Here is a 1,133,721-nt window from a genome sequence, read left to right as displayed (position 1 = left end):
CCCGAACCTGTTTGTCAAGCTTGGGGTGTACAGTGTAGGCCAGTTGACTGAGTTTGTGGTTGACGCCCATTGGGATCTTAGCCTTGACCTCCTTGGGTTTTACAAGAGCTTTGATAGCCTCGGCCCAAGCATCTGTGGCAAATAGTTTTATTAGCACTTTATCCACATGTCATATAATTCAATCATACCAAGAATAAGAGTTGTACACTTGAACTTGGAGTCTATCCCTTAAGAGAGTCATATGGGATTTCTTGATGCCATTTTCAGGATTAGTTGTGTGTGGTGTGGTTCTTGGATTTGGCAATAGCTGCACTGATGCCTGATGTTCCTGGTAGTGCCAGAGACTAGAAGAGAGACCAACAATTGTTCATTTTTGCCTCTTGCAGTCTCCTGAGCAGTGCTCATAGGGTAATATTTTCTAGATCAGTGCTGTCCAGTAGAAATATAATATGGACCAAACTGTGCAGGTTTAATTTTCTTCATGACACAGATTGGAAAAGAGGCTGCATTCTTCCATACCTGTTATTCAAGTTCAAATGATTTTGATGAATTTTCCCAAACTAACACATCCGTGCTCAATCACACCAGTTCACTTGTAGCATATTGCAATAGCTGGCATCATTTTCAATCATGTGTTTTTTCTCTCCTGTAAGAATAGAGTTAGAGCCACACCCTTGCTCAGCAGCATTCACCCATTCAATCAGCTTAAACTAGTCATAGGAGCAACAGACCAGACACCTGTGACCTTGAGTTGACCCAAAGACAGTAGGGGGGCGGGTACCGGGCACAGGACTTGAATTTGAAGCACAAGCTGCCTGGAACATGTGCACAATCCCATAATAAATGATGATAGCCCACCCAGAAACCTTTACGTTGGACTCCAGTTTCAAACACCTGTTGCGTGCACACCCAATTATAACCCCATCCATGTAGACCCAATTCCTGGATTTCTCCACTCTGTCCATGCTTAAGACTGAATGTCCTTTCCACCTAAACTCCCTTATAAACCTCTCCTTTTCCATTGCTTCAAGAGACCGTGGCATGCATTGTCTTAAGACCCCTGGCACATTTCCCCTTGCAGGAACTTATCTCCAATAATCCTTTTTGCTTGTGGGGTAAGCTTGGCTCCCATCCTCATTATTCTTAATCAAGGAAAAAACCCACTTTGTGGGACACTTACAGTCACATTTTTAAAAGTTAAACACAAAATTAATGATGTTTTATTTAAGCCAACAATAAAACGACCATTTCCATGTCAATCAGTTATTAAGAATGTAATATTTCACATTATTTTCTTACTAAATCTTCAAAATCTGATGGCTGTTGTCCAATCAGACTAGGCTCATTTTTAGAGCTCAGTAGTCACTAATGATTCCTGTACTGAATGTGCTAAGCACAGTTCTAGATCCTAGACAAGGGAATGAGTATGCAGGTGACTTCCGAAGGAGGTGCATTATGGACTAGTGATCTACATATCAGAAACCCTTGCTAGCTTAAGTGACTACACAAGTTAGAAAAGAATCAAAGAAATTGCCTGGTGTAAAGCAATAGCAGTGGGGACTAAGACCCACTGGAGATTACAAACACTCATCTAAATGAACTAGCTTTCCTGAATTCTAAAGCACAGTGACACCCAAACGGAACATGGTTTAACAGAAAATAGTATCTAGACGGACGGATTCAGAGATTGAGAATTCTGCTGCATTTCTGACTGGATCCTGTACAAGTATACCCTTTAATGCATTAAGCCACCATAGTTTGATTATGCTGTACACAAAAGTTATCCTATTCTTTATTTCATTTTTAACCAATTAAATTTATGATGATAACTCCACTCTAAGTAGGTAGACTTTCCTACTTAGGAGAAAATTTCATAACCAACAGGGGCTCCCTGTAAACAATAAACTTGGATCATGGTGTTTTGTTTTGCTTTTGTATTTAGTGTTTCAGACATTCCAAGCGTGCAGAAAAAGGTCAGTTTCTAGGTGTTCAGAGCTGTGACCTGATAGATGCTAGATTTTCCTCCCCCAACTTTAAGGGTTGCTGTTCATTGCTGTAGAGTCAGCTCCACACTCATGGTGACTCCATACGCTAGAGGACCAGGCAGTTGCTATCCTTAGGGTTTTTATTGATTGGATTTTGTGGGGAATAGGTTGCCATTCTTCCTAATCAGTCTTAGTCTGGAAGCTCCACTGTCCTAATCTGGAAGTTCAACTGAAATTTGTTCAGCATTGTAGCATCCCACAAGCCTCCACTAACATGGGTGAGTGGTTACTGATCCTGAGGCACATTGACCAGGCATTGCACCCTGTGTCTTGCATGGAAGGCAACAATTCTACCACTGAACCACCACTGCCCTCAAATTTAAGGGGAGGCATTTATTAATTATTTTATTGTGAAATCTCTTTGCCACATGAAAATTGTTACTGGTCTTTGTACCTTCTGATGTCTGAAAAAGTACCTGGTTTACAGTGGTTGTCATCATTCATTACTGTTGAGTTGGCCCCCAACTCACGGTGACCTCACACACAATGGTGTAAAATACCCCGTGATTGATTATGGATCAGGTTGTGATCCATAAAGTTCTCACTGGCTGATCGTTTTCAGAAGTAGATCATATTCAGTAAACTTGTATTTTTGTCATTATTATAGTTCTTGACCTTTTGTAGGGGTCTCACAGACTTATAAGCATGAGAATCTAATGGAAGCAATGAACTTACTCAGATTCTGACTCATAGTTTCCCCTCAGCTCACGTCAGAATTCACTACAGCTTTGGGAAGCACATTCTACATACAGGCTCATAGCTTCTTCAAACATCTAAATGTCTATCTGCCTAGGGACATGCTTAGCTTTCCCTCAAAGTGCCAGTATTAACGTGCCTTTAAGAAGTTAACTTTAGCTTTTTTCCGGGGCTGCCGCTTGGGTTCTGGACGGCGCCTCGGAAGCGGGAGCGGTCATACCCCCTTGTCTCTCCATTACCGATCAATAAAGACTGCGAGCCACAAAAAAAAAAAAAAAGTTAACTTTACTCCTAATAAAACAAGTATAAATAAATAGAAATAAAGAGCTGTGAGACCAAAAACAAAAAGAACCATAGTACCTGACCCTGCTCATCTGAGTGCATTCTCAGTCCAGTAGGAAATACAATAGGACAATCACAATGCTGTCTATAAAAGGATAAAGATAATGGGGAGGGGCAATTGCACCATAGACATGCAATCCCAATGGGTAACGTGGAGCACCTAGGAGGCTTCTAGGAAAAAGTACAGCGATACCTCAGTAATACTGCAAGTGGTGATTCCAGACCTCCATAATAAAGTTACCTTTGCAGTAAAGTCAGTGACATATTTTTGGTTGCCCAGTACATATAAAGTTACATTTATAGCCAAGTACACACAAAAGGAAAAAAAAAGTTAACTTTAGTAGCAAATGGACAGTCGGCCTCCACTAAAGTACTCCCTCAATGCAAGAACACTTTGCTTTATTAAATTGGCATTCCATGATTCTCACCTTCCTAACATGATCGCTAAACACAAAGGAGTACATAAGCAAATGTGGTGAAAAAAGCTAATGGTGCCAAGTTCTCAAAAGATGTAGCGTCTGGGGTCTTAAAGGTTTGAAGGTAAACAAGCAGCCATCTAGCTCAGAAGCAACAAAGTCCACATGGAAGAAGCACACAAGCCTGTGTGATCACAAGATGTTGAAAGGATCAAGTATCAGGCATCAAAGAACAAAACATATCATTGTGAATGATGGGGAGTGCAGATTGGGGCCCCATAGCCCATCTGTGGGCAACTGGACATCCCCTTACAAAAGGATTGTGGGGAGGAGACAAGCCAGTCAGGGTGCAGCAACGATGAAACCTACAACTTTCCCCTAGTTCTTAAATCAATGGTTCTCAACCTTTCTAATGCCTCGACCCTTCAATACTGTTCCTCATGTTGTGGTGACCCCCCCAACCATAAAATTATTTTAGTTGCTACTTCATAAATGTAATTTTGCTACTGTTATGAATCAGGTGGGTCGTTCAACCCCCCAAAGGGGTCGTGACCCACAGGTTGAGAACCACTGTCTTAAATGCTTCCTCTAGCCCCCCCCCCCTTACTATTATCCCAATTCTACCTTACAAATCTGGCTAGACCAGAGATAGGAACTGGAAACACAGGGAATCCAGGACTGATGATCCCTTCAGGACCAGTAGTGAGAGTGGCCATACCAGGAGGTAGAAGGAAGGTGGGGGAACCGATTGCAAGGATCTACATATAACCTCTTCTCTTGGAGAGACAACAGAAAAGTGGGTGAAGGGAGACATTGGACAGTGTAAGATATGACAAAATAATAATTTATAAATTATCAAGGGTTCATGAGGAAAGGGGACAGGGAGGGGGGTAAAAATGAGCTGATACCAAGGGCTCAAGTAGAAAGCAAATGTTTCAAGACTGATGAGGGTAACAAATGTGCTTCACACAATGGATGGATGTATGGACTGTGTTGAGTTGTACAGCCCCCAATAAAATGATTTAAAAAAATGTTTTTTGTTTTTTTTGTCCCCCCCCCCCAAAAAAATGTTTTTTAAGTTAACTTTAGCAGGAAGAATCCACAAGAAATTAGAAAGGATTTGTGAATTCCAATTCCTCACCAAGGCAATTCTGAGGTGTATGCTACCGTAATGTTTTTCCAGATTTGCTAATAGATAAGAATCACATAGAGAAATTAGTAAAACACAGATTCCTGGGCCAAAGACTTTGCATTTCTAACCAAGTTCCAAGAAGACCCTGCTGGTGCCAGTCCATGACCTGCAATTTAAATGGCATTGTTCTCAGGGAGTTCCCCGTGGGATTCAGCCACAGTTGCCTGAAGCACACTTTATTAACTTTCTTCCCATCCCCTCATCCTGCTTGACTTTCTGGGATCATTTCCCAAATGAACTACATACACAGGAATCTTTGTTTAGAATCTATTCGGGGAAATCTAAATTCCGACATCTCTCTCCTCAGAAAAATAGACATAGATTACGTATACACATTGAGAGGGGTGAGAATCCCCTAAAAGTGATTCTTTGGGTTGTACGGGAAGATGACCAGAAGCTCACTAAAATAATCAGTCAGATCCAGAGTCTAGCAACTTACTATTAATGCTCATGGAGTTAAGTAGGCTGAAAATCACCAAGATCTCCTGAAGTTGCTTTTCCAGATTCTATGGGGTCATCTCTTTGTTGTTCCTGGTCTATAGCATTCCTACTTTATGAAACACAGGAATAAGTCTAGGGCTTGAGAGAGACCCCCTGCTTGAAATCAACCAGAAGAGGAGCATGGCTTATTCCTGTTGGACATTCCTGTGTCTTCCCAGGGCTCTCAGGACAACACTGGTGTCCCATGACCTTTAGTTCTCACCTTGCTCGGACCACTTGGAGCCCGGCATACTATAAGTATAGTTGGTTTCTCGCTTCTGTTCCCCTCGAGTCCACATGGCTCGCGGTTTTAAAAATCTGTAATCTTCTGTATGTGTATTTCCTAAACCAAGCCCACTCTGGTGTCATTCTGGAAACTTTATAGCATGCTATATTCCTATGACAATTGTGTAACTGATTCTCGCAGCTTCTAATCGGCTACATAGAGCGCTGACATCGGGTTCCCAATGCCTCTTTCCTAACCTCAGAATATAATAGCTTCATAGTTTTGCCAACACATGGACTAGCATGATTACTCGTCTCATGCTCTACTGAGTAAGTATGCTTTGTATGCACTTATGAATGTGGTTTTGTAGGTGTGGGTGTGGAAACAACCAGAGCTCAGGTTTGGGCTTGAAGTCTGAGTAATGAGTGTTTAGTATTTGGATTTAATTAGTTTCTCTGTGTTGTTAGCTCCAGCTTTGACTGCCCTCAAATATCAGAGGAAGAATGAGTTCATTTCCTTGAAGTTTATTGGCTGTTACTGGTGGCAGAGCAAATTCCTTAAAAGAGCAGGTTCCAGATGGATCACGTGGAAAGGGGACTCTCAGTCGGTAAGGAAAGGTGTGTGGAGTGGGGACTTGGAAGAAAGGATCTCTCCCTCCTTCTGCCTCCATCCTCACAAGGATACTGGATTTACATGGGGGTATCCTGCTTAGCATTCCCTCTCCAAAGTGGAACCAGAGAAGGGAAACAATGCAAAGTAGAGGAGAAACACCTCACAGCTCCTCTGTTTCTCCATCCAATGGGATGCCAATATCCACACTGTAGTCTACAGGTTCCCCAGAGCTCAGCCAGGGAATAGGGGTTCGATTGAAAGAAGGCCTGTTGGAGAGGTTCTGGTTGTAGAGGATCAAGGGTTCATTTAACAGGGGCCCCAGGTCTAACTTGGGCATCTGGAAGGTCATGCGTTTGGAGGCCTTCTTGTATCCACCGTAGGGCATTGCTGTCCTGAAAAGGGAACACATTATTTAATTAAAAATCGGAACAAAAAGAACAGAGCCTTATCTGAGATGTTAGCCCATTTTTAGGGTGGGGAAGTCTGGCTTGCTTGTTTCCTGAACTAATAATATGAAAAGGAAGCGAGTGGGCACTAGATTCGTCTCTGCTGTTGAATTCATTCTGACTCACATTGGATTGCCAGGGCAGAGGAGAACTCCCCCGTATGGTTTTCAAAGCTGTGATCTTTACAGAAGCACACTACCACATTTCTCTCCCGTGGAGCAGCACAGCTCCCACAGAACCACCAACCTTTGGGTTAGCGGTCAAGCACGTTACCACTAGGCCACCAGGCCCCTTGGGCATTAGCTGGAGTCTTATAAATAGTTGTGATCCAGAGCAGCATGCATTTCAGACAAAGTGGTCCCAAACACTATAGACCCAAGGGTCTGAGGCCACCTTACCTTATAATGCAAAGGCCCTATGAACTCTCCCTGCTACTACCAGTGGCTAGAGGTTGGTCTCGGTAAGAAGACCCAATGCAAAAGCACTGCTCTAGCATTCCCCTATCTTGCTTCCATACAGGTCTCCATGATTTATGGAGACAGAGAACAGATACTTCAAGCCTTACTAAAGTGTGGTATGAAGAAATAGAATGGTACTTCAGGAGAATTATGGAATCCTAGATCTTGTATGGAAGGGATGCTCAAGAGTTTTTTCAAACAGGTAATATATTGCTCTGATTTTACATACAAGATAACCAAACCTCAGCAGTAGGATGGCTTTCCTGTGCCCACAGAGCTAATAAGTGGCTTCTGAACCATGGAATTCAGCACTGTCCTACCAGCTCTGTTTTCTGTCAACCTACTAAAGTGTGCCTCTGACTTCACGTGAGAGCCAAGGCCTTCACTGAGGGCCTCCATACTCCTCCCATCCCTCTTCACCTTCTTGAAACATTTGAACCAAGGACTCCAGCCCACACTAGAATACATCTGGTTCCTTCCCCACCATTCCTACCTGTTGAAGGACTTATATTTTGGAAGTTCAGCTTTGGCCCCATAGGCCAGCAGGTCAATACCAAGTTCCACTTTCTGCTGGGGGTCCACCCCCATTGCTCGCTCCCATGGGGAGATATATGTTTTGAACACAGTAATATGTTTTCCTTCTCCACCTGCCTGGTCTCCTTGAAGCCATGGGAAAGAAAGGTAAATCAAATAATAGCAGTTAGTTGCCAATGGAAGTTGAGATCCCCCACATGCCTACACTGAGGGCTGGAACTAAGGAACATTCTAGTAATTGTGTAAGGTTTGAGGCACAATGGCGGCTTGTGCTCAGATCTGTGACTAGATCTGAAAACAAAAACGCCACAGGAAAATAAATGAAAGACAAAACTTTAGAGTAGAACAAACTTCTGGATCCAGAGGGGCCACTCAAATATCTCATCTGGTCTCCCCTGTTCCCCACACCCAGGCTAGACCTCATCCCTGAGGACATCCCAGCTTCCGCGCCCAGACCCAGCACTCTCAGGTTGTGGTTATTTACCTGTTGCTGACTCGTCAACTCCCACTGTGCCATCTCCTCCTCTGCTGGTTTGGCCCCCAGGTCCACCTGTGCCCCCAGACCCAGACCCAGAGCCTTGGTGGTGGTGCTGCTGGGTAGAACCATACTGCCCGGCAGAGCCACTGCCCCCTGCCTGGCCTCCACCACTGCCCTTGCTGTGGGAGAATCCCTGCCCAGCTGTGCCCAGCTGACCTCCCACTGTAGGTAGGAACTTCTGGAAGTGATCCTGAAAAGAATGGACAAAGTTAGGGGAAATATAGAATATACCAAGAAAGAGCTGTCACAGAGAGGGAGGAAGACACTGAGTCCTCTGAGGTCCCCCGCCAATGCATGGAAAGTAAGTAACTTGGCTGAGAGGTGCTGAACTTGCCTTGAAAAGCGGGGCCTGCTAGGCTCCCTCAATTAGTCCATCTTACACACTCCCTTTCCCATGCGTCCCAAGAGAGGACCACACTAGACTTAGAGAAGATGGGGTTGGCAATGGAGAGCCAGGCTTCGGGAAGACTACCTTCCCCTCTCAGCTTGTCCAGCACACAGAACTCTCTTCTCCCCCTTGCCTTCCTCTTCTTGGTGCCTGCTGGATCAAGACTTCCTGACAGTGAAATTGTAGCTGGGTGGGGGAAAGGGTGCCCAAAAGGGCAACACTGGATTCAGCTACAAAACCTAAAAATAGCCCTGCCAGCTCCTTCAGGAGGCTCTCCTTGCCACCCTACCAGGCACGCCCCTATGCTCCACCCAGTGTAACCAGACCCAGTCAGGGAAGAGGGCTTTGGGCCTCCTAAAGTTAGATGTGACTGGCTCAGCATTTTCGCTCTGTTCCCACATAAGAGCCAATGGCAGCACTCTTGCCTTGGCCCTATGTAGGCATCTATTTCCACCCCTCCTCCCGCCCCCCCAGGGAAGGTAGAGGAGGAAGCTGTAACATCTTGTGCCTGGTCAGGTTCCAACTCTTAACTTTTCTTCCTTTGGAGAAAAAGCCTAAGTAGAGGATGTGGGATCTGGGAGGACATCTGGGGTCCTGAGGGAAGAGCGACACACATGCCATTAAAAATCTGACCCTTTAAACCAAAGAATGGCTCAAGAAGGGACCGGCCATAAAAATTCACATAACTTAGAAAAAAAAAAGAAAACTTAGAAAATGATGATGGCAACCGATGTACAAATGAGCTCTGTACAATGGATGCATGGATTGTTACAAGAGCTGTAAGAGCCCCCAATAAAATGTTTATAAATAAATAAAAGTGGAAAGTTTATTTTAAAAATTCATTTAACTCTCTAGGATTGCCAGATTGAGCAAATAAGAACACAGGATACTCAGTTTTTTCAGATACACAATAAATATTTTAATATAAAAATATCTGAAGTATTGTATGGGGCATACTCTTCATTTTTAGCATATAATGCACTGACATAGATAAAGTGCACATGCATGCAGCTATGTAGGTCTAGAAACTATATAACACGTATTATTTCTATAAAAGTGCAGAATACCAGGAGTCTGGCCCAAATAGTTAAGTCCTCAAATACTAGCCAAAAGGTTAGGAGTTCAGCTCCACCCAGAAGACAGCCGGGAGATTGCTTCTGAAAGGTCATAGGCTTGTAAACCCTGAGGAGCACTTCTACTCTGTACACATGGGGTCACCATGAGGCCAGTTTGACCCGATGGCAAAGAACAACAATTAAACCAAAATTAATGTGTGCATCTGAAACTCAGGTTTACCTGAGCAGCTTTTATTCTTACTTCATTTTTATATTTCAAATATTTCGTGGAATTACCTACACTTAAAAAAATCTGTTGTATATCTGAAATACAATTTGACTAAGCCATGTGACAAACCTACCGTTTACACTCACCAATGCTGTAGATTGGCTCAAGCCCCTCTTCTCCCACCCACCCCCACCCGGTTCCTAACCTGTGGTTAAAGAGGCCTGGTGGCGCTGTCAGGTAAGCGAGTGTTAGATGACTAACTATGCGGTCAGTGATCCAAGCCCACCAGCCAACGTGTTGTCATGGTTACACGTTGGGCAGTAATCCGCAGGGTTGGTAGTTTGAAACCCCAAGCACCACTTCCGCAGGTGAGGCTTTCTCCTCAGGAGAAAATTAAAGCTATTGCTTCCTGTATGGAAACCCTAGTCAGGATCACTGTTGATCAGAATCAACTGGGGGGCAGTAGGTATACAGATGCCTGTGGTTATAATCTTATTTGGAAATGGGTTGTCTTTTTTGTTATGTTAACAAGGAGGATTAACCTCCCTGGTCTAATTATGTCAGTAATTTTATACCCAAAGCGGTACAAATACATTGTTTTGCATACAATTTGTTGTTTTATCTTGTAGGCCTATAATTCTTAAGAAATTGCTTTTTTTTTAACATTTTATTAGGGGCTCATACAACTCTTATCACAGTCCACACATATACATACATCAGTTGTATAAAGCACATCTGTACATTCTTTGCCCTAATCATTTTCTTTTTTTTTCTCCTCTTTTCTTCTTTTACATTTTATTAGGGACTCATACAACTCTTATCACAATCCATACATATACATACATCAATTGTATAAAGCACATCCGTACATTCCCCACCCCAATCATTCTCAAAGCATTTGCTCTTCACTTAAGCCCTTTGCATCAGGTCCTCTTTTATTTTTCCCCTCCCTCCCCGCTCCCCCCTCAAGAAATTGCTTATTTTAATCTCTCTAGTAGACATTCCAGGTATGATAAACTTCTGACAGTTAACATTTACCCCAAGCCGCACTCGGGATTACCACCAGGGTTAATGTAAGGTGAGCCTTTCTGGTGGCATTGTACTTCCGCTCTGGCTAACCGCAAGCAAGGTCAGGAGTCCCAATACCACCAACCAGCCTGGCTGAGGGCAAAAATTGAGGTTTTCTATTCTCATAAAAATTTAGTCTCAAAAGCAAATGTTTTGAGAATATGATGGCAACAAATACATAAATGTGCTTGACACAATGAATGGATGGATGGATTGTGATAAGAGTTGTATGAGCCCCCAATAAAATGATTAAAATTTAAATACATAGCTTTGAAAGCAAATTCTGATTTTTTTGTACCCCCTCATTTCTGGACAGTTAACATAAATAAAAGCATACCATAGGTGGTTACAAAGAAAAAAATTTAGTCTCAGAAACCTATGAAGGGCAGTTCTATTCTATCCTATAGGTTCACTCTGAGTTAGAATCAACTTGATGGCAGTAGAGTTTGGTTTGGGGTTTAGTGTCAGGTATGCTTTAAGTCAATCTGACAAGCATTTGAAAAGCAGAGATGGGAGAGGAGAGATGCCAAGCCACATTAAGAAGCTCCCAGGAACAGAAACTAAAAAAAGACAAGGCCCTTCCTCCAGAGCTGACACAGAGAGAAAACCCTCCCCTAGTGTTGGCATGCTGAACTCAGACTTTTCTAGTCTCCTAAACTGTGAGAGGATAAAGTTCTGTTTGTCAAAACCATTCATGTGGTTTTTGTGTTCAGTAAATAATTAAGACACCCCAAACGGGAAGGGGGACGAGTTTTCTCCCTGGTGTGTGGCTCCAGTGTCCGTGTTCTTCCACTCACGGTCGCAATAATTAAGATAGAGACAGTTTCACAGGTGAGCTGTAATTCATTCTGGGCTGTTAGGGATTCAGTATGTCTGGAGATTTAATGAGCTCATGAATTTTCAGAGAGAGGAAGCTGGTGGTACTTTGAAGATTTAAGTCCTACCAAGAAACTTCTAGAAAAGTCACCAGGCTCTGTATGGATTGTGCACAAGCTGTACAAGCCCTCAATAAAATGATTTTTTTTCTAATTAAAAATGAAAGAACGGTAAAGTTCAGAACTCACCAATGAGCTGTCAGAGAACACATCAGGATGGTTCTCATAGATAAATTTCTCCACTCGCATCTGCCGCAGTTTGAACATTTTTGAGCCCCGGTTAGTGAGCAGCGACAGTTCCTCCAGCATCACATCCCTTGGGACACTGATCTTCTTGCCCAGGTTCAGGCCTGAGCTCTCTTGCCCACCTTTCAGGGAAAAAGGAGGAAGAAGCAAGGGAAAGTGGGAAGGAGGGTTTTCTGGGCTCTAGCCACACTACATTTGCTTATCCTGACAACGACCACTTAAAGGGACAGCTACTGTTGTTGATGTCTGATCAAATCCTGTGTGGTGTGTGTAAATTTTGATTTCTTGGATTTGGAGTGAGACTGAATACATGGAACTCGGGGTGCAGAGTGAAGACAGAGAGGCCACTAGAGTGGAGAGGGTCGATGGAGGAAGAGGGATATGGGTGTGGGGTGTCAAGCAAAAGGAGTAAAGGAGCAACACAGGTGTTAGCACTGAGGAAATACGTCATTGGAGGAAGCTCAGTCCTGTGCAGAATTGGCCACCTTTAAACACAGACTCCTGTCTTAATTCCTTGGCCTTCTTTTCCCCTTAGTGAACTCTGGTTCCAAAACAGCCTCTTGATATGGGAATAGACCTTCCTACAATGCACATCTGCATAACCCTAGCAGAAATGCCTACATGGTTTCCCCACATCTGGGGAAAGAAGCAAGGAGATTAGTTAATTCGTCAAGGAGAAATTCATTTATTGAGATCTTACTTTCTGCCATTCTCTGTCATGGGCATTTTCCTCAAACATACACCATTGACCAGTGGTCTAGGACCTGTGCTAGGTAATACGGTGGGGCATTACAGGGTGAAAGGGGTCTAAAGGTGATTCGTTCATGTCCAGTCCCTTCTCCATCCTCCTTGCCTCTCTCCACACTGCAACTCCTCTCATCCCTTGATACCACATAAAAGCTTACGTTATTTTGGTGACTCTTGAGACAGAGATGATCTTAGTAAGAAGTCCCATGCTCGAGGGGACTTACCCTTCTCTCTCATAGGCCTACCTCCAGTGAGTTCCATGATCAGCTTGCTGGATTTCCTCTTCTTGTTGGGAGCTGGGGTTCCTGAGAGTGGCATCTTGGAGGAGGATTCAGCCTGGATAAGGTGGCAAGGACAGGTTGGAGGGTGAACAGAGACAGGGAATGGTGTTTACAAATGAACCCTTCTATCCTAAGGCAGTACTTCTCAACTAGGCTTAAAGGCTTAGAGGAAAAACATTTCATCAGGTCCTCAAAGAAATATGAATTTTCCCCAAAAGTGAAAACCTATTATTTAGGGCATCATGGTATAGTGGTTACACATTGACTTTTAGCCACAAGGTTAGCAGTTCAAAGTCACCAGCCTCTGAAAAGAGAAAGATGAGGCTTTCTTCTCCCATAGTTACAGTCTCAGAAACCCAGAGAGGCAGAGTTACCCTGTCCTAAAGTGTCGCTATGAGCTGAAATTGAATTGATGCCAGTGAGTTTTGGGAATTTTCTCTTCTTGGGAGGCAAGGTAGGAGGTTTAGATGTAAATGACCCTCTACCAAACTCTATTGTTATTTTACATAGAGCTGATAAAAAGGGTTAGGAACATAACTCAAGGTGTTGTGTTGTTGTTTTTGCTTTTTGTTTTTACAGGCAACCCAGGCAAGACAATGCACCCAGATTTCATTGACTTGGCGTGAGCTGAAGTTTTTATTTACATTGGGATCTATGGTTCCAGGCTCTGATCTCTTCTGGGTCTTCTCCAAGGTCTGGGGGGCTGGTAGGGAGAAGTGCTGGCAGGGGGTTCGGCCAACATTCTCCATAGGGAGGAAAGGTTGTTGCTCCTCCCCTGGGCCAGCTGGAACTTGGCCTGGGAGGTGCGGGCTGTGTTCCCCTTCAGCCATCCCCACTCCAGATCCTAGAACTGACTTTGGGGGATGGAGCTGGGAGCATTTGAATCCTGATGCCTGTCCACCCAGCAATAGCATAGCAGAGGACAGGAGTTTAGTAATAGGATCTGGCAATGGATGGGGACAAGCTGGGAACAGCTCCTCCTTAACCGAATTCTTCAGCAAAACCCCCTCTTCTGCTGAGTCTTGTCTTACAAACACTTCTGCAACTCTACTAACTTGGTGGAGCCTGCTGAGGCCAGAGTCCAAGGGTCACTAAATAGACTCCCCTTGCACCTCTCTCAGCCCCTCCCAGATTCTTTTATCCATCAGCCTCTCAGACCCCTGTCTCTCTTCTAGTGGCTCTCCTAGCATCCCTATTCCCTCCACCTCGCTGTGACTCTCCTGAGTTGAAACAGCTGAAAGCTAAGCATAGATTAGAGGGAGGAGGGAGCACTCATGCAGGACAAAACCTAACAATTGTAGACACAGACACAGAAGTAAATTGAGTGGACTCCAGCCCCTCTGGTGGCCAGAGAGCTGGACTTACCGGTTACTCAAGTGGTGGTCAGCACTCCCTGGGGTCCAGCAGCTTTGGAGGACTGAGCTGCTGTGCCCGAGAGAACCCGAGCTGGACAGGCACGGGGGCAGCACTGGCAGTGAAGGAGGAGGGAGGCTGCCTATTAATAGACATGATGAGTGCACACAGCTCAAATGGCACAGGGGGTACTGAGACCCTGGAACCATGCAGCGAGCGACCCCGCCCTCCTTGCCCAGACGTCCTGAAGGAAAGAAAGGGCCTTTGGGATTCTCCCACTGAGCCAAGTGTGCAGTTTGTGTAGGGGGAGCTCCCCTTCCCTTGGCACTTGGAGACCAAGGCCAGAGAGGCATGCAGGAAGAAATCGAAGACGGGGAGAGGAAGCAGGCAGCAAGTGGTGGACAAGAATTCAGAGTGGGAGAAAGGGAACCTGGAGACCGTACCCAGAGGGCCACCCAGAGCCAATTTAGACGGAGCTGTGGGTGTATTTATTTGGAGGTAGGAGGGCTTGCGGGTCTGTGTTTGGAAAGGGAACAGACATCTGTTCATACTGGAACTGCTCTTTCATGCTCCTGCATGGGTTGGCTTTCCTCTGCAGAAGGACAGGTCTTGGCCGGCGAAGGGATCGATTTAACCCAAACTAATACTTCTTTGGCAATCAAGGATGCTGTGGGGGAAGACTTGAGCAATTCCTCAGTCCATCTTACTCCCCTTTCTTTACCCCTGAAAACCTGACAGTTCTAAGATCAGACAAACACTTAGATCATCCATTTGAGGTAGCTTAGTTCTGCCTATTCTGCAAGATAGATGTCAATGTGGCCCAGAAAAACACTTATAAGTTTTTTACCTACCAGGGCACTGTTCTCTGAGGTTCCTACTTAAAATTTCCTTCCAAGAGTGCACACACCCCCAGGCTCTGGGCCCATTATACTGTTCAAGAGGAGATTCTAGGTATGGTCATAAACTTGAGGGTCCTCTTAGGAGGAAGGCTATCATTTACCAACTTCCTCCTTTCTCAGCATGAATATCCTGGAGCTTCCTCTACCTTCACCTTCAGCTGGGATTCTGAAATCAGTTGCTGTTGTACCTCTGCTGTAACCAACCCACCCTGAGGCCACCCTCCAAGGAAGTGGTTTGCAAAGCTCCCCAGAGTCCTCTGTCCTGTGAGCTCTCCACTCATTCTCTCTCCCATCCCATCTGATCCTCTGCAGATTCAGGCAAGGAGGTGACAAGTCTCCCACTTTGAGTTGGGCCCTTCCCAGAGCAGTTGTGCCTCCAGAGCCCTCACCTGCTCTCCAAACCAAGGAACCACTTCAAAGAAAAAAAAATACATCGTAAAAGGTGACTTCATCATCACCACCACCACACTCCCTTCAGAGATAAAAAGAAAACATCAAAATTTTGATTGTTTAGCTATGATTGACCACCCAAAACTACTGAGGTGAGTTGAAACACAATATTTCACCTAATGATATCCCTGGCCTTTTCCCCTTAAAGTTGTGTGTTTTAAAATGCTCTAGATCTTGTGATTAACATTAAATGCCCCCTGCTGGCGAAATTGGAGAAAGCCCCCTGCTGGCGAAATTGGAGAAATGACACATGTCAGAAGTGATTGCAGCCTGCCTCTGGAGCTTTCTCTTAATTGAAATCCACCCGGATCACCTTGCTCTCCTTTCTCCCTCTCCCACCCCTCTTTTTGCCCTTAGTCATGTGATTTCCACAGGCTATTTACCATGACTTCTCCTTCTACAGAGCCGGGAAATGTTAATAGCAAAGTCCTCCTAGTTCTTCCATGTGGAACCAGGCCTGGGAAGTCTGGAGCAAGGGCTGGAAAGGGGAAGCACCTGGTCGGAGAATGTGGGGAGAGACAGCCAAAGGGAGTGGTAGAAATGACAAAATCAGAGCAGTGAAAATTGGTATCAAAACAACCTGGGGATGAGGGGCAAAAGGCTGACAAATGGGACTTCAAGAATGGGAGAAGGAGGTCAGGACTCAGCTCAGGGGGTGAGAGCAGTGCTTCTCCCAGCGGGCAATCCCCAACCACTGGGAGCTGCACAAATAGAGATACCTACACTTTATCCTGGACTGTAGGCTATGGAACAAACATTTTTAATTTGCCAGAGGAGACACTGAGTAATCCCGCCGCCCCCCCCCCCCTGAAACGGAGCATTAGGCCAAGTAAGTTTAGGGTTAGAGAATATCAAGATATAAAACCAAAAGAGATGACAGCAACAGAAGGTCTGGGGCATTTATTCTTGTGCACAAAACAAAGTACAGTGACTCACGCCTAATATGCAAAAGGAAGTATCAGTTTCCAGGTCAAGCAGCAAACATGGCTAGGGACACTCTAGGTGAGGGGAATTCATACCCTTTCAGGTCAGAAATCAGAGTTTGAAGCTGGAAAGAAACAAGCCAGGGCATTGAGGATTGGGGTAGGAATAAAAAGAGGTTTGGGCTCTGGACTTAACTGTCTAGGTCATCATGACAGACTGTGGGACTGACTCAGAGGCAACACAGACTCAGAGGCAACACAGACTCCCAACTATTCTGTCAACATTTAGCACGCGCACCCTCACATTCCCCTTACCATCATCCCCCTCATTGTGCTAACAAATACATTCTTCTCCCTCCAACGTTCCCCAATCTTCTCCATGGATGCTGTGGGTTTCTTGTTCCCCAACTGCACTCTCTGCACTCTTTCTCACCACACTGTTTCAGCCATGTCTGTTCCACTTCTGGTTTCTGCCTCTCTTTCCACACCCGGACTACTAGGCTCCTGAGACAACGAAGCCAATGACTGCTCATTCTGAGAAGAAGTCTTGTATTTTACCACGTCCTCGTTGCTCGGTGTGGGCTTCTCAAGTCACTACTTTTCTGAAATCTTGGTTCTATTGTTAGACTAGCTACTAAAGCAGCCCATGCAAGATAGCCTGGTCCTTCAATATCCTCCTATCCCATACGTTTCACAAGATGTTATGCACCTGCTGCAGATGCTGGTCTCTACAGAGTTGTCCTCTAGTGAATCTCTTTCTCCTCACTGGCCAGTCCATGTGGAAATTATATCTGACCCTTCTTTCATCAAGGGGAAAACCCAGATGGGCCTGTACACCTTTCCTCTTACTCTCATCTTAAAAGTGCACGCACAAAAATACACACCCACACATGCCTAGATATGTGCCAGCTACGCCTGGGAAAGAGTGAGGACTAGGGGCAGGGTTGAGTGCAAACGGGCATCAGCTCAGTTGCTTTGCTGTCTGTCTGGCGGCAAGTATCTTGCCGGAGGTCCCAGTGGTAACTTCTCTATGTACTTTTCTCTGAACGTAGTACAAGACCGACAGCGAAAAGGTAGAGAAAACTATCCTGTATGGGAGGAAAGAGCACAAAGACAGAGATCCAGGCAAGGAAATACCCAGACAGAGTGAGTAGGAAGCTGGGCGTAGAGCTATCAGCTCTAGAGGGAGGAGCTATCAACTCCAGAACTACTTCTGGCAGCAGGGAGCTTAAGCCTTCAGGTGCCTGTGAGAGGTGGGGTAGGGTGGGGTGGAGTAGGGCAACTTTAGGAACAGGACTTTCCACCTCTCCTTGGTCTTTGGAGCTGGGCTGTGCTTACTGGTGTCCTGTCCCAGGCCTCCAAACATGAGCCTGCAATCCAGTTCTCGTGGCTGAGAACCTTGGCCTGGCTACCTGGAAGCCGCAGGAACTGGGGGACGTTCCAAGGCCCCTGGGCGACTCTGAAGTAGGGGCTGGGCTAGGGACAGGGGCTGAGGCCAGCTCTGTTCTCCAGATGGGTTCATCCAGGCTGGTGGCTGCTCGAGAAGCCAGCACTGTGGGAGCCAGGGGCTCTGCAGTGGGCTGTGGCGCCGGAGTGGAAAATCTGCGGACCTCCTGGACTCGGGCGGTTTTGGGAGGCCCGGAAGCTGTGGAACCCGGAGTGCGAGGAGCCTCGTCAAAACAGAACATGGCGGTTTGAAGTTGATAGGGCTGGTGCCTCATGAAATCAAGAACCTTGATTCCCGGTTTGGGGGTTGCCCGGGGCCCCTGGGATTGAGACTTGCCAGGGAGAGTCCTGGCAGCCTGAGGGAAAAAGGGTGAGAGAAGTGGGTTGTAAGCAATGGGAGGTGGAGCGCGGATATTGGGTGAGTATTTCCAGGATGGGGGCAATGAAGGAGTTGGAGAGGGGCTTCTGGGTCCGCGGCCAGAGCCAAAGCCAGGTGTAGCTTCCACCACATACCTGTCTGCGCGGCTCTGCCGTTTCGCAAAGAGCTCCCCACCCCTACCCTGCAGCCTTGGTGGCTCAGGGAGTCCAGCTGACGGGACTCCCCCATTCACCAACCCATCCAAGGGCCCTCGAGAGAGGGGCTTAGGAGCTACCGGGGGTGGAGTCTTAGGTGCCATAGGGGGCGGGGTCTTAGGAGCCATGGGAGGCGGGGCTTTGGGTGTCGCGGGGGGCGGGGCCTTGTAGCTCCTGCCCCCTGGTGGCTGCATGAAGTTGCAAGCTTCCGCCCCGAGGCTAAGAACGTCCTCCTCGGGACCAGATTCGGCCCCCAGGGCCCGGGGTTTCTCATCCAGGTTTTGCACCAGAGACAGCAGCTCGGGGTTGGGCGAGCTCTTTGTCTCCTCGTTTCCTGGCCGGAACATCTGCTTCCGCGTCCCCCGGCGCCGGGCCTCCTGCAGGATGCCGGTGCGGGCAGCTGGCACCGAGATGCGCTGCTCCCGCGCGCTGGGGGGCTCGGGTGCAGCTGGGCTCGGGACCGCTGCTTCTGGGCGCCCCGCTGGCCTCAGAGGCGCCGACAGGAAGATGGAAGCGGTAGAAGTCCTGGCCGCAGCGCTAGGGGGAGCGGGAGGCTCTGGGGCTACGCCTGGAGTAACTGGGCGACTGGGGACCGGGATGTACAGGGAGCTGGTGGCTGTCACGGGGCCCGACGAGCGCGGTGTGGCGGGGGAGCCAGGAGCTGGCACATGGCCGGGAACCCCTGGAGTGAAACTGGGCAGAGGAGTGGGGGCGGGCCCCTGTGTGGAGCACAAGAAGGGGGGTGGGCCGGGAGTGAGGCCTCCTAGACTTTCACTCGCCCTCTTGGGGGCTAGGGGCCGGAAAAGAACCGGGGTGGTGCCTGACCTCTGTCCTTGTAAGCCTGGAGTAAATGGCCTGGCTGACCGGTTAAAGAGCCCGGGAGCTGGCGAGGGGGCCCCCCCACCGGGAAGAAAGAGTCTGGGGCTGGCTTCGAGTGCCGGCACTGGGCTGAGTGGGAGCACCGCCACCTCCGGGGGCGCACTCTGGGGACGGAGGGGTGACTGCAGGCCCTGTCCGTTAGGCATGGCCGGTGGGCCGTCCTGGGCCAGCTCCTGGGTGCTGGAGGCTGTCCGCTGCCGCTGCTGTTCAAAGAGCCGGGCCCCTGGCCCCGAGGCCTCGCTCAGCTGCCCTCCCAGCCCGGGGCCCTGGCCCTCTGCGGCCGCTGAGCCCGGCCTGGCCAGCTCCATGTCCAGATAGGCGCTGTCCCAGTCCGTCTGATTGGTGAGACTGCGCGCGTCCGAGAAGGCCTCGTCGTCCAGCTCCGACTCGCTGGTCGGAGGGACACCGTCTTCCTCCTCCTCAGTGCCTGTCCCCGCCGCAGCCCCAAAGCTCACTAGCGTGTATTTCTTGGCTCTCTGCCGCCGTTTCTTAAACATAAGCACCCCCTTGGAGTGGGGGTTAGGGGCGGCCGTTAGCAGGGAGGCAATCGTCCGGCATTTGGTCTTAGCCTCTTTCACACTCTTCTCTTGGAGGCTTTCGGCCCGTTGCAGTTCTGAGGAGGTCAGGAGAGAAAATGGTCAGTGGGGCGTCCCGGCCGTTTCCAGCCCTGCTCCCCAGCTCCCCGAGGCCTCCCACACCAACAAGTTCTCTTGCCTGTGGTGGCGAAGTTCTCGGACTTGGGGACAGCCTAGCGGGTGCCAAGGGAAACCAAGGACAGCTGAAGATAAGGCCGAGTCCAGTTGGACATTTCAACGTTGACCACAGCCCTCTAGAAACGTGCCCTTACCCATGCCGCACACAGCCCTCCCGCCCTCCCTCCATTCCTAGTGCCTCCCATAGGAGGAAGGCAGATAGATGGGCAAGCCCCAGGGAGAGAAGGCCGAGACTGTTTTAGCAGAGCAGGTGTCTCTCAATGCTTGAACCTCTTCTCAGCCCTCCCCCATATTCAAGACACAAAGGACCCTGAACAATGAAAGCCTTCATTCAAACGGCCACCTCCGTGTGCAGCACGCGTGGAAACAACTACCATCACACATCGTATCTACAAGACTATTTGTCAACTGGAAGCCACCGATGGGCACTATTGCGCGTATGTCCTTTCTCTTGTTCAGGTTTACCCTAGCTCATGTTCAGGTTCACATACCCATAGATAAATACACATGTGCTCACAAAAACACAGTTACTCAAATGGCCCCACATTAGACACAGTCCAGGTGGTCCTTCGCCCCAGAGTTTCCTCTGAAGAGACTGTACCTAAATGTTTGATCAAAATGCTGGAGCCAATATTTGCTTTTCAACTACCAGAACATCCCTTTGCCCCTCTGTCCGCCGCGATTCACGGCCAGTAGTCTCAGCTCTAAGATGCGGGAAAGGCTACGGGGCTGCTCTCCAAACTAACCCGCCCAATTTGAAGACACTTCAAGGTCATCTGCTAAATTATGTGTTCATTTTCCCCAAGTTGGAGTGGGTGGGTTTCTTTAGAGGTCAAAGGTGCCTCATTCTCAAGCCCTTGAGGTGGAGAGCCTGGCAGTTGCTGCCAGGCAGGCAAGCAAGCAGGGAGCCAGGGCAGGGCTACCCATATCCCATAGGGTCTGGGTAAGTGGGGCCAAGAAATGGGAGAGGCTGCCCTGCTGCTCGAACTGTCTCTGTCTTGGACACTAGTACTCCTTGTCCATAATCCCAGTTCCTAAAAGAATTCTTGAAATTCCAGCTACTTTCCATTCAAGATACCAACTCCTTTCTAATTAGGACTCTCATGCCTTCCATCCCAACGTTTCTAACAACATAATGCTCTAAATGGAAGAACAGGCTCTGGAACTAGGGTTCGGCTCTGGAAGATTCGGGGTTCTGAAACCTTGGGAGTAGTCTATTAGCTTAGTGTAGCTCCTTTTTCTCCACTCTCAATGAGGATGATAGTGCCTACCTCCTAGAGTTCCCATGAGGAAAAGTCAGCACTTAACACAGTGCTATGACCCACTGTAAGTACCCATTACTACATTCTTGGCACTAGCTGCACAAGGACAAGGACACGTTCTTGTTCACGTACATCTCAACTCCCACAGACGCACACGTACATGCCTTCCTGCATTCAGAAATGCCCACATTTCTTTCTCACACACACTCCCCTTGAGTTTCCTATCACCCATGTGGTCACAGGACACTTGGACAAGTGGCCATACCATCAACCCATTCTGAGAAAGGAGCCATGAAAGCCCAAAAAGAGAAAGAGGAAGGAAAAAGGAGGGGTAGGGAATTTGACCTTGCGCAGAGACCTCCCTTCGGAACCGGTTGATTATTCTCCTCTAATGGGAGTCCCAGATCTCCCTTAGACATGAAGTACCTGCATAGAATGGGTCCTGGAGCTCAGGATCTGGGCCTGGGCCTTTGTCACAACTGGCTTGGCTGAGAAGCTCTTGGCTGATGGGCTCCAAGGTCTCCATGTGGAGAAAGGCAGTGTTGGCTGGAGCAGGACCAGCTTGAGCCACCCCCACGCCTTTTAAAGCCCCTTTGTCTGGTCCCCAGAGCTGGCAGCTGAATGAGCTCATGGTGCTATTTTTGGAGCCTGGCCCCTCTCTCTTCTCTAGGCTGCCCCACAAGCCCCAGTGTGATGGATGTCAGCACCTGCCTACCCTTCCCCGCCCCCATTTGACAACGAGATCTGCTTGGCTAAAAATATCCCAGAGCTACTACCATCTCTCTCAGCAGGATGGGAAGGGGCTTTGCTAAAATGAGAATTGTGGGTAAGCATAGGATCCTGGGCTTGCATCTGGAATTTCTTGGTGGAGTCTTAGTCAGTCTGGGAAGGTCAGATGCTAAACTAGGGTATTGCTAGCCTTCATTCCACACTTAGAGTCAATTTTTTTTTTTATGGCTGAGAAAGCAGAATGATGGAAAAGGAAGAAAGATGAGAAGTAGAGGGCTAATCCTAAGATTTCTGAAGCAAAACAAAGGCCTCTCTGGAAGTGAGATGGGGGCCAGGGAGCAGGAGAAAAGTGCATGCTTACACCTTGCTGTGTAGCTCACATCAAAAATAGCAAATCGCTCAAGATAAGTGGAACTGGCTCTTTCTGCCCAGGCCCACATTCTCGCCGGCGATAAGGAGCTGAAGAGCCCTCCCTTCTACCACTTCCTCGGGATCTCATGACCATCCCCTGGCCTCACGGCCCCACGAAGCCTAACTCAACTTTCAAATGTCAAACTACAAAAGTAGTTCTGATGTTATGCCCGCAAAGGACACTGAAGTGCCCCTGTAGCCCAATCCCGCTCCCCAACACTCCTCAGCCCCATGTCTGCCCATTACCCTCACCCCAATCCTGACACCTAGCCAAATGATACTAACAACAGAACTCAAACCCTACATCTAGTCGTGCTGCCTCCCTGACTTCTCTACCTACCGTGTGCCAGGCTGAGGTTGAACAACCTGACCCACAGGGGTTCAGACCGCAGGGACAATTGGGGACATGAGACTTATTATTTCCCTTTCCCAGTCAGCCCTCTTATCCACTTTTCCTAAAACCATCTCCAAGAGAAAGGGGAGGAGAGAGTAGAGCTAGGGAGAGGCAGATTTAGGGCCCACATGGAAGAAGGGGGTTTGGTACTCACTGGCCTGCTTGGCTTTCTGGACATAGGTGGTAGTGAGATCTTCTGCCACTGGGTGGGGTACAGGTCCCACCATAGGAATGAGGTCAGGCCCAGGCCGGAGGGGTCCGTGGGGCAACAGCAGGGCCTCTGCTGAAGGTGGCTGAAGCGCTGCCCCATCCTCCCAAGATGGCGAGCTGACACGGCTGTCCCACTGGCTAGGAGGGCCAGGGGCAGCAGGAGCTGGTTCCGCAGGACTATCAGATAGGTAGACCTCATCAGGTGGAGCTCCTGGAGGGGTGGGCCTCACAGGCCCTCGGCGGCGGGGGCGGCGGGGTTTCTCTTGGGTGGCAAAGCCATCCACGTCACTGTCGGTCTCTCCGTAGTAAGCCTCACTGTCAGGAGGTGAGCGAAGGCTCCCAGGCTGCAGAGCCTGGGGAACTGGAGCACCAGGGGGCTCAGGACTCATTGGAGACAAGGGTGACAGTACCTGAAGCTCACGAGGGGATGGAGATCGTACAGGTCCTTCGTCCCCTACCCTGTGTAGGAAAAATGTCAGTAATTGAGAGATGGTCCAGTAGCGACTAGAGAGTAGGCGTCTAGTGAGATTTCGAGGAGGTGGGAGGAGATAGGAGGAGAGAGGTGTGGGCTCTAGGTGGGATGAATCAGCTGGGGAGAGTGAAGATCTAAAGACAAACTGGGAGGTTAATGTGCTTGGAGGGACGTGAACAGAAATGGGCTTAGAACAGTGGTTCTCAACCCGTGGGTCGCGACCCCTTTGTCTACCGAACAAGCCTTTCACAGGGGTCACCCAATTCATAACAGTAGCAAAGTTACAGTTATGAAGTAGCAACGAAAATACTTTTATGGTTGGGGGTCATCACAACATGAGGAACTGTATTAAAGGGTCGCGGCATTAGGAAGGTTGAGAACCACTGGCTTAGAAGATGAGATGAGGAGGAGAGGCCAAGGGTTGAAGTATATGCCCACTAACTCATGTATCTATTTGACACCCCTCGTCCTTAATCGCATATACATTCAACACCAATATCTGCACCTAGCATGAACACCCAAGTGGAAATGGGCACTGCCTACCCTAGGGACACAGTAAGTTCAGGAGCTCCATACCGCCTGACAGTGAGGACCAGCTGATTCTCTGAGGCGTCGACGAGGCTCATGGCACTTGCATGCGAGAGGCCGATGCAGGAGACTCCATTGATTGCCATGAGCTGGTCCTTCTCTCGGAGTCCTGCTCGGCCAGCCTGGCTCCGCCTCCGGATCTGGGAAGGAAGAGTGTAGGTGAAGGAGGACTCAAAGGCTCCAGGGGGAGATCTGCTGAAGGCAGAACCCTGTGTGAAGGGAATTTTATGTTGCAGGGTCAGAAAGGGTTGGGTCTGGGGAGTGGGGAGGATAGGACTACAGGTGAGGGAACCTGTCTGGAGGGAAGAAGGCACAATAGAAGGGACTAAGACATTATGCAGGGCGAGGTAGTGGTAGGGCAACCACTAAAGGGTGCTAGAGATGGTAGTTTTATCTCCTCCGAGGGCAATGTCTACACTGGCTAATACTTCTAGACCTTGAAGTCCCAGGTGCTATTATCTACTTGGTAAAGATGTTAATCTTCCAGATCAGAGGGAATCCCACCAGTTTCCTGGAGACAGTGAGGGTGTGAAGGTCTGTGTGCACCCACATGTACCTATGTCAAAGTAAGAATAAGTCATGAGAACCGAATTAAGCTCACTGTCATCGAGTTGATTGAACCAAAGCAAACTCACTGTCACCAAGTCGATTCTGACTCATGGTGACCCTGTAGGGCAGAGTAGAATTACCCCTGTGGGTTTCTGAGACTGTAACTCTTTCCCCTCCCCCCTCACAGTTTTATTGGCATATCATACAATTCAATAGTTGAGAATATAACTCTTTATGGGAACAGGAAGCTTCATCTTGCTCTCGAAATAACAGTAGTGGTTACCATTTCCTGACTGTACACTAAATGTCAGGCACAGTACTAAGCCCTCAACACGTACGATTGGTTTTAATCCTTACCATGGTTCTGGGAGTAGGTGCTATAATCACCCATATTTCACAACTACAAAACTCGAGGGATGAGAGGTTCGCAGCAGTCGCCTACAGAGTGAAACCCAGAGTAATGACTTCATCTGAAGGGCCAGACCTCTCCACACCATTCCTCACATCTAACAAGTCTTGCCAAGGGAGAGAAAGGAGTCTCCGGAGAGTACAAATGGTTAATGTGTCCAGTTGCTAACCGAAAGTTTGGAGGGTGAAGTCCACCCAGAAGCGCTCAGAAGAAAGGCTTAGCAATCCACTTCTGAAAACCCAGCCACTGAAAACCCATGGAGCAGGGTTCCACTCTCTCACACACAAGTCACCAGGAGTCAGAACTGACTCAGGACAACTGGTGGTGAAAGGGTCTGGCTTAAGGAGAGAGAAGTATTGAAGGCAGGGCAGGGCAGGGCAGGGCTGGGCTGGGTGAGACAGCCTGGGCTCATCACATATCAGTCTGTCAGAGAGAAATTAGCACCTTCTTGACATTCCTAGAGTTGGAGGTGGAGGTACAATCCCAGCAGAGCAAAACCCCTGGTCCGACATGGGCCCTTGCCACCATGGGGCCTCACGTAGTCTATTTTGCTCTCCTCCCTGGAAACCAAGAATTCCCTTTATGAAAAGGGAATTTAAAAATCCCTGCCCACAGAAACCTAAACATTAGTTCCCCCACCAGACATGAGCATGCGTCCCTACCCACCCTTTCACCCCTCCTCCTTTCTTCAGCTTCCCAGAGCCTCCCCACAGGCCACACAGAACTCTTCCCGGGTTTTTAGGTTCCCTTTGCCCTGAAGCCTCATTTCAGGGGCTCTCCCTTACCTTGGACACCTGTAAAGGTTTCCTCTGCTCGGCCCCCCCATGAAGTCGGAAGCCCCAGGGGGCTCCCCCCAACAGTGTGACCAGCACCTCCTCCTCAGTACCCATGGCTCAGCTTGGCTTATGGCCCCTGGGGTATGGACAGATTCCTAGGAAGAGAAGTTGAGGTGCTAGTCCCCCGTGCGGCCTGCCTGTCTGGCTGTCCTGTTCTTGCTGTCCCAGGTCTCCCCCCACACACCACAGGCAGGCAAGTTGCCCCTGAGATCAGTCCAGTCCAGCACATTTGTCCTGTCAATCTGAACTGTGCTTAAAATAGTTGCCGGCTGTACACCCATTCCTCCCCCACCTGTGTTACTCCCAAAGCTAATTATAGTAAAACTTTCTGTCCTGTCATGTCCCCCACTCTACTGCCTGGGCTTTTGACTCAGACCTCCTCATACTAGCAATTTGAGCTCTAACTCATAGACAGCCTTTCAAGAACTTTACCTTCTCCATGATGGGATCCCAGATTGATAGCGACAGCTTTCTGAAGTCATTGCACAGTGGCAGCACCGGGAGCTTTGATTTCAGGGCCAGCGAGGAATGGCCCAGTTGCTGGGCCTCTCAGGAAAGTGCCCCTCGGGCAGCACGGGCCTGGGAATGGGGAGCTCTCTTTCCCTGCAGAGCTGGGTGCTGGGGAAAAACTTTTCTGATCAACACCGCTCGGGCTGAACTGCTGTCTCTTCCGCAAAGCCTTCCTTGGCCTTCTAGAAAGCCTTTCTTTTCTCTGGGCAACATGTAGTCTTCTTAATAGTTCTATTGTTCTATTTATCAGTGAATATGATATCTATTTACATGCCTCCCTGACAAGGAAAACACCGAAGGCCAGGAGTTGTGTGAAACAGCCTGTCAGGAAGAGCCCGCAGAACGGCTTCATCTCACGGGTGCTCAATGCATGTTTGCGGAGTTACATTAACTCTTACAATCCACAGGAAGTCCCGGATAGGTGGATGCATTTTGATCCTACCAACTTAGGGTAAAATTTTCTACTTGCTTTAATATTTCCATTAATTAATGTGCCTTACATTTGGAGAGATCCTTTCTAGCAAGATGGGGCTTTCTATGCCTGTAAAGTTGTACTCTTGGAAACTCATACAGGGAATCCAAAAGTCTCTTTGAAAATGAAGAAGGTGGTGGACTTGGAAGAAGACTTTGGAGAGGACTTAAAAAAAAGAAAGAAAGAAAATGAAGATGTTTAACCATAGTCATAAAAAATACAAATTTAAAATAACATTTTTCACATTTCTATCAAAATGGAAAAATCCAAATGTTTTCTAACATTATTAGCCCTAAGGGTATGGGGAAACAGATACTCTTGTCCACTGTAGCAGAGAGACTTCATAATAGAATTTTAAAAACAATTTTATCAGCATATAATTGATATATAATTTAATTCAATAGTTCATTCACATCAAGAAGAGTTGTCTAATCATCACCACAATCAGTTTTAGAACATTTGCTTCATTCTTATTACTCATCTTTATTAGCTCCTCATTTCCCCCCAAACTTCCCTGCCATATCCCCAAGGAAGCATTAATCCAGTTCTCTCTATAGAATTACCTACCCTGGATTTCATATACAGAAAAACATTAAAAAAGAAAGAAAAGATTAACAACAATAACAAAGTAAAACAGATTATAAACCTCAGTCAAAAAGAAAACAGAGGGGTAGAGGGGAGGAGATGAGTCGCTCAGGGTTCAGTGTAGCATTAATGAAACTCACAACCTTCCTCTAGTTCTTAAACGCTTCTTAACTGCCCCCCTCCCCGCCACTATCATGGTCCCAATTATACCTTGCAAACCTGGTTAGATCGGAGGATGCACAGGAGTGCAGATGGGAACAGGGAACACAGAGAATCCAGGACAGATGAACTCCTCAGGACCAGTGGTGAGAGTGGCAATACCGGGAGGGAAGTGGGGGTAGAAAGGGGGAACCGATTACAAGGATCTACATATAACCTCCTCCCTGGGGGATGGGCAACAGAAAAGTGGGTGAAGGGAAACGCCAGGCAGTGTAAGATATGACAAAATAATAATTTATAAATTATCAAGGGTTCATGAGGGAGGGGAGGGGGGGGGGGGAGGAAAACGCGAAGTTGATTCCAGGAGCCCAAGCAGAAAGCTAGAGTTTTGAGAATGATGAGGGCAACAAATGTACAAATGTGCTTTACACAACTGATGTATGTGTGGATTGTGATAAGAGTTGTATGAGCCCAATAAAATGATTATAAATAATTGAATAAAACAAAAACTAGAACCAATTTAAAATAGATCATAAGAGAAATCAAAGGATAAGGTGCTAAATTTCAACCTAACTGCAACTGCAATCATCCACTTTTCAGTGCACGCTGCATGAGAGCAAGGCTGTGCACATCCCTGGTCCATGGTCAGAGGGGTTCCCAGAGACTTCATCCACATGTATTGCCCCGTCACTGTTGGTTTTTTTAAACCCAAACAACTTTAAAGGAGGTCAAAAGGAGATCACATGATAAAACGTTACATTTTAACCTAAGTACATCTGCCACAATCAACTTTACAATGCTCTCTGTCTGACAGCAAGGGTGTTCCCGTTCCTCAAGTGTAACCAGGGTAAATTCATGAAGGCTTAATCCACCTGAGGACCCTCAACATGCATTGCGGCCTTCCACTGTCATCCGTAGCCTTCTGCAAACCTGGTGGTTCACAATTTATGCTCTGATACCATTGCCTCCTTTGGATTTAGATGATATTAGAGAATTCTTGGATAACAAAGAGTGGTGTGCTTCTTCCATGTGGACTTAGTTGATTTGAGACTAGCCTTTGAGACTAGTTTGAAGACTAGCCTTTAAGACCCCAGATGCTATTCTTTCTGATAGCCAGGCACCATCTGGTTTCTTCACCACACTTTGCTACAGAACCCATAACTTCAGTTAGCTCTTCATGGAGGAGAGCATCATGGAGAGCCTTGTCATAAGAACCAATTAAAATAATAATAATTTATGAATTATGAAGGGTTCATCAGGTAGGGGGAGTGCGGAAGGAGGGGGAAAATGAGCAGCCAATATTAAGGGCTCAAGTAGAGGGCAAATGTTTTGAGAATGATGATGGCAACAAATGTACATATGTGCTTGACACAATGGAGGGATGTATGAATTGTGATAAGAATTGTATGATCCCCCCAAAAATGATTTAAGAAAAGAACTAATTATTCTTAGATTGGGACTAGAATTAAGTGCAAGCTCAAAATCCATCTCATATATATGGTTTTTGTATGTTTCTGGTTCACCTCAGAAGCATCAGTCATTTCGTGTTAGAGAATGTCATCAATCATCTCCCTGGGGCATCACTTCCACTGCCATGGAATCAAGGCTGACTCATAGAAACCCTATCGGACAGGTTAGAACTACTCTGTGAATCTCTGAGAGTACAAATCTTCACAAAAGTAGAAAGCTTCTGCCTTTCCCCCAGACTTGGCTGGTGGTTCCAAACTGCTGACCTTGTGGTTAGCAGCAAGTGCATAACCACTACTCATTGATAGTGTTATTAGTTGAACCAAGGGTATAGAATCTAAACACTGTTGAGAAAAGGAAATTATACAGTATAAGGCAGCTATGAACCTTGATAAAACTCCTAAGAGTGAGTAGACACTATTTAACAATGGGGGTTAGGGGTAGGGCAACACTTTCGATAATATGCATTCACAACAGCAGAGCCACGCGTAGCATGTCACATGAAGCAAGGAGGGTATTAAAATAACGAGCATATGATTGTTCTGGACCACCATTCATTGGGCACCCTTAAGGCAAGAGATTCTAACCAAAGTCCAGCATCCGCCAGTTCTATGCCATTGGGCTAGCAGTCACTTGCTTCTGACATGAGGGAGTTTCAGCCTAAAGTCCAAGGGCTGCAGGTGAGCTCTAGGTAAAGCCCAGTTCACCTAGTGGGGTTTCCACATCGAGTCTTTTTGGTGTGGCCCATGGAGGATGTTGTGCGTCTCCAAAGAACAAAGTTCTAGTAGTCTATGGCACACAGACTGGCTCACGAAGGACTCTTAGAAACTAGGTCAAACTTATCCAATTAGGAACTTAGTATCAGGCACATAATATAATTTTTTTAACTGCGAGTTTCAAACCATTTAAAACTATCATCTATTAAAAACTATATGGTGAACAAAAACTCCCCATCACAATGTTTCCGCACATGTTGAGCACCTAAAAAAAGTGAAAAATAATTACCGTATATACTCGTGTATAAGCCGAGTTTTTCAGCACAAAAAATGTGCTGAAAAACTAGGGTTCGGCTTATACACGGGTCAGTGGTACCCCAGCGAGGTGTAAGGAGCTGGTGATTGCCGTTTCTCCGCTGTTCATTCAAAGCCACGGTGACGCTGACACTGCAGGGCTTTGATTGTTTGTTTACTCACATCTAACCAATCAGAGCCGTCCTATGACGTGGATGGCAGTGAAGACTGCGCTTTGTATGAAAATGACAGCAGTGATGGTGATGACGGCGATCTCAGTGAGGACAGTGTCTATGATGACTTCACACCGGCTGAAGCTCTGCATTGGGATACAGATGATGATGAGGAATCCAGTTTTGAAGGATTTTAACCCTTTATATTTTAGCTTGGTTGCTGATTGAGCTCAGGAAATAGTACTCTTAAGGTATCATTGTTGATACCTTATTGTTTTCGTTGAATCTATTTTCCACTTACTGTGCTGGTTTACTAATGCTAAATGACTTGTCCTTTTATTTATGTTTTTTATTTAAAATAAATATTTAAATACATTACCCCACTGATGTCTCAATTTTTAGTAATTTTTATTTTCATTTGTTTTGATTATTGAAACTCACCAATAGCTTCTGTATTTTCCACCCTAGACTTATAATACACAAGTCAATCCGTTTTTCCAGTTTCCCAGGGAATAATTAGGTACCTCAGCTTATACTAGAGTAGGCTTATGTTTGAGTATATATGGTACTTAACTTAATTTCCTTCTAAGTACATAAAACCTCACTTGTTAGTAATAATGACCAATTCATCCTAGTTGGCCAAGGGAATGTCTATCTTTTTACATCTAAAAATTGTACATCTCAGGAAATATCTTAGTCCCAGCAAATCAAGTCAGTCAGTCACCTTATGTACCAAGAAGTAAGATAAAACATTAATCAAAGAGACAGCCACCAGTCCACCATCTAAACTGGAGTATGTGTGTATGTGCCCATTCAACGTGCTTCACTGTGTTGCATCACAGAAGGGACGCATGGCCAATACTTGTGAAAAAAGACAATGAGAGTTGCTAACGGAGTCAGTCCTGACTCATGGTGACCCCACTTGGTGCAGTGTCGATCTGTGCCCTGGGGAAGAACTGTGCTCCCTTGCCTAAAGAGTTTTTAAAATTACCGAGTCCTTAAAATGAAATACATTAAAAACCATTTGGTAGAAGGTGATTATGCAACAAAATGACCTATTAAGGTGTGTATATATAAGATTCCCTGACCCCAACTCTGGAGTCTCTGATTTCATTGGCTTAGTAGCCGGTGTTGGTATTTTTGGAGCCCTCGTGGCCTAATGGCTATGTGTTGGGCTCTGCTCTGCAAGTGTATGAGTCCAGGTAGACTAGAGAAACAAATCCATAGAAACTCATATGTGAATTAGAGAAACTTTTATATAAAGGGTGATTGTATATTAAGAAACCATCCCAACCCAGTTCAGTCCAAGTCCATAAGTCCTTTATTAGCCCATATGTCCAATACCAATATGTAAAGTCCTCTTTAGACTCATGAAGCACATGCAATGATGCCTAATGCAGGATGATCACAAGCCAATGGGTAGAAAGTCTTTGAACCAGTGGTGTTGTAAGCATCTCAGCACTGGCAGGGGTCTTCACGTGGTTTCTCTAGGTCCATGATTCTGACTACATCAGGGTTCGTCCATGTAGCTTCTCCTCAGGGATGTCTCACAGGGAGTCAGTCTTGTGTCTTGTCACTAGAGCATCTCTAAGGGAGTGAGAAGAGAGAAATCTCTTCTGCCTCCAAGGAGGAAATACAGGAGTTCCCAGAATCCTCAGGAGGAGGCCATGTCCACACAGAGGCCTCATTGGCTATGACCTGATTGACAGACTAGACTCCACCACTTCACTCTTAATTCTCTCAAGTCCCAAATTGACACAGATTATGTCACTACCACAGCATGTCACCAGTTGAAACCACCAGGCACCCTGGGGTGAAATTTCTACTCCAGTCAAGAGTCACAGTCTAGGAAACCCACAGGGGCAGTTCTACCCAGTCCTAGAGGGTCACTATGAGTTGGCAGCGACTCCATGACAGTGAGTGTTGATGTTTTTAAAGTACCATTAGAGAAACTCACTGTCACTGAGTCAATTCTCATTCAGAGTGACTCAATATAGGGTTTCTGAGGCTGTAAATCTTTGAGCAAAGAACCTGATCCTTCAGTGGCTGGCAGGCTTACTTTAACTTTGTGGTTAGCAATCAAATGCTTCTCCAACGGCGCCACCAGGTGATTGTAATGTGCAGCAAAGGCTGAGAGCAACTGGGGGGAGGGCAGAAAAACAAATCAAATGCCATCTATTAGCCCTACGAAGCTATGATCTAGGTTCTCCCACTTATTGAGAATGCAGCCTTCGGCAAGACAGAGGATTCCTACTTTCCTGTGCTGATATGAGCGCTAAATGGGACAAATTAGGTGAAAACACTTAGCAGAGGGCTCAATCTATCATTAGTTGAATTTGACAAATAGTAATCTCGACCAGTGGTTCACAAATAAGAAAAAAAATTACCATAGGTAATATATGTTTAACTATGACAGTTTTATTTTCATTTTCAATTTTATTTCGGAGTCACATGGATGTACCGAAAAATCCAAATATAGTTCTGGAACAGCAGTTTGTCAAACTCTGGCCTAGACCAAGTTAATTCCAATTCATAGTGACCGCATAGCACACAGTGGAATTGTCCCATAGCATTTTTAATGCTGGCAACTTTATGGAAGCAAACTGCTACATCTTTCGCCTGCAGAGTGACTGGTGGGTTCGAACCAACAACCTTCTGGTTTGCAGTCGTGCTTTAATTGCTGAAGCACCAGGGGTCTGGAATCACCTAGAAGGCTGTTTAAGCCACAGATTGCTGTGGTAATGTAAGTGGTTGATGCAAGTGGGCAGAGTAGAAAATGGGATACCCAAAATGGGGAGATAAAGGCATGAAGTGGTTGGTTTACCAACTTTCATAGGTAGGGGAATATAATCATAGGACTATAGGATTAAGGTGTAGGTGTTACTTAACTGCAAGTATTAGGCATAAGAGATTTTTGTTTTGTTCACTTATAGAATGTTATATTTAAACGAGGGTGGCATATATTGACTTTTATGCATTTTAGTTTTATCCTGTTAGTTACAGATATTATTTTATTGGTTGAAAATTATATATGGCTAAAGAGTTATATGAAAGTGTCAAGTTGAAAAGGGGTGGTCTGTGATAGTTACATAACCTGGTATCAACTTGGGACTTGAGAGAATTAAGAGTGAAGGAGTAGAGTCTAGTCTGTCAATCTGCCATAGCCAATGAGGCCTCTGCGTGGGTATGGTCATCTCCTGAGAATTCTGGGAATACCTGTATTTCCTCCTTGGAGGCAGAATGCACACACTCTCTGCTCACTCCCGGAGAGATGCTCTACTGACAAGACTTCCCACCCACTGGCCTGTGATCTTTCTGCATTTGGCATCATTGCATGTGTTTTATGAATCTGAAGAGGACTTTACAGATTGGTGTTGAACATATGGGCTAATATCACTTATGGACTCGGTCTGTACTGGGCTGGGATGTTATCTCAATATTCAATTGCTCTTGAATATAAACCTCTGTCTTACACACAGATCAGTGTCCATGGATTTGTTTCTGTAGTCAACGTAGACTAACACACATGCAGAGGCCCACCTCCACCTTTTGAGTCACCGTTTCTACGATGAATCTAAAGAAGTTCTGGCAGCACAGTGGGTTAAACATGGGGCTATGATCAGAAAGGCCTGCTATGGGAACCCATCAGCTGCTCCCCAGGAGAAAGATGAGGCAGGCTGTCCCCATCAAAGTGACAGTTTTAAGAACTCTATGGAGCAGTTCTAGTGTCCTATTGTCTATTGATCTGAGTCAGAATTGACTTGAAGGCAGTGGTTAGTTAGGGTGGATCTGAAATTTGTCTTTCTAATAAGTTCCTAGATGGTACTGATGTTGTCCATACCAGGACCACATTCTGAGAACCAGTTATATTTACTATAAGCACTAGAAGACCATCTACTTGTTTACTAAATCATTTTTAATACCTAATAATTTCTAGCAGACTAAATGTGCAATGATCCCTGCCCCCCTATTTAATCAGTGCCTCAGAATAACTATTATCTCTGCTTTGTTTACTTTTGTTTCCTCAGCACTTAGAACAGGAGCTGATACGCAACAGTTCTCTAAAAATATTGAATGAAGAAATAGTTGTAAGGAATCAAGTCAAGTTTATGGGGAAAAGCCTACACATACTAACAATGACTATTGTTATTCATTACACCAAGTAGTGATAGTTACCCAAGAACTGAGAACTGTGGTTCTTGCCAAAGGAGATGCATTCTGAGAAGAGAGATGGTTTGTCAAAGCAGAGCTCTGCATTTAAGAGAAGGTGCTGTATAAAAGTGGTTAATAAGTCAATGTTGATTTATAGCGACCCCCTGTGGGTTTCTGAGACAGTAACTGTTTATGGGAGTAGAAAATCCAGTCTGTCTCCTGCAGAGTTGCTGGTGGTTTCCTAGTGCCGACCATGCAGATGGAGGCTCAGTATGTAACCACTACATAACCAGGGCTCCATAGCTAATCACAGCTAACCTTGGATGACTGCTTTCTGCAGGCAAGGAACCCTGGTGGTGTGGTGGTTACTCTTTGGGCTGCTAACCGCAAACTTAGCAGTTCAAAACCACTAACAGTTCCTACTCCTGTAAATGTTATGTTTGGGGCATGATTTTCCGTTGTTGTTTTTTTGTTTTGTTTTGCAGCTCAACGCTGAGTTCACGCAGCAGAAGTACTTTTGTAAGTCCACGTAACTTTTATGAGGGAAAAGGAAGTCTCAGGACATGATATCCTTGTAAAGTGTGCAAGCCCTCACAGCTGGAGGGTGGAGAGGGAGACTGCTCACAAGTTCATGACCAAAAATGGCCGCTTCCGGGACTGAGAAAAACCGTGTGGAAAATGGCCAGAAAGGCGGGACCATGAAACCTAAAAAGGAACACAGGAACTAAAAAGGGCACCCGTGCCCTGTTTCTGCGTTTTATACCTACCCCCACTTGGGGCGGGGGTGGGGTGGGGTGCATAGTTGAGAGTATTGGCCGTTCTTAGCGCCTGCCTTTAGGCTCACGTGTGACCTAGTGCTGCTGGCTTCTAGTTCACATGCCCAGGTGGCTTTAGTGGGAACATGCCCAGGTTTGGGTTTCTCATGGGCTCCTGTTTCTTTCAAACCCCTTTATCATGTCATGGCCAGCGAATTCTCGCTTAGCATAAGCATTTGGTGGAGACAACCCCCTTTTATCCCTAATCTTCCAGCCGTCATGGAGGTGCAGTCTTGGAAATTCAAGGGTAGATCTGCCCTGTCCTACAGGCAGAATTGACTGGGTAGTGGTGAGTGTGTCTGTTTAGTTCGGGTTACTGTGCTAGGTAATCTGTTTAACTTGCTTCACTGCGTTTTCTGGCAAGCTGTTAGTTGGGCATTATTAGTAGCAATGACATGTGAAGTGACAGAGGAAACAGAGGTAGAGACCTGCAGGGCCAGGATTCCAACACTCGAACGTCCAAAAATGCGTTAGTGGCCCTTTGCCATTCACACAGTCAGCAAATCTTAAGACCAGCAAACGTCGCGGGTGAAAATGAGTCCGAAGACGGAAAGCAGGGGTCAGGGGTCAGCAGGAAGTCGCGACAGAACATAAGTCACTAACACGTCACAGACGAACAGGAGGGATGTCCCGAGGACAGCGTGACGCTGCCTTCTCAGCCGCAGGTCTGCTGGTGCGGCCACAGTGGCGCTGACATCTGGAAATAGTACTTAAACAGAAATGAGTAAGAGCCGGCCCTGCCCAGGAGGCCGCCATGATGGGAAGGGCGCGCATGTGCCGCATCCGGGTCCCCGAGCGCTAGCCTAGTGCGGACGTGGCAATAGGAGAGGCCTCGGTCCCTAGCGCGGGGGCGGGACTTCCGTGGACGTCGAGCCCGCCCCCTCGGAACCGGAAGTGGGGCCTGGGATCCTTGACGTTAGGAACGGAGTCGAACCGGGATCTGGAGCCGGGTGAGGAGTGGCCTTGGGAGGTTAGTGGGGAGGAAAGCCGAAGAGAGGACCGATCTGGGTGCTGTCTGAGAAAAGAGGGAGCGTCCCGGGGACGGCGCCCGGGGAGAGACCCTCACCACACGCATCCGCAGGACGAGATCAGCCCTAGGCTCTCCCTTCGCTTCCCGGCCCAGATTCCAGCTCGCGCTGCCGGCGCCCCGCTTGCTGAAGGGCGCAAGACTCTCACCGGGCTTCAGGAACTAGATCTGACTTTCCCTGAGGCTGGAGAAGCTGGCTTGGCTCCAAGGGTTTGAAGGAGCCCCTCGTTCTTGACCCCAGCCTCCACATCCACAGTTCGACTACTTCCAGAGTTCTCGGAAGCCTGTCCCGCCCCCCCGGGTTGTCATCCTTGACTGCTTACCGAGTGGAGTCCAGATGTAAGCTTGACTCCAAACGCCTGGGTGTGTGAGAGGAGAGGGGGTCGGAGTTGATTTGGTGAAAGCTGGTGGCCTCCCCAAGTTGGACTTTCTATTTCCCGGGAGGAAAAGAGGAAAAACTGTAGTCTCTCCCCGACCTCCCCCCCCCCTTCCAGCAGCCTTGAGGGAGAGGAGCATCTGTCAAGCATAGTGTCAGTGACCTATGTACCTGTGGAAGGCTCAGGATTTGGGAGGACACGTCTTGAGATGGCTTTGAATTTAAGGAGGTCTTGTTAAGGAACAGCTTTTAGCTTGTCTATGGTCAAGATGTTCCTTGCCATCAAAGGGAGGAGGTCTAATGTTCCACTGCAGTAGCTGTAAACTCTGCTGCATCCTGGCCTCCTCCTCACTAGGAGAGTCCGGAGTTGGTTAAGGTAGATGTTAATCAGACAGACTTTTTAGAAGTACCCAAGAAAGGCTCTCTACTTCATTACTGTGACTTGAGGCAAGATGAGTAGTTTCAGAAGTGGTCTAGCTGCCAGACCAGCATGTAAGGAGGGCAAATACAGAGAGTTGGAGAAAAGCCCCATGTGGCATCTCATCCATTGTTTATGGGGTTGCCATGAGGCCAGGCAACGGGATGGCAGCTAAGGACATCAGTAACTGCTGGAAGGATAAGATGCATGATCTTTTCAGTGAGCGGTAGCATTGCACGGATCCTATAGTTTCTTTGAAAAAGTTTTTCTGTCTGGCCTGCACGCAGCTCTAAATCTGGTTCCTTGCTTCCGTTTTCAAATGTCTTGTACTTTTAGGGAACTTAATGCTTTAGCTATCAGGTTCAGCTACTGATTTGCTGGGAAAATTAGGAATGGAGTAGCTTTTTTATTATTATAGTCATTTCCTTAATCATTTACCTTACATTTTGTCTTTTGAAGGAAAGGAGTTATACCAGTCTGTCTTAGCCGCGTAGCTTGGTATTTTCTAAAGACTGGCAACTATCAGGTGCTCAGTGTTTGTGGAATGAATGGGTGCTGGAGAGAATGAATGGAAAATAGGAGCATCGTTCCATTTACTTGTAATATCACAGTAGTTCATCAGCTGTAGGACTCCTTTTGTGACTACACACTAGAAACTATACCACTGGGGAATGGAGGCTGCTGTTCCATTCCAATGGGCCTGTCTGTAGTTGAAATTTATACCCTCTTGGTAGGGACAAAGTGGTGGATTCAGAGTAACACATTTTTTGCTCGGAAGAGATAACTTGTATGGGTGGGGGCAGACAATTACTAAGGTCCCATAGTGTAGGATCCCATAATGATAACTAATCTTTTTTTGATAACATTGATCCCTTTTATCTCTACTTCCTACCCTAGATAGTTGCTTTTTAAAAAAATGTGTTCCTTTAGTAACTTGGTTTCTCTTTTCTCTCATCTACTAGGTGACACTGAATTGGGGATGCTTTCATAATGAATGTCAACCAGTCAGCTCCTTCTGCGCTGCCATATGGGCAGCCCCAGCCTGCCTACCCAGGATATCAATCCAGCTATGGTGGGCAACCAGGGTCCACAGTCCCTCCCACCCCCTACGAAGCCTCCTACAATGGTCCATTGCCAGGCTATCAGCAAGCTCCTCCCCCAGGTATATATGTCTAAGGTTCCTTTGCGATACGGAAGGAAACCAGCAGTCTTCAAAATATAGCTAGGCTGTATTACTCCAGGTAAATTGCCTGGAGAATTGTGACTGGGGTTCAGGAACATGAATCTGCTGCTTTGTCCCTGAGATCCCTGTGGACAATCTACTTGTCCCTGTTTTGATCATAGGGTGATTATTGCTTTTTAAAACTTGACACCGAGTGGAAGCATGTCTTCTTGATTCACATCCTGTGGCTGTCACCCTGAGATGGAACCTGACTTGGGAGTACGGTTCAGGGCTGGATGGAAGGGTTGTGATCTCAAACCCTCCAGAGACTGTGGCCAGGATTGAGTATTATTACCTGAAAGTTTTCCTGAAATTTGTTTCATGTGTATATTGAGAATGCTACTCAGTGGACAGATGGTTCTACAAATGTCTCTGGGACATGAGGAACTAGTTAATGGAGGCAAGGTGTGGTTATTGATACTTCTCATAAATTTTTTGCTGATAGTATTTCTATGCCTTTGCTTGAGTTTCCTTTGTCTTTTAGATGCCCTGGAAGATCAGAGCAATGCAAGGCTAATCTGGCTCTGCCTTAGGGTTGGTCTTTAACTTTACTTCTTCAAGGCAGGGCAGCTGGTTCTCTACAGATTATCCAGAGCGACTTTTTGGAAGAATAGTTCTGGAGGATCCTTAGATAGGGTAATTGACCAAAAACTCAAACTCAGAATTATTAAGTTGATTCTGACTCATAGTGACCCTGTAGAACTACCCCTATGGATTCTGAGATTCTACATCTCACAGGAGTAGAAAGCTTCATCTTTCTCCTGAGATCCAGCTGATGGTTTCAAACTGCTGACCCTGTGGTCAGCAGCTCAATTCAGAACCACTTCACCGCCAGGGCTCCTCAGGGTAATTGAAGACTTCTCAAAAACAAACAAACAAACAAACAAAAAAAACCTCCCAAAACTCAAACTCACTGCTAGGGGGTTACACATTGATTTGTTAACTGCAGTTCTAACCATCAGCTACGCCTTGGGAGAAAGATAAGGCTTTCTGTTGCTGTAGAGATTTATAGCCTCGTAAGCCTCCCACTCAATCACAATAATAAATAAGTATTAGGTGTATAAATTTTACTTTATTTTACTTGCTTATTTATTTTTAAAAATCATTTTATTGGATGCTTGTAGAACTCTTATCACAATCCATACATCGATTGAATCAGGCATGTTTATACACATGTTGCCCTCATTCTTTTCTAGACATTTACTCTATATTGAGCCCGTGGTATCAGCTCTTTTTAAAAAAATTTTTTTACTTTATTGCAAAGTCCAAATTAAAGGCTTCTATTAAAAAAAAAAGATTTACAACCTTGGAAGCCTACAGGGACAGTTACATTCTGTACTATAGTGTCGCTATGAAGCCTGAGGACTGAGGTCGCAGCAAAGTCTTTATGTTTTAAGAGAGTAAATCCCATAAAGAAAGGGTTGGAGGTGGAGGCACAGGGAATCCAGGGTGGACGATACCTTCAGGACCAGGGGCGTGAGGGGCGATGCTGGGAGAGTAGAGGGTGAGTGAGTTGGAAAGGGGGAACCGATTACAAGGATCCACATGTGACCTCCTCCCTGGGAGACGGACGGCAGAGAAGGGGGGTGAAGGGAGACTCCGGATAGGGCAAGATATGACAAAATAACAATCTATAAATTATCAAGGGTTCATGAGGGAGGTGGGAGCGGGGAGGGAGGGGGAAAAAAAAGAGAACCTGATGCAAAGGGCTTAAGTGGAGAGCAAATGCTTTGAAAATGATGAGGGCAAAGAATGTACAGATGTGCTTTATACAATTGATGTATGTATATGTATGGATTGTGATAAGAGTTGTATGAGCCCCTAATAAAATGTAAAAAAGGGTTGGGAACACCGGGTGCTCAGCCCCAATATTAGCAAACACCCGCCTCACCAAAGAGAAGCAGTTCCAGCCATCACTTTAGGGGTGAGTTAATTAAGTGCTTGACCAGTATGACCTGAGAATGTTGTAAATATTCAAATGGTCCTCAACCGGAAAAGGTTCCCCATCCCTACCATAAAGGAGTATGAGGAAAATGAGATGCCAAGGAAGCATAGGTAAGATTTTGGAAGTGAATGAAATACTCCTATTTTAATGACGACTTTGTAAAAAAGTATTCATGAGATGGTGAGATTGGGTCTCTGGTGTGTGGGAAAGCCTTACTGGAGGGTTGGGACTTTGACTGGACAGAGTCCACCTCTGCTCTCGCAAGTCTTAGTTTATCAAGATGGAGTTAGGCATTACCTGAAAAGGCAGCTTTCTAATTGAGAGGAAAACACATTTGATTCTTTCCTGGTTAGTGAGCATGCTCAAATCAACCATGTTCCTGTAGGTAGGTCCCAGTAGTGTCTTTTTTTTTTTAATAATTTCTTTTATTGGGGGCTCTTACAGCTCTTATAACAATCCATACATCACTTGTATGAAGCACATTTATACATATGTTTCCATCATCAATTTCATAATGATTTCTTTCTGTTGAAGCCCTTGGTATCAGCTCCTCATTTTTTTCCCCTCAAGGACAGTGGTTCTCAACCATCCTAATGCTGCGACCCTTTAATACAGTTCCTCATGTTGTAGTGACCCCCAACCATAACATTATTATTTTTTTTCTTTTTTTTTTTTCAGTTTCCCATCATGACAGGGGTTCTTTTATTTTTTTTGTTTTGTTTTGTTTTGTTTGTTTTTTAACAATTTATTGGGGCTGATACAATTCTTTTCACAGTTCATACATATACATACATCAATTGTATAAAGCACATCTGTACAGTCTTTGCCCTAATCATTTTTTTCTCTTTTCTTCTTTTACATTTTATTAGGGACATAACATTATTTTTATTGCTATTTCATAACTGTAATTTTGTTACTGTTATGAATTGGGCGACCTCTATGGAAGGGTCATTCACCCTCAAAGGGTCCATGACCCACAGGTTGAGAACCGCTGCGTTAGTGTCTTATTTTTACAGGGGACCGAGCAAGAAAAATTGTCTGAAGATGCAAAAAATACGATTTAGCTCTGATAGAGACTTCTTGATAATGAGGTTGATGAAAATGAATATTTTAGGACAGAAAACAGATCAGCTTGTCAAAGTTGGTGTCAAGTAACTAATCATTTTCTTCTTAGCCTTCGCTATAGTTCAGTTCAAACACTTTGTCCTTCAGGAGAAGGAAGAATGCTGATATTAAAACTACTACATTAAAGGATTGTCCAGATATCGTGGCCTTATCATTAATTTGGTAGCATAGACAACATCTTGCGCTTCTTCTAAGTGGACTAGGCTGCCCACCAAAGATGGAAAATCACTGTGTCAAGTAAAAACTAGAACTTCCTGCCCTTTCACACACTAACCCAAACTGGACCCTCCCACCCACTGTGAAGTCGCCATCTCAGGCAATGAGTGTTCCAGGACTCTGCCTGCTAGGCTTCCTCAGGCCTGGATCACCGTGTTCCATCCTCTTTGTCTGGAACTTCATGTTTTTTAGAATCAAGTGTTTGCAAATCCACGTATTGCACGAAAAGACTGGAAAGAGAAAAAAAATAAACCTTTGCCAAACCCTTTGGAAAAACATTTTTTTTTCTTCCTATTTTCATTTGGGTAGGATGGTGCAGGAAAGAGATGGTGCATTTGGGGAGGATGGTGCAGGAAAGAGATGGTGCATTTGGGGAGGATGGTGCAGGAAAGATGGTGCATTTGGGGAGGATGGTGCATTTGGGGAGAATGGTGCAGGAAAGATGGTGCATTTGGGTAGATGGTGCAGGAAAGAGATGGTGCATTTGGCGAGGACGGTGCAGGAAAGATGGTGCATTTGAATAAGATGGTGCAGGAAAGAGATGGTGCATTTGGGTAGGATGGTGCAGGAAAGAGATGGTGCATTTGGGTAGGATGGTGCAGGAAAGAGATGGTGCATTTGGCGAGGACAGTGCAGGAAAGAGGTGGTGCATTTGGGTAGACGGTGCAGGAAAGATGGTGCATTTGGGTAGATGGTGCAGGAAAGATGGTGCATTTGGATAAGATGGTGCAGGAAAGAGATGGTGCATTTGGGTAGACGGTGCAGGAAAGAGATGGTGCATTTGGATAAGATGGTACAGGAAAGAGATGGTGCATTTGACGAGGACGGTGCAGGAAAGAGATGGTGCATTTGGGTAGACGGTGCAGGAAAGAGATGTAGCTTGACGGGAGCTCTGGCGCTGAGGAGTGGAGAGGATGAGTGCAGTTTTGTGCAAAGGGGACTTCGGCTTTTGTGAGGAGACACGAGGCAGCATTAGGAGGGAGCAGGCACATGGTCCTGACTGAATGCCTGGGCAGGGAGACAAGGTTTCCAGCTTAAGGGAGCCACCCTCTTGAACCACGCGCTATTGTCCTCCCTTGGAGGTAGACCGAGCAGACAGGAGTAGAATCAGAAGACTGTATGAAGAAGGTGACAGATAGTTTCCCCTGGAGATGCTTCTCTTGGCAGCCTGTCTTCTGTGCACCTTTCTCATATGTGCTGCAAGCCTCTTAAGTTCTGGAGTAGAATCTGTACAAGTGTTGATTTTTTTAAATCTAGCGTAAGGATCTGAGGCTGTTTTTAAGTCGAAGGGGAAGGTGATCACAGGAAGTCCTACATTCTTGGGGGTCAGCTACACCCTAGTATACCTGTCTGGGAGGGCAGCGTCTCTCTGACCGGCATCTCTGTTTACAGTACCTCTGTAGCTAGAATTGAATGCTGATGGTGTCATTTTACTACAAAGCCGTGCTCTTGGGTTAGGAAAGGGCTGTCAGCTGCTGAGCATGTTTATTCCAGGTAGGCATACAGAACTGGGGAAAGAACTGCAGAGTTGGTTTGGGGGCCCATTGTGTCCACTGTGAGATGGACTTTAGATAAAACTCCATTGATCACCTGGCCTCCACAAGCTTCTACTCTGATTGGTCTCCTGGCATTAGTCGGTGTCTAATAATCCCTCAAAAGCTAGTAAAAGACTCTAGGTCATTTTGGAGAGACCAGGAGAACGATTAACAGTATAAATTTCAAGAAGTATGATAGAGTCCTTCTCAAGGAGACCTGGCCTCCCCTTCATTCATGGGATTATGAGCCTGTAAACTTGCTAGCCTGGGAATTGAGGGGCCTTGACTCTGCATTCCTGACTTAGGTGGAAGAGGAAATTATTTCCCAATCACTTCATTTTTCTTCTTTTTTTTTTTTAATTTTTTTTAAATTTTTTTCATTTTTCTTCTTTACTCTCAGGTGTTTCAAGAGCCCCACCACCCTCAGGGGCACCTGCACCCTCAACAGCACAGGCCTCTGGTGGCCAGGCTACGTATGGCCAATTTGGCCAGGGAGATGTGCAGAATGGGCCGAGCTCCACTGTGCAGATGCAGAGGTATGTACTTGGGTCACATAAAGCAATTGGATTAGAAAGGTGTGAAGATCCATTTTCTTGTTAGTGCCCTGTCATTGCCATGCCTGTAGATCCCCTTTTCTAAAATGGCCTTGGACTTTTTGTACTTTCTCCCCAACCTCCCATTCCTGCCCTTTCCCCCACCAGTGTTCAAGTTACAGGTGCTGCTCTTGTCCATCGCTTTGGTTTATTGACCCAGCTTAGTGCTTGGGTTTCACGTATTCTTTTCTATGTACAGAGGGTTTTGTGTGTTTTTTTTTCCCCTTCCTTGACAGACATACATCTTGTAGTTGTGGTTCTTACTGATCCTGTCTTCAAGGTGAAGGAGAAAGGAAACTCTAGGATAGGAGTATCTGTGTCTCACCTGACTTCGAACTTTTCTTTTGATCAGGCATTTGGTAGGACTGATCAGTTATGTTTGGGCGAGGCCAGTAATGAAGAAAGGTATACAACAGAAAACACGTAAATGATGAAAAAGTAGTTGGTGCATGCTCAGCTAGCCTTTGTGTGTGGAATTACATTTATGAAGGAAACTCATCTCTTTTGAGCTATTGTGGGTGTCTACACCCCCCCCACCATAAAAAAAGAATAAAAACTAACTGTGTGTGGGATGTGTGGTAATGGAATTGTTACTTTCGAGCTCTGTTATTGTCCAGAATGTACATTTTAAGTAGTGACTCGAAGCCTGGAAGCAGGTTGGGAAGCTCTCTCTACTCAGTGTATTAGGAAGCTGCGAGAAGCAATATAGGGAATTAATTAATTAATTAACTTGAAATAGCTACTTTGTACTACTATGAGGTGGTCATGTTTGTCAGAGTAAACCAGCCTCTAACAACCACAGGGTCTGAAGGTGCAGTTGTATGGTGATATTATATAAAGATTATAGTAAAGTCATAGAAGACAGGAGAGATAGAGTTAAATAAAGGAGTCAGACACATTTTATGGTAACATGCTTACCCCCGGGATGGCCTTGATTTCACCATCCAGGTCCATGCAGAGAGAGGGTGGACCAGAATATATTTCCATTCACAGCATATATATACTTGGGGACGTGCAAGCCTCCTGACTACATCATAAGGGGGGGGGGTTGTACAATCGGCATACATTAATCAGAGGGAGACAAATTAGAGGTGTGCATGCAATTTGGAGGCATGGCACTAAGGGGACACGTGACAAGATTGGGGGACCCTAAATTCAAGATGGCAGCCTAACTTTTGTCCTCCTTGAGTTGGCTTGACCTTGTCTCTGGGCTCTCCTTCAGGGAGACAATCCACGGACCTTATCAGAAGGGAGTGTGCCCCCTTAGGGTGGGACAGACTATAGAGTCTGATTGCTCTAGATGGCTGATAACCTCTAAGCAGCTGACGTTGACATTGATCTCCAAGTATGCTGTCATTTACCTTGTGTTGCATGCATCGTCTTAAGTTTGGCATATATTTGGGGGACAGCCTGGGGAAAAACCTTTCTGTATCCCATACATGTTGTCAGGCGTGATCAGTCCCTGCAGAAGGACCTCATGCTTGGTAGAGTAGGAGGGTAGGGTGCGAGAGGAAGGCCCTCAGTGAGGTGGACTGACCCTGTGGCTCAACCATAGGACAACTGTGAGGATGGTGCTGGGCGCGGCAGTGTTTCCTTCTCTGCGTAGGGTTAGAGCCACCTCGCTGGCACCTAGCAACAACATGTGGTCATTCCTCTCGAAGTTGAGGATACGTCTCTGGCTCCATGAAGTTTACTTTCTTGACAAGGACATAAACGGTATCAAGTAGACAGATGTATATGACACCAGGTGGGGATCTAGAGATGACTGATGAGGTAGAGAGCTGGTGTTTAGATCCTGGTCAAGGAAGCCTCTGAGAAGTGATGAGCACAAGCCATGCAGGTAGATCTGAGGGAAGAGTTCTTAGGTAGAAGCAGCAGCAAGTACAAAGGCACGGAGGTAGGAACTCATGGATGCTGAGGAAAAGCAAGACAGTGTGACTAGAGCAGAGAGGACCCTGGAAGAGAGGAGGTGGAAACGTGTAGTGACATAAGCCATGCTAATTTTACATGGGATTTTAGGAGCAGTGAGAAGCCATCGGAGAGTCTTAAGCTGGGTGTAACATGATCCATTTACTCCTTCATTCGATTGCTCATTCTCATTGTGATATAAAACACATGGCTTAGTGAGTCAGTATAACATGAACACCCTTTGAATTGCAACCTATACCAAGAAATAGAAAAAAAAGAACCACTCTGCCACTTAACTCTTCTCTGTGCCCCCAACTCATTCACCATTCTTTCTCCTAAAAAAACCCTATTATCCCAACTTTCAGTCAGGATAGTAACCTTGTATGCTCTTAAAAATAGTTTACACACAAACTTGCATTCCTTAATAACTAATTTAGTTTTACCTACTTTAAAATTTTTTGTGGTGTCTTCTGAGTTTGTATTTCTCCTCTGGGAGAAAGAGGGGCTTTCTACTCCCCAAACAGTTGTAGTCTGGGAAATTCACAGGGGCAGTTTCACTCTGTCCTGTAGTTGCTTTAAGTTGGTATCCTTGGCTTTTGTTGTTGTTGTTAATTCCCCCTCTATCTCTGTTTTTTGTTTGTTCCCTATCTGTTAAAACACCCAGGTTAATGGATCTGAAGAATTTCCTATAGTCTGAATTTTCCTAGTTCCATATTCATGTTACTATTCAAAATGTTCCCCTTGTGTATTTCCTACAAAGTGGCAATTGGAAACAGAGACTGGAACAGACTTAGGGTTCCATCCTTGTGGAGGACTATGGACCAAGACAGGGGAACCACATAAATATCTAATCGTCTCTTTGTGCTATTAACAGTAGTTGATTTCTATATAAGGAGCAATTAATAATTGTAAAGAAGCAGTTAATTCTTTTGTTTCTTTTTCATTTGTTACTTTGAATTCCATTATAAAGAGATAATTCTCAATTTGTTATTTAGTTGCTTACTGGTTATGCAATTCATATAGGATATGTAGAATAAATCCTTAACTCTTTACCAGTTTTCAAGGTAGTGAATTGGTCCCCCTGTTACTCAGTGAAGACTATCAGTTCCTCTTCTTGTTCATTCTTATGCACGTGTGAATTTAAATAAGGGTGGAGCGTTTCAGTCAAAAGGTCAAAGTGCCCCCCATCTTTGACCAATGGGAGTTTCTGAACTTTTAGCACTGAGTCCTTTTGACATGATTCTAGAAGTCTTTTAAGTATGATCATTTTAAATTGTACTTTGCGAGTTACTTATGAGCTGTATAGCTTTTTCATAGGGTCTTTCACTATCTGTATCTCTACTTTTAACGATCTAAATTCTAGTTTTGTTTGTTGTTTTATTTTCAATGGAGTTACCTTTTTCTAATTGATCATAGGAGTTCTTCATATAGTCTAGGATGGTTTTACAGGTTCATGTCTATATTGTGTGTAAAAATCTTCTCCAGATCCATAAGTTTTATACCTCAGACCTGGAGTTAGCTATTTCTACAAGAATTCCTTCATTTTTGTTCAGTCGTACATTTCTTAAAAAAAAAAAAAAATTCAGTCATCTATTTCAAGGTGCTAGATAAACATACTCATTGCTACTGATGATGGGCCTTCAAAAAGTTCACAGAAAAATTCCATTATCTTTTCATTCCATTTCTCCATAAACTTTTGAAGCCCCCTCATATTAACCCCTGTGTGTGTGTGTGTATGTGTGATTTCAGTGAATGTTACAGAGTGTGTGTGTGTGTGTGTGTGTGTGTGTGTGTGATTTCAGTGAATGTTACAGAGCAAATTGGTTTTCATTCAACAATTTATACATTTTTCACAACACATTTTACACTTTACAACACATTTACAATACATTTAGACAACAATTTTTGTGACATTGATTGTAATATCCACATCCTCTCTGTGCTTTTCTTCATCCTTTCCGTCATGCCTTCCTTCCTGCCTTCTGAATACTATCCCTGGGCCTTTTGATCTCAGATGGCTAATTGATCTAATGAATGCATACTTCCCTGGTGTTATTGTTCACCCCATAGGCCTGTCTAGCATTTAGCAGGAAGGTGAGTTCAATTCCAGACTTGAAGTGTAGTTAAGAGCCATGATCTTGGGGGTTACACTAGTCTGTGTCAGACCAGAAAACCTGGGTCTTTTTTACAATTTTGAGTTTTGTTCCACCATCTTTTGCCACTTCATCCCGGACTTCCTCGTGTGATCGATTCAGCATGGCTAGCAGTGGTAGTTCTGGCCGCAGGGTCCTGTAGGCTAGGGTTCACATGGTCCATTAGCCCTTTGGAGTAATTGCTTCCTTGTGTCTTTGGTTTTCTTCACTCTTCTTTGCCCCGGACAGGAGAACCAGTGCCTAAGATGACCTGCATGAGATCTTAAGGTCCCCAGTTGATACTCACCAAAGTAGGATGTACATCATTGTTTTTGTGGACAGTTAGGCCAGTCAGCCTTTTTAAAAAAAAATCATTCTATTGAGAGCTCTTACAATGTTTATTTCAATCCATGCATCAATTGTATCAGGCACACTTGTGCACATGTTGCCATCACTCTTTTCTAGACAGTTATTTTCTTTCGAGCCCTTGGCATCAGCTCTGCGCCCCTCAATGTACCCTGAGACTGTGGTCTTGAACCCTTTGTATTGGCTGTTGCTTTAAGGCTTTTTCAATGGGCAAAGCTAAGGGTTTCAAACCAGAGGCCTTCAAAAGGTTTACGGAAAAATTCCATTATCTTGTAATTACATTTTTCTATGAACTTTTTGAACCCCCCTTGCCTAGTAAAGATAAAATACCCGAGATTAGTTTATATCGGCACTGCAGCTTCAAGACTACAGAGCCTTTACCTAACTTCTTTCCTGTGACATTGGGCTGCTTCTTCCGCACTGGTAATTAGTTCGTATGACTGAGTAGACCATTAAGAAGAATACTTGTGAGGAACCTACCCCTCAAAACAGTTAACTACATGTGACCCTAAGTGCAACATTTGCCCCAAGACACAGGCTCAGAGGGCAGGAAGGGAGCAACGGAAGCAAAAACCTAGGGATTGAGTAGGAAGAGTGTTGTTACAAGGGGATTTTGAGTAATGTCGTGAAACAAATGTGTATAGAATGTTGAATGGGAAACTGATTGACTCTCTAAACGTTTACCTATAATCCACAATAAAATGTTTGGGGGCGGAGTTGAGAATGGTAGAATTAGAATTTTGCAATGCCACAAGTTTTCATTTATTATAGTCCCTATTACACACACGGTCTCAGTACAACTATCACTATCCCCATTGTAATTACTGGAAATATTAAAAAAACTATTTTGTCCATGTTCTCTCTATTCTTTCATAATTAAAAAAATATTAAAAAGAGAAGAATCACTTTGCTGATTCAAGAGCAGTAGGGAATCCTAGTAGGAGGCTATTGTAGTAGATGATGTTGGTTTGCTTTATTTTTTATTTTTCAGTTTTAAATAAATAAATATATATATATATATATATATATATATATATATATATATATATATATATATATATATATAGACATTTCTTACTCATTCCAGTATATCCCTTCCCTTCCCATAGAGTTCTGTTGTTTAATCCCATCATGTGGGATTATACAGTCATCAGTGTTCTCAACCCCTTCTCCCCCTTGGTTTGGTTTAGGACAGCGGTTCTCAACCTGTGGGTTGCAATCCCTTTGGGGGTCGAACAACCCTTTGACAGAGGTCGCCCAATTCATAACAGTAGCAAAATTACAGATATAAAGTAGCAATGAAAATAATCTTATGCTGGGGGGGGGGTCACCACAACTTGAGGCACTGTGTTAAAGGGTCTCGGCATTAGGAAGGTTGGAACTGCTGATTTAGGATAGTAGCAGGAGAGGTGGTAAAGAGTCAGATTCGGGATACTATTTACAGTTTGAGGTAACAGAATTAATGTAAGTTAAAAGAAAAATGGAATTATGGATATTTCTTATCCTCTTGGCTTTAAGCAGCTGGTAAATGTGCTGAGTAAGATTACTTAAGATGGAGCGGGTTTTGAAGGCAGAATGAAGGGCTTTATTTTGGACAGTATACATTTAAAACAGCTATTAACTCTTTGAGTAGAGATGTTGAGTGGGTAGTTTGCAATTGTAGATTGTTCAGAAATCTGCAGTAATACCACCATGAGGTATCAGCGTAATCTCATGCAGGTAGTATGTAGTGATTTTGTACTTATATTTAAATGTACATCTGGTGGAAGTACCCAACAAAGATACCCAAGAACAGTGCTTTGCAAGGCAATCCCGGCTGGCGGGTTACCTGGTTTGTGTCTTACTGTTCTGGCCCTTTTCTATTGGACTGAATGTAAGCTTTCACGTTGGTACAGACTGCCAAACTCAGGTGACCTGCTCCTCTGATTTCAACAGTTTCCCTGACTTCTTTCTCAGCATAAGGTGGTAAATCCTTCATTTTGAAACCTGAGTCAAATGCATACAGCCGGTCTCACTTATAAGTCTGTTAGATGTGCACACTTTGTGCCCCTTCGCTCAGCTCCGCCAGGGCTTCACATTAAAAAACGGAAGTGATTTGCCAATAGAGAATTGAGGCCAAAACAAAAAAAAAACCACCCAACTACAGTTGCCTTCAAGTGGACTCTAGAACAGCCCTCTAGGACACAATGGAATCGCTTCCTGGTATCCCCACAGCTGTCGTCCTTGTGGAGGCAGACACCACTTCGGACTCTTGAGGAGTGGTTGGTGTTTGCAAACTGCCGCCAGCCACGTGCCCACTGTGCTACCAGGATGGAGGCAGAGAGGGGACAGTTTAGCAGAGTAAATAGTGTTTGATCTGAGGGTGCTGGCCGTGTGTGTAGAGTGAACCTGGTGGAAAATGGTATTTGCCATGAATAAGCATAGTGAAGATAAGCAGGAACTTTGTCCATCAATAACAGTATGAAGCTATAGCAGAGTCTAGGATGAGAATAAGAGACTGTGAAGCTTCTTCTATGACCCGGAACTCCTCCCAGCTTTGAAGCAGAGACACCGGAAAGAAAACTGGTGTTTCATTGACCACGCAAAGGCAGTCCACTGTGTGGCTTATAACAAACTACGGATCGCCTGAAGAGGCCTGGGAACTTCAGAACGCTTCATGGATCAAGAGGCAGTTGTGCAAATGGAACAAGGAACTACTGCATGCTTTAAACTCGGGAAAGGTGTACGGCAGGGTTGTGTCCTCTCATGATACTTATTCAATCTGTATGCTGAACAAATCACCAGAGAAGCTGTATTATTTGAAGAAGACTGCAACATCAGTAGTGGCACCTGTAATAAACAGATGATCCAATCTGGCTTGCTCAAAGTAGGAGGAATTGAAACACTTGCTCATGAAGATAAAAAATTGTTATCTTCAGTGTGGATTACAACTCAATGTAAAGAAAACCAAAATCCTCACAACTGGACCAATAGGTAACCTCATGATAAGTGCAGAAAAGATTGAAGTTGTCAAGGATTTCATCTTGCTTGGATCCACAATCAGTGCCCTTGGAAGGGCAAGTAAGAGATGACATAATGTATTGCATTGAGGAAATCTGCTCACAAGACCTCTTTGAAGTATGGAAAAGCAAAGATATTATTTTGAGGGCTAAGGTGGGCTGACCCAATCCATATGGCATTTTCAGTTGCCTTCTATGCATTTGAAATTTGGACATTTAATAAGTAAGACCGAAGAAAAATTTATGTATTTGATTTATGGTGTTAATGAAGACTATTGAAAGGACCATGGACTGCCAAAAGAACAAACACTCTGTCTTGAAAGAAGTACAGCCAAAATGCTCTTTAGGGGAAAGGATGGCAAGACTTCATCTCACATACTTTGGACATGTTGTCAGGAGACAGACCTGGAGAAGGACATCTCGCTTGGTCAAGTAGAAGGGCAGTGAAAGATGAAGGCCCTTGATGAGACGGATTAGCATAGTGGCTGCAAAAATGCACTCAGACCTAGGAAAGGTTGTGAGGAGGCGCAGGCCCGGGCAGTGGTTTGTTCTGGTGTACGTAGGGATGCTAGGAGTTGGCACGGACTCAGCTGCACCTATGCCTTCCTTTTCGTCCTAGGCACCCTGGGTCTCAGCCATTTGGATCGGCCCCGATGGCCCCTGCGCTCAATCAGCCAGCTGTGCTCCAGCCCTATGGCCCTCCCCCAACAAGTTCACAGGTGTCTGCTCAGCTGGCAGGAATGCAGATCAGTGGTGCTACAGCCTCAGCTCCTTCCCATACAGGGCTGGGCTATGGTGAGTAGTAGTTGTGACCACAGAGATGTTTACAGAGCCACCTGCTCTGAGGCGTATCCCTGACTCTTATTTTATATGTCTCTGAGCCCCAGAGGATGGAATCATCATAGCTAGCTGCGCCTCTGGTTTGGAAAGGGAAGTGATTTACTGAACAAAGAGGCAGCACGACTAGGATTCTGACTGTACCTCTTTTACTCCTCAGGCTCACCGACATCAGGAAGTTTCCCTAACTCGGGACTGTATGGCTCTTATCCTCAGGGCCAGGTTCCTCCCCTTAGTCTGGCCCAGGGTCATCCTGGGGCGCAGCCTCCCCAGCGATCTGCCCCACCTCAGGCTTCCAGCTTCACGCCTCCAGCTTCAGGAGGTCCTCGGATGCCTTCAATGACTGGGCCACTCCTGCCTGGACAGGGCTTTGGGGGGCCCTCTATGAGCCAGCCCAATCATGTGTCCTCACCTCCTCCTCAAGCTCTGCCTCCTGGCACCCAGATGACTGGGCCTCCAGGACCACCACCCTCTATGCATTCCTCTCAGCCAGGATATCAGCTGCAACAAAATGGTGAGTCTTTTCCAAGGTTTGTTCAGGTAGTCACATGATATTTTGTTTGTTGTTTGGAAAGTTTGTTTAGTGGTATAGTAGATGGATAGCTTCAGGGTATTATTATTAGTGGGATGTGGGGTTAATAAGGGGCCTTGATAGTGCTTTGAGTGAGGAGCTGGACTGTTAATCACAAGGTCAGTGGTTCAAAGCCCCTACCTGCTCCTTGGGAAAAAGATGAAGTCATCCGCTCCCATATAGATTTCTTATGTAGGATCTGGGGAATCCTGTATAGGGTCATTACAAATCGGATTTGACTTGATGGCAGTGAGTTAGTGTTTTGGCTTTGGGTTCATGAGACTTAGCTAGTGTGGTCTTTCACCAGTATTATCGTAACTCATAATTCTGTATTGCAGGAGTCTAGTCATTTCCCTGAGGCTTTCAGAGGATATAAGGAAAGATTTTGTTTCCTTGTCTCGCAGGTTCCTTTGGATCAGTCCGGGGCCCTCAGCCCAATTATGGAAGTCCCTATCCTGGAGCGCCCACCTTTGGCAGCCAGCCAGGGCCTCCCCAGTCACTGCCTCCAAAGCGCCTGGATCCTGATGCTATCCCCAGCCCCGTAAGTGGATTTTTATGTGGTCCTGGGGAAGGGGCAGGTGAATAGGACAACCTAGGAGGACTATTTGCATAGCATTTCCTGATTATTTTCCTTTTTCGTTCATCTTTTTATAAGACATAGAACCTAAATGTAATTTCTGACTCTTTGAACTGGAACTTAAGACCCTAGGAGTATTTGGGGACGTATTTTATTCCATAACTGGGCAGGAAAGGAAGGGAAGCTCAGAGTGATCACCATTGTCAGTAGTTCTGGGCTGAATGTTGCATTTTACCACGATTGGCCACCTCTGCCCTTCTATGGAATAGTAGCGGTCCAAGTCTTGTCCCTTGTAGACCTGGTAGGATAGTATTCTTCCTAATGGTTAGAATAGGCGAGAATTATTCTCTGGTGTAAATTTCTCTCTGCCTTTCCTTGGAAGTTGATACATTTGGTTATCCTCTTTCGGTGTGAATGGGGAATTGATCTACAGTTTATAAGGGCAGTGTGTGTCTGTACTTCCAATGGGGAAGCTGCTTCTCCCAGGAAGAGGGAGACTCTCGCCCTGAGTATCATTAGGATTTAGACACTTGTTGTTGTACTCAGAATAGAGGGGGGCTGTACACCTACGGAGGGGCTACTGTATAGTTTTGTCTGCAAACATTTGCTGTGTCAGTTGCCTCACCATGCTTAGCCATTGTCATATTTCATTCTGTTCTCTTCCCTTTTCCTTTGGGAAACACATGGTGAGGGCATCTGTTACCTAGGGAGAACTCAGAAAGATTACGTAAGCTGTCCCCACCTTCCTCTCCCCGCCCTTCAGTCCGTGACAAGGAGAATGTGGCTGGGTGTGAGGGAGGCTTCTCAGTTCATAGAGGGGGAGATTTGGCCTTTTTGAGGGACTGTCCCTCTGCTTTCTCTTAAGGCTTCTCCAATTCAGCCCCTCTTGATGTGATCCCTGCTTGCTTCCTGTTTCCTCCCTTTCCTTATCTTTCTACATCATAGTCGGAGCCATCACAGCCTCTGGGTTGGGCCACAAAGGGTTGGAATTTCAGATCTAGAAGGACCTGCTTTCAGTAATATGAGCTGGCTCCAGCTGTTCCTGTCTAACCCATGAGGGTTGAGAGAAGTTAACATCTGCTTCTTGTTCTTTTGTCTCCCTCCCTGTATTCCCCTGCTGCCTTTTTATTAAAACACTAAAAGCAACTCAATGAGCTGCCTCCTCAGCAGAAAACCAGGCACAGAATAGATCCTGATGCCATTCCTAGTCCAGTAAGTGCAGGGGGTGGGAGTGGGGTGGGGTGTGCGTGCCATCCCTGTGTCAGTGTCACCCATGCATGCCTGTGACTTCATCACCTCACCCACCATGTCCATCTTTCTGTCTTCTTTCCTTTGCTCTCCAGAGCCTTGCTTTGTCAAGCTAGAAGGATATGCACGTCCCAAGTCACCATGTAATGAAGAGGTAGCAAGGTGTCAGTTGGTGGTTCAAGTATGGGTTGGTATATGAGATCAGATTTGAGGGTTTATTTTAGCATTAAAAAAAATCATTTTCCTGTGAATTAGGGTGGGGTTAACATATTGGATCATCATTTTGGCATCTACAACTTAACCAACTTAACAAACCTTCCAAAGGCCTGCCCTCCATCTTCTCTCTCCTGTTTACCCTTTTTTCTTTTCAAAGTTTTATTGGCATGAAATTCACGTGGCGTGCAGTTCAGTAGTTCAGTCACACGAAGAAGAGCTGTGTAGTCCTCACCAGTCAGTTTCAGAGCATTTTCTTCTTCCTTGTGCTCACTGCTATTAGCTCCCACTTCCCCCAGTCTCCCCTGACATACCCCCAAGTAACCACTAATTCACTTATTCTTTCTACAGATTTACCTATCCTGGATTTCATATTCAGAAAAACACGCCCAAAACTAACAACAATAACAAAGTAAAGCAGAAAAACCCCAACTGTAAATAAAGAAAAAAATATTAAAAACTAGAACAAATTTTAAAATGGGTCAAACCTAACTGCTACAATAATCCACTTTTAACTGCACTCTGCAAGATACCAAGACTGTTCACATCCCTGGACAAAGGGTTTCCCCCCCCCCCACTTTTTTTCCTTTTAAAAATAATTTTATTGGGGCCTCATACAACTCTTATCACAATTCATACATGCTTGTGTCAAAGACATTTGTAAATTTGTTGCCATCATCATTCTCAAAACATTTTCTTTCTACTTGAGCTCTTGGTATCAGCTCCTCATTTTTCCCCTCTACCCCCAACCTCCCTCCCTCATGAACCCTTGATAATTTATAAATTATTATTTTGTCATGTTTTACACTGTCTGACGTCTCCCTTCACCCACTTTCCTGTTGCCCATTCCCCAGGGAGCGGGTCATATGTAGATCCTTGTGATGGGTTCCCCCTTTCTCCCCTACCTTCCCCTTCCCCTTCTGGTATTGCTACCCTCATTATTGGTCCCGAGGGGTTTATCGGACAGAGGGGTTTCACTGGAGACTTAATCCATGTGCATTTCCCTTGCACCTTTTTTAAAAACTGAAACAACTTTAAAATGGGTCAAAAGGAAAATTTAATGATAAGAGGCTGCATTTTAACTGCATTGTAACTGCCATAATCGACTTTACAATGCTTTCTGCCTGATGAAGAAAGTATTCATATCCCTTGACTATAGTCAGAGGGGATGCACTAGAGACTTAATTCATGTAAGGACCCCACAGATAGATTTTGGGCTTCCACCGTCATCCAAGCTTTCTGCATAGCAGGTAGTCACAATTTTAAGTTCTGATACCATTCCCTCCTTTGGATTTGGATTTTATTATATACAGTCCTTGGATCACACAGGCTGGCGTGCTTCTTCCATGTGGACTTAGTTGATACCTCACTGAGATGACTGCTTGTTTGAAGACAAAACCTTTAAGATCCCAGATGCTGGCACCATTTAGTTTCCTCACCACTACCTTTGCTATAGCACCAGTAATAATGAGATCAGATTTTAAGGGGGAGGGCCAAGTGGCATGTTAAATTTTGGTTTGGGACATGCTGGCTTTTCCAGGAGCCTGCAAATGACTTGGGATGTAATAGCACAAACTGAGCAGTCAATAGATCTTTCCACTTTGTGTTTGATATGTCCACAGCTTGTTGTGAAGAGACCTGTGGGTAGGTGGCTACCAATGTACATGTTCACGGTGTCCCAAACTGGCATTTTTTACAGGAAGAGGGACTGCTAGTTTGGGAACGTGTAGGCCATTCTCTCACTTGAGAGTCTTTCGGACTCTATATTTGTATGCTTCAACCTTTCCTGCTGTGAGATAGTAGTGTCCCCCTTTCCTTCCTTTGCTCTTACTAAAGTAACCAACCCAAAGTCACAAGGGTTTGATCAACAGCTTTATAGTTTTGTTTTTTCTGTTTACATTTTTCACTGTTAAGGTGTAGAATTGGGCTACATAGATTGGGTACTTAGGCCCTTCCCACATACATAAATATAGATGCTTACCTGAAAAGAAGGCAGCACCTTCTCTTCACCTTTCCTGATCATTTCTGGTTGTTTTATCCTCCCCTCACCCTGTCCCTTGTACTTACTTTCATTGAGTGTAGATTCATTTCAGGGAGATCCATTTTTACATGGTTACTGTTAGCTGCTTTCCTGCTGTGAATCAGAATGTGTCTTTGGGAGCAGGGTGGCAGTGGCCAGTGCGGGTGGGGACTGGAATCTGCTCCTGTTGAGAAGATCATGATTAGAGCTGGAGCTCTCCTGGAGTGGGCGCCTAAGGCCGTGATCGCCATTCACGGGGCTGGGGGCTGGTTCATAGAGCAAGTCCACACTCAGTGTTGCCTGCGCAGCCTGTGCTCCTGGCTCAGGCATCTTCGCACTTTCTGTGAGCTCCAGAAGGAAAGCAGGCGGTGCATGTGATGCCCCTTGTCAAATCTCAGGCTCTTTCTTACTCCTGGCACGTGGCCCCTCCTTTTCTTCTCTCCGCTCACTCGCTTCCCTCCTTCCCTGCAGATTCAGGTCATTGAGGACGACAGGAACAATCGTGGTTCAGAGCCATTTGTTACCGGAGCTCGGGGCCAGGTGCCACCCCTAGTCACCACCAACTTCCAGGTGAAAGACCAAGGTAAGAAGGGCGTCCACATGGACTTTGGAGGCTTTTCCTGCAAGAATATCAGCTGTTGATGGGCCTTTCACCAGTTTTTAATCAGACACCAATGCTTCATTGGTCTCTGAGGGAATGGATGGTACCATCTGTTCTAGCATTTGTTGGAGCAATGGGGTGGATCAGCAGTGGAGAGCTGGCTGATGTCGGTAGTAGGGGATTCTGTCATCTGACTCGGGTTTTCTACCTTTTCCTTCAGGGAATGCAAGTCCCCGGTACATCCGATGCACATCCTATAATATTCCTTGCACATCTGACATGGCTAAGCAGGCTCAGGTGCCCCTGGCGGCCATCATCAAGCCTTTGGCAAGGCTGCCTCCAGAGGAGGTGAGTCAGGAGGGGGCCTAGAGCCTGATGGAAGGGAGAGATGGAAGGGAAATAGGTTTCTTATTAGACGTGACTCTGGCTGTCACAATGGAAGAAGTCTTCGTTGGGTAAGAAGGGAAGGGTAGCGTCAGGAGTTTTCTATCCCAGGACCCGTGTCTGGAGAGGATAATCAAAGAGAGACGAAAGCTAAAGCCCCAGGTATTGCTGGGAGCAATGGCAGAGCCCAATCTGTAAGGAATGAGACAGTGGGCATGTAGGAGTTTCTCACAGCATGATTATCCAGATGATTAGAAAGGCATTCTGTTTTTGCTTATATGCTGCCCTAGCATCCAGGTAGGTTAGGGATGTTATGTAAGAAAAAAAGATGAGAACCTGTTCGTTTTTCCCTCTGCCAACTATTGTCTAAAATCCACCTGAAAACCCAAGCAGCAGCTCATGCTCATGCCTGTCTTATCTGACTTAGGATGGGAGTCTGTGACGGAAAACTCGACTCACCTTGCGTCACACTTCCATCTTTTGCATTTTATTTTCTCTTTCTCTCTTACTGGTTCTCAGTGGAGATGATCGGACACTTGGCTACTGCTCTCTTCTCTGTAGGGTGACATATACCTCGGGCATCAGTTGGTACCATGGAAACCCAAGGGTGAGGGAGGACAAAGGTCACTTAGATCTGTGGCTGGGAAGGGAGGAGTCCAGATCGCGAGGGCAAGAGGGAAGGGATTTAGAGAAAGGGCCAGAAACCATAATCTTAGGTAATCTTTGGCTTTCTTTCCATATGTTCATGGCAGCCCCTGGCATAGTGTGGCCAACTTCATGGTCCCACTTTTCTTTTAAGGAGTAGTACAATTCTGAGGATGGGGACTAGGGAGAGGGAGTTTTAGAATTTGGTCTCAGGGATACTTTCCTGACCAGTCCCCTCATTACTTGCCCTCACTGGAGCCTGCACGCCCCGCCCCCTTCCTACCCCAGGCAGAGTATCTGAGTCATGCCCCTTCTCCCTCCAGGCGTTCCTTCCCAGCTGTTGCCACACGCTTGCACTCACTGTGGCTTTCCCTCCATGTCTGAGCCCCTCCCCCTTTGCTTCTTAGGCTTCACCATATGTTGTGGATCATGGAGAATCTGGCCCTTTGCGATGCAATCGCTGCAAAGCATACATGTGCCCCTTCATGCAGTTCATTGAGGGAGGGAGGCGCTTCCAGTGCTGCTTTTGCAGTTGTGTCAATGATGGTATGTTCAAGGAAGCTGGGGTTAGGGAGATTGGGGTGGCAGGGGTGGGGGTGGGGGCTTGTTTAGATCTTCATTGTTCTCTTTTTAGTTAGATAAATGAGGGTTTGCTTTTCAAGAATTGGGGATGTAGGGCACACGTGGAAAGTGAAGGCAATGGAGTCAGCACAGCCAAGTTCTGACTGAACTAAATTGGCATTTGAGTAACACACTGCCATACTTCCCACAGTCCCTCCCCAGTATTTTCAACATCTGGATCATACCGGCAAACGTGTGGATGCTTATGACCGTCCTGAGCTCTCTCTGGGTTCATATGAATTCCTGGCCACTGTAGATTACTGCAAGGTGAGGGGGACATAGCGTGGGGAGGAGGAGTGGGTGGAGGTCAATGAGACAGCTGAAACGTGCTGTTTTCATTTCCTTCCCTTCATCCCTTGGAGGCTGATTTCTTTCTAGTTTGTTGAGAGCTCTACCAATACCCGCTTCTTCCAACATTTCCTTCCTTGCAGAATAACAAATTCCCCAGCCCTCCTGCCTTCATCTTCATGATTGATGTCTCCTACAATGCCATCAGGAGTGGTCTTGTGCGGCTCCTCTGTGAGGAGCTCAAGTCACTGTTAGACTTTTTACCTAGGTGAGATTTGGGAGCTGAGGTGATTCCTTTGGATAATGATGGGCTGGCTGGGTTGACCAAGAAAATGGGGTCTGATGTCCTGAAGTTGGGGGGTGCTGGGAAAGATGGCAAAGCTGGGTAACAATGTCATCTTTACAGAGAAGGCAGCGCAGAAGAGTCTGCGATCCGTGTGGGCTTTGTCACCTACAATAAGGTGCTCCACTTCTACAATGTGAAGAGCTCATTGGCTCAGCCACAGATGATGGTTGTATCTGATGTGGCTGACATGTTCGTGCCACTGCTAGATGGCTTCCTGGTCAATGTCAATGAATCCCGGACAGTCATTACCAGGTAACAGATGAATTGGGAGTTTTAGCAAAGAGGAGGTGGAGTGGGTGCAACCTTAGAAGGCTAGGGAATTGAACAGGACCAGCAGATGGGCAAAAACTGAGGCTCAGGGGTTGCAGAGTCTGGGGGCCAAGTGACTCTTGAGAAAGTTTAAATGGGAGGAATGTGAACTGTAGACAGCAATTTTGATCGCCTCTCAACACTTATCTCTTCAGTTTATTGGACCAGATTCCAGAAATGTTTGCAGACACAAGGGAGACGGAGACAGTATTTGCCCCAGTGATCCAGGCTGGGATGGAGGCTCTGAAGGTAAGGCTGGAGTACCCGGCAGTCACCCCGCCTCACTTTTCTCAGACCATGTGACCCCTTGGGGTACAGTCCCAGTTTCTGCAGTGCTGACTGTCCATTGAACCAGCCTTTCTGACAGAGTGGGCTCCAAATACATGAGGAGGGAAGGATGGATGAAGTGCAAATGCATACAGCATAGGAGCCGTGGTGTCACCGTGGTTAAGCACACGGCCGCTACCTGGAGGACGGCTGCTGTGAACGCACCCAGCAGCTGTCGGAGGAGGATGTGGCAGTTGCCTTCCATAGATTACGGCGTCGGCAAACCCGAGGGGCACTTCTCCACGATGGCGGTGGGCTGAGTTAAGGGAAGAATGAACAAGTACTCTTCTTTCTAGGCTGCGGAATGTGCAGGGAAGCTCTTTCTGTTCCATACATCTCTGCCCATTGCAGAGGCACCGGGAAAACTGAAGAACAGGGATGACAGGAAGTTAATCAACACCGACAAGGAGAAGGTATGGGATTGAAAAGAGCACAAGTCCGCTACAGAGGAAGGCGACAACTCTTCACAAGGTCATACCCTTGCCTTTATTGAGGGAAATGGGGTCCAGATACCCTGCCATTTCACACCTCACACCTGTTTAACCCATGTCCTTCCCAAAGCTCTTGGTAAGCCATTTAAACTCCTTGGAGGCAGTGCTGAATTCCTACAAGTATCTAAATGCCACGTAGTTTTTATAGTTGGCTCTCCTTGTATCCATGGGTTTCACATGGATGGAATCATCCGACTGCAAATTGAAGACAGTTGGGGAGGAGGTGGTAAGCAGTAAGTAATCAAAGGAACTAAGAGAAAGTGTGAAGTGCTGTTTATATAGCATTGCAGTATTCGTTAATAAAAGTAACCTAGAGGTGATTTAAAGTATACAGAAGAATGTGAGTAGGTTTCATGCAAACACAACCCCGTTTCACATAAGGGACTTGAGCGCCTGCAGATTTGGGTATTTGCTGAGGGGTCCCGGGACACCCCCCACTCAGATACCCAGGGAAAACTGTATACAGTTCTCACGTAGAGTAGAGCTATTCGGGTCTTTTCTTTTTACTCCTCCTAGACGCTGTTCCAGCCTCAGACAAGTGCCTATCAGACACTGGCCAAAGAGTGTGTGGCTCAAGGCTGCTGTGTAGACCTCTTCCTCTTCCCCAACCAGTACGTGGATGTGGCCACGCTCTCTGTGGTACCTCAGCTCACTGGAGGCTCTGTCTACAAATACGCTTGCTTTCAGGTATGGCATGGGACTTTGGGTGGCAGGTGGCAGCAGAGCTGGAAATGCTTGCAGCCATGTGGGGTGACTGTATCTGTCAGGTAGGAATAGTCTGAGGTAGACTGCTTCGTGTAAAGAAGGGAGCCCCGAAAGTGTAGGAGTTAAGAGCATGGAACTTAAGAATCAGTCCTGAACTGATATTTATCGTTTACTAGTGATACGACTTGGGAGAAATTATTTAATTAACTATTTCATTATCTGTAAAGTTTTCATAATCTCGTATTAAGATTGGTGATCAGAATCAAATAAGATCTTGTAAATCACTTGGTGTCACACCTGGTGCGTGTCCAGTGCTTCAAAAGCTGTCCTCATTAGCATCATTAGCCATCTTCACTGTTATTGTCACTACTACTAAGCAGACTTGTAGAGTGGAGGGGGTGCCGAGAGATGAGAGATTGTCTGTTGCGATGCGACTCTGGGCCTGCAGGTGGAGAACGATCAGGAACGGTTCCTGAGTGACCTGTGTCGGGATGTGCAGAAGGTTGTTGGCTTTGATGCTGTGATGCGGGTCCGAACAAGCACTGGTCAGTCCTGTTTGGAGAAGAGCAGGTGGGGTGGTGGTGAGGGGGCTTAAATATAGGAGGGAACCACATGGCACCTGCCACACTTTTGAGCCTTGACCCTGTCTATGTGGCCTCAGGTATTCGTGCTGTAGATTTCTTTGGGGCTTTCTACATGAGCAACACAACAGATGTGGAGCTAGCTGGACTGGATGTGGACAAGACTGTGACTGTTGAGTTCAAGCACGATGACCGGCTTAATGAGGAGAGCGGAGCCCTCCTTCAGGTGGCAAGCGGAGGCAGGGCCCAGGGAGGTGGGGGGGGGGGTGTCAAGTGTTATTTCTGATTAGAAATGGACTGCAGGAAAGGGAGTGGGGTGGGTAGAGAGGGCTGGAGAAGAGAGGGCTCCCGTCTCCCTCTAATTTAACGGTATCACAAAGGAGCGGTTTTTCAGAGCTCCCCTCTTCCTCCCTTGTCCTAGTGTGCCCTGCTTTACACCAGCTGTGCAGGGCAGCGTCGACTCCGTATCCACAACCTGGCCTTGAACTGCTGTACTCAACTGGCTGACCTGTATCGGAACTGTGAGACTGACACGCTCATCAACTACATGGCCAAGTTTGGTGAGGGAGAGGCAGAGAGGGGTGGGTTGGGACAAAGGTCCAGGATGACTAACGGATCAACATTTCGGGACAAGGGGGATGGCAGGAAGTTGACCTGTGTGATCTCTCCCCTCCAGCATACCGGGGGGTCCTGAACAGCCCTGTGAAGACTGTTCGTGATACGCTCATTACCCAGTGTGCCCAAATCCTGGCCTGTTACCGAAAGAACTGTGCCAGCCCTTCCTCTGCCGGGCAGGTGGGGCAAGCATGGAGGAGGGGCTGCAGGGAAAGATTTTGCATGTAGGAGGGAGGTCTCACAATCCTTGACTTTATTTTGATCAATTTCTCAGTTGATCCTTCCTGAGTGCATGAAGCTACTCCCAGTTTACCTGAACTGTGTGTTGAAGAGTGATGTCCTGCAGCCTGGCGCTGAAGTCACCACTGATGACCGGGCCTACGTCCGACAGCTGGTTACCTCCATGGACGTCGCTGAGACCAATGTCTTTTTCTACCCTCGGCTCCTCCCGTTGGTACGATTGAGAGTTGTAGTGTGAGACATTGCATGAGAAAAGGGGCACCTTAGAAGTTCAGGAATAGGAGAAGGACATGCATTATCTGATACAGTTTCATACTGAGACAACTACTAAGACCCTAGAAGGGAAGAGTGGTCTCTAGGGACTTTGTTTTCTGGGAATAAAAAAAACAAGACTCGGTTTTTGCTTTTTTATTTTCTCCTGGTGGAGGCAGACTTGGGGTCTTTCGTAATCCTTTGTCCTTTCCTTTTGTCTAGACTAAATCTTCTATTGAGAATACTACAGAGCCACCAGCAGTTCGTGCATCTGAAGAGCGTCTAAGCAGTGGAGATATTTATTTGCTGGAGAATGGCCTCAACCTTTTCCTCTGGGTGGGAGCCAGCGTCCAGCAGGGTGTTGTCCAGAACCTCTTCAACGTATCCTCCTTCAGTCATATCACCAGTGGCTTGGTGAGGGCAGAGAGTCAAGGAGACTGTATTTGAAAGGGCATGTTGTGATATGAGGGAGCCAGTAAAGCCAGCGTGGTACTCCCTTTAAGTAGCAGGGAGTATAATTTGGGGTGGGGGTCCTGGGAGGGTAGGAGGGCGCTGTATTCCCTGACAAGTTATGTAAATAAGTGCTGCTTCATCTTATGTGACTCAGGGTACCTTACCCAGGGATAAATGAATTTTGTGTTCCAGAGTGTTCTGCCAGTTCTGGATAATCCACTATCTAAGAAAGTGCGAGGCCTCATCGATAACTTACGGGTGCAGCGATCGCGGTACATGAAGGTAACACTAATCCTCAACCCTGGATTTCAATCTTGTCAGGTCTTCCACTGGAAGTGGGTTGGGGAGGGACTGGGTAATGGGGTTTCGGGACATGCTATTTCCCCTTGGCCCTGCCTCATGACCCTGCATTCTGGCCATAGCTTATCGTGGTGAAACAGGAGGACAAACTGGAGATGTTGTTCAAGCACTTCCTGGTGGAAGACAAGAGCCTGAATGGGGGAGCATCCTATGTGGACTTTCTCTGTCATATGCACAAGGAGATTCGGCAACTACTGAGCTAGATCAAGCGGGTAAATGGCATAAGGTCCCAGGCCAGCTTCCAGAAAGTACCCCAGATGGTAGAGAAATTGGGACAGTTCCATATCTTATAAGTCATGTAAGCTGAAGCCACCTCAGTCTCTTTGGGGGGGGAGAGGGAGGTATGAGACACCTTTCTGGGCTCAAATATCCTACCACTCTTTGTCAATGTCCTGCTGCTGGAAGGTGTCCTTACCCCCTCACTTCACCCCCTTCTCCCTGCTAATACTGTCGTAATGAATGTAGTTTCTCAGTTAACTGTATATGATTTGGTGTTGGGTGTTTGGGAGTGCCCAGACCTTGGCAATATTATGTGTCCCTTTGGCCCAGCCTCCAAGAGGAAAGGGGCAGGTGGGAGGTAGAGACCCAGGGTTACTGCAGGTCGGGGTGAATTCAGCTATGTGCCATCAGCAACTTCCTATATTAGGGATGAAATAAATATACAGGTGCACAAGAGCTGGGATAGAGACCATATGTGGTAGAGAGAAGATGTCGGTCCTTCCTGGGCCTGGAGATCAGCCGCCACGTCCGAGTTCCTGAGGGTAGTTGGTGGGCTCTTTCTCTGTGCTTCCGCTGCCCTTTCTCTCTTCTGCAATGATTGGTAATCACTCCGTGGTCTTGTCAGAGATGAATGAGCCTGCGAACTCATCTGGAAAGTACATAAGACCTGGAAGAGGTACTAGCCTCCTCCTCAGGTGGAGAGGTCCCAACACTGGATGGTTCTGTAGAGAGCCTGGTCATCAATTTGCAATACCTCACAGAGCCAGCCCACATCCTCCTCTAAGCTCCACTGGAAACATTCACTGCCTCTCCAAACTGACGCTTTGGGTTTTGGGGAGAGAGGCAGAGCTTCTGGAGCGCCGCACTATCCTGCCTGGACACCACCCGGATTTGTTATTGACAGAGTGGCTTGACAATTATCTTCCAAGCCCAATTGGCTGGGACAAGACAAGGGCTAGGCTGGAGGTGGCCAGACCTGTCAGCTCCCAGCCTGGGATGTACCTGCTCTGGACCTCTCATTTCTCTTCATTGGTTTATTTTTCAATGCATCTTTAATTTGTAAAGAAATAAAATAAATTAAGACGGAACCATTAGCTTCATCTTTTTTCCAGCGCCTGCCCAGTTTCCCTTTCATCCCCTCTGCCAGTCCTTGCAGCTCTGGGGAAGTGGCTTGCTGAGCAGAGGTGCGCATGCGTCGTCGTGTGGCTCTAGCCAGTGGGGCGGGGTTTTGTTCCGAGGGCCGCTGGCTGCCGGAGCGGACATGGCTGTGGGTCTCGCGGGGTTCGTGCTTGTCCTCTGGGGTCTTGGTGTGTGTCTGGCTAGCGGTCCTGGGCCCGTGGCGGAGCTGGAGGCCGGCGGGGAAGCGGAGTGGGTCGAGCCGTGGGATGGCGCGGTCTTCCGCCCACTGTCCCCGCTGGGCGCCGTTGGGGTGGCGCGCAGTTCGGGGAGCGCAGGGCCAGGGTGGGAGGAAGGGCTGGACTTGCCGGTGCTGTTGTGGTGGAGTCCTGGGCTGTTTCCTCACTTCCCGGGAGACTCGGAGCTCATCGAGTGCCCGCGCGGTGCCTGCGTGGCATCCCGGGACCGACGGGTCCGAGGGAACCCGCGGACGCGCGCGTTGCTTTTCTACGGCACCGACTTCCGCGCGTCGGAGGCGCCGCTGCCGCGTTTGGCACACCAGAGCTGGGCGCTCCTGCACGAGGAGTCGCCACTGAACAATTACTTGCTGAGCCACGCGGCCGGCATCCGCCTCTTTAACCTGACCGCTACCTTCAGCCGCCACTCGGACTACCCGCTGCCCCTGCAGTGGCTTCCCGGGATCGCCTATCTGCGCCGCGCGGCCACTCCGCTCTCGGAGCGCTCCGAGTGGCGCCGCCGTGGCTATGCGCCGCTGCTCTACCTGCAGTCCCACTGCGACGTGCCCTCGGACCGGGACCGCTACGTGCGCGAGCTCATGCGCTACATCCCGGTGGGTGAGCCCGAGCGCCCGGGGGCTGGGCGGGCAGGGCTGAGGTCAGGCTCCCTGGTGTCCAAGCTGACCAGCCGTACGTGTCCTCTGCCCCACCCAGGTGGACTCCTACGGGAAATGCCTGCAAAACCGGAAGCTGCCCAGCCCACGGCTGCAGGACACAACCACAGCCACCACCGAGGATCTAGAACTCTTGACCTTCCTGTCCCGTTATAAGTTTCACTTGGCCTTCGAAAATGCCATCTGTGATGACTACATGACGGAAAAACTCTGGCGCCCCATGCACCTGGGTGCTGTGCCTGTGTACCGCGGCTCTCCCTCGGTGAGGGACTGGATGCCCAACAATCACTCCATCATCCTCATTAGTGACTTCCAGTCCCCTCAGAAGCTGGCAGAGTTCATTGACTTTTTGGACAAGAATGATGAGGAATATATGAAATACCTGGCATATAAGCAACCTGGGGGAATAACCAACCAGTTCCTTCTGGCTAGCCTGAGGCATCGAGAGTGGGGAGTGAATGATCCTTTACTGCCCAACTACCTTAATGGATTTGAGTGCTTCGTCTGTGACCATGAGCTGGCACGGTTGGAGGCGGAGAAAGCACATGCAGCCTCTCCAGGGGACACCCCGGCACCCGAGCCTCACATTGCCCAGCCATCACACATGAACTGCCCAATGCCCACCCCTGGCTTTGGCAGTGTGGAAGAGATTCCTGAGAATGACAGGTAAGGGCAGTTGGTTGGCCCCTGCAGATTAAATTGCTCATTGGAGCACATACTGGGAACTTGCACAGGCACTGAGGGCGATGATGTAGAAGGAATTTTAGACATGGACTCTGCCTTTAAGGGGTTAAGAGCCTACGAAGTTGGTAAATACATGTGAAAATCCGTGTATGCCATAGTGGATTAACAAGTCTTTAACCAGAGCAGAGGGCTTGTGCAGGGAAGTGATGTGGGAAAGACACAGTTGAGCAGATAACTAGGGCTGGATTGAAGATAGCTCAGGAATTTAGACTGCCCTGAAAGTCATCTCTATTTATGGAGCATCTTGTGTATAGTGGGGGTGAGGATAGGGACAAACAGAGCTGAGTGTTTTGCGTGAGATTTACCTGGCATAGGCACAGTGTGCACCTGTTAACCAGGCATAATTACCAGTAGCATTTCCTTTCACTCAGAAAAGTGTCTGGTTTCAATCATAATTTACAATGTTCACTAGACACAATTCGAAGGAGCGCTGGCAGAAGATTAATTCGACAATGGGGGTCAGTATGGATTGGAAAAGAAGTGAGAGTCTAGAAGGTGGTGGCTTTGGGAAACAAAGTCAGCCTTAGAAATGGGGGCGGGGCATGTTAAAGAGACCAACAGACTAGAGATTATTAAGCTTCACAAACAGGCTGCTAGAATACCTTTGGAGATTGACTTGGGTGGCCAATAACATCAGAGAGTTGCTGAGAAGAGGGTAAGTCAAAAAGTTTTGCTGTTAGGGTACCAGTTCCTACATACATGGGATCATTCCAAGTAAAACCTGTTTAAACATGTCTGTGATCAGTGGATGGCTGCAAATTCTCTCAATAATACTTTTGTCTAAGTGTTGCTAGGGTACCTTTAAAAAAGGTATACTTTTGTGCTATGGAGAGGGGAAAAACACTATTTTGAGGTCAGGGCTAATACCAGGTTTTTAAAAAATGAAATTCAAGTGGGCATCTCCCCACATTACTGAAGCTTTGCAGCAAGTTTATAGGGATGCTGCCCTGCATCAAACAACAGCTTCTCAATGGATCCAAGAGTTGGAAGACTATCAATCTCAACGATGAAGAGACTGGCTGAAGCCAGAAACTGGTGGAAGAGGGGACTATAGCATTACCATTGATGTGATACCTGCATAAGATGGGATGTCACATACTTTAACATTTTTCCATTTAAAGCAAATATCTTAAGCTCAGCAAGCTATCAGCTTGATAGGTGACCAAAAACAACAACAAAAAGCATCTACATGAAGATCAGGTAGCTCCAAGAGCTTATATGTCTATCAGTCCTTTCAGCAAGATCATAGTTAATGAAAATAATTTTATGGAATGAATAATAACCAATCTTAGATTTACCAATTTGCCAATTAGATTTACCAGTAAAATCCAGAGAGCAAAGTTGTTGGGCTACTTAAACTCATTCAGAGAAGTGAACTTAGGTTAGGTGACTATTTTTTGGATCCAAATAAGGTCATCTTTATAGATTTTTCTCAAAGGATCATGGGACCTTATTAGTTTTAAAATTGAAAATGGCCATTGGTGAGAAAAAGGCTTTATAAGTACTGAGGATTTTTTTTACCCCCATCATGACAATGTGCTTGCTCATTTATTCTTCCAGGGTAGCAATGGTATCCTATGAGAACTGTGTCCCCTAAACACCCTGTAGCCCTGCTCTTTGTCCCTTCAAACTTTTTTGTTCCTGAACATTTAAAAGGAACACAATTGGAATCTCTTGAGGTTGCTAAAGCTGCCATTTTGACATGATGTGAATAGAGCTCAGCATTCCTTGAGTAAGGGTTAGATAGATGGAAACACTGTCTTCAGAAGGGTATAGACTTATGTCAAGTAATAATTTGTCACATTTTCAATAAAGGATTGCTACTTTGTAGCAATGTTTTTGATTTACCCTAGTACAAGCTCTGTTGGCATAGTTTGGTCCTGGTGGTGAAATCTTCCATCAAGTTTTTTCTATTTAATTTATGCCAATATGATATGATTAAATAGAGGAAAAGGTTGAAACCAAGTCTCTCTACATTTGAAAACCAGTAGCAGACAAGTTAGGAATATGACACTCAGGCTGTGTGATGTATTTGTGTTTTTGGGCTGGTGCCTGCCATGGTACTAGTACTAGGTTTACTTCACATTTCCTTCCTTTCTCAGCAGAACCTTTTCCTAGTTAGAGACCACAAGATCTACTTAAGATTCTCTGGCCCAACTTGGAGAAAAGTAGGATATATAGATATACCAAGGCTTCATAATTCAACTCCCATTTTGCTGTTTCAGCTGGAAAGAGATGTGGCTACAAGATTACTGGCAAGGTCTGGACCAGGGGGAAGCTCTCACTGCCATGATCTACAACAATGAAACACAGCAGAGGAAATTTTGGGATTACCTGCATGAAATCTTCATGAAAAGGAACCGGAATCTCTAATTTCCCTTGCAATAGCTTTTAACTTGGTAAAGTTAAGGAAATGAGAAGTCCTTTCTACCATGAGACTTAAAGGACATCTACTGGACAAATCCTTAAGAACACTGTCTTATCGTGGACTGACGATGCTCCAGTTCGATTCACTGATATTTTATTCTAAGAGGTGTCGTCAGTGTCTCGGGCTTTTTCTCAAGGGAAGGTCGAAGCATTCGATCGTGGTTCAATGGGAAACAGAGGTCTGAAGCACTTATTTGATGCATCGTGCTGCTCCAACAATTTTAAAAACTGTTCATTCTGTAGCCATTTTATCCTCAGTTGTGATCACAACACCACCCTACTGCTAGACTACCCGTGAGGTAAGATGAGCCAGAGTAGGATCTTACCACTTCTAGTCCAGTCTCCAAACCTCTCATATTCAATACATCTCCTAATAATCTTTTCCTCTCATCTCTTGCTTTATAAACTGTTATGTTGGTGGGCAAACAGAACTTCTGGTGGGTTGTATTCTGGTCCTCAGAGGTAGTATTTTTGTATCATTTACTTCGCCTTTCACATCAGCTTTTTAATTGTAGAGGACTTTGCCCTTCCTGGTTTTAAGTTCTTCCTTCTCTGGAGCTGCCGCCACCTTGCCGCCAATGCCACATTCATTCTTTCGTCTAAGTCGCCTCTAGGTTTGGCAGCTTTTCTTAACTCCTGGTTTCTTCTCTAGGACATATTGGAATTCTTTCTTACCTCCTGAAACAAAGATTCAGTGGCTAATTCAGTGCCACGTCAATTTAATAGCTCATCATGTTCTATTTTCGGTCAGAGATGGGGAATAAGGTGGGGAATAGTCTGTAGGAATCAAAGATCCAGTTTTTATTTGGCAAAGTGGGTTAAGTAAGGCTGCTAACTACAAGTCAGTCGTTCAGTCTCACTAGCCATTCTGAAGAAAGATGAAGCGGTCTGCTTTCATAAAGACTTATAATTCCAAAACTCCAAGAAGCAGTTGTGCTGTCTTATAGGGTCATTCTGAGTTTGTATCAACTATGATGGTGGGTTTTTGGTGTGTGTTTGTGTATGTATTTTTCTGTTGACCCAATGAACTCGTTCCTCTATTTTATCATTTTTATTTGCCACAAAAGCCCATTTCCCCACCATGGAATCATGGAAAGTATGATAGAAGGAAATGTTTAGGGCTACTCTGAGTGGTAATCGGCTCAATAGCAGAGGGTTAGGTGTGGTTTTCTGGTTTAAGCTCATATAGGAGCCCTGGTGATACAGTGGTGAAGTAGTTAGCTGCTGACTGGAAGGTGGGTGAGTCCATGGAGAAAAGATGTGGCAGTCTGCCTCTGTTGAGATTACACCCTTGGAAACCCTGTTGGGACCATTCTGCTTTGTCCTATAGGGCAGTAGTTGGAATTGACTGGATATCAGTGCTTTGAGTTTTTTTTTTTGTTTAATCATGTCATATTTTATACAGCATTTTTCTATTTGAAGCGAATATCTCAGCATGTTCACTCTGTAATTGATGTCCCTTTACACAACTTTACAGTGCTCACAGATAGTACGTGCATCTGGGTTGGAGCCCTCCCAAGGGCTCCAGGTAGTAAAGAGGCTAACAAGTGGCTGGCTACATAAACATCTAGTTACATTTGGTAATGGTGGCAAACTCTTTTAAACTGTGGTTTGAACATCAGCCTAACTTCTGGGTCAGGAGACCAATAGTGTTTTTTCTGGGGCACTGGAACTAGAAATACCTTGGGCCTTAGAGCTACTCTGATAGTAAAGAGGTTGCATGTGGCATTAGTTGCTTTAACAATTTGGATCTACATTTAATATTGTGATGTCTAAGGACTTGCGCACCAAGCAAAGCTGTCATTTAGGCTTGCTTTCGCTGCCACTTTGGTTCTTTTTCAGTTTATCCAATATAAAATGCCCTGTAACAGCACAGAAACAGGACTCTGATTTCTAATTGACTTAGAGTGTGAAGTCCATACTACACAAGTGCAAACCTCAGTTAGGACTCAGAGTTCATGATTTGCAGTAAAGAGGTAAGGGGTAGTATGAGCCCCTAATAAAATGATTTTTTTTAAAAAAGGTAAGGGGTAGCATGCAAGGTAGCGTCATTCTGAGCTCACTAACTCTCCTGGGCATTTGTCTCGCACTTTAACAGTGCCCGGCGGGCTGCTGTATGTGCAGGATGTTGGCAGAGACTCGGGTCTGCTCTGTGGTCAGCTGCTTCCCACACTCTCTTCTTGAAAACATTTTTTAACAGTTTTAATAGCGCTTCTTCCACATGTCATACAATTCAATAATTCAATCGTATCAAGAAGAGTTGTACAGTTGTCACCATATTCAATTCTAGAAAATTATCTCCTTCCTTGTACTCATTGTTATTTATGTAATTCTGTTTTTTTCTAATTGTGGCAGAAATATACACAACAAAACATTCTCCAATTCGACAACTTCTATTTGTATAATTCAGTGCCATTGATGATACTCTCCATGTTATACAACCACTCATGTCCTTTTCCAAATTATTCCATCACCAATGACATACTCAGTGCCCCCTGAGCAACACAGATTCTCTTTTATTCCTGTTACCATATAAGTATTCACAAAAGAACAGAATAAATCAGGTGCTACACTTCCCACAGGTACTTCACTCTCAACTAAAGGCTGCGCTTTCCTTATGGAGAAAGTAAATATTGTCCATTTTCTTTGGGCCCCAGCCTACAATGTATACAGCATCAGGCTTACTACAAGGTTGGAGTTACTGGTGTTAGAAATGTCTGATTGGAATTAGTTTTATTTATACTACCAGTACATATGTTACTCTTTTCTATTATATTATCTCAGGTTTTATCTTCTTTAGTAAACTGTTTACCTATTCAACAGTGTCTGTTGTTTGGTTATTTTTCTGGGGTGGCATGAAAAGGGTTGAAGATCTGCAGAAATATTTCAAATATTTGTTCATTTCACAAGTATAGCTGATTCTCATTATTCATGATAACCAAACCAAATTCACTGCCACAAAGTCAACCTTGACTCATACTGGCTCTATAGGGCAGAGTAGGACTGCCCCTGTGGGTTTCCAAGCCTAAATCTTCACAAGATTAGGACACCTCACATTCCTCCTGCTGAATGGCTGGTAGTTTGGAACTGCTGACCTTGTGATTAGCAGCCCAATGCATGCATAACCCACTACTCTACCAGGGTTCCCTTATTCACCACAGTTATGCTAAATGAAGTTGTCCAAAACACGGAATTAGCAAGCAATCAACCATTGCTCCAATGGGAAATACCAAGTTTCTGCAAGCCACTGGTCACAACATTTTCTTCAAAAGATCATGTGTGTTTCTATTTGTGTTAGTCTGGGTTGACTAGAGAAACATTCATATATATGTAAGAGAACTTTATATCAAAGAGCAGTTGTACATTAAGAAAACATCCCAGCCCAGTCCAGATCAAGTCCATAACTCCGATATTACCCCATATCTTGATACTAGTCCATAAATTCCTCTTTAGACCCACACAGCCATGCAATGATGCTGAATGAAGGAAGATCACAGGCCAGTGGATGGAAAGTCTTGTGGATCCAATGGTGGTGGAAGCATCTCAGCATTGGCATGAGTCTCCATGTGGCTCCTCCAGCTCCAGGACTCTGGCTCCAACAGTATAGCTCCGTGTGGCTTGTCATCAGGAATATGAAGCAGAAGGGAGTGTGTGTCTGGCCTCCAGTGAGCTATTTATCTCTGTCATACCTGCACATGAGGTTAACAACCTGGGAGCTTATTGACAGGCTAGACTCAACCCCTTCCTCAAATTCACAGATTATGTAACTTCCACACTATAATACTTTGTTTAATATATATTTCACTAATTATTACATCATCTATGTTAAAAACAGTGCTGTATTGAGTTTATACTTTCAATCTTTTATTCAGTTATACACATAATACACATACACAGTACTCAGTAAACACGTTCCATGCTATTAACACACCATATAGTGTAGGGAACTGTGTGTGTCCCCACCGTGGATTTAAGCCATGTACGACCTTTATGAATTTACTCTCAGTTTCCTGCCATACAAACTGCCCTGAGATTTTACTGCCCTTTGTCTCAATTCCCGCCAGAGGGTGGCTGCCTTGACCCTTGCTAGGATTGGTGCTCTTTCACTAGCAGCTGCTATGCTCATTGGTCAATACATGACTGACGGCATCTCCCCCCAGGCTCACCAGGAATGCTTCATTAGCATACTTACCTGTTTGATCAGTTGCCTGCCATTTCTTCCTTATTTAGAGATGCACGACTATTGGCTACCCTCAGCTGTACCTTATTTTACATGTGATGTAATGGTGCCAGCCCTTCGCTGGCTATTTAAACCTCTGCTCTCAACTCAATATGAGGCTTGATCAGATTCCTGTCTTGCCTCCATCTCTCCGCCCCCTTGGCCATCTTCATTCCCAGTCCCTCTTTCAGGTATCCACGTTGTTGATGTCCCCCTGGACGGGACAATATATATAGTACAGGAATGCAAATAAAGTCCTAAAAAAATGTTAAGATATTAAAATCTTACTTTTGATGGAGTTGCAGGATGTGTGGCTATACCTCTTGCCCCCACAAAAATCAAGGTGGAGGGCGGTAGAACGTAATTCTGTAGAAGTGGCAGACATTGGCAAGGAGGGCATGTTAACATCTGGCAGCTCTGCCTCAGGAGTTGGGCTCTTGCACTGGAGATTTTCACTCCTGAGCTGACTTGCACAACTGAATCAGTCTTGTCCACTTGACTTTTTCCTTCAAGTCTCTAGGCATCGCTGCTTCCGGAGCGAATGCAATGGAGGTTAGGTGATTTAATTTGAGGCTGTGTTCAAGCACAAGGCGACATTCTGCCATAAAGCAGGAACTTTTTTTTCTGGTCTGAACTCCATTCCAATGTTTTGGCAGCTGTGAGAGGGACTATTCTTGGGGTCTTAGGATGCCTTTCATCGCCATCCTCATCACGTTGCCTCTGATGCCTTCCATCTCAGCAAGATCATGAGTGGTTCTGCTTTCTCAGCCACATTTCCTCATCCTTTACCCTGAAATCTGCAGCCTCCTGATATGTGAAACCTGCCTTGCCTACAAGTTCAACAGTGTTGCCTTTTATTCCCCTTGTCCTCAAAGTTACATCCTTGCTTTTCAACACTTTAAAGAGTCTTCCCCCCCGCCTTTCTTTCTTAAAACAGCAACAACTTTGTGAATTAGGTAAAGGTGTATTGCCTTTTGAAATATCAGCCAGCCAGCACTAGCTGAGAAAGGTTTAATATTTTCCTGACCATGAGTCATGTGACTGTAAATTTAAAAAAATATCCTTTTATTGGGACTCATCCAACTCTGACTGTAATTTTTTTTTGGCTGTTAGCCTCGCAACAATGCTGTCTATTATGCTTTTTTTCTTTTTTAAATCAGCTGTCATCTCAATTCACAAACAAATTTAGCTGCTTTTCCATAGCTTCATCATACACTATAGATGTTACTTTAGTACTTTCTGGAGCAGCCTCACAGATCGGCAAAATTCCTTTTCCTTTTTGATAGACTAGTTTGCTGATTGATTAACACTAAGCTCACACCCAACAGTATTATAACTCATGTTCCAACAAAGCTTATCCAACATCTCTAGGCACATCACAGCTTGCTTGTGCTTAGAACACTAGACAGCTCTTAAGCACCATGAATAGGGGTCATCTTAAACACAAAACCACCAACAAAACACAAAAGTGCAAAAAAAACCCAAAAAGCACTAGATAGACCACAATAAAGATATTTATAGCACGAGAGCTTAATCAAACAGGCAGAGTTGGGCAACTCAAATTTCAACACTGCACTTGCCTGTGGATGACCATGAAAGTGCTATTTGATTTTGGGACTTACAAATACATTTTAGTGAGAAGTCCGGAAATATGGAATGTGCAAACAATGAGGGTTGGGGTTGTATTTATTGGTACTATCTAGGCAAAGGAAATTCATCAATGAACAAAAAATACACACGGTCCCTTCTCTCATGGTGCATATATTTAAAATGAGTGATGTGGTAAGTAAGGCCATAAACAATGAACAAGAAAATTAGGGCTGTGAAATGACTTATCGAGGACACGGGTGGAGGATGGGGTGGGGCGTGAGGAGGTTGGAGAGAAATGAGCAAATAATCAAGGAGGGGGAGAATGTTCTAGAACTAATTGTGGTGATGATTATACAACTTTTAAAACAATTTGACAGAACTATGAAAGTACATGATATGTGACATATATCTCAGTAAAACTATTGAGAAAAAATAATTACTTTTTAAACCTAGGGGTAGGGTAAGACTGTGATAGGTGTGGTGAAGAAAACAGGGTTTGTGGTACGACTGATGGTGGTGGGATCCACCAGCCAAGTCAGGGTAGCCTTTCTGATGTAAACAAAATTGTATGGGAAGAAAAGGGCCCAGCCATGCAAGAAAGAGCAACCCCCTGGGACAACTGATATTTGTGTGTGTGGTAATTGATTTTAACACACTAAATTTATACATCTAAATAAACACTGCTCCTCGGAAGTAGTCATCAAGTTATGGACTGAATTTTGTAAGCTGCCACAAATAATACGAGCCAAGTTTGATGAAGACAGGCATCACAACAGAAGGTCTAAGTCTCTAAACGGAATGATACTATCAGGAGTCAGATTAAATAAGATAATGCCTAAACGCTTAAACCTCATCTTACTCAAAGAGACCCCTGAAATGAACAAATTGTACCTAAGTAGTAGAGTAGCAACCCAAACACAGTGCGGACCAGTCAACTGCAGCTCATAGCAAGCCTAGAAGGCAGAGTAAAATGATTCCACAGGGCTTTCAAGACTGTAAACTTTGACAGAAGTTGACTGCTGCATCTTTCTCCCACAGTGGCTGGTAGATTTCAGCTACCAACTTTTGGGTTAGCAGTCCTGTATGAACCAGTTGTCCCCAGGGTTGCTTAGTAGTAGTAGTTATGAAATACACGAGCCTAGGGTTTCTTGGAAAGGTGGACGGTGAATACCAAAGACTGGAGAACTGATGGATTTGAATTATGGTGTTGGCAAAGACTATTGAATATACCATGGGCTGCCAGAACCACAAACATCTGTCTTGGGAGTACAGCCACAATGTTCTTTAGAAGCAAGGCTGGCGAGACTACTTTGGGCATGGTAGCTGGGGAGACCAGTCTCTAGAAGGACAACCTGCTTGTCTGAAGTAGAGCACCAGCAAAAACAGGGAACGCTGCAAAGCGATAGACTGCAACCATGGACTCAAACTGAAGGAGGTCAGGATGGAGCAGTGTTTTGTTCCGTTGTACACTGGGTTGCTAAGCATCAAAAGGCACCTACAGCAATTTTTCTTTGTGGCTTCCAAGTGGCTCTAAAGGTAGTCAAAATAAAACAAAACAACAAATTCCCGAGATCTTGTAGGCGTATTAAACAAAACCTAAATCTCTAATGGAATAGCTTAAAGTCCTATTTGAACTCTCCTTGCCAACATCAGCTACGAGCTGGCAGTCCAACCAGCTACTACCCAAAACCGAAACACTAAACGAATGGCCAAAGAGTCCGTGCCAACTCGTCGGCGGAGGTTTGGAAAAGTTCGTGGAAACATCCTGTTAAGAGAGAATGGAATTTCCCCACAAATCTAAAGCCCTCACTTCGTAGGGGCCCTACAGAACCCAGCCTTGCCCGGAGGGTTCCACGGCGGTTAGTCTGGATGCAAACAGACCGCCACCCCAGCTCTCTCCCCGGGCCGCACACCTTTCCGTTAGCACCGGCGCCACCGAGGCTCCCGCCGCCAGAAACGACGACCTATTTCTTCACACGCCTTCTTTCTGGGGGTCCCGGACCCCACGCTGCCCGCGGGCTTTAGGACCCCGCGCCTCCAAGGTAGCGGCTTCGCGGCCGGAGCCGCCGCGCCCACCGCCCGCCCACCCGCGGGGCTTACGCTGCGTCACGCACGGCGCCGCAGAGGCTGCCGGGAGCTCGGTGCGCGATGGCGACGCCCAGCCTGAGGGGCCGCCTGGCGCGGCTGGGGAACCCGCGGAAGCCCGTCCTGAAGCCCAACAAGCCCCTGGTCCTCGCTAACGTCATCGGGGAGCGGCGTCGGGAGAAGGGCGGTGAGCAGCCCCGGAGCGGAGGCCGGAGGGGGCAGGGGCGGGGCCATGGGAGGGCGAGAAGGTAAGGGTTGCCTGACCCCCCGACCGCCCCTCCAGAGGCGACCTGTATCACAGAGATGTCCATGATGATGGCGTGCTGGAAGCTGAATGAATTCCACGACCAACCATGCCGAAAAGAGATCCAGGACTTCTTTGACTGTGCTTCCCGGGCGGAGGTGACAGAAGCCTGCTGGGGTTGCCCGTGGCAGGAGAGTGGGGAGATCCTAGTGTAGTGGGTTTCACATTGAACAGTTAACTCCAAAGTCAGTGGCTCAAGCCTACCAGCTGCTCCGCGGGGAAAAGATGAGGCTGCCTACTTCCGTCAGTATTTGTAGTCCCCGAAATCTGAAGGGGGAGGAGGTGGGGGTGGGGCCTCTGTTCTGTCCTGTAAGGTCATCTTGAATCGGAACGGACTCACTGGCAGTGGGTTTGCCTCGTTAGGTATAGGAAAGGCCCTTTCATCGTAAAAGGTGGGGCAACTTTGGGGAGCTACTTCTTCCACCGTTTTGAAGGCGTTGTGGTCTAGAGCCAATTTCACTGCTGTGAGCTTTAATTATACCATTTGCGAAACGAGGATAATAAGACAGCATTTTGTGTCAGATAGGTGATGAATGGGAGAACACCGTGTAAAATTTAAATTGCTCAAATAGGCATTATTGTCTAAAGTAGAACTAAGGATAGTGAAGCTATGTGACAGGCAGTCTGATTGATTTCCAGCTTAAACGGAATTGCTACCTGGTTTAGTAGTTTCAGAATGTGCAGTCTTTTGTAGTTCCCAAGTCACTTTTGATGAAAGGGAACTGCGAAGTTGACACCGGTATCTTTAGATTTGTTAGTATCTTTGTGCGCTTTGGAGCATGTTGGGAACCATGGACCTATGACAGCCAATTTTCATTCATGTTTTCCCCCCCTGTGTTTTCAGGCAGCCCGCAAGATGAAATCTATCCAGGACACTCTGGGAGAGTCTGGGAATTTATCTCCCAAGAAACTGAATAAATTGTTACAGATGTTTCCTAACAAACCTCATGTCAGCTAAAAATAGGAGCGTCTTTTCAGTGACTATATAGCTTCTGAGAACTTTGACTATGTGCAGACATTTTAGAAATGTGTACACTGCATGCCCTCTGTGAAGGGTTAGAATTAAGCAAAACATGTTTTCCCCTCCCACTTTTAGATCATAGTCTAATGGTGGTTACACTTTATCTTGAAATAAATACCTTTGAAGATAACTTGGCCTTTTGTGATGGTTTGCGTGCCCCTCAGAACTTGACCTGCCCTCTCTACACTTGCTTCCTCAAACCTTGCCCCTGTAAGCTCTTTTCTCCTTGTTTTGTTGCAGGAGCAGAAGAAAAGCTTTTAAAAAATTGTTTTTATTCCCCCCTGCATTTGAAGTCCTTACACCTTCTAGTGCCATTACCTTTGGATTCATTAGGGATGTTGAACGTGGTCTTTCTCAGAGCTTTTTGCTATCATCTGTCAGTATTAACTTATTAGTGGCCTAATTTTGTGTAATACTCCTGCAAGAAGCTCCCTGCATAATGAGAAATTCACATACTTCTTACCTGAAGGTACTTTACGTGTGTTTTATGTAATCCACACAGTTAAAATAGGGCATTTTAAAATCATTTGATCACATTCAGGAAGAGAAAAAATGTTTTTTTTTCTCCCCACCCCGAGAAAAAATGTTTAATAAAAAAAATTAGGTTTTCTCAAAACAAAAAAACGAAACCTTGTTTCTTATTGCCATATGGCAACAATCAGGCATTGATTGCTCATTTATTCCCTTTCACCGCCACCTTGCCATTTCTTGGACTCCTCCAAATGATACAACTGCAACTTGGCTGGTGATTCTCCACCATGAGTATAACCTAGTCCACTCTGTCATTTGTTATGTTGGTGTCTGAAGACATTTACTTTGTGATTACCAACAGACAAGGTTGTCAGGAGTCTGAATTGATTTCACAGCAATGTTTTTCTCTCTCTCCATATTCCCACCCCCCCCAAACCAAACCCACTGCCATCGAGTTGATTCCCACTTCCTTTACTAAAGGATAGAACTGCCTCCTATAGAGTTGCCAGGCTATAAATCTTGACAGAAGCAGACTGCCACATCTTTCCCCATGGAGTGGTTGGTGGATTCAAACTGCCAACCTTTTGGTTAGCAGCTGAATACTTTAACCACTGGTTCACCAGGGCCCCTCTTTCCCACATTGGGAACTTACATAGCATTGAAGATGTAGTTGTGGTAATGCTTCTATGTACAACATAAAAGGCAGGGCAAAGGTAATGTCCCAGTCCCACAGCTATCTCTTCCTCCAGTCTTCATAGCACAGTAGAGTAGTGGGCAAGTACCTAGTTCTGTAATGTGAACATTTTAGCTATGAGATGATTGGTACTCAGGCATTTTAGATTAAGGAAATTATTTTTATTTTTCATTATATTTTGGTTGCTGAAAATATACACAGCAAAACAGCAATTCAAGTTTCTACATGTACAGTTCAGGGACATGATTATATTTGTGCAATCACTCTTACTTTCCTTTCTGAATTGTCAATAGATTCAACAGTATCAGGGCCTGGGACCTTAGATAAGAAGAAAATTGAATCTAGCCTCAACTGAAATTTAGCATTGCAAATAGCCAAAACCAAACTCACTACTATCCAGTCGATACTAACTCATAGCAACCCGATAGAACAGGGCAGAACTGCCCCTGTGGGTTTCTGACACTGGAACTCTTTATGGGAGTAGAAAGCCTCATCTTCGGAGGAGAGGCCGGTGGTTTTGAACTGTGGACCTTGTTAGCAAACCAAATGAGTAACCATTATGCCACCAGAACTCGTAAACCATTGCAAATAGATTGTGGGAAACTCACCACAGTCATATTAGCAATACCTACATGAAATCACAGTATTTCCATATATTTCATTGGTTGTATCTCAAAGTTTTATCCATTTCAAAATTAATGACAGTTATTAAGACTGTTGGTAGATCGGTTGGTTCTGACCCAGTGCTGCAGTCCTCACAAGAGCTGTTATGCTCCAGTTCTTATTGTGACAACCATGGTCAATCCATCTAATTGTCTCTTTTAAGCTAACTTTCTACTAGGGACTGGTCCCTCCTGGCAACATATTCAAAGTGTGTGAGATGAAGTCTTACCCTCCTGTTTCTAAGGAGGATTCGGGCTGTACTTCCAAGCCACCTTTGATTTTTCCTTCTGGCAGTCCACCGTTCATTAATTTTTTTGGCAATATTTTTTGCAAACACAACAAATCAAATTCTTCTTTGGGATTCCTTATTTGTGGCTACTCAAACTAAAATAAAAGTCAGTGCCATCAAGTCGATCCCAAGTCCTAGCAAACCTATAGGGCAGATGGAACTGCCCTGGTGAGTTTTGGAGATGATGCTGTACATAGAAGCATTACCTCAAGACTATAGGAGTAGAACGCACGGTCTTTTGCCTGCACAGTGGCTGGTGGTTTCAAACTGCTTGTCTTGGGGTGAGCAGCCCGAAGCATAACCACTATGCCACCAGGGCTTTTATTCATTGCTGCTCGATTTTGTTATTTGATGTGTAAATAAAGAAGCAGTAGCTTGCTATACATTTCTTAACATTTTGGTAACTTTCAACATAATTATATTCTTTGTAATTCTTGTAATTTTGTGCATTCACAATTTTAATCTTAGATCGAGAAGCCAGACCATGGGTTCCGTCAGAGACTGCTAACAGACTTAAAAGGCCTTACAGACAACCATTTTCTGAAACCAAATGCTTCGTTTTCCTGTTGCTTTGCAAATCAGACCCTATAGAAAGGTCTTCTGGAATGCAGGCTCTCTGGACTACAAGTCCCAGAAGACCATGCGGCTTCCGGCCTATCGGGAGTTAGGACAAAACCCGCATCCAATGGTTTCCGTGTTGTCTCTTGACAGCCTACGCTTCCCGGCAGGCACGGCGGCTGTTTATTTCTTGGGACTATTATGGAGGCCGAGTTATTGCTGGGAGCTGTAGTTCTGTGTCCTTTGCGTGTGGAGGACTGCCTTCCTCGTATGGTGTCCGATGCTGGCCCCGAAGGGAAACAAAGTAGGAAATGCAGAAATTACGCAAACGTGTCCAACACACCCACCCGGACCGGGCCCGGCTCTCGAGCGCGCGAGGGCGGAAGTGGTGGTGGCTGGCGCGGCCGGAAGTTCAGATCAGCTGATGGGGGAGGCGGTGCCGCAGCGGCTGGGAGGCCCCGGGCGCCGAGCGCCTCGTCCGGGCCCAGAGTCTCAGAGACTGGCTGCGATCCCTGTTCGTCCCGCACTGTTGGGCGAGGCCCCGTCTCCTGTCTCGCCGAGGCCTGAGACCCCCGCCCGGGACGGCCGCCCTGAGCGCCCCGGCCACCCCCAGCCCCGGCTCGCCCCTCAGGCTCCGGGCTTCCCCTCAGTCCCCGGCCGGCGGCCCAGGCCCCGGCTCCGCGGGGGGGGACCCGGCTCCGGGGGGTGCGGGCCCCATGGAGCTGATGTTCGCCGAGTGGGAGGACGGAGAGCGCTTCTCCTTCGAAGATTCGGACCGCTTTGAGGAGGATTCGCTCTGTTCCTTCATCTCCGAGGCCGAGAGCCTGTGCCAGAACTGGCGGGGATGGCGCAAACAGTCTGCGGGGCCCAACTCGCCCACCGGCGGCGGCGGCGGCGGTGGCAGTGGCGGGGCCCGAATGCGAGGTGAGGGGGCTGCGGGTGGGGAGGGTGGCGGGGCTCGGGCCTTGCTCGGGAGCTGTCCGGAACCGGGAGCTGTCCCAAGCCTAGAGCGGACATCAGGACGCGCTTCTCCGGCCTTCCTGCGGGGTCTGGCGCCCGGCAAGGCATTCTGGGGGCCTGGGCCGCCTCCTTCGCCGGCTCTCCACGCCCGCGCGCGCGGCGCCCGTGTCTGTGTGTGTTTATGCGAGTGGGCTGGCATGGCAGGGAGATCCCGTGTTGTACCCGATTAGCGATGGCAAGTAGATCTTTTGTTGTTCCTTTGCTCGAGAGTTGGAGGGAGGGCCACGAGTACTTGGGGAATTCAGTTGGAGGCAAGCCAGAAAGTAGAAGTAGTAGTAGGCTGGGGGGCAAGGGGCGGCTCATCGCCGGAAGCCCTGAAGAAGTGACCATATTAAGGTGTCACCCCATTGCAAAGTGCATTGGGAGGCTCTTGCTTCAGGGTGATAATCTCCGGTCACAGCTGCACCAGCAAGGGATCTCACGCAGAGGAAAGTGGTGGTGCGCTGGCCTGTGGGCGAGATTCCAGAGGCTGTAAAGACCAGGGGCTTCGCTCCTGGTCATAGCGAACATTTGTCAAAAGTCAAGGCTGTGAAAATGATTGTCTCTGGGATCTACACAGGAAACATTTCTGTTGATTTTCGCTGAGAGTTTTCTGTTTTCATTTTTTTGGTTGACAGTTTTGTTTTATCCTTGGGCCTTGGGGGAACAAACTGACTAGTGTTTAGGGAGGGAAAAGGGGAATGATACATTGGGGGGAAGGGGGTGGCGGCCAGGAAAGCTTAACAAGGAAGTAACCACCTCCTTTCTCTGCCTTCCTTGTGGCCCACAGTTTTGTCTTGGACTTGACTTTCATCCCTTGAGCATTTCAGCTGTTGAGGGCTGAGAGTTGTGTGATTTTACCCAGAGTCCTCTTTTCCAAATTGTCCAGCTGAGGGTTTTGGAGCCTCGTTAGGCTGAGAGAAATTTCCACATGCCACATTTAGGAGTGGTAGTATTCAGCTTTATTTGAAAATACAACACATGTTTGTGTGCACATGTACGCCACACTCAGAGAGACAAGCAGTTTCGCCACTGGACTTCCCATGGCCTCCCTGTAATATTAAAGCATTTGCATGTGTGGGTCATCTTGAGACTTATTGCTGCCTCTTTAATATTTTCTTTATTTTCAATGAAAATCTATCTCCTTGGACAGACTAAAATCTGAGAAAGCATGCTATTTTTTCCTTTCCTTTGGGAAATCCTCACTCAGTTGCTTATTTGTAAAATAAAGTTGATTGGTTAGTTTTTAAAGTTCCTTTCAACTCCATGGTTTTCTAACCCGTCTTCTGATATGACTATGGAATGGTGCAATATATAGTTTATTCTGCTAACAGTGCTTTCTTATTAAAACAATCTAGAGAACCTTCTTGGGTGGTAACTCCCATCAATCTCGGGATTCCTGGATCAGTAGCTAAATTCCCCTGGAATAAGCCATCTCCCCCAGGGCTTCCACTGTAGGAAGTCGGTTCAGGGCTGCCAAAGGTACTGCAGCTCTCTTGCTCTCTCAGAGATGCTTAGCTGTTTGGGGCTCTGTTCATCTTCCCACCTTAGGGGCTTGGAGTCAGCTGTGGAAAAAGGATAGGGAAAAACCCCAAAAAATCAGTCAGAGAAGAGGATGCCAGGAAAGGACACTTAAAACGTAATAATACAAAGTTCCCATGATACATGGGAAAGAGGGGAAACCATATGAGGGGAGTCACTAGTTAGGGTCCTGGAACACCTGTCGGGCCTGCAGTTTCCTGGGCGATCCCTGGTGACTTCCTTTCTGAACCTTGGGCACCAGGCTGTGGCTGTGGGTTGTCTGGCCCCTCCCCCCCCACCCCAGGCAGAGTTTTAAAGATACTTCCAGGAGGGGTCCTTTGGATTTTTATCCAGCTCTCCCCGCCCTCCTTTTTTTTCACCACAGTGAAGATGAGGTCCAAGATGAGGCACTGACTCATGCCTCCTATTCACGCTTCCTTCTATTTCTCCTCACTGTAACTTGTTCTTTCCAAAGATGGACTGGTGATCCCCCTGGTGGAGCTGTCGGCAAAGCAGGTGGCGTTTCATATCCCATTTGAAGTGGTAGAGAAAGTTTACCCCCCCGTACCTGAGCAGCTCCAGCTCCGAATTGCATTTTGGAGCTTCCCTGAGAATGAAGAGGACATTCGGTGAGCTGGCCGAGGGTGAAACTAAAGAATGGGTGGTTGCTGGGGTGTCCCCCAGAACAAAGGCGTTAGCTTATATTTGGGACTGTGGTGAAAGGAAGGGGCAGGAGGAGGGGAGCAGCGCTTGCCTGGGATTTTCCCAAACAGAGAATTGCCCTGGGAAGAGCTTAGAACTTCGTGGGTCTCCGACCTGGTCTGTTCAAGGGCATTGGCCGACTTGTGACTCTTTCTCCACCCCAGGCTGTATTCCTGCCTGGCCAATGGCAGTGCAGATGAGTTCCAGAGAGGGGACCAGCTCTTTCGCATGAGGGCTGTGAAGGACCCACTGCAAATAGGTGAGGGTCCCCTCGTCCTCTGAGGCATCCCCTGGGGTCTGAATCAAGGGCCCACTGCAAGAAGCTGGAGCTGGGTATTTGTGTGGGTTCAGTTAACAGCAGGGCAGGATCAAGGGCAGAGACCTCTGTCTTGGCACTTCTCCCTGACCTGCCCCTATTTCTCCCCAGGCTTCCACCTGAGTGCTACAGTGGTACCTCCTCAGATGGTCCCTCCCAAGGGGGCCTACAACGTGGCTGTGATGTTTGACCGCTGTCGGGTCACTTCCTGCAGTTGCACCTGTGGGGCTGGGGCCAAATGGTGCACCCATGTCGTGGCACTGTGTCTCTTCCGCATCCACAACGTGAGGGCTTCCCGTTTTCCTCATCCATCTCACCCCTGCCTGCCCGTATCTGCTCACATGCCTGGCTGCAGTGTGAGCCCCAGCACTGTCCCCAGCTCAGCGCGTTTTTTCTCACATTGCTTCCTTTCTGCCATGTCCCCTTCAGGCTTCTGCAGTCTGCCTGCGAGCCCCTGTCTCAGAGTCCCTCTCTCGACTCCAGAGGGACCAGCTGCAGAAATTTGCCCAGTACCTCATTAGTGAGCTCCCTCAGCAGGTGAGTGATGGCGCACCTCCTCCCCTAAAGAGCTCCAACAGGCCTGCGCTTCAACCCGTCTCTCAGGCCCCGGCCCAGGTGGGCTTACCTGGGTCATGTTCTCTCTGTCACTGTTCCTACCCTCCCTCAGATCTTGCCCACAGCGCAACGTCTCCTGGATGAACTCCTCTCCTCCCAGTCAACGGCCATCAATACAGTGTGTGGCGCCCCAGGTGAGTGGTGGGGAGGACAGAACGAAGAGAGCAAGCTGGGAGTACTGAGCAACCTGTCCTTTAGATAAAGCCTTGCTGTTGTCAGGCGGATCCAGGGCCCTGTCTAGGTGACTGACTGCCTATCACCCTCAGACCCTACAGCAGGACCTTCGGCCTCAGACCAGAGTACCTGGTATTTAGATGAGTCTACACTCACTGACAACATCAAGAAGACGCTGCACAAGTTCTGCGGCCCCTCCCCTGTGGTCTTCAGGTAAATTGACTATCTTCACCTCTCTCTGCGGTAGGAGGGGAGCATCCCTCAGGCTGCTGACAGAGTCTTTGTTAGGTTCATGTGGGGCCCTCTCACTTTCCTTCCCTGTACTGGCACCGTGCCTGTCACTCAGAAGGTGTTCACTGGAGAAAGATAGGCTTAGGCAGTCACAGAGCCTTTGAGAGTTCAGGAGGCAGATGCAGAGACACTAATCATTTCTATCATGGTCATCCTCCTCCCCACTCTGTATTTTGAGTCTCCCTTTGTGTGGGAAACCTGTTACACTTTCACTTGCTTTATCCAGGGCCTTGGAAGGGCCTTCTTTGCTACTTTGCTACTTTTGCAGTGATGTGAACTCCATGTATCTGTCTTCCACTGAGCCTCCGGCGGCTGCTGAATGGGCGTGCCTGCTGCGTCCTCTGAGGGGCCGGGAACCCGAGGGTGTCTGGAATCTGCTTAGCATTGTTCGGGAGATGTTCAAGCGGAGGGACAGCAATGCGGCCCCCTTGTTGGAGATCCTGACTGATCAGTGCCTCACTTACGAACAGGTAATCAGCCGGGGTGGCACATTCTCTCCCTCCCAGGACCTCATCCCCCTCTTTCGGTGAGGGATACTGGTGAGGACTCCTTTCTCAAGGCTACTAGCCTTCTTGGTTTCCAGATAACAGGCTGGTGGTACAGCGTGCGCACCTCAGCATCCCACACCAGCGCCAGTGGGCACACAGGCCGCAGCAATGGGCAGTCTGAGGTGGCAGCCCACGCATGTGCCAGCATGTGCGATGAGATGGTCACATTGTGGAGGCTGGCTGTGCTGGATCCTGCGCTCAGCCCCCAGCGGTGAGTCTCCTCCCCCGCCCCCCGCCCCCCACCCCCGGGGCCCTCCCCAGCTCTGAGGCTGGGCCAGCGCATGGCAGGCCCAAGGCCTCATCTCCTAGTGCCTGCTTGGACGTAGGTGGGTTCTAGTCCTCGAGAAATGAGAGGTGTGAACAATAGGGTGTTCAGAGGGTTGTGAGTCCTTTTCCAGAGAGACTCTCTTCCTTCCCTGCCCTAAATAGTACCCTCTTGCCAAAATTCCCACGTTTTGAAGTGAAGCCTATGGGGTTGGCCCAAGAAGTGCTTCCCTATGTCCCTTTCAGTACAAATTGTAGCCCCCAGCAGCCTCCTGCCCCTTCTTCCCACAGCCGCCGGGAGCTGTGCGTGCAGCTGCGCCAGTGGCAACTAAAGGTGATTCAGAACGTGAAGTGGGGGCAGCATAAGAAGGCACTGGAGCGGCTCTTCCCTGGCTTCCGGCCGGCTGTGGAGGCCTGCTACTTTAATTGGGAAGACGCCTACCCACTTCCCGGTGTCACCTACAGTGGTACCGACCGGAAACTGGCCTTGTGCTGGGCCCGGGCCCTGCCCACACGGCCAGGTGGCTCCCGCTCAGGAGGCCTGGAGGAAGCTCGGGATCGGCCCCGACCCCTGCCTGCTGAACCATCAGTTCGACCCAAGGAGCCAGGGGCCAAGCGGAAGGGATTGGGTGAGGGGGCCTCCTCATCACAGCGGGGTCCCCGCCACCTCTCAACTGAGGGGGGAGACAAGGCCCTGCATAAGATGGGTCCTGGTGGGGGCAAAGCCAAGGCACTGGGTGGGGCTGGCAGTTTGGGCAAGAGCTCAGCAGGCGGCAGTGGGAGCAAGCGACGGCTGAGCAGTGAAGACAGCTCTCTGGAGCCCGATCTGGCAGAGATGAGCCTGGATGACAGCAGCCTGGCCCTGGGTGCTGAGGCTAGCACCTTTGGTGGATTCCCTGAGAGCCCTCCACCTTGCCCTCCCTCTGCTGGCCCTTCCACCTTCCTTCCTGACCCTCCAGATACCTATGAAGAAGATGGTGGCGTCTACTTCTCAGAAGGGCCTGAGCCTCCCATCGCCTCTGCTGCCCCCCCGAGCCTACTGCCTGGGGAGGTCTGCCCACGGGAAGACCACCGGTCCACAGATGAGAGTGGCAGCGGTCTCTCAAAGACCAAAGAAGCAGCCCTTGGTGTTGGAGAGGAGGATGATGACTACCAAGCATATTATCTGAATGCCCAGGATGGGGCTGGTGGCGAAGAGGAGAAGGCTGAGGGTGGGGCTGGGGAGGAGCATGACCTCTTTGCTGGGCTGAAACCACTGGAGCAGGAGAGCCGTATGGAGGTGAGGGGACTTGGAGGGAGCCAAGGAAGAGAGGGCTGGGTGCTTCTTAGCCACAACTAGGAGGGCCCTGGTGTCCGAATTCATATGACTTAGCATCCTGTAGCAGGTTGAGGGCACCACACCCCCACCCCGTCCCCCTCCCGCAGTACATTCTCTTTACTGCTTCTATATTGATTTTTTGGAAATGTCTTGATTGTATCACCCTTTCCTTATAACGCTTCAGGAGTTTCCCATTGCCCTTAGGATAGAAGTGGCTCTTTGGCTCAGGCCATCAGGGCCAACTTGATGTGCATTTCGCCTGCATCTCCAGTCTCATCAAGCACTCTGTCTCTCCCACCTTCATTGGTAGAGCTCTTCCTGAAGCGTGCCATGGCCCTTCTTGTAGCTCAGACTGGCCTTTCTGCCCTGTCCTCATCTTCCCTGGCTAGTTCTTGCTCCTTCTTTAGGACTGGAAACCCTAGAGATTTCCTCCTCTAGGAAGCCTTTTTTGATAGTGCCCCTCAGCCTCCAATTTCCCATGAGGTATCCTACTTCCCAACCTGTTCTCCTCCCAAGTATTTCAGTAGCTGACATCACTGTCTTGTGTGTTTTCCTCTTTAACCAGAAAGGCAGCCCCTCTGGTTCCTCAGGCCCAGCACAGGGCCCAGCAGGTAGCCAGTGCTGAAGGAATGATTGCTGAGGGAGCATGCTGACCTGCCCCTGACAGGCTTCTCTCTGTCCGGGGCCCATGTCCTCTCTTCAGGTATTGTTTGCCTGTGCGGAGGCCCTGCATGCACATGGCTACAGCAGTGAGGCCTCTCGCCTCACCGTGGAACTTGCCCAGGACCTGCTTGCCAACCCACCCGACCTCAAGGTAGAGCCGCCCCCTGCCAAGGTGAGAGAGACCCCTTCCCCTGCCCTCCTCAATCCCATTCAATCCTGGCCCTCTCCCAATTCCCCACCTCAAGTGAGCGCTTCCTTCTACCTCTTATCAAGGTGAGTCCGACTCATCTGCCTGCCTTCCTGCGTTTCCCTCTCTAGGGCAAGAAGAATAAGGTATCTACGAGCCGTCAGACCTGGGTGGCTACCAACACCCTAACCAAGGCAGCCTTCTTGCTAACGGTGCTCAGTGAGCGCCCAGAGCACCACAACCTGGCCTTCCGAGTGGGCATGTTTGCCCTGGAGCTACAGCGGCCTCCAGCTTCTACCAAAGCCTTGGAGGTCAGAGGTTCTATCTGAGCCCTGTCCCTCGATCATCAGAGCCTTCTCTCTGGATCCTCTGAGCTTCTGGAGGTCTGAGCTCCTTGTGCCCGCAGGTGAAGTTGGCATATCAGGAGTCTGAGGTGGCTGCGCTGCTGAAGAAGATCCCTCTGGGGCCCAGTGAGATGAGCACCATGCGGTGCCGGGCAGAGGAGCTCCGGGAGGGGACCCTTTGTGACTATCGGCCCGTGTTGCCCCTTATGCTGGCCAGTTTCATCTTTGATGTCCTTTGTGCTCCAGGTGCGGTGCTGGGCTTGGCAGCCAGTAGGGAAACTAGGGATGAGTAGCAGCTCTCTATAAGGAAAATCAAGAGCCCTAGGGCCACAAATTGCCCTGTAAGACCCATTAGGTAGCTTAGCAGGAAGGTTTGGGAGGGTGTGGATCTTGACCTCCCTTTCATCCTTTCCCATGGCACTCCTCTCGCACCCATCTTTCATCCAGTGGTTTCTCCCACGGGCTCCCGGCCTCCAAGTCGCAACTGGAACAACGAAATGCCTGGAGACGAAGAGCTTGGATTTGAAGCAGCAGTTGCTGCTTTGGGTGAGTCTGTCAGTGCCTTAAAAGCCTCCATGAACACAGCCTGGCCCGGACTCTTACATGGGCATGAGACGGGGCCCTGTTCTTGAGAGGCTCATGCGGAAATGGGAAGAAAACTCATGTGCACATGCCAGCAAGTTCCCATTAAGATCGTCAAGAATGCCGGGCAAAATTGCCGTGGACGTCGGAAGTATAGCAAACCAAAAATCTAGAGAAGGTCCTATAGGAGGTGGTAGAATTTGGAGGTCCATAAATTCTAGATAGGGGAGCACCGTGATGAAAGACAGAGCAGCAGCTGTCGTCCTGAGCGTGGCAGGGCATGCAGGTAGGCAGTGGGTCTTCAGAAGACCTGGGGATTCAGACCAGGTCTTAGGCTAGATGTAGTATGTCACGGGACCTTCTCTACGTGCTGTGGAGTGAACCAAGAGAAACCTTTATTTCACAGGCTGGTGGCAGTTCTGTTTGCCTTTGTTGTCCTGGCAGTTTTGGTAATTCGCATTTCCCGAATGCCCGCTTCTTCTCTCAGGCATGAAGACCACAGTGAGTGAGGCCGAGCATCCCCTCCTGTGTGAGGGCACACGTCGGGAGAAGGGGGACCTGGCCCTGGCCTTAATGATCACATATAAGGATGACCAGGCCAAACTCAAGAAGGTGAGGAGGGACTGACGTACTGGGCTTTTGACAGGCAGACACACATTTTGTCACCTTTCTCAACGACTTTGTAGTACAATGAGGAAAGTACACTTTTGTCCACAGGAAGAAAGAGAAAAAGAGACCTTGGGAGATCTCACAAAGAACAAGAAAAACCAATGGTTCTTAAAGCAGTGCTTGGGCACGAGGTGGAAAGGGAGAAACGGCATAAAGCCATTCGTTCATTTCAGTATTTATGAGTGCTAGGGAAGATACCAAGAGACAGACCAGTGAGGTCAGCTAGCAAGATACAGCTCACGCTGCTGGTTGCCTTCAAGCCAACTTTAATCTGGTGATGTTGGGCTGTCAGTAGAGTGATCCCACAGGTGTTTCAGTGGCTGATTTTTCACAAGGCACCTCTGGGTGTACTTGCACCTCCAACCTCATTTAATAGCCCAGCACATTAACTGTGGGCCACAGCCTGGTAGCTAGCATGAGGATGTTTCAAGGAGAAAAGAAGGTTGGGGGAGCCACGAGGTAAAGGTGCATCCTGCCACTGCTGCTCTGTTCTCCAGATCTTAGACAAACTTCTGGACCGAGAGAGCCAGACCCATAAACCACAGACCCTGAGTTCATTCTACTCATCGAGCCGCCCGGCACCGACAAGCCAGAGGTCTCCTTCAAAGCATGGGGGCCCATCTGCCCCAGGGACTCTGCAGCCTCTGCCCTCAGGCTCTGCAGGGCCTGCTCAGCCAGGAAGTGTGGCAGGGGCTGGGCCAGGCTCCACCGAGGGCTTCACCGAGAAGAATGTAGCCGGTGAGGTGGGGCACTGGGGAGGGGGATGAATGGTATGCAGCTATATTGGGGGCCTATCTCAATATCCTATTTTCTTAACTAGAGAGTTCCCCACATTCTCCCTGTGAGGGTCTCCCATCTGAGGCAGCCTTGGCTCCGAGGCCGGAGGGGAAAGTTCCAAGTCGCCTGGCGCTTGGCAGTCGAGGAGGCTACAATGGACGGGGCTGGGGCTCCCCAGGGCGGCCTAAGAAGAAGCACACAGGTAGGTGTGACAGCTGCAGGGAGGGTGTGGAGGGGATAGTCCTAAAGGCCAGAACCTCTGAGTTCTCCTAACATCTGGTATTCACTTGTCTTGGGGTTCAGGCATGGCCAGCATTGATAGCAGTGCCCCGGAAACGACGTCGGATAGCTCTCCCACCCTCAGCCGGAGGCCACTTCGAGGGGGCTGGGCCCCTACCTCCTGGGGGCGAGGGCAGGACAGTGACAGCATTAGCAGCTCTTCCTCTGACTCCCTGGGCTCCTCATCCTCCAGTGGAAGTCGCCGGGCCAGTGCCAGTGGAGGGGCCCGGGCCAAGACTGTAGAAGTTGGCAGGTCAGTGGGGAAAAGGACCTGTTTCTTCTGATCTGGCCTGTCCCTCGGAGCCACATCACTAGTGTAACCCAACCATTATCCCCCAGTATCCTATCCTCCCCTCCCCTCCCCTGGGTCCTTCCTGTTCTACTCAGGCAGACACCTGTTTCATCAAAGCCCCAACCGCCATCGCTACCCCACTGCCCCTTCAGGTACAAGGGCCGCCGCCCCGAGAGTCATGCCCCTCATGTACCCAATCAGCCATCAGAGGCAGCTGCGCACTTCTACTTTGAACTGGCGAAGACGGTGCTGATCAAGGCAGGAGGCAACAGCAGCACTTCCATTTTCACACAGCCCTCTTCCTCAGGGGGCCACCAGGGTCCTCACCGCAATCTGCACCTTTGCGCCTTCGAGATTGGGCTTTATGCCCTTGGCCTGCATAACTTTGTTTCTCCCAACTGGCTCTCCCGTACCTATTCTTCCCACGTGTCCTGGATTACAGGTAACCTCCAATGCCTTGGCTTGGGTATGGGGGGGGGGGGTGCAGGGGGTAGGGTGGGGTGAATCATTGATGGAGCCAGGAAGCCGCATCTTTGTGACATTACTGAGCCGATAGAAGAGGCCATTCGCCCTCTCTGGTGGTGCTCGTGCTAAAGGCACTCTGGTTCTCTCTTCTCCTTGAAGGCCAGGCGATGGAGATTGGCAGTGCTGCCTTGACTATCCTGGTAGAATGCTGGGACGGGCACCTGACACCCCCCGAGGTTGCATCCCTGGCTGACAGGGCATCACGAGCAAGAGACTCCAATATGGTGAGGGCAGCAGCGGAACTGGCCCTAAGCTGCCTGCCTCATGCCCATGCATTGAACCCCAATGAGATCCAGCGGGCCCTGGTACAGTGCAAGGAGCAGGTATTTCTGACGGCAATCTGGGAACCTGCTCTGGGGCATCTGGGCTGGGGAGGTGGGACATGGGCAAAACTTGAGGTCCCTGTTCTTGATCCCCGTGTCCTAGAGTTTGTAATCCAGTTTGTCTTCTGATGGTGACACTTTACCTATTACGCATTCACATCCATTATTTCCTTTTTCCTTACAGCTCTGGGGTTAGGGTTATTCCCACTTTAATACAGAGAAAGGACCTCAGGCTAGGCATTAATCCCAGTGGGGAATACTTAAGATAGGCCTCAGGGAGATGATAGGCCTTAGATGGGGAGAGTTAGATTACTTTGGAACTGAGCCTTGAACCTGGATCTTGATTCCTCTTGGTTAGCAAGTTCCTGCCTAGCGTCTGTATGAAGCACATTCCTTAACACTGCCTCTGGGTATTGGGCCTGGGAACTAACCACCAATGATGGGGACAGCAGCCTGTCATCTCAAAGTGTCCCTGAAACGGACTGGCCAAAGCCATTCCCCCTTTAACTCTCTGTGCTCCTCCCTTCCAGGATAATCTGATGTTGGAGAAGGCCTGCATGGCAGTGGAAGAGGCGGCTAAGGGTGGAGGCGTGTACCCCGAAGTGTTGTTTGAGGTTGCTCACCAGTGGTTCTGGCTATATGAGCAAACAGCAGGTGGCTCATCCACGGCCCGGGAAGGGGCTACAAGCTGTAGTGCCAGTGGGATCAGGGCAGCTGGGGAGGCTGGGCGGGGGCTGCCTGAGGGCAGGGGGGGCCCAGGGACAGAGCCAGTGACAGTGGCGGCAGCAGCAGTGACAGCAGCAGCCACAGTGGTGCCAGTTATCTCGGTGGGGTCAAGTTTATACCCAGGTCCAGGTCTGGGGCATGGTCACTCCCCTGGCCTGCACCCCTACACTGCTCTACAGCCCCACCTGCCCTGCAGCCCTCAGTACCTCACCCACCCAGCTCACCCGGCCCACCCCATGCCTCACATGCCCCGGCCTGCCGTCTTCCCGGTGCCCGGCTCCGCATACCCACAGGTGAGATCACTGTTCTGGTGGGGTGGTGTTGGGGGAGCAGATGGGAAGTCATGGGGGGTTAGAGCAGGGGGGTACTTCGGAGGGGTGGAGGCAGTCTGGGGGATGTTCAGTTGAGGGATGAAGAGGGAGAAGCACAACTTGGTATAAACTTGGAGTTTCCCCTTTTTTCCCCCTCCTTCCCTCTAGGGTGTGCACCCTGCATTCCTGGGGGCTCAGTACCCTTACTCAGTGACTGCCCCCTCACTTGCTGCCACTGCTGTGTCTTTCCCCGTCCCTTCCATGGCACCCATCACAGTACATCCCTACCACACAGAGCCAGGGCTCCCACTGCCCACCAGTGTGGCCTGTGAGTTGTGGGGACAGGGAGCAGGTGAATGGAGGGGAGGTAAAATGGGGCAGGGGAGGTGGGCGGGGATCTTTTCTGCCCTCCTTCTGGCTCCAAGGGCCTCACATGGTTTTTATTTCACCCTCAGTGAGCAGTGTCCATCCAGCTTCCACGTTTCCAGCCATCCAGGGGGCCTCCCTGCCTACTCTGACCACACAACCCAGCCCTCTGGTCAGCGGGGGATTCCCACCTCCTGAGGAGGAGACCCACAGCCAACCTGTCAATCCCCATAGCTTGCATCACCTGCATGCGGCCTACCGTGTTGGTGAGCGAGGGGCCCTTTCCGTGCCTCTGCCCACAACTGTGCTCGAGGCTCTCTGGCATCCCATCCCAGACAGACAGTTCCTCGTCTGTTCACTGTAGGGGCAGGTGCCAAGTTTGGGTAGAGGATGAAGAGGGTGTGCCTGTCCTTCTTCCCCAGGAATGCTGGCACTGGAGATGCTGGGTCGCCGGGCACACAATGACCACCCCAACAATTTCTCCCGCTCCCCTCCCTACACTGATGATGTCAAATGGTTGCTGGGGCTGGCAGCAAAGCTGGGTAACACCTCCCCTCCCCAGGACCATTGTTCCCCCCCTCACCTGCTCCCCCAAACTTCCTATCCCAGACCTCCTTCCTAGCTCTTGCTGAGTTGAGGCCTTGGTCGGGTATGTGTGCGTGCGCGGGGAGCAGGGGGTGACCTCAGCTCCTAGGGTGGAGGGAGGCTCTCTGCCAGGCCAGAGCTGAGAGTTCAGAGTTGGGTCCCTAGGGCAGAGGTGGCCACCCCCGTCTCATGCCCCTCCCCCTGCCCCCCAGGAGTGAACTACGTGCACCAGTTCTGTGTGGGGGCAGCCAAGGGGGTGCTGAGCCCGTTTGTGCTGCAGGAGATCGTCATGGAGACGCTGCAGCGGCTGAGCCCCGCTCATGCCCACAACCACCTGCGTGCCCCGGCCTTCCACCAGCTGGTGCAGCGTTGCCAGCAGGCCTACATGCAGGTGACTACCGGGAAGCGGGTGGCAGGGTGGAGGGGCCTGAGTGTCTCCTTGGGTGGCTTATCCCTTGTGCGTCCTCCCTCTAGTACATCCACCACCGCTTGATTCACCTGACCCCTGCCGACTACGACGACTTTGTGAACGCGATCCGCAGTGCCCGCAGCGCCTTCTGCCTGACGCCCATGGGCATGATGCAGTTCAACGACATCCTGCAGAACCTCAAGCGCAGCAAACAGACCAAGGAGCTGTGGCAGCGGGTCTCACTCGAGATGACCACCTTCTCCCCCTGAGCCTGGCCCCTCTCGGGCTCTACCCGGGGACCCAGGCCAGTGGCCGTGGGGGCCCCTCACCCCGGGGGAGTGGATCTTGGCCAGACAGCTCCTCCCCACTCAGTTCCCTGGTCACCCAGCCCGGCAGCTGCTCTTGGGCTGTAGCTTGGGGCCAAGATGTCTCAGACCCTGGAAGCCTAGAGTTGGGCGAGACAGCTCTGTCTGGGAGGGGGCATTGGGTGGCCTCTGGTATTTATTTGGCATTTATAAATATATAAACTCCTTTTTTACTCGAATCTTCCTGGGCCGTTCCCTTCTTTCCCTCCGTTTTAGGTGAACCCTGAGCCCAGGTGAAAAGCCTGGCTTTGCGTTTTTCCCACGCCAGTGAGGCAGACAAAGCAGAAAAATAAGGATGCTTTATTACGGACATTTTTAGCCCCCAGCTAGGGCTCAGACTCAGCTCTATGAGCCACTGTCCGACCTCATCCCCATTCAATGTGAATGACATCAGGGAGGCCGGGCCACAGGTAGATCCCATTACCTGGGATCCTTCCCACAGACGAGACGATGGGTGCAGACAGGTACTCTGCTTGGGATGGAGAGGGAAATCACGGGGCTACTCCATTCCCCTCTAGCCTGCTCGGACCATCTCGCGCCTCCTCCCCGCCCCAGACCATGGGTCAGAGGCACCTAGTACCAGAATACAGGGTACCAAGGAAAGCCCTGTGATCAGACCCCAGAGTTACGGGAAAGGGATGCCCTTCCCTTCTCAACTCGTCCCAGGTCTGGGGGCCACTGAGGTAGAAGCGGGGAGGGACCAGGCCACTCTAATCCCCTTTGTGGGTCCTGCTCTGGGCTTGTGCCTTATTGAAGCAGGGGCTGTTGCTGGTACAAGAAACTGGGACATTAGCCCAGAGTGGAATGCTGCAGTTCTTCCCGAAGCCACAAGGGCACTGGCTGCCCAAGCCGGCTCAGCAGCTTCGACAGCTCCAAATTGTGGTTCCGGAAAAAATCCGTAAGGAAAAGGCGGGACTGGCAGGAGAAAAATGAGGGCGCACGTGGTGAGGAATGGGACACGGAATCAGATCTGGAGGTTGAGAAGGATCCCCTGCCCTGAGTACTTCCATACCTCCGTGTCCATATCTGGGTACCTCCGGCCTTTGCTTTTCCCTAGACAGCGAGTCTTGCCACCTTCAAGTCCCTGGCACCAGAATCCCTTTTCCTCATCAAACCTGCTCAACAGGAAGAGGCCATTAGGTGTCTTAAAGAGAAATCGGTCCACCCCATCATGTACATATCCGCCCTGCCAGCCTGCATGGACACCTCTCTAAAAGATGGGGTAAACCCCCTTCTTTTCCAGTCAGAGTGAGCCAGCCCAGGGCAGCCTTCTGGGCCCTGCTCTCCCACCTGAGGGCCCGTGTGTAGTTCAGGAAGGGTGTGATGCCCAGGAACTTCTGGATGCTCTCCATTGAGGCTGCTGGGTTGGTGCGAAGCTCCTGCCCATCCATGATCATCAACTAAGAGACAAGGCTCCGGCTTGCTATGTATTCCCCAGAAATCACTGGGTTAAGGGGAAGAGGAAGGGCGGGGGAGGGCAGCTGAGGGTTCCCGGGGACGTTACCTGTCCAGAGGGGTAGTATGCCAGCCAGCGTTGTAGATGGGTAGAATAGTAGCCGGGGATAAGACAGCGGTTCTGCAGGGAGCGAAGTGCCAGAGGGGCCTGGGAGGAGGCTGAAATCACCTGGTAGAAGGTATAGTTCAGAGCAACTGGGTCTCCTCGTGCTCGCTGGTGCTGAAGGGAAAGAGCAGGAAGAGAGCCTTGGCGGTTTGACGGAATGGTTCTTTCATCCGAAGGCCTGGTGTCCCTCTCCAAGGCACCAGTGCGGTTTCCCTGGTCCTTTTGGACTCTCCAGCAGTCGCCACCGCCCTCCCTCAAGCCCCAGTGTACCCCTGGCTGCAAGCAGACCTGGTACCAGGAGTAGGCCCTGTCGGCAGGGTTGGTGAGCACAGTGATGATCTTGGCTCTTGGCAGAAGGGCAGCCCCTCGCCTTGGTACAACCTCTGAGTCAAAGTAGGTGGCACTTTTTTCAAACAGGAAGTCAGTGCTGGCATTGGAAGGCACAGGGAAGAAGTCCATGTACCTAGGAAGTAGCAGGGAGGAGAGACCGGCATTCTCAGAGTGAGAGTGAAGGGGCCAGTTATCCGTGTTGCGGGAAGCTGGAGTGGGTCATCTGGGAGAAGAGGCACTCCTGTGAAGCATTTCAAGGGGTCTCGGGCTCACCAGTCAATGCCCTTGTGGTAATTAGGGCCATTGAAGAACTGAATCTCCTCAAAGGTGCTGGGGCTAGGGAAGCTGCTCGTCACAGCTGGGTGCAGGCTCAGGAAGAAGTGAATAGCTGTGGTCCCTAAATGGGAGAGAGAGACAAAGCCACTGAGAGACAAGCCAGCTCAACACCGTGAACTTCAAGGTGAACTAACCATGCTGCACAGTGCCAAATCAGAGTGAGAGCTAAACTGGGAAGGGTTAAAACAGTCGCCCTCAACCTTGTATCGTTGAAAACTACAAAAACTCCAAATGATTCTGACGTTCAACCAGCATTAAGAATCCGTCTGAAGAGTGACTAGTGAGTAGATGGGGTGAGTGCCATGGCAAAAAATAAAGTCCTTTGGGTTGAAAACAGGGCAAGAGAAAGTTGAGGATAGTTCACCTGTCTTCTGAGGCCCCACTATGAGGAACTTGGGGAGTCGATCACAGGTTTTCTCTTTGGACCAAATATCTTTATGTCGCTTGTCATCACATGGATTCTGAAGGGAAGCCATGAATCAGATAAAGCCTAATCTCGCCATCTCCTCCAGGCCCATTTTATCTCTGGTCCTCCCCAGTTCTCCCCTTACCTGCCAAAGGGGGCTTCGCTCCTGAGGGAAGAGTTCAAAGTACTTGCGTGCGAGAGGGACGGGAGGAAGGGTTTGCAGGCGCAGCCGGGTCCAGCACTGGAGGAAGCGCACCAGGCTCTCAAAGGTATACAGGCCCAGCCGGTCATTTCCATAATTGGACAGATGGGTCATAAAGATGCTGATCTGTAAGGGGTTCCTGCGTGTCAGCTGTGGAGAGTCTACGCTACCTCAGAATCAGCCTTGGCGAGCCAAGGTCCCAGCCTGCAAACACGGTGGTGTTCTAATGCTCTAGCCTAGGGGTCAGCAAACTGGACCATGAACCATTTGAGGTTCTTTCATTATGAACATGTGGCTCTGAAGTTAAAGGATATTCAGGTGGTGGTGGTGGTTTCATATGCTTGTAAAAATATGCTTATGGCTCTTGAGTCCTTCTTCAATTGTTGTGACTGACAAGTTTGGGGACCCTGGTCTGGCCCCTCCTCCCAGCAGCACCTGCCTACCGGATTAAGGAGCACGGTCAGAAAGAGTTCTCCGCCTCGGATGCTCCCATCTAGCTCGCGAGAGCCTCCAGGATACTCATTATAGAAGATTGTGTGAGTGAAGAGGCCACACGTCTGCCGAGGCAGCACCTGTAGGGGAAGAAGGAACAAACCAGAGTGAAAAGGAGAAAGGTCCTGAGGCAGTGGGATTCGCTGGGGTGGTGGAGACGCAGTCAGCAGCTGGAGCCAGAAAGCTGCTGCTAGGTGCACTAGGGCTTCCTCTCCTCTGCCCCACCCCGCCCCCACGCCCCACTGGGATGGCAGGTCAAAGCAGGTTGGAGGCGGTCTGTCTAGATGCTGGAGTTTCATGCAAGTTTGCACTGAGCGTCCCTCACCATAATGCCATTGTGAATGAAGCCACGGCGGTAGCGGGCAGGGCGGAGATGGGGGTACTCCTCAGTGCTGGTCACCTGGATGCCCCACACAGACTTCCAGGCCTCATAGAGTTGTGTGTGGATGGGGTACACGCCCGAGTGGTGGGGGGCCACAGCATATCCCAGATCTGTGGGAATCCCATGTTCCTAGGAATGGCAGAGACTCTCACCAGGACCTGGTGAGGTTTGGGGAGCAGAGGGGAAAGAGGGTGGGGAACGCCTCCGCAGAAAGGAAGATGGAAAGGGTGGGAAAGTGCATCCCATTAGGGGGAAGCTAAAAAGCAGGCCTTTCTTTGGGAGAAAGGATGAGGAAGGGATCCAAGGGTCTCACCAGAGCAAACTGTTTGTTGAGCCTCATCTGGTCAGCCAGCACGGAGCGATTGTGGAACAGGTGTGGCTGCGTGTGGCTCCACATGTGGGGGAACCACCAGAATTCTTGGCGGTGCTTCAGCAGCATGTCATCCCCTGCATCCTCCTCCTCTGTCCCTGTGACCACACACTGACCACTGACCACCCACACTGACCACACCCAGTCAGCCCAGGTACCCGCCTCAGTTCTGTAACACTGATCTTCTATCACTGGGGCTCTCACTGACCCCTACCCACCTAAGACCTTCGACCTATTCTGCTGCCAACTTGCCCTCCAGCCACCCATGATCACCTACATGGATAACCACCACGAGCTCTTCATACCATGTCTGACCCCCCAAACCATGCCCCTGTGTCCTCAACTGTCTGCCTACGGAGATGGGGCATGAAGGGGGAGAACACGCTATAACATAACGCTGAAAGAGCAGCAGGGGAATCACTCACCAGTATGATAGAATTTGCCCGAGAAGCCCAAGTTGAAGGTGAAGTTGGGGACTAAGGTCCTGAGTTTGTTCTGGGTGTTCAACAGGGCCTGGGAAGGGTAGCAGTGACACGAGAAATCAGGAGAGAACGGACTGAGCAGGAGAAAAATGAGAAGTAGCGCTCTCTCTTCCTGCCTGCAAATGACAGGAGGTGTACCTATGAACAGCTCATAGTCAAGCAAGGGAGGGAGTCTGACAGGACAGAGCTTGAAATAGCTTCAAAAGCAAGAAACGTTGAGTTAGAAAAAGAACACTGACCTCAACATCAGCCACCTTCATGCGGGTTCCTTCCTTGCCTACAAAGATATCATCAATGTCTACTAAGATGTAGCGGTCAAGGTCCAAGCAGAGGCGCTTGCCAGTGAGGTATGCAACAGCATCGACGAAGACAAGTTTGTGGAGCCAAAAGGCAAGGCCATGGCCAAAGAGCACCCGCTGGATGCCATCATGCAGCCCCAGGTCCTGTACCACAGTGGGAAGCCGGGCCCGGCGAGGTACCAGCCCTGGCACAGGTAGCTCTGCTGGCCGGAGGTTGGCCAGAAGCACTGGCTCATACGTACTATGATTGAATTGGAATATGGTCCAGTCATCACCAGGCAGTGGCCCCGGCTCCAGGCGACTGGGGCGTGTGAGATGCAGCAGGGGGGCTGAAGGATTGACTTGGTAGTCTCGAAGCCCCAAGTTTGAGTGTAGAAAAAGGGGAAAGCCTTTGAGCTGGGCGCTCAGGAGGCTGTGCTCATGGGCTCGGAAAAAGCCAATGATGCCCACGCCATACTCCACGCAGTACCGGTCTAGCAGTTCCCGACTCCAGGCATCCAGATTGACGTACTTGAGCAGGTTCTCATAAATGACCAAAACATAGCGGCCCCGGGTATGGTCAGTCAGCGTGGGCATGTCCCCTCGGCCAGGGGCCAGCTCGGTGCTGTAGCGAAAGCGGCTCGACTCCAAGACAGCCACAATCTCCTGCCCTAGCTGAGAGTATGCACTCTCCACAAACACAAGGACCACGGGCTCGGTTCGCGCTGTCTCTGGAGGCCTGGGGGGCCGGGGTGGGACTGGAGCCCGTGCCGGGCCAGGGCCAGCTGCCCCACTACTACTGCAGTCTCCCAAGGGCAAGGGCAAGGGCTCCTTGGCTTTGGGGCTAGTAGACACATAGTATGCTAGGAAGCCCATGGAGCCCAGACTGAAAGCGATCAGCAGCAGTACAAGGCGGTGCAGCTCCAGCTGCCGAGCTGGGCGTACCACCTTCCACAGCTGGAGCATGGCGGGCGAGGGGAGACAGGGAATGGGACCGCCCCAGGGGATGGGAGGTAGGAGTTCTATAAGCTGGGGCTCTTGGGAGGGTGAAGGATGGGACCTTTTCAGGGCCACGTCCCTGAAGAGGTGGACACAAATCTCCTTAGTAATGGGACAAGGGAGGTAAACAGGGCAGCACAGGGCCACTGGACAGATTCCATTGGTCTCAGGTCACCATGTCCCCGTGGCCCATGGTTTCAGGCTGCAAATCTGGCCAGGTCCTGACTGAGCTCCTCACGTCAGAAGTCAGCAACGCTCACAATCTCTGCCCCAACCAACTATCTGAAAGACACAGAAAGGAAGGGTTATTCTCTTAAAACCTGTTGTTAACCCATTTCCCTCCTCAACTCATCTCGCTTACCTGCTCACTGGGTGATTTGTTTTCGAAAAACAAGCTCCTGTAGAAGAAGACAAGTTATGTCTCATCCCTTCGTTTCTGTTTACAAACCTTTTCTTAGAAGACTGTCCAGATTCTCCCTGAGGCAAGCTCAGAGCTGGAGCGAGTTTACCGAAGGCTCCAAGAGGACATGTCTCCCATCAACAAGTGGCCAAGTAGCCCAGGAAGCTGGAAATCAAACTGCTCTGACAGGTCCCAGCCCCAGAGCAGTGGGTTAGGCGGCAGAGAGGGGTCTGGTCTCTGTGAAGAAGTCTCCAAAGTCCCATGCTTCAACGAAACATCAGAGAAGAGGAAACTCATGATCCTATTAATCTTCCTCATCTCTCAATCTCAATGTCACAGCCTTAACAGCACTAACGAATTTACAGTCAGATGGACACTACAGGGGGGCAGTTCACAGGAAAGCAATGCTGCTGCTAGGTAATTATTCTATTAGATTTCAAACTTGGAACTAAGAGTCTTTGGTTTTTTTAATTGCTGGTGAAAAGTGACCGAAACCCTGCCCTCCTGGAGCCCTGGTGGCCCAGTGGCTGTTTGGCTGTCAAGTAAAAGGTCGGTAGTTCCTTGAGAGAGAGGAGTGGCGGTCCACGTCTGGAAAGATCAGTCTTTGAAACCCTGTGGGGCAGCTCTTCTCTGTCCTGTTATGAGGGTTTTTTATCTTTACCTTCTCCTTCTCCTCCTGTGAGAGGAGCTAACAATGTAGCTCTGGAGCAGGCCCCGTGTGCAGGCAGTCCTTAGAATGCGTGCTGATTAGTCTCTCACCCAGCTCATTTCCCTTCTCCTTCCAAGCCTCGCCTCTTGTGCTACAGTGAAACCCACCCGTGAGGGTCCATGGGACTGCCTTGTTTTTCCAGGTCTCAGAAGTAGTTCTGCACCTTTGATAGGGTGCGCTCTTACCACTTTGTAATAGCTTTTTAGAGGAAAATATTTACCTTAGTTTTCCTTCTCTGGTAGTTTCCACCTTACACAGGTCTGGCTTTGGCGGCCAGGTTTTACTGTATTATCTATTTCCATTCCTGTCCCCGAGGTAGCTTAGCCAGACAGGAAGGATTCAGAGTCCTGTTATAAAAACTGAGCAAGGGGGGAAAGGGGAGGGAGGGGAAAAAAAAAAAAGAGGACCTGATGCGAGGGGCTTAAGTGGAGAGCAAATGCCTTGAGAATGATTGGGGCAGGGAATGTATGGATGTGCTTTATACAATTGATGTATGTATATGTATGGATGGTGATAAGAGTTGTATGAGTACCTAATAAAATGTAAAAAGAGAAAAGAGGAGAAAAAATGATTGGGGCAAAGACTGTACAGATGTGCTTTATACAATTGATGTATGTATATGTATGAAGTGTGATAAGAATTGTATGAGCCCCTAATAAATTGTTAAAAAAAAAAAAACTGAGCAAAAGGAGTGGGGCTGGAGGACGGGGAGCAACAGGAACCTAAGTCTTATCTAAGCAACCAGGGGAAGGACAATGTAATCAGGAGACAGTGTTTTAAGTAGACCTAGCCTCCCTGGCGGAAATGCCGAGTGCGGCTTGGGGGACATGTTAACTGTCAGAAGAAGTTTAAATCAGGTCATTTCTTAAGAATTACAGACCTACAAGATAAAACAACAAATTGTATGCAAAACAATGTACTGCTTTGGATACAAAATTACCGACATAATTAGACCGCCAGGGAGGTTAATTTGGGGGACTTTTTTTTCTTTAAAAAGTTGACAGTTTCTGGGGGCTGTATTCCCCGCTCTCCTCACCTGAGCCACTCCTAGCAAGGGCATTTGCTGGCAAGCCCACTCTACCACTGCACGCATCTCAGGGGTGATTGGACAGAGAGGCTCCTCCAGACAGAGAGAAATGATTTCACCAGAGTTCAGCTTGCGCCTGGTTTAGGACTAATTGACATGCAGGGGCTGGGAGGGAGCATCAAAATGGTGGTGGGAAGGGATGGGACCGGCACAGTTGTGAGAAGAAATCACAGAGGAGTGGATACTCGGATGAATCACTCACCATGTCACTAACAGTTAGCATCTGTCAGCGAGCTGAACGCTCGCCAGACCTCTGCTAAGAGCTTTCTATCTACTTAATGTCACATGCCAGCGCCAGGGGTAGGTGCTACTACTAATGTCCTTACTTTACAGCCTAAGTCCTGAGAAGCTTAGGCACTTCCCGCGACCCCACTGCTAGTCTGTCAGTGGGGGCACTGGGATTCAAACTCGAGCCAGTCGGGCTCCAAAGCCCTGGCTCTTAGCCGCGGCAGTAAAGGCGAGGGAAGGGGTGCCGAGAGAGCTTTGGGGGGCGGAATGGTAAGTGCTAAAGGGTGTACGCTGGCTGGGGGCTGTGGACGTGCAGGGGGTGGCTTCCCAGGAGGGCGAAGCCGGAAGAGTTATGGGGGCCTGAGCTGGGAGAGCGCATTGCTAACCCAGCTGGGGGACGGCGGGGCACGGGGGGTGGGGGGGCTGGCCCGGCGGGGCTCTGCTGAGGGATCCGGGGGGTCACAGGTGGAGCTGAAGAGCGCACCGCATGCAGGCATGGAAGGAGCGCGCTGGGCGAAGCCTGGGGTGACATCCAGGCGGGTGCTGGCCTGGGAGGGCCCCGCGGGCAGGAGGGAGCCCCGTCGAGCTGGGCGGGCTGAGGGGATCGAGGCGGCGACCAGGGGGGCCGGTGGGAGGGCGCAGGGCGAGGGGTGCCCAGGGCCACGCTGGGGGGCCGCCCACGGGCGACCCCGCGGGTGGTTCCGGTGGCAACACTGAGGGGCACGTCTGCAGTGGGGGAACGGGCGGGGGCCACCCTCGGAGTGCGCAGCTCCCCCCAAGGGCGGCTCACCCGGCGGGCTGGGCGGCGTCTCCGCGGTCCCCGGGCTCCGCCGCGTCGCGAGGCGGCCCGGCTTCCCGGCGCTCGGGGCCTCGGGCCGCGTCGCGGCGGCTCCGCCATCTCCGAGCGAGGTGCTGCCGCAGCCGGGCCCAACCACCGCTGCCGCCGGGGGAGGCGGCGCGCGGCCGCCGGCGGGCCCCGCTGGGCTCCGCGGCCGGCTCGGGCCGGCAGCCGCGCGGAGGGGTGCGGACGGGTGCGGCGGCCCCGCGCAGCGCTGGGCCGAGCAGGGGCTCCGGGACGGCGGGCCCCGCGCCGCGCCCGCAGAGGCGCCCCCCGCTCCCCGCCCGGTGGCACGGTCTGGCGGGCGTCGGCGCCGCGGCCGGCGAGCAGGGGCGGGCCCAGGGCCGGGCGCGTCCATCGGCCTGCGGGGGGGGGGGGGCGCGGAGCGGCCCACTGCGGGCGGGGGCGGGCCTGCACCGCGCCGGGCTTCCCTCCCCAAACCCGCCCGTGTGCCAGCAGCTGGGGTTCGAGGCTGCGGCGAGGTGGGGACAAAGGAGCGGGAGAAGGCACAGCTCAGGGCCACGGTTGAAGCCCTTGTAACTCAGGGTGCGGAAACCTACCCCCCCCCCCCGCCCCTAATACACCTCCAGCAGTAGTCACACAACGGACTGTTTAAAGGTTATTTTATTAAATATTTTCAGTTCAAGGTTTCATTGTAACAAAGCTATTAAGGGTCTACCAACATTCAGAACAAACACTATTTTTTAAATTATTTCTATGTCATCATGCAAAAATTCTGCATCAAATGTCTTCCATTTCCTGTTTAAAAGGTGAGTTTTTTGTGTGTTTTTGTCTATTGTCTACAGATGCTGACATTAGCCCCAGAAAAGGGAGAAGAATGCTAAGGAGACGTGGGGCTGGAGCAGCCATATGAAGCTAGGGGTCTCAATGAACTCTAAGACCATTTGTCTTCAAGCCAGCAAAACCAACCCCGTGGTGAAGGTGCCTGTGTGTTGGCACTGCAGGCTGCGCGGCAGGAAAGGGGCAGGGCATGCATGAGGTGCTCGGAGGAGCCTGACCCAATCCAAGCACCAGCACCTGAGGGAGACCTTTTGCTGGCTCCAAGGTCAACCTTGGAACTGTTTCTCCCTGCCTACCCCCACCCCCCAGCTCCTGTGCCTCCTGGAGGTAGTCTGGGCAGCGGTGGTCTGCCTACCTTCCCCCTCCCCAAAGTGCAGATGTTCGTGCAGACAACTCAACAGTTGCTCCTCCCTTCTCGGCTCTGCTGCGTAGAGAGCATAGCTTTCTCCCCTGGATGGGACTCTTGGAGCATAGAGAGGGACAATGAATGTTGGGGCCCTGGTTCCGGAGCCCTCTTTTGGGGGGCATGCAAGTGGGAGTGGGGTGATGCCCATGCAGATTGTCCAGCAGTAAATCTAAACTTTCGTTGGTCAGTGGAGAGGCCTCGTTCAAGAGGCCACCTGTTGTTCTTGCCAGAGAGTCAGGTCAGTCTCCGACAGGAACAAAGACGGACGTGCAGCAAGGGAAGAGTTAAAGGGAGGTGGCCCTGAGGGGAGCCTGAATGCATAGAAACCACCACCTGTCACCCCACAGTCTCACCCCCCCCCCAATCCCACAGGGGCACTTGGCAGAGGGCCCAGCTCCAAATGAGGATCAGCCTGGAGACCACCACCAGGAAGAGGCCAGACAAAGATGGTCCAAGTCAGCACAAAAACAGGACTGCCAGATGTCGCAAGGAGAGGCCTGACCAACGGCTGGCTCACTCCTTGCTAAGTTATAAGAAAACAAACAGGAAGCAAAGTGGCAACTCCTCTCCCTTCCTTGCCAGGGTTCAGGCCTCAATATCAGGGCCCACGTGCATTGTGCATCCTATAGAAATGGATGAATTAAGTAAGTGCATGTCAGACTAACACGAGCTTTCCCATTGGCTTCATTGCGAACACACTTCTGCAGCACCAGTTCTCTTCCCTTCTACATAACATGGAACAGAGTACAGCAACGTCCGGGCTCTCACACTGAGTGAGGCCTCATCTTCGCTGCCTCCAGAGCAGGCCGGGAGCGCTGCGTTCTCTCCCAGGCAGGTCAGATGGCCACGACGTTCTCATTAGCCGCATTCTAGGCACCCGTGCACGTGTTGAAGAAGTCCATTCCTATACCTGGTGCAGGCCGGCAACTTCGGGGGCTGCCATCCCATCGCAGCCCCAAAGCTCTGTCAGAGTTCCTGCCTGGTCCCCCTGAGTCCGCGGGGGCCAGAGGCCAAGCTCGCCTCTTCTGGGCTGCTGGGTGAGCCCGCTGCTCATGCCAGGATGGGCATCACTCAAAATCCTGCCTTCATGCTAAGCCCAAGGGCTGTCGGTGGTTTTAAAACGCATCATGGTACGGATTCCTTTTTTTTTTAAACAATCTTTTTTTCTTTTTCTTAAATGTAAAAAACACCTCGGTACAGCAGAGACAGACATGAAGGGCGGGCGGGAGGGCTGCATGCAGGGGCGTGCATTGGCTGCTGCCGCTTTGTAATTTAATTGTTTTAAACCTCAAACGAACAGGACTGCCGCTGTCACTCAGGCCCTCCAGAGCCACTGGCTGCGAAGGTTCGACCTCCAGCTGGGATCTCCTAATGCCCCTGTCAAACAGGACAGAATGTGGTAACAACAGAGGACGCGGAGTACACAGGGGAGTCCCGGGGAACGAAGCACACTGCACACGTGGCAAACCTGCCTGAGAAGGCGAGGGGCCGGCACAAAGCTAAAGGCCAACAAGAACACCGTCTTACGTTTGCTGAGCACTTACTGAGTGCTCTATAGTCCCTAACTTAATCCTCATAGCCCCTCAATAAGGTGGGCACCGCTCTTGCCCTCTTTGCAGCTGATCAAACCGAGGCGCGGGGAGGAGAAATAACCTGCCACAGGTCACTCTATGGGTACCGCGGGCAGGGAACCTATCGCCCAGACCCCATGCCCTGGCCCACACCTCCTCCCCTACATGCCGCCTCCCCCCCTCCGCTTCCTCCTCAGATCCCACCTGTTCCCTCCCTGCCCCCAGGTGCACCTGTGGCTGAGCTCACTGCAGCGGTGCGGCAGGGGCCCCTGAGCAGTGATAGTGGACATTGAGCCACTTGCCATCCCGGCGGTGCCAGACCCGAGTCTCCTCCGACTGGCTGGTGCGAGGCCGGCCCTGCCCGTCGATGTACTGGGTGAGGCGGATGTAGGCGATGCAAGCAGCATCCTCCCCGATTACATGAACGTGCGGGTTCAGGATGGTGGTGTGGATGGGCTTGCTGTTCTTGGAGAGGACTGCAGGGGGCAGGGCAGAGTGGAGTAGGTAGGAGGTGCATCAGGCCTGGGGACCTGCATCTTCCTCCCAACCCCTGCTTCCCAGTCTCACCCTCCTAAATCTCACCCTCTGGACAGCAACCATTCCTAAGAGTCTCCAAGTCCCCTTACACCCTCTAGGCACATTGGTCTGGAAGGAAGGGGAAGGTGGGCGGTGGTGATGGCAGCAGCTACAATCCTAATTAGGCACTGGGTCATGGCTTCAGGGGCAGGAGCTGCAGCCCTGGGTTGACCTTATTTTTATAAGATAAGGGATTAAGTAGGTGGTTAAATCGCCAGTGCAAATGATCTAACATTTAAACGCAGGGCCATGTGACCCTAACCGATGCTTGGATTTCATAAGGGTTGGCGTCCCAAATCATGAATGTAAATTATTTAAAATAGATTTGTGATTTTAAAAAAGGGGGGGGCAGAGAGGGGTGGGAGGGCACCAAAGTTAAAGTAGTCAAGAGTCACCAAAACACCAAGCTCAGGATATTCCCAGGCATCTCTGGGAGAAAGACAAAACAATTAAGATTGCTGTTATCAGAATACACTGTGCAAATGGTGTTACTTTTATTGAGATTTACATTTGAGCTCAATTCAAGCTGAGACCGAGGCTACAGGAACCCTTTCTGGGAGCTTCTAAGAGCTCTGCAGTTGCTGCTGGCTAATAGCAGTTCTCTAAGAGGGCCTAGGGTTTACACTGCAGCTGAGTAGAGTGGGGTGGTGTCAGGGGAGAAAACAGTGACAAAATGAAACTCAGGGTGGGATGGGGAAGGGCCAAGAAGAAGTGAAAAGAGAAAATCAGTCAGTCAGGAAAAGGGGGTTCTTGGGGAGAAGAGAGACAGCAATCGTGGCAGGGGTGGCGGCACTGGTTTGACTTTCCTGTACACACCGAGGTTTCTACGAAGTGTCCAGAGACTCCTACGTCCCCGGACCTTCAGGCAGGGCCTAGCCACAAGTCCCAAGCTTACAAATCACCAACGGTGAGGCTCCTTGCTACTTGCTTACACATTCTTATCTGGGTTTTAATTTCCTCTATTGTGAAACCTGCAGACACAGAGTTTCATTATTATTTGCTGAGACCATCTCAACCTAATCTCAAATGGTTGCCAATCCTTCTTGGGAAGATGTGAGAGACTTCATGAAATCCAGTGAACCTGATTGTGGCAACTGCCCCACCAGGAGGCAGATGCAAACTCTGCCAGTTGCCGTGGGCATGTGGGACCCTTAAGCTGTGCCTTCAAAAGGGCTAGTTTCAGACTATTGTCAGAGCACAGAAGTAAGCGCACAGACCCGGGGGCAACAGGCAGGGAAACAGGCAGCTGGGAAGAAGAGAAGGTGAGTGGGGACAGAGGCCAGAGGGGAGAAGGGGCAGGCAGGAGTGTATCAGCAGCACGAACCCACTCACGATTCTCAAAGTAAAACTTATGGAAATCCATCCCTTCCACCAGGTTACCAAGGGCCTCAGGCTCAAAGGAAGTGAGGCCAGGATCGCAAATCTTCCTGCAAGGGGGAAAAGGACAAGTGGTCAGTCAGGCTACTATGGGGTTCCCCGTCTTCCTTCTTTGTCAATAGTTCCTGTCCTGCAGCTGCAAGTTAAGCAATGTGCCAGGCTGCTTAAAATAGGCCGAGGTCTTAGGGACCTGCCTGCTGGGCCGCTCAGCCCAGTCCTTTCTGTCTGCAGCAGGACACCACCGGGATGAGCTGACTCACAGGAGTATCTATCTACCTAGAAGGGCTCCCAGACTAGGGGCCTTGTGTTTAACCGGACACCCTGCACCCAAAGTCCAGTGGTCTCTTCTCCCCAAGTCCCAGCAACCTTCCAGGAGCAAGGAAAGCTTTGGGAGATAATTTGTGTCTCTAGGAAACAGAGCTTTACTCACGTGTAGGCCTCAAAGTCCCCATTGTTGATGGCCTCGATCAATTGTTCTGTGATCTTAATGATCTCCTGTTTCCGCACTGTAGGGGGAAAAACCCAGCGATTTACCTGTGTGGGACTGGGGAGGCTCCAAAGGGCTGAAGAGCACCTCCCCCGTCCTTCAAAGAGTACCCTCTAACAAAGATTCCTCTTCTCTGGTTTTAAGGCCTTTTGTGGAAGAGAGTCCACCTTTCCCCCATCCAGCACTCTACACACTCACCTCCAGCTTTGACCTCCCTCTCCCCATCAACAGCCACGTCTCAGCAAATACTCGTAACAGCCGAGGCCCTGGCATGTCATGAAAGCACTGCCCAGAGCCTGTGCGTCTCGTCTCTAGCAGGCTCAACCTCTCCAAGAAATGGATCCTACCACTTCTCTCACCCAAAGGGGCTCAGTCAGGTCTCAGTGCCCCGCCCCCTCTCAGTGCTCCAGACTCCAGCCAGGGAGGAGGCTCCAAATGGAAGTGCAGAGCCCCAGGACAGATGCCGCATTCTCTTCACTCTGCGCACCTCCTCAGCAAGCTTACAGGGCTTTTCTGGGAGAAAGCTTCTGCAACTACAGAGCTCTTCCTGACAGCCCCTCCCTAGGGCGCCAGCGCCGTTTACCCAGGACAGGCTCTGGCAAAGCCATGAATCTCATGCCAGCTCCCAGACAAGGACATGTTCCTCGGGAACACCAAGGCCAGGCTCAGACTGACAGGCAGAGTTGGGGTGCTTGAAGATCCCTACCCCCCCGCCCCAAGACAAGGAACTGCTGGCGACGCTCTGGTTCAGGCGTCAGCGCACTTACAGGGAGCGCCACTGTTTGCAGGGCCCTGCCAGGGGGAGGGAGGGCAGACTGAGCTCAGGCTATGCCTGACTGCAGCCCCAGGCTGACCTAGGACTCCAGCCTTTCCCCACCGGAGCGAGAGGCTGTAAGACAAATGCAAGCATTAGCAGAGCACCACCACCGCACGGGCAGCTGCACAGCCACGGAGCACAGGCGGACACGGGGAGGTGCAGCAGCTGCACAGCCAGGAAGGGGCCCACGGCCATCCGCTCCATCAGCGTTCTCCTCAGGTGGGTCAACAGCGGGTTAGGGGAATTGATAAGCTCTAGTCACATTCTAGAGGGGAAAGCAGGTGTGCAAGCATGCACGCACGCGCTCCGCTCCAGCCCCCCCACGCCCATCTGGAAGACCTGACTGGGGCCCTCGGGGTGAAGAGGCCTGTGCGTATGAACTGTCAAAGGGCTGACGGGCAGGGAGAGCGGCACACACAGACATCCTCTATACAGATTCAAGTACCAAGGAAGTTGATTTTCAATACAGCCCTAGCAGGCCGGTGCATTTTAGGGCTGATTTACAGGGGATGAAACAGCAGCTCTAGGAGGTGAACCTACGTTTTTGTAGGGAGTATGGTGGGATTCGAACTCATGTTTACCTCACCCCAAACTCCAAATCATGGTATTATGCTGACCCTCAGGAAACACTACATCCCCTAAATTTTTTGCTCTCGAATTCTCCCCATCACCCTCCACAAAGCCCCCCACCCGAACGGAGGTCTGCCTCCACCCTTGTTCCTGGCTCAGTGCTGGGGCACAGCCCCTGGCACGTTCCAGTGGCCCTCCACTACCCACCCCCCCTCCACGCCCCTCCTCCCAGTCTACTTAAGTGTTTTTGGGCCCCAGCCTCAGGGGCCACTGGCCAATCTGCCTCCCCCCTCCCCCCTAGGTTTAACAGAGCCTCCAAACAGCCCCCCCCTCCCCTAGCAGAGCCATGCTCCCAAAGCTTACTAAGACGGGCAGCTGGGCTGGGCGGACAGCTCTGGTGGGGATCCCTGAGGGGCTTCAGGACGAGCCAGGGAGACGGAAGCCAGAAAGTGCCTCCCTCACACTTACTGGCTGAGGAGCAGAGAGAAGGCTGGGGCTGCATGCCTGGAGAGGGGGCTGTTCTGTCCCGGGAGCTCCGTCCTTCAGGCACCGAGCTGCCATTCCCAGTGCGGAGCGGGGCAGCTAGCCGGGCAGGGCAGGGCAGGGCAAGGCAGAGCAGCCAAAACAAACAGAACAAGGCAGGTGAGCGAGCAAGCCGGGTAGGACCTGAGCCCATGGCGCTGCAGAGCCAGGGCCAGGCGACGCCTCGGGCTGCTGTGGACACTGGACCACATCCCACGCTGCCGCCTTTGCCTGAGAGGCCCGGGCTGGTGGCTTCCAGAGGAGCCTTTCAACAGCCGGACAGGGGCTCCTGCTCTCAGGGGCGAGGCCACAAGAGCCCCACAGGGAGGGTCCTCTGACTGCTCGCATCTAGCCGTCTTGGATCTCAGCAGCCCTGGCCTCCATACTAAGCCCTGTGCTGCAGTCTGTACCCAACTCCCAGGGACCCTGGAGGGCAGGGCGGAGCTGTCTGACAGGGTCTCCAAGGCTGACCGCCACACCTTCCTATGCGGAGGCAGGTGGCCTCAAACGATTGACCTTCGGATTAGCAGTGGGATGCTTTAACCACTGCACCACCAGAGCTCTTTTAGAAATGCGTGCTGCCCACTTTTATTTATTTAAGTTTGAAAGGTCTGGTTTCTCCTTACTGTCTACGGTGTACCTCCATCTTTTTCTGATGGTCACGTCGCTTGTGGGGAGCAATTCCGGGAGGCCAAAGTAAAGTGGCGGGAGAGAGTCTCCCAGGGGCTGGACTGCCGCTCCCGCCCACACCCCGTGCGTGGCACGAGAGTCCACTCCAAGCTTAGGCTGGCACACCTACCAAAAGCCCAAAGATGCCAAAGTGGTCTGATAGGTATCAGAGTCCCTACTCCATCACTCCTGCCAGGGACTTCTGACTCCGGTGACCAACTCATTCCAGTTTGCCTAAACAGTCTTGTGTTTTAAATGGAAGGTTGGGCATCTATTTAAAATTGATGGGCTCTGGTCTAGGTGATGTTGCCCGAGAGGCGAGGGATAGATTCCATATCCCAGGAGTCTGGGAAAAGCAGGAAAATCTGAGTAGCTTTTATGCCAAGCTCTCTCCTGGGTCGAGAGGAGCCATCATTTCCAGTTCTCGGGGCAGACAAGGCAGGTGCCCCATTGAAGCCAAGGTGTTTGGGTCACTGCTGGGGTCCCTTCCCCCACCAAGGGCCCAGCACCTACCTTTCAGGTCCTCATCTTCCGTGGTGGTGTTGCAGCTCTCTGTGGATCCCTGTGGGTCAGAAAGAACACATTCCTGTTCACTTGAGCCCTTGGAGAGCGGGGGAGCCAAGCACAGAGTCTATGCCCCTAAAGGAGGGCACCACGGAAAGTTCTACTGCTACTCTTGCCGCCTGTCTCGTGAAACCCTCCATTCCCAACGGCCTGAGTCTCAAACACAGAGCATTGTGATCCGGACTAGGCGGGCGGGATCACACTGGATTCTTGGCCAGCTGACCTCCCTGAGACCCGACCTGAATTTGTTCTAGGTGCTGGCATCTCTGGCGTGATCCCGGCTCTGGATAAGGATGGAGGTCGTTTCTTTCCCCTGCTCACGGGGGCACTCTATCTGCCCACTGTGTTGTTTTTGTCCTGTCTTGTGGCTGTTGGGTTTAACAGTTGGTGAAGCACCGGAGGAGTGGACGCACAGGATAGCAACGGGTGGGAGGGCTTGTTGGGATGCGAGAGGCGGGGAGGAGGAGGGAGCACTAGAACGGAATGGGATGATGACACAGCTCATTTTAAAGGTGACTTAGTCATGGGGGACACAAAAAAGAAAGTGTTCTGAAACTGTTTGTGGCAATGATCGTACAATTCTTGACAAGACCGAACAACTGAATGGTATGATTCTGGATTACGTGTCAATAAAACTGAAAAAAAGAAAAGAAATCTACACTCCCAAGTGTCCTCCAAGACTCTTACGTACTCCTCCACTGGGCCAAAGCCTGGCGTTAGCCTGGTCCTCGGTGTCCTCCCTGTCTCGTAGGGTCCCAGTCTCCTATTTCGTTCCTCCAGCTGCACGCTCCTCCCTCCAAGCCACCATCGTTTTTGTACCGGAACGCCGAGCCCAGCTTCCTGGTCTCTCTGCTCCACTGTTTGCTTCCTCCCTGGCACCGGCCGGCACCATGGTTCTGTTTCAAACAGAAACCTGGTGGTATGAACTCCCTGGACTAGAACTGCCGAGGGGCTCTCACTGCTGCCAGGTCGGCCAGAGCAACCTGCTCCTCCAGTGCCAACGCCCTCCCGCCACGGCCCGTGCCCACCACGCTGCACGCTCCACTCGCTGTCTGCTCGTCGTCACGCCTGCCACGGCTCCGTCTGCGCCGGGCACTCTGCCTGGCCGCCTCCTTCCCGCTGCTCAGATTTTAGCCCAACTATCACCTTCTGAGAGACCCTTTCCAAGTTTAAGGCCTCAGAGACTATCTCACTACTGTACCATTTCCTTCACAGGATTTACTACTATTGGATTCTACCTTTATTGGATCATGGCTTTATTATTGCTTCCCCTGCACCCCCTCACCTAAACTGTCCCGATGGACAAAGGACTCCACCTTGTCACCTCTGTAAACCAGATGATGTTTGGGTTCAATGCTCGCTAAACATTAGCGACACTAAGAGACAAGTCCGCCGAGGCTTAAAGAGGGGAGACGTGGAAAATGCTCTGGGGTCTGACTATCCCCTTGCCTCTGTCGTTAACACAGCCTCTCGTTTAAACATCACCATTCATCCGGAAGGAAACAGAAGTGCAGAGGGTGAAAGTCTTTCGGACCGCAGGACACTGGCTCGGAATCACTAAGCACAATGCCCTTTCTCGGCGGGTAGCCCCCAACAGACTCGGTACCTTCAGCCTAGACTCTGCAAACACTTCACCGCACAGGCTGCCAGCCACAGGGTCCGCTGCTCCCGTGACCCAGCTTGCCTGTGTCCCGCTGCCCTGCAAAGCAGGAAAAGGCTCTGGGGCCACTCACCTTGATCCCATCTGTGGCATTGTGTACCACGGTGGTTTGTGGCTCCTGTGGGGGAAGAGGAGAATTACCCTCTGGACGTGGGCTCAGACCTCCAGACAGCTCTTCCCTGAGGGACCCTGCCCTCCACCTGATACTGCTTTACCCCTACGATGCAGACCCTTCCAATGACTCCCCAGGCCTGGCTACAGGCAAAATGTTCTGCCTCAGCTGGGGCTCCGTGGGGTCTGGATTTAAAGGGAAGGCAGTGACTAGTCGGAAGGAGAAGCCTGGAACTTCGTGGAACCAGAGAAGGCAAGGGGAGAGGATCTGGTCCCGATCCATGCTGGCTCTGATGTTCTTCTCCCAGGGTGGCCCACGGGGCAAATGCACCGGAGGAACTGTGGACCCAAGGACCTGGGCCAGGCCTGCTAGCTGTGACCATCAGGGGGGTGTGGGAGGCAGGGACACCGGGAGAGCCCATGACGAGGTCTTCCCCAAAGACCAGATCCACAGAGCTGCCCGCTTCACACCCCTTTGCCTTCCATCGAGTTCCTGTCCCCACAGCACCGAGTCAGGCGCACGAGTCTGCCAGGAGTCAGGGAGCACCCCACCCGGACCCCCGCTCGCCCACTCTGCAGCTCCTGTGGCCCAGAGAGCCCAGAGTCCCTGGAAGAGCCCAGGAAGAACTCAGGCAGCACGGGCTCAATGGAAACCCAATGATCTGTGCATTGTCCAGAAGGCGGGGGCCTCCACAATGCTGGCTTTGAGGCAAAGGAGAAGCCGAGACAAGTTTTTATGAGGCGACTTTCAAGAACGGATGGTCCCAAGAAAGCTTCAACTTGTATAAGCAACTCACCTTCCCGGCCCACACAGCAGACCCATTCATTAGGGGTCCCCGGTGGGGGCTGGGAGATTCCGCAGAGAGCCCTGATCACTCTTCCCACCCGCCCCCAACAGCAAAAGGAGCGGGAGCAGCAGTTCTGCCGTGCAGGAGGGGACATGGCCAGGGGGACAATGGCGGGGGATGGATGATCGGGCACACACACAGGCACACACACAGCAGCCTACTCTTCAAAGGGACCACAGGGGACAAGGCTGAGGCAGTGGGGGCGAGGGGGAGGAAGAGGAAGGAGAGGAGCAGGAGGCAGCCAGGGCAGAGGCGGAGACGCTGTAGTCAGAGGTACCATGGCCGTCTGCAAGGGCGCGGGCTCTTGGGCTGGGTTTACGAGACTGTTTTTGTTGTTGCTCTGTGGCTGAGACAAGAAAACAGATGGTTTAGTTCCTCCAGACTCAGGAAAGCAGCTCACATCTGCCTCCCAGCCCTCCCGTGCCCCCTGGGCCGCAAGAGCTCGGCCCGATGTGATGTGCCCTCCCTAACACGAGGGGCCTGGGAGATGGCTGGAGAGAGGAACAGAAGGGGTGGGCCGTGGAGGCGTCCTCAAGTGGGCCCAGCCCAGAGACACGCTTCAAGGCATCTCTCCCGGTGCCATCTCGTTACAGTCGAACTTGACCGGAAGGAACTCAGAATCTTCTCCTGCGCTTTACCCGGCAAGGAGAGACCGTGGTTTGCAAGGTAGTGAAGCCCCCAAGCCTCACATCTGTGGGCAGGACCTGCTGCTCGTCTGGACCAGGATTTCCTCCCTCCCCTACAAACCCAGTTCGAACTGAAAAGGAGTAAGAAGAGAAAGAACACCTGGCCCAGGAGCTGGTGTCCAGAGGCCAGGGATAGAATTCAGTGCTGGCTACCAAATGCACCCTGAGCCCAGGGCACAGAGAGGGCTGCTGCGCAGGTGCCCTTTCTGCCTGGCGTATCTTCAAGGAGGGGCAGGTGAGCTCAGTGGGAGCGGAGTAGAAGGAGTAGGCCACCCTTCCAAACAGACAGACCCTTGTCTTTCAAAGTGACTCAGTCCCCAGGGTATGAAGCCAGTTGATACCCTTTGCCTCGTCTGAGTCCCTCACCAGGTACACTCAAGGTTCCCCTGGGGAGGGGGGAGGGGGAATGTGTCCCAGCAAGATCAGAGATCACAGGAGGGCAGCCTGATGCCTCCAAGTTCTTCAAGAGGCAGAGGAACAAACATGAGGCTCTGGTCCCCGGCAGGGTGCGGACAGGACACCGTCACAGCTACGGTACGAGTCTTTTCTCCTAGCCGTCCAGGCTGGCCAACTTCTTCATGCCCAGAGCTTTCTCTTAAGGCCCCTTGGGCCAGACTAGAAGCTATCTACCCCGAGTGTCCTGTCAACGGCTGAGTCAGCACGGAACCTCAAGTCAAGCCCCAAGCCTGCACTCTGCTGGAGAGAGAAGAGGAGGTCCCAGCAACAATCAGGAAGTAGCTCTACAGTCCCCAAAGTCGCAGGCCTCTTCCATTGCAACCTGGAAGGGGCAGAGTGCGAGTCTGGCTGCCAGGGCTAGCCGGAGAAGACGGTCCTGTCTGCAAAGGCCAGTGGCGCGGAAGTCTCCCAGGGGGGTCAAGGACCCCAGGGGGTCCAGGAATGGCACTCTCTCCCGAGGTGTGTGTGGGGGCATCACCCGAGCAGCTCCAGCTGCGGCTTTAATGGAGCGCTTCCTAGTAACTCTGGGCTGCCAAGTTCCCACGGAAGCCCTGTGTCCTCTGAGAAAGAAGATACATTCGTTTGGTAGCCCCCGAAAGCTGTGTGGGAAGAGTGAAATGTAGGGCACAACCTGAGAATGGGCACTTGCACCAGGGAAAAGGCCAGGAGAGCAGGGCTCAGTGCCACGAGCCTACAACCAGCTCATCTGCCACCTTCCAGAGGTCCACGGCCCGCAGGCCTGTTGAAAGAGGCAGCTACCGTCAGTGGGCAGGTCTCTCCTCCTGAGCGACAGTGAGGCGGCGGGGCTGGGGTTGGGGGCCCTCCCTGAGCTTGCCACCTGGCCCCCAAGTCTGTGCCAGCTTTACTTCCTGCCCTGACCTGCAGGGGGCCCACAGCCTCCACAGCAGGGGGTGCCTCACCACCTGTTCCAACGCCCATTGTCTAGGCCACTGGTGACCTTGGGCAATGGCCCCCGCCTGGCAGGACAGGCCACAGCTGCCCACACAGCACAGACATGCAGTGAGGATGAGTGGAGCACACACACGCGCGTGGCAATGGGCTTGCGTGGCTGGCAGGCGGGTGCAGGCAGCATGGAGGAGGCGGATGGGTGGGCAGGCAGGGCTCACCATCAGGTGCACGCTGGAGCTCGACTTCCTTTTCTGGACACACCACAGCGAGAGGGAAAGAGAAGGGGAAAGAGGAGGTAAGAAGAGAAGCAGAGGCGCTGCAGATCGGTGCGCGGCACGGCTCTGCACCGGGGCAGAGAAGAGTGGAAGGAGGAGCCTCGAGTCCAGCACCAGCGCGGTCACCACAGCACCTATGCACACAAAGCCCGAGAGGAAGGACCCCTTTGCGGTCAGGGTCACAGACACAGACTCGGTATCTCCTGAGGTGGCCCAGCTTGGCCGAGAAGGCTTCCACAAGGCTTCTCTGTCAGCTAAGTAGTGTCTTTCTGTCCCTTCTCAGACCTGCGCTGCAAGGCTTACTTGTACAAAGTTGCTTATTTTCTGTCTGAAAGTGGCGTCAGCAGCCAAGAGGGAAATAGCAAAAGCTACCACAGGCTGCCACCGTTTGAAAATGCATTTGAAGTTTTAACACTTCAAATAAAGCACCATTTATTTAAAAACACACACGTTAGAAAGCAACGACGGGGTGTGCTCGGCTTTCCGACTTGTTTTTTCACATGGAGCTGCAGATCTTTGAAAGGTATCTGATGAGCAGTCAGAGGCTGGCAGATCGTCTTGTTAGGCCGGCTGCCCTTGTTTGTTTGACCTGAATGCTCCAGTGCATTTGGTTATTAGTAGGAAATGGGAAGATGAAAGTGCAGGTCTCACAGAGAAACAGATGTCAAGCGTGAGGAAGGCTGAGAGCAATGGGCTTTTGGCTTCAATTGGATGCTCACTGGACTTCATGCCCAAACGTGAACTAAGAGCTCAGGGTTAAAGCCACACTGGAACCATCTCTCAGAGACTGTCTAGAGACAGTCTAGCCGGTGAAGGTACTTAGGAATTTTATAATCAGCTCCCTGAGCGACAGGGACACCGTGGAATATTGCGTTTATTGTCTGACTTCTGCACATTAATTTAACAGCACCCGACACATACTCACTGTGGGCTGTTCTAGGCACTGGAGATCGAGCACTGGCCGTATCAAACAAAATGCTCCTGTCTTCAAGGAGCTTACAACCTACTGTAGAAGATGCTTTAGGGGGATACATCATATTCAAAAGCAGGGAACTATACATACGTAAAAGAATGGCCCAGATTGAAAGAAAAACCTAAATTAGGTATGATTTCTATCAATTTTTCCTAGCTGCCTCCACATAAGACTTATTTCCAAAGTATCCTTCAGAAAAGAGAGTTCCGTTACAGGCACCTATGTGCAAGCCACCTAGCCTACACTGAACGAGACAGAGGTTTCCCTCCTCGAGGGAAGGACCATGTCTTCTCTCCGGGCTCTCACAGGAATTCGCGGCGTACCTTCACAGGTAGGACATGATGGCCAAGGTGTGTTGAGTTGAGGAGTAAGCTAGCAAACTGGTTTTGCTGTCTGCTTGTCAACCTAAAAAAAGAACAGATTCCCAACTTTCTCAGTGTTGGCTTGCTTTTTCCTAAACTGTGCCGCATGATAACTCTGTATAATCTTCCACCACTCGAAGGTTGCTTCCCAGGTCAGTGGATAACTTTGAACTTCTCTCGACTCCTTTCAGCCACACAGTTTGGGCACCTTCTCAACCAGCACAGGGCCAGCACTACTGGAAGAGCCAAACCATTTAAAAAAAAAAAACAACTTTATTTCACCATTATTTTTTTTTAATGGAGATTTTTAAACTAAAAATAAAGGAGAAAAAATTTAAAAGGGTTCAGCTTCGTTTTTGAGTTATTTAAACAAATATTCAAATAATACTTACAGAAATAAAAATATCCTTATTTGCCTTTCTTTCTTTCTTTTTGAAAAAAAAAAATCAGTGGAATACACAAGTTGTCCTAGATCCATGTTTTCTAAAGAGGACAATACCAACCTCTGGGGGGGATGCTGGAACGATGGTCGGGCACTGCAGAAGTGCTGGAGCAGATACCCACATTGTACCTGGACCAGGGGCTACAGCACAAAAGTTTTTCTTTAGGAGGATGAGGGGAAAGAAGCAATGAGTCAGTGCCCCGCCTTTTCTGAGAAGAGGGCAGTAGCCCCAAATAAGTTTGAGAAGCAATGTTCTAGACAACAGGCCTCAGGGGATTGTGAACTGGGCACCTAAGTCTTGTCCTCAGAAGTGGCGCCCACAGTTCTGCAGATCCTGGGGCTTTGGCATCCATCTTCAAAGACACTTGAACAGAACCTTACGTTCTTCAACAGAAAGGCACAAGGTAGACAAGGTGCTCCAAGCAATGCTCACATTTCTAGCGTCTTGCCGAAGGAGGGAAGAGCGACAAAGAAATCTCCCTCTGAACACTTTACACAACAACAAACCCCAAACCCCTGCCAAAGCCATTCAGACTCACAGTAACCCTACAGGGCAGAGACAATACAAAGCCACAATCTCCGCAGAAACAGAACTGAGCATCGTCCTCTCTCAGAGCAGTGGGTGCAAACTGTCAACCTTTTAACTGGCAGTTGAATGCTCAACCCCTGTGCCACCACTTCACACCCCAACTGAACTCACTGTCACCAGGCTGCGCTGACTGCTAGTGACAGAACTGCCCCTGTGAGTTTCCAGCGGGAAAGAGAGGAGGCCGGGGAAAGAACATATTCTCACATTGATGGTGGTAATGATTGTACAACGCTCCTTGATATGACTGACCTACTGCCTTGTGTGATAAGTGGAATAAGTGCCAATAAAACTGTGTGTGCGCGCACGTGTGTGTGTGTATCTACATATCTATCTCTCTATCTAGAGAAGAGTATTTTAATTCTGATTATAAAAGAAAACAAGCATCCCGAGTCCCGACCACCGGGGAAGTTACTGTTAGCATTGTGGTGGGTTTCCGTCTTCACTGGAGACCTGGCTACTGAGCCATTGCTTTTAAAACAACATTTGGACCGTCCTGTATTACATTCGATTACACTTTTTCACTTACTAGAAAACATTTTCCTACATCATGATTACGTAGTAGTGAAAATGAATACTTCAGCGCTTTGTTAAGCGGATTTCCCCCAATGACACAATCATGCCTTACTCTGGATTTCCAGACTGCCTCCCAGCTTTTCACGGTTACAAATGACACCTATTGAACATCTTTACGCTTTCAGGTTTTTTTCATGTTTTGAATGAGCTCTTTAGAAAAAATTCCCACCAGTAAACGACAGGATTAAGAAGACAGGAACATACTGTGCAGCTGCTCTAGGAAGGCCCATTCAATTCCCATCAGCACTAGAGAAAGCAGTGGCCCCCACGGGCTCATTTCAACCTACCCCTCCCACGCCCCACCCCTTGCACTTCTTTGCAAACATTTTCCCACGTTTGTTAGTTTCTGATTTCCTATTTTTCATATCTTTTTTGATCACTTAGGTGCTGGGTTTCTGGAGCCCCTCCCATCATCTTTGCTGTGATTATCTCCCTCAGCCTGTCTGCTGCTGGACTTTTAATTTTGATTTGTCATTCTCTTCTCAAACCCTTGCTTCTTGGCGTCTGGCCCCATCACTAGGAAAACTCTCCTGAGGAGTGCCCTGCAGCATCAAGCTCGTGCGTGCAGGCTAGGGTCCGTCTCCGGGCGCTACTGTTTCCTTTGGTGCTTCTTGTCCCAAGAGAAAGAAGATGACTTCATTTGAGCCCTTCCTGTGGCCCCCCCATCGGAGGAGAGAAGTTTGGGCTTGGCTCCCCACACATGCTCTCAATTTGAAACTTTTTATCTAGGAAAACTGGGGAACCAAGAAGGGCGATGACTGAATCGCACAAGTGTTTTAGTGTCACCAAACTGTGCAGGTGACGACTGTTGAAATGGCAGATATCTTGCCACCTGGTGGCACAGTGCTCACACGCTGCGTTGCTAACCTCAAGGTCAGCCGTTCGAAACCGCCAGCCAGTCCTCTGGAGGAAAACACGCTTTCTACTCTGGTAAAGAGTTACAGTCTTTGGAAATTCCCAGGGTGCAGTTCTACCCAGTCCATTAGGGTTGTCTGGTCGGCATCAACTTCTAGATTTACAATTAAAACCCTTTTGTTTTAGTCTCATAACTGCTTTTCCAGCCCTCATCCTTCTTGACTCCCCCGTAGACCTGACAATGCTGTGCATGCTGGTTCTAGTCGGGTCTTAGTTGCTGATTCCACTCTTTCTTACAGCCTGTTAATAAGACGCAACCCCGGAAATGTGTCTCTGCCTGACTCTTCAACCTTCCGGTGCTTTCGGTTCTCCTGGGTGGAGGGAGGAGGCTTAGCAACAAGAGCACTGGATTCCGGCTCCCATAGAAGACCTTCTGGATTTGCAGGCAAGGCCAGGCCCGGGGTGGTCTGTGTCTTTTTAACCAGCTATTTAGGCAATTCTACATGCCTGGGCCTGATGGTAATTTTTGAGACCAGTGTCTAGAAAGTTCTGCTAAAGATCTGCCATAATGGCTCCTTCGCCCATCCTCCCTGTCCATCTCCGTTGTCACTGTTTTATTTCGGGTCCTCCCTTGTGCAATCACTCTCCCACGGGGTCATATAAAATTCATGGCAACCCAGGTGTAGTCTAGTCAAACAATGGGTTTTCAATGGCGGACAGGGAGTTGCCTGTGACCTTCCTTCTTTTTATTTATTTCCCAGACCTTTCTTCTGAGAAAAGTCGACACTTCTGAGGCCACTCAAACCTCGAACCTTCCAGTTAGTAGCCCAGTGTGTCCATGACTCGGTGCCAGTCAGGGATCCCTTTAGCACAACGAAGCTAAGTCTGTTCTCGGAATCATCCCGTACTTTCAAACTTACATATCTTCACGTGCGTTATCCTCTCTCCCTGGAATATCCTCCCCCCTCCCCCTCCCCCTGGCCCATCAAACTCATGGGTCACTTCCTTCAGACAGATTTCCTGTTCTGGTTCAGAGGCGCCTCTATGCTTCCCCAGCCCTTGCCTTCCCACCCCCACCCCACCCCCAGCGTGTGCTTTAAAACTGGCCGCTTCCTTGTCTGCTCCCACTGGGAATACCTCCGTCAAAGACATGGTTTTTATCTTCCCAGCTTCTGCAGCACAGTGGGTCTCAGATAAATGCTGACTGACCGACCAACACGTGGTGTTCTTCCTGAGTCTACATCTGCTGGGAACCTTCCAGCGCCTCTACAGACAGCTCCACCAAGACAAAATGTCTTATTTACTGCACACATTCTAGGCTGGAAACATTGTGGTTATCTCTGATGGATCCCCTTTTCGATCTCCACCTTCCTTGCTACATCTCAACTAGAGAGATACGCGCCCACCAAGCCCACCTTTCATTCATACAGCTGGGCTAGTTTCTTGTAGGCAGTAGACCTGTTCTGGTTGGCTGTGCTTTCCAGATGGTTTTAGTATTTTGAACATGGCACCTCAGTATCTCGGATCCCCCTTTCTCTATATATACACGAATTACAATTCCTAATTAAAACGTACTTGTCAATTTCCTTCCCTCCCATTGCCCTTGTGGCCTTAGCCAAATCTTTCCACAAACATCTCTTACTCAGTTTGTTTTCCATGAACTAACCTCGAGTGCCTCTGACAGACAGTTCAGCCACCTTTTTCATAGCCTTCCATTTACCCTCTTTTTTCAGTGAAGCAGAGTTCATCAATGAATACAACAGGAGCCACAAAAATATTTTGTGTTGCTTTTACAATTTAATCTAATTTTTAAAATTCACTTTAAATGTATTCCCAGATGTTTCTTAGACTAAACCACCATACCGAGGGTCCACAACCATATGCTATTTAGGGTTTGGCCTATTCCCAACATGTCTCTTTTTTCCTCTCCAATTAACCTTGAAACCTCCTACGAGATGACAAGTCCTCTTCTTCTGTGTCCCTCACAACTGAGCTCAGCACTGGGCTTCAGAAAGGCACGTACTACATACTTTGCAAAATGAAATAATTCTGGATCTTTCTCCCGGTAGAAGGACCCACAGACCTCTCTCCAAGCAAGCGCGTTCCCTTTTCCTCACGTGGCTCTCCCTGATGAGCGCGCGCCCGCCAATCAGGGCTCCCTGTCAGCAGCATCACACAGAGACAGGCAAGCGGAGATGATAAGGGGAACAGGGAGGGATGGGGGAGAGTAAGAGGACACACAGGGTATCTCAGCTGTGGACACACGATCCTGGGAGGAAGTTCATTTGAAACTTTCCCCGGTTTAAAGCTGGTAGGCTTCAAGATAGTACATATGGACAGATACCCCATGACCCAGCCCCAGAAGCCATCCCCTTTCTGCCCCGAAGCAGTCACAGAACACCTCGCTCGGCCTGTCAGTCCACGCAGCCCCTACTCCTGTTTGCCAAGCAGCCGCTCCCTCCAGGGCTTGCTGCTGGTCCTTGCAGGTTCCTGGTACCTCCTCTTGCTCTGATCCCACCGGAAAAGCTCTCTCGCCAAATGAGGATGTGCCTTAACATATGTCTCCTGTCTGTGTCTGAGGAACACAATGCCTTTAGGGAGCTTAAGCCACTTCACTCAGGGGTGTCTAAGCTGGGTCTGGAAGTGCTTTGGGGACAAGGAAACAGGCCAAAAGAACAGTGGCTTCAGGTTTCAAGTTCTATACCCTGAGTCAACCAGGCAAACTTGACTTTTATTTCCTAAAAATACTTTGTAGCTGTTAAAAAAAAAAAAGTGTGTGTGTGTAGCCAAATGACCTTAAAACGCCCATCCCCCCGAGACGAGCATTTGGAAGTCGGGCCCAGGGTTCAGCTGCATAACTCGGATCACCACTAACTCTAAACCCCTAAGGTTAAGAGAAACCTTTTTCAGGCCAGTGGAACCTGCTCTTCCGAGGCACAGAGATACCGGCTTACGGCACAGGAGCCAGGATAGGAAGATTCCCAGGGAATGGGGGACGGTGGGGCTAAGAATTCCCCATGGTGACTGCTGGGAGATACAGAGGCCAGGCTCTGCCTGCAGGAGCAAAGGCTCTTACCTTGACGCCGCCATCTGACTTCTTGTTCAGTAGGCTTTTGGCAGCTGTGAAAACAAAGAGGACAATGAATCCAGCATTGCCCCGTCTCCCCAGCCTGAAGTCCAGCAGCCAGGTCCTCAAGAGACGGGAGCCAGGCTCCAGCATCTGGAAGCATTGGGTGAACTTGAGAAGTCACGGCGACCGTCCTGCCTCTGGAGGAGGCCCCTCTGAGTGCAGGGCATCTCGTGCACCCTCAGAGCCTTCAAGGCAGTGCCCAGGATTTCCTGGGTGCCCATGTGCCTCTGCCGCAGGAGAGGGAGCAGCTGAAACAGGGAAACACTTCGGAGGAGAAATCTGTGCTCTTTCATGGAGCTGCCTGGGGCACTGGGAACCCTGCCTTCAACAGCTTCCAACCCAGGCCCAGAAGCAGTGTTGGGGTGAAAGGGTGCGGGCTCAGGCCCTGGGTGCCATGGGGATCGATCATCAGGACAGCCAAGCTGGAAGGATGCAAGACATCTCCTGAGTGTTCAAGAGACAGAGTGTCACATCTCATGAGGGCACACAGACCAGGACCACCTACAGGAGGGTTTCGCAAGGGGGTTGAAGCCTTGACTGGGCAGGTCCTCACCAGGCTTACTTTGCCCTGAGCCTGCTCTCTGGACTCAAAAGCGGCAAGGACTGGGCATAACAATAAGACATCAAATGTTGGCAGGCACAGGGTGAGGCTCAAGGCTGAGGGGCTCTGTGCTTCCATCTGGTGACACGGGCTGGCCACAAAGGCCACAACAGGAGGGTAGCAGACAATGGGCGGGAGAGTCTGGGAGGCACAGGGTGGTGGCAACAGGACTGTCTGTTCCGTTTGGGTTGCCCTGGTCACAGCTTGGTTCCACGACACGCTGGCTGTGACTCTGGGTGAGTTACTCAACCTCTCGGAGCTTTCCTTTCCTAACTACAAAGTGGGGATTAGCAAGGCCTCCATCTAGTGGTGGGGACCAAGGGACCACACCCGAAAGCACTCGGCAGTGTGCCTGGCATCTATCCAGTGCTCAGAAAGTGTTCGCTGTGGTCAGCACTGCTACCACTCTTCCATGCAGGGGCCACTCCGACCCCAAGCCGTGTTTCCCCTCTCTTTCTCTCTCTCCAGTGAGAGCAGAGGTACTTCCATCACCAGAATCCGGACTCCAGAAATGCCCTCTGGTCTCATTCAGGACCAGGTCCCTATCACGCTGGGGTGTGGCTGACCGCCTGGCTCTTGTAAGTGCTGAGCCGGAATCTGGCAATCCCCTGGGAAGAGCTGGGAAACAAAACGCTGGCGCCTAGCCCACCCACCCAGAGGTCCTGATTTTATTGGTCTCAGATCAGCTCTGGGCGCCAGGTTTTTTTTTTTAACAGGCTCCCACATCATCACAACTGTCCAAGACAGGCAGGGCTGTGAGCCCCCACATCACAACTGTCCAAGACTCATTCTCCCCAGTGGACAGATGAGGAAACTTAAGGGGAGTGAGGTGCTTAGGAGGTGGCAGGGCAGGAACCTCAAACTACTGCACTCTACAGTCTTGGTCCTAGGAACATGGGAAGTCAACCATTTTCGAGTGACTTGGCTTCCTCCCTGGGGTCTGGTGGTCTAGCGTGCACACTGGCAGGCAGGGCAGTCTGCCGAGGCCCTCTGTCGGCAGGTCGGTCTCTCAGGCTGCCTGGAAGAAAGCTCTCCTGCCGGCCAGCTCCACATCCCCCAGGCCATTGCCTCCTGAGAGTCGGCAAGCGCCCAGCATGCACGGCTGGTTAGGGGGCTTCGGAACACTAATGCGCTTGCAGATGCCAAGTTAGGTCATCCGTCCGGCATGCCCATCTCAGCTCGCAAGCAGGGGACTGGTCTCCCTGGTGTGTGGGCCTGGCATGCTGGCCCTCCTGGTGGGGTGGCAGGGAGCCGAGGCAGGCGGTCGGGGAGGACTCATGCCACGTACCTTGCCCGGCCAGGCCGGCGGCGCTCGCGGCAGGCGAGGCGGGGGCGGAGCTCTGCCTGCCAACTGAGGGGATACAATCTCTCAGTGCACAGAGCTGCCCAAAGCCACGGGGGCCGCCAGCAGCGAGCATGCCCCAGCGCGAGGCTCGGGAACCCGCTGGCCGCCCACACAGCAGCGCCCAGGTGGCGTGGCCAAGCCAGCCAAGCTGGGGGGTGGGGTGGGGGGGGAGCAGAGGCGACAGGGGCTGGGGAGGGGGGGGCAGGCTGATGAGGCAGCAGTCTGGGGGCCTGAGATGGAGCAGAGGAAGAGGCCATGGCTCTGCTGGCTGGACGTGGCTTCAGCACCTGTCCCATAACAAGCTCAGCAGAGCCCAGAGGCAAGAGCGGGTTGGCTGAGAGGCCTCCCATCCCTAAGGTTGTCGGGAGAAAAGTGAGTCTCCCTGTTGGAGCTGCTCTGCTTATCAGAGAGCCAGGAGCCGAGGGGAGCCCTTCTCCCTGCCACACCCAATACGAAGACCGCTGACCACCTTGGCTCACTACTCAGAGAGAGGCACAGGGGGTTCTCCTCAACCCAGACCTCATGGTGCAGATGGCGGAGAAATAATCCCTCAAAAAACCCCAAACCAAACCAAACCAAAAAAACCCCACAAAGGCTGTGAAGCAAGCACAACCTAGGAGCCCTGATTTCACCTCAAGCCCAGCTGGTAGAGTCCGGGGCTAAGCTCTGCTCACTAAGCAAACAGAAAAGATCAGAAGAGCTGCCATCCAGGTGGCTCCTACTCCCAGTGATTCCAGGGACTCAGAGTCAATCTGTGCTCACAGCATTGTGGCTGTGACCTGGCTGTACACTGACATCACCAGGACTCTTTCTTCCGAGGTTCCTCTTGGCAAGTTTGAACACTCAACCTTTGGGTTAGCAGCTGAGTGTATAACCATTTGGGCCACCCAGGGACTTCCAGCTCGTTCCTAAAATATAACACACCGGTGCCCATCTTCCTGGGTACAACCCTAGATCTCTTTCCAGACTCCTAGAGATGGGGCTTGCTGTACCTGTCACGCTGGAATGCCCACAGCAGAGTCCTCTGACCCAGGGCAGGGGGCGCTCAATGCCCATGAGGAGGAAGGAGGCTCTTTAGGGACGAGCGGGAGTGTTTTGTCCTGATAGCTCGGTTTCCTGACTCTAGGATAGTGTTTCTGGAACAGGGTGGGCAGAGGTAGAAAGACAATGCGGAGGCCACAGGAATGGGCCGTAGGATTGGTTTCCAAGATGAAAGGGAAGCAGCAGTCTGTCTTCACATTTCTTTGACTCAGAAAGGAGAGGAGAAGATCACTGGTCTAAGCCAGCACAGTAATGCCCTCGAGCGCCTTCTGGAGAGGTTCTCAAACCAAGAAAGTCAAAGCTGGAAGCAGTTAGGATGAGAAGAAGGAAGTGGGGCTGAAGTGCCACCTCTGACAGACTTTGGTTACCATTTGTGAGTGATGAACCCAGAAACACAGTTGTGACCGCACGGGCACCCAGAACAAGAGAAGGTCACAGGGGCCCCTGTCCAGGCCTGGTGTCGCTGGAGCCCTGTGGGGCAGAGCTTGTGAAGCCCAGCGTCTGCTCACCTGCAGCATCCTCAGAGCCGGTTCTTGGGTCACCCAGCCCACTGGGATGAATACTCCACCTTGAAGTCGCTAGCACTCCAACTTAATCCCCTCTCTGACTGTGCTGAGAAAAAGTCTCATTATGAAAATGAGAGAAGGCGGGCGGGTTGTATATGTGTGTCCTGAACCCCAAAAAGCAAAGCCATGTGTGCGCGCCAAGTGTGTGGGGGGTGGGGGTGCAGTAACGCTAGGGGAATCAGGAAGACCTGTTTTTAGTCTTGACATTATTATTTTTTTTGCTCACGGAAAAGCCACTGAGCACCCCAATGGCAGGCAAACAACAATGGGGGTGGGGAAAGGGGAAAGCCGGAGTGTCTTGCATCTTGAAAAAGAAATGCCAAGTGGACTTTCCAAATCATGAATCCCCACTCCCGGTTCCCCGTGCAAATGGAGCCAGGTCTTTACCCTGCCCTCCTGCTGGTCTCTATGCCTGCCCTCTCCCAGCTGGACCAAGCCCAGGTTGTTGTGAACGGCTCAGCTACTGGAAGAACTCATCGCCGTCTCTGCTTGGACACAGCAGAGCGTGCGTGCGTCCATCAGCAAATGAATGGTGGAGGCGAACAGACCAGCTACATCCTCTCTCTTCTCTTCCAGCACATCCTCCAGTGGTCTGAACTGGCTAAAAGCTCAAAATGCTGCGAGTTTTCAGAAAATTAAATTAGGAATCTCGGAGACCAACCGAAGGCAGGCAGGTGGAGGGCTTTGGAACCGCGCTCGACCGTTTGAGCTCAAGCACAGCCATCATGGGCTCCCGGGTCAGGGGACCCGGTCGCAGCAGCAGCCCCGCAGCTCAGGATCCTCCACCATCCTGGTCAAGGTGGTGTCCAGCACAGCCCGTGCCGCCTAAGATGGCAACACCTCCCTCAGAGGATGAGAATGCCCTGCTGGGAAGACATACCTGAGAAGTTCCTGGAGACGAGCATGGTCGTGAGGATGGCGCCCTGCGGGGAGAGGAGGGCTCTGTGAATTCAACCAGATCAGAAAAATAGGGGGCCTAACCTCAGGCAAACGCGGCTCCTAGCTGGAGGCAGAAGACACCAGGCTTCTGGGCCCTCTCACATACAACTTTCCCAGCTCAGCCCCAGCCAGGAGCAGGCCGGCCGGCCGTGGGTACCCTGCCGAAGCACGATTTCAGGATACTGTCGTGCGGCGGGCAAGACTCACCTTCAGTTTCCTCCGGGCATTGAACTTGCGCAAGCACTCCACTGTCTCCTGGCGATGCATCATGGAGGCCACTGTTGATCGTTGCTGGAAACCAGACAGACAGGTCCGTGAGTCCCCAGCCCAGCCCTCTGCCCTCCCCATGACCCCAGAACGAATGGTGTGTCCAGGGTGAGGTCACACACAACTGGCACTCACCACCCAGAGAGAAAATGAGCTCACAGATGTGAGCATGTTTTTAGCAGGAGAGCACTACCCCCCACTCAGGGTGACGCAAAGGGAACACTACATCGTTGCTGGTAATTGCTGCTCCAGGACAGTGCCCCAGAGGACGTCCACTCTGTCACGATGCCCCGCAGTAACTGCTCTCTACGAGGCGTCATTCGCCAGCAGCGAGCGCGTGGACGGAGCCCTGTTCTTCACGGAGAACCATCCGCTCCCCGCACGCGCCCCTCGGCACCCATTTGCCGAATCATTTGAGAAGGAAATTATTTCCTCAATGTGTCTATGGCTCTCGTCCCCGCCTCCTGAAACAGGGTCCACTGGAAGCGAGTGACATCCCCTTGATGACCTGGGGTCGTCAATGATTACACATTGTCATAATGGGGTCCACAGGGACTGCTGAGATAGAGAGGACTGTGAGAAGTGTGGGTCACAAAAATGACCCCCCATACTTCCTTGATTCTATTTGAAGTTGCTCACCCCCTCCCTTGGCTAGGGGCTACCTTGGCCAGCTTGCTTGGAAAAGACAAAACACAAAAAGCAATCCTACAACCTGGGAGGCCCCAACCCTCCCTCAGCCCTGGCCCACTGTCCTTCCTAGTTCTCAAAGTAGCTTCCTCAATCTTCTCCACCTTTCCCCAAGCCTGTTTCACGCCGCCTGCCCCTCAATGTAAACAAGCTTCTAAACAAGGATTCCTTCAACTTCAGCCCCTCGCCCACAAACTGATTCTCACCTGCCTCTGCCCCCATCACACCTCATATGCAGGGCCGAGCCCTCCAACAGGACTCAACCACCAACCGAAAACAAAGAAAACAGCCAAAGAAACCAACCCACCAATCAACTACCCACCCAAAACGTCTCCCCGGATCCATCCATGGCCAGCTAAGAGTGCCACTCCTTCCTCGCATCACCTTGCAGCTGCCTGAACATACAATCTGTGCTCTCCTCCGCATCCCCTCCCCTCACACCTCTCCAAAAACAGGCTTCGGTTCCCACCACGGAGACAAGGCAACCCTGGCCTCCGACTGCCCCTGCCAAGGGATGACGCCCACCTTCAGCACCAGCGGACCCTGCTGCTCCACCAGGCCCTCTCATCCGCAGCCTCCTCTCCCTGTCACGGTCCTGGAGTGCCGGTGCCGGCCAGCTTCTCTTACGGAAGCAGTACAGACTCACAGGAAGACTCGGAGCAGCACCGAACCAAAGCATGTCTATAGCCTCACCACCACCTGTTTAGCAATAACCTAACCTACAGGAGGAGGCTCAATAAAATAGAGTCCTGGTGGTGCGGTGGGTTGTGCACTCAATTACCGACCCCAAGGTCAATCGTTTGAAAAACCAGCCACTCCAGTCTCGGAAACCCACTAGACAGGTCTACTCTGTCCTATAGGCTCACCTGAGTTGGAACTGACATGTAACAGCAGTGGGCTTGGTTTGGTTTAATCAGTAGGGGCAGATTTCTAGCTATCTACTGATGTCTCCATTCAGAGGTCTCCCAGACCACACTCAACATGTACAAAACTGAAATCTTCTTTCTTCCCTTCACAAACCAGCCCCTCTTCCTGGCTTGCCTCTGCCAGTGAAAAGCACAGCCCTCTCTCTACTCTCAACGCCAAGCCCTACTGGTCACAACACCCTTTTAATTCGAACTCCCAAATCTCTCCCCGATTTGTCCACTCGCTGCCACACTGCCCACTTCCTCCCTCACCAGCACCCTTGGCTGAAGACCTGGCAGTCTTGCTTAGATAATTACAACAGCTTCCTGTCTCTAGCCTCTGTATTCCTCAATTTCATTTTCTAGTTCCAGAGCAATCTTTCCCAAACGCAAATTTCCGTTCCTCTTTAAAACCCTCCAAACGGTTCCTTAGCCTTTCAGAATAAAAAACAAACTCCTGAAGCAGACTTGGATGTCACGGGCTCTTCTTGGCTTCACTGCCTTACATTTCTGTAGTCGTCCCCCAGCACACAAGGAAACCACTTAACAGTCCTCGAACACGTCCCGTTTCCCATGGCTTCTTACAGCAGCACACGCCAACTTCTGTCTCACGGCCATCATCCTAGGGACCTCTCGTCATCTCTAGGAACCACCATTGTCACGCAGCCTGGAGCAAGCCCGTTGCCCACCAGAGACAGGTGATGCTCCACCAGTTCTCACTGGACTCTCTTATCTATCTCCGTATCTCCAGCACCCAGCGCAGTGACCAGACAGTCCATGAGCCCTCAATAACAAGGAAAAGTAAACGCGTCCTGGGCGACCGATGCCTCACTACAGGAGAGCCTCTTGTCTGAAAGCTCAGAAGTCAGCTTGAGCAGACGGTGCATGCAAACGCATCACCTCCATCGCTCGCCGAGAGGGCTCTCTTAGGAATTCAGCACCTGAGCTTTGGTGACTGAGCTTCAGGAAGCATTCTAGGACTACGTGAGGTGCCTTCTGTTTATGTGCTTGGTCATGGTCACATGAGGGCTGTGACAGGGGAGAACAGGGTCCGCACGCCCAGCTTGGACTGTACCATCTTTCCTGTCCACGCCCCGAAATCTGCACAGGTCAACCTAAGCCCTCCTCCAGCACGGAATGAATCACAATCTGACGACACTCAGATGGCCTCCTGGGGACACTCTACGTCCTCGGCCCTCACGGGGTCTTCTCCCTCAGGCGCTGGAGGAGCATCGGAGGGTGGGCGTCCCGCCCTGTATCCCTCCCTCCAGACAAGAGATACTTACGCAGACCCATGGGTGCTTGAGAGCCTGGTCGGCCGTGATGCGCTTTGCTGGGTTAATGGTCAGCATCTGGTTGATCAAGTTCTTGGCTTCAGGTGTCACTGTATCCCACTCCGGTGATGGAAACTAAAGAACAGGATGTGGGGAGAAGGGGTATGTAGTGTGTGAACCTCACACTCGGAAAGGCAGGCTGGCTCTGCCTTCACCCCAACTCCTCAGTGTGAGGCCTAAGATTGCCCTGCAGAGTTGGGAAACCCCGGAGAACGCTGCAGAACTCTGATCAACGTAAAGACGGGTAAGGAACCATGGCTAGGCAGAACATTCGAGTCACTTCTCAGGCTCTCTATCCGGGAGAGAACAGAGAGGTGCCCAGTGTTCCACTGCCGGGGAGCAGTGCCCAGACTTCTTGTCCTTACGTCCCTCTGGCTGCGGTCTTGGAGCACACTACCCGACGTCCTCCTGTCCTATGCAGGTGACAGATCAAAGAGTCGCTCCCTGGGACAGGAGTGGGCAGAACTGAGCGCCGTGTGTTCCTCCCTGGGTTCTCAGCATCACACCACACCCTGATAAACACACTACTCCCCTGTGCCCCCGTCTCAGCAGAAGTGCTGCCCTTCCCGGCTTGGTGGCCCCGCTCTCGAGCGAACCCATCCTTACATCATAGGCTCCAGCCTTGATCTGCTGATACAGCTTGTGCTGATCCTCATCCCAGAAGGGAGGGTACCCCACCAGGAGGATGTACAAGATGACCCCTACAAGAGAGAACACACAGGTCACTCGGGTCAGCCAGCTACTTCCCTGAGGAACCGAGAAAAGCCACACAGGGCTCAGAGCCACTCAGAATATCAAAGGACAACCCAGGGTTAGAAATGGGGGCCAGCCAATAAAGCTGCACCCCTGACCTCACTCTGCTCCTCACTACATGTCATTTCAGGGAATTACTCAGGCCGAAGCCATCCTCTAGGCCAGTGGTTCTCAACCTACCTAGTGCCGTGATCCTTTCATACAGTTCCTCGTGTGGTGGTGACCCCCAACCGTAACATTATTTTCGTTGCTACTTCATCACTGTCATTTTGCTACTGTTATGAATTGTTACGTAAATATCTGATATGCAGGATGTATTTTCATTGTTACAAATTGAACATAATTAAAACATAGTGCTTAATCATAAAAACAATATGGAATTATATGTAAATATTGTGAAATATTTCTAATGACAAATAAATGAAATTTTGTCTTGAAGCATGGGCAACAGTCTCCGTGCCAGGTACTCGTACGCCTGGAGGCAGATAGAGGAGTGGTGTCTCATTTTCTAAGACCATCAGAAATAGGTGTTTTCTGGTGGTCTTAGGCGACCCTGTGAAGGGGTCGTTCAACCCCCCAGGTTGAGAACCGCTGCTGTAGGGTGTGGACAACCCCACCTCCATGGAAGGCAGTGGAGTCCAGGAAGCCCTTGAGGAAAGGGGTGCGACAGGACCAGCCAGCCAGGGCAGTGGAACAAACACCATAACTTCACGTGTACCAGACCGCATGGCCTCCCGAGGCATGGTGACGACTGGTCAGTGCGAGACGAGAGGGCCCTAACGCTGAGAGCAGAGGCCTGGGAATGGGCTTACCGCAGGCCCAGATATCCACCGGTTTTCCGTAGGGATCTTTCCTCAAGACCTCAGGGGATAAATAACCCGGGGTGCCAGCAAACCCTGTAGCAGGAGAGAGGGCAGAGCACATGGAATCTGCTTTCTCGCTCATTAAATCCCCATCAGCAAATTCCCCCAAGTCCTTTTTGCCCGCCTGCTGCTTTCGCTCATAAGCTCCCAGCACACGGGCAGCAACAGATGATAAGCTGGGGCTCTTGTGTTGCTCGGAATGGAAAGCAGACGGCAAGTCCACATGCCTTCCAAGAACTCCCAATGCCTCCCCAGGGGCAGCAAGAACGCACAGCGACAGCGCTGACAATAGCTAGACTCACTGGCACGCTCGGCAAGGAGCGCTCTCTGGACACCCCACCCCCGGCCGTCTCGGAGGAGGCCAGGACCATTAAGGGTCTGGCTTCTAGTTCTGCAAGAGGAAGGCTGATCAGGAAGGGCGGGGGCTGCATTCCAGGAAGGCAGGGTCACCCTTACCAAACCAAGCCTGTTGCTCTCCCTGGACTTCGATGGCTAGGCCAAAATCAGCCAGCTTGACGGCGGCACCCTTGCATTTACTCGCCAGCAACAGGTTCTCCGGCTGCAGAAGAACAGTGAGAACCTTGTAAGGTGCCCACCTGGGGCCCCAGGCCCCTGAGCAGCCTGGTTTAGGCCCACGTAGTACTACTATCTGGCACCAGGTGGTGCCAACGTGCCACAAGTGGGAGACAAGGAGGTGTCTGGGTAAATCACCTTCAGGTCCCGGTGGACAATGTCATGCTGGTGGATATGGTTAACGCTCTCCAGAATCTGATGTATACAGTGGCTGAAAGCAGAAGGAAGAGAGATGTCAGTGCAGGGTTAACGGTTCCACCGTGACCACAGGCTGCAGACTAAAATACGGAAGCTGGGGCCACAGCCTCACAGAGGATCACTGGATGATGAGCTCGAAGGGACACTGTGCACTGCCAGTTCAGCCTCTTTTTCCAGATGGCCCGGGCAGATGAAGAGGCTTGAGAATGGTCTCAGCATGCCTCCTGCGGACTGGAGAGGTCCAAGCACAATCGGTCAGTGTCCAAGGTATCAGGGAACACTTCCCAGGCCCAGGAAAGAAGAAATCATCCAAGCCCACCTTTCCTTCTTTCTCTTTCCCCCTACCACTCTGGTTCTTGAAGAAGAGGCTTGCAGTAGCAACCAAGGAGACAGAATCCAACGACAACATCTCTGCTCCTTTTAGGCTGGGGACACTCAATCACTCAAACACTGACCAAGAGTCTATGGGGCATCATGCTTGGAGCACAAGGTACAATGACAAATATGAAGGCAAACAAGCCCCGAAAGTAGATCATCGAGTAGGGAGACCAAGCAGACAAAACAAGGACACAGATACCTTAAGAAACAACACACTTAACCTCAATCAGCATCACACTCATGCCACAGAGGTGATGCCGACTCCTCATGACCCTGGAAGGACAGGGTAGAACTGCCCCGGGTGGGCTCTGAGACTGGACATTTTGCGGAGAAGAAAAAGCCTCACTTTTCTCCCCTGGAGGGGCTGATGAGTTTGAACCATTGACCTGAGGTTGGCAGCCAGTGCAGAACTCACCACGTACCAGAGTTCCTTAAATGAGCATTTTACTGGTGTTGTAGGTTCTTAATCCAGATCATCCACCTCCCAAGCCACTTAGTTAGGTGTGAAGTTCAAACTCCTGGTCAAGAGCCGGTGTTGACGTCCAGTGCGGTGGTTTTTAAGCAGGGTAGGTGTGAGGAGAACAAGGGCTTTGGCCAACCCCCTACTCCTGGGACAGCTGACAATGTCTACAGACACCTCTGGCTGTCACATCCGGGGGACTACCTCCTGGCATCAAGTGGGCAGATCAGGATGCCGCCAAGCGCCCTACTATGCACGGAGCAGCTCCCACCACGAAGCATCCAGTCCAAGGTATCAGCAGCACTGAGGCTGAGAAACCGTGGTCTGAACGCTGAGGCTACAGACTTCAGGAGCTTCGGGGTACACAGAGCAGGAAGGCGGGGTGTCCAGGTGCACTGGCCTGGGTGGTCTAGACTTACTATCCTTTCTCTACAATCTGTTGCCGGAGCGCCCATACGGGCCAAGAGGACCTCCTGGGTCCCGGGGGGCGGAGGCTGAGGTCTCCCCGTGGGATGGAATGGAAGAGTGGGCCTCAGATTTTCAGACCAGGCCGAAGAGGCGAGTCTCTACAGAAATGTATAATTAGAACAGAGCTGGGCAAGCAGTGAGAGCCTTCTGGCCAAAAATGGCAAAAATGTGAAGTGTCCCAGCAGTTAGGCCAAGCCCACTGGTACAGTCACCCGCCTCCACCCCCTCCCCCAGGGGCCCTGAGCTCTCACTGCTCCCCTGAGCCTCCTCCTGCCCCTGGCTCCGTCCTCCCTCAGCCTCCAGGCCACCTCCCGCCTCTGGCTCAGTCTTCCCTCAGCCCCTGGGTTGGTCCTCCCCTGCTGGCATTGGAATTCATCTCCCCACTTGAGAATTTTTCCCCGAGGCTGAAGCATCTGAGGTTGATTGGCAAACATTGGTCTCTCAGGGCTAAGAGATTCTCCAGGAAGCTAGGCTCCCCCACTCTCCAGAGGCTGCAGGCAGGAGGATCAAAACCAGGTTGTAAAGACATCACCGTTGGAGAAAACCTGGGGCCGGGGGAGGAGCTGAGGCAGGAGTTGAGGCCAAACCAGCGCCGGGAGCTGTGGGTGGCGGGATGCTGCTGTATCACGGCATGTGGAGGAGCTGCCGGGGCCTGCAGGAGGCTGGGGGCTGAGGGCTGAGCGGAGGGACCAGGTAGTAATGGAGGCTGAAATATCCGAGAAGATTCCAGATGGACCACTAGCCCAGAGGTCTACACGCCTCAGGGTAGAAACCACATTTTCTGCCTCGGCTCAGTCAGTGCTGCTGCTGCGATTGGCCGAGTGGACTGCGGCTCACGGGGTGCCGTACGTGCAGAGAACCGCTCCACGGGCTTCGCGCCACGCATTTCCAGCGGACCGTAGACCGCAGATAGGACGGGGTATAACTGCCCCTGTGGGCTCGTGACTTTCCTAGCCTGACAATCTTCACGGGCAGAGCGGCTGGCGGGTTTGCAGCCCCCACTTTGTGGTTAGCCGTCCGATGCTTATCCACCAGCACCACCAGGGAGGCACCGTAACTTTCCAAACTCACTGCCGTGCCTTCGATTCTGACTCACGGGGAACCCGGAAGACAGTAGGATTGCCTGCGAGCACAAAACTTTAGGGGAGTCCAAAGCCTCATCTCTCTCAGCCCAGCCCAACTCGTAACCCACCACACCAGTAGGGCTTCTGAACCTACCTTCCCCACGATTATGCAAGTAGGCAACACGCCTGCTCGCCTAAGTGGGGGTCGGGGTTTATTTCTATCCCAAGCCCCAGCTCTACACTGGAACTAGAGGTCCTCGTGAGACCCGAAGTGGCCCCTGCCCTCACCTAGCATCGGCTTCACTGTAGTACTCTCTGGCCACGATGTCTTCAAACAGCTCTCCACCGGTAACACTGAAACCAACAGAGGAGAAGGGTCAGAACAGGCGAGGAGCCGGTGGCCAAGCCCAGTATCCAACCAGGTAAGAGTCCCAGCTGAGTCCCGGTGGAGATACTTCAGGAGAAACCTTGACTCTCAATGCGCTTCATCTGAGAGCCCAGAACACACCGGACCCTTCATGACCCAGGGCCCTGCTGGAGTCCCGGGACCCCCTTTCTTGCTGGGCAGTCTTCTTCACATAGAGCTTAGCTAAACCTCAAGCAGACGTGGCGCGACAGAGACCTAAGAGAAGGTAACCAACGGTGCAGAACGTCATAGCCATTCCTTTGGTTGCTCCTGGAGGACAACTCAAGTTGAAGAATGCTGAGACCAAGGACACGCACTGGAGAGGCGTTTCCGGGGCCGGCGGAAGCACGTCACACACAGTACACCCGCAGCCAAAGCGGAGGACTGAGCAGCCGGAGCCCAGGGGACGACCTTGGGTCTCCTCGTGTTTAAGGTCATGCAAAGAGCTGTGCTCTCCATTTGCACCAAGTTAATACGCCAAACACAGGACCAATGTGTCTGCACAAGGTGTGCTGGGGAACAGAACTGCTAGAGCCAAGGCCACTGCTGGGATTCTGAGCGCCAGGGAGACGTGCCCTCTGCCCACTCCTCCCTTCAGGAGCTTTGGACAACAGTAAGTCCCAATACCGGGAAGTTCAAAATCAAGTCCTTCCCTCAGGCTAAGGAGAGGGCACTTTGGCCCAGGCTGCAGACCCAGCTCAGACCTCTTCCCAAGGTTCATCCTGAGCCAGCTGGAGGGAAAGGCCGCCACCCCCTCAGAAGGAGGCACTTACAGGTCAAACACGAGGTAGTGGAACCCTTCTTCAGAAATACTGTCATGGAGGCGCACTGCAAGAGAGGAGGGGGGACAGAGATTAATAGAGAGAAAACGCAGAAATCCTATTCCTCTCCTCCGGCAGCCCACCCCCACCCTGGCCTGTCCCCTTGCTGAAGGAGCAGTCAAGTGAGGCGGCAATGTACTAAACACCCCCCAAGTCCAAGGTTACATGGCCAAGGAGGAAGCGATGCAGCCAGACCCCAGTCACTTGCCACCACCTCAGGTTGCCTCAGACATGGGTGAGAGAAGCTTCGTGGCTAAGAAGTAAGACGAGATGAAGACCTCCCACCCCACCCCACCCCACCCCAGGCCAGTCCTCAGGAAGCCAGTCCTGGGTGAACGGCGCATGACAGCGACACACCAAGTGCCTCCATGGGACGGAGAGGCGGGGTGCAAAGGGGCAAGATGGAAAAGCTGCTGCACCCTCTGACAAGAACGCAGTTCAAATCCAAGGGGCAAGCCCTCAGGAAAGCAGCAGGCACGCGGAGACGTGCCCACGGACGCTCACTGCAGGGCTATGGGTGCACAGCAGCCGAGGCTCACCCCAGGGAGATGGAACGTGGCACCCACCCTGGGATGTGATTGCGTCAGGAAAGAAACCAAGTTCTGGCCCGACATGGACGAGCCGTGAAAACGGACAAGGACAAGCACCCTCTGCGCCCACCGAGTTACACGCACCAGACGGGCCAATGCAGAGAGCCAAGTGCTCGCTCTCAGGGGCGAGGGGCAGACGTGTAGGGGGAGGCTGCTGCCTTAAAGGGTGCGGCGTCCCTTGTAGGTGAAGAAACCCTCCTGGAAATGGCCGGCGGCGGCAGTATACCCACCGCTCTGTCGATTCTGGTTCACAGTGACTCTACAGGCCACAGTGGAACCACTGACCTTGCGGTTCGCAACTCAGTGCTTAACACACTGGGCCACTAGGGACAGTGGCAACAGTGCCACTGGATTGTACACTTCTAAAATAGTGTAAGTGGGAAGGGGGGGAAAGTACATGGGAGAGTTTATCGGGAAGTGGAAGAAGATGGAAAGGCAGGATCTGGCACATACGTAAGGATGGTGGTGATGGGGGTGGAGGGGTGGTGATGGCGACGGATGAGGAGCCCTGGCAGCAATGGCGCACAGTCAGGCAACAACAGAGTGACGCTTATTCAGCACTCAAAATTCACCAGGCCCGCCCGGTGTTAGGCTTTTTATATACATTCAATTCCACAAACATTGATGACGCACCTACTGTGTGCTAGACTCTGTGCTAGGTGGCAGGATGCGGGGGGGGGGGGGTCAGAGTCCTGACCCAAGGAGGTTATTATTGTGACCATCATAGCGAGATGAGAGATAATCCCATTAGATGAGCACACTGGAGGCTGAGAGACAAAACATATCTTGCTAAAGGTCAAAGGGCTTACAATGGTGGGTCAGGGTATAAACCCAGTTCTCTCTGAACACAAAGACAGTCTACCCCACTGTTTCCTAGCAGAAAGATGGCTGGGCAGGGCAGCCCACCCACCCTGGCAACAAAGCAGAGCTGTCAGGAAACCCTGCCCATGAGTGAGCCTACGCTTCCTCAGAGACTGCCCCAGATGAAGGAACCGCACAAAGGAGACTAGAACCAACCACCAGCTGCAAGACAAAGCTGACCAGCAGGAGCCCCTCCCGCTCCCTTCCCGCAGAGAGAGCGGCAAAACACCAACCGAATGTCTCTCGAGAGCTCCTCTTCAAGCTCTCTCCCCACACAGCCACCTTTGGGTTCAATGCCAACCCTTGAGCATCATCTAATGCAAGCACAACTCGATGCTGGGTGCCTTGGCCAACTGTCCCCTCGGTCCTGTCCCGTTCCCCACCTGGACTCTCTAGCCGGGGCGCTTCTGTTCCAAAGGGCTTTAGTTGCTGGGACTTTTGCTCCACCTCCTTAAGAGGTTCCGGAATGGCCAGACAGCAGACCAACTGGTGAGGCCGTGGCTATAAAGCCATCTCCCAGTGGCATCACTAGCCAGGGCAGAGTTTACACTGCCCGGTGACACCGCCAGAGGGGTGGTGCCCAAACAACCAGCTATAAAACCGGGGGCAGGTTTTCCAACAGAAGTTTATTCTTCTTGGTAAAAAGATCCCTTTAGTTAAGTATAACAATCAAAGCATTTTTTGCTTTAGTAAGCCCAGCTTACAGGAAGCAATACACCTACAAGGGTAAAACACTATGCTGATTCACTTTTGAGCCTCCGAATGCCCACTGGTTGGAGCCGTCAGGATTATCCAATCACAACCTCACTCACGTCTCGAGGTCTCGTCTGCACGTGCTCCGAGCATGTGTGTGCACTTGCTCTTGCGGCCGCTGCTGTATTTTTATAGTCGCTGATTATATCTGATGTTTCAGCTACAATAAACATTGTGGTAAACAGTGTTTGTACACCTACATCCATAACCTTTCTGAGAATGAAGTAAGAATAAGAGGAAAAAGGGGAAAAATGGGCTTCCACTCAGTTATTGTTATATGTTATAATTCAAGGGAGATTTCACAAAACCATTTTGTTGTTGGTATTCACATTGGAATATGCAATTTTCAATCGGTGTTCTAGGATAAAAATTGACAACAAACATTACTAAGGCTTCCGTGTGGTCTGACACAGGACGTCTGGGTGGTGGTGGTGGTCTGTGTGACCATGATGACCTCCCTGAGTGACCCCAACCCTGGTGTCACACCACCTCTCTCGTGGCAGGCTGGGACTGCCAGCCGCTGAGCAGCAGCTCTCTTCCCTCCCTTAGACACCCATCTCCCACCAGAGCAAAAACAGGGCAACATGGAATTCAGGGCCCATGTGCCGGCGGCATTTCCCGTCTCTATAACCCTGTGCTGTTCTTCGCCTGCCAAATGAGGAATCGGAGGCCTGCCAGGGCTGGAACCAGGTCCCAACAACTGTTTATACTTCATGTTGCCTACCTTATTTGAGCCGATCTGGCTACTCAATCCCACATTCCACCCCAAACTCAGGATTTCTAAGATTTACCAAGAGAGTACAGGAGAGGCAGCTCTCCTCCTGATATTTCCCCACACTGGGGCCAAGGAGCTCACACTCTCCCAGACCTGCAGATGACAGGAGAAGAGCTTTTAGGGCAGACAGACATCTCTGGGCTCTCCCACCCACCCCAGCTCAGCGCGCAGCCCCACCCCCCTCTGTCTCCGTCGGGCCTCTCTGCCCTCGCTCAGTGCCTCGGTGAGCCCTGCTGCAGTTGCTGCTCCCTCGCGTCCAAAAGGACTTTGCATTTAATTAAAAATTTGCTATTAAAAAGCATTAAAGTGTGTAATACAAATAATCCCCTGGAAATCAGCTGTCCCAGAAGCTAAAGACCAGCATCATTAGGGAGGTGACGAACTGCCACAGGATGGTGTGCTAACAGGAGAGTAGGTACAGAGCTAACAGGCGCTCCTGGGGGAGCCCCACCGCCCAGCTCTGCTGGGGCCTGGCCCCTTGCCTGCTCTCACCCAGACCTCCCTGCCCCAGGAGAGTGTGTGTGTGCGTGTGCGTGTGTGTACAGGACAGAAAGTGCAGGCACCCATACCTATGCCCAGACATGGAGACACTGATGCAAAGAAAGAAACCCTCTCGTTCGTTCATCCTTCGCCAGGAAGGCCACACACAGAGCCCAGGTGGGAGGAGGCCAAGGGAGCTGGGAATTCGAAGACAAGGTATGGTAAAGGAAGCCTAACTTCTCCAGGCTACCCAGCTCCAAGCATGTCTGTGGTGTGTACCCCCAGGAAGCCGCTCACCAAGACCTCGGGGAATGCAGGGGGTGCCCTGACCCAAGTAAACAAGCAGCATTATTTTCATCTGAAGTTGTTAAAAAAATTATGAGGGAACTGGGGACAAGAGAGACGTGACAGTGCCATTTTAGTCCCTACCCACCAGCTTCTAGATACTAATGATGAAGATTATAACCAACCCACCCTACTGCAGCTGGCTCTATGTGCCAGGCATCGAGCCGAGTGCATAACATGCCTTGCTTTACTCAATCCTCGAATTCACTCTCCGAAGTGGGTCCGACTCGTGGTGGCATCTGACAGGAGAAACCAAGGTTCAGAGAGAAACTTGGCTAAGGACACTCCAGGAGGGAGAACCGAGCCCTGGAGCCCAAGGAAAGGGCCCTTGATGGCTTACAACCAGAAGGAAGTCACCTTCCCCAATCTTTCCCATGAACCTGGACATTCCACGTCCTGAGAAATCATTCCTTCAACAACTGCTGACAGGCTCCGCTGCCGGAGCAGCGTGATCACAGACACGGCTGCAGAGATACCCATGTCCCTGCCACCATGGAAAACCAAACTCACAGCCATCGAGTCGGCTGAACTGCCCCTGTGCGCTTCCAAGACTGCAACTCAGTATGGGAGTCGAGAGCTGAATCTTTCTCCCCTAAAGTGGCTGATAGCTTTGAACTGACAATCTTTTGAATCTCAGCCCTTGTAACCACTAAATCACCAGGGCACTGTGGAGCTTCCAGGCAAATGGAGAAGCCACTCAGGAGATGAGCAAGTACACAGCTGTGCTCTTGTGGCAGGCTGCTGGGATCGGCACCTGGCCTCACGTTGAGCCCATGGACGAAATGCTGCCCAGTCCTGTGCTGTCCCCATGACTGGATGAGACCTGGACTCCCGGGAGTGATCCACGGGCTTTGCACTGGCTGATTTTAAGTTGTCGATTCCCAGGCCATTCTCCCTAGTCCATCTTGGTCTGGAAGCTCTGCCCAAACCTGATGATGTTGCTCACCTGTGAGTGGTGGCCGCACAAGGGGGGGATGGAAGGTGAAAATTCTACCACAAAACCACCACTGCCTTCACCCAGGACTTCACTAACACAACTGTGCGGAGGGGCCTGAGGTCGGCGCAAAGAGTGCGAGGATGCGTGGTGCTAGGATGTGGCGGCCAGCCCACTCTGAGCTAGCGGGATCATGAAGGACAGGGAGGGCCAGGCAAAGTCTTGACAACAGAAAGATCTGGAAAAAAGAAGCAAAGCTATTTGTTCTGTTTCCACAATAAAGTGAATCACTGCTGTTTAAAATCTGGGTGAGGAAGAAAGGGCAGGCTAAAACACCTGCATACCTTTTTCTCAATGTCTTCACACCAAACACTATAGCTAGTTCCAATTCTTTAAAAACCACTGGACAATATCCCACATTTAACTAACAAGTCTTTGTACGGAAAGGACTGAGAAAAAAGTCACTGTAAAAAAGCCTGCCTCTTACTGCGCAGTGGACACACGACATTATGCATTTGTCAAAACTCAGAGGAAGATGCAAAACCATGAGTAAGCCCTAATGTAAACTATGGCCTTTGGTTAATAAACATCTATCGATACCGAGCCATCCATGGTAATACATGTACTACGAGAATGCAAAGCATAAACAGGAGAAAAATGTGCTGGGGAAGGAGGTTACACAAGAATTCTGTATATTTGCTGCACACATTTTCCTTTTTCTTTCTGTAATCCTAAAACTGTTCTGAAAAGTGAATCCTATCCCTCCAAACAAATAGTCTGCGGCAAAAATGCAGTTGGAAGGCAGTCTCATCGCCAGGGCTGGTGAGAGACTGTGGACAGGGGCTGAGGAGCTGCAGACATAATTCAACGCTTCCTTTTTTCTCATCAACATTAAAACAACAGTTGCCACTAGTAGATTCTGACTCACAGATCCCCCCTCCAGCCCATGTGTGTGACCCCATGTGTGTCAGTGGGGGCGCTGGTCTCATAGGATTTCCAATGGCTGGTTTTTAGGAAGCAGAGTGCCAGCTCTTTCTTGAATCGTCAGGCCCTCGGGTTAGATGCCCAAAGTGTCACCTGTCACCTCCACGGGTCCCAGGTCCAAGGCTAACGGGAACCTGGCCTAAGAAACCTGTGACCCAAATTGGGCTAGAGGGTCCAAGAGAGATCGTTTCCAGGAGTAGGGACCTCTTCCTCTCCATTTCTTAGACTTCTCTCGTTTGCTGAATCCTGATACAACAACTCCGGTAAGGGGGTACCGATGGGGAAACAGAGTCACAGGCAGATGAAATGGCCAGAGCTCACAGACACAAACTAGCAAATCCCAGACTCAAGCTTGGTGAGTGTAACACCACAACCCCTGATGTGGCCCTTTGCTCTAGCAAGTCTGGTCCACGGACCAGCAGCAGCAGCAGCAGCAGCAGCACCTGTACATGGCTGGACACGCAGAATCCCAGGCCCCAGCTCAGACCTGCTGGATTGGAATTTTAACATGACCCCGTGGGTGACGTACATTAAAGTGTGAGAAGTGCTGCTCAAACCACAACGCACGCTCCGCTGTGATCGAAAACTGCCGGGCTGCTCAGCACGGAGGCAGACAGAGTCTATTCATTAGAGGAACTGAGAGCAGGGAGCAAGCAGATCACAGGCGGAACCCACTCCACTCAGACTTCTGACAATCCGCACACTGGGTTGCCTCCCTCAACTCCCCGCCTCTGGCGGCACTCTCTCTGGGTCCATTGTGAGTTTGGCAACTTGGTAACCAACAGACTTTTAACTCCAGGTACAGATTCTCTCTGAAGGAGGAAACTGGGGAAGCCTCAATTACCCCGTCTCTGTCCAACCCACTCCAGCTCATGGCGACCCCGTGTCAGAGCTGAACCGTGCTCTACAGGATGCTGAATGACTGACTCTCAGACGGAGACTGCCAGACCTCTCTTCTGAGGTGTTTCTGGGGGAGACTGAAGTTTCCGAGCCCCTGGTTAGCAGCCAGGCGTGTTTATCATTTGCAGGAGCCGGAGTTCGTGAAACAAAGACCACTTCCACACGCCGTTTGGCCGAGTTCACGTGTATCCCTCCCTCCAGGATGGAGTTAAAGAGCCTGGTGCCAACAGGGCCACCACGCTGAAGGAGAGAGCCACAGAGCAGAGGGGAGGAGAGGGGAGGCGTCCTGAATGAAGGGCACCAATGGCACCTCTCCCACCACAAGCCAGGACAGGATCCATAGCAACCCCTCTGCCTCGAGACTCGCTCCCACTGAAGCCAGAGCGCTCAGCCAGCTCTCCCAGGACAGTCCTGCCTCACTGCCCAGTCCCTGCCCTTGACCCTGGGACAGGGCCCCTGACCAGCATCCCCGGGACACAGTTCTACACCACTAAAAGCCGACACCGTGACCAGCTCCTGTGGCCGTTCCTGGGCCTCTGGAGCAACTCTCGTTCTCTGCCTTACTCCAGCCTGGGGGCAGCTGGTCAAAGGAAAGCGCTACCAAACCAAAGGGGGTTCCCGGTGGGGTGAACCCTCAACAGTGTGGCTGTAACTGAAAGACGGGTGCTTCAGGTTTGCCCACAGGTACCTCGGAACAAAGGCCTGGTGATCTAACTGAGCCACTGGAAAGCCTACAGACCCCGGTGCTGCTTTGACTCACACACAGCCACGGCTGAGTCAGTGTGGACTCGGCGTGAGAGCCCCCGGGATTTTACTGGACCCGACTAAGCACGGCCTCAGAGGTCCGAAGTATGCAGGCCGTTTCTAGAAACAGCCAAACAAGGCTAGGTCCGTCCTCCGGCTAGAATTCCATTTCCGTCTCTCCTACTTGTTTCTCCGTTGTCTTCATCACACCCTGGCCTCCCCACAGCCAAGGCTGCCTCAGACGACGCAGGCACGGCTCGACCTCGTGCCTCGCGGGGCTGGGTTTCCCGTCTCTGTTTGAGGGTGGTCATCATGGCTGACAAAGTGGGGCCAGGAGGCGCAGAAGAGAAAGGCAGCATGAGACCCACCAAAAAGAGCTGACCTACACTGTCTGCGGATGGCTTCCCCGCCCGGGCCGCTCCTTCATGCCCTGTACCTCCTAAACCAGAGGTCACTCACTGACAAAGCCTCCAGGGCCAGGCAGGTCCCTGAACCCTGAGACGGCAGGGCGTGGCAAGGAGAGTGGCTCTGATTTCAAAGGCCAGAAAATCTTTTGGTTTTTTTTTTAATACTCTTTAGTCTCTTTGCTTTTAAATATTGGCAAGTAACACAAATCGTTTTAGACTACAGAGCCAATCAAATACACCATGCCTGGATCAGTGACTGCAGCTAAACAAACAAACAAACAAACAAACAACCCCGCCCCCAATCTCACTGCCATCGAGTCAAACCAAGGCTATCAATCTCTGAGAACAGAAAGCCTCATCTTGCCCCCGCGGAGCGGCTGGTTCACATCACACAACCCACTGAGCCACCATGGCACCGGCGACCCCCTCTGCGCCCCGTGGGCTGCGGGGAGTCACAGCCAGTGCAGAGGCACCGAGTCTGGGTGTCTGTGGGTGTGCTCGCTACAGGCGTTCTTCTCGGTGTGCCACACCAGCCAACAGGCAACACCACCCAGGCACTCCAGGACGATGATCCAGAGGCTGGAGGTGTTGGCTCCGTGGGGCACGCTGTGCCAGGCAGAGCTGGGCGCTGGCTCACCCGTCTGCTTCAGGTGAAATCCAAGCTGCTGATTTCAATCTATAAAGCCCTGCATGGTTTGAGTTCTGGTTACCGCAGAGTCGCTCCTTGGGTTGGCGCACGACCTCAGAGCAGTGGTCTATCTAGCCTGCGACCTGGGATGCCAGAGGCTGAGTAGTTTGGGAGGAAGCATCAAGCTTCGGCAAGTCCACCCTGAGCCTTTGCCACCAAGCAGGTGGCAGGACTGAGCCCGGGGGCGATAGCTAGGCCGTGCCCAAGGTACACAGAACAGATGCTGTCCTTTGTGGGGACTTGGGAGCTTTTAGGGAAAACCCAGCAGATGCAGCCGCTCTGGCTCAAGTCAAGAGACACTCCGACACTGCAGGCAGCCCAGTTTCTGTCCCTCCTGCTGCAAGGAGCACTAAATTGGGGCCAACTATTCTGCCAAAGACCGTTTCAGATGAGCAATGTAAAACTGAGCGGGAGTGGGCTGTGGCAGGCAAACCTCCTCAGGCTTTACAACAGCGAACAATGTGCTCTTGTCCCCAGTCAGGGTGGGAGCAGGGAGAAATACTCTTCGTTTTTCTCCTTCCCAATCTGAGCGGCTCTGCCACCCCTCCGCAGAGCAGCCACGCGGGCGGGCAGCTGGCTTTCCTGGCTCTGGGGAGGACAAATGGGGCGCCATGGAAACCCCAGAATGTGTGCGGCACTGCAGCAGAACAAAACTCTTTCAAGTCCAAAAACAAAATGCTGAGCCTTTCCTGAAGGCCCTGGATGGCCCCTGGTGAGGGAGGCTGGCAGGCTCCTAGCCCGAAGCCTCACACACTGTGGGCCTGGAATGCAGCCCAAGAAAGGGAAGAGAGAAGCCAAAAGAAACCCACTCGGCTCCCTCGGGCCCACAGGCTGGAGGCAGCAGCACGAGGGCAGCGATACTGGGTCTCCACACCAGAAACCCCGATGGTTTGACCAAGACCCAGCTACCCGCCTTCGCTTGGTCAGGGAAAAAAAAAAGGTAACAGGTGAGGACCCCCAGATGAAAGCAGCAGTGGGTCTCTGTCTCCCCGCCTCCTACAAGACAGCCACCAAAGACACGCTGCAGGGACACTTACCAATGTTGGGGTGTTTTAAAAGCCGGCAGATTCGAGCTTCCCGTTCGAGTTTCTGGTGATCTAAGAGCAGAAGAGAACAAACACAGAGCCATTAAATTCTAATCTGTGCTGACCTGCCCATTCGCTCTGTCAGTTCAGAGGCACCAGCTCCGCACGTTCATGTCCTGCCAAAGTAGCGCCACGTGCCCGTCAGATGGTTCTCATGGCCGCCTTTCTCAGGTGAGAAAGAGGGGCCAGAGAGGGGCTGCCCAGCAGGAGTCTGAATCCAGGTCTAGAACTCACATCCTAACGAGATTTCACTGGGCGTGGGTTTCCGGGGCCAGGAACAGCTAGCTTAAAGAAAACCAAAAACCCAAGCACTTACTACATGGTTAGGCAAAGTGCTAAGAACTTGGCATAAATGATCTATCATTTAATCCTTGTCGCACCCTCAAAGCACAATGATGACTATGATAAAAAGTTAAAATGAAACATCAGTTGCTGTCAAATTGACTCCGACATGCATGTCAGAGTCAAACTGTACTCCACAGGGTTTTCAATAACTGATTTTTTTTAATGGATGGGGGAAGGGAAAGTGCTTGGGAGGGAGGGAGGAACAGGTGACCAGGTAGGTTGTCCTTCGGTGGCCTCTCTGGGGAGAGGCCACCACCTAACTTTTCTGTTAGCAGCCACGCCTACGAACCGTTTGTACCACGCAGCGACTCCAAATAACATTGACTGAGAGCTGGCAAGGACACCCGCCGGCACATCTTTGAGTCTAAAACTATCATTACCGCCCATGGGACCGGTCACTATTTTATGTCCATTTCACAGGAAGAGTAATTGTGACACACTGCTTCTCCCGGGGGCTACTCGACACCCGGGACATGGCCCAGGCTCCAGAGCCAAGCAAGCTGAGTGGCCGTTCTTCCCAGAGCCGCAGCAAGTGCAGAGAGGGCGCGCTCAAGCAGGGGGCCTCGCTGGCTAGGCATGCCTGCCACATTCTCTACCTGCTGCTCTCCCCCTCTACCCACCCTGTGCCTCTCAGCGGAGGCTGAGCCCCTCTCCTGTGACCGCCCCCATCGCCCACTGCCCCTTACACGGCCGCTTTGTTATTTTCTGGTCCCAACCTCTCAAGGGCAAACCTTTCTGAGTACTAAAGGGCTTCATCTGAACACATCAGCCACCGGAGCGGTCACTGGCTGAGCACTCTCCGCAGGCCACACAGAGGGACGGGCCACTTCTCTCCCCTCACAGAACCTTGTTCAGGAGCGCTCCAATAAGCCCCGCTCCACTGCAGAAAGGAAACTGAGGCTGACAACATCAAGTCACTCACCCAAGGGCAACGTGCTAGGTGGCAGACAGTTAGTCTGAGCCCGGGGGGCCGCGTTCTCCACCACGATGCATGCTGACTGGCTACGTGAGACATGGAAACTTAGGCCGGCTCTAGGCTTTGGGGGTCCAGTCTAGTTCACCTCAGCTTCTCACAGGCCGGGGCAGATGCCTTCGTGTCCACACCTGCCAAGCGAGTCCTGTTTCCTGTGGAAAGGGCTTCGCCAGCCTCCCTCGACCCTAAACCGTAGTGAACCTCTGTAAACGCTCCCACGTCCCTCCGGACCTTTTCGACAATCCTGCAAGGCAGGTTCGGTCACGGTCCCCTTAGACAGACAGATGAAACAGAGGTCCGAAGAAGTTCAGAAACTCGCCCCAGGGCAGGGGCGCGGACTGTCAGCTAGAAATAACGTAAGGATTCTAAGCTCGAAGGAAGTCACATTTACTGCCGCACCGCGCCACCCCTGGCTTTGTCCCAGACTTTCCTCCAGTGACACTTCTGCTTTGTAGAGGAAGGAGGTGGGAACAAGCAGAGATTAGTTCCTGCTGCCCAGCTAATCCACCTCAGCTGCCCAAAATCTGGGTCAGGCCTTCCTGCCCACCCTCGGGTTCGGCATGACCACTGAGCGACTTGGCTACACTCAGGACACCGACAGGAGGACCCCAGGTAAATGCCATCCCGCCCCACCTGGACCTCTCAATGCTGGGGCCCTTCAGAAGCTAGGCAGTGGAGACAGCAGCACTGGCACTGCCTGGTGGCTGAAGAACTTGCTTTGTCCAGATCTGGCTGGGAAGAGGTTAAGCTGGCTCACTTCCCCGCACCTCCTGAACTTGGGGTGGAGGTCCCAAGCTAGCCTAGCCCCAAAGATACAGACCCATCTGCCCTCTCCCCGATTCCCCCCCTCCCCCCCCTCCCTAGCTCTCAGGCCTGTTGCTGGGCAGGTGCGGGGAACAGCATCTTTCAATGCGTTGGTGGCAGCTGAGGGGAAGGCCCAGAAGATTAATGTTTATCTCTTCCCTTAAGGCTCTTACTGGCTAATGGTTACAGCCCCCCAACATCCACAGCACTAAAAATAAGGGCGCTCTGGCTTTACCAGTGACTCAGAGTGGGAAGGTGGGGGGCACAGACACACGCCCTCCATTCCTCGAAGGAAAGAGCTGCCCAGGGTTCAAAGGGTCCTCTTTAGTCACACCGAGTCTAACCCTGTCCCCAGGCATGTCCTCTGGGCTGCATCTTGGACAACGGCAGCAAGCACGTCGGCTGGGGAGTCAGACAATGTGGGGGTGTCTATACGAGGCCCGCTCATAAACCCATCCAGAAAGTCCTGACCGAGGCCTGTGAGACAGGCAATGTCCTGGGTGCTGGGGACAAAGCAGTGAACTAAACAGACTCAGGTCCCTGTCCCCACAGCGGTGCTTGGTGGGGCCGATGAGCAAGGCTCCTGGGTGGTGCTGTGTGTTGTGCCAGGGCTCCGTAGAAAAGTCAAGTGGGGGAGAGGGGCGAGCGCATTGAGACAGGGTGGCCAGGGGGAGGGGGCACCTGCAAGAGGGGACAGAGTGGGCCAGGCACACATCTTGAGGAAGAGTCTCCTCCACTTCTGAAGATGAAGGGAAGTCACAGGGTAAGGAGGAGCCCTGGTGGCACAGGGGTTAAGTGCTGGATAGAAACCCACAAGGTCTGGTTCAACGCAACCCCGGGCTCTGTGGGAGCAAAGCCCTGGGGCTCTGTCCTCATCTAGTTGGCTGCCTAGTAGACCCTGCGTTTTGCCTGGTCTGGTCACCACAAGATCTGCCTGGATGGCACATCACCACAGGGCAGGTCCACAGCACAGCAGGAGCGGTGTGCTGGGCGGTGCCCACCTGGAGGTGCTCTGAAAGACTGGTGGGCTACTTCCAAGGTGCCGCCCACCAAAAGGTTTACAGAACACAGCTGGACTCTGACACGCATACAGCCAAAGGTGGCAACTGATGTGACTCAACTACCCTTCTAAAAAATACTGTCCTAACTTTGCCCCGTGCCTGGCACAGAGTAAGAGCGTCCTTCCCAAGGCCCAGGGAAGAGGAGGGGGAGGAGGTCACCCAGGCCAGGCTCAGGGACTTGGTCGCGCCAGAGACTAGTGAGAGGGCAGTCCACTCTCCTGCCAGCCTGGCATGGTTGGTTCACAAGGCACCAACTAGACCATCCCTGACCTGGGCTTCCTGGGGGGGAGGTCTTCCACAGCAGCCTTGGGGGCGGGGGCTGGGTCTCCCTGCCTCATGAGACCATGGGCGCTTGCCATTCCAGCTGCCAGCTCCTGTCCTTCCACGCTTCCTGCCAGGGTGAGGGAGCCGTGTGTGTCACCACACGGCAGCAGCCACATGGCAGACACCAGCAACGGTGTGGAGAGCATCTTTTTTCACAGCAAGCGCTGTCCGGGCTAAAGTCGGCATTCTATCGCCAGAGGGACAAGGCCCCCAGGCTGGGCCTGGGGCCTAGGTAGGAGTCCCAGGGACAAGGACAGGAAAAGGGACCACCTCCCTGAGGCACTGCCCTCACTTTCCTTGGAACAGCTCAGCCCTGCTAAGGCTGACCTCTCCCCATCCATCTTTCTCCTGGGCTCATCCCCGCCCCCCACAGCCCAGTGCCCCCGCCCCCCCTTCCTGTCTGACAACCAGCCACTTCCCGCTTTTGCACAGGGCCACTTCCTGCCTGCCTGTGTGCTATTGCATGGAGAGACCCACCCCTGCCGGCCTTCAGCCCAGCGCCAACCACAGGCCCTGTGAGGTTTCCCCCTGCGAGGCCGCTGTGGTCACAGGAGCAGTAAGTAGCAGCCACTTGCTCTCAAGGACCGGCTCCAGCCCTTCCCAACAGCACGCCCATGGCAGCGAGCGAGAGGCCAGCAAAGCGGAGGAACCGCGGCAGTCTTGCCACTCCCACCTTCTCCCCATGTGTTCAGGGTGCTGTGTGCTTCAAGAAAGGCAGCAAGGAGGGGCAGAGGAGCCAGGGCCGGGGATGAGGAAGCAGATGGCCAGGGAGATAAGAGAGCGAGATAAGAGAGAGAGGGACAGTACAGGCTCTAGAGCCACTTCTCTGCAGATCCCACCCCACCCACCTCCGGCAGGCTCTGCTGGGGATAGGCGCACTGTCTGGATGAAGACATTGTTCTATAATCACAAATGTCAGCGTCCGTTACCAGTGAGAGCTGGCTTCTACCTCAACATCTTCTGGAACTGATAAATGACACACAGCCCTGCCTGGCCATCAGGGATACTTCTTCCCTCTAGCTCCCCATGACTTTTCTACATGTCTGTGCCTGTGACCCCAAGGTAGACCACGAGAAACCTCTCACTGCCACACCTATTCAGACACTCAGTGTGGGTGGCTTCACCTTGCTGCCCTGAGTGTCCCACCCCACCAAACCCTTGTTCCGTTCCCAAGCAGCAGGGGCCTAGTCCAGCCCTGTCGGACATCATTCTGAGTGGTGGAAGCAGCTGTTTGCACACAACCCCTGGCCGTGGGAACTATCCTTCGGCCCTCACCCCCATGTGGCCTCGCCCACTCGCTTTCTCTCGAAACATGGGCCAAAGGTACAAAAGGTTTCCAATGGGAATAAAAGTCTGTCTGCCACATCACCGCAGAGGGCATGGCTCCTAATTCTTTATACCCCTTCACTGTGGGGCTCTCATAAAAGGCTTTGAAGACAGCGGGACCCCGGGGGGGGTGTCTGTCCCCCCAACTCAGCATCATCTCCTCCCCTTCACCTCCAACTCAAGGAGTTGGCAGCAAGTGATACTTGGGCCTCTGGCTCTCCAGACGAGGGAAATGTTAACTCGGGAGCGAGGATCCCAGAAGTGCTCCATCGCTAAAGTCTCTTGAACCAACCACGCTCACCGTGAAACCCATGCCACTAGAAAGTCCCAAGAAGGGAAGGGAGGTGCTGCCTCTGGACACTGTGATCACTCCACTCCAGGGAGCCAGCGCAGGGTCAGCTGCTCAGGCTCTCCTGCCCCCCTGCAGGGCTCTGGGTATCTGCAGCCTGTGCCCACTGTTTGGGTGACATCTCCTTCATGGTAACCAGCCCCAAGCAAAGCATCCCAGGAAGCAGTCCCTAAAAATAGCTCCTCCCAGGGCAGCAGGGGGGGAGGGGGGAGCAGATGGGAGGCTGAGGCTGCTGCGGAGAGGCCCAGGAAGTAGAGATGGTATTGGGGGAGTGGCTAGAAGTACTCCCACCATAGAGGAAGCACAGGGAGGGCCACTGACGACAGACCTCCCCCAGCCCTAGACCAGGAAGGCTCTGCTCTTCTGGGCTTACACAAGGAGGAGTGGGGGTGGGACCAGAGGACCCACTACAGAAACAGCACACCCAGAAGCTGGGTGAGAGAGGAGCCATGCTGCTGGAGGGTACAAGGGTCTGAGCCCTGGCAAGACCACTGGCACACCTACAACTCGAAGGAAAAACAAACAAACTGAGAACCCGCCCCAACCCTCTGTGCCTTAGTTTCCCCACGGCACAGGGGATTGTGGGGGGAAGTAAGATCCTTTGTCTGGCAGATGACACAGGGCCTCTGCTGAGTGCCAATCTCTTCCTGTCACCGGCCTCTTGGCACCCATGCCGAGTTGCCAAGGCTGTTCAAAGAGCAGTAAGCAGAGATGGGGGCAAGAGCCTGTCACATCCAGTCCCACCCTGCCGTCTCCAGTTCAGTCAAGAATGAGGCCGGCCACTCACCTGCAAGGTTTGAGTTCAGCCTCTGGGCTGGGAGCAGGGGCTCTGACAGGGGTTCCAGACAGGCAGTAGGGTCCAGGGGCCTCGCCTAAGAGATGGGGCCACCTTCCAACCTCCTTCCCCCAACATGATGCATGCCTGCCAGAGACACTCTGGGAGGGCAGGGAGACAGGCTGGCGCTGAGAGTTACACCGCTCCCATGCTGACTGGGAGAGGGTACTGAACCTGTATGGGCCGTGGGACAACAAGGGACCGCCAGCCGGTTCCTCATCCACTTGGGGAGTGGGGTCAGAGCAGGAGTCCGGTGGCTAATGTGCAGGTTGCTGGGCTCTGTGTACAGAAACGGCCCTTTCTGATCCTCAGGAGGAAAACACCAATCCTGTACTCCGTAAATGCTCCCTTAGCCCCAGCATCCCAGTGCTGCCTGGGCTTCTCTCCCCGCCTCCCACCCACCCCCACCCCACGACTACTTCACCTTCCCCTCCCTTTCCCTCATTTCACCCAGACCCTTCACAGGAAAGTCTCCCTGGAAGATACCACAGGGGACACAGATGTCATGGGGGCTACTCAGGCCAACACTCAGGGGGTGGGGACTTGCAGCTGGCACCACCCAGGGGATCCCATTTCAGTCCCCAGGGCCAGCTGGACCCAGAAAGGGACAGCCTTTGCCCTTCTGGTGGCCAGCATGCCACAAACCCGGACATTCAACCCGTCAGTCTCTGACACCGACCGACATGCCACTGTGGGGGCCTAGACAGCGGTCCCTATCACTGAGCAATTCGTGTGGACAGATGGTCACATACAGGCAGAGAAGCCACCTGGAGCGGGCCGGGCCAAGGTGCAGTCACAAAATCCCTGCAGGGAAGAGTAACTGTTGCTGGAGCTTCTTTTAGATGGCATTTCGTAAAGTGTGGCTCAGGGACCATCTGCTGAAACTCACTGGGGAACTTGATACAAATGTGGATTCTTGAGCATCACCCCAGACCTCCTGAAGCCAACTCTCTGGGGGGAAGAACCCAGGAATCTGCATTTTCCGCAAGGTAAGAGGTAATCCTGATGCACAGTAAATTTGAAAATCACTGCTTAGAGGATATTCCAGAAATGTCCCTAGAAGGAAATCAAACACAGGGAGGAAGGGTAGCAGCCATGCTGACTCCTACCCACTCTGCCTTAGGTCTCAAGTGCAGGTCTTTAACCTCATCTGTCCTCTTCTCCAACTTCGGTGACCCCCCCAGAAGCCACGTCAGGTTGGCAATGTGGCTCTCTGCAGTGAAGAGGAACCCTCGCCAGCGCCTGGGGCAAGGGCTCCAGTCACTTGGCTCGGAGTTTCCTGGGAGCCAAAGCCAAAAGGCAACCAATCATGGTTATGTAGGCCTCTAAATCAATACATTAACATGTATGTGGTCAGCATGTACCAGCCTCTTGGCTAGGCCTGGCTCACACAGAGGTCAAGCCACAGATCTGGTCCCTAGCCTCACCTCCCTCCCGGGTCCGCATGAAGAGAGAAGCTTTGCTTACATTTAGCTTCCACAGAAATCTCTTTATATGGGGCATACAGAGGAGGCACGCGCGTGCACACACACACATACACCTCTCGGGTGCTGTAGCAGATTTCATAATATGGTTTCTGGTAGCATTCCTTAGTCAGGCCAAGGGCATTACCTCAATATCCATCTTAGTGAACGTAACTGGAATCCAGAGAAATGTCCAAATACAGAGGTTTCTTGTGATTCTGATTGTTCCGAGGATAAATCCCCAACTCTCTAGTACAGGAAGGGGACCGTTTGCCCTTCAACTACAGCAATAGGAGGAAAAATGCTTTAAGCTGGATATAAAATTTTATGCTCCACGAGGTGAAAATCTGTATGTATATGAATAAAGATAAGAAGGGAAAATTTTAAAAATACGAAAAAAGACATAAGGGCTCAGGCTCTTTGGGGGAGGGTGGGGAAGTGCTCTTAAATCTTAAAATAACGACTTATCATTGCCATCACCTGGCCCACGATGCCTGCATCCAGGCCTAATTTTAAATGCCTCCTTCAGCCTCGTGGAGCTCAGCTCGGAACCACAGACTCTCTAAGAGCCCCAGGTGCTCACCTATTGCTGCTCAACCCACGGAGTGATGTTATAGGACTTTCAGTGGGTTTACGTAGACAGAGAGGCCTAGAGACAAAGGCTGGATTCCATGTAGACCAGTGTGAACTACACGGACTCTCTACCTTACAAATCTTACAAGCCACCTGCTCATCCATCTCGCCTGCACCCCACGGGCCCAAGCACCTCATCCTGTGCCTCCTGGACTACAGCATCACTGAGGCCCAGGAGAAGCAGGGCCACACTCTTTCCTTTGGGTTTGCAGGAGCGAATCACCAACAGGAAAAAAAGCCAACCAGGAGACTTGGCAAACACATCAAAGCCCTCAGAGACCCTTTGCGGATGACCCTGGTGGGCCCACTACGTGCCCGGGCACAGAAACCCAACACCTGCGGAGCTCTAGACAGACAGACAGCGGCGAGTGAAACCCAGCCCCAGCTGCTGCACCTTTATAAAATATACAGCGTAAACTGAGAGGCTGCAAGGAAGACACAGCCTGACTCCCTAACCCCGGGCTACCAGCCTAGTGAGTGCCCTGGCCCAGCCCACTCCAGGGATTTGTGTCCCCTATGTACACCAACAGCCCAGCTCCCTGATTGCTCTCTCCACCGGCACGCAGTACCAGTCCTTACACATTCCCGATCCTTCTTCTTTGTGCCTACGCCAATCCCCCAGGCTCAGGGTCCTGTCCCCAAGTAACCTAGGACCCCAGTCACACAATAGAACCTCAATCTTGGCCATAACCACCTCAAAATATGTCAAGAACACGATCCTACGCAAGAATCCTCTTCTTGAAGGAAAATTTTAAAAATCCAAGAGAAATCGGATCTAGTCCAGTTTGGCAGGGAAAGAAGATAGCATTTGGGAAAGATGAGAGAAGTGAGGAAGGGAAAGGGGTGTCGTGTCACCTCAGTTAGGGACGTTCGTTCAAGTGGGCAGAAAGGGGCTGAAAAGTGAAAGCCCAGGGCAGGCAGCTCCACCAAGTCACCGCCAGGCTAAGCTATCCTCACATCCCAGAATTCAGCTCCCAGCTGTCTCTCCCTCCCTCACCCCTGGATCAGAGCACACTGGTGAGATGAGGAAAGCAAGGCATTGCATCATTAACGGAGACACCAGACACCAGCCCACTTCCGATGTGCCAGGGCTGGGCCTGTGGGCTTAGGGACGGATCCATTCTCCATCCATCACCCCTGCCCACAGAATGTTCATCAAAGAGCCCGGTCCACACGCCTCCCCACCCCCACCCCTACCCCCACTCCTAGGGAGGAGGGTATCTGACTACCCACATATCTCTATGGCAACCATCTCCTCAGACGCAAGGTACAGAGAGAGGAAGAAAATAAACAAACAAGTCAACTTTATAGCCACATACGTGAAGAGCATGAGACAGGGGTGGACAAGGGCAAGACAGGCCTGCCTGTAGGGACAGAGACCCTCCCAGCCAGATGACAGATGCAGCCCAACTAACAGGTCCCAGAATAATCGACAACATGACAAAGCCCGCTGTCAGATCTGTGGAATTTTAGAGCTTCTCCAAGGACTTGAGGACATCTCTACCCCAGAGATGCCACAGCCCACCTCTTTCCCAGGGTAGCTATCTTGGCTCTTAATGTTATTTATGGGGTCCCACTGTCCAGCCCGAATTCCCTCCTCTGAATCACATAACCTTTGTCCTCCAGCTGCACCCTGCAGACCTCGATGACCTGATCCATCCTCATACCTCCTTACTCACCAGACCTGTTCACAGAGCACTTCACACATTGCTGGGCCTACACCGATCAGATGAGGTGAGATTGGCAAGCACCCAATACGAGGTTCAGGGAGTGTACTTTCTAGGTGTGAAAGCCAGGATCTGACCTTCCCATTCTCACAAATCAGGCTCCGAGGCCTAAGCATCCACACCCCTCAGACCCAGAGCTGCTTGCTCCCACCAGGCCAAGCTATTGGCGTTTCCAGACCACACGCCTTCAATCTCCACCCAGGACACACAGCATCTGCTGCCGCACCACCAACTTTGTAATTTGATCAAAAAAAGCAATCAAGTTCGTCTGGCAGCATTTGTTCCCAAGAAGCCCTCCCCAGTAGCAGCCTCCCCTGATATTTACAGATTTCCTTCCCTCGGGAGTCTGTCCCGCCGCCTGGTGGGCAGGGGAGGTTGCATGTGTCAGAGCTGCTCACTTACTGCATTCCCACCACCGGGGCCTAAGGGATTAAGACAGGCCTGGAGCTAAGGGCCGGGAATCCACTGAAGCAGTGGGTTTGTAGAGTGGCTAACACTGCCCTAAAGACAAGCTCCAATTGTCACAAATCAAGGAAAGCTCTCCAGTCTGTGCCACCTCCATATCCCCCAACCGACCCCAAACTCCCTTGAGCCTTTGGGGACCACTCCTCCCTGGGAGCCGCCTGCACCTCTCACATCTACTTCATTTTTTCTATTGGAACACTTCCAGTTCCGGATATCACTTCTTGTCTGGCTTCAAAGTCCACCCACCTTTAAATTCCAAGAGCGAAAACACACAATCCCACCTCCCAAAATCCCCTCCCCCCATCTTAAGATGAAGCCAGGACCCAAGGAGAGGCCAAGATGGGGAACACTCACCCCGCGCAGACAACTTCTTGGTATTGATGATTTTTGCTGCATACTCCTGGGTGGAGGTTTTCTTCACACACCTGCGGACCACAGAGAAAGCACCCCTGGAGGAAAAAGGAGGAAAGAACTGGGACACGGAGCAGGGCCGAGTGACATAGACACAACTGCAATCTGAGGCCAACAATGCTCCCATCACAAGGCCTTGAGTCAAAATCACCTGGGCACTGAAGAATGTGGCACCTGAGTGATCCTGAACAGACCAGGGGGCTGAGTGCACCCCACCATTACCCCCTCTCAAGGTGTCAGAAGCCAAGGCCCTCAGTGTTCAGCTGCACAACAGGAGCTAGTGCGTGATGCGTTAACACACACACCTGCTGCATCTGACAGCCCTGCAGTCTGGCCAAGAGACCAAGGAGACCCTGTTTGCCCCAGGAGGTATAATTGAGAGGAGGGGCGAGAGATCAGAGAAGGGCATATAACCCCCTGAGAGAAATCTCTTTCAGCCACGGGGGAAGGTGAGAAAAGCGAAGCTGAAACAGCCCCCCTCACACACCCCTGCCGCGGGTTTCAACCCACGGGTAGGGCATCCCGGCTCAACTGACAGCAGGGAAGGAGAGAAAACGGTTGTGGGGTTCCAACACCGACACTGCCCCTTCGCTATGATCACCCCCCCCCCAACGTCTGCCTGCCCCCGCCCCTCATGAGAGCTCGAACTCTCCAGCTCTGGAAGCGTCTAGGGGGAGGGCAGGGCGGGGGCTGCAGTGGCCCCGCGGGCTGGGGCCGCTGCAGCGGCCAGCTCAGTGCGGAGGGGAGGGGGATGCTGCGGCTGCGGCGCGCGGCTCCCGGGACCACTGCAGGGATGGGGGGAGGGGACGGGGGTACTGCAGCACTGCCCAGCAGCGGAGCTGGGATCCTGGAAGCGGCACCAGCCGGGGGGCGGGGCCGGCACCAAACAGGCCGCCCCCCCCCCCGCCCTCCGCACGCACACCCGGGCACCGCAGCTGGGTGGGAGCTGCAGGGCTGGGGAGGGTCTGGAGTGTCAAGCGCGTGGGACTTGGGGACGGGCTGAGCAGTGAGCTCCGGACCAGAGTGGGTAGGGGGCGGCAGGCCGAAGGGACCTGGAAGGGGGGCCCTTAAGGGTGCAGGAGGGGCGGGGCTGCAGGGCGCCCCGGAGCGGTCCGTGGGCTGCAGTCCCCGCGGCAGCGCGGGTGCAGCAAGCTGGACAGCTGCTGCAGGGCGCGGAGGGGGCTGCGGGGCCAGGAGCACCGGGGGAAGGCGCCCCGGAGGCGGCAGGCGGGAAAGGCTGGGGGTGGGGCGGGCCGAGCGGGCGCTGCAGCGGCCGGTGCAGGGCCGGGGGGCGGGGCGAGGGGCCGCATAGCGCCCGGGCGGCGGGGGCCGGCTGGGGGGGCCGCGGCGGGCGGCGGGCGGGCCGTACTTGCCGAGCTCCTCGAAGAGCTGGTAGTCGTCGGTGAAGCGGGTGCAGGTGGCGGTGGTGGCCATGCTGGCGGGCTGGCGGGCGGGCGGACGCGGCGGTGCAGCCCGCGCCGACGTCGGTGCACAGTCACCGCCGCCCGGCCGAGGGAGCAAGAGGAGGAGACGGGGCTGAGCCCGGCAGCACCGCGAGACTTTACCGGGGAGAGCGAGGAGGGAGGGACACCCCCGCGCCCGCCCGCCCCGCTCCGCCCCGCCCCCTCCTGCCCGGCCCCCGGCCCGCCCCGGGGAGGGGCCTCCCGCCACCGGCCCCGCCCTTCCCGGGAGCCGCCCGGGCCCGGCCCGGGGCGCTGGGAGCGGAGAGAGGGGCCCTTGGTCCCCAGCCACCGGAGGGTACTGGAAGGTTCGCGACTTGTGGGTCGTCCCGCTAGGGCTTGGGACAGACAGTGCGTAAAAAGGTGGCGTGTGTCGGCGTGTGGGGAGGCGGAAAGCACCCAGATCCCATGAGCAGGATCGACGGGGTCCTAAGCCCACAGCCCGGCTCACAGAAGGAGCAGAGGAGGGCCAAGGTCAAAGAGCTTGTGTCAGACTGACCGCCTAGTAGGCACCCAGCCGCTAGCCCCAGTCGGTGCAACTCAGGCTCCCAGCAGCCTCCCCTTGGGAAGCTGACGGTCTAGACTTGAGTAAGCATCGGGCCATTATTGGAAAAAACTCTCCAGGCACAGCGTGAACCGGGCGACCCGGCCAGAGACAAGGGTACAGGTGGAACCATGCCTCCCTGCTCTTCAGCCTTAGAGATGAGAGAATGTTCTCTCTCAGGCCAGGAATCAAAGGGATGACGTGGGGAATATGAGAAAAGGCTTTGTGCATTGGGGCTAGAAGAGCAAGTAGAAGGAATGAGAAAACACTCCCCCCCCCCTTTTTTTATTGGCAGAGCACCCTGCACTTTTATTTCATGTCACTTATCACATTGTGTAATTATATGTTTATTGGTAAGAGAGGCAATAGAGCTAGAACTTTACTGTTGAAAATGTAAACTCGGCAGCCAGACCGCTTGGCTTAGAATTCTAGGGCACTTACTGATCGATTGTGTGACCCTAGGCACGTGATGGTGCCTCTGTGACCTTCCCTGAAAGGAGGGGAATAATCGGATGTAGCCCATAGGGTTGTGAGCATTAAATGAGTTCAATCACGTCAAGCTCTTCGCTTAGCACCTGGCACATCATCACAACTATGCATTAGTTACCTTTAGTATTTGTTAAATATTTGCCTCGCCACAAAATCGTAGGTTGCAATTGTAGGTTAGACAGGGCAATCAATCAGTCCGTACCCCCAAACAAATATCTGTGAAACAAAAGGTCACTTTGAGACCCAGGCAGCGGGGTTGCCACCCCTTTCTCCACGCTGACCATTACAGGGTGTGGGGCAGAGGCACATTACTGTTTTTCTGGCTAGATTCCTGAGCTGCCCAGGCTTCTATACCCCAGTCGGCCCCAATCGAGTAGGGTGGAGCTGGAGCCAAGGGCTTCAGCTCATTTTTGATTACAGCAGTACACCCACTGGGAGTTGGGCCTTCGCTGTTAGCAGGCTTCTTTGCCAGAGGAGGCAGTGGAGAGGCTGAGAGGTGGCCCAGCTTCCTAGGCGGCCTCCCCTGGGGGTGGGTGGAGCCAAACTCCCAGGGAGGGCTTCCATCCTTCCCTTACCCAACAGCCCTAGGAGCTGGTCCAAGAACCAGACTGTCGAGGGCCCGACAGAGTGGGTGGGGTGGGATCAGGGACTAGGAAAGAGTGGAGCCCAAGAGGAAAAGCGTTAAAATCTTTCGCTGGAGGAGTGAGCAGAAAGGGCCTAGGCAAAGGAGAGCTGTGACAGAGCAAGGTGCCTCGCCCCTCCCCAGGGCAACCGGAAATGAAGTGGAGAGGGGGTAAGGCCACTTCCTACCTCAGAACACTAGGGTTGGAGCAGGTCCCCAGTCCCACTTTGGGACAAGGCAACAAGAGTGTATATATGGGAAAGGCAGAAGAAGTGAAGCTACTCAGACTGCTCTCTAGAAATGGGTGAAGGCAGCAAACTCCAAACGGGCTGCATATCAGGGAATCATCAAGGTGCCCTTCCAGAGGTTTCTGACCTCCAGATGCTGCTCCTTGGCACCTTATATTCATTCCTGCAAGGTAGAGTGCAGGGATGGGGAAAGGTCAGCTCCACACAGACTACTGCTGCTAGAGCGTCATGGCAAAAAGTAGCAGGACAATCATCTGCCCACCCTCCCAGACCTGCCGTGAGAGGGGATGTCCTCCTGGCTGAGCGCGAGGACGCTGAGCCGGGCAGCCATAAGAAAGCTTTTGCTTGATGTGGACGAAAGGACGGGTGATGAGAAAGACACTGGGGCGAAGCCTGCTCGCTGTACTGTGCACGCACAGCTAGCCACCTCTCGGCAAATACCTGTCAACTGCCGACTAGGTGCCTGGCACTGCCTCTTATTTGGTGAAACAGCAAAGTAAGACAGGCAGAATTCTCATAGAAAGAAATCCATCCACTCCCTGGTCCTTTCTGTTCCTAACTCATTTCTCCCCTCACTGCTGCTCTCAATAGCTCAGAGGCTGAAACATCCACAGGGGCAATCTGGAGCAATCTCTATAGACACCTCTGTGTGTATACACAAGCACAAACACACACACACCCCCTCTTGATCTCCATTGCTATAGCACCCACACAACCTCCAGCTACCCCACAGCAATTAGAAGGAAGATACATACAAATAATAACGAGCTCCCCGGCTCTCTGCGCATCAGTATCTATGGCAACCTCCTGGGGTCCACAGGCTGTGCTGTTCCAGTTGCAACCGGTCCCCTGGGCAGCACCAGGGCTCAGGTCGTGCCCACAGCACTGGGAACAGGGAATTACACAGGAAATTGATGTTCTGATAATCACCAGCGCGGCTCCTCTGGGTGGGACCCTCGTCATCTTGCCAGTCCTTCTCTTTGGAGCCTCTGAACACGAAACAGCTCCCTGAATGAGTGAGAGCTTCTCCCCACCCCTGAATGTTTGGCATGCAGTTTTAGGATAAGAGAGTGCTTATGCTTGAGTTTTTAGGAAAATGGTGGAGTTGAAAGTGAGGTATTTGAATGTAAGGGGTATGAGACCCTCAGAAACACACAATAGCTACCCAGTAGTTGAGGATGTTATAAAATAAATCCTACATGAAATTCATTATTGGGTGGATGAGAGGTTCTCAATCCATACTCTACAAAACCCTAGGAATTACATGATAATGTGTCGTTTGCTTCCCAACATATATATTGGTGTGTCTCCAGAATTTGTTGAAGGAAAGAGTCAGCCCCTGGCTAAAAAATAAGTTTGAAACCCACTGGACCAGTGGCTCTGAAGCCCCCTCTAACGCTAATACCCTATGAATAGTTCTGGAGAGTTAGTGTGGCGAGGGACCCAAGTAGTCATCAGCGGTGAGACATTTGAAACCAGAGAGAAGAGTTGACAATGGAGCTAGAATAGAGTGGGGACAAATGAAAACACATGAACAGCAATCCTTCAGTCAGGAGGGGAGTGAGAGATGGTTCTCAGGGGAGACTCAACAGAATCACTTTTGAGCTTTTTAAAAAACACAGCCACACGGAAAAGTTGAAGGGTCCCTCTTAACTACTGCCAACTAAGCCACTGTTATGGTGGGAGTGTTTTCCAACCCCTTGTGTGTCTCACAGGAGCCTAGTGGGGAGGTGGGTTGCACAGTTGGCTGCTTAACTACAAGGTCAGCTGTTCAAAACCACCAGGTGCTCCATGGGAGAAAGATGAGGCTATCTCATCTTACAGCCTAGTAAACCCCAGGGAGTGGTTCTACTCTGTCATAGGGTCATATGAGTCAGAATTAAGTTGTTTGTTTGTATGACGGCAGCTAAAAAGAATTTAAATGAATGACTAAGGAAGGGAAGATGGGATGTTTGAGAAGAGGCGCTGAGCTTCTAAAGGATTCGGGTGAAGGATTGAAATTTCATATGAGAGGTTGAGTATACTTGGAGTGCAGACTGAAGTTTTTGTTAAGGGTTTTTGGGATAGTCTGAGGTGCTGGGGATGAGAAGCTGAGCTCAGAATTTCAGGTGAGGTATCAAAAACTCAATCCCACTGCCACGGAGACCATTCTGACTCATAGCGGTCCTATAAGACAGGGCAAAACTGCCCGTGTGGGTTTCCGGGACCATAACTCTTCTTGGGAGCAAGGATAGATGTGTTTAATGCGAGAAGAAAGCGGCGGCATTGGGAGGGGCTGAGGGCTCAGCAGGTAGGGTCTTCTTCCTCCTGTCCAGTCCTGGGGAGGATCCCAGGGGGCAGTCATCCCATCTCAACGGGCTCACCGAGTCTACCAGGGCAGGCCTCCCTCTTCCTCTCCACCTCACCACCATCCCCCCGACAGGACAGGCGGTGCTCCTTGAAAGCGGGGTAGGGTGTGGGTGTGCAGGGGTGGGGTGGGGCAGGCTGGAGCGGGAGGACCTTTCTCCTAGTAGGTGCTAGTAGGAACGCCGTGGAGGAGTGCGTGACCGTCCCAAGTCAGAGGAGAGGAGCTCCGCCTGCGAGCGCGGGACAGACCGGGAAGAGCGACGAGCGGCGCCCCCTGGTGGGCGGCCGGGCGGCGCGCGGGGACCGCCCACGACGGGCTGCGGGGCGGGGCGGCGCGCGGGGACCGCCCACGACGGGCTGCGGGGCGGGGCGGCGCGCGGGGACCGCCCACGACGGGCTGCGGGGCGGGGCGGCGCGCGGGGACCGCCCACGACGGGCTGCAGGGCGGGGCGCAGGCGCGGGGCGCAGGCGGCGGAGCGCGCCCGAGGACCACGGTCAGGGATGCCTCAGTGCGAGGCACCTCGTTGCCAGGGAGTCTCAGAGACCCTGTACTTGCTATTCCGCTGACCTTTCTCCCCCATCCCAGGAGGGCGGGGGAGCTTTCAGCCCCGTCTTACAGAGGATGCTGAAGCTACCTGTGGAAAGTGAAGCGACTTCCCTGCGTTAGATGATGAGACTGGAGGGACCGGACAGGCAGGGAAGTATGAGGGAGGCAGTAAATAAAGCGGGAACAACTCAGATGTTCTCCTATCGCCAGTGAGATTTAGATTGGAATCTTAAAGCCAATTCGAGTCCTAGTTCCAAATCCAAATGCTTTCTCAAAGGGGAATATCCATGCTACTGAGCACCTCTACTGCTACAGTCAGTTGGGAAACAGAAAAGCAAAATCTGGCAAAAGGAGCTTACATAGGCAAGGAGCATAAAAGAGGACATTTTATTTTACTCTTTTAAAAACGCATCTTTACTTTTATTAAAAATTCCAATGTACAGGGGGATTCCACCCCCCCTGAAAAAAGGGGGAGGGAACTCCACTTTTGTAGTACACATATTTCTCACTCTGCAAGCACTGAGCAACTTGCTCTGACATTAGTGCACCCAGTGGCGTTGCCTGGGAAGGTTCTCTGGTCACAGTGAATTTTTTCATAAAATCAGTTTCACTTGAACCTTGTTTTTTTTTTTTTTATGGCCGATTTAAGAGAACAGTGCATGACTGTAGAATTTTGTTTTCTGCTCAGGCAAAAATTCTGCAGAAACTGTTGTGATGTTGAACACAACTTACAACAACAGCACTATGGGGGGAAATCAAGTGTACAGGTGGTTTTCTTGTTTCAAAAAAGGTAAAATGTCAACTGATGATAAACCTCATTCTGGATGTGTCAACTTCCCTAACAGACAAAAATGTCAACTTGTAGTGCATTTGGAGCTCATTCCACCAGCTCAGACTGTTAAATAAGCTTTCTGTTTAGAGCAGTGGTTCTCAACCTTCCTAATGCTGTGACCCTTTAATACAGTTCCTCGTGTTATTTTCGTTGCTACTTCATAACTGGAAATTTGCTACTGTTATGAATCGGGCGACCCCTGTGAAGGGTCGTTTGACCCCCCCCCCCCAAAAGGGTTGTGCCCCACAGCTTTGGAACCGTTGATTTAGAGGTTCTGAAAAGATTGTGTTAACAATGTGTGACAACAAAGGCCTCATTTGTGGCAGATGGGAGACTGATTTTGCCACCACGACAGTGCACCAGCTCACACAGCCAACTCAGTGCACCACTTTTGGAAGAGAAAAAAAGAAGCATGCCTCTCTTGCCCCATTCAATACCTCTTTACTTCACCTGACCTCACTCTGTGAGACTTTTTTTGTTTCTGCAAATGAATAGGGACATGAAAGGACAGCAATTTGATGACATACATGAGGTGAAGAAAAAAAATGAGGGAGGTGCTGTCAGCCATCCAAACCGAGGAGTCTGAAAAACGATTCCAAGAATGGAGTCGCAGATTTGACACATGTATTAAGTGTAATGGAGAGCACTTTGAAGGTGATACAGTTGTTTTGCAAGAAATTTAAATACATAGCTCTGAAAAGAACTCTAGGTTTTTGGGTACCCCTTCGTATGTTGAGAGCACTTTACAACTTATAAAGCGCCTTCATCTACATTAGCTTATATGCTACAACAACTTTCACTTAACCTATGGCTAGAAAAGATTTGCTTCCCTTATATAAGGTGTCAGGAATTCAAATATCCTTTCAATCATAGGAAAAAGAAAGCGAATAAGTATCTAATTGTTTTTCACCACTATTACTTTTTCTACAAGGAAGAGGCCGTTGGAGCCTGGAGGAGGTTCTCCAGAGAAAATGAAAGCGATTACTGGGGAAGACACAGTGACTGCCGGTAGGCGGCGAATTCCTTTACGCGCTCCAGAGTGGGAACCCTAATCGTGTAGTGGTTACAACACTGGGCTGCGATCCACATGTTGGAGACCAGCAGCTCCTCGGAGAAAGACTGGGCTTTCTACTCCGCTACCGCAGTGACAGCCAACCTTATGAGTCAGCACTGGCGGCGTGACAGCGAGTTTGGTTTGGGTTTAAGGTCCTCAGACATGGCTGCACTCCAAAAATGTCTTTGAAGGAAGATTGGAGAGAGCCCTGTGAAGTTCTGGGGTTAGGGGGACAGTACTAGGAAGGGCTGAGATGGACACGGCTACGGTGTATTCGAGAGGCGGAGAAAAGGCTGGTGTGGCAGGCACCGAGGGAACAGAAAGGAAAGCAGCAAGCGAACAGGCTCTGGAATCTCCAAGCACCTCCGCCTGTGCACCTACTGTGGTGTTCGTGCGATGGTCGTACACTCCATGGGTTCCAGGTGCTCGATTTCTCCAGTGGGATATGCCTCGGTTTTGGCTTCCCACAGGAAAGAATTCATGCTGAAGTGGGTTTTCATAAAGGACAGAAGAAGTTCAGGTTTTACAGTCTCAAAAGGGGAAGCGTGCCGAACTGTGCATAAGCGGTACTGGGGCCACCACTGAACCCGGGCAACCTTGTGGGACTCCTCACCTACACGTGGTGACCTGAGGCCAGAGACCGCAGCATGGCCCAGCGGGCAGGAGAGCAGGGACCAAAGGGGCCAACTGTCCAGGCTGCTACTATATTTAAAGCCTCTGGCTGGGGAGACGTGGTTGAAGTTACTGGTTGACCCCCAGTGGCTGAATTAAGCACACCTGGGCCTAGTTTGGGCTTCCCAGGTGTGCTGCCCACCTGGCTTGCAGGACTTGAATGGGAGCATGCCCAATTAAAGGGTCCTTATAGGTGTTTAATGCTTGCCTGATTTTTCTTCCCAACCTCCTGTAGAGGCCCTGTGCAGGCATGGGGAGGGACAACCCCCTGCCCCTGTCTCTTGCTACCTAACACAGAGAGTCTGTGAGAGCAGCTGCTTTTATGCCACAAAAGAGTCAGACCTGAAACCCCCCTCCCCCCGAAAAAAAGAGAAGGTATTTCTCTCAAGAAGTCATACCTCCATCAAAGACAGATTGGGACTTCAAAGAACTCATAGAAAAATGAAGCTGAAAGACAATAGAATTTGTATACCTGTGTCTGGAGCCAGAAATGGTGCCATTCCTTGGCCACTCGAAGGGAGGGTGGTGGAGAAGGATACAGGATGGTGTGCTGAGGACTCCAGAAGAGTTCATTCAGACCACCATCTCTCTGCTTTGGACTACTTCAGACCTAGATTTTACACGGAAGAGTAAAGATAGGCCAGAAATAGGCCCTGCCTATAGGGTCACTATGAGATGGAGTTGAAGTCATGGGTGTGGGGTGTTAGGTAGCAGGGATAGGAAGTTGTTCCTTTCGATACCTAGGGGCCCCCTACAGGAAGTTGGAAGCCAATGCAGGCTAAGGGGCATGTGCCAATACAGGCACTGAGCAAGGTTGGGTGGAGTGGAGGGAGCGGTATATTTGAGTTGGCTCAAACCAGGCCAGGTGAGCTTAATTCAGCCAATGAGGTCAACCAGTACCGTCAACCCCTCCTCCCAGTAAAAGGCAAGAACCTGGCCCTCCTAGGTTCTGCAGCTCCTGCGTTTTGTGCTTGGTGTTGCTGTGTTCTTGGTCTCATCTCTTCTCTCCTCTCTCTCTTCCCCGGCTCCTCAGGCCGCCACATGTGGGTGTGCAGTCTGATGAGGTAACCTGAAACTTCTTCCATCCTTTATAAAAACCCACTTGGATCACAAATCAGACCTTGGTGTGAATTCTTTCTCATGTGAAGCCAAGAACCGAGGCAATTCCCACCTGAGAAACCAAACAGGTGTTTTGGTTGTTGCTGCTGTTTTTGTAAAGGGAACTTTTCTCATTGTAAGGGGCCCAGGTGTCATTGTGGGTTAGGCATTGGGTTGCTACTCACAAGGTTGGTGGTTCAAATCCACCAGTTGCCCTGTGGGAGAAAGGTGAAGCTGTCTGCTCCTATAAAGATTTACAGCCAGAAAATCAAAACAAAACAAAAACACAGTCTTAGAAACACTACATATGGTTGCTATGAATTAGAGTCGTTTCTATGGCAGTGGGTTTTGACTCACTGGGGGCAAGAAGACAATCAAAAACAAGATTGCAGTGCAATGAATTATTACTCAGATGGTTCTTTTAGCTATAGTCTTTGGGAACTCCCAGACAATTGTTATGCAAATAAGGCGCTTGTCTCCTTACTGCTCTGGACAAATAACATGCCTCCACTTGACCAAGCACGATGTTCTTCTCCAGGGACTGCTCTCCCTCCCCTGCTAACAAGTCTCTCCATCTGGTTTCTAAGGTATAGCAATAGAACATAAACCAAACAAACTCGCTGCCATTCAGTCAATGCTTGACTCTGTGACACCCCCACCCTGTGGGTTTCCAATACTGTAAACTGCCGACAGGAGTGGAAAGCCCAATCTTTCTCTTTCAGATCTGCTGGTGGTTTCAAACTGCCAACCATGCAGATCACAGCCCAGTGTGTGACCACTGTACCACTAGAGCTCCCTGTAAGGTACAGCAATAGCAAGAGCATTATTGGTTCCAGGGTGCAGGAACCAGGAGACCAGGAGATGGCAGCCAGTGCAGCAGGGCTTGCAGAGTGAAGAGTTGTAATACTTACCTAGGAGGCCTTGAGCGGGCCCAGGAGCAGAGGCCAGAGGAAGCTATCCTGATCAAGCACTGTATCCCGAGTTCCTGGTTCTGCAGAGTCATTTCTGATTTCAAGTTGTGCCCTGTGACTTCCTTAATAAACCAGTTAAATAGAAGTATTCTTCCCGAGTTCTTTACATAACTCAGAGTCTGGAGGTAGAGTACTGAGGCAAGCGGGAGGCTGATATTCGAGACGATGGAGTGGCAGTTCAGAAAAGCTGGGTATTTGGAACATCTCTAATCTCTGCCTCATGGGAACCAGCTTTGTGCTGATCTTTCTAAAATAAATCATTCATTTAGTTGAAGTCAGAATGTTGTGGTTTGCTTCAATAGCTCAGACTCATTGAAATATGTGATTTGGGGAGAAAAAAAAGCGGGGGTAGTGGGGCTGGGAGATAAACGAAGAATGAGAAACCTTTGGTTTCTGGATGGGATAAAAAATGCCCAGAAATCGAAGTAGCTATTATGTTGAAATCAATTCCACAAGACCTATCACAAAGCTGTCTAACTTCCAAGGATGCATGCAGAGTGAAAAGAAACTGTGAGCCACGCAATCCCTTGGTTGATGGTCCCAGTAATAGTGCAATGACAAGGGAAAATAATGCTTATGTGAATTATAGCACAGACCAATCATGGGCGGCCTGACCCAGGGACACCTAGAACATCAGAAATCACCAGTAAGACTGCTGCTAGCCAAAAAGGTTGACTGGAAGAGGAGTGAGCAAAGCCTAAGAAGCTATGAGGAGTAGGGGCTATAGTGGAAAGGAGTTGCTTTAATCTGTATGTTGGTATCGTCAGCGTCCTGAGGGAATTATTACTGAAATGGATCGTGAGATCAATTAATTTAGAGAGAGTGCCTCCAGTGCTGAGGGCTGCTGAATGACAGAGTACGTCTGGGTTGTGACAAGCTCTACAACTCAGTTATCTGAAACAAGAGATGAATAACCATCCTCAGCCTCTGAATCTCTGCCCTCACCTTTGCACATTCTCCAGTTCTCACTTTCAGGGAAAAGGCTCAGTCCTTGGCTGCTGGACCTGTTCACATCCCTGTCATGATAACCCAATCCACCATTTGTTATTGCTAAAATCGTTCCCCCAAGGATCTTTTATTATTAAACATTATTTGAAGTTTATTTTCTCCTTGAGCATGTACACAGCAGAGCCTGCATCAATTCACCCATTTCTAGCCAGACATCGCAGTGACATGGATGACACCCTGAGTTGGGCAACCAACTTTTCTCTCCTTTTGAGCTGTTCCTCCCCGGCTAGCATAAGCTGAGTGCCCTATCGAATCTTTTGAGCTGCTTCTGTCAACTTGACCCCATACAGAGTTCCTAAAAGAATACAGTGCTCAAGGCAGACATGCGTTGTTGTTGTTTGAACCTAGCTCGTGTGTCACAAAGGAATTTAAGTCAATTTCAACTTTGATAACCTTTGATAACCACTGAGTGGTTAGGTCTGATGGGTCAGAACTCTGGAGGGGTTTTAAGGCTCTCTTTTAAATTTAACTTTATTCATTTGTATTACATCCCCCCTTTGGTTTGTGGACACACAGAAAGAAGAGCATACTGCATGTTTCACACAGCCCACCACGTCACAGCAGTGACAGTATCCCCGTAACCTCCCATGTATGTGCTTCTTTGTTCTTGCTTTCTTTTCCCACTGAGATAGTTAGGTTATTGTGCCAACCTGGCCGATAAACACATGTGGGATTAATTGAGGGGCAGAGAGCTAAATGGCTCAGTGAGCCTTGCCTTTCTAGTTTCTCTGGTCTCTTGCTTTGTGATGGTTGGACCAGGGTGTAGTTGCCTTTGCCAGTTTCCTGCTTTAGCTGGCAAGGCTCACTTCCTGTAAGATATCCCTGAGGAGAAGCCACATGGACCTACCCCAATACAACCCTGGGTGCTGAAGCAGCCGTGTGGAGACCCCTGCCAGTACTGAGTTGCTCAAGCATTCACTGATTTGGCTTTCCTCCTGCAGTCGACATCATTGCGTGTGTTTTGTGAGATGGAGGAGGACTTTGTGGATTGGTGTCGGACAAATGGGCTAACGTTGGACTTGTGGGCTTGGGCAGCACTGGGTTGGGCTGTTTTCTTGATGTGCACTGCCCTTTATATAAAACTCTCTCTTATACATATAAGTTTCTGTGGATTTGTTTCTCTAATGTATGCAGACTAACACACCCACCATCCCTCTTGACCTCCCTGCCCCTCATCTTGTACTCCCTGACTCATCATAGTCTTTAAAGTCTTCTCCTTTGGTGTCAAAACCCTCTCTTTCCCCCTATTCTCATAATGAGGTAACGAAATATTGATCTTCATGAGACTGACCCCTTTGCAGAGCATAATGTCCTCCAGTTTTGTCCATGTCATGAGGTGTTTGGCAGGCTCGTCATATGATTGTTGGGTGCCTGTATGTCATCTTTAGTAAATTGTCTATGCAAGCTTTATGCCCTTTTTATTGAATTATTGTGTTTTTCTTCTTACGGTGTTGTGGTTTTCTATAGAGAGTCCTGGTGGCACAATGGTTAGGCCTTGCGGTTGCTAATCTGACCCCATGTGAGCAGTTGAAAACCGCTAGTAAGATTCTCCGCAGGAGAAAGATGAGGCTTTCATATAAAGAGTTACAGTCTTGGACACTCACAGAAGCAGTTCTTTTCTGTCCTATAAGTTCTCTATGAATCAGTATTGATTTGATGGCAGTGCGTTTCGAGTTGATTTTATGATACATCAATCCCCTATATATATTTTTCTTTGTTTTGTTTTGTTTTTAAATCATTTTATTGGGGGTTCATGCAACTCATCACAATCCATATCTACATCAGTTGTGTAAAGCACATTTGTACATTCATTACCCTCATTATTCTCAAAACATTTGCCTTCCATTTAAGCCCCTGGCATCAGCTCCTCATTTTACCACCTTCTTCCCCTCTCCCCCTCCCTAATGAACCCTTGATAATTTATAAATTATTATTTTGTCATACCTTACACTATATGATGTTTCCCTTCACCCACTTTTCTGTTGTCCATATATATATATATATATATATATATATATATATATATATATATACATATATATATATATTTCTTCCAATCTGTGAGTTCTCATTTTACTCTTTTGATGAACATAGATGTCATATTTTTAGAAGGTCCAAGACTCTATTTTGTTCAAGACACACTTCTTTTTACAAGTTAAGCTAAACAATTGTTTGGTTTTAAGACTTACGGGGATATTTTGGTTTAAGGTTTCAAAATGACCTCAGAGCAATAGTTTTGGGGGTTTATCTAGCTTACATGACTCCAGAAAGTCTGGAGTCTGTGAAAATTTGAAATTCTGTTCTGCGTTTTCCCCATTTTGCCCACAATTTTTCTATAGAATCATTCATCAAAATATTCAATCATGGTAGCCAGGCATCACTCAGTTCTTCTGAACTGGTAGCAAAGGAGAGACAATTGATCACGGAGGTACCTTTCAGCTGCTCCTGTGGCTGAGTTTCTGTCTTTCTCTTTTGCTGTGGGTAAATAGAGTCCAGTCACCACTTCGGCAAAGTATTTGTCTCAAGTGTAATTTTATGAGGTTGTTAAAAAGTTTGGACAATGCTCTGAAGCTGTGCATGTGCTCATGAGGAACTTGTACATGGAGACAGTTGTGTGAACAGAACAAGGAACACTGCATGGCTTAAATTAAAGAAATAGGTATGCCAGGGCAGTGTCCTCTCACCATTCTTGTTCAATCTGTGTGCTGGACAAATCATCAAAGAAGCTGGATCCTGTGAAGAAGAAAGTGGCATCAGGATTGGAAGAAGGCTTATCAAGAGCCTGCTACATGCAGACAACACACCTTGCTTGCTGAAAGTGAGGAAGACTTGAAGCATTAGCTGATGAATATCAAGGATGTATTGCCTTCGGTATGTATTAAAACTCGATGTGAGAAAGACCAAAATCCTCACAACTAGACTGATAGGTGACATCATGATAAACAGAGAAAAGGTTGAAGCTGTCGAGGATTTTGTTTTGCTTGTATCCACAGTCAACGCTCAGGGAAGCAGCAGTCAAGAGAGCAAAAGACATATTGCATCAGGTAAACCTGTCACACAAGACCTCGTTAGAGTAATGAAGAGCAAAGATGCTACTTTGAGGACGACGCACGTGCCTGACCCACACCATGGTATTCTCCATCGCCTCGTATGCATGTGAAAGTTGGACATGGAATAAGAAAGGGCGAAGAAGAATCGATGCATATGAATGGTGATGCTTGAGAAGAATGTCAAAAATACCAGGGGCTTGCTAAAAGGACACACTGATCTGTGCTGGATAAAGTAAGAGCAGAGTGCCCCTTAGCGTCAAGGATGGCGAGACTTCATCTTCCACACTTTGGACATGACACCAGCAGAGACCAGTCTCTGGAGAAGGACATCATGTTTGGCAAAGTGGAAGAGCCATGAGCAAGAGGAAGGCCCTTCCTGAAATGGACTGACACAGCGGCTGCCTCATGGGCTCAGGCATCGCAACAATCATGAGGGCGATGCAGGTCCGTCCCATTGTGCCTAAGTCCTCTGTGGGTCAGAGCCGACTCAATGGCACCTAGCAGCAACAGGGAAAAGAGCGTTGCAACAAAGCCATAGAGATCTTTATCAAACCAAACCATAAAAATGTTATGTTATTGTTTCTTGATATTATCCTTTATCTAGGTCTATAAACTTCTGAAGGTCATGGTTTCATCTTTCTAACCCTTACCCAATAATGTCATACCATGTCAAAATGATATTTTGGTATCCTTGAGAGATTCAAGTTATGTACTTACTAAATATTTTTGAGTTTTAGAGACAAAAAACAACAACAACAACGAAACCGAAGTCTGAAGAGCAGAATCAGCACTTTAGGTGAATGGGGTAAGGCTTCTCATTGAAATTTTTTTCCAGACAGCTCTTGGTAGCTTTGAAGAATGAACAGGTTCATTGTAGTGATTGAAAAAAAAAATTCCCTCTCAGGACCAGTAATGATAGTAGCGATACCAGGAGGGTAAGGGTAAGGTGGGGTGAGAAAGGGGGAACTGATCATAATGATCTATATATAACCCCCTCCCAAGGGGATGGACAACAGAAAAGTGGGTGAAGGGAGACAGCAGTTGGTGTAAGACATGGAAAAAAATGATCAAGGGTTCATGAGGGAGGGTGGGCAGGGTTGTGGGTGGAAATGAATTGATACCAAGGGCTAAAATAGAAAGAAAATATTTTGAGAATGATGATGGCAATATATGTACAAATGTACTTTACACAATGGATGGATGTATGGATTGTGATAAGAGCCCTCAATAAAATTATTTAAAAGAAAATCATTGTAACTTTCCTGGCCTTCTTTTCACTGATACAGTTTTAAATTTCTTAAAACTTTTTCACAATAAGACTTCATAGTTGCCGAATGAAGGTCAAACATGATAGTGGGATAAGAGGAACATAAAAGGAAATAGAGGAAAGAACTAGGAGGCAAAGGGCATTTATAGAGGGCTAAATATAAGCATGTACATATGTAAATATATTTGTATATGATGATGGGAAACTAGATCTATGTACATATATTTATATGTTAAGTATTAAGGTAGCAGATGAACATTGGGCCTCTCTCAAGTACTCCATGAACGCAAGAACACTTCATTCTGATAACCTGGCATTCTGAGATGCTCACCTTCCCAACACGTTCACTGAAGACAAAATGGATGCATAAGCAAATATGGTGAAGAAAGCTAATGGTGCCCGGCCATCAAAAGATATAGTGTCTGGGGTCTTAAAGGTTTGAAGATAAACAAGCAGTCATCTAGCTCAGAAGCAACAAAGCCCACATGGAAGAACCACACCAGCCTGTGTGATTATAAGGTGTTGATGGGATCAAGTATCAGGCACCAAAGACCCAGAACAAAAAATCATATCAATGTGAATGAGGGGAGGGCAGAGTGGACACCCAAAGCCCATCTGTAGACAATTGGACATCCCCTCATAGGAAGAGATGAGCCAGTCAGGGTGCAATATAGCATGGACAAAACATACAGCTTTTCTCTAGTTCTTTAATGCTTCCTCCCTCACACTATCATGACCCCAATTCTACCTTACAAATCCAGCTAGACCAGAGCAAGAAAACTGATAAAGATAAGATCTTGCAACACAGGGAATCCAGGACAGATACATCCCTCAGGACTATTAATGTTACCAAGCAGGGGAAAGGGAAGGTGTCGTCATAATGATCGACACATAACCTTCGCCTGGGCTTCCTTAATACTAAACCTATAAATATATTTACTTAGATCCATTTCCCCATCATATGTAAATATATTTACATTTGTACATGCCTGTATCTAGCCCTCTATAAATGCCCTTTGCCTCCTAGTTCTTTTCTCTAGTTCCTTTGACTTTCCTCTTGTCCCACTGTCATGTTCAGCCTTCATTTTGGTTTCAGTAATTCCTCTCAGTTACATTGCCGTTGATCGAGCCTGACCAGGCTTCCTATACCCTCTTCCCCATGAGAATTAGGACAAATTTATCACTGAGAGAATTTGCCTGCAGCCATCCACTTGATGGTAGAGACATGGCTAAGCATGTTTTGTTTAGAATAATCCTGGATGTGCATTAGAACCCTAGTAGTAACAGGTGTTTGTGTGGTCATAGACCCCAGTGAGGCAGGACTCATGCTTATTTGTGTTTACAATGGTATTCCCACTCCTAATACTTGTCTAGTGTGTAGTAGGTGCTCAATAAATGTAGGGGAGATAAAATCAAGGTATTTAGAAAGTTGGTAATAAAGCAGAGTAATTTATCAAGTTGGAACAGGAAGAATATATTTAATGGAGGAGATGGAAAGGGGGGATACTGGTAGATGGAGATGGAGGTGAGGGGGCATTTATAGTGGAGGGGAGCATGCCAATCATGTCCTGGGACCCTGAGGGCTTGACAGATGTTTGAGATGTTTAGGAAACTGGGTAGACAGACGAGCTGGAGGGAAAGGCTTGGAGGAGGGAGCACAGTCCATAAGGCGAGCAGCAGAGTCTGCTTGGGGGTGGGCTTCCAGGCCAGATAAGGACAAGCCCACACGAGGAACCCAGGGCTGGTCTTGAGGCTTCTAAGTGCCAGGCCTGAGCTATAGATAATTGCTTATCAGACATTTCTTCTTGAATGACCTGCTATCTACCCCAATTCACTATGACCTAAATCCATAACAGTATAATATGATAGTTCAGGGCACTGAAGCCAAATCCTGGCGCTGCTGCTCTTTAACCACCAGAGCCTATCCATTTGATAACTTCTCTCTGCCTCAGTCTTTGCATTTGCAAAATGGGTGTAATAATAATACCCACCTTAAAGAGGGTTATGAGGGAAATCATTACTAGTTAAAAACAAACAACCAGAAAGAGCGATAAAGCAATGGCTAAAAGACTGTAAAGGGTTGGTAAATGGTGACTTTATGAGTATCCTCCCTACAGCCCCAGGCCAGCTGCCTCCGTTCTGACAGTGACAAGACTATGCTGCCAATGGTCTAGGTGCAAAATGTTGGCATCAGCCTGCACTCAGCTTTGACCTCACCTGGGAGGCTGGGTTGGGTTCGAATTCTAGCTCTGCCATTTATGGTTGTGTGGACTTGGGTAAGGTACTTGAACTTTCGGAATGAAGACTCCTCGCTGGTAAAATGAAGGAGTGACCTTCACGATAGGAGTCCCTGTATGGTGTGGATGGTTAAGCATTTGCCCAGTGGCCCAAAGGTTGCCAGTTAAACCCATCCAGAGGGGCCTTGGAAGGCAATTCTGGCGATCTGCTTCCAAAAGATCATAGCCGTGAAAGCCCCGTGAATCAGTTCTTCTCTGCACGCCCGAGCCGCCATGATTTGGAGCTGACTTGATGGCAGCCAGCAGCAGCCACTTTCACGGGAGTGTTATTTTAATAACATCCTGGGAATGTTTGTAGATGCTGGGCTTGATGCTGTGCGCAAACACATGGTTATCATTGTCCTGCGCATCAGGGATACCCTTGTACCATACTTTTCCAAAGCGATATGCTGAGTGAGCAATTTTGAGGATCAGAGTATTTTGAAAAGAACACGGTATCAAGATTGGAGGACGCTTTATGAACCGCTTGGGCTATGCAGACGACCCAGCCTTTCTTGCTGAAAGTGAAGATGCCTGGGAACGTTTGTTGATGAAAACCCAAGACTACACCTTCGGTGTGGATTGCACTTCAGTGTAAAGAAAATGGAGAGCCTCACGGCTGGACCAGCAAATAACACCATGAAGGAAAGGGCAAGGATTGAAGTTGTCAAGGATTTCATTTTATTTGGATCCAGAGGCAACACTCATTGAAACAGCAGTCATGAAACCAAATCTCTCTTAAATATTAGAAAGCACAGATGTCACTTTGAGACTAATGTGTCCCTGACTCAAATAATAGTGTTTCCAGTAGCCTCATCTGCATGTGCAAGCTGGATAATGATTAAAGAAGATCAGAGAAAAACTGATACCTTTAAATTGTGGTATCGGTGAAGAATATTGAATATATTATGAACTGCCAAATCTGTCTTGGAAGAAGTACGAACAGAATGCTCTTTAGAAGACAAAGCTTTGCCTCACTCACGTACTCTGGACATATAGTCAGGAAGGATTAGTCCCTGGAGAAGAAAATTATGCCTGCTAAATTTCCAGCAAAAAAAGAGAGGAAAACCCTTAATGAGCTAGATTGACATAGTGGCTGCAAAAATGGGCTTAAGTGTAGCAATGATTATGCAGACGGTACAGTAGCTGGGAATGTTTTGATCTGTTGTACACAGTGTCACTGTAAGAACAACCATGTATCATCAGTAACTAGTGCTGCTATGCCTCCCCCCACCCCACCCCCCTTAAATAGCTTTGTTCTCTTCCCTTCCTTTCTATTTCCCTCTCAGCATCCTACCAAGCCCACCTCATGCTCTGGAGTGCCTGCAGCCGTCTTCCTCCTAACTTTGCCCATTCCTTTTTACACCTCATTCTCCATCACTAAGTCATTCGTTCAAGAAATGTTGACTGAACACCTCAGGGCACCATCTCAGCATTGAAGATGGAGCAATGGGCAAACTGGATGATGTCCCTGCCCTTAGGGAGCTTACCTTCTGCTGAGAAGGATGAACAATAAACGAATGTACAAACATTGAATGTGTCAGCCTGTGTTACATGCTATAATGGAAGGTGAAGCAGGGGAATGATTTTGAGTGATGAGGGACACTATTTAATACGACACTATTTAATATACGGTGGTCAGAAAAGACCCCTCTGCTAGGGCAGAGATTTGTAGGAACTACTTGAACACATTGTTGCTGAAATGCTATTTCCTGTGCAGAATTAAGTACACATGCCTGTGTGTGTGTTGCTTTCGAGAACCTCTGTAATCCTAGTCAAATTTGTGATTTGTAACACTCCCAGAATGCCCTTGTGTATATATATAATAGCCAGCATACTTAGGAAGGTAGTGTTATGTAATGGTACTTCTCGCTAATAGTGCTAATAACGTGAACATTTTTCTTCTTTAAATGTTTTTTTTTCTTTATGATGAACACAGATCACTTCAACAACCACAATGCCATCCCTTCTCCCGCTCATCTTATTGTAATCTTCATAGCAACCCTGGTGGTAGTGGGTTGGGACCCACCAGCTGCTAGCTCTGCGGGCGGCCAGGAGGCGCTCTACTCCCCTCACGAGTTGAGGTACAGCCGTCAAGCGGCTCTACCTTGCCCTGTGGGGTTGCTGTGAGTTTGGGTTTTGCCACAACCCAAAGGTACGTTTTATTCTCCCCTTTGGAGACAGTCACGGTGAGGTTGCACCGATTCTCTGGAAATATTTCGCACTTGATTAGAAGCCTGCCTTTTATCCTTCAACTTTCTGTCTCTCCGTCCTTCTCCGGTAGGGCAGAGCCTTTGTTGTAGCTTCTTACCTTCTTCCTCCCCTTTCACAGCTTCTAGCGGAGGGTTGTGCACGGGGCGGGACGGGCGGGGCGCTCTATAGTGGATCGGTCTGTTGGGTGGCCCCTAGGTTCCGATAGGGTCCAATTGTTTTGCTGGTGGTGAGTCCGGAGTGCTCTCTATGGGGAACCCTGGGAACCAGAGCGAAGCAGCGGTTGGGGTCGCCCGATTCCTAACAGTAGCAAAATGACAGTGATGAAGTAGCAACGTCAATAATGTTATGGGTGGGGGTCACCCCCACATGAGGAACTGTCTTAAGGGCCGCGGCAGCAGGAAGGCCGAGAAGCGCTGGTAGAGGCTGCAGAACCGGGGCTGCCGCCCAAGGAGGTCCCGCGTGTCCACTGGAGGCCGCTAGAGGCCAGGGCTCCGAGCAGCGACGGGGGCTGCTAGTCACCTGGTCACCGCTCCCAGCCTGGAGTCATTTCCAACAGCACGTGCTCTAGATCCACACGTCCCAGAGGCCCTACAATCAGCCAAATGGACAGACTCCCTGCCCGACCTCCCAGTTCTTGCAGTCTAGAGTAGACAAACAACCTAAGATTAGTGTGTTGTATGATAAGCTACTGGACCTAACTTCTGTCCTAGGGTACCGTTCCCTGTGGGTCTCATTTCACTGTGGATTAATTATCTCATGGGATGTCTCCCTGCTTTAGAGAAAGGAAATAAAGGCCAGCGATGGAGAAAAGAACTTTTGCTCAGATTTGGAAAATCACTGCAGAGCCCCCTCCTCTCTGTAGATGGAAGGATTCTTGATGTCTCCAGACAGATCTGAGGGTGTGAGGGCCTGGGGTAGATGCTGGGGGCGGGTAACACCAGGCCATCCCTTGCTTTCCTGTCTCCAAGCAGCTTGCAAGAGTGGCTCAGGATGGAGGCAGAGTCCCCAGATTTTTTTTTGGGGGGGGGGGTGACCCAAACTATCTGTTTTCTCTTTGCTTCTTTCTCTTCTTTGCAGCTTGTTTTTTTCTTTTCTCCCTTTTTTTTCTTAGGAGATAGGTCAATCAAGAAGTATGTATCAAATGAATGCTCGTTTCAGGCTTCTCTTTTGGATCCCAAAACATGAGATTATAGAAGTTAAACAAAATTAGGGACAAAAGCTAGGGAGGGTAGCAGAGAGAAATACCCACACGTTGCAGTCTTTTGATAAGTGTAAACTCATTGCTGCAGTCAGGCTAAAGGGTCGATCCCTGGGGGCTGAGATGGTCTGAGAAAACTTCCTGGAGCAGGTGACAAGAGCTTTGCCAGGTGAGCCTTGACCTGCCTCCTAGTGAGGCTTCTATGAAAGGTGTGCTCAGAGAAGAGCAAACTGTTCCCCCAGTCCCAGCAGTTGATCCCACTGTGGCTGGATTCGGGTCTCAGGCGCCCATGTGCCCAAACATTCCTGAGAAGCAGTTTCTGAGTCAGAGCCCCAGAAACAGCTGAGGCAGCTTCAGGCCAGCATCTTGGCTGTCTTCTCTCCTTTTCTGTCCAAAAGCAACTCCCTCCTTAGCTATTTGGATGTGACCAGAAACCCAAGCAGGGCCTTGGGGTAAGAGCCTGGTTCAGACAAAGTCTATAAAATATATTTGGTCCCTGCATCCCCTCTTGGGCCACAGTACTCAGCAAAAACGGTGTGCCCTGTATCCAGACAGCACCTGGACAGGCAGCCAAAAGGGAGGGGGAGAATCGCCCTCTGTCTACAGGTCACAGCTCCCAATGCAGCCATTAATGAGCTGCCTTCGGCAAGGGGGTCTTAACTAGGACCTGGCATGAGTTAAGACAGCAGCGTTGCCTGGGCTATCTGCCAGGGCCTCCTCACTGCCTGGGCGTGGGGCCCAGGACATGCCAGGGCAATGCCAGAGAGCTGACTCAGGGGGTGGCAGGAGGAGAACAGAAAAACCCTTCCGACCCACCAGCCAGAGGAAGAGAGGCTACCCCGAACCCTTCTGATAGCTCTGCAGTGCCAGACCACCGAGAGGCTCTGAAGCCTCACATTTTCTTGAGTAAGCAGCAAAGGCCAGGGCTCCCCCTCATTCCCCTCTTCCTGAAAAGACCTTAAGATGTTTTCAGATCCCATTTTCTAATGGATTCAAGCCCTGCCATTGCCACCTTGTTATGACTGTGGCCTGGCACAAGTCACTTTTCCTTCCACCTGCCCACCAGCCCCATATAAGGTAATATTTGTGAAGGTAACTTATAACTATAAATCACAGTTACAATAAGGTATCCTTATTACATTATTCCTGAGACAGGACTGTATAGCTGCTGGCTCCTGGGATTCCAAGTCTTCCTGCCTCTTGTCCGACTCGTCTCTGCAGCCCAGTCCTGAGCCTCAGAAGCATGCACACAGGCTCTTCTGCGTGGTGTTATGATGCCAGCTCAGGGAAGTGATGCACCATCCCACCCCCCACTCTGTTACCCCAGTTCTTTCCCTTTGAATCAGGCTCCTCCAATCCAGTTTGCCTGCAGGAATGACTGGGGGGGAAAAAAAAGCCCAAACCTAAACTAGCACAGACTTTGTAAAGCACCCTTGGAGCCTGGGTTTGGGATGTAAGAGATTGCCTGTCACCCGTGGGCTTGTCCGGGCAACCCAGCCAGGTGCAGTCTTCTACCCTCCAGGGCTGGCCTATCTTCTTTTTTGCAGCATTGGATGACAGGGCTTCCTGTCAGCACTTCGGGTGGCTGAACTGGATGACTACCTAGAAAGCTAAATGAGGGAAGAAGGCTCATACTCCCTCACTGGTTCTTCATACCCGCACTCTTGGGACCTCTTCTGACACCAAGAGGCCAGGCTAGCTGAGTTAAGATGATAAGAGACTGTAGCTGCTGTCCTGGCCCTGGAGAAGGCTGCAGACTGGGTACCACGAGCGTCTGATTTGGAGACCATGCAGACAGCAGGTCCTGACTCGCCAAAGGAGCTGCAGAACCAGTTTGGCATGTGGCTGGTGAGGTGCCTCCCCGGCTGCTGGGTCTGGTTCTGCTTTGAGGTTTCCCGTAGGCTTCACGTAACTTCCGCTGGTGGGAGCTGTGGCTGTAGAGACCAGGAAAGTCAGGAGGTTTGCAGCAGGGAGCCGGCCAGTCTAGCACCATTCAATATAGCTGTTGCTATTATTATTGCTGTTGTTATTAGATACAGTCGGTTCTGACTCAGCGATTCTACCTACAACAAAACGAAACACCACCCAGTGCTGGACCATCTTCTTTGCAGTCACTGGGTCAATGACTCTCAATGAGGGTCTTCCATTTGTGAGGCTGCAAATCTCAACGTCAGCAGTTCTAAACCATATTGACACACACACACTGCCCTCAGAGTTGCTTAGCTCATTTTTCAAGTTGCTCATTGTCAAGTTGCTCTAAGGTCACCATGAGTCAGAATTGGTCTGAAGGCAGTGAGTTCTGTTTTTGAGTTGACAATATGATCCTGTAGAGAATAGTTCTTAAAATAGCAGAATGCTCCTGTAGACATTTTTTTAACCTGTTAAACTAAACTATTGCTGAATTTTAAGAAGGCTTCAAAAGATATTTTCTAAAAATATTTCTTTAAAAAGAAAAGATTTTATTGTGAGCTCTTACAGATATTACAACAATCCATAATTCAACTAGATCACACATAATTGTGTGATCATTTTCAAAACATTTTCTTTCTTCTTGAATCTTTGAGATCAGTTTCCCTTTTTCCTCTCCCTCCTCCACCTCCAGGAACCCTTATTCTTATATTATAGATAATAATTGTTATTATTATTTGTAATATCTTACACCACCCACTGTAACCATTGACCTACAATTCTGTTATTTGTTCCCCTCCAGTGGGATTATATAGTCATCTTTGCTATTGGTTCCCCCTCCCCACTTTCCTCCCTTTCTTTCTGAATCCCCAGGGGATGGTTGCTCTCACTACTATTTCTGCCAGCTTTATCTATCTTGGATTTCATGCATCCAATGATCTTCATTATATAAATGAATATATGCAGGTCCAGCAAGGTTAATGAGACCATAATAGTAAGGGGAAGAACTATTAAAGAATGAAGAGGTGTTTTGGTTTAAGGTGTAAAGATGACCTCAGGGCAGTCATTTTGGGAATTCACCCCACCTCCTCAACGCACTCAGTGAAGATTGACCACGAGTGTTGAATGTTGGAGGCAAGATACTCGGCTCCATTTTCGACACGGAGAAAGATTTCATTTCATAATTGGAGCATGTCTTCATAGAGACAGATGCTCTCGGTTGCACAATAAACCGACTGCTAGCCAGACCACTGACCTCTTGAGCATTTCTGGTAACCCTCAACCTCTTGCCAGTCGGCGCCCTGGGCGAGGTGGGAGCCCGGAGAGCGCTCTGATGGGTTCTTGAGTTTTTCATGGAAATGGAGGGAAAGTCGGAAGTGGAGGAGACGAACGAACACGTCTGAGATGACCTTAGAAACCACCTTGTTGGGAACGTGGGTGTCAAGTTCTCCCCCAACCTCCCTCCGCCACGGTTCCTGGGGACTGGCCTTGGAAAGGCATGCTTGCCTCAGGTCTGGCTGCCCGCGGCTGCTTCTGAGCCTGCAGACCCCTGGGCACCCGCTGGGAGCTAGGAGCCAGGATCAGGGAGCCGGCAGAGTGGGCCAGGAGGCGGTGGGGGGCCGGGGCAACAAAGGCAGCGATCATGACGCCCTGAGAGTTGGGTGATTCTACTGCCTGCCACAGAGTGCAGGCTGAGCCCTAGGGACACCCCAACCCCCCCCACCCCCTTCCCGCGGGCTTCCAAGAGGCGAACAGTTTACGGGAGTAGAAAGCCCAGTCTTTCTCCCGAAGAGCTGCTGTTGGGTTTTGAACTGCTGACCATGCGGATCACAGCCCAAAGTGTAACCAGTACCTCACCAGGGCTCGACTGGATGCTTCTAAGCCGTGACAGACAGACAGACAGACAACGAGCCCATAATATTTTTCTGGTGGGTCTGCTCGAACGTGTTGTAGTTGATTGACCAAACTAATTCGCAGTGGGAATTAAACAACACAGCCCTCGCCAAATAAAAGATGCATTTATGAATAAAACTTGTAAAGCAAAAAGACTGACAGGAGTAGTTCTACTCAGCCCTCCCAGGGTCACCGTGAGTCGCAATGGGCTTGATGGCAGTGAGTTTGGTTTGCGTTTATCGCCTTACTCTCCCTCCCACATCCGGCCATTCTGCGTGTCTATCCAGGCATGCATCTACTCATAGGTCACTGTTATTGCAGGGCTATGTAAATAATTACTTTTGTTTCCTTTAACTTTTGCTCCGCTTCCCGCGCTCTGCTTAGCCTGCCACGTCACTTTTTGCTGATCCCTCTCTCATCGTCCGCTGCTGGGCAGGACTCTGCATGGAAACAGATCACAGGGCCTCTTTCTGCGGTGCTTCTGAAGCTGGCTGTTCGACACTAACCTGGAGACCTTCCTCCCTGGTCAGCAGCCATTTTCATGGGCTCGGAGTCACTACCCTATGAATTTTATCATGCATTTCTTTCTTAAACACTCCCTTGGAAAACATGTTCCTTTTCTCGTTGATCACTGTAAGAAAGACAGTCTTAATCTCTATCAGGAAAACCAAGATGATGGCATTTTGGCCAAATCCAGCCTGTAAACCAGTATTTCTTGGCATGCACAACATTGTCTTTAGTTTTTATGGTTAAAAAAATCCAGTTTTTATACATTTCTTAACATTTTGTGTCTTTAGACTCGTTTCTTCCATAAACAGAAATTGACATAAAGCTTTAAATACCAATCATTTTCTTGGAAAGTGGTCCTAGGAATAGCCAAGTCCAATAAGCAGTAAGGGAGTGGGCGAGAGGAAGTGCAACAGGAAGTGGAAGCAGCCAATAAAGGGTATGTTACCAAGGTCATGATTGGCACAGTGAACCCCACAGTGTTAGGCCACTAACCGGAAAACTGGCAGCTTGAAGCGCACCAGCTACAGGAGAAACTCAACAGAGCAGTTTTATTTTGTTCTATAGAGTCGCTATGAGTCAGAATCAACTCTAGGGTAGTGGGTTAACCATACGGAGAAAAACAAAACCAAGCCCTAAACTAAAATCAAACCAGTTCCTGCAGAGTGTGTTCCATGTCCTGGAGTCCCCATGAGCTGCAGTGTTGGACTGCACTCCATAGGGTTTTCAGGGCTGTGACCTTTCAGAAGCGGATTGCCAGGCCTTTCTTGGGAGGTACTGCTGGGTGTGCTCAGACTGCCCACTTTTTGGCTAGTCCTGGAGAGCTTAACCGTGTGCCCACCACCTACAGCAACGGTTCTCAACCTGTAGGTCTCGACCCTTTTGGAGGGTTGAATGACCCATTCACAGGGGTCGCCTGATTCATAACAGTAGCAAAATGACAGTTATGAAGTAGCAACAAAAATAATGTTATGGTTGGGGGTCACCACAACATGAGGAACTGTATTAAAGGGTCTCGGCATTAGGAAGGCTGAGAACCACTGCTTTATGGACTCCTGGAAAACAGTGTAGAACGTGCGCCTCAAAAGTATCCAAGAGGCAAAGGAATTAGAATATTGAGATAGTTAGTTTATTGTGCCAACCTGGCCGATAAACACATGTGGGGTTAATTGAAGGGAGGAGGGATAAATGGCTCGGTGAGCCTTGTCTTTCTAGTTTCTCTGATCTCTTGCTTTCTGATGGTCAGACCAAGGTGCAGCTACCTTAGCCAGTTCCCTGCTTTAGCTGGCAAGGCTCACTTCCTGTAAGACATTCCTGAGGAGAAGCCACATGGACCTACCCCTATGCAGCCCTGGGTGCTGGAGAAGTCACATGGAAACCCCTGCCAGCACTGACATGCTCAAACGTTCAATGATTCGACTTTCCTCCTGCAGTTGGCGTCATTGCGTGTGTTTTGTGAGATAGCGGAGGACTTTCTAGATTGGTGTCGGACATATGGGTTAATGTTGGATTTGTGGGCTTGAGCAGCACAGGGTTGGGATGTTTTCTTGATATGCACTTACCCTTTATATAAAACTCTCTCTTATGCATGAGTTTCTGTGGATTTGTTTCTCTAATGTACCTAGACTCATGCAAATATTTATCCACAAAATCCATTAACCACTGGTTGAAAGCTGCTGCAGTTTGGGGGGAAAGGGGTAATGGAAGAGTGGGGCTAATTCCTGGGGAACTCCCAGTCTGCTGTGTACTAGGAAAGAGTGGACTCCTGTAGTCAGAGAAAGCAGGGACTGACAGTAGCTGCTGCCATCTGGGGGTGTCCAGCCAAACCAGCTCTTGGTTCCCACTTGGCAACAATTAGTGGAAGCACAGTGGCAGTTGTTGATTTAGACAGGACAAAGGCTTTTCCTTCTGCCATAGTCCCCACCCTACCCTACTGCCTTATACTCCACCTCCTTTACTCGATTTTTGGTAAACTTTGTTTACTTGGCTGTGGTTGTTGAAAACATGCATAGCAGAGCGACACCAATCAAAATGCTTCTGCGTGCACAACTCAGAGTCCTGACGACAAGATTTGAATTGTGCCACCATTCTCACCCTCATTTCCTGAGTTGTCCCTCCCTCATTAACATAAAGGTACTGTCCTCAACCCCAGAGTTTCTAATCTAATCTAGTGAGTTGCTGGCATCAATCTGATCCCATATTGGTCTTAAAAGAGCATGGTGCTCCAGGTAGACATTTCCCAGTTAAGCTAAACAATTGTTTGGTTGAAGATGACATTGGGGGATATGCTTGGCTTAAGCTTTAAAGAAGACCTCAGGGTAATAGTGACAGAGGCTCATGCAGCCCCTATGATGCTGGAAAGCCGGGGGCAAGAATCCAAAATTCTGTATTTCTTTTCTATCTTTAAAAAAAATCATTTTATTAGGGGTTCATACAACTCATCACAATCCTTACATACATCAATTGTGTAAAGCACATCTGTACATTCATTGCCCTCATCATTCTCAAACCATTTGCTCTCCACTTAAGCCCCTGGTATTAGGTCCTCATTTTTCCCCTCCTCCATTCCCCCTCCCTTATGAACCCTTGATACTTTATAGATTATTATTTTGTCGTATCTTTTCCTGTCCGACATCTCCCTTCACCCACTTTTCTGTTGTCCATACCCCCAGGAAGGAGGTCACATGTAGATCCTTGTAATTGGTTCCCCCTGTCCAACCCATTCTCCCTCTACCCTCCCAGTATTGACACTCTCACCCCTGGTCCTGAAGGGATCATCCACCCTGTATTGCCTGTGTTTCAGGTTCCTATCTGCACCAGTGTACATCCTCTGGTCTGCAAGGGAGAATTCAGATCATGATGGGGGGGGGGGGGAAGCATTTAGGAACTAGAAGAAAGTTGTATTTTTCATTGTTGCTACATCGCACAGGGTAATGGAAGAGTGGGGCTAATTCCTGGGGAACTCCCAGTCTGCTGTGTACTAGGAAAGAGTGGACTCCTGTATTTTTCATTGTTGCTACATCGCACCCTGACTGGCTCTTCTCCTCCCCGAGACCCTTCTGTATGGGGATGTCCAGTGGCCTACAAATAGGCTTTGGGTCTCCACTCTGCACTCCCTCCCTCATTCACTCTGATAAGATTTTTTTTGTTCTGATGATGCCTGATACCTAATCCCTTCAACACCTCATGATCGCACAGGCTGGTGTGCTTCTTCCATGTGGACTTTGTTGCTTCTGAGCTAGATGGCTACTTGTTCACCTTCAGGCCTATAAGACCCCAGGCTATATCTTTTGATAGCCAGGCACCTTCAGCTTTCTTCGCCACATTTGCTTATTCGTTTCTTTTATTTTCAGCAGGATTCTTCTAGAGGTCAAAATGTTCAGGAATGGTAGCTGGGCACATCCAGTTTTCTTGGGCTTCTGTCAAAGGAAGCAGTCATTCAAAGAGGCAATTAACCTAGTTCCCTCTCTTATTCACTACTTCCTTCTTCTATTGCTCCAGGCTCATAAAGACAAATTCATGTCCTTGAATGGCAGCTTGCTAGCTTTTAAGACCCCACATACTATGCAAGAACTAGCAGGTAGAATAGAAACATTGAACACATTTTTAGCCAATTAACCAGGCTGTCCTATGAAACTGACTGTTAGCCCGACCACTGAACCTCCAAACCCAAGAACCAAATCCCATGAGGCATGTGTTTGTAGATAAACAACCTCAACCATTGCTCTCTCTTCCTCTTTTTTGGGGGTTTGTTTTGGTACTGTTATAAATTTATCACAGAACTTTTTTCCAGTTCACCTTTCATAGCTACTTTACTCTTTGCCTGCTTGACCCCCATTGGTGGTACAGTGGTCAACTCCTTGCCTTCTGTGAAAGAGATCCATGTTCAAATACTGGTAATGCACTTCTCAGGCAGCAACCAGTCCTCTGCCAATAGAGTGTGTGATTCTATGATGCTGACCGGGCTTGAGCAGAGTTTTCAGTCTAAGGTGGGCTAAGTAGAAAGGCCTGGTGACCTACTTCCAAAAGCCAGGTAATGAAAACCCTTGGGTCACAGTGGTCTGATCTAAAACCAGTAACGGTGATGGTGCAGGACGAGGCAGTGTTTTGTTCCCTTGTCCCTGACGGCTAACAACAAAGTTTGGCCTCTGGGTCATTGGAGTTTATAACTTGTGGTTTAGGTTTATGTGAAGATTATTCCACTAGAGCTATAAATTCCATTGCCTCTGGGTTTTTTTTTTTTTCTTTCTTCCTCATCTAGTGTGGTACTTAGCCTAGTGATTCCAAGAGGCTGACGGATTAGTCCTGTTTTTTTGAGCCCTGTCCTTTGACTGCTCTGACCACAGGCCCCTTCTACATGCTGTCATACGCCCCGTGACCAGCATTAGAACAGACCCTCACACTGGGAATGAGCAGAGGAGGCCTTCCCTAACTCCAGCTTCATCTAGAGCTATGCTTCAGTCACACACACTTTCAGTTCCGAAAATGCACTGAGCTCATTTTTGCCTTGCATCAATTCCTCTGCCTAGAAAGTGTTTTCTCTGCCCTAGGAGAAGTGAGCCCCTACGCATCTGCCGGGACCCAGCTTAACTGCTCCAGTACTTCCTCACCGAAACCTTCCTATATCATTGACTCCGCCACTCCTTACTAGGGCATATTCCTCACAGACCATGTCTTCCTCCTTAAAGTGTGTGCCGTCATCACATACATATTGGTTTAAGTTATAGTCAAACTGTAGTTCCATTGTTAATGCTGTTAACACACTCAATTTAACTTGACACACTCAAGTGAAAGAAAAAAAACAACAAAGCAATTCCTTTATGTAAAGTCACATTCTCCCATTTCTCAAAGTTTTATTGGCACATACAGTTCACATATCATACAATTCAATAGTTTAAATATATTCATGAGAGTTGTGCAATCATCAATGCAATCAATTTTATAACATTTTCCTCTTTTGTGGACTTATTATCAGCTCCCTATTTTCCTCCAATCTCCCCTGCCATAACCCCAAGAAACTGCTAACCCAGTTACGGTCTCTAGAGAGTTACCTAGCCTGGATTTCATATTCAGAACAACATACAAAAACAATAGGGAAAGACAACAACAAGCAAACCACAGTAACAAAATAGAGTGGAGGAAAACCTCAATGGAGAAGAAAACAGAGAATAATAAAAACTAGAACAAATTTTAAATGGGCCAAAAGAGAGAACAAATAATAAGGTGTTCAATTTTTACCTAAATACATCTGCATTAGTCCGCTTTCCCATGTGTTCTGTGTGACAGCAAGGCTCTTCATGTGCCGGGTCAGTGGTCAGAGGGGCTTCTCCAGAGGCTTGAGCTAGGTGGAGACATTGCAAATAACTGGATTTAGGGCTTTTGCTGTCACTCACAGCCTTCCCCAAACTCAGCACTTTTCACATTTTTCTTTTAAAGCCAGATCTTGACATCTATTCCCCTAAGTATCACACTCAAAATGCAAAGAGTGTATATATATACACATATACATATGCATATATATGTATATATATATATATATATATATATATATATATATATATATATATAGAGAGAGAGAGAGAGAGAGAGAGAGAGAGAGAGATTGCTTTTCCCCTTTGCTGTTCTTTTACATAGGAGCCCTGGTGGCATAGTGGTTACATGTTGGGCTTTAATCCACAAGGTCAGCAGTTTGAAACCGCCACTGTGAAAGAAAGATAGGTCTTCCTACTTTCGTAAAGAGTTACAGTCTCAGAAAGTCACAGGGACAGTTTTACCATGTCCTATAGGGTCGCTGTGATACAGCATCAATTCAATGGCAGTGAATTCTCTAAATGGCTAGGCCATGCTGATCTGAGGGATTTTCAAGAAATATTTTGCAATATTTGACCCATAAAGTGATTTAAAATCTATTACCACCACACCCTCTGGTCACATACAAGTACACAAGACACACTGTGTAGATGTGTTGCCCCTTGTATTGAAGTACCACCGGGGCAGGGAACATGCTTGCTTCCATCATTGCTAGAGCCCCAGGGCCTAGCAGTGTTGGACACATAGTAAGTACGCAACACATCTTTGTTGGCCGAGTGATGGATGGAAGGTGGATGGGTGGATGATAGCTACGTGACAGAGGAGAGATATACGTGCTCATCTGTGAAAGGACAACCGCTATGCAGGATGCACCTGGAGATAAGCTAGTACTTCATTTGATTTAGCTACCTGCCAGGTTGAGAGGAGGATGAAGAATGAGGCGACTGAATTCCTCGCATTTGATTGTCTCCCAGGATTTGTTAAATCCCAAGCTTTGCTTTCTCTCAAACCAACATCTCTGGATTAGACCCTTAACCGAGACAGTGCATCCGCCTGTGAGTCACTGCATAGCACTGCGGTGTCCCCTCAGGGCTCAGACGGTGCACACCTCCAGCTTGGATTCTTAAACTCAGCCTCCAGCCCCACCCAGCAGTCCTCCTGCTGGCCTGCCCCAGACTGCCTTTCCGTCCTCGCCCCAAACAGTGTTGCTTTCTCTTCCAACCCTGAGCCTGACCACATTGCTTTTATTCCCTGGGTGTCAATCTCTACCTTGATGACCCTTCCCTTGGTCCATGTGTATTCCTGCCTCTGGTCCTTGGTCCAGTATATGTATGTGTGTGTTTGACTATTTCTTTTTTTTTTAATACGAGAACATTTATTGCACAACTAAATGTTGAAATCCTTAAGATGAACTTGACGCTGCAACCGCTGCCCTCTTGGGTTTAGGAGTTGTTCCTTCGCAGAATCCATGTCTGAATCTGGGGTAGACAATTTTTAGGTGTCTTATTCGACCAGTACAGGTGGTATTCGTCTTTTAGCCTTGGCACTCCAGTTATACTTTCTCTTGCGCTTGGCTGGGTAGCCACACTTGCCACAGGTCGACTTCTGGAGATGGGAGGCCTTGGAGCCACAGCGGCGGCACGAGGTGTGCGTCTTATTGCAACGCTTTCCGAAGGATGACGTTCCCTTCGTCATCTCGCTTCTGCGGCCGAGACCAAAGAGACCGGAAGAGAACGTGTTTGACTATTTCTAAAAGTATTTTCACAAATAATATTTCATTTTACATTTACAATTCCACATAACCATCGCCATTTTACAAATGAGAAAACCGAGGCTTTCTGTGAAAAATGCCCACGGTTACACAGTTAGTAAAATGGGATTCCAGGTCTGATTCAGATCCTTGGGCTCAAAGTCTAGGGCTATTGGAGACGGGGCTACCGAAGCCCCAATTAGGTCTCTGTTGCCTTGGTGGCCAAATAACACTAGGGGATCAAAGATCGTAGGGCAATGACAATAGTGGTGGTAATAATGATAACCACACTTTACCGGTCCATTTCTTTATGACGAGCAAAGTGCTGAGAAACTCTCCGGATATTTTCCTTTAATAGCAACACCAATGCTATGGGCTATGTAACCTCATTTTACAGGTGAGGAAACCATGGCCTTGCGATTAGGTCACCTGCCCAAGCCACACAGCTATTAAGAGATGAGCAAACTTGGACTGTAGCTCTCTGACTTTAAAGCTGGTTCATGTCAACCTTGACAAAGAAATAGGATGGAGTGACAGGAAGCAAGTGAAGGGCTGAGGCTTGCACCCATCTTCCCACCAAACCTTTTGAACGGCAGTGCCCAAATCCAGGGCATTGTGCTTGATCACCCAAACTGGGTCAAAAATGAGTCAGCCTTTGGTAGGACTGACTCACTGTGGTGTCTGTTAGTTCTAAAACGAGGCAGGAAGTCTCTGAGAGAAACTGCCAGTGACCACTGCTGAATGGATGTAGATCCCAGGAGCACACTCACCACAAATCCTGCATTGGTTAAACATGGAAACCCATATGCCTGCCAAAGAAAAGACCCAGAGTCTTAAAGGCTTGAAGATAAACAAGCGGCCAACTAGCTGAAAAGCAACAAACTCCACATGGAAGAAGCACACCAGCCTGTGTGATCATGAGGTGTCAATGGGATCAAGTGTCAGGAATCAAAGACCCAGAACAGAAAATCATATCAATGTGAATGAGGGCGAGTGCAGAGTGAAGGCCCAAAGCCCATCTGTTCATCCAAAGCTCATTGACATCCCCTTACAGAAGGGTCATAAGGAAGAGACAAGCCAGTCAGGGTGCAGTTTAGTACTGATGAAACATACAAATTTCCTCTAGTTTTTTTAATGCTTCCTCTCCCTCTCCCCACTGTCATGACCCCAATTTTACCTTACAAATCCGGCTAGACAGATAAGAGCTGGAAACACAGGGAATCCAGGACAGATAAACCCTTCAGAACCAATAATGAGAGTAGTGGTACCAGGACGGTAAGGGGAAGGTGGGGAAAGAAAGGGGGAGCTGATCACAAGGATCTACATATAACCCCCTCACAGGGGGACAGACAACATAAAAATGGGTGAAGGGAGACATCGGTCAGTGTAAGACATGAAAAAATAAATTTAAATTATCAAGGGTTCATGAGGGAGGGGAAAATGAGGAGCTGATACCAAGGGCTCAAGTAGAAAGAAAATGTTTTGAGAAGGATGATAACATATGTACAAATGTGCTGACACAATGCATGGATGGATGGATTGTGATAAGAGCTGTACAAGCCCCAATAACATGATTTAAAAAAAAAGAAGAAAACCGAAAGACCCAGATTTAAGGTGTTTTCTTAATATTAGATTCACAGCATTTCCTTCTTCAGGCTCAGCCCTAGCCCTGACAGATCTTCATTGCGGTCAGCTTCCCTCTCCTGAGTTTCTGTCTTGTCTCAGTGGAATGACTCCTTTGCCTCTACCTCAGTTCCTATCCCCATCATAGTTCACACCTCTGAATGTCATTGCTACCATATTCTCATGTCCTGTGTCTGGTAGATCCCTTCTGAACACATAGCTCCAGAAGTCTTCGAGTTTCAGATCCCCAAGGTCTGCCTCTCCTGCAGGGCACCTCCCCAGCCTCTGCTGGGTTTGAGAATTGGCATCTTCCTGTGGCAGCAAAACCACCATTGCTGATGAGTAGTCTTTATGCTGCTTTCTCTCCATGCCTCTGCAGAGGCCTTTTGCTTACATGGAGTTGAACTAAGAAATAATATAGATGCTCAGAAGAAAAGGCATTCAATTTCTTTAGGCCCACAATTCTGAGTTCCTTTCCCCATGTAGTCTTTCAGACCAGTGCTCATTCCTTGGGGAATGACTTTGATTTTGCACTGATCTCAGAACTTGAACAGCATCCAGAACAAAATTGCTTCTTGGTCCCATCAGGACCTAGAAAGAACATTTCCTTTCTCAGGCTACAACCCCCACCCTTCCCCACCTATCGGAATCTGGCCTCCGCCAGCCCCTTGCTTGGCCAAGGTTCACATTCGGTGGTTTGGATCATCAAGAAAAACCCTGGGTGTGGTGATTCACCCCCTGCATGATCCTCATGACTCCTCAAGGGGAACTAGGGGACCCGGAATTTTGGTCTGGAATCCCTGTTTATATTCCCAGAACCCAGGCTTCCTGGGAGTAATGCTTATTTATATTTCACTACTTACGTCCTCTCAGCAGACTTCTGATGTCAGTAGCAGGGCAGGCCAGGTCTAGTCCCATGTCCTCACGCTTCTTCAGGCCAGGCCAGGTCCACAGCTCTCAATGACCAACCTCACTCCCTTACTCACAAGTGTCTGGTGTAAGTCTACTTTATCTTTCAGCCACTTATGTCTTTTGCAGAAGCAGGTGGCAGAAAACGCCCTTCTGTCGGGTGCAAAAGGGAAAACAGAGGCTCACAGAGGGAAGTGACTCACTCGGGTCCACAGATGGGATGGAGCACCTTTCTCTGACTCCAACACCACAGACCTCACTCACCATGGCAGTCACCCTTCCTGAGGAGGAAGCTCTCATCGCATGCTTGGAGATAGGGCCTTTGTCCTCGGCAGGTGCCACGGCTTCCAGTTCTTCCCATTCCAAGCCACTGAGCTTCAAATATCACTTCACGATGCAACCCTTTAAAGAATGTTCTAAGACTCTTTCTAAGCAAAGCTCATGACCCTCCAAGTTAGAGAAAACAAGAACTCTTGAAGAACAGGAAAGAAGACTCTTCTCCAAAGCTATGGATAGAGGTGTAAGCATAGGTGTGTCCAAATATGAATACATTAATCCATAAAAACAGAGTTATTGGCTTATGTACATATCTTTAAATGGAAATACACTGAGATAGTGGCTGGGTAGTGGATGAGCCTTTGCTCACACCCTCCCTCAATACAAGAACACTTTGTTCTAATGAACTGTCATTCTGGGATGCTCACCTCTCAGTACAATTGCTGAAGACAAAATGGGTGCATAAGCAAATGTGGTGAAGAAAACGGATGGTGCACGGCTATTAATATATATAGCACCTGGGATCTTAAAGGCCTGAAGGTAAACAAGCGACCATCCAGCAGAGAAACAACAAGCCCACATCGAAGGAGACACCAGCCAGTGCAAGCATGAGGTGTCATGGGGACCAGGTAACAGGCATCAGAAGACCCAAAACAAGCAAACAAAACCATATCACTGAGAATGAGGTGGGATCAGAGCAGAGGACCAAAGTCCATCTGTAGACAATAGGATATCCCCCTACAGAAGGGAGACAGGGAAGGGATGAAACAACCAAGGCACAATAAAGCACCGATGAAACACACTCTGGTTCCTTGAGTTTTCCTTACCCCTCACTATCATGACCCTAGTGCTGCCTTCCACTTTGGACTAGACCGGAACATGTACACAGGTATAGAAAAGAGATAAGAGCTCAGGACACATGGAATCCAGTAACAGGAATGGGAATAGCGATACCAGAAGGGTAGGGGGAAGGTGAGGAGTGGAGGGTCCGAAGGGGGAACTGATCACAATGATGGACACATAACCACACCGCCCCGCTCCAGGGACACGAACAACAGAAACCATGGGGGAAAGGAGACAGTGGACAGTGTGAGATATGAAAATAATAATTTATAATCTATCAAGGGGTCATAAGAGTGGTGGGGGAAGAGGGGGAAAAAGAGCTGATATCACGGATTCAATAGAAAGTAAATGTCTAAAAGCTGGTGCATAAGTAAATGTGGTGAAGAAAGCTGATGGTGCCCAGCTATCAAAAGATATAGCATCTGGAGTCTTAAAGGCTTAAAAGATAAACGGATGGTCATCTAGTTGAGAAACAACAAAGCCCACATGGAAGAAGCACACCAGCCTATCCCTACACGATCGCTGAAGACAAAGAACGTGCATAAGCAAATGTGGTGAAGAAAGTTCATGGTGCCCGGCTATCAAAAAATAGAGAGTCTGGGCTCCTACAGACTGGAAGATAAACAAGTGGCCATATAAATGAAAACAGCACAGTTCACATGGAAGAAGCACACCAGTCTGTGAGATCACAAGGCATCGAAGGGAATAGGTGTCAGGCATCAAAGAACAACAACAAAAAAAAAATCATAGCATTGTGAATGAGGGAGTGTGGAGTGGGGACTCAGGGTCCATCTGTGGGAAACTGGACATCCCCTTGCATAAGGGCCACAGGGAGATGACGAGCCAGTCAGGGTGCTGTGCAGCAATGATAAAAAATACAATTTTCCTCTAGTTCTTGAATGCTTCCTCCTCACCACTATCATGATCTCAATTCTATCTTACAAATCTGGCTGGGCTGGAGGATGTACACTGGTACAGATGGGAACTGGAAACACAGGGAATCCAAGACAGATGAACCATTCAGGACCAGTGGTGAGAGTAGCAATATAGGGAGGGTGGAGGGAAGGTGAGGGAGAAAGGGGGAACAGATTATAAGGATTTACATATAGCCTCCTCCCTGGGGGAAAGACAGCAGAGAATTAGTTGAAGGGCAACATTGGACAGTGTAAGATATGACAAAATAATAATAATTTATACATTATCAAGGGTTCATAGGGGAGGGGGAAGTGGGGACAGAGGATAAAAAATGAGGAGCTGATCCCAAGGGCTCAAGTAGAAAGCAAATGTTTTGAGAATGATGAGGGAAACAAATGTACAAAAGTGCTTGACACAATGGATGTATATGTGGATTGTGGTAAGAGTTGTACAAGCCCTCAATAAAATGATTTTAAAAAAAGAAAGTAAATGTCTAGAAAAGAATGATGGCGAAAAAAATTAAATTAAAAAACTTTTAGGGAAGGGGGAGAAAATGGCGACCAGATAAGGACTCATCCCTCCGGAACTCCTGCTGCCAGATCAGAAAATTGGGAGGTAAGGCGAAGGAAAAGGGGAGGTGGAGTCCTGAAATTAGAACTAGGGTACCAGGGTTTCTCCTGAACCCCTTTTTGTGTGGGATTTCCACTCACAAAGCAAACCAAGAGTGCTTTAAAGTGCTCTAGCTTTGGCGAGCCCGCCGGCGCCGGCTATGCCCTTGTTGGCAATAGTGATTTCTGCAGGCGGACGCCCACCCGAGAGGGGACAGAATCCCAGACACGAGGGGAACCTCACTCCGGAGCTCTCTGCATGGTTGGCTGCCTTGAGCCCATGACCAGGGGAGTAGTGGTGGGTAGCCATAATTTAGAGTAAAAGATAAAATATAGTATTACCTTAGGAAGATCGCGGTGTGGGGGGAAATAAGAGGAAAGTTGGGAGTCCAGGGAGCAAATTTCGTTCCAATTGGCCGAGAAGGAAGAACCCCCCTAATAAGCTGGATCTCCCCCTCTTGGGGCCAGGCTGACAACCCCCAAATCAGACCACATCACAAGCAAAAAAAAAATGTGTGTGTGTGTGTGTATGTGTGTGAAATATTTATTATTGGTTTAAAACTCAAACAGGTCTGGTTGCTCAGCTCCAAGGAGCACTTACACAGATGCCCTTAACATAAATCAGCATAAGAAGCAATGTAGCTAAGGAATTCCAGAATTTAGCTACAGGGCCTGGCATCTTTTAGCATAACAAAGACCCACTGTAGAAAGAGTCAGCTTTAAACAGCAAGGAGCTGCAGCCCAGTGACTGTGAGAGACAATTACATTTGAGTATACTCAAGCTGGCCAGGGAGATAAAAAAAATAACACCCTCAGGCTCAACGGGCTTGCTTTTTAACTTTTTTGTCTCCTTTTTGCCTCTTTCTTGGTCTCTCACATTCTACTGCTAACCTCCAGACCACTCGCCTTAGCCTAGGGCATTTACATCTGTGCCACACCCAGCTAGGTGAGCTCCACCCTGTGTAGCTAGCTAGACTGGGAAAAGCCCTTCTGACTCCCACCAGGGGATTCTCTGCTCAACTTCTTATTGGGCAATACCTGCCTGTGTGCCTGGGGGCATAAGGCAGCTTGGCCAACATGCCTCAACATTCCAAGCTGCTGCAGGAACCTCTGCCCAACCTCCGCAACACCAGAGCAGGCAACCCTTCTGGATCACTCCCCTTAGAGGGAAGCCACAGGAAGATAAAGTGGTAGGTTAATTCCATAGTGAAAGAAGCACTCCTACAAGTCTCCCACAGAGAGCCAGTGCTCTTCAACTTCAAGGAAAATGGCACCTGGCTCATCTAAAACAATGCAATGCAAACAGCCATCAGCCCCAAAGAACTCAACGAAAAAATGGGACAAACCAAAGACAATGTGAGAAGATATCCTAAACATAATGACATGCATAGAGGAAGCAGACATTGAGCTGCCATAGAAAGAAATTTTCAGAATGCTATTTGGAGTCATAGAGGATATGAAGGAAACAATACAGAAAAAGGATGAAAAGTAAAAGTCATAAATCAAAGAGAAATACAGGAGCTTAGGGAAGAGATAACAAAAACCAGTAGCACACTTACGGACCTCGAGAAGCAACTGGAGGAATCAGAGAACCACATCAGTGACTTGGAGGACAGCCAACCAGACTTTAACAAATGTGAACAAAAATCTAATAAGATCATCAGAGAAGCTGAAGAAAACTTAAGAGCTATGTCTGATGCTATGAAGCGGAACAACATTAGAATTATTGGCTTACCAGAGGAAGACGCAACAAAGAAGTCATCTGCAACAATTGTGAGAGAATTTTTGGATGAAAGCTTCCCCAGCTTAGTGAATGAAAACCAGGCAACCATTCAGGAGGCTGAAAGAACACCAGCTAAATTGAATCCCAAGAAGAAGTCACTAAGGCACATAATAGTTAAATTATCCAACTTTGAGGAAAAGGAGAAAATCATGGGAGCAGCTAGGGAAAAGCAAGCAATCACATATAAAGGTTCCCAAATAAGAATATGCTCAGACCTATCAGCAGAAACTATGAAGGAGAGAGTGGAATAACATATTCAAAAAATTGAAGAAAAACAAGGCAAACCCAAGAATACTCTACCCAGCCAAATTATCGATCAAGATAGATGGAGAAGTAAGAGTCTTCCCAGACAAGGAAAAGCTCAAAGAATACGTTAGAAGAAACCCAGCCCTACAAAAGATGTTTGCCGACCCAGTATGGGCAGAAGAACAACACTCACCAAACATAAATAAGAGACCACCACATAGAACAACCTCATCCAGAGGGCAAAAAAGAGAAAACAGACCTAAAGATAGCATTGACTTAAATATAGAAATACTTGAAAGGCTGCTGAGGTAAGCTTAAAAAAAAAAAAGGCAAATGGGGCATAGGGAAAAAGCTATGGTATACAAATATTCCTGGGGTGAGGACCAGGTGGTGTTGTAGGGACCAGATCAAATACAGGGATACACATGGTAGACAACTAAAAAAGGAGGTGGGGAAAGGAAAATAATAATAATAATAATAAAGGGTAGAGGGGGCACAGGGCACTAACCCACCCAAAGGGAGGGTATTGTTTGTGTCTCCACAGGGAAAGAGGGACCAGACTTCAACCCGATGCTCCAAGATGTGAATGCAACATGCTGGCGTGGAGTGGGGAACTAGTGGAAAGGTCTGGGGGGCCAGCCCCAACTCCAACTACTAAGGGGACATCTGCCCCTCCCTTCAGAAGAATTTATATCAAAGGACGGCACTGAATCTACAGCTCTGGAAGAGGAACATATCTGATCGGAGCACACGGGAGCAGATGAAGGGGGAGGAGGCGAGAGTGGAACACATCATGGCCCACCAGGCCAAGAGGTCGATGTTCCCAATTAGAACAGCTGGTCGACAGAGAGGACCACATGGCCGGCCCCACTATGAGACCCGATGTCCCTCACTGACCCATAGCCCTATAGGTGACAACACCGGAGACATAGTGAGGGAATTGCACCCGATCTGATCCGCCACACCGAGGCAAAACACTAAGTGGGTGCAATAGAACAGCAAGGGAATGGAGCGGCGAGGTCCTCAGGGAAAGCTGAAGGTGGACTTTGGGGCCAGGGCATGGTGCCCCAACAGATTGGACTGGAAAACACTCCTGAAGGCCAACAAACAATCCTTGAACTAACTACAAGCTTTTCTTTCTTGTGTTTTGTTTTTGTCATTGGTTTGTTGTTGTTTTGTTGTATAGTGTTGCTTCTCTGTGCTCTGTCTTGTTTCTGTGCATGTTATTATCTCCACGGGTCTGTCTAAATAAGATAGGCTTGATGAGCAATCGGAGGAGAAAACAACGGAACCGATAGTTCCATGGGGACATGGGAGACGGGGAGGTCGGGGGAAAGGTAGTGGTGTTAATAAACCCAGGGACAAGGGAACAACAAGCGATCCAAATCGGTGGTGAGAAGGGTGTGGGAGGCCTGGTTGGGCATGATCAAGGGTAATGTAACTAAGAGGAATTGCTGAAACCCTGGCGGGGACTGAGCATGATAGTGGGACAGGAGGGAAGTCAAAGGAAATAGAGGAAAGAGCTGGGAGGCAGAGGGCATTTATAGAGGTCTAGATAAAGACATGTACATATGCAAATATATTTATATATGAGGATGGGGAAATATATCTATGTGCATATATTTATAAGGTTAGTATTAAGGTAGCAGAGGGACATTGGGCCTCCACTCAAGTACTCCCTCAATGCAAGAATACTTTCTTCTATTAAATTGGCATTCTATGATGCTCACCTTCCTGACACAACCGCTGAAGACAAAGTGGGTGAACAACTAAATGTGGTGAAGAAAGCTGATGGTGCCCAGCTATCAAAAGAGATAGCATCTGGGGTCTGAAAGACTTGAAGGTAAACAAGCAACCATCACCTGGCTCAGAAGCCATAAAGCCCACATGGAAGAAGCACACCAGCCTGTGTGACCATGAGGTGCTGAAGGGATCCGTTATCAGGCATCAAAGAACAAAAAAATCGTATCATTTTGTGCTCACCTCCTGATATGACTGCTGAAGAAAAATAGGTGCATAAGCAAATGTGGCGAAGAAAGCTGATGGTGCCCGGTTATCAAAAGATATAGCGTCTGGGGTCTGAAAGGCTTGAAGGTAAACAAGTGGCCATCTAGCTCAGAAGAAACAAATTCCATATGGAAGAAGCACACCAGGCTGTGTGATCACAAGGTGTTAAGGGATTAGGTATCAGGCATCATCAGAACAAAAATCTTACCATAGTGAATGAGTGGGGGAGTGTGGAGTGGAGACCCAAAGCCCATTTGTAGACCACTGGACATCCCCTTACTGAAGGGTCTTGAGGAGGAGACGGGACAGGGTGTGATGTAGCAACGATAAAAAATACAGCTTTCTTCTGGTTCCTAAATCCTTCCTCCTGCTCCCCCCCCCCACTGTCATGATCTGAATCCTATCTTGCAAGCCTGAAGAGACCAGAGGAAGTACACTAGTACAGATGGGAACTGGAAACACAGGGAAGCCAGGGTGGATGATCCCCTCAGGACCAGTGGTGTGAGTGGTGGTACTGGGAGGGCATAGGGAGGGTGGGTTGGAAAGGGGGAACTTATTTCAAGGATCTGCATGTGACCTCCTCTCTGGGGGACATACAACAGAAAAGTGGGGGAAGGGAGACATGGGACAGAGCAAGTTATGACAAAATAGTAATTTATAAATTATCAGGGGTTCATGAGGGAGGGGGCAGGGGGGAAGAAGGGGAAAAAATGAGGCCCTGATGCCAGGGGCTTGGGTGGAGAGCAAATATTTTGAGGATGATAAGGGCAACGAATGTACAAATGTGATTTACACAATTGATGTATGTATGGATTGTGATGGGAGGTGTATGAGTTCCTAATAAAATGATTTTTTAAAAAGGAAAAAAACTTTAAAAAATAACAGAATGATCAGAACATATGTACAAATATGCCTGATACAATTGATGAATGAATTGTAATAAGAGTTGTAAGAGCCCCCAATAAAATGATTTTTGAAGGAGTCTGGTGGACAATAAAATAGTTTGACTCAAAAATAAATAAACAAACAAATACATAAAATGATCTTTTAATAATTTTTTTAAATTAGAAAATAATTTTTTTTTAAATGAAGACTCTTCTCACCTCCCTTTAGGGGTCCTCTCGTTTTATGATTCTACCCAGCCTGATGAGTTTTTTGCTCACTCAGGTCTCTCCCGCCTATACCCAGGCAAAACCCAAGTCACTTTCTTTTGTATCTCATACATAATTCAATACCAGTGGTAAGAATTTTCTGCTTTACTGAAAAACATATACACCTCCTCGTTCAATATTTACTTTCTGCACTGTATACAATGTTGAGTCCGACTTCCTATCTTTCCCAAAGACTCCTGCCTTGTGCTTCTTCTGCTTTTATGGTCAATGGTCAGACTGCATAATGCTTGGTGTTTTAATTATTTATTTTCTTTCTTTCTGTGTGTGTGTGTGTGTGTGTGGTGTCTCCCTAGCCTGATTCCAATCTCCTTGAGGGAAGGGTTCATGCCGGCTTCTTCTGTATGCCTGCCGGGCCTTCTATAGTGTTGGACATGCCTTACCACGACCAGGGGCCAGTGAGTTGATTCTGACTCATGATGGCTATATGTGTCAGAGTAGAATTGTGCTTCAGAGAGACGTCAATTATTTATTTTTCCGAAGTATTTCTCCAGACTTTTCTTCTGAGGTGCCTCTGGATAGACTCAACTTTCCAACCTTAGCATGTTAACTATTTGTACCACCGAGGACTCCCAGACATGTCTTATGTCTTTGAAAGTACTGTTTGGTTGATTGAGTGAAATTAACAGTTTGAGTTGAGCTGAATTCTTTTGTTTTTAGAACACAGGGTGGCATGTTCTTTGCCAATAGGACAGCTGACTTCCACGACAGAGCAGACAAATCCTCAGGATATTACAATACTAGGAAGAGACTCTGCGTCGGGCAAGGTTCCCAGTTGCTTCCTCCTTGACTAACAATGCCCATATACTTGTTTATCTCTCCAATTATTGAGTTCATTGTTGGTGGGGGTAGTTTCGTCCTCCCTGCAAAGGTACAAGACTCGTGAGGCCCAGTCTATACACAGCGAGCCAGAAGCAGAAACACACAGAAGCAAACTAGCATAGGAACCTAGGGCTCAAAAACCTGCAGTTTGGGACACTAACCTAGATTATTTATCGCTCTCAAGGTCATGGTGTTTCAGGCCCGGGTCCTGACTCGTCCATAAGACAGGTATACAGGTACTAGTGAGTACAGGTTTCCTCAACACTGATTTCCCCCCTTAATTTCTTACATAATGTTTGCTCCAATTTTCTTGCATATTGGGGAGCCAGTTTCTCATCTATGGCCATGAATTTGAGGGACGCTATGATTTCCCAAAGAAGTCCTGGTGAAACAAGTTTCCTAGGTTGGCTCCTAATGGAAACACTGCTGGCTCAACCCATGGGAGAAGCACCCTGGTGATCTGCTCCGGTAAAGAGCTCAGCCTCAGAAACCCTCTGGAGCAGTTCTTGGTCTCCCAGGACCGCTGTGAGTGGGAAGCCACGCAGCGATGCCACGGAACAACGGATTGCCCACGTCTTTTCAGTTCCTATAAGAAAACGTTCTGAAGCTTAGACACTGGTCTGGCACTTTAACAAAGAAACTATCACGAGGACTGTAAAACAGGAAAAAGAACAAAAAATAAGTAGAAGTAAGTAGCTTTCTGAAAATTGACCCTCAGTACTGTTACTCCAGTGACTGTCCTTATAGATTTACTGACCCTGGATTTTGTTTACAGAAAATCATACAAAACATAAACAAGAAGCCATTTCCCCCCCAACCAAAGACCACCCACTGACTACAAAGACTAAACAAAAAATAAAAAATCCTTAATCAAAAATATGCAGACAATATTAAAAATGAAAACAACTTAAAATCGGTAAAAGGGGAGATCAAATGATAAGGCATTCCATTTTAACCTGACTACATTTGTCATAATCGACTTTACAATGTTTTCTGTCTGATAGCACGGCTCTTCACACCCCTGGACTGTGGTCAGAGGGGATTCACCGGAGACTTAATTCATGCTGGGACTCTTCTGTAAGGGAGTGTCCAGTTGCCTACAGATGGGCTTTGGGTCCCCACTCTGCACTCCCCCTCATTCACATGATATGCTTTCTTGTTCTTTGATGCCTGATACATCATCCCTTTGACACCTCGCGATCACACAGACTTGTGTGCTTCTTCCATGTAGGTTTTGTTGCTTCTGAGCTAGATGGCTGCTTGTTTACCTTGAAGACTTTAAGACCCCAGACGCTATATCTTTTGATAGCCGGGCACCATCAGCTTTCTTATCCACATTTGCTTATGCACCCATTTGTCTTCAGCAATTGTGTAGGGAAGGTGAGCATCATGGAATGCCACTTTAATAGAACAAAGTGTTCTTGCATTGAAGGAGTACTTGAATGGAGGCCCAATGTCCATCTGCTACCTTAATAGTAAACCTATAAATATATGCACATAGATCTATTTCCCTATCTTCATATATAAAAATATTTACATATGTACATGCCTATATTTAGACCTTTATAAATACCCTTTGCCTCCTAGTTATTTCCTCTATTTCACTTGACTTTCCTCTTGTCCCACAATCATGCTGAGCCTTCATTTGGGTTTCAGTAATTCCTCTCCGTTACATTGCCCTGATCAAGCCCTACCAGGCCAGCAGGATGTATTTTCATTGTTACAAATTGAACATAATTAAACATAAAGCATAGTGATTAATCACAAAATAATACGTAATTATATATTGTGAAATATTTATGTGTTTTCCGATGGTCTTACGTGAACCCTGTGAAAGGGTCATTCCACACCCAAAGGGTTTGTGGCCCACAGGTTGAGAACCACTGACTTGGGGAATATCAGGGGTTCTAAGCAGTTTGAATGTGTTCAGTCATGACTGGCAAATCAAAACCAGGCAGGCCTGAGTTTCTAAAATTTGGCTTCTGCTGAATATTAACTTAAACAGGATAAATTATATATCAAAGCCTTGGAACGGGAAGCTGGAGACCGGCACCCGGTGTATGAATTGCGTTATTGCCAGGTTGTGGAGCTGTTAAAGCATCGAGTTCAGCAGCACGTTTGAGAGGGCCATTGTTGTTTCCAACTCAGCCCATCAAGAGTTTGTTGCTAGGCAACATGCATGTTGCCTTGTTTCTAGAAGGGAGATTGAGGTTAACTGTGACTCGTAGTTGTTCTTATTTTAACGGCCCAGTTCACTCACATTTTAAAAATTTGGGTTCACTTTGGTGGTGTTTCCTCAGCCAGGACTGGACTGGATTGAATTAGTTCAAAGTCCTGGAAATGGAAGCATCTTCTGCAAGTGAGTAGATGACAAAAAGACAGGGTGGGAATCTATAGTAGTCAGGAAGAGAGGAACTGAGGATGTACACTAGGGGAGAGAAGGCGGATATGTGTCATGAAGTTCCTCAAAATCAGTGAATTCTGAATCTCATCATTTTCAGTGAATTAAATCAGATGATTCACTTCCCTGTATTTAGTCTCGATTTTCCCCTTAATAGAATGGGAGGGGAACTGCTTGCACATACTTTAAAGCGAAGTATACAAAGCATATGCGACAGTACAAAGATATGTTTATAGACTTCAACTTTCGAGATCCACAAACACAAGAAATTATCCACTTTCTAAGGTTATGGACCTTCTGTTGACTCTTTTCTGTACTCCAAGCTGAATATAATTTCCTAAAAACCATTTATTCCTCTGATGGCTTTCAGTAAACTCACCAGTGTCTGCTTTCCCATTCCAGCCCTCTGCTCCTAGGAAGCCCCCTTAGTGATCAGAGAGGCAACCGTTTCCATCCAACGGGCTAGCTTGAGTTCTGAGAAGATGCTCTAGGGCCAAGACCTGGTTTGGGTCCCACTCATTGGTGGGGGCCTCAGAATCCAGAGGCCAGCATTCCTGTAAGCTCTTGACTCCAGTAGTCATTAGGATTGGGTTAGGGATAAAGCAACATTTTGGCTGAGGTTCAAAATATTCATTCAGAGGTCTGAGCTGACTGGCCTGGGTGGGGCTCCGAGTCAACCCAGAAGATGAAGAAAGGGAGGTGATGCAGGGGTGGGAGAAGAAGGGTCAGGATCGTAGGCTGGAACTGAAGGGTCCAATTTGTGCCCCCACCCCACCCCCTTTCTAGTTCTACTTACGCCAGAAACTAACCTCAGCCCAGTTCCTGGTCGCTTCATGTTCCATGAGTAAGGAAACAGATATGTGGCTTTACTCCCTGTCCACCCCGATCATGTTACGGCGCCTGGGACGGGCCTTTCCATGCTTGCCAGCCTTTCCCTTCCCACTGAACTCACAAGGGAAGGGGCTCCTCAGACTCAAGGAAACTGTGTGACCCTCCGTCTACTCTGCCAAGGAGTCTGTCTATCTGTCCTCCAGCATAGGGTGCAAGACAAGAGTTTCAGGCCTAACGGACAAAGAGAAGGAGGAGGAGGAGGGGGCTGGGTGGGGGGGGGGAACCAACGCAGGGGGGGGGGGCGGAACAAGGAGAAACCCAGGCATCTGTGTGTCCCAGCTGCCCAGTTGCTGGGAATTGCTGGCCGACGACAGAGCCTACTCACTTCACTGGAATTCTGAGATGCACTCGGGGATGATGACCTAGTCTTTTGGTTCAGTAGGAACCCTGGTAGTGCAGTGGCTACATATTGGGCTGCGAACCACAAGGTCAGCAGTTCACAACCACCAGCCACTCCACTGGAGAAAGATGGGGCTGTTCGGGTAGAGTTACAGTCTCAGAAACTCACAGGGACAGTTCTAACCTGTCCTAGAGAGTCTGACACTCTGACTTGGCATCGACTCGATGGCAGTGAGTTTCGTTTTGGGGGCCAATACAACCATAGTCAGGAGAGAAGGCAGGCACCGCAGGTGGGATGCATAGCTTACAAAGTTCATCCTTCTATCTTTAGACGTATGCCTGGCACATAGCAAAGCAGGTTCCGATTCACTGCAATCCCATGAGTTACAGAGTAGAACTGTCCCATAAGGTTTTCTTGGTTGAATTTCTTTTTAAATGATTTCCAGGCCTTCCAAGGTATTTCTAGGTGGGTTTGAACCACCAACTTTTATGCTAAGAGTTGTGTGCAAACTATTTGTACCACCTCAGGACCCTTAGCACATAGTAAACCCCAAACTTAATCTGTTGCTGCCTAGTCAGTTCCAACTTGTGGTGATCTCACATGTTTAGGTTCATAATATATTCTGAATGAATTAATTAAGGATGAATGGATTTGCTCCACATATAAGAAGGATCTCTATAAACATAAACATGTACATATGTAAATATATTAATATATAACAATAGGAATATAGATCTATGTATATATATTTATAGGTTAAATATTAAGGTAGCAGACAGACATTGGGCCTCTGCTCAAGTCCTCCCTCAATGCAAGAACACTTTGTTCTATTAAACTGGCATTCTGTGATGCTTACCTTTCCGACCCGATCGCTGAAGACAAAATGGGTACAGAGCAAATGTGGTGAAGAAAGCTGATGATGCCCAGCTATCAAAAGATATAACATCTGGGGTCTTTAAATCTTGAAGCTAAACAAGTGGCCATCTATCTGGGAAGCAACAAAGCCCACGTGGAAGAAGCACACTAACCTGTGTTATCACAAGGTGTCTATGGGATCAAGTGTCAGGCATAAGAAGACCCAAAACAAATTATTTCAATGTGAATGAGGGCATTGGAATGGAGACCCAAAGCCCATCTGTAGACAATTGGACATCCCCTCACAGAAGGGTCACAGGGAAGGGATGACCCAGCCAGGGTGCAGTATAATTAATGCCCTCCCCCCCAACTATCATGACCCCAGTTCTATCTTACAAATCTGCTAGACCAGAGCACGTATACTGGTATAGATGAGAGCTCTTGACACAGAATCCAGGACAGATAAACCTCAAGACCAATAATGAGGGTAGGGATACAATGAAGGTAGGGGGATGGTGGTGGGGGGAGAGAAGGGAGCGAAGGGGGAATCGATCACAATGATGGACATACAACCCTCCCCCTCACCACCACCCCGGGACAAACAGCATAAACATGGGCGAAGGGAGAAAGCAGATGGTGTAAAACATGAAAATAATTTATAAATTATCAAGAGCTCAGGAGGGTGGGAGGATGAGGGAAGGAGGGGATAAAAGAGGAGCTGATACCAAGGGCTCAAGTAGAAAGAATATGTTATGGAAATGATGATAGCAACATATGTACAAATGTGGGTGATACAATTGATGTATGGATCATTATAAGAGCTGTAAGAGGCCCCAATAAAATGATTTATTAAAATGTTAAAAAGAAAAAGAAAACAGAGTGATCTCACTCAATCTGCAAGATGAGACACAGGCAGGATAAAGCTTGCCTCATTTTGCAAATGGGGGAACTAAGCTCAAGAGAGTGACTTGCTTAAGGTGGCGGAGTCACTAGGATTGACGTCACCAGTGCAGTCACTCATGGCGGCACCCCTTCTTATACCAGCCTAGGGAGACTCCTTTGTAATGCTTATGATCAACTTCAGTCAGACTAACGTGTGATAAATGCAGTTGTAAATTGCTGGAATGGAATATTGTTTAGATTATGTGAATACCAACAATGAAATTGTTTTGTAAGCACTTTCTATATTGAATTATAGCATTATTGGTTACATTATTAATAAATGAGCAAAAACCATTTTTTATTTTGTTCTTCCTTTTCCTTTATTTACCACCATTGTCAAAAAGGTTATTAATAAAGGCACACAAGGATTACTTACCACACTATCATAGCTTAGCCATCAGATTTTTTGACAAAACCAACAACGAAAGCAGGAGCATCTGCTTGTAGCCTGTGCAGATAAAAGCATGTAATTCAAAGCATCCCTGCAATGACAGCTTTGATAAGAGTGCATTGAAAGATTAAAAAAAGTAAATCAGTGGAGTTTTAGCCTTGTAGGTTTATGGATGCATGCACATTGAGTTTGCAAAAAATGTTTTTGTTGTTAAACTGAACTACAGGTATGTTTTCCTCCAAAAGAATTCATTTCTGCTGAAACATTATCCCAAATTTTATGGACAGTCAATTTGGGGTCACCCTCTCTGACAATTTCACCTGGTATAGTCTGCACCCCTAGCACTTCCCAAATGGCTCCATGACCCAAGGTTGTTTGGATGTAGCAGACTCGGGGACATATCCTGGGGTCTTTTTATAATACCATGCCAAGAAGTCTTACTATAGCAACCAAAAACATACTATGGCTTTGCATGAACTTCCCTTGACTTCTTGCTGATGAGAGACGAGCCTTTCAGGAGCCCTCTGTACACCTGTACCTGCTTTCCCTTTGACAAGCACCTCCTGGAAAAATGGGGCTCCTCCATTAGTCTGTGGCCACACGAGCCTCAAGAGGTCTAGACTCCTGAGACTCAGGAGCTGGTGGCTTTGCTCTGGGAGTTGGAAGCAGAATGAAATCATACCCACTCAGTTCCTCTCATCTTACACGCCACATAAACTTCAGACAGCCTGAAACCTCTACCCCCTTTTACCTGAGAATTTTTCGACATAGGCAAGCACTCAGATTCATTGCACAATTTTATTTGGAATTACTTCTTCATTGTTGTGAGTGCAGGAAGCTTTCACGGGTGCCAAAATTTTAGCAACCCCCACATTGTTATATGACCCCCCCACATGATCCACAGTTTAAGAAGCTTAGGCCTAGCCCACCAAGACTGTTCCTAGAACTCAGGCCAGCAGCTAACTCAGATTACAGTGAAGGTTTCCCAGGAACTCAGAGCCCATGGCTACGGAAGGAGCTTAAAGGAAGTCTCCAGAGCCAGCAGGAGGGCTCCCCTGAACTGTACGGTCTGATATCACCTGGGCCTTTTTTCCACAAAGATCAGAAGAGCTGTATTCTAGTGATGTCTCAGCCACTCAGCCACCTCATCTTCGCTCCACCTCCTTTTCTTCATTGCAAAATAGAAGTAACAATCCTGAACTATATCATAAGGTCGTTAGTTGAAAGTGTTTACACCAATGTGTTTTTTTAGCATAAGATAGACATAATGCAGGTACTATTCTTTGTGGTAGGAACTTTAGCGGCATAGTGGTTACTCATTGGGCTGCTAACTTCAAGGTCAGCAGTTCTAAATCACCAGTTTCTCCCTGGGAGAAAGACGAGGCTTTCCACTCTGGTAAAGAGTTACTTTCTCAGACACCCTCAGGGGCAGTTCTACCCGTCCTCAAAGGTCACTCTGAGTCAGCATCAACGTCAAGGGCAGTGAATTTTGGAGTTATACTCTTTATGGCAAGAAAGCAAGACAGAAAGGAGGGAGCCTTCCCAGGGTCCCCACTCCTTCAAGATCCATTCCTAATAAAACAATTATGTGCATAAGGCATGTGAATAAGAGGTGGGGGAGAGTGGTGGCCTCCGTCCTCAAAGAAGTAAAGTCTGCCGTAGGTTGCGCAGCAAAAAGATGACCTCCGAGACAGATCGCAGCGACCCTCACAGTTCAGAGTAGAAAGGGAAGTTCCAGAAAAAATTGGAAGCACGAAGATGGTTCAAGCAGGTGAAGGTGGGTGAGGAGGTCGGGGTGGGTGGGAAGTAGCATAGCGGTCTTCCAGCCTCTTTGCCCAGGAGGAAATGAGGTCATCTTGTGCTTGAGATTCAGCATGACAGCCTCCAGCCAAGTAATTCGGAGTCATGAGAGCCACTGGAGCAGTGCGGTGAATCATGACAGCCGCTGGGAATTTCCTGATAACTGGAGAGTTTCGGGGTAAGTCCTCAGGCTGTAACACCTCTGTTTATATATGATCACGTTTATTTACAATTAATGGTCTCCTAAATCCAAATAAAGCAGGCACAGTCTTCTAGAGGAAGTATTGAGCACCTCTGACTCAGCCCATCCATTGGGCAGTGGCAGTTAAGGTGGTCAAAGACACTCTGCCTAGAGGGCAATGGGTCACCTGCTTCCTGAAAGTGGGGCCATTACTTTGTACTTTTCGCACCCAGAGGCTGCCATCCCGAGACCTCTGACCGTTGTGGGTCAAAGGGGTCTTCCTCCTTCCTCCCCCTAACCCCTCTCCAGTGACTCTAGACTCAAAGTCCGGATTTTTTAGGTATCAAAACCTGCAGGTCTGGGTAAGGCAAACAACCATGCCTTGAGCCCCTAGTGAATTACAAGTTGGAATCCTCTCCCTACCCATCAGAGGGACCCAATTCAGCTGGGCAGCATTCCAGTGATCCAGAGTTCTGACACTGACACTAGGGACGGAGACAGGGACAGGGACAGGGACAGGCTGCTGTACTGCAGAGGTCTTGCTTTGCTCCTGCAACTGTGCTGGAGGCCTGTCAGTGTGCACCCCTTCTCCCCCCAGCACACATGAAGGGTGGTGGAGTCATTTACACAGGGCTGTCTTTTCAGAAAGCTAACTTTAGTTGATAAGCAAGCCTTTTACCTCAACAAAGACAAGGCTCTACAAAGAGGTAGAATGCAGAGGCATTTAAAATTCTTGAATTATCCTTTTGAAAAATTTAAACGTTAAAAATAAAACCTTAAACAGTGTAAAAGAGCAGGTTGTGAAAGTGAACCCTTCCCTCTTCCTTGAACCCCAGGTACTCCCCACTGCTCTCTGAGGTGAGGGCCATGGTTTCACCCTTCTGAAGCTTGCTTACTATCTACAGCCATTCGAACCAATGCTACTATCCCAGGACACTCGCCCAGCCAATTTAAGTTGATTGTTCATTATCCAAAACCAAACTCACTGCCCTGGACTCGGTTCTGACTCTATGGGTTTTGGAGACTGACTATGCAGAAGCAGAACGCTTCACCTTTCTCCTGGGTTGGGGCGGGTGGTTTTGAACTGCTGACAAAGCGGTGAACAGCCCAGCGCTTAACTAACTATGCCACCAGGGTTCCTTTTGTTCAGTAGAGAAGCCCTGCAATTTTGTTCCTACCAACCCGCAGTCCTATATCACAGTCACCAACTTGAAGTTCTCAATAAAACCTGACCTTGGCCTGGGAGACTTAACTAAGCTCTGTGACCGCGGAAATTTAAAACAAAGGAGCTCCGCGTTGTCTAAAGCAGTTGAGTTGCTGCAGATGTGTGGATGGTGTTTGAGGAATGGGGAGCCCCTGCGTGCGGCCGTCTGCCCGTCGGCGGGGCGCCGCGCGGATCCCTTTGGAGGGCAAGGCTACGCAGGGGCTGGGGGCTGCGGGCTGCAAACGGGGTCCCAGGCGGGGCACGGCTGGAGAAGCGCAGCCCCTGAATGCGGACGGAGGCCCGGGCCCCGGGGCTCTCCTGCACGCGGCGCGAGGCGCGGGGCCCGGGAGGAGGGCAGGGAGGCCGCTCCCCAAAGTCCTCGGCCGGACCCCGCTCGCCTGGGTCCGGGCAGCGGAAGCCGCGGGGCAGAGCGCGCGGTCCCCGCGGGCGGGCGCGCGGGGCGGGGCCTGGAAGGAAAGGGCGTGGACGGGGCGGTCCCCGGCGGAGGCGGGGCGGGGCTGGCTGGCATATAGAGCCCGCGCGGACGGTGGGCTGCACAGTGCGAGAGCGGAGCTCCGGGGTTTGCCCAGTGTCCCCCAGCCCCAGCGCCCTAGCCGCCGCCGCCGCCGTCACCGCCACCGCCGCGGGTGAGTGCGGGCCACGCCGAGGGGAGACCCTGGGGTCGGGGGACCGCGGCTGTCCTTGGAACTGCAGGCTCCCAGCGGCCCGCCCTCGTTCCCTGCTGCTTCTCTTGACTTCTCCTTCCATTGCAGAGCCGCTGTGAAAGCCCACCCAGCCTTGCCACCATGAGAGCCCAGCTGGCGGGCCTGCTGCTCTGCTCCCTGCTCGTTTGTGACTCCCAAGTGAGTGGTCTCTCTGCGTTAACCTGGGGCCACGGGAGGAGGTTGGAGGACCCCCGAGCCGCGTCCGGGGAAGGGAGCTGGAGTGCGCCACATTCCATGGGCAGCGCGGCCAGCCCCTCCTGGGGTCCGAGGACAGACAGGTGGGGCGAGGGAGGGCCCCAGAGAGGCGGAGGGTCACATATGTGGTCAGCGGGGAAGAAGCTTCAGAAACTGCCCCAGCCGGCAATCCCTGACATGTTGAAGCGTGCTTGGGAGTCAATCCCTGTTTTCCTGCTGGAGACCCATCATCTTCCATTTGAGGGCTAGGCTGGTAGAAACGGAGAGGGGTGAGAGAGAGCTGGACCCAAGAATGGCTTTGCGATTGGTACCAGCTTATTCTAGAGGCATGCACTCTTTGGTGACCTGCCCTCCTACTTCCCCATTTTTCCAGGGCAGCTATCTTCGAAGGTCTGCTGCCTGTGAGTATCAGCCCCATGCACAATACTTGGCTGCACAGACATCTATCTGGGAATAGCCTGGGTAGGGGTGGGGTGGGGGGTACCCTTCCCTATCCCCGCTGCAGTACCTTCCCCCCTCCCCCTGCTTCCTCCCACACTCCTTTCTTCTCCCACCTTGTGTATTCCAGCACACTGTACCTGTCTGAATGGAGGAACATGCGTGTCTTACAAGCTCTTCTCTCACATTCAGCGATGCCACTGCCCAAAGAACTTCCAGGGGGAACACTGTGAAATAGGTATGGGGATCCTAACTCAAGCTGGGGAGGCGGCATCAGGGATTTGGGGGGGTAGGGGCAGATGGGTGGCATATAAGAGCAGGCAGGAGTTAGGAGCTGGGGTGGGTGGGGCATCTCCATGCCTATTTGATATACATAGCCAAACATCCATATACTCCCCTTCTCTGGAAGCACTGTGAGGTGAGGACAGTCCGAGAACCTTCTTGTATTTTCTGCCTGACCTGAAATCCTGTGGGGCCAGGCAGATCTTAACTGCTGGCATTTGAATTTCTTCCTCTAATTGTCTCATCTTCACACCTTCCCATATAGATACTTCAAAAACCTGCTACCAAGGCAATGGTCACTCTTACCGTGGGAAGGCCAACATGGACACTAGGGGTCGTCCCTGCCTGGCTTGGAGCTCTTCCTCTGTCCTCCACAAACCATACCGTGCCAACAGAACGGATGCTCTTCAGCTAGGCCTGGGGAAACACAATTACTGCAGGTAAGGTGATGACAACAGGATCAGAAGCTCTCTTCTCAAACTCGCGCAAACCTTGTGACTGTCCTCCTCTGCTCCCAGAGGCCTGGCCATGGCGTGAGCAAAGCCAGGCCCCTGGCGGAGTGTTCCCTAGAGAGAAGGAAGCAGCAAAAGCACTCTGGGTTGGAATGACATTTCTCACCCCTCTGTGTTGCCAGAAACCCAAACAACCAGAAGCGACCTTGGTGCTATGTGCAGGTTGGCCTAATCCCGCTTGTCCAAGAGTGTCAGGTGCATGCCTGTTCTGTGGGTGAGTATCACTGACCTGCTTATGACTGTGGGGAACAAGGGGACAATGCCTTCCCATATCCCCTCAGTCCATCACAGAGGGGGTGAAGAGGAGTCCTCCCTGACCCTGAAGAAGCCAGAGGTCAGAGGATGAGACTGCTATATCTATCTGACTTGCTCCTCAAGACATCTGCCCTTTCCTCCTACAGGAAAATCAGCGTTTCAGTGCGGCCAGAAGGCACTGAGGCCCCGCTTTAAGATAGTTGGAGGAGAATTCATAGATATTGAGGACCAACCGTGGTTCGCAGCAATCTACAAGAAGCACCGGGGAGGCTCCGTTACTTTTCTGTGTGGTGGCAGCCTTATCAATCCTTGCTGGGTGGTCAGCGCTACGCACTGCTTCCTGTAAGTTCCTCCGTGCTGCCCTTTCCTAGACACAGCTCTCTCTGCTTCCCAGCCAATTATTCCATATCAGTTCTCCTCCTCCAGCTCCTCTGCAGGAGCCCATGACCTTGGGCTCTCTGTGGTAGGAAGAGGGAAGTGACAGGATTTTAGGAAGGTAGGCGGTCTGACATGGCGCCCTTCCCGCAGGGATGATCCAAAAAAGGACAGCTACGTCGTGTACCTGGGCCGGTCCAGGCTTCATTCCAGCACGCCTGGGGAGATGAAGTTTGAAGTAGAAGAGCTGATCTTGCATGAAGACTACAACTCCGACACCCTGGCTCACCACAACGATATCGGTGAGTGGAAAACCTCCAAAGGACGTCATGATGATGGCTGCAGATGAGGAGGTCCAAGAAAAGGCCCCAGTGGGAGGTTGAAGATGTGGGGGAAAGTGAAGGCCCTACTTTACCCAACAAAAGGATGGTGGGGGAAGGGCTCAGAGTCAACCCATGATTGTCCTGATGCTCCTCTGTAGAGTTTCTGTGTTTCCTGGGCAGGTACCCTTCCTCTGGGTGGAAATAGCTTCCTTTCCCATCCCCCAGAAGCATATCGCTTGGATTGAGAATGCCTTGTGTGTGAAAATTAGACAAAGATGCCCCTGCATCTGCTGGATGTAGAACTTGGCGTTAAAGCATTGAGCTTGATTCCTTTTCTGGGGCCTCGGCTGGGTCTTTTTGTAGGAACCAACCTGCATAACTGTGTGCAGCAGTCCTGGCTGCCAGACACTTGGTCAGCAGCTGGGAGGGAGCCTTTGGGCATGGTCCAGGTGATGAGCTCATTAGACTTCGTAGGCTGACCTCTGACGATCGGTTACCGATCCAGGGGTAAACACGGCGCTTCCTCAACCCTGAGAGGGGAGAGATGATGGCCACCTGACCAGGTGATGGTATTCCCTCTCTGATCCCATACCTGCCTCACCTTTCAGCCTTGCTGAGGATCCGTTCTAATAGGAACCAGTGTGCACAGCCATCTCGGACCATACAGACCATCTGCCTGCCCCCACAGCACGGTGACGCCCATTTCGGTGAAAGCTGTGAGATCACTGGCTTTGGGAAAGAGAACTACAGTAAGTAATGTTTGAGGCTGGCCCCGGGCTTCTTGGGAAGGGTTGTGACTGGGAAGAGAGTGCAGCTTGGCCAAGGGAGCACGGTGGAGAGAGATGGGAGCACCATAGAGATGGTGTCCCTGGGCTGTACAGGGAAACTGGCGGGAGGAGGACTGTAGGCCAGGTAAAAGCTTAGCTTTTGGTAGGGAAGGGCTAAGACTTTCTCTGGTGGGGACAATTTCTGTCCTCTTTCAGATAGAGATTCCTCGTGGAAAGGCTGGGCAGGTATATCTTAACCCAGACTTCTCCTGGTTTCCTCCATCTAACTCACTATATCTTTCTCCCCCCACCCACCCCCAGCTGACTACATCTTTTCAGAGAAGCTGAAAAAGACCGCGGTGAAGCTGATTTCCTACCAGGATTGCCAGCAGCCCCACTACTATGGCTCTGAAGTCACCACCAAAATGCTGTGTGCTGCTGGCCCACAGTGGGAAACAGATTCCTGCCAGGTGAGAGTCTCAAGCAGCTCTTTCCATCACCCTCAGACCTCCCCAGGGCTCCTGGACATGCCCCTGACAGCTTTGGGGGCGCCTCCAGCCAAAGTTCCAAGAAGCAAGAATCCCCTATTTGGTGGTTTTAAACCATATCTGATGTGTTTACAAAAATCTTGCCATGACCCTGACTCTGATCTGGGCATTTCCAGTTGGGTGGGGAATACTACTACAGAAAGAAGATGCAATAGAAGATAATATTGAGTGTGTCGTATGAAGTGACAATAGTCAGCTATTGGAGACAGAGTGGTACACGGGCATGGAAGGGAGTCTTTGAAGAGAACCAATCGGAATGGGATTTTAGGAGGCAGAGGAAAGACAGGAGGGCGGTTCAAGTGGAAGGTAGTTTTGTGAGAGTTCAAAGAATGTACCAGAACGGGGAGGAGAAGCCATGTGTGGGAGCAGAGATGGAAGGGTAGCAGGTACTCAGGCATGGTTGGGTGGTGGAGTCAGAAGGCCCCCTCTCCTATTCCCCCAGCACTTCCAGGACTCATCCTTTGCATTTTGGCTTCTTCGCAGGGTGACTCGGGGGGACCCCTGGTCTGCTCTAATAAAGGCCAGCTGACACTGGCTGGGATTGTGAGCTGGGGCCGTGAGTGCGCCCGGAAGTACAAGCCAGGCGTTTATACCAGGGTCTCTCAATTCCTGCCCTGGATCCGCGCTCACATTGGAGAAGAGAACGGCCTAATCCGGTGAGGACCCCAGGGAGCTGAAGGAGGAAATGGGCCCTGCCCACTTCCATGCCGAGCATCATTTTTGCAGTACAGCCAACTCCACCAGCTACAAGGAAGAGACTGGAGGCAGTGAGCTCTGCAGAGATGGGTTTTGCTTGCGCTGCCTGCCAGGGTGAGCAACAATAGCCTTACCCTCAGATACAGGCCTAGTCCTGGCTGTCCAGGCACCCCTGGCCAGGATGAAGGGATGGGCCTGACTCAGGACAGTATTACTCAGTTATATGTCTTTTTCTGGATGGAAAACTCCTGGAGTTCAAAATAACATCTCTCATACATAAGTGGAAAGAGAGCCAGCTCCCTCAGCAGCGGGCATTCATGAGACATGCTGTTGGGAAATGAATAGTTTCCCAATTAGGAAGTGTAGCAGAACTGAGGTCTCTTGAGGGAGGTTGGCCAATGTGGGAACCACAGTGTGCGGAGTAGAGACACTACTGAATTGAGAGAAGAGCTCAGGCATCTCATGAATGTCGGAAAATACTATATGTGTATGGGTTGAGTACCTGTCTACTGGCTGCATCACTGCAAGGAAGAGCCAGTGTGTCCCTGTGTCTGATTACATTTTTCTACTGTGCAAGGACCGTCCTGCTTCACTGCATGAGTGTCTGGAGAGGTCAGGCTCGTGGGCCACTCCCTGGGCCCTGTGGCTCTCCCGTTGGGTGAAGTCAGTGAATGTATTGCTCTGGGCCACAACCCGCAGGCAGCATGAACTGGCTCCGTGCCACTTTCATGGCGATGACCCTTCCTGGGCCAGTTAGCGCATCTGACCTTCCAGCCCAGTTCACCAGTGCTCACTGGGTGGGGGAGGACCGTGCCTGTACACTGAATATTTAATGATCATATTCTACTATTTAAATTGATATCTATTTTTGTAATTTTGAATGAAAGATGATCAATAAAAATGATTTTTCTGAAGACTTTGGCTCTCCCCTAGTGTTTGTGTGGGATTGAGTTGGGGAGTCTTAAAAAAGGAAAACAAAATTGCCCTGGTAGCAGGCACCCCAGCCTTTCTTATGGGTTGATCTATGGGGACTTCATGGGACTTTGGAAAGTGGAGGTGAGGGTTACAGGGCACAGAAATGTGGCCCAAACCAGGTGTCCACAGTCGCCTCCTTAGTCTGATTCCTTTGTGCAGTCCTTGCTAGAATCCAAACGCAAACTCACTCCTAGCCTGTATTCTTTCCCCTCTTAACTTCGTAATCCTTTAACTGACCTTAACCAAGGTAAGAGCCCCTGTGAGTGAAAATTGCTGATCCGAGAACTCAGCTCAGCTTGAGTGAGTCTGTGGCGTTCTGAGCAAAAGAAACAAACCCCCAAAAGTTCCCGTCACCTGCGCCTGGAAGTGGGGCTGCGCGTGCTTGGTGTGGTACTAGAGCTCGTGACTAGCCATGGCCATCGCTGCTTCAGGGGGCTCAGAGTTTCAAGTGAGGGGATATCCTAATGCGGATGACCACGTCCATTGAACCAAGCATCAGATGCTGAAGAATTAGGGTAGGGAAGACAAGCGGGGGTATTTGTGATTGCCAAAATGTTTGAATTTCTAAGTCGGGTTAATGTGTTTCGGGGGCAGTGTTCCTAAACCAGGTCACCTGAAAACTCATCATTATTCTAAGCAACTCGGCCACTTCCCTATTCAATTTCTTTACTATATAAAATAATACTCGTATTAACCTGCCAGTTTTCAAGTAAATGAAATATAGCTCTCTCTCGCACCTGAAGAGATTGTGATTCAGAAGATCAGTACTGGTACCAGAAATCCTGATGTTACAAAAAGGTCCCCAAATGTTTCTGCAATGTCGCCCTGAGGGAGAGCCTTTGGGGTTAGAACGTGGGAAGGATACAGTCAGTATGCCTTATGTGCATGAACAGCCATTGTATTCGGAGTGGGGTACAGGACGGGCAAGGTCTCCTGGGTCCCCGAGGAGTACTCCTATTTTAATGGCGGTAACCCAATACGTTGCCTTAGGCGGTGTGAGAAGAGATTGAGAGCAGGCATTTCGGAGTCACCGCCTGGACTAGAATCTTGGCTCTAACAAGAGTTGTGTGATTTAGGAATGACACATAGCCTCTCTGCTTCATTGTTCTTATTTGTGAAAAAGATCTGTCTACCTCCCAGGGTAGTTTGAAATTCTCTTAGTATAATTCTGATATCCAGTAAAGGCAGGAAAATGGCGGCTATCCCAAAGCTCTGTACTTCTTGTATGAACTGACGGGGCACTTCCTTCTCCTTGACTCAATCTTGCATTGATGTGCTTTATGAGAGTCAGAACTTGCTAGGAAAGAAAGGATATGAAGCTAAGGACCCAGCCCAGACTGAGTGACTGCTTCGCTTCTGCATTCTCCCCCAGGGCCCAAGAAAGATCTTGTTCAAACTTGACTTGCTCCAGCATCAGGCCTCAGAGACACTGAAAACAGGAAGTGTGCACCCCACTGCCAGGTTGAGCAATGAGACTGCTAACTCTCTTCAGACCATTTCCCAGCCATCCTCCCCTCCTCCCAGTCTCTCAGCAACAGCCTCTTCCCTGAATCAATGAGGTTGGGCTGACCAGGATCAGCTACTTTCCAGTCTTGAAATCAGTTTCATGACTCCAAATACTAGTTTCTCATTTGGCGACCCAAACCTAGGAACAAGCACCGTGCTAAATGTTACAATGTCAGATTTAATCCTTAAAAAGTGCTATGAGGAAAATATTGTTAGCCTCATTTTACAGAAGAGAAAATTGAAGTGTAGAGAGATTGAGTGACTTGTCCAAGATAATGCAGCTGGTTCAGACCAGGCAGCTAGCTAGCATTCCGATATTTCACCTCTCAGCAGTGTGCAAATGGGCTAAAGAGGGTAGCTCTCCTTCCAAGCTTCTGCGTCAGAGATTATGGGTTTCTAGACTAAGTGTATCTGAATTTCAGTACCAGCCTAGATACACTCTCACAAACGAGACGACACATAGGCACAAAGTTAAAATATCATGCTTTGCAAGCCAACCTCAGTCCTTTATGCTGAATTCTGGTTTCATTGAGTCAGTTTCAGTTTTCATCAGAACCCCGCCTTCTGAACTCTTCTGTGGCTCCTTCTATCATTGACGCCCTTCTGTTATCTCAACCAGCGTGTTTTCCACTTCTGTTCTGCAGTCCCGAGCCCTCTCCCACAACTATATCCTTGCATCCCTGCCCCCATACTCACCCCAATTGTATTTACCTTTCTCCATATCAGTACATAGTTAAGCCATTCTTTTTAATTGAACGGGGTGAGAGAAGTGACTTTAATTTTTTTATTTGACCCCACTCCCCCTTTCCTTCCCCTCAAAAAATGAACTTTAGGGGACAGCATTGAAGCTGCAGCTCAGGGAGAAGGCCCTTCTTATCAGGAGCAAATGAAGAGGGAAGAAGAGAGAGTGGAACACTTCCTGGCCCACCAAGCCCCAAGGATGATATTCCAGCTCAGAGCAGACAATGCACAGTGAGGACGATAGGGCTGGCCCTACCATGAGATGCAACGTTCCTCATTGACCCATAGAGCTACAGGGGACAACCCCGGAGACACAGTGTGGGAATTGTGCCCGATCTGACCCCAACACACTGGGGAAAAACACTACGGGTGTGCAACAGAGCAGCAAGGGGAGGAAAGCAGTGAAGTCTCCGAAGAATCCCAAATATAGACTTTGAAGCTAGGGCATGGCACCCCATCAGACTTGACCTGAAAACACTCCTAAATGTCACCAGATAGACCTGGAACTATTTATAAACTTTTCTTCTTTTGCTGTTGGTTTTGTTGTTATTATTGTTGCTGTTTTGTTTTCTTTTGTTGTTATGTTTTGCATTGTCTTATTTTTGTGCTCATTATTGTCTCTGCTTGTGTATCTAGATAAGGTAGGTGGGATAAACAATCTGGAGGAGAAACCAACAGGACCGACGGTTTCTGGGGGGAGATGGGAGAGGAGAAGGCAGGATAAAGGAAAGGGGGTGCCAACAAGCCCAGGGACAAGGGAACAACAAGTGATCTAAAATAGATGGTAATTGATCAAGTGCAATGTAGCCGAGAGGAATTACTGAAACTCCAATGAAGGCCGAACATGACAGTGGGACAAGAGGAAAGGAAAAGGAAATAGAGGAAAGAACTAGGAGGGAAAGGGCATTTATGGAGATGTAAATACAGGTATGTACATATGTAAATACACTTATATATAACAATTGGGAAATAGATCTATTTGTTAAGTATTAAGGCAGCAGACAGACATTGGGCCTCCACTCAAGTACTCCCTCAACTCAAGAACACTGTTCTAATAACCACGCATTCTGTGACACTCACCTTCTCTGACATGATTGCTGAAGACAAAATGGGTGCACAAGCAAATGTGGTGAAGAAAACTGATGGTGCCTGGACATTAAAAGATTTAGTGTCTGGGGTCTTAAAAGCTTGAAGATATACAAGCTACCATCTAGCTGAGAAACAACAAAGTCCACATAGAAGGAGCACACCAGCTCGTGTGATCATGAGGTGTTGAAGGGATCAGGGATCAGGCATCAAAGACCCCCCCAAAAAAATCATATTGATGTGAATGAGGGGCCTGTGCACAGTGGAGACCCAAAGCCCATCTGTAAACAATTGGACATCCCCTTACAGAGGGGTCACAAGGAAGAGACGAGCCAGTCAGGGTGCAGTATATCACCGAGGAAATTCACAACTTCTCTCTAGTTCTTTAATGCTTCCTCTCCCCCACTATCATGAACCCAATTCTATCTTGCAAATCTGGCTAAACCAGAGCATGTACATGGGTACAGATAAGAGCTGGAAACACAGGGAATCCAGCACAGATAAACTCCTCAGGACCAATAATAGTGGTAATACCATGAGGGTAAGGGTAAGGTGTGGGGAGAAAGGGGAAACTGATGACAATGATCACCATATAACACCCCACCCCGGGACAGACAACAGAAAAGTGGGTGAAGGGAGAAAATGGTTGGTGTAAGACGTGAAAAAATAATAATTTATAAATTGTCAAGGGTTCATGAGGGAGTGGAGAAAAAGAGCTGATACCAAGGGCTCAAGTAGAAAGAAAATGGTTTGAAAATGATGTACAAATATGTACAAATGTGCTTGACACAATGGATGGATGTATGGATTGTGATAAGAGCTACAAGAGCCCCCAATAAAATAATATATTAAAAATGTTTTTGACTTTTTATTGGGAACTAAGTGAAGGTTTATAGAGCAGCAGATGATCAGTTTTACATTCAACGGTTCATGGGCATTTTGCTTCAAGTCATCCATTGCAATCATCTCAGCATACCATCATTTATTCTACTTCCTCTGTGTGCTTTCTATTTCCATTCCACCTCCTATCCTAATCCTCTGTACTTTGCTCTAAGACAAATGCTGCCTTCTGGATCTTAATTAGCTGATAATTTAGTGACTAAGGGGCATCATCTCTGGGGCTCCAGCTGTCTTTCTGACCAGTAGACCTGGTCTCCTTTATAATTTTGATTTCCCCCCATATTTTTCTCCCACTGTATGCAGGACCTTAAAACATGGCCCTTTTCGACCAGGTATAAGGCAAAAAAAAAATGTGTGTGTGTGTGTGTATATATATATATATATATATATATACCACATTGAATGAAGGGGGAAGTGCAGAGTGGAGACCCAAGACCCAAGTGTCGGCCACTGGAGATCCCCTCATAGAGGGGTTTAGGATAGGAGATGGGTCAGTCAGGGTGCAAGGTAGTACCGACGAAGAGCACAGCTTTCCCCCAGATCCTGGATGCTTCCTCCCCACAACTACCATGATCCGAATTCTACCTTGCAGGGCTGGATAGGGCAGAGGTTGTACACTGGTACATATGAGGGCTGGAGGCACAGGGAATCCAGGGTGGATGATACCTTCAGGACTAAGGGTGTGAGGGGCGATGCTGGGAGAGTGTAGGGTGAGTGGGTTGGAAAGGGGGAACTGATTACAAGGATCCACATGTGACCTCCTCCCTGGGAGAGGGACGGCAGAGAAGGGGGGGAAGGGAGACTCCGGATAGAGCAAGATATGACAAAATAACGATGTATAAATTACAAAGGACACATGAGGGAGGGGGAGCGGGGAGGGAGGGGAAAAACAAAGAGGACCTGATGCAAAGGACTTAAGTGGAGAGCAAATGCTTTGAGAATGATTGGGGCGGGGAATGTATGGATGTGCTTTATACAATTGATGTATGTATATGTATGGATTGTGATAAGAGTTGTATGAGTCCCTAATAAAATGTAAAAAAAGAAAAGGGAAAAGAAAGAAAGAAATGAAAATGATTATGGCAAAGAATGTACAGATGTGCTTTATACAATTGATGTATGTATATGTATGGACTGTGATAAGAGTTGTATGAGCCCCTAATAAAACGTTTAAAAAAAAAACAAACAAAAAACATGGCCCTTTTCAGAGCAGTAGGTGGTAGTTTCTGGACACAATCTACTTCTTCTGGTCTCAGGCTCATGAAGACTGATGTTTTGTGGTCCATTAGTCTATTTGGCTAAATGTTTCTGATGCCCTTTTCTTTTCTTTTTAAAAAATCATTTTATTGGGGGCTCATACAACTCTTATCACCATCTATCCATCCATCCATCCATCCATCCATCCATCCATCCATCCATCCATCCATCCATCTATCCATCCATCCATCCATCCATCCATCCATCCATCCATCCATCATATCAAGCACATTTGTACATTTGTTGCCATCATCCTCAAAACATTTGCTTTCTATTTGAGGCCTTGGGATCAACTTCTCATTTTTTTCTCTCTCTCTCCGTTCCCACCTCCCTCATGAACCCTTGACACTTTATAAATTATTTTGTCATGTCTTACACTGTCCGACGTCTCCTTTCACCCACTTTTCTGTTGTCTGTCCCCCAGGGAGGGAGTTATATGTACATCTTGTAATCGGTTCCCCCTTTCTACCTCACTTTCCCTCCACTCTCCCGGTATCGCCACTTTCACCACTGGTCCTGAAGGGATCATCTGTCCTGGATTCCCTGTGTTTCCAGTTACTATCTGTACCAGTGTACATTCTCTGGTCTAGATAGATTTATAAGGTAGAATTGGGATCATGATAGTGAGGGGGGAGGAAGCATTTAAGAACTAGAGGAAAGTTATACGTTTCATCGTTGCTACACTGCACCCTTATTGGCTTGTCTCTTCCCCACGGCCCTTCTGTAAGTGGATGTCAAGTTGCCTACAGATGGGCTTTGGATCCCCACTCTGCACTACCCCTCATTCTCAATGATGTGATTTTTTGTTCTTTGATGCCTGACACCTGATCCCTTCGACACCTCGTGATCACACAAGCTGGTGTGCTTCTTCCATGTGGGCTTTGTTGCTTCTCTGCTAGATGGCTGCTTGTTTAAGACCCCAGATGCTATATCTTTTGATAGCTGGGTACCATCAGCTTTCTTCACCACATTTGCTTATGCACCTGCTTTTTCTTCAGTGATCATGTTGGGAAGGTAAGCATAATGGAATGCCAGTTTAATAGAACAAAGTGAGGTAGTATTTGAGTGGAAGCCCAATGTTCACCTGCGGCCTTTTTTTTTTAATATTTATTTATTTTTAATCTTTTTATTGGGGCTCATAAGGCTCTTATCACAATCTGTGCATACATCAAATGAGCAAAGCACCCTTATACGTTCGTTGCACTCGTCACTCTCATAATTCACCTTCCACTTGGGTTCCTGGAATCAGCTCGGTTTCCCTTTTTTTTCCCCCCATCCCCCTCCCTCCCCGATCCCACCCCTGATCCCTTGATAGTTTATAAATAATTATTATATCTTATCTTACACTCCCCGGCGTCTCCCCTCACCCGCCTCCCCCTTGACAATCTCCCAGAGAGGAGGTTACACATAGATCTCTGAGATCGGTTCTCCCTTTCTACATGCCCTTCCCTCCTGGTGTCGCCTCTCCCACCGCTGGTGTTGAAGGGTTCGTCTGTCCTAGATTCCCTGTGCCTCCAGATCCCCACTGCACCGCTGTACATCCTCTGGTACAACCAGGTCCGCAAGGCAAGGTAGGATTGGGGTCATGAGGATTGGGAGGGGAGGAAGCGTTCAGGAACTAGAGGAAGGTTTTGAGTTTCATTGTTGTTACATTGAACCCTGTGTGGCCCATCTCCTCCTCACTACCCCTCTGGAAGGGGTGTTCAGCTCTCTACAGGTGGGCATTGGGTCCCCATCATGCACTCCCCCTCTTTCACGGTGATGTGATTCTCACCACCACCCCACCTTTGATGTTGGAGACCTGGTCTCCTCTGTCCTTCATGGTCACCTATGTTGGTGTGCTGCTTCCGTGTGGGCTCGGTTGCTTCTGAGCTAGATGGCCGCTTGTTTGCTTTCAAGCCTTTAAGTCCCCAGATGCTATATCTCTCAGTAGCCGGGCACCATCCGCCTTCTTCACCACACTTGCTTATGCACACTTTTGTCTTCAGCCATTATGTGAGGAAGGTGATCACACAATGATTGTTTTTGTTCCTTTGTATCTGCTACATGGTCCATTCAACACCTTGTGTTTGCTTAGGCCGTGTGCTTCTTCTCTGTGGGCTTTGTTGCTTCTGAGCTAGATGGCCGCTTATTTGCCTTCAAGCCTGCGGCCTTATAAATATATGCACATAGATCTATTTTCCCATCATCATGTATAAATATATTTGCATATGGACATGCCTGTACTTAGACCTCTATCAGTGCCCTTTGCCTCCTAGTACTTTCCTCTATTTCCTTTTACTTTCCTCTTGTCCCATGATCATGCTCAGCCTTCATTTGGCTTTCAGTAACTCCTCTCCATTACATTGCCCTTGATCAAGTCCTACCAGGCATCTTACACCCTCCTTGCCACTGATTTTGGATCCCTTGTTCCCTGTCCCTGGGTTTGTTAACACCATTTTTTCCCCCTCTCCCTGTCCCATGTCCCCCCAGAACCATCGGTCCCATTATTTTCTCCTCCAGATTATTTATCCCGCCTATCTTATGTAGATAGACCTGCAGAGATAATATGTACAAAAATAAGACAGTGCCAAACAAAGCAACAAAACAAGGAGAGCAAAAAAAAAAGAAAAGCCTGTAAATAGGTCAAGGTCTGTTTGTTGACCTTTAGGAGTGTTTTCTGGTTGAGTCTGATGAAGTGCCACACCCTGGCCTCTAACTCTATTTTTGGTATTCCCTCAGGACGCCCTTGCTCTGTTCCCTTGCTGTTCTGTTACACGCCCTTAGTGTTTGCCTCAGTGTGATGGGGTCATACCAGGTGAAATTCCCGCACTGTGCCTCCAGTATTGTTTCCCGTAGCCCTATGGGTCAGTGATGGACGTCATGTCTCATAGTGGGGCTGGCCCTATGGCCTTCTCTGCGCATTGGCAGCTGAGTGGGGATATTGTCCTCGGGGCTTGGTGGGCCAGGATGTGCTCTACTCTCTCTTCCTTCCCCTTCATCTGCTCCTGTGTGCTCTGATGTGTGTTCTGATTAGACATGTCCCTCTCCCTAAGCTGTAACTTCAGTTCTGTCCTCTGAAGTGAATTCTTCTGGTGGGAGGAGCAGCTATCTATGTAGTTGGGAGTGGGGCCGGCCTCTCAGACCTCTCAACTGGTTCCCTACTCCATGCCGGTATGTTACCGTCACATCTTGGAGCACCCGGTTGTAGTCTGGTCCCTCTTTCCCTGTGGAGATATAAACAATACTCTCCCCTTGGGTGGGGAAGTGTCCTGTTCCCCCGCTACCCATTTCTTTTTTTTCTTTCCCCTCCTCCTTTTTAATTGGCTACCATATGTATCCCTGGATTTGATCTGGCTCCTGCCATACTACCTGGACCTCACCTCAGGAATGTTTGTATACAGTAGCTTTTTTCCCTTGCCCCTTTTTAATTTTATTTTTTTAAGCTTACCTCAGTGGACTCATGTTGTACTTGTCCTTTTGCGCTTGGCTTACTTCGCTGAGCATAATTTCCTCCAGTTCTTCCTATTCAGCGATGTGCTTCATGCGTTCATCATAGCTGTATAGCTGTGTGTAGTACTCCATTGTATGTATGGTCCACAGTTTTTAATCCACTCCTCTGTTGATGGGAATTTGGGTTGTTTCCAACTCCTTGCAATTGTGAACTGTGCCGCGATGAACACTGGAGCACAGATGTCTGGACGTGGTTTGTTTCTTGCCTCTTCGGGGAATATGGCCTTTTTATTTTCATCACTCTTTTCCCCTCTTAACAGGGAGACCAATAGTTACACCTTGGATGGCTGCTCACAAACCTTTAAGACTCCAGTTGCTACTCCCCAAAGTAGGGTAGAGAACATTATCTTTGTTAACTGTGTTATCCCTGAGTTTGTTGGCTTCCTGCTCCCCCTCCCCACTTCCTCCTTTCCCATGTCCCCTCAGGACTGCCGGTCCCATTGTTTTCTCCTCAGGATTGTTTGTACTGCATATATTTATATACATAGATAGACATAGGGTGAAAGAAAACAAAGAAAATGATAGATAGTTTTTGGTCTGTCCACAAGTTGTTAATAAGCCTTCCTTCAATCCTGAGGCCACATTCTTCTTCATATAATCTAGCTTCTCTGATGATTTGTTCAGCATACAGATTGAATGAAGATGCTGCTAGGATACAACCCTGATTCATACCTTTGCTGATTTTAGACCATACTGCTTCTTTATCCATGTACAGGTTCCAAATGAGCCCAGTGAAGTAGTCTGGAATTCCCATTGTTCTCAAGATTTATCCATAGGTTGTTATGATTCACACAACTAAACGTCTTTACATAGTCAATGAAACACAAGTAAACATCTTTCTGGTAGTCTCTGCTTTCAGTTAAGATCCACCTGACATCAGCAATGATATCCCTTGTTCCATGTCCTCTTCTGAATCCGGCCTGAACTTCTGGTAATTCCCTGTCAATGTATCATTATAACCATTGTTGAATTATCTTAAGCAAAATTTTACTTGCATGTGATATTAATAATATTTTTCTATAGTTTGAGATTCTTTGGAATGGACCCAAATATGGAGCTCTTCCAGTCAACTGGCCAAAAAAGCTCTCATCCAAATTTCCTGGCATAGAAAAATGAGTGCTTCTTTAGCTTGCTGAAACAGTTCAGTGGGTATTCCATCAATTCCTGGAGCCTTGTTTGGCTAATGCATTCAGTGTAGTTTGAACTTCTTCCTTCAGTATTATTGGTTCTTGCCAATATACTACCTCCTGAAATGGTGGAATGTCGACTAGTTCTTTGGGTCCAGTGACTCTGTATGTTCTTTCCATCTTCTCTTGATGCTTCCTGCATCATTTAATAATTTTGCACATAGAATCTGTCAAGATTTCAAGTCAAGGCTTGATTGTTTCTCTTGAGTTCTTTCAGTTCCAGATCTGTTGAGTGTGTTCTTCCCTTTTGGTTTTTTAAATCTCGGTCTTTGCATATTTCATTATAATATTTGGCTTTGTCTTCTTGAGCTGCCCTGGAAATGTTCTATTCAGCTCTTTGACTTCACCCTTTCTTCCACTTGTTTTAGCTGCTCTATGATTAAGAGCAAGTTTCAGAGTCTCTTCTAACATCCACTTTGACCTTTCTTTCTTCCCTGTCTTTTTAATGACCCTTTGCTGTCTTCATGGACGATGGCCTTGGTGTCCTCCCATCCAGCTCCTCAGTCTTCTGTCATGAGTGCTCTCTGAGTCAAACCTGCTCTTGAGGTGTTCACAAAATGCTGGTGCGATCGATTCATGCTCATATTTTGGCTATTGTGGACTTGTTTTAATTTTCTTCAGCTTTATCCTGAGTTTACTTATGAGCAATTGATGGTCTGTTCCACAGTTGGCCCCTGTTCAGGTTTTTGCTGCTGATATTGAGCTTTTCAATCATGTCTTCCCACGGATGTAGTCATTTTGATTTCTGTGTATTCCATCTGGGGAAGGCCATGTGTATAGTTACCTTTTATGATCTTGAAAAAAGGTATTTGCTATGAACAAGTCATTTGTCTTAAAAAATTCTGTCACGAGATCTCCAGCTTCCTTTCTATTATTAACTTTCTTTTTTTTTCTATTATTAACTTTCAATCCAATTACTGTTCCTCTTTGTTTCCAACTTTTGCCACTTCGTAGACATAACTAAATACCCTGAGGGAATGAGTCACTGGGTCTGAGGGATATGTTTTTGAGGGACATCAAAGACTAGCATGGAAAAATAATATTCTACATCTTAATTTGCTGAATATCAACTGGAATCATAAAAGCTCTTGATTAGACACCTAACGTGCAACTATTGGTTTCCTCCTGTGGTAGTTACATAAATCTGTTGTCAATTTGAGACTTAAGAGTGAAGGGGTGGAGTTTAGCTTGTCAATCAGGTCGTAGCTTGATGACCTCATTTGGAGGTGCTAAGGAGATAAATAGCTCATTGGAGGCAGGACACACACCACTCCTGGAGAGACATTCTTGTTGACAAGCCCCATGGAGACAGGCTGATGGCAGTCAGAGCCTCGGTGCTGGAGATTCCACACGGAGACTCACACCAGCACTGAGATGCTTCTACCGCCACTGGATCCACAGGACTGTCCACCCACTGGCCTGTGATCTTCCTGTATTCAGCATCATTGCATGTGCTGCGTGAGTCTGAAGAGGAATTTATAGACTGGTATAATACATGTGGACTAATATCAGACATATGGATTGGATCTGGACTAGGATGTTTTCTTAATTGATCCTGTATATAAAGCTTTTTCTTCTTTTATTTTAATATATAGATCATTTTGTTAGGGCATATTCCAAACATCAAGTTATATCAAGAAGTGTTATACAATCGATATCACAATTGGTTTTAGAACATTTTCTTCTGTCTTGTACTCCTAGTTATTAGCTCCCTATTACCCCATCCTCCCCTGTGTATCTTTTAGAAAAATTATTAAATACTTTTATTGGGGGATTTTACATCTCTTATCACAATCCATACATTCATCCAGTGTGTCAAGCACATTTGCACATATGCTGCCGCCATCATCATTTGCAAAGTATTTTCTTTCTACTCGAGCCCTTTATGTTAGTTCCTCATATATCCCCTGCCCCCTCCCCTCTCTCCCTCATGAACCCTTGATAAGTTATAGATTATTCTTTTAATATCTTACATCGCCCTATGTTGCCCTGCAACCACTTTTCCATTGTTCATCCCCCTGGGAGGGGATTATATGTTGATCCTTGTGATTGATTCCCCCTTTCTGCCCCCACCTTCCCGAATCCTCCTGGTATCTCTATTCTCATTGTTGGCCTGAGGGGTTTATCTATCCTGGATTCCCTGTGTTTGGGGGCTCTTATCTGTAGCAGTGTGCATGTTCTGGTCTAATCCGATTTGTAAGGTAGAATTCAGGTCATGATAGTGGGGGGAAGGAAGCATTAAAGATCTAGAGGAAAGTCCTGTGTTTCATCAGTGCTGTACTGCACCCTGACTGGCTCATCTCTTCCTTGTGACCCTTCTGTGAGGGGATGTCCAATTGTCTACAGATGGTCTTTGGGTCTCCACTCCACACCCCACCACACCCCAAGCTCTTTCTTATACACAAAAAATACACATATGAGCGTCTCCTTGGATTTGTTTCTCTAGTCTACCCGGACTAACACCCTTCCCATCCAGAGGATGAAGATACCTAGGATCAATTATTCCAGTGGGTTATCAGACCACAGGGACACCAGCCCCGATGTCTTTGAGTCCAGAAGTAGCTACTGCCTTGTTACCATTACAGCTGCCCCCAAAGGGATCATGGTAGAAGGCGCTGGATAGACTGAGAGAAAATTACAGGAGGAAAATTCAAAATTACAAAAGGGAACAGATTGATGGCTCCAATAGAGACTGATCAAAATTCCTAAACCATGGCCCTTGTTGCTCTTCAGGTCTGGAACTGAACTCACCTCCATTGCTCGATGTTCAGCTAAACAACACATGCATGCATTCCAGAGAATAATCAACCAGTTCAGATTTAAAGGGCAGCATTTGCCCAAGGAAAAGGTTAGAAGACTTGAGAGAATAAGATAAAAAAGGAGGAAAGGAAGTAGGAAACACAATGAGAGAGTGGGATAAAAGATGCTACATTGTGAGGATTGCAATCAACCACACAAAACAAAATGTGTATGAGTTGTTGGATGGAAAACTAGCTTGCTCTGCAAACCCTCATCCAGTGAAAAAAGCATAGAGCCTTGGACCCTTGACTACACGCTCGTTACTTTATACCATGGGGCTGTTGTGAGTCAGGATTGACTCACAAGCAGTGGGGTTTTTGTTTGTTTGTTTGTTTGTTTATAAGTACACCAAGAAGCACAGGTGGGTTAAATACTGATCTGCTAACTGTAAGGTAACCCACTAATCCACTGGAGAAAGATCTGGAAGTCTGCTTCCATAAAGATTATAGCCTAGGAAAACCAGCCCCACTCCTCTCCCATCCTTGTGACACTGCCCAATAATAAGAAAAAAAGACTATAACCTAGAAACCATATGGAACAGTTCTATTCTATCCTACAGGGTCACTATAAATTGGAATTGACTCTCCACAGTAATAGGTTAGGTTTTAATAGATATAAATACACGTACATGTGATGTACACACTAATACTTGTCTACATACATACACACATCCCCCGTCTCAAAAAAGGATTTTTTTTCAAAACTCTATATTTAATTTTTTTCTTTTTGCAAAACAACCCTATCACCTTCAAAGTACTCTCCATTACACTTAATACATCTACTATTCCATTTTTGGAAACAATTTTCAAGTGCATCTGTTTGGATGGCTGACAGCACCTCCCTTGTTTTGTTTTTTCTTCACCTCTTCTGCATTGTCAAATCACTGTCCTTTCATGTTCCTTTGCATTTGTGGAACCAAAAGAACTTGTATGGAGTGAGGTCAGGTGAGTAGGGTGTGTGGGGCAAGAGAGGCATGCTGATTTTGCCAAGAACTGGCACACTGAGAAGACTGCATGAGCAGGTGCATTGTTGTGGTGGCAAAACCAGTTCCCTATCTGTACAAATCACACACTGTTATGCAATCTTCTCAGAACCACTAAAAAGAAAGCTTGATTAACAGACGGACCTGGTGGAACAAACTCCAAAGGCACTATCCCACTCACATCAGAAAAACAAATGAGTATAGTCTTGATCTTTGATTTCACTGGGTGAGCTTTTTTTGAGCGAGGTGGCAGGCTTGATTGATGTTTTTTTGGGGGTAGTAAGAATCGCACCATGTCTTGTCACCAGGAATGACCTTGGAGAAAAAATCTGGGTCGCTTCAGAGCTGTTTTTTCAAAGGACAGCATGTTTCCAGTTGACATTCGTTTTGCTGGTCAGTCAAGTCCAAGGCACAAATTTAACAGCAAGTCTTCTCATTATCAAATCTTGTGTTAAAATTCACTGAACTGAGCTCCAACCTAGTCCAGATAACTTCCCCATTTCTCCAATGGTCCATAGTCAGTCTTTGAGCACAAGTGCATGAATTTTGTCAACATTTTCATCTGTAATCCCACATCATGCAATTTTTCATAGGTGAAAGATAGATATGATCTGAAGAGAAACCAGAATGTGTTACATACCATACAATTTAATCATTGGATCATATTAAGAAGAGTTGTGCAGCCATCACAACTTCACACTCATTGCTCTTAGCTTCCCATTTCCCCTAACCTCCCATACCATGCCCATAGATAATTCATTAACCCAGTTCTTCTTTCTTTAGCTTTACCTATCCTGGATTTCATATACAGAAAATCATGTAAAACACACACATACTCCAACAACAATGACCGGACTAAATAGAGAAAAACCTCAATAGAAAAAGAAAGCAGACATTAGTGTTTCTGCATGTCTATCTAGACAAGATAGGCAGGATAAACAATCCGGAGGACAAAACAATGGGACAAATGGTTCTGGGGGAACATGGGAGAGGGGAGGTAGGGAAAGGAAGTGGTGGTTAACAAACCCAGGGACAAGGGAACAACAAGTGATCTAAAATCAATGGTGAGGATGTTGTGGGATGCCTGGTAGGGATTGATCGAGGGCAATGTAACCGTGAGGAATTACTGAAACCTGAATGAAGGCTGAGCATGATAGTGGCACAAGAGGAAAGTCAAAGGAAACAGAGGAAATAACTAGGAGGCAAAGGACATTTATAGAGGTGTAAATACAGGTATGTACATATGTAAATATATTTACATATAACAATAAGGAAATAGATCTATGTACATATATTTGGTGGTTTAGTATTAAGGTAGCAGATGGACATTGGGCCTCCAATCAAGTATTCCCTAAATGCAAGAACACTGTTCTAATAACATGGCATTCCGTGATGCTCAGCTTCCTGACAATCACTGAAGACAAAAATGGGTGCATAAGCAAATGTGATGAAGAAAGCTGATGATGCCCAGCTATCAAAAGATATAGTGTCTAGGGTCATAAAGGCTTGAAGATAGACAAGCAGCCATCTAGCTGAGAAGCAACAAAGCCCACATGGAAGAAGCACACCAGCCTGTGTGACCATGAGGTGTCCAAGGGATCGGATATCAGGCATCAAAGATCCAGAACAAAAAATCATATCACTGTGAATGAAGGGGAGTTCAGAATGAAGACTCAAAGCCCATCTGTAGACGATTGGACATCCCCTTACAGAAGGGTCACAATGAGAGATGAGGCAGTCAGCGTGCAGTTTAGCACTGTTGGAACTTACAACTTTCCTCTGGTTCTTTAATGCTTCTTTCCCCCCACTACCATGACCCCAATTCTACCTTAGAAATCTGGCTAAACCAGAGCATGTACATGGATATAGATAAGAGCTGGAAACACAGGGAATCCAGGACCTATAAAACCCTCAGGACCCATATTGAGAGCAGCAATACCAAGAGGGTAAGGGAAAAGTGGCGGGAGAAGAGGGGAATTGATCACAATGATTGACATGTAATCCCCACCCAGGGGGACAGACAACAGAAAAGTGGGCGAAGGGAGACATCGGTCAGTGTAAGACATGATAAAATAATAATGATTTATAAATTATCAAGAGTTTATGAGGAAGGGAGGGTCGGTGAGGGAGAGGCAAATGAGGAGCTGAACCAAGGGCTCAAGTTGAAAGAAAATGTTTTGAAAATAGTGATGACAACGTATGGATGTATGGATTGTGATAAGAGTTGTACAATCCCCCAATAAAAAAATTTTTTAAAGAAGAAAGCAGAAAATGTTAACAATGGAAAGAACTTTAAAATGAATCAAAGGTAGATCAAATGATAAAATGTTCCATTTTAATCTGCCATAAGGAACTTCACAATGTTCTCTGACAGCAGGCTCTCACATCCTTGGACTATGGTCAGAGAGGATTCACCAGAGGCTTAATCCATGTGGGGACCCTGAAAATGGATTTTGGGCTTCCCATGTCATTCATAGCATTCTGCAAACTGGGGCTTCACAATTTAAGCTCTGATAGCATTTTCTCCTTAAGATTTGGATTTCATTATTTGTAATCCTTGGGTCACATAGGCTGCTGTGCTTCTTCTATGTGGACTTAGTTGATGCCTCGCCTAGACAGCTTCTTGTTTGAAGACAAGCCTGTAAGACCCAGAAACTAGCTCTTCTAATAGTTGAGCACCATCAGGTCTCTTCACCACACTTTGCTATAGCACTCATCTTCAGTGATCTCTTCAGGAAGGTGAGTATTAGGAGGGTCATGTCATAAGAACTAATTAATTGTTCTTGGATCAGGGTTAGAATTAAATGCAAGACCCAAGTTACATTCATATATTAATGGTTTATATGTCTCTGGTTCACTTTAGAAACAGAATATTTTATATTTTTGTGACTGATTTATTTCACTCACCATAATATCAGCTAGATCCATCCATGTTATAATATATTTCATGGACTCATATTTTTATAGTTGTGTTAGGTCGGATTGATTAGAGAAACAAATCTAGGAGAGCTTTATATGAAGAAGTAATTATGCATCAATAAAGCATCCTAGTCCAGATCAAATCCATAAGTTAGATATTAGCCTATATGTCTGATAGTAGCCGATGAATTCCATTGCATGCAGCACTTGCAATGATGCCGAATGTAGGAAGATCACAGGCTGGTGGGTGGAAAGTCCTGTGGGTCCAATGGCAGTGGACACATCTGCAGGGCTCTGGCTGCCATCAGCCTGGCTCCATGTGGCTTGTCAACAGGAATGTCAAGCAGTGAGAGTGCGGCTCGACCTCCAGTGAGCTATTTATCTCCCTCAAGCCTCCAAATGAGGTAATCAAGCTGCCACTTGATTGACAGGGTTTCCTTCACCCCTTCGCTCTTAATACCCTCGGATTGATGAGAGATGGTGTAAAGACCACAGTCGTATGAATGTATTAGTTTATTTATCCATTCATCCATGATGGTAGGCACCCAGGTTTCCATCTGTTGGCTACTATGAACAAGGTTGCAGTGACTATTGTTGTGCTAGGTCCATTTGTATCACGATCCTTATATTTCTTGGATATATACCTAGGAGTGGGGTTACTACATCACAAGGTTATTCATATGTTTCGATTTTTGAGAAAAAGCCACTTCATTTTTCCATAGTGGTTGCACCATGATACAGTCCAACACTGGTGGAGTGTGGTTACACGCGAAGTTGGCAGTTTGAAACCACAAGGGCTCCATGGGAGAAAGACGAGTCTCGGAAACCCACAGGGCAGTTCTGCCCTGTCCTATATGGTCTCTGTAAGTGGACATTGACTTACTGGCAGTGAGTTACTAGCACTCTATAGGTGTTCCAATGTCCCCAAAGTATTTGTTGTTTTCTGGGGCATTATTATTATTGCCTTTTTTAGAGAGGTGAAATGGTGCCCCATAATGGTTTTTATTTGCACCTCTCCATAGGATTTCTGTGAGTTATGAGAAACTGCTAATGATCACGAGCATGTTTTGTCGGGAAAGAACCGGGATTGAGATTCCTAGGCAATCGCAGATTGGAAAAACTTACAAAATTGTCATCACTGAGTGAGTGTGAGCCTGTGTCCCATGGATTGCGGAGCTCATCAGTCAACAGAGGCGGGCGCTCCTGAGTCGTGGCCGGTGGGGCTCCAGCTACGACCCCGACGTGAGCAGCCCAACCCGAAACCGCCGACGTCAGGGTTCCTTGGGGGGGGGGGAACCACAGGGGAGGTGTAATTTACTGTCAAACACAATCTGTCTGAAGGAAAAGTTACCACGCTGCCAGTTAATGGCCAGAACAAATTCACATACAGGTGGCACTAAGAATAGCTAAAAACCGAGTTTCACTGTAAACTGCAGCCTTCTGCAAACCAAGTGTTTTAGAATTTAATCTCAAATACAAGTTTTTGCGTTAATATTGAGGTCATCGAGTTAATCTTTGTGCTTGTGTGCCATTCTAAGTAGGGCACTGATTTACTTAATATCTACATAAAACCACGATACAGGCAATCTTTTTTATTTGTAGGACATTCTGCTGTTTTGCTAAAAGGTGATCCCCGGAAATAGGCTCAGTTCTAAGTTAAAAGAGTGACTCAGAAAAAAATAATAATAGTAAAGAAAGAGTGACTCATGGTGATAGTCTCCCAGTGTTCCCTGTTCTCTACAGTTCCAGTTTTTCCGGCTTTTTTTTTCTTTCACAAGAGAAAAGCTTGTAGTTAGTTCAGGGATTGTTTGCTGGCCCTCAGGAGCCGGCTTTTTATTTTTTAAACAATGTATTTTGTTTAGCATTGATCCTCAACAGTAGCATGATAGCCACAATATGACTGACATTTACAAAATATTTATTGAATGAACACATTCTTTTAAAAAATCATTTTATTGGGGGCTCTTACGGCTCTTACAATCCATACATCCATCCTTTGTGCAAGCACTTTTGTACACATGTTGCCATCATCATTTTAAAAATATTTTCTTTCAAATTGCGCCCTTGGTATCAGCTACTCATGTTTCCCTCCCTCACCCACCGGCTTCCCTCATGAGCCCTTGATAAATTATAAATTATTATTTTCATATCTTACATTATCCACGGCCTCCCTTCACCCACTTTTCTGTTGGAATGAGTGCATTCTGACTTACCTCACTTCATCTTTTTCTCCATCTGCTCCTTTAAGTATACTTGTGTTTCTATTCTATACACTATTTTCTGTCTTCTTCCGTTCCTTTGACTATTGTGTTAGACAGGGTTCTCTAGAGAGACAAAATCAGATTGCTAGTAATTCTATCTATCTATCTATCTATCTATCTATCTATCTATCTATCTATCTATCTATCTATCTATCTTTTAAAAGATAGATATATAACACAAGAAACTGAACCGTTAAATTATATACAGATAGATAGATAATACAAGAAATTAACAGTTAAATTATAAATTATAAAGCAGTGAGACACTAGCAGTCCTATAAGTCTTGAAAGCCGACAGTCCCTTTCTGTAGAGAGAGCTGGGCTATATATACACTGGCAGCAAACAGCAAGGCAGGGCACCAGCTGTCACCAACTGTCGGTCCCCAGCTCCAGAGATGAACATTCCAATCATGTGGGCTTAAAGGGACCTTAACTTACAGCGACACAGTCCACAGGCTAGGCATCCCACAGGTAGTGTACCCTTTAAATTGAGCCACAGAACAAGGAAGGCAGCCACACGCAGGTCCAATGATTAAAGAACGAGTGACAAGCAAGGTGAGGCTCACCAAGCCATTTATCTCTCTGCCCTTCAATTAATCCTACTTGTGTTTATTGGCCAGGCTGGCACAATAAACTATCGCAACTCTTTTCTCTTTAACTCTTTTCCCATGGCATGACAAATCTTCACTCTTTTCCCATGGCATTATTACAAATCTCTCCAAGCCTTATATGTACAATATAGTTAATAACACTGGTCCAACCTACCTTTCCAGTTTGAGATAGCATAGAAAAAGTATGTGAAAGTTCTTTCTACCCTTTATGTAAATATGAGGCAGTATTATTTGCATTTCAAAGGAACGTGGGTAAAGTTTGTCTCTGGTGCCTCCCCCACCCTTAAACATTTATACCTCTTTTCTTCAGTCATTTTCTTCAATGCCTTGTTCTCTCTGATCACCTAATTAAGGTCTACAATGACTCATTCACTTAAGTATGCCATCAGCCCAAAGATGTTTGCATTTTTTAAAGACCTGCTTAAGGAAGTACATTCTTACGCCAAGTCTGCTTAGGGGCTGGGAAAGGACTCAAGATATTGATTTATTTAGTCTCCTTTCATTTATTAGCACAGAGCTTCATGTCTGTTCCACCTAGTTCAACATCCCACTGTGAATGACTTTCTGACCCACAGATCAAGGAGCCCTGAGGGCATATTACTGGGTGATGTGTTAGGCTGCTAACCAAGGTCATCCGTTCCAAACACCAGCCACTTTTCAAGAGAACAACGAAGCTGTGGCTCCCAGGAAGATTCATAGACTTGGAAACCAAAGGGGTAGTTCCACTTTGTCCTGTAGGGTTGCTATGAGTCACAATTGACTGACGGCAGCTAGTTGAAACCTCACACATACTCAGAGTTTACATTTTAATAAGATTCCCCGGGTGATTCTTATTGTGCATCCATTAAAAGTCACCAGTGGATTGTGTTGGCAGGAGATGGAGTCTAAAGGGATTAGAAGAAGGCCTTTTGACTTGATTGTAATATGAATCCTTGAAGAGTTTGGAGCAACATGACAGTGGTGTGAAAAGGGGGTATTGATGTGAACAATTAATCGAAGGGGACTTAAGGGATTAGGTGAAACTGTGAGCAGAGAACATGAATTTGGAGACTATGGCATTTAGCCAGATAGGAGCTGAAGAAGGTCTGAACCAGGTTAGGGGCAAGAGGGTAGGAGAGGAGGAGGAGGTTCAGGCATGGGAGATTGCGTGAACACAGAACAGACAGGTGCCTGGTTGGATGTGAGAGGAAAATTAAATATCATTTGCTTTAGGTTTCTACTTGAGGGAGGTGAGGTAACTATAATTTTACATGTGAGAAACGTAGGCTTTGCAGTAAATGATTTACTTAAAGTCATATCTAGCTGACCAAACTAGCGTTACTACTCATTGAATTTGTGAGATCAGTAGCTATCTATGGCAAGTGAGACCTGCTGGTGTCTTGTGTGATTTTGTCCACCCACCTGGAGAGCTTCTCCATCAGTATAATCACCAACTGTTGATGTCAAACCTGTGTGGGTAAGGCGTGTTCCCTAAGCATCCTAGGTCCATTGGTCCCTGTGATGTGTTTCTGATTCCTGAAACTTCTTCAAAACCTCCTCATCCTGTGACAGTGAATTAATGAGTGGCTCTGTGGTATAAGAGGGCTTTAAAAAATTCATGGAAGGAATTCATTATTTTGTAATTCATTATTTTTCATAAACTTTTGAAGCCTCCAAAAGAATCACTGGACACTGGATGTGTTTGCATTCCATTCTTAAAACTGAGATGTGGGAGAGGTCTGAGGAGCCAGCTCCAACCCAACTACTACGTGGACACCTGCCCCTCCCCTCAGAAGAATTTATTTCAAAGGACGGCATTGAATCTGCAGCTCCGGGCAAGGGACATATCTGGGCGGAGCACACGGGACCAGATGAAGGGGGAGGAGGAGAAAGTGGAACACATCCAGTCCCACCAGGCCGTGAGGACAATGTTCCCGATTAGAGCAGCCAGTTCACAGAGAGGACCACATGGCCAGCCCCACTATGAGACATGACGTCCCTCACTGACCCATAGCCTTACAGGGGACAACACCAGGGATACAGAGTGGGAATTGTGCCCCATCTGATCCTGTCACACTGAGGCAAAACACTGAGGGGGTGCAACAGAAGAGCAAGGGAACGGAGCGCCGAGGTCCCCAGGGAATGCTGAAGGTGGACTTTGTGGCCAGGGCATGGTGCCCCAACAGACTGGACTGGAAAACACTCCTAAAAGCACTCCTAAAGGGGGGAGTGTGGAGTGGAGACCCAAAGCCCATGTGTAGGCCACTGGACATCCCCTTACAGAAGTGTCTCTGGGAGGAGATGAGCCAGTCAGGGTGCAATGTAGCAACGATGAAACATACAACTTTTCTCTAGTTCCTAAATGCTTCCTTCTCCCCAACTATCATGATCCCAATTTCTACCTTACAAATCTGGCTAGATCAGAGGATGTACACTGGTACAGATAGGAACTGGAAACGCAGGGAATCCAGGGCGGATGATCCCTTCAGGACCAGTGGTATGAGTGGTGATACTGGGAGGGTGGAGGAAGGGTGGGTTGGAAAGAGGAAACCGATGACAAGGATCTACATGTGACCTCCTCCCCGGGGGACGGACAAGAGAAAAGTGGGTGAAGGGAGATGTTGGACAGGTCAAGACATGACAAAAGAATAATTTATAAATTATCAAGGGTTCATGAGGGAGTGGGAAGCTGGGAGGGAGGGAAAAAATGAGGAGCTGATGCCAGGGGCTTAGGTGGAGAGCAAATGTTTTGAGAAGGATGAGGGCAATGAATGTACAAATGTGCTTTACACAATTGATATATGTATGGATTGTGATAAGAATTGTATGAGCACCTAATAAAACGATTCAAAAAAACAACTGAGCTGTGACTTCTGGTGTTTGGGCAGATCATGTGTACTTAGCATGTAATCGAGTGCTGCATGGAGTGTGTGGGAAGAGAATGCATGTTCCTTTTGTGTGGTCTTCCAGTTCGCCATACGTTCTGACTTTCTCTGAATATAAACAAAAGGGAATGACTTTCTTCTCTTATTGATTCTTCCTCCCATCTTTTCTTTTCCTCTTACCATCCTCATTCTCACGTACAAGGTGGTTTCAAAGAGTTTTTGGGAAAATGGAATTAAAATGGGAAACATTTTTGAATTCTCTGAAGCCCCATCATATATAAACTAGGATTTCTGGTGGCATAGTTGAACTCTTAACCACAAGGTGAGCGGTTCAAAACCACTGGCCTCTCTGAGGGAGAAGATGAACCTTTCTACTATCTTAAAGAGTTACAGTCATGGAAACCCATAGAGGCAAGTGTCCTACAGGGCCACTTAAGTCAGAATTGACTTTATGGTATTGAGATGGATGACAGTGAAAACCCAAAATTCATTTTCAGAGTTTCACGTGGATTGTGTCTACTGAATCCCTTCTGACTACTAAATAGGGATGAGGACAGTTCTGCCTTAGACAGAGTGAATTAGAGAATGAATTACCTTCCCTCCCTTTCCAGTCAGACCCACAGGGATCTGCCTGGGTGTGTCCTTGATGGAGATCGAAGTACTGGGGTTGAATGTTCATGAGTCATGCCCTATCAGTTGAACCTTGACTGACTTGGTCTTACTGAAGGAAGAAGTCCAAGCTTCACTAAAGACTAGTGGAAAAAATGAAAAACAGACTTTAGTGAAAAGCAAGGACTTGATGGAATACCAATTGAAGTGTTTCAACAAGCTAATGAAGCACTACAACTTCTTATTTGTCTATGCCAAGAAAATTGGAAGACAGCGTTGGAAGGGTTCCACATCGGTGCCTATTCCAAAGAAACATAACCCTACAGAATGTGGAAATTACAGAACAATATAATTAATATCACATGCAAGTAAAATTTTGCTGAAAATCATTGACAAGGACCTGCCAGAGGGTCAGGCTGATTCAGAAGAGGATGTGGAACAAAGGATATTACTGAGGATGTCAGATCTAGGCTGAAAGCAGAGAAAACCAAAAAGATGCTTATTTGTCTTTTATTGACCATGCTAAGGCATTCAGTTGTGTGGACCACAACAAACTATGGATAGCTTTAAGAAGAATTGGAACTTCAGAACACTTCATTGTGACCATGCCTACCCTGGATCAAGAGGCAACTGTGTGAACAGAACAGGGGCTACTGCATGTATCAAGGTTATATCCTCTCACCATACTTATTCAATATGTGTGCTGAGCAGATCGGCAAAGAAGCTGGATTCTATGAAGAAGAATGTGGCATCAGATTTGGAAAAAGGCTTATTGACAACCTTTGATATGCAGATGATACAACTTTGCTTGCTGAAAGTGAGTAGGACTTGAAACACTTGCTGATGAAAGTTTAAAGATTATAACCTGTAGAAAAGATGGAAGTTGTCAAAGATTTCTTCTTGCTTGGATCCATAGTCAATGCTATGGAAGGTACTGTCAAGAGATCAAATGATAGTGCATTAGGTAAATCTGCTGCCGAAGACAGCAGATTGTCTCTAAAATGTTGGAAAGCAAGTAGATTACTTTGAGGACTAAGGTACTCCTGACCCAAGTGATGGTATTTTCAATCAACTCATATGCCTGTGAAAGTTCACCATTTGAATTATGATGCTGGACATTCTTGTCAAGGCTATCCATAGTTTTTTAAGATCCACACAACCAAATGCCTTAACATAGTCAATAAAACACAAATAAGCATTTTTCTGGTATTCTCTGCTTTTAGCCAAGATCCATCTGACATCAGCAATGATATCCCTTATTCCACGTCCTCTTCTGAATTTGGCCTGAACCTCTGGTACCTCCCTGTCACTGTACTGCTGCAACCATTGTTGAATGATCTTTAGTCAAATTTTACTTGTAATACCAGTGATATAGAACTATAATTTGAGCATTCTGTTGGAGCACCTTTCTTTAGAATTATTATAAATATGGATCTCTTCAAGTGGCTGTATTCCAGACTTCCTCTCGTCATAGACAATTGAGTGCTTTCAGTACTTCATAGCTTGGTGAAAAACTTCAATTGGTATTCCATCAATTCCTGGAGTCTTGTTTCCGACTAATGCTTTCAGTGCAGCTTGAACTTCTTCCTTGATTACCATTGGTTCTTGCTAATATGTTACCTCTTGAGACGGTTGAAGGTCAACTACTTCTTTTTAGTACAGTGGCTCTGTATATTCTTTTAATGTTCTTTTGATGTTTCCTGCAGCACTCAATATTTTGCATATAGAAGCTTTCAAGATTGCAACTTACAGCTTCAATTTATTCTTTAGTTCTTTCAATTTCAGATATGCTGATTATGATCTTCCTTAATGTTTTTCTAACTCTGTCTGCATAGTTCATTATCATTTTTCAATTTGTCTTCTGGAGTTGTCCTTTGAAATTTTCTGTTCAGCTCTTTGACTTCATTTCTTCCATGTGCCTTAGCTACTCTATAATTAAGAGTAAGTTTCAGTGTCTCTTCAGACATTCACATGATCTTTTTTCTTTTCTGTCCTTTTTGCTTTCCTCATGTAGGTTTTTGTTTTTCTTTAATTAAAAGTTTTATTGACATGTCTTACACAATCCAATATATCCATCCATGTAAAATTCTGTCGTTCAATCCACTGAGTGGAGTTACACAATCATAAATGCTATCAGATCCCCATTCCTCACTCCCCCGGGGAAGCATTACTCCTGTTATTGTTTCTGCAGGTTATCTATCTTGACTTTCATGTACTGAACAATCTTAAATATACAAATGAACATCCAAAAATCTAACATGATTAATGAGGTAAAACAAATAACAGCCTTAAGAGGGGAGGAAATATTAAAGAACTAGTGGATAATTATGGGGTTTGTCAATGCCATGCCTCACTCGGGTTTTATCATCCTTTCTATGTGACCCTTCTGAAGGACTGTCCAATTACCTTGAAGGAGTTTGGGGTTCCTACTGCATCCATTCCTCTTCACATTAAATTGGTTACATGTTTTATGAACTTCTAATACCTCTTCCCATCAACATCTTATGATCACACAGGCTGGTGTGCTTCTTCCATGTGGGCTTTGTTGCTTCCTTGCTAGATGGTCGCTTGTTTAGCTTCAAGCCTTTAAGACCCCAGATGTTATGTCTTTTGTTCACTGGGCACCATCAGCTTTCTTCACCACATTTGTTTATGCCCCATTTGTCTTCAGCGATTGTGTTGGGAAGGTGAGCATCATGAAATGCCAGTTTAATAGAACATAGTATTCTTTCTTTGAGGGAGTACATGAGTGGAGGCCCAATGTCCATTTGCTACCTTAATATTAAACCTATAAATATATGCACATAAATCTATTTCTCCATCCTCATATATAAATATATTTATATATTTACATGCTTTTATGTAGACCTCTATAAATTCCCCTTGCCTCCTAGCTCTTTCCTCTATTTCCTTTTACTTTCCTCTTGTCCCACTATCATGCTCAGTCTTCATTTGGGTTTCAGTAATTCCTCTTGGTTACATTACTCTTGATCACGCCCTACCAGGCCTCCTACACCCTCTTCACCCCCAATTTGGATCACTTGTTCCCTTGTCCCTGGGATTGTCAACACCATTACCTCTCCCCCCACTTCCCCTTCTTCCATGTCCTCTTGGAACTGTCAGTCCTGTTGTTTTCTCCTCCAGATTGTTCATGCAGTCCATCTTACTTAGACAGACCTAAAGGAGATAATAACATGCACAAAAACAAGACAGAGCAAAACCAAGCAACAAAAAAACCCAATGACAAAACAACAACAAGAACAAAAAACACAACACAACAACAACAAAAAAGAACAGCTTGTAGTTAGTTAAAGGGCTGTTTGTTCGCCTTTAGGAGTGTTTTCTGGTCGAGTCTGATGGTGTGTCAAGCCCTGACCCCCAAATCTATTTTTGGTATTTCCTGGGGACTTCGTTGCTGTTCCCCTTGCTATTCTGTTGCACGCTCTTAGTGTTTTGCCTCGGTGTGGTAAGATCAGATCGGGCGGAATTCCTACCCTGTGTTGTCTCCTGTAGGGCTATAGGTCAGTGAGGGATGTAGTGTCTCATAGTGGGACCAGCCATATGGTCTTCTCTGTGGATTGGCTGCGCTGAGTGGGAATATCGTCGTCAATGCTTGGTGGCCAAGGATGTGCTCCACCCTCTTCTTTCCCCTTCATTTGCTCCCTTGTGCTCTGATTAGACATGTCCTTCTCCCAGAGCTACAGCTTCAAGACTGTCCTCTGAAATAAATTCTTCAGCTGTCCAGATAGTTAGGATTGGGGCTGGTCCCTCAGACCTCTCCACTGGTTCCCTACTCCATGCCGGCATGTTGCTTTCACATCTGGAGCACTGGGTTGAAGTCTGGTCCCTCTTTCCTTGTGGAGATATAAACAATATCTTCCCCTTGGGTGGGTTAGTGCCCTGTTCCCCAACTACTCATTTCTTTTTATTCCCTCCCCCCCTTTTAGTTGGCTACCATATGTATCCCTGGATTTAGTCTGGCCCCTGCCATACTGCCTGGACCTTACCACAGGAATGTTTGTATACAGTAGCTTTTTGCCCTTCCCCCCCCTTTTTTTTAAGCTTACCTCAGCGCACTCATGTTGTATTTGTCCTTTTGTGTTTGGCTTGCTTCGCTTAGCATAATTTCCTCCAATTCTTCCTTTTCAGCGATGTGCTTCATACATTCATCACTACTTTACAGCTATGTGTAGTACTCCATTGAATGTATGTACCGCAGTTTTTTAATCTAATCGTCAGTTGATGGAGATTTGGGTTGTTTCCAACTCCTTGCAATTGTGAACTGTGCTGCGATGAACATTGGAGCACAGATGTCTGGCCGTAGTTTGTTTCTTGTCTCTTCTGGGTATATGCCATATGGTAGCTCCATTTCCATCTGCTTTAGATATCGCCAGTGGCTGTACATACCTACAGGTCCACTAGCAGTGGATAAGAGTTCCTGTTTCGCAACAATCCCTCCAACACTTGTTGCTTTCTGATTTTTTGAATTGGGTTATCTTTGAGGGTGTTAGGTGGTACCTCATGGTTGTTTTAATTTGCATTTCTCTTATGGCTAAAGATTGGGAGCATTTTCTCATATGTTTATTGGCCATTCATATTTCTGACCCTGTGAAACTTCTGTTCAGGTCCTTTGCCCACCTCTTCAGTGGGCAATTAGTTTGTTTCTTTTTGGAAGCTAGCAGAGTATTGTAGATTTTAGTAATAAGGTCTTTGTCTGTTGTGTCATTGCTAAAGATGTTTTCCCAGTCAGTGGACTCTCTTATTACTCTCTTGGTGAATTCCCCCCTCATTCACTATGGTAAGATGTTTTTGTTCTCATGAGGCTTTATACCTGATCCCTTCGATGCCTCGTGATTGCGCAGGCTGGTGTGCTTTTTCCATGTGGGCTTTGTTGCTTCTGAGCTAGATGGCCACTTGTTTACCTTCAAGCCTTTAATACCCCAGACACTATCTCTTTTGATAACTGGCCACCATCAGTTCTCTACGACACATTTGTTTATGCACCCATTTGTCTTCAGCAATTGTGTCATGGAGATGTGCACCCAATGATATGATTTTTTATTCTTTGATGCCTGATAACTGATCCCTTTGGCACCTTGTAATCACACAGGTTGGTGTGTTCTTCCATGTGAGCTTTGTTGCTTCTGAGCTGGATGGCTGCTTGTTTACCCTCAAAGGGCTGTTTTTGTTCTAATGTATTCTTTGGGTTTTTCCTTGTCTGGGAAGAATCTTACTTCTCTATCTATCTTGATCAATAATTTTGCTGGGTAGAGTATTCTTGGGTTTTCGTTGTTTCCTTTCAATTTTTTGAATATGATACTCCACTGTCTCCTCTTCTTCATTGTTTCTGCTAATAGGTCTGAGCATATTCTTATTTGAGAACTTTTATGTGTTATTGCTTGTTTTTCCCTAGCTGCTCTCATGATTTTTTCCTTTCCCTAAAAGTTGGATAGTTTAACTATTATGTGCCTTGGTGACTTCTTCTTGGGATTCAGTTTAGCTGGTGTTCTTTCAGTCTCCTGAATGGTTGCTTGGTTTTCATTCATTAAGCTGGGGAAGTTTTCCTCCAAGAATTTTCTCACAATTGTTGCAGATGACTTCTTTGTTGTGTCTTCCTCTGGTAAGCCAATTATTCTCATGTTATTTCTCTTCATAGCATCAGACATAGCTCTTAGATTTTCTTCAGCTTCTCTGATGATCTTATTAGATTTTAGTTCACGTTTGTTAAAGTCTGCTTGGCTGTCCTCTAAGTCACTGGTGCGGTTCTCTGCTTCCTCCAGTCAATTCTTGAAGTCCGTGAGTCTGTTACTGGTTTTTGTTTTCTCCACCCTTAGCTCTTGTATTTCCCTTTGGTGTATGAACTTTATCGCCTCTATCATTTCATTCTTTTTCTGTATTGTTTCCCTCATATCCTGTATGACTCCAAGCAGCATTCTGAAAATTTCTTTCCAGGGCAGCTCAATGTCTGCTTCTTCTATGTTGTTAGGTTCAGAACATCTTCTGCCATTGCCTTGTGTTTTTCCGTTGAGGCATTGGGGCTGACTGCTGCGTGTGTTGCCCTGTTTAAGAGGAGGCAGGTGCCATTTTCCAGGGAGTTGAAGAGCACTGTCGCTCTCTGGGAGACTCGTAGGAATGCTTCTTTGAGCTGCCTACAGCTAATTTCACTGTGGAATTAACCTACCACTTTGTCCTCCTGAGGCTTCACTCTCAAGGGGAGTGGCCCAGAAGGCAGGTAGGTTGTCTGCTTTAGTGTAGAACACTGCGTAGGTGGGTGGAATTGTCCTGGCCAAGTAGATCATTGCAGAAGTTGGACAGAGCAGCAGCTTGGAAAGTTGGCGAGTGTTGACCGAGCTTCCTTATGCCATGTGAGTCACTAAGGTAGGCGCGAGGAAGTTCCCTCAGTCTCATGGGACCACAGACGAAAAATAGGATCTCCCCCAGCCACACAGGCAGGAATTCCTCTGTAAGAAGTTGGGTGGAGTATCCCCTGGTGGAGGTCAGCGGGGTTTTCCCCAGTCTCGGGCTACGCTGCACAGGGTGGAGCTCACCTAACTGGGTGGGGGCAGGCGTAAATGCCCTAGACTAAGGGAAGTTGTCTGGAGGTCAGCAGTGGCGTGTGAGAGCTTAGGGCAGAGACAAAAAGGAGAAAATATATTAAGCCCACTGAGACTGTGGGGGAATATGGAGAAGAGAGGGAAACAATAGTAACAATATAGCTGAGCCCCGATCCCTGTCCATGGGCCTGCAAAGGTTTAATCCCTGCCCCAAGGTGGCAGCAAGCTGTGGCTGTGTTGGGATAAAGCCCCTGCACAGGTTCCAAATGTTCCCCACTCTGGCGGTCTCCACTGTGGTAACCTAAAGCCCCCAGCCCCTCAAAACCTTGTGGGTCTGTGCCTAGTTATCTTTATGATGTTCCTCCAGCAAGCCAGCAGTGTTGAATTTCCCTCTTAGTAACTCTCCTGGGCTGATTTCTGTGGAGTCCCTCTGGTATGTGTTACTCAGTCGCCATCTTCCCGGAAGTCCTATGTGCGATGTTCTTGATGTCATCCTACAGCTCATCAGGTGTTCTGTTATTAGTGTTCAATGAGCCAAATCTGCTCTTTAGATGGTCTTGAAATTCACATGTGACAGACTCGAAGTTGTACTTCGGCTCTCATGGACTCTTTTTAATTTTCTTCAGATTCAACCTGAACTTACAGATGAGCAATTGATGGTCTGTTCCACAGTTGGCCCCGGGTTGGTTTCAGCTTCTTCACATCTCACAGATATAGTCAATTTGATTTCTGTAGATATCACCTGGAGAACTCCATGTGTACAGTCGCCTTTTGTGTTATTGAAAAAAGGTATTTGCAATAAAGGAGTTGGTGGTCTTGCAAACTTTTATCATGAAATCTCCAGCTTCATTTCTATTACCAAGGTCATATTTTCCAAGTACTGTTGCTTCTTCTTTGTTTCCAACTTTTGCATTCCAATCACCAATGATTATCAATGTATCTTGATTGCATGTTTGATCAATATAAGACTGAAGATGTTGGTAGAATTCCTCAACTTCTACATCACTCACTTTAGTGGTTGGTGCATACATTTAATAATAGTTGTATGGATGGGATTTCTTTGAATGTGGTTCAGTATAGTCCTTTCACAGACAGCAGTGTACTTCAAGATAAATCTTGAAATGTCCTTTTTGACGATGAGTTCAATGCCATTCCTCTCGAATCCATCATTCTCAGTGTGGTAACTCATAGGACTGTCTAATTCAAAATGATAAATACCAGTCCATTTCAATTCACGAATGCCTAGAATGTCAATTTTTATGCTTCCAATTTTCTCTGGAGAATGCAGCATCAGGATTGGAACTAGTGGTGTCACTAGGATTCATAACACCCAGTGTGGTAACTTACAGCATCATGCCACCATATCTCTTGGCCTCACTCACAGGGCTCCCCTTCCATTTGTCAAGGCAGTGACCCATCGCTTAGCCCAATGTCTGGTGCCAATTCCCACCCCCCGTTCCTTGACTGGCAGGTGATGAGGCATGATAAATTGTGGCACTGGATGATGAATGACACTAACCCTAGTGATTCTGTCATGCTAGAGTAGCCTGCCACCATGCAGACCCTGGGATCCTTTCAGTGCCACCCCCGCTGGCAGTGTCAGGGGATACACTTCTCAGCCTTCCATCCCTCTTCCCCCACATGACTCTAGAGATGCCACTGACTGCAGAAAGACAACAACCTGCAATATGATGTCACACAACCTTACTTGCTTAAAAAAAAAAAAAGGGCTTGAAGAGCTTATTATGATCATGAAAGGTCTCCCTCCACTGAAGGCCTTCCTCCAGGGGAACCCTGGCCTCCTAGACTCTATGGATGTAGAGAATTTGTCCACACACACTGTCTTCCCACAGGCCTGGGCAGCGTTTAGTTCTGTTGTACATAGTATTGCTTTGAACATGAACCACTGTGATGGCATCTAACCGCAGCAACAACAGAGAGAGGAGAAAGGAAGTAACATTTGTTGGGGGTTTGACAAGTGCCGAGGACTGTGGGACTCTTACCCAGAACCCTCTCTGGAGGGTGGCAACTTGGTTTTCTGAGGTACTAGGAGATGCAGCCCAAGATGATGAGTTTTTATAGGCAGAAGAAGAGGAAAGGGGAGTTAAATTGTTAAGCCAACAGAGCAGCCCTAGATTCTATATTCTCAACTCTTTACTTCCTTACTGGTGGACAAGCAGGGACCACTAGTTATATCTTAGATAACTGCACCCAAGCTTCATACTTGGCCGGTGATTCCAAAATCACTCGCAGAGTAGCAGAGGTTCTTAGCATCCAGGATCCACTGGGAGTGGTCCCTAGAATCCCCATTGCCTGACCCCCAGTGGCTAACCTACTTCTGGGCTGGCAGATGTGTCATGTTGGGCAGCACCTCTCTCTCACACCTGTGTGGTGACTCAGACCCCCCAGGTAAAGCCCAACCCGGTGGGAAATGACTAAGTATTAACATTTATTTCCTCTTATTGGGGAGGGAGGAGGAAATGTGAAGCTGGACTTGACACCCCCCCCCACTCCCCTTCAGTTTCTCAAGGTAGTGCAGGTGACAGCAAGCTAAGGGCTAGCTCCTGAAATGTCCCTGCCATTTCTGTGTGTGTACATGCGCGTGCATGCGCACACAATTGGGTATAGACAGGAGACCAGCTGACTACCTAGTAGACTTGGGAGTGGGTATACTGGGATTGCCTCCTGTCCTCGTCTCCATCCCCTGCCACCTCCCACTGCACCGCCCTCTGATTTTTAAAGAGATGATGTAGCTATTGTGCTTTTGGTGAAAGTTTACACAGAAGTTTAGGTTTTCTTGCAGCCATTTCTGCACGTGCTGCTCAATGACATTGGTTGCACCTTTTCACAATGTGTAAGTATTTCAGTTATTTATATTTCAGCAGTCCAGTTTCCAGCTTCTCTGCCCACTTCTTTGCCTTCTCATCTTAATTTTCAAGTATTCATTGACCACTTATGGCTTTTAAAGAGTCATAGTATTCACAGGCGATAGTGGTGATTTTAAGAATTTCCCACTGGGTTTGGCTTTACCTGGGGGGTCTGAAGGGTGATTTTAGAGAGGGCTTCAGGACAAAGTTTAAACGATATCTCAGGGCGACAGTGTCTGAGGCTTCTCTAGACTCAACTGGTTTTTTTTTCTTTAAAAGACTTTAACTTTTGTACTACACTTTCCCCTCTTCTGTATGACATGAACTTTTATGTCCTGTTCAGAATGGTCAGCTGTGATAGCCAGGCACCATCTAGTTCTGGTCCAAAGCAGAGACATGGCCTGGGTTTGGTCCTATTGACTAAGTTCCTCTTTGAACCTTGGGGCTCATTCTTTCTCTTTTTCTCCCGACAAGTATATAGCAGTAATTAGATATCGCAAGCTGCTTGCAAACTTTTAGGACATAGAACATAAACTTTATGAAGCATGCTGTGCTAATTGATTAAGTTGTCCCATGAGACTACGGTACTAAGCGTTCAAACTTAGTACTAAAACTTCAAAGAACGAATCCCACAAGGTATTTGATTCTGTCTAATAAGTATCTGTAACTGTGCCCCCTATGTGCTTTATTATATAAGTGGTACATGCATATGTATGCATATACCTGCCAATGTACCTGTATATGCATGCACACACACATATGCATATACAGCATTTACCAGAAAATGAGTATTTCTTAATGCTATAATTTACCTTGATCAAGTTGTGTACACTTCTCACTTAAGAAAAATCATTTTATTGGGGGCTCGTACAACTCTTATCACAATCCATCCATCCATCCATTGTGTCCAGCACATTTGTACATGTGTTGCCGTCATCATTCTCAGAATGTTTGCTCTCCACTTCTCACTTTTGGTATTGCCTTTCCTATCCAAAAGTAACAAGTGTCTACAATCTAGAAAGTGAATTTTCCTTCCATCTCTAACAATCACCAAATAATGTCACTTTTTGTATTTATACCTATTCTTGCATTTTTATGAAAGCGAGATCATGCAATATTTATCCCTTTGTAATTGCCTTACTCTCAATACAATGTCTTCCAGATTCATCCGTATTATAAGATGCTTCTTCCTGCCCACATCCCTCCCCTCTCCCTGTTCCCGCCCCTGCCCCTGGCCTTCTCTTAGTCATCAAAGGCTTATCTATTAGTGTACAAACTATGTTTTTTATTCTCAGTTATTAATTATTTATCTTTGTAAGACTGACTGAGTTTGCTAAGTATAATGTTCCTTAGTCTTGTGTTTAAGAGAGTTGTCATTTTTATTGATATTTTTATTGATCCATAGTATGAATGTACCAGAACTTATTTATCCAAGTTTTTTGTCAAGAACCCAACATTATTCCTTATAGTGAATATTAGTTTCTTCATATTTACTTGTTCATGTCATAAAAGTGAGGGTATAAAATATTTGTCTTTTGATTGATTCGTATTTTTCTATACAATGTCCTCCAGGTTCACCCATGTTCCAAGTTGTCTTAGGAACTCATTTCTACCCTCTGACTTTTGCAAATTGCCCAAAGTTTGTTTCCTGCTTCATGAGTCCATTTTTTTGGATTCCGGAAAGTGGAATTTGGGAACTGGAGGAAGTTTGTTGATTTCCCAGACCAGGATAACATTTTGAAAGGCCCAGAAGCAAGATTATAAAGAGTTCTTTTCGATGGACAGTTACGCTGTCTCGGAAAGTTATAGCCGTAGTGGCCTCCAGGAACAGAAAGTGGGTGGTTAAAGAACAGGGAGGAATGACCGCCTCTTCTTTCACCTTTTAAATCTTGTTAAGTTTGTGAGTAGCACCTACTTAAATGGAAAAAGGCTACACACACACACACATGTATATATATATGTATATATAAATCCTTCCTTGTCAAGAAAGGAGGGGGTGGCAGGGAAGAAGTCCTTTTCCACATTAGTACTAAAACAATTGATCAGCATTAGACATGCATTTGACTCACATAATGCGGTCTCTACCACCACCCCTCGATCAGTTTGGAATACTGTGGTGGCTTGTGTATTGCTCTGATGCTGGAAGCTTAGGGGCAGCGTCACTCATGACAACAGGTTTCAGTGGAGCTTCCAGACAATGACAAGCTAGGAAAACTAGGCCTGGTGATCCAATTCCCAAATTAACCAGCGAAAATCATATGGACCGCAGCAGAACCCTGTCCAATTTCCTTTCTTTGGACTCATCGTCAGGAGGGAGCAATCACTAAAGCAAGCCATCCTGTTTGGTGAAGTAGGATGCGAACAAGGACAGGAGAGGCCTTCAGTGAGATCGATTGGCACAGTAGCCACACTGATGGACTTGAACATGCTGGCAACTGTTATGATGGAGCAGAGCCAGGAAACATTTCATTCTGTTGAACATGAAGTTGTTAGAAGCTGAAGTTGACTTGCTGTCAACTAACAGCAACAATTGAGTGTCAAGCCGTATGCAGGCTCTGGGGACTCAGCATAGAGCAAAACAGCCTTCTTTGCCCCATAAAGGTCCCACCCTGGAGAATGGTTCAGACAGATAACCAGGGAGTGGCCACACAGTGATGAGGAGGGAGGCACAGGGACCAGGGAACCCAAGGCTGGAGAAAGCAGTCTTTTGAAACTTGGTGATATCCTGAAGCGTGCGTAGGATTTAACGAGGGGAGGGAAAGAACATTCTGTGCAGAGACAACAACATAACGTGTGAATACACTGCAAACAGCCGAGAGGTCTAGAGTGTTGAGTTTGGAGCAGGGTTGTGGAGGAATGAAGTGGTGAGGAAAGGTCAGATTAAAACGTGTTTTGGGAGTGAGTTGAAGGTCAGTTAGTAGTCACCTTGAAGGTATTTGTGGATCCCTGAGGGACAGAAGTTGATGATTAGCCACATGTACTGGAATGCTTGCTATATCAAGGACTGCAGTCTTTTTACATGAATGAACCACTTAATTCTTCCAATGAGCCTCCTCTCATGTTTCTCTATTTTATGGGTGAGGACACCAAGGCTTAGAGGGGCCAAATTCACCGTGAGCATGAGAGTAAGTGAAAAAGCATTGCTACAAAACAAAACTATCAAAACGTGAAGCTCCTCACTGTATCCTCATCTGGGTCTACACGCTTCAGGAAGACAGTGCCCCATCTCCCTCACCCTCCCTGAAGAATGCTGTGCTCTTCAGCTTACACCATTTCCAAAGGCACTGTGGTGTCCTTGAGGGACTCAAGTCCTGTTCCTTTGCACTATTCCTTGAGTTGGGACTCAGAAGAATGAGCAGATGCACTGACCCTTGTGATGGGGGAAACAATCCCTCAGGGCAATTTGCCTGCTCTTTTTCTCACGGATGCAGTTTTCTATTTTCTTAAAACTTCTTCCTGATACTTGTCCGCGGACTTCCTGGTTCCTTAAGAAAATCTGTCAAGCTTGTTCCTTTGGAATTCTCCCAAATGGTCATCCCAATCTTCTGAGCTGATGTTCCGCCCCTTGGATTGAACCGGCCCAGCTGACCCATTCAGAGGCTATTGCTGTCATTGGGCCTTGTTTTATTTGGACCTTAACGAGAGAAGTGTGTTACTGAGGGAAATGATCAAAGACCCTCCACCCATCACAGAAAAAGGTTCAAACACACATGGTTTAAAAGAAACCCGTGTGTGTACTAACTGGAACCCTGGAAGCAAGACTCTTCGGTCTACCCTCATATTAAGTGGTCACATAGGAATACGATGGATGGCTGGACACAGAGCTAGCCCAGGCACCCACTCCGCCTGCTCTGCTGCCCCATTCATACAGAACAGTCTTTCTTTTTGCGGGTGTGAAATTATATCTATATCGATATAGATGGATATATATTGTTGATGATGATGATATATATTGATGATGCAGAGCAGCGGTTCTGCACCGGGCATTGAGTGAATATGTCATGGTGATTTTACCCTTCAAGAGACATTTGGCAATGTTTAGGAATATTTTTAGTGTCACAACTGAGAAGGTGGTATTGGCATTAAGTGGGTGAAAGTCAGGATGGTACTAACCGTCCTAAAATGCATAGGACAGTTCTACAGCAAAGAATTATCTGACCTCCAATGCCTTCTGTGCCAGTTACATAATCTCCTGTCAACTTGAAGGGATAGGGTCTAGCCTGCCAATCAGGTCATAGCTTGATGACCTCATTTGGAGGTGCGACAAGATAAAGAGCTCACTGGAGGCCAGACCCACTCTCTCGGCTTCGTTTTCCTGCTTACAGGTCACATAGAGCTGTGCTGATGAAGCCACAGTCCTGGAGTTGGAGGAGCCATGTGGAGACCCATGCCAGCACTGAGATGCTTCCACTGCCACTGGATCCACAAGACTCTCCACCCCTGGCCTGTGATCTTCCTGCACTCTGCACCATTGCATGGCTGTGTGAGTCGAAAGAGGAATTTATGGACTAGTATCAGACATATGGGCAAATAACGGACTCAATGACTTGCTCTGGACTAGCTGGGATGTTTTCTTAATATACAATTTCTCTTTGATATAAAGGGCTCTCTTACACACATGAGTCTTGGATTCTACCTGAACTAACACGCCCATAGTACCAAAAATAGAGACCCAGAGATAAAGACCAAATTGTAGAGAGCAGGCTTAGGAAGATAGCCAGGAGATGGGAATTGAGAATTTTAAAAGGAACATTGTAAAAATGGCAATGTACACTCTGGACTTAGAGCAACAAGAGACAGGGTCAGCGAAAGCAAAGCCCACGATGGCCTTAGCATGTGTTCCTGCTTCTCCAAAGGTCAGCCTTGAGAGCTCAGAGGAAAGTGGTCATGAATCAACCCAGAGCGACCCCAAGCAAACTCTTAAGAGTTTCCTGCTACCTAACTGACCCAGGGTTGATGAAGGGTACCAGTCACCATACACACATGTCACGCTCCCGGCTTGTGGTCCTGCCACACGTGATCCTCAGCCCAGCAATCTCAGTCAATGGGTCATTTCAAAGAAGTATAACCTCCAGTAGTCACAAGACCAGATATCCAAGAAGTGTAATCAAAGTGCTCATTGCATAAAACATGGCCGCTTCGAGCATTCTGCTCTTTCAGGAACTAGATGACAGCACCAACGGGAAACCTTGGATAGGGAACTTGTGGGCCATGAATTTGTTTATGGGAGAAAAATAAACCGCAGAGAAGGAGGATGAGAATGGTTGCATCACTTGAAGAATGCGACCAGTGTCATTGTGGACACAGATGAACTGATGTACCCTTGGCTGCAGAGGTGAACAGCCACCATGATAACAACATACCCCCCTATTGCCTGACTCTGCCATTTCCTTCGTTCTCTTCATCGTTATTAGTTGAGTCAGCTGTCGTTGAGTCAAAGCCTGTCTCATGGAGACCTCATGTATAATGTAAAGAAACAGTGACTAGTGAGGGCGGGTGGGGGGGGCATAGGGTTTCCATTGGCTGGTTTGGGAAGTAGAGAGAATCAGCACTTCCTTCCCAGTGCATCTCCTTTTGAAAGCTCGGAGGAAACCTGTTCAGTATTGTAGGAACACTGAGGCCTCCACTGACAGATTGGTGGAGGCGACACTGCTATGCATCAAACCTGGGGCTCCGCAAGAACTCTGTCATTGAGCCACCAAGCTCTCTAGTCCTTTACATCTCTTCTTCCTGGGTGAAGAAAGGACACTGATCGGGTCCACTGCCTCTAATTTAGCCTGCCAGTTGGGAGACCTCACGTGTTTCCCTATCTCTAAACTCCAGAATGAACGCATGCAAAAGCTCACGGGATGAGGGAACTACTGTCTCAGTTTCAGGAATACTTTGTGGTTGGGTACTTGGATTCTGAATGTTTTAAATTCTAGAGATTTTTCTTTTCTTTTTACTTTTTGCTGAACTTTTAACTGTTTCTTCTCCTGTTGATTCCCTTCTGACTCTCGGCTGGCTCTCTGGTTTGAACCTCCACAAGCATTTCTCTTTTCATAACTAAAAAGAATGGGGCTTTCCAGCAGGCCTTCGTTCTGCGAGCCACGTGAGGCACCACAGTCTTGCCTCAGTCTCCCTCTCCTCTATCCTAGCTTCTCATCTGGCCCCAAATCTTAAACCCGAGCCTAGGAACCAACTTTTCTAAAGGTCTGGGATCTAAGAGAACTTAGAGAGCCAATGTTAGGGATTTATTCATCTAACCAGTTTGTATTTCCTAGTGTCCACGTGAGAATTCTGTGAGATGCTGTTTTTAAGTGCTCTCAAGCTGGGGCCAATTCATAGCAACCCTATGAACAGCAAAACTAAACATGCCTGGTCCTGAGCATCTTTCTAATGGTTCTATTTGAGCCCATTATGGCAGTCACGGTGTCAATCCATTGCATTGAGGGTCTCTCGCTCTCACTGTGTGTGTGTGTGTCTGATCTCTCTATTTTACCAAGCACGGTATCCTTTTCTAGAGAGTGGCCTTTCTTGTAATATGTTAGATACAAATAAGTATTAAGTAAAAGAAAGGATTTGTAGCCAAATTAGTTTAGGGAATGGTACATGAAGTGAGCTTCTTATCTACAAGGCTTCTCAAAGCCTTAATGGACAGAATGCACATTTGCCAAAAAAAAGAAACCCCAAACCAAACCCACTGCCATCTAGCCAATTTCAAATCACAGAGGCCCCCAGATCGGGTTTCTGCGGCTTGGTAAATCTTCATGGGAGGAGACAGGCTCTTCTTTCCGCCTCAGAATTGCTGGTGGGTTTGAACTGTTGACCCTTGCCCCACAGAGGGTGTGTATGCAGCTCAGAACTCAATACATGGAACCTTCAGGACCAGATGGGTTTGGAATTTCCAGATTTCAGTAAGGTACTATGGTGAATATACTATTTATTCCATAGTATCCCCAGCAGGGTTGGGGGGGGCAAGTCCTGTAACCAAACTCATATTTCTGCAGAAAAGCAAAGCTTAATGGGCTAGATAAAGCATCTCAAAAGTCACACATCAATTTAGACCAGATTTTGCCCCTAAATTATGAAAACAATTAGTTTTCAAGACTTTTTGGGGCTTCAAATGCGCTGTTAAGGAATTGTGAACCACACTAATCTAACAATTACACAATCAAGAACTGCACATCTTCAATATGAACTGCATCTCAATGTAAAGAAAACCAAAACCCTCACAAGTGGATCCATAGACAATATCATGATGAATGAGAATGGACTGCAGTGGTTAAGGATCTCATCTAGTTTAGAGCAACACTCAATGCTCATGGAAGCGTCAGTCAAGAAATCAAATAACATAAATAAAGCAGAAAATAATAAATGTTGGAGAGGATTTGGAGTGATAGCACTTTGACATTGCTGGTGAGACTGGAATTGTACAACCATTATGGAAGTCAGTACAGCACTTCCTGAGCCAAATGCAAGTCTAGTACCTTATCATCCAGCAACCTCTCTACCAGGTGTATGCCCTGAAGAAATAAAGAATATGACACAAACAGACAAATGTACACCCATGTGTATTGCAGCCATTTCCGCAATAACACACACATGGAAGCAATCAAAACTCCCAACCATAGAGGAATGAATAAGCAAGCTCATAGGATGAAGTTTTATGCATCCATAAAAACCAATGACAATTCTCATAAACTCGGCAAGACACGGACAACACTAGAGAACAGCATGCTTCGCAAACTCAGACAACCTAACGAAGATAAATATTGAATATCACCCTTGAAGGAAAAACAAAGAGGCAACATGGTTTATGCATCACTAGATGAGACTTTGGTGACTCTGAGGAGGTCAGGGAAAGGACGGGAACAGGGGAGCGATGGGGATGCTTGGGAAGGAAATGGGAAAAAACGGAGGGTTTAATAGAATATCGTCGTTTATTTCATTTCTTGAGATGGGCTGTGTAATCTATATAGTATGTTACTTTAAAAATCAATAATAATTAATTTCCAACCCCCGCCCCCCCCCAGGTTCTTTATCTCTAACCAGAATGCTCTTTCGAGGTGAGGGTGGCGAGACCTCCTCCCTCGTACGCATCAGGGACGATCAGTCCTTGGAAAAGGTCATGATGCCTGATACAATAAGAGGTCAACCCCAAAGCGAAAGGCCCTCAATGAGAGGGGCTGACACCGTGATGGCAGTCATGGCTCAAGTACGGCCATGATTGTGGGGCTGACGCAGGACAGGCAGCGTTTCATTCTGCTGTGCATGGAGTCGCCATGAGTAGAAACTGACTTACCGACACCGAACAACAGTTAACCAGTGGCCCTGAGTGGACTCTGAATCATGGGGACCCCATGTGGTCACAGGAGAATTGTGTTCCCCAGGTTCTCAGTGGCTGATGGATGCTAGATCCTTCTTTGGCGTTCCCAATAAGAGGTGGACTTGAATTGCCAACCTTTCGGGTGGCAGCTGAGCCCTGTTCCCCATTTGCACCACACAACCTTCTTCTCAAGAAATAGCTATGGAGAGAAGTGGCTCACAGACTCGCAGGGCACTCTGAGCTATTGTTCTGTAAGGCAAGCTTCCCGGACTGAGCCCAGATTAGGAGCTTGTCATTCCTAGTTCAGCCCTAGACTTCCCGTGACACCAAATGAGATGAGGGCTTTGACAATTGAGCAAGGAAGAGGAGGAAGTGGAGAGCATCGAGTCATGGGTTCAGCCATCTGGTGATGGAAAAAAAAAAAAAGCAGCTCTGGGAAATTCTGAGCGATGTCTGCTGCTGCTTTGTACCCTTCTGCATTTTGCCAAGGCCCTTAAAAATCCCAAGCACTTTCACCTTTCTGCTATTTTTTCTGCCTCAGTAACTTGGTGCATTAAACATTGAGGAGGAGGAAAGGCACGCCCAAGGTTGATCTCTCCCTCAGGGCAGGTCAGTGGGAAACCTGGCTTCCTGTTGTTGTAGCCTCAGGGCATCAGTTCAGAATTGAGGTAGGCAGCCGCCCAGGCCTGGGTCCCCAGGGCAAGAAGAAAGGATGCTGGATTCCCGGGAAGACTTCCTGCTCCAACAAAACCAACACAAACCCAGGAAAAGGCTTGGGCCGGAGAGGAAGGAATGATCAAGCAGAGTAAGACTGAGAATTGAAGCTTATTCCGAAGCTTATCCTGTGGTCCTTTGGCTACATGCTCACAAATACTACTTACCACACCTTTGTGGCTAACCCATCAGAAAACTGGACGAAACCAGCAATTATAACACCAGCAGCAGCCATGAAACTGATAGCGCTTACATGTAGCGCAGGCAGATGAGACCACGTGATTCAAAGCATTAGTAATTGGGATACAACGGCTGGGACCAGACTGCAAAAGTTAATTAGCATGGAGTTTTAGCCTTGTAGACAAACTGGGCTTATGGGAAAAACCAAAAACGGAAACAAGAACCAAAACACAGTTTTTGTTGTTAGGCCTAACTACAAGGATATTTTTTATAAAAATGAATTGGTTTCTGCTGAAACGCTGCCCCCAATTTTATGGGCAGGCATTCTGGTGTTACTGACCTTGACAGTGTCCCCCACTTATCCCCTTGTAATGCCTCTCGGTATGGTCTTGTTACAGAGCTAAACGTGGTCCTTTACATGTCCTGTCAATTGTAGTGTGCTGTCAGTTAATATTGTTCTTACACAGCTTGTGAATTATACCATTGTTGCATTATAGACATATGTAAATGTAAGTACACATACAAGTATATGTGAATGTGTAAAAATAGTGTACATGCATATAATATTGCTTAATTTAAAACATACTGTTACTAGGATTCTAATTCAAAATTGCATGAGTTTATATTCCAAACAAACCTCATCAAGTCATTTCCGATTCATAGTGACCTTACAGGACAGAGTAGAACTGCCCTGTGGGTTTCCAAGACTGTGTATCTTTATGGGAGTAGTAAGTGTTATTTTTTTTCTCCCTGGTTGCAGCTGGTGCTTTCGAACTGCCGGCCTTGCGGTTGGCAGCCCAAGATGTAACCCATTTTGACGCCAGGACTCCTGTGCCAAACAAGACATGTTTAGACATGTCTCTGCAATCAGTGGATAGCTGCCGACCAGTTCTATCAGTAATACACATGTCTTAGGCTCATTAGGAAGCCTTCCAATAAGAGGTCCAATCAAAATACTGACTTCCAAGGGGCTGTGAATTCAAGGTTGAGAGGATCAGAGCACACGGGAGCAAATGAAGGGGGAGGAAGAGAGAGTGGAACACATCTTGGCCCACCAAGTCTTGAGGGCGATAACCCCGCTCAGAGCAGCCAATACACAGAGAGGAACATACAGCCGGCCCCACTACGAGACACGTCATCTTTCACTGACCCCATAGGCCTACAAGGAACAACACTAGAGACACATTGTGGGAATTGCACCTGAGCTGACCTCACCACACTGGGGCAAAACCCTAAGGACGTACAACAGAACAGCAGGGGGAGCAGAGCAAGGAAGTCCCCAAAGAATACCAAAAATGGACTTTGGGGCCAGGGTGTGGCACCCCATCAGACTCAACCAGAAAACATTCCTAAAGGTCAACAAACAGACCTTGAACTATTTACAGGCTTTTCTCTTTTTTTTTTTTAATCATTGGTTTCTTGTTGTTTTGCTTTCTTTTGTTGCTTTGTTTTGCACTGTCCTGTTTTTGTGCATATTATTATCTTTGCAGGTTTATCTAGATAAAATAAGTGGGATAAACAATCTGGAGGAGAAAAAACTGGACCAACGGTTCCAGGGGGACATGGGAGAAGGGGAGATGGGGGAAAGGACGTGGTGTTAACAAACCCAGAGACAAGGGAACAACAAACAACCCAAAATCGGTGATGAGGAGGTATAAGAGTCCTGGTAGGACTTGAGCAAGGGCAATGTAACTGAGAGGAATTACTGAAATCCAAATGAAGGCCGAACATGATAGTGGGACAAGAGGAAAGTCAAAGGAAATAACTAGCAGGCCAAGGGCATTTATAGAGGTCTAAATACAGGCATGTACATATGTAAATATATTTATATATGAGGATGGGAAAATAGATCTATGTGCCTATATTTATAGGTTTACTATCAAGGTACCAGATGGACATTGGGCCTCGACTAAAGTACTCCCTCAATGCAAGAACACTTTGTTCTATTAAACTGGCATTCCATGAGGTCAGCTTCCTGAAATGATCGCTGAAGACAAAGCAGGTGCATAAGCAAATGTGGTAAAGAAAGCTGATTGTGCCTGGCTATCAAAAGATATAGCATCTGGGGTCTTAAAGCCTTGAAGATAAACAAGTGACTATCTACCTGAGAAGCAACAAAGTCCACATGGAAGTAGCATACCAACCTGTGTGATCATGGGGTGTTGATGGGATGAGGTATCAAGCACCAAAGAACAAAAAAATAAAATCATTGCGAATTAGGGGGAGTGAGGAGTGGGGACCCAAGACCCATCTGTAGGCAACTGGACATCCACTTATAGAAGGGTCTTGGGGAAGAGACAAGCCAGTCAGTGTGTAGTGTAGCAACAATGAAACACAACTTTCCGCTAGTTTTTAAATGCTTCCTTCCCCCCACTACCATGATCCCAATACTACCTGACAAATCCAGATAGACCAGAGGATGTACACTGGTACAGATAGGAACTGGAAATACAGGGAATTCAGGACAGATGAACCCTTCAGGACCAGTGGTGAGAGTGGCAATACCGGGAGGATAAAGGTAGGGTGGGCTAGGGAGGGGGAAGTGATTACAAGGATCTACATATAATCCCCCCCGGGAGGGATGGACAACAGGAAAGTGGGTGAAGGGAGACCTCAGACAGTGTAAGACACGATAAAATAATAATAATTTATAAATTATCAAGGGTTCATGAGGGAGGGAGGGAAAAAAACTGAGGAGCTGATACCAAGGGCTCAAGTAGAAAGCAAATGTTTTGCGAATGAGGAGGGCAACACATGTGCTTGACACAATGACTGGATGTATGGATTGTAATAACAGCTTCATGAGCCCCCAATAAAATGATTTTTAACAAGACGATGATGGCAAATGATTTGGGGGATTCTAAAGTGGGTGATCTTGGTAGATTTTCTTGAAGGTCACAGAACATTCATGGAGGCTCATGAGGAAAAAGTTTTAAGAAAATTGAGAACTGTGTTGGTGAGAAAAAGACGAGAAAATGGCACTGAGAGATTGTTTTCCACCCCAACAGCGCATCTGCGCACTGGTGGAGAGAGGCCAGCGGTGTCCCAGGAGACTGTGGTTGAGAAACCTTGCCCCACCCACCCTACAGTCCTCATCCTGACCCTTCAGATTTCTTTTGCTGCCAAACGTTAAAGGACATTTCAAACGAGCACAATTTGAGTCCCTTGAAGAGGCCAACACTGCCATTTGACCCTGTGCTGTGAGCCCCAAAGCACAGAAGGCTTAGAGAGACGTCGACATCACCGTCAGCAAGACATATCCCTGGTTGGAGGAGATCTGGAGAAACAGTCGCTTCACTTTGTGATATTTTTGTCTAATAAAGGTTTCTGTCATTTATACACACCCAAGGCCATTACACGCTTCCTCGTGTGCGTAGTCAGTGGCGCTCTTTAAGAATGAATACAGAAACCTTGTTAACAGGTTTAAACCTTCGTTTAGAAGCCTATCAAGAGTCTCAAGCATGGGAATAGTCATAAAACATCTTCAAAATCAGTCCAGTGGCGCGTCTGCATCCGCGTGGGGAGAGCGAGGCTCGTGCACTTGACCTTGCAGGGGGCGCCGAGCCGCTGCCTTTCCCCAGCCCGCGGGCGGCCTCTGCTGGGCTGCCGTGGAAAGGCCACCGGGCTGCTGCCGGCCAGGACCCCGCTGCACCGGAGAGGCTGAGTGGGCTGGGGTGATGGGCCGCGACCAGCCTTGGTGTCAGAAGGGACTCACACGCGACAAGTTGTGCCTCCGCAGGCTGTTTGTGACACACTCTGGGTTTAAGAAATTGTTCTGCAGTAGTGGTGCTACGCAATGGAAGCAAGCCCCGTACTGAAGCAAGATGGCTGGGCCCAGGGAGAGAACTGTTGTTTGTTTTGTTTTTTTATTGTGGGATAGGGATTAACAACTCAATTTCTTCTCTCTAGCTTCCTGACTCTGTATGGTGACCTGGGCAGGGCGGCCTCCTCAGCTGTGCCGCTGAGTGGATCATGAACGCTCAGGTTCAGGCTCAGAGAACAGGAAGCCTTATGGGGACCACCTGGCCCAAACTGAGTTCTAGTCTGAGGCCAAATTTTTATGAAGGAACCTTGTTTGGTGGGCATCAGGGAGCTCCTTACCCACCAGTTCACAAAACTAGTCTTCACTGTCCGAGGGTCATCTATTCCTACAGGGTGGATGGCAGGCGTCAAGCACTCAAACCTTTCTCTGAATTTACTGGTGGCCAGATGAGTCCCAGTGAGGCTGTGGGGTAAAAATAACACACGGGGAGACCATGGATTAGTGCAGCTGCTGTGGCCAGAGCTTTGCCTCAAGCTGGTATCGGGTTATTGGGAAAATGGAGTCTGGTAAGTCTGATCAAGGCTCACTTAAAATAGACAGAGATTTGAGTTATCATGAATAAAATGGTTTATGCCCCGGCAGCTTGTTTCCCCTCTTCAACATGTTTCACATCCAATGTTGCAGGTGAAGACTTTGAACTCCAGAAAAAGCAACTTGGTCTCATATGGGTTAAAAACACCTAGCTCATCATGGTAGCTGGCTCGGGATCAGCTTCCTCCAATCCTGTGCTTTTTTCTCGTGCTTTGTGTATTACCCAGGGTCAGTTGAGAACAGGGCCAGAGCTTCGGTTCACGAGATTCCTGAAACTCATGTGCATGATGTTAGGTCTGCATCGTTGATTCTACAGACCTTGTCGTGATGGTTGGTTTCACTGACAGAAACAATGGGCTCAACCAATTATGATAATCAGTTTTATTCATTGATAAGAAAGAAAAGCAGATCTGTAGTACTGGTGGGGGTGGAAAGCCTATTTCTTAAGCAGGCTATGGTTAGGAATCAGGTTTTTTCAGACTCATGGATATACGACACTTGTTTGAAAATGGGTTTTGGTCTTGCCATCAAATGAAGAATAACAAGGAAAGGATGAGCCGCTAGGGTGCAGTATAGCACCAAGGAAACACACAGCCTTTCTCTAGCTCTTTAACGCTTCCTCCCCTCCATTATCATGACCCAGTTCTACCTTACACATCCAGCTAGACTGCAGCATGTACAGTGGTACAGATAAGAGCTCTCCACACACGGAATCCAGGACAGACAAACCGCTCAGGAACAGTAATGGGAGTAGTGATACCATGAGGGTAAGGGGAAGGTGAATGGAGAAATGGGGAACCCATCACAATAATCTGCATATAACCCCCTCCAGACAACAGACAAGTGGGTGAAGGGAGACAGTAGTAGGTGTAAGACATGAAAAAAAAATTAAGGGTTCATGAAAGAGGGAGGTAGAGGGAGGGCGAAAAAAATGAGGAGCTGATACCAAGGGCTCAAGTAGAAAGAAAATGTTTTGAAAAGGATGATGGCAACATATGTATAAATGTGCTTGACACCATGGATGTATGGGTTGTTCTGAGCTGTAAGAGCCCCAATAAAATTATTTTAAAAAAAGAATAGTGGGAAAAAGAGATTGCTGAAAGATATATATTTATATATATTGGGGGTTGGGTGAGTTAGAGGTCATGGGTGGTGGGCAAAGATCTATTTCAGGACCTGGTGATTTTACCTTATAATAGCTAACTAACTGTATGTTTGATTAGTGTGATTTTCTCTGCACTTTATTTTATAATGAAAAGACTTCATACACATACGTTCGTGTAATATTGCTACTCGAATTTCAGTTCATGCATGCAATGTAGAGCTGCAGGCAAGTTCTCCCACGAATACACTTGTCTTGTCTCCTTTGGTGCCTTTCATAAAAGAGGTCCGATCCAAAAAGTGGTTACCACCGGGATCTGGTAGGCCAGCTCCACTCGAGGCAGGGAGGTCGTCTCAGAAGACTATGGCACCTGTTTTCTGGGGACCGCAAAGGGGTCATCTTGATAGATTTTCTTGAAGGACACAGGATGATCTGCATTGGTGAGGAAAAGGTCCGGCAGGTCGTGCGGAGGCATTTCTCTGTTCACAAGGATGCAGCAACGGCAAGCACTGCACTGGGGAGCTTTGTCCCATCTGCCCTGCAACCTGGATCTTGCCCCCTCAGACTTTTTTGTTTCAAAACTCAAACATTTCCAAGGAACATATTTTGGCTCCCTTAAGGATGCCCAAAGTGCCACTTTTACATGGTACAAATTAAAGAGCATAGCATTCATAGGGTGGAGGATTAGCGAGAGTGAAACACTGTCTTTAGGCACGTAGAGACCTCGTGGGAGGCTATGTCAAGAAACAAGTCTCAGAGAGCGGATGCTTTGAGAATGAGGAAGGCAATGAATCTACAGATGTGCTTAACACAATTGATGGATGTATGGACTGTGATAAGAGTTGTATGAACCCCTAATGATTAAAAAAAAGAAGAAACAATAGTCTCACATTTTGATAATTTTTGTTTATAAAAGGTTTCTACAATTTTGTTGCCATTTTTCATGTACACATGAGTGGACTTCTAAAAGTTTGTGGAAAATGGAATGAAAAAATACTTAATTACTATAAGTGAAAACCATCCAATCAAGTAATATGTCTTTGCCCACTACCCAGAAGTCCCCAAGCAAAGTCTATCTTGACTTTTTTTTTTTTAGCACCCATGAAGGATATTTTGGAGGAGGGGCTAGCAGTTAAAACCAGTTTAACTACAACTGGGCTAGCAAAAGTGTACATTGTGGGAGTTACTATATTTGTTCCTGGATTAGGGATGGTAACTGGGACTTAAAAGATTTAGCAGAGAAGGAGAGGCTGGATTTTAGCAACTGAATGGCGCTGATTGTCCAAGAGCAAGCTCAGCCCCAGGAAAGTGCAGGGAGGCCTTCTCCAGGAGAGACTTGAAGAGGATATTTGCAATGTCTACAGCTACAAAGAATTCGCAGTGGAATGTATTTAATACTCCACAATCATTAACAGCAACAAAAAGACTAGAAATCCAATGGAAAAGTGAAGGGAAATCAAAATGGCCGGCAAGTATATGAAGAATCGCTCAAGTTTAGAAGTGCTTGGAGCAATTAAAATGAAAACATCACATCACTTTGTATTCATTAGCTTGGTAAAAAGTAGACAAGTCTGATAACAACTACCAGATAATACCTGCCAATGTATTATCAACCAGCAAGGAAAATGGGCAAAGGAAACTATTGTTGGTGAGAGTGTAAACTTGTAGAGCCTGTTGGAAGCCATCTATCTCTATTTTATTTATATATGCATCTACCCAATGAAGCAGCAGTCCCACTGCTGGGTATATTACCCAAGAAAAACTCTTGCACAGGTCATAGTGGGACACATGCAGGTGTATTTTTCAAAGGAGTGCATGGGAAGCAATATAGATATTCACCACTAGAGAAATGGGTAAGTAAAATGTGTGGATGTACGCTCTGCAGGGCTGTATAGCAATTACCTACAAAGAACTAAATAGACGTTTACAACCACACAATAATAGTAAAAACGTGTGCCATGTAAATGAAGGAACACAATGAGGTCTATGGTATAGTGTCATTTATATAAATTAGAATTACATCAATCCACTACAGAGCATTATATATTGTTAAGAATGCTTGCATGCCCAAAGATGCTCACTAAACACAGTAGAGTGAGTGCCCCTTGTGGACTGGAGAGAAGAATAAGTGGGAACGCAATAGGAGAGGGTACCTGCCTACCAATGATGAAATGGTGTGCCATGAACTGATGAGATTTGTCCACATCTCTGTACTGAAGGTGCATGAGCACACACATCCATTACCCTCCAAAACTTTCACCAACCAAATCAGTTGTCATCGAGAGTTGATTTCTGACTCACAGCAATCTCATGTGTTTCCGGACAGAACTATACTCCATACATTTTCAATGGCTATGGCCTTTCAGAAACAGAGCAACAAACTTTTCTTCCGAGGCATTGCTGGTGGGTTCAAACCACCAACCTTCTCATTAGTAGCTGATGTCACTATTTGCACCATTCAAAGACTCGGCGCACTTTGTGCAATCATGCTATTTCTACAGGATCGATTCTTTAAGTAGTATGCCTAAATTGCTCAGTATCACATCTATAATTCTGACAGAGATTGGCATCTAATAGCCTTTGTTTAGTCAACCAGTATTCATTAGGTATCTATTTTGTACCAGATGTTCATAGGCTCTCGGGATTCATCTATGAGCAAAACAGACATAGTTCCTAGTGGAGGGCATGGGCATTAAAGAAACAACGACACACATCAGCATATCATTGCGATTGGACTGATTCCTCTGAAGGGAAAGAATAGCATGCTAGAAGAACACAGAGGAGAGAAGCCGAATTTATGGCCTCCATTCAGGGGACGGCTAAATGATAGCTAGGAATACATCAAGAAGACGAGACTTTGGTGGATGGCTGAGGGGGAAGAGCCTTCCAGACAAAGGAAGGCTGGCATGGAGGCTTGGTTGGAGTGGAGTCAACGCGCCTCCACTGGAGCAGGCGGGGAGAGAGCCAGGAAGTCAAGATCAAGAGCTAGGCTAGCCTCCCTAGCTCCTCTGTTACTCAGTTTACACTCCAGCAAGGCAAGAGGGGACTCATTTCACAATTTTGTGGCAAGCACTATGTAGCGGTGCCTTCTTCCCTTCATCCTCTCTCTGTGCGACTCTTCCTTGCTTGTGGCCACAAAGGTCTTTTGAGAAGTATGCAAGAGTTCACTCAAAAGGCACATCAAATTTACTTCACCATGTTAACCAAATTCCCCAAATCCCTGATATCCCAGCATATTTCTTCTATTTTGGGACTTAAGTATGAAAGAAATTTCCTGTTTCTGCGAAGCCAATTTGTTCATGTTCAAACAGAGCAGGCTCAGTTCAGCTCACATTACCAGAAGCTCTCATGGGGGTCTTGCATCCTGCCTTGTTCGCTCCAGGGAAATACACGTTATGGGTAGAGAGTCATACTCTTCACTTCCATCCTGGCTGCTCCTGGTGCCACCAGATGGAGGCTCTTCGTAGATGGGAGGGACAGGCTGTCATTTTAAGCCCCATACTACTATTTAGCTTTTCCTTTGGGTACCAGTAAATAGTTCTTGAATGAAAAACTGTACTAGCCGAGGGGTTTTAAAGCATCTAAATTACAGAACACAGATCCCATCTTTTAAAGACATACACATTATGGGGGATTTTTACCTTTTTTTATTCTCTTCACATTTCTGTATCTTCTGAATTTGTTATAGTGCAGATGTGTTACTTTTGTAGCTTTAATTAACAAAAATAGGACTTTTGGGAGCCCTTAAAAAATGAATGAAGAAAATTCAGTCCCTCAGTTTTTCTCCCTGACCTAGATCTGGTACTTATTGTTTCCATTTAGATTTGAATTTTCTATCTTTCTATCTAAAAAAACCATTTTGTGTTCATGTTATAATAAATAAACTACAGTTTCAGAATGCATGGCTACATTTTGTTAAAAAATATTATACAAACATAAAGGCCTGAAAGAAAATTGCTAATAGGGCTACCTTTAGTAATGGGTAGATTAGGGGAAATACTTACTTTCTGTTCTGTTTGTTTGTTTTGTTTTAGATAATTTTATTGGGGGCTGGTACAACTCTTATCACAATCCATACGTCCATCCTTTGTGAAACACCTACTTTCTAATGCTTGCATATTTCATAGTATGCATGCATTCCTTTTACTCTCAGGGGGCAGTAATGAACATTTAATTTCTCTCTGTGGTAGTTACATACTCTGTTCTCAATTTTAGACTTAAGAGTGAAGGGGTGGAATTTAGCCTGTCAATCAGGTCGCAGCTTGATGACATCATTTTGAGACGCTAAGGAGATAAATAGCTCACTGGAGGTGGGGCACATGCTCATTCCCTGCAAGATATTACTGAGGACGAGCCTGATGGAGCGATGCTAATGCAGCAGGAACTCAGAGAACTGGAGGAGCCACGTGGAGACCCACGCCAGCACTGAGATGCTTACACCGCCACTGGATCCACAAGACTTCCCATTCACTGGCCTGTGATCTTCCTGCATTCAGCATCATTGCATGTGTTTCATGAGCCTAAAGAGGACTTTATAGATTGGTCTCAGATATATGGGCTAATATCAGACTTATGGACATGATCCAGACTGAGCTGGGATGTTTTCTCAATATTCAACTGCTCTTGTATATAAAGCTCTCTCTTAGACACTCTATGAGTGTCTATGGATTTGTTTCTCTAGTCAATGCAGACTAACACACTTTTAAAAAACATTTTTAATTTCCATTTCATGCAAGAAGACTGAGTCATTCATTCTGTAAATGTTCATTGAGCATCTGCTAGTTGCCTGCTAGTGCTAGGCATTTTTCCTTTTAAGGAACATACGATTTGGGAGGGAAGGTTTACAACAAAACAATGTGATGTGAGAAGTATAATGCAAGATTTTGGAGCAGCAGTTCTCAACCTCCTCATGCCACGGCCCTTTAACACAGTTCCTCATGTTGTGGTGGCCCCCAACCATAACATTATTTTCACTGCTACTTCATAACTGTCATTTTGCTCTGTCAAAGGGTTGTTCTACACCCTTAGGGGTTGTTCGACCCCCAAGGGGGTCACAACCCACAGGTTGAAAACCGCTGTACTAGGGGGTCATCTTATCTGCTAGGAGAGTCGAGGAGATATTAAGTTGAGTCGTGAAGGTGAATTAGGGTTACCAATGAGACTAGGTGAAGAAGGGCATTCCTGAGAATGGGAATATTTTGACAGGAACGTCTTTTATCAAAACAGGGCATCTTGTTTACCAACATCAGTTTCAGTGTGGCAGGAATGTAGGCAAAACGTGGGGAGAGAAATAGGTATCCTAGAAGCAGTCAGAAGACTGTGAAGGCCTTCACATGAGAGATACTGCGAGCATTGTCATTTCACTTAATAGTTGAGGAAACTGAATCGTGAAGAGGTTAAATTAGAAGATGAAGCCAATCTAGGTTTTTGTGCTTCCGACCACGGTCTCTGCTAAGCCAACCCCTATGCTTGGGAGCCCTCAGATGCTCTGGCTTGAACCATTTCAAGTTGTAAGGACAGAACAGGGCCAACTTCATAGAAGGCGCTGACCACACCGGCCACATACTTGGCAAACCCAGAAACCCAGAAAGCCACAGAGCTTTCTCCAAGAGAGTTTTCCTGGCAAATAACATGCACACTCACCCCTAGAAGTTGGTAAGCACGCCTCAGAAATGATAGAGGAGGTAGATTTCCTGGCACACAGCTCTACTGGGGAACCGCTTTCTATCCTCACTGATAGCATGGTCTCTGGTTTCCATCCAAGAGAGAAAGCCCTGAGTGGAACAGGTTTTCCAACTGTAAGATGAAGAGCTTTATGGTACTGCTAAAGGTAAGAGCTTTAGAACCATAAAGGTTTCATTCTCTTGCTCATCATAATGGCTAAAATCGAAAGATAGACAATTCCAAGTGTCGTCAAGGATGTAGCTCAACTAGAAGTCTAGTACACAGTCCGTGTATATGAAAATAGACAAAGAGAGTACAGACTCACTTCCACGGAGGCCTTGTTGACTGACTCATAGCAGCTCCCTGGGGTTTCTGGGATTGTCACTGTGGATGGACAACAGAAAAGTTGGTGAAGGGAAATGTCGGACAGGGCAAGATATGACAAAAGAATAATTTATAAATTATCAAGGGTTCATGAGGGAGTGGGAAGCAGGGAGGGAGGGAAAAAATGAGGAGCTGATGCCAGGGGCTTAGGTGGAGAGCAAATGTTTTGAGAATGATGAGGGCAATGAGTGTACAAATGTGTTTTACACAATTGATGTGTGTATGGATTGTGATAAGAGTTGTATGAACCCCTAATAAAACGATTTTAAAAAGAAGACTATGTTTAGTAGTATTATTTAAAATAATCAAAATTTAGAAACAACCCAAATATTACAACAACTGGAGGATGGGTAAGTAATTTAGATGATATAGTCTTAAAATAAGGAGTCCTGGTACTGGAGTGGGCTGGGGCGGGGGGGTGCTACCATAAATCCAGCAGTTCAAACCCACCAGTCACAGCAGTGCTCTGTAAGGTTGCTACATGACCTGGAACTCGCCCAATGGCAGTGGGCTTGACTTTTGTTGTGGCCGTTGTTATTCATAGACTGGAATAGACATGGACTACTGACATATTGTAAAAATGGCATGGGGCAGTAGACCTCACCTGGCTCCAGGAGTCAGGAGAACAACCAGCACCAGCCCACGGTGGATCCCCATGCAGTGGAGGTGAGACACACTTCCTTTCTCCAACCTTTTAAACAATCCTGACACCACCTGGCCCTTTGTTGGCACTTTCTACTTCTCTGCTGAGTGGGATAATTTACTACAGTGTCCACACAGAATTAATAGAGCACACCAGTTACGAGGTTTATTAAGGAGGTAACAGGTTATAATTTAGGATCAGGAACAGCTTAAGATCAGGACAGCCTCTTCTCAGCTGTGCCAGCAGTTGAGCGTCTCTCTGACCCTTACCCTGGTCTCTGCCCTACTGGGGCCAGTTTTACAACACTCTTTAGTTCTGCCAATAAGTGCCTCGGGATATCCCACTCTGCTGATAAATCTCATCCCAAACTTCCACTCCTCCATTCGTGTTACTGTGTTTTGTCACCTTTACTATCTCTGGCGTTACAGCTCTCCCTGTGTCTCCCGAATCTAGGAAATTCTCAGAACAGGGACCTCCTATACCCAAAGCTGGCATTTTACTCCGAGCCCTTCTTGGTGACAGTGAGATCTCCTTTCTCTTCTGGGATTGGCTCTCCTTTTAAGCCTACTGGGTTGGTAAGACTGACCAATCCCCTTGTTTGGGTTCCATACACTTTGTCTACATGACCCCAGCCCCACAGAGGTTCCATTTTCCTTATCTGCATCACTAGAAAGCAGCCCAATCCCCGTGGTCAGGGAGAAGAACCTTATTTGCATAATCCCACCCAACCATTTTGTAGGAATCCTAAACCCATTGTGAGAAAGGCCATATAAAATCAAATTTTAAAATAAAAATGAATAAAATCAAATTTAACACACAATCACGTGGACAAATCAGAAACATTACACTGAGCAAAAAAAAAGTCAAATACAAATTACGATTCCATTCCTATGAAGTTCGGGAATGAGTCACACTAATCTGTGTGGTATCTTGGAGTGTGGGGAGAGTAAGTATTTCCTGGGGAAAGGGGCATGAAAAATAAGAGGGGTGATGAAAATGTTCTTATTTTAATCTAGGTGGTGATCATATGGGTGCAGACATATACATTCAGCAGATGTAAATTGTAGTTCAGCAAAAGTTTACTAGTTCAAAAGAAAGGAAGGGAGGCATACTAGAGGAAAGGTGAGAGGGCAGGAAAGTGAGAGGGAGGGAAGGAAGGTGAGAGAGAGGGAAGGTGAGAGAAGGAAGGTGAGAGGGAGGGAAGGGGAGAGACAGGGAAGGGGAGAGAGGGAAGGAAGGGGAGAGAGAGGGAAGGTGAGAGAAGGAAGGTGAGAGGGAGGGAAGGGGAGAGAGAGGGAAGGGGAGAGAGGGAAGGAGAGGGAAGGGGAGAGAGAGGGAAGGAGAGGGAGAGGAAAGGGGAGAGGGAGGGAAGGGGAGAGACAGGGAAGGGGAGAGAGGGAAGGGGAGAGGGAGGGAAGGAAGGGGAGAGGGAGGGAAGGAAGGGGAGAGGGAGGGAAGGAAGGGGAGAGGGAGGGAAGCGTGGAGTGGATCCTGGTTCCCAGGGCTACTCCTCCATGGCTGTGTGACCGCTCTTTTTCTCCTCCCCAAACTGGGGATGACAGGAAGACAAGGAGCCCTGGTGGAGCAGTGAGTGTGCACTGGGATGGGACGGCAGTTGGACACCAGCAGCAGCTCTGAGGGACAAAGATGGGACTTTCTCCTCTCATAAACAGTCACGGTCTTGGAGACCCACAGGGGGCGCCAGCAGTGACGCAGTGGCCCTGGGTTGTTTGGTTGGTTTCTATAGGGTTGATCTGAAGGTCAAATGAGATGGTAAACAACAATTTCTTAGCACAAGAGCCTGGACATTACGGAGTTCCATAACGTTTACCCACCATTTATTCCACCAGAAAGTGACCCCCGAAAGCCCCAACCTGAAAGAAGATTCCTGCTTCCCGGCCCCCGGCAGGACTCCCAGCCCCCAGGGCTCTGCCCAGTGCTGCCATGCATTTAGAGTTCGCTTGGCTCCAATGACTAGAAAGACATTTCGATGAATTCTGAACAGGAAGCAGCAGTGACAGCTGATCACCGGCGACCTTAATATAGCTATCCATTATCTCACTGTGGTTTCTTGTTTCCTTGACAAAGAGAGCGCCCACAGCCTTCTTGAAGTCCTTCTAAACACCCAGTTCCTGGTTTAGCCTGGCAGGATAAGGCTACCGGAGCTCTCTTTGCTCTGGCTCCTGGCCTCCCTGCCCACCTGGAGCTCCCAGTTCAGGGGAGCAGCCCTGGAGGGGTAGGGAGAAAAGCAGGCCAGGAAAAAAAAGATCAAAGTATCTACGGGAAGGGAAAAGAAAACAAGAAACAGCAACACTAACAACATCCTTTTTTTTTTCTCTTTAAGAAACCAGCCAGGCAGAACTGATACTGCTAGGAGGGTGGGTTTTACTAATTTCCTCTCCTCACCACTGGCTTGTAAATGACACTTCATTTCCAGTTGCTTCTTTCTGGGGCTGGGTAATTGTCAAGTGCTGTTCTCAGGGAAGCAAATCTACCCTTCTAGAGCACCAGTTCTCAACCTGCGGGTCGAGACCCCTCTGAGGGTCGAATGACCCTTTCCAGGGGTCGCCTGATTCGTAAGAGTAGCAAAATTACAGTTATGAAGTAGCAATGAAAATAATTTTATGGTTGGGGGGGGGTCACCACAACATGAGAAACGGTAATAGAGGGTTGCGGCATGAGGAAGGTTCTAGAGGGTTTGACCTCAAGGTAAGGAGTGGAACCCAGGCCCAGATTTTATATTTGTGCAGAAAAAGTCCTCTTTTCCATTAATCTTGTGAAATTCTGGGTCCAGGAGGGCTCTCAGTCAAATTTCAAACAGACTGTTTTTGGATTCTCCTCCCTGACACACTCCCTGACCAGTCTGCTAGCTACTAAAACTCTTACGATATTCTGACACTTGTCACTCGGTACACTAGATCATGTCATATGTTGCTTCCCTTAGGAGACTTGTCTTGGAAAGAGAAGGCAAGAGAGGGGATTGCTTAAATCAAAGGGCTGAATCTCAGTTGACATCTAGGGAGCTGTATGTGGTGAGAGGGTGGGTCTTTCAGGCTCTCTCTAGATCTCTGGCGGCTATCACTTCTTCTCAGTCAGTTCTCCCAGATGTCTATGACACAGCATGGCTCTAGTGTCAAAGACTTTTCTAAACAGGAACAGGTAGGTGGAACGCCTGCAGTGTGGTCAGAGAAAAGTGAGAATGCTGTAAAAGCAGGTGGCTGAAAAATCCAGGACAATGTGTGTGTCTAAGCACAGGACTGTGCGTAGGCCCCAGACACCTCGGAAGACTGAACAGAACGAAGCAGTGGCCAGGCCTGCGCCATCCCCATCCCCACAGTCATTGCCTTAGTGGAAGCGATTGCTGCAGCCACTGTGCCAATTCATCTCATGGAGGGCATTCCTCCTTGTTTCTCACCTATTTTACCACACATGAGATCCTTCTCCAGGGACTGGTCTCTCCTGATAGCATGTGCAAAGTACGAAAGAGGAAGCCGCCATCCTCGATTCTAAAGAGCATTCTTGTTACCCTGGCAGTCCACAAGTCACCTAGTTCAGATCCATCAATTCGTCTTCAGCTTTCCTTAGTCAATGTCCAACTTTCACATGCATGTGAGGTCCTTGAAAATGCTTTGGCTTGGGTCAGGTGCACCTTGGTTCTCAGAGGGAGATCCTGGCTCTGTGACACTTTAAAAGTGTCGTTTGCAGCAGATTTTGTCAAATGCGATCCATCATTTGATTTCTTGACGGATGCTTCCATGAAGGTTCATTGTGGATTCCAGCAAGATGAAATCCTCGACAACCTCACAGTTTGCTCTGTCATGATGCTATCTATTGGTTTAATGGTGAAGATTTTGCTTTTCGTTACATTGAGTTGCAACCTGTAGGAAAAAAAGGCTGCTGACCTTGAACATCATCAGCAAGTGACTCAGATTAGCAAGGATAAAGCCAACCTTCTGAAGACCTAGTCTGCCACTAGCTAGTACTAAATGTGCGCTTTCTCTTTAATTAAAATGCTCCAGGTAGGGAGGGGGTGGGCCCATCACCTTCCCAGTGTGTGTCACCATTGCAAATAAAACCCCCTGCATCTGGGGGAAAAAAAAAAAAGCTCCAGGCAAGAAGAATACACACCACGAGGTTGATACTGGTTATCTCCATGTGGTGCGTTTTGTTGTCTTTTCTTTTTTATGTTTATTTGCTTATTTAACAGTGTTTTGTTAATTTTGTTTTGTTGAGAACCTACACAGCAAAACACACACCTGTTCAACAAATTCTATGCACAATTCAGTGAAATTCATTACATTCTTTGAATTAGGCAACCCTTCTAGTTTTCTTAAGACCTGTACCTGTTTAATCAGAGAAGCAGGATGACTAGGAATGATGTGGAATAACAGGCTTCTTATAGAAATTTTAAAAGAATACCTACTATATCTTTATCTGACTTTTCACATTTACAGCAATAGTAAAAAATTTTCTACCCAGCAATGAGCTGGCAGGAATGGACTTTGAAGTGTGAGACCAGAGTAACACTGGCTGTGATCGTTAAGGTCATGGGTCCATTTGGGTGAGTCATGATTCTTGGTGGTTAACAGTTATGTAATAATACAATCTGGCAGTTACGTGATGGAATCATCCTCCATTCTGTGACATGATGGGATCATCATCCACGTTTACATAATGCTGATTTTTATACAATGACCTGGTCTTAACCGTGGACTTAACCATGTTGATAAGCAGAGAGTGGGTGTATTCTTTGTTGTTGTTTTATTGTGGTTAAGACATATAGAACAAGGTAATTGCAAAGTCAACAATTTTGACTTGTGTAATTCTGTGATATTGGTTATGTTCATCACGGGCAACGAACCTCCTATAACTTCACAAGTGGTGAGGAGGCTCAAGACCAACAGCCAAAGGCTGATAGAGGTCAGACATGCCTCTGTCTTCCAACCCTTTTAACCAAGTCTCATACAACTATCTCTCCCATGGCATGCCCTACGTTTCTGCTGCACTTGATAATTCATTGAAATGACTGCTCATAGACAATGCCCATGATTATGAGGCTTATTAGAGACATAAACATTTATAATTCAGAATCAGCAAAGATTCAGAATACAGTTCTTCAATCAAGGCAGCCTCTTTAGTATTGCCTACTACACACCTCTCTCAGGACCTTGACTACCTGGTCTCTGTCAGGAGATCCAGCCCTTGACAACATCCCAGGTCTGTAGGTGCAATTGTACGGCCAAAATATATAAAGATTATAGTAAAGTCATAGAGAATGGGAGGGATAGGAGAGAGAGTAAAATAAAGGAGTCAGACACATTTCATAGTAGCATGCTCACCTCAGGCCCTCTTGATGGTCCACATGGAGGTGCAGGAGGAGGAGAGGGGAGGGGAGAGCAATTTATTTATAACCAAGGCTTATATATCTTTGGGGCATGAAAGCCCCCTGATTACAGGTAATGACCAACGTCGCAGGAAGGGGTTGTACAATAGACAATACAGCAATAGGAAGGGGAGGATCTAGGGGGTGTACAAGCTATAGGAAGAGGAGGGATTAAGGGTTTACATGTGACAAGATGGGCCGATCCTAGATTCAAGATGGCAGTCTAACCTTGATCGTCCTTGAGCTGGTGATTTGATTTATTCTGAGCCCTCCAGGAAAAGCAATCTACTGTCCTTAACAGCAGGAAGTGCGCCCCACCTATGGTGGACCAGACAGCTCTGGATGGCTGATGCATTCAGGGAGATAACTCGACAATCATTTACCATTAGTTGCATGCAGTACCCTAGATCTGACATATATTTGGGGCGACAAGCTGGGGAAAAGCCTTTTTATTTCCCACAGGTCTCAAATCCTCTTGGCCTCTGCCCTGCTTGAGCAAGTGTTACAAAGCTCCTTTAGCTCTCTGTTGATAAGTGTCCACAGGCACCCCACTACACAGGCAAGCCTCCTAGCTGGAGACCTTCAGCCTTTTCACTCTACGGGCTCAGCAGTCCACCGTGTGATCTCTCGCCAGATCACCCGGTTCTGCTGCCGCCATTTCTCTGGTACTGCTTCTCACCATCTCTTCCATTTCACCGAGGTCTTACAGTATCTGTGTCTCTGCTGGGTGAGGAGAGTCTTGGTACTAGGACACATTCTACTGAGGGACGTCGGTTCTTCTTTCTTGATGGTCATAAGATTTCCCTTTCTGCCGCTGGGATGGCTCATCATAAACCTAAACTGCTCAAAACCCTCGATTGGCAAAACTGACCCACCCCCTCATTTGGAGTTCATGCACCTGATTTACACTGTTAGCAAGCTATGCAGTCCCTGGGTGGCCACAAGCATCTCCTCTGCACAGGGCCACCCAGCCATTTGGTGAGCGTTACCGAGACGACACAGCTAGAGCGACCTTATTAAGTGATTCATTGTACCGCAGCAAACGATCATCAGCACCGCCCAGTTCCAGATTGTCCTCTCAGATTATTTTATAAAAATTCTGTGTGCTTCAGTAACGTCTTCCCCTTGCCCTCCCCCTCCTCCCCTTGCTCATCAGGAATAAGCTTTGATCTTTATGTACCATTTTGTATAAACCTGTCTTGTATCAATGGGATGATGTAATATTCATCCTTTTGTGACTGATTTCACTCAACGTAATGTTTTCAAGCTCCATTCTTGCTGTAGAATGTACGGGACCCGATTTTGCTTGTTAACTGAGCAATATTCTATTACATGTATGTACCATGTTTTGCTTATCCATTAATCTACTGATGGACCTTTAAACTATTTCCACCTTTTTGCCTTTGTGAACAGGGCTGCAATGAGCATTGGTATAGATTGCAGGGAATTTATATAACTGTGAGGACTGATTAAGTAGCTTGTGCACAACCATTGCTTCTGCTTCTGGTGCTCAACCTGAAGTCAGGAAGGAAGGAAAGATGTGAAGTGTGGGAGACCAAGGACAAGCCAGAACGTGTAAGAATAGAATGGCACCAACAAAGGTGAACTTGAGCCTCCATCAGCCTCTCACTGCCTCCGAAGCATCTACCTTCAATGATTTGGTGACCTGCTGGTAAAGGAAACAAGTTCATAGACTCACATATGTGCATGAGAGAGAGTTTGATATAAAGAGTAATTGTACATTACGAAAGCATCCCATCCCAACCCATTCCAAGTCCAGTAAGTGTGTTATTAGCCCATATGTCTGATACCAATCTATAAAATCCTCTTCAGACTCACGAAACACATGAAAAACTGCTGAATGCAGGACAATCACAGGCCAGTGGGTAGAAAGTCTTTGGATCCAGTGGTGGTGTAAGCATCTCAGAATTGACAAGGGTCTCCATGTGGTTTCTCCAGCAATCAGGACTGCATCAGGGTAGGTCCATGTGGCTTCTCCTCAGGGATGTCTCACAGGAAATGAGCAGAGAGAGAGAGAATCTCCTGCCTCCAAGTAGGAAAAAATAGGATTTCCCAGAATCCGCAGAAGGCCATACCCATACAGAGGTCTCATTGGCTATCTCTGGATTGACAGGCTAGACCCCACCCCTACACTTAATCCTCAAATTGACACTAGATTATGTAACTACCACAGGCCCCCTATTAAAATGATTTAAATATTTATCAGTTGTGCACTTTTCTGTCTGTTTATGTAATACTTCAACAAAAAGTTAGCAAGAAGAAAAATCATTAATCCCTGGCTTAGGGAATTAATGGTATCATTGTTATTATATTACAAATTGAGGAGATCAAATACAGTTCTATGGATTACAGTTCTAATGAATATATTAGACATAGGAGTAAGGAGAGAGAAAAAATTTAACATGGGTTTGTGTCCTTTCCTTCTTATAGAAAAAGGGTGGTGGTGGTGGTGGCGGCGGTGGGGTGTGTGTGTGTGTGTGTGTGTTCACGTGCGCGCTACTTTGTCGGAGTTGGGTAGGAGACAAATCTCTTGAATTTTCAATTAGCTCTGTCATGGCCTGACTTAATGGAACAAGCATTTCTCAGCTAGGGTTAGCTAGGACCTCTGAACTAAGCAAGGAATACCACTGATCTTTGAAGGCAGGGCCTCCGTTGACTGTAAGTGACTCTCCCGCCCTGACTCTCCACCTGCCTGAAGTCAGGTTGGGTCAGGTGACAGGAACAACAATGAGCTCTAGAAGTATCATTGGGCCGCAGCAGCTTAGCTCCCACAAGCCCACAACAGTCTTGTCTCTGACCATCTTGGTCCCCAAGACTCCTCTCCTCTTCAACCGGGATCACAAATTCAGCAAAGGCTTCCTCCGGATGGAAGTCCCAGTACAGCAATGGTAGCATACATTCTGGGCGTCTCAGCTATTCTTTAGAGAGATCTTTCTAGGTTTACAGGAGGCAGTTGGTGGAGATATAGGCGCTAAATCAAGACCCATCACTATCAGAAGAGAGAAAAGAATTCACAGCTTTTGGATACCTACACCAGAGCAGAGGCTAAAAATCACAGGAGAAACTGTCCCTGACAATAGGAGCTTCGACTGTGTTTATCCGGTGTGCTTGGCAAAGGCACCCAGAAACGCCAGGCTCTTGGGCTCAGGACTCAGTCAAGTGCAGATTCTCTCAGAGACAACTGTTTGTTGTTGTTCTTATAAAATGTGGTTTGCGTAAAGGTGTACAGGGCAATTCAATTTTCCATCCAACAAATTGCACACATTTTGCTTTGTAGCATGAGTTGCAATCCCCTCAATGTAATACCATTCTTCCCACTTCCTCCTTGGCATCCTGTTTCCATTTGTCCATCATTCTTGCTCCTACCTCTCTCCTCCGATTTCTCTTTTATACTTTTAAAGGCAGCACCCAGTTTTTATAGAGCAAGCACATGCAGTTAAATCTCTGCTTTGCCCTGTACTGGTTTGTTTCGTCTGGGTTGACTAGAGAAACAAATTCAGAGGCACTCGTACGTGTATAAGAAAGAGTTTTACAGAAAAGTGGATGAAAGGAGACATCGGACAGTGTAAGACATGATAAAATCATAATATGTATAAGTTATCAAGGGTTTGTGAGGGAGGGGCAGGGAGGGGGAAAATGAGGAGCTGATACCAAGGACTCAAGTAGAAAGCAACTATTTTGAGAATGGTGATGGCAACAAATGTGCAAATGTGCTTGACATGATGGATGTATGTATGGATTGTGATAAGAGTTGTACCAACCCCCAATAAAATGATTTTTAAAAGAAAAAAAAAGGGTTTTACATAAAAGAGTAATTGTATATTGAGAAATCATCCCAGCCCAGTCCAGATCAACAGTCCGATATTAGCCCATATGTCTAATACCAGTCTACAAATTCCTCTACAGACTCACACAATATAGGCAACGACATTGAATGCAGGAAGATCACAGGTCAGTGGGTGGAGAATCTTGAGGATCCAGTGGCGGTGGAATCTTTTCGGGGCTGGCATGGGTCTCCACATGGCTCTTTCAGCTCCAGGGCTCTGGCTCCAGCAGTGTAGCTCCATGTGGCTTGTCAATAGAAATGTAAAGCAGAGCGAGTGTGTGCCCTGACTCGAGAGAGGAAGACAGGAGTTCCCAGAATCCTCAGGAGAAGGCCATGCCCAAACAGAGGCTTCATTGGCTGTGACCCAATTGAGAGGCTAGGCTCCACCCCTTCACAAATTGACAGATTATGTAAAGGCCACACTGGTCATATGACTTTGGTCAAGCAATTTCACCCAAATCAACTTTCATTTTCTCACCTGTAAATGAGGCTAATAGTAATCAAAGGATAAGGGGAACTTGGATAAAATTATCCACATTAACTGCCTTAGAGTGAAACCAAAAGCTAAACTCATGGCCATTGAGTTGGCTCCAACTCATACGGAACCAATAGCAACACTGTGGTTCAATTAAGTCTAGAAGGTTGACACAGAGAACACAGTTACTGTTAGAACTCTTATTATTTCTACATTTGTTTGATTTTTTTAAATTACTGCATGTGATTTTTAATTTTAAAATATTAAAATAAACCAAAAATTTTGTAAGAGAGCACATGGAGCTTTACCAAGCTGTGGGGAGAGGGATTGGCCATGTAATGGAGGGCTTGTTTGGCCTCAAACTCAGGAGCCATCTCTCTCTGCTCTGGGATACAGGCTTCTCCACCCCAAGCTCAGACACAAGAGAAACGGCCCGTGTATGAGTTCTCAGAAAATCATGTAATACACAGGCCATTAGAGGCTTTTTGGTCATAATATGGGTCCAGAGTGACCTGACCAGCTCAGCACCAGGCTCAAGGAATTTTCTCTCCTGTTCTGACATGCCGTGTCTGTGAGTGCTGTTCACCTCGTAAGGGCAGCTCCTCCTTTGTCCCTGATGCTGGAAATGCATTTTATTTTCAATACGGCCTTTACTGCCATGACATCATTAAGCTGATTCTCGAAAAGGAATAGCATCCTTAGGGATGCTGGCCGCACGCCCCTTTCCTGTGGCTGTTCCTTTTCCTTTAAGGGATGCTGACTCTGGCGCTCTGCACACCCCCCTGGGCTTTGTTTTTTGTCACACTGAGCATGCCTCCTGCAGCCGCTTCTGGGCCACACATTCTCCCATATTAGGGAGTAAGCCGGAGACTCAGAGGCATGTGGGTTTCTGTTTAAATTCCAAAGCTAGTGGGGCGTATATTATCCATTTCCTCAAATCCAACAAGCTGTAAAGCATGAGTCAGAGTCAGAGTCAGATAAGCTTCTTCCCAGGAGAAGTCATGTCGGTTGGTTAGTGAATATAATTAAACAAGGATAATGTTCACTGGTATTAGCTGCAGATTAATACAGAGGAAAACGAAATCTCCATCTTGCGTTTACAATATCCCTGCCAAGATAACACAACTGCCCAAGTCTCCTTCATCAGAGCAGACAGCCCACCTTTAATGCGATTTCAAGTGCGCTGGAAGACGCTCTACAATCATCCGTGAATGATGCAGGCAATAAGTGCCTGCTTGGGGGGATCTGCATTTTGATCATCTTTAAGGTGTTGTTATAAGGGGTCAAATGTCAATATGGGTTAGTCTATTGGATTCATTTCATTATCACCCAGGAGAGACTCCGACGAACGGGAAACAGGATGGGTAAGATTTGATGAGATGTGAGGAATACATGAGACTTCTAAAGTTGTGCACATATGATGGGTCTTTGGGAAGGAGCGTGCAAGTTCTGGGTTCCAGGAAGTCTAAGGGGCTGAGAGCACTAACAAGGAAGCTGGGAAATAGGGGGTGGCTCTAGAGAGCACTAGAGAGGAATGGTTTCTAGTCCCTACTTTTGTCTAGAGAAGCTCTTTCCACAATTTTGGAAATCATAAAACAGAAAACCCCTTGTATGATGTCTTAATTAGTGTTCTCTATTTTACTTCTCTGGGTTCTAATAGCCATTGCAAGGTGACAAATTCACAGATAAAATTCATGATTATGGGATTTATTAAGGAAATTGGTAAGTTGTAATGCCGGTGAGAAATGCTCAGGGTTGAGTTGTTTACTAGGACATGTTACAAAGTAGTTGTGTCAAGTCTGCTGATAAATGTCCATAGGACATACCACTCTGCTATAAGCCTCGAGGAATTCAGCTGAAGCTCAGTGGGTCATCAAACCCAAGTCCCTGAATTAACTGCCCAAAGACACTCCACTCTGGTAAGCCTCAGTCCAACGGCACTCAGCTCCTCCTCCTGCACGAAAGCACTCATCTGTGCTTGCTCTGTGGGTTGGGGAGGCCATCCCTCTATTACATGTTCTGGTTCCTAGTTCTGCTGCTGGCTCCACCGATGGTAGAGCTGTCTTCTGGATCCAGAAGGTTCCCTGCACAAGGATCTCAGGTCCAGAGGATATGCTCCACTCCTGGCTATTGCTGGTCATGAGATCCCTCCTCTTATTTCTCAGAGGAGAGCTCATTTTATACACATCAGGACGGCCCTTCAGGGAATCCTATTCACAGATACTCAGAGGTGAATCCTACCAGTATCCTCCCATCTTCTTGCCAAACTCAGCAGGGAAAGGTCCCTTGGAGTGGGGTTAGAGACTTTGGCTAGAAAAGCCACAGTAAGTCAGTCACCGTCCCTGCATCTTGGAATTCCTTTGGTCCAAATCTTCAGGGAAAGCAAATTGAAGCTCAGAGAGGTTAGTTCACCAAGCAAAGTAGTGGCAGAGCTGAGAGGTAACCCATTCTCCTCTTTTCATCTTGCCACAAAGCTTCCAGGAGTGACAGCAGTTAACCTTCGGACTGACTCCAAGGGCGCGTGCTGCAAGTATCTACTTGGGCCTGCTTGTTCATAGTCAACTTCTGCCTTGGGTGCTAGAGGCGATGCCAAAGCCACGTCTGGGGAAGTATGCTCTCCTGCCACTCGGCCCCTCCAGCTTTGGCAGCACACACTTTAAGATACAAAGGCAAAGCATCAAGGATCACCATGAGGGTTCCGTTCATACGTAAGCTTATTCTGAACAGAACATTCAAAAGACTTACTGTAAAAAAACCAAACCACCTATTGTGAATTAGCTGAAGTCTACGCTGCAGATCGTCATTTTTATATTTAACAATTTAAATAACTTACAAATCTCCCAATAGCTTATCCTGTCTTCCCCCCTTTTCTCTCTCTCTTCTTCCTCTTGTAGGCCATTCACGTCCCTCTCACTTTCGCTAACACCTGTCACCCTCAGCCCATTGCTTCCCACTCTCACCCTCCCCACCCACCCACGCCTGGTCATCTTCAGAGTCTGTTTCTTTGGGTATGAAAACCTTTCTCCTGATTTTTTTTCTTTTATACAAGTGGTCTCATTCAATATTGACTAACCTCACTGAGCATAATGTCTTCCAATTCCATCTACCTAAGGGGTGTTTCACAGCTTCATCATCGTTCCTTAATGATACATAGCATCCCATTGTGTGCATATACCAAAATTTCTTTATCCATCCTTCCACCGATGGGCATTTAGTTGTTTGCACCTTCTTGCGATTGTGAATAGTGTTGCAACTACTTCTTTAAGGTATGTGCCGAGTAAAGAGATCACGGAGGCATATGGTATTTCTAGTCCCAGTTGTTTCAGGAAGTGCCGTACAGTCCCACCGGCAGTGTATGAGCGGTCCAAGCTCGCAGTATCTTCTCTCTCTCTCTCTCTCTCTCTCTCTCTCTCTCTCTCTCCCCCTCCCTCCCTCTAATGTTGCAATCAGTACTGGTGTGAGATGGTATCTCTTCTTTGGCGAACTGTCTATTCATGTTCTCTGTCCATTTTCATTGGATTATCCATTTTTTTCTTCTTGTGGTTTTCTCTAGATTTTTAAAGATTGGTCTCTTGTCCAATGTGTCATTGTCCATTTGTTCCTTCCAACCACAGAGTTCTGTTTTTATTAGTTTGATGAAGTTTTTTAATCACCTAAGTGTCTTGTTTTCAGGAGGAACCAGTCATCTGTCTGAGCAAAATATTTTGAAACATTTCTTTGTGATCAGTGGATGGCTGCAGACAAGTTCTCTCTACACACTTGTCAGCTTTCTTAAATAAGTCCCATCAAAACAGTGGTTTCTGATGGGGATCTGCCAGGCCCGCTCTATTAGGTAAAGGTCAGCTCCAGAGGGCCCTTCTAGACAGGTTTCCTCAAAGTCGGGAGGTGATCAAGGAGGTTTCAAGAAAATCGGAAACTACCCTGGCGAGAAAAAGGACATTTTTATTTTATTTTCAGTACCTCTCAGTGTGCCTGCGTTTTCTTCTAAAGTAGCAAGAATTGCCCCAAGAGAGAGAATTTCATTGGGAACCCTTACTCCCTCCACCAGCCAGCCCTGATCGTGCCCCTTCAGACTTCTTGTTCCCAACTAGAAGACCGTTAGGGTTGCTGTGAGTCAGAATCGACTCAGTTGCAACAAACGAGAAGAGCATTTGAAAGAGAACCCAATTTGAATCTCCTGAGGACGAGAAAACTATCGTTTTGATGTGGTGCAAGTGGAGAGGGCACAATGTTGGGGGTAGGATTAGAGAGATGAAAACACTGCTTCCAGAAGTTTACGAGATGTTTCAGAAAATGGGAAAATGAAAATGGGATGAAAAGATTATTGAGTTTTCTATGAAGTGCTGAAGCTCAAATAGATCTAGATTGAGGCTATGTCAAGGAAAAAGAGCTTCACTGTGCTAGTTACATCATCTGGTGTCAACTTGAGAAGGGGCGGGGTCTAGCCTGTCAATCAGGTCACAACTTGATGACCTCATTTAGAGATGCTATGGAGATAAAGAGCTCACTGGAGGCCAGGCGCAGGCTCTCTGCTTCGTATTCCTGATGACAAGACACATGGAACTACACTTGAGCCCTGGAGCTGGAGGAGTCACATGGAGACCCACGCCAGCACTGAGATGCTTACACTGCAACTGGATCCACACGACTCTCCACCCATTGGACTGTGATCTTCCTGCATTCAGCGTCCTTGCATGTGTTTCCTGAAGCTGAAGAGGAATTTTTTTTTCTCATTTTAAAAGATGATTTTATTGGGGGCTCGTGCAGCTCTTATCACAATCCATCCATCCATCCATTGTGTCAAGCACATTTTTGCATTTGTTGCCATCATTTTATTTTATTTTTTTTTTTTAATTTTAACAATTTATTGGGGCTCATACAATTCTTTTCACAGTTCATATATATACATACATCAATTGTATAAAGCACATCTGTACAGTCTTTGCCCTAATCATTTTTTTCTCTTTTCTTCTTTTACATTTTATTAGGGACTCATACAACTCTTACCACAATCCATACATATACATACATCAATTGTATAAAGCACATCCATACATTCCCTGCCCCAATCATTCTCAAGGCATTTGCTCTCCACTTAAGCCCCTTGCATCAGGTCCTCTTTTTTTTTCCCCTCCCTCCCCATTCCCCCCTCCCTCATGTACCCTTGGTAATTTATACATCGTTATTTTTTCATATCTTGCCCTATCCGGAGTCTGCCTTCCCCCCTTCTCTGCTGTCCCTCTCCCAGGGGAGAGGTCACATGTGGATCCTTGTAATCAGTTCCCCCTTTCCAACCCACTCACCCTCCACTCTCCCAGCATCATCCCTCACACCCTTGGTCCTGAAGGTATCATCCACCCTGGATTCCCTGTACCTCCAGCCCTCATATGTACCAGTGTACAGCCTCTGTCCTATCCAGGCCTGCAAGGTAGAATTCGGATCATGGTAGTTGGGGGGAGGAAGCATCCAGGATCTGGGGGAAAGCTGTGTTCTTCATCGGTACTACTGAAGAGGAATTTATAGATTAGTATCAGACATATGGGCTAATATTGGACTTAGAACTTGATCTGGATTGGACAGGGGTGTTTTCTCAATATTCAATTGCTCTTTTATATAAAGCTCTTTCTTACAAAAGAAAAGAAATGGGTAGCGGGGGAACAGGGCACTAACCCACCCAAGGGGAGGGTATTGTTTAAATCTCCCCAGGGAAAGAGGGACCAGACTTCAACCTGGTGCTCCAGGTTGTGAATGCAATAGACTGGCATGAAGCAGGGAACCAGTAGAGAGGTCTGAGGGGCTGGCCCCAATCCCAACTATGTGGACAGCCACCCCTCCTCCCAGAATAATTTACAGCACTGAAGCTAAAGCTCAGGGAGAGGGACAGGTCTGATCAGAGCACATGGGAGCAAATGAAGCGGGAGGAAGAGAGAGTGGAGTACATTCTGGCCCACCAAGCCTTGGGGATGATATCCCTGCTCAGAGCAGCCAATGCACAGAGAAGACCATATGGCCGGCCTCACTATACAACATCCCTCACTGACCCATAGCCCTATGGTGGACAACACTGGAGACACAGTGTGGGAATGGCACCCGATCTAACTCCACCACACTGAGACAAAACACTAAGGGTGTGAAACAAAACAGTAAAGGGAGCAGAGCAATGAAGTCCCCAGGGAATACCAAAAATAGACTTTGGGGTCAGGGCATGGCACCCCATCAGACTCAACCGGAAAACATTCCTTAAGGTCAACAAACAGACCTTGAACTATTTACAGGCTTTTTTGGGGGGTCATTGGATTTGTTATTGTTGTTGTTTTGTTTTGTTGCTTTCTTCTGCATTGCCTTGTTTTTGTGCATATTATTATCTCTGCAGGTGTACCTAGATAAAACAGGCGAGATAAACAATCTGGAGGAGAAAACAATGGGACCAAAGATTCCGGGGGACATGGGAGAGGGGAAGGTGCGGGTGGGGGGGGGGGGAAGAAATGGTGTTAATAAACCCAGGGACACGGGAACAACAAGTGATCTAAAGTCAATGGTGAGGAGGGTATAGGAGGTCTGGTAGGGCTTGATCAAGGGCAATGTAACCAAGAGGAATTACTGAAGCCCCAAATAAAGGCTGAACATGATAGTGGGACAAAAGGAAAGTAAAAGGAAATAGAGGAAAGAACTAGGAGGCAAAGGGCATTTATAGATGTCTAAATAAAGGCATGTACATATGTAAATATATTTATATATGAGGATGGGGAAATAGATCTATGTGCATATATTTATAGGTTTAGTATTAAGATAGCAGATGGACATTGAGCCTCCACTCAAGTACTCCCTCAATGCAAGAATACTTTGTTCTATTAAACTGGCATTTCATGATGCTCACCTTCCCGACACAATCACAAAAGACAAATGGGTGCATAAGCAAATGCAGGGAAGAAAGCTGATGTGGCCCGGCTATCAAAAGATATAGCATCTGGGGTCTTAAAGGCTTGAAGATAAACAAGCGGCCATTTAGCTGAGAAGCAACAAAACCTACATGGAAGAAGCATACTAGCTGTGTGATCACGAGGTGTCAATGGGATCAGTTATCAGAGAATAAAAAATCATATCATTGTGAATGAGGGGGTGTATGAAGTGAGGACCCAAAGTCCATCTGTAGGCAATTGGACATTCCCTTACAGAAGGGTCACAAGGTAAAGACGAGCCAGTCAGGGTGCAGTGTAGCAACAAAGAAACATACAACTTTCCTCTAGTTCTTTAATGCTTCCTCTCCCCAACTATCATGATCTCAATTCTATCTTACAAATTTGGCTAGACCAGAGGAGGTACACTGGTACAGATAGGAACTGGAAACACAGGGAATCCAGGACAGATGAACCCCTCAGGACCAGTGGTGAGATTGGTGGTATCAGGAGGGTGGAGAGAGGGTGGGTTGGAAAGGGGGAACCGATCAGAAGGATCTCCATAAAACCGTCACCCTGGGGGACAGACAATAGAAAAGTGGGTGAAAGGAGACGTCAGACAGTGTAAGACATGACAAAATAATAATGTATAAATTATCAAGGGCTCGTGAGGGAAGGGGGTAGGGAGGGAGGGGGGAAATGAGGAGCTGATACCAAGGGTTAAAGTAGAAAGAAAATGTTTTGAGAATGATGATGACAACAAATGTGCAAATGTACTTGACACAATGGATGGATGGATGGCGTGTGATAAGACTTGTATGAGCCCCAATAAAATGATCTAAAAACATAAATAAAATTAAATCATTTTAAAGCTCTTTTTTATACACATGAGTGTCTATGAATTTGTTTCTCTAGTCAACCCAGAGTAACACATTCACATTTCAATATTTTCGTTTAGTAAAGGTTTTTATGAAAGCAATACTAGGAGCCTTGGTGGAGTAGTGGTTCTGAATTGCACTACTAACTACAAAGTCAGCAGTTCTAAGCCACCAGCTCTCTTCTGGAGAAAGACAAGGCTTTCTACTCCAGTAAAGAGTTACAGTCTCAGAAACTCACAGGGGCAGTTCTCAACCTGTCCAATAGGGTCGTTATGAGTTGGAATCACCTCGGTGGCACTGAGTTTGGGTTTAGCTTGTTTTGCATGAAAGCAATAATTTTTGACTTAGCATCATACACTCCTTTAAATTCCAGTTAGCAGTGTGATATATTTTGTGTCCCTGAGATTTGACATTTGTGACTCACTAGAGAACCTTCCAGGGTCAAAGAAAAACGAATTAAATGTTTTCTTCAGAGTTTCTGATGAAGCATTTCTTTCCTAGTCCTGCCACTTTCTACTTGAAGCAAGTAGTCAGTAATATCGTTGATCTTTTGGGTGTATTCTCTGTATTTTTTGTTTTCATGTATTTCTTCTGATGTTGGTTAAGGCATCTTGTACTGTGTGAAGTATTCTTTCTGCCCAAACAAGATGGAAAAGACTTTTTCCAAATAAGGAGGTCTTGCTGGAGGGTGTGTGGCCCAGGCAGCAGTGGTTGTTGGAGTAGAGTTCTAATTTGGTGAAGCACAGTAGCTCCTCCAAACCTGGAAGCATTTGGGGAATATTAGCCCGTCTGCACAGCCGAGTTGTTGGGGTCATTGAGGAGGCTGCTACTAGGAAGTGGCTGTGGGAACCAGGAACTCAAAATAAATGTGTAGAAAAGGCAGTTTGTCTTTGGTATGTCCTTACTCTCTATGGTCCTTCCTCACCCCTAGTTCTAGGGGTGTCCCCCTAGTTCTAGGGGTGAGGGTTCCTACTGGAGTCTGTTCCTCCATGCAGAATGGCTAAACCATGTACTGACTGATTTTTTGGAATCTAAAAAGCTTGCGTTAAAATCCCAGTTCTCTTCTTAGCCTCTGTGTGATATTCAGTAAATTACTTAACTTTTTGGAGCTTATTTTCTTTTAAACTAAAAATGACAAACAGCAATCATTTGGGGGAGTAGTGAGGAGCATTTTTTTAATCATTTTATTAGGGGCTCATACAATTCTTATCACAATCCATACATACATCAGTATGTAAAGCACATTTGTACATTCATTGCCCTCATCATTCTCAAAACATTTGCTCTCCACCTAAGCCCCTGGTATCTGCTCCTCATTTTCCCCTCCCTCCCCACTTCCCCCTCCCTCATGAACACTTGATAATTTATAAATTATTATTTTGTCATATCTTTCCCTGTCCGACGTCTCCCTTCATCCACTTTTCTGTTGTCCATCCCCCATGGAGGAAGTTATATGTAGATCCTTGTAGTTGGCTTCCCCTTTCCACCCCACACTCCCTCCAAATTCTCAGTATTACGACTCATACCACTGGTCCTGAAGGGATCATCCGCCCTGGATTCCCTGAGTTTCCAGTTCCTATCTATACTAGTGTACCTACTCTGGTCTAGCCAGATTTGTAAGGTAGAATTGGGATCATGATAGTGGGGGAGGAGGAAGCATTTAGGAATTAGAGGAAAGTTGTATGTTTCATCGTTGCTACATTGCACCCTGACTGGCTTGTCTCCTCCCCAAGACCCTTCTGTAAGGGGATGTTCATTGGCCTACAAATGGGCTTTGGATCTCCACTCCGCACTTCCCAGGCATTCTGATGATGCCTGATACCTCTCATCTCTTCAACACCTCGTGATCACACAGGCTGGTGTGCTTCTCCTATGTGGGCTTTGTTGCTTCTGAGCTAGATGGCTGCTTGTTCACTTTCAAGCCTTTAAGACCCCAGACACTATATCTTTTGATAGCCGGGCACCATCAACTTTCTTCACCACATTTGCTTATGCACCCAATTATTTTCAGTGATCGTATCAGGGAGGTGAGCATACGATGATATGATTTTTTGTTCTTTGATGCCTGATACCTGATCCCTTCAGTTAGGAGCAAATTTTTAAATAAATATTATGCATACTATACTTGAAATCTTAAATTATTCTTTTTTTAAAAAATTATTCTTTTCTCAACACTTTTTCTTTTTCCTGTCATCTCTTTCTTATTGTAGCTTGGGTGGAAGTCTAGAGAATAATTTAGCTTTCCATACAACCATGTAGACACCTAGGGTTTTGTAACCTGGTGCAATCCCCTCAATGTAGCAGCACTGTTTCCACTTGTCCCTGTGTCTTTCCTGCCTGTGGAGCTTTGCTTTGGGACAAATGCTGTCCTCTGGGTCTCCTCTGATTCGTGGCACTGAGGACTCATTCTGCCCTGGTATTAGCATTCACTCTATTTATTTATTTTCATTCACTTTATAAGTCTGGTTATTTATGGCTAAAAGTTGACTTCTGTAAGTGGTTGAGGTACAGGCTCTAAGATATCTAAGGGCCACAATTTTGGGGGTCAGGGGGTTCCACTAATCTCTATCAGACCAGGAAGTCATATCTTTTATGTTTTAAAAGTTTGTTCTGCTTCCCTCCTCCCTCCGCCCCACTTTCCTTGTCTGGATCCTTCGAATGTGATCTTGATCAGACTGAAAGGCAGTGATGGTCAGGTACCATCTAGTTCTGATCTCTGGGTAGTTGGAGGCTCTGATTCATGTGATTCATTAGTCCTTTGGACTAATTGTTTTCTTGAGTCTTTGATTTTCTTCACTCTTCTTTGCTCAAGACAAGGTGAAACCATAGCTGCACCTTAGATGTCTGATTGGAAGCTTTCAGGACCCCAGTCACTATTAGTCAAAGTAGAATGTGAAACATGGTCTTTGTGAACTATGTTATGCCAATTGACCTAGATGTGCCCGGAGACTCTGGTCCTAAGTCTCCAAGCCCAGTGAGGTTTTCCTTCAAGGTGTTTGCTTTTTAATATCTCTGGATATATATTTACAGCACACACAGATACAAATGCAGAAATACTCTCTGCTAGCCTTTAAAAAGCTTGTGGGAAAATTTCTTTATACTCAGGGGTATGTTCCCATTTGCCTTCTCATATCTGTTTGTAGACGTCATCCGTTTTTACTATTTCTTCAATAGTATGTCTTTTACTCTGGGGCGTCCCCCAGTAATATCCTTTGCCTTTGGTCACATTGTGCTGTGCGTCCCCCCTTTATTGTATATTGACTGTGCCTTCATCCCCTTTTCTAGTCTTTTAAAATGTCACCCCTATTATCAGGGCACCTTAGTTTGGGCTGACTGCACTTAACCAGGGGCTAAAATAAAAATATTAAACATAATATTAAAGTACTTTGTACTAAATATGCTGGATATAATTAATGTATGTATGGAAGGTTATAAAAGCTGTAAGAGCCTCCAGTAAAATGATTTTTTAAAATACAGTACTTTGTACTAAAGTGTGATTAACTACAATAAAATTTTATCAACCCACATGCATTTCTAACTGTTGTGACAGAGATGTTGTAAGTGAAATACATGATTTCCTTGTGGGGATTTGTCCATATTTTCCTGTGGAATGGGTCTTAATTCATATTGTGTCCCCTCCCCCTCTCAGATTGATCACAAGAGGAGATAAGTACTCCATAAAATTCCTCTAGAGCAAAAAAAAACCTCCTTTAGAGCCTTCTGGAACTTGATAAACAGGATCATTTTTCTTTCTTTCTTGATAGAATAATGTTAATCACCTTATTTAATAAACCTTTGAGAAGCTCACTTTCTGAGATTACCAATTCTTGGCAGAGATTTTTGTTTTTAACGTGAACGGCAGAGTATTCCCACAAGGCAGTACACAGTGGGACAAATCAGATTTGCCAGATCAGGTCGATCTGAAGACAAACTTCATGTAAGACTGGGTACAGCCACTTTGCAAAAAAGCCCAACAATTCCTAAAAAGGTCAAACACAGAGTTGTCATGTAACTCGGAAATCCTACTCCTAAGTGCATACCCCAAATGAACGAAAATACACGGCTGACAGAAGCCTGTACATGAATGTTCATAGCCGCGTTGTTACAACTCAAATCACTCTCAGCAGAAGAATGGATAAACACTAAGTGGTGTCTCCAGACAATGGAATATTGTTTGAAAAGGAATGAAATAGTCACATATGTGACATGGATGAGCCTCGACGCAGTGTGCTCAGTGAAAGAAGCCACGCACAAAAGGCCGCATGGTGTATGAGTCCATGTCTACGAAATGCTCAGAATGGGCAAAGTGATCACGACAGGACATGGATGAGTGATTTTCTAGGACTGGGAGTTGAGGGTGAAGAGGGAAATGGGGACTAAGGGAGCCAAGACTTCTTTTAGTAGAGACACAAGTTTTTGAAAATCGGTTGTGGTGATGGTTGCACAACTCTGTGAATATGCTAAAATACTGAATTAATTGTGTATTTTAAGTGGGTGAAATATAGGTAAAATGTTAATTATATCTCATTGAAACTCTTAAAAAAAAAGTCATGAGCCCAGCATCTGTTACTTTGTAGTCCTTTTAAGTCCTTTAAAGACTAGGCAGGTCTCTGGCGGACTGGCCTGCGGCCTTGGCCTTATTGGAAGGAGCCCTCCTGGTTAGTGGTTAGGTGTCGGGCTGCCCGCATGCCATGCAGTTTGAAGTCACCAGCAGCTCTGAAGGAGAGACAGGGCTTTCTACTTCCGTCAGCAATGATGGCCCTGTGTTTGTTTTGAGTTGCCTGATTAGAAGTCCCCTCCCCTACCCAAAAGAAAAAAAAAGTTCCCAGTGAGAGGCCACTTGTTACATCTATGCATGAACAGAAGGTGCTAGAACAAGGGTGTCAAAACCTTGCCCTTTTGTACTTCTATTCTTCAGAAGCAACGGTAAGCAAGAGGCAAATCACCAGACACTGGCTTTTGGAGTACATTTTAACAGTTATTTTTGGTATTTCTGTTATCGCCACTTAACATCTAATTTCTCTTTAATGTCTAGAAATAGAAGAAGCCTCATTAAAGATGAATCATTATTTCAGCGTGAAATCACTAGAGGAGTCTTATAGGCAGTAATTTCACAGGCTCTGAATTAAAAAGGAATGCCCAAATCAGCTATAAGGAGCTGAGAGGAGAGCATTGGAAGGATGCCACATTACTAATCGATTTCTTTTGCACTAAATAAAAGGACCTACTGATCAGAAAGAACCTACTTATCAGAAAGACCTACTGATCAGAAAGAAATTTAGTTAAAAGTACTTTGCTTCAGCTCCAGGAGAAAACAACAGGACCTACAGTCCGGAAGGGATCTGGGGAAGGAGGCAGGAGAAGGGTGCGGTGAGTAAACAATACCATAGATAGGGGGACAACTACAGAATTAAAATCAACAATAAGGAGGACACAGAGATCCTGGGGCTGTTGGAGAGACAGCAATCTAGCTGAGAGAAATTACTAAGAGGCAGAAGTGGGGCAATTGTGATGGTGGGGCAGGTGGAAGGTGAAAGGAAACAGAGGAAAGGTCTAAGAAGCAAAGCTATGGATAGAGGTATAAGTACAGATGTGTACATATGTAAATACATTAATTCATAAAAATAGAGGTATTGACCTATGTACATATATTTATATGGCAATACACTGAGGTAGTGGAATGACTTCGGGCCTCTGCTAATACCCTCCCTCAATACAAGAACATTTTGTTCTAAGTAAGCACAACTGGAGGGTTAAAATATATATAAAGGTTACAATAAAGGCATGAATCTGCGGCCTCAGACAGGTGCCCCCACCTGAAGGAAGGAGGCCAAAGACCAGTCACTTCAGCCAACGTTTGGTCCGACCGTTTTCTAGACCACAAGCTAGGAGGGCCACTACTTAGTGTGGCTCCATGGCCTTCCAAGACACCTGCTGTCAGGAGCAGACTCTCAAACCTCTCAGGGAAAAGGACGTCTACCAGGCAGCTCGGGGAATCTTTAGGGAAACTGGATATTTCTGCCTGGCAAGTGCTGGAGGCAGCATCACTGAAAGGGGAAAGTTACTAAGGCTCCTTCCAATGCCTTTGGCCTTGGCCTGGGCAATGGGGCAATGGAAGACCAGCCGGCAGCAAGGAACACACCCACACTGGGAGACTACGACAGCAGCTTGTTTGAAAACCAGGAGAAAGCTACAGGCAATGGAGGAAAAGGAAACCTTCAGCTCCCGGGCCTAAGCAACTAAATACCTAGGCGCCGTCCTCCACCTGTTTGGAGAGGCAGGCGCCATCTTGGCAGGGTGACGTGCTCCATTGCCCCGCAGCCCAAATGGCAGACACCCAGGGGCACCATGCTGCCAGGGAACGAGTCACGTGGCTGGGGAGATGGCCGCAGCTTGCGGCCTAGCCGAAAGCCAGCATGGGGTCAGAGCCAGAGCCAGAGTCCTGCCAATCCAGCAGGGTTGACGCACCCAGCATCCAGCCATCCAGCTGGCCAAGAGCAGAGCACACCATTCCCCTGAGCCTCAGAACCCTGCACAGAGCGCACCCCTAAGCCTCAGAACCCAGCACAGAGCGCACACCTGAGCCTCGGAACCCAGCACAGAGCCCACCCCTGAGCCTCGGCACCCAGCACAGAGCGGCACCCCTGAGCCTCGGAACCCAGCACAGAGCACACCCCTGAGCCTCGGAACCCAGCACAGAGCGGCACCCTGAGCCTCGGAACCCAGCACAGAGCGGCACCCCTGAGCCTCGGAACCCAGCACAGAGCGCACCCCTGAGCCTCGGAACCCAGCACAGAGCGGCACCCTGAGCCTCGGAACCCAGCACAGAGCGGCACCCCTGAGCCTCGGAACCCAGCACAGAGCGGCACCCCTGAGCCTCGGAACCCAGCACAGAGCGCACCCCTGAGCCTCGAAAGCCAGCACAGAGCTGCACCCCTGAGCCTCGAAATCGCAGTCCTCCCAGCCTGCACGCCATGGCGTCCCAGCTCCTCCCAGAAATCCAGACCGGGAAGGCAGGCACAGAGAGGCAGACATCAAGTCCTGTACACCAGCAAGAAAAGGCGAAAAGACAGACACAAATGGATGGGCTGCGGTGATACATTACAAGTGTCCCCATGGGTCGGTTCGGGGAGTCATCCGTCTCCATTGTGTTTTTCAGGAGGAGTTCAGCCGGCTTCCTTTCCAGCTTATGTCCAAGTCACATGACACCAAATTATGTTAGATCTCTCAGGGTAGAGCTGTCCCTCGGTCCTTGGCTCTGTGCGAGAAAGAATTCACGCCGAAGCCTGGCTTGTGATCCAAGTGAGTTTATGGAGAACAGACGCAGTTTCAGGTTCTACAGTCAATGGAACTCAAGCCAGACGGAGTCCATGGCACAGTTACGGGGCTGTGGCCTGGACGCTCTGGACTGCAGCCTGGCTGTGCTAAGTGCGTAGCAGCCACTGGGAGAGCAAGAGCCCAGAGCAAAGCCTCTGGCCTTTTCAGGAGCCCGTTGGGAGGTGTGGTCAACAATACTGGTCAAAACCCTATTGGCTGAATCAAATTCACCTGGCCTAGGTGAGCCAATCAAGATATAAAGCCCACCTAGGGGTATCACCCCTTCCTGGCCAGAAGCACGAACCTCTGAGCATGTGTAATCGACGCACTGGTCCCTATGCTAGCTACCTAACAATTAGACATTTTTAACTTTTTATTGTGAATTTGGTAAAGTTTTACAGAGCAGATTCTAGTTTTACATTAAACAATTAATACACATTCTGACTCCACTCATTTTTAATCCAATCCCTGTCTTGGGGTTCTGGCAGTCTCCCTTATGATTTGGGTTTTGTTCCACATCCTTCTCCCATCCTAACCGAGACATTCTAATACGGCCCTTTTCAGAGTCGTTGCCTGGCACCATCCTGCTCTCTTGAAATCGGGGTTGTGACAACTGATATTGACATGGTCCATTAGTCCATTGGGCTGTCTTCATGTGTCTTTCTAGTTTTGTCACTGTTCTTCCCCCTGGGCCAGAAGAGACAAATAATTGTACTTTAGATGACCACTTCTGAGCATTTAAGACCCCAGTCATTACTCATTACAGCATGTAGAACATGCTGTCTTTGTGAACAATGCTTTTTTAAAAATCATGTTATTGGGAGCTCTTACAGCTCTTATCACAATCTATACATCTATCCCTTATGTCAAGCACTTTTGTACATATGTTGCTGTGTTAGACAGGGTTCTCTAGGGAAACAAAACCAGAAAGCTAATAACGTTAGGTATATTTATACAGGTAGGTGGATAGATGTGTAACATAAGAAATAAACAGTTAATTAAAATATAAAGCAGTACAAATGGCTCAGTGCAACTCACTCCCATGAGACACTTGTGAGACACTGGCAGTCCTTCAAGTCCTGAGGGCCACCAGGTAGTCCTCTGTGTAGAGCAATTCAGGCTATCCAGGCACAGGCAGCCAACAGCAAGGCAGGTCACCAACAGTAGCCAGATGACATGGTTCAACAGTCCCCAGCTCAAGTGATGTAAATTCCAATGGTGTGGTGAATCAAGTCTTGAAGGAACCTCAAATTATAGTGACACAGTCCACGGGTTAGGTATCCCACAGGTAGTGTAGCCTGTAAATTGAGGCACAGAACAAGCAAGGCAGCCGCACACTGGTCCGATGATCAAAGAACAAGAGACAAGAAAGGCGAGGCTCACGGAGCCATTTAGCTCTCCGCCCTTCAATTAATCCCACATGTGCTTATTAGCCAGGTTGCACAATAAACTAACTACCTCAGTTGCCATCATCATTTTCAAAATATTTTCTTTCTACTTGAGCCCTTGGTATCAGCTCCTCATTTTTTGTTCCTCCCTCCTCCATCCTCCCTCCCTCATGAACCCTTGGTAAATTATAAATTATTATTATTTTCATATCTTACATCATCTATTGTCTCCCTTCACCCACTTTTCTGTTGTTCGACTCCCTGGGGCGTGGGGGTTATGTGTCGATCATTGTGATCAGTTCCTCCTTTCCCCCCACCTTCCCCCTCCCTGCTGGTATCGCTACTCTCATTATTAGTCCTGAGGGGTTTGTCTGTCCTGGATCCCTGTGTTGTGAGCTCTTATCTGCACATTCTCTGGTCTAGCTGGAATTGTAAGTCAGAATTGGGGTCATGAGAGTGGAGGAGGAGGAAGTATTAAAGAACTAGAGGAAAGTAGCATGTTTTGTCGGTGCTAGTGAATGGTGTCCCCCAAGACGACAGTCCTGGTCCTCTAGGCTCAGCGACTTTTTCCTGTTTCTATAACTTTTCCCACTGTACATTTCATCACATGTATGAATATACTTACATCAAAAGAAAGTACACATATCCAAATACATGCTGTCAAAATGACATATATTCATGGGTACACACACCCTCTCCCTCTGCCACCTGTTCAACCAGTATATCTATCCAAGCAACCACTCATAGATCTGCACTGTTGCAGAATTGTGTATATAACAGTATTTGCCTCTGTTAACTTTAACTCTTGTTAAAATAAATTAATTTATTTTGAATAGGTTCACTGACGTACAATTCACATATCATGCATTTCACTAGTTCAACCATAGTCGTAAGAACTGTGTCACGGCCACTACCAGTTGCAGGGTATTTCTTCTTCCTGGTGCAACTTGTTTCCAGCTCTCCATTTCTAAACCACCTCCCCTGCCATGTCCCTTTGAAACTATTAATCCAGTTGTCTATAGGTTTTCCTATTCTCTGTTTCATATACAGAAAAAACATGAAATCAAAACACAAAGGCCCAGTAATAATGACAGAATGAAGCAGAAAACCATCAATGAAAAACAAAGTAGAAAATATTAAAAACTGGAACAATTATACATTAGACCAAGAGGGAGATCAGACAGTAAGGTGTTCATATTTTGAACTAACTCCAACGGCAGTAATCCGCCCTACAATGTACTCTGTCTGATAACAAGGCCTTTCCCTGGCCCCAAGTCAGAGGGGATTTTATCTGAGACGTAATTCACATGGGAGACTCTGTAAATGGGTTTTGGGCTTTCACTGTCTGTCATCATAGCCTTTTACAAACCGGTGTTCAGAATTTAGACTCTAATATGATTCCCACCTCTGGGCTTTGTTTTTATTATTTACAATTCTTGGGTCACATAGGCTGGTGTGCTTCTTCCATGTGGACTTAGCTCACCTCACTTATATGACTGCTTATTTTAAGCTAAGCTTTTATGACTCCAGATACTGTACTTTCTGCTAGCCGGGCACCATCTGCTCTCTTCACCACACTTTGCTATAGCACTTCTATTATCAATGATCACTTCATGGGGGCAGGCACTGAGCAGGACCATGTCATAAGAACTAATCTTAGATTGGGGCTACAACTAAGTATGAGCTCAAAATTCATTTGTATAATCTTTATATATGACTCTGATTCACTTTAAAGACGTCATTATTATTTTGTTGAAGGACATTACTGTTATGGTCTCGTCCAGCGAGACCCTCACACGGTGACCCGGAGGGGCAACGAACCTGGATGGAAGAAAGACACAGAGACATGGGGCAAGACGAGTGCTGATCAAGCCCGTTTATTTTGCCAAAACTCTGGGTATATATTCACAACAGAGAAGGAAGTGGGAGACACATATTCCAATGAAGCATACTGTGTAACAACCGCACACTGTACAACAACCAATCAGCCACATGTTCCCAATAAGGTACAAAGGGTGCGCAACAGTACTCAAAGATGTCCGTGGTGACGTCCGCATGCAAATCAAGGCTTACTGGGTGAACTTATCACGATGTTCCTAATATGGTATATCTGCAGTTCAGTGGGTGCTCAGTACTTTGACTAATGGCAACAAGGTCAGTTATCGCAACTGCCCATGCTACTGAGCACATAGCTTGGAATGTGGGGGCGAAGTTGGGCAGGAAACAAAGCCTTGCTGTTAGAAAGCGGCCAAGTTTCTGCTACGTTTCTGAGGCCAGGGTCTTAATGGCTATCGGCTGCCAACACATTACAAATAATCTACTGTGGGCATATGGTAGCTTTATTGATGTTACTATTAATTTAGCCAGTGGTATAGAATTTAAAACACTGTTGAGAAAAATAAAGTATACATGGATCTGACTGTTATTTTTAGACCCCAAAACATGGGTTGTTGATTTGCACAGATGAATAACTTAGGTGACTGGACACTATTTATACAAACAATGAGGGTTGGAGATAGGACAAAACTGTCAATAGTGTTCCTTCATAAAGGCAGAACTGGACTAAACATGTCATAAAAAGGCTAAGAGAGTATGGAAATCACACATGTATGGTAGTCTTCAGTTGCCATATATTTGGTATCCTCAAGACATGAATTTTGAATCCAAGTCCAGTGACTTCCTTAGCCATTGCTGTGGCATAGTAGTTGTCTGCTTCTTCTCACACTGGGGTGTTTCAGCCTTAGGCCCATAGGAGTGTTTTAGTTCCTTTAATCTGCTACCATTGTATTAAAAGTCCAGTTCACTGAGTGGGAGTTCCAAATTAGATCCGTCTGAAGGATGAAGGACACTGTGCATCTTGACAGCCAGCGTTTAAGGTCTTGGTTGTCTATAGTGCACAGCCTGGGTCGGCAAGCCCTGGTACCAAGTTTATTCTCCCTTTGATGGTCTATGCACTGAACTCCTTTTCTGAGACAGACATGCCCTCCACCATGCCACTTCTTGACGTGTATTTCCAGAAGGGTTCACTAATAACTCTTGTTGGAGAGTCTGTTAATTTGGGGTGTCCACAGAAGAATGTAATATGACAGGAACTGGTCTTTTCCTTCTCCGTGCATTATGGGAAATTGACCCAGCTGAGTTGAGGCCTCCACATCAAAGTGATTTTGAAGATGCACAAATAAGGGGGTTCATGAACACTATGCAGTCACATTACCTTGTTGCCTGGGAAACCAGAAGAGAAGATTAGATGGATTGAGAACAGAAGCTTGTGTTTGTCTTGTTTATTTTTATAGTGTTCTCATACAATATTTGTCCTTTTGACTCATTTCACACAGCATAAGGGATTCCAGGTCCATCCATGTCAATGTGGTGTTGCCTCACTGTATTTTAAGGATGCACAATATCCCATTGTGTGTACGTACCAGAGTATCTTTATTTATTCTTCTACTGATGGGTATTTTTCTAGCTTCTTGCTATTGTGAACTGTGTTACAATGAACATGGGAGGGTGTAAAGGCAAAACTGAGGTACAGGAAGACAGACAGACATAACTCACAGGACAAGGGAGAGCAGGAATAGAAATAGCTTTATTAGGGGGAGATCCTGGACGAGGTTCCATGATCTAGGCCAACAGGTCAGGGCAGTCGTGCTCAGCAGCTGGGGCGCAGGCTTTTAAAGGGGTGATGAGGAATGTATGGCAATAAGCATATGGGGTCTGGAAACTCTGACTCCTTGTGGCTTTCTTTGAACCCAGAGCATCTGGTTTCACTGGTCATCTTATCTGGTGATTATCTTCTCTGGCGCCGTCTGCTGCTGACCTTCAGGACATGCAGGGAAGGATGTGCAGGGCCCTGACCTGCTTCAGCTTAGTCCAAACAGGGCTGCCTAGTTCGGACCCAACCCAAACATTCCAAACTTTTTAATAGTGGTCAAGGGAGATGTGATCTGTCTTAAGTACTTCCTGCTGAGATAGGGTGAGGAAGGGGGTGATTAAGAGTTAGAAGGTTTGCTTCAGGACCAAGGGTGGGAGGGACGATGCTGGGAGAGTGGAGGGTGAGTGGGTTGGAAAGGGGGAACTGATTACAGGGATCCACATGTGACCTCTTCCCTGGGAGAGGGACAGCAGAGAAGGGGGGAAGGGAGACTCCGGATAGGGCAAGATATGAAAAAATAACGATGTATAAATTACCAAGGGCACATGAGGGAGGAGGAAAAGGGGAGGGAGGAGGAAAAAAAAAAGAGGACCTGATGCAAGGGGCTTAAGTGGAGAGCAAATGCCTTGAGAATGATTGAGGCAGGGAATGTATGGATGTGCTTTATACAATTGATGTATGTATATGTATGGATTGCGGTAAGAGTTGTATGAGTCCCTAATAAAATGTAAAAGAAGAAAAGAGAAAAAAATGATTAGGGCAAAGACTGTACAGATGTGCTTTATACAATTGATGTATGTATATGTATGAACTGTGAAAAGAATTGTATGAGCCCCAATAAATTGTTAAAATTAAAAAAAAAGACTTCAAAAAAAAAAAGAGTTGTATGAGTCCCTAATAAAATGTAAAAAAAGAAAAGAGGAGAAAAAAATGATTAGGGCAAAGACTGTACAGATGTGCTTTATACAATTGATGTATGTATATGTATGAACTGTGATACAATTGTATGAGCCCCAATAAATTGTTTTTAAAAATTTTTTTTAAATAAAAATAAATTAAAAAAATAAAAGGTAAAAAAAAACAGTTAGAAGGTTTGGGCTGGGTTGGTCTGCAGCAGACTGTATAAGTAGAGAAGAAGCTGATAGAAGGTCAGGTTGGAGATATTTTTCATTCGTTCCTGCAAAAATTTAAATACACACAGAATTAAAAGTAACAGAGGGGAACGAGATACGTGTGTCTTGGAGGGAGAGAGAAGTTAAGGGAGTTGGGTTGTGTCTGCTTTAGAACTATTTTAGTAGGGGCTACAGGTAAAGGCAAAGAAATGCTGACAAGCTGGGCTAAGGGGGATAGTGAAAAAGGTATGGTGGAGGGGGTAATGTGGGACAAAAGAGTATAGGGGTCGGGGAACTACTGGGTATACGAGGATAACGGCTTTGTTAATGAGGCGCAGGTCCTGGACCAAGCAATGAGTACCATTTGGTGTTTTGGTTTTTTTACTGGTAAGATTGGAGTGTTGCAGAGAGAGTGGGTAGGAATAATGGGGTGGTTAGAAACATCGGGAAGCAACGGGTCTGTAGGGCCAGTTCTTCCAGGTCGGGTGAAAGAAGGGGAAGGATCAGAGGTCCTGTGAGACCAAAAGTAAGGTATAAGGAGGTTCCTAACTAGCTTAAAATGTTTCTTCCCAACAGAGGGACCAGGCATGATGGAATTATAAGGAAGGAATGAGTAAAGGGCTAGTGCACCTGGGGCAGGTAGGCTTGCCATCACTATCCATGGCTGAGATTGAGGAAAGACTACCTAGCCCTGAAAATGAGGGCAGGTCAGAAAAGATTGCTTCTATGTAAGAAGGAAATTTACTCACCCAATACCTTGAGCTACACCCCAGGCTTGGCAAGGGTGATGGGGGTCCAGTCAGGGGGTCCAGTCTTCGGCCAATCCCAGCAGGGCCAACAGCGAGTCAGGAATTGGAAGGACATCCCCCCCGCCCACCCCCCACCCGCCGCCATGGAGATGGAAAGGGCTTGTCGCTTTTCCAAGGACAGTCGGACTTCCAATGTCTGCTTTGACCGCACGCCAGGCAGGGTTTGGTTGGAGCTCCAGACCTGGGCACTCCTGTGACCAGTGCCCTTCTTCTCCGCACCTGAAGCAGGCACTAGGTGACGATTGTTGTTCCCCGGCCCTAGCTGCCCTTCTGGGGCCTCGGGGGATTGCCAGTCACAAGGCTGCTACTAAGGCTTGGGTTTGAAAATTTACCTTCTGCTGGCACCAGACTTCGCAGGCTGACTCTGCCTGCTCCTCACGGCTGTTGTAAACCTTGAAAGCCATATTCGCTAAATCTCAGACTGGGGTTTGAGGGCCTTTTGGGTTAAAGCATTAGTTAAGCGGTTTACTAGGCATCTGGGTTCTTATCAGGCTTTTGAGTGCTTCTTAAGTTTATTAAAATTGACTCCTATATGGGAAATGGCCTGAAGCCAAGCCAGGACACACTGAAGCATTTTATTATGGCAGGCACACCTGTCCCTACCTGCTTGATTGTTAATTTGATAACTCTAACCAGGTTTTTGTCTGGGAACCGCTTAGGTCAGGGCTGGTCAAATGAACCTGGTCGGAGTGCTGCTGAGCAGCGAGAAAGATGCGTTCCTCCTTATCTGTGGTTAGGGTAGAGGAAAGGATGACAAAGATATCATGCCAGGACAAATTCTAAGCTTGAGTTAAATATCCAAACTCCTTAATACAGGTGCTGGGATCATTAAAAGGAGTCTAAACGCTCTTCAATCTGAGATAAATCAGCGAGAGAGAAGGGAACATGAAATGGACCACGCTCTCAGTCCCGGCCACTTTCCGGAGTGGACAGAGGAGAAGGGGGGTTCTGTGCTCACGTGTGCTTGCTACCTGGAGAGGCGAGTGCAGACTCAGGTTCCTCCCGTGAGGCGGGTAGATGGAGAGAAGAGGACGTGGGGGCTCCAGGTGGCCAGAATATGGGCAGGGTGAGTAGGAGGGGAGACAAGGTGTTCAGGCAGGTAGGAAAAGGTAGACACCAGAGGGGGTGCAGAAGCAGGAGAGGAGCAATTTTCTTTAGTCACGAGGACTTGGGAAGGGCAGCAGGAAATACAGTGGAAGGGATGGGAGTGCAGAGAAAAGGTGTCCTGGAGGGACAGAATCTCAGACTATTTGTGAGTTTACTGGCAGAAATTGTCCAGATTTCAGAGGATATTGAAATCAAAAGTGTGGCAGGTGATTAAAGTTGTTACTTCCCTGAGCTTTCTGACCCCTCCCTCCGGCTGGTCTCAGGGTGGGGACCATGGATTTGTGCACTGCTGCTTCTTTATCTGGGAGAGGTCTGTCAGAGGCTGCAGGTGTTGGCTTAGAAAAAGATGTTGCTGGACTCTGGGCTCCTGCCTTTTCAAGGATTCCACGGGGAGGGGAGGCATGGTGGATGACCCCTGATCGACCCCATTGGCCGAATTGAATTCACTTGGCCTAGGTAGGCCAATCCAGGTGGTCCAGGTGGGCCAATCCAGGTTCAGCACCCACCCATACCTACCGGCGGGAAACCTGAACTTCTGAGCATGTGTAGTGCACCACTCCTTTGTTCCCGTGGCTTGGCTCTCTGGGCATGCATTAATGGACATTCCCCAGCCCTGTGCTAGCCTGCCTAACATTCCCCCTGAAGAGATCTAGACCCAAATCTTTGGGGTACTGGATGACGACACATCTAGATACTTCCTGCTGACAAAAGGGGCGATGTGGGGTTTTGGGTCCATATCCTTCCTACTCTGTTAGAAGGGGTTGTCCATTTAGGGCCCAGGATAGAAAAGGTAGAGGTGGTCCAGGAGATGGTGGTCCTGGAGCTGACACCTTTGGTTCAGAGGCCTTGGTAACCTGAGAACTGGAAAAACAAACAGACAACAGGTGAACAGTTTAAGGGAGACAAGGGTCAGATTGTAAGGTGGCAGTGCCCTTGAAGTTAGGTTAGTGTCACAGGAAATCAATAGAAATATTGGGACTAACAGGCAGGAGAGTTTGGTCACTGTAAACACAGGAACAAGGTAAAGGCATTCACTGGCCTATAGGCAGTGTGGGGTCTAAGGTAGAATCATCTGTGTAGCCCTCATCTGTCCTGGGGTGGCAATGAAATATCATCTTAAGACCGTCCAGTGGCTCACAGGAGTATCCATTTGCAGTCTCTGCCTTGGAGGGGTCAGATGGTGATGGTTTCCAGGGTTTCACCCGGGTATGGTGGATCCAAGTACTCTGCCCTGGGACTCTGACAGCAGTGGGCATAGAGAGAATTACTGGCAAAGGTCCCTTCCAAACTGACTGGAGTTGGGAATTAGGGGATCAGTCCTTCCAAGTTTTTATAAGAACTAGATCTCCTGGCTGGCACAAGGGTGGTAACTTTTCCTCCCCTTGGGTCTGAGTGAGCCCAAACTGATGGAATGCCTCCTGACATTGGGCTACTTGGGTGGCATATTGCTGTATTAAGTCTTCCGCAGAGTCTATAGCTGGCTCTGTTACGAGAAAAAGCCACCCGTATAGAACTTCATAGGGGCTCAAACACGTAGATTGCCGTGGGGCAATCCTAGGGTAGCATACTTAGCTTTGCTGGGGACTTTTGCGTCCCAAATTTTAGGAGTTATGGCCCGTTCCCACGGTTCCTGTGGGGGAATCTGAGGCTCCTCCAATGTGAGGAACAATTGGAAAACTGTAGAGGGACAAGGATGAGGCCCGATGACTATGCAGGTATGCAGCTTGGACAATATGTCTCGGGCTAGGATCGGAGCTGGACATTTAAGGATCACTAAGAAGCGATGAGAAAAATAGAAGTTATCCCAAAGACATCTGAGAAGTTCAGTAAAATGTTTAACTACAGGTTTTTCCTGACACTCCCTGGATGGAGCAGGTACGGAATGCCAGGGGTCCAGGGAAGGAAATAAGGACAGAGGTGGCCCCAATATTTTTTAAATCATTTTATTGGGGGGCTCATACAATTCCCATCATAATCCAGACATACATCCATTGTGTCAAGAACATATGTACATTTGTTGCCATCATCATTCCCAAAACATCTGCCTTCCACTTGAGCCCTTAATATCTGCTGCTCATTTTCCCCCTCCCTCCCCACTCCCCCCTACCTCATGAACCCCTCATCATTCATATATTATTATTTTGTCATATATTACACTATATGACATCTCCCCCTGCCTCTTCTCTGCTGTCCCTCCCCCAAGGATGAGGCTATATGTAGATTCCTATAACCAGTTCCCCCTTTCTACCCCACATTCTCTCCACCCTCCAGGCATCGCCACTCTCATCACTGGTCCTGGAAGAGTTGTCTGTCCTGGATGCCCTGTGTTTCCAGTTACTATCTGTACCAATGTGCATCCTCTGGTCTAGCCAGATTTGCAAGGTAGTATTGGGATCATGATAGTGGCGGGGGAGGAAGTATTTAAGAACTAGAGGAAAGTTATATGTTTCATCGTTGCTACCCTGCACCCTGCCTGGTTCATCTCCCCACAATCCCTCAGCAAGGGGTGTCCAGTTGGCTACCATTGGGCTTTGAGTCTCCACTCTGTACTCACTCACCTTTTCATTGATATGATTTTATGTTCCTTGATGCTTAATACCTGATCCCTTCAACAGCTCATCGTCACCTAGGCTGGTGTGGTTCTTCCATGTGGGCTTTGTTGCTTCTGAGCTAGATGGCCACTTGTTTATCTTCGAGCCTTCAAGATCCCAGACTCTATATCTTTTGATAGCTGGGCATCATCTGCTTTCTTCACCACATTTGTTTATGCACACGTTTGGCTTCATTGATCATATCAGGGAGGTGGGCATCCATTGATATAGTTTTTAGCTCTTTGATGTCTGAAAACTAGTCCCTTCTGCACCTTGTGGTCAGCCAGGCTCGTTTGCTTCTTCCATGTGGCCTTTGATGCTTCTCAGCTAGATGGCCACTTGTTTATCTTCAAGCTTTTAAGACCCTAGACACTATGTCTTTTGATAGCCAGGCACCATTAGCTTTCTTCACCACATTTGCTTATGCACACATTTGTCTTCAGTGGTTGTGTCAGGAAGGTGAGAACCCACTGATATGGTTTTCAGTGGCCCCAGTATTTAAAAGGAAGTTCACTGACCTTCCTCCCATGTCGATGCTCACCCTAGGTTCCAGACCAGCAACAGTTATCTCTTGCTGCTGGGCCATCCGGACCGGGCACCTTCAATTCTCCTGCTCCGTTATCAGCTGCACGTTGGCCGGTGGGTGCCTCCCCTTCAGGTTTTGGGCCTTAGGACAGAGGCCAGCCCAGTGGCCAGTCTGCATGCAATGGACACATGGCGTCTGAGGAGGCTTGAGACTTGTTCTGATTAGGGCAGTTCCTAGCCCAATGACCTGGTCGCGGCAAATGTAGCACTTGGTACCTGGTTCAAAGGTCTGGGAAACCTGCGGGGCATTCGATGGGCGTCTGTTATCGAGTGCCGTTAATACCTGGGCACGCCTAATGTCCTTTCTTTTCTCCTTCTCCCTGGCTCGAGCCTCCCCTTCCTGCTCCCTATTGTAAAAGGCTGAATTAGCACAAGCAACCATCTCCTCCAGGGTAGCTCCTCCAGGCTTTTGCACTAGTTTTTGGAGTTTCTTGTGAATGTCCTGTGTAGCCTGTGTGAGAAATTTGTCCTTGAGCAAGACTTTCCCCTCGTAGGATTCTATATCCACAGCAGTATGATTCTTTAGGGCTTCCTTTAGCCACTTTAAAAATCTTACAGGAGACTCTGTAGATCCCTGGTGAATCGCTGTCACCTTGGGATAATTAATGACCTTTTGCCTACCTGACTTTATTCCACTTGTGATGCACACCAGGAAATGTTCCCATGCCCACTTGTCCTTAGGCTCACTATGATTCCAAGCAGGGTCTGTTAAAGATACAGCAGTTTCCCCTACAGGGTACTTTTCATTCATCACATGTAACTCCTCTGCAAACTTCTTAGCACCTTTGAGCACTTGCTCTTTCTCGAAGTCTGTCATAGTCTGTCCCAGTATGATCATGACATCTTTCCAGGTTAAATCATAGGCTAGGGTGAGGTGCTGGAAGTGTTCTATGTACTGTTCGGGTTTGTTAGAGTAACTGCCCAAGTCATTTTTAATTTGCTTGAGTTCAATTACAGTCAAAGGCTTGTAAATTGCCTGGGGACCAAGTTCCCCTGCTGCCTCTACTATAGGTAGAATATTCATGGCTGCTTCAGGATTGGGGTAATAGTTGCCCTTTAGTTCAGGGTCCCTTAGGGGGTCCTGGGTGCACTGGGAATAAAGATCTTTGTTCTTCCTCAAAAGGAAGAATGCTCTAACATACGGCATCTCCCACCACCTCTCCATCGTTCCACAGAAATGTTCTCGTTGCTGCAAGGTTGGAAGGGAAAGTGTACCATTGGCTGTCCATGATTCCTCTTTCTCTAAAACATACTGTGGTCAAATAGAATCGCAAAGCACAATCAGCTTCTGTTTGTCCAGATTTTCCAGATCAAATCTTTCCCAATTGAACAGGATACATCTGAGGGGGACATTCCTGTTATTGAGCTGGTAAGTTCCATGTAGAAAACATAAAACAAGGAAGGCTATTGAGAGCTTGATTCCTCAAGGTCAATAACTGCAGCTTCAGCGCACACGTTTGGAGTGCCATGAATCTGAGGCCTTAGGCAGGTGCCCCCACCCAGGGGAGGGGTCGAAGACCAGTCGCTGCAGCCAACATTTTGGTCTGACCATTTTCTAGACCACAAGCTAGGAGGGCCACTGCGTGGTGTGGCCCCATGGCCTTCAAAGACACCTGCTGGCAGGAGCAGACTCTCAAATTTCAGAAGGGAAGGGACGTCTATCCAGCAGCTCAGGGAACCTCTAAAGAATTGGAATTTCTGGCTGGAGCATCCTGGTGGCGGAGCTGTATTAAGAGCTGTCCCAGAAGGTGCCGGAGGCAGCGTCACTGGAAGGCGAAAGTTAACAGTTACTCGGGCTCGGCTTCTGTACGCCTTGGGCCTAGGCCTGGGCAATGGAAGACCAGCCAGAATTAAGGAACAAACCCACACAGGTAGAACACCAACGCAGCTTGTTTGGAAGACCAGCGGAAGCTAAAGGGGGGGGGGGGCGGGGAGGGAAGGAAACATTTGGCTCCAGGACTAGAGCAGGGGCTAGCTACCCAGGCACCGCTCCTCCATGTGGTTGGAGTGGTGGGCGCCATCTTGGCAGGGTCACGTGCTCTGTTGCCCTATAGCCAAAATGGCGGAAACCAGGTGGTGTCATGCTGCCAGGGCGCGGTGACTCACATGGTCGGGAAAATGGCGGCCACAGCTTGCGGACTAGAGGAAAGCCCACATGGGGCCAGCGCTGGGGCCAGAGTTCTGCAGGAACCAACAGAGTTTATGCAGGCGCAGCCAGCCTGCAGGCCACAGCGTCCCAGCCCCCTCCCAGGAATCCAGCCTGGGGAAGCCATGCAAGCTCCCGGGAAGGCAGACACAGAGAGGCCGAATACCAGCAAGAATAGGCAAGAAGACAGATGGGGCTGCGGCAATACATTACAAGTGTTCCCATGAGTCGCTTCGGGGAGCTATCCACCTCCCAGATGTTTCCGGAGCAGTTCAGCCTGGCTTCCTTTCCAGCTGCATGCTGTCTCCCGAGGGTGGTGAGGTGAAAAGAGTCCAGAAGGTGCCCAAAAGCAGTGAGACCAGGATGGGAGGGCCCACTCTTGGACCCGGCTTATCTTACATCTCCGAGTCATGGAGCACCACTTATGTTAGATCTCTCTGGAGCTAGAGCTATATCTCCGTCCTTGGCTCCGCGCAAGAAAGAATTCACGCTGAAGCCTGGTTCGTGATCCAAGTGAGTTTTATGAGAGTTAGAAGAAGTTTCAGGTCTACACGGCACCCATAGGACAACTCCTGACCATGCAGCCTGGCGGAAGCTGCTCGGCATCATGCAAAGTCTCTCAGTCTCTCTACTCTGGGCTCCTGCCTTTTCAAGAATTCCATGGGAAGGGGAGGCATGGTGGACATCCCCTGATTGACCCCATTGGCTGCATTGAATTCACCTGGCCCAGGTGGGTCAATCCAGATGGCCTAGGTGGGCCAATCCAGGTTCAGCGCCCACCCATGCCTACCAGCGGGAAACCTGACCTCTGAGCATATGCAGTGCGCCACTCCTTTGTTCCCGTGGCTTGGCTCTCTGGGCATGCGTTAACGGACATTCCCCAGCCCTGCGCTAGCCTGCCTAACAGCTTTACCTCTGTGTTCTCAGTTCTGTTCCACTAATCTATTTATCTATTGTTGTCCTCGTACTGGCCGTTTGACCACCTCAGTTGTGTAAAGGGTTTTGAGATCATGAGGTGAGAGGCCTCCTACTTTATGCTCTTCCGTGGTAGTGCTTTGCGTATGCAGGAGAGGAGATGATCTCTTCAGTGGTTATTTATGAGGGGACCCTGTAGTTGGGATCTGCTGGCACAAATTTCACGGTGCTGGAGGAGCGGATGGATGTACAAAGTAATGTCTCTGGACAATTGCTACCCCTTCCCATGGGCAGAATGTATACTCTAAAATGTACTGATACTGTATGTGTTACCCTGGGTTCTCTGAAAAACAGGTGCCAAGATGGTATTACATTTCCAAGACATTTATTATGGAAAATGTGAAAAAAAATTGGGGAAGGAGCCAAGAGAAGCTGAGAATAATTTTTCCAAGTTGTGGATGTAAAATTAAAGGTGGTTAGACTACAGAGAGGGGAGAATGAATCAGGTTCCCCCGAGAGCAAAAGGTTGTTTAGATACTGAGATGCAAGTACATTTATCAGAGCTCTCCAGAAGAATATATTGGTAGTTGCCGTTAAGCCAGTTCCTATTCATGGTGGTCCATGTGTCCATGGGGATTCCAAAGCTCTGATCTTGCAGAAGTAGATAGCCAGGATTGTCTTCTGAAGAGCCTCTTGGTAGGGTAGAACCACCAAACAACTTTCATTAGTAGTTAAGTGTTTAACACTTTATAACACCGAGGTTCCACATACAGGATATGTAACAGACTGGAAACTCCAGTAGGATTTCAATGCTATAGTCATGAGACAGAATTCCCACTCTAGGATACTCGTTTTTTCATCTGAAGGCCTTCAGCTAATTGGATGTAGCCTACTACACTGTTGAGAGCAACCTCCCTTATTTTAGCGTCAATTGATTGTAAAATTCAAGCACACACACAAAATATCTTCTCGGCAACTACCAGGGCACTGTGTGGTCAAACACCAGGGCACCATGGTCTAGCCAAGGTAACACTTGGCTAAAATTAACCATCCCAGTAGATATCTGCCCTAGTACAAGACAACTTTCTAATCTCTTCTGTTCTGTCTCTTAAGAGCCTTGGATTCTGTGAGATATTCTTCTATCAATACAATATATAACTCTTTTTAAAAGTTAGTGTGATTCCTGACTGAGAGCAACATCCCCTTTCCTGACACTCACCGTGGAGAGAACTGGTGGAGAATAAAGGTGTTCACTGAAGTGGCTATTTCATGAGGGTCCTTCAGAGGGAGACAGCAAGGTGAGGAGAACTGAGCAGGAGAATAGTATAGCTCTATTTGGACCCCACAATTCGAATTGTGGTGCTGGAGAAGAAGATAGAATGTACAATGGAGTGCTCCGATGACAACCCATCTGTGTTGGAAGAAGTAAGGCCAGAGCAGTCCTTAGAGCCAAGGACATACTGTCCAGAGAGACCAGTGCCTGGAGAAGGACACCATGTTTGGTAAAATGAAAAGGAGCGTAAAAGAAGGCCGCACCAATGGGCTCAGGCATAGGAACAATGGTGAGGGCAGCACAGGACGGGCAGTATTTCGTCCCATTGCACACAGGGTTGCTATGGGTCAGAGCTGACTTAATGGCACCCAGCAACCACATTCCTGATCCTCAACACCTAGCCTCCTCTCCCCAATCATGCTTGGGGGAGGTGACTTTTGGCAGAGGAATGAATGCTGATTTTTCATTTTGGTAGTAATTAAAAATATGGCGGCATTTATATTCCCAGGTAGATTAGACCCAGGCATTTGAGTACCCTTATAAAAGGATTGCTTCACCATAAGCCTATAGTGAATCTTAATTATTTCTCACTCACTTTCCAAGATTTTCTGTTATTCTATTAAATAACATTCTCAATGGCTACTTTATCTATGAATGTACTTTAATTTCTGGAACAATCACTTCTGAGCACATAAAGACTAATGCATACGTACCCATTGTTTAAGAAAATAAAAGACATTTAAAAAATGTGTAAGTGGCTTACAGTCTTTTGTTAAAAATAAGTTCTCTGATTATCCGTATCTTTAGGAAAGTCAACAAAATAAAAATAGCCCTCTTAAAAAAAAACAAAGTTTATATAAATAATAATACGGGGAGGAAAAAAAGAACTTTCTGGGAAAATGTAATAATATAATTATCCCAAATTACAGGATACCCCAAACTACAGGACTGTTCTCAAAATGAGTCCCCCCCCAAAAAAAATTAGTCCCCAAATGAAAGCACCAGACGTGTGCTTGATGCTGGAGTGAGTGTGCCGGGGGAGGTGGGTATGAGTCCAACTCATAGCTTAGCTGCTTCCTCAGCAGGCATGAGCTACTTGGAATAGTCTGTCTTTTCTTTCTCAGGCTGTGGACAAGGAAAGGACTGGGTGATAGCAATGCACATTGACCAGAGTTCTTTCACCTACATCTAAGAGAATCCTATCTGACCCTAGCTAAAGCCAAAGGGGCTGTGGGGTCCTACATTTGGGTGGAGGGAGAAAAATAAGGCTTTCTGCTCCTATGAATAGTTACAATCTTGGAAACCCACAGAGGTTTCCCAACCCGAGGGTCAAGATGAGTTAGAATTGTCTTGATGGCAATAAGTTTTTGTTTGTTAGTTTGTTTTCAATTAAAAATTGATTTTATTTGGGGCTCTTACAATTCTCACTGTAATCCGTACATCAGTTTTATCAGGCACATTTGTACATATATTGCTCTCATGCTTTTCTAGACAACTACTTTCTATTGAGCCTTTAGTACCAGCTCCCCTTTTTTCCCTCCCTCCTACCTGCACCCTTGTGACCCCTTGATAGATTATAAATGATCATCTTCATATCTCACACCGACCGCTCCCTCCCCCATGGTTCTCTTGTTCTTCCCCCTAGTGTGTGGTTGTGTGTCGATCATTGTGATCGGTTCCCCCTTCCTCCCTTCCCTTCCCCTTCTTCCCCCCACCCTTTTGGTGCTGCTGTTCCCGTTCCCGTTCCTGGATTCCGTGTGTCGTGAACTTTTCTCTCTTAACTATACCTGTGTACATGTAAGTTTGTTTGCGTATTTGGATGGCTTTAAGCATGACTGAATTTAAAGAACCTTAAACAATGGGTCAAATCTTTCTTTTTGCTTCCATCTTATGCCCTGCTTCTTGTAGCGGTTTATTACCATTTTCTTTTCTAGATTAGCCTTTGAAGAAAATAGTTGCCTCAACTCAATTTTCACATCTTTTACATTTAGCAACTCCAATAGAGAATTAATCTTTCTCAATGCCTATATAGTAATCTCAGGAAAGGATTGATTTGATGAAGGTTTTCTGTCCACTCCGGAGTGGTTGACTGTTACCAAGGGAATAAAGTACTATGTTTGGCTCCTCCTGGCTCAAAGTCATTCTACTGTGCTTAGCAGTGGAGAGAGGAGGTTAGAGATGACTGCAGTTAAGATTCCTAACAAGTCTGGAGCATATCCTGGCCCACCAAGCCTTGAGGACGATATTCCTGCTCAGAGCAGCCAATCCACAGAGAAGACCACATAGCCAGCCCTCCTATGAGACACGACATCCCTCACTGACCCATAGCCCTACAGGGGACAACACTTGAGACACAGTGTGGGAATTCCACCCGATCTGATCCACCACACCGAGGCAAAACACTAAGGGTATGCAACAGAACAGCAAGGGGAGCAGAGCAACGAAGTCCCCAGGGAATACCCAAAATAGACTTTAGGGCCAGGGCTTGGTGCCCCAACAGACTCAACTGGAAAACTCTCCTAAAGGCCAACAAACAGACCTTGAACTAACAACTACAACAACAAGATTTCTAACAAGCCATTTGACTCATTACCATCCAGTCCATTCTGACTCACAGCAAACCTACAGGCAGCTAGGGCTTCCTAGACTGTAAATCTTTATGGGAGCACACAGTTTCCTCTTTCTTCCTTTGAGCAACTGGTGGGTTTGAACCACCCACCTGGCAGATAGCAGCCCAGTGGCCAGCCCACTAAGCCACCAGGGCTCCTTAGGTCATATAATGCAGGGCATAAATTTGTCCAAGCAAATGGGTATGTGTGTTTAACAAAAGAAGGCTACTAGAAACACATCGACTTCTGTTGGACAGCTAACTGCAAGGTCCTCAATTCTACATCAACTGTTGCTCCTTTGGAGAAAGAGGAGGCTTTCCGCTCTCGTAAAGAGTTACCGTCTCGTAAACCAAGAGGGGCAGTTCTCACATATCCTAGAGGGTTGCCATGAATCAAAACTAGTATTGTAGGATGGTGTATCTAATCTCTAATCTTGTCATTTGTCTTGGTCACATGGTGCTGTTTCTTGGTATTGTCTTTCCTTTCTCCCAAGGAAATACTGTCTGTTACCTAGTCGATGATTACCTTCTCTCCTCCTTCCACTGGCCTTTGTTTAAGAAGTGTTTTCACGGCACAAAAATTCTAGACCAGCAACTTAATTACCCCTGCGCTCTCGCCCACTGTCTTACAAAGCTTTAAAGAAGACTGCGACCCTGCCTTCTGATGTTCACTGGGTCTACAAAGAAATCTGCTGTTCTACTTGGTCCTCTCTCTGCTTATAAACTTTCATTTTTATGACTGTTGTTTCATTTTTCTTCATTATTGGCTTTAAGAAATTTATTATGTACCTTGATGTAGTTGTCATTATGTTACTTATACTTGGGGTCCATTGGTGGTTTAAGATATGTGACTTTATAGTATCCATCAAATTTAGAGGGGAAAGTTGGCTATTATTCCTGAGCATTTTTCTTCTGCCCCCTTCGTTCTCTCCCTTCTTCTGCAGACTCCGGCAGCACACATATTAGGTCGTCCTGAGCTCACTGCCAGAAACGTGGCTGGATTCCACAGAAGATGCGGAACAAGAGATAGATGTCATTGCTAATTTCAGATGGAGCTTGACGGAAAGCACAGAATACCAGAAAGTTGTTTACTTGTTTGTTTATTTTTTATTGACTATGCAGAGCCATTCAACTGTGTGGCTCATAACAGATTATGGGTAGTATTGAGAAGAATGGGAATTGCGGTACACTTCGTTGTGCTCGGGTAGACCTTGTACATGGATCAAGAGGCAGTTGTGTGAATAGAGCGAGGGAATACAGCATGATTTAAAATCAGAAAAGGTGTGCGAGTGTGTGTGTGTGTGTGTGTGTGCGTGAGTGTGTGTGTTAGTGGGGGGTGCGGGGTAACAGTGGCAGGGGTGGGATAAAAGGGCGATGGTGTCAAGGAGTCCAGGAAGGAAAAGAAAGTTTGAAAATTCATTGTGGTAGCAATTGTACAACCCTGATTAACGTGATTGAACTATGGACTAATATGATATATGTACTAACTTCCAATTAATAATAAATTCTAAAAAGAATTAGTTTTCTATTTGCTGGGGGAAAAAGTGTGTATCAGGGTTGTGTCTCTCACCATACTTGTTCAATCTGTATGCCGAGCAAGTCATCAAAGAAGCTGGATTATATGAAGAAGAACATGGCAGCGGGATTGCAGGAAAGCTTTTTTTAAAAAATCATTTTATTAGGGGCTCATACAACTCTGATCACAATCCATACATATATCAATAGTGTCAAGCACATTTGTACATTCATTGCCCTCATCATTCTCAAAGCATTTGCTCTCCACGTAAGCCCCTGGCATTAGCTCCTCATTCCCCCCCCCCCTCCTTCCCTGCTCCCCACTCCCTCAGGAACCCTTGATAACTTATAAATTATGATTTTGTCACATCTTACACTATCTGACATCTCCCCTCACCTACTTTTCTGTTGTCAGTCCCCCAGGGAGGGGGTTATATGCAGATCCTTGTAATCAGTTCCCCCTTTCTACCCACCTTCCCTCCACCCTCCCAGTATCGCCACTCTCAGCCTCGGTCCTGAAGGGATCATCCGTTCCTGGATTCCCTGTGTGCAGGAAAGCTTATTAACAACCTGGAATATGCAGGTGACACAACCTTGCTTGCTGAAAGTGAGGAGGACTTGAAGCAAGAATGTTACTTTGAGGACTGTGCCTGACACCAGGTTGTGCGTGACCCCAGCGATTGCCTCATATGCACATGGAAGTTGGACATGGAATAAAGACCAAAGAGGCATGCGTGCATGCCTGGATTACAGTGCTGGCGAACTGCCAAAAGAACATCCATTCTCTCTTGTACGAGGTACAACCACAGTGCTCCTTGGAGGCAAGGATGGGGAGACTTCCTCTCCTGTACTTGGGACATGTTGTCAAGAGAGCTCAGTGCCTGGAGAAGGACACTGTGCTTGGTAAAGTAGACGGGGAGAGACAAAGAGGAAGGCCTTTGACAGGATGGATTGACAGGGTGGCTGAAACAATAGGCTCAAGCATAAGAGCAAATGTGAGGCCAGCCCAAGTCGGGGCAGTGTTTCATTTTGTAGCACAGAGGGTGATTATGAATTGGAACCAACCCCGTGGCGTCTGACAACAAAATTTGCAAAAAGGGATAGTATTAATTCCTCCCATTTTGACACCTTTTATATATTTTTCTTGCCTAGTTGCTCAGTACAATATTGAAGGAAATGAATACTTGCCGTTGCCCTGAGCTTGAAAGGAAGGCTCTCTTTTCCACTGAGTATGATATTGAGTATAGATAGGCTTTTCATAAACACTCTTAATCAGATTAAAGAATTGCCTTTCTATTTCTAGTTTGTTGAGTGTTTTTATCATTAAAAAGTGCTCAGTTTTGTCAAAGTCCTTCTCTGTATCGATTAACATGATCATATTTCTCTTTTTTTCTATTAATGTGGTATATTACATTGATTTATTCTTCTAATATTTTTGGGGTTTTTTCTATATTCTTTCTAATGTTGAAGCACCCTTGCATTTCTGAAATAAGTCCTACTTGATCATCATTAACTACCTTTTAATATGCTGCTAGGTTTATTTTTAGTATTATTGTATCTCTATTCATAAATATAGTAATAATTTATGTTATATATTTATAAATATGGCCTATCATTTTCCTATGCTGTCTTTGTTTGACTTTAGTGTTAAAGTAAGTTTTGAAGTTGTTTCTTGAGCTTTGTTTTGGATGAAATTAAGTTATTTTGAAACAATTTGACCCTTTCAGATTAAAAAAAATGTTATGGGTGCATAGCCTTGAGCCTAGGGCCAATCTTGGCTCATTCCGAGGCACTACCATTTGAGTCTGCTACTGGAGGGCCTGTGTGCTTTGCAATTTTTCCATGTTGGCTCCTGGGAGCGTGTGCTTGCCTCAGTTCTGTGGGAGCTCCCTAAGTGACGCCCCTATGCAGCCTGGGGTGTGTCCCCCACATGCAGGGGTGCTCCACAGTACCCAGGGCATGGTGTGAATGTCGTTCCACTGGAGAAGTAGAGTGTCCCAAGCGAACAGTTAGTGTCAGGCTAGCAGAAGAATGGAGGGTGGAGCTTGTCTGAGTTTTGCCTCTGCAGCCGTCCTTAGGCAGATGTGGAATCGGATTCTCCAGAGGAGGTCAAATGTAGCCCCTATGCCATTTCCTCAACTGGATCAAACCAGAAGAAGTATTGATTTGTTCAATACGGAAAATATTAAAGTTGGTCTGGCTTCAGGTGAGGATTAAGTCAAGGCATCACCAACTATTTCTCTCTGCCTGCTACCGACCGCCTTTCAGTTCACACTCCACATGGTATTCCGGAAAGCTTCCCAAATGGCCACAGATGCTTTCCGTTCTCGGACTACCTCCAGAGAAAAGGAAGATTGTGTTTGGTCCCTCCTGTCCACGGGAGTCGGTCTCCTTCACTTTGGCCCAGACTGGGGCAGGTGATCACTTCTGAACCAATAATAACCAGGTGGATTGGGTCTATCCATTGACTTGTGCCTATCAAGGCCCACTCCTGGAGTTTATAAATGAATATATTTTCCTGGGATTTTGTAGATAATAGGAAGGGGAAATTAATCTGGGCTGGACAACTATCAGTGTGTAAGATCCGACAAAAAATGGCTTCAGATACTTGATTCAACCCAATCAGTTTATCCGTTAGGGCTGGGGGTGGGGCCAACATTCTCTTAGCAGGTTGCCTTACCTGCAGGTTGTATTTCCCCAAATGTTCTTCTTATAACATGGCATCAGATCTGGGCCATTCTGTGACTAAGGTCAAATTAATATTTGTGATTTCCAAATCTGGTTTCAAAGAGGTGATATACCATATATACTCGAGTATAAGCCGAGGTACCTAATTGTTACCTGGGAAATCAGAAAATCTGATTGACTTGAGTATAAGCCTAGGGTGGGAAATGCAGGATGTGAATTAACACAGAGACCAGAGGGGAGAGATGGAGCGCAGTCACAGACACATCCTTCCCAATTCAGCTGCCGGAGGCAGTGAATCACTAGGGGTGCTTCTGTGAATTGGAGCTGTCCACGTCATAGGACGGCTCTGATTGGTTAGATGTAGTAAACCAACATTCAAAGCCCTGCAGTGTCAGCGGGGCTTTGAATGAATGGCAGAGGAACGGCAATCACCTGTGAGATGTTACACCTCGCTGGGGTACCACTGACCCATGTATAAGTCGAACCCGTTTTTCAGCACATTTTTGTGCTGAAAAAACTTGGCTTATACATGAGTATATATGGTAGTTTCTGTCTACTCTTAATCTCATGGCTGACATGCCTTTGAAATGATGAGCCTTTGAATTTTAAAAAAGATACATTTTTGAAACTATGTAGTCTTTATATCTAAGGTATATATATATTTAGATATGAAAAAAATTAAGTGTGAAATAGTTTTTAAGTGAAAAAAAGCATAAAGCTAAAAACAATTTTAATTCACATTTATGGTAAGAAATCAGCGTGTTCGAGAAACCATGTGGAGGAACCACCCAGAAATGGAGAGAGATGCTTCAAGAGCTCCCTATGTTTAAGCCTCTGCCTCTTAGAATTGTCCCAGTTCATGCATAAGACATGTGAAGAAACCTTCGAGATGCCCCCACCTATAGCTGACATCAGATTACAACTTTGTGAGAAACTCTGAGTTATAACCTCCTCACCACGCCACTTTAAAATCATGAGAAAAGAGATAATAAATGATTATTGCTTTGGAATAATTTATCTGAAGCAATAGGTAACTGATACACCTTCCCACAATGCTGGTTTCTATAAACTAAGGACAAAGGGGAAAATGGCTGTTTGGTCAGTAGTGTTTGCCCCTTTAATAAGTATTGAATATGTTAAAACAACAATGAAATGGCTATAAAAATAGAAACTCAAAGAGTTTTTCAAAGTACCATATTCAGTAATGAAAAGTTGGAACATCTTAAATGTTCAATAATTACTCACTTTGAATCAGTCCGTACTGAGGCTTCAAATCTTTACAGGAGTAAAACAGCCCCATTTTTCTCCCAAATGTTCGATAACAGGGAATGGCTCAATAAATTATGGTTCTTATGCTTTGAATATTATATGGCTATAAAAAAATCATGTTTTTGAAAAATTCAATATCATGGTATATACTCTTGATACAGAAATGTGAAAGTTAAAAAGGCAGGAGTGAAAGCTGAATTTTATATTTCAAACAGGTGAATTTTATATGTCAATTAAAAATTACATGAGAAAGAATTGAGCATACATGTAAATAAATATATATGAGCAGGAAAAAAGACTGAAAGGGAATAGATGAAAATGATGGAATTTATGTAATTATAATACCTTTCTCACACAATACAGATAAAATTATAACTTTTTAAAAATGTAAAAATAATTTTAATTAAAAAAAATGAAGCTAAGAATGACTTGAATCTCCTTTTAATGTGCAAAAATTGATTACAAAAGATAAGAGCCAAATAAATAAATACATTTTAAAAATGAAATAATAAGAGAGAGAGAGTGAGTAGAGATGCTTAGCTTTCAAAGTGATGGGAGAAGTGGTTGTGAGTTTAGGTAGGTGGAGGCTGCAGTGTGAGGTACACATCAGCATTTCGGGAGAAGAAGGAGACATTACTGACCAAGCCAAAGTGGTTCTGATGTAGGGACAATCGGGAGAGGGGCTGGCAAGGTGATCTAGGTGGAAAGAAATGGTATATGTGTGGTGAACTAGGGACTAAAATGTAAGTGTGTTTGTGTGTGTACACATAATTGTAGCTTAATTCATATGGGTCCAAGGTCTATGTCTATTTTTATATGAGTGGCGGAGAAGCCGTGGGTTTTTTTCTCTTATTTTTATTTGTGAATTCAATGAAGGTTTACAGAACAGATAATCAATGTCACATTCAACAATTCATACACATTTTGTTTCATTTAATTCATTGTAATCCCCTCAATACAGTGGGACCCGTCCTCCTCCTTCTCCCTGTGGCTCATTCTTCCTGCTTTCTGCACCCCTCTGCTCTTTTGATCTCAAATGGGTGGCTAGTCTATGTAAATAATTCTTTAGACACATAGCTGATATTTAGCCGTCTAAAAACTCAGCAAGAGAACATGGAAACATGGGCATCTCAATTAAATATAGAAGACTCAGGTTTTGTGTCTAGCACCATCTTTGCCTAACATTTCCAGGAGTTGTTCTCACAACTCAGAGTTGCTTCTATGTCTCGAGTTCCTCATTTGCAAGTCTGTTTTAATGAGAGACTTATGCTTCTTGTTTTCCATCTGTCTCAGAGAATTGCGATAGATATAAAAGAATTGACTTAGAACCAAAGTCCAATGATCTCCAAATCCATAACCTAGGGATAGCAGTCAGCTGCTGCTTCTCATACTAGGGCATTTCAGAACAAGGAGTATTTCAGTTCCTTAAAGCTACTACAGGAGAGTTTAAGGTAAATCCCAGTTCACTTAGTGGGGATTTTAAATTGGAGCCTTCTGTTGTGGCCTATGAAGGATGTTGTACATCCTAAAAGGACAGACTCTAAAGTCTTGGTTGTCTATAGCACACAGTCTGGGCCATCAAGGGCTGGATAGAAGAACCTAGGCAAAGGTGCCCATATAGGAACATAATGCTGGGCGTATTCCCCTGTTGGAGGTCTATATAAGTAATGTTAAGCATTTTTTCTAATGGCAAGTTGCCCTACCTGGTTTATCCACCAACAGAGATATAAGGACCTTCTGAAAGATAGACCTACTTCTCCCCCACCCTGCTACCTCTGGACTTGAATTTCCATTAAGGTTCACTGAGTACCCGTGGAGGAACGTCAGTTGATTTGGGGTCACTGTAGGGCAATGTTATATAGCAGGAACTGATTGGTCTCCTCTTCCTAGCACAAGAAACTGACCCCAGCTGATGGCTTCTCTGTTGCAATAGTTGTTAAGATGTCCAACTAAGGTGACTTGGGAGACCAGATGGGAAGATTGTATGACCTGAGAACAGAAGCCTAACTTGGTCTTGGTGTTTATCCTTAGGAGTAGTCTCATACAATATTTGTCCTTTTGTGATGACACAGCATAATGGTTTCCCGGTTCATCCATGTCATGAGGCCTTTTGTGGACTTATCACTGTTCTTTAGAGATAATATTCCATTGCAAACATGTATCAGAATTTCTTCATCGGTTCTTCTACCAACGGACATTTGGCCTGTTTCCAGCTTCGTGCTGTTGTGAATTGTGCTGCATGTGTGTGTGCTGTGTCTCATACTTCTTTGGGGTATACGAGTCTGGGTATTCCTGGGTCACATGGTATTTGTATTCCCAGTAGCACCGTATCACTTTCCACAATGGTTGTACATGTTTATAAGCCCAGAACAGTGTATAAGCATTCCAATCTCTCCAGACCTTCATGTCTGTTTTTTTTAAATTGGGCTATCACTGTGGGTGTAAGGTGATATCTCGTTATTGTTTGGATTTGTATCTCCTGAATGGCTAGTGATCATGAAAAAAATTTCATATGCTTGATAGCCATTTCAATGTCATTTTTAGAGGTTGGTTCCGATATCTTGCTTTGAGAGTGCTCGATGAAGGTTAGCTCGGTACTACCATATATTTACTATTTACATGCTCTCTTCATTTTTTATGACATGGCTTAGTCTACAGGCACAATTCTGTCTTCGTGAATGAGCATTAGTAAAAGTTTTGCCCGATATCCAATGCTTATTGTATGCAGTGTCCAGTCACTTGAATTTTTGATCTGTACAAATCAACAATCTATTTATCTTGGTCTAAAAAGCTGTCATATATATGAATATATCCCTTTTTTAATCAGTATTTGAAATTCTACAACACTGGCTAAATTTATGATACTATATGCCTCATGGGGATGATTTATAATGTTTCCCCAATAAAAGGATAATGGTGTCTTTAAAATAGACCAGAAATATACATAAACCATAGCCCCAATCTAAAACAATTAATTCTTATTATTTGTTATTACTGAATACTTGCTCTCATGAAGACATTACTGAAGATATGGGTGCAAAGTATGGTGAAGAAATCAGATGGTGGTTGGCTATCACAAAGATTAGCATCTGGGATTTTTTTTTACGCATGGATGGATTTTTTTGTTGTTGCTAATAAAAACATTTATTTTGCATTTTATACAGAAAAACCTGAAGTCTGCAACAGGACAGTTACCCAGGGGTTTACATGGATGGATTTTAATGAAATCTAACAAAGACAGGTAGGAAGTCTCCCATTGCAGAGCATGCCTTGAGAACTCAAGATCCTTTTGACTGAAGAAAGACGATTAAAAAAAAGGAAGTACAGGGGGAGAGAAAGGCTTACCTTTAAGAGTTAAGACCTGAAACTTAAGTCTGACTTTAGAACCTGCAAATCAGGGGAGAGTGCGAACACAGTCCCCCACTATGGCAATATATGCAGTTGAGTTTCCCACATTTGGGGACATCGCAGTGGTCAGCACATCCGGAGTGCAATGGATGAGCCTCGTCGTCCTGGGAAAACCACCTTCATGATCACGGTATGTCTCCTGCCAGGTAAGTATAGCATCTGGGATTTTAAAAGCTTGTTTTCAAACAAGCAACAATCTAAATGAGGTGACAGCTAAGTCCACATGGAAGAAGCACACAAGCCTGCGTGATGCAAGGAGTGCAAATAATAAAATCCAAGACCAGAGGAAGGAATGCTTAAATTCTGAGCACTCAGTTTGCAGAAGTATGTGGATTACAATGAAAGCTCAGAATCCATTTGCAGGATCCCCACTTGGATGAAGCCTCTGGCAAATCCCCTCTGACCGACAGAGTGCATTAGAAAGTGCACCAATGCAGATATTGTTGTTTGCTGTCATTAAGTCAGTTCTCACCCATAGTCACCTATGCACAACAGAAACAACACTGTCTGGTCCTGCACCATCCTCACAATTGTTCCTGTATGACCAAAATATACAAAATGAAGTTTTGTCATCCTTGCCTCTAAGGTGCACTCTGGCTTTAGTTTTTTCCAAGACAGATGTTTTTTGTCCCTTTAGCAGTTTGTGGTATTTTCAGTATTCCTCGCCAGCACCACATTGCAAATGTCGACACTTCTTTTCGGTCTTCTTACACCATGTCCAACTTTCACAGGCAAATGAATCCATTGACGACCTCATGGCTTGGGTCAGGCACAGTACTTAGTTATCAAAGTAACATTCTTGCTTTTCAATATGTTAAAAGGGTCTTGTGCAGATTTACCTAATGCAACATGGCTTCAATCTCTTGACTGCTGCTTCGTTGAGCATTGATTGTGGACCCATGCAAGAAAATTCCTTGACAACTTCAACCTTTTCTCCATTTATCATGATATTACCTGTTGATCCAGCTGTGAGGAATTTGGTCTTTTTTACAATGAGTTGTAATCACACTGGAGGCTGAATCCTTGATCTTCACCAGCATCTTCATCTTCAAGTGTTCCTCGCTTTCAGTAAGCAAGGTTGTGTTATCTGCATATAACAGGTTGTTAATAAAGTTTCCTCTAATCCTGATGCAACATTCTTCTTCATATAATCCAGCTTTTTGGATGATTTGCTCGGTATACAGATCGAATAAGTATCGTAAGAGGATACAACCCTGACCCACACCTTTTCTGATTTTAAATCAAGCAGTATTCCCTTGTTCTGTGTGCACAACTGCCTTTTGATCCATGTACAAGTTCCCATGAGCACAGTGAAGTGTTCTGGAATTCCCATTCTTCTCAAGGTTACCCACAGTTTGTTATAGTTCACACAGTCAAATGCCTTCGCATAGCCAAGAAAGCACAAGTAAACATCTCTCTGGTTTACAGATGTGGTTAGGTTAAAATTGAACACTTTTTCATTTGTTCTCCCTTTTGATCCATTTAAAATGTGTTCTCACTTTTAAAATTTTTCTGTTAATTTTTCAAACGAGGTTTTTCTGTGTTTTATTTTGCTGTTGGGTTTTTGTTTGTTTTCTTGCTTTTTGTTTTTGTGGGTTTTTCTTTATATGAAATCCAGAATAGGTAAATGTACAGTGATTATAATTGAATTAATAGTTTCTTAGAGTATGGCAGGGTAGATTGGGGGAGATGGGGAGCTAATAATGAGTACAAGGGAAAAGGAAGTATTTTAAAATTGTAGTGATGATTGCACAACTCTTGTAATATGTTTAAACTGTTGGCTTGTATGATGTGTGAATTGCATGTCAATAAAACTTGGAACTTTAAAAAACTAAAAAAGAATTGACTACTTTTTTCCTTAAAATTGTTAAAGAATTGACTTTAAAATGCTGGCTTTTTACATAACTTATAGTGTTCCCTACAATGAATGGCCTTGTCTTTGTTATGTTAAAGAGACATATTAATGTAGGATGTGTTTTAAGTCAATCTCTTAAAATGAGAGGGCCTTCAAAAAGTTCATGGTAAAATTCCATTATCTTTTAATTCCATTTTTTTCCCCACGAACTTTTTGAAGTCCACTCATATTAAAGAGATTAAACAAGTAAGCAAAGGAAACGGAGGTGGTAGAACAGACATGTCAAACTACAGCAAGATCACCCAGGAGCAGAAGCTAAAAGACACAAGGACTTTCCCAGAAGCCCCACAGCTATAGAAAGCCTTCCCCTAGGGCTGGCACTCTTAATTTAGTCCTCTAGCCTCCCAAACGGTGAGAAAATGACTTTGTGTTGGCTCACGCTACCCATTTGTGGTTTTCTATGCTCGCGGCACTAGATAACTGTGATACACATGGCAAAGAGTGATGTTGCGCTGGCCATAAGCAAGAGCACATTTTACGCAGTACTTACCTTTGCAGGCTAAGTATAATCTGGTGGAAATTTACCTTCTCTTTGAATTACACCAACAGTCCCTCCAGTCTGACTAATTTAATCACTGTTCTGGAACATGCTCCCACCTCCAGGTCTTGCTCATACCGAAATGTCTGTTTTCTTGCCTGTCTAACCAAACATTATTTTTCCTTTAAGGCCAGAGATTATACCATTGGTCTATAGTTTCCTCCTACCCTCAGGTCCACAGTGATTTTCTACTGCTTGAAACTTGAGCATCACATGGTCGTCACTACATTGTTACTAAAGATATTTCTTTAGCCAAGTGCAGACCATAAATTGTCCTCAATCTACTAACATTTTTTGAACACCTACTATGTGGCAAACTCTTTAGATTTAATTGTATTAAAAACAGTATCTATATTTTGGAGGTAGGAAAATGGAAGGTTAACATTTTATGTGACCCTGGCTGGATCAGGTTTCTCAGTTAACTAATCTCCTGTGATGAACTCTAGAATAATGCAACCACTTCCATGATGAGATCTGCTGTGAGCAGCAGCCAATCAACTGAAAGGAAGTCTCCTTGGGGGTGTGGCCTTTTACCATCACTGTGTGGACTCTGGGAATGCTTGCTAGCTTTTGCTGGCTTTGGATGTTGCATCTGACTCATCATCCAGCCTCTTGTTCTTTGGACTTGAGCTAGCGGCCTACTGATCTTGGGTTCATTAGCCCCTGCAGTTATTCAGGTCAGGAAAGGCATCCAGTCTGACACTGACACAGGCATGTGGAACTTGCTCCCCTCTGCAACCGTGTAAGCTATTTCCAATTACTGTTGAGGAAGAACAGGATGGATATTAGGGGTGGGGGTGTCTAGCAAGCAGCCTTTATCACAAATAAGCCAGAGATAATTATAAAATGGTCATATGAAAGGCATTCTATCATGTGTGACAAATCACACAAATTTATTGCCTTAAAACTACAGCTCTTTATGTGCTATCTCACTTTACATTTTCATGAATCAGAGGCCCTGCCTGGTATGGTTGGGCTATATGCTCAGTACCATAAGGCTGAAATCAAGGTGTTGGCTAGACTGAGTTATCATCAGGGAACTCTGGGAAAAATTCTGCTTCCAAGCTCATTCTTTTTTTTCTTTTTAAATACTTTTATTGGGGGCTCTTACATCTTTTCTCATAATCCATACATCATGCAATGTGTCAAGCACATTTGTCATCATCATTTTCAAAGCATTTTCTTCCCACTGAGCCCCTGATATCAGCTTCCCATTTCTTCCCACTCTCCCCCTCCACCCGCCCTCCCTCACGAACCCTTGATAAATTATAGATGATTATTTACATATCTTACATCATCCTCCATTGCCCCTCACCCACTTTCCATTTTTCATCTCCCTGGGAGTGAGTTCTAGGTTGATCCTTGTGATCGATGCTCCCTCCCCGGCCCCCCTCTCCTAATCCTCCTGGTATCTCTACTTTCATTGTTGGCCTTGAGGGGTTTATCTATCCTGACTTCCCTGTGTTGAGGGCTCTTATCTCTAGCAGTGTGCATGTTCTGGTCTAATCCAATTTGTAAGGTAGAATTGAAGGCATGATAGTGGGGGGGGGGGAGCGGGGGGAGAGGAAGCATCAAAGAGCTAGAGGAAAGTTGTGTGCTTCATAGGTGCTATACTGCACCCTGACTGACTCATCTCTCCCCTTTGACCCCTCTGTGAGGGGATTCAAGCTCATTCTTGATGTTAACAGAATTCAGGTTCTGGCTGATATAAGACTGAGGCCCCCTGTTGCCTTGCAGTCTCTCAGCAACTAGAGCCCACCTGCATCTTTAAACCAGCAATGGACCACCATCTCCTTCTTGTGTTTCAAAGCTCTCATTTCTCCTGTGTCCAGCTGGAGAGAACTGTTTACTGTAAAAGATCTCAGGTGGAAATATGAAATTGTAAATGCTGCACATGTTTTACAAGGACAACAATAATAACAAAGTCTTGTGTGGTTAGGCCAGACACACCTAGCTAATCACATCGTCCAATCTTTTTTTTAAGTGATTAATTAATTTTCAGATCGCCCAATCCTAAAATCAGCTGTGCCATGGGAATGAAACGCATCCTGTTCATAGTCCCAGGGACCATGGAGCAGCGTCTTCTCAGAGATGGAAACCTTGGAGAACGTTTTAGAATCTTGCCAACCACCAATCACACGGCCCAGTTACTGTTGAGCCAGTTCTGACTCCTCACGATTCTGTGCACCCCACAGAACTGTGCTTTATAGGAAATGAATCACCAAGCCTTTCTTCCAAGCCACATCGGGCTGGGTTTCAATGTCAGTCATTTGGTTAGTAGCTGCAGGCTTAACCGTTGGTGCTATCCAGCTACTTAAGCCTACCACTGCTGCTGCTGCTGCTGTCCTTGTTAGGCGCTGTGGAGTCCGTTGTGACTCACAGCATCCCTCGGCATGACAGAAGGAAGCCCTGCCCCCTCCTAGGCCATCTTCACAAGGGTTCTTGGAGCCCATTGTTGCAGCCTCTGTGCCAAGGGTCTTCCTCTTTTTTGCTGCCCCTCTCTTTTACCAAGCAGGATGCCCTTTCCAGGGACTGATCTCTCCTGCTAACAGGTCCGGAGGATGTGAGGGGAAGTCCCCATCCTGGCTTCTTTTTTCCCCCCGATTTTTCATCCTTGCTTCTAAGGAACATTCCGGCTGAACTTCTTCCAAGACAGATTTGTTTCTTCCTTTGGCAATCCATGGTACTTCCAATATTCTTTGCCAGCACCATAATTCAAATATATCAATTCTTCTTTAGTGTTCTTTATGGAAGCCTACCAGAGTAGGTAAGATCTAAACAGACAAACTTAGCATTTGAAGTGGAAATTAAATATGAGCAAAAGCCCCAAAGTGAAACTCCATCATGAATTTGTTGGACACTCTGTAACTTCTCTAATAATAAACAACTCCATTTTCCTGAGATTTCCTAAGTGCTTGACATAAATTCATTCGTCATTCCTTACATCCGTTCTATGGAGGTGATATTAGGCCACTTTTACAAAGAAAGAAATGCAGGCAGAGCAAGAAAAGTCACTTGCTGGAGCGATCCCAATTTGTCAGGCTGAGTTCCTTAAAGAAGCGAAATCAGTGATGCTTGTATGTGTATGTATTTAAGAAGAGATTTATATCAAGAAATGGCTTGTCGAGTTGTAGAAGTGGGCAAATCCAGTGTGGTTCAAGTCTGTGGGTCAGATATAAGCTGAGGGCTTCTCTGACATCCTGCAGCTGTAGGGGCTGATGAACATGTCGCAGGAAGACCCCAGACTGGGGGATGCTGAGCTGGTTGAATCTGAGATGGCCATATGAATGCAAGGTGGGAAGTCTGCTGATGGTTCCTGGGATTGTAGTCAACATAGCAGGAGGTTAGCGAACCAGATACAAGATCCAAATCCAGTAGTTGATGCCAGGAAGCTTCCATACACTGTCAATGTGTCTTAAGCGCAGGCCACATCTGAATGAAACCTTCATTCGTATCACGGATGTGACCAGATTAAGGAGATCTATGCTTCACAGGACTGCTGTGTTCTATCACATTGTGGGAAAGCCCTGGCCCACCCAAGCTGACATAAAACCTAACAATTACACCAACCGAGTTGCAAAACTGGGCTGATGGCTTGCGCTCTGCATTCCTGGGAGTTTATGTTCTGAGCATTGTTGAACCCCACTGTCTAAGGGTCTGGGTGGGGAAGCAGAAAGCAGTAAAGTTGGTCTGAGCCCAGGTCACGGGAGCACTAATGTGAACATGTGTTAACAGGTGCCCAAGAATATTTTAGAATGTGAGTGTGAATGTGGGGGAAGGGGGAGCAGAATTGGAGATGGCTGTGGCTGGAACAGAGCATGTGAACTGGCCGTACAACGTGACATTTAAGGGAGGTGACTATGGTCAGCCAGAATTAGCCTGGATTATAAAATCAGAGGTGAGGATGATATACCACAGTTAAAAAAAGCATGACAAAATTGCTGACTCCTGCTGCCCAATATAGGAAACACATAGGACAGAAGAGGATGTTAAACTGCAAACAAGTATACAAGCAGCAAAGAGGGTTGCTGAAAAAGAGATAAACTGTTAACTCCATACTTGAACGCCACTCTTACGATTGCAAAGCAAAAGGCAGAGCTTGGTAGCTGTGGTAGAACTAGACACAAGTTTTATTCGTTTAGTTTTAAAAACTCCCTATGGAAGTGTAGTTCCTATTGAGCATTGTTCATCATGAGACCCGAGTTACCAGACTTCTTGGGTGTGCAGTCAGTGTGGTTACATAAGACCCTGCCCGAAGAAAACCCAAGTTTGCAGTCTGATGCTCTGAGGTCGCGCCTGGATTCCCATACTATTTATTATATTTGAGTTGTGTGTTAGAAGTGAAGTCTGATACAACAGTGGACCGTGCACCATGGCTTCAACCTCCGATTTTATCGGTCCTACCTCCACTGTCTCCTTCGGATGGGACTCCTGCTTCCTGGCACTTTGCGCCTGCCCAGTGACCACTGCCCCAAGCTGCCAATGCCACAGTGTGTTTGGCAATTGACTTGGCAGGGGTGAGCCTCTCACCCACCCCGAATCCAGTTGTTGACTGAGTCTCAACGTAGCGGCTGCAATAATTTGGGATTATTTGTCTGCCATGAGATACAGTGGCATACGGGAAGCGGAGATGCCTGGCTTGGATTCCTGCCCCTAGCTAAAGAATTCCCACCAGTCTAGTCATTGGCAGAAGGGGAACTCCCAGGAAGAAGATTCTGGCAGCTAGTGGGTCGCACAGTGCTGAGCCTCACTAATTCAATCATTGGTTGGGCATGCAAATGTAGACTCACCAAGAAGCTTCAGTTTTCTCATCTGTAAGGGGGCAAGATGATACGTATATATGATATGCACTGCAATTTAAATAAGGGTTTAGCAAAGTAGTTAGAATTTAGAAACCATGTTAGCTTAAAATAGAACTGGAAGTAAGGACTGCCTGTAAGGACATGGAAGCAGTAACAGCAACAACAAAAGAAAATATTTATTCCAAGGGCAAGTGCAGGGTTTAGTATCATGCAGAGCAGACACAACGCTTTACAAAAATAGCTTAAACGTTATTCAGAAAACACATGGTTAGGTGTTGCAAAATGAGAGTTTTCAGGAAGTGTTTTCATTTGATTTGAGGATCTTTTGCTTTAAGGCATTAGTGAAAGTGTTTCACCTCAAAATGGGGAACCTTGGACAAGAGAGAATTTGAGCAGAGGAAGACATTCAAATGTCTATACCAAGCACGCTTTGAGGAGTTGAGTAATTTAGCTTAAATTTCAAAATGTAAAATGTGTGTACTTTTTCACTTTCAGGTGTCCGAGATAAATACACATATGAGAGCACAGAAGCAAGCACAAAGATATTTGTGCAGAATTTTAATAGTGAAAAACAGAACCTAACCTAAATGTCTTTCACTGTGCAGTTGATTATTTATGTTTTGGTTCCTACAACGTAATACCATGCAACCATGGGGGCGGGGCATGAGTAGATCTCGATATCAAACCAGGGAACTTTAAGTGAGGAAGGAAAATGTTTAATCACATTTGCTTATAAGATATACATACAAATGAATGCCTAAACAAAGGTCTAGATGGCTATATACCAAATTGTTAACTGAATAACCAAGGAAGGGAATGGGTAAAGTATGTGTGTGGTGTGTGTGTGTAAATAAATGGGACTCCTCTTCCCCTATGCATCCCTGTTTTCTGGATCTTCTGCTAAGCGGAAATGAATGGGAAGAGTCATTTGCCGCCTCAGGTGAGGGCAAAAGTTGGGGAGAGGAGGAGGGACCGAAGGCCCCTCTTCCAGTGGGCCAGGCTCCGGCTTTGCCAGAGGTGAGGTGAGCCCGCCCCGCGGGGATGATTCTGCGGAGGGGCTGGGGCTCCGCAGGAGCGAGGCGGGAGGCGGTGCCGAGGGGCGGTGCCGGCGGACTCCCGCCGCACGCTCCGCTCCCTCCATGCCCTTATAAGGAGCGCCCGGCGCAGGGCTCGGGAATCCGGTCGCAATCCCTGCGGCGCAGCCCAGCTCCCAGGCCCCTCCCTTGGGAATGGGGGCGGGGCGGGGCGGGGCTTCGGCGGCGCGGAGGTGAGGGCGGAGCATCTGGAAGCAGGGCCAATAGGAGAGGCGGCCCGGGTCTGAGTAGCGCTGCCATTGGGCGCGACGTCGCGAGGGGGCGAGGAGTCCGCGAGGCTGGTTACGCGGAGGGAAGCCCCGGCTCCAGAGTCGCTGCACTGCTCCGAGTACGGCTCTGCTCGCTCTCGCCGCAGCCCACCTCCAGTTTTCTGTGGCCCGCGGTTCGCCGCCCCGCTAGCCGCCGCGATGCCGGTGTTTCATACACGCACGATCGAGAGCATTCTGGAGCCGGTGGCGCAGCAGATCTCGCACCTGGTGATCATGCACGAGGAAGGCGAGGTGGACGGCAAAGCCATTCCTGACCTTACCGCGCCCGTGGCCGCGGTACAGGCGGCCGTCAGCAACCTGGTCCGGGTGAGCGAGCGGGGCCTGGGCGGGGCCGGGGGCGGGGCGTGGCGGGGCACCTCCGCGGGGTCCGGCTCGTGGGTCCGGGGCTCGCGGCTACTCCGTGCGACTTGCTGCCTGTGGGTTCTGGGACAGACCACCTTGAGTTCGAATTCTGACTTCCCCGCTATGTGACCTTGACCGGGCCTCAGTTTCCTTATCTATAAAATGGGGGCAGTTATCTGAATGCCTGGTGGGTGAGGAGGGATTTGCGCATCACTCGGCACCGTGTACGGCCCGCGGTGCGAGTGTAACCAGTATAGTGGTAGAAGTCCGATCGCCCCCTCCCATCAGCCGGCTGTCGACCCCGACGTTGGGCTCAGCTCCTTTTTAGGCCTCCCCAGTTGGTCTGTGGGCGATCGGGCTCCCGACTGATAACCTGCTTTTCCTCCCAGGGATTCCTATGTGAGCACGCTGTTCTTTCCAATACTTCTGCCTCCTCACCCTCAGACGTATCTTACCCCCTCCCCCTCCCCAGCGCTTCCTGCGTCGGACCCCTTTGTCCACTTGTCATACCAACTGCTCTGTCCCCTCGCCTTCCTCTTCTGGGCATTTTACTTCTGCTCCCACCACTGGCATTCAAACCGGGTAATTCCTTTATACAGTAACAAATGACTTGTCGCCTAAACCTTTCGTTTTAGTCCCTCCTCTGTAGATTTCCACCTGGTTTTACCTGCTGTCAAACGACTTCGTCCTGCTGGCAGGAAGCATGGTGGAGCTATTAGGAGAGGAGGCCTGTGGAATTTGGGATCTGTAGTCTCTTTTGCAGAGCAGGAAAAGGGTGTTTCCTCCCAACTCCCAACTGTGGAAGGGTGCTCAGACCCTTTGCCCAGAGCTTACGGCTGAAAACCGAAGGATTATTGGAAGAGGCAGGGGCCACTTCTGAAAGGCGAAAAGAGAGGTGCTGCGGGTCGCTATGAGTCGGCATGGCAAGGCGTGACCGGTCTCCTAACATTCCCCTGGCCAATATCGAACTTCTCTTTCCCACTGTGGGTGGGTGACTCAGACGACTGCGGCCAATGAGAAATAACCTTGGAAAAAGTTCAGACTGCTCCCGCACTGAACTGTGTCAATAGTGTGTGCAGGGCGGGGCACGGGGTTGCTATCTGCTGCGAGCTTTGAGTACACGCAGTCACTTCAGTAGTTGAAAGCCGGCGTCAGTCCGCGGGAGCCCTGTGAGTCACTGCAGTGCAGGAAACCCACCACATTTCTGCTCTTTTACATAAGCTCTAAGAATCTGACCACCGCCACAACATTGACTTGTACATTTTAGTCTCGGTGACTTTCTCCTGTGTCGCCGAACTGTCCGCTTCCAGCTCGTTGACCCTGATTAGAGAAGAAACAAACACAGAAGAGCGTTATTAGAAGAAAGCCAGAGAGATAAAAGAACATTTGTGAATTGCAGTAGCCCAGGATTTAAAAGGGAAAAAATAGCCTAGCTGGCCTTGTGTGTGAAGCATAATTGCTTTTAGCATGTGGAAGTATTTTTTTTCACATTTTCTTTGCATACAATTTGTATGAAACTTAAAAAGAAAATACTGCCTTCATTCAGCAGGCCCAGCTCTGCATTGTTCTTGTTCTTTCTATAACTAATCTTAACTTAGACTCCAGAGTGCGTTCTTATTCAGTATTGTCTAACATGGCTGCAGCCCAGGCCTCCATTTTCACCAACTGGGAAACAATGTAAAGAGACAAGGTAATAGTATCTCTTCCTGCAGTTCTTCAAGAAATAAAATCGTCAAACCACATGTTGCACTTAGAACTGAGTGTAGTCAGGGTTTGATCTCTGGTTAGGCTATTTAGAGACAAGTTATTTATGAGTTTCAGTGCAGTGAATTAATAAGCTCTGAGTGCCTGCTGGATGGAAACATTGAAGGGCTGGCGAGAAAGCATGAACTAATAACAGGACCAAAGAGCGGAAGGGAGAGAATGAGAATGATCAGTGAGGAAAACGGAACATGGATTGTATTCTGAAAGGCCAGGAGACCTATCCATTGCTTGACTTTTCAATTGTGTGTCTTTTTGTTTTTGGCTCCCCGTAGGGAATTGAACCCCGGTCTCCTGCGTGACAGGCAGGGGTACTCACCACTTCAATTGTGTGTTAAATATGCTATTGAATATTGCGATGAATCACATACATTTCTCAACTAGATGGTGTTTAGAGAGCAGGCCTTTGATATTCTTTAATCAAAATGAGCACATAGGATAGTTTGATAAATACTGAAGGAAGGAACAAAGGGCAGCGGTATAAATTCGGATGCTTCTTAAATTGGTTAGTCATTAAGAAAATGAGAACCCGGACTTTGGGTGTGTCGGGAAAAAGGAGAAGTAAATAATCAGAAATATAGTGAAGGAAGAAGTAGTAGGATATGATAATAGAACTAGAAAATTTTGCAATGATAAAAAAATTCTGGTGTTACTATAAGGTAATGAAACTGATTTTTGAATAAATATTCTAGAATTTATATAGTCTAGGTAAGTGTTCCTCTCACTTTAGCACCTTAGTTTTATCCTTAGTCCATAACTTTTTCTTTTGGATTACTTTTCTTTTTCCCTTCAGATTACTTATTACATAATACATGCAACCATTTAGTCTTGGTTTCCTTTCCTCAAGAAAACATACATTTGACCAGAGCCATTTAGCCCAACTACTTCACCATGCTTGAGTCTAAATGACTTTTGGGTGCCCCAAATTTAAGTTTATGTAATGAAGATGGAATTCTCAATTATTGCTTATAGTCATTCATTTGTTGAACAGGTATTTACTGAGACTAATGTCAAAGAAATAGGTATGATGCTACATAAATCAGTATGATACTGCATAAAAAAATCCTGACTGTTAATAAGGAAAGTAATGTACCGTGGAAGTCAGAGAAAGGTGAAATTTATTTTGAGGGGCGCTTTAGGGAAGTTTTCATGGAGGAGGCAACATTTGAGTCTGGCCCGAAGGACATGGGGATTTGAACAGTTAAAGATGTGGGAAGAAAGGCGTGGTATGTGAAATGAAGCTGTGGCACAGAATTCTCACGAATTTGAGGGCCAAAATTTGAGCTGGACTGTCTGAAGGTTTTGAGGACAGGACTCATTTGGATTTTAATTTACTGCATATTTGTTAAACAAAAGCAGTCTGTTAATTTTCTGTACATAGATCACAACTGGAGGGTCATCATTTTAAAAGCCTCTGATCAATTATTGATGTTCTTAGGAAGGAGATAGGTTGGGAATATTTATTTACACATCTCAAACCCCCCCCCCCCCCAATTCAGGATCCTTCTTATTGTGGATTGGGTGAAGTTTTACAGAGCAGATCATCTGTTTAACAGTCAGCAATTCACACACATTTTATTTTGTCTCATCCTTTACATCGAGCCCTTTCTCTTTAAAATCATTTTATTGGGGGCTCATACAGCTCTTACCACAATCCATACATGCATCCAGTTTTACAACCCTCTCAGTGTAACATCTGCTATCCCACTTCTTCCCTTTCTTTGCTGCTAGCATTCTTCCTCTTTTCCCAAAACCCTTCGGAACTCTGTCCTTGGCTAAGTGCTGCCCTTTGGATCTCAAATAGTTTATTATTCCAGAGGTGCATACCTCCCTAATGCTATTGTTCCACTTACAGGCTTATTGTTTGCCTCAGAATTGAGCTGTGTGACTTCCAGACCTGAAGGGTGGCTAAGGGCCATAGTCTCAGGCGGTCCACTTGTCCCCATCTAACCAATATTCATGTCTGTTTTATGATTCTTACTTTTGTTCTACATTTCCCCCCCACTCTGTTGGGGACTTTCTGACATGATCCCTTTTAGAGTGGTAGGTAGTGCTGGCTGGGCACTCACTTTCTAGTTCTGGTCTCAGGGTCATGGAAAGAGATGTTTCTCTGGTCCTTTAGCCCATTGCTTGAATTGTTTCCATTTCCATCACTTTTCTTTCTTGTGAACAAGGAGAGACCAATATTGCACTTTTGGTGGCTGCTCACAGGCTTTTACACTCTCAGGAGAAGAATCCTTTAAAAACAACTTTGTTGAGCTACAGTTCACATATAATTCACCTACGTTGAGTGGACTATTTAATATTTTAAAATATATTCACAGGATTATATAACTGTCACCACAATCTAATTTTAGAACGTTTTTGTCCCCTCAAAGAGAAACATTAGCAATCACTTTTTATCCACTCCCACCCGCTTCCTCCCTAGCTTTGTTAAAACCTTCTGTTTTCTGTAGATTGGCCTATTTTGGATGTTTCAGAAATAGGGAATCATATAACATGTGGCCTTTTATATCTGATTTCTTTGAGTTAGCGTGTTTTCAAGCTTCATTCCTTTTTGTGGTGGATTCATATTTCATTGTATGAACAAGGCCATTTTAAATATAGAATATTTTCAGTCCAATCATAAAGAGAGGGAGCAGGAGAGGGAGGGACGCTGGGAGGGAAGGGAAACGGAGGAGGACCACAAGAAGTTCCGAGAGTGGGAATTCAGTAAGCAGCGGGAAAAAGTCAGACGGCTTAGCCCTGCCTACCTTGCATCATGGTGGGTAATTTTTCTTTTTTTCCATTCAAGTGGCCTATAGAGTACTTTCTGTCTCTGATGTAACCATTACAATAACACCAGTTTTATTAATGAGGTTTCTGGCACTTTGCAGTCTCCATCGCATCTGAGTGGTCACAACTACTTTGGGCTCATGAGATATGCATTTTAGGAGTGTCTGTGGCCTTGACTTTTTCTTAATAATTTTTTTGGTATCTTCCAGTTTTTAAAATGAGCATATAAGCCTCATGTTAAGGAAAAATCAATAAAATCTATAATGATAACATTTTTATAATCCTTTGTGATTTTAAAATAGGAGGCTTCAAAAAATTCATGGAATTGAAAGATAAGGGATTTTTCTATGAACTTTTGTGGAGCCCCTTGTACTTCCTTCTATGTAATCTCATGGCAAGCCTGTAGTAAGTGTTGCTATGGTTACCAGCCATAGTTCAGAGAAATTACGTCATCTGCCCACAGTGGTATAGCTAGCAACTGGTGGAGCCTGGACTCAAACTCTGGTCCTCCGCCTCTGGCTCCTGAGCTTTTTTCCAATGCACCCTTCTACCTCGACTCAGAGCAGTGGGTTTCCACCTAGAACCGAAAGCAGAAAGAGTGCTATGAATTATAGAGTTTCCATTTGTCTTGGACCTGGCAAAATTACCTGTGTAGGGTCTGGCTTTGGCATAATTTGCTTCAAAGGTCTATTTCAGAAGAATGAAATGAGAGTGCTGCTTCATAGCCATGTTCAATGTCACAGCATTCAAAAAAAGAAATACAACAAATATAAACTTGAGATGCATACTAAAAAACAAAACAAAAAAACCTCCCTGCCATCAAGTTGATTTTGACTCATAGGACAGAGGAGAACTGATCCCCGTGCTTCCAAGACGGTAATGCAATGAAAACAGAAAGCTGTATCCCACAGAGCAGCTGCTGGCTTCAATCTGCTGACCTTGCGGTTAGTCCAACACAGGCCCATACAGACTGCACTACACACCAGAGATCGGGGGGCCGTAGATCAGCACAAACAGATCAGAACAAATGAAGGATTTTTATCATATACATGGCTGCTTTGTTTGAAGCTATTACCAATAAAAAAGTACTTAAAGTTAGGTTTGGGAACCTTCTTTCATTTGAAAAACTTTGTTGTTCCCCTCCCCAAAAGAGAAAAACTTTGTCCCCAGAAACAAAAGGAATCTAAGAATAAAATAGATGTGAAGCTTGTTCTAATGATACTTACCATTTCCTCATGGTTCTTGAGCGAATGGGATCATTTTGGAGATGCGAGTGGACAAGTCCTATGGTCGCATCAGAAAGAAACATTTGCCTAGGTCAGCTCCTGCCGACACTGCAGAGGAAGCGGCAGCAGGACCGAACTACTTATATGGGGCAGGATGGTTTTTGGATTTAAAATGTCTTATATGGCCTGTTATATATTTACATATGTTTGTACTGTAACTATATGTTTGTATATCTTAAATTGAATAATAGTCTTCCAACAAGCCTTCTGATTTTTTACGTTACACTTAGGGAGGAGACAGGAAAGGGATAGCGACCGGGTGAAGGCAAGCTTAGCATCCCTACGCTCTCCTGTGACACATGTCGTACTTCTCCGCCAGACCCTTGGTTCCCTGTGGCAGGGGCTCGACCTCTTTGTTCACCTCTTTCTTTCCATACCATGCTGGTCATAGGTGTTCCGTGTAATTTTACTTTTACTGCATGAATGTATGCATAGCACTCACTGAAGTGCAAAATACTATAATAGGAATTATTCTGTTGCCAGTGTTTCCCATTCCCAGATGTCAAACAATCTGGTATAGTCAAATTTGAACAATTTCATCTGATTTACAGTGGGCTTTCACTAGAGCAAAACAATATATATGAAGAGAGGAATGAATGGCTAACTGCCCATTCTTTGAGATAACAAAAGTGTTCCGGCTATTTTGAGTTGTGGTTCCTTGTTTCAGAATCATTTCAACTATGCGGGCCACTTAGGAAATTCATAACAGGACAATATGCGCCTCCTATCTGAAAATGGCAGTAGGCTTTGACATTCTTCTGTTGGGAGTGTCTTTTTAAAATTTAATGATTTAGACCAGGTGTTGGTGTATTATTTCGAGCCCTGCTGGTTTCAATGTAGCCTAATGCTGTGAGTCATGGATTTCTCTTTGAAAGAGCTTTATTTCCTGAAACCATATGGCAGGAGATAAAGATCACAATGTTGATAGGCCGTTTTTTGCTTGTTGGCTGATCAGGGCTCAAACTGTCCTTGAAACCTTATGCTATGGGATAACAGTAGGGCATGTTTTTACATAAGTCAGTATTTGAGCAGTATCAGAAGAGTAGATTACTCCTTGAGAGCTTTCTAGACTGATCTTTACAGCCACCACTCATGTAGCATTTTGTTGTTCTGTGGTGGCTTTTGTGTTGCTGTGATAACCAGAAACTGCCATTAGGATTTAAGATGCTGTCAAGGTCATTCATGGTCGACAGGTTTCAGTGGAGTTTCCATTCTAAGACAGACTAGGAAGAAGGATGTGGTAGTCTACTTCTTAAAAATTTGCCACTGAAAATCTTATGATAGTAGCAGAACAGTGTCTGATGAGAGTGCCAGAAATTGAGCCCCTTAGGTTGTAAGGCACTCAAAATACAGCCGGGGAAGTGCTGCCCCTCACAGTACAGTTGACCATGATGTGACTGGCTTTCATGACCTTGGTTTGCTCATGTAACATGATTCAAAATGAGAAGAAACAGCTGTAAGAAACTGATGAGGGGAGCTGATATATAGGATTCAAGAAAAAGGAGAATGTTTGGAAACTGATTGTGGTAGCAACTGTACAAGTATGCTTGACCTAACTAAATCATAGATTGTTATGTTATGTGTTTGAGCTCCCTATAAAAGTTTTAATAAAAAAAGAAAAGGAAAAAAAAAAAGAAACTGATGAGTAATTGGAATGTGGAATGTATAAAATGTGAATCTAGGAAAGTTGAATTTGTAAAAATGAATGGAACACATGGAGATTAATAATCCTTGCCCCTTGTGAGCTGAACTAGATCGGTATTGGCCGTTTTGAATTGGCAACTTATGGTCTCCTCTGCTAGCAATGACAAATTGAAGAAGAATGGTGTGGAATTCATTGTGAAAAATAACATATATCCTGAAGTACAATACTGTCAGGGATGGGAGAATATCCCAAAACCTACAAAGAAGACCAGTTAAAAAGGTGGTTATTTAAATACATGTATCAATGGTAAAGAAGAAGTTGAATGACTTTGAACGGGATAGTGGCTGTTTTTCATGGCAATTCTTACAACACTGGCCACAATCTAAGTCAAAGTCATTTCCTTTTTGAAATGAGCATAAATTAGTCTCCCGGGTCAGCCCTCTGTAAAGAAAGAAAAATGGCACCTTTGTTCCTAGAGTTGAGAGTTGAGGGACCTCTGTTATCAAGGTTCCCTGTCTTCCCAGTCTCCTCTGTGCTCACCCTACCCCTGAAGAACTAGAGCCATTTCATCTTTTACCTGCAAGATAGACAACACCTTCTTGTTGCAGTAAAGGAGATAAAAACATAAGAACTGGCTAAGACATTTTATATATATAAAAAAGGTAAACCAGCCTCTTAAATTTCTTATCCTATATATATTTTAATTGATAAATCATCTTATTGGCGGCTCTTACAGCTTTTATAACCATCCATACATCAATTGTATCAAATACGTTTGTACATATGTTGCCATCATCATTTTCAAAACATTTTCTCTGTTTGAGCCTTTGGTATCAGCTCCTCTATTTTTCCCTCCCTCCCCTACCCTCTTACCCTCATGGAATACTGATAAATTATAAATTATTATTTTCATATTTTACACCGTCCAGTGTTTCCCTTTGTCCATGTTTCTATTGTTTGTCCCCCTGGGGCGGAGAGTGTTAAACATAGATCATTACAGTCAATTCCCAATTTCTCCCCCCATATTCCCCCTATCTTCATGGTATCACTACTCCCTTTACTGTTTTTGAGGGGTTTATCTGTCCTGGATTTTGTGTGGTGAGAACTCTTATCTGTAGCAGTGTACGTGTTCAGTCTAGCTAGATTTGTAAGGTAGAACTGGGGTCATGATAGTGGGGGGGGTTGTGGGGGGGGAAGCATTAAAGAGCTAGAGGAGTGTTGTGTGTTCCACCAGTGCTATGCTGCACCCTGGCTGTCTTGTTCTTTTTTTGTGATTCTTCTGTGAAGGGATGCCCAATTTACAGATGAGCTTTGGGGGGGGGCTCTACTCCCCTATCATTTGCATCCATATATTTGTTGGTTTTGGGTTTTCTGATGCCTGATATTTGATCCCATCGACACCTCATGATCACACAGCCTAGTGTGCTTCTTCCATGTGGGCTTTGTTGCTTCCCTGTTAGATGGCCACTTCTTTAACTTTAAGCCTTTAAGACCCCAGATGCTATATCTTTTTGTGTGTGTGTGGTTTCATCAGGGTTTAAGTTCTTCTTTTTAAAAAAATACTTTTATTGGGGGCTCTTACATCTCTTATCACAATCTATACATCATCCACTGTATCAAGCACATTTGCACATATGCTGCCATCATCATTTTCAAAGCATCCTCTTCCTCCTTGATATCAGCTCCCCATTTCTTTCCCCTCCCTCCTCCACTCGCCCTCCCTCACGTACCCTTGATAAGTTATAGATTATTATTTTCATGTCTTACATCGTTCTCCGAGGTCCCTCACCCACTTTTCCATTGTTCATCCCTCTAGGAGGGGGTTATAGGTTGATCCTTGTGATCGATTCTACCCCCCCCCCCCACCCTCCCCTGATCCTCCTGGTATCTCTACTCTCAGTGTTGGCCCTGAGGGGTTTATCTATCCTGGATTCCCTGTGTTGGGGGCTCTTCTCTGTAGCAGTGTGCATGTTCTGGTCTAATCCGATTTGTAAGGTAGAATTGAGGGCATGATAGTGGGGGAAGGAAGCACCAAAGAGCTAGAGGAAAGTGGTGTGTTTCATTGGTGCTGTACTGCACCCTCACTGGTACATCTCTTCCCTGTGACCCCTCTGTGAGGGGAGGTCCAACTGTCTACAGATGAGCATTGGGTTTCCCCCCACCCTCAATTCACATTGGGTATGATTTAGTTCTGGGTCTTGGATGCATCACACCTGATGCCATCGATACTTCATGATCACACAGGCTGGTGTGCTTCTTCCATGTGGGCTTTGTTGCTTCCCAGCTAGATGGCCACTTGTTTATCTTCAAGCCTTTAAGACTCCAGATGCTATATCCTTTGATAGCCGGGCACCATCACTTTCTTTACCACATTTGTTTAGGCACCCAATTTGTCTTCAGCGATTGTGTCAGGAAGTGAGCATCACAGAATGCCAGGTTATTTGAAAAAAGGGTGTTGAGGGAGTAACTTGTGTAGAGATCCAATGCCTGTCTGCTACCTTAATACTTAATATTTAAATATATGTACATAGACCTGTATCTCCATCATGATATATTAATATATTTACATCGTGCATGCCTATATTTATAGCTCTATAAATGTCTTTTGCCTCCTAGTTCTTTGCTGTATTTCTTTTTACATTCCTCCTGTCCCACTACCACATTCGACCTTCATTCGACTCTCAGTACTTTCTCTCGGCTACCTTCCACTTGATCAAATTTCCTCAGGCATTCTATGCCCACCTTTCCATCAATTTTAGATCTTTAATTGTTCCCTTGTTCCTGGGTTTGTTGGCTCCTTCCTCTCTTTCTCCCACCTCCTCTTCTCCCATTTCTCCCCAGAGCCATCTACCCTGTTGTTTTCTTCTTGGGTTTGGTTATCTTCTTATCCTATATTCTCCCCAAATAGCAAAATTATTTGTTAAACTTTAGTTGTGCACATTGCTAGGTGTTAAGAAGGATACGAAGATATGTAAGATATGATCTTTGGCCACAGCTGCTTGAAATAGAGATGAATATCTTCTAAAAGATTTATCCACATTCCCTCCACAAACAAAATTGTTGCAGAATTATACAATTACTCCTATTAAAGGATTTGATGCTAGTTTTAATTCTTTGAAGCCATGAAGAAAATATGAAGTGGTGCTGATGTTGGGAAAAGGGATGAACACCCAGTGACCAGCTGCCGATAGAGAGAGGGGTGAGCAGTTGATAGACCCCACAGTCAGCTGGTCTCCCTTTTGTTACCCCAGGTACACCGGGTTTGCATTTCTTTAAAAGCACTGAGCGTCTTGTGCTCTTGACCTTTACATATACCATTTCCTCTGCTTAAACTGCTCTTCCTTGTTTCCTTACCTGGATAAACTGCCCCCCAGAAAACAAATTCACTCATATTGAGTCAGTTCTGACTGATAGTGACCCTGTAGAACAGAGTAGACCTGTTCCTCTGGGTTTCCAAGACTGTCATGGGAGTAGAAAGCCTTGTGTTTCTCTCAGAACGACCAATGATTTCGAAGGACTGACGTGGTTAGCAGTCCAATATGTAACTACTAAGTTCAGTTAATTCTCATATTTGATATTAAATGTCAGTTTTTAAAAAGAAGCCTTTCCTTACTCTCCCTCCCCAAACAGATTAGATTCTTTTAGCATATGTCCTGGTAGCCCTTGCAAGTGTTTGTTTTCCTTTATTTTTCCCATCACAGTTGCAATTCTGTGTGTGATTGTTGCTTGTTTTAATCTTTCTCTTCCCTAGTTTTCACCACCCATTAGAGTGATTGACACAGAGTAGGGTCTTGAGAAATAGATGCTTAATGAATCAATGGGAAGACTATTTGTTGCCTCTTTACCAAAAACTTCTTGGGAAAAATATGTTCCATGCTGTGGTGAATCTTGGTAAAATTGAATTGCCATTTAGGTATGCAGCTGACAGCGACTGTGTGGCACCGACGTTGCACACGTAACCAGTTGCTCTCAGTTGACCCTGGCTAACGGTGACCCCGTGTTTGTCAGAAGTGTCTTCATAGGGTTTCCCGGCAGGTTTGGGGGGAGTGGATTACCAGATCTTTCTAATGAGGTGCCTCTGAGTCCAGTAGACCTGCCTCCCTTTTGGTTAGCAACTGCACCCTCCAGGACCCCTTTGCACATAGCAGTACCATACAATTCATGGTTCTTGACTGGATAAATTTCAGCCAGATTCCTGGAGGATAGTCCATCCTAATATAGAAGTATATAGAATATGTAGGCGTAGGCAGTTAAAAGAGAACATTGATTTGTAATTCTCTATTGATTTTAGCTCTCGACAATTAGCCAGTTTTGGCAAAATGCATCTAGTAGGAGTTAGCAAATACCAAAGTAGGCTTCAGAATAGACTCTAAGTAAAGTGCTATGCAAACCTGACAAGGATCTTGGGAGGTTGTAGAGGGTATTGGTAATAAGCAAAAGTTCAGGGATTATCCCTGTTGGTTTTAAATCATCCACCAGTGATGCCTGGGAGGTATGTAGCATTGAAAAGTTTTTTATCAGTGGTCTCAATTTCTTATGGTCTTTTATAAAATAAATAATAACACTAGATTCATAATACTGTGTGGTTTAAATGAGTTTATAAAAATGTTTAGAACTCAGTCTGGAACTTAGTCAAGTTTTCAATGAGTTGTAGATTATTACTAATTTCTTTTTCCTTACTTTTTGTAAGTCTTATTTTAAATGTTGGTTTAATGAAAAGGCAGTGTTGGTTTTTTCTCTCTCTCCATGTCTAAGCATAAAGCTTAGCTTTTACTCAACAAGGCAAAATGCCAATGAAAGCTTTTAGTAGAGCTCCATATGTTGTAAAATACACAGTTTTACCAACTGTGGGGAAATAGCATTCTCAGTTTTAGGTGCCTGAACTTCTGCATGTCAGTTTCCCGTGGTTAAAACTAAACACTTAAAATTTTGATCCTTATATCCATTGCTTGGGGTGAGGAAAAAGAGTGTAGTTCCATTTGTTGTTGGGGCTTAGTGGTTTTGGTTTTGTTTTGGCCCAAGATTTTGTTGTCCTGTTTTCTAAAATATAATCAAACTAAAATAATAAGATTGAATCAGCTTTCCAGGTGAAGTTGAGAAATATGATGATTTGGGGAAATAGTATTTATCTACTCGTGGAGCAACCAAATTCGTGTCCCAAATCTGGAGTGAGCAGAGACTCTGGGAGATCCTGGGCTAGCTCAGTCCTTCACTGAAAGGAGGGCAGCGCTGGTGCAAGTGGCCCCCTGGTGGCGCAGTGTCGGGCTGCTCACTGAAGGTGGGCGCTTCTCTCTCTGTTAATAGTACTTCTAACCCATCAGCTGTTCTGCCTACTCCTATGACGATCCACAGCCTGGGAAGCCCACAGGGGCAGGTCTACTCTGTCCTGCAGGGTCACCATGAGTCAGAATCTACTTGATAGCAGTGTGTATTCTTCTTTATAAAAAAATCATAAGAAGGGCAGAAACAAAAACAAAGCTCATGAGATTATAAATCCCACTTTCAAAGTTCTACCTACTATTTCTTCCATTATTTTTCTAGAAAAAGTGTATCACGTATACATATTTTTAAAGAATATTGTGGTAAAATATACTTAACAAAATATCTGCCATTCTAACCATTTTAAGCATATTAATTAATTAAACTCACCATGTTGTACAATATCACCACTATCTACTTCCCAATGTTTTCATCATCCTAAACAGAAACTCAATACTCCTTGTATTAAGCAGTAACTCCCACTTCCACCCTCGGTATCCCTAATCTATTTTTGTGTTTATGCTTTTACTTGTTCTAGATATTTCTTATAAGGGTGGTCTTATAATATTTGCCCTTTACTTATTTTCATAAGGATAACATTTTCATTAGCATAACATTTGTTCAACTATGCCACCATGCAATGTAGTATAGTACTATATGGCTCTTCTAGCCCTACTTTGTAATTCCCGCCAAAAGATGTTTCTGATGGGTCTGGGTGAGAGAAGATGGGGGAAGAGACTCTTAGGGTTAAGTTGTAAGGGCTTGCTAATAGGCTTCATTGTCATTGCCAACCCACTGGGTATAAAAAGGGCTGTCTCAGAAGCAGGATGGAGAATCTCACTCCCAGCAAGAGCTAGGAGTGGAGTGTGTCTTCTGGACTCCTAAGATGCCTGTGAAGTGAACCAACCTCTTGGATCATACCAGAGGAGAGACAGAGGAACAGCCCCGTAGAACCGGGCGCTAGAGCATGACAGAGTGTCCGAGCCCTTAGAGCCAGTAAAACGGAGTGCTTTGGGGCAGGGTGCTGCCTTGTGGAGTAAGTGCCTCTGGGCACTTAATTCAAGGAGCTGGGCTCACTGACCCACAAAGCTGGAGTGGAGTTCCTTTGGGTTGCATCTCACAGTGGCGTGGCATGCCCTTTGGGCATTTATTAGCAGCCCCCAAAGAGCTTTGTAACATATCCTAACTGAGAACCTGTATCCTGAACATTTTTCACCAGGATTATTCACATGAATGGTAAACTTTGAAAATACCTAGTAACCCTTATAACCATGAGCATTGTGTGTGAGTTCTATGTGGCCAATGTAATGAATTATAAAACCTACAAGAAAAATATAGTACAAGAAAAGTAGAGCGTGCTGTGGGATACAGAAGAGAGCATTTTTCAGAGCTTCATTTCTCTTTATGGCTGAATAATATTCTATTGTATGTATACATTGCGTTTTGTGTTATCTAGTCATCTACTGATGGACACTTGGGTTATTGCCTTCAGGCTACTGAGAACAGTGCTGCAGTAAACAATGGTGTACATGAACCTGCTCTACTTCTTATGGGCCTGTCAGCATCATTCTTTGCCTCCTGAGTCATAAAAGAATTTCAAAACACTTAATTTCCATCATCCCCTTATATGCTCTTGTCTTATGTGGTCTTTTTGGTTTACTTTAGCATTTAGTGGTAGGTTTTCTAGTTTCTCTGAGGGACACGGGAAGTGATTAACAGGCCCTCCTTCTAGCTTCCTTTCCCCTCTGGAAGTGTGTCTTTAGTGGGATCTTCTGAGGTCTTTTGTTCACACTCTAAATTCTTATTTACCCCTGAAATATCTTTATGGGGCAAGGTAATTTCATTGGATATACATGGCTATACTAATAGTAATTTCCCTCCAACACCTTTATTTGTACTGCTACAAAATTTTAGCAGAATTCTCAAAGTGTGCAGCTGTTGTTTCTTGACATAAGTTGCATCTCAGTCTACACACATCTCTCTTTCAGAACTTCTTGTTGTGAGTTGAATGAAGGTTTACAGAGCAATTCCGTTTTCCATTAAGCAAGTCATACACATTTTATTTCATGTCATGGAGTGCAGTTTCTGCAGTGTGATATCACATATCCCATTTCCTTCCTGTTTTTGTTCCATTCTTCCTTCTTTCCTAACCTTTTGAACTTTATCCTTGGAAAAATGCTGTCACTTTGATCCTGAAGAGCGTGTCATTCCTTATTGTTATTATTCCTCTTATAAAACGACAATTGTTATTATTCCTCTTATAAAACTCCAATCCGCGGCTGATTCCAACTCATCAAGACCATTTAGGGCAGAACACAACTGCCCTGTGGGTTTCCAAGACTGTGGATCTTTCCATGGGAGAAGAAAGCCTCATCTTTCTCCTGTGCAGTAGCTGATGGGTTTGAACTGCCATGTTGTGGCTAGCAGCCCAGTGTATAAGCTACCTCACCAGGGTTCCTTTGTCCCATGGGCAGGAAGCCAATTCCAACTCAAGAGACCCGATATTAGAACTGCCTCTGGGTTTCTGAGACATTACATCTTGATAGGAGCATTCAGCCTTATGTTTTTCCCACACAGTGGGCTAAAATTGTTGCTTTGTGGTTAGCAATTCAGCAAGTCACCCACTACACCACTAGGGCTCCTTTGTACCCCATATAAACCTGTCAATTCCTTGGCTGAAAACTCAGTCACAAAAATGAGTTTAGTCACAGACCTGAAAGGTGACTAAGGGTCATTGTCTGAGGGATTCCACCAGTCTCTATTCAACTAGTAGTCCTGATCTCTCTCTCTCTCTCTCTCTCTCTCTCTCTCTCTCTCTCTCTCTCTCTTTCTCTCTGACTTTGTTCCATATTTTCCTCCCACTCTTCCAAGATCTTCTAACACCCTTTCAAAGTAGTTGGTAGTGGTAGCTGGGTACCATCTAGTTCTTCTGGCCTCAAGGTTTTGGAGGCTCATGGTCACATGGTGCATTAGTACATTGGACTAATTGTTTCCATGCATCTTTAATTTCCTTTATTCTCCCTTCCTCCGGACAGGGAAAGACCAATAATAGCATCTTAGATGGCCACTCATGAGCTTTTAAGACCCAGTTGCTACTCACTGAAATAAGATTTAGACCCCTGTCTGTGAACTTGTTATGCTGGTTGACTGTTGTTCCTGAGCCTGCAGGCCCAGCGACTCGTTCCTTCAGATGCTTGATTTTGGATACGAAGCTTTGGCCCCCCATATTCCCTGTGACTTTCATGGATGCGTTTACAGCAAAGGTAACTAGATGCATCTACCTGCAGTAGCTGCTATTGCTGGATTGCATGTAGTATTGACCTCTGCTGCCTTTCACCCTTATACTCCTCCCAGTGGTTTCCTTCCCTTTGTTCTTTTTTGCTGGCCTACCCAAGTTAATCTGTCTGCCCTCTACTTAGTTATCTACCCTCCTCCTCCCTCCCACGCCTGGTAACCATCAAAACAGGTTTCTTTTTATGCGAAACCTTCTCTTGACTTTTCATAGTATTTGCCCTGTTGTGACTGGCTTAGGTCACCCAGCACAGTATCCGCAAGGCTCATGAGGTTCATAGTCACCCCTCTCTGTTGCATAGTAATGTCGCACAGTCCATGGGATACAAGTCTCGTAGAACTCTAATTAGAGGTGTGCTAGATTTTCACCCTCTCTCTACCTGTGTCTTAGCAGTTTTTATTTTTCAACTTAGTAATTTCTTCAAGTCTCCAAGGGTATTTTTAATTTAAATGACAACATTTAAAATTTCTAGAATGTTATTTGGTTCTTTTTCAAAATCCACGCATCAGTTTTGATAGTTGCTATTTCGTCACACTTCCAATGCCCCTGAGAGGCAGAAACTTCCGGTGGACTTGGGCTAGCACTTGAACCTAGACCTTGATGCCAGGGAGCAGACACATGATCAAGGGAGGCCAGAGGAGCTTTTTGCAGAATATAGTGGGAAGGCTGGAGGGAATGTTTGAAGCGCCAGGAAGAGTTTGCCAGCCAGAAAAAAGTGGCTTTGTAAAGTGAATGTGAAGATAGGCAGGGGTGGATGTATAGTTAAGGAGTGGTGAAGTTTTAGTAATAAAGCTACTTAGGTAGCATGTACCAGTTCATGAAGGTACTTGTATGCCATATGAGCTAGTAAAAGTATTTTCTTTTTATCTTTTAATAGGCCGTAGAGTCACTGGCTGAAAATTTAAATGGCAGAGTGGGTGAACAGTAGAAAAAGTTGCCTCCCATTGTTGATCTCCAGCCAGCAGTCTGTCCTGAATATGTTTGTAGAGATAGTTGAGATGAAGGTGCTTCAAAAATTTTGTGGGAAATGAAATTTAAAAAATAGAATTTTTCCTTGAACTTTTAGAAGCAATATGTATCTTTTAAAAGGAATATGTGTCTCCTTTTTTCCGTAAGTGTGTATTCACTATATACTATTGTCCTATTTGCTGATTTTATTTCCTTAATATATCTTGGAGTATGCTTCTTATCAGTAAAAATGAACTTTCTCTTCTTGTGTGCAGTTACATAATAACCTATTATTAGAGCAAAACTTCATTTGACCCTTTGGAAAGACCATGAGTTGTTTGTGATCCTTTGCTATCTCAGTGTGCTGCAATGAATGACACAGAGATGTCGTTTTATGTGTAATTAAGAATAGTAGTGAGATTAGGGCATTTAGTATTTAGAATAGTATTTAGCGTGTAAATTGGGCAGGTTTGGGTTTTGTTAAGATAATGCTGATAGCAGTGAGAAAGATCAATGGGTGGTGAAAGACTAGAATTGGAGAGGCAGCCATCCCTCCCTCCCTCCCTCCCTCCATCCATCCATCTAAGATTGAAAATTGCTGTAAAGCAGTGAGTAGGAGTGTAGCTAGGGAAAAGGTGGGCAAAGTCTGGAGACAGCCTTTTACAACTTAATTTTTATATTAGAGTTAAGTTAAAAAATGAATAAGTGAAACAAATGAAAACTTCAGAGAATTATTTATCTTCAGAGTTACATTATGTGGTTATTGCCCCCATTTTACAGGATCTACGTGATTTTCCCAGTGTTCAGAGCTAGGAATGGACAAAGCCAGCGCGTGTGTATTTTATTTATGCAAATGAACCTAGTTTGCAATGCAGGATAGAAAACCTAAAATCCTTATCAAATCTAAAAAATGCCATTCATGATTATGTTGAAATTGTGTTTTAAACAAATCATGCCCATACCAGTTTTGTCTCATGTAGAAGAAATAAAAATGGAACACAATAGATTCATCCAGGTGTTCTCAAACTTCCTAATGCCAGGACCCTTTAATACAAAGTTCTTCATGTTATGGTGACCCCCAACCATAAAATTATTTTCATTGCTACTTCATAACTGTAATTTTGCTACTGTTATGAATTGGGCAATTCCGGTGAAAGGGGTCGCGACCCACAGGTTGAGAACCGATGATCTATAGCGATTCTAGGAGGAAATAGAAAGGAAAGATCACATTGGAGCTTCAGGCAAGTATATAAGGGAAGGGCTGTAATTGCCTTTGCATCTGTCATGTAAACATACAGAGCTATGTTAAATAAAACACACTAATGTGTTAGAATGGTCCCATGTAGTATTGTGTTACGTGTAGAAGAAGGAACCCTGGTGGCGGGATGGTTCCGTGCTCAGCTGCTTGTCTGTGCTGTGAATTCCTTGCCTGCTCTGTGGGAGAAAACTGTGGCTACCTGCTGCTCACTCAGTGATTACAGTTTTGAAAACTATGAAGCAGTTCTACCCTGTCCATAGTGTCATTACTGAGTCAGAATTGACTTGATGGCAGACACTTTATATTTGGAGATGTAAATACTGAACTATGAAGCAGTTCTACCCTGTCCATAGTGTCATTACTGAGTCAGAATTGACTTGATGGCAGACACTTTATGTTTGGAGGTGTAAATACTGAAATGCAATTATATTGAGTGCTGGGTTTAAGGTTATTTACTTATTTTCATTTAGCATAGTTTGTATCATCCACTAACAATGAAAATGTATGACTTTTGAAGTAAAAAAGGAAACCTGAAATTTCTTTTATTGTTGTGATTGTTTGCACTGGAATGGCCTTTCATTTTTTGTTAAAATCGGCCTGGCTCAGATGCAACTAATTTCTCCCTTTGCTGTGTACCTGTAAGCTTGATTGTGGTGATTAGCAGATACTGCCCGAGGTTGGAGCTGCCCGTGTCCACGCTGGTCTCCCTCTCCCCCTCTCCTCCTCCTCACCAGTTTCCAGGCTTGACTTCTAGAAGGGCTTCTGTGCTCCCATGAAGCTTACACTTGGCAGGTGCTTTACTGATGGATCTGCTGAATTTAAAGGACCCCACATTTTATTTTCTAAGAGTACTATACTACTCTGGTAGAGTACGAAAAGAGAAAAATTATAAGGTAGTTGATAGTGATTTTAAAACCCTGAAGGCAACAATATATCTATCCATAACCATGCATGCCAGCTAAATGAACACTGTCTTAATGTGACTGCTCAGAAGTCTTTGCAATGAAAGACAGCAGAAATAAATCCACGCGGTTTCTCACACCGCCCTTTCTGTGCGAGCATGGACATTGTGCTCTCCCTGACGAGGTAAAGTCAGCCTGGAACCTGGACGCTCCAATATGGGTTATTCTAAACGTGCAATTCAAAGTCAGATTCCTAAAAAAACAAGAAAGGTCCCAGTAACTCGTGAGCTTGAATATAGACTGATAGAAGGTTACTGTTTTTATTTTTTAATAGTGATAAATGATTTTGTATGTGAATGTTCTTATTTATTTTTTTAAGAGATGCAAGTTGGAAGTTCTTAATGTGAGGAGCATGTCAATAGTTTACTTTAAAATAGTTTAAATAAAAATAACATAAGCTCGAGAATAATGAGGACAACGAATGTAAAATGTGCTTTACACAATTGATGTATGTGTGGATTGTGATAAGAGTTGTATGAGCCCCCAATAAAACGATTAAAAACAAAGCAAAAAAAACATTAGATAAGCTCTACCAGGGGGGATCGAGGAGGTCATGTCGCACAGGTAGGTCCCCCCGGGAAGGTGACACTGTGCGCGAGGTCACAGGCCAGGGCCAGGTGAACAAGAAGGAGGTGGTGGGGGGAAACCCCTCCCATGGTGGCGGTGGGCATCGCGGGCCCGAGGAGACGCCTCACCGCCTCCAGACCTTCAAGCTTGGCTTTGCGAACACATCCGCCGCAAAGGCAAGCGGCGGCTCTGCCGGCATGCAACACGCGGCAGGAGGACAGGGCAACACGCGGCAGGAGGACGTCCTGCCCGCGCGTCCGCTGGAGCGCCCACACCCGGGTGCGCGGCCCCCTGCGCTGGAAGAAGGTGCACCTGATGGAGGCCCTGGGGAACGGGCTCTGCAGCTGAGAAGCTGGAGCAGCAGGTGCCCGGGAACCAGGGGTTCGGGCAGGACGAGCTGATGGATTGGACGTCACTGGGGTGACCAAGGGCAGAGGCTACAAAGGGGTCACCCGCCGCTGGCACACCAAGAAGCTGCCCGGAAGACCCACCGAGGGCTGCCCAAGGTGGCCTGTGTCCGGGCCTGGCGTCCCGCCCGGGTGGCCTTCCCGGTGGCCCGCGCTGGGCAGAAGGGCTACCACCCCCGCACGGAGGTCAACAAGATCTGCAAGATCGGCCAGGGCACCTCATCAAGGACGGCCAGCTTACTGAGAAAGAACAAGGACCTCTGACAGGAGCCTCACCCCCTGGGCGGCTTTTTCCCAACGGTGAAGGACCAATGACTGTCACGCTGGAGGGCTGCGGGTGGGGACCAAGAAGCGAGTGCCCCCTCTGCGCCAGTCCCTGCTGGTGCAGACCGAGCAGATCGACCTCAAGTTCATAGACACTGCCTCCAAGATCGGCCGCTCCCAGACCGTGGAAAAGAAGAAAGCTTTCACGGGACCACGCAAGAAAGACCAATTTGCCAAGGAAGAAGGCGCGGAACAGATGGTGTAGCTGGTGGGATCGGAATAGAGACTTCTTTCCCGGTGGGGGGAGGGGGGATTTAGATACATAACCAAAGCAAATATCACAAAATGGTCTCAGGTTCTGGAAGTAAGGTGCTCATTATATTCTTATGGGGGTAGCAGGGGCTTTAAAAAGTTCGTGAAAGAGAATGAAAAGATAATGGATTTCCCCCCAGAATTTTGGAAGCGCCCTTGTATGTCTATATTTGAGACTTTTCATAATATAAAGATTTTTTTAAAGGACAAATTCCTCCATTAGTTTATTATACTTGTAAACTGTGGTACTGCCACTGGGGAATGGAAAGGCAGAAATCCTTTTGGGGGTTATTTATTTTTTTTTTAGGAAATTGACCTCTTTGGTTAGGCTTGCCGGGTAATCAAACCTTTTCATCTTTCAGAAGTAATGCTCTGTTACTTGTCTGCTTCCATCCCTTCATTTCTCAAAGTTCCCATTCGGGATAGGCTTTCAGAGTTTTCCTCCTCCTCCAGTCTCCTCTCCACTCCCGCCAGATAAATCTTCCTTAAGTATAGCTCCAGTCTCACACCTTTCTCAGCCTTCTCCCAGGTTCCCCAGGCCCTCACTTGTCATCTAAATGAATCAATTGTATCAGGTCTCTTAACAGCTGTAATATCCTGTCTCCTTTCCAGCTTTATTACTTCTCCAAAGAGAGTAGGGGTCAGAAACTATAGCCTATGGGCCAAATCTGGCCCTCTGTTGTGTGGGTCCTGAGAATGAAGTTTATGCTTCTAAATGTTTGAAAATTATATAACAAAAAAAAGAAAATGATAAAACACGACAACTGTAGTAAGCATGAATACATTTGATTGGAACACAGCCATGCACATTTGTTTACATAGCTGTTCTCACACTCCCACCACAGAGCTGAGAAGTCATGACAGAGACCATATGGCCTGCAAATCCTACAGCATCTATTATCTGGCTCTTTACAGAAAACATTTGCCACCCCCTGACCTGGAGTCAGATGGATGGAACTGGAAATAGCTCACAGAGATGGTGTCATCCAACTCCTTTGTTTCAGAAATGTGAAAACATATTCACAACCATGAGCACCAATGTATGTAAGGCCAAGTCACTGGTGGTCACTGGGGAAGCCAATTTCTGAATCCAGCCCTGACTCCACCTTACACCAGGGCCCCTCCCATGAAGTCCAGTGAAGCTGTATTGATTTTCATGGATAAACCTGAGTCCTCCTTTCTTCTGCTTCAGTGTGCCCTTTTCTAACACTATGCCACTCTTTTAAGATGCCTTTTCTCCTGAAATTACAGTTATGCAAGTTCAAGGCAGTTACCATCTCATACCTAATCCCAACAGACGGATAATCTTCTGTCCACTGACCACTGGTAGCGCTAAATTGTAACTTCCTTTTTCCACTCATCAGAAATCTTAGGTGGTCTTAATGCCGCTTCACGCTGTCAAGCCCTGCTGCTTTGCATCTTTGTACTATCTGTACCTTGCTTTACATATGGAATGTTCAGGAAATAATTGAAAGAAAGAATGAATTTTAAAGTGGCAGCATATGAGATTCCTTAAATATCTCTAGTTTACTTCTAGTCTAACAAAAAGAGAGAAAATATAGTGTCACAGAGTAAAACTGAATCGACTACTTTGGAAAATTCATATCATTTATCTGCATCACATCCATCAAGCAATCACGAAAGTCGATAGACACTGACTGGGGAGAGAACTTAGATTTGTTCTAATTGTGAGATGATTTAAGCCTCCCCTGTATTTATTAATAAATAGAAGGCAACCACATAGGTTGTGGGAGAAAGGATCTGGCGATCTGTTTTCATAATGATTAATACGCTTCCCCCACAGAAAAATCCAGAAAAAAACTGGTTTCCAGGAAGTTGTTTATGATTCACAGTAGTTCTGTAGGACAAAGTAGGGTGACCTCATGGGATCCCCAAAGCTGAAAATCTTCATGGAAGCAGACGCCATATCTCTTCCCCCAAGAGTAGGGTTTGAACCACTGGTTTTTCAGTTAGTAGCTTAACCACTGTGCCAACAGGGCGTCTCCTTAATGACTAAAGAAACCCTATGGGGCCATTCGACTCTGACCTACAGGGTCACATGAATTGGAATCTACTTCCTAGCACACCACAGGTTTACAGAATCAAGCCTTTCAATCAAATTGCAGCAGAAAAAACCTGCCAGATTCTCAGTCCCCAGGTCTGGTGAGCTTTCATTTTGGGAAGGTGTCCTTTATGAACCAGCCATGAGAAGGCTTCGAAATGTTTGAGAGAAATCTTTTTCTTTTAATTCCATTTTCCCACAAACTTTTTGAAGCCCTTATACACCTACTTCTCATTTATTGACACGATTAGCTTCCTGAGACCTGTGGTAATTCATCACATAATGACCTGTCTAGTGACGTAATGCTGCTGTAACAGAAATATCACAAACGTATGCCTTTAACAAAGAAACCCTCACTCGGTTTAGGAGGCTAAGAAGTCCAAATACGAGGGGGCCCACTCCAGGGGAAATTTTTCTCCGTCTGCTTGGGGAAAGGTCCTTGCCAGCAATCTTTTCTGGGTCTAGGAGTTTCTTAGCACAGGACTCTGGGTCCAAAGGATGTGCTCTCTCCCTGACTTTCCTTAGTTGGTAGTGTGAGACCCTTCTGATCTCTGCTTACTTGTTTAATGTCTCATATTTCAGAAGAGAGTGATTAGAGTATAACTTAATCCTGTAGATTGCACTCTGCCTCGTTGATGTAACTGCCGCTAATCCTGCCTTACTAACACCATAGAAGTTCAATTTATAACACATAGCATACTTAAAATTGATCACAAAATAGAGAATAATTTCATGATACTGAAAACCATGGCCTAGCCAAGTTGACTTATATTATGGGGTAGGATGGGGATGAGGAATACAACTCAATCCTTAACAAGGTCATTATGCCAACATCGACAGTCTATGAAAATGGAGGGCCACCAGCTCAGATCACAAAATGAAGGCTGACTATGTCACTACAAAACTGTCATGGTCCAGCTAAATTGGCACACAGCCAATCGGCACAACCGTCATAGCCAGCATTACGCTTGCCTCACAGACCAGTATTCTTTAATTCTAGACACACATTACTAATGAGCAAACACAGTAGGTTAAAATAAACTATTAAAAGTAATAAAAAATAAAAACTACCATTGTAAATGCCTTGTGTTGTTCTTTAATGAGCCATTAGGAGTGAGCTTGGTATTTAAGAAGGATTGAAGAGAAAAGGGATGTAGATCGATGGATAGGTGCTTTGCCAGTGTTTATCTTCAATACTGAAAACAAAAAAAAAGTAGATAGATGAAAGGACTCTAGTTTATAGCTCTGTTTCTTTTCTTTTTTTTTGTCCAGTTGGGAATGAGTTTTCTGAAAACATAGAGCTGGGCCTTGTTATAGTTTTAGTTGTTTGTGGCAGCTGTTCAACATTTAGGCTGCAGGAGCGTTGGTGGCGTATTGGTTATGAGTTAGGCTCCTAGCTTCAAGGTCAGCAATTCAAAACCACCAGTGGGGGCAGGTCTACCCTTTCCTATAGCATAGCAGTGAGGTTTTATTATTATTTTTAACTGACGTTTTATATAAGTGAGCAAATGAACTTAACATTTCAATATAAGTCAGACCAAGGCTGTATCTAATCTATAAATGTTGCATGAAGAGCAGTGATGAGATACAATCTGGACAAGGCACAAATCTTGATATTGTGGCTGGGGATAGTTTCCAGCTCTTTCTGTGTATCTGAGCATCGAGGCGAGTGTGGTCTTTATCTTGCTTTCAGCAAGTTTAGAATGGATTCCATGCTCAGATCACATGTAGTCCCACTGAATGATGTTTGCAGTAGTTGAAAAGGAAAAAGGGGGAGGGAAGCATTCAGGAAAAAAGGCTCAGAATTAAACTTTGGGGTCTTTCTCAGTATACGCACACTAAAACAAGAGTCTTTTAGGAACTGTGTAATTAATTGGCAGCCTTTGCCATTTGACACATTGAATGACAACAGAATTTTCGGTTCTGGCTGCTTGTGAGAAATATGATCGTAGCTGGAGCAAGGAAATAGAGAAATTTTGCTACGGCTCTAATTTAATAGGTCAGAGTGTCTATTACATCCTGGAGCCAAATTCAGTTACTATCCTTTGAGAGTGACTCTGGATAATTGCCCGTTAGTGAGCAGGATGACTCCCAAGATTAGTGAAGACATCTAAAGACTCCTGCCACTGGGTTACTATTTCAAGTTTTGACCACACCTGTGATGAAACAAATGACAGACTGCTTTGTTGGTCAGTACTAGTCCTGGTTCCATTTCAAAAGATAATGGAGGCCAGGCTGACTTAGTTTCTCATCCTTTAAAGAGCTCTTTAAAGTATTGACAAGCAGGGAGGTCTCGTGGGTGCCTGACCAAGCCATGATATGTTCAGTTGCCTCTCAGGCATATGGAAGTTGAATAAAGAAGACCAAAGAGGAATCAATGCCTTTGAATGATGGTCCTGGAGAAGAGTATTAAAAACCACGGACTACCAAAGGAACAAACAAATCTTTTGGCAGAAGACTGTCTGAATGCTCCCGAGAAGGGAGTGTGGCTTGCCTTTGTCGCGTGTACTTTGGACACGTTGTCAGCAGAGCACCGGCCCTGGAAAAGGACACCAGGCTTGGTAAAGGAAAAAGAAAGCGAAAAAGAGGCTGACCCTCGCCAGGATGGATGGAGAGTGGATACAAAATGGGCTCCAACTTAGGAACACTGGTGAGGATGGTGTTTCATTCTGTTGGACACAGGGTCACGGTGAGTCAGAATCTGCTGGACAGCACCCTTCAACAGCAAAAAAAAAAAAAAAAAAAGTTAAAAAAAACAAATGGAAGCAAGTGAAGCCCTCCTGTTCCTATCGAGTCTTGTGCTCCGCTGAGGAAACCTTCCAGTTTCTGGGAAGGAAGACCAGGAAAATTGGACATCAATTGTCAGATTGCATCCTGATAATGTCTGTTTGACCATTGTGAGCTCCAGTTTTCTTTTGTGTCTATGGCTCCGAAGCCCTTGTTGCCATCTGATCATTCTATAGGACACAAATGTGCAGAACAGTGGACAAATCACTAGATACATTGACTCTTAAAAAGACATTACAGAGATTTGGAATTACAGCCCACACCACTCACCATCTGTGTGATCCCAGGCAAATCAGTGTGTGTTCCTCATCTGTGAAATAGTGTCTGCCTCATGGACATAGTGAGGTAATAAAGAATTCCTAACTTATAGTATGGACTCATTTTTTCAATTAATTAAACAAATCTTAATGCATAGCTGAGAGAAAGATGAAAGGACTGTATATTTAGTACCTGCCAAACTCTGCTCCAGGTGACTTATATTATGTCATCTAGCCTGGAGGGAGACTTTACTTTGACCCTTTTGCCGACAGTAACAGTAAGACTGAAGTTGAAAGAGATTAAATTACTTGCCCCAAACCACAGAGCTAGAAATGGCCAAACCAGGTGAGATTTGGACTGCCTCCTCATTCGAAAACTCCAATTCTTTACCACTGTTCCATGTTACCAACTAGAATTGGGACTAGGACACAATTTTCCAACCTGCCCCGCTCTGCCAAAAATTGTTTAGTATTTCAGAACTTGGTTGCTTCAAGTAGTTTTTTTTTTCCATAGGCAGTTTTATAAATGTTAGTTACATGCTTAAGCTTATCTGGAAAAGCTACACATGTAATGGAAATAATGCACATTTGTTAAAACTGCTTAAAAGTTCTTTCGAGCTCTAGTATTAAAGTAGAAAAATATGGAATACATTTTAAATTCTGTGGCGTGGTAGTACTTTTGAGAAAAGCAAGTTGGTTAGAGGTTTCGAGGGCAGTGAGAAAAAGGTGGAAATTTGGGATTCTGGGGTTATTTGAAAGCTTGGGACAGTGATAACAGAGTAACACCCTGCATTCGGTAGCACGTGGGTGGCATCCAGATCACACTCATGTGCATTAGTTCTGTTCATCTGCTCTTGTATGAGACCGATAGGACAGGTGGTGTTCTGCCTTAGCAATGGTTAGCAGTTTCCCTTAGCAATCAGTAGCTTTTCTTCCATGTTTTAAAATTATGCTTTTATTTTAATAGCAGGTTGAAGCCCAGCCAGTCACCTTAATAGAATCATGGAGTATTAAGAGTTTATAGGCATATTATAGATGTATTGAAGAGGGAGGGAAAATAAAAGAATTGAAGTTTTCTTGACTTCATTGTGCAGTAATTAGAAAGAATGGAGGAGTTAAAGTGTATGTGGGCAGATATGAAAGAGATTCCCCCAGGAACCCAAGTGGAAGGTGAATTATGAGAGTGACGAGTGCAACGAATGTATAAGGGTGCTTTGCTCATTTGATGTATGCACAGATTGTGATAAGAGCCTTATGAGCCCCAATAAAAAGATTTTTAAAAAAAAGAAAAGAAAACGATTAGGGCAAAGAATGTACGGATGTGCTTTATACAATTGATGTATGTATATGTATGGATTGTGATAAGAGTTGTATGAGCCCCTAATAAAATGCAAATAAATAAATAAATAAATAGAATTTTTTTTAAAAAAAAGAAAGAGATTCCCTTTGGTTAAATGGTGGAATTACATGTCCATCTATTTTGCTAGTTATCTTCCTTTATCACTTTATTTATTGCAGTTAGTATTTATTTCCTAGAGCACTTATGATGTGTCATGCCTTTGAGGGAATGAAACAGACCTGTGACGAGGCCCTCAAAAACGCAAACGTAGCGCCATCGAGTAGATGCAGACTTAGTGCCCCGATAGCACAGGGAGAACTGCCCCTTTGGTGGCGCCGTGTTTTTGAGTTGGACTTTCATTACAAGAGCAGAAAGCTTTGTTTCTCTCCTGAGGAGCAGCTGAGGATTTCGAACTACTGACCTTTGGTTAGCAGCCCACCTCATAACCTCTACACCACCGTGGCTCCTGAATAGATTCCACTCCTAAGGCATTTGCTCTCTACTTGAAGCATCTTCTAAGGGTTACATTAAAATCATCCAGAGATTTTTTATTCCCCATCAGATTTACTGAGTTCCCAGTTAAGTACTCTTTTTTAGCACCCAGGACAACTTGAAAACTCGAGGAGATTGTCAATTATAATGTTTAATTTCTGCTAATTATCCCTTGTTTTTCTTGGTTTGGTCAAGACTCAAGGGTAGGAGTTGGGAGACCTTTCTGCTGTGGTGGATAGCATTTGTTTATGTTTGAAAGCAAAGTGGAAATCACTCTTTAAGTAGGATTTGCTATAATTTAGATGAGTGTAGGAATATGAGAGGGTCTCAAAAGTTCATGGAAAGTTTTCATTGTTCATTACTTACATTTACATGAACTTTAAAACACGCACACACATACCCCACCCCGTATTATTTATCACTTAACAAGTGCATGACTGAAAGGCAGGAAGTGGACCTGAAAATGGAATTAAAATGGAGTTCAAATTCAAATTCTGCAACTGAGAAAACAACTTTTGAAAGCTTCATTTCTTAAGTGTGGAATTTGAATGAGATAGCCAAATTATAATTATTTTTTGTCCCTAAAATCCTCCGTGAACTGGAAAGAGCACATTCTGTATTGCTTTCAGAAAATTAGGGTGATAATGGATTGTGGGGAGCAGACCCCTATGTTATGTTTGGTGGCTGACCACAGGACAAGCGTATGTGGTGGTGAAGCCGACGGAAGACTCTTGAGTTGAGGACGTGAATGAAGGATTTGAACGTTGGAAGCCTGCCCACGGTATCTTCATAAATAGGGAGCTGATGAGCAAGGTTGCTTCGCTCGCATTATCTCGTCTTAATTGATACACTCATGCTCTTCTTGGGGTTAGAATTTGCACGCTGCCAACACAGTTTAATTTCAGGAAAATATGTGGCATCAGAGGAGCGTGCTTGACATTAAGACTTACTACAAACATGCTTCATCTGCTTTTTAAATCCACATAATTATGCCCGCATTTATGCACATTTAAGTTTTAGACAGTCAAATTTTAAGCCTGTTTGTCTCAAAAGACTTTCAGTGGTTTCCCACGACTTTTTCGGTCCTCTGTCAGGAGCAGTTGATGAGGGTGCAATGCGCTTGGCTGCTAACCGCAAGGTCAGGAGAAAGGTCTGCCGTGCGGCCCTGACAGACTGCGCGCTTACTGCCGCTCTGATACACAAGGGCATCATGTGTTGGAAGCAAGTCAACAGCCGTTGTTTTTTGGTTTGCTTAGCAGAAATATCATCAATACATTTTCGAAACATAATTTCCTGGTTCTTAAACTAGGAAGTACAGAAAAGGATTAAGAAGAAAATACAGATCATTTGAAATTACTGCATCTTTCTGCAGTGACTCGATGTGGAGAATAGGTTTTGCATGACTAGGGGAATAACTGAGGCAGAAGTAAGACTTCACACGGCTCTCTGGATACTGGAGGCTTGCCAAATGCACACTGCTAATTAAGGTCGCATCTTGTTAAAACGGGTGTCACAAGCTCAAATGTCTACAGGGGCCACACAGGTGACAAGTGAATCTGGCCACTATCGGACACTGGGGACTGAGGGGGACTCTGGTAAAGTGAGAAAAACGCAGGCCCTGAGTGAGGACAAAAGCGGCTGCCGTCTCCAGCTTACTCTCTGCATGGAATCGCTGTTTCTCTTTTTTAAAATAAAGCCCATTAGCCTACAATGAGAAATTAGGATTTATAGAACAAAGGAGAGAATTTTTGGTCAAATGAATTTAGAAATGCTTGGTTAAGCAAAATGAAACAAATTTCCTGACTGACAATTATTTTCTCAAAAACGCACCGCCATCGAGCCTATGCTGACTCACAGCAGGGTAGACTGTTTACGGCAGTAGAAGGCCCGTCTTTCTCTCAGACAATTATTTTTAAATCCTTAAATGTTCATTGTAAAGAGTCCTGGTGGCACAGTGGGCTCCTCATTGAGCTGTTAACTGTAAGGTCAGCAGTTTGAAACCAACAGCCACTCCAAGATATAACCCATATAACCCAGGTAATTTTCTCAGAAGAACAGTCTTCTCCCCTGCCCCCCGCCAGCCCCCACACAAATAATTTGCAAATCCTCTGTTTACTCTTTTTTAATGAATCATTTTATTGGGGCGCATACAACTCTTATCACAATCCATACATACATCAATTGAGTAAAGCACCCTTATACATTCGTTGCCCTCATCATTCTCAAAATTTGCTTTCCACTTGGCTTCCTGGAATCAGCTCATTTTCCCCTCCCTTTTTCCCCTCCCTCTCCCCGCCCTCCCCACTCCCCCTCCCTCATGAACCCTTAATAATTTGTAAATTATTATTTTATCTTATCTTACACTGCCTGGCGTCTTCCTTCACCCACCTTCCCGTTGCCCACCCCCCAGAGAGGAGGTTATATGCAGATCCCCGAGATCGGTTCCCCCTTTATACACCCCCTTCCCTCCCGGTATCGCCACTCTCACCATTGGTCCTGAGGGGTTCATCTGTCCTACATTTCCTGTGTTTCCAGATCCCAACTGTACCGCTGTGCATCCTCTGGTCTAACCAGCTTTGCAAGGTAGAATTGGGATCATGATAATTGGGGGGGCCTCTGTTTACTCTTTAGCCTACTGCAGACTGGTTTCTACTCCCAGCCCCATTAATGGTTTTCTAAATTGTGAAGCTCAATGATCATTTGCCCATTCATTACCTATTTTTTTTAACACTTGACACTACTAACTATTGTTTCTCTTTCATGAAACTCTTTCCCTCTGATTCCAAAGACACAGTTCTCCTGTTTCCTCTGCTTCCATCTCGGGCATTTTCTTTAGTTCTGTTTACCAGCTGTTCTTCCATCACTCCTTATCTGTTGGTCGTGTTTCGTCTCAGTTTCATTCATTGGCTATGCCTTTTAGAACCGCCTTTTTCCCCCTAGTTACTTACTTTCAAATCCATTTCTCCAGCTTAGGCAAGTGAACTGGGAAACCAGTTTGTTTATTGGGCAGCTTCATCTAAACATCTCATAAATACAACTTTTCTTCTAGGATCTACATTCTCTGTATGTTTACTTTTGCCCCCAATAACTTGAGGCCCCCACCCCTCTGAGCGAGTGTCAGTCATGTCAATGCTTCTCTCACATCTCCCCCCTTGTTTCCACCCACCCTGCTGCTCCTTCAGCTGATCTTTCACTAAACTTCATGAGGGCAGGTCCATGCGTAGGTTCTTCAGCACTGAAGCACCTGGCACATAGTACCTGGCACACAGCATGTTTTAGAAATACTTTGTTCCCCAGACAGTTCTATTCGCACAAAATTTACACATCATAGCATTAAATAGTTTGATTGTTGATCATATCAAGAAGAGTGTGTAATCATTACCACACCAAATTTAGAACAGCCCCCCTCCCCCCCATGGTTAAATTACTTCTAAAATGAGGGTGCAATCTCAATCAGTTCTAGTGCTTCTTCCCACGGCCTGCCTTCATTGTTTACTCCTGAAATCCCCTTTCCATCCCTGTCACCCACCCCTCCACCCCTCCATTCCCGATAAACCCTTGTATCAGTTCTCGTCACTGTGTATCTACTCCTTCTGTGCTTCACAAACTAGGAAAAACCACAGAAACAATAAAAAACAAAACCAAAATAAGGTGAGGATAAAATAGTAATAATATGAAGACAAAAATACAAATAATCAGTAAGAAAGAAAGGCCCCCGTGAACATTCAAAAAGCCAGGGATAAGATTTCTGTCCTGGAACAAGTCAGAGATGCTTGCACCCAGAACAAATGTAGGTCGCATCTAAAGGGTGGCCAACTGGCCAAATATAATTTTTGATCCAGCATATTTAAGATTTACAGTGATCTCTGCCTGATAGTAAGACTCTTGCCTGTGGCTAGAGGGGATCTTCCAGCGGCTCAGTCTGAGTAGATCCTCTGCAGATGGGTGTTGGGCTCCCACTGTCCTCAAAAGCCTTCTACAAATTGAGTGTTCATAATTTTAGCTCTGAGACTTTCCCCTTCACCATGTTCAAGTTTTGTAATGGTCATTTTTGGGCTCAGTTGACTTCTCACTTAGATGACTGCTCTTCTGAATACAAGCCTTTACACTCCAGACACCATTCTGATTGGTAGCTGGGCACCATCTACTTTCTTTAACACACTTTGCTGTAGCACCCATATCTTCAGCGATCATTTCATGAAGGTGAGTATTGAGCAGGGCCATGTGATCAGAACTAAATGTTCTTGAATTGGGCCTAGAGTTAAGTAAGAGCCCAGACTCCATCTGCTTGTCTGTGGGGATTGATTGCAAGTCTCAGGTGTACTTTGGTCGTTGTAATATGACAAAATTAAAATCCTATAAGGCCAACTGCATCAATAACAGCCATAAGCCAGCCAACATACAGGCAGAACACACACACACACACACACACACACGAAAGAAAGCCGCAAGCAGGAAAGCAAAACCCACATAAATGAAGGATAGCATTGTCAATCACCCCCCTGAGGCAGAAGACGGAGAAATACTTTTTTATTGAATAATTAAACATTAATAGGCTTGTCTGCCCAGGTTTCTTCCTTCTGACCCATTCTTTACTTTGCTGCTGAATTACTCTCTTTGAAATGCAAAGCCAAACGGCCTTTGGCCTTTCCTTAGAACGGTTGTTGCTTCGAGGGCTGCATTGCTGGGGGAACAAGCCCTCCCCCCCCCAGGATGGGCCTGCTTGCTATCCAGCTGCCTATCCTTTCCTGCCTCTCCTCTACCCAACATGCACGCTGCAGACCTGGATCTGTGCTCCCTGAGCTGGCTGTGCCGCCACATACATAAGCTGACCTACTAACTGAAAAGCTTTCTTTTTACCCCAAGTCCTGTTATGCACATCCCAAAACCTCCTTTACCCTCCCAGAAGCCTCCCTGACACAGCTGAAATGGAGACACACCCAATTAGAGCCTGCATGATCCTGCATTTTAATGCTTTATGTAAGCCCTTGCCTTTCCTATGAAAGGTGAGATTGGAGTCTTACTGATTTTGGTAACTCTCATGACACACCTTTGTGGTGCTGTGGGTTACGTAGGCTGCTAACTGTGAGGTCAGCAGTTCAAATCCACCAGCCAGTCTGTGGGAGAAACATGTGGTTTTCTGCTTCCATAAGGGTTTCAGCCTCAGAAACGACTCTGTTCTATAGGGACGCCGCTCTAAGTTGGATTCGACATGAAGGGTGGGAGTGGTTTTGAGTTTCAGTATAGCACACTTGGATGTACAAAGAACCTACCGTATAGGGTCTGCTCAATAAGTACTTGATTACATGAAGAGTGAGTGAGAGACCATACCTGATTTTCCTGGCCACAGAGCTGTTGAAGCTGACTGGTTGGGTCAGTAATAAATCATACGAAGGAGAGCAGCGAGGGAGTGGAAGGATCAGCACAGGCCACCGCCCTGCAGGAAAACCATGTGAACCTGTTGCTGATGGAGAGTTCCGTTGTTGGTGTATGTCTCAGACTTGGTTCTCCACTAGTACATTGGAGTGAATGCAAGTCTCCACTAGTACATTGGAGTGAACGGTGTTCATTATTATGGGTCGATCAGCTCAAGACTTAGGCCAGACTTCATTCTTTGATCGTGTCTGTTAGCAATCAGTTGGTCACAATCATTTGGCCTCCTTAGTGCTTTTCTGAGTTTTCCACTAGGAAAGTTGGTTCACAATTTTAGCCTCTGTGCGGACTGTCTAAATAGGATTGTCTCGCTGTGTTTTAACTGTGATATGCTACTACTTCGATGACACAAATCACTAACACGAAAACTAAATCCCTGATGTGTGCTAGCTTACTTTTCCGTACACATAGCTAGTTAAGGGGACTCTTACATTAGCATGTTTTTAGTGTGGGTGGTGACCTCAACCAGTCAAGCTTTGTTTTTTTTTGCTGGAAAGAAACCAAATCTCTACATTTCTGAAGCAAATGGAGCATAGGTTGTGATGAAAGGAGTAATAATAACAACTGCAAAAGACAAAAGATCCCTCACATACAATTGTGAACTAAAGTCAAATATTGAACAAAAGATATTTAAATTAACTGCTGAACAAAGTAAGAGCTCTCAGAAGAAACAAGGCTTCTTGCCAAGTCCCCAGGCCTCTTAATCATTCACTACCATCCCCCCCCCCACTTTATGTGTCTAAGAATGTTTTATTTCTTATCTTGTTCTCTTCCCACAACCTAGCAGACACATAGTTGGCACTTAGTTGCTGTTGAGTTGAATGGATTCAGGCTTCAAAAGTTAAACGCAATTCTTTTTAAGAAGAAAGAAAAGTGAAATAATTTTTGCAGTGAGGAGAATCAGTGAGCCTGAGATGATCTCAGCATTGTTGGAGAAAAGGCTGGAAGCAATAAAATGTATTTACTATAAAGGTAACTTTCTCCAAAAGAATTGCTTTTGAAAGCTGACTTCGAAAACTGCTTAGAATTTAAGACTACAACTAAGCCTGCTTGGTTTTTCATCTCATTTTTAAAAGTTTCAATTCTGTGAATTTTAAGTCTTTGTTTAGTTTCTAACAGAGAAATGAGATTTATTTTAAGATGATAAAAATCAGGCATCTCATTTAGTTGAATCTCATGTCGGAAATTGCAGGTAAAATATTCAGGCGAGTTTCCTGTATCAGAAAGGCTGAAAGGGAGTTTGGTGACCTCATGATAGACCAGGCAGGAGACACCTAGAAAAGGCACAGAGTGGTAGAAGAAATACTTGAGGGATTAAATGACTTATTTAATCAGGTCACATACAAGTGCTCGTAACATTTTGTAGAAACATGCGACTCAATTATCAAACGAGTTGTGGAGATTATTTCTGGCCTGCTTTTTTGCAAAGCTGTAGACCAGATCAGGATTTGTTTCATTCTCCATCCTTAAGACTGACCTTCGAAAATAACCTTTACCCACAAGTCTAGAAGATTCCTGCTGGTTAGCAAAGCACATTTTATGAATGAATCCCTTTCTTAATTATTTGCCCTGTCGTATTTTTATGGCTGTTAACAGGAAGTGCTTCTGATGGTATGGCGAGAGGAGGAAAGTGCATTCCCCAATTGATGGCTTCAAAACCCGGCGCTCTGCCTGCCGCCCCAGACAAGCTTTGCCAGTTGTTCACAAATAGGAGAGGCCTTTCTGGTCCTTACAGCTCTAAAAACTGGCTTTGTCACTTTCTGACTTGATCCTTCAGTGACAGAATGCTGAATTGGAAAGGTCTAGAACAGAGGGTGACAACCTTTGAATCAATGGGCAGATCAAATTGCACAATCTTCTCTGCCTTCATTTGGCCAACAAAGCTCTTCCCAGCCTGGCTTGAGCTTTCCTTCCTGGCCGTGTTTCCTTTGCTGAGCCGCGCCGACCTCTTTCTGGACCAGCTAACCACACAATTCAAATGCTTCCGGAGTCTAAGTCTGCTTCCTGAGACTGCTCCCTCTTCACCTGACCACTGCTGCTGCCTTTTCAGGCCCACCTCCTCTTGTTCTGTGAAGAGACCACATTGTAAAGGTACACTTGAAGGTTTGATTTGAGGACTGGGTTCAGGCGCTCTGATAGCGTAGAGTTCAGTGTTGGGCGGCTGACTGCAAGGTCTGCAGTTCAAAACTACCCGCAGCTCCCAGTCAGAAAGACAGGGCTTTCTACTTCCGTAAAGAGTTACAGTCTCGGAAGCTCACAGGGTAATTCTGCCCCATCCTACAGGGTTGTGGCGAGTGCCCGTTGATTTGATGGCAGTGGGTGTGGTTTTGGTGTGGAGGCATGGACTAGAAGGGTGGAGCCTGAATATAAACTTAGAGACACATTTTAATACATACATACACGAAATATACAAGTATTTCGAGCTCTCAATGACAAATAAAAAACAGATTTATAAAGATACTAGTGATAAAAGACAATGATAATAAAAACTAAAAAAAGAGATTTCAATTTGCAGCAGACCTGGAGTTGCTGGAATGGAATCCCATTGTAGTTTGCAAACTACCACTCCGTTGTCTTCCTGTGGATGTCTATTTGCTGTGCTAATAGGGAAATAAGTACTGTGTGATGGAGCACTGTGTTACATTAGAGAAAGAAATCCACAGAAACTCAGATGTATAAGAGAAAGTTTTATATAAAGGGTAAGTGCACATCAAGAAAGCATCCCAACCCAGTACTGCCCAAACCCACAAGTCCAACATTAACCCATATATCCGACACCAATCCACAAAGTCCTCCTCCACCTCACAAAACACACACTATGATGCCAACTGCAGGAGGAAAGCCGAGTCAGTGAATGTGTAAGCATCTCAGCACTGGCAGGGGTCTCCACATGGCTGCTCCAGCACCCAGGGCTGCATCGGGGTAGGTCCACGTGGCTTCTCCTCAGGAATGTCTTGCAGGAAGTGATCCTTGCCAGCTGAAGCAGGGAACTGGCTAAGGCAGCTGCACCCTGATCCGACCATCAGAAAGCAAGATATCCGAGAACTAGAAAGGAAAGGCTCACCAAGCCATTTCTCTCCCCTGCCTTCAATTATTCCCACCATGTGTTTATCAGCCAGGTTGGTACAATAAACCTTAACTATCTCAAGCACCTACTAGAACTATGCCACTCCGCATGCTTCTTGTTAATCATAAATACAACATACAAAGCTATGAAAGAATTCCATGTGTGTGCATCACACAAAGCTCTCTAGGGGGCACATACGGTTTGCACTTGGTAATTCAAGACTTCAAGGCTTGTGGTTGAAGCCCACTCAATGAGATCTCAGAAGAAAAGCCCTAATAACCTGCTTCTGTTTTAGGTTGGCATTATTGTTGCTGTTTCGATTTATGTTTTCTTGTGGGATTTTCTGCATAGGAAACTCCGTGTAAGCAAATCTATACATAGTAACTGGATTAATATTCTCTTAGGGATATGGGAAAAGAAGTTGGGTGGGGATAGAAATTGGAGCTGTAACAATGAGTCTGAGAAAGAAGCAAATGTCCTACAGTGGATGGTGGTGATGATTGCACAAGTCTTCTTCATATGATCTGACTATTGTATGTTATGGGAATCGTGTAGCAATAAAATTATTTTTTGGGGGGGAAAAAAGAGTTGGGAGCCAAGAAGATCAGTTCTGGAAGACCACAAGTTCCTTATAGCCCTGTGTTGCCTAATGTGCTAGCCACTAGCCATATGTGGCAATTTAATGTAGCTCAATTAAAAAGTGAAAGTTCAGTTTCTCACTTACACTAGCTACTTTTTAAGGGCATAGTAGTCACCTGTGACTCGTATCTACAGATTAAAGAGAACGCTGGTATCCTGGCAAAACGTTCTGCTGGACAACACTGCCCAAAATCAGTTTTGCAAGTAAAACTGGCATATTTTCTAAATAATTACAATTTATGTGTTATACACAGTCCAATTAGGGCCATTCATTGTACCTAATCTAATTTTAGACCGAGAATCAGAGCAATTTATAATATTATCATTATAAATATAGATGCATCTTAGGATAAAGAAATCCATTTCAGTGACTATCAGCAGTAGCTTACCCTGCCTCCTTTATTATCCCCTGCAAGCTGTTCTTCACTTAGCAGGCAAAGTGACCTTTTAAAAATGAAATCATATAAAAATATCATATCGTCCTGTTGTTGTAACTGTGGTTGAGCCGGCCTGACCATAAGGTTCTCTGTGACCTGTCCCTTGCCTTCTTGCCTAACTTCATCCCCACATTCCCCTCATTCCCTAGGCTTCAGCCAAGCTGTTTTTCGGGTTCCTTGAGTACACCCAACTCTTTCCTGCCTCGGGGCCTTTTTATTGCTACTACTTCTGTCTATATTGGTCTTTCCTAGCTCTTTTGTGAGTAGTCCTTTCTTTCCCAGCGAAGGCCTCTGGTTACCTCTTTGAAGACACCTTCCTTAACCAGAGCAGGCACTCCCTCCTCCCCGGCTGCGCTCTATGGGGCATCATCCTTATGATCTGAAGCTAACACATCTGTTGTTACCTTTCTTGTGTATTCTCTGTCTCTCCATGCTACAGTCCATGAGATTATGAGACTTATTTTTATTAATTGTTCTATCCTCAATTCCTGGAACAGTGCCTGGAACATCATACTCTGCATAATGTGTGTTTATTAACATTTGAATGCATGCTTTTTAAAGACGTTCTCAGAGGAACTCCCTCCCTTCTGAGGGGGGTTAAAGTTGGTGACATTTGTATTATCTTTTAACTCTGCTTTCCATGAACTTTTGGAAGCCCCCCTATATATAATAGGTGTGTGTGTGTGTGTGTGTATGAATATGAATTCTCAAGGATCTCAGTGCCCTCTAAGCCCTTAATACTTAGTGTGAACCACTGACTTTGAGGCTGAACTTCATCATTTACTTCTTGACGTCCTTGGCTCATAGCTTTTTGAATGGTTGGTTTCAGTTGGAAAATACAGTGAACAATACATCTGGAAATATTCTGTCATGTTCTGATCTGAGAACTTTTAGAGGACCAGCTGCTGATTTGAAAGACTTGTGTTAAGATACAGATGGTCTATTGTCCACTAAAACACTGGCTATTGCACAGTGGGATGTGTGTGTTGCTTTTCCTGAGCTTTTCGCTTGAGAGGAAAACTTGTATTCATTAAGTGATGCATGACATGTATTCCTGAGAATAGTTTATTGTGATGTTCTCTTTAACTGATTCATTGCACATTTAGGGATTTTCTTACTTTTTAAAAAACTATATAAAATATTAGGTAATTAAATAACAGATTTGAGATATTTTCCATTTGAGTTTTTAAAAGTTGATAGATTTCTGCATTAAAGTTTAGGTGTATTTATGATTTAATATGTCTAGGTAGCATCATATTGATAAAATGGGTAGTTTCACCATTCACTATATTAATGTTTACTTCTTGTATGCATAATACTTGATATAGGGAAGAGAAAATTGACATCTAAACCCTACACAGGACTAATTTTGAAGAAAGTGACAGGAAATACATAGAAAATAATTGCACCTAAGTAATAATTGCACCTAGAGTAAAGTCTTCCTTGGGTGGCACATGTGATTAAGGGCTTGCTGGGTGGAAGCACCTCAAAAGACAGCTCGGCCATCTGCTTCCAACAGGAAGCCTGGAAAGCCCTGTAGAACAGTTCTGTTCTGCACACATGCGATCACCATGGGCTAGAACCACCCAATGACAGCTAAGAACAACAACCTAGTAACATTTAAATTGTTTTAAAGTATAAAACTTATATATTTACATTCCAGAAAATTAAATAGGAAATGCTTACAAATTGACACAAAAACTTCCAAACATTAATACAGCCACTGTTAACATTACAATTTTTTTTCATGGCTTTACCTTATACATAAGGATTTTTTTGTTTCATTGTAATTAGTATAGTATTTTTTTAGTTTCTACTTTTAAAATTAAATATAATAAACATTTTCGCATAGGGCTGAGTCCTTGGTTGCTCTGTAATTAGGGAAATACTATGTAGTTTTAGTTTGAAAATATTTTGATAACTAGTTGCATATTTTCATAAGCTTAAGTTCTAGTTTCAAAATGACAATTACTTCAAACATTTTTTCATCCTAGTACCACTGGTCCTTTTCCGTACGGACAATTGAGCTGATCTGGGTTGATATAAAGCGACCCTGCTGGTGCAGTGGTTGAAAGCCTGTGCTTAGACCCACCTTTTGCTCAATGGAGAAAAGACCTGGCGGTCTCCTGCCATGGAGATTTACATCGACACCCTGGGGAAACTCACAGGCTCGCTTGGTCCTGGAGAGCTGCTGTATGTCGGAATTGTCCAGATGGCCCAAAATAACCGCCACCACTTGGTTCAAGGGACTAAATACCCTTTCAAGGAGGTAGCAGCATTTCTCTTAACACACTCTCGCTCTCCTGTGTGTGTGTGTGTGTGTGTGTATGTATGTATGTGTATATATATATATATATATATATATATCACTAAGTAATAAATTTCTCTCTTTTTCCACTGTACTCAAGATGTCTTCAAATTAATTTCTCTGGAAAAGGTGTACTATAGCATTATGTTTGTACTCCATATTATTATACACATTTATTATGAAGGCATATAGGTGCAATCTTAATAATTTTTTAATTCAGGAAATTCCAGTTGCAAATTATATGCAAAATATGCTTCAAATATGTTTAATAGTTCTTCAACCAGAGAATTTAGATTTGAATTGTGAATCTTTCCCGCAGGTTGGAAAAGAGACTGTCCAAACTACTGAGGACCAGATTTTGAAGAGAGACATGCCACCAGCATTCATTAAGTGAGTAAAGAAAAACCTTCAGGCTTGCTATAATTGGTTTTAGTTATGGGAATTAGGCATTTTTGATATAATAATTTAACAAAACCATGACTTGTGAGTTTTGTTTTCTAGACTGTAAAGGATTCAGAAACATCGTTTCTTGATTGCATAAACCTGAGTTTTATATAAACACTTTTGCTTGAAGAGGAAAGAATAATAGTAGAGATACATTTTAAAATAAAAGCTACTCAGTGCAAGAACACTTTGTTCTATTAAAGTGACATTCCATGATGCTCACCTTCCCGACACAATTACTGAAGACAAAGAGGGTGCATAAGCAAATGTGGTGAAGAAAGCTGATGGTGCCTGGCTATCAAAAGATATAGTGTCGGTTCAGTGGGAAGGGGGGAGCGAGGAGGGAGGGGGAGGGAAAAAAAAGGAAAACGGGCTGATTCCAGGAACCCAAGTGGAAGGTGAATTTTGAGAATGACGAGGGCAACGAATGTATAAGGGTGCTTTGCTCAATTGATGTATGTATGGATTGTGATAAGAGTTGTATGAGTCCCAATAAAAATATTTATGAAATTAAAAAAAAAGATATAGCATCTGGGGTCTTAAAGGCTTGAAGGTAAACAAGCAGCCATCTAGCTCAGAAGCAACAAAGCCCACTTTGAAGAAGCACATCAGCCTGTGTGATCATGTGGTGTCAATGGGATCAGGTATCAGACATCAAAGAACAGAAAAGCAGATCATTGTGGATGAGGAGGGTTGCAGAGTGAGGACCCATAGCCCATCTGTAGACAATTGGACATCCCCTTTTGGAAGGGTCGCGGGGAGGAGATGAGTCAGTCAGGGTGCAGTACAGCAATGATGAAACATACAACTTTACTCTAGTTCTTAAATTCTTCCTCCCTCCCACTATCATGATCCCAATTCTACCTTACAAATCCGGCTAGACCAGAGGATGTTCACTAGTACAGATAGGAACTGGAAACACAGGGAATCTAGGACAGATGAACCCCTCAAGACCAGTGGTGAGAGTGGTGATACCAGGAGGGTGGAAGGAAGGTGAGGTAGAAAGGGGAAACTGATTACAGGGATCTCTATATGACCTCCTCCTTGGGGGATGGACAACAGAAAAGTGGATGAAGGGAGACATCGGACAGTGTAAGACATGACAAAATAATAATTTATAAATTATCAAGAGTTCATGAGGGAAGGAGAGCAGGGAGGGAGGGCAAGAGATGAGCTGATTCCAAGGCCTCACGTAGAAAGCAAATGTTTTGAGAATGATGATGGCAACAAATGTACAAATGTGCTTGACAATGGATGTATGTATTGATTGTGATAATAGTTGTATGAGCCCCCAATAAAATGATTTTTAAAATAAATAAAAGAAAAAAGTAAAGCTACTGTAACATTTTGAAGTATTTAAAATGGAAGCTATGTTCATATATTGCCTGATACCCTACAAATAATTTTTAGACATTTTGCTAAATACTTTGGAAAAGAAGAAGAGAGACTTAACTTTTGATCAGACAAAGCTTCTCCGGCTCCTGATGGTGTCACCGTGCATTGACAGCCTTGTCCATGTAGCAGTCATGTCCTAAGTAAAGATAAAGGCAGTTGATACATAGTACATACAGTTAAACTCCTACAAATCAACAAGAATGAAGCAATTTTTTTAAGCCAAAAGATTTAAATAAAGAGGATATTCTTTTAAAAAGTTGTAGCTCATTTGAAATCAGGGAAGTATAAATTGTATTACAAAATTCTGTAATTAAAAAGTTTGTTAAATAAAAAGTTTGTTAATAGCAATTTTTGATAAGGGTTGGGAGGAACGGTAACTCTTGTACACTGCTTTTGGGAATGTAAATTGACGTCGCCACCTGGACAGAAAGATTGGCGTTGCCACCTGGACAGAAAGATTGGCAGTAATAAAGTTACAGATAGGTCATGTCGCTTCCAGGTTATGTTCCCAGGAGAAACTTGTGCCCACTCATATCCAGATCCACGTATTAAAAAAAGTTCTATCAGCATTGTTCATAAGGACCCTACTGTATATCTGAAATTTAGAGAATTAAAAGTGATCATACTATAGTTATAAATTAGATTAATAATAATCTGAAATAAAAATGAATGATTGGATCTTAGAAATAAGAGAAATAAACTACAGATGAATAGATGGGCTCTGTTTACTTGTAGTTCAGAAAACATGCCTGCTTCCACTGTGAAAAGATGAAGAAAATTATGGAAGTCATCCCAAAGGTCGGGGGAGTGGCACCTCTGGGAAGGAGACCGGAGGTTTCACTTGGGAACTTTAGAAGTAATGCTGTTCTGTTTCCTGGCTTGGATGATGAGCTACATGGGTCTTTTAGAAATACCGTATGTACTCGTGTATAAGCTGAACTTTCCAGCACATTTTTTTAATGCAATTTGTGGTAAAATAGGTGCCTCGGCTGATATCAGGTTGGATTATACTCCAGTATATATGGTAAATATTTCTGATATTGTAGATGTTTTCTATGTATATGTTATGCCATGTCTAAAATAAAACATAGTCTCCTTATGCTCTATTGAACATATGTAAACATGTTTTACCCATATTAATAACTTCTTGTTTCTCATTTACTTAAGTGGGTGCTTCTACAGAAACACATGTCTGTTAATGTGGCAAAATGTTTCCACATGTCAGGAAGTAAGGTGCAGGAAGCATCTGCTTTATGTAGAACCTGTTTGTTTGTTATTTTAACTTGCCCACCATAGAGATGGGGCTTTCTACTCTCATAAAGGGTTACTGTCTCGGAAGTGCCCAGGGCAATTCTCCCATCCTTTAGAGCCCTGTGAGTTGGCATTGACTCCGTGACAGTGAGTGAGTCGTTGGGCTTGGTGATCGCCAAGGTACTGTAGCTTTACACGGCACCAGCCTATTTTGTGTGCTTTTCCACGAGTGTGATGCTCCAAGAGGAAGTCTGTGTTGTCAGGCAAACTTTAAGCTTGTTCCTCAGCCTTGGAAGGTCCAGAGCGTTGTGAAGTAGTACACAGAGGGTTTTTGGCTTTTATTTTGAAATAATTGTGGATTCACATGCAGTTATACAATATAAATCAGAGATCCATGTACCCTTCACTCAGTTTCCCCTATACCTCTTACAAAATAATAGCGTGATCTCACTAAGATGCTACTAGCAGTCAGAGAAGATACAGAACATTTCCGTAACCCTGAGTAGACATTTTAAAGGCACACCCTCTTCTCTCCTATCCTCTAAGCCCCCTTTACCTCTGACAACCACAGATCTGTTCTCCACCCCTAAAATGCCGTCCTTTCACGAATGTTATGTGCAGAGCAGTGAATTGTTGAATACAATCCTTCTGATAATAGTCTTTGTGGTGTGCCCCCCCCCCCCAGGGGACAGTGTAGTACTGCACAAATGTGTGGTGCTCGCGACGCATCGAAGAGACTGGGCAGCTTTGTAATAGTCAGTAAGTTACGTGGCACCCATGCGGGGTGTTGCAGTTGTTGTTCGGCGCCATCCAGTCAGTTGCACTCCACAGCGGCCCTGCGAGCGACAGAGGGAAACACTGCACGGTCCTGGGCCATCTTCACAACCGTTCCTGTGCTTGCGCCCATTGATGCAATCCATTTAGTTGAAGGCCTTTCCTTCTTTGGATGTCCCTCCAGTTTACCAAGCATCATGTCCTTCTCCCGGGACTGGTCTCTCCTTATAATGTCAGGAGGATGTAAAACGAAATCTTGCCATCCTTGCCTCTAAGGAGCATTCTGGCCTTACTCATGGAGGTGGACCATTCAAATAAAGTACATGGAACCCTAACAGGATTGATCAATTTGCCATCTTGACAGGCTTGAAAGAGAGCCCATTCCAGAGCAGAAGGGGGATCTACCAAGAAAGAAGAAGCAGGAGGGTAGTATGTCTTTTGGACCCAGGATTTCTGATGTGAGAACCGCCTTGATCCTGGAACTTTGTAACACTTTGCTGAACAGGGCAGAGGTCAAGGACTAAGGGGGCTGATAGACTGGGGGCCAAAAAGAGAGTGCTATCACCAGGGGCGTGACTGAAAAGAGGCTGGATCAAAGAATTTAAAAAATAATAATTAAATCATTTTATTGGAGGCTTGTATAATTCTTATCACAATCCACACACATATCCATTGTGTCAAGCTCTTTTGTACATTTGTTTCCCTCTTCATTTTCAAAACATTTGCTCTCTACTTGAGCCCTTGGTATCAGCTTCTCTTTTTCCCCCCTCCCTTCCCATTCCCCTCTCCCTCATGAACCCTAATAATTTATAAATTATTATTATTTTGTCATATCTTACACTGTCCAACATCTCCTTTCACCCACTTTTCTGTTGTCCATCCCCCAGGAAGGAGGTTATATGTAGATCCTTGTAATCTGTTCCCCCTTTCTCTCTCACCTTCCCCTCCACCTTACCGTGGTCCAAGAATTGTATCCTGAGTCACTTAATTCAGAACTATAATCTGTTACTTCCCTATAATCCAAAATGAGTATTGTCTATGAATTAATTGTAGCTAAGCAACAAATTATTGAACCCAGCAGAGAAGTGTCGTGACACATGGGAGGGCAGGTAATGTGAAAATCGGTGAGATTCTGGATGATGGAGGCATGTGTGGATGACCGCTGCTTCATAGGCATCAGCCTGGGGCTTTGGTCTGGAGCCCCTTCCCCTCCTGTGTGGTTAGAGGCGGTTAGGCGCTGCCCCGTCTTCATTTTTGCACATACAAATCGAATGATACAGGGTGTAACTTTTAGACAAAACACAAATTCACTGCTATGGAGTCGATGCCAAGTCATAGCAACCATATAGAACAGGATAGAACTGCCCCAGTGAGTTTCTGAGACTAAGTCTTTATAAGGGTAGAAACTGCCTCTCCCCACCCTGTCTTTCTCCTCTGTTCATACTTACTGTTGAAAAAAGATAATTGGTTATTGAAAGGAAAGAATTAAGCATTTATCTTGCCTTTTCTGTGTACCGTTTACTTGAGGCCATTTTAGCCTCAGTTGATGAGGGGAACCAGGTGCTCCTGGCGGTCTCGAACCTCAGACCTTTTGCTCAGAAGCCCAGCACATAACCTTGTAACTTTTAGAGATTGACTTTTTTGACCCAGCATAATTTTTCTGGCATTTCACTGATGTTCTTGTGAGTGTTAGTATTTTATTTCTTTTTATTGCTGATAAATATAACCATTTTCCCCTTAACGACGTCTGGGTTGTTTATAGTTTTTGGTTTTTTCCGAAACTGTCATAAAGCTGCATTATTTTGTGTATATGTAAATTTTATTTCCCTTGGACAAATGTCTTAGGCAAATAATTGCTGGATTATATGGTAGTAGCATGCTTAGTGTGTTTTTTAATGTTTATTTACTTTTTACTGTTTTTTGTTGTTGTTGAGAATACACACAGCAAAACATATACCCGTTCTTGGACAGAAGCTGTCAACATCAGATGGCAGTTATAGGAAATGATTTAAAAAAAGGGGGGGGGTCCCTTTCAACTCTGACATTCTAGGCTATGAGTATCATTTGGTTAGTGAATGATTATCCTCAGGAAATTGTATCTGTTCATTTCCTCAGATAAACCTTTGAAAAGTACTATGTGCTCTCAAAGGTGACCGTAGAGACCAAAAACATTAAGTAAAAGTGTGCACTAATGGTGTTAAAGTTTTGGGAAAACCCAAACCCCAGGGGCTTACAAAGAAACAAGCTAGAAAACTTCAGTAGTCGCTGTTAATGAAGTGCCAGCTAGGGCTCCGACCTGTTACTCTGACGATTGGGTAACTTCTTAGTAGACTTGAATCATTAAATGGTATGCTATGTGAATTATATGGCAATAAATCAATGTTTCAAAAATCTGTGGGATAGTTCTGCTGTCACGGGATCCCTGAGTCAGAATCGACTCTCTGTCCCACAACAGAGAACACAACCACACACAACGAGGATTACAACCAAGAACGGTGCGCGTCGATTATATCCTCTTTCCAGACTTATTTTTGAAAAAAGATCTTTGGTTATTAAAAGGGAAGAATTAAGCATCTATCTTGCCTTTTCTGTGTACAGTTAATGTGAGGCTGCTCTTTGAGCCCAGTTCATGAGGGGGACCAATACATATGGAAGGAATGACAGAATTAGAAAATCATCATTGTGCAACTCCAAATAAAGCAATTGATTGATTAGGCAAAAGATTATCATCCGTAAAAGCATTCAGGACTTTAAAACTTCTGTGCCATCAAAAAGTCTCTTTAGAGACTTGGGGGAAAATAATGTATTATGAGCAACTAAAAAATTACTGAGCAGATTTTTAAAAGAATTAAGTTAATAAACCATGCTCTGAAATGTTATTTGAAAATAGCCAAGTACAAACGACAATATGGCTGTGGTTGTCATACAAACTTGCAGGGAATATTCTGCAATTTAAAACACGATGACTCTTAACTATAATTTTCCGTAGAATGTAAAATGAAGCAGAAAATAACCTCAGTAGATGCTGTGACTTGGAGGAGGGGTGGGGGGGGGAGACAGAGTAGGGAAACAGATGGAAGCAATTAGTGACATCTTTGCAACTGTTGAGTAGGACATTCTTTTGGGCTGTTTAGTTGATGTTTGGAAGTTTCCAGGGCATGATAGAGTGAAACTGCCTCTGTATTCCTTTATAAGGGTTTCTAAATAGTGGCTGCTTAGGAAACAGCAAGGAGTAAAATAAGTTCTTTTTTTTTTTTTTTTTCAATTTTAGATTTATCTCTATGTCTAGAATGTTAGGACATCCGGGCTAGAGAAAACAGGAGACTCTTGACCTGTAGATAAATGTATCCCTCAGCCAGCCAGTGGCCCTGTGCGTATGCACTTGACTGCTAACGGAAAGGTTGGTGATTTGAGTGCCTCGGCCACTCCTTAGGAGAATGAGGTGTAGCAGTCCACTTCCGGGAAGATTTACAGCCTCGGAAACCGGACTCTGGGCATCTCCACTGTCCTACTCGGTTGCTATGAGTAGAGATGAATTTGGCCTCAGTGGATTTTAGTTTGATTTGGGTATCCTGTATATAGTTGAAGCTTTTTCAAGGAATGGTATGACATTTTAAGGATTCGGGGGGGGGGGGAGGGGGAGGGTATTGCCAAGTAAAACCACATGCTATTTGTATAACTAGCAATTAAGGGCATATTAAAATGTTGGAGAATTATAGTTAAAAATTATATAGTTGAATTACAGTTGTTGCCGACGGGGTCTCTGTGTAAAAGTGGGACTCGTTTTAATATAGAGCAAGAGCTGCTCTGTCATAGGAAGGATTTCTCTTGGTTGGCGCCAGTGCTACCTGGTTCCTGACCGCGCTGTCAGAGAAAGTTCACCGTTGACTAATTTTACTAAAGATTGCCGTAACAGCCACACTGTTGCATAAGCGGTTAGGGTTGCATGATGCTTGCCTTAGGAATTGTTGCAATCGTCCCAAGCTTCCGGAGGGCAATGGCCATGCTTACTGTTAAAGCTGGGGGCTGTATTCCCTCTGCAGGTTCACTGGCGTGAGTCAGGAGGACACTCAGCTAGTGTATCCTCTCTGTAGTTTCCATGATTATCATCTCCAGGTGGCAGCAGAAAGAATCATTTCTGTGTAATTGATTGAGTCATTGGCTGATGTACTAATTATTGATTTATTGACGACGATCTGTCCAGCATGCTAGTTGATATCTAGAGAGCAGCTTCTTAGCAGTGTCGTCAATCGTCACTGCAGTGAAGTACCATCACTTGCAACTATTTTACTTTTCTTTGAAGAATAGGTTGAATGTATTTAAGATCACGCTTAAAAAAATGCCCTCTCTTCCCACTCATTAATTTTCTTTTTAAAAACTTTGTATTGGAGTATAATATGAAGGGTACCCCCCCCCCCCCAAATGGAAAACAACATGCTGGGTGGAGCTTTCAGAGTACGCATTTCCCCACTGGAAGAGCTTTGAGCACCTCACTCTGGTAAGAGCACCCAGTGGCGTTGTCTGGGAAGGTTCCCTCGGCTCACGGTGCATTTTTTTGGGTAAAAGTAGTTTCCTTTGAACCTTGGTTTTTGTGATGGCTGATTTGAGAGAACAGCGTGCGGCTGTGAAATTGTGTTTCTTGCTCGGGAAAAACGCCACAGAAATTGTTGTGATGTTGAACACAGCTTACAAGGACCGCCCTAAGGGAAACACTCAAGCGTATGAGTGGTTTTCTCATTTTGAAAAAGGTGAGATGTTGATTGATGACAAACCTTTTTCTGGACATCCATCAACTTCCTGAAAGGACGAACATGTTGACTCGCAGTGCGTTTGGAGTCCATGGCACCAGGTCTCACTCTTAATCAAGCTTTCAATTTAGAGGTTCTGAAAAGATGTAATAACAGTATACAAAAGAAAGGACTGATTTGTGGCAGACCGGGGACTGGCTTTGCCATCATGACAATGCACCTGCTTATGCAGCCATCTCCATGTACCAGTTGGCAAAATCAGCATGCCTCTCTTGCCCCACGCACCCTATTTACCTGCCTTCTTTTTGTTTTTGCGAATGCAAAGGGACATGAAAGGATAGTGATTTGACAATGTGGAAGAGGTGAAGAAAAACGAGGGAGGTGCTGTCAGCCAACCAAACAGATGAGTTTGAAAAATATTTCCAAGAATGGAATCGCAGATTTGACAAATGTATTGTCATGGAGAGTACTTTGAAGGTGATAAGGTTGTTGTGTAAAAAAATTTTAATACATTGTTTTGGGGAAAAATATTTTTTTGGCGGGGGTGGGGTGGTGGGTGGTGGTGCCCCCTTGTATATTTACTTGTTTTCTTTAACCAATAGTCAAAAAACAAAACTCTAGTTGCCATGGAGTGGATTCTGACTCAGTGTGATCCATGTGTCTCAGGGTAGAATGTTTCTTTTTAATTAGAGATAAAGTAGTCACGTCAATAGCTGTTGTGGCTGAGGATTGTGCATAATTTCAGATATACCTGTGGTGAGGGTATGTCAATTGTTTATTATCCTTTATGTAGCAAAAGTGGAGAGCTCTAGTGGGTTACCATTGGACTGCTAACCACAAGGTGGACAGTTTGAAACCACCAGCCATTCTGCAGCAGTGCGATGACATTTACTACTTCCTTAAAATTTTACAGCCGCAAAAACCCAGAGGCAATTCTACCGCCCTACAGGGTCACTATGAGTTGAAATCCACTTGATGGCAGGGGTGGGGGTGAGGGCGGGATGGAGTGGAAGGAGAGATGCTCTCTGACTTTTGGAAATTTCCAATTAAAGAGCTTTAAAGTTGGTTTTAATTATAGTAGAAATTCAAGGAAAGAGTGCTATCAGTGTAAGTAGGACTAATAGGAAAATGCCTCATGCTGGTAGTGAGACTTGGGAAGCGATGGAGAAGGGGGACACGATTCTGGGTGGGATGGACAGTATGAACAAATTCCAAGGGGCCTTTGGGGAAAGGGGGGTCCTGTAGGAGTGGTGGGGACTAAGCTTGGATAGGGTGGGCCACATAGTGAAAACTCTTGAAAGCTAGACGGGACTTTGGAATTGGGCAGCAGAGACGCCTGGCAGTTTTTGAGCAGCATATGACAAGATGAAAGTGGGTTTATTTAAAATAGGTCGACCCGTGGATCAATACTGAGCGCACATCCTACAATGAAGGGAGGGAGATACGCTATCCATTCAACTGGCTAGATGGATTTTCTGTCAGTGTGGGTTTGCATCAATTTGATTTTTTTATAGGTGACAAATGGCAAACTGTTTACCGTGGGGGGAAAATGTTACTGCAGTGTACAGTGGAATTTCATTCTTATTTCTGCAGTGGAGCAGCTCTTGACTCTGTCCACGGTGCTCAGTGTCTGAATGGATGAAGGCATCATTCTGAGGTGGTCCTTGTGATACGGACTCCGCAAAAGGGCAATCGTACACAGTGTCTGTCGGCAGGCAAATGTCAGCATGATTTAGAGCTGTAAAGTGCTGTCACTTTCTGCCTCAGCGCTGCTCAGAACAGTCTGCGTGAAATCAAAACCTGGATTGATTCTCTGGCTTGGACTATTTTTGAAACCCGTAATGTCTATGCTTGTTGAATAAAATAGCATTTCTAAAATATTGGGTTTTCCGGATACACTATTGCCACGTGATTGCATTAATCATTTTTTCCTGGAAATGACCTTGTTTGAACACTTTATCTACTCTGCACAGTTACAGAACATACTTCTATAATTTGCCATCATTGATATTCATGTAGAGACAGGAAATTTGAAAAGGAATAAAGTCTACTTACACTTAATTTAGATCTCTTGAAGTAAAATAATAATTCATGATGTTTTTAGATCACCAGCCTTTGCATTTAGCTTTTCCTTTTATTATGATTTGAACACTCACAATAATTGGTGATGAAATTTGTATTTTAAAACTCTCGTTGGTAAAACACTCCGATGTTTTTATTTAGAATTACTTCTTTGATTATAGTACTCTGCACTTTATTTGTCTTGGGCTAGTGTGTGATTCTCATGCTTTATTTTTAAACTCAAGTTCTTTTGTGATCCTTTTCAAAGATTCTTTCTTTAAGAGAAGATTTCTCTCTCATACTATCAGTGACCAGTTTCTGTAAGATAATCATTCACATCTGCTAGCTGTCTTGCTGCATTTTTGACCTAGAGAAACTGGGGGGGAAATGCCAGCCCCCCCACAACTAAGCACAGGTTCGATAGGCACAATTGTGCGGTTGAGATATATAAAGATTATATTAAAGTCATAGAGAACATGAGAGAGATGGGAGAGACAGTAAAATGAAGAAGTAGAATGAAGAGTAAATGAAGACACATTTCATGGTAACATGCTCACCTTCTGGGTGGCCATGATCTTACCAGCCAGGTCTCAGCATAGCGTGGGTGTATTAGTCTGGGTACCTTAGAGAAACAAATCCACAGAAAGTCATGAATAAGAAAGAGTTTTATATAAAGGTAAAGTGCACATCAAGAAAACATCCTAACCCATTTCTGCCCAAGTCCACCATTAACCCATATGTCCAACGCCAATCCAGAAAATCCTCCTCCATCTCACAAAGCAGCCACAATGATGCCGACTGCAGGAGGAAAGCCAAGTCAATGAACGTGTAAGCATCTCAGCGCTGGCAGGGGTCTCCACATGGCTGTTCCAGCATCCAGGGCTGCTTCAGGGTAGGTCCATGTGGCTTCTCCTTGGGGGTGTCTTGCAAGAAGTGAGTCTTGCCAGCTGAAGCAGGGAATAGGCTAAGGCAACTGCACTGGTGTGACCATCATAAAGCAAGAGACCCGAGAACTAGAAAGCAAGGCTCACCGAGCCATTTGTCCCTCTGCCCTTCAATTAACCCACATGTGTTTATCGGCCAAGTTGGCACAATAAACTAACTCAGTGGGCCAAGGTGGGGCGGAGATCTGGCAAGAGGCCCCGTTTATTGCTGAGGGTTAGCTCTACTTAGGAGGGCGTGATTACAGGTAACCACATGTCACAGGAAGGGGCAGTGCAATAGGCATACACATCATAGGGAGGGGCTGTACAATAGGCATTAGTGTGACAAGAAGGGGATGAGCTAGGGCTGCACATTGAAGGGGAGGGACTAGAGGTATACATGTGACAAGAAGGGTAGACCCTAGATTCATGATGGACACCTAACCTTGGTCACCCTTGAGTGGGCTTGACCTCCCTGGGCTCTCCTTCAGGGAAACAATATGCTACCATCCTTATCAGAAGGGAGTGGGCCCTACTTGTTATGGGATAAACAGTGGTGTCTGCTTGCTCTTCAAGGCTGATAACCCTTAGGGAGAATGACCCCTGACCTACTTCTGTTGACCTCCAAGTGTATACTCATTCACCATGTGTAGCATAGCTGCTAACTTTGGCATATATTTGGGGAAGACAACTTGGGAGAAATCCTTCTGTTTCCCACATGAGGCTGTTAACAATGAGACCAACAGTTGGAAACCACCATTTGCTCCACAGGAAAAAGATGAGATGTTTTGCTCTCATGAACAGTTACAGTCAGAAACTGGTAGAGGCAGTTCTACCCTGCCTTATAAGGTCACCGTGAGTTAGAATTGACTTGATGGGAGTGAGCTTTGAATTTTGGTTCTCAAAGTGATTCCTGAAGTTTTTGAGTCTTCTCAATAATGAGCTCTGAGTCATATTGTTAACTTGTAGAAGAGTTATAAACAGCTTAGGATTTAATTCTTGGTTTACTTGATAGAACTTTCTTGATTAAGAAATAAATGAAACTTTTACAATGGCGTGGTAGCCTCGAGGGCAACATCCTGCCATGGAACAGCGACAATAACAGAGGACACGGTGCTCAGCTATGTTGAATGTAATACAGTGGACAGCACTGAAGATATAGCCTCAGGAAAGTGGTGGGTGTGTCCAACCACACAGGGTAAAGAGAGAGAGAGAGACAGAGAGAGAGAACCTCATCATGGCCCACTGAATCCCTGGAGACATCTCTGTTTGCAGCAGTCAATGCACTCTGCCCCTCCATGAGACATGATGTTCCCTCACTGACCCATAACACTATGGGGGACAGCACTGGAGACACTGTGCAGCAAGTGTCCTGGTCTGCCCTTAATGGGGTGAAATGCGAAGGGAATGCAACAGGGTAGCAAGAGGGACAAAGTAACCAAGTCCCCGAGGAATCCTGAAAATAGACTTCTGACTTGGGGACAGCACTTGGCACCTCATCAGACCAGATTAGGAAACACACATAAGGGTCAGCAGACAGACTGTAACTCTCTATTGGTTTTTGATTTTGTTGTTTGTTTGTTTTCCTACTTTGTTCTATATAAGATAGGTAGGACAAACAATCCCAGGGAGAAAACAATAGGACCAGCAGTCCCGGGGAACATGGGAGAGGACAGGGTGGGGAGGGGAGCGGGGAGCCAACAAATTCAGGCATGAGGGAACAACAATAGATCTAAAAATGATGGTGAGGAGGCCTCGTGGGGTTTGATCAAGTGCAATGTATCCAAGAGGAATTAGTGAAAGCCAAGTGGAGGGTGAGCATGATAGTGGGACAGGAAGAAGGCGAAAGGAAATAGAGGAAAGAAGTAGGAAGCAAAAGCTATTTATAGAGGTGTAGCTATAGGCTTGTATATATGTAAATATATTAATTTATAATGAAAGGGATAGAGGCCAATGTACAAATATTTATATGTTAAGTATTAAGATAGCAGACGGACTTTGGGTCTCTACTCAAGGCTTCCCGAAACACAAGAACCCTGTGTTCTAATAACCTGGCTCTCTGATACATTCCCAACACAATTGCTGAAGACAAAATGTGGTGAAGAAAGTGGATGGTGACTGGTCGTCAAAAGACATAGCATCTGGAGTCTTAAAGGCTTGAAGTTCAACAAGCGGGCTTCTATCAAGGAAGCAAACAAGCCCATATGGAAGAAGCACACCAGCCTGTGTGATCATGAGGTGTTGACGGGATCATATATCAAAAGATCCCAAACAAACAGTTATATTGATGTGAAAGAAGGGGGTTGGAGTGGAGACCCAAAGATCATCTGTAGACAGTTGGACATCCCCCCATAGTAGGGTTACAGGGAAGAGACAGTTCAACCAGGGTGCAGTGTAGCACCGAGGAAACACATTCTGATTTCTGTGAGGCAGAGGCCAGCCATGCCTTTTTACCCTCCACTTTTTGTAACCAGTTCTCACACCAACTGTCCCTGCTTTGACCTTCTCGACTTCTCTGCTGAGTGTGGTAATTTGTTGCAATGGTCACACAGAGCTCACAGTCAGTAGTTATGATTATGGGATTTGTTAAGTCTTCATGGGAAAAGAATCCCTTCTTTCTCTCAAAGACCTACTGGTGGTTTCAAACTGCTTACTTGACTTTAGTTAGTATCCCGATATATAACTACTACACCCCCAAGGCTTCCATTCTTTTAAGCCTCGTTCACTGCCATCAAGTCGATGCTGACTCATTGTGACCCTACAGGACAGGGTAGAACTGCCCATGTGAGTTTCTGAGACGGTAACACTTTACAGGAGTAGAAAGCCCGTCCTTCCCCCACAGAGCAGCTGGTGCTTTCTAACTGCTGGCCTTTCAGATCACAACCTAATGTGTAAGCACTTGGCCTAGTGGGATTAAAAAACTGACCAATCTCCTTGTTAGGGTTCCATATACCTATTCACAGAGTCCCACCCTAAAAGGAGTAGCCTGTACTTAATTTACATTATTAGCCAGCTTTCCAGTCCTCTGAGTGGACCGCGTGACCCTTACGTGGTTGGAGGTACAAAGACTGTGGCTTGAGGGCCCTAAGAAGCAGCTCATTGCATCGCAGTAGTATACTTGGTTTCATTTTGTAGAGAACCGTCAAAACCATATGATCAAAAGGAATTCAAGAGGCTAAAGGAGCTAACATTATTGAGTAGTACTGGGCCCTGGTGGTGCTATTGGGTCAACTTTGGACTGCTAACCACAAGGTCAGTGGTTCAGACCCACCAGCTACTCCTCTAAAGAGAGATGAAACTGGTCCCATAGAAATTTATAATCTGAGAAACCCTTTGCAGGGTTTCTGAGTTGGAATAAGCTTGATGGCAGGGGTGTCCTTATTGGTCCAGGTCCCTGGCAGTACAAATGAACTGTCCACACCTTCTAACCTGAAGACTGGCAGTTTCACACCCTCAGGGCTGTTACAGAAGGAAGTCCTGGAAATCTGCTTCCGTTAGGATTCCAACCATGGAAATCCCATGGAGCACCTCTGCTTGGTGACACAGGAGGTCCCTGCGAGTTGTCATTACTCCACAACAATGGCTTTCTGGTTATTTTTCAGGCTCCTCTATTTTCATTGTCTCATGTAATTGTGAGAACACCAACCCCAAAGTATTAATAAACGCATTTGACAGATGAAGAGACCGAGGCTTGACACTTCAGTCCACCAAGTTCTCTTAGCTAACAAGTGGCAGGACGTGTTTCCTGTGGGCGAACTCCTGGCTCTCAATTACCTGTTCTTTTCACCGTCAGTCTTTCTAGGAAGTAATGTAGTCCATCTCTCAGTCTCCAGGAAGTACTAACTTTGTCCTGCTCTTACCCGAACAAACTGCTGTCTGGTGAATCCAAGCCCATAGTGGCCCTGTCAGAGTGGACCTGCCCCACACATCTTTACCGATGCAGAGAGCCACATCTTTCTTTGGAAGAGCAGCGGGGAGGTGTGAGCTGCCAATCTTGCGGTTCGCTGCTGAGCACTTAAGCACTCGCTGTGCCACCAAGGCTCTTGTACCACTCGTGAAGAAGAGAGCGTGATGGTTTTCCTTGGTACTTCCAACAAAGAACACTATCTATGTCATTTGTGATGTACAACAGCGTCTTGCAGCTCTCACATTTAAAAAAATTAAAATGAATAATTTTAAGGTCCAAGGGACCATAAAAGTTATTTAATCCAACTGCTTCATTTTTACAGACCAAGCCATTTATTCTGCCCTTTAAAAACAAAAAGCAATGAACAAAAAGTGTACCTACCAAAAGCAATTTTTAGACCTATCAGTTAAAAAGAGCAACAACCAAATAGATCTCCGTACACATGTGAGAAACCAGCTGCTGGCTCTCACCTCCAGTCATGGTACCCTATGGGTACATTTGTGTGTCAGAATAGAATTGTGCTCGGTAGGCTTTTTAGAGTACTTAAAAGCAAGGAGGTTACTTTGAGGACTCAGGTGCACCTGACCCAAGCCATGTATTTTCAATTGCCTCATGTGCATGTGAAAGTTGGACCTTGAATAAGGAAGACTGAAGGCTTTTTGCATTTGAATTGTTCCGGAAATGAATATGGAAGGAGGCATGCATGGTGGGACCTGGTCTCATGCACTTTGGCCATGTTATCAGGAGAGTCTGTCTCAGGAGACGGACTTCACGCTTGGTAAACCAGAGGGGCAGCCACAGGGAGGAAGGCCCCCAAGGAGCTGGACTGGCACGGTGGCTGCCGCAATGGGCTCAGGATTGGGAACATTTGTGAGAGCGGTGCAGGATCAGGCAGTGTTTTGTTGTGTTGTACATGGGTCTCTATGGTTGGACCCTACCAGATAGTACCTAACAACCACAGGATTTTTAATGTTTAATTTTTCAGGAGTTGATCATACATCTTTCTGTCAAGGCTTCCCTGCGTGCACGTGGACCTTTCAGTTAACAGCTGACCTCATGATCTGTCACCCCCAACCTTCAACTCAGATACAGATATTAAGTTAATTTATCTCTTTTCTTTTGTGCTTTATGTATTTTCTTGTATGTATTTTCTTGTATGTACTGTTGATTAATGTTAGTCTACTCTATATTTGGACCTACAAATCTTATTCGTTTTTACTACTTCCTAACTTTTGGAATTAACTTCCACCCACCATACATGTAAAACTCCTCTTACTGTGTCTATTCCTTCTTTGAGATCTGTACAGTCCTAACTTGTTCATTGTATTCTTCTATAGAACAATTGGCAATGTTTTTCTAACACAAGGAACTTCAAATAATAACTATAACCTTCCTGATTATTACTATTAAGAAGTATATAAAAGACACATTGCATTTAGTAATGTTTTAAGGTGTAATTTTATGAACTCCCAGGTTGCAGAGGGCTGTAGATGGCAATGGAAGCCCAAAATACATTTGCAGGTCCCGTGTGGATGAGACTGTCCATAGTCCAGGGGTGTGAACAGCTTCGCTGTCGGACTAAAAGCACTGTAAGTCTCTTATGGCAGATGCAGCTAGGTTACAGTGCAACTAATAACTCACCACTTGATCTCCCCTTTGACTCATTTTAAAGTTGTCCAGTTTCCACTTTTTTACTGAAGTTTTTCTCTGTTTTACTTTGTCATTGCTGTTGGGTTTTTATTTCTTGATTTTGTTTTGTATGTCTTTTCCATATTTGAAATCCAAGATAGGTAAATTTATAGAGACAGTTACTGGGTATGTAATTACCCAGGGACATCGCAGGGGATATGGGGTGGGGGAGGAAGAAAGAAGCCAACAACAATAGCTACAATGAGAGTAGCACTACCAGGAGGGAAAGGGGAAGGTGGCGGGACATAGGGGGAACGGACCACAATGATCGACATATAACCCTCTCCCAGGGGAACAGACAACAGAAAAATGGGTAAAGGGAAAGAGCGGTTGGGGTAGGACGTGAAAACAAATTAATAATTTATCAATGGTTCATGAGGTAAGTGAGGTGGGGAGGGGGAAACAGTGAACTGATAGCAGTGGCACCAGTAGAAAGAAAACATTTTGAAAATGATGATGGCAACCTACCGTATACACTCGAATATAAACCGACCCGCGTATAAGCCGAGGTACCTAATTATTACCTGGGAAACCAGAAAAACTGATTGACTCGAGTATAGGCCTAGGGTGGGAAATGCAGGATATGAATTAACACAGAGACCAGAGGGGAGATATGAGCGCAGCCACAGACACATCCTTACCAGTTCAGCTGCCGCAGTAAGTGCATCACTACGGGTGCTTCTGGAATTGGAGCCATCCACGTCATAGGACAGCTCTGATTGGTTAGATGTGAGTAAATAAACATTCAAAGCCCTGCAGTGTCAGCAGGGCTTTGAATGAACAGCGGAGGAACCGCAATCACCCGTGAGATGTCACACCTCGCTGGGGTACCACTGACCCGTGTATAAGACGAACCCCAGTTTTCAGCACATTTTTTATGCTGAAAAACTCGGCTTATACATGAGTATCTACGGTATTTACAAATGTGCTTGACACAATGGATGTACGTCTAGATAAGAGCTGTACAAGCCCCTAATAAAATGATTAAAAAGAAAGAAAATGTTATGAAATTGATCGTGATGATCGCACAGCTCTTCTTAATATGATTAAACTGAATTATATGAAATGTGAATTCTATGCCAATAAAACAGGCAAAATAAATTTTTATTTTACTGCTTATGAGCAGTGCTATAAATAAAGCTTATCTTATTAAGACACACTTGCTTAATGTTTCTGCCCTAACCCCGCCATGAAATGGAGAACTGGCAACTGGAGCTGATACAACTATACATAATAGAGTTCTTTTATTAATTGGGTAAAAATACTGAATAAAAATATATCATCCCAACAATTTCTACACGGATGTTTCCGTGACGTTGATTCCATTCCTCAAGCTGTGCGGTTGTGCTCACTACCCTTTTCCAAATCTTTCCACTACCATCAGCATAAACTCATGGCCCCTGAAAAGAAGCAGATTTCTTGAAGCCTCTGAATCACCTTTCCTTGCACTGAGACCAAATGACTAAGACTAGTCATTTATGCTTTAAAGGATTCAGAAGTTGTGACTCATATTTTATACGTGTCTTCCATATACTCTACCTACCAAGACTTGGGAAGGATAATTCGGGCAGCAGTAACACTTCAGAACCTCCATTCTCGACACGCTACATCCCCTTCCGTACTGCCAACTACCTTGACTCGGGCAGACTCCTAAGTTTTATTTGCAGGTCAAGTGAAAACAGGCAGTGCGGTCTCCTATTCTCACCTGAAATGGAAAACTAGTGAGCCTGTGGGTCGTGTGCATTTGGTTTCAATTTTCAGTGTACGTGTTCTAGCAGGGGAAGGCTCGGCGTTCTCTTTAAAGAGTTTTGAGGCCTTCCCTGTGACTCCTGGCCTTTTAGTTCTGTGTGTACACAGGCTGTCCTGCATTCTCGCTGCTTGGCCTTGATCACACGAGAAGGCTACTTTGCACTGTGTCTTTCATTTAGACTTGGGACAGGGAAGGGAATCATTTATGGATGGGGTCTGTAGGCACTTTACATACAAGGACAAGTGCTTGGTACATCGCATTTCCGTGTTATCACAGAACGTGCACAAAGAGTCGGTGATAGGCACTTGCTACTTCACTTGAGCAGTAAAGCTTGCCATTGCCCTCCATGGTCCCCACGCCTGCATCCCGCCTGTGATGGCAGCTTTCACTCAGCTTGCTGGATGACTGCTGGCCGAGGGGCCTTGACCTTTCTCAAAATGGCACTTCTAGGAGCAAAGCATGCGGGCTAGCACTGGAATGGTACAGATCAAGTCTACTTCTGCTGTTGTAACCCTACGGCTGCTAAACGGGAAGTACCGTACTTACCCGTGTATAAGCCGAGTGTTGCAGCACATTTTTAATGTGTTTTTTGTGGTAAAATAAGGTGCTTCGGCTGATATTCGGGTCAGCTTATCCTCGAGTATACACGGTATATAAAAATATAGCACATGTACTATAAAAGTATATGTAACATATACTTCTCATTTATATCTATGTATAAATATATGTGAATATATATTTACATCTTTCTCTTAGTCTTTTAGATCACACAGTACGTAGAGATGCACAAAAAGATCTCAGGGAAGGGGGTCATGAGAGAGATAGGGCCTCCCACACAGGTGTGCTGGAGAGGATTGCGATGGACTGTCGCTTCATGTAGCTGATGCTGGAATCGTCACTGGCACCCAGCCCTCAGGGTAGCAGTTTTACTGCCTACATATCTACGGAGGAGCCCTGGCGGAGCAGTGGTTACATGTTGGACTGCAGTCCACATGGTCGGCAGTTTCTAAACCACTAGCAGCTCCATGGGAGAAAGACCGGGCTTTCTACACCTGAAAACCGCTATGGTCTCAGAAATCCAAAGGACAGCGAGTTAGGTTGTTGAAATATCTAGTGAGGGGAGATTTTTGAGCTATCAGCAGTCATTTTCCATTGAAGCGGATCACGTTTTCAGACCTTTGCTTGACAGTAGGATCGAATACGTGCGTCGGTTGTAAGAGTGTAAGGGGCTTTCTCTTCCAACCCTCAGCCTCTCACCCAAGCCCCGCCTCATCTTGGAATGAGAATATTATTATTCATCGTCACGCAGAAAAAGGATTTTAAATGAAAACTCTAATGATGCACTTTAAATGATTAAAGGTATGCAGTTAAGCAGCCCACCCTTTCTAAGACTTTGTGGTGTGTCTTCTTTTTTAAATACTTGTACTTGGCAGACACAGTTGATTCACAGGGTTATGTCTGCTTTCCTTTAACCCTTGTTAAAACCTTCCCTTCCCGTCTGGGCAGGGTTTTACAGAGATCAAGAAAGCCCTCAATCACTTCCAAGTTGGAGAAACCCATCTTACCAGGGTCAAAAGGAAGACAAGCTTCAGAAGGCAACCTCCGACATAGAAGGTGGATGGGGTCATGTTTCCCAACAAGACTGAAGAAAGAGCAAGCCCATGATTGTGATGGAACAAATTCATTGGCATAATTTCTGTACTTCTTCTCACAATATAGTTCTCAATTTTCTTGAAACTTTCTCATAACCAGCCCCCATGATATCCTGTGTCCTTTGAGAAAACTTAAAAGATTATTCTTGTGTTAGGCTCAATTTCTAGAAAAGTGAAAGCATATATATATAGATATGTGTGTGTGTGTGTGTATGTGTGTGTGTGTACACACAGAATTTTATATCAAGAAAGTAACTCACACAGTTGTTCAAGTCCAGTTTGGTTCAAGTCCATGGGTGAGATATTAAGCTGGAGGCTTTTCCTGACTCACAAAGGTGCAAGAGCCGAGAAAGTAGGAAGCTGAGAAAGTAGAAATGATGAACCAGGAAGCAGGAAGACAGCGAGGCAGCAGGTCCGGCTTGTGGCTGTAAGGTTGGCAGGCAATGTGATGGATGCGAGATCTGGATGAGCATGAAGAAAGCGCCTCTTCCCATAGGCTCCTGCAATAGGAGTAGACCACACCCCCAGGGAAATGCCCGTTTAATTGCCGCAGGGCCATGATCTGAAAAGAGGTCGCTCTCTACCCTAATTCTTTTACAACTGCTCTCCTGCTTATAGTAGATTCCATATGGAATTGTTTACATTATGTTGGATCTCATCATGAGGGGTCCTCAGCTGTCGAACTACAACAGTCTTGGCCCAGGCAAATTGACAGAAAACCCAATTATCACACCTCCTCTGAAATTCCAAAAACAACAACAACAACAAAAAACCCAAACAGTTATACCATAACCTTCTGAACTGACTTTTCTGCCTTCCTCCAGAAGCGCGTGTTTTGATCGGTAAATCCAAGACTTGGTCCTGGTGATGGTTGGTTTCAGAAAATCAACTTCATGAGCTTAGATATTGCTTAAAAGACTGACGGGAGAGACCAGCTCTGTGAGCTGGCTGGTCTTCACACGGTGCTTTTGGTGCCATCAAGCCAAACACTTGCCGAGCCAAGATGACGTGCTTTACGTGGAAAATGCCGGACTCTGGTGAGATCGCAGCTCCAGCAGGTTTCTCATTCGTGGTAATGCTCTGGTCTTTATCCGCCAGAGCTGGAATTCAGCCACAATTTCTTTATTCATTGAGGTCGGTAGTCTTCCCTCTCTTGGCTCATCTTTGAGTTTGAGGTCTTTTCAATTTCTTTAAAATATTTGCTCCATTTTAAAGCAGTTTTCTGTGGGGAAGCAATCCAATAAACTTGCTGTGAAGCTTCAGTGATCTGGAAAGATGTCCACTTGCATTTTACTAACGATGGGATATTAGCCCTGACCTTAAAATATTTTATTTATGAAACAAATGTACACTTTTGGTAAGACACCCTAAGGAGCCTAAGACAAGCGTATGACAGAATTTGTTTCTGATCATGTGTTTGTTTGTTCTTCCTTACTCTTATTTCCTTCCTACTTCCCACGGGCTGTTGATAGTTAGTATGAGCAGATATGCCTGTGGCCTGCCAAACCCCGTCTAAAGCCCGAGGATGTAAACACCTGCTTCCTTGCTTACGCTCCAGGCTAATCCAACTTCCATGCAATCAGATCGTCTTGTTTCTACTTTGTTACACTTCAATCTTTAGCAAACAGAATGCATTTCTCTGCAGTGCTGTACTAAGGTCAAATTTTATAAAACAGTGACTTTGATGTAGAACAATGCCTTACATCATGCCCTCGCCTCCCCAAACATGTTTTTAGAGGGTAAATGTTTAAGTTGGTGCATGATTTAGAGAGCTTTTCAGTTTTACATTATGGACCAAAGTATGTCTAAATAGACACATCAAACATCTCCCTTTATATTATTCAGAGCTTTCATTCCATTTTTAAATGGCTAAAAGAGTGAGCTGAAAAGCAACTTTGAGATAATTTGGCTTCTGGGTGAGTGAGTTGTTTGCATTCTGGTATGTGTGTCTGCGTGTAACGAGACAGAGAAAGGCTCTTGTACACACACACATACACATACATGCATATCAGTATTTCATTTGAAAAACAACCCAAAGCAATCCTATGAAAAGTAACATTTTTTTCCCACCTTCCTGACATGATCACTTGAAGACAAAATGGGTGCATAAGCAAATGTGGTGAAGAAAGCTGATGGTGCCCGGCTATTACAAGCTATAACGTCTAGGGTCTTAAGGCTTGACATTAAACAAGCAGCCATCTAGCAGGGAAATAGCAAAACCCACATGGAAGAAGCACACCCGCCTGTGTGATCAAGAGGTGCCAACGGGATCAGGTATCAGGCATCAGAAGACCCCAAACAAACAAACAATCATATCCATGCGAAAGAGGGAGGTCGGAGTGGAGACCCAAAGCCTATCTGTAGACAATTGGACATCTTCTCACAGAAGGGTCACAAGGACGGGGCGGGTCAGCCAGGGTGCAGCATAGCACCTACAAAGCACACAATATTCCTCTAGTTCTTTAATGCTTCCTCCCCTGTACTGTCATGACCCCAGTTCTACCTTAGGAATCTGGCTAGACCGGAGGGAGCATGTACACTGGTACAGATAAGAGCTCTTGGCACAGAGAATCCAGGACAGATAAACTCCACAGGAACAATAATGGGAATAGTGATATCATGAGGGTAGGGCAAAGGTGGGGGAGAAAGGAGGAACTGATCGCAATGATTGACATATAACCCCCCCACCCTCTACCACCAGGGGGACCACCAACAGAAACGTGGGTGTATGGAGGAGCGGATGGTGTAAGATATTTATAATTTATGAAGGGGTCATGAGGGTGCAGGAGGTAGGGGAAAAAGAGGAGCAGATACCAAGGGCTCAAGTAGAAAATATTTTGAAAATGGTGATGGCAATGTATGTACAAATGTGCTTGATACAATTGAATATGGATTATTATAAGAGCTGTAAGAGCCCCTGATAAAATGATTTATATAACAAATAATAATCCTCTTACACATTTGTATAAGCTTATACATAACAAAATAAAAATTAAAGAGTAGCATCTTTACAGGCCGTGGTGAGCTCCCAAGGGCCGGAACAATGTTGTCATGTCTATCAAAACACTCTCACCTCGCTGAGTAAAACTGACTGTGACCTCTTTGGGGCCTCTTTAGTATACTCTGTAAATAAATCTAAGTACTAAATATATGTTTGTTGTTTCCATGTCCATCTCCTCCTTCCAAGGTGGTAACTCCTTAAAGGGAGGAATTTTTTTCTCTCAAAATCCTTATATTTGTAAGGATCATATACCATGTGGTATGTTAGATAAATCAACATGAAATATTTCCACTAAATAAATTTAAGATTAGTATTTCACTCCTAGATACAGTGAACAAGAATATTTAAAATGACTTATGGCAATCTTTTTATGACTTCTGAAACTTTTAAAAATAAAAAATGTCTGCATAATTTGAAGCTTCTTTATTAGTGATCGTTGGAATCATATGGAACTGAGTAGTTTGGAAACCACCCCCGTCCCCACTAAATTGTACAGCAGGAGATCATGTGGGGAAGTCCAGAGTGAGCAAATTTAGGGCCCCTTGAGACTTTAGTTGGTCCATTTGGTCTAAAGTAGAAGACGTTTCTACTTAAGTTTTGGTGTTAATACTGAAAATTCTTCTATGTAGCAGTTGGTTGATTTAAAGTATGTAAATCAGTATTATTTGTATGTAGTTAAGATGTGTGGTCACACAGGAAACTGACCTCATTCCTACTGTCATTCTATAAAGTCTGATTTTTAAAAAAATCGATTTTTCTATGCAGTAGAAGATTACTTTAAGTAGACAGACAGCATAGATGTTTAAATAAAACCTAATTTTCTGGAAAAAAAACAAAAACAAAACAACCTAATTTTCTGCAGACAAGACGGACTCTTTCCTGTTTCTGACTCCTGGTTCATCATGGTGGGATTTGTTTGGCTTTTATGAATGCTATTAAATTTTAATGTACAAATCAGATGTCTAATTGTAGGAAAAATGGTGCTGAGCCTGTTTCTGCGCTATCCTTTTTCTACACGAGGGACCCATTAGCAGAGAATCAATATGATTCCCGCAAACCTTTTCTCTTTCATCTTTCCCCCACACTGTTGTTCTCTCTCCATGACAGTTACTTTTTAACGATTATTTTGTATTTTGTTTTTGCTTTAACAGACGTGAAAAATGTATATAGTAACAAGGTTCTTGTGAACAGGTTCAGTGTAAAATAACTGTATCCTTTAATGCTTAACAATGTTTGTTTGCCATAATTTCATTACCACATATATGTCCTGGAAATAAAATTGAGTTTGTGCATTTTCAAAGTTCATGATTTCTATAAGTTAATTGATGACTTACTTGAGTGCATCTTCTTGGTAGAAATTCATTCATTCAACATAACATTTATTGACATTTACAATGTGTCATGCATTTTGTAAACACATTAATAAACAAAACAGAAAAGCCACTGGCCTTGCTGAACTTACAGTATGTGGGGAGAAAAACAACTACCCTGAAAGGCTGTGACAAATCTGACAGGAGCACCTAGGTTTCATAGAAAAGCGACACACGAAGCTTTTTAAAATTCAGTCGAAGAGAGTAAGCAGGAGGGAGCCACGCAGAAGAGGGGAAGAGTAGAGGCGCTTTAGTTAGAGAGAAGGCTGATGTCAGTAAACCAGGAAGCAAGAGGTTACTGGTTTCAACTCCCTGCAGTTCCCAGGTTATAAACCAGAGTAATTCCTAATTGTGTTTTTGAGACAATTTGTAGATAGTATGAACATAGAAAAAAATGGAATTGAAAGATAATGGAATTTTAAAAAAAGATAATGGAATTTTTCTAGGAACTTCTTGACGTTCCTTTGTAGTATGTCTTATGTACATGTATTAAATATATTTCCATGTAAATTTAATGTATTCAGTTTATAGAAAACATTTATAGAACCTCATTCGCAAAGCTAGCCCTCATTGTCAGATTTATTTTTAGTAAATTTACTTAAAATCTAGTAAAGTAAAATTATATCCTCGGTGAATTATCTTTTGAAACTATGTCTTAGTTTTGTGGTGATGTATACAGCAGAACATACAAAGGACTTCATGAAATTCATGAGAAAATGGAATGCAAGATACGAACATTTCTGAAGTCCCCTGATACATCAACTCAAGGGTTTCTAAGTGTGTGATTCCGTTACATTAATTCTGCTCTTTGACCATCCTCACCCTCCCTTTCCGAGTTTTTCCTTGTAAAAGAATCTCCCTGCCCCTTACTTTCCCTGTCACATTTGAGTTGGTGTTGACAATTTGATCCCCTCTAAGTAGTTCCCAACAGAGGAAGTTGCTCAAGGTGGACATTCTTAAATAGTCAAGCTAAACTATCATTTGGTTTGAGAAGACTTCGGGGGAAGACTTTTTAGTTTAAGGCTTAAAGATTTTCTCAAGGCTGTCATTACAGAGGTTCATCCAGCTCAGTGACTATAGAAAGTCTGGATTCCACAAGACTTTCGGATTTTGATTATGCTTCTTACAGACTCTTTGGTCAGAATGTTTGGTGGTGGTAACCAGGCCCCATCTAGTTCTTATCTCATGGCAAAGGAGAAAATTAGCTCAAGAGGCAATTAGCCACACACTACATTTCCTCTTGTTCTTGACACACCGTCCTTTTGCTTCAGAAGAGTAGAGACTAATTGTTGTAATTTGGGTGGCTAATTGCCATTTTTAAGACTCCAGACCCTCGCTGAGCAAGGAACTAGGAGGTTGAACAGTACTATTACATTGGCCTAATTTTTGGCCAGTTAACTGCAATGGGTACTTAGTTGTTTCTCATTTTGGGCTGTTATGAACACTGGTGCACCGGTGTCTGCTCGAGTCTGTGCCTGTAAGCCTTTGTGCATGTCTAGCAGTGGAATTGCTGTGGTTTTTGGAGGAACTGTGCAGTCTCTCCACATCTGTACTGTTTTTGCTTTCCCTCCAGCAGGAGCTAAGAGGCTCGGTTCCCTCACATTCTTACCATCTGTTTTTATCTTATCCCTAGGGCCGTAGTGTTATGTGTTAGGCTGCTCCCTGTGAGACCAACAGCTCGAAACCACCAGCAGCTCTTTGGGAGAAACATGGGGCTTTCTACTCCTGACAAGAGTTAGAGGCCAGAACCTCACAGGGGCAGTTCTCCCCTGTCCTGCAGGGTCGCTGTGAGTCTGCAGTGACTTGGTGACGTTGAGTTTGGTTTTTCGTTATGCCAGAGGGAGTAAAGTGCTGTCTCATAGTGGTTTTGATTTTCATGTCTCCAATGGCTAATGGTGTTAAGCATCTTTTCACGTATTTGGTGGCTATTTGAATGTCCTCTTTGATGAAATGTCTATTCAAGCCCATTGCCCATTTTAATAATTGGGTTGTCTTTTTGTTAAGTTATCAAAGTTTTATGTTTATTATGGTTATTAGATTCTGATCAGATATATGATTTACAAATATATTCTCCGACTTGCTAGATTGTCTCTCCCCTTTTTTGGCTAAAGTCTTAGTAGATTATCTTTTAAAGATATTTCTATAATTTAAATTTATTTTTTGTTTGTATAATTTTCTATATATGAAATCCGGAATAGGTAAATCTATAGAGACAATAACTCAATTCATAATTACTTAGGGGCATGACAGGGGAGGTTGGGAGTAAATGGGGAGCTAACAATGAGTATAAGAAAGAAGAAAGTATTCTGAAATTGATTGTGGTGATGATGGTACAACTTTTCTTAATATAATTTGAACTATTAAATTGTATGATATGTGAATTAGGTGGCAATAAAACTTTAAAAAAGATATTTAAGTAAGAAGGTGGAAAAATCAATAAGACCCATTGCCATCAAATTGATTCTGACTCATAGGACAGGGTAGGACTCTTCCTTAAAAGTTTTAGATAATACACTTTTATAGGAACAGACAGCCTCATTTTTCTCCCTTGGAGCAGCTGGTGGGTTTGAACTACTGAACTTGTGATTAGTAATGTAGCGTGGAAACTACTACACTACCAAGGTTCCATAATAAGAAAGAATGTCTTTTACGTTTACCGATATCATTTTCATGTCCAGTGTTCTTCATTCCTTTGTGTACATCTAGTTTTCATCCGTTACCATTTTCCTTCTTAGAGGACTTACTTGAACATTTCCTATAATACAGGTATGCCCTCAGGACCAGTGGTGAGAGTGGTGATACCGGGAGCGAGGAGGGAAGGGGGGTAGAAAGGGGGAATTGATTACAAGGATCTACATATAACTTCCTCCCTTGGGATGGATAACAGAAAAGTGGGTGAAGGGAGACATCGGGCAGTGTAAGATATGATAAAATAATAATTTATAAATTATCAGGGGCTTGTGAGGGAGGGTGGAAAAAGCAAAATGAGGAACTGATTCCCAGAACCCAAGCAGAAAGCAAATATTTTGAGAATGATGAGGGCAATGAATGTTTAAGTGTGCTTTACACAATTGTATGTATGGAATGTGATAAGAATTGTATCAACCCCCAGTAAAATGATTTAAAAAAGAGAGAGATGTGCCAGTAGTGAATTCTTCAGCCTTTGCTTGACAAAAATCATAATTTTGATTTTTTTAATGTGTTTTCACTGGGTATAGAATTTTAGATTGGGAAATTTTTTCTTTCAGTACTTTAAAGATATTGCTCCCCTGCCTTCTTGCCTTACATTGCTTCCAATGAGAAGCTTGATGTCCTTTTTGCTTTTGTTCTTTTGTATATAAAATGTTATTTTTCTCTGGCTGCTTTTAAGATTATATTTTTATTATTAATTTAAACAATTTTATTATGCTGTTCCTTGGGATAATTATCTTGACAAAGGTACCAGTACTGGCAAGTCTATAATAAGAAGAAGATAGAATGAGCCCTGGTTGTTGGATGTTACCCAAAGGGTCAGTGCTTCAAGCTCACACCGCCCCCTCTCCGTAGGAAGATGTGGCAGTTACTTTACTTCCATAAAGAGCCACTGCCAGGAGACCCTGTGGGACAATTCACTGTGGTTGGAGTTGACTCAACAATGCATAACAATACTTAGCTAAAGAAAAGCGCCACAACTTGGAGAATGTCATCAGGGACCCCGAATGATGCCAGCCCAAGTGTTGAGTGGATGATGTCCTCAACCACAACAAAGCACAAAACAACAATAAAAAGAAACTGTATCGACACACTCATGGGGCCATCCCAGAGGTCAGCACCATTTTTGAGATGGAAGAACCAATCCTTTCCCTCACAGCAGTTAAAAAAATTATTTAAGAGCCATCGAAATATTTTGGAAACAAATGAAATCACCATTATCCGAATACTAAATATGCTTGATAAAATTTCAGTTTTACCTCAGTTACAGGTATGTATCAATCATCTATTGATGATGGGAATGTGGATTAGAGTAACTTGTGTGGAGAGCAATATCATAGTAACAGTTATCAAACTAGGACACAGTCTAGAAATGGAATCGAATTGAAGGTGTGTTCATTGGCTAGTTTGATAGTGCGAAAAATGGGACGAAAGCTACCTAAACAGTTAGGGACTGTTATGTACAGAAGATGCGGATTGGCATACTGTTTGGAAAATGCCTTCAACTTCTGTTAGTGAGAGAAGCCGAGTGGGGAGAGTGTGTGTAATATGATCCTCTGTGTGAAAGAAGGAGAGCGGATACTTTTGTTTCCGTGTGTATAAAAGGTCTTTGAAAAATACAGAGGGAAGTTTGTAACAGTTGCTACTTGTGGGACGTAATCTGAGTGCATGGGAGCTGGTGGAGAGCAGAATGTCCAGTGTGTGGCCATTCTCTTAGAAGTATGTGGTTAGTATTTTATGTAAGACTCTATTAACATTCACTATTTGTGTGATGTATGAATATACGCATTATGTAACTTAAAGTTTAATTTAAAAAGGAAGATAAATCTTGAAGAATCTGCTTAAATGCCACATTGACGAGGTCATTACCTTCACTGATGTTCATGACATACTTCCTATCGATTGCTGTGTTTTTAGGGTAGCTTACTGACCTGTGTTTACTGGGAGTGGGGCCAGCACTTGATGCGTGTTTCTGGTACATCCCGGCTGTCCACGGTGTCCAGGTGGCGTAGTGGTTGTGCCGTGTGGAGCAGTTGGAAATCAGCGGCCACGCTGCGGGAGAAAAATGGAGTTACACTGTCAGAAACCCACAGGGGCAAGTCTGTCTTGTCCTCTCGGGTCACTATGAGTCAGCATCGACTCCGTGGCAGGGATTTGGTGGATTTTGTTGTTGTTGTTTTGTTTTATTGGTGTCCGTGATCTTTTTGTATGCCTTTTGCATAGCTGAAATTCATGTTGATTTAATTCTGTTTATTAACAGAACAATACACTGTACTCACAGGAATTTGCATTGTTTTATTTGATCCTGAGGACAACTTTGTGAAAGTAGGCTTTCATTTGTATGTGAGATTTTATCTGTCTCCTTGTTTTGAAAGAAGAACGTATAGTTTGGCTAAATATTTTAACTTTAAGCAGAATTTTAACGTTTAACTATAAAGCTTCCTTGAACTCTCTATGAACGAACATTTGAATGAGCGGACACAGTTTACATGGCAGGTTTATGTATTTTGAGTTCTTTTTATAATTGAGCCCACCCTCCCTAACCCTTGACTGATCTGTTGATCTATAATAAACTCGAGTTTAGTTATTAATGCTAGTCAGCTTTTAATGAACAAGATCATTTTACAGGATGGCTCTCAAATAGTTCAAAGATTGGTCAAATAAAATAATTTACTTAGATGACTGAAAATCTCATGCAAGGCCTCATACTTTTTTCTTGTGTTTCTGCCTATTCCTTTGCATCATCTGGTTTTTAAATTTGACTTATTGTCACATCGGAACATACTATGAAGTATTTCAGTTCTTTGTGCGATGTCTTTTTAACATTCCTGTGTGAAGGGCGGGGAGGAGTAAGGAAATGCAGGAGCCACGGAGATAGCAACCCAAAGTAAAGGCTCAAAATATTCCTTCAAGATTTCTTGTTGGCAGGAAATAGTGAAGAACTGAATGCACTGAATGAATGAGCAAATGTGCTGCTCTGCTCTTTATTTCTTATTTAAAATCTGCCAACTTAGGTCCCATCAACTGGTCCTCAATGTACGGAAAGCTGCTCCGCAAAGAGGAGAAAGAGGAGGCTCTCTACTCTGTAGTGCAGCCTCTGACGAGTCCGTCTCAGAGACCCCCAGGGACAGCTCTCTCCTGTCCTGTTGGGCGGCCATGAGTTGGAACTGACTCAATGGCACTGTTTGGTTTTGACTTTTTTATGTACTTTGCATCTGTGTGTTATTTTTCTGCTTGATGCCGCCAGTGAGTTTAACCCCGTCTTCTTTCCACAGGGTTGAGAATGCATGCACCAAGCTCGTTCAGGCAGCCCAGCTGCTGCAGGCAGACCCCTACTCAGTGCCAGCTCGAGATTACCTCATCGATGGATCCAGAGGCATCCTCTCGGGCACATCAGACCTGCTCCTTACCTTTGATGAGGCGGAGGTAGGCAATCTGAGGACTGTGCTGATCTGCCTCATTAGCTGCCAGGAGGGTTGGACTTGGAAGCTGGTCATTAGCTTAGTTAATTACAGGCCTTCCTTTGGCTTCTCTCAAGAAATATTTGGAGATATAATCCTTTGCCTCTTTTTTCTTTATAAAAACGTGGTTACGATTCTCATAGGCCTCCCATATGATGCGAGATAAGTGAACTAATTGTAGACCTCTCCCAAACAAAAAGCTCAGTCTTGATGGTAATGATGGAGGACTGAGCCTCGCTGGGGCATCAGACTGCCATCAGCACTTTGAAAGCAGCAGCTACTCGGAAAAGGAAAGACGGGGCTGGGCCTTTCTGTCGACTCTGTAAACAGTTTCCGAAATGCACGGGGTAGTTCTAGCCTGTCCCGTAGGGTCTCTGGGAGTCAGCATTGGCACGATGGCAATGACTTTGGTTTGCTTTGGATGTTTGCTTTGGATGAGCGCACGTTAAATAACTGCACACCAGTATTATCATGTTTGTCATGAATTGCCCATTCATTTTACTGAATACTCTGAAATAAATTTTCAGGTTCGTAAAATTATTAGAGTTTGCAAAGGCATCTTGGAATATCTTACAGTGGCGGAAGTGGTGGAAACTATGGAAGATCTGGTCACTTACACAAAGAACCTTGGACCAGGTTGGTTATATCCAATTTTTCTAATACATTGGTTATAGATTTTTGATCACCCAGGTGATTCCTCCTGCCAACCCCCTCCCCCCCCCCCCCCCGCCTCAAATTTTGCAGCAGATCTGTAGTGATTTATAGTGCTCTGCTGTGGGGCTGACACCGTGCTTGTGATGGCTGAGTCATTGTCTCTGAAAGCGGAATCTGCTGTCAGCACCTCGCGGCCAGTCTAATGAATTTAACCAGACGTTGAAAATATTGCTGAAGGATGTCGGAAATACTTTTCTATTATTGTCACACTGCAGGCCACCCTGAATTCCGACCTCTTTATTCCATATGCTGCAGCATTCTTCACTGTCTGCCAGCTGGCCTGTAGCTCTCTGTGACCCCCTAGCTTACTGATTACTCTCCTACTCTTATGGATTTATGCCCTAGTCCAAGCTGCATAATATAATCAGACCTAGAAGAGAGAACGCCACTGTGGTTAAATCTCACTTTGAGATGATTATTTAAACGTCTGAAAATTAAATAATCAAAACATATGAGCAGATCCCAGGTGTGATATTAATAGACCTGCAATGTGAACTTGAAGGTCCTTGTAATGTAAACGAGACCATTGACAAGACTCATGAAGTATATAAATTGTCAGTATTAAAAATCAAAATTATTTTGATATATTTTAAACTTGCCTTTTAAAAGACTTAAGTGAAAGGTTTAGTTTTTAATTAACAATATTTTCCTGTGGCTCCAGTAGTCATTTTGTAAACTTAATGACCATGAAAAATTTCTCAGAGTCATCATTGAAGATCACAGGAAGATCCCTGGGAAATGGTTTTCCTTGGTGGCTTTACAGCAGTGTTCTTTACACTGTCTCATAGGAAAATGGTTTTCTCCTCTCAGTGAAATTTTCTGCAGATCAGTCTTGCAGATAAAAGACAAAAAACTACTTTGTCTGAAGTAGGGGGAGCCCACTCTTCCCACCTCCCTTTGGTATTCTTTGGTGGTCTGTGAGACAACTTGTAAAATGCCGGGAGCAACTGAATAATCAGAGCCTTCGAGAATCACATAGCACCTTTGAATAATAACCAAAGGAAATCGAAAGTGCTAGCAGGCTGATTCCAAAACACCAGATGCTTCTTAACACTCATCACCATAATTATTTTTTATAATATTTATATTTGTTTGAAATTATAAAAACAGTACATGCTTATTTGGATGAATTGGAAAGTACAGGGAAAAATACACAAAGATGCAAACAAAACACATATGTATTTCTTAAGACTTTTTTTCAGCCACCAGATTCTTGGTACTAGGTTCATATGGAACTGTTACAGATACATGTCTTTAAACTGCTACCAATGATTGGCTGGCAATTTTTTTCCCCTGACTTATAAATTGATTTCCCCCCCCAAATATTTCAAATTTTAATGTATGTAAATATCTCTTTCATTTGTAAATGTACTTATTATGCCAAACATAAAATCACATTATATGGAAGATGTACATTGACTATATTTTTTATTTACTGAAAAGAATAAAACTATATTAAGTCAGAGCTTCCCTGAACAGTCTGGATTATAAATGCTAGAGTTGTGATAATGTATGGCCTGTCCTGAAGTGGACAGTTGGCCGTGATAGTCATGAATAATAGTGTTAGGCTGCGAAGATCCAGAGCCCTGGTTTGGTGCACTCCTCATCCGTACAATGTATCCTTTATGCACAAGGAATGACAAAGATGGCCAAAATGATTGATGAGAGGCAACAGGAGCTCACTCACCAGGAGCACCGAGTGATGCTGGTGAACTCAATGAACACCGTCAAAGAATTGCTGCCTGTTCTTATTTCAGGTACTCCCTGTCTCCACTTTAATTTTACAAGGAAAGAAAGTTAACATGCTCTAAACTCTGAGTTCGTTTTTGTTTGTGGTTTTGTTACATATTTTTCAGATTGGATCAAAGTAAGATATATTGATTAGCTACCATGTGAGGCCGGTGGTTGATAGGCTGAGAACCAGTACTCTGCTTCTCTAATGTGCTTTGGATTTGAAACTTTCCTTCTACAGCCGAGTTCTGTTCTAAAACTCTAATAGGCTCACTTCCTGGAAGGTGGGATCACTTCTAGAAGCTCTTGTTTATGCATTTTGACATTTGCATTATAGAAAGCAACAAAGAGCTGGAGTGGACATTATTGATTACTGTGACAAAGAATTGAACTAGAACTCCTTTTCATGTTGTGTTAACACAATTTTACATACAAGATGGTTAACTGGGCCAGCTTTGTAGTCACCTGCTGGGATCACCTTCCTGTTGGCAGAGCCCAGCAGTGCAACCGCAGCGACTGCTCTCTCAACTCTGCTCAGGGAATGGCACTTACTGAGCATCTAGAATGTGCAGACACCTTATGGTTTGCATGCGATCCCCAGCTGTGGCTACATTAATTTGACTCTCCAAGGGCAGTGTTACGTTCACATTTTATGAGGCTATCACTGCGACCTTCCAGCTGCTCTTCATCTGTTTGAGTTCCGAAAGGCCTTACATGACTTAGAAAGGAGAACTCTGTAAATAGAATATTGTAATTACCAAGGAAATAAGTTTTAAGGCCAACTTCTTTATATGGGAGAAGGGTTGCTGGCAAGAGGGTGTCTTTCTAACCTGAGTAAGTCAATAAAGTGTCAATTAATCCTTATTTTCCTAATTATTTTAGGGAAATATATTCTCTTTCTTCCCTGTTTCACTCACACACACATTTTCTTTGGGGGTCAGAAAGTCACTGCTACATGTTGAGAGGAATCCGGGATGCCTCGGGATCTTCTTTGGAATTGTGGGCAGCAGCGCTCTACTCCTTCCCAGTTTGAGTGCGTGTTTTTATTGCTGCCCCGTTAGGTTTGCATTGGATGGGGTCTGTGTGAGAATAGATTTGGGAGAAGATTCGGTATTTTGTGATTCTGAGTCATCAGTTGATGTACATTGAATTACTTCTCCAATCATGTTGTGATATGCTTTGTACTTGATTTTTCTTTACAGTGAAGAGTGTTGGTCCTAAGACATTACTCGAAAACAGCAGTGTTTATCTTGTATATTCTTAAGACCTTGGAAGCCCAAAGTATGTATCTTGGGTGCATAATGTTATTTAAAAATTTAATTCCAAGCTTAGTTTCTGGGTTTTTTTTCCATTAACTTTTCTAGCTATGAAAATTTTCGTAACAACTAAAAACTCAAAAAACCAAGGAATAGAAGAAGCTTTGAAAAATCGCAATTTTACTGTCGAAAAGATGAGTGCCGAAATTAACGAGATCATTCGTGTGTTACAACTCACCTCTTGGGATGAAGATGCCTGGGCCAGCAAGGTGAGTGTCCAGGAGAGGACAGAGAAGCACAGCTGGAGCACATTTACCTTGTGATGGTGTGTGGCATGAGACTACTAAGAAATGGAGAACGTAAGTTCTTCACTTTCGTTTCCAGAGCTACCTTGCTACATTTGTGAATTTCCTTTCTTACCAAGGTAGATCAAGTCAGTGTGTTTGTCTGTTCCATCCAGTAGGGGGAGAGTAGCTAGAAGGGTGAGATATGTCACTTTCCCTCTAACCTGGTGTTTGGGCGGTGGAGGAATTCCAGAGGGCTGGGTCCAGGGCCTCTGCCTTATATGAGGGTGGTGGTTAACAGATGATTTAAAAAGATGCAGAGACCCCTGTGACTCCAGACTGTATGGAAAACTTTTCCTCAACCAACTTTGATGCATAGGAAACTCCAGACTTTTCTAAATATGCCCCTTCATTATCTAATTTTTTTGATAAGGAGGTCTTGATTGAAATACTAGTTTTCAAATTCATCAGTTTGAAGTTCCTCTTCTCTGTCTGCCTAGAGCCTCTGTAGACTCCCAGGGGGTGGGTGGATTCCTTCTCAGTCCTGTCAGCGGTGGTTTTGTGATCTGCACACCCCCCTGAACAAAGCGTGCCGCTTTGGAGAACAGGGGCAGTCGGCAGACACTTTCCTTGTAGGAGCCAGTTGGGTGGAACATACTCTCCTTGATCTCCCGCCTTTCCTGGTGTGACCCACTTGATGTATCACCCGCTGTCAGAGCTAAGGAGGGGGTTCTATAGTAAGACTTCTGTGGGGTGCCCACTAAGGCCACATTTGTCCTCGAGGAAACCTATCCGGTAAGGACAAGGTTGGGGCCTAATCTCACCAGCCCTTTTGCTTGTTGCTCAGAAAGGTTACCTTACTGTGTAAAGGAAATTCCTCAGCATGTCTTAAGTACAGTTTGCTTCTCGAGGTGTCTTCTCATTGACATGAAGTTCTCGAACTAGTTCTAAGACTGAATTTTAAATCGACATAGTAAAACCCTTTGAAGTTTCTGATATTGTACTTAATTTTGATTTTGCAAACTTGACAATGTTCACTTCTCTGTTAAGACGTCTTTATGCATCTTGTTTTGTTTTTGTTTTCTTGTCTGTTTCATTCTTTTTCTCATGTTTAGAAGGTAAGCGTTCTCTTGCCCGCTAGCTTCTTCTTTTGCTTAAAAAGAGAATCCGCATGCCTGTGAGACTTTGTTTTGATTTTTGGTGTTGTGTGCCGTGCCTTCCTCTGTGTGCCGGAGTATAACACTGTGCTCGACTGTGTCAGAATGTGACTGAACGTGGGCTCTGGGCTCTGCTGAGCAGCCTGTTTGACTCTGGCTCTAATCGAGCTCTTTCTTGGGGGAAACAGAAGGTGTGCCCTTACTATGAGATATGAGGCTTTCCGTACTTGGGATATACTTTTACCTTTTGTGCAGGCTCCTGCGAACGGTTCCAGCTTAATCATTTCCATTGACTTGGGTGGGCTTTATTTTAGTGAGGGAAACTTTCGACTCAGGTTATCTCGCTATTGCCCTCTCCCACCGGACTCCTGGGACTTTGCCTGTAGCTGCCTGCCCTTTAAGGTGTGAAGCCACGAGAAAAGGGGTGGGGGGACTTGAAAGAATCAGTGAGCATCTGGTCTTTGTAATAATCTTAGACATCAAAATCAGAAAGAAAAATGATGGGACATCTAAAGAGATGCCCAACTCTGGAGGTGTGTCTCCCTGCATGCTCTGCCGGCTCCTCTGTGAATCCAGCCAGGGCTCTGGGCCAGCTCAGGTGCCCCAACCTAACCGCTTCCCTCATTCTCTTGCTTTTGCTTCTGCAAATGATAGCTGCCATAAGGAAGAGCAGGCAGTGCAGCCAAAACCTCTCCATATTTGCAGAGGCTGAACGTCATCATTCAGAGTAGACTATAGTGTTTTTGAGCTTTATTTTGTTCTCGTGTCATCAAAAGCTGCGCTTAAGAAAATGTGGCCTGTCAATCCGTTGACTATGTCAGGATTGGGATTCGGCATGTGGAGGGCTAGGTAAGGAAAATTGGCCTCCTCTACTGTGCAGTCTTGTAGCTGTCCCAGTTTTGTGTTCATTTGGAGGAACTAGATTGTTACAATGCTGCAAAACTAACCTTGTCTTAAACTGGTTCACACACACACACACACACACACGTGCATAACGGCATCAGCATGAGCAAGAAACACTGCTCTTTTAAACCTAAATTTGCTTTTGTTAACTTGTTTACTGGCTTAAAAATCAAATGCCTATAAAAAGATAAACATGGTAAGTCTTACTCCCAGCCCTGTTCCCTACATCTTGATCATAATCATTTTTATTAGTTGCAAAAATATTTAGGAAACAAATTGGGCATTGAAGATGGGAACTATTAATTATGATTTGAATTCTTTTCTAATTTAATAGCAGATGCAAAAAAAATAGCAGATGCAGTTTTCAGTGGTGAACTCTAAGCAACAAATTAACCAAGGACCTAGTGCCTGAATGTACCCACCAGGCAGCCCTTCTGCTTCGTGCAGTCTGTCCGCCTCCTTTCCCTCCACCGACAGACAGTCGAGTTTCACCACATTCGTTTGTTTCCCCATTGGTACAATTTTCTTCTGGAAAGTGATTGTTCCTCTCGAAAAGCGAGGTAAGAAAATCAGTGGGAAAAAATTCCTGGTAAAAACGTGTCAGATAAGTTAAGGTTTTAAAGAGGCAAAGCCAAGGAGAGCTCATCATTTATTTCTCACCCATCATTCTAACTATGGGTGAGCAACTGCAGTCTAGCTGAGAGGCATTCCTAAGAGGCAGAAGGGCGACAGGGATGGTGATGAGGAAGGGCGACAGGGATGGTGATGAGGAAGGGCGACAGGGAAAAGGAAACAGGAAGGATCTAGGAAGCAAAGCTTTGGATAGAGATAAACATGTTAATTCATAAAGATAGAGGTATTGGCCTATTTACATATATTTATATGGCAACACATGGAGGAAGTGGATAGACTTTGGGCTCAAGCCCTCCCTCAACCCAGGAACACTTGCTTCTAACAACCTGGCATTCTGTGATGCTCACCTTCCCGACACAGTCGCTGAAAGCAAAATGTGTGCATAAGCAAATGTGATAAGGAAAGCTGATAATGTCTGGCTATTAAAAGATATATACAGCATCTGCAGTCTTAAGGGCTTGAAGTTAAATAAGTGGCCATCTAGCAGAGAAGCAGAAAGCCCACATGGAACAAGCACACCAGCCCATGTGATCATGAGGTGTCCATGGGATCAGGTAACAGGCATCAGAAGATCCAAAACACAACAACAAAAGCACATTGTTGAGAACACGGGGTGGGGGGTGGGGGTCGGATCAGAGACCCAAAACCCATCTGTAGACTATAGGGCATCCCCTTACAACGGGTCACAAGGAAGGAATGAGCCAACCAGTGTGCAGTATAGCATCAATGAAACAGAATATTCTTCTGGTTCTTTGAGGCTTCCTCACCCCCCACTATCATGATCCCAGTCCTGCCTTTCATTTCTCCCTAGACCAGCGCATATTCACTGGTTCAGATAAGAGCTCACAACACACAGAATCCAGGTTAGATAAACCTCTGAGGGACAGATATGGGAGTAGTGATACCAGGAGGGTAGGGGGAAGGTGAGGGGAGGGAGTGGGAACCGATTGCCATGATTATCACATACCGCCCACCCAGGTCGGGGGTGGGGGGGGTTGGGGGGTGTGAGGAGTTGGGATGAGCAACATAAAATGGATGAAGGGAGACAGCAGTCAGTGTAAGATATGAAAATAATGATAATTTATAAGTTATCAAGGGGTTACGAGGGTGGAAGGGTGGGGAGGGAGGGAAAAAAGGAGCTGATAATAAGGACTCAAATAGAAAGTAAATGTTTAGAAAACGATGATGGCAATGTATGTACAAATGTGCTTGATACAATTGATATACGGATTGTTATAAGAGCCCCCAATAAAATGATCTTAAAAAAATTATGGATGCGCAAGTTTTAGAAGTAACTTTGTTTTTCAATCTTTTATTTTATTTTGAAAATTAAAAATTGCCTCATCCTTAAATTAACAATCATCTTGCAATGATTGTTAACAATTAAGTTAGCACTTTTCCTGGGAATATTTTATTAAACAAAAGATTTTGTGAGTTAGACATAACTACCGTTTGTAAATTTAGCTGTTGATATTGTTTTAGAGGAATCTTAGTAGTCTCTTTTTTTACTATTTTTATTACTTACATCTTGAGAAATAGGAGGATGTTAGAAGAATTTGAAAGCCTTTATTGATAAGACTTTTTGAACCTTGCCCCACTGTACTTAGAGATATTGGATGGCTTGAGTTAGAATTTGGTCCTGCTCTGGGTCTCCACCCCTGGAGTTCTGGCTGGTTGCGGGGAGGAGTAAAGGCAATAACTGACTGAGAAGCCTTGCAAAGAAGAGGGCTGTACTTCATCAGAGAGAAATAATGGTTAACACATGTGATCCCAAAACACTGTCATGTGTTTAATGTCATGGGTCTAATGGTTGACTTCTGTTTAATTTTGAAAAGGGGCTGTGTATGATCCTTTAATCTTTAATTTTAGCTACTTGGTACAGTGAGTTTGTGATAGCTAATTTCCTCAACTACACCTTTGTATCTGCTTAAGTGCTAGGCTGCTAAACATAAGATTGATGGTTCAAATCCACTCAAAGGCACCTTGGAAGAAAGAGCTGAAAGGTCACAGACACTTGAAACCCTTTCAAAGCATCCTTGTTCTCAGAAATGGGGTTGTCATGGGTTCGCATTGACTATACAGCAACTTGTGCTTGACTTTTTTTTTTATTACTCCTAAAGAAGAAAAGTCAAAAATATCATATAAATTGCTGTTTTCTTTCTATGTTGCTATTTTAGTTGTAATATATGATTGTGCATACATAGGTGACATAAATGTTTATAATTTGGAAAGTATACTTAGAGATGAGAGACTTTGTCTCATCTTAAGAATAAAAAAAAAAATAATTTACTGCCCAATCTAGTCTTCTCAGATTAAGCTTCATTGAAAACAGTGACTTGGGCATGGGAATATGGTCAGGACAGGGCAAAGATGAAACTTACAACTTTCCTCTAGTTCCTAAACGCTTCTCCCCCCCACCCCACCCCCCTGTCCCCCACCCCTCCACTATCATGATCCCAATTCTGCCTTACAAATCTGTCTAGACCAGAGGATGTACACTGGTACAGATAGGAACTGGAACCACAGGGAATCCAGGACAGATGATCCCTTCAGGACCAGTGCTGAGAGTGGCGATACTGGGAGGGTGGGGTGGAAAGGGGGAACCGATTACACGGATCTACATATAACCTCCTCCCTGGGAGATGGACAACAGAAAAGTGGGTGAAGGGAGATGTTGGACAATGTAATATATGACAAAATAATAATTTAGAAATTATCAAGGGTTCATGAAGGAGGGGGGAGTGGGGAGGGATGGGAAAAATGAGAAGCTGATGGCAAGGGCTCAAGCAGAAAGCAAATGATTTGAGAATGATGATGGCAACAAATGTACAAATGTGCTGACACAATGGATGTATGTATGGATTGTGATAAGAGTTGTGTGAGCTCCAATAAAATGATTTTTTAAAAAAGGAAGGAATGGCTTTGGAAGGGGAGGTGTTAGTAGCAGAAAGGGCAGTTTATTAGAAAGTGAAAGAGGGGTCTTCACTCCTGTGTCTTGTCTAGAGCTGGGATTGCAGGCTCTCCTGTCTCTGTCTGAAGTTCTTGGCCGTCTATAGGGGAGCTCATTGCTATCGTGCAGGTGTTCCTGAGGCCTAAATTTACATTTAAATTTAGGAGTATTTCAGTTCCTAGAAAAACATTTTTTTTAATGTTTTTTTTTAGGTTGCCTTTTCTACCTTTTGGAATGTGGAAGAAAGTACCAACATACTGAATTTTTTCATTTAAAATTGAGCTCAGTTTTATGGTAAAAGGGAATAGGGGAGGTGGGGACCACATCCCTGCCACGTCTTCCAATCTCATGACAAGACCTGGTCTTTTTAGACTCACTCTAAAAATAACATACCAGATAAGAGACCAGAGGAGTCGTCTTTCTTGTTTAAAAAAATCAAGTTTTTAAGAAAAAATGTATACTCAATTGAAAGCCACCTGCTTTGGTAGAGTTTCAGTCTTGGATATCTGCCATGAGTTGGTGTTGGCATGTTGCCTGTGGCTTTTGGCATTCCTAGATCCTCAAAGAACGTGTTCTATCAAATCCAGTGTGTACTCCTTCCACTTAGAAGTAGTGCATTCTTTCACAGTGGTAAACACTTCCATTCAGTGGAAATATCTGTGAGGTTCTTAGGAGACCAACATACTTGTTTCCACCCTTTTAAACACAGATGTCATTCAAGCGTCTTGTCTTTAAGCGATTTTTAAATAGCCTTGTCTTAGTTATCTCACTCGCTGTCTTCCAGTCCAGAGCCTCTCAGAGCTGCCCTGTTGGACGGGGTAGAACTGTCCCTGTGGGTTTCCCAGACTAATTCTTTATTGGAGCAGACAGCCCTGTCTTTCTCCCTTGGCTTAGTTATCTAGTGATGCTATAATAGAAATACTGCAAGGGAATGTTATTGACAAACAAGTTAATTTTCTCAAAGTTTGAGAGACTGGAAGCTCAAATTCAGGCTGCTAGCTCTAGGGAGAGGGTTTTTGGTTTGGGGAGAAGGTTCTTACCTATTTTGGGCCTCTCTTCTACTTAAAAAAAATCATTTTATTGGGGGGGCTCGTTTAGCTTTTATCACAATCCATACTTACATCCATTGTGCTAAGCACATTTTTACATTTGTTGCCATCATCATTTTCAAAACATTTTCTTTCTACTTGAGCCCTCTACAAGGCATCAGCTCCTCATTTTCCCCTCCCTCTCTCATGAGCCCATAAAATTTATAAATTATTATTATTTTTTCAAGTCTTACATTGACTGATGTCTCCCTTCACCTACTTTTCTGTTACTCATCACCCTGGGAGGAGGTTCTCTGTAGATCATTGTGATCAGTTCCCTCTTTCTCCTACCACCTTCCCCTTGCCCTCCAGGTATCACTACTCTCATTATTGGCCCAGAGAGGTTTATCTGTCCCAGATTCTCTGTGTTACCAGCTCTTATCTGAATCTATGTACATGCTCTAGTCTAGTGGATTTGTAAGCTAGAATTGGGATCATTGATAGTGGTGGAGGAAGCACTAAAGAACTAGAGGAAACTTGTTTGTTTCATGGGTGCTATACTGCACCCTGACTGGCTTGTCTTTTCCTTGTAACCCTTCTGTAAGGGGATGTCCAATTGTCTACAGGTGGACTTTGGGTCTTCACTCTGCACTCCTTCCTCTTTCACATAGATAGATATGATTGATTGGGGTCTTCTGATACCTGATCTGGTTGACACCTCATGATCACTCAGGCTGGTGTGCTTCTTCCATGTAGGCTTTGTTGCTTCCCTACTAGATGGCTGCTTGTTTAATATCAAGCCTTAAGACCCCAGTCACTATATCTTGTAATTGTCGCACACCATCAGCTTTCTTGACCACATTTGCTTATGCACTCTTTTTGTCTTCGGCGATCATGTCAGAAAGCTGAGCGTCAGGGATAGCCACATTATTAGAACAAAGCGTTCCTGCGTTGAGGGAGTACCTGAGTAAAAGGCAACTATTTCTTGACCTTGTAGCTCTCATGTGCTATGGAATTTATCTTCCCCCATATTGGTTTGCTTACTTCATTGTTTGCTCAATTTTCTGTCTTTATATCTCAAAAGAGTTTGATTTAAAGCACAGTCTACGTTAATATTTCCTGATTGACATAACAAGGCAATCCATTCCCAAATGGGATTATAGCCAAAGGCATATAGGATTTAGGATTTTCAACACCTATTTTGGTGGGGAAGGGGATGGGTGGGGTTTGATCCATAACATTTCTCTATTTCAGAAAGAATTTTAAGGCGATCCTTTCAGTGATTATTTTAGCTTCTCTAAAAATTAAACTCTGAATTCAAAGCTATTGAAACTTTTAGTAACTAATTGAAATTCTCTGATTGAAGATGCTGTTTCAGTCCAGGTTTGTCGGTGGTTGTTTTTGGAGCAAATGAGTGTCCATCTTAATTGTAACTTCATGGGATTGTCATATTCCCCTCTCAGGAGTAAATTAACCACTTCCTGAGAACCACCTTCTTTCCTTGCGGTGGGGGGACCATTTGATCTTTATAAGGGAGGGAAAGAAAAGGAAATACTTCTGAGGGTACTAAATAGAGCAACGCCAATTTTCTCCCGTGTTTCAGGTCATTTAGAGGCACTGGAGAATAAAAGCAACCTTTAGGATAATGGAGATTGCAAATTTGATTTCTTGAGCTTATTTTCTGGGCAGAATTAATCAAATCCAAAATTAACAAGGCAGAGATTTTCTGACTTATCAAAGGTTATTGGAATGTTTGGTGACTCTCTTAGGTTAACGGAAAACACAAACAATTTCTGACTTCAGCTCATAGAAAATAAAGATAGTTGGAGCCAACAAATCTGAGATTAATTTATAAGCTTTACCAGGTCTGTGCAAGTTTTGGATCCCTTATTTCTCAATTTGTAAAATTAAATTGCATTTAAATTTAGGTTTAATGAGCTAACAAGGGGGAGATGGCTAAAAGAGAACCAAACAGATAGAATATTCTCAATTAAACTTGGTTTCCTGACTAGTTAGCATACAGTAAATACTTTCTGACCTTTGTTTCTGAATTTGAATTTAGATTTTTGAAATCTAATAAATATCAATTGGTTTTCTCACTGAAAATTTAAATCCTTTAAGGAAATGGCTATTAATAGGTCTTAAATATTTCCAAAAATTCACCTAAGTTCTGCTCTCCAGGTGTACACATCCCTAAATAAGAACTTGTGATTTTTAAAATCTATCCCTGAAAAGACCCTGAAGACTAACCAAGGCGATCCTCCTCTTGAGTTGGAAGTTTCCTGAGTTGCTCTTGAAAAGAATATTGATTTGGGCCTTGGTAATTTAGAATGAAATGAAAAGTAATTGGACTAAAGTTGACCTTTCCACTGTATTTCTTTTCTTTTTCCCCTTTCTCCTAGTAACTTAGGTCACCTCCCTTCAGTGCTATGGCTAAGAATTATTGCTGTTTAGACTCTTAGCTCGAGCACAATCAGCGTCACTCACTGCAGACCTTGTGTCTGTCCAGATGGGGAATCCTACAGCTGGGAGTCTTGGAATGATTACTGAGTAGGGTGGAGGAGCAGAGTAAGGCTGCTGAGTAGGCCTGACCTTGAGTGCTTCAGGAACCTTGGTGGTGGTTCAAACCAGCCGAGAGATTTCCTGCTCAGAAACCCTGGGAAGCGGTTCTGCTGTGCTCTGTGGGGTTGCTGGTGGGCCAGGGTGGACTCCATAGCAGCGGATTTGGTTTGGTTCATGAGGGCGCCTCATAAGGTTTCTGCTCAATTGTCTTAGGGAATTGTGAGCATGCTATGGTGCCCCCGTGTGGAACGGTGATGGCACAACACCTTTAATAAGCTCAGTCCGGCATTGTTTAGCATTTCAGGCATTCCATGCTTCCATGATCAGAGTCAGTTCCCTGGAACAAAAGAGATGCGCTGCCTTTAAAAGGTGTTAAAGATACTTCCGAGATGGGCAGTCTTTCGATTCTGATGAGAGTCTGTTTTCTCAGCTTGTTATATGAGGGGGCTTACAAACTTCATGGATATATCCCATTATTTTTTAATTCCATTTTTTCAGTGAAGCCTTTGTCCCCGCTTATTTTGGATGACAAAGGCTTTGTAGTAATTGCCATGAATCCTGGTTGTAGTAGCAACCTGGAACCTGCTTACTTCATCCTCTTTTTCTAGGTTTAGGAATGGCACGAGAATTCCGCGAAGAAGGCAGGGAAGGCCAGAACAACTCTTTTTTCCTTGTATTAGATTTAGCGGTTTAGTTGCAGCATTTAAATTAAATTGCCAAATTAACATTTTCAATTTTTCCAACCACTAATTCTGAGTTTTCCACATTCGTTAAATAGAGTGGAACATCATCCAATATGTGTGTGTGTGTTTCAAAACAAGATGTAAAAAATAAAAAGATGTAAAGCATTGTAATGTGTGGCACCACATACTAACGAGACTGTCCCCAAAGCTAGAAGGGCGTTGGCAGGGCCTCCGAGGATGGCGGGCGGAGTGGAAAGGCTGAGAGTGAGGCCTGGGATGGCAGGTCTGGAGACATGAAGCAGCGTCTGGCTTGGGTGATTTGAGCAGTTTTTGTAGTAGTAACCGGGACATCAAGAACCAGATTCGAATTAACCAAAGATTTGCATGCAAGAGGATGCATTTTGGCAGAACTAGGAGTTGTGATGTGATGAGAATATTTTCAAAGCTGCTGCAGGACTGTTGAATGTTCACGCTGTAACTCACGTTGCGTCATGGGATCACAGTTTTGACAAAACCAGTGACTGGGAGAATTTCTTTTGAAGGACACGGAAGCCATGAAGCGAGCATTAGCCTCCATAGACTCCAAACTGAACCAGGCCAAAGGCTGGCTGCGGGACCCCAGCGCCCCTCCAGGTAATCCTCGTGATTTATACAGCAGCAGTGACAGCCCCGGCAAACTAGTTGAGAGCAGGAAAAGGAAGGGAGTGATTATTTTATCACCTCATGATCCTGTGATAAATACTTTAATATTTCGGAGCATTCCCCAGATCCCATTTTCGGGTACTTTTAGCTAAATGAAGCATCGCTGGGCCTTAAAAGGACTGAAAGGCACAAATTGTATGAGCTTTTTTCCTGGAGGAAGACGCCAAGCTGAGCTGGGCATTCTTTGTAAGCCTGGTGGCTCGCCCCTTCCCTGACTTAGAAAAAGAACTGCTTTGAATCAAGCTTCTCTCTTCTCATTCCCACTGGGCAGGTGTCCCTTTATGCCAATGAAGTACTAATGAAGCAGATTAAATGATGATACCTCTAAGGATTGGAAAGCAAAGTTGACTGTATACAGATAAGCCCCAAATGGCTTATTGAACTAGGCTTATCGATTTCCTCATCTAATATCCATTCATCATTAGATTAGTATTTGAATGAGTGCAAAAGCGTTGGAGGTGTTAAGTACTATTAAATTATTAGAGTCTATTTTCATCATCTATATTCTTACCACAAGATGCTTAGACTTGTCAGTTAGATTTGGTTCCAAGTGTCTTTCTTAGCAGTGTCTGTGGTTGAAACCTCACCCTGTGTTTGTCAGGGCTCTGGCTGTGAGCTATCAGATGTATTGCTTTCTATTCACTTTCTTGTTTAAAATCATGTGTTCCTGTAAAGTATCCTCTCTAAATAATTAACATCTCAACAGGTAGACATCGAATGTCTCTTTTCATTTTAGGAGATGCTGGTGAGCAGGCCGTCAGACAGATCTTAGATGAAGCTGGCAAAGTTGGCGACCTCTGTGCCGGCAAAGAGCGCAGAGAGATCCTGGGCACCTGTAAAATGCTAGGGCAGATGACTGATCAAGTGGCCGACCTCCGAGCCAGGTAAAGTACCTCTGCTCTTCACGGGGCCATTGCCGATAACCCACAGGGTCTCCGTCCTAATGGGGTGCGTTAGCAAACAAGTCTCTGGCAATTTTCCTGAATTGTCCTTTCAGTTGGTAGAGAATATAGGGATTATGTTTTATTAACTCTTTTGAGACAGAGGTAAGCTTTTCCTTCGCTGGGCGTTCGAAGATGTGAGCATGCTGTGTAATAAAGTTGAAAGGTTTTCGGTTCTAGCGATGCTGTTAGTACCATCGGGTCGGTTCTGGCTCACAGCAACTGTTTGTGCAACAAAACGAAGCGCTGCCCAGTGCGTTGCCAGCCTCCCCATTGTTGTTCTGTTCGAACCCGCTGGGGGAGCCACCGTGCCAGTCCGTCCTCTTTATTGCCGCCCCCCACCAAGCAGGGTGTCCTTTTTTGAGGGACTGTCTTTCCTGAAGACATGTCTCAAATATGCGAGATGAGGCCTCACCATTCTTGCATTTAAAGAGCGTTCTGCTGGCTGTACTGCTCCGAGATCGATCTCTTAATTCTTTTGGCAGTTCATGGTGCTTTCGGTATTTTTTGTCAGCACCGTCATTTTTGTGTATCGATTCTTCTTTGGCCTTCTGCACTCAGTGTCCAGCTTTGACACACGGCGAGGAGGTTGAAAATACCAAGGCTTGGGTTAGGTGCGCCGACGTCCGCAAAGCAACATCCTTGGTTTTCAACACTCTGAAGAGGTCCCGTGCAGCAGGCTGACCCAAGGCAGTGATTCCTAGCTGGAGGTGTGTGAAAAACAGTGGGCAGGGGCACAGTCTAGCCTGGGTAGGTAGCTCTAAGGAAAGACGGGTTAAAAAGAAACTTAAACCGTGGAAACCTTGGATTACTTGATATGTCAGTTTTAAAGTCAGGTATATGGTTACCCCTTCGTTCATGATCTCTCAGGCACTTTGAGTTTTATTCCATCATTTAGTCATTTGACTTCATGACTCTTTCCCTCCCTTTGTCCTTTTCCAAGTCTTGGCTTTGGGAACTTTCCCTAACACATTAAATATGTATGGAAAATCTGAGTAGAAAATGTTTAGAATCCATTCTTTTTTTAAAAAACATTTTATTAGGGACTCATACAACTCTTATCACAATCCATACATATACATACATCAATTGTATAAAGCACATCTGTACATTCTTTGCCCTAATCACTCTCAAAGCATTTGCTCTCCACTTAAGCCCTTTGTACCAGGTCCTCTTTTTTCCCCTCCCTCCCCGCTGCCCCCTCCCTCGTGAGCCCTTGATCATTTATAAATTATTATTTTGTCATAGCTTACACTGTCCGACGTCTCCCTTCGCCCCTTCTCTGTTGTCCGTCCCCCAGGGAGGAGGTCACATGTAGATCCTTGTAATCGGTTCCCCCTTTACAACCCACTCTCCCTCTACCCTCCCAGTATTGCCCCTCACACCCCTCCCTGGTCCTGAAGGTGTCATCCACCCTGGTAGAATCCATTCTTTAAAAAAAGGATTTTTATGGGGCTCCGACATCACTCGTATGAAGCGCATTTATGTGTATGTTGTTGTTATCCTTTTTTAAATACTTTCTTTCCCTGGAGCCCTTGGTCTCAGCTCCTCTTTTTTCACTCCTTCCCCCACTCTCTCGCCCTTGTGACCCCTTGATAAATTATAAATTATTATTGTCATATCTTACACCATCTACTGTCTCCCTTCATCCGTGTTTCTGTTGTTTGTGTCCCTGAGGGTGGGGAGAGGGGGAGTTATGCATCGATCATTGCGATACGTTTCCCCTTAGAATCCATTCTTGAAATTAATACATTTCTGAAAGAGTTTGATTTTTATAGAATTTTATGACATGAATTTTAATGACCAGGTTTCATTTTGATTTGAGAATGTTTGAAACACCTTCAAGTAATCGGGATGCATAGGGACCAATACAAACAGGGCTGTCTCAAATATTGCACACCATGACACCTGGTCCCAAATGTGTTGACATAATTGATGTAAGAATTAAAATTTTACAGGATTATTAATCTTCTGGCATCAAGATCAGTTTTATAATCCATTGAAAGTGATTAGCCTCTACCCAAAAAGATGTATGGCCCCCCCAATATGATGCTCTGGAAGTTCCAGGGGCTTGCGGCTCAAAGTTTCTCCCTTAAAGGGAGGAGGAGGCGTGTAAGTCAACTCGATCCTCTTCAGCCAGTGAGCCTTCTCGTCCTGCTGGGAAGCAGTCTCTCCCAGGAGCACGATAAGAACTGTGCAGAAGGGCACAGGAGGCAGTGCGCGCCCGCTGGCAGAAATGCCAGGGGAGTTGGGCGAGGGGCTTCTCATTTTTCAGTGCCGGCTCTGTTCTCCACAGCCTTGACACAGAGTGCAGGCAGTTTTCACTTGGCTTCTCAAACACACATTGCATTTGTTCAGAGAAAGATAAATATGCGCAAGACAAGGCCGTTACAGCATGTCGTGGACCATCAGGCTGAAGAGAGGACTTGGTGATGAGCAGCCAAGGGCCTGGTCCGTTTACAGTGAGAGAAGAAAGCCTGTAAATGTGCGCAGCCTTTTCACATGCTAATCAGAAAAAGCAGTGACCTTGGCTCCACGCATATTCTTTTATTCAGTGAAGTTAGGCTTTTAGGTTGTTTTTTTCACATGAAAATATTTATCCTCCAATTTTATTGAGAAAGACAGTGGGCTCTTTTTTTATAGAAAATAATAATGTTTTATCCTTTCAAGAACCACCTCCATCATACTGTAAGTCTTTCTTGTGTTTTTTCATTACTTTACATTTTCAGTTTTAGACTTTTAGGTTTTAAGTATATATTGGTTCCCTATGGGACTCAAAGTTTTTATTTTGAGTGAGAAAGCTTTACAACCCATTATTGATCTCTTATGTCAGTGTTCCTCATCATGAACTATGAAATTTAAAGGGAAAATGCAAATTAAATCTTAGAGAATATGTTTCCCAGAGGTTTTCCTTTCCACTAACACATGAAAGGGAGATCTCAAGTACAGTAAAAACATATAGTATACTTTCTATACCTTTACATTCCTATTAGGGGTCTAGTTTGTACGTACATGGATTTATTTTAAACCAAACATATTTAAACATGTCTGCTCTTCGTGGATGGGTGCAGACAAGTTCTCTCAGTAACACACGTGTCTTAGTCTCCTTAAGGTGCCTTCCCCCCAAACACAAAGTTTAATCAAAACAATGGGTTCCCAGGGGGATCTTCTGGGCCAGTGAAGTTCAAAGTGGAGAGGTCAGATCAGGTTATGCGGAAGTGTTTTTATTTTATTTTATATCAAAAGGACAGCCTTTATAGATGTTCTCGAAGGGCACCGGAAGTTGATGGGGGCTTTTGAGGAACTCTTGAGAAAATGGAAAATGGCATTACTGAAAATAGGCCAGGACACTAGCACGGAGGAATCTTTCCCCATGTGACAGCACACCTGCTTACTCTTTAACAGTACCCAAGGCCCCCGATCAGAATGAACATTGGGAAACCTTACCTCATCTACCCAACAGCCCTGATGTTGCTCCTTCAGGCTTTTTTTTTACTCCCCAAACTCAAAGAGCATGGAAAGGACCGTGGTTTGAGTCCTTCGAGGATGCCACAGCTGTTTGCATGGTGTAAATCCCAAAGCAGGGAATTCTCCAGGGAAGGTTCGAGAGATGAAAACTCCGCCTCCCGAAGACCATGGCTCTGGATGGAGGACATGACAAGGACCAATAGCACATTTTGTTATTTGTGTGTAATAAAAGTTTCTGTGATTATACAGCAAAACTTTGTGACCTCCCTTCCTACCTATGACCAAACCCATTCCTCTTGAGTTGGTTAAGGCCCATGGAGACCCCTGTGTGTCTGAGTAGGACTGTGCTCCTTGGAGTTTTCAGAAGTGGACCTTTTCCCTGCTTTGGAAGTAGATCACTTGCCTTTCTGCTGAGGTGCCTCTGTGTGCACTCCAGCTGACAGCTGTTCAGTTAGCAGCTGGGCATGTCATCTGCGCCCCACCCCTGGACTCCTGTGCAGTTATCCTGATAGAACTCTATGATGCAGTTTCTGTACCTCACAGACTGGTATAGATAAAAAACAGTAAAAAGAGTAAATGAATTAATGACAGATTAATATTATTTAGAGAAATAAAGATTTCTTAGGGCTCACTGTAAAACTGAAAGTTCAGATAAGGGTGATCAACTATGCCATTCTACCAATTAATAAAAGTTTCCATTCCCCATCATAGTCCTTCGCAGTCTGGATGGATAAAAATTATCGGAGCTTGCATAGCACACATTACCTGCCACACCTCTTTCACGGGAAAACAAGTTTCCTCCAGCTCAGCCTGACATTTGTAATGCACTAACTACTTCTCAGAGAGGACAATAGTGAAATTCGTTCCTTAGGAACTTGATGGAAAACAAGTTTCTTGCACCCATTTGCTTTTCCTCAGTTAAACTGACTTGATATTTCTAGATTGCTTAGGAGTGAAAGATGGATACTTCTACTTCCTAATGAAAACTATCATTAGACTCAGAACTGTGGTAATGTTAATAATTCAGTAATATAAATTGGCTATATATCTGTATGTCTTTATTGCCAACACATTTTCAAGTGTGTGTGTATTAACTTCGTCCTCCAAGGAGCTGCTAGGGGAGCGGGGCAAGGGCAGGTATCGTTGCTCTTTTTCACATGCTGGAAGACTGGAGCTCAGGGGGGCCAACAGCGTTGAGAAGGCGCTCCACATAAAGGAGCCAGGATTGGGACTGACCTGCTGGGTCTGGCTTCAAAAACGCTGTGCTGCCCCTGAAGCACGTGCAATATCTATTACCAGGAAATAAGATATTCTAACGGGTTACTTCTAATGCACATATTCCTATGGTAACAGAGCCCTCCATAGCAATAAGATCACAAGCAAATTTCTCTCCTGGAATCCCCACCAAGAAGAGAATCATTATTACCAAAATTGGCAGACCTGGTCTTCATAGTGGTTGTACACTTCTATGAAGGTAATGTGTATTTGAGAAAGTCAAGGGTTTGCGTACCTTGCTTTGGTTATCTGTTTTCTTACGCTTTCCCATATTTACTTGGAAAGATGAAAAAACAAACGTAAGGCAAGCACGTTAACAGAAATGTTATGTACCATGCTCTTAGGACTCTCTTGCTAGTAAGTATTTGAAGAGTACAATGTCGTCTGCATGTGTCTGTGTTGAGTAGAGGGCAAGGCTCCTCGCCGGTGGCCATGCAGAAAGCCCAGCAAGTGTCCCAGGGTCTGGATGTGCTCACAGCGAAAGTGGAAAATGCAGCCCGGAAGCTGGAAGCGATGACCGACTCAAAGCAGAGCATGGCCAAGAAGATGGATGCTGCCCAGGTACTGCCGTGACTGCCCAGGTAGGGCCGTGGCTGCCCAGGTAGGGCCGTGACTGCCCAGGTACTGCCGTGAATGCCGAGGTAGGGCCGTGACTGCCCAGGTAGGGCCGTGACTGCCCAGGTACTGCCGTGACTGCCCAGGTAGGGCCGTGACTGCCCAGGTACAGCCGTGACTGCCCAGGTAGGGCCGTGACTGTCCAGGTAGGGCCGTGACTGTTCAGGTAGGGCTGTAACTGCCCAGGTACTGCCATGACTGCCCAGGTAGTGCCGTGACTGCCCAGGTACTGCCGTGACTGCCCAGGTACTGCCATGACTGCCCAGGTAGGGCCGTGACTGTTCAGGTAGGGCCGTGACTGTTCAGGTAGGGCCGTGACTGCCCAGGTAGGGCCGTGACTGCCCAGGTACTGCCGTGACTGCCCAGGTAGGGCCGTGCCTGTTCAGGTAGGGACGTGACTGCTCAGGTAGGGCCGTGACTGCCCAGGTAGGGCTGTGACTGCCCAGGTACTGCCGTGACTGCCCAGGTAGGGCCGTGACTGCCCAGGTAGGGCCGTGACTGCCCAGGTACTGCCGTGACTGCTCAGGTACTGCCGTGACTGCCCAGGTAGGGCCGTGACTGCCCAGGTACTGCCATGACTGTTCAGGTAGGGCTGTAACTGCCCAGGTACTGCTGTGACTGTTCAGGTAGGGCTGTAACTGCCCAGGTAGGGCCGTGACTGCCCAGGTACTGCCGTGACTGCCCAGGTAGGGCCGTGACTGTTCAGGTAGGGCCGTGACTGCCCAGGTAGGGCCGTGACTGCCCAGGTAGGGCCGTGACTGCTCAGGTACTGCCGTGACTGTTCAGGTAGGGCCGTGACTACCCAGGTAGGGCCGTGACTGCCCAGGTAGGGCCGCGACTGCCCAGGTACTGCCGTGACTGCCCAGGTAGGGCCGTGACTGCCCAGGTAGGGCTGTGACTGCCCAGGTAGGGCTGTGACTGCCCAGGTAGGGCTGTGACTGCCCAGGTAGGGCCGTGACTATTCAGGTACTGCCGTGACTGCTCAGGTAGTGCTGCGTCTGCTCAGGAGGCGGGGGTACAAGAGAAAGACCATGCTCCATCAGTAGCCTGGGGCCCGCCCGCCATCTTACTTGAACTGTCATGTACAGGGAAGAAAAAGGGATTTATTTTTGAGACAATAACTGTGGGCGGATAATAGGTGTTCCTGGGTGATGCCTGATTCTTAGCATCACCCATGTTACCACCTCCCAACTGCCACAGGTTTAGACGAATGCTTTTTGAGGGGAAGTAATTGTGTTGATTTTGAATACTTTGATTATTTAAAAGTGAGAACATTGGGTACCAGGAGAATCTTAGTTTCTGGGACAGATTATAGGATATTAAAATTGTCCTCGTCTCAGAACTCATAACAGTTGTTTAAAGAGTTAAAGTTTTCTTATTTTAGGCTCCTAAAAGATGATTTTCAAGTATTTCATATAGAAACAGGAATGTTTTAGAAATGAACAAATTAATAAGGTGTGATTTATTCAAAGATGAGATAAATCTTGTGAAGATATTTTACTCTAAGGAGGGTGAAAACAGATTGCTAGTAAGATGATAAGGAATTGACTGGATCTTTCTTCAGCCAAGAACCTGTGTAAAACAAGAAGTGTCCTCATTATAAAACCGTTTGCCACTGTGCCTTGTGAGTCTTCGGAACTATTTCTGGTGGCCCTTTAGAATTTTGTGAAATGGGTTTTATTCATCCATCTCCATTTGTTTCATCTCCTTTTCAATCTGTGTAGAATTGGCTTGCAGATCCAAATGGTGGCCCAGAAGGAGAAGAACAAATTCGAGGGGCTTTGACTGAAGCCCGGAAAATAGCAGAATTGTGTGATGATCCTAAAGAAAGAGATGACATTCTGCGTTCCCTGGGAGAAATATCTGCCCTGACTTCTAAATTAGCGGATCTACGAAGACAGTATGTATTGACTTCTTTAAATTGCCCGTCAATCAGTCCAGCAATCGCCCACTTGTTAAGTTAACCACATGTACTCCTGAAGTTCACGTTGGTCAAATGGATGAATGATGTTTCTCCCCTAGTTTTCAGGAATTCCGTGTGACATGGCTTAATTAGGTATTAACTTTTTTATAAATGGCATAATCGAAACTTAGTGATTTATTGCTGGTCATATAATTTTAAATTAATAGAAAAATGATGCTTATAACTAAATTTTTGATATTTAAGGAGAAAATTTAAGGTAGGACTTTCTGCCGCATCAGGTTTGTGTCCTATCTGTTCTCCAGACAGATGAAAAATGTAACTTTTGTGGCTAATTATGAAAACTGTGTGTGTGTGTGTGTGTGTGTTAGTCTTGGGACGGCACTTTCTTCCTTCCCAGCAATGTCATTTTAAAAATAGCAATTACAAGAGATCTTTAAATCACAATTCTGGGGTGATTAACAGCCTACTTAACGCAGCTGCATCTTTAAAGATTTCATGACTCCAGCTTTGGTTATTTTGGAAAAAAGGGTGTTGCTTTCTTTTTGTTGCTTTAGGTGTTGCTATACTTTTTTTCTCTTTAAGAACCTCCCAAATAAATGAACAAACAAACAAACAAACAACTCCCAACAGGAAGAAAGTAAAAGTTACTTTCTTTCCCACATCAATCCTCCAATCCCATTCTCTATGAGGTAGTTAATTGTGCCAACCTGGCTGATAAACGCATGTGGGTTTAATTGAAGGGCAGAGAGATAAATGGCTCGATGAGCCTCGCCTTTCTAGTTCTCGGATCTCTTGCTTTCTGATGCTCGGATCAGGGTGCAGCAGCCTTAGCCAGTTCCCTGCTTCAGCTGGCAAGGCCCATTCCCTGCAAGACATTCCAAGGAGAAGCCACATGGACCTACCCCTATGCAGCCCCGGGTGCTGGAGCAGCTGTGTGGAGACCTCTGCCAGTGCTGAGGTGCTTACACATTCACTGACTCGGCTTTCCTCCTGCAGCCGGCATCATAGTGTATGTTTTGTGAGATGGAGGAGGACTTTGTGGATTGGTGTCAGACATATGGGTTAATGTTGGACTTGTGTGGCCAGCACTGGGTTGGGATGCTTTCTTGATGTGCACTTACCCTTTATATAAAACTCTGTGGATTTATTTCTCTAATATACCCAGACTAATACACTCCATAAATAATCAGAGTCAAGTGTCTTGTGAGATACTACCTTTCATGAAACTGGCATGTTTCCAGTGACGGGCATTTTGAGTTGTTTTAAGTCTTATATTGAGCAGGAGGGCAATGTTTCCTGAGAAAGTAAACTCCTGTGTAGGACTGTGATTTGGTGGAAGCAGAGTAGATCTCTTTTAGGGAGGAGACTTTGGTGAAGGCGATCAATGTAAGTAGGAACTCAACATTTTTTTCAGTGATCCCTTTGTGAGGGTGATCATGAAAGGCCATGTCATAAGCACTAATTATTCTTACGTTGGGGCTAGAACTAAGTGCGAGCCCTAAATGTATTCATGTATCTATGGTTAATATATCTCTGGCTCTTCTGAGAGACATCATTGTCATTTTATGTTAGAGAAGATTATCAATCATCCCCCTGGGCCATAAGATAATTTTATTGATAGTGTCATTAATTTAGCCGGTGGTATAGAATTTAAAACACTGTTGAGAAAAGGAAATTGTACTACTCTTTTTATTGAATGATAAGGTTTGTAAATTATGTGCCAGTAAAATGGTTTTTCTGAAATGAAAACAAAGGAAGGTCCTCGACAAGCTGGGTTGACACAGTGGTGGCAGCCAGGGGCTCAGGCAAGAACCCTTGTGAGACTGGAGCCGACTGTCGCAGCCGTAGTTCAGAGGGTGCTCTGAGTTGGGACTAACGCAGCGATACCTATCGACAATAATATTGCATACGCTCACTAATTAATATCATTTTTGTTTGAGCGCCTCCATTGCAATTCCCTCAGTGGACACTCACTCACTGTACTTTCTCCCTGTGTTCCCTCGTCCATGGGTCCGTTCTGCCCTTTTGCTCTGCGTTGGGTGATGGTTCTACTACAGGGTGAGTTTCATTTGACAGCGAACGGTGACTCACGGTCGGAGTGTCAGGGACCCCACCTGTCTCTATCTAACCAGTAAGCTTAGTTTCATTAGGATTTTGTGTTTTGTTCCACATCTGTGCCGCACTCCCCTCCCGTTTATATAGAACCTTCTGTCTCCCCCTCTCCCTCTCTTTCCTTTACGGCTCTTGTAACAAACTATGTATACATCAGTTGTAGCAAGCACATTTGTACATATGTTGCCATCATCATTTCCCAAACATTTTCTTTCTACTGGAGCCCTTGGTATCAGTTCCTCTCTTTTCCCTCCCTCCTATATGGAACCTTCTCGTGGGAGCCTTTTCAGAGCAGTTGGTCCCATGAATTCCTCTGGCCTCGGGGTGTGGAGACCGATGTTTGTGTTGCCCTCTAGGACACTGGACTAGATGTTTCCATGTGGCTTACTGTTGTCACCACTCTTTTCCTTTGGATGGGGAGAGACCATGGTTGCACCTTAGATGGCTGATCACAAGCTTTTCAGGCCAAAGACACTACTCCCCAAGTAAAACGAAGAACACGATAACAGCACAAATTTGTACCAAGCTCAATCATTCGAGAGCAATACTTTATAGCTCACACCTTGGATGATTTAGAGAAAATGTAAAATTTGAGCATTTAAAAATATAGTTGTCTACATAATTGCCTAACTTTGTCAATATTAACTCATTAGTGTTGCCTGTGATTTAAGCTTAGATTTCAGCCCTCTCATGGCCTGTGAGACCGATTGCACCCACCTATGTCTTTCTTCTGTGGGGTTTATTGGGCAGCGGTTCTTTTACTGACAGTGCACGCAGCATTCAGGAGGGAACCTATAAATGGACTGAGGTCGCATGTGACACAAATTGCTGTTTTTACAGGCTATTGTATGAGGTGCTACAATCTGGAACTGTGATTTTGTAAAAACCTTTTATTTTTAAAAGTCAACAATTTCCTTGACTTTTAAAATGACTGTTAGCTATTATTTGTGTTAAGTTGCTTTCTTGGGTTGAGTCTACCCTGTTTCTGCCTTCTTATCTTCTGTGTACATTTTTGAAGTGTTTTCTTAGTGGTTACAATGAAACTTTTGGCTTTCTGACTAGGAGAGAACCTTTGTAAGTATATTTCTAGGGTCCTGTGTACTACTTGCAAATTGCTTTTCTTGCAGTGTTTCCATGTTCCTGCCAATGCAGCATTTTCAGGTGCCTTAAAATGTATGTACCTGTCAAGGATTGACAAGGTGGCACAGAGTCAAGAGGGACATGTACATACCACTGATTCTGCCCTAAGTATAAAGCGACATAGGAGGGGTACCCCTAAAAAATGATTTTTTTTCAAAGCTATGTATTTAAATTTTTTTTTTGCAAAGCAACATTATCACCTTCAAAGTACTCACCATTACACTTAATACATTTGTCAAATCTGCGATTCCATTCTGGGAAACATTTTTCAAACTCATCTGTTTGGATGGCTGACAACACCTCCTTGTTTTTTTCTTCACCTCTTCTATGTTGTCAAATCCCTGTCCTTTCATGCCCGTCTGCATTCTTGGAAACCAAAAGGAGTCTCATGTAGTGAGGTCACATGGGTAGGGTGCGTGGGGCAAGAAGGGTATGCTGGGTTTTGCAAAAAACTGGCACACTGAGATGGCTGCATGAACGGGTGCATTGTCGTGGTGGCAGAACCAGTCCCCTATCTGCCACAAGTCAGGTTTTTTTGTTTCACACTGTTATGCAATCTTTTCAGAAACTCTCAATAGCAAGCTTGATTAACAGTCTGACCTGGTGGAATGAACTCCAAATGCACTGTCCTCCACACATCAAAAAAACAAATGTTCATCGTCTTGATCATTGATTTCACTTGTTGAGCATTTTTTGGGTAAGGTGACGATGGCGTCTCCCACTGGCTTGATCGATGTTTGATTTCAGGCTCGTAAGAAGAGCACCGTGCCTGTCACCAGTAACGGTAATGACCGTGGGAGAAAGGTCTGGGTCACTTTGGAACTGTTCTTTCAAAGCACAGCATGTGGAGGCACACATTTTGCAGTGACCAGTCTCATTCCTGAATCTTCTTTGAAAATTTGCTGAACCAAACTCCAACATAGTCCATATAACTTCCCCATCTCTTCAGTGATCCATCTTTGGTCTTCAAGTACAGTGCATTAATTTTGTTGACATTTTTTTTCCATTTAGGAAGTTGACCAAGGTCCAGCACGAGGTTTGTCATCAATCAACAGTTCACCTTTTTTGAAACGAGAAAACCACTCTTACACTTGAGTTTTTTCCCATAGCGCTGTCCTTGTAAGCTGTGGTCAACATCACAACAGTTTCTGTGGCATTTTTCCCAAACAGGAAACAAAATTTTACAGCCCCACACTATTCTCTTAAATTGGCCATCACAAAAACTGAGGTTCGAACAAAACTAGTTTTACGAAAAAATTCAATGTGACTATAGAGAACTGTTCCAGGAGACACCACTGGGTGCACTGACTCAGAGCGAGTTGCTTGATGCTCACCTAGCAGGAAAAATACATACTACAAAATCTTCTCCCAGCGGTGCTTTTTTCCCTTTTTGGGGGGTGGGTGATTACCCCTTTGTGTGTGTGACATCCTTGTAACAAGCCATGGTCAATATGAAAACCCTCTTTCACCAGCTTCAGAATGATGAAGGTTATAGAATTAAAGAGAACTCTTATGAGAGTACCAATGTTGGTCATTTTTGGCAGGTAGACTAGTAATTTCATTTTTATTAGTGGGGTTGATGATATTAATCTAGAGATTGATTTTATATAACTGAATGGACTAAACATATAAAGAGTCAGATTCTTTGTATGCTTTTATGGTTAGACTCTAAAGTCTTTGGAATAAGGTTTTGGGTGCATTTATTTCCTAATTGTGATTTAATTATGGTTGTCTTTTTATTTCTGTGCTTGCATTCTTGAATTTTTTTGGTAGTTTGGAGCTAGCTTAAGCAAAAATGAGGGTTTATTGAATGATATATTATCATCTATTGGAACTCAACAAGTTGAGTTTGACCAGGCCTTGTGACAACTGCAAGTCCCATCATCTGTCTCCAAGCAACTGTGTGATGTCCTTTATTTGATTCTGTGTGTTGATTTTATGTGGGGCTTCTTCATCTGGCTTTGACCTACTAGAGCCTTGGTTTAAATATGAACTGCCGGCTCTGTGTCACCACTGGTAGGTTTTTCAGGGCTTTTGAATTATACACCTAGGACCACCTACCTCGGAATTGCCTAAGGTTGTTAGAAATACACATTCTTATGTCCCCAATTCACACATATGGAGTCAGATTATGCATTTTGATGCTAGGTGTGATATCTGTATTTGAAAATAAGAAGATTCTAGGTGATTTCTGTCCATGTTGAACTTTGAGAACCATTAGCATCTAATGAAATGTCGTTCTATGGCCTTTGATTTCGGTAACCACCGGTCCAATTAGCTGTGGCAGGGATTGGAGTTTCTAGGATATCATTGTAAGAATATATATATGTTTCTATATAATAAGTGTGTTTATATAAGTGTGTGCGTATATATGTGTGTGTGGATTAAATAAGTTCATACAAGAAGAAAGGTTTTTTTGGGGTGTGTTTTTTACAAGAAGAGATTTTGAGTATTACATGAATTCATACAAGAAACTACTTGCAACTGTACCTGGAAAAATTAGAACTCAAAAGATAGTCTGACTGCTATTCTGTTGTAAATACTGCCAATTCTTAAAACCACAATAAACATGGCTCCCTGGACCCACATCAGTAGGAAGGGCTATGGGAAGCTTTTTTTTTCAGACATAGCCAACCGAGGGATTCAGCTAACCTAGTGCCTTTTGCTGCCTTAAACTGATATTTAATGTCTTAAATGGAACAGAGCAATCTGAATTTAAATAATTAATTCCTTATTCAAGGTCCAGATAGATAAATATTTCAAACCCAGTTAGTAATAATGATAGTTCGTCCTAAGCAGTTGAGTTATCTAATTGAACATTTGTGTCTATGTATGACATCATGGTGGTGGTCATTCTTTACAGAGGGAAAGGAGACTCTCCGGAGGCCCGGGCACTGGCCAAACAAGTGGCCACGGCCCTGCAGAACCTGCAGACCAAAACCAATAGAGCTGTGGCCAACAGCAGACCTACCAAAGCAGCTGTCCATCTGGAGGGCAAGATTGAGCAAGCCCAGCGGTGGATTGATAATCCCACAGTGGACGACCGGGGCGTAGGTAAGGACTTCAGCACCTTTAGCTGTAATTGAAACTGGTCTCTGTGAAAATAATCAGACTGTTCATAGGGATCCTAGACTGTCTAGGTATGTGCCGAAAATGTCCTGTAGCCTCTCGCGAGTAAGGCGCTTTCCTTTATAATTACATGTAACCAGTAAAGCTGCCTTTGACCGAGAAGCAGTTAGAGAATGAGTGACTTTGTTTTCAGCCAGTAGAAAGTTCCACTGTTGACATTGAAACTTGGGACTGTTTTCTAGTAGCCCTTCCCTGAGTTATGTGAGTTTTAATGATTTTTCTCTTGGTCCAGGTCAGGCTGCCATCCGGGGACTTGTGGCCGAAGGGCATCGTCTAGCTAATGTCATGATGGGGCCTTATCGTCAAGATCTCCTTGCAAAGTGTGACCGAGTGGACCAGTTGACAGCGCAGCTCACTGAGCTGGCTGCCAGAGGGGAAGGGGACAGTCCTCAGGCGAGAGCACTTGCGTCTCAGCTCCAAGATTCCTTAAAGGTAGAACTCAGAAGCAAACGCCATTATGCCTTAGGAGGGAGAGGGAGTTTCGAAAAATATATAATTTTCCTTACTGTAGGGAGATTACAGAGTGTGTCGAAAGATACAAGGTGATCTAGGCTTATTAGGAAAAAGCTCAGTAGCAATTACAGCTATATTGCTCTTTATCTAGTCAATATTTTTCTTAAAGTTTATTCCTTTTTGCTTTGTTTTTCAAATTTAAATAACGTTTTTAAAGAGAAAACTGAAATAACTTTTGAAAGTACGGACTTAACTAGTTATATATTTTTTGAATATTCACTAAAAGCAGCATAATTAATAGGGTAAAACATTTTGCCTCTGCAACACACATGGGCATTTCCAGTATCACCAGCCAGGCCATGCCACTGCCTTGAGAAACATTAGACATTTGAGGTGCTAGGACCTCCTTGCACAGATCGAATCATGAAGTCTACTACTGTCAAGTTGCTTCAAACTCAGGTGACCCTCCAGGAGATAGTAGGGGTTTGAAGCTGTAGCTCTCCATGGAAGCAGACTGCCTCGTCATTCTGCTGTGGGGCACTCATTGAGTTGAAACTACCACCCTCTGTGTTAGTGGCCCACGGGGCCACCAGGGCTCCCTTGTCTAAATCCAGAAGGAACCCTGGGGGTGCAGTTGCTTCAGAGTTGGACTGTTACCCTCAAGGTCAGCAGAGCGAGCCTACCAGTGCTCCTTGAGACAAAGATGAGGCGGTCTGCTACTGATTCAGTCTCAGAAACCTATGTAAGGTCGATCGGGGTCAAAATCGTCTATGTGGCAGTGGGAGATAAGAACTGTTCAGTGGCTTCTGAGAGGTCTCTTGTTTGCACCCATGTCAAGATATATATATATATATATATATATAGTTTATCCAATTTTCTAGAAGCTTAATTAAGAAAACTTGGATTAAAAACAAATCCTATTCTTTATTTCTTTCCTCCTAAGATAACAAATTGCTTAGAAATGTGTTACTACTGTCTCTACCAAACTCCTGACAGGTACAGTGGGCTTTCTTGAGCAAGCCCTGCCATTGGGCTTTGGTGAGTCCCACTAAGCATTGGGAATGGTGAGTCTCAGAGCGGACTTTGAGCTCAATCCCCAGGTCCCTAAGAAAGAAAGTAAGATTCCTTGTTCAGCTCCAACCGTCTTTAGGAAAACGTAGGTCATGTCTTACCCCCCCCCCCCCCCCGAGGACAGATGCATGCCTTACGCTTCCTCTGCACTAGTTGGCACTCTCTACACATTTGGCACTCGTGCATATTGGAAGAGTAAACGAGTGAAAGAACTTATCGGTGAAGTGAGGACATCAGTAGCTGTGCTTACTGGACATTGCTGGAAATTTTCCTTTTCAAACACTGTTTTGAAGGATCTGAAAGCCCAGATGCAGGAAGCCATGACTCAGGAGGTGTCGGATGTCTTCAGTGATACCACAACTCCCATCAAGCTGCTGGCAGTGGCAGCCACGGCCCCTCCTGATGCACCTAACAGGGAAGAGGTGAGTAGCTGCACTTTTAAAATGTCGTCCTCTGCCTTCGGCGCGTCACTGACCAAGACCCTACAAAATGCCCTTCCATCTCCATATCGGACCTTACTTATATGGTGCTGCTGAGCTTCCTCCTGATCCCCTGTCTCCATGGAGCTCCTTGTACTGTATTCCTAGAGAGAATTCCTAGCATGCGGACCATACTTACCTCCTCTGGCTACCCAAGGCCACACCAGCCGAGGCTGATAGGCACAAGGCAGAGGTTAGCCAAGCCCCCACCGTCCACCTTCCTCCTACCCTAGCTTGATACCAAGTGTCAAGTCTGTGTCCACTCCCCAGGCTTTCAATTACGTGGTCCCTTAGCCTGTGCAAGCCTCAGTCTGCCTGCCAAGACACCTTACTGTCCGGTGATCTTAGCAGAGCAACTCGTCCGCTCCCTCAGCCTGGCTCCTCGGCTCTATCCCATGATCTCCATGCAGCAGCCTCTGGTGCTCCTGGTCTCAACCTCTGCCATTTCCGGCAGGGATCTCAAACACTGGTGGTTCTTCTTCCTTGATGGTCCTGGGAAGTCTTTCCACTTTCTATTAAGATGCCTCATTCTTATACCCATTGACCCCCTTATTAGTGTTTCACATACCCGATATGCGTAGTTGCACCCAGTCACTGGTGGGAGTTACAAAGACATGGATAGAAGAACCATATGAAGAAATTTCACTTCCCCACACCTCGTTTTCCTTAATACATTCGGTATGTTATGATTCGCTACAAGTACAAAGGTCTAGCAGCCTTTGAGTTTGCTGTTTTCTGCGGTGCTCCCACAGATAACTGTGTATTACTCCCTTTCTTTTCCAAGGACCACCTTATTTCAACTAGGAGCTGCACTCTAACCCCACGCACTCCCTTCTCCCCACATCTTGTTTTCCTCCTTAGCATTTATCAATATTTGATATGCAATATCTGTGGAAGCTTCAAAAAGTTGTTTTTTTTAATTCCATTATCTTTTCATTTATTTTCCATGAAAGTTGCCTTCATATTTCCCTGTTTGGGGTTTCGTTTTATTGTTGCAGCTATTGCGTATGCAGTTCCTTTGCTGTAATGTAAGCGCTCCACGAGGGCGGCAGGTTGTTCAGTCACCGCTTGGTTCTAGTCCCTAGAGCAGCGCCTGCCTGGTACGTGGTGCACACTGACTCAGTGCTGAATGAAGGAGAGAAAGTGCAGGCTTCTCTCCTTGTGCCTCATTGTTGGAACCACTGTTATGCCTCCTATTCTGGAAGTATGTCGCATGGCTATCTTAGCTAGAGAAGATTTTAGAAAAGCAAGGATTTGGTTTTTCAGAACGTGGAAGCAAAAGAGAACAGGCTTGGGAGTACTTGCTGAGTCAGACACAAGAGGTAATGCCCAACTGGTGGGTGCAGGTCTTTATTGTTTGCTACCGACCTCAGTCCTCTTTCCCTGGCAGATGTTACTAGGCAGTTCAGCTCAAGGACGCCTCCGGCTGGGATGATTTACTGTAGATCCAAGATTTAGACTAGCCAGATCCAAGCCTAATGCTTCATAGACACTGAGCACGTGTTATTGCTCTCTTGTTCTCTCTGGGAAATTAGGGCGTCACCATTGACGTTTTTCCATATCCTCACCTCCCCCCACAACAGTGACCTAAGTCCCTGTTAGTTTGGTCATCCAGATATTCTTGAATCTTTCTCATTTTCAATGCCTGCTGCCACAATTCTAGTTCAGCTCATCCTTCCCTGATGCCTGTTTGGCCTTCCATAAATCCATTACTAGGTTACCAGTGTAGTAAAAATAAAAATCCAACTCTGCTTTTGTAATACTTTGTCTATGCCCATTTCCTCACAAACTCCTGCTTCTTTAGTTCATCGCCAATAATATCTAAGCTCCTAGTTTATAGTTTTCTACATACTCTTTCCATTTGACTTCCTTGTCTTTGTTTTTCTGTCTCTTGTCTTATTTTTTCCCCTGTTCTTCTTTACTATTCTTACTTGGGTTTTTTGTTGTTGTTGTTTATTTATTCTTATTTGTTGTTCTTGGCTTCTGGATAGGTTAAGTGACTTTCTCTATCTCCCATAATATCAGTGTTTAACTCTATTGCATTCAGCATATTGTATTATAAATATTTGTTTATAGATATTTCCTGTGTTTTACAAGGTTAAATGCACAAAGCGCATTCTTCATATTTAGATGCTTGGCAACTACCCCAGGGTTTCACATATGAATAGTGTTTGATAAATTTGGTTGAGTGACCAGACAAGGACGCTAAGCAGTCAGTTCCATCAGAGGGACCGGCAGACACGGTCTGGGGTCTACACAGCCAGCGGGATGGGCAGGAACCTTGCTTCCGAAGGTGTGAGACCAGCAAAGGTAAGGAGCAAGGTCAGGAGAAGGGAAGTCGGAGATCTGGATTTAAGACTCTGAGCATCACTTAGCAAGAGCCGGAGTAGCTGACTACAAACGAGAGGACGGAAAGAGGCTTGAAGGGATAGATGCAGAATTCACATGGAGAACGCACCTGCTTATGAGTCAAAAGCCTGTCCAAAGCAGGTGATCTTTAAAGACTGCCAAGAGCCAGACTGGCCATTCATTGAGGGCAAGGTAGATGCGCCGGAGGAGGCAAAGAAGAGGAAGGGTTCGCTGAGGCAATCCCCACACCTTCTTGTGTGTAGTGCAAGCCTGACCTAATAATGCTTCCTCTGCCGGCTTCATTTCTAATAAGGGTACTCGACAGATTCTGAAGAGCTTTTTGTCATGGTAACTCTGCCAAATAGTCCCTTCATGGTATGCACTTTTGTATAATCCCTCAAATAATGTCTAAGGAAAAGTTGTGAAAGTCAGACATCGAATCAGGAAGACTGAAGAAGAATCGATGTACTTTAACTATGGCGCTGGTGAAGGATATTGGATGTGCCATGGACTGCCAGAGGGACAAACACGAGGCTCGCTGTACTGTCTTGGCAGTACAGCCAGAATGCTCCATAGACGCAGACGACAAGACTTTCACTCCATGCACTTTTGATATGTTGTCAGGAGGGACTAGCCTCTGAGAAAGGACGTCTTGGAGGGCAGCGAAGAAGTGGCAGGTCCTCAACCAGACCGACTGACCCAGGGCTGCACTGACGGACTTAAATCTAAGAACGTTGTGAGGTTGGCACAGCGGTTTGTTCTCTCTGAGTCAGAATCAACAAAACCCACAAAAGGACAAGTTCATGTTTAAAACATTGAGAGCAGAACAAATAATTCAGTAGGTGCTTTTGAATGTAGGGTTCATGAAAGTCAGCGCTCCTGGCTTTTGTGTCAGGCCTTAGTTTTGTTTTGTTTGTGACGAACAATTTCCATTTTCCTTCGGGTTTGTTTTTGTACAGCTTCTAATGGTTCGATCATTACATTAATCATTACGTGGGCTTTGGAGGAGGCTGTGGGCAGTGCCTGCAGTTCTAAATCGGGCTGGACGGTTCGGTCTTTCTGGGCTTCATGTGACCGCTTCCTGACCCCCGGGGTGTGAATGGTACAACTCAGGAACAACGTGGCTTCACCTACCGCGTGAGAAGCTCCATAGAGGCCTTGAAGATACTTGCTTCGGAAATCCTCCCGAGAGCGGTGGGCTCTACCGTTTCGAATTACAAACTTTTTTTTTTCCTGGCCAAGCCTGATCTTTTTCCAACAGTTTTATTGGCAAGTAATTTACATATCATATAATTCAATCATCCAGTCATAACAAACCTTATTTTTATGTGAAAGAATTGGGCGAATTTCTCCAAACATGTTCTACGAGTTGACATCGGCTTGATGGCAGAGGGGTTTTTTGTTTTGTTTTTTTTGATCCTGTGTTTGTTAAGCCCCACTTGGTACTTAAAATATAGCCTGTAAGAACTACTTAGCCATTGGGCGATCCAAGAAGCAGCGTGATCTTCTGCGTGGTCCTGTCTTGGGGAGCGCCGAGGACCCAGTGCATGGAGCAAATAGGCAGCCCGTGGCTGTGGCCTCCTCTGACCATTGTTTCTCCTTTCCTTCGTCGTCTCAGAAGCAAGGACTGGAGAGCAGGCCTTAGTTTTGAGCATCCGTTATTATTGTTCCCAAGGAGACCGGGGCAGAGTTTTCCTATCATTAATGTTAGGGATGCTACCCCAGGGAAGCTGGAGCTTAGATGAAGATTCTCTCTGGATAGTCTTGACTTTTAATGCACCTATCCCCTAGAGTGACCGAGCATGGACTAGATTTGCTTGTCTTCGTTAGATTAGAGGACGGCTCTTGTTTGGGAATGAGGATTGTCTGGTCTCCACAGTTTTGTGGCATCCTTGTTGCAGGAGACACAGTGCTGGGTCCTGCTAGCGTTGGGTCGTTGGACTGGAGAGAGACTTCGTTCTGGGTAAATAGACAATCTGCAGAGCAGAAGACCCGAAGTGAGGTGGATTGACCAAGTGGCTTCAACGGGCTCCAGCACGGGGCCAATTACGGAGCTGGTGCAGGCCCAGGCGGTGCTTCCTTCTGTTATCTGTAGGGTCGCTGCGACTCAACAGCACCTAACACAACAACCGTTGAAATGAAATTCATGGGCGTGCATGTGTGTGCATACATGTGTGTACATTTTGTGTGTGCGTGTGTGTGCGTGTGTACTCTGGATGTCTATAGCTAAATCTCTTAGGAGATCCATCAAGGCCAAGACTTGGCATTTGACTGTTATCTGTCTCATGGATTAGGGTTTTTTGTTTGTTTTTGTTTTCTTTCTTTCGATCATTTTATTGAGGGCTCTTGCAATTCTTATTACAATCCATACATCAACTATATCAGGCATATTTGTATATATGTTGCCATCATTCTTTTTTCTCTTTTAATCATTTTATTAGGGGCTCATACAACTCTTATCACAATCCATACATACATCAAAGAAGCACATCTGTCCATTCATTGCCCAGCTTTTGTTTTCTAGCCATTTTGTTGGGGGCTAATACAGATGTCATTCCATCGTTCTGTCACCTCAAGCAGTGTGGCACAGCGGGTGAACTGGCGTTTGATATCAGCTCCCAAGTCTTTGATTCAGCTGTTGCTTATTGGAGGCACTATGGTTTAGGCTGCCAAACCACATTGTTTAAGTACTTTTTTTTTGGTGTCTTTACTTTTTTCTCAAGGTATTTGATGAGAGGGCAGCTAACTTTGAAAATCATTCCGGGAGGCTTGGCGCCACTGCAGAGAAGGCGGCTGCTGTTGGGACTGCTAACAAGTCCACAGTGGAGGGTATCCAGGCGTCAGTGAAGACGGCACGAGAGCTCACACCCCAGGTTTGATGTTGCTTGTTCTTCAGTTAAGTTCTCACTACCTACTATTCCGTTAAAAAGGAAGGTCAATTTATTTTTGAACATGTCTGTCTGTAAAATGCCATTAAATTGAATGCACATTCCTTTATACTAAGCTCAGTCGTTTGTAGCTTAGTTTTATAGGAGACTTTTTACTTGATCTATTTTTGTGTTGCTAAATGTTTTTTACAATGATCATATATTAGTTTTGAAAATAGAAAATAAAAAGTACCTATCCGTACATATGCATACATGATGAGGAATTATTAGGAAAAATTGAGAGGCTAATTGACTGTAGAGCTTATCCTTTGCCCCAGACCAGACATTTTAAAAAATTCAATTGTATCTAAGACATATTTTCTTTCCTCCACTTAATTCCATTACTAAGACATAGCTCGCAGGCTGTGAAAAATATACCAGAAGACTGAGAAGCAAAGACAATGCCTTTAACAGGAATTCAGGTTCTGATAGCGGTAGATGTTCTGAAACATTTAGCTCAGCATCATTTAGTATGGCGTTTTTAGCATGGCATCACTTAGTGTGGCCTTTTTGCTTTTGCTGGAATTTGAAAAAGCCTTATCATGTACTTGTTCATTCATTTGTGCCACAGACCAAGCATCATTACGAACTGTGCTAGGCTTAGCTAGCGCTTTGGGAAGCCTCTCTTAATCTTTGCATTTCCTGTCAGTGTGGCATGGAAGTCAGGTAGATTCTCTATAAAACTCCCACACCTCCAACTCTCTTTTTAAAAACTCCCATAAAATAAACAATGAATCCTCTTACATAGGATTTCAATGTAAAACTTAGATTCCTGAAAAAGAATTAGAAAACTGAGTTCAAGACATCAATCATGGAAGCATATGAGCTTCAGAGACTGATCTGGGCATGTATCCTCTGTGAGGCCTGATTTCCTCATCGGAAAATGGACACGATACCCCCCCCCCCAAGGGATAGTTATGAGGATTAAGATGCATGCAGAGTACACCATGCCTCTAAGTTTATCAGCTCAATATGTTAGTTCCTTCCTCACCTCCTCATGAGCTGGGAGCTCAATTTCTTCCCTTAGTCTTTGCATCTGTCAGTAGTGCTATTACCTGGCCTGTGTCTCTCACCAAGTTGTTAGGAAGATTCAGTGGGTAATTGGATGTGAAAGCACTTGGTTAACTCTAAACAGGAATTTTTCTTAATATTTATTACTCACAAATCAATTGGAGTAAGTTTTGTATCCTTTTGAATGGTGGAAGAGTTCACAAGAGTGGTTTAAATATAAGTCAGTTTTATATCTCTTTTTTAAAGTATCAGGTGACTATCCATTTATTTTGGTATTTTTTTTAACCTTTTTAACGGCCGACTGGGGCTGTAAAACCATTCGGAGGTGCTATCTATAAGCACAGACCTAAGCTGTGTGTCCCAGGTTGCTGAAGGCTCAGCCTGAACCGAGGAGTACCTGTGCAGTTTGATTTTTTGGCTCTTTAGTGCCGCCTTCTGGAAAACAGGAGACAGCTTTCCTGAGGCTTTGCATTTGAATGTGGGTACCCTGGTGTTTAAAGCTTGTTTTGTCATTGCCAGGTTGTCTTGGCCGCACGCATCTTACTTCGAAATCCTGGAAATCAAGCAGCTTGTGAACATTTTGAGACTATGAAGAACCAATGGATTGATAATGTTGAAAAAATGACAGGTAGAGTTTTATGCAAAGTTCTCATTGTGTAACCCACAAGGAATGAGTTCTCGGGAACTTGAGCAGGGCCGCTTGTGTTGCTCTGCTGTAATTGGATAAAGGGGTGGTCATGTGCTCCAGGGTGTACTTGGCCCTGTTAAGGCTGCTGAGCAGGTGGCTTCTCATTCAAGCCTTGCAACTCCGTCCAAGAGACTCTCTGAGTCGCTTTTATCTTCATGTTGCCTCCCAGTGTGATGTTCATTGTTCCAGCTCTATCTCCTCTTTGAATGTCCTTGCCCAGTGTGAGCAGAGCTTGGTTTCAGAGGCGGGAGGGAGGCAGTGTTTGCGGATACAGTCAGTGTCCCTGTCGTTTTCAGTGGCTTCACATTTCAGCACCCCACAATGGCTACCATTTAATACAACTTGTCTCAGAGTTTCCTCCAACTTAACAACCACGTCGCTTTTTGTTTGTTTTTTAAAAAGAAGAAACCAACCACTCAGTGTAGACTCTGAGGAAGGAAGGGCGGGGCAGAAGGGGAGGAAGCAGGGATGCAGGCTCCTCCGTCGGCAGAGCCTGCCTGGACAGGGTCCTTAGCAGCCAGAGATGAAAGTGGAGCTCCTGAGGTGGCTGACGAGGCACCAGAAGTAAGAAACAGGCTGTTGGGTTACTGGAGCCCTCTGTGGGGCTCGTCTTGGGCACAACGAGCTGCCAACAAGCAACAGATGGCTGGGAAGGAGACAGGGAGGGAGCACGTTATTAACAGATAACGCCGTAAAGGTTTCAGACGCACTCCGTGTTTCTTCTGCTGGTCTCGGTGGATGCAAGGCCAGCGTCCTGTCTGTATCATGCTATGAATCCATCTGGCCCTTTCAGTGCTTTTGTTTGTGTTTTGCTTTTGATTGTGTACGAAGAGCTCTGGGCTGAAGGAGTATGCTGGTGGCGGTTCCTTTGCACGAGAACCCTTGAGTGGACAGCAGAATTTTGGAAGTTCTCTCCTTCTCAAATAGAAACCCAATTGCATGTCTGTTCTTCCATCAGGGCTGGTGGACGAAGCCATCGATACCAAATCTCTGCTGGATGCTTCGGAAGAAGCCATTAAAAAAGACCTGGACAAGTGTAAAGTGGCCATGGCCAACATTCAGCCGCAGATGCTGGTCGCTGGAGCAACCAGCATTGCTCGTCGCGCCAACCGGATCCTGCTGGTGGCCAAGAGGGAGGTGGAGAACTCTGAGGATCCCAAGTTCCGTGAGGCTGTGAATGCAGCGTCCGACGAACTGAGCAAAACCATCTCTCCGATGGTGATGGATGCCAAGGCCGTGGCGGGCAACATTTCTGACCCTGGTAAGCAATGCACGGTATGGCTCCCCTCTGCTGAGAGGTTCGGGCAGGAAGCTGGCAGAGTGGTGAGAAAATATGCTCCACTATCATCACTTATAAAGTCTGGGAGCAAAAACGACAGGCGGTGAGTGAGAATGCTAGGTTGACCATTTTTCTGCGTTGCCAGGCCTGTAAATGAGTTTCTCTGGACCAACTTTTGTGCTCTTTCTTGATGTTGTTTGATGAGACTGTTTCAGGCTGTTTTTGGCCATTCTTTTGGAAATTTCTCAAAAGATGCATAAGCAGTTTGCTGGCTATTTATGTAGCTGCCATGTACCCCTCTAATGATGCTTTTTACTCCCTGTAAAACTCCTGTTTCTGCCAAATCTAGAGGGCCTCTGCTTGACTGTGGGTCTCCTACATGCCTTATACAGATCCCACAGCCCCACAACCGGGTTTTGGTTAAATGGATTTTGATGGTGTTTTCAGTACTACTAAAGCAGATCATAATTAGAACCAAACTTTGCCATCTGAATTCTCTCTGTTCTGAGACCCTGCTGTTTCTCCAGCCTCATCTATAAGTACAATCCAGTCACTGGAAGAGTAGGAAGAGGGGCGGCCCTATTTATCCCCTCACTCACTGCCACCAAGGACGTGTGCAGTTTTCCAGCTGGAGTTTCTATTAGTGGCTTTCTGATTTCCAGTGATGAGACACAAAGGCAGTAGCTCTAGATCAGGCCTAACATGCTGAAAGCTATGTCGCGCGAAGGAGCAGGAGAGAGATGCGAACCTGGAACTGGAATTGCCAGTGTTCTGAGGGGGGCTGGCTTGTCTTCTGACTCCCTCATCATTAAGTGATGGGTGCCCCTGGCCCCCACAGATCAGCATGTGTTTCCAGGGATTGCCTGAGTGTTTGTTAGTTGTCCCTGCAAGATGTCTGGAGTACTATGGGAAAACAGCCGGTCGGTAAAGCAACTCTTTGCAGACCTCAGGACATTTGCTTTGCCCTTACCTCCCGTGTCCTTCAGTCAGTGCCTGAGATGCTTCTTGGCAGCTTCACCTCCAGCTATTGTTAATGGAACCAGTTCGTCTGCTGGACAGACGGTGCCCCAGGCATGGACCTGAAAGCAAAGGTGTCTTGTGTTTAGGCCTGCAAAAGAGCTTCCTGGACTCGGGATATCGGATCCTGGGAGCTGTAGCCAAGGTCAGAGAAGCTTTCCAACCTCAGGAGCCTGACTTCCCGCCTCCTCCTCCAGACCTTGAACAGCTACAGGTAAGTATATTGGGAGAGAGAGACAAGGAGACTCCAGCCATAAGGTGTTGGACTACAGCGAGAGAGGTAAACGGTCTGGAGCCTCAGTCGTTAGTAGCTTTCACTGGATGCTGCATTTGCAGACGGAGGGAGATTATCAATCTGATATCTAGTGCAGCTGTAGCGCATGAGTGCGCATGCGATGTGGGGGGTAGGTGGGCTTCTGCGGCGTTGGCCTGCTGTGGTCTGGAGCTGAGAGCTGGCTCTGGTAAGTGTGGATTTGCTGAGTCCCAGTTTGTGGGGGAAGTTAGGAGTTAGGGAGGACTAGTGAGAGACTCCACACAGCTCATGGCAGGGAGGGTTTTACTTTTCTTTTTTTTGTACTGCTAGTTGATAATGAGGTGATTAGAATCATATGTAGGTTATTTTTCCTTTTACTTAAAAATAACAACAAAAGTAACACTTTATTAAAAAAAACCCACGAAACACAAAAACTTTATTTTACCCCACCTGTCATTTACAATTTTTTGATATCTCCAAGTCCCATGAATATATTTGTCCGTAGTCGGCTGGTTTGGAAGGACAGCTGAGCAGTTTACAGATTCAGGCATCATACCTAGTTGTACAGGAGTGGAGATGCATTGAAATTGATGACAGCCCATTAAGACAATAGTTGGCTTTACTCTTTGGCTGACCTTTCCATATTTAATGACAGTAGAAGATGCACATTTCTAAGCTGATCGGGGGCCAAACCAGGCCATTATTCCATATGGAAGGAACAGTGCTTCCCCTGCCTCCAAAATTGCTTTGAGCTCTTCCACCTGAGTTCTTGGTGGTGGTTGGTGCTGGAAATAAGTATTCCTGTGGAAGAGCTTCTTTTGTGATGAGTGGAGTTATGAAACTAGAGTGAGGATTTTAGAGATAGCTGTTTAGCTACCATTATTGCCAGGCAAGGAATCTGAGGCTCAAGGCAGAAATCAGACCATCATCTAAGTCTTCTGTACAGAGCATTAAGCATCGGTGGTTCAGGAGTACCGAGCATGCCTTTCTGAGATGTGACCAAATGAAAAGCTGCTACCTTTTCATGTGGGACAAAGGAAGAAACTATGCTCTGCTTGTCCTCGTGACTCAGTGTGCACAGTGTCATATGGTGGCTTTCGGGGGATGCTTTTTAGAGCTGATGGTTTTATTATAATCTGGTGGTTTTCTTTCATAGCTAACAGATGAACTTGCTCCTCCCAAACCACCTCTACCTGAAGGCGAGGTCCCTCCGCCGAGGCCCCCACCACCAGAGGAGAAGGATGAAGAATTCCCTGAGCAGAAAGCAGGGGAGGTGATTAACCAGCCAATGATGATGGCTGCCAGGCAGCTCCATGATGAAGCTCGCAAATGGTCCAGCAAGGTAAGGCGCGCAGCCTTTTTTGTTCAGATAGCATGTCCTTTCAGAAAAGATTAAGAACAATACAGCCGAGGAAGAAGGATCTGTCTGGAAAGTCACCTGCTCTCTGCTTTGGTTCCTGTGTCACCTTTGTTGATCAGAGTGCAGTTTCTGCTGCTGTGTGGTTTCCCCTTCTAGTACTGAGGTTAAAGTCGGATGTCTGTGGTCTGAAAAGTTCCTTTACGGTTTTCCCATTGTAGTGTCCACTGCCCTGACGTTAAGGGGTCTTATAAAAAATGAATCTCCTTCTTGGGATTTATGCATGCTCTTCTATTGCTCCTCATCAGAGCATCAAACAGGAAACTCGTCTTCCTTGGGCTCTTACACTTGGATGAAATGTTTGCATTTTCCTTCTATTTTGTTTAACAGAAGCAAGAAAGTGGTGTCTTAAAAGTCATGTTTGTCCTTCTCAGAATCATCTTACCTTTCAACGCAGTTGACTCTAGGCTGGCTTCAACTCAGAAAATTTCAAAATAAAAATATTAATGTGGATGGTAAAAATTTGGATATGGCTACAATTCTACCCCGGCAGTAACTTTTGCCTAATTTCTCCTAAATTGTGGGCTAAGTCACTAGTATCTTCTAGGCAAATCTAAACATTTTTGCTAACTACAGTGAAATATAATTCCCAGTTTTAAAGTGTTTCTACTTTGACGACCTTGTGTCTTTGTTCCCACCAGCTGGGTCTAATTCTTCTCACATTCCGTTTTCTCAAGCCCTTACACTGAAAGTAGTTCCTCGTGGCCCTCTAGCACATGCAGCCGATCTGTTTTCAGCCTGGGAATTGACCTTGGTTTTTAACTCTGTTTTTTGAATTGTTCTAAACCCAGCTCTGACCCTGGGTTCTAAGAAGGAATGGATATCTTGCTGGTGTTGGACTTGACCTATGGAATTGGTGACAAGTAAATTAGGGCAGGTGGTATTGGCTTACTAATTAATCTTCTTGCACCATTGGTGGCCAAAGGTCCTTATGTCTGACAGTCTCTGCTGGTTTGGAGCATCAGGGGATTGATTACTCAGAACCTATTTGGAAGCATGTGCGTGCGAGAGAGAGAGAGAGAGAGAGAGAGAGAGAGAGAGAGAGAGAACGAACACATTGGTTTAGAACCTTAGGTGATTACTAACTCGGAAGCTTTGCGGGGTGGTGGAGGGGAGACAGAGCCAGACGGACAGACTCTGAACCTTAACAGCAGTGAGCTGTCCTCTTCTCTAAGGAGCATGGATGAGACAGTTTGGAGAAAAGGTTTTAGTTGTAACTGAAACCCTTGTTCTGAATCCTCTTGCTTCATTGTCATTTTAGCAGGATGATCTTTATTAGTGATAAAATCTCAAAATTCTATAAAACTCCCACTTCCTTTTGGTCTGATGTGCTCACTGCTCACCATTCTTCATATCAGTAGTTTGAATGAATTGAGGCAGTTGAGTATTTTTCTTTCTGTTCTAGCTTTTCAGTGTCTGATCCCTCTGCCACCATCTCCAGTCTTTCAGTATCCCCATCCCTGTATTCAGCTCATGCTCTTCCCCTTGTGGTTCCTGTTCGTGTACTGGACACCAGTCTTGGACTCCTCAGGGGTCGTTACCTCTGAGTTCGTTTTGAAAGATCCTTATCAGCATCACTTGGCCAGGTCCACATGTTGTCTTCTCGGTAACTAGATAAGCTGAGTTTGGAGTGAGCGAGAACCCCATTTTCCAACAGGGAAGAGTTAGGTTGTACCCCAAAAGCAGCTTGAAAGATGGTGGAAGCCTTGAAGGGATAGAGCTAGCCTTGGAGGTGAGGTGGTTTTACTTTGAGAGGAGAGGCTGGTGGACAAAGTATCTTCTTAAGGTTCCTCTCAGCTGGTGACTATCGGGTACTTGAGAGGTCAAGGCCTCTTGACCTACCATTGTGCTTTCCTGTCTCTCTTCTAGTTTCTGCTGATGTCACATTTTAAAGTTGTTGAACTTTTAACTTTTGACGGTCATAAGAATTGACATCTGATAACTTCCGAGGTGACCAGTACCTATAAGTGTTTGCTTTGTTCTCTTCAAAGCAACTGTGGGGCTGCGTGCGTTTGTTTTTCTCCCCTCTCTGAAGTCCTTTGAAAGGTCCTAAGCGTCTTTTGTTTAGTTGGCTGGTTCCACAAAAATGTTCTGACATGATTACCCCTGGGAGATTAAACGTGGTAGGATTTTTAAAATGCCTTATTTGCTTCCTTTTGCCATGGGACTATTCTCTCCTTCCTGCATCACAGGAGTCTTAGGCTCAGAGGCTGACTGGTCTCCTTTCCTTGGAGCTTGGTTCATCCGGCTCCTGGGGAATATGCCAGTTTCTTTTCTGTCCTAGGCAAGCTTTGGTTACCAAAGTAGCCGAAGCTCAGTTTCCAAAGTCCTACTGCTCTTACTAACACTATCCCTGTTTCTCATCCTTCCTGCCATCGACAAAGCTGGGTAACCCAGCTGCAGAGGTGGGTATAGGTGTTGTAACTGAGGCAGATGCTGCTGATGCCGCTGGGTTCCCTGTCCCCTCTGACATGGAAGACGATTACGAACCTGAGCTGCTGGTAATGCCATCCAATCAGCCAGTCAACCAGCCCATTCTGGCCGCGGCTCAGTCATTGCACCGAGAAGCTACCAAGTGGTCTAGTAAGGTACTGATTAGCAGCCCCAGGAGGGGCTGCTCGAAATGCATCCAGCCACGTGCAGCCTTGACACATTGCATCCCTCATGGTCTGTGCGAGTCCTGTGAGTCTGAGCAGGGCGGGCATCTGTCTGTCTGCACCTTTTAAGACTGGCTTCACAAGTTTGATAGAACTGCTAATGCCAGATTAATTGGATTGCATTTGTTTGGGGCTGGGGAGAGATGGAGTCACTTTTTGAGAGGGTTATCTTATCAACCTGTGGCCACTCTTGGGATCTCCTTGAGAAGCCAGAGATGAGCCTCTCAATCACTTATAGGGCAGAGACCATTATAGACCATTCAGGAGGTCACTTGGCTTGCCTCTTGAGCTTTGCCTGCCCCCACCCTCACCGCTGACCTCTCTCGGATGGCTCAGAGACAGAATCTAGCTGGGTGAGAGCACCTGCAGAGGGCAGGCTCTCTGGGGAGGACTGCTTGCTGCCCGGCACTTGGCTGCGTGGCAGATGCTGGCCTTGATGTGTATCCACAGGGAAGGGGCCTTCACTGCCTGCTTGGGCAGGTTTCTCAGTGGTAGTGGGGTGGGGGCCGGGAACTGAGAGTGCTCAAGACTGCAGGGTGGCAGCAACAGAGCTTTGGTCTTAGGGACGGAAACGAAGCTAGTTTGGGGGTGGGGTTGACGTCTTTTCCGCTGAAGGTAGCATGCTTGCTCCGAGAGCAGTAACCAGCCCTGGCACTATATTGTACTGCCTTTGACCCAAGGCCCTGCCTCCTACACTCCGTAGGTCTGCATCCCCTGACCTCACACAGCCTCCCGCCCGTGTGTTCACTCCTGCCTCACTTTCTGCCGGACACGTCACACCCCCAGCGTCAAGTCTGTCCTGTACCGGCACCTGTCCTACAGCGGCAGGTTTTGTGGATGCCTCACTGCATTTTACAGAAATTTAAAAGCCTGAGGGGAAAAATGAATAGGGTCTAGCCTTTTAGGGGGATTTTGAGTATGGATATTTTTGGTCGTTATCAGCTAAAATACAAGCTCTGCAAGGGCGTAAGTTGTATATTTTAGTATGCTCCATGAAGGCTTTCATGAGCGAACATGTCCAATACAAAACAAATGCCAATGGAGTTGGGGTTCCATTTAAGGCCTAACTCATTTTAATTTTCCCGTGATAACCTTCTAAGATGTACTCTTATTTTTTTTAACCCCCTCTTACAATTGGAGATTTACCCAAGGGACGAAGACTTGGCCTTTCATAAAGTGGAAAATGAAAATAACCCATTCGTTCATGTTGACAGAGCCCTGGTCAGCAGGTTCAACACTACCAGCCACTCCACGGGAGAGGCAGGGCTCCCTACTCCTGTAAAGAGGGGCAGGCTCGGCAACCCACAGGGACAGTTCTCCCCTGTCCTAACGGGCTGCCCCGGGCTGGTAGAGAGCTTGGGTTTGGTTCTCAAGCTGACAGGATTGGCAGCAGTGGGAAGACTAGAGGACTCTAGATCCGAAAATGATAGCCTTTTTCCCTCACCCAGGTTAAGAGTAGTTTCTGGGGCCTTTTCATAGTTGGCTGCTATTTACCACAAGGTTAAGGATGGCGGTAATGACTTTAGCAACTGAGAAAGCGCCTCTCTGTTCTCCCCTCAGGCCAGCTCTACAGCGTCACCCTATAGAAACAAAAGCATGCTGTTTAACCTACTCTTTGGCCCGTCTCCCATTTCTTGGTGTGATTAACTCGGCAGTGCTGCAGTGTGTTCGGTGCGGTGCCTTGGAATGTACGTGTCGCCCTTTCAGACTAATTCTCGACGTCTTCCTTTTTCCCTGTTGGCTAGTGTTTGTTTCTCACTCAGTGCTGGGGCGAGGGCCCTGGCTCACTCTCTTGTCTGTCTTTCCATTGCTTCCCTATGACTTAAGAATGATCCTTTCTCCTTTTCTCACTCTTCCAGAAGGCTCGGGAAGCAGACACCCTTTCTGCTCCTGTCTCCTTTCCTCAATTGACCGCGTGGTGAGCTGGGGCTGACACGAAACCTTTCCTTCTCTCTAGGGCAATGATATCATTGCAGCAGCCAAGCGCATGGCCCTGCTGATGGCTGAAATGTCGCGCCTGGTAAGAGGGGGCAGTGGCACCAAGCGGGCACTGATTCAGTGTGCCAAGGACATTGCCAAGGCGTCAGACGAGGTGACTCGGCTGGCCAAGGAGGTTGCCAAGCAGTGCACAGATAAGCGGATTCGAACCAACCTCTTACAGGTACTGGGTGTGCATGTGTGTGGAGGGGCGGGGGCGGGCAAGGGGAAGGAAGAGGCAGGCGAGAACAACTGGGGGAGAAGGGAAGAGATAGTTCCCAAAGAAAGATTCAAGAAAACTTATTCCTAATTAGAGGAAAGGCTTTGGATACTTCCGGTCTGGACCAGGGGACTGACTGACCCTGGGAGAAAACAAGTGAAATCCTGCTGCTGTTATCTTGAGCTTGTGAGCAAGATAAACATGGAAACATTGATTTTTTTCCTCAGGTGTGTGAGCGAATCCCAACTATTAGTACCCAGCTCAAAATCCTGTCCACAGTGAAGGCCACTATGCTGGGCCGGACCAACATTAGCGATGAGGAGTCTGAGCAGGTATGTGTCTGCCACCTCCAGTTTCTTACCAGCAGCAATGTAAAATTTCATAAACTGCCAGGCTCCCTCAGGTTTTATTGTGGTGTCTGACTGTGATTCTAGTCCTCTGAGTTTGTGTGAAGTTTTTATTTTCATGGATTGGTTGTAAAATTCACTCATTCATTATGTATGAAATACCTCCTAGCTACCAGGCATTCCTTAACACTGAGGGGAGAGCAGTGAGCAAAACTGACAACTCTCAGCCCCCATGGACTTTACATTTAAGTGTGGAGACAGAACAAGCAAACAAAATCCAAGGAAATACATTAGACATCGTTGGGAGAAAAATGCAGGAAGAACCAGAGGATTTGGGAGGCTGGGGGTTGGGGAGTTTTGAAATCAAGTGAACAAGACATAACTGATGAGCAGAGATTTGAAGGCGGTGAGGGATGAATCATGGGATATCTGAAAGAAGACCATTCCAGACAAGAGTCAGGGTGCTGAGGCAGTGTTTAAAGAACAGGAAAAGCGTGCGCACTACAGGCCATCTGAGGGCACAGTCTACAATCAGTGATGGATCTAGTTTTGGGTTCCTGCTTTTGATCCAGATGAGTCACTACTGATGCAAGCAAGCACAGGGCATGCCAGGTGAAAGTGGGGTTAATGACAGCCACTCTTGACTTCATCTTGTTCGAGGAGTGAGCTGCAGCGGGGACTGTGACTAATGGAGCTCTTCTTCCCTGGCAGGCCACAGAGATGCTGGTTCACAATGCCCAGAACCTCATGCAGTCTGTGAAGGAGACTGTGCGAGAGGCCGAAGCAGCTTCAATCAAAATTCGAACAGATGCTGGATTTACACTGCGCTGGGTTAGAAAGACTCCCTGGTATCAGTAGATCGCAGGCCAAACTTGTGGTACAGAAACTCCTAGTAAACACAAGGAAAATGATCTAAGTCCCAGCAGTCATCTAGCGTTGCTGGGGGTGAATGCCACATCCTGTCTTGTCATATCAGAAAGGGATTACACTTTTGTCATGGAGGACATCTCCAAACTGTCTCCATATAAAGCCTATATTCTTAAACACAGTTGTATTTGTGCACTCTGTCCCAACAGGCAGACTGGGTTTCTTAGTCATTGGGACTTCACACAAGCTCAGAATCTAAGGCGCGAACACTCACTCTTCTCTGCCCGTCCTCTAGGGGCTGTTCCCTGAGAGACACCTCTCCGCTTCCTATTCCCTGCCTCCATTTTCCTCTGAGGCACCTAAAACCCAGGCCCCAGGCGAGTCAGTTAAAAAGGCAATCACTGTGCCTCCAAAAATGGTTTTGGGCTTTCCACATTGCCACTAACCCTGTCTACCTTCCTTGGGCAGTAGTACATGTGTCTTTCCAAAAGTGAGCCTCATTGCAGCAGGGGAGGTAGCCTCTGGGATCCCCAGTATATGAGGCCTAGATTTATTTTCTGCCCTTCCCCAATTTAACCCTTCTGGTTTCCAACTGTACAAAACCAAATTTCATTGCCAGGAGGAAATCACATGACTGTCTTCAACATGGTCCAGGGCAATCAATCTGTGCTAGAGAAATTCCCTGCCTTGGCCTACTACGGTGGTCACTGCAGGAACACACTGTGTGTCCTGGTGCTGTCTACCACCCAAGGGGCTTTGCCCATCCTCAGTGCGGCACTCCTGGGTGCTCCACACTTTCACTGCCTGCAGAGTCTGGGCTGAGGCCTTATCATACATCCTAAGCTCTTTCTTTCTGAGCTGAAATGCTGCATTTAATTTTAACCAAATCATGTTTCCCATCCTGGCCTTCAGTCTTTCCCCCTCACCAGTTCCTAAACAAGATCTTAAAGGTCTGTCGGCGTTTGCTCACCTGTAATTCTGAGAGATTCCCTTTTATGATTTTGAAATAGTCCTAACAATTGGTGCTTACCGTTGAAGAGTGTTTAATGGAGGGTCTAAGGGGAGTAGTAGCTGCAGCTCAAACTCGGGCATTGCTAGATTTACACGACGAATCCCTGGGAGAGCTCCTGCAATGCCGACTTGCCTCCAACTACTACCAACCCCCGTGCATCTCCTGTCCAAGTCTGGTTGGTTGAGAGATTAAAGGGTGTAATGTTTAATTATAGCCATAAGTTTCCTATGAGGTAAAACGAGAAATCATTTCTTCCTTCTTTTTGTACTTATCACTGCTAAGCACACAAAAGGATGGTATTTCTTCCCCAAGCCAGAACCAGATGAGTAGAAGAACCCTTTTACCCAAGCGTCCTTCCCTCCTACCCCCAATGTGTATTAGAGCCTGATATCAAATGTGTAACACTTGTCTTACGATGGTCCTGAACACTCAAGACTTCTGAACGTTATTTTCAAGGTTCTCAGCATATTTGTATAGTTGCTTAACTGGTATAAATGCAATATTAATGCCTTTAAGTATGAATCTATGCCAAAGATCACCTTTTGTTTTACTAAAGATGACTTAGAGGAAAAATCAGATTTGCTCTCCCAGTTCTTCCAGTGTTTTGAGCCACTTTACGCCGGATGTGCTCTTTTGCAATATTAGTGCTCAAGATACATTGAAACAAAAGAAAAAAGCAAATTAAATCCCTAAATGATTAGTTATGTCACCCCTAAAAGATTACATTTATAAACTACAGTTTGTTATATGCAAATATTTTCAGCCTCTTTTGTTCTGTTTGAAACAATAAAGAACATTTGTATAAATAATGCTTTAAATGCTGGGTGTGTTATTTTAGCCAAAACCTTTAAGTAAGTTTCCTCCTTTATTTTGAGGAGTAGCTAGGTGGTGGTCTGAAATGTAAAGATTTTCACTTCATCAAGATGTTGGGTTTAAATCAACAGAAACCAGTAGCACTGTATTTATGTAACAAGGGTCTGTGTGGTAAAGAGCACCTTTGGAGACCAAGGTAACACGAGGAAGAAAGCGGCCCATGTAGACCACCATCTCCTTTTCCTGAGGGCTTGAAGCAGTGTTTTTATCTTAGGAGAGTCTAGCTCTGTTGGCCGACATCATCACTGTCCCTGAGCTGGTAAGCTTGCAGGGGTGCCACACGTCCACTTTTGGTATGTCAAAGCCCACTATAGAAAGGTAGGGGCACAGATACCTTTTGGGGACACAGTCCTCTTTTTGCTTGAGGAAGAACTGACTAAAGTGGTAATGGCTCTTGGGAGTAGAGCTGGAGCAGCACTGTTAGGCCTCAAAACGGTTTTCAACCTGTGGGTCGTGACCCCCGGGGGGTTGTCGAATGACCCTTTCACAGGGGTCGCCCAATTCATAACAGTAGCAAAATTATGGCTATGAAGTAGCAGCAAAAAGAATTTTATGGTTGGGGGATCACCACAACACGAGGAACTTTGTTAAAGGGTCGTGGCATTAGGAAGGTTGAGAACCACGGTCTCAACATAACCAAACTCACTGCCATCAAGTCAATTCTCACTCACAGCGACCCATAGGGCAGGGTAGAAATGTCCTTGTGAGTTTCCAAGACTAACTCTCTGTAGGAGTAGAAAAACCTCATCTTTCAAGATCAATGGGTGGTTTTGAACTACCGACTTTGTGGTTGACAGCCCAGTGAGTAACCCACTGTGACACCAGGATTCCTTTTGTAGGCCTTAAGAGGGGCAAATATGATTTGGGAGCAATATTCAGTGCTGCTGACTGCATTTGTTACTGCTGATCAAAGAGGTAGATTCTAGTCTGTTTGAGATTAAGGGAAATGTGTAATCCAAGGCTGCAGAATTAGTTTAGTAATCTTCTAAAACATTTTTGCAACCTCATTTTTTGGCTATATACCATATACATACTGGGGCTACTATCTTGCTATATTAAAGTTTAATCACATTTTTTCTCACATCATTTGACACCAGTGACAATAAAAGCAGCATTTTTTCCCATGGGTTTTGTGGCATCACTTCAAGAATAAACCCTTCAGATGGATTCCCTTTGAATAAAGTGATGGCAACTCCTTCACTGCAAACAAACAAAAAATGAGAATCTACTTTATTTGCTCTTGGGATATACTCCCTTTTAAAATTTAAAAAGGTAAGTATCATTGATTTTTAAAAAATAAGAGGGGCTATTCTGTGATTAGCTTGAGATCTGTCTTTATAAAAATATTCCTGTAAGTATTCATGGATATTTATTACTGGTGGGTGGTGGCTGGGTGAGTGAGTAGCTTTGATCACATCCTGCTCAAAATTGGGAGCCAGGAGATACTTTTGCACGGTGTTAAAACACTAATTAGGACAGAAGCACTTAAAAGTGCTGAAACTATCCTCAAACCATGCAAGATAATAGGGAATAAAATCTGATCCTCTTCAGTCTGCTCTGGCACTGAGCCATTCATCTGCTCAATCAAGTGTCAAAAAGAAAAAAAAACTAACACCCTGTTGCTTTATCTTTTTATTGACAGTATAGGCGGAGCTAGAGAAAAATTTACTGGATTCTACCAAATTAATAAATACAATAATTTAATTGCAAAAGGAAGGTCTATTTGGGATAGAAATTTCTAGAGACAAGGGACTCTTGGCACATAATCATTATCTATAAGAAAACGGCGTAAGAGGAACATTGAACAGTCCCGGTATGTATGGTTCAGGTTAGATTCTGCATAAAGAAAAAGAACTCTGAAAAGGAAGACACTGAGCATCAAGCAAAGGAACTGGGTAGCCAATCTTAAGCTTTTTTGGCAACAGTTTGATTTTAGTTGCCGCTCTTGAGATTGGTCACCCTAGAAATTTAGAAGCTGTAAACACTGGCCTTTTATATCAGATGGAAGACAAGTTGGGTGTTCCCGGCAAGTAAAGGTAAGAAGAAATGCTGCTGTCTAGTGGGATTCCCTACATTAGCACCAACCACTAGCCCTTGACAGCAGAAATGGGAGAGGAAGAGGCTTTCTGTGGCTGATAAAGAAATAAAATGGAGTCACAAGGAAAAGAAATATATTAAGGGCAAGAAGGAAATGTGAAGAATAAACACTTACTCTTCAGCTTTTCTCCATTCCTATGTCTAATGAGACACATTAACTAGGCAATTACTTCCAAGCTGAGGTTGAGTGACAAAATACTTCAACCTTTCACTAGTGAACCTCAATGATCAAATTAGTCAATAATTGAGGGTCTTTTCTGCCTCAACAGGCCACTCTTTCATACACAATAGAGACAGTAAGTACTCTAGTGACAATTTATAACAATAGTTTCATGAAAGAGTTCAAATCGTAATCCATTGAGAGTTCTCCATGAGAACCATGTAATAGGAAAAAGGAGCTCCTGCCAGGGACACAGGCCAAGGCAAAACCTTGAGCAATAATCAAAAAGATTAAAAAAGAAAAGCCTAGCGAGACAGGCACATTTCTCTCCTTTAGCTAAAGCAGGGCAGAGGCATTTAGGCTAATCGTGGTTGTTTACATGATGTGGGGTACGCTTTTTTAAACACGAAGATGACAAACGTTTCGGCTGGCTTCTCTTACTACTTTAATTTGCTTCAGAACTGAAATGCTTGGGCTTGCAATCACTTCCTAAAAGCAGAAGTAGTGTCTCTTTCAGTACTTTAATGAGGCATTCACCCCTTTGACCCAAATGATTTTGACTGTGCTATTTAACAACTGACTCAGTGGTACAACATTGAGATAGTACTTACTACAGGAAGGTCTCTGTAAATCCAAATCAGAAATTTACATAAAAACCTTATTTATAAAAAACACAATACCAAGTACAGTGAGCGTGGAACAGGGAATTGTGGTGTCCCCTGCCAGGGCCATGTGGATGTGGCCTTTGCTACAGCGCTTGCTTAACGGCACCAGTGAAAGGCTGAATAAGGCAAACACTTGGAAGAGGCAGTTTTCTGTAAACTTCTTCGGGGGGGGGGGGGGGGGACGGGGACGGGGTGGAAGAATCTTCCTCTATTTTGGAACAAATGCTAATTTGGGGTGGGCAAGGTCAAGTTTCATATTAGGCTGCACCTGCCATGTAACATTCACAGATTTAGACAGCTCCTGCTGGCTGAGACCAGCTCACTTTAAGAAGAGAGGGTACCACTATAGCCTTCTGCCTTTACCATTACAATGTGCAGCATCCAGCTAATTACCCCTACCGAAGAAATCACTGCCCAAAATCTTAATGAAAAGATATAAAATAAGCAAAGACATTAGAAAAATTTCCTTAGCTTAAAGCTCCTTAAGAATTTTACATCGATTACTAAGCTACTTTGTTGAGTTGTGTAGCTCAACACAAATGCTTTAACTAGGTATGTATTCCCACCCACTTGGTACCTAATAGTAACACACTGTAATGCCACTTGGAAACAAACTGATTGTGAGGAATTTTGGCCTCTTCTCATGTTCTCACTTGGAACTTTCCAGCTTTTGTGACATATTTGACTCCTTTAAATGGCTTATATTTCTCCCCGTACATGTCCAAGCGGTTTACCTTTAAACCTGTTAAGAAAGGAATAAATGATTATCTTCCTGGTCACACCAATGAATGCAATATTTGCTGAGCAATGAGCAGTATACAATAAATCTCTTAATATGTACGTGTTCCTTCACCACGTGGAAGTGAAGTTTCTTCTACCATTCACATCTTTTACGGGTAATTCTACTTGAATGGATTCCTCTTTAGTCCGTGAACGAAGGTGGGAGTGAGAAAAACTGGGTGAAATTATTGGTAACTAAAAGGTGAGCACCAAAGCATAATATAAAAGGCTAACCTGTTTTTCTTTCTAAATAGGGAATATTTTGAACTCCTAATAAGTGAACTCGGCAAAACTCAATTACTATTAAACATGGTCACATTGATGATAATAGCTTTACCTGAAATTGCTAGCTGCTGGATCTTAAACTGTATGTTCAGGCTTGGATTCTCTTCTGGCTTGGGTGCTCCAGACTGTAAATTCACCAGCCCTTTAAGACTTGGGAGCTTTTGTGGAGTAATTTTCCCCACATCCCATGTTAGTACCTTAAAAAGGAAAAGGAAAAAAAATCTGAAACACTGTCAAAGACGATGTTCAAAGACGAAGTGATAGCACAGTACCTGTGCAAAATGAAGGACAGTGTCTTGGAAACGAGATCAGGGATCTATACTGACTTTTACTACTTGTTAGATCCTTGGTCAATTATGTGTGTTTTTGAATAGGGAGGAGAATGAGGAACCAACATTTGTTCAGCATCTACATCTTTTTACAAATGAGGAACTAATGCTTGTAGAGATCCAAGAACTTGCTCAAGATCAGAGCACTATTAAGAAAGCAAGCTAAGGTTGAACCTAGGCTATCTAACTTCAGCGTTTTCCCTTCCCCATTAGACTACCATCACTGCTTCCAAGTCTCAATTTATTTTTCTGTAGGATTAGATGGCTTAAATCTTTTCACCGAATAAGGAAGCTACAAGAACATCATCTTATATAGTTCCTTCGAAAAACTTAGGCTATAAAAATGGGTTAAGAAGCAAATGCCATTGACGTAGTTGCAGTTGTCATTTACTCAGTAGCAGATGTAGGATTCCTTTCATAGCAAGTGGTATAGTCACCTCTTCTAGGTTTTGATGGGGACTTTAAAGAAGCCACTACCCGGTTCCTTCCACCCCCACAACACAAAACACTTGCTCACTCGATCTGAAGTGGCTGTACCTTGGTGACAGGGTCAAATGTGTAAGTGCCTTGGGTTGGTGTCAGGTTCATATTCAGCAAAACTTTCGGCATGTGAACTGTCACTGTGATTCCTTCAATAGTTTTTCCCATATTCTGCTTTGGTCCAATTGTAATATCAAATCGGCCACAAGAGCTACTCTCCTTAAAGCTGATGCTATGTTTCACATATACTGGAATTGCCACTAGACTAAAAAGAGAAAAACACAAAAGCACACATACATAAATAATGGTGTGGTCTGACAACCCAAGTTCCAGAGTATGCTATCCTGCTTCTAACCCTAAGGACAAAGCCCTGCACACCCAGAACTGCAGATACGTCATCTGCACCAGGGGGAGTTGAGTACAGCACAGTAGTACACAGTATTGGGACTGTATGGTTTCTGTGCAAAAAGGATGTAAGTCAAGATAAGAACATGAAACTTAATGAAAACAATTCGACCAATAGCCTTTAAAAAATCATTTTATTGGGGGCTCATACAAATTATAATCTAAACATACATCAATTGTATAAAGCACATTTGTACATTCGTTATCCTCATCATTCTCAAAACATTTGCTCTCCACTTAAGCCCCTGGCATCAGCTCCTCATTTTTCCCCTTCCCTTCCGCCTCCTTCATGAACCCTTGATAAATTATTATTTTGTCATATCTTATACTGTTCAACATTACCCTTCACACACTTTTCTGTTGTCAGTCCCCAGGGAGAAGGTTATATGTATATCTTTGTAATCAGTTCGTCCTCTCTACCCCACCCTCCCACCACCCTCCCAGTATTGCCACTCTCACCACTGGTCCTGAAGGGATCATCTCCCTTGGAGTTCCTGCGTTTCCAGTTCCTATCTGTAGTAGTGCACATCCCCTGGTCTAACCAGATTTGTAAGGTAGAATTGGGATCATGATAGTGGTGGTGTGGGGGAGGGGAGGAGGAAGTACTTAGGAACTAGAGGAAAGTTCTATATTTTATCGTTGCTACACTGCCCCGATTGGCTCGTCTCCTCCCTGCGACCCTTCCGTAAGGAGATGTCCAGTTGCCTACAGATGGGCTTTGGGTTCGCACTCCCCCTCGTTCACAATGATAGGATTTTTTGTTCTTTGATGCTTGATAGCTCATCCCTTCTCCACCAATAGCCTTTGTTTTAAATGAATTAAGAACCCACAAAAAATTTTTTAAAAGTCTACACATAAAATTAAGCAGTTCCTAGATGCTAAATGTCAATAATTCCTATCCTTTTTAATCCTCCCCTGATGTTACCCAAATGTGCTCAAGTCTTTTTCAAGAGGACAAACCAGTTTTACTAGACAATTTAAAACTCAATACAGAGAAGAATGACTTGAAACTGGTTATCTGGGAGAGTTCATGGGAGTTGTGGGCAATGTCTCCCACTGTCTACACAATATATTTATGGCAGAGCTTCAGGTGTTGCCTAGATTACAAATAGTCTAACATGTATTTCTCAGCTATGGATTTCAACATCTTATAACTATGGCACGCTCTTATTATTCAGGGCACTGATTATTTTAACATGTACGTTCATTAGTTTTCCCTTGATTTCCTGGCAAGCCATGGCTAAAAGGAATAAGGGTGGACTTAAGTACCCAACTAAAAGGTGACTTCTACAGGACAGATAAATCCCTCAGGACCAATAAAGAGAGTGGCGCTACCAGGAGGGTAAGGGAAAGGTGTGGCGGTGGCGGGGGACGAAAGGGGGAACCAATCACAATGATCTACATATATAACCCTCTCCCTGGGGGATGTACAACAGAAAAGTGGGTGAAGGGAGAGAGTAGACAGTGTAAGACATGAAAAAATAGTAATTTATAAATTGTCAAGGGTTCATGAGGAAGAGAGGGGGAAAAATGAGATGATGCCAAGGGCTCAAGTATAAAGAAAATGTTTTGAGAATGATGACAACAAATGTACAAATGTGCTGGACACAATGGATATATGGACTGTGCTAAGAGTTGTACAGTCTTCAATAAAGTGATTAAAACAAAACAAAACAGAGTAATATAAAAATAGGAAAAAAGAAAAAGGTGACTTCTATCCAGCACACTGATAAGGGATGGTAAATTCAGGTTGCTGTATCAACATACTTTTGTGAGCTAACTCGATACGATATGAGTCGGAAATTTCCATCTGGAGGAATAAATGACAAAACTCTTTCAGATTCCCAACGCTTAAACCGGATGCAAGGGTGGAAGCTGACATCATCCAGAAGTCTGGGGTTCTGGCAGGAAAACAGAATCATATTCATAGAGTATAATTAAGAGTAACATAAAAATAATAATTTATATATTATCAAGGGTTCAGGAGGGAGGGAAGGTGAGGGAGAGAGGGGGAAAATGAGCTCATACCATGGGCTCAAGTAGAAAGGAAATGTTTGAAAAAATTAATATAGTAACTCCACTCAGATATTAAAAATGTGCTCTCTAAATAGATAAATCAGTCGCATAAGAGCAAATCACTTTGTAACTATTTTACATGTATTATTTTATTTTTATTTCAATAACTCATTGAAGTCGGAAAGGTAGATAGTACTATTTTTACTGTATAAATGAAAAAACTCAAGTTAAAAATGCTTAAGATGAAGACAAATTAGTGGCAGAGAGAGCACTGAAATTCAGTTCTCTTGATTGTTCTTAGCAGTGTGTCATGCGGAGTCTAAAAATGCCAGACTAATGCTCTGCTATATCAAGAAAGCAAGTACTGACTCAGTAGAAATGACAATGCAGATTTGTAGAATTGCAACAGCCAAAGTAAGCCACTTGTAGTAAACGTAGGCAAAGACTTTTCTACAATCTTCCCATCAAGGTCATGGCTATCATGTAAGTTATTTTCTTTGGGAGCTGTACTAGGAATATTTCTAAGACATATTTTGGAATCAAGATGCAAACTTGTCTTAATATTTATCATTTCATTTAGTACTTCATATACAGCAGGCATGGAAGAGATTTTATAACAGGTGAGAAAAACTTACCATAAAAGAGAGAGAGAGGTCAGGCATTCCAGACAATTTAATACAAGCATCAATGATGCCCTGAATTTCTGCAAAGACGGTCGACCCTAAAGAAAGTAAGAAATGCGTGATCACACCAACGGGTTCTGGATCTTTAGTAGTGTAATCACTGTATAATCACTGCATCTGGAATAATGGAGGCCCCCCTCTGGGTTTCTGACTGATTTAATATAGTAACTCCACTCAGATATAAAAAAACATGCTCAGTAAACAAGCGGCCATCTAGCTCAGAAGCAACAAAGCCCACATGGAAGAAGCACACCAGCCTGTGCCATCATGAGGTGCCAAAGGGATCAGGTATAAGGCATCATCCAAAAAAAAAAATACCTTAGTGAATGAAGGGGGAAGTACAGAGTGGAGACCCAAAGCCCATTTGTCGGCCACTAGAGATCCCCTCACAAAGGGGTCTAGGGGAGGAGATGAGTCAGTCAGGGTGCGATGTAGCACCGATGAAGAATACAGCTTTCCCCCAGATCCTGGATGCTTCCTCCCCACAACTACCATGATCTGAATTCTACCTTGCAGGACTGGATAGGGCAGAGGTTGTACACTGATGCAGATAGGAGCTGGAGGCACAGGGAATCCAGGGTGGTTGATACCTTCAGGACCAGGGGTGTGAGGTGCAATACTGGGAGAGTAGAGGGTGAGTGGGTTGGAAAGGGGGAACCGATTACAAGTATCTACATGTGACCTCCTCCCTGGGGGACGGGCAACAGAGAAGGGGGTGAAGGGAGACGCCGGATAGGACAAGGTATGACAAAATAATAATCTATAAATTATCAAGGGCTCATGAGGGAGGGGGGAGCGAGGAGGGAGGGAAAAAAAAGAGGACCTGATGCAAAGGACTTAAGTGGAGAGCAAATGCTTTGAAAATGATTAGGACAAAGAATGTACAGATGTGCTTTATACAATTGATGTATGTATATATGGATTGTGATAATAGTTGTATGAGCTCCTAATAAAATGTTTAAAAAACATGCTCTCTAAATAGATAAATCAGTCACTAAGAGCAAATATGTTCGTCTACTGGAGACCAAATTCAATACGCCAGTTGCTTCACTGAGTGCCACTGGGCTAATTCTGGTTTAAACAAGATTTATTCTATGGAAAATCAAAATGGTTTCCTTCAAACTGGGCAATAACTACCTGCTTATTATTGAACTTAAAGTATACATAGGAGTCATGATCTATTCTATAAAGTTAAATCAAAAGGGCACTAAAAAGACACTGGCTATAATTTGTAATAACTTTTGCATTACATGAAGTAGCTGGTAACCTCCAGCAGGTTATCTATTCCTACTGGGCCTCAGTTTCCTTATGTATACCGTATAAAGGCTAGGCTAGATATTTTCAATAATAAAAGTGATTGTAATAAAGAATCTTCCTTTTATCTGGTTAAAAAGCTCTCTAGACTAAAGTGTTTCACATAAGTCTGGTATACAGTGCCAAGAAGGTTTTCAACTCCTAAGAACAGACTGTGACAGGAACAAAACTGCCTCACAGTTTTCTAGGCTGTGATGTTGATTGGAACAGATCCTGTGGAGTTGCTGTGGTGGGTTGAAACCACCACACTTCTGGCTAACAGCTAAGTGTTTAACCACTGTGCCACCAGGGCTCCTTTTGATATATGGTAGGTGCTCAGTAAGTCAGAATGAATACATGGGAAGAGAGAGATATACATAGTCATGATTGGCTAAAAGTCAGGCAGCATGAGATCTCCTTCACAAATGTTTTGCAGATCTCAACTAGTAGTTATAAAGATATGCAGCCTCTGGGAAAAATAATAAGATTTTAAATCACAGGAAAGTGAATGCCTTTCTGCACATGGCCAAGAGTTTTTCAATTTTATTTTCAGTTTCTGTCCGCTGAATTGTTTCCCCCAAATAATACCACATATAATTACCTGATTTATCTATAATTGCATCTATCTCTTCAATAACATCAAAATAGGCTTCATTGTTTGTGTACTTTACTCCTGCTCGCCTCCATGGAATGTTGGACAACTGCCCAGTGGGGAGTGTGTCCCCAACATTACTACTGCCTAGAAACCAATAAGGGAAAAGTAAAGTTGATACATAACATGTTGAGTGTATTAGCAACTTCTTCAATATTTGGAGTTTTCTTATTTGCATTTATGGTTTCCAGGAGAATTACTAAGATATACCAAAACTAACACAATTAAATTTTTGTAAGACAAAAATCAGTCATGTGAACTTCTGTCTACTTGCCAAACCAGGTTATATTCATTTACTTATCTTCTGCTTGTGTTAACATAAGCCTAACCTAATTCCATTGACTGGACAACAGAACCTCATCTTGTTTACTGATAAATATATAGGATGGTTGTTTTACCCACGGCGAATACAGAGTCATTAAGTCCTTAGGTAGTCAGCTTAATTCTACATGAGATTATGCCAAGCAGGCCTCAGTGGAGTAATAGGAAAAAAACATACCCTGGCTTTTTTTCCATTTTACGGTTACCATACCCATTCATATGAAATAGGGCTAATGTTCAACACCTAGCTAATTTCCTGGTAAATTCTGAAGCAAGTCTGAAAATAATTCTGGTTGTCTAAAACACATCCCTGAGATGTGACATAGTTAACATTTTTGTTAATTTATATTTTCATTTCTAAAGTAATATATTTTAACAAAGAAAGTTCAGAAAACTTCATCTATCCAAATAATTTATCTCCCTATGACCAAACTCAACTAATATCAACATTTATTGGCAATCACAATTGTTGTTTGGGGCTCAGTGAATTACTTAATATAGCCCATTTATTCAGTCTTTGCAACTTCCATCCAATGACTCGGTAGGGCTATGCAAATGAGATGATTGTGGCAAACCCAGGGATAGTCAATGTAATTGACTCAGTTCTGATTCAGAGACCCTATACAGGGTGTCTGAGACAGTTAAGTCTTTTCCTCCCCTCAAGTCTCAAAGATAGGTCTAACCTTTATTTTGGTTGCTCAGTCCTTCACCCACCACCCAAGGTCTTATTCCAGCAATGTTCCTTTTATAAGTTTAATCAAACAAGTAGCAGTCAGATAAAGGGATTTTAGAGTTATTTTTTATGTCTAACCAAATAAGATCTAAAACTGCCACTTCTAGAAGAACCATTTGCTTTTGCCTATCTTGTACCTCTACTCAAATCTGAGCTTGGCCTCCTGCTGGGCCTTGTACTTAAGAGCAGACTCTCTGAAGACGTCTTTGTTGACGACAGTTTTGTCCAAGGGGATGTCCATGGAGTACCCTGTGGACATAAGGTGATTATAAACCACTACAAAAGACTTGGTCTTTGACTTCTTGCCCATGGCAGCTGACACATTGTGGGGATAAGATTCAATTCCAGCAAGGCTGTAAAGGCAGTCCGAGGAGCCGTCATCAACGTTCTTCATGATGGCTTTGCATCCAGAGAAGCATCACCAGAACCAGCACCAGCTTCCCGGGTTTCATAAAATTGGCCTTTTTAACAGTAAATTTCTAGGTTGAGAAGACTAAATTGAATGGCTGGAGGTTTGAATTGGCTGTCCAAAGTCTAACCTAAAGTGCTACCAGGGCTACTTAGTGTGCTACTAAAATAAATAAGGCATAGGGTGCACTTGTGTGTGTATTGGGGGGGTGGGTGCCTGGGAGCAAGGACATGCAAATATAGTCTATGAAATTGGTCAGTTTTGCCATCCTGCTATGCTTAAAATGAACCATCAGGGAGGTGAAATATGTCATCTCACTATCACCAAGGAAGGAAAGACAATGTGCATGTTCTCTAAACCTGAAATTCCTGTATTGAGCCAGCTGACCCAGGAGACAGAATTATAACCCCTTGCTGTGGTGGTGTGAAGTAGTATCAGAGAAATGGTGGGAGCAGAATTAGGAGACAAGCAGGAGGTAGCATGGCATATTTCTGGACCTTCAGGCAAGAGGCTTGATGGTAGAATGGGATGCTTTCAGACAATTGGTGGAGCTAAGTTTGCCAACTCCTGTAGTTCTTAATAGAGTACTTTTGACTTATAGGCATAGCATAAAAGAGCTTGGTTAACAATTGCCCAAGCCAGGCAGAGGCTGAAGGGCTATGGAATTGAGAAGCTAAGTAAGAGGTGAAGGCCAGAAAGAAGCATGTCTGTGGGAGCTTCTAAGAAAAGAATGTATCCTGAGTGATTTCTGAACCTGAATTATAACCTGTTCAAAATCTTGAATGTTTCCTGCATTAAAAAAAATGGAATATTTAGCTTAGGATTCAAGAACTTCCTCTATTTTCCTTAAAAATTTCTCTCTTACTACTCAACCTAAAGGAACTCTGGTAGTATGTGAGCTAAACATTGGGCTGTAAACTAAAAGGCCTGTAACCAAAACCCACCAGTTGCTCCTGGGGAGAAAGACTAGGCAAAGTACTTCTGTAAAAATTTACTGCCTCAAGAGGTTACTTGAATTATTCCTCAACAAGCTGATAATACTAGCACCAGGGATATATACAAACTTTAGAGATACCAATGTATTTTGACCTTGCACTTAATTCTAAGCTCTATTCTAAGAACAATTAGTTGTTATGATGTGCCCCTGCTCATTCCTTTCCCTCATTAAGTAATCACTGAAGATATGGGTGCTACAGCCAAGTGTGGTGAAGAAAGCAGATGGCACCTGCTTTTTATCCTTTCTTAAGAATAGCATCTTAAAAAACAAGAATAGCATCTTAAAGGATTGACTTAAAATAAGCAGCCATCAAAGTGATGTGTCAGCTATATCCACAATGAAGGAATAAACCAGCCTTTGTGACCCAAGGACTGTAAATAATGAAATGTAAAAATCACAGGAGGGAATTGTAGTAAGGCTCAAACTCTGAGCACCCACTTTACAGCAGGCTTTGGACGAGAGTTAAAGCTCAAAACTCACTTGCAGAGTCCCTAGGTGGATTAGCCTCCACTGAACTCCTCAGCCACTGACTAGGGATCTAAGTGCACTACTGCAGCTAGAGTTGTTACAGTTTAACAGACTATGTTTTCCCTTTTGATTGAATTTCAATTTGTTCCAGTTTCTATTATTGTCTGCTTTCTTTTGGACTGATGTGAGCAATGACACCCCTTGTTCCATGTCCTCTATGCATCCGGCCTGAACCTCTGGTAGTTCCCTGTCATGTACGACACTGCAACTGTTGTTGGAGGCTCTTCAGAAAAATTTTACTTGTATGTGACATCAATGATAATGTTCTATAATTTGAGCATTCTGTTGAGTCACCTGTTTTTGGAATGGGCACAAATGTGAATCTCTTCCAGTCAGTTGACCAAGTAGGTATCTTCCAAATTTTTTGGCATTGATGAGAAAGTGCTTCCAGTGCTTCATCAGCTTGTTGAAACATTTTATTTGGTATTCCATCAATTCCTGGAGCCTTGCTTTTGGCTAATGCTTTAAGTGTAGCTTGGATTTCTTTCAACACCATTGGTTCTTGTTCATAATTTACCTCTTGAATTGGTAGAATGTCAACTAATTACTTTTGGTATAATGACTGCTTTTTCTTGCCATCTTTTTTGGATACTTCCTGCAGTTTTCAATGTATTGCCCTTAGAATCCTTTAGTATTTTGATTTGAGGCTTTTTTTTTTCTTCTTCTTGAGTTCTTTCAGTTTAAGATGTCCTAAGTGTGCTCTTCCTTTCTGGTTTTCTAACTCTTAAGTACTTTTACATTTCATTATAATATTTTACTTTCCCTTTTTGAACTGCCCTTTAAAATTTTCCCACAGTAACAAAAAAGCCACTACAGTATGACTGACAGACAAGTGGTCTATTTTATTTTTTAATTCATCATAAAAGCAACCTCCTGTGTACTACTCATTTTGTATGTACTTTTCTTCATCCAATTCCATCTACAAATAGGGCTCTCATTTATCTCTTTCTTACTTAATTGCAATGATTCTTGTCATGGGCCCACCTACTCCAACATAAGAGGGATTACTTCATCCTTAAATTTTATATTACCTTATGAATGTCAATTTTGCTTTATTCTGTATTTTAGTACTTTTTCTGACTATAAAATATATATTCATATGGAAAAATCAAAACTGCACGAATAAAGGTAACAATTTCATAGCTGGGGATAATCACTGTAAACATTTTAGAGGTTTTTTCCCTGTATATAATTAAGAACAAATTTTTATGATTTTGTTTTAACATTACGTGTACTTCATGTCACTACATTATCTATGAAATATGGGATGGCTTTAAAACATCTTACTGTGTTATTTACCTTAAAATTTTTGTTCTGTTCTCTCCCCCTGAGTGCACATTTTAAGGAATGATCTCTAACCTTTCTATGATTTTCTTCTGATACCTAGTTTTGTACAGAGAATACAGGGCTGCTGAGTGATACTTATTACAGGTTTGTCTTGCCCCATTTTTTCAGGCCAATGCACTGGAGAGGAGTTTACAATAGTAGATAATACAGTTGCATATAACATTTCATAGGAATTTGCTTGTTAAAAAAGGGACATAGTTTCTATGAAAATTTAAGTATATTAATTTTAACATTATCATAAACTTTAAATTCCAGTCAAACTGAATTAACTGGTGTATGTATCACTTAACAACCAAAAATTAATTGCTTATAACTTTTTGAGTGTTCAGTTCTTAATGGGATACTTTTCACCTTACCTGTAATAGAATTGACGACAGAACGTAAAATTGTTGGTGGCTTAATCAGTTCTTTCAAAATGTTGGATTCAGTAGCCAGTGGAAATCCATTGTCTAACATTTCTTCCAAGAGCTCATACACTATGACCACATTATCCTTAATTGCAGCCTCTGAACACTCACCAAAGTAGTCCTTAGAAAATATACAAAACATTGCAAAATAGAAGGCACAACCAAATCCTCAACACTCACTGCAATCCAGTCAATTCCAATTTATAGCAACCTATCGGACAGGGTAGAATTGCCCCCGTGGGTTTCCAGACTGTAATTCTTTGTGAGAATAGAAAGCTTCATCTTTTTTCTGAGGAGTGGCTGGTGGTTTTGAACTGTTGACTTTGCAGTCAAACCACTATACCACCAGGGCTCTCTGGAAGGAACAAAGGCTTACTAAATACATTTTGAAAGGAAAAACTCAGATTAGCATAATTTACTCTTTAGGATGTGAGTACCTATAAAAGGGAAAAAGTCTTTACAGTCCTCTATATTATTATCACTCAATAGCTTCTTCATATTTTGACAAATGGAGAATTGAATTTGCATTATATATATGATACAGGAAGTATATTGAGATATTAAACAAGAATGTGTGACCTATACATTTTAATCATCCTGATTAGCTGACATAAATGGCCTGTAACTTCTTTGGTATATTTAAGAAGCAAAAATTGAAACTAACAAAATGTAATTATGAAGAGAATTCATGACCAAGAAAAAGTTTTCTTATACCATTACACATACAAATTTTCCCTAAAATGCTTCCTAATATAGTTCCTTATGAATACTACATACCCTAGAATAAAGGGCTTGTGAATTTCACTTTATTTGAAAGAGACTATATATAAAAAAACTCTGTAAATGAAGAATATAATGTGTGAACACTGAGGCAAAGCAAACATTGCAATAATGTGATTGTTTTTGGTTTGTATCCCAGTGCATGTTAACACTATATTATAGTCTATTAAATGTGCAATAGCATTTTGTGAGTTTGAAATACTGTGAGAATTGCAAAAATGCGTGAGATTTGCCATACATTTTCAATTGGTAAAAAATTCAATTATCCATGAAGGGCAATAAAGTGAAGCAAAATTAAACAAGGTATGCATGTAATGTACTTTTTTCCACCCTCTCCAAATAACTTGGATAATTGAACTTCCATAGGTTTGAGGTATAACTAACCTGGAAAGTGTCAGCAACTCTATGCAGGAATTCAATGACAAAAAGAGGTGGCACTTCAGTCTGTATGACAGACACGAAGAAGAGCTTATCCCGGTAGATGCTGATGAGGTAGTGGTGAGGTGTTGAAATGACGGGTGGTACATTTTCAACATCAGCAGCTTTCTCCTGAGCTTCAAAGAAGTAATCACAGACAGACTGACTTACAACACTCTTCCAGTGTTTCTCTAAAAATATGTCACCGGAGCAGTTTATGAGAAATAAGCTGTGGATCATTTTCTGTGGGGAGAAAGTTTAAATTTATTATACACCAAAAAAGTATTCCTTAAACCTTAATTATTTTGCTAAGAAAACACCCAGCAAAACATACATCAATTTAACAGTTTACACATGAACTAAGTAACACTGAACACATTCTTTGAGTTATGTAGCATTCCCACTCTCCTTTGCTAAGTTGTTCTATCACCATTAAAATAAACCCTCTGCCCCTCTAAAGTTCTTTTCTTTTTTAAACATTTTATTAGGGGCTCATACAAGTCTTATCACAATCCATACATACATCAATTGTGTAAAGCACATCTGTACGTTCTTTGCCCTTATCATTTTCAAAGCATTTGCTCTCCACTTAAGCCCGTTGCATCAGGTCCTCTTTTTTTCCCCTCCCTCTCTGGTTCCCCCTCCCTCATGAGCCCTCGATAATTTATAAATCATTATTTTGTAATATCTTGCCTTGTCCGACGTCTCCCTTCACCCCCTTTTCTGTTGTCCGTTCCCCCAGGGAAGAGGTCACTCGTAGACCCTTGTAATCGGTTCTCTCTTTCCAACCCCCTCTCCCTCTACCCTCCCAGTATTGCCACTCATACCCGTGGTCCTGAAGGTATCATCCGCCCTGGATTCCCTGTGCCACCAGTGTACATCCTCTGCTCTATCCAGACTTGCAAGGTAGAATTCGGATTATGATAGTTGGGGGCGGGGGGAAAGCATTTAAGAACTGGAGGAAAGCTGTATTCTTCATCAGTGCTGCATCACACCCTGACTGACTCATCTCTTCCCCTAGACCCCTATGCAAGGGGATCTCTAGTGGCCAACAAATGGGCTTTGGGTCTCCACTCTGCATTCCCCACTTCATTCACTATGGTAAGATTTTTTTTGTTCTGATGATGCCTTATACCTGATCCCTTTGACACCTCGTGATTGCTGCACAGGCTGGTGTGCTTCTTCCATGTGGGCTTTGTTGCTTCTGAGTTAGATGGCCACTTGTTTACCTTCAAATCTTTAAGACCCCAGACGCAATCTCTTTGGATAGCCGGGCACCATCAGCTTTCTTGGCTACATTTGCTTACGCACCCATTTGTCTTCAGCGATCGTATCCTGGAGGTGTGCACTCAGTGATATGATTTTTTGTTCTTTGATGCCTGATAACTGATTCCTTCAGAACCATGTGATTATACAGGCTGGTGTGTTCTTCCATGTGGGCTTTGTTGCTTCTAAGTTAGATGGCCACTTCTTTACTTTCAAGCCTTTAAGACCCCAGACGCTATATCTTTTGATAGCCGGGCACCATCAGCTTTCTTCACCACATTTGCTTGTTCACCCGCTTTGTTCCTCTAAAGTTCTATTTCATACCAATGTTGTCAACTTGATTCCATATAGATAGTTCATAGAAGGGCAGAATGTTCAAGACAGACCTTTTTTCACTAGTAAAACGATTGTTCAGGATAGTTTGGGCTCAAGATCGAAGACCACCACAGATCATAATTCAAAAAGTAAGTTTATATTACTTTGACCCCAATATCAGATGAAGACTTCATAAGAAAGCTATAGATCAGTATCTTTTATACTAAAAATCCTCAACAAAATATTATTAAACAGAGTGCTAGAGTGATGTAACTTATATAAAGGATTATATCTCATGGCCAAGATATTTATCCTTGGAATTTATTTCGTAGTTTAGTGGAATCATTGGGATCTTTTTTCCAAATAGGATATATGTGCATATTTGAGGAGGTACCTCAAAAAAATGAAAGAAAGCTCCACCGGGTGGAACTTTTGTAGTATGCATACCCCTACCCACTCAGTGAGCATCCAGCAACTCGCTCTGAGTTAGTGTACCTGGGAAGGTTCTCTCTAGTCACAATAATTTTTTTCCTAAAAGCAGTTTTGCCTGAACCTTGTTTTTCATAATGGCCTATTTAAGAGAACAGCATGCAGCTGTGAAATTTTGTTTCCTGCTGGGGAAAAATGCAACAGAAACTGTTGTGATGTTAAACAGAGCTTACTAGGACAGGGCTACGGGAAAAACTCAAGTGTATGAGTGGTTTACTTGTTTCAAAAAGGCGAAATGTTGAGTAATGACAAACCTTGTTCTGGAGTGCACTTGGTGTTCATTCCACCAGGTCAGACTGTTAATCAAGCTTTCTATTTAGATGTTCTGGAAAGATAGCTTAACAGTGTGTGACAAAAAGGCCTGATTATGGCAGACGGGGACTCATTTTGCCACCACGACAAGCAGCCATCTCAGTGTGCTAGTTTTTGGCAAAAAACAGCATGCCTCTCTTGCCCCACCTTACTCATTTGACCTTGCTTTGTGTGACTTCTTTTTGTTTCAACAAAGGCAGAGGGACATGAAATGGCAGTGATTTCACAATGGAGAAGAGGTGAAGAAAAAAACGAAGGACATCCAAGCAAATGAGTTTGAAAAATATTTCCAAGAATGAAATTGCAGATTTTACAAATGTAATAACTGTAATGGAGAGTACTTTGAAGGTGATAAGGTTGTTTTGTAAAAAAAAAAAAATTAACTATATTGCTTGGGAAGGGGAATTCAGTTTTCTTTTGGTGGGGTTCATTCTTGTTTATTCATATAGGACGTATTTATATACATTTATGTACACCTATATTTATAGGACAAACAAAAGCACACTATCGTCTTTGAGTCAATTCCAACAAAAGGTTTCTGAGGCTGTACATCTTTATAGGAGCAGGTAAGTCAGACAGGGAAAGGAAGGGGGATGTCAACCAATCCATGGACAACGTAACAACAAGTGATCTAAAATTGATGGCAAGAAGGGTCTAGGAGGCCTGGTGGGGCTTTATCATGGGAAATGTAGCCAAGAGGAATTACCGAAACCCGAATGAAGGCCGAACATGATAGTAGGACAAAAGGAAAATAAAAGGAAATAGAGGAAATAACTAGGAGGCAAAGGACATTTGTAGAGGACTAAATACAGGTATCTATATATGTAAATATATTTATATGTAACAGGGAAATAGGTCTATATTTAGATCTATTTATATGTTAAGCATTAAAGTAGCAAATGGGCATTGGGCCTCTACTCAAGTACTCTCTCAATTAGTACTTCCTCAATTAGAACACTTTGTTCTAATAACCTGGCATTCCATGATGCTCACCTTCCCATCGCTGAAGACAAAATGGGTAAATAAGCAAATGTGGTGAAGAAAGCTGATGGTGGCCAGCTTTTAAAAGATATAGAGTCTGGGGTCTTACAAGCTTGAAGATAAACAAGTGACCATCTAGCTGAGAAGCAACCAAGCCCACATGGAAGAAGCACACAAGTCTGTGTGATCACGAAGTCTTGATGGGATTAAGTATTAGGCATCATATCAATGTAAATGAGAGTGATTGTGGAGTGGAGACCCAAATTCCATCTGTGGACAATTGGATATCCCTTTACAGAAGGGTCACAAGGAAGAGACACACCAGTCAGGGTACAATATAGCACCAAGGAAACAGACAACTGTCCTCAAGTTCTCTCTCTTTTTTAATCACTGGGGTTTGTACAACTTTTTTTTTCTTTTTCATCTTTTTTTTTGGTTTGTACAACTCTTATCACAATCCATACATCCATCCATTGTGTCAAGCACATTGTACATTTGTTGCCATCATCCTCAAAACATTTGCTTTCTACTTCAGCCCCTGATATCAGCTCATTTTTCCCCTCCCTCCCCTTTACCCTTCCCTCATGAACCCTTGATAATTTATTTTGTCATATCTTACAATCTGACGTCTCCCTTCACCCACTTTTATGTTGTCCATCCTTCAGGGAGGAGGTTATATGTAGATCCTTGTAATAGGTTCCCCCTTTCTACCCCACCTTCCCTCCACCCTCCTGGTATCACCACTCTCAGCCCTGGTCCAAAAGGTCCTGTCCTGGATTCCCTGTTTCCCGTTCCTATCTGTAGTAGTGTACATCCTCTGGTTTAACCAGATTTGTAAGGTAGAATTGGGATCATGATAGTGGGGGTGGGGTGTGGGGAGCATGTAAGAACTAGAGGAAAATTGTATGTTTCATCGTGGCTACCCTGCACCCTGACTGGCTTATCTCCTCCCTGCGACCTTTCTGTAAGGGGATGTCCAGCTGACTACAGATGGGCTTTGGGTCTCCACTCTGCACTCCACCTCATTTATAATGCTATGGAGAGGGGAGCCAATGGGCTCAGCCCCAATCCCAGCAACGTGGACCAGAAGAATTTACTTCTGAGGATGCCACTGAAGCTGCAGCTCAGGGAGAGGGACATGTCTGATCAGAGCTGATGTTTTTATTTCTGGGTCGTCAGCTATTTTCCATTGGCCTGAATATCTGTAGTTATACCACTGTTTTGACTACTGTTGCCTTATAAGTGCTAAAGTCAGGTAGAGCAAGCTCTCCCACTTTGTCCTTCTTGAGGAGTTCTCTGCTAATTCTGGGCTTCTTCCCCCTCCATATGAAGTTGGTAATCAGTTTTTCCAATTCTTTGAAGAAGGATGGTGGTATTCATATCAGGATAGCATTGAACTTATATAGTGCCTTGGGCAGAACTGACATCTTTACTATATCGAGTCTGTCAATCCACGAGCATGGGATGTTCTTTCATTTGTTGAGGTCACTCTTGGTTTCCTGTAGTAGTGTTTTATAATTTTCCTCATACAAATCTTTCATTTTTTTAGTCAGGTATATCCCTAGATATTTCAATTTGTGCTTCGCTATTATAAAGGGTACTACTTTTTAAATAGTCTCTTCTGTGATCTTATCTGATGTGTAGAGCAGTCCGCTAGACTTCTGTTTATTGATCTTGTATCCTGCCACTCTGCCATACTCCTCTATTGCTTCCAACACTCCACTTGTGTAGTTTAGGGCATTTTTGATGTATAGAATCATATCGTCTGCGAATAATGATAATTTGGCCTCTTCCTTTCCCACATGAATACCTTTGATGCCTTTTCTTTGTCTTATATTCCAGCACGATGTTAAATAGGAGTGGGGACAAGGGGCCTCCTGTCTCGTCCCTTTTCTTTTTTTTTTTTTTGTTTCCCTCCAACGACTTTATTTCACTGGTCAGCGTGCTTTGGAAGGAGAGAGGACATCAATCCTACTGCTTCCAACCCCAGAAGAAGAGCTGTACACAGGACAGGCACAGTGCCAACGGGCCCACGTGGATGGGACTGCTTTGTCCGCCTCTCACTCGTAGATCCAGTCATGGCAACAAGACTTGTAGTCCACAAGTTCCTCCAGCTTAAACCAGAGGCGGATCTCTTTCTGGGCGCTCTTGACAGAGTCACTGCCGTGAATGATGTTCCTGCCAACTTGAATATAGAAGTCCCCTCCGGATGGTACCTGGCTTGGAATCCGCTGGGTTGGTCTCTCCCAGCATCACCCGGCCCGTCTTCACCACATTCAGCCCCTCCCAGACCATGGCCACAATTGGCCCCGAGTTCATGTACTTCACCAGCCTTGGGAAGAAGGGGCGGTCTTTCAGGTCCTCGTAGTGCTGCTTCAGGTGTTCATCGGAGGCCTGCACGAGCTTCATGCCCACCAGACGGAAGCCCTTCTGCTCGAAGCGCTTGACGATGTCGCCCACCAGCCCGCGCTGCACGCCGTCCGGCTTGATGGCAATGAAGGTGTGCTCACTGTTGGCCATGGTGCGAGTCAGGCGGCGGAGGGGGCAGCAGGAGGTGCGAGCTGCAGCGGAGACAGGACTCGTCCTCTTTTTCAGTGGAATTGTTTTCATCTTTTCTCCATTCACTACCACGTTGGCTGTTAGTTTTTCATATATAGCTTGTATAATATTGAGGAATTTTCCTTCTATTCCTATCTTCTTCCTCAAGTTCTTTAATGCTTCCTCCCCGACACTATCATGACCCCAATTCTACTTTACAAATCTGGCCAGACCAGAGCATGTATACGGGTACAGGTAAGAGCTAGAAACATAGGGGATCCAGGACAGATAAACCCTCAGGACCAATAATGAGTAGCGATACCAGGAAGAGAAGGGCAAATGAGTACTATGTAAAGTGCATTGAGTACTTACTGTGGATCAGAGTATATTTCACCTACATCATCTTGTTTATTCTTCATAATTCTGCTATAAATCTATTCTTATCCTCATTTTATAGTTAAGTCTTAGAGGAGTTAGTTGTCTAAGATAACACAGTGTCAGACTTAGGATTCAAAAGCCGATCTACTTGAATCCTGAGTTCCTGCTCTTACCTGCTTAAGAAATTAATGATTAGGAACACATTCTTATACTGTATTACTGAATAGGATTGACCTATATTTATTTGCACTATTTAATACTGTAGAGCAGTGGTTCTCAACTTTCCTAATGTCACGACCCTTTAATAAAGTTCATGTTGTGGTGACCCCCAAGCACAAAATTATTTTCGTTGCTACTTCATAACTGCAGTTTTACTACTGCTATGAATCGGGCGACCCCTGTGAAAGGGTTGTTCGACCCCCAAAAGGATCGCAATCCACAGGTTGAGAACTGCTGCCATAGAGCTAGTAGGCACACGTGCATTTGAAACATATAGTATAACTAAGGGACTGAAACTGTAACTTATTCAAATAACCACATATGGCTATTGGCTTCCATATTGAAGTAATACAGCTACATGTGATGTCTGAACTTACAATTTAAAAGGAAAAATTAGTGTTCTAGTTTTATTTCAGTTTTTTTTAGTAGTTGGGATATCTTTACTTCATTTATCTCTTCTCATAAATCAGTGTACATTGACCAGGAATGTGGAACAGTCTTGCTATCATGCAGAATGCATTGGAAAGTTTATTATTACAGATGCAGTGGCTAAAATTTTATACCTTATCATTTGATATCCCTTTTAAAAATTATTTTATTGGGGGCTCATAAATTCTTATCACATACATTTTGTCAAACGCATTTGTACATATGCAGTGTTCTAGTTTTCATGCTGAGAAAGTTTAATAAATTATGTAGGGCATTCCATTAGGAGCAAAAAGACATCCATAACATGCTACATTAATAAAGGAGTTCTCAGGGCTACCAACCTTACAGTAGAGGTTGAGTAATAGTATATTTCTCTTACACAAGAAAAAAAAATTATGTAGGGCAAAAATTATATTTACAACAGCTGATATAGGATGCGTTCTTAAAACACTGATCACAAAACAATTATAGTTTACTTGTTTCTGTGGTATTCCACTGCCACAATGTTAAAGTTGTTAGGCGCTGTCCAGTCAATATTGACTTGTAGTGATCCTATGTGACCGAGTAGAACTACTTCAAAAGGTTTTCTTGGCAGTAGTCTTCACAGAAGCACATCTCCATATTTTTCTCCTACACAATTGCTGTGTGGCTTCACACCATACCTTTGTGTTAGTAGCTGAGTACTTAACTGTGTCACCAAGGCTCTATTATACATTCTAAAAAAAATGCTTGTTCTTAAAGTCCCTTTGTAGTCTCTTTATTTTAGACACAGAATTCTATTTATTCTCTTAAGCTGACGATAAAATTCTTTCATGGAAAAATTTCCACCAGTTATTTTAACTGGCAGAGAACACAAAGCTAATTCAATTAAAAAAATAAAAAATCAAGTTGAAAAAAAAAATCAAGCTGGAAGGTGGAAGTATCTCTTTTGAGACACACAAAAAGAATAAATGGGGGAGAGGTGGATGTCAGGTCATATCCAGGAACAAAAACTCAAGACCATCCAGGAACAAAAACTCAACTGTGATAAGATTTTACATTTGTATTAATATTACATTAACTGTACTATGGAAACTGGTTAAGAGGGAAAATGTATAATGTAGGAGATAAATGCTGATATGGTCTGGACTACAGTGCTGACAGGAGAGACAGAGAAAAAGGAAAAGCCTAAAGAAATGTGTATGTCTGAATAAAGATTAGGTGAAAGAAGATGAAACAGGGTTTCACTCCTGTGTAATGTGACTCAAGGAACCTTAGTGGCTCAGTGGTTACACAGTGAGGATTTTCTGTTCATGACATCTGTATTTGTGATGGGTGATGTTACACAGATAAAAAGTGATCAGTAATAAGAGGCCTTATAGAAGGGACTTTGGCATTTGAGTAGTCAGTGAGTCAAGGAAGTGGTTTTAAAAAGATATAGCTAAAGAGGCAGGAAATATGTGGATTTTAATAACTAGAATGCTAGTGTGATTCCAGGAAAATGGAGAGGTAAACACTGTTAAATGGATCCAAGAGGTAAACTTACTGGAAAAACTAAAGCCTATTAATTTAACAGTTCCTCAAGCTCCTTTTCATGATTGTCCCTTAAAGGATGTTAGTTAGTATGTATGTATTTATTTTAGAGGAAGCCCTGGTGGTGTAATAATTATTTGTTGGGTTGCTAACCACAGGGTCAGCAGTTTGAAACCACCAGCCACTCCTCTGGAGAAAGTAGTTACAATCATGGAAACCCATAATGTCCTATAGGGGCATTATGAGTTGGAATTGACACAACAGCAGTAAGAAGGGGCCTTTTCACTCTTCCGACACAACGGCTGGAGCCAAAGTGGGTGAACAAGTAAATGTGGTGAAGAAAGCTGATGGTGCCCGGCTATCAAAAGAGATAGTGACTGGGGTCTTAAAGGCTTGAAGATAAACAAGCGGCCATCTAGCTCAGAAGCAACAAAGTCCACATGGAAGAACACACCAGCCTGTGTGATCAAGTGGTCCCAAAGGGATCAGTTACCAGGCATCAAAGAACAAAAAATCATATCATTGACTGCACACCTCCATGATAGGATCGCTGAAGACAAATGGGTGCATAAGCAAATGTGGTGAAGAAAGCTGATGGTGCCCGGCTATCAAAAGAGATAGTGTCTGGGGTCTTAAAGGCTTGAAGGTGAACAAGCGGCCATCTAGCTCAGAAGCAAAAAAGCCCACATGGAAGAAGCACACTGGCCAGTGTGATCACGAGGTGCCAAGGGACCAGGTATAAGGCATCATGCAAAAAAAAGATGTGTGTATGTATGTGTATATATGTGTATATGTATATATGTATGTGTATATATGTATATATATATGCCATATTAAATGAAGGGGGAAGTGCAGAGTGGAGACCCAAGGCCCAAGTGTCGGTCAATGGAGATCCCCTCATAGAGGGGTTTAGGAGAGGAGATGGGTTAATTAGGGTGTGAGGTAGTACCGATGAAGAACACAGCTTTCCCCCAGATCCTGGATGCTTCCTCCCCCCAACTACCATGATCCGAATTCTACCTTGCAGGGCTGGATAGGGCAGAGGCTGTACACTGGTACATATGAGGGCTGGAGGTACAGGGAATCCAGGGTGGATGATACCTTCAGGACCAAGGGTGTGAGGGACGATGCTGGGAGCGTGGAGGGTGTGTGGGTTGGAAAGGGGGAACTGATTACAAGGATCCACATGTGACCTCTTCCCTGGGAGAGGGACAGCAGAGAAGGGGGGAAGGGAGACTCCGGATAGGGCAAGATATGACAAAATAACGATGTATAAATTACCAAGGGCACATGAGGGAGGGGGAAAAGGGGAGGGGGGGGAAAAAAAAGAGGACCTGATGCAAGGGGCTTAAGTGGAGAGCAAATGCCTTGAGAATGATTGGGGCAGGGAATGTATGGATGTGCTTTATACAATTGATGTATGTATATGTATGGATGGTGATAAGAGTTGTATGAGTCCCTAATAAAATGTAAAAAAAGAGGAGAAAAAAATGATTAGGGCAAAGACTGTACAGATGTGCTTTATACGATTGATGTATGTATATGTATGAACTGTGATAAGAATTGTATGAGCCCCAATAAATTGTTAAAAAAAGGGGCTTTTTAGAAATTTCATCTTCAAAGTTTCCCTGTATAAATATTAAATACATTTGTTATGTAGTTATGTGCATCTGTGATTTATAAAAAGAGTACAAACTCATTTTCAACCTGTAAGAAGTAATCTTCATCAAGGACACAGCTGATTTTACATGTAGTTTCAATGTAGTTCAATAGAATGCTGGAAACAGAAGACAGATTAAAGTGGTGGTGAACAGCAACTATAAAAACCCAAACCTTCTACCATTAATTGATTTGGATTCCTAGGGACCCTATATAGAATTTCTGAGACTAAATCTTTATAGGAGCAGATAATCTCATATTTATCATGTGAAATGGATAGTGGGTCTGAACTGCTGATCTTATGATTAGCGGGGCAAATGTTCATTCTACAGTACCACTAAAGCTTGTTGAGAATAGCAAGGATTGAAGAAAAAAAAGATAGGGAGAGTAGTTCATACATTCAAGAAATTTAATGTGAAATGGATGAGAAGATTAAGAAGAAAAGAAATGGGAGCAGTTCCTAAAATGAAGGGAGAATATTTAGTGCTGAAATAAAGGCATGAGTAGAGGAGGAAAAGACTGATAGTATAGGGAAGAAGGGACAATTGAAAGAATAAGGACATCAAGAAGGTACAAATGTAGGTTTATGTTCCCTATGTAATATGCTCACTGCCATTGCTCTGATTCCAGTTCAAAGTATTACAGAGAAGAACTGATCTCTATAGGGTATTCTTGACTGTAATTTTCCCAGAAGTAGATCAGCAAGCTAATCTTCCATGGTGTTGCTGGGTGGGTCAAACCACCAACTTTTCCATTAGTAGTGTACCACCCTGGTAGTACTGTGTAGGGAGAAACTATCTGAACAGGCCAAGAGTCATATTTCTCTTTTCTATAAATGCCAGGTACAACCGGGCTACTTAAAATCTCTAGTCCGCAACAAAGTTTAAAATGCATGGTGTTTTAATGTTTAAAAATGCTACAAGTCATATAATTCGGTTGTAAAGACTTCTTTCCTATTAAATGTCACTAAGCTTTCTTGTGATTTTTCACTTACGCATACATTCTAGTTTTCCTAGAACATCAATTGAAAGCGTCTCCTTTCCTTCCTATAATTAATCCTACGCCCTTGTCTTTCTTCTGTCACTTTTGGGGTCTTACTCCTCTCTTGAACTTTCAATCTTATTAAATTGCTTCTTAGCTTTCTGCCTAGAATCTTCAATGTGTCACCTACTCCTTGAAATAAACTCACTCATGCCCCAGCCATCACCGAGCTCTTCAGGCCCCAAATGATGGATTAGTCTGTTTGTAGTCTCCCACCTAGTCACTGGTTATTAAAATAGCTCTGACCAATAGCCCCCAATTTACAAGTCATCATATCCAGTGACTTCCTCAGAGTTCAACTTAGTCCTCTGACCCTTACACCATTTGAAGTAACCGATAACCTTCGCCCAAACAACTATCTTTTACTTCACCTTTACTTAAACTTCACCTTTTCTTTTTGCCTTACTTTATTTCTTCCTCGTATAATTCTCATGCCTGTTTACCAACCTTTCTATCACCTCCAAAAGAATGACTGCAAACTCGATATACTGCAAACTCCCCCAAAACTCAAGGGCAGGCCTCCCAATTGGGTGGTGTCACCACCTTCTCAGTCAACTTCAGTTTCGGATTCTCAAGCCCACTAAATGCAAGCAGCCACCACGCTCATTCCCTTTAGCACCACTGCCTCGTTCATCTCAACCAACGGCCGACGACCACCCTCCTCCCTGGGATCCACCCCCGGCCTAACAGGAAGTCCGCCCAGCTTCCGCGGCGGTTTCTCCAGACGAGCCGGGGCGGTGTGATGACACCACTGAGTGTGGGTGACAGTAACTTTTCCCCGCGCCAGACACAGAGAGGGACCCCAATAGCCTCAATCTTTCTAGGGCCTGAAAACCCGGGCGTTGATGCACGCTCTCTTCCGGCCCTGCTGACAGGAAAACCCGGAGGCGAGGCCCCACCCCACAGATCCACACGCGCCCCGCAGCTCAAGCTGGGCCTCGGAGCCCCGACTATTCAACCTGTCCCCCGGGTGCCGAGCTGTTCTGCCCGCAGCCCCTCCCGCCCCTCACTCACCCCGACACCTGGGCCCGGTCGTGATTCGGCGCCGGGTCCTCTCCGGACCAAGGCTGAGGCGGCTGAGAAGGCCGTGAGGACCCCGCCGAGGGAGTGCCCCAGGGATTGCCTGATGAAGAGCTTCACAGACACTAGCTCCGTAGCATTGGAAAGATCAAATGATCGGGAATACAGTCAACGATAGTAAGGATGTCTCTTGAGGTTTACAATCTAGACCTTTTAGTTCGCTCAGTTTCTAGAAGACTAGGGATTTCGTACCATCTGAATTCAGGCGCTCCGCAGCAGCCTGACTCGGTGTGGACTCCTCCACCGGCGAGGAGGCCGGCCGAGAAGGGGCGGGGACAGTGCTGGCTTAACCAATGAGGGAGGATAGGCACCGCTTGAGGTGAAACACCTGTGAAATGGCTCACTGAAGATTGATAAATACAAGGAAGCTTGGGGCCTGAGGAGCCCTGGTGGCGTACTGGTTACGTGTGGGTCTGCTAGCTTCCAGGTCTAAAGTTCGGAACTACCAGCCGCTTGGCGGAAGCTAGGGCTTTCCGAGTCTCTCGGAAACTAACGGAGTTCTGCCCTGCCCCTAGGGCGCTATGAGCCAGCACCAACTGGGTGACAGTTACATTTTGGGGCGTGGGGCCCGGGTAATCCGTCCCTGGGTTGGGACTGGCTGTGAAACCGCAGGAAGGAACCAATGGTTGCGGACGGGGAGGCGGAGCCTGGGCGGAGCCGAGAGAGGCTTAGCTTGGAGAAAAGGCGGCGGTTCCCAGGGTGGGCGGAGCCGGCGAGCCGAGCGGGTGGGGTGTGCTTCGGAGCCCTAGCGGAGTGAGCATGAAGATGGCAGCGCCTGAGGAACCCAAACCCAAAAAACTGAAGGTGGAAGCGTCGGGGGCTCTGAGGTGAGCGCCGCCCGACGCGGGGAGGGTGCCGACGGCCAGGGCCCACGTGGGGTTGCTCAGGCCCCTACGGTTATGTGCTGCCTGCCGGGGGCCAGCTCCGGCCACCGGCTCAGGAGCTGCCCACGTGGTAACGACCTTGGGTTTCCCCACGGGCGCCCACTCAATGTGTGGAGCCTAGCCGTGCCTGTTCCAGAACACCGCTAGCTCCGGCTGAGCTTGGCCAATCAGAGCGGCCCACTGGCGGGCAGTCTCCACGTGCTGGCCTGGGCTGGGGTGACCTGGGAGGATCTGACCAGTCCAACCCTTGCAGCGTTGTCTGGGGGAAAAGACAGCGACCGACAAATTCTTGGGGGTTTTGTAGACATTGTGGCAGAAGGGCACCTTGACCATCTTCATCACACACCCTGAAAGCCAGCACTTTTGCAGAGACTCAGGCCCTGTATCCGAGGCATGGTGGGGCAGCATTTGGCAGAATGGATAGAAAAGATTTATCATTTCGTTTTTCTTTGCATTTTTGGCTACAGTGGACAGTTATATAACCCAGTTTTTACAGTTATATACCCAACACCTACCTCAGATGTAATTGGTAGTGCGATTTTTACTTATAAAATGTCAATTAAAATATCCAATCTTCTTAAGTATAAAGTGTGTGCACAGTCTGATGATTTTTGAAATGTACTTTGGAAGGTAGTAACTTTTCTTTTTCAAAATAGACATACTAAACTGATTTTAAACTGTTGGCACTCTTGATTACTACCTTCCAAATAATTAAAAAGAAAAGGCCACTTACGGACTGGATTTTGTGGTCATGCTTTTTTGAGTGCAAGGGCCTTTAATACAAGTATAACAACCAACAAGGTAGAGCTATCTTGTTTTTAGCTGCGTGATCCATGATTCTTGGTCACCCCATGCACAACTCAGTGAAATACTGCCCACTCTTGCACCATATTCAAGTTCAATTACAGATCAGAGCATCCCTGACAGAGCAAATTGGTTTTCCATTCAACAATTCATACATATGAGAGGGCCACAGAAAAGATTGTGGAGATATGAAATTAAGAGGTGGAATTTTCCATGAACATTTTGAAATTCCCCTTGTATTACACTGGTTGTGTCACCATAACTTAGCATATCCCACTTACTTGCTGTATTTGCCATTTCCCCTGGTTCTTACTACTCCTTCCTGCTTCCTGAGCTATCTTTATGTTGATGTAAATGCTTAGCCCTTTTGTCTCTTATAGCTGATTATTCTAACTCTTGTTAGTGTTCAATTTTTAGGCCCTTAATTTGCTAAAATTAAGCCACAGGATTAGTTCAGTCCCAGGCTTCAAGGGCCTCTAAAGGCCATAATCTTTGGAGTTCCATCATTTTCTATTAGAATAGTAAGCCTGGTGGTTTTTTATTTTATTTTATGATTTTCTGGTGTTCTCTTCAGATAAGACTAATGCGATCTGTCATACATACTCGCTGCTGTTGAAACAAATTCTGAACAGCCCCTTAGAATTTCCAAGGCTGGAATCTCTACAGGGGAAGATTGATGGTGTAGTAGCACTCAACCACTAACTATAAGGCTGGTGGTTTGAACTAGCCAATTCTCTGGGAGAAAGATGTGGCAGACTGCTTCCAGAAAGCTTTGTAGCTTAGATATTTTATGGAGCAGTTCTACCCTGCCCTACAGGATTACTGTGTGTTGGAATCCACTTAGGGCAGTGGGGTAGCTAGTCTTTACTGAAGTAAACTGCCATCTTTCTCCTTGCAGTGCCTGTAGGTTCAAGCCAATGACCTTTGATCCTCAGCCTAAATACTTAACCACTACTCTACTAGGGATTCTTCCACCTTACATCGATAAAATGAACTTTAAAAAAAAACCAATTCAGGATGTCCTGTTTTTAATTTACAACATTCAAATTATATTCAGAGTAAAGAGTATGGGCTTTTAATTAAAACTCACGTGGGTTCTAGATAGGCTTTTCTACTCGGCCATAGAATACTTAAAAAATATATATATATATCTTCTTCACAAAACGTCCTTTATTGAATTGGAACACAGATATTAGCTCTCCTCCCTGTCCTAAACCTACAATCCTTAGGATTTTCCTTAAGACTAATACTTTATATTCAAGATTAATGAGGAGCCTTAGTGGCATAGTGGTTATGTGTTTGGTCATAAGTTTGAAACCACCAGTCACTCTGGCAAGAGAAAGACAGGGCTTTCTACTCCATCGAGAGTCACAGTCTCAGAAACTCACAGGGGCACATCTACCCTGTCCTGTAGGGTCACTCTGAGTCGGCATTGACTAGGAGGCAGTGAGTTTTTAGTTTTATTCAAGGTTAATGAGGAGCCCTGGCAGCAACATTGAGTTGCTAACTGCAAGGACAGTTCTAACCCCCTGTGAGTCAGCATCCACTAGATAACAGTGAGTGTATGTGTGAATGACTTAAGGTTAAATCAGAATATTGCTTCAGAGTATTGTTAGGTGCCAGCAAGTAAGTTCCAATTCAAAGCCACCCTTTCTTCACCAGAAGGAAACACTGGCCAGCCCTGTCATCCTCACAATTGTTCTTGCATTTGAGCTCATTGTTGCAGCCACTGGGTCCATACATCTCATTGAGGGCCTTCCGCTTTTTTTGCTCCTTTACTTTACCAAGCATTATGTCCTTCTCCAGGAACTGGTCTCTTCTGGCAACATAGCCAAACTATGTGAGAAGTTGTCTTGCCATCCTTGTCTTTAAGGAGCATTTGGCTTATACTTCTTTTGGCAGTCCATGGTACTTTCTATATTCTTTGCCAAAATCATAATTCAAATGCGTTGATTTATCTCAAGTCTTCTTTATTCAGTGTCCAACTTTCACATGCATGTGAGACAGTTGAACATACCATGGCTTGTGTCACATGCACTTTAGTCCTCAAAATACCATCCTTGCTTTTCAACACTGTGAAGAAGTCTTGTGTAGCAAGTTTACCTAATGCAATGCGTTGTTCGATTTCTTGACTGCTAATCATTGTGCATCCAAGCCTGATGAAATCATCGACAAGTTCTGTCTTTTCTCCACTTAGCATGATGTTACCTATTTCAGTTGTAAGGACTTTTACTTTCCATTGAGTGGTCACCATACTAAAGCCTGCAATCCTTGAGCTTTATCAGCAAGTGCTTCCAGTGTTTACTTTCTGCAAGCAAGATGTGTCATCAGCATATCACAGGTTGTTAATAAGCTTTTTTCCAATCCTAATGTTGAATGCTTCTTCATATAATCTAGTTTCTCTAATGATTTGCTAAGTATACAGATTGAATGTGCAACGGCCAGACTAGCCCTGCAAGAAATATTAGAGGGAGTTCTCTAGAAAGAAAACATGGCAGCCCAAGAATCCAAAGTGTTAATACTACACAACCACCTGAATACGTATAGTAAAATAAATTTACAATGAGATGGAGGGTCTGGGCTGCACAATTGTAATTGACAATAACGTAAAAATAAAATGGGCACGATTGGTATAGATAATGAGAATTTCGTGTTGCAGGGAATCTAAGTGATTTGGCAATGACAGTTATATAAAAAGACATTGTACTAATAACAAAGAAAAATGTAATCCTAAAAAGAACTCAGCTTTGAAGGTAGAGAACAAAGAATCCACAGGAAGGGGTGAGGGTGGAAGAAATGTTTAATCTTTGAAGTAAATTTTTCTCTATTGATAAATAATTGCAGTGAATAGAAATATGTTAAATATTCTAGTCAAGACAGGGTAGACAGGACCAAAAATATGACATGTCTATATGACATTAATAGACACACCTTAAGTACAGGTGCATAAATAGATTAAAGTTGGGTGGGAGAAACACCTGACATCACAAGTAAGCAGTAATCTAAAGTGAACAGGAGTGGCTATATAACAGCAAGTGTGATGTCAAAATTATGAGACAGAGGACATTATTTGCACCACTTTTTGATGATGGGTGGAGCAAATTTAAAAGGGCATAAATAGAAGGCTTGTATAAAATTAACCATTTGGACCTAACAGATGCAGAGCACCCCACTCAACAGTAGCACAGCACACACACTACTTCATTGTCCATGTCTTTGGTCTAAACTATTTTCAGACCCAAAGTCAATTTCAACAAGTGTAAAAAGATTGAAACCATATAAAGCTGGTAATCTGACAACAGAATGAAGCTACAAGTCAGTAACAACAAGGAAAGCTAAATAATTTGTTTGAAACTTAAAACACTTAAAATTACAAATCCATTGGATTATTAACTAAATAAAAAGTATACAATTTAGTAGCCAATGTGACAAATTGGAAGGGATACTTAATGTGCTTTGTTGCAGGCCGAAATATGGTGGTTTAATTGCAGAAAGCACTTGTGGGATTGAGCTGTGAGTGGCCTACCCACTTTATTTACAGCCCATTTTTGTTGAAAGAATGAGTAGCAGACGGGTGATAGCTATTTAATTAAACATAGTAATTTGCCAGACATTTTCTGAAATAAATTGCCTGTTGCTTCAAATAAACAACTGGCAGTGTTTGTTGCCATGACAAAATGTAAGTTATTATGCAGAAATTAGGATTATGGAAAACACTTTCCTGCCCCAGCTTTTCTTCAATTGCTATAGATGGTGACATTAAATGTGAACTTTTTGAATAATGCCGTATGCCAACATTTAGAAGTAATGCATAATGCATTATTTGGTGAACTAACGTCTTCCTAATGTTGGTTTAAAATCGTTCCAAATGGTTAAAAATTCATTATAAGTAAATGAGTTCAATTGATTTTAATGTAACTATAAAATAAGTGTTGGTGAAATTACCATTTGTCAAGTTTGGATGTTATCTCAAGGAAGTATACTTAGTTACCTGGAATGATATTAAAATCTTTTTCTTCTTCACTCAAAAATAACCCCCGAAGTCATCTTAAACTTAGCCTTTCTGCCCAAGCATTATGCTATTTTAACACCAGTCTGTGGGATCAAATATACAATACATATTTGAAAGATTAGATAGAGACTTTATGGAGTAATGAGGTTGTTAATGAGATAGGGTGGCTGCAAGAATGTAATCAGTACTAAATTGTATATGTAGAAACTATGTTTTACTCTGTATACTCTCAACAAAATAAAATTAGAAGAATCTTCCCTTTTCAAAAAAAATACAGGAAACAAAAGATCAAAGTGAATGTCAGAAGAGACTCTAAAACTTGGCTCTCAATCATTGAGTTGCATCAATTTCTAGGACCTTCTTTTTAGCTAATACTTTCAGTTTAGCTTGAACATCTTCAGTACCATTGGTTCTTGTTCATATACTATCACTTGAAATGGTGGAATGTGGATTAGTATTTTTTGGTACAGTAACTCTGTATTTTTAACATCTTTGGATGCTTACTGCCCGTACAGCAGTGGTTCTCAACCTTCCTAATGCTGTGACCCTTTCCTACAGTTCCTCATGTTGTCCTGACTCCCCCACCCATAACATTTATTTTTGTTGCTACTTCATAACTAAGTTTGCTACTGTTATGAATCATAATGTAAATATCTGATATGCAGGATGTATTAGGGGACCCCTGTGGAAGGGTCATTTGACCCCACAGGGGTCACGACCCACAGGTTGAGAACTGCTACTATAGTCTTAGTATTGCAATCTGAGCCTTGAATTTTTTTCTTGAGTTCTTTGAGTTTAAGATAAGCTGAATGTGTTCTTCCATTTTGATTTTACAACTCTAGGCCTTTGCACAGTGCATTATAAGCTGCCCTTTGAAATCTTCTGTTCAGCTCTTGGACTTCATCTTTTCATCCATGTGTCTTAGCTACTCTCCAATTAAGAGCAAGTTTCATTCTCCTGACAGCCACTCAGATCTTTACCTTTTCCCTGTCTATTTCAGGACCTTTTGCTTTGTTTCTGATGTTCTTGATGTCCTCCCAGAGCTCAGGAAGTCTTTTGTCATTAGTGCTCAATACAGCCAACCTATTCTTGAGATATTCTTGAAATTCAATGGGATAGACTCACAGTTGTATTTTTGTTGTCGTGGGCTTGTTTCATTGTCTTAAACTTTAACCTGTTACATAGGAACATTTGATGGTCTGTTCCACAGTCAGCCCCTGGTCTGGTTTTAGCTGCAGATATTAAGCTTCTCCTTTATCTCTTCCCACATATGTTGCACATGTAGTCAGTTTGATTTTTGTGTATTTCATATAGAGAAGTCCACTTGTATAGTCGCTATTTGTATTGTTTAAAAAAAGGTATTTGGTATGAACAAGTTGTTTGTCTTGGAAAATTGTGTCATATGATCATCAGGTGTGTTTCCAGCCCCAAAGCCATATTTCCTAGATTTTTTTAGTGACCCTCATATAGTGCTCATGATCTATTTTTAAAGTGTTTTCCTATTATTTCATTGGACATTGTAAAGAAGTCAAGACTTCCACTTTACAGATGAGGAAATTGATGCCCAAATGTAACAGAATTGGAATACGAACCCAGGGCATCTGGGAGAAAATTCATTATTGTTCCACTGTGCTACAAAGGCATTTATACAACCATGCAAGATATACTTATTTCACTAAAAATATTGATAAATAATTGCCTTAATGTGTATGTGCTGGGCTACCATTTCAGCCTCTTACCCATTTAAGTGCATTCAATACCCTGTAGATATTTTTAATTATCTCCCATTATATCAATGAGAAAACTGTCAGAGTTTAGTTACTTACTGTATATACACTCATGAATAAGCCAAGTTTTTCAGCACATTTTTAATGCAGTTTTTGTGGTAAAATTAGGTGTGACTGATGTTCGGGTCGGCTTATACTCAAGTATATATGGTAATCCAGCTCACCTATTAGTTAATGATAGAGTTGAAATTTGAATCCAGGTCTTCTAGTTTCAAGTTGTACTTTTAATTATAATGCTATTGTCAGCTTTAAACAATTGACCCAAAAAACATAGTAAGCTTTCAGTTTTTTTACCTTTGTGTTCTCTTTTGTATTTTATTAACGTACATAACTTTATGTTGTTGCAATATATGCATGTATGATATGTAATCATTTTTATTTATAATGTATTTTATGTCACTAATATATGTTTAGGTTTGTAAAAATCCATACACAGCTAAAGCTGTGTTAGACAATATCTGTTTGGTGCCACGTAGACATGATCTTAAATTCTTTTGAGGTTGAAAATAAAAGAAAACACTGATGAGTACTGGGACAAATCTCTTAATTTACTGCCAAGATCTTTTTTAGTCTGTTATTTATCGGGAGCCCTGGGCTGCAATCTTCAACATCAGTATTTCAAAACTACCAGCTCGTCTGCGGGAGAAAGTTGGGGCTTTTTTCCCCAGTAAACATTTATTGTCTAAGACACTCACAGGGAAAGTTCTACCTCATCCTAGAGCTGCGGTTCTCAACCTGAGGGGATCGAACAACCCTTTCACAGGGGTCGCCTAAGGCCATCAGAAAACACATTTCCCGTGGTCTTAGGAACCGAGACACTGCTCCTCTCTCCGTCTCCATGCAGCTACGCTCACCTACGAGTACCCTGCGTGAATACATTGTTACCCATGCTACACCATGCTTCAAGACAAAAATTCATCTACTTGTCATTAGAAATAAATATTTTACAATATTATAATTACATATTGTTTTGTGATTAATCACTATGCTTTAATTATGTTCCATTTGTAACAATAAAAATATATCCTGCATATCAGATATTTAATTATGATTCATAACAGTAGCAAAATTACAGTTATGAAGTAGCAACGATAACAATTTTATAGTAGGGGTCGCCACAACATGAGGAACTGTATTAAAGGGTCATGGCATTAGGAAGGTTGAGAACCACTGCCCTAGAGGGTCACACTATAAGTCAGTTGGTTTCTACTCAATGGTAGTATGTTTTTTGACCTCCCACTTTGGTTATGTTAGTTTGACTTTAGGAATCGTCTTGAATGGTTAGACTATATTATCTATGGTGACTGTTTGATAATTAATGGATAGCTACCAGTTTGGGTTAACTTTTTTCTCCCCCTCCCCCAATCCTGCCTTTCAAACTACACTTTTAAAAAATTAATCATCTTATTGGAGGGGCTTTTGCACATCTTATGACAAGCCACCATTCGATTGATTGTATTAAGCACACTTGTACATACATTGACATGAACCATCCCCAAACATTTTCTTTCTACTGAGCCCTTGGTATCAGCTCCTCTTTTTTCCCTTCCCTCCCCAACCCTCCCATCCTTGTGAATCCTTGGTCAATTATATATTATCGTTATTATTTCTTCTTCAGTGTCTTACACTCCCTTCACCCCCATTTCTGTTATTTGTCCTCCTGGGGGGAGGGCTATATTTCCAACCTTGTGATGGGTTCACCTTCCCCCCCTCCACCCTACCTCCACCATCCTCCCTCCCCTCATGATATCGCTATTCTCACTACTGTTCCTGAGGGTTTTACCTGTCCTGAATTCCGTGTGTTGAGAGCTCTTATCTGTACCAATGTGTGTACTCTGGTCTAGCCAGGTTTGTAAGGTAGAACTGGGTCGTGGTAGGGTGGGGGAGGAAGCCTTCAGGAACTAGAGGAATGATGTGTGTTTCGTCAGTGCTATACTGCACTCTGGTTGAATCATCCCTTCCTTGTAACCCTTCTGTGGGGGGATGTCCAATCGTCTACAGATGGGCTTTGGCTCTCTACTCCAAAGCCCCTCATTCACATTGATATAATTGTTTTGGATCTTTTGAGACCTGATACCTGGTCTTGTGGACCCCTCATGATCACACAGGCTGGTGTGCTTCTTCCATGTAGGCTTATTTGCTTCCTTGATAGATGCCTGCTTGTTTAACTTCAATCCTTTAAGTCCCCAGATGCTATATATTTTGATACCTGAGCACCATCCACTTTCTTCACCACATTTGCTTATGCACCAATTTTGTCTTCAATGATTATGTCAGGAACTTGAGTATCAGCGAGTGCCAGGTTATTTGAACCAAGTTTTCTTGTGTTTAGGAAGGCCTTGAGTAGAGACCCAATGTCCGTCTGCTATCTTAATATGTAACATAAATATATGTACATTGGCCTCTATCCCTTTCATTATAAATTAATATACTTACATATATACATGCTTATAGCTATACCTCTGTAAATAGCTTTTACTTCCTACTTCTTTTCTCCATTTCCTTTCACCTTCTTCCTGTCCCACTATTATGCTCACCCTCCACTTGGCTCTTAGTAATTTCTCTTGTATACATTGCACTTGATAAAACCCCACCAGACCTCTCGCCATCAATTTTAGATCTCTTGTTGCTCCCCCATCCCTGAGTTTGTTGGCTCCCTGCTGCCCCTTCCCCCACCCCCTCCAGGACCACTGGTCCCATTGTTTCCTCCTCGGGATTGTTTGTCCTGCCTATCTTATGTAGATAGACACTGGCAAAAGAAAACAAGAAAACCCTAGATAGTTCCAGTTTTGTCTGTTGACCCTTATGAATGTTTTCCAATCGGGTCTGATGAGGTGCCAAGCCCTGCCCCCGAGTCAGAAGTCTATTTTCAGTATTCCTCTGGGATTTGGTTACTTTGCGCCCCTTGCTGCCTTGTTGCATTCCCTTTGCATTTCACCCTGCTGTGCGTGAAGCAGACCAGGTACACTTTCCACATACTGTCTCTAGGGCTGTCCCCATAGTGCTATGGGTTAGTGAGGGAAAGTCTTGTCTTGTGGTAGGGCCGGCCCTATGGTCCTCTCTGTGCATTGGCTGCTTCAAGCAGGGATGCCGTCCCTAGGGGATTGGTGGGCCATGATGAAGTCCATATTCTTTCTCTCTCAAAACACTTTTCTTTTTTTTTAAATTATATACCTTTATTTTTTTTAACAATTTATTGGGGCTCATATAACTCTTATCACAGTTCATACATATACATACATCAATTGTATAAAGCACATCTGTACAGTCTTTGCCCTAATCATTTTTTTCTCCTCTTTTTTTACATTTTATTAGGGACTCATACAACTCTTATCACAATCCATACATATACATACATCAATTGTATAAAGCACATCCATACATTCCTTGCTCCAATCATTCTCAAAGCATTTGCTCTCCACTTAAGCCCCTTGCATCAGGTAAAACACTTTTCTTTTTAATGATATTTTATATTGTGTTTTTGGTGAAGATTTACACAGCAGTTTGGGTTAAATTTCCAGTAAATTATTTATATAAAGCCCCAGGTATAATTTAATAAGTAGAATCAGTCAATGAAGAACAAATAAATTTGACATTTCTAGATGTCAAGAAAAAGATTTAGAAAGAAGCACACCAGCCTGCATGATCATGAGGTACCGAAGGGAATCAGTTATCAGGAATCAAAGAACAAAAAATAGTATCATTGTGTGCTCACCTCCCTGATAGGATCGCTGAAGACAAATTGATGCACAAGCCAATGGGCAAAGAAAGTTGATAATGCCCGGCTATCAAAAGATATAGTGTCTGGAGTCTTAAAGGCTTGAAGGTAAACAAGCGGCCATCTAGCTCAGAAGCAACAAAGCCCACATGGAAAAGCACACCAGCCTGTGTGATCACAGGTATCAAAGGGATCAGGTATCAGTCATCATCAGAATAAAAGATCATGTCATTGTGAATGAGGGGGAATGTGGAGTGTGGACCCAAAGCCCATCTGTAGGCAACTGGACATCCCCTTACAGAAGGGTTGCAGGGTTGATTCGAGCCAGTCAGGGTGCGATGTAGCAATGATGAAAATTACAACTTTCCTCTAGTTCATAAATGCTTCCTCGCCCCCCACTATCATGATCCTAATTCTACCTTACAAATCTGGCTAGCCCAGAGGATGTACACTGGTACAGATAGGAACTAGAAACACAGGGGATCCAGGACGGATGATCCCTTCAGGACCAGTGGTGAGAGTGGCAATACTGGGAGGGTGGAGGGAGGGGGGATAGCAAAGGGAGAACCGATTACAAGGATCTACATATAATCTCCTCCCTGGGGGACGGACAACAGGAAAATGGGTGAAGGGAGATGTTGGATAGCGCAAGATATGACAAATAATAATTTATAAATTATCTAGTGCTCATGAGGGAGAAGGGAGTGGGGAGGGGGGGAAATGAGCTGATGACGGGCTTAAGTGGAGAGCAGATATTTTGAGAATGATGATTTCAACAAATGTACAAATGTGCTTTACACAATTGATATATGTATCGATTGGGATAAGAGTTGTATGAGCCCCTAGTAAAATGATTTAAAAAAAAGAAAAATATATTAAGGTTTTATGAGAATTTAAGTTAGATCTAGGGTAGTAGCTCTCAACCAGGGGCGATTTTCTCCCTCGTTACAGTCTTGAAAGACCTGTGGAACAGTTTCTCTATGTCCTATGAGTTGGAATCCATTCAAGGCAGTGAGCTCGACTTTGGTGTGGAGGCATTTTTTGTTGTCATAACGAGGATGGGGTCAGGCTTGTGTGTTTGTGTGCGTGTGCATGCTTTAATAGAGATGCCATTAAACATTCTACAATGCACAAGACAGCCCCCAAACAAAAGCATTATCTGGCCAAAAATTTCAATAAAATTGAGAAACTCTGCTCTCAGGAAAACATCCAGCCATACTAACCCACTCACTGCTGTTAAGTAAATGACAACTTTTAGCGACCTTATAGGACAGTAGAACTGCTCAATAGGGTTTCTGAGACTGCAGATCTTTACAGAGGCAGACTACCTTGTTTTTCTCCCATGGACCTGTTGGTGGGGTCAAACTGTTTACCTTTCCGCTAGCAGCCCACTTTAACTCCAGCAAGATTATGTCCCCTTTTAAAAATGTGGTATTTTCATAGGCTAGGTTGACTTGCAGGGGATAGCATTTAATAAAATTGGAAAGCAAGAAACAGACTTTAATATATTTTCAGCTGGAATTGGTAAAAAGAAACCAAAAACCAAATCCACTGCCACCAAATAGACTCTGACCCATGGCCACCTTACAGAACAGGGTAGAACTACCCCTTTGGGTTTCTGAAGCTGTAAATCTTTGTGAAAGCAGAAAACCTCATCTTTCTCAATTGGAGCTGTTGGTAGGTTTGAACTGCTTACCATGTGGTTAACCTACTATGTGACCCACACAAAGTTCATGTTTATCCCATAGAGTAGCTGGTGTTTTCGAACTGTTGAGCTTGCAGTTAGCCACCCAACTTGTAATTCATCAGAGTGCCCTCTGACAGTTACCTACAATTAGGATCACTCCTCCCCCACTCCCCCAACACACACACTCCTTTGGAAATAAATCTCTTCTAATTTCTTTAGCAATCACCACCTCTAAGAGCTCCCTCCAAGGCTTGTAGAACATTGCAGGTTCCTCAGTTACTCTTTCAACTGCCTACTGTTATAAGGTATGGTTCTAGAAACTGGCTACAGACAGAGAGAAGTAAGACACAGGTCCTATCATAGTGGAAAGTTAGTAGGGCTTAGGAAAGTAAGAGATGGGTGAGAGCTGCTTTTTGTTGGGTGAGTGCAGGTGGGTTACTGTGACTGAAGCAGATGGTATAGAACAGCAGTTCTCAACCTGTGGGTCGCGACCCTTTGGGGGAGTTGAATGACCCTTTCACAGAGGTTGCCTGATTCATAACAGTAACAAAATTACAGTTATGAAGTAGCAACAAAAATAATTTTATGGTTGGAGGGGTCACCACAACATGAGGAACTGTGTTACAGGGTCGCCGCCTGAGGAAGATTAGGAACCACTGGTAGAAGATACAGACGTTGCAGTAGACACTTTCACATTTGTGATCTTTCCCTTTTTACATTCCTTAGTCCTCAGACCCTAATTTCAGTTGCCTGCTGAGCATCTCTCAGTGTCTTGTTGACACTTTAAACCAGGGATTCTCAAACTGCAGCCCGTGGGCCACATGCAGCCCGCGAGGACATTTATCCCAGGTGTTTTGGCTGCCTGTCCTGCTTAGCAGCCGACTCGTCCAGTGTGCATAGGAATTTGTTCATAGTTTCTTTTTAAAACTAGTCTGGCTCTCGGACGGTCTGAGGGACAGTGAACTGGCCCCCTGTTTAAAAAGTTTGAGGAGCCCTGCTAAAACCATCGGTTACCAAACTTATTTGACCTAGTGCTTCCTTTCCAGAAAACACACACACACAAAAGGGAATGTGTTTGGACTTAGACTCCAGCCCAAACCTCACTGCTATCAAATGAGTGCTGACTCATTGCGACCCTATCTGACTGGGTAGAATGGCCCCTGTGACTTCTGAGACTTTATGGGAGTAGAAAGCCACTTTCTCCCTCAGAGGGAGTACAAAGCCACTTTCTCCCTCAGAGGGAGCAGAAGGCCACTTTCTCCCTCAGAGGGAGCAGAAGGCCACTTTCTCCCTCACAGCGGCTAGTGGGTTTGAACTACTGACTTGCAGTTAGCAGCCCAATGTGTGGTCACTATGCAACTAGGGTTCCATGAGGTTGATAAGCTTCTTTCTAATGAGAGTATAGATCCACTCCTATTACATAAGTCAAACCTTATCTCTGTGCCAAATGTTCACGTTAAAATGGGCATAAAAAGAGAGACTTGAAATTTAAATGGACATCCGATTGGGACAAATGCCTGTAGAGCGTGGGCTCTAGAATCGGGTAGATGGTTTTCATGTTACTCTTACTTATTTAATTATCTGGGGAAGATTGCTCAACTGCCACATACCTTTGTTTTTTTAATCTATAAAATAAGTATATTAATTTAATCTACTTCATAAGATTGTTGCAAAGATTTAATGAGAAAATAAATATAAAACCAATATATGATAAGTCTTTAATGAATGTGAACTGTTACAATAAACCCATCTCACTGCCTTTGAGTCAATTCTGACTCATACAGACCCCATTGGATAGAGTAGAATTTCCCCTTTGAGGTTTTGAGGCTGTAAATCCTTTTTTTTTTTGGATAAATAGTTGGGTTTTTTAAATTAAAAAATCATTTTATTGGGGGCTCTTACAATTCTTATCACAATCCATCCATCCATCTATTGTGTCAAGCAATAAAGCCCACATTGAAGAACCACACTACTCTGTGTGATCACGATGTGTCGAAGGGATCAGGTATCAGGCATCAAGGAACAAAAAATCATATCATTGTGAATGAGGGGGAGTGCAGAGTGGGGACCCAAAGCCCATCTGTAGGCAACTGGACATCCATTGCAGAAAAGTCTCTTGAAGGAGGCGAGCCAGTCAGGGTGCAATGTAGCAATGATGAAACATAAAACTTTCATCTACTTCTTAAGTGCTCCCCCCCCCCACTATCATGATCCATGATCCCAATTCTACTTTACAAATCTAGCTAGACCAGAGGACGTACACTGGTACAGATACGAACCAGAAACACAGAGAATCCAGGGCAGAGAAATGGGAAAAAATGAGCTGATATCAAGGGCTCAAGTAGAAAGCAAATGTTTTGAGAATGATGAGGGCAACAAATGTACAAATCTGCTTGACACAATGGATGTTTGTATGGATTGTGTTAAGTGTACGAGCCCCCAATAAAATAATAATATAAAAATATGGTATTGAGAGGTACAGGGCTAGAAAAAAAATTAAAAGCGATATGAATATAATTTGAGAAGTAGAAACCTGGATCATAAAGAGTCCTAAAAGGGGGAAATAATTGTGAATGGGGGGGAAACAATATTGGAAGAGATAATAGCTGAGAATTTTCTAGAAAATCCAAAGTCCTCAGATTGAAAGGGGATTCCATGTACCTAGTAAGATTAAAACAAACAAAACAAAACATAGTGCTCTATAAAGATTTTGGTTTAATTATACTAACATGTTATATATTATAAAAGAAATCTATATATAGCCCCTAAGAGTTTTATAACCCTTTTTTGTTTGTTTTTTAATCATTTTATTAGGGGCTCATACAACTCTTATCACAATCCATACAAACATCAATTGTGCCCAGCACATTCATACATATGTTGCCATCATTCTCAAAACACCTGCTCTCTACTTGAGTCCTTGGCATCCGCACCTCATTTTTCCCCCTCCCTCCCTGTCCCCCCCTCCCCCTTGAACCCTAGATAATTTATAAATTATTATTATTTTGTCATATCTCACACCATCCAATGTCTCCCTCACCCACTTCTCTGCTGTCCGACCCCCGGGGAGGAGGTTATATTGCAGACCTTGTAATCTGTTCCCCCTTTCTCTCTCACCTTCCCTCCACCCTCCTGATATTACCACTCTCACCACTGGTCCTGAGGGATTCATCTGTCCTGGATTCCCTGTATTTCCAGTTCCTATCTGTGCAAGTGAACATCCTTCAGTTCAGCCGGATATGTAAGGTAGAATTGGGATCATAATAGTTGGGGGGAGGAAACATTCAAGAACTAGAGGGAAATTGCATATTTTATCATTGCTATACTGCTCCCTGACTGGCTACTCTCCTTCCCGCAGCCCTTCTGCAATGGGATGTCCAATTTCCCACAGATGGACCCTGGGTCCCCACTCCGCACTCCCCCTCATTCACAATGCTATGCTTTTATTTTGGTCTTTGATGGCTGATACCTGATCCCTTCGATGCCTTGTGATCTCACAGGCTGGTGTGCTTCTTCCATTTGGGCTTTGATGTTTCTAAGTTAGATGGCCCCTTGTTTATCTTCCAGCCTACAGGGCTACAGATTCTATATATTTTGACAGCCAGGCACCATCAGCTTTTCTTCACATTTGCCTATGTACCTGCTTTGTCTTCAGCATTTGTGTCGGGGTAGGCTGGTGTGCTTCTTGCATGTGGGCTTTGTTGTTTCTTGGCTAGATGGCCGCCTGTGTATCTTCAAGCCTTTAAGACCCCATACTCTATGTCATTTAATAGCCGGGCACCATCAGCTTTCTCCACCAATTTTGCTTATGCACCCACTTTGTCCTCAGCAATTGAGTCGGGGCAGGCTGGTGAGCAGAAGCATCATTTTTGTTATTGTTTTTCCATTTATTTGTTCATTTGCTCTTTCTGTCATTTGTATTCTGTATGTTTTATATCCTAGACAACACACTGAGGAACTAGCTCCAGTGGGGGTAGGTGCTTTTCACTACAAAATCCAAGGGTAGGGCAGGGTTGAGCCAAATTCAGGGTTCAGAGTCAGAAGCCAAAAATGTCTAACCGTCACGGCAGTTCCTGTTCCTCCACCAAGCCTGGTATTCTGTGTCATCCATCCTGTTTGGTCTTCGCTGTCCATATTTGGGTTGTATCTCAGAGGTGTCATGCCATTGAAGGGGACCCTCTTGAAGTTGTGTTATGTTTTTCTGTTTTGGGATATATGAAAATCAGGGTTGATGAACCTCCCAGTCATGATTTCAGGAGCCAGGCCTGAGCAGAGAGAGAAGGCAAGTGATGAAATCTCACTTTATGTAATCTGGGACACACTGGCCACGGTAAGCTCATAAGTAACAGGAAGGGGCTGTACAATAGGCATGCACGCAACAGGAATGGGAGGCATTAGGGACACACATGTGGCAGAAAGGCATAGATATAATACGATGGGTAGACCTTCAATAATGGTTACCTTTATGAAGAATGATTGTAGTTTTTTTTTATTAAAGGATTTCTCCCTGAAATATCCTGTAATGATCATATATGTATTAAGACTCATGAATGTAAGTTTGAGAAATTTGATGTGCATAAAATGCATACATTGGCCAAGTAAATATCATCTTTACAGAATATCAGGGGTTACCCACACACACAGAAAAAGAATTGTGCTAGGCAGAGCAGAGTTTTTAAAATTTTGTTTTTAAAATCATTTTATTGAGGGCTCGTACAATTCTTAACACAATCTATACATACATCCATTGTGTTAAGCACATTTGTACATTTGTTGCCATCATCGTTCTCAAAACATTTGCTTTCTACTTGAGCTCTTCGTATCAGCTCCTTATTTCTTCCCCTCCTTCCCCGCCCCTCTCCTTCCCAAACCCTTGATAATTTATAAATGATTATTTTGTCATGTCTTAAACAATGTCCGACATCTCCCTTCACCCTCTTTTCTGTTGTCCGTTCCCCAGAGTGAGCGTTATATGTAGATCCTTGCAATCGGTTCCCCACTTCTATCACACCCTCCCTCCATCCTCCTGGTATTGCAACTCTCACCACTGGTCCTGAGGGGTTCATCTGTCCTGAATTCCTTGTGTTTCCAGTTCCTATCTGTACCTATGTACATCCTCTGGTCTAGCTAGATTTGAAAGGTAGAATTGGAATCATGATAGTGGGGGGTGAGGGGGCGAAACAAAGCAACAAAAGAAAACAAAACAATAACAACAACAAAAAAGAAAAAGAAAATCCTGTAAAAAATTCAAGGTCTGTCTATTGACCCTTAGGAGTATTCTCCAGTTGAGTCTGATGGGGTGCCACGCCCTCGTCCCAAAGTCTATTTTTGGTATTCTTTGGGGACTTCCTTGTGCCGCTCCCTTGCTATGCCCTTCGTGTTTTGCCTCGGTGTGGTGGGGTCAGATCGGGTGCAATTCCCACACTGTCTCCAGTGTTGTCCCCTGTAGGGCTGTGGGTCAGTGAGGGATGTCGTGTCTCATGGTGGGGCCAGCTCTGTGGTCCTCTCGGCATTGGCTGCAGAGCGGAGTTTTTGTAGTACACACTTTTCCCTGCTCGTGGTGTCCCCGGGAAGGTTCTGTCTGGTCACAGTGAAATTTTTTGTAAAAGCAGTTTTGCTCTAACCTTGTTTTTTTGTGATGGCCAATTTAAGAGAGCTGCTGTGTGGCTGTGAAATTTTGAACACAGCTTACAAGGACAGTACTATGGGAAAAACTCAACTGCACTAATGGTTTTCTCGTTTCAAAAAAGGAGAACTGTTGATTGAGAACAAACGTCATTCAGGATGTTTGTCAACTTTTCTGACAACAGAGGAAATGTGGACTCCTAGTGCATTTGGAGTCCGTTCCACCAGGTCAGACTGTTAATCAAACTTTCTATTTAGAGGTACCGGATAGATAGCATAACTGTGTGTCAAAAAAGGCCTGATTTGTACTTGATTATGCACCCATATCAGTGTGCCAGTTGTTGCCTCTCTTCCTCCATCCACCATCCTCACCTGACCTCATTCCATGCTACATCTCTGTATTTCTGCGAAGGAAGAGGAGCATGAAAGGACAGCGATTTGGTGACGTAGAAGAGGTAAAGAAAAAATCGAGGGAGGTGCTGTCAGCCATCCAAACAGATGAGTTTGAAAAATGTTTCCAAGATTGGAAGCACATTAAGGTCATGGATTGTACTTTGAAGATAATAAGGTGGTTTTTAAAAAAAAATTTAAATACATAGCTTTGAAAAAAAATCCATTTTTTGTACCCCTCGTATTCCAGGTAAATCTGAAACTGCGATTTTATTTCAGGTTGTAATCTCTTTGCTACATTTTTAGGACCCCAAAAGTCATGAAAACCAGGAGTTTAAAATTTGGCAGCATAATTTGAACTGAAAGGACGCTCGCTGTAGTATTTGTCCAACAGATTTATATATATTGCAGTAGAAATATTAGTCTGTTTGGTAATGGCCTGCTGCATGAAGTCCTCCTGGGTAGTTTACAAAATAAATAATACCTGCACAGTGCTACCTCCCTAAAAATCATGACATTTTTAATTATATAAAATTCTGAATTCCAAGATATTCCTGGCCCCAAAGATTTAAGAAAGGGATTGTGAACTTTAGCGTTCAACTTTATAACTTGTGCTATTGTGTATGAATAATAATTCTTCATCAGAATACCAAATAGGTGTTCATCTAAAAAAAAATAGGTATCATTGGGGGTGATATCTCCGGTAGTAAGGAAAGCCTTCTCTTCAATTTCTTTTTTTTTTAAAGCACTGTTCCTTTTTTATTTTAAATTCATAATTTTATTGGTGGGGGGCTCTTATAAATCTTATAACAATCCATCATTCAGTTTTATTAAGCACACTTGTACATGTGTTGCCATCAGTATTTCCCAAACATTTTCTATTTAATTGAGCCTTTGGTATCAGCTTTTTTCCCCCTCCTTCCTTCCCCTCCCTCTCTGGTGAATCCTTGATAAATTATATATTACTGTTGTTATTTTGTGTCTTACACTGGCCTTTGTCCCCCGTCACCCACATTTCTGTTTTTTGTGTCCCCTACCATCACCATCCCCCTCCCCTCATGATATCGATACTCCTGAGGGTTTTATCTGTCCTGAATTCCATGTGTGGGACTCTTATCTGTACCATTGTGTGTCCTCCGGTCTAAATAGATTTGTACGGTAGAACTAGGTCATGGTGTTGGGGGTGGGCATGCAGGATCTGGAGGATTGATGCATGTTTCCTAGGTGCTATACTGCACCCTGCTTGCGTTGTCCCTCCTTTGTAACCCTTTTGTGGGGGCCTTCAGCTTCTTGACTTGAAGATTTGGACGGGGATTTTGCTTACATGTTTTTACAAATTCAAGTTCTAAATACTAATTGAAGAAGGTAAAGCAGATTGAAAGTTGTTGCCTCCACATAGAATATTTTATTTGTAATGTTTTTGTACTTGAGGTTTCATACTATTTCCTTTAAAATGCTCAAAAGTTTAAGCTTTTTAAAACATAGTTTTATTGGCATGTAATTCACGTATCTTACCATTCAGTAGTTCAGTCATATTAAGAGCTGTACAGAAATGGGGGGAAGAGTTGTACAGTCATCACCACAATCTTAGAACATTTTCTTCTTTTTTGTGCTGATTCTTATTCCTTCCCATTTCCTCCAAGGTCTCCTGCCATGCCCCAAGATACTAGTAATCCATAGAGACAATAGATTTACTCACCGTACATACTCAAGTATAGGCCATCATGAACATCTGCCGAGGCACCTAATTTTACCACAAAATGTGCATTAAAATGTGCTGAAAAACTCGGTTTGAGACCATTGTTTCAGCCACGGTGTCAGTTCATTTTGTTGAGGGCCTTCCTCCTTTTCACTGTCCCTCTACGTCACCGAACGTGCTGTCCTTCTCCAGGGACAGGTTCTCTTGACATGTCCAAAGTACCTAAGACAAAGTCTTACCATCCTTGTCTCTGGCTGTACTTCTTCCAAGACAGATCTATTTGGCGTTTTAGCAGTCCATGGTACTTCTGAGATGCCTCATTTTAAACCTAGTGTGATGTCAAAACTTATCAATACCAGTATATCTTGCTTGTTTGGCCCCATCCCACATGGGTGCCATACTTACATTATTAGTAAACTGTTTAATCCCTTTGGTGGCCCACAGACACCCTGGTGTTATACTGGGTTACACGTTTGTGCTTCAAGGTCAGTTTCAGTCCACCTGCCCCTCGGGGGAGGTAGGAGGAGTCTCTGCTCTGACCTGGGGGGTTCCTGTGGAGGTGAAATCCACTTGATGGTAGTGGGTTTGGGTGCCCAGTCGTTCGGTAGGAATTGTAAAGACTACAGCTAGAAGAGTCCTATCAAATAACTCACTGGATCCCAGTATTTGTCATTCTTACCCTTTTCAAGGGACTTCAGTTTGTAACCGCTATTATTTTGTCAGTAAGCTGTATTTAGTTATTAGTAAACTTGATATATTTCTATGCTTTTTGTAGATTCAGAATTATGGGTTATAAGGTGATGATCTTGTGATATAGTCAATTAATATGGTTCTTCTAGCCATAATTCCTTATGTGCAGCACTCTAATTTGGGATTCTCTGCCTGGGGTTATAATTCATTTTGGAGTATGCTCTCTGTTACAGGCTTAGGGTGGGTCTTGAAGACTCTACTTCCATTTTGGAGGGGATTTCCTGTTACAGAGGCACTCTGTTGAGGTTGTGGGTTATGCACTAGGCAAGGTCAGCAGTTCTAAACCACCAGCTGCTCCAGGGGGAAAGATGAGACTTTCAACTCCTGTAAAGGTTTATAGTCTTAAATAGAGACAGTTCTACTCTGCCCTGTAGGTTGTCTGTGAGTTGTAATCAACTGCATGGTAGTGGGTGAGTCTCTGTTACAGGATTAGGGTGGGATGTGTCTTTAGACTGTTAGAGGGTGTGACTTAATCACCATCCTTTGTTTCCTCTGCTGAAAGACAAATTCACACCTCCATCAAAGCCATTGCTCTGTCTAAGAGCCACCTGGGACACAGAGAAATCCCAGGACTGTTGGAAGAGCACTTTCCAGATTTCTACTTGAAGTGGTGGAGATCGAGACCACAGGCACCAGAGGCTGTGGCACAGAGACTCGGAGGAACAGTGGCAGGACTATGGAGTGCCTTTGCCTCATTTGGCTGTGACTATGGATCTACGAGAGAGCGAGAGGTGGGCTGACTTCCTGCCCCACAGAGGCAGAAGCCAAGGAACCACGTGGCTGAGAGGCTGAGCACTGGAGAGGGACTCGGCTGCTGACTGAAGGGAGGTGTTGCTGTGGACCAATGACTGTATTCTTCTGTTTACTGATCCCACAATTAGCCTCCCTAACTGTGAGCATTGTCTGCGTGTTCTGTGCGACCGTTGCAATGAATTTTGAACCCAGCATAGAAGTAGAGTGCCTTGGGAGGAATGGTTTGTGTGAGAATTGGTAAAGGATGGAGGAGGAATGTATGTCTGATCCTGCCTTGTGGTAACAGGGAAGCCAGAGGAGGTCACATATAGCCCCTTCATCTTTTATTGCAGACATGCTCACTGATCACGCATAAAATTGGGGATTATCACAAATGACCACTTGTCGGCGTGCCTTCCCCACGCTGAGGCTAAACATGGTACATCTCTCATTGTGTCATCTTAGAGACAGGGCATCTTAGCCACTCTGTTGACTCACGTACTTGAGCAGTCCAGCAAAATATGACTCAATTTAGGGGCATATCTTCTTCTACTCTTGTCCTTTGGTATTATTTGATTTATTTCTTACATGGACTATCACCATGTAATAAGATAAGCAACTCTTAACCCAAGCCAAAATTTCTTGAACCCTATTTCCACATTTAGGTATCAGTTGTGTGAAGACTCTGATTGATATTCTTGGACTATGTAACTACTCTTGAACAAATTAATATCAAAACCAAAAATGAAACTCACAGTCATCAAGTCGATGCCAACTTATAGCAACCCTTTAGGGCACCATAAACTGCCTTGTGAGTCCAAGACTAATTCTTGGTCTCACAATGGGAATAGAAATCCTCATCTTTCTCCCCGAGAGCAGCTGGTCATTTGAACTGCTGACCTTGGGCTTAGCACCCCAGCTCATCGCCACTACAGGACCGGTGCTCCTTGAATAAGTGTTAGAGGGGGGACATTTGGCCAGCCCGAGGTAAATTTGTATGTCTTCTTCCCCTGCCTCGCCTACACCTCCTGTCTCAAGAATTTAGGGTGTATGTGTGTGTAGTATGGGTACTTGGTGTGTGTGGTGGGGCAGTGAGTAGGTTTTGAGGGAGCGGGTGAGTGTTGAAGGAGATACTATAATTAAAAACTCTTCTAGGACCTTGTCGAGTAAGGGAGGTGATATTAACCCCTTGGCCCAAGAGAAAAATCTATGGAAGCACGTACAAATAAGAACTATTAGAATAAAACAAGGATGAGTGGTTCCTTGGGGATACAGTAGGGGAGAGTGGAAGGAAATGGGGAGCTAATAAGAAGTATAAGGAAAAAAAAGTTTTAAAATTGATTGTGGTAATGATTGTACAACACTTCTTGATATAAATGAACTATTGAATTGTATGATATTTGGATTATGTCCCAATAAAACTGTTTATTAGGGGGGGAAAGGATAACACTTGCAGAATATGATAAAATAAAACTTCGATCCTCGAGACCTAGCCAGTGCTGCCTTCTGTATGAAACTCCTTCCTGGCTGATTGTACTTTACACATTACATTTAGAGCTATGGATGTGCACACTTCATCTTGTCTGTGGCTTTACTGCCACTTGGAGTCAGAAAACTAGTTGAATTAATCTTCATGCCAGTTCACTCTGTTGCACTGTAGATCCCCCAACCAAACCTGCTGCTATTGAATCAATTCTGACTTCTAGCAACCCAACATAGATTTCTGAGGCTTTGTAAATATATATGGGAGCAAACAGCCTCATGGATTTGAACCACTGACCTAATGATTAGCAATCTAGTGCTTACCTTGTCAGCAACACCAGAGCTACTTAAGAGACTTTTTTTACCCCCTCTTTCTTTAATTAATGACGTATTAACTCTTTTTGGAAGCAAATTATCTTGAAGAAGTTTTAAGGCTATGTTGGTAGCATCCAATGTTATAAAATGGATTAATATTTTAGCTATAAATTCTTATTAATGAGAATGGATAGAACCCTTACTTGAAAGCACTTTATTTTTCTTGGACTTCTTTTTCTTGTTACATGGAATGAGTATGTAAGAGAAATAAATATTAATACTTGAAGAGCAGAGGCAAAATATACACATGTAGACTATATTTCTATTCTTCATGGTGACTGTAATCAGCTTTGACTAGAATAATCACTTTACTCATAAGTCCATGGTGAAAATCCCTCAGACCCTCTGAATAAAGACACATGGAGATGGCACAACGTCGTCGCCTGCTGAAAGTGCGGAGGACTGGGACCACTTGCTGTTGAAGAGCAAGGATTGCAGCCTTCAGTCTGGATCACAACTCAGTGTGCAAAAGATCCAAATGCTCACAACTGAACCAGTAGATAACCACTTATCTCAGAGCAAAGACAGGAATTCTCAAGGATTTCATCTTACTCGGATCCACGGTCAATGTGCATGGAAGCTTCAGTCAAGAGAGCCAGTGACTCATTTCATTGGGTAAATCTGCACAAGACCTCTTTAGAGGACTGGAAAGCAAGGATGGTACTTTGAGGACTAAGATACATGTGACCCAAGCCATGGTACTTTGAGTTGCCTCATGTGGTAGCACATAGCTTTATGTTGACGTGAAGGCATATAAAAGTGTAGGGTGGTATTCAATCTGTCAATCAGGTCACAGCCTGATGGCGTCTCCTTGTGGGCGTGGCCTTCTCATAAGGAGGGCTATGGGACCTGCCAGAGCCCTATGATGCTTCGCCACACCACTGGATCCAGAAGACTTTGCACCCACCCTTCTGTGATCTTCCTGCACGTTGCATCATTGCACGTGGCTGCATGAGTCTGAAGGTGACAACTGGCTAAGCACTTCCCTGCTATTTATACGGTAAATGGTTTAAACCCACCAGCTGTCCTGTGGGAGGAAAATGGAACCGTCTACTTTCATGAAAATTACAGCCTTGGAAATAAGGGACAGCTCTGCTCTATCCTGTAGGGTTACTGGAAGTGGAATTGGCTTGAAGGCTACAGGTAGTAATTGGATGGATGAATGGATGAGCCTTGGTGGGGTAGTAATTACTCATTAGGCTGCTAACTGCAAAGTCAGCAGTTTGAAATCCCCAGCTTGTCCAGTTACTGTCTTGGAAACACCCAGGGGCAGTTCTGTCCTCTAGGGTAGTCAGCATCAACTCAATGGCAGTGAGTTTCGTTTATTTTGGTGTGTAAGTGTTACATAAATATATGTATGTATAACATAAATGTTTGTTCATTGAAGGAGTGGATTTTCCAGAAGAGGGAATTTATAAATATCTCAGTGACCTGTCAGAGTAATATTTCTTTTTCTTCTGAGCTAGCAAGACTTGGAATTAGAGAGCCTTGCATTGTAATATAATTAGAACTTCAAGACCATCAAATAGGAGCACAATACTGTTTGGAATTTCATCGTGTACTATGTAACAAATGCATAGTGCCACAAAATGGTCTTTTTAAGAAGTTCATCTCTATAGACTCAGCCAGGAGGGGTCACTTAAAACCAACCAACCAAAAACCAAAGGAATTAAATTCAGCTATTTAGGTTTTCTCAAATTCTTTTCAGCTTGTTTCATCAAAATAAACTCTTACTCTGGGATCAACTCTGTAAAAGTGTCTTAACTTTTTGAGTAAACATTAAAGTAAAAGAAAATCTCTTTTATAAGTAAATAATGTCTTCTTTTGGAAGTTAACTGTTAAATATTTGACAGTTGTTTTACAAGCATGGCCGAGGAAGTCTTAGTTCCTCTTAAAATAGAGTTCTTCAGAATTTATTTTTCATGAACAGAGCTGAGATCTTAGTTATTATTTTTAGTTTTGGGTTTTATTGAGGACTTATGCTGTTCAGAGATTCAGAACTGCACCCTTCAAGATAGTTGGTAATATTCCATTTTAGGATGATGGGCTAGCATGTTGACACATTGAAGTATGCTGACTAAATTGCTTTTTGCCTTATTTATTCTATATAGTGCTTGTTTTGTTATCTCAAATCTAAACAGTTCAATTTTGGTGAACACTTTGGTGATTATATTACTACATTCAGTAGTATTAAAATACCATCTTAGTAAAGAAATTAACCAGATAATTTGCCCCTTTTTGGGGTGTGTATAAGTTTTCCATAACATCATAGTTTTGCTTTTGTTAGGTATATGTATCCCTGTGTTCTGTTCTGTTGAAAGGTATATAAACCTCCAGACTTAAATTCACAGAAAGTTAGAATTGGGTCCAAACTCACTGCTGTCCACTTGATCCCAAATCATAGTGACCATATAAGACAGGGTAGACCTGTCCTTGTGAGTTTCTGAGACTGTAATTCTTTATGGGAGTAGAAAGTCTCATCTTTCTCCTGAGGAGACAGCTGGTAGCTTCCCATAACTGACCTTGGGGTTAGCAGCCCAGGCTTAATCAATCCACTATGCCTCCAGGGTTACCAGAATTGGGAGGGATCTTAAATGATCAATTGTCTATCTTCCTGTGGAAGATAGGGATTCCTTCTTCATTTGTGTAGCATTTCTCCCCTAGATTCTGCACAAATAAGATGAGTACATTTTCTTCTCATGGGAAAACACACATGCCAGAGACTTTTGACCTCAGTTCCATGTGAAGCTTTTAAACTACATTCCTGCACATAGCAAGTCAGATTTGGAAGTCTTTAAATATTTGTAGTTGGCCGAGATGTTGCTTTACAGTAATGAAACAGGCTAAAGCAGGCCCTTCTTACCATTCCTTTTGAGAAGTCATTTTATTTTCACCATAAGGTTCTTGGGAATGCTGTTAGAGTGAGGGAGGGCAGGAGGTGATGACTAACAATCCTGATCCCCCTGGAGGAAGGGAAATGGTCCTGTCCTGGAGGTGGGATTTCCTGCAAACCATGGAGCTAGGGTGTGTGTGAGAGGAGCGCCACTCATAATGCCAGTCAGATATGACTGAAATGGCAATTCACACCCTCATGCAAGTTTTGTAAACTCTGACTATGATCTTTATTTAGTGTTTGACAAGGTACTTATATTCAGCGTTCAGTATTTATGTTGGAAAGTTATAACTTCACTGTAAGAAATTAAGTATGTGTCTTCTTCAAAGTCTTTTAATTAAGATAAGAAGAATCTTTTAAAAGAACACGAAAACATAAAGCACTTTTATTTATATCTTATTATTATATCTTCTCTTTAGAGATCCTTACAGGAGACCACCAGGTAATCAGTATCCTTATTCCGATCTTTTGCTAAGGTAATAGACCCAGAGGAGGACTGTGTCCTTAAGTAGACGTTGTTGGTATTCCAGGAGACCTGCGCTTGATTCTGGCCATTCTTTCTGCTCAGCTACCACCTGTCAGTGGAGGCTTATGTGCGGCTATGCTGCTGAACAGGTTTCAGCGGAGCGGCCTGACTTAAGATGGACTAGGAGGAAAGACCTGGAAATCTGCTTCTGAAAATCAACCAGCGCACACTCTGGATCCATAGTCCAGTCCACAACTGATAATGGGAATGGTGCAGCACCAGGCAATGTTTTGTTCTATGTCGGGTCACCACGACCTGGAGACCAACTCAAATGGCAGCTAGCAACAAGTAGGGCGGTCACATTTCACACTCAGGACCTCTGATTCACATTTCTTGCTATTTTTATTGTACTGTGAAGATTAAAAAATAAGGAGCTGTCAAAAGTGATTTTCGTATGTGCTAAGGAAGCACATTATTTAAAGAAACTGTGACAATGTGTTTGTAGCTTTTCTCGGGTAGATATTTATTTTTCAAGTTCTTTTCCCGTGGTAAGAATTTATTGATAAGCAGCTTTGTTCATATCAAAACCCCTGTTGGTGGTCAGCGATTCAAAACCAACAGCCACTCTAAAGGAGCAAGATGAAGTTGTCTGCTACTGTAAAGATTTACAACCTCGGAAACCAGATACATAGGATCACTGTGAGTCAGAATTTCTCAGCTTGATGGCGATGGTTTGGTTTGGGGTTGTTCATCCCACCAGGAAGACCACCTTTTCCAGTTTTCTTGTTCACACTTATGTCATTCACTACCCAAGAATAAATATTGTCTTCTGGGTTATACTTAATGGATGCTTTGCAAATGGAGTGACCCAGCAAATTTGAATTTTGAGCAAATTGTGCCTTTGGAAAACCAATGATGTTTGTGTTTAAGTTAATTTTTAATAAGCTTTTGTTTGTTTTAGACGTTTTGTACTTTCCCTTAATATGGACCATTTTAATTTTACATATTTTGAATTATTATAATATATGATGACCATTATGACATTTGTAGATAAAGAAGTTGAGTCTCAGGGAGTTTAGCTAAGCTCACTAAGATTACATAGCAAGTACCAGAGGTAAAATTCAAATCTGAAATTGGCTTACTTCCATATTTTTAGTAATTATTTTCATATATTGTACTCATGGTCATCCTGTGTCAGATTTTTCAAAAGTACAATGCCAGGCCTTCCTTCCAAGGCACTGCTGGGTGGACTTGAGCCATCACATTCTCTGCAGCCCAGTGTACTAGCCTTTTGTACCATCCCTGGTTTGTATAAACAACAACAAATAGATTGTTATTTAGGAGTGATTTGTGTGATTAAAACTTTAAATAGGTACTTTTCCAAAGCCTAAGATTACTGTCTTTGATACCAGCTCAGCAGCCCTATAGTACAGTATAGAACTGCCTCACCTCCTCTAGGAAGCAGATTGCCACATCTTTCTCCCAAGGGGCAGCTTTAATCTTTAGTTAACAGTTGAATGCTTAATCATTGCACTACCAGGACTACTACAGTAGAACCCTGGACCTCGACATTAATCTGTTCTAGAAGGAGCATTGATATGCAATGCAGTTGAGTTCCAAATCAACTGAAAATGGATTAATCTGTTCTCGACCCAAGTTTTCACCCTAACCTTGCCTTTTTATACAAAACATTGCAAATTAAATTTCAAAGTAAAGTTCAGAGTTAAATAATATTTATATAAGCAACATTTTAAAAGTTTAACATATACAGTATGGCCTATACCTTGATTGTTGAGGATCTGGATCTGTGGACATGGGTGTGAGGAGGAGGGGTGGAGGGAGAGTCATTGCTTGCAAGAGGAATTCCCTTGCATAAAATCAACTGGTCGCTGCTTTTCAGGAGGGTTTTTTTCCCCCTTCTTTCACTAGGATCAGGTTGGCTTTCTCTTAAAAAAAAATCTGTCTAATAAGGTCTGCTGTTGGTGTCTCCTTAACTGTTTTCTAAAAGGGTTTACTAAATTAACAATATCGATAACACGGTTATCCAGTTCCTTGTCATGATGATTATTTTAAAAATCTCTTGGACTTTCTCCCAATGAAGTAGCATTTCTTTGATTTCTGAAGAAGCTGACTCCCTTTTGATTTCCTCCACTCCAATTAGCTCCTCAGCCAAAATCTTCTGCTGTTTCTCTTGAAGTTCCCGGAGCTCCTCTGTTCAGTGCTGTGCTCTTTATTTAATCAGCTCCTCAACCTCACAGCACTGGCCTCGGTGCCATGGACTTGGTCACAGAAACAATTTCCTCCACGTCTGGGTCAGGCAGAGAAAGGGGCTCAGCTTCAGGGTCAGCTTCTAGCTGACTAGGGCATCGTGACCTTCAAAGTCCCTAAGAGGAACCCCATCAGGGCAAAGTGTCTCCAAGCTGCTCTCAGAGTCCTCTTGGAGCCATCTGCCCATGCTTTATTAGCCCTAACACAGCTCAAAATATGGAAATATTCTTCCCAGAATACAGCCAAAGCGAGGCTAGTTTCTCTGGTCACTTTGAAACACCTGTGGAGCAATGCCTTAATGTATAGTTTCTTGAAATTAGAAATAACCTGCTGGTCCATGTGCTGTATCAGTGAGGTGGTTTTGGGTGGCAAAAAAATTATTTTTGGCTAGCTAATTTCGTCTGCTAATCCATATTTCTTGTCTGGGGGATAGGCAGAACTTCCTTGAGTGGCAAATTGTTTTCCTCAAGGTATTTTTTTTACCCTGGGGCAAAAACTTCACAAACCCACACTCCAAAATTTGCCTTGTTACCCTAGTTTAGCATTCGATTTCTACATCACATTTAAGTTGCTCTTAACAACTTTATGTTTTTAAAAAACTCCAGGATTTTCAGAGTGGCAGGCTGACAGAGGCTTTATTTTCAAATCACCACTAGCATTTGCACACAACAGCAAAGTGAGCCTGTCTTTCATTGGTTTGTGGCCTGGCAATTTATTTTCCTCTTTTGTAGTATAGGTCGTCTTTGGCATTTTCTTCCAAAAGAGCCCTGTCTCATCACAAAGATTTGATGTGGCATAAAGCCATTTTCATCAATGAATTGCTGAAATTCCTTCACAATGTTTTCTGCAGCTTTTTTTATCAGCACTTCCTGCCTCCCCAGGCCATACAACCCACTTATTTTCGTAAACCTAGCAAACCAGCCCCTACCAGCCAAAATCTCATGCTCCGGACACGACTTGATCCAGGTTTGCTTTTCTTAAGAGCAGCAGGCAAGGTTCGAGCCTTAGCGCAAAAATGATCTCCGACAAACTATCACCAGCAATGTTTTTTTATTGGGGGCTCGTACCATTCTTATCACAATCCATCCATCCATCCATCCATCCAATGTGTCAAGCACATCTGTACATATGTTGCCATCATCAGTCTTAAAACATTTGCTTTCTGCTTGAGGCCTTGGTATCAGCTCCTTGTTTTCTGCCCCCCCTCCCTGCTCCTCCTTCCTTCATGAACCCTTGATAATTTATAAATTCTTATTTTGTCATATCTTACCTACCCACTTTTCTGTTGGCCATCCCCCAGGGAGGAGGTTATATGTCGATCCTTATAATCAGTTCCCCCTTTCCACCCCACCCTCCGGCCACCCTCCTGGTATCGCTACTCTCAGCACTGGTCTTGAAAGGGATCATCTGTCTTGGATTCCCTGTGTTGCGAGCTCTTATCTGTAACAGTGTACATCCTTTGGCCTAGCCGAATTTGTAAGGTAGAATTGGAATCATGATAGGAGGAAGCATTTAGGAACTAGAGGAAAGTTGTATGTTACATCGTTGCTACACTGCGCTCTGACTGGCTTGTCTCCTCCCTGTGACCCTTCTGGAAGGGGATGTCCAGTTGCCTACAGATGAGTCTTGGGTCCCCAATCTGCACTCCCCCTCATTCACAATGATTTGATATTTTTGTTCTTTGATGCCTGATAACTGATCCCTTCGGCACCTCGTGATCACACAGTCTGGTGTGCTTCTTCCATGTGGACTTTGTTGCTTCTGAGCTAGATGGCCGCTTGTTTACCTTCAAGCCTTTAAGACCCCAGATGCTATATCTTTTGATAGCCGGGCACCATCAGCTTTCTTCACTACATTTGCTTATGTACCTGCTTTGTGTTGGGAAGGTGAGCATCATGGAATGCCAGTTTAATAGAACAAAGTATTCTTGCATTGAGGGAGTACTTGAGTGGAGGCCTAATGTCCATCTGCTACCTTTATACTAAACCTATAAATATATGCACACAGATCTATTCCCCATCCTCACATATAAATATATTTACATATGTACATGCTTTTATTTAGACGTCTATAAATACCCATTTGCCTCCTTGTTCTTTCCTCTATTTCCTTTTACTTTCTTCTTGTCCCACTATCACGTTCAACCTTCTTTTGGGTTTCAGTAATTCCTCTCAGTTACATTATTCTTGATCATGCCCTACCAGCCCTCCTGCACCCTTCTCACCACCAATTTGGATCACTTGTTGTTCCCTTGTCCCTGGATTTGTTAACACCACTTCCTTATCCCTCACTTCCCCTCTCCCATGTCCCACAGAATAGTCTGTCCCATTGTTTTCTCCTCGAGAGTGTTCATCCAGCCTATCTTATTTAGACAGACCCTTCCTATGATGTTATGCCTCTTGTACAGCCCCTTCTTGTGACGTGTAGTTACCTGTAATCACACCCCCCCTAAGAGGTTATAACCCTTGGTTAGCAAGAAACGGAGTCCTCCAGCCTCCTGCTAGGTCTTCAGCCGGCTGCTAGGTCCCTGCCCCACCTTCCCTCGGCCCACGCTGTGGACCTGGCTGGTAAGATCTTGGCCATTCAGGAGATGAGCATGCTTCCATGAAATGTGTCTGACTCCATTATTTCAGTCTCTCTTCTATCTCTCATCCTCTCGATGACTTTATTACAATCTTTATTTATAATAACCGCACAGTGTGCTTACGGAACCCGTGATTAGTGGTGGGGGCCTGGCACCCCTCCCAACCCCAGCTCCCCTTGCTCTTCTGTTGTCCACGCTAACAGCAGTTGGTCTCCAGTTATTATAGGAGGCCTCTGGTTTGTCAAACTCGCAACCCCCATAGCAACACTGGCCCCGTTATTGTCTTCCATCCTTTGAAGTGGTCCAGACGGTGGATCTCAGCAAATTAAACCGGGACGCCTCCTTCCTACGCTTTCCAGTTGGGTTGTGGTTCTGATCCTTTTCCCTTTCTGCTGGTCTGTGATGGCTTTCTTAGGACCCACGCTTTTTAAATCTAAAAACAGTGCAAAGAGCCACTAAAACTAAGGAAATTATAGAACGCTTGGAACACAGCTGCATAAAGGTTTAAACAATGCATACTAACAACTCCAACTAAGGCCGAGTGACCGAAACACGAACTGCTTTTGTTTACAAAAATCACGTGCATCTGGTCGGCATTCCAGTGTTTTGTTTAAGCTCTGAATGAAAGTTCTCTTGACATTTCCCATCAAAATCCGATCATGTTGAGTACTACTGTGATCGAGTACTCAGGTTCTACTGTACTTTGTTTGCTTCAAAAGTTTTTTTATATTTTAAATGAAAAATCACATGAGAAATCTTACAAAAATTTTTTAGTTAGAAAAAAACCCCAGTCAAAATAAAAGAAAAAACCCAGTCAAAATGAGCAAAATGAACTTCACTAATACCAAGAAAAGAAAAGAAAAAAAGGGAGCCTATTTTTTTAATGGTGAAATATTCAGTTAGAAGTCAATTCTTGGAAGTGGGCTAGTATTTCCTTAAATAAGTGTGATATTTACAAACCTTAATTTGGTAGTGCTTGTTAAGTAAGCACAAGGAATAGGAAATGGGAAAATAAATACAGCTCTATAAACACGGATCGCGAATAGAAATACAGAGGCGGGAAAAGGAAACGTCTCTTAGCTGTTTCTGATTTCTGTATGACTTCTACCTCAGACACCTCAGCTGTTCACTCAGCTCTGAGTATATGAGTTTTATGAACTCCTATCTCTGGGCTGTTAGCATGGGTCAAGGAAAAGTGTTTTGAGCTAGGAATCAGGATACCGATTCTAAAGTTTCTAGACATATTTACCTGTAAAGTATGTAATATATACTAAAATGCTTTGAAATATCACTGTAAAATCAATTCCGTGGGTCTCCTAATTATGAGGAAGTTCTGTTTTCCATTTTCCTATGAACTTTGTGAAATCACCTTTTAGAATAGACAATATCAATGAATTGAATAAAAAAAAAACCCTAACCTTAGCCACATTGTTTTGCAAAGAATTGTATCAATTATGTATCTATAGAATGTGAGATTACAATACAAAATGCATTTTATCACCTTGAATGATTTCTATCTCCAAATTTAGTCAGTTTCATTCATTCCATGATTCTGTAGCTTAGAATTCAGACATGGCTAGGCTGGTCAGTTCTGCTCCCCGTGGTAGGGGCTGCTAACCTGAAGGTCAGCAGTTTAAAAAACTCCAGCTGCTCTAAAGGAGAAGGACGGGGCTTTTTACTCCCAGCCAGTCTTGTGTTAACAATACAATGCTTAACCCACATCACCACCAGGGCTTTTAAAAAATCATTTTATTGTGAGCTCTTACAGATACTGTTATAACAATCTATAATCTACTTATATCAAGCACAAGTTTACAATTGCTACCACTATCAGTTTCAAAACATTTTCTTCTTGAATTCTTTGATATCAGTTCCCCTTTATCCCCTCTCTCCCCCACTCTCCCCCCAGCAGCACTTATCATTATGTATTATCATTATTTTGCTGTATCTTAACATTATCAATGTATCTTTCACCAGCAATTCTGTTATTTGTTCCCCACCAGTGGTGTTATACAGTTATCATTGCTATCAGCTTCCCCTTCCCCCTCCTTCCTGTACTCTAGGGAATCATTACTCCAGTTACTGTTTCTGAAGGGTTAGCTATCTTGGCTTTCATGCATTGAACACTCAATTATACAAATGAACATATACAGGTCTAACAAGTTTAATGAGGTAAAACAAAGACCATAATAGTAAAGTGAGGTAATATTAAGGAACTAGGGGATCGTTATATATGTTTCATCAGTGCTTTATGGATGTCTAGATTTACATCCATTCTGTGTGGTCCTTCTGTGAGGGGCTGTCCAGTTATCTTGCAGGTGGGTTTTGGGTCTCCACTTGGCCCAAACTCCTTCACATCAATATGATTGCTTGCATTTGAACTTTTGATACCTATCCTGCCGACACCTCATGCGCGCACACACAGGCTGGTGTGCTTCTTCCATGTGGGCTTTGTTGCTTCATCACCAGGGCTTCTTAACAGACACTTAGTCCCATTATATCTGACTTCCAAAAATACCAACAACAACAAAAAACACATTTGCTGTCCTGGAGTCAATTCTGACTCATGGCGACCTATAGGGCAGAGCGGAACTGGCCCTGTGGTTTTCTGAGACTAATTCTTTACAGGAGTGGAAGGCCTCACCTTGGAAACCCACAGGTTGGCTATTCAAATCCACCAGTTGCTCCATGGGAGAAAGACGGGGCTATCTTCTGAAAGAGTAAGTCTCAGAAGCCCCGAGGTGTCATGAGTTGAATCAGTTAGATGGCAGCGGGTACCACATAGCTGATGCCTGGGTGGAAATGGCTAGAAAACTTGCCTCAGTGGAGCTTCTCTCTTTCTCCATGTGTTTGCGAGTCTTTCCAGGTGGTTTCTTTAGCAAGCTCTTTGAATTTTTTACATGGCATTTCAAGTTTCCAAGAGAGCTAGAGAGAAACTGGCAATCCTCTAAGAGCAGTGGTTCTCAACCTTCCTAATGCCATGACCCTTTACTACAGTTCCTAATGTTGTGGTGACCCCCAACCATAACATTATTTTTGTTGCTACTTCATAACTGTAATTTTGCTATGATTGTGAATCATAATGTAAATATTGGATATGCAGGATGTATTTTTTTTATGAGAATTCTCAGGGGAAGCTAGCCCCTAACACATCATTACGGATTGGTAGGCGCAATTGTACAGCGATAATAAGTAAAGATCATAGTAAAGTCATAGAGAGCATGAGAGATAGAAGAGAAGTATTGAAATAAACGGAGTCAGACACGATTCATGGTAGCATGCTCACCTCAGCCCCGCCTGATGGTCCACGTGGAGGGAGAGAAAGAGAGAGAGAGAGATTTTTAATGCTAGCCCAGGCTTTTTATCTTCTCTGGGAACATGCAAGCCCCCTAATTACAGGTGAGGTCATATGTCACAGGAAGGGGCTGTGCTATATGTAATACAGTAACGAGAGGGGGTGGTCTAGGGACATACACGCAATAGGAAGAGGAGGGATTGGGGATATACATGTGACAAGATGGGCGGATATAGGAACCATTATCAGTAGGGTGTAAATCCCACCTACAAGAACCAAATAGATGACTGCAGGCGTCCATTGTCCTTAACAGCAGGGAGTGGGATCCACTGCAGTCTGGCATCTGACCTTCTCCCACAGAGAATAAATCATTTTATTGGGGGTTCTTACAGTTCTTATCACAATTCATACATACTTCCATTGTCAAGCACATTTGTACATACTTTGCCATCATCATTTCAAAACATTTTCTTTCTGCTCGAGCCCTTGGTATCACCTCATTTTTCCCTCTCCCCCATCCTCCCTCCCTCATGAACCCTTGACAATTTATAAATTATTGTTTTTTTCATGTCTTACACCGACTCCTGTCTCCCTTCACCCACTTTTCCGTTGTCTGCCCCCCTGGGAGAGCTTATATGTCAATCATTGTGATGGGTTCCCTCTTTCTCCCCCCACCTTCTCCCTTCCCTCCTGCTATCGCCACACTATTGGTCCTGAGGGATTATCTGTCCTGGATTTCCCTTTCATATTTATCCTGGTTGATGTATGTTGTTAGGTGCCATTGAACCATTTCCAAACCATAACGACCCTGTGCACACTAGAATTAAACATGCCCCAGTGCTGAATCAGTCTCACAATTGTTCCTATGTGAGCCCATTGTAGCATTTTTACAAATTGAACATAATTAAGCATAATTAAAGCATAGTGTTTGACCCCAAAAGGGGTTGTTACCCCAGGTTGAGAACCTCTGTCTTCAGAGGCTAGCTCCAGAATATGGCATAGTGTATCACTTCCAGTGTACACCATTAGTCAGAGGAGTTACTGGCTAATTGAAGTTCAAAGGGAAGGTACATCGACTCTTGTCTCCGGAAGAGAAAAATGTCAAAAAAAAAAAAAAGATGAGTTTTTTTTAAGGAAAGGTAGTTTGGAAAAACAAGACTAAATTACACTTAAACTTTGAATTCTGTTATTGCCCTATGAAAGATGATTGTTTTTAGTAGCCTTCCTTCATAGGGAAATGGATCTATTTTTACTTTTAAAATTTATAGTTTAATTTAAATTGTATATATTTTTGTCACGAAATACTGAAGACTTTGTTTTGAAAAAAATGACTTATAATTTAGAAGCTTCTATGAATTAGTAAATTTCTTTGTTTTAAAACACTACCTAAAACGTCTGTTTGGCATGTAGAAGGAGTTAGCTTCTTAAAATGGCTGAAGCTTACTTTGGATTTCATTACTTACTCCCTCCACATACTGAGGCAATTATATTTTGTTGAACCTGAAAGAGCAAGAAATCTGTTTTCCTTCTCCCCAAATTTTACTCTGCAGTAAAGAAAATAAAAATATTGAATAAAAAAACTTTTTATAGAAATCATGCCATCATTTACCAACCTACCAAGTAGAAATGATTATTTTGGGGGGAATTTTTCAGATAAGACTGCATATTAAGTTTAAGATCACATTTAGTGTTACTCATAGAAAATGATAGGCACTATGTAGTTAGAAGTTATAAAGAAAGGAAAAGGATATGCTCATAATACTTAATTATAATGTATTGTTATATTATAAATATATGTATTTCTATATAGTCCTTTGGGCATGCACTTTTTCTCTGGTGTGTATACACATGCATATAAATAATATATTCCATCTTACAGTGGAAACATTTGTGGTCTTAACTTCTGGGTCATTAAAATCTTAATATGAAATACTTTGTAATTTTACTGAAGCTGAAATATGATCACACAAGCTCACTGTATGCTCTAATTTTCTTTTTTTTAATAATCAAAAATCACTGTGATTATGATAGAAATAAAATTGTGGTTGAAATTTTAATAATCGAAGAAGCCTAGGAAATAATTCCTTTTTTTTTTTCTTTTACAAGATGTCCTGACCCGCGGGAACTTCAACACAGACCCTGGAGGAGGGAATGGGAATTGGGAGGACAAGAGACACGAGAAATGGAGACAAGAAAAGTAGCCTGATCAAGTCTCGTTTATTGAGTAAAAGGCTACAGCTTATATAGGCCAGCGAAAGGGAAACAAGCCGCAGGTGTTTCCCTGAGAACAATGACCACAGAACAAACAGTTCCTGTGGAAAGTTACAGAGCTCAGGCAATAAAGATCAAGACAATGGCCGGGCCTCATGGCTGTGGATAGGCAAGGTTATGGCCAGGCCTCCTGGCTCCCGACAACAAATAATTTTATTGGGCCTCTTACAGCTCTTGTATCAAGCACATTTGTACACATGTTGCCATCATCATTTCAAAACATTTTCTTTCTACTGAGCCCTTGGTATTAGCTCCTCTTGGACATAATTCTTGATATAACCAGGAGACCTAGCCAAGTTAAAGGCAAAAATGGCAGATTTTTGGCTGCTCAGAGTCTAAATGAGCACGTAAGGAAATAAAAGGAACAATTTCTTAAAGTGCCTTACGAGGTGCTCCAGCGAATGCACATAATGCTCTTTAGAGGTAACCACTAAGGCTGTGATTTGATCACTGCATCTTTTTCAGTGGTTCCCAACCTTCCTGGTGCTACTGCGACCATTTAATACAGTTCCTCATGTTGTGGTGACCCCCAGCCATCAGAAATAAGTGTTTCCCGACGGTCTTAGGCGACCCCTGGGAAAGGGTTGTTCGACTCCCAAAGGAGTCACCACACATAGGTTGAGAACCGCGTAATAAGTGAAATCGACTCCCAAAGGAGTCACCACACATAGGTTGAGAACCGCGTAATAAGTGAAAACGTAATCTTATGAGCTGAAGTTTGGATATTTACAAAAGCTTTGTGGTAATAATACCTTTTGTGTTTGTGGTGCAGGGGGTGATGATTTCTTTCATAAAATTAATACCAAACTAGGTCCCAGGAGTTGGATATTGGAAAGGTCCCCAAAGTCCAACTCTTGGAAAATGATGATCTCTTCTATTTTCCCCCCACTCCTCTCTCGAATATATTCTCTGAAGTCTTTGGGTTATGGGAATGGCTGCAGTGTCCCACAGAACACACAAAACTTTGAGAAAGTCTCACTTGCTGGTGGATGCAGTCCAGCCCGAAGTGCAGAGGTCAAGCAGGGGTAAGCCAGATGCTGGGACGAGAACACACAGTAAGTCTGGCTTTTACCTGTGATGAGATCTCACCCTCTGTTTCCAAGTGGACTCATTTTATATGCAGCTGGATGGCACTGTATGGAATCCTGTCAGTGCCTTCTCCCACCTTCTTGAATCTTCCTTTCAGGGAAATGTCGTTTGGTGGGAGTTACATGGTGCAATCAAATTTCACCCAAATGTAATAATCTGTTCTCCACCCTCGAAGTGTATCTTATTTATGTATATATGACCTAGGGCTTCTAGCAAGATGATTCCAAAAGGCATTGGGCTCCTACTTAATCATATCAGCCAGGCTTTCCCCAGGCCACTCAAGAAACAGGTTTCTTTCTCTTCTCAGCTGTAGCATATAGTTTCTTATCTCTATTGTAAATAAAAGAGCCCTGTTGGTGGAGTGGTTACGTGTTGGGTTGCGATCTGCATAGTCGGCAGTTCGATACCACCACCTGTAGCACCACAGGAGACAGATTGGGCCTTCTACTCTTATAAACAGTTACAGTCTGGGTAGCACAGGGGTCAGCGTTCACTCCCTGGCAGTAACTTTTGAGTGTATTCTAACTGACAGTAACTATCTCTAAATTCACTGCTATGGAATCCATGCTGCCTCATAGCCACCCCCAGGGTTTTTTTTGAGACTATACCTGTTTATAGGAGTAGATATCCCAGTCTTTCCCTGGTGGAGTTTTGGTGGTTTTGAACTGCCGATCATTCGGGTCGCAGCCCAACACATAACCACTGTACCACCAAGGTACAGTGACTAAGGTAACTGTTAAACAACAAGTGTGCTTCAAGTCACAGCCTCTATTAAGCTCAGAACTCAATCTCATCCCATTTCTGTTTGGTAGCAAATAGTGCCCTTCAAAAAGGGCACCCTAGCTACAGGCATCCAGAGTTAATATATATCATGGAAAGGATCATGGAAAAGGCCCATATTAATTGAAAATAACTCAGCTTCAGAGTTATAGCAGAATATTTTGGGCTTACTCCAGTGAGACTATATTGTGCAGTTATTAACCACAGTTCTGTGTGTCACGGAGCAGATTGATTATTTCACCTCTTTGAGTTTCAATTTTGTTATTCATAACATGCTAAAAAATGATGAGTTGTGAATTTAAAAGGGGACAATGTTAGGAAGATATGTACATGGTGCCTGGCACAAATGAAGCACTTGGTAAGTTTTAGCTATTATTCTGCTTACAGTCATACCCATGGCTGCTAGCAAACTGCCAGAGAGAATTGCTCTCTTGTAGGATGTTGTCCAGCTGAATGCACCATTGAAGGCATTTATTTCTAGCCTACCAATGGAAATGGTAGCTATTCGGAAAGTCAGAAGACTACAAGAAATATCGTTTCCCAAGTCTCTGGGTCTATCTCTGGATGGACAAGGAGCCGTGATGATACAAATGTGGGTTGCTAAGCATTGATTGGACTGCAAACCACAAGCCTGGCAGCTGAAACCCACCAGCTGTCTCCTTGAACTCTTCCCCAGTCTTCTCCATTAACTTGGCAAAGAGCAGCACTATCTTCTTTATTTCTCAAGCCAACGTCTTGCTTCTTTTCTTTTATTTAGTCCCCATTTGCAGTCAGTCCACCAGTAAGTTCTGTCGGTGTACCTCCAAAATGTATTCTGGATCCATCTGCTTTACTACCTTCGCCTTCATGGTTTGCCCCACAGTTTTCTGTCACCTGGATTATTGTAATAGGCTGCTAACTTGTGTGTTTTCATTCTTGTTTATCCCATTCTCCACATGTGGCAGCCATGATGATCTTTTAAAACCAAATCAGATGTCATTTTTCTACTTAAATGTTTAGTTGCTTCCTACTATACTAATACCAAGATAAAAGCTTTTTGGGCACCTAAAGCCTAAGGTATCTCCTTGCTCTGACCACATTGTTTGCCCATTCTTTCCCTATCTTTGTGATCTTCTGAGTCTCTATCTTTGGGATTTTGTATGAACTGTTTGCTCGTCCCCACCTGGCTTTTCTTTGTCATTACGTTCTCTCCCAGTGGAGGCCATCCAACTGCCTTTCTTTTTGCTGATCAGCTAATTTTACTTTTTGACATGGCATTTCTATTTGATGTTCTTAGGTGTTTAATTGATTATTTGGCTGTACTCCCTCTCTAGAATGTGAATTCTATAAAGCTAGCACAAGTTCTGAGTATTTCTAATGTTTATGGCAGTAGATGCCCAATTGAGTTAATGCATGAAGAATTCCAAAAAAACTCATATGTGAAGTATGGACTAGATTTATGACAAAATGAGAAAAACAGGAAAATATTACTTGTGAAGTATTTTTCATAAAGTTACTAACAATTCTTTGAGAAGGGCTGTCCTTTATTTTGTTGTGGTCTACCTACATTTCTATATTAAAAAACATATTCTTGTATGAAATGGTATTTAATTGTCGTTTTTAAATGTTATTGTTTGGCAGCATAAATAACTGAGAATCACTGTTATCCTATACTTCTAGAGCAGAGGTTTTCTTTTAGTTTCACTTTTCAGTAAAAATAAACAGTACCATATGGATGTGTCTGAGAGGGGTTTTGCTTAGAATTCTTATTAAATAAGAATTTTCATGTCTTACACTGTCCAACGTCTCCCTTCATCCACTTTTCTGTTGTCCATCTCCCACAGAGGAGGTTATGTGTAGATCTTTGTAATCTGTTCCCCCTTTCCATCCCACTCTCCCTCCACCCTCCTGGTATTGCCACTCTCACCAATGGTCCTGAAAGAGATCGGGAAGGTGAGCATCATGGAATGCCAGTTTAATAGAACAAAGTATTCTTGCATTGAGGGAGTACTTGAGTGGAGGCCTAATGTCCATCTGCTATCTTTATTTTAAATCTATAAATATATGCACGTAGATCTATTTTCCCATCCTGACATATAAATATATTTACTTATGTACATGCCTTTATTTAGACCTCTATAAATGACCATTTGCCTCCTAGTTCTTTTCTCTATTTTATTTTACTTTCTTCTTGTCCCACTATCATGCTCAGCTTTCTTTTGGGTTTTAATAATTCTTCTCAGTTACATTACCCTTGATCACACCTACCAGGCCTCCTACTCCCTCTTCACCACCAATTTGGATCACTTGGTGTTCCCTTGTCCCTGAGTTTGTTATCAGCACTTCCTTTCCCATGTCCCACAGAACAGTCCATCCTGTTTTCTCTTTCAGATTGTTGATCCAGCCTAATTTATTTAGACAGAGATGATAACATGCACAAAAACAAGACAGAAGAAAACAAAGCAACAAAAGAAAACAAAACATCAGCAACAAAAACAAAAAGTTAATGACAAAAAAAATCAACAACAACAAAGGAAAGCCTGTAGTTAGTTCAAGGACTGTTGACCTTTAGGAGTGTTTTCAGGTCAAGTCTGATGATCTGCTAAGCCCTGGCCCCAAAGTCTACTTTTGGTATTCCCTGGAGACTTTGTTTCTCTGTTCCCCTTACTGTTCTGTTGCACACCCTTAGTGCTTTGCCTCGGTGTGGGATCAGATCAGGCATAAAAATCCTATTTGTTAATGTCACCACTTACCTCATCAAAAGAGAAGTTGTCATGTGTAAGGTGGCAGAAAAGTGTTCTTCATAATCCTAATTTCTGCCTGCTAGCTTGCGTTATTTTCCCATGGCAGTACATGCTGCTGTTTGCTTATTTGAAGTGACAGGCACCTTTTATTCATTTGTGAAATGTCTGTCAAATGCTTACCTTTTAAGTAGGCGTAGTTTTGTGTCAGTCATTGTTAAATAAACTGGTTGTGCAAACAGTGGTGAGGTAAAGGAACAACTGAAACAATCCCAGTAGTGCTTTTATTACGCCATCATACTTGGGTACGCAGCAAAGCATATTAGTTGTATCTCCTAGATTGTCACATCGGGTACTAAAATGATGTGTCCTATGGGGTCAGGATGTAACACAATTAAACTACTTCTCTTTTCATCCACTTTATTCTCACGTGAACAGACAGCTTTACTAGTTAAACTATTTGGTGTTAAGACCGCAGGAGATATTAGGCACTTTGGTGGTACAATGGTTAAAATGTTTGCCTGCCAATTGAAAGCTTAGACATTTAAAACTACTGGGTGCTAGTCTTTCTGCTCCCCTAAAGATCTATACCTTGGAAACACAGAAGGGGCATTTCTACTCTGTCCTATCGGGGTACTGTGAGTCAGAATCAACTTGATGGCACCAAGTCTGGCTTGTCAGAGGCTAGTTGTGGAAGCCATGGACTTTTTATAGGAGGCCCTGGTGGGGGCTGGAAACAAGGGTCCAGGATTGCCTGTCGCTGTTTCAGCCAAAGGCAGATCAGGTTGAATCGAAAACTCTTCAGTTAATTTCTGCAAGCATTAAACAAAAGGAAACAGTGGGGTTTGCTATCTCCAGCGTGCTTCAAAAATCCAGTTAAAATCCAGGTATTACTTTAAACGAAGTGACAGGAAGCAGGTTTTATAATGATGGTGGGAAAGGATTAGTAAGTAGGTTTTACAAGGATCACAGGATACAATTGATAGCTCTAAAAAATGTGACAGAATAGACAGGTTTTCAGTGATCACAGGAAATGATCTACACCTACATTTTTCCAGGTGTCATTAGAGTAACATACCCTGAAGCCTGGTGTGCCCTTGTTATCTAAATTGGGGCTATTTCTGTGTGCCTGTCCATACCAGATCACGGACCCTGCCTAGCTACTTGTGGAGTTTGGACAGCTGTACTGATTGAGCTTAAAAGGTATTGTTACTGCAAGGGGAGGCCTGTTACAACTTTAAATTATGTTCCGTTTCTAGTATTTTGATTAGCAGCAGGCTAACACTTTCATCCCCTCTTATCCGTAGCCTAGTGGTTATTTAAATCCTTAGTACATTGAGTAATGCTTCTTTGAATCTTCTTATGCATAGTAAAAGCTCATTTAAAATGGAATGTATTGCTATTAGGTACCCCCGCCTTAGTCCCCATTCATAGTGTCCTTGTGTGCAACCCAACCAGACTGCCTGGTCCTGGGTCAGACTCACATTTGTTCCTGTGCTTTAGCTCGGGGTCCTCAAACTTTTTAAACAGGGGGCCAGTTCACTGTCCCTCAGACCCATTGGAGAGCTGGACTATAGTTTAAAAAAACAAACTATGAACAAATTCCTATGCACCATGCACATATCTTATTTTGAAGTAAAAAATAAACGGGGCAAACCCCCCTGACGGGCTGGATCAATGTCCTCGGTGGGCCGCAGTTTGAGGATGCCTGCAGCTTCGCCCTTGGTTACAGCCACTGTGTCCATTCAGCTCCTCGAGGTCCCTCCTCCTTTACATTACCCTCCACTCTGCTTTCCCAAGCATCATGCCCGTCTCTAGATACGGTCTTTCCTGAAGACATGTACGAAGTATGTAAGACAACATTTCACTATTCTTGCCTCCAAGACAGATTGTTTGTCCTTTTAGTAGTCTGTGATATATTCATTATTTTTCTCCAACACCATAATTCAAATTTATTGCCTTTTCTTCTGTCTTCCTTATTCATTGTCCAACTTCCACCAGCATATGAGGCAATGGAGAATACCATGGCTTGGGTCCGGCGCTCTTAGTCCTCAAAGTAACTTCTCTGCTTTTCAGTAGTCTCAAGAGGTCTTGTGCAGCCGACTTACACAGTGCAACACATCTTCTGATCTCTTGACTGATGTTTCCATTCGCATTGGTGAGTTGATCCAAGCAAGACAAAACTTCTTGATACCTTCATCTCTATCTATCATGATGTTACCTGTTGGTCTTCTTTACAGTGAGTTGTGATCCACACTGAAGGCTTCAATCCTTGATCTTCAGCAGCAAGTGCTTCTAGTTCTTTTCACAAGCAAGATTGTGTCATTTGCATATCTCAGGTTGTTAATAAACCGCCTTCCAGTTCTGATACCGTATTCTCATATCTTCCAGCTTCTCTGATGATTTGCTCGCATATCAGATTGAATAAGTGTGGTGGGAGGATACAACCCTGATGCACACCTTTCTTGATTTTTGTTGTTTGCACAACTGCCTCTTGAGCTATGTGCAAGTTCTAGAATTCCCATTCTAGAAATGAAGTGTTCTGGAATTCCCATTCTTTGCAGTGTTACCCATAGTTTGTTATGATCCACACAATCAAATTCCTTGGTATAGTCAGTAAAACGCAAGCAAACATCTTTCTACTTTGAGTGAAGATCTGACACCAGCAATGATAGCCCTTGTTCCATGTCCTCTTCTGAATCTGACCTGAACCTCTGGCAACCCCTTATCAATGGACTGTTGCTGGATGATTGTCAGCAAAAGTTTTACTTGCATGTGACACCAGTGATAATGCCCTCTCATTGGAGAATTCTGTTAGCTCACCTTTCTTTGGAATTGTGTGTTCATTACTCCATTGCAATTGATCGAGTTAAAAAAGGGGAACCCAATTTCCATTATTAAAAATCCATTTATATTGAGACACTAGTAGATGGCTTTATTTCATTGCCTAATATGAACTAAAAGGAACCTCAGAGATGCACCTTTAAAAAACTCATTTGTGTTTCAGGTAAGGAAACTGTTAGTTAAAGGGTTAATAATTTTCCTGAGGGCATCAAGTAGGATCAGAGTTCCCATCTGCTAATTTCCCAGCTGGCAAACTGAACCTTATGTACCCGCTTATTTTAGGTGGCCATGTTTCAAAGAATCTTATCTTTTTGGAGCATGATATAGTTTGTTCTAAAAATATATGATCGCTTCAGTGCCTTAATGCATATTACACCAAGGAATGAATTTTAAGTTACAGGAAAGAAGACATTAAATGTTAATATTTGACAGATGTTCTCCTAAAGGCAATGCAATGCTCTAAAAATTAATGTACATTTTTAACTTTTGTTGAGCTATGATTTAAAATTTTCAACCAAGAAAATAATAAAGACATTTTATTTTGTTAGTTTGTTTTACAGGATCTTTACAAATAGAAGCATACAAATGAAAACATTCATAGAGTAATCCTAATTTCTTTAACAAGGCTAATTTTTATGGCTGATATTTAAAATACAAGTTGGGAAAAAAGTCAGGTACATTTTCAAATCCATTAAAAATAAAGTGTAATAATTGTAAGAATATATGACTATAAAACCAATTTGTAGCAGAAAACTTTTAAACTAGACAGAGCAGTATAAACAAGGAAGTAAGAATTAAATAGTCCCCCTAATAAGATGATTTAAAAAAATTGCTGGGGGAGGATTGTGATGTGATTGAACTAGAGTTATATGTAAATTACTTGCCAATAAAACAGTTGGGGGGGTTAAGATCAAACATTCCTTTTTCCTAGAGATAGTAATAACATTTTCGTATATTTTATTTGCATATACAAGTATGGTATGTAACTTCTTTTCAATATATAGCACATTGTATTTGTTTTGCCTCTCAAATGTAACATGCTATGAACATTTCCCTGTTGTTATTGTTAGGTGGCATCAAGTTTGTCCCAACTCACAATGACCCTATGGTACAACGAAGGTCACACTGCTGGGTCCTGTGCCATCCTCCCAGTTAGGTTTGAGTTCATTGTTGCAGCCATGTGTCAATCCACCTGGTTGAGGGTCTCCCTCTTCTTGGCTACCCCTCTCCTTACCACGCATGATGTCCTTTTCCAGGGAGTAGGTGCTCCTGATAATATAACCAAAGCACCTGAGCTGCCCTCACTTCCGAAGAGCATTCTGGTTATACTTCTACCAAGACAGATTTGTTTGTTCTTCAGTAGTCCATGGTATTTTCAGCCTTTTTCTCCAGCATCTTAATTGCCATGCATCAATTCTTCTTTGGTCTTCTTTATTCAGCATCTAACTTTCTCTCTTGTACACCTGAGGCAATTGAAAAGACCATGGCTTATTGTCCTACACGTATCTTGCACACTTTACTTCTCAAAGTGACCTCCTTGCTTTCCATTTTAGAGGTCTTGTCTAGCCAGTTTTCCAGGTGCAATACTTTGATTTCTTGATTGCTGCTTCTATAAGCACTGATTGTATATTGAAGCAAGATGAAATCCTTGACAACTTCTTTTCTCTGTTTATGATGCTATTACCTTTCAGTCCAGCTGGGAGGATTTTGGTTTGCTTTACTTCCGGTAATCCATACCGAAGGCTACAATCCTTGATCTTCGGCAAGTCCTTCAAGGCGTCTTCACTTAGCAATGGTTCTCAACCTGCCTGATGCCACAGCCCTTTCGTAGTTCCTCATGTTGTGGTGACCCCCCAACCATAACTTTATTTTCATTGCTACTTCATAATTTTGCTACTGTTATGAATCGGGTGACCCCTGTAAAAGGGTCCTTTCACCCCCAAAGGGGTCACGACCCACATGTTGAGAACCACCGACTTACAGCAAGTATTTCCCTACTTCTTTAAAAAATATTTGGAAACATTGTGATTCCATAGCATCCCACAATAATTTGTTAAACTATTATATTTATTTTGTATATAATTTTTGCTATTATTAATAATTTTGGAGAGAATTCCTGGGTATACACATCTTTGTTCACACCAATCTAGTTCCCTTAAAATAGTGGCTTAACAAATGGAATTGCTGACACACATTGCCAAAAAGCTTTCTAGACATGTAACAGTTTATACTCCCACGAGCATTGTATAAAAGTGCTTGTTTTTCTGTATCCTTAATAAACTGGCTGTGTTTGCAGAGAACACAGCTATTATTTTGGAGTCTGGAGCATTTTTGAAAAGATTAGTGCGATAGTTTATTGTGCCAGCCTGGCTGATAAACACAAGTAGGATTAACTGAAGGGCGGAGGGATAAATGGCTCGGTGAGCCTCGCCTTGCTTGTTCTGTGCCTCAGCTTAAAGGGGTACACTACCTGTGGGATGCCTAGCCTGTGGACTGTGTCGCTGTAAGTTGAGGTCCCTTTAATCCCACCTGATTGGAATGTTCATCTCTGGAGCTGGGGACCGACAGTTGGTGACAGTTGGTAACCTGCCTTGGTGTTTGCTGCCTGGGTATATATAGCCCAGCTCTCTCTACAGAAAGGGACTGGCAACTGGTGGCTCTCAAGCCTTAAAGGACTGCTAGTGTCTAACTGCTTTATAATTTAACTGTTAATTTCTTGTATTATCTATCTGTATATAATTTAACAGTTCATTTCTTTGTAAATATATTTATATATAATTACTAGCAATCTGGTTTTGTCTCTCTAGAGAACCCTGTCCAACACAATTAGTAAGGTATAGTGAATGAGGCGGGGGAGTGCAGAGTGGAGATCAAAAGCCCATTTGTAGGCCACTGGAGATCCCCTTGCAGAGGGGTCTAGGGGAGGAGACGAGCCAGTCAAGGTGCGATGTAGTAACAACGATGAAAAATACAACTTACCTCTGGTTCCTAATGTAGCAACGATGAAAAATACAACTTTCCTCTAGTTCCTAAATGCTTCCCCTCCCCCCCAACTACCATGATCCGAATTCTACCTTGCAAGACTAGATAGAGCAGATGATGTACACTGGTGCAGATAGGAGCTGGAGGCACAGGGGATTCAGGGCAGATGATACCTTCAGGACCAGTGGTGTGAGTGGCGATATTGGGAGGGTAGAGGGAGAGTGGGTTCGAAAGAGGGAACCGATTACAAGGATCTATATGTGACCTCCTCCCTGGGGGAGGGACAACAGAAGAGTGGGTGAAGGGAGACGTTGGACAGGGTAGGATATGACAAAATAATTTATGGACTATCAAGGGCTCATTAGGGAGCGGGGAGTGGGGAGGGAGGGGAAAAATGAGGACCTGATGCCAGGGGCTTAAGTGGAGAGCAAATGTTTTGAGAATGATGAGGGCAATGAATGTACAGATGTGCCTTATACAATTGATGTATGTATGGATTGTGATAAGAGTTGTATAAGCCCCTAATAAAATGTTTTTTTAAAAAAAAATGAGTTGTATGAGCCCTTAATAAAACGATTTTAAAAAAAGAAAGAAAAGATTAGTAGGGTAGGTCTGCATCTTTGGTATGCTACCAAAGCCACTGAGCTCTTTGGGTATAGCTATCTATATGCTTTAATAGGAGAAGACTAACCTCAAGATTAGATAATGTGGATAGAATATTATCAATTTTACCTAGAACCAGCTAAAATGATCCACTTATATTGATTCAGTTTTCTAAATTGTGAGAAAGTGGACAGAGGTTAAAAATGCCAGTAGACTGCTTTCACCTGAGGGGATCAAGGTAGGCCTTTAGAAAAAGAGCAAGTTGAAATAAATTTCTTAGAAAATTGATCAAAAAATGTTTAAGTGTAGTTAGTAGCTAAATCTCTCTGACTCTGGATGTGTGTTGCATAGAGTGAGCCATGGAGAATATTAGGGAAAGTGATGAAAGGCCAAGAAAGGAAAACCTTGGTGAATTTCCTTTCAATAAGGAATTCTTTACCCTTTGGATCTGTTTGCTTTTGAAATAAGAATCACATGAACTCTGCCAAAATAATATTTTTGTGTCTATATTGTTGTTGTTGTTAGGTGCTTTCGAGTTGTTTCTGAACAAAACCTTGCTTGGTCCTAGACCAGCCTCACATGCATTCGTGTGCTTGAGCCCATTGGAGGAATAAGACCATGATTATGATTCGTACATTGTTAGAAGAGTTTACAAGATTGGTCCAGGGCCATCTAACTAATTCAGTTAGGAAACAAATGATAGGGCATGTCCATGACTGTGACCCTCTGTACTATCCTCCAGGAGCACTGGTGGCATGGTGGTTTTGTGTTGGCCTCAATCTGCAACATCTGTAGTTCAAAACCACCAGCTGCGCTTCAGGCGAAAGACAGTTGGTTTTCCAGTCTCAGAGTCTCCCAGGGACAGACAGTTCTACCCTGTCTTCTAGGGTTCCTGTGAGTCAGTATGCCCTCGGTAGTGAGTTTGGTTTTGGTTTGGTTCTGTCCGCAGTACTGTGATCTCAGGCAAGCTTCCCAGAGGAGTCTGGAGTCTGGGTTCAAGATTGCTTACATCCTGCTTAAATATCAGAAAGAATTCAGCGGAGGCTCAATCTGTGTGGGGAATTCTGCAAATGGGTTTTGGGCTGTTTCGCTGTGATCCATAGCCTACAGTAAACCAGAGTACTCAGAATTTAAGGTCTAATACAGTAAGAAACATCTTTAGAGTTTTTATTAAGTTAGAAAATGTCACCATGAAAAATAAGTTTTCTGTTTACTTTTGAATGTGTTGTGCCATACATTTGATTATATATTTGAATTTTATAGACCTATATCTTCCCTTAACTCCTTATAATTCAGTGTATTTGTTAAGAAAAATAATTATAGTTTGTATTCTAGCTGTTTGTTTTGACACCAAAATTAATTGTTTTACAACTTTATTGTTAAAAATCAAGAGTAGATTTGTTAGGTTTCTGGATTTGCTTTGGTTCTTCTCAACATTGAAAGAATTCACGAGGCAGAAACACTTTTGTAAATCCAAGTAACTTTTATGAGGGAAAGGGGGGTTTTCTGGTTTTACAATCTCAGACAGTACAAGACCTCTCTGGAAAATGTGCAAGGCCAAATGGTGGGGGCTGTGGGAAAGTTCCTGACTGAAAATGGCCACTTCAGGGGTGCGCAAAAAATGGAAAAGTTCACAGAGCCTCACGAGTGTCTGAACCGATAGAGGAAGACATCATCGGGACAAAGCATGTTGGATTGGCTCTGAGAGGGCACTGCACACACAGGAGAGATCCTGCACGCCAACCTTCAAGAAATCTACCTGAAAGAGGGGAGCGGTTTGCCCTCAGTCTGCTATTTATCCCCTCCTGCCCCCACTGGGGGCGTGTTGGCAGATCTTACTGGCCAAGTACAGGCGCACATATGATGTAATGGCACACACATGATGCAACATTGCTGGCTAGCTAGTTTTCGTGTAGTGTGGGCATTCAGAGGAGACAACCCCCTTTATCCTTAATCTTTCTACCTTTCAGAGTTTGCTAAAGTGTTAAGGATGCCCCCAAACCCATTTTGTTTGGTATATGTTAGCTGTTTTCTTTTCATATTGCAAATATGTAGAAAGTTAAGGCAGGGTGGGGGTGGTTCAAGCCAGATCATTTTTCTTTACCCCTTCCCACGGGGAGCTTGGCGCAAAGGCAAGAGCTATTGGGAAAAGTTGGGAGCATAAACAAATGCAAAACATCCTTAGCCTCTGACTGAGTTAAACCCGTTTTTGAACAAGATTTCACAAGAGATTTGATAGGCATTGAAATTTGAGAAGCACTGTTTTACATATTGAGAGTTACAGTGCATTTTTGAAATTATTTGAAGAATTATTCCTCTTCTGATTTTTGGGTTATCAACATTTTTTACAATAGGAGGGGGGAAAGTGTTGAATCAGTCATTGTTTCTGCTACTCCAAATTGCTCTCCAGCTGCAGCTTTGATTCAGACCCTGTCTAAATCCAGAGGAACAATGGGCTACTTTGGCATGTGGATATTTGGTCAAAGTCTCACCACACTAAGTGACTAGAGTTGAGAACTCTAACAGCCTTTACTCGGGGTAAGCACGTCCATTTTATAGTCTGTGGCTTTATTCAGAGAAAAAAAAATGCTAAATGTAGCCTTCCTAAGGAAAGATGAATTTGGGGGAGGGTGGGTGGGGATTTGATGTGTTAGATCAGTGGTTCTCAACCTACCAAATGCCCTTTAATGCAGCTCCTCATGTTGTCGTGACCCCCAACCATAACATTATTTTTTGCTACTTCATAACTGTCATTTTGCTACTGTTATGAATCGGGTGACCCCTGTGAAAGTGTCATTCGACCTCCAAAGAGTTTGGGACCCACAGGTTGAGAACCATTGTGTTAGATGGTTAGCAAGCAACCACTCTTGTGATTTTCCTACTAATTTTATTTTATGGACATAATTTTTCGGTCAACAGCGATAGGCAGGGAAAGAAGCAAGGCTACCATTCTAGATTCTAGATTCCAGAACAGCTCTGTCATTCAGAAGTAGGTGAGTGGGGTGGGGGTGGTGGGGGAAGAGCACTAGAACTGTTGATTACACAACTCATTTTAAAAGTGATTTAACCATGAAAAACAAGAAAAAGTTTTAAAATTGGGGTAATGATTATGTAATTCTTCATGATATGATTGAGCTATTGAATTGTATGATACCATATGTAGCTTATGTGCCAATAAAACTGGGAAAAAAAAGATTTAAAGTCTCAGAAACCCAAAAGATCAGTTCTACTCTGGCATAAAAGGTCATTATGAGTTGGAATCTGTGGATGAAAAAAAATGTCGGTGAGAGATGCAAATTTTAAAATTTCAGAAGTTACAAATAAAAAATAGGGAAAAAGAAATAGCTGAAAGTGATTTTAATAAAAAATGTTATTTTAACATGTAATTAATAAAAAATATTGCTGGGATATATTCTTTTTTTTTAAATTCTGACTCAGTGAACCTAGTAGAACTTCCTAGGGATTTTTAGGCTCTCTCTACAAAGGAGTGCTGATCTTTTTATTAGCAGCACGACTAAGACCAGGGCTCCTTTATTATAATCATGAGAAATCTGGTTTGTATTTTAGAAGTACAGCATCTTCATTTGTATGCTAAATTTTAAATGGTTAATGTGATATGTACTGTCCGACTAAAACACGACGTGTTTAGTTGACAAAATTATACTGCTTCAGTTTAAACGTTTATACATTCGTGTAAAGAAAGAAACCTCCATTTCTTCACAATACTCCCATTTCAAGTACTCAATGGTACATGCGGCTAGTAGCACATATTGATCAGCGCAGCTCTACGAAGAAAATGTTTGAGTATTATGTATGTTAAGTTTCAAAAATATTTCAACAAACATTCTGCCATTTAGTCCCTGCTGACTCAACAGGGACCACCCCTCTTGGCTGTCTGAGACTAACTTCACTGGAGTAGAAAGCCCAGCCTTTCTCCTGTGGCGCTCCCACTGGTGGTGTCGAACTGCCAACCAAGCAGATTGCAGCCCAACGCATAACCACCAGGGCTCCAGGTTAAGTTTGAAGACCTAGAAAAGTAAGAATGCCCCTTTTCTCTAATGAACGGATGTTGAGAAATAATAACTAGCACAGCCGTGTTTTTGGTGTAAATGATGTTCAGACTTAGGAAATTGGTCGCCATGTCCTGAACGGTCAGTAAAGGACTGCCACTGGAGGTCGCAGTCTGTACTATAATAATTATTATTGTACAGGTAATACAAACAGGGAGAAAGACAAGCTATTTAGGTTTTTAAGTGATTTTTACCCCTTCCACCCCAAGATGGAATTCTAGTGCATGGGTTTGCAGGCATATTAAGTGGTTCACTTTACTTAATCTCACTAAATTAGATTCAACGGCCACACAAATTATATGATTGGGATTAGGAATTTGAGTGTATCTCTAGGTATTGCAGATTACCCTAAAGCATTGCATAGGCAGGTAGTTCCCTTGTTTTAAAACTTTGAAATGTACCGATGCAGCGCGTGATCACCCTTCAGGATTCTGATTCACTAGATTTAAATTGAGCCCCAGACACTTCTATATTAACTAAGGTGTTCCAATTATTTCTCATGCCCAGGAACTTTTGCGGGTCAACAGAATCATCAATTTATTCTTAAAGGTTGCAGGCTCTTCGAATATAGCATATTCTACTGCAGTTGCCAATCACTTGGTTTTTTCCAGTCCCCGGTTTTCCAGGTAGTTGGGTTTTTCTGCAAATGGTTTTTGCTGGCGGTTAAGCTTCCACTTGAAAGATCAGACCTGTCACTTTCTGGTCTTCCGGGCTAGCGTCCTTCCCCGGTCCTCTTAAAGCGACCCGAAGTTGCCGCGGTAGAGCGAAGCCATGTGACTGGCAAGCCGGGTCCCAGCAATCGGCCATTTTTGAGGCGGGCACCCAACTTCACGCCTCGTAAACCGGGTCGGGGGAACCGGTGCTACCAGCACTCAAGATGGCCACGGCGCCTGCTAGCCCGCCCGCTAGTCCACGTTGGCTCGCCGGCAGGAGCGGCGTGGCGGGCCGGCAGCTCGCGGTTCCCCGCGGCGCCCGGGAGGATCTGGCTGGGCGCCAGGCGGAGGCCCGCCCCCTCGCCAGCCGCAGCCAATCAACGCGGCAGGCCGCACGCCGGGCCCGCCCCTCGCCGCCCCCTCGCCAGCCGCAGCCAATCAGCGCGGCAGGTCGCCGCCGGGCCCGCCCCTGCGGGGTGTGTGAGGACGCGCTGCCCGTCGCGGCGTGCCGGAGCAGAGGAGCAGTTGCCCTGGTACCTGCTGCTGCCTGTGCAGGCGCGGAGCATCGCACACGGCGCTGGTGCGTGAGGCAGGAAGGCGAAATCATGACGTCCGTCAGGTAAAGGGAGGGGGGCAGCCTGAACCGCTGCACTTCCTTGCTGAGCGTTGGTCTCCTCATTGCCTGAGAACTGTTGCTCTTTTTTCCTGGGTGGTCTGCAACCCTCCTTGCCCTTGGACCCTGCCATGCTGGTGGTGCTCTGTGCACTTCGATTTCGGTCATTTCGGATTTCCCCCGAAGTTTTGGCGTCTGTGGCACGTCGCCGCGCCTCAGAGGCTCTCGTCCCCCACATTCCAGGGTCTGACGCTTTCTTGTGTGTAGTGGGTTACTGGTGAACAGTTTTGCCTTTCCCCCTCGGGGTAGCTCAGGGCCTGCGGCACCATGTGTGTGCATGCCTGCATGACATGCTTTCAGAGAGCACTTCATCGGTGGCTACAATCAGACCTCCAAAGTTGCCCCTTGTCGGACGCAGGTAGGTTGCTCCCAAGTTGTGAAATTCTGTGTCCTTAAAATGTTTACTAATGAAAAAAATGTTTGTTTATGATTGGAATTTGTACTCTGAGAAGGCACTGTTCTTTTTTTCTGAGAATCACACGTGAAATAAGCGTTGTGAAATACTAGGATTATAATGAAAGTAATAAAGCAAGAAGCTTCCCCCAATTTTCTCTTGCAGAGTTTTGAAGGGTTTTTGTTCACGGTGACAGTCTAATGGGCTTGTCCACTTTCTCTGTGTAGCCTCAACTGAATGTTTAACTTATGCTAATTCAGCTGGTTTTTTTTCATTTTTATTGGCACCTAATCCACATATACTATTCAATTGCACAATCATTACTACAATCAATTTTTACAACATTTTCCCCACCCACCATGGTTAAATCACCTTTAAAATGAGTTGTGTAATCACAGCCAGTTGTAGTTCTCCTTCCCACCTCCTGCCTTCCTTGTTCACTCCTGAAGTCCCCTCACCTTCTCTATCTCTCATCCCCACCCCTGAATTCCCTGTAAACCCTTGCATCAGTTATTACCTGTATGCATCCACTCCTTCTGTGCTTCACACACTGGGAAACCCCATAGAAACAATAAAAACAAAACAAATAAAGTGGAAAAGATAAAATAACAATGTAAAGATAAAAATACAAATAATAAGAAAGAAAAGACCACCCTCAATATTAATAAGCCAGAGAAGAAATTTTTATCATGGATCACACAAGAAATACTTGCACCTAGAACAAATTGAGGTTGGGTCAGTAATGGAGGTCAGCTGATCCAGTATCAAGTTGGATCCATCATAATCAAGATTATAATGATATCTGGTAGTAAGGCTGTTTGAGACCCTTGCCTATGGCAAGTGGGGGTCTGCCAGCAGCTTAATTTAACGTTACTCTGCAAATGGGTTTTGGATTTCTATGGCCCTCCATAGCAGTCTGAAAAATGGGTAGTCATAATTTTAGCTCTGATACTTTTTCCTTTCTCATATTTGAATTTTGTTTTTGTCTAATTCAACTGTTTTTAAAGAGATAAATTGCCCTTTTTTGCCCTTACCCGCTACTCAGAAAGTATTGTTCTTCATCGTTCCATTGTGCCCTAGCACATGGGAGGAGAAACAAAGTAAGTTTTGGTCTGTGACTGGTAATTTAAGGGCTTGGCTTTTTGACTGCACAGTACTTAAGAGATGACGTTAGGCCGTGGCCCTCAGCTAAGATAAGGTAAAATATAACACCCTGCTAAACTTTGATATAATTTCACTCTCTTAAATTGCATAACTCCATACTGACATCGAGTAGCTATCTATCTCATTGTACAGAAGGGAAGATTCAGATTACGAAACATAGAGACCCATAGGGACAGACTCTCAGAGTAAATTATTGGGCATATACATTAACCTAACAGTATTTCAGCATGAATTAGTATAGTACTCAATATCAACAATTAAGCTCCTCTTTCTACTCTCTCCATCCCTATCATCATGCTGCTAATTAGAAATGTAAGTCAAATATTTTCCATGTTAATCAGCTATATGTGATCTGAGTTCTAATTTGCCTATCTTTGCTGGCTACTGCTGAGTGGAGAAACATCCAAGTCTAAAGCTTTCACTTTTTAGCAAGTGACAGATGTGCCTTTTCTCTTATTAATTTTGCTCTTTCCAGCTCCACATTGGGCTGAATGGTTATTTTCAAAAGATTGATTTAAAGGTTGGCACAGCCCTGACATGTGATGAAAGGATGTCAGTTAAAAACCAGTTGCTATTGACACATGTGTCAAGGGTCTATTCTCTAAAATTTAGAGAAAACGTCACCTCAACAAAAAAAAAAGACAACCCAATTTAAAAACAGACAGGATGTGAACAGACACTTCACTGAAGACGATATGCAGGTGGCCAGCAAACTTGAAGAAATACCTGCAATCATCAGCCATTCCCAAAGCCAAATCCACTGCAATAGAGTCAGTTCCGAGTCACAGTGACCCTGTTAGAGTTTCCAGCTCTGTTAATCTTTGCTCCTGTAGATTGCCTCATCTTATACCCCCCAAGCAGGTGGGGTTGAGCCACTATAGCTAGTGTGTTTGAACCACCGACTTTGTGGATAGCAGTCTAATGCTTACCCAACAGCATCACCAGGGCTCCTTTTATTAGATAACAAGTCAGAGCAACAATGAGCTAGCTCTTTCCCCCTGGCAATAATAGCAAAGTTTAGTAAAAGAGAAAACAAATCTGGTGAGGATGTAGAACAGTGGTGAGAACACCTGGGCTGTGGAGTCATCGTTACCTGCTAACATCACATACTTCGTCACAGAGAAGCCGTTCTAGATGTTGTCGCATTAGGGACGTTTAATTAAATGTTTGACCAATATGCCCCTTGGCAGAGAAAAAGCTTCCTTATCCCTCATGTAGAGAGACTGGAACCCCAGTAGCCTGCTGGTGGAACCATGAAAGGGCAAAAGCACCGTGGAAAACAGTACAGTGCTTCTGCAAAATTTGGAGCTAGAAATATGATCCAGCAATTCCACTACGTATGTATTTCAGAGAAATAAGAGGCCTGGCATGACTAGATCTATGTGTATCCATATTCTATGCAACATTATTCACAATACAAAAACAAATGACCAAAGTGCCTGTTACACAATTTTATGCCAACTTGATAAAAGAACGAAGGGGTGGGGTCTAGCCCGTCAGTCAGGTCACAACCTGATTCGTTTCTCCTTATGAGCATGATCTTCTCATGAGGTTCTGGGAACTTCTTCCCTGGAGGCAGGACATACTCTCTGTTTCGCCTTCCTGGTGACAAGCTACATGGAGCCACGCTGATGGCTGCCAAAGCCCTGGAGGTGTGTCCACTGCCATTGGATCCATAGAACTTTACACCCACTGGCCTGTGCTCGGCCTGCATTTGGCATTATTGATGTGCTGTGTGAGACTAAAGAGGAATTCATGGGCTAATATGGAACTATGGACTTGATTTGGACTGGGCTGGGATGTTTTATTGATGCATCATTACTTCTTGTAATATAAAGTTCTCTCTTACACATATATGAGTGTCAATGATTTTGTTTCTCTGGTCAACCTGATCTAAAACAGTGCCCATCAGTAATGAATGGATAACAAACAATGGTACATAAACAAAATAGAGTACTACAAAATGTTAAGGAAGTGATGAATCTGTAAAACATCTCCTGGTTGAACTCGGAGGACGTTATGTTGTTGAATGAAATAAGAATCGTGGAAGGACAAAATTGAGTGCTGTATGAGACCCCTATTATTAAAAAATCAAACAAAAGTGATACACTGAGGAACATTCTTTGATGGTTATTAGGCGTAAGAGGAAAGGGGAGAGCAAATTACTAACCAGAGAGTAGGCGCACATTAACTTGGATGAGGGAAACGGCAATATATTAAGTGGGGAGGCCAGCGCAACATGACCAAGGTAAGCGGAAGACACCAGGAAGTGCACCAGAGCAAAAGACATCAAAGGTAAATACTGTTACATACACAATCCTGCAATAATAGTAGTAACAAACAAGATGGGAGGACTTCAACAAGTTTATAGAGGAATTTCACTGTCATTTTAATTCTATTTTCCCTAGACCTTAATGAAGCTCCCTAGTGTCTGTGGGTAGACATGCAATTGGAATGGATGTGGGAAGGTGATTGGGAGCACACGTAGGAATATTTATAGGTTTGGCAATATTCTTCTACATATGTGATTGTGTATAATGCAGATATATCCAAAGATATAGTAGAGCAAACGGGATAATGTTTTTAAGACTTCTTCACTCATTGCCATTGAGTCAATTCTGACTCTAAATGAACCTATCGACTGGGGTAGATATCAAAGTTTATTAGTGGATACTACGATCAGTATACAGACAGTGGGGGATGGAGGGTAGGGGTGATGGAAAAATTCCATGGATCGTGGAATGGTACGCTTGCAAACAGATTCTTGTAATTACTGTCAATAAGACTTAAACCTGTAAAGAAGTGAACAGGCAAAAGCTGTGTGATAGATATACAAGGGGCCTTCAACAGTTTGTGGGAAGCTTCCATTCGTTACAAATTTATTTGCAGTCATCATTGGGGCTATTTCTTGCTGATTTGGCCTGCTCTTCTACCTGCACGACCAGGTGCGGGGCCTTCCTGAAACTTTGGAGGGCGGAGAGGAACTTGGTAAAGTTGGCGAGGGTGGATTCTGCTCTGTTCTCCATGGGTTCTCCAGGTCACAGTCAGGCTGGTTGGTCATCGTGGGAGAGCTTTAGTCAGGTTGGCCCTGGCTTTGAACTGATGAGGTGCAAGGAGTCTCGGGCAAAAGACACATCTGTGGTATATTCAAGTGTCGCAGAGTCTTGACTTCAAGATCTCACGTGATATTTGTTATACTGGGTATTCATGATGAGAAAGCTGGCTCTTCCATCACTTTGGCACATGGCATGGTTTCCTTGCAACCAGGAATTTACAGCCCCTCCTAGACGGCCATGATCTCAACAGCTAGGTCTGCACACAGCGTGGGCAGAGAGGACAGGCCGAGACAATTCTTTATGGGAGTACATAGCCTCATTTTCTCCTGATCAAAACTCCTTAGCCATAGCCAAATACCTTGAGGAAGTGAGTCACGGGGCTTGGGTACTTAAGACCTCAGTCTTGAGGGATAATATGTATCTGTGTGTGTATTTATCAGCATAACATAGTCCACAAAGACAATGTTCTACATCCTCCTTTGGTCAGTAGCAACTCAGGTTTCAAAAACTTCGTAGTGACCCTCTGAGTTGCAATTACTGGTCTCTCCATCCAGAGCAAAGAAGAGTAAAGAAATAAGAAAAACACAAAGAAACAATTATTCTAGAAGACTGGACTACACAAACCACAGCCTCTGCTAATCTGAAACCAGAACTTGACGCACCCAGGTTACTACGGTAAACTTCTGTGCTCGGGATCACTGTGGAAGGTTTTAAACCGAAAGGGAGAAAAAGAACATGGAACAAAATTCTAATCATTAAAAACAGGAGAGACCAGTGGGGTCTCCAAGGCTACAGAAGCCCTTCAAGGCTCAAAATGAACTCCTCTCCAGATATCAACTTTTCCTGGACCAGTTCCAGGCTTACAACGTGAAAAGCAGTATCAAGGAATAATGTACTACTTAGAACAACCAACCACGTAAGACCAGGGGAGTCGCTTTAGCCCAAACAGCAAAGCTCAGAAGGCAGGAAGCCTTAAGAAACAAGTACAGAGAGAAATGGGGAACCCAAGGAGGAAGTGGGAAGTGTGCAGTTCATTTGAGGCAATTGCAGCCAGTGTCAAAATGTGTCTAATTGTTGCATGGAAAACTAACTCACTAAACTTTCACCCAAACCACAATAGAAAGTAAAAAAAAGGAAAAAAAAAACTTAATTACCGTTGTGTTGAGAGCCTCATTTAACCCTATGTGTGTCAGAATAATAACTGCTTCATCAGGTTTACAGTGACGGATTTTTAGAAATATGAGAACTTAAAAATAGTATGTAGAGAACGTCTGTTATTTTTTCATTCCATTTTCAAATGCATTTACGTCATGCAGATGTAGGTTCCACAGCCATGGTGTTAGACATAGTCTCATTTGCAAATTAAGAGTAGCTCATAAAGTAGGCATTCTCAGAAAGCTCACTGAAACTGAGTTGTTTTCAACTCAGTGATAATATAGGACAGAGAACCGTCCCTTTGGTTTTCTGAGCCTGTAAATCTTTACTGAACTAGAAAGCCTCATCTTTTTTCCTGCAGAGCATCTAGTGAGTTCTAGTTGGGTTAGCAGCCCAACAAGTAACCCATTGTGCCATTGTTGAGCCTTTTGTATTCGTAAGGTCAGTGATCATGGTCAAAAATTGTTAAAATATTACTTCATAGCCAGTGGACTTACTTCAAAATAATTGCTGCTAAATATAGGGATACGTGATTGTGTGCGCTGACTGAAAGAACGTTTAGAACTAATGATCAGGAAGTCAGTGTAACTGGGTTCTAAGTGAGGGTTTTATTTACTGATCTTCCTCTATTTTTTTTTTCCATTGGTGGTTTGGTTAATGAAATGCTCAGTAATGGTGATCTTCTAATATGCATACTACAGTGTTATTGGGTAGGTATGAAAAAGATTGTAAAGTTCAAGGCATTTTATAAATACAATATGCTTTCCTTATTCAAAGTACTTTGAGTTACAAAGAAACTATTGTCATCTGAGAAGAGATATTAAGTCTAAACTTTTAAACCACAAACAAATTTATAAGTCTAATGCTCTCATCTTGCAGTTTCGGAAACAAAAGCCCAAAGATACTATGATTTGTTTACGTTGTCAAAAACAATAGGGCACATTGAACCAGAATGCAGAGTTCTAGCCAATCCTGGTTGCTTTCTTTAGTGTAGCATTCAACTATTAAAGAGTTTCCTTTAAAAAAAAACGTTTCTAACTAATTATTTCAATGAAAGAAAACCTTTTTTAAAAAAAGAAAATTTAAGGTTTTTAGTGGATTTAGGTGATGTTATTTGCTTGACTTCCATCATTTGTATTAATATTCAACTACTTCATTATAAGAGTCCTACTAGTGTAGTGGTTTACAAGTTAGACTGCTAACTGCAAGGTCAGCAGTTCAAATCTGCCAGTCGCTCCACTGGAGAAAATGAAACTTTCTGCTTAAAGATTTACAACTTCTTAAGTCCATAGGGTAGCAATGGGTAGGAATGCACTAGTTTGTTTTTTTGAATTGACTACTGATGAGTATAAAATTACATCCTCTAAAACAAATTATCCTTGAGGAACAATTTTTATCCTTTATTTTATATATATAACATACATTCTATGCATATCTATTGGATTTCAACTGTTTATGGTTTGGGAACTCATAGAGCAGTTTGATGCTCTTTAGTTGGTGCAGTAGGAAAATTAACTATTAATCACCATCAAGTCGATTTTGACGCATAGCAATCCTACAGGACAGGGGAGAATTCCCTTGTGGGGTAACTGTATGGAAGTGGAAAACCATGTCTTACTCCCGCAGAGTGGTTGGTGACTTCAACTGCTGACCTGGAGGTTAGCAGTCCAATGAGTAACCACTGTGCTATCAGGACTCCTCAGGAAAATTAAAACCTGGATTAAATTCAGGAGATAGTGGAAATTTTAGAAATGTCAGAGATAATCCTGTTTTTTCTTATTCCATAATTAATTTTGAGGCCCAAGGTGAAGCTCTGTGCCATTCCTAGTTAGACAGTTGTAAAAGCTTAAGATAGAACTATGGTTTCCTTATTCCAACTTTATGTACTTTCCAGAATGACATTATTTCAAAAACTGGTTTCTGAATAGTGCCCTTTTCTCTTAAGAACAGTGTCTAGTCTAGGTTTGGGCATTGTGACAGCTCGGGTTTGTGCAAGTGAAGGACCGGTAAGGTGAATTAGGGAGATGGAGAGTGTTTGCTGCTCTGTTCTGTGACCCGCGTAGACAGAAGTTAGGTTTGGTCTAAGACTATTCTGGGATTCTGAACATGACTGCTCCCTCATAATTACTCTGAAACTACGTCTGTGTGTTGGGCGTACCTTGGAAAATTCATGTGGTCTGTGGGTGGACTCCTGGGTATTTTTCTAAGACTAAGGACGTTTTGAGTGTGCATTCAATAGGATGTTTTATTATTCAGATAGAGAATTCATAAGGCTAAAATTAAACTGCTTCCTTTTGTTAGTTTTTTTTATTTTTTAGAACCTTGAGACCGAATGTTTGCACTCATTTCAGAACCTGAGTCTTTCTTATGAATGGTAAATTTCACATTGCTGCGCATATTCTTAGGGAAATTAACTTCCCTTTGTTAGACAGTTTTTATTTTTTAGAACCTTGAGACCGAATGTTTGCCCTCATTGCAGAACCCGAGTCTTTCATATGAATGGTAAATTTCAGATTGCTGCTCATAATACTATATTCTTAGGCAAATTATCTTCAATCCTAGTTCCCTTATGAAAGATTTTGAAGGACAGAAATATCTTTATAGGACTGGACAATGTGGTCATGTCTTACAGCTTATATTTATAAGTAGGTCATATTGATTTGAAAAAGCGTACAAAGTTTTCTAACTTCAAACCTTTCTAGCCACATTATGGCTACATTAAGAACAATCAGATAAAACCAATCCTTTCCTACAGTATTCACTAACAATCATGTCTTTTTACTTCTTTAAAACTCCTTGGTTTAAAATTTTTATTTCAAAAATACTGTGATAAAACCTAAGTATGGAATTTTATCTCTTAAATAGCAAAGCCAGCTATATAAATAGGATGGCTATATGCCTCAGTTTGTCCAGGACAATGCTGGATCATATCTGTTATTGTTGCATATATACTAATAACTCCTTTTACTCTAAAAAATATCCTATTTGAATAACCAACTATCTAGTCACCTATATATTCACTATAAAATGTTTGTTGTAGTAGGCTTGATTGCTGAAATAATATTTGAAATAAGACCATATTATGGAATATTATTTTTATATGAAATATTATATATAATAGAATATGTTGTGATTATTTTCCACTGGTCAAACAGTGTTCTGAGTAGCTAAATGTAGTATAAGGGAGCTTAAACAAGTTTGTGGAAATAGATAATGGAAAATTTCCACACATTTTTTGAAGCCCATTTGTATATTCACGAAAGTCCTAGATTTAAAGGTCCAAGATTTGTAGGTTCTTTGGCTGGTTATAAACTCTTTTTGAACCTTTTGTTTTCCTTATGTGTAAATCAAATATAATAGCAATACCTCCTTGAGAGGTAACTCTCTTATTACCACTGAGTTGATTCTGACTCATAGTGACCCTATGGGACAAGGTAAAACTGCCCCTCTGAGTTTCTGACACTGTAACTCTTTATGGGAGTAGAAAGCCTCATTTTTCTCCCCTGGAGTGGCTGGTCGTCGGAACTGCTGACTTTGCGATTAGCAGCCCAGTGAGTAACCGCTACGCCATCAAAGTTCTTCCTGAGATGTAGCCAGTCGCCTTTCTAGCCATAATCCCTTATGTGATGTTTTATAAATTCCAACCCTATACTTGTGGTTATAATGCCATCTTGAAGGGAGTTCTCTTCCGTGCTAATGGACAGGTTGAAGTTGGGATGCATTTTTAGCTTCCATTTTACTAGGGATCTGACCCAAAGGGACCACCCTTTATTTCCTCGGAGATGTGGTCTACTGAAAGACAAAAAACACCTCCATCAAAGCCATTCCATTCCTCTGTGTATACGGCTCATCTCAAAAACAGAGATCCCAGGGCCACTGAGGCAAGGCGACCATGAGGTAGAACAGCAGCAATACCAAGACTATGAGGCAACACAGTGGGTGGGCTGGCTTCTTGGCTCAAGAGGCAGAAGCCAAGGGGCCACACTGCTGAACGGCTGAGGACAGGAGACATGCTTAGCTGGTGCTTAAGAGGCTCTGCTGGAAACCTTTGACTGTGTCCTTACAGTTTACTGATCCTGACTTGTCCTTATTGTTTACTAGTAATAAATGCCCATAGTTGTGACTTCTGTCAACAAATTATCCAACAAAACTGGCAAGTAGATTATCATGAGACCCAAAGCCCGTCTGTAGGCAATTGGACACCCCTTTACTGAAGGGTTGTGGGGAGGAGATGAGCCAGTCAGGGTGCAATGTAGCAATGATAAAACATACAACTTTCCTCTAATTCTTAAATGCTTCCTTCCCCATACTATCATGATCCCAATTCTATCTTACAAATCTTGCTAGACTAAAGGATGTACATTGGTACAGATAGGAACTGGAAACTCAGGGAATCCAGGACAGATGACTCCTTCAGGACCAGTGCTGTGAGTGACAATACATGTGGGTGGAGGGAAGGTGGGATGGAAAGGGGGAACCGATTACAATGATCTACATATAACCTCCTCCCTGTGGAACGGACAGCAGAAAAGTAGGTAAAGGGAGACATCGTACAGTGTAAGATATGACAAAATAATAATTTATAAATTATCAAGGGTTCATGGGGGAGAGGAGAGCAGGGAGGGGGGAAAATGAGGAGCCGATATTAGGGGCTCAAGTAGAAAGCACATGTTTTGAGAATGATGATAGCAACAAATGTACAAATGTGCTTGACACAGTTCACAGTGGATGGATGTATGGATTGTGATAAGAGTTGTATGAGCCCCCAATAAAATGATTTTATAAATAAATACAAAGGTCAAGTGATCAGGATAAGTTCAGATTTTTCCACCAAAACTATTTAGGGAAGAAGGCAGTGGAAAGTTGTATTCAAAATACTGAAAGAAAAAAATTGCCAACCAAGAATCCAGCAAAATTATTTCTCAAATATGAGGGAGAAATAAAAAGAAAACCTATTTCTTTACAAATAAAAACTAAAGGAATTTATACGACACAACCACCTTTACAAAAAATATTGAAAGGAGTTCTGTGGATAGAAAATCTATACTATAACAACAGACAGCAGCCTAAACATGTTAGGAAATAAATTGTTATGGAGAAAACACTCTAAGCAGTACTCAAAGTGACATCGAACTAAGTAAATTAAAATAAGTAATTGTAGTGTTCTTTAAAAAAAATAAGGAATTGTGGACAACATCCCACTATGAGGATAAAAAACAAATGAGAGCAGAGGGAACAGAGCAGATAATAAATACTTAAATGGAGAAGATATCAAACTGTTCACAAACTATAAAAAATTACTTTGAAACTGGAAAGAAAACCACTAAAAATAACTTACAAGGAAAATTTTTGAAATTTCAACAAAACAAACAGCATGAAAACCATATAAGCAAGACAGACACTAAGGTAAAAAAGAAAAAAGTAAAGGGAGGAATAAGACAACCCAAAACAACAGGAATACAACATGAAAACTCTTGAAAAGTAAAACTAGTAATGCCATTAAAGAAACATGACAAAGTAACATCAGCCAAAGCATGTTTATCAATAACAATACCAAATGTAAACAGTGAATTAATCAGCTAAAAAGAGTAGATTAAAAAATATGAACTTTTAATAGGCTGCTTACAAGAAAAGTACTTTTATTAAAAAAATCATTTTATTGGGGGCTCATTCAACTCTAATCACAATCCATACATACATCCATTGTGTCAAGCACATTTGCACATTCGTTGCCCTCATCACTCTCAAAACATTTGCTTTCTACTTGAGCCCTTGGTATCAGCTCCTCATTTTCCCCTCACTCCCCACTCCCTCATGAAACCTTGATAATTTATAAATTATTATTTTGTCATATCTTATACACTGTACGATGTCTCCCTTCACCCACTTTTATGTTGTTCATTCCCCATGGAGGAGGTTATATGTAGATCCTTGTAATCGGTTCCCCCTTTCCACCCTTCCCTCCCGGTATCACCACTCTCAGCACTGGTCCTGAAGGGGTCGGGTCATCTGTCCTGGATTCCCTGTGTTTCCAGTTCCTATCTGTACCAGTGTACATCCTCTGGTCTAGCCAGATTTATAAGGTAGAATTGGGATCATGATAGTATGGGGGAGGAACCATTTAGGAACTAGAGGAAAGTTGTACGTTTCATCGTTGCTACATTGCACCCTGACTGGCTTGTCTCCTCCCTGTGACCCTTCTGGAAGGGGATGTTCAGTTGCCTACAGATGGGTCTTGGGTCCCCAATCTGCACACCCCCTCATTCACAATGATTTGATTTTTTTTTTTCCTTTTATGCCTGATACCTGATCCCTTCAACACCTTGTGATCACACAGGCTGGTGTGCTTCTTTCATGTGGGCTTTGTTGCTTCTGAGCTAGATGGCTGCTTGTTTACCTTCAAGCCTTTAAGACCCCAGATGCTATATCTTTTGATGGCCGGGCACCATCAGCTTTCTTCACCACATTTGCTTATGCACCCATTTGTCTTCAGCAATCATATCGGGAAGGTGAGCATCATGGAATACCCGTTTAATAGAACAAAGTGTTTCTGCATTGAGGGAGTACTTCAGTGGAGACCCAGAGTTCATTTGCTATCTTAATACTAAACCTATAAATCTATGCACAGAGATCTATTTTCCCCATTCTCATGTATAAATATATTTACATATGTACCTGCCTTTATTTAGACCTCTATAAATGTCCTTTGTCTCCTAGCCCTTTCCTCTATTTCCTTTTACTTTCTTCTTGTCCCACTCTCATGCTCAGCCTTCATTTGGGTTTCAGTAATTCCTTTCAGTTACATTACCCTTGAATCATGCCCTATCAGCCCTCCTGCACCCTTCTCACCACTGATTTGGATCGCTTGTTCCCTTGCCCTGGATTTGTTAACACCACTTCCGTACCCCCCACCTCCCTCTCTCCCATGTTCTCTGGAACCATAGGTCCCGTTGTTTTCTCCTCCAGATTGTTCATCCAGCCTATCTTATTTAGACAGACCTATGGAGATAATAAGATGCACAGAGCAAAACCAAACAACAAAAGATAACAAAACAACAACAATAACAAAAAGCCAATGACACACACAAAAAGGCCTGTAGTTAGTTCAAGGACTGTGTGTTGGCCTTCAGGAGTGTTTTCTGGTCGGGTCTGTTGGGATGCCAAGCCTCTGACCCAAAGTCTATTTTTGGTATTCCCTGGGGACTTCATTGCTCTGTTCCCCTTGCTGTTCTTTTGCACGCCCTTAGTGTTTTGCCTTGGTGTTGTGGGAACAGATCAGGCTGAATTCTCTACACTGTGTTGTCTCCTGTAGGGCTGTGGGTCAGTGAAGGATGTTATGTCTCATAGTGGGGCTGGCCATATGGTCTTCTCTGGATTGGCTGCCCTGAGCGGGAGTATTGTCTTCATGGCTTGGTGTGCCAGGATGTGCTCCGTTCTTCGCATGTGCTCTGATCAGAAGTGTCCCTCCCCCTGTGCTGCAGCTTCAGTGCTGTCCTCTGAAATAAATTGTACACGTAGTTTGGATTGGGGCTGGCCCCTCGAAACATGCGGTAGTATAAAGATTAACATAGATGCAAAATAAAAAATATATATCAATCTAACAGCAGTCAAATGAAAGCTAGACTAGCAATATGAATCTCAGACAATAGACATCAAATTAAGAACATAATGAGAGATGAAGAAGGCCACTATCTAATAATAAAAGCTTTAATGTAATGAGAAACCTTAACCATAATTCATAAAAGGGATATCCCCCAGAAAACAGAATTGCACTGGGCAGCGAGGAGCTTTTGTAGTATGCATTTTTCCTGCAGGCAAGCATTGAGCAACTCACTCAGAGTTGGTGCACTCAGGGGCATTGCCTGGGCAGGTTCTCTCTGTCTACTGTGAACTTTTCATAAAAGCTTTGCTCGAACCTCGTTCTTGTGTTGGCTGATTTAAGAGAAAGAACTTGTGACTGAAATTTTGTTTCCTGCTTGGGAAATATGCAGCAGAAACTGTTGGGATGTTGAACACAGCTTCTAAGAATAGCGCTATGGGAAAAACTCAAGTGTATGAGTGGTTTTCTTTTTTTACAAAAGGTGAGATATTGATTGGTGACAAACCTCGTACTGGATATCCATTAGCTTCCCAAATGGACAACAATGTCGATTGGTAGTGCATTTGGCCTTTGTTCCAACAGGTCAGACTGTTAATCAGGCTTTCTATTTAGAGGTTCTGAAAAGATTGCATTAACAGTGTGACAAAAATGGCCTGATTTGTGGCCGAAGGGGGACTGATTTTGCCACCACGACAGTGCACCTGCTCACGCAGCCTTGTCCGTGCATCAGTTTTTGGCAAAAACCAGTATTCCTCTCTTGCCCCATGTACCTGACTCACCTGATGGTGCTTTTGTGCTACTTCTTTTTGTTTCACGAATGAAGGGGGAAATGAAAAAACAGTGAAGAAAAAGCAAGGGTGGTGTTGTCAGCCATCCAAGCAGATGAGTTTGAAAACGATATCCAAGAATGGAATTGCAGATTTGACAAATGTATTAAGTGTCGTGTAGAGTACTTTTAAAAAAAAATTAAATACATAGCTTGGGAGTGGTTGGAGGAATTCAGTTTTTGGGCGGGTACCACCTCGTATATGTGCAACAAGTGAAAGACAATAGAAATATATTAATTAATTTTTTATAGAAATGAAGAGACAAATAGCTTATAATATAATAGTAGGAGAGACTTGAATGCACCACTTCCAATTAAAGATCAATCAACTAGAACAGCGGTTCTCAACCTGTGGGTCGCAAACCCTCTGGGGGTCAAACGACCCTTTCACAGGGGTCGCCTGATTCTTAAAAGTAGCAAAATTACAGTTATGAAGTAGCAGCAAAAATAATTTGATGGTCGGTTGGTCATCATAACATGAACTGTGTTAAAGGGTCACATTAGGAAGGTTGAGAACCATTGATCTAGAAAGAAAATCAACAGATACAAAATATTAAATAACAATAATCAACTTGATCTCATAGATATTAATGGAACACTTCACCCAACAAAATTCATTTCACTTTTTTCTCTAGCTCCCATGGATCTTATTGTAGAACAGATAATATTTTAGGTTATAAACCAAGCATCAATAAATTCAGAAAAACAGAGTTAATACAACCAACCATAAAAGGATCAACTCTGAAAACCTATATCATGGAAACTGAACAACACTTTACTCAAGAGTCACTGGGTAATAGAAGAAATAAAGAACACAGTCTAATGATTCCTTGACACAAAGGAGAACAAAAATAGCACATTGGAAGACCTTTGGATGTGGCAAAAGCAATATCCCGAGAGTGGTGTATAGCAACGTCTGTACACATCAGTGAGGCTGGAAGATTAAAGCAAACCCCTGAAGACACCAACTGCAACAGCTGCAAAATGCAGCAAACAAACTGTTAGATGCTAGAAGAAAAGAAATAATGAGGATTGTAGCAGAAATAAATGAACCAGAAAAAACATATGTATAGAAAAAAATCAATAGGACCAAATTTTAATAAAATTGATAAACCACTGGCAAACCTAACAAAGGAAAAGAATATGAAAAACATTTTATAAATGAGAAATGAAACATATTACAACATAAGCAAATGGGATTAAAAAAATCCCAATATTATGAAAGATTATATCCCAGCAAATTCAAAAATCGAGAAGTGTGCAACTTTTACATGCATATGAGGCAAAGGAAAATACCATGTCTCGGGCCTGGTGCACCTAAGTCCTTAAAGTAACTTTTCTGCTTTTCGGTAGTCTGAGGAGTTTTTGTGGAGTCGATTTACCTAATACAACATGCCTATTGATCTCTTGGCTGCTGCTTTCATGAGCATTGATTGAACATCCAAGCAGGATGAAATCCTTGACAACATCGATCTTCTCCCCATTGATCATGATGTCCATGATGTCCTATTGGGCCAATTGTGAGGGGTTGGGTCTTCTTGACATCGAGTTGTAATCCATACTCAAGTCTGCAGTCTTTGAGCTTCATCAGCAAGTGTTTCAATTTCTCCTCACTTTCAGCAATCAAGGTTGTGTCATTTGTATATCACAGATTGTTAATAAGCATTCCTCCAGTCCTCATGCTGTATTCTAAATGTCATCCAGCTTCTTGGGTGATTTTGCTCAGCATGCAGACTGATTGAGTATGGTGGGAGGATGCAGCCCTAATGCACACCATTCTTTATTTTGTTTTATTATCACTTTTTAGCCATTTTATTGGGGGCTCTTACAGCTCTTCAGCAGTCCATACATCAGTTGTGTCAAGCACATTCGCACATATGCTGCCACCATCCTTTTCAAAACATTTTCTTTCTACTTGAGACCTTGGTATCGGCTCCTAATTTTCCCATTCCTCCTCCCCCCCACCCTCATGAATCCTTGATAAATTATAAATTATTATTTTCCTTTCTTATACCCCTCGCTGTCTCCCTTCACCCATGTTTCTGTTGTTTGTCACCCTGGGTGGGGGTGGAGGTGGGGGTTTATACGTCGATCATTGGGATTGGTTCCCTCTTTATCCCCCCACCGTTATGGTATCACTACTCTCATTATTGTTCCTGAGGCCTTTCTTGATTTTAAACCATGCAATAGTCCCTTATTTTGTTCACACAACTGCCTCTTGATCCATGTACAAGTTCTGTATGAACACAATGAAGCTCTCTGGAATTCCCATTCTTCACAAGGCTATCCATAATTTTTTATGATCCACATAGCCAAATGTCTGGGCATAATTGATAAACAAGTAAACATGTTTTTGGTAAGTTAATATAGAGCATGAAAACAGCATGGGAAATTACAGAGAGGCAAATCTTCCTGAATAATTTAGAACAATGCCTTCTGTGGAGGCTGATTTAACCATGGCCACTAGTGTTTTGCTAGCAGTCAGTCAGCGGGGGTCCTCCAAAGACAGAGATGAACTGCTTTCTCCTGGAATTTGAACCATCGTTATTTTGCAGTAATTTGTGGGAAAGAGACTTCATCTCACTCAAAATGACTTACAGCTATGCTGATTTGTTTTTAACAGTTATTAAGTAGCCCCTGTAGTTGTTGCTTACTTCCACTGGAGAATTCTGAAAACTTTTGATGGATTGAAAAGCATGTCAGCGATGACACTGATTGTGAGGCCTTCACTCTAGTCAGTCTCACTTTGTCAGTTAGGTCCCTTGCAAAGCTCACCCGGAATTCCTCTGTGCTCCCTAATGACCTTCAGTAACTGGGCATCTTACTACAGCATCAGTTATTGAAGATGCTTATCAAGTAAAGAACTTTGTTGCAATAGACTTTTCTTCTTTATAAAATCTTATGTAACTTAATTAGTTTCAATCATTAGTTGTGTCTCCAATTTAAATATTCTCCTTTCTAAATGATTTTGTGCTACTGTAAAAATATGTTCTACATCTAATCAGATGAAATATATCATAAACCTAGCAAGTTTATTCTCAAAATGATGCGAAGATACCTATTTTATGTTATTTGTCTATATGTTCTACATCAACTTTTCTAACTTGTGCTTGCATTTTGTCTTTTTTTTTAGTGAAAATATTCTCTTTGGAATGGGAAATCCTCTACTTGACATTTCTGCTGTGGTAGATAAGGATTTTCTTGATAGGTAAGTATTAGATTTCATATGTACTATATGAAAACTATAGCTGAAGAAACTAGTGAAAATTTTGTCTTTGGATTTATTTTATAATAACAAATTAGAAGAAAACTCAGGAAATTTAAAATTTAGTACTAACAACTATACTATCATTATTGTCAGCAGTTCCCCTTGTGAATACATAGAACTATTTTCATGTAAAATGCATTTTGTATTCTTACAAAGATGTGTATATAATTACATAATAATTTGAAAGATGTATATATAATTTACATAATGCTTTAGTGATTAACATTTAAAAGACTATTTATTGACTACATCTATAGTGGGCCTACAATATAAATGGGGACGAACTATAGAAGACTAGAGGACATGATTCAGAAGATTACAGGACATAATTCAAAATCCAAGAATCTCTTCTCTTTCCTCTTCAGTAGTAGGTTTAGATGTTGTTAACTTAGTTGGAAAATCAGGTTTTTTACCCAGCTGTTGACTCCATTTGCTAAATGGAGATAATTAAGTAGTCAAAATGGAATAATGATTAGAAAGCAATCTGCTGTTCCCCTAACATACACTCCAAGCTCTCTCCCCTAGGGGCAACCACTTTTTCAATCTTTAATTTAAAATTTGCATAATAAAAATTCTACATTTTAACCATCTTAAAGAATACAGTTGAGTGACTTCTAGTACATTGAACCATTGCTATTAACTCCAGAATACTTTTGTCACCCTCCCCCATTCAAAGAAAACTCTCATATGCGTATTAGTCAGGCCTCATTTTCTCAATAGCTCTATCTTCTGTGAACCACTAACCTGTCTTTTCTCTCTTGATTTGCAATAAATTATTTAATATGGATCTTCCAGCCACAGTCTCTATAGCATCTTTCAAATGGCTTTTTTTCCTGTGGGTCTGGGTAAAAGAAGGTAGGAGATGCTGGTTGTGAATAATTGTTAATCGTGATTGTAAATATCCGCAGCTCTAATGGGAGATTGGTCGATTTTGCCATCCTGCTCAGTATAAAATTAGCCATTTCAGAAAGAGGAAGCAGCAGCTCAGGACCATCAAGGAAGAAAAGCCTGGAGTGGAGCATGTCCTTTGGATTGGATCTCAAGATTCCTTTGTGCTGAACCTCCTTGGTCCAGGGGCAGAAGGCTATGGTGACAGAATTGGCAGAAGCAGAACCAAGAGAAAACATGGTGGGCTTCTTGGGGCATGGAAAGAGAAAATTGAATGTCTTTAGCTGGAGGCTCACTGTGGAGTGGGGTGCATTTAAGCACTTAACTGAGGTATTAAGCTTGCTGTTCCATAAAACTGGAATTTAGTGTCTTTGGGTTGAGGCTTATAACAGACTAGCATGACCTTTGGCCAATTATCAGTTCTTTTTTTTAACAAATCATTCTATTGGAGGCTTTTATAGCTCTTATAACAGTCCATACATCAATTGTACAAGTATATTTGTACATATGCTGCCATCATCATTTCCAAAACACTTTTTACTTGAGCCCTTGGTATAAGCTTCTTTTTATCCCTCTCTCCCTCAACCTCACATCCTTGATCAATTATATATTGTTATTATTATTTTGTATCTTACACTGTTCCTTAACCTACATTTCTATTACTCGTCACCTTCGGGGGCAGGGGGCGGCTATAAATTCAATCTTGTGTTAGGTTCCTCCTCCCTACTTCCCCCTCCCCCACTGTCCCCCTCCCTTCATTACATCAGCACTCCCTATCAGCAGTTCTATACAAGCTTTGAAACATTCCCCAAGGAGTGCAGACACCAAGAGGCTGAGTGGTGGAGAGGTTGAGGCTCCAAGAGAGACCTGGGAGTGCCTATTCTGAGTGGAGAAACTGAGCATTTCTGACCTTGAATTATAATCTCTTAAATTTCCCCAATAAAGGCCATGGTTATGAGGTTGTTCTGTGGGGGCCATTCTAGAATCCAGTTTAGAAGTTAGAGAGTGCTGCAGGAGGGACAGCTGGTGTCAGGAAAGTTGAAGGGTGGAGGCCTGCCTGACCATTAACCAGCACTATAAAAAGCTTTATCCTCAGGCAGAGTATGCTTTGAAAGTCAGTTACATAGGATTTAGCTTTGTGCTGATGTGGAGCTTGATTCTTCTCCTTTGTAAAGCCAGAGATTTAATGCTGCTTCCTTGCCATTCTTCAAATGCCAAATACTGAGATTACAAAGTTAAATAGGCAAGTTACTTTAAGGGGTTAGTTAGTGCTCTAATTGAGGAGACAATGGGCAGAAAAAAGCAGCACAGTCACTTCATTGGGTCCCTCCATTTGAGCCAAGTGGATTGAGAAGGTGGCTTTTTGAGGAAAACCCAGTGGTCGGGATTTGCTGATGCCAGAAGAAGAGCCGGAACAGCTGTATTAGTTTGTATCCCAACACCCTGGGTGGAGGCTTAATGAACGTGTCATGAGCCACCATGTGTGTTGTCACTGCATCTGCTTAACCGGGAATCATGAAATTGTATGTGAATCATGATTCTGATATAATGCTCTTTCTAGAGAAAAGGTATGAAGTAAAGGGAGACAGGGAAACAAAACATTTATTGGACAAATAAGGGATATTTGGGGCCAGAAAGTAAGAGGAAATAATGAGCTTTGCAGGAGAACTATTTTAGAGGAGAAAAGACCCCAAATTTAAAAACTATATTGTACCATATATACTCGAGTATAAGCCAACCCAAATATCAGCCGAGGGACCTAATTTTACCACAAATACTGCATTGAAAATGTGCTGAAAAACTTGGCTTGTACAGGAGTATATATGGGGTCTGTGAGTGTATGTGTGTGTAATATTGTATAGAGACTCCATTAAGTCTTTTTTTTAAACATTTTATTAGGGACTCATACAACTCTTGTCACAATCCATACATACATCAATTGTATAAAGCATATCTGTACATTCTTTGCCCTCATCATTTTCAAAGCATTTACTCTCCACTTAAGCCCTTTGCATCAAGTCCTCTTTTTTCCCCCTCCCTCCCTGCTTCCCCCTCCCTCATGAGCCCTTGATAATTTATAAATTACTATTTTGTCATATCTTGCCCTGTCTGGCATCTCCCTTCACCCACTATTCTGTTGTCTGTCCCCCAGGGAGGAGGTCACATGTAGATCCTTGTAATCAGTTACCTCTCTCCAACCCACTCTCCCTCTTCCCTCCCAGTATCGCCACTCACACCCCTGGTCCATTAAGTCTTAAATGGGACTAAGACCAGACGGAGGAAAGACAAATAATTTGGAGGAGGGAGACCCTCAATATGAGATCATACTAGTGTCCAGAGGATTCAGAGCACATTGCTAATTATGGGATATAAAAATCAAAACTAGTCACAAAAGTACGAGTGGCAGCTTAGTTCATTACTGTGGCAAGTGGGACAATGGAAGGGGAAATATGATTGGGCATGTATACTATTGCAGTTTGGAAATGTTTTCAGGATTGTTCCTGGGACCCTACAACCAATGGAGTATATATAAGCCTGTGGTACCCCAACTTTCCCCCCCCCACTTTATTGGGAGCTCTTAAAATATTATAACAATCTATAGTCCAATTAGACCAATTATGATTGTACCATTGTTGTCACCATCATTCTCAAAACATTTTCTTTCTTGTACTCTTGGTTGTCAGCTCCCCTTTATCCCTGCCCTCCCCCTCCCTACCCCCAGGAACCCTTATAACTATATTCAATATTTTTATTTTGTTTTGTATCTTACACCATCCAATGTGTTGGTTAATGTACCCCAACTTTCTATTAAGGGCATGCCTAAACAAACCCTTCACATTGTGACTGCTCCTCCCTCCTTGACATTCTGAAAAAACTCAAAGGATAAGTTTATGCCAAGAGTAAAGGGAGTAGGCTCCTGCCGTAAACTGTAGTCTTCTGCAAACTGAGTGAGTAGATAGAGTTTTAGCTGTAATGTGGAGCTAAGGCAGAGTGGGTTTGTTTGATATAGTGGTCAAAAATAGCAAATGCAGCAGAGTTGTCTAGTATATTAAGGCCTTAAAAGGCCTACTGTATTCAGCAATTATTCGGGTGACTTCAGGAGCCCTGGTGAGCTAGTGGTTACAGTGCAGCTTTCTGCAGAGTCAGCAGCTCCAAATCACCAGCTCCTCCTCAGGAGATAAACAGGGGACTCTGTGAAAGTAAAGTTACAGTCTCAGAAACTCAGCATCGGTTTGATGGCAGTGAGTTTGTTTTTGATGATGCCATTTAGAAGAACAGTGGCGAAGTGATGGAATAGAACCCCGATTAAAATGTGTTTGTGAATAAATGGAGGTGTGATGTAAGATGGGCTGGTTAGTGATACCTTCTGAATACCAAATGCTTTGAATTGCTTCTAATGAAAATATGTGACTCGTTTCAGCATGAAAGTGTGAAAAACTCTGCTGACCTACTTTCACCAGTGAAAGAAAAGTCAAGAGTTTTGTATTTGAGCCAAAGCCAGCAATTCCTTCCCCTTTCTCAGCTCAGGGAGGGTAAGACTTGTCCTAGGGTTGAAATGATGACAAAGTTATAATAGTGAGACAATAATATTGTACTCAGCATATTACAGTACAGGTACAAGAGAAACGGCAAAAGGACCAATGAAGCTCTGTCTGACTGAGAATCCAAAGAGCAGTCCAGCTCAACAGCTGGAGGGAAAGACGAGGTTTCTACTCCCCAAGGGCAGCCTTAGGCACCCACCGCAGGGTGAGTTCTCCTCCGTCCTTTAGTGTTGCTGTCATTCTCATTTGGAATGGAGTCCGTGGCACTGAGGTTTTTTTCCCAAAATCATTTTATTGGGAGCTAATACAGATCTCCTATTCCCTGGGCCATTCACATCATGCGGTGTTACAGAACTGTTACTACAATTAGTTTAAAGACATTCTCTTCCTTCTCCCACTGTGCCCCCCAGGAACCCCTATTCTATTTGCTTCCTCTGAGGGTTCATCAATCCTGGGTTTCATATGCCAAAAAACATTAAAATATATAACCGGAATTCAAGAGGATTACCCCCAATGACGAAATACATCTGAGATAAACCCCAATATGACAAAACCAAAACACAGAAGATGTTGAAAGCCAGAGAGGCAAGATTAACTGACAAGGTTTTAACTTGTCAAGTCAGGTTTGTCATTTGATCTCCGAAAGTCATCTCTGCAGTGCACTCTGTCTGGTAGCTGTTTCTTTGCATCCCTCTGATCTGGATAGAGGCGTCTTTCCTGTGTAGATCTCACAAATGTATCTTGGGCTTCCAGTGTCATCCCTAGCCTTCTGCAAATCAGAGGCTTACAATTTAGGCTCTGCTACGATTCCCTCCTTTGGCTTTGGATTACCATATATACTCGTGTATAAGCTGAATTTTTCAGAAAAAAATTTTTGTGCGGTTTCAGTGATAAAATTAGGTGCATCAGCTGATATTCGGGTCGGCTTATGCTGGAGGATATATGGTATATGATTTACAATCCCGTGGTCACTGATGTTGGTGTGCTTCTGTTAGGTCTCTCTCTCCGGGACTAGATTTCAGCCTCAGTCCTTGGCTCCGCGAGAGAAAGATTTCATGCCGAAGCCGGGCTTCTGATCCAAATGAATTTAATGAGAGTTAAAAGCTTCAGGTTTTTCGTGGCACCCATTAGGATTCCTCTGATCATGCGGCCTGGCAGAGACTGCCCCAGGTCACGCAAGGATCTCTCTCCTCCCACGAAGACGACCAGACCACCCAAGCAAGCCCCTCTCCCTCTCGGTTCCTGCCTTTTTAAGGGTTCCCCGGGGAGGCGTGGTGAACGACCCCAGGTCGATCCCATTGGCTGAATTGCAGTCACCTGGCCCAGGTGGGCTGCTCCAGGTGTAACGCCCATCTGCGCCCACCGGTGGGAAAATCCAGCTTTGTCCTTTGCTGGCTCTCCTGGGCATGCGTAAATGGACTTCCCAATTCCCTAGGCTAAGCTCCCTAACACTTCTTCCATGTGGACTCAGTAGACATCGACTCGGTTTTATACAGTATTGCTGATGTTTGATTTTGGCATTAGAAGCTAAACATTTACCATTGCTTTTCCAAAGTTCGTTGGTAAAAACTTTTGTTGTAACCAGAGGTAGGATTTTTTGTTGTTGATTCAGTAGACTGGAAGGGGAAGGAAAAAGGATGATAGTTTCTATCTATTTCCATGTCTTAGTTCTGAAAGGAGCACCCTTAAGCCAATCTTTCTTATTCTTTATTAGGTTAGATTTCATCACAATGATTGATGAATTAGCACTACCCCCTCCCCCTCCCAGGGAATGAACAGAACCCTGGGTGAAGGAAGAGAGCAGTTGGTGTAATATATGAAAATAATCATTTATAATTTATCAAGGGCCCATGAGAGTGGGAGGTAGGAGTGGAAAAAAGATCTGATACCAAAGGCTCAAGTGGAAAGCAAATGTTTAGAAAATGATGATGTAATATATGTACAAATGTGCTTGACACAATTGATGTGTGGATTATTATAAGAGCTGTAAGAGCCCCAATAAAATGATCTAAAAAAAAAAGGGTGAACCATGGTGATAGAATTCTCCTCTTTCTTGTAAGGTACCTGGGTTTAGTAACCGGCCAATATACTCTCTGTCGGGAGGCTTGTAGGTGGTTATGACATTGAATATGTTTTTGTTTGAGCTTCTAGTGGAACCCTGTGGAATCTAATGATTCAATCTGCAGTTGATCTTGGGGGCGGTGCAGCTCTGGATGGTATTTGGTTTCCATGTGCGTGAGGTTGCCCTGAGGGTTAAAATCACTGGATACTAACAATGACACTGGCAGTCAGAAACAGCCCCATCAATAGGTCTGTTATTCCACAGAGTCTCCCCGGGAGCAGTAAGAGGGACATAGCCATGTGGGGGTAGGGAGGATAAATTTCACTAAAGTTATCCAGTGAGATACTGAGCAAAAAAGAGGCAAACAATAGTAAACCTCAGGTGAAGAGGACCAGTGCCCATAATTGTTATACTTTCTGAAATGTCCGCTGTCCCCTAAAATGAGTCAGACCCAGAAACAGCAAGTAAGATCTGTAAAGGCGAAACTGAGGAACAGGGGGGGAAGACGGCCATGACAGAACAAGGGAGAGCAGAAACCGAAAGAGCTTTATTCAGTGGAGTGAGCTCCCAGACGAGGTTCCATGACCTAGGCCAACAGGTCAGGGAAGTCCTGCTCAGCAGCTGGGGCAAGGGCTATGAACGGGGTGGTGAGGAATGTAGGGTAATTAGCACATGGAGCTTGGAAACCAGGGGAATTGCTGGTGGACTCCTTGCTGCTTTCTTTGAGCCAGTAACATCTGGTTTCACTGGTTATCTTATCTGGCGCCAGCTGCTGCTGACCTTTGGGATGTGCAGGGAAGCTCCTGCAGGGCCTGGACCTGCTTCAGCTTAGTCCAAATGGGGGCTGCCTAGTTCAGACCCAACCCAAACATTCCAAACTTCTTAATATTGGAAATGGGGCAATGTTTTCTGTCTTTACTTCCTGCTGAGATAGGTCGAAGAAGGAGTTTAAGAGTTGGAAGGTTTGGGGCCAGACTGGTCTGCAGTGGACTGTAAGGGTGAAGAAGCTGATTGAAGGTCAGGTTGGAGATATCTTTCATTCCTGCAAGTTTCTTAACACACAAAGAGCTGAAAGCAAAAGTACACAGATAATTATCAGAGGCCCGATGAGGGGCATAACCCAGGCCATGGCAGGATATTGAAACCATGAGAAGCTGGAGGTGCTCCACTGATGTTTCCTGATTTTATTGGCCATGGTGCGGAGTGCCTTAACATTTTGTTTAACTATGCCTGATTCATTAATAAAATAACAACAGTCTTTATTTAGAAACATGTGTGTTCCTCTTTTATCTGCTGTTAATAAGTCAAGAGCTTAGCGATATTATAGGGTGACTTGTGTTAAGGATGTTAACTGCCTTTGGAGGGAGACAAGAGAGTTATCAGTTTGATGTTTTTTTGCAATGGATGATGGCTACTTCTGCTGGCGGCTGAAGAGCCTGGAAGAGATTAACTATCAAGTTACCGTTTACTATGGGGGACCCTTTGGTAGTCAGAATCACCGGTCCTTCCAGATAGTGGCATGACAGTGAGCTATTAGGAACGCATAATTAGAATCAGAATATATATTAGCCGTTTATATATATTTTTTTCCTTTAGCAAGATGGAAAGCTCAAGTGAGAGCAACAAGTTTCGCTTTTTGAGAAGTAGTTTTTATTGGGAGACATGCAGCTTTCCAGAATTGGTCAAGTGAGAAGACAGCCATTGCCCCTGGGCATCTATGACAGAACTGCCATCAACACACAAAGTTAGATCTGGTTTAGGATAAGGTTGATCAGAGAGTCTGGGTCGGGGCAGTGTTAGTGCCTCAACTGCCTGGGGCCAGGAGTGACCACTAAGTTTCAGTGAGTCTAGGAGCTGAGGCAAGAGGGTCTCTGGGTTTAAAGAGGGAGCCTGGCGCAGAGTTATGTTAGGGTTTTTGATAAACATGTGATAGATTTTCTGCAAGCGACTTGGAGACAGCAAAGACAGGACTTGGTGTGAGAGGAGGGCCTGCAGCCTGTGGGGATAGGCCTTTTTTGGGTTAACTTTAGGGCTCTTTGGGTGAGGGTGGCAGCTATCGCCATGGCCTGGAGGCAGGGTGGCCAACCCTGACTGTCATATCTAGTTGCTTAGACAGACAAGCTATAGGAGATAGAGAGGTCCTCAGGGGCTGAGCCAGGACTCTGACTTATATATCTTGTTTTTTGCCTGTGTTGAATAAAAAGGTTTGGCATGGTTTGGTAAATGCAGGGGTGGGGGTGAAGGAGAGCTTTGACTTAGACTCTGAGAGGTGGGGGTGTGGCACAGGCTTAAACAGATAGCAGTGGAATGAGATGGGTGTGTCTCCAGGGAGAGAGAAGTTAAGGGAGTTGAGCTGTGTCTGCTTTAGAACTGTTTTAGGAGAGGCTGCAGATAAAGGCAAAGGAATGTTGACAAGCTGGGTTAAGGGGGGATGGTGAAAAGGGTATAGTGGAGGGGGGAATGTGGGATAAAAGAGTATAGGGGTTTGGGAGCTACTGGGTGTTTGGGATATCGGCTTCATTAAGGCGGCACAGGTCCTGGACAAAACGATAAGTTGGTGCTTTGGTTTTTTTTACTGGTAAGATCGGAGTGTTGCAGAGAGAGTGAGTAGGAATAATGAGGTGGTTAGAAACATCGGGAAGCAACGGGTCTGTAGGGCCAGTTCTTCCAGGTCGGGTGAAAGAAGGGAAAGGATCAGAGGTGCTGTGAGACCAAAAATAAGGTGTAAGGAGGTTCCTAACTAACTTAAAATGTTTCTTCCCAACAGAGGGACTGGGCACAAAGGGATTTTAAGGAGGAATGAGTAAAGGGCCAGTACACCAGGGGCAGGTAGGCTTGCCATCAATATCCATGACCGAGATTGAGGAAGGATGCTTAGCCCAGAACATGAGGGCAGGTCAGAAAAGATAGCTTCTGTGTAAGAAGGAAATTTACTCACCCAATACCTTGAGCAATACCCCAGGTTTGGCGAGGGTGACAGGGGTCCAGTCACGGGCTTCTCAGACCTTGGCCAATCCCAGCAGGGCCAACGGTGGGTCAGGAATTGGAAGGACAGTCCCCCCACGTGGAGACTCAAAGGGCCTGTCACTTTTCCAAGGACAGATGGACTTCCAGTGTCCGCTTTGATCGCACGCTGGGCAGGGTTTGGTTGGAGCTCCAGGTCTGGGGCACTCCTGTGACCAGTGCCCTTCTCTGCACTTGAAGCAGGCGCTAGATGGTGGTCGTTGTGCCACACACCCTTGCCCCATGCTGCCCTTCTGAGGCCTCGGGGGATCACCAGCTGCAGAGCTGTTAAGGCTTGGGTTGAAAATTTACCTTCTGTGGGAACCAGGCATCACGGGCTGACTGCCTGCTCCTCACGGCTGTTTAAACCTTAAATGCCATATTCGCTAAATCTCGGACCAGGGTTTGAGGGCCTTCTGCCTTTTTAAAGCTTTTAATGTCAAGCATCAGTGAAGCAGCTTAAAAAGGTGGCTGGGTTCTTAGAGGCTTTTGAATGATCTTAAGATTTTAAAAATTGACTCCTGTATGGGAAACGGTCTGAAGCCAAGCCATTACGGTGGGCATGTCTGCCCCTGCCTGCTTGATTGTTAATTTGATAACTCTAACCAGGTTTTTGTCTGGGAACCGCCTAGGTCAGGGTCGGTTAAATGAGCCTGGTGGGGGTGCTGCTGAACAGTGAGAAAAATGCGTTCCCTCTTATCAGCGGTTAGGGTAGAGGGAAGGATGATAAAAATATCATGCCAGGTCAAAGCATAAGCTTGAGTTAAATATTGAAACTCCTTAACGTAGGTGGTGGGATCGTTATAAAGGAGCTTAAACGCTTTCAATTTGAGATAGATCAGTGAGAGAGAAGGGAACATGAACCAGACCACTCTCTCAGTTCCCGCCACTTTCTGGAGTGGACAAAGGACAAGGGGGCTTTGCGATCCCACGTGCTTGCTCACCGGTGGGCTGGCCAATACAGATTCGGGTTCCTCCAGGGAGGCAGGTAGATTGGGAGAAGAGGACGTGGGGGGGCTCTGGTTGTGGCCAGAATAGGGAGAGCGGTAAGTAGGAGGGAAGGGGAGACAAGGTGTTCAAGCAGGTCCAAAAAGGCAGATACCATAGGGGGTCCAGAAGCAGTAGGAGAGGAAGAATTACTTTTTTTAGTCAAGAGGACTTGGGAAGGGGAGCAGCAAATACAGAGAAAGGGACGGGAGCTCAGAGGAAAGGCAGCCTGGATGTACAGAATCTCAGACTCTTTTTGAGTTTACTGGCAGAAATTATGGAGATTTCAGAGGATAGTGAAATCAAAAGTGCGGTGAGAAAAGTTGTTTCTTACTGGAGCTTTCTGACCCCTCTTGCTGGTCTCAGGGTGGGGACCATGGATTTGTGCTCTGATTCCCTATCTGGAAGGTCTGTTAGAGGCTGTGGGTGTTGGCTCAGAGGAGGCTGAGCAGGGAGGGAGCTGAGAAGGGGAGAGAGGGAGGGACTCCAGGGAGTCTGAGAGGTCTGGCTTGGGAGGAGGCACAGTGCTTCAGCCTTTGGGAGTTGAGGGGGTAGGGGAGGAGGTGATGGCGAGGGGTACCCAGAATATGGAGAAGGCCTTACCGGGGGCGCAGATGAGTCAGGGGGTCTGGAGAAAGACGGAAGGGGAGTACTGTCTGGGCTTGATTAAGAGTGTTTAGCTAAGAGATCTTGAGCAGGGTAACAGGTAGTAGAGAAGGACAGGAGCGAAGAAAGAAAAGAACCTGAACATATAGGACTTCTGATTATTTGTGAGTTTGTTGTAAAAAACTGTTGAGTTTGCAGAGAATGCCCAAATCGTAAGTGCTGTTTTCTGACTAGCGCAACTCAGTGTCCAATTGTTATTGAGGCCAAACATGGTTACAGAAAAGACCAGGCGTTTAAGGCAGAGGCCAGGAGCCAAACCTAATTCAGTAAGGTTGGCAGTAGGCACCCCAAAGGACTGTCCTTAGGGGCAAACTGCAGGGCATACGGACAGAGGAAGGGTGTCCTCTGGTCCCGTTCGCACCCGTCGGTCAGGAGGTGGCCCGGTAACCCTGAGCGGCGTCCTGGTCTGAGCTAGGGGCCCAGTGGGAGAGTCCTGGACTCTCCGGAACAAGAAGGTTTCCCTGGCGCAGGCCTGTGGCTTTAACCAGCAGACAGGGACCTCATATCAGAGAGAGACACAATGGAAGCCCAGGAAGGGGAGGGGGGCCTGGCTTTATGGCTGGTGAAATGGAGGTTAGTCAGGTCTCTTGTTCAGGGTGAGAGCAAGGGGAAGCAGAACATTTTAGAGAAAGTACTGCAGAGCTGCAAACAGGAAACACACAAACAGGTAGAAAGGGTTCAGACACACCCTCTGCATTCCAGGACTGCTCCGCCTAGTGTGTGGAGTCCTGTTATTAGCAGGAGTCTCAGGAGGTGACACAGAGATAAAAGGCTGGAGGCCACATGAGCGAAGGTAGAGACAGAGAAAAGATGGCCGTATGAGTTTGCTGGTCCTCGGTGTTCAGAGTGACAAACAAGACAAATGAGACAGAACAAACATACACAGAGAGATATTGACCAGAAGTCGCTCGTTCAGACAGGCTCTGGAGGTTCCAGAGGAGAGGAGGGATGGGCTGCGTCCCAGCCGAAGCAGGACCGGGATAGCACGGAGCCCATGTCCTTACCTCTACCAGGTTTCGGCACCAATGTAAAGGCGAAACTGAGGAACAGGGAGGAAGACGGACATGAGAGGACAAGGGAGAGCAGAAACAGAAAGATCTTTATTCAGTGGGGGGAGCTCCCAGACGAGGTTCCATGACCTAGGCCAACAGGTCAGGGAAGTCGTGCTCAACAGCTGGGGGCGCAGGTTTTTAAAGGGGTGGTGAGGAATATAGGGTAATTAGCATATGGGGAGTGGAAACCATGAGAATTGCTGGTGAACGCCTTGCTGGTGGACTCCTTGCTGCTTTCTTTGAGCCAGTAACATCTGGTTTCACTGGTTATCTTATCTGGCGCCAGCTGCTGCTGACCTTTGGGATGTGCAGGGAAGCTCGTGCAGGGCCCAGACCTGCTGCAGCTTAGTTCAAACGGGGGCTGCCTAGTTCAGATCTGACCCAAACAAGATCCATAGGTAGGTACATCAAAAGTACAGCTAGTCGAGTCCATCCAGTTCATATGTGCATGTGTTTATTTTACTTAAAAAAATTTGACAAATCACTGTCTTAGTGGACTTTAAATACCTATATCTATTTAGGAGCGCAAGAGGAGTAGTGGGTTATACTTTAGGCTAACTGTTCCCAGGAGGAAGATTTGGCTGCCTGCACCTGTAAAGAGTTACAGCTCAAATCCAAAGCCTCTAGGATTGCTATGATTTGTAGGATATGGTAGGATGTGCATTTGGGTACTGACTTGATAACAATGGATATGGTTGGGCTTTCCTTACTTTTAACTGTTGTCAATGATTAAAGACTTGAATACACTTTTCAGAACCCATTGAAGTGGTTTGGTTTGGTAATCTGCTTATAAAAATGCATGAAACTGTTTCTTAACATTTAAAATGTTTATATTGTTTTCTATCTAAATTTATAATTTCATTACACTGTATCTCATTAGATTTTATCGCTATGTAATGTTTTGAACATGAATGTTTTATACATAAATTTTATTTAGCATGTAATATAAATTGCATTATTATATAGTTTATGAGTTTTATCCATGAAAGTATTTTGTAACAATAATATCTGTCTATAAATAGAATTTTAAAATATATTTTAGTCATTTATAGTTTATAATTGTCACATAATTACTAAGACAACATAAAATAACCAAAACTTATCTTAGATTTATTGCCATTGAGCTGGTATAATATTATTCAGGAACTACTCCATAAGGCTTTCATGAATGTATTAAAATATTGCAAAATAATTCTTAATAGGAACATATGAATTAATTGGGAATCTACCTTTTAACTATATGAACGAAACTAATTTCTTCAATTCAAACATTTTTTGATAAATCTTGCTAAAATAGATGATTTCAGCATCAAGTTTGTTCTCTTTTAGAGATGGGAGTGCTGGATTGTGTGCTTCACGTAATGGAATAGTGATGCACAGAATTGTGTATCAGTAGTGTCACTCAATTATTTGAACTCCTTTATGAAATACTTTATCCTTAAAATTTATTTTTATTTCTTATTAGTTGCAGCTTGTTTAGGTTCTTATGGTATATGGAATGCAAAGAATTAGAAACCATTGACTCAGCAGTTTTGAATCATTAAAAAACATACAACAAATGCCCCGAACCCACTGCCATCAAGTCTTTCTGATTCATTCTGAACCTCTTGGTCACAGAAGAAACTGCCGATAGGGTTTCCATGGCTATACATCCAGCACCAGACTGGCATATCTTTCTCCCACGAAATGACTGGTAGATTTGAACTGCTGACCAATGATTAGCACCTGAGTAATTAACCACTATGCTAATGGAACTCCTCATTAGGGTCCTTCTTAAAACAACCCTAACTCATTGCCACCAAATGATTCTGACCCAGACCAGAATGATGCCATAGAATAGGATAAAACTGCCCCTGTGTAAGATGCTGAGACTGCAACTCTTTACTGGAGTGTACTGAAAGCTGTCTTTCTCCTATGGTGTGGCTGGTAGTTTTGAACTGCTGCCCTTTGCGGATAGCAGCCCAAGTAACCACCAGGACTCCGATTAGAATCTCTAGAGATATGCAATTCTGGGAAATAGACCAAAAAAGCCTTTATTAAAGCTTCTTAAATGGTTTTTAATTATATCTAATAGTTTTTAATGAGTCTTGCTGGCGCTGATGAGTAAGTGTTGGATGGTTAACCACAAAGTCAAAGATTCAAACCCACTCTCAGGGAGAAAGATGAGGCTGTTTACTCCCATAAAGATTTACAACCTCTTAAGGGTTGAAGTGGAAGGCAAATGGTTTGAGAATGATGATGGCAGCAAATGAACATATGCGCTTGATGTATGTATGGACAGTCAAGAATTGTACGAGGCCTCAATAAAATGATTAGACAACAAACCAACAAACACAAACAAAAAGATTTACAACCTCAGAAACCCTGTATAGGGTTACAATGGGACAGAACTGACTCTGGCAATGGTTTCTGAAATATCACTCCTTTACTTTGAGGCATCAGAGTCAACATTTTTAGAACATGCTGAAGAAGTTCAATGTTATGACTGTCAATAGACTCAAAGCATTAGGATATTTTATATGAAATGCTTTTATCAAGTGCTTTAAGCATGTTTTATCATTTAGTTTAATACATTGTTGAAGTCATGCTTCCATGACAGAAATGTTATAATTCAAATAACGTGTCTGTCCTCTAGTGTCAGAAGTCACCTAATTTCAGTTGGAGAGCAGAGAACCACCAGAGGCTAACGCTGATTCCCATGAAATCACACATATCTCTATTCTTAAATGTGTGGTTTAAGAAATCACCCATGGAAATCACATATATCTCTATTCTTAAATCTTTTTACCAATTGAAGCACTAGGTGTTCTTCTGACTGTACTTCTCTGGGGGGTTTGATAATTTATTGCAGTGGCCACACAAAACTCACAGATTATTACATGGTTTATTAGGGAAGTAACAAGCTACAGTTCAGGATCAGGACCAATTTCCAAGTGGTGTAGTTTTGTAACTTAGGACATATTACTTCTAGGACAACACAAGAGGCATCTTTTATGCTCTGCCCACAAGCATGCCCTAGTCTCAGCCTCTGCTGTTGGCCTCTGCTTTTGCTGGGCTTCACCACCAGGAACAACGTCAGCAAGTATTATAGCTCTTTTGACTACCATCAAGTACCTGGAGATGCCCTATTCTTCTAACAGACCTCCTACCTAGTGGTGCTCTGCTCTCTCACTCAGTGGTTGGGGATGCTTTGCTTTGCCGTAAGTTCTTTCAGCTGTATCACCCTGTCAGCAAAAGATGCCAAAGCCACTCAGCTGGATTGCTCCATTGGTCAGCAGGCTCATTGTAAACATTTGACTGCTACACTGCCTATTTTTCTTATACCATCTCTTAAACCAACTCAAGCGTTCCAACTTGCCGTCCTCCTGCATTCCCAGAGCAGGAAGCTTGGCACAGGATGCATTTGGCTCCTGGCCCATGATAAAATGGCATCTCCTTCCAACCTCTGTAGAACTGACTATAATCCTACTCCTCCGACCAGGACCACAAACTGACCATCATCTTTGTAGGTCACAGGCATTGAAAAGCCTATGCTATTGCAGGGCCCATAACCAGCCATCTTCTGGTATAACTTACAATAGACAAGGGACTCAAATGGTATGGGAAAGTGGAATTAAAATATGGTGGAATTTTCCCATAAACTTTGCAGCAAGCTCCTTTATAACAGAACTAAGTAAAGAAGACTGCTGCCCAGGTTCCATTCCACTCACACACTTCATTGTCCCAAACAAACGGGATTTAAGATGGTCTATGTGAGTAGCAGATGAATGCAGACAAGTTCTCTCAAGCATCCACTTTGTCACGTTAGGGTGCCCACAAAAAGGCCAATTAAATAGTGGCTTCAGAGGGATTCTGTGGGGCCAGTTAAATTCAAGGTCATAGTTACTGTTATTCAGGACTCCAAAGGAGTGACTATGATAGATTATTATAATTCAAATGATAATCAGTGCCTTCTTAGTTCATTGTCCGCTTTCACATGCACATGAGGTACTTGAAAATGCCATAACTTGGGTCAGACACATTGAAGTCCTTTAAGATACTTGATCCTTAACGCTTTAAAGAGGTCTTACCCAATGCAGTGTTTTGTCTGATTTTTTGACGAGTGTTCCTGGGGGTGTTGAGTGTAGCTCCAAGAAAAATGAAATCCAGGGCAAGTATTTTTCTCGTTTATTATGATGCATTTATGCATCCACGTGGTGAAGTGAAATTTCTTAAAATTGTTCTTCTTTCCATAATCCCACAACCTAGCCTCTGTACCTGCGGTTATAATTCCACTGGAGGGCGTCTGTCATGCCCACGGGCAGGATTAGGGTGGATGCATTGTGCACTCTGTACTTTATTGTTGTGCTGTTAGGCGCCATCAAGTTGGTTTCAACTCATAGCTCAGGATACATTGTGAGGATTGCCCTGCGCCATCTCGCAATTGTTCTTATGTTTGAGCCTATTGTTGCAGCCACTGTGTCCGTCCATCTTGTCAAGGGCCTTTTTCTTTTTCATTGCCCCTCTGCTTTACTGAATTGAAACCTGTCCACTTTGGGTGATCCTGCTGGTATTTCAAATGCCAGTGACCACTTCCAGCATCACAACAACATATGAGCCAACACAGTACGACAAACTTAACAGACAAATAGTAGCTGTACCTTCACTACATGGTGTGAATCAAATGACCACTCTTTGTTTCCTTGGTGTATCTCCCGAAAAAATAAATACATGTCCATCCAAGCCATTCCCCTGGGTCTTTGAAAGCTGTCCCAGAAGCAGGACTAGAGAGGATTCCTAGGCTTGAAGAAAGAAGAGCTATCAGCGGAACACTTTTGAAATCTCTGCCTGAAGTGATGGAAGCAGGGGAGGTCGTGACACGGAGACCTTGAGAGAGAGCAGAAGAGCAGTACCGAGGGCTTCTTGGCCCGTGCACTACGGCATAGGCCAAAGGGCCACGTGCCTGAGAGGCTGAGAACCAGAGAGAGACTTGGCTGCTGAAAGGAAAGGCACCGATGTGGACCACAGACTGTTTTGTTTTCCTGTTTCATGCTGCGAACTTATGGCCCAGTGTTCACTGCAGTCATAAATCCCCATACTTGTGAGTGTTATCTGTGAGTTCTGTGTCACTGTTTGACAAATGATCAAAATGAGGAACAGTTGGTGTCAGAATATGGTTACAAAAAGATGAATGGAGGGATGGGGACATATCTGACTCTCTGCCTGTGACAGTCAGCCTGTGGAGTTGGATTCTCCATTTTCCTTGAGGAACCTGAAGAGGTCCGATCTGGCCATTTTTGCAGTCGACCTGTGAGGACATTAGTGTGCTTTACATTGAGGTATAATTCGTACTGAAGGCTGTAGTCTTTGCTGTTCATCACTAAGTGCTTCACGTCCTCTTCACTTCCAGCAAGCAAGATCTTCCCCCAATCCTGATGTCATGTTATTCTTCATATGGTTCACCTTCTGGAATAATTTGTTCAGCATACAGATTGAACAAGTAATGTTGAAAGGATACAACACTAATGCACACCTTTCTTCATCTGAAATCACAAAGTCTAGCTTTGTTCTAGTTGAAAGTCTGCTTCTTGGTCCTTATATAAGGTCAGCCCGAGTACATGGAGTGTTCTGGAATTCCCATTCTTTACCATTATTATCCTCAGTGTTTTATAATCCGCACAGCCAAATGCCTTTGCAGCGTCAGTCAAACACAAGCAAACATCTTTCTGGTGTTCTCTGCTTCAGTCGAGCTCCAGCCACGAACACATTCTTTCTATAACCTCTCTAAATCCAACTTCTATTTCTGCCAATTGATTATCATCAGGAAACGTTTACTTTTACGTGTTATTAATGATATTGTTCGACAATCCCACATTTTATCTGGTTACCTTTAATAGTATAGCAATACATGTAGTTGAGGTCAGCTGACTTTACTGACACTAGTCAAATGTCCCCGGGGCCATTGTACTAATAAGATCATTTCATCAATATATTCTGTTTGTATGTGTTGTAGGTATTCTCTGAAACCAAATGACCAAATCTTGGCTGAAGACAAACACAAGGAACTGTAAGTGCACTAACCCCTAGGCTGTATGGAGTTTACTATCTGTGGAATAGATGTATGGAAGTATATTAATCTTTAAATTGATAGGAAATATGAAAGCGTAATTAACACCACGCTCTTCATCCCAGTAGGACTAGGATAAGCTCCATTAAATATTGAAGAAACAAAATGGTTATTCCCATTTTATCATCTCGCCCAGGGGTCAGCAAACTTTTGCAATGGAAGAGTCAATCCTGTCCCTCACAACAATGTAAAAATTATTCAAGAGCTAAAAATCTAGTTTTTACAAACATGAAATCACTGTTATCTGAATAGTTTTATTTCCATTTTCAGTTTTACTTTAGAGTCACGTGTATGTGTCTACCAAAAGAGCTATCTATGGCTCAAGAGCTCGAGTCTGCGCACCCCTCATTTATACCAATGTTTCTTAAAATGAGCGAAATTCCCCTGGGAGTCACTGGAGCAATCCAGGGAGACTGCAAAAGCTTATACCCATACTGTATCTTAGATGATCAGTTTTAGTACAAGAATTTTTTTATTGCTAGGAGGTTATTGAGTAATTTATTTTTCTTGAGAAGCAGTAGGCTAAATCTGTTTGAGAACCTATGATGTAGAGTAAGACTATTTGGGGATATGGGTCATTTTCATTACCTAGAGAAAAATTTAAATTAGTTATTAATTTTTTGTGTTTATTCACCTCATTTGTTCCATGCTTAAATATAGAAATGTAATTTTGTTTCATTTGTTGCTTTATGGAAAAAGTAAATGCCTAGCTGTTTTGTTTAACAGAAGATTAAAACACATTTAAGCGTAAAGTTTGAAATGAGGATAGAATTTTGCCTCCTTTTTAAACTGTAGATTAAAATTATATATACTCCCCTCCTCCCAGTATATTTAATGGAATATTATGCATTTATCTAAATGTTTTAGAGTAAAATTTAATATCCTGAGGATTAAATAGACGAAGGTCTTGCATACCTATAAAATTACATAGCTTGGAAGGAACTTCTCTGTGTGACGGGATTATGGGTGAATTTTATTTTTGTTCTTTTCTTATCTCTCCTAATGAATTGTGTTGTTTCTACAACAAAACAAGATAATTTGATGAGAGAAATTAAAAAATTTTCCAAATGTGAGGTGTTTAATATGAATAGAAATCTGCTTAATGGTACCTAAGAACAACTAAGAGATAAAATTTAAATGTCTAAGCATAATTAGTTTGCCAAGTGAGCAATGTAATAGAGCCTGAAAGGGTTTCCACTTCCCCGTTCTTTTAGTACATGAGTCATGAACTTGTGTTACAAGAATGACATGAGACAAAAAATTCTATCCTTTCTATTTTTTATAAACTTTTATTGAAGCTCTATCCATTTAATTTTATATTTTGTTCAATTAAACCATAATTTTCTAATTCTAATTCTGTTTTCTAAAAGATCATACTGATCCACCATGATATTGCCAAAATGCTATGTACTTTTGAGAAGTTTGATTCTGTGTATTCCATAATGAGAGGACAATGAAAGCTTTAATTTAAACATTTCTTTTAAAATATGACTTTTTGAGGTAAAAGGAGCCCTGTGGCACATGCAGGGGTGCAAACCATGAGCCCCTTTGTGGGAAAAAGACAGGGTTTCCACTCCAGGACAGAGTGACAGTCTTGCAAACCCACAGGGGTGGTTCTGTCCTGTCCTCTAGGCTCACTCTGAGTTGACTTGTTGGCAGTTAGTTTACGTGGTAAAGGAGTCATGGTGTTAGGCATTGGGTTTGTGGTTCAATCTCAACAGCTTTCCTGCTGGAAGAAGCTGAGGGTGTCATCTTTTCCTTTACATATTTAGAGTCTGGGAAAACCTGAGTAGGATGGCAATGAGTCATAAAGGACTTAATGATAGTAGGCTTTGTTTTTATGTGGTAAGTGTTAAGTATGTTTTTCATTAAAAATGTTCTTAGTTCCTAAAATCTGGTGACTCACACTCCATATACCCTTGCTCATTCACTGACTCACGATTCACAAAAGTATTTGTTGTTCGTCTGCTTGGAGAAAAAAGGTTAAAATTAGTCAGAAATGACAGTAACACCTGTTTTTCTTTCTTTTAAAAAAACCTATTTATTTATTTTAATAGTTTTATTAGGGGCTCATACAATTCTTATCACACATCAATCGTATAAAGCACATCTGTACATTCATTGCCCTCATCATTCTCAAAACATTTGCTCTCCACTTAAGCTCCTGGCATCAGGTCCTTATTTTTCCCCTCCTTCCCCACTCCCCCCTCGACACTTGTTTTTCTAAGAAGAATGGTTTTCTCAAGTTCCTAATTTTCTATTTTACATATTAAGTATTTAGGAGATAAATTTAAGCAGAAAAACCAAGCAATTAAGATTGTGTTGTGATGCATTAAAAGCTGTAGAGTTAATACTTTTTTCTTTATGCTTTATCAAGTAACTGAATCCATAGTTTTTTCTTCCCTCACTCAGTTAAAATAGAGTAATATTAAACAATTAAAATTTTTTTCAGTATTTTAATAGTCTTTTTTTAAATTTTAACTTCTCAGTTGTCACTGTGTTAAGCACTAAAGAAGTTCCTGTATTCTTGTATAAATTGATATTTATTCACAAATTTAATATTATTTAATATGTCATGATAGTTCTACAAGTGCAGATTTTTTGGCATTCTTTCATCATACTTGTCCAATCTTTTTTTGTTGTTCTATTTTTGTTTTATTTTAAAGTAATTTTATTGGGGACTCAAATAACTCTTAATCATAATCTATACATAGTTCAATTGTATAAAGCACATTTGTACATTTGCTACTCTCACATTCTCAAAATATTTGCTCTCTATGTAAGCCCCTGACATCAGCTCCTCATTTTTCCCTCTCCCTCCCTTACCCCCCTCCCTCATGAAACTTTGATAATTTATAAATTATTATTTTGTCATATCTTACACTTTCTGATTTGGATCACTTGTTCCCTTTTCCCTGGGTATGTTAACACCACTTCCTTTCTCCCCACTCCTCCCTCTCCCATATCCCCCTGGAACTGTCAGTCTTGTTGCTTTCTCCTCCAGATTGTTCATCCAGCCTATTTTATTTAGACAGAACTGCAGAGATATTAACATGCACAAAAACAAAGCAGAGCAAAACCAAGCAACAAAAGAAAACAAAACAACAAGAAACCAATGCCAAATTAAAAACAAGTAAAAACACACAACAACAACAAAAGAAAAGTTTGTAGTTAGTTCAAGGACTGTGTGTTTTCTTTTAGGAGTGTTTTCCAGCCAAGCCCTGACCCCAAAGTCTATTTTTGGTATTCCCTGGGGACTTCATTGCTGTTCCCCTTGCTGTTCTGTTGCATGCCCTTAGTGCTTGCCTTGGTGTGGTGGGATCAGATTGGGCATAATTCTCACACTGTGTCTCCAGTGTTGTTCCTTATAGGGCTATGGGTCAGTGAGGGATGCCGTGTCTCATAGTGGGGCCGGCCATATGGTCTTCTCTGTGGATTGACTGCTCTGAGTGGGAATATCGTTGTCAAGGCTTGGTGGGCCAGGATGTGCTCCACTCTCTTTTCTTCCCCTTTCATTTGCTCCCGTGTGCTCTGATCAGACATGTCCTTCTCTTTCAGCTGCAGCTTCAGTGCTGTAATAAATTCTTCTGTGGGGAGGGGCAGCTGTCCATGTAGCTGGTTTTGGGGCTGGTCCCTCAGACCTCTCCACTGGCATGTTGACTTCACATCTTGGAGCACTGGGTTGAAGTCTGGTCCCTCTTTCCCAGTGGATATATAAACAATGCCCTCCCCTTGGGTCTGTTGATGCCCTGTTCCCCCACTACCCATTTCATTTTTAATTCCCCCCGCCCTTTTTGGTTTGCTACCATATATATATATATACCTGGATTTGGTCTGGACCTTACCATACTACCTGGTCCTCACCCCAGGAATGTGTATATATATATATATATATATATATATATATATATATATACATATACCATATTATTAATTTTTAATCCCCCCTTTTTGGTTGGCTATCATATATATATGTATATATATCTGGATTTGGTCTGGACCTTACCATACTAACTGGACTTCATCCCAGGAATGTTTGTATACAGTAGCTCTTTCCCAGTGCACACATGTTGTACTTGTCCTTTTGTGCTTGGCTTAATTTGCTTAGCATGATTTCCTCCAGTTCTTATGTGGTGATGTGCTTCATACTTTCATCACTGCTTTATCCTATGCGTGGTGTCCATTGTATATATGTACCACAGTTTTTTAATCCATTCTTCATTTGGTGGAAATTTGGGTTGTTTCCAACTCTTTGCAATTTTAAACTGCTGCAGTGAACATGGGAGCACAGATGTCTGGCCGTGGTTTGTTTCTTGTCTCTTCTGGATATATGCCCAGCACGGGAATTGCTGGGTCATATGGTAGCTCGATTTCCATCTGTTTTAGATAATGCCAGATCGATTTCCATAGTGGCTGTATATACCTACAAATCCACCCTTAAGCCAATGCTATCTTGAGGGCTTTTTTCTCTTTGTTGCCCTCTGGGGAGGGGCTGTTATATGTAGTAGTCTCTTATTTATGGTTGGTGAGTGCTGTTCTTCTGCCTGCCCATAATGGATTGGGAAGGATCTTTTGTAGGGCTGGGTTTCTTCTAATGTATTCTTTGAGTTTTTCCTTGTCTGGGAAGACTCTTCTCCATCTATCTTGATTGATAATTTGGCTGAGTAGAGTATTCTTGGGTTTGCATTGTTTTCCTTCAATTTTTGGAATATGTTACTCCACTCTCTTTCTTCTTCATAGTTTCTGATGATAGGTGTGAGCATATTTTCATTTGGGAACCTTTGTATGTGATTGCTTGTTTTTCCCTAGTTGCTCATGATTTTCTCCTTTTCCTCAAAGTTGGGTAGTTTAACTACTATGTGCCTTGGTGATTTCTTGGGATCCAGTCTAGCCGGTGTTCTTTCATTCTTCTGAATGGTTGCCTGGTTTTCATTCATTAAGTTGGGGAAGTTTTCCTCCAACCAAGAATTCTCTCATAATTGTTGCAGACGACTTCTTTGTTGTGTCTTCCTCCATTAATCCAATTATTCCAATGTTGTTTTTCTTCATAGCATCAAATATAGGTCTTAGGTTTTCTTCAGCTTCTCTGATGACCTTATTAGATTTTTGTTTATGTTAAAGTCTGCTTAGCTGTCCTCCAAGTCAGTCGTATGGTTCTCCAGTCAATTCTCGAGGTCTGTGAGTTTGCTACTGGTTTTTGTTATCTCCTTCCTAACTCTTGTATTTCTCTTTTGTGTATGGCTTTTATCTCCTCTATCATTTCATCCTTTTTCTGTATTGTTTCCCGCATATCCAGTATGACTCCAAACATCATTCTGAAAATTTCTTTCTGTTGTAGCTCAATGTCTGCTTCTTCCATGCATGTTGTTTGGTTCACTACATCTTCTGCCATTGCCTTTTGTTTCTCCTGTCGTTTTGTTGAGGTTGGGGCTGATTTTTGTTTGCATTGCATTGTTTTAGAGGAGTCAGGTGCCATTTTCCTGGGAGTCAAAGAGCACTGGCTCTCTCTGGGAGACTTGTAGGAATGTTTCTTCGAACTCCTTACAGCTAATTTCACTACGGAATTAGCTTACCACTTTATCCTCCTGTGGTTCCACTCTCAAGAGGAGTACCCCAGATGCTGCTAGGTTGCTTGCTTTGGTGTAGAGCACTGCGAATGGTGGGCGAATTGCCCTGGCCAGTTGGATAACTGCGGATGTTCCGCAGAGGTTCCTGAAGCAGCTTGGAACATTGGTGGGTGTTGGCTGAGGTGCCATAGGCCCTGTGAGGCACAGGGGGGAGGGGGAGGGAAGTTAAGGTAGGGGGGAGGAAGTTCCCTCAGTCACGTGGGACAACAGAAGAAAAATACGAGCTCCCCCAGTCACACAGGCAGGAATTCCTCTGTAAGAAGTTGGGCAGAGTATCCCCTGGTGGATGTCTGCTGGGCTTTCCCCAGTCTCAGGCTAGCAGTACATGGTGGAGCTCCCCTAATTGGGTGTGGTGCATGCGTAAATGCCCTAGGCTAAAGGGAGTGGTCTGGATGCCAGCAGTGGTGAGTAATAGAACAGTGAAGAGACAAAGAGTAGGAAAAAAACCCCCCACAAAACTCACAGTAGGAAAAAAAACCCACAGTCTAAGCCCGCTGAGACTGGGGGGGAGGCATAGAGAGAAGAGATGGAAATAAAAGTAACAATACAGCTGAGCCCCCATCCCTGCACGTGGGGCTGCATGGGTTTAATCCTTGCCTGGAGGCAGCGGCAAGCTGTGGCTGTGTTGAGATTAAGCCCCTGCGCTGGCTCCAAATGTTCCCAACTCTGGCAGAGACAGTGGCAAGGGTAAGGTCAAGACCTAGCCATTCTCCACTGTGGTAAGCAAAAATCCCCCAGCCCCTCAAACCGTTACGGATCTGTGCCTGTTTATCTTTATGATGCTCCTCCTGCAATCCAGCAGTGTTGAATTTCCCTCTTAGTAATTCTCATGTGCAGATTTCTGTGGAGTCCCTCTGGTGTGTGTTACTCAGTCGCCAGCCTTCTGGTAGTTTCCAACTTTTTTTAAGTGCAGATTTTATATAGTGCTCCACCCCGCAATCAGATACTTTTTCTTTCATGCCAAGCAGTTACCAAGGTGTACAATAATTTCTGAAGGGGGAAAAAAAGGCCATATCAATCACAAGCCTTAGTTCTATATTATAATGTGTGCACTAATTGTATCAAGATGCAATCTCTGATTAACTTAAGTGTCATAGCAAATATCTTCAGACACATAGCCAATCTCAAGTGAATTGAATCAGTCAAGTGCGTGTATGCCAGACTTCTAAATATAAGGCACTTCCCCATTCTTCCAAGAAGAGTATATAGTACAAAGATCTTTCACTAATTTGATATAAAAGCTTTATAGATGTTTACGAAATACTCAAATATATACTTGTAAATTAACTTAATTACTTTATATGCTTTACTACTTGGTGAAAATTTATATTCTCTATAAAATGCTATATTTTCTTTTCTTTGAAGGTTTATTTAAAATCTTCACCATTGATAACTTGTCACCATTGGATCTCTTTTTCATCTAATGTTGATTCTGTATATAATGCCATCACTGGGAATTTTATTCTTAGCCATAGGTGCCACTTCTCATTACAGGAAAAGCATTTAAAAATATTTATTTTTGTTTATTCATGATACGTGTAAAGTTACTGTTTCATACATTGTTTAGGGTGTTCTGTAGAAAGCACTGTATAATCACGCTCCCTATTTGCGTGTGAGCTTGTGCTTCCCAGAATAAATTACTAAATGCATTCTTCTTTTTTATTCAAATCCTCAGCTGACTTCTGTTAAGACTCTCAAACTACCATGGATTGAGATTATGTCTTTAAGCGTAGTAGTTGTCAGCCAGTCAGTTATCGGAGTTACAGTTTTTCACTTCTTTTGATGAACTTTTGGCTTTTTAAAAAAAAAAACTTTAAGTCCTGGGTGTAAAAGTTTTTCCTATTGATATGTTGGTTTTCCTATGCTGAGTTTGTTCCAACTCAGAGCAACCCTAGATAACTGAGAAGAACTGACCATAAGGTTTCTGAGGTTCTAACCTTTACCGTGGCAGGTTGCCCAGTGTCTTTCCATGAAGAGTGACTAGTGGGTTTGAACTGATGCTCTTTTGGTTGGCAGCCAAATGCTAACTGGTGTCCCTTGCCCCCAGGAACACCCCTACTCCATTTCCCTACAACAGTTTGTTCGGGTTTTCCCCATATCTTACAAGATCCAATATATCCGTTCACATACAAATATACACATTAACATACACAAATCTAACACGATTAATGAGGTAAGATATTAGTAAGGGAAGGAAATCTAAAGGACTAGAGGATATTTATGTGGTTCATCAGTGCTCTACCACACCCTGGGTTTTCCATCCCTCTGTGGGACCCTTCTTAGTCCCTGGGTCTTTCAAGTTTACAAATAGCATCCAAGGCACAAGTGATTTCTGTTTACCTGTGACATCAGAGAAGGAGAGTCAGATATAAAAGACATAATGAATTTGTTGCTAATTTCCTCCAGGCACAATTGATTCTTTTGACTTTGATGCCAGAATACCTGAATTGTGCCCTACTCTTATTACTGCATATTCTGATTCGGATCAGAAGGTGAAAAATACAGAACAGAATTTCAGATGCTTGTGAACTCTAGACTTTAGGATACCTTGGAAGTTGGATGAACTCCTGACACTACTGCTTTAAACCTTAAACCAAAAAGCAACATCAACACAAACAAACCCTTTAACCAAAACTATACCTTAATCTTTTCTTAAAATGTGAATAGTTTAATTCCTAGTGTCAGTGTTTGCCTTGCGCATTATTTTCTTTCATGCTCAATCTATATGGGATAAAATTGACCACAGCAATTTAAAATATTAGGTAGGAACTCTATAGGGCAGTGCCTTTATGAGTGAGGAAGGAACAATTCAGAAAAGGATTGAATAATTGCAAAACTCACATGATGTAATCATTTACACTGAAGTATATGTGTAGAAACTGTTGGATTGGTGTATATTTCATTCGTATATTTCCAGCAACAAAATAAGTAAAACTGAAAGTTAACCTTGTAGTAAATAAGAATGTAAGAACTTAGTATAAGGGATAATTTAAAACAAAATTTCGTTTCATATTAATATATTTGATACATGGAAGCAAGGGGGAAAATGTATGTCATTAGTCGTAAAATCTTAAAACTTTAACATGATCACTCGCTACCTTATCTTCTGGAGAAATACTTGGTGCCTAGGACTCAGCATTAGAAAAATTTAGTTATGTGTGAGTTTTGTCACATACGATAACACTAGTTTAGCAGTCAAACAGGGAAGCAAAGTCACAGTCAATATTATGAAATAAGGCCTTTATGGAGGGGTCCCACCAGACTGTCCATCCAGTAAGTGTAGTATTTTTTATGATTTTGAGTTTAATTCCATATTTTTTCCTGCTCTATCCAGCACCTTTTAGTGTGACCTCTTTCTGAGCAGTGGGTAATGGTCTCTGGTGTCGTCAGCATTGGGCGGTTGTTGTTCATAAGGTCTCTACGTCAATTGGACTGATTCTTTCCCCGAGTCTTCCATTTTCTTCACTCTTCCATGCAAATACTTCTTTAATTTTCTGCTTCTTCCCTTTCAGTCTCTCCAGTTACCTCTCTGGGTATATGTGTTAGACAGGGGTCTCTCGAGACAAAACCAGATTGCTAGTAAGTATATGTAAATATATTTATAAAGATAGATGTATAGCACAAGAAATAAACCATTAAATTATATACAGATAGATAATACAAGAAATTAACAGTTAAATTATAAATTATAAAGCAGTGAGACACTAGCAGTCCTTTAAGTCTTGAGAGCCACCAGTCCCTTTTCTGTAGAGAGAGCTGGGCTATATATACCCAGGCAGCAAACACCAAGACAGGTCACCAACTGTCACCAGCTGTCAGTCCCCAGCTCCAGAGATGAACAATCCAATCGTGTGGGCTTAAAGGGACCTTAACTTACAGCGACACAGTCCACAGGCTAGGCATCCCACAGGTAGTGTACCCTTTAAATTGAGGCACAGCACTAGCAAGGCGTGGCTCACTGAGCCATTTATCTCTCCACCCTTCAATTAATCCTACTTAATCCTACTTGTGTTTATTGGCCAGGCTGTCACAATAAACTATCGCAGTATAGTTTGAGCTTTCAGTATACGATTCTTTAGAGGAAAAACAAAAAGTAATGGCTTTCTTTCTCCCTATCATTCAGTTATTTTGGGGTGGTGGACGTGGTGGGAGGTGACAAGAACAAGATGTTTCTTGTAAATGTTATTTAAAACTTGTCTGTTCAAACATAGTTCACTGACCCTTTGCTACAAACACTTTATTGATAATACAAGGGGCCATCAAAAAGTTGGTAGAAAATTCCATCGTCTTTTAGGTCCATTTCTCCATGTTTTTGGAAGCTCTCTCATATTTCATGATGTGATAGCTATGGGGTAAATATTCACTGGGGCAACATGGGCAACATGTAGAGAGCGAAACTGCTGGTATTGTGAATGTTATGTTTGCGTGATGTATAACAAATGGGAATATTGTGAGAAAGTGACAGATATTTGTGTGGAAAGTAATGTAAGGATTATGTCACCAATACTTGTTTTCCTTAAGTATTAATAGTTAGAACTTTTAGGAATGATACAGATTTGGGGATACTCAGAGAACTTTTATCATCTTAATAAATCTTCGAAAATGTTTTCTGTAATAACTAAAACAATTGGTTTTTGGAAAGTATTAAATAGTTGTATAAGACATATATTATAAAAGAACCCCCACCCCCCCCATAAAAAGAAAAGGACCCGTGGTGCTGTTGGCAGGTGAAATGTTGGGGTGCATATGAAAAGGCAAGGAAGGAAGGTATTAATTGGATTTTCTTTGTCTCATGTGGGTCTCTTAGCAGCCTGTGACTGATATAGCCATTTGCATTTTACAAATGAAGGATCTAAGCAAATTGAACCTATCTTAGAATAGTAAAGGATAGATCTTTTTGATGTGAGCCTGTATGCTCTCTACAAGTCCATGGATAGCACAAATGATTTGCATTTAAGCACTAACCATAAGTTGATGGTTGGAATTTACTCAACAGTTTATCAGAAGGATGGCCTGGTGATATACTTTCATAAAGTTTATGACCAAGAAAGTGCTATTGAACAGTTCTACACATAAGGTCACCAAGTCATAAGAGGTTTTATTTATATCGATTGGGTAATGTCTATTTTGTTCATTGATTTAGGAATGATTTTATATATTTTAAATAATCTTCCATTTCACAAAGTGTTTTGAGAGGTATTTGTGAGAGAGAATACATTTTATACGTTTCAGTATGATTCACTAGAAATATAATTTATAGGTAGTAGTAGAACTGTGTAAGGAGCCCTAGTGACATAGTAGGTTATGAATTGGGCTGCTGATGGCTAGGTCAGTAGTTCAAAGCCACTAGCTGCTACATGAGAGAAAGACGAGGCTTTGTACTACGACAGAGGATTCGTCTTTGAAGCCACAGGGCAGTTCTACCCTTTCTTTCTGGATTGCTTTGAGTTGGAATTGACTCAGCCACAGCGAATTTACTGTGTTTAGGTTGCTTGATGGTTTGGATAAAGCCTTAGAGTTCATGTTTATAAGTTGAAATTTTGTTCCCAACAGGCTAGGACTTTTGTCAATGTTGAGGATATTATAAATTTATTCTTTGTGATATAAGCTCCCTTTGTAGAACTTTATGAGGATTGCAACTTGACTCTTTCCTATAATTTAGGAAAGTACTTGAAACATTGTCTATCTTAGAAAATTCACTTACAGTTTTATTACTGTGCAGTCTAATTGCTTTGAAGTGCTATTCTAGAGAAGATGTTATCAACCTATCTCCAACAGCTCTCCTGCTGCTTTAATGTGTGCTTTGCTTTCTTTGTTGGGAAGAGAGAACATTGAGAATTCTAGTTCAGTGGTAGTGAGACCAGTAGTGTTAGTAAGACCAGAGGAAGTAGAAAAAAATAAATAGGACAGTTATCAGAGAAAAAAGTACATATTTAAAGTTTCCTTCCCTTTAAAAAAAGTTCAATTATTCCACTGTAGAACTGGGTGGAATATTTTCACTAAGGGAGTGGTGTTTTTGTGTTTATGGGTTTGTTTTGTCTTTAGGAAACTCAACCCAACTGCCATCTAGTCAGTTACTACTCATTAGCAACTTCTTGTTTTAAACACCTACAAATAGTATTTATGAAAGTAATACAAATTAATACCTAACTCCTTTCAGAACATCAGGTAGATGCCTTAGATTTAATTAAACATATTCCTTAAATACTGAATTACCAACCCAATAAAGTCAACTGTTACTTTGTAACTTATCTCCTTTTTTTATCAGATAGCATAAACCTGCCCTGACAATCGTTAGACTATTAATGTATATAGTGCCTCTAATTTTAATAAGCTAGCAGCTTGCTAGTATTGGTGATCAGATATGGAATAATTTTTGTAATTACGCCCAAAATCTGGATTTTTAAAATAATTTTAAAACATTTTAGATTTCTTTAATTAGGGTACTTTTTCTTTAATTAGGCTACTTCTTAATTATGTGGTTTAAGAGAGCACAACTTTCGCAGAATAGATTTATGCACTGTGTTAGTCTCGGTAGACTAGAGAAACAAATCCACAGAAACTCATAAGTATATAAGAGAGTTTTATATAAAAGGTAAGTGTACATTAAGAAAGCCTCCCAATCCAATGCTGTCTAAGCCCATAAGTCCAACATTAGACCATATGTCCTACACCAATCTACAAAGACCTCCTCAATCTCACAAAACACACGCAATGACGCCGACTGCAAGAGGAAAGCCGAATCAGCAAATGTGTAAGCTCGATGGCCACTTATTTACCGTCAAGTCTTTAAGACCCCAGACACTATCTCTTTTGATAGCCAGGCACCATCAGCTTTCTTCACCACCTTTGCTTACGCACACATTTGTCTTCAGCAATTGTGTCGGAAGGTGAGCATCATGGAATGCCAATTTAATAGAATAGAGTGTTCTTGCATTTAGGGAGTACTTGAGTGGATGCCCAATATCCATCTGCTACCTGATTACTAAATCTATAAATATGTGCAATAGATCTATTTCCCCATTCCCATATATAAATATATTTACATATGTCCATGCCTGTATTTTGACCTCTATAAGTGCCCTTTGCCTCCTAGTTCTTTCCTCTATTTCCTTTAACTTTCCTCTTGTCCCACTATCATGTTCATCCTTCATTTGGGTTTCAGTAATTCCTCTCAGTTACATTGCCCTGGATCAATCCCTACCAGTCCTCTTACATGCTCCTTGCCATTGATTTTGGATCACTTCTTATTCCCTTGTCGCAGCTTGGTTAACACCACTTCCTTTCCCCTACCTGCGCTTTCCACATGCCCCACTGGAACCACTAGTCCTGTTGTTTTCTCCTCCAGATTGTATATCCAATCTATCTTAAAAGTTGGCACTTTTAGAAAACTAAAAATCACAAGTCAATTTCTGAGAGGATTTTAACCTTTCACAATTAACTTTAAAATTGATTTAAAAACAAAATGGAAAGAATGATTTTTTTTAATCATGAAAAGAACATGGGACAATGAAATTGCATTCACATCTTTTCCATGTTTTATTTATTTATTTATTTATTTTTTCCCATGTTTTATTTTAATAAAGCTGCCATTTTCTTTTTAAAAAGGCAAAATAGTGTGGTCTTGGTTCAGTGTTTACATATATCTTGCTGATGAAGCTACTTTTGATTATTCTTAAAATTTTATAAAACATTTACTATTATGAAATTTTCAAAGAAATATTAATATAAATGTGGGAAATGATTTTTAATACAAAAGTAATTCCACTAGATGGTGCTGTTTTACCTATTTTATCTGAACATAAGTAGGATGAATAAATAGAGACCTTTTAAAATATATATGGAAAGTTTCCTAGTACTTTTTTGCATAATAATTTTGCATATTAATTAGGTGGGCTGAATAGAAGTACTTAAACATTGTATTCTGTGCTGTATATTTATTTTGTTAGTTATAGAGACTAATTGTCATGGTTTAAAATTTAGCACACAGTCTTTTCTTTAGTCTAGAATTCTTACGGTTGAGGTATATGAAAATTCTGTTAGCTATCAGTAATTATATATAAAATAGTCTCTGTTATCTAATTTAAATGGCATGTTTTTAAATTTTCATGTCATTAATAATGTTTTCTCACTATTGATAGTTATTTACAAATTAGAATAGACATTTTGATTATGATCTATCAATATTTTTAACCAAAAGAGAATAAATTATCTTATTCTCTTTATTGTTCCCTATATAATAAAGGGAAAATTTATTTTAAAAATTAATCCTGTGTTATGATATAACCAACTAGGTGATTCTAATGACTGGCCAGTCATTAGCATTAAAATGGTTATTTAATGAAGTAGATATTTGAGTGAAGCTTGAGCAATTTCGCTAGTCCTAATAATGTTTCTTCATTTTATATATGCTCTTTTCTAATGATAATTACTGCACTTCTTTTTTTTCCTATTTGTTTCTGGCTCTGAGATTGAAGCCTAAAGAGTGTGTAGGGGTTATTTTATGTATTTGCCTAAGTAATTCTTGACTGTGCCATCCATGAATTTATTGGTATGGATGGAACTAGGGATTACATCTTATTGCATTTTCCTCTTGAAAGGTACTGCTTTGCATTCAGTGCTATATTACTTAGACCCGAATGAAATATCTCTCTACAGGCCCATAAATACAGACAATGGGCTTTCTTGGATTCACAGATTTGGGCAATTAATATTTTCATCATCTTTCTTGTACATATTTTAAAGTTTCTAAACTACCACCAACCTAGTGCCTTTTTCCCGAACTTTTGTCCATGTCATGTTTTGTTTTTCACTTTGTACTATATTTTATATTCTATCCCTCCTGTGAAAGTATAAAATTATTCTTGCTCTGTTTCAGTTTTTGAAGTAGATGATCAATATGTATTTCTTGTATAGTTATATATATGGTTATAAATATTATTACCATGCTAAATGTCATGAGCATTATAATATGAAGGAAATTATTCAGATTGAATTCTCTCCTTTGTTGGAATTTCCATAGTGATCAAGATTATTCTACATTTTACTTTTATCTCAAATTACTTTCAGAAATAGCTACTTATAACACCACCACCAACATCAACACCAAATCCACTGCCATCATGGATTTTGATTCATATTGATCATACAGAGCAAACTAGAACTTCTTGATGCTTCTGCAGCTGTCCATCTTTACAGAGGCTTGTGGACTCAAACGATTCATTTTGCAGTTAGCAGCCTAATATGTAGCTATATGCCATCATGACCCCTTATCTTTAAAATTAATTTAAAATGATCATTTCAATGGAATCTGTTAGAATTAAATTAGTGATTCATACTATCATGATATATGTACATATATCATGATGAGTATTTTTAGGTTTTTTTCTTTTTAATTTAAATAAAGTATTTTGTAGGCAGTCTTCTCATGTGGATATTGAGAAGTAGAGATAAATTGGTTCATTAGTTTTCAATAGATGGTTCAGGATTCTTGGGCTCCAAGACATCATCAGGAGGTCTGTAACTGCAGATCTTTTTAAAATACTGCTAAGACATTATTTGCCCTTTAAAATTTTCTTTCTCCCACAAGGCTAAGTGGAGTTTCAGAAGCCATATGATGTGTGATATGAGATACCATGATTGAATGCATATAAGTTCTGTTAAATAAATTTTAAATAGATTTGAATACATGTCGTACTACTTTTCCCACTAAATTTCTTTTTTTGTTTGGAAATACTTTAAAGCCTGTGAACACCATCATCTGTGTAAGGTAGAAACCTGTCAGAGAAGGAAAACTAAATGTTTTCCATGAATAGTGAGGAAAAGGTGATCACCTTGCAACTGTCAAAGGTGGAAAAGGTGTAGGACCCTGAGAAACAAGGCAATACTGTTTAGTTGTGGCTCTCACAGGTTTCACTGTGTAGCTACTTTTCACAAAATGGCATTTTTGTTAACATTCAGTAGGTTTGTTTCTTAAATAAAAATTCTAATACCTGGAGAAAGGCATCTTTGTTTTAAGGCATAATTTTTGATACAGACTGTCAGTGATTGACAGAGGGCTCAAATATAGCAGCAGTTGTAAGGATGGCACAGGATTAGGCAGTGTTTGTTCCTTTTTGAACTGTTTCATTTTGTCCTGTTTTATATTGGCTCATTATTGGAACCAGCTTGATGACACCTCACAAACACATATGTGGTGGCTACAGAAGGTAGATTTATTGAATTAAAGGATAATGAAAATTGTTCATGAATTTATTGAAGCTCTTTGTATATTTAAAGAGTTTCTGTTTTAATTTCTTATTTGGTGCAATGAGCATAGGTGTAATCCATAAAATAAAAGGTTTAAAATGTAAAGAGATTCTAAATCATTGTCATTTTCCAGATGAGGTACTCGAAGTCTGAGATGTTCAGTGGTTTAATTGTGGAAGCCCAGTCATTACAGCGTAGCTAATACGTTTATCACTGACTTTTGACCACTTTGACGTATTTCGTTAGCTATTAACGATACACGTACTCTTCACCCGAATACTAACTCCAAACTCCTTACAACTTCTTAATTGGTTGATAGTGTAGAGAATGTGGACCTGCTTGTTAGCAACAATAAAATGGTGGCCATCTTCAACTCATAAAATGCCTCGTACAGCATTGTGGTGAAATGTGAACTTGCATTAAAGGAGAATCGATGTAGGACCAAAGAACAAAGTTGAGGTCTAAGAGGTTCTCTTAATATCTTCTTTGCCCTTTTTTTGTTTTTCCCTCTTCTCAACAATAAAACATTGGTTACAAGCTTCCCTAGACATTTATCGTTAATGGTCTGCTTACTGAAGAAAAAGTTACTGTATTCTGAAGTTTAGTAAATTAGTTTGTGAGATAATAATTATATGTCGCTCTTTCGGTGGATATGCAGTTTTTGATTCTGTCTTCATGTCAAATCTTAGGGTGGGAGTATTCTAAAGCAGTCTTTTTTCCCACTCAATTTTATGAAGATTGAAGAAATGAGTAGTTTTAACTTGGAGAATCAGACTGTACATGATAGCCTACTTTATTTTAAAGCCCTCCTTCATATGGAAGTGTGACTTAATTTACTGATTAACTTGCAAAACTTCAGGGATAAAACAATGAGTGGAAGATCCAGATTAAATCATTTTAGTTCAGCAAAGAAATACAAAGTTGAAAGTAGCTTGGTTTGGGGCTAATGAGCCCCATTTCTTAGGAAATGTTAAACTTACAACCAGATCTTGATAGGATTGTTGACAAAAGAATCAAGGATAAGTGGGTAATTTAGTTAGAGAACTCTATTATTATGTGCTCCAGAGTGTGTTAGTTGAAGTTGTTACAAAGGACAGACGTTGATAGTAAAAAGTTGCTTTAACAAATGCATTCTGCTGGTGAATCGGACCCAAAGATTTTATAGATCCATGGTCTTTGAGCTGTGCAGTCAGTTATTCTGAACGAATTAATTTTATTTGTTTATTTTACTGTAAATCATTTGAAGAAATATTGGACTGGCCTCAGGAATAGTCGCTGCTTGTTGTTGACGTTCCTTTATCTTTCTTTTTGTGCAAGGAGCCCCCCAAAAGTTTGTGGGGAAAGCTCATGATCTTTTAATAATATGGTGTGTATTTCATTGACGAATTATTAGTTCAAATTTAGTCACTATTTCCCCTGAAGCTTGGCTAAATAAAATGTTAAAGTTGTGTTTCATCATCCCACTAAATGCTTAAACTCTGAGATAAAATTTATTACTATCGACAGCTGTGGAAGAAGGAAACTATCTTCGCAAGATTGTGCAGCAAGTAATTAGAATTGTGAATAGTCAGACCCAGGTCAGTTTGACTTGAAAGCCAAGATTTTAACCATGGTGTTCTTTGTCTTGTGGATCATGAAAGCTAGAGTGGCGCTAAGGACACTACCTGGTCCTGTCTTGTGCTCCAACATACCATAGTTACAAATCCTAGCTAATAGCAAGGTGGCGAGCCAATCAACTTCATTCAAAACTTACCCAGTAACCATAATGACGATTCATTCTGTTTTAGGGTGCCAAAGAAAATTCAATCGCAACTATAATTTAAGGGAAACATTTAAGTTTTTAAAGGAAGAAATACAGCATAAAGACAGAGACACATCATGTGGACGAGGAAGCCATTAGCAAGAGGTCAAAATGGTGTCAGAGGAACCAAACCAAGACGCCAAGGAACAACAGAATCTGTCACAAGTGCATGACTGATGGCAGTTACAGATAGGACTACAGAAGAGGGAAGTTCTACCCAGTCCAATAATGGTTCACTATGAGTCAAAATCTGATAGTCAAAAACTGATGCTACTGGGTTTAGTTTGGTATTATACACCCAATTGAAGATACTGAATTCAAGTGAAAAGTATGTTACAGATTCCTCAGCTTCATGATTAGTTTTCAAAGGTAAATTCTCATCAGCTGATATACTTTGATACCTCAGCATCACTAAAGTCTAGGTTCTCTCCATCTTTTAACTCTGCAATCTAATGTTTTAATTTCCAAGTTGTATATCTTTATGGGGATTAAACGGCCTCATTTTTCTCCCATAGAGTGACTGTTGGATTAGAACCACAAACCTTTCTGTTAGCGGCCCGATGTTTATCCCACATCATTTCTTGGGACTGTTAGAAACCTAGGTCTTGCTCTTTTTGGCTGAGGAACAAAGATAGAAATTGGATAAAAGTGAAAGGAGACAGTTTTACTTTGGTTGAGCAAGCATGAAGCAAGCCAGGATTAGATTTTCCAACACCAGCTCCTCAAAATAAAGGTGTTTGCACTTTCATATGTGTATATAGGAGATGAATTGAAGGCATTGTGAATATGTAACAATTTACAGGAGCAGTCAAGAGTATACTTTAGGGTAGAGTTATGCTTCTTCACTGAACATGGTTTATCGTACCCTTTCCAATATTTTCTGAGTTGGCCTAGTGATGTTTTGCTGCTAACCTTTGGTTCCTTGACCAAAGAACTTTTGTTCTGGGGTAACCTGAAGTTGTGGTTGTACTTGATACTTGCTGCGGTAGGATACTTTTCCTTGGAGGAAAGGGTTCAAAAGAGGTGGAAAATACAGAATAATTGTACGTACTATATGAGGGAAGTTGGAAAATCATATTTTTACAAGCATCATAATGAACTATAGTTCTGGTAAGAATTATTGAAAAGTGTCAATATATTATGAGAGTAGCTCATATCCTAAGCAAGTCATATCCTAAGCAGGTCATTTGGGCAAGGTGTGGGATTTACAGCATTACATGAGGCTCAGCAGGTTGGGGGTGTGGTGTCGGGACTATGATAAATAAAAATTAGAAATACAAACCCTAAGAAGAGAAAATAATGGTATGGGGTATGGATCTTGGAAGAATTGAAACAAAGGTGATTGCACTCAAGAAAGAAGGCAAAAGGATCATTCATAAATATCAAATAGAAGAAAAAATAATGGAATGGAATTAGAGGTATCAGTGTAGATATATAATTTCTCAACCACATGTATACATATATATACACCCGTGTATGTGTGTTTGTGTATACACTTACCTTTGCTCATGAAAAGATTCTGCAAATAAAGACATTCAGGAACAATTATTGTAACTAGTACTCGGATCTTCATTTCTAATACCATTCCTAACTTACAGGAATGAAAGCTTTTTGGGGAGAAGTTCTGATTTCTAGTTTGGAGCAGAAAGTTACAAGATGTACCTGGAATATCTTGTATACCAGAAACTAAGGAAGTAGTTTAAGAAAAACCAACAAACACATCACAGGGGTACAAAACCAACTTGAAGAGCAGCAGTGAAATGATTGTGGACATTAGATTCTGAATTCTAAACTACTAGGAAAAATAAATGCCTATCAGTATATATTGATAATAAGTAGATACATAAGTGGAGGTTAAGGGAATATACTTGCTTATAATACAATGCCATGTATTAATTGGTAAATGGTGAATATGCTTGAGTTGGGAAATCATATTTTTACAAACATAAGTTCATTACCAATGTTCAGTTGGTTTTGGTAAGAATCATTGCAAAGTGCTAAACTGAGAGCAGACATATGGGTATGGGTTGTGGTGGAGGGATTTTGTGAGAAGCAAACTATTTTCATGATTTCAAAAGCATCTTACCAAACATCATTTACGCATGCCACCTTTCTCTCTAGAAAGCCTTGGCGGTGTAACAGTTGGGCTCTTGGGTTGACTAGTTACTCTGCTGGAACAACTTGGGGCTGTCTGTTCCCCTAGATGGCATAGCCAAGAAAAGCCTGTGGAACAGTTCTATTCTGTCATATAGGATCACTGTAAATTAGAATCGACTCTGGCATTCAACGTCAGCCTTTCCTTCTACTAGTTAAAAGGAAAATATGGCAGTAACTTGGGTAGCCCACAGGAGTAGTCTGCTCTGTCCTATAGGGTCATGAAGAGTTTAGTAGACGCAATGGCATTGCCTTTGTTTGTTTTTGTATGTGGGTATAAATACTTTCATCTTTCTACAGTGCCTTGTGGTTTGATTACTGTAAACTAACATTGATTGAAATTGTACTACAAATATGCAAAATAATATGCTTTATCTTACTATCTTTTACAGATACTAGATTCCTGCTGTAAATCATTCCTGTTTATCTAGACAGTAAATTTAAACTATAGGAAAAATGCAGTGTAACTTAAACTGTAAACAATCTATTAGCAATGAGCATCACAGTGAACTCTTGGTAATATAGAAATTATCCACTGCGAACTTATTATCTATCATTAGCATATAAAATACTGAACCTAATTAATTAAGGGGAGGGGCATGAGAAATTTATATGTGAAACTTTCTGGCCTGGATCTAGAGGGTATCAATAGAACACTTCTGTGTTTTGTTACTGAGATACTCTAACCTTATTTGTTACTTTTCAATAATTTGTTTTATGTTTATTTTTAGGATGAGTTAAAGATTTGGGTGGGGGGCTTGAATTGCTTTTTAAATAAATTTTGATTTTTTAAAGTATGTGTTCTTTTTGGTGTAATTCACTATAGTATCCAATATGTATTCTTTCAATCACTCACATAAAACAGCATTACCTGTTTTAGTAGATTACCATAAATAGTCTAGTTACTTGGAAAATGTAGGTTAAGAGGTTATAGTTGACCTCAGGGTTAATGGCCTGCCTCAAGAATCCCTGAATTATCCCAAGGGTGAGTCTTACAGTAGAGTTTTTTGTCATGTTTTCCTCTGCTGAGATACTTGATTTCACACAAATACTAACTATATGAGCGAATTGAAGAAGTAAAAAATTATAAGAAAAGGACATACCTTGTCTTTGTACTGCTTCTACTATGAAGTAGAATCATTTTTAGTGACAGGTTCTGATTGATCATGGAAATACAACTGGGTGTTTTAGACCTTCACAGATTTGATTTCACTGTACATATTTCACTCATATCTCAAGACTGTGTCATATTTTTCAAAGATTTGAAGTGGAAGAAAAATAAAACATTACAGATGTCGTTGCGGCCCTCTGTATATCTGTGCAATTTAGTCTTCATCTCTTTGCGGAGCTCAATGATGACTTTAATTTAGTGTTTGTTGCTGTAATGACTTTGTTAGTTCTTGAACTCTATATGGATGCATTTATAAACAATATGGTGGGTTGATCCGTAGATTCGGAAATATGTAAATGCTGTTTTACTGTGTCTGTTCTTCACTTTGCTTTCTTTGCACAATATTAGTTTTATGAGACTTGTTTATGCAAGCATCTCCCACTTTCTGCTCTGTAGTATTATTTCAATATATCAGTATTTATTCTCAAGTTGATTGCTTAAGAGGTTCTTCACTATTAGAAACACTGCTGCAATCACAGTTCTTATATTTCCCTGTTAAAATACATGTGAAAGCTTTTCTATGGCTGTACTGCCCAATCAGGGAGTTACTAGTCACATGTGGTATTTACATATAGATTAACTAAAGCTAATTCAGGATACAGAAGATTTCCATAATCATGAAAAGTTCCTTTAGACAGTGCTGTATAGGATTTATACCTATGCATCTAATTGTTGGATCATAAGGATATGCACATTTGTACAATATTTGGTATTATTGTTCTTGCTAACATTCGTTTTCTTTAGAACTTTTAGTTCAGTAGATGTGAAATACATCTCATTATGGTTTTAATTTGCATTTAAAAATTTCTGGTGTGCCCCCCACTATCATGATCCGAATTCTACCTTGCAAGTCTGGATAGAGCAGAGGATGTACACTGGTGCAGATAGGAGCTGGAGGCACAGTGAATCCAGGATGGATGATACCTTCAGGACTGGGGCTGTGAGTGGCGATACTGGGAGGTTAGAGGGAGAGTGGGTTAGAGAGAGGGAACTGATTACAAGGATCTACGTGTGACCTCCTCCCTGGGGGATGGACAACAGAAAAGGAGGTGAAGGGAGACGTTGGACTGGGCAAGATATGACAAAATAATAATTTATAAATTATCAAGGGCTCATGAGGGAGGGCGGAACAGAGAGGGAGGGGAAAAAAAGAGGACCTGATGCAAAGGGCTTAAGTGGAAAGCAAATACTTTGAAAATGATGAGGGTAATGAATGTACAGATGTGGTTTACACAATTGATATAGGTATGGATTTTTATAAGAGTTATATGAGCCCCTAATAAAAAACATTAAAAATAAAGAAAGCAAATGTTTTGAGAATGATGGCAACCAATGTACAAATGTGCTTGGCACAGTGGATGTATGTATGGATTGTGATAAGAATTGTACGAGTCTCCAATAAAATGATTAAAAAACATTTCTAGTGTGGTTGATAATCCTTTCCTATATGTTTATTTCCCTTTTAAGGGTATTTATTAGTTGCCTAATAAATTTCTTTGCACAATTTTTTTTCTTTCCTGCTGGAGCATTCACAATTGCTGATTTGTATAATTAGTGTTTGCTTTCTGGATAATAAAACTTTGGATTTGTTTCCATCTAAATTTGCATATGCCTGTGCATAGTATGTAAATTGTTTTTAGCTTGGTGATAGCTTAGATCCTTGGTAGCCTAGTGGTTACGTTTTGGGTTAGCAATTTGAAACCACAAGATAAAGATGAGGCTTTCTGCTCAGGCAGAGTCACAGTCTCAGAACTCACAGGGTCAGCTCTGTTTTTCCCTGTAGAGTCTGAATCAACTTGGTGGCATTGGGTTTGAGTGGCATGCCTAGTGTGTGCTTTGTTTTTAATTTTGTGATGTCTTGCTGAATTTTAAGAACTGTTAAACGTGATAGCTGTAGATTTGTGCCTTTAATAAATTGTATATAACTTTCATGTGCAGTATGGAGTTTGAGACTTTGTTTATATATATATATATGACTAAGTCTACTACTTTGCTTTCTTTTTCTTTTCTGTATATGTGTTGGTCTGTTTCTGGCTTTTCTGCCCTGTTCCATTAATCTAGTGATCTCTATACTTCATTTGAATTTTCTTGAAATAAAATTATTAACTGGTGGCTAGATCTAAATTCTCTCCCTAAAACGGATTTTCGATTTTGATAACTAGAAGAATATAATTTAAACTTCCTGAAAATGCTATTTCTATAGCCAGCAGAAGTGAGCCCTAATTTTATTTTCTGTAATGATACTGAGGAAAAGCTAAGCTTAATTGTTAAAAAGTGATTAAAGAAAACACATTAAGTTTTTGAAAGTTGAAACTTCTGGACACTTCCAAGTGGTAGATGGATCTTATATTTTTAAAATAGAATTTTCAATATGTGTATCTTTTGTTTGCTTCTAAGATACAGCTGCTTCACTTATTGGCAATTTCATCTATTATGTTTGTGGTTTGCCACAGTATGAAAAAAAGAATTAAAAATAGTACAAACTATAAAAGTAGTAATTAAGCAAATGAGCTTTTGATGTTCCACTGTTTTTCCAGTGATCTTGGATATGTGAATGGGGATATTCATAGTACTAATTTTATAAAGTGCGTCTGATAATAATATAGGTAATATCTCTTTCAAAATTGGGAAGAATAAAGGGCATACTAAATATTCTTTCTACAATTACTGGACAATCAAAGTAGAGACTTTGGACAGTGCATGTATTAGTAGGCTTCAAAAAGTAGATGGAAAAATGGGAATGAAAAAGTATGGAATTTTTCTTCCATGAATCTTTTGAAGTTCTGTAGTGTATATGAATAACAAATGAGAAATAAGTGACTTTTGGAGAAGTTAATAAAGAGGTGAACAATGGAAGTCTGTAACCTGTATTTCTTCAATGGCAAAAGTAGAAAAACTGTGAGTCAGATAGTGACCACACAAGACACTAGGTGGTGCTATTAGCTGACACTGCTTGTTTGATATTTCTGTAGGCTGAACAGCTTAGGGTTGGAATGATACAAAGGTAGTCACAAATCAGTGGGTTAGTCAGGTATTTCTTGTTTATTGCAAGTGTGAATTGTTTTGAGTATGTTTCAAAGTAATATGACAGATCTCGCTTTTTCTCCCAGTGATCATTTAGAAAATTTTTTTCTTGAGATTGTTTTAAAGCAGCTTGCTCACCAAATAAACAGTACTTTTAAAGTAACGTGTTTATTTTCCAATTTCAAATGTTAGATTTTTTTTTGTAAAATGTATTCCTATTTTGAACTCCTTCAAATAAAAACCATTAAAATTTCACATTGAATTGGTTCAGTCAGAAAGAATTGATGTTAAAATTAGCTTTAGTAGCCTTATTCCAAGTCAATGTAAAAATTCCTTACACGTCTGTAAATACTGAAAATTGTACTTTGGTTCCTGTTTCCTTTCTTAATTTTAATTTTAGGTTGAAAATAATTGTCTACTTTATTTGGTTATTCAACATAATTGAAGCCATTAAGTTTTTATTGAGAAGTGCAGTGAGCAAATCACAGGAATGTCAAAGTGGCCTAAGTTAAATTGAAATATCTGTGGGTTACATAATTAAAAAGATCATAGTATGAATGATTTCACCTGAAGCGTTTGATCCAGGAGCTCAAATAATGTTAGTTAGGCCCCTTTCATCTGTTATCTTTGCTTTCCCTCTTATTGACTCTTTTGTTAATAAGTCCAAATATTTGAGAATGATGAGGGTAACGAATATAAAAAAAATGTGCTTTACACAATTGATGTATGTATGGAGTGTGAAAAGAGTTGTATGAGCCCCCAATAAAATGATAAAAATAAAACAAAACCAACCAAACAACAAACAAAAATAAGTTCAAATATTCTGGAGGTAGAATACTACCAACTGTAGATTTGCTTATCACTTTTTTGCTTGTATTGTAGTGATTCCACAAAATAATGTGGTGCCGTGTCATATTTGATCTGTTTTGTGTGCTTTGGGCTACGTACCTTTGCCTGTTGGAAGTAGAGTTAGCTATGCTAGAAATTTATGGGTTAAGAGTGGTAGAGTGATGGTTCTCCAAAAACAAATTTTGAGTTTTGTTAAAGGGGATTAAGAATGATTTTGAAATAGGAATCATTCCTTAAGAATGTCACCTTACAGTATGTACACTGGTACAGATAAGAGCTTACAACAAAGGGAATCCAGGACAGGTAGACCCCGTAGGACCAATAACGAGAGTAGCGATACCAGGAGGGTAGGGAGAAGGTGGGGGTAGAAAGGGGGAACTGATTACAATGATCTTCCTATAGCCCTATTTCCAGGGTTAATGCCAGAAATGTGGGTGAAGGGAGATAACAGATGATGTAAGATATGAAAATAATAATTTTCATGGGGGAGGAAGGGAAAAAATGAACTGATACCAAAGGCTCAAAGAGAAAGAAAATATTTTGAAAATGATGATGGCAACATATGTACAAAAGTGCTTGACACAATGGATGGATGTATGGATTGTGATACGAGCTCTAAGAGCCCCCAATAAAATGATTAAAAATAATAATAACATTTTAAAAAAGAATGCCATCTTAAAACTGTTTTTATTTCTTCAATTTTCATTTTCTTTTTCAATTTTATTCCAGAATTTTTTTATTTGCTTGACTGCAGTCTCGGCTACTTACTACTTATATTACTTATCAGAGTCATTGTTAATATTGAGGTTAAGATCTGAAAAAAGAAAGACATGCTGAAAATATTCCCCCCAAAAACTAAATAGTTACTGCAATGATAAAATTAAATATGTGAAATTTCTAGCCTAGAACTTGGCACATATGAAATATTCAAGAAATGTTTGTTCACCTCTAAACACGGTTATTAGCCAAACAGTGTATTTTAGTAAAACTTGCTCTATATCTCTGAGCATTACAAATATAGTACCTTTCTTTTTTTTCTTTCAATCATTTTATTAGGGGCTCATACAACTCTTATCACAATCCATATATACATCAATTTTGTAAAGCATTTGTACATTCATTGCCCTCATCATTCTCAAAACATTTGCTCTCCACTTAAGCCCCTCGCATCAGCTCCTCATTTTTCCCCTCCCTTCCCGTTCCTTCCTCCCTCATGAACCCTTGATAATTTATAAATTATTATTTTGTCATATCTTGTCCTGTCCGACGTCTCCCTTCACTGACTTTTCTGTTGTCCGTCCCCCAGGGAGGAGGTCACATGTAGATCCTTATAATCTAGTCCCCCTTTCCAACCCACCCTTCCTCTACGTTGCCAGTATCACTACTCACACCACTGGTCCTGAAGGGATCATCTGCCTTGGATTCCCTGTGTTTCTGTTTCCTATCTGTACCAGTGTCCATCTTCTGGTCTAGCCAGACTTGCAAGGTAGAATTGGGATCATAATACTGGGGGGCGGGGGGAGGAAGCATTTAGGAACTAGAGGAAAGTTGAATTTTTCATTGTTGCTTCATTGCACCCTGTCTGGCTCCTATGCTCCCAGAGACCCCTCTACAAGGGGATCTCCAGTGGCTGACAAATGGGCTTTGGGTCTCCACTCCGCACTCCCCACTCCCCACCTCATTCACTATGGTAAGAATTTTTTGTTCTGATGATGCCAGATAACTGATCCCTTGGGCATCTCGTGATCACACAGGCTGGTGTGCTTCTTCCATGTGGGCTTTGTTGATTCTGAGCTAGATGGCCGCTTGTTTATCTTCAAGCCTTTAAGACCCCAGACGCTATATCTTTTGATAGCCAGCCACCATTAGCTTTCTTCACCATATTTGCTTATGTACCTGCTTTATCTTCAGCAGTTGTGTCGGAAAGGTGAGCATCATAGAATGCCAATTTAATAGAAGAACGTATTCTTGCATTGAGGGAGTACTTGAGTGGAGGCCCAATGTCCTTCTGCTCCCTTAATACTAAGCCTATAAATATATGCACATAGATCTATTTCCCCATCCTCATATATAAATATATTTGCATATATACATGTCTTTATCTAGACCTCTATAAATGCCCTTTGCCACCCAGCTCTTTCCTCTCTTTTCCTTGACTTTCCTCCTGTCCCACTATCTTGCTCAGTCCCCACAAGGGTTTCAGCAATTCCTCTTCATTACATTACCCTTGATCATGCCCTCCCAGGCCTCCCACACCCTCCTCACCACCAATTTGGATCACATGTTGTTCCCTTGTCCCTGGGTTTGTTAACACCCCTTCCTTTTCCCCCACCTCCCCCTCTCCCATGTCCCCCTGGAACTGTAGGTCCCTTGTTTTCTTCTCCAGATTGTTCATCCAGCCTATCTTATTTAGACAGACCTGAGGAGATAATAACATGCACAAAAACTAGACAGAGCAAAACCAAGCAACAATATACAATAAACCAATCACAATAAAACAACACAAAACACAACAAGAAAGAAAAACTTGTAGTTAGTTCAAGGATTGTTTGTTGGCCTTTAGGAGTGCTTTCCAGTCTAGTCTGTTGGGGCACCACACCCTGGCCCCAAAGTCCACCTTCATAATTCCCTGGGGACATCGCCGCTCCTTTCCCTTGCGGTTCCGTTGCACCCCCTTAGTGTTTTGCCTCGGTGTAGCAGGATCAGATCGGGTGCAATTCCCACACTGTGTCTCCAGTGTTGTCCTTTGTAGAGCTGTGGATCAGTGAGGGGTGTCATGTCTCATAGTGGGGCTGGCTATGTGGTCCTCTCTGTGCACTGGCTACTCTAATTGGGGTCACCGTCCTCAAGGCCTGGTTATAGTACCTGTCTAATGATCAATTGAAATCATTATGTTTATAAATTATCTATGTTGATAAGTATAAATTATTAAAGATGAGAGTAAATAGAGTAAGATTATAATAAATGACTTATTGTTTGGGGAAATATAAACTGCTGCATGTACTTGTGAGGAATAGAGGAATTTGGCAGCAAAGTAGAAAGATTATATATGATGTACATTTGTTTTGTAATTAAGGACTTCAGTGCGGTGCATGATATTTCAAAGTATATTTTAAATGTAATATTAGTTTTTCAATTGTATTAAACTATATTAGAAAATATTACTTGTGGTTATCATTTTTTTTTCACTCACTATGTGAAAGCACCTTTATCGTGCTTGTATAAATGATTTGAACATTGGGGTTTTGGAACCCACATTTCTAATAACTGGCGGCCTTCTTTCCTTAGTGTTGCTGTAAAAGAGATACCATAAACGGGTGACTTTAACAAACAAACTTCTTTTCTCAAAATTTAGGAGGCTATACATCTCAATTCTACGCAGTGGCTCTACTGAATGGTTTTCTCTCTCAATGGTCAGGGAAGAACCTCCTCTTTTCTTGACCTGTTTCTGTTCTTGACCCCTGTCTGATCTTCATGTGGTGTAGCATCTGTCTTCCCCCATCTCTTCTTCCTTCCTTGCGTCTTTATTTTTTATATATATAAAGAGATTTATGACACCAGTGTTCCATGGCGTAAGACTCACCCTGCAGTCTGACTGTTCTAGTAGCATAACAAACAAAGCCCAATGATAAGATTATACCCATAGGATTCAGGTCTACAGCACCTTTAAAGGAACACAGTTCGACTCATCACACTACTGCACACATGAAACTTTGAATGAAAAAGTAGAACTAAGCATTGTCCTTATAAAATAACATTTGTGGTCCATCGTCATTATGACTTGTGGCGTATTTAAATCTGGTGAGCTATAAGCTGTGCTAGATTCACCATAAATACCAATACAAATGTTTCTTTTACTAATGTTTATAAATTTTTTGTGGGTACAAATTAAGCCTTATCAGACTGAAGATAGTCATAAACTGACATGGCCATTTTACTTCAGTTATGTTTTAGTTGCAATTTATTTTTAAGATTATTGTGTTTTGTAAGTTGGAAATAGTAAGACTAAAATGTATCAATAAGGAGAGCGGTGTTGATATGGAAATTCACAGTGAATGCATTTTTAAAAATGAATATGATGAAAAATTGGTTTGTTCAATCACAGATTGGTTTAGAGAAGAAAGCAGGGGATTACACAAGTGAAAAGTGTCTATACTCCAGAGAACTACTATTTAGTGAGTTTTATTCATTCCTATTTACTATATTAGAAATTAAAAGACATTTAAAATATATATTAATAAATTTAAGGATAATTTTAGTAAACCCATTAAGCATTAGCTCAAGTAACATGTCAGTAAAAGGTAACTTTATTTTCCAAAATAACAAAATTTTGTACAAGAGTGGAATTTTTTTCCTTCACAATTTTGCAAATCTGTTTAATGTCTGACTTAATAGAACACAGCTGGAGTCTCCTCTGCTTTTGCTTTCAATCTGGAATATATGATCTTGGTTGACGTATTTGAAGGAAATGAGGCCTCACACAGATGTAGATGAAAGCAGGTAACCAATGAAATCTATTGAGTAAAGAAATACCGAGAACAAATGGGGTGACTCTCACAAAGCACATAAATTAATAACCTTGATCTGTTACCCAAGACATTGAAAAAATAGAATACATAAGCTTTTATCTCATTAGTCACTAAAGTGATGACATCACTTCTTATTTCGCCTCATGTGAATCTTTACAGTCATGAGAGACTATAGGGTCAAAGGCACGTGATTTTAAACGTGAACCCTTGGAAGGGTTTGGAAGACACTTTCAGATCCGGAACCACACATTGAGAATTTAATGTATCAATGAGGCACATTAGTAGATGTTTTTTGAGTTCGCGCTGTTCACCAATATCAGATTATCTACCGACCTTATGTTAAAATAGGAAGAACCTGAGGATTTTAAAGCTAACATTGTGTGGGTGCTGCTGCCCAAACTTTCAACAAGTCAGAGGTGGCTCTTTAGGTTTTACATGCAGGTGGCATCCAAATGATGGGACGTTAGCAATTGTGGGTGCCTTAGCCGCTGGAAGTGTCTTATGATAGAGTGCAGCCATCGTGTAGAAGAAAGACATTCTTCCTGCGACTAGTTTTCAGGTAGACAAGAGTGGAATAATTTGGGAAACAAACCTAATAAAACATGTACTCCTCCAGCAAGTTAGAAAGAGGGCAGTCATTTGCTCTAATACTTGGCAGAAGGATCTATAGAGCCTGACTACTTTAGACTAAGGAACAAATGAAACTTAATCTTTTTATAAACAAGAGTCTTCTGTATTGAGAATTTTTCTTACTATGGTAAGTATTCACTTCAATATCAAGTTGCAGGGGATTTTGGTATCTCCAAATTAGGTAGGAGTTGTTATAATGAGGCCTGCAGATGAAAATCCTTGGTCGGAGAGTGATTAAAGTCAGTTCTAATGTTAGGAAATTGCGTCTATTGCTTTAGCCACTTACATTTTCATGCCTGACTGCTATTTAGGTGCTTAAAGTGTATCTACATCCCTCCTCCCTGGAGGACGGACAGCAGAGAACTGGGTGAGGAAGATGGATGGTGGAAGATATGATAAAATAATAATTATTTATAAATTATCAATGGTTCAGAGGGAGGGGATAGCGGGGAGGGAGGGGAAGATGAGCTGATACCAAGGGCTCAAGTAGAAAGCAGGTGTTTTGAGAATGATGATGGCAACGTATGTACAAATGTTCTGGACACAAATGATGTATGTATGGATTGTAAAAAGAGTTGTATGAACCACAAATAAAATGATTAAAAAAAAGTGTATCTACTTCACATTTTTATTCTGGTATATTTTATGACAAGTTTTGTTTTAAACATAGTATTTGCAGTTCATTTTTACCAACACTGCTTAGTAGTACAGAGTCTCCAGACATTGTCATGTTAGCTTGAACTTCGCTTTGTTAAGTCAATAAGCCGTTGTTTTTCTGGGTAGAAACCAACTGCTTTGCAGATGCACTCGTGGGGATTTAACATGTAGAGAAACTTTAATTATTCAATATACTTATGTTATGATGTGTAGATGATTTGTTTACTGTCTGTAATGTGACTCAGTCACAATATCTGTATTCATTTGCATAAAGGGGAAGTTTGCTGCTAATTTTTTTTTGCATTACTAAAATCTACACACAAAATTATTCCTTGTAGGAGATAATGAAGATTTATTTAGTATTCATCGCCGTTTTTTCTTTTTAATTTCTATTAAAATGTTGTTTTAGGCTCTTTAGCATAAAGGGAGTAGAACAATGATGGGAAACGCATTGTTTCCTGGTAAGAACTGAAAGTGTTTGCTAATAGGTTTTTGTGCTCCTCAATCATTTGCATTGTTCCCTGGACATAAATACTGGATAGAGTAGGAAGGTAAATGATGACTGCTGACACTCTGACCTCATGTATGAGAATTCTTGTTCATATTGTTTTAGTAACACTCATTTTGTTTTTAAACCAGATTCATTTTACTACCTTGAGACCTTTGCATATTGTTTCCACTGAGTGCTCTTCCTTCTGTTTGTTTGTAAGATAGGCTGCTGATTATCTTTCCGTTCTCTGCTCAAATGACACGTTCTCAGAGAAACTTTCCCTGACCAAGCTATTGAAAGAAATCAGGCTTCCCTAACATGATCATTTATCACTATCTTAAGTAGTTTTGTTTGTGTACCTGTTTGTTAAGTTTCCTCTGGCTAGCATATAAGCTCCTTGAAGAAGTTGACTGGCATGTACTGGGAATTTATTATGGTGTGCAAGAAGGAAAGAAGACTCTTTAAATACTGTATTGTGAAAGTATTAAAGATGCGCTTTATTTGATAGTTGTGGTTATAATTTAAAGAAATTATAAATGCTCAATTTTATAGCCCTAAGTGGTATTGTTTAATTGCAGCCCTCATGGGTTTAGTTCCAGTTAGGTATGATGGAAAGATAATAAGGATAACTTAAGAGACTTGCTGTTAGGTTATTCAGTCCATTATTTTCTTGTGTGATATATCACACACGCTCATTTTCAGCCTCTCATCTTTTGTGAAAGTTGTTATGTAGAATCTGCTCCCTCATGGAGGGGATCTGTGTAACTGCATGCACCCGACGAGTGGGCTTTGCTCCACCAACTCCGTGATCAGAGCTCCTTTGGGATGTACATGTTCCACATAATTAGATGATAATTCATAGTGCCTCCAAAAAATCCCACTTCATTCAGTAATACCTTGTTACTGAAAGTACATCATAGCAACAAAAAAGTGGAGGGAGGGTGGGTGGAAAGGAGGGTGGTTGGAACCGATTACAGGGATCTACATATAATCTCCTCTCTGGGTACAGACAACAGAAAAGTGGGTGAAGGGAGACCTCAGACTGTATAAGATATGACAAAATAATGATTTATAAATTATCAAGGGTTCATGAGGGAGTGGGGAGGGAGAGGGGAAAAATGACGAGCTGATGCCTGGGCCTTAAGTGGAGAGCAAATGTTTTGAAAATGATGAGGGCAACGAATGTACACATGTGCTTTACACAATTGATGTATGTATGGATTGTGATAAGAGTTGTTTGAGCCCCCAATAAAATGATTAAAATATTAAATGATCAAAAACTTTAGCATGTAAAGCAGAAAGGGTTCTTATTTTGATTCAGGGTCAAACTAAATATTGTGAATCTTTTCTTCATTCATTAAAATTAACCATCTTTCCTTTCCTGATGAGATACAGTATTTCTGAAAAATCGTTATAATGTTTCAGTCATTTGGGAGGATTTTCACTAGAGATTTGTAAAAAATTTCATCATTAGTCCTTACCTCAAAATGTTTAAATGCACCCTAATGAGATGAAGACAAGTGTACTACTGAGCGAACTTGTCCACGATGAGGCTGTGAAACATGATTATACATGTTTTGTTTGTAGTAAACCAGTGCATGCATGAAGTGGAACCCAACCTAGTAGTAGTACTTTTTGGTTTATTTACAAATTAAAAAAATTTATCTTTATTATTTTTTAGCTTTTAAGAATGGGACATTAAAAACCAGCAACTCTTATGGATAAGTCTGTTTTCTGGTGGAACTTCTCAAGTTGATATATTTAGTTCTTTTCTTAGATTGGATTGTTTCCAAGAAGGTCTCTTTCCTCTTACTTTTATCTCTAGAAATTATTAAGAGAAATAACCTCCTGCTTCTGGTAGCCAAAAAGGTAAAGAAAGTTGGAGGTCCCAGGGTTTAGTGTGTCAATTTTCAGGGGTTACCCCAAAGCACCCAGAACCCCTACCCCGCAAGCTATCTATTTAAAATTTATTTTTTAACAAAACAACCTTATCACATTAAAAGTACTCTCTATTGCATGTAAAACTTTTGTCAAATCTACAATTTCATTCTTGGAAACATTATCAAACTCATCTGTTTAGATGGCTGACAGACCCGCCTTTGTTTTTTTTCTTCACCTCATCTACGTCATCAAATCACTGTCCTTTCATGTGCCATTTCATTCATGGAAACAGAAAGAAGTCTCACCAAGTGAGGTCAGGTGAGCAAACTGCGTGAGGCAAGAGAGGCATGCTGCTTTTTGCCAAAACCTGGTGCACTCATCAGTGGGGTGAGCAGGTGCCTTGTGGTATCAAAACCAGTCCCTCTTCTGCCACAAATTAGGCCTTTATTGTTGCACACTGTTACACAGTCTTTTCAGAACCAGTAAATAAAAAGCTTGATTAACAGTCTGGCCTGGTGGAATGAACTCCAAGTCCATTACGAGTGAACATTTTCACCCATTTGGGAAGTTGATGGACGCCATATGAGATTTGTCATCAATCAACATTTCACCTATCTTGAAATTAGAAAACTATTCATACACCTGAGTTTTTCCCATTGCGTTTCCCTTACACCAACCTGACTGTGTCTCCCTTCACCCACGTTTCTGTTGTTCATCCCTGTGTTGTTCATTGCAATTGCTTTTCCCTCCTCCCCCCACTCCCACCTTCCCCCTACCCTCCTGGTATTGCTACTCCCATTTCTGTTCCTCAGGGGCTTATCTGACCTGGATTCCATGTGTTGTGAGCTCTTATCTGTACCAGCGTTCATGCTCCGGTCTAACCAGAAGTGAAAGGCAGGACTGGGGTCACGATAGTGGGAGGTGAGGAAGCCTCAAAGAACCAGAGGAATATTGTATGTTTTATTGGTTGACTCATCCCTTCCTTGTGACCCTTCTGCGAGGGAATGTCCTTTTGTTTACAGATGGCTTTGGGGTCTGTACACGCACCTCCCTCATTCTCACCAATATGTGTTTGTTTTGGGTCTTCTGGTGCCTATTACCTCAACTCCTCGTGATCACACAGGCTGCTGTTCTTCTTTAATGTGGGCTTGTTGCTTCAGTGCTAGATGGCCGCTTGTTTAACTTCAAGCCTTTAAGACCCCTTATGCTATGTCTTTGATAGCTGGGCACCATCAGCTTTATTCACCGCATGTGCTTATGCACCCATTTTGTCGGCAGGGTGAGCATCACAGTGATTGTGTCGGCAGGGTGAGCATCACAGTGATTGTGTCGGCAGGTGAGCATCACAGTGATTGTGTCGGCAGGTGAGCATCACAGTGATTGTGTCAGCAGGTGAGCATCACAGTGATTGTGTCAGCAGGGGAGCATCACAGTGATTGTGTCAGCAGGTGAGCATCACAGTGATTGTGTCAGCAGGGGAGCATCACAGTGATTGTGTCAGCAGGTGAGCATCACAGTGATTGTGTCGGCAGGGGAGCATCACAGTGATTGTGTCGGCAGGGGAGCATCACAGTGATTGTGTCGGCAGGGTGAGCATCACAGTGATTGTGTCGGCAGGGTGAGCATCACAGTGATTGTGTCGGCAGGTGAGCATCACAGTGATTGTGTCAGCAGGTGAGCATCACAGTGATTGTGTCGGCAGGTGAGCATCACAGTGATTGTGTCAGCAGGTGAGCATCACAGTGATTGTGTCAGCAGGTGAGCATCACAGTGATTGTGTCGGCAGGTGAGCATCACAGTGATTGTGTCAGCAGGGGAGCATCACAGTGATTGTGTCGGCAGGTGAGCATCACAGTGATTGTGTCGGCAGGGTGAGCATCACAGTGATTGTGTCGGCAGGGGAGCATCACAGTGATTGTGTCAGCAGGTGAGCATCACAGTGATTGTGTCAGCAGGTGAGCATCACAGTGATTGTGTCGGCAGGTGAGCATCACAGTGATTGTGTCAGCAGGTGAGCATCACAGTGATTGTGTCGGCAGGTGAGCATCACAGTGATTGTGTCGGCAGGTGAGCATCACAGTGATTGTGTCAGCAGGTGAGCATCACAGTGATTGTGTCGGCAGGGGAGCATCACAGTGATTGTGTCGGCAGGTGAGCATCACAGTGATTGTGTCAGCAGGTGAGCATCACAGTGATTGTGTCGGCAGGTGAGCATCACAGTGATTGTGTCGGCAGGGGAGCATCACAGTGATTGTGTCGGCAGGTGAGCATCACAGTGATTGTGTCGGCAGGGGAGCATCACAGTGATTGTGTCGGCAGGTGAGCATCACAGTGATTGTGTCAGCAGGTGAGCATCACAGTGATTGTGTCAGCAGGTGAGCATCACAGTGATTGTGTCAGCAGGTGAGCATCACAGTGATTGTGTCGGCAGGTGAGCATCACAGTGATTGTGTCGGCAGGTGAGCATCACAGTGATTGTGTCAGCAGGGGAGCATCACAGTGATTGTGTCGGCAGGGGAGCATCACAGTGATTGTGTCAGCAGGGGAGCATCACAGTGATTGTGTCGGCAGGGTGAGCATCACAGTGATTGTGTCGGCAGGTGAGCATCACAGTGATTGTGTCAGCAGGTGAGCATCACAGTGATTGTGTCGGCAGGTGAGCATCACAGTGATTGTGTCAGCAGGGGAGCATCACAGTGATTGTGTCGACAGGGTGAGCATCACAGTGATTGTGTCAGCAGGTGAGCATCACAGTGATTGTGTCGGCAGGTGAGCATCACAGTGATTGTGTCAGCAGGTGAGCATCACAGTGATTGTGTCGGCAGGGGAGCATCACAGTGATTGTGTCAGCAGGTGAGCATCACAGTGATTGTGTCAGCAGGTGAGCATCACAGTGATTGTGTCGGCAGGTGAGCATCACAGTGATTGTGTCGGCAGGTGAGCATCACAGTGATTGTGTCGGCAGGTGAGCATCACAGTGATTGTGTCGGCAGGTGAGCATCACAGTGATTGTGTCAGCAGGGTGAGCGTCACAGTGATTGTGTCGGCAGTTGAGCATCACAGTGATTGTGTCAGCAGGTGAGCATCACAGTGATTGTGTCGGCAGGTGAGCATCACAGTGATTGTGTCAGCAGGGGAGCATCACAGTGATTGTGTCAGCAGGTGAGCATCACAGTGATTGTGTCGGCAGGGTGAGCATCACAGTGATTGTGTCGGCAGGTGAGCATCACAGTGATTGTGTGGACAGGTGAGCATCACAGTGATTGTGTCGGCAGGTGAGCATCACAGTGATTGTGTCGGCAGGTGAGCATCACAGTGATTGTGTCGGCAGGGGAGCATCACAGTGATTGTGTCAGCAGGGGAGCATCACAGTGATTGTGTCGGCAGGTGAGCATCACAGTGATTGTGTCGGCAGGGGAGCATCACAGTGATGGTGTCGACAGGGTGAGCATCACAGTGATTGTGTCAGCAGGTGAGCATCACAGTGATTGTGTCGGCAGGTGAGCATCACAGTGATTGTGTCGGCAGGTGAGCATTACAGTGATTGTGTCAGCAGGTGAGCATCACAGTGATTGTGTCAGCAGGGGAGCATCACAGTGATTGTGTCAGCAGGTGAGCATCACAGTGATTGTGTCGGCAGGGGAGCATCACAGTGATTGTGTCGGCAGGTGAGCATCACAGTGATTGTGTCGGCAGGGTGAGCATCACAGTGATTGTGTCGGCAGGTGAGCATCACAGTGATTGTGTCGGCAGGTGAGCATCACAGTGATTGTGTCGGCAGGTGAGCATCACAGTGATTGTGTCAGCAGGTGAGCATCACAGTGATTGTGTCGGCAGGTGAGCATCACAGTGATTGTGTCGGCAGGGGAGCATCACAGTGATTGTGTCAGCAGGGGAGCATCACAGTGATTGTGTCAGCAGGTGAGCATCACAGTGATTGTGTCAGCAGGGTAGCATCACAGTGATTGTGTCAGCAGGTGAGCATCACAGTGATTGTGTCGGCAGGGGAGCATCACAGTGATTGTGTCGGCAGGTGAGCATCACAGTGATTGTTTCAGCAGGTGAGCATCACAGTGATTGTGTCAGCAGGGGAGCATCACAGTGATTGTGTCGGCAGGTGAGCATCACAGTGATTGTGTCGGCAGGGGAGCATCACAGTGATTGTGTCGGCAGGTGAGCATCACAGTGATTGTTTCAGCAGGTGAGCATCACAGTGATTGTGTCAGCAGGGGAGCATCACAGTGATTGTGTCAGCAGGTGAGCATCACAGTGATTGTGTCAGCAGGTGAGCATCACAGTGATTGTGTCGGCAGGTGAGCATCACAGTGATTGTGTCGGCAGGTGAGCATCACAGTGATTGTGTCGGCAGGTGAGCATCACAGTGATTGTGTCGGCAGGTGAGCATCACAGTGATTGTGTCAGCAGGGTGAGCGTCACAGTGATTGTGTCGGCAGTTGAGCATCACAGTGATTGTGTCAGCAGGTGAGCGTCACAGTGATTGTGTCGGCAGGTGAGCATCACAGTGATTTTGTCAGCAGGGGAGCATCACAGTGATTGTGTCAGCAGGTGAGCATCACAGTGATTGTGTCGGCAGGGTGAGCATCACAGTGATTGTGTCGGCAGGTCAGCATCACAGTGATTGTGTCGACAGGTGAGCATCACAGTGATTGTGTCGGCAGGTGAGCATCACAGTGATTGTGTCGGCAGGTGAGCATCACAGTGATTGTGTCGGCAGGGGAGCATCACAGTGATTGTGTCAGCAGGGGAGCATCACAGTGATTGTGTCGGCAGGTGAGCATCACAGTGATTGTGTCGGCAGGGGAGCATCACAGTGATTGTGTCGGCAGGTGAGCATCACAGTGATTGTGTCGGCAGGGTGAGCATCACAGTGATTGTGTCGGCAGGTGAGCATCACAGTGATTGTGTCGGCAGGTGAGCATCACAGTGATTGTGTCGGCAGGTGAGCATCACAGTGATTGTGTCAGCAGGTGAGCATCACAGTGATTGTGTCGGCAGGGGAGCATCACAGTGATTGTGTCAGCAGGGGAGCATCACAGTGATTGTGTCGGCAGGTGAGCATCACAGTGATTGTGTCGGCAGGTGAGCATCACAGTGATTGTGTCAGCAGGTGAGCATCACAGTGATTGTGTCAGCAGGGGAGCATCACAGTGATTGTGTCAGCAGGTGAGCATCACAGTGATTGTGTCGGCAGGGGAGCATCACAGTGATTGTGTCGGCAGGTGAGCATCACAGTGATTGTGTCGGCAGGTGAGCATCACAGTGATTGTGTCAGCAGGGTGAGCGTCACAGTGATTGTGTCGGCAGTTGAGCATCACAGTGATTGTGTCAGCAGGTGAGCATCACAGTGATTGTGTCGGCAGGTGAGCATCACAGTGATTGTGTCAGCAGGGGAGCATCACAGTGATTGTGTCAGCAGGTGAACATCACAGTGATTGTTTCGGCAGGGGAGCATCACAGTGATTGTGTCGGCAGGTGAGCATCACAGTGATTGTGTCGGCAGGTGAGCATCACAGTGATTGTGTCAGCAGGTGAGCATCACAGTGATTGTGTCAGCAGGGGAGCATCACAGTGATTGTGTCAGCAGGTGAGCATCACAGTGATTGTGTCAGCAGGTGAGCATCACAGTGATTGTGTCGGCAGGTGAGCATCACAGTGATTGTGTCGGCAGGTGAGCATCACAGTGATTGTGTCGGCAGGTGAGCATCACAGTGATTGTGTCGGCAGGTGAGCATCACAGTGATTGTGTCGGCAGGTGAGCATCACAGTGATTGTGTCAGCAGGGTGAGCGTCACAGTGATTGTGTCGGCAGTTGAGCATCACAGTGATTGTATCAGCAGGTGAGCATCACAGTGATTGTGTCGGCAGGTGAGCATCACAGTGATTGTGTCAGCAGGGGAGCATCACAGTGATTGTGTCAGCAGGTGAGCATTCACAGTGAATGTGTCGGCGGGGAGCATCACAGTGATTGTGTCGGCAGGTGAGCATCACAGTGATTGTGTCGGCAGGGTGAGCATCACAGTGATTGTGTCGACAGGTGAGCATCACAGTGATTGTGTCGGCAGGTGAGCATCACAGTGATTGTGTCGGCAGGGTGAGCATCACAGTGATTGTGTCAGCAGGTGAGCATCACAGTGATTGTGTCGGCAGGGGAGCATCACAGTGATTGTGTCGGCAGGTGAGCATCACAGTGATTGTGTCAGCAGGGGAGCATCACAGTGATTGTGTCGGCAGGGGAGCATCACAGTGATTGTGTCGGCAGGGGAGCATCACAGTGATTGTGTCAGCAGGTGAGCATCACAGTGATTGTGTCAGCAGGCGAGCATCACAGTGATTGTTTCGGCAGGTGAGCATCACAGTGATTGTATCAGCAGGTGAGCATCACAGTGATTGTGTCGGCAGGTGAGCATCACAGTGATTGTGTCGGCAGGGGAGCATCACAGTGATTGTGTCGGCAGGTGAGCATCACAGTGATTGTGTCGGCAGGTGAGCATCACAGTGATTGTGTCAGCAGGTGAGCATCACAGTGATTGTGTCAGCAGGTGAGCATCACAGTGATTGTGTCGGCAGGGGAGCATCACAGTGATTGTGTCAGCAGGTGAGCATCACAGTGATTGTGTCGGCAGGGTGAGCATCACAGTGATTGTGTCGGCAGGTGAGCATCACAGTGATTGTGTCGGCAGGTGAGCGTCACAATGATTGTGTCGGCAGGTGAGCATCACAGTGATTGTGTCAGCAGGGGAGCATCACAGTGATTGTGTCAGCAGGTGAGCATCACAGTGATTGTGTCGGCAGGGTGAGCATCACAGTGATTGTGTCGGCAGGTGAGCATCACAGTGATTGTGTCGACAGGGTGAGCATCACAGTGATTGTGTCGGCAGGTGAGCATCACAGTGATTGTGTCGGCAGGTGAGCATCACAGTGAGTGTGTCGGCAGGTGAGCATCACAGTGATTGTGTCAGCAGGGGAGCATCACAGTGATTGTGTCGGCAGGGTGAGCATCACAGTGATTGTGTCGGCAGGTGAGCATCACAGTGATTGTGTCGACAGGGTGAGCATCACAGTGATTGTGTCGGCAGGTGAGCATCACAGTGATTGTGTCGGCAGGTGAGCATCACAGTGATTGTGTCGGCAGGTGAGCATCACAGTGATTGTGTCAGCAGGGGAGCATCACAGTGATTGTGTCGGCAGGTGAGCATCACAGTGATTGTGTCAGCAGGGGAGCATCACAGTGATTGTGTCAGCAGGGTGAGCATCACAGTGATTGTGTCGGCAGGTGAGCATCACAGTGATTGTGTCGGCAGGTGAGCGTCACAGTGATTGTGTCGGCAGGTGAGCATCACAGTGATTGTGTCAGCAGGGGAGCATCACAGTGATTGTGTCAGCAGGGTGAGCATCACAGTGATTGTGTCGGCAGGTGAGCATCACAGTGATTGTGTCGGCAGGTGAGCATCACAGTGATTGTGTCGGCAGGTGAGCATCACAGTGATTGTGTCAGCAGGGGAGCATCACAGTGATTGTGTCAGCAGGGTGAGCATCACAGTGATTGTGTCGGCAGGTGAGCATCACAGTGATTGTGTCAGCAGGTGAGCATCACAGTGATTGTTTCAGCAGGGGAGCATCACAGTGATTGTGTCGGCAGGTGAGCATCACAGTGATTGTGTCGGCAGGTGAGCATCACAGTGATTGTGTCGGCAGGTGAGCGTCACAGTGATTGTGTCGGCAGGTGAGCATCACAGTGATTGTGTCAGCAGGGGAGCATCACAGTGATTGTGTCAGCAGGGTGAGCATCACAGTGATTGTGTCGGCAGGTGAGCATCACAGTGATTGTGTCGGCAGGTGAGCATCACAGTGATTGTGTCGGCAGGTGAGCATCACAGTGATTGTGTCGGCAGGGTGAGCATCACAGTGATTGTGTCAGCAGGGGAGCATCACAGTGATTGTGTCAGCAGGTGAGCATCACAGTGATTGTGTCAGCAGGGGAGCATCACAGTGATTGTGTCGGCAGGTGAGCATCACAGTGATTGTGTCGGCAGGGGAGCATCACAGTGATTGTGTCGGCAGGTGAGCATCACAGTGATTGTGTCAGCAGGGGAGCATCACAGTGATTGTGTCGGCAGGTGAGCATCACAGTGATTGTGTCGGCAGGTGAGCATCACAGTGATTGTGTCAGCAGGTGAGCATCACAGTGATTGTGTCAGCAGGGGAGCATCACAGTGATTGTGTCGGCAGGTGAGCATCACAGTGATTGTGTCGGCAGGGGAGCATCACAGTGATTGTGTCGGCAGGTGAGCATCACAGTGATTGTGTCGGCAGGGTGAGCATCACAGTGATTGTGTCAGCAGGTGAGCATCACAGTGATTGTGTCGGCAGGGGAGCATCACAGTGATTGTGTCGGCAGGTGAGCATCACAGTGATTGTGTCAGCAGGGGAGCATCACAGTGATTGTGTCGGCAGGTGAGCATCACAGTGATTGTGTCGGCAGGGTGAGCATCACAGTGATTGTGTCGACAGGTGAGCATCACAGTGATTGTGTCGGCAGGTGAGCATCACAGTGATTGTGTCGGCAGGGTGAGCATCACAGTGATTGTGTCAGCAGGTGAGCATCACAGTGATTGTGTCGGCAGGGGAGCATCACAGTGATTGTGTCGGCAGGTGAGCATCACAGTGATTGTGTCAGCAGGGGAGCATCACAGTGATTGTGTCGGCAGGGGAGCATCACAGTGATTGTGTCGGCAGGGGAGCATCACAGTGATTGTGTCAGCAGGTGAGCATCACAGTGATTGTGTCAGCAGGCGAGCATCACAGTGATTGTTTCGGCAGGTGAGCATCACAGTGATTGTATCAGCAGGTGAGCATCACAGTGATTGTGTCGGCAGGTGAGCATCACAGTGATTGTGTCGGCAGGGGAGCATCACAGTGATTGTGTCGGCAGGTGAGCATCACAGTGATTGTGTCGGCAGGTGAGCATCACAGTGATTGTGTCAGCAGGTGAGCATCACAGTGATTGTGTCAGCAGGTGAGCATCACAGTGATTGTGTCGGCAGGGGAGCATCACAGTGATTGTGTCAGCAGGTGAGCATCACAGTGATTGTGTCGGCAGGGTGAGCATCACAGTGATTGTGTCGGCAGGTGAGCATCACAGTGATTGTGTCGGCAGGTGAGCGTCACAATGATTGTGTCGGCAGGTGAGCATCACAGTGATTGTGTCAGCAGGGGAGCATCACAGTGATTGTGTCAGCAGGTGAGCATCACAGTGATTGTGTCGGCAGGGTGAGCATCACAGTGATTGTGTCGGCAGGTGAGCATCACAGTGATTGTGTCGACAGGGTGAGCATCACAGTGATTGTGTCGGCAGGTGAGCATCACAGTGATTGTGTCGGCAGGTGAGCATCACAGTGAGTGTGTCGGCAGGTGAGCATCACAGTGATTGTGTCAGCAGGGGAGCATCACAGTGATTGTGTCGGCAGGGTGAGCATCACAGTGATTGTGTCGGCAGGTGAGCATCACAGTGATTGTGTCGACAGGGTGAGCATCACAGTGATTGTGTCGGCAGGTGAGCATCACAGTGATTGTGTCGGCAGGTGAGCATCACAGTGATTGTGTCGGCAGGTGAGCATCACAGTGATTGTGTCAGCAGGGGAGCATCACAGTGATTGTGTCGGCAGGTGAGCATCACAGTGATTGTGTCAGCAGGGGAGCATCACAGTGATTGTGTCAGCAGGGTGAGCATCACAGTGATTGTGTCGGCAGGTGAGCATCACAGTGATTGTGTCGGCAGGTGAGCGTCACAGTGATTGTGTCGGCAGGTGAGCATCACAGTGATTGTGTCAGCAGGGGAGCATCACAGTGATTGTGTCAGCAGGGTGAGCATCACAGTGATTGTGTCGGCAGGTGAGCATCACAGTGATTGTGTCGGCAGGTGAGCATCACAGTGATTGTGTCGGCAGGTGAGCATCACAGTGATTGTGTCAGCAGGGGAGCATCACAGTGATTGTGTCAGCAGGGTGAGCATCACAGTGATTGTGTCGGCAGGTGAGCATCACAGTGATTGTGTCAGCAGGTGAGCATCACAGTGATTGTTTCAGCAGGGGAGCATCACAGTGATTGTGTCGGCAGGTGAGCATCACAGTGATTGTGTCGGCAGGTGAGCATCACAGTGATTGTGTCGGCAGGTGAGCGTCACAGTGATTGTGTCGGCAGGTGAGCATCACAGTGATTGTGTCAGCAGGGGAGCATCACAGTGATTGTGTCAGCAGGGTGAGCATCACAGTGATTGTGTCGGCAGGTGAGCATCACAGTGATTGTGTCGGCAGGTGAGCATCACAGTGATTGTGTCGGCAGGTGAGCATCACAGTGATTGTGTCGGCAGGGTGAGCATCACAGTGATTGTGTCAGCAGGGGAGCATCACAGTGATTGTGTCAGCAGGTGAGCATCACAGTGATTGTGTCAGCAGGGGAGCATCACAGTGATTGTGTCGGCAGGTGAGCATCACAGTGATTGTGTCGGCAGGGGAGCATCACAGTGATTGTGTCGGCAGGTGAGCATCACAGTGATTGTGTCAGCAGGGGAGCATCACAGTGATTGTGTCGGCAGGTGAGCATCACAGTGATTGTGTCGGCAGGTGAGCATCACAGTGATTGTGTCAGCAGGTGAGCATCACAGTGATTGTGTCAGCAGGGGAGCATCACAGTGATTGTGTCGGCAGGTGAGCATCACAGTGATTGTGTCGGCAGGGGAGCATCACAGTGATTGTGTCGGCAGGTGAGCATCACAGTGATTGTGTCGGCAGGGTGAGCATCACAGTGATTGTGTCAGCAGGTGAGCATCACAGTGATTGTGTCGGCAGGGGAGCATCACAGTGATTGTGTCGGCAGGTGAGCATCACAGTGATTGTGTCAGCAGGGGAGCATCACAGTGATTGTGTCGGCAGGGGAGCATCACAGTGATTGTGTCGGCAGGGGAGCATCACAGTGATTGTGTCGGCAGGTGAGCATCACAGTGATTGTGTCAGCAGGGGAGCATCACAGTGATTGTGTCGGCAGGTGAGCATCACAGTGATTGTATCAGCAGGTGAGCATCACAGTGATTGTGTCGGCAGGGGAGCATCACAGTGATTGTGTCGGCAGGTGAGCATCACAGTGATTGTGTCGGCAGGTGAGCATCACAGTGATTGTGTCGGCAGGGTGAGCATCACAGTGATTGTGTCGGCAGGGTGAGCATCACAGTGATTGTGTCGGCAGGTGAGCATCACAGTGATTGTGTCAGCAGGGTGAGCATCACAGTGATTGTGTCGGCAGGTGAGCATCACAGTGATTGTGTCGGCACGTGAGCATCACAGTGATTGTGTCGGCAGGGGAGCATCACAGTGATTGTGTCAGCAGGGGAGCATCACAGTGATTGTGTCGGCAGGTGAGCATCACAGTGATTGTGTCAGCAGGTGAGCATCACAGTGATTGTGTCAGCAGGGGAGCATCACAGTGATTGTGTCGGCAGGTGAGCATCACAGTGATTGTGTCAGCAGGGGAGCATCACAGTGATTGTGTCGGCAGGTGAGCATCACAGTGATTGTGTCGGCAGGGGAGCATCACAGTGATTGTGTCGGCAGGTGAGCATCACAGTGATTGTGTCGGCAGGTGAGCATCACAGTGATTGTGTCGGCAGGTGAGCATCACAGTGATTGTGTCGGCAGGTGAGCATCACAGTGATTGTGTCAGCAGGGGAGCATCACAGTGATTGTGTCAGCAGGGGAGCATCACAGTGATTGTGTCAGCAGGTGAGCATCACAGTGATTGTGTCGGCAGGTGAGCATCACAGTGATTGTGTCGGCAGGTGAGCATCACAGTGATTGTTTCAGCAGGTGAGCATCACAGTGATTGTGTCGGCAGGTGAGCATCACAGTGATTGTGTCAGCAGGGGAGCATCACAGTGATTGTGTCGGCAGGGGAGCATCACAGTGATTGTGTCGGCAGGTGAGCATCACAGTGATTGTTTCAGCAGGTGAGCATCACAGTGATTGTGTCAGCAGGGGAGCATCACAGTGATTGTGTCAGCAGGTGAGCATCACAGTGATTGTGTCAGCAGGTGAGCATCAAAGTGATTGTGTCGGCAGGTGAGCATCACAGTGATTGTGTCGGCAGGTGAGCATCACAGTGATTGTGTCGGCAGGTGAGCATCACAGTGATTGTGTCGGCAGGTGAGCATCACAGTGATTGTGTCAGCAGGGTGAGCGTCACAGTGATTGTGTCGGCAGTTGAGCATCACAGTGATTGTGTCAGCAGGTGAGCGTCACAGTGATTGTGTCGGCAGGTGAGCATCACAGTGATTTTGTCAGCAGGGGAGCATCACAGTGATTGTGTCAGCAGGTGAGCATCACAGTGATTGTGTCGGCAGGGTGAGCATCACAGTGATTGTGTCGGCAGGTCAGCATCACAGTGATTGTGTCGACAGGTGAGCATCACAGTGATTGTGTCGGCAGGTGAGCATCACAGTGATTGTGTCGGCAGGTGAGCATCACAGTGATTGTGTCGGCAGGGGAGCATCACAGTGATTGTGTCAGCAGGGGAGCATCACAGTGATTGTGTCGGCAGGTGAGCATCACAGTGATTGTGTCGGCAGGGGAGCATCACAGTGATTGTGTCGGCAGGTGAGCATCACAGTGATTGTGTCGGCAGGGTGAGCATCACAGTGATTGTGTCGGCAGGTGAGCATCACAGTGATTGTGTCGGCAGGTGAGCATCACAGTGATTGTGTCGGCAGGTGAGCATCACAGTGATTGTGTCAGCAGGTGAGCATCACAGTGATTGTGTCGGCAGGGGAGCATCACAGTGATTGTGTCAGCAGGGGAGCATCACAGTGATTGTGTCGGCAGGTGAGCATCACAGTGATTGTGTCGGCAGGTGAGCATCACAGTGATTGTGTCAGCAGGTGAGCATCACAGTGATTGTGTCAGCAGGGGAGCATCACAGTGATTGTGTCAGCAGGTGAGCATCACAGTGATTGTGTCGGCAGGGGAGCATCACAGTGATTGTGTCGGCAGGTGAGCATCACAGTGATTGTGTCGGCAGGGTGAGCATCACAGTGATTGTGTCGGCAGGTGAGCATCACAGTGATTGTGTCGGCAGGTGAGCATCACAGTGATTGTGTCGGCAGGTGAGCATCACAGTGATTGTGTCAGCAGGTGAGCATCACAGTGATTGTGTCGGCAGGGGAGCATCACAGTGATTGTGTCAGCAGGGGAGCATCACAGTGATTGTGTCGGCAGGTGAGCATCACAGTGATTGTGTCAGCAGGTGAGCATCACAGTGATTGTGTCAGCAGGTGAGCATCACAGTGATTGTGTCGGCAGGTGAGCATCACAGTGATTGTGTCGGCAGGGGAGCATCACAGTGATTGTGTCAGCAGGGGAGCATCACAGTGATTGTGTCAGCAGGTGAGCATCACAGTGATTGTGTCGACAGGTGAGCATCACAGTGATTGTGTCGGCAGGTGAGCATCACAGTGATTGTGTCGGCAGGTGAGCATCACAGTGATTGTGTCGGCAGGGTGAGCATCACAGTGATTGTGTCGGCAGGTGAGCATCACAGTGATTGTGTCGGCAGGTGAGCATCACAGTGATTGTGTCGGCAGGGGAGCATCACAGTGATTGTGTCGGCAGGTGAGCATCACAGTGATTGTGTCAGCAGGGGAGCATCACAGTGATTGTGTCGGCAGGTGAGCATCACAGTGATTGTGTCAGCAGGGGAGCATCACAGTGATTGTGTCGGCAGGTGAGCATCACAGTGATTGTGTCAGCAGGGGAGCATCACAGTGATTGTGTCGGCAGGTGAGCATCACAGTGATTGTGTCGGCAGGGGAGCATCACAGTGATTGTGTCAGCAGGGGAGCATCACAGTGATTGTGTCGGCAGGTGAGCATCACAGTGATTGTGTCAGCAGGGGAGCATCACAGTGATTGTGTCGGCAGGTGAGCATCACAGTGATTGTGTCAGCAGGGGAGCATCACAGTGATTGTGTCAGCAGGTGAGCATCACAGTGATTGTGTCGGCAGGGTGAGCATCACAGTGATTGTGTCGGCAGGTGAGCATCACAGTGATTGTGTCGACAGGTGAGCATCACAGTGATTGTGTCGGCAGGGGAGCATCACAGTGATTGTGTCGGCAGGTGAGCATCACAGTGATTGTGTCGGCAGGTGAACATCACAGTGATTGTGTCAGCAGGTGAGCATCACAGTGATTGTGTCAGCAGGGGAGCATCACAGTGATTGTGTCAGCAGGTGAGCATCACAGTGATTGTGTCAGCAGGTGAGCATCACAGTGATTGTGTCGGCAGGTGAGCATCACAGTGATTGTGTCGGCAGGTGAGCATCACAGTGATTGTGTCGGCAGGTGAGCATCACAGTGATTGTGTCGGCAGGTGAGCATCACAGTGATTGTGTCAGCAGGGTGAGCGTCACAGTGATTGTGTCGGCAGTTGAGCATCACAGTGATTGTGTCAGCAGGTGAGCATCACAGTGATTGTGTCGGCAGGTGAGCATCACAGTGATTGTGTCAGCAGGGGAGCATCACAGTGATTGTGTCAGCAGGTGAACATCACAGTGATTGTTTCGGCAGGGGAGCATCACAGTGATTGTGTCGGCAGGTGAGCATCACAGTGATTGTGTCGGCAGGTGAGCATCACAGTGATTGTGTCAGCAGGTGAGCATCACAGTGATTGTGTCAGCAGGGGAGCATCACAGTGATTGTGTCAGCAGGTGAGCATCACAGTGATTGTGTCAGCAGGTGAGCATCACAGTGATTGTGTCGGCAGGTGAGCATCACAGTGATTGTGTCGGCAGGTGAGCATCACAGTGATTGTGTCGGCAGGTGAGCATCACAGTGATTGTGTCGGCAGGTGAGCATCACAGTGATTGTGTCGGCAGGTGAGCATCACAGTGATTGTGTCAGCAGGGTGAGCGTCACAGTGATTGTGTCGGCAGTTGAGCATCACAGTGATTGTATCAGCAGGTGAGCATCACAGTGATTGTGTCGGCAGGTGAGCATCACAGTGATTGTGTCAGCAGGGGAGCATCACAGTGATTGTGTCAGCAGGTGAGCATTCACAGTGAATGTGTCGGCGGGGAGCATCACAGTGATTGTGTCGGCAGGTGAGCATCACAGTGATTGTGTCGGCAGGGTGAGCATCACAGTGATTGTGTCGGCAGGTGAGCATCACAGTGATTGTGTCGGCAGGTGAGCATCACAGTGATTGTGTCGGCAGGGTGAGCATCACAGTGATTGTGTCAGCAGGTGAGCATCACAGTGATTGTGTCGGCAGGGGAGCATCACAGTGATTGTGTCGGCAGGTGAGCATCACAGTGATTGTGTCAGCAGGGGAGCATCACAGTGATTGTGTCGGCAGGGGAGCATCACAGTGATTGTGTCGGCAGGGGAGCATCACAGTGATTGTGTCAGCAGGTGAGCATCACAGTGATTGTGTCAGCAGGCGAGCATCACAGTGATTGTTTCGGCAGGTGAGCATCACAGTGATTGTATCAGCAGGTGAGCATCACAGTGATTGTGTCGGCAGGTGAGCATCACAGTGATTGTGTCGGCAGGGGAGCATCACAGTGATTGTGTCGGCAGGTGAGCATCACAGTGATTGTGTCGGCAGGTGAGCATCACAGTGATTGTGTCAGCAGGTGAGCATCACAGTGATTGTGTCAGCAGGTGAGCATCACAGTGATTGTGTCGGCAGGGGAGCATCACAGTGATTGTGTCAGCAGGTGAGCATCACAGTGATTGTGTCGGCAGGGTGAGCATCACAGTGATTGTGTCGGCAGGTGAGCATCACAGTGATTGTGTCGGCAGGTGAGCGTCACAATGATTGTGTCGGCAGGTGAGCATCACAGTGATTGTGTCAGCAGGGGAGCATCACAGTGATTGTGTCAGCAGGTGAGCATCACAGTGATTGTGTCGGCAGGGTGAGCATCACAGTGATTGTGTCGGCAGGTGAGCATCACAGTGATTGTGTTGACAGGGTGAGCATCACAGTGATTGTGTCGGCAGGTGAGCATCACAGTGATTGTGTCGGCAGGTGAGCATCACAGTGAGTGTGTCGGCAGGTGAGCATCACAGTGATTGTGTCAGCAGGGGAGCATCACAGTGATTGTGTCGGCAGGGTGAGCATCACAGTGATTGTGTCGGCAGGTGAGCATCACAGTGATTGTGTCGACAGGGTGAGCATCACAGTGATTGTGTCGGCAGGTGAGCATCACAGTGATTGTGTCGGCAGGTGAGCATCACAGTGATTGTGTCGGCAGGTGAGCATCACAGTGATTGTGTCAGCAGGGGAGCATCACAGTGATTGTGTCGGCAGGTGAGCATCACAGTGATTGTGTCAGCAGGGGAGCATCACAGTGATTGTGTCAGCAGGGTGAGCATCACAGTGATTGTGTCGGCAGGTGAGCATCACAGTGATTGTGTCGGCAGGTGAGCGTCACAGTGATTGTGTCGGCAGGTGAGCATCACAGTGATTGTGTCAGCAGGGGAGCATCACAGTGATTGTGTCAGCAGGGTGAGCATCACAGTGATTGTGTCGGCAGGTGAGCATCACAGTGATTGTGTCGGCAGGTGAGCATCACAGTGATTGTGTCGGCAGGTGAGCATCACAGTGATTGTGTCAGCAGGGGAGCATCACAGTGATTGTTTCAGCAGGGTGAGCATCACAGTGATTGTGTCGGCAGGTGAGCATCACAGTGATTGTGTCAGCAGGTGAGCATCACAGTGATTGTTTCAGCAGGGGAGCATCACAGTGATTGTGTCGGCAGGTGAGCATCACAGTGATTGTGTCGGCAGGTGAGCATCACAGTGATTGTGTCGGCAGGTGAGCGTCACAGTGATTGTGTCGGCAGGTGAGCATCACAGTGATTGTGTCAGCAGGGGAGCATCACAGTGATTGTGTCAGCAGGGTGAGCATCACAGTGATTGTGTCGGCAGGTGAGCATCACAGTGATTGTGTCGGCAGGTGAGCATCACAGTGATTGTGTCGGCAGGTGAGCATCACAGTGATTGTGTCGGCAGGGTGAGCATCACAGTGATTGTGTCAGCAGGGGAGCATCACAGTGATTGTGTCAGCAGGTGAGCATCACAGTGATTGTGTCAGCAGGGGAGCATCACAGTGATTGTGTCGGCAGGTGAGCATCACAGTGATTGTGTCGGCAGGGGAGCATCACAGTGATTGTGTCGGCAGGTGAGCATCACAGTGATTGTGTCAGCAGGGGAGCATCACAGTGATTGTGTCGGCAGGTGAGCATCACAGTGATTGTGTCGGCAGGTGAGCATCACAGTGATTGTGTCAGCAGGTGAGCATCACAGTGATTGTGTCAGCAGGGGAGCATCACAGTGATTGTGTCGGCAGGTGAGCATCACAGTGATTGTGTCGGCAGGGGAGCATCACAGTGATTGTGTCGGCAGGTGAGCATCACAGTGATTGTGTCGGCAGGGTGAGCATCACAGTGATTGTGTCAGCAGGTGAGCATCACAGTGATTGTGTCGGCAGGGGAGCATCACAGTGATTGTGTCGGCAGGTGAGCATCACAGTGATTGTGTCAGCAGGGGAGCATCACAGTGATTGTGTCGGCAGGGGAGCATCACAGTGATTGTGTCGGCAGGGGAGCATCACAGTGATTGTGTCGGCAGGTGAGCATCACAGTGATTGTGTCAGCAGGGGAGCATCACAGTGATTGTGTCGGCAGGTGAGCATCACAGTGATTGTATCAGCAGGTGAGCATCACAGTGATTGTGTCGGCAGGGGAGCATCACAGTGATTGTGTCGGCAGGTGAGCATCACAGTGATTGTGTCGGCAGGTGAGCATCACAGTGATTGTGTCGGCAGGGTGAGCATCACAGTGATTGTGTCGGCAGGGTGAGCATCACAGTGATTGTGTCGGCAGGTGAGCATCACAGTGATTGTGTCAGCAGGGTGAGCATCACAGTGATTGTGTCGGCAGGTGAGCATCACAGTGATTGTGTCGGCACGTGAGCATCACAGTGATTGTGTCGGCAGGGGAGCATCACAGTGATTGTGTCAGCAGGGGAGCATCACAGTGATTGTGTCAGCAGGGGAGCATCACAGTGATTGTGTCGGCAGGGTGAGCATCACAGTGATTGTGTCGGCAGGTGAGCATCACAGTGATTGTGTCGGCAGGTGAGCATCACAGTGATTGTGTCGGCAGGTGAGCATCACAGTGATTGTGTCGGCAGGTGAGCATCACAGTGATTGTGTCGGCAGGTGAGCATCACAGTGATTGTGTCAGCAGGTGAGCATCACAGTGATTGTGTCGGCAGGTGAGCATCACAGTGATTGTGTCAGCAGGGGAGCATCACAGTGATTGTGTCGGCAGGTGAGCATCACAGTGATTGTGTCGGCAGGTGAGCATCACAGTGATTGTGTCAGCAGGTGAGCATCACAGTGATTGTGTCAGCAGGGGAGCATCACAGTGATTGTGTCAGCAGGTGAGCATCACAGTGATTGTGTCGGCAGGTGAGCATCACAGTGATTGTGTCAGCAGGGGAGCATCACAGTGATTGTGTCGGCAGGTGAGCATCACAGTGATTGTGTCAGCAGGTGAGCATCACAGTGATTGTGTCAGCAGGGGAGCATCACAGTGATTGTGTCGGCAGGTGAGCATCACAGTGATTGTGTCAGCAGGGGAGCATCACAGTGATTGTGTCGGCAGGTGAGCATCACAGTGATTGTGTCGGCAGGGGAGCATCACAGTGATTGTGTCGGCAGGTGAGCATCACAGTGATTGTGTCGGCAGGTGAGCATCACAGTGATTGTGTCGGCAGGTGAGCATCACAGTGATTGTGTCGGCAGGTGAGCATCACAGTGATTGTGTCAGCAGGGGAGCATCACAGTGATTGTGTCAGCAGGGGAGCATCACAGTGATTGTGTCAGCAGGTGAGCATCACAGTGATTGTGTCGGCAGGTGAGCATCACAGTGATTGTGTCGGCAGGTGAGCATAGTAGAATGGCAGGTTGCTAGAACAAAGCATTCTTGCATTGAGGGGGGCCTTGATCAGAGGCCCAAAGTCCACCCACTTCCTCAATGTGTTGCCATATAAATATATGTACATAGACCAGTGCTCTAGTTTTATGAATTATTATATGTACATAAGTGCACAGCTATGTTTATACCTCTGTTCATATCTTTGCTTCCTAGATCTTTCCTGTTTCATTTTACCTTCCTTCTGTCCCACTATCACACTATTCATTCTTCTGCCTCTTGTAATTCCTGTCAGTTAGATAGTTGTTGCTCCAACACCACCAGAATCTCTATGTCCTCCTAGTTACTGCTTTTAATTCCCTAGTTGTTCCCCTGTGTGGTGTTGTTTGCTCACTGCTCCCTTCCCCCACCTCCCTTCCTTCCAGGCCCCTCCAGAACCATCAGTCTGTCGCTTTCTCCTGGGGCTTGCTTCCCATGCTTATCTTGTATAGATAGGCAAAACAAAAAGAAAACAAAAGTTTTGTATGGTTTAACCTATGGCTTTAGCTTACATTTTCTTTCTTAATTCAAATGCACTGTAGAATTAAGTCTTCTTGTGAACTATTTATCTAATAAGTTACCTTTATCAGAATTGAAACTATAGGGTTACAGAAAAATTTTCCCTGTTCTTGTATTTTGTTCATTTGAAGCATGTGATGGAAATAATAATAAGCATTGTATGCTGTTATTGACAGTGGGAAGATATAGCTGATCTCATGCTGTTAATTTGCTCCTTTAATTTTTACTATTAGATGCTCATGTGCTTTATGGGAAGCTGGGTTCTTTACCTGCAGTGGGAGCATCTGCATTACTATAAGCCAATCATATTTTTTCCTTTCTTCCTTTGATAGTAATTGATTTTTTAGTAAGTAGGTTAGAGAGGAGGTTAATGAGAGGATCTTCTAGAAATTTTTGTGTTTTTCAAGAGACATTAGGAAGGTGTATCTTAAAGCCCTACCTCTACAAATTGAGAGAAGTGATACTTAAAATTAATGGAGCTGTTTTTAAATTGCTAGGGGACAAAATTCATCGTGCTCAGGGTGGTATAGGAAGACTGTGGAAAAATACCTGTGCCCCATGATGATGATGATTTGATTTATAAGTTCAACAACCCTGGAATTACTTTAGCTTAGATTTGTTAGATGGTAATTTGTCTGATTGAGTTAGCAAACCAATAAGAAGTAACTATTGCTAATCTAGCTAAAATAATCTTCAGTTATAAGCATCTTAAAGGAAGCCTGGTGGAGTAGCTATCCACTGAAAATTTGGCTATTTGAACCTACCAGCTGCTCTGTAGGAGAAAGATGTAGCAGTCTGCTTCTGTCAAGAGTTGCAGCTTTTGCTTGACACGATCGCTGAAGACAAATGGGCGCAATAGCAAATGTGGTGAAGAAAGCGGATGGTGCCTGGCAATTAGAAAATATAGCATCTGTGGTCTCACAGGCATGAAGTTAAGCAAGCGGCCTCTAGCAGGGAAGCAACAAAGTCCACATGGAAGAAGCACATCAGCCTGTGTGACCAAGAGGTGTTCACGGAGTTAGGTATCAGGCATCAGAAAATCCACAACAAGTAATCATATTGATGCAAATGAGGAGGGTTGGAGTGGCAACCCAAGGCCCATTTATGGACAATAGGACATCTCCTCACAGAAGGGTCACAAGGATGGAATGAGTCAGCCAGGGTGCAGTATAGCATCGTCAAGACACACAACATTGCTCTAGTTCTTTGATGCCTCTTCCCGCCACTATGATGGCTCAGTTCTACCTAACATCTGGCTAGACCAGAGCATGTACACTAGTACAGATAGAGCTTGAAACACACAGATTCTAAGACAGGTAAGCCCCTCAAGAACAGTAATGGGAATAGTGATACCACGAGGGTAGAGAGAAGGGGGGAAACTGGTCGCAATGATTGAAGTATGAAACCACCCCCACGCCTTGGGCCTCGGGAACAAAATCATGGGTGAAGGGAGATAGCAGAAGGTGGAAGAAATGGGGAGCTGGATATCAGGGCCTCAAGTGGGAAGAGAATGTTTTGAGAATGATGATGGCAGCAAATGTACAAATGTCCTTGACACAATGGATGCATGTATGGAATGTGATAAGAGTTGTACGAGCCCCTAATAAAATGATTAAAAAATAAATAAAGTTGTAGCATGGAAACAAAAAAAAAAGAAAATGATGGTGGCAATATATGCACAAATATGATTGATACAATTGATGTAGGGATTGTTATAAGAGCTATAAGAACCCTTAATAAAATGATTTTAAAAGATTTATAGCCTTGGGAATCCAGTGGAATCATTTTACTGTGTGTTATGGGGCTTCCTTGAGTTGACACTGATGGCCGTGCGTTTGGTTTATAAACATCTTAAGGTTCAAATTTCATAATTATAGAAGATCAAAGCTATAGGTTTCTGAGGGACTAGTGAATACTGTTTTTCCAATAAAATAAATTGAATTGGAAATACATACCATGTTCTGACTGTTTTTGTCCCTTACTTGTGTGGACGTGACATTTTGTTATTTGTTAAAATGGGTATTTTAGTTGTTTTGTTTTGGTATGATTCATGTTGACCTGCTGTAGATCTCACTCCTAGCACTGATTACACAAAATTTTTTTAGAATACACACTTTCCTTCATAAAATTCCATTCCATTGTTCTATGGCTTGTCTTGCTAAAGCTTAGGAAGCATGTGTTTTGGATACAGATGTTACATTTGTAATTAATATTTCAGATGCTAAATGTGACAACTTGAAAGATTAACCAAATAATCACTTATCCTTAAAAGCATTGACATTTGGTTTTACTTTACAATAGAATTTAATCTTACTTTTCTTTTTTGTTAAAGTAGTGTTACCAAAAATTCTCTATTGAACTATTTGTGGTGAGCTTTTTAAGGATGTTTAAGATTTCACAAGCAGTTTAACTGATCACAGATGAAGTTGTAAATTAATACCTCATGAACATATTTGGCTGCAGGGCATTGTTTGTGAATCAAAACTGCTTTGTTCCTGTAAACTGTGAAAGGAGTTTAAGCATATGGAGTAAAATTGCACGGTGATACCAAGTATTTTTGAAAAGACACTGTAGTAGGAATATTTAAAATGTTCTAAAATATTATAAATAGCCATAAAACATGATTCCTTTAAGCTTTTACGAGTTGTAAGATTTAGTTTTATAAATCTTAATAAATTGTTTTTATGTTTCCTCATAAGATAGCCATTGATATAGCATGGTGATAAGAAAAGAAACATTTTTGCAGACGTGTTCATGGTTGTGTGAAATATCTTTTCATTTGAATCGTTCTCTTTATGAATATTTAGAACAAATAATTATTCAATACTATAGTTATAATTGCATATAAGCAAGAAATCAGATTTTTGTTGTTGTTAGGTTTGTTTCATAATATATGAAGTTAACCCGAATGTAGGACGTACTCTTGGCCATGAGTAACTTTCTGTTTCTCTACTGAAATGTCATCAGAGAATAATCAGGGACTTCTTCTGTCAGACTAATGAGTTAAACTGACCATTGCTGTCAGTTGATTCCCAGCCACAGTGACCCTGTAGGACAGAGTAGGATTTCTAACCTTGTAGTCAGATACAATCAAGATTCCTATATCGTTTTCCCATGGAGCTAGTAGTGGGTTTGAATGATCTGTTTTGCAGGTTGTAGCTGTGCATTTAACTACTGTTCTACCGGTTCCTTAGAAGTAACCGAACTACTCACTGCCATTGAGTCAATTCTGATTCATACTCACCTATAAGGACAGGTCCCAAAGGGTTTCCAAGACTAAATCTTTATAAGAACAGGCAATCTCAATGTGGTTTTGTGGAGTGACTGGTGGGTTTGAACCACTTGCCTTGTGGTGAGCATCCCAGGGCTACTTATAGGTAACAGAAGCAAACTTTAAATCAACAAGGGCTTTTATCAATAAGGAAAATACTAGAGTAGCTATGGGTTCCTAAGTTTACAGCTGGCTTATGTGCTCAACTGCTAACCAAAACTTGAAGGTTCAAGTCTACCCACAGGCACCCCAGAAGAAAAGCCTGATGATTTACTTCTGGAAAATCAGTCATTGAAAGTTCTATAAAGCACATTCCTACTCTGACACAAACAGGGATCATCATAATTCAAAATTGACTGCCAGCCACTGGTGAGTCATTCTAAGGAAAAGCTGTTAGGACACTCTTGAAGTCTGATCCTTTACCCTCTTAGACCTCTCTTTCACAAGAGGTCACTATGAATAGAAATCAACTTGATTATACCAATAAATATTTTTTGAAAATTTTATTATTAGTTTTATTCCTATTTCTTAGTTGTCTTTTGGTGGATGAGATTTCTCAGCACTATTTCTCAATTTTAACCACTTTTTATCTCTATTCTTTTTTAAAAAAAATCATTTTATTGGGGGCTCGTACAATCTGTCCATCCATCAATCCATTGTGTCAAGCACATTTGTACATTTGTTGTCATCATCATTTTTGAAATATTTTCTTTCTACTTGAGCCCTTGGCATCAGTTCCTCATTTTTTCCCTCCTTCCCTTCCTGCCCACTGTCCCTGTCGCATTATCCCTTGGTAATTCTTAAATTATTATTATTATTTCATGTCTTACACTGTCCAACATCCCCCTTCACCCACTTTTCTGTTGTTCATCCCCTTTATACCCCCACCTTCCCTTTCCCCTCCTGGTATTGCTACTCTCAATTTGGGTCATGATGAGTTTATATGTCCTGGTTTCCCTGTGTTTCCATCTCTATCTGTACCTGGGTATATGCTCTGGTCTAGCTGGATTTGTAAGGTAGAATTGAGGTCATGATACTGTGTGTGGGGAAACATTAAGGAACTAGAGGAAAGTTGTATGTTTCACTGGTGCTATACTGCACCCTGACTGGCTTGTCTCTTCCTTGTGACCCTTCTGTAAGGGAATGTCCAAGGGCCTACAGATGGGCTTTGGGTCTCTGCTCCACAGTCCCCTCATTTACAATGATAAGATTTTTTGTTCTGGGTCTTTGATATCTGATACCTGATCCCATCAACATCTTGTGATCACACAGGCTGGTGTGCTTCTTCCATGTGGGCTTTGTTGCTTCTCAGCTAGATGGCCACTTGTTTTTCTTCAAGCCTTTAAGACTCCAGATACTATCTGGTGCTATCTTTTGATAGCTGGGCACCATCAGCTTTCTTCACCATATTTGCTTATGCACCCATTTTGTCATCAGAGATTGTGTCGGGAAAGTGAGCATCACAGAATGCCAGGTTATTAGAACAAAGTGCTCTTGTGTTGAGAGAGTACTTAAGTAGAGGCCCAATGTTCATCTGCTACCTTAATATTAATACTTAATACATCCTGTGCCCTCCTCACTATCAATTTTAGATCACTTGTTGTTCCCTTGTTCCTGGGTTTGTTAACATCCACTTTCTTACCCTTGCCTCCCCTTCTCCTATGTCCCCCTGGAACCGTTGGTCCTGTTGTTTTCTCCTCCAGATTGTTAATCCCGCCTAGCTTATCTAGATTGACCTGCAGAGACAGTAATAAGTACCCCCAAAAGACAGAGCAAAATAAAACAGCATAAAAAAACCAACAACCGAAATGCGAGGACCAAAAAAGAAAAGTTAAGCCTATATCTAGTTCCATGGATGTTTGTTGACCTTTAGGAGTGTTTTCTGGTTAGTCGAGTCTGATGGGATGCCATACCCTGGCCCCAAAGTCTTATTTTTGGTATTCCTGGGGCACTTCATCGCTTTGTTTCCCTTGTTGTTTTGTTGCATGATCGTAGCATTTTGCCCCCGAAGGGTGGCATCAGATGGGGCACATTTCCCACACTGTGCCTCCAGTGTTGTCCCTTGAAGCACTATGGGTCAGTGAGGGACATCGTGCCTCGTGCTAGGTCCCACCCTATATTCTCCTCTGTGAATTGCTTGCTCTGAACAGGAATATCATCCTCAGGGCTTGGTGGCCAGGATATGTACCACTCTCTCCTTCCCACTTCGTTTGCTCCTGCGTGCTCTGTTCAGACACACCCCTCTCCCTGAGCTGTAGCTTCAGTGCTGTCCTGTCCACTGAAGTGTATTCTTTGGGGGGGGGGGGTATCCACATAGTTGGGATTGGGGCCGGCCTCTCAAACCTCCCTATTGGTTCCCTTCTTCATGCCAGTGTGCTGCATTCATATCTTGGCACACCGGGTTGAGGTCTGGTCCCTCTTTCTTGTGGAGACATAAAAACACCTTCCCCTTGGGTGGACTAGTGGTCTGTTCCCCTGCTACCCATGTGTTACCCCTTCCTCTTTTCTCCTCCTTATTGGTTGGCTACCATATATATCCCTGGTTTGGGTCTGACCCCTGCAATGCTACCTATACCTCACCCCAGGAATGTATGTCTGCAGTAGCTTTTTCCCTTTGTCCCTTTTGCATTTTTAAGCTTAATTTCAGCAGACTCACATTGTATTTGTCCTTTTGTGCTTGGCTTATTTGGTTTAGCATAATTTCCTCCAGTTCTTCCCATGTGGCAATGTGCTTCATGCGTTCATCACTGCTGTTTAGGGATGTGTAGGACTCCATTGTATGTAGGTACCATGGTTTTTTAATCCATTTGTCTGCTGATGGAAATTTGAGTTGTTTCACTCTTTGCAATTGTGAACGGTGCTGCGACGAACACTGGAGCACGGGTGTCTGGCCGTGGTTTGTTAGTTGCCTCTTCTGGGTATGTGCCCACTAGGGCGATTGCTGGGACTGTACAGTAGCTCGATTTCCATCTGTTTTAGATATCACCAAGTCGATTTCTGTAATGGCTGTACATACCTACATGTCCACCAGCAGTGGAGGAGAGTATCTATCTCACCACAGCCCCTCTAACACTTGTTACTTTCTGATTTTTTGAATTGGGCTATCTTTGAGAGTATTAGGTGTATCTTGTTGTTGTTTTAATTTGCATCTCTCATGGCTAATGATCGGGAGCATTTTCTCAAATGTTTATTGGCTGTTTGGATTTGTGCTCTTGTGAAACTTCTATTCGGGTCCTTTGCCACCTCCTCAGTGGGCAATTAGTTTTTTTTTTTCCTATTGGAAGCTAGCAGAGTATTGTAGATTTTAGTAGTAAGGCCTTTGTCTGATGAGTCATTGCTGAAGATGTTTTCCCAGTCCGTGGACTCTCTAATTACTCTCTTGGTAATGACAATTTTAAGATGGAGCTTGCAACCACATGGTTGATAATACACTCTTGAAGTTTAATTGCTTGAAGGTTATCTGCCTCAGTGTTGTTTGCTGTTAAAAGTAATCGTACCAGGCCACCCTAAGTATGGCCCAATTCCTCTGATAAAGCTCATAGATTGCTTCCCTGGAGAAGAGCTCAGGGCTACCTAAATTCAAGCCAGCTGAGCAATGATCAAGGTTAAGCTGCCAGCTTAACTCTAGATCCTTCCCATCTTGTTATGTATGTGCCTTCCTGTTATGTCTATGTTCCTAGCATACCCCCTTCTTGTGTGTGCACACACTTAGCATGTCCCCTTCCTATTACGTGTACATATGTCTTAGCTTGCATGCCAGAGATTATATAAGCCTGTGAGAGAATGCATTTGTTCTACTCTCTGGTTCCAGTCTTCATGGAGAGTTGAGCCCTTGCATGCCTTGCCTGACGTTTCTTTAATTTACCCTTCTATTACACAACTGCCCCTTAGGACCCATTTGGTTTGGAGGCTGGTCTCCTATAATCGATGTTGCCCATTTTAGGCCTGATTTCTTTTAAAGTTGGCATTAGCACTTTGCTTTCTTTCCTTAGAGGTCACGAAATAACTACTATATTAAATTGCTATGAAAATTCCACTCAAAATTTCATTTCTGGAAACTATTGGTGACAGTAGGAGCCCAGATACATTTATGGTATCTACAAAGGAAATAATCCTCCAATGATTTCCCTTTATCCATAGAGGGATCCGAAATCCAGTGATTTCCCTTTCTAAAATAGAGGGATGGAAAGAAACTGGTTACCAAACCAAGTGCACTGGAGAGAACTCTCGAAGATCAAAATGGTGAACTTGACTTGCCCGGTTAAAACCTTATCTGTTGATTCCCCCTCTGATGTGTGTTAGGCCGGATCAGGTTTTCAACATTCTATTCTTTTTTGGTTTTTGTATGTTCATATTGGGGTTTTTCTCAGATGTATTTTGTCATTAGGGGTAGTCCTTGGATTTTTGATGTATGTTTTTTTTCTGTTTTTCAGTATGTGACACTCAGAATTCATGTCTATAGGGACATCAAGTAGAATAAGGGCTTCTGGGGGTTACAGTGGGGGTGGTGGGAGGTGGTAAAAGGGAGCTGATGTCAAGGACTTCAAGAAGGAAAATGATGTTTTGAAACTGACTGTGGTGTCAATTGTCAATCCTGCTTGATGTGATTGAACTATAGAATGATATGATATCTGTATTAATTTCCAATAAAAATTTTTTTTGGAAAAAAGTTTCCCTCAATGGATACCTATAGCTCAGCTCATTGTAATGTTATAATATTATAAGTGCTGGCAAAAAGAAATCAGACTTTTTTAGATAAAGAACTGTAAGATAAATCAAGTCTAGCTCTTATCTTACAACTCTAACAGGCTCCAGTGGGGCGAGGTCTGCGATGGGAAAACTGACAGATGAGAGGTGCAAGGAGATCGGCAAAGCTGGAGGCAGAGCTGCCAGAAGCACAGACACTTCAGGGCCCGGAGCTTTATTCAAGGCAGCTTGTAGCCTGCATGGCTTCACAGGTTTACACAGAGGGACAGTGACAACTATTTGAGGGTATACAAAGAAGCATTAACACATCTGCCGAGCTGTTCACAGACAGGAGGGGAGGATAAAGTAAGGATCGGGTGTAACTGGTATTTCTGTAGGCTTCTGCAGCCTTTGCCAGGGAGCAGGAGACAAAACGTCCGGGTTATCTCAGGAGGAGAGGCAGGCCAGCCGCTGCTTCATGAGCTCCTGGGTTGCACCATCGGTGTACTTCTGAAACTGTGGAAAGTGGTGGTCCTATCCCATTTGCCTATGGAGCAAGCAGCTGTGTTCCCACAAAGAACTCTATCGAAAAATTTAAATGTTTATTTCTGTATATTAGGGTCATATTTTTTGCAATTTCTTTTACCACAGCACAAATTTACATAATTTTTCATTATCACATCAAGTATGAATGGAGCCATTTTATTTTGTCTTCATATGTTTAGGTTTTTGTATCATAGGTTGATTTAACTAAAAATATTTTTTTTAACTTTTAAAAAATTGTGAATTGAGTAGAGGATAATCAGTTTTATATTCAACAATTTAAACTACTACATTTTAACCCCTCCATTAATTTACCCTCACCCGTCTTTTGATTTCTTTTTTCTCTCTTACCAACTTACCCTTCACCAAAATTAATACCTATCAGCCCCATAGGCACTTTTTGCATCTTGCCTCTCTTCCCTTCCCTGTGTCTGGGCAATTTCAAAGTCTGCTCTCTGTGGTATGAAAGTCTTTGTCTTGTCCCCCCCACCCCCCGCCCACCTTTATATCAGTGGTCTTACACAATGTTCGTACTTTTGTGACTGGCTGATGTCACGAAGTATGATCCTCCACCCCAAGGGCCACTTATGCTCACAGTTTTATTAACTTCCTTAGTGAACAGTAGTTGACACGACAGAAGAGTAAGAAAAATATTAGAAACCAAAAATATATTAAAAGGTTGAAATACAAAAACGCTTATAGAAAATAGAATGAAAAGCTAATTCGATTTTTTAAATGAACTTTGTGAACATGGTAAGTAAAGTTGGAAGCTTCCTGAAGTCCATAGGAGCTTTATGTATTCCTAGAAGCTTAAAGCGGTTTTCAAACTGCACTGTAAGCTCGAGTTATGCAAAGATCTTTTAGTCAAGACGAAGGACTGCTGGTGGTGTAATATGGGTTATTTGTTGAGCTGATACCAGTCCAGGATGAGGCTTTCTACCCCCTTAAAGATATATCACCTCAGAATCCTGAAGGCATTCATTTCTGTGCTGAAGGCATTCATTTCTGTGAGCAGAATCGACTGGGTGGCAGTGTTGTTGTTGTTTGTTTATTTTTTAAGCATAATGTTTTGCAGGTTGATCTATGCCATGAGATTCTTTGTGGTTTAATTATTGTTTTTAAGAATGCATAAAGCCCTGGTGGTGCGTTAGGCTGCTAACTGCAAGGTCAGCAGTTTGAAACTGTTAGCCACTCAGGAGAAAGATGACACTTTCTACTCCTGTAAAGAGAAAGAGTCATGGAACCTCACAGGGGACAATTCTTCCCTATGAGGTTGCTGTGTCATCAAGAATTGGCTTCTTGACAATGAGTTTTGAGTATTCCATTGTGTGTTTGTTCCAAAGGTTCTTTATTCATTCTTTGACCGATTTAGGTTGTTTCTGTCTTCTTCGTGCTCTTGTGAACAGCGCTTCAATGACCGTGGATGTGAGGTGGATTTAATTTTAATAATGCTTTATATGAATTTCTGCATTAAAATTAATTTAGAACTATTTGAACTAAGTTTATATTCTTTTCTCATAATTCTTAAGACAAACCTACTCTAGCAGTCACTCTCAGGGCTACTTCACCTATGATCTCTGTACATCAGCAGACATATAGCATGGTATTTAAAGAGTTCCCATGGAAATAGAGTTCCAGAATACCTTTCTAAGTATTCTGTAATGGATTTCCAAGTAGGGCCTTGGTGACACTGTCAGGTAAGCGATAAGGAGGGTGTTCCAAACCTCCCAGTGGCTCTGGGGGAGGAAGAGGTGGCCGTCTGCTCCGTCAGATGCCCAGCCTAGGAAACAAGCTAGGGTTGCTCTGAGAAGGAATTGATTCGATGGCAGTGGGCTCGATGTTTTAATATTTCTAAATAAAATAACCTTATATCAATCCAAATAATAATTTATATTTAGATTTTATAAAAACATTCATATGATAAATAAAGATAACACACACCTAGCATATACTCATATACATGCTACCACATACCAAGGATCTTCAAGATTTCATCATCTTTTCATTTAATTTTCCACGAACTGTGTTTAGCCCCGTGTATGTGTGTGTGTGTGTGTGTGTGCGCGTGCACACATTTTTTTCTCTTTCATTCCGAGTCATTTGATATGTATACTCTTCCCTTAGCTAACAGGATACGACTTGTTTATCTCATTGTTAGTTCCCATTCTTAGTGATTTGTTTTTATTGGGCAGCCCATTCTATAGATTTACTTTTACTCTGGCTTTAGCTTTGTTATCTAGGACATTCATTTTCAGTGATAATGTCCACTTACTTCCATGTATGTGTTGGTGATTCATAAAGGAGTCCTGGTGATGCAGCACTTCAGGTACTGGGCTGCTAACCAAAAGATGGATGGGTTGAACCTGTCTGCTGCTCTGTGGGAGAAAGCTAGGACAGCCAGTCAAGGGCAACTGTGTTTGTGTGAGAGGGAGGGGGCAGGGAATAGATAGATTTAGGTGAAAATATACATCGCAAATAGATATTCCATTTAATAATTAATGAAATTTTATTTTGTGACATCACAAAATTACAATCCACACAATGTAGCATCAATCTCACAACTTTCCTCCAATATTTCCCATTTCCCATTGTCCTTTCTTATCCCTTCTGAGTTTTATCTTTGGGTAAATACTACCCTTTTGATCCCCTATGGTTGATTTCTTTGAGTATATACTTTCCTGGTGTTACTGTTCATCTTATAGGCGCATCTATCTTTTGGCTGAAAGTTGCCATGGAAGTATGTGTTTTTCATTTATAGTTATTGTTCATTTGTTAATATGCCTCATCTCAGATTGGCAAAACTACACTCCCAATATAACTATAATGTAACCATAATTGGTCCTACCTCCTAAATCGATCTTCAAATGTAGCTCTTTCCTGTAAAGTCTTATTGCCACATTTCAAGACCTTCAATGTCCTACTTAGAGAGCTCTGGTGGTGTAATGGTTATGCATTGGACTAACTGCAAGGACAGCAGTTTAAAACCACCAGCCACTCCTTGAAATTAAAGATGAGACTTCTACTTCCATAACTATTTACAGCTTCTGAACCCCACAGGGGCAGATCTACCCTGAGATTATTTCTTACACTTGGCTTATTCTAGTCTTAACTGGTAGCTTTGATTCCAGAAAAGCCTTTCTCTAATTCAGTTTCTTGTATTTAATTATCCTTTTATAAATTATTCCTCCCACATATTAAAAACAGCTAAATTTCTTAGCAGGGTACACACACATCTGCCTACTAAATCAGAAAGTAGCATATGAGCAAGAACTAGTGATACTGGGAGAAGTCCAAGCTACACTGAAATCGTTAGCCATAAAAAGACCAGTAATTCATGGAATACCAATTGACATGCTTCAACAAGCTGGTGAAGCATTGGAAATAATCATCTACTTGGCCAATTGACTGGAAGAGATCCACATTTGTTCCTGTTCCAAAGAAAGATGATGCTGCAGAATGTGCAGATTATAAAAAATATCATTGATATTATATGCTGAAGATCATCCAACACAGGTTGCCACGGTAGACCGACAAGGAGCTGCCAGAGGTTCAGGAAAGATTCAGAAGATGATGTGGAACAAGGAATATCATTGCTGATGTCCAATGGATGAATCGTAACTGAAAGCAGAGAAGGACAGAAAGATGTTTTATTAACCGTGCCAAGTCGTTTGACTGTGTGGATCATAAAAATCTGAATAGCTTTGGGAAGAATAGGAATTCCAGAAAACTTCATTATGCTCACGCGGGATTTGTACATGTGTCAAGAGGCAGATATGCAAACGGAACAAGGGTATACTTCATGGTTGAAGATCGAGAAAGATATGCATGAGAATTGTGTCTTCTCACTATACTTATTCAATCTGTATGCTAAGCAGATCATCAGAGAAGTTGGATTATATGAAGAGGAATATTGTATACAGATTGGAGAAAGACATTTATTAACAGCCTGTGATAGGTAGATGACACAATCTTGCTTCAGTATGGATTACATCTCAATGTAAAGAGGACCCAAATCCTCAAAACTGGACCAATGAGTAACATCATGGTAAATGGAGAAAACAATCAATGCTCTTGAAGTAGCAGTCAAGAGATCAAACAAAGCATTGGTGCACAAGACCTCTTTAAAGTGTTGAAAACAAAGATATCACCTTGAGGACTAAGGTGTATCGGATCCAAGGCATGGCATTTTCATTTGCCTCATATGCGTCATGTGAAAGTTGGGCATTGAATAGGGAAGACTGGAGAAGAATTGATACATAGAATATTAAAAATACCATGAACTAATCAAAGAAAATAAATCTTAGAAGAAGCACAACCAGAATGCTCCTTAGAGGCAAGGGTGGCAAACTGTTTCATGTACCTTGCACATGTTGTCCAGCAAGACTAGTTCCTAGGGAAGGACATCATGCTTGGTAGAGAGGCAGTGAGAAAGAGGAAGGCCATCAGGGAGACGGACTGACACAGCGGCTGCAACAGTGGACTCCGGACCGGGCAGTGTTTCCTGGCGCTGCACATCGGGCCCCTGTGAGTTAGAAGGGACTGGCTGTCTAACAGCAATAGCACCTCCAGGCTGCTAAGCCATACTCGGTTTCCCAGCTCATGCGCTGTGTGTCACTCTGACTGAGGGGCTCCCATAAAATGCTTTCTTGTGTCTCTGTCCTTTGTCAAATAGCTGTTATAAGTATGACCGCCACGCACAGACCTTCCTACCTGAGGATCACTTCCTCCCGAGGATCACAAACTTTCTGCTTGTCTTTTAGGCATCATGTCTGTGAAGTGTTTCCTATTAATCTTTTAGCTCTAAACCAGCTATCTGTCCTGTAGGACCTCTGAGTACCCTCCCCCACCCCTACCCCTTTTAAGTATTTATCATATTTTCTTATTGAAATTATTCAGTGAGTGATTACTGAAATTCTCTAAAACTCTGTTACCTGTTACCTATAAGGTAGTATGTATACTGAAGGAAAATAGATACGGATATGGGGGAACCTACTAAAAGTTCATGAAGAGTGAGTGTTATGAAAAACTATACTTGGAATGCAAGTTGATATTGTACTCAAACTCATGCTTACACATCAGAATCGATTTTATGTAAAACAGGATGAAGGGGGAGATCTGTTTGAAAGTAACACCTATGAGAACAACATGAATCTTACTAAGATGTAAGTAAGAATAAACGTCAAATTTATGGTGAAGCTTCGATGGAAGAATGGTGAAATCATTGATGCTGTATAAATGTTTATGGGGTCAGTGCCCTGATGAAATTAGGTTGTAAGTGCATAACATTTCAGGAAGGAACAAGGCAGTGTTGAAGATGAAGCCTGCAATGGCAGAACGTCCACATGATTTGGGGGGGGGGGGGGATTAATGTTGTTTGTGTCCTAATTGAAGAGGATTGATAGTTGACCGCAGAAACAGTAGCCAACCCTTAAGAACTTCCTAATGGTTCTGCTTAGACTATTCTGACAGAAAAATTCAAGTGTAGCCAGCGCTCTGCTTGATGGGTGCCGAAAGGTTTGCACCTAAATCCGCCGCCGGCAAAGTCATAGCTGTTGATGGAAACTTAGAACAATTGAGATCTTTTTAAAGAATTACAATAAGAAATGAAATATGAACAAAAACAAAAAAGAAATGAAATATGACTTTACCAGCATTGAAGACAAAGCCCATTGAAAGTAATGGATACCAAGAGGTGGAACTTACCCAGTCAAAGCAAGAGTGGCCCGTAAGCCAGGATCGTGACCACAGGGTTTCTTTTGACCACTCGACACCTTTTTCAGGTTGGTTTTCCAATGACCAAGAATGATGACATCTTATTATGAAATTGTTTTCAGCAAGTTAGCAAAAGTTTTAGCAGACAAACACTTCACCAGAGAATCCAACATCTCAAAATTTCTCCTGCTCATTCTGCTCATAAATGAGGAAGTCTCTAAGACTTTCCATGTGAAATCATTAGGTACTCACACGACAGCCTTAATTTGGCTCCTCTGACTTCTTGCTCCCGAAGTTTAAGAACTCTTTAAAGGGCACCCAGTTTTCTTCCTTGACCTGGTTAAATTCCCAGGGCCCTAAGCTCTGGTGTACTCTAAATCGTTGATAGCATCTCTTACAAAAGTGTCTTGGCTTTCATGGAACGTATGCTGAGAAATAAACTTTATATATTTAAAATTTTAATGTGATTTTTTTACATACTTTTTGAGTAAAGCGCCTGTTTGTGTTCCATTGAGTTCGTTCCAACTCGTAGACACCTTAAAGTATAGAGTAGAACTCACAGTTTCTAAGACTAATAAGTAACTCCAAAGTCAAATACCTGGGTGCTCATCCTCCGGCCTCTCACATGTCTAATACTTCACACAGAGTAAGTCATTGCACGGCTGGTGATGTGCCCTTGTACAGGTTGTTGTGTGTTGTCAAACCTATTCCCACTCGCAAGGATGCTCTGAGATGCTAGAACCGCTCCATAGGGTGTCCTAGGCTAAAGTTGAGTAGGTAGTAGGTAGTCAGTTCTCACGAAGTGGTGGGGGGAGGGGGGGAGGAGTGTTCAACTGCTGATCCTTTGGTTCTTTGGTTTGTAGCCTAGCAATTAACCATTGCTTCTTAATTAGCACTAGCTTAAACTGAAAAGGAACTTCGTAATGCAAGTATAGGTAAATAGTTGTGCCTTACAATTAACAAACAAACCAGCAAACAATCTGACTCCTAGCAACCCATTTACAGGGTTTTCGAGACTAAATCTTGACTGGAACATGTGACTTCATTTTTCTTCCTTGGAGGGGTTGGTGGATTTGAACACACCAAACTTGATGTCATTTCCAACTCATAGTGACCCCTTAGAACAGAACCAAACTGCCTCTGTGGGATTTCCAAGACTGTCCATCTCTATGGTAGTAATACTGAAAGCTTCATCTTTCTCCTGGGGAGTGGCTTGTGGTTTTGAACTGCTGATTGGTTAGCAGCCCCACATGTAACCCACTATATCACGCGAGCTAAGTTGTCAAAAGCCTGTCTCCTGTAACAAATTTCAATTTCTCCATTTTTTTATACTTTGACTTCCTGTGTTTTAATGGTCTTATACTAACTTTTGTTCTTGCTCTTATGAAAAGTGATCTGTTGCTCCGATGAATTAGTAGCTTCAAATATTGATATTAGCATTTTCATTTTATATTTAAGTTAAAAACCCAGAAAAAATAGTTTATGATTTTATGTAAAATTTACAGTGTATTTCATTAATTTTCCTCTTAATAGGAAATCACAGATGATAATTCTAACTGGACTCTCATTTGTTTAATGGATGAAAAAAAATCTCTAATATACCAGTAGATAATTTTTAGCATTTGTGTCCAGTGTTCATATACTAAGGTGTTAGGTGATTTTCTGAGACAAGTGACTTTTGTTTTATAGTTTGTTTTGTTTCAGAAGAATAGAAACATGATTTTAATCTGTGTATGATCTGTATGTTTTTACTGAGTTCTTTTCTTTTATTTGGACAGTTCCGGGGTTTTCTTCCTGTTGGTTTCCTTATGTGCTAACTGTATTTGTTGCAGTGACCCGTTAAGATTGCTTTTACAGACTAAAGAGAGACATTGGATTGTCTGATATTCTGGAAGAGGTTATATTTAGCTTTTGGTATTTCAAATTGGAACCCTCCATTCTACTGTGTCTTTAGTTAATGAGTCATCTGGAGAAAATGGGTTGTCTCTTGCTTTTAGGAAGAGTCTGTACATAGCAAATAATAATAAGTTAAACACTGGGAGATTTTCTGCCAAATAACAAGCTTAAAATGGAAAATGTTTTATAAAGCATTTTATTGCCCATATGTAAAACATATACTCAAGGATAGAAAAGCATCTTTTGCTCATTATCATCTTTAGTTTCTAACGACAAAATATAACAGAGCATTTTCTAGCAAAGCACTTAACGGTTTGTTCTGTGAAGTCCAGATAAGTAGGGCCATTATTACTTTATGAAATGTTTTTATAGATAGGATCACAGGACTGGTTTAGTGGTGAATTATAAAGCAGAGGAAAGTCTGTATAAGTATTAACCTATTGATACTTTTCCCAAATATTTTTATGTGACGTAAGCTATATTTCTATAGTTTGATTTTTTTTTATCTCAGGTGATGATGGCATCACAAATTCTGAGTGGTAGGTAATTACCAAAAGTTGTGGGAGATACTAATTCTCATTCTGTTTATAATTGTATTATAGCATCTCTGGCCAGTACAAAGAATGAATGTGCTTAGCTGCTAACTAAAAGGATAGAATTCACCTAAAGATATTTCCGAAGAAAGGCAATTGACTTCTTAAAAAATCAGCACTTGAAAACCCATTGGAGTGCAGTTCTTCTGTGACATTCATGGGGTCAAACATTAGTTAGAATCCGTTTCTACAACGTCTAGTCAAAGTGATTGTTTATATTATTTATATAGGTCACAATTACTATATGCTTCAGTTTTCTCATTTGTGCAAGATTGTGTTTTTTGCATATGACTTCTCTTATAGAAATGAAAGTAGATCAAATAGGATAAAGATTAGTATAACCCTTCGAAAAACAAGAAGTTTGGGCTTTGAACTCAAATATTATTTCTAATATGGAATATACTTAAGAAGGATTTTGATTTTCTGGTCTATTGATTTCAATAGAAAGTATCTTATGGTGTATCCATTCTGTCTTCATAATAGCAATTTTGAAAATTGGAGAGCCAATCATATCTGAGAGCTTGATTAATTGCTTCACCCATTCAGCATTTATTTAATGAATGCATTTGGGTTTTTGATGCTTAATACTCAACATGTGTAAAACTGAAAAACATAATCTTTTCTTTAAAACCTATTATGCCTACCAACTTCTTTATTTCACTTACTAAGTTTAGACTAAAAACGTAGAGTCATTGTTTTTTGTAAAATTAATTTTTCTTTTGTTGTTTGTTGAGAATATGAACAGCGAAAATCTATACCAATTCTAATTTCTGCATGTGTAATTCATTGACACTATGAGTTGCTACCATTCTCACCGTCTTTTTCTAAATTTTTCCTCCGTCCTTAACAGACATTTACTACCTTTAAGATTCCTTTCTAATTTTAGTTGCTCCGGTCAATTTGATCCTCTGTCAATAGAACTTAACGAACATAATATTCAAGGCAGAAGTTTTACTAGTTACGCAAAACTGTTTAGGAAAATTTTAGAGAATATTTTGGTTTAAGATTTAAAGGTCATAGTAATAGAGTAGTACTTTCTGGGGTTATCTAGCCTCTATGGCTTTATGAAGTCTATATTCTTGAGAATTTGAAATTCTGTTCTACATTTCCCCCCTATACATCAAAATGTTCAGCAATGACACAATCCAATTGTTCTAGTCTCTTGGCAAAGAAAGCAGTTGCTGACTCTTTGTTGATCAAGGCAAATAGAGACCTGTTGTATTTTCAATAGCCGCTTGCTGGTCATAAATTCAGAAACTAGTACATATTACCAAGTAGGGCTTATTCCAGAATGGAACGATGATTCATAATAATGGAATTTATCATGTTTCCTTGCCTGAGCTTTACCCACCAATTCTAAATCTGCTAAAATCGTGACCTTTTGCTATCTGCTGGTTAAGCCACATCTTTTCCAATGAAGTCTGATCTCGGGAATTTGTTCTCCGTTGGGTTCTCTTCTTCATCCTCGGACATTATAGTTTTCTTATCTGTTAAGTTACATCTTTATTAGTCATTATATTAAATATCCCTTTTTAAGTTCCTGTGTAGTCTTTACCTCTATTTGATCAAAGCTACTATATGAATAGATTTCTGGATAAATTTTCCTAGATTCTAAAAAAAGCATTTGATAATATTCAACATTCCTTCTTTTATTAACTATAAATTGAAATACAAAACACATATAGAAAGGTACACAAGCGTTCTTCCCACGGCTTCCGCTTCTCCCTCCACTAGTCCCGCCAGCGCTGGAGCCTAGGTCCCTCCCGGTGGGCTGCACGGTTCCGAAGAACATGCAGTTTCTGCTAGGACCAGACGGGCAGCATGGACCCAGTGTGATAGACGCAGAGAATGTTATGATGTGGGACCTCCTAACTCAGAGACGGTGAGAATGGTAGCAACTCATAGTGTCAATGAATTACACATGCAGAAATTTGAGTTTGTATAGATTTTCGCTGTTCATATTCTCAACAAACAACAAAAGAGAAGTATGCACTCCTGGTGCAGATGGGGATTCTGCCCTGCCAGAAAGCCAACCTGCTGGCCCCACTGTGCCCACCAACAGAGAAAGGAGGAACGCGTAAGCACCTGGTTCACGGCACAAACTATAGACAGGAAGAGAGGGAAAAGGTCACGGCAGGTCCACACCAGAGTTTTCCACGTGTGAAATCAGGTCCTTGGAGAGTCAAATCACTGTGTCACTTCCTGAATTCACGCCTTCCACTGTTTTCTCCAGGAAGTAGATCTGCTTTTCTTTTTATCGGACTCACCTGGAAGGTCAGCTACTCTGCTCGGGCCTGCCCAGGACTTGGGCGAGTTCCTCCTTTGCTAGATTCTGCTTCTCTTCTGTGTGCACCTGCAATATGTGGTAGCTCCGGCCTTCTTTTTCAATTCTTAATCCTTCAGTCACCTCCTTCTGTTTCACATATGTCTTATGAAGATCAGAGAGAGATTTACTCTGGTGTTCAGGTCTGTCATAAATTGATCTTTTTCTTTCAGACCTTATTTTGATTTGGGTTTTGGCAAACTCCCTCTGTTTTTGTGCTTCCTCCGTTACCTGGTTCATAGTCCCTTCAAACCCAGTCATGAGTTTTTCCATCTCCAGGCATTTCTCAAGGAGCTCCTTCCTCATGCTTGCTTTTCAACTCTTGGTTCTTCATTTGTGTTGCTTTAATGTATCTTGTTTCCTCCTGGCTGATTTGTAGCTTGTCCATAATGGGGCCAGTAGACAGAGGCAGCCCCACAGGACCAGGACTGTAGGGGCAAGGTCCATTACAGGAACATCCAGAGCACCTAAAACGTTTCACATCAAGCGCCTTTCCTCAGGAAGACTTACATGCCTCGGGAATGCTGTTTGCCACAGGAACCCATTTGTTAGGGCTGTCTTTCAGGAGCGGATCAAATGTGCGGGATAAAGATTATCCTTTTAAGGCAGAGTCCTGAACGGAAGAAGTCCCAAACATCTATCGGCCTCAGAGCACAGAATGTCTGCAGGCTCTCTGAAACGTCTTCTGTGCGGTCCATGGCAGTTGTGGCCCTTACTGAAACCAGGGGAAGTTCCCGCTTTTCTGACTGCTCTCTACTTAATGTTGCTCCGAATTTTTGCTGCCACTTTGTTTTTAAATATATCCGCAAGTAATTTCAATTTGCATCCAACGTTGAGAATCATTGGTAAAAGCCCACGAGAGCCAGGTGAATTTAAGAAGGTTTCCCTGGGAGAAAATTGCAGTGTTCCAGTTTTTCTTAAATGGAGCTTTTATGACTTACCTTGATTTGAGTGTTTTTTAATTTACCAGAAAATGAGACAACTCTTCCTATGGTAGAGAATGCCCTGCTAGAACCAATAGAAAATAAATAGTTTTATAGCGCATTTGCTTGCATCCGTGTCTGTTTTGTAAGTTGATAAGATTTGACTATCTGGCCTAAACACCGTTTATCTAATATCTTTATTTCAGATATCATAATTTCTGGCTAATTCATTGAAAATAGTGTGCTAGTCGTCCTGGCTCCATCATGCTCGGGCGGGGCACTGAGGGCATGCAGCAGAGGGAGCAGAGTGATGAAACCTCCGGGGAGTACCAAAAATAGACTTTGGAGACAGTGTGGCACCCCATCAGACTCAACTGGAAAACACTCGTAAAGGCCAACAAACAGACCTTGAACTATTTTATAGGCTTTTCCATTTTTTTCAATGGCTTTCTCTTTGTTATTGTTATTTTTTCTTGCTTTCTGCTGCTGTTATTGTTTTGTTGGATTTGACTTCCTTTGTTTTATTTGGCTTTGCCTGATTTTTCCACTTATTAATGTAGCTGCATCTCTAGCTAGATAAGATAGGCGGGATGAACAATTTGGAGATGAACAGAACGGGACTAATGGTTCTGGGGGATATGGTTCTGGAGGTGGGAGAAAGGAAGGGGGGACCAACCCAGGAACAAGGGGACAACAAGTGAACTAAAATCAATGGAAGGAAGGTCATAGGATGCCTAGTGGGGCTCAAACAAGGGTAATGTAGCAGCGAGGAATTATTAAACCTGAAAGAAGGCCAAACAAATGGTGGGACAAGGGGAAAGTAAAAAGGAAATAGAGGAAAGAACCAGGAGGCAAAGGACATTTATAGAGGCCTAAGTAGAGGCATATGCATATGTGGATATGGGAATAGAACTATATAGTCATATCTATATATTAAGAATTAAGGTTGCAGATGGACATTGGGCCTCAACTCAAGTACTCCCTTTAACACAAGAACACTTAGTTCTAACAATCCAGCATTCTGTGATGCTCACCTTCCCAACACGATCGCTGGAGACAAAATGGGTGCAAAAGTAAATGTGGTGAAGAAAGCTGATGTCCAGCTATCAAAATATATAGTGTCTGGGGTCTTAAAGGCTTAAAGAGAAACAAGTGGCCATCTAGCCCAGAAGCAACAAAGCCCACAAGGAAGAAACACATGTGGTGTCTATTGGATCAGGTATCAGGGGTATACGACCAAGAATAAAATCATACCCAAGGTGAATGGGGGTTGGGTGATGGATGCAGTAGAAACCCAATGCCCAATTGTAAACCATTGGACATCCCCTCACAGAAGGGTCACAGGGAAGAGATGAGCCAGTCAGGGTGCAGTACAGCACTAATGAAACACACAACTTGTCTCTAGTTCTTTGGTGCGTCCTTCACCTACTATCATGACTTCAATTCTATCTTGTAAATCGGATTAGACCAGAACATGTGCTTTGCTACAGATAAGAGCCCACAACACAGGGAATCCAGGACAGATAAACTCTTCAGGGCCAGCACTGAGAGTAGAGGTACCAGGAGGATTGGGGGAGGGTGGGGGGGGAGAAAAGAGGAAATGATCAGAAGGATCAACATATAACCCCCTCCCAGGGGGACAACCAGTGGAAAAGTGGGTGTTAGAGGACAGTGTAATATATGGAAAAACTTCTCAGGGGTTTGTGAGGGAGGCGGGCGGGAAGGGAGGGGCAAGAAATGGGGAACAGATATCAAGGGCTCTAGGAGGATGAGGATGCTTTGATGATTGTGGCATACGTGCAAATGTGCTTGACACACTGGAGGAATGTATGGTTTGTGATAAGAGATGTAAGAGTCCCCAGTAAAAGTACATATTTTTTAAAATGGAAAGAAAAGAAAATAGTGTGCTAGCAGAGCAGGCAGCTAAAGCAAACTGCAGCTAAATAGTAAGGCAGGGAAAAGAAATCCAAAACATGTAAAATCTTATAAACATGTAAAATAAGGCATGTAAATTTTGCTTTCTCCAAATCCACTTCACATGACCTCTACAGTGATCCTCTGATTTTAGGTTGCATCAGCACCACGTGGTGGTGATTGTTAAAACTGCTGAACTGCCCTGCCCTGCCCCCACCCCTCCACCCTGCACACACTCAATGAGTTTTTAATTAACTAGACAGGGTTTGAATTTGAGAATGTCCTGTTAAGGGTAATGTTAATGGATCTGTTTGTGCCTTCCCAAAAGATGTGTTGGAATCCTGTGGTTGTAATCCCTCTTTGGGAACAGGTTTTTGTCTTGCTAAAGAAGCCAAATCAGTGTATGTATGCTTCAATTTAATCCCTTTTGAGATCTACATCAAGCAGAATAGGCATGCAGCCAATTGGACTGGAAAGAGAGATGCCATGTGGAAATTGTCAAGAAATGGGGGCGCATGGGTTAGATTAGCTGACACTACAATGTCTCACTTATAGGAGCCAGCATAGAGAACCTTCTAGAACCTGTGCCCTGAATTCGGACTTCTAGCCACCTAGCTGTGGGAAAATATGTGTTTTTTAATACCAAAAAAGAGAAAGATACACAAATCATAAGTATGTAGCTCAAAGAGTTGCCTCAACATAAAACAAACTACCACCAGGGGTAGAAATAAAATGTGGTCAGCCCAGAAGATCTCATGGGCTCCCTCTTTCTTATGTAAAGGTCTACACTATACTATATTCTGAACATCAGGAGTTGGTTTTGCTGAATTTGAACATTAAATGAATGAAATCATGTTTTTTACCTCTGACTTCTTTAGCTCTACATGGTGAGATGTCTCTACATTGTTGCATGTATTCCAGCTTTGCTTTTTTTCTTTTTTATGTCTTATTCTATTATAATAATTCATCAGAATGCATTTTCTTAATCTTCTGTTGATGGGTATTTTGTTCTAGTTTGAGTTCATATGTTGGCATAAGAACATTCTTTTATGTATCTGTTATTATGCATGTACAAGTATTTTTATTGGAACTATAAGGAACAATATAATTAATTGGGGTCAATGGGTATGTTTATCTTAAACTTTACTAGATACTATTATTTCTCTGATTTTTATGTTCTTTTTGAATCATACTGGCAAATTAGTGGCATCTTCTCATTATAATCTGAATTGTATATCCTTGGCTATGACACATTTTCAGATTGTTATAGAATATCGTGATATACTTTTGTGTTCTAAGCCTATACTATGTAGTGAATTATTCATGACTATATTGCCGTATTTAACCTTTATTACTCCCACCAAATGACTTCTTTGATGAGTCTGGTGAGAAAGTGGGGGGAAATACTCATGGGATTGTTTGATTCAGTGTAAGTTATTGGTAGTAGGGTTAACTGGGATTCCTAGAGTGTTCATTATTACATGAACCATCTCAGAATGGGGCAGGGGCAGAAATCTCATTACTAGCAAGAGAAGAGCCAGAAGTGAAGCATGTCCTGTGGACCCCAAGATCCCTAAGCATTGAACCTTTTTGATCCAGGAGACAGTTGTTACACCAGAAGAGTGATAGAGTAACAACAGCAACAAAGCCCAGAGCCAGAGCATGGGATGGGGTGGACTTCCCAGACACAGAGCAAGTAAAGCTGAGTACTTCTGGACAGGATGTTGGCTTGGAGTGGGCTGTCTATGAGCAGTTAATTAGGAGAGTGAGGGTTCCTAACCCACAGAGTTGGAGCTGAGTGCCTTCAGGTTGAGGCTAACAGTGGCATGCCCTTTGGGCATTCATTGGCAGCACTGAATAAACTTTACAACATTGCCTAAGCCAGGCAAAGGTCAGGCTAAGAGGCTGAGGGCCAGAGAGAGAGGCCTGCCTGGGCCCAGTACAGAAGGATCTGTCTAGAACATTTTTACCTGAACTGTAACCCATTAACTCTTTAAATAAACTCCACTATATTAAGCATTGTTTATGAGTTCTGTGTGGGCATTGCAATGAATTATAGACCCCAACTGAAAAGCAAAAAGTGCTGTGGGAGCAATAGTGTCAGAATTGATAAGGACGCTTGGAGGCTGGAGGTAAGTCTAACCTCTGCCTTGTGGCAGTCAGTTTTAGGATTTGAAGGAAGATAAATGTGATCCTCACAGTATTTTTCTATCATTTTTGTTGTTGTTTTTTTTTTACCAGTTTCCTTTTGGGTGTTTAATTATTTCAGATTGATTTGTAGATATTCTTAAACTCAAAACAATATAGTAAACATTTTGCATGTTCATTATTTATTCCACACTATATAACATATGAGCCCTGGCCGTGTAGTGGTTACGCATTGACTGCTAACTGCAAGGTCAGCATTTCAAAACCACCAGGCCACTCCTTCGAAGAACCATGGGGCTTTGTACTCCTGTAAAGAGTTATAGTCTCCAAACCCACAGGAGCAGTTCTACCCTCTCTTATAGGTTTACTATGAATTAGAATTAACTTAATGGCAGTGAGCTTTAATTTTACATGTGTAGCTTATTACATTGAGTATTGTACAATTAATATATGAGCAAACCAGTAATAAATTGTACTCATTTGTCACATTTCCCATGAACTCTGTCATAGGTACAAAGGTAGAGCAATCATTCATGTGTTGCAGGAGAAGTGAAATAAGCAACTTCTCTAAAACAGAGCTAGTCCAGATCTGCCACTACCATCTTTTTCTTGTAGGTTAATCATCAATGATTTCACCATTCTTTCTCCCAATCTTCATAATAAATTTGATGTTTGCGTTATGCAGGGTTCTCTAGAGAAATAAAACCAAGACACTTATGATTACATCTACTTATACAGCAAGAAGGAATACAGCAGCCAATTAGTTCACAGAACAATATGGAGAGCTCAGTTCAACTCACTTTCGTGGGACAGTTATATACTGAAGGTCCTCCCTTCTCACTCCAGCCGCTGGTCTAAGATCAAGGAAGCAAATGGTGAAGTGACTGGCGGGAGGTAAGGAGTCCGCCCACAGGAAGATGTGCACACTCAATCTGGAGGCAGCAGATATCACAAAGTGTGGGATAGCAGGAAGATGAGATGTTAAGGCGCATGTGCAACAGCAGCACAACAAATCAGGTCACAATGGAGCCTCAAGAGAGTGATGCACGGCACAGCAACATGGCAACACACCCACTATGATCCATGGGTTGGCTCAGTCCACAGTTAGTGTATCACATGGTGGAGGCAGATCAGCTAATTCAGGTAGCAGCTTACTGGTCCAGTCACCTGGGAGAGAGAGAAAGAGCCACCTCTGAGAGACATTTCTCGGTTGCCTTACAATCAATCTGTGACCTGATTGACAGGCTAAACTCTGCCCACATTTTCTGATGGGAGCCATGTTGACTCAGAAAACCTAGCACAATGTCATAAATCCTATTTTAGCAGGTTCTGGGAGGAGATAGGCAGTGTTTTAGAAGATGTAAAGTAAGGGAGGATGGGAAGGGGGAAGAGAGAGAGTTTCCAGGGAGTCCAATGGACCTGGGGCTACAGGGGAAGCAGATGGTGGAGGAACTGATGCTACGTAGGCAAGGGGGACTGAACCAAGAGAACATGGGCAGGTTGGCACGAGGAACAGAGGGAGGGATGGGAGCGAAGGGAAAAGAGGACCTGAACATATGGGACTTCTGACCACTTGTGAGTTCGCTGACAAACATTGTTGAGGTCACGGAGAATGTTAAAATTAAAAGTGCCATTTTTGGGCCATTGTGACTCATTGTCCAATTGGTATTGAGGCCAACTTGATTACAGAAAAAGACCAGGTGCTTCAGAAGGTGATCAGGAGCCAAACCCAATTTAGTAAGGTTGGCCAGTAGGCATCCCAAAGGACTGTCCCTAGGGGGCTTGGACAGAGGACTTCCCATGGTGTCTTAAACTGCAGGGGGTATGGACAGAAGAGAAGGGCATCCTCTGGTCCCTAGTTCACACCCGTCAGTCAGAAAATGGTCCGGTAACTGAGGGCATCCTAATCAGACTTAGGGACCCAGTGGAGAGTTCTGAACTACTCCCAGACAGGAAAGTTCCCTGGCGCAGGCCTGCAGCTTTGTCCAGCAGACAGGTACCTAGGAATCAGACACAATGGAAGCTGAGGAGGGGGAGTGGGGCCTGGCTTTATGGCTGATAAAATGTAGGTTGGTCAGAAGCCTTTGTTCAGGGTGAGAGAAAGGGGAAGTAGAAGATTGTAGAGGAAGCACTGCATAGCCACAAATGCAAAACACATAAACAGGTGAAAAAGACTCAGAAATAATCTTTGCACCTTAGTCCAGTCTGAAGCCACAGTGACTGCCAGGCCCAGGGCCAGGAGTCCTGTTATTGGCAGAAATCCCAGAAAGTAGACACAGAGACAAAGGACCAGGGGCCACATAGAACAAGATAGACACGAGAAACTGCCCTTATCATTTCCCCCCTTTTGGGGAAAGGCAGTTATTTCCAGCTTCTCTTAGTACTAGGGTGGAAGTATAAACCCCTTCTGCAGCACCCCTTTTGGGAACCGTCTGTTCCCATATGAGTTTGCTGCTCCTCAGTGTTTGGAAGGACAAATGAGACAGAACAAACATACACAGAGACATACTTGTACAGACAGGCACCAAAAGTTTGATAGAGGAGGGTTTGGGCTATGTCCCAGCCAAAGCAGGAGCCCCTTCCCCTCCCTCTCCCAGGTTTCGGCACCAAAGGAGAGGTAAACTGAGACACAGGACGAGAACAAAGTCAGAAAATAGTAATTTATAAATTATCAAGGGCTTATGAGGGAGGGGGAGCAGGGAGGGAAAGGGAAAAAGAACTTGATGCAAAGGGCTTAAGTGGAGAGCAAATGCTTTGAAAATGATGAGGGCAAAGAATGTACAGATGTGCTTTATACAATTGATGTATATATGGATTGTGATAAATGTTGTATGAGCCCCTAATGTTAAAAAAAAGAACAAAGTCAGGACAAAATAGTTGAAGTTAGGGACAGCTTTATTGTAGCAAAGAAAGAGGAAGAAGGAGCTCCCAGGCAAAGTTCCTTGGTGTAGCGAGTTGCTCAGGAAGATCCCTGGCTTTGTCCAGGGTCTGGAGTTTTTAAAGGAAAGCAGGGAGAGGGGGCATCCATGCTCTGGCAGGCAGGCCAGCTTCTCAAGGAGTCGGGCATTCCAGGCATTGTTTTTTTCAGTCTCATCCCAGGGGGGCAGCTGCTGACCTCCAGGGATGTGCAGGGAAGTGGGGCCCTCACCTGCTTCAGCTCAGTCTAATCAATTCATAAATTATCAAGGTTTCATGAAGGAGGGAGGGAAACATGAACTGCAAGTAAAAAGAAAATGTTTTGAAAATGATGATGGCAACAAATGTCCGAATGTGATCAGAGTTGTAAGAGCCCCGAATAATTTGAAATAAAAAAACCGCACACATGAAAAAATAGTAACAGTTTATAAATTAACAAGGATTTGTGAGCAAGAGAGGAGGGGAGGGAGGGGAAGCATCAGCTGATTCCAAGGGCTCAAGTAGAAAGAAAATGTTTTGAAAATGATGATGGCAACAAATGTACAAATGTGCATGACACAATGAATAGATGTGTGGATTATGATAAGTACTGTATGAGCCCAAGTAAAATGATTTAAAATTTCACTTTAAATGTGAAACATACTGAAATTGTTTAAAGTGATTTTGACAATGGCTAACATAGTTTAAATTATAATTAATGTCATGCTACTTTTTAAATGTCTGTTTTACACCAGTTTTAGACTAGGCTCTCTAGAGAAACAAAACTATTGAAGCTTATGTAGTATAGGGTTATGTCCAAAAAGTGGCTCACAAAGTTGTAGAAGCAGGCATGTTGCGAGTTCTGACAAGTTCTAAGTCAGTTCAAGAGATAGGAGTATGTCAGATTTGTGGCTGCAGATGTAAATGAATCCAAAGAGGCCAGGCCACTGATGATTCCCAGAGTCAACACACAATGCGGCAGGCCAAAGAACCTGGATTAAGGAGCCAGATACAGGATCTAGACCCATCCAAAAGAAGTGTCTCCACAGTTTCTACTTACACTGGAAATAAGTTATTACAGTTCTTCCTAATAAATTTTCAGTTTTAGTCTATATTTTCCCCACTCTATTCAGGCCTTTCTAGTGTGATTACTTTTAGAATAGTCGTTAGTGTACCTTGGCATCATCTAGTTCTTCTGGTCTCACTGTCCCGGAGGCTGAAGATTGCTTGCTCTTCCTTTTATTTCCCTCCGTCTATTTTCTTCAGTCAGAGACCAGTAGTTGCATCTCACATAACTACTCCTGCCTCCCAGCCTGATAGCTACTAACTGATGTCTTGCAGATTCATTGTTATTCTTTAATATTATATGCTATTCCATCGTGTGCCATACATGGTACCACAGGTTTTTTGTCACCCATTTATCCATTTGTGGATATTGAGATTAATTTTTCCTTATGGTTAGTGTGAATTGTGCTACTATGAACATAGGTTTGCATATGAGGAGGCTTCAAAGCTTTCTTGGGAAAATGGAATTAAAATATAAATTTTCCTTGAACTTTTTGGAGCTGCTTCATGTATCTTATTGTGTCATAAGTAGGCTATATTCTTTGAAGGACCCCTGTTGAATAGTGGTTACATGTTGGGCTGCTAACTCTAAAGTCAGCAGTTTGAAACTATCAGCTCCTTTTTGGTAGAAAGATGAGCCTTTCTATTCCTATAAAGTATAATAGTCTTATAAATCCACACGGGCAATTCTCCCCTGTCCTAGAGGGTCACTACGAGTCAGAATTTACTCTGGCAGTGAGTTTGCTTTCTTTTAAAAAAATACTCTCTTACTCCATCACTTCTTCTGTATGCCTGAGCTACTCTACACTCAAGATCAAGTTTCAGAGTCTCTTCAGACATCCACTTGATGTTTTCTTTCTCCTGCTTTCTTCATGTGTGATTTTCTTAATGTTCTCTCACAGGTCATCAGCTCGTCTGTCATTAGTATTCAGGGCATCAAATCTGTTCTTGAGATGTTCTCAAAATTTAGGTGCCATGTATTCTAGGTCACATTTTGGCTCTTATGAACTTGTTTTAATTTTCTTCACCTTCAGTTGGTGATCTGTGCCACTATTGATCCCTGGCTTGGTTTTAGCTGCTCATGGTGAGCTTCTCCAGTGTCTCTTCCCACTGATGTAGTAAATTTGATTTCTGTGTATCAAAAAAAGGTATTTGCGATGAAGAGGTTGTTACTCTTGTAAAATTCTATCATGCAAGCTCCAGCTTTGTTTCTATTACCACAGGCATATGTTTCCAAATACCGTTATTTTCGAATTTTTGTATTCCAATCACCACTAATTATCAATGCTTGTTGATTGCATGTTTGATCAATTTCAGACTGAAACCGTCGGTAGAGTTTTTCGTTTTCTTCATCGCTAGCTTTAAAGCTTGGTGCGTAAATGTGAATAATAGTTACATTGACTGAGTTTCTTTGAATGTGGGTAGATACTTCCTATCATAGACAGCATTGTGCTTCCAGATGGATTTTGAAATGTCCCTTTTGATGAAGAATGTGACACCATACCTCTTAATTGTATCATTCTCAGAAATGTAAACTGTATGATTTTCTGATTCAAAATTGCCAGTACTAAGCCAATTTTAGCTCCCTATTGGCTAGGATATCGATCTTTATGGGTTCATTTCCCTTTTTGACAACTCTTACCTTTCTTAGATTCATACTTTGTACATTTCAAGTTCCAGTGATTAAGATGTTGCAGTGATGGAGGTCATGAAGGTTGGCCCCATCCATGGTATTAGGGTTGCCTCTGTTTTGAGAAGGCAGCCAAATATTCTGTGTAAGACCTCTTGAAGGTGTTGAAAGCAAGGCTATTCCATTGAAGACTATGGTGTGCCCAATCCAAGGCACGATCCTTTTACCCGTCTCATATGCATGTCAAAGGTGGACATTGAATAAGGAAAAGTGAAGAAGAATTGATGCATTTGAATTGTGCTGACAAGGAATATTGAGAGTTGGGCAATGTCTGATATCCTGCTTACAGGAGGGAGAAGAATCCTTCTCCATAGAAGCCAAGGCTGATTGCCACAAGGCAGAGGTCAGATATGCCTCCACCCTCCATCATTCTTTTACCATATTCTGTTATCAACTATTTCTGTTAAATTCGACCTCTTGGCTGGATTTGTTCCAATAGTCTGCTGCACTAGCCTCACAGAATTGAAGATACCACGTTACCTCAAGCCAGGATCAGAAAACATAAAATATATATAGCCTTTTGTCCACAGCAGAGCCTCTCAGCCACATGGTCCCTTAGCCCTCTTCCTCGGTTGGCCAGGAAGCCAGGCCACTGCTCTGCCTTATCTTCTTAGAGTCTTGACTCTGTCCCATGATTTATTAAGAATACATAGATACACACCTAACCTATATGCTCATCTGTTCCACCTCGCAGTCTTCTTGCCTCAGCCTCTGGTCATGGCTTAGCTCCTTTGCCTTGTGTGCAGCCGTTGGTGCATCTGATCTTAACCTCTGCCACTTCAGTTAGAGCTCTGAAACCTCCACTGGTTACTTCTTCCTGCTGTCCTGGGATTTGGATTTCTCTGCTTGCAAGGTGGCTCTTATCCACAGAGGAATGGCTTTGATGGTGCTGTGGTTTTTATCTTTCAGCAGACAATATTCCCAAGGTAATAAAGGATGGCAACTTGGTTTATACCCTCGCGTAAGATAGCGAGTTATGAGTTGGGCTGCTTGCCATAACGTTCTTAAGGCATAAACTCACTAGTTTGCAACCAGCAGCTGCTCTGTAGGAGAAAGTTGAAACTTTCTACTTTCAGAACGGCTGACAGTTTTGTAAACACAGGGACTACTTTGTCCAATAGAGTCGTTGTGAATCAGAATCAGCTCTGACAGCAATGTTGGTTTTTAGGCGAAGACTCAGAGTATCTCTCACATTAATCCTGTCCATTAGCATAAACCTCCAAAATGGAAATGTTACCGTAGGCATAGAGCCTAGAGTTTATAGAACACACGTGCTTGCATTTGTGAGTAGAATGACCATATGAATGCATTTCTCAAGTGGTATTGTTGGGTCATTTATTTCTAACTTTTAAAGGAAGTGCCATTGAGTTTTCCACAGTGGTTGGACCACTGTACAGTCCCATCAGCAGTATATGCGGCTTCCAATCTCTCTACACTTGGGACTGATGTCACCACCAAAAATCTTCTAACTGTATCTGGTCTCCATTTTTGTTTAGTGAAATCTTTTGATGGACATCAGTGATTTATTTTTCTACTCTTTGTTAGTTTTTTGTTTATGTTTGATTGTATGGTTATGCCATATATTAAAGCCACTTAAATTTGCTCCTATTTTTTCATTATAGCCTTGGGTTTTACATTTGATTCATGTTGAGGTCTTTTTTGAGTTCTTTTTATGGTGTGACTTGGCTCCTATTTCATTTTTCTGCAGATGAATATCCAGTAAGAGATGATCCCTTAACCATTTAATGAATTCCAGCCCTTTGTCAAATGTCAGCTGCCCTTCACTCAACTCATTGCCATCGAGTGAAGCCCAACTCATAGCAATTCTATCGGACAGAGTGGATTTCTGAGAGTCAATCTTGATGAGAGTAGAGTCAGTCTCATCTTTCTCCCTCAGATTGTCTTTTGTTTTTGAACTACTAACCTTGCAGTGAGCAGCCCAACAATGATCCCACTCTGCCACGAGGACTCCTTTTCACTGTCCTTAGGCGGACAGATGTGCTTCTGGCTTCACAGTTCCATGTCATTGGTCTATAGCTATGTTGCGGTACCAGTATCAAGTTGTTTTAAGTACCATGATTGAAGTAGGCTTTGATCGGGAAGCATGAGACCTCCTACTTTGTTCTTTTTATTTCAGTCTTTGCTTCTTTTAAGTCCTTTTCCTTTCCATATCAAGTTGATAATTAGTGAAGAATGATGCTGGGATCTGGATTGGATGACTCACATTACTTTGAGTAGTGCTAACAGTAAGTTTTCCTGTCCATCATCATGGTACATTGTTCTGTTTTTGTAGATATTTTTCTTTGTAATAGTATTTTGTGGTTTTCTTTGTATAGTTCTTTTGTATTTCTGGTGAGATTCATTTTTCAGCATTTAATCTTTTGGATGGCTATTGTAAATGGTAGCTTTCTGAGTTAAACCTTTTTTTAAAATTAATCTAAGGGAATCTAGTTGATGTTTGTGTGTGATCTTGTTTAAACTTTCTACTTCAGTCTGTGTTACTTTAAATCAAACTCAAAGTCACTGCTATGGAGTCTATAGGATAGACTAGAACTGCTCTTGTCATTCTGAGACACAAACACTTTAAGGGAGCTGAACCCCTGAACCCTGTATCTTTCTCCTGTGGAGCTGCTGGTGGTTTTGAACTGCTTTGTTGTGATTCACAACCTAAAGCCTAATCACCATGTCCCCAGGGCTCCTCTGTTTGTTTACATAGGTGCTGCATTTCTAGAAATTTGTTCATTGGAACATTAATTTTAAACACCACTGAAGCAAAATGTTATTCTCCAAGGGGATTTTCTGTATTTTTACTCAATGTGACTCAGTTAATACACAGTTTTGCATATCAGGCAATCCGATGCATTCATTTTTATAAGCATGATATACCAATAATATTTTAATATGTTAGTGTATCTAATTTCAATGTTTCTGCATCCAGTGGATTAAATATTGAATCTTCATCTTGGTTCTTGATGCGGAGAGATGTTTTCTAACAGCAGAGCTCTCACCAGCCCGCCCTAAAGTTCTAAAGCAGCTTTTTCCCAGCAGGATTCCTGCCCTGCTCTGCAAACTGCTTCCTCCTCTGCAGGGAGAAATCACTTACTACTCTCACAATATCAGCCTCATTAGGGCAAGGAGCCACAGCACAGGAAGTCCAGAGTCTGCACACCAATTCTAGAGAGACCAGAGCCCCATCTGTAAGTGCATGCACAGCTGTAGTCTGATGTGGCCCCAACCCAGTGCTCCGCCGACTGTCTGAATGAAGTGTGACCCTGCCTATGTGTGTCGGCTGTGAGAAGCTGCACGCCTCTCAGCCCTGGCCTCAGTAGTCCTCTGAGTAAGCGCACTGTTTCAGTTGCTTCTTTTCCAATTGCTGGGATAGTATCAACCTCAGTCTGTGAGTCAGCATTTGCTTATACTTTCAGTATACGTACACGATCAAAAGTAATACTCTTTGCAGGATTCAATAATATCAAAAGAGGCTGAAATTCACTTGTGGAAATATCATAGAACGTGTGGTATGTAAATGGACATGCTGTGCCAGGACATGCTATGCCAGGACTTTTTAGCATAATATCCTAATTTTTGTCAGTTGTGTATTTGTGTGTGTTATTATCGTTGGTGTGCTAATTGTGAGTTCAAAATACATCACATTTTCTTTTTATTAGATGTGAATATAAAACATTGTACTTATCATTACTTCATTAATCTAATCAATAAACAATCAATCAACTTATTCTCTATTTTACTAGTTGGAATGGACTTGATGGCGGTGGGTTTGGTTTTTTAACATAATATACTTGTTTTTGTCTTTTGACTCACAATATTGAAAATATTTTTACTGACCCTATACAGAAAAACTGACCTCTTTCCTGAAAAAATGACATTATATCTCATTAGAGTATACATGTATTTACTGACTACTTATCAGTATTCTAATTTTAGAGTTCTTGAACTTCGAATAAACAAAAAATATGAAATGTTATTTTGTACTTAGTGTAGTTTATATTCTTTCTTTTTCTTTTTTTAATAATTTTCTTGGGGGCTCATACATACAACTCTTATCACAATCTATAAATACATCAAATTTTTAAGGCACATTTGTACATTCTTTACCCTCATCATTGTAATTTTATTCTTAAAATATTCATAAAGTAATACATCTTTATATTTTCAGTGGATTACATAGTGCAGGGTATCTTGCAACACTTTTTAGTAGCTGAATAACTTTGGAATTCAGGATTTTATACCCCTTCCTTTTAAAAATTTGTTTTCTAGATTTACTAGTGATGGTATGACATATTGTACTTTTAAAATTTAATATATACTGAAGATAATTTATTTTCCAAATGTACTGAGTTCACTCTAGGTTACTTTAAAAAGACAATTTGAGCACTTTTCAAATCAATCTCCTTGATAATAGGTAGTTTTATTTTAAATTCTGTGGGAAAATAATAAATTATAGGGTTTTTTTGTAGTCTGTCTTGATGAGAGAGTCAATGTTATATGATTTTATCAGATCTTTATTATGAAATATTTTAAACAGTATTATCTCAGTTTAATGGAAACTGACATTCGATCCTAACAAATATCCTTCTGAGACATTATTTTTATCACATGGGTATTTAAATTTAAAATATATTTTACAAAAGAATATGGGTACGTTATTCAGAATTCAAGAATTGTAATGAAATGATCACCTCTTAGGCCATCATCCAGTATTCTCCAGCTAGCAATTGTAAAATGATTATGTATGGTTGACTTCTGACTGATAATTCTCAGTAAAATCCCACTTTCTCATGATTATTTCATATTGAGGCTTTAGACTTAAGTCTATATTTGTAAAGTTTCCTTTTATGTAACATTTTAGTTTCTTGGCACTTTACTCCTGAATTATAATTCCTTTCTTCTTCTTCTACTTTTTCTTTTTAAAGTCTGTTTATAGTCAGTGGGATTAAAAACACACTTCCAGTTTTAGAGCAGATTTATCATTTATCCTGCAGGCTGTTCTTTAATTTGGAGCTCTTAAGATATTCCCCAGATGTTTTAAACTTCAGCAACCTTGTGGTTTCCTTTATTGGAATCTCTGTTTTGTAGTATTTGGAAGATGAAAGAAAACATCTCCTCAATATCCAAACATCTTTCATATTGGTTTTAATTTCTTTTGATGTAAAGAAAGCATAAGATAAAACTCAACTGGTTTTCAAAACTAATGTAGCATTGGATATGATTGTATTTGTTTTAAATTTAAATTGTTTTTAAATGTTTTTGACATTTGGTTAATTGTGTAATAGGTTGTGTCATGAATTTTATTTTACTTATGTCAAGTTGAGAATGTTTAGTTTGATTTTTGATTTTTAAAAATGCCAGTCAGATTGTCTCTCTTCAGAGGGAAGCTTTGTTCAACATTCTGTGTAAAAATCAGCAACTAAGTTGTTCTTCCACCAGTATAAAAATAATTGGTATGGATTGTGATAAGAGATGTAAGAACCCCTTATAAAAGTATTTTAAAAATAATTGGCAATGTTTATTCAGTTCTTACTATGCACAAAGTACAGGCACAATCTTTACAAAAGATTTTAAAGTTTAAATTTTGTTACAATTTTTTGTTACAATTTTACAAGTTGGTAGCCTATACTTTAAAATCCTACAGTAGCAGCAATAACAAGATTCTCATTTAATCCTTGCACAGTTTGTATATCAGTGATTTACTAATATCCTCCCACCCTGCCATGTGTACCATACCTGTGTCCACCAAGCACTATGCTTAAATATTGTGTAAAGTGCAGCAGCAACAAAAAAAACCTCAAAGAATTTGTTCTTTATCCCCATGTTATACAATTAGATGAACATGGAAATAAAGGCAGCTCTGTTGGACACCTGAGATTTTGCTTTTAACCATTAAGAAATGCTCCTTATCTTTGATTTCTAAAACCCATAGTTGGTTTTACATGCCTTTGGTGAAATATTTGGTATTGTTGGTTATTGATATTTTTTTTTCCTTCTTGCTTGTCTCTTTTGGCTCTATTTCTTGTTTTTGGGTATCCCCCCTCTTTTCTCTGGTATTGTCTAAAACAAAAACAAGCTAACTGCCATCAAATCGATTCTAACTCGTAAGGACCTTATAAGACAGGCTAGACCAGTCCCTGTGGGCTTCCAAGACTGTAACTCTACCAGAGTAGAAAACCTCTTCTATCTCACTCGGGCTTGTGTTTTCAAACTACTGACCTTGTGGTTCGCAACCCTCCTGTTAAATCTCGGTGTTTCCCTGTTCCATCCTCTGGGTTACTCTGTTGTGTCTGGCCATGGACTTTTTTTAAATTTTAATCTCACTAGGAATCTGCTGAGTTTCTTAAATACGTAGCATAAAATCTTTAATAAAATGTGTGCCTTTTTAGCCCTTCTTTTGCACTTTTCTCTGTCTCTTCTGGTACTAACTCCACTTATACATGTGCTAAGGTTTGTTACACAAATGTGAGATCAGAGAGCTTATACTTTATTTTCCCTGCTCCGCTCTACCCTTCCTGCAACTGTGCGCGATCCTGGAATGGGCAACGGGCAAGCGATAGACGACTACAATGGGCATTTGCCCTCACCACTTGGGCCACCGTTTCTCTGGTTAGCTGGAAGACTTAGAAAGAAAATTAGAGTGGTTGGAGGGGAATAGAAAGACTCTCTCCAACTCTGAAATTGAGAGATTACCTCTCTTGCTTCTCAAGCACCAACTATAGGGCTTTTCAAGCAAAAATACAGGGTATTATTTTTGCATGAGTGAATGTCCGCTGTATTATTGAATTTTGATTGGGTGATTCTTGAGTGGGTTGGAGCAAATTCATCACAGGTTCAGTCCTACTTCAGCTTTTGGTTTTCTTCGTCAATCTTGTTATTGTTGACTTCTCAGAGTTGTCAGATGGCTGCTCTATTTGTTCTTGAGTTCCATGTATTCTGTCCAGGAGCATTTACTGAAGATGCTTAGCAGAACACACTTTCTTCATAATACCTGCTATGAAAATTCACTTTCAGATTTTGAAAGATATTTTTTAAACTAATAATTAAAATATATATATATATTTTTTTTTGTTCAGGGAAGCATTATAGATTGGTAATTGTTTCCAGCACTTCAACAGTGTCATTTACTTATCTTTGGGCTTCATCGAGTGGCTTTGCCTGCCCTTACCCAGGGGCAAAGTGCCTGAGAATCCTTAGTTTTGATTGTCTATCCCCCCGGGCTTTTAATTCTTAACTAAGCGGTTCAGGTCCTCCCTGGCCTGTTTTTGTGTCTTCTGCACCGCCGGACTGGAAGATCTTTTTCTCTGCTCATCACAGGATTTGGGATATTCCCTTAGCCTGCCATTCACTCCCAGAATTTAGCAAATGTGTTATGGGACAGACCACTTATCTCTCTGAGGTTCTTGAAATGTCAAATTTGGCTCTAACTTCATGCTCAGAGCTACTGCTCAGTACTTTTCCCTTTTTTTTCTCCCTTCAGTAGTGGCCATCTGGGCCCAACTCCCCACCCCACTTCCCATCCTCTGGCTTATGCCCAGACTCTGTAAATGTGGCCAAGTGGGAGAAACAGCTGTCAGTTCTGGCCTGACCTTTGAACTTCTCACCTCTTGGGAAATATATCCATTTAGTCTTTGTTGTTTGCATGGCTTTCTGGTGCCTTTACTGTATCTGACTTTCCTTGTCAGTGGGAGGGTTGGCTGTGACCTTCTAGGTGCTACTCAGAATCTTGAGTTCTATGTGGTATGTTTTGATTAGGGACCTAAGTGTTTGAATGAGTGCTTCTGGTGAATGATTTTTTAAGTTTGTCTGAGGGTAATGGTTAATTGTTGCTTGGATACTTTTTTCATACGCTTCTAGAAGAACTAGGTCTTCATTACAAAACCTGGGCTCAGTGACAGAATGGCAGATGAGACAAACCAATAAAGAGGGGAAATCATGTGGTTTATGTTTTAAAACCATGTCTGCACATGATGGACTATGTGTTTACCTAGACTGTATGTGCCAGTTTTAGAACTACTCCTACCATATTGTTCTTTTGCTTAGTAATGGAATTTTCTTTCCTTGTGTGATTAAAATGTGAAAAAATATTACTGGTTAAAGAAAATCTTAAAAAAGCTTTGTTTTATTTTTAAGTTTTTATATTGGGTAAAAATGTAATACGTATCATGCTTTCATCTGAATTTATGAATATTTCATTTTATTTTAATTATTGCTACTCATATAAGAGGGGCTTTGAAATTTTGTTGGAGAAATTCTATTTTTTAATTCCATTTTTCCACAAAGTTGTTGGATCCCCTTCATACAAGGTGCTTTTTTACTGTACATGTAAGTTACACTTATCTTAAGTGACCTAAGAAACATCATTCATATGCACAGTTGTCAATGGAAATAGTTAAACCTCTAACCACTTTAGAATTGAATAAGGGTTTATCTGAGTAACACATCGCTTTAAACTGCTTTTTTATCCAAGAAGAGAAAACGAGAGGCTTGAGAAGTACCTTTAAATTACAACCCTTATGAACCTATAGTTTAACCTTAATTTCAAATGATTGTTACTTTTTCCATCTTTTTTTAATATGCTTAAATGTAAACACATGTGGGAAATGTTTTTTTGGCTTTTATCAAACTGACATTTAAGTCAGTTTTTTTCAACCTCACTTAAACATTTGTGGTAAAAACTTTCAAAGCTTTGAATCTCACAATTTGCCTGTGGATCCTTCTCCATCATTATTCTATTAACATTTGGTCTTAATAAGTAGAACTTGTTTAGAATTAAGAATTACTTATGTTTTTCATTTATTTTATGTTTAGATGAGGACTTTGGAAAGAACTTCACCAGAAATTGTACTTGTCAGTTGTGAATGTTTGCTAGGAAGTATATATATTTTAGTTTTATTGTAATTCTTATAAGCGTGTTATCCCTTATGCTTGTATGTCTACTATCTTTATTAAATATTCAGAATTGTTGATGCTTGGGTAATATCAGTACAATCTGGAGGGCTTTTTTATTCTTTACATGGTGCTGAGCTCATTTAGTTTCCTGAGATTTGGGTAAGAGTGGCTTCAGCTTCTGTGACTGGAAAGCAATGACCCTGAGAACTAGAGCTTTAAAAGTGAGGTTTGGGCTCATTTTCTTGTTCATAATTCTCTTTTATATACGTCATTAAAATATAAGAATGATTTCTCATGAAGTCTTTTACTTCAAGTAGTGTTTGCTTCAGATCAAATAACTGGAGAAGCTGCACATAAACATTGAGTTATTTCTATTATATAGTTTCTTCTCTCTCTTATCTTTATCACCTTTCCTTTACTTTTTCCCCTTAATTTTAACGTGTCTTCTGCGTGCATCTTTAAAATAACCAAATCACAATTGAGTGTAATTAAAAAGTAGTTGATACCATGAGGCATTTTATTGCAAATATTCTATAAAAATCTTTTATATGATTTTATTATATTCTTAACTATAAATAATCTGCAACTTGCACATTGTGAGAACTGTGTTCAAGTAACTAAACTGGCATCGGAGGATAATGGATCTGACTCCACATCTTCCCCCTACACATAAGGTCAACAAAAGACAGAGCCACATATGACTGAACCTTCAAACTGGGATGAGACAACATAACAGGAATTCCAACACCTTGAAAGTGGAGGAATAACCTTCCTATGTCAATAGAACTTCGTATAAATAAGTATCTGTATATTTGAGAGAGAGAAATGAAACAGAGTCCTGTTAAATTCTTACAGCCTTTCCACATGAATATATTTCCAAATAAAAAGTTGTTTTCTTTTTAAAAAGTCAGAGCTCATGTATGCCTTCAATTGGAAACTGGGGATAATTGTATGAATTTTACCTACCAGAATTATTTTGGGTTTTAAATTTGTTTGCCTTGTCTTTCTGTGTCCAGGTGTATATTCCTGTCCGTATAGCTAGCTAGACAGGTATATGCAGTGTAGGTTTTGAATTGCTTTTAGTAGTTCCCTGAGGTAGCATATTCTTCTTTATAAATAAATAAATATAATATATAAATTAATATAATAATAATAAATTAATAAATTATAAATAAATCAGATATATTTAATTATAACCCCAAACTAATCCACTGCATGGGTCCATTTTGACTGATAACTAACCTATAAGATTGACTAGAACTTCTGTGGGTTTCTGAGACTCCAGATCTTCATAAGAGGAGACACAGCCCATTCTAGAGTGAATCGTAGGTTTGAACCCCCATGCGGGGTTAGCACCAGCACTAATCCCATCTTCCCACCTGAGTTCTCTGACTGAAGTATAGTGAACTATTATTTACCTATACTTTAATGTGTTCAGTCCTGTGGATTTGATAAATATTTGTGTAATCACCAGAAAAGATCATTTCCATGGAGTCCTGGGTGGCATAGCAGTTATGCTTTGTCCTGTGATCCTAAAGAACATTTCCATAACTCCCCATAATTCAAGCTCCCTTTTTAGAGTTAAGTCATAATAATATAGATAACATTTCCCAATTCTACATTTTCTCCTGGACAATTCAATGAAACCAAGTACATCAATCATCCTGTGTAAAAATGCATATACTGTAACAGTCACGTCTCCTCCCTGAGGCCTGGCCATACAAAATTTCTATTAATCTTTTATCCATTTTTCTTCATTATTGAATATGTATAGTGCAGGGACAATGAATTATTTAATATGGTTCCTCTAGCCCAGTGGTTCTCAACCTGTGGGTCGTGACCCCGTTGGGAGTTGAACGACTGTTTCACAGCGGTTGCCTAAAAACATCGGAAAGCACATAAATATTTCACAATATATAACTACATATTGTTCTGTGATTAATGTCTATGCTTTAGTTATGTTTAATTATGTTCAATTTGTAACAATGAAACTACATCCTGCATATCAGATATTTACATTATGGTTCATAACAGTAGAAAAATTACAGTTAGGAAAACAATGTTATGGTTGGGGGTCACCACAACATGAGGAGCTGTATTAAAGCTTCGTGGCATGAGGAAGCTTGAGAACCACGGCTCTAGCCAATGTCTCTAACCCCTTGTCAAGTGACCTTTTCCTGCATGGATCTGGGAAGAAGGTAGGGGAAAATACAGATAGGATTTACCTGTGAGTAACTGTGAACAAGACTGACTGGAGTGCTATCCCATTGTGTGTAAAAAGAGCTCTCCTCGTAACACAGGGAATCCAGGATCAATAAACCCCTCAGGACCAATAATGAGAATAGACATACCAGGAGGGGAAGGGCAAGGTGGGGGAGAAAAGGGGACTCGGTCACAATGAGCTCTATGTAACCCTTTTCTAGGGGGATGGACAATAGAAAAGTGCGTGAAAGGAGACAGTGATTGATGTAAGACATGGTGGGGATTATAAATTTATAAAATATCAAGGGTTCAAGTGAGGGAGATGAGTTGATATCAAGGGCTCAAGTAGAAAGAAAATGCTTTGAAATGATGATGGCAACATATGTGCTTGACACAATGGATGGATGGATGGATAGTGATAAGAACTGTAAGAGCCCCAACTAAAAAACATTAAAAAATTTTAAAAGAAATTGCTCTCCAAGAAGTAGGAGGGGGTTATCTCATTACCTGCATGATCCAGCAATGGAGTGTGTCCGCTGGACCTTGAGAGCTGTACAGTAAACCTCCTGGTTCCAGAAGACTAGAGGTAGACGAGGGCGAGATATGCCCCTGGATGCTTAATTCATGGAGCTTGAGCAGAATGCCTCCAATTTGAGGATTACAGAAGAGCGGCCTTCCATTTTGGCATTTATTAGCTGCCCTGAGAAACGTTTGCAACATGTCCAGGTAAACAACTCTATCCTGAGCATTTCTCACTAGCGTTACAACCTGTTGCCTTACTTAATACATTCTTTTTGTTAACGCTAATCATTTTAAATAAATTCTTGAATCCTGAATATTATCCGTGAGTTCTTTGTAGAGCCATTACTAGAGATATTAGAACTAAAATAGAAAAGTAGAGAAGGCCAGGTAAGACAACATAGAGAATTCTTTACATATTCTGTATGATGTATTCATTTCAAAGTTACCACAAAAACTTTCCAAGTGACTCATAGGGACTATGGATGATAGTATAGAACTTCCCTGTGGGTATCTGAGCCGGTAAACCTTTGAGGGGACAGAAAATCTTACCTTTCTCCTTTGGGCCAGGAAAGAGGTTGAACTGCTGACCTTGGACTTAGCAGTCTAACAGTGTAATTAATTCACTACAAAACAGAGTTGCTCAAATTTAATATAAAAAGGTCTTTGTACGAGGTAGAAATGAATAATGCAATAGCATGTATGTATGTATACATATTTAATCAATCTAAATCCAAGATTATGAATGATGCTTTAGGACCGGGAGCCATTCGATGTGTGCTATATTATATTATTTAGGATAGCATAGATGGTCAGAGTTGTCAAGAAATCATTTATTTTATTTTTTGAAGTCATTTTATTTAATGTGTAAATATAGTCTAGTCAGTCACTTAGATTTTATTTTAGGAAGCTCAAAAAATGAAAATATTATATATTTTTTATTTTTCTAAGTTCATGCTTATTTGATTTTAAAAAAAAAGGAAAGCAACAATGTCATTCATAAATGGTGAATATTATATGTTAGAGAAAAACAGATAAATCATTAGAACTAGAGATATTAGCAACTTGGATAGATTTTTTTTAACTTGATTATATTTCTGAATGTCGGGATGAATGAAAATTAAAGCAAATACATTAGTATTAAAACATAAGATAATGACTAATAATAAAATGTGCCTGGCTTATCATCAAAACTTAGGAAACATTAAGAGATATTAAATACTAAGTAAATATTGTGTGCTACATGCTGTGTTAAAGTATGTATATGCATATGTATAATTGTTCAGTCATAAGTCTAAGATTATGAATGATGCTTTGGAAAGAGTAGTGGTCAGATGTAGTGGTTAGACTCATAGTGATTGGACACTCGTGGTTAGGTCTGAGGATCTATGATATCCTAAATCATGTGCCATAGCAAATATCTAACCACTACTCATAGCAATGCATTATTCATAATCTTGTATTTAAGATTGTTTGATTTTATATATATATATATATATCATAAAAAGTAAATATCCAAACACAACAGAGTTTGTGCAGGGAGAGCTGTATCTGCACACACACACACACACACACACACACACATTCTCTCTCTCTTTCTCTGATCATGTAGTTAGAATAAGAGCCCTGAGAGTCAAATATTTATTTGCTTGTTTATTTATTACATGATAGTTAGACTTCTTTTCCGTTCTCCCATTTTTTTCCTGTTCTGTGTTTCCATTGTTGTTTGCTTTATAAAAGCTATTAAGAGTTCAGCTTTACTTTAGATATCCTAAAGAAATTAGAAAATCAAAACTAAACATAAAAACAAAACTTTTTTACTCTACATTATATGATAATGGAAACACTGTTAATACTAAATGTTTTTAGTTTTCTATGATAGAAATGATAAAAGTTGCCATTTAAAAAATAATTTCGATATCGACCATCCATCCTCACCTCCGCAGAATTCCTTTCTGGTCCTCCATTGCCTCGATTCATTCTTTGGTTTCCTACGACCCAAACCAAAATCACATTTCGGGCCATCAAATTGAGACTGACTCGCAGTGACATTGTAGGATCGCATAGAACCGCCTCTTTGGGCGTCCAAGGTTACAAATCCTCTGGGGGCAGAGGCCTCAGCCTTCTCCTGTGGAGTAGCTGGTGGTTCCAGTTCCAGTTGTGGTTAGCAGCCCAGCACAGAACCTCACCATCGTCTCTGGATCTTGCCACCTGTTTACTCGGCCACCTGAGATATTATCCTTTCCCTTTAGTTTTAAAAAGTATTTTCATACTTTATATTGTGTCTGTTTGCTGGATATTTCTTTGGGTTTTCTAGTTTTATCTTTGTTTATATCATTGCTCAGTTTTATTGTTCATACCATTCATTTTATTGATTTAAAAAATATTTCAATAGCATTAAATAAATGCTTCCAAGCTTTAATATTGTTAAGATATGATTACTCCTCAAATTAATCTACATATTGCATTTTGACCCTATTTGAGGCCTGGGTGGTATCTTTGTCCCTCCAATTTAGCGAAGCTGACAGACTCAAGGGACTCAGAATAACAAAACTCTTAAAAATAACATACTTTTCTATTAAAAATTTGCTACAGAGCAACAATGAGTGGTATTGGCATAAAGACACACGTATTACTGTTACAGGCCAGCAAGAGAGACTTGAGAGCCAGGAAGTAAACTGACACCGTTATGGTCAATTATTTCTTAGAAGAGTCCCAAGACACATCAGTAGAAGAAAGAATAATCTTTTCAACAAATAGCACTCGAACAAACACACACACACACACAAAGAAGTTAGACTAATACATTATATTGTATTTTAAAAACTCTCAAAATAGCCAAGATACTTAAATATAAAACTAAAGCTCTTGGAAGAAAGCATAGAGTACTTCTTTGAGACCTTGAATTTGACATTGAATTCTCAGATATAACACAAAAAGAACAAATAGCAAAATTGATCAATTGGATATCATAAAAATTCTTAACTTTTCTGCCATAAAGGACTAAAAGATAACTCTCAAAATGGGAGAAGTATTTGGAAATCATTTATCTCATAGTGTTTTGTATCTTGAATGTGGCCTGTCTTTAGAAATCCAAACAATTGATTCAAAAGGAAATCACCCTGATAATTATAATAATCAAGTGTTCTAATATTAAAGATAAGGAAATAATCCTGACATTGCAGCAAACAAGACAATTATATCTAAAGGGTAAGTAACTAGAATAAATTCAGATTTTCCTTCCAAAGCCATTCAGGTACGAAGCCCAATGGAATAATACATTCAAAATTCTGAAAGAAAAAAAATTGCCAAACAAGAATCCCATATACAAAAAATTATCCCTCAAATATGAGAAGAAATTAAAAACATTTACAAATAAGGAAAAACTAAGCAAATGTATGAAAAATGACCACCTTTACTAAAAATATTAGAAAAGAAATTATGGAAAATGCATTATGCTTGTGCAGTATACAGTGTCAAACAATACTAACTAAATTAAAACAAGGAATCATACATGGCATTCCGCTATGAATGTAAAAATAAAGCAAGCAAAGGGAACATAGTTAGACAATAGTACTCAAACAGAGAAGATATTGAACTATTCACAAAATACAACAAACTTTTAAAATTGGAAGTAAAACTACAAAGAAAAAATTATAATTTCGACAAAACAAACAGGATAAAAACTATATAAGCAAGACAAACAATAAGATCAAAATAGAAAGAGAATCAAAAAGACCACTGAAAACAACAGGAACAGAACATGAAAAGTAATGAAAACCGAAACCAGTAACATCATAAAAAACTTATTATAAAATGACATCAGCAAAACCATATTTATTAATAACACCACTGAATAATTGGAATGAATTCACCAATTAAAATACAAAGAATAACAAAGGTTAAAAAAAGCACAACCCTTTTATATGCTGCTTACAAGAAAGTCACCTTATATATAAAGATGTCCATAAATATACAAAGGTGGTACCTGAAATAAAAAATGGAATAAAGCTCCACTTGGCAGAGCTTTTGTATTGCATATTACCTGGGAAAGTTCTCTTTGCTCACAGTGAATTTTTTTTTGTAGTCATAGTCAAATGGTGATTCTTTTTTATTCTGCTTTTTTTAAAAAAAAACATTTTATTAGGGGCTCATACAGCTCTTATCACAATCCATACATATACATACATCAATTGTATAAAGCACATCTGTACATTCTTTGCCCTAATCATTTTCTTTTTTTTTCTGTTCTTTTTTTACATTTTATTAGGGGCTCATACAACTCTTATCACAATCCACACATATACATACATCAATTGTATAAAGCACATCCGTACATTCTTTGCCCTAATCACTCTCAAAGCATTTGCTCTCCACGGTGAATTTTTTCATGAAAGCTGTTTCATTTTAATCTCGTGTTGTTGTTTTTTGTGTGTGATAGCCGATTTAAGAGCTTTAATGGAACCTTCAAATACTAGAAGAAAAGATAAAAAGATTACAACAAAAATAAAATCAGAAAAATTTTAAACTATAGAAAACAAAAGATAAGAATTTGATTCTTTGAAAAGATGAACAAAATTGATAAACCACTGGCAACCTTCACAAAATAAGAGAATGAGGAAAAACACAGGATATCATTGCTGACATCAGATGAATCTTAGTTCAAAGCAGAGAATACCAGAAAGCTATTTATTGTGCTTTATTGACTCTGCAAACACATTGACTGTGTGGATCATAACAAACTGTGGATAACCTTTAGAACAGTGATTCTCAACCTTCCTAATGCCGCCACCCTTTAACACAGGTCTATCTATTGTAGTGACCCCCCCCCACCATAAAATTATTTTCGTTGCTACTTCATCACTGTCATTTTGTTACGGTTATGGATCAGGATGGATCAGGTAACTCCTGTGACAGGGTCATTCGACCCCCAAAGGGGTTACGGCTTATAGGTTGAGAACCGCTGCTTTAGAAGCATGGGAATCCCGGAACACTTGATTGTGCCCCTGTGAAACTTGTACATGGATCAAGAGGATACTGCATAGTTCAAATCAGGAAAGGTATGTGTCAGGGCTGTATCCTTCCACCAGAGTTACTCTGTATGCAGAGCAAATGATCAGAGAAGCTGGATTATAAATTAAGAATGCAGCATCAAGATCAGGGGAAGGCTTACTACCAACCAGCAATATGCAGATGACACAACCTTGCTAAGTGAAAATGAGTAGGGCTTGAAGAATTTAGTATGGATTACAACTCAATGTTAGTAAGACCTAAACCCTCACAACTGTACCATGATACATGGAGAAAGAGTGAAGTTGTTAAGGATGTTACCATGTGTGGGTTCACAATCAATGCTCCTGGAGTCAACAGATAAGATCAAAAGACCAGTTGCATTCTGTTAATTTGCTGCACAAAAATAACCCTTTAGTGCGAGGTAGTACCGATGAAGAACACAGCTTTCCCCCAGATCCTGGATGCTTCCTACCCCCAACTACCATGATCCGAATTCTACCTTGCAGGGCTGGATAGGACAGAGGTTGTACACTGGTACATATGAGGGCTAGAGGCACAGGGAATCCAGGGTGGATGATACCTTCAGGACCAAGGGTGTGAGGGGCGATGCTGGGAGAGTGGAGGGTGAGTGGGTTGGAAAGGGGGAACTGATTACAAGGATCCACATGTGACCTTCTCCCTGGGAGAGGGACGGCAGAGAAGGGGGGGGGGAGGGAGACTCCGGATAGGGCAAGATATGACAAAATAACGATGTATAAATTAGCAAGGGCACATGAGGGAGGGGGTAGTGGGGAGGGAGGGGAAAAAAAAAGAGGACCTGATGCAAAGGGCTTAAGTGGAGAGCAAATGCTTTGAGAATGATTGGGGCAGGGAATGTATGGATGTGCTTTATACAATTATGTATGTATATGTATGGATTGTGATAAGAGTTGTATGAGCCCCTAATAAAACGTTTAAAAAAAAAAAGAATAACCCTTTAAGCTATTGAAAAGCAAGGATGTTACTTTAGGAATAAGGGCCTGACCCAAGTCATGGTAATTTCATATGCCCCATAAGCATGTGAACGTTGGACATTGAATAAGACAGACTGAAGAAGAATCAATGATTTTGAATTGTGGTGCTAGAAAAGAGTATTGAAAGTATCATGGACTGCTAAATGGGCAAACCAACTTGTCTTGGAAGAAGTAAGGCCAGAGTACTTCTTACAGGCAAGGATGAGGAGACAGTGTTACATATTTTGGACATATTGTGAGGAGATACCAGTCTCTGAAGAAAGACATCATGCATGGTATGGCCTTTAAGGAGATGGATTTGACACAGTGGCTGTAAGAGTGGGCCTCAAGCACAGGAACGCGTGAGAATGGCGCAGTGCTGGGCAGTGTTACTTCTATTGTGTTAGGCGTTGTTATGTGCCAGAAGGAATCCTAGTTTCTTTGTAAATATCAAGTTTCATATGTAATATTTATTGAGTAGCTACTAAAGATGGGAATAAAGAAGATAGTTTATTCAACTTATCAGTTTAATCCTCATTGCAATTTATAAGATATAGAAGGCTATGTTGTGGCAAAGGTAGATAGTAAATGTTATGACTAGAATTTCAGTTTATAGTCAGATTCCAGTCTCCAGCAATTTGCGGTTTGCTTTCCAATGTAGAAAGTGAAATATTTCATTCTATACTTTTCCAAGTTGAATTAGAGATGGTTTGCTGTAGTTTTAGTGTCTATAACAAATTTAGATCTGTTAGTTCTTCCTAAAATATTATGACCCTTAGCTATTTAAAGAGTGAGGCTTCTGATATAGGAGAAGAGACTAAACTTAAGAAAAGAGGCCCTAAACTGTGAGAAATGATGGTGCATTTGTTTCCTAGGATTGTCATAGTAAGTTACTATAACCTGGGTGGTTTATAACAATGGGAATTTCTTTTTTCTTTTTCTCTCTTTTTAAAATTTAATCATTATATTAGGGGCTCATACAATTCTTATCACAATCCATACATACATCAATTGTGTAAAGCACATTTGTACATTCATTGCCCTCACCATTCTCAAAACATTTAATCTCCACCTAAGCCCCTGGCATCAGGTCCTCATTTTTTTCCCCTCCCTCCACGCTCCCCCCTCTCCTTCATGAGCCCTTGATAATTTGTAAATTATTATTTTGTTATATCTTTCCCTGTCTAATGTCTCTCTTCACCGACTTTTCTGTTGTCTGTCCCCCAGGGAGGAAGTCACATGTAGATCCTTGCAATCGGTTCCCAGAAATTTATTTTTTCACAAGTCTGAAATCAGGAGTCAACAATGTTGTGCTTCCTCTGAGATGCTCTGAGTGAATCCTTGACTTCTTTCTGTCTTTATATGACCTTTTGTTTGTTCTTTTATAAGTATACTAGTTAAGGTTCTACCTGGATAGTATAAAGTAATGTTATCTCAAGGTTCTTAATTATAATTGCAAAATCCTTTCTGCAAATAATAGCACATTCACGGGGGATATATCTTTCAAGGCACCACCAGGGAACCCACTAGAGAGCTGGCTAAAACTTTTGGGGGAACGGCCTTTTTAAAAGGGAGTGACCTCAGATGGGCCTAGATAACCAGTCACTCTCTGCCTATGCACTTTGTTCATTCACTCTCTGTTTCCCCTTCTATCTCTAGCTTCACTCTCGCTGATAGCTTAGTTCACAAACCTAGCTCAGAAGAGATCTAAACGTGTGAACCAGGGCATTGGAGTGTGCAGAATGCCATTGTCTATTCCAAATCTGATCACATCTGGGTTTTTTAAATACATTTTGAATTCTTTTAAATGGTACGGGTGCGTCTTTTGTAAATATTTTTCACGACTAATCTGTTTCCTTACATATTCTGCCCATATAACCAGTCTCTGTTGAACTTTTGTAGTATTTAATATCTTCACTGCACAGTTTGAAGCATTTTCTCTACTTTTTCATATACATTCATCCTTTTGTTCCCCCAAACTTTGTAATCCTTTGCAATTAAAGTAAATACCAGCTCGACCTGGTTGTTTCCTATTATGTGGAAAATGTTAGAGACATGCAATGAACAGATGTGGTATTATAATACCAGTTAATGAATGCTTTTTTAATTCAAAATTATTTGTATTATTGTTCATTGTCCCCTGGCTTGATATGTATTTTAGGAGAGAGTATACATAATTGATCTAGTAGGTAAAATTTCGTGTATAGTGAATATAAACATTTTTCTTGGGAGCAATTCTATAGCTTTTATCAGATGCCAACCATAATAGTTTCTTGACCTTAATTTAGAAGATGGAAACTGTATCACTTAAAAGTTACTTTCCTAAGAGTACAACCCAATGTACTTAGTTCTTCATTAAATTACAAGCATATTAGAATATTCATTTGTCATTATTATATTAAATGCTATAGGAACTTAATGAATTACTTAAATGATAAGTTATGAGTTATTATTTATACCTTCTGTTTAATGTATAATTATAGACAGCATAGACATTTAAAATTCATATAAGGGTATGTTTATGAGGCAATTTAAGTATGGAAATTTGTCATAATATTTTAATTTACTTGATTCAACATAATGATATAATTTTTTTCATAATGATATAATTTTAAAATTCCGATTTTATGCGATTTATTCCACCTTTATTTTAGATTTGTATTATGATAACTGACAGATTCTCATATATATTTCTTTGCTATGATTTTCTTGTAGGTTTGAGGAACTTGTAAAAAAATTCAGTGTTGAATATCATGCTGGTGGCTCTACCCAGAACTCAATGAAAGTGGCTCAGGTTGGTTAATTATTTTAAAGCTTATAAAGAAAAGGATTTAATACAGTCTTGGACATTCAACCTTATGGCACAATTTCTCCATTGTATATTTTGTTGATTGTGAACTAGCTTCTTTTTTGTTTGTTTGAGTTCACTGTTTTAATGCTTGCTCTGTAATACAGTTATACATACATTTCAATAGTATTTTGAGAGAGCATGACTCCTTACACTGTTTACTTGCAAGTTTTTACTTAGAAAAATCCCACTGTTTTGTTTTATTTGTTCATTACTGTTTTAATTTCTTACGATATCCTTTGGCCTGTTTCTGTTTTATAAATTTTCACATTATTGATATGATATTATTTTTTATTTTCTTATATTTTTCCTTTTAATCTATAAGTAGTACTTATTCCTTCATTGTACTTTAACTCTATTTAAACTTTTACTGTGCCAAAGTTTTTTCTACTTTAAAATTTTTATCGTGAATTGGATGAAGTTGTAACGAACAGATCAGTTTTCCGTTCAGCAAGTCACATCACATACATCTTGTTTCATGATGCAGTCCTCACAATGTAACATCTCTTATCCTACTTCTTTGTCCCATTTGACTTTTCCTTTTAAGTAAATCCTGCTCTTGTGATTGCAGCGATCGACAGTTCTAATGATGTACCCTTCTCTGGTGTACTGCACCCGTAACAGACATATTTATTGTTTCTATGACCATTGAGCCTTAGGAGTGAGTTAATTTTCATACCTGAAGGTTATTTTAGGGCTGTAGTTGCAAGTTTCCACCAATCTCTATCTGATTAGTAAGCACAGTCAGTTAGGTAGTTTTATTTTCATTTTAACCATTTTAACCATCCTAGTTTTACACTGTCCTGTAGCGTCTCTGTAAGTCAGAATTGACTTAATGGCGGTGAATTTGTTTGACCTTCTGATAAGAGTAAAATGGTATCCAGTACATATATGTTTTTGTAGAGCATTGACCTAGGGATGTTTTTAATTGACTTTTCATATAAATTAATGAATTCGTTTTCAGGATTATGTTTCAAAACTCTCCCAAATCTTAATCAAATAATTTCCTGGCAAATATTTAGAGATAAGCTAAAATTATAATACTCAAATATAACAGAAACATATTAAAGGAGAGTTTAATAAATTGTAAAGCTGATATACTTAAAAACCATACATTTCAAATGAAATGGTGTTCAATTTTGTTATTGAAGTATTGTTTAGAAATTATAATTGATGAAAATCAGAGGCTTCATCTTGCTTTCTATTGTTATAAAGTTAGCCTTTGGGGATTTTCTATATATTTATTATAAACCCAATTATTTCTGATTATCTTTTTAAAACACTTTTATTGTCATATTCTTCACATATCATACAATTTAATTATTCTGTCATATTAAAGAGATTTGTGTAATCATCAACACAATCCATTTCAGAACATTTTCTTCTCACCCACATTTGTTGTTAGCTGCCCATTTCCCTCCATCCTCTCCTGCCATGCTCCGAGGCAATTATCACCCCAGTTCCAGTCTCTGTAAATCTACCTATCCCGGATTTCAGATACAGAAAATCATGCAAAACACAAATAGGAAGCAAAATGACAACTAGGCAAAACATAGAAAACGACAATCGAAGTAGAAAATATGAAACACTGAAATGATTTTAAAATGGGTAAGAAGGGAGAACATATGATAAGTTGATACATTTTGACCTAACGATATCTTCCATAATCGACTTTAAAAAAATCATTTTATTTGGGGCTTATACAACTCTTATCGCAATCCATACCTGCGTCAATTGTGTAAAGCACATTTGTACATTCATTGCCCTCATCATTCTCAAAACATTTGCTCTCCACTTAAGGCCCTGGCATCAAATCCTCATTTTTACCCTCCCTCCCCACACCCCCCTCCCTCATGAACCCTTGATAATTTATAAATTATTATTTTGTCATATCTAAGACCTCAGACACTCTATCTTTTGATAGCCGGGCTCCATCAGCTTTCTTCACCACATTTGCTTATTCACCCACTTTGTCTTCAGCGATTTTAACTGGAAAGTGGACATCATGGAATGCCAGTTTAATAGAACAAAGTATTCTTGCATTGAGGGAGTACTTGAGTGGAGGCCCAAAGTCCATCTGTTACCTTAGTACTAAACCTGTAAATATATGCATATAGATCTATTTCCCCATCCTAATATATAAATATATTTACATATGTACATGCCTTTATTTAGACCTCTATAAATGCCCTTTGCCTCCTAGCTCTTTCCTCTATTTCCTTTGACTTTCCTGTTGTCCCACTATAATGCTCAGTCTTCATTTGGGTTTTAGTAATTCATTTTGGTTACATTACCCTTGATCATGCCCTCCCATGTCTCCTATACCCTCCTCACTACCAATTTGGATCACTTGTTGTTCCCTTGTCCCTGGGTTTATTAATACCACTACCTTTCCCCGCACCTCCCCCTCTCCCATGTCCCCCTGGGACTGTGGGTCCTGTTGTTTTCTCCTCCAGATAATTCATCCTGCCTGTTTTATTTAAACAGACCTGCGGAGATAATAACATGCACAAAAAAAGACAGAGCAAAACCAAGCAACAAAATAAAACAAAAGCAACAACAACAAACCAATGACAAAAACAAAACACAACAAAAAAGAAAAGCTTGTAATTAGATCAGGACTGTTTCTTGGCCCTTAGGAGTATTTTCTAGTCGAGCCTGTTGGGGCGCAAGCCCTGGCCCCAAAGCCTATTTTTGGTATTCCCTGGGGACATTGTTGCTTTGTCTGCCTTGCTGTTCTGTTTCACACCCTTAGTATTTTGCCTAGATGTGGTGGGATCAGATTGGGTGGAAATCCCACACTGTGTCTCCAATGTTTTCCCCTGTAGGGCTATGGGTCAGTGAGGGATGTCATGTCTCATATTGGGGCCGGCCATGTGGTCTTCTCTGTGGATTGGCTGCTCTGAGCGGGTATATTGTCCTCAAGGCTTGGTGGGCCAGGATGCGCTCCACTCTCCCTCCAACTTCACTTGCTCCCGTGTGCTCGAATCAGATATGTCTCTCTCCCGGAGCTGCAGATTCAGTTCTGTCCTATGAAATATCTTTATTTTTGTTTTTTGAGATACAATTCACCCAGAAAAAAAGAAAAAATAAACAAATTGAAAAATGTATACCAGGTCTACTTCTGGGAATGTGGACACAGTCTAGTTGCTTAGATTAGTGATTCTCAGTCTGTAGGTAGTGACCCCTTTGGGGGTCAAATGACACTTTCACAGGGGTTATTAATTATTAATAATAGCATGATTACAGTTTGAAGTAGCAACGAAAATAATTTTATGGATGGGGGGGTCACCACAACATGAGGAACTGTATTAAAAGATTGCAGCATTGGGAAGGTTAGCTTAGATCTAAAAATAAGAAATGACATTGATCAAAGTGAATTTTCTCTTCTAATGCCTTACACCTGGAGCAGTTGTAGAAATGTCAGTGCACAACTATATTTATAAATATTAGAGTAGGATGTGGCAGATGGTGAGGCAACAGAGTCTCCTCAAACTGTGTTGTCATTGCAAATGCGATGCCTGCTCTTCCAATTTTAAGATTAATGAATAATTTCAAGCCACATGGATATGTAGAATCAATATTTCTCTCACCCCTGTCTTCTTTCCTAATTTTTCTCTTTTAGCCACGTACTTAAAAACTCCCTTCTTGTCTTTAGGTGTTTCTTTGTAGTTCATACTGAGAGATTGTCTAAACACTATTGTTCTACTCTGAAGTTTTTATTATAAATCTACTTATATTTCACCATTCTCCATTTTAAAAAGATAGGCATACTTATATTGTGGGTATTAATGTGAAATCTTATGGTAGATAATTTAATTAAATATATTCTTTATCATGCTTATCCTGCCAAGCAAAGACAGAATAGGTAAAAAATACAGAAATAAACAGTGATTAATTTTATTCATGTGAAAAAAAAATCTCACCACTATTTCATTTCTTATTCTATGTTGGAATTAAATTTATAGATTTTCTTTCCTTTTCTACCATTCCCCACCCCCCCCCCTACAAAAAACCCCAAGATGATGTAGTCATTTTTGAAACTGAAAAATAAAGTCAGTTTTTTTCATGGGAGTAGGACACATGTACAGATTTAAATTGTTGAGTTTGTTCAGTGAAAATGACATTTTATAATGGCCCTCTCAGCGTTGATTCTAAAAGAAAAGCTGGTCTGTGGGTTTCCCTGCTCTTTGGAACCGTTAGGAGCCCTCGTGGTAGAGCGCATTGTGTGTCGGGCTGCTTGCTTCAAGATCAGCAGATCTAACTCCCCAGTTGCTCCTTGAGAAAGTTGAGGGTTTTTTGCTGATTTAAGGATTTATAGCCTTGCTGTTGGGCAATTCTACTCTATCTTGTAAGATTGCTATAGAGTGAAATGGACTCAATGGCTGTTTTTAAAATTATGAAATACAACAAAGTTTAAACTCATAGCAAAGTGAATGGGGACAGGAATATGTGCCCAGAATTGGGCAAAATGGGCATGTGGAAGCATGGGTAAATTGTTGAAGCTTTCAAGCTCTAGTTTCTTCTTTTATTATATTAGAACACCTGGGGGAAGTGGGGTGTAGGATGGCTGCATCATAACTGCTAAAACACTGACTCATGGCACAGCCTAGTTAACACATAGCTTTAATCGTCATGAAGAAGTCCTGGTGGTGTAGTGAGTTATCTTTTGGGCTTCTGACAGAAAGGTCAGCAGTTCAAAACCACCCGTTGCTCTGCAGGGGAAAGATGAAACTTTCCAGGCCTGTTCAGGGTTAGATTCTTAGAAACTCACAAGGGCAGTTCTATTCTATTCTCTCATATTGGGTGGCTATGAGTCAGAATGGACTCAGTGGCAGTGAGTTTGGTCATATATTGTGGTCTTCAAAATGGGAGTAATCGTTATTTCATAGGCTATTTTTATAAGCTATCCGCCAAATGATAAACTTTTAATTCATATAGTGATTACAGGTCAAAATTTTAATTTAACTCACTGATTATAATGAGTGGATTAGTAAGCTATTGAAGCCACTTTAAAGGATAATTTAATGAGCAGAGACATGTAGTTAATAAAAAGAAAATATATAGATAAATTTCAAAAATCATAATAAGGCAAAGAAGTTACTATTTAATCAACTCCTTGGAGAAGGTAGAAATAAATTTTTGGCATACTTTATTTCAAATACAGCCTTTAAAATCTTTTTCCTACCTAAAAATCAATCAATAAACAAACAAAAATATAAAATTGCTTTTTTGACTACACATATGGGCATGGGGATTCAATTATCCATTGATGGCTCATAATTTATTTACTTGTCTGTAAACAGAAATTATTGCTATCATTAATCTAGAATGTACAGGCTTATAGTGTAATTCAAAAACTGGAAGATATGAATTCTATAGAATCAGATAAACTCAAAGGGTGCAATCTAAATAATACATAGGTTACCAGTGATGACACTCAGAACTCTTTTTGGTCCATTTAAAAGTCATTCACAGTTTTTCCTGATAGCACGTTATTAGTATTAAATGACACAGTAAGAACAAAATATATAATTCTAGTAATTTGATGAGAATATGCAATAAAATACACCAAACCTGCCTTCCTTCACAACTGTTTATCTTCAATCTAAATCTCTCAAAAGTAGAGAGTTAAACGTGGGCCATAAAACGGGTGAGTTATTGGATGGGATTGTTGTTTTCCATATGGTTTTTATAAGCGATTTTTCCAGAGGTAGATCACCAGAGTCTGTCATAGTATGAAGGCTCCACTGAAACCTTGTGTCGGGACTGAACACTAAAACACGCTTACTGCCACAGAGTCTATTCTCAGCTCACAGAAACCCTACAGGGCAACGCAGAACTGCCCATGTGGTTTCCAGTCTGTGAATCTCTACTGGGTTACAAAGCCTTGTTTTTTCTGCCCCAGAGAGACTGCTGGTTTCTAACTGCTGACCTTGCAACGAGCAACCAACTGTTAATTCTCTGTGCTACTAGAGCTCCTTCCTGATGATTAAGGATGTGTGTTCACTTGGTTGGGTCGGAGTCTCAGTGGTTTAGCAGTTATGATATAGTCACCTCCATGATGAGTTCTAATGTGATGTAATCATTTCCACTATAGCCATTCAACTGAATGGCAATTTCTCAAGGGCATGGCCTGCACCCAGTGTATATGGATGTTGTGGCAAAACCCTCTTGCTTTGTACTGTGTTTGGACACTACATCTGATTTGTCATCATTTGACCTCTGGTGCTTTGGACTTGAGCCAGTAGCCTGCCATATTGCCTTCTTGCATACTTAAATGAAACAGATTCAGGTCGATTAACATAAGTAAAATAAGAGGTTAACATTTAAATAGTCAAGGTATTAATATTAAAACTGAAAAATAATAGAATAATGTATATATTTTATGTACCTTCTATGACAAAGACATTGAAAAACTTTTAAGATATATGTTGCTACTGTTATTATAACGTGAGTTACAACTTGTAGCAGCCCTGTGTAAGCTCGAATGAAACTGTAGATCCTGCACCCGCCTCACATTGTTAAGTGGAAACCCATTGCAATACTGTGCAATGCTGGGCTGTTACTCCATTTGCTTGAGGATTCTAAAGATTTCTTCCCTTCAAAGAAGAATACTCCTTCACTGGGAAAATGGATCAAATACATAACTAAAATCAAACTTATTGCTCTGGAGTCGATTGCAACTCATGGGCCCAATAGGAAACCTTTAGAGAGTTTCCAAGGCTGCACATCTTTGTAGAAGAAGGCCCTCACAGACCCAGAATAGCTGGTGTGTTCAAACCACCCACCTTTCAATTCACAGTCACGTGAACTTAATCACCGCACCACCACATCTGTAAGGATAAGATAATCATAGGGTACTTCTAAATACAGCTGCCCTGGTTGCGAAAGGGTTATGCGTTGGGCTGCGATCCGTAGGTAGGTCAGCGGTTCAAGCCAGCTGTTCCTTGGGAGAAAATTAAGGATTTCTACCCCCGTGAACAGCTTCAGTGTGGGAAACTGAAAAGGGCCCTTCTCCCTGCGCTATAGGGTCTCCTGACTACGACTTGACTTGATGGCAGTGAGTTTTATGTTTTTTCCTGCAGCAGAGGAAAAACAAACACTTTAAATATCATTTTTATGAAGCTGGCTTCACAGTGAAACTGTAGTCAATGTGGATGGTAGAAAGAATGAGAAGCAAACTATAAATCTAAAAGAAAATTTTAGTTTTATACTATTTATGTCTGTTATAAAAATTCAAATAAAACATTTGGACACAGAGTATAGTAGTACATTAGTAATAGATAATTCCAAATTGGGTTAATTTTGGTAATAAAAGGATGGCTCAATATTTACAAACCTAGGATTTTGGTTATTTGGTTATTTATCAGTAAAATAAAGTTGAATCTTCTCTGTAGATGCTTAAAACACATCCATTTATGAATATATGAGGGGGCATCCCCCCCAAAAAACAAGTATAAAACTCCGCTGGGTGGATCTCTTTCAGTACACATTTTTTCCCCTGCTAGGCAAGCATCAAGCAACTCTCTGAGTTACTGTGCCCAGTGGCATCTGTTGTCAAAGCAATTCCACTCGAACCTCGTTTTTTGTGATCAGCGTGCAGCTGTGAAATTTGGGGTCCTGTTTGGGGAAAATGCAGCAGAAATTGTTGTGATGTTGGACACAGTTTACAAGGATAGCACTGTGGGGAAAAGCTCAAGTGCACTTGTGGTTTTCTCATGTCAAAAAAGGTGAAATGTCTGTCGATTGATGGTAAACCTCGTCTGATGGAAAACCTCGTTCTGAACATCCATCAATTTCCCGGACTGACAAAAAATGTCAACTCATAGTGCATTTGGCATTTGTTCCACCAGGTCAGACTGTTAATCAAGCTTTCTTTTTAGAGGTACTGAAAAGACAGTGTAACAGTATTTTGGGGAAAAAGGCCTGATTTGTGCTACATGGAGGACTGGTTTTGCCACCAGGACATTGTACCTGCTCACGCGGCCATCTCAGTGTGCCATTTTGGGGCAAAAAGCAGCATGTCTCTTGCCCCACGTACCTTACTCACCTGAACTTGCTCCATGAGACTTCTTTTTGTTTCCATGAATGAAGAGGGACAGGAAAGGACCGTGATTTGATTATGTAAATGAGGTGAAGAAAAAAACGAGGGAGATGCTGACAACCATCCAAACAGATGAGTTTGAAAATGTTTCCAAGAATGGAATCACAGATTTGACAAATGTATTACGTATAATGGAGAGTACTTTAATGTAATAAGGTTGTTTTGTAAAAAATTTAAATACATAGCTTTGGAGGAAGATTTCCAGTTCTGGGGGATGCCCCCTCACATGTTCAAGGCTTAGTTAAAAGTACTGCTGCTATAAAATCAAAGGAACCTTTATTAAGCAAAACTATAAAATGTGAAGGAACTCTTTCCTTACATTTTGTTCTGATTTTTGATGGACATGTCCTTTATCTAGGTCTATGCGTTCCTGAAAGGACCCTGGTGGTGTCGTGCTTTTGCGTCGGGCTGCGGTCCACAGCAGCTCCACAGGAGAAAGACTGGGCTTTCCACTCCTCTAAACCGTTAGTCTAGGGGACTTCCAGGGGAGCTGCTGTGCGTCAGCATTGCCTCCATGGCAGTGCGTGCGACATGCCTCTGAAGATGGTGTTCCCTTCTTTCTAAGCCTTACCCTCTCTAAACCCTGATGATTTATACTTCATCAGGATGGCACTTTTGCCAGCCCCAAGTTACTCAATTTGTGTTCCCTTAAATGTTCTCTGAGTTTGGGGCACAGAAAGTCTGAAGGGACAAGATCATGTGAGGTCTCTAGGCTAAATGGAATAAGGTTTCCTAACAAAATTCTCATAGAAAAGTCCTGGTTACCTTCCAAGAATGAGCAAGTTCATTGTTGTGATGGAAAAGAATTCCTAGGTATAACTTCCTTGATCATTTTTAATTAGTGCAGTTTTCAATTTTCTTAATTTTTTAAAAATCAGCACACCCAACCCACACCCACCCCTCTTTCATACTGTGTCCTTTTAGAAAACCTGTCAAGATTGCCCCTTTGGAATTAAAAAACAAACTAGTCACCGTAGCCTTCTGAACTGATTTCTTTGCCTTGAATTTAACTGGTCTAGCAGATCCCCGAGGAAACCACTGTTGTGTTTGGTTCTTTTTTGCTTTCTGTACCTGCACTCCCTCCAGTCTGAGACAAGAACAGCCACCCACTAATCGCAGAAGCCTGGTTAAACGTGCTTTGTTTGGAGTAAACCTGTGCACATGAGCTAGCACCCTACAGTTCCACTTTCCTTCATATGTTTCCTTAGCTTAGTTTGTCTCTCTCAACTCCAGTGATGGCATCATACATAATGCATTGTGTGCTAGAAGTGTTCTGATAAACATCAGGGAGGAGACTATCACTACTATATTTAACATTGTATTGACATTGCTAGTCAACACAGACATAAAGGAGAAAGTGAAGTACAAACAGTTCGTGGGTCATCAGCAAGACTCTTTCCTAAGAGTCTTTCAGTCAGATTTGTAGGTAAGTCAGAACAGGTGCATGTGGTTTTTATTTGGCCTTATTTTAGTGCAACAGAAATTTTGAAGCTATTTGAATGATTTCTAAGTTGCATGTGCAGCAAGTTAAAAGTGACCGTGCTGAAGAAATTTTTTGCCAGTAGGTGTTGGTTGACTTGTGTCAAAGTGAGGCAGATTTACAGCATATTGAAGGTCAAGTACTAGTTGTATATAAGTTTGATGTTTGTCACCTCAATGATTCCTATATTGAATAATAGAGAGATTAAATTAACTCCATTTTAATTATGGAAAACTCAACTGATTGAAGTGAAAAATTCTTACAAACAACAAAAAAATAAACTGGCTAGAATTTAAAATTTAAATGTTGAAACACTTAAGTTAATATATTACACATCTTATTATAAAACTAATTTCAATACATTTTGGATTAGCTTTGTTTTTAACTTTTGCGTCACCTCTTCTCCTTCACCCTCTCTCTCCACTTTTATTTCTTATCTCCTTTAAGTATCCTTTTTCTTCCCATTTTAAGCATTCATTGGTTTCAGTTGCAAGAATATTTAATTTTAGAAACAATATGACTAATTTTAAAATATTTTGCATTGCTACTATAGCTTAATTATAAAAGTGTAAATAACCTACTGTTTGGCTATGTTTTATTTTTTAGAGTTGCAGGGAAATTGCTAGAATTTAATTTTCTTACAATATGTTTCTGCAGTTTTAAATCATGCTTCTAGGTTTGACACTCCTTTTAGCTTTTATTACATACAGACACGATATCCTTAAGTAGAATGATGTACAATTATACCAACCATTTTATCACAATTGAAATAACAAGGGAAAAACAAAGCAAAAAGTCTCACACTTTTATTGTCTTTCCCATAAGAATAAAAATATGAAAGTGAGTTACTACTATGCAACATTAGCTTATAGTTCCATTTCTTCAACTTAAGATCACTCGCCGCATTCTCATTTGGATCATGTTTGTTTAGTGTTGCTTATTGGTTATATATTTTGATACTATAAAATGTCACAATATACATGATTAGTAATATTATACTCTATTAAGTTTATGCACCTTTAAAATATTGATGGCAGCAATATGTTAAGTATGTGTATATTTGTGTATGTGTCATTAGTTATAAAAGACACTGATTGCGTATCTTTTTAAGTACAAAATATACACGCATTCTTTCTATTTGTTGGAATTTTTGTTTTCTTTAAATAAAATAACACAAAGAACTGTTTCATGATGGTGAGACTATGAAAAGATAAATTTATAGTTATCTTCCAAGTCTGCTCTAGTGTCTGTTACCATCTGTTCTCTTTGGAGACTATTATAATTATTCATGGGAATGTTTTCAACATGAAAAAGCATAGTTTGTGTATTGGCAGAAGGAACAAAATACCAGTGGTTTAAACCATATGTAGCTTTCTTAGCGTGCGAGGCCAGGGAAATGCGCTGAAGGACTAATTGAAAATCATCAGGACTGGTGAGGTTTGTCTCAAATTTGTCAGAATGCTTCATAATGAGCAAAATATTGCACACGCAGAGAAACTGATGTAATAGAAATAGAACAATAACATTTGGAGGATTATAACTAAAATGTTCATTTTGATCAGTCAAATGTAATATGCTCTCTGATAAGTCTTAGTGTTAATCTCAAAAACAAAATGAAAAAGAATATGTCAAAATTTGAGGACTTTGAAAGTTAAAACGTTCATAGTAACATAATCCTAGGCTTGTAAAATGGAAGAATGCCTTGGCTAAAGGTTTTTGTCTTAATAAATTTAACACAAAAATCATTATTTCAAAATTTACCAGAAACCATGGGCTGACTTTAGTATTGTTTACAATGTGTAGGCTTAAATGGCTTTATTAATAAATAAACCAAATATCTTTTTACCCTTGCAGTATAAGAATTAGTTGGAGAGAAACATTATAAAAGTGAAATGACAATCAAAAAATTGGAATCATCTGTTTTACTCAGCTGTTTTAAAAGAAAAATGCCTAGTGGGTTGGGAATATACAGGAAATTTAAATTTGTGATTGAGAATAAGAAACGCATTTGTGGTTTAAAAAAGAAATACCAGCATGTCACATTAAAATTATGGTATCCACAGTATTGTATAGTTAGCAGGAAAATGCATTACATCAGGGGGTATGCTGCACTTTAGAGAGCCAGTCTGGGGATACAAATGACGAATAGAACTCCATAGAAGGCAGGAGCATTAATAATCCAGTCAGAGAGGAAGAATTTCGCTGTCTCCCATGTAACATAAAACAGATGTTACATTCTATTAAAATGCTCCTTAACTAAAATGATTGTTTAGATCACTGGTCAATAGGAGAACCATGAACAATGGCAATTTAACAATTTTAAGATTGTATCCTCTCTGACAGTTAATAATGTTGGTGCGGGAAAGTAAAGGGAAGGCTGCCAAATGATTTTGTATTTTGGATAACTTAATTTTTTATGAGTTGAAAGTAAACAGTAATACAGTTACATTGCTTTTAAGTTCCTGTACTTTCAAATTTAAGCTATTTTTTCCTCAAAAGAAGTTTTAATGCAAAAGTACTTTGGAACTGGGAATCCTGATGTGTTAGTAAGTTTGACTAGGTGAGTCAAGTGTATCTGAAAGTGTAATTATTCAGTTTTAAAAGCATACCGGAAACATTGTCAAGTAGTTGGCAGTGAATGTAGCCAGGTGTTGAAAGGTACACTGGGGAAGTTAGCACAAAGCCCCATGTTTTTTGGGGTTGTTGTTTAAATTTACTTCCATTTCAGTTGGGTTTTTTTAATGTTATAATTTATACATTAGGAAATTGATCATGGGTTAGTATACAGTGATATAACTTATGACAGATACTAAGTCACGTCACTAATACTATGGACAAGATGTAAAGCAGTTCCACCACTATCCAGAATTTCACTATGCCCCATTTGTGGTCAAACTGTCCTTCCACCTCAGCTCTGAGCAATCACTGGTTTGTTTTCATTGGCAGAGACAGTCCTCCTTGCTTTGGATGCCAAGACTCTTGAGTCCTTGACTGCTATTTTTCCTGGCGCATTTCTTGGGTTGTTTATACAGCTGGTAAACTTGAGAGATGAGGTAATATCTACACTCAGACGAAGAACAGGCTTACTTACTGCTTGCTATAAAAGTGGTCGGTTCTCTAAGCTCAGTGTTCCCCAGTGACACAACCCACTGCATATTTAGCATCCAGATGGGCCATATCACATCGCCCTCACAGGTCTTGGGGTAAGAAGAACTGGTACCAATATACTGGTGCTCTTTTACCTTGCCATGAGTATTCAAATGCTTTGTTTCTGACCCTGAAGCTTTATGTCCTCCACCGGCATTCTTGAAACAGGCACAGGCTAAGGTAGTAGCTTTTACATTTCATTACAAGTGGCATTATTGAATCGTATGTGTAACTGGTGGCATTGTTGTGGGATTGTGGTGGAATTCTTTCCTTCCATGCAGGAATCCCAGATTCAATTCCTGCCCATTGCACCTCATGGACTGTCACCATCTGGTTTGTCAGATGTGGCTTGTGTGTTGCTGTGATGTTGACATTGCTTCCAGACTGAGACAGGGAAGAACTGCCTCATGATATACTTGTGAAAATCCTGTGTATTTCAGTTGTGTGATCCTGTTGTGCATGTTAGTTACCATGAATCAGGGGCTGGGCAAGATAAACACTAAAAACACAATAGTATAGAGTGCTATGTTAGGTTTCTGGAGCAGTACTCTATGTGAAAATTTTGAGATTTAGTATAAAAACTAATTTTAGAATTCGTTTACCTTAATAATCGGTGTGGACTGCCTGAGGATGAGGGAGGAAGGGCAGAATCTGTTGTTCTTACATTGATTCTGACAAAAAAAGAGCTTCCCTGTAGACTTTCTAAGGTCATATTTACAGACGCAGACTGCCATCTCCTTTCTTCAGAGCAGCTGGTTCCAACTCACAACCTTTCAGTAAACAGTACTGCCCTTCCCCCTGCACTGCTATACTGCTTTGCCACGGAAATATCACACACACACACACACACACACACACACACAGTCACTGCACTGCTATGCTGCTTTGCCAAGGAAATTACACACACACACACACACACACACACACTGAACTGCTATAGTGCTTTGCCAAGGAAATACCTCATACACACACTCCAACTCACAACCTTTCAGTAAACAGTACTGCCCTTCCCCCTGCACTGCTATACTGCTTTGCCACGGAAATATCACACACACACACCCTTCTACTGTTATGAGTTAATCCGAAACCATAGTGACCCTATAGGCCAGAGCTGAACTGCTTCCTAGTGTTTTTTCTAGGCTGTAAATCTTTATCCCATGGAGCAGCTGATGGTTTCAACCTACTGATTTTGCGGTTAAAAGCCCAGTGCAACCTGCGACACCACAAGGGCCCCTCATGGGAGCAGAGCATGATATTCCCTGCTTAGAGGTTCTGGTGATTGTAGCACTTTCAAGCAGTTCCTAAGGAAAACTCTTATGCAAGGAAATGGAAATCTGGGCTATTGGAAGTACTCCAGAGCAAAAAAGAAATGGTTAGGTTCCAATCATGGGGGAAAGACCCTGTTCAACTCCTAAGTGCCTTTCCTAGGTTCTCTGATACTTAACGTTAATCAGACCATCTCCATAATTTATATAATAATTTCTATGATTATGGATATTTATACTTTTTATTTATACATCCTCTCAAGATTTTCAAATATTTATCCTTGTCGTATTATTTTATTACCTGGGGTAATTTAAAGAACCCTGGTAGTGTAGTTGGTTAGACATTGGGCTGCTACTGGAAGGTCAGCCTGTTTGAACTTGGCAGCCATTCTCTGGGAGAAGATGAAACTTTCTACTCCTTTAAAGATTTAAAGTCTCTGAGACCCATTTTAGTTCTACTTCATGGTAAGAGTTCACTGTGAGTCAATATCAGCTCAATGGCAGTGAATTTTGCTTTTGTTTTTTGTAAGTTTAGTGACAGCAAACTTAGTGATTTTATTTTCTGTTCCTCCTTAGATTTTGTCTTTAAAAGATGTTAAATTGTAAAATAGGATATATAAGGTGAGTTATAACATTTTCAACACCATTAGTCATCAGAGATGTGCCAATTAAAACCATAGTGAGATATCAGCGCATACATACTTGAATGCTTAAAATTTTTTTTTAGTTTGTTAAACTACCTTTTTTAAAATTAATTAATCTTTTTATTGGGGCTCATACAACTCTTATCACAATCCATACACACATCAATTGAGCAAAGCACCCGTATGCATTTGATGCACTTGTCATTCTCAAAATTCACCTTCCACTTGGGTTCCTGGAATCAGCTCGGTTTCCCTTTTTTTCTTCCTCCCTTTCATTCCCCGCTCCCCCCTTCCCCCTGATCCCTTAATAGTTTATAAATAATTTTTATATTTAAATGAATATTGACAATAACTGGCCTTCATGACGATGGAGAATGACTGAATGAGAATGTAAAATGGCCCATTAACTGCAGAATAGTTTACCATTTCTTTTTTCTTTGTGTATTTTTATTTACATTTTTTAATTGTAAATTTGTTTATCACCTTTTATATTCAACAGTTTAAATCGCTTGTAAATCTTCAGTAATTTCCCCTTCACCTGCTCCCAGGTTTCTCTTCTCCCTCTTATGGACTACTACTATCGCACATTTTCCCCACGTCTAGCAGTCTAGCCCACACTCGGTACACTTTGAGCCATCCGTGGATCTTTCAGTCTGTACATGTGGCTCGGAAGTAAAATGGGACATTTTAAAAGGATAAAACTCCGATAACGGTGATTTCATTTGTTTGTAAAAATATATTTGTTCCCCGTGGCTGATTTTTACATGGTCGTGTGGGGTAGTATTAGCTCCTCCATCACAAGTTTGCTGAGCACTAGTCTAGCCCATTAATGGCTTTACCTTGTCCTTGCCTGCGTAGCAAACACCAAAGGCCACATTCCCTTTGTGGCCTAAAAGTCTTTACCTTAGGTTTTACCCTAGAACTGTGCTCTTGTACAATACAGTCCTTTTGTGATTGGATAATTTAACTCTGCAGTATATTCTCCAGGTTCATTCATTCCATAAGGTGCTTCATGTTTTCATCATTGTTGTTCAGGGATGCATTAAGTTTTTGTACCAGTTTCTTCACCTCTTCTTTTGCTAGTGTTAATATAGATTGTTACATTTATCTCATTCTTGGGTATATGTCACAAAGAAAAACTTTTATTCACTCATAAACTTTACACAAATATTTGTAGTAGTTTTATTTGTAATTGTAGAAAAACAGGAAACAACTCATCAACAAGCCAGTGGATTTTTTAAAAAGGATGAGTGGCCTTAAGAGGTGGTTTCAAGATGTTCTTGGAAAGTGAAATTTAAAAATACTGTAATTATACCACAAACCTTAATTTTAAGGCCCCTCATACTACTTATTTTTAAAAAGAAGTAAACTGTTGGTACGCAGAGCAACTTGAATGGCTCATAAGCCCTCACTCAGCCAATCTCATTGTGTTAGACCAGGTTAACTAAAGAAACAAGTCCAGAGGCATATATATATATACATATATATATAACAAAGAACTTTATATCAAAGAGTACTTGTATGCTAAGAAAACATCCCAGTTCAGATCAGATCCTTATCCAATATTGGTTTGCCCCTAAGTCCATAAATTCCTCTTCAGACTCACACAGCACTTTGCACTGATGCAAAATGCATGAAGATCGCAGCCATGTGAGTGAAGTCTTGTGGATCCAGTGGTGATGGAAGCATCTCCAGGGCTCTTGCATGGCTCCACGTGGGTTGTCAGCAGGAACGTGAAAGCAGAAAGCGTGTGTGGCCCACCTCCAAGGAGAAAGAGAGGAGGCCAGCCTCAGAAAGCCATTTATCTTGGTTGCCCTTCAATCAAGCTGCTGCCTGATTGACAGGCTACAATCCATCCACATGTTCCTACAGTAGCCGTGTTGGCACAGAAAACCTCGTTATCACACTCATTATTGCAGGCAGTCTCACATGTAGCATTGTTGAAACGACAAAGTTATAGTCAAGGAGGCGATAATGTGAGGTAATGGATATGTGTATCTATAAAGAACAGCACAATGTAACTTCTTGGTGATAATACAGTATCTGGATCTTCAGTGTGGTGGTTACAAGACTTGTTTTAACTGATAAGATGTTACAGAACTGTACATACACATATAAACCAAAAGCTAACTCAGTTCCATCAGGTTGATGCTGACTCATAGCAACCCTATAGGACCGGGTAGAACTGCGCTGTGCTTTTCTAAGACTGGCAGCTGCTTACAGGAGCAGACAGCCCTGTCTTTCTTCGGCAGAGCCGGCTGCTTATTTTCAGGTAGCAGTCCAGCTCGTAAACACCACGCCCCCAGAACACCTCCACATACACGTAAGCAGAGGTGTAACTAGTGAAATCTAATGTGTTCTGTAGTTTAGTAACATTCCAATATAATTTCCTGGACTTGATAATGAACTATCGTAAGTTTTCATGGGAGTAGGGGTGGGGACTAGATTACACAGTACTTTTTGTACTATTTTTTATAATTTGTTAATCTAAAATTAACATTTGTTCATCCAGTAAGTATATATGTGTCTATGTGTATATAGCGTATCTTAAACTACACTAACTCTCTCTTCATAACACAAGAATCCTGTGACCTTTAAGTCTTTTTTGGGGGGGAAGGACTTAAGACTAAAATTAATTGTGTAAAATGAATTCTATAGAGTTTCTTGTAGATTAAAAAACCTTTAAATATGTTTTACATAAAAGTTTACAAAGCAAGTTAGGTTCCTGTTTAACAATTTTTATACACTACACTCGCGATACAGAACAGTTATATTTTTAACTTGTAGAAGAAGGATCCTTTCCTAGATACAAGATCAGTTGCTATTCATTTTATTCACCTGAAGATACATCGCTTTCACAGATTTTGCAGACTACTCCTTTTCCTGAGAAAATGACTGAGTAAAGCAGGATTTCTTTGTGGCGCTCGTGCTGGCTGACTCTCTCTGCACAGTGCGGTGTTGAAGGGAGCCAGGGCCCAGAGTTGCCCTTATTTGTGTTGCTCATTATCTCTCTGTTATTTTTGAACCAGTTGATCAAGTGTCCTTCCATTTTTAGGTTCGTTTCCCATCTTATAAGGGAATTTAAACTCTGTGAGTTGATAGTTATATAGTGTATTACTGTAAGTTATCTATATTTTGATAAGAAGTAGCATAATAATTTCCCCTATCTGGCATGATTTTAGAATTTACTTTTTTGACCAGAAGAATAGTATTTTTTGGTGATCAGCTGATGTATGATAGAAATGTAGAGCACTAGCTAATGATCTAAGCAAACGTGTAAATGGTTTATTATATATTTGGGTTTTTATTTTTTATAGTGTACGAGAAACATTTAGATTTTTCACTGTAATCCCATATGTTTTCAGATAGCTTGAGGTAGCAGTATGACAGACTAGTTTATACCTTTAGTGAAATTTTATTTTAAAAATAGCTTCTAGAACCAATTTTAGATGATATATTTAGGTATCTATGAGGAAATTCTGATTGTTACCATTCAAAACTAAGCAATTACATTCATATGTAATATTGGATAATAAACAAGTCCAACTTATCTTACCCCACACACAGATGTATACCCACATAGAAATGATGCGTACTAGATTTTTATATATATTTATACGTGCATATTTGTAAAATCTTGGTACAGATTGATAAATGAGAACATAGAATAAATAAATGCAAACAGACGTGGAGTTTCACTAGACTCTACTAGGAAGGAAGGTAGACACTAAGGAATAGTGGTGGTAGTGGTGGTAGATATATTTTTCCCACTCAATATCCTCTTGGAGATTTTTGATCATTTTTATATGTCAAACACTTCAACATTATTTTTAAAATACTTTAAAAAAATTCCACAAATATCTCTCCTCAAAATATGTTCTAATCATTATAAGATACATTAAGAATAAGAGGGTAAGTAAAAAAGTATTACAACTAGGATCCAATTCATACGTGCATGGGTTTGTTTCACATAAAACATGTGTAAACATGTCTCTGTGATCAGTGAATGGCTGTATATAAGTTCCCTGAGTGATATACATGTCTTGGTTTTGTTAGGGTGTTTTTTAAAAAATGATGATTTTTGAGCCATGGAATAAAATTATTTTAAGATCACGACAATGTAAAACATTCACTAAAATCAAGTGGCTACCTTAAATCATTGAAGCTTTGTAATTAATGGATGGGCATAGTGCCTTACACAAAACAATCGTTTTTAGGTAGATCAGGTTTTTTAAGAAAGGTCAGAAAGCCCTCAAAGATGCACCATCAAAGCCCTGAAAGATTGGGAAAACCATCAGTCTCAATGTGTAAAGAAACTGACCAAAACTCCAGATTCTGGTGGAAGACTATAACATTACCATTGATGTGTTTCCTGCTCACATTGGGTTCTCACATGGTTGGTTTGTCATTTTCAATATTAAGCAGACATTTTAGCTTAAGGTGGACCCAAACCTTAGTATTTTCCATTCCCTAATGTGCTTGTGAAAGCTGGACAGTGAATAAATAATGCTGAAGAAAAATTGATGCGTTTGAATTATAGTGCTGGCAAAGAATTTGGAATGTGCCATGGAACGACAGAAGAACAAAAAAATTTATCTTGGAAAAAGTATACCGTATATACTTGAGTCTAAGCCGACCCGAGTATCAGCCGAGGCACCTAATTTTACCACAAAAACTGCATTAAAAATGTGCTGGAAAAACTCGGCTTATACATGAGTAACTAGAATGTTCCTTAGAAGTGAGAATTGCAAGACTTCACACTCCATAGTGTAGAGGTGTTCTCAGGAGAAACCAGGTTCAGGAAAAGGCTATTGTGTTTGTTAAGTGGGGGTCAGTGAAAAAGCGGAAGCCCCTCCAACAATGTGTCACAGTGGGCTGAGACTCCGTAAGGTGAGGTGGACACAGGACTGGGTGTGCTTCATCCTGTGATGAGAACGGTTACAATGCCTTAGATCCTACCTGACTGACTGCATCCAACCACAACATTTTTGTGTGGTATTTATTTGGCTGACTTGTTATTTATAACTGTTTTGCCTTTAAGCACTTCTTGAATACAGAAATCTGCATAAACACGACCTTGCTTTATGATCTTTCCATGAACGTTCAAAATAATGGAACTTAATTGATATTTTATTATCATTCATACTAAATTATACTTCTGTGTAGCATTATAATAAATTTTGAGTGGCTTCAGTGGGTTGGCAGTGTTTTAAAATGTGGCTGTTATTTTATTTGTGTTTTAGTTCTAGAATATACGTAGGGCTTCAAAAATTCATGGATAAATTAATTCCATTCTCCAAAAACTTTTTTAAGTCCTCGTGCATTTGGCACAGCATAACTGCTTGTTAAATCATTATTTGTTTAATTTCATTCACTCTTATAGTGAAAGTGATATTTTAAATTAAGTAAATTGTTTAGTTTATTATTTTTTACATATGCATATACATTTTAGTTGTGGTGAATATTTGCCATTTCAACACCCTTCACATGTACAATTTTCAAGTATATTTAACTAGTGGCCTCATTATATTTGCATTACATGCTCTTGTTTGTTTTATTCTTTTTTAAAAAAATCATTTTATTGGGGACTCGTACAACAGTCACAACTGTACAGCTATACAATATCTGTACATTTTGTACAACTATCACAATCTATTTGTCCATCCATTGTGTCAAGTATATTTGTACATTTGTTGCCAACATCATTTTCAAAAACATTTTCTGTCTACTGGAGCCCTTGGTATCAGTTTCTCATTTCCCCCCCACTCTCCCCCACTCTTTCTCCTTCGTGAACCCTCGACAATTTTTAAATTATTATTATTTTTTCATGTCTTCCACTGACCAGTGTCTCCCTTCACCCATGTTTCTGTTGTCCATCCCCCCTGAGAGAGGGTTATAGGTAGATTATTGTGATTGGTTCCCCTTTTCTCCCCCCACGTTCCCCTTCCCCTTCTGGTATGGCTATTCTCAATCTTGGGCCTTAGGGTTTTATCTGTCCTCGATTCCCTGTGTTTCCAGTTCTTATCTGTACCACTGTACATGCTCGGGTCTAGCCTGATTTGTAAGGTAGAATTGGGGTCACACATGTCGAGGGGAGGAAGCATTAAAGAACTAGAGAAAAGTTGTATGTTTCATTGTTGCTCTACTGCATCCTGACTAGCTTGTCTCCTCCCCGTGACCTTTCTGGAAGGGATGTCCAATTGGCTACAGATGGATTTTGGGTTTCCAATCCACACTTCCCCTCATTCACAATGATATGCTTTTATGTTCTGGGTCTTTGATGCCTGATACCTGATTCAATAGACACCTTGTGATTACATAGGCTGGTTTGCTTCTTCCGTGTGGGCTTTGTTGCTTCTCAGCTAGATGGCTGTTTGTTTATCTTCAAACCTCTAAGACCCCAGACACTATATTGTTTGATAGCTGGGCACCATCAGCTTTCTTCACATTTGCTTATGTACTCACTTTGTCTTCAGCGATCCTGTGGGGAAGGTGAGCATCATGGAATGCCATGTTAATAGAACAAAATGTTCTTACATTGAGGGAGTACTTTAGTAGAGACCCAGTGTTCATCTGTTGCCTTAATACTAAACCTATAAATATATGTGCATAAATCTATTTCCCTATTGTTATATATAAATATATTTACTTATGTAAATACCTGTATTTAGACCTCTATAAATGTCCTTTGCCTCCTAGTTCTTTCCTCTATTTCCTTTTACTTTCCTCCTGTCCCATGATCATGTTTAGCCTTCATGTGGGTTTCACTAATTCCTCTCAGTTACATTGTCCTTGATCAAGCCCTACCAGACTTCCAACACCCTGCTTGCCATCAATTTTAGATCACATGTTGTTCCCTTGTTCCTAGGTTTGTTAACACTCCATTTCCTTTCCCTTGCTGACCCCTTTCCCATGTCCCCCAACCGTCAGTCCCGTTGTTTTCTCCTCCAGATTGTTTATCCTGCCTATCTTATCTAGATAGACCTGCAGAGAATATAATATGCACCCAAAAGACAGCAAAACAAAGCAACAACAAAAACGAACAACAAAGAAAAGCCTATAAATAGTTCAATGTCTGTTGACCTTTAGGAGTGTTTTCTGGTCGAGTCTGATGGGGTGTCCAACCCTGGCCCCAAAGTCTAATTTTGGTATTCCCTGGGGACTTTGTTGCTCTGCTCTCCTTGCTGTTCTGTTGCATGCCCTGAGTGTTTCATCTTGGTGTGATGAGGTCAGATTAGGCGCAGTTCCTGCACTCTGTCTCCAGTGTGGTCCCCTGTAGCGCTTTGGGTCAGGGATGTTGTTTCTCCTGGTGGGGCCAGCCGACCCTATCGTCCTCTCTGTGCATTGGCTGCTCTGAGGAGGAATATCATCCTCAGGGCTTGGTGGGCCAGGATGTGCTCCACTCTCTTTCCTTCCCCCTTTGTTTGCTCTTATGTGCTCTGATCAGACATGTCCCTCTCCCTGAGCTGTAGCTTCAGTGCTGACCTCTGAAGTAAATTTTTCAGTGGGGAGGGTTCTGTCCACAGAGTTGGGATTGGGGCCGGTCCCTCAGACCTCTCTATTGGTTCCCTGCTTCAAGTGGTATGTTTTATTCTAGGCCTAGAGCACAGGGTTGAAGTCTGCTTCCTCTTTCCCTGGGGAGATGTAAAATGCAGCCTCCCTTTGGGTTGGTTTGTGCCCTGTTTCCCTGCTACCCGTGTCTCTTTTTTTCCTCACCTCCTTTTTAGTTGGCTACCATATGTATCCCTGGACTGGGTCTGGCTGCTGCCATACTATCTGGACCTCACCCCAGGAATATATGTATACAGTAGCTTTCTCCCTATACCCCTGAGGTAGTTAGTTTATTGTGACAACCTGGCCAATAAACACATAATTGAAAGGCGAGGGATAAATGGCTCAGTGAGCCTCGCCTTTCTAGTTCTCAAGTCTCTTGCTTTGTGATGGTCGGACCAGGGTGCAGCTGCTTTAGCCAGTTCCTTGCTTCAGCTTGCAAGACTGCCTTCCTACAAGACATCCCTGAAGAAAAGCCACATGGATCTACCCCGATGCAGCCTTGGGTACTGGAGCACCCATGTGGAGACCCATTCACTGGCTCGGCTTTCCTTCTGCAGTCGGGATCATAGTGTGTGTTTTGTGAGATGGAGAACTTTGTGGATTTGTTGTTGGACATAGTTAATGAGTTAATGTTGGACTTGTGGGCTTGGGCAGCACTGGGTTTGGATGCTTTCTTGATGTGCACTTAACCTTCATATAAAACTCTTATATATGAGTTTCTATGGATTTGTTTCTCTAAAGTACCCAGACTAACACAGGTCCTTTTGCATTTTTAAAGTTACTTCAACAGATTCAGGTTGTAATTGTCCATTTGTGCTTGGCTTATTTGGCTTAGCATAATTTTCTCCAGTTCTTCCCATGCAGTGATGTGCTTCATGCATTCATCACTGCTTTTTAGGGATGTGTAGGACTCCATTGTATGCAGGTACCACAGTTTTCTAATCCATTTGTCTGTTGATGGAAATTTGTGTTGTTTCCAACTTCTTGCAAATTGTGGACTGTGCTGTCATAAACGCTGGGGCACAGATGTCTGGCCATAGTCTGTTTCTTTTCTCTGGTTATATTCCCAGTAGGGGGATTGCTGGGTGATAGGGTACCCCAATTTTAGATATCACTAAATCCCTTTTAGATATCACCAAATCGATTTCCATAGTGGCAGTACATACCTATGAGTCCACCAGCAGTGGATGAGAGTTCCTGTCTCCCCACAGCCCCTCCAACACTTGTTGCTTTCAGGTTTTTTGAATTGGGCTATCCTTGAGGGTGTCAGGTGGTGTCTCATAGCTGTTTTAGCTTGCATTTCTCTTATGGCTTATGATCAGGAACATTTTCTCATATTTTTTGGCCATTTGGATTTTTGCTCTTGTGAAACTTCTGTTCAGGTTCTTTGCCCACCTCCTCAGTGGGCAATTAGTTTTTTTTCCTTTTGGAAGCTAGCAGAGTATTGTAGATTTTAGTAATACTGCCTTTGTCTGATGTGTCTTTGCTAAAATTGTTTTTCCAATATGTGCACGCTCTTATTACTCTTGGTGAATTCTTCCAATATACACAGGTGTTTTATCTTCAGTATATCCCACTTGTCAATTTGTAGCTCATCTCTATTTGTGTCCTTCCCTATTTCTGATAGCCCATGTATTCCCTGTGCCAAGGTTATCAATCAGTAAATTTATATATCTTAAAATAACATACACTTCATATCTAGTTTAAGAGAACCTACATTTAGGTTCTTCATAGCCAATATTCATTTTCTGTGCCCTGCTTCAGAGTGCATAATGGAATGAATATGGCTTATCCTAAATGTTCAATAGATGTTTATTGATACACTTATTTGATTAAGAGAATAATAATGACTAATTTTTTGCATAAAGGTAAAAGCTAAACAAGTAGCTTCCTTCAACTAGATTCTTGCTTTTAAGTATTAGTGCAGAGCTGTGCTTTACATATAGACGGCCAGGTCTTCAAGGGCCCTCTGGGTGCATTTATACTTTGTTTTCATCAGGGTCAAGAGTGTTGACCACTTGCTACATGAAGAGCTCACTCACCTGTTGCCATGGAGTCAATTCTGACTCGTGATTTTTAGGTGCCATTGAGTTGGTTCCAAGGCTTACTGTTTTTCCTGTGCCTGAGCCCATTGCTGCAGCCACTGTGTCAGTCCATCTCCCTGAGGCTCTTTTTCTTTTCCCCTGCCTTTCTACTCTACTGAGCATGATGGCTTTCTCCAGAGTTTGGTCTCTCCTAATAACACGTCCAAAGGATATCAGATGAAGTCTTAGCTTCTTTGCTTCGAGACAGATGTGTCTGTCCTGTTGACCGTCTGTGGTATTTTTAAATATTTTTCATTAGGAACTCAATTCAAATGCGTCTATTCTTCTTTTGTCTTCCTAATTAAATATCCAACTTTCACATACACATGAGGCAGGTGAAAATACTGTGCCGTGGGTCAGAACATCCTTGTTTTTCAGCACTCGAAAGAGGTCTTATGCAGCAGATGTATCTCTTCAGTGCTGCTTCCATGAGCTTTGATGGGGACCCATGCAAGACAAATCCTTGACAACATGAGCCTTTTTCCATTTACCATGCTGTTCATGCTGTTACCTATTGGTCTAGTTGTGAAGATTTTGGTCTTATTTACATTGTATTATAATCCATAGTGAAGGCTGCTTCCTTGATCTTCATCAACAAGTGTTTCAAGTCTTTCTTTAAGCAAGCAAGGTTGTAACATCTGCATATTTCAGGTTGTTAATAAGCTTTCCTATAATCCAGATGCTACATTCTTCTTTGTATAATCTTATTTCTCTTATGATTTGCTTCATATAGATTGAGGAGGTACCGTGAGAGGATACAATCCTGATACACTTTTCTTGATTTTAAACCATCTGCATGCGCATAATGAAGTGTTCTGGAATTCCCATTCTTCTCAAGGTTATCCATAATTTGTTATGATCCACAGTTGGCATAGACAATAAGACATGAATAGACATCTTTCAGATATTTCTGCTTCCAGCCAGTATTGATCTGACATAGCCATGAAATCCCTTGTTCCACATCTTCTGAGTCCAGCCTGAACTTCTGGCAGCTCCGTATCACTGTTCTGCTGCAACTGTTGTTGGATGATCCTCAAGCAAAATTTTATTTGTGTGTGATATCAATAATATTGTACTATAATTTGAGCATTGCTTTGGGTCACCTTTCTTTAGAATGAGCACAAACATGAATCTCTTTCAGTCACTTGGCCAAGTAGGTGTTGTCCACATTTCTTGGCATAGACCAGTAAGTGCTTACTGTGCTTCATCAGCTTATTGAAGCATTTCAGTTAGCATTCCCTCAATTCCTGGAGCCTTGTTTTTGGCTAATGTTTTTAGTGCACCTTGAACTTCTTTCTTGAAATGTCCTTGGTTTTCAGCAACTGGTTTCTCCTAATAGGGCAGTCAAATTTTTTCTTAATTGTCTGCTCTTATCCTGGAAGCTTCACTGAAACGTGTTTTCTTTGGGGTACCCTGCTGGCTTTGAAATACCAGTGACAACTTCCAGCATCACAGCACCCCACAAGCCAACACAGGAAGAAAAACTGATAAACCAGTGGTGCCTACTGACTCATAGCGACCCTATGTAGGGTTGCCGATACTGTAAATCTTACCAGTGCAGACAGCCTATCTTTCTCCTTTGCAGCACCCTCTTAGTTTAAACTACTGACCCGTGGTTAGCAGCTCAATTCCTAAGCAAATTACTGTAATCCTAGAGAGAATGGAGGTTAGAATTAGATATTCATATTGAGACTCATTCCTTAGAAGTGGTAGGCAAAACTGTGGGTATTTATTCAACAAACATGTATTGAGTGGGTATAATGTGGCCAGAATATTTAAGGGGGCACAATATAGGGGGTGTGGTGGTGGCTAGATGCTGTCATTTCTAAACCATCCAACCGTGCCTACAGCCAAAGGAAGTACTGCAAGGTCCTATTAGTATCTTCTGAGTATGCCTAAAATGTTAAAAAAAAAAAAAAAAAACAAAGCAAAAGATAGTGGTCCAGATTAGGTAGATACGTCCTTCATATTTCAGTTGGGTTTTGACTTTATGAATTGGTGTTACTCAGAGGCACCTTAGTATTTGTTCCCCCAGAACCTGTTGCTTTGTACTATATTTAAATGTAAATTGTTTATGATGATATCAGTTTAAGAAAGACTGTGAAACATGGATTTATATTATATATGGTGAAAAGAACTATTGATATGAAGATGTGGGCTTTTCCCAAGCACACAAACAGACTAGTGCTCTCCCATGTGGAGCACACAATAGGCAGAAATGGAAACAGCCCAAAGGTCTCAGTGTGGGAAGAATGAGCAAATAAACTATGGTACATACACACACGGACTACTTCGCAACACTAACAAATAACGATAAGTCCAGCTAAAAACCTTACAGTGTAGGTGAACTTGAAGGACTGGGGAGGGGAGGGGAGTATCCACCTTTTAGAGGAGACTCTGATAGTTATGTTGTTGAATATGGTGGGTGATTGGGAAGTATCCTCGCAGTGGGAAGGGATACTAAACAATAATTGTACGGAACCTAGGGGGCAGTGGGCCAGATCTTACGTTCCTGGGTAGACACCACGAGTACATTTCTACCCAACCTGTGCCATGGACTAAACACCACGATGATCATGGAAGCTGACCTTGCAGGCAGCATGGCACACCCAAAGGACTTAATGTAAAGGCCCAGCTGAATGAACTGAGCCCGCCTCAAAGTTGCCTGCACCGTCGGACTGACTGAGGCCTGAGGAACTTGGATTGGAGAGGGCCAGCAAGGAAGAGGAATGCCTTCAACAGGCTGTGGCTGCCACAGCCTAAAAATATTTCTGTCAATTTTATTGTATCTTGTTTAGGGTTCTAATAAGAATTCCCCAATTGGAAGGTAAGAATCCATGTAATTAGCAGTTGTTTGTTACAATATAAATAGATATAAACAGATAAGTTTAATATTCTTCTCTCTGACTAAACATCTCATTCTTTGAAAACTTTTGTCAACATTCCTCCTCTTGTGCCAGTTCTTTGCACATAATTCTAGTGGACTCTTAAACGGCACTTTACTGTCAGACAGGGAGCCCTGGTAGTGTAGTAGTTACACATGGGGCTGCTGCCTGCCTGGTGGGCAGTTCGAAACCACCAGCAGCTCCTTGAGAGAAAGACAGGACTTACTACTCCTGGAAACAGCAACATCGATTCAATGACAGTGTGTTGTTTGTTGAATTCCTGCCAAGACTACCTCAGAATCTACCATCTCAGTGCTTTTGAACATTTTCTCTAGACCTTGCAAACTTTTGTCATTTAATTTCATAAAACCGATTCACCTTTTCTTTATCAAACTAATTAACCTGGATGCTGAACTATTAGAGGATTTATGAATTTGAAACTGCTGTTCAAACTCTTACTTGGTAATACTTCCCATAGAAGAAAGCGTGTAAAACGGTAGTCTTTCTTTCTCTATAGTCCCTTTAAAATGGATGTTCTTCTCTTAGGATTTTAAATCACTTTTTTATAATTCATCTAGTTGAAGACCACCTATTTTCTCTTTTTCAAATTATTTTATTAGGGGCTCATACAACTCTTATCACAATCCATACATACATCAATTGTGTAAAGCACATTTGTACACTCCTTGCCCTCATCATTCTCAAAACATTTGCTCTCCACTTAAGCCTCTGACAACAGCTCCTGACATTTCTCCCCTCCCTCCCTGCTCCCCCTCCCTCATGAACCTTTGATCATTTATAAATTATTATTTTGTCATATCATACACCATCTGACATCTCCCTTCACCCACTTTTCTGTTGTCCGTCCCCCAGAGAAGAAGTTATATGTAGATCCTTGTAATCAGTTCCCCGTTGCCAGCCCGCCCTCCCTCCACCCTCCTGGTTTCGCCACTCTCACCACTGGTCCTGAAGGGATCATCCACTCTGGATTCCCTATGTTTCCAGTTCCTATCTGTACCAGTGTACATCCTCTGGTCTAGCCAGATTTGTAAGGTAGAATCAGGATCATGATAGGGGGTGGTGGGAGGAAGCATTTAGGAACTAGAGGAAAGTTGTATATTTCATCGTTGCTACACAGCACCCTGACTGGCTTGTCTCCTCCCAGAGACCCCTTTCATAAAGGGATGTCCAATTGCCTACAGATGAGCTTTGGGTCTCCACTCCACACTCCCCCTCATTCACAATGATTTTTTTTTGTTTTGATGATGCCTGATATCTGATCCCTTTGGCACTTCATGATTGCACAGGCTGGTGTGCTTCTTCCATGTGAGCTTTGTTGCTTCTTAGCTAGATGACTGCTTGTTTACCTTCAAGTCTTTAAGACCTCAGACGCTATATCTTTTGATAGTCGAGCACCATCAGCTTTCTTTACCACATTTGCTTATGTCCCCTCTTTATCTTCAGCAATCGTGTTGGGAAGGTGAGCATCATGAAATGCCATTTTAATAGAACAAAGTAGTCTTTCATTGAGGGAGTACTTGAGTGGAAGCCCAATATCCATCTGCTATTTCAATACTAAACCTATACATATACGCACATAGATCTATTTCCACATCCTCATATATAAATATATTTACATATGTTCATGCCTTTATTTAGACCTCCATAAATTTCCTTTGCCTCCTAGCTCTTTCTTCTATTTCCTTTGACTCTCCTCTATTTCCTTTGACTTTCCTCTTGTCCCACTATCATGTTCAGCCTTCATTTGGGTTTCACTAATTCTTCTCGGTTACATTATCCTTGGTCACACCCTATCAGGCCTCCTACACCCTCCTCACCACTGATTTGAATCTATTGTTATTTCCTTGTCCCTGGGTTTGTTAACACCACTTCCTTTCCCCACCCCACCCCTCTCCCATGTCCCCCTGGAACTGTTGGTCCCGTTGTTTTCTCCTCCAGATTGTTCATCCAGATTATCTTATTTAGACACCTGCGGAGATAATAACATGCACAAAAACAAGACAGAGGAAAACCAAGCAATAAAATAAAACAAAACCAAACAACACCAACAAGCCAATGACAAAAAAAACAAACAAATAAAACACAACAACAAGAAAGAGAAGCTTGTAGGTAGTTCAAGGACTGTTTGTTGGCTTTTAGGGGTGTTTTCTTGTCAAGTCTGATGGGATACCAAGCCCTGGCCCCAAAGTCTATTTTTGGTATTCCCTGGGGACTTAGTTGCTCTGGTCACCTTGCTGCTCTGTTGCACGCCCTTAGTGTTTTGGTAGGCCACCTATTTTCAATCTGGAATAAATCCTGCATAATTGATAAATGTAGTTGATAAAGTAAAATCGGAGTGCTATTTTTACTATGCAGCTGAATGGAAATATGTCTATTTGTCTCTCTCCTGAGATGCATGCCACCAACAATCTCAAGGTTCATTCACCCTAAAAGTAGTCCCTAGCACTATCAAAATTATCCTGATTAAAGTTTGAAAATATAAATCTATTATTTCAGTATTAGTTCTTTTTAAAATGCATGCCTCGTTTGGAATGGTTTTAGATTTACAGAAAGTTGAAAATATTATATAGAGTTCCTATTCAATCCTCACCCTACATCCCTCCACTCTTATAAATAAAACCATTTTTTCTAATTACATTTAATAACTCTTCATTCTAACTATTTAAATACAAGTTTTACTATTGATCAGTTTTAGTCCATTTATATTTGGTTTTAACATGGAAATGATTAATTGGTGACTACTAGAAATAGTTTTACCTTACTTTTTTTTAATGTCTTTGAGTTGTGTGTGTGTGTGTGTATATATATATATATACATATCATATATATATATAAATTTATGAAACCTAGAGAAAATTTTAAAATTCTATTCTTGATAACATTAGTAAATCTTTCATGCCATATTGTAAAAGTAAATTTGCATTCTATGGACATAAAAAGCCTCATCTTTTTCCTACAGAGCAGCTGGTGGTTTTGAACTGCTGTCCTTGAAGTTAGCAGCTCAATTTATAACCATTATGCCACTAGGGCTTAAATTTCCATTCTCGATGTTTCATCAACATTACAACCTTTTAATCTGAAATCATATATCATTGTAATTAATGTTAGGATCTTAGTTTATTAGAAATGTAAGTAATTTTCCTGCTTTTTCAAAGATCTCTTAATCTCTAATAATGTCTGTTTATACTGTGATTATCACATTTTATATTTGTTCAAATTGTCTCTCCTCTTTATAGCCTGTTTCATATGAATGTGTGCACATACATATTTAGCATATAGAATATGACTGAGATATATACGTATGTGAGTATATTTTATGAGTGTACATCCAATCAAGATTTGTTTAAACTTGTCTAGGCTGCAGACAGGTCTCTCAGTAATACACTTGTATTAATTTTGTTAGAATGCCTTCACAGAGAAATTCTAGTCAAAAATGTGGCTCGATAAATTCTCAACCACCACAAAAGAAAAAACAAACAAATACACAAAAATTGTGGCTACTTAAATTCAAGGTTGTTCTAGTGACTGCTTGATGTCCAAAGTGATGATACATTTCTATAGGCCAAGACCTTATTAAGACAAAGTTTTAAGGAAATTAGAAACTTAAATTATAAGAAAAATGCCAGGAATATTTTGCTAAGGAATTTTCCCCCCAATCACCCCAATGGCGCCCACAGACATTTCCTTGGGAAACCCTTCGTCATCCACTCGACAGCCCTCCTCTTGCCCCTTCAGATTTCTTTGTGTTCCTCACATTTAAAGCACATTTCAAAGGAATATAATCTTTGCGTTCCTTTTTTTAAAAAAAAACCATTTTATTAGGGGCTCATACAACTCCTATCACAAACCATACATATACATATATCAATTGTATAAAGCACATCTGTACATTCTTTGCCCTAATCGTTTCCTTTTTTTTTTTTTACATTTTATTTTGGGCTCATACAACTCTTATCACAATCCATACATATACATACATCAATTGTATAAAGAACATCCGTACATTCTTTGCCCTCATCATTTTCAAAGCATTTGCTCTCCACTTAAGCCCTTTGCATCAGGTCCTCTTTTTTTTTTCCCTTCCACCCCGCTCCCCCCTCCCACATGAACCCTTGATAATTTATAGATTGTTATTTTGTCATATCTTGCCCTATCCGGAGTCTCCCTAACCCCCCTTCTCTGCCGTCCATCTCCCAGGGAGGAGGTCACATGTGGATCCTTGTAATCAGTTCCCCCTTTGAGTTCTTTAGGATTCCCAAACTGTTGTTGAGTGTCAGTTGTCTGAATGTTGACTGATATTTTGGGTTCTCTGTTGTGTTCCAGTGGTCTGTGTATCAATGTATCTGCTTTAACTGTGGTGGTGTAATAGGTTGGGGTAGGGGAGAGTATTAGACCTCTTTTCTTCTTAGAGAGGTTCTTTACCCACTCTGGGTCTCTTCCGTGTCATGAGTGTTTCTTGTTGGCAGGAATAAACAAGAGAATTGGAATTCAAAGATTGAAGGCAATTTAAAAATAAATTAGATCTTACAAAAGAAAACAAACTTTACAAAATGTGTTCAGAATCCGAATTCATTTAATACTTTCCATATTAATTGTCCCTTCGTTCTCATTTCCAAATTGTCTTAAGTAGTGAATGGATGTTATAAATGTTCATAGCAATACTCTTAAGCAACTTCAAATTTAAAGAGATGTTAACGAAAGTTACACTGGAATATATATTTTACTTTGTTTTAAGTGAAATTTTACAGAGCAAATTTGGTTTTAATTTGATAATTGCTACACAAAATTGCTCGGTGACATTTGCATTTTTCACTGTATCAACATTCGCTTTAATGGTTTTCTGGTTGTTCCACTTTCAGTACTTTGTTTCCTTGTACCTTCTCTTCTCATTGTTTTCTCTGCAGTAATTGTTGACCTTTAATTGGTGTCGTATAGATGGTTTTTAATGTCAATTTGATACTTTGCTAAAAGGTAATCTTAGAGGACAGATTAGATTCAAAGGTTAAAGATCATTGTAGGGCAGTACTCTCCGAGAGTTCTCTAGTCTCATTTGGCCAGAGTTTTGTCCCCCTTTTTCTTTTAACATTTTTATTGGCACTTCATCCACATATCATACAATTCAGTAGGTCAATCATATTAAGAGGAGTTGTACAATCATTACCATAATCAATTTTAGAGCATTTTCTTTCTTTTTTTAAAGAAAATTTTCTTCTTGTATTTATTGTTATTCATGTAGTTATTTTTTAATGTGGCAAAGGTATAAACAATAAAGTATTCTCCAATTCAACAACTTCTACAGTGCCCTTGATTATTACTCTTCCTGTTGTACAAACATAATTAATATTCTTTTCCAAATTATTCTACTGCCGTTAACATAAACTCAATGCTCCCTAAATACAAACTCTTCCTCCTTCATCTGTGGTAACCATTGGTCAAGTTTGGTTTATTTTTTTAGTTTCCTTCATATAATATTCACATATCATATGCTTCCATAGTTAAATCATTTTAAAGAGATTTCACAATCAGTTCTAATGCTCCCTCCCCCCTCTACATTTTGTTATCCTATCAGGGAACACCTTTTGGGTCCACTCAAGAAGTGGAAATAGGGATGAGGCAGCAATGGAGAAGAGATAGGTGGATTGGGGCTTGTTCTACTGTACCCATTCACCTTTTCTGCAGAGGTGAGAGATAAGACAAAAGAGAAAGGGCTGGCTGTCTTAAAGTTAGGCAGTTATGTGAATTCTTGAAGCCTGTAGGCATGATATAGCCCCAGGTGCATATGACTGAAGAGCTGAAAAGGGGCAGGTAGTCTGAAGTGTACCGAAGGTATTTGTGAACTCCCTAGTTTGCAACTGGTACCCAGTTGACCAAGCGTGGATCATTAGGGCTGCTATGACCAGGATCCTTCATGTGAAGAAAGATGTTTGACATTGTGAACTGGTGTAAACTCTTGAAATCTGATGGATATTCTAGACTGGACTTTGCTTATGAAAATGGCCTAAAGTTCTACCCAGAAATGAAGATTATTCACCTCAAGAAACTATCTTGTTTCCTCAGGGTTATTACGAATGAGCAATTTAGAAATTGGATCTTTAAAATGGCATGTAGTAACTGCCTTCCACATTTCTGGGTGTGCTCACAATAATAAGATTAAAAGGGGGAAAGTTAAGCTTTCCTGTATGAAAGAGACAATGGGTAAACGAATCAGAGGGTGACCTACAGGACAGTGGATTACTCATTGTGACTCTTCTAGCCATAATCTCTGCAATTCCCACCAAACTTTTTGTGATGGATCTGGGTATGAGAAGGTAGGGAAAGACACTGAGAGGATCTAGCTGTGACTGCCATTCTGCTTGGTGTAAAGTGAGACATCTCAGGAGAAAGAGGGGAGGCTCACTACCAGCAAAATCGAGGAACCCTGCACTGTGAACCTCCCTCAGCTGCGAAGACAGTTTTGATACCAGTGACAGATGATCAGCAGAACCAGGAGCCAGAGAATGAAATAAAGTGGACTTCCCAGCACACAGAGCAAGAAAGGCTGAGTGTTCTTGAGCAAGAGGCTGGCCTGTGGAGTGGAGTGACACTGGGCACTTAATTTGGGAATGTGGGGTCACTGGGTTCAGTGGTGGTGTAGTGCATTGCATGTTGGACTGCTAACCACAGGTGAGCGGTTCAAATCCACCAATGGGAGAAAGATGAGACTTTTTACTCCTGTAAAATATTTACAAGTTTGGAAACCCACAGGAACAGTTCTACTCTGTCACTGTGAATCAGAATCGACGTGATGGCAGTGGATTTGGTTTGGGGTTCATTGACCCTTAGAGCCGGAGGTGAGTGCTATCTGGTCGAGGCGCATAGTGGAGTGCTATGTTATTTGGAGTATTAGCAGCCCTAAAAACTTTGTAACGTGTCCCGAAGGAATTGTATCCTGAGCATTTGTTGCCTAAATTGTAATCTGTTGATTTCCTAATAAAGTCCATAATTGTGAGCTTTGTCTGTGAGTTCTGTGTGGCCATACAATAAATTACAAAATCTAGCTAAAAAGTACAGAGCACTGTGTGAGACAAAACAAATATTAAAAGTGAAGTAAGCACTCTGTTTTTATTTTACAAATGAGGAAATGGAGAGGAAATTTGTTGATAGCACTCACATGAAAAGTTTCTGGTTTTACCCTCAGGAACAGTAGTGGGAGTAGCAATATCATGGTAGGGGTGGGGAAATGCAGCGGGGTGGGGAAGGGAAGAAAGGGGGAACCCATCACAAGGTTGGATATGTAGCCCCACCCGAAGGGGACGAACAACAGAAAGGAGGGTGAAGGGAGACAAGGACAGTGTAAGACTCTAAATAACAATGAAAATATATAAGTGATCAAGAATTCATGAGGGTGGGAAGACGGGATGGAAGGGGGGGAAAAGAGGAGCTGATGCCAAGGGCTCAAGTAGAAAGAAATTGTTTTGGAAATATTGATGCCAGCATATGTATAAGTGTGCTTAATTAATACTATTGAATAATGGATTGTTAGAAGGTTTATAAGAGTCCCCAATAAAATGATTAATTTGAAAAAGTTTATATTTTTAGAAGGCATCCTCTTATTCCTTTTGTATATGTGAGGGGGGAAAGCAAGTAATAAAAAGTCTACTGAAATATAAGGTCTAGCATCTAAAGGCGACTTGAGTCATGCAATTGTGTGAACCTATAGAGATGCCTCAATCATTGCTCCTTTCATTTTTCTCGCTTGTGAAATCAGGGGATTGTGGTGATATTCGAAACGGCACATCAATTCCAGTTCTAAAATTGTCTAATTATATGAACAAAGACAATACCGTATAAAAGGCAACTTCAAAAAGTTGTAAAATTCATTATATGTAAATTCAACTTTTTCATGAACTTTTTGAAGCCCTCTCATATAAAGCAAGATGAATTTGTCACAGAAGTTTACTCTGAGAAAACTGGGGAAATGAAGGGAAAAATTCTTTTAAGTTAAAAACAAAAAACAGAATGTTCTTGAGAGGTGAGAACATAAGCCTTATGTGTTCATCAAAACCTCAACTGAAGCTAAATGTTAGCCCCAAAATTCTGCAAAATTCACAAACAAGCCAACGAAAGGGAATTTGGAGAAAGTCCTTCTCCCCTACTTTTTCTAGCATACTAAATCCCTCAAGCCAGTAAACATCTGCCCATCAACACCTAGCAGCAGCAACATCCAAACCAGAAAGCTCTGGTCAAGTCAAAGTTTATTGACAATGATGAACTGATAGCCTCTATTAAATCACTCCTTCCCTCAAGGTGTGTGTGATCAAAGCCGCAAAGTGTGTGATCACTCAGTCACATAACAAGCGATTTGCTGCGAAAGAAGCATCTGGTCCATAGCTCCTCACACTGCGACGCCATGCACAGTTAACACCGAGGGTCCACGAGGGTGGCACTTGTGGGTGATCGTTTCCTTCATAAAGACAGTTGTCTGTGAGTCTCCCTGCCATCGAGTTCCGCCTTCCTCGCTGACTGTGGCTGTTCTCTTCTAGTACAAAAGGCTGCAAATATGACAGAACGTTTCAGCTTAACAGCTCTCCACTGCGTGAGTTAGAAAGCATTTAAAGCAAAGAAATCTGTAGAGTAGCAGATTGTCTTCTATTGTTAAGAGCTCCCAACATATTAAAATATGTACCATTTTATTTATAAAAATCTTGTGGAGATTAGAAAAGTGATTTTTTAATGTCAAAGCAAATGTTTAACTGCATGAAAAATAAAACATATGAAAGTAAGTTCTTTTGGGCTATAATTTTTATAACTGAATTCAATGCAATACTACAGGAACATTTAAACGTTTTAAACAGGGGTTTTCAGATCTTTAAAAAAAATTGGCAGAGTAATATGATACCAGAGAAAAGGATACTACTCTCATGTTGAAAAGGAAATCTATTTACAATCTATGCATTTGTTCTCATAGTAATAGTTGCCTCTATTAAACAACTTATAGTAGTAAATCTGAACTCACATCAAGGACTTCTGTGGGTTTTTTTTTTAATTCTTATCTTCCCTTAGGAAAAAGACCAGGAGTGGGGGCATGTCTAAAAGCTAAGATTTCCTTAGCAATTGTACAACACTGCTTTGTATGATTGAACTATGGTATAGTATGATGTCCGGATAGGCCTTAATAAAATGGTTTGAAGAGAAAAATAATTAAAACATTTTTTAAAGTGTAATACCTAATGGAGGATATGCCAAGCAACAGTAACACATTTTGATGTTTCTGTTTAATAAAGCCTTCTGTGATTTTGTGTTTAAAAAAAGCAATAAAAGCTAACCCATTTCCTTTGAAGCAGATTTAAAGACATATAGTATAACTGAGCATACTTATATTCTAAAATCTATGCATTTTTCTAAACATAAATAACTAAATTAAAATATAAGGTATACTCGCTTATTAATGAAGAATCATTCATGACTAACTTTACAATAAAAAGCGCAAAGTGACTGATTAAGGAAGGAGATGACAAAAACAACAAGTTTGAACTAAAACCTAAGTAGAATGTCCGAGGCTACTAGTCTCGTATCTAATGTAAATGCTTTGTTTGAGATGATTTAGTTCACCCATCTGATCTGTAGATGTTTAATGAGACAGTTCTATGTACCAGACATCGTTAGCACTGGCAACACAAAGATGAAGAAAGACATAGTTTTCCTGTCTAATGAACAAGAAAGTTCCTATCTCTTGGGTATTCAAAAACCAAAATAACCTCCCGCAGCATAAAAAATCAAAGCAAACAAAACAAATCTATAACAAAGAAAAACTATATGGTGGGCAATTCCAAACCACCAGCAGCTTCCTCAGGAGAAAAAATGGGCTTTCTTGTCCCGTAAATATTAACACTCTTGGAAGCCGTCAGGGGGTTCGCTGTAATTAGGCATTGACTCAAGGACAGTGAGTTTTAGAGTTTAACATGCCCATTGGTGATTCCATAGTAAAAATCTCCATGCAGGAGACCTAGGTTCAATATGCAGCCAATTTACCTTATGTGTAGGCACTGACATAGCAATTAATATAAGTTCATTGCATGTTGCTATGATGCTGAACACATTTTAAAAAGCTTAGTGATCTACAGCCAAAAACCAGCCAATGAAAATCCTATGAATCAGCATTATCTGATCTGGAACTAACTAGGTGGATGATACATGACTAGGCAGTATTTTGTACCATGAGCATTGCTATTTATGGTACAATTTTCTTCGACTGAGAGAAAGACAGGGATTTCTATCTCTGTAAAGATTTAGAGTCTCAGAAACTCAGAGGGGGCAGTTCTACCCTGTCTTATGGAGTCTCTGAGTCAACATTGAACTGATAGCAGTTTGGAGTTTGTTTTGTGCATGGGGTTGGCGTGAGGCCAGATCAGTTGGATTCTCTCAGCTGTCATAGGAGAATACGTTCTTTTCAGAATGCAGTAGGATTCCACTGAAGGGATTTTTAAAAGTGAGATTATCAAATTTAAATAATATTTTTGCTGCTTTCAATAGAAAATATTAGGGGAGAGACAGCAAGATTGGCAATAAGAAAATTTTAATTTTAATCCATGTCATGCCAGCAAGATCACGGGGAAAGTGTATTGGTCATATTTTCAAATTATTTCCAGATCAACTACATCTCATTACTTCCACTATTAACACCAATCCAAACACCATAACCTCTTGCCTGACAGTCTCTTTCCTTCTCAAATGACTGCATTGCACACAGAGTTAGCCTGCTTAATTTAAAACATGTCATTCTTTTGCAACAATGATCAGTAAAAAGAAAAAATCTTTATTGTCGTGGGAAGCCCTCTGCCTTATTGCCCCCAAACTTCATCTCTTATATTCCACATTCTGTTCCACTCACATGGAACTCCTTGCAAAATTCAGGAAAGTTCTGAATATTCTTGCCTTTAGGGACTGTTGACATGCCCAATACAGTGATCTTCCACCAGAGAGCCAAAGACTTTTCCCTAATCTTAACTATGAATTTTAACTCAAATCTCATCTTATCAACATGAGATAAGAAAATTTTATCTGTTTTGCTCCCAAACTAGCAACTGCTATAAAATAGGTAGTCAGATATTTGATGAAATGTATTCTACTAACAGATCAAATGAGATAATCCTTTGATTATCTCAGTAGATACCCAAGTGATTTTTTAATGAAATCCATCACAAAAAAAAGACTCCAGTAGGTGTTATCTCTTACTATTTAAGGATGCATGCAGTCACTGCTGTTAGTTAATAGTGCTGTTTGCCACAAATCAGGCCTTTTTTGTCACATGCTGTTATGATTTTTTTTTTCAGAACCTCTAAATAGAAAGCTTGATTAACAGTCTGACCCGGTGGAACAAACTCCAAATGCACTCTCCCCCTCACATCAGAAACAAATGAGCATTGTTTTTGAGGAATATTTCCTCATATGTGTGCAGAAACAAACGCAATTGGCTTACTTCAAAGAATTAGTACAACATGTTGTCTATAATCGTGTATTGTACGAAGGACTGATGGTGTAAGACGTGAAAAACAGGTTGGGTTATTTTATTTTTATTTACATTTTATTAAGGGCTCATACAACTCTTATCACAATCCATACATATACATACATCAATCGTATAAAGCGCATCTGTACATTCTTTGCCCTCATCATTTTCAAAGCATTTGCTCTCCACTGAAGCCCTTTGCATCAGGTCCCCCCCTTTTTTCCCCTCCCTCCCCGCTCCCCCGGGTTATTATTTTATAAAGATAACTTTTGCAACAAAAGTAGACAATTCTCATTAGAAAATGGTGTGAGAAAATTCACCAAGAATCTCACATGATAGAATAAAATATACAGTGTCATACAATAGGCTACCACAGAAATATGTGAGATCCGTGGTGAATTTCCTCCCATCACTTTTAATGAGATGTCTCTACTTTGTTGCAGAAGTTATCATTATAAAATAATCACTCTGTAGTTAGTCTTGATGGTCTAGTGATTACAAGTCAGGCTACAATATGCAAGTCAGAAGTGTGAAGCCATCAGCAGCTCCTTAGGAGAAAGATGGGGCTTTCTACTCCCGTAAAGAGGCACAGTCTGGAAAACTGACAGGGACAGTTTTACCCTGTCCTACAGAGTCTCTTACTGCGAGTAGCATTGGTTTGATGGCAGTGAAGCAAGCCTCTCTTTCAAGATGTTTATGTACCAAACAGTCTTAGGAGATTTAGTCTTCCCTAAAGGCAATGGTTGGCAGGTTCCTAAAGTTCCTTTAAAAGATTGCGATTTCTAAAATTCCAGAGTTTTCAGAATGAGAGTTGTGATGTTACTCTGGGATCAGAGCATCTAGCTGGGTCAACCTCATCATAACCCCATGAACCTTGGGAGACAAGGTGAATTGATGTGAATATGGAGTTTATGTTACCTGTTGGTTTGCATCATAAGGCCCTTTGTGTTGACCCAGTAGGATCTTGTTTTCTGTAAGCATCTTTGAAACCAAAGCAGCCGATTGGTTAGTTTGCAAGTAGAGTGACATCTAAGACCTACATCGTTATTGACAAAAAGTAGAGGAGGACAAAAGTAAAGAAGACAGGACAAAGGAAGGCCAATTGAGAGATTACAATGTGACAGAAACGAGACAAGGATCTCGATGGCAGGAATCTTACAGAAAGCAGGGAGACAGATGGAAGAGAATTTTTGGAGGCAAAATTGACAACACCTGGGATGGAGTAATTGTGTGAGCATAAAGGAAAATATAAACTCATTATGATGATAAAGTTCATGATGATATAATGGGATGACTCGTGGATGGTTGTATCATTAATGGGGAAAGATAATATCAGAACAGGAGCGGCAAATAGGTGTGGGTAGCTAAAGAAAGGTAAATTCTGAACATAACGAGTTACCAGGATATTCATTTAGAGAGATCAACGGGAATAGTAGAGCGCCTTGGCAGCGATATGAGATGGTCAGAGGGCTGTTAACTGCAAGGTTTGCAGCAAAAACCCACTGGTTGCTCTGAGGGGAAAAGATGAGACTGACTACTCCCGTAAAGGTTTACAGTCTCTGAGTCAGAATTGACTCAATGGCAGTGGATAACTGAAATACTGGTAATAGGGATTTGTAGCTCCAGGTGATTGTCAGGAACAAGGAAAAAGTCATTTAAAAGTCATTCTAGTTTGGGCCAGTGCAGAGAAGTGAAATTACTTGGTATGATTCTTATATCCACAGTTTTTATAATCCCCAAATCCCTAGGTAGGAGCAAGCAAAGTAGATGAAGAGGACCCTAAGTCTGGTATATAGTATAAAGTAGCCATCTCAGAAGCAGGAACAGAGAATATCTGAAATCTCTGTGCATTGAGGTAGATGCAGCAGTGGCACCATGAGACAGAAGGGGTTCTCTAGACAAAAGAACTGGATCCTTAATATTTTCTGATCCTAGCTTGTAAACTGTTAACTTCCCCAATATAACCCCCAAACCATGAGTATTGTCTGTGATTCTATTGGAAAGGACTAGGGAGAAGTATAGTGCCAAGGGAGGAACCGTGGATGGCAGCAGTAAGGAGGCTGGAGGGTAGAGGCATCTGACCTCGGCCTGATAGGAATCAACCTTGGACAAACAGGGAGGTGTAGTCTCCTCCCCTCTTGTATATATAAGGGAAGTCAGACATGGCCCTCACATTTTGCTAGCCAACACTCTCAAGGTGGAATCCACAGACCCCAGGAAGAGCCTGAGAACTAGTCAGATAGTCTCCAAAGAAAAATACTCGGTTTTCACAACAATATTGCTCTATTCCTGGACTCATATTAAAATGATATTAAAATATTTTTAGAAAGCAGCAAAAATTATTAGCTTTGAGTAAACGCTAACCGTTTAAAATTTTGGTGTGAGGAAATGATGAATACAAGTTAAGTACAAGGTTTTCTTGAAGAAAAGCAATGCTGCAAATAAGTTTCTGTATGAACTAGATATTTTTCTAAGGAAGACATATTTTAAATAATGATTGACAGAGAAATGATATTTATTAAAGCTTGCTTATTTGGCAGACATTACCTTGAAAATAAAAAGTAAGCCTGTCACTTCCAGGGTAAAAAAACCTGTCAGGATCTATTGCTAATAATAAAATTTGTTCCTTCAACTGAAAATTATAATTTTATAAAATTCATATTAACCATGATGACATCAGTAGTAGTTAAAATACTATTTTACTAAGATTGATGGTGATATTACCAAATAAGATACTGTATCACATTTGAAATTTACATGTAATTTAATGGACCAGTTCATTCTAATTGGCCAATGTATCAGATTATAAAATGTCACACAGGTTAAAAAAAACATTCAGAGTTAAAGAGATCAGTGGATATTTTTTCTCTTGTACCAACAAAAACTTCATTGATACATGATTCATAATAATAATATGCACCTATTTCAAATGCCCTTTCCCTTGATGCAGAGTGGGGGGGGGGAAGAGAGCCGCATATCTGGAGGGCTTAGCAGGATATTATTGACTTCATTTCTTTTTTTTTTATTAAATACTTTTATTGGGAGTTCCTACATCTCTTATCACAATCTATACAATCATCCAGTGTGCCAAGCACATTTGTACCTCTGCTGCCATCATCATTTTCAAAGCATTTTCTTTCTACCTGAGCCCTTTATATTAGCTCCTCATTTTACCCCCTCCCTCCTCCACCCTCCCGCCCTCCCTCAGGAACCCTTGATAAGTTATAGATTATTATTTTCATATCTTACATCTTCTTCTGTCACCCTTCACCCACTTTTCTGTTGTTCATCCCTCTGGGAGGGGGTTATATGTTGATCCTTGTGATCGATTTCCCCTTTCTCCCCCCTCCCCCCGATGTCATTTTTTTAAAACATTTTATTAGGGGCTCATACAACTCTTATCACAATCCATACATATACATACATCAATTGTATAAAGCACATCTGTACATTCTTTGCCCTAATCGTTTTCTTTCTTTTTTTTTTTTTTTACATTTTATTAGGGGCTCATACAACTCTTATCACAATCCATACATATACATACATCAATTATATAAAGCACATCCATACATTCTTTGCCCTCATCATTTTCAAAGCATTTGCTCTCCACTTAAGCCCTTTGCATCAGGTCCTCCCGATGTCATTTCTTAAGCTAGTCTGTATGAATATATACAGGATGTTTCTTTAAGAACAAACAGCAAATTCATCCAGATTCCTTTCCCCTCAAACCTAAATAGTGGTCTGAATGACTTTTTTTTTTAAGAGGAGGAAACGTAAAACTAAAGTGGACTTCTTTTTGAAATAGAACTCTTGTAGCACCCCAAAAGGAAATTTTATACGCTTTGCATTAACTCTCCACTTGCCCGGACCCCCCTTCATCCTCTGTCTAGGCAACTGCTCATCTACTTGCTGTCTCTACAGATACAGCTATTCGGGACATGTCACATCACAAGATCATTAAATGTGTTGTCTTTTACGCCTAGATTCCATAACTTAAAATAATATCATAAATAGTTGTGCAGAACTACATTTCCATTCATAACAGCCATTGCTCTTCAGAGAGCATTCGTTTTATGTCACCATCCATGATTAACACTGAACTGTGTAAACTGTTTTTGCAACTCACTAAGTTATTTATGTTTCTGTCTTTCAGTGGATGATTCAGCAGCCGCACAAAGCAGCAACATTTTTTGGATGCATTGGTCTAGATAAGTTTGGGGAGATCCTGAAGAAAAAAGCTGCAGAAGCCCATGTGGATGCTCATTACTATGAGCAAAATGAACAACCAACAGGGACTTGTGCTGCTTGTATCACTGGTGACAACAGGTCGGTGTAATTCTGACGGCAGTTTTGCATTGTTATTGTTGCAAGATGTCGTTGAGTATGTTCTAACTCATAGCAACTCCACATACAAACTAAACATAACACTGCCACTCCTTTGCCATCCTCACAACTGTGTCACATTAGTCCATCGCTTGGAGAATCTTCCTCTTTTCCACTAGTCCTCTACTTTACCAAGCCTGATGGCCTTTTCCACGGACTGGTTTCTCCTGATAATATGTTCAAAGCTTGGGAAACGAAATCTCACCATCCTCTTTTCTAAAAGGCATTGCCAACTCAATATTTTTAAATATACCATGTATGAACAGTTGTTTTATCAACAATGTTAAAATCTGAATTTCAATCTGAATTTGAAATTTGGGGCTCACATTTATAATTGGATTTAATGTTTACTCGAGCCCTATTCCCTTTTTCATTTCATTTTTATTTTCTCTTTAAAATCTCCGTCATTGAAACATCTATTGTCTTCATGCTACATAATAGAATTTTAGACATGAAATGGGAGTTTAAGTTTATCTCATCCAGTCCCATTTTTCATAATTGGGTTCAAGAATTTTAATTTATTTACATGTTTTTAAAAATTTATATTTTCTAGCTAGGCTGTAAATGTTTTTTATCTCCATCTCCGGAGATTGGAGCAGTATGGGTATCTACATTTACATAGGTCACCATGAATCAGAGCCAACTTACTGGCAACCAACAACACCAATTATATATTAATGTAATACTACATATACATATATTATAGTACATCACATGCAGTCTCACATAACTTAGTTCTTCTAGAGAGCTCTTCATTTCTAGGAAATATCCATGTTAAAAAATTCCAGTGGTAGGTAATAAACTATTACATTTCTCTACAACTTTTTAACTTGTTAGAAAGTTCTTCCTTATATGGACTGGAAATTTCTATTGCAAGCTTCCCATGCATTGGCTCTATGTGTATTTATACATTTTTGCAGCTGCATAGAGGCATTCCCTCATGACCTGGGTTGCTACCATCATTATGGCTACTTTGTTTATAAGCATAGTTTTTTCTCCTTTTTCAAGGAGAAAACAGTATTTTTTGTCCTATAGAGAGTGATTCACTAGAAAATTTGCATTTTTTACAGGTAAAGTAAAAATGTCACGCATTCCCTGTTACCTTTCCTTTTTCTACTTTCTTCCTTTTCTGGTTCCTTTGCTCCATTCTTCTTACATACCCCTTTAATTTTCTTTCACTCAATGCTAGTTGGTACATTTGAGCTTATGGAGCAAAGTGGGGGAAAGACATGCTTTCTACTCCTGTAAAGAGTTACAGTCTCGGGAACTCACAGGGCAGTTCTATGAGTCGACTTGATGGCGAAGGACAGAGGCCCTCAGCACATGGCTTGGAGGGTAGGCCTGTGGGACTCTGTCACCATCTCCTCCGACCCGAGGAAATGATGAGGGAAGGTGCATGCCTTCAAGGACCCTGTGCTTTCTGAGTAACCATAATGGTGCCATTTGTAGGCCTGGCCCCTAACACCCAATGCGTATAGGGATACATGCACGGTCTCTCTGAGGACGGTGAATGAACACTGCCAGTGTGCACAGCAGGTTTTTGTGGCACCTTTGTCCAAGAACTGAATGGGTCTTTAGACTCTGGGAAGCTTCTGAGGGAGAGGTAATAATTGCTCCTGACCTCTGTCCTGGACCTGATTCCATTCTAGGTACTTGGGGATCAGTATGGATACTGAAAAATCAAACTCGCCACCATCGAATAAATACCAACCCATTGTGACACACTCCAGAGCAGGGTAGAACGGTCTGTGAGTTTCTGAGACTAACTCTTTACCGGAGTAGAAAGGCCCATCATTCTCCCACGCAATGGCTAGTGGCTTCTAACTGCTGACCTTGTAGATCGCAGCCCAACATGTAATTACGACACTGCAAGGGTTCTTTGTATGGATAGGTATCATTCAATAAGTAAAATGCAATCTTTGAAAAATAGTTAAGAGTACCAGTTGTTGGATCATTGTATATATTCAGTTCTAGGGTAAAAGTATCACAGAATTGTCATAGTGAGAAAAAGCAAAATTTTGTTCAGCATATGCTGTAAGAAAGGAAAGTGGGGAAAAGGTTGACAAACCATCAAAGCTATCTGAAGGAGATCCAAGTGCAATACAAGTTAATTGATTTATAAACAGAGTTGATGGTAGCTTGATAATTTCAACAGACGAAATATAAACACCTAAATATAAACAGTAACTTTTGCAATAATCTTTGTTAAAGCTTTCGTACTAAAGACAGTTAGGAGGGGGTTTTGTTATGCTATCAAGCCAGAATTAGGAAGGACAAAGAAGAGAGTTGTCTATTCACATGCCTTAGTCTTAAGCAGGACCATTCTTCTTTTTAATATAGTTTTAATTTTTTCCATCTTCTTTATTCAATATCCAACTTTCACAAACAAATGAGGCAATTTTTTGTTTTGTTTTTTTACCAATATCAGAGTTTAAATTTTATTTTATTATTTTTAAAAATAATTTTATTGGGAGCTCTTACAGATGTTATAACAATCCATACTTCAATTAGATTAAGCATAATTGTACAATTGCTGCCGCCATCAGTTTGAAAACATTTTCTTTCTTCTTGAGATCTTTGATATCAGCTCTCCTTTATTCCCACCTCTCCCACCCTCCTCCCCAGGAACCCTTATTATATATGATTATCATTAATATATTTTTTGCATTATCTTATACCATCCAATGTTTCTGTTTACCTACAATTCTGTTATTTCCATTTGAGTGGGGTTATACAGTCATTGCTATCAGCTCTCCCTTCTCCCCCTTCCCTTGTTGCCCCCTGCCCCCCTCTGCCTATACTCTCAGCTACTGTAGTACCTGGTTCATGTATCTTTCCTATAAGAAAACTAGGGCCCTGCCTTATCAGAGTATTGGGGAAACTGATCAGAGGTGCTGCCCCTTCCTCACTCCTGTGGTCACCTTGACAACTAAGTGATCTGAAAATAACGGTGTCTTTCCAAAACGATCTCACTGCCATCACCTCATAACGACCCTATAGGACAGGACCCCGTGAGCGTCTGAGACTACTCCTTACTGCAGTGAAAAGTCCCATCTTTCTGCTGACCCTGCAGTCAGGATCCCAACTCATAACCAGTAAGCCACCAGGGCATTAGGTCTATTTTACTGCTTAGGATGAAACCAGAGCTCTGGCTGGAGTGCCTTTGGGTGTAGGCACTAAAGCATTCCTCAGCAACTAAAATAAAATAAATGAGGGAGCGGGGAGTGGGGAGGGAGGGGAAATGAACAGCAGATGTTAAGGACTCAACTAGAAGGCAAATATTTTGAAAACAATGATGGCAACAAATGTACATATGTTCTTGACACAATGGATGTATGTATGGATTGAGATAAGAATTGTACGAGCCCCCAATAAAATGCTTTTTTTTAAAGATGCCAATAAGGAAAACTATTGCTTATTCACCCATCTGTTCATGTTTGAAATATAAAATTGTAGATACATTGAAATATATTTTGTAAACAAAAATGAAATATATTTTGTAGACTTCTGCCTTTTTCAAATTTTCTAAAACTAGCTTTGATGTGCAGGTGCGAAATTTTGTCATTGGTAAAGAATGGGTCAAATTGTGTCTGAGACACTACTCAGGCAGGCTAAAGTACAATTGCTGAATTGTTTTTGTACGGTAGCTTGCTATTTTAAAAAAGTAGTTATTAGGGCTCTCCATGTCAAAAACGTAATTAATATCCTGACATTATCATTATAGTGATGATTTTCCAGATGATACAGAATGACAGAAAGGCAAGGATGGGGTGCCTTACACTTAAATCACCCAAGTCTGGGAGCTTAATGAATTTGCGTAAAGTATGAGATAATACTAGTAACTATTGCTACTACTATACAAAACTTAACTCAGTGATATAAGACTTTGAAAATTATAGTCTTATATTAAATATATATAATAAGGATTCTTGTATGTTTCTTTTGGAGAACATATGGAGTGTCCAACCAAAGAATGGTTTTATTACCAAAAAGGATTAATAGTAATATTTAATAACTGGCCCTACTCCTAGGAAAATTAGCTTTTATTTAGCAACCATATTTGTCAAAAATTATCTGAAGTCTTGATTATATAAATATAAAAAAGTTTAGAATATTTTTAAGTTCATAGAAATTATTTAATTATCTGATATTGATAGATGTTACTTTTATTTTCATTCACCTAATTCAACATAAATCTTTTTTTAAGTATAGTGTCCATAGACATATCAGTGAGTATGTATCACCAACACCTCAAGTTGTGAAACATTTTTCAAAGCCATAATTCTCTCCTATTTAATTAGAAAAAGACATATTGACCAAACTATCTTGTAAAATTTGGGAGTTATCAACTATAGAAAGTAATGTTAATTAATTCCAATCCTTAACTACTGAGAATAAATATGGTCTACAATTTTATGTTCCATTTCTGAAGTTAATCTTATATTTAGCTTTTAAGTTAATATTCATTTTGGTAGGTCTCTCTTTATTTATTTTTAACAACATTCTAAAAACCCATTGGCATTTTGTGGATTCGGATGCATAGTGATCCTATGGGGCAGTTGACCGGTCCCTGTGGGCTTAAGTCCTGACTGCAGTAGAAAGCCTGCCTCATCTTGCTCCAGAGGAGCACTAGCTAGTGACTTTCTCACTCCTGAGCTTGCGGTTAGCAGTTCAGCTTGTAACTCACTATGCCACGAAGGATCCTTTTAATAGCATGGTAGCTTTTTGGTATTTTGAACTATTAAAGTGTGCAAAGGAGATAAGATTATCAATTTAGTATCAAAAGCATAATCAAATGCCAGTTTCTCAAAATACCTGATGGTGCTTTACAGAGTCCTAGCATTAATATAACATGTGTTTCGAAGTCTGAAAAAGTTTTCAAAAGGAAAGTAATTTTATTTCTATTTAAAATCCATATATAGTACATATCAAGAAAAGTAATTAAAATTGTAAAGCAAAAGATTTGCCAACAATATTGGGAATTAACACGGTATAAAGGTATGACAGATGCGGCTACAGGATATGTAAAATGTTCCTTCTTGTTCTTTGGTTATTTTAGGTCCCTTGTAGCTAATCTTGCTGCTGCCAATTGTTATAAGAAGGAAAAACATCTAGACCTGGAGAAAAACTGGACGTTGGTAGAGAAAGCGAGAGTTTTTTATATAGCAGTAAGTAGTTACCTAATGCAAAATTCTAGCACATGCTTATGACTATGTAATTTTTTGTGATGTACATTTTAAAATAATTGTCATGTCCATTTCCTGAAAATTTATGAACCATTTCAAGTATATGTTAGGCTTACTAAACGGAACAGAAATATGGCCATTTCATGGTAGCATAATTCTTATTATTTGCTTCAGTCCTTTGCCTTTTGGGATATTTTATAGACATATGCTTTTAAACCAAGTTCAAAATTCTCTAATTAGTTTTTAAATTAGTACTTAACTAAGTTAAACACTTTGTATTTAACTAAGTAAAGCAATTCTGCAAATTTACATGTTATAATTCTAGATAATTTGCTGTGAATGATGCATGTATTGTTTAGAAAAATATTATTAGCATAAATACTCACTGCAAACAATTTGATCTTATTTGCCTAAAAAAATTTAATTGCTATTTAGTCCACAATAATTACCATGACACTTTATATTTAATATTTCAGATTCATTGATCATGACAAACCTTTTAAATCTGGTAGTATGTAATTTGAATTATTAAATCTCCTGACATAAAAATAATTGGTTAAGAATTCATTTCTAAGAAAAGATTGTACTAAAAATTCCTTCTGAATTAATCATCATCATTACTTAGTTTTTCTAAGGTGAATTAAATATGAGTGATCATAAATAAGTAGATACCTTTGAAAAATTGAAAGTATCTCATATGCATATAATGTATGGTTTGGATTTAACAGCTGCTGCCATTCTTCTACCTGAGCTATATAAAACAGCTGGTAAAAAGTAGAAAAAATGGATTACCCAGTAAAGCATGTTTATTGAAAATATAATTATTACTTTAAGTCTAGTGGTAATGTCTCCTAAAACATGTTCAGCGCACTTTTATAGGCTTTACAAGGATGTTATTGATTCCTTTGTGTAGTAAGTACTATCTTTTGTTTTCGCTATCAAATAAGAGCTACATTGAAAAAGTATTTAAAATCATGCTATTTCTGCCAATATGCGAGGGAAAATGTTAATTCCAAGTATTTCTCGTTAGCTATTTTTAATTTCTATTTTATTTCTCAAAGTTAACTCTTTTTTGTTAATTGCTAGTCTCATTCTTTGCAAGGGATTTATGCACTATTTCAAGCTATTCCACATTTGGGGTTTGAATTTCAAAAACATCACATGGCATAAAACTTTTCATGATGTAGGTTGACTGTGATATATTACAAGATCCTGTGATGCAAAGTTTTTCCACTTGACCGTTTTCTGTACTTCAGTGGATAGTCATTGTTCTGGTTAGGTGCTGTGGAGTTGGTTCAGACTTGCAGCGACCCTGTGTACAACAGAATACTGCCTGGTCCTGTTCCATCCTCACAGTATCTGTTGATGACGAGCCCCCTGTTGCTGTCATCATGTCAGTCTATGTTATTCCGGGTGTTCTTCACTGCTATCCACTGTACCAAGCCTGGTGTCCAGTATCTGCTCTCTTCTGGCAACATGTCTACAGTATCTGTTTCTTCTTGCACAAGAATCATATTTTTGATAAGAGCTCTGTGACAGTATGACAATTATGAAAAATGATTAGGCAATTAGAACTGTTAATTTTTCGGAAGTGTGGACGAGGGGATACCTCAATGGTAAAAAGCTGCTGGGTGGAGCTTTTGTTGTACGCATTTTTCCCACTAGGGAATCTTCAAGCAGCTCACTCTGAGTTAGTGCACCCAGTGACATCAGCTGGGAAGGTTGTCTGTGGTCATAGGGAAATGTTTAGTGAAAGCAGTTTCTCAAAGTCGCTTTCTGTGATGGCTGATGTAAGAGAACAGCATGCGGCTGTGAAATTGTGCTTCTTCCTCGGGGAAAGTGCCGCAGAAACTGCTGTGACGTTGAACACAGCTCACAAGGACAGCCGTATGGGAAACAGTCAAGTGTGCTAGTGGGTTTCTCATTTCAAAAATAGTGAAATGTCGATCGATGACAACTCTCATTCTGGATGTCCATCAGCTTCTTAACAGACGAAAATGTTGACTTGTAGTGCATTTGGAGTTTGTTCCACCAGGTCAGACTGTTACTCAGGCATTCTATTTAGACTGTAAATTTTAGAGGTTCTGAAAAGATTGCATAACAGTGTGCGACAAAAAAGGCCTGATTTGTGACTGATGGAGGCCTGGTTTTGCCACCACAACAGTGCACCTGCTCATGCAGCCATCTCCGTGCACCAGTTTTTAGCAAAAAACAGCGAGGGAGGTGTTGTCAGCCATCCAAACAGATGAGTTTGAAAACTGTTTTGAAGAATGGAATCACATGATGGCAATATATGTATACAAATGTGCTTGATACAATTGGTATATGGAATGTTATAAGAGCTGTAAGAGGATAAAATAATAATAATTTATGAATGATGACGGGTTCATGAGGTAGGGGGTGAGGAGGAAAGTGAGCAGCAGATAGGGGCTCAGGTAGAAGGCAAATGTTTTGAGAATGCTGATGGCAACAAATGTACATGTGTTCTTGACACAATGGATGGATGTATGGATTGTGATAAGAATTGTGCGAGCCCCCAATAAAATGATTTTTAAAAAGAGCTGTAAAATGATTAAAGTCATAGAGAATGGAATCACAGATTTGATAAATATATTAAAAGTGTAATGGAGAGTACTTTGAAGGTGATAAGTTTGTTTTATGTAAAAATTTAAATATAGCTTTGGTGGGAGAGAAGATTCCAGTTTTTGTGGGGGTGCCCTCAAGAAAAAAACAATGACATGATTTGCCCACTTGTTATTGTTATTTTGATTATCCTTGAATTTGTTGCATTTTGTCATCATACTTTTTATTTCCTCGAAAAGGCTAAGGAGATTCTCTTCTTGAGCTTTTAATTTACTTCTTACTGTTGTTGTTTTTTTACATAATGACAACTTATTTGGTACTATAGAACAAAGAACTTTGTAAACTGGTATATTTTAGCATGTATGCTGGAAAATATATGACCAGATGAATGTTTATTTCTGTCTTTTATTATTTCCATGTCTTTACTTTCTTGCTAAAACCAAGTTGACTGCCATTGAGTCTATTCCTACACATTGTGACTCCATATTGCTATTTTCTATTAACTATTATTTATTCCTCTCCTCATTATTGAAACAAAAATTTTAAAGGGAAAAATAATTTATTGATATAACTTTTCCATTTCATTGTAATTATTGTTTTTCTACATGTAGCATACATCTCTCTCGGCTTTTATGGTTTCCTAATTATTAATTACTGAAGGAGCCCTGATATAACAATGATTGCGTGCTTGCCTGATAACCTAACCGTCAGCAACTGAAAGCCATTCGTTGCTCTACAGAAGACAAGACCTTGCAATCTGTTCTCATAAAGTTTGTAACCTATAAAGCTCTGTAGGGAAGTTCTATTTCATCATATAGAGTTGTGATAGGTCTGATTCAGCAAGTATTATTGGCTTAGAGCAATTTTATAATATCCCTTAGTGGAAGCCCTACTTCTTTTAGATATTTACTACCAATTTATTCAGCCTTTAAGAATTGTTTCCTATCTCACTGATGCTCTTTTCACTTTTGGGGGAATTCTGTTTTCTCCTCTTGCATCCTTTTGGGTGGTTTTTTTTGCTATGTCTTCTAGTTCACTGATTATTTCTTCTACAATATCTGACTGGGTGCTAATCTCACCCAGTATATCTAGCTATCTATATATTTTCATCTTTGGAAAATGCATTTGGGTCTTTTTAACCTCCTTCTTGCTTTTTTATGCTAGAACATAGATACTATACTAATAAGAACTGTTTTGATGTTCTCTTGTTAATTTTATTTTTGTCAATTTGGAACTCCTTATTAGAAGTTGTGTTTTTTTGTCTCTGATAGCTAAATAATGTTTATTTTTGTGCCAAACACTTTAAATTTAACTTTGTTAAAAAAACAAAACACAAAAAATTTTAAATTGTTGGATACTAGATATTTTTGTATTTCTGTAAATCTTCCTGAGCTTTCTTCTGAGATGCAGTGAAGTTACGTAGTACAACTTTGACGCATTTAGGTCTTGATTTTAGATGGGTCCAGAATATAGGTAGTCCATGGCAGGAATTCTTAACTCAGTTAATTTTTGCTCCTTAGGAACCCTTAGCAATTTCAGACATTTTTTCTTGTGACATTTGGAGGGTTGCTACTCAAGGTAGAGACCACTGATACTACCTAAATAAATATCCTTCAGGGATTAAAAAAGTGACAATATCTGATGACAAATAATTACTTATTATAAAATATCAGTGGTTGCATACTCTGTACTGCTCCGTGAATTAGTTTTTCTGTTCCCAGTTGGTGGGAAAGGAGGCCAGGTATTCTAGTGGATTAATAGGCTGTTTACTGAAAAGTCAATTATTTGAAACTACTAGCAAAGCAGGAGAAGAAAGATGAGGCATTCTACTCCCATAAAGAGTAACCCATAAGGGCATTTCTGGACCTCTATGAGTCAGAATCAAATCAATGGCAGTGAGTTTAGAGTTTTTTGGACCTAGCAATAACATGGCGCCACCATTCCAAGCTATATGTGTGCCCCAGGCATTGTTTCCACTAATCATTTTCATCCTACATAGTGGTTACATGTTGACTGTAATCCAGAATGTTATCAGTTTAAAACCACCAGCCACTCCTCAGGAGTAAGGTGGGGCTTTCTACTTCCCTAAAGAGGTACAGTCTCGGAAACCCAAAGGGACAGGTCTACCCAGTCCTATAGAGTCACTATGAGTTGGCATCGACTCGATGGCAGTGAGTATTTTTGAGAAAGGTAAAATCTGTAAAACCTAGACCCTACGTAAGGTAGAAGCCTGTCAGATAAGGAAAATTCAGTACTTTCCACTGAAACCGCGACAGAAAAATGGAGAGACCTAGAAATATTCTTTGATCTCCAGCTCTGCTAAGTTTGCCTGTACATTTGAATTGTTCTGTCCCAGAGGCTGAAGGATCAGTGTTCTCAATGGGGACATTTTATATATTTCAAAGCTTTTTTTCTCTACAACTGTCCTGATATTTTAGCATATATTTGGTTTCCCTAAACTGTCAGATGTTTCTCCTGAATTCAGGGAGTCATTTGGTTTTAAATTCAATTCCAAATCTTTGTAATTCTACCTGGAAACTTTTGCTTAAAGGCACGAGGCTCTGTAATCGTAAGGCTTACCTCAATGAGTTTTTCACTTGTTTACCGTCTCTCATACTAGCATTTTCCCTTGCCCGATATCCAGTGCCTTAAAAATGATTGTTTTCATTCTTCAAGTTATCTTCTACTCATCCTTTTCTAAATTGTTGTCTCATTAGCATAAACCCAGTGCCCCCTCGGTTTCCTATATAATCTCCTGAGTTGCTGTTGCCAGTTTGTTTCCATCCAAGTAGTTCTCTTCTCGGGGAGAAATGAACTTGTTGGTCCATGAAGAAGCCAGGTCCACTTCATTTTACTTTTCATTCTTTTTGAAACGATCCCACCAATATTTAGGTCCAAAGAATAAGGGATCTAAAGGTTTCTGTTGTCTTTTAGTTTCTACAGAAGCACACTACATATAGTTACACAGCCCACCTCAACCAATGGATTCAACAACAGTATCCCCTTGAGCCCTCCCTAAATGTGGTTCTCCTTATTTCCTGGTGCCCCACCCCATCCTAGAGCCACTTATCTCCCTCTCCATGCTCCTGCCTCTGGCCCAGGGCTCCTCTTACTCATCACAGTCCTGCCTTTTAGTGTTTATTTACCCTTATAATAATTATGTGATTAAATATTTATCTTTTAAGATTGACTAAGTTTGCTAAGCGTAATCTTTATATAGAGAGTTTCCTAACAGAAGACAATGCTCAAAGCGGACATTATTTACTACTGAAGCTAAACTATTGCCTGGTTTTCAGAAGACTCCAGGGGTTCCTTTTCAACCAGATTTAATGGACACGTAGCACAGTGCACCAACAACGGCATTGCATACATTCTGCTCCAGTGTACGGCAATCACTCTCCAGACAGACCGCCTGTTAGATGGCGAAGTAGGTCTGCATGCATTTTAAATTACTGAAATCATATGAAGTATTCTTGCTGTCTAGAATTTCTAATACTTTTCACAGGGAAACATTCCAGTTTTTAGTAGTCTATAAATTGCTAGTCAGCTTGTAAATTTGGGCTTATTATAGGGAGAAATGCAACCTTTAGAGATTATAAAAATGTTTCAGAAAAATTTTAGCCAAAGCTTTCTGTAGCTTATGACTTACTTTGCGTAAGCTAGATCAACTGAATATATGTTCTTTTTAAAAAAAATCATTTTATTGGGGGCTCATACACCTCTTATCACAATCCATACATGCATTCATGTGTTAAGCACATTTATACATTTGTTACCATCATCATTCTCAAAACATTTGCTTTCTGCTTGAGCCCTTGGTATCAGCTCCTCATTTTCTCCCCTCCCTCCCCGCTTCCCTCTTCCTCATGAATCCTTGATAATTTATAATTTTTTTTCATGTTTTACACTGTCGACATATCCCTTCACCCACTTTTCTGTCTTCCATCTTCCAGGGAGGGGGTTATATGTAGATCCTTGTAATTTTTTTACCCCTTTCTACTCCCACCTTCCCTCCCCTCCCAGTATCACCACTCTCACCACTGGTCTTGAAGGGTTCATCTGTCCTGCATTCCTTGTGTTTCCTGTTCCTATCTGTACCACTGTACAGCCTCTGATCTAGCCAGATTTGTAAGGTAGACTTGGGATCATGATAATGGGGTGGGGGGAAGCATTAAAGAACTAGAGGGAAGTTGTATGTTTCGTCGTTGCTACACTGCATCCTGACTGGCTCGCCTCCTTCCTATGACCCTTCTGTAATAGGATGTCCAGTTTTCTACAGATGGGCTTTGAGTCCCCACTCCACACTGCCCTTCATTCTTAATTATATGACTTTTTGTTCTTTGATGCCTAATACCTGATCCCTTCGACACTTCGTGATCTCACAGGCTTCTTCCATGTGGGCTTTGTTGATTCTGAGCTTGATAGCCACTTATTTATCTTCAAGCCTTTAAGACCCCACAAGCTATATCTTTTGATAGCCAAGCACCATCAGCTTTCTTCACCACATTTGTTTTTGCACCCGCTTTGGCTTCAGCAAGTGTGTTGGGAAGGTGAGCATCATGGAATGCCAGTTTAATAAACAAAGTGTTCTTGCATTGGGAGAGTACTTGATTGCAAGCCAATGTCCATCTGTGACCTTAATACTAAACCTATAAATATATGCATGTAGATCTATTTCTCCATCATATATAAATATATGTACATATGTACATGTCTTTATTTAGACCTCTATAAATGCCCTTTGCCTCCTAGCTCTTTCCTTTTACTTTCCTCTTGTCCCACTATCATGCTCAGCCTTCTTATGGGTTCCAGTAATTCCTCTTGGCTACATTGCCCTTGATCACATCCTACCAGGCCTCTTACACCCTCCTCTTCACTGATTTTGGATCACTTGTTGTTCTCTTGTCCCTGGGTTTGTTAACACTACTTCCTTTCCCCACCTCCCCCTCTGCCATGTCCCCCTGGAACTGTTGGTCCTGTTGTTTTCTCCTGTTGTTTTCTCCTCCATATTGTTTATCCAGCCTATCTTATCTAGATAAACCTGTCAAGATAATAATATGCATGAAAACAAACCAGAATAAAACAAAGCAACAGATCAACAACAAAAATGACCCCAAAAAAGAGAGAAGTCTATAAATAGTTCAGGTCTGTTTGTTGACCTTAATGAATGTTTTCCAGTTGAGTCTGATGGGGTGCCAAGCCCTTGCTGTTCTGTTGCACACCCTTAATGTTTTGCCTTGGTGTGGTGAGGTCAGACCGGGTGCAATTCATGCACTGTGTCTCCAGTGTTTTTCCCTATAGGGGTCAGTGAGGGATGTCTTGTCTCATAATGGAGCCGCCCATATGGGTCTTCTCTGTGCATTGGCTGCTCTAAGCAGGGATATCATCCTCAAGGCTTGGTGGGCCGGGATGTGCTCCACTCTTTCTTCCTCCCCCTTTATTTGCTCCTGTGTGGTCTGAGCTGTAGCTTCAGTGCCGTCCTCTGAAGTAAATTCTTCTGGGGGGAGGGGCAGCTGTCCACTTAGTTGAGTTTGGTGCCAGCCCCAGACCTCTCTACTGGTACCCTGCATCATGCCGGCATGTTGCATTCACATCTTGGAGCACCAGGTTGAAGTCTAGTCCCTCCTTCCCTGTGGAGTTTTAAACAATACCCTCCCCTTAGGTGGGTTAGTGCCCTGTGCCCCTGTTTACCCCTCCCCCCTTTTTTTCCCTCTCCTTTTTAGTTGGCTACCATATGTATCCCAGGATTTGGTCTGGCCCCTGCCATACTACCTGGACCTCACCCCAGGTATGCTTATATATAGTAGCTTTTTCCTTATGCCCCTTTTGCATTTTTTTTAAAAGTTTACCTCAGCTCACTCATGTTGTACTTCTCCTTTTGTGCTTAGCTTACTTTGCTTAGCATAGTTTGCTCCAGTTCTTTCCATGGTGCAATGTGATTCAAGCGCTCATCATTGCTTTTTAGCAATTATATGCTTTTTTATTACTTAAAAATTAAGTACTGATTTATATTCTTTAGGAGTAAAGCCAATGAAGTGTTTATAGGTAGTAAGCCAAAATATGTTTATATAAAATCATAGAAAACAAAAAATGCCAAATGTGACGTCTGAAATGGCACATCAGTACCATAGATGTGACACGGTTTCTCAATAAAATTTTCGTAGGACTCCCCTTGCTTTGCTGTGATGTGGGAAAAACTCCTCGATTCTACTTTCCTGGCCTTTTCCCTTACCAACGAAGTTTTCAATATTCTTGAAACCTTTTCATAATAAGTCTATGATAATATCCTGTATTCTTTGAAAAAATTTAGCAAGATTTCCCCTTCCTTATTAAAAAAAAAAGGCCCCCCCATAACCTTCTGAGTTGACCTCCCTGCCTTGAATTTAACCGGCAAACATCTCATTGGAAATGACTCTTTTTTTTTCAGACCTTGTTTTTTTAAATCGTTTTATTAGACACTCTCTAAAGAAACTAAGACAGGCGTGTTACTGAGAGAACTTGTCTGCAACCATCAGCTACTCACAGAAAGTTACTTTAACACATTTTGAATAACCAGTGCATGAATTAACTAAAACCCTAGTTACAATACTCGTTTATTTACATGCATGTGTATATAAAGTAAGAGAAAATTCATTACCACTAACTAACTCAAACAATTAGGAGGAATTCTTACCCTGGGGAAAGTTTAGGGAAAAACATATGAATGTCTCATACAAGTGTAATTTTCCTGAAGCTAATTTTAAAATGGTACACCAACAAGGAACTGCCAAAAATCCAAGCCAGATTCAGAAGAGGATCATTCCTGGTTTCAAATGGATCTTGATTAAAAGCAGAGAATACCAGGAAATTGTTTACCTGTGCATTATTGACTTTGAAAAGGAAGTTTATATGGATAGCAAACTATGGACGACATTCTAAAGAATATAAATTCCAAAACATTTCATTGTGAGCATGTGGAATCTAGACATAGGGCAGAGGCCAACAGAATAATTCGGGAAGGTTTTGCATCAGGGTTGTATCCTGTCACTACACTTCTTTAGTCTGCATTCTGAGCAAATTATCCAATAAACTAGACATAGAGAGACTGTGAGCTTCAAGTTTGGAGAAAAGGTCCTTAACAACCTACATTGTGAAAATACCGCAGCCTTCTTTACTGAAAGCAAAGAGTGTTTGAAGCAATTACTGATGAAGATCCAGGACTATACTCTTCCGTGTAGATTACATCTCAACCTAAAGAAATAAAATCCTTGTAAGGCCAGACATTCAAACTCACCACAGGATCTACAGGAGAAAGATGAGGCAGCCTGCTCCCCTGAAGATTTAAAGTCACAGGAAATCTATACGACAGTTCTGTATTCAGAGGATCGGGTATTAGTTAGAATGAACACCATGGCAATGGATTTGGTTTTGGTTTTGCATTACTATGTTACTGATAGTTTAGGGATCTGCATAGAGACAATCAAATAAAATACAGAGTAACTCACCAATACCAACCTCCCCTTCCAAATCAAGTCACCCCCCCCAATAAAAGAACACTAGAACAAGTTTTATAAGGGTGAAAAGAGAAAACAAATCATAATACGTTACATTTTAGGTTAACTATCTGCAGTACACTCTGTCTGAGGACAAAACTATTCAAATGTGTGGTTGATGGTCCAAGGAAAATTTATTATAGATTTACTTCATTCAATGGTAAGGTGGGTGAGGGGAAACGCCGGGCAGTGTAAGAGAAGATAAAACAATTATTTATAAACTATTAAGGGTGCAGGGGGAAGGGAGGAGCGGGGAGGGATGGGGAGGGGAAAAAAGGAAAACGAGCTGATTCCAGGAACCCAAGTGGAAGACGAATTTTGAGAACGACAAGGGCAGCGAATGTATAAGGGTGCTTTACTCAGTTGATGTATGTATGGATTGTGATAAGAGTTGTATGAGCCCCAATAAAAAGATTTATTAAATTAAAAAAAGATTTACTTCATTTGGGGACTCTGCAAATGGATTTTGGGCTTTCACTGTCATCAAAAACCTTCTGCAAACTGGGTGCTGAGAATTTAAGCTCTAATACAATTCTCCCCACTTGCCTTGGATATTACTGGGTCAGGTGGACTGGCGTGCTTCCAGTGGACTAAGCTGACATTAAATGGCTGCTTGTTTCAGCCAAGCTTGTATTCTTTCTTATAACCAGATATCAACTGCTTTCTTCACCACACTTCCTTTAGCACCCATATTTTCAGTGATCATAAGAACTGTTTTTAATTTAGGGCTTATGAGTAGTTCTTTAAGGTTACTTTGATGGTTACTTGTAGGAAAAATTTAAAATATCTTAGAAATAAGTGTTGATAGGAAAGGTATTTTAAAAAATACTTTTATTGCAGGCTCTTATATCTTACAGCACACTCCATACATTCCTCCAATGTGTCCCGCACGTTTGCACATATGCCGCCATCATCATTTTCAAAGCATTCTCTGACCACTTGAGCCCCTGATATCAGCTCCTCCTTTTAGGAAAGGTGCTTTTTAAGAAAATGATTTTCTACAATATACCAAACTCAAACCAACTTATTGCTGTGCAGTTGATTCTGACTCCCTGCAGTCCCACATGTGATAGAGAAAAAGTGCTTCAGAAGAGCTCGGGGTGGCGGTCCCCGTGCAGGCTTGTCAGCGTGCTGGTGCCTCGCGCCTCCCTCGGCTGTCCGCGCCCTGAGGTCGAGATGGCCGAGGAGACCGCCAGGGCTCAGGTGGCCCAGCCTGGCGGCGACACGATCTTCGGGAAAATCATCCGCAAAGAAATCCCAGCCAAAATCATTTTTGAGGACGACCGGTGCCTTGCTTTTCATGACATTCCCCCCAAGCACCAACATATTTTCTGGTGACACCTAAGAAGTACAGTACCCAGATTTCTGTTGCAGAAGATGATGATGAACGTCTCCTTGGACATTTAACGATTGTTGGCAAGAACTGTGCAGCTGACCTGGGGCTGAACAAGGCTTATCGAATGGTGGTGAATGAAGGTTCGGATGGGGGACAGTCTGTCTATCACGTCCATCCTCATGTTCTCGGTGGTCAGCAGATGAATTGGCCTCCAGGTTAAGCATGCTGTCAGGGATACATATCCCTTCTCTAGGCAGTGATCAGGTCAGCAAGTTAAAATGTACTCAACAGTACCCTTAGATGTGCCTGTGTATGGAGAGATTAAGGGAATTTGAGGGGGCCCCATATGTAATAAAAGACATTATTGAATGGTTAAAAAGGAGTATCTGCTTCATAGGGTGTTAGCTTGTGCAGCCATTCTCTTCCTCTTTTTGAGTTCTTCCCCCCCTGTTAATATAAATTCACTGTCCTCTAAGATTCCTAGCTAATCCAAGTTGTTGTTAATCACTCCAATCCCTTATAGATAGTTTTTAAATGAGCATAATACTCAAGTTGGACCTATTATATGTAATGCTAAACTATTGTTTGGTATTAAGATGATTTCCCTGAGGTATTTTTTATTTAAGGTATATACATTATCTTTAGGGCTATAGATTCAGGGGGTTGGTTATTCAACCGCAATGGATCAAAAAAGTCTAGCATCAATCGAATTTTATAGTCTGTTCTGTATTTCCCCTCTATTGTGATTAAGATTTTTTATACAATCTTTTATCAAAATGATCAGTAATAGTAGATGTGCTTCATCCAGAACTTGTAGGAAAGGTGGCACCCAAACTATTAGGTTTTTTCCTCCAAAATTATGCAGAATGTCCATTAAGTAGAAGAATGGATAAAGAAATTTTGATACATATATACAGTAGAATGCGATACATCACTAAAAAACAGTGATGGAACCACAAAGGACCTCATAATATGGATGGATCTGGAGAACACTATGCTTGATTTTAGCCAATCACAAAACGATAAATACTATATGAGGCCACTGTTATAAGGGAAACCTACCCCAAGACTTTCATACTAAAGGATGCAGACATGGGAGTTTGCCAAAGAGGGTAGGGAGGATGAAGCTGTGGGGTGTGTAGCTGAAGGGTAAGGTGTATGTGTAGCAGAGGATTGTACCTACATCTGGGAGAGGGGAATCAAGGACATGGGGAGGGCTAGGCTGTTGTGGAACTTGATTGGTTATTTAGACTGAATGTAGGGTTGATGATCTGAAATGTCAACTGCCATCCAAGTTAATTTAAAAACCAAAAAAATGCCATAAAGAATAGTAATTAAATAGATAATTCACTCAGTTGTAGAGTTATAGAGTTTTAATTGATAATTGATATAAATTGATAATTCACTACAGTGATAGAGTTTACATACACAGGGAATCCATAACTTTATGGATCAGTGTAATTAAAAGATAAAAAATAAAATATATAATCTTTATTTCTTAACAGCAGCTACCAAGTTAGGTCGAGACAACTTTGTAAATTATTAATACTAGCCATTTTGTTGATCAGCTCTATTGTGCATCAGTAAATAACTGAGGACCCTGTGAACTCAACAATAGTAAAGCTGTCTTTTTTACAGTATTAACTAAAGACAAATGGGTGGCCTTTAAATATTCTATTTAGGTTTGGGAGCAAAAAGAAATCAGAAGGAGCTAAATCAGGACTTGAAAGGTGGAAGCATGAGGACTTCTCATTGTAACTCACACAGTTGTCCTTGTTTGCTGTTGGGAACGAGCAGTTTCTGGTCAAGCTCCCCTCTATGTTTCTCTGCTAAAGCAAGCGTTCTCAAAACATTCTCCTAATAGGCAGATGTTATCATTCCTGTTCCCTCCAGAGCAAAGTAGGTATGCCCTTTGCTCTTGGCTAGTTGCTTCTGCTCTACTTATACTTAATAGCCATTGCTTTGATTGTATTTTGTCTTCAGGATTATACTGGGAAAGCTATATTTCATCTCCTGTTACAATTGCCCCCCCCCCAAATGCTTCAGAATCTTGATTCTGCTTGTTTTTAAGATTTTCATTGAAAGCTCTTCTCTTGTCTTCAACTGATCTTGTTGCAACAGGTTTGGAACCCAATGAGGAGAAATGTGCTCAACTTTAATTTCTCAGTCGGAATTATTTCAGCTGAGCCAGTTGGGATGTTTATGGGGATGTCTATGGTGTTGGCTATTGTTTCTGCTGTTATTTATCAACCCTCTTTAAGTATAGCACGATCAAAATTGTTTCCTTGAAAATTGATGTTACTCTTTTATCACAGTAGGATTCATTGTCAACACTGTTTAGCCACTTCTTAAAATGAATTCTCTATTTTTAAACTGCTTCTTTGGGGCATCGTCCTATAAACCTTTTATAAATTATCCATGATTTCACCTCTCTTGGGTGTTTGTTCTTTCTTCATTTTTAACAGCATTCCTGTGCTGTGATGCAGACTCCTTCAAACTGATAGGTTACCCTTCTTAGCTTACTGCCTCAGAGTAGATCCTGTGCAGGCATGTTATGACAAATTCCTATGAGTTTATTTTGGTGTCCCCAAAAAAGAAAACTTGTGCATAGGTTTTCATAATATCAATTTTCCATAAATCTTTGGAGACTTCTCATATTAGAAGGTATATATACTGTATTTCTAATACACTTCATTGTTATTTCAAACGAGAATTGTAATATCAACTAAGAATGGTTTTTCACAAAAATATATTAAAGTAGTAAAACAGACCTTAATAATGAAAGTATATGGGTTATTGAGAACCAGAATGCTTCTTAGAAATTAAGATAGTGTGACTTTCATCCTGACTTTGGCTATATGACCAGGAGAATACAGTACTGAGAATGAGACAAGAGGAAGACTCACAGTGATGTGAGTTGCCAAACTGCCTGCAAACATCAGCTCAAACATCGTAATGATTGTGAGGATGGAATATGATGGGCAACCTTTCATCCTCTTGTACATAGTAGGGGTGTTATGAATCCTTTATTTACATAGGGTTACTAGTATCGAACAACAAAAACAGTGCCAGCAATGCTCAGTATTTAAAATCATTAAAATATTTTAATTTGTTTGCTCTATTTTATTTTGCTCGTAGAAATGATAACTGACATAAAATTGCATCCTCATAAATATTTCCTAATATCCCTTCTGTTTCGTACCGTCGGGGGCTTGCAGGCTGTTTTAGAGTATATTCTGTAGTATTTTCACTATCTCAGGTGAGCTACGTGGAGACTGTACGTGGTGAAAGTTTGTTATACAGTACAGAAACGTTGGTAAATCTCGGAACGCCCACTGACGTGTTTGTTTTATAGGTGCATGTATAATACTTAGTATCCTTTTGAGAATATTAAATTATCATATCCTGACAGCAATCTTGAAACATGCCAGTTTTACAAAGCCATGTAAGAATGAAAGCATGGATCAGTGAGCCACTCTTAATTTCCATAACTATCATTGCTGTGGGTGGTAGAATTTCTAAAGCATGGGGAATACCAATAAATCCAAAGGAAAACTAAGAAAATCTGTAGTTTTCTAATCATGAAGCCTAATTGTTTTCATTTTCACTTTAATCATATAAAATGTAATGATAAGCATCTATTTTTTCTCATAGATTAAAAATATTCAAGTAATATATCAAAACAATTTTTGAGTCACTATTTTCTTAGTTTTTAATGTTCATGTTTGAATGAAGACTTCATTCTGCCTTGCCACAACATATTTACATATACAAATTATTTTTCCCTTAAGTAGAAAAGAACCATCTGACAGCGCCATGAGTTAATTTGCTTTTTAAGATCGAAGCAAACTGTTCTTTGTTTGGTGTGTTTGGGGCTATTTTGTAGAGAAAGAATCTGTCAAGCAACATCTGAGGGGCATTGGCCTTTTGCACCCTTTCCTAAATAAACTTAAACAAAAACCTGTCAACCTCAGAATAAAATATTCTTTGTAAATTCTCACCTGCAAATTATTGATAATAGAAATAGCACCTTTTAAATCTTTATATTCCCCTTCCCCCCAACACAGCTTTTAGATTGTAGATAAACTTCTCAGCTCAGTAATTAACTGAGCTGGGTCGCTGTGCCCGTATCATGTGATTTTCTCCAGTGGAGTCCATGATTGGAGCACTCACACAGCCAGTCCCGCTGCAGCAGCCCAGGCGGCAGCAGCAGTGCCATTTTTCACAAAGAAAATGTTGAACAGGAGCCAAATGTTTGGTGGCAGTCTGTTGCTAGGAAATCAAGGTCCTGAGGCGATTAATGACAAAGCAAGCAATAACAAGAAGGCAGAATTACAGATTTAAAAGAGAAAAAAGTGGTTTGTGTTATAATTACCCAAAGAAATCCGCACTCATTAAATTGGCTGTTTTTATGATTGACTTTAATTGGAGGTTAGCTCAGATATTTAGCTCCTTTCCCACCCCTTTAAACACACACAGGCACATAATCTGTAGAACTGCAGACTTGTTTTTCGAAGCATTGAGAGGAGCTTGCCCTGTAATTTGATCCCCACTGACAGATGCATTTTGTATGCTGCCATTTTGAATTAACCTATTGTAGAACAATTTTCTTCAGCCCTGTTGAATAAAACATCTAGTCTGATTACCTCCGATGGATTTGATAGAGTAAAAGAATGTACTTCTTATTGGAGTAAATTGTTTGCATGGACTCTACTGATTTTGAACTCTGCCAATAAGCACAATCATTTGAAATAAATTTTCAAAGAAATTTGTGAGAAAAATATAATGAAAGTCACCCTTTTATAGTTTAATATTTGGACACCTGTATAAAAAATCAAAATAATATTATTCTTGCAAGACTGTGAATATTTTAGTACGATTGTCACATGAGCTTAGAAAAAAATTCCGAATCCTCATTCAGCCTGCTGATATTTTTGGAATAGGAACTTATCTTTAAATGACCACCCAGACCGTCCCTACCAAGAGTGTTTTAATTACAGCACTTAATGCAAATCAAAGCACCATGTTTTAAAAATATTAATACATAAAATATTTAACCTAAATGGTTTTGAGATCTTGTTTCACTCAATTTTGTTTAAAGAAGAGAAAACTATTTTCATTATCTAGGGTTTGATAAAGCAATATTACTGGAAAAGCATCAGTCTGGCTTTCATATGCAGTATCAGAGGACACATCACAGTTTATTTACCCATTAGACACCTAAGAATAAACTTAGACGATACCACTGGTCTCCAGCTTTCTAATCAAACCTTGGAACAAAAGAACTAAGCACATTCTATCTGACAATGCACACACTGCTAATCAGACGCCATTGCCAAGCTGTCTGCTTTGTTAAATGCTTAGCTTCCTAGAGGCAGGCAGACAGCTGCTCTAAGTATGATGAAATTTGGTCGTTCAATCTTTTTTTGTACCCATGGGCTATCAAGATACTGTGAATTTAGACCACCCCAATTGGTATACTTTTGGAAAAATTTTAAAGTGTTTGTAATTAAAATAATAAAACATCAGTTTTATATTGCAGGCCTTCGGTAAGTTTTACATTTGGCAGATACCTACTGAGATAACCCCAGTATGTAATTTACAATGATGTAGTGGTTATAATTGCATTTTTGAAAAAAGGAACTCTAGCAGGCAAGGGCTGCCATGAGAAGAGTTTTCAAATCTTCTGCTTCATTTAAATCTGCTGCTTGTGCGAAACTGCCAACCTGTAATTGACTGTGTCAGCCATAAGTCTTAAGATAATATTTGAATATTATTTTTTTTTAAAGAATAAGTTACCAACCTAGATAGGACCAGCAGGGGGAGGAAGCTAAAAACTTAAACATCTTTAGCTGATGAGGTAAATTTTCCTGTTCAAATCTATATAGTTAATTATCAACCCCAGATGACACTGTCTTTTGGGATGTGATTCTCAAATTGTATGTGAAACCTGTCTAGGCATAACACTATTTAAATGGAAATTAAAATAGAATCTTACATACCTTAGTGATTTTTTTTTAACACGGGGAAGAATACAAAAAAGCCTCCTGAGGATTCATATTGTCTTTCTCTTATCTGTCAATCTATATGAGCAGCTATTCTTCTGGATTGGGGTGCTTTAGATCGATGGGGATGTACAGCTATCATGACATATCTATGAAGATCTAGAATCTCACAATTGACTTAGCAATTGAATAAGCTTGATTTCCTAGTTTATTATTGGTATAGTGACTGTAAGCTTTTTATATTTCTCTAGTAAACAATTGAAAGCTTAGTCCCAAACATTTGTATTGAGCGGTGCTTGGAGAATGTTTTATGAGTGTATTAAATGGGTGCTCAGGACTAACTGAAGTCTCTCGACCATGAACAGTATTAAAGGCATTCCCATGATTTGATGTGTTATAGAATAACATGAAACTGCTAAATAGCTATCTTTTCTTTAACCCAGAATTCTACATTGATAAATTACAAGTTCTCAACTAGTAACCTTTAATTGTAAACTCTATAACTATGCAGTCTATTTTCTGAAGAATAATGATTTTTAATTTTTATAATCTGGTTTTTAAAATCACTTACAAATTTAAAATAAATGATAGGGAGGAATGTAGATGAGCACAAAATTGACATGTGGGCACTTTCTAAGGTGACTAATCTGTTTTGTATGCTACTAGGTGGTACATAACTGTATACATCTGTGTTAAAGCCCAAAGAACAGTGCATCTCGTGCATATATGTTTTTCATGGTGAAGACCTCAGGATATAATGTCAAGTGAGAAACTGTATTATAAATATATAACATAATCTCACCGAAGAGATGCGGTGGGCGGGAGAGGATCTGACCTATGGAAACCTTCGTGGCATTGAACAAATAAGATGGGGTTGGAAACTTTAGTATTTCCAAAGGAAAACTTGACACGTATGATCAAGGTTAACATTACAAGTAAAAAATCATGTTGATACCATGATGTGGGTAGAAGGAAATTTCACCACTGACATTCTTCTCATACCACAGCTTCAGTATTATCATGAGAGAAAAAAAAAGACATATCCATACTAACATTTTATAAAGCATCTAAATTGGAAAAAAAAAAAAAGCATCTAAATTGGTGTTCCAGAACAGAAAAACAACAACAACAACAAAATTTAGTATAAAAACTGGGGAAATCTGAATAAAATTTAGCATAGTTCAAAGTAATACAGGAATATTAGTTTCTTATTTTTGATAAATGTACTTGTAATGTAAGATGTTAATATTAAGGGAAATGGGATAAGGCTTATATATGGTAACTCTCTTGATTGCATTTGCAATTTTATTTAAAACTAAAACTATTCCCAAATAACTTTATTTAAAAACAAAATAGAAAAGTATGCCTACCACTTTCCTTTCTTTTTTTTTTGAAACCATTTTTATTAAGAAATAAAATACTACCAGTATTGTGAAGAGCAAATGTTTTGAGAATGTGGAGGGCAACAAATGTGCAAGTGTGCTTTATACAATTGATGTATGTATGGATTGTGATAAGAATTGTATGTGCCCCTAATAAAAAAGAATTGTATGAACCCTCAATAAAATGATTAAAAGATATTTCCAGTATATTTAAAAAAAACGTGTGCCCCTCATGATCCCATACCTCTCTATTCGCTCACTCATGATTCCGACTCATAATGACAGCGTAGACAGCCTCGTCTTCCTCTCACAGAGGACTGCTGACTTCAAACTGCAGACCTTGTGGTTAACAGTCCAATGCTTAACCACTACGGCAGCAGGGCTCCTTCTCAATGCCATGGAGTCTATCCCTTCCTAAATCCCTACATGGTGTCCCTGTAGGGAAGGGTAGAGCCTGTGTGTTTTTTGTTTTAACTCTTTACTGGAGTAGAAAGCCCTGTCTTTCTTCTGTGGAGCAGTTGGTAGCTTCAAACTGCTGACTACAGTTCACAGCCCAAAGTGGTGAACTCCACCCCACCCCCCTCCAGGGCTCTTAGGGAACTATTAACCTGAATTTTATGACGGTCAGTATGGTACTTTTCTGTACAGCTTTATCACATATGCATTCATAGTCATCCTTTCGTATCTCAGCTTACATATCTTACTTTTGTCTTCCTTGCGGTATACTTTCTTCAGGTCTATTTCTTTCTACAAGTTTTATTTGTTCCTTTCGGATAGATTTTTTGTTTAATCATTTCAATAATCTCAGCTCTTCCTCATATTTATTATCATCTTTTAAAAATATATATTGACTTTATCTCTTGTACCTAAGCTAATGTTTTAAATTTTTTTAATTCTAAATTTGTATTATTACAGGTTCTGATTCGAGGTACCGTATTGTCCTGTGTATTACTCATGTTCCTGATTTGTGATAATTTTTGTAGCTGAGAAAAAAGTATTGCTTCCAAAGAGAATTTACATTTGTATCTTTCAGATGACACCCGGGGCTGTTGTCAATCTGGGAATGCATGCAAATAAATTTTGACTTTGCATTTCAGATGCTATAGAAATTGTGTGAATTTAAGGCCCCCTAACTTTCATGAGGGTGGGCATGTGGGTGAATTATAAGGGGGGTTATTTTTACTTACCTGTACCCACATCAAGTTTGCACTAGGAAAATTTTTTTGCTGGGTTTTTTTAATTTTTTTTAGTCTAGCCAGAATTCTTCTTCACTCTTAAACTAAGCATCTTTAAGGTCACATTGTTATGTGGGGTTCTTCAATTACATGTACCATCTTTGATATATTCTAAACCTTGGTAAGTTCTTAAGAACTGGTTCTCCAGGGTAAGGAGAAAGTTCTAGTAGGTAATATTCAACAATTTAATATGATAGCTGATTTCATGTAGCTGCCATCAAGTCACCTAACCCAAAGGTAGATAGTTCTTCTGAACCATAAAGCTATGACTCCAGGACATCACAAAGTGCTCTGAACACTGAAGTCCTGTTCCAGGGTGTGGCACTTGCCCAGAATAAAAGATGATTGGGTGTTTGCTTAATTCCTAGAATTTCTATTTTCACATATGAGAAGTTAGGGCCAATTCAGGAACACATTTTTAGAAGATTCCTTATTTTCTCTAATTTTAACCTAATTATTTGTTACTGTTTTAAACAGAAAGTCTGTGTTGGGATCTAGTCTACTTTACTGCCAGAAACAGAAATCTTTTTTATTTTTATCATTATTGTAAAAATAATGTGTGAGGATGGTATTAAAATATAGGGAAACATTTTAAAATCATTTGTAACTCTACATCACACATCTAATTTGTGTTCATACATGTTAGTCTTTTTGAAGTTTTTGTAATTTCCATCCTATTTTGTCTATTTAATATATTTTAATAATTTTTATTGAGTATTTCCTGATATCATTAATTTTTTCTATAATTCCCTATAAATTATGTATGAGGGTAAAAATGAAAACCTGTCCATTTGTGAATTAGGAATACTTAGTATAATCCATTAATTATTGGCATTAAATTTAAGAGCAATCACTGGTACATTATTAATAATTGTAAAATATTAGAAAATATTTACATAACCAAGAATCGCCTCTGTTATTGTTGCTGTTTGTTGTTAGTTTCTGTTATATTGATGCCAACATGGACACCATATGTCCAGAGTAGAGTTTTCAAGTCTGTGAGCTTCTGAAAGCAGACCTCCAGGCCAGTCTTCCAAAGTGCCTTTAACCAAAACCAAACCCACTGCCATGGAGCTGGTCCTGACTCCATGTGACCCTAAGGACCAGAGCAAAGCCACCTCTTGGGTTTCCGAGACCGTAACTATGGGGGTGCAAAGGCTTGTCTCTCTCGGAGGACCTGTGGTTTCTAACCATCGACCTTGTGATTAGCAGCCCAGTTCTTTAACCACTATGCCACCAAACTTTTAGCCTTTCAGCTAGAAGTTGCGTGGCTACCCATTTGCGCCATGCAGGGACTTACAGCTTATGGTACATACACATGATGGGGCGCTATGCAGCTTTTAACACAATAGAGTGCCATGGAGCTGCTTTTTGTTTTTTGTTAAATAAACAGCCTACAGAGTGATTCCCAGAAACTAGCACATGAACAGAAGAGCACATGTTAGCATATCCCTTTTCTGTCAGAAAAGGAGATAATAAACACGCAGGAAGAAGAAAGCAGAAAACAATAAAATCGATGACCTATGAAAGGTAGAGAGGAAAAGACACAGAAGGGAGTAATACTTCTTGGAGGATATGTTTTTAGTGTAATTTTGCGTTGTGAAAGCCTGCTAATATCTACATATTCAAAATGTATAATGAAAATGTAAAAGTGAGATTTTGGCACCTAAAACTATATGCCAACTATAATAAATACTTTTTCAACAATAAAATTAATTCTATAAACAGGAAGCCCTTGGTGGCACAAATGGTTAAATACCTGGCTACTTACTAACCAAGAAATGGCAGTTTAACCCACCCAAAGGCACCTTGATATATAAAGGCCTGATGGTATACTTTTGAAAGATCATAGCTATGAAAAACTCAATGGAGTACAGGGCTACTCTGCAAAAAAACCAAAATACTAATATAATCATGCTACAGGAGGATTAAAATGGGAAAGGAGGTCGACAGAAGTAATCAGAAAAGTGGTGAATATAAGTGTGAACAATATCATGTCTAGTTAACCTGCAACGAGATATCCCAATTCCATGATTAAAGTTAAATATTCTATAACTTTCCATCTTGGACTACTCAAGTTCAAATTAGTCTTCCACTTAATTGTGGCCACTGTTTTAATTTGCAGAAAAGATGCTTAGACATTTTCAGATACCTACTATTCTTTAGTCGGGTGGTTTTATTACTATAATTCATATCTATGATAGGAATAGGGAAGAAATATATTAAGAATACATCCATCAATTTTTTCAGTCAGGTTAGGTGAAATATTTTGAGTCAAGAAAGGTTTATGAGAATGAAATTAAATAATAGGATGAGGAAATGTCTTAGTATGGAGAACATTTTTGTGGTATACCATGATTATATAAATAGAGAAGGAAAAAGTTTGGTTAGTGGTGATCTGAAATCCAGAGCTTCAATAAAAGCAAATATATTTCTCAGCAACATTCATTTATTTATCCAACAAATATTTGTCAAGTGACAGAAAATACTTTAGCTATTAAGAATATAGCTGTGAATAAGGTATATGCTATAGTAGACAATAATAAAGGATAATAATAACCATTAATATGAAGAATTGTTATTGATAGATGATGATACATTACACTTTTGTTGGCAAGATACTGTTTTCAGATTTTCACATGTATTAATTAACTTGCCTCATGAAGTATACGTATTATGACTATGTTCATTCTAGAAATGGAAACGGAAGCACAGAGAGGTTGATTAACTTGCTCCAAGTTTCACAGCCGTACGTAACAGAGCCAGAATATGAATCTATTCTCTTGACTCTTATATCCAAGCTTTAAAAAAAATTAATAAAACTTTATTTTCAGATAGAGAGATTTATAAACTGTTTTAAGAAATAACACATTGAAACCCTGTGGAATTTTTACCCAGTTTCTGCCAACAGTAGCAACTTCCAAAACTATATACAGTGTCATGAATAGCCTAGTTGATATTTATAGAATCAAGATACCAAACATTTCCATCACCATATGGATCATTGATTGATTTATTGCCCTGTATATCCACATCCACTTCCCTCTTGCCCAATTTTTCACTCAAACGCTGGCATCCAGTGATCTGGTCTCTATTTTTATATTTTTGTTATTTCATAAATATCATAGAAACAAGCATATAGTACATTACTGTGTAGTTTTGACTTTTTTTTACTCAGCATAATCCTCTGTAGATTCAACAGGCTGTAACGTATATCAGTTGTTTGTTCTTTCTTGTGTGCACTATTCCATGACCTCATTGTGCTACAGTTTGACAATTCACTCCTTGAGAAACCTCTATGTTGTTTTCCTTGGGAGTATAGGTGCTGTAGATATTTATGCACAATGGTTTTTTGTTACAGCACAACTTTGTATTTCAAATGACAACTATTTGGTATCATTTATAGTATCGTAAGATAACTTTACCTTGACTGGTAATTTACAGTACTTTGATGTCTATGAGGCATTATCTAAAAACTGCTGTCCTGTGGAAAATGAAGACTGCTTTAAGGGAATGGGGTGCGGGAAGGAGGATCTGCGGTTTCCCCTGGGATTAAGTGCTATAACACCATCCTGCGGGCAGCTGAGTTTCCTATTTTCGTTCAACACCATTAGGCACCAGCTCTTTGAGGATACCCTGAATGTTGTGTGAATTCTGCCACTGTTTTTGCACTGTTCACAGCTCTTGGGTCCAGCACGACATCAGAACTCTTAACTCCATTCCTATCAAATGTTTGCACAAAGGTGAGTGCTTCTGAGTGTTTCGCTCTGCATTCTTGTTTTGGGCTGTATGTCTGGTTTTCTTGAGTTACCTGAGCCCATGGGGTCTGCATTGCTCTCCTATACACAAGTTTTTTGTGTCAGCATTAGTTTTCATTTCTCTGGGCTCGTGCCAGGCTTTTAAACCACATGTTCGACATTCTCACAATGCATTAAAAAGAGAATGACTTCCTGGTAAGTTGATATTGAGAAGAGGCCTAAAGAAATGAGGGAGAACGTCATATAACTATTTAGTAAAACAATGCTTCAAGCAAAGAGAACTAATCCAAAGGCCTGGAGGTGGGATTATGCCTGGAGTGTTTGAGGCGCAGAAAGGAGGCTAATGAGACACACAGCCAGGGAGTAGAAAAAGGTGAGGCCTGAAAGGCAGCAGTGAGCCAAATTGGTGGGGCATCTAGAACAGAGTAAAATTCCCCACAGCGAAGCAGGGATCTGGGGGATGTTTGAGTACAGGAGTGAAATATTCTGGATTATATTTTTTAATCACCATGGCTGTAATATAGAAAGCAAATGCTAGTTGAGCAAGAGTTGAAGCAGGGCCAACACTTAGGAATTCTTCCTGTAGTTTATGGGAGCATTAAGGGTGACTTAAACTGGTGAGTCAGGTTCTACATAAGTCTCAAAATTTTTTTGATGTACTGATTATTGGATACAAAGTAATGAGAAGGTGCACGGATGACTCAATTTACTAAATTCAGAGAAATGCTAGTTGTGGTGGGAAATATAATTTCCACAGGGTTCCAAATGTTTCTATCCGTATGATCTAACTGCATAATCTCTTATAGCAGACTTGTATTGGAAGTTAAATATTTTCTCATTAGAGAGCATCGAATCAGAATAAGTGGATTTGAATAAATTAGTCTTTCATAGCATCTGAATAAAATGTCTGTACCTACTCAGGTGGAACGATAAGCCAATAGAAATCCATTGTTAGTGTCAGCTTCTGCCTTTATCCTGCCTTCACACCCGTTTCCAATATAATATTCCTCTAGATTTGTTCAAATATTTTAAGTTATTGATTTTATGGTTGATTAAAAAGCATTCTAGAACCCCCTAGACAAACCCAAACACCTTACAGGATTGGTTTATTAGGTTAAAGGACTCGGGGACATGTCTTGTGAGGCAGCTCAGTCGATTGGTATAACATCCTGTTTGGTGACTAGTGTCTGGCATCTTAAAAACTTGGAAGTGACCATCTAAGATATAAAACTTGCTCTCTTCTGGATCACAATAGAATGGAGGGAACCAAAGACTAGTGTACAAAACAGAGACTAGCAAAATTAGATAGTGCCTGGCTGCCACTACCAGCCTTTCTGACCACAGACATAATTGACGATCCTGAATATGATGGGAAGAAATGTACAACAAAACCCCAAACCCTGAAACCGACCAAAGTTAATGGACTAAGAGACTAGAACAACCTCCTGAGACTGTCACCCTAAGATAACCTTTTAACTTGACATTCGCTCCCTGCCAAAGTCACGGTCAGTCTTCTTGACCATGGTAACGAGTCCCCATATAAAATAAACAGTGACGGCTGTAAGGACTGTGCTCCCTTAAACAATCAACGAATCAGCTATGCGAATGAAACGGAATTTACCCAAAAGGGAGGATGTGATGACAAGGGTGGTAGCGGAGCTAGATTAGAGGAAACAATAGAGAACGAGCAAGATGAGAATGCTGACACTTTGTGAAAATTGTAGCCAATGTCATGAAACAATGTGTCTAAAATTGTTAAATGGGAACCAAATTTGCTATGTAATCTTGCACCGAAAACAAAATAAAATATTCAATAAAAACAGGGACAGTATTTTTCTTTTCATTTTTTTTCTGGGATGTCTCCCATTTCATTTTTATAGTGACCACAGTGATCAAGATTTTTTTTCTCTCATTTGGATAAATTGATTGATTTTTAGTATTATTAAAACTTAGCTTAAGGATATACTTTTCTCCAGAATTTTTGACAATCCATTCTTTCAAGACTGAATTAGTTTTTTAGAATTTTTTGTTGATAACCCTGTGTTTTGAGTAATGGAAGGCAATCAAGGAGAAACACTTTCTGAGAGAATATGAATTTTGATACAATTATGTGGCCCACGTATGTCCCAACTGGATTCAGGTGGTTGGTTGGTTGCTTCCGATTCATGGAGTCAGACAGGAGCATTCAATCACTGCCAAAGTGACTCCTGCCTTGTTCTTCGTTACTGTCAGGCAGGCAACTTAATACACAAAATTGTCAGTTAGTAGAATTTTAACTGATGTCCTAAATGTGAGATGTTAGCTAGGAAGATAGTCAATAAATGAGGGGAAGAGGTATATATATATATATATTTTTGGTGGTTTTACACTTTGAGAGCTGGTACCATATCATTTGCAAGCATCTTCTTTTGTTAATTTTATTTCTAATGTCTTAGGGTGTGAAAAATCTGATTTAGATAGTTAAAATTTTTTTTGGGGGGGGATCACATTGAGAACCAGATATTTAGGCACTTGTCTGCTGTGGAAACCCATCTGTTCCCTGCTTCTCTCCACGCTGCATTCCTGCGGTTTCCTTAAGTGTAACATTTTACTGTGCAAGTAGGTCTTTCTTTCTTTTCAAAATCATTTGATTCCGAGCTAATGCAGATAACTTATCCGTCCGTAGTTCAGTCACATCAAGCAGTATTACATAACTGCTACCACAATCCGTTTTAAAACATTTCTTCCTTTTGAACTCCTTGATATCAGACCCCCTTCACCTCCCTCCTCCGCCCTTACTGTATCCCCCCAGTAACCCTTACTCTAGTAGCTGTCTCTATCGATTCATCGATCCTGTTTCTTGTACTTGGAAATTTCTTTGACTCTTTTTGCTAGTAAGCAGCTTAGTGCATAGCCCCCACTGCCTCTGGGACACCTTTCCTTTGACTCTTTAAAGCAAATACTCTCCCTTATTAACTGAACATAGAATCATTGTGTGGATGACAGAATTATTAAAATGAGCCATACACAAATGTTTATATTATTAAATACTGTATACAATGGCATAATCTCATTTATTGAAAATTATACATGCACACCAGATTTTAGAGCATTCATGATGAAAATCTGCTTCCATAAAACATTCAATAACAGTTTAGAATTTTTAAGCATTAATTGAATGTTTAAAAAGTATAAGGGTTCTTTTCCGTACCTCTAATGTTTACCAGAATACTTTGCTAAAATGCTGAGAATAGAGTGAAGATTCTGCTGAGGGCTGTGGATACTTGTCTGCCTAATTGAGCCATCATTCGTAGACATGAAGAAAACCATGCGATCTGCTTTAATTCATTTCTCAGAAACAGCAGGAGGCTAGAATATAGTTCATCCAAGACTAACACAGTAGCAATATTATTAAACATGTGAAAATAGCTTTGATTATGAAATAATTTTAGTAAAAGAATAGTAATGTGAAGACATAAAATCATATGAGCAGTATAGAGTGATTTTATTTCCAAAATTATTTTGAATCCATATACTTAATCATTTAAGTCAGTCTATTGGTGACTATAATTGCTAACTATATTAAGAGAATTGTTCACTTTGCAAAATTGGTTTACATGACAGTAGTAATAGTAATAGATAATAATGTTGTAGTAATAGTAATAAAATAGTGTAATAGATAATCGTAAGGTTTGAAATTAGTGCTGAGTCATGGAAAACTTTAGCAATAAAGTACTATTGAAAGTTAATGAGTAGTCACGAAAACTGTAATACCAAAATTGTGCTGATACATTTACCTTTCCTGGGACGTCAAATTAGAGATAAGAAACATCGGTCATAGGAATGTTAATTTTAAAATGGTGCCTTTAATTCTAGGCAGAAGAGTAAGAACCTTAACTGATCTGCTAGTAAGGAAGCAGGAAGGCGATGCGAGGGCCCCCTTGGAAGGGAATCTTTTTCTGTGGTAGAGAAAAATAAGATAGAGGTTCACCCCGTTATGATTTGGAAAGATGTCATAGATTTGTTGATGAATCTAAAGAAGACGTCATTGTCCTAGTGAGCACAGAGAAGGGAGGGATCTTAGAAAGTAGGCTCTGCTTTCCAGGAGCATATTTAGACAGGCAACAGACTTGTGCCTTTCTATCGCCTCTTGCTTGAACAGCCCCCTCCTCCCATTTGAAAAGACTCATGAGCTGAAGTTCTTCAGTGCTACAAGCCTGGAAACCACCCCCCATGGGTCCTGCCTGATCTGTACAGTGAACCACTCAGCAAACTATAGCCTACTCCCACTGCACACCCTGCCCATCCCCTGCAGTGGGACTCTTCCACTGACCCAACTCCCTACTTGCCCTGCCAGACCCCACACTGAGATATTGTTGGCAACTCACCCATCAGTCACTCAATCCCCTTCCTGTGTGGACAGGTATCCCCAGGGATCCATCTACCACTCACTCTGCTTGCCCAGCCTGGGAACCCACGCACTGACTACACCATCTGGCCTATGCAGTTTGATATCCCCCATGACCCAACCACTGTTTTTCTTGCCCCCAGAGACCTGCCCACCGTCAGTTCCTTCCACAATTTACCCATTTCTTCAGACTGTTCCAACATACATAGAAACACTCAGACTTCCCACCTTGATAGTATGTCAATTCATAACTAAGCTAAGGACCTACCTCACCTTTTAGATTAGTGCGGCCTTCCTAAACCTTTGAAGGTGACCCTTCACACTTCTAGAAGCCACACTAACGGGACAAGACAAAGTGGAAGCACCATACAGTCCCACAAGAGCTGTAGAGAGATCCTGACCTTCGAACACTGGAAATCCCATTACTGGTAAAGGACCTGCTCTCAAACCTGCAAGCAGTCCTATAAAGGAAAACACACATATCCATATGCACCCAATATACCCATCATCCTACCTCTCCCTGTTAGCCAGTGAGCCTTTAGAACCTTATAGGTCAGGGTGTAACTGGCCCTGTAGCTTTCTGAGACTGTAACTCTTTACAAGAGTAGAAAGCCTCATCTTTCTCCCATGGATCAGCTGGTGATTTCAAACCACTCAACTTCCAGGTAGCAGCCCAGTGCACGATCACTATGCCACCAGGACTCTTATCATCTTCACTGGTTAAAATTTCTCCTAGACAATCACCAGTGCACAGACCAAGATTAAAAACAAAAGGGGGGAGGGGATAATGTAAAAAGGCAAGAAAGCTATAGTTATACCAACCCCCAAAATAAAGCAAACATATAATAAATAAGGAAATATATAAAATAATAAAAGAACTTGGCTGCTACCTGAAAAGATGGCATTTAAAAAGTACCGGTTATTCCACCAGAGAAAGATGTCAGTATGCTTTCATAAAGATTTACATTCTTGGATAGCTTCTGCGGTAGTTGTTTCTTAGCCTTTGGGTCGCTGTGAGTCAGAATGTGACTTTATTGACAGTGCAGTCTGTTTTGGTTGGATCAGAGACTAGGATGCAGGTATATTTACAGGATACCAAAATGGAAACTTGGTAGGATCGGGCCTGCAGTTGGTTGGTGGAAAAGAATTTAGGCAAGCTTGGGCATGAGTTTCAAGACAAAGTAAGTGGTGCTGCTCTTCTTGCATTGAATGATCGCATGGCTCAGCCATTGTTAAAGAAAATTTGGCACCAAATCTAAAGAAGAAACTCTTTTCTTTAGATTCTGAAGTGAACAAACATTTAATATATGTAAAAACAGAATAGGTCTGGAAAGAGATTAACAACAGGTAAGCCAAACTTCCCATTGAGAAGTAAGTTAACAGCAGAGCGCTCCTGAAGGAGGCTCTTAAAATGTTCCATATCTAAAAGTGAATTCAAACTTCTTACAAGAACAGATCGTTATAAGAGAACAAAGTACGATTTGGAATCCTACTCAGAAAATATACTGGCTTCTTATATAGTGGTGGATGACCCAATCATTATTGTTTTGTGTGAAAAAAATGGAAAGAATACACCAATGAAGACATGTAAAAACATGAGAAGATGATGACCACATGTTTACTCCTACCAGATGTTTGGGGGATGGTCCTAGCCTTTTTGTTCCTGTGAATGAGAAAATGCAGGTATCACTGCCCATGTTAGAAGTTACACAGTAACTGTGAATATTCTTGTGTATTTAGATAAAGAGAGGCTCCCAGAGGTGGATGACTGTGTTATGGCCTTGGCTGCGCTCCTGGGTACCTTTCATGTGTTTCAGAATAAGTGCCCACAAAGACTTGCCAAACCCTTGTTTTCCTAAAGACACTGGTTTTTAATGTGCATCGTACCTGTTTTCCTTCTTAACAGCAAAGGAAAGGATTTCTCATACCCAATCACTTAAAAAATAGCATGCAAAATGCTAAATTAGGATTCTCTGTGGGACCACCAAAACATTTTTTTAATTGCATTGATTTAGGGTAATAGCTGGAGATTATTTGTTAAAAATCAGCTTAAATGACAGATATTTAAAAAATCCAATGCCTTTATTATTACATTTAGATATTTCTTTGTGAAATTCTGAATTAAACTGGCTTAAGGGGGGGTGGGAGGCAGCAGTCCATTGCAAATAATATGAAGAACAAGATGACCCAAGCAAGTGAACAAATTAAAGGAATAAAACGCTTTACTAATCATAGAACTAACTACCTGACAAAGACTTCCAAAAGCTAGTATTAAGGCTTGTCAAAAAGAACAGGGAGAGAGCAAGGAAGAGCCTTGAATTAGGGTTCTTTGGAGAGATAAAACATGGGACCCCAAATGGTAGAGAAGTGGGAGTGGCAGGCCTGGTGGGAAATGATCAAGGGTAAGGTTGCTTAGAGAAGAGGTATACTCTAGCCCAGGTGGCGACGAAACATGGTAGTAGGGCAGGAGGAAAGTCAAGGGAGATGGAGGAAAGAGCTAGGAGTCAAAGGGCATTCATGGAGGTCTAGACAAAGACATGTACATGCAAATATATATAGGAGGATGGGGAAATAGATCTATGTGTCTATATTTATAGGTCAAGTATTAAGGTGGCGGAAGGACCTTGGGCCTCTACTCAAACACTCCCTCTATGCATGAATACCTTCTTTTATTAAATTGGAACTCTATGATGCTCACTCTCCCGACACAACGGCTGGAGCCAAAGTGTGTGAACAAGTAAAGGTGGTGAAGAAAGCTGATGGTGCCCGGCTATCAAAAGAGATAGTGACTGGGGTCTTAAAGGCTTGAAGATAAACAAGCGGCCATCTAGCTCAGAAGCAACAAAGTCCACATGGAAGAACACACCAGCCTGAGTGAGCGAGTGGTCCCAAAGGGATCAGTTACCAGGCATCAAAGAACAAAAAATCATATCATTGACTGCACACCTCCATGATAGGATCGCTGAAGACAAATGGGTGCATAAGCAAATGTGGTGAAGAAAGCTGATGGTGCCCGGCTATCAAAAGAGATAGTGTCTGGGGTCTTAAAGGCTTGAAGGTGAACAAGCGGCCATCTAGCTCAGAAGCAAATAAGCCCACATGGAAGAAGCACACCGGCCAGTGCGATCACGAGGTGCCCAAGGGACCAGGTATAAGGCATCATGCAAAAAAAAAAAAAAGATGTAAGTGTGTGTATGTATGTGTATATATGTGTATATGTATATATGTATGTATATATATGTATATATATATCATATTAAATGAAGGGGGAAGTGCAGAGTGGAGACCCAAGGCCCAAGTGTCGACCAATGGAGATCCCCTCATAGAGGGGTTTAGGAGAGGAGATGGGTTAATTAGGGTGTGAGGTAGTATCGATGAAGAACACAGCTTTCCCCCGGATCCTGGATGCTTCCTCCCCCCAACTACCATGATCCGAATTCTACCTTGCAGGGCTGGATAGGACAGAGGTTGTACACTGGTGCATATGAGGGTTGGAGGTACAGGGAATCCAGGGTGGATGATACCTTCAGGACCAAGGGTGTGAGGGACGATGCTGGGAGAGTGGAGGGTGAGTGGGTTGGAAAGGGGGAACTGATTACAAGGATCCACATGTATCTCTTCCCTGGGAGAGGGACAGCAGAGAAGGGAGGAAGGGAGACTCCGGATAGGGCAAGATATGACAAAACAACGATGTATAAATTACCAAGGGCATATGAGGGAGGGGGGGATGGGGAGGGAGGAGAGGAAAAAAAAGAGGACCTGATGCAAGGGGCTTAAGTGGAGAGCAAATGCCTTGAGAATGATTGGGGCAGGGAATGTATGGAAGTGCTTTATACAATTGATGTATGTATATGTATGGATTGTGGTAAGAGGTGTATGAGTCCCTAATAAAATGTAAAAGAAGAAAAGAGAAAAAAATGATTAGGGCAAAGACTGTACAGATGTGCTATATACAATTGATGTATGTATATATATGAACTGTGAAAAGAATTGTATGAGCCCCAATAAATTGTTAAAATTTAAAAAAATTAAAAAAAATTTTTTTTTAATTTTTTTAAAAAAGGAAAAAAAAAAAAGAACAGGGAGAGAGCAAGGAAGAGCCTTGAATTAGGGTTCTTTGGAGAGATAAAACCAGATTGCTGATAATTTTATGTATATATTTATAGATAGATATATAACACAAGTAATGAACTGTTTAATTATATACAGATAGATAGATAATACAAGAAATTAGCAGTTAAATTATAAAGCAGTTCAAATAGCTCAGTGCAACTCACTCCCGTGAAAGAGTTGTGAGACACTAGCAGTCCTTCAAGTCTTGTAGAGAGAGGTAGTCTATATAAGCACAGGCAGCAAACAGCAAGGCAGGTCACCAGCCGTCGGTCCCCAGCTCCAGAGATGTACATTCCAATCATGTGGTCTTAAAGGGATCTCAACTTATAGCGACACAGTTCACAGGCTAGGTGTTCCACAGGTACGGTAGCCTGTAAATTGAGGCACAGAACAAGCAAGGCAGCCGCACACTGGTCCAATGATCAAAGTGTGAGAGACAAGAAAGGCGAGGCTCACTGAGCCATTTACCTCTCTGTCCTTCAATTAATCCCACTTGTGTTTATCAGCCAGGATGGCACAATCAACTAACTATTTCAAGCCTGTAAGACCAAACTACAGCAGTTTGTCTCCATTCACCTTTAACATTAACGAGAAAGGAAGAATCAGGAACGCAGGCGAAACTGTAACTCATTGCCTCTATGACCAACTGCTGCCTGTGCCCTTAGATCAGGACCACTGGGGGGTGCCCAGCTACCATTGCTGAATATGTTGACCCATGATTTTATATATCAGAATCCTGATCAAAGGGGGGAAAGATAGAACAAGATCTTCAGTTTTCATGGAATCCTGAATTTCTGAGAAGCCACTCGGCTATGATAAGTCCCTAAAGTTATTGCCCCGAGATAATCTTTTATACCTGTGGCAAAAATACCCCCGATGTTGTCTTAAAACTAAGAAATAGTTTAACCTGTGTTACATTCTTTTAAGAACTATCTTTATGGACTCAAATAGACAACAACAATGAAAAAATTAATTTGACTATATAAATGACAATAGTTGTGTAGTACAACTCAGTTGGCTTATTATAGTTTATAATGTGTGCTCATCATATGTGATGAGTGTTCTACTTGTCTAGAACAACAAAGACCGAGGATGCTAAAGACCCAGGAAAGAAAGCAATCTTCAGGACTGACAGTCTATACAGATTATGGCCTACATGAAACCAGAAGAGCTAACTAGTGGTGTCTGCCTATGATATACTGAACTGAACCATTTAGAATTGGAGAAAAATGGTGGGAGAACTTTTTTTTTTAATCCTGACTTACTGGACCAATAGAGAACTCTGTAAGACTATCTCCTTGAGATACTCTTTAAACCTTTAATTGAAATTAGCCTAGATTGTTTTAGACAATAAAGAATATCACTCAAAAAAAAAAGAATATCACTCATAACTAATGAACTTTTGAAAAGTCATCTATAAAAGATTAAATGATCAAAATTTACTATAACACAAGATGAGAAAGTAATGGGGCAGGTAAACTAGAGTACTATACGTAGAATAGAACAGAAAGAATAAAAAGTGACACATTGTGAAAAATGTATTTATCACTGAATAACTTGTGTGGAAATTATTAAATGGGAACCTAATATAATATTTAAACTTTTACTTTAAACACATGAATAGCTTATTCATTAAATATATTTATTTATTGACTACCACCTCCATCCCAAATAAATCTTTACCTTGAGATGGGGAAGCTGCTGAAATTAAAGGAAGAAATAATTCATCAACAATAGAATAAAGGAGAAAACCACATGTTCATCTCAACATAAGCAGGAAAAGCTTATTTGGATTTAGCAAAAATCCTACACCCATTTTATATTATAAACACTCAACAAACTAGTATTAGAAAGGAACTTTGTCAACTTGATAAAGAGCCTGTAGGAAAATTCCACAACTAATGCCACATTAGATACTGAAATGCTGACAGTTCCCCACACTAAGATCAGGAAAATGACAAGAACGTCTGCTCTTGCATTTCTAACTATCATCCCACCAGAGATTCCAGCCACAACAGTTAGCTTAAAAAAAAGGAATATAAGAATGGAAATAAATCTCGCTGTAGCTGTCTGTTACAAGATCTTATATATAAAGAATATTAGAGAGCTCACTAAAAACTAAAGTAGGGGGATAAGAAATTAATGGATCGGAAATTAATGCTAGTATTAACAAGACTTAAGATTTGTTTTTATTAGTGTGGTAGGCCAGGTTGACTAGAGAAACAAATCCAATGACACTCATGTGTAAGAACGAGCTTTATTTCAGGAAGCTTTATATATATCAGGAAAACATCCCAGCCCAGTCCAACTAAAGTCCCTCAATACAATACTAGTCCATAGGTTCCTCTTTAGACTGATGTAGGCACGTGCAATGATGCAAAATGCAAGAAGATCACAGGTCAGTGGGTGGAAAGTTTTGTGGATCCAATGGCGGTGGAACCATCACAGGGCTCTGGCAGGTTCCAGAGTGGTCAGCCAGCAGGAAGGGGAAGCCAGAGAGGGGCAGGTTCCCACAGTCCCCCTTATGAGAATGTTACCATCAGGCTGTGACCAGATTGACTGGTTGAATAGCACTCCTAAACTATTCTATGTCTTTAAGTTGACATGAAATTATATAATTACCATAGTTAGTATTACTAAAATAGACAAAATATTGGTAAGATCAGGGAAAATGAGCATTAGGAATTAAAATAAGTTTTTAATGATTAAAATAGTTACAGAAAGAGATTTGCTCCATCAAATTGAAAATTTTGTCAAGGCTGGCCATATTTTTATTTACTTTTGTGCGTTTAGATACTCATTTGCAGTTTGTCTGTAACTCTTTAATGTAAATTGGGCCTCAATTTACATAACAGATCAGTTTTCCATATAACAATTCAATTCTTGATACAATGGTGTGTGGATTGTTGTAAGAGCCCTCGATAAAATGATCTTTAAAAACAAAAAGACATACAAATTAAAAAAACACAACCAGTTCACACACATTTTGTTTCATTTCATTGATGACAAGCCCCACATTGTGACATCAGTTGTTCCACTCCCTGCCTTTTTCTGTTTCCATTCTTCCCTCGTTCCTCATTCTTCCTGCCTCTGAACTTTGTCCTTGGGTAAATACTAAATACTGCCCTTCTGTTTCAAGTGGCTGGTTATTCAAATGGCTAGTATTATTGTTCACTTTTAGCATTTCTTTCATTCCGTAGTTAATCTTAGGGAGATTGTGGCTGTGAATAACACTCAAAGGAGTATGACTTTCAAACATATTTTATCATCTTTAAGCTTAATGTCCAAGTGGTTCCATGATAATATCCACATAGAAGTGTTGATGTCTGTGTTAGTCCAGGTTGACTAGAGAAACAAATTCATAGATACTCCTATGTGAATAAGAAAGAACTTTCTCAAAGTCCACATGGAAGAAGCACACCAACCTGTGTGATCATGAGGTATCAATGGGATCAAGTATCAGGTATCAAAGTCCTAGAACAAAAATCATATCAATGTGAATGAGGGGGCGGTACCTAGTGGAGACCCAAAGCCTATCTGTAGACAATAGCGCATCAGCTTACAGAAGGGTCACAGGAAGAGAAGAGCCATTCAAGGTGCAGTATAGCACCGATGAAACATATAACTTTCCTCTTGTTCTTTAATGCTTCTCCCCGCCATTATAAGGACCCCAGTTCTACCTTACAAATCTGACTAAGCCAGAGCTTGTACACTACTACAGATGAGAACTAGAAACACAGGAAATCCAGGACAGATATAACCCTCAGGACCAATCATGAGAATAGAGATACCAGGAGGGGAATGGGAAGGTGGGGGAGCAAGAGGGAACTGACACAGTGATCTACATATAACCCCCTCCAAGGGGAACAAACCACAGAAAGGTGGGGAAGGGAGACATCAGTCAGTGTAAGACATGACAAAATAATAATAATTTATAAATTATCAAGGGTTCATGAGGAAGGGATGGGGAAAAAATGAGAGGCTGATATCAAGTGCTCAAGTTGAAAGCAAATATTTTGTGAATGATGGCAACAAATGTACCAATGTGCTTGACATAATGAATGTATATATGGATTGTATGACCCCCCAATAAAATGATTTTTTAATCTTTTTTTAAATGAGCTTTATATAAAAGAGCAATTGTATATTGAGAAAACATCCCAGCTCAGTCCAGATCAAGTCCATAAATTCTTCTGTAGACTCACTCAACACATTCAAGGATGCCAAATGCAGGAAGATCATAGGCCAGTGAGTAGAAGGTCTCATGGGTCCAGTTGCAGTAGAAGCCTCTCAGCACTGGTGTGGGTCTCCATGTGTCTTCTCCAGCTCTCTGAGTGTGTCAACAGCAGGAAGTGAAGGCAGAGAGACTGTGTGCCCTGTCTCCAGGGAGGAAGAAGTTCCCAGAATTCTCAGGAGATTGCCATGCTCACACAGGCATGATTGTTTATGACCTGATTGACAGGCTAGACTCCAAGCTGAAGTTGACAAGAGATTATGTAACCGCGACAATGTCCAGTGTCAATCCTGTTTCTGCCCCCATATCTAACATATCCCTATGACTAATGTCTCTTACCTCCAATTTAAGACATCCCAGGAAAGGTAAATGTATCAGCACAGATTGGATATGATAGGTTTTCTGACTACTCAGTAACCTTCAGTAGTACTTTATTGCTAAAACTCTCCATGACTCAGCACTAATTTCAAACTTTACTTTTTTCTATTACATTATTTTACTACTACATTTTTATATATTACTATTACTACTGTCATTTAAACCAATTTTGCCAAGTGCACGATTCTCTTAATATAATTAGCATGTCTTTGTCTAGGGAACCGTATAATGGCTTCTTGAAGAGAAAGGAGCAATTGAGGATACTGTGTAGGTTTTGACTAGATTACCTAAGACCTTATCTAGAAAATATGTCAGAAGACTATTTATTAATATTAATTTAGATAAGGGATTTCTTTGTCAACTACTTTAGTGACTCCATTTTCTGTTTCTCTCGCTTGCTCTCTTTTCTTAAGGGTATATAACCGTTTGTCTTAATTAGTTGTAAATTTGAAGTGGGTATATTCTAATGCATACCAATAGCCAGAGTTCTTTTCTTCCATAATATGTGTATTTTGATAGTACTCATTTTCATCTCCTGTATCATGTTCATCTTCTTAAAAACTTTCTGTATGTTCCAGATGATGCCTATTTGGGGATCTCTGGCAGTGTAGTAGGCTATGTGTTGGGTCGCTATTTACAAGGACAGCAGTCTAAAGCCACCTGAAGTTCCAGGCAAGAAACATGTGGCTTTCTACTCCTGTAAACAATTATTATCTGTGAAACCCCCAAAGGCAGTGCTCCCCTGACTTACAGGCTCACTATGAACTAGAATTAGTTCAGTGGCAGCTACTGGCGGTTTTGTGTAACTGGATTTGCTGTTTTTAGCACATAGGTAGAACCAAAATTTAATTCTAGTGTTTAATGTACTGATTTTTTGAGTGTTTAAATAGGTAATTTTTATTACGTGGTATATGTAAGAGAGTAAGCTGTGCTAAAAGCTGAGAGACTTATTAGTCTAGTCTTTACTAAGATGACTTAAAGTTTATCAAAAAGGATTAAAGAAAGAACAGATTTTAGCAACTGTCTGATATATTACCAGTATCCTCATGTTCAGCTACATCACACTTGCCCTGGGCTTTCTAGAGCATAATGCCTTTAGCAAGTAGCTTTCAACAGCTTTTTCAGGAAGCAATATTTTTCTTCAGTAAAAGGGTCACTATACTGTTTTCTTTTTACTTCTCCTGTCTTATCTTTTGAGTTCAGGAAGTACTTTAAATTTACAGGCAGCTTTGAAGGTATGAAGCAAGTTCAGCCCCAGAAGTATTTCCTGTTATGGCATTAATCTAATTCCATGAAAGTAGAACTGATTTTTCATCTGTAAAGTAGATAAAGTGCCTCGAGCAGTCGACCATTATTCTGGGTTATCATGATAAAGAGGCTTAGTTTTGACAGGAAAGAGTTTATCAGCCTAAGCAGTGGAAGATTTCATCCTTTTTGTTGAAAGATATATTAATGGATTATAATCTGTCTTGGCTTTCAAAGGAAAGCTTGCCTTTATATTGAAAATATTTACTTAAATAGCAAGTATGGTTTTTATGTGTTTAAGGTTGGTAATGTACAGTAAATCCAGCAAGCATACTGGGATCATCACATAAAAATAAACCCTAATGGTAAACCAGTTTACTTTGTTTTAATGCTCAATTCATTGTCCCAATTTGTAGTAATCACAAATTTGATTTTCAAACCAACATGACTTAATTTTAACATATTTCTACAGCCATCAAGTCAATTCTGACCCAGGGCAGCCCTCCATGACAGAGTGGAAGTGCTTCATGGGGTTTCAGAGATTGCCTCTTCTGTGTTCTGCACCAATCTTGTCGTTTACCAGTTGACACTTGACCCACCATGCCACCAGAGCTCCCTATTTATTTATTAGGCCATGCGAACCCTTCTACGAGTTTGATGAAAGTACTGAGCTGCTGACCAAAAAAGCCCAATGAATCAAACTCCCCAATTGCTCTGTAGGAGAAAGTTGGGGTGGTTTGTAGCCATTATGATTAATTTAGTAGCTTGATTAAAGGTCAAAGAATTTGTTCATTTGAAAAGTGAATCCACAGTGGACTTGTTTACAATGTTTCCTTGAATAATAGCTCACTTGATGGTTACTAACTGCGTGCTAAGATTATTACCTATTTAGTACTCTCAATAGTTCTCCTATATAAATGCTGTTATCCCAAGTGAAAATTGTCAAAACGAGGAATCATTTATTCACTGTCATTCAACTCATATCTGACAGATTTTCAGCCGGAACTCGGGCTCTCTACTGCCAGAGTCCATATTTATGGCCATTATACTCTGAGTTCATAGACATAAAGTCGCCCCAACTTTGCCTTTTATATTTGAAAGGAACAAAACAATGCACTAATCACCTATCACACAATTGAAAAATCATTGAAGCTTTACCAATTGTTTGCTAATAAGATGGTATTTAGTTTTTCCTGATGGTTTGTTTAAAAATAAATCAGCTCCATCCTGTTTCACAGGTACCCGGAAGGCCAGATAGTCACACTATTGGGTTCAATTTTCCTTCATTTACTCTTTTCCACTGCCACTCACATAGGAATTGCACTCCACTCCCAACGGCTCTGGTACTTCAGAAATGCTTTGTGGAAGACATCATCGTGGAAGAGGAGGAGGAGGGACAAGGAAACAATAACAGATGTGCATAGTGGACTCGTGCTGGAGTGTGCTTGGGAGGCTTCGAGCACCTGATAAAGATGGCAGGAGAGTGTGTACTTATTGCCTAGACTGGATAGACGCATGCAGGGCTCCTATATGGTGACTTCAGAACAGACTTGTGCCAAGTCTGCTCATTCTCTGGTTACTTTGTCATTTCTCACCCAATGTAAGGACCGTATGTAGGATCTGCCTCGCCATGGAAGCAAGAGGGATCAGAGGAAAAGATTCATGGGAGACAAATTTTTCTCTACAGGTTCCCCTCCTCACATAGTCTTCTGTATGCCAGGGAATTGGGTTTGTGCCAAGGAAGGGTTGACTGTTTCCATTTATGGAGTAATTTTTGCTTTTCAGACAATCTACTCGTGAATTATACTGTTCCATTTTGATAAAATTTAGTGAGCTTACAAGATGTGCCAAATGCTTGCATATGTTATCAAGTACCAAATATAATTTAAGGAGTACATTTGCTAGGTTTTCAACAGAACAAAGGCAGCACATACAGATGAAGATCGTTAGAAAATACAAGTACTAGTTAAGAGTGGGTGGAGAATGCATTGGCTTCTAAAACCAATCTTTTTCTGCTATCCTGTACTGCCCATAACAATCTTTTACATAATTTGTTTTTGTTGTTGCTGAGAGTATACCCTGCAGAGTATACAGAAAGTCAATAGATTTTTACATGTAAAATTAATGACATCAATAATATTCCTTAAATTCAACAATCCTCACCCTTGTCTCTTCCTCCTTCCACTCTTTGAATTCACTAATAGTGCTTTCTATTTTAAATGATAAATAATTGATCTCTATGTTCTTAACCTAAAATAAAGTGTTTCTTTATAAATATTAATATGTAAAAACCCAAGTCATCTTTATCTCTAGGACTAAACATGAAAAATCACAGTTCTAATTAAACAAATATTGGACTTGAAATTAGGAACCATGGCATTTTATAATGCCACCCACCACTACTCAGGGCAGACGTTCGTGTGATTCTCATTTCTCAGAAGGTGTAACTGAATAATATCGTACCTTTGTCTCTTATAGTGCCATTGTGATAGTAATAGCACATTGGATGTCAAATGTATTCATTTAGCCAACATTCATTGAGTGTGCTAGCAACATGAATAGTGTAGAAGATGAAGAAACCATGGATACTCCCGTTATTTAACTGCCAACCTTGTAGGAAGAATAAGTCTACCACATTCTAGAGAGCCATTTGTGCCAAGGACTGCTTTTATTTAGTATATCTGAGAGTCTCCATAGCTAAACTTTCAATGGTGGGAACTTAATTCTAGTTTCATCAATTTAATGAAATCTTAGCTTTCCAAATACTAACCCTTACCTCTACTAACAGCACATAGAACCATAGAGAGATCTAAAACAGGAGCCAGCGATGCAAATGAAAACCACAGTGAGATACCACTTAACACCCACTAGCGTGGCCATTATGAAAAAGAATCACAAGTGTTGGTGAGGATACTGAGAAATTGGCATATTCATGAACTATCAGTGGGAATGTAAAATGATGTAGCGTTTGGAAAACAGTTTGTCGTTTTCTCAAAAGGCTAAACATGGAGTTGTAATACAATCCATTCTGAGAAAAATGCAGGTGTGTGTATAAAGAAAAACTTGTATATGGTTATTCATAAGAGTGACAAAGTGGGAAAAATCCTGGAGTCGAGTAGCTGTCTAAATGAGTAGGTAAATGTGAATTATATGTGGAATAGAGTCTTATTCAACTATGAAACGGAATGGAATTCTGTTGCAATCTACATTGATAAACCTTGAAAACATGCTAAATAAGCCACTTTCAAATATCCATATATTATATGAAAATTCCAGAATAGTCTATTCTATAAACTGCAATACCCCAAACTCGCTGCCATCAAGTTAATTCCATCTCCTAGTGACCCACAGATTTGAATACTAGAGGGTACACCTTCCCAAAAAACTGGAATTATGCTGGGCAGGGAGGAGCTTTGGTCGTATGCATTTTTCCCACTTGGTGAGCATTGAGCAACCTGCTGAGTTAGTGCACTAGTGGCATCACCTGGGAAGGCTCTCTCTGTTCACAGGGAATTGTTTTGTGAAAGCAGTGTCACACACACTTTATTTTTCATGATGGCCAATTTAAAAGAATAGAATGTGGCTGTGAAATTTTATCTCCTGCTTGGGCAAAATGCCGCAGAAACTGTTGCGATGTTGAACATAGCTTACATGGACAGCGCTGCAGGAAAAACTCAAGTGTACGAGTGTTTTTCTTATTTCAAAAAAGGTGAGATACCAATTGATGACAAACCTCATTCTAGACATCTGTAAATGTCCCAAATGGATAAAAATGTTGATTCATAATATATTTGGAGTTCATCATGCATTTGGAGTGTATTCCACCAGGTCAAACTGTTAATCAAACGTTCTATTTAGAGCTTCTGAAAAGATTGTATAACAGTGTACAACACAAAAGGCCTGATTTGTGGCAGACAGGACTGGTTTGGCCACCATGACAATGCACCTGCTCACGCAGCCATCTCATTGCACCAGATTTTGGCAGAAAGCAGCATGCCTCTCTTACCCACCACCTTACTCAACTTTCCTTGCTCGTTTTGTGTGACTTATTTTGTTTTTGCAAATGAAGAGCGACATGAAAGGACAGTAATTGGTGATGTAGAGGAAGGAAGAAAAAACAAGCCAGGTGCTGTTAGACATCCAAGGAGATGAGTTTGAAAAAAATGTTTCCAAGAATGGAATCACAGATTTAACAAATGTATTAATTGTAATGGAGAATACTTTGAAGATAATAAGGTTGCTTTGTACCCCCCAAAAAAAATCACTTAGCTTTGGAGTGGGGATCCAATTATTTTGGGGTAGCCCCTCATAGAACTGTTGTTATGGATTTCCAAGGCTGTAATGCTTCATGAAAGTAGAAAGCTTTCTCTCTCCTATGGAGCTGCTAGTGGATTTGAATTGCTAGCCTTTTGATTAACAGTCCCATATGTAACCTTCTATGCCACCAGAGCCCCCATGCGCACTATAGAAACAAAAAAATAGATCGGTGGTTGCCTAGAACTGGGAGGGTGAACGGAAAATGCGGAGTGGCTTATAACAGGTATAGGATTTCTTTTCTGGGTTAAAAATGTTCTAAAATCGGTTAGGTGATAGTTGCACATCTTTATAAATTTACTAAAAGACGTTTGTAATACACTTTAAATGGATGAATTGTGTGGTGTGTGAATTATATCCCTATAATAGTGTTATTTAAAAACAAAACAGTACCCTCCCTCAAAACAAGAACACTGTTCTAACAAATCGGTAGTCTGAGATGTTCACCCTGCAGACATAATCGCTGAGGACAAAAAGGGTGCATATGCAAATGTGGTAAAGAAGCCAGTTGGTGCCCAGCTATTAAAAGATATAGCGCCTGGGATCTTAAAGGCTTGAAGTTACGCAAGCCACCATTCAGCAGCGAAGCAACCAGTCCACATGGAAGAAGCACACCTCCGGTGCGATCATGAGGAGTCATAGGGACTGGGAAATCGGCATCGGCAGACACACAACAAACAAATAAACGAACAAAAACATATTGTTGAGAACATGCGGCATGGAGCAGAGTTCCAAAGCCCACCTGTAGACAATGGAGCAATCTCCCCACAGAGGGGCCACAGGGAAGGGATGAGTCAACCAGGGTGCAGTAAAGCATCGATGAAACACACTATATACCTCTGGATCCTTGAGGCTTTCTAAGCCCCAGCTACTATGGCTCCAGTGCTGCTTCTCAATTCAGACTAGACCGGAGCATGTACACAGATATAGATAAGAAATGGGAGCTCATGACACACGGACTCCAGGAACAGTTGTGGGAATAGTGTGACCAGAAGGCTATGTGGAAGAGGGGGAGAGGAAGGGGAACCAATCACAATGATCGACACATAATCATACACCCCTCTCCAGGGGGAAGAACAACATAAAACATGGGGGAAGCGAGATAGGTCGGTGTGAGATATGAAAATAATAACAATGTATAATCAATCTCTCAAAGGGTTAGGAAGCTGAAACCAAGGGGTCAATAGAAAGTAAATATCTAAAAAAGAATGAAAGCAAAATATGTACAAATTTGTCTGATGACAAGAGTTGTAAGAGTCCCCAATAAAATGATCTTTCCATAAAACATAAAAAAACAGATGGTGTTAACAAAACGATGGGACTACTTTTATCACTTGGTACACCTAAGAACAAAGCATCCAAAGAGCTTAATATTTAGAAGTATATTTATTTATAGTATTAAAGTAATAGTTTTAGAGAAGAGGGTCAGATGTAATCTAAAGGTATTATACTATTTATTTTTTAATCATTTTATTCAGAGTTCATACAATGCTTATCACAATCCGTACATCCATCCATTGTGTCAAGCACTTTTGCACATTTGTAGCCATCATCATTCTCAAAACATCTGCTTTCCACTTGAGTCTCTGCCATCAGCTTCTCATTTTTCTCCTCCCTCCCCGTTCCCCCCTCCATCAAAAACCCTTGATAATTTACAAGTCATTATTTTTTTCTCATGTCTTACACTGTCCAATGTCTCCCTTCACCCACGTTTCTGTTGACTGGCCTCCAGAGAGGAGGTTATATGTAGATCCTTGCAATCGGTTCCCCTTTTCTCCCCCACCTTCCCTCCACCCTCTCAGTATCCCCCTCTCAACACTGGAACTCTAGGGTTCATCTGTCCTGTATTCCCTGTGTTTCCAGTTCCCATTTGTACCAGTGTGCAGCCTCTGGTCCAGCTGGATTTGTAAGGTAGAATTGGGATTATGATCGTTGGGAGGAAGCATTTAAGAACTAGAGGAAAGTTGTATGTTTCATCATTGTCACACTGCCCCCTGACCGGCTTGTCTCCTCCCGAGACCCTTCTGTAAGGAGATGTCCAGTTGTCCACAAATGGTCTTTGGGTCCCCACTTTGCACTCCCCCTCATTCACGATGATGTGATTTTTGTTCCTTGATGCCTGATACCTGATCCCTTGGACACCTCGTGATTACACAGGCTGTTGTACTTCTTCCGTGTGGGCTTCGTTGCTTCTCAGCTAGATGGCCTCTTGTTTATCTTCAAGCATTTAGGACCCTAGACACTATATCTTTTGATAGCTGGGCACCATGAGTTTTCTTCACCACACTTGGCTATGCCCCCATTAGTTCTCAGCAATCATATCGGGAAGGAGAGCACACAATGATATGATTTTTCCTTCTCTGATGCCTGAAACCTGATCCCTTCGACACCTTGTGATTACACAGGCTAGTGTGCTTCTTCCATTGGTATTACACTATTTTTGAATTGCTATTTTATGTCTTATTTTTGATGATCCTGTAGTAGTATTAGTATTCATTACATTGTAGTACCTACTGAATAAAATCCTTAATTTAACAAAATATTCTGACATGCTCAATGTGTCTGACATGCTAAATTTGAAACAACGATTGGGTAGGAAGTAAAGGACCTGCATTGAAAGAAGTAAAAGAAAATAATCTATTTTTTATTAAACTTGGCACAGATTTTGAATGTGGTAGTTTTGTCTGTTTTGTGATAAACATATGCGTTAGAGTTCAGAGACTCATTGATTCACCTATTTGATCTAGAGCCACTTGATCCACTGATTTGAACTATTTATTTGTAAATCTTTTACTGTAAAAAAAATCTTTTACTGTATGTTGAATGAGAGTTTACAGACCTAATGGAACCTACTTTAAAGAACAAATCTTTACATTGTTTTCTAGTGTTCTCTTTCAAAAGTAAAATGGTTCTTTATATAGTATTTTGAAATACATATCAAAATATATAGATGTGTAAAGTTACTATTTACTAGCAAGAGCTGGGGGCTTCTGTCAATATTTCTCCCCTTTGAGTGTACCAATTTATATTAGGGAAAATGATAATTTGGTCTTTTAAAGAATCCATTCCTTGTTAATTCAGAGTTGAAGGGCTTGGATTCTTTTTCCTTCAGCACCTAGAAGTGAGTTCAGGGGTTATGGTCATTAATAACTTAATCCATTACTTTTCTTTAAAAAAATTAAGATTTTCCCCACAATATTTTAGTTCTTTGGTTACTTTTATTTCTCACCCTAAGTAAAAAAATCCATTTTCTGTGACAATATAATTTTCACAACACCTGGTTATAGTGATAAATGTACACAGAACATTAAAAATTAAAAATTGAAGAAAGGTCAGTAAGAAATTGAGAATTTACATCTTTATAGAATTTATTTTCTAATGTCATTATCATTATTTTAGAAATAAATATAAAGAGTGGGTTACTCGTAAATTGTTTAATATTTTCATAGTTAATTGGGCATATACACATTTATTTTTCACATGGTTGCCTCTGTGTTTTTTCTAAATTATCCCTTTCTCTTCCTATTCTGAAGTGTAAATTCACAGATGCTATACTCAGTATCTATTGAAAAGACCCTCTGTTAAAATATGCTGCCTATTAACTTGTTGTGTTCAGGACTTAATGATTGACATAATGGTGTGAATCTCATTAAGGTATATATAATTAATGTCAGTACTAACACCTTTTGTTTCTTTTTCAATCTTTTACTGGAAGTAAATTATGTTTCTATTTATAATTGTCAGGTGAGTTTTATATAATACAGGCACATGAAGAATAAAGCAATATTAATGTTCTTAATTCCCACATTGTATAAAACATGCTTTCATACATTTATTTAGTATCATAATATACTTCAAATGTACCACTTTGTTTTGAGTGTCTTTTTAAGAAGAAAAGTCGTTGAAATGTTGCAGAAGCAACTTGGAATGCCTATAATATCACATCTTGGTATGTTTCCACCTGCTTGAATGAAAGAGTAATTATTCCGTAAGAATCCAGCGTTTGCATCTAGTGCCACCTCTGATCTGCTCTGAGGTATTTCACCTCTCTTAACCTTGGTTTCCTTAGTTAGAGTGTCTACTGAGCCTTAAGTAAATCATAGCCTGAGTACAAGTAATTGTTTACTGAGAAGTCTGAGAAAGGCTAATAGAAAATGTCAACCATCAATGAAAGAATTATGACTGCTCTCAGATCTCAGGAATTACAATTCACTCATTGAACTTAAAATGTGAATCCAAATTTGGTTCTTTATAGGGTTATTTAAATAGAAATACATAAGTAAATATATATTTTATTTTTATTTGAATTAATTCAGTAGTAATTTAGAATTGAGTGAAGCATCCAGCTTAAATACTTATTAAAATTACATTTAGATAGTAGGTTAGTCATAACCCACTAAAGAAGTTGGGATAGACAGTACCAGGTGAATGCTAAAATAGCTGTACTGTACTTTGATGGATTTACCATAAAATACATATTCAGCAGATGTGTGGCATAAGACTGTAATTTAGGAATACAAGTAAGTGGTGGAGAATTCATTGGACATTTGAATTTAATCCTTTATGCATGTGGTTCCCAAGTCCATAAGTAAGTGAAATCTGGAAGACTGTGATCTTCCATCCTTCCTGTTAGAGCTTCTTAGAGCTAACTTCCTCAATTTCAGTTTCTCTGATCTATGTACCAAAATGATTCTGTGAGGCAAAGGATATAATTATTCTGTAAAGCACCCATGTTCCACTGCATTTTCTCTTCTTTTAAAGGTGTATACACTAAAAAATAAAGCATGAGGAAATCCACCAACAGGTTAACACTATTATCTCTGTATGATAGGATTATGTGCTCATTGTTTTAATTTAGGAAGCCTTAGGGTTATGTTTATTTTTTGGTCTTTTACCTAACACATTGAAAATATTTTATCCTTTAACAATTATTTCTGTCACATAACTTCTTTTAATGTGTGCGTGATGATATAAAATAAATATAGCTGTACTATCTGCTGTATGTACTTTAACACAGCACCCACCTTACCCCCACCTTCAATAAAGTGAGAAAGAGTGGCTGCGGTCTGGTCCCTGCCACCATAGTGCTGAATTAAGATGATTCAATGCCTTAGCTAATGACATATTCTTTGCCAAGAATACCTTGCCACTCTTTCTCATTTCCTAACCTAAGTTCCCCTTCTGTTTTGTGCAGATTATGATAGCACTTGCCTCAAAGGATTATATATAAAGTTTATAGATGATTCATCAAAGTGTCTAGTGATGGTAATGCTCAATAGATGACTCAATATATCTTTATACTCTTCTTCTAAGCGCCTACAGCAGGGGTGCTCACACTTTTTCATCCTGCGAGCTACTTATAAAATGATCAAGTCAAAATTATCTACCAACTACACAAATGCAAAACATTTATTTATTTATTGCATTTATTCATAAATGCATTGAGAATTCATTATATGAACAATGTATATGTATGTAACTTATGTAACCACATGAGTTCATATTGCACAACACAATTAACTAAGTACATTTTTTGTCATTACCTGAGTTGACTCTGATAACTTGCACTGAATGGAGTGAGCCAGGAATACATAGTCCGTACAGTAACTCCTGACTGCCAGCACTGCTGGTCTAAAGTATAGAACTAAAGTTGGAGACTAATAGATTGAATTGTGTTTATTTTCTGATTCTGCTACCTTTTGACCTTAGACGGATCTAAGCCTTCACTTCCATTTGTGAAACAAGAATACTATTTACCTTAATAGATTATGAAGCTTAAATCAGGTAGGATGCTTGATAACCATATTCATCACAGGATACTTTTATACTTTCTCACAGTTCTTGATAGCACAAACTGTTCAGCATCAGATTGGTAATTTGAACTCACCCAGAGTTGCCTCAGGGGCTAATGTAGTTCTTTGGACAAGATGTATGTTGTCAGACTTTTTAGAAGAATTCTTCTTTTTATTATTTCTGTATGGCTGGGTCCTTTAATTGAAAATCAGAAACATGGTGGCTGGCCCCAATCCCAACTACATGGGTAGCAGCCTCTTCCAGAAGAATTTACTTCAGAGGATGGCACTGAAGCTACAGCTCAGGGAGAGGGACATGTCTGATTTAGAGCACACAGGCGCAAATGAAGAGGGAGGAAGAGAGAGGGGAGCACATCCTGGCCCACCAGGCCCTGAGAACAATACTCCTGCTCAGAGCAGCCAATGCTCAGAGAGGACTACATGGCCGGCCCCACTATGAGACATGACATCCCTCACTGACCCATAGCGCTACAGGGGACAACACTGGAGAAAATGCAGGAATTGTTCCCAATCTGATCCCAACACACCAAGAAGAAACTCTAAGGGTGTGCAACAGAACAGCAAGGGGAACAGAGCAATGAAGTCCCCAGGAAATACCAAAAATAGCCTTGGGGCCAGGACATGGCACCCCATCAGACTCCTAAAGGTCAACAAACCTTCAACTTTTTATAGGGTTGTTTTTTTTGTCATTGGTTTTCTTTGTTGTTGTTATTTTGTTTTCTTTTGTTGCTTTGTTTTGCTCTGTCTTGTTTTTGTGTGCAGATTATTATCTCTGCAGGTCTATCAAAAGAAGCTATGCAGGGTAAACAATCTGGAGGAGAAAACAACAGGACTGAAGGTTCCAGAGGGGCCATGGGAGAGGGGGAAGTAGGGGAATTAAAATGGTGTTAACAAACCCAGGGACAAGGAGCAGCAAGTGATCTAAAATCGATGGCGAGGAGGGTGTAGGGGACTTGGTAAGGCTTGATCAAGGGCAATGTAACTGAGAGGAATTACGTAAACTCAAATGAAGGCTGAACATGATAGTGGGACACGAGGAAAGTAAGAGGAAATAGAGGAAAGAACTATAATGCATTTATAGAGGACTAAATAAAGGCATGTACATATGTAAGTATATTTATAATGATGGGTATATAAATTTAGGTACATATATTTATAGGTTTAGTATTAAGGAAGCAGATGGACATTGTGCCTCTACTCAAGTACCCCCTCAATGCAAGAACACTTTGTTCTATAAATCTGGCATTCAATGATGGTTACTCTCCTGACACGATCTCTGAAGACAAAGCAGGTGCCTAAGAAAATGTGATTAAGAAACCTGATGGTACCCGACTATCAAAAGATATAGCATCTGGGATCTTAGAGGACTGGAGATACAAATGGGTACATAAGCAAATGTGGTGAGGAAAGCTGATGGTGCCTGGCTATCAAAAGATATAGCATCTGGGGTCTTAAAGGCTTGAAGGTAAACAAGTAGCCATCTAGCTCAGAAGCAACAAAGTCCACATGGAAGAAACACCTCAGCCTGTGTGATCACGAGGTGTTGAAGGGATCAGGTATTAGGCATAAAAGAACAAAAAAAAGCATATCATTGTGAATGAGGAGGAGTGTGGGGCGGCGACTCAAACCCCATCTATAGGCAATTGGACATCCCTTACAAAAGGGTCACTGGGAGGAGACAGACCAGTCAGGGTGCAGTGTAGCAATGATAAAACATACAATTTTCCTCTAGTTCCTAAATGCTTCCTCCCCACTCACTATCATGATCCCAATTCTACCTTACAAATTTGGCTAGGCCAGAGTTGTACACTGGTACAGATAGGAATGGGAAACAGGGAATCCAGGATGGATGGTCCCTTCAGGACCAGTGGTGAGAGTAGTGATACCGGGAGGGTAGAGAGGTGCTGGAGTAGAGAGGGGGAACCTATTATAAGGATCTACATATAACCTCCCTGGGGGATGGACAACAGAAAAGTAGGTGAACGAAGACATTGGACAGTGTAAGATATGACAAAATGATAATTTTTTAATTATCTAGGGTTCATGGGGATGGTGAAATGGGGAGGGAGTGGGAAAAAATGAGGAGCTGATGCCAGGGGCTTACGTGGAGAGCATATGTTTTGAGAATGATGAGGGTAACGAATGCACAAATGTACTTTATACAATTAATGTACATATGGATTGTGATAAGAGTTGTATGAGCCCCCAATAAAATGTTTAAAACAAACAAACACAAAACAACACCCTCCCCCCAAAAAAGGGCTTGAAGATAAACAAGTGGCCATCTAGCTGTGATGCAGCGATGTTCACATGGAAGAAGCACCCCAACCTGTGTGATCACGTGGTGTTGATAGGATCAGGTATCAGGCCTCAATGAACAAAACTCCTATCATTATGAATGAAGAGAGTGTGGAGTGGAGACCCAAAGCCCATCTGTAGCCAGTTAGGGTACAGTATACCACAGATGAAACATACAACTTTTCTCTTGTTCCTTAATGCTTCCTCTCCCTCACCCCCATTCATGATCTCAGTTCTACCAGAGGATGTTCACTGGTACAGATACGAGCTGGAAACACAGGGAACCCAGGAGAGATAAACCCCTCAGGACCAATAATCAGAGTAGTGATAACAGAAGGGTAAGGGAAAGGTAGGTGGAGAAATGGGGAACTGATCGCAATGATCTACATATAACCCTCTCACTGGGGGATGAACAACAGAAAAGTGGGTCAGTGTAAGATATGAAAAAATGAGGATTATAAATTATCAAGGGTTTGGGATGGAATGAGGGAGGAAGGAGAAAATATAATCTGATACCAAGGGCTCAAACAGAAAGAAAATATTTTTAAATTGATGGCTGCAAATGTGGTTGACACATGGATGGTTGTATGAATTATGATAAAAGTTGTAAGAGACCCCATTTTTTAAGAATGTTTTTTAAAATATCAACGACACATTCTTTGGAAATATAGTAGTATGATTGGAAAAATGAAGTTGTGTCAGTAAGTGTTCAACAAGAGATACACAACAATGAGGAGGCTATATAATCAGATTTCAGAAGCTTGGGGGGGAAACTTGACTACTTTTGAATTTCATGAATTTTTGGGGCCTTCTTATATATGTGTGTGTGTGTGTGTGTGTACATATATGGGAGGAAAGAGAGGGGTTGAGATTGATTACATGGAGTGTGTATGTGTGCTTGTGAGGACTGGCTGAGTAGTCCGAAAACCATAATACAATCAATTAAGGAAGAGGAGGAGGAGAACATTAGTATGCTTAAACTCTATTGTCCATAGTTAGAGTTTCTTCTCTCAAGGAACCCTCAACCATGTTTTCTAAGAGCTTTCAACTGATTGTGATTATCCATGATGTCCTCTTACTAAGCCAATTGATAGGGGTTTTAATTACATCTGAAAAATATAGGCATACCTGGAAGCTATTACAGGCTCAGCTCCAGACCACCACAATAAAGCAACTCATACAAATTTTTTAAATTTCCAATGCATTATAAATGCTGTGTTTATTCTATAACGTTTTCTGTTAGGTCTATAAAAACATGATGGAGAGGTGTGAAATATTCTGAGAATTATACAAAGTGAGCAAATACTCTTGGGAAGATTGTGCCAATAGACTTACATGTCGCAGGCTTCCCAGAAGCCTTCATCTTATTAAAAATTCCAATACCTGCAACATATAATAAAATGAAATAAAATAAAAGGAGGTATATCTGTACTTTTATGGTAATACCTATGTTAGTGTGTTGTTGGATTTTTTGAGCCCTGGGCGCATAGTCAGACTTTCTGCCTCTGTAAAGATTTATAGCTTCACAAACCAACAAGTGTTCTGTATGGTTGCTGTGAGTTAGGATAGACTCAGTGCCAATGAGTGTGAGTAGTCCAACCATGCTGTGACTTCAAAAAGCCATCAAAGGATAATTTTGAAAAAGAAATCGTCTTTATTTCTATTTGTACATGTTATGCCATTTTATTTTATTCTTTCAGAACCTATGTCCCTAGCATTTTGCAAGGACAATCTGACAAACAAAAGCTATCTTGTATTCTTTTCAACTCTCAACATCTTACAGTTTATTCAAATACTTTGCTTAAAATTATCAAGTAAATATTGATAGAGACGATAGTATTGGAATGATAGATATAATTTAGGTTGATGGAAATGGAGCATGTGATTAAACAGGGAGAAAGCATGAATATGTGAGGTGCTTAAGAGAATAAAAAGGTGATAATACTGAGGGTGTACTATTCTATGAGCTTTCTTAGAATTTGTACTGTGTACTACTTACCCTTATATCCTTATAGCTTGGCACAAGGATCTCAAATAACACTTCAACAATTATTTGTATATGTGAAGAAATAATTTTTTAAAGAATTTAAAACCTCTATATGATACAGTATTTTCCATCCTGTATCTATGTATATTTTTTATTGGAATCAAAAATACCCTATCTAAATTGGATTAGAATAATCACAATCTCAAAAAATATTTATTTTATTTATTTCAATCACAGGCTCAGTCCTCAAATTGCAGAAAGTAATGCACACTATTTCCCACAAGAATGTACACCCTTAGAATCCAAGAATTATGATGCTATTTGGGATCTTTCAGTGCTTTACTGCTTTGCATTGAGAGCTATAGATAAATATTAATTATTCAATTAAAAGTAGTAGAAGAAATTGGAACTCAGATTTATAATGCAGCTCTTTTAAGGTAGATAAGAGAAATCATTGTATTTAAAACGTATCACATAATTGAGCAAAGAACAGTCATCTGATTTTTGAGTGTTCTTCTAATTATTTGAAATTTATGTTTAGTTATTTTTGTCTTAATTGTTTAATTTTAATTTCTCTTATTTGTGATCTTTTAATGAGCAAGACATCCTGTTAGTTTTTTGTGGAGCAAGGCAAAGCAATTGTATATTAAAAAGTGCTGAAGTTTATCCCACTGAATATGTATATGTTTGGTAATTTCTTATAAATTGTTTAAAGGTTAAATAACTGGTACGTTCCTGTTTTATCCATAGGTTAGTAGTCTGTTAATACATAGAAACCATAATATTTACCATTGTGCTTCCACTTCTAATTAAATATTCAACAAAACCAACTAAATATTATTTTTGCTTAAATTTTGTGACAATCATAGCTCCACACTCTTCATATGAATTTTGTATGACATTGGGGGGTGTAGTAACAATAATTCAACTTACTCTGATTTTATGATATAGCATGTCACTGTAGGGTGAGAGAGCAAAGTCATCCTACCCTGGTGACTTTTAAGTGATTTTGTTACAAACATCACCTTATTGTTTATTTTAGCCAGTATAGTTGTTTCAAACTAGTTTGTAAAAATGCAAGTCTGTCTATCTGGTATCAATGTTTCATTTTCCCCACAGCTGCTCATGACACTGCTCTGCAGCTTGTCCCAGGTGGTTACACAAAGATTCAGAATGCTGACTCCCTCGCATTTAAAAAAAATAAACGATTGTTTTAAAAAGAAAGAAAATGCAAGCAACGAGAAATAGAAGTAGTTTCTAATCTTTGAAATATGGCTTAAAATTTAGAAATGATATACATTTCTTGGAGATGACAGCCAGAGTTTGTGTTCTTCTTCTGCTCACTTTAAAAAAAAATATTTTATTGGGAGCTCTTATATATATCATAACATTCCATCCATCACATAAACCAGTATTGTACAATTACTACCACAGTCGGTTTCAAAACATTTTCTTTTTACATAGATGGCATATAATATTTTAAAATACCATTAAACAATGTATTAAGGTTAAGTATAATTTGGGGGGATTTTTTTAATGTGTAGAAAAAATTAATTAAAATATAATGGCATCTTCCCACTTCCCCACACTTTTTTTAAAAAATCATTTAATTAGGGACTCATATACCACCAATCTCGATCCACACACACATCAATTGTGTAAAGCACATTGGTACATTCGTTGCCCTCATCATTCTCAAAAATTTTGCTCTCCACCCAAGCCCCTGGAATCAGGTCCTCATTTTTCCCCTCCCTCTCCACTCCCCCCTCCTTCATGAACCCCTGATAATTTATAAATTATTATTTTGTCATATCTGGTTCTGTCCAACGCCTCCCTTCCCCCACTTTTCTGTTGTATGTCCCTCAGGGAGGAGGTCACATGCAGGTCCTTGTAATCAGTTCCCCCTTTCCAGCCCACCCTCCCTATTCCCTCCCAGTATTGCCACTCACTCCTCTGGTCCTGAGGGGACCATCCGCCCTGGCTTCTTCTGCTCATTTTTAACAGTGAAAGAGTGAGCAAGGAAGAGTTAATGTAAAGGCAAATGAAGGTGACTAGTTGAGTATTTTATCCCATATGTTATAGCTTCTTGGGATTAAGAATTTGTCACAAGTGAATGTAATTCATTTTCATTTGTTAGAAAGAAGTGAATGATAGAACAAAAATCTTTGTAAAATGACAGGCTATAATGCCAGAGTGAAAGGTAGAAGTCAAGTGCAGTATTTTTAAAAGAATACGAATTATTCTTAATATGAAATGATTATGTTAATGATTATTCACTTAACCTTTCCTATATTTGGTAGTTTGAGGAAAGACACTTAAAAGAATTAGATTAAAACAAAGTTAAAAACCTACAGCAAAAACAAAACAAAACAAAAAGCAAAGCCTACAGCCATCAAGTCGATTCTGACTCTTGGAATTCCTGAAATTGAAAAGCATTATGGGTGCAGAAAGCATCACCTTTCATTCAAGGCGCAGCTCGTGGGTTTGATTTGCTGACCTTGCGGTTAACAGTCTAACACATACTCCACAGCTTCACCAGAACTCCCTAAAAGAACTGGATAAGCAAATTCAGTGCCATCACGTTCATTCAGACCCATAGCAAAGAGATAGTAACTGGATTAATGTTTTCTTGAGGTACTGCAGGGGACATTGGGAAGAAATGGGGAAATAATGACAATGAGCATAAGAAAAAAGAGCATGTTCTAAACTTGATCTTGTGTTCACTGCTCCACTCCTTTTATAATACAATTGAGCTATTGAATTGTACAAAGGTGTATAAAAATTTAAAAAACTATGCTTTTTTTTTTTTTTTCAATGTGAGGGGTATAGTGCATTTGGAGTTCATTCCACTAGGTCAGACTGTAATCAAGCTTTCTATTTAGAGGTTCTAAAAAGATTGTGTACCAGTGTGTGACAAAAGCCAGATTTGTGGCAAACAATGGACTAGTTTTTCCACCTCGACAGTGCACGTGCTCATGCAGCCATCTCAGTGCACCGGTTTTTGGCAAAAACCAGCATGCTTTTCTTGCCCCACACACCTTACTCACCTGATCTCGCTTTGTGCAACTTCTTTTTGTTTCTGCCAATGAAAGGACAGCGATTTGATGATGTCGAAGAGGTGAAGGAAAAAAATGCGGGAGTTGCTATCAAGCATTCAAACAAATGAGTTTGGAAAATGTTTCTAAGAATGGAATTATAGTTTTGACGAATAGATTAATTGTAATGGAGACTACGTTGAAGGTGATAAGTTGTTTTGTTAAAAAAAATTAAATACCTAGCTATAGGGGGGAAATTGCAGGTGTTTGGGGGTACCCCCTTGTAGATTGAGTTGCAATTGATGGCTGCTCATAGCAATTACATCATGGATTACATTATGGAGGAGTGCTCAATTGGCAAACTACAGAGAATCCTGGTACAGCCAGCCTGTATCTTCCGTAGAACTAAGTTATGCTATAAAGCTTGATGCTGCTGCTTACTTCAGAGTTGAAGAAATAGGAAAGACAGAGGAATGGAAATAAGAAACTCAGAGGAATTGAAGAAAATTAAAATAAGTTATGTTACTTTTTGAGGTTTATAATCAATGACATGAAACACAATGGATATAAACTGTTGAATGGAGAACTGATCAGATCTGTTAAACTTTACTCAATCCACCTTTGTCGTTGTGGTCATTGTTGTTAGGTCCGATAGAGACAGTTCCAACAATGGGGAATGGGTCTGGCTCACACTAATAGCACCATGTTGAGTAAGAGTGGTGAAAGTGGGTACTGGTGTCTAATTCATTTTTTTTTACATTTTAATAGGGGCTCATACAACTCTTATCACAATCCATACATACATCAATTGTATAAAGCAATCCATACATTCGTTGCCCTAATCATTTTCAAAGCATTTGCTCTCCACTTAAGCCCTTTGCATCAGGTCCTCTTTTTTTCCCTTCCCTCCCCGCTCCCCCCTCCCTCATGAGCCCTTGATAATTTATAGATTGTTATTTTGTCATATCTTGCCTTATCTGTAGTCTCCCTTCTCTGCCGTCCCTCTCCCAGGGAGGAGGTCACATGTGGATCCTTGTAATCAGTTCCCCCTTTCCAACCCACTCACCCTCCACTCTCCCAGCATCGCCCCTCACACCCCTGGTCCTGAAGGTATCGTCCACCCTGGATTCCCTGTGCCTCCAGCTCCCATATGCACCAGTGTACAACCTCTGCCCTATACAGTCCTGCAAGGTAGAATTCGGATCATGGTAGTTAGGGGGAGGAAGCATCCAGTATCTGGGGGGAAAGCTATGTTCTTCATCGGTACTACATCGCACCCTGACTGACCCATCTCCTCACCTAAACCCCTCTATGAGGGGATCTCCAGTGGCCAACAAATGGGCCTTGGGTCTCCACTCTGCACTTCCCCCTTCATTCACTATGGTATGTATATATATACACACACATACATATATACACATATACATACATATATATTCTTTTTTTTTTTTTGCATGGTGCCTTATACCTGGTCTCTTTGGCACCTCGTGATCGATAGCCAGGCAGCATCAGCTTTCTTTGCCACATTTGCTTATGCACCCGTTTGTCTTCGGCGATCGTATCATGGAGGTGTGCAGCCAATGACATGATTTTTTGTTCTTTGATGCCTGATAACTGATCCCTTCGGGACCACGCGATCACACAGGCTGGTGTGTTCTTCCATGTGGGCTTTGTTGCTTCTGAGCTAGATGGCCGCTTGTTTATCTTCAAGCCTTTAAGACCCCAGTCACTATCTCTTTTGATAGCGGGCACCATCAGCTTTCTTCACCACATTTCCTTGTTCACCCACTTTGGCTTCAGCAGTTGTGTCAGGAGGGTGAGCATCGTAGAGTACCAATTTAATAAAAGAAAGTATTCATGCATTGAGGGAGTGCTTGAGTAGAGGCCCAAGGTCCTTCCGCCACCTTAATACTAAACCTATAAATATAGACACATAGATCTATTTCCCCATCCTCATATATATATTTGCATGTACATGTCTTTGTCTAGACCTCCATAAATGCCCCTTGACTCCTAGCTCTTTCCTCCATCTCCCTTGACTTTCCTCCTGCCCCACTACCATGCTCCGTCCCCACCTGGGCTACATCTATACCTCTTCTCTATGCAATCTTCCCCTTGATCATTCCCCACCAGGCCTGCCACTTCCCCCTCACTACCATTTTGGGTCCCATGTTGTTCCCTTGTCCCTGTATTTATTAACACCACTTCCTTACCCCCCCTACCTCCCCCCACCCCAAGTCCCCCCGGAACTGTCGGTCCCGTTGTTTTTCCTCCAGATAGTTCATTCAGCCTGTCCTACTCAGACAGACCTGTGGAGACACTAACATGCACGAAAAACAGGACAGGAAAACAAAGCAAAAGTATACAACCAGACAACAAAGCAACAAAAACAAACCACTGACAAAGAACAGAACAAAACAGTTCACAAGAGAAAAGCTTGTAGTTAGTTCAGGGATCTTTGCTGGCCCTTAGGAGCGTTTTCCAGTCCAGTCTGTTGGGGCACCACGCCCTGGCCCCAAAGTCCACTTTCAGCATTCCCTGGGGACCTTGCCACTCCATTCCCTTGCTGTTCCGCTGCACTCCCCCAGTGTTTTGCCTCGGTGTGGTGGGATCAGGTCAGGTGCAATTCCCACACTGTGTCTCCGGTGCTGTCCCCTGTATCGCCCTGAGTCACTGAGGGTAATTCTTATTTTCACAGGAAAGTTTTCTGTTTTTCCCCATTGAACATGAATTTCTATGTATGTATCCTTTGTTATGTAGTGGAATTTCCTTTCTTTTTCTCGTTTGTTGAGTACTTTTATCTAAAATAGGTGTCAGTTATTATAAAACCTTTTTCTGTAACTGTTGTTATGATCTTGTTTATGTGGTGGATTTCTTTTTTTTCTTTTTTTTTCTATATTAATGCTTTATTATTTTTGTTTTTGCCCTAATCATTTTCTCTTTTTTAAATTTTTTTTTAAATTTTAACAATTTATTAGGGGCTCATACAATTCTTATCACAGTTCATACATATACATACATCAATTGTATAAAGCACATCTGTACAGTCCCTGCCCTAATCATTTTTTTCTCCTCTTTTCTTTTTTTACATTTTATTAGGGACTCATACAACTCTTATCACCATCCATACATATACATACATCAATTGTATAAAACACATCCATACATTCCCTGCCCCAATCATTCTCAAAGCATTTGCTCTCCACTTAAACCCCTTGCATCAGGTCCTCTTTTTTTTTTTTCCCCTCCCTCCCCTTTCCCCTTCCCTCATGTGCCCTTGGTAATTTATACCTCGTTATTTTGTCATATCTTGGCCTATCCGGGGTCTCCCTTCCCCCCTTCTCTGCTGTCCCTCTCCCAGGGAAGAGGTCACATGTGGATCCTTGCAATCAGTTCCCCCTTTCCAACCCACTCACCCTCCACTCTCCCAGCATCGTCCCTCACACCCTTGGTCCTGAAGGTATCATCCACCCTGGATTCCCTGTACCTCCAGCCCTCATATGTACCAGTGTACAGCCTCTGTCCTATCCAGCCCTGCAAGGTAGAATTCGGATCGTGGTAGTTGGGGGGAGGAAGCATCCAGGATCTGGGGGAAAGCTGTGTTCTTCATCGGTACTACCTCGCACCCTCATTAACCCATCTCCTCTCCTAAACCTCTATGAGGGGATCTCCATTGGCCGACACTTGGGCCTTGGGTCTCCACTCTGCACTTCCCCCTTCATTTAATATGGTGTATATATATACATATACTATGTGGTGGATTTCATTGATTGTTTTGTGAATGTTGGACAATCCCTGAGTGAATCCCACTTGGTCATGATGAATTATTTTTTGGATATGTTGTATTTTCCCACTTTTTTAACTGGGTAGTTCATCTTTTCCTCCTGAGGTATTATTGTTTTCTATATTTTAGATATTGCTGCCTTGTCTGATATATCATTGCCATTATTTTCCCCCAATATATGGGTTCCCTGTTTACTTATGTGATAAAATATTTTTGTGCACATAGCTTCTTATTCAATTCTTTCTCTATTAAAATTTTTGTTATTATTTTCCTTTTGTCGATGCTTAATTGTACAAAATACTGTCAAGGTCAAATTTTTTTTAAGTTCAGAAAGTTTTAAAGTATTGCAACAACAATATGAACGGTTACTTTTATTTATGCAAGCTTTCTTGACGTTTTCATACTTTTAAAATATATATATGATGATTAAATATTACTAAACCTTGTGCTGTAAGGATTATTGATGTCTTAATTAAGAGAATCGGCCCTAGAATTACATTATTGGTACATAAATCCATGCTAGTGAACCCTACTTTTTTCACCTACAAAATGGCAATGATAACTCTGAAAGAATATGTAAATATTTATTTACTCAATATTTGTTATATATAATATATAAATATATATACTGGAGGGTAGAGGGATGGTGGGGTAGAAAGGGTGAACTGATTACAAGGCTCTTCATATAACCTCTTCCCTGGGGGATGGACAACAAAAAAGTGGGTGAAGAGAGGGAAACATGGGACAGTGTAAGACATGACAAAATAATAATAATTTATAAATTATCAAGTGTTCATGAGGGAGATGGGAGCGGGAAGGGAGGGGCCAAAAATGAGATCTGATACCAAGGGCTTAAGTGGAGAGCCAATGTTTGGGAGTGATGAGGGCAATGAAGGTACAAATGTGCTTGACACAATGGATGTATGTATGGATTGTGATAAGAGTTGTATGAGCCCCCAAGAAAACGATTTATTTAACAAAAACCGTTTCTGACCCATAAGAAACACCAAATAAAGGTTTGCTAAGATATTTTCATCATTTGCCTGGCCCATAATATCAGTTTGTACTGTGCTTGCCTGCTTGTCTTTGCAGTTCTAGAAGCCATACCTGCTCTGCTGGCCTTTCAGATGCCAGCAGGGTCACCATGGTGAACAGATTTCGGTGGAACTTCCAGTCTAAGTTTCTTGCACTTAGAAGAAAGAATAGGCTGTCTACTTTCTAGAGATTAGCGACTAAAACCTAATATTTTCCAAAGCAGCAGAACACTGTCTACTGTCGACCGAAGAAGAGCCCCTCAGATTTGGAGACAACCCAAATACAGCTGATGGCACTTTCCTCCTTGCAGTGGGGTCCATCTTAGTTACACCGAGAGGGGGAAGATTTTCACGTTTCATTTGCTGGTGGGACACAACTCAAAGTGAAAAGAAATAGCTGCATCTATCCACTAATAATCAGAAGATGTCTACCTAGAGTATGAACTTGGGAACATTGGAGGTTGTTAAAAATGAAATGGAATACATTAAGATGGATTTCCTAGGCATTAGTGAGCTGAAATGTACCGTATCGGCCATTTTGAATCCAAAAATCCTCCTGTTTACTTTGCAAGGAATGACAGATACAAGTATAATGACCGTGAATTCATTATCAAAAAGAACACTTTAAGTTCTGCTTTGAAGTACATGTATGGAATAGTATAACGTCTGCACACAAGTTTGTTTTCAACTATTATTTGAATTTATGCAAGAACCACTGATATTAATGATAAATTGAAAAATTTTGTCAATCCCTTTAGGTTGTAGTCAATCAGACATACAATAAAGATGCTTAGTCACTGTTGGCAAAGGGAATTCCAAAGTCGTACACAAAGAGGGCGGGATAAGTATTTAGAAACTATGGCCCTGGTGATAAAAGTAAAACTGACAGAATTTTGAAGGCATAATTTTCCTCATTGATTATTTAAGTCACTTTGCACACACACAAAAATTATTTTGGAAGACTTCATCTCAAATAGCTTTTTCAACAACTTCCATAACAACTTTAATGTATGTTTTAGTCATCTTACATACATTTAAAAGTTGGAAGATGTCAGAAGAATTGATATATTTGAATTATGGTGTTGGCAAAAAATATTGGAAGCAACAGATACTGCCAGAAAAGCAAATTTGTCTTAGAAGTACAGCCAGAATGTTCCTTAGAAGCTAGGATGGCAAGGCTGCATCTTCTATATGGACACATCATTAGTAGACACGCGATGCTAGAAAAGCACATCAAACTTGATGCGGTCAAAGGACAGCAAAGAGAGAAAGACCCTGACAAGATGGACTGACACAAGGGCTGCAACAATGGCTCCAACGTAGCACTTGTGAGGTGGTTCATGCCCGTGCAGTGTGTGCTTCTGTTGTACAAAGGGCTGCTATGCACTTGAACTCGGGTGACATTGCTGAACAACTAACAGATATATGTCTATAATGTGTCTGCACATACAATTTAATAATAACTCAATATTGACAAATATTCCTATTGCTAGCGTATTTTACAGATGAAGAGAAAAGGACCCAGATTGGTTATGGATTTTTCTCCCAGATTACTAACTCTCAATAACTTCATAGCTCAATCACTGACGCTCTCTTACATGTTCTTTTGATTTACATTTTGTGGTTTAGTAAGTTGTTTCAGTACTCGTAAAAGTTATATCCCCCATTCAGTCTATTTATTCTAAAAAGAAATTAGGTTCCAATTAAAAAACAAACTGAACATAAAAGAAATAATGGGAGGATAGAGGGGGGAACCAATCGCAATGATCACCCACCCCAAGGGTAACAAACAATAGAAACATGGAGGAAGGGAAACAGTGGACAGTGTAAGATATGAAAATAATAATAATTCATAATCTGACAAGGGTTCGTTTGGGGGGAGGAGGTAAGGGAGGAAAAAAGTGAGGAGCTGATACCAAGGGCTCAAGTAGAAATTTTTTGAAAGGATGATGACAACATGTACAAATGTGCTTGACACAACTGTATGGAATGTTAAAAGAGCTTTCTGAGCACCCAATAAAATGATCTTTAAAATAAATTAAAAATTAACATCGTTGACGAGTAGCTCATTTGGTAGAAGAGAATTATAAGAATAAAAACCATTTTGTTATTTGGTAGAATAGAACTCTGTTAAAGCAGTGTCACAATTTAGGTAGAATTAAAGGGATTAAGTCTCATGTACCTAATCCTTGCTGTACAGGAATACTTTCGACAGCTACCGTTTTCATTTATATAAGAAGTGAAGTAATTTTTTTCAAGAATCAAATTATTTTATCAGCTTGGCAGCAATTATGCAATACTGCTTGCTGTGATTGAACTATGGAATGATATGATATATGTATTAACTCCCAATTAACAAAAATAAAAGGGAAAAATATTTTAGCAGCATTTCCAAGTTTGACTTCTTGACTCATAAGTGACTTTCATTCAACTAGTAGAAGAAATATATAACTTTAAATAAATGTTTGTTTATATGAAATATTCTTAAACAATTTTATTATCATCCACTGTGATAGTTTTAACACAGAACTTATTTTCTGTTTCTTCCATATGCAGATCTCTGAGGGAGAACTTAAATAGGAAATATTTCTGATTTCTAAAATCCCACCCTTCTCCTCTGATTTCTACCTTCCTCTCTTGTCTGTCTTTACACCGCCACTGTTCTTTCGTTTGCATTCTCTGCTGGGACAGCTCTGTTTTGTATGTATGTTCCTTTTCCTATTTTAACTCTGTAGTTGCATCATTTTTCATCTCAACCTGTACTTCCTGACCTGGGCAAGTCAGCATTAGTGCCGTGTTATATACCTGTGTATGAGCCGAGTTTTTCAGCACATTTTTAATACAGTGTTTGTGGTAAAATTAGGTGCCTCAGCTGATATTCAGGTCGGCTTATACTTGAATATGTATGCTATGTGCTTTTTCTCCTAAGGACTTGCGCTGCTCATAAGTTCTCTACAAATGTTAAGTAAGTCCATACTATACACTACCTCACCCACCTCACCAAGTGAAATCAACAGTATCCTATTAAACCTCCTATTAAGTGGTACAAACCATTCTTTTTTTTTAAGATGATTTTATTGGTGCTCTTATTACAATTCATACATCAATTGTATCAAGCATAAGTGTGCCATCATTATTTTCTAAACATTTACTTTCTATTTGAGCCCTCTTTTTATTTTCCCTTCCTACTCCCCTCACACCCAGATGGCCCCTTGATAAATTATGAACTATTATTATTTTCATGTCTTATACCAATCGCTGTTTCCCTTCCCCCGCAGTTTCTGTTCTTCCTCCCCCTGAGGGGGGTGGGTGGTTATGTGTCAATCATTGCTGATAGGTTCCCTGATCTACCCCTCTTCTTACCACCTTCCCCCTACCCTCTGGGTACTGCTACTCCCATTTCTGTTCCTGAGGGGTTTATCTGACCTGGATTACTTACGTTGTGAGCTCTTATCTGTACCTGTATACGTACTCCAGTCTAGCCAGCAGTGAAAGGCAAGACTGGGGTCATGGTAGTGGGGGGTGAGGAAGCCTCAAGGAAGCAGAGGAATAGTGTGTGTTTCATCGGTGCTATACTGTTCCCTGGGTGACTCATCCCTTCCTTGTGATCCTTCTGTGAGGGGATGTCCCATTGTCTACAGATGAGTTTTGATCTGTGCTCCAACACCCTTGGTTCTCTACAATATGATTTGTTTGTTTGTTTTGGGTTTTCTAATATCTTTTACCCAGTTCCGATGACAACTCATGATCACACAGGCTGGTGTGCTTCTTCCATGTGAGCTCATTGCTCTTCTGCTAGATGGCCGCCTGTTTAACATCAAGCCTTTAAGACCCCAAATGCTATATCTTTTGATAGTTGGGCGCCGTCAGCTTTCTTTACCACGTTTTCTTGTGCACCCATTTTGTCTTCAGCTATCCTTCCAGGATGCTGAGCATCACAGAGTGCCAGGTTGTTGAAGCAAAGTGTTCTTTCACTGAGACAGGGCTAGGGCAGAGGCCCAAAGTCCATCCACTACCTAGATTTATTGCCATATAAATATATGTATATATGCCAACACTTCAATTTTTATGAATTAATGTATTTATTTATGTACACACCTATGTTTATCTCTCTATCCATAGCTTTGCTTCCTAGATCTTTCCTCTGTTTCCCTTTACCTTCCACCCACCATCACGCTCACTCTTCTTCTGCATCTTAGTAATTCGTCTCAGCTAGATTACTGTTGCTCCAGCACCACCATGATGTCTACGTCCTCCTTGTTAATGATTTTAGTTCTCTAGTGTTCCCTTGTCTATGTTGGTGTTTGGTCACCACTCCCTTCCCCGAGCTTCCTCTTCCCCGAAAGTCCCTCTGGACCCATAGGTCCGGTTGTTTTCTCCTCGAGCTTGCTTTCCATGCCTGTCTTACATAGGAAGGCAAACCAACAATGATGGAGACAAAAGATTGAATAAAACAAGAAAAAAATAACTAGCCAAAAACCCACAAAAGTATACATAATTCCAGGTATGTCCACTGACCTTTATGACTATTTACCCAGTGGTCCTAGGGATTCTGGGAACTGCCCTTCCTAGCCTGAAGTCTCAATAAAACTTTTATTTAAGATATTGAATAAGCATTTACTTTTCATAGTTCAGAATACTACTTTTCTCCTCATTGTGAGAAATTATTTTCATATTGATATTGATGCTAGCAGCTACTGTGTACTCCTATTATTTCATATTTTTAATTAGAGAGTGGTATCAATGAAATCATTTTATTGGGGGCTCGTACAACTCATCACAATCCATACATCCATCCATTGTGTCAAGCACATTTGTAGATTTGTTGCCATCATCATTTTCAAAACATTTTCTTTCTACTTGTGCCCTTGGTATCAACTTTTCATTTCCCCCCTTCCCTCCTCCCCGTCTCTCCCTCCCCAACCCTTAACAATTTATAAATTATTATTATTTTTTCATGTCTCACATTGACCGATGTCTCCCTTCACCCACTTTTCTGTTGTACGTCTCCTTGGGAGGGGGTTAATATGTAGATCATGGTGATTAGTTCCCTCTTTCTCCCCCACCTTCCCCTTCCCCTCCTGGTATTGCTACTCTCATTATTGTTCCTGAGGGATTTATCTGTCCTGGATTCCCTGTGTTTCCAGCTCTTATCTGTACCAGTGTACATCCTCTGGTCTAGCCAGATTTGTAAAGTAGAATTGGGATCATGATAGTGGAGGGGAGGAAGCATTAAAGAAATAGAGGAAAGTTACAGGTTTCATCATTGCTATACTGCACCCTTACTGGCTCTTCTCCTTCCCACGACCCTTCTGTAATGGGATCTACAGTTGCCTATAGATGGGCTTTATGTGTCCACTCTACACTCCGCCTAATCCACAATAATATGATTATTTTTTCTTTGATGCTTGATACCTGATCCTTTCAACACTTCATGAGCACACAGGCTGGTGTGCTTCTTCCATGTGGACTTTGTTGCTTCTCAGCTAGATGACTGCTTATTTATCATCAAATCTTTAAGACCCCAGATTCTATATCATTTGATAGCTGGGTACCTTCAGCTTTCTTCACCACATTTGCTTATGCACCTGCTTTGTCTTCAGCAATCGTGTCAGGAAGGTGAGCATTATGGAATGCCAGGTTAATAGAACAAAGTGTTCTTGCATTGAGGGGGTACTTGAGTAGAGGCCCAATGTCCATCTGTTACCTTAATACTAAACCTATACATGTATCTACATAGATCTATATCCCTATCATCATATATAAATATAGTTACAGATGTACATGCCTGTATTTAGACCTCTATAAATTCCCTTTGTCTCCTAGTTCTTTATTCTATTTCCTTTTACTTTCCTCTTGTCCCACTATCATGTTGAACCTTCATTTGGGTTTCAGTAATTCTTCTCAGTTACATTGCCCTCGATCAAACCCTACCAGGCCTCTTACACCCTCCACGCCATCAATTTTAGATCACTTGTTGTTCCTGTGTTCCTAGGTTTGTTAACACTCACTTCCTTTCCCCCGCCTCCACCTCTCCCATGTCCCCCGGAACCATTGGTTCCGTTGTTTTATCCTCTAGGTTGTTTATCCCACCTAGTTTCTCTACATAGACCTGCTGAGATAATAATATGTGCAAAAAAACAAGATAGAGCAAAACAAAGCAACAAGAGAAAACAACAATAAAAACCAAAGACAATAAAAATAAAAGCCTATCAATAGTTCAAGGTCTGTTTGTTGACCTTTAGGAGTGTTCTTCATTCAAGTCTGATGGAGCTCCAAGACCTGGCCCCAAAGTCTATTTTTTGGCATTTCCTGGGGACATTGTTGCTCTGCTCTCCTTGCTGTTCCGTTGCACACCTCTAGGGCTTCCCTCTTGGTGTGTTGGGGTCAGATCGAGCACAATTTCCACACTGTATCTCCTTTATTATCCCCTATTGTGCTATGGGTCAGTGAGGGACGTCGTGTCTTGTGGTGGGACCGGCCCTATGGTCCTTGCGGCATTGGCTGCTCTGAGCAGGAATATCGCCCTCAGGGCTTGGTGGGCCAGGATGTGCTCCACTCTGTCTCCTTCCTCCTTCATTTTCTCTTGTGTGCTCTGATCAGACATGTCCCTCTCCCTGAGCTCTAGTTTCAGGGTACAAACCATTCTTATCATACCACATCGGTACTCCCGTGCAAACTCCCACCTTGTCTCAATCTGAAAAACCAGCAAGTCAACCAAAGTTTATAGCCTTGTTTTAAAATATAACTTCTTTCTGAGCTAGTCATCTCTCTACTGGGGATCTGTTCTGATTATAGATATTTCTTTTGATCAGTTTATGTTTAATATAAAAGAAAGAACAAAAAATAATATTGCAAACCTTTTTATTAAAAAATATTTTCTTCATACACACGGACAGATACACACATCCTATCTAAACATATGGTGAAGTGCTATTTTTTCCTGATTATATTCCATGAGAAATTTTCCTAACTTCATAACCTGGAAAACGTCAAGATAGGCAAATATTGCACAGATTTCTTCACTGTGAGTAAAACACTTTTTTCACAGATCATCTTTGACTATTTCAAGGACAGTAAAGTTAAGCAGAACCTGGTTTGGGAGACACTAGTACAAAGCATCTGTTCTTCATAGTTAAAGGAAACTTTTTACATGTAAATTTAGTTATTTTACCCTTGCTTACTTGTCATAGGGAGCCCTGGGGGCATAGTAGTAGCTCCTTGACCTGCTATCTGCAAGGTTTTCAGTTCAAAACCACTAGCTACTCCAAGGGAGAAATGAAACGGGGCCTTTTGCTCCCTTAAAGACTTGCAGGGTCAGAAACTCACAGGAGTTTCTACCCTATCCTATGGGACCGCCATGAGTCAGAATCAACCTGATAACAGTGAGTTTGCTTTTTGATTACTTGCCATCTCAACGTTTGTTGGTTCTTTCTTGTACCTTTGAATTTTAAAAGTACCCGTGTGTGTTCTATTGCTTTCCTGCACCAATATGCTTAAGAAATCCTTTTTTTTTAACTTCCCCTCAGTGTTTTTCTCCGCAATTCTATTTTAAGAAATAAAAGGCACTCTGTTTTATCCTCAAACTTGCCATCAGAAAGAGGTTCAGGTTTGGGAACTTGTTTCTGTCCCCGGCTATCTAACTGGTCTTTCATCTTACGGGTAGAACACGATTAAAAAGCACTTGCTATATTGAACATTCTTTGAGCTTTATTCTCCTAAGCTTACCCACAGGCAAAAGCAAACAGTTTTTGGTGATTTAAAAACTAAGCAAAACAACTGCAATTGAGAAGGACCTCATCTCTTCACATTACTATGTACTACGACCCCACCCCACAGACATATATCAAGTCATTTTGGTTGCCTGGAGAGGATGGAGGATTGTAGCCTCTTTTACTAATTTCACTGGTTGCTCTACTATTCTGTAGCAGTGGAATTCAAGGCATTAGTACATCCAGTTTGCTGGTTTGACGTTTTTCCTCTTACCTCTCACATATATAGATACGTACACACACATATATATGTGTATCCACACTCACCCACAAGCTTTCATTTGTCTTTTCCACGAACTTTTTTGAAGCTCCCTCGTGTGTGAGCACTCATAGGCAGGAGCTAAATAAACCAAATATTAAAAGATGGTTAAATTTTTAGATGTCCATTAACCCTATTATTGGATTCTGTCAAATCTGTTCTGATTCATAATACCACTGTGTGCTACAGAACCAAACCCCACCTGGTCCTGAGCCATCCTTACACTTGTTCTTATGTTTGAGCCCACTGTTGCAGCCACTGTGTCCGTCCATCTTGTGGAGGGAGGGTCTTTCTCCTGCCGCTGCCCCACTTCTTTACCTTTTCCCGTGACTTGTTCAAAATAGGTGAGATGAACTCTCTCCATCCTTGCTTCTAAGGAGTATCCTGGCTGTACTTGTCCTGAGACAGATGTGTCTGTTCTTCTGGCCGTCCGTGGTACTTTCTGTTTTCTTCACCAGCATAATTCAAATACATAGATTCTTCTCTGGTCTTCCTTATTCCGTGTCCAATTTTCACAAGCAGACGTACATATTAAATATTAGATTACATAGCATTGCAAATAATGGAGCGATTCATGCATAGAATACCTACAGTTACTTTCCTTGTGTTTATTTATGATTTATATTCAGTATAAATTATTTTATGTCCCCCAGACTACCAGATTATCCTATTTGCTGGTCTCCAACATATAGAATTTAAATATTGTCCTGCAAACAAGCTTTCTGTGTGTGTATGTTCCGCTGTGAAATTATCCATTCAGGATGACACAACCTAAAATGGATATGTTAATGATGTGATTCTAATAGTCCATGAATTAGAAACAGCTTTTAAGAATGTTTAAGTAAAACTGTAATGCTCAGTCTCTCGTTTCACTGAGAATGCTTTTGTGGGGAATTATGTCATCACAATGGACTTTCAGCCAGGAAACAGTGTAGCAGATCAATGAATAAGGAGAACTGAGCTTCTAATAAAAGATACTATGGTAATATTGAAACAATCCTGATTGTGGTAGCTTTGTATTTAAAGTTATAGGAAATCTAAGAATACTTACTTGGATTAATTTTTTAGAAAAAACCAATAGACTACAAAATTGAGAAAACAAGTAGAAAGCATTTTCCTTTAATAATACCATTTAAGTTCTCAACTTCTTGTGGTTCAACTGGTAGACACTTGTTTCTTTGACTCAAAACTGGTAGCAGAAATCAATGAATGTAACCTCTCACGTTACTCAGCTAACATATGATTTTATAGTGATTATTTCAAAACTTTTATTACTTTCCTGGTGTGAATGACTTCGTACACCACAGTTTTATTCTCCTAAGGAAAAAACAAGCAAACGAACAGTTTTTGGTGATTTTAAAGCTAAACAAAACATCAAAACTGATTTGAGAAAGGGTCCCAAAGTTAAACTTCCTTATTTGATGACACCTTAATGTTTTGTATTCATATTATAAATGATATAGAGTTTTCACATATTGGGTGTTCAAGATAATTGATGATGATTAGAAACTCATGTGTTTTATAAGTTAAATATAACCTGCTGTTTCATCCACTTTTGTATATTTATCTTAAAACTGTAAGATTTAAAAAAATCATTGTATTGGGGGCTCATACAATTCTTATCACAATCCATACATACATCCATTGTGTCGAGCACATATGCACATTTGCTGCCATCATCATTCTCAAAACATTTGCCTTCTACTTGAGTCCTTAATATCGGCTGTTCATTTTCCCACTCCCTCCTCACTGCCCCCTACCTCATGAACCCTTCATAGTTCATAAATTATTATTTTGTCATATGTCACACTGTCTGACGTCTCCCCCCTCCCTCTTCTCTGCTGTCCATCCTCCAGGAGGAGGCTATATGTAGATTCTTGTAATCAGTTCCCCCTTTCTACCCCACATTCCCTCCACCCTCCAGGCATCGCCACTCTCATCACTGGTCCTGAAGGGGTCATCTGTCCTGAATTCCCTGTACTTCCAGTTGCTATCTGTACCAATGTACATCCTCTGGTCTAGCCAGATTTTTAAGGCAGAATTGGGATCATGGTAGAAGCAGGGGGAAGCATTTAAGAACTAGAGGAAAGTTATATGTTTCATCGTTGCTACCCTGCACCCTGACTGGCTCATCTCCTCCCCACAATCCTTCAGTAAGGGAGAGTCCGGTTGGCTACTGATAGGCTTTAAGTCTCCACTCTGTACTCATCCACATTTACACTGATATGACTTTTTTATTCCTTGATGCTTGCTACCTGATCCCTTTGACAGCTCATGGTCACACAGGCTGGTGTGCTTCTTCTATGTGGGCTTTGTTGCTTCTGAACTAGATGGCCGCTTGTTTATCTTTGAGCCTGTAAGTGGACTGGGGACATATAGAAACCATAGAAACATGAATAAATTTGACACAAATTTAATTGTAAGACTAAATAGTTCTTGGACATGGCCTTACTCGCTATCTGCCCTCGTGAAGAAATCACTGCAAGTCTGGCTGCTACATCAATGTATGGTAAAGAAATCAGGTATTGAAGAGTGCAGTCTGGAGTCATCAAGGTTTGTCTAAGCGAGGCGACAGCTAAGTGCACCAGGCAGAAGCATGCTAGCCTATGTGATCCATGAATTGTAAATAATAAAATCCACGACTAAAGGAGGAAATACACTCTGACCATTGACCAGGAATGTGAATAGTCTTCCTGTCACACAGAATACATTGGAAAATGAAGTAATGTTGATGTAATTACATTAAAATTTAACACCTTGTCATTTTTGACCCATTTTAAAATTCACTCTGGTTGTTATTTATTTTCTGTAATCTTTTCAACTCATTTTTTTCTGTTTTATTCTTGCATTTTGTGCTATTTATTTTTGAATGTTTTTCTTTAGATGAGATCCAGGAGAAGTAGATGTATAAAGGCAGTGACTGGTTAACAAGTTCTTGGGGTTCTAGCAGGAAAGGTGGGGCCAGGGATCAAAAAGCCCAAACTCACTTCCAGTGAGTCCATTCTGACTCGTGACGGACTTATAGGGCAGGGTAGGACTGCTGCTCTGGCTTTTTGGAGACTGGACCTGCCTCCAGGAACAGGAAGCGTCCTCTTTCTTCCTCAGCAGCTCGGGTTTCAAACCACTGGCTCTGAATTGGGGGAAGGGAGCAGTCAATAAAAATGGATACAAGAAAGAAGAAACTGTTATAATACTGAGTGTTGCGATTACTTCACCAAGCTTTTTAATATAAACTGTGCTATGTGTATTTATATGTCAATAAAACTGTTTAAAAATATTAGTACATTTTAAACACTTTCATAAAAGTCTGCATGCCAACTTACATCAAGAAAAGAATATCAAAGATAAGAAAAAAGTAAAATAAGAGCAGAATAGTCCATATTCTTTTTTAGAACTACCACATTTCCTTAATTCAATAAGTAATATATGTTTCATATCTAATTTTTGAAATACGAGTCATTTTCGTGTTTCCATAGAGTATTATTTAGTCACAGTTGAATTATCAACTTCAAAATGAAAGAACAAAGCAGTTTGACATACTTTCTCTTTAATCTTAAATTGTGACTGAGCCTAGTCAACTGTGTCAACCACACAGATACGGTAGTTTTCTATCGCTTATGTGTACAGTTGCTCCTCTGAAAAATTACTTGATTTCATTGTAACAATAACCATTACACGAGGAAAGAAAACTGTGGAAGGGTAGAAAACTGATAGACTTTTATCCTAGAAATATAATTGATAAGACTTTAATATAATTCAGGGATTCAAAATTTGTGAAAACCTCAAAGTTCTTTTTGAATTCTAAAATAATGATCACTCGAGTTCCATCGATAAAGGTAGAATACGGAGAGTTCTTGAGAGATGTCTAATCTTGGTTTCAAAAATAGCTTGTTAGGGAAGTAATAATTTTATCTCTACATTTTTAAAGAACTTTTTTTCAGGAAATAATTTTAAACTTACAGAAAAGTTATGAAAAGGCTACAGGAAGCCTCTGTACACCCTTTACTCAGATTCACCAATATCGTGTACATTTTTGTTTGCATAATTTTACTTCCCCTTTCCCCTTGGTTCTAAGAAGACTCACAACATCTATGTTGGAAACTGGGGCACAGTTCTGCTCTGACACACGTGGGGGATGCTTAAGTCATAGCTGACTCCAGAGCAACTGATTTCATTCTAGTTCAGTCATTTTAATTTTTGTAAGAAGCTATAGAAGGTGTAAGTTAAATCACTTAAGATGAAATGAAATGTTCTTAGAAAGAAATTGGATCATTATTTTAAAACATATACCATAGATCCTTAATGTATCTTAGGGTGAAACATCACAGGAAAAACAACTTAAGTTTTACTGCATTAAGTTTTACTGAATTAGGAAGGACTGATCCAAATTTGTGTATTTTACAGATACCCATAGTTACTTGTATGCTTCTGAAATTATACATGTAATGATGAAGCATCTGTATACATGAGCAATGGCTTCTAAAAAAAGTTTCATTAATATATGTAAGCTATTTTTAGCATATGGTCCTGTTCTCAATTTTTCCTATTTCCTTTTGTTCTAACTTATGGAAACTTTCTTCTTTGTGAGAAGAGCATATGGTTGTTCTTATTCTATTAAAATGAGAATCTAGACAATTCATAGAATTATATTGTTTTAGATTTATACTGTATGTTTATTCCCTATATAACTTGAAAGAGTATTTCATAAATTTTTTATGATTTTTCTTCAAGAAATACAGAAACAGAATTTCAAAAATACCTCCTTGTTTATATCAAAAACACTATGTTTACAAAAACATCACAAAGACTAATAACATGCTTGGAGTACAGAGAATAGTAGAAAAACCAGTAGGCGTACTCATTGAGAAAGAGATTGGAGATGTATATTGAATAAGATTTTTCAAATATAAGTAAAAGGTTTTTACAGATTTTGCACCGTAGAGATATATAATCTGACATATTTTACTGAGCTATCCTGGCTGCTAGGTTGAGAAGAGACTAAATGGGGCAAAGGCAGACTTCAGGAGATCAGTTTGGAGATCGTTGCAATAATGAAGGTGAGAGAGGAGGTGGCTTGGACTAAGGTGTTGAAGTGAAGTGCTGGGAAGTTATCAGATGCTGACTGAAGTTTTCAGGTAGAATTATGGTTAGATTACAAGCAGGGTAAGAGTAAATGACAAGGAATGGATGTAATTCAATTAGCTGAGATCGGGGGAAATGAGACAAACTTGGTGTAGTTTTATTGCATACATATGAAAATATATGGTCTCATGACCCACTGTTCTGTGGCTAAAGTAATACTTTGTTTAAAATGAGTTAACTTATATGTATCATTGACTAATTTAAAATTTCTTTTTGTCTCGGATTTCATTTAGACCTAGGTGTTGATAAGCTATGTTTATAATGGAGGAATTTATTTGTTTTTAAGTTAATTTGATTTTGTTTATTTTACATATTTCTATTTTAGAAATAGAAAGCATAAATATGCACATTTTATAAAGCACATTAATGGGAACACAACTTGAAATTCGTTCCTTGCTAACGTTTTAAATATATAAACATACATGATGCATTTTGTCTCACTAACTTATTTCCCCCTTTTGGCAAGAGTGTTTGAAAGTATAGTATTACAAGTTATGTCATGGGTGTGCTGGAACACATGTGTTCAATACAGTTCATAAATGGACGCAGCTGGTTTCCTGTACAGCTAAGAGAAGGCATGTACACAGCTGAGATCTTCAAACTTCAAAACTCATTGGATTCCGTTTCTACCCTGTGTGGGCATGCTGTGATTTCAATTAGTGAAAATGTGCAACAAGCTACCTTAATGACTTAAAAAAATTATTGTTTCAATAGTTGAACTCCTAAATCTGGTTGATGTTCTTTCTCCCTGTTCGCCTCCGTCCCTGCTCACCCATCCTACCTCCTGACCAAGGATATTATACCTCTAGTTTTCATTTTGTGCTTGAATCTGAAAATGCCTTGGCAAGGAGGGAAAGAAGTTATCATCTCAAAGGGAAAAGTTGAATGCGCGCACAGGAACTGCAGGATTGCTTTGACATTTTACTAGTCCCCTGTACCACGAGCGAGTTCCATAAATTCCTACTGGAAAAACAATAGAAAATGAGATCTGCAGCAGCCTTTTGAGATCAAATTTATGTTGCTGAACTTTTTTTTTTTTGAGGGTGAGTGTAAAGGTCAAAAGAAAGTGGATGGATTAAAATGGCTGATATTAGCAACTTTGAAAGATTTCCCTCTTTGTTTTTTTTAAGATTTCTCTTTCTTTGTCAAAGAATTTTCAAGATAAATGACTTTGCTTCATTAACTGAAATGCCATGTCTTCATCTAATATATGTTACCCGAAACATTTAGTTTCATACAATGAATAATCTTAAAATCTGTTTATACAAATTAATTTATGAAATATCAGATAGTCCAACAATTTTTGATTGCCTGACCTACATTTTAATTTTTCCTAGTTTAAGAGAATCCTTTCGTTCTCATTTTTTAATATTTCTAAATCCAAGATTCTAAATTTTGTTTTATAATCCAGTCGGATGTGGTTGATGTCGGGTGCCATCGAGTCGACTCTCACCCATAGCAACCATATATGCACAACTCAACGCAACCCCGCACTGTTCTCTGCCGCCCGCACCATTGTTCCTATGCCCAAGGTGATTCTTGTAAGCCACTCTGTGCCGATCTCATTGAGGGCTTGCCTCTCCTTTGCTGCTCCTCCACTTTACCATGCATGATACCTTCTCCAAGGACTGGTGTCTCCTGACAACTTGTCGAAAGAGTACATTTCTTGTATTATATATCTATCTGTATATAATGTAGCAGTTCATTTCTTGTGTTATATATCCATCTTTATAAATATATATATAAAATTATCAGCAATCTGGTTTTATCTCTCTAGAGAACCCTGTCTAATGCACCATTGTTGGATGATCTTAAGCCAAATTTTACTTTCATGAGATACCAATGATATTGTTTTGTAGTTTGAGCATTCTATTGGGTCATCTTTCTTTGGAATAGGTACAAATATGAATTTCTTCCCCTGTGCTGGCCAAGCAGCTATTTTCCAAATGCTTCCGGTGTTTCTTCAGCTTTCTAAAACATTTCCATTGATATTCCTCCAATCCCTAGAGCCTTGGTTTTGGCTAATGCAGTCAGTGCAGTGTGAACTTCCTTGATTACCATTTTTTGCTCAAATGCTTCTTCCTCTTGGTCCAGTGACTCTGTGTTCCTTCCATCTTCTTTGGATGCTTCCTGCATCATTGCCCCCAAATTTTTCAAGACTGCAACTCAAGGCTTAAATTATTTGCCCCAGTTTTGTTTGTTTTTCGGTTTCAGACATGCTGAGCGTGTTCTTCCCTTTTGATTTCCTAATTCTAGGTTTTTCACATTTCATTGTAATATTTGCTTTTTTCCCCCTGGAGCTACCTTTTGACATTTTCTATTCTACTTGTGGATTTTGTCCTTTCTCCCATTTGCGTTGTTTATTCTACAATTAAGAGCAAGTTTCGGTTTCTTTTGACATCGGCTTTTAGCTTTTCTTTCTTTCTTGTCTTTTTAATGACTTTGCTCTTTTCATGAATGAACAACAGTCTTGGTGTCCTCCCACTGCTCATCAGGTCTCCTGTCGTTAGTGCCCAACGTGTCAAATCTTTTCCTGAGATGTCTTCGAAATTCAGGTGGGATAGACTTAAAAATGTAGTTTGGCTCTCTGGCTTGTTTTACTTTTATTCAGATTTATCTTAGATTTACATATGAGCAATTGATGGTCTGTTCCACAGTCATTCCCTGACCCGCTTTTAGTAACACTGAGCTTCTCCATCCTGTCTTCCCACAGATGAGTCAGTTTGACTGCTGTGTATTCCGTCTGGGGGAGTCCATGGGTTTAATTGACGTTTTTGTTGAAAAAGTGTGTGACATGAACAAGTTGTTGGTCTTGCAGAATTCTGTCATGTGATCTCCAGCTTTGTTTCTCTCAGTTTGACAGTATTTTCCAACTACTATTCCTTCCTTTTTGGCTCCAACTTTTCCATCCCAATCGTCAGTAATTATCATTGCATCTTAATTTCATGGTTGATAAATTTCAGACTAAAGTCATTGGTAGAATTCTCCTGTTTCTTCTACACTAGCTTTTGCAGTTGATGCATAAATTTAGATAATGGTTGTAGTGAATGAATTTCCTTGACAGCAGTTAGATATCCTGTCACAGACAGCTTTGCATTGCAAGCTCATTTCTGACAATGAGTGCCAAACCATTCTTGATTAGTTATTCCAGGGTGGTAAATCATGATTTTTCTGATTCAAAATGGTCAATACCAGTCCATTTCAACTTATTAATGCTACCATATCGATCTTTATGTGTTCCATTTCATTTTTGACCACTTCCAGTATTCCTAAATTCATACTTCAAACATTCCAAGTTTCGATCAATGGAAGATTTTTGCAAGTTTCTCCTTACCTTGCGTCATGCCCCATCAGCAAATGGGGATCCCAATGCTTGTCTGTCAGTTTGTTGTACTTTGGTGACTTGTGGGTCGCTGTGATGCTGGAAGCTCTGTCACTGGTATTTCAAATGCCAGTAGGGTCACCCAGAGGGAACAGATTTTAGTAGAACTTCCAGACTAAGAGCAGACAATGAGGAAGAACTCGACTCCCCACTTAAGAGGAAGAAGGAGCTGAAATCCTCATGCTTCTAAGCATTGTCAGATAGTGAACGCCTACACAATGGAAGAAGAACATTATCAGAGATAGTGCTGGAGGATGGGCCACTCAAGTCTGAGGACACTTGAAATGTGACTGAAGAGTCGCTGCTTTCTTATAGTTGATTTCTTTCTGGTGACCCAACAAGAATTTTTTTTCCAATGAGATATTTCATAAAAAGCATGATCAAATTCTCCAAATATGATAAATGTATATTTGTTCATATGTTTATATTCTTTTCAATATTTGGAATTGGGGGTTAAATTATAGAAAAAGATCAAATCCTAGTTTTTTTTAAGTGTGGCTTATTCATCCAGTAACCCTAATGCCCATTTCGCTCTCTTTTTTCTAGTTATTTGTGTATTACATATTAGAATAAGAACATGTGAGACTACGGGTTAATCTTGAGCTTCTAACTAAAGGTCAGTTGTTCAAACCCACTAGCCACTCATAGATAAAAGATGAAGCTTTCTGCTTCCATGAAGATTTACAGTCTTAAAAATCCCTTGAATTAAAATCAGCTCTTAGCAGTAGGTTTGGTTTGGTTTTTATGGCAGATTAGAGTGAAGATAAATGACAACAAAATTAGAACAGTGCCACTTATTAGCATTGGAACAACATTCGTGGATGCTTTTGCTGGAATCTTTTATCTTCTGATAACCCTTCCAACCCTGCTTTTATCAATAATGGTCTATAAGTTAACTAGAATATTTCAGACTTGGTGATATGCAAAGCATATGCATGTGAGAGGGGACAATGAATAAGGAAGATGGTCTTTGGGTTGTGATGTAATCCAAGAACATTTAATATATCATGAACATAGACTGCCCTGGAAGAAGTACAGCTAGACTATTCCTTGGAAGAAGTACAGGTAGAATATTCCTTTGAAGGTTAGGTGGCAAGGTGTCATCTGACAAGCTGGACATGTTCCCAGCAGGAACCAGTCCGTGGAGATGGACATCATGCTTGGTTACAGAGGGGGTCAATTAAATAGAGGAACGCTATCAGTAGGCTCAAAGAGCAGTGATTGCAAGATCAGGCACTCTTTGGTTCTGTTGAACATAAGTTAGACACAATTCAGAACTAATTCTGTGGTACCTGGCAGCAGCAACAGTTTATACTCAGGGGCCCACAGCGCAGCGTTTCAGATTCCGCCAGAGAGAAAATGCTGGTAGGATTTAGCTACTGGTAGTAAATGATTCTTCAAAAAATAGGTGCATATTAAGTTGTCTCTTAGAGTGTCCCCAAGACAAACATTATGCCTTAATTAACCCTATTTGCACTTTTACTTTCCAGGCATACATTTCAAAGTATCTTTGGACTGTTTTTGATGTTATTGAGGTAAAGATCTTAAATTTAAAACAAGGCAGAATTTCCAAGCTGGTTAACACAAATTTGACCTGCATAAGTATCTTAGCAATCTTTTCAAATATGACATTCTCTCAGGCTAGTTTTTAATGAGAATTGTTAATGGAATTATTTTGAAAAAATTTTAACTACCTAAAGACAGCATCAATAAAATTTATATCTCCTCTATCTTCATTAATAGGGATTTTATGGCATACATATCATGTACTTGATAGGACATTAGGTGGTAAATTGGGTTTTAGATCTTATAAGGTAGAATTTTCCTACTAGTTTATGTAATATACCAATTTAATTACCTTCTGCACCTATACTTATAAAATGCGAATGTAATAGGATTATCTCTTAAGATACTTCCAGCTCTTTTAAAAAATCTATAATAAAATCTATGACTATAAATTTTAAAATATCTTCCTAATGGAAAAATTTCAGTGAACAAAAAAGTAGCTGGACAAGTATGGTGAATGAACCCTCTGTGCCCATTACCAAACACAAAAGCACCAGTTCCTATCCATTTCCTGCTCACGAACACCCACGTGGGTTCACATTGAGCTGTGTTCCGTAAGCTTTTCTTCTTCTTTGTTCCTTTTTTTCAACAACACTTTTATTTGTATAACAAATTGGATTCTAGCTTAGCAACTTTTATACAAATTGTTCTATGATATTGGTTACCATTTTCCCAATGTTTTAGATTTTTGTTATTTTAATTATTTTGATTATTTGTTTTCCCTTCTCTTCACCTCCTTGCCTGCTCATGTTTGCTTTTGTTTTGTTTTGTTGACCATTTAGTTTCATATAGTTGACTGTTTACGGATGCACATTCCTCACTGGTAACAATGTTTATTTTATACTTCAATCTATTATTTGGCTACAAGTTGACATCCAGGAGCAGCTTTCTTTTTAAGTTAAAAGCGTCGGTGATACTCTTGGGGTTCTTCTAATCCAGCGATTCTCAACCTTTGTGTACCAACCCCTTTGGAGGTCAAACGACCCTTTTATAGGGGCCGCCCAATTCTTAACAGTAGCAAAATTACTGTTATGAAGTAGCAACGAAATAATGTTATGGTTGGGGGTCGCCACAACACGAGGAACCGTATGAAAGGGTCGCAGCATTAGGAACGTTGAGAACCAATGCTCTGATCCATCCAAACCAAAGCAAGCACTGCCATCAAGTTGATTGCAACTCATAACTCTGTAAGACAGGATAGAACTGCCCCTCTGTGTTTTGGAGACTGTAACTCTTTACAGATTAGAAAGCCTTCTCTTTCCCTTGTGAAACACCTAGTGGTTTTGAAGTACTGACTTTGCAGTTAACAGCCCAATGCCTAAGCCCTATGCCACCAGGCCTCTCTCTCAGGCATTGAATTTGAGTATGTTTTTATGTCCTTTGCCTATCTTTTATTGGATTGTTTGTATTTTTGTTAAGTCATTGTCATTTTTTTCCCTTCTGTTCTTGCTTTAGGCTGTTGGTAAAGTCTTTTGATAAGCATTTAGTTCTTAGGACATCCTTGTTATATCCTTTACCTTACATTTATTTATTCATACATTTTCAGTTCTGCTTGATAGACTTGTTTTTATCAGAATTTAGGGAAAACTCTGTCCCTGTGTTGCCATACTGCAACTCTATACTGATAGATTTAATACATAGATCTTTAATCCATTTGCCTAGTATGAAATTTGGATCATCTGTCATTTCTCTGCAGTTTGAAAGCAGTGTGTCAGCTCCATTTGTTGAGACAGGTTCCTTTGCATAGAATATATATGACCCTTTTTAAAGATCAGCTGCTCCTACGAGGGTAGATTTGCTTCTTGGTTCTCAGTTCTTTTTCATTAATCTGCGTCTGTCATTGAACTGATTCTGGCTAATTTGATGACTGTAGCTTTATAGTACATTGTGAAATCAGGAAGTGCAAGGACTCCTATGTTCTCCAGTATTTGGCTATGTGGGGCTTAAACATTTTTTTAATGTAAAATTCAAGATTGGCTTTTCCATTTCATTAAAGAATATTCTTGAGGTTTGAATTGGGATTATATTATATCTGTTCATTGTTTTTTTGTGTGTGGTTTTGACATTTTGACAATATGAAGTCTCCCACTCTGAGCATGGATACCTTTTCCATTTATGTAGGTCTCTTTTGCTTACTTGAAGTAGTGTTTTATAGTTTTGTTTAAGTCTTACATCCCTGGTGTATTCGTAGGTGTTTCATCCTTTGGATTTGTGAATTGTATTGTTCTCTTGATTTCTTCTTCAGATGCCTTTGTTAGTACAGAGGGAACCCTACAGATTTTTGTGTGGACCCTCTTTCTTTCTTTTTCAATTTCTTTGTTTAATCTTCTATTAGTTGAAGCAACTCTTCTTTTGAAGTTGCTGGGGTTTTCTATGGGTAGGATCTTATGATCTGAATGAGGATTATTTTACCTCTCCCCCCCCCCCAGTTTTATTACCATTTTAATCTTTTTGCCTGTTTGCTCTGGCTACCATTTCTAATACATGATTGATTAAGAATTGTGATGAAGGATATTCTTTCCCTGTTTCCATTATTAAAGGGAATGCTCTCAATCTTTCTCTACAGAGAATGATGTTGGCTGTTAGTTTGGCACATTGTTGTCCAAGGCAGGTCAGTTCCAACACATAGAAGCCCAGTGTCTAGCAGAAGGAACCACTAACGAGCCCTGTGCCATCCTTGCGATGGGTGTTATATGTGAGCCACTGTGGCAGCTATTGTGTCCATCAGTCCAGCCGAGAGTCTTCCTCTTTTTAACTGCTTTTGACTTTACCAAGCATGTTGTCCTTTTCCAGGAACTGGTGTCTCTCCTGATATATACCCAAGACAAAGTCTCACCATTTTCATTTCTAAAGAACATTCTGACTGTACTTCTTCCAAAACAGATTTGTTTGTTCTATGTATATTCTTGCCTAAGGAAAATAAAAAAATCTTTGTTAAAGAACATTTTACATGGCATTTAGCTTAATTTCCAAAAATACCAATGCCGTGAGGGGAAAAAAGGGAAAGAGCTTAAAGAGAGTGCTTCAAGTTACAGGAGAAAACTGAGAAAGTCGTGTCATTTTTATACAACTCAGAGATGGAAAGGAAACGTGTTTCCAGCAAGCATAATGACTTGAAGATGGGTCTGGATACATCCAGCGGACTCGACCATTTGTGTGCATGTGTGGAAGAAATCTTTGACATGGTTAGATTTGAGTTCTGATTTTAATTCATTTTCTATCGGTATTTTGTTTCTGAAGGCATTCCTACTCCTAAAACTGCTGTAATTAATTCAGCAGGATGAAATATATTTCTGATTTTTCACTAACTGGATCAAGTAGGATGACTCAACCTATGTTTTATATGTAATTTTAAGTTTCATATGTAATTTTCAAATGGTATTCATAGAGATAAATTGTTTTTATTATATTCATTTAAAATGGTACTGACAGGATTTTTAAGGCCTATAATAAATTATTATATCTAATTCACTGATATCTCAGGGAGAGTGTTCTGTAGGCAAGAATAATATATGAGGATTTGGAATGCACTTTTAAGAGTCTCTAAAATTATGAGAAATCATTTGAATTTTTAATAATTTTTGAGTCATAAATTGACATCAATTTTATCTAATATTTCAGCTTATATTTTTAAAGTATTAGAGCATTTAACCAATCTATCTGAACACTTGTGCTAATCACAATGTTTAGTCTTTGAAATTAATTTTCTTTATTCCTTCTTTTCAAATGCAAGACATAAATTTACAAAATATTTAAATTGAAAAATAATGTGTTTTTAAAAGTATTTTTGAAAGATTTTACAAATTAGATCAAAATTAAGAAATAAAAACCATCTCTATATATTCATTACAATGTTGATCTTATCAGTGTGTTTCTGTAAAGATTCCTATGTACTAAATTTGGATAAATGGGACATATGGTATATATATATTTTTTCATATGGTATATATTATACAATTAATGATAGTATAGAGTTCTGTTAAACCACAAAATATTGCCAGGTTTTTACCAACAGCCACAAATTTAATTATACAGAAGAAAGAAGATTGCAATTGAAAATGCAGTCTTTTGTCTTTTATTTTCTCCCTTTATGTCTAGATAGGACCAGAGATAGTGTATCCCTGTTCAGTATATATTCTCTCAAACTGAGATACAACAACCCTTGAGCCTAGTTTTAACCTTTATGGTTAGAGTTATTTCCATAGTGGTGCTAAATACAGGGAAGTCTTTGACCCTGTGCCTTACCTGTTGTTAGTTGCCTTAGAGTCAGTTCCAACTCACGGGGACCCTGTGCACAGAAGAGTGGCTGCTGCGTCCTGGGCCTTCTCCACAGTTGTTACATTTGAGACTGTTGTGACTACTGTATCAGTCCATCTCATCTAGAATCTCCTAGTGGCCACCGATCCTCCACTTTACTAAGCACGGTGCTTGGGACAAGTCTCACCATCCTTGCTTCTAAGGAACACTAAATCTGCTCTGGTCTTTCTTCCTCATTGCAAGATTTAAAAATACAAAGGATCGGATCAGGAACACCTTAGTCCTCAAAGTGATGTCTTTGTTCTGTAACATTTAAAAGAGGTCTTTGTGTGACAGATTTCGCCAATGCAGTGTCCTTTTTTTTTTTTTCTTTCTTTTCTTGCCTGCTGCTTCCATGGATGTTGATTATGGGTACAAGTAAAATGAAATCCTTGACAGATTCCATCTTTTCTGTATTTATTATGATGTTGTCTATTGGTTCGATTGTAAGGATTTTTGTTTTCTTTACATTCATAAAATCACACTGAAACCTGTACTGTTTGATGTTCATATGTAAGCGCTTAAATTCCTCATAGCTTTCAGTAAGATAGGTTGTCTCATCTGGATAGGTTGTTAATGATAATTTCTCTAGTCCTAATGCACATCTCGTTGAATTATTTGCTCAGAACACAGAGTCAATAAGTATGGTGAAAGGATCCAACCCTGATGAACACCTTTCCTTATTTTAAACCAAAATATACAGCCTTGTTCTGTGTGAAGGACTGCTTAGTTCACCTAGTTGTAATGAACCAAAAGTGCAATCTATCACTGCTTGCTAACAAAGTTTTTATTTATTTTTAATCCTTGCGCAAGTCAGTTGGTTGATCTTTCTCTTGGCTTTCTCCTAGTAGAATAAAATAATCCGGAAGCATCATTTAGGCTTGAAAATTCTATTATTTTCCTTCAGTTGTTCACAGTGTGATTTCTAGAACAGAAATAGTATGCGCTCACTTAATCGGGTGTTGGATTGGATTTCTATCCATTGAGCTGTGATTATTTTTGTTTTTACTTGTTAACTGAGAATTGCATACTTTTATGTGGAATTAATGTTTTGTTATGTTTTTTGTTGATTCTTAAATATATGGTAGATTATTCATTCATCCAAAATAATAAATAATTGTTATCAAATCAATTCCACCCCATGGCACACCTTTCTAAGAGTGGTTGTACGGAGCAGAATGATTCCTAAGGGTTTTCTTAGCTGTAATATTGAGCTGTAAGTGATTGCCAGGCCTTTCTGCTATAGATTTGAAACCCATTGTGTGGGCTTGAACTGCCTACTTTAGGTTAGTAGATGAGCACAAAACTGTGCCCCCAAAGGAAACTATTATAGCTTTTAATATAATAGCCCTGTATATAGAGGTCTAAATAAGGGCATGTACATATGCAAATATATTTATATACGAGGATGGGGAAATAGATCGATGTGCATGTACTTATAAGTTTAGTATTAAGGTAGCAGAAGGACATTGGGCCTCCACTCAAGGACTCTCTCAGTACAAGAATACTTTCTTCTATTAAATTGACATTCTTTGATGCTCACCTTCCCAACACAACCGCTGAAGACCAAGCAGGTGCATAAGCAAATGTGATGAAAGCTGATGGTGCCCGGCTATCAAAAGATAGTAGTCTGAAGTCTTAAAGGCTTGAAGGTAAACAAGCAGCCATCTAGCTCATAAGCAACAAAGCCCACATGGAAGAAGCACACCAGCCTGTGTGATCATGGGGATGACATGCCTTGGCTATGTGTGATGATAAATTTTGTGTGTCTACTTGGCTAGGCCATGATTCCCAGTATTGCATGGTTGTCCTCCTATTGTAATCCAATGAAATCATGTCAGCTTTAAAGTTTGTTTGTCTTTTTATAATTTCACCAGAAAATCTATTGAAAATTTAATATTTTCACCTAACACCCAGATCTTGACATTTTACTACATTTACCATGTATGTAGGTTTCTTCCTTTACCCCTAAATATTTACTAAAAATGGTAAAAGGTTATTTTATTACACTGCCATAGAGTCGATACTGAGTCATAGCAACTCTACAGGACAGAATAGAACTGCTCCCTTTTGGTTTCCAAGATGAGAAATCTTTACAGGCAGGAGCAAACAGCTTCATATTTCTTCCCAGGGGTTGACTACTCGGTTTTAACTGCTGAGGGTTGTCCTGAAACCCTACAGGACAGGGTAAAACTGCCCCTGTGAGTTTCCAAGACTGCAGCTGTTTACGGGGATAGCAAACCTGTTTTTCCTTCAAAGCAGATGGTCTTTGAACTGTGGCTTTGCAGTTAGGAGCCCAGTGCTGAGCCTACTGTGATCCTAAGGTTCCTTCATGGTTCTCATAAGATAGTAGCTTTTTTATCTCTTTCAGAATGAAAGTGAGGTTACTGGACATGTCTCACTTTTTGTTTCAACTTTGACGAAACCTAGAACTAAATTCAGAGCTAATTTTAGACCCTCGTGCCATGTATAGGGGAGCCCTAGTAGCTTAATGGTTATGAGTTGGGCCGCAGTCTGCATGGTCAGCAGTTCAAAACACCAGCTGCTTTAAGGGAAAACAGGTGTTCTATTTCCATAAACAGTTGCAATCTTGGAAACTCACAGGAGGCAGTTTTACCCTGTCCTGTAGCTTTGCTACATGTCTGCTTTGATTTGATAGCAATAAGTTGGTTTGCTGCGTGAATGCCATGTGTGGGAGATAGTTAAAGCTTTCGAATTCCTAGAGATCCACTGTCTCAGAAACCCAGCTGGGTGTAGAGTTGGGGGGCAAGTTCTACCCTGTCCTGTAGGGTCACCATGAGTTGGAATCAGCTTGATGACAAGGAATTGAGTTGAAAGTTGAATTCCATGTATATATTTACCCCTTACTCTCTGCTAAGTTATATTTTCCTTTGGGCTCTTTTTTTAAAAAAGCTGTCTCACTTACTGTAGAACATAACAAGAGTAAGTGAGGAGATGGTCTGATCTGTAGGTAGAAATATAGTGCTTCCTCAAATGTATGACCTTGGAGAAATTTGGCGACCTGTTCGGGTTTTAATTTCCTCATCACTGATAAAAGGAAAAACTCTTCTTTTCACAAGAAATCACTTTGAAGCCCAATGTGTGTGTGTGTGTGTGTGTGTGTGTGTGTGTGTGTGTGTGTGTGTATAAAACAAATCCTAGCAAACTGCTATCCTTGATTAGTAAAGATGGCTACACACTTGCATTCTTTTTCAAGCAGATCCGAAACCCTGGATTGCATGGTTTCTTAGCTCTCATCTTCCTCTGCATTTCGTGTGTATGTGCTCAGAAACTCATTTGGAATGCCAAGCCAATGCCATAGGTGTAGAGAGAGCAGTTCTAGTGATCAGTTCAGATAATATTAGTTTTGTTCTTGGAAGAAAGAAATACAATCTCTTGTGTAGCCAAGCTTCATGTTTTGTCGGTGACCTTTTTTCCTACCATCTTCATAAAGAGTTTGAGGTGCTCTAGAACAGACAAAAATCTTAGGACTGTAGAACTTCGATAATGCTTTTGTTATTACCTGTGCCCTTAACTGCTCTCTCCTATAAGCCATGAAATCCTGAAAGAAGAGCGTGTCAACAGTTAACAGAAAAGTGGGTGATGGGAGACGTTGGATAGTGTAAGACATGACGAAATAATATATAAATTATCAAGGATTCCTGAGGTGGGCACGAGGAGATAGGGGAAAATGAGGAGCTGAAACCAAGGGCTCAAGTAGAGAACAAGTGTTTTTAGACTCCTGATGGAAACAGATGTACAAATGTGCTTGACACAATGAATGTATATATAAATTGTGATAAGAGTTGTACGAGCCCCCAATGAAATGATTTTTTAATCTTAAGGACAATGAGTAAAATATCCATTCAATCATGCACGGAATCCCTCCATTCAATCAGTGTCCTTCATCATTCATAAGACTTTTATCTAAATGTGCTCCTCCTTTCATACTTTACTATAAATAGCAATAACCCAGAGAGCTGTGAAAACACAGATCGCTAGGTCTCTTCCACATAGTTTCTGACTCAGAAGGACTAAGGTTGAATCCAGGACGTTTCAGTGGTATTGAAGCTGCTGATTCAGAGATTAACTTTAGGAACCACTGCTCTGTATCAGTGTGTAGACATATTTTAGTCACTCTTCCAATTTTAGAAATTGCAACAAGCCATATAACTTAATGATCATTAATATCTAGGTTATACGATTTGAAAAATATTTCTTAGTTGACATGCAAAGTTTCTGTCATGAGGTTTAAGAAATGTTTCATATCTAGTATCCAGAATTAGCTCTACGCGTTTTTACTTACTACTATTGTGATCTGATGGAAACTAACATGGCAGCAAAGATTTTCATCAGTAATGAAGAAATTTTTCAATTAAAAAGGCAATCTTCTAGTGGGACAGGAGGAAAGTCAAGGGAAATAGAGGAAAGAGCTGGGAGGCAAAGGGCATTTATAGAGGTCTAGATAAAGGCATGTACATATGCAAACATATTTATTTATGAGGATGGGGAATTAGATCTATGTGCCTATATTTATAGGTTTAGTATTAAGGTAGCAGAAGGACATTGGGCCTCCACTCAAGTACTCCCTCAATGCAAGAATACTTTCTTCTATTAAATTGGCATTCTATGATGCTCACCCTCCCGACACAACTGCTGAAGACAAAGCGGGTGAATAAGCAAATGTAGTGAAGAAAGCTGATGGTGCCCGGCTATCAAAAGATATAGTGTCTGGGGTCTTAAAGGCTTGAAGCTAAACCAGCGGCCATCTAGCTCAGAAGCAACAAAGCCCACATGGAAGAACACACTAGCCTGTGTGATCACGGGGTTCCAAAGGGATCAGTTATCAGGCATCAAAGATCAAAAATTATATCATTGGGTGTACACCTCCATGATACAATCGCTGAGGACAAACAGGTGCATAAGCAAATGTGGCGAAGGAAGCTGATTATGCCCGGCTATCAAAAGGTATAGCATATGGGGTCTTAAAGGCTTGAAGGTAAACAAGTGGCCATCTAGCTTGGAAGCAACAAAGCCCACATAGAAGAAGCACAATAGCCTGTGTGATCACGAGGTGTCTAAGGGATTAGGTATAAGGCATCATCAGAATAAAAAATCTTACTATAGTGAATGAAGGTGGAAGTGCAGAATGGAGACCCCAAGCCCATTTTCGGCCACTGGACATCCCCTTGTACAGGGGTCTAGGGGAGGAGATGAGTCAGTCAAGGTGCGATATAGCACCGATAAAAAATACAACTTTCCTCTACTTCCTAAATGCTTCCTCCCTCCCCCTCCACCCCCCAACCTCCCACTATCATGAACCGAATTCTACCTTGCAAGTCTGGCTAGACCAGAGGATGTACACTGGTACAGATAGGAACTGGAAACACAGGGAATTCAGGGCAGATGATACCTTCAGGACCAGGAATATGAGGGGCGATATTGGGAGGTTAGAGGGAGAGTAGGTTGCAAAGAGGGAACTGATTACAAGGATCTACATGTGACCTCCTCCCTGAGGGATGGACAACAGAAAAGTGGGTGAAGGGAGATGTTGGGCAGGGAAAGATATGACAAAATAATAATTTATAAATTATCAAGGGTTCATGAGGGAGGGGGGAGTGGACAGGGAGGGATACAAAAAGAGGACCTTATGCCAAGGGCTTAAGTGGAGAGCAAATGTTTTGAAAATGATGAGGGCAATGCATGTACAGATGTGCTTTACACAATTGATGTATATGTGGATTGTGATAAGAGTTGTATGAGCCCCTAATAAAATGGTTTATTTTTTAAAGGCAAAATCTTCTTAAGACGTACTGCCAGCATCTTGGAAAAATTCATCAGGAGCAATATAATCACATTTACTGATGGTTTGCTCTTTCCTGTGTTACATAAAGTAGCTTAAAATTTGACCTTTACCAAAAGCAGAAACAGAACATTTAGAATGATAAAACAATAGCTTTCAACTTAGTCGTTTTCTATTTATAAAGTGATGCTTTAATAAAAATAAATAATACAACCTTCAGAAACCCAAAACATTTACTTTGAAAAATGGTTGCAATTTTACCATTGTTGAACTTGGATTTAAATCTACTGTGTCCAGTAGTAAATGGAATGAAATCATTGTTCTGTGTTCCATTTAAAAACTACTTAAGAGCGCTTAAAACTAAAATATGGTTCAAAAGAACAACCCTGTGCTTCAGATCCTTAAAGATCACTTGAGTTTCTCTCAGAATCTGACCTGTCTTTCTTCAACTTTTTTGTGCATTATACATGTACACCTACATGCATACATGTGCATGTTTATACATATTAAGGTTTGGTTTGTTTGTTTTTTACTGAAACCTCTGTTGATTAGCTTTTATAATCTGTCTGGATTTAATCTGTGCATGTTTGGAACCCTACTGGTGTAGTAGGGTAAGCTGCCGTTCAAACCTCTGTTTCCTGTTAAGATTTACAGTATTGAACACTGTATAGATCAGTTTTATTTTGTCCTATAGTCTCTGTGAGTTGTAATTGATTTGGTGGCAAAGAGTGGGTTTATCTTTATATTTCATTTAAGATATATACAGATTATATGACTATTATTCAGTCATTAAAAAAGTTAAGAACTAAATACTAAAACATTTATTGGACTGTGGAAATATAGTGGAAGATAGCAGGCATAAAACAACATTGTGTGATTCCATTAATGTCTAATATCTAAATAATAAAAAACCCAAACCCATTGCTGTCATGTTGATGCTGACTCATAGTGTCCCTGTAGGGCAGAGTGTAACTACCGCATATGATGCTCAAGACTGTCACCCTTTACAGAAGCAGACTTCTCCAACTGATGGTCTGGTTACTTAGAGACAACAAACACATTATTAAATTGAAGGCTTCAGGAGAAGTGATTATGTTCAATAAATGATTATGAATATAGAGTCCTTTAGAATTTTATTTTGAAAGAGGATGGAAGGTGATGGTTTCACAACATTGTCATTTAATTTTTTACGTTTAAAAAGTAACTTTGCTTTATCTCCACTGACAATAGACACATTAATTAAACTTTTAACTGAGTGAATCCTATTATTTTTTATATGAAAATCACTTTAAAGTCATTCATAATAAATTCTATCTATACCTCTTATTTTTCACTAATGAAGAAATTAGAGCGTACTAAGCTTAATAAATACATTGCTTAATTTTACATGGAAACTAGTTAAAAACCTAAAGCAGAATTTGAATATCTGAATTCATAGCCAGAGGATTAACTTACAATTGTGAATTAAGTGAAGATTTACAAAGTGAAATTTTCTATTCAAAATTCATGCACGTTTTGTTTCATTTCATTGATTGCTATCTTCACAGTGTAACATTACTTACCCCATTTCCGTCTTGTGTTTTCTTTTTTTTTTAATATTTTATTAGGGACTCATACAACTCTTATCACAATCCATACATACATCCATTGTATAAAGCACATCTTTACATTCTTTGCTCTCATCATTTTCAAAGCATTTGTTCTCCACTTAAGCCCTTTGCATCAAGTCATCTTTTTTCCCCTCCCTCCCTGCTCCCTCCTTCCTCGTGAGTCCTTGATAATTTATAAATTATTATTTTGTCATATCTTGCCCTGTCCGGCGTCTCCCTTCACCCCCTTTTCTTTTGTCCGTTCCTCAGGAAGGAGGTCACATGTAGATCCTTATAATCGGTTCCCTCTTTCCAACCCACTCACCCTTTACCCTCCCAATATCACCCCTCACATCCCTGGTCCTGAAGGTATCATCCACCCTGAATTCCCTGTATTTCCAGTTCCTATCTGTACCAGTGTATATCCTCTGGTCTAGCCAGACTTGCAAGGTAGAATTCGGATCATGATAGTGGGAGGGCGGAAGCATTTAGGAACTAGAGGAAAGTTGTTTATTATGTTTCATCGTTGCTACATTACACCCTGACTGGCTCATCTCCTCCCCAAGGATGTCTAGTGTCCTACAAATGGGCTTTGGGTCTCCACTCCACAGTCCCCCACCTTATTCACTATGATATGATTTTTTGTTCTGATAATGCCTGATTGCTGATCCCTTCACCACCTCGTGATCGCACAGGCTAGTGTGCTTCTTCCATGTGGGCTTTGTTGCTTCTGAGCTAGATAATCGCTGTTTACCTTCAAGCCTTTAAGACCCCAGACACTATATCTTTTAATAGCCGGGCACCATCAGCTTTCTTCACATTTGCTGTGCACCCATTTGTCTTCAACAATTGTATCATGGAGGTGAACACACAATTTTTTTGTTCTTTGATGCCTGATAACTCATCCCTACGGCACCTCGTGATCACACGGCTACAAATCTTAGTGGGATATAGTAACTTGCCAAGTACAAGCCAGTGTTTGAATATTAAAAGGATTATCCACTGCAATACCTTTTCAACAAAATGAGAATTATAATCTATTATAATTCTGGACCACACTTTACCTTGTTTATAAACCCAACTTCTACCCTGATTAGGATTAATTTTCAAAATTAACTATTTATTTTCATTATTTTATTATTTTTGTTACTAATTTCTATCCAGTCAGTCCAATTCATATTGGCTCTCTGCAATGTTCATGATTGCTATATTTGAGCCCATGGTGCACCTATTGAGTCAATCCTTTTTTTTTTTTCACTTACTCTCCACTTTACCAAAGGAACCCTGTTGGCATAGTCAGCAGTTTGAAACCCCCAGCTACTCTACAGGAAAAAGACAGGGGTTTCTGCTCCTGTAAAAAGTTAGTCTCAGAAACTGACAGGGGCAATTTTACCACGCCCTATATAGGGTTGCCTGAGCCGGCATCAATGTGATGGCAATGAGTGTGTTTTGGTTTAATTTTTTGCTTTACCAAGCATGGTGCCATTCTCTATGGACTTATAACATGCCCAAAAGTATGTGAGACACATTTATTGCTTAGACTTCTTCCTTCAATACCATCGGCTCTTAATTATATGCTACCTTTCGATATGATTGACCAATCACTGTTGACCAATTCTTTATGGTACATTGACTCTGTAAGCCATCCATCTTCTTTTGACACTTCTTGCATCAATCATCTTCCTACCCACAGAATCCTTCAATATTGTCCCTGGAGGCTTGAATTGTTTCTTCGTTTCTTTCATTTTAAGAAATGCTCCGTTCTTCCTTTTGGATGTCTAGCTCCAGGTCTTTTAGCTCCATTTCTTTATAGCATTTTACTTTGTCTTCTTGAACTCTCCTTTGAAATTTCCTATTTAGGCTCTTTTCATTTCTTCCAGTCACTTTCAAGACCGTGTTTCTTAGTTTTTTTTCAACATAATCTTGTCGTTCTTTGCTCTCTTTTTATGAACTTTGATTTCTTTATGTCTGATGTTCTTGCTGTTCTCTCACAACTCCACTGATTTTCAGCCATTAGTGTTCAATTAATCAATTCTATTTTTCAGATAATATCTAGATTTAGGTAGGATATACTCAAAGTTGTATTGTGGCTCTTTTAGACTCGTTTTAATTTTCTTCTTACTTCAACGTAACCTTCCATATAACGGTTCATGATCTGTTACATAGTCCTTGGTCTAGTTTTGACTGATGAATTTAGATTCTGCCATGTCTCTTTCCACAGACAGTGTCAATTTTTTTCCTGTATACTTCATCCTGTCCATATGGTATTTGCCAATAATGTTGTTGAAACGGGTATTTTTTGAAAAGGGTATTTTCAATGAATAAGTCCGTGATCTTGCAAAATTATATTCTGAGATGTCCTTAAAACAATTTTTACAAGCAAGATTTTATTGGGATAGGGCTATCCTCCTTCTTTAAAGTGTTGTTTATGACTATTTAGATTTGGAGACTATGCATTGGGTCGCAGTTTACGTGTGTAGATTATGGCTTGCGTTGGCAGTTTGAAACCACTAGCTGTTCTGTAGGCGAAGCATGACACTTTGTACTCCCATAAAGACTTAAAGTCTTGAAAACTCACAGAAGTAGTTCTGTCCTATATTTTCACTAGGAATGGGGTCAACTCAATGGCAGTGAGGTGGGGTTGTTGTTGTTGTTATGGCTACTTTTTAGCTACAAGCGTGTGATAGATACCATATGTTTGGCAACCTGAAATATTTACTAGGCTTTTCATAGAAACATTTGCTGGTCCCTGCTTTGGTTAACCTAGTAGAAGATGGTGAATAGATTATTAAGGGTAAACACATTTTTGCTAACTAAGGAAATGATGGAGGGAGGCATTGAATTTCTGCTCAGGCAGGTTGTAAGTTTTGTGTGGTCAGAGTAATCTGTTTCATGAAAGTGAATGATGGAAGATAATAGAGGACAGATAGATTAATATCAGACTTCTAATGCTATCTCAAACACTTGAACCTTAATGTTTATGGAATAAACTAGTTAATGTTTTTGAGCAAAGAAGCTTTGCCAAGATAGGAAACTATCCCAGTTATGTTTTATTTTTTCTTCACTTATGTCTTAAGAGTAATGAGAGTTAGCCACTGAAACAATACTAATAGAGAAGATGACATGTTTTGAAGAGTAAAGTTAAAATGGTTAGGACATTTGGCACTGGATTTGTGGACAAGCAATAATAACAACTCATATATTTAAACTTCATTGAGCAGAATGGAAATGTATTTAATGTATTAATACTTACTGTTTTCCTACTGGGAAGAGGCTCAAGCTTTCCAGCCTATCATTTTATAGTTCTTGACTTGCTCTCGAGAAAGAATTCAAATTAAGGACAGCATTCAGACCAGAGTCAGAGAAAAGGTTTGAAAGGAATAAGTGAGCTTATTAAGGAGATGCTTTCCTGTGAAACACCGAAGGACTTGCAGCTAATCTGAGGGCCTCTTAAAATCAATAGCCAGGCTTGATGTTCCTTCCACCACTGGCCAACTAAGTCTTCTGCTATTGGCTGCCTTTCTGTAATGTACTTGCCCTTTCTAGTTATGTGTGCCCATGCACCCTGAGTTCATGTTGTGTCCTTATTGGCAAGCCACAAAGGTCAATTCAGCCATGGGGGGGCAGGACGGGGGTGAGGAGTAGGAATATCCTGTTTTTCCCCACCAACACCCTTTAACTCTCTCCCGCTCTCCTACTGATAGGAAAATGTGTCTTATCTGTACTTCACCTTCCTTTGTATTGGGGAAAGCATGCAGAAAGTGTGTCTCCACCTCCCTTTTATGCTATGAATTGCTTCCATTGTCAGTTTCTTTTCCCATTTTGCCTGGTTCTGTCTAGCTAACATTTTATGCATAAAGTGCTAATTTTTGTACAATGCTTGTGTTAAGAAAATGAATTGCGATACAACAAGGTAAGAAACATTAAAATCAATTACTAGGTCTCCGCATAACTAAATGCGTGTGTTCATCTCTGCAATGAACAATTTCTTACTCATCTGCTATTGTTATCGGTCTCGAAGCCGTCCAAGAGAGCCTGTCGATGTAACCGAGGTCAGAGACCAGGTTGATTAGAGAAGTTTGAAGTGTATTCCTGCAAGTGCTTGCAGAAGGAAAACAACCAAGTTTCCCTTTGCGCTATTTCAGAGTTCAGTTAATATACAAGAAACAGGTTTTAGTTTCTTGTCTTTACAATGATTATTGGAGATTAGCAGGTTTTTAAAGTGTCACAAGATACAATTATCTTGTGAACAATTAAGAAAGCCGGTTTTGCATTGATCATTAGGAAATTACCTATACCTAAATATCTCCAAGGGACCATTAGACCCCCATCCCCTGAAACATCATGCACCTTTGTGTATCTAAATTGGGGTGATGTTTCCTATCTGGCTACTTATCTGACTGATCGTGTTAGTCTCTTTCCCAAATCGGAACCTCCCTGATGATTAAGCTTAAAAGGAATTTTTACTCTAAAGGAAGGGGACCGGTACATTTTGGTTCTTTACAAACTAAATCTTAAATTCCTCCTATTGATTTTCCCTGTATCACCATCATCTAGTCAGTGTTCGTTTCTCCATAAAATCCTTTCTCCGCTGCTCTGCAGAATGACACCCTAATTCGTCTAATTCCTAAATATTCTAAATCTTTCTCATAATAGAGTTCAATTGTCCTGGGATTTTGCTACAAACGTGTTAAAGCCCTTTGAATGAGAAGGCATATAGGAAGGTGTTTCCTTCAATCTGCACCCTGGGTCCGAACTGTGTACTGAAATACCCCAAGGTGCCACAGCGAACTAGAATATTCAAAATAGTTCCCCGTTAGCATGTTATTTTGTACTGCATTCCTTTGCGATAAGGTCATATCTTTGAGTAGTTACTGTTAAAAAAAAAAGAATGTGTGTGGTGCCTTTAATTCAACCCTTCCTGGGCAGGGCTGAGTGTAAGGAGGAAACGAAAACCAAAGGGAAGACATGCTGCCTGATCTTAGGGCGTTTCTGCTCTCAGGGCAGACTGAACCATTGTCCATAGGATTCCAGAGTGGCTCATATTTGCAAGTAGATTGCCAGGTCTTTCTTCTTGGTCCATTTTAGTCTAGAGGCTGAGACTTTTTGCAACCTTTAAGCCCGTTGACAGATGTGTGGTCGCTATTCATGAAGTGTATTGGCCAGGAAACAAACTATGATTGCCTGCCTGGAGGTTAAGGGTTCTACAATGGAACCACTAATAGCGGGGGGGGGGGGGGGGGGGGCGGGGGGGGGTTGGAGACTACTTCTTGAAAATTGATGTGGAACAAGAGACTAGGACATCCTCTCAAAGGAATCCAGGTTTGAAAAGTTATGTAGTGGCTCATAAGCATATGAGGGGGTATAAAAAATAACTGGAAAAAGGCTCCTCTGGGCAGTTCTTTCGCATTTTTCCCTCCAGGCCAGTATCGAGCAATCCTGTGCTGAGTTAGTGCACCCAGCGGAGTCACCTGGGAAGGGTTCTCGCTGGTCACAGTGAATTTTTTCATAAAAACCGTTTTGTTTGAACCTCATTTTGAAAAACCCTTTTATTAGGGGCTCTTCCATCTCTTATAACAATCCAATACATACATTCATTGTGTCGAGCACATTTGTACATATGTTGCCATCATCATTTTCTAAACATTTTCTTTTCATTTGAGACCTTGGTATCAGCTCCTTCCTCCCTCACCCTCCCTCGCCTTCCCTCCCTCATGAACCCTTGATAATTTATAAATTTATTTTTATTCATGTCTTATACCAACCGCTATCTCCTTTCACCCTCTTTTCTGTTGTTTGTCACCCTGAGGGTGAGGTGGGGTTATAAATCAATCATTGTGATCGGTTGCCCCTCTCTCCACTCCACACACATACCTTCCCCCTAGCTTCCTGGTATTGCTACTCTCATTATTGGTCCTGAGGGGTTTATCCATCCTGGACTCCCTGTGTTGCAAGCTCTTATCTCTCTAAAACACATATTTCCGATGGTCTTAGGAACCCAGACACCACTTCTCAATCTGTCTCCAGGCGGGTCTGCCCACATGCGGATATGCCCACAAAGGACTACCTGGTGTGAAGACTGTTACCCATGCTACACCTCAAGACAAAACTTCACTTATTTGTAATTAGAAATAAATATTTCACAATATATAATTACATATTGTTTTGTGATTAATCACTATGCTTTCATTATGTTCAATTTGTAACAGTAATATATCCTGCCTGAATATCAGATATTTACATTACTATTCATAACAGTAGCAAACTTACAGTCATATAGTAGCAATGAAAATAATTTTATGGTTGGTGGTCACCACAACATGGAGGAGCTGTATTAAAGGGTCACAGCATTAAGAAGGTTGAGGACCACTGGTCAAGCCAGATTTGTAAGGTAGAATCCGGGTCACAATAATGTGGGGGAAGAAGCATAAAAGAATTAGAGGAAAGTTATATGTTTCATTGGTGCTGTACTACACCCTGACTGGCTCTTCTCCTCCTTGTGACCCTTCTGTAAGGGATGTCCAGTTGTCTAGAGATGGGAAGTGGATCTGCACTCTGCCTTCCCATTCACATCAATATGTTTTTTTTGTCTGAGTCTCTGATGCCTGATACCTGATCTCATCGACACCTCATGATCACACAGGCTGGTGTGTTTCTTCCATGTGGGCTTTGTTGCTTCTCAACTAGATAGCTCCTTGTTTATCTTTAAGTCTTTAAGACCCCACATACTATATCTTTTGATAGCTGGGCACCATCAGCTTTCTTCACCACATTTGCTTACGCACCCATTTTGTCTTCAACTATCATGTGTGAAAGGTGAGCATCACAACGTATTCTTGCATTGAGAAGTACTTGAGTGGAGGCCCAATGTCTGTCTGCTACCTTAATACTTAACATATAAAAATACATGTACATAGATCAATTTCCCTATCATATATAAATATATTCACATATGTACATGTATGTATTTAGACCTCTATAAATGTCCTCGACTATTATGTTAGCATAAACAATTAGTTTGGTTTGTTTTTTGGTTAGCATGTGAAAATGTAGTAATCTATTTTTCCCCCAATATTACATTTCAGTTACATAGCAACTAGTGCAGTATCTCAATAAATATTTAATTTTGCTTGCTGGCATAGAGAAGGGAGCCAGTGGACAACTGCCCATCCCCCCAGAAGAACTTACTTTAGAGGACACCCCTGACTCTGCAGCTAGGGGAGAGGGACATGTCTGATCAGAGCACACGGAGCAAATGAATGGGGAGGAAGAAAGAGTGGAGCACATCCTGGCCCACCAGGCCTGGAGAATGATATCCCCACTCTGAACAGCCAATGCAAAGAATGGACCATATGGCCGATCCCACTATGAGACACTACATTCCTCACTGACCCATAGCCCTATGGGGGCCAACACTGGAGATTCAGTGTTGGAACTGGCCTCGTCTGACCCCACCACACTGATGCAAAATACTAAGGGCATGCGGCAAAGCAATGGGGGTAGCAGAGCAGGGCACTCCTGGGGGAGTGCAAAGGATAGACTTTGGGGCCAGAGTGTGGCACCCATTGGACTCGACTGGAGGACGTGCAAGAGGTCAAAAAATCAGACCTTGATCTATTTACAGGTTTTTCCTTTTTGTTTGTTTTGTGTTTTTTAAATTAATTTATTCTTTTCTCAGTTATTGGTTTTCTATTTTGTTGTCGTCGTTGTGTGCCCTTTTGGTGCCTTTTCTAGCCATGCCTTGATTTTTGGTACATATTATCATCTCTACAGGTCTGTCTAGATAAGATAGGCTGGATGAACAGTCTAGAGGGGAAAACAACAGGACCGATGGCTCTGGGGGACAAGGGACATACGGAGGCGGGGGAAAGGAGGTGGTGTTGACCAAATCAGTAGCAAGCAGGGTGTGTGAGGCCTGGTGGGGATTCAGCAAGGGCAATATAACCGAGAGAAATTACTGAAACCCAAATGAAGGCTGAGCATGATAGTGGACAAGAGAAAAGTCAGAGGAAATAGAGCGAAGATGGTGGATCCTATATAACTATAGATCTATGTGCATATGTTTATAGGTTTAGTATTAAGGCAGCATATGGACATTGGACCTCCACTCAAGTACTTACTCAATGGAAGAACACTTTGTTCTATTAAGTTGGTATTCCATGATGCACACATTCCTGAAACAATCGCTGAAGGCAAATGTGTGCATAAGCAAATGTGGTGAAGAAAACTGATGGTGTCTGCCTGTCAAAGATATAGCATCTGGAGTCTTAATGGCTTGAAGATAAACAAGCGGCCATCTAGCTCAGAAGCAACAAAGCCCACATGGAAGAAGCACACCAGCCTGTGTAACCACAAGGTATCAAAGGGATCAGATATCAGGCATCAAAAACAAAAAAATCATATCATTGTAAATGAGGGGGAGTGCAGAGTGGAGACCCAAAGCCCATCTGTAGGCAAGTGGAGATCCCCTTACAGAAGGGCCTCAGGGAGGAGACAGTCAGGTGCAGGGAAGCAAGGATGAAACATAATACTTTCCTCTAGTTCTTAAATGCTTCCTCTGCCGTCCCCCGTGCCCCCCCCCCATTATCATGATCCCAATTCTACCTTACAAATCTGGCTAGACCAGTGGATGTGCACTGGTACAGATAAGAACTTGAAACACAGGAAATCCAGGACAGATGATCCCCTCAGGACCATTGGCGAGAGTCGAGATGCCAGGAGGGTGGAGGGAGGAGGGGAGTGTAGAAAGAGGGAACTGGTGACAAGAATCTACATATTACCTCCTCCCTGGAGAATGGACAACAGAAAAGTGGGTGAAGGGAGATGTCAGACAGTGTAAGACATGAAAAAATAATAATTAATACATTATCAAGGGTTCATGAGGGAGAGGGAAGCAGTAGGGAGGGGGGAAATGAGGAGCTGAAATCAAGGGCTCAAGTAGAAAGCAAATGTTTTTAGAATGATGATGGCAACAAATGTTCAAATTTACTTGGCACAATGGATGTTCGTATAGATGTGATAAGAGTTGTATGAGCCCCCAATAAAAAGATTTTTTAATTTAATTTTATAATTTAATAAAAAATTAAAAATATATGCTGTGGTATGTGCTATATAACAAACTAAAAATAAGGAACTGCTTTTGTTCCTAAAGCTAAGACAAGTATGTATTACTTATGTTATTAAGTAAATTGAAATAAGCACCAATGGGTATTTATTTAATAATGTCGCTCAGAAAGGAATTTATGTTTGCATATGAAATTGCAGAAAAGCTTTGTGGCATGGAAGTTAGTTCCAAATGAGCCATGATGGAGGGATAACATTTGTATAGATAAACGATGTGATAAAGTGAACATTTCAGATAGAAGGAACAGCATACAGCCCTGACCCATAAAATTTATTTTAGGAGACATAAATCATGTGTCCCCAATAGAACACACAGAGTAATAGAAGTTACAGCTCATTTTCTTTGTCAGTTGGAGAACTATTGTGGAGAGATTTGAATGCTGGGATGTGTACCATTTGGATATAATTTACTAAGAAAAGAAGAGCGATTAAGGTGATTAATCTGTCAGCAGGATATATTGTGACTAAATCAAGAGAAGAGGTGGGAAGAACTTTCAGAATGGAAATGTGGGTTCATTTATTTGTAATCTACGGAAATATTCTGTAGATCACAGTTGAAGAGCTTACTCTTGGTGAGCATCTTAACTAACAGCTGTAAGAGAACATACCATTCCTAAGGTGATGGGAAAGGCAATGTCTTCATGTTCTCAATATTCCTGTAGTAATGGTATTAATACTGACAGCATAAATGTATATGATCTGTATACTACATGCCAGACACTTTTTTCACACTCATTTAAATCTTACATCCGCTTTGAGATTTGTTATTATTCCCATCTTAACAGATAAGGATATGAAGTGTAAAGAAGTTAGCAAGGAGCCTAACTTCATATAGTTATTAGTAAGTAAACCAGTTGTTATAGATGAATTTCAACTCATGGCTCCCTCATTTGTGTCAGAGTGAAACTGTGTCCCACAGTGTTTTCAGCGGCTGGTTTCCTGAGATGGATCCTGAGCCCCTTGTTCTGAGACCCCTCTGGGTATCCTCAAACCACCAGTCACTGGAATAGTAGTTGAGCATGGTAACCATATTGCATTACTGTTAAAATAAGTATACCCTGGTATAGAGAACTATGCTAATCTACTCCATCTTCAGGTACTAACAAATTATCATCATTTGGTTTAAACAGTGCTTCTTCTCTTCATACCTGTCCTGATTCCCTGCCAAGTTCATTCCCCTTCTCCCCACCCCCCACCCCCAACCCACCCCATGGCACTCCACAATGATTGGTATGCTTTCTCATATCTGTATGAATCCTGGATATAGTGTTGTGTTGTTTTAGACTTGCTTTTTTGTTCATTTACAGTATACATAATACTAAAAAATATGAACTTTATAGATATCAATTTAATATATTTCTACTTAATTGCTTTTAATTTCTACAGAACAGTGTTTTTACCATAGCCACTTTATCTTTTCCCCAAGAATTGAATGTCTAAGCTGCCTCACTCCTTTTAACCTGCATCAGAGTCAAAAACACCTCACTGCCATCGAGTCCATCCTGACTCACAGTGACCCGACAAGACAGGCTAGAACTGCCCCTGTGCGTTTCTAAGAGGGTAATTGTTTAGGGAGTAGAAAGCCCATACTTTCTCCCACGGAGCGGCTGCTGGTCCCAAATGATGGACCTTGTAGATGTCATCCCAACACGTAACCTCCACACCACCAAAGCTCCAACCTGCAACCAGGATATGAGTAGCATCGTTTATGTGCCCTTCTGCAAGCCGTCTTCTTTCCCTGCTACACATGGCTGCCTCCTTTACCCACTTCTGCCTCCTATTACTAGCTTCACTGAGAGGTTATTAGAAAAGTTGGCTTCTACACTCACCCTGTAGTTAAAATTGCAGATGTTTGCATTCTTTAAAATGTCAAAACATATATGAATTAGGTGATTTCATTTATGTTTCCAAATAAAGTTGTATAGACAGGAAATCAAGCAGTAAGAAACTTTGGAGATATTCACTAGTATATTTGTTCTAGCTTTATTCTTACAGTGAGTCCTTTACTCATTGGTATAAAATGCTACACAGTATAACATTGTGATTGTATATGATTATACATCATCTTAATGATTGTCAAAGGCACCTTCCTTACATTCAGATAGGAACTATACTTTTTATTATTCCTCTTTGCTTTTCCTGTTTCTACAAAGAAATAGATTTTACAGTTTCTTTGAGATTCATAAAATCATGTCAAGGAGCATGCTATTTTATTGTATGTGTTATTTTTTGTTTCTAATTTATTCATTCTCTTAACCCTGATCTCTAGTAGTACTGCATAGCATCCTAGTTGTGCCATGACAAACAATTTAATTATGTTCATTCGAACAAACACTAGAGATCATTAAAATACAAGCATCTGATTCTGGGCCCCCTGCCCTCGTCAGTGCCAGTCTAGCCTTGGTCCGGGATGCTATGATTTTCCAAATATGTTTTTAGTTACACACCTCCTGGTATGTGGTTTGTTTGGGGGTTTTTTGTGGGGGTGGGGTGGGCTTGGCTTGGCTTCTTTTTTGCTTTTAGGTAAACTGGCTTATTCTAAAGTTACTAATCTTATGTTCAGTTTTCTTTTTGACACCTCTCAACTTGAAGTAATATAGGCTTATTCTTGTTTATACCCTCTTGCTCTTGTTTATTGAATTAAATTTCTCGCTACTTATAAATATCTTATATTTAACTAAGGGTTTACTTATGTAAACCCTTAGTTTACTTCTGTAAACTAAGTGAATATTTATCTTTTAAACCATTTTTATTGTAGAAGTTATCTAACCGCAGGCCTATAAAAATAAAGGAAATACTAATAGCCATAATTTTTCTACCCAATTCTTAACAATTTTTCATTTAGTCTATTGTTTTCTAGTACTTTTTACCTATTGATAATGTAATTTGCATTATCAATATTTTAAAATTATAACACAATTGTTTATTTGCTAATTTTTCAGTGGTCAAAACAAAATGCATTTTTTTAAAGATAATTTTATTGGGGGCTCTTACAGCTCTTATAAAATTCCATATATCAATTTTATCAAGCATATTTGTACATGTGTTGTCATCATTATAGTCTAAATATTTAGTTTCTATTTGAGTCCTTGGTTTCAGTTCCTCGTTTTACCCTCCCTCTCCCCCTCCAACCCTCATGACCCTTTGATAAATTATAAATTTTTATTATTTTCTTATCTCACGCCAATCATTGTCTCCTGTCCCCTGTGGTTTCTTCCCCTTCCCCTCCTCATATCACCACTCCCATGTTTGTACCTGAAAGTTTTATATGGCCTGGATTCTGTGTGTTGTGAGCTCTTATCTGAATCTATGTCCATGCTCCAGCCTAGCCTGGGGTGAAAGGCAGGATTGGGGTCGTGATAATGGGGAGTGAGGTAGCCTCAAGGAACCAGAGGAATACATTGGTGCTATACTTCACCCTGAATGACCAATCCCTTCCTTAAGACCCTTGTCTATATAGATGGGTTTGGGGTCTCTGCTCTGACCCCCCCTTGTTCTCAACAATATGTTTTTTTATTTGATTGTTTGGGGTCTTATGATGCCTGTTTTCTGATCTTGTCACACCTCATAATTGCACAGGCTGGTGTACTTCTTCTGTGGGTCTTGTTGCTTCTCAGCTACATGACTGCTTGTTTAACTTCAAGCATTTAAGACCCCAGACGCTTATCTTTTGATAGCTGGGCACCATCAGCTTTCTTCACCACCTGTGCTTATGCACCCATTTTGTGTTTAGCGATCGTGCAGGGATGGTGAACATCACAAAATGCCAAGAAATGCATAGTTTTGGCTGCCTTTTAGCCAGTCCCAACTTAAAGTAGCCCTGTGTGCATCAGAATGAGACTCTGACCACTCATGAGCATTGGATATTAATCCAAGCAAATTAAATCCTTGACAACTTGGGTCTTTTCTCTGCTTATCATGAAGTCTATTGGTTCAGCTGTGAAGATTTGGTTTTCATTACATTGAGTTGTCATATATACTAAAGGCTGCAGTCTTTGGTCCTCATTAGCAAGTACTTCAAGTCGCCCTCAATTTCAGCAAGCAAGGTTATGTCAGCCGCATTTCACAGGTTTTGTTGTGTTTGGTGGGGTTTTTTGATCATTTTATTAGGGGCTCTTACAACTCTTGTTATAAACCATACATCAATTGTATTCGACATATTAGTACATATATTCCATCGTTCTTTTGTAGACATTTACTTTCCATTGAACCCTTGGGAGCATCTCCTCCTTGTTTTTTTTTTTACCCTCCTCCCTCTTCCCCGCCTCCCCAACCCTCGTTGCCCCTTGATACATTATAGATTGTTAATTATTTTCAAATCTCACACTGACTGCTATCTCCTTTCCCCTCTGGTTTCTGTTGTTCTTCTCCCTGGATGGGTGTGTGTGGTTATGTGCTATTCATTGTGATTAGTGCCCCCTTCCTCTCCACCTCTCTTCCCTTTCCTCCTACCTTTGGTATCTCTATTCCATTCATGTTCCTGGGTTCCGCGTGTTGTGAGTTTTATCCCTTGCCTATGTACATGCTCCTATCTAGTCCAGAGTGGGAAGCAGCGCTGGGATCATGATAGTGGGGGCTGAGGAGGCCTCAAGGGATCAGAGGTATATTGCATGCTCCATTAGTGCTCTACTGCACCCTGATTGCCTCATCCCTCCCTCCGACCCCTCTGTGGGGGGATGTTCCATTGTCCACAGATGGGCTTTGGGTCTGAGCTCAACTCCCCCTCCATTTGTTAACTGTTTGTTATTAATCTTCTGATGCCCATTGCCTGATCTCTACACCTCACGATTGCACCAGCTGGTGTGCTTCTTCCATGTGGGCTTGTTGCTTCACTGTTGGATGGATGTTTGTTTAACTTCAAGCCTTTAAGACCTCAGACACTATATCTTTTAATAGCCTAGCACCTGTCTTAACTACATCTGCTTATGCACCCATTTTGTCTTCAGTGATCATGTGGAAGGGGGTTGGGGGCAAGCGTCACAGAATGCCAATTTGTTAGAATACAGTGTTGTTGTATTGAGGGAAGGTATGAGCTGAGGCCTGTCTGCAGTACATAGGCCAATATCTCTATTGTTATTTATTAATGTGTTTACATAGTGCACACCTCTGTTAATCTCCCTATCTATGCCTTGGCTTCCTAGAGATTGCCTCGGTTTCCTTTTGCCTCCTCCTGCCCCACCATCACTTTCCTCCTTCTTCCACCTCTTAGTGCTTCCTCTTCACTAAGTTGGTGTTGCTCTAATACTCACAAGATCTCTACCCTCTCCTAGATGCTGGTTCCACTACCATAGTTGTTCCCCTATCCATGATGCTGTCTATTCGCCACACTCTTCTCCCCACTTCCTTCTTCCCCCTATGCTTTCCAGGGCCATTGGCACCATTGCCTTCTCCCCAAGCTTCCCTCCCTTGTCCAACCCATATAATTAGGCAAACCTGCAATGTCCTAGTCCGAACAATACAAAAACATACGATTGAAAAAGTAAAGGATGAGAAGAAAAAAAAAACCCTACATAAGTCCAGGTCTGTTCGCTGCCCCTACAAGTCCCTCACCCCTGGTCCTGGTGGGTATCTGGGGGCTGCCCCTCCTAGGCCGAAGTCCATTTGGGGGCTCTTCAGGGGCTCTGTGGATCAGCTTTATTCCAGTTGCTGATCTGTTATGCTCCATTCCCACACTATCTCCCTGCCACGTGTCCACATGATTGTCCTCTTTCACTGTACGCTCCAGTTAGGGGACAACATGTCTTGAGTTGTTGGCAGTCCCACAGTCCTCTCTGTGCCTTAGCAGCTCCATACGGGGTCCTCAGCCTCGGCTTGGTGTGTCTATATGGAGTCTAGGCCGATTGCCCCTTTCTGTTTTCCCTTCGTGGTTTGCTCCTGTGTGGGCACGGTAAGTCAGTTCCGTTCCCCCACCTGAAGGGCTAGTGTCCTTCTCTGCATCACACACTTCCAGGGCGGGGTCAGGCTGGCTCTGGTTGGGGCCGGCCTTGTAGTCCAGTCTTTCCATGCATCCTCCACGTGATATGTTGCCCTCCTGGTTTGGCGCACCATGGTGGGGTCTCTATGCACGCTCCATTTCTTATCACAGGTTTTTAATATGTCTTCCTCTAATCCTGATGCTGAGTTTTTCAGAGTCCAGCCTGTAGGATTATTTACTCAGCATACAGATTAAATAAGTATAGGATAGTGGATGAATAAATGGTCAAATAGAAATGGGCTACTGATCATTTAGAACTGTGGTTCTCAACCTGTGCGTCACAACCCCTTTGGTTCCAACAACCCTTTCACAGGGGTCACTCAATTCATAACCGTAGCAAAATTATAGTTATGAAGTAGCCATGACAATAATTTTATGGGTGGGGGAGGGTCACCACAACATGAGAAACTGTATTAAAGGTCTGTGGCATAAGGAAGGTTGAGAACCACTGATTTAGAATATAGTAGCTAGTTTTAGCCCTGTAAGACTCCCTTCAGACTTCAGATACCCACAACTGTAATTTTACATTGTTAAAAAATAAATGGATAGTACAACTAAGGAGCTGAACTCTACATTTGATTTCACTGTAATTGAAATATAAATAGCTATACTTATTGAGCATATATGATGTTGTCTTTTGTTACAACAATAATTAAAATGTAATATAACTATTCATTTAAAATTTTAGATGAAGCCCTTTCCATCCTTTTATCGTGATCTGTGGGTGGAAGTTCACAGAACAAACAGGTGTTCCATTCAACAAGTCAGACACCTTTTGTTTCGTGGCGCTGGCAGCAGTTCCCACAGCGATGGGACTCTTCTCACTGTGCTGCCTCTTCGATCAGTTACCATAGATTTCATTGTTCTAAGAAGTCTGTACATCCCTGGGGTCGCTGTTCACCTTATAGGCATATCTGAGCAAGTGAGGTAGCAAACTTCCAAGTTTGAAAGGCTGTCTGTCTATTTGTTTTAATACTTTTATTGGCATATCTCGAACATGTAATTTAATCATTCATCTTATTAAGAGGAGTTGTGCAATCAATACCACAGTCACTTTCGTAACATTTGATTTTTTTCTCATACTTGTTAGCTTCCTGTTTCCCTCCAACCTCCAAGGTGGATCCAGTTACTTTCTCTACAGATTTACCTATCCTGGATTTCATATTCAGAAAACAATACAAAGCACAGACAGATTAATCAAACAAAAAATAGCAACAAGGACTAGACAAAACATAGGAAAACCTCGATCAAAAAGAAATATTAAAACTGAAACAACTTGAAAATGGATCCAAAGGGAGATCAAATGCTAAAGTGTTATATTTTAGACGTCTATTAAAATGGACTTTCCATTGCTCTCTGTCTGACAGCAAGGGTATCCGCACCCCTGGATGATGATCAGAGGAGATGCACCAGAGGCTCAATCCATGCGGGGATCCTGCAGTTGGATTTTGAGCTTCCACTGTGGTCCATGCCCCTTAAAAACCAGGTGTTCGTAGTTTAAGTTCTGATACCATTTTCTCCTTCGAATTTGGGTTTTATTATTTAGAAGCTATGTTAGGTTGGTTTGATTAGAGAAACAAATCCAGAGACACTCATATACATGTAAGGAAGAGCTTTATATCAAAGAGTAAATGTATATTAAGAAAACATCCCCCACTACCATGATCCAGTTCTACCGTACAAATCTGGCTAGACAGGCGAATGCACATTGGTACAGAAAAGAGCTCTCCACACATGGAATTCAGGACGGATAAAGCCCTCAGGAACAGTAGTGAGAGTAATATCATGAGGATTGTGGATAGTTGGGAGGGAGAAGGGGTACCAAGGGGGAACCCATCCTAAGGTTGGATATATAGTTGCCCACTTCCCAAAGGGGATGAATAACAAAAATGTGGGTGAAGGGAGACTACGGACAGTGTAAGATATGAAATAATAACATTATATAATTGATCAAGAGCTCACAAGGGTGGGAGGGAGGGACAAAAAGAGTTGCTTATATCAAGTAGAAAATGTTTTGAAAATGATGATGGTAACATGTACAAGTATGCTTGATACAATTGATGTATGAAATGTGTTATAAGAACTGTAAGAACCCCCTATAAAATGATTTTAAAATGTAAAGAAAACATCCCAGTCCAGATAAACTCCATAAGTCCAATAGTAATCCAAAATTCATTCAGATTCAGTCACAAGCAGTGATCCAAAATGTAGGAATCACAGGCCAGTGGATGCAAAGTCTTATGGATCCAATGGCAGTGGAATCATCTCAGCACTGATGCCTGTCTCCACATGGCTCCTCCAGCTCTCCAGGTGTGGCGCATCAACAGGAAGGTGAACCAGAGAGAGAGAGCTCTTCCATGTCTCAGCAAGTCTCTGCATGGCTTGTCAGTAGGAAGACCAAGACAGAGAGAAAGAGAAAGTTCCCAGAATCCTCTTGAGATGGCCATTCCATAAGCTGACCCGGTTGACAGGCTAGACTCCACCTATTCACTCAAGTTGGCACAAAATTATATAACTACCACACAAGCCTTGGATCACACAGGCTGGTGTGCTTATTCCATGTGGTTGTAGTTGATGTTTCACTTGGCTGGCTGCTTGTTTTAAGACAAACCTTTAAGACCCTAGACACTATTCTTCCTGATGGCGGGGCACCATCTTTGCCACACTTTGCTAAGCACCCACATCTTCAGTCATCAGTTCATGAGGGCAAGTATAGAGCAGGGCCATGTAATAAAAACTAATTGTTCTTAGATTAGGGATATGATTAAGTGTGGGCCCAAACTCCATTCATATGTCTATGGTATATATATGTGTGTGTGTATATATACATATATATATGATTCAATTTAGAGTCATCATTATCATTTTATGATAGAAAACAATATAAATCATCCTCCTGGGACATGAGGTAATTCTATGGATAGTATCTTTAATTTAACCAATAGTATAAAGTTTTGAACACTATTGAGAAAAGGAAATTACGCATATAGGCCAGCTGTGAATTAAAATACACAAGTTGTTCACTTGTACAAATTAAACTATTAAGTGACTGGATACTGTTTACACAAAAATGGAGGTGTGATGATGGAGCAGAATTTTCAATAACACTTACAAAAGTAGAACCATGGCTCCCAGTTTCAAACATATCATAAGAAAGCAAGGGGGACATTAAAATAATAACTACCATATATACTCGAGTATAAGCTGAGGTACTTAATTATTACCTGGGAAACCAGAAAAACTGATTGACTCGAGTATAAGCCTAGGGGAGAGACAGAGCGCAGCCACAGGCACATCCTTACCAGTTCAGCTATAGGGCGTAAATGAATCACTATGGGTGTTTCTGCGAATTGGAGCTCTCAAGTCATAGGATGGCTCTGATTGGTTAGTTGTGAGTAAACAAACATTCAAAACCCTGCAGTGTCAGCGGGGCTTTAGCGGAGAAACGGCAATCACTGGCGAGATGTTACACCTCGCTGGGGTACCACTGACCCGTGTATAAGCCGAACCCCAGTTTTTCAGCACATTTTTTGTGCTGAAAAACTCAGCTTATACACGAGTATATACGGTATATGGTAGTCCTGGGTCACTCACTGTTCATTAGACATGAGATCCAAACCAAAGTCCAACAACCACCAATTTTATAGCCTTTGTATAGCAGTCATTTGCTTCTTCTCACACTAAGGTATTTCAGCCTGACATCTAATGGAGTCTGTCAGTTCCTTATGTCTGCTACAGGTGAGTTTGAGGTTCACTTAGTGGGGTTTCCACATTGATTCCTTCTGCTGTAGCCTATGAAGGAAGGACATTGTGCATCTCAAAAGGACTGTCTAACTCTCAAGAAAAGACAGACTCTAAGTCCCAACCTGGATTACCAAGGGCTGGACAGAAACTAGCTCAACAATATCCAATTAGAAACATAGTACCAGGCTTATTCGCCCCTTGGGTTCTCTATTAGTATTGTTAAGCTTATTTTTTTTTCCTGATGGGAAGCTGGTCTACCCAGTTTACCCACCAACAGAAGTGTAATCACCTTCTCCAAGGCATACATGCCTCCTTCCCTCCACTTTGAATTGAATTTCCAGTAAGGGTCAATGATCACTCTTGTAGGAGGGTCTGTTGATTTGGGGTGACCTTAACACATGTTGTATGGCAGCAACTGAATGGTCTCCTCCTTCTTATTTCATATTAAGAAACTGATCATTGTTGACTGAGGTGAGGGAGTTTTGTTTTCTTGAAGGTTTTTTTTTTTAATTAATCAATCTTTTTATTGGGGCTCATAAAGCTCTTATCACAATCCGTACATACATCAATTGAGCAAAGCACCCTTATACATTCGTTGCACTCATCATTCTCATAATTCACCTTCCACTTGGGTTCCTAGAATCAGCTCGGTTTCCCTTTCTTTTCCCCCTCGCCCTCCCTCCCCGTTCCCCCCTTCCCCCTGGTCCCTTGATAGTTTATAAATAATTATTATATCTTATCTTACACTGCCCGGTGTCTCCCCTCACCCACCTCCCCATTGCCCATCTCGCAGAGAGGATGTTACACATAGATCTCCAAGACCGGTTCTCCCTTTCTACACCTCTTGAAGGGGTTCTTAAGATGTATTTATAAAGGGGGTGATACATGGTTCATAGGAACTAGGCATGCTTGAGAAGCCAGATGAGAAGATTACATAACTTGAGAGCAGACACCTACCTTCAACGTGGTGTTTATCCTGGTAATAGTGAACTCATGCAATGTTTGCCCTTTTGTGATCAAGTAACTTCATTCAGCATAATAGTTTCCAGGTTTTGAGGCATTTCATTGTTCCATTGCTTTTTTTAGGGATCCATTGTGTGTATGTACCAGAGTTTCTTTATCCATTCTTTTACTGGTGGGCATTTGGGTTGTTTCCAGCTTCTCTTGATTGTAAATGTGCTGCAGTGAACATGGGAGGTCATGTAACTGTTTGTTTTCTGTCTCATTGCTTTTGAGTTTATGTCCAGGAAAGGCATTATTGCTGGGTCATAAGATATTTATTCTATTGCAAGTTGTTTTAGGTAGCTACATATTGTAACTGCATGTGTTTTTAAGCCCACCAGCAGTGTATAAAAGTTACATTCTCTGTCCACCCTCTTCAATATTAGTTCTTTCTTTTTTTAATTGAGCTATAATTGTGGTTATTAGCAATATTTTATCATTGTTTTGATTTGCATCTCCCAGATGGCTAGAGATCGTGAGCATTTCCTCGTGTTTGTTAGCCATTCTAGTTTAGTCCTTTGTGAATTGTCTATACATATATTCTTTGTCCACTTTTTAATTGGATTATTTCTTTTTTTTCTTTTTGAAGTGTTGCAGAATTTTATAGCTCTTAGTAATTATTCTCTTGTCCATTGTGTCATTTCTAAAGATTTCCTCTTAATCCATGGACTCTCATTGTACTCTCTTGATGAAATCTTTCCCTATGCATAAGTGTTTTATTTATTTTAACAGTCTTATTAGCATATAATTCGCATATCAAAAAGCCCAATAGTTCAACCATAGTAAGAAGAGTTATACAAACAATCTGTCTTGAAAGAAGTATAGAGTGCCTTTTATGTTTAGGGTGCTTTGTAGAAATGAGGACAGGGAGACTTCGTCTTGTGTCAGTCATCAAGAGAGACAAGTCTTCAGAAAAGAACATCGTGCGTGGCAAAGTGGGGGGGCAGCAGAAGAGAGAAAGCCCATCACAGAGAGGGACTGACAACATTGGCTGCACCATGGGTTCAGCCGTACCAACGGCTCTGAGGATGGTGTCGGCTGGCAGTGCGTCCTTCTGTTGTACACAGGTTCTGTTCACAAACATTTGCTAAGACTCGGAACCACATCGATGACTCCGTACACTGTATTGTCTCTGTGGTTTCAGTTAGTTAGCTCGCAGACTGACATGTTCATGAAGGTGTATTTTCCCGTATTTGAGTAATATTCTTTTTTTTTTCCCACCCTCTCTTGAGTAATATTCTTAAAACAGATTCTTATGAGTAGAATTATTGTGCCAAAGAGTGAATTTGTTTTATAGTTCTTGTGAATATCTTCAAATTACTCCGGAAAGGCTGTGTTACTTGCACTTTCCCCAGTAGTATTAGTGTATTTGTTTCACCAGCCTTTTTTCATCATTTCCAAACTGTTTCTTTAATTGGCTGAGAGTATTCATTTAGTGGATTGCAAAGAATTAGATGAAGCAAATGTGTATGAAATGTTGAATGTAAAACTGATCATCTGCTCTGTGAACCCAGTTCACAATAAAAAGTTCTTTGAAAAAGATTATGGAAATTTTAAGCACATTTATTGAAGCCCCTTCATAGATATTAACCATTAGATTTTTTACTGTAAAACTTTTTTTAGTCTTTTATTTGCCACTCTCTCCTCTCTCCGCCACCTTTTTTCCTTTCCTTCTCAGGATTTAGAGAGAAGCAACTAAAATATTTCATTTTTATGTGCCAAATCTTAAAGAAAATCTTTTTTCTCTTATCCTTACAGACATTCCCACTCCAGAAGTTTGATATTTACTTCTTCTTTGTAGCAGATTTCTTATGTTTAAGAAAAAAACAAAACAAGGAACACCTTTAACTTTTTAATCCAAGTGGAATTTATATTGGCATGTACTTGTGAGAAAAAGAGACTAAATCACAAATTCTTAATCTTCAGTTAAATCTGACCTTACTCCTTGCTTATAAATGAGCTGCCAGGGGTCATTCCTCCTCCTCTTCTCACATATAAAGTTTATGAATATGTGATTTAGATAGGAGTCTGATGGACTCAAAGAGATTTTTAAAAAGCCATTAGTCTGAATGTTTCTAAATAATACCATTTATTTCAGTGCTGTTATAGAATGATCAGAATATTTTTCTTTCTTTTTTTTTAAGATCAAGGATCATTTATTCTGGGGTTTTAACTTTTTTTTTTAGTCATTTTATTAGGGGCTCATAAAACGCTTATCATAATCCATACCTACATCAGTTATGCAAAGCACATTTGTTCATTTATTGCAGAATATTTTTCTAAACAACTATGAAGACCTTTTTATTCCATATAACTGTGTATCCAGAATTGATAATTATATGTGTGGTTATTCTTCATTTTCTTTTGCATCAAATTATAATTTCAAGAATTATAATTCCACATGTATATGTGCCTATCTATTCCTCAGATGTGGAGCCCTGGTGATGTAGTGGTTATGATTTGAGCTGCGATCCACATGTTCGACAGTTCAAAACCACCATCTACTCCTCAGGAGGAAGACTGGGCTTTTTACTCCTATAAACAGTGTCAGAGTAATGGGTGTAGGATAGGGATGGGAGAATGGTCTGTTATGCTAGCCTGTCTACTTTTATGTATGTCTAACATTTTCCATGATTAAGTTTATGCTTTTCAGTTTTATGGATATGACACGGTCCCAGGATTTATAAATACACACTTATCCTAGGAAAACCATTTGCATACAGCCAACTGGGATTAAGAGCAATTTCAAAATCTTTTCATTGTTCTTTTTTTTAAAACATTTATTAGGGACTCATACAACTCTTATCACAATCCATACATCCATCCATTGTGTAAAGCACATATGTACATTCTTTGCCCTTGTCATTGTTCCTATCATTGTTAGCTGCTGTGAAGTTAGCTCGAACTCATGGAGACCTGATATATATCACAGAGAGAAACTTGCCTGGATCTGAGTTATCATCATGTTCAGATTGAAAGACTCCAACCGTAGAGTACAGATAGACAACAGCAAGGTCCTTTTCTCAAATAAGAATCACCCTTCAATGGAATTACTATTTAAGACACAGAGTTGCCATTTTGGTTCTCCAACTCTCTCTCACTCCTCTGACATCAAGCCTTTGCCACTGTTGATTTCTCTAGCATTTCTGCTCCACACTATGAAGACGTTCTCTTTGCAAGAGCAGACCCAGTGGTTACTGACTCCAAGACTGCCAGAGTACAATCAAAATAGAGCCTGCCTTATTATTCTGAAAACTCTCCGCTCTGCAAGCCCCACGAAGAGCCTTCCAGTTCCCGCGGTGTGTGTGGAGATAAAGCTTCAGGCCTCTACTGTGGAGTTCATGCTTGTGAAGAATGCAAGGGCTTCATAGGGATGACAATCAGATTGAAGCTTACTTATGACAGATCTGGCCTTCACTGTTGGATCCATTTAAAAAAAAGTAGAAATTAGTGTCAGTACTATTGATTTCAGAAATGTCTTCCTTTAGGGATGTTTCATAATGCCATCAGGTTTGGGCAGTTGCCACCAGTCCCAGAAGGAGACCCTGTTGGCAGAGATCTCCAGTGATATCTACCAGCTGAACCCACAATCTGCTTATATCCGGGCCCTGGCCAAACACTTGTATGACCCATACATAAAGTCCTGCCACTGATCAAAGCAAAGGCAAGGGCCATCTTGACAATTGACCATTTGTTGTCTACGACCTGAATTCCTTAATTGTGGGAGAAGATAAAATCAAATTCAAACACATTACCCCCCTGCAGGAGCAGAGCAAAGAGGTAGTCAATCGCATCTTTCAGGGGTTTCAGTTCTTCTCATTGGAGGCTGTGCACGAGATCACAGAGGAGGCCAAAAATCTCCCAGGCTTTGTGTACGTTAATTTGAATGACCAAGTACTGCTCCTGAACTATGGTGCCCATGAGATCATTTACACCATCCTTCATCAATAAAGAGGGGTTCTTATATCAGAAGGTCAAGGATTCATGACAAGGGAGGAAGCCCTTTGGTGACTTAATGGATCCCAAGTTTGAGTTTGTTCTGAATTCAATGCTCTGGAATTAGATGACAGCGACCTAGCAATATTTATGCTTAGTGGAGACCGCCCAGGTTTGCTGAATGTGAAGCCCATGGAGGACAGATGGGACATCCTGCTGCAAGCCTTGGAGCTTCGGCTCAAGCAGAACCACCCCACTGCTCCAGAAAGTGACAGACCTCAGACAGATCAAAACAGCGCAGCCACTGCCAGTCACAAATCAGAGACGGACATGAGTCTACACCCTCCTACAACAAGTCTACAGGACTTGGGTTAGCCAAGAAGTCCTAAGTCACTGACCAAGTTTCCTGCTTCAAATTGCACTATGGTTTTAAGAGAAAATCAGGGACCTGAGAAATTTACTGTGAAAAGCATTTTTAAAAGAAAAGGATGTAGAAGAATAGATCTATTTTAAGCATATTTTATGAAAAGATGCATTTACAATTTACTTGACTATTAGAAATCATCATGTTATAAATAAAAACACAATCACCCGTAAGGGGGGGTGTCCACTGTGTCTTCATTGACTTGATGGTAGTTCGTCCTCAGATCATTTTTTATAAATATGATGAAAAGAGTTTTACTCTTAGATAAGAATAAGAATCGCCCTGAGTTAGATAAGGTAAACTCTGGCAAAGAGGTAAAAAAAAAAAAGTAATTCCTTCCCTTGTTTTTTAAATGTTTTAAACATGTTAGTTTCTTACCATTTCCTTAGTATGCAAACCACACATAGAAATCCTTAGAATGGTTTTATGTAACCTATCCAAGTATTTGAGATTTCTGAACATTGACTCGAATTCCTTTAAGATTGTTCTTTGGCTCGCCTGAGTCTTTCTTTGAGCGTAACTCCTGCTTCCTCCACCACCCTAACCCACCCCGCGCCCCAATCATGGTAGAGCATGCTATGGTAAAATGGATATAGTAAAGTGTTTGCCAGTTCAGTATTTCTTATATATACAACTTAATGGCATTAAGTTCATCATGTTGAGGGACCATCACCTATATTCCTGTCTAAATTATTCACCACCCTGACGGAAACACAGTGCTTTTGGTTTGTTCTCCATTTTAATGAATAAACAGATTTGCTTCCTGCTCAACTCTGATTAATCCTATTCCATCTCTAAGGATAAGAATCTCCTTTGCTTTTAGTTGGTTAGAGATACAAAGACAGGGAAAACTTGCCAAGTACGAAGATAACTCATTAGAAAATAACAGGCTTTTCTTGAGTCAGTAGAGGGCTTTTTTCTAAACTAAAGCTGAATAAATCACTGGCCCGTTTTTATTGCAACCTGACAGTAGAGGAGAGAAAGGTGTTTATTCCTAATGCCACTCTTTATTTGTTTGTGTTTGGTTATTCTGTAGTTTGGATCATGTGGCTTAACAAGGATATAAATTAAGAAGTAAAATTATGGTTGGCATCCATTTTAAAAGTCTCTAAATCTATCAGATCACAAATTTGTTTAAGTCCTAAACATTTACTTAGAGAGAGAGAGACTATTTTAAATGTTGAGTTTTTTTCTTATTTAAGAAGGTTTTTTTTGTATATTCCTTATACATTTGACAAAATGGAAATTAAACTGCCTACATCATAATATTCTTGTGTTGCCTGTTAAACTAAAGCACACACACAACATAACACACACTTGAAATGAGGCCAAATTTAGACTCCCGGGGCATAATGTTCTGCACCTTAAATTACAATCAGATGTACAGATCAAGTTGTCGGTCTAAGGCTGGTGAGAAGCCTAATTATTTGTCCAGGTTACTGTTTATGTAGACCATTCTGTGGCTGTCTGTGGCTCGCCCACAGCTGGCAGAACGCTAGCTCTGGGAGGTTTGCATTTCATGCTGGAGTAACGTGGGGGGAGGCTTTCAATGTTTCCCATTAAATCAAAGACTAGACACAAGTACGTATCCCTGTATTCCTGCGGTGGGAATATGCTATCTAGACTACTCCTTTTAATTCGCCGTGTGATCGGGAAAGGAAACGAATGATCTTAGTTTACAAGTGAGTCCTTATCTACTTCAGAAAAGAAGATGAAAACATTTAAAAGTACTGTTTCCTAAGACTGACACTTGCTACCTTTCAGAACAATTGACTACTGGCAATAAATTCATAGAAGATGGTAAAGGAAAATAAAATATTAACAGCATGTTATTATGATAAAACTTTAATATCACAATAAAAATGTCTTATCAGTCTTGTAGCACTTAATGGTGAAATTTCAAAGTAATAGAAAATATTTTTAATTAATCTCCTAGTTCATATCCTCTAATTCTTTAGTTGTCCCCCCTTCCTAATTTATTGTTCTTTGTCTCCACTAGATCCGTTTCTTTGAAAGGAAAACTGTCAAACCTCCCTTACCCTAAAATGTAACTCTCCCCCCACCCTATCGTTGTTAGGTGCCATTGAGTGAGTTTCAACCCATAACAACAACGAAACATAATGCTGTCCAGTCCTGCACAATCTTCACAGTTGTTCCTCTGCTTGAGCCTCTCTATTGTTGCAGCCACTTTGTCCATCTCATTGAGGCCCTTCCTCTTTTTCACTGCCCTTCTACCAAAAGCCAGCGCGCTCTCCTTTTCCAGGTACTAGTCTCTCCTGCTGCCATGTGCAGTGTGACATGAAGTCCCACCACCCTGGCCTCTAAGGAGCACTTTGGCTGTACTTCTTCCTAGCTAGGTTTGTTTGTCCTTTTGTCGGTCCAGGGTACTTGCACTATTCTTCCCCAGCACAGGTATACCATTCGGCCCTTTCCCTCTGTCTTTCTGACCTTCTCTTCTTTGACAACTGCTCCCCTTTTTCCTCTCCATAAACTCCTACCATGGCCTTTCTCCTGAGCTACACTCCCTGGTAGTTAGTACAGGTCACTTAGCCTTTACATATATTATGACCATTACTGAACATTTTCTCTAATATCTCAGCCAGCTCTTATTCTGGATTTTAAAGTTTTTATTAATGGTAGAGCCAGACTCAAATTTCCAATCACTTTTGACCCTTCAGTACCTCCCACATCTTAAACAAATGCCAAGTTCTGCATGTAATACTCTCCGTCTAGTTCCCTTTACACAGCACAGTGCAGGCTTTTAATAATGATTGCTGAATTATTTCAGCCCAGGTTAATTTTATTTTAATTTTTTCTATAAGCTTGTTATGCCTTTCCCTGACAGAAAACTTCATTATGGATCATATCTCCCTGCCACTGCTCATCCCACATTGCCTACCAAATCAACTCCTGCCTTGCTATTCAAGGCCCTTTCTGATGTTGGTCTTTACAATTTTATAATTTATTGTATCCTATTGTGAACTCCTTCTCTCATTTTTGTATCATCCAAAACAATTTCCTAAATAAGCATCCATATCTTTGCTTATACTTTCTTTCACTTGGAAAGCCTAGATACATTTATCAAAGTCTTATGTTAAAGTTAGCAATGTATCTAAGTAATGTTTTAAAATACAATTTTACATGAAATTGGAATTAAAATATTTTATCATATTATCTATTTTTTCTAGTCATTTTCAAATTCTCAGAATCCTCCAAAATTCTGTTTTCTCATTCAGAATTCTCAAAAATTCAGTTTAGTATCTCATAGGTAGAAAGCTATATTCTTTGTTAAATAGATTGTTTTAAATATAATTTGATTTTTAAAATAAATATCATGTTACTACAAGAATCCCAACTATTTATAAGAAGCTAAGAGGATCCAATCTGATTTCATACTCTTTCTCTAACTTGAAGATATTAACTTGAATGAGTTTTTCAAGTACTTTTTTAACACCAAGTACATAAATCTAATATGAAATAAGTAAGAGTTTATCTTCTGAGGTAAGATTATATCTTAAGAATATAGTATCTGTATGATAAAGTTTTTTCAAAGCTATGTGCTTCTATTTTGTGTTGAATTTTATAACTGTTTTTAATAGGCTTGTGTTTTATGTAGGTTTCTTTTATTCTTAATGAATGTGATTCTGTGGAGATGGAATGTCTAATTTTCTCATTTTTCTCCTTTATCCAGGGATTTTTCCTTACAGTTTCTCCAGAATCAATATTGAAAGTGGCTCACCATGCTTCGGAGAACAACAGAATTTTCACTCTGAATCTGTCTGCACCATTTATTAGCCAATTCTACAAGGAACCATTGATGAAAGTTATGCCTTATGTTGACATACTTTTTGGAAATGAGACGGTGAGTTATATATCTATATTTTTTTAATGTGGAACGCTTCATGAATTTGCGTGTCATCCTTGCACAGGGGCCATGCTAATCTTCTCTGTATCATTCCAATGTTAGTCTATGAGCTGCCCAAGCAAGCAGGAGTTTATATTAAAAACAAAAACAAACCTGAGAGTTTTGTTTTATGGAAGAGGGTTTTGGTGTGCCAACAGGTTTAGAACTATCTCCTTGAAGCCACTAATGTTCTTTGACCAGTACAATAATCATTTTTGCTTAAATATTTAGTTATGATAGTAAGGGTCCTCTACTATAAATAGATATCTTTTAAATAAATGGTGGTATATGATAAAGTATTTTATTAATATGTAATTAAATTTACTTAATATCATTTAAAGTAAATGATAAATTTACTTAATATCTAATTGTTATATTTGATCATGATATTGTGGCACAGTGTTAATCCTTTGGCTGCTAAGTGTAAGGTCATTGGTTTTAAACTCACCAGTGGCTCTGCAGATAAAAAGGTGTGGTGTTGTGCTTTTTCCAATATTGCTGTCTTGGAAACCTTACAGGTTATTTCTTTTCTATCCTATAGGGTGTCTATGAGTCAGGATTAAGTCACCTGTAATGGAAATGTTTGCACCTCAGTAAATAGTAGATAAACAGTTGTGTGTGTGTGTATCTCTGTGGTGTGTTTAGTGTGCAAACCTTTTATTTTTTACATTAGTGGTATCATTCAATATTTACCTTTTTTATTGACTAATTTCACTCAGCATAATGTCCTCCAGGTTCATCCATATTTTAAGGTGTTTCACAGATTATGTAGATTTTGTTTGTTTTAAGAAAGTCCATCATACATACTGTAGAATAACAAATATTAGATACAGTGCAATTTATGCATTTGATAGCTTTTTATCTAATTTCAAGAAGTCTACTGATAAGTAGATTTCTAGTGACATTCTTCATTCAGGTCTTGCCCTAGTTTTGCTCAACTGAACTGTCATTCGATAAAGCTTTCTTTGCAAATAATGCAAAGACAAAGAATGCCAAAATAATATTAACTAAATGATATATCAGAACCAGGTTATTTTTAAGTTCTAATGGCCTGGATATATGAGTTGAACATTTAAATTTAATTAGTACACATACAAATATTATTACATTTAATAACAAAATCCAAATATATGAGTAGAAAGTAACCTTAATTCTTTTATTCTATCTCAATTTTTTCTTTGTATTGGAGGCTCTAGTAATAATAGACTATCCTCTTATCTCATGGGGGAATGTTTTATTTCAAAATGAGTATATAAAGTATAATATACTACTTGGGGAAATGATCCCTGTGAAACAGGAAGTAAATATGATACATTCTAAGATTGTCCTGGTTACTGCTGTAGAGAATTTCTAGGTCCTCGTGCAAAGAATGTGAGCCCAGGTAAAGTTGGCAGTCTCTGAATTAAGGAGGTAGAATGTAGATGACTAAAGTTTGCAAGTCAGGATACAGAAGAGTAGAGAGCTGCATGGAGAGAATGCAAAACATTTCCAAAGTCCCACCCAAAGCTTCAGAATGTGAAGAATGGTGCATGTGTATGAGGCAAAATTGAAGGCTAAAGAAAGAATTACAAGGAACAGTTCTCAGAGTACACTTTGGGGCTGTAACTGTTACCACCAGCCAGAGTGAAAAAAATATATAATTCAGGAGTCTTCAGATATTCAGAAAGTTTTTGCCTCCTCTAGTCTACATGCTACTCTGGACGAACACTGAAAGCAACACCTAAAATGCTGAAATTATTTACAACCAGCTTAACTATTCTACAACAAAGCTAAAGAAGTATTAGTAAACCAGCTGTCGTTTAGTCATTTCTAACTCATGGTGATCACACGTCAATCAGAGAACGACTGTGCTTCATAGGATTTTCAATGACTGGAAAATGCCCTCAACAGTCCAACTGAACAGCCGAGAGTATCAGATTGTACTTCAAAAGCAACCCCCACCTCTGTGCTGCTTATAAAACTTGACTTTTTAAGTATACAGACACAGTCAAAGTAAATTGGTGAAATAAGGTATGCCATCCTGTCACTAATAACATATGTAAACCAAGCTTTGCGCAGTGGCAATATCGTAGCCAGTGGGGTTTATCCGAGGCGTGATTATTGCTAATTGAAAACTTTTCCCAATACCCCGCCATGGCCACTTGAAATATAGTCGGCATTGGCAATTTTTGAAAGTCTCCACGGAGACTGAGCAGTTGTTCTTCAATGTCAGACTTTGCTTATCAATGTTTTGTTCCTGGTGTTATAAAAAGCTCCTATGATTTAAAAAAAATTTGTAAAAAAAAACAACAACAAAATAAAAACCAAATGTAACCCAGAGTGATAATAAATAAAATCTCAGACAAAGAGTTACTTCATAACAATAAAAGGATTGATTCTTAACTTCAAAACAGCTATACACCTAAACAAGCTTCAAGATGCATGAAGAACTGATTGAATCCAAACATACATAAACAGGTACACAATAATAGCTATAGATTTTATTTCCCCTGTTTAATAATTTGTAGAAGACATTCCCAGGAAATCAGAATGTATATGGAATACCTGAAAAATATTATCAATCAACATGATATGATTACCACTTAAAGAACACTCCAGCAAAATAGATTCTCCTCAAGTGGGCACAGTATTTATTATGATAAATGCCATTCCGAGCCTAAATAACTATCAGTTGATTAAAAGAATTCAAATCATATAATGTCCTGTATATACTTGTGTATAAGCCGAGTTTTTCAGCACATTTTAAATGCAGTTTTTGTGGTAAAATTAGGTGCCTTGGTTGATATTCGGGATGGCTTATACTCGAGTATATATGGTATATATTCTCTTATCACAGTTTATTTAAACTGGAAATCAATAACGAAAAATCACTGGTAAATCCTCAAATATTTAGAAACTAAATAACTCCTTATACTATTCCATAGATTAAAGGAGAAATCAAAGGGGAAATTAGAAACTATTTTGAAGCAAGTGAAAATGAAAACACAGCTTATCAGAACTTAGGCATATATAGCATACTATGACTATTATAAAGAAGAAAGATCTCAAATGAATGGATAGCTTCAGCTTCTACTTTAAGGAAATAGATCATTGAACGTATACCCAAGATGAATAGACAAAAGGAAATAAAAAACATAGAGCAGAAGACAAAAAAATAGAGAAGTTCAATGAAGACAGAAGTTTATTCTTTGAAAAGATAAGCTAATAATCAGCCTTATCAGGAAAAGGAAAGATAAAACATAAATTATAAATATGATGGAGGGAGAGATGTGAAGTTACTAATGGTATTAGAGATATGGTTTTTAATTGTTAAAAAATCTTTCCCAATATTTTTCATAGTCTTTATGCTTATAGACATAAACTCAAACCATACTGAAGAAGAAATAAAAACTGGGCTATTCCAGATTGACATTGAGCCTCTGATCACTGAAGATAAAGCAGGTGCATAAGAAAATGTGGTGAAGAAAGCCGATGGAGCCCGGCTATCAAAGATATACAGTCTGGGGTCTTAAAGGCTTATAGATAAATGAACAGCCATCTAGCTGAGAAGCAACAAAGCCCACATGGAAGAAGCACACCAGCCTGTGTGATCATAGGGTGTCGATAGGATCCGGTATCAGGCATCAAAGATCCAGAACAAAATATCTTATTGTGCATGTGGGGGAGTGCAGAGTGGGGACCTAAAGCCCATCTGTAGGCAATTAATTGGACATCCCCTTACAGAAGGTTCACGAGGAGGAGACGAGCCAGTAAGGGTGCAGTATAGCACCAATGGAACATACAGCTTTCCTCTAGTTCTTTAATGCTTCCTGCACCCACCATCATGATCCCAGTTCTACCTTGCAAATCGTCCAGACCAGAGTATGTACATGGGAACAGATAAGAGCTGGAAACACAGGGAATCCAGCAGAGATAAACCCTTCAGGACCAATAAGGAGTGTAGCAATACCAGGAAGATAAGGGGAAAAGCGAGGAATGGATCACAATGATCTACATATAACCCCCTCCCAGGGGAATGGACAACACAAAAGTGAGTGAAGGGAGACATCCGTTAATGTATGAAAAAATAATAATTTATAAATTATCCAAGGTTCATGAGGGAGGGAATGCTGGGGATGTGGGAGAGGGGGACAATTGAGAAGCTCATACCAAGGACTCAAGAAGAAAGAAAATGTTTTGAAAATGTTGATGGCAGCAAATGTACAAATGTGCTTGACATGATGGATGTATGGATTGTGATAAGAGTTGTATGAGCCCCCAATAAAATGACTTAAACACAAATGCCAAAACTGGACTACTCAGGATATCTATTAAAGAGATTTAATTTGTCATGTAAAACCTTTCCTGCAAAGAAAACTCAAGGGCCAGGTTATTTCAGTTTTTAATTCTGCCACACATTTAAGAAAGACATAATACCAGTTGAATACAATTTCCCCCAAAACTTTAAAGAGGAAAACACTACTTCACCTCATCCAAGGGGATCAGAAAATTGTAAATGAATTACTTATTTTAAACATATATGTAAAAATTTTAACAAGGTTATAGAAAATCAAGCACAGCAGTATCTGAAATATATAATTCATCATGACCAATGGTTCAGTCTTGGTTTAACATTCAAAAATTAATATGACATCTTCATAGCCCTAGGAAACACGTGACAAAATTCAGATAAAATCTCTCTGAAGACAAGGAAGAGAAGGGAACTTCTCAACATGAGGAAAGACTGAATGCTTACCCCAGAGACCAATGACGAGCTAAGGGTGCTCGCTTTCACCCCCGTTCAACTTTGTACTGGAGCGTCTGTTGTTAGGTGCAGTTGGGTCAGTGCCAACTGTAGCAGCCCTGTGGACAGCAGAATGAACCCTGCCAGGTCACGCCATACTCACACTGGTTATGCCCGAGCCCATGGTTGCCGGCGCTGTGTCAGTCCAGCGCATTTGGCTCTTCTTCATTGACCCTCTGTTGTGGCAAGCAGGGACTTACTAGACCCTCCGCCTAGCATGTGCCGAGCACGGGAAATGAGATCTCTCTGTCCTCCCTTCTTTGGAGCATTTCGGCTGTACGTTTTCCAAGACAGACTAGTTCATTCCTTTAGCAGTCTGAATACTTTTGCAAACACCGTAATTCAAAGGCATCGATTCTTCTTTGGCCTCGTTTATTTATTGTCCAGTTTTCACACACCTATGGGGAAATTGAAAATGGAGCTTGAAAACAGAAAGAAAATACAGCTTGAGTTGTACACACCTTGGTTTTCAAAATGACATCTTTGTTTTTAATACTTTCAAGATGCCTTTTGCAGCAGAGGTTCTAGGTAGTGCTATATAGAATGATTAACATTGTTCCCTTCTAAAAAAATAAAACATCATGGAAAATGGTCATCGTGTAAAAAATACAACAAAAAACACAAAAAGCTGTTAGCACCAATCATGCTTAGCAGGGTTCCAGAATATAGGATTAAAAATGCCCCCAAAATTGTACTTTTAATATCATAGCGGCAAATAACTGTAATTTATTTTTTAAAATAATGTTTCCAATAGCATAAAATATGGCATATTTTAGGAGAAATATAACAAAATATGTACAAAAGCAGTATCTATATAATATGGCATACCATTGTTAAGAGAAATTACATAAGACTGAAATTGTGTTCATGGACTGGGAGATGTTAAAATGTCACTTCTCAAAAAGATGTATAGATTCAACATAATCCAATTGAAATTTCTGTAGGGTTTTTTTTGGGGGGTGGGGGGTTTAAGTCAACAAATTCATTCTAAAATTACTGTGGAAAACTATTTTAATAAAAAGACTTGTATCAGAACAGTGCTGAAGTCTCAAAATTAATAATAAAAACTAAAGTATTTAGACAGATATTTTAGCAAGAACATTACCTGTGTGGCACACAAATTGAGACTCCCCATTATTCATTCATTCATTCAGGAAAATCAAACTGAACCACAATGAGATATAACTGCATTTCTATGAAAGTGTCTAAATTGTTAAAGTCTGATGAGAATTGAAAATGGTGTATCTACTTTGAAAATTTACCTCCTGTGTTCTACAAAGTTAAATGCACACTTACGCTATATGACTAAGACATTATATTAAACTGAAAGGACTAACTTATGTAAGCTGGGGTTTTTGTAAGTTGGGGTTTTTGTAAGTTGGGGTTTTTTGTAAGTTGGGGTTTTTTGTAAGTTGGGTTTTGATATTTTAGTCAGTTTGCTGATTTTTCAATTAGCTGTTAGTTTCCTCATTTGTAAAGTGAAGTGTTTTGCATAGAAATGAATAATTGATACCTTAAAATTGTGTAAAATCACCTATTTTTCTCCCACTAATATTCAGTAACATTGGTCAATATTATTCTAAATAAGCAGATCAAGTGCTTGTTCTGAAATCTAAAAATAATACAATGCCTACTATAATTTGAGGCAGTTATCCTATTTCATTTTAAGTGTGGTAGGCTAAATTAGTACTCCTTTCAAGTTGACTTTTCCCATCTTCTCGCATCCCCAATATTCCTTTGATGTTTGTGTGTTGCTCAGAAAGGATATTCTTCACCAAGGGATATTTTAGTTTACTTATTTGGTTGAGTTTATTCTGAGACCAAATAGAAGTGTCCATAGGAATACCGTTGATACATTATTGTGATATTTACAAGTATAATTGTTGCTTTATATGACTGTTTTTAACTGAGATTCAAAAAATGCATGGAGATTAACTCTTTATTTTTCTCTCAAAAATTTCCTGGTAACCTCTAATATTTCTTTTCTCTTTTTTCCGAAAACACTTTATTGATAGCTAATGTATTGTTCCATAGTTCATTGACATCATGCAGTATTGTACAATTGCTACCACAATTAGTTTCAAAGCCTTCTCTTCTTGCTTGACTTCCTCCTCTCCCCCTTACTGTACCCCAGGAACCCTTGTTCCACTTGCTGTCTCTATGGGTTCATCAGTCCTTGGTTTCATACTCTGAAAAACATATAACAAAAATCAGGAGGGTTATCCCAATGACAAAATACATCTGAGATAAACCCCAATATGATTGAAAAAAACAAAAATGTTGAAAACCAGATCGGACCCAATGTGCATCAGTGGGGGGCATAAACTGACAAGATTTCAAGTGTCAGGTTTATTAGTTTGATCTCCTATAGTTATTCCTCCAATGCACTCTGTTTTGTAACGTTTCTTCCCATCCCTCTATTACGGATAGAGGGAAATCACAGGCGCTTACTTTCTGTGTTGTTGATCTCACAAATCTATCTTGGGCTTCAGCTGTCATCCATTGCCTTCTGCAAACCAGAATCTCACTATTTTTGCTCTCTCCAAGTACTCCCTCCTGCGGCTTCCGATAAGGCACTTCGAAGGATTTACATCTACTGTCTTTAACTCGTGGACTGTTCCCTGGGCCTTCCATTGCTTTCCTCATTTGTCCTGATCTCCTGTCTATATATCCCCTTCCTCTTCACACAAGCTAACATGTGCCTATGATCTGGTTAGTAATTTACCCGCATTTTCCCTGATAGCTATTCATAGGAAGTTTCTTGATATATATGAAGAATTTTTTGACTTTTTATCATAGTTTTCTCATATCATATTTATCCCTTTGTGGTTGACTTATTTCAGTCAGCCATATTGCCTCCAGGTTCATCTGTGTGAGGTGTTCCTTCGAGTCAGCATTGTTGTTTATCATGTCATATTTCATTGCATACCATCGTTTGTTTATCCATTCTTTCACTGATGGGCATTTCGGTCGTTTCCATCTTTTTGCTACTGTGAACAGTACTGTGATGAACATAAGTGTACCTATATCTGTCCTAGTCACACCTCTTATTTCTTTAAGACACATACCAAGTAGAGAGATTGCTGGGTCATATGATAGTCCTATTCCCCAATTTTTGAGGAAGGGCCATATCACTTTCCACAGTGGTGGTACCATTTTACTGCCCCTCCACCTGCGCCTGAGTTTTCTGGTGTGTCTATATCATCAACAGCATTTGTTCTTCTTTGTGGTTTTCAACTTTATTACTAATGAAATGCATCTCTCTAATGCCCTGTTTACCCGGAAGTAAGACATCCCCCAAAGTAAGACCTACTTACAGCTTTGTATCTCACTGAAATATAAGTAATTCTCTGAAAATAAGACCTCCCCGAAAATAAGACCCCCGAAGCTACTGTAACCCTGGACTCTGGACCGTAGCTGTGGGCACCACCGCAGCTCACTGTTGGTCACAGCGCAGCCAGAGTAAGTGCAAGGTCTTTATAATAAAACAATAAATGTGTACCATATTCTTCTTCATGGAAAAATAAGACATCCCTGAAAGTAAGATCTAGCGCATCTTTGGGAGCAAAAATTATTGTATGACACTGTCTTATTTTTAGGGAAACAGGGTAGCTAGTGAGTGTGGCTGTGGAAACAGTGTCAATGTAGATAAAGAGGGGGGGGGAGAATGAGGAACTGATACCAAGGGCTCAAATAGAAAATGTTTTGAGAATGAGAATAGCAACAAATGTACAAATGTGCTTGACACAATGGATGGATGGATGGATGGATGGATGGATGGATGGATGGATGGATGGATGGATTGGTGATAAGAGTTGTACAAGCCACCAATAAAATTATTGGAGGAAAAAAAAGAAACATGGAGAATGGAGGCTTTGTGGCAGTATGTCTTAGGTTGATGTGGAAATGGATTCTCATACTACCTTTTAAACCAGAAGACAGATGTTGACTTGTCATTTTTTCACATTCTTAAGATTAATTCTTTCAATAAAAGAACTTGATTATTCTTTTTGTTAATTCTCAAATAAGGTCAATTATGATAATGATTGCCTTGACAATAGTTACCACTTAATTTCACAGCAACACATCAAATCACCTGTACAGTATATTTTAACATAATTTAAATGATAAAAAGTTATTTGAAATTGGGTGCAAGAATTCAACTTAATTACTTTATGTGGATTAAGAATGAGATATATAAGGTCAATTTCCCCTCATACCTATAGTGTTTTGAATCTCACAGATAATCTTATAGAATTTACTCTGCATTATCAGTTCTTTTGCTGGCAATATTACCGCACTTGACATTTTCTTACAGGAAAATCAATTTTAGGCACATTGACCTCACAGTTTCCATGTATCTACAAAGCACAAGTCACTAACTATTTCATATAGAAAGTCTGCAGTTCTGTAACTTACGTGTGCCAGGCAATCAGTGTTGCACACATGCATCTCCATTCAGATATTTTTGCCTTTGTTTAGGATACTTTCTAGTCTTTGTAGATGTCTGCTTTTTAATCTTTTAAAAAACTATTTCTTCTCTAGTTTTTGTGCATTTCATCTTCAGAGAATTTGTTTTTGAAGTTTTACATCTTTATATCAAGTCTAATTCTTTAAAGTATGGTATGTAATTTCCGGGTTTTCTAGGACACGACCCTAGAACTACATTCCCAGCATGAAAGTGAGTGATGGGAGCCATATTTAAAATCCCATTAATTCCCCTTCCAATCTTTAAAATTTCCAAAAGTACTTTGTTTCTCTCTAGGAATGCTGAAACTCTCCCTTCGGATACTATTCAGGTAGCTGTTTTCCTTACATTTATTTTATTGTTGTAGGCAGTGAGAGGAGTGAGTTTGCAAAGACAAAATCCAGGATACCTATAAGATCATCTAAGGAAGACACAAAGATATTTTTAAAGAAAACACTGAACACACTTAACAATGATTTTATTATTATTATTTTTAATGTTTTTAACAAAGAAACCTATACAGTGTTCTTATAGAATCCTGACATCTTTTCTGGTGAGGACAATGACATTTCTGTTAAGATAGAATGAAGATTGCTGTTACGATTCTGGATTTAACTTTCATTTTAGGTTCTACCTGATGAATTTTCCTCTGCTGAAAAAAAAAAAAGATTCGCTACAGTTCAGGGGAATTCTAATATCAGTGGCATGTTATAAATATACGCCGTGAAAATAATTCAGAAAGAGCCAAGGCTATTTTTATAGTGATCCTAATTAGTATTATTTGCATAATGTACCAGAATTGAAAATAATGAGTTAATTTTTAAATTGTATTTAATACCTTTTAAGAATTACTAGTTATTATAATAATTGAGAGATACCATTTTCTCTTATAAATTAAAAATATGTATTTGTATCCCAACACAGCAAGCAGTGAACTAGATTCACAAAGCCTGGTTATTGACATTGATCTTGGGCTTTACTTCTCAAGGCTCACAAAATAAGGGCTAACCAGCCAAAATTCATATTGTTTAATATAAATCTTTTAAATGTTTGAATCACTTATTTATAAAATGTTTGGCCTATATAATAAAAACTTATCTTAACTTATGATTTTATCATTATTATAGACTTATAAAACCATGAAATAGTAAAAAATTCTTAAAGTTGTTGACTATAAATTTTCATAAAATAGAAATTTGTACATATAACTTTGGATCAGGTATTACATTGACTCTTGAATTTGAGTTACCACCCAATTTATAACACTCAGAAAAGTATACTTATATACTTTATAGGTATATTGCAAATCTGGAAATTGCTCAATACTGGCATCTTTTTCTTTTAATTTTTTCTAATATCTTTACATTTTTAATAAATCATCTTATTGGGGCTCCTATAGCTCTTATAACAAGCCATACATCAAGTTAATCAAGCACATTTGTACATATGTTGTCAACATCATTTCCAAAACATTTTCTTTCTATTTCAACCCTTGGTATCCGCTCCTCTTTTTTCCCCTCCCTGTGCCACCTTCCCACACTTGTGAACCCTTGATAATATATTATTTTTATTTTCATATTTTACACCATCCTCTGTCTCCCTTCACCCACATTTCTGTTGTTCGTCCCCCTGGGGTGGGGTCATATGTCCATCATTGCAACTGATTCCCCCTTTCTCCCCAGCACCTTCCCCCTACCCTCATGGTATCACTACTTGCATTAGTGGTCCTGAGGGATTTATCTATCCTGGATTCCATGTGTTGAGAGCTCTTATCTGTACCAGTATATATGCTCTGCTTTAGCCAAATTTTCAAGATAAAACTGGAGTCATGATAATGGAGGTAGGGGTGGGGAAGCATTAAAGAACTAGAGGAATGTTGTGTGTGTTCTCAGTGCTATACTGCACCCTGGCTGGCTCATCCCTTCCTTGTGATCCTTTTATGAGGGGATGTCCAATTGTCTATAGATTGGCTTTGGGTCTGCATTCCAACTCCTCTTGTTTGTATCAAATGTTTGTTTGTTTGGGGTCTTCTGATGCCTGATGCCTGATCCCATCAGCACCTCTTGATCACACGGGTTGGTGTGCTTCTTCCATGTGGGTTTTATTCCTTCCCTGCTAGATGGCAGCTTATTTATCTTCAAGCCTTTAAGCTCCCCAGATGCTATATCTTGTACCATCAGATTTCTTCGCCACATTAAGCTTGTGTACCAATTTTCTCTTCAGCAATTGTGTCGGACAGGTGAGCATCACAGAATTTCAGGTTATTAAAACAAAGTGTTCTTGTGTTGAGGGAGGATTTGAGTAGAGGCCCAATGTTCATCTGCTACTTTAATACTTAACCTATAAATATATGTACATATCCATTATCACTATATATTAATATATGTACGTATGTACATGCCTATGTTTATACTTCTCTATAAATATCTTTTTACCTCCTAGTTCTTTCCTCTATTTCATTTTTTTTTCCTCGTTTCACTATCACGTTTAGCCTTCATTCGGCTCTCTGTACTTCCTCTTGGCTACATTACACTTGATTAAACCCCATCAGGTGTCAGGGTAGACCAGCCCCTAAAACATCGTCATGGGTCCAGTAGGCACAATTGTACAGCGATAATACATAAAGATTATAGTAAAGTCAGAGAGCATGAAAGATAGAAGAAGAGATTAAAATAATGGAGTCAGACACATTTCATGGTAGCATGCTCACCTCAGCCTTACTTGGTAGTCACATACAGTGGTACAGAATACAGGAAGATCACAGGCTGGTGGGTGCAAAGTCGTGTGGATCTTAGGTCAGTAGAAACATGGCAGGGCACCAACATCTCTCAGGGTGACCCCCAAAGTCCCAGCAAGCAGGGAGGCAGCGTGGAGTGGTCGAGTGAGGGGGAGGTTCCCAGGTTCCTCCTCATTAGAAAGCCACAGGAGACTCACCTCTAGCTCGGAGAGTCTTGTTGACGTAATGTCATCTAGCACCACACACACACACACACACACACACATTCTGGTTTAGGGTACGAAAGAGACTCCCAAATCTTAAATATAATTTACAGAGAATATTTATTTGCATTCTGAAAAGGAAAAACACGACAAAGCTTTATATATCATCAGGCTGAAGATGAGGTCTTATTGGCATCCAGGGAGAGCTTTGGAGCCTTACAGAAGATTAGGGATGCCAAAGGAAGTTATTACAAAAGTTTGATTGGTGGCAGATGAATAGATCACAGTTGGAGGTCGGACTACAAAAGTAGGAACAGACCATGACTGGGACACATCGATTATGTTAGAACAGCTTACAGGATTGGTTCAGGACCCTCTGACCAAGGTAGTCAGGATGTGACTTATACCCACACAACCCTAGCACCCCAGTTTCTGTTCACCCTGATTTTCATTAAAGGAATACCCACACAAGTCCCTAGAGGCTATGTTGCTTCTCCCTGGTGGGACCAGCTAGGGGCATGACAGTTACCCACAGGCACTCTGTTTGAGGAGGATAAAGCTATTCATGGTCCACATTAATGATCAAAAGGAAGTCAATGGAGGTTGAATTTATGTAGAGACTCATAAGTAGATTTAGGGCTTCCACTGTAGACCATAACCTGTTAGGAAGTTCATTTCATTCACTGCCATCAAGTTGATTCTGACTCATAGCAACCCTGTAGGACATTGTAGAACTGCGCCTGTGGGTTTCCAAGACTATAGCTCTACAGTGATTTTGCATTGCTGACTTTGAGGTTATCAGCCAAAGGCTTAACCACTGCACTATCAGGACTAAAAATTTTAAGCTATAATAACGTATATGTGAGATATATATATATATATATGCCTCATGAAATTATACTGAAACGTGCACTTCAGCTTTATAACTACAGTATTTGTATTTAATGATCCATATGTTATATATATGTTTCCAATATTTTAAGAAGCCGTGATGGCATAGTGGATTACAATTACACTTTGGACTTCTGACTGCAAAGTTAGTAATTTGAACCCACCACTGGCTCTGGCTCCTGAAGAGAAAGATGAAATTTTCTGCTCTCATATATACCTTAAGCCTTAGAAACTCTATGGGGGGAAGTTCTACTCTTGTTTTATAGGGTAACTATGAGTTGATATGAACTCATGAGCATCATGTTTGTTTTTTATGGATTTTCTATTTTTTCTTACCCTTAGCAAGTTATTTAATATTGGATGGTCAGAGAACACAACACTGAAAGAATTGTTAGGATTGTTTGTTTTTTTAACACTTTTATTGACATAATTCACATAACATACAGTTCAATAGTTTTATCATATTAAAACAAGTTGTACAGTCATTACCACAATCAATTTTATAGGACATTTTCTTTTTGTACTCATTGTTAGCTAGAGAAACAAATCCAGGGATATTCCTATATGTCTAGGAAAGAGTTTTTTATTAAGAAGTAATTTTATATTGAAAAGGCTTCCTTGCCCAGTCCAATTCAAAATCATAAATGTCATGCAAGCCAGAGCCCTCTTGAGACTTATGTAGCTGCAGGCCAATGACACAGAAAGGTAAGCAGGATGCCGGACGAGCACATGTGATGGCGGGGAGAAGGGTGCCGAGCCTAGTAGATCCAAAGTCCTTGGAAACATGTAGGCTACTCACAGCTCTCAGGCCTTACAATGCCAGATGCTGTCTTTCTGATAGCCAGCCACCATCTGCTTTCTCCACCATCCTTTGCTGTAGCACACATATCTTCTGTGATCTCTTAATGAGGGCATGTATAGAGTGGGACCATGTCATAAGAATGAAATATTCTATTTTTTTAATTTTTGTACTAATTATTCTTAAATTAGGCCCACAATTAAGTACGAGCTCAAAATCCTTTCATATTCCCATGGTTTACATATGTCCCTAGTTCATTTTAGAGATACCATTATTATTTTATTGGAGAATATTATAAATTATCCTCATGGGGCTTGTAATATTCTATTGATATTTTCATTCATTTAGCCTGTACAGTAGAATTTAAAGCACTGTTAGGAAAGTATACATGTATAGGACATTTTTAAAGACCAAAATACATGGATTATTGATTTGTACAAATTAAGAACTTAAGTGATTGGACAATCTTTACACAAACAGTGAGGGCTAGAAATAGTTCAAAACTTCCAATAACACTCATTCACAAAGGCAGAACTAAGACAACATTAAAAAAAGCAGAGTATGAAAATAGAAAATATATGGTGGTCTTGACTTGTCATTTATTGGGCACCCTCAAGCAAGAGATCTGAATCAAAGCCCATTGACTTCCAGGTCCTTAACCTTGGGGTAGTAGTCCGCTGCTGCTTCCTTCTCCCACCAGGGCATTTCAGCCTATGTCCCAGGGAGTATGTCAGTTCCTTTAATCTATTACAATTGGGTTTAAGGTAAAGTCAAGCTAGGTTAACATGACTTCCAAATTGAATCCTTCTGCTTTGGCCCATGAAGGACGTTGTTCACTTCTAAAGGGCAGAGTCTAAGGTCCTGGTTGTCTATAACTCAGCCTGAATCACCAAAGGCTAGATAGAAAATAGATTTTTAAAAGTGTCCAGGACAGGAACATAATATTGGGCTTATTCTCCTTTCGGGAGTCTATACCCTTAAAGCCATTTACCCACCAAAAGAAGTTTAATTGCTTTCAACAACACCGTCCTTTTTGATGGGATTACTTCCAGTGAGTTTGGGGTAACTGTAGAATAATGTTATTTGGGGAAACATAAAGAGTAAAGCCATAAAAAATTTATTGTGGTAAGAATTGTAAATTCTTTTTGATATGATTGAATTATTGAATAGTGTGGCATGTGAAATGCCAATAAAACTTATTAAAAAGAAAATTATTAACTTAAAAAATAATAATGTTATTGGAGCAGCAACCTGGAAGATATAACAAACAGAATCACGTGTAGATCAGAGAAGATCCCCTCGGCAGACAGAAATAGTAAGGGAAGAACAGTAAAAATAGTAGGCTAATGAAAGAAAATAGGAGATCTGGGCAGAGCTGTCTAGGCTGCTAGATTATTCAGGCCTTGGAGGCCCTCTTTAGCTTTGCTTTTTTAAGGAGGTAGAAAAGAAGTGAATATGGTTTCAGTCAAAAGAGCTAAATAAACTTACCTTCTAAAGGAAATATCTGGTTGCTATGTTTATTAAGAAAATTTTTTAAATTTTTATTGGGAGCTCTTACGTATATAACAATTCATGATTCAGTTAGCTCAAACACAGTTGGACCATTGCTGCCACCATCAGTTTCAAAACATCTTTCTCCTCGAACTCTGGTATCAGCTCCCCTTTATCCTCGCCCATTCACCTCCTCCCAAGAACCCGTGTGTGTGTGTGTGTGTGTGTGTGTGTGTGTGTGTGTGTGTTTTCGTGTCAATCTAACTGCTTGTTTTTGAACTTCTGACACCTATTCCTGTTGACACCTCATGATCACACAGGCTGGAGTGCTTCCTCCATGTGGCCCTTTTTTTTCGCTTACTGCTAAGTGGCTGATTGTTTAACTTGAAGCTTTTTAAAAAATAGTTTCCTTTTAAAAATTTGTATTAATCATATAATTGGGGGCTCTTATAGAGCTTACAATAATCCATAAATCAAGTGTTTCCAGCACACTTGTACATATGTTGCCATCATCATTTTCAAACATTGTCTTTCTACCAGAGCCCTGGTGGCAGCTCTTCTTTTTCTCCCCCTCCCTCACCCACCTTCCCACCCTTATGAATCCTTGACCAATTGCCTATGATTATTGTTGTCTTGTATCTGAAACCATCCGCTCTCTCCCTTCACCCAGTTTCTTTTATTCGCCCCCCACGGGGTGGTGTGTGTTATATATCCATCGTTGTGATCAGTGCCTCTTTTCTTGCCCCTCCAACACCACCCTCCCCCTCCCCTCATGGTGTCACTCCTCCCACTACTGGTCCTGAGAATTTTATCTGCCCTGGATTCCATGTGTTGAGAGCTCTTATCTGTACCAGTGTGCATGCTCCGTACTCTGGTCTAAAAAGATTCGTAAGGTAGAACTGAGGTCATGGTAGTGTGGAGGAGTAAGCATTCAAGAACCGGAGCAGAGGAGTGTTGTGTTTCATCAGTGCTATTTTGTACCCTGGCTGATTCGTCCCTCATGTGTGACCTTTCTGAGAGGGATATCCAATTGTCTCCTACTGAGAGGAGATATCCAATTGTCTACAGATGGGCTTTGGGTCTCTACTCCGATCTTGCTGGTTGACATCGATATAATTGTTTGTTTTGGGATCTTTTGATACCTGCTACCTGATCCCGTTGACACGTGATCACACAGGCTGGTGTGCGTCTTCCATGTGGGTTTAGTTTCCTCGCTGCTAGATGGCTGCTTGTTACCTTCAAGCCTTTAAGACCCCAGACACTGTACCTTTTAATAACTGGGGACCATCAGCTTTCTTCACCACATTTGCTTATGGCCCCATTTTGTCTTCAGAGACCATGTTGGGAAGGTTAGTATCAGATTGTGCCACATTATTAGAACAAGTGAAGGTGAGATTTAAGTAGAGGCCCAAAGTCCGTCTGCCTCCTTGTATTTATATATACAGATACGTACATAGACAAATATACCTATCTGTATATATCTATAAATACGCATATCTATATTTATCCCTATATATACTTGTTACTTTGTTCTTACCTATTTTTCTTTTTCTCTCCTCCTGCCCCACTGTCATGATTATCCATTGTTCACCTTTCAGTAATTCCTCATCCATACCTTTCAGCTGATCAAACATGACCACGAATGCTACACCCTCCTCACCGTCTATTTTCGAACCCTTGCTCTTCCCCTCTCTCTGCTGCACCCCCACCAAGCAAATGTTTGAGTGTTATATAGTAGACACTGTAATAAGTTCTGAATATGCAAAACTCAAAAACATTTACCTTCATGAAACTTAACAAGAGAAAATATATGTAAAAGCAGAAACTAATTATGAGGTTATATAATAAGATAAGTAAAAGATGACAGTCACTTTGACCACAGTGGCAAAAGTAATAAAAAGGGTTTGTTTTAATATTGGATATATTTTGAGGGTAGAACCAAGAGGATTTGCTAGCATATTGGGGATAAGATTGGAAGTGAGTAGCCTCGTATGACTGCATCTTTGTGTTAGAATAGCACATTGGATCATTGTTATCATTATTATGGCTAGTATTCTATGCTACTTTCACTCTTCACCTATTCCAAATTAGAATATCATGATCTAAGTCATCTGGAATGGGCATCTACATTGAACCTGATTTTAACCATGCATAGTATATAGATATCTCAGTTCTTATTGAGAGTGAATGGTTTGGCTGCATTTTACTCTAGAATGATATAGTTACTGAACTTCTGTTAGCAATTTAATCTCTTTGGAGGTTGCTCTGCCGCTGCATTTGTTAGAGTGAACAGTTTGTTTAGACCCCCACCCAAATGTACTTTAATATTTTTTATTTTATTGGGGGTTCTTATAGCTCTTATCACAATCCATACATATATTCATTGTGTCAAACACATCTGTACATATGTTGTCATCTTTTTCAAATCATTTTCTTTCTACTTGAGCCCTTGGTATCAGCTCCTCATTTTTTTTCCTCCCTCCCCTATATCCCCTTGATAATTTTTTTTTCATGTCTTATACCAACCGCTGTCTCCCTTCACCCACTTTTCTGCTGTCTGTACCCCTTGGAAGGGGGCCCTAAGTTGATTACTGTGACCAGTTTCCCCTTACTCCCCCAACTCCTTACTCTTACCCTCCTAATATTGCTGCTGCTCCCCTTATTGGTCCGGAGGGGTTTATCTGCTCTGGATTCCCTGTGTTGCAAGCTCTTATCTGTACCGGAATATATGTTCTGGTCTAGCCCAATTTGTAAGATAGAAGTTGGGTCATGATTGTGTGTGTGAGGGGGAGCATTAAAGAACTAGAGGAAGGTTGTGTGTTTCTTCAGTGTTATACTGCACCCTGACTGACTCGTCTCTTGTAACTTTTCTGACAGGGGGTGTCCAATTGGCTACTGTATGTATATAGATCTATTCCCCTATCATTATATATAAATGTATTTACACATATCCATGCCTGTATTTAGACCTCTATAAATGTCCTTTCCCTCCTCATCTTTCCTCTGTTTCTTTTAATTTCCTCCTGTCCCATTATCATGTTCGGCCTTCATTTGAGTTTTGGCAATTCCTCTTGGCTACACTGAAAATTCACTTTTATGTCACGGAATTATGCACATAAGACATGATAAATGTGTTTTACCAAACCAACTGTCCACTGCCCACAACTTGACTCACACTCATAGAGACCGTAGAGGGCAGCGAAGATCTTCTCCACAGGGTTTACTGAGGCTGTCGATCTTTGTCCCGTGGAGCCATCAGTGGGTGTGTTCACATCAAGTGCCACCAAGACTCCACATATAAATGTATCACAATAAAAAAATAATTTCCCTTTAAATAGGAGGGGAAAAGTCTGAGTAGTAAGAAATTTTTGGCCAAGGTATATCCAATATTTTGTTTTATGGGTCTAAGCTATATAACTCCAAGCTTACGGATATTAAAATACAAACTTCCAAAGCCTACTCAGACGTTTTTCCTCCGCTGAGGCAAGGATGGATGAGATGGTGTGCTGGTTGTCACAGAAGAGGTCTGACTTGTATCCAGGGGTAGCCTTAGGCGCTCTCATCGGGCCTCTCTCCGTAGGCCTCCTTTGAGTCCTGTCTCTGAGGCTAGACAATGGAGGCTGTGTAGTTTCTGCTCCTCTTCTGTGAGATCATTTCTATGGTCTTCATTATTTCTCCGAGATTTCCTCACCAATTCTTCAGGCAACACTTCTTGCTCTTCTGCTGAAAGAGAAATCTCTTGAGGTTTTTCCTTGAGTAATTCCATTTCAATTTCATTTACTTGACTCGCAGATAAAATTATTGTTCCACATTCACACCCATCTCGTCGATCATCGTCAGGCATGTGAACAGCCCTGTCAGATATCAACAATTGTTCTGCTGTACAGTTGACCTCCACAAACTCTGAGATATCCTAGAATTCATTTGGGAAATTTTTGATTTTCTTCTAAAAATCTCAAAGTCACAAAGAAGATAATGGACTTTAATTTCTGAAGAAAATGCATGGTCTCATTCTGACACTTAATCACTTTTGTAGCTTTTTTTTATTCCCTGTGGTCACAAATATCTCTCAGACTTAAAAGGGTCATGTTGTCACAGTCCTTGGGGTCCTCGCTTGTCAGCCAGTCTGCAGGGCATGAAGGCCTTGGCCACACCATAAGAGTTAATGGACCAGTGCCCTGGCTGGCAGTTCCTCCAGTGGATGTTTTCATTTCTGTTGGTGTGATGGTTCAAAATCTCCTTTTTCCACTTGGCTCACACTTGACATAGAAACTGAAACTGCTAGTCGTGGGGCCTGTGTTACCAGCTGCTCTTCAGTGTGAGGTAAGCACTTCAAGGCCTACTAAGCCCACAGCAGCAACAGGCACTGCCCGAGTTTCTTGTGTTTCCTAGAGTTGAGGCCCTCAGTCAGCTAGGGCCACCATGATCCTCACACGCCCTGAAAGCTGCCTAAATCATGATATTTTCAATTGCCGCATATGTATGCAAAAGCTGGGAAATGACAAAGGAAGACTGCAGAATTGAAGCATTGAAATTATAGAATTTCCAAGGAATATTGAATAACATGGACTATCGGAAGAAAGAACAGAAAAATATCGCCAGATTTCTTCTTGGAAGCAAAGGATGGCCCAGTTTTTCTCACATACTTGGGACATCTTATCAGGAGAAACCAATCCCTGGGGAAAGGACATCATGCCTAGTAAGGATCATTGAGCAAGGGAAATGCCCTCAACAAGTTTACTGATAAAGTGCCTTCAATAATGACCTTAAACATAGCAATAATTGTGAGGATGTAAAGCAGGCAGTGGTTTGTTTTCTTGTATGTTGAGTCACTATGAATTGGGAGCAACTCAACAAGTGGGTGAAATAGTAAAGTCCCATAGTGGTAGATTTTTAAAAGAGAGAGAAAACTGAAACTTTATTTTAATTCTTAAGGCACTCTAGAGATATAATGTAGTTCAATCTAACCAGAATCCATTAATTAAGCATTCTGTGCCAGAAACTGTACCCTGCACAGAGTATCCCGTAATCTCTAAGAATATTAACACTGTTTTATATGTATATTTATATTAGAACATTCTTTTATCTCTCAATTTTTCAAAATTGGGATCTGGAATGTGTTTTCACATATGGGATTCAGCGTAGACTTGGGATCTAGATGAATCGTTTCAAGGCCTCAATCTTGTGTTGCACCTGCACTAATTTAACAAGCCCAAGGACTGAGTGCTTCCCCCAATAGCATTCCTCAACTCTCTGCTTTCAGTTCATTTAGAGAATAGAAACCAGGGGACGTCAGCTCCGCATTCCCAAATTTTGCCTCCAAACCAGAAGACTTACTTACACTCTTTCTATCGTCAGGGTCTGATTGACTCCTCCGGTTTTTTACTATTTTTTTCTTTGCAAGGTATTCTAACTTTCATTCAGAAATACTGCTTCCTATAGGATTTAGTTAATTATTTTCAGGGTCAAATGGATTTGGTGTCCCAATTACTATGAAACTACTATTCCTTTTGAACTATAATTAATAATTCATTTTGAGACACAGTGTATGCTTTCAAGTAATCAACTTCAATAAAGCTCATTATTAAGTATGGAAATATTATTAGTTACTAGAGTTATAGTATAATTTGTTCAAATGAAGAGGTGACATTTAATTTGATAAGTAGAATTCTTTTGTTCCAGCATCAGAGCAACTTGCATTGACAGTTTTTAGAAATTTTTTTTCTTTTTGAGCTGCCTTAGGAAACACAAACTTTCTGTATCAGCATCATATTAATGCAAAAATGATCTCTTCAGTTCCTACCTCCTAACCAGATGAATTCAATTTACTTCTTTATACTCAAACTTTACATCTGTTATGCAGAAGTCAGAGTTTCTCTTTCTTGTTATGTGGAGTCCAGAAATACAGCACAAGAATATCGCAAAATAAATTAGCAAGATTTGTGATTGTTGCTGAAGATATTTAGGCAACTGTGAAATAGGTGAAATATATATGTGGCTACCATGAATGTTATTATAATTAAGTAGTAATTCAGAGTGGATTCAGGAGGTATTCTTGATTACTAGTCACTGGTTGATTTTTTCTTTGTTTGTTTTAATACCAAATGGAGGAAGTGGAATATTTATGAGACTAGCCATTAAAAATATGATTTTAATGTATCAAAAATCACTATATGGCAAGGATGTAGAATTACAATGACTGGACTCTGGATTTTTCTTTCTTTTCCTTTTTTCTGAACATTGGAAAAAAACATTGCAAAATACCATAATGTCCCTGGTTTAGTTGTCAGATCACCTTTTTGGCCCATATATAATAGGTGAAATCAATGCAAAAATAATATCTTGAAGCATTTTTCCAATTATAATAACAGTGCATAATCATTATGGAGATGAAAAATATAGAAAAATAGCAAAAAAATATTAAAATCTCTCTTGACATAATAGTCTATATTCAGACTTTTCTAATTCTCACATGAATTCTCCTAGCAATTTTGTTTTCTTTTTTCTTGACAAATTCATTAGCTTTCCTTTTCCATCCATGACATTGACAGAAGGACATGGCCAACTGTTCAATACATGCAACTTAAAAATAAAATTGAATTACTTTTAGTGTTTTGATTATATTTATTTTTACATAATATTATTTTATGCATTATCAGTGCCATTCATTGTTCTTTCAATTATCATTTTGAATAGGTATGTATTACCATTTACTTTCATTAGTCCTCTATTGTTGGGCATTTTACAATTTCCATTTTTTCATTATTACAAATACTGCTGTAAATTTATAAATTAATCTTCATTGAAATTTTAATTTTTGGATTCATTGTTAACTGTTTATTAATTATGTAGGCCATGGATCAACAAAATTCCTACTGAAGAGAATAATTAAATGTTAATTTCTGTATTTCTGAATATAATTACAATGGAAAGTTGGCAAAGGAGAAAATTGCCAGTTAGCAAATAAAAATACTTTTTAAAAGATGCTTAAGTTTTAATTTGGAATGCAGTGTGTAATATTTAGGAAATATTTATATGTCAAAGCTAGTCACTTCCTTGAAATTTATTTTTATCTGGCCATCCTGTTTATCTGACGACCCTGTCAGTAAATGGAGAGTCCCAGGAAACTTCATGGTACAGGTAATGGGAACAAATTTTCTGCCATCTAGGCAATTCCGAAGGAAGTGAAAAGAAAATTCTGCACACTTGTGTAAGCCACTGAAGCAAGAATGAACATTATTTGTGTGTAATTTGTGCCACAAGTCTAAAGACTTTGAGTCAAGTTCACTGCCGTTTCCCCTACCCTTTAAACAGGTACTGTACATTGTTGACTCTAAGATTATGGCTGAACAAGTAAATGAAACAAGGTCTTTTTGGAATAAAGTAACTAACTATTTAGGGATCAAATTTCCATTAATCTAGAAAACTAGGCAGAAGTTGGAATTCCTGCCTTTTTTTTTTTTTTTCATTTATTTCCTAACCATTTAATTAGGTGGTTACTATATATCATCAGATGATATACAGAAGGAATCCTTGGGTGTGGAAACTAGTAAATGCTCTGTTGCTAACCAAAAGGTTCTGACTCAATAAGCAGCTCCATGGGAGAAAGACCTATGGGACAATTCTACTCTCTCAAATGGGGTCAAAGTGAGTAGAAATGGACTTGATGGAACCAAACAGTAACATAGGAGCCCTTGTGGCATAGTGGTTAAGAGTGACTGACATCCACAAGGTCAGCAGTTTGAAACACCAGCCACTCCAAGGGAGAAAGACAGGGCCTTCTACTACCATAGTCTTGGACATTCACAAGGCAGTTCTACCCTGTCCTCTAGGGTTCCTATGAGTCGGCATTGACTCCTTGGCAGTGCATTTGGATTTTTGGAAACAGCAACATATATCAGATGGAGTCCCTCTGTGGTGCAAATGGTTAGTAACTGAGTTCACCCAGAGAAGAATGCCCCAGAAAAAAAGGACTGGCCATCTACTTCTAAAAAACCAGCCATTGATAACTCTTTGTTCTACTCTGAAACATGGGATCTCCACGACTTAGGATTGACTCTCAACTACATAGCAAAGAGTTAATGAATTAGCTATCAGGGATACTTTGGTAAGCAAGAATAGCCTTGATCCTGCTTTCATGGAACGTAGTCTACTGGGAGAAACAGACAGAGGCTCAGTTATATACTCCTTCATTGATAATTGTACCTGAGTATTAAGAGGAAAAAGTCTGATGGTAGCTGTCTCTGCACTGGCTTGCCCCTCTGCATCACAATGAGAAGCTATGTTTCTAAGCAGTACTAGCACCATTACTACATCTGTACTTTAATATGGTTACATGCTGTTAAATAGAGTAGAATAGGGGCATAGTAAACGTGGTCTGACTTAATGTAGTAGACAGAAGGTAATCGGGATCCTCTAATAATCAAAACATCATCATTTTTATTTTCTTCACAGTTAAATCATATAGGCCTATCACTGTTAGCAGAAGCGCCAGTGTCCATGTTGGTTAAACCTTGAACTGTATACACCAAGACTAGTATTTCAAAACCACCAGTCACTCTGTGGGCAAAAGAGGTCATTTACGTCTATAAAAATGTACAGCCTCAGAAAGCCCTGTTTAGGATCAACTTGATAGCACTGGGTGGTTTGACTACAATTAATATTTTCAGTAATTTACATAATATTCCTAGACATTTGAACAATATTGTATGACATGTTACGCTTATCTACTGCGTGCAAACATAATTTGATTTTAAAATATGCAGTGTTATCGCAATACTGTCTTATATAACGAGAATACTTTAAACAGTGTGCTTCTCATTCTAGCATTTGCTAATAGGTAAGTGAAACAGGAAAGGTGAAGGTTTACATTCAGCAATTCATAGGCATTTTGTTTGTTTATTCATCACAGTGCCCGCTGTGTAACATCACTTATCCTACTTCTTCCCCGTGTTCTCTGCGCGTAGTCCTCCTTCATTCCTGTAAACCTCTGAACTTTGTCAAAGTATGCTCTGTTGCTACTGCTCCCCCTTCTACGCCTGTTCATGTTTCAGCTGAAAAGAGTCAGACAACGAGTTTAGTGTCTACACTTGATTGTCTTGGGAATTCTGTCAGTCTATCCAACCAGTACGTTTAGTCTTCTTTATGCTTTTAGCGCTATTGTTTTCTACTCTGTACAAGACTTCTAATATGATCCTTTCAGAGCAGTCAGTAGTGGTAACTTGGCACCATCTAGTTCTTCTGAGTTCAGTTTCATGAAGACTGATGTTTGTATGATCCATTAAGTTCTTTGGATTAATTATTTTCATGTGTCTTCTGCTTTTTATCAATCTTCTTTCCTCCATATGGGAAGAGACCAATATTTATACCTTAGATGACTGTGTACTGTCTTTTAAACCCTCCCTTACTACTTACCAAAGTAGGAAGTAGTAGAACATTGTCTTTGTGAATTACCAATTGACCTTAGAGCTCCCTGAAACTATGGGCCTGAATGCCCGAGAGCCAGTGACTCGCTCCCTTAAGGTGTTTGGTTATGTCTACTGAGAAGTTTTCCTGACTGTGCCCACTGTATGTTCCACTGGATGCACCGATGTATTTGCACATGTACAGACACCCTCAGTCAAACATATATTCATGAGTATGTCCCATGCTCCCTCCCACACCTGTTTAGCCTGCTTGTCTCTCTAAGCAGTTCCTCATAGATCACGGTTATTTCAGGATTTTGTATATGGAAGTATTTTTTTAACTTTAATTTTTTTAAAGATCTTTTTATTGGGGCTCATACAATTCTTTTTAAATTTTTTTTATACTTGCATCTTTATTAGAAAGTCTCAGCTGCCAACTTAAGCGTTTCCCACCGACCCAGGGAGCGTGCACGGGCTGCACATCTTTTGCTCAGGTGCTGCCTTTGTGGGGTCCTTAGTAGCGGCCATTGCTGTCTTTTTAGAAGCTTGCTTTGCCTTCTTTGCTTCCTTGGCAGCCCTGAGGGCCTGTTCTCGCTGGGCCTGTCTAACCTCAGGCTTCTGATTCCTCTGGGCCATGATATCAGCAAGAGCTGCACCCGCGATGGCCCTCTGGAGTTTGACTGCTCGGCGGGTTCTTTCCTTTTGGATTTCTTCCGACTGCCCCTTCTTGCGCTTCCTCCTGCAGAGAACGGTCCAGTTTCTCTGCCGAGGGTTCCTCTGGGAAAGGAATGCCCACTCGCATTTTGCATCCGGGAACTGGAAAACCTTTCCGTCGGTCCTGGCGTAGCGCCGCCTGTGCCCGGGGTAAATCTTGTACCCGCTGAAGCTGCACAGCTCGACCTTCATGGCTGCGGCAGCGGAGGGCCGGGGAAGACAGAGAAGGACCTCATACAATTCTTAGCACAGTCCATCCATCCATCCATCCATCCATTGTGTCAAGCACATTTGTACATTCGTTGGCCTCATCATTCTCAAAACATTTGTTCTCCAATTAAGCCCTGGGTATTAGCTCCTCATTTTTTCCTTCCCTTCCTGCTCCCCTCCCTCATGAACCCTTAATAACTTATAAATGATTATTATTTTGTCATGTCTTACAGTGTCCGACATCTCCCTCTCTTCACCCACATTTCTGTTGTCCTTCCACCAGGGAAGAGGTTATATGCCCTCCACCCTCCGCCACTCTCCACCACTGGTCCTGACGAGATCATATGTCCTGGATTCCCTGTGCTTCCAGTTTCTGTCTGTATCAGTGTACATCCTCTGGTCTAGCCACATTTGTAGGGAAGAATTGGGATCATGATAGTGTGGGGGGAGGGAGCATTTAAGAATTAGAGGAGAGTTGTAATGTTTCATTGTTGTTACACTGCACCCTGACTGGCTCGTTTCCTCCCTCCATTGTCTCCTCATGCTTCCATACATTTTTGCAATCCAGTGTTTCTAACTCCATTTCTCCTCAGGCCTAAAGAAAATCTTTCATAGAAATGGCCAGCAAATGACAACTTAATTTCATTAGTTATCAAATAAATCTTTAAATGAGTAAAGTAAAATAGCAAGAGCACCCACCAGAATTTCTAAAATGAAGACAATATCAAGTTGTGGTGAGAGGTGAACCAAAATTCCCAATCATTGGAAGAAAGGGGTCTGCATTTAGTTGTAATTGGGATCAAGCAATAAAAGTTTGTGCACTTGACAAAATTATATTGTTGGCCTGTGAAAAGGATAATCCAGGGCTTTAAGTTTTATATATTTAATAAGTCGAACAATTCAAACCCTTAATTTCTTGAGACTAAAAGTAAATATACTATGTTATACATATTAAATTGTCAAATGATCTCAGATTAAATATTTTTTAATTGGCATATAAAAGTGATTGAAGCATGGGAGAATAAGGAAAGTCTTCTAAAAGTGATGGTGGGGATGATTGTACAACTCTTCTTGATATAATTGAACTATTGAATTGTGTGATGTGGATTAAGTGCCAATATAACTTTGAAATATATATAATTGTTCAAATCATAATAAGAGTTAATGCAGGGACTGACCCCAATCCCAACTACATGGATGGCTGTCCTTCCCTCCAGAAGAATTCACTTCAGAGGACAGCACTGCAGCTACACCTAAGTGAGAGGGACATGTCTGATCAGAGCACATGGGTGCAAATGAAGATGGAGGAAGTGAAAGTGGAGCACATCCTGGCCTAGCAAGCCTTGAAGACAATATCCCCACTGAGAGCAGCCAGTGCACAAAGAGGACTGACCATATGGCTGGCAGCACTATGAGAAATGGCATCCCTCACTACAGGGGAAAACACTGGAGACACAGTGTGGGAATTGCACTCGATCTGACCCCACCACACTGATGCAAGACACCACACTGATGCAAGGGTGTGCAACAGAACAGCAAGGAGAGCAGAGCAAGGAAGTACCAAAAATAGACTTTGGGGCAAGGGCATGGCACCCCATCAGACTCAAAGGGAAAACACTCCTGAAGGTCAACAAACAGACCTTGAACTATTTACAGGCTTTTCTATTTTTTGTCATTGGTGTTTTGTTGTTGTGGTTGCTTTGTTTTCTATTTGCTTTGTTTTGCTCTGTCTTGTTTTTGTGCGTATTATTATCTCTGCAGGTCTATCTAGATAAGATATGCTGGATAAAAAGTCTAGAGGCGAAAACAAATGGAACAACAATTCTGAGGGGACATTGCAGAGGCGGAGGTGGGGGAAATGAAGAGGTGTTAACAAACTCAGGGACAAGGGAAGAAGTGATCCAAAAGCAGTGGCTAGGAGGGTGTAAGAGTCCTGGTAGGGCTTGATCAAGGACAATGCAACTTAGAGGAATTACTGAAACCCAAATAAAGGCTGAGCATGATAGAGGGACAAGAGGTAAGTCAAAGGAAATAGAGGGAAGAACTAGGAGGCAAAGGGCATTTAAAGAGGTCTAAATACAGGCATGTGCATATGTAAATATATTTATACATGTTGATGGGGAAATAGATCTACGTGCATAGATTTATGGGTTTAATATTAAGGAAACAGATGGGCATTGGGCCTCCACTCAAGTACTCCCTCAGTGCAAGAACACTTTGTTCTATTAAACTGGCGTTCCATGATGTTCACCTTCCCGACACAATCGCTGAAGACAAAGCAGATGCATAAACAAATGTGGTGAAGAAAGTTGATGGTGCCTGGCTATCAAAAGATACAGCATCTGGAGTCTTAGAGGCTTGAAGGTAAACAAGCAGCCATCTAGCCCAGAAGCAACAAAATCCACATAGAAGAATCACACCAGCCTGTGTGATAACGAGGTGTCGAAGGGATCAGATATCAGGCATCAAAGAACAACAAATCATATCATTGTGAATGAGGGGAAGTGAGGAGTGAGAACCCAAAGCCCATCTGTAGGCAGCTGGGCATCCCCTTATAGAAGGGTCGTCACAGGAAGGAGACAAGCCAGTCAGAGTGCAGTATAGCAATGATGAAACATACAAACTTACCTCTAGTTCTTAAATGCTTTCTCCCCTGCACTATCATGATCCCAATTCTACTTTACAAATCCGGCTAGATGAGAGGATAGGAACTGTATGCACATAGGAACTGGAAACACGGAATGCAGAAAGAAATACAGGGAATACAGATAGGAACTAGAAGCCAGGGAATCCAGGACAGATGATCCCTTCAGGACCAGTGATGAGAGTGGTGGTACCAGAGGGTGGAGAGAAGGTAGGGTAGAAAGGGGGAACCACATATAACTCTCTCCCTGGAGGATGGACGACAGAAAAGTGGATGGTGGGAGATGTCAGGCAGTGTAAGACATGACAACATAATAATAATTTATAAATTATCAAGGGTTCATGAAGGGGGGGGTGAGAGGTAGGTGAAAAAAGGGCTCAAGTAGAAAGCAAATGTTTTGAGAATGATGATGGTAGTAAATGTACAAATGTGCTTGACACAATGGATGGATGTATGGATTGTGATAAGAGTTGTACAAGCCCCCAATAAAATTATTTTAAAAATAAATAAAGGACAGTTATTTAAGATAAAATTAATACAATCATCACCAAAATCACAGAATATTCTCTTTTCATACTTGTTAGCTCCTCAATTCCCCCTATCCTGCCCTGCATGCCCCTAGGTAACTATTAATCCATTTACTATCTCTCAAGATTTACAGATTAAATATTATTATTAAAAATATGTACTTAAAATATGTACTTTTTAGTGTAAAGGATCGAACATCAATGTGATATATTATTTTTGTGCAGATGTAATTTTTCCCCTTAATGTATTAATTGCAGTATAATATATTAGGAGTCAATATTAAATGGGAGAAATACTTAAGTTATTGAAAATCATGGATTGTCTCTAAAATTAATTTATAGACATATAATTTCATCTTTGAAATACTAAAAAACAGTTAAAGTAACTACTAATCATTAATAGGGCATAAAATATATTCAGGTTAAAATTAGGAACATAATCTGTGATTATATCATAAGTAATAGTAAGCCATTTTGTTTTTAAATCCAAATATAGGTTACCTCTCAGGTTTTGTAAACTTGGAAGGAACTTTTGTGTTATAAGGGGTGACTTTCAGTGACCATTGTAGCCCAGAGGAAGAAGTATGAATGGTTGATTATGGAAAGAAATTAGATTATACAAATGTTTACCCTAACATGTTTATAAGATTCATCAATGTTGTTCGGGGGAGCTATAGTTCATTAATTTGCATTAACAGTGCTATTTAATAATCTGTGAAATGAACCACAATTTTTGCATCCTTCCTTGGACGCTCATCTGTCCCCTTTCAAAGGACAAAATCATTGCCATCAAGTAGGTTCTTATTCAGTGACCCAAGAAGACAAAGTTGACCTGCCCCACAGTTTCCAAGGCTAAACCTATGAATCTTTATGCTAGCAGAATGTAGTCACATCTTTACAAAAGCAGGCTAGTACCACCTAGCACAGTGGTTCTCAATCTGGGGGCCATGACCCCTTTGGGGGTTGAAGCACCCTTTCACAGGGGTTACCCCATTCATAACAATAACAAAATAACAGTTAAGAAATAGCAGCAAGAATAATTTTGTGGTTGGGGGTCACCACACATGAGGAAATGTATTAAAGGGTCTCGGCATTAGGAAGGTTGAGAACCACTGACCTAGAGTGAAGTTTGAACTTCTGGTGAGTTTGAACCAATGACCTTTAGGTTAACTGCATAAGCAATGCAAACCTGGGACACTTTGATCCTATCTGTACCAGTAGTTAAATCAGCACAATCTTTAACACAGACTTGAAGCTATGGCTTGGAAGTATAGTATCTTTAGAAATTACTTCTATTTTTATAAGGATAGTAAGCTGTATGATTTGCCTTTTGATAGTACAACATGAATCACATAGGCAGGGTTGCAGTTTAATGCATCTTGGGGACCTTCTGAAGTTTCTGAAGATCAATTTGCTGCGTTTGGTACCCCGGAGCCAATGAATGAAAACAATATACTCAAACAGCAAAAATACAGAAGTTATTCTTTGGTATATCAATACAAGTTGATTGTACATCTCACTTCCTGCAGGAATATTGCTTTATATACATTTTATATGATAAGAAAATTTTTGAATTATCTTAATTTACAAGTAAAAATATCTTAATTATAACTATAGCCTACTTTGTTGCTGTGTAATTTTCCCTAAGTTATTACAGTGGAAAATACTTTTCAAGTCAAAATCACTATCTGCATTATGAAATACGGTGAAGCTTGTAGCAGTGTCATTTGTTATAAAAATAGCCCGAGATTAATATTGTCATAGTGACAAGTTTTTATTTCCCACAGGAAATGTTTCTTTATCAAAAAATTCCAAATATTTGTATGAAAAATTAATTTTGTAATACATAAATATGTAGCTTACCGTAGTGTGTAGCCCTAGTGCTACCGTCATTATGGTAAACAAACCAGGTACTATGATTATGGGTTTAAGGTAGTAAGAATTTCGATATAGACTTGAATTTAAAAAAATAATTTATTTTGGGAGGATGCCCTTTTTCTTAATATTCTTAACTCACCTGATGAAATCTTTGTTTCTTAGTCATTGGTACAACATATATTTAGCTATTTCATAGCTTTTATGAAGGATAGAGATAGATGCATACATGCATTCATAATTGTCAGAGAAAGTTAAGTGTTCTATTCGTAAATGATATCATACAGAAATTTTTAAAGTAAATATACTGTATGGAATATTAAATATAGATATAAAATTAAATTTATTGGAAATATCTCATTAAAATGCAGGACAACCAGAGGGTGATCTAGAAAAAATCATCAATAACTTCTAATTTGTGGTAAAATCTTTATTCCACAGTTGCTTTGGCCACAAAGCTCTTAGAATAAATATTGAGATCCTGATGGTGCTCACTCAGCAATGGCTTCCCTAATTATCAACTTAAAAATGTCACTATGTCCTAACAGTACAATAGATTAGGCAGAGAGCATTTTTGCTATTGACCAAGAATGAAATTCAATCACCTTATATCACATCAGACATTGAACATTTTTTTTTTCGAACCTTTTTTTAAAATTTTTTTTTAATTTTAACAATTTATTGGGGCTCATACAATTCTTTTCACAGTTCATACATATACATACATCAATTGTATAAAGCACATCTGTACAGTCTTTGCCCTAATCATTTTTTTCTCTTTTCTTCTTTTACATTTTATTAGGGACTCATACAACTCTTACCACAGTCCATACATATACATACATCAATTGTATAAAGCACATCCATACATTCATACTTCCCTACGAAGTAGAAGAATTTTCTATAAGGCAACAGAAACCATGGCATACTGTTCATTTGTTTTCTTAATTGTGAAAATTATGATAGAGTAAGAGGATTTAATAACTTAATTTTTAAAAGAAAGGTAGAAGAGGTGGACTTTTTTATTATAATATCTAATACAATGAAATTATATTAAGTTTATGAAAGGAGATTAAATTATTGAAACTTTAGGATATCGATTACATATTGACAACTTATACATGTTTTACATACCTATTCGATCGCTGGCTCACTATTGAAATGTAGTTACTGTAGCAACGAATGTATCACATGGTTCCTATGCTAGTTCTGAAATAGAGAACAGCAGCCTGCCATATGAGTTATGCTTATTTTTTACATAAGGATTGCATATACAATTGAGGTTGTTCCATACTTTTCTCACTGTAAATCACTGTAAATAGCTTATCAGTGAGTTAGAATGTTTTGAAAGTAAAAACCAATTCATAGTATATTTCAAGTACTCAGCCTCTTTTGTCTATATATGTATTCTTGGCCATTGAACTACAAGAAAAAAATACTAGCTTTGACCCGCAGTGACCCTGCTCTTGTATATTTAACCAAATATATTCTGTAGAATATCAGTGTTATTTAGGAGGTTTGGGGAATAGATTTTCAACTAATTTTTAGTTTTTCTCCTCCTGTCTTCCTTTATGTATCAAGAAGAAAAAAATACGGAGTATGTTTTAGAAGTTGAGGAAGCCAGGGACAGCTGGAAGTATGCTCTTAGTTCATTTTGAGGACAGAATTGCTGTTAAGACTTCAGTGGAGGGCATCACTTGCAGAGGGGTAGTGGGGAGATGAGTCACTCAGGGTTCAGTGTAGCAAAAATGAAACTCAAAACCTTCCTCTAGTTCTTAAACGCTTCCTCCCCCCCAATTATCATGATCCCAATTCTACCTTGCAAACCTGGTTAGACCAGAGGAAGCACAATGGTACAGTTGGGATCTGGAAACACAGGGAATCTAGGACAGATGAACCCCTCAGAACCAATGGTGAAAGTGGCGATACCGGGAGGGAAGGGGGTGTAGAAAGGGGGAACTGATCTTGGGGATCTGCATATAACCTCCTCTCTGGGGAGTGGGCAACAGGAAAGTGGGTGAAGGGAGACGCTGGGCAGTGTAAGATAAGATAAAATAATAATTTATAAATTCTTAAGGGTCCAGGCAGGAGGGGGGAGCCGGGAGGGAAGGGAAGGGGAGGGAAAACGGAAAATGAGCTGATTCCAGGAACCCAAGTAGAAGGCGAATTTTGAGACTGATGAGGGCAACGGATGTATAAGGGTGCCCTGCTCAATTGATGTATGTATGGATTGTGATAAGAGTTGTATGAGCCCCAATAAAATGATTTATATAGAAAAAAAGACTTCAGTGTAGGCTATACCACACTTTATGTATAAAAAAGGTTTCAGGTTTCTGTGATCAGTGCTATGGGCTCCCTACCTCTTCCTTACCTTTTCTTTTTTTTAACAGTATGTAGTAAGCTGTCAGAATTCAAGAAGTAAAATAAGAGCATACCCCTACACTGTGGATCTTAGCACAGATTTGTTTGAGGCAATCCACGGCAATCATGGCATATTTGGGAATGGTGCTACTGTAATTGTTTTTACTAAATATACAATAAACAAACTAATTTTTACCCCAAACTGCTGGGTCTACTACAACTGTGATTGCTGGAGGTACAAAAGAAAATTTTAAAATATTCTTTAAAAAAATAATCTTTATTCAAACTACTAGAAATAGCCCTATTGTATATAGGAGAAGAACCCAGGATTTAACTTTCTAATTACTTTATGCTATTGACCGAACCTTGTAAGAATTGACTTACCAGTCTTGAAATCAAATTGGTAAATATAATAAGTAAAATGTTGTTTTGTTGTTAGGTGGTGTTCAATTGGCTCCCACCGATAGTAAGCATTTGTACACCAGAACAAAACACGACCTAGCCCTGCACTGTGCTCAAAATTGTTCTTATGTTGCAGCCACCGTGTCGATCTATCCTACAAAGACTCGTCCTTCGTTTTTGCTGGCCCTTTGCTTTACTGGTTGCAGAGTGGTTACAAATTGGGTGACTAAACGTAAGGTCAGCAGTTCGAAACCACAAGCAGCTCTACTGGGGAACGATGAGGATGTTTACTCCCATAAAGAGTTAGTCTTGGAAACCCACCAGGGTTGTTCCACTCTAACCTGTGGGATCCCTATAAGTCGGCCTTGACTCAATAGCATTGAGTTCTAAGTCTGCTTTTCCAAACGATGTCCTACAAGAACTGGTCTTTCCAGATAACATATACAAAGTATGTGAAACCAAGTCTCACCATGCTTGCTTCTAAGGAGTAGTCTGCCTGTATTTCTTTTAAGACAGATGTTTTATTCCCCAGTACCATAATTCAAGTGCATCAATTCTTCTTTGGTTTTCCTTATTTAGGGTCCACATGTCACATGCATATGAGACGATTGAAAACACCATGGCATAAGTCAAGGATGCCCTAGTCCTCAAAGCAGCACCTTTCCTTTTCAACACCTTAAAGACATCTTTTGCAGCAGATTTACTAATGGAATGCATCCTTTGATCTCCTGACTGCTGCTTTCATGAGCATTGATTATGGCCAAGACCTTGACAACTTTAGTCCTTCACTCTTTATCATGCTGTTGCTTATTGGTACAATTTTGAGGATTTGAGTTTTCTTTTCTTTTTTAAATCATTTTTTTAATTAAACATTTTATTAGGGGCTCATACAACTCTTATCACAATCCATACATATACATACATCAATTGTATAAAGCACATCTGTACATTCTTTGCCCTAATCATTTTCTTTCTTTCTTTCTTTTTTTTCCCTTCATTTTATTAGGGGCTCATACAACTCTTGTCACAATCCATACATATATCAATTGTGTAAAGCACATTTGTACATTCATTGTCCTCATCCTTCTCAAACCATTTGCTCTCCACCTAAGCCCCTGGCATCAGCTCCTCATTTTCCCCTCCCTCCACGCACCCCCCTCCATCACGAACCTTTGATAATTTATAAATTATTATTTTGTCATATCTTGCTCTGTCCAATGTCTCCCTTCACTGACTTTTCTGTTGTCCGTCCCCCAGGGAGGAGATTATATGTAGAACCTTGTAATCGGTTCCCCCTTTCCAACCCATCCTTTCTTCCCTGTTTTTCCAGCTCTTATATGTACTAGTGTGCATCCTTTGGTCTAGCTGGATTTGTAAGGTAATATTGGGGTCATGATAGTGGGGAGGAGGAAGCATTAAAGAACTAGAGGAAATATGTATGTTTCATCCATGCTATAGTATACCCTGACTGGCTCATCTTCCCCCCCGACCCCGAGACCTTTCTGTAAGGGAATGTCCAGTTTGCTACAGATGGGCTTTGGGTCTCTACTCCGTACTCCCCCTCATTTACAATTAAAATACATTTACAACTTATTTTTTGTCCTCTGATACCTGATCCTATTGACACCGCATGATCACACAGACTGGTGTGCTTTTTCCATGTGGACTTTGTTGCTTCTGAGCTAGATGGCCACTTGTTTGTCTTCAAGCCATTAAGACCTCATACGCTATATCTTTTGATAGCTGGGCACCATCAGCTTTCTTCACCATATTTGTTTATCCATCTGCGTTGTCTTCAGCCTTTTCCCATCTTTTTTTTAATGGTTTACTTTTGCCTACTAATTTCTGTTGTTTGTTTTCTTTGTACATAAGATAAATAAGTTTCTCGTGAGTTGTGACTGTTTCTCCCAGTTTATCTTACTTTTATTTGGAGAATTTTCTAGTTTATGGAATCCATAATCAGTTAAGTCAGTAGGACATCAAGCAACTACTGAATGGTGGGTCGATACTGTTTTGCTTCAGGCAGTCCAAGGGATTTTCAGTATTGTTTTCCAAACTCTAATGTAAATTCATTAATATTCCTTTGATCTTCCTCATTGATTATCCATCTTTCACATGCAGTCCTCACAGTCACAAATTTGTTCTTTTAACACTTTGAATAGCAGCTTTTTCACATGGACCTTTGTGGTAGACTTTAACTCTTTAAGTAGCAGTAACGAGTAATATAGTGAACACTCCAAGCAGTTGTTCCACAATGTGAATTATTTTTTATCCTTTTCTCATGCCAATTATGGTTAAGAAAAGTAAGATATAATGAAAAGACTGGGACGTCTGAGATAATGAGAGAAGCAAGATAAACTGAGTCAGTGAACACGGCACCTTACATTTTCATCTGATTATAGACTCCATTTTTGTAAAGAATCAGTAAATGTTCCTATTCCTCAAATCTACTCATTCACTGAAATTGATTGAAATAATTAAACTATTTAAAGATCATCACTGTCCCAAGGTATATAGGATAACATCATTATATATGTCAACATTAAATCAGAGAAACTCAACCAGTGGCTGATAATGGATATTGGAACTTATTAAAAAGAAATTTGCTAATGCAATGTGGAGCTGCCGAAGCACGTCCGAAGTCCATGAAGGAAAGTACTATCACCACCTGGATAGACCTCCATGGTCGCAAGCTCATGGTTTCTTAGCTCAAGGAAAGCCTAACCTCTCTTGTAAAGGGATGGCATAATCTCCCTTTGAATTATCTTAAAGTTAGCCAATTAGGGACTCTTATTACATCTATGAAGTGCTATCACACAATACCTACATTTGTCTTTGATTGAATAACTGGAAAGGGTAGTTTGGCTTAGACGAGTTGGTACATCAAAAAGTCATCACAATTATAGACATAATTTCAGTAAGAATTCTTTCCTTGCCCCTAACAGAAATGCTTGTCCCGCATGTAGCAATCCCACAAATGATTTGCAGTTATCTCATCATACACCAGTACTGCCAACCACACGGAAAATAAGTTTTGCTATTGGTCATAAAATAGGTTTTGGAGCTAGAAGCATCTGCTTAAAATCCCATCTGAATCTCTCTTTTCATTTTACAGTAACAAAATCTGAAACCCAGAAAGGCTGTGAAATTTGTTTTTAGAAACATCACATTTTCAAATATATTGTTTATTCAGTCTTCTGCCTGAGGCAGGTTTGTCTAAGAACGTGAACCCCAAAATTTAGCATTTGCTTTTTAATTAAATTGATACTTTGTAAGTGATTCTGATATGTAGAAATGTGTTTCTATATGCAAAGACCTGCAGGCTGCAAGTGGAAATCTGGATATTTTATAGAAATGACAGGAGAATGAAATTTGTTATCCTTCGGCGTTTCAAAGCATGTTCTAAGATGTCTCTTAAGGATTAATGACAGTTTTGCTGTTTCCCCATTGCTTTGCTTTCCAACTTTGTCTCATAATTCTTTATAACAGAGCCCTAGAGTTTACCTTCTGATTCTCTGGTTATAAAGTTGTTTTCTTAATTGTTTACATCCAGTGCTATTCGTTGGACATGTACACAATTTTCTCAATATTCCTTAGATCCTTAAAACTTTTATTCATAATTTATTAAAATGTCTACTATGTGTCAAGAATTTCTAGGGATACATTTCTGAGCTAGCCAGTGGAATGGTGAAATACCAGCATTAATTATAAGTATAATTTTAGGGGAAGTACATGGGCATCCTGGGTGGGCAGTAGGGTTATAGCCTTTCAGATTACTTATTCAGTCTGTAGTCTCAACAAATAATTCTTTAAGAACAATGTGATGTCAAGATTATGGTGGACTTATTAGCCTGTGATATACAGATTATATAACCTTGCTTGAAGAAAATGAAGATGACTTCAAGCACTTACTGAAATACACCTGGACATTAAAAAGAAGAAGAAGAAGAAAAAAGTCTCATACTGATTTGATAAACTGTTTCATGGTAAATTGCTCAGAAAATGAAATGGTCAAGGATTTCCTTCTACTTAGATCAAGAAGTCCGTGCCCCTGGAAGCAGCAGTCAGTAAACCCAGCAATGTCTTGCATTCAGGAAATCTGTTACAAAAGCCCTCTTTGAAGTGCTAGAAGGCCACGATATCACTTTGCTTTCTCTTCGTATGCATGAGAAAACTGAACAATGAATAGGGAACATAAAAGAACAATTGATACATTTGAATCGAAGGTGGCAGAGAATATTTAATATACCATAGGCTGCTGTAAGAACATATAAATCAGTCCTAAAGAAAGAGCAGCCAAAATACCCTTTAGAAGTGAAGCTTGTGAGACTTCAGCCTGCTTACTATGGACACTTCATCAGGAACGACCAGTTTCTAGACAAGGAATCAGGGTTAATAACGCAGAGGATCATTAAGGATTGTGGAGGATGGTGCAGGAGCTGACGGCATTTTATTCTGTTATACATCAGGTCACCATGGCTTGGAGCCGACTGGTTTGGTTTTTTTCTTTATGGTTTGTTGCCTTTCACAATGCCTGTTTCATAAACCAAAAACCAAACCCAGCGCTGTTGTGTTGATTCTGACTCAGAGTGACCCCAGCATTTGCAAAGTTGTAAACTTTGTCAGTAGCCAGCAGCCGTATCTTTTTCTCCGGAGGAAGGGGTGGTGACTGAATCACCGACCTTTTGGTTAGCAGCTGACTAACAGTGTGTTCAACCACTGTGACTCTAGAGTTCTAGCCTGTCCATAGTTGATGCTTAATAAATGTTTTTGTTGTTTTAAAATAAGGCCTTACAGTATGGGAATTTTGCTCGATCTGGCCCTACCACACCAGGGCGAAACACTAAGGGTGTGCAACAGAGCAGAAAGGGGCGGAGCAATGAAGTACACAGGGAATACCAAATGTAGACTTTGGGGCCAGGGCGAGGCACCCCATCAGACTCGACTGGAAAATGCTCCACAAGGTCAACTAATAGACCTTGAACTATTTATAGGCTTTTTCTTTTTGTTGTTGTTGTTTGTTTTCTTTTGCTCTGTCTTGTTTTTGTGCTTCTTATTGTCTCTGCAGGTCTAGCTAGATAAGATAGAACAAACAATTCAGAGAAAACAATGGGACCAATGGGTCCGCAGACATGAGTCAGGGGGAGATGGGGGAAAGAAAGGGGGTGTTAACAAACCCAGGTACAAGAGAACAACAAGTGATCTAAAATCAATTTGTGAGGATGGTAATAGGATGCCTGATTGAGCGTGATTAAGGGAAATCTAGCCAAAAGGAATTACTGAAGTCTGAATGAAGGCTGAACATGATAGTGGGACAAGAGGAAAATAAAAGGAAATGGAGGAAAGAACTAGGAGGCAAAGGGAATTTATAGAGGTCTAAATACAGGCATGTACATATGTAAATATATATTTTATATAATGATAGGGAAATTGATCTATGTATATATATTAATATGTTAAGTATTAAGGTAGCAGATGGGCATTGGGCCTCTCCTCAAGTACTCCCTCAATGCAAGAACACTTTGTTCTAATAACCTGGCATTCCATGATGCTCACCTTCCGACTCCATCACTAAAGTCAAAATGGGTGCATAAGCAAATGTGGTGAAGAAAGCTGATGGTGCCCGGCTATCAAAAGATATAGCATCTGGAGTCTTAAAGGCTTGAAGGTAAACAAGTGACCATCTAGCTCAGAAGTAACAAAGCCCACATGGAAGAAACACACCAGCATCTGTAATCATGAGGTGTGGATGGGATCACTTATCAGGCATCAAAGTCCCTGAACAAAAAATAATTTCAATGTGAATGAGGGGGAGTGCACAGTGGAAACCCAAAGCCCATCTAAGGATCACAAAGAAGAGACGAGCCAGTCAGTGTACAGTGTAGCACTGATGAGACATACAACTTTCTTCTAATTCAGTGACTCTCAACCTTCCTAATGCTGCGACCCTTTAATACAATTCCTCATGTTGTGGTGACCCCCTACCATAAAATTATTTGCATTGTTACTTCATAACTGTAATTTTGTTACTGTTATGAATCGTAATATAAATATCTGATATGCAGGATATATTTTCATGTTTACAAATTGAACATAATTTAAACATAGTGATTAATCTCAAAAACAATATGTAATTATATATTGTGAAGTATTTATTTCTGATTACAAATAAATGAAATTTTGTCTTGAAGCATGGCATAGTATGGGTAACAATCTTCACACCGGGTACTCATATGTGGGCATATCTGCATGTGGGCGGACCCGCCTGGAGACATTTAGAGGAGCCGTGTCTTGGTTCCTAAGACCATCAGAAATATGTTTTTCAATGGTCTCAGGCAACCCCTGTGAAAGGGTGGTTTGACCCCGCCCCCCAAGGGTTCGTGACCCATAGGTTGAGAACTGCTGCTCTAGTTATTTAATGCTTCCTTCCCACCCCTCTGCCCCACTATCATGACCCCAATTATACCTTAGAAATCCGGCTAGATTAGAGCACGTATACGGGTACAGATAAGAGCTGGAAGCACAGGGAATCCAGGACAGATAAACCCCTCAGGGCCAATAATGAGAGTAGCGATACCAGACGGGGAAGGTTGGGGGAAGAAGGGGGAACTGATTACAGTGGTCTACATATAACTCCCTCCCAGGGGGACAGATAACAAATAAGTGGGTGAAGGGAGACACTGGTCAGTTTAAGGCATGAAAAATATGATAATTTCTAAATTATCAATTGGGAGGGGGGAGGAGGGGGAAAATGAGCTGATACCAAGGGCTCAAATAGAAAGAAAATATTTTCAAAATGGTGATGGCAACATATGTATAATTGTGCTTGACACAATGGATGGATGGATTGTGATAAGCGCTATTCGAGCCCCCAATAAAATGATTAAAAATAGTAATAATAAACAATAAGGCCTTAATGACTTCTTTTTTTGAGAATCAGGACTGGGATGACTAGAGTAGATAGAAAAGCAACAGCAATTATGATTTAGGGATACATTCAAGGGCTTATAAGTATATTGGAATGGGAGCAAGTACACTAATCAGCAATTTACTTAATTTTCTTCGAAGGTCTTTTTCCTTTTCCCTGACCTTTGACCTTTACTTGAATTTGCATGTCAGTGTGTACTATTTGGGATTGCCAGGGACCACATGAGTATGACATGTCTTTGAAAGAACATAGAAAACCAGGTCTTTAGTTTGTTGCTGCATCACTAATCCAGGCGTCCAGCTAGATGCCAGAGTATAAATTAGATCTCTTGTCAAATCTGACAATAAAGTTTTAGGATCTTTTTAAGTAGTACATGTGCTTTTAATAAGTGCCTGCTTTGTCAATACATTAAAGCAGCTATCTGTATCTCATAGGCTTGTATTGTAGTTTATGCTTTATAACATTAAAACTGTCGTCCGCCAGGTCAAGGAAAAAACTTAAATTAGTTCTTGTACTTGGTTTTACATTCAACAGATAATCTATTTTTGTTTATGTTGTTTTGTGGATATTTTGAATTTAGAATACTACTCAGATTTATTTCTTCAATAACATCACCAAATCTCAGGCACTCCTTAATAATTCTGTTTATATGACTAATGCCTAGCACAGAAGTTGGCACATAGGGTAGTTGGCCACGTGAAATAGTATATTGAGCACTTGTATTTGCTACTCATTATAACTGACCCTCTAGGAGCTTATTGCCTTTTAAGTGTGTTCCAAAGAGCTGTGCTATAAGTTATAGTTACTTTTGCTATGTTTTATATTACCATGAACTCCAAACTTAATTTTACTATAACTCTCAGCTAACCTGTTAGGCCTGCTTTTCATTTGAAAAGGGAAAATTTAAAAACAAAACAAAAAAAAAAAGAAAAGGGAAAATTTGATTTTTTTAATCCATTTTCCCCCCTCCATTTCCATAGCACTCTTCAATTACCTTGGTAACTGATTTGCCACCCTCTCCATTACACAGCCTGCTTCAAAATTAATCTTATAAAACTGTTTTGTTTTTATATAAATCCGGTTTGGATCACAAATTCAGTGTATTCGAAATTAGTTTAGGGGGCAAGCTTAACATTTTTAATGAAATAGAATTAAAAATATAATTTACACTTACATGAATGCATCTATGAATGTCTGTATGTAGCAGATTGCAAGGTAAAATAAATATTTTACTTTGGGTTGCTGTCAAGAAATCTTGAAAACCACTACTTTCAGGAATAATAATTTCCCAATAAACATGTCTAAAAAATAACCTGTTTTGTATATCAACTTCCTCAAGCATCTTTGTGCTACCTGCATCTTTGAATTCTAATAGTTCTTTGCTCAGATTCCAAAGCCAGAATCTCAAAAAACTCAGAAAGACCATTATCTAAATTAAATGAGCCCATCAAGATGTAGAGAAAAGAAAACATGGTATTACATGCTACCTTTATTTTTCAAAACCTGAAAACTTGCTCAGGGCTGAAAGATAATAGTGTTTCATCTGTTCTCTTTAGTAGCCCATGACTCATGATTTTCTTAGCATCCTGTTACATCCTTTGCTTTTATGCTGTTGCTCTATTTTCCTTCTCAAAATGTTCTCTCTAGGTCATCCAACACAAGGATCCTTGGTCTCTGACAGACCTTTTGCAATCAAACGTACTTTGTTTTAGAAAATAACAATAATGCTTTTAATTTCCTCACCATTTTGTAATTACTTCCCAACATTGTATAGTATACTGTTGTGCATTGGAAATTGTTTTGTTGTTGTTGTTGTATTCTTAGGTGTGCAAATTTTTCCTTTAATTTTCTTTTCTTTAAATTATATAAAATATTGTTTTAACTCTCAAGAAATAGCATATGTTAAAATCAGGGTGCCATCCTAAGCTTTCCCAGGAATGTCACACAACGTAAAATATCCAGGGCACATTTAGCTCTCTCATCCGATTGGCTGTCCTGAGACGTCTGCTGCTAAACCAGGACGTCATGACTCCTCTGCTTTCTTGAGCATGGACGTCTTGATCAATGCAGGGAGCTTTAACAGCTTAGATCTAGCTCCTTGTCCTGTATAACTTTTTATTCTGTTTGTAGTCTATGCTTCAAGGGTCCCTTTGAAAACTGCTCAATGTTAGTAAAGTGGCAAACAGGGCAGCACTAAATGATTTAACGTGTTTTTTAAGTTCTGAGAACCAAAGTTATTATGCAAAAAGGTGGAATTGAAATATGGAAATTCCAATCACAAGTCTTAAATGCAGCCTGGCTACTGTAGTGCTCCTAACGCACTATGATATCTTTAACATGTGTTTATGGAGTTGATGGGGCTGGAAGTATGTAACTGTTGCCCCAACAACTGAATCAGTTAGAGATTTTAACAACTCAAGATTGTTTCCTATAATGCTGGTGATTTTTAAACAAGTAGGCAGATCCAAAAAAGCTTATTACCCTTGTTTTAGAAAGGGAGCAATTTAAAAGTCTTGCATTTCTGGGGATATTTTGGAGGGCGACGCGATTAATGAATATGACTACAATTTAAGCTGGAGTAAAAATTATTAAAGACAGTTTTAAAAATCCAAATTGGTTGTGGAATAATGGTCAAAGGTCTTTATTTATTCATATAATTCATATTTACATATGTTCTAATTCTTAATCACTTTGCACTAAGTTCTACTGAAGTAATTTTTGGCCTTAAATGACAGGTGTGCCATATTTAACCTAGACTCCTATCAGATAAGATAATGAGGTACTATGAAAAGTAAATTTATAAGCATCTACTTCCTGCCTTTAATCACAGAATCATTATTGTAGAGGAAATATCTGTAACTATTTTCTGAATATCTGTAACTATTTTCTGCCTATCTCTGTTTCTTCCTGTTCTTTTTACCTTTCAGATTCTTTATGTCTTTCTTTTCTTTTCAGTCATAATCATTGATTAGATGGTTCCTATTTCTAGTTTTGAATACATTTAAATGCCAGATATAAAAATAAGAAATTTTTGTTAAAAAAAAGAAAGAAAATCCTTTGAAAATGATGATGGCAGCATATGTACAAATGTGCTTGACACAATGGATGAATGTATGGATTATGATGGGAGATGTAAGAGCCCCCAATAAAAGCATCTAATAAAAAAATATATATGAAATTTTTATATTTGTTTAAACCTAATGGCATTTAGAAATAATTTGAAGGTACAACATAATAATTGAAGGTAGATTTTAATACCTGTGATGATTCACATTTTCTAACTTCTTTATTTTACAATTTGTATTTCTCGCCAAGAATTTGTTTTACATATCCATGAATGAGAAAGATATATTGGATTTTGGCTTCTTGAAAGAAATAATGAATCTTTTCCTATGTTCTCTTCAAAAGATACTTTTTGCAGAAAGGTGTAAATGGTAAAAAGTAACATGTAAAACTGCTTACTAATTTAGGCCAGTAATTTCTTAATAAAATCACCCACCGTTTTGCTTAATTAAAAAACAAAAACTCACTGCTATCGAGTCAGTGCCAGCTCCTTACGATTGCCCTCCATATAACTTGTGCCACCAGGGCTCCATTGAAAGTAGGCTGGTGTTTTAGAGGACGAACAAAATTATATATTTTTTTCAAAATTATATTTAAACTAACTGAATTTTGGTGTTAGAAATGACATTTAGCCCCTCATTTTAGATATGAGGAATTTGAGGAAGACAGTTTATATCTTGCCCAACAAGTATAGTATCAAAGCACGAATAAGAATCCTATTTTAAAATTCAATTCCAGGACTCTTTTTATACCATAGACGCCCTGGTGGCATTGTGGTTATGAAATATACGAAGACCTAAAGTTAAAAAACCATAAAAAGAACAGGCTCAGCATATCTTAAACTGAAAGAAGTCAAGGAAAAAAATTCAGTCCTTGAATTGAAAGATTCTATGGACAAAATATTGAATGTGCAGAAAGCATTGAAGGAAAATGTAAAGAATACTGAGTATACAAACACAGAGTCATCAGTCATCGTAACAAAAGAACTAATCAGAGGTAGCATATGATCAAGAAACAATGGTATTTAGGGAAGAAGTCCAGCCTACACTGAAAGCATTGATTTCAAAACAAGGTTCTAGGAATTGATGGAAAATCAATGGAAATGTTTCAACAAGCTGATGAAACACTGGAAGCACTCACTACCAGGAAATTTGGAAGACAGCTACTTGTCCAACTGACTGGAAGAGATCCATGTGTGTGCCCATTGCAATGAAAAGGTGACCCAACAGAATGCTCAAATTATATGAAAATGTTATTAATATCACATGTAAGTTTGCTGAAAATCATCCTACAGTGGTGGTGACAGTACATTGACAAGGAGCTGCCAGAGGTTTAGGCTGACATGAAACAAAAGGAGATCTTTGTTGATGTCAGATGAATCTTGACTGAAAGCAGAGAACACCAGAAAGGTTTTGTTTCATTGACTGGGCAAAGGCATTTGACTGTATGTATAGGTCATAACAAGCTATGACTATCCTTGAGAAGAATGGGAACCCAGAGCACTTGACTGTGCTCCCGGGGAACTGTACATAGATCAAGAGACAGTTTTGATAATATAACAGCAGAATCCTGCATGGCTTAAAATCAAGAAAGGTGTGCATCATGGTCATGTCCTCTCGGTGTTATTATTCAATACACCGAGAAAATAATCAGAGAAACTAGATTATATGAAGAAGAATGCAGCGTCTGGATTGGAGGAAGGCTTATTAACAATCGCAAAATGCAAATGACAAAACCTTGCTTTCTGGACTTCAGGAGGATGTGAAGCACTTGCCGAATGAACGTCAACGATTGCCACCTTCAGTGTGGATTGCAATTCAATGTAAACAAAGCCACCTGCCTCACAGCTGCACCAGAAGGTAACATCATGATAAGCATAGAAAGGAGACACGTTGGCAAGGACTTTGTCTTGCTTGGATCCACAATCCTTATGAAAACAGCAGTTAAGAGATCAAATGATGCCTTGCGTTGGGTCGATCTGCTGCACAAAACCTCTTTAAAGTGTTGAAAAGCAAAGATGTTACTTAGATGTTACTTGATTCAAGCCATAGTGTATTTTTACATGCCTCATATGCATGTGAAAGGTGGACATTGACTAAGATGATTGAAGATCACTGCAGTTGAACTCAGGTGTAGATGAAGACTACTGAAAGTGCCTTGGACCAGCAAGAGAACAAACAGATTTGTCTTTGAAGAAGTGCAGCCAGAATGCTACTTAGAGGCCAGGATAGTAAGACTTCGTATCAAGTACTTTGGACATGTTGTCGGCAGAGACCAGTCCTTGGAAAAGAATATCATGCTTGATCATGTGAAAGGGCGGTACTGAGGTGGATTGATGAGGTGGATTGACATGGTCATCGCAGCCATTGTGCAAGCAGTATGAGGACAGTGCAGAGCCGGGCAGGCTTTCATCCTGCGGGGCACAGGACTGCCAGGACTTGGAACCCACTGGATGGTCCCACAACAGCAGGTAGCCATTATAAAGTTGTAGCCCTTCCTCTACTTCAGGGGGAGATGGAACATGGAAACCTCCCTTAAATAAACTGAGTCCTAAATGCAGCCTTGATACTGTTAATCCCATATCGCCTAATTACTAGGGCTTATTAGGCCAGAGAGCATAGCTTAGACTTCTATTCTATTGAAACCATGTGTCTCTGTGCTCCAGCTAATCAAGAATTGGCTTTTCTTCTAGAGTCCACTTCATGGTATTTAGAGTTGTAGCTTAGATTATTCCTTTCACAGGGCTTTTAAGATTTACTATAAAATGCACTCTCACTCACTCAAGTTGATTCCAACTCATAGAGCAAAGTTGAACTGCTGTGGGTTTCTGAGACTGTAACTCTTTACTGGAATGGAAAACCTCATCTTTCTCCTACACAACAGCTGGTGGTTTTGAACTGCTGACCTTGTGGTAGGCTGGTTACTGAGTCAGACCTTGATGTTTAACATGTTGTTTATATCAATCTGTTGTATGTATCCTCGTCTGAAATAAGAAAATTTAAGAGTACAACTTGAGCTAAGCATATGGTTCTGTCCATAATGATGTATGCATAAAGTAAAAAATGACATAAAATTATAATTGATATATTAGCTTTTATTTTCTTGATCAAAGAAATATGTCATTTTTAAAATGTGAGAGTATAGCACAGTGGATTATTGCCGGTTTCAAGTTCACTTAACACTTAGATCTCTTTCCCACATGCTATAAATTATCTAATGATATTGTGTGTCAGCAAAGTAAAATAGTTTGTTATGAAATGGCTCTTAATTAAATAGCTTATCAAGTGCTTAACACAATGGATGGATGGATGGATGGATGGATGGATGGATGGATGGATGGATGGATGGATGGATGGACTGTGAGTGGTATAAGCCCCCAAGAAAATGTTTTTTTAAAAATAGCTTACTAAGTACTTAGAACACTGAATCTCTACTTACTGCTAACTCCTATTATTAAATCTGTATGTAGGACATTATTTTACGTTTTTTGTTTACTTTTTGCTTATGTTTTTTGCTGTAATTCCAGCTTTTCTAGTAAACCTTTTGGCACTTCTCCCTGTTATTTTGTTGTTACCTTCAGCTAGTATCTGCCACATATCTGAACAGCATATACCATTGAAATTATAATTAAAAAGTCAGAGTAAAATATTTATTCAGGAGAAACCATTTCACTGCTTAATATGTGTGATACTTGGAAATGAATCATACTAAAGTCTTTTAGGGTAATTGTGGGTACAGAGCAGGACACCTGCAGGTACACCCCAAAATATGATTGCATAGTACTTTCAAGCAACACATCAGATTAGCAACTTCTCAGGATGCCAAGAAGCTCACAAACTAGAGGAGAAAACAAACCATGTAGATAAATTATAAGTCAAACTCACTGCCATCAAGTCAGTGCTGACTCATAGCAACCCCTCTGTGGGTTTCCAAGACGGTAACTCTTTATGAGAGTAGAAAGCCCAGATTCCTCCCTCAAAGCTGCTGATGATTTGAACAGCTGACTGTGTGGATCACTGTCCCACACGTAACTACCACACCACCAGGGCTCCTGTAATGTAGTATAAAAAATATTTAGACTAGAGAAAAATACAATGCACTGAAATAAGAGAGCTCAAATTTCCAAAATTAAGAATGAGCCACAAGCAGTAAATTTAATACAGGAGTATTGGAGGCTTTTTCTTCTTCTTCTTTTCTATGCTTAATGTCAGTTAATGTTTTGTGTTTATCATTTGGCAAGTCAATAAGAATTTATTATTTATGGACACTGGATCTTGACTCAAGTACTACCTCAACACAAGAGCACTTTGTTGTAACAATCCTGCATTCTTTTAATTTTTTTCTTTATGATCATCTTATTGGGGCATCGTACAACTCTTATCACAATCAATACATAGATCCATTTTATGCCAAGCACCTTTGTACACTTGTCCTCATCTTCTCAAAACATTTGCTTTCTAGTTGAGCCCTTGGTATCAGCTCCTCATTTTCCCCCTTCTTCCACACTCCCCTCTCGCTCATGTACCCTTGATAACTTATTAATTATTATTTTGTCATATCTTACACTGTCCGATGTCTTCCAGGACGACGAATAACAAAAGTGGGTGAGGGGCAATGGAGGCTGGTGTAAGATACGGAAACAACAATCTATAACTTATCAAGGGTTTGGGAGGGAGGGTGAGTTGGGGGCGGAGGGAGAAGACATGGGGAGCTGATTTCAGGGGCTCAAGTGGGAAGAGGATGCTTTGAAAATGATGATGGCGGCACCTGTGCAGTCGTCCTTGACACACTGCATGAAGGTATGCGTTGTGAAAAGAGATGTAAGAGCCCCAGGAAAGAATCTATTATCTACTATATATGTTGCTGTAAGACAGAATAATTGACTTTGGCAGTGAACTAGGAGAGAAGGGGCTGCGAAGAGTGTATACAAAGCCAGAGCCCAGTGTCATAGTGCTTTATGCATTGGGGAACGAACCACAAGGTCAACCATGTGAAAGCACCAGCAGTTCTGCAAGAGGAAGAGGAGACGTTTCACTCCTATAAAGATTTAGTCTGGTAAACTCAAAGGGGCAGTTCTGCTCTGCCTCGTACGGTTGCTGTGAGATGGAATAGGCTTGATGGCAGTGAGGTGTTTGTTTTCTGGTTGTGTACAGAACAATATGTTAAGTGCTGTGATGGTACAAAAGGATAAAGAGTTTCTTGTTAATGAATGTGTAGCCTATTAGGAGAGATAAACCATTTGTGTTAGTCCAGGTGGGCTAGAGAAACAAATCCAGGGAGACTCATATGTGTATAAGAAAGAGCATTATATACAAGAGCAATTGAATATTGAGAAAACATCCCAGTCCAGATCAAGTCCAGAAGTCTTATATTAGCTCCTATGTCTGATACCAATCTATAAAGTTCTCTTCAGACTCAAGAAACACATGCAATGATGCCGAATGCAGGAATGTCACAGGCCAGTGGGTGGGAAGTCCTGTGAATTCAGTGGCGTTGTAAGCATCTCAGTGCTGGCAGGGGTCTCCACATGGCTCCTCCAGCTCAGGGCACTAGTGTAGCTACAAGTGTCTTGTCATCTGCAGTGTCTCCTAGGGACATTGTGTCCCACCTCCAGCGAACTATTTACTCTTTAGCACCTCTAAATGAGGTCATCAAGCTGGGACCTGATTGACAGGTAAACTCCACCCCTTCACTCTTAATACTCAAATTGACAACAGATTATGTAACTACCACACCATCTATATAAATGACTATGTTTCTGTTATGTACATATTTACCATAATAGAACCCATTACATTGGGTAAAATTCTTTAGGTTGTAGAAAGACACTTCTGAGTGTAGATGAACAATGCTAGACTACTTCCTTGAAGCAGAAGCAAGGGTTGTTTTTGATATTCTAATTCATTTAGTTCCCACATGTGCATGGTAGCATAAAAAAAAATCCTAAGGGGTATTCACAGAATATCAAGTATTCTAGTTTGTGTGACAACTGATACCTGTATTAGGGAATACTAAATGATCAAGCTAAAAAGGAAAATTTTGGGTACACCATGGAGAACCTTTGAAGATCAGAATTTGGCGCTGGGATTTTATCAGAAAGCACTATATAACTTGAGCAAAGGCTAATTGTTGTTTATGAAGATAAATATAATAGCATTGTGCATGGATGCATTAAAATTGCTTGAGACTGGTATCAAAAACAAGTTAGAGGACCAAAACATCAATCGAAATAAGAGGAAGGCCAAGCCTGCATTAAATTTGTGTCAGTAAAAATGGAAACAATGTTATTACAGTCTTGTGCTTATAAAATTAACTCAGCAAAGCTTGGAAGCTATCATGTGCAAAGAGAACAAAAGTATTTGGTGTCAAATGAATGGAAGTTAAATTACCGAAAAATATATAAAAAGAGATGTGTTAGTCTGGGTACTTTAGACAAACAAATCCACAGAAACTCATGTATGAGAGAGTTTTATATAAAAGTTAAATGCACATCAAGAAAACATCCCAACCCAGTGCTGCCCAAACCTACAAGTCTAATATTAACCCATATGTCCGATACCAATCAACAAAGTCCTCCTCCATATCACAAAACACACACTATGAAGCCGACTGCAGTTGGAAAACTGAATCAGTGAATGTGTAAGCATCTCAGCAGTGGCAGGGGTCTCTACATGGCTGCTCCAGCACCCAGGGCTGCATCGAGGTAGGTACATGCAGCTTCTTCTCAGGGATGCCTTGCAGGAAGTAAGCCTTGCCAGCTGAAGCAGGGAACTGCTAAGGCAGCTGCACCCTGGTCCGACCATCAGAAAGCAAGAGACTGAGAACTAGAAAGGTGAGATCACTGAGCCATTTATCCCTCCGCCCTTCAATTAACCCCACATTTGTTTATCAGCCAGGTTGGCACAATAAACTTTAACTCAAGAGAAAAGATTGAGAGCAGAATTCCTGGAGAAAGGCTACATTTAGCAAAGTTTATTAAGAGAAAAAAACTATACCTAAGTTGACCAAGAAGAGAATGGAAGACAGCAGACATGTGAAGAGTAAAATTTTTAGGATAGATAGGCACCTCAAACTCCCTGTAATAAAAGAAACTAAAACTTAACAAGAAAACTAAATTAATGAAAATGGAGCAACCAGAACAGAGACAATGAGACTGTTTGCATGTTGTGAAGAATGTAACCAACATCTCAGAAAATGTGTAGAAAGTGTGTTGAATAATAACCTCAACTGCTGTGTAAAAATTCAATGAAATCATAATAAAATTTTACTTTTAAAACCTCAAATCCACAAATTCAAATATCCACAAAACCTCCTTTTCTATCTATTAATTTAATCACTGAGATTGGAAGATCAAAAAAAGGAAGCTTGAGAATTTTCAATTAGCAAAAGTTGGGTGATAGATGTATTGATAACAGTGACAACAATAACAACAAAAAGCTGCTGAGGTTGCTTATGTACCCCAAATCTTGTGAAATTTGATTTCTTGGTTTTGCCATTTATGGTTCCAGTTTCATTGGACATCCAACTTAATTGGCATAATACATGTTTAGTACTTTTTCCTACTTCCCAGTTCATTTTTATAGTGTCTAAGTTCTTAAAACCTTGCAAGTAATCACCCAAGGCACAACACTTAGTCTCTATTTACCTGTAGCAACAGAGAAGGAGAGTTAGGAAGAGAAAATGGAATATATAGTTAATTGCCTGCATGAACAACTGCCCTTTGGGCCATGATGCCAGAAGAACTAGAAGGTTCCTGCCTACCATCACTGAACATTTTGATCTATAGAACTCTAATCGGAGCAGAGTTTCAACTTCTCACGGGCTCTGGATAAACCGCAGGAACTATGGCGCTAATATCATCTTTAAGCTTTAACCAAAATATATCCCAAGTCTACATAAAACCACATGCAATATATACTCGAGTATAGCTGACCCGAATTTCAGCTGAGGCACCTAATTTTATCACCAAAACTGCATTAAAAATGTGCTAGAAAATGGCTGTTACTCGAGTATATACGATAATAGTTTATCTTAACTAGTAAAACAATGTCTGTCTTTTAAAAGAGCATCATGCTGTTTTAACATTTACCTATCAAATTTACAACTTCAACTCAAAAGATCCAATAGCCAACTGGAGCCAAAGAGTTTCCTTTAATGTCGGAGGAACAACATAGAAAAGGCGAGTGAAAATGTTAGCACAACTCAAAAATGCAACCAGTGTCACTGAACTGTGCATGTAGAAACTCTTAAATTGGTGCATGCTTTTCTTTTGCATATATATTTTTCTTTTCTTTTGTATATTCTCAATAACAGCTGCAACAAAATAAACTCAATTTAAGTGTATGTATATTTACTTACTTTAGCGCTAACAAGCTAGATCCTGATTTCCATAACTTTTAAAGCACCGGAGTAACAAAGTTCAGATTTATTTTCCTGCCTTAAGCAATTAAAGGACCAGACCAAATATATGGAACAACAATTTTCAGACATTGCACACAACAGTGATTGGTCGAAGAAAGGACTCGTTTAAGTAAACCTTGCAATTGCCATAGTGCCCTGCCTGCACAGAACCCCCAGGCTACAGCATGGCAGAGGGATCCCCCACACAGGCCAATGCTCAGACTTGATGGAGGAGGCAATATTTGAGGTCGGCCAAAATGGCTGGAGTTCACACTTGCTCAGAGTACTAGGAAAAAATCAAATACTCATTAGAGATCTACAGAGGGTTTCCTCTGAGTTTTCTGCATACTGACCAGCACATGTATAAGGAAATCACTCAAGGGCAGGAAGAAAACAAAGGATATGCCCAAATTAATGCAAAACTGAGAATAGTTTGTCTTTAATGGGCAGAATGCAGTATCTAATCAATGGGCTATTCAGTTGAGTAATCAAACAGATATTACTTAAGTACTCAAAATGATAAAACCAAGTCTATCTGGCCATTGGATCCGGTTTTTACCTAGAGACCTTGTAAGACAGAGGAGCCTGGCCCAATATGGTTGCCAAGGCTGCAATCTTGACAGCAGGACTGCTCACGCTTTTCCAGCTACTTAAAAATGATCAAGTCAAAATGACCTGCCAGTTACAATAATGCAATACCTATATTTATTTATTACATTTATTCATGAATGCATTGAGAATTCATTATATGTACAATGTATGTTTATGTACCTTGCATAACTGCATGAGTCCATATTGTACAACACAATTAACTGTACATTTTTTGTCATTGCCTGAGTTTACTCTGATGACTTGCGCTGAAGGGAATGAGCCAGGGATGCATAGTCCGGACAGTAGCTGCTGACAGCCAGCCTCAGGCACACTTCCAAATGATCCTCAGTCATGGTGGAACGGTACTTGGGCTTAATGATCTTTATGTGGGAAAGGCTGACTCACATAAATAAGTAGAGCCGCATAATGCAGTCAAGGAGGGAGCACATGTTCTCATGTTTGGGTACTTTCCCTCTGAGAGTAAGTTCTAGAACCGTTCTTGCGCTCTGGACTTCAGCTGAATGTCGGTTTGTAGAGTCAAAATCTCCCATTCTGTATGAAAGTGACACGTTTTTGTCTTCTTACTTGGTCCAGCTCCCCCGCTCATTTTAATACCCTTTCTTACATTTAAGAGAAAAAAAACCAAGGTCTAAAATTTGGCGACAACTTAGCTTCTCAGTTTTGCTACACTTAGAGCTGTTGCTTGCGCATGCGTTTGACACTGAAGATTGCATCTGATTGGCTGCGCTGTATATAAATTAAGTGATGGGATTGATGATAGGCTTACCTCTGTTTTGTTGATGCCATGCGATCTACCCACATTACAGTTGTGATCGACTAGTAGATCGTGATGGATGTATTCAGCAACCCTGCTTTACATAAACAGGCTGCTGCTGCTTCTCCCAAGCAGCAACTGGTGGATTGGAACTACTGACCTTGCAGTTAACCATCGAGTACTTAACCACTGCTTCAGCAGGCCTCTATTAGAGCACTCATGGGGCAAAATTAGTCATAGAGTAAAGGGGACTTTCATTCTACCTAATGAAGCTTAAAAATAAGTCTGGAAAGAATCAAACTATTTCCAAGCAACCTAATTGAATTTCAGAACAAGGCTCAAAAACATAGAAAGAAATGCAAAAAATCTAGCACCCAACAATGTAAAATTTATAATTTCTGGCATTCAATCAAAATTACCATGCATGCAAAGAACAGGAAAATAAAATCCCTGGTATCAAGAAACAATGTTTAATAGAAATATATTCAGAAATGGTGTAGATAGACGTTAGAAGGCAAGGATGTTAAAATAGCTTTTCAAAACATACTTAAATTGTTTCAGGAAAATAAGGAAAGACTTAAGCATGTTGAAAAGATGTAGGGAATATACAACTACAAAGGTAAAAAAAATCATGTGTGATGAAATGTAAATGGGGTGAGTTTAGACACTATAAGAAAAAAATAAAGATCTTGAAGATACAGCATTAGGAATGATTCAAAATGAAGCACAGAAAGAGAAAATTTTTGAAGAAATAATACATAGCCTATCAGTAAGCTGTTCAGGTGATTTAAACATATTTGGAGTTCTTCAGAGGGAAAGGGAAGACAGAAAAGTATTTGAAGAAATACAAGTAAAATTTTTTTCTAAGTTTAATGAAGAGCATAATCCCACAAATCCAAGTCTAACAGACCACAAGTAGAAGATACAAGAAAGAAAAAACACGCCAAAGTACATCTTACTCAAATTCTTACAATTAATGACAAAGAAAAAATATTTTAAACATCCCGGCTTAAAAGAAAGAAGACATAAGTATAAAGAATAAATATAAGAAGGGCAGCAGTCGTTTTTACCTGGAGACTAGACCTAGGGCAACGTCTAAAAAAACAAAAACTGTTCATAGAATTCTATGCCTAGTAAAGCCTTTTGAAACTGAAAACAACTTTTCTGAAATAGAAGAGCTGAAAGAGTTCAGCCGCCGCAGGTCACCACGAGCTACTCAAAGGACCTCATACACAACATATCCACTATACGAACCCCTTGCTCTCTGGTGCTAGACATATTTTAATGTCGACATCTGTGAAATGGAAATACTAACACAAGATTTGCGGGTTTCTGGAAAATGAAGATAATCAAATGAGAGCAAGGAAAAAATTTGACGTTTATTGAGCACTTCCTTCATGTGAACCGCATGTTATCTTATTACAAATGGGGGGCATTATCAGTAAGGGAACTGGACCCCACATTGCTTTCTTAGGCTGTCATCACTTGTCATTTTCCTCTTTTTGTAATATCTGAAAAGTTTGTTTTTATAGAAGTAAATCTATAGCTAATTTTGAATCTTGAGACATTTTTCCTTTAATTATCACCATTAAATATATTTAAAGGTAGAAATGTGCAACTCTCTTTGCTAGAGTAGACTGGTCAGGTAATGAGTCACTTTGTGAAAGGGTTAAATCGTATAAACTAAGCCTCCCTCCCACCACCCCCTTGGACCTGTGTTTTGACTTCCTAATGTTTTTTTTTTCCAGTCATATTTACTTAAGAATAATTTATGTGCTGCCAATCCAATTTTTATTATAAACCTATTGGATAGGAGCCATGATGGTCTTTAGAGTTATTGCCCCACACCGTTTTTGGCACTCAATAAATGTTAAATAATATTTCTATGCAGCATTCCTTAAACTGCGTATGGTAATAAATTGAAAGCCAATACAGATATTTTTGTGAATGGAATTTATTTTCAAAATGGTTCTCCATGTTTACTTTATTTACAGATTTTCTGTAATCTTCACTTAATTTTATTTACAAATTTTAATTTTGTCTCATCAGAAATAACAAATTTTTTAAAATATATGTATATTTTAGTGAGCTGAGCTGGTACTATTTGTTTTATTTATTTGAATATTTTCCCATCATTTTATTGAAGGCTATTCCAGCTCTTACAACATTCCATATATCCTTTTTTTATCAAGCATATTTATACATATGTTGCCATCATCATTTTAAGACATTCTCTGCTTGCTCTTTTTTTCCCCTCTCTTCCCACCCTTCCCCCCTCTTGTATCCTTGATCAATTATATATTGTTATTTCTTATCTTACACTGTCCCTTCAATCACATTTCTGTTTTGAACAATGATTTTATTGACATAGCTTACTCATTCCAATATACCCCTTCCCTTTCCATACAGTTCTGTTGCTCAGTCCAAAAAATAAGTTAATATTGATGTGGTCTCATAAGGAAGTAAAAAATGATATTTTTAAATGACAAAGAAAAGGTTATAATCTGAATAATACCATGAGGAAATATTATACAGTCTATGTTATATGTTATGAAAAGAAACAGCAAGTAGTTTTGTATCACTAGACTGCAGCATAATTTGACATGTTCTATGTTATGACTGTCATAGTTAATGTAGACTGGGTAGTTGTGGTAGGCTTTAATTTTGATATTTTTCCCACCAAAGAATTCTAACACCATTACATCAGAATGAAGAGAGGCAAACCATGTGAAAAATAACAAATTCTGGGCAAGGCTATCTCCCTGTTAATTAGCATGTGTTGAAGACTCAATGAACCCTAAAGAGCTATATAAAACCATTTAGATAGCATTTATCTAAATTATCCTTCCAGAGTTTTCTCACCCTGTGATAGATCTCTGGTTAACACTTGCTTTGAGGTTTTGTTAATATTATCTAAGTGATAAATTTTCTAAGCTTAATCAGGTTATTTAACTTTTCTAAGGCTTCAATTCCTCATTTATGAAATGGGTGGTTTGTTTATTGTGAAGAAAGCTCTGGTGAAGTGTTGGATTATGCTTTCAACAGATAAACACAAAGTCAGTAGTTTAAACCTACCAGCCACTCTGTGGAAGAAAGATGGAGCTTTCTACTTCTGTAAAGAGAGGCAGCCTTGGAAACCTACGTGGCTGCTCCAGTCTGTTCTCTAGCTTCGGTATCAGTCACTATTTACTCTGTGATATGAGAGCTGTTTTAAGGAATAAATGAGATAATATAGTAAATGTTAACTCTGAGGAGGGAAAATACAGGCACATGTATATCTTTCTCATCTCTACCTGCAACAGCCTTTCCTAGCCACGACAGAGGGGGAAATAGCCAGAATAAAAAGAAAATCAAACATGTGAAGGATCACTAAATTTCAATGGGCGTCCATTTTCCACCTGATTTCCCAAATCTCTGAACTCTCGGGACTTGAGTGGAGATTGTAAGACTGTGGTGCTATACTACGTAGAGTCTTCTGCTTCCTTAACATTGGGTGGATGGGAATCAACCTGTGCACAGGTAGGTATTACTTTTTGGGGGGTTCCTGTTTGTCTCCAGATATGAAGTTTCAGAGTGCACATTGAATAACTCAATGCTAACATGAGCAAGTCGATAATAAGTTCTAATGGGTTCAGTGCCGTGGTGTGCAGAGCAGGGTGTGGGAGGCAAGGCTTCTAAGCTTTGACTGTACTGGTAGTGACATCCTAAGATCCTTCTGAAGTGTTAGGCATTTGCTCACTTCTCAATAATAATTTCTATAAAGTCAATATCTGAGGTCAAGATACAGAAATCAATTGTATTTCTATAGTATGTGTTTATAAATAATTAGAACTGGGATAAGCATATGTAAAAATTGCGGTTTTAATTGTTTGGCATTGATGACAAATAATTCTACTTTATGAATAAAAATTAGTATTATCAGACATAATGCAGAGGAAATAATTTTCTCTCCAATTGGCTATAAAGGAAATTGTCTTTTCCACACACCAGCATACACTTATGTTTCCCTTTCCTTTCAGGTATAATCTGAGGATTGTGTTTTAATAGTGGCTTGCTACATTCTTTCAATAGCGCTTAATGTAAATATTCCATAGTTTTCCTTAACCGTGAATTTTCATCTTTCCTTTCTTAACCTCTATTCAAAAACCATACTTGGTTATTGTTTCACCAGCACCCTGGTTGGTGGACCAGTATGCCTACTTTAAATCCTAAATGGCACAGTGTAGAGGCAAGTCTTAAGACTTTAATTATATGTCATTTTATTCACAACACTCAATTCCAGGAAGGAAAAAAAATGACTCTCTGCTTGTAAAAGACATTATGTGTGTATCAGGCATTGTAAGCCAAAAATGATACTGTATTATGGCAAAAGCAACAATAGGAACTGATACTGAAAATGTAACCTGCCTGAGACAGGAAATAATAGTGAACGTTATCAAAATGGAAAGAAACATGAACGTGAAATCCAGCCTTCTCAGCAATCGTCTTTCCTGGCCTCTGGTTTGATTTTGTTGCTTGTCATGCATGAATGAAAGTGCTCCACTCTCAGGGGAGCAGTGTAAAGCCTCTGTGTTGGTTGTTTATTTCCTTAATCCATCCTCCTTGGCGATTTTTTATGTCAGATCTGAAATGGAAAGCCTGTAAATATAATGATTATCACATGGATAATCACCTGCATTAGGAACCGCCCCACTTCCCTCTTCTAACCCTAGCTGTTCTCCACATGTCACATCCAGTCTGAGTTTGGATTTTAACCTGACTGCTTCATTAGATTTGTGAAACTCAGTATGAGGCGCCCTGGGGCAGCACAGATGGAGATTTGCTTGTTTTCTTCTCTCACTTCCACTGGGAAGGCATACTAAAAAGTCCCTTTCAATTCTGTGTGATCAGTTCACTTGGAATTACTCTTGATAGCTGCAGCCTGCCTTACTCTTCCGCCCACCACATACGCCCATTCTGTCGCTCCTGCCTTTTGGTCGAATGCCCTTTCTTTCTGTTCTTCCATGCTATTTATTGAAACTGCTTAAAATTCTTACTGAATCATACCATTGCCCTCTGTTGTTTTGTTTGTTTGTTTTGCTGAGAGGGAAAAATAAATGCTGTTCCATCACTATCTACAAACACCTTCAGATCAGAGGTTAGTGGTACAAGTCTGCCATGATGTGAGCCAGCTGCCTACATGGAGTGACTGGGGCACCACCCCAAGATCAAAGGAAGGTAGGAGGAAGTGAAGAGATAAGATCATTTTAAGCCACAGAACAAGTGCTTCACTCTCCTGGCGTTAGGGCACCTTTCTGCAGACCCACGTGAAGGCACACTTAGAAAAGTTAGTTGAGTTTTCTTACACAGATCTTTCCTCAGTCAGAAAGATGTTGGTGCTTAAAATCATTTACAGATGTGCAAATATCGTAAGGTCCAATTTCCTTGAGAAACAATGGTTTGACATATAGACACATGTAAGAAATGTGTCTTCCTGAAATTAGTCGGTTTTATTTTACCATAACCTATCTCTGTTAGTTTCTCATTACATTTGTATGAACAAAATTGGACATTAAAAAGTAATTTATTTGAAATATGTTACTGCATTGCCCCATGCTTGTGTGGTTTCTGCTGAGAAATCCAACCAGGGATGTGACGAGCCTTTCTCTTAAGAGCGCACTAGAAAGTGGCCTACTGCAGATGTAGTTACGTTAAAATTTAACATATTATTTTATCTCCCTTTTGACCTATTTTAAATGTGTTCTAGTTTTCATTATTCACTGTTATCTTTTAAACTGAAGTTTTCTGCTTTGTTTTATTTTGTTATTGTTGTGGGGTCTTTAAAACAATTGTTTGTTTGCTTGGGGTTTTTTTTGCTTTGGTTTATATAAAATCCAGGATAGGTAAATCTATGGAGAGAGGAACTAGATTAATCATTTCTTGGAGTTATGGCAAGGGAGATGGGGGGAATAGGGAGCTAGTAACAATACAAAAAAGAAGGACATGTTCTAAAATTAATTGTGGTGGTGATTGCATACCTCTTTAATGAGAGTATGCTCTTGAAGAGTATATGTGAATGATATGTCAGTAAAAAATGTTATTAAGTAATTTCTGTAGCATGTCTAATTCAATCAGTATATATATTTTAGTGCAACTTTAGTCCTATAGATTTATCATTTATTTTATACTCTGATGGTTCTTCATGACACAGATAAAGGTTCTTATAAATGAGTAGGGTTTTTTTGTTTTGTTTTTTATATATAAAGCTCTTTCTTTTATTAAATCATTTTATTGGGGCTCATACAGCTCATATCACAATCCATACATCCATCCATTGTGTCAAGCACATTTGTGCATATGTTGTCATCATCATTTTCTTTTTTTTATTAATAAATCTTTTTATTGGGGCTCATACAACTCTTATCACAACCCATACATATATCAATTGAGCAAAGCACCCTTATACATTCGTTGCCCTCATCATTCTCAAAATTCACCTTCCACTTGGGTTCCTGGAATCAGCTCAGTTTCCCTTTTTTTTCCCTCCCCCAAATGAGTAGTTTTAACAGAGTTTTTCAATTGTCTTTCATAGCTTTCCAGTAGCTTTTAATTTATATAGCAGCTTAAAAAACACATTAATATCTTTTGAAATACTGTTTTTCCTTGACATTTGGCCATAATATTGTAAGTAAGTTGTCAAAGAGGTTAGTCTTGCGTTTGCCAACTGTCTAGGTCACAATTCAGTGTGTTTTGTGCATGTGTTGTACTTCAGCTAAGACTAACCTAACTTGCCTTGTTTCTCTCGTGCACAACGTAAAGAGTGGTACTTTTGAGTTTAGCATTTTCTGTTAACGTCAGTGTTTAACTATAGCCGTCGTGCTGACTGTTTAAAAGCTCACCACGGTTCTCTCTCTAATGTTAAGTGTAGTGGGCCCAGAGTGTGTGCGTGCACCCTTTTCCAGTGTGACCCGAACATGTATTTTAGACCCAATTTGTGCTCAAGACACCGACTGAACTTTTTGTCTTACAAGGTTTGCTATCACAGTCTATTTCGCTGAGCCGGATCTAATCAAATCCCATCTTTCTGTTAATATCTCTTGGCAAAGATAATTTTTGGAGGAATATAAGGTAAGAGTAGAGGTTCTTGGCACTCGTCTTTTTTTCATTTTTAATAGAGAAGTGGAGTTGAAAGTAATATTGCTTCTGCTTTTTCCATCTTTCCCCCCCCCCAAATCTTAAGATTTGAAACCTATGCAGAAAAGACTCAAAGGACTTGCTTACAAGATGTGTTTTTGTCATTTGAGAACTTGTTACAGTGGCATAAGAGTATGTAATAATCTTTTAAAGATTGTACACTTTTAATATCTAGAGCAGTGGTTCTCAACCTTCCTAATGCTGTAACCCTTTAATACAGTTCCTCATGTTGTGGTGACCCCCAATCATAACATTATTTCCTTTGCTGCTTCATCACTAATTTTACTACTGTTATTAACTGGGTGACCCCTGTGAAAGGGCTGTTCAACTCCCAAAGGGGTCACAACCCACAGGCTGAGAACCGCTGATCTAGAGGAACTTGTGCTTTAATTTTTAAAAATATATTTATTTTAACATTAAACTAAACATAGACTAGCCTCTCATCATATGAAAAGGGGATCACTTTGGGTTTTCTTTGTTTTTTGACAATTTTGAAAATTTCAGAAAGGTTGAAATACATATTACATACATCCAGATTTAAGAATTGTCAACATTTAGTCATTTTTACTTCAATTGATTGATCCGCTGAAGTATTTCAAAGTAAATTACATGTATCAGGATATTTCATCTCTAAATACATCCGTAAAAAATAAACACAGTTTCCTTCCACCTAATAAAGCTGATAATTCCTTAATTATCTAATTCCCATATCACAAAGAATAATTTCAAATTGATCACCGAAGTATTTTTATGACTATTTTGCCCCCCAAAAAAATTCAATTTAAGGTTTAGACATTGCTTTTAGTTACTTCTTCCTCCCCTAATTTATCATAACTTTAACTTTACTGAAAAGGCCAAGCTATTTATCCTATAAAATATTTAGTATTTGTCCAACTGCTTCCTCAATGTATCATTGTTTCTCTTTCTCCATGTATTTCCTGTGAACTACATGTTATTGATATGAAAGTATGATTAATCTATTTAAAACTTTTGACCAGAACACTTCATCTGTAAAATGCCTTAGTAGAAAGCACATAATATTTGGAAGTACCACTTTTTTATTGTTTCTTTGTTTTGTTTTTATTTACTTTTTAATCATTTTATTGGGAGCTCATACAACTTTTATCACAATCTGTACATACATCCACTGTGTCGAGCACATTTGTTGCCATCATCATTCTCAAAACATTTTCTTTGTACTTGAGCCCTTAGTATTAGCTCCTCATTTTCCCCTCCCTCCTCCACTTCCTCCTTAACAAATCCTTAATAATTTATAATTTTTTTTTCGTCTTACACTGACCGATGTCTCCCTTTACCCACTTTTCTATTGTCCATCCCCCAGGGAGGAGGTTTTATGTTGATCATTGGGATCTGTTCCCCCTTCCTCCCCCCACCTTTCCCTTGCCCTTCTGGTATCACCTCTCTCATTATTGGTCCTAAGGGTTTTATCTGTCCTGGATTTTCTGCGTTTCCAGTTCTTATATGTACCAGTGTACATGCTCTTGTCTAGCTGGATTTGTAAGGTAGAATTGGAATCATGATAGTGGGGGGGGGGTCATTAAAGAACTAGAGGAAAGTTATATGTTTCATTAGTGCTATACTGTACCTTGACTGGCTTGTCTCCTCCCCACAACCCTTCTGTAGGGGGATGTTCAATTGCCTACAGATGGGCTTTGGGTCTCTACTCCACACTCGCCCTCATTCGCAATGATAAGAATTTTTGTTCTTGCATGCCTGATACCTGATCCTATCAATACCCTGTGATCACACAGGCTGGTGTGTTTCTTCCATGTGGACTTTGTTGCTTCTCAGCTAGATGGCCACTTGTGTATCTTCAAGCCTTTTAAGACCCCAGACACTATATCTTTTGATAGCTGGGCACCATCAGCTTTCTTCACCATATTTGCTTATGCACCCATTTGTCTTCAGTGATTGTGTCAGGAAGGTAGCATCATGGAATGCCAGTTTAATAGAGCAGAGTGTTCTTACATTGAGGGAATACTTGAGTAGAGGCCCAGAGTTCATCTGCTACGTTAATACTAAACCTATTAATCTATGCACGTAAATATATTTCCCCATCAACATATAAAAATATATTTACATAAGTGCATGCCTGTATTTAGACCTCTATAAATGCCCTTTGCCTCCTAGGTTTTTCCTCTATTTCCTTTTACTTTCCTCTTGTCCCACTATCATGTTCACCCTTCATTTGGGTTTCAGTAATTCCTCTCAGTTACATTGCCCTTAATAAAGCCCAACCAGGCTTCTTACACCCTCCTCGCCATTGATTTTGCATCACTTGTTGTTCCCTTGTCCCTGGGTTTGTTAAGACCACTTCCTTTCCCCCACCTCTTCCTCTCCCATGTCCCCTCAGAACCATCAGTCCCATTGTTTTCTCCTCCAGATTGTTTATCCCACCCATCCTATCTATATAGACTTGCACAAAAAATAAGACAGAGCAAAACAAAGCAACTAAAGAAAACAAAACAATAACAGTGACACACAAAAAAAGAAAAGTCTGTAAATAGTTCAAGGATTGCTTGTTGACCTTTAGCAGTATTTTCTTGTCAAGTCTGATGGGGTACCACGCACTGGCCCCAAAGTCTATTTTTGGTATTCACTGGGGACTCTGTTGCTCTGTTCCCCTTGCTGTTCTGTTGTACACCCTTAGTGTTTCACCCCAAAGTGGTGGGGTCAGGTCAAGCTTAATTCCCACACTGTGTCTCCAGTGTTTTCCCCAGTAGCACTATGGGTCAGTGAGGGACATCATGTCTCATGGTAGGGCTGAGCAGGCTGCTCTGAGCAGGAAGATCGTCCTCAGGGCTTGCTGTGCCAGGATGTGTTTCACTCTCTATACCTCCCTCTTCATTTGCTCCTGTGTCCTCTGATCAGGCAAGCCCCTCTCCCTCAGCTATAGCTTCACTGCTGTCCTTTGAAGTGAAGTCTGCGGGGAGGGGGCTTGTCCATGTAGTTGGGATTGGGGCCGGCCCCTCAGACCTCTTCATTGGGAAGTTCCACTTTTAAATGGTGTTAAATGATAAGATTCAGCACTGGGTTAAGGTGATGGCCACTTGCACCTTTCACTATAAAGTTAGGTTTTGCACTTGTGACCAGTGTATAATTTTGATATTTTGATTCTATGGAAATACCAGTTTCCAATCATATTTTTCACCTCATGAAGGTGAGTAGCCATTGATGATCCTTGAATGAATAAATGTTATTATAGGAATCACAAAATGATGGGTTTTTTGCCCCACAATATCTGTACTGTTATTAGCAGATAGTCTTTTCTGAAAAAGAACTTTCTGAGAGGTTTTGTTTTGTTTTAATATAAAATAATTGTCTTTCTTGGCCAGGCAGGGTCAGAATACCTGAACTCATTGTGGCTGCTACAGTAAAAACATGACCTACATCTTCTTAATTCTAACTTGTGAAGTGTGTTGACACTATACTGTTCTTTCTTTTAATGCCAAAGAGAAAAATAAATCTTTTCAGTGTAAGAATGAAAATTGAACTATGTGGATATGTTGAGATAATTGTGTAAAAATACAACTATTTGAATAAGTTTCAAAATGGCTTATTTCTTCATTACCTAGCACTTTATAATTAACTGTTCTTTTTTTTATTTCAGGAAGCTGCCGCTTTTGGGAGAGAGCAAGGCTTTGAGGTGAGTTAACCCACAATTGCACACTAAACAGATCCTAAAGGTTTTTTCTTGCTGATAATGAAGTTCTTTTGGACAGTGATTGATGTGCTATTATACTCTCAGAGTCTCCCAGTGGTTGCCATGGAAACTTGGCAGTCGTCATGGTTTCTTTGTTCTGCCAGCACAGTGTTATGACGCACTCTGCTAGGTCTGCACCCAACATCGCCTACAGATGTTATTTATTGAATTTTGAAAAGCCTCTTGGGAAGCCAAGAGGTTGGGCACGGTTTCTGCAGATATGGGGCTTGTCAGTTTGTTCAGTTAAAAAGCTGCCTCATTAGCTCATTACATTTCATAAGGCTTTACTGCTAAAGCAGTAGTGGAGCAAGACTAAATAGTGAAATATAATGTTGTTTAAATAATTTCAACCCTACCACATGTAGATTATCATTATGCAAATTAACTTCCAAAAGGTTGTACTTAGCAGCTGTATGAACTGATTCATTTAAATCGTGGTCATAAAAACTTCCTGCTTGACTTTTTTTTTAATTTCCCTATCCCCTTAAAATATTAGATATGTATAAATTTTCTGAAACTAATTATTGATAATTGGTTTTAAATTCCAGATCCTAACTCCATTTTCCTGAATCTTTATCCTGTTGAGATTCAAAACCCCGTCTTTTTTACCTATCCATCTTCCAACAGTTTTTCTAATGGATTATTACAAAACACTAAATTTAATCTAAACTCACATTAATTGATAGAATACACTGAGTTATGACTTATTTGTATCTAGAAGATTTATTGTGCCGGCACTATGGAAAATGCTGTATTTTGTACAGTAACTTGGTATATTGGAAGGTGTGTGTGTGTGTGTGTGTGTGTGTGTGTGTGTGTGTGTGTGTAAAATCACTGCCAGTGAGTTAATTCCAACTCATAACCAACCTATAGGACAGAGCAGAACTACTCCTGTGGGTTTCTGAAACTGGCCATCTTTATGAAAGTAGAAAGCCTCATCTTTCTCCTGAGAGCTGCTAGTAATTTCAAACAGTTTGCCAGCTTAACACACTCGGCCAACCAGTGTGGCACCTTAAAAAAAATTTTTTTCACCACCATCCCCGCCGACTCATAGGAACCCTAAGTACAACAGAAACACCACTCAGCCCTGTGCCCTCCTCACAAATGTTCTTAAGTTCGAGTCCATTCTTGCAGTCATTGAATTAGTTCATCTTGTCAAGAGCCTTTCTCCTTTCTAGGGCCGCTCCACGTTATCAGGCATAATGTCCGTCTTCAGGACTGGTCTCTCCTGACAACATGTCCAAAGTAGGTGAGACAAAGAAAGTTGCATCATCCTTACCTCTAAGGAACATTCTGGCTATATCTCTTCCCAGATAGATGTGTTCGTTCTTTTGCCAGTCCATGGTCGTTTCAGTATTCTTCTTCAACACTGTAGTTCAAATGCATCCATTTTTCTTTGGTCTTCTTTAGTCAATGTCCAATTTTCACATGAATTTGAGGTGATTGAAAACGTCATGGCTTGGGTCTGGCACACATTAATCCTCATAGCACTTTCAAGAATTCTTGTGTAGCAGATTTACCTAATGCAATACGTCACTTGAGCTCTTGACTCCTGCTTCCATGAGCATTGTGGATCCAAGCAAGGTGAAATCCTTGCCAACTTCAGTCCTTTCTCCATTTATTGTGAAGTCACTTATTGGTCCAGTTATGAAGATTTTGGGTTTTTTACCTTGAGTTGTAATCCATACCAATGCCTGCAATCCCTGATCTTCAGCAAGCCATTGATTGGATAGTATTAGAAAAATGACATTGAACTCTTTAGATAAAACTATTGTATGAAGTGTGATAAACTCACTGCCCACGATGCATTGACAACTCATAGCGACCCTATAGGACAGGATAGAACTTCCCAGCGTGTATCTGTGACTAAAACTCTCTATGGGAGTAGAAAATCCCATCGGTCTCCTGAGGAATGGCTGGTGATTTCCACTGTTGACTTGGCAGTTTGCAGCACAACATGTAACTTCTGCGTCACCAGAGTTCTTTATGAAGTTGTGATACAACTGTTACTTAAATATATCAAAGGTGACTCATTATCAAGTGACAAAATAATACACGAACATGTTATCTGTGTCATAGAAGTTGATATCTAGAAATATGAAGCTTCCTCTTCATAGAGAAAAATAAGAACATGTAATGTGAGTATTCTGCACTCACAGTCCTATGAAAGAGCTACTTGAAGATAAGAAAATCTGCCTCACTGGACATCCCCTTACACAGAAGGGTCGTTGGGAGGAGATCAGCCAGTCAGGGTGCAATGATGAAACATACGACATTCCTCTAGTTCTTAATGCTTTCACCCCACCCCCCATCATGATCCCAATTCTACCTTACAAATCTGGCTAGACCAGAGGATGTACACTGGTACAGATAGCAACTGGAAACACAGGGTATCCAGGGCAGATGAACCCTTCAGGACCAGTGGTGAGAGTGGCGATACCGGGAAGGTGGAGGGAAGGTAGGGTAGAAAGGGGGAACCGATTACAAGGATCTTCATATAACCCCCTCCTGGGGGATGGACAACAGAGAAGTGGGTGAAGGGACACATCGGACAGTGTAAGACATGACAATAATAATAATTTATAAATTATCAAGGGTTCATGGGTGGGGTGAGGAGCTGATACCAAAGGCTCAGGTAGAAAGCAGATGTTTTGAGAATGATGAGGGCAACAAATGTACAAATGTGCTTTACACAATAGATGTATGTGTGGATTGTGATAAGAGTTGTATGAGCCCCCAATAAATTTTTTTAAAAAAAGAAAGTCTGCCCCTTAATACTCAACTATTGGCAACTGTGGTAGTTTCTAGGGAATTTCTTGTGTGTTTTACCATGTTTAATGAATGTAGATTTGAAGAAAGGAACAACTGTGGAGGAAATACAGATTTCCAGGTTTTTGTTTTGTTACTTTGATTTACTTTGTAGCTTCCCAAACTGGCAACTGGTCTACAAAGCAAAGTGTCATCTGATGAACAATTAATTAATGATCAAATATTTTCATCCGAGAATATATGTGAAATATTTTAAGCTTTAAAAAAAATTTCTATGATGTTAAATTTTAATGTTTAAAAGCTTCTAAGACGTAACCAAACACATCAAGTTGCCAGTTCTGAGGACTCAGGGCCATTGTCTCGGAAGGCACTATGGTCAGTTGGCATAACATACAAGAGCCCCTACCCCTCCCCCCCAAAAAGGATTTTTTTTTCCCCCAAAGCCATTTACTTAAAGTTTTTTACAAAACAACCTTATCGCCTTCAATGTGCTCTCCATTACACTTAGTACATTTGTCAAATTTGCAAATTCATTATTGGAAGCATTTTTACAACGCATTATTTGCATGGCTGACAGCACCTCCCTCATTTTTTTTCTTCACCTCTTTTGTGTTGCCAAATCACTATCCTTTCATGTTGCCTCTTCATTCTTGGAAACAAAAAGAAGTTGCATGGAGCGAGTTCAGGTGAGTGAGGTGCATGGGGCAAGAGAGGCCTGCTATTTTTTTGCCAAAAATTGGCACATTGAGATGGCTGCATGAACAGGTACACTGCTGTGGTGGATAAACCTGTCTTCTGTCAGCCAAAGACCAGGCCTTTTTGTCACATACTGTTACACATTCTTTTTACGACCTCAAGTCAAAAGCTTGATTTACAGTCTGACCTGGTAGAACGAATTCCAAATGCACTACGTGTAAACATTTTTCATCCATTCAGGAAGTTGATGGAAGTCCAGAATGAGGTTTTTCATCAGTCGACATTTCACCCTTTTTGAAACAAGAAAACCATATGTACACTTGAGTTTTTCCCATAGTGCTCTCCTTGTATGCTTTGTTCAACATCACAACAGATTCTGCAGCTTTTTGACTGAGCAGGAAACAAAATTTCACAGCCACAAGCTGTTCTTTTAAATCAGTCATCACAAAAAAGTCAGATTTAAGTGAAACTGCTTTTATGAATAAATTCACTGTAACCAGAGAGAACTCAGAACTCAGCCACTGGGTGCACTAACTCAGAGCGAGTTAATCTGTGCTCACCTAGCAGAAAAATGCGTACTAGGAAAGCTCCGTTTGCCCAGTGAAATTCTGCTTTTTGGGGGTACCCCCTCGTATTCCACAGACGTTCTACATCCTATGTTGATGAGTAGCAATCAGGGTCTTCAAAGCTGTGAGCAGCCATCTTACATGCGACTATTGGTCTCCCCCCTTCTGGAGTGAAGAAAATGATCAAATCAAAGATACAAGGAAACAATTAGTCCAAAGGATTCATGCAACATGTGCGTCCCACCCTCCACGATCCTGAGACCAAAAGAACTGGCTGCTTCTCTGAAAGGGCTCACAATAGGAGATTCCAGATAGAATGGGGTCACTGTGGAACAAAACTCCGTTACTCCAAAGACCACACTTGCTGATCTGATAGAGACTGGAGGCATCCCCACGGCTGTGGCACTTACATTTCCTTCAAGCCTGAAGCTGAAATCATTTCATAGCTTCACTTTCAGCCCAAGACAGACAGGTCTGTGAGGCAAACAGTAATTCCGAGGAGATATGCACTCATTACCACAATCCACCATGTGCCATCAAAAGGGCATTTGCCCAGGATCATGCTCCAAAGACACGGCAAAGGGAAACATGTTGTTAGATTGTGCAAATCGCAATCAATATCACAAAACAAAATGCATATAAATCCTTGAATGGAAAAACAATATGCTCTGTAAACTTTCACCCAAATCACAATAAATACAACAAAATGATATCCTGTCTTACATAAAAATTATCAACAAATAAAAGCTTGTGGAATATAAATTTATAACCTGTCAGTTTCTTGTATTTGCATTAAAAATGTTGATTTTATAAAAATAATCAGGTTTACACATGCTTAGAAATAGAGTATGTTACATAACAAAAGGCATTGTCCACTATATATAGATAATAATTTTAAAATTGATTAAGTCTGATGAATCATATTTTATTGCCCCTTGTTACATGCCTTGGATTTGTCTGGTTTAAATTCAGTCTAGCAATAAAGTACTTTTCCTATTTTCTCCTAACTGAAATTAACCTTTCTATTGATTCTTTCTATTTGCTGATTCCACAATTGATTATAACATTTAAGTAAAGTGACCATGATTATAATCATATAGCGTCTTAAATCCTGACATAGCAAAACTGCTCTCTCAGCCATATTAACAGTGGATTGCTTAAGTACACGTTGATTTGATGTGTCCCTTTATGGGTTTCTTAAAACATTATTATAAAATACATGTGTGTTGTGAGTAGAATAACCTCAAGTAAGTATTATTATTACTAAAACATAATCTGTATATAGAATGCTATTTCGACAAATTTGGTGATTTCAAAGTGTCATTAGTTTCCTTAGCTTATTAGACAGAAATATAAAAGCAGAGATATAGAATAACTTTTTCTTTTAATCAAACACTAAATCTTACACCAAAACTAAGTCATTTTATTTTAGTAGCTTTCTATTTGTGGAAATGTGTTAATCTCTGAAGTCTAATGTGACAAATAAAAACAAATATACATGTTTGTCCCTCCAAACTTTAATTTTACCTTTAAAGTTGGGGCATAATGAGAAATGAAAAGATAAAAATAAAGATGATTATTTTTGCTTCCCACCAGTTCTTCTTTCCTACCTTCATTTTCTTTTCTAAATCCCAATCAGTGTCCAAAGCATCGGACTGAGTCAGCATTGACATTAGTGATCATTGGCATTAGAGCATCGACATTACTGACAGATCGTGCTAAATGCTTCTAAAACTAACCAGTATTTATTCATCAGGAAATACCCACAGTGGCATTGTTTATGATATTTTAGTTAGCTTATTTATAAATTTTAGATCATATATATTTTTCAATATCTGTAATCTTTAAAATACATTAGGACTATTCAGTAAGAAGAAGTAGCGTAGGAGGGTCCTGGAGAATGAGATAAAAACTGGAACTGGGCAGAGCACAATGCAGAAGACATCTATATGTGATAGAAAATTATGTAGTACTTGATTGTAATGACAGACCTGCTAAGAATATTAAATGACAATTCTAGGGGTAAAAAGTTTCCTAAGGCCTTTTATTATTCTGAAAAATCTATTGAGACTACAATGTCTTTTTAATCTACATTATCTTGAGCTGAACCAATTAAAAGATTTGTATTTTTAGGACTTAAATGAAAATATGGTATTTTAAAGCATGTTTCATTATTAAGACATCTAAAAGCTATATTGAAAATTAAATTAGATTGACAAAATACCTATAAAACTTAAAATAGATATTCTCCATATTTTCATCATCAATAGCACAATCATTGGCACAATAGTGTGTCAACTGATTAACAGAATTTATGCCATCTTTTGGATCATGTATTCACTTTTTCTCTAAGGAACATATTTTAATTTTCTTCTTTTAGACTTCTAAGATTTAATACTTCTTAGAGGAAACAAACACCCACACTTATTCCACAAGCCCCAACTTCTCCCACAAGATCACATATTTGGAGTGTCTCACACCAATGACTCTATCACATTATACCACTTACATAGGAAAGTATACATTTGTGCTACCCAATATCAGATTCACTAATCACAAGGGACAATTTAAATTTTAAAAATTAAAATTTTAGTTTTTTTAGTCTCCTTATATGCATTTTAGTTGTTCCTTAGCTTCTTCACAGATAGAAAGATTGAAATAATATGCTGTACGCAAGACATAAAGACTTAAATCAACTAAAAATCGAGGGTGAGAAAAATATATATCAAACCAATGGCCTTCAAATAGAGCAGGAGTGGCAATATTATGTTCTGAAAATAGACTTAAAGCAAAGGCCAACATAAACATGGATAGATATTATATAATGACTTAACCATAACTATAATAAATATCTTTGCCCCCAAGGGCATTTATAGAGGTAGAAATACTAGCAGGTACATATATAAATATATTTATATAGGACGTTGAGGAAATGTTTTTATTTTATTTTTATTTTTTAACATTTTATTAGGGCTCATACAATTCTTATCACAATCTATACATATACATATATCAATTGTATAAAGCACATCCATACATTCCCAGCCCCAATCATTCTCAAAGCTTTCACTCTCCACTTAAGCCCTTGAGGAAATGTTTTTTAATTCATTCGTCTGTTGATGGAAATTTGGGTTGTTTCCAACTCCTTGCGATTATGAACTGTGCTGTAGTGAACACTGGAGCACAGATGTCTGGCCGTGGTTTCTTTCTTGCCTCTTCTGGGTATTTGCCCAGTAGGGGGATTGCTGGACCGTATGGTAGCTCAATTTCCATCTGTTTTAGAAATCACCAAATCGATCGATTTCCATAGTGGCTAAACATACCTACAGGTCTACCAGTAGTGGATGACAGTTCCTATCTCACCACAGCCCCTCCAACATTTGTTGCTTTCTGACTTTTGAAATTGGGCCATTTTTGAGGGTGTTAAGTGGTATCTCATAGTTGTTTTAATTTGCATTTCTCTTATGGCTAAAGATTGGGAACATTTCTTCATATGTTTATTGAACATTTGGATTTCTGCTCCTGTGAAACTTCTGTTCAGGTCCTTTGCCCACCTCCTCAGTGGGCTATTGGTTTTTTTCTTTTTGGAAGCTGGCAAAGTATTGTAAATTTTAGTAATAAGGCCTTTGTCTGATTTGTCTTTGCTCAAGATGCTTTCCCAGTCCATGACTCTCTTATTACTCTTGGTGAATTCTTTCTATGTACACAGGTGTTTTATCTTCAGTATATCCCATTTGTCAATCTGTGCCTCCTCTGTGTTTGTATCCTTCCGTATTTCTGATAGTCTATGTATTCCCTGCGCTAAAGTTCTCAAGTTGGTCCCAATTCCTTCATTATGGTCCTAATAGTTTGGGGTTTAACTTCAAGTTCTGTGATCCACTTTGAGTTTATTCTTGTGCATGGAGTGAGATAAGGGTCTTGCTTCATTTTACTGCAGGTAGATATCTTATTTTTCCAGCGCCACTTATTAAAGAGGGCATCTGCTTCCCATTGGATATTTTTTGAGCCCTTATCAAAGATCAGTTGTCTGTATGCTGATGATTTTATTTCTGGGTTTTCAGTTCTTTTCCATTGGTCTGAGTATCTGTCATTGTACCAATACCATGCAGTTTTGACAACTATGGCTATATAGCATGTGCTAAAGTCAGGTAATGCAAGCCCTCCCGCTGTGTCCTTCTTCTTGAGGAGTTCTCTGCTAATTCTGGGCTTCTTCCCTCTGAAGTTGGTAATCAGAAAGATGAAGGTAATTGTATCTGGATTGCATTAAACTTATATAGTGCCTTGGGCAGAACTGACATCTTGACTATGCTGAGTCTTCCAATCCACGAGCATGGGATATTCTTTGTTGAGGTTGCTCTTGGTTTCTTATAATAGTGTTCTGTAGTTTTCCTCGTAGATCTTTTAGTCAGGTATATCCCTGTATATTTCAATTTGTGCTTGGCTATTGTGAAGGGTGCCACCTTTTTAATCTCCTCTTCTGTGGTCTTATCCAATGTGTGTAGTAGGCCAATGGACTTCTGTTTGTTGATCTTGTTTCCTGCCACTCTGCCAAACCCCTTTATTGCTTCCCCTTGTGGAGTTCTTGGGATTTTCCATATATAAAATCATATCATCTGAAAATAGTTTCACCTCTTTCCTCCTCAGACGAATACCTTTGATGTCTTTTCTTTGCCTTATGCTGTTAACTACAACCTCCAGTAAGATGTTAGAGTGGGGATAAGGGGCATCCTTGTCTGGTCCTCTTTTTCAGTGAGATTGTGTTCGTCTTTTCTCCATTGACTACCACGTTGACTGTTGGTTTTTCATATGTAGCTTGTATTGTCTTGAGGAATTTTCCTTCCATTCCTATCTTCTCAAGTGTCTTAAACAGGAATTGGTGTTAGATGTTGTCAAATGCCTTCTCTGTATCTCTCGATATTATCATGTGGTTCTTATAGTTTTCATGTCAGTGTGGTGAATGATACTAATGGTCTTTCGTATGTTGAACTGTCCCTGCGCCCCTGGTAGTATGAATCCCACTTAGTCATGTTGAATTATTTGCTTTATATACTTCTGGATTCTTTTGGTATTTTGTTAAGGATTTTTTCATCAATATTCATTAGGGATGTTGGTCTGTAGCTCTCAATTCTTGTGGGATCCTTGCCCGGTTTTTGTCTTAGAGTTATACTAGCTTCATAGGAGAAATTCGGGAGTTTGCCGTCTTTTTCTGTGTTCTGGAAGAGTTTGTGTAGGGTTGGTGTTAGTTCTTTCCTAAATGCTTGGTAGAATTCTCCATTGAAGCCATCTGGTCCAGGGGATTTTTTTGTTGTTGTTCGTAATCCCTTGATAACCTTGTCTATTTCTTCTATTGCTATGGGTCTGTTGAGATTCTTGACATCCTTTGGGGATATTCTAGGGAGGGATTGTTTTTCCAAGAATTTGTCCATGTCTTCCAAGTTGTTGTATTCATTGGAGTACAATCTCTCATAGCACTGTGTAATCATCCTATTGATTTCATTAGGATCTGTTGTAATGTCCCTCTTTCATCCCTCATTCTTGCTATTGAAATTTGCTCCCTCCTTTCTTTCGTTAGCGTTGCCAGTGGTCTGTCTATTCTGTTTATCCTTTCAAAGAACCAACTTTTAGCAGCATTAATTTTTTCCATAATTTTCTTATTTTCCCTCTCCTGAATCTCAGCACTGATTTTTATTATTTCTTTTCTTTTGCTATTAGTAGGATTGCCCTGCTGACTCTGCTCTAGTTGTTGTAAATGTTGTGCCAGCATATCAATCATGAGTCTCTCTTCCTTTTTCAGGTGTGCATGTATTGCTATGAAACTTCCTCTGATAACTGCCTTTGCTGTGTCCCATAAGTTTTGGTACGTCGTGTTCTCATTCTCGTGAGTTTCTAGAAATTTCCTAATTCTCTAATCTGTGCCAGTACACACTCCTTTTGCAACAGAGTTATTCTTCCTCTTGTTTTCTTGGTCTTCCTTTTGTTGATTTTCAGCCTTATGGCACAGTGGTCATAGAGAGAGGTCTGTATGATATCAATGTGCTTAAATTTATGTAAATTTGCCTTATGCCCCAGCATGTGGTCTGTCTTCATATAAGTGCCCTGGCAGGCTTGAAAGGAATGTGAATTTTTTTTATTTGGATGAAAAGCTCCATAAGTTTCTGCCAGGTTCACCTGTCTAATTGTAGTATTTAGGTCTCTAGTCTCCTTGTTGAGTTTCCTTGTGATCTATCTTTCTGACAGAGCAGTGTAATGAAGCCCCCCACTATAATTGTTATGGCTGTGGTTTTTTTTAATCTTTTAGAGTGTTTGGTGGACATATTCAGTGGGTCTCTCATTCAGGGGATATATGTTTACAATGCTTAGTGGTTCTTTGTCTACTGTTCCCTTGAGCATTATTTAGTGTCCCCCTTTTTCTCTTTTTATGGTTTTCACTTTGAGGTCAATTTTATCCGAGATTAGGATTGCAACGCCTGCTTTTTTTGAATGGCTGTGTGCTTCGTATACCTTTCTCCATCCTTTGATTCTCAGCCTATTTTTGTCTCTAGCCTTGAGATGTGTCTCCTGTAGGCAGCAGATTGATGGGTTGTGGGTTTTTTGTGTTGTTGTGTTTTTTTGGGGGGGTGGGGGTGTTGTGTTTTCTAAGCCTGTCTGCTAGCCTCAGTCTTTTAATGCCTTAGTTCGGGCCATTGATATTCAGGGTTATTATCTCCATCTGCAGACTCTGTGACATCATCTTATACTTTTTGTGTTGGGTGTTTTCCTACTAAGTTGCCCAGTGTCTCCCTTCACCTATTTTTCTGTTTTCTGTCCCACAGAGAGGGGGTTATATGCAGATCATTGTTATTGATTTCCCCTTTCTTCCCTAGCTTCCCCTTCCCCTCCTTGTATCACTACTCTCATTATTGGTCCTGAGGGGTTTAATCTATCCTGGATTCCCTGTGTTTCCAGCTCTTATCTGTACCAGTGTATATCATCTGGTATGCACTGATTTGTAAAGTCTACATCTGGTATACACAGATTTTTAAGGTAGAATTGGGATCATGATAGTGGGGTGGGGGATTGAAACACTAGAGGAAAGTTGTATGCTTCATCAGTGCTACAGTGCACCCTGACTGACTCGTAATCTCCCTAGGAACCTTCTGTGCTTTGTAGTTCTTTCCTCTATTTCCTTTTACTTTCCTCTTGTCCTACTATCATGTTCAACCTTCATTTAGGTTTCAGTAATTCCTCTTGGTTACATTGCTCAAGTTCTTTATAAGCTCTTGTTCTTAATAAGCTATCCTCCAATTCTGATCCCACAATCTTCATATAGTCCATTTTCTGCAGTTATTTACTCAACATATTGACAGAATAAGTATCGGGGAAAAGTAGAACTCTAACACATACCTTTTTTTCATTTTAAGTCATGCAGTATTTCCCTTGTTCTTTTCAAATGGCTGCCTCTTGTTCTCTAACATTCTTCTCAACATTATACATAGTTTGCCAAGATCCATTCAAATGTCATTGCATACTCAATAGAACACCAGTAAACATCTTTCTATATTCTCTGCTATCAGCCAAGATCCATCTGGCATCAGCAGTGACGTCCCTTGTTCTACATCCTCTTCTGAATCCAACTTGAATTTCTGGCAGTGCCTTGTCAATGTCCTGCTGCAACTGTTATTGAATTAACTTAAGCAAAAATTTATTTGCAAGTGACATTAATGATATTCTTTAACAATTCCTGAATTTTGTTAGGGTACCTTTCTTTGGAATGGGCACAAATATGGATTTCCTCCAGTCAGTTGGCCAGGTAGCTATCTTCCAATTTTCTTGGCATAGACTAGTGAGTGTTTCCAGCACTGCTTGTCAGCTCGTTGACACATTTCAGTTGGTATTGTATCAATTCTTGGAGCCTTGGTTTTCTTTGTTGTTTTTTGTTATTGCTAATGCCTTTAGTTTAGCCTTGAATTCTTCTTTCAGTACCCTCTGTTCATGATCACATTACTGCTTAAAATGATTGAATGTCAAACAGTTCTGACTCATTGCAACCCTGTAGGATAGAGTAAAACTTCTGACTAGGGTCATTTAGTCAGTATTACAACTTGAGACTTGAATGTTTTCTACTGTTTGGGGGTTGTTTTTATTCCAGCTTGATATTTGCCAAGAGTATTCTTTCTTTTTGGTATTCTACGTTAACTATTTGTACATTTTTGTGTTAATCAATCTGGGTAGTCTAGAGGAAAAAAATCCGTAGAAACGCATATGTGTATAAGAGAGAGTTTGATATGAAGGGTAATTGTACATTATGAAAGTATCCCAACCCAGTCCAGTCCAAGCCCATAAGTCCGATATTAACCCAGATGTCCAATACCAATCTATAAAGCCCTCTTCAGATTCACAGAAGATACACAATATCACCGAATGAAGGATGATCATAGGGCCATGGGTAGAAAGTCTTTGAATCCACTGGCATTGTAAGCATCTGAGCACTGGCACGGGTCTCAGGTCTCCACGTGGCTTCTCCAGTTCCCAAGACACAGGGTCTATCAGCGTAGTGACACGTGTCTTGTCAGTAGAGCATCTCTCAGGGAGTGAGTATTGTCAGTAGAGAGTCTACAAGAGAGTGAGCCCAGAGAGAGAGAGAGAGAGAGAGTGTGTGTGTGTGTGTGTGTGTGTGTGTGTGTGTGTGTGTGTGTGTGTCCCACATCCAAGGAGGAAATCCAGGAATTCCAGAATCCTCAAGAGAAGGCCATGCCCACATAGAGGCCTCATTGACTATATTCTGATTGATAGGCTAGACTCTACCCATATACTCTTACTCCTCAAATTCATACCAGATTATGGAACTACTGCAGTTTTATTCTAATACTTTGACTTCTTGAGCTGCCATTTGAAACTTTATGTTCAATTCCTTTACTTCTTTTTTTAAATTAACTTTACCTACTCCATATGCAAGAACAAGTTTCAGAGTCTCTTTGGATTATCCAGATTAGTCTTTTTTTTAATGCCTTTTTTATGATCTTTTGTTTTCCTCATGTATAATGCTCTTGATATCACCCTACCTTCTCTCATTAGAGTCCAGTGCATCAATCTGTTTGTGTTGGCTGAGTTGACTAGAGAAACAAATGTAGTGACGCTCATATATGCGTAAGAAAGAGCTTTATATCAAGTAGTAATCCTATATTGAGAAATCATCCCAGCCCAGTCCAACTCAGTCCTTAAGTCTGATACTAGTCCATCTTTAGACTTATGCAGCCACATACAACGATGCAGAATGCAAGATTATCACAAACCGGTGGACCGAAGATCTTTTAGATCCACTGGTGGTGGAAGTATCACAGGGCTCTGGCAGCAATCCAGGTCAGCCAGCAGGAAGGTGAAGGCACAGAAAGAATAGGCTGCTTCCCAGAGCCCTCCTTATGAAAAGGCCATGCCCACAAGGAGGCACCATTAGGCCTGATGACAGATTAATACCTCCTCTACACTTTCATATACATTACCATACAACTCTTGAGATATTTTATAAATTAAGTAGGATATACTCAAGGTTGTATTTTGGTTCTTGTGAACTTACTTTTGTTTTCTTCAACCTAGACTTCTGAGCAAGTGATGCTCCTTCCACAGTGAGCCCCTGGTCTTGTTTTGGCTGATGATATTGAACTTCTCCATCATCTCTTCTCACAAACACAGTTAATTTGAAATGCACATATAGTCACTATTCATGTTGTTGAAGAACAAGGTTTGCAGTGACGTAATTAGTCTTGCATAAGTCTATCATGCTGTCTCCAGCTTTGTTTCTGTCACTAAGGTCATGTTTTCCAATTACTGATTCTTCCTCTTTGATCCTTCTTTATATCCCATCCAGTTGTTAATAATTGTTAATGTATCATGATTCAATATTTGACCAATTTCAGACTGAAGAATGTGGTAGGATGTTTTTATCACTATCTTTACTGAATGGTATATAAGTATGAATTATAGATGTATTAACTGGACTTCCTTGTAGGCATATAGTTTCTATCCTGTTATAGACAACATTATCCTCTCATTTTCTGTTGAGTGTTGGCATTATGCATTAGAAAAATGCAAATAAAAACTAAAGTGAGATATCTCACCCCAGCTTTAATATCAAAGTTCATAAAACCAGGAAATCACAAATTTTGAAATACACATAGACTGCTGATGGGATTATAAAGTGTGTAACCACTATGGAAAAGTATAACACTTCCTTAAAAAGATCGGAAATAGAAATGTCATATGATCCAGCAGCCCCACTAGTCGGTTAGAGAAATAATAGCCATGACAAAAGTAGACATATGCACACACATGCTCATGGCATCTCTACTTACAATCGCAAAAATATGGAAACAGCCTAAATGCCCATCAGTGGAAGAATGGGTGTTAAACTGTCATGCATACACACAGTGGAATAGTGCTCAAAGTTTAAAATAATGATTATTCCATGAAGCACCTCATAATTTAGATGAACTTGGAGGATGTGATTCTGAGTGTCATTAGTTAAAAAGACAAATACTGTATGAGAACGCTATTGTGAAAAGTGAAGAAAAGATTTTCACACAATAAACCTGTTTCCTGCCAATGGCCATTTAAATATTTATAACATCGTTTATACTGGCCAAATATTTAATTAACTCATCTTTCATATTGTGGCAGTTACATAATTTCGTGTCAATTTGAAGATATAAACGTTTAGGGGTGGAGTCTAACCTGTCAGTCATGTCACAGCCTGATGTTGATGGTCTCATAAGGAGGGCTCTCTCTCTCTGCCTTCACATTCCTGGTGATGAGCCCCATTGAGACCTGCAGGAGACCTGTGATGACGGCCACCACGATTGAATCCACAAGACTTTACACCCACTAGCCTGTGATATCCCTGCAGTCTGCAGCATTGCATGTGGCTGCATGATTCTGAAGAGGGGTTTATGGATTGGTATCAGACTAATGGAATTGATCTGGACTGAGCTGAGATGTTTGCTTGATATATAATCACTTCTTGATATAAAACTCTGTCACACATATATGAGTGTCACTGAATTTGTTTCTCTAGTCAGCCCAGCCTACCACAAATACGATGGCTGGAACAGCTTGTCTTTGGTCGGGGGTGTGAAGTTAGCTGGTATTGATGATTTCACAGACTGCTACTTTTAGTTCTCTGGAGAAACAAAACCAATACTACTTATATGTATATGTATATAGAAAGAGATTTATATCAAGAAACCATTTACGCAGCTGTACAAGTCCAGTCCAGTTCAAGCCAGTCTTCTCCTGACTCCTGTAGCTTCATGAAAGCTGATGAACAGGAAGCAGGATGATAAAGCACAAGGGCCACAAGCTGGTGGATGCAAAGGTAAACCAGTCTGTGGTTGCCCGAATGAATCAAAGGCCAGCAGTCCCCTAACAGCTCCTGTGATCAGTAGGTGACACAGATTAACAAGCCAGATGTAGGATCCAGCTCTAGCAGAAGGCAAATGGCAAAAGAGAGCTTGACTGTGCTTAGGATCTCTCTCATATGCAAAGGCCACACTCCCAAGGAGGTTTCATCAAACTCCATCCCTACTTTCACCCTGGAGTGTCTAGTTGACATAAACTCTAACCATCCCAGACTTGTCAACTTATCAAGTTGTGTCAGCTTGTCAGCCTAACACCCGTGCACAATTTTTTAACCACGCATAATCTGCAAACAAAAACAATGATAAAAATCATACTTGTGCCTAACATGTGACAACTAATATGTATACAATGAAAAAACAAATTAACCCCATTTTCACATATTTTATAAGTGAACAAAAGTATGTGATATATGCATACAAATAGAAATTATAGCAATTACAGGCCTCATTTCTACAGCTGGTCATATGGACATGGCTGGTATTTAGAACTACTTTCGTCTACTACACATTCTGGATTTCCTTTGTGAGTAGAAGTTCATGTAGCTGCATAACCTTTATTCCTGCCTTCAAGGCCACTTTGTTCATGTGCCCATTGGGCAAGGACAGGAGCGGCTGAGGTAAGAGGATGAGTCATCTCCACAAAATGTGTCATCCTATCCATTTGATTGTGAACATTCTGCTCTATAGAGAATGTTCACTGAGTCACAAATATTTTCACTTTTTTTAGCCTACTCAGAGAGACCAGAACTAGACGGTACCTAGCTACCACTCCCAAACGTTCTGGAAAAGGTCATATTAGATGGTCCTGAATAGAGTGAACAAATTATAAGGAATCTAACTCAAAATCATAAAAATTCCCAGGCTTACTCAACCCCCAAGACTTACTCTTCAGGCTTGGAACCGAACTCACCACCATTCCTTACTTATAATCCAACCAATAGACAAGTCTATAAGTTGAACAGTAACTTAGGGAGACACCCACTTGTTAGAACCATTACTCATTCAAGACTAAAAGGGCCGCATTTTTACGCGGTCAAAGTTCAGGAGGCAGAAAGGTTAGGGAAGGAGGAGGAGTAGAAGGAAAGACAAGAAGAACATGGAAAGAAGGATGTTACATTGTGGGGACTGCAATCAATGACATGAAACAAAATGTAATATGAATTGTTGAATAGAAAGCTGATTTTCTCTGCAAACCTTCACCCGGTCCGTAGTTTTCAGAGGTACCTCTGGGTGGATTTGAGTCTCTTACCTATCGGTTAACCATTTCCTTGTTAGCCATGTAAACCACCTAAGGACTTCCCCAATTAGATATCATAATTAAATTCTTAATACGTAAAACCCCGGAGCTTCTTTCTTGGTGTTTTAAAGCAACCTAGGCATTATGTGGCGAGCAGCCCACGTGTAACCACTATGCTACCAGATCTCCTAGCATTACGGGAGAGCCTCAGTCGGTGTCATTGGAGGAGAGGAATGCGTGCTGATCAAGTACTTAACACGCACTAGATGAGAGGTGGTAACAGTCCATCTCTTACCTAGTGAATAATATGTATGTGAAGGAGGTCGTCTTGCTTGGAGGCCCAATCAAGGTTCATGGAAGGAGCAAGCAACACATTGCATTGGCTAAATCCGCTGCATAAGACTCCTTTAAGGTTTTCAAAAGCAAAGATATTACTTTGGGGACTAAGGTGTGCCTGACCCAAGCCAGGGTATTTTCATTTGCCTCATACGCATGTGAAATTTGTACATTGAATCAAGAAGACCAAAGAAAAATTAGTGCATTGGAGCTGTGATTCTGAAGAATATTGATGGGACCATAGACAGCTAAAAGGACAGATAACTGTCTTGCATGAACAGCCAGAATATGCCTTAAAGACAAGGATGGTGAGACTTCATCTCATGTCCTTTGAACATGTCAGGCAAGTTCAGACCCCAGAGAAGGATGTCATGATTGGCAAAGTCGAGAAGCAGCCAAACAGAGGAAGGCCCTCAGCTAGATGGTCTGACACAGTGGCTGCAACAGGAGCAGTTGTGAGGATGGGACAGGACCAGGCACTGTTTCCTTCTGTTGTGCGTCGGGAGGGACACTATGGGCCAGAACTGACTCAATGGCACCTAACAAAAAGCCCTTTGACTAACCTGGCATTCTATCATCCTCACAACTTTTTTACATATGATTTTGAAATGATTTTAGACTTAAAAGGAAGTTCCAAAAATTATAGTTTTTCTATACCCTTGAGCCAGCTTCACCCTAAGTTAATGATTGGCATAGTAACCCAAACCAAAAAATTAATATTGGCATAATAACAATAACTACACTACAGACCGAAATCATGCTTCACCATTTTACCTTTAATTATCTGCTCCAAATTTATTACAGGATCTCAAGTTGTGCTCAGTTGTCATGTCTCCTTGGGCTTGTCCAGTCTGTGACAGTTTTGCCCTCTCTCCATCTAGTCCATGACCTCAACACTTAAAATAAAGCAAACCCAAAAACTTTTTTACTGTGCTTTAAGTGAAGGTTTACAGAGCAAACCATCCATTTTATATTCAACAATTTATCATTTTATTTCAACTTACCCTTTGCAATTCCCTCACTGGACTTTATAGTTCTGAAAATTACCCATCAGTCATGTTATAGACTGCTCTCTGTTTAATCTCAGGATTTAATTGAAGCTAGACTCTTTGGTAGGAATACCACAAAACAAGGTATCCTCAGTGCATCGTACTAGGGAGGAACAGAATATCAATATGTCTTATTAATGATGTTAATTTGATCACTGGGTTAAAGTGACATCTCTCCATGTCCACTGCAGTGGTACTATATTTTTTCCTTTTGAAAATGTTCCGTTGGAAGATACTTTCAGATGCTGCCAATGCCATGCTTCTCTTTGAGCTCTTGTCTGTTTGTTTTAATAAGCATGCCTCATACCATCTTTTAAGATAAGTATTATTTTTTGAGTAGCTGAGGGAACAAGCTCAGGAAGACTTATTGACCTGTGCCACGTCACACACACGTCCAAGTCTGTCATACTTTTAACGTCCTTTTCCATTGCATCATATATAAGCATAAGTGTTATTAGGGAGAATCTGCCAAGAGGAAAAAAAGTAGAAACAGAACTATTTAGAAGCCAATTAATTTTAAGGAATGTTTTGTACTAGAAGGGAATCAACCATTGAGGGCAATGCAGTGGCTTCTCAAGGCACATTGAGAAATCTAGATTAGGTACTTCCACTAAATCTAGAGAGACTGACAAAAGGACTTTTAATACATAATGACAGAAGTAGATCCAAATAGAATATACCTTAGCTATTCTGTAGAGATTTATGCTTTGTTTTGGAAAAGTTTGCTTCAACTTTGAATTGACATTTTTCAAAGATTTAATTTGAGAAAAATTATTTATTTGATTAGATTACATACTACCTTAAAGAATGACATTTTTTTAAAGAATGACATTTTAAAGAAACATTCAGTATATGCATACCTTCTACTCCCAAGATAATAAAGTGAATACGTTTTGGGTGTTTACCTCTTATTTTCATTAAGTGTCAGCTTTACTTAATCATAAGCACAAATTGTATAGTAGTATAATGTATATCAGGTTGGAGGAATATATATGTTATTTCAATCAAATGTGAATATTCAATTGAGAGTTTGAATACACTATTATATGACTTTTGTTTTCCAAGTCATCTGTAAACCTTCCCTGAAATAATCTTTTTTTAATGAAAAATTTATTATTATTATTTTTTAAATCATTTTATAGGGGGCTCATCCAACTCCCCTGAAATAATCTTTAATAAACTTTTCATGGCCAAGTTATTTTTTTTTTTGCTTTGAATTTGTGTTAATACTGTGTGTTTTCAATACTGGAAGCCATGGTGAAATCAAAGGTAATTTTTTTTAATGTAATAAGGATTTTCTTTTAATTATGTGGGCCACACATGCACCAAGTAATGAAGCCCATTATTTCATATTCATGCTGTTATACAGGCCCTTCCAGGCACGTACTGCAAGTGGGAGAGCAGCTTCTAGATCAGTGTTCTCAACCTGTGGGTGGCGACCACTTTGGGGGTTAACTGACCCTTTCACAGGGGTCACCCAATTCATAACAGCAGCAAAATGACAGTTATGAAGTAGCAACAAAAATTATTTTATGACTGGGGATAACCCAACGTGAGGCACTGTAGTAAAGGGTCGCAGCATGAGGAAGGTAGAAAACCACTGTTCTAGAGAAATCTGATAGCCTGAAAATTTGGGGGGTGATCCATAGCCCATGTGTGAAGTATAAGGATTGAATCTTGAGGCTTATCACCTGAAGTGTTCTTACAAGCAAACAATAGTTTAGCCTAACTGTGAAACATTTCTGCCTTGAGCATTACACTCTTTTAAGAACTGTCTTGGGCTCAAATTGACAACAGCAACTTGAGAGATTAGATAAGAACCTCAGAAGACAGTGAGTTTATGTTAATGGAGGAGGGCAACCTAGAACAACTGTGGGAGTGAAAATGGTCGTACAACTTGAAGTATATAATCAGTGTTACTATATTGTGTGTGTAGAAAATGGTGAATTTGTGTCTCTTTTTCTGTGTGCATTTTCAACAACAAAACAAATATATATTGATGGGCCAGTTAGGGTCCACTATAGCACTGATGAAACACATGACTTTCTTCTAGTTCTTTAATGCTTCCCCCCACACTCTCCCCCACTGTCATGACCCCAATTCTATCTTACAAATCCGGCTAGACCACAGCATGTACACGAATACAAATCAGAGCTGGAAACACAGGGAATCCAGGACATATAAGCCCCTCGGGGCCCATAGTAAGAGTATTGATACCAGGAGGGGAAGGAAAAGGTGGGGAGAGAAAGGGGAACCATCACAATGATCTACACATAACTCCCTTCCAGGGGGACAGACAACAGAAGAGTGGGTGAAGGAAGACATCGGTCAATGTGAGACATGAAAACAAAATGATAACTTATCAAGGGTTCATGAGGAAGGGAGAGTCAGGGAGGGAGGGGGAAAAATGAGGAGCTGATACCAAGGTCACACGTAGAAAGAAAATGTTTTGAAATGATTATGGCAACATATGGACAAATGTGCTGGACACAATGGATTATGATAAGAGCTGTACAAGCCACCAATAAAAAGCATTTTTAAAGATGTTACTTATTTATATATTCCATATTTTAGATTTGTTGATTTATAGAAAATAAAATTTGAACCTTCTCTTTTAAATTTTTTTAAAACATTTATGTTTTATGTTCTAAAGTCGTGTTTTCTGATGTTTATTATAATACTTTGTTACTTATCGACTTTGCTTACATAAATTTTTTTGTCCTACATATTTCACTTTATGTACTCAGGTATATTGTCTTTCTGATGATTGTTTCTCTCTCCATAAATATTTGATGCTTTACACAGTGACAGAGTAAACTAACAAGCCAATCTATGGAAAGTTTTAAATGATCTAAAATTATTGACAAAATTATTCTAAAAATTGTATCTTCAGCTCAAGAATAAGAATCAACTCAGAACATTTATTATGTCAGTGTTATAATCTATGGGGTATGAAAAATAGCGTCAGTTTTCAAAAATTAATTCATAATTTTAAAGCTTTGTATTTAAAGAAAACTAAGAAAGGTGACCTAACAAAATATGGAAATTGAATGCCATTAACATTGCATTCAAGTCAACTTTTGCTGAATGTAATTTTATGTATTTATTTATTTAGAGTGTAATTTCAAAATGGTTACCAGTAATACAACAGAGAACTTGCAAAAATTCAAACCAGGTTCAGAAGAGGATGGGTAATGAGGAACCTCATTGCTGTAGTTAAATGGATCTTGACTGAAAAGAGAGATTACCAGGCTATTTACCTGTGTTTGATTGATTATGCAAATGCATTCAACTTATGTATCATAACTAATTATAGATAGTATGCAAAGAATGGGAACTTCCTAAAACTTAATTGCACATATGAAATATAGATAGATAGATTTTATCTATATGAATATAGATGTACAGATGCAGTTGCTTGAAAAGAACAGCACAATACCGTGAGGTTTAAAGCTAGCAGAAATTTCTATCAGGGTTGTAACTTGTAACCATATTTATTTAGTCTGCATACTGAGCAGATAATCACAGAAGCTGGACTATTTGAAGATGAATGTGGATCTGAATTCTAGGAAGACACATTAATTACCTGAAATATACATATATGACATCTATGCTTTCTGAAAGTACAACGTACTTGAAGCACTTACTTCATTATGCATTACACCTCTGTGTTAGTCTGGGTAAACTAGGGAAACAAATCCACAGAAATCCATACGTAAATAAGAGAGAGTCTTATATAAAGAGTAAGTGTACATTAAGAAAGATTCCCAACCCAGTGCTGTCCAAGCCCATAAGTCCAACATTAGCCCATATGTCCAACATCGATCTACAAAGCCCTCCTCCATCTCACAAAATACATGCAATGATGCTGACTGCAGGAGGAAAGCCAAGTCAGTGAATGTGTAAGCATCTCAGCGCTGGCAGGGGTCTCCACACGGCTGCTCCAGCACCCAGGACTGCATCAGGGTAGGTCCATGTGGCTTCTCCTCAGAGATATCTTGCAGGAAGTGAGCCTTGCCAGCTGAAGCAGGGAACTGGCTAAGGCAGCTGCACCTTGGTTCGACCATCAGAGAGCAAGAGCCCCGAGAACTAGAAAGGCGAGTCTCAAGGAGCCATTTATCTCTCTGCCCCTCAATTAATCCCACATGTGTTTATTGGCCAGGTTGGCACAATAAACCTTAACTATCTCCACCTCCATATAAAAAATTCTTTCAACTGGTCCAAGAAACAACATCATGAGAAACAGAAAAAATTGACGTCATCACAGGCAACATTTTAATTTGATCCACAGTCATACTGCTTTGGGAAAATATGCTGCAAATGACTTATTTAAAGTGTTAAAAAGCAAATATATCTCTTGAGGATTTAGGAGTGCATGACCCAAGCCTTGATTGCATCAGATATATGCAAATGATGGACAGTTAATAAGGAAGATCAAAGAATTGATGCCTTTGAATTATTGAATATCGGACAGCCAGAACAAGTAAATTTGTGTTGGAAGAAATCCATCCAGAATGCTCTTAGAAGCAAGGATGACATAATAGTAATTACCAATCCTTGGGAAGGACATCATACTTGGCAAAGAAGAAAGCCAGCAAAAAAGGAAAAAGCTTTCAACAAGATGGATTGACACAATGGGCTTAAACATAGCAACAGTTGTGAAGGTGGGACAGAATTGGACGGTGCTTCATTTTGTTGTACACGGGATCACTGTGCATTAAAACCAACTCAAGGACATCAAACAGAGTGTTGGCTTCGCTTTCTCTCCTTTCAGTCCTGCATTATTTCCCCTTCCTGCACAGAGCCTTTCAAACAATAGCATCAGAATATTAATCCCTGCCCCACCCCATCAAAACTTACTGTTTTCCCCAGAGCATAAAGCCCTGAACACTTCTTTTAAGCTGGCATAGGAAATCAAAAGTTGAATGACCTTTTAAATTGAAGTGTACATGAATTCAGCCATTCCCCAGTTGTTCCCTGTCTCTTTTTTTATGAGTATATATACACTCTACCTGCCATTTAGTTATAATTTTGATAACTCCCAAAAATTCAGGAGTAAGATCAGAGGAACTGTCCGCCTAGCTTCTGGCTTTGTGCTTTGAACTAAAGCTGCTTTTTAAAAAAAGTCAATGTAATTGTGCCACAAACCTCTAAAATAATTAAATGTTTCTTCAATTCGAAAATTTTAAACTGGCAAGATATTTGTTGATCTGAAGGAATGGTTTATTTTTTAATGTGTGGTGATAGTTTTGTTGTTAAGCTTATTGAAGTCATTGCCTTTCAGAGACTTAATAAAGCATTTATAGATGCCAACTCGGTTTTGGGATTTGTTTTGGAATACTATGAAAGGCACGGTGATTATTAAAAAACTCACTACCATGAAGTCTATTCCTTCTGCCACCATCAGATCTGTTGTTACTCATCGTGCCCCTGTAGGCTAGAGTAGAACTGCCCCTGTGAGCTTCCGAGACTGTAACTCTATATGAAAGTAGGCAGTCTCATTTTTCTCCCACACAGTGGCTGATGGTTTCAAACTACTGACCTTGCTGTTAGTCACCCAACACATAGCCACTAGCCATTAGGACTGCTTAGAGTAGGTGTAATATAAATGAAATAAGATTGGTCGTAAATTTATAATTATTATAACTTAACAATGGTTTCTGGGAAGTCATTATGTTACTCTGTTTTCTTTGTGTGTGGTTAATTTAAATCACTTGATAAGTATTAGAGCTTATACTTTTGATTATAGAAACTGAACCTTTTGATTATAGAAGCTGAATCTTTAACTTAATAAAGTTTTGCATTACTATACTGATTATGAGAATTTTTTTCTCCTTTCTGTTAATAGACTGACGACATTAAAGAGATAGCCAGAAAGACACAAGCCTTGGCGAAGGTGAATTCAAAGAGACCAAGAATTGTGATATTCACCCAAGGAAAGGAAGACACAATAATGGCTACAGGTATGTGGGAGAACTGTGTGAGAATCCCAGTATTGATGATGTTTTATAATTTACAACAAAATTCTAAGTTCTGTTCTAATGTCTTCTCAACAAAATATTTTTTGTATTTTAGTAAATATTCTTCTATCTCAGCAGAAATAATTTCTTATTTTTAGGATAATTTATTAAAATTGAATTGAGTAAAAGAATTCTGATTATTTTTATTTGCTTTCATATTTTGGATTTTAGACTTTTCAGTCTAAAAATATCCTTTCTGGAAAAAATGCATTTATTAAATAACTGTTGTAACAAAGTAAATTTATCCTGTTATGAACAAATAAATTTATTTCTGGAACAAATAAAATCCAGAAATAAACTGCATCATCATTTTTTTTGTGTGTAAAGAAAATAATCTACTCTTGCTTTTCCTCATTGAGGTATTTCTCATCAAAATACAATAGAAATTTCATATAAAAACATTTATTTAAATGATAAATATTTTCAATATACTACCTGCTACTTAAACTAAAATATGTCTTCTAGTTCTATCTGCACTGCTCAGATTAAATTCAGTCATATAATTATTAATTATTGCAAACAATAATTAATTTTCTCTAGTTGTCTCTTGAACATTGAAATATAAAGATATAACTAGCAAGTCTAGTTTTTAAATGTAAGGTAAAGTGTAGTTACATTATCTATGTAACTAATATATCCCAGAAATATATTATCTATATAACTAATATATCCCAGATATATTATTCCAGAAACTATAATCAGCTAAGAGTAAAGAAAGGTGGGATAGTGAATATAACAAAATTTTATTGGATTAAATATATAAACCTAAAAAAGATTTTTTTAAAGAGATTATTGTCACAATTGTAGTAGAAGAGACCCTAGAAATAGTTTAATCCAAATATTTTAGAATAGTTAAATACAAGCTCAGAAATTTTCTGCAAGAGATATTTGTTTCAGAGATTTTCTTAATTATCAGATTGCCTACTGCTGTAGAAATAAAATTGATGTTTGTATATTGATCTTATATCCTGCAACCTTGCTGGACTTGTACATATTTAGGACTTAAACTTACCTTTTGGGGGAACACAATCAACCTTTAGCAGTGCTTAATAAGTGATTTTATTTAAATATATATTTGTTTCAAAATAATTCAGTGTGTGGTATATCTTGAAGTAAGAATATAGATGAAATGAGATATATGTGTTAAATTTTAAAGGCTGATGTGTGTGGAATTATTATACCATTATCCATTTGTGTATATGTTAGAAACTTTCCAGAATTGAAAGTTAACAAAAGATAAGTCAGAGGTAATCTTTAAGGCAAATTTAAGATATAGTGACTTTCCCAAAATACATTGATATCCATGCCAAGCTTTGTAATCTACTATGGATTTAAAGAAAGGAGACCAGTTCAGGGAAAGACGATATTATGAGAAAAGGCACTAGATATACTATATAATGTTTTATTGTTAGGCAGGAAAACCCATGTTGTTTATTTGTATAAAACAAAAAAGTATAAACAATGAAAGAACACCCCAGAGTTAATTATCCAAACTATTTGAATTGCTGTCTTATTATCTCTTATGTGGCCTAGTGCTGTCTTAACAACTGGAAAAGTAAAGAACTCAGAGACTTTTTTTTTTTCAGACTTTTTCTCTTATAGGAACTGTAGGACTTCTTTCAGATTCAGAAAGCTATTTAGTTGCTTTTTATAGAGACATTTATTTTAAGGCTCTGTATATTCCAGACATGCATATTGTACAAGAGTCATTGTTATTGTGAATATGCATCATTTGAGACTTTAAAGATTAGCTTCCCCATTGCGGGACTGGCTCTCTTGGTTATGATATTCTTTGAAACGGTATTATTAAGCCGATTAAACCATTCGAAGGAATATTACAAGCAGAACTTGGCTGAAGAAAGACATAGACCAGTCTTTACTGTTTGTACCATATGAAAATGAACTTAAATTAGAAGAAGTACTATATTTGCAATGCATAATAAATACAAGATGGATAGAGAATCTGTTCAGTAGTGTCAGTTACAAAGGCAAACATGATAAATGTTAATGCAGTTTTGAGCTCTCGCATAAGCTATTCAGTGCACAAGTGTGGCTGAATCTCTTTGCCGTGTTGTTATTCATGGCAGCCAAATAAATGTCAATAATAAAAGAGAATTAAAGATTTTCATTTCCCAGAGGCAGTCCCCTAATACGGCTTGATCTTTCATTTCATTTGTAATTCGTTCTCATGTCAGGATGCAATCATTTGCCAGGCTCTGGGTGTCATGTTAAGTCATTTAGTAATGATTAAGAACATAAAAATGCTTGGCCTGTGGGGCAATTCATAGAAGAGATACCAATTGGTTATTGTTTTCTCCTTTTCCCTTGAATATGGATTAGCTTTTTTCCACCTTCTAGCATTAAAATCCTAATGTAAGATGGGGATGGAAAGGGCCCTTTAATTTGACATACGTGACATTCCAGAATGGCACAAAGCTGTGCTGGCACACTGAGTGAAACACTAATTGGGAACCATTGTGCCTTAAACCTCTTATTGCAGAGTCATTTTTAAATGATCTCTACTTAGCTTTCCACAGTTATCAATAATGTAACAAAATCTGTTTCCATGGAATTTTATTCTAGAGTCTGTGTCTCCTTTTTTTAAGATATGGGATCTATAAACCCAGACCCCTGGATTACATGGCAGCTACTCCATGGGAGAAAAACGAGGCTGTCTACCCCTGTAAAGACTTACAGTCTCCGAACCCTATAGGGCCCGTACTACTCGCTATGAGTCGGAATCGACCCAGTGGCATTGAGTTGGGTTTGGTTTTGGTACCTTTATACAGGGCGTGCCTGGATAGGGCAAATGGGTAACTGCTCAGGTGCTACTCAAAAGGTTGGAAGTCGAGTCTACCTAGATGGGAGGCACCTATGAAGAGAGGCCTGGCAATCTGGTTCTCAAAAATCACCCATTGAAAACCCTATGGTTTTTCAGATTGTTGAACAGATTTTCTACCCATTTGGTATTTCTCATGCATTGACAATAGAGTGCATCCTCTAATTTTAAAGTTCCTTTTCATATGGTACAAACAGCAATGACTAGCCTATATCTTTCTTCAAATAAGTTCTGTTTGCATCATTCTTCCCGTGCTTGCTGGCTAATTAAGTTACAGAATCTTTAGTGTAGGAGCATGAGGGGAGCTAGCCAGTGAACAGTAAGGAAAGCCAGCGAGTGAGTTAGAGAAGAGGAAAGGGGGGAAGTGTCTTTTGCTCCTTTCAATACATGCTCAATGCACCTGTTCAGTAGCACAGCTCCTCACTGATGCACGCGGGTCTCCAGGAGTTCAGAACTGACTTCACATGAACGAATTTGCTTGTATGTTTGTTTTTCAATCTAGAAACTACTTTCTCTTCATGTATAAAGAATCTTTTAATTTAAATTGACTATGAATCTGAAGTCTTTTTCCATCCAGCTGGTGGGTCCCTTTCCAGTTCAGGGGTTCTATACTTTATACTGTTTTTCAGTGTGCTAGCCAGTTGAGTTCCAAGCTTTTTGAGGTACAAAGATGAGCACTGAAGAGTCATCAAAGCAAGGAGCTGGCTGAACGAGCAGAAAGTAGCATAGGGATCGTGTCAGTGAAATCTTTTCCACATCTAAGAGTGCAGACCTTATTGACTTATTAGACAACAACTACTAATGACATTTTAAAAAATTTAATTGTGACATATTCACATATCATACAATTCAATAGTTGTCATATCAAGAAGATTTGTACGATAATCACCACAATCAATTTTAGAACATTTATTTCTTTCTTGGACTCCTCGTTATTAGCTCCCCATTTGCCCCCAACCTCCCTGCTACACCCTCAAAAAACCATTAATACAGTTACTGTTTCTATTAATTCTCCCATCCTGGATTTCATATGCTAGAATACATACAAAAACAAAGGAACAACAATAACAAAATACAATAAAGAAAAACGTCGATAAAAAAAGAAAGCAGAAAATATTAAAGACTCAAACAACTTTAAAATGGATCAAGACCCGACTTCAACCTGGGATGCCAAACTACAAGGGCATCATACCAGCAAGAAGCAGTGAACTAACTTAAAGGTCTGCAAGGGGGCCCCAGTCCCAGCTACATCGACTCCCTCCCCGGAAGAATGCACTACAGAGGACAATTCTGAAGATATAACGGGTCTGCCCAGACCACAGGAGCGTAAACTGAGAGAGGGAGAAGGAGAGTGATAGGGAAAGGGGGAGGGAGAGAGAGAACTGCAATCAGGCACACCAAACCTTGAGGAGGACATTCCTGCTCGGAGCAGCCAATACACAAAGAGTACTGTACATGAGGCTGGCCCACCACAAGGCACAACACCCCCTCGCTGACTCACAGGGCTACAGGGCACAGAACTGGAGACACAGAGTAGCAATTGAGTCCTGTCTGACCCCTCCCTGCCCCTCACCAAGCAGAACATGTAGGGAACACAGAACAGCAAAGGGAGCAAAACAATGAATCCTGAAAATAGACCTGGGAATCGGTGGATAGTCCGTGGCACTTCACCAGATCAGATTGGAACTATTTATAGGATTCGGTTTGTTTGTTTTTTTCTCTTTTCCCATCTTTCTTTTTCTCCTGTCTATCCATATAGGATAAACGATCCTGAGGCGAAAGCAATGAACCCAACAGCTCGGGGGGGGGGGGGGGGCATGGGAGAGGATGAGGTAGGAGAAAGGGACGGTGGAGCCAACAAACCCAGTAAGGTAGTTAAGGTTTATTGTGCCAACCTGGCCAATAAACACATGTGGGATTAATTAATTAAAGAGCGATAAATGGCTCTGTGGGCCTCACCTTTCTAGTTCTCAGGTCTCTTGCTCTCTGATGATGGGACCAGGATGCAACTGCCTTAGCCAGTTCCCTGCTTCAACTGTCAGCGCTCATTTTCTGCAAGACATTCCTGAGGAGAAGCCTCATGGAGCTACCCCAATGCAGCCCTGGGTGCTGGAGCAGCCGTGTAGAGACCCCTACCAGTTCTGAGATGCTTACACACTCACTGATTCAGTTTTCCTCCTGCAGTCGGCATCATTGTGTGTGTTTTGTGAGATTCAGAAAGAGTTTGTAGATCGGTGTCAGACATATGGGCTAATTTTGGACTTATGGGCCTGGACAGTACTGGACTGGGAATCTTTCTTAATGTACACTTACTCTTTATATAAGACTCTCTCTTATTTACATATGAGTTTCTGTGGTTTTGTTTCTCTAATGTACCTAGACTAACACACCAGAGACATGGAAATAATAAGAGACCTAAAATCGATGGCAAGGAGGGCGTAGAATGCCTAATAGGGTTTGATCAAATGCAATGTAGCCGAGAGAAAAAACTGAGAGTCTAATTGAGGTCGAACATGATAGTGAGACAGGAGGAAAGTAAAAAGAACTAGAGGAAAGAATTAGGGGCAAAAGACATTTATAGAGGTTTAAATATAGGCATGCATATATGAAAATACATTAATATATAATGATATATAGGTCTGTGTACATATATTTAAATGTTAAGTATCAAGGTAACAGACAGGCCTTGGGCCTCTACTCAAGTACTCGCTCAATGCAAGAACACTTTGTTCTAATAACCCGGCATTCTGTGATACTCACCTTCCTGCCATGATCGCTGAAGTCAAAATAGGTGCATACGACACTAATGTGGTGAAGAAAGCTAATGGTGCCTGGTTATTAAAAGATATAGCTTGGAGATCTATGTGTAACCTCCTCTCTGGGAAATGGGCAATGGGGAGGCGGGTGAGGGGAGATGCCGGGGAGTGTAAGATAAGATATAATAATTATTTATAAACTATCAAGGGACCGGGGGAAGGGGGACCGGGGAGGGAGAGGGAGGGGGGAAAAAAGGGAAACCGAGCTGATTCCAGGAACCCAAGTGGAAGGTGAATTATGAGAATGACGAGTGCAACGAATGTATAAGGGTGCTTTGCTCAATTGATGTATGTACGGATTGTGATAAGAGCTATATGAGCCCCAATAAAAAGATTTATTAATTAAAAAAATGATATAGCATCTGGGATCTTAAAAGCTTGAAGTTAAACAAGCGGCCATCTAGCAGGGAAGCAACAAAACCCACATGGAAGAAGCATGCCAGCTTGTGTGATCATGAGGGGATGATGTGATAAGGTATCAGGCATCAGAAGACCCAAAACAAAACCCCACAAATATATCAGTGCGAATGATGAGGGTCAGAGTGGAGACCCAAAGCCCATCTATAGATAATTGGACATTCCCTCACAAAGGGGAACAAGGAAAGACGGAGACAGACGGGGTGCAGCACAACACCGACAGAACACACAACATTCCTCTAGTTCTTTAACACCTCCTCCCCCCCAACCCCACCCCCACTCTCATGACCTCAGCTCTACCTTAGAAATCCAGCTAGACTGGAGCATGTTCACTGGTACAGATAAGAGCTCTTGACACACAGAATCCAGGACAGAGAAACCCTCAGGAACAACAGTGGGAGTAGTGATGCCCTGAGGGGTGCAGGGAGGAGGAGAAACGAGGAAATAGAAAATAATAATTTATAATTTGTCATGGGTCCATGAGGGCTGGAGGGTGGGAGAGGGAGGGAAAAGAGAGAGCTGATACCAAGGGCTCAAACAGAAAGAAAATGTTTTGAAAATGATGATGGCAACATATGTAGAAATGTGCTTGATACAATTGATGTATGGACTGTTCTAAGAGCTGTTAGAGCCCCCAATACAGTGATTTCTTTAAATCATATGGGTCAAGAGGGAGATCAAAGGATGTGGTTTTCAATTTTAGCCTAGCCATATCTTCCATAATCCATTTTCCATTACTGTTGACTCACTATCATGGCTATTCACTTGCCTGGTCCGTGTTCAGAAGGGATTCACCAGAGGCTTAGTCTGTGTTTGAACCCTGCACATGGGTTTTAGACTTCTACTGTCATCCATAACCTTATGCAAACTGGCTGTTCATAATTTAGCTCTGATACCATTCTCATCTTCACATTTGGATTATATTATTTATAGTCCTTGGATCGCGCAGGTTGGTGTGCTTCTTCCTAGTGGACTTAGTCAATGCCTCACTTAGACGACTAATGAAATTTTAAATTGAGAACTTATTAAATTAATGGCTGACGTGAAATTAAATGTGTGCAAATACATACATATAATGCTCTATAGAAAGTTTTTTAATGTTTTCTAATTGCTGTACTAAATGGAAAAGGCAATATGAATTGTTGTTTTAGGTTGAAATAATTTATTCTCCCAACAGATCTTATAAGATAATAAAGTAGGTCTAAATGTAAAAAAAAACAAAATCCTCACAACTGGATCAGTAGGGTAACATCACAATAAATGGCCAAAAGATTGAAGTTGTCAAGGATTTCATCTTCCTTGGATCTACAATCAATTTTCATGGAAGCAGCAGTCAAGAGATCAAAAGACGTATTGCATTGGATCAGTGTGCTGCACAAGGACTCTTTAGAGTGTTGCAAAGTATGTTACTTTAAGGACCATTGTGTACTTGATCCAAGCCATGGTATCCTCAATTGCCTGATATACATGTGAAAGTTGGACGTTGAATAAGGAGGACCAAAGAAGAATCCATATGTTTTCATTATGGCACTGGTGAAGAATATTGAAAATACCATGGATTAAGGAAAGGGCAATCAAGTCCGCCCTTAAAGACACCCAGCCGGAAGTGGAGCTGCCTCCATGTATTTGGGCATGCTATCAGGAGAGACCATACCCTGGAAAAGAGCATCATACTTGGTAGAGAGACTGCAAAAAAGGGGAAAGGCCTCAACAAGATGAATTGGCTCAGTGGGTACAACAGTGGGCTCAAACCTAAGAACCATTGGGAGGATGGCCCAGGACCAGGTGGGGTTTTGTTCTGTGGTACGCAGGATGGCTGAGTCAGAACCAACGTGGCAGTGCCTAACAATAGTAACAACTAAGAACAAATCTTAGATTTTTCTGAATCCTTTCTGGATTATTTGACTGTAAATTTGCCCAAAGGAAGTAGATCGGTTAGATCAGAGGTTTTCAATGGAAAGACTGATCATAAATAAGAATCATCTGGGTTTTTTTTAATGCACCTCTTCCTTCCTAAAAGCAACATACCCTCAATCTGATATGTCCTCGTGGGAAGTATTAGAATCCATATCCTCAAGATGTAGAACAGTGGGTTGAGAGCACTGAGGGATGGAAAAGATGTAGCATTAGCTGTTGGTTGAAAACCTGCCTTAGTGATCTCGAACTGCTATAGCCGACGTTTCACATTGGATAGCTTTAGGAATCAGAAATCCATTCTCTCCCAATTGAGGAAGATTGAATTCTGCACCCGTTTTAGGGACAGGATTTCTCTCTGTGGGCTCGGAGGGCTAGCACTCCTCGGAGATCACTGTATGCCAGTCTCCTCGTGGACGTAGGTGGTTCCCATTGTAGGGACTCTAGGTCCCAAAGGTTCAATGTACTTAATCCTTCTTTCTTAATACCGAGGTCCCTCCTTCCTTATCTCCTCACTTCTTTATCCTTTGTCCTCTTTTGAGATAGAAGATAGTACAGGCAGAATTCCAGAGATACACTCATTACTTTGGATCATGGCTTGACCATCCTAATTAATCTTTCCTAATCCCCTTAAAATTGGTAAGGTTTACAGATGACTTTGAGAGAGATGGTTGCATCATTGTTTCACTGCCCAATTACATCATAGAATAACTGACAGACCATTGGGAATCATGGGTCAGCCAAATTGACACGTATTTTGGGGAGTGATAATTCAGTCCGTGACAAGTATAGTATAGCAATGCTATCTCCCATCTTTCATTTTGAGAACCATTGTATTAGATGAGTTGATAATGTTGCCTCAAATTCGGTGACCTTGTAGGATGATGGAAAGAGCTTTTAAAGATAATCACCTACCACTTTAAATAGTCTCCTGCCTTTAAGAATCTTATCATTTAAGAGTTAAAAAATAGTCTCCTTTGTCATTTTATTGTATGTAAATGGGGGTATTGAAATTACTGACATTTATTTTTGAATCTTTAAGTAAACCTGTAATCCTAACTGCTAGTTGAGTTTTCATAATCTATTAAAATGTTCTTTGCTATCTACCATTCTGTAAAAAAAGGTCAATATTAGTTTCAGTTCTGGTAGGCATAAAGCACAGAAAATTTGTAATAGAAAATGCAAACTTTATAGGACAACAACTTCAACAGCTAAGAGAATGAGGGTAGCGCATCTTCATAAGTCCTGCTGCTACAAAATTTCATCAGTCCTTTTGAAGCTGCTATCTCTAATTCGGTCAAACCAAGTTTGCATGATAATCTTTGAGGACAGGTTAGTGTTAATGCGAAGGCATTAAGTTGTATTCTTCCAGGAAGATTGTGTATGGCTTTCATTAAAAAAAAAAAAAAGTTCTTACCAGGAAAGGTTTTAAAAAAACAAACTATGAATATAAACATATTAATCTATAAACAGTTAAAGTTTTAGATTATTTCAGTGACAAAATGACATGTGGAACTGTCATATTTCGGACAAAATCAGCCATTAGGATAGGTTGTATGATGTAATGACCTCAGCCCTGTCAAAAATTTATTTCAACTCCCATCTTTCTCTGTCAACTACTGCTCTGCTAGAGGCAAAATGGGAGCAGCCTACATTAGGTAATGTAAGCCTTCTAGCATTTATTATTGGAAGTACACTTAAATCAAATTTGTTAGATCAGAAGTATAGATTATATGTAATAAAATTCACATGTATTTTGTTTAGTTTTAAAATGAAATCTCAGACTTTTTGTCTGCTTCCTTTCACATATTGTTGGTGAGATTCATCCCTGTTGTTGAATGTAGAAATATATTTTACTTGTTACTATACAGTAATTAATTGTATGAATATACTACAGTTTATCTACTACTCTATTGGATACTGAGTTGTTTTATTACTAGAACTGTTATGACCCTTTTTACACATGTCCTTTTGTAAATATATATGCATATTCCTGTTGACTATAGACCAAGATTATTTCAGGGTCTATTAAGATAAGCATGTTTAATTTTAATTCCCAATTTTTAAGTAATTGGATATCAGCAAATGACAACATGTTCTATTGTCTATATTTTTATTTAGACATTCTTGCTAATATATTGCATATCTGATTATGTGGGTTTGTATTTTGTGTTTTTCACTTTTATTTGGAAATTATTTTAGATGTACAAAAAAAGATGTGCTCAGAGCTCCCATATATACCTTCAACAAGATTTCCTTATATCACATTTTACATGACCAAAGTATAAAACCAAGAAAAATGTCGCCATATCAGTAACTAAACTATAATCTGTACTCTGATTTTCACTAGATTTTCCTCTAATGGTTTTTCTGTTTTAGAATATAATCCAGGCAGGATTTCACATTGCATTTATCTGTTATGTCTCTATTCTCCTTTATCATTTATGCCATTGATACTGTTTCATTCTGGTTCATTATTGGACAAATTATATTTAGAAACCCAGACTCTGCGCACTCAATATGCTCATTGCTACTAGAGTATCATTACCTCTAGGTCTTCTTAACAGACATTGCTTAGAAATATATATATATACTCAGCCATATTTCTATATCTATATAAAACATACAGTTGACAGTAATACTTAAATTTTTCAGCTAGCAACAGTACAAAGTCCATTCTGGTTTTGCCTCTTATTTAGAACTTCTGAAAATTCAGACTCTTATTTAAAACACAGGTACTTATTTGTTGTATCCAAAAGTAGTTTGAGAAAAACTTTTCTTACTCCTGGGAGAAGCAGAGTTTGTCATTTTCCATGTAACCTTATTTCTTTGGGTCCATTTCTATAATGTTCATTCTGTCTGTCTGTGTACCAAGTGCACACTCCCCGAATTAAATGTATGTGGTTCTCATTGCAGTCTTTTTTATCTTGTAGCCTTGTTTTCCAACTTTATTCTTAAAATTTGTTTTTCATTTCCTTGGCCCTTTGTAGTATCAGTATATTAATTTCCACACAAAAATTTTTCTGTAATCTTCCACCATAAGTTTTATTCAGACAACATTAATTTTGTAAATCAATTTGGAAAGATATGATATCTTTATGATATTGTCTTCTGAGCCATAGACTATGTCCCACCATTAAATTAGGTTATCTTTAATTTTTCTCAATTTTTTTTCATTTTTAATGTAAAGATCTAGTGTATATTTATTGATTTTTTTAAATTGGGGGCTCTTAACAGCTCTTAGAACAATCCATACATCAACTGTATCAATCATATTTATGCATGTTATCATCATTTTCACAAAATTTTCTTTCTAGTTCAGCTCTTGGTATCAATTCCTCTTTTTTCTCTCTCTCTCCCTTGTATATAGTTTATAAGATTCATAGTTAATTGGTATTCTTTTCATATTGTTATAAATAGCATCCGTTCAGAGTTCAGTTTCTATTAGGGGACTTCAAAAGGTTTGTGGAAATTTTGAATGTAAAGTTAATAGGGTTTTTCCATGACTGTTTGGAGCCCCTTTGTATTTGCTGTTTGCTGGCATGTCGGTTTATTAATAATAATTTTGTGTCCGCTTTCTGCCTGTGGGCGCCGTGGAGGAAGCACGTCGCGCTATCTCTCCCCTCCGCGGTCACGTCTAAGTCAGTCTCCTCAAGAGCCGACAGCTGCGCCAGCTCTTTATGGGAGGCTTGAGCTTTGAAACCACAGCAGTGGGGACCCCTGCGGACCGTGGTGATGAGAGACCCAAACTCCAGGGCTGCAGGGGCTTGCGTTGGTCCCCTCCTCCGCTGCGGAACAGGTGCACGCGGGCGGCCATGCAGGCAGGGCCACGCAGGTAGATGGCAGGGCGGTGGGACCGCGAGCAGACTCGCAAAGACCAGGCACCCACTTAACGGTGAAAAAGCCCTGTGGGTGGCCTCGAGGGAGGCCCTGGAGAGCACCAGCCCCGCGATGGTTTTGCGCAGTCTGGGAAAAGGGAAGGCATTGAAATCACGACGGATCGCCGCAGGGCAAGAAGAGAGGCTTCGATGGCCGTGGCTCCGACTGTGGGTCACAAACACCACACGGAATGCCACAGCTGTGAAGTACGGAAAGCCCCGGCGAAGCAAGAGTGGCCAGGGCCTCCTCCAGCCAGAGGCCGAAGCGGTGCTGGACACTTCGCTGGTGGTCTTGGTGGAATGACAGCTTGGGTGGGGCGGAAACCAGCGGACGTGGCGGCTTGGGTGGCAGCCGGCGGGGGTGGATATGGCTGCAGTGGGGATGGTTATAGTGGATTTGCTAATGACGGAAGCAACTCTGGAGGGGGTGGAAGCTACAATGATTCTGGCAACCACAACACTCAATCTTCCCATTGTGGACCAATGAAGGGAGGGAACTCTGGAGGCAGCAGCTCTGGCCCTTTCCGTGGGGGAGGTCAATACTTTGCCAAACCACGAAGCCAAGGTGGCCGTGGTGGCTCAAACAGTAGCAGTAGGTATGGCAGTGGCAGAGATGCTACCTGACTACCAGGAAACAGCTTAGCAGGAGAGGAGAGCCAGAGTGACAGGGAAGCTACAGGTTACAACAGATTTGTGAACTCGGCCAAGCACAGCGGTGGCAGGGCCTGGCTGCCACCAAGAAGACATGTTTTAGACAGTACTCATGTGTATGGGCAAAAGAACTTGAGGACTGGATTTGTGACTAAATGTATAACAGGTTGTTTTAGTTTCTGTTCTGTGGAAAGTGTAAAGCATTCCAACAAAGCATTTTAATGTAGTTTGTCTTCTTTTTTTCTTTTGCACCCATGTTGTTGATTGCTAAATGTAATAGTCTGATCGTGACTCTAAATAAATGTCTTTTTAAGATAATAATAATTTAGTTTCCACATACTAATTCTAACCATCTGGCTTTTGTTGGGGTATTTTGTGTGTTCTTTTGAATTTTCTATGTTTACAATCATACCTGTGAATGAGTCAAGTTCATTTCGTTTTTCAATTCTTAAACTTTGTTTTTTTTCTAGCCTTACTGAAATGCTTACTAATACAATAAGAGATAAAATATACCAGTCCCAGTTAAGTGATTATTGTCAGTGGTGTCATTCAAAATTTTAGTAGGAAAACTTTAAATATTTTAAGTATGATTTTCCAATAGATTCTACTTCAATTCTTTATTAGATTAAAGAATTTCTCTAGATTCATAACTACTAAGAATTTTTGATGTTGTTATTAAGATTTGGTGGTTATTTTTTAATGAGAGGCTGCTAAATTTTATCAAATACTTTTTTGTATCTATTAAAATTATTTTTCATGTTTTCTTTTAACATGTGAATTAAAATTGGTTTTAGTTAGCCACCTTTGCATTCTTGAAATAATGTCAACATAATCATGACACCCTTTTAATGCATCACAGGGTTGGATCTGCTAATGACGTCTTGGACTTTTGCAGTTAAGCAGGAATATTCAGGTTTTCTTAAACAATCTTATTGGCCTACAATTCATATACTGAACAGTTTAATAGTTCAGTCCCATCAAGAAGAGTTGCACAGCCATCACCATGATCATTTTTAGAGCACTTCCTTCATTCTGGCACTCATCATTATTAGCTCCCATGCCCCCAGCCTCCCCCGCTATGCTCCCAAGGAACCATAATTCCATTTTCTGTTTCTATAGCTTTACCTATCCTGCATTTCATGTACATAAAAACATTTCAAATAAATAAAATTTAAACTAACAATGATACCAACGCAAAGCAAATGAAAACTTCAATAAAAAAGATAGAAAATACTAAAACTAGAATAAATTTTAAATGGATCAAAAGGGAGATTGAGTGATAAGGTGTTAAATTTTAGCTTAACTTCATGGTCAGATTTTTTTAATGCAACCTGTGTCCATTTTGATACGTTGTACTAATAGGAATTTGTTTTATCTCATCTAACTAATCGAATTTATTTTCCTAAAGCTGTCCATAGTTTATAGTATTTTTAATTACTGTAGATTATATAGTAATGTTCTCTATTTTTTTTCTTGCTGGTCTTGGAAATTTGAGCCCTTTCTCCTTTTCTTGATCATTCTTCCTGAAGATGTTTCTGTTAATTTATATCCCCTGAAAAGCAGATGCCAAGAAAGGATTAAACATGAAAGAGTTTTATGTGGGAAACATCTGTGAGAGAGTAAAGCAGAGTTAAGAGTCAGCAGAGAGAGTTATTACACTTCAATGCAAGTCTTTCCTCTGTGGAAAAGAAAGGAAAGGGAGAAAGGCTTTCTTCCTTAAGCAAGAGACTTAAACTGTAGAATAGTTAACAGTGTTTTGACAAGGCCACTGAGGAGTCCTAGAGCCAAAGTTGCCCATCCAAGGATTTCTATATTTCTCAGGAATGGTCTTCATATTATTTTGGCCATATTGTCATTAGTTAAGAGTACCATCTGACTACTCACCTTCCCGACACGATTGCTGAAGACAAATGGGTGCATAAGCAAATGTGGTGAAGAAAGCTGATGGTGCCCAGCTATCAAAAGATATAACATCTGGGGTCTTAAAAGGCTTGAAGGTAAGCAAGCGGTCATCTAGCTGAGAAGCAACAAAGTCCACATGGAAGAAGCACACTAGCCTGTGTGATCACGAGGTGCTGAAAGGATCAAGTATCAGGCATCAAAGAACAAAAAAAAATCATATTATTGTGAATAATGAAGAGTGAGGAGTGGAGACCCAAAGCCCATCTGTAGACCAACTGAACGTCCCTTAGAGAAGGGTTGCAGGGAGGAGACGAGCCAGTCAGGGTTTAGGGTAGCAATGATGAAAGGTATATACAGCTGTCCTCTAGTTCTTAAACGCTCCCTCCCCCACCCCCGACTATCATAATTCCAATTCTACCTTACAAATCTGGATAGACCCGAGGAGGTACACTGGTACAGATAGGAACTGGAAACACAGGGAACCCAGGACAGATGATCCCTTCAGAACCAGTGGTGAGAGTGGTGATACCAGGAGAGTGGAGGGAAGGTGGGATAGAAAGGGGGAACCGATTACAAGGATCTTCATATAACCCCCTCCTGGCGGATGGACAACAGAAAAGTGGGTGAAGGGACACATCGGACAGTGTAAGACATGACAATAATAATAATTTATAAATTATCGGGTTCATGAGGGGAGGGAGGAGTGGGAAGGGAGGAGGAAGAATGAGGAGCTGATACCAAGGGCTCAAGCAGAAAGCAAATGTTTTGAGAGCAATGATGGCAACAAGTGTACAAGTGTGCTTGACACAATGGATGGATGGATGGACTGTGATGAGTTGTATGAGCCCCAATAAAAAGAAAGGGAAGAGTACCATCGGGCAAGTCCGGCCTCGCCATGAGTGCAGAGATAGATTTAGAGCAAAGCAGCGATGGCCAGCCGTCATCATGCTCACCCAGCCGGTCTAAAGGCACATTCCATGGCCCGCACAATGTCTGTTTTATTAGCCTTTAAAGGACTCAACTTTGCCTTCAAAATTATCTCTCTACTGCATGCTTATTTTCTATTCTAAAAATTTAGGATCTCTACTGTTTTCCTTCAATCATCTTTATGCTTAATTTGTACATTTTGGTCTTATTTTTAGTTCAAAATATTTTCTAATTCATATTGTGATTGATTCTGTGAGCCATAAGAAATTTAGATGTTTTTACGTACTTTCCAAATATCCATAAATACTCTACTTTTTGTTATTAGTTTTCTTCTTTTGCCTGGTACATATATTTTGAATCCTTTTGCTTTCAACCTTTCTGGTTTTTAAAGTTAAGCTACGTTTCTTGTAATTAGTGTACAGGTTGTTTTTGCTGTTTAACCTTTTAATTAGAGTTTATATTTGCTATAAATTACCCTGGTTGCGCAGTGGGTTAAGTATTGGGCTGCTAACTTCAAAGTCGGTGATTCAAACCCAACAATCACTTGAGAAAAGTAAAGCAATCCACTCCTGTGACGTTTTCCAGTTCTGAAACCTTAGAGAATACTTGTACTCTGTTCTACAGGGTCCCTGTGAGTCAGAAGCAGCTCAACAAAAATATTTTTTTATCTGTCTATATCTTACATCTTACTTTTTAAAATTACGTTTATTCTATGTCTAACATGTTTTTGTTCTTTTTTCTGCTGTTTTTTAATTAGTGAATTATTGGGGATTTGTTTTGTTTTACTGTTAGTTTATCAGTTGTATGTATGCAGGTTTTACACACTCGATCACAACTTAAACATTCTGAAATTCCCATTCTTCACAATATTATGCACAATTTGTTATGCTCTTCACAATGGAATGCCTTTGCATAGTCAAACGAAGTAAACATCTTTCCGAAATTCTCAGCTGTCAGCCAATATCTATTTAACATCAGAAGTAATAGCCTTCATCCCTCACCCTCTCCTGAATCAAGCTTGGCGTTTTGAAAGCTCCTTGTCAGTGTGCTGCTGCAGCTGTTTTGTTTCCTTTTTAGCATAATTTCACTTGCGTGTTATATTGATGATATTGTTCTTTTTTTGATGATATTTTTCAATAGTTGTCACACTCTGCTGGTCACCTTTCTTTAAGCTGAGCATAACTGAATCTCTTCCAGTCACTTGGCCAGGTAGCTGTCTTTCACCTTTCTTGGCATACACCAGTAGTTCTCAACCTGTGGGTTGCGATCCTTTGGGGGGTCAAATGACCCTTTCACAAAGGTTGCCGGCTTATAACGTAGCAAAATTATACTTATGAAGTAGCAACGAAAATAATGTTATGGTTGGGGGCTTTCCGCAACATGAGGAACTGCGTTAACGGGTCACAGCATTAGGAAGGTTGAGAACCCCTGGTGTAGACCATTGAGTACTCTATTGCTACATCAGGTTGTTGAAACATTCTAGTTGGTATTCCATCAATTTCTGGAACCTTGCTTTTGACTAATGCCTTCAGTGCAGCTTGGACTTCTTCCTTCAGTACCACTGGTTCTTCTGAATTTCTTGGCATAATCTATTGAGTACTTCTAGCATTATATCAGTTTCTTGAAACATTTCAATTGGTGTTTCATCAATTCCTGGAGCCTTAATTTTCCCATAGTTCTGGTGGTGTGGTGGGCTATGTACTGGGCTGGTAATTGCAAAGAAAGCAGTTAGAACCTATTAGCCCCTCTACAGTTAAGACATTCTACTCCTGTTTACAGCCTCTGAAACAGAGTAGCACTTCTGTCCTATGCTATTGGGTATCTCTTGAGGCGAAATCAATTTGATGGCAGTGAGTTTGATTTTTGGTTTCACTAATTCCTTCAGTGCATCTGTACATTTTCCTTTAATACCATCAGTTCTTGATCATAAGCTTCCTCTTGAAATTGTTAAATATTCTTTTTGGTACTGTGTTCACTGTATTCCATCTATCTTCTTTTGATTCTTCCTGCATCATTTAATACTTTGCCCATATTATCCTTAAATATTACAACCTAAAGCTGTAATTTTTTTCTTGAGACCATTCAGCTTAAGAATTCTTTTTTGTACAATTCACTAATATCTTTACTAGAATCTTTAAATGTTTTTATTATACCTTTCAAACAAAATATAAGTTGGCAGTTAAAAAATTTTAAAGGCATTCTGTTATCCTTCAGCTGTGAGTCTTTGAATATATTTCCTTTTTCTGTAGCTACTTTTCAGTAGCTATTTTTCCTTTGACTATAACTTTCTACCTGGTTCTTGATTTTCTTATATTTACCTTTTTTGAGGCTTTAGTACTTCTTGAATCTATGGTTGACGAACTCTTACAGCTTGCTAATGTTGATAACTCTTTCTTACAGTTAATGCATATATTTAGAGAATTGGTGACTTCTTCCTCTTTACTTTAACTCTAGAACCAATGCCAATATACTCTAATAGGATAAACTTCATAAAAATACAGCTAGAGGCCCCATGATCCACAAAGTGCCCAAATATGATCTATCCCAATCAGGGTTAATTGAGTTTCTCAAACCTTATGCTAAATAAGCTCTCGTTCTAATTTCTTGAGTTAGAATATTTTAATGCTAGAAAAATTGCTCATGTGGAGTTGCATATGCATATTTTATTTGTGTGACTATACACCTGGATGAGAGTGACATTTACCTACAGATAGATGTAGATATTAATTTATACGGTTCTTTGAGAATATATTCATCTTTCTTTAAAGCTCTAAATAATCTATTTCTAAAATTGAAAGCACTGGAATATACAATATAAATGGATATGTAATTGAAGAGCTATATTTTCAGCTTTTTTTAGAATAATTATTATTTGTGTGCCCTGAATGTTTCTTCTAAAATTCAGTTACACTCTAAAATTCATTCTTCAGAGCTTTACAACTTGGCAGTGAAAATTTCTTTTGGCTGAAGCGCTATGCCCAAGTGTTGGGTTCAGATAAAACTCTTTAGAGGTATAGCAGAAAATTCTGATTATGGTAATGGGGCAGCTTAAAAATTTTTTCATTTAAAGGGAATACTGTTTGTGCATGCAATCTCAAAAACTATATTTAAATGAAGACAATTATTCCTTAATTTTTTTAAGCCCTGGCCAAAATGGTTTGTACTTATACTGCTATAGATGTGTGCCTTATTTTTACTTACTATTTTTTAAAGTAATTCAATAGAAGCCAGCATTCTTGAGTAATGATGGCCCAAAACATTTATTTAGCATTTCTCTACTTTTATTAAGAACCTAGCAACAATATTAGCCTGTTTTAATTTCTTAAGCTTAAAGCCTTTCAATATTAGTAAGCAATCCTAACATCTTTTTTAAAAGTCCGGATTATTTTGTTAATAGCTTTGTCTGTTGCCCACCACTGTGTAGGGGAAGTTAGAAATGTATTTTGAATAGGTAACAAACAGTCACCTGGTGCAGAATTCAAAAGGCACAAAAATTAGAGCTGTTCAACTGTCTGCTATGTGTGAGAAGATAAAGTTTTTTTACTATTAAGATTACCATATCACTTATCATCAAAATCAGATACTTTTGAGAGTAAAAGTGGATATAATTAATTATACCAGCACAATCCTGTGCAAATTAATTGTGTTCTTGTGTTGATCATTATAGCTATTTAAACAATGATTTTTGGTAAAAATGGGAGGATTTGGACTGTGTTATTCCAAACACTTCTTCCAATTCAGAAATTCCAGATTTTGTGCTAACAGTAATGTAGAATTTAGAAAAAGAAGTTTGAAAAAAAATCTCTAACATGAAACAGGATAAGTTGGAATGGCTATACACATATAAATAAAAACAGTAAAGCACATTAAAATATATACAAATAAATTCAAGTCACTATGATTTTATTATGTGCCTACTTTGTGTCTTATGCTAATAAAGATAAATGAAACATAATTTCCTTTCTTAAAATCTAAGCGAGACACATAATGCACTAATACAATATGAGATGTGGCATAGTACTTTTGCAAACTAATTTTAAAAATCATTTTATTGGGGGCTCTTACGGCTCTTATCACCATCCATCCATGTGTCAAGCACATGCAAACTCATTTTTATAGGAATAAGAAGTCAGGAAGTTCTTCACAGGGAGTCTGTTCAAAGTATTGTTTGATGGGTCCTTATAACTTTGTCAAGTTGAGATTAGAAAGATATCTCACATTAGTGAGATAATAAGAGCAAAAAGCATAGAAACCAAAGAAGGTATGGTGTCTTACAAGGAACAATAATATCAGGGAAGGTCGATGTAGATTAGCATGGAATGGTAAATGATGATAGAACTTGAGTGCTTGGGTTATATTACATAAAGGGAAGAAAGTGGGCCATTTGGGCTGAGAGAGATTTTACTGTCAGGTTACCATATCCCATTGAAAAAGAAAATGTTTGTTTTAAACCGTGTTTCTGAGAGAGATAGAAAAAACATTAAAGATGAAAATCTTTAACTGCGGAAGATTATGAACCCGACACACACCTTGCTTGCTTGTAACCAATTCAGTCTTCTCTTTTTTCTATTTGAATGACTGCCTCTTTGTCTGTGTGCTGATTCTGCATGACTTCAATGAAGTGCTCCGGAATTCCCATTCTACACAATGTTATCCGTAGTTTGTTAGGATCTACACAGTCCAAGGCCACATATCTTTGCCACAGCGATCGTCTCCTAAAATCCAGAGCAGTAGGACTATGTTTTCATTAGCATGAAATCCTATATTTTAGGATATATAATGTGACTAAATTTTATAATTCTGACTGATTTATAGTAAAATTTTAGATAAGTTATCGTGCTAGATTTTTCTAAAAGAACATTTTTTAAATCATTCTATTAGGGGCTCATACAACTCTTATCACAATCCATACATACATCAATTGTGTAACACACATTTATACATTTATTGCCCTCATTTGCTCTCCACTTAAGGCCTTGGCATCAGCTCCTCATTTTCCCTCTCCCCGTTCCCCCTCTCTCTTGAACCCTTGATAATTTATAAATTATTATTTTGTCATATCTTGCCCTGTCCTACATCTCCCTTCACCTGCTTTTCTGTTGTCCATCCCCCAGGGAGGTCATATGTAGATCCTTATAATCAGTTCCCCCTCTCCAACCCACCCTCCTCCAGCATCCCAGTATCACTACTCTCATCACTGGTCCTGAAGGGATCATCTGCCCTGGATTCCTGTGTTTCCAGTTCCTATCTGTACCAGTGTACATCCTTTGGTCTAGCCAGATTTGAAAGGTAGAATTGGGATCATGATAGTGGTGGGGGAGCACGGGGAGAGAGGTAGCATTTAGGAACTAGAGGAAAGTTGTATGTTTCATCGTTGCTACATCGCACCCTGACAGGCTGGTCTCTTCCCCGAGACCCTTCTGTAAGGGGGTGTCCAGTGGCCTACACATGGGCTTTGGGTCCTTTGTTCTGATGATGCCTGATACCTCATCCCTTGGACACCTCATCATAGTACTGGCTGGTGTGCTTCTTTTTCTGACTCAGAATATTGATGGCACAGTTAAAATATTCTTTCTGGATTTTGTTTAAATAACTAAGAGAGTAAGGGGTTTGGGGTTTTTTCAGGGGGGATGGGTATTCTGTGTTGTTTTTAACTTTTTGTTTAGGTTTAGGTGAAGATTTACAAAGCAGATCATAAGTTTCACATTCAACTATTTATACACACTTTGTTTCAGGTTATTGTTTACAAACCTTCAGAAAATCTTTTATCCCACTTTCTCCCAGCATTTCCTGCTTCCATTCCTCCTTTTGTTCCCCACTCCTCTGTCTTTGGGTAAATGCTGCCCTTTTAATCTTAAATAGTTGATTATTCTAACAGTGGGAAGTTCAGTCTCAAACCTGATATGTGACAAAGTGCCCAGTCTTGGAAGTCCCGCCTGTCTCTATTTGACAGATAACCAGGTCTCCTTTATAATTTTCAGCTTTGTTTCATGTTTTTCTCCCATTCTCTCTAATGTGCTCCTCTTCAGCTGTAGTTCTGCTCTCGGGTTGTAATGTTTTCAGGGTTCCTTAGTCCATTTAACTTATTGTTTCTTTGTCTTTTGCTATTTCAATCCTCCTCTTTCCCCATACAGGAGAGACCAGTGGTGGTGCCTTAGATGCTGTTTACAGCTTTAAAAACTCTAGGATGTCGAGCATCTTCCTTGTGAACTGTGCTGTGCCATTTGCTCTTCCAGGACTGTGGTCTTGAGCCTCCCTCAGTCCAGCAGCTCATTCTCTCAAGGTGTTCGACTGTCTCTAAGAAGTTTTCATAACTTTGCTTCATAACTATGCTTAGCCACATCCATGGATACACAAATATCCTCTGTCAGACCTATATATAATCATGGTCGACACCTGCTCCCCTGCCCACACCTGTTCAGCCAGCAAGCTGACCCAGGCATCTGCTCTTTAACCCTACTGTTGCAAGTGTGGCTGTAGCAGTATTTGCCTCTGTTGCCTGTAGTCCTTGTAAACCTCCCAGTGCTTCCTCTGGCCTCCTTCATTTTCTCCTGAACTCCCTCTTAGTATATGTTGCCTTCCTTTCACCCAAGTTAATATTTGTCTGTTCTCTACCCCGTGACTTTCCTTCCCTTCTCTCCTCCTGTTTGTTTGTTTGTTTGTTTGTTTGTTTTTCACCCTCTCTAGGCCTGTGCTTCACTGCCCCACCCCACCCTTCTCTCCTGTTGACCTCAAGTAACCATCAAAGAATATTTGTCCTTTTGTGATTGACTATTTTATTTCAGTATAACGTCCTCCAGATCAGTTCATGTTATAAAGTGTTTCATAAGATCATCATTATTTTTAATGCTATGTGGCATTAATTAAAGGAGCCCTGGTGGTGTAGTGGTTACATGTTGGCGAACCACAGCCTGGCAATTTGAAACCACCAGCCACTCCTCAACAGAAGGAAGGGGGATTGACACTGACTCCATGGCAATGAATCTGTCTTGAGTTTGGTTTGGGTGGTATATTAGTGATGCATCGGACCTGCCAATTGCAAGGTTAGGAGTTTGAGATCACCTGCTGCTTATAGGAGAAAGACAAAGCTTTCTACTCCCTAAAAGAGTTACTGTCTTGGAATTCCACAAAGACAGGTCTATCCTACCCTATAGGTTCACTGTGAGTCAGAATCAGTGAGTTGAGAGTCGTTTATGTATTAAGTTTATCTATTACCTTCTGTTGGGTATTTAAGTAATCGTTTTACATTGTTGTCAATTTCAGGCCTATGTGTGAGCCCATTGTTGCAGCCACTGTGTCATTTCATCTCTTTTTGCACTGATCGGAGCATGGTGAATTTCTTCAGGGGCTGGACCGTCCTAGTGACCTGTTCCAAGTACACAAAATGAAATCTTGCCATGTTCCTTTGAAGGAGCATTCTGGCTATATTTATTCCAACACAAATCAAAACTTACCTTAAAACAATAGCAGTTTTATTTTGTCATGACCCTGCATCCAAAGCTAGGATCACCTGAGTTGTTTTGTTGGTTTGTTTTGAAGTTGTCAAGGATGTTATTTTACTTGGAAACACAATTAGCATTCATAGAAACAGCATCTAATAAATAATGTTCTGCTTTGTTCTGTTATACACATCATCAGTACAACTCAGAAGCCACTCTGTGGCACCTGATAAAAACAGTAATTCAGTTACAGAAATGGTACCTTTTTCCACTATTTCATGCAATCAGTGTACATATTCACTAGTTTATTTATGTACAAATATTTCTTGATAATAATTCTTTTAGTTCCATTCCTACTTTTACTTGTTTATTTTTTAACAAATGGCCCAACAGACGCTAACAATCACCATCCAGCTTTGGCTCTCTACTACAGACAGAGAACATACCGTATGTGCTTGTATACACCAAGTTTTCAGCACACGTTTTATGCCGATTTTGTGGTAAAGTTAGGTGCCTCGGCTGATATTCGGGTCGGCTTATGCTCGAGTATATACGTAATCAGAAAGTTCCCTCATACTCATTAGCAGGCATTGGTCACGTACTTCAATCCCATTCGCTTGAAGTCTTGACTTGATTTCCATCATTATCAAAAAAGAAAATTGTTATCGCCTTTTGTGTATGACTCTTGGATACGCATTTTCTGATTTTCTTTTTTTTTAAATTTCTTTATTGGGGGCTCTCACATCTCATCACAATCCATTCATTCCTCCAATGTGTCAAGCACATTTGCACATATGCCACCATCATCATTTTCAAAGCATTCTCTTCCCACTTGAGCCCCTGATATCAGCTCCCCATTTCTTCCCCCTCCCTCACCCATCCCCCCTCATGAACACTTGATAAGTTATAGATTATTTTTTTTCCATATCTTACATTGTCCTCTGTTGCCTCTCACCCATTTTTCCATTATTCAGCCCCCTGGGAGGGGGTTCTATGTTAATCCTTGTGATAGATTTCCCCTTTCTCCCCCAACCTTCCCTAATCCCTGGTATCTCTACTCTCCTTGTTGGCCCTGAGGGGATTATCTGTCCTGGATTCCCTGTGTTGTAGGCTCTTATCTGTAGCCATGTGCATGCTCTGGTCTAATCCAATTTGTAAGGTAGAATTGAGGTCATGATAGTGGGGTGAAGGAAGCATCAAGGAGCTAGAGGAAAGTTGTGTGTTTCATCAGTGGAATACTGCACCCTGACTGGCTCATCTCTTCCCTGTGACCCCTCTGTGAGGGGATGTCCAATTGTTTACAGATGGGTATCAGGTCTCTATTCCATATGCACCCCCCCCCCACCATTCACCTTGGGTATGGTTTTATTCTGGGTCTTAGATGCCTGATACCTATCACATCCACACCTCATGATCACATAGGCTGGTGTGCTTCTTCCATGTGGGCTTTGTTGCTTTTGAACAAGGTGGCCACTTGTTTATCTTCAAGCCTTTAACACCCCAGATGCTGTATCTTTTGATAGCTGGGCACCATCAGCTTTCTTTACCACATTTGCTTATGTACCCATTTTATCTTCAGTGATTGTGTTGGGAAGGTGAGTATCACAAAATGCCAGATTGTTAGAACAAAATGTTCTTGTGTTAAGGAAGTACTTGAGTCGAGGCCCAATGTCCATCCACAACCTTAATTCTTAACATATAAACATGTGTACATAGTTCTATTCCCCTCTCATTATATACATATGTACATGCCTGTATTTAGGCCTTTATAAATGTCCTTTGCCTCCTGGTTCTTTCCTCTATTTCCTTTTTACTTCCCTCCTAAGGTGACCAGATTTTAACATTGGTAAAGCAAGACACCAACTCATATCCTGGTGAAATAGCCACGTGGCAGGCAAAAACCGTATGCCCTAGCTTGTCATACATTCTTTCAAAAAATCGGGAATTTTTTTAAATGCTGTGGAATGCTGGAAAAATTGTTAAAAATCAGGACTGTCCTGCCAAAAGTGGGACGTCTGGTCACCTTACGTCTTGTCCCACCATCATGTTCAGCCTTCATTCAGGCTTGGTAATTCCTTGCTGCTACATTGCCCTTGATTGGTCCCACTTGGCATCCTACAACTTTCCTTCCATTGATTTTAGTTCGCTTGTTGTTCCTTTGTTCCTGAATTGGTCGTGTCCCCCCCAACTTCCTTTCTCCCACCTCCCCTTCTCCTGTACCCCCCAGAACCATTGGTCTCATTCTTTTCATCTCTGAATTATTTATCCTGCCTATCTTATCTAGATAGACGTGCAGATACGTTAATAAGGGCAAAAACCAGGCAAAAGCAAATAAAACAACAAAGGAAGTCAAAACCAACAAAACAATAACAGCAGCAACAGAAAGCAAGAACAATATAACAATAACAAAAAGAAAACCACTGACAAAAATAGAGAAGCCTATAAATAGTTTAAGGTCTGTTTGTTGGCCTTTACGAGTGTTTTCCGGTCCAGTCTGATGGGGTGCCACGCTCTGTCTCCAAAGTCTATTTTTGGTATTCCTTGGGGTTTCATCACTCTGTCCCCCTGCTGCTCTGCTGCATGCCCTCAGTGCCTCGCCCCAGCGTGATGGGGCCAGACCATGCACTCTTCCCACGCTGTGTCTCCAGTGCTGTTCCCGGCAGTATCATGGTTCAGTGAGGGACACCGTGTCCCGTGGTGGGGTCAGCCCTATGGTCCTCTCCATGCTCTGTCTGCACCCAGCAGGAACACCATCCTTGGGCCTTGGTGGGCCAGGATGCCCTCTCCTCTCTCTCCATCCCTTTGCGTTTCTCCCATGTGCTCTAATCCAATGGACCCCTCTCCCCAAGTTGCCCCAGTGCTGTCCTCTGAAGTGCATTCTTCTCAAGGGGATGGGGGTGGGGGTGAGGGGAGGCCCACATAGTCTGGATTGGGGCCAGCCCCGCAGACCTCTATTGGTTCCCTGAATCACCTGAATTTTGTGGGTGCATTCAGCAGGTGTGTTGGGGCTGGATTCATCTGAGATGGCTAAAATGTTCTTTCCCACTCCACCCCCTCTGCATTTACTCAGTACTTCTCTATATGACCTCTCCAGATTGTCTCCAACATAGTAGGCAGACTGTGAAATTGTAACTTTTCTGTATATGTGTGATAGACTAAAGTGAAAGATCTACTTTCAAAGTATGTGTAAAAATTAAAAAGCATATATACAAAAGATAATGAAGGAAAGTTAGATTACAAAGTGCTTTAGAAATTTATCTGACTAGTATAGTGATAGTATATAATTTTTATTGTGGGACTATTAATGAATAATAAGGCAAAAAACAATTTAATGTTAGAATGCATTGAGACTTGAATATTTGACTAAAGAACAGAGTTGGGCCTTATTTTGAAGATACCGGAGGCTATTGATGAGGGTTTTGAACAGAGGAATAATGTGATCAAACAGTTTAGGAAGCATAATTCTGTGCTAGTGGGCCATTTGGAAGAAATGTATACGTATATCAATAGACGTTAAGTGGTGGAAAGACATGGAAAAAAGATAATAAAAGTTATTTATTCCTTGTACGCTGATTGAGGGCTACTGATTTCTCAGGCATTGGGTAAGGCACTATACACATTCTCCAGAATTCAATAAATTAACTAAAATGTATGAATGTTTGGGATGTTAAGGAACAAAAATAAAGAGAACTGATCGAATGGGGGAACCTCAGAAGTGGCTTTATACAAGCTTTCACATTAAAGTTTGCCAAACAAAAACAGGTGGGGGGAGGGCATTCATTGGCTGATCTACTAGAGAAAAGAGACCCAAAATTCAATGATAATCTAGAGAGACATATGTATTAAAGCCTTAAACAGCACAAAGGCAAATCAATGGACGAGAGAGACCATAAGCATGAGGCCATAATCATGTCCATGGATTTCCAGAAACTCAACTACATAAGTAGGCTGTCAGGAGAATAAGAGAACCCGTCACAAAATCATGATTGGCAGCAGAACAATTTATTACAATTGCAAGCAGGAAAAAGACCATGATTAGTTGTAAGTTAAAAAAAAATTTACAAGATTGGTTTTGAGCCCTCTGACCAAGGTCATCAGGATATATCTCAGATAATACTCCAAATTCCATCCAGGGTCTACCCAGGCAATCCCCTGATGACTAGGCTGCCCCTCTGTAGTAGCAATCTGCTTGTAAACACATACTCCCTTAGGGCAAAGCATTTCATATTTTTAGTCAATAATCTGAAAAAAAATTCAACGAAAGCTGAATCTGTGAAGACTCAAAATGGATTTGGGACTTGCGCTGTAAATAGCATTCCACAAACCTGGTGCTCAGCTTGTAAGCTCTAATAAGTTCATTATGTCTTCAGTGTGAAACTACGTATGGGTATAAGAAAGGTTACAAAGACAAACAAGGGTCACATCTAAAGGTAAAAAGTGGGATGAAGGAAGATTTAACAGGACTATCTGAGATTAAAAATGATCCTAAATTCTCAACTTCAATGATGATACAAACAAATGGGAATTCAATGTTCAGAATTATTATATAGAGCCCAGTAGACAATGAATTTCTTAAAGACCTGGTTCTAAATAATAAAATTATTTCTTCTTTCATTTGATTTAAAATACAGTTGTTTCAAGACTCAGCAATCATCAGCTAATTTTGGAACTTATAATTATATCCTAATAGATGACCAAACTTGCAGTTTGTACAGAAGAATGTCACTTAGCTTGAAATGTTTGGAGCTGCTATTAATCTATCGAGTCTCAGAAATTTTCAGAAAAATCACCACTATTCAAATCACATGTTCATTTATGGAAACGAAAGCTTCTGGTTACAGGCGCTGTTACCTAAATCATTACAAAAGAGTTTATTAAAAATCAAACTTGGACACAGCATGCCCACATGAATGATTATCTAGAGTTTTGTGAATCGAGCTCACTAAGAAGCACAAGTAAACTAACTTAGGCTGGATCCTCTAGAGAAGCAATTCCAGTGAAGTTGATATATATATATATAATTATGTCAAGAAAATGTGTCACACAGTTGTAGAAGCCGAAAAGTTCAAGTCCTGGGTCAGGTGCTCAGCTAGAAGCTTCTCCTTGTTCACGTGGCTGTAGGAACTGATTAACCCAAGATCAGCAGGTCATGCTCATGGTAGTAGAGGAAATGAATTCAAGGTTGGCAGGTCAGATGGTAGGCTCAGGGGAACTTACAGATTAACAAGCAATATGCCAGGCCCAAAGACCCAGAGGTTAATGTGCCAAATGTCAGATCCAGACCCAGCTAAAAACCAGCAGACTTTCTACAATATCCACTTATATTGGAAGCAGACCTCACACCCCTATGAAAACATGCTTTCAATTGATTACATCAGGGCTTGAATCTGCATAAGGGAGCTGCATTCCACCCTAATCTTATCCCATCATGGAGGCTTAGAACTGATTGGCTTTGGTTTTTATGAACAGTTGGATTTATTCCAATAATAAATTGAAATTCTTGTCTAAGCCAAGAGTGATATCAGTGATTGTATTAGGAATAGACCCATTCCTACATTGTCAAATATATATATATATTTGCTTTCTTTACCACTGATCAGCAGGCAGATTCAGCCCATATTTCCTTTGATCCTTCTACTGAGTTAGCCCAAACAGCTTCTTCAGAGACTGCAACTCAGGTGGAAGAAGAGGGACCTTCATAGAGTCATAGATGAACCACTATACTGTGTGGTCAGAGTCCCAGTCATGATGATATAGGCAAACAGTCCCTTCTAGATACCTTTAAATTCAGGTCTCTGGGGAACTTGAGCATTCACAGACACCACAGAATTCACAGGATGAAAAGCAATTACACTGAAGATTCCAACTGTATAATCCATAACAAGTGTTAAAACAATCTGTTATTCCTTGGAACATTTACTTAAGGACTTGGGAACCAAGTTTGTACACAATTTGTACAATGCTTCCATGATATATTCAAAGCAGAAAATATTCATCATGGTGTATGGGATCCGTTTCATTCAGACAGGAGCAACCCCCACTGTAGAATGCATTTAAGCCTTCTTCCTTAAACATTTTTGGAGTCCCATACCTCAACTTTTTGGCATAACCAGGATGGGTTTGAATTTGAACTGTTAACAGCTTCCATTGGAGCCAGGGCTCAATCCACAGAGAATTCAGCTCTGGCCAAAGAAATCGCGTACAGCGATATGAGCCATAGAAAGATGCTCTCCTTTCCAAGCATGTTGCTATATGAGACTTTGAAGACTTGATCTAAGACAATCTTGCAAAATCCCTGCATAGAGTAGCCAGTGAAAGTCAGAGCCCGTCCTCTTTAAGTGTAACTGAGAACCCATTCAATAGGCCCTTTTGGGGGTCTACCTGCATGTGACACTTTTCTGAATCCAGAGGAATGACAGAAGTATTTGTTGGACCACAACTTAAGACCCCACCGAAGCGCCACCATGCATAAAACTTATAAAAAAGCAATATTCCCAAGGAGGTATCCCCAAGCTGTGACCTGACAGACTGGACTCTACTCCTATGCCCACACACGTACATCAAGTTGACAGAAAATGTAGATATCACAAAAAGACTTGCCCATTTCATGCTTATTTGACCCTTTGTGGAAGATCAGTTGCCTTGTAGGTGGATAGCTTTATTTCTGAATTCTTTATTCTATTCCATTGACTTACACATCAATCATTATACCAGTTCTAGTCTGTTTTAACTCCTATGGCTTGTACTAGGTTTTGAGGTAGGGAAATATAGGGTCTCAGACTTTGTTCTACTTAAGAAGTTCTATACTTATGAGGGGAACCCCAAATGAAACCGGGAAAGGCTCCACTGGGCGTAGTACACATTTTTCCTGCTAGGTGAGCATCGAGAAACTCACTCTGAGTTAGTGCACCCAGTGACATTGCCTGGAAAGGTTTTCTCTGGTCACAGCGAATTTTTCAAAGCAGTTTGCTCAAACCTTGTAAGCATTGCGTCATGTTTGTTAGCCATTTGGATGTTATCTTTGATGAATTGACGAAAATGTCAACAAAATCCGTGGACTTGTGCTCAACAGTGGACCATTGAAGAGATAGGAGGGTTATCTGGACTATCTTGGAGTTCGGTTCAGAAAATTTTACCAGGAGATTTTGGAATGAGAAGGGTCACTGTGAAATTTGTGCCTCAGGTTCTGACTGACCAGAAAAAGAGAGTCGAGTGGAAACAAGCCGAGCTTTGAAAGAACAGCTCTCGAGTGACCCAGACTTTTTCCCAAGGTCATTACTGGTGATGAGACTTAGTGCTATTCTTACAACCTGAAAGTAAATATCAATCAAGCCATCAATCTTACAACCCCATAAGCAAACATTAAGCAATCAGAGTTGTGCTCTTAGCAGGAAAAATGCGTAGTACAGTAGCTCAGCCCAGCGGAACGTTTTCTGGTTTCTTTTGGGTGTCCCTCTTATGTTTAATAAGATTATACCTTATTTTCTTGTCCCTTTAATTATTACGTAACACCTGCTTGTCGCTGTGGAAGGATTTTGCCTTGGAGTATATTTTAACAGGGATTACTGTGGCCTCTCCTGTTTTTTGCTTGTCATTATCTTGCACGTTGTCCCCATTCTTTGATTTTGCAATCTGTTATTCTTTGTAAGACGTATTTCTTTTTTTTAAGTTAATAGAAATTTTAATAAAAAATGCAGCCTCGATAAACTTCCCTATTTTTTAAATCATCTTATTGGGGCTCGTACAATTCTCATCACAATCCATACATACATCCATTGTGTCAAGCACATCTGTACATTCGTTGTCATCTCTTCTCTCTTCCGCTCTATGTGGATTTCCATTTGAATGTTTTGTGTATACAGTTTTCCCTCTGTTTATTTTGTACTTGTCTTTAATGCAGAATGATTTCTCAGGCTCCCAATTTTTCAGTCTTGTAATTTTCATTTCTTTTGGATATTATTTTCAGTGTGCTGGTTTCTGAGTGTTGTCTTAAATGTTGGTCTCAGGTTTCGCTGCTGCTGATTCTCGGTCCAACGTGCTCTCGTTGGTGTTTTTGTAATGGTGGCCTTATTTTTGTAAGTTCCTTTCATTTCTCCTTATCCAGAAATATTACTTGTCCCTCATATTTGAGGGATAATTTTGCTGGCCATAAAATTTCTGGTTGAGTTTTCTTTCAGTTCTTGTATACAACATTTAATTGTCTTGTTGACTATATATTTTTATTTGAAAAATCCAAGCTTATTCTTATTGATTTTCCATTGTAGCCAATTGCTCTTTTTTCCCCTAGCTGCTCTTGTGTACTTTGCTTGTCCTTTATATTGGAATGTTTGACTGCATTGTATGACAATGTTTTTCTTTTGGGAGAACCCAGAATCTTGTGGGATCCTCTAAGCTTCTTGAACAGTTGCTTTCTCCTACTTTATGCTATTAGGGAAGTTTTCTTCCAGGATTTCCTGTACTGTTTTTTCTGTGGATCTTTTGTTTTGCGGTCAGATGTAATCTTGTTCCTCTTGCTATAGTATCCCATGTAATGCTTAGGTGTTCTTCAGGCTTATTGGTCTTATGACTTATTGTTCCTGTAGATGGGGTACCATAGATTTGTCTTAGAGCTCACTAGTTTATTTGTCCATTTCTTCAATCCTGTTCTTCTGTTTTAAAATAGTTCAATTCTCTTATCTTTCTTATTAATCTTCTGGACATAGCTTGTTGTTATAAGGTTTGTTGCCTTTTTAATTTTTTCCTATCTCTTTGCATATCTTTCTCCATCTGTTGGAAGTATCTGAGTATTAGTTTTCTGAATTATTTTTCTGGTACTTTTCTTCTTAGAAAAATGCCTTTAGGTCTAAGAATTGATTGTGTGTTTGTGTCTCATTTTCTGTTCCCCCCACCACCACCCCTCCACATTGATGAATATTTTCCGCTTTCTATCAGGATGTAACTGTTAGGGATGGGAGAGACTGCCATAGAAGTGTTGTTGACTCCATCAAAGGTGCAGGAAAGGCGTGATCATAAAACAGAAAGGGGGAGATGGGAAACCGAAGAAGGAAGGAAGAGCGGCTTTGGCCAGGGGAATACGGTAGCAGATGAGAGGCTGGCAGCCTATAGAGCAGAGCAGACAGGGTGTCTTGTCAGTGGCTGTGCTCTCTTCTCCTAACCACAGTGACTGGGCGTGGAGTCTTGGATTCATTTAGCAATCAAGTTGTTCTCAAGAGTCCAGGCAACCTGGTTGTTTCATACTTTTTGATTGTCTTCTATTTGTGCAGAGAGACCTTGCGCATGTGTCGAAGCTGTCGTCTGTGCTTTTTATTAGAATCCGAATACTCATGTCTTTCTTACAATTATCCCATGGTAGAAACCCATGGGAACTCTTTATGTATTATATATTTATTGAAGATCTTACGTCTATTAGAGTACACGAACTTTTATTGATTGACTGATTTGTTTGTTTAATCGTTTTATTGGGGCTCTTACAGCACTTATAACATTCTATACATCAACTGTATGAAGCATATTTATAGATGTGTTGCCATTATCATTTCTAAACATTTACTTTTATTTGAACACTTGGTATCAGCTCCTCTTTTCTCACTCCCTTGTCTCCCTCCACTCTCATGACCCCTTGATAGATTTTAAATTATTATTATTTTCATATCTTACAATGACTGCTCTCTCTCTTCACCCACATTTCTGTTGTTAATCCCCTGGGGGAAGGAGGGCATTGTAATTGGCCCCTCCTTCCTCCCCTGGTTCACCCACCTTCCACCTACCCTCCTGGTGTCGTTACTCCCATTTCTGTTCCTGAGGAGTTTATCTGACCTGGATGCCGTGTGTTGTGAGCTTTTATTTGTAGCAGTGCACATGTTCCGGTCTAGCTGGAACACAGAGGAATATTGTGTGTTTTATTAGTGTTATACTGCGTCCTGGTTGACTCAACCCTTCCTTGTGACTTCTGTGAGGGGTTATCCTATCGTCTACATATGGATTTGGGGTCTGCGCATTGAAATAAGATGCAAAGGTTTATAGGAAAGGTGGGGTTGGGGTGGGAGATAGGGAGGGTGAGAGGGCCAGGGGAGCAAACAGTGTATGTGGGAGTGGAGATGGAGCACTAGAACGGAGAGTGCCATGTGGGATAAAAAGAGAACGCGTTTTAAATTGATTGTGGGAATAATTGTTCAACTCTTCATGATATGAATTATGTGATGTGTGGATTAATTTCCTATAAAACTTTTAAAAATAAGAATGCTTGGCATTAAGTGACTCTTATAATATTGCTAGAATGCAAGCTGCTGAAACAATTCATTCTGTTTCACAGTAATTTTAGTTGTAGGAATGTGAAGGCTTTATTTTGCATGTGAATGTTTTATTTTGTTTCATTTTGGGTCATTTTCATATATAATATTGAAATTTTAAGATAACCTTAAAATAACTAGTTAAGTATGTTCACTTGATGCTCCATTTAAAATAATCCCTACATTTTAGACTATCTTTTTCTATATTATGCTAAATAAAAAAACAACACTATGAGTTCATTCACCTTGTGAAACTTTACCAGTTATGATTTTAGTTATTTTCTCTAATTATATATATATATATGTGTGTGTGTGTGTGTGTGTGTGTGTGTGTATTTTTTCCCTCTCATTGCAATGAAAACATCAAGATTGATTTTTAGAGATGTACAATGATGAATATTATAAGATTTACATATTTTAGTTGTAGATTTTTTTTAAAGGTTTTAGTACTTTTTGAAGAACGTACTCCTTTCCAGTAACTACAAATTTAGCTACCCTAAACTAGCATAGACTACAAGCTGCTGAAACTCCGGGGTTTCATTAGTATAGTGATTATTTAATTAACAAATTCTCTATGAACAAAACTTTTCCCCCCAAGAATGGCCTGAGCTAGATTGGTAGTAGCAGGGACTAATGAGGCAGGGCTGTGGAAGTGGCTCTCTTAGCTGTGACTCCTTAAGGGTTAGCCCAAACTGAAGCCGAGGGCACTATTGCTCTCACGAGACTTATATAGCCTAGTTACCCCAGTGTTGAGAAAACCGTTTCTGTGCCAAGTCCATATGTGGCTTTTAAAACACTCTGCAGGACTCTAGCTTTAGGCAGAGCATCCCTAGTGTGAAATCAGAAGGCTAGAAAATAGTGAAATGGGAACTCAATGCTATTGGAAGCTTCGACTTGTCTTTGGGTGCTCAATGTACTGCTTTGTCAATTTTCTGGGCCTCATTTCACTAAACTTGAACATGAAAAGGCAGGAAATTTCTCTTGTTTCTTTCTGTTGTAAAAAACTGTTTAAATCAGGAGTCTTTCTATAAAAGACCAGATAGTATTTTCTGCTTTGCTTTTCAGAACAAAATGATCAGTGCTGCAAGTACGGCTGTTGATTTCTGTAGGAGCATTGGAAGGAATTATCAAATGCATCAGAGATGTAGAGAAGTCCTAGGGAGCAGTGATTAGTGTCGGAATTAGTCAAGAAGGTAGATGGCAGGCATGTCTGAACTCTATCTCATAAGAATCTACCTTTTTATAATTATTAATTTTTATTCACACACAATTCACCTATCATACAATTCAGTATTTCAATCATATTAAAAAGAGTTGTACAATCATCACCACAATCAATTTTAGAACATTTTTTTTTCATACTCATTGTGGTAACCTCATTTCACCCACCCCACCCCTATCCCCAATCGCCCCTGCCATGGCTCTAAATAATTATTAGTCCAGTGATTGACTCTATAGCTTTCCCTATCCTGAATTTCATATACTGAAGAAACATAGAAAATAAAATCAAGAAACAGCAAGAACATAATGCACACAAACACATAAAACACCTACCGACAATGACAATATGAAACAGAGAAAGCCTCAATTGTAACGAAAACATAACCATTTTAAAATGACTCCAAAGGGAGATGGTGATAGACTGGGTTAACTAGAGAAACAAATCCAGAGACATTTGTATATATATATAAAATAACTTTATATCAAGACGTAATCGGGCATCAATAAAACATCCCAGTCCAACTCATGTGTATAATCCGATACTAGTCCATAAGTCTTGATTCTAGTACGTAAATCCCTCTTCAGATGCATGCAGCCACATGCAATGATGCAGAATGCAGGAGGATCACAGGCTGGAGGGTGCAGAGTAGTGTGGATCCAGTGGCGGTGGCCTCATCACAGGGGCCACCCAGGTTGCGGCATGGCTTATCAACAGGAAGGTGAAGGCGGAGAGAGGGGCTGACCTCCGAGAGCCGTTTATCTATGCAGCCACCTCCAAAGCAGGTCATCAAGCTGTCACCCATCTCTTCCGTCACCCATCTCTTCCATGTTGGCACCAAAAAACCTAACTATCACAGTCCACCAATTGCCAGCTTGGCATTTGTACTCAATTCTTTAGCCATATATAACTTTTAAAACACGAACAATAGCAAGATCATATTTGTACCTCACAAGATTAACCCAAAATGTATATAACTCAAAATGTGCTGACCTCCTTTTGTAATTATGTGAACACATACACCATAATCCTATCATTCTATGAACATAGTCCCCAGCCCCTGGAGGTTTTTAACCATCCACTTCATGCCTTTTCTCCCCCATGTGGGGTATCCAATTTCTATACTGCCCTTTCTATCAAAGTGCTCTGAGAAGGCAAGCATTCCACTTGGAGCCTGGCAAGTCTTTATATATAAGCAAAGTCAAATCAGGACAGGCCGTCCGTAAAGTCAGCAGCAATCTGCACCAAGTCAAGGCTTAACAATTTTGATCTTGTTGGGTTCTGATCAACATAATATGGGCCACCTCCCTTAGCCTCACCAGGTGACCATGGCCTTGCCCCTCCAACTTTGGGCTCCATCACAAATTCTCAGTGAGGATAAGCCCCTTCAGCTGCATCATGCCATAGGCTCAGGTTGCACACAGGTCTTTAAGCTTCCGATAAACCAGCCCACTCTCTTCTTCTCTAGTCCCTGTGACCCAGCTCCATGAGGGTCAGTGGCCAGACTCAACCTGTCTCTCTTTTGCTGCTTTTCTCGCAACGTGTAGATCCAAGTGGTCACCTAGCGAGCTTTTCAGGCTGCCACAGGAGAGGAGAGCTCCTTCATGGCTCCAAATTTTCTAGCTTCACAAATAAGATTCAAAAAGGCCAGTGGTACTTTTTTGTTTCTCTTCAGTGGACCAACAGCTCTTTCAGCGAGTCTTTTCAAATGCAAATATCCTAAGCACTCCAGGCACTGGGTGAGGCTTATCTTTTCTAAGCATTCTTGGTAGGCTACTCCTATATTGATTTAACCAAACCAATGTAATGGCTGAAGGCAGTGAGTGAGTTTACAAACTCTCTATTCATACTTCCCAATAATCATTTCTATCACATATTATATCCGTAACAATCATTTGAAGAAATCAATATAATCCTAGTACAGCCTGATCTATGGCCATGGTTTTTACATTTTGCTCCACCTCTCCTGACTCATTGACGTAATAGCAACGCTCTCCTAGAAACATGCACAGACCTTCTTTGTCAGCTGTTAGCAGGTCTAATGCTAGACGCTTCTAAAGGGTTACCTGTGCTAGGGATGTCAGCTGTCGCTCTAAGGAGGTGAGAGACTTTGAGATGGAGTTCATGACTAGCTGGAGTTATCTGTTAAAAGTTTTGTGTTTGGAGCTTGCTGTGCTCTAACACTCTACTAGAAATTTCTGCCACTGCCAGAGAGGAGACAAAACTAAGGTTTACCAGGACAGGTAGGAATCCAAGTTATGCTTTGCCATACTAGACCTGATTTATTGTCATGATAATGGCACTCTCGAGCTGTCGCTGGGATGGCTTAGGAATGCTGCCTTCTCGACTTTGGGGCGGGGAGTAACTATGCTTGTTCAGTTGAAGTCGGTGATTGGAGGTCTCTTATGACCTGGTGTCTACTTAGAGTTAAATTCTGAGTAGTGGGGGTGAGGCACAGGTCTAAATAGATAACTGCAGAACAGATAATTGTGCTTTGGAGGGAGAGAGAAGGTAAGGAGGTGGGCTGTGTTTACTTTAGAACTGTCTTAGGAAGGGCTGCAGGTAAAGGCAAACAAATAAATACCGTTTGGTTTCTTTGCTGGTAACATTGGAAACAATGAGGCATGTAGAGCCGGGTTTTCTAGGTCCGGTGAAAGAAGGGGAAGGAGCAGATGTGCTGTGAGACTAGAAGTAAGATATAAAGAGGTCCTTAACATATTTAAAATGTCTCTTCTTCACAGAGGGACCGGGCACAAAGGGATTATAAGGAAGGAATGAGTAAAAGGCTAGTACACCTGGGGCAGGTAGGCTTGCCATCAATATCCATGACCGAGATTGAGAAAGGACTGCCTCGCCCTGGAAATGAGGGCAGATCAGAAAAGGCAGCCTCTGTGTAAGAAGGAAATTTACTCACCCAACCTTGAGCAATACCCTAGGCTTGGCGAGGCTGATGGGGGGTCCAGTCAGGGTCTCCTCGGTCTTTGGCCAATCCCAGTAGGGCCAACGGCAGGTCAAGAATTGGAAGGACAGTGCCCCCGCATGGAGACTCAAAGGGCCTGTTACTTTTCCAAGGACAGTTGGACTTCCAGTGTCCGCTTTGACCACATGCCAGGCAGGGTTTGGTTGGAGCTCTAGGCCTAGGACACTCCCTTGACCAGTGCCCTTCTTCTCTGCACTTGCAGCAGGAACTAGGTGGCAGTCATTGTTCCCATACACCCCTACCTCATGCTACCCCCTTTGGGGCTGCAGGGATCGCCGGCCACAGGGCTGGTACTAAAGCTTGGGTTTGAAATTTTACCTTCCACTGGAACCAGGCGTCTCGGGCTGACTGCTTGCTCCTCGTGGCTGTGAACAACTTTAAATGCCATATTCTCTAAATCTTGGACGGGGAGTTAAGGCCTTTTTTCTGCTTTTTTCTAATGTCTGGGCCTGACTGAGTAATAAAATGGGTAGCAAGGACTGTAGCCCCAGCTGGGAAGCTGGATCTATCAGTTAAGTGGCTCAAAAAGGTAGCTGGGTTCTTCTCAGGCTATTGAGTGATATTCTTAAGTTTATTAAAATTGACTCTTATATGGGAAATGGCCTGAAGCTCCTCCAGGACACACTGAAGCATTTTATCACGGCGGGTACATCTGTCCTTGACAACTCTAACCAGGTGTTTGTGTGGTCACCACTTAGGTTAGGGTCGGTTGAATGAACCTGGTTGGAGTGTGGCAGAGCAGCGAGAAAAATGTGTTCTTTCTTATCTGCAGTTAGGGTAAAGGAAAGGATGACAAAAATATCATGCCAGGACAAATTCTAAGCTTGAGTTAAATATCCAAACTCCTTAATATAGATGGTGGGATCATTAGCAAAGGCGCTTAAACGCTTTTCGATCTGAGATAAATCAGTGAGAGAGAAAGGAACATGAACCGGACCACTCTCTCAGTCCCGGGGTGAACAGAGAAGGGGCTTCTGTGATCACGTGTTCTTGCTAACTGGCAAGGTAAGTACAGACTCGGGTTCCTCCAGCGGGGCAGGTAGATGAGAGAAGGAGGACTGGGGGTGGGGGAGCAGTGGGGGACTCCAGGTGACCATAGGGAGAGGAATGAGTAGGAGGGGAGACAAGGTGTTTAGGCAGGTCTGCAAAGGTAGACACCAGAAGCAGGAGGAGAGGAGGCATTTTCTCTCGTCAAGAGGACTTGGGAAATGGAGCAGGAAATACAGAGAAAGGCACAGGAGCGCAGAGGAAAGGCCTGCACATATGAAACCCTGTACTATGTGTGAGTTCACTGGCAGGAATTGTCGAGATTTCAGAGGGTATTGAAATCAGAAGTTCAGCGGGTGATTAAAGTTATTGCTTCCTGGAGCTTTTGGACCCTTCCCACCTGCTGGTGGTGACCATGGCTTGGGCCTCTGGCGAGCCTGGGATTTGCACAGGACTTCTCTATCTGGGAGAGATCTTTCAGAGGCTGTGGGCGTTGGCTCAGAGGGGGCTGAGCAGGGAGGGAGCCAGGAAGAGGAGAGAGAGAGAGAGAGAAAGAAAGAGAAAGAGAGAGAGAGAGAAATTGATTCCAGGGAGTCTGAAGGATCTGGCTCCAGGGAGGGGACAGGTGTTGGAGCCACAGTCACCTCAGCCTTTGGAAGTTGAGGTGGGTAGTGGAAGGAGGTGATGGTGAAAGGCAACCAGAATATGGAGGAGGCTTTACTGGGGGCACAGACAAGAAGTCAGGGGGTTCAGAGAAACACAAAGGGGAGTACTGTCAGGGGCCTGATTAAGAGAGTGTTTGGCTAAGAGAACTTAAGTAGGGCAACAGGTAGTAGAGAGACAGGAGTGAAGAAAGAAAAATCCCTGAACATATGGGACTTCTGACCGCTTGTGGGCTCGCCAACAAAAATAGTTGAGGTCCCAGAGGATGTCAAAATCAGAAGTGCCATTTTCTGGCCATCGTGACTCAGTGTCCAATTGGTACTGAGGCCAAACTTGGTTACAGAAAAAGACCAGGCACTTAGGGCAGAGACCAGAAGCCAAATCCAATTCAGTAAGGTTGGCCAGTGAGCACCCCAAAGGACTGTCCGTAGGTGGCTGGGACAGAGGACTTCTCATGGTGTCTCAGACTGCAGGGAGTACGGCAGATGAGAAGGGCATCCCCTGGTTCCTGTCCCCACCCAACACACAGAAAGAGGTCTGGTAACTGAGGGCATCCCGATCAGAGTTAGGGACCCGGGGGAGACTCCTGGACTCTCCAGAACAGGAAGGTTCCTTGGAGCAGGCTAGTGGCTTTCATCCAGCAGACAGGAACATTGGATCAGAGAGAGAGACACAATGGAAGTTGGGGGGGGGGGGGAACCTGACTTTATGGCCAATAAAATGGAGGTTGGTCGGAGGCCTTTGTTCAGGGTGAGAGAAAGTGGAAGTAGAAAGTGTTAGAGAAGGCACTGCACAACTGCACACCCAAAGCACACAAATAAATAGAAAAAGGCTCAGAAATAACTCTTGTAGCTTAGTCTAGTCTAAAGGCACAGTGACTGCCAGGCCCAGTGCCAGGAGTCCTGTTAGAGGCAGAAATGCTAGAAAGTAGACACAGGCACAAAAGGCTGGAGGCCACATGAGAGAAGATACACAAGAGAAACTGTCCTTATCCTTGCACCCCTTTCAGGGAAAGGCAGTTATTTCCAGTTCCTCTCAGTACTAGGGTGGAAGTATAAACGCCTTCCGTGGCACCCTCCAAGAACCAGGGACCCTATGTTTCCATGAGTCTGCTGGTCCTCAGTGTCCAGAAAGACAAACAAGACAGAACAAACATATACAGAGATACTGACCAGAAATCACCTGTCCAGGTGGGCTCTAGAGGTTCGGGAGTAGAGGAGGGATGGGCTATGCCCCAGCCGAAGCAGGGCAGGGATGGCATGGAGCCCGTGTCCTTACCTCTCTTGGGTTTCTGCACCAAATGTAAAGATGAAACTTAGATACAGGGAGACGGACAGACATAACTGACAGGACAAAGGAGAGCAGAGACAGAAATAGCTTTATTAGGGGGAACACCTGGATGAGGTTCCATGACCTAGGCCAACAGGTCAGGGAAGTCGTGCTCAGCAGCCAGGGTTGTGGGTTTTTAAAGGGGTGGTGAGGAATGTCTGGCAATTAGCATATGGTGTCTGGAAACTCCGAGAATTGCTTGTGGCTTTCTTTGAACCCGGAGCATCTGGTTTCACCAGTTACCTTACCTGGTGCTGTCTGCTGCTGACCTCCGGGGACTTGCAGGGAAGCGGGGGCCTGACCTGCTTCAGCTCAGCCCAATCAGGTTGACCAGAGTAACAAATCCATAGATACTCATATGTATATGTATAAGAAAGAACTTTATATAAAAAAGTAATCATGCATAAGTAAAACATCCTAGCCCAGTCCAACTGAAGCCCCAAAGTCCCATACTATCCATGCAATGATACAGAATGCAGGAAGATCACGGACCAGTGGTTCCAGAGTTATTTATGTGGCACCAGTAAGTTATGTGTATGATCCACATCACAGGGCTCATACAGGTTCTAGCTTGACTTCTCAACAGGAAGTTGAAGACAGAGAGAGAAGGGCAGGCCTCCAGATCACCATTTATCTTAGTCACACCTCGAAAGGAAGTCATCAAACTGTGACCTAAATGACACTCCCCCCTCCCTCATGAGCCCTTGATAATTGATCATTTATTATTTTGTCAGATCTTGCCCTGCCCGGTTTTCTTTGGGGGCCAGCCCTGTTTGGGATTCGTTCAGATTTTTGAATGGTATTTCCTCCTCTTTCATGATGTTAGGGAAATTATCTTCCAGCATCTTTTGGGCTGTTTTTTTCTTTATATGTCTTATTTAATTTTTCTATTTACTTGTTTGTATAATTTTCTTTGGGTTTTTAATTAATCAGTTATTTTTGCTATTCTTATTTTAGTAGTGAGAGATTTTCCGTTAATCTCACTAATTTGGTCCCTCCATTGCTTCAATTATAATACTTTGATCTTTTAAAGTGTTTTCTAGTTTTTGTGTGTGTGTGTGTTTTCTAGTTTTAATATCAAACTGGATTTCTATTTGTCATATTTTGTATGGTTTCTGATTTTTCTCTCATTTTGTAGTGTTTTCCTGAATTTTTTTCTTGTAGCTCAATCAGTCATTTTCTCTAGCCATTGAAATTCATTAAGCATTATTCTTTTGAATTTCTTTTCCAGTTGTTCCAATTCTATTTCTTTTTTGGGAAAATCTTTTGCCTTTGTATATTCATCACTTATTTGTTCCATTCTATCTTCTTTCTTTGTATGGCATAAGATTGTTTGTTTCTATAAGACATACTACTTTTACATTTGTTTCTACTTGGTGATGGAATGGAATGGATGATTTCCGGCGCATTAGGTTTTATGTCTGTTGGAGGGCTAGGTCAGTCATGCAGGGACAATTGGCTGCCAGGTGGAATGAGAAAGGATAAAAATAAAATAACAAAAGAATAATAGCACATGGACATCCCTTCCTCCCTAAAGAATGAGCCAACAACCAAAGGCACAGAAAACAGAGACCACACACACACACATCTACTCAGATACACGTACAAACATTCAGCCAGGGCTCACAGTTATTTTCTCTTTCTCAGTTATCAGCACATGCTTTTTAGTTAATTGATTTAGTTAATTGAATGCTTACTCAGGTTTCAACTGTGGTGTGTAAAATAGAACTCTAACCATGATGATGAAAATGCTTTGCTAATGATAATGGAAACATATGCACAAATGTGATTGATACAATTGATGTATGGATTGTTATAAGAGCTGTAAGAGCTCCTAATAAAATGATTTTTTTTTAAAGAGTTATCTCAGAAACTTACTGGGCAGTTCTGCCTTGTACTATAGGGTTGTTATGAGTTGGCTTCAACTTGACTGGCAATGAGTTTGGGTATTTTTTTATTGCAGGTAGAGAAGTTATCTCATCACTGTGTGTTAGTCTGGGTACTTTAGAGAAACAAATCCACAGAAGCTCACTTATAAGAGAGAGTTTTAGATAAAGGTTAAGTGCACACCAAGAAAACATCCCAACCCAGTGCTTCCAAGCCCACAAGTCCAACATCAACCCATTAACCCATATGTCTAACACCAATCCACAAAGCCCTCCTCCATCTCACAAAATAGACACAATGATGCCGACTGCAGGAGGAAAGCCTAGTCAGTGAATGTGTCAGCATCTCAGCGCTGGCAGGGGTCTCCAAATGGCTGCTCCAGCACCCAGGGCTGCACAAGGGTAGGTCCATGCGGCTTCTCCTTGGGGATGTCTTGCAGGAAGTCAGCTTTGCAAGCTGAAGCAGGGAATTGCTAAGGCAGTTGCACCCTGGTCTGACCATCACAAAGCAAGAGACCCAAGAACTTGAAAGGCCAGGCTCACCGAGCCATTGATCCCTCTGCCTTTCTATTAACCCCACATGTGTTTATCAGCCAGGTGGGCACAATAAACTAACTACCTCACTGTCCAACATAGAATTAGCCTATTGATGTCCATGTGTGGATTTTGCTTGCTATTTTTCCCTTTGGTGTTTTCAGCTCCTTCAATCACCTTTTCTTCAGAGTCCAAGGCTTTATATGTATATCCTGTGGATGCTCTCTCGCATTTCTCAGTTATAGAAAGTAAGCTCAGCAAATGTGTCTAGCTCGCCATCTTACCAGAAGCTCAAAGTGAAGTCTTTCAATACATTTGATACAATGTGATTGGAGCTTGGAGACATTATGGTGAGTGAAATAAATTTGTCACCAAAGATAAACATATGACCTCTCTTATATAGATAGAGAGAAAAGGGCAAATGTATTGATGGTTACCAGTGGCATCAGGGAAAGAGAAACTTCAGAAGTGAGGATGTTTAATGATGATGGAAATACTACACAATCAGTTGCTATAATTGCTGTCAATAAGTTTTGCAAACCAGTAAAAAGTTAAATTGGCAAATGTGTGATTGATATATTTACAACAGACAAAAAATTAAAAGAGTTCTTCCTTAGAGGCCACTTTTGTACAACCAACACTTCATGGCTTTTCATTTCTTGGTTTGGAGCTTAGAGGTCAGTTTTATAGAACAACTCAGTTTAGAGCTTCTGTTCTATCTCCTGGTTTATTGAATAGCTCCTGAGTCTTAGAAGCTCGCGGTTTCTAGTCACCTGATCAACAGGGAAAGCGGAGCATCAGCAATAAAATAAGAACAAGTAAAACGTGGCCAGTTGCCAACATGAGCAACTGCCTCTTTTGATATTAAACCAGAAGAACTAGATGGTGGCCCCTTCTATTACTTAAACATCCTTATCCAATGAGAGAAAGTGCACAAAAGAATTTTACGCTCTCATAGACTATTTGGGACCCACCAGGAATAGATAAACACCTGGAACTATTTTCTTGAGCTAATCTAAACTTTAACTCCATGTGACCCTTGTGACTTAACCTTTATTTTCTACCTCTGAGTTCCAGAGAGAAGCCATGATTCTTTTTTTAGTGGGTTTTGCATCCTGAGGGTCTGTGTTTGGCTAGCGGAACCTGAAGGAAAGACCCTCATTCCGTCACCAGAAACCTCCTTGTGACACTTGTGTCCTGCTAATTGTATCAAATGACTATTGTTGCCCCTTTTTAGTCCATTAGTTCCATGGATGTACAGTGGCTCTCCTTTTCTCCCATTTCTTATCCAATTAGTAATATGGAAGTGTGCTTTCTGGGGAATTAAATCTTTAATATTGTACAAATCTTTAATATTATACAGTGTACAAGGCAGGCTATTTGTGACTTCTGTTTTGGATTTCACCTTCATTAACACAAAATTTCTATGTCAGCTTTTCTCTTTTTATTCCTACATTTTTACTTTTAAAATATAATTAAAAATGAATCATTTTAGATGATATTATGTCAATTTATTTGCAGCTCTCCTTCTTTTCTCCTAATTGTTGTGTTGTTTTTTCCTGTCCACAAGCATATTTACTATCTCTTATCTTTCATTCATTATGTATACACATAAATTCTAAACTTAAAGAGATTCTCATTTATTCCTCATATTTATTCTATTTCCTTAGTTTTTCCTCTTATTACTGTCATTACACTATGGGGTGTTATGGGGATTTGATTCACTGATTGAAGTACTCCGATTTTTCTTCATTTTCTTGCATCAGAGCAATGGGATCTTGTATGTGATTATGATTCTTGTATGTGATCTCTAACATATGAAACTTTTATAAATAAAATACTTAGCACTAGCTATGAGTTTTATTAATTCCTACTCTAAAGTACAATGGGTATTTTTTTAAACAATGAGATGGACAAATAGGTTTTTAAAAGGGAAAGACATGTTTCTTCAACTATATCTATAGCCAAAAGCAACAAGTGCTACATACTATTTTGTGAACATTGAGCGATATTTTGTCCTTTTTTCCTTCCATACTTGATCTGGTGGTAATTGATTACAAAAAAGTTCACAAAATTCCCAATTGTTGGCTTTATAAATGCATCAATAAATATGTGATGAGATAAAAAGCTTCAATAAGTGCCTCCACCTGTGGTTAGTTTCAAAATATTATTTGTATGGCATGTGGTTGTCAGTGACAACTGAGCAAGACCTTTTAGGAGCAGCTGGCTGTGTAATAGGGCTATGCAAATCGTGCCAGTCAGCCCAGCTCTTTCTCTATTGTCATACCAATTGAGTTAGTTCATAGGAGACAAAGCAAGGTTATGGGAACCACCTAGAGCATCATGCACCACTTAACATCAATGCAGCCTACATGAGCGTCTGCAACTTCAATCTGATTAACAGAGGACAGAAAAGAAGGAAGTAAACAGCGTTCTTCATTATTTAACTGCAAAATAATATTTCCTAATGTTTATATTGCTTATCAACATGAACGTCACCAATAATTGTGTAATTGTGGTTGCGTAGATTGCAGTGTTCTCATGCATCTTGTCATGTATTACAAAGAGATCTGAATTTAATCTGAACTTGAAGACATGATTCAAGAATAATGTAAATCCCTTGAAATGTGAGTTGCATAATGTAGGTGTTTTATATAGCACAAGAATGGCAGTTTATGATTCTTCATTCACCTTGGTTTTTTTAAATCATTTTTTTAGGGACTCATACAGCGCAGAGGGAAAAGACTGCCTTTTGAAAGGCAGCAAAAGATGAGAGAGAGCCACTGGTTGTGTTCAAGCAGATCCTGTGAATAGGAGGAGAAGTTGTGCTCTTTAGAATTTATCACAAGTGATTAGATATTTGCTTTAGTCCAAAACTGGACTGAATTAAAACGGAATTACTGAGGTCTTTCCCCTCAGACTGTGTTTATAGGGCTAACCTGGCAGGGAGCTACATGTATGTAGAGAAAAATAAGTTATAGTGGCCACAGTTAGAAATGCCAAATACAGAAGAAAAGCATGACATACCTGTACAGCCTTTACTTCTGTTGCTTTTGATGACTGGTTATACCATTACTCCTGACTAGCAAGATACTGTTATTTATAGTAAGCAGCAGTTGCAATCTCAGTGTGAAATGTCCAAGAAAATTTCCATATTCAATATCAATTCAGTAGAGTTGTTTGTTTGATCGGTAATAGTGCCGTAAACAGAACAGTAAAACAAAAATGTGACAGCGCTTAAAGTGAACCAGGCAAGAGGTTAGTCTGAAAGTTTGGAATCTCTATGAAAACCCCAATGTTTTACTTAAATCCATTCGTAGAATGGAATCTGTGAGAGCTGGAGCCCAACAGGATTGCCTTAGTTTTATACATGTGACAAGTCTTCCACCTTTGACAGCATGCAGTCTCGCTACCTTTCTATTGCTTGCTGAGTAGAAAATATTCTGAATTTTCCATGTCTGACAGGTTTCGTCATTACCCAGATTCTAGCTTTCACAAGTTTTCTGTAATCTTTGTCCCCCCAAAATGTATTGTATTGATGTATCATTCACATGGCATACAATTCAATGGTCGATATATCTTTAAAAGAGTGTGCACTCATCACCCCCTCAGATTTGGAACATTGTCTTCATTATAAGCTCTCCATAAATGCAGCACATATCAACTGGGCTGTTTCTTCCCTGGGGAATCAACATAGTACCATAATTTTCTTAAATATAACTTCTGGGTTATGTCATTCTCCTTCACAGGCTGGATTAGTCTGGTTTTATCCCTTTAACAATTATTTATTTTCTAACAGCTCATTTTACCTTCCTGCTCAGATTTTTTTTTAAATCATATTTTTTAAAAATCCAAAGTAAAATGCTCAACAGACTAGAGGACAGAGTTTCTGCACCCTTTTAAATGATTGTCAAGTACAATTGACATAGTAAGAGCATTCTTAATATGACAGACCCTCTAATTTTTTCCATTTGAGGAATGCTAGGAAGTAGTTTATCGGAGTCAATAATTTGACATTGAATTGCTTAATGTAAATAATGTTAAAAGACTTTTTTAAAGATAATTTCAATGTCTACTATGAACTTAATGACACTACCTCCATATAGAAAGAAAGTAATTACTTATATGTGAATATAGACACCTGCTGCCAACTCTGACACGTTTGCCTTTCTTTTAAAGGGCTTGTCTGCAAACATATTCTGCAACTTTTATTAGAAGCTATTTCTCAAAACTGCTATGATAATAACTTTGTCCTAATGAGTCTCAATCTCTAAGTGTAATCGCTAAACAACAAATTAATGTTCCACAATCCACATTACAATGCACAATAATTATTTTGAGATTATGAAACGATTCACTAATTTACAGCTGTAATTAAGTAAACTCATCTGCTACTAATTAGGAGAACCTAAAAGGTTCATAGGTTTGTGTATTTAATTATCAAAGTACAATCAGCAATTCATTTCAGAAAGCTATCTTATCTTAAATGTAACACTGATTTCAGCCCACATTACAATTTTCTCTTCTGAACTTTCAGTAAATTAAAATGCTTTGTTAATGTAGAGACACTATTTGGTAGGTTAGTTTCTTGGTAACTATGTATAATTTGCCATCTGAACAAATGGGTTTAAGAATATAGAACTTATGTGTCTAGCAATACATTTTGATTGCTTGTTTGATCAGTTTCAGATCACAGTGATTCCGAATCTCTTCAGTTTCTTCATCTTAAGCACTCATGTTTGTTACACAAAATTGAATAGTCGTCCATCACCGACTGGTCTTTGTAGATCTTAACCTGTTATTGACAGCATTGTACTTCTGAGTAGAAGCCTTCTTTTTTCTTATGTTACACTGTTCCTCTTCAATATGTCATCCCCAGCTGAGTAGAGCATACGAAGGGTCACCGGGAAAAGCTCGGCTCGTTCTCTCTGGTCACAGCAAACTTTTTCGTAAAAGCAGCTTTGCTCGAACCTCTTTTTTTGTGTGTGATGGCTGATTTCAGAGAAAACAGCGTGTGGCTGAAATCTATTTGTACATAGGGGGAAAATGCCGCACAAACTGTTGAACACAGCTTACAAAGACAACGCGATGGAAAAAACTCAAGTGTATGAGTGGTTTTCCCATTTCAAAAGAGGTGGAATGTCAATTGATGACAAACCGCATTCTGGACATCCGTTCACCTTCCCTAACGGATGAAAATGTCAGCTCGTAGTGCATTGGGAGTCCATTCAACCAGGTTAGACTGTTAATCAAGCTTTCATTTAGAGGTTCTGGAAAGATTGCGTAACATTGTGTGACAAAAAGGCCTGATTTGTGGCAGATGGGAGACTGGTTTGCCACCACAACAATGCACCTGCTCACGAAGCTATCTCAGTGCTCCAGTGTTTGGCAAAAAACCCTCTCACCCCCATGCACCTTACTCACTGATCTTTTTCCATGGGATTTCTTTTTGTTTCTGCAAATTAAGAGGGCCATGAAAGGACAGTGATTTGGTGACGTAGAAGAGGTTAAGAAAAAACCGAGGGAGGTGCTGTCAGCCATCCAAACAGATGAGTTTGGAAAATGTTTCTAAGAATGGAATCACAGATTGGACAGATGTATTAAGTGTAATGGAGAGTACTTTGGAGGTGATATGGTTGTTTTGTTAAAAAAAAAAAAATTAAATACATAGCTTTAACAAAACATTCCCTCATATGATTGGGAATATAAAAGGACCCATACTTGTGCTGACTGATGCCTAGGCTCGTAATCTTTTTCTCTTTCATGTTTTGAAACTGAATGTTCCTTACATCATACTTTACATTTGACATGCTGGTGAGTGGTTGCTGCTCTTCTTATTTTGGGTCATGCCACCTCAGCAAATTAAGCTTTTGAAAGATCTGTTCTTGCATCATCAAAGTCATTTCTACTCGAGGAAGCAGCTCTCCCCCAGTTATCTTGGGAGTGCTTTCGACCCCGTGCACTTCATCCCTAACACTGTTCCAAGCAATATTGCTTTGTTATTTACAAGACTTTTATGGATTCATTTTTATTTTACAAAACATTTTATTTGGGGGGTATCTTGCAGCATATTTATTTGTACATAGGTTGTCATCATCATTTTCTAAACGTTTACTTTCTATTTGAGCTCTTATCATCATTTCCTCCTTTTTTTCCTCCCCCCACCCTCATGATCCCTTGATAAATTATAAATTATTATCATTTTCATATCTTACACCGATCACTGTCTCCCTTCATCCACGTTTCTGTTGTTCATCCTCTTGGGGGAAGGGGCGGGTTATGCATGATCATTTAGCTTGGTTCCCCCTTCCTCCCCTCCACCCTATTGGCTTATTTTTAGTAGATCCAGACCTTTCTTCCTGCATAATTAAGATATAAAAATTATTGGTACTTGGAATACAAAAGTTGGAAAGAAAAAAATTGGAATCAGTAGTTGGAAAATAGTCTCGGTGATAGATGTTAGAATTCTGCAAGACCCATATCTTATTCATCTGAAATACTATGTTTTACAATAATATAATCAACATGTATTACATACGATAGACATGTACCTAGCCAGAGTACACAGAAATAAAATCATTAGCATCATCAGTCAAAATAAAGCCAGGGGTCAACTGCATAATTGTTCATGTGAAAGTTCAAGTTGAAGCTGAAGAAAATCTAAAGTTCGTAGGAGCTAAGGTACAATTTTGAATATATCCCATCTGAATTTATAGAGCACCTCAAGAATAAATTTGATTTCCGAAACATTAATAACCAAAGAACAGAAGAATTGTGGAAAGATGTAAAGAATGCCATGTATGAAAAATAAGTTAAAGTTACCATATATACTTGAATATAAGCCGGCCTGAGTATAAGCCGAGGTACCTAATTATTACCTGGGAAACCAGAAAAACTGATTGACTCGAGTATAAGCCTAGGGTGGGAAATGCAGGATGTGAAGTAACGCAGAGACCAGAGGGGAGAGATGAGCACAGCCACAGACACATCCTTACCAGTTCAGCTGCCAGCTTAAGTGAATCACTACCAGTGCTTTTGCAAATTGGAGCTGTCCACATCATAGGACGGCTCTGATTGGTTAGATGTGAGTAAACAAACATTCAAAGCCCTGCAGTGTCAGCAGTGCTTTGAATGAACAGCGGAGTAACGGCAATCACCTGCCAGATGTTACACCTCGCTGGGGTACCACTGACCCGTGTATAAGCCCAACCCCAGTTTTTCAGCACAATTTTTTGTGCTGGAAAACTCGGCTTATACACGAGTATATACAGTAATTAAAAAGTCAAGGAAGTAGGAAAAAATCCAAATGGCTATGAGAAAGACTCTGGAATTTGCTGAAGGAAGAAGTTTAAGCTACATTGACTTATTGGTGAAAAACAGATCTAAGAATTGATGGAATGCCAATTGAGATGCTTCAACAAACAGATGCAATGCTATACACATTTGTCTGTGAAAAAATATTCGGAAGTCTACTACCTGTCAGTGTGCTAGAAGACATTCATGTCCATTCCAAAAAAGGCAATCAAGTTCAATATTATTAATATTACATGCAAACAAAATTCTACCAAAGGTAACTCAGGAGCAACTGTAGCCTTGCAGCAAATGGGACCTTCAGGGTAATTCAAGAGGATGTGCAACAATCAATAATGTGTGTGTCAGATGAATCTTAGCTAAATACAGTTAACAGTAGTGCGTTTACTTTTGTTTTATCAATTATAAAAAGGCTGTCAACTGTGTGGATCATAACAAATTATAATTAACATTGAAAACCATGGGAATTTCAGTACCCTTTGTTATGCTCATGTGCAACATGTACGTGAATAGAGAAACAGTATTCAAATAGAACAAAAGGCTGTATTGCATGATGCAAAATTGGACAAGGTATGCCCCTGGATTGACCCTTTCACCTTATTCAATCTCTATGCCAAACAAATCATCAGTGAAACTAGATTATATGAAAAATATGATACCATTAGGATGAGAGAGATGTATTAAAACCTCAGATACTCACTTGACACAGATTTTTTGCTAAAAATGATCAAGACTTTTATTTTATTTGGCTCCAACACGCATGGTAGCAGAAAAGTTGTCTGATGTCCAGAACAATTTCTGAGTCTTACAGTAACCTAGATGAAATGCTCACATTTTCAGAGCTCCCAAACATTTTCACTTTACAGAATGTGAAAACTTGTGTGCAGGATATTGCCCTACAGCAGTGATTTTCAACCTGTGGGTCGTGACCCCGTTAGAGGTCAAACGACCCTTTCACAGGGTTCGCCTAAGACGATCGGAAAACACATAAATACTTCACAATGTATAATGACATATTATTTTGTGATTAATCACTGTTTTAATTATTTTCAATTTGTAACAATGAAAACACTTCCTGCATATCTGATATTTACATTACAATTCACAACAGTAGCAAAATTACAATTATGAAGTAGCAACCAAAATAGTTTTATGGTTGAGGGTCACCACAACCCGAGGAACTGTATTAAAGGGTTGCGGCCATGAGGAAGGTTGAGAACCACTGCCCTAAAGTCTAAAAGGTATTGTATCTTGATATCTTAAAAACTAAGACACATAGCTGTAAGGAATAAAGACACTTCTATGATCCATTATGTGTTTCTCCACTAGCAGAGGACTGGGAGCAGACCATCATTGCCAGCAAATGTCATTGTTCCTGTTCCTTTTAAGTCGATCCTCGTCCAGAAACAAGAAAGACCAGACTTAGGGCTCTGCCAGACGGAAGAACCCTAGGACACCCGTCTGTCCCGGAACTGAGGCCATTCTCAGACAAATCATAGTCCCCAAACAAACAGGAACGCCAGAGAAGAGCATGTTCTTTAGAATAATCAGTTATACACGATCAAAGGGATAAGATTTTCCCAAAGCAAAGATGAGAAGGAGAAAGCTCAGGAAAGGAAATGGAGAACTGAGGGGGAAATGGAGAAGGCAGCCAAGATCCTAGAACATTTTGTGTACGAGCTATCAAATGGAAAGTAATTGCTCTGTAAACACAGTAAAAACAATGTTTAAAGAGATAACCACACACAAGTAGGACGGAAAAAAGAAGGGAAATGTAAGCCTTCCTAGGCCTTCAGACTGAGCCAGCCCAAACACAATTTTGGTTTGCTTTTGTCTCCCCTTCCTTCTCAGTAGCCACTGTGGTAACATAAAAAGTAATTGCTGATACTTACACTGTGCTTTGCAGCTTCTGTAGAACATTTACTTACAGCGTCTAAAAAGAGGTATTAAAATAAATGAACAAATTGATAAATGAGCCATGGTGGTGTTTTGTTTTATTTTTTCCTTTGGGACCCTGGTACATGGTACCACTTGTCAGTACATTAAAAACTGTTTTTTGTTTGTTTTTCTTGCAGTACTGAAGCCTTTCAAAGAATTTCTGCCCTGGCAAATTTTTTTCTATCCAGATAGAACTAGTGATGTGACTTAAAATACACACAAAATTAATGGTACCGTGAGTGCTGCACTGGCTACTCTAACCTGTCCAGATTTGTCTGGTTTCTGGGCCATCTGAAGAAGTATAAATACCACTGTGTTCTATGAACAGGACAAGTCTAGCACATGCCATTTCTATAAAGTAGAGTGTAAATTATATTTAAATAGCTATACATGGTCTGTGGTTATTTTATGGGACAGCTCAGTTGAACATGGTTTGATAGGTATATGAGCTACACAAATATATGCATTTGCCAGAACTCATCAAACTGTACTTTCAAGATCTGTGAATTCTGACACTTGTCCATTATACCTAACTATATACACACAAGCTACAACTTGCCTGTCAAGGTAGTTGATCTGTGGTGTTGCTGTGAAGGTGGAGGCTTTGTCACTAGTTGAAATACCAGCAGAGAAGGGAGTACTCAGGTTCTGGCAGCACTTCCAGACTCAGAGCAGACCACGAAAAAGGAACAGGCTGTCCACTTCTGGGGGGTTAGCCACTGAACACCTAAGAGAGTAGCCACAGAGTATTGTCAGATGTAGCACAGGAAGATGAGCCCCTTCGCTCAGAAAGCACTCAGCCTATGACGAGGGAAGAGCGGCCCTAGAGTCAACCAGAATGACATGGATGGGAAAAACTTTTGAGACCTTCTTTTGCTAATGGGACACACCAGCTGCAGACATACATTAATAATCAAAACATGGAATATACAAGCTATTTCCTATCTCTAAATTGTACCTTAATTTTATATGTCTTCTGGAAATAGTTTCTAGGTAATTAAATTCATACTGTGTATTCTCTTCTCAGAACTATTGCTGCTGTTATAGGTGTTAAATTGTACAGTACTTCCCATATTCTGTCATATATGTTAGATTTCTCTTTCCAACTAAATTCTAAGCTCTTTGAGATGTTAGACCATAGGATCTAGAAGAGTATGAAGAACTCATGAATATTCAACAAGTACAAGTGGCTTCACTGAAGGTTTTAAGAATCCTTAATAAAATCGTATAAGGCTTTTTTTATAAGATGCTTTCATAATATTTTACAAATTAATCCATGTTATAATTGCAGAATATAGGTAGAGCAAATGTTATTCTCATTTTCTGAGTAATAAAGTGGCACTAAGATTATGACTTAGCCCTGCTCATTCAACCCATTCTTTACAAAGTTACCAAGATAATTGTAGATGAGAGCATTCCATTCTGCTGTTTAAAGCTCTCCAATAGATGTCCATATTATGTAGAATAAAATACATACTCATCATAACTTTAAGTCTTCATTTGATCTTCCATATTCAATATAGTTTTAGTTACAGTGACTTTGGTGACTTTAACAGGTTCAGTTCACTAAGCTAATTGCTGAGCCAGGGCTTCTGTGCTTGAATACTGTACTCCTGGATGTGCGTGTGGCTGGTTTCTTCGTTCCATTGAAATATCAAATCAAGCTTTAACTTCTCAGTCTATCCACCTAGATATCATTATTCCCCATTCATGCTTTATCACATCATCCTGTCTTCTTTTCTTTGTAGCATTCATTATCGCAAATAATCTTATTCATTCATTTGTTCCTTGTACGTTGTCTAATCCATCCCCAGTACAATAAAGACTCCCTAGAGCAGAGTTTTTGTCTGTCTTGTTCACATCTATAATCCCAGGCTCTAATAGAGTACCAGACATAGGTTAAACAAAATAACTGAGACCCAGACTAAAAACAAAATCTTTTGACTCCTAACCCATTGTATTTCCCACTATACCCTGCCCTTTCTTGTAAGCATTTACCTCTTTGAAACTACAAAAAGAGTTCATACGCTAGAAGAAAATGGGGAGCTAATGACAAGGGGTACAAGAAAGAAAAAAATTTTTCTAAAATTGATTGTGCAACTTTTTAATATGCTTGAATTTTTAATGGTATGATAAATGACTTATATGTGAATAAAACTGTTTTTAAAAACAGAATCATTATAATAAGCTGTTGTATTCGGTATTATCAAACATTTACCAATTCAGTAAACCAAACTAATTAAAGCAGAGATGTCATCGTATATTATTATGTTACATCAGTACATTTTAGCAAGATTTCCAACTAAAAAGACTTTGTGCCTTTTCCTTGGTTACCCAGAAAATTAAATTAACCAGGGCTCTCCATTCCCCCAAAGTCCTTGATAATTAGGATTTTTCTATAAATTTCAATTATTAGCAGAGTTTGTCAGCTGTTTCATTACCCTGTTTATTAGGGCAGTTGGAGCAGGGTGTCTTTGTTCATATCCTGGTTTTCAATCCTACTAAAAAGCACAATCGTCCTGGATTTACCTAATTTTTTCTTGGTCACATTTCATGTTCTTAATAGAACAATTTAATTTTCTTGTGTCAGTTCCCTGTATCAAATAGAAATTATATAATTGACCATTATGTAAAGTAATTAAAGTTAGGGCCTACTTAAAATAGAAAGATGAGAGGGAGGGTGGGATAGAGAGGGGGAACCAATTACAATGGTCTACATATAACCTCCTCCCTGGGGAACGGACAACAGAAAAGTGGGTGAAGGGAGACGTAGGATAGTGTAATATATGACAAAATAATAATTTATAAATTATCAAGGGTTCATGAGATAGCGGGGAGGGAGGGGGAAAAATGAGGAACTGATGCCAGGGGCTTAAGTGGAGAGCAAATGGTTTGAGAATGATGAGGGCAATGAATGTACAAATGTGGTTTACACAACTGATGTATGTCTGGATTGTGATAAAAGTTGTATAAGCCCCTAATAAAATGATTTTTTAAAATAAATAAAATAGAAACATGAGTGCTTGTAAGATTGTGATAACAGAAGATTAGAAACCTGAAAATTCACCCATAAAGAACTGTTTAAATAAATGACATGAACCCATACACTGGGCATACAATGCAGCAGTAAAACTCATAAGTCATTCTATAGGGACACATAGACTGGTCTCCAAGTAAGAAAGTATGGACCAGAGTTACCTGGATGCTGTGCCTTTTGGTTAAGAAAATAAGAATGTGTATTGCTTGTATGCATAAATAAATTTTGAACGCTATACAAAGTGATTAACAGAATAGAAGTAGAAGAAATAGAACATGAACAGAAGATTGGTTAGCAGGGTTTTTTTATTAGTTGGGATTTCATACATATATCGTTCCATATTTCAGTCACCACAAGTAGAATTGCACAATTGCTACCACAATCAATTTCCAAACATTCAGATTCTACATGCACTCCTTGACAGCATCTCCCTTTTACCCCCCCCCCCACCACTGTACCATGCCCCCCTGCCACCTAAACCCCCCTATTTTATTTGCTGTCCCTACAGGTTCGTCAATCCTGGCTTTCATATACCAAAACCAGAAACATAAAAGCACATAACACAGTTTCAAGAGGGTGACCTCCATTGACCTAGCACCTCTGAGATTCACTCGAATATGAACAAACAAAACAATACAAACCAAAAAATACAGAAAATTTTGGAAATCAGACCAGGTGCAGTCTGCATAACAGTAGACTGTCTACTGACAAAGTTTCAACTGTTCGGGTCAGATTTTTGTTTTGACCTTCTGTTTAGTGACCAGCACTCTGTTTAGTGACCAGTTTCCTCCCATCTCTCAATTTTAGAGAGGGGCAGTTCTCTGGAGGCATATTTTCTATGTAGTTCCACAAATGAATCTTGGGTTCCCACTGTCATCCATCACCTTCTGCACACTGGTTTCTCTCGATTTAGACTCTGATATTGATCCCTCCTTCGACTTTGGGTTATATGGATTCCAATCCTTTGGTGACTGATAATGATGTGCTTCTTCCATGTGATAACCAGGCACTAAATTCTTTGCCACATTTTGCTTCTGTGTTCCCTTCCTGAGGGCGAGTATAAGGCAGGGCCATGATGTAAGAATTAATTGTTCTTAAGTTGGAGCTAGGATTTAGTGAGAACCCAAGACCCATCCCTGGATCTATGTTTTGTTTTGTTTTGTTTTGTTTTAATACACCACAACTTAGGAATTAATACATACATCATTCCATAATTCATTCATGTCAAACAGAATTGTACAATTGCTTCCACAATCAGTCTCCAAACACATCTTCCCTTCCTGGACTTCTTGACATCATCTCCTTTCATCACCCCCAGCCTTCCCTCGAAAGCCTTGTTCTGTTTGCTTCTCTATAAGCCCATCTTCCCGGGTTTCATTTACGAAAAACAGGGAAGCACAGCTTCCAGAGGGTGACTCCCAATGGGACATACCTCTGAGCTACACCGTAATATGAACAAGGCAAGCATAAGCAACATGTAAAAGAATGACTGTCACAGGATTGCCAGAATAATACATACCTTAATACAGCGTACAGAGTGCTTGATGTAGCAAGACCTTGTTTGACCGTCAGCCAACAGTACACCACCCTTGGGTACAGCTCTCTTCTCCTTTCGCAGACACCACATGCTTTCTGGCTTAAGTCCTCAGGTTACAGGTGTGTGTGAGGTAGACCAGTTCACCCAGTGGGGGTCTTGCATGGGGTCTCACTGATGCAGACTGAAGTATGCCGTGTGCCCTGAAGATCCAGGATTCAGTGTCTTAGCATTCCACGGTACCTGACTTGTGTTCCTGGGATACCCCAGATGCCCTAGTTCAATTTTGCTCACCCTCTAAAGACACGTCTCACCTAATGGTCCCCCAAAGCATCCTCAGTCTTTCCTCCCTCCCCTCCTCCCAACAGACATGTACCTCCTGCGCGGCCTCTCCCATCAGTAAGCCTTCTCCCTCTGACAGGGCTGCCTCCCTCTCGGGGGACCTCTCCCCAGATCCACATGGCAACCACTCAGCAGACAGCACCTGCCCCATCCCCCCCACCGACCACTCTGATCAGCTGTCCTCAGGCACCCTCCACCCAAGTACTCTATGTTGCACTTAACCTGGAGGCACATTTTTATACATATTTTCAAACCATATGAATGCATTGCAATTTCAAAAAGTTAAAAGCAAACAAGCACAACTAACAGCAATATGTAATTGTTTTGTACTTAAAATATGTGTTTTAAATGTATTTAAAATGCCTTGTTCTGCTTTCTGCATAAAAAAAACGCCAATGTTTTTTGTTGGGGGAGCACTTCTTAGTTCGTGGGATGGAGCTGTCTGATACATGAATCTTTCCAAAGCCAAATTAACTCTTTTTCAGTGATTGTTGTGGGGTGCTGTCAGGTCATTTCTGACTCAATAGCAACCGCATGTGCCATAGAAGGAACCACTGATCATTCCTGGATGGCAGTGGAGGTGAGGGGGGAGTGCAGGACGGCTAACCGCGGGGGCTTGTGGGGCCCACGTGACAGGACTGGCAAGGATGTGGGTGCTAGATCCTGCTTCTGCACCTGCAAGCCCGCCGGTCATCAACAGCATCAGCGCCGTGTGCGGCTTGGGTGGCAGCCTAGGAATGGGCGGCAAGGGAGCCCAAGAGGCTCCAGCCTTTTCCATCTTGTAGGTCTGCGCATCTGTTGTTCCCAGGATTCTTGTGAGGCTAGAAAAGGAAAAGATGCCTGTTCAGACCCGGAAAAAGTGGAGAATCTCAATGTGGAAAAATTCCACAGTGAAAATGAAGGAAAGCCTGCATACCAAGGAAAAATCGAAAATGAACAATAGCCATAGTTTACAGGAAAGGCAGAATAAAAGAAGAAGAAAGAAAGGCAGAAGTAGCTGATATTCCAGAAGATAAGGAAAATTTTGGAGATAAGGGAAAGGTGGAAATTAAGGGAAAGGGAAATGAGGAAATGCTAAAGGATCAAGGAGAGCCAGAGGGCGAGGCAAAGGGAAAGGCAGAAGGTGAGTCATGGAAAGGGAAGAGAAAGTCGGGTGAGGCAAAGGGAAAGACTCTTAGTCTTGCATTTCCCTCTCAGGCATTGTCAGGTTCTGTGCTGGGACTTGCTTTGCTGTGTCGCTCCTCTTACCAGTACCTTTGACCCGACTTCAGAGCTCTGTGGTTCAGTAGGGAGGTCCCACGCATGTATGTGGAAGAGATATTCATAATGCGTCGAAAAAATAAAGCAGAACATTACATTTTTAAACATTTTAAAAAGAATTTTCACACTCAGAAAAAGTGGCAGAGATGATGACTTGCAGTTTGATGCTGATTCCCAATGTATCAGAATCTTGTTTACATAGTTATATATATTCACTAGAATTTAGGGAAGACATGTATAAAACAATGATACAGAAAGCATTGAAAATACATTTGAGAAAATTTTTCTGAGAAAATTATCATGCTGTGTTAAAAGATACAGTTGACTCAGTGGAGTAGAAATGCTTCATCCAATTCTTTGACATTGATTGAATTTTTAAAATATTTTTCAGTTATATGTTGTAGCATTTAAAGAAAAGAACTCTACTGTAATCTACTTTGCAGGATAGGTCTGTGGTTGTGTTTTTATTCTGATTAGCTGGCCCTTTTTTACATGATTATGTAATCAACTACATTGTAGTTGAAGAGTAAATTATATTTTTGTATAGACTCTTTAGAGAATGTTTTTAATTTATTATTTTTAATGTTAAATAAAACTAGATTTCATGGCTTGGGAGCTTGAGGGCCTTATCTAATACATGACATCAAACACATCTGGTAGTTACTGAATAATTAGTATTTGTTTTCTGTCTAGGAAGCTCATAAGTTGGTAGTTTTATAGAAGTGTAGAAAATAAAAATAATTATTATTTCCAATCTTTATCCTGCTCACTACAAAAATAATTGGGAAGAATTAAGAACAAGCTATGGTTTACTTTAAGATCTTAACTGGTAGTACATAATCAGAATCAACAGCGTCATTTTCCTAAAGTTCATGTAGACAGCTAGCATTTACGATCTGTTCACATAGCTACTGCAAGCCCATTTTACACGTAAGAAAACTGAGTCCCAGTAATAGTTACGTGGATGTCTTGGTTTTGTTCGCTGAATAATGCGCAGGCCTGTTACCATTTTGTGAGCACTGGACAGTCATTTTATAGGAGCTATCTCTCTCTGAGATGTCACGTAGTGCTGTTGATGGCCGCTCTGTGTCCCCCATTCAAAAGAAGAAAGATAGATGGGGTTTGTTAACAGCAAAGTCTGCATTGTACCTGGTGCGCGTGAGTGGGGCCTTGAAGAGGTTTGGTGGCTCTCATGTTTCTGATTATCCCTGGATTACCCTGAGCCTTCTTGACACATTTTAAATAACAATTCATCTAAAGAACCACTTTTCTTTCAGCATCAGTAACATTTGCCTACATACATTTATATTTATTTGTGTTTTACTTATTACAGGGCTGCTATTTTCATAATGTACATGAACAATGTCACAGACTTTTTTAATTTTTAAAAATAAATATAAGTATCAGTAAAGGAATTAAAAGACAGGACTGCATTTAATATATAAAAATGTTTAGGCAATAATTGAACAAAAGAATCCTGCCATAGTTCTAACACTATTGGCAATTTACCTTTGGTATTTATTCTCAATAGTAAAGACACGGCTTGAATGTAAATTTTGAACAGTGTAGTCACCAGTTGTTACGGGATAATAAATAATCGGGCTGTTTTGATGAAGAAAACTTTGTTCATTCGTTTGGCGGAATTGCTATGATACTTCTGCTTTTTGACATTTCGTATGCCCATTTGGGTTGGAATACGGAGCCGTGAAAGTGTTCCAACCTACTTTGTAACCAAAGAAGCAAAGCTGTGTAATAGAATTAAGGTTTGTTTGCTTTGTGTTTAGTGTTTTCACAGTCACACTTTTCTTTGCTGTTTAGCATGACCTGCATGACCTATAACCTTTGAACCACTTTCATACCTCCTGCTTTTATTCAGCACATTTATTGTACTATGTACTATTCTGTGAACAATGTTGAATAAAAAGAATAAACAGGTGGTGTGGTGGGGCTGAGCTAGTGTACTATGATCTAGTGGGGGGAAAAATGAAGTGAGCCATCTCTTTGTGCATTTAAAATTGTGTTTTCAATTTTATATGCAGAAGATGTTTTGTTACATTGCAAATTTTAACATATTTAATAAATGCAACATGCAGATTAAATGCAGTGTATACTAAGTAACTTAAAATGACATTTCATAAATACAGTTTCAAGAGAAAGCATCATTTCGTGTATACTAGCACATTAAGTGAATGTCAGAAATTGATGTATAAATATATATTTAACACATTTTTGAAATTGGACTGCAGTTTTGTTGAAAAAAATTTAGTGAGACACTTTATACTTTTATGTAGTGATTAACTGTTAACCCAGAGTGGGTATAGAATAAGTTATGCTGGTGAATACTGTTTTGTTTTTTAAAATAACTTTGTAAAAGACCTTACATCACTACTTTTCAAGATCTCAGAATATACAAAAAATGTAATTGAAAGTGTTATTAAACATTATTCAGTGTTTCTTCCATAATGGTTAAACATTTTAGGATTTTGCAACTTTTTACAGTAGTTCTAATAACACTACGTTTTTAAACATAGAAGATATCGAAATTGAGCTATACCTCTATTGAATTTAGGATAGCTCTTATCTATCTGTTATTCTTGCTTACCTACAGGACTCATAGGGTACAAAAATGTGACAAGTAATTCTATTTTAAATTTCGGGAAATCAAACTGTGTATGGTGTATATATACATTTTGTCATACATGTGTTGCAATTCCCACAATGTAAAATCACCTGTTCTACTTCCTCCCTATATTTCCTTTTCCATCCTTCCTTCTTTCCTAACCCTTCCAAGATCTGTCCTTGAGTCACGGGCACTCCCCTTTTTAACCTTCATTGGTTGATTTATTCCAATATGAGTATACTTATCTGGTGTTATTGTTCCTCCTATAGACCTATTTATATGGCTTAAAATGGACTTTATTTCTAGTCCCAAAGCATTACCAAGGGCCATAATCTTTCCTGACCAATAAACCTCACTTTTTTATTATTTTGAGCTTTATTCTACATTTCTCCCTCAGCCTATCTAGGACCTTCTACTGTGACTCTCTTCAGAGCATTTGCTGGTGATAGTTGAGCACTTCCAATTCTTCTGGACTCCAGGTCGTAGAGACTGCTACTTGTATGGTCTGTGAGACTAATTTTATCCATGGGTCTTCAACTTGCTTCATTCTCTTTGCTCCAGATAAAAAGAAACCAACAGTTGGCCTCAGATGGCCCCTCGTGAGCTTTTAAGATCCGAGTTGATATTCATCAAAGTAGGGTGTAGAACACTGTCTTGGTGAACTATGTTATGCCAGTTGACCCCGATGTCCCCACGACTGTGGTACTAAGATCCCAGGCTCACTAGTTTATTCCCTCAGGTGTTTGATTATGTCTAAGAAGTTTTCATAAGTTTGACTCTCTGTGATCTACCACAATCCCTTATATTTATGGGAAAGGTAAATATATTTGTACAAAAAATATTGAAGAATAAATCTGACAAAACATGTACAGGTTCTGTATGCTGAAAATTACACAAAGGCATTACCTGCAGATGGCTTTGCATATGGATACACAAGTGTTTATGTGCCGATTCTGGAGCCTCATGCCCTCTCTCTTTAAATGATGACTGGTGAAAGCTTCTTCCTTAACTGGGTAGTGAACTTGAGTATTAGTACAAAGAAAAAGTTTGCATCTCTTTGTCTTTTATTGTAGAAAATGACATCACTTCATTTGCTGTTTTGGATCAAGACCAAAAAGAAATTGTTGACACCAATGGAGCTGGAGATGCATTTGTTGGAGGTACAATAAATCACTTATCTAACACCAGCTTTTAAATTACTTATTTAATGCCTATTGATGCTTTAGCATTTTCTTTAACACTTGTCTCTACCATGCGGCCAACATTTAATAGTTTAATCCTTTAATCTTTTAAATAATTCTTTTAATGTTCTTTCCATGTGTTGCTAATATACATGGGATTATTTTAATAAAAGAAAAATATGTGTTTGCGCTACGAAGATAATTCTTATCCTAAACCCCAGTCATTTTCACAAGATTAATTGTATCTGTCAGAATATTGCATAAACAAGCTTCATCAAGTATAGTACATAGAATATTCATAGCCCTCGGGTTTAAATGTTAACATATTGTTGTTTTAATAAAAATTAAACTGTGGTGAATAGTAAACAATATATTAATAAGAATAATGTCTTTCCATTAAATCCTTTGGATAGTATATCTCTTTCTAATGCTATAGTTGGGTGTTAATATACTGTAAATAGTTAAAATTTTGCCTGGTTCATGTGAAACTATGGAATGGTATGCTATCTGTAAGAGCTTCCAATAAAAAGGTTTTAGTTTTTTTTTTCTTGTTCAGACTCGATGAGAACTGACTTAAATCATAAGATCTAAATTCTTTTTGTAATATGAGGGGGTGCCCCCAAAACGGAATTTTTTTCAACACTATGTATTTAATCTTGTTTTGCAAAACAACCTTATCACTTCCAGAGTACTCTCAATTGTACTTAATACATTTGCAAATCTCTGATTCCATTCTTTCTTTTTTTAGTATGAATGATATGGTGTTTTATGTATACATACAAAGAGGTTTTGCTTTTGTTTTTATCTTCATATTTGAATTTTTTATTAAATACTTTGATTGGGGACTCTTTTTTTAACAATTTATTGGGGCTCATACAATTCTTATCACAGTTCATACATATACATACATCAATTGTATAAAGCACATCTGTACAGTCTTTGCCCTAATCATTTTTTTCTCCTCTTTTCTTTTTTTACATTTTATTAGGGACTCAAACAACTCTTACCACAATCCATACATATACATACATCAATTGTATAAAGCACATCCATACATTCCCTGCCCCAATCATTCTCAAGGCATTTGCTCTCCACTAAAGCCCCTTGCATCAGATCCTCTTTTTTTTTCCCCTCCCTCCCCTTTCCCCCCTCCCTCATGTGCCCTTGGTAATTTATACATCGTTATTTTGTCATATCTTGCCCTATCCGGAGTCTCCCTTCCCCCCTTCTCTGCTGTCCCTCTCCCAGGGAAGAGGTCACATGTGGATCCTTGTAATCAGTTCCCCCTTTCCAACCCACTCACCCTCCACTCTCCCAGCATCGCCCCTCATACCCCTGGTCCTGAAGGTATCATCCACCCTGGATTCCCTGTACCTCCAGCCCTCATATGTACCAGTGTACAGCCTCTGTCCTATCCAGCCCTGCAAGGTAGAATTCAGATCATGGTAGTTGGGGGGAGGAAGCATCCAGGATCTGGGGGAAAGCTGTGTTCTTCATCGGTACTACCTCGCACCCTAATTAACCCATCTCCTCTCCTAAACCCCTCTATGAGGGGATCTCCATTGGCCGAAACTTGGGCCTTGGGTCTCCACTCTGCGCTTCCCCCTTCATTTGATATGGTATATATATACATATATACATATACATATACACACATATACACATACATACACACACTTATATATTTTTTTGCATGATGCCTTATACCTGGTCCCTTGGCACCTCGTGATCGCACTGGCCGGTGTGCTTCTTCCATGTGGGCTTTTTGCTTCTGAGCTAGATGGCCACTTGTTCACCTTCAAGCCTTTAAGACCTGATTGGGGACTCTTATATCTCTTATCACAATCCATATATTCATCCATTGTGTCAGCACATTTGTACATATGTTGCAATCATCATTTTCAAAACATTTTCTTTCTACTTGAGCCCTTGGTATCAGCTCCTCATTTTCCTCCTTCCTCCTCCTCCTCCCTCCTTCATGAACCCTTGATAAGTTATAGATTATTATTTTCATATCTTACATTGTCCTTTGTCATCCTTCACCCACTTTTCTGTTGTTCATCCCCTTGTGATCCATTGCCCTTTTCTTCCTCCACCTTCTTTCCGGTATCTCTATTCTCATTGTTGGTCCTGAGGGGTTTATCTATCCTGAATTCCCTGTGTTGCAGGCTCTTATCTGTAGCAGTGTGCCTTTCTGGTCTAGTCCAATTTTTAAAGTGTAATTTTAAAGTGCGGGGGGTGGGGGGAGGAAGCATTAAAGAACTAGAGGAAAGTTGTATGCTGCATCAGTGTTATTTCTGCACCCTGACTGGCTCGTCTCTTCCTTGTGACCCTTCTGTAAGGGGATGTCCTATCATCTACAGATGGGCTTTGGGTCTCCAGTACACCCCCTCTCCCCCACCCCTACCCCAATTCCATTCTTAGAAACATTTTCAAACTCATCTGTTTGAATGGCTGACAGCATCTCCCAGGTTTTTTCTTTATCTCATCTAAGTCATCAAACCACTGTTCTTTCATGCCCCTTTGTATCCAAAGAACCTCTACATAAAAAGCTTAATTAACAGTCTGACCTTGTAGAATGAATTCCAAAAGCACTACAAGTTGACGTTTTCATCAGCTCAGGAAGTTGGCATCCTGAACGAGGTTTGTCATCAATTGTCATTTCACCTTTTTTCAAACAAGAAAACCACTCATGCACCTTTTCCCATAGCGCAGCACTGTCTTTATAAGCTGTGTTCAACATCACAACAGTTTCTATGGCATTTTTCCTGGGAAGGAAACAAAATTTCATAACCACTCTTTGTTCTCATAAATCGGTCATCACAACAAACAAGGTTCTAGTGAAACTGCTTTTATGAAAAAACTCACTGTGGCCAGCGAGCACCTTCCCAGGCCTCGCCACTGGGTGCACTAACTCAGAGCCAGTTGCTCGATGCTCCCCTAGTGGGGAAAATGGGTACTACAAAAGCTCCGGCTGCTCAGCACAATTCCGGTTGGGGAGGAGGCAGGCATAAGATAGGTGACCAGACGTCCCACTTTTGGCAGGATAGCCCTGCTTTTTAACAATTTGACCCACGACGTTTTTTAAAAGTCCCGATTTTTGCAAAGAATGCACAGCAAGCTTGGGAACGGCCGGAGAAGGGGGAGGGAATATACATAATACATAGCGCCATTCAAACAGCTGCTGATTTGTTGCCCGTAGATGTGGAAAATATTGTTATTAAAATATATTCTTATTTCTATATATACACTGTGCGCGTTGAAATGCTTAAAGAATTTTGTGAAACCACGGAAGGTGAATATCAGGAAATATTTGGATGCAGTAAAACGCCCTGGTTAGCTCTTTTGCCAGCTGTCGAAAGAATCTTGAAAATATACGCTCCTTTGAAATCCTACTTTCTATCACAGGATAAATGTCCGAGAATCTTAGAAGAGTTTTTTGAAAAAGAATCTTCAAAAATTTGGCTAGAGTTTGTACACAATCAAGCAGCTCTTTTTCAAAATGCTATAAAACTTATTGAAGGTGACAAAATTTCGGTAATCGAAGTAGCAAATGAAGCGAATAATTTAAAATTTCAGCATCAAGAGCGGTTAGAAATTAATTTTCTTCTGTTAACTATCCATAATAGTATAACCCAAGATGCAATAAATCGTGCAGATATCATGAATCACGCTAAAAAGTTCTATAGGAACTGCATAGATTATTTAGAAGAGTGGACGGTACATTAAAATGATATTGAACATTTTCATTGGGTTACACTAAAACAAGAACTTAATTGGAATGATGTGCAAAAATCACTCGATCATATTACTCAAAATTTCCCGTATGGTAGTATTTCTGAAAATGACCTTTTTAATGAAGTATCATTATTAAAATATATATTGATAATGAAAAGGTTAAATCTTGGGCATCAGCAAAAATCACAATAGAGAACAAATGGTTAGAAATATTTCATCATTTTGAAACAAACCATGCTCCATACAATGCAATAAAAATTGTGGAATATGTGCTGTCCTTACCAGGAACTAATGCTGCGACTGAATGCGTTTCTGCGGTAAATAAAGTGTGGACATCAGAAAAAATCACAATTAAGTGTTGAGACTTTGAAAGCCATTTTATGTGTGAAATATAATTTAACAAATTCTTGTGAAAATTTTCATGACCTTTTAAACAATGACAGCAATCTACTAAAAACAAATTCACTCAAATGAGAAATATGCCAAAGAATAAAATAATACTATACATAATTTTAATGTGTTATATTTGTAAATTGTTGAAATTTTAAAAATATTACAATACTATTTTTGCATTCTATGAAAATTTTTGTTGCTCCATATAGACCAAATTTTTAATCAAGAACACCTGACCCCCACCCCCGGTCAATGGTGTCCCACTTGACCAATGTTAATATCTGGTCACCTTAGCATAAGATCAAGCTCATTGGAAGATTCTTGGCTTGATGACTTCACTGCTACCAACTGGATGCTGACTCAGAGTGACCCCGCCGGGCAGGGCAGAACTGCCCCTGTGGGTTTCTAAGACTGCAGCTCTTCAGAGGAGTAGGAGACTGTCTTCCTCCCTCTGGGTGCTAGTGGCTACAACTTGCTGACCCTACATTTTGCAGCCCTACCCCTCCAGGGTGGGTCCCCACAACTTAGCTTGCCTAAGTCATAATGTGTTTTAAAGGTTTCCTTGATGAGGCCAAACTCCTGGTTAAGTAGAGTTAAGCTAGGTTATGGTTTCTAAAAGCTTTAGGTTCATGAATGGGAACCCAAATTTCTCTTTCTTTCTCAAACATTAAACAAGACATGGTAAAAAGATAAGTAGATAGGTAGATAAATGAAAATGACCCTTTCCCTGGAGGATAATTTGAATAATTGGAGACAATTTAAGTTTACACAATAATGTTATTTAACTACATAGTTAATGAAATTTTATTTAATAGGCTTTTCCACCAACACATTTAATTTTTCTTTCCTTCTTTGAAATTATCTATGTTCTGTCCTAAATGAACTATTACCATTAAGTTGATAGTATGCACCCCAAGTCCTATTCTTTGCTTCCATTTTTTCATTTTCTTGCTCGTAAAGCCTTCATCATTTGATAATATTAGAGTATTTCTTAATTAATTTTACTATTCCATACTACTTTAAAGCCATAAATCCATGTAGGCTAAAAATATCTTATTCAGAAAGGCAAAATGCTGCGATTCATTAAGGATGCACTATTGATTTCCCAGTTGAAAATTATGATCCCAGAAATGTTAGTCCAGAATCTGCAGTAAGTTTTAAACTTGTTAACATGTGCTTTGTGTACGCATTATTTAAAATACTCAAAACAGTAAATACTATATATTTTTGGCATGTAAATGCATACAAAATGAGATCATTCTATTACAAAGGTGACACAATTCATCATTACCCTTGGCCCTGCAGTAAGATATTCGCTTACAGATACCTCACTGTAGTACTAGGTAAGAACTAGGTAAGAACTTAAAGGCTTTTGGGAGGAATGGAGATCGTTCTTAGGTAAGAACAGCTAATATTGTGGTTAGGATGAGCTACCTAATTAAAATACTTGGGCTTTTTGTGTGAGCCTTTTCAAGAGCTTATATTTCATTCTACTCCACTTGCTAAGCTTCATTGTATTGGATGGCACATAATGAGGTAATTTAAAAGGAAAGAAAATGACCAGCAAAATTTTCTGTAAATTGCCAGGTATTAAATTTTAAAGGAGCCTAGGCGACGTAGTATTTATGTCTTGTGCTGCTAACCACAAGGTCAGTAGTTTGAAACCATCAGCTGCTCGTTGGGAGAAAGATGGGGCTTTCTACTCCTATTAATAGTTACAGTCTTAGAAAGCTATAGGGGCGTTTCTACTCTGTCCTCTAGGGTTGCTATGAGCCACCATCAACTCGATAGCAGTAAGTAGATATTTTAAAGTTTGCAAGCCACCCACCAGTTATGTTGTATATTGATATTGTTCTCTGCGTGTTTGTATGTTCATTTCATTTTATTGTTTTGTTTTGTGTTTTAAATCCCTTCAATAATATAAAAACGTTCTTAGCTTTTCAGTCATACAGAAACAGACCATGGTCTATACTTTATTTTTTCAAGAGTATGTTAAATTCTCTACCGTTGGATAAGATAATAACTCTACAATAGAGTTGTCTTATGCCCGGGGGGGGGGGGGGGGGCAAGGATAATGTTCTCTGTCATAAAATGATAATGAGGCCTCTAAAGAGAACCATATAACCATAGATATGGGAATGGATTTGGGTCTTGAACTTCATTCTAGCCCCAATCTAAGAGCAATTCATTCTTATGGCCCTGCTTGTTGATCACCCTCATGAAGAGATCACTGAAAATATGGATGCTACACAAAATATTAAGAAATCAGATTGTGGCCAGCTATCAAAAAGAATAACATCTGGGGTCTTAAGAGCTTATCTTTCAACAAACAGCCATCTAACTGGGGTGTCAACCAAGGTCCACATGGAAGAAGCACACCAGCCTTTGTGATCCAAGGATAATAAATAATAAAATCCAAATCCGAAGGAGGAAATGTCATCAGAACTTAAATTGTGAACTCCCAATTTGCAGGAAGCTACGGCGGAGAGGGGAGCCCGACCCCCATCTGCAGAGTCTCCACATGCATCGAACCTCTCCTGAGTCCCCTCTGACCACAGCCAAGGGATGGTAATGGCTTTGCTGCCAAGACAGAGCGAGTTGTGAGCTCAAATATAGTAAATGTAGCGAGGTGAAAATGTAACAACTGATCATTCGAGCTCCCTTATCTGCTTAATTATTTGACCCATTTAAAATTTGCTCTAGTCTATAATATACCTGCTTTCTTCTCAATCGAGGCTTTTTCCTCTGGTTAGTTTGATATCGTGTGTGTGTGTGTGTGTGTGTGTGTTCCAGTATATGAAATCCAGGAAGGGTTCTTCATGGAGACAATAAGTAGAGTCAGAGCTTATAGGGATACAGGTGGGGAGGTTGGAGGGAACCAAGGAGCTAAAGATGAATAAAAGAGTAAAGAAAACATCCAGAACTAATTGTAGTGATGATTATACAACTCTTTTTAATATGACTGAACTATGGAAGTATATAACATATGCATTATATCTCAATAAAATGATTTTTTATAAACACAGATCATGGGCCATCGTTTGCCAATCCCTTAAGTAGAATATCAACAGCAGCATCACTGTATTCACTTTTATCATCATTGTGATCCTAACATTGGATTTAACTACACAGTGTCAAAATCAACACAGAGAAAGTGAAAGACTTTAAAACTGGCCATAATTCATTTCATAATAAATCAGCCAGATGGTCATTTTTCTCACTTTAAACGAACTCTAATAACTTCCTAAGATAATCAAGTCCTGAAAGAGACAGGAGCATGATCTCTAAGACACATTTCCAATGAGCTGAACAACCCCATGTTAGTTTATTAATGGAATACTTATGATAGTTTGACCTACACATTTTTTGTAAATCAAGCTCTATAACAATGGCAGTAGATGAGTGTTGGACTGACAACTGCAAAGTCAGAAGTTCAAAAGCACCAGCCCCTCAGAGGGAGAGGGACGAGGCTTTCTTTCTACTCCCATAAAGTGTTACAGTATTCGAAACCTAATAGGCAATTCTGGCCTATTCTACAGAGTGACCGAGTCAGAATCGACTCAGTGACAGTGAGTGAGTTACTACCACTTGCTCTTTTAAGCTCTTTACATGGTCTAACTCCTTTAATCATCATAAAAGCTACTTGTGGTCTGTTGTTTTTAACCCTGTTTTATTTATGAGGCTACTGAAATACAGAAAATTTGTGTAACTTGCCAAATGTCTAATACCTAGAAATTTGTGTAACTGGGATTCAAACCCAAGGTATCAGTTCTCTTACCAACTCCACTACATTGCTTCTCTAACCATTTGGAGAAATGTCATTAGAACTGAGAGCCACAGACCAACTTACCTGACCAAGGTTGATTCAAAATCTTCCTGTTTCCTGAATTGATGACTTCAGTTATTGAGCAGGAGCTTTTTTGATAGCAATCTGGGGGCTCCAGAGAAAGATTATCGCAGAAAATAGAAACGTCAAGACAGGAGAATTGAAGCGCTGTACTTCCTGGTGCATTTAAACCAAGAGCTTTTTGCCAAGCAATAGGATCATTTGTACTATGGAAAGAAAAACATCATAAACTTTCTTAATCAGCATGGATTCCAAATGAAGTAATATGAATCAGTTGTTTAATAGCACCAAACTAAGCTTCCCAAAGGTCTTATTAATTGGAAAGGCTGAAAAGCCGATTGGTTAAAACTTCCTGCTCTCATCTTCATATCAGGCATAACCTTTCTACTATGATTAGAAAGAAATAGATTCAATTTGAAGATTCCTTCCATCATAGACAAGAGTGGAGAGGCAATGACAACTTCTATATTTCCTACTAATTTTTCCCTCTTTGCTTCATTGCCTGACTATTATATATTCATTCTGTTCCTTTTAAGTTTTGCTAGCCTAAGTATATTCCTGCCTTTTGTGACTTTGTTTATCTCTAGTCCAGTCTACTCTGTAGTGATTTAACTCTCTAAAGGACAATAATTTTCTTGCCATCAAATTCAAACCCTTGGGGAAAGCTCCATTCCAGACCATGTGTTAATTATCTATCATAGTACCAGAGTACCATGTGTTTTTTTTAGCCACTTAAAATATATATGACTACATCATGGATGTTCGTGTATAATTTTAAAATGAGTACCCCAAATTAAACTCATTGTTTCATCTCAAGGATTTGCTGACAGTGATAAATCGATCTACCCTCTGAAATCATACCTACTTGTTCTGATCGGAGATAGTATGCACTTTTTAACATCTGCCCATTATTTGTCACCAGCCAGTCTAATGGAACTGTCTGTTAACATTACTCCTCAAACGCCCACATCCTAAGATTGTGCCCTTTGGAAAAAGAGGCAATTCTATCATTTCTCAGTATGAGTTCCTAGCTTCCCAGGTCAGAAGAAAATGTCTTCCTGTTTTCCTGCTGTGCTTTGTCACAGCAGGTCTGCTTTTTCTTTTGGAAACCTCCTTGTCACTGCCATAGTAACAAGTGGAAACATTGAGAACATTTTGTGACAGGCGCTGTCATTGTTCCCAGTGAAATCTCTTCCTCTGTGTCTTCCCAGTAAATGAAACTGAGAAGAAAGATCATAACAAATAACATGAACAAAGACCTAATCAATATGTTCCCACTGTGCTGTCGAAGCCAGCCTGTGTTATCTGAGATGGTCGAGTTGTGTGTATTACGGCAGCTACAGGAATCTGGACAAGACCTACAAACCATCCTTAGATTAGAAGTGAGCACACACCATTGGCAAATTATATTCAGATACATGTATTCAACTCTCAGTTAAAGACTAGAGACCTTACTTAAGAACCAACATTCTTTAGGAACTTTTAAAAAAGAATTTCTTAAGCTTTGTTAAGTTTGGTGAAGAGCCATACAGTTTTATTTTGAATGATGATAAAGTAACTGTGTTGCTTCCAAATATTTTTTATTTTCATAATTCTCATGACAACTACAGCAGGAAAGAAACATTATACTCTAAAAGATACTATTCACAATATACAAATGTCTTTAGGAATCACTACTAAATAATGATTCTATTTCCTATATAATAAAAGGATATATTAATTTCACTTTTTAAGTAAAGGGCACATTAATTTCACTTTTTAATTCATGTTCAGAACAGAATTTTGATAAGGAAATGTCAATTTCCAGAACAATAATGCTATTTCTTCCTTGTGTAGCACCAACATATACATTTGAGAGCCATACAGATTCTCCAAATTGCATGCCTACTTGATATCGTCACTTTGTTTGTACCCCAACATTTATACCTTCCTCCTCATATTTCTTTGTTGCTACTTCATGGTGCAAAGAAGTGGTACAGGATTCTTTACTCCTCACCCCAACCCCTCTTTCCACTGCATTCCTTTACTTTCCATCTCAGAAAACTAGAAAATAACATGATAGGTGTTAAATATATCATTTCTCATACTCCTTCACCCCAAACCAAAACCTTCATATGACCCTTTATCTGCAGAGAATTTACTTGATAAAGGACCATCATGTTGCTTAGCCCTGTCTTAGTCCATGTCAACACGACCACCTTTCTGTATTTCTGTTTTAGTGGGACAATTTTTGTGTTTTCTTTTTTTAAGCAGAAATTTTCCTTAAATCCATCAAATGAGGTATGGAATTTACTTGCTCATTAGGAATATGAGAAATTCACACCCGTGAGCCAGCATCAGAAGCTTCATGATGTGCTACATCCAGAGATTTAGATGTCAAATTTGGATTACAGCCAAATTTTAAGAATCCTGCCTAAGTTTATTTGTCTCTGTTGATTAAAAAAGGTAAAGAGGACCTGGTGCAAAAGGCTTAAGTGGAGCGCAAATGCTTTGAGAATGATTGAGGCAGGGAATGTGCGGATGTGCTTTATACAATTGATGTATGTATATGTATGGATTGTGATAAGAGCTGTATGAGCCCCTAATAAAATGTTTTTTAAAAATTTTTTAAAGGTAAAGATTATCCTGTTTCAGCCATGACAAAAAATAAGAATAAAAATCACTGTGGTTCATGTGGCGTACAGAATGATTTTAAGGGAAAGCCTATAAAGTCACACAAACATGAATATACCTTTAAAGATCAAGTATCCTGGATGGGCTCAATCTAGAAGCAATGGTAACTATATAATGGAACTCAAAAGACTTTGTCTTCTGGGATGTGGATAACAAGTTTTCAAATCCCAAAACTCAAATATAAATCTCATTATTTTCTTTTTTAAAAATCCTTTTATTGGGGACTCGTACAATTCTTATCACTATCCATACATCCATCCATTGTGTTGAGCACATATGTACATTTGTTGCCATCATCATTCTCAAAATATTTGCCTTCTACTTGAGCCCTTAATATCGGCTGCTCATTTTCCCACTCCCTCCCCACTCCCCCTACCTCATGAACCCTTCATAATTCATAAATTATTATTATTTTGTCATATGTTATACTGTCCGACATCTCCCCCGATCCTCTTCTCTGTTGTCCATCCCCTAGGCTATATGTAGATTCTTGTAATCAGTTCCCCCTTTCTACCCCGCATTCCCTCCACCCTCCAGGCATCGCCACTCTCAACACTGGTCCTGAAGGAGTCATCTGTCCTGGATTCCCTGTGTTTCCATTTGCTATCTGTATCAGTGTACATCCTCTGATCTAGCCAGATTTGTAAGATAGAATTGAGATCATGATAGTGGTGGGGAGGAAGCATTTAAGAACTAGAGAAAAGGGACCGCAGAGAAGGGGGGAAGGGAGACTCCGGATAGGGCAAGATATGACAAAATAACAATGTATAAATTACCAAGGGCACATGAGGGAGGGGGGAAAGAGGAGGGAGGGGAAAAATAAAAAGAGGACCTGATGCAAGGGGCTTAAGTGGAGAGCAAATGCCTTGAGAATGATTGGGGCAGGGAATGTATGGATGTGCTTTATACAATTGATGTATGTATATATATGGATGGTGATAAGAGTTGTATGAGTCCCTAATAAAATGTAAAAAAAGAAAAGAGGAGAAAAAAATGATTAGGGCAAAGACTGTACAGATGTGCTTTATACAATTGATGTATGTATATGTATGAACTGTGATAAGAATTGTATGAGCCCCAATAAATTGTTAAAAAAAAAAAAAAGAACTAGAGAAAAGTTATATGTTTCATCATTACTTCCATGCACCCTGACTGGCTCATCTCCTCCCCACAACCCTTCAGCCAGGGGGTGTCCAGTTGCCTGCCGATAGGCTTTGAGTCTCCATTCTGCATGCACCCACATTTACAATGATATGATTTTTTTTGTTCCTTGAAGCTTGGTACCTGATCCAATAGACACCACATGGTCACCCAGGCTGGTGTGCTTCTTCCATGTGGGCTTTGTTGAACTAGATGGCCACTTGTTTATCTTAAACCTTTAAGACCCCAGACACTATATCTTTTGATAGCCGGGCACCATCAGCTTTCTTCACCACATTTGCTTATGCACACATTTGTCTTCAGTGATCATATCAGGAAGGTGGGCTACCACTGATATGATTTTTAGTTCTTTGATGTCTGATAACTGGTCCTTCTACACCTCATGGTCAGACAGGCTGGTGTGCTTCTTCCATGTGGGCTTTGATGTTTCTCAGCTAAATGGCCACTTGTTTATCTTTAAGCCTTTAAGACCCCAGATGCTATATCTTTTGATAGCCAGGCACCATCAGCTTTCTTAAGCAATTGTGTCGAGAAGGTATGCATCCTGAAATAACAATTTAATAGAACAATGTGTTCTTGCATTGAGTAAGTACTTGAGTGGAGGCCAAATGCCCATCTGCTGCCTTAATACTAAACCTATAAATATATGCACAGATGTGTTTCCCCACACTCTTATATAAATATATCTACATATGTACATTCCAGTCTTTAGACCTCTATAAATACCCTTTGTCACCTAGTTCTTTCCTCTATTTCCTTTTACTTTCCTCTTGTCCCACTATCATGCTCAGCCTTCATTTGGGTTTCAGTAATTCCTCCTGGTTACCTTGCCCTTGCTGAATCCCTACCAGGCCTCTCACACCCTCCTTGCCACTGCTTTTGGATCACTTATTGCTCCCTTGCCCTTTGGTTGGTCAGCACCACCTCCTTTCCCCCTCATCCCCCTCTCCCGTGTACCCCCAGAACCATTGGTCCCGTTGTTTTCTCCTCCAGACTATTCATCCAGTCTATCTTATCTAGCTAGATCTGTAGAGATAATAATATGCACCAAAAATCAAGCCATAGCAAGATAGGCAATGAGTGAGATCACAGCAATGACAACAAAAAGGAAACCGATTACTCATAGAAGAATAAATTAATTAAAAGAAAAAAAATTTTTAAAGAAAGAAAAACCCTGTCAACAGATCAAGGTCTGATTTTTTTTATCTCTAGGCGTGTCCTTCAGTCAGGTCCAGTGGGGTACCATGCTCTGGCCCCAGAGTCTGTCCTTTGTACTCCCTCGGGAGCTCCCTGCTCTGCTCCCACGGTTGCTCTGCCGCACGCCTTTAGTGGTTTGCCTCGGTGTCACAGGGTCATTCTGGTCCAGTCCCGACACTGAGTCTCCAGTGTTGTTCCCCTTAGGGCCTTGGGCCTTCAAGGGACGGCATGACTCATAGTGGGATCAGCCATAGCGGGGATATCATCTTCCAGGCCTGGTGGGCCAGGATGTGCTCCACTCTCTCTACCTCCCCCTTCATTTGCTCCCATTTGCTCTGATCAGACATGCCCCTCTCCCCTAGCTGCAGCTTCAGTGCCGTCCTCTCAAGTAAATTCTTCTGGGGCAGTTGTCCACTTAGCTGGTATGAGGGATTATTTTTTTATTTGGTTATTGAAAAATGTTTATTTCAAGAAAACTGTTGATATATATAAAATTTTGTTTAGTGATAGAAGACCATGAAAAATGTCAAAAGCAAAAATTTTGGAGTTCAAACTGATTGTGGTAGCAATTGTTCAATACTGCTTGATGTAATTGAACTATGAAATGATATGATATATGTATTAACTCTCAATAAAAATAATAATTAATAATAGCAAAAAATTTAGAGTTCATTTTATTAGGCAGAATTGGGACATAACAAAATATGTACATATGATTTTTAACCACCAATATCAGTGAGTTCTTTGGAACTAATTTGAATCTTAAAATAGCCCAGTTACTATTGCATGATCGGTTGTGCCAACCTTTCCTTTTTTTTTTTTAATCATTTTATTGTGGCTCATACAATTCTTATCACAATCCATACATACATACATTGTGTCGAGCACTTTTGTACGTTTGTTGCCATCATCATTCTCAAACATTTGCTTTCTACTTGAGCCCTTAATATCAGCTCCTCATTTTCCCTCTCCCTCCCCACTCTCCCCACCAACCTTACCTTTCTAGCTCATACAAGAACAACATGTATCAGTGCCTTTTGCTGCATGGCAGACACTCCCAAAAGTTAGTGACCAAACTGTTATTTCTCATGCTTCCTCACCCACATAGATAACCTCACAAGTCTGTGAACTGACAGCTAGATTTGTGATCAGTAGGACAATCCTTCTGGTCTCAGAGGTTTGAGACATTAATTTTCCCATGGTCACATTGAAAACCAGGATTAAAGCTCAAAGTTTGTCCCTAACATTCTTATCCCTAACTATTTTGCTGTGTTTTCTTCTATTATTATATCATCTTAATATTATTATATTAATATATCATCTTAATATTATTATATCATCTTATTGTCCTTTCCAAGTGAGGAGAATAGCCAAACCTGGTGCCGTTTTGTAACCTGGTGCCGGTTTATTATATAATTTTTCATCAGGCAACAGCAAAATTCTAAAAGTAAGGGTATTACAGTATGTTTTTAAAGTTAAATATAAAATTTGGTTTTCCTACTTTGGAGAGTTAAATTGCCTTTATGAATAACGTTGAGGAGAGTGGATTTTTGAAAATGCTTCAGTCATAGGTTCCCAAACTTTCTTGGCCTACTGCCCCCTTTACAGGAAAACACTTCCTCAGCACCCCCTGGCAGTGCACAGCTTTTGTGTTGTAAGCCATGATCGCAAATACCACGCAGACGGCTGCTTGTGCAGCCTTCCGGGATCCTCTCAGGGAGTGGGGTCTTCTGTGGGAAACACTGGGCATAGCTATCAAAAATGTAAAGTTGGGAAGCCCTATGTTCATCCCCAAAATAGTTTAGGGAAGTGTTTTCGCTGCATGAAATCCAGAGTCTGGGAGTCACAGATCAACCATATTTATTAACTATTTTATAGAATTATTTTGCTAATTTTTTTTCTTTATCACTATAATCAAGATTAATAATAATTTGAATGCTGTTATATTTTGGACTAACTCCCCATTTCTTCACTAAAGCTTTCAGGGTAATGATACATTGATAAATGGAAATAAAAGTTCCATGATATCATTCTATTTTATTAAAAAAACAGTCATTTATATGTATTTAAGAATGCATAGAAAGCCTCCAGATGAAATGCACCACACTATTAACAGTGGACATATTGGGAGGTGGACAGATGATAAATTCACGTTTTACTCTGTGTGCCTCAATGGTGTTTGAAATTATTTTACAATATGCTTTTATTGACTTTGTAATTAAAATAATATGTAACAAAATTAATACACACATGAGAAGAGCTGATACAGATCCTGGTCAAACTTGGAGCCTACCAGATGTGTTAACTATTAAAAACACCTTCCCCAAGTATATGATCGCTTGTATGAAATGTTACCTCTAATGCTATATTTATTATCAGTAGGAGTGGCTAAATAGAGCAAATGCAAATTAACAACCTGATTATTAAATTAACCACCAGTCCCACGTCAGATGTATGACTTCCCAAACTTAGTTTATAATCAGAGTCCCATAGTTTATTTTTCATTTAATTATCCAGTTAACATTGACATTTTAATAGAGTTTAGATCTGTATGCTTTATTCCTAGCCTATGAACTAACTAGCAAATTAAACACTAGTTTCTGTCATCAAATGCTCTTAAATTTTTAAAGCCATCCTGCTGTGAAGAATTGTCAATTGATCAAATGCGGACTTTTAAATTGAGTGCAATGGTAGTAGCAAAATTAGTTAACATGCTTATGAATTAGGGCCATAACTATAGCTTCACATAAACAAGCTTCCTCTTAACTCATTACATCAGCCATGGTGTTTTTCCCTAGGAGCATTTGCTTTCAGTTCAACATCCTAGAATGGTCATTCTTAATGGAGAGTTTTTTTACATCACATTTCCTGTTTACTGACTCTTGAACTGTTTTCAGTAGCAAAACTTAGCAAAAGACCCCACTTGACCTTATTCATATGTTATTTAACTTCTGGGCAACCTCTTGCAATGAGTTGATGTTAGATGCGAAAGTCACGATCTATTTAAAAGCTCTCATTTGATGGGTGAGAAGTGAGACACATCGAAGAGTAAAATGACCTGTCCAAGGAAGTTAATTGCAAATATGAAAACAGAAGTCAGATCTCCTGGCTCATTAATTCAGGATCCAGTCATTACACATGTCCATAAACCAAATGAAAGTTGTCAGTTAAGTAATCCTGTGTATAGGCCACTTAGAAATACATAGGTCAAGAGTCAGTAGCCCAAATGGAAAAAAGCCTTTGATGTAGTTTTTCTTGGCTGTGGGTATCAAAGATGTTTGCTTTTAACAATAAACGGAAGCATAGGCTAAACTTTTATTTGGGGAAACACATCAGAGATCACTTATTAGATTTGAAATAAAACTTTGACCTTCTCATATGCACTTCTGTTTATGAAGAAGAATGAATTTTAAAGCAGTATTTTGCCAGGGGTTGGGAATGGAAGGTCACCTTACCTGTATAAGTAAAACATACTGTGAAGTATCGTCAGGAGCTTTTTCCTGAATTTAAAAGTTGTTCCCCTCCCTGCCAATTGCTAGTGACCTACGCTATGTTAATAGAACATGACAGGTTTCCATTTTCAGCCACCAAAGGAAGAATTAATAAATTATTCCCGTAATTTTCGCTCTGACCACTTGCCCTTATATTATGCATTGCTACTCTGTTGCTCACTTTGTGTGGGAGGGCTGTGTTGTGCTCTGAATTGACTTCCTGTCCTAGTCAGCCTTTGCTGCATCTGACACCTCTTAGGCTTTGATTTTCATTATGCAAATACGTTCTATGTTAGATCTTACTCTGGCAGTCACAGTAGCTTTTAAGTCACAGCAAAATGTAAAATTTCTTGATTTTCTTTTCCTTAAAAAATAAAAATAGTGTTTTCCAACATGTAAGTCACAAGTAGTCAATATAAAGACAAAAGAAAACAAAATTGTATTAACTAGACTAAACAGAAAATGCAAGCGTGGCAATCCTTTGTCACATCTGGATAGTCTAAACTAGCCTAATAATGGGAATTTCCCCAATCTCAAGATAGCAGGTATGTTCTACCACCGGTTAGGAGACTGTGTGCAGCCAACACCGATTGCTTTTGGTAAAAGCACTAACCTAGGAAAAGCTTGAGGGCTCCACATCAGGGCTGATAGGTTGGCAAGAGTGAGGGAATGTAGCTAATACAAATTTTATTTTATTAATGAAAATAAAAGCTACACGGGTATTCCAGGCAACTTGATTAACATCTTACAAGTCAGTGAAGACAGTAAATCTCTAAATATGGGGGAAAATTAAGAATCTGAAATGGCAAGGAAAATAGCAAGTATTTCCACCAACTGCCTGTTCCAGAGGCACAAAAAGTAGGAAAGCTTTATTGAAACAAGAAAAGTGCTTTAAAAAAAAGCCTCTCCACATTATCTCGCTGTTTTTGTCATCCTCAGTCAGGGAAAATATTGACATTTACCAGACTGTTTGCTCCGGCTTTTTGATCTCCTGCAGTTTATTTTTATAGCAGCCTTATCGATGGGCCTCTTACCCAGCTCTCTAGGTTTAACTGAGTTGAGTCGATTTGTTACCACAGCTTCAAGTAGCTGTTACAGAACAAGCAAGACATCCTAATAAAGCTGTAAACGTGTTTACTCAAACCGAGTATTGATTTTACTTGGAGAGGGAGCAGCCCATGCTTAGCACGGTGTCAGAGTGGATGGATTTCACCGCAGTTTCTCATTGTCATCTGTCATGGAGGCGATTCACTAAGTAAAGCCATCAGAGTCTAATTAGGAGTACCAGAAATGTAGTCCCTAAATCAGTTAACCACTTGGGAGTTTGGTAGCTTAATTAGTGTGTATTAAAACTTTCCTCTTGTAATAATAGTCAAGCACTTTTAGCTGTTCTTTCAGGTAGAGTGAGATTGTTAAATATGTGAATTTAATGGCTGTGGGCTGTTCAGACGTTTGCTAACTCTAGCAATTAGGCTAACACTAAAACACAATTAGAGCCTAAAGCAATGTAAAGAGACAGCCGTCTGGACTCATACAAATGGAAGAGATGCATAATTTTCCTGAAAATCCATTTTAAAGAAGTAGTCAAGTAAAATATTTCAATACACTCTTCGGAGGAAAACAAAATTGATTTTGTTGGCAGCTTGATTAAATCTGAATATTTTTGTAGCACAGGTGACCCAGCAGGAAGTGTCAATGCCACCCTTGTTTTTAAATGACTTCATTAATTTAGCACCTTCAAGATTAAAATTGATGCACATCTGGAAAAAAAAAGAGTGAAGAATGACATACCTTCTATTAAAAACCTTATTAGCTATTGAACTTAATGAGAGATTTTCAAATAAACATTCTTGGAAATAACTAGAAAAACTTCCTATTTTAAAAAAGCACCCACCTAAAGTGACAAACACAAAACTGAAACTTGCAAAAAATAAATTTAACCACGATATTTAAAGTGAGTCTTCTCAACTCTGCAATCATGTATTCCGTGTCTTATAGTAAACTTCTCATGCTTTCTTGCCTGATTGTCCAAGCCTGCCTACCTGAAGAACTAAGATTATGATAGCTGAGGGGCCGCCAGTTCGAAAGGCTCCAGGAAGCAGACTGACCAAGAGATAGCGAAAGATGTTGGGGCTCTTCACTGTTGAGCTGCCGTGTCCAGCGTTTCTCTCTACATGTTGCTCTACTCCGAGTGAAGAAGTCAACCCGCGAGTCTTTGAGCTTCTCAGGTAGTAGCAGGTAAAATCCTGAGTCACGTGAGAGAGCTCCACTAGAGGGCTTCCTTTTAATTTTTCAAAAGGTAGAAAAAGAAATTGGTTTTTGACAATTACACTTAGATCTTGCTTCTATATTGAGATATTAAATAGGGAACAAAGAAAGACTATGGCTTTATAATTATATCATCCTGTTTTTTATGTGCTTTCCAAAATCTCCACAATACAGTAATTTTATCTCCTTCCCTTCAATGCCCTTGAGCAGGACAACTATTTGAAGGAGCTCATTGGCATGGCATGCGAAGGGCAGTGTGGGACAGCTGTGCTTCAACGTCAGTGCGCTCTTTCCACTGGTCTTTGTTGTTGAAAGGAGTAGAAATCCATTCCAGGTGAAGGATTTTGGGGGAAAGAGGAGATATGGTAATGAAGTATACAAGCAGCAAGGGAGCCATTACAATGTAGTGCTGACGGCAATGAGTAAAGGTGTCAGAGTCTCGCCATCCTGGTTTCTAAGAACAGCACTCTGGACATGCTTTTTCCAAGACAGATCGGTTGTTCTCTGGGAGTCCATCATACGCCCGGCTTTCCTCTCCAGCACAATTCAAATGCATCAACTCTTCTTCAGGCTTCCTTACTCAGTGTGCAACTTTCACCTATATAGGAGGCAATGGAAAATACCTTGGCTTGCTTCAGGAGCCCCTTAATCCTCAAAGTTACATACTTGCTTTTCAACACTAAAAAATTCTTGTGCAACACATTTACCGAATGCCACACGTCTTTTGATTGCTTGACTGATACTTTCCTGAGCATTGATTGTGGAACCAAGCAAGACGAAATCCTTAACAACTTCAACCTCTCCTCTATTTATCATGTTGTTGCCTATTGATCCAGTTGTGTGGATTTGAGTTTTCTTTACATTAAGTTGTCATTCATACTGATGGCTGCAATCCTTGATGTTCATCAGCAAGTGCTTCAAGTCCTTGCTTTCAGCAAGCGAGGTTGTATCATCTGTATTTCAGGTTGTTAATAAGCCTGCTCCAGTCCTAATGCCACATTCTTATTCATATAAGCCAGCTTTGCTGATTATAGTTGCTCAGCACACATATGAACAAGTATGGTGAGTAGAAACAAGCCTTTAAATAGTGAGATTATGTAAAAGTTCTTTAACATATTTTAAGTCTCAGTTTCCTCATCTATAAAAATGAGGATAATATTTAAGTTCCTACTTCATGAGGATTATTATGAACATTAAATGAAATATTTATAAAATAGTGTATGTCATCTTCCTTTGACAATCTGTGCTACTTTCAATATTCTTCTCCACCATTGTTCAAATGCATCCATCCTCCTTCCCTCTTCCTTATTCAATGTCCACTTTTCATAAATCTTTTTATTGTGAATTGGGTGGGGTTTCCATTTTGAGTATCATTTTTTGTATTCAACAATTTAAACATCTTATCAAACCTGCGAATAGCTTACCCGTCTCCCACATTCTCTTTTTTCCTGTTCCTTATCATGTTGAATATTACCTTCATTTTAGACTCAGATCCTTTAGCCCAGTGTTTCCCCAAATGGGTACTACTATTCCTTGGGGGATACTGGGACAATCCACTGGGACTATGAAAGAAGATACTTATAGTTTATCGTAGACTTTGGGCTATAATTCAAAAGTTTTTCTTTGCCAGAGGGGTGCTGAGTAGTTTTTGTTTCTTTGAAGGAGGTAGTTGGAATTGGAATAGAACTATGTACTGATATCTATATGTGAAGAATTATGGTTGCAGATGGACATTGGGCCTCAACTCAAGTACTCCCTTAACACAAGAACACTTTGTTCTAACAATCCGGCATTCTGTGATGCTCACCTTCTTGACACGATCACTGAAGACAAAATGTGTGCATAAGCAAATATGGTGAAGAAAACTGATGGTGCCCTTCTACCAAAAAATATAGCATCTGGGGTCATAAAGGCTTGAAGATAAACAAGCAACCATCTAGCAGAGAAGGAACAAGCCCACATGGAAGAAGCACACCAGCCTGTGTGATCATGAGGTGTTGATGGGATCAGGTATCAAGCATCTAAAACCCAGAATAAAACCATAAACGTGGTGAATGGGGTGGGGTTCGGGGGCATGGAGTAGAGACTCAATGCCCATCTGTAGACAATTGACATCCCCTCACAGAGGGATCATAGGGAAGAGATGAGCCAGTCAGGCTGCAGTATAGCACCGATGAAACACAACTTTCCTCTCCCCCTTTGGTGCTTCCTTCCCCCAAATATCATGACCTCAATTTTACCTTACAAATTGGATTGGACCAGAGCATGCACATGGCTACAGATAAGAGCCCGAAGCACAAGGACTCCAGGATAGATAAACCCCTCAGGGCCAACAAGGAGAGTAGAGATACCAGGAGGATTAGAGGGAGGGAGGGGGGAGGAGGAAGCAAACAAAAGGATCCGCCTAGAACCCCCTCCCAGGGGGACGAATAACAGAAAAGTAGGTGAGGGGTGACAGAGGATGGTGTAAGATATGGAAAAAAATAATCTATAACTTATCATTGGTTCGTGAGGGAGGGAGGGCGGGAGAGGGAGGGGAAGAAATGGGGAGCTGATATCAGGGGCTCAACTGGGAAGAAAATGCTTTGAAAATGATGGTGGCATATGTGCCAATGTTGCTTGACACATTGGAGGAAAGTATGGATTGTGATAAGAGATGTAAGAGCCCCCATAAAGGTATTTAAAAGAATATTCAGTAGAAAATTAAAGAGCTCTCAAGGTCTTTATCATATCTTAGATATGCAAATAACAGGTGCCGTGGCAAAGGACAGACTGTCCAAGTGAAGGAAATCACAATGCAGTATCAGCTTTAATATTCCTTATCATTCCTTGTTGCATTTTTAAGCTTAGAAGTGTATTTTACAATAAAACTGAGAAAACATTTAAAAAAATAAAGGAGGAAGTTGGGTGAATAAATTTGGGAATCTATGCTCTATGGTCGGCCAGCTTTTGAGACAGAAGAGGCAATCCTGACCCTCACAACATTTTAAAAATTATTCAAGAGCTATAAATATATTTTTACAAACAAATGAAATCACCATTATCTGGAAAAGATCCTTTTTAAATTGTCTTAAGGAAACTATGATTGTTTTATTTTCCGTTTTACTTCAGAGCCACATGTACACACTGAGAGGTTTGCACATGGCTCTCAGGCCACAATTGGACGACCTCACCTCTACGCTATGGCTGCCCCTTCTCTCCCTTCCCTTCCCACGCCTTGTAACCACCAACGTCTGTTCGTCTGGTGTGGGAAACCTCTCTATCGCACACTTTTAATAACAGTCGTCTCATCTAATATGTGTCCCGTTTTGATTAAATTCACTCAGCATAATCTCTTCCAAATGTTTCATCATCATTCTTTAATGAGCATAGTATTCCATTGTGTGCTTGTACCAAAATGTCTTTATTCATTCTTCCACTGATGGGCATTTAAATGGTTTCTGTCGTCTTGCCGTTGTGAACAGTGCTGTGATGAAAATGAGCGTGCGTATGCGTGTTCACAGTGTGGCTCTGACTTCTCAGGTGTGTCACCTCAGCCAGGGGTTGCCGAGCTACATGGTATTTCTTCTCACAGTTTTTGAGAATGTGCCATACAGCCTTCGTCAGTGGTTGTACTGTTTTACAATTCCTCCTGCAGTGTATGAGTGTTCCAATTTCCCCAGACCATCTCCAGCATGTGTTATTTTCTCGTTTTTGGTTTTGATTGTTTTTTAAACTTAGCTATCAATGCCTTGGGAGGTCGTTTCTCATCATTGTTTGATTTACATCTTTTGGGTGGCTGGTAATCACAAGCACCTGTTTGTTATCTAGCTGGTGGACTTCGGTGAACTGCCTGTTCATCTCCTCTGCTCTTTTTATTTTTTCCTTGAAGTTTTCTTTTTTCCACATCATTTTATTGGGGGCCTCTTACAACTTGTGTTAAAATCCATACATCAATTGTATCCAACATATTAGTCCATATATTGCCATTGTTCTTTTCTAGCTGTTGACTTTCTGTTGAGCTCTCGGCATCAGCTCCTCTATTTCTTGTTTTCCCTCGCCCCCCTCGTGGCCCCTTGATAGATTAGAGATTGTTATTATTTTCATATCTCACACCAACCGCTGTCTCCCCTCTGGTTTCTGTTGTTCTTCCCCCTGGATGGGGGTGTGTGGTTATGTGCCAATCATTGCCAGCAATATTCCCTGCCTCCCCGCCTCTTCCCCTCTTCCCCCTACCCTTTTGTCATCATTGTTCAATCCATTCATGTTCCTGGGTTCCGTGTGTTGTGAGCTTTATCTCTTGCCTAAACATATGTACATGCGCCTGTCTGGGAAGCAGCACTGGGGTCATGACAGTGGGGGGTGAAGAGGCCTCAAGGGATCAGAGGTATACTGCATGCTCCATCAGGACTCTACGGCACCCTGATTGACTCATCCCATCCCTGTGAGCCCTCTGTGTATGATTTCCCTTTTTTCTTGTTGCAGTGTTAACATTTTATATAGATATTAGAGATTTCCCCTTGCTTGATGTGTCATTGCCGATTTTTTCCCAGTCTATGAGTTATCTTTTTAATCTTTCTTTTAAAAAAAATATTTTATTAGGGACTCATACAACTCTTATCACAATCCATTCATATACATACATCAATTGTATAAAGCACATCTGTACATTCTTTGCCCTAATCATTTTCTTTTTTTTTTTCTTTTTTTACATTTTATTAGGGGCTCATACAACTCTTATCACAATCCACACATTCTTTGCCCTAATCACTCTCAAAGCATTTGCTCTCCACTTAAGCCCTCTGCATCAGGTCCTCTTTTTTTTTCCCCTCCCTCCCTCATGAGCCCTTGATAATCCACAGATTGTTATTTTGTCATATCTTGCCCTCTCCGGAGTCTCCCTTCCCCCCCTTCTCTGCCGTCCATCTCCCAGGGAGGAGGTCACATGTGGATCCTTTTAATCAGTTCCCCCTATCTTTTTAATCTTTCAGTGAAGTCTTTTGATGCATATAAGTTTTATTTGTAGAAAGTCCTGCTCATCTATTTTGCCTTTTGTGTATTTTGTTTTTTCCAAATCATTTTATTAGGACATAATCCAGACATCATACCATTCAGTAGTTGAGTTCTATCAAGCAGTGTTGTACAATCACTACCACATGTTTTGCTATTTTTTATAGTGTGTTGATGCCATTTTTAGGGTCCATAAATTTGTCCTCATTTTCTCATTCATGATCTTTGTAGTTCTAGGGCTTTAGTTCATCTTGAGTTGTTATTTTTTTAATAGAGTCAAGTATAGGTCTTGCTTTATTCTTCTGCAAATGGAAATCCAATTGTGCCATACTATTCATTGAAGAGATTACCTCTTTCCCATATAATGTATTTCGGCCCTTAGTCAAAAATCAGTTGAGGCTTGTAAATCTTTATAGAAGTAGGTAGCTTCTCCTTTCTTCTGTGGAGCAGCTGATGTGTTTGAACCTCTGACCTTGAATTTACCAATCCATTGCTTACCCAATACCATCACCACAGCTCCTAAAAGGGCTAAACTATCTTAATTCACTTTTTTGTGCCCTGTCACACACACACACACACACACACACACACACACACACACGTAGGACACTGAAAGACTGCCGCCCATTGCTTTAAGAGTTAACTTGCATGTATTAATGAACTGATGTCCTCAGTAATGCTGGAGATGAGGCAGGTTTGGATTTTTACTATACAGTGGATGGGAAGGCACTGGCTTGCCTTGTCTGCATCCATAGGTGCAGTTTTGAAAATGTTCCCTACAACATGTACAAAGGGTATCAAGGAGTTTATGGAAAAATTCCTTTATCTTTCCATTCCATTTTCCCATAAACTTTTTGAAGCCCCTCATATAACTTATTACATGAAGCATAAAATACCCTGTAGCTCAAACTACACACTTAGGAGCCATTCGTTGTTCTGTGTTAACTTATTGTTGTTGCTGAGAGTGTGCATAACAAAGCATACACCAATTCAGCAGTTGACATTAATTATATTATTCAAGCTGTACAACCATGCTCGATTTTTTAAGCATTGTTCCTTCTCCAGCCCTGCGTCTCCTATTTAATTTTCGGAGTGGCTATGACTCATCACGACTCCATGCACAGTAGAATGAAACCATGCACAGTCCTGCTTCATTCTCATAGTTGCTGGGTCTGAGCCACTTGTTGGCAGCCACGGTGTCAATCCATCTCCTTGAGAATCATCCTCTTTTTTGCTGGCCCTCTGTTTTACCAAGCATGATGCCCTTCTCCAGGGGCTGGTCCCCGAAGACATGTCCAGGACAAACTCTCACCAGCTTTGCTTCTAAAGAGCACTCTGGCTGTACTTCTTTCAAGACAGATTGTTTGTTCTTCTGGTCGCCCGTGCTACTTTCAGTTTTCTTCACGAGCAGCACAATTTAATTGATCAGTTCTTCTGTGGTCTTTCTTACTCATTGTTCACCTGTCACTTATAGACACATTTTCTTTTAATTTTTTGTTGAAAACTGATTGAATCCTTTATTAAATAGAAAAGGTAAAATGTTAAGCTACTGTTTCTCCATGTACAATTGGGCAGGCAGTGCTTCGAACTCGCCAGTCCTTCTGGAAGAATTCTGCCCCCTTTAATTTTTACCACGACAAAATGGTAGGTAGTTTGTTTTTTTTAAACCCCTCAGGACCAATAATGAGAGTAGTGATACCAGGAGGGTAAGGGGTAGGTGGGGGGAGAAAGGAGAACCAATCACAATGATCTACATATAACCCCCTCCCTGAGGGACAGACAACAGAAAAGTAGGTGAAGGGAGACATCGGTGAGTGTAAGACATGAGAAAAAAAAAGAAGATAAATTATCAAGGTTTCGTGAAGGAGGGGGGTTGGAAGGGAGGTGGGAAAATGAGGAGCTGATACCCAGGGCTCAAGTAGAAAGCGAATGTTTTGAGAATGATGATGGCAACAAATGTACAAAGGTGCTTGACACAATGAATGTATGTATGGATTGTGATAAGAGTTGTATGAGCCACCAATAAAATGATTTTTTTTTAATTTAGTGAGGAAAGCCAGGCACTATCCAGTTCTTCTGGTTTAATGACAAAGAAGGCAGTCGTTCAAGGATGCAGTTAATCACACAATTTCCTTCTCTTCCTTAATCTGCTTCTTCCTCTGTTGCCCCAGGAATAGAGAGACCAATTGCTGGGCCTTGGGTGGTAGGAGTCGTGCTTGTGGTCTTCCTTTCTCTGTCCAGACCTTCAGTGAATTACTTTCGAGTCAACTTTAAGGATGTATTTCTTATCTCAAAGTCATGCAGTCCTTTCCATTTCTCTGAGATGTGTTTAACTTTTGCCATTTTTCTACTCTCATTAGCCTCCTATCTAGCTCCATGTTTTCCCTCGTTCTGGAATTCCATTGCCTTTTCTACACCAAGAGCCGAAATTATCTTAGGAAGAAGTTGAATGATTTAACTCCCTTGAGCATAACCCTTCAGTGACTTCCCACCACACTTAGACACATAGTGTAAGCTCTGTATTGAATTCCAGCAGGATCTATATGGTTGTCCTTCCCCTCACAACTTTATTTCATATAGCTCTCACTTTGTTAAACTGGTCTTTTTTTAAGCCTTTACAGCCTTTGTACGCAGAGTTCTCTTTTCCTAGAAGGCTTTCACTCTGCCTTTTATGAGCCTATGTCGTTCTTTAGTCTCAGTCTCACTGTGGAAGCTGTTCCTTCTCTCGCTATCCCTCGTTATTGTTTGCTCACGTGCTGCACATCCCTCTTTCTAAGGAGTGTTACCCTATGTCAGCCGTTCTGTTCTGATAGCTTTGTTTTAAGTCTCATGCGTTTTTCTTTTGTTCTTCTTGCCTTTTATATTCAGTGTCTTTATCAATCCAATCTTTAAAATTTTGTTAATGAACATCTGAGAATCATAAGATCAGTGAATTACATGCTGCAGTACTGTGTATGTAGTACATGTTATTAATTATAGGATTTACTAATGAAAAACAACAGATGATTGCGAGTGCAGTTTGTCATAACTTGAATACATTGTAAATAGGGGCCTACCTGTATGTTTATTTATTTACGTGGTTTTGATTACCTCCCTTATTAGAATACAAGATTAACAAGAGCAGGGAATAGAAGTGCCTTTTCCAATGTCTTCGCGGAACCTAGCACAATACCAAGACATGGAGTAGATGCTCAGCAAATATTTGTTGAGTTCATCAATAAATTAATCATCACATGAACAACTCTGTATAGACTGCCCTTGGTCATCAAGGAAAAAATTATTTTAATAGTCTATTCATTATGTCAAAGAACCCAGTTATTGAGAAATGTTCAGTCATGGAGTAAATCAAGTTAGGCGATATGTTAGTATCAAGCCACCTTAATTAAGATTAATGCATGTTAGCATGTATACATGACTAATTAATTAGCAGAGAAGCTGATCACAGCTATCTTTTCATTCCTTTTACTAATAATAGAAGTAAATATGGAGAAAGCACAAATGTTAGCAAAGGCTGCAGCATCTCATCAGTTACTCTAAGTAAGTATCTATGGTACAAATATAAAAAAAATAATAATAATAATATAAAAGTAAGTATCTTTATAATAATAAAGTAAGTATCTATGGTACAAATATAAAAATAATAATCCTAGATATCAGTTCCCACTGTAATGGGGAAAAAATAGCATAGAGGTCAGAGACTTCTGTTGAGATTTCACAGCATATATTGAAGTTATCTCCAGACTGATTCATGTTGCAATTCTCAGTTCTTCTAATATACTCACACACTTCCAGACTGAGAAATTTGGTTTTCCAAAATGCTCAGTAGAGGGTCCATTACATCAAAAAGCTTGTCCTGACCTACCTAGATCCTCACTACTATCCTTCCACTTGTTGGGTGGGGTAAGAAGTAACTTCTCTTCAGAGAAGACAGTGAGAATCTGGTAAAGCTCTTGACGTGAAATGATCCTGGGACATGAGAGGAACCCTCTGTTTCATTCCCCACGATTTCCCAGATATGAAACTATAGAATTGTTTTTAACGTTTATCGAAGCCTACATGCAATCACTAAACTTGCTTGTTCTCTTCCCTGCCCTTTTTCTCTTCGGATCCCTGCTGGCATAGTGGGTGTCATGCTGGGCACATTTAAACAGCTCTAGCCCATGAGGAGCTCCGAGGGAGCGAGAAGAGGCTTTCTGCTTTTAAAAACATTTACAACTTAGGAAATCTAAAGGAAGAGTTCTACTCAGCCTGCAAAGTTGAAATTGATTTCATGGCAATGTGTTTTGACCCTTATTACCTAATATCTAAATAAACCCGTATTGAATCACCTAGAGGACTTGTTCAAACAGTTTACTGGGCTCTGCCCCCAAATTCCAGTTCCATACATCTGGTGTGGGACCTTAGTGACGCTGACACTGCTCACTCAGGGACCACACTTGGAGAGCCACTCCTAGAAATTTTCAGCAGATTCCGACTTGATTTCTCTGCCAACTGTCTCTTTCCTAGTAATTTCATACGCTTTCCAAGATTAGCTGCCCCAAAGCCATCTAATCTCATCTCTCCCTTGGTCAAAGACATTATTTAGCTTTCTATTGATTGCAGTATAAAATTCATAGCACATCACAATGTACAAGATCCTTAACAAGTTTCCCTATCTTACCTCTCCTACCATGGCAACTCCAAAATGTGCCTTGTGCTGTCAGTAATATCCGTTTGTTTGTTCCCTACTTTTAGGTCCATCTCCTCTGCAAAATATCACTTTGTGAAGACAAAAATCTTGAGAAATCTATGATAAGCACTTACTGGTATCTTGACATTGAGATGCGTGCTTGTCTTCTTTTCTGAGTATTTATTTGTAAGACTTTTTCTCCTAATCCCAGTGCCGTCGAGTCAGTGCCCACTCAGAAGAGCCCTGGTAGTTTAGTGGTTTGCATTATTGGACAACGGTTTGAAACTAGCACCACCCTCCAGAGAAAAAGGAGCCTCGGAAACCCCGGGCTTGCAGGGTCACCGGGAGTCTCTTTCTTAGAGCTTTGAATTCTTTTGTGTGTAGCACAGTGCCTCAAGATGATAACCATTCCACAATTAGTGGTTGAATTAAAATATTTTAAATAACAATTGAAGTTCTTACTTTATTTTAAAAATTTTTACTTTCTTTGCTTCTTAAAATAAAAATCCAATGCAGGACTGATTTGACCTGAGTCTAGTAACTTAAAGGTTCAGATGGGTCAAAATTTTCATTTGTATCTTTTTTTTTTCTTAATATGCAATTTTTAAAAAATACAGCATTTAAGTTAACTATTTTATGTTCCATGTGGCAGTATATATCTGGTAACCATTGATATAGGAGGTAAAAATTTAAAAGTCATATGAATAAAAACAGGCCAGTTTAAGAAAATATATAAATCATCATTAAAGGCCAGCTATCTAGTAGATATGAAGATAACCAATGAATTGGAAAATCAAATTGGTGAAAAAACAACAAAGAAATATTTTTCAGGCAAGTGGTCAGCGGAAGTGTAGAGTTTAGCACTGTTAGTTACTGTAAAATATGACATCAGATTTGCTTTCATTACATGGCAATTCCTGTGAGAACAATGGTAATTAAATGATAACTTATGTTAACTACTCTCACATTATGTCTTAATAACTATGTAATTACCTTGTCACTACTATACAGTGTAGAGTTTTATATTACTCATTTATAAAGAATATTGATAAACTTGAATGAATGAGCTGGAATGGGGTGAGGGATGAAGGAAGGAGGGGACGCCTAGGATTACAGCAGTCAGGAATGCAAATGATTCGTTAGGTAATTGTACTGAGTCTTTTAAGAATCTGAGCCAAATCCATAAGGAATACCAACAGTGTTTTAGGCAAGTCATGTAACTTTCTGAAGATGCTATTATGTGCTGAGAAAATGGATTTATTTTGCATATAATTTTTGTAGATGAAGGCTTCTCAGTTGGTTTTTCTAAAATTGCTTGCACTTCCTTAAGTTTTACCAAAGAGAAAGTGAAGATCATATGTCCTTGAGGGGTCATCAGGAAAAGTGACCCATTTCATTGGATTTATAGTAATTTACTTTGTAGAAAACTCTGTTCCCAAGTGGCTATATTATTCATGTATTCCAAAGGCATGAGTGGAGACCACTAGAATAAAATATCACCCAGCCAATCCTCTTGAATGAGTTGCTCTTTATAACCATTATTTCTGAGTAGTTAAGTATCCCCATGCTATTTTTAAGAAATTATGTTTATTGATTTTTACTTGGATCATAAAAGAAATGTTTCTTACTATGGAATATTCAGGAAGTAAGAGAAGCAAACATAAAAACCATTCCTGAAACTGCTTTGGAAATGATAATGTCTTTCTAAGCACACACTGAAAAGATTTCCCCCTGGTGGTACAAACAGTTAAGCACTCTATTACAAACTAAGTGTGGCAGAGAGAACTTGTCCAGTAGCTCCACAGAAGAAAATGCTGGCTATCTGCTTCAGTATTTCCACTTCATCACATGGTGTTCCAGAAGTCTAAGACCACTAGTGGCAATTAGCAACAATTACAATTAAAACAGAAGGAAAACCATATAAGCATGTAGTGAAGTTCGAATTTAAAATCGAGAAGCATGAGGATATTCTGAACTATCTTTGTGACTATTCTGTAAGTCTAAAACTATTTCAAAATACAAGGTGGTTTTATTTTCTAATGTGAATGGTATGAATTAGTTAACATATGGCAATAGAACAAAACTATAATACTTTCATAAAAATAAAAGTTGATCATTGCCAACCACCATATTCCATAATAATTTCCAGATATAATAAAGTGATAACTAAATTAAGTAAAAGAAAATGTAGACTACTATTTGTCTTATCTCGTAATATGGAAGATTTTTCTAAAGCTAAATTCAGTGATTTAGTATTACAATGAATAAGGAAGCCCAAAGAAGAATTTACTTATTTAAAGTATGATGTGGTGAAGAATACCATGGACTGGCTGAAGAACAAGCAAGTTTATCTTGGAAGAAATACCACCAGGATGCTCTTTAGAAGGGAGCATGCCGAGATTTGTCTCCCTTACGTTGGATATATTGTCAGTAAAGACCAGTTCCTACATCGGGACATCATGCTTGATGAAGCAGAACAGGGGTGCTCAGTACGTCAATCGCGATCTACTAGCCCATCGCAAAGGTAATGTGGGTAGATCGCATGGCATTAAAAAATAGACGTAAGCCTACCATCAATCCCATCACTTAATTGATGTACAGTGTAGCCAGTCAGATGCAGTCTTAGGTGTCAACTGCATGGACAAACAACTGCGCTAAGTGCAGCAAAACTGACAAGCTAAGTTATCGCCAATTTTTAGGCGTTGGTTTTTTTTTCCTCTTAAACGTAAGAAAGGGTATTAAGATGAGCAGGGGAGCTGGACTAAGTAAGAAGACAAAAACGTATCACTTTCATACGGAATAGGAGATTTTGACACTACAAGCCGACATTCAGCTGAAGTCCAGAGCCCATGAACAGTTCTGGAACTCACAGAGGGAAAGCACCCAAACATGAGAACATGTGCTCCCTCCTTGACTGCATTGCTCGGCTCTACTTATTGATGTGAGTCAGCCTTTCCCACATAAAGATCATTAAGTCCCAGTACCGTTCCACCATGACTGATGACCATTTGGAAGTGTGCCTGAGGCTGGGGGTCAGCAGCTACTGTTGGGACTATGTGTCCCTGGCTCATTCCATTCAGGGCAAGTCATCAGAGCAAACTCAGGCAATGACAAAAATGTACATAGTAAATTGTGTTGTGTTGTGCATTATGGACTCATGCAGTTATGCAAAGTACAAAACATACATTGTACATATAAAAATTCTCAATGCATTTATGAATAAATAAAGAAATATATGTTTTTCATTTTTGTAGTTGGATAATTATTTAACTTGATCATTTTATAAGTAACTCGCATGCTGAAAAAGTGTGAGCACCCCTGAAGAAGAAGATCAATAAAAAAGAAGACCCTGAACAAGATGTATTGACCCAGTCGTTACAACATGGGTTCAAATGTAACAATTGTGAGGATAGTATCAAAACAGACAGTGTTTTGTCCTTATTGTGCAATGTTGTAACCAACTTAATCATTTCACACCAACAATAAATGAATGGAAAAGGTGTTAAAAATAAGTATATCTATTTAAAAAACCCACATCAACATAACTACCAGGTAGCAAGCACAGGAGGGCCTCCTCAGCAACAACCCCCTATTTAACAGTCCCCACTAGAAGGAGATCCTCGGCTTCCTGGAAATTACAAAAAAAAAACCTTCAAAGCTAAGTGGACCAAGGTTTCTGCAATTCAAAGTCTGACAGTGAACGGAGGAAGGAGCATAGCTACGCACAGGTTTGAGTTATTCCTGCTGACTGTGATTAGATGTCTGTTCACACACACTCCCTGGCAGCCTCCACTGTTGTGCCACCCTTCAATGTTGACCTGTGACCTGACCTGCAGCTGTGCCCTGCCCTGCACACATACACCCAGGGCCCTACCGATGCCCATAAGAGTACCTCTTTCTCTGCTCCCACTCCCTCTCTCCACCTGCAGCTCCCACTTCTGGCACCACTAGGGACCTTTTGTGGATAGCAGGCCACACAGGCCACTGGATACAGAAGCCTTCACTGCCCACAGCACGGTGCTCTCAACCCTCACCCACCGCCGCTGTGGACCAGAATATCCCAACTAAACTGCTTCTTTTTCTTTTTCCTTATACTGCTTTTAAAAATACATATATGTATGTATACTCATATACTTTTTTCATATATATATATACAGTTTATTTTGACTGCTTGCATGTACTTTTATTTTCCCATCCACTATCTTCTTGTTCTTTCCGTTTCCTCAAGAGACATTTTTATAATACCTATCAATTTTACTACCCTTCTTAAAATACATTTCTCATTGTTTTCCTAAATCTTTTGGTCCTTTGTACAATGCTTTTTTTTAATCCTCCCCTCCTTCCCTCATTTTCCTTTACTTTTGTCTTTTCTTGTAATCTTTTCCCCAAATGTTTTGTTACCTGGTTCCTATTAATACTCTCTTTTACCACTCAACATAATCCACTGCCCCACATGATCAAGCAGCCTACCCCACACTAACAGCTGCACTACAATGTTGAGGAAACAGCAGCCAATTACAACACCCACACACACAATATTAATGAAGAACAGCAGGTACAACCAACTTAAAAAACAACAAAGAATAGCCTAAAGAGCCTCTGGAATTACAAGAAATATAATTCATAGAATGAGAAAATGTTCAAGAGGACAACAAAAATATCGGAACAATAAAAACACTCTTCCAAATAGAACTCCAGAGGATAAAGAACAATGTAACAGAATTAGACAACATAATAAAAGACCTGAGTAATAGAATAAAAGAAAACCAAATTAGTGAGCTTGAAGACTACAACCAATGGAGAAACAATCAACCAAACAAACCTGAAGAAAGCCTAAGAAGGAACAACCTTTGTCTCATTGGGACCCCAGAACAAGAAGAAACCAGAAAAATATACAGAGAAAATGGAACAAGAAATCATGTAAGAAAACTTTCCTAAAACCATAAAGGAGGAGAAAATAACTACCAAAGAAAACCAAACCCCAAACAGGATGGACCCCAAAAGAAAAACATCATAGCATGTTATAGTCAAACTCTACAGTATCAAGGAAAAGGACGGCCTAGGGAAAGAACAGTCACCTGCAAATGAAGCCCAATTTTTAAAAAATGGTTGAACTTCTCAGCAGAAACCATACAGGCAAGAAGACAATGGAGTGACACATGTGCAATCCTGTGGTGCAGTAGGGGGACTGCTATCCAAGATTCCTATATCCAAGAAAAACTATTCTATTTTTCAATATACAATACCCAGGATTGATGAGCCTATAGAGACAGCAAGTAGAATAAGAGTTGTTTTTGTTTGTTTGGTTTTGTTTTGGGGGGGGTGTCAGTGGTGGAGGGGGGTGAAGGGGAGATGATATCAAGGAGTCCATTTAGAAAAATAATTTTTGTAAATTGGTTGTGGTAACAATTGTACAATTCTGCTTGACTTGATTGAACTATGGAATGATATACCTATATTAATTTTTAAAGAGGAAAAAACTATTCCTCAAATATGAGGGAAAATAAAGATATTTTATTTCTAGACAAGAGAAAAATAAAGGAATTTGTAAAAACAAAACCAGCATTATAGGAGCCAAAAAGTACAGAAACACTATGGACAGAGGCAACAACAGCAGACAAACCTGGGCACATCATACAGTTTAACTTCACCCAGAAACCAATACATTGAAAACCTTACTCAAAACAACACAGAAATGAAGACCAAATGAAACAATAAGACCACAGAAAACATAAATAACAGCAAAAGGACAGCAACAAACCTACACACATCAATGATTATGGGGAATGTAGCAAACTGAGTTATAAAACAAGACTCATCAATATGCTGCCTACAAAAGAAACACCTTAAACACAAGACAAAAATAGGATAAATATCAAAAGATAGAAAATTTACCAACCTACTGGCAGCCAAAGAAAAGCAAGAGTGACAATATTAATCTCTGATATAATAGACTTCAAGGAAAAAATCATGAGACTAGAAAAAGCTCTACCTAATACTGAAAGGACTAATAGAACAAGGTAACTGTGTTAGTCTGGGTAGACTAGAGAAACAAATCCATGGGCACATGTGTGTAAGAAAGAGCTTTATATACAAAAGCAATTGAACATTGAGAAAACATCCCAGCCCAGTCCAGATCAAGTCCATAAGTCCGATATTAGCCCACATGTCCAATACCAATCTATAAAGTCCTCTTCAGATTCATGAACCACATGCAATGATGCCGAATGTAGAAGATCACAGGCCAGTGGGTAAAAAGTAGACTAATAAAGCAGAATGGAAAACCTAGGAATAGACTCATCCACCTACAGACAAAATGATCTTAAACAAAAGGTCAAAGAACAGTAAGTGGGAAAGAGACAGCTTCTTCAACAAACAGTGCTCACAAAATTGGATCTCCAGCTGCAGAAGAATGAAGTAAGACCCATACCTCAACCTATGTGCAAAATCGAGCTCAAGATGGATCAAAAATCTAAATGTAAATTCCAGAGCTTTAAAGATCATTGATGAGATAATAGGAACAATCTTAAGGACCTTATTGCTGGGCCCAGATTTTAAACATTTTGAAGGAAGCACATACAACAGAAGACAAAATAAATTATTTCGACCCACAAAAAAACAAGAAATTTTTGTTCATCAAATGAGTAAAAAGAGAACCACAGACTGGAAAAAGTCTTCAGCAATGACACAACTGACAAAGAATTAATCGGTAAAATCTCAATAACAAGAAAATGAATAATCCAATTAAAAAGTGGGTAAAAGGCATCAGCAGACAGTTCACCAAAAATGACATTCAAATGGCTAACAAACAGGGGAAAATGCTCATGATAATTAGGAATCTGGGAAATACAAATTACAACAATAATGAGACTTCACCTTTCACTGATAATAACAGCCCAGTTTTCTAAAACAACCACAAATGTTGGAAAGGTGTGAAGTTGGAGCTCTCATACCTTGCAGGCGGGTGTACAGAAGGTGGGAAGAAGAACCATAGGCTAGAGGCTTTACTGGGATAGACTTGGGTGTAAAGAATGAAAGAGATCCATAAAAGGGAGAGAAGAAAGCAGAGGAGTAGGGGTGGGATAGGTGATGGACGTTGAGGGGGGGGGGAGGTTAATAGGGGTTTGAAACTGTTGAATGCAGAGTTAGTCATCTGCAGAGTTGAAATCTAAACACTCTACCTAACTCATTAAAAAAAAGTGACAGAACAAACCATATATAGAGAGATTTTTTTAAATGATCCTTAATATTTTTGTTTAATATTTAATATCCTCACAAATTAACATTACACTGAGAAATCATTTCTAGCACACCAGATTTGTAAAAATGTTAAAGCTTTGTTAGTAAATTGTGGGTTATAAGGGATCGGGCACTATAATATATTACTAGTAGAAATAAAAAATAGTTCAATTCCTATAAAAGGAACTTTAGCAACATCTAACAGAACTGCAAATGTATTTAGCCTGTAACACAGCAAGTCTACTTTTAGAAATTTATCCTAAAGAAATTCCTCTCACAAAACAAAAATAGGAGGGTGAGTCAAAAAGGATTGCTTCTGTGGTTTCAATTCATACATATATGGGTTTATCTAAACAAAACATTTAAATATGTATATGCAATCAATCTATGAGGACAGAAAAGTTCATTCAGTAATAAACTTGTCTTCGCCTCTTGCGGATGCCTTCAAAGAAAAAATGTCCAATCAGAACAGTGACTTTCATGGGGAACTATTGGGCTAGTCAAGTTCAAAACAGAGGGTCGACTTGGAAGGTTATGGCAACTATTTTGAGGGATCCCAGAGATAATCCTGATGGATGTTTCTCAAAGGACACAGGGGAACTTATTAGGGAGCTGTCTAAAGAAAAATGAAACTACACTGGTGAGGAAAAAAAGCCAGGAAAGTTTCACTGAGGAAATTTTCCATTACAGCAATTAACCTGCCCATTTTACAAGCAAGGGTTGTCCTGTGAGCATTTCATTGGGAGACCTTACCCCATCATCCACCCTCAGCCCTGATCTTGATGTTCAGACTTTTTTTGTATTTACTTCAAGGGACAACAACTAATCAATTTAAACACTTTTTAGTAGTTTTGTTTTTAAAGAATTAGTGGTGAAGCAACTCTGAAACTTCTGTTTATTTTTATTACTGGGTGAAAATTTACAGAGCAAGTTTCCAACAATTAATACGTATTTTGATTTCTAGTATTAGCTGCAATAGCTTCAATGTGGCTTCTTTGCCTCCCAAGTTTCTTTGTTTCCTTTGCCCGTCTTCCCTGTTCCTTCCCAGTTTCTGGAGGTTGTAATCAGGTACATGCCTCTTTGGTCCTCTTGACTGACTCTTGTGAGGGGCATGTTCCTCATGGATGCTGTTGTTCACTTTATGGGCCTGTCCATTGTTTGATGACAAGTGACCCCAGAGATGGCTTCAGTTCCAGGTCTCACAAGGTGTTTAAGAGCTGTTATCTTGGGGATTCCACCAGTCTCTGTCAGATCAGCACGCCTGGTCTTTTAAAATAATTTTTAGCTTTGCTCCCCATTTCCCTCCTGCTCTGCCAGGACATTCTAGTACAATCCTGATCAGAGCCTTCAGTATTGGCAGGCGGCCACGCTCTAGTTCTTTTGGTAGTAGAGGCTGGAGAGACTGAGGTTCATGCTGTCCATCAGTCCTTTGAATTAATTGTTCCCTTGAATCTTTTATTCTTTGCACCAGAAGAGAAAGACCACTAGTTGCACTTTAGATGGCTACTTACAAGCTTTTAAGACCCGTTGCGACTCACCAAAGTAGGCTGTGGAAAATTGTATTTATGGACTGTATTATGCCACTTGACTTAGATGCCCTTCAAGACGATAGTTCTAAGTCCCCAATCCTGTTACTCATTCTTTCAAATTGTCTGCTTGTGGTTAAGAAGTTTTCATAACTCTGCCCCTTGTGTACTCTACTAAACACATGGATGAAGTTGCTGCATGTACAAATGCATGTTTAGAAAGCTCCTCTACCAGACCTACACCCTCCTTCCCATACTAGTCAGTCGACTCGTAGATAATGTGCACTGTTTCTGCTATTGCATGATTAGGTGTTTAATAATATTTCCTTGTGTTGCCTTTAACTCTTGTGTCTTCTTTTGCCTTGAACATGTTGTGCTGACCTATTACTTGTTGCCTTTCTCTCCACCCAAATGAATATATGTCTGCTCATTACACAGTGATTTTCCTTTCCTCTCCTTTCTTTGGTGACTACTGAAGAAGGTTTCTTTCTGTGTGTAAACCTTTTCTTGATTTTATAACAATAAATTCATATGACATTATCTTTTTGTGATTGATATCACAAATTAACTACTAAATGTAGGAAGAGAAAGACTTTTGATGACAGGCACATTATGTATATGGTCTTAAAGTATGTCCACTGACTGTTAGATGCAACAGGGAGGACGGAAACATAGTATATGATCAAAATTAGCATCATCAGTGTGATGCCCTGAGTATGCAGTATTTGGCTGGAAGGGAGCCCTGGTGGCATAGTGGTTACACATTGGGCTGTGATCTACATGGTTAGCAGTTCTAAACCACCAATAGCTCCATGTTAGAAAGACGAGGCTTTCTACTCCCAGAAACTGTTACAATCTCAGAAGCTCACAGGGGCTGTGCTACCCTGCCCTACAGGGTTGCTCTGAGTTGGCGTCGACTCAGTGGCAGTGAGTTTGGTTCGGTATTCTGGTTGGAAATGCTCGATCTGAACTTTATCATGAGGAAATATCAGGTAAATGGTTACTCTATCAAAATTGAGAATGATGAGGGTAATGAATGTACAGATATGCTCTACACAATTGATGTATGTATGAATTGTGATAAGAGCTGTATGAGCCCCTAATAAAACGATTAGAGAGAAAAAAGAAAATTGACAGTTACTCGATGAAAAGGATGTATGGAGTGACTTTTCTAAGGAAAAATGCCCAGGTGATTAAAAGTTTAAGGAAGGTTGAGAAAGTCGTCCCGCTTAAGGGAGACTGGAGAGATGAGACAGCTAGGCGAGATTTTATCCTGGAGGGAAAGCAAGGCTCTAAAGGACTTTATTGTGTCATTGACAAACTTAGAATATAGCTTAGCTAACATTATTGTAACAGTATTACTAATGTTGATAAAAATAATAGTGATAAAGCAACTTGCCCCCCAAAAATAGTTCAGTGGAGAAAATTGTATAAAGAGAAAGCAAGTGTACACAAATGGACTAATGTTTTAATAATAAGCACAAGTGAATAAAGGATATTGAGATAGTTAAAGTTTATTGTGCCAACCTGGCCGATAAACACATGTGGGGTTAATCGAAGGGCAGAGAGATAAATGGCTCAGTGAGCCTCGCCTTTCTAGTTCTCGGGTCTCTTGCTTTGTGATGGTCGGACCAGGGTGCAGCTGCCTTAGCCAGTTTCCTGCTTCAGCTGACAAAGCTCACTTCCTGCCAGACATCCCTGAGGAGAAACCACATGGACCTTCCCTGATGCAGCTCTGGGTGCTGGAGCAGCCGTGTGGAGAGCCCTGCCAGCACTGAGATGCTTACACGTTCACTAATTTAGCTTTCCTCCTGCAGTTGGCATCAATGCATGTGTTTTGTGAGATGGAGGAGGACTTTGTGGATTGGTGCCAGGCATATTGGTTAATGTTAGACTTGTAGGCTTGGGCAGCAGTGGGTTGGGATGATTTCTTGATGTGCACTTACCCTTTATATAAAATTCTCTCTTATAATATGAGTTTCTGTGGATTATTTCTCTAATGTACCCAGACTAACACAGATATATGCCATATATACTTGAGTATAAATCGACCCGAATATCAGCCAAGGCACCTAATTTTACCACAAAAACTTCATTAAAAATGTGCTGAAAACCTCGGTTTATCCACCAGTATATAGTGTAGGTGCTTTTTATACTATTTGTATTCCTTCAGCATTTGTAGGAGTTTCAAAGTATTTCAAACAATGTTTTTAAAAAATACATTTTAGGCAGGCTAATAATTTAAAATCTAAACTTAAAATTGTATTGGATATATTTCTTTCTATTCCTTAAGATTTTTAACCAATAAGCTTCCTTTGTATTTAAATAATTTTTACACAACATTTTATATTCACTTTGGCTACCTTATGCATAACCCATTTATATTTGATTATATAATATCTCTAGTTCATCTTCATTGGTTTTTAAAAATAGAATTCAGGGAAAACTGATAGTCACCTGGGGCAAAGGTCTCAGCTTTTTCTGCATCCAGGATTTCTACTTGTCAAAGCAAATGACTGTTTAGAATACTTTACTTCATTTATCGACTAGCTCTTGTCTTAGATGCTGGTAGTTATGTTTCACAAAAATATTTCGTAAACATAAGCTTTTCTTTTCTCACAAAGATCATACACAGAGCAATGAGGAAAACAGATGTTTCTTATAACCCTTCAAATAGACATGTTTCCATTGTAAGCTGATCTGCCTGAGTTTGGCATGTACTCCATTCACCATGTGGGTTGAACATTTTAGTCTCACAATTTGGCAGAAAGTGAATATTGACCTTTAACTGTTACCTGAAAACTCAGTGATAAAATACTCTTACTAAATCTCTTGAGGGAGAGATTTTACAGTCTAAGCAAATGTCTTCAAAATATATCGCTCCATTAGCCAAATTAATTTTATTCTTTGCCTGGGAATATTTTCCTTACCTGATGTAGAGCATTCTCCTAATTTGACAAAGAAAAAGCCTGTGTGGTCAGAATGGTAGAAGGTAGGACATAAATCTCTGATCATTTCCTCTGCAGGTCGGTATACCACAGCTTTACAATTAACCTTCACCACCACCACCCACACCCCCAGGCTGCCCGGGGCTTATGGGAGGCTCAGAAGTCAGGATACAAAAGTTTCTCAGTGTCATTTGATCTGCAGAGTTAGTACTGCTGCAGCAGTTGAAGTTCCCCGAGGAAGGTAGTAGCCCCCAAGTCTTCTACTCTCGAAATACTTTATTTATAACTATAATACTCATTTTATATATCTTTTTTACAGTTTAATTCAGATACAATATGGTATAACTGATAGACAATAAACTTCACATGTATATAATTTTATATATTTTGAAATATATAACCATAAAGCAAACCATTGTTACTATAAAGAAAAATTAGCATGTCTATTACTCCCATCCCCTTTGTAATCTCACTTATTTGCCCCTTCTAACCTCCATTTGGGTTATTTCCAGTTTGGGGCTATTACAGAAATCTTCTGTGAGCTTTCATTCCCAAGTCTTTATAGAGATACATGCTGTAATTTGTCTTGGGTAAATACCATCAGGATTGGACGAAGACTTATTAACAGCCTTGCTTGCAGATCGTAAAGAGGACTTAAAGCACCTACCAATGAAGGTCAGAGACTGAAGCCTTCAGAATAAATTCTAAAGAAAATCAAAATCCTCACACCTGAACCAAATACATAGCATCATGATAATTCCAGAACACTTACTTATGCTCATGCAGAATGTGTACACAGACAGAACAAGAGAACACGGAATGGCTTAAACTCAAGAAAGATGTATGTCAGAGTTATATTCTTTCACCATGCTTATTCAATCTGTATTCGGAGATAATAACCTGTGTGAAGAATTCAGTATGAGGAATGGAGGAAATCTCATTAGAAACCTCTAATGCCTGATACACAAAAATGCGCACAATGCAACCGTAGTTGCTGAAATCAATGAGGACCGGAAGCACTTACTGGTGAAGATCCAAGACCAGAGCCTGCAGTGTGGACTACACCTCCACAGAGAGACAACAAAAGCCTGAATTCACAGCTGAACATCATGAGAGAAGAGCTCAAATTGTTATGTTGACAGAGAATAGCGACTGCACCATGACCACCAGAAAAAATTAGAAATCTGTCTTGGAGGAAGTGTATCCAATATGCTCCTTGTAAGTGAGGACAGACTTTCTCTTGCTTACTTTGGACACATCAACAATCAAAAAACCAATCAGTAGAAACGGACTTCATGTTTGATATAGTGGAGTCAGTGAAATGACAACCTTCATTGAGTTAGATGACCACAACTGTATCAGTGATTTTGAGGATGGCGGCGTGATTGGGCAGTGCTTTATTCTGTTACACAACGGAGTTTCCCCCACAATAACAGGATTTTCCCCCAAAAGCTATGTATTTAAATTTTATTTACAAAGCAACCTTATCAACTTTCAAAGTACTCCCCATTACATTTAATGCATTTGTCAAATCTGCAATTCCCTTCTTGAAAATATTTTTCAAACTCATTTGATTGGATGGCTCACAGGACCTTCGTGCTTTCCTTTACCTCATGTACATTGTCAAATTGCTGTCCTTTCATGTCCCTCTTCATTGGTGGAAACAAAAAAGTCACGTGGAGCAAGGCCAGGTGAGTAAGGTGTGAGGGACAAGAGAGGCGTGCTGCTTTTTATAAAAAACCGGCGCACTGAGATGGCTGCGTGAACAGGTGCATTGCCGTGATGGCGAAACCAGTCTCCCGTCTACCACATAATGTTATGCTATCTTTTTAGTACCTTTAAATTAAAAGTCTGATTAATAATCTGACCTGGTGGAATGAACTCCAAATGCAGTACTGTAAGTAAACATTTTCATCCATTAGGGAAGTTATGGACTTCCAGAAGGAGGTTTGTCATCAGTCGACATTTCACCTTTTGAAACGAGAAAAACATTCATACACTTGAGTTTTCCAATAGCACTGTCTTTGTAAGCTGTGTTCGATATCACAGCAGTTTCTGCGGTATTTTTTCTCAGCAGGAAACAAAATTTCACAGCCACACACCATTCTCTTAAATCGGCCATCCCAAATAACAAAAAAATTCACTGTGGCTAGAGAGGACCTTCCCAGCAAACACCGCTGAGTGCATTGACTCAGAGCAAGTTGCCAGATGCTCACCTGGCAGGAAAAATGTGTACTCTGAAAGCTCTGCTCCGCCTGGCACAATTCCATTTTGTTGTGTGTGTGTTTTTTGTTTTTGTTTTTTGTAACCCCTAGTACATAAGGTCACCTGGAAGTGGAAACGTTGGGTGCTATGGCAGGAATATATTTAGCTTTGTAAGACACTGACCAATGGTTTTCCAAAGTGATTATATATTATTTTATTCCTACAATAAATACCATATATACTTGCGTATTAGCCAACCCGAATATCAGCTGAGGCAGTTAATTTTACTACAAAAACGGCACTAAAAATGTGCTGAAAAACTTGGCCCATACACAAGTATGTACAGTATAGGAATTTCAATTGATCTACAACTTTACAAATATTTAGTATGGTCATTCTTTTTCATTTTAGTCATTCTAGTGAGTGTGGACTACTCTAACAAATCATGACGTTGAACATATTTTTATGTGCTTATTTAAAACCCTGTCTATAAATATATTAACTCTGTTAAAATATCTCTTTGACACTTTTGCCCATTTTCTAGATTGGTTATTTCTTGTAATTGAGTTTTAAGAATTCTGTATGGATTCTAGATTGAAGTTTTTTATCTGATTTTTTCCCTAATATGTGGTATGCCTTTCTAAATATCTAAGAACAAAATTGCTTAATATTTATTAACTCTAAATTACTTTTTGGCCTAATTTGAAGCTCTGACAAACTCAAGATTATTAAGTTTTGTTCTATTTTTCTTCCATACGTTTTATAGTTTTAGCTCTTATATTTAGAACTATTTCTATTCCAAGTTAATTTTTATATATAGTGTTAGGAAAGAGTTGAAGCTCATTTTTTGACCCGATAATCAGTTGTTCTAATATCTTTTCACATTGTTCAAAAATATCATTTATTAAAGGACTTTTAAAAATCATTTTATTGGGGCTCATACAACTCTTATCACAATCCATATACATCAATTATGTCAAACACATCTGTACATTCATTGCCCTCATCATTTTCAGAACATTTGCTCTCCACCCAAGCCCCTGGCATCAGCTCCTCATTTTTCCCCCTTCCTCCCCGTTCCCTAGGATCCCCCCATGAATCCTTGATAATTTATAAATTATTATTATTTTGTCATCTTACACTTTCTGACATCTCCCTTCACCCACTTTTCTGTTGTCCATCCCCCAGAGAAGAGGTTATATGTAGATCCTTGTAATTGGTTCCCCCTTTCCACCCCACCTACCTTCCACCCTCCCAGTATCGCCACTCTCGGCACTGGTCCTGAAGGGATCATCCATCTTGGATTCCCGTTCCTATCTGTACCAGTGTTCATCCTCTGATCTAGCCAGGTTTGTAAGGTTAGAATTGGGATCATGATAGACTCGGGGGGCTGAGAGGGAGGAAGCATTTAGGAACTAGAGGAAAGTTGTATGTTTCATTGTTGCTACACTGCACCCTGACTGGCTCATTTCCTCCCTGCAACCCTTCTGTAAGGAGATGTCCAGTTGCCTACAGATGGGTCTTGGATCCCCAATCTGCACTCCCCATCTTTCACAATGATTTATTGAAGGACTTTTGTTAGGAATAATTGACCATATATATGGAGGCTAATTTCCAGACTCTGAATTGTTTTCTTTATCTATTTATCTGTCTTGATGCTAACACTACAATATCTTGATTATTATTGAAATCTGATCATGTAATCTCTATGACTATTCTTTTCAAAGGTGTGTTTTGGCTATTCTAGGTCCTCTTCATTGCCTTACATATTTTTAAATCAGCTGCATGTTAGTCTGAGCAAACTAGAGAAACAAATTCATGGACACTTACACGTATATAAGAAAGAGCTTTATATACAGAGTAATTGTACATTAAGAAAACATCCCAGCCCAGTCCATAAATCTAATATTAGCCCATATGTGCAAAACCAATCTATAAAGTCCTCTTCAGACTCACAAAACACATGCAATGATACTAAATGCAAGAAGATCACAGGCCAGTGGGTGGGAAGTCATGTGGATCCAGTGGTGTCATAAACATCTCTGTGCTGGCACGTGGCTTTCCCAAGTCAGGGCACTAACGTAGTTCCATGTATCTTGTCAGCTGCAATGTCTCCCAGGGAGTGAGTCTGCATCCTGCCTCCAGTGAGCTATTTATCTCATTTTTTGATGAGGTCATCAAGCTGCGACCTGATTGACAGACTAAACAGCAACCCTTCACTCAATCCTCTCACATTGACAACAGATTATATAACTACCACAAGCTATTTTAAAAGCCTGCTGGAAATGTAATTAGTATGAAAACTTTATCTCTCTACATTTCTTTAGGCTTGCTTTCTTTTTCTCAGTATTGTTTTGTTATTTTCCATATACTGGTCTTGTAAAACTTTTGTAAATTTATCTCTAAGTATTTCACATATTAAATACTATGATAATTGTGTTTTCAATATCAATTTCTGAGTTCATTGTTAGTGTCTAAAATTGCTAGTTATTTAGAAAGACAGAATACATATAGTACTATATATTTCTATATAAAATATAATTGATTTTGTTCTTTTGATCTTATATCCTGCTACTGTGCTAAACTCACTCAGTAGTTCTAGTTAATTTTTTATAAATTCCATAAGATTATCTACATTTACCATATTCTGACCGTACTCTTGCCATTGTCAGATGCTTAGAAGCATCCCTGGCTTCTACCCACTACATGCCAGCAGCGTTTTCCCACCCCTCCTGTGTGGTAATCAAAATATTTACAGTTGCCCTATTCTTATGAGAACCACAAGCATATATTATTGTGCCATCTAGAAGACAGACAGTTTTACCTCTTTTTTTCCAATTTTAATGCATTTTACTTCTTTCTCTTGGCTTATTGTTGTCAACTGGGTGGAAGTTTATAGAGCAGATCACCAGTTTTATATTCAACAATTTATTCAAATACTTTCCATCTCATTCTTGTAACCCCTTCAGTGGACCATCATTTAACCCACTTCCTCCCAATCTCTCCTATTTCAGTTCTTCCTTCTTTTTCAACCCTGCTGAACTTTGCCCTTGGGTAAACGCTGTCATTCTCTGTGGATCCCTTTTGCTTCTTTTGCTTGTCTTCTTGCACTTGCTAGAAACTCTAAGATAGTGTTGAAGAGCAGTCATAAAAGGGAACATGCTTGCCTTATTATTTATCTTAGGGGAAATCATACCGGCATTCACCATGAAGAACGGTGTTACCATGGCCAAGTGGGATTTATTTCAGGAGGACCTATTCAATGAAAACTGTAAAACATTGCTGAGAGAGATTAAGGACTTAAGTAAATATTCCATGTTCATAAGTCAGAAGACAATATTGTGAAGATTTCTATACTGCCCAAAGCAATATATAAATTCAGTGCAATAGCAATAAAAATCCCAATAGCCCTCTTTACAAACATAGAAAAACCAGTCCCAACTTTATGTGGAAAGGTAAGAGGCCCTGAAGAGCTACAGCAATGTTCTAAGATAAGAACAAAGTACATGAAGTCACACTTGCTAAATTTAAGAGTTATGCAGCTACAATAATCAAAACAGTATGATGCTGGTATAACAATAGACATATAAACTAATGGTGTAGAATTGATAGTCTAGAAATGACTTCACACATCTATAATCAACTATTTTTTTTACAGTGGTGCTAAGCTTATTGACTGGGGAAAGAATAGTGTCTTCAATAAATGGTGCTGGAAATTTTAGATTTCCACATGCCAAAAGACTTAACCAAGATCCTTTGCTCACACCATACACAAAAACAAATTGAAAATAGATTAAGGTGATGAACCTATAGAAACAACAAATAGAATGGGGGTTCTAGGGGTACAGTTGGACAGTCCGTTAAAGGGGAACTGATAGCAGGAGTTCAAGCAGGAAGATAATATGGGAGGTAAGCGGGAGAGAAGGGGAGCTGATAACAAGACTGAATTGATAACACCCCCAAGGAGGAGGGATAATCGAAATGTGAGTGAAGGGAGACTACAGATGGTTTAAGATATAAAATAATAATAAATAATTGATCAAGGATTCACAAGGGTGGGAACGTATGGGAGGGAGGGGGAAAGAGAGGCTGATACCAAGGGCTCAAGGAGAAAGAAAATGTTTTAGAAATGATGGCAACATATGTACACTTGTGCTTGATACAATTGAATTATGGATTGTTATAAATTCTGGAAGAACCCCTCAATAAAATTATTAATAATGAAAAGAAGGAAAGAATATTTTGAAACTGATTGTGGTTGGCAATTGTACAATGATGCTTACTGTGACTGCACTATGGGATGATATGATACCTGTATTAGCTCCCAAAAATGGGTTGGGGGAAAAATGGATCAAGGAACTATATGTACCAACTAAAACAATAATTTCTTTCAGAAGAACAAGCAGGAGCAACTCGGTAAGACTTTCGGCACTTGATTATCTAATATAATTGAAAAATCACAAATTATGAAAGTAAAAAATAAATTTGTAAAAATTGATATGGATGTGCTTTATACAATTGATGTATGTATATGTATGGATTGTGGTAAGAGTTGTATGAGTCCCTAATAAAATGTAAAAGAAGAAAAGAGAAAAAAATGATTAGGGCAAAGACTGTACAGATGTGCTTTATACAATTGATGTATGTATATGTATGAACTGTGAAAAGAATTGTATGAGCCCCAATAAATTGTTAAAATTAAAAAAAAATGAAAGCATTTGTTCATTAAAATATTTTACAAAAAAAAAGTAAAAAGACAAATCACCAACTGGGTGGGAATCTTCACAATCCATAGATCTAACCAGAATCTGGTAACCAAAGTAAATATCAATTTCAGCAACTTAATAGCAACAAGACAACCTAATGAAATGGGCAAAAAACTTGAATAGCCATTCAAACGGTCCCGAAACACCTAAAAATGTACTCTGCATCATTAGGTAGCAAGGAGATGCAAATCAAAACCACATTGATATATCACTTCACCCCCACTACTATGGCTTAAGATTTTTAAAATGCAAAAACAGAAAGTAGCAACTGTCGGTGAGGACGTGGGGCAATTGGAACACGTAACTTGCTGATGGGAATGTAAAGTGGTACAGCCACCGTGGGAACCATGTGGTTATTGCTGTTATGTGACCCGATGTACAGCAAAACAAAACACGACGTCCACTTCTTCGTTTCTTCTAAAGCTCCGGGTTCCAGGATTATCGTTCTTACAATTTTCATTTGGACCCTTGTGCCTTTGTTGTGGGGGGCCTGTGTGTACCATGTCTGCCTACTCCCCCCACTGAAGTCTCCTTAAAACCAAACTGTACGAGTTAGGTTTAGACAAGGAGGGTGAGGATGGCTTGCTTGTCCATCTTGAAGAATGTAATCAGTGTCACTGAGTGGTACGTGTAGAAACTGTTGATGTTTCCTGTGTATATTCTCAGCAACAAAATAAGTAAAAGTTTAAAGAACAACAAAAGAATTAAAGACAAGAAAAAGAATTTTAATAATTATTAGCTATTAAACAAAAAACCTAACTGCCAGCGTCAGCTTGTCAAAACTACCAGCAGGTCCTTAGCAGAAAGACTGAATTTTCTATTCCCATAAACAGCTACCGTCTGGGAATCCCACAGAGGGTTGTCTGAGTCAGCATTGACTCAATGGCAGCAAGTTGTTTTCTCACTGTCATTGAGTCAATTCTGACTCATAACAAACTTATCAGACAGAGTAGAACTGCTCCTGTGCGTGTCAAAGACTATAAATCTTTATGAAAGTAGAAAGTTTCATCTTTCACCTGACCTGAGCTATAAGTTTTCCATATGTGCCCTTTATCAGTATAAGGAAGTCCATTTTTTTCCTAGTTTGCTGTATTTTTTTTTAAATCAGGAATTTATGTTTGGATTTTGTCATGCTTTTCTGCATCATTTTTCCATGAGTATGGTAAATTACATCAATTGACATTTAAATGTTTAACCAATCTCGTGTTCCCTTGCTTAAATCTGCTTGGTCATGATTATCTTTTTGGATAGATTGCTAAATTTAATGTGAGCCCTGGGGAGGCCTTGGTTCAACACTCAGATGCTAACCGCAAGCTCAGCAGTTGGTAGTGATCCGTTCCCCCCTCCCCGCCCCCCCCCCACCTCCCCGTCAGAGAAATGTGCGTCTGTAAAGATGTACCAGCCCCGAGCCCTCTGGGCACTTGCATCCTGTCCTATAAGGTTGCTATGAGTTGGAATCAATTCAAATGTTTGGATTTGATTTTCTAATATTTCTTTTTATTTATTGTGTTTGGGTGAGGATTTGCATAGCAAATTAGGTTTGCATTAAATAATTTCAATACCTATTGCTCAATGACATTGGCTATATTTTTCATACTATATCAACATTCTTTTTCTTTTTTAGTGGTTTTCTTGATATAGTATTCACAAATCATACACCTCCATGGTTAAATCACTTTTATAAAATGAGTTGTGTATTCATGCTCACCTAACATTTCTTAAGAATGTTTGTATCTGTGTTCCTAAGCAATATTAATTGGTCGATAGTTTTTTTTATTGGTTTTGATCATAGTATTGCTGGACTGAAAATATGATTGGAGAAATATTCCCTATTTTCAATGTTCAGAAACGTTTGTATATAATTACTATTTTTCTAATTTAAATGTTCGGTAGTATTCATCAGTGACATCATTTTGTCCTGTAATTTTATTTATGAGAAGCAGCAGTATTCAAGTTAGCTATTTCTTCATGAATGAGACTTGATACTTCAAAGAATTTTCCATTTCATCTCAGTTGTCTATTTTATTGACTTCAAGTTGTTCATGGTTATCTTAGTTATATGGGGCTGCTAGACAAAAATACTACGAGGTTGTGATTTCAAAAAACAAGTTTATTTTTGTACAATTCAAGAGGCGACAAGCCTGAGTTCAAAAGCAGGCTTGCCCCGTCTGTAGAAAGGCCCTCTTGTCTTTTGAGCTTCTGTCCCTAGGCATTCTCCCCCGACTTGGCAGCTCTGCCCAATCTGCTCTTGCCCTGGCTTTTTCATCTCTTTTATGTCTCAAATGAGATGGACTTACAACATGCCTGCTAGTCATCCTGTCTCATTAACATAACAAAGACAAACCATTCTCAAATGAGATTAGAGCCATAGGCATGGTGGTAAGGATTTACTATATATATACTTTTTTTTTTAAACTATTTTACTGGATTTTCTTCTTTTTTAATCACAATCCGTATATACATCAATTGTGTAAAGCACATTTGTACATTCATTGTCCTCATCATTCTCAAAACATTTGCTCTCCACTTAAGCCCCTGGCATATTTAATCATTTTATTGGGAGCTCATACAACTCTTATCACAATCCATCCATCCATCCATTGTGTCAAGCACATTTGTACATCTCTTACCATCATCATTCTCAAAACATTTGCTTTCTACTTGCGTTCTTGGTATCAGCTCCTCATCTTTCCCCTCCCTCCCCTCTTCATCCCTCCCTCAGGAACCCTTGATAATTTATAAATTATTATTATTTGGTCATGTCTTACACTGTCCAATGTCTCCCTTCACCCACTTTTCTGTTGTCCATCCCCCAGGGAAGGGGTTATATGTAGATTCTTGTAATCGGTTCTCCCTTTCTATCCCACCTTCCCTCCACCCTCCCGGTATTGCCACTCTCACCACTGTTCCTGAAGGGATCATCTGTCCTGGATTACCTGTGTTTCCAGTTCCTATCTGTACCATGTACATCCTCTGGTTTAGCCGGATTTGTAAGGTAGAATTGTGATCATGATAGTGGGGAGAGGAAGCATTTAAGAACTAGAAAAAAATTGTATGTTTCATCGTTGCTACCCTGCACCCTGACTGCCTCGTCTCCTCCCCACAACCCAATGTAATAGGATGTCCAGTTGCCTACAGATGAGATTTGGGTCCCCACCCCACACTCCCCCTCATTCACAGTGATATGATTTTTTGTTCTTTGATGCCTGATAACTGATCCCATCAACACCTCATGATCACACAGGCTGGAGTGCTTCTTCCAAGTGGGCTTTGATGCTTTTGAGCTAGATGGTCACTTGTGTATCTTTATGTTAGTTATTCTTGAGGAAAGTTGTCATGAGTGAAAGTCCTCAGTACTATTTTCTACCTCATAATTTATTTTAGTGTCATACATGTGCATGGTGCTAACTGTAGAAATTATTTCACTGCTACTGCTGGACACAAGAGGAAAATGTAGCGTGCTCCATAACTCTTCATCCCCGAGAGTTGTACTTGGAGAAACATCCAGGTGAAAGAATCTTGGCAAATGTCACTATGTCAGGAACACCGGTCAGACAATAGGAATCCAAAAGGAAGGGAAATCGATGACTAACTTCTCGGGTGCGACGCCCCACGGTCAGTCTTAGATTTTCCTTTTCACTCACAACATTTTATCTTACAGCAAAGAGGATGCATCATAATTCGACATAGAACAACCAGATCAACTTCATGACTCAATATTATATCCCAATTGGAGCTCTTTAGAAGAAATACTAAGGGAGACTCACAATATTTGGAGAAAGCTCTCTCTACACCTTGCGAGAAGAATGGGCTAAGTGTTTTGATGTTCTTGATGCTGTTTTACAATATTCAGGTTCTTCCCTTTTCATTGCGTTGCAGGTTTTCTGTCCCAGCTGGTATCGGAAAAGCCTCTGACTGAATGCGTCCGTGCTGGCCACTATGCAGCAAGCATCATAATTCGGCGGACTGGCTGCACCTTTCCTGAGAAGCCAGACTTCCAGTGAAGGAAGAACAGCACTCAAGCCCAGGAGTGCATACACTGCCTTGATTACTTCCTGAGAATTCCCATATTAATAAAGGAGAAAATCATCTGCCATCATTTCCTACTATAATAATATTCATTCTTAATTTAGAGGGTACAGTAATGCTCAGTAGAATTGCAGTCTCCCAATAACTTACCAAAATGATCTTCATTTCTATAGTTTATAGTGCCATTAAATATCAATTAAGTAGTAATCTAAAATTTCAATAGAAATTTTTATTTTGTTTTCAATTACTTTGTATTTAGCAAATTATTAATTTTTCTACATTTCTGCTTTGTATGCAGATGCAATTTAATAATAGATTTTTTTAAAGGAATGACTCCTAATATCAAACTTTTGCTTTTTATATAAGTATGCTTAATTTGGGAATATCTATATTTGTGATATATGTGTATTATCACAAATATACATGATAAATGATCAAATAAATTCTAGAACTATGTATCTTGCCAAGTTATGCCAAATAACTTCTTCAATGCACACATGTAATTAATTTTGAGTAATTACATAATTTGCCAAATTTTAAGCTGTATTGCAATATTCAAATTATGATCCTATACTTACTGTAATTTAATACAAATAAAAACTTAAACTTTCATATAGGAATTTTTCTGTCTTTGCCCTGTGGTCAACAAACTCATCATTAAGGAAGAAAGGTCATCAATTAAAACTGTGTCCAGCAATGAGAGTCTATTTTAATAGAAACAGGCTACAAGAAACAATATCACACTGAAAATAACGTAATAGTATGAGAAGCCAATAAATCAGTAAATATGTATTTTACAGAAGATAAAATGTTAGAAGAGGACTGGAGTAGACTTATGAACTTGGACAAATTACTTAGCATTTTTTCTTCTTAAAATTATTGGGGGCTCTTACAGCTCTTATCACAATCCATGCATCCATTGTGTTGAGCATATTTGTACATATGTTGATCTTCATTTTCAAAACATTTCCTTTCTACTTAGCATTTTTAAGCCTTAATTTTCTTGTCTATAAATTGGAACAGTAACCTCTAGCTACAAGATTATTGCAGTGATTTCAGAGAGAATATCAAATATAAAGTGCTTGGTACAAAGCAAATACTTAGATTCTTTTGTTGGATTTTTTTTCCTGCACATTGATTATTTTCTTTTATTTAAGCTTTTTATTGTAAACTTCATGAAAGTTTACAGAGTACATTAATTCTCCAATGATCCCTACACAATTTCTTTCAAATACTTAGGTTCTTAATAAAGGCTTTGTTTTTATCCATTACGATTATTGTTGCTCTAAGACAACATTTATACAACTGAACTTGAGCTCTAGTAAAGAGTTGGGGTTTGGTTTTATTTTAGATCTAGGTAAATTTTAAAACCTTCTATGCCCACTTGTTTACATTCTATATGATTTACCCTTATAGAGTATACAAGTCAGTGGTTTTAGGATATTCACAGAATTAGGCAACATCATTATTATCTGATTCAAGGACTTTTCATTTTCATCGCCTCCTGAAGAACGCGGGTGCCCATTAGCAGGCCCTCCCCATCCACCTGCCCCACCCCACACACCCGTTCCAGGACGCTGCTACTCCCCCTGGTACATTTATGAGTGGTATAGTGAACTGCTCCATGGCTCTTCTAGCCATATTCCTCCTCAGTGCTATCAAATTACTGCGTCGGATTATGTAAGTGTGAGTTGTTTGTAGCGCATCAAGGAAATTGGATAGCTTGCTGGGAGCATACAAATAGAATGTATGAAACTCTAATATGGGAACTGGTCAGTTTTGCCAATTTTAAATTCATCATCGGAGAAGCTAGGTTAGCCAAGCCACATATTTAAGAACTGAGCAATTTGAACTGGGGGTTCCTGCCAGAGTGCAGTACTTTCTGGACGTCGATTAGCAGAGCGAGAAGAGCTGTAACACTGCTTGATCGTGGAAGAGGCTGAAGACCAGCGGGGCGCTTGTGAGCAGCTGGGAAGAGGATGTCCTGACTAAAGAACTATAGTCTAAGCATTCCTGAATTGTAACTGTTAGCTTTCCTAATGAGCCTCATAATCAGAGCCTGGGATTTCTGTGTGGCCCTTGCAGTGGATTATCCAACACAGTAGAGGAGAACATGCCTTGGGAGGGATTAATTGGTTGGTGTCAAAATTGGTAAAGGAGGTTAAGAATGAGCCTTGGGATTGTGTCAAATTTCATTTTCTTGCTCCCTTGTGAAGTCGGAATATTCATACACTATGGATTTAGCTGTCGTGGAATAGGAGCCCTGGTGGTCTAGTGGCCATAGAGGTGGACAGAGATCCACCAGGTCAGCAGTTCAAAACCACCAGCCACTCTTCCGGAGAATGATGGGCTTTCTACTCCTGTGTGGAGTTACCAGCTCAGAAACACAGGGGCAATTCTAACCTGTCCTATCGGGTCACCAAGAGTTGACAGTGACTTGTTAGCAGGGAGTTTGAGTTTCAATATTCTAAAAATTTCTCGTAAAAGGAATCACACGTTATCTCTTGTTTCAGGCCTTATTCACTTAATAACATATTGTTTCAATGTTTATCCATATTGTAGCTTCTATCAGTACTTGGAAGAAAATGTTTTGAAATTGATTGTGATAGCAATTGTACAATTCTGCTTGATGCGATTTAACTGTGGGATGATCTGATTTCTGTATTAGCTCCAGTAAAATGGTTTAGGGGAACAAAACAATAAAAACTAGCCAAACTCTCAGCTCTTAAGCTGACTTAGACTCAGACTTTGCCGGGACTCGTGTGATCCCGACCGATGGCGGCTGTGGGGCACGTGGATTCCTTGGGTTTTTTCCCGGGATTCGCCTCGACCTGCGCCGGCAGCCCTTTGGCCAACGACCTCGTGCGGAACCGGCGACAACGAGGATGGACAGAACCTTTGGTCCACTGAGCGGCGGCCCGAGCCCCGGAGCAGCTGGCTGACGATGGAGCTGCAAAAGCAGCTTAATAAGGAAAACTCAGGGACTGGCGGCGGACAAGAAAGTACGAGGATTGGAGTACTTGTGTTCGCACGTCCGTGATGCCGACAGGGGGGTGGGCACGTTGCCATGTGTGGATCTTAGCCGGAGACGCGTGTCACTAAGGCCTCCTGCCCTGGAAGCCGTTCTCCGGAGGACACTCGAGATGCGGGTTGTTGACACGTCAAAGCCTTGGGCGACTTTGGGTTCTTTACAGAAATGGGCAAGTGTCGTTAGAGAGCGTATTGATAAATTGAAAATTCCTCGTAGAAAATAAAAGGAACAAAAGCTGAGTAGGGCCTTCCAAGAGGGCGTAGAGCCAGGAGAAGGGCCACGTCGCCGAGGACCCGCTGACCGGCTGGCGCACTCGGCGGTCCAGTCCCGGTGTTTGCACAAAGGGTGATGCCATCAGTGGATTGGAGAAAGAACATGACATTTTGGTTTTATTCCGTCACCAATGCAGAAATTCGGCTTGCAGTAGGGTGCAGCACTTCCTTACACTTCAGTAACAGAAAATAGAAATGTAGATTTAGTATCTAAATACACCATTCAGAAACTGGGTTTCGGTGTGAGATTCCTGCTGATGTGGGAGAGATGCATTTTTTAAGTTCTAGCAGGGTGGGATTCTGATGAGAAAACAGGAACATTGTATCATCGTGAATGAGGGGCCCAAAGCCCATCTGTGGACAGCTGGACGTCCCTTGCAGAGGGGTGGTGGGGAGGAGATGAGTCACTCAGGGTTCAGTGTAGCAACAATGAAACTCACAACTTTCCTCTAGTTCTTAAACGCTTCCTCCCCCCAATTATCATGATCCCAATTTACCTTGCGGACCTGATTAAACCAGAGGATACACAGCGGTGCAGATGGTATCTGGAAACACAGGGAATCCAGGACAGATGAACCCCTCAGGACCAGCGGTGAGAGGGGCGATACCGGGAGGGAAGGTGGGGTGGAAAGGGGGAACAGATCACAAGGATCTACATATAACCTCCTCCCTGGGGGATGGGCAACAGAAAAGTGGGTGAAGGGAGACGCCAGGCAGCGTAAGATAAGATAAAATAATAATTTATAAGTTATCAAGGGTTCATGAGGGAGGGGGAGGGGGAAAAGGAAAATGAGCTGTTCCCAGGAACCCAAGCAGAAAGCGAGCTTGGAGAATGATGAGGACAACGAATGTATGTGTGCTTTACACAATTGATGTATGTTTGGATTGTGATAAGAGTTGTATGCGCCCCAATAAAATGATTTTACAAAAAGAAAACAGGAAAATTCCATGAAAAATTTTAAACCTTGAAAGCAGAAGATCATGGTGAAGACATCATAACTACGCCACCAGTCCGAAAGTTTGTGCATGAGAAGGAAATTGTGTTTCTTATGAAGCTACGCTCCCTGTAGCAAAACGACTACCAACTGCAGCCGAGACCTGTGTGCACCTGCCAAGTCCCAGGAGGCTCAACAAGCCGGTCAGACACCTGTCCCATCAGCTGTTCACGCAGAATTAGACAAAATGGCACGGGAGACGGTTACCGTTTCTCCTTCAACACCTACATCCCCTACAGAAGGAGACGCTTCTCGAAGACTCCAAATACAGCTTTTATTCGATGTTCCGGGATAATGTTCTTGCCTCTGCCTTTTCCTGCAAAAAGCAAGTAGGGAGCTGCGGTGCCTTTTCAGATGGGCTAAGTTCATGTGTTTTTGTTGGTTTGTGTTGTGTTTACCTGTTTTGAGAAAAGGGAACCATGCAGGAAAGCAATTATTCTACACCATGTAGGGTTCCTATTTGCATTGCTATTTTGCATAAGGAAAGAACTCTGGAATTTTGAAAAACTCAAAATTTGTAGAACTGAAGCAGGCACGAGAGCATATTGTGAAGGGTATTTAAAAGATAGAGGAAAGTTGAATTTTTTTATTAATAAATCTTTTTATTGGGGCTCATACAACTCAAAAGTTGAATATTAAAGTGTAGAAAATAATTTGCCATTTGTGCATTTGACTTAGTTGGAAGTTCAAGCTTATTTTAATTAAAACTTAAATTTTTAAAAAAATATGTATTTTATTGGAAAATAGGAAAATGATCAGTTATCAGATTTTTGTACACCAACATAAGTCAATGCAATTAAAATGCCCAGCCACACTTGCAATATGCTGAGAAAGCTTATTAGATAGTGTTTGTTATCTCATTCCATGATCCCATAAGTTATCATCAAAACATGACTTGGAAATATTGGCCAGGATTTGTCTCTTTAAGAAGAAAAGAAAACACACTGCCTAAATGTGTAAAAGGAAAATGCAAAGGTTATTAAGATGTACAGAGCAAAAGTCTTTAGATTTCTCTCTCTCTCTCTCTCACTCTTTCTACACACACACACACACACACACACACACACACACACGGCACTGCCTTAATAAATGCTTTTTTGTGACTTTCAAGTCTTATAAGTTAATAAAGCATTTATTCTCTGCAAAGAGTCTTTAAGGCAGGAGAAAACCTCATCGGTCTTCAGCTGGTGGTTGGAAACTGCTGACTTTGCTCAACGTGTAGCCCACTGCACCACCGAAGCTCCATGTGTGTCTCATGGGTAGAAGGCCCTGGTGGTGTAGTGGTTCAGCAAGTTGGCTGCTAACCAAAAGGTCAGTAGTTCAATCTCACCAGCCAGTCCACAGGAGAGACATGTCCATCATGTCCATCAATAGTGTTGCTATGGAAACCCTATGCGGCAAGTCTACTCTGTCATAGGATAGCTGTTGAGCAGCAGAGACTTTGACAACAATGGGTTTGGCTTTCGGGTGTAGTGATGTCTTAGTTGGGTTTCTATTTTCACTTCCCTGATGATAACTGAAGATAAACCTCTTTGCATGTACCAACCACGTGGCATCAGACTGGGTGCTAGGATATGGCTACAGCAGAGTGGGAAGAAAGAAACACGAGTAGTTTATTGTCTTTCATAAACACTCAGCTACTACTTTAATTCTACCTTCGTTGTCTGGGGCTGCTGTAACAAACAAAATTTTATTTTCTGGTAGTTTAGGAGGCTTGAGATCTGAATTCAGGACACTGGTTATTAGGGGAAGACTTCCTCTGTTGAGTTTTGTGGGGGTTAGGGCGGGGGGAGCGTGTTGGGGCAGGTGCTTGGCCCTTTGCTTCTATCCCTGGAGATCTTCGCGTGGCCTGGTGTCTTTCTTCCCTCCTCGCTGCCTTGCTGATTTAATCTCATATCTCCAAAGAGCTTGAATTAAAGTATGCCCTCCATTAATCTTGCCTCATTAAAATAACAATAACCCATTCTCAAATGAGATTATAAACACAAGCATAGAGTTTAGGATTTATAAATTGAGGGAATATAATTCAACCCATTATAATTTCTCTAAAAGAATCAGAAAAAAGTAAGCCTTTTTCAAATCAGAGTAAGTGAAACACATTTTATATATTAAGTAAAGTCCAAGTAGTGTTCGCTAAAGGCTGTTTTTCTTACCTAATTTTGTGAAGCAAGTACAGTGCTTTTTTAACCTTTCGAGATATAGAGATACAAATTGTAAAGAAGGACTTTCACAAAAGTCTATAGAAGAAGCATGTATTTAACTGGTAGTGTAAAAATACCACCATTAAAATATAAAAATATACACTTACTCATTTATATTACTTTCAATTTCTAATACTCTATCATCCTAAATTTTTTTATCAATTTACTGTTTCCAGTGAACAAAACAAATAGAATGGGTTCTCTAGAGAAGCAAAACTAGTGACGCAAATGCGGCCGTGCATTGCAAACTCAGAAGACCTGGGGAGGGGTTAGCCTCAAGAAACCTTGCATTCGTCCAGGATTGTTGTAATTTTGTCATGGAATGAATATAAAAACTTATGTTCTCAATTAAGTCATATATTTTTAATATTATCTAGTGTTTTATTGATAAATGCTACCAAATGGCAGTGGGGGTACTCATGAACACTAGCCAGACTGTGCCTCACCCCGACCCCTGACCCCTCTGCAGTTTGCTCTGTCATCTCCAAAGCATTACTTCCTCTGATCGTGAGAAAATTCCTGATTGTCAAGTTCAATGGTCAGCTGTCAGCCCCATCCTGCCTCCTTAGCCCCTGAACTTGAGGGACCAGAAATAGAAATGCTGCTTTATCCCCTGGGTGTTCACAACTCATTTGATCTTTGTCTCTGACTTCCATTCTGACCCCTTCTTCCTCTACTTCAGGAGCAACCCTTCTGCCCTTGACTGTTGAGGTGTCTCCACCCCCACAAGCCTTTTGTCCGTCCACAGACTTTTGCACCGTCTCTTGGGCCCACACCTCCAACTGTTACCGAATTACTCTCAAGTCTCAGTTTCTAGCTTCGGAGCATTAGTTTCATTACCTAAGAATATCTTGGGCTATTCGGCAGATACATTGATTATCCAAATGAAACTTATGTTGTCCTTGAAGCACCCAGATCTAGTCTATCCCTATGATGAGCTCGTTCCAACTTTTGTTCTTCCTTCCCCAGTTCTGTCATCTCTACCGTGTAAATACCACGTCACTGTTTCTCATTTCACCATTCCTGGGGTATAATTTAGATCTTCATGATTTCTACTTTCTCCAACTCTAATTCTTCCCATTCTTTAGGGAAAGACAAAATCACATTCCCAGCTCTGTTGTAAGTCCCTAGACATCCACCCTTTGCCACCGTAACTGCTTTTCCTGCCACCGCTCACTCATGCCTCTACCTGAATCACTGTTACCTCGTTAGCTGCTCATGTTCCAAAGTCCTGGCTCAAAGTCCTTTTTCTGGCCTCAAAGGACCCTATTTCTAAACTCCCCAGGCCAGTAGTTGCTCTGTCCTTTTTCTTTTAAAGTGTTTTGCATTGTTCATCTTCTTAATATAATTTACACAGTCTACACAATTATTGATGTCTCTTCTTCTCAGGCAGAACTGTCCTACTGCCATACGATAATAAATTTGAATAAACGTTTGATCATTGAAGTCCTTCCACTTCTCCAGACCTCTGCAGTGAGTTAGGGGTCTAAAGATGGCAGGACCCCCAAGGATGGCAATGCCCCGGAAAGCGTCCCTTGCTCGCCATGTCTGGCTCCATTCTACTCCCTTTCTCTAGATGGGAAGGAACCTTCCTTCCTCCATTCAGCTCCATTCTCGGGTCTGAGCATGAGAAAGGGCATTCAAATGCCCATAGCCTACCCCCTAATCACATAATCTACAGGCACATAAATTATGTGTGATTATAATGTTTATTCTAGGTTGTTACTTTTATTTTGATTCTCAATTGAAGAAAAAAGCCATAACACAGTGAATCTGAGTTGGAAGACCTGAACTTTAGTTCAAGCTAGTAAGAGGCAAGTCAGTGCACCATTGTGATCTTCAGTTTCACTTCTTGAAGATAGCCTGAGACATTTGTAAAGACAATATGGCACAATTTTTAATATGCCTTCACTCAGCAAGCATTTATTAATTATTTACCAGGTGTCAAAATCATGTGCCAGGTGCAGGTACGTGAAAATAATCCCTAACCACACTGCCCTCCAGTTGATTACGACGCAGAAACCCTACAGGACATAACAGAACTGACTGCTCTAAGGCTGTAAATCTTTTCTTTTTTAAAAAAATTTAAAAATCATTTTATTGGTGGCTCATACAACTCTTATCACAATCCATACATGCATCAATTGTGTAAAGCACATTTGTACATTCGTTGCCCTCATCACTCTCAAAACATTTGCTCTCCACTTAAGCCCCTGGCATCAGCTCCTCATTTTCCCCCTCCCTCCCCGCTCCCCGCTTCCCGCTCCTTCATGAGCCCTTGATAATTTATAAATTGTTAAGACTGTAAGTCCTTATGGACGTGTGTTCTTCCCCGGAGTAGCTTATGGACTCAAACTACCAACCTGGTGGTTCTGAGCTCTACCTGCTGCTTAGCAGTCACGTGACCCTAGGCAGCTTTCACTGTGTCTGCACCTCAGCTTTCTCTATAAAATGAAAGAAACCCAGTCACAAAGCAAGCATAAGTTCCAGAATTGAATGTGTGATAATTATGCAACTTTTCTTGACATGATTGAATTGTATGCCATGTGCATGAAGTGCTAACAAACATTTAAAAAATAATGAGCCAGAGCACGCGTGCGCGCGCGCACACACACACACACACACACACACACACACACACACACACTGAAAGACGTGTTTCACAAACGCGAAATCTACTTCCAACTCTAAAGTCGCCTGTTGTCTTGTGGGAAAGAATCTAGACAGGTAGTAAACACCCTGTGGCTGGAGGCTTCAGCTTTATGGGATCTTAGGGAAATCACTTCACTTCTTCAGGCGGCCCCTCCTGCAGGAAGCCAGGTGCCTGGCCTAGATGATCTCTGACGCCCGTCCTTCCTTTCCAACAATCTATTTTGTGGTTAGTATTTGGTACCATTTACAACCACTTATCCAGCGTCCTGTGCCAGGCCAGGGACCTACAAAGGGGAATGACTCATAGATCCCTCCCTTTAAGAAGCCAAGGTCTCACAAAGTGAGGCCTGCAGATGGAGACATGGGGGCGCTGTGGTGGAATGTTTGCCTTCCATGAGGGAGACCCAGGTTCAATCCTACCCAGCACGCTCCCAGCACAGCCGCTGCACATCTGGAGGAGGCTTGCATGAGGCTTTGATGCTGAGCAGATTTCAGCAGTGTTTCCCGACTCATATAGACTTGGGAGAAAGGCCTGACAATCTTCTTCCAAAAACCAGCCAATGAAAATCCTGTGGATTGCAATAGTTCGAGCTACAACAAATCATGGGAATGGCACAGGACTGGGCAGTGAATTGTTCACAATGAGTTAAAGCCATTAACAATGATGCCTATTCCTAAATTCGTTTATAATATGCTTGGATTTTTTTTTGAAGTTGAGAAAGATTTTATTGAGGCAGGGAAAGAATTCCCGGGAAGTAAGGGAGAACAGAGAAGGATAGGGGCATTTTGAGTCCCCGGGCGAGTTCTGAGACCCAGCGAGTTAGGTCAGGGAAATTGCCATGCTTGGAATTCTTAACAGATCCATGATCCCCTCCTGTCTCCCTTCTGGGCCACAGCCATCATTGAAGCCAAGAGAATGGACAATGAATGTATTGGGAGTTGCCAAACACGTATTATTACAATTGCAACCCAGTCTTGTAAAGCTGCAAGCCATGGTGGCCTAGTTCTATGTCTTGGGTCACTAATCACACAGTCAGCAGTTCGAAACCACTAGCCACTCCACAGAAGAAAAAGTTGAGTTTCTACTCCCATAAGAATTACAATCTCAGAAACCAACAGGGGCAGTTCTGCCCTGTCCTGTATGAATCGGAGTGGACGAGGTAGCAGTGGATTTGTAAGGGAAAGAGCCCTGGTAGGGCAATGATTAAGCTTTCAAAGGATAACTGAAAAAAAAAAAAGGTGTGCAGTTCCATCGTACCAGTGGCTCCGAAAAAGATCTCACGATTTGCTTCAGGAAAGATACAGCCGGAGGAGGGAGCAGTAGAACTGATTGTTTAAAGGGGATTCAACCAAGGTGGTGGGGGTAGGCGGGGGGGGGGGTGCCCTAACGTTGATGTAGGGCTGATAGTACAATGCCCCGTGATATGATCGAACTGAACTATTGTGCTGTATTATATGTAAATTAGGTCCCAATAAAACTGTTGGGGGAAAAAATAAAGACAACCACTGAATAAAAAAATAAATAAAAGCAACCACCGCCTAAGAAGTCCTTTGGGTGCACACATATGGATTAAGCATCCCTCTGACCATCATCAGGGCTGTGAGCAGCCTTGTCATCAGACAGAGAGCAATGTAAAGTTGATTATAGTAGCTGGAGTGAGGTCAAAATGTAATAGCTTACCACTTTATCTCCCTTTTGACCCATTTTAAAGGTGTTTCAGTTCAAAAACATGAAAGGGAAATACATGTGGATTAAGCCTCTGGTGAATCCCCTCTGACCATAGCTTTGCAGTCATGCAGAGACCATGGGAAAGTGGATGACTTCAGATCCAGCTGGGCTAAAAGTTAACCTTTTATCATTTGATCTCCCTTTTGTGAATAATTTTAAATGTGTTATAAATTTGTTTTTAATATTTTGTGCTTTATTTTCTAATGAGGTTTCTCTCTGTTTTCCTTTGTTATTATTAGCTCTTTTTCATATACATATATACATGTTTCTCTGTGAATGAAATCCAGTATGGGCAGTAACTGGTCTAATGTTTTCTTGGGGATATGGAAAGGGAAGTTGGGGTGAAATTAAGTGCTAATGACAGTAAGTAGAAAAAAGAAGAAATTTCTGATGATTGTACAATTATTCTTAATATGATTAAATGACTTGATCATATGATATATGGATTATAAACCAATAAAACTGTTCAATTAAGAAATTTTTTAAAGAAACCCTATAGGGCAGTCCTCTGATTTTCTGGTCACTGTGAGTCAGATCAACTGGATGGCAACCATTTTTTGTTTCTTCGTTTATTTTTTTAATCATTTTATTAGGGGCTCATAGAACTCTTATTACAATCCATACATACATCAATTGTGTAAAGCACATCTGTATATTCATTGCCCTCATCATTCTCAAAGCATTTGCTCTCCACTTAAGCCCTTGGCATCAGGTCCTCATTTTATCCCCTCCTTCCCCATTCCCCCTTCCCTCACGAGCCCTTGATAATTTATAAATTATTATTTTGTTATATCTTTCCCTGTCCGACGTCTCCCTTCATCCACTTTTCTGTTGTCTGTCCTTTTGATGGCTGGACACCATCAGCTTTCTTCACCACATTCGCTTATTCACTCACTTTGTCTTCCGTGATTGTGTAGGGAAGGTGAGCATTATAGAATGCCAATTTAATAGAAGAACGTATTCTTGCATTGAGAGAGTACTTGAGTGGAGGCCCCATGTCATTCGACTACCTTAATACTAAACCTATAAATTAGGCACAAAGATCTATTTCCCCATCCTCATATATAAATATAGTTGCATATGTACATGTCTTTGTCTAGACCTCTATAAATGCCCTTTGCCTCCCAGCTCTTTCTTCTATTTCCCTTGACTTTCCTCCTGTCCCACTATCATGCTCAGTCCCCACCTGGGTTTCAGCAATACCTCTTCATTACATTACCCTTGATCATGTCCTAACAGGCCTTCCACACCCACCTCACCACCAATTTGGACCACTTGTTGTTCCCTTGTCCCTCGGTTTGTTAACACCACTTCCTTTCCCCCCACCTCCCCCTATATCATGTCTCCCCAGGAACTGTCGGTCCCATTGTTTTTCCTCCAGATTGTTCATCCAGCCTATCTTATTTAGACAGAACTGTGGAGATAATAACATGCACAAAAACAAGACAGAGCACAACCAAGCAACAATGTACAACAAAACAACAACAAACCACTGATAAAGAACAAAACAAAACACAAAAAGAAAGAAAAGTTTGTAGTTAGTTCAAGGTTCATTTGTTGGCCTTTAGGAGTGTTTTCCAGTCCAGTCTGTTGGGGAACCACGCCCTGGTCCCAAAGTCCACTTTCAGCATTCCCTGGGGACCTTGCCACTCCATTCCCTTGCTGTTCCGCTGCACTCCCCCAGCGCTTTGCCTCGGTGTGGTGGGATCAGGTCAGGTGCAATTCCCACACTGTGTCTCCGGTGCTGTTCCCCACAGGGCCATGGGTCAGTGAGGGACATCATGTCTCATAGTGGGGCTGGCCATGTGGTCCTCTCTGTGGACTGGCTGTTCTAATTGGGGTCATCGTCCTCAAGGCCTGGTGGGCCAGGATGTGCTCCACTCTCTCCTCCCCCTTCATCTGCTCCCGTGTGCTCAGATCAGATGTCCCTCTCCCGGAGCTGCACATTCAATGCTGTCCTTTGAAATAAATACTTTTGGAGGAAGGGGCAGGCATCCACTTAGTATTTGGTACTGGGGCCATTCCCCCAGACCTCTCCACTGGTTTCCCAGTCCACACCGGAATGTTGCATTCACACCTTGGGGCACTGAGTTGAAGTCTGGTTACTCTTTCCCTGTGGAGATATAAATAACACCCTCCCCTTGGGTGAGTTAGCAGCCCGTGCCCCCGCTACCCATTTCTTCCTTATTTTCATCCTTTTTTCCTTTCCCCACATACTCCCCAGTTATCTACCATGTGCATCGCTGCATTTGATCTGGTCCCTGCCATACTACGTGCTCCTCACCCCAAGAATGTTTGTATACAGTAGCTTTTTCCCTATGCCCCTTTTGCATCTTTTTTAAACGCTTACCTCAGCGGACTCATGTTGTACTTGTCCTTTTGTGCCTGACTTACCTCGCTTAGCATGATTTCCTCCAGTTCTTCCCATGCCGCTATGTGCCTCATACGTTCATCACTGCTTTTTAGTGATGCGTAGTACTCCATTGTATGTATATACCACAGTTTTTTAATCCAATCGTCAGTTGATGGAAATTTGGGTTGCTTCCAACTCCTTGCAATTGTGAACTGTGCCGCAATGAACATTGGAGCACAGATGTCTGGCCTTGGTTTGTTTCTTGCCTCTTCTGGGTAGATGCCCAGTAGGGGGATTGCTGGGTCATATGGTAACTCAATTTCCATCTGTTTTAGGTATCGCCAGATCAATATCCATAGTGGCTGTACATACTTACAAGTCCACCAGCAGTGGATGAGAGTTCCTGTCTCCCCACAGCCCCTCCAACACGTATTGCTTTCTGATTTTTTGAATTGGGCTACCTTTGAGGGTGTTAGGTGGTACCTCACTGTTGTTTTAATTTGCATTTCTCTTATGACTAAAGATCGGGAACATTTTCTCATATGTTTGTTGGCCATTCGGATTTCTGCCCCTGTGAAATTTCTGTTCAAGTCCTTTGCCCAACTCTCAAGTGGGCAATTAGTTTTTTTCTTTTTGAAAGCTGGCAAAGTATTGTAGATTTCAGTAATAAGGCCTTTGTCTGATGTGTCATTGCTAAAGATGTTTTCCCAGTCCATGGACTCTCTTACTCTCTTGGTGAATTCGCTTGGTAATTCTTTCGATATACACAGATGTTTTATCTTCAGTACATCATTGTGTCCTTCCCTATTTCTGATAGCCTATGTATTCCCTGTGCCAAAGTTCTCAAGTTGGTCCCAATTCCCTCATTGATAGCCCCAATAGTTTAATTTCAAGGTCTGTGATGTACCTAGAGTTTATTCTTGTGCATGGAGTGAGATAAGGGTCTTGCTTCATTTTTCTAGAGGTAAATATCTATTTTTTCCAGCACCACTTGTTAAAGAGGGCTTCTGATTCCCTTTTGATTTTGGGGAGCTCTTATCAAAGATCAGTTGTTTGTATGCTGATGATTTTATTTCTAGGTTTTCAGTTCTTTTCCATTGGAGCTAAAGTCAGGTAAAACAAGCCCTCCCACTGTGTCCTTCTTCTTGAGGAGTTCTCTGCTAATTCTGGGCTTCTTCCCTCTCCATATGAAGTTGGTAATCAGTTTTTCCATTTCTTTGAAGAAAGATGAGGGTAATTGTATCAGGATTGCATTAAACTTATATAATGCCTTTGGCAGAACTGACATCTTGACCAAATTGAGTCTTCTAATCCACGAGCATGGGATGTTCTTTGTTGAGGTTGCTCTTAGTTTCTTGTAATAGTGTTCTGTAGTTTTCCCTATATAGATCTTTTGTTCTTTTAGTCAGGTATATCCCTGGATATTTCAATTTGTGCTTGGCTATTGTGAAGGGTGCCACCTTTTTGATCTCCTCTTCTGTGGTCTTATCCAATGTGTATAGTAGTCCAATGGACTTCTGTTTGTTAATCTTCTTTCCTGCCACTCTGCCAAACTCCTCTATTGCTTCCAGTACTCCCCTTGTGGAGTTCTTGGGATTTTCCATACATAAAATCATATCATCTGCAAATAACGATAGTTTCACTTCTTCCTTCCTCAGATGAATACATTTGATATCTCTTCTTTGCCTTATGCTGTTAGCTAAAACCCCCAGCATGATATTAAATAGGAGTGGAGACAAGGGGCATCCTTGTCTGGTTCCCTTTTTCAGTGGGATTGTGTTAGTCTTTTCTCCATTGACTACCACGTTGGCTGTTGGTTTTTCATATATAGCTTGTATTGTCTTGAGGAACTTTCCTTCCATTCCTATCTTCTCAAGTGTCTTAAACAGGAATTGGTGTTGGATGTTGTCGAATGTTTTTTCTGCATCTATCAATATTCTCATGTGGTTCTTATAGTGTTTCATGTCAATGTGACGAATAATACTAATGGTCTTTTGTATGTTGAACATACCTGCATCCCTGGTATGAATCCCACTTGGTCATGGTGAATTATTTGTTTTATATACTTTTGTTTTCTGTTGGCTAGTATTTTGTTAAGGATTTTTGTATCAAGGTTCATTAGGGATATTGATTGGTCTGTAGTTCTCGATTCTTGTGGGATCAGAGTTATACTAGCTTCATAGAAGGAGTTTGCCATCTTTTTCTACATTCTGGAAGAGTTTGTATAGGATTGGTGTTAGTTCTTCCCTAAATGCTTTCCCCAACCTCTGGCTAACTACACAGGGTGGAGCTCACCTAGGTTGGTGTGGTGCAGACATAAATGCTCTAGGCTAAGGGGAGTGGTCTGGAGGTCAGCAGTGGAGTGTGACAGAGCAGGAAAGAGACAAAGAGGAGGAAATAATTTAGACTGTGTGGGCATATAGGGAAGAAAGGTAAACAAAAACAACTATGTAGCTGAGTCCCACTCCCCACCCTTGGAGCTGCAAGGGTTTAGTCCCTGCCCCAAGGCAGCAGGGAAAGCTGCAGCTGGGCCAAGAAAAATCCCCTGTGCAGCCCTCAAAGACCGTGGGGAGTGGGGGGGCCAGAGACCAGAGATGTAAACAAAAGCAACAATGTAGCTGAACCCTGATCCCTGCCCGTGGAGCTGGGAGGGTTTAGTCCCTTCCCAGAGGCTGAGGTGGAAAACTGTGGCTGTGCTCGAGAAAAAGCTCCTGTGCAGCCTTACAGTGCTGTGGGAGAACAGAGAGCAGAGATATAAACAGAAGCAACAATGTAGCTGAGCCCTGATCCCTGCCGATGGAGCTGCAAGGGTCCTGTCCCTGCCCTGAGGCAGACTTGGGCAAACTGTGGCTGTGTTGAGACCAAGCCCCCCTATGGGCTCCAAATGGTCCCGGCTCTGGCAGAAACAGTGACGGGGCCAAAGTCAAGCCCCAGCTGACTTCCACTGAGGTAAGCCAAAAGCCCCCAGCCCCTCAAAACCTCATGGGTCTGTGTCTCCTTATCTTTATGATGCTTCTGCGTTCCAGCAGTGTTGAATTTCCCTCTAAGCAACTCTCCTGGGCTGGATTCTGTCACCATCTTCCCGGAAGTCTGTTTGTTCGTTTTTAACAGTGCTCCTATTTCCCATTTAAGAAGTCGAATTCTTTTGAGAAGACATGGAGCAAGAAAACTGGAGGTCCAGATCGGGACCCCATGAGTCCCAAGGAGCCTAGTGCTAGAAGCTGAAAAGAGACCAGACCCTTCCCTAGAGCAGAGAGACAGAGAGAAAAAACCTACACCCTCAATCCTAATCTAACCTCCTAAACGGTGGAAAGCTGGGTGCTGTTCTTAATCATCTCCTTTCGGTATTTCTCTGATGAAAGCACACACTCCCGGGGACTCCGACAAAGCTACAAACACGTAGCACACATTCCCTGATCACGGTAGTGGGAGGATTTTAAAAATTATATTATCTTTATTACATTTTTCCTCAAACTCTTGACGACCCTCGTATGTAGATGTGATTGTCCTTGTTTCACAGCTAGGAAACATCAAAATGATTAAGCAAATTGCTTTTGATCACATCAGTCTAGGAAGTAATAGATCAGGATTTGCATCCAGCTGTCCGACTTTACTGTCCGCCTGGAACATACTCTTTGGGCACAGAATCTGTGCATTCACCGCTGCAGAATCCTGGTCAGGAAGCATCATCCTTCTGAGCTCGTGAGTCACTGCAGCTGATTTGTGTATTGCCAGATCTTCAGTTTCACAGAGAGAGGCCTGAATTCTAGATTTTTATGTAAAATCACCTGACTTTTAAATACTTACTTTAAATATTTATTCCTTTTTTCTTAACAGCAGGTGGGACAAACAACAATGTCTGTCAACTAGCTGTGTCCTGTTGTGTTGGGACACAAGCACACAGTGAATGGGTTTAAGATCAGAATGTTCTATTCTCTTAGTTCTGAAGGCGTAAGTTCCAATCCGGGGACCAGCCTGTTGATGCCTTTCAGGCGGAGTTCTCCTATGTCCTGGGGTCCTTCATGTCTTTGGCATTCTCTTAATAACTCAGAAATGATTGGATTGAAGATCATCCTATTACATTATGATCCCATTACCATTACAAAAGATTCTTTTCCAAAAGGTTCATATCCACAGGTCCACAGACCAGGAATTCAAAACATAACATCATCGTCGAGCTAAACGCACTGAATAAAAGGACAGAGCCTGGAAACCGCCTTCCCAAAGCAGTCTGAATTCACTGGCTAGCGCCCTCTGAATGGGATCCTTCAACTCTTTATTAAACCCTACCACCTACTGGGGTCCTCTCCAGCTGGCCACCTTCCTGCCGTTCCCTGGGGACTGCTTTATGGAAGAAACACCTCATCTCAGGAAGGGATGTAACACAGGAGTCAGAGCTCAGGCTCTGGAATCGGGCAGTGTCTTGTCTTCTCTTTGCCACTGCTGGGACCCAGGGCCTTGAAAACAAAGTCCTCACTTCTGTAGAATGGCAAACATATAGTGTCTTCTTCATAAGATTGATTTGATTTAATCACAAAATGTGATGGCGGTGGACAATAGGAGCACTGCGTGCCTGAAGACCCCCTCACCCTTCCCGGTTCACTCATGACGACTCACGCTGCTAAGGCTCCTCTTGGAGGAAACGCTTCCAGTAGTGGGAGCAGCAATAGCAGTTCTGCCTCCATACCACACAGATGGGCTCCCAAAGCCCCTTCACTGGCCCTGTCCCAGGCCCTCCCCTCCTCCCCCAGGTGACCTCTGCATTCCAGGGTCACTGTGAGAAGATGCGCTATTGTGCTTTCCATTACTGTCGTTTCTTTGTTGTCGTCAACACGGTTAGGTATTGAGGTGGGTCCTGTGCACAGTGACCCTGGGCACCGGCGGGCACCTCGGTCCCCGGTCCTGCACCATCCGCACAATGCCCTCATGCGGGAGCCCTTCGTCGCAGCCCTCACTGAGGGCCTCCCTCCCTCTTTCTTGCTGCCCCTCTGCTTTATCAAACACGGTGTCCTACTCCAAGGACTGCCTATGAAACAGCAATCATCTGCCATCTTTGGAGGACGTAGCCACTGCAAGCCAGTTATTTGGCATTTAGCATATTCTGCTTTCTAGTTTTGCAGCTAAGCCACAAGAGAAGAGGGATTGAGTCTTGGTCTATTGATTACTACCATCACATACATATATGCAGGGAGAGGGAGGGAGGGGGGAGATCCTTCGTTTCCTTTCTGGGGCACACACACACTGCACCACCCCCACCACATAGCATAAGGTTGAGAACACTGAGAATGCTCAATAAAGAAACATTTTTTTGACTGAATGAATGGCTTAAAGGAGTGTTTCTTTCAACAATTAGACCCAATAAATTATATTGGCATTGCCTCCTGGAGGGAAGGCCACACCAAGGCTTTCACAGATGGGGAAACTGTGCAGCCTGCCAAAACTGAAACGCAGGGCATTGCTGGTCCTGTGTGGCTGTCTCCCTGAATCGGAGTTTAACAGCCTGGTCTGCAGTTTTACAACCTGACTCGCAAGGTTCAGTCCGGCAGCGTTAGTTCTTTTCCACATGCCGGGGCCAGGTGTTCTTGGAACTGACTGCAGTTGCTTACTGATGAAGGAGAGAGTGGGGAGAATATCTGCAACCCAGACTGTGAGGTCATGGTCTGGTCTACAAAAAGAGCCCTAGACTGGACCATAAGCAAGGCAGGGGGCAGGGGGTGGGGGCGGAGGGGGTTAGGTTGGGGAGGGGATGGAATCATTTCTAGGATGAGGAACTGGGCTAAGTGATGCAGAGGGTTGTGCACTGGGTTAGGCTTCCTGTGGAGGGACAGAGTGTCCTGAAAGGTCACGAGTAAACCGAGCAGAGCTGGGAGAGAGCACCGAGACTAATCAGAGTGTTTACCCTCAGTTCTAGGACTATAAGGAGCCCTGGTGGTATCGTGGTGGGTTAAGAGTTGGGCTGCTAACCACAAGGTCAGCAATTCAAACCCACCGACTGAAGGACGAGAGAAAGACGAGGCTGTCTGTTCTCATGAAGGTTAATAGTCTTGGAAGCCCTAGGGAACAGTTCTAGTCTGTCCTACAGTGTCATCATGAGTCAGGGTTGACAATGGTGCTAGTGTATGGTTCTAAGAATTGTATGTGTCTAGGAATGTTTCAGAATGTGTCCATCACATTTAGTAGACAGCATTGGATTACCTATATGTATGAGTCAAGGAAATGCAGAATTTAGTTTCAAGTAAGAGGAAGGTGGAAGATCAATCTGAGTAAAAGAGGGACCTCAGCTATTTGAGGGTTCCCCTTTGAGCTCCCATGTCATTGATGCAATGGTAAACAGGGTTAAGTGTATTGGGGTGCTGACAGTGCTTTAACAACCTGTCTCAAAGCAAAACAAAACAAAAGCCCTGTTGTGTAACATTTGTGGATTTACATGGTCTGTATATTCTCACCAGGGCTGATTTTAAATTACTAATATGAGGCCAGAGTGTGACCTTGGGACACAATGTGTATAACCAGTTCCCATGAGCCCCTGCGAGTATCTCCAGGACACATCAGGTCACCTCATTCTGTCAAGGTCACCGACATCATCCCATCAGTGCCCATCTCTGATAGTTTTGCAAACTTAAGTAAGTCCATGAGGAATGTTGTACAATTAATTGATTATACCAATGTTTATTGCAACACTATTCACAATAGCCAAAGGATAGAAACAACCTAAACATCCATCAATATACAAATAATTTTTTTAATGTGGTATACCCATACCATGGAATATTACTCAAATATAAAGGAAAAAATGAAGCCCTGATAGATGTTACAAAATGGATGGCCCTTGAAAATATTTTTCAGAGTGAAATAAGTCCATTACAAAAGGACATATATTATATTACTCCATTTGTAAGAAATATGTAGAATAAGTAAATGTATAAAAACAAATTATTGAGTGGTTATCAGAAGCAGAAGGGAAGGAGAAAGGGGAAGTCACTGCAAAAGGGGTGCTGAGTTTGTATGAATCGTGATGGAATAATTTGGAAATGGAGAGTAGTAATGTTTGCAAAATACAATAAATGTAATCAATGGTATTGAATTATACATGTATAAATGTTAAATTGGAAAAATCTTTATTTTTTACCTCTATAAATAATTTTTTAAAATTATGTTTTCATCAAAAATCATGTGAGATAATATAATGACTCCCTGAATGGAAAAGTATTTTTTAAAGTACTTGACAAAGTAAAAAAAAAATATTTTTGTTAAATCTAATAAGAGCTAGAATTAATCATTAGGATGTTTAAAATCCAGGCATTCATATTTTGGTTTAAGCAGCCCTGATAGCATGGCTGGTTAGGCAACGAGCTGTCAGCTTGAAGATGGGTGGAGGAAACCCACCGGTGGGTCGGAGGGAGAAAAATAGGGCTGTCTTCCCCTGGAAAGATTTGCACTCGCGCAAGCCCTGTATAGGAGCACAAAGAGTCAGAATCAACTTGTTGGAAGTGTGGGTACTTACAATGCTTAAAAGAATTTACTCTATTAGTATAATAATTCAGCTCTGTCATTTCTATTTCAAATTTATAGTCACAGTGTTATGACTTGAACTACATGAATTATCAAACTCTGCCATTGAGTCGTTTTTGACACATGGCAAAATACAAGCCACACGGAGATCTTCTCCAGAACCAACCGAGAGAGAACGCTGCCCCTAGAGCCCTTCCGCTAGCGCTCGGAATTCAGACTTGTCGCATCCTACACTTAAACTGTGAGGGCATCAACGTTCCCTTGCGGTATTTCTGTTATAGTAACTCAAGAAACTAAGACAAGAACCTTTCTCTCACAGCGAAGGGAGCAGTCAACCAGGGTGCAGTAGAGCACTGATGGAACACACAATATTTCTCTGGTTCCTTGAGGCTTTCTCACTCCTCACTATCATGAGCCCCCCCGCCCCCCACCCCACGCCCCAGTGCTGATTCTCAGTGTGGACTAGACCGGAGCATGTACACAGGTATAGATAAGAGACACATGGAATCCAGGAACAGGAATGGGAAGGGTGATGCCAGAGGGGTAGGGGGAAGGGAGAGGAGGGGAAGAAGGGGGAACAATGTTCGACACAAACCACACACCCCCTCCAGGAGGAAGAACAACAGAAACCATGGGGAAAGGGAGTCAGTGGTCAGTGTGAGATATGAAAATACTAATAATTTATAATCTATCAAGGGGCCACAAGGGGGTGGGGGTAGGGACAAAAAAGAGGAGCTGATACCAAGGGCTCAATAGAAAGTAAATGTCTAGAAAAGAATGATGGCAACATATGTACAAATATGCCTGATAACAATTGATGTATGGATTGTTGTAAGACTCCCCAATAAAGTGATCTTTAAAATAAGTAAAATAAATAAACTTTTCTTTTTCTTTCCTAAATAATTCAACCCTAAAGCCATTAGGTGAGGCCGAGCAAGATAGATCTATGGAAGTAGAATGAGTGTTAGGTCTTGAGCAGGAGGGGAAGGCATACTTACAGGGAATGGGTAACACGGTCCAAGTAAAGAAGGGGCTAACATGGGACATCAAAGTCTAAGCAGGATTAGGAGGAAATAGGGTTTGAAAAAAGGGTGCCAGCCCTTGTAGAGACTAATTATAAAAGTGGGTGAAGGGAGACGTCGGACAGTGTAAGATATGACAAAATAATAATAATTTATAAATTATCAAGGGTTCATGAGGGAGAGGGGAGTGGGGAGGGAGGGGGGAAAATGAGGAGCTGATGCCAAGGGCTTAAGTGAAGAGCAAATGTTTTGAGAATGTTGAGGACAACGAATGTACAAATGTGCTTTACACAATTGATGTATGTCTGGATTGTGATAAGAATTGTATGAACCCCCAATAAAATTATTTTTTTTAAATAGAGACTAATTACATACACAGAAACTGATCAAATAAATTAGCATGTTAAAATAATGAAAGTCAGATTTCTGTTTCTGTCCATTGAGGAGAAGTAGGATATGAATCACAACCATGAACAGAGTCCAAAACTTTGCTTCTAAATACTCCTTTCAAGGCTACTTGGAGAACAACTGATTCCAGAGCTAAGAAGGGTACATATGGTTGGCTTAGGAAACAAAACATACTTGAAAAACTTATGAGTGTGTCAGAAGGATCAGAAGCCAGCTTGACCAGAAACAATGATTAATGATAATAGTAATTAATTCTAGCCCAATGAACCAAATAGGAAACATACAGACACACATACACTAAGTGGATTATCAGAAACATAATTTTAAAATGGAGCTCCACAAACTTAATTAATTGATTATTTCCAAAGGAAATAAAAACTAAGTTTACACTGGAGAAGATTCTAAGGAAACATCATTAATAATAAGACGACTTGAAATCATGAACTAATCAATAGGAGGATTGCTCCCATCAGGTTTTTGCTCACAATCAAATCATGGGGATTACAGATATGCCCACTGAGGAATATATTACAACTAAGTGGCCAGCAACCTTCAAAACTGTCAAGGTTAAAGAAGAGCTCGGGACTGTTCCTGCCTGAAAGACAACTGAGCGACATGGCGACTCAGTGACGCACCGGATCCTGAGCAGCCCTTTCTGCTGTTCAAAAGGACATATTTAGGACTGCTGGAAAAATTTGAATGGTGCTTAAGGATTTAATAGTAGATAAGTCTCGATGCTAAGTCCAAAAGTATTGCTGCTGAAATATGCATGAATTTATCCCAAACAAAAAGTGTTTAACTATGTCTCTGTGTGACCAGTGGATGGCTGCAGTCAAATTGTTTTATCTGGTTGCTGAGAGTAGGTGGGCCAATTAAATTCAAGACAGAAAGCTTATGGTGACTGTTTTTCGTTTGTTTGTTTATCCAAAAAGGCAGATTTAATAGGACAGAAGATGATCATGGTATCTGGGTAGACACTATGAATTTGTTTCTACCCAACCTTTGGTACACTACACCATGAACTAAGCACTAACATGATCACCGAAGCTGACCTGGCAGGCAGCAGGGCCCAATGCACGGGCTACACCAGAAGGACTTAACACAGGGCCCCCACTGAATGAACCGAACCCTGCCTCAAAGCTGCCTGCACCCTTGGACTGAGGGCAGGGACACGTGGATGGCAGAGGAAGCAGAGAGCGACTGCCCCAGGATTGTGGAAGTGGCAGTCATTGGACCTTAGGGGCCACCCTGGCTTGGTGGCTTTCCAATGGAAAGAGACCCAGGATCACCATACATGTAGTGCCTCAGTGCCCACTCTGCAGGGACAGGAAAGGTTGCCAGGAAGGCCCCCACTGACATCAACCGCCATACCTAGGGTCAACAGAGCCCAATCGAATGAGAGATTGAACGGTGTAGGACCAAAACTCATGGGTTCAAGGTGGAACTGTACTCACATAGACTCCTCAATCTGACAGTGTCTAGAGTGCCCAGTCACTGGGAAAACTGATGATGATAATAGTGCAATCGTCTTATACCCCAGGGGAGGTGATTGACAGTGCTGTACTTCTTTGTTTACATGGGCTTTTGCTTTTCTGCTTGTGGTAGTTACAGAATCTGGTGTCAATTTGAGGATTAAGAGTGAAAGGGTGGAGTTTAGGCTCTCAATCAGATCGCAGCTTGATGACCTGTAGGAGAGATATAGCTCGTTGGAAGTGGGACACACACTCACTTCCCGAGAGACTCTACCAACAAGACACATGGGCTATGCTGATGGCAGTGAGAGCCCTGGACCTGGAGGAGCCACTGGGAGACCCACACCAGCGCTGAGATGCTTCCGCCATCACTGGACCCACAAGACTATCCACCCACCGCCCTGTGGTCTTCCTGCATTCAGCATCATTGCATATGTTTCCTGAGTCTGAGAGGAATTTATAGTTTGGTATCGGACATATGGGCTAATATCAGACTTAGCGTCTTGATCTGGACTGGCGTAGGATGTTTTCTTAATATTCAGTTGTTCTTGTGTATAAACTCTTCTTATACACATGAGTGTATATAAATTTTGTTTCTTTAATCTACCCAGACTAATACACTGCTAGTAGTTTGCTTTTTAAAAATTTCTCTTTTTTTGGTGTGTGTATTCTATTTGTTTGTTTGTTGGTAGGCTTATGGCTACTATTGATGTAGTCGGTCTTACAGGGTTTTGATTCTGTCATACTACGACCGCCAAAGTAAACTGAGACTTGCAAACACCATGGACAAGCAGATGGAATCTGACCTACTTAACTCTAGCCCCAATTTAAGGACAGTTAGTCCTGATAACATGGCCCTGCTCAATACTCACCTTCATGAAAGGATCACTGAAGATAAGGGTACTACAGCAAAGTGTGAAGAAAGTAGATGGTGCCCGGCTATCAATCAGAATAGTGTCGGGGATCTTAAAGGTTTGTATTGAAACAAGCAGCTATCTAAGCAAGGAGTCAACTAGGCCCACGTGGAAGATGCACACCAGCTGTGTCATCCAAAGATGACAATTACAAAATTCGAATATGGCGAAGGGAAAAGCATCAAAGCTGAAATTATGAACCCCCAGTGGGGAGAAAGCTATGGAGGACAGCGGGAGCCCCAAACCCATCTGCAGAGTGTCTGGTCAGACTGAGCCGCTGGCAGATCCGCTCTAGCCACAGGCAAGAGTTGTAACAGCCTTCCTCTCAGGCAGAGCCCACTGTAATCTTGATTAAGTTGGATCAAACTGGATACTTGGCCAGATGACCTCCCTATAGACCAAACCTGAATTGGTTCTGGGTGCAAATATCTTACTTGTTCTGTGACAGAAATTTCTTCACTGGCTTTTTGGATGTTGATAGGGGTCTTTTCTTTATTACTCATATTATTTGTATTTTGGTCTTTATATTATTATTTTATCCTTATCTTACCTTATTTCTGTTATGTTGTTTATGGTGTCTGTTTGGTTTTCCAGTGTGTGATGATGGGAGGAGTGGATGCATAATGCTAGTAACTGAAACAAGGGTTGATAGGGGATGCAGGGGTGGTGCTGGGGGATAGGGAAGGAAAGGGGACTTCAGGAATAAAAAGATAAGGCAGATGGGAGGAGGGAGCACTAGAACTGAGTGTAATTGCACAACTCATTTTAAAGGCGATTTAACCATGCAGGAGGGATGTTCTCAAATAGCTATGGTTATGATTGTACAGTTCTCCTTGATATGAATGAACAGTTGAACTATTGACCTGTATGATATATAAATTATGTGCTGATAAAACCATCATAAATAATAACAATAATAGAGCAAAAACTAAAAGAAGATGAAGAAAATCATCATGGTGGCTTATTAGGAAGTGAGAAACTGCATGGATGGGGATGAGGTCAGGGAAGTTTTGTGGAAGATCCCCTCACCCCATCAGGAGAATTTCATTAAACCTTAACCTATTCACTCTATAGCCTTGATCTTGCCCCTTCTTGCTTCTTTCTATTACCACGCGCAAACAGAACACTTTAAAGGCACATTATTCGTGTCCAGTGAGTCCAAAACTGTGGTCTGAAGGTATGTGAATCACAGAGCACAACATTTTTGGGGGGTTAGAGAGATACAAACACTGACTTCAGAAATGAATGGCCTTACATGGAAGATAAGTTGAAAAACAATAGCTTTACATATTGATACTTTTGTTTAATCTTGTTTTTTATAAGTATATATCAATAACATTTTGCTTGCTTTTGTTTGTAGGAAAACACACTCTAAAATATTCAGAGGTGATAGTGCAGCAGATCCAGGTAAATCTAGGGTAAATAGACTATATCTTCAACTTTTTTTTTTTAAGTTCATGACTGTATCAAGAATACATAATCACGCAGTTGGTTTAGATTTATAGTTAGGAAGTAGAAATTTTACTGAGCTTATAAACAGTAGTGAACATTTAAGAGCAATTAAAGTTTATCAAATCTATGCATTTAACTTACTAGATCTATAAAATTACTTAGTTTCTTAGAAAGATTTCCCAGACAATTGAAGTACTTTTAAAAGGAAATGACTAAATTACAGTTATATGTGCAGTTTTAATTGCTGGAGAAATTCAACAAAATCTGTAAATGGGATCAAATTATTATCTAAAGACAACTTGAAAGTTGTGGTAAACTGAGGGACTGGATGAGAATGAAATGCAGCCACATCCTTTATACTTATAATTATGAATCTGCAAAGTCAGCTCTCGGGGGGAAGATCCTCACAGTGAGATCTATAAATAAATCTTGATGCACATTCTCACGACTAAACAACATCCCTCCAATAACGCCCCATAAAGGAATTGTCATCAAGGAGCTACCCTAAATGATGTCTCATGGCTGCACCTGGCTTTCACTATGCCTGGAGTTTATCTGTAGATAAGAGCAATCAAGTTCTATAGCCAATCCACCATAAAATCTAGCAAACCCCTAGAAGGGTTCAGGGACACTCAAGGTCATCTAACACTAGGTCAAGATGATGACTCCACTGCTTGTTGTCCGCTTATGATATTACCCATTGACTGTGTAATTTGTTCTCTGTATGATATGTATGCCTTTTGAAAGGTCTGCAAGCCCATGATACATCGCCATTGGAAAAGACATTCACTCTCTTGGTCCTGACACAGGGACAAGGAGGCCCTGCGCTCTACTGTCTGTCTCTCTTATTTTCCAGAATAGCAAAGTTGCTTCTGAAGACCCGTTCAAGTGTGGGGACCCCCTCACCCCACAGAATGTAATAGATGGATAGTTACAGCAAGATACTGGATTAGGCGCATGAGCTACTCAAACCTGATACAACGCCATCCTACAGAATCAAAGTCTCCAATCCCTGACAGGGATGGCATACTCAGTAAGCCCGAGCTTACTTGTTATTACTGAGTGTCTCCGACTAGGTTCTCCAGAAATTCAAAAGCAATGAAGCTTATATAGAGAATACCCGAAGGGTATGGTTCACACAGTTATAGAGGCTGATAACCCCCAAGCCAGGCTGGAGACCTCTCTTGACTTGCGCAGCTGCAAGGGCTGACAAACCCAAGACTATCAGACTCATGGGCTGTGGAGGGTGGTCAATCTCAAGTGCAGCAGACAATATGGTGGGACAGTTCGCCCCTGCCTTGTAGGGTCACCATGAATCAGCATTGCCTTGTTGCTGCCAGTGGAAGTGATACCCCGGGTGATGCTTGATGGAGTTCTCTAACATCAATGACAGCGATGCCACTAAGAAGCCTGGAGACACACGCAAACCATAGAGGTACAAATGGATTGGGGGCTGGCGTTGAGTTCTAGTCCTGATTTAAGAACAATTCGTTCTTCTGACATTGGATCAAGGGCACATCAAAGAACTTCTTTCACCACATAGGCTAGTTTGCTTGCTTGTTGCTTTGGGATTTGTTGCTTCTCAGATTGTTCAGAAGACCCATCCGACTCAGCAGGGCTCCTAACATTCGAATGGAAGTCAGCAGGAGGCCAGGCCAGCTCCATGTGAGGGTGCAGGCTGTGGGGCTGAGTGGTCTGCGTGTGGCTCCCCCATCCAAGAGCTGGAGCGCAGGGAGTCACAGGTTTTGAGCCGCTGTGCTGTAGGCATGCAGCAGGTCAGTGCTCTGAGGACACACTGACAGCAGGTTTTGGGTTTCCCCAATAAGGGCACTAGGACCAGCCCTCGGCTCCTTGTCATTTAGTGGTTCTGCGTACCAAGAGCGATATCCCCCAGTTTCCAGCAGCACTTGTCCAGGTGAGGACCGTGACCCTTCCATTTCTCCTTATAAACCAGCTATCCATAGCTGCACGGTGGCAAAGTGTCCATCGCATTACCAGAAACAGAGGTGGACTCAAACCCTCCATCCATCTAATGTGACTACATTTAGAGGGAATTTGCATTCAATCCCATAATTTACCTGTCAAATTGATCCTTTGTAGAAGTTGGAGCACAGATTTGAATCTCTCAGCAAATTTGTTTGTAATGGAAATGACAACTATGTAGCAATGCTGTAATTACAAAGCATATGTTACCAGAAAGATTTTTTTTTTCTAGAATGTGTAGAAACACTTCAGACTACTAACATACAATATTAATCCTGGACTAATTAGAATCAATTACACAGAGTAAAATAATTACCTTCCCTCACCCCCCCCCCACTCCCACCGGGGTTAGGTCTAGTATTTACCTGTCCCCTTCTTACCCCAGTATTTCTGAGTAATGGGATTTACAATCATAAAAATCCAGCACTTTGTGCTCATAGATAGGTCCTGGTGGTCTAATCGTTGGGTGGGCGTTGAAAGGGCACAATGAAATCAGATGAATCACATACCCAACTTTAAGGGTTCCACGATACACACCTGGTTACCAAGGGCTTACTAGGCTCTTCTAAATCATGGTCGGGGGATTCCAAAAAGTTCAAATAATGTGGAACTAACGGAATGTCAACTTCCATGAAGATGTCGGGTAACGAAAAATCCTGGCAGAAGAATTAATGCATTCAAATTGCAGTATTGATGAACATTGACTATACACCATGGACGGCCAGAAGAGTTGTTGGAACACTGACCAGGAGTTTAAAAAAAAATGCTAGAGGCCATTCCTAAGGCTTTTCCTGTGGTGACTCCTAATCCACAAGGAAAACTATTTTACTTATTAACAGAGAACCTTGCCAATTCTTAATTGACATTGGAGCCAGACTGTCTGCTATTAACTCCATCTGTTGACAATAGCCCCTGCCCTGGAGCACTAAAACCTCAAAAGTAGTGGGGGCACCAATCAGGAACAGATGTTGATTCATTTTCAACCTGCTCCAGTCTTGGACATATATATTTTTCCTGATACCTTTGTCAATCTATTGGGAAGGGGTCTTTTAAACAAACAGAATTGCCATTTTATGATTTAATGAAAAGAGGAACATATTATTGCGTTTTGCTGATATGCCTAAGTCAACACAGACAGCCTCTGAATTAAACAATATTCAGGAAGAAGGCATTTGTTAAAAGCAAGCATTTGCCATTCTCTCCAAAATTCAACTCAGCTTCTGATATATTTTTCTAGTTCCTAAAAATGTATGGGTCACCACATACATTGATGCAGATTGAGTTGTGTCAGCTGAGTCAATTAAAATATAGATAGATTTGCTTAAACTTCTGCTAGAATTTCCCCAGCGTTCACTCAAACAAGAAGTACAAGGAGGAGTAGCTGTCGGCGGCGTACAGTATTTCCTTTCTAAAGGTTCAATTGGTCCTGTAGAAGGCCACGTGGTGCTCATTTTGTAATCTCCCAATTGTTAGTCTGATAGGAGTGTGACTTCATGTTGATTCCAACTAATAGCAACCATCTGGGAAAAGGAGAACTAACCCTACCAGTTTTCCTACGCTTCGGTCTTTACAGCAGGACATCACTAGCAACGTGCTCTAGGACAGCAGGTGGTTAGTGTGAACCACCCACCTTTCGATTAGCAGCTGGATGTTTAACCTTCTCCCCATTCACTAACAAAACAGTAGAAACCTGGCAACGCTAAGAAGCAATTTTACTCTGCCTTTAGGGCAGCGGTTCTCAACCTGTGGGTCATGACCCCTTTTGAATGACCCTTTCACAGGGGTCGCCAGATTTATAACAGTAGCAAAATGATAGTGATGAAGTAGCAATGAAAATAATGTTATGGTTGGCGTCGCCACAACATGAGGAACGGTATTAAAGGGTAGTGGCATCAGGAAGGTTGAGAACCACTGCTTTAGGGTCTCTATATGACTCAGAATCAACCTGATGACAATGGTTTAGGTTTTATTTAGTTTGGAAATTTGTTGAAGATTTTTGTGTGACCAACCATATTTTCAGGAGAAGGATGAGGCTTTCTACTCCTGTAAACAATTACAGTCTCAGAAACTCACATGGCAGTTCGATCCTGCCTATAGGGCTGATGGGAGTCGGCATTGACTTGATGGCAGTAAGTTTGGTTTTTCTAGCTATATTGTTATTGCTAGACCCCAATAATCATTGATTACTTTCCACTTTCCTTTCACATACAACTCATTTTACAGTTGTGGATCTTGACAATGCCCTTTTCAGCACTCCTCTGCCTTCTGAAAGTCATTATTTGTTTATTTTTACATGGGGAAATAAACCATCTACTTGGACTGTAATGCCCTAAGGATTTACTGAATCTCTCACTCATTTTCCTTGGATTCTGCATGAGAATCTGTAGCTTTTACAGTTTACAAACAAATCCACCTCGTTGCAATACATCGATTATTTGCTAGTTTGTTCAAACTCCCAGCAAGTCTACCTTTACAAAAGTGCAGTTTTATTAAAACATCAGATGGCAGGTCAACTGTTGGCTTCTGGCTGCGGAGGTAAATAAATGAATCCAAAGTCAGCAGGCAGGATGGTACACTGACAGCTCCCAGGATAGAGAGGCAACACAGCAGGTCGACAAGTCAGATCAAAAGCTAGACCCTGCGTAAAGCAAGCACGTTTTCCCAGAGTGTCCACATATATTGGAAGTCAACCACACCCCCAAGAATACACCTTTTCATTTGATTAGCTGCTCATAGCAAATTTCATCATGGGGGAATGACCGACTGCATTTTAATTGCCAAGCCACTAGGAATCCTACCCCAGCCCAATTGACACGCAACCTTAACTATCACAGGCTACTCCTTATCAACTTGATTCCTGCGCACTTTTACTTAAACCATGCACAATCGCTAAATAAAGAAAATTATAAAGTCATAATTTGCCTAATATAATACAACTAACATGTGTATAACTGAAAATGCACTAGCCCCATTTACATCTTATTTTCAGAAGTAAAAAACATAGCTATATGATACACACATACAAAGAGGAAATACTCATAACAAGTAAGATCCTTGTGTCTGCAACTGATCATGTGGCCATAACTAGGATTTAGAACTCCCTTCTTCCATCACCCGTTCTGAATTCTCTTTGCCCTCAGCAAGCACTTCACTTTGTCAGACTCCCTTGACAGGTGGGGTAACCCAAATCTCTATCCCTGAAGCATCTGAGCCATTAGTAGTCAGGTGAGAATGAAGTCACTGTAGTTGTATCCTAAGAGGTGTCCTAAGGTATCGCCTTTGGGATTTGACAATGACATTGCAGTCATTGTTAAAAAAAAAAAGACATTTCAAGATCTATCTTGAAGTGCAATGCTGTCTGTGATAGGATTATACTTGACCACCAGCAAGGAAATCCAATGAATACAACTATCATTCAAGTCTATACACCAACCTCCAAAGCTAGTGATGAAGAAATTGAAGAAGTCTACCAATATCTTCAGTCAAAAATTGACCAAAAATGCAATAAAGATGAACTGATAATTATTGACAATTGGAATGCGAAAGTTGGAAATGACATAACAAATACTTTTGAACAACACAAAAGGTGACACACAGACTTCAGCAGATGGAATATGCAGAAATCAAATTGACTACATGTATAGGAAGTGACGCTGGAGAAGCTCAATATCAGCAGCTAGAACCAAGTCGGGCTGACTGTGGAACAGACCATCAATTGCTCAAATGCAAATTCTGGTTGAAGCAGAAGAAAATTAAACAAGTCCATGAGAGCCAAAATACAACTGTCAGTCTATCCTACGTGAATTTCATGAACAAAGAATTGTGAAGGGATATCACGATCATCATTCACGTAGAAAGCAAAAAACACACCGCCGCCCCAAGAAAACGCCTTTTCATTTGATTAGCTGATCATTTTTTTAAAAAGGGAAAGAAAAGATCAATGTGAATGATGGGATGGCCTTCCAAAGACACCAGATAGGGAAGGGCACCAGCTAGGTAGTAATACCTTGCAGGTTTGGAGCAATGTTCTCCAGGAAGTTTTATATGCTTTGAATGGACATTTAATCCTGTTTCTCTAGGATTCACCAGTCCAGGAACCAAAGGCGTGCAGATGAGAGTGGCACTACTCTTGATTATGCCTACTGATACACTTGCATACTTTTTACTTTCTGTCCTTTTAGCCGATGGTCTTCAGATCTGGAAGTCTTGGGATAGAGTCACATGATCATGGACCCATGGCCACACTTCAATGCCTGTGTCACTTGATCCAGCGTGCAGTGGTGGGATTCACTTAATTTAGCAACAGGTTCGCTGCCCCAATGACCTTTTTAATTATAAGAATAACAGATATTCTGAAATAGGTAGTCCATTATTCATAGTTAATTCCAAAATAAGAACAATAAAAGAGGTACACAAAACTAGATGAGGTTATAAAAGAGTTTTAAAATATTAATAAAAAATCTTAAGTACCATAGTACCTGACCCAAAAAAAAACCCCAATGAAACTGTTATTTAAGATATTTATATACTGCTTCATGATTGGCGTCCTCACTGGCAATATTCTTTGCTTTTATCCCAGCATCATCAGCTGTGTGATTTCTCTTTAACCATCTTTGCACTGTAGGAGTAGGATCCATTGCATTAGAGGTGGGCCAATTAGACAGCAGTCGCCGTGTTGGATAGATTAGAAACAGGCGACTTCTCTTCTCTGAACACATTCTGTTCATCTTTGAAAAACCCCTTGGCTTCTGTGAACTCATAGCAATTGTTCTGAAGATATTTCTAACTCTTTGAACACATTCAGGAACTGCATAATTTACACATAATACCTCATGAGAATTTAGGGGGTAACACAAAGCTAAAACGAATGACGGTGTGTCACTTTTTGGTTGTTTAGCACTTTATCTCTTTACATTATATGTTTGTTTACTGAAGTAACAAACACAAGGAAGTAAAATGTATTCATAAAAAGATAATGAATTTTATGAAATTAATAAATAAATGCTGCAAACATAGTTCTGTCTAATTTTTTATGCCAATGGATGGAATGGACCATTACTATAGGTGCTTAGAAAACACTTTTGTGCAGATGAATGTTGAAAAAGAGTAAGGGATATAAATTTGTGATTTCCACATTGAAAGACCTTAAAGAAAACCTTGATTAAAAGTGTCATTTGGGGGATTTTTGGTTTTTTCCCCCACCCTCCCTCCTTTCCCCCCTAAAAGTGTCATTTTAACAACTGGCTTGCCAACCTCAACAAAAAATTAGGTATCAGTTCTGTGGAACAGGTGCAAACCAGCTGAATCCCAGTCCTACCAAGGTCATGGTGGATGGCAGAACATGATGGTGGATAAGGCATTCTTCAACTCCACATATGGTCACTTTCAAAGAAACAGTGTGCAGAGGAAAGACAAAGTCAAATCCACAGTGTTTCTTTCTGGAAGAAAGAAACAAACAACCCAGCTGTCCTCTCCATGATGGAAGTGGTCCTATATAATGAACCTGACACCACGTTGCTAACATCTCCCTGAGGAATGCCTCCATCTCACGAACTCAGTGTTGGCTTCTGCTGCTGGCATGTTGAGCACTAAACAGCGGCTGTGGCCAAATAAACTCTGGCGAGTAGAAGTCCATGTGGCTGAGTCCACGCATAACCTCTGTGTTAGGCCAGGTTGACGAAAGAAACAATCCAGTGACACTCATATGTGTAAGAGAGAGTTTTATATCAAGAAGTAATTATATATCAAGCAAACATCCCAGTCCAGTCCCGATCAAGTCCATCAGTCTGCTACTAGTCCATAAGTAGTCCTTTAAAGACACACACAGTCAACAAGCAAGGATGCAGAATGCAGGAAGACCACCGGCCGGTGGGTGCAAAGTTGTGTGGATCCAATAGCAGTGGCTGCAGCAATCGGGGCCAACCAGCAGGAAGGTGAAGACAGTGAGAGAAAGGGGAGGTTCCCCTGGGCCCCCCTTATGAAAAGGCCACGCCCACAGGGGACATCTTCAGGCTGTGACTTGATTGACAGGTTGAATACTACCCATACATTTTTATATATCTTCAAGTTGACATGAAATTATATCACTACCACAATCTCCATCCCTGAACCATGGTCACTTGTCCATTAGCCCATTGGGCAATGTCAGGAGTAGCTGGGGAAAGAAAATGACTGGTTTCCACAAAATATGTCACCCTATCCACGTGATTGTTCAATTCCTTTTCTGCCCACGTGAGCTTTCACATGAGACACAAATATCTTCCACCTTTTTGATTCATTCGGAATCAAGCACATACCTCTTGATTTATTCAGAAGCATTACCTCTTCCCATACCTCCTTGTCACCAATTTTCCAATCATGCTCCTTTCAAGTCCCTGACCATCCAGGAAACCATTGACTACAGTCCATGAAGTAGAATTTTTCTTGTCTGGCTGCTGCTCCAAACGAGCAGTGTTTCCAGTTCTTTGATAAACAGACCAGAGCTGTTTCTTCTTGTGAGATGCCCTCCACCTGGCTCTGACCCCCTAGCAACCTATGTGCACTGGAATGAAACACTGCCTGGCACGACCCTCAGAATTGCTACCATGTTCAATTCCATTGTTACGACCATTGTGTCAGTCCGCCTGGAGAGGCGTCCTCTTTTGCATGGAGCGTTCTTTCTGGCTGACCCTCCACTTTAACAGGCATGGTGTTCTTTTCCAGGAGCTCATAACAGGTCCAAAGTACCTTCGACAAAAAGGCACCGTCCTATACTTCCTCTAAGACAGACGGACTTGTTCTAGCAGTTCATGGCACTTTTAATATTCATCACCAACACCTTAACTCAAATGGAACAATCCTCTGGTCTGCCCTGCCTTATTCATGGCGCAGCTTTCATATGCATTTGAGGTGATTGAAAATACAATAACTTGGATTAGGCACACCTTAATCCTCAAAATGATATCTTTGCTTTTTAACATTTTAAAGAATCCTTATCAATAGACTTATCCAATACAATCATTCTTTTTTTTAACATCAAACATTTAATTAAATATCCTCCCCCCTACAATAGTTCATTTAATTTCTTGGCTGCTGCTTCCATAAGTATTGATTGGGGATCCAAGTTAAATTATATACTTGACAATTCTGATCTTTTCTTTACGTATCATGGTGTTCTCTTTTAGTCCAGTTTTGAGGACTGTCATTTTCTTTACATCAAATTGTGATTCATACCGATGGCTACAGTCTTTGATCTTCGTCAGTAAAATTTTCAGCAAACAGGGTAAGTCACGCGCATATCACAGGTTGTTACTGAGCATTCCTGAGGCCATAATCTTGTATAGTCCAACTTCTCATATTATTGGTTCAGCATACAGATTTAATAAGTATGTTGTAAGAATACAACCCTGACACACATATTTCCTGAAATGTATTAAACTTCTTCTGTTCACATAACTGCCTCTTAATCTATGTGCAGGTTCATCATGAGCACAAGGAAGTGTCCTGAAATTCCCATTCTTCTCAATGTCATCCATCATTTGTTATAGTTCACACATAGGTAGGACCTTTGCATAGTCAATAAAACACAAATAAACATCTTTCTGATCTGCTTTGAGCCAAGATCCATCTGACATCAGCAAAGATTTCTCTAATTTCATATCCTCTTCTGCACCCAGCTTGAATTTCTGGTAACTCTCTATTGAATGCTGTTGCAGCCATTTTTCCATTACTTTCAACAAAACTTCACTTGCATGTGATAATAATTATATTGTTTGATAATTTCCACATTCTGTTGTTTCTCATTTCTTTGGAATGGCCACAAATATGGATGCCTTTCTCTTAACTGGCCAGCTAGCTAACTTCCAGATTTCTTGGCATAGATGAGTAACTGCTTCTAGCACTGAATCAATTTATTGAAACTTGGCCAATTGGTCAGAGTGGCTCACCAAAGTGGTCTCAAGGACACTTAAAAGCGAAATATTAACTCCAGAGTCCAAAATGAATTTTGGATGCACCTGATGTAGTACCTCCTTTTTAGTGAAGGTAGGGCCGGATGTAATAACCCTTCAGTTTAGCAGTTTAGTAGGAATATCTTGACCATAGGACCCTTAGAAATTTCTTTTCTTTTTAAAAAGATCATTTTATCGGGGGCTCATATAACTCTTATCACAATCCATACATACATCAACTGCATAAAGCACATTTGTACATTCATTACCCTCATAATTCTCAAAACATTTGCTCTCCACGACGATACTTCTTTTTGAAAAAAATCTATTCCGCCACTGTGGCTTTTTATTTTTTTAGCACATTTGTACATTCATTGCCTTCATCATTCTCAAAATATTTGCTCTCCACTTAAGCACCTGGCATTAACTCCTCATTTTTCCCCTCCCTCCCCAGTCCCCCACTCTCATGAACCCTTGATAATTTATAAATTATTATTTTGTCATATCTTGCCCTGTCCGACATCTCCCTTCACCCACTTTTCTGTTGTCCATCCCCCAGGAAGGAGGTTATATGTAGATCCTTGTAATCGGTTCCCCCTTTCCAACCCACCTTCCCAGTATCACCATTCACACCACTGGTCCTGAAGGGCTCATCCTCTCTGGATTCCCTGTGTTTCCAGTTCCTATTTATACCAGTGTGCATCCTCTGGTCAAGCCAGATTTGTAAGGTAGAATGAGATCATGATAATGAGTCAGGGAGGAAGTATTTAGAAACTAGAGGAAAGTTGTATTTTTTGCCGTTGCTACATCGCACCCTGACTGGTTCATCTCCTCCCTGAGACCCTTCTGTAAGGGGATGTCCAGTAGCCTACAAATGGGCTTTCGATATCCACTCCGCACTCCCCCCTCATTCACAATGCTATGATTATTTTGTTCTGATGATACCTAATATCTCATCCCTTTGACACCTCGTGATCACACAGGCTGGTGTGCTTCTTCCATGTGGGTTTTGTTGCTTCTGAGCTAGATGGCTGCTTGTTTACCTTCAAGCCTTTAAGACCCCAGACACTATATCTTTTGATAGCTGGGCACCATCAGCTTTCGTCGCCACATTTGCTTATGCACCCATTTGTCTTCAGTGATTGTATCAGGGAGGTGAGCACACAATGATATGATTTTTTTGTTCTTTGATGCCTGATACCTGATCCCTTCAGCACCTGTGATCACACAGGCTGGTGTGCTTCTTACATATGGGCTTTGATGCTTCTCAGCTAGATGACCGCTTGTTTACCTTCAAGCCTTTAAGACCCCAGACGCTATATCTTATCTTTTGATAGGCGGGCACCATCAGCTTTCTTCACCACATTTGCTTATTCACCGCTTTGTCTTCAGCGATTGTGTTGGGAAGGTGAGCATCATAGAATGCCAGCTTAATAGAAGAAAGTATTCTTGCATTGAGGGAGTACTTGAGAGGAGGCCCAATATCCCTCTGCTACTTTAATTCTAAACCTATAAATATATGCACATAGATCTATTTCCCCATCCTCGTGTATAAGTATATTTATATATGTACATGCTTTTATTTAGACCTCCATAAATGTCCTTTGCCTCCTAGCTCTTTCTTCTATTTCCTTTTACTTTCCTCTTGTCCCACTATCATGCTCAGTCTTCATTTGGGTTTCAGTAATTCCTCTTGGTTACATTAACCTTGATCATGCCCTAGCAGGCCTCCTACACCCTCCTCACCACGGATTTGGATCACTTGTTGTTCCCTTGTCCCTGGGTTTGTTAACACCACTACCTCCCCCACCCCCACCTCCCCGTCTCTCCCATATCTCCCTGGAACTGTCAGTCCCATTGTTCTCTCTTCCAGATTGTTCATCCAGCCCATCTTATTTAGAAAGACCTGTGGAGATACATGCACAAAAATTAGACAGAGCACAACCAAGCAACAATATACAACAAAACGACAACAAACCCATGACAAAAAAAAAACAAGAAAGAAAAGCTGTAGTTAGTTCAAAGACTGTTTGTTGGCCTTTAGGACTGTTTTCCAGTCCAGTCTGTTGGGGCAGCAAGCCCTGGCCCAAAGTCCACTTTCAGAATTCCCTGGGGATCTCGCTGCTCCGTTCCCTTGCTGTTCTGTTGCACCTCCTTAGTGTTTTGCCTCGGTGTGGCAGGATCAGATCAGGCGCAGTTCCCACACTGTGTCTCCGGTGATGTATGTCCCCTGTAGGGTTATGGGTCAGTGAGGGATGCCATGTCTCATAGTGGGCCAGCCACGTGGACCCTTAGAAATTTCAATGGGGGACAAGGGTCTTTAATTTTTTTCAAGTTCATTTCCCATTCTCTAGTGCATAGATTTCTTACCAGTAAGTGTAGAGTCATTCATGCATGTTACTTAATTGGTCCAATCAAGATAATATCAATATAATGAACTAGTGTGATGTTTTGAGGAAGGTAAGATCTCTGTAGACTAAATTATAACAGAACTGAAAGTTGATATATTCTTGAAGTAGAATGGCGACAGCAAACTGCTTCTGGGATTCCTTCAAATTTGGAATTAAAAAAAAAAAGACATTGGTCAGATCAGTAGCTGCTTTCCAGGTTCCAGGAGATACATTAATTTACTCAAGCAGTGAAATCACATCTGGAACAACTGCAACTGGAATCATCACTTGGTTAAGTTCTCATAATCCACTGTCATTCTCCAAGGTCCATTTTTTTCTGAATAGGCCAAAGACGCAAGTTTAGTGAAGATGGGGCTAGAATCCCCTCTCCTGCATCTTTCTTTTCTTTTCTTTTTCTCCCCCATGGGTACACTCCTGCATCTCTCAGGTCCTTGGTGGTGGAACTAATTTCCACAGACCCTCCAGGAATGTCGTAGTTCTTTCAGTTTACTATTTTTCTAGGTAGAGGAAGTCCTAATGCCTTCTACACAACCTTAAATATCACAGTCTCTTTCACAGGATAGGAATGTTCTTGACCAACAGAAACTAGACTTTCAAACTCTGTGTAACCGCAACCCAAGAGATGATGTCTATTGAAAGAGACGCAAGACACAAGATCCATTAGAAATCCCTTGGAAAGGACCATACTTAGTCCTTACTAAGTCTAAATGTGGAGTCAACTTACAAGGAGTAAAATATTAGACTCATTTGTGGCATTTTCTAAAAGGCTATGGTTCTTGGTTCTAGCCCGCCCACTATAGGGTTGAAAAATGGCATTGAAACACTCCTGTGACCAGAGAAAGATAACATCTGAGAAAAATGACTGATCCAAGATCCTGGATTATGCCTAAAAGCTTACTTCCTATTGTCTTTCCCTTTTTTTGTTGCTATGGTTATGTTTCTACTAATACATTCCTAGATTGGGCAGATGCTTATGGTGACCATGGTAACAGTTTTACTTATTGTGTATGTGGTGCCCTCCCAACCTCAATTCAGTATGACCTTTCCTTGTGGACCACGTCAGGGATCTGATTGGGTTACTCTTGATCTAGGAATACACGAACAATAGAGAAATAGTTTGTTTCCATAGGAAATCACTATTACTACATTTTCCACTAATAAATGGCTCCTTATCAAATCTGACCAAAACCTAGGTCACAACTTAATCTTTAATCTTAACACAACTTGTACTTTACTAAATAAAACTGTGCAAGAAGAGCTGAGTAAAGAATCTTCTAAATGCACAAAGATTACCCTTTATATTGCTAGTTCATATCAACAACTGTGGGACAGATTTATCACATTAGTGCCTTAAGCAGGGAGACTAATTCAGGTTGTTTCTCTTTTTGGGAATAATCTAACCATAGCCATAAAAAAAAACCCCACCATCACTAGACCCACGGAATGGTTTATGCTATCTGAACGCGCACCTTGTTAAAAGCAGTCATGTATCTATTGGGTAAGCCCAAATGGCACCTTTTGGTTATGTGGATCCAACATGTGGCCCAGTGTTTTGCCAGGCTGGATTGGTTGGTATAGCTTGGGGCTGAGCTGAACTTAAAGACATTTTAAAAGATTTCAAAACGTTTGTGGAAAAAATAGAGTTAAGATAATGTCACTTTCCCATGACCTTCTGGAGTGCCCTCATATTTCTACGAAATTCCCTTTACCAACCAATATAAACATGAGCTCGATGGCTTATTGCATTGGCCGGATCATTTAGTGGCAGTGTTTGTACCCAGGACTTGAAGATGTATGGCACATGTAAAGATATGAACCAAGTGTATGCAGACTGACTTAAATGACATTGCCCATGGGTTTCAGGAGATCAGTGCTGAAATGGTGATGAGAAAAGGCATCCTCTAAAGTAGACTGATCCTTGACAATCCCACTGCCATGCAAGAAGGTAAGTGCCCCACAATAAAATGATTGCTCTGTCTATGTTCCTGACAATTATACTTTATGGTAATCATATGCAAGATAGTGCTCTGCTTTAACAATCCTTGTGTTGGTCCGTGTTGACTAGAGAAACAAATCCAGAGACACTCATATGTGTGTAAGAGAGAGCTTTATATCAAAGAGAAATTGTATATTGAGAAAACATCCCAGCCCAGTCCAGATCAAGTCCATAAGTCCGATATTAGCCCATTTGTTCAATGCTAGCCCATAAATTCCTCTCAGATTCACGCAGCATGTGCAATGATGCAAGATGCAGGAAGAACACTGGCCAATGGGTAGAAAGTCCTGTGGATTCAGTGGTGATGGAAGTGTTTTAAGGCTAGTGTGGGCTCCATGTGACTCCTCCAGCTCAATGAGTGTCTCTTCCACAGGAAGGTGAAGTAGAGAGAGTGTGTGGTTCACCTCCAGGGAGAAAGAGGAAGTTCCCAGAATCCTTCTGAGAAGGCCATGCCCACAAGCAGTCATCATCAGGTTGTGACCTGTTTGACAGGCTAGACCCACCCCTATACTTATTTATCAAAATGACTTGCAATTAGTTAACTACCACAATCCTGGTCCTTCCCCAACTGGTATGATAACTAATTGCTTTTTCTCTTGAGGTGGATGCAGAAAAACATGCTACTTTATTTTGGAGTCTTTATACTCCCATTTCTCATTTTTTGTACTATTGTAAATAGAAATTGATGTTTTGTTTTTTACTTCAATGTGTTTTCTCCATGAAATGCTGTACTTCAAAACCATGTGACCTATTGCGTGAAAACATAGTGGTTCCACAGCTTTCACTAATCATGATGCTTTGGAACCACCTCCCTTTGGTCTCCTTGGGTATATTTCATATTGGCCTCTATTTCCATGTCCTGATTGAAAAATGTTCTTCAGATGTGGCATTGTCTATCAAGACACCTACACATCCTGAAGATAAGTCCTAGTTGGTCAGCAAGGTGAAGAAAATAAGCTTAATTAAGCAAAGCTCCTCAAAAAAAAAAATCCCAAAGTACGTATAGAAGAAAAGCTACTACATTGTGGTGATTGGCCCCTTATGCGTAGGCTTGATTAAAAGAAAAAAAATGTAAGTAGAAAATTTCAAACTAGAGGCATTCTTGCCAGACATAAGAATGACAGGGCCAACATGCCTTTTCAGAAAACAAAAGGTTCGGGTCAACAATACAGAAAACAAGACTCTTTTAATAAATTATCAGACTAGTTAGTACCACTCAGATAAGCTGATAACTGCCTTCCTCCTAGCCAAGTGGACAACTGTTACTTTTCATAGGACTTCAAGATGAAGTTGATCTTATCTATAATAAATCATTAACCCTACTACCGCCTTTTCTCTGTTCTCTATGTATATCAACGTCTATCTCCACTTGAAGGGCTTTGAATTTTGACTTAGCAATGCCAACCTCAAGCTATATTATTCTTCAATAAAACTCTTTCCTTCGCTCCTAACAGAGTGGTTTTGTTCCTCTTTGCCACTTTTCGTTGCGGCAGATTTTATTGTATAGGAGTTTTACATTTTTATGCAGTGAATACTTGAATCCTTTTCTTTTAAGGCTGTTGCGTCTTGTTTAAGAAATACTCTTCTATGATAAAATCATAAAAAATCCTCCTATTCTTCCTTACTCTATTTGTTAATACTATCAATCTGTTAGGTGCTTAGAGGTGACTTTTCATAGCTCTGCCTGGGTTCGTTAGTGCTGATTTTAAAATTTAACCCTCTGTGGAAATTGTATTTGTTTATTTACAGGCCCAGGGAAAGCTTACTGAGCTTTTCAATGCTAGGCATATATTTTATTTAATGAAGCTGGGACAGAGCTCAGGAATCCGCATTTTGATTTGCAACTCAAGTGCTTTTGATGCAAGAAGGTTTTTGTCAGAAATATTAAGCCAATAAAACTCTTCGCTATCAAGTTGATTCCCACTCATTGCAATTCCATATGTGTCTGAGGGGAACTGTGCTCCAGGAGATTTCTTTGTGGGTTGTAAAACTGTTTTTTGAAAAGATCGTAATAAATATGAGGGGTCTTCAAAAATTTGCAAAAAAATATATTTAAAGATAGTTAAATTTTCCCACAAACTCTTTGGAGCACCTTCATATCTAGAGAACAAACTATTTGCCATTTCAACAATCTCTATATGCACAGTTCTATAGTTTTGCTCCCCCCCCCCGTTTTATATTGTAAATTGGGTGGGGGTTTTCTGTAGGATTTTCCATAACTGAGTTTGTAGAAGTAGGCTTTCTTCTGAGACATCTCTGGATGTACTGGACGCTCCAACCAAGCACACTTCGGCTATTTGTACTACCAAGTACTTCTCAGAAACTAGACACCTCTTAACTCATTTTCGTAGGGGTCTGGAGGTTTGAGAATGAAGTCACTGTTTGCTAGTTTGTGATATAACCTGATTATGTCTCATGTTTCTCTTTGGTAAAACCAAAAATCAAACCTGTTGCCCTCAAGCTGATTTATGGCAACCCCGCGTTTTCTCGGTTGCAATCTTTATGAAAGCAGATTGCCAGGCCCTTTTTGTAGTGACACTGGGTGGAATCAAATCAACAACAATTTGGCTAACCGGCAAGGGCAAATCAAGTGGCTATCTATCAAGAGCCACAGAAAGGCTCTTGGAGAAAAGGAGGTCATAACAGTTAAAAGTCCCGCCTACAAAGTTTTTCTACGAATGGTGAGCTCCTTGTGTAAGGGTCTCTCGCTGGGGCAACCTTTCTTCATTAACCTTAAAATTTCAAAGCTCTAAAAAAAGAAAAAGTTCCAAGCTCTGGTTTGGACAGTCCCTCGCTTCCCTCCTACACTCATCATCTCTAATGTTTCCCAGCTTGCAATAGTCATTGAGCCGCTTGGAACCTGAATTTCAACACACGTAACTAGAAGGTGAATTAAACATGCCTGCCTAACAAGGTTGTCGTAAGAATTAGAACTAGCCCATACACTAGCCAGCACAGTGCACATGGTACGGTTGCATGGTCTGTGCAAGCTGAGAGCCTGAAACTGGAAATTCAGAAGCTGTTCTCAAGGGGGAGGGAGTCTTAATGTAATGAGCAGTCCTGAGGCATCAGGACGTCTCAGTGCCTGCACATGCGCTTTCAGTGAAAGTTTGATAAATTAAGGTGCTTTTCTCTACTCTTACACAATGATCAAATTCCCTTAGTTTTCACGGAATACACACACACACACACACAAATCCTGGGAGAAAAGTGGGTGAAGGGAGATGTCGGACAGTGTAAGATATGACAAAATAATAATAATTTATAAATTATCAAGTGTTCATGAGGGAGGGGGATTGGGGAGGGAGGGGGGAAATGAGGAGTGATATTAAGAGCTGAGGTAGAAAGCAAATGATGGCAACAAAAGAACAAATGCGCTTGACACAATGGATGTATGTATGGATTATGATAAGAATTGTATGAACCCCCAATAAAATAGTTTTTTTAATCCTGGAAAACTATTCTTACATTTATTCAGCAGGAGTATATACATATTTTACAACATGTCAGGCCCTGGACTAAGTGCCTCATATGAACTGATCTAAACTTCATAACAATTTTGCAAAGTAGGTAGTATTGTTATTCCCGTTTTACAAGTGTGGAAACCAATCTAAGGAGAACCCAAATCCAACTGCTATCAGTCAATTCCAACTCATAGTGGTCTATATATTGCGGAATCTTAGCGTTGCCAAGATTGCAAATTTTTCCAGGTGTAGACAGCCTTCGTCTGTCTTCTCAGTGGTGATTTTACCGCGGTCCCTTCCCAAACAATTCTGCCTCCAGTTATTATGGGTTCATACAGGGAAAAGGAAACTTTTGAATTAAAATAATAATAATATCCTACAACAATATTGGTTAAGTAAATTTGGTAAATTAAAAGCTAGCTTCCTGCTAACTCCTGTAACCAAATAAAGAACCCTGAAAAAAATGGGAAATCATGTTTGGAGGAGAAAAGAAAGTGAAAAGAAAAATGGGACTGAGGAAAACAGATAAGTTTTCCAGGATCCAGTTGAGCTGATGGCTCGGCAGTTTCTCTGATGAAGAGGTCAATGCAATGTGATGCTAGAGAAATTGGTCTCTGACGCCACTGATGATACCTTTCACTGCAAGACCCTCTGGGAAACTGAGAAGGTACCTACAAAGTCATCACTTCCATTCCCACAGATAAACCTTCCTGGGACATTCCCTTGCAAATGGACTCAGCCTGTGTCAACTGGACTTTTCTCTACTTTTTGCTGGGGAACCATTTGACTCCACCTGTCACTCCCCAGGTGAAATCTGAGGCTTTCTGTTCCCGTGAAGATTTACCGTCTCAGAATCCCAAGGGGGTAAATTTATTCAGAGGGTCACTATGAATTGGGGGGGGGAGGAAAGCAAAAAAAAAAAAAAAACACCTGATAGCAGTCAGTGAGAACTTATTGCTTCCAGCCTCAAGCAATAGTACTCTAGCCGGTCTCCCCAACATTTTTTTCCTCCAAACAAAATTATCCCGATTAATCTTTGTAAAGCACAGTTTTTATACTGCAAAAAGTCAGAAAGGAACAACATTCTCTATATATGAAAATCTAAACCAAGATCTTTAAGAACTTTAGAGACTTCTAATCTTTATTTTTAGTTTATGTTTGCTTGTTAGAAATGAACTTAAATGTCAGTATTGACTCCAAGGTGGCTGTCAGTATGTCCTCTTTGATAAATTGTATATTCATTTCTAGTGCCCATTTTAAAAGTAGATTATTTGTGTATTTCTTGCTAAATGTACTTTTCTATAGATTTTGAATATTATTCCTTTATCTGATGTATTATTACTATATATTTTCCCCCAATCTGTGGGTTCTCTGTTGAACCTTTTGATGAAGTCTTTTGTTGTACATAAATGTCCTATTTTCAATAGGTTCCAATTCTTTATTTTGTCTTTTATAGTGTGGATACTTTTCATTATGTTCAGTAAGGTGTTTTTGCCTTGTTGTAGAGTCCTCTAGTTTGTTCCTATTTTTTCATTGATACTCTTAATAATTATGTGCTTTATATTAGGTCTTTGATCCGTCTTAATTTGTTTTTGTACATGGTATGAGATATAGGTCTTATTCTATTCTTCTTTTTAAAAACATTTTATTAGGGGCTCATACAACTCTTATCACAATCCATGCATATACATACATCAATTGTATAAAGCACATCCGTACATTCTTTTCCCTAATCATTTTCTTTCTTTTTTTTTCTTTTCTTTTTTCACATTTTATTAGGGGCTGATATAACTCTTATCTCAATCCACACATACACATACATCAATTGTATAAAGCACATCTGTACATTCTTTGCCCTGATCACTCTCAAAGCATTTGCTCTCCACTTAAGCCCTCTGCATCAGGCCCTCTTTTTTCCCCCCTCCCTCCCCGCTCCCCCTTCCCTCATGAGCCCTTGATAATCCACAGATTGTTATTTTGTCATATCTTGCCCTATCCGGAGTCTCCCTTCCCCTGCTTCTCTGCCGTCCATCTCCCAGGGAGGAGGTCACATGTGGATCCTTGTAATCAGTTCTCCCTTTCCAACCCATTCACCTTCCACTCTCCCAGCCTCACCCCTCACACCCCTGGTCCTGAAGGTATCGTCCACCCTGGATTCCCTGTGCCTCTAGCTCCCATATGCACCAGTGTACAATCTCTGCCCTATCCAGTCCTGCAAGGTAGAATTCGGATCATGGTGGTTGGGGGGAGGAAGCATCCAGGATCTGGGGGAAAGCTGTGTTCTTCATCGGTACTACATCGCACCCTGACTGACCCGTCTCCTCTCCTAGACCCCTCTGTGAGGGGATCTCCAGTGGTCGACACTTGGGCCTTGGGTCTCCACTCTGCACTTCCCCCTTCATTCACTATGGTATACACACACACACACACACACACATATATATTCTTTTTTTTTTTTTGCATGATGCCTTATACCTGGACCCTTTGGCACCTCGTGATCGCACCGGCTGGTGTGCTTCTTCCATGTGGGCTTTATTGCTTCTGAGCTAGATGGCCGCTTGTTCACCTTCAAGCTTTTAAGACCCCAGACACTATCTCTTTCGATAGCCGGGCACCATCAGCTTTCTTCACCACATTTGCTTATGCACCCGCTTTGTCTTCAGCGATCGTATCATGGAGGTGTGCAGCAATGATATGATTTTTTGTTCTTTGATGCCTGAAAACTGATCCCTTTGGGACCACGCGATCACACAGGTTGCTGTGTTTTTCCATGTGGGCTTTGTTGCTTCTGAGCTAGATGGCCGCTTGTTTATCTTCAAGTCTTTAAGACCCCAGTCACTATCTCTTTTGATAGCCGGGCACCATCAGCTTTCTTCACCACTTATTCTATTCTTTTGCAGGTGAAGATCCAGTTTTTCCAGCACCGTTTGTTGAAAAGTCTGTCTCTTGCCTATTTAATGTATATAGTAATTACATAATTTCATGTCAACTTGAGGATATGTAAAAGTGTAGGGCTGAAGTCCACATGGAAGAAGCACACCAGTCTGTGGAATCATGAAGTATGAATGGGATCAGATAACAGGCATCAGAAGACCCAAAACAAAACAAAAAAAAACATTATTGAGAACCAGGGAGGTCGGAGTAGAGACCAGAAACCCACCTATAGACAATGGGACATCTCTTCTCAGAAGGGTCACAAAGAAGAGATGATTCAACCAACGTGCAGTATAGCACCAATTAAACACACAATATTTATCTGGTTCTTTGAGGCTTCCTCACCCCCAACTATCATGACCCCAGGCCTGGCTTTCAGTTCTGACTAGACTGGAGCATGTACACTGGTATAGATAAGAGCTCACGACACACGGAATCCTGGCCAGATAAACCTCTCAGCAAAAGAAATGGTAGTAATGATCCCAGGAGGGTAGAGGGAAGGTGTGGGAAGGAGGGAAGGAAGGGGGAAGGGATTTCACTGATCCACACATAAGTGCCTCCACCTCCCACCCCCAGAGGATGAACCTCAGAAACAAGAGTGAAGGGAGACAGCAGTTGATGTGAGATATGAAAATAATAATAATTTATAATGTATTAAAGGGTCATGAGTGTGGAGCTGGGAGGGGGGGAAAAAGAGGAACTGATACCAAGGGCTCAAATAGAAAGTAAATATTTAGAAAATGATGATGGCCACATATATACAAATATGCTTGATACAAATGATGTATGGATTGTTATAAGAGCTGTAAGAGCCTCCAATAAAATGATATTTTTAAAAAAGAAAAATGTATAGGGGTGGAGTTTAGCCTGTCAATCAGGTCACAGCCTGAAGATGACTCCTTTGGTGGGCATGGCCTTCTCATGAGGAGGACTTTGGGAACTACCCCTTGCCTCTCTGCCTTCACCTTCCTGCTTGTGAGCCTCTCTGGGACCTGCCAGAGCCCTGGACAAGGATCTCTGCAATTGGATCCACAAGACTTGGCACTCACCAGCCTTTGATCTTCCTGAATTCTGAATCATTGCAAGTAACCACATGAGTCTTAACAGGGACTTATGGACTAGTATTGGACTTAAGGACTTGATCTGCACTGGGCTTGGAATTTTGCTTGATATATTATTTCTTTTTTATTCAACATTTTTTGTTAGTTGGGATAAAATATACATAACACATCATTCCATATTTTGATTGCATCAAATAAAATAATACAATTGCTACCACAATCAGTTTCCAACCATTATTTTTCTACATGGACTCCTTGAAATCATCTCCCTTTTACCCCCACCACCACTGTACCCTCCAACCCCCAAACCCTTTGTTCTACTTCCTGTCCCGATAGGTTCCTCAGTCCTGAATTTCATATACCAAAAACCAAAAAGCATATAACACAGCTTCAAGACGGTGACCTTCATTGACATAACACCTCTGAGAAACACTCTAATATGAACAAACAAAAATGGGACAAAACAATAGAAACCAAAAATACAGAAAATTTTGGAAACCAGATCAGGTCCAGCCTATAAGAGAGGGGGAATCTACTAACAAAGTTTTAACTGTTCAGGTCAGATTTATGCCTTTGATCATATATATACATATATATTCCTCTCTACCAAGCACTCTGTTTAGTGATAACTTTCCTCCTATCCCTCAATTTTAGATAGGGGGAGTTCTCTGGAAGTTTATTTCCTATAGTTCCACAAATGAATCTTGGACTCCACTGTCATCCATTGTCTTCTGCACACCAGATTCTCACAATTTAGGCTCTGATTCTAATCCTTCCTTTGACTTCCTACGCTGCCCCTCTTATCAGTAAGCCTCATCTCCTGATAGGGCCACCTCCTTCTCCAGGTGACTCACCCCAGATGCACATGGCAACCATTCAGCAGACAACATCTCCTCCCTGTTCCCTACTCATTTGATCCCAGTTGTCATACAGCACCCTCCAGACAAGGGACCTACACTATACTTAGCTGGAGTGGATGATGTGTGGTTCCTGGTCTAGCTCTTCTTTACCAGGCTGTCTGGTATATATAGACATAGAGTAGTCAAAACATTCAATTTCAAGGAAAAGGAGAGAATCATGAGAGCAGCAAGAAAGAAAAAAGCAGTCACAGATACAGGTAAACAGAAAAGAATACGCTCAAAACTCTTCGCAGAGACCATGCAGGAAAAAAGAAACGGGAGCAATATGCTCTCAAAGCTGGAGGACAACCGCAATCCAAGAATCCTTTATCCAGCAAAGCTCTCTATCAATTTGAAGGAGAAATAAAAGTTTCCTCAATTAAAGAAACATTGAGAGATTTTGTAAAAACAAAACAAGCGTTACAAAAAACTTTCCAGTTCTTTATGGGCAGAAAACAAAAAAAAACAGCACACAAACATGAGACCACCACAGGATGTAACACCACCCAGAAACCAACACTCTGAAAACAGTACCCAAGACACTATAGATCCAACAGAGTAACGAAGATGGGAATAAACTACTCTCACACATATACCACCCTATAAAGGAGAAGAAAGATAAATAACAAACACAAATAGTAGGAGATAACAGCAACTAATCTACATTTAGATTGAAATACACTGAATATTAATGGTTTCAATGCACCTATTAAAAGACAAAGAGTAGCACACTAGATTTGACATCAAAATCCATCAATCTGCTGCCTTCAAGAGGCACATTTCAAACTTCACAGGCAAAAATAGACTTCAAAGGATGGTAAAAATATTTTGAAGCTTATGGCAAGAAGAAAAGATTAGGGGTGGCAATATAATCTCTGACAAAATAGACCTCAGGGTACATGATATAATGAGAAATAAGAATGAGCATTACATAAGTCTCAAGGGACCAATAGATCAAGAAATCATAAACATAATAAGCATTTCGTATGTGCCCAATGAAAGACCCCTGAAATTCATCAACCAAATTCTCAAAGAGATGAAAAGAGAAATCACCGGATTAGCAATTATAGTAGGTGATTCCAATACACTGCTCTCAAAGAAAGATAGAACAGCAGGTAAGAAACTCAATAAAGAAACTAAATAGCTGAACAACACAATCAAACAGCTCGACCTCCTGATCTAGATATTTTCAGAGCTCTCCAACTAACAGCAAAAAAACATACATTCTCCAAAATCAATGGTGAGGAGAGTGTAGCAGGCCTAGTAGGGTTTGATCAAGGGCAATGTAACTGAGAGGAATTACTGAGCATGATAGTGGGACAAGAGGAAAGTAAAAGGAAAGAGCTAGGAGGCAAAAGACATTTATAGAGGTCCAAATACAAGCATGTCCATATTTAAATATATTTATGTACGATGGTGGAAAAATAGATCTATGTGCATATATTTATAGGTTTAGTATTAAGGTAGCACATAGACATTGGGTCTCCACTCAAGTATTCTCTCAATGCAAGAACACTTCGTTCTATTAAACTGGCATTCCATGATGCTCATCTTCCCAACACAATCGCTGAAGACAAAGTGGGTGCATAAGCTGGTGTAGAAAGCTGATGGTGCCCAGCTATCAAAATATATAGCATCTGGGGTCTTAAAGGCTTAAAGGTAAACAAGAGACCATGTAGCTCAGAAGCAACAAAGCCCACATGGAAGAAGCACACCAGCCTGCGTGATCATGAGGTGTCGATAGGATCAGGTGTCAGGTATCAAAGAACAAAAAACCATATCATTGTGAATGAAGGGATGTGCGGAGTGGGGACCCACAGCCCATCTATACACAACTGGACATCCTCTGATAGAAGGGTCTTGGGGAGGAGACAAGCCCATCAGGATGCAATATAGCACCGATGAAATGTACAACTTTCCTCCAGTTCTTTAATGCTTCCTCCCCCACCACTATCATGATTCCAATTCTACCTTACAAATCTGGCTAGACCAGAGGATGTACACTGGTACAGATCAGAGCTGGAAACACAAGGAATCCAGGATAGATGAACCCTTCAGGACCAATAATGAGAGTAGAGATATCAGGAGGGTAAGAGGAAGGTGGGGGAGAAAGGGGAAACCGATCACAATGATCTACATATGACCCCTTCCCTGGGGCATAGACAACAGAAAAGTGGGTGAAGGTAGACATCGGACAGTGTAAAACATGACAAAATAATAATAATTTATAAATTATCAAGGGTTCGTGAGGGAGGGAGGGTGGGAGAGAGAGGGGGGAAATGAGGTGCTGATACCAAGGGCTCAAGTAGAAAGCAAATTTTTTGAGAATGATGATGGCAACAAATGGACAAATGTGCTTGACACAATGGATGGATGTATATATTGTGATAAGGGTTGTACTAGTTCCCAATAAAATGATTTAAAAACAAAATACACATTCTTCTTCAAAGTTCAGCATGAGGATAATGAACTGTGCTGGAATATTCTTCTCAAGGGTGTCCACAGTTTGTTATGATCCTCACTGTTGAATATCTTTGCGTAATCAATAAAGCACAAGTAAACATCTTTCTGTTTATTTTCCCTTTCAGCTAAGATCCATCTCACATTAGCAATGATATGCCTTGGTCCACATCTTCTCAATTTGGCCTGAAACTCTGGCAGATTTCTGTCAATGTTCTGCTGCAACTGCTGTTGGATGATCTTCAGCAAAATGTTATTTGCATTCATTATCAATTTATATTGTTCTACAATTTGAGCATTCAGTTTGGGTCACCCTTGTTTGGACGACTAGGCACAAATATGGACCTTTTCCAGTCAGTTGGCCAAGTAGCTCTCTTCCAGTCTTCCTGGAATAGGGTGTGTGCTTTCAGCATTTCACCAGTTTGCTAAAATATTTCAATTGGTATTCCATTAATACATGTAATCTTGTTTTTGGCTAATCCTTTCAGTGCCGTTTGAACACTGCTTATATGCTCCCTCTTGAATGGTCGGATGTCTACTATTTATTTTTGATACAGTGACTCTGCATTCTTAAATATTCTTTGGATGCTTCCTGCATCATTCAATATTTTGCCCAAACAATATTTAAGTATTGCAACTCTAGATTTGAGTTTTTCCTTGATTTCTTTCAGTTTAAGATATTCTGAGTGCATTCTTCCTTTTTTATATTCTAACTCTAGGTTTTATGCATGCTTGACTGTAATTTTGTATTTTATTTTCTTGAGGTGCCTTTTGAAATTTTTTAGTCAGCTCTTTGCCTTCATTATTTCCTCCATTTGCCTTAGCCACTCTATGATTAAAAGCAAGTTTCAGAGTCTCTTTTGGCATCCACTTCAATATTTTCTTTCCTCTAATTACAATGACCAAGATGTTCTTGATGTGCTCTCACAGTTCATCAGGTATTCTGTGATTAGTGTTCAATGTATCAAATCTGTTCTTGAGTTGTTCTCCAAATTCAAGTAAGATACACTCAAGGTTCTATTTTGACTCTTAAGGGTTGTCTTAATTTTCTTCAGCTTTAACCTGAACTTAAATATGAGCTATCCCCTTAGACTAATTATTTATATGCATCTTTTAGTTATTTCACTCTTCTTTGCTCCAGATGAACAGTGACCAATAGTTGATCCTTAGATAGCTGTTCAAAAGCTTTTAAGTCCCAATGACTACTCACTGAGGTAGGATTTGGAACATTTTGTTGTGCCTATTAACCTTGGATCTTGAAATCCTCTGAAACTATGGGATATAGTGGATCATTCCCCAAGATATTTGGTCCTGGCTAAGAAATTTTCATAAATTTTCCGCCTATATGTTCTCTATATCTATGGATATATTTGCAGCAAAGGTAACTCATGTGTGTTGTTGCTAGGTGCCATCAAGTCAGTTTCACCTAAGTGACAACAGAAGGAAACAGTGACTTGTACTACATCATCCTCACAATTGTTCATATGTCTGAGCCAATGGTGGGATTCAGCCACTTTGGACCAGCTCAACAGAACCGATACTCAATTTTTTGTTGGGGTTGGAGAACTAGTTGTTAAAATGGTACTTATAATCGATGTAAAATCACAAATTTACATTCCTTCATCTTTTTTCATGCTTATCTGCTCAACAGTGCTGTTCTGATATCATGTTGAAATAATAAACTACCCTTTTTTGGTATATCTTTTTTAAAATATTTAAAATGGTCATTAGGATAGTGAGTTGGTTGTTAAATTATTTGAATTCCACCATTAGTTTGAGCCCATCATTTCAGTAACTGGGTCAATACATCTTGTCCAGGGCTGCCTTCTTTTTTGCTACTCCTCTACTAAACCAAGTATGATGTACTTTTCTGGGAACTGGCCTCCCTTGATACCATGTCCAAAGTATGTAAGATGAAGTTGAACTTCCGGGAAGATGGTGAGGGAGTAACACATACCAGAGAGATTCTGCAGAAATCAGCGCAAGAGGAAAATTCCACATTGCCAGGTCACAGGAGGAGCTTCATAAAAATAAGTAGGCAGAGATCCACTAAGTTTTGAGGAACTGGGGGCTTTTGGCTTACCACAGTCGAGGCTGGATAGGGTTTAACCTTAGCCCTGCCACTGTCTTGACCTGAGCCAGGATCATTTGGAGTCATTGCAGGTGCTTTATGTCAACACAGCCACAGCTTGGTGCCGCCTCCTTGCAATGATTAAATCTCTTCATCCCATGATCAGGGCGCAGGGCTCAGCTATATTGTTACTTTTATTTCCCTCTCTTCTCTCTACCCCCCAAAGTCTCAGCGATTTTCACTGTTTTTCTTTTTCTCTTCCCTTTTGTCTCACATGTCACTGCCTACCTTCAGACCACTCCCCTTAGCCTAGGGCACTTATACCTGCCCTCTACACAGTTAGGAGAGCTCCACCCTCTGCTGCATAACCTGAGGCTGGGGAAAGCTGTCCCACCCTCCACAAGAGGATGACCTGAACAAATTCTTCCAGGGGAAGTCCCTCCGACTATCCTTCAGAAGAAATTGCGCTGCCCCGCTTAACTCGTGACTGGGGAAATCCCACCCACCTTCTTCAGGGGTATTACTGTCTGCATGGCTGGGAGAGCTCCTATATATCCGCTGTGGCCCCACAGCACTGAGGGAACATCCGCCCACCTGCCGTAGTGTCTCACACAGCCTAAGACACCTCGTCCAAAACTCAAAAGTGTTCCATGCTGCTGTGGAAACCTCTCCCCAACCTCCACAGTGATCTACCTGAACAGGGAAATTCCACCCACCATTTATTGTGCTCTATACCAAGTCAGGCAACCCACCAGCCTTCTGTGGCACTCCCATTGCAATGGTCACCCCCGCAAACCCTATGCAGCACCCTAAGCTCCCATGGGCCACACCATCACAGCTTCTTATGATATCATCCAGCATAGCACTATATTTGTGGGCCCACAACAACCCAACCAGAGACTGCTGAGAGGACTGAGATAGTTAGTTTATTGGGCCAATCTGGCTGATAAACACAAATGGCCTCGCCTTTCTTGTCTCATTCTTTGATCATTGGACCAGTGTGCGGCTGCCTTGCTTGTTCTGTGCCTCAATTTACAGGATACACTACCTGTGGGATAGCTAGCCGGTGACTGTGTTGCTGTAAGTTGAGGTCCCGTCAAGATAAGGTGACCAGACATGCCTCTTTTGGCGAACAGTCCCAATTTTTAACAATTTTTCCCACGTCCTGTGGCGTTTTTAAAAAGTCCTGATTTTTGGAAAGAATGCATGAGAAGCTAGAGTATACGGTTTTCAGCTGCCATGTGCCTATTTCACCAAGATATGAGTTTTATCAATGGTATCCTGCTGGTGTCCTGTTTTACCAATATTAAAATGTGACCACCTTAGTTTAAGACCACACAATTGGAATGTACATCTCTGGAGCTGGGGACTGACGGTTGGTGACCTGGCTGATAGTTGGTGACCTGCCTTGCTGTTTGCTGCCTATGCTTATATAGCCTAGCTCTCTCTACAGAGGATGAACTGGCGGCCCTCAAGACTAAAAGGATTGCCAGTGTCTCACAACTCTCTCATGGGAGTGAGTTGCACTGAGCCATTTGTACTGCTTTATAATTTAAATGTTCATTTTTTGTATTATCTATCTGTATATAATTTAAGTTTATTTCTTGTGATATATATATATATATATATATATATATATTACTAGCAATCTGGTTTTGTCTCTCTAGAGAACCCTGCCTAACACAAGGAACATCCAACTTGCTCTCCAAATAACAGAATACTGGTTAACTAGGGAAAGAGTGAAATCACAGGAGGATAAAGTGGTAGGAATAATTCCACAGTGAAGTTAGCTGCAGCAGTTCAAAGAAGCATTCCTACAAGTCTCCCAGAGAGAGCCAGTGCTCTTCAACTCCCTGGAAAATGGCAACTGTCTCCTCTAAAACAATGTAACGCAAACAGCACTCAGTCTAATGACCTCAATGTAAAACACAGGAGAAACAAAAGTCAATGGCAGATGGTGTCCTGAACCTAAAGACATGCATAGAAGAAGCAGACAATGATCTGCCACGGAAGGAAATTTTCAGAATGCTCCTTGGGGTCATACAGGATAGGAGGGAAACAATACAGAATAAGGATGAAATGCTAGAGGAGATAAAGTCCATTAAACAAAGGGAAGTAAAAGAGCTTAGTGACGTGATAACAAAATCCAGTAGCAGACTTATGGACTTAGCCAATTGACTGGAGGAGGCAGAGAATCACGCCAGTGACCTAGAGGACAGCCAAGCAGGCTTTAACAAATGCGAACAAAAATATAATAAGATCATCAGAGTAGCTAATGTAAGATCTATGTCTGATGCTATGAAGAGGAACAACATCAAAACAACTGGATTACTGCAGGAAGACACAACAAAGGAGTCAACTGCAACAATAGTGAGAGAATTCTTGGAGGAAAACATCCCCAGCTTAATAAATGAAAAAACAGGCAACCATTCAGGAGGCTGAAAGAACACAAGCTACAATGAATCCCAACAAGGAGTCACCAAGGTACATAATAGTTAAACTATCCAACTTTGAGGAAAAGGAGAAAATAATGAGAGCACCTAGGGAAAAACAAGCAATCACATATAAAGGTTCCCAAATAAGAATATGATCAGACCAATCAGTGGACACTATGAAGAAGAGCAGAGAGTGGAGGAATATATTCCAAAAATTGAAGGAAAATAACACAAACCCAAGAATACTCTACTGAGTCAAATTATCACTCAAGATAGATGGAGAAGTAAAAGTCTCCCCAGACAAGGAAAAACTCAAAGAATACATTAGAAGAAACCCGGCCCTACAAAAAATCCTTGCTGATCCAGTATGGGCAGAAGAACAGCACTCACCAAGCATAAATGAGAGACCACCACATAGAACAACACCTCCACAAAGGGTAACAAAGAGAAAACAGACCCCAAGATAGCATTGGCTTAAGGGTGGAAAGAAGTCAAGAAAGAAACATACACACACGCAGTACTAAGAAAGGGAGGTAGGAAAACACCCAACACAAAAGGTATAAGATGACATCACAGAGTCCACAGATGGAGATAATAACACTGAATATCAAGAGACTCTACTCAGGCATTAAAAAACTGAGGCTACGGCTATCGAAAGAGATAGTGTCTAGGGTCTTAAAGGCTTGATGGTGAACAAGCAGCCATCTAGCTCAGAAGCAATAAAGCCCACATGGAAGAAGCACACCAGCCTGTGTGATCACGAGGTGCCAAAGGGAGCAGGTATAAGGCATCATGCAAAAAAAAAAAAGAATATATGTGTGTGTGTGTGTATGTATATATATACATATATATGTATGTATATACCATAGTGAATGAAGGGGGAAGTGCAGAGTGGAGACCCGAGGCCCAAGTGTCGACCACTGGAGATCCCCTCATAGAGGGGTCTAGGAGAGGAGATGGGTCAGTCAGGGTGCGATGTAGTACCGATGAAGAACACAGCTTTCCCCCAGATCCTGGATGCTTCCTCCCCTCAACCAGAGGTCGTACACTGGTGTGTATGGGAGCTGGAGGCACAGGGAATCCAGGGTGGATGATACCTTCAGGACCAGGGGTGTGAAGGGCGATGCTGGGAGAGTGGAGGGTGAGTGGGTTGGAAAGGGGGAACTGATTACAAGGATCCACATGTGAGCTCCTCCCTGGGAGATGGACGGCAGAGAAGTGGGGAAAGGGAGACTCCGAATAGGGCAAGATATGACAAAATAACCATCTGTGGATTATCAAGGGCTCATGAGGGAGGGGGGAGCGGGGAGGGAGGGGAAAAAAAAGAGGACCTGATGCAGAGGGCTTAAGTGGAGAGCAAATGCTTTGAGAGTGATTAGGGCAAAGAATGTACGGATGTGTTTATACAATTGATGTATGTATATGTGTGGATTGTGATAAGAGTTATATGAGCCCTTAATAAAATGTTTAAAAACAAAAACAAAAACTGAGCCTAGCAGAGTGGCTTAGAAAACACAACGCATCAAAATACTTCCTACAGGAGACACATCTCAACCATAACTAGCAAACAGCAATTAAAGAACAGCAGGGGTTATAATCCTAATCGCAGATAAAATTGACCTGAAAGTGAAAACCATAGAAAAGAAATCAGGAGGGACTCTATATAATGCTCAAGGGAATAGTAGACAAAAAAAGCAACACTAAGCATTTTAAACATATATTCCCTGAATGAAAGATCTGCTGAATATATCAACCAAACACTTCAAAAGATGAAAAAAGAAATCAGAGCCTCAACAATTATAGTGGGTGACTGCAATACACCAGTTTTGAGAACGATAGATCATAGGGAAAGAAACTCAACAAGGAGGCGAGAGATCGAAACACTACAATTAGACAATTTGACCTGATAGATATTTACAGAGCTTTTCATCTAAATACAAAAAAATTCACATTCTTTTCAGGTCTATGTGGTACATATTCGAAGATAGACCACATGCTGGGGCATAAGGTGAATCTACATAAATTTAAGCACATTGACATCATACAAACCTCTCTCTCTGACCACTGTGCCACAAGGCAGGAAATCAACAAAAGGAAGATGAAGACAAGAGCAAATAATTAGAGGTTGAATAACTCTATATTGCAAAAGAAATGTATACTGGCCCATATCAGAGATGAAATTAGAAAATTTCTTAAAACCAATGTCAATGAGAACATGACGTATAAAAACTTATGGGACAAAGCAAAGGCAGTTATCAGCGGAAGTTTCATAGCAATACATGCACACATGAAAAAGGAAGAGAGATCCGATCAGGTGCAATTCCCACACTGTGTCTCTAGTATTGTCCCCTGTAGGACTATGGGTCAGTGAGGGGTGTTGTGTCTCATAGTGGGGCCGGCCATATGGTCTTCTCTGTGGATTGGCTGCTCTGAATGGGAATATCCTCCTCAAGGCTTGGTGGGTCAGGATGTGCTCCACTCTCTCTTCCTCCTCCTTCATTTGCTCCCATGTGCTCTAATCAGACATGTCCTTCTCCCTGAGCTGTAGATTCAGTGCTGTCCTCTGAAATAAATTCTTCTGAGGGGAGGGGCACATGTCCATATAGTTGGGATTGTTTTGTTTTTTTTCCCCTTTTCCCCTCTCCCTTTTAGTTGGCTACTGTATGTATCCCTGAATTTCATCTGGCCCCTGCCATACACACTGAAGCAAAACACTAAAGGCATGTAACAGAATAGTAAGGGTAACAGAGCAACGCAGTCCCCAGGGAATACCAAAAATAGACTTTGGGGACAGGCTTGGCAGCCCATCAGACATAACCAGAAAACACTCCTAAAGGCCAACAAACAGTCCTTGAACTAACTACAGGCTGTTCTTTCTTGGTGTAGTTGTTGCTTTGTTATTGGCTTTTTGTTGTTGTTTTATTTTCTTTTGTTGCTTTGTTTTGCTCTGTCTGGTTTTTGTGCAGGTTATTATCTCTGCAGGTCTGTCTAAATAAGGTACATTGGATGAACAATCTGGAGGAGAAAACAACAGGATTGATGGTTCTGGGAGACATGGGAGAGGGAGAGGCAGGGGTAAAGGAATTAGTGTTAACAAATCCGGGGACAAGGGAACAACAAGTGATTGAAATCAATGCTGAGGAAGGTACTAGAGGCCTGGTAGGGTGTTATCAAGGGTAATGTAACCAAAAGGAATAACTGAAACCCAAGTGAAGGCTGAGCATGATAGTGGGACAAGAGGAAAGTCAAAGGAAATAGAGGAAAGAGCTAGGAGGCAATGGGTATTTATAGAGCTCTAAATAAAGGCATATACATATGTAAATATATTTATATCTGAGGATGTGGAAATAGATCTACATGCATATATTTATAGGTTTAGTATTAAGGTAGCAGATGGACATTGGGCCTTTACACAAGTACTTCCTCAATGCAATACTACTTTGTTCTATTAAACTCACATTCCATGATGATCATCTTCCTGACATGATTGCTAAAGACAACTGGGTGCATAAGCAAATGTGGTGAGAAAGTTGATGGTTCCAAGCTATCAAAAGATACAGCGTCTGGGGTCTTAAAGGCTTGAATGTAAACAAGTGGCCATGTAGCTCAGAAGCAACAAAGCCCACATGGAAGAAGCACACCAGCCTATGTGATCACGGGGTGTTGAAGGGATCAGGTATCAGGCATCAAAGACAGATTGGAGATCTGAGACGCATCTGTAGGCAACTGCACATCCCTTTACATAAGGGTTGAGGGAGGAGATGAGACAGTCAGGGTGTGATGTAGCAATGATGAAACATAGAACTTTCCTCTAGTCCTAAATGCATTCCCCCCCCCCCCAAACACCCACTATCATGATCCCAATTCTATCTTACAAATCTGGCTAGACCAGATAGGAACTGGAAACACAGGAAATCGAGGGCAGATGATCCCTTGAGGACCAGTGACGAGAGTGGCAATACCAAGTGGGTGGAGGGAGAGTGGGGTGGAAAGGGGAAACTGATTACAAGGATCTACATACAACCTCCTCTTTGGGAGATGGACAACAGAAAAGTGGGTGAAGGTAGACGTTGGACAGTGTAAGATATGACAAAATAATATTTTATAAATTATCAAGGTTTTATGAGGGAAGGGGGAGCAGTGAATGAGGAGATGATACCAAGGGATCAAATAGAAAGCAAATGTTTTGAGAATGATGATGGTAACAAATGTGCAAATGTGCTTGACACAATGGATGGATGGATGGATTGTGATAAGAGTTGTACGAGACCCCAATAAAATGATTTTTAAAAAGTAGGAGAGACTTATGATTGACATACTGCACAAAATTCACAGCAACTAGAGCAGAGTCAATAGGACATTACTTCTAATGGCAAAAGAAAAGAAATAATCAGGGCTGAGATTCAGGAGAGGATAATAAAAAACTGTGGAAAATATTAATGCTGCTAAAAGTTGGTTCTTTGAAAGGATAAACAGAATCAGCAGACCACAGACCACTGGCTAACCTAACCAAAGAAAGGAGGGAAAAAAATTTCAATAGCAAGGGTGAGGGATGAAATGGGGACATTACTATAAACCCTAATGAAATAAAAAGGATAATTACACAGTACCACGAAGGATTGTACCCTAATGAATTCAACAACTTGGAAGACATGGAAAAATTCTTGGAAAAACAACCCCTCTCTAGACTATCCCTGATGGACATAAAAAATCACAACAGACCCATAGCAATAAAGAAATAGACAAGATTATCAAGGGATTACCAACAAAAAAATCCCCTGGACCAGATGGATTCATAGAATTCTAACAAGCAGTCATGGAAGAACTAACATCAATCCTATACAAACTTCCAGGACATAGAAAAGACGGCAAACTCCTGAACTCTTTTTATAAAGCTAGCATAACCCTGATAGTGAAATCGGGCAGGGATCCTACAAGAATTAAGAAATACAAAGCAATATCCTTAATGAACATCAATGCAAAGATCCTTAACAAAATAGTGGCCTATAAAATGCAAAAGTATAGAAAACAAATAATTCACCACGACCAAGTGGGATTCATACCAGGGATGCAGGGATGGTTCAACATATGAAAAACCATTAGTATCATTCACCATATTGACATGAAAAACTATGAGAACCACATGATAATATCTATAGATGCAGAGAAGGTACTTGACAACATCCAACACCAATTCCTCTTTAAGACACTCAAGAAGATAGGAATGGAAGGAAAGTTCCTCAAGACAATACAAGCTATATGTGAAAAACCAACAGCCAACATGGTAGTCAATAGAGAAAAGACAAACACAATCCCACTGGAAAAGGGGACCAGACAAGAATGGCCCTTGTGACCACTCTTATTTAACATCATACTGGAGGTTTTAGCTAACAGCATAAGGAGAAAAAAATAAAAGACATCAAAGGTATTTGGGGAAGGAAGAGGTGAAACTATCGTTATTTGCCCATGATATGATTTTATATATAGAAATCCCCAAAGGTCCACAAGAGGAATACTGGAAGCAATAGAGGAGTCTGGCAGAGTGGCAGGATACATGATCAACAAACAGAAGTCCATCAGACTGCTATACACATTGGATAATACCATAGAAGAGGAGATCAAAAAGGTGGTACCCTTCACAATAGTCAAGCACAAATTGAAATATCTAGGGATATACCTGACTAAAAATAAAACCAAAAGACTTGTATGAGATAAACTAAAGAACACTATTACAGGAAACCAAGAGTGACCTCAACAAATGGAAGAATATCCTATGCTCGTGGATTGGAAGACCCAATATTGTAAAGACGTCAGTTCTGCCAAAGGCACTATATAAATTTAATGCAATCCCGATACAATTACCCTCATCTTTCTTCAAAGAAATGGAAAAACTGATAACCAACTTCATATGGAGAGGAGAGAAGCCCAAATTAGCTGAGAACTCCTCAAGAAGAAGGACACAGGGGGAGGGCTTGCTTTACCTGACTTTAACACATTATACAGCCACAGTGGTCAAAACCGCATGGTATTGGTATAACAGCAGATACTCAGGCCAATGGAAAAGAACTGAAAACACAGAAATAAAATCATCAGCATACAGACAACTGATTTTTTTATAAGGGCCCAAAAATATCCAATGAGAAGCAGATATCCTCTTCAACAAGTGGTGCTGGAAAACATGGATATTAACATGCAGAAAAATGAAGCAAGACCCTTATCTCACTCCATGCACAAGAATAAACTCAAGGTGGATCACAGACCTCTAGGTGAAACCCCAAACTATTAGGGCCATCAATAAGGAAACTGGGACCAACCTAAGAATTTTGGCACAGGGAATACATAGGCTATCAGAAATAGGGAAAGACACAAACACAGAGGAGTCACAAATTGACAATAAAACACCTGTGTACATAAAAAGAATTCACCAAGAGAGTAATGGCTGGGAAAACATCTTTAGCAATGACACATCAGACAAAGGCCTTATTACTAAAATCTATAACACTCTGCTAGCTTCCAAAAAGAAAAACTAATTGCCCACTGAGGAGGTGAGCAAAGGACCTGAAAAGAAGTAGCACAGGGGCAGAAATCCGAATGGCCAACAGACATATGAGAAAATGTTCCTGAATGTTTTGAGAATGAGGATGGCAATATGTACAAATATGTTTAACACAGTGGATGTATGTATGGATTGTGATGAGAGTTGTATGAACCCCCAATAAAATGATTTTTTAAAAAGAAAGACGGAAAATTGACATTTAAACATTGTATCAAGAAGCACTTTCAGAATGGCAGAGTAAGGAACTCCAAAAACACATTCTTCCACAAAAGCAGCAAAACTGCAGGCAAAAAAAATGTGTCAAAGTCAACTTGTTCAAAATTCTGAAGAGTAACGAAAATTGTCTGCAACAATCTGCGAAGTGTATATTCAAGAGAAGCAAATGAATCTGTGCTTCAGGTTGCCCTGTTCCTATACCCTTCTCTCCCAGCTCTGCTGCAGTCTTGAAAACCAACCAAGTTGCTACCACAGTAGCTGCATACAACCATTCACTCAGTAGCCAATGGATCCATTAATGTCTTTGGACCGTCTCCCCCAAATGTCACTATTTTACCTGCCTGACAGATGCCTGGAAATTCCTTATTCTTAATGCTTGTATGTATTAGACTTGAACTCTGTGTTAACAGTTTTATCTGTAAAGCCCTTGTGAGAAATAATCAGCAGCAAACATCTAACACCATAACGGCCAGAGGCAGTAAAACCAAACTGAGCTAATAAGAGGCTAACTAAAACTGAAAATGAAAAATTAAGGAATGACATGTCCATAGGCTTTGAAAACCTCCAATATAGTCCCAGGAATCTTGAAGCTGATATGTAGGGCTGTGGACAAATCTTGAGAAATTATAGGATCTATTTGGCTGGTCTCGAAGCTCTGCAGTAACAGAGTGAAGGCTAAATTAGAGTTGTAAGCTACCTGTCAGAGCAATGAAAACATGAGCAATATACAACAGTGGGGGGAGGGGAGGCAACAATTAGAGGACATGAAATGGACATCTAATTGACTCCATTAACAACTGCCTCCGTTGCCATGAGACCAGAACAACTGGACAATGCCCTTAATCATTACTGAACAATTTTTTTGGGGTTTTTTTGTTTTTGTTTTTTTAAAATTTATTTTAACAATTTATTGGGGCTCATACAATTCTTTTCACAGTTCATACATATACATACATCAATTGTATAAAGCACATCTGTACAGTCTTTGCCCTAATCATTTTTTTCTCTTTTCTTCTTTTACATTTTATTAGGGACTCATACAACTCTTACCACAATACATACATATACATACATCAATTGTATAAAGCACACCCATACATTCCCTGCCCCAATCATTCTCAAGGCATTTGCTCTCCACTTAAGCCCCTTGCATCAGGTCCTCTTTTTTTTTTCCCCCTCCCTCCCCATTCCCCCCTCCCACATATGCCCTTGGTAATTTATACATCGTTGTTTTGTCATATCTTGCCCTATCCGGAGTCTCCCTTCCCCCCTTCTCTGCTGTCCCTCTCCCAGGGAAGAGGTCACATGTGGATCCTTGTAATCAGTTCCCCCTTTCCAACCCACTCACCCTCCACTCTCCCAGCATTGTCCCTCACACCCTTGGTCCTGAAGGTATCATCCACCCTGGATTCCCTGTACCTCCAACCCTCATATGCACCAGTGTACAGCCTCTGTCCTATCCAGCCCTGCAAGGTAGAATTCGGATCATGGTAGTTGGGGGGAGGAAGCATCCAGGATCTGGGGGAAAGCTGTGTTCTTCATCGATACTACCTCACACCCTAATTAACCCATCTCCTCTCCTAAACCCCTCTATGAGGGGATCTCTATTGGTCGACACATGGGCCTTGGGTCTCCACTCTGCACTTCCCCCTTCATTTAGTATGATATATATATAAATATACATATATACACATACATATATATATACACATACATACACACACTTATATCTTTTTTTTTTGCATGATGCCTTATACCTGGTCCCTTGGGCACCTCGTGATCGCACTGGCCGATGTGCTTCTTCCATGTGGGCTTATTTGCTTCTGAGCTAGATGGCCGCTTGTTCACCTTCAAGCCTTTAAGACCCCAGACACTATCTCTTTTGATAGCCGGGCACCATCAGCTTTCTTCACCACAATTTGCTCACGAGTCCAAAAAAGATTCCTGATCAAGTATCGAAAGTGCAGAACATAATTTCAAATTCTCGTGGCCTCTGGCCTTTCTGGAGCCACAGAGGGTAGATAACCCCTGAAATTATTGCCCTAAAATAATCTTTAAATCAGGGGGAAGTGCAGAGTGGAGACCCAAAGCCCATTTGTCGGCCACTGGAGATCCCCTTGCAGAGGGGTCTAGGGGAGGAGATGAGTCAGTCAATGTGCGATGCAGCACTGATGAAGAATACAGCTTTCCTCCAGTTCCTAAATGCTTCCCCACCCACTATCATGATCCGAATTCTACCTTGCAAGTCTGGATAGAGCAGAGGTTGTACACTGGTATAGATAGGAGCTGGAGGCACAGGGAATCCAGGGTGGATGATACCTTCCGGACCAGGGGTGTGAGGGGCGATACTGGGAGGGTAGAGGGAGAGTGGGTTGGAAAGAGGGAACCAATTATAAGGATCCACATGTGACCTCCTCCCTGGGGGATAGACAGCAGAGAAGGGGGTGAAGGGAGACGTCGGACAGGGTAAGATATGACAAAATAATAATCTATAAATTATCAAGGGTTCATGAGGGAGGGGGGAGGGGAAAGGACCTGATGCAAAGGGCTTAAGTGGAGAGCAAATGCTTTGAAAGTGATGAGGGCAAAGAATGTATAGATGTGGTTTACACAATTGATGTATGTATTGATTGTGATAAGAGTTGTATGAGCCCCTAATAAAACGTTTTTAAAAAAATCTTAAACCAGAACTATTCCCTGAAGCGTTCTTAAAACGGAATATAGTCATTTAGCTTAACTAGCAATCAAGGCCTGTCTTTACTATTCTCTTTTAAGAACTGTCTATATGACATCAAAGTGAAAACAGCAGCCTGAGTGATTAGACAGGAGGGAGTAAGGGGACCCTGGTGGTGTAGTGGGTCTGCATTGACTGCTACCTGCAAGGTCAGTCCAAAGCCACCAGGCGCTCCTGGGGAAAAGACAGGTTTTCTACTCCAGAAGAGCTCTCTCCAAACCTCACAAGGGCAGTTCTAACCTGTCCTACAGGAAGGACCACAGCGTCAGCATCCACTAGATGGCATTAAGTCTGGTTTTGATTTAGGAGGCAAATTAATCACTGTCACTAAATTGTTCATTTAGAAACTGCTAAATTGGTGCACGTTTTGCTATGTGTGAGGGGGTACCCCAAAAAAAGAAAAGGAAAAAGCTCCACTGGGTGGAGATTTGTTAGCATACATTCCCCTCCACCTGCCCCGGCCCCACTCTTTCCCACGACCTGTGCCGAGCATTGTGCACCTAGTGTCACTGCCTGGGAAGGTTCTCTCGGGTTACAGTGGATTTTTTGTAAAAGCAGTTTTGCTCCAACCTACGATGGCTGATTTAAGAGAACAGTGGAATTTTGTTTCCTGCTTGGGAAAAATGCAACCGAAACTGTTGTGATATTGAACATAGATTACAAGGACAGTACTATAAGAAAAACTCAAGTGTACATGTGGTTTCCTCATTTCCAAAAAGCTGAAATGTCCATTGATAACAAACCTCATTCTGGATGTCTGTCAACTTCCCTCACAGATGAAAATGTCGGCAAAATCCGTGCACTTGTGCTCGAAAACCAACAACAGACCATTGAAGAGATGGGGAGGTTATCTGAATTATCTAGGAGTTTGATTCAGTAAATTGCAATGGAAGATTTTGGAATGAAAAGGGTCACTGCGAAATGTGTGCCTTGAGTTCTGACTGACCAGGGAAAAGAGCATTGTGTGGAAACATGCCATGCTTTGAACAAACCGTTCCGAAGCAACCCAGATTTTTTTGCCCAAATCATGAGACCTTGTGCTATTCTTATGACTCTGAAAGCAAACATCTGTTAAGCCAGTGGAAGACGCCATCTACATCTCACCCTAAAAAAATCATCAAAGATCAAGATGATGCTCATTTGATTTTTGGATGTGAGGGGGATAGTGCATTTGGAGTACATTCCATCAAGTCAGACTGTTAATCAAGCTTTCTATTTAGAGGTTCTGAAAAGATTGTGTAACAATGTGCGACATAAAAGGCCTGATTTGTGGCAGACAGGTTTTACCACTACCACAATGTGTCTGCTCACACAGCCATCTCAGTGTGCCAGTGTTTGGCAAAAGCCAGCATGCCTCTCTTGGCCACATTCCTTACTCACCTGACCTTGCTCAGTGCAACTTCTTTTTGTTTCCTCGAATGAAGAGGGACATGGAGGGACAGCGATTTCACGAGGTAGAAGAGGTGAAGAAAAAAATGAGAGGTGCTGTCAGCCATCCAGATGAATTTGAAAAATGTTTCCAAGAATGGAATCTCAGATTTGACAAATGTATTAGTGTATGGAGAGTACTTTGAAGGTGATAAGGTTATTTTGTTTTAAAAAAAAAAGTTTAAATACTTAGCTTTTGGGAAGAACATTCTGGATTTTTGTTTTTGTTTTTAGGGGGATACCCCCATGTATATTATTAACAGGAACAACGAAAAAATTTAAGAAAGACAAATACATGGCCAATGCAAGACACAGCCCTTTGGCAAAGCTGGTAAACATAATAGTTATAATCCTGTAGGAAGTTTCTTTCCAGTGCTATAACTGCCCACTTGATGACAGTGAGTTTTTAAGTTTTAGAAGTTAAACCATCAAACACTTCAGAGGCTACACACACACACACACACACACACACACACAAATGCAGTCTTTATAAAATTATTCCAGAAAAATCATTGGATAAACAAACACCACATAGCAAAACCTAGGGGATGTCATCTTATTTCCAGAGTTGATGTCTATTATTTTAAATGTGCATGTGTCAATGTTTTAAAATTATGAAACATGCAAAGAAGTGGGGTGGTATGGCCCATAACTGAGGGGGCTTCAAAAAATTTGTGGAAAAATTCCATTGTCTTTCACTTCCATTTTCCACAAACTTTTTCATAAACTTTTCCCCTCTGAACAGGGAAAAAAGCAAACAACAAAAATGTCCTTGAGAAAGTCCAAATTTGAACTTACTAGACAGCTACTAAATAAACTATTAAGAATTGCTGAAATAACTGAAACTACTTCTAACTACAAAGAGTCATGAAAGCAATGTCTCACCAGGAAACTAAAACAGCAAACCCAGTACTGTTCACCCAACCCTAATTTTTAGCAATCCCATAAGGAGAGCAGAACTATCTTATAGCAGTGGTTCTCAACCTGTGGGCCATGACCCTTTTGGGGGTAGAATGGCCCTGTCACAGGGGTCGCCCAATTCAAAACAGTTACAAAATTACAGTTATGAAGTAGCAACGAAAATAATGTTATGGTTGGGGGTCGCCACAACATGAGGAAGCTGTATTAAAGAATCATGGCATTAGGAAGATTGAGAACCGTGATCTTATCGGTTTCCCAAGGCCATGTTCTTTATGGAAGCAGACTGCCACATCTTTCCCCCATGGAGCAGCTGGTGAGTCTATATATAGTAGTCCGGCTCTTTTTTTTTTTCCTTTTGGGCCCAATAGTGCCTTGGATTTATTCAGTTCATCCATTACAGCCTATCTCCAATTTCTCTAGTTGGTTTCCCCCTGCCCCTGCCCCCACAGTAAGCCCTTGGCCCAGTCCAGCTGGCACTTCTGGGTCCATGCTCCCTGCACACTCTGCCAGCCATCTAGCTCTGAACCACTGCACAGCCAGGGTTATTTTTTCACCAATTTAAAAATATTAATAGGGATAGAAATTCTAAAAAGAAACCAAATGGGAAATCTGGCATTGAAAAGTACAACGAAAAACACCCAAATGAGGAAAGAAAGAAAAACAACTCAAATGAAAATTTCACTAGAGGAGCTACACAGCAGATATGAAGCAGCAAAAGAATCCATGAACTTATCAAAACCCCAAACACCCAGTGATGTCAGAAAGAACACTGCACATGCAGAGTCTACAATTATACATATATTCTTTTTGCGGGGATTTTATGTGACAGTTTTTTGGCACTTAATCCATATCACACAATTCTATCAAGAATAGTGCAATCGAATGATGAGGGCAACAAATATAAAAATGTACTTTACACAATGGATGTATGTATGGATTTTGATAAGATTTGTATGAGCCCCCCAATAAAATGATTTTTTAAAAGAATTGTGCAATTGTTACCACAATCAATTTCAGAAAATTTTCTATTCATAGTCTTCATCTAAAAATCCACATGTGCAATATGTACCCATATGGGTAGAATTTGCATTGTGGAGTCTCATGATTCTGTAGTAAAGTTTAATGAAGTAACTAAAAAAGAAAGAATGCTGTTACATTGAGATTACAACTAATGTCACAAAGCACAATGTATATAAATTGTTAACTGGGAAAGGGTTTGCTCCATAAACTTACACCCAAACCCTAATAAAAGGTTAAGACAAAATAAAACACTACTCCTGGGTTGGTTCCGGTTCAAAGCTATCCTATGGGATAGATTAGAATTTTCTGTCGGGTTTCCAAGACTGTACACCCTATAGAAACTGAATGCCATATCGTTCTCCAATGGCAGGGCCAGTCGGTTCAAACGGTTGACCTTCCTGTTAGTTCCTCAGAACCTTACCCAATGCACTGCCAATGCTCCTTTCAAGTAAGGTTTAAAATCATCAGTTACGATCATCCAGCCCAAGGAACAAAAGGAAAAAGCCCCAATAAAATCATCTTTTAATTAAAAAAAATGAAGTGCCTTAAATACCCATGGGCTACCGTCAAGTGTGTAATTACATAATTATGAAAGACGTTCCTGGATGAGAGGAAGGAAAAAGAGAGCTTATTGAAGAAATAAAGGCCCAAACTGCCAAAATTTGATGAAGACATGAGTCAACACACAAGAAACTCCATGAATCCAAGCAGGATAAAGTCACAGAGCTTGCACATCACAATCAAACTGTCAGCAGCAACACGGGGAGAATTTTGAAAGCAGCAAGAAAACGTGTTCCATCCTATTCCAGGGATACTCAACAGGATTGACAGCTAGCGTCTCAGCAGGTCTCATGAAGGCTAAAAGGCCATGAGGTGCTCTATTTAAAGTGCTAAGTGAAAAGGATGCCAACTTGAAATCCGTATCTAGCAAAATCTGTTCTTCAAAATGTAGGAAAAATTTAGACATTCCCTGGTCAAGAAAAACAGGGACCTAACTTGTTGCTAGCAATATCTGCTCTATATGAAACTCTCAATAGAGTGCTTCAGGCAAAATGTAAGAGTCATTAATCACCAAATCCAAATGAATAAAAAAAGGTAGCTACATAGATAAATACAGGAGATGATATAAATTATTTTTGTTCATAACTGTTTAATTCTCTTATCTGATTTAAAAGACAATTACCAGTATATAAAGTGGTAATTATGTAAAACTTTGAAGGATTTATAATGCATGAAGTTATAATTGGCGTGAAACTAATTCCACAAACAAGTGGAGATAAAATGGCATTATAACTTTAATATCTTAATATTAATCTTCAGGACTTCTGTTTGGAGTGTTTGTATTTCTCTAAGTTTTGTGTTCTCTAATTTTTCATTTATATTGTGAAACTCATTCTGACTGTACTTCTTCCAAGACAGATTTGTTTGTTCTTTTGGCAGTCCATGTACTATCAATATTTTTCACCAGCACCATCATTAAAACATGCGAATTATTCTTCAGGCTTTTTTATTCAGTCTAACTTTCACATACATATGAGGCAAGGATGGTAAGACTTCGCCTCACGTACTTTGGACACATTGTCAGGCGAGACCAATCCCTGGAGATGGACATCATGCTTGGTAAAGCAGAAGAGGAAAACCCTAAACAAGACAGATTGACACAGTGGCTGCAACCAATGGCCTCAAGCGCAGGAACAGCTGTGAGGGGGTTGTGCAGCATGGGGCAGTGTTCCGCTCCATTGTACAGAGTCACCATGGGTGAGAACCAATCTGATGCTCCGAACACATTGCCAGCTGAATTTGTAATGTTTGCCTGAGTTCTTCTTTTTCTTTTTTTTTCTCCATTGCTCTCTCGATCTTTTTCTCCATCTGTTCAAAGCACCTGAAAATTACTCTTCTGAATTCCTTTTCCAATAGTTCCAATCCCCTTTCTTTCTCAGGAAGGTTTTCTGGCTCTGTGTATTAGTAACTTGTTTGCACTATTCTCTCTTGTTTCTTCATGTGAACTGAGATTGTTATCTCCGCGGCATAGGGATGTAAACGTTGGAAAGTAAATGTTTGGCTGGGTGGGGAGAGGATAGTTGACTCCATCGAGTGTCGTGTAATAAAGGAATAATAAGAATACAACAAAGGAAAATTCAATAAGAACAGTAACAAAAATGTATAAAAATAAATAAACTTTACAGGTACCAATACTTAAGACACCCAAGCTAAAGACACCAGCTGCTTTCTCTTTCTCAGTCATCAGTGGATATTTATCAAGACCTAGACCAGGATGCAAACAAGAGGAGTGGAGGCACAAGGACCTGAGGGTTTAAGATGGTGACTTCTTGCCAAGAGGAGGTTGGAGTGTGTGTGTGTGTGTGTGTGTGTGTGTTAGCATCCTGTACTTCTACTTTGGTGATTTAGCAAAGCCACAAGAGAGAAAAATAATCCAAGAAGTGATCAAACAAAATAAAACCCAAGCACGGAAAGCCAGAAATGGTCCCTACTCTTCTCCTCAAGTCCCCAGACCCGTGGCTGACTTGTGTGGTTTGTTTTGTTTGTTAAAACAAAAATCTAGCCATTCATTGCTGGTTTTTGTCCGGGGGCAGACCAAGATATCAGAGATCCACGTTGGAGTCAAATAGGTGGCCCCAGCCTCTGCTGGTCAGTGTGCGTGAATGTGCGGGCATGGGGAGCTGAGGAGGCTGAGAAGGTTCAGCGCCTCAGTGTTAGCCACGTCTTCCATGACTACAGTGGTATGCAGCAGTCCTAACCAGCCCGCCTCTGTCAGAATGCATCTTCAGCCCCGCTACATGAAGGGAGGGAGGGACCCAGCAGGCTGCCTGGGACAACCAGTTTGGCCCCGGCACTGCTCTGTCTGCCTGGCGGGCGAGCAGTCCGGGGTGCACACCTTTCTCTTGTCGGTTTTGTGTGGGAGGAGTGGCCCAGGAATACTTCAGGATTCTCCTTTCTTCCTGTTGGGTGCCAAAGATTCTCTCGGGCTACAGGCAGGCTGTACAGTTCCTTGCTGCAGGCCGGTGGAGAATTGCCGTTTGCTCAGTGACTGCGTGTGAATTCTGCCCCTTGATTCCTCTGTAGGTGTGTTTGGCTCACTTCAGAAGTCTAGAGATCCAAGTTTTCCTCTGCATACACTTTCTAAGGCTTTGTTGTTGAGAGTATGAGAGTAACTAGTCTGTCTAAGTTGCCATCTTTAATTACAGGATCATTTTCTTATTTTATTTCAGTTGGTTAGGTTGTAACTTTTCCTATATTAGTTAGTATTCATGCTATCCAAATCTTATTTTTATTGGCTAAGAAGGAAGTCAGAGAATTGTTGCTTTTAGTAATCCTTTCAAAGAATCAACTTTTGGTCTTGTTGATTCTATTCTATTTTATTATTTATTTACTCTTATTTTTTATTTATTATCTATTATTCTTACTTTCTTATTTCTGCTCTCCTCTTTATTATTATGTTTTCTTCTGAGGCCCTGCTGTGCTGCTTCCCCCAGTGGTTGGAAATGTTGCCTTATGGGGTGCTTCCTGGTGGTGTAATGAGTTGCGGATTGGAGTGTGAGTGAATGCAGGGTCATAGCTGACCTCCTCAGGCTACATAAAGGACAAGCAGAATTGAAGTCTAATGCTAATTGAAATCTGAAGTCTATTTCATCAGTTGCTCCTCGGTATTAAAGTGAAACTTTCTGACTCATAAAGATTTACAGCTTTAGAAACCCAAAGTGACTTTCCACTCTAGCTTATGAGTTACAATTGATTTCATGGCAGTGGGTTTTGGGTTTTGGTGTATTCTCGGTTCTTTCTTCTCCTTCAATGAGTGCCTTAATTGACATATATTGCCCTCGAAGCCAGCGGGTCGCAAGCCGTGGGTCGCAACCTCTTTGGGGGTGTAACAACCCTTTCACAGGGTTCGCTATATCATGGAAAACACCTATTTCCGATGGTCTTACTCCTCTATCATCTCCAGGAGGGTCCGCCCACATGCAGATACGCCCACATAGTACCGGGTGTGAAAACTGTTACCCATGCTGTACCGCGCTCCAAGGCAAAATTTCATTTATTTGTAACTAGAAATAAATATTTCACTCTATATAATTACACATTGTTTTGTGATTAATCACCATGCTTTGATTATGTTCAATTTGTAACAGTGAAAATATATCCTGCATATCAGATATTTACATTACAATTCATAACAGTAGCAAAATTACAGTTAAGAAGTAGCAACGAAAATAATGTTATGATTGGGGGTCCCACAACATGAACAACTGTATTAAAGGGTTGCGGCTTTAGGAAGGTTGAGAAGCACTGTTCTAAGAATTAATCTTCCTGTGTTCTAAAGATTTGGGTATAAATAACGATGTATAAATCACCAAGGGCATATGAGGGAGGGGGGAATGGGGAGGGAGGGGGGATAAAAAAGAGGACCTGATGCAAGGGGCTTAAGTGGAGAGCAAATGCCTTGAGAATGATTGGGGCAGGGAATGTATGGATGTGCTTTATACAATTGATGTATGTATATGTATGGATTGTGGTAAGAGTTGTATGAGTCCCTAATAAAATGTAAAAGAAGAAAAGAGAAAAAAATGATTAGGGCAAAGACTGTACAGATGTGCTTTATACAATTGATGTATGTATATGTATGAACTGTGAAAAGAATTGTATCAGCCCCAATAAATTGTTAAAATAAAAAAAAATTTTTAAATAAAAAGAAAATTAAAAAAAAAAAGATTTGGGTATGTTATGCTTTCATTCTTGTTTGATTTGAATAATAACAATAAAAAATTGTTCTGTTACCTAGTAGTTTTTAAGCAGAGTATTATTTAATTTCATTCCCTTGATTTTTGTTTATATTTTGTTTATATTATTTCTAATTTTACATTGTCACCTGAGAAGATGTTTTGTAGTATTTTATGTTTGTAAATTTATTGAGGCTTGCTTTGTAGACTGATATTTGGACTGTTTCAGAGAATATTTCATGTGAACTGATAAAGAATTTATTTTATATTGTAGTTGAGTGTTCTGTATATGAGTACAAGTTGTTATATCTTGTTGTTTAGTTCTTTAGTCTTTCTAGTTCTGTTCTTCATCAAAAGTAGTGTATTAAAGTCTCCTACTATTATTGTGGCATTGTTTATTTCTTTCCTCAATTCTGTAAGAGTTTGAGTAATATATTTTAAAGCATTTTTATTGGGTACATAGATATTTATAATGGCTGTATCCTATTGTTTGGTGGACCATTTAATCAATAAATAATGTCCTTCCTTGACTTTTCAGCTGGTTTTTGCCTTAAAGTATATTTTGTAAGAAATTAATATTGTCACTCCTTTTGTTATTGTCATTTCCCCAATCTGGTTTTTCCAACCTGTGATATGTTTAGTCTATTTGGTCTTTGGGTCTAAGATGTGTCTCATGTAGACGATATATTGATAAGACACATATGCTTATTCATTCTGCTAATCTCTGGCTCTTCCATGCTGGATTAATCCATTTGTATTCAGTGAGTGACTGATAGGCATGAATTTATTGCTTTCGTTTTGCTATGTGTCCATTTTGGCTGTTTGTGAGTATGTGTGTGCGTTGCTGGTCTCTGTTCTATATAACTTTCTGTGTTGAATTAGTTTTGTTTGTGGGGATTTTCTTAATCACTTCTTTGTTGTTACTGTTTTAGAGTTTACTAAGTCTTTATGGTTTTTCTTTTGAGAAGACTTCATTCATTTTCTTTTAGATTACCTTATAATTTAACATTTTCTTCCCAAGTTTAAAATATTCCACCATACTTTGAAATCATCTTAACTTTCTCTCCATTTAGAAATTCTTTTACTACACTATGTGATTCCTCATGTTATAGGTGCTCTTTACAAATTGATATTTCTAGTTCCCTATTTTCAATCTGCTCATTTATTTTACTTCGTATATTTACATATCTGGATTGATTCCAGTATGCCTTTGGCATATGTTTTAATCTTAGGTTTTTGTCTGCTATTGTTGTTTCTCTGACCAAAGAATTATCTCTCGTAATTTTGTAAGGTTGGTCTGTTTTTCACAAATTCCATTCTTTTTATTTATCTGTCAATATCCTAATTTTGGCATCATATTTAAGGAGCAACTATACTGAGTGCGTAATTCTTAAATTTAATTTTTTTTCTTTCAGCGTTTTCCCTATGTTCTCTGATTGCCTTCTTGCCAGCCTAGTTTCTGTGGAGAAATCAGAGCTTAAGTTGATTGGACTTTTTGGTAGGTAACTTTGTTTCTCTTAAAGTTGCTTCCAGAATTTTTTTTTCTCTGCCTCTGGTTTTAGAAAATTTGAATATGCTGTGTCTTTTTTTTATGCTATGTCTTGGTGATTTTATTTTGAGGCTTAATTTGGTGTTTCTTGAACTTGAGTACACATCATCTTGTCTTTCATGATATTAGCAACTTTTTCCCCCAAAAAACCAATAATTTTATCTACATATTTTTTCTTTTCTGGTCTCTGTTCTGAAATTTTGATCATATTTAAATCACTCCTATTGTGGAGACGCACATGGATTAAGTCTCCAATGAACCCCCTCTGACCATCAACCAGGGATGTGAAAACCTTGCTATCATGTAAAGTGCTGCTTTGGAAAGTGGATTATTTCAGAAGCAGTTAGGTTAAAATTTAACATCTTTTCATTTGATCTACCTTTTGATCCAATTTGAAATTTGTTCTACTTTTAACATTTTCTGCTTTCTTTTCAGTTGAAGTTTTTCTGTTTTATTTTGTTATTGTTGTTAGCGTTTTTGCAGGTTTTTCTGTATATGAAATCCAGGATAGGTAAATCTATAGAGAAAGTAACTGGATTGATGATTGTACTTCTTAGCATGATCGACCTATTAAATTGTATGATACATGAATTACATACCAATAAAGCTGTTTAAAAATTGTTCCTCTTAATTGTGTTCCTTATAATTCTTAGACATTTTTGTTTGTTTAATTTTGTTGCTATTATTTTTCTGATTGATATTCCAACACAAAGGTTCCCATAATTATTTGACCTACAATTTGGCATTTCAGAAAACAAAACAAAACTCAGCACCAGATGCCTACCCCTCCCAATAATGAAAAACTCTTGTATTATAGCCCATAATCCAGGACAAAGAACAGGTATGTTTCGCTGTTTTACTTGTACTTCTTTGCCCTTTCAATGTATTATCTAGTTCTGAAATCTTACTATTAATCTTCTAAGTTTCTGTTTGTTGCTTTTGTATGGTTTCTAATTCCTCATTTATTTTGTCAGTTTGTTTATAGTGTTTTCCTCGATTCTTCTGCAGTTTTGTTCTGCTTTCTTCAATCCACTGAAGATACCTAAATATCACTTTTGAATTTGTTATCAGGTGGTTGCAATGACATTTCATCCTTAGAAATGTTTTCTGGCTCTGTATTTTGATCACTTGCTTGAAGAACTCTATTCAGTTTCCTTATGGAAACTAAGGTACTATTGTCTTTAAGACAGTGGTTCTCAACTTTCCTAATGCTGGGACCCTTTAATAAAGTTCCTCATGTGGTGGTGACCCCCAACTATAAAATGATTTGCATTACTACTTCATAACTGTAATTTTGCTACTGTTATGAATTGGACAACCTCTATGAAATGGTCATTCAACTCCCAAAAGGGTCGCGACCCACAGGTTGAGAACTGCTGCTCGAAGATAATGTGGCATTGTATTTTATTTAATTATGATTATACGTGTGTGTGCTTGCCAGGTTTGGGTTTTCTGTTTCTTTGTTTTGCTTAATGTTATTTAATATATCAGAGAAAGATCCAATAACCAGGTGGCTACACAATGAGCTGCAGGATAAGCAGTTTGAACCCAACAGTTGCTCAATGGGAGAAAGCTGTCAGCTCCTGTAAACATTTAAAGACCTGGAAGCCCAAAGGAGTTCTACTCTGTCTTACTGAGTCTTTATGAGTCAGAATCTACTGAATGGTAGAGAGTTTTGGTTTTGTATATCTGAGTGAGCAGGGCAAGTGTGCTATTCTTTCTAGTATCACTTCAATGTTTACCACCTGTCTCTTGGTGGGTGTGCTATGGGATGAGGCTGTTTATATGCAGTTCTCTGTGAATTGTTTATGGAGTTATGATGAGGGTGGATTGGTTGCCATCCATCTCTGAGCAGATGCTTCAGGAGTAATCTGTGGTCTTCACACCATGGTCATATTGCACCAGGTGCAGTTGTGGCTGGGCATTGTGGGCAGAGACCTTGTCCCTCATCAAATGTGGGGGAAAGAGGGGCATAGAAGAACAATAAAAATCAAGTAATAAGAAGAAAAATAGAAGAAAATTAAGAAAGGTGGGATGGTCTAGGGAGGGAGAAGAGAAAAAGAGAATGAAATAGTGGAAAAAAATTTTTAAGAATATCAGGAAGAGAAGGAAAGGAGGAAAATACAGAGAAAGAGAAAAGGAAACAGGAAGCAGAAAATACAGAAATAGAAAGTAGGGGCAGAGGAGGAGAGAGAGCACAGAAGAGAATGTATAGGGTAGGCAGGGTCATAGCACTAGGTGGTCTCCTGGCAGTTGAGGAGGTCATAGGTGTTGAAGCATCTGGTTTATATATAGTTCTTGGCATCAACAAGAGGTTGACAACTAGAGGTACATTGCCTAGTAGAGGTCAGAGTTCCTGCCAACCTAGAAAGGGGCTGGAAGTAGCTTCCCTCATCTTTGATGGAGTTCCTGCTGTCCTAAAGGGTGAGGCAGTGGTCTTAGAAGGAATTTATGGTAGTCAAGGTGGTAGTTGAAGGTTAGACTGTTTGATTCTGAAAGGAGTTCCTACCACCCTAGAGGGTAGCTGGAAGGAGATTTCTCAGTCCTGGACAAGTTGCTCCTGAACAAGGGAATGACTGGGGGCAAGGCACCTGGGCCAGGGAGGAGTTCTTGCTGATCTAGAGAGTGACTGGGGAGAGAAAGCACTATTCCAGACATGGTTTCTGCCAGACTCGTCCCAGACAAATTTCCTGCCAGTGTAGAAGATGGCTGGGGTAGTATGCCTGGTCCCAGAGGGAGTTCTTCCTGGCCTAGAAATGTGCTCTGGGCAGTGTAAATGGTTCCAGGAGGCAGCTGTGTGAGGTGGGGTGGGGTGGGGTGCTCAGTGGGTCACTATAATGTATTCTGTTGGCCAGAGGAGATGGAGAGCACATGACTGCAAGTTCAGAGTGGTGGCTCCCTAAGCGCAGGTGAAGCAGGAACTGCATAGGGATTGGTACCCACTGCCAAGGGGGTGAGTGTGAAGGCTAGCCAAACTTTAGGCATCAGGAGGGTGTGAGGAATAGGAGGACGATGGTGGTCCACAACTATTCATGTACATGCGAGCGCAATCATGGACATGCAGAGCCTAGGACTATCTGATTATCAGATTACTGCCACAATCGGGACACAGTTTACAAAAATAAAAATGGCCACACCTGCATCAGACCAATTGACAATACTTGCTCACTGTTTTTGTTCACTCCCCCCACTCCTGATTTTCAAACAAGGTTTATTATAGAACTTTCCAACATTGCAAACGTATAGAACAAAGACTATGAAAGTCTCCCGTAATGTCATATTTCTCAGATTATCATTGTTTATAATTTGATGTAGGTTCATTCCTATTTTCCCCTGTGCATATTAACATATAAGCAAATTCATATTTTCACAATATTAATAACTAATATGTCTTGCAAGTTGATTTTTCCATTTTACAATATATCTTGGACAAGCGCCATATCAGCTCATGCAGACCTACCTTGCTATCTGTAACATAGGACACTCTATGCTGAGCCATAATCTAATTAGTCAGCCCCCTTGACGAGCATTTGTGTGAGCAGTTTCCTTTTTTTCACGGTTGCAAACAAAGTTATTGTAACGCTCATTTACATGGGGGTTTTTTCTGCACGTGTGCAAGAATATCTATGAGAAAGAAGCCTAATGCTGAATTTCTTAGTCCACAGGTATAGGCATTTAAGTTTGAACAGCTACTACTAAATATATGACAAATATATTTTGAGTGTTTCTTTTTTCGACATTCCTGAGAATCTGAGTATCTAACCTTTGCTAATCTAATAAACTAAAATTAAGATTACATTTTTATTTCAATGTTAATTTGTTTAATTAGGAGGTGAGTCTCTTTTCATATGCCTATTGACTAAGCACGGTGGGAGGCCTGGTGGCATAGTGGTTATGAGTTGGGCTGTCAACCACATGGTCGGCAGTGTGAAATCTCAGGAGAAAGACTGAGCTTTCTACTCCGTTAAACAGTTACAGTCTCGGACACCCGGGGTCACTATGAGTCAGCATTGACTTGATGATGGTGAGTTTGTTTTTGTTGTTGTTTCAAGTTGTTTTATTCTCAAGTTCTATTTGACTCACTTAATGTTTTCACCAAGAAACTTTCTAAAGACTTTGCGCATTATATTTTATTTCTTTATTTTTAATCATTTTATTGGAGGCTCTTACAGCTCTTATAACAATCCATTCATCCATTGTGTCAAGCACATTTGTACATATGTTGCCATCATCCTTTTCAAAACGTTTTCTTTCAAGAAGACCTGGTTGCACAGTGGTTATGTGTTGAGCTGAAAACCTCAAAATGTTTTCTTTCTACTTGTGCCCCAGTTTATTATTGACTAAACAGCAGAACTCCAAGATAGAGTTAGAGAAGCGTGTGTAGGAGGAGCTGTTGTCTCCTTAGGCAAATGGGGCAGGATCACCACCTTCCATAGTTCAAGGTCCTTGGGAACAGGCTGATGACTTAACTTAGGGAGCTGATTAAGCAGCAGCTGGCCTGCCTCTCTGCCTGAGATAAAACGGACACTTTGCCTCATGTTCCCTGGCAAGGCTGCAGAAGCAGCAGTTTGCAAACTTATCAGTTACTTCATGTTCTCAACCTTGTCTTCCCCTCCTGTCTGTGAACAGCTTGGCTGATGTATTAATGTTTCTTTGTATACCTTCAAGTAATTAGGAAACTGTTCCTTGGTGTAAACTTGTCACACTATGGGGCAGGGAGGGTATTTAAACCTGCCTGAACTAAATTCTAGATCTTGGAGCATTTATGCTACGGGGTCCTCCCATGCCTCAACTGCATTCATCCTTTGTCTCCATCTGTAAGTTTTCTCTTTGAAGATCGTGCCCCTCTTGAACCTGTAGAACTTCAGGACTCCATATTATCACACAGAGAAGGTGGCAGAGCAGCAGTGCGGAGGGAGCGCTTAGTAAAATGGTAGGCTAGGTTCATTCTACGAGCTAAAGAGAGCTACTGCAGGTTTAAACGCAGAAATGAATGGGTCCAATTCTCTGGTGCAGACTTGCTATAGTCCCTGGATGGCACAAATGCATACATGCACAGCTTCTAGTCCAAAGCCTAGCGCTCTGAACTTAGCTGCAGGCACCTTGAAAGACTGATCCAAAGATCTGTTTCCAAAAGGTGAGTCATTTGAAAACCGAATAGATCAGTTCTACTCAATATATCTTCAGCACAACAACAGCAGCAGAGATCCTTTGAAAGCACACTAGTTTTCTCTGCTGTCATGTCTGAAAGGAACCCAGCTTTGATCAGTACACCAGCCAGATCACACCAACCCAGAAACTTCCACCTTGAAGATATACATGCATTCAAATGAAGGCTTCACTCAGAATTAGGTGAGGAACTTTGGGATCATTGGAAGACTGAGAAACTTGAATTATCAGAAGACATTTTTATGTTTTGAGAATGGTGAGGGCAACAAATGTACAAATGTGCTTGACACAATGGATTGATGTATGGATTGTGGTAAGAGTTGTACGAACCCCCAATAAAATGATTAAACATAAAAAAGAAGACTTTTTATAAAACTGTGATACCTGAATTCTTATATTTTTCAGTATGTACAATAGATATTATTAACCTGTGTTGTTCCCATTATAAGAATTTTTAAAATTCAGTGTGTAGTTACTTCATTCATTCATTCAATCAACCAACCAACCAATGTTTCCCAAACACTTTCTAAGTGTGATATTAGTCACTGGGGTACAAAAGAAAATGAAAGATTTGGTCAGTGAAGAAGAAAAAAACACACCTGTCAATATCAAATGCCATTTTTTTAGGTGAATCGGTTCAGACACATAATGACCATGTACAACACAATGAAACACTGCGCAGTCCTGCCCCAGCCTCACAATTGTTGTTAGGTTTAAGCCCATTGTTGCAACCACTGTATCAACCCATCTAAATGAGGGTCTTCTTTTGAGCTTCCCTTCCACTTGACCAAGCATGATGTCCTTCCCAGAGACTGGTCTCTTCTGATAACATATTCAAAGTGCATGAGACAAAGTCTTGCCATCCGCACTTCTAAGGAACATTCTGGGTGGACTTCTTCCAAGAAAGACTTGTTTGTTCTTTTGACAGTCTATGGTATTTTCCATTTTCTTCATGAGCACTGTAATTCCAATGCATTGGTTCTTCTTCGTGCCTGTGCAACCTTTACATATATATGAAATGACTGAAAACACTGTGATTTCATCCTTGGGGCCCAGGCTGGGTACGATGGAATGCTGGAACACTGAATCCTGGATCATCAAGGCACACAACTTGCTCCAGAGGCTTCATCAGTGAGATCAGACGTGGAAACTTCACTGGGTGAACTAGATTCTACCTAAGACACCCTTATAACCTGTGAACTTCAGTTGGAAAATACCTGGTGTCTGAGAAAGGGGAAGACAGTGACCAAGATTGTTGAACTGTTTGTTGGTAGGTAGACAAACATGGTCTTGTTACATCAATGCCCTATATGCTGTATTGAGATATGTATTATTCCAGCAAACCTGTGATGGACATTGCAGTGATAATTAGTGTAAATTTCAAAAAAAAAAAAAAAAACAGCTAATAAATGTCCCCTTCCACCCGAAAGATGTAATGTTCTTAAAACTGAATTATATCCTAAGTCATGTGATGTTTGTATGTAAGTTGTATGTATTTGCCTTATTTGAAATTTCTTTGAGCATCCTGACTCGGCTCCATATGTGGGGTAGCTGTTTAGGTATTTTTTAATGAATAAAAATTAATTTTGGGCAAAAAAAAAAAAAACCTGATAAGCAGGAAGTATTTTCATTGTTACAATTTGAACATAATTAAAGCATAGTGATTAATCACAAAAAAAAAATTAGTGTAAATTTCCCTGACAATTAGCCCCCATTATTTGTATAAATAGCATCCAGCCACAAAATGGTTGATTATGTACAAGTGAATAATTCAGGTACTATGATATGGAGTTAACCTACACTGGCCCAATAGCCCTCTCTCAACAGGGCTTTTAAAAAAATGAATACCAGGGGCTAATTAAATTAAAGAAGATTATGCCCCAGAGAGAGGATCCATAAGACTCTACCATAAATTACCAAGGAAGTTTAGAAAGAGAGCCAAAGGCAGAAACCAAAATAAACAACATAAACACATGATTCAAAAATGGGTTTGGGGTTCACAATAAATCCTAACTCCAGCTTAAGAACAATTAGTTCTTACATCATGGCCCTACTTAATACTTACTCTCAGATAGGGAACGCAGGAAATATGGGAGCTATAGCAACATGTGGTGAGAAATTATATGGTGTCCGGTTACCAGATAAAATAGAATCTGGGGTCTTAAAGGCTTATCTCCAAACAAGAAGTCATCTAAGAAGGATGTCAGCTAAATCCACATGGAAGAAGCACATCATCATCAATCACTGAAGGATTGTAAATCATATAATCTGAAGTCAAAGTAAGGATTAGTATCAGAGTCTAAATTGTGAGAATTCAGTTTGCAAAAGGCTATGGATGACAGTGGGAGCCGAGGATACATTTGTGGGATCTACATAGGAAATAAGCCTCCAGTGATCTCCCTTCATCCATAACTGAGGGATGGGAGGAAAGTGGCTACTAAACAGAGTACATTGGAGAGATGAGTACAGATGATTAAAAGGATAAACCTGACTTGAACATTTAAAACTTTGTCAGTTGATCCCTCCTCTGAGGCACACTGGACCTGATCTGGTTTTCAACATTTTCTGTAATTTTGTTTAGTTTAGTTTTATTCTTTTTTCGTTTATTCATATTAGGGTTTACCTCAGAAGTGTAATGCCAGTGGTGAGTCACCCTCTTGAAGTTGTGTTATATTTTTCTGTTATATTGTGTTATATTTTCTCTGTTTCTATTCTTTGGTATATGAAACCAAGGATTGATGAACTTATAGGGTTTTTTTGGGGGGGGTGGGGTCACAGTGGTGGTGGTGTTGCGTAAAAGGGAGATGATGTAAAGGAGTCCAGAAAGAAAGAAAATGTTTGTAAACTGATTGTGGTATCAATTATACAATACTGCTTGATGTGACTGAACTATGGAAATATATGATATATTTATTAACTCTCAATTTATAATACATTTTTAAAAGAGCAAGAAAAAACTATGATTCAGGTCAGGAACACCTTAGTCCTCTAAATGACATCTTTGTTATTCAATACTTTAAAGAAATTTTGTGAAGCAAATTTATCCAATGTTATAATTAGTTAGATCTTTTGCCTTTTAAAAAATAGTTTTATTAGGGCTTATACAACTCTTATCACAATCCATACATACGTCAATTGTGTAAAGCACATTTGTACATTCATTGCCCCAATCATTCTCAAAACATTTGCTCACCACTTAAGCCCCTGGCATCAGGTCCTCATTTTTCCCCTCACTCCCCCCTACCCACTCCCCCATGAACCCTTGACAATTTATAAATTATTATTTTGTCAAATCTTGCCCTGTCCGACGTCTCCCTTCACCCCCTTTTCTGTTGTCCATCCCCCAGGGAGGAGGTCATATGCAGATCCTTGTAATCAGTTCCCCCTTTCCAACCCACCCTCCCTCCAACCTCCCAGTATCGCTAGTCACACCACTGGCCCTGAAGTGGATTCCCTGTGATTCCAGTTCCTATCTGTGCCAGTGTACATCCTCTGGTCTAGCCAGATTTGTAAGTTAGAATTGGGATCATGATAGTGGAGGGAGGAAGCGTTTCAGAACTAGAGGGAAGTTGTATTTTTCCTCATTGCTACATCACACCCTGACTGGCTCATCTCCTCCACAAGACACTTCTGTAAGGGGATGTCCAGTGGCCTACAAATGGGCTTTGGGTCTCCATTCCGCACTTTGCGACTCATTCACTATGGTAAGATGTTTTTGTTCTGATGATGCCTGATACCTGATCCCTTCAACACCTTGTGATCACACAGGCTGGTGTGCTTCTTCCATATGGGCTTTGCTGCTTCAGAGCTAGATGGCTGCTTGTTTACCTTCAAAACTTTAAGACCCCAGATGCTGTATCTTTAGATAACCGGGCACCTTCAGCTTTCTTCACCACATTTGCTTGTTCACCCGCTTTGTCTTCAGCGATTGTGTCAGGAAGGTGAGCATCATAGAATGCCAATTTAATAGAAGAAAGTATTCTTGCATTGAGGGAGTACTTGAGTAGAGGCCCAATGTCATTCTGCTACCTTAGTACTAAACTTATAAATATATGCACATATATCTATTTCCCCATACTCATATATAAATTTATTTGCATATATTCACGTCTTTATCTAGATCTCTATAAATGCCCTTTTCCTCCCAGATCTTTCCTCTATTTCCTTTGACTTTCCTCCTGTCCCACTATCATGATCAGTCCCCACCAGGGTTTCAGCAATTCCTCTTGGTTACATTACCCTTGATCATGCCCTACCAGGCCCCCCACACCCTCCTCACTACCAATTTGGATCACTTGTTATTCCCTTGTCCCTGGATTTGTTAACACCACTTCCTTTCCCCCCACCTTTCCCTCTTCCATGTCCCCCCAGAACTATCAGTTTTCTCCTCCAGATTGTTCATCCAGCCTATCTTATTTAGACAGACCTGCGGAGATAATAACATGCACAAAAACAAGACAGAGCAAAACAAGCAACAATATATAACAAAACAGCAACAAAACAATGACAAAACACCACAAGAAAGAAAAGCTTATAGTTAGTTCAAGGACTGTTTGTTGGCCTTTAGTAGTGTTCTCCCATCCAGTCTGTTAGAGCACCACGTCCTGGCCCCAAAGTCCACCTTCAGCATTCCCTGGGGAGCTCACAGCTCCATTTCCTTGCTCTTCTGTTGCACCCCATTAATGTTTTGTTTCAGTGTGGCAGAATCAGGTCAGGTGCAATTCCCACACGGTGTCTCTGGTGTTGTCCCCTATAGGGCTATAGGTCTGAGGGGAGTCGTGTCTCATAATGGGGCCGGCCATGTGGTCCTCTCTGTGGACTGGCTGCTCTAATTGGGAACATTGTCCTCATGACCTGGTGGGCCAGGATGTGCTCCACTCTCCCCTCCTCCCCCTTCATCTGCTCCCATGTGCTCTGATCAGATATGTCCCTCTACCGGAGCTGCAGATTTAATGCCGTTCTTTGAAATAAATTCTTCTGGGAGGAGGGGCAGGTGTCCACTTAGTAGTTGGGGTTGGGGCTGGCCCCCCAGACCTCTCCACTGGTTCCCTACTCCACGCCAGCATGTTGCATTCACATCTTGGAGCACTGGGTTGAATTCTGGTCCTTCTTACCTTGTGGAGATATAAACAGTACCCTCCCCTTGGGTGGGTTAGGGCCCTGTGCCCCCTCTACCCTTTTCTTTATTATTATTATTTTCCTTTCCCCACATCCTTTTTAATTGTCTACCATGTGTATTTGGTCTGGTCCCTGCCATATTACCTGGTCCTCACCCCAGGAATGTTTGGATACAATAGCTTTTTCCCTATGCCCCTTTTGCATTAAAAAAAAAAAAATCTAGCTGAGTGGGCCTTGACTTCTTTCCATCCTTAAGCCAATGCTTTCTTGGGGTCTATTTTCTCTTTGTTGCCCTCTGGGTGAGGTTGTTCTATGTGGTGGTCTCTTATTTATGCTTGATGAGTGTTATTCTTCTGCCTATACTGGGTCGTCAAGGATCTTTTGTAGGGCTGGGTTTCTTCTAACGTATTCTCTGAGTTTTTCCTTGTCTGGGAATACTCTTACTTCTCCATCGATCTTGATCGATAATTTTGCTGGGTAGAGTATTCTTGGGTTTGCATTGTTTTCCTTCAATTTTTGGAATATGTTACTCCACTCTCTCCTCTTCTTCATAGTTTCTGCTGATAGGTCTGAGCATATTCTTATTTGGGAGCCTTTATATGTGCTTTCTTGTTTTTCCCTAGCTGCTCTCATGATTTTCTCTTTTCCTCAAAGTTGGATACGTAACTACTATGTGCCTTGGTGACTTCTTCTTGGGACTGAGTCTAGCTGGTGTGCTTTCAGCCTCCTGAATGGTTGCCTGGTTTTCATTCATTAAGCTGGGGAAGTTTTCCTCCCAAAATTCTCTCACTATTGTTGCAGACGACTTCTTTTTGTGCCTTCCTCCGGTAAGCCAATAAGTCTAATGTTGTTCTGCCTCATGGCATCAGACATAGCTTTAAAGTTTTCTTCAGCTTCTCTGAAGATCTTATGAGATTTTTGTTCGCATTTGTTAAAGTCTGCTTGGCTGTCCTCCAAGTCACTGATGCGGTTCTCTGATTCCTCCAGTCAATTCTCGGGATTCGTGTTTCTGCTACTGGTTTTTGTTATCTCCTCCCTAAGCTCCGGTATTTCCCTTTGGTGTATGGACTTTATCTCCTCTATCATTTCATCTTTTTTTTCTGTATTGTTTCCCTTATATCCTGTATGACTCCAAGCAGCATTCTGAAAATTTCTTTTTGTGGCAGCTCAATGTCTGCTTCTTCTATGTATGTCCTTCTGTTTGGGACATCTTCTGCCATTGCCTTTTGTTTCTCCCGTATTTTCATGAGGTCGTTGGAATGATGACTGTTTGTGTTGCATTGTTTTAGAAGAACCAGGTGCCATTTTTCCAGGGAGTTGAAGAGCACTGGGTCTCTCTGGGAGACTTGTAGGAATTCTTCTTCGAACTGCCTACAGCTAATTTCACTATGGAGTTAACCTAGCACTTTATCCTCCTGTGGCTTCTCTCTCAGGGGAGTGCCCCCAAGAGCTGGTGGGTTGCCTGCTTTGGTGTTGCAGAGGCTGGGCAGAGGTTCCTGTAGCAACTTGGAACATTGACAGGTGTTGGCAGAGCTACCTCAGGATCCCAGGCACACAGGCAGGAATTCCCCGGTAAGAAGTTGAGTATCCCCTGGTGGAGGTCAGCAGGGCTTTCCTTAGCCTCGGGCTAGCTACACAGGGTGGAGCACACCTAGCTGTGTGTGGTACAGGCATAAATGCCCTAGGCTAAGGGGCGTGGTCTGAAGGTCAGCAGTGGAGTGTGAGACCAAAGGAAAGAGAAAAAGAAGAGAAAAAAATTATAACATAAGCCCGCTGAGCCTGGGCAGGGATATAGTGAAGAGATGGAAACAAAAGCAACAATGTAGCTGAGTCCAAATCCCACCCGTGGAGCTGCAAGGATTTAGTCCCATCCTAGGAGGAGGCTGCAGCAGCAAGCTGTGGCTGTGTTGAGAAAAATCCCCTGCTCAGCCCTCCAAGACTGTGGGTGGATAGAGAGAAGAAGAGAGGGAAATAAAAGTAACAATGTAGCTGAACCCTCATCCCTGCTGGTGGAGCTGCAAGGGTCCAGTCCCTGCCCTGAGGCAGGAGGGGGTTGGGGGAGGACTTTGGCTGTGTTGAGACCAAGCCCCCCTACAGGCTCCAAATGGTCCCCGCTCAGACAGAGACAGTGGCGGACCCAAGGTCAAGCACCAGCCGGCTTCCACTGAGGTAAGTCAAAAGCCCCTAGCCACTCAAAACTCCATGGGTCTGTTCCTACTTATCTTTATGATGCTCCTCCTGCATTCCAGCCCCATTGAATTTCCCTCTAAGCAACTCTCCTGGGCTGAATTCTGCAGAGTCTCTCTGATATGTGTCTCTCCGTTGCCATCTTCCCGGAAGTCTCTTAGTTTGATCTCTTGACTGATGCTTTCATGAGCATTGATTGTGGATCCAAGGAAGATATTATCCTTGACAACTTCAATCTTTTCTGTTTATTTTGATATTTCAAGTCCTCTTCATTTTCCACGAGCAAGTTTGTCATCTGCATATTGCACTGTTAATAAGCCTTCCTTTAATCCTGATGCCACATACTTCATATAGCCCAGTTTCTATGATTACTTGCTCTGCATACAGAGTGAATAAGTATGGTGAAAAGATTTAACCCTGATGTATACATTTCATGATTTTACAACCCTTAGGTATTCCCTGGCTCTGTTTGAGTAACCGTCTCTTGATCCATGTGCAGGTTCCCCATAAGCACAATGAAGTGTCCTGGAATTCTTGTTTTCAGTGTTATCTACAGTTTGCTATGATCCACACAGTTGATTGCTTTTGCATAGTCAATAAAACACAAGTAAACATCTTTCTGGTATTTTCTGCTTTCAACCAAGATCCATCTGACATTTGCAATTATATCCCTTAATTGCATCTTCTAAATCCAGCCTGAATTTTTGGCAGCTTCCTGCCAACGTACTGCTGCAACTGCTGTTGTATGATCATCAGCAAAGTTTTACTTGAATGTAATATTAATGATAGTGCTTGAGAATTTCTGTATTCTATTGAGTCACTTCTTTAAAGTGGGTACAAATATGGATCTCTTCCAATCAGTTGACCTTCCAAATTTCTTGAAATAGGTATTTCTCATTTTTCATAAATTTATTTAAATATTTCAATTGAATTCCATCAATTCTTGCAGCCTTGTTTTGGGCTAATACCTTCAATGCAGCTTGGATTTTTTCCCTTTAATAACATTGGTTCTTAGCAATATGTTACCTTTTGAAATGGTTTAATGTTGATTAGTGCTTTTTGGTAAGGTGACTGTATTCCTTTCATCTTCTTTGGATGCTTCCTATAATGTTCAATATTTTTCTCATAGACATTTTAATATTGCAACTTGAAGCTTGAATCTTTTCTTTAGTTCTTTTGGTTTATGTTCTGCCTTTTTTATTTTCCAGCCCCAGGTCAAAACATTAATAGCAAAGTTAAAAAAACAAACAAACCCAAAACCAGAAATTGAGGAGCTGATACCAAGGGTTCAAGTAGAAAGAAAATGTTTTGAAAATAATAATGACAACATGTGCACAAAAGTTTTTGACACAATGGATGGATGGGTGGATTGTGATAAGAGCTGTAAGAGCCCCCAGTAAAATGATTGGAAAAAAACCCAACAACCAGAAACAACAAATTCTGGTTGGGATGGGGACTGGAATGTTAACACATTGCTAATGGGTCTATAAAATGGTGCAACCACTGTTGAAAATGGTATTACACTTTCTTGAAAGTTGGAAATAGAAATACAAAACGATCCAGCATTTCCACTAAATGGTTTATATCTTCGAGAAATAAGAGCTACAACACAATTAGATGTATGCACATCTATGTTAACCACAGTATTTGCAATGTGGAAACAAACTAAATGCCCATCAGTGGAAGGAGGATAAACAAACTACAGTCCATCCGCATAATGAAGTCCTACACAACTTAAAAGAATAACAACTCCGTGCAACACTCACAACATGAATGCACTTGGAGTCCAAGCTGAGTGAAATTAGTCAATCACAAAAAGACAAACATTGCATACGACCACTATTACAAAACATCAAGAAAAAGTACACATAAAAAGAGACATTTTTTTGAAGCCTAGTGGGATGGGAAAGGCAGACAAAGCTTTAGAGTCATATATTAGCTTGGCTGGAGGGAAAAATAATATGTACAAAAGAAGAGGCGAGCACAAAACGACCAAGGCAAAGGAAGGTGCTGGGAGGATCATGAGAGTTAAAAGCAATGAGGGTAAATACAAATACTATTATCATCACAATACTATAATAACAATAACTTACACACAAGCTGAATAAGTTTAGGAAGATGAATGGAACTTCAGTCATGAAAATATATGGGTATGACAAAGGATATTTCCATCTGTGAATTTCCATGTGCTAGAAATATATAAATGAAACAGTGCCTGACTTAAGCCATGGTATTTTCAGTTAGTTCATATGCATGTGAAAGCTGGACAATCTATAATGAAGACTGGAGAAGAACTGATGCATTTGAATTAGGGTATTAGAGAAGAATATTGAATATACCATGGATTCCAGAAGAATGAATGTTTGTCTTAGGAGAAGCACTGCTGGAATGCTTCTAGAAACGAAGCTGTACTTTAGACATATTCCAGGTTATGGAAAAAGACATCATGTTTGGAAAAATAGAGGGTGAGTGAAAAAGAGGACGACCTTTAATGAGGTGGATTAACCCAGTGACTGAAACCATGAATTCAAACATAGCAACATTTGTGAGGATGGTACGCTGTTTTCTTATGTTGTACATATGGTTAATATGAGCTGGAACCAACAGCGGGCAGCAACAACATGTATAAAAACATGTTAGTTTTAACCAAACACCTTGAATTCTCTAGGTTTGGGGGCTAAGGATCACAGTCTCAGCTAAATCAATTGGCATAACAAAATTCACAATGATTTTTTTTTTCACAATGATGTTTTTACATTGTACTGTGATAAGTAGTGACACTGTGATCTTAGATATTTGTGAGTGGTCAGCTAAGATACAACTATTAGTCTCACCCCATCCAGAGAAAAGAAAAGTGAGAAAAATCAAAGCCACCTAGATACAATTAGTCTAAACAAAGCACCAATGGCCATATAAATTCCAGCCTCCAGAACAGAGACCACAAGAACTAAATGGTGCTTATCTTCCACTGATGATTGCTCTGAAAGGAATCACAGCAAGAGGTCTTAAGTAGAGGAAAAGGTCGGAGCAAAACTTAAAATAATACGTTTTGATTTAGCTTACTGGCTTATAGAAATTGGTGGAATGCCCAAGACTATGGCCTTAATATATCTTGAGGTTTTTTAACTAAACTCACCTAGTGTCTTAACCTTAGGCAATCAATAGACAAATCTATAAGGTAAACAGTAACATTAGAAAGCATCCAAAGGAGTTTAAAAGGCAGCATTTTCCTGGAGATAAAGTGCAGAAAGGAGGAAAGGATAATAAGGAAAGAAAAATGGAAACAGTAAACACAGGGAGGAAGTAGAAAGAATGCTGGTTCTTTGTGGGGAATGCAATCAATGTCATGAATCAAAACGTGCATTGATTGTTGACAGTAAAATGATTTTACTCTGTAAACTTTCTCCCAATCACAACACAAAGTTAAAAAACAAAAAGAATATAGAACTGAAAAAAATATTACAGTCAGATGCAAAAACATTTTTAACAAAAATCTGAGAGAAAAAAAAATTCAATGCTAAAAAAATATTAAACACACAGACACACATTTTCCCATGTGTAATAGTTAGGTTTATTTTGCCAACTAGGCCCATAGGAACATGTGGGTGGAGTTTAATCAGGTTGAAGCTTTATTGGAGGAGGACTGAAATAAATAATGACAGCCGGCATCCAAGCTCCCTCTTGCTCTCTGGTGATCGGACCAGTGTGTTGTTGCATTAGCTAGTTCTCTGCCTCCACCTCCGTGCTACACTACCTGTGAGCCAAGCCAGTCTGTGGATTGTATTTTCACTAGAGCTTGAGGCTCCCTGGAGACCTGTTTCCATTGCTTGAGCTTGAGGCTCGTGGATTCCATCTGGGCTTGCTTTGCTAAGCTCCTGAGCTACTGACTGTTGCTGACTCACCCTGCTGTCTGCTGCCTGCAGGCAGGCTCTGTTCGCCTTGCCTGAGGGAAGACTCCACTGTCAGCTTCCTTGGCAGCCCAGACCAGCAGCCCAATTGAGGTAAAGGACTTCCAGTATATTAATTGTCCTACTAAAGTTATCAGAACTGAGTCCTCTGTATGGCTAGGTGGACTAATTAGCTGTTATACTTCTTTCTCACTGTATAAACCCATATATATAGAAAATCACAAATGTCCTGGTTTTGTTTCTCTTGAGAACCCTGACTGA

The 1,133,721-nt window shown here is 42.1% G+C and overlaps 12 protein-coding genes, 3 non-coding genes and 8 pseudogenes across 72 annotated transcripts; 12 read left to right on the top strand and 11 right to left on the bottom strand.

Annotated features, from left to right (window-relative positions):
* Nucleotides 1–6,169: 6,169 nt before the first annotated feature.
* On the bottom strand, nucleotides 6,170–12,911 carry MYOZ1 (myozenin 1). Its single transcript, XM_075534734.1, has 5 exons — nucleotides 12,839–12,911; nucleotides 11,790–11,968; nucleotides 7,932–8,175; nucleotides 7,407–7,572; nucleotides 6,170–6,401 (listed from the first exon to the last, which is right to left on the bottom strand). Exons 1-5 carry the CDS (start codon nucleotides 12,909–12,911, stop codon nucleotides 6,170–6,172), a joined length of 894 nt encoding a protein of 297 aa, XP_075390849.1.
* A 4,922-nt stretch (nucleotides 12,912–17,833) lies between these two features.
* On the bottom strand, nucleotides 17,834–26,024 carry SYNPO2L (synaptopodin 2 like). Of its 2 annotated transcripts, XM_075534362.1 has the most exons (4): nucleotides 25,920–26,024; nucleotides 24,165–24,316; nucleotides 23,061–23,575; nucleotides 17,834–20,010 (listed from the first exon to the last, which is right to left on the bottom strand). In XM_075534362.1, exons 1-4 carry the CDS (start codon nucleotides 26,022–26,024, stop codon nucleotides 17,834–17,836), a joined length of 2,949 nt encoding a protein of 982 aa, XP_075390477.1. The 2 variants fall into 2 exon arrangements, with proteins under 2 accessions (XP_075390477.1, XP_075390478.1); XM_075534363.1 differs by lacking the exons at nucleotides 23,061–23,575; nucleotides 24,165–24,316; nucleotides 25,920–26,024 and adding an exon at nucleotides 21,799–21,898.
* A 10,084-nt stretch (nucleotides 26,025–36,108) lies between these two features.
* Nucleotides 36,109–65,166, top strand: SEC24C (SEC24 homolog C, COPII component). Of its 3 annotated transcripts, none has more exons than XM_075533605.1 (23): nucleotides 36,109–36,263; nucleotides 38,097–38,296; nucleotides 43,578–43,713; nucleotides 51,795–51,970; nucleotides 52,173–52,526; nucleotides 52,988–53,124; nucleotides 57,113–57,224; nucleotides 57,463–57,590; nucleotides 58,679–58,817; nucleotides 59,044–59,159; nucleotides 59,324–59,448; nucleotides 59,587–59,778; nucleotides 59,991–60,084; nucleotides 60,459–60,575; nucleotides 61,170–61,340; nucleotides 61,807–61,903; nucleotides 62,020–62,165; nucleotides 62,361–62,499; nucleotides 62,616–62,734; nucleotides 62,829–63,008; nucleotides 63,269–63,460; nucleotides 63,692–63,781; nucleotides 63,922–65,166. In XM_075533605.1, exons 2-23 carry the CDS (start codon nucleotides 38,125–38,127, stop codon nucleotides 64,060–64,062), a joined length of 3,273 nt encoding a protein of 1,090 aa, XP_075389720.1. In that variant the 5' UTR covers nucleotides 36,109–36,263; nucleotides 38,097–38,124; the 3' UTR covers nucleotides 64,063–65,166. The 3 variants fall into 3 exon arrangements, with proteins under 3 accessions (XP_075389720.1, XP_075389722.1, XP_075389721.1); XM_075533607.1 differs by having other exon boundaries at nucleotides 36,155–36,283; XM_075533606.1 differs by lacking the exon at nucleotides 36,109–36,263 and adding an exon at nucleotides 36,290–36,679.
* A 125-nt stretch (nucleotides 65,167–65,291) lies between these two features.
* POFUT4 (protein O-fucosyltransferase 4) lies at nucleotides 65,292–72,095 on the top strand. The gene is made up of 3 exons (XM_075533608.1): nucleotides 65,292–66,044; nucleotides 66,145–66,770; nucleotides 69,074–72,095. Exons 1-3 carry the CDS (start codon nucleotides 65,340–65,342, stop codon nucleotides 69,219–69,221), a joined length of 1,479 nt encoding a protein of 492 aa, XP_075389723.1. The 5' UTR covers nucleotides 65,292–65,339; the 3' UTR covers nucleotides 69,222–72,095.
* A 5,100-nt stretch (nucleotides 72,096–77,195) lies between these two features.
* Nucleotides 77,196–78,633, top strand: CHCHD1 (coiled-coil-helix-coiled-coil-helix domain containing 1). Its single transcript, XM_075533609.1, has 3 exons — nucleotides 77,196–77,356; nucleotides 77,453–77,571; nucleotides 78,318–78,633. Exons 1-3 carry the CDS (start codon nucleotides 77,233–77,235, stop codon nucleotides 78,429–78,431), a joined length of 357 nt encoding a protein of 118 aa, XP_075389724.1. The 5' UTR covers nucleotides 77,196–77,232; the 3' UTR covers nucleotides 78,432–78,633.
* A 2,964-nt stretch (nucleotides 78,634–81,597) lies between these two features.
* On the top strand, nucleotides 81,598–95,499 carry ZSWIM8 (zinc finger SWIM-type containing 8). Of its 4 annotated transcripts, none has more exons than XM_075534414.1 (26): nucleotides 81,598–82,093; nucleotides 84,165–84,318; nucleotides 84,556–84,650; nucleotides 84,819–84,991; nucleotides 85,137–85,244; nucleotides 85,375–85,456; nucleotides 85,589–85,709; nucleotides 86,056–86,257; nucleotides 86,371–86,546; nucleotides 86,891–87,878; nucleotides 88,621–88,752; nucleotides 88,899–89,078; nucleotides 89,174–89,357; nucleotides 89,559–89,657; nucleotides 90,181–90,305; nucleotides 90,860–91,100; nucleotides 91,183–91,341; nucleotides 91,443–91,671; nucleotides 91,863–92,152; nucleotides 92,335–92,558; nucleotides 93,089–93,577; nucleotides 93,764–93,923; nucleotides 94,051–94,227; nucleotides 94,384–94,503; nucleotides 94,827–94,937; nucleotides 95,021–95,499. In XM_075534414.1, exons 1-26 carry the CDS (start codon nucleotides 81,886–81,888, stop codon nucleotides 95,479–95,481), a joined length of 5,688 nt encoding a protein of 1,895 aa, XP_075390529.1. In that variant the 5' UTR covers nucleotides 81,598–81,885; the 3' UTR covers nucleotides 95,482–95,499. The 4 variants fall into 4 exon arrangements, with proteins under 4 accessions (XP_075390529.1, XP_075390530.1, XP_075390531.1 ...); XM_075534415.1 differs by having other exon boundaries at nucleotides 81,599–82,093; nucleotides 93,764–93,947; nucleotides 94,759–94,937; nucleotides 95,021–95,359; XM_075534416.1 differs by having other exon boundaries at nucleotides 81,600–82,093; nucleotides 94,759–94,937; nucleotides 95,021–95,359.
* Nucleotides 95,500–95,605: 106 nt separating this feature from the next.
* NDST2 (N-deacetylase and N-sulfotransferase 2) lies at nucleotides 95,606–104,542 on the bottom strand. 4 transcript variants are annotated; one of them, XM_075534419.1, is made up of 15 exons: nucleotides 104,373–104,542; nucleotides 101,520–101,556; nucleotides 100,121–101,440; nucleotides 99,825–99,912; nucleotides 99,343–99,497; nucleotides 98,973–99,158; nucleotides 98,599–98,727; nucleotides 98,099–98,281; nucleotides 97,912–98,008; nucleotides 97,485–97,608; nucleotides 97,170–97,344; nucleotides 96,825–96,995; nucleotides 96,611–96,720; nucleotides 96,333–96,435; nucleotides 95,606–96,235 (listed from the first exon to the last, which is right to left on the bottom strand). In XM_075534419.1, exons 3-15 carry the CDS (start codon nucleotides 101,123–101,125, stop codon nucleotides 96,110–96,112), a joined length of 2,652 nt encoding a protein of 883 aa, XP_075390534.1. In that variant the 5' UTR covers nucleotides 101,126–101,440; nucleotides 101,520–101,556; nucleotides 104,373–104,542; the 3' UTR covers nucleotides 95,606–96,109. The 4 variants fall into 4 exon arrangements, with proteins under 4 accessions (XP_075390534.1, XP_075390537.1, XP_075390536.1 ...); XM_075534422.1 differs by lacking the exon at nucleotides 101,520–101,556; XM_075534421.1 differs by lacking the exon at nucleotides 104,373–104,542 and having other exon boundaries at nucleotides 101,520–104,339.
* A 484-nt stretch (nucleotides 104,543–105,026) lies between these two features.
* On the bottom strand, nucleotides 105,027–169,558 carry CAMK2G (calcium/calmodulin dependent protein kinase II gamma). Of its 47 annotated transcripts, XM_075534224.1 has the most exons (23): nucleotides 159,950–160,135; nucleotides 158,524–158,618; nucleotides 147,817–147,876; nucleotides 138,271–138,325; nucleotides 137,380–137,445; nucleotides 134,662–134,734; nucleotides 134,407–134,509; nucleotides 133,900–133,983; nucleotides 132,941–133,035; nucleotides 132,287–132,409; nucleotides 129,349–129,432; nucleotides 129,083–129,125; nucleotides 126,539–126,601; nucleotides 124,596–124,639; nucleotides 117,669–117,701; nucleotides 115,677–115,745; nucleotides 114,514–114,558; nucleotides 112,730–112,778; nucleotides 111,494–111,607; nucleotides 109,582–109,657; nucleotides 109,107–109,201; nucleotides 107,430–107,674; nucleotides 105,027–107,004 (listed from the first exon to the last, which is right to left on the bottom strand). In XM_075534224.1, exons 1-22 carry the CDS (start codon nucleotides 160,012–160,014, stop codon nucleotides 107,442–107,444), a joined length of 1,767 nt encoding a protein of 588 aa, XP_075390339.1. In that variant the 5' UTR covers nucleotides 160,015–160,135; the 3' UTR covers nucleotides 105,027–107,004; nucleotides 107,430–107,441. The 47 variants fall into 47 exon arrangements, with proteins under 47 accessions (XP_075390339.1, XP_075390296.1, XP_075390293.1 ...); XM_075534181.1 differs by lacking the exons at nucleotides 115,677–115,745; nucleotides 159,950–160,135 and adding an exon at nucleotides 169,404–169,558 and having other exon boundaries at nucleotides 107,501–107,674; nucleotides 111,389–111,607; XM_075534178.1 differs by lacking the exons at nucleotides 117,669–117,701; nucleotides 159,950–160,135 and adding an exon at nucleotides 169,404–169,554 and having other exon boundaries at nucleotides 107,501–107,674; nucleotides 111,389–111,607.
* Nucleotides 169,559–191,452: 21,894 nt separating this feature from the next.
* Nucleotides 191,453–191,808, bottom strand: LOC142429288 (large ribosomal subunit protein eL37-like; annotated as a pseudogene).
* Nucleotides 191,809–212,566: 20,758 nt separating this feature from the next.
* On the top strand, nucleotides 212,567–218,066 carry PLAU (plasminogen activator, urokinase). The gene is made up of 11 exons (XM_075534103.1): nucleotides 212,567–212,697; nucleotides 212,824–212,913; nucleotides 213,344–213,371; nucleotides 213,539–213,646; nucleotides 213,956–214,130; nucleotides 214,325–214,416; nucleotides 214,604–214,799; nucleotides 214,986–215,134; nucleotides 215,764–215,904; nucleotides 216,244–216,392; nucleotides 216,954–218,066. Exons 2-11 carry the CDS (start codon nucleotides 212,857–212,859, stop codon nucleotides 217,128–217,130), a joined length of 1,272 nt encoding a protein of 423 aa, XP_075390218.1. The 5' UTR covers nucleotides 212,567–212,697; nucleotides 212,824–212,856; the 3' UTR covers nucleotides 217,131–218,066.
* Nucleotides 218,067–323,974: 105,908 nt separating this feature from the next.
* LOC142430156 (U1 spliceosomal RNA) lies at nucleotides 323,975–324,141 on the bottom strand. The gene has a single exon (XR_012780620.1). It is a non-coding gene; the product is annotated as a U1 spliceosomal RNA (small nuclear RNA).
* Nucleotides 324,142–332,635: 8,494 nt separating this feature from the next.
* On the top strand, nucleotides 332,636–453,661 carry VCL (vinculin). 2 transcript variants are annotated; one of them, XM_075534680.1, is made up of 22 exons: nucleotides 332,636–332,911; nucleotides 372,824–372,894; nucleotides 403,436–403,586; nucleotides 404,149–404,257; nucleotides 405,970–406,092; nucleotides 407,431–407,591; nucleotides 418,065–418,155; nucleotides 418,961–419,108; nucleotides 424,316–424,469; nucleotides 426,248–426,423; nucleotides 432,563–432,753; nucleotides 433,061–433,260; nucleotides 434,646–434,774; nucleotides 439,904–440,053; nucleotides 441,638–441,746; nucleotides 442,765–443,067; nucleotides 444,192–444,316; nucleotides 445,512–445,706; nucleotides 448,157–448,360; nucleotides 450,387–450,590; nucleotides 450,854–450,958; nucleotides 451,685–453,661. In XM_075534680.1, the coding sequence occupies exons 1-22, from the start codon at nucleotides 332,744–332,746 to the stop codon at nucleotides 451,829–451,831; spliced, it is 3,414 nt and encodes a 1,137-aa protein (XP_075390795.1). In that variant the 5' UTR covers nucleotides 332,636–332,743; the 3' UTR covers nucleotides 451,832–453,661. The 2 variants fall into 2 exon arrangements, with proteins under 2 accessions (XP_075390795.1, XP_075390794.1); XM_075534679.1 differs by lacking the exon at nucleotides 448,157–448,360 and having other exon boundaries at nucleotides 332,638–332,911; nucleotides 445,512–445,697.
* Nucleotides 453,482–481,953, bottom strand: AP3M1 (adaptor related protein complex 3 subunit mu 1). The gene is made up of 9 exons (XM_075534683.1): nucleotides 481,663–481,953; nucleotides 469,477–469,752; nucleotides 468,262–468,433; nucleotides 463,520–463,657; nucleotides 461,578–461,663; nucleotides 460,694–460,827; nucleotides 458,579–458,786; nucleotides 457,765–457,909; nucleotides 453,482–457,389 (listed from the first exon to the last, which is right to left on the bottom strand). The coding sequence occupies exons 2-9, from the start codon at nucleotides 469,747–469,749 to the stop codon at nucleotides 457,289–457,291; spliced, it is 1,257 nt and encodes a 418-aa protein (XP_075390798.1). The 5' UTR covers nucleotides 469,750–469,752; nucleotides 481,663–481,953; the 3' UTR covers nucleotides 453,482–457,288.
* On the bottom strand, nucleotides 473,854–475,607 carry LOC142429020 (nucleoside diphosphate kinase B pseudogene; annotated as a pseudogene).
* On the top strand, nucleotides 476,674–476,819 carry LOC142430140 (small nucleolar RNA U109; annotated as a pseudogene).
* A 462-nt stretch (nucleotides 481,954–482,415) lies between the features above and the next one.
* Nucleotides 482,416–1,042,903, top strand: ADK (adenosine kinase). Of its 2 annotated transcripts, none has more exons than XM_075534682.1 (11): nucleotides 482,416–482,555; nucleotides 553,193–553,267; nucleotides 571,520–571,573; nucleotides 674,260–674,338; nucleotides 717,221–717,393; nucleotides 722,510–722,618; nucleotides 840,793–840,963; nucleotides 905,076–905,111; nucleotides 929,060–929,174; nucleotides 991,017–991,103; nucleotides 1,042,114–1,042,844. In XM_075534682.1, exons 1-11 carry the CDS (start codon nucleotides 482,488–482,490, stop codon nucleotides 1,042,236–1,042,238), a joined length of 1,092 nt encoding a protein of 363 aa, XP_075390797.1. In that variant the 5' UTR covers nucleotides 482,416–482,487; the 3' UTR covers nucleotides 1,042,239–1,042,844. The 2 variants fall into 2 exon arrangements, with proteins under 2 accessions (XP_075390797.1, XP_075390796.1); XM_075534681.1 differs by lacking the exon at nucleotides 482,416–482,555 and adding an exon at nucleotides 535,401–535,810 and having other exon boundaries at nucleotides 1,042,114–1,042,903.
* Nucleotides 733,928–734,307, top strand: LOC142428490 (adenosine 5'-monophosphoramidase HINT1 pseudogene; annotated as a pseudogene).
* Nucleotides 836,140–837,011, top strand: LOC142429528 (peroxisome proliferator-activated receptor gamma-like; annotated as a pseudogene).
* On the bottom strand, nucleotides 840,986–841,088 carry LOC142430008 (U6 spliceosomal RNA). The gene has a single exon (XR_012780501.1). It is a non-coding gene; the product is annotated as a U6 spliceosomal RNA (small nuclear RNA).
* Nucleotides 843,052–843,192, top strand: LOC142429963 (U4 spliceosomal RNA). The gene has a single exon (XR_012780464.1). It is a non-coding gene; the product is annotated as a U4 spliceosomal RNA (small nuclear RNA).
* On the bottom strand, nucleotides 859,927–860,514 carry LOC142429527 (uncharacterized protein CXorf38 pseudogene; annotated as a pseudogene).
* LOC142429525 (solute carrier family 25 member 3 pseudogene) lies at nucleotides 957,649–958,623 on the bottom strand (annotated as a pseudogene).
* A 2,135-nt stretch (nucleotides 1,042,904–1,045,038) lies between the features above and the next one.
* LOC142428592 (cytoplasmic dynein 1 light intermediate chain 1 pseudogene) lies at nucleotides 1,045,039–1,046,856 on the top strand (annotated as a pseudogene).
* Nucleotides 1,046,857–1,133,721: the final 86,865 nt, after the last annotated feature.

Source organism: Tenrec ecaudatus, chromosome 16, assembly GCF_050624435.1.
Source record: "Tenrec ecaudatus isolate mTenEca1 chromosome 16, mTenEca1.hap1, whole genome shotgun sequence".
Taxonomy (NCBI): Eukaryota; Metazoa; Chordata; class Mammalia; order Afrosoricida; family Tenrecidae; genus Tenrec; species Tenrec ecaudatus.
Note: the sequence above shows the minus strand (reverse complement) of the source record. Positions and strands in the feature narration are given on the sequence as shown.

Excerpts from the sequence above, each read along its gene's own strand:
- MYOZ1 (XM_075534734.1), bottom strand. The coding sequence starts at position 12,911 with ATGCCACTCTCAGGAACCCCAGCTCCCAACAAGAAGAGGAAATCCAGC. Across the intron at positions 11,969-12,838 it reads GATCATGGAACTCACTGGAG|GTGGGCAAGAGAGCTCAGGC; the intron begins GTAGGCCTATGA and ends TTTCCCTGAAAG. Across the intron at positions 6,402-7,406 it reads AAATATAAGTCCTTCAACAG|GACAGCAATGCCCTACGGTG; the intron begins GTAGGAATGGTG and ends TTCCCTTTTCAG.
- SYNPO2L (XM_075534362.1), bottom strand. The coding sequence starts at position 26,024 with ATGGGTACTGAGGAGGAGGTGCTGGTCACACTGTTGGGGGGAGCCCCC. Across the intron at positions 23,576-24,164 it reads CTGGTCCTCACTGTCAGGCG|GGTAGGGGACGAAGGACCTG; the intron begins GTATGGAGCTCC and ends TTTCCTACACAG. Across the intron at positions 20,011-23,060 it reads CCAGAAAGCCAAGCAGGCCA|AACTGCAACGGGCCGAAAGC; the intron begins GTGAGTACCAAA and ends TGACCTCCTCAG.
- SEC24C (XM_075533605.1), top strand. The coding sequence starts at position 38,125 with ATGAATGTCAACCAGTCAGCTCCTTCTGCGCTGCCATATGGGCAGCCC. Across the intron at positions 43,714-51,794 it reads TCCACTGTGCAGATGCAGAG|GCACCCTGGGTCTCAGCCAT; the intron begins GTATGTACTTGG and ends TTTTCGTCCTAG. Across the intron at positions 62,500-62,615 it reads CAACTACATGGCCAAGTTTG|CATACCGGGGGGTCCTGAAC; the intron begins GTGAGGGAGAGG and ends TCTCCCCTCCAG.
- POFUT4 (XM_075533608.1), top strand. The coding sequence starts at position 65,340 with ATGGCTGTGGGTCTCGCGGGGTTCGTGCTTGTCCTCTGGGGTCTTGGT. Across the intron at positions 66,045-66,144 it reads AGCTCATGCGCTACATCCCG|GTGGACTCCTACGGGAAATG; the intron begins GTGGGTGAGCCC and ends TGCCCCACCCAG. Across the intron at positions 66,771-69,073 it reads GAGATTCCTGAGAATGACAG|CTGGAAAGAGATGTGGCTAC; the intron begins GTAAGGGCAGTT and ends TTGCTGTTTCAG.
- CHCHD1 (XM_075533609.1), top strand. The coding sequence starts at position 77,233 with ATGGCGACGCCCAGCCTGAGGGGCCGCCTGGCGCGGCTGGGGAACCCG. Across the intron at positions 77,357-77,452 it reads GCGGCGTCGGGAGAAGGGCG|AGGCGACCTGTATCACAGAG; the intron begins GTGAGCAGCCCC and ends CCGCCCCTCCAG. Across the intron at positions 77,572-78,317 it reads ACTGTGCTTCCCGGGCGGAG|GCAGCCCGCAAGATGAAATC; the intron begins GTGACAGAAGCC and ends CTGTGTTTTCAG.
- ZSWIM8 (XM_075534418.1), top strand. The coding sequence starts at position 81,886 with ATGGAGCTGATGTTCGCCGAGTGGGAGGACGGAGAGCGCTTCTCCTTC. Across the intron at positions 85,245-85,374 it reads TTAGTGAGCTCCCTCAGCAG|ATCTTGCCCACAGCGCAACG; the intron begins GTGAGTGATGGC and ends ACCCTCCCTCAG. Across the intron at positions 91,342-91,442 it reads GCCTAAGAAGAAGCACACAG|GCATGGCCAGCATTGATAGC; the intron begins GTAGGTGTGACA and ends CTTGGGGTTCAG.
- NDST2 (XM_075534419.1), bottom strand. The coding sequence starts at position 101,125 with ATGCTCCAGCTGTGGAAGGTGGTACGCCCAGCTCGGCAGCTGGAGCTG. Across the intron at positions 98,009-98,098 it reads AGCGAAGCCCCCTTTGGCAG|AATCCATGTGATGACAAGCG; the intron begins GTAAGGGGAGAA and ends GCTTCCCTTCAG. Across the intron at positions 96,721-96,824 it reads CATACTACCCCTCTGGACAG|TTGATGATCATGGATGGGCA; the intron begins GTAACGTCCCCG and ends CTTGTCTCTTAG.
- CAMK2G (XM_075534178.1), bottom strand. The coding sequence starts at position 169,495 with ATGACTCTGCAGAACCAGGAACTCGGGATACAGTGCTTGATCAGGATA. Across the intron at positions 132,410-132,940 it reads TCAAGGCTGGAGCCTATGAT|TTTCCATCACCGGAGTGGGA; the intron begins GTAAGGATGGGT and ends CCTGTTCTTTAG. Across the intron at positions 109,658-111,388 it reads CAGCCCAGCTGCCCGTCTTA|TGCGGAAACAGGAGATCATT; the intron begins GTAAGCTTTGGG and ends TTCCCCCTACAG.
- PLAU (XM_075534103.1), top strand. The coding sequence starts at position 212,857 with ATGAGAGCCCAGCTGGCGGGCCTGCTGCTCTGCTCCCTGCTCGTTTGT. Across the intron at positions 213,647-213,955 it reads GGGGGAACACTGTGAAATAG|ATACTTCAAAAACCTGCTAC; the intron begins GTATGGGGATCC and ends CTTCCCATATAG. Across the intron at positions 214,800-214,985 it reads AGCGCTACGCACTGCTTCCT|GGATGATCCAAAAAAGGACA; the intron begins GTAAGTTCCTCC and ends CCCTTCCCGCAG.
- VCL (XM_075534680.1), top strand. The coding sequence starts at position 332,744 with ATGCCGGTGTTTCATACACGCACGATCGAGAGCATTCTGGAGCCGGTG. Across the intron at positions 372,895-403,435 it reads ATGCCACCAGCATTCATTAA|GGTTGAGAATGCATGCACCA; the intron begins GTGAGTAAAGAA and ends TTCTTTCCACAG. Across the intron at positions 403,587-404,148 it reads TTACCTTTGATGAGGCGGAG|GTTCGTAAAATTATTAGAGT; the intron begins GTAGGCAATCTG and ends ATAAATTTTCAG.
- AP3M1 (XM_075534683.1), bottom strand. The coding sequence starts at position 469,749 with ATGATCCACAGCTTATTTCTCATAAACTGCTCCGGTGACATATTTTTA. Across the intron at positions 457,910-458,578 it reads CATTTGACCCTGTCACCAAG|GTACTAACATGGGATGTGGG; the intron begins GTACAGCCACTT and ends TTCCTTTTTAAG. Across the intron at positions 457,390-457,764 it reads CCAGCAGCTAGCAATTTCAG|GTTTAAAGGTAAACCGCTTG; the intron begins GTAAAGCTATTA and ends CTTTCTTAACAG.
- ADK (XM_075534681.1), top strand. The coding sequence starts at position 535,416 with ATGGCCACGGCGCCTGCTAGCCCGCCCGCTAGTCCACGTTGGCTCGCC. Across the intron at positions 717,394-722,509 it reads TGTATCACTGGTGACAACAG|GTCCCTTGTAGCTAATCTTG; the intron begins GTCGGTGTAATT and ends TGGTTATTTTAG. Across the intron at positions 991,104-1,042,113 it reads TGGAGATGCATTTGTTGGAG|GTTTTCTGTCCCAGCTGGTA; the intron begins GTACAATAAATC and ends ATTGCGTTGCAG.